This window comes from Ambystoma mexicanum, chromosome 10 (genome assembly GCF_040938575.1).
Source record: "Ambystoma mexicanum isolate Mex_15411 chromosome 10, UKY_AmexF1_1, whole genome shotgun sequence".
Lineage (NCBI taxonomy): Eukaryota > Metazoa > Chordata > Amphibia > Caudata > Ambystomatidae > Ambystoma > Ambystoma mexicanum.
The window spans coordinates 193660807-194611280 of NC_090932.1; the positions used below are offsets into that span (position 1 = coordinate 193660807).

The 950474-nt window shown below is 46.9% G+C and overlaps 2 protein-coding genes, 1 long non-coding RNA gene and 1 other non-coding gene across 11 annotated transcripts; 2 read left to right on the forward strand and 2 right to left on the reverse strand.

The window, feature by feature from the left end:
- Positions 1-27119: 27119 nt before the first annotated feature.
- On the reverse strand, positions 27120-710131 carry SORBS3 (sorbin and SH3 domain containing 3). Of its 8 annotated transcripts, XM_069617709.1 has the most exons (21): positions 604939-605070; positions 457467-457577; positions 434624-434685; positions 342103-342405; positions 339672-339786; positions 330746-331011; positions 308385-308448; positions 295665-295758; positions 287879-287996; positions 277872-277925; positions 271535-271621; positions 191310-191368; positions 122045-122169; positions 116240-116319; positions 108084-108130; positions 106109-106223; positions 102289-102414; positions 97400-98026; positions 76594-76712; positions 42775-42881; positions 27120-28526 (listed from the first exon to the last, which is right to left on the reverse strand). In XM_069617709.1, exons 4-21 carry the CDS (start codon positions 342385-342387, stop codon positions 28456-28458), a joined length of 2559 nt encoding a protein of 852 aa, XP_069473810.1. In that variant the 5' UTR covers positions 342388-342405; positions 434624-434685; positions 457467-457577; positions 604939-605070; the 3' UTR covers positions 27120-28455. The 8 variants fall into 8 exon arrangements, with proteins under 8 accessions (XP_069473810.1, XP_069473809.1, XP_069473806.1 ...); XM_069617708.1 differs by lacking the exons at positions 434624-434685; positions 604939-605070 and adding an exon at positions 710028-710131; XM_069617705.1 differs by lacking the exon at positions 434624-434685.
- LOC138491281 (uncharacterized) lies at positions 223216-225084 on the forward strand. The gene is made up of 2 exons (XR_011275986.1): positions 223216-223998; positions 224328-225084. It is a non-coding gene; the product is annotated as an uncharacterized lncRNA (long non-coding RNA).
- Positions 432799-432870, forward strand: TRNAC-GCA (transfer RNA cysteine (anticodon GCA)). The gene has a single exon. It is a non-coding gene; the product is annotated as a tRNA-Cys (tRNA).
- On the reverse strand, positions 655227-656225 carry LOC138492845 (uro-adherence factor A-like). The gene has a single exon (XM_069620183.1). It carries the CDS (start codon positions 656223-656225, stop codon positions 655227-655229), a length of 999 nt encoding a protein of 332 aa, XP_069476284.1.
- Positions 710132-950474: the final 240343 nt, after the last annotated feature.

Consider the following 950474-nt stretch of genomic DNA (forward strand, 5'->3'; position numbering starts at 1 on the left):
AACAAGGAATATCAACACTTGAAAATGCAGTAATAAGCTGAAGATGGCCACCAGGAGTGGAGCTAAGGAGGACTAATGTCCTTGTAATTTTTTCTGATGTTGATGTGAATGTGTCCACCTGCTACAAACAGATCTAGTAGAAACCCTTTCTTGGCTGTTTTCTGGAACGTCGACTAGGGTGAGCTGCTCACAGTTGACATGGGACCCCTTGAGCTATGCCATCCATGCCATGTCCAGCCTTTGCTGCCTTTAAAATGGAGGCATGGTGTCCCGGTGGGAAATCCACTTGGTCATTTCCATATGTTTTTTTACTGGCTATAGTTGTTGAAATATGGTAAAATTTTGTACATCTCTTGAATTGCTATAAAGAAAATTTTGGTGATGATGTTTATCCCTCACAGCACCAGCCTCCCTCTCCCTGTCCATACATCTGCAGTCAGTGCTCCTTGTGAGTTCCACTCTTTCCCTCCCTCCTCATCCCTCCTTTAGATCCCCTGGGTGTCCGTTATGCCAACCTTGTCGAAGACATCCAGGTGGTCTTTGAACTATCTGGAAACTATGTACAAAATTATGAGGCCCTTTATGTGGTGTATGTAGCTATTAAGTCATGGATGATTTCTAATTCACTGGCCTTAAATGACAGTAAGACAGAGCTACTTATTGTGGGTACCGGTCAACGACTGAATAAACTTAGTGACTCTTACAAAAACTTCAACATCGCAAATAGCCAGATCCCGGTGTCCGACATCATCAAAACACTAGGTGTATATTTTGATGCTGAGCTGAATATGAAGACCCATGGTTCCCACACTTGGGCATCTTGTGGATACGTGGTAAAACTTCTGAATCAAAATAGGCCCTACATCTCCCTCAAAAACAGATCCATCCGCGTCACAGCCTTGGTGAACTCGAGGCTCGATTACTGTAATAGCCTTCAGTCAGGGACAACTAAATCCAAAATACAACCCTGCAAGTGTCCCAGAACAGCGCAGTAGGGGCAGTATTTGGCCTAAGCAAAAAGGATCATGTATTTGACTATAGAAAGGTGCTGCACTAGTCAGCTGTTATGTATAGGATCTCACATAAGATTTCATCACTTGTGTAAAATTCTGGTCCTCCAGGGCACCTACCTATCTGGTGAAACAATTGCTCATTGCCATCCTCTTCGACCTCTGCGCTCTACCTACAATTGATTCAAGTTGACTGAATTTGGTGGTAGCTGTTTTCCTGTACTGGTTCCCAGAGAATGGAATGCACTCTCACTAGCAATTAGAACTATCAACTCTCTGACCAGCTTTAAGAAAGCAGTGAAAACACACGTGTTCTGTCAAAATATTGGCTACACTTCTGCCTACCCTCTGCACTCTGTATTTCTGATTCTTGTTGCTCGTTTGTTTGTCGTTCTTACATGTGCGCCCTGAGGCCAATGGGCATGTGGCGCATAGCAAGAAATAAAATAAATAAATAAAGATCCATTGGCCTCAGTTCACCTGCTTTGTCCCCCTGCCGCTAGGCGGACAGAAAGCTCATAGTCAGCGGTTTTGGCGCACATGCGGAGTCCAGTTTGTATTGAGCAAGTTTTGGCCAGTGCCAATCGGGACAAGGGTGTTTGACTTAACAAAAGTCAGCTAGAGAAAAAGAAAAATGATAAACACTAAGGAACTCATCACAAGTTGGGCGGTAGCCTTTAAATGCAATGCTAATGGTGTTACCGCCGCATTTAAGGGTCTGCCCAATCTCGGGCTGGCAGCATTTAAGCTGGGGGTAAATGCGCTGCAAAAATGCCAATTTTCGGCACAATTACCATGCAGTAATAGAGCCAGCGGTAATTGCACCAAAAAATCTCCATTGGATCCAGTTCTCGCCCAACACGTGATCCGGCGGTAATACGCCAGAGGGTTGGGCATTAAACCAAATACAGTTGGGCGGTATCCCAACTCCATGATGAGGCTGTAAGGGTTGGGGGACATAGGATCACGTCACTCGGGTGCAAGATGTATATTTTTTTCCAGACCCCTCCATTCTCTCTTTGATGCTAGTGCCCCACCATTTTATTTATTATTTACTAACTAAACCAGGTCAGTGCTTTTCCACAGCACCAGTGTTCGCTTGTGTAAGGTTGGCATAACTTGTTATTTTGTATAGAGGCTTGTGGATTTAAAGGTCTCAGATAGTTGCATGGTGAACTGTCAGGCGTAAACACTGGCTCTGGGAGTCTAAGGCATGTCTGGAATGTGGAAGGGGAGTTCTTTCCGCTTCCTCAATTAAAGACTTAACTGCATGCCAGCGGCTGCTGACGTCATTCCGCTTCAAAGAATACACTGAACAATTACACAACCCTGTTACTGGCTTTGCAAGGCAGACTGCAATCACCAAGCCCAGCCCAGTGTCTAAGGTATTGCCAATAGTCTCCCGAGGTGACTCGGCAAAGAGAGAATCACGGTCTGAATGCCAGCATATCCCTGCTGTTACATGTCTCCCCTGTTGGGAGGCATGGTATCGCCCAAGTGTGCTGCAGTGGTCACGTGGTGAACCACGTGACCAAAATAATAAAGTAAACAAGCCGCTTCCGGCTCGTCAGTCGAGACCCAACTGACTCCGCGTGTGTGTGTGTGTGTCTTTGGGGGCACCATGTGGGTGCCCCACCACGTGTGCTGGGCCCGGGCCCGTGCTGCCCGTGCTGCCGGGCAACGCCGTCCCTGTGTGTCGCCCTGGCCCTGTGAGTCGGGCCAGGATGGCGACCCTGGCCTCGGTGCCCCCAGAGCCGGGGCCGCGGTAAGCCGGTTGCCATCCGGCCCATGTGAGGAAATCCGGTGTCCCCGGAGGCGGTGGGATGAACCCCCACCCTTTGTGCTTGCAGCGTGAGCGCTGCCTGTGCGTGCCTGGTCGGCTGCCACCCGACCATAACATGGGGCTGCCCGCTTGGGCACTACTAACCTGCAAAAATGAGTCCTGACCTGCCCCCCCATTGAAGGCAGTGGGCATTAGCTCCTTGAATCCTTTTGATTCGGCTGAGGCCACAGCGGCAGCAGTTACTCCCTCCACTGGTGCACACCCAGAATGCACTGCTTCCGTTCCAGTCTAGCACCCACCTTGGCTCTTTGAGCTTGGAGATCAATGTATCTTTATATGAAGACCAGCATGAAGTCATGAGCAAAGGAGAAGCCCACCACGAGAGGTCAAAGGTCAAACTATCATGGTATGAAAACAGTTAAGGGAGGGGTTTGCAAATCACAGTGGTGGCCAAGATGTGTTTAATGTGTATGGCTATGAATATTCCCATAATTTGCCCACGTGAGCAGAAACAATTTAGAGGAGTTCATGTGGTTGTTCCCACCACAGAACATTACATAAATAATGGGATAATATGGTTTATTTTACAGCACTCATTTCAGAAATAAATGCTGAAAAAGCTATACAATTTACAATGTTTCTGTACGGAAACCCATGAAACAAATTTAACGTTGCAAGCAGTACAAAGGAGCATTTTTCAACACAGGCATGCTGTGTCCAAAGAAAAATCATGTGGCCTGTCTCAACAATATATGCCAGAATTGCCCTGGACAGCACATTTGTATGCTGCCTGTGCTCAAAGCAGACCCCGAGGCCTGTCAGCACAATATGCCAATGTTGCCCCCCTGTCCAACTGAGTGGCAATATTTAGGGCTCATCTGACACAAAAGGAGGCTCTGGTTTAAATGGATCTCCCTAATGTCCTGCACAGCACTGTGCATGCTTCAGGACTGGGATGTTTTGCAATGGCCCCAGACCTGCCTCTTTTCATTTGCAATGAATCTAAATACCTGTGCATTACACCGTGAGTGAAAGACTTGCTCCATAGTGTAAATGGAATGAAATGTTTTGTGCAGCTATAGGGTCATGAAAAAGGGAATGGACAGTGACCGGCTGTCCATGAGACAAACCAATCTCCTAGAAGCATTGCACAGCAAATCCTATACTGGCTGTGCAACAGAGTCAAATTTAGACATATAATTGGTGGTACAACAGAGTTCCCAACTTTCCTTTCACACAAACACCCTAAACACATGCTGCGATTATGTAAGTAGGTGTACTTGCTCCTAGCACAGAAATCGATTCTCTACCTCCCTGAATCAAGAAGATTTATTGAGCCACCAGTTCCACTTCCCCAGATCTCCCTGAGTCCTTCTGCACAGGCATGGTTACTCATCTTTTGACGAGCGCTCAGTTACCATTGGTATGACTTTTCAGCACTGTGCCCTTATCTGAAAGTCCAGTCAATGCACATCTCAGTATTCAACACAGCGAAGACTGGTGTCTGCAGGAATGTGTAATGTATTCCTCAGCCATTGCCCCCTCATCCTGCAGCCTTACTTCAGTCTCCACCAATAGTGGTCTTCTGACCTGCTGGCAGATGTAGGCCAAAGACAAAATATAGCTTCTCCAACTTCCTCACAATACTTAGGGGTTGAGAGCAGAACTTCCTGGGCTGTTTTGTCTGCTCAGACTCAAGGGACAGAACAGGTTGGGCACATGCGACAGTTGAAATTCTGAGGCCATGCATGGTAGCTCATTGCAGAGTTTTGTGGTACTTGGCTGGGCTCTGTGCCATGGCGGAGAGATGGAATGCTTCTTCAATTGGAGCTAACATAGCCCCAGTGGGGCTGGGAAGCTGGTGGGTGTTGTAGCTGTAAGAAGACTAACCAAGAAGGACTATGGACCCCCAGAGAGAAAATAGATCCATAAAGCCCACCAGCCTAACTAAGCGCCAAGGGAGACCCCTAGAGGCTTTCTATGGGACTTCCAAGGTGTGTTTTCAGAGCAACCAGGAAGAGTCAAACCATAAGAACTCCTCTCCGGAAGCCAGAAAGGCACATAGCTTATCACCTCCCTGAAGCTCAGAGAGCAGTTCTACAACAGGAGGTTTAACACATGCAGGAAGTGGACGTTATTAGAATGTCTTTCAGTCAAAGGGCCTCTCCGATCATATTGGTTCTAAAGCATGATGGGTTGTGGCGATTTTGTATAGACGTTTGGAATATGAATTCCATATTCGAGTGTGATGCCTATTCCTTGCACTCATTTTGCTAACTAATTGAGAGGCTGTGGTAACTCAAATAAATTCCAGCCTTGGAAGTACCCACAGCATATTAAGAACCACTTATTCATCACAGCAAAGAAACGACTGACTTGTCTGTTTTTGTTTGCCTTACCCTTCGGGCTACACGGAGCCCATGGAGCAATCCCCACCCCTCAAAGACCCATGGATCAGCTTTAGATAATGTCATCCTCTATAGCACCAACTGTGGCCATCATTGGACACATATCAGACTAGAATGTTCTCCACTTAAACATGTAGGCCTCACGTCAAATCCAGCTAAATGCGCCCTCGCTGCCTTTTCTGTGAAACACTTGGTTTATTACATCAGCCATGGAGTTGTTACGCCACACTTTACCAGGGACCAAGGCGCATTAAATATGACCACCCTGCAAAGAAAAAATAACTGATTTCCTTCTTGGGCCTGATAGGCTTCTACTGATGATGTATTCCTCAGTTCTGAAATGGTACTATTTTAAAAGCAGAGATGCTTTCTTCCAGCAGAACTACCATCTTGTGAGTGGGCAAGTGATAAGCGCATCTGAAGATCTGAAGAGGATCTAGTGACATCCAGTAGCATGAATTATTTCTGATTGCTAACAGCCATGTACGCAATAGACAGATGCCTCAAGAGGTGGATTAGGAGCCAACGTATCTCGGACCAGAGAAGGGGAGGGGCAGTGTGTACTTTTATCATCACAAACCTCTTTCCCAGGGACACCTACTACTCTACAATTGAACAAGAATGCTCAACAGTCAAGTGGTCAGTGGACGCTCTTTAGCGATATCCGATGTGCAGACAGTTCATGGTGGTGACTGGTCACCCATCACTATTCTGGCTATCCCCTCATAAAAATACTAATACTGGGATACTACAATGATCCCTGAGTTTTCAATACCTTCAGTTATCCATTCCAGACCGCAGTAGCAGCAAGCATCTGAATGGTGGCTTTCTACATTGCTTCCCCACTCGCGTTGGACACCAAGAAGGGATGTAGACGTTGCGGGGGAAGGTATGTGATGAAATGCCCCATGTTGGAAGAGAGAGATCACAAAACCGAGTGAGGTGACACACTCACACTTTCCTATGTTCGATAATGAGGAGGTCAACAGTAGTAAGTAGGCTGTGAAATTGCCCCACCTTGGAGAATACTGAGGTGCTGCTATCATGGAAACAGCCATGCCACAAAAGGTGGCCAACTGATGTACCAAGGGAAAGATAGAAGAAGACAGCTGAGGGAGAAAGGTGATGAGAAAGACAAGGCAGAGTCTGTGGCCACGTCAGACCACGTCAGAGCAGACACAGAGAGTGACGGGGGGGGGCACATGTCAGCAGAAGAAGCAAGGCGTGTGCACTGTATACCCAATAACCCAGGGGCGGAGGAACAGCGTGTGTGGGTAAAGATGGAATAGTTAGAAAGTAAATCCAGGTACCGTGGGGAAAGAAGCATGGAGAATCTGATCCAGAAGGGATCAGAGTGCCCAGTCAAGAAAGTGAGTAGCCGTCGCATGCTAGAAATTGCAGTCTACATTACTAACCTCCGAGGGGGATGATGTGTTATCGAGCATCGAGGGATGTGAAGGACTATTTCGTTGTGGGAATTGAAGTCCATGAACCAGTACCTCTGAAGGAGAGATAATGAATCTTGAAGCAAGGAAAGTGGAAGACTATTGCATTGAGGGGATTGCAGTCCTCCTCTCCCAGACCTCCAATGGACAGTGATGGCAGAAAAGAATGGGAAAAAAATGCACAATGCGCGTTTTGTGCGCATTCGGCATGGTAGAAAACTTCGAATGCCATAATGTCGAACAAGAGGAGCAGGGGTTGCGGTGGTGGCCCCTGCTCCTCTAGTTCTGCATTATGGGTTCTGGAGTTGCGGGGCTGTCCCCTGCTTACATTACATGAAAAGTGGGGACAATTGGAAAATAAACACATTCAACATTTTTGTAATGCAAAGCTTTCGACTTCGCAGTATTCTGCCACGTTGTTTTCAGCAACGTGATTGTCACGTCGATCCCAGTGGACAGGTTGTGCAGAAGGAATCCAGGAAGATAAACACTTGTTGCTTTGTGTGGCTTTTGCAGTCCACAGTACCAACACCTCTGAAGGAGAGGTTGCCAAGTATCATTACATCAGGGAACCAAAAGTCATGTTCACAACACCTCTGAAAGAGAGGGCGTGAATCCTGAACAAGGGAAGTAAAATACTGAATTGAGGGGACCGAAGTTCTAGTTTTCCACATCTCTGAAGGACATATTTTGCACAATGAGTCAAGGAAAGTGCACATCGCTTATATTTTGGGAGCTAAAGTGTTGAATGATTGCTAACCTCTCTGAGGGAAAGGCGGCATATCTCGAAACCAAGAAAGTGTGGAACTATTCAGGTGAGTGCTTTGAAGCTCAAGTGTCAGCAGAAGAAATAAGCAGAGAAGTCAACAAGCCATCCCTGAAAACTGGAGCAACGTTTTAAAAAATCCCCCCCACAAAAAACATAAGCACTGTGGTTGGAGTCCGGGACAACTTGACCGGCCAAAACCACCCGATAAACCGAATGGAAGAAAATATTTATATTGTGTGGCTGGTCCAATGCCATCGCTTAGGAAATCTCCACAGCGGAGTAAACCATGACGGTTACACCCAGGGCTGTGCAGTTCTGATCATGTGTGAATCCTTCATTCTGCAGAACAGTTTTTTGAAAGAATTGGGTTCATCTAAAAGTACAGACAAATGCCCCCAATTAGCTTTTTAAAACAACATTGCCAATTCTTTGCTTTGAGGACACTTGCATGGATAAAACAGCCATTTTCGATTTTTGACTTGTTCAGATCAATGTGGGAAGACCCCCCTCACCTCTTGAAAATAATCTAAATTGGTGGATCTTGCTTCTCCCGCTCATTTACTTATTAAAAATTGCGTCTGCAATCTCGGACATGCAGTGGCCAGTGCCATGATGTATGGGCTTCCCTCAACAACCAGCTTTTGCTCCGTATCATCTTCTAAATGCTGTGGCAGGCATCTCTGATCAACTGATAATGTTATGGTTGGTTGGCAATGTTGCAGCAATTTCTAAAGTCAGAGCTGCTGCCACAAGTTCCATCTCATCAATCTGCAGCACACCATTCGTGTTGTCATGTACGGTGTGTGATGTCCCCATCCGGCACCGGTGCATCTGTTGTTCTAGTCAACTGTGGCAGTGCAGTAGGTCTCTGAGTTTCCTTCTCTTCCATAGGTTACCCATGCTTCATCATTTGATGAAACCGAGTATCTTTGTGAACACAGTAGAACTCCTAATCCCAGCATCTTTATCGGCCCTAGAACCATGCCTCTGTTGTGCACATTTTGTTTAGCCCTGGTGTTTTTGCCCTTAACATACGGGTACAGATAACGCCAGGGACTGACAGACTACTGGAAACACCAACTCTGTTGGAAGGAGGATGGCGTTAGACAACCTGCAAAGGAAGGTTTAAGTTACTTACCTGTTACTATTGTTCTCCAGCATGGGTCTGGCATGGATTCACATGCTCATGAATAGTCCCAGTCGTCAGGCCGGGAATCCTCTGTAAAAGAAAAAACAGTTTCACTTTCACTTTAAAACTGTATTTCTCCTTTAAACCGATCACTGTCCTCTGGGCCAAACCCCATCCAATGACAGTCCTCTTGCTAAGCCCCGCCTCTGGCAGCCATCTTCAGATTTGGTAAGCACGTAAAGTGGCAGTTTGATCAAGAAGAGCCGCAGAGGGGCCAGAGGGAGGGGTCTCATGTGAATCCATGCCAGACCCATGCAGGAGAACAAGGTTAGTTACAACCATTACAGGTAAATAACTTAAACCTTCTCCAGCATGGGGTCTGGGATGGATTCACATGCTCATGAATAACGAATACACAGCAGTTCACATTAAACAACCATGGGAGGTGGCAAGGCTCAACAGAAGCAATTAACACTCACCCCTGGAACAGACTCGCCTCAAGCAAATAGGTTGCGTAGCACTGCTTGGCCGACTTTGGACTCCTTCCTGGAATCCTGTTGACGGAGTAGAATTTCATGAAGGTATGCATGGACCTCCGCGTTGCAGCACTGCATATGTCAGGCAGAGGCACACTAGAAAGGAACGCCGTTGTCACAGTGATCGCTCTGGTAGAGTGGGCTCTCGGATGGGTCGGAAGCAGCCGGTTCGCCAGCCGATTACAGTGCATGATGCAGCTGGAAAGCCATCTTGATATGGACGCCTTGGACAAGGCCTTCCCATGGTTCACAGGACCAAAGTTCACAAACAATTGAGAGATCTTCCGAAAGCTCTTTGTGTGTGCCACGTAGAACTTCAGAGGACGAGCAACATCCAGTGAATGCAAGGCCCTCTCCGCCAGCGACGTGATGGCCACAAGGAAAGCAGTCTTCCACGAGAGAAACTTGAGAGGGGCCTGATGCATTGGCTTAAAGGGGGTGCCCATATGCCTTGTCAAAACCACGTTGAGTTCCCACACCGGGGCAGGAGCCTTCACCGGCAGGAAGGATCGGAACAGTCCCTTGAGAAACTCCTTGACGAGTCTGTGGGACCACAGAGAGGATCTACCCAGGGTTCTGGTGTAGCGCGAGATGGCTGCGAGATGTACCTTGATGGATTGATGAGCCAACCCAGCTTTCGCCGACGACAGCAAGTATGGAAGAATCTGTGGAGCTTTGACCCTCAGAGGGGTAACCTTCTTCGACCAGTACCACATAGCAAACCGTTTCCACTTATGGCTGTAGCACTTTAAAGTCGACAACGGCCTGGCATTTGCGAGGACCTCTTTGGAGTCCGTTGGCAACTCATAAACTCCAAACTCTAAGGCTGCAGGAGACAGGCCTTCAGGTTCAGCAATCCTGGGTCATGATGGGGGATTGTGCCTCCCTGTCTGGTGAGCAGATCCGGAAACATCGGCAGCTTGACTGGAGGCGATGCCGACAAGCTGAGAAGATCTGGATACCAAATCTGCCTCTGCCATGCCTGGGCGATGAGTATCATCCTGCATCGACACTGTCTGTGTGTTGATGACACGTAGCAGGAGTGGGAATGGCGAGGTCGCAAACAGAAACAGCCCTTCCCATAAGAAGGCTGGTGGAATCTGCTGGCAAACCGCAAAGTGTTACCTCCTGAGTAGTCCCAAAACGACAGGGTGTACTCCGATATATATCTATTGCCCTGTGCACTCCTGACACACTCTTTCTCTCTCTCGGTCTCTGCTCTTTTTCTCTCTGTTTAACAGTGGAGTCAGGTCCAGTTTGAATGCCTATGTCAATGTGGTCTTTGACTCTCTCTTTGTGTCAGTGCAGCCTGTCACTTTCTCTCTCATTATCTCCCCTCTTACTTCAATAGTGTGGTCTTTTGGGCTCCGTTCTTTGTGTTCTTTATTTCAGTGCTGTCAAGTACATGTGTGCTGTCTGGATGCTCTAATTTTCTGTCTCATTACACCCTAACTCTCTGTCTCTCAGTCCCTCCACCTTCCATCTGTCTCCCCTCTCGCTCTGTGTGCCTCTCTCTACATTGTTCTCTCCCTCTTTGTTCCTCTCTCTGTTTCTCCCTCTTTGTACATCTACTCTCTCTTCTTCTGTCTCACTGTTTCTCCCTTGCTCACCATTTGTCTCTCCTTCTCTATGTCCATCTCTTTTTCCTTCTCACTAACCTCCTCCCTCCCCCCAGCTAGCCTGTCTCCCTGCCTCCATTGACTCCTCAGTTTCTCGTTATCTCTTGCTTCACTCTGTCCTTGCATCACAAGCCTCACTTAGCTCTCTCTGAATGCCTCCCCTCTATTTCCTCTTTAGTTTCTAGCTCTCCCCCTCTCTCGCTCTCCCTTCATGTCACTGAACGCTTTTCCCCCGTCCACCTGAAAGTGTTGCTGGATGCAAGGGGAGGCGAGATTCAATGGGGAGCAGAGCTGTAGCTCTACAGAAAGCTTTGCTGTGTTATAGTAATCATTTGTGGTGTGGAATACAACGTGAGCAGCCTCACTGACTTTTGGAAAGGAGGAACAGAGAGCAAGCCGGGGCTATGTAGATTATACTATGTTTTATGGCAGTTGTATAGCGCCTACTGCCATTGCTATGACCTTGAAGCACTGTGCAGACAAACGCCATTCAGAGGACTGTGGTCTCAGATGTGAGGAAAGTATTCTAAAATGCATGTGTGCATTTATAGCCAGCACAAAGGTAGGTAGGGAGTGGCTAGGTCCCTAATAGCAGCCCATAGAAATCAGGTCAGAGGGTGGGTGCCGTGACAGACTGTCAGGGGAGTAGGAGAGTCATGGCGATTGATATTTGCACAGTTGGACCAACTTTCATGTAGCACTCAGCTGCATTGTAATGAAAGTAGCAATGTGTGAACTTGAGCAGTGCTTGTTGCAGATATATGGGGGTGGATGGCCGTGCCCCAGGAGTGATGCAGCTATGTTCCGTTGTGATGGAGTGCTAGATGTTCCAGTGAGGCAAGGCTGATGCCTAGTTAGAACGAAGTCTTGCAAAACTTATCATAAGTCCTGACTGAAATGCTTTCCATGAGGGGACAGGTTCCACTTTGTTGACTCATCAGGTGCCCCTGCATTCCTGTTGGAGGTGTGGGGAGAAGGGGGGTAATAGTTCACCTAGAAGATGGACTAATGTCAGGATGCTGATGGGGAAAGACAGGTTTTGAGAGACTTCCTGAAGGCAAAGTGATCATCTATGTGGTGAATGGTAAATGGGATCAAGTTCCAGATGGTGAGTGCTTGGACTGAGAAAGACAAGCCCCCTTTTCTGGTTGATTTTGCCACTGGAATGATGAGGAGTGCTGTGCCTGATCTCAGGTTTCTGGTGGGCCAGTAATGTGTAAGTTCATGTTGCAGATATTATGGTCCTGTGTTGTGGAGGGCTCATGGGTGGTGCACAGTGCCTTGAAGGTGGTGAACGAGATTTTTATGAATACTAACCAGATTTTAAAAACTAAAAACCAGGACAGGCAAGTGTTTTGTATAGTGCTAGCCAAAAAACAAAAGACGTGAAGCAGCATACGGATTAGCGATGTCTTTAATCCCTTTTGTTTTGCAAGGCCAGATAGTGAGATTCTCTCCTCTCACCGATAAAAACGTGATAAGAAGGGAGGAAGGACACTACATTTTGTTCAGCAGAAAAGAGGGGCGCCTTGTGGCTAAGGGAATCCAGTTATAGAAATGTCCATCTTCCAAACGGGCATGTCAAATGTGATATCCCAGGGTGTCCCACCTGCAAGAGAGGACACCAGACTGGAATATCAATTACATTTTCATTTCTGGCAATTTTCTCCCAAAGGTTTCTAAATTTGAAGTAACCCCTCCATCAGTAGTGACCACAATATTTAAAAAATGACCTGCGTCACTGTACACACATTGATAGGAGATGTGTATGCTACCAAGGTAGAAATCTCTTAAAGGAGAGAACGCTTAAGGAGGGATCCATCTAAAATAATCTTGTTCAAGGAAAAACTCTCAGCAGGTATAATGGCGTCTATTGAACTTGACCCTCTTGGAACTCTTGAATATGTGCCATTCTTGATGGAGTTTCTCGTATCTGGTAACACAGGTGCAGGAAAGATTTCACCTATAAAAATACTTATAAGAGGGTTCTTGTTGCGGCAAAAAGACAACTGAGAGTTGATTTGAAAAAAATAAAGATTTAATCTGGCCCCGATATGCTGTGCCACATAAAAAGGCGACGGCAGAACGACAAAAACTGGGTCAGGTCACATAAGGGAAAGATGCTTCAGTACGATGCAGAGAATATATTGCTAAAAATGTGCAAAAAGAGAACGGGTGAAATTTGGCAACTAATCAACTCTATAGGAACCTCCCAACAGGCCTTACAACTAAATGCCTTCTCAGAGGAGACTTGGGTGAAGCATTTTCCTACTTTGTTTGACACACGAGACACAAGCCCAGGAGTGGATCGGGAATGTGGGGTGGGTGAATGATTAATTGACCTTGATAAAGAGGACATCATTGCATTGATAAACAGGGTGAGTAGGTTGAGAGCACCAGGCCTTGAAAGGTTGACAAATGTAATGTGAAAGGAAGACCCTGATCTATGGGCGAAATTCCTCTTGTGTTGTTTGGACAGATCAGGAAACTGAAAAGCATTCCACACATATGGAAGTCATCACTCGTGGTCCTGATTTTCAAGAAGGGGATAGGGCAGACCCTAAGAACTACAGCTCTACCGCCCTTCTTGACATGGTGGGCAAGGTATTCGCCTCGCTGTTTTTGGAGAGACTGTCTAATTAGGTGTCTAGGTCTGGACGCTATGATATATATCAATCAGGTTTCATAAAAGAGTTGGGTACAAGTCTTAATGTATTTTAACTAAACGTCCTCAAGGCTCGTACCATCATGAAAAAGCAAAGAATATACCTTGCGTTCATCGACTTAGCCCAGGCGTTCAACACCATAGACAGGGAGCTCCTGAGGGAGAAACTGATGAGATGGGGTTGCCCCTCTGTATTAGAGCCTTGTATTCAGACACTTCCTTGAGGGTAAGGCTGGACTGGTGGGTCATCTAAACCTATAAAGACTAGGAACTGTCTGAAACGGGGATGCCCTTTGGCACCGGCCCTATTCAATTTGTTTATTTTGGATTTGGTGGACATCTTGAGTAGGGCTAGAGGTTTCCTGCTGAGAATAAATGGAAGGGCATTGGGTCACCACCCATATACAGACAACCTTGTCCTCCTCGACCAGGTGCCAATTGGGTTGCAGCACCAAGTGGATGCCCTGCAGTCATATGTTGACTGCAACAAATTAAAGATAAACATGGCAAAACCAAAAATATGAATATTCCATTCGGCCTTCGGTAGGCGAGCAAAGACCAAAACCTGGGGAAAGTTGAGTCCTTTGCCTACTTGGGTATGCTCTTAAAGGCATGGTCTAGTAAAACATTTTATTTAAAAAATAGATAGGCAACATAAAAAAAAATACTAGCATTCTCTTTTTTAAAACTTCCTATGTAAAATTTTGAGCTATTCAAGCTCAAAATTCACAAAAGCAAGCACATGGGCGCATCCATTTTGTGAAATGGATACCCTCCTGTGCTGGCTTTTGCTTTTGCGGCACTAATGAAGGAAAAGCCAGCCAGCTGTAGTAAACAAAAGCTACCGCTGGGTGGCTTTCCCTTCATTAGTGCTGTACGCGGAAGACGGGGACCGGAGACCAGAGCAGGAAAGCTGCAGCTGAATCTCGGTAAGTGCTATTTATTTAAAAAAAAAAATAAGCACTAGCTGAGTTTTTTTTTTCTAAGTTTTCCGGGCTGGAGGAGCCCGGAAAACTTAGAAATAAAACCGCAGCTTTAAAAACGTTGTATTTATGTTTGCGGTCGCTTTTGAAGCGACTGCAAACATAAATACAATGTTATTGTGTTGGAAAACGCTGCGGTTTTTCTTTCCAAGTTTCTCAGGCTCCTCCAACTCAGAGGAGCCTTAGAAACTCGGAAAGAAAAACCGCAGCGTTTTCCAACACAACCGCGTTTTGTGTTTCTGCCTGCTGTGGCTATCACTATCAAAGTGAAAGCCACAGCAGGCAGAAACACAACATGGTTGTGTTTACATGCCGCGTAGTGTTTCTGCCTACAGCTGATTTCCCATTTGGGGCTCTCGGAGAGCCCCAAATGGGAAATGCTAAATGCTGCGTTGTTTCTGCCTGAATCTGCTTTCCCATTTGGGGCTCTCGGGCTCCCCGTGGCAAAGCAGATTCAGGCAGAAACAACGCAGTTGTTTTCCGCAATTCTGCGTTGTTTCTGCCTGAATCTGCTTTCCCATTTGGGGCCCCGGGGAGCCCGAGAGCCCCAAATGGGAAAGCAGATTCAGGCAGAAACACAACGCGGTTGTGTTGGAAAACGCTGCGGTTTTTCTTTCCGAGTTTCTCAGGCTCCTCCGAGCCGGAGGAGCCTGAGAAACTTGGAAAGAAAAACCGCAGCGTTTTCCAACACAATAACGTTGTATTTATGTTTGCGGTCACATCAAAAGCGACCGCAAACATAAATACAACGTTTTTAAAGCTGCGGTTTTATTTCTAAGTTTTCCGGGCTCCTCCAGCCCGGACAATTTAGAAAAAAAAACGCAGCTAGTACTTATTTTTTAAAAAAATAAATAGCACTTACCGAGATACAGCTGCAGCTTTCCTGCTCTGGTCTCCGGTCCCAGACCTCCGCGTACAGAACTAATGAAGGGAAAGCCACCCAGCGGTAGCTTTTGTTTACTACAGCTGGCTGGCTTTTCCTTCATTAGTGCCGCAAAAGCAAAAGCCAGCACAGGAGGGCATCCATTTCACAAAATGGATGCGCCCATGTGCTTGCTTGCTTTTGCGAATTTTGAGCTTGAATAGCTCAAAATTTTACATAGGAAGTTTTAAAAAAGAGAATGCTAGTATTTTGTTTTTTATGTTGCCTATCTATTTTTTAAATAAAATTGTTTACTAGACCATGACTTTAAACATTAGCCTGAATGATGCACCAAGAGTGGATCAATTGAGGGCAAAAGCTAAAATCATGGCTTCACAGGGTTCCATCTTATTGAAGAAGTTTGGGAGATACTCACTGATCCCACTAGGGACTTTCTACCCTCTAAAAGGGGTCTCCATATTGACATATGGTGTAGAATATTTTTTTGCTACTCCATATAACCCATGGCCAGTTTTAGAGGGCCTTTTTTGGAAGAAAGTTCTCAGATTGCCACTACCTGTATAGATCCCTATACAGGTAGTGAGGTACGAGCTGGGTCTTATCTCCTTGTATGCCATGGTGGCATGGAAATCACTCTCATTATATCATAAATGTATAGCTAAGAGTGCAGCAAGAGGATTCCAAGTCTTAAAGGAATTTCTAACCGACCATAGTGAACCCTTCCTATTGAACCCATCCTATAAGTGTGGAGATTAGCTTGCTGAGAGATAATAGCTAACTTAGATACAACTGAAGAGATGATGATATCAAATCAGCTGGCAGTTAAAACAAAATTATGGATTGGTCTGAAACATTAGAATGAAAATCGCAATTGAGGTTATATCAACTATCCTCTGGTGAATGTCAGCCATATAATACCCTCCCTAAATACCTAACGAAATACCAATGTAGTTTCTATAGATCACAATACTTACATTTCCGCCTCAATCTATACCCGACCCAAGACATTTTAAATTCAAGGTACCTGATACCTGTAAGGCGTATTGATGGGCTGCATACTAACTGCTCAACCATTCACTCAATGTGTGATTTTCTGTGCTTCTCTGTGATTTCTGCTGATCAACATTCATATCCAATATGCCATTGGTTAGAATGTGACCCAATCTGTAGCATCTAGGCCAAGCGACTAGGATAGATCTTCATCCCCAATTGCACTCACGCTTAGAATGGCCTGGGATAGAATGTGACCTAGCTCTTCTTAAATCCTGCCGCAGGGCCTAGAATAGACCTGCATCTGCCTCAAGTTGCATTTAGCCTCCCCATAAAATTTGAGAATACATAACAGCCACCCACCAGCCCAGATGACCTCCATCCTGGCCGCCACACAGCAAGTGTATCCTAAGCAGAAAAGCCATAGCCCAAGCAGCTTCACACCATGAGCATCATAACCCATTGCCTGTGGTCCATCATATACTTACTGCTCACTACCTACCAAACACCTGATACTAGCCTCCACTTAACTACCAAGAGAGTCCTACACAACTTAACCTGCACATTTACCACTATCTCCACCACCATGGATCGTCCATATCATACTAGAGGACCTACTAGCAGACCTCCGAGCATTCCATGTAGCCTACCCACCAGAAATTCCAGACTTAGAGCGAGACTCTTGAGACTCCATGAGCCTCTGACAAGATCCCTCCCTCCCACTAACAAAAGAATCAATAGCCAAAAAGTATACACGACCAATGGCAAAATCCAGACACTTCAAACCTCTCTTACCAAAACTAAACCCACCATAGCGGCCCCCACTCTCAAAGGCGGACTAATAAATGCCAGGTCCCTAACTGCGCATGCCACGGATATCTGTGAACTTATACAGACCAATAATCTGGACTTCCTCGCCTTCACAGAGTCCTGGCTGCATGATGCAGCAGGACCTCTATTGTCTCTGGCAATCCCAGATGGCCATACCATTCTGAGACAAGATGGGAGTAAAATGCGAGTGGCTGCATTGCCATCATCGCCAAAATCAGCCTAGGCATGAGAACCACTTCCACTCTAGTCTCCAATTCTTGTGAAGTGCACGAAAATCAAACTCCCGCTTCACAACTCCCAGACTTTGACTATATATCTCATCTACAGACCTCCTGGCCCTGTGGGAACATTCGCAGAAGATATTAATAGTCTACTGTCCAATAATCTCAAAACATCCACACAACTGCTCATTCTGGGGGATTTTAATCTGGGTTATAATGACCCATTAGACAAATATGCCATCACTGTGGCTAATACCCTCACCGAAGTAGGTTTAACTAAAAGAAATTCTACAACCTACCCATAGTAAAGGGAGAACTCTCGACTGGTTAGCGGATTACAACTGTACCGTCTCCATTACTTCCATCTCCCCACAATTGTGGACAGACCACTACCTGGTGACTTTTGAACTATCCACCACTAGACCAATCCCGCCAGTCTCCAATATGGCCCCACCATGTCCAACTAGAAATAAAAAGAGTATCACGAAGGATAAAGTGATTCCTACTATACTACCCACTCTAAACCAACTTGATGAACACCTAGACCCGGAGTTGCTTGTTGAAGAGTACAACAAAATTATGCTAACCACTCTTGACAGCATTGCACCTTTAAAACTAAGACCAAGTAAACCTAAAGCCCACCTCAATAAATGGCTCACCCCTGAACTGAAGGATCTACGTCAACTTAAGAGGAGTTGCGAATCCACTTGGAGACTTACCCCATCAGAAGACCATAAAAACAAACTCATAGAAGTCTCCTCTCGCTACAAGAAGGAAATCCACCTGGCCAAGCGCAACTCATATAACAAGCGCATCTCTATGGCTAACTCGAGTATGAGGGAACTGTTCTCCATCCTTAAGGAATTAGAGTCACCCACTCCCAATCCCGATACATGCACAAAAGACAAAATGTGGTGCACAGAGATACAACAAGCACTAGCCAACATAGTAGCCACGCTCCAAAAGAAAATAGCTACTAAGAAAGCATCACTTAATGAACCACCACAAGCCAATACCAACCCACCTCCTAAGGAACAAAACCCAGCTATTCAATTCAGATTCGCCAAAACATCCATCTTGGAGGTTGAGAAAGTCATCCTCTCTCTCTCTCTCTCTCTTAAGCCTTCCAACTGTCAAGGCGACCTGTGCCCTGCACAACTCATAAAAGACGCCACTAGAGAACTCTCCCCTTTCGTATCCAAACTCGTTAATGCCTCATTCGCCTCAGGTACTGTGCCGACTAACTTGAAACAATCATGGGTATTGCCTCTGCTGAAAAAACAAACCCTAGACCCCCTCATCCCTACTAACTACCGCCCCATAACAACAGTCCCGTTCCAGTTAAACATCCTTGACAATATTGCATACATTAAAATTCTTGCATAAAAATTCTTGGAACACCACAAGCTCCTGGGAGTACGGCAATCAGGTTTCCATCCCCAACATGGCATTGAGACCACCCTCATCGATTGGAAGGCTCAAGTAGATGAGCTACGGGACAAAAGTCAAACAGCCCTCCTCCTACTATTGGATCTCTCAGCCGCATTCGACCTTGTCGATCACAAGGTCCTTTGCAGCCACCTAAATTCCGCTGCACACTTCTCCAAAGAAGCTATAACATGGGTCAAATCCTTCCTCAGTGATAGGACCATGAGGGTGTTTTCCCCCTCAGATGCGGTAGACTCGATCCCCATTTTGTGCGCTGTTCCTCAGGGCTCCTGAGTTTCCCCTGCCCTATACAACATATTTACTAAGCCCCTTTTCGATGATCTGGACCTTCTTGGTATCACCTACACTAATTATGCAGATGATGCCCAGATTACCCTCCCACTTTCAGGGGATTACAAGGATTTGGCCTTGGTAAATAGTGTGTATTTCATCATCCAGGCATGGATGGCAACTCATGGTCTATGCCTGAATGATGACAAAACTGAATTAATCATTCTGGGCACACATTCCAATCTCAGAAAACTAAGCCAGGACTACTCTTCTTTCGAGATTGATAGGAATATTATCAAGGTAGCCAAGGAAGTGAAGACACTTGGCTTCTACTTAGATGCCACCCTCTCCTTTAACAAACAGGTGAACTCATTAGCATCAGCTACAGCATACACATGTAAGCTCATCAGAGCAGGTAAACATTTCATCTCAGACGACAATTGCATTATCTTAGCCACAGCCCCTATTTTATCTAGGCTCGATTACTGCAATGCTTTATATATTGGTGCTAATAAATCTATCCCACATAGAATCCAAATTTTACATAATAATGCCTTGGGAGCAGCTTTCAGTATATCTAAAAGATCACACACATAAAAGATAAGGCGTAATAACAAGTGGTTGTCGACCCAAGACAAAATCCTCTTAAAAGTTGCATCCCTTATGCATAAAGCCTTGAATAATGTGGCACCTCGCTATCTCACGGATAGATGTGTAGAGAGATGCTCCTCCAGACCCTCAAGAATCTCTATATCAATACCATTATCATTCCAAGATTCAAATTGACCAAGGCCGGGGGTGCCAGCTTCCCCGTCCAAGTGACTCAAATATGTAACTCTTTGCCCCATCCTTTATGCACCGAGAAATCCTACATCAAATTTAAATCCAGCTATATCAACCAGCTGAAGTCTTCTATCAACTAGCCAGTGCTTCCCAGCTCCTCTCACCACCTGCTTGTATGTATTGCTCCACCCAGTATCTGTACATTTCCACTCCTGTTTATTTATGTTACTGATATTGCCTGTATATTATCTGTATATTATTACCTGTATTACTGCCACTGCCTGTTTATTATTATCTGTAACCATGTAACCTAAGCTTCGCATATCCTGTACTGCTGTGCCCTATTACCCTCGGGTCCGGTGTGCATTATAAGTGAATAAAACAAACAAACAAACAAACAAGAAGGCAATGGAGGTGAACTGATCTGACATGTAGGTTTTGTACGAAAGTGAACAGCGGGGAAACATTGCAGCATCTCTTGCTGTTCTGTACAGGTCTAACTGACAAAAGAACACGCTATCTTGGGGCATTTTTCAAAGAACTTGATTTGGCTAGACCTGATGACTGGTGGATGCTCTTCATGTGTGGGGAGAGAGTGGGCCTCATTACGAGTGTGACGGTCCGGTGTTACTCAACCGGCACAATCCAAGGCTGCGGCCGGCTGCCATCCCGCCCGCCAGCTCTGACCTGGCGGGCAAGACGGCAGCCGCTCGCAGACTTTCACGGAAGCACCGGCACCTTTATTAGCAGTGCTGGTGCTTCCATCAACCCTATTCCCTTTGAGTCCTAATGGATTCAAATGGGAATGGAGATTAACGATTTTATGGTGCCTGACTTCCAGGTCGTAATCCCCCAGCGTTTCCCTGAAGCCAGGCACCGGAAAAATCCACAAGTCCAGAGGCAGCCTGCCGGTTTTACCAGCACGGCTACGGCCAGACTTGTAATGAGGCCCAGTAACACTGGTTATATCTTTGATCAAGTTCCTAGAAGAGTCGTTGAAATTGTTGGAAAAATCAGACTGCGTTAAGGATGCACTTGACGGGATATGGAGTAAAACAGAAAATGTTGCTGTTGAGTTTGAAATACGAACAAGAGACTCCTGTGTGTTAATTATGTGATCTTTTTCCTTGGTATTATCTGGAGTCCATCTTCTTGCCTCGTTTTTGTCCACTGTTATTTATTTCATTGTCATTTTTGAGACATTTTATTTTTTAATATGTTTTATTTTTTAATATGACTTTTTTTTAAGTTGCTCTTTTAACTGAAGATGTAAATTGACAACGCCAATCACTGAATACAAAGGAAAGAAAGGGTTTTCCTTTAAGCATGTTTTCCCTTGACCACCATTGCCGTGATGAACTAGAGATTGCGAAATAACCACTAGATTGTCCCAGTAACCACTTGCTTGAGAACACTGTTTCCCTAGCCACTCTTGCATTGGATGCATGCGCAACCTCGCATATGGTACAAGAAAGATGCATGAAACCATTATCCAGAGAAGGCACACATTGCCTTTTGCATGGTTATCTGACAATCGGCCACATAATGCGGAATTTGAACAGTATGTTTTGTACTCTTTCTTGGGAGGGAAAGACTAAGGCGTCTTGTGTCTGAATTATTGCACCCATGTATTATTTAACCTGACTGGGGACGAGACTTGATTTGTTTCTCATTGATTGAGAATCCCAACTAAAATAAAAGGTTGATTGTGGCCTGAGTATGCAGCTGACACATTTGTGGTGTGTTTCCTGTTATGAGACAGTCGTAAAGATAAGGGTACACTGGCATGGATTGCCTGCATAAGTGTGCCACGCCAACTGCTAGTACTTTGGTGAATACCATCGGCGCTGAGGCTATGCCAAAGTGATGCACTTTGAATTGGTAGTGTGTTACTCCCTATTTTGAACTGCTAGTACTTTCAGTGTGTTGGCAACATTGAATATGAAAGTGTGCATCTTTTATAGCCATTGTTGCAATGCAATCCCTCTTTTTTTGGAGTGGGATTAACTCTTGAAGGGTTGTCACACAAAATGTTTGCAGTTTGACATATGTGTTTGCAGGGTTCAGGTCTAACACAGGGCGCATAGTTAAGTAATTGTTTGGTACAAGGAAGTATATTGAATAAATACCCTGGTTTACCTCATGCATAGGGACCAGTTTTATGGCTTCTTTTTGTAGCAGAGTCAGTATTTCGACTTAGAGAATTTGCTGATGCTCCGGCAATCTTTTCTTGTCTCTTGTAAGGTTTTTCTAGAAACTGGGTGGAGTAGCCTTTGGACACAGTGAACTGTACGCACTGGTCTGTTGCAATTCCCTCCCATGCGTGGGTGAATTGAGAAATGAGACCCCTAATGGGGAAACGTGGGAGGGAACCTAAATGGGTGTGTCATTGTTTTCTAGGGGCTGCAGAGCCTCTTGTGACTGTACGTACCCCTACCACAACCTCTCCCTCGCTTATAACCCCTCTGAAAGGTGGATTGAAAAGGGGTAGGTTGTGATTCTGAGGAATACCATAGGGAAGATGTAGATTCCTGATGGTAACCGGACTGGGATGTTCATGGGTAGCCTTGACCTCAACAGGAACAGTGATTGTTAAAAACCCAACATTGATCATAAAGCTTATTTGAAATCTGTCCTAATGTTTTTTAAAGTCTCATGCTCTTTTTTGGCATTTTCTAGAGCATCATCCACTGCTTTCCCAAATAATAAATTGCTCTCTCTGGGCATGTTAATGAGAGTAGCTTGACTTTCCAGCTTGAACCCAGAATTACAAAGCCAAGAGTGTCGTTTGAGCAGTGTGCCTTCTGCCATTATATCCTGCCTGCTGTTTCTGCAACGTGTAAAGTATTTTTAATAATGTTTATGGCAACTTGTTTGCCGCCTGACACCGTTTTTAGAATTTGAGAGCATAAGGGTTCTTGAACAGAGTCTAGTTGTTCCTGGATAGTATCCCCTTATGCTCTACTGTAGCTTGCTAATAGTGTCGTATTATCAGCGATTCTGACATCGCTGAAGTTGAGACCTTTTTATCAAGAGCATAGAGCTTTTTGCTTTCCTTATCAGGAGGTGCTTCAGCTGACGCTAGTGGTGTTCCTGCCCTTTTGCTTGTGGTTGTTACGACAAGGGAATCCGATTTGAGGTGGCCCCTTATATACAAAGGGTTAGTAGGAGCGGGTTTGAAAGTTTTCTCAAAACGTGGATTTACTGCTCTAGCAAGCGAGGGGGTTATTAAAGAAGGTGTGATGCATTAGGCTATGGACTACAACAAAGGAATATATGTGCTCACAGACATTTTCTCATTGAGAATGTCATAGACAAATTCTGTATCCTCTCTAGACTCCTAACGTTTGTATTTTAAATGGTCTTCAGCTTTTTTTAAGTAAATCACTATAGAGGATCTAGCCGTCTATAGGGGAATTAGCAACTGGTTCATCGTCAACATCAGCTGATGGTAACAGGTAATTTTCTGGATCGTCATCAGGATCATCAGTGGGATTATCATATAAAGGTCCAATTGTTGTCTCCACAGCAGAGCCGACGGCCTGTCCTTCAGAACAGGGGACTGGCACACGGAAATCCGCTGATCCCATTATGTCTTTGGCATCACTTTGCGTGCCATAGCTGCACTGTTCTTCCTCAGACTCCTCTGCAATGGTGGAGCTTTCCGATAAATCCTCGGCTTGCATGGCGTAAGTCTCCCACTGTTTAGTGCGTCTGTCATTCAGTGTTTTAGGACGAAAGAACTTGCATAGCAAGCCGCACTTTTCAGAGTGATCCATGGGAAGATAGTAGTTGCACACGCTTTGCGTGCCCTTTCAGAGTTATTTCCTATTACAGGAAGGGCAACACTTAAACGGTGTATTTTCCATATCTGGAAAAAAGGACAGCTAGACAAACTAGGTAAAAGGGGAATATGAATATACACATTCTCTAAAGGCAACAGAAGATGTCCATTCCGCCTACTATCCCTATTGTACAATTTGTATACTGGTGTAGGCCGTAGAAAGTGAGGAGTTGGAAGTCGTCGAAAACGGTCGTTGAGCTGCTTCGATTCTTGATGATAATATTGGGATTACCGCTTGATCTGTTGAGTGTCGAACGATGGTAAATGAGCGAGGAACGATATACATTTATATTTAATAATCATTCAGTAAAGGCCAGAAAGCCAGGTACTCCGCAAAAAGCGACCAACCACAATGGCGGAAAAAATCAATCTGAGGACCTTGACACGTGAAGGACCATGGGTACAGTGCACGTCACACTAGGGATAGCATTACTAACACGCACTGTCGGCGACCCTTTTTCGAATTTTGAAAACAAGTCATGCAATACTCTGCATCAACCACTAGCAGATCCACAAGCATCAGAAATAACATTACAGTAATGGACATGTGTTCCAACAAGGGTCATTACCTGAAGTTGAAAATGTAATGTATTGCAACATTCAACATGTAATGTTAATATTCAATGTATTGTGCCATTAATCATATTGTGCTTACCAAATACGCATTTACTGTAAATTACTATCAATCATGTCATGCAGAACCCTCTACAGTAGTCGGCTGGTCTAGGGATAGTCATGTATATACACTCTGCTTGCCTTTTAGTTCAGTGTCCCCATATTAGCCAGGCCAAATTGGTCCTCAAATCAGCAACCCCATATTCCTGGACATAGCAAATTGCACACCACTCTGCATCCACACATACATTGCTACAGTGCTAGTCATCTCTGCCTAAAATTATACTTTGTCTGCAATAATAATGTAACATGTAATGTCATCCTCCAGCATTGCTATGTACTGTTTATCATGTATGTTCAGGCTGTAGTTGGATGAACTCCCAGACAACCTAAAGTGTTTCATAGCCATGACAATGGCAGTTAGGCACTATACAAATATCATATAACATAATGATCCATTGTGTTAGATAAAACAAACGTATTAGCTGTCTAGAGTGCCCAGAGTCCCTTCGTAGGGTCAAAGTGCACTTTATAAATAGACCTGTTATAAAGTGTGACAAAACCACATGTTCCGACTCAGCATTTGTATCTCGAGGGACTCTGAGAACCGGTGTTGCCCAACCTACTACGAGAAGCACTGCCCAGAGGTGGCGCACCAGGGATTTCCCAGGGCCCCTGCATGCACCAATCGGTTTCCTCAAGGCAGACTGAAGTGATATCCATATTCCATCTAATAGCACTGGAGTTAGAAGACCTAAACCCTGCCACCCAGAAATCCTCAGACTAGAGGCAAGGACTCCACCAGCCCACGTTATGCACTTGAACACTGGCGACCATCTCATCCATAGTTCTAGCACCTTGTGAGCCAGAACCATGTTGCGTCAACCCAATCATGTCACCCTGCTAAGAACACAAGAATATCATAGGGGGCTACTTGCAGATCCACTACTTCATGTAGACAACCCAGAGCCCCATTAGAAAGGATGTCCGACATTCGGAGAGGCCGCCTTTCTTCCGTAACTGTTCAGCTACTCGAGGCCACGAAAGAGGGAGCTTGCCATCAACTCAAACTCTGCAAGCAGGTGCTCACGCCTGAACAGTTATCCTCCTCTTTGGCATATTGCGCCGGAAGTTCCCGGTGGCTACACATCTGGCACAGAACCTTACCGGTTGCATGGAAAGAGACTCTGGGTCCTCCTGCAGACCCACTGGCAAAAAACGGTCTGCTAACACCCGACTTCAAGATAGCAGCACAACCTTGAGAGCCTTTGGTTGTCATCACGGTATGCCTCATTACACAATTTGCCGAACAGTGACTAGAGAAGTAGAAATAGGGGAATCCATGATCAAATGATAGAGAACACCTGGGGAGGTCCAATCAGAAATTAGGCATAACCAATCAGGGTTCAGGAGTCGAACTAGCAGGGGGGGAATAACCTGTTACAAGAGAAACTGCACATTCGAGACACTCCAACGCCCTGCAAAAAGGCACAGGTTCAGACAGGGCGTGTCCCAGACTGGGCTAGCTCTCCAAAGGTGGAGGAAGCAAGGAAGAAGAAAGAGAAAAACCTGTTTGGGGGAAACCAAAACAAGAAACCTGCAAGAGGAAGAGAACAATCTGCAGAGGGTTATCTCTGACACCAGCAACGAATAGGACCAAGGCCTGCTGAGGGATGTACTTCAGAGACTGGTAGAAATCAGACACCGAGCAAAAGGGAAGGAAGAGAAGATTCAGGGACAGCCGCCATATTCATTGAATGCTACCTCAACATAATTCCAAGCCAGAAATCAAAACTAGCAAAGGAGAGAAGAAACCCAAACGCCTGCTGCGATATCTCACCCACTGACAGAGATAAGACCCAGAGAACGAGAGAGAGCCAGAGAAAGAGGTCAGACTGCTGAGTGCTATATCTCAGACACTAGGGAAGACAAGAGCCAGAGAAGATGGAGAGAATGTAAAATGTCTGCTGAGGTGCACACCTTCGGATGGTGACAGGCAGTAGACACAGAGAAAGGGGTGCAGTAAGCCAAGAGTCTGCTGCAGCTAACATCTCAGACTGTGGTGGATGACAGGCTCGAAGAGGGAACAGTCAAAAGCTTCACTCGGGAGGATGACACAGCCCGACAAAAACCCTAAGCAAGGTGAAAGAAATACTCGCTGCTAGGAGAGTGTGGAAGGATAACATCATCATCAGCCCGTGAGGGTGGCACAAGGGTTGCGGGTGGGACTACCTAAGCCAACACGTACCCTAAGGCAAGCATGGAGAAGTCCATGCCCGTAGGCGAAGCCAAGCAGTGAGCTATATGCTGTAATCCTGAGACTGAATGCAGCAGCAGCCTACTGAACCCCGAGTCTGCAACTGGAGACTATATGGGTAGTAGGGAAAGCAGAGTCCATTATTAGTGTCCTGTACCAGTGCTAGAGTGAACCCCTACAACTCCTCAGGGTATCTGGTCATTGCATCTAATGCCATTCCATCTAATTTTTTCCATCTAAAAAATGTGCATCGAATGCATGTTTTGGGGGAAGGGGGTAAAGGGTTAGTTTTTGTTCAGGAGGATTTTAAAGGATAAAAAACTGGGGTTTGCCCCCCCCCAAAAAAGAAATAATGTATTTGATGCAAATTTTCTAGATGGAAAAAAAATGTGATGCAAATGCATTTAGATGCAAGGAATTCGATGCAATGACTATAAAGCCTCCTGAGCCTTCCTGTTGTGTATAATAAAAGATAATGAAAGCTTTTGTGTATTTTTTTGATTCCCTTCATTATAGATCAATCGCACAAAGTGGAGCAGAAAAGCCTTGTGTTCCTTATAGAAGGATCTACAGGTAACTGAATAGTGGAAATCTGTACCAAATAAATAATAATGTCTTCATCATGCTGCAATTTTAAATATATTTTATTTCTATTGCATATTTTACAACTTTATGAAAGGTGCCTCGAAAGCAATATCATTGGCCGGGGCCGGCCTATCAGCAGGGAGACACTGAGACAGGCCTCTTATTGGGGTGGTGGGCAGAGTTTGTACTAGGCCTCACTGTGGCCTGAAATATTTGGGAGAGGCCTCATGGAGTTTCTTGGGGGTAAGGTGGGCAAGGGAGGAATGTTTGTATCAGGAATGTGTCTTGTACATGGGCCTTTTAAGGAGGATGTTTGTCACACTTATCTCAGCAGGGGGTATCTGGGACCGGCATGGTGGAAGAGGGTATGTGATAGTGGCCTCTCAGCCAGGGGTACTTGGGGCAGGCATATCAGCTTAACATTCATATTTTGTCAGAAGGGGGGAAATGTCCTGTTGGTGTGCTTTGCCCCACATACATAGAAACAGACACGCTTGTATATATTCTCAGCAAAGCATATTTGGGTCTTAGAGCAGGGTGCTTTCAAGGTAGGCCTCTGAGCAGGATATGTTGTTTGACTAGGGGTTTAGGCAAGAGACTGTTTCACCAGGCATCTGAGTGCGGAGTGTTGTTTAGGCAGGCCTTGATGCTGTGCATTGACACGGAGCTTCTGAGTGGTCGCCAAGAACTGGCCACCCTTTGATCTGGGTAGCCCCCTTCTTCAAGGTGTATTCCCAGTTCGTCCAAAGTAGGCTCTGGCCTTCAATACAGGTGCCACCACCAGGCGCATTTCAATCTCTCTGCAGAGCAGGTACTGGGTGTTTAAGAACATTGATATTTTGGCATTGGACACAATTGAATGCGTACCGGGAGTGGTAGACCGTACCTTTTGGTAAAGATCTCACAGTGTGGTATTATGTTTGTTGTACTGACTCACAGAACCAACCTGGCCCAATGTGTGGTAAAGCCCATTTGTACTGCAGAGTAAATACAGAGGTAGAAATACCATATTAAACACCTTCACCACACATTGAGGGTCTACAACTGAATAATGCATGAGGCCCACTGATCTGACACTGTCGCAGTGGAGAGTCAGGGTCATTGTGGACTTGCTGGTTATATCATGCTGTAGACTGCACCAGAGATGAAGCGCTCAGTTCAATACCAGAGGACGTTTCATGCTTTGAAGGCTGTTGCGTGGAACCAGGGCGCGCTGATGGCTTGCTGTGTGCAATAATGGGCCGCAAACGCAGCCGTCAATGTGAAAAAGTTAATGTCAAGCAATAGTTCAAGGAGTCCTTGCAAATAGAGTGCAGAATTGGGCTCCCCGTGAAAGAGCTCCTCAATCACTGCTTCCGGATTGTCCTGGCACAGCCCGGCTCATTGTGGAACCAACGGAGCCACATAGTTTCCTGGAAAAGTACCAAACTTCTGAGTTCTCCGACACACTCCTGTGGAAAAATAGCACAGATCAGGACTGAGACATTAGGGAAAAAGAGACCACCATGTTGATACCCCCAAACCATAACTCTTAGGTCATTCCACCCAGCTAACATTCATAAGCACTTCTGTAAAGGCACAACCAATGTACCATCAACCCACAGCCATCCCTTTTGCAATATCCCAAGAGTCAGCACAGACACGCTCTGCCGCAGTCAGTTCACCATCTGTTCATCAAACTCTTTGGCACCATCCCTTATGAGCAGCACCACTTCAGCATCCTTATAGTGGATGCTCCAACAATATCCTGCAGAGCCAATATTGTTGCACCCTGCACTACAGCCAGTACACTTTCACCGAACACTAATACTGTGGCTTCTGTACCATCTCCTGCAGGCAGCGTTACGATCCAATCCAACAGATCAGGACTCCTACATCCCCCCTCATGGCCTGCACCTCTACGTCCTTCCCCAAAGTTAGTGCTCCTTCACCACCTCCCAGCCCAAATGCTCTTGCTCCACACTTCAAGCGCCGGGGCCACCCTACTAGCCTCCAGAACCAGCACTGTGGGATCATCCTGCCAAAAGACTGCTCCAACATCCTCTGTGGGGAAGGTCCCATCACCAAGGCCAGACATTTGGGATTTTTCGAGTAAGGGAAAAGGGTAACCATGGTTCCATAGGGCCTCTGTGTGGGCGTCACATCACTGGGGGCGTCACATCACTGGTGCAAGTGTTTTCTAAAGCCGGAGACCCCCAGGGGAGGTATCTGGCTGTTTGTTGGGATTGTTGAATGATCTTTTCTGTTTTGAGAAACTTCTCTAATGCCCTGGTTGCGGCTTATTATACCAACTGAGCCTTGTAGTGCTTTCATCTTGTAAGCCTGATGGCGTTTGAAGTCTGAAAAAGAACAGCACGAATAATGCAGACTATAAAGAAGGAGCCCAGAGACTGAGAAATGACCTACAGAAGAGAGGCTACCCTACTAGACTGTTAAAAAGGGCCATGAAGAGAGCTGACAATAACAACAGAGAGTCAATTCTGGAACAAAATCCTACAAGAAGAAACAAAGAGAATATAGTGTTTGTGAACACCTATAGCACTCTCTCCAACAGAATACAGAAGATCATCCATCGAAATTGGAGAATTTTGGAAAAAGGAAAAGTGCCAATACAGAGACCTTTGATGGCATTCCGAAGAAGCAGGTCCATAAAAGATCAGATCATGAGAAATGATATCACGAAACAGAACAAACCACAGTTGACGTTAACAGAAACATGGGGGATGCGTGCCCCAGAAGGACATTATCCATGTGGGTCCTGTGTGTGCTGTCAACAAACCAACAGAACCACAGAAATTGATTTAGGTCTAAAAAAGCCTTGGAAACAAAAAACATTGACGAACTGTAATTCTTCTTTTGTTGTGTACGTGATCTGGTGCCCCTGTAAAAAGATCTATATAGGAAAGACAGAAAGAAAAATCAAAACACGTATCACAGAACACAAAAGTTGTATAAAAAATAGAGTACATTCTGCACCTCTTGTAGATCACTTTATTGAGCCGATACATAAAGTAGAGGATTTAAGATGGTCAATAGTCTACCTGGTGAGGCAAACAAACTGGCTACAAAAGAGAAAGAATTGATTTTCCTCACAAGGAGCATAGAGATGGGTTTGAATGAAAAAATAGAATGATATTCACTGACCTGTTGACGACATGGGTGAAACTTAGGGGCTAGTGCAACATCAAGTATAACATGGATGGTTCCCTGTTCGCATTAATCCCAGACATTTCAAAGTGAAGAAATGGAGAGATGGGAGTAGTAGAGATAATTTATACCTACTGATACAATGGGAGCGTGTACAATTCACAAGTACGTCGCAGTAAGGATGAGAACAACAACTGGAAGATTTTCTGATCAAACATTGTTCTTACCCCCATAAAAACAAAGGAGATGGAGCAAGACAGACCACTGGTAGCCTACCTTGTGTTTGACACCTGGAGAACAGACGTGGTGCCTTTGGACATGCCGCGGAGCAACCGGCAGTATCTGCACCTCCGCTCCATGCCTTGCGCATGGGTAGCGGGATGCTGCACATCGGCGGAAACCCACGTAGGGACCGAAGGATTATGTGGACACCGGGAAGTTGGCCCTTGAGTGTGGAGTCGGGAGCATAGCCCTGCGATTGATTTACAGACCGCTCAAACTAGAAGAGTAGGGGGCCGAAGGCAATTAGCTGCCAATCAAGGAGCCTAATAGAGGGTGATTAGCATACGCAGCGTCCGGCGATCATGTGATGAATTGGTCACATGGCCTGGGATACAAGATAAAAGGACAGACTACAGAAGGCAATACAGGTAACCACGAGTGGCCAGAAGTTGAGAAAGACGCTAGCCGAGCAAGTCAACGCGTTCGAGGGAGACGGGTTAGAAAACCGAAATTTCGGAGCCTGGAAGGAACGGACAACAAAAAGAGATAGTAAAGGTAAGTACAACTAACGGGTACAGGTGATGGCTGATGACACAATATATAATCCTACAAATAGTAAAACAGAGTACTTTGTGTGTGTCTTACCACTATAGAGAACAGTTGATGTGGTGCCTGGGGCAAAAAGGGAGGATTGGAGAACAGTGTTCCAACCTACCAGCGAATGACAACATCGCAGAAGCTGCTAGTAGACCCCGTGTTTAGGACCCAGTTCTACAATAAGATCAGGTTAGTATGAAAATATCTAACACGTTATTTTGCGAGATGGGGATAACCTACATAAATTCTAACGGGGGAATAATAGATATTCTCCAAAGATAAACAAGTGTCTTGTTGCTTTTCAGGTGATAAGAACAGAGGGTGTTCTAAGATAGCATCCGTTAGCCGACCATCTAGGTTAAGCAAACAGAGCCATTTCTCAGAAAATCTAAGACTTAGAAGATTGAGAAGTCAAAGTGAATACAATTAAGGTAACTTAAAGATATTTCAACCCTAGATAATTAATTAATATCTAATTACCGGGTAGACATGACAGACAACAATTGGTTGTAACATTATGAAGACCATCAAGGTTTCTTCTAATATTTAAAGAGTGACCTGCGTATACCAAATTGGAGAGACGTGTTGTCCTACTAACTGTGTAGAAGGAGTTAATTTTAAAAAAAATATTTACTCCTTAGTGCTGGCAATAATGACAGTGGGCGATATATATTAGAAATGTAAACCGGGAGGAGATTCAAACACTAATATTTGAATATCCCATTCTTGCTTCCCATAGCTGTCCGTTTGATGGTGAGACCTCATGGATTGATAAATGGAACCTCATTGACAGTGGATCCCTAGAAAGAAAATTTGATAGGAAGACAAACAAAATTGTACATCGAAATGAAATGTGGTATAAAAAAGTTTTTACCCCTGAAGAATTTCCTTGTGAGCTGTATGAAAGTGTATTAGGAATGAAACATGTCGGGTATGGTTTGAATGCGGTATGAAAGTAAGCATGGGTGATGTTAATACAGAGTGAAATGCTTTATGGACTGTGTTGCACTGCTCTATGAGAGAGGGGAGCAAATAACAGATCCCTATGAAATTTGTATGTCGATAAAATAGTTAAAAAGTGTATTACTACATGTTATTAGATGTGCATTGTGAATTTCAAAATCATTTAGATTAATGTATGTTTGTAAAAACATTTTGCATGGAGAACCCCTGCAATTATAAAAAAAGTAAATTGAAAAAAAGTGTTTTAATAACAATGTATTCTAAAAAATAATAAATGACTATTTTTGATACAAATTGGTGTTCTATATGACAATATAATGATGGTGAATCATATGTAAAAAGAGAATAATAACCAAAAAAACGGGTAAGCAAGTGACCTTATAAACATATTGTATTGTTTAAGTACCAGTACGTTGGAGGGCTTGTTTATAAGTGGTCAGTAAATGAAGTACCTCCGGTCTCTTGAAGTTAGAAGATCACTGCTGCGCAGAACTCCAGCTTCAACCTCATTGTTGTTAGCACAGAAGCATTATCCCGCCTAACTGAGGAGTACGTATGGTCGAGTCTGGTGGGTAGGGGCTGACTTCCAATCCAGGTGGGTTGATTCCCCATGTGACCTAGAAGGACACACCCATTGTGAAAGACCGAATCTGTGTTTCATTCTTCATGAGGCTTGAAGGAGGTAGTCCGATACATTTCTGTTAAGATCTACTCCTCACTATATGCCATGGTACTTGCTCCTTTAATCTGTGAAAGTGTAGTGTTGAATCCTAGTGCGTAAAATGCTGTGCTGTCCACATCCACTCCCCAAACCTGTGTTGAACTTTGGAAGATTCTGTGAGATTCTGCACCATGTGATATGTGCATATGTCCATTGCTTGTAATAAACAGTTGACTTCTCAGCAAGTAACCCAAAAGTCTGGACTGTTGCCGTTGACGTATGTCGCACGATTTACAAGGTACATTTACGGAACTAGAAAATGGAAGGACATGTTGCTTACCAGTAACGCAGGTTTTGCAGCTTGATGTCTTAGATTCACTTGCTGTGCATAATCCTGCCTCGGAGTGTCGGATCCATTCAACGTTTAACCCTGAATGCCCCAGCTTGTGGCTGTAACTGTACTCGGGCTTCCAGGCTTCCTTTGGACGTTAAATGGATCTCCTACGTACCCTCTGAATTCATTCCATCTTCAGATTGTTTGTCGAGCCATTGTGTGAGAGGATCTCAAGACCGCACCCCTTTCTCACTCACTGGTTTCACTGCATATGAAGTTGAAACAGACATTTGGCTTGGTCATTTGTAAGGGTGCGAGCGATACGCTCAAGTATCCCAGTTGTATCCATATTGGAGGGAAGCAGCATTTTCTTTTGCACCTTGAATCTCTGTTTATCTGCCTGATGCAGGCATCTTGGCTATAGCACTTTGCAAATACAGAATGGCAAGTATTGACTATTTTTCTAATTTCTTTTTTAAATAGTGGTACATTTGCCACGGAAACCACCTGCTTCCACTTTCCCCATGTGGAATGTGCACTTCACCCACCTGATAAGTGATGAGACATCTGTACAAATACTACAAACTTTCACCGTCACTCTGTTGCCGAGCTAGCCTTCCCTTTAGCTGTGTGTCCAAATGTAACAAATGGTTGACAAGTGTCTCTCATGGAAGTTGTTCAGATGATGAAGTATCTTGATGCATTCCTGGTGTCTAGTTTGCAGTATGCAAATCTCATTTGTAAGTGGTGTGGCCTTGCAAAGAATCCCAGTAACTGAATAGTGTGGTATAACTGAAAGTCTGATATCACCTTTGGTAGAAATGAGTCCATTTTGCAGTCCAGATACTGCAAGCCTGTAAGCTAGAGAAACAAAAGGTTGCGCACAAACACACAATGGGCTGTGCGTCAAGCTTCTGGCGTCATGGTTTTCAGAACACCAGAAGGAGGCAGCCAGAGGTCGGAGCCCGCAGCAGGTAAGTGGTGGCAGCAGGGGGAGGCCAGTGAATGGGTGCCACGCAGCGGAGGGGTAGGCGTGGCATACACCTTGAAAGGGAGCAAGAGGGCTATGAACAAAAGGCTGGCGTTGCGGGTGCGGCCGGCTCAGGCTAGAATCCACAAAGTCAGATATTTGTTCATGGTCTTTGGTCCCTGATCCAATCAGTCTTCAGTACTTTAAGCAAAGGGATATGTAGGTTTCCCCCATTGGTGGACTTTGGAACTTGCTCACCACCTGATCTGAGATAATGGCTCTAATGAAGGTAACCTACGATCAGAAGTGCTTTTTAATCACACATAGGCATGGGTTAAACGAATTCACACATCTGGACAGCACTAAGATAATTTCCATAAACATGTATAATTGCCTACATGAGAGAAATTCCCCCTTGGGTACTTCCATGCAAGTGTGAACACCGGCCTTCCGAATAGTTACACGGTTCCTACACTTCCTCTACATGCAGTTAACGCAGGTGTGCTCTCTGCTACACGTTACTGTACATACTCGGGGAGATGTCCCATTGTGAGGGTGACAGTTTGCCGCCAGGACCACTTTGCAATGAATCATTTTCACTTTGATAAATAGCACTTCCTCGTGCAGGACAGTCTCTATGAATTCTTTGGGTAGACGCAATATTCCCTGGTTGCACGGTGCACGCCTCATTAGACTGTTCTTACTGTTCTCCATCGCTGTGGGAATATTGCCATCTCTCCCCAACTTGGGTACCATGGTCTGCGGGAACATGGATGGATATTGTCAGATCCTGGTGGATGCTTCTTCTCTTCCCACAATCCAATCCGGTGCCTACACAAGACCCCTTTTCAGGCTGTCATTGAGCGACCCACTTTTTTTAGGTTTGGTGGTAACCCTGGTGTTGTGATCTTAAGTCGCATGACATCTTTGGCTGGTAGTTTTCTGGGACTGAGCTTCGGCAACTCCGACTCCCTTTGGTTTTATTGTAGTGTGCCATCTATTTGAGAGTCAACCAAAACCTTCATGTGAAAGTTAATTTGGGCGACAGTAAAATGTATGATCAGCCGTTAGGGGGGAATCACATCTTGCAGCGGCCTCTTGCACGAGGGTGTTGAAAGCCTCTTGGGTGCTCCATTCTCTCCTATCGGCACCCGTCTTTTGAAGCAGGGTGTGAATGTGACAGTTCACGCCACCTTTTTGGTATGATTCATTCTTGCCATTTTTGTCTGGCTGCTGGGGTGCATTTGCAGACTGCACACTAAATCGTCAAGGTCGACAATGCTACTTTATTGGCAAATATTATTTCTGCATTTCTTTCCATGCCGGTAACAAATTGGTTCTTGTTGCATTTGTCCTCAACCTAAAGGGTTGCAAATGCTGAGTGTTGAGTGGTTATAGGAGGCTGGTTGTGCAGGAAAGAAGCAGGGTCATGTTAAAGGACTGATGACATTGAGTGAGGTTTTTTTATAAAGCTTGGTGCAGTATGATCTTGTTTTTGGTTCATGGTCCTTGTTATATCGGTGGCAGGTTCATGGTCCTTGTTATATCGGTGGCAGGTTCATGGTCCCTGTTGTATCGGTGGCAGGTTCATGGTCCTTGTTATATCGGTGACAGGTTCATGGTCCTTGTTATATCGGTGGCAGGTTCATGGTCCCTGTTGTATCGGTGGCAGGTTCATGGTCCTTGTTATATCGGTGGCAGGTTCATGGTCCTTGTTGTATCGGTGACAGGTTCATGGTCCCTGTTGTATCGGTGGCAGGTTCATGGTCCCTGTTATATCGGTGGCAGGTTCATGGTCCTTGTTATATCGGTGGCAGGTTCATAGTCCCTGTTATATCGGTAGCAGGTTCATGGTCCCTGTTGTATCGGTGGCAGGTTCATGGTCCTTGTTATATCGGTGACAGGTTCATGGTCCTTGTTATATCGGTAACAGGTTCATGGTCCTTGTTATATCGGTAACAGGTTCATGGTCCTTGTTATATCGGTGACAGGTTCATGGTCCTTGTTATAGCGGTGGCAGTCAATCCCACCGGGAAGGCCCTGTTTTAAGAGTCGCCTCCTTTGGCCTTCTTAGAGGCACTTCTCAGAATAGTAACTGAGGCCCCCCAAGGCCCACGTGCCCCTCACTGAAGGAAAATGTCAGATATTGTAACACCCACGTGGATTTCCTTGCCAGATCATCCATCATCCATTAAATTAAGGATTTTTAGAAAAAGTCCTGCATTTCCCCATGTGCATCCTAGTAATGTTGAAATGCAGAAGAACACTGCAGCACACCTAATTAATGGTAAAATAAATGTAAAGTCTGGAAAGTATGAAGTCATTTGTGGTTATTAGTGTCATAGAAGGTTATAGGTGCAGGGGAGAAAGTCTCAGCCTTGGTATCTAGGTTGGGGAGAATTAAAAAAGAGAAAAGGTTTCCAACTAGGAAACCCATGCCCCTGCACACTGTTGGTGGCCTGAGCCTAAAGGATATTAATACAGTACAGAATGGCTTCTGTTCTCCTTTGGAAAAGAGAAGCCAAAGTAGACTGCAGTGTGTTCTAGAGCAATTCAAAGATATTACTTTGTGAAATTGTCATTAAACATGTGAACAAACCAATACATTTATGAACAAAATGATCAGTTCAATTTGACAGTTGAGGTACAATATAGAATACTTTAATTTGCAAAAAGGCCCAACGCGTTTTGAGTAGTATATCACTCTTCATCAGGGGCAAAATTAATTTCACACAATTTCTAGCACACTATTGGAAACTAAGTACAAATCAAAGATAGCCTCTTTGGATTCTGAATTGTGGTGGTAAGGTCTATGGGCAACGTCCGTGGTTTCAGACGTACAGTACTGGTCCGCTTGTTCTAAATAGTAGCAAAACATCCGGTTTTATTGGAGTACCTTTTTATTGTAGTATTTCTATAAGGACTTGTGTAGCAGAATCCTACCTATGGCGGCCTTCACGGTATCTCATGGATTTGAGTAAAGATTTCAGGGTGAACATCCTTAAAGTATAAGTTCGGCAAGTAATGCCTGAAAACAAACAGTGGTATCTGTTAAGTCTATTGAGTAAAAATATCACTCTAGTGGTATATCTAAGAGAAGGAAGGGCTTACCAAACAGGTGTTCAAGTATCCTTGTGTGCGGGTTGAAAAATAAGTTGTCTACGCAATGTTTGTTCAAGCTTCGAAGTGCTTGAAGGAGTAGATGACAGAATGCAAAAGGATTCCTAACGAGGATTCCCAAGAAGAATGCCGGACATTTGTAAAACATGGTAAGTATTGGGTAAGTATGACAAGTCCTATGCAAGGGTCTATGTGTGGTCATAGGACCTAGGCGTTCAGTCAGGAGATACAAGCTGTGTCTAGGAGCTGCAACCAACGGGCTGTGTCTGCCCTCTAGTTGGCGCAGCCGTGTTTCAATACAGAAAAATCAATGAGGTCACTGCGCGTATGCGCGATTGACGTCATAAAATGTGTATAGCGGATGATATCCAAGTAAACTAAATGTGTGGCAAGAAGAATCGAAATATTGTTAGCAAAAAGAAACCTTGCGAATGAGTCATAGTTGTGAAAAAATAAGAAAAAGAAATGTGTACTAATCAGTGGATGACGTCACTTTGCGCATGCGCAAGTGATGTCATGGGTCTTTTGCCGAAAAAGTGTCTGAGAAGTATTTAGTCATACTCAAGACTGCCTGTCGTGAAAAAAGGATTGCAAGATGGATCAGTAATATTTTAAGTAAATTAATTTTAAAATTATGAAAGATCTTTTGAAGAATGTGCTAGGAGGTGCATCACGTAATCTGTTTGTGTGCACGGGATATCTCGTAGAATCAAAGACGTTAGTCATTATAGTACATGTTGATTCTTTTATATATATAAAAGTGACCTAAAAAGGAAGACAAACTGAATTTTGTCTTCACGGTAAGAAAATAACGGTAATCTGAATGCTAATTGGAAAAAACTTCCCCAAGATGGTCTGAAGGTGTGCAACTTGGATGGAGAAAATACTAAAAGTTTGATAGATGGGGTAGCAAAGATTATCTATCTTGCTGGGATAGCTGTGCTGGGACTCAGCGGTCATATCTGTATATACTGTATTGTTAGAACCTGGTGGATGCAGTACTTCGAAGTATCCAACCTGTCGGAACAGTTTTGGTTTACAATTAAGTATGGCACCGCAGTTGTGCTATTTTACGTATCAGACAAGTGATACCATCAAGATTAATCTAACCCAAACCTTAGGGTGTACAATCTTAGACTGCCCAAAACTCAGCTTTAACACTTTGTGAATTACCCAGATGGATCCACTCTTCATGGATGCTGACCAAGCATATATGAACAATCATCACAGTTTTTTTTTCTCCGAAAAACAAGGAACATTTCTTCAGCAAGGTTTCCCCATCTAAATTAATGCAAAGGCATGAGATAATTTTGTCAAGACATATGGAAATCCACACATTGGACATGTATTACCCAACCCTGTCTATAAGAAGGGTCCTAGATAGAAATCCTTGTTGATCCCTAGAGGGGTCATGGCATCCAGTTTATGGATCGAGAATAAATCCCTTTGGGATAAAATCTTTGGTAAGTTACCACCCCTTGATGGGGGATGTATGACTTCCAAGATGACCACTCTCATCTGTGACATATTGTGTCTGTTGTCTCTGAAATGCCTAAACTGGTATACAAAAGGAGAGCTGACCTACCCAAACGGGTTATTGCACACACTATTCATTTACGTGTGATTACTTTATTACAGATGAGGCTCATGAATAATTAGCCTCCAAAGGCAATAAACGTAGAACCCAGGAAAGTGCTCTGGATATACCACTGAGTCTATATCTCCGGCTACCCCATTAAAAAGCAATATCACTAGTCTGGAGCAGGAAAACAATGATTATGATGGACCACTGATGTGACTTTGTAGCCATTTTTAATTTAGGATTTTTTTTAACAAAGAAAACATTTTTCTCGAAGAAAGGTACTGCACAGGTTATACTTTCAAGGAGACACCAACAGATGGTGTACATTGCAAATGTTCACCAATCAATGGTGTACATACAAACAGATTCAAAGAATTAACAGTTTCAAACGGAATCCATTTTGAACATATATTTCTAAATGTACAACTTATCCAAAACATACAAAATAAAATAAATTAAATACCCACACAACTAGAAATGCAACACTAGTTCTGTAAACCTGCAAAGTGGGGCAGACTTATTCTGCCATGGTTGTGTGTCATATAGAAAAGCAAGGGAAGAAAACAATCTGATACATATGCTAAAATACTTAAGTCAAAGTTTTCAAGTGAAAAGGATCATCCACAAAAATTGGGACCTTATCAGGTCAGACAGCACTCTCAATCAGCTCTTCCCAGATCCGCCAATGATGGCATTTAAGAGAGGGAGAAACCCCAGGGACAAGCTCATTAAGGCTGAAAGAACTAAACGACCTAGTCAAGGCACACTGAGTAAACAAAAACATGGCACTTACACTTGTCTGAACTGCCAGCACTGCTCGAGCATAATTAAGGGGGAATCAAATCCGACACCCCAACACGGGTAAAATAAAATTGCTAAAAAACTATGCTACCTGTGACAGAAAAATGTAATTTATGCCCTCCGCTGTCCATGCGGAAAATATTACGTGGGGAAGTCCGCCAGAAAAGCCAAAGAGCGGTGGATGGAACATAAATCTTGTATAAGAACTAAAAATATCAAACACCTGTCTTTAGGCATTTCAGAGACAACAAACACAATATTTCACAGATGAGAGTGGTCATCTTGGAAGTCATACATCCCCCATCAAGGGGTGGTAGCTTACAAAAGATTCTATACCCAAAGAGAATTATTCTGGATTCCAAGGATTTCTATCTAGGACCCTTCTTATAGACAGGGTTGGGTAATACACGTCCATTGCATGGATTTCCACATGTCTTGACAAAATTATCTCATGCCTTAGCATTAATTTAGACAGGGAAACCTTGCTGAAGAAATGTTCCTTGTCTTTCGAAAAAAACAAAAATTGTAATGATTGTTCATATATGCTTGGTCAGCATCTGGGTAATTCACAGTGTTAATGCTGAGTTTTGGGCAGTCTAAGATTGTACACCTTAAGGTTTGGGTTAGGTTAATCTTGCTGATAACACTTGTCTGATATGTAAAATAGCACAACTGTGGTGCATACGAAATTGTAAACCAAAACTGTTCCGACAGGTTGGATACTTCGAAGTACTGCATCCACCAGGTCTAACTATGCAGTATATACAGATATGACCGCTGAAGAAGTCGCGGTCCCAGCACAGCTATCCCAGCAAGATAGATAATCTTCGCTACCCCATCTATCTGACTTTTAGTATTTTCTCCATCCAAGTTGCACACTTGCAGACCATCTTGGGGAGGGAATTTTTTTCCAATTAGCATGCTGATTATCGTTATGTTCTTACCGTGAAGACAAAATTCAGTGTCTTCCTTTTTAGGTCACTTTTATATATATAAAAAATCAACATGTACTATTATGACTAACAGATTACGTGATGCACCTCCTGGCACATTCTTCAAAAGATCTTTCATAATTTTTCAATTAATATTCTTAAAATATATTCTGATCTATCTTGCAATCCTTTTTTCACGACAGGCAGTCTTGAGTAGGACTAAATACTTCTGAGCCACTTTTTCAGCAAAAGACCCATGATGTCACTCGTGCATGCACGAAATGACGTCATCCACTGATTAGTACACATTTCTTTTTCTTATTTTTTCACAAACTATGACTCATTCCCAAGCCTAGTAGGTTTCTTTGCCTAACAATATTTCGATTCTTCTTGCCACACATTTAGTTTACTTGGATATCATCAGCTATACACATTTTATGATCTCGATCGCGCATGTGCGCGGTGCCGTCATTGATTTTGCCGTATTTAAACACAGCTGTGCCAACTAGAGGGCAGACACAGACAGCCCTGTGGGTTGCAGCTCCTGGACACAGCTTGTATCTTCTGACTGAACGCCTCTTCTAGCCGCAACAAGTAAGTTACTAGGTCCTACGACCACACGTAGAACCTTGGAAAGGACTTCTCATACTTTCCCAATACTTACCATGTTTTACAGCTGTCCGGCCTTCTTCTTGGGAGTCCTCGTTAGGAATCCTTTTGCATTCTGTCATCTACTCCAAGCATTTTCAAGCTTGAACACACATCACGTAGACAACTTATTTTTCAACCCGCGCACAAAGATACTTGAACACCTGTTTGGAAAACCCTTCCTTCTCTTCGATATACCACTAGAGTGATATTTTTACTCAATAGACTTAACAGATGCCACTGTTTCATTTCAGGCATTACTTACCGAACCTATACTTTAAGGATGTTCACCCCGAAATCTCACGAGATACCGTGAAGGCCGCCATAGGTAGGATTCTGCTACACAAGTCTTTATAGAAATTCTCCAATAAAAAGGTACTCCAATAAAACAGGATGTTTTGCTACTTTTTAGAACAAGCGGACCAGTACTGTACGTCTGAAACCACGGACGTTCCCCATAGTCCTCAACACCACAATTCAGAATCCAAAGAGGCTATCTTTGATTTGGACTTAGTTTCCAATAGTGTGCTAGAAATTGTTCGAAATTAAATTTGCCCCTGATAAAGAGTGATATACTACTTGAAACACGTTGGGCCTTTTTGCAAATTAAAGTATTCTATATTGTACCTCAACTGTCAAATTGTACTGATCATTATGTTCCTAAATGTATTGGTTTTTTCACATGTTGAATGACAAATTCACACAGTAATATCTTTGAATTTCTCTAGAACACACTGCATTCTACTTTAGCTTCTCTTTTCCAAAGGAGAACAGAAGCCATTCTGTACTGTATTAATAGCCTTTAGGCTTAGGCCACCAACAGTATTCAGGGGGCGTGGGTTCCCTAGTTGGAAACCTTTTCTCTTTTTTCATCCTAGTAATGTTTTCAAGCGAGAGACAGCAATTGGTCCATGGCATAGGGTCAGAATTGCTTCTCAGATAACCTGTGATGATGATTTGTGCAAAAAAAGACTGGAGATGTTTCTCACTACACGACAAAAGCTGAAAAGTAAGGCAGACTCCTATGCGACTTCTCCCTACCTGCAAGTGAAAAGAAAGTTGTTTGCCTCTATATCGTCTTTGGCTGCGGTGCAGAGTCTCTGCTCCAATCTTGTTCATTTCTAGACATTCCATGGACCATGGCTGTCCAGGACCGATCACAATGGCAGACAAAGAAAGTAGAGGCTGGTGCCAGGTCTAGGCCCAGGCCTTGCCTGTTTCTGGTTGAGGTAGCAAGAGTCTGATTACAGACACACCCTCCAATCAGTGCCCGCAGCACTGATCCCTTTACATTTTTAAGAGGGCGCTTGTGCAGCACAGACACATCATTTCAGGATTGAATCCATAACTCGTCAATGCTGCCAAAAGGAGGTCTCACTGACCGAAGATGCCACAATGAGCTTTTGAAGCCAGTGGGTGTCTGATTCCTGCTTGCTATCTGCCACAGACCGTGTTTACCTTCGTTGGATGTCGGAGCTAATACGCCATTCCCTACAGCCATCACTCATACCAATCATGCAGAGCCAGGTCTCCTATTCCACCATCTAGCCCCCAATCTAGCCTCAGCCACACCCATACCCAGCACTCAAGCCGCACTGCCCATAGTCAGCACTCGTAAACTGCCATGGAAGCCTGTGTGTGTTCGCTACCAGAGCGAGCACTCCAGAGGCTTCTAAAAGTAGGTCTCTGGGATGTGGCAGCACACACTGCTCTGTATCTTACCTACAAACCAGCCATCGTCGCACTGCTGCATGACGTCCACCAGGTCGCCTTCCTGGAGCTGCAGCTCGTCGTCGTTGTGGGGGCTGTATTGATAGAGTGCCCGGTAACTGTCAGAGGGAAGACAGAGAAGAGAGTGAGCAGTTCCACATGAGGGTCTCACGCGCAGTTACACTTTGACAGATGCAGAGGTATTCCCAGCTTTGGGAGAGGTTGGGGGGGGGGCAGTTGTTCATATAAAAACAAAAATGTGCCAGGCTCCCCCTCGTCCGCAGGCGTCAATGTAAGAATAGTACTTGACTCCCCCAGCAAAGAGACTCACTTCCGCAGCGCTCACAGCCTTTCCCAATACGTGTTCATGTTAGAGCAGTACTTGTCCTCCCCAGGGGCTGTTACTCAAGCTACAGGTCCACCCTCGGCCAGGAGGTGTCACTAGAACTGCTGCACATGCTTCTCCCTTCCCAGGTGTCATGGTAAGAGTAGTGCTTGACTCTCACTAGTGGAGTCTGTTACTCCAGCAGTACTACCAATGAGATGGTTTTAAGAAGGCTCCCAGCTCCCAAATGAACATCTCTTTGTGAATGAAAACATGCTCAAACAGTGTGATACCTTCTGCATAGCACTGGCATGCCATGCTAGAAGTCATTTAGCTGGTGATTAGGCTAAATTTCCTGTTTGTGTGTAGTTTGAGGGCAATCAAATGAGTGACTCCATGTCAACTGAACAACACCACTGGGGTTTCCTCATAAACATTGTTTTCCAGAACGTTAATGCAGTTGAAAGAAAAGACTGCAACTCCCAGAGTGCATTGATCTGTTACACAAAAGCGCAGGTGACATGCAGTCACCTTGCCAAACTATGCTCTTTACTGAGAGGCAACACATGAGTAAGTAGGGAAAAAAGCAATATTGTTACCCATTATTTTTGTTGCTACCCTTTTAGCAAAGGGGCAAGAAGTTGGAAAATGCAAGTTTGAAGTCTGAGGGGATTGCATTTAAGGGGATTATTTCCTTGGGTGGGGGGATGGGGGTGGTGGCGTGTGTGTGTGTTTGTTTTTTTTTAACTGTGAAAATGTATGTGGAAAGATAGAGAACAATTACTGTAGCAACAATTAGTGGCAAAACCAACAGTTTTCACATGTGTTCAGAGACAAGATTTTCTTTCTTGCTACTGTAAGTATTGAGATTACCGTGCTCCTTGCCTAGTCTTACATTTGCATGTCACAGTTACCATCATTTGATAGGCTTTGCCAGGACATGTTAACGTAAAACCTATTGCAGGTACTGATATCATACAGTAGGGAACTCACATCATTGCCAGATATTCACACAAATGGCCAGCCTCAGCATGATTCAACAGCAACTAGAAAAATGCTATAGGCATTATAATATGTTGGCATTGTACATCCATCATATCATTATACTATAGTGAAGTCCAGCTTTTTCGGAGTATATTCATCCATAAAACACATAAGGATAATAACAACACGCATTTAATTGCAATACATCACATTATTAAAAGAAGGATACAAATTAATCAGGTGAAATTATTACAAGTCAATCATTATAAGACAACGATAAATAATATTTCCTCATTTTCAGGGCTAAGATATGGCAAAACAGCCCAACCAATTCATTGTGTGTTTGCCCTCGATAAATAGCACAATGCAGGGCGGCATGGTGAAAAACCAGCATCACGTAGAACTATGGTCAACGTCTTTACCATGATGTGTGCACAGAGAGGTGTGGGATTTATCAAACCACTCATCCAAGCCCTGCAACATCACTGGGCATTGCTGGCAGCAGAAACATCATAATGGCCGCCGGAAAGCATGCTGCTCGCCAGAAATCAGCAGAAAATGCACAGCGAAAACCTGAAAAATAGGCTGCCATCCACTTTTGCCTATCTTACTGAGCACAGGAGACCACTGCCGAAAACCACCATTGGGCTACCCACAAAGTAGCCTGAACCCACTTGGAAATAGCAATGCTGATTGCAAAAGAAACAGAGCTAGTTTCAAAAAAATATGTCTTCTTGATTGTCAAAAATTGCTAAAATCATGGCTCACAAAACCACCAAAAAGATCCAACCTTCTTGTTGGGTGTTCCACATTACTCTACTGCAAGAATCCACATCAATACAATATCAGCAAAGAATCATATGCTATTAGAGAAAAATCCCCTTTTAAAGATACTGATGGAAAGAAAGCTGTCAAAATGGGTGCAATACCGGTGCTCACCCCTACCAGAAAGCTGGCATTTTAAAACCATTTCCTTGTAAAGTTGAACATGGAACCCCAAACTATGCCAAATAAGAGAATTCCATCAAAATGCCATATAGAGTGCCACACAGTGATTTCATTGTTGAAAAAGACTTCATTTAAAGATATGTTGCTTATTGTCAGTTTATAAATGTATTTGTTTTACAAGGAACTATGTTGCAATTGACCAGAAGGTAATCTGATTCAGTTTAAACTTCAAGAGGCCTTCTTTTCATGAGAACCCTTCTCACCTGGGCCTTCCCACCAACAGGAGAGGATATCGCATTGACATGTAAATCAGGAGAGGAGGAGATTTTCTCTGCAGCCCTGAGGAAGGAACGATGGGGGCTTTGGGATGAATAGGAATATGCTGATTTGGGTGTGACTGGCCAACAACTGCTCTGGGAGAGACAGGACATGTGACCCTCTGAGTCAGCCAGCTCTGGGGGCAGAGACAAACCGTTGTGTGTATTGAATTGAAAGCAAATATATGTTTTATAAAATTGCTTATAACAAAGTGTACCAAGCTGACAAAAATGTAAAACGTTGAGATGGTTAAAATGAAAAATTCACCCACAATTTAAGACTAAGCTGAACTCTGTGTGATGTTCTGAGACTAAACACCGGAATTTATTCATATTGTAGATACAGTGTTTATGCTAGAAACATAAAAACTTACAGTAATATGCTCAGAGAGGGTGTGTATGCCTGTGTAAAATTTGGTGCAGAACCAATATTGGGAAACCCACCAAAAGCGTGAATAAGTGGTCACTTCTATGGAAAAGCAAAGGGGAGGGATTTCAGTTAAGCCATAAACACAGCTTCACTCCGACTCATTCTGACACGCTGGTCCTTTCTCCAGTCAAGGGACAGGGAATTCTCTAACCTATCAAATCCTTGGAGGGTTGGGCATAGAGAATCAGCCTACCCACCCACTTTGGAAACACATAAATAAGGACTGCTGAGACCCAGAAAGCCCACTCTTTCCACTCTTCAACCAATGTCTTGCGAAGCACTCTGCAGGAAGACTCCAGAATCCAGATAGATCCAGACTACAGATAGAACCAAACTCTAGAACCTTGAAGCAGAGAGGCCTAAACCAAAGGCTGAATCCTTTTCAGCAGGCTTCAGAATCTTTTGCAAACCTGATTCTAACCCCGGGGCCTAACCAAACATTTCAACAGCCGGGCGTGCTGTTTGCTTCTAGCTAAGAACCCTGTGCTAGATCCAAGATCCAGACCCAGAAAGCAGTGCTGCATCCAGAACCCATCAGACCCAGACCAAAGGCTGTGCTGTGAGCAGAACCCAGTGCCCGAGACCGTCCGGTGGCGAGAGCGAAGTCCAAACCCTTGACCAGATCTGTGACGAGGCCCATTCCATTCCAAAGCCTAGGAGTGAGTATCTAGTCTAGAAATGTCCATAACCAATCTCTTAGTTTAAAGTAATCCTCTTCCAACCATTTTAACCTGTCCAGAACTGCATTATAGAATCTTGTGTCCATTCTGTTGCTTCCAAATCTGTAAAGCGCGATCTGTCATTTCTGAAATCTTGATTCTATTTCTGAAAATCTACCTTCACAAAAACCTCTGAAGCTAAGATCCTAAGCTTTCCAACAAACCCAAAACAACATTCCAATTCATTATAGTTTTTCCGTAATCGTGATTTACGCACACGAAAAAATTGCTGCAAATTGCAATTTAGCTCAATTTCAACACATGTCAGAATAGCTGTTTCTTGTTTGCAACTGCTGGATTTCGTTTTCAATTTGATAATCATTCATGAATCATTGCTAGTGTTGACCTGAAGCAATCTAAAGTAATTCTCACTAGTGCTGAGTCTCCTTTAGTGAATTCAAATCAATTTGGCATATTTTCCCATTTATTGCAATCACATTCAAAAGTGTTTTTGCCTGTTTTAAAATCGTACCTGTTTTCTCTAAGCTTGCTGGGGGAACTGGGATTGACTTGCATTGTTGATTAATATTTCTGAAACCTGTGTGCCCTCATTTCCATTTCTTCATACTGCATAGTGGGGGGGGAGTGAGTAGTCACAAGGAAAAACATGATCATATTATCTTTTGTTGAAATCATATCAAGTTTATTTCTGTGTTGCATTTTTTCCGTCTTGCATTTCCTTGAACCATAAAAGTATTCTCTGCTACCTTATTCTCCTATTCCTACTCCTTACTGATTAAAGAGATTGTGATATTGTAATATTCCCCATTGCCGATCATATTCATAAGTGTGCTATTCAGATATTATTTTATTCATAAAAGTGTGATATATATATTGTTTAATTCTTCAAATAAATTTTTAATTTGCAAAACAAACCTACTTCTTGGCTCAGTGAGATCAGGGGGATTCAAAGAGAGGGGCGTTATATATATGGGTTCATCATCCAGATTTAAAGAACTTTGACATAAAAATATATAAATAAGGGCTTCCATTGGGCATCCCATACTAATCATTGACTTAGTTGGAGTGCTGAATTGAAGTCACTTACACAGGTCAAAAAAACAGTGTAGTAAATCTTCACAACTTGCAGGGCAAAGTAAACAATTATTTTCATTAGTGCCCCCCTCCAGAATGCAGTAACAGCTCTTAGTGGGACACAGTTGAATATGGCCCTGAGATTAAATATCTATCCTTAGCGTTAATATGCCAGGTGAGATAATCCTGTTGTGTAATTGAGGCAAGCACCATGTGATAACGATTCAATGGTTTCAGGAGTTCATCACTTTCCCGTTTTTCTCGGACAAAGAGCCAGACTTTCTTTATAGTGAGAAGCCACACACACAAAAAAATCTGAAAGTGGTTAAAGTGATTAAAGTGCCTAAGTGCGCTGATGTTTCCCATTAGCCGTTTAATGTATTGGAGCCAGGGAACACTATTGGCTGCCACCTGACTGAAGATGTTAGTATCATACAGGTTTGTATAATTTCCCTAATTTTAGTCTATTGCAAGACACAACTAACTCCACTGTCTAGGGAAAGACAACATACAATAGTTACAAAAAAGGAGGTAGAACAACATTACCTTTTTCTTCCCAAAGGTGACCCGCTTGTTTTTTCAAAACATTAATAATAAGTGTAGACAAAGTTTTTTAGCCGTAAAAAATATACTCTTGTTCTTTGTAAACACAACAAATATATTAATGTGGTATTAAGGGGGTAATTCATAGAATTTAGCGCACAAGTGGTGCACGCGGCTGGCGCACAGTGTGCGCGTGCGAATCCCTGCGCCAGCCGCGTGCGCCAAAACCCATTTCTGCGCACAGCGTATTCATGGATTGCAGCTACCAAAACCAGCCGTGGCGCACAGTGGCGCAGCGACCCTGCAGCAGTGCCAGTTACGCCCCCAAGAACGCCTCTCGCGCAGGGAAAAGCCATCAAAATCCCCAATACAGCGCAAAGGGCTGCGCTAACCCTGTACCAGCACGGCAAGCGGGCTACGTGTATCACTGGGGTGCGCGGGAAGTACCTCACGTCATTTCAGCTGGGTACGTGTATTTCAGGGGTGCGCTTGAAGTTCCACACGCGATTCCATCAAGGTACGTGTACATCAGGGGTGCGCGGGAATTTTCACACGTGAATTCAGCAGGGTACATGTATATCAGGGGTGCGCGGGAAGTTCCACACGCGAATGTCCTGGCTACGTGTATCTTGGAGTGCGCGTGAAGTTTCACACGCGATATCAGCAGGGTACGTGTATTTCAGGGGTGCGCGGAAAGTATCACACGCGATTCCATCAGAGTACGTGTATTCCAGGGGTGCGCTGGAAGTTCCACACGCGAATGTCCTGGCTACGTGTATTTCGGGGTGCGCGGGAAGTTTCACACGCGATATCAGCAGGGTACGTGTATTCCAGGGGTGCACGGGAAGTTCCACACGCGAATGTCCTGGCTACGTGTATTTCGGGGTGCGCGGGAAGTTACACACGCGAATGTCCTGGCTACGTGTATCCTGGGGTGCGCGGGAAGTTTCACACGCAAAATCAGCAGGGTACATGTATATCAGGGGTGCGCGGGAAGTTCCACACGCGAATGTCCTGGCTACGTGTATCTTGGGGTGCGCGTGAAGTTTCACATGCGATATCAGCAGGGTACGTGTATTTCAGGGGTGCGCGGAAAGTATCACACGCGATTCCATCAGGGTACGTGTATTACAGGGGTGCGCGGGGAGCACCACACGTGAATTGCACGTGTGGCTCCTCCCAGGTGTTCCCTCTATACCCTCCACGGCCCCTGCAGGTGGCCCACACCACAGGGGCCTACCCTGCACAGGCACCCCATCCACCATGGCCATGCCCCCAGCCAACCCACATGTCAACTTGCACTACTGCCCACCAACGCATGTCCCCCTGCACCCCCAGCCACCAGGGGCAGCCTCCACCAGGCCCCCACCCATGTCTCCCACCACCCCCACCCCCCAGCAGTGCAGGGGCAGCCTCCACCAGGCTCCCACCCATGTCTCCCACCACCCCCACCCCCCAGCCACCAGGGGCAGCCTCCACCAGGCCCCCACCCATGTCTCCCACCACCCCCACCCTCCAGCAGTGCAGGGGCAGCCTCCACCAGGCCCCCACCCATGTCTCCCACCACCCCCACCCCCCAGCAGTGCAGGGGCAGCCTCCACCAGGCCCCCACCCATGTCTCCCACCACCCCCACCCCCCAGCAGTGCAGGGGAAGCCTCCACCAGGCCCCCACCCATGTCTCCCACCACCCCCACCCTCCAGCAGTGCAGGGGCAGCCTCCACCAGGCCCCCACACATGTCTCCCACCATCGCCACCCCCCAGCAGTGCAGGGGCAGCCTCCACCAGGCCCCCATCCATGTCTCCCACCACCCCCAGCCCCCAGCACTGTGGGGCACCTGCCAGCAGGCCCCCACCCATGTCCAACTCATGTTCCCCTGCACCCCCACCCCCCAGCACTGTGGGGCACCTGCCAGCAGGCCCCAACTCATGTACCCCAGCCAACATGTCATCACAATCTAGATCCCTGGTCCCTATGGTCAGCCTCCAAATGCAAAACACCCACCCGAGTATTGCATCCACCCACTCAGAAATGGCAATTACATGACAGAACACCAATTGCAAGTTTGGAAACAAACACATTTCCCTCACATACACCCAATGGGTGTCAGTGAATCTCAAAGCCCATATCATGATATGCATTAAACCAATGAGATGATACTACACATTGAAGTTCGATCAAAAAATATGTATTAAAGGAAACATAAATAGAATCAAAAATAAAGAAACAGAAATGGGAATGTACAAAAATGAAAAGAAGCATGTCTGTGAAAAAAAGCAAAACCAAAAATCATAATCCAAAGGAATGGTGTCCAAAGTCACAGTCCACAAAAGAAAATCCAATGGAAAATTATAATTGAAAGCCATTGCTCCATGGGTAAATTGTGAAAGAAAAAGAAAATACAACAGTGAACTATGTACAGACGAACAAGCCAGGGTCCATTATCCCAACAAAAGAAATAAAACCTATCTAACAACACTAACTAATAAAAAAAAACTATATACAAAAATGTGGCCCATTGTCCAAAAGGTCCAAAATAAATTCAACAACAAAGGAAACCTAACACTAACTACATAACTATGTACAAGGGCAGCGGGCTAGTCTGACGGCTCACTTTTGGATGTCCCGGGCCAGGGCATCATCAAACTCCTGCTCAATGTCCCGGAGGCGGTCCTCCTCCATGGCCCAGAGGGTCCGCAGGGGCGTCGACGTGTCCACCTCCAACCCCCTGCGGATTGCCTCGAGGCACTTGGCCCGCCTCAGGGCCCTGACCATTGTGAGCCGTACCTCTTCCGTCCGCTGCCGCTCCCCATCTATGGCGTGGCCCAACCGCTGCCACACGGAAGACACTCTGTCCTGGGTACTCCTGCCCTCCGGCCGATGCCTGCCCCTCCGATGTTGAAGGCCCCGAGCCTTCATGGCTCCCACCACATTGCTGCTGCTGCTGTGCCTCTGCCCGTGCACTGCCTCCTGCTGCCTGCACATCCTCCGCCGGCTGGGGTGCAGTCGTTGATGTGGCCACCCCTGCTGGACGTCTGACTCCAGACTATGGCAGGGATGCCTCCTCCACCAGCCTGGCCGCACCGTCAGAGGCAGCTCCACAGGGCACCCAGGTGACTGATGGGTGGGAAGATGGCACGGAGGACGACTGGCACGTAGGGGGTTCAGTTGAGGAGGGGGTCGTAGCAAGCCCCATCAAACGGAGGAATCCAGCCTGGGTGACCTGTCCCAGTAGGCCGACGCGGTCAATGAGCCATTCGAGATGACGTGCAGTCTCCTCATGAAAAGACTGCAGGTCACCTCGCATGGCCCGTTGACGCAACGCCACACCAGTCAGGACAGGCTCAACCCGGACCCGGATAGCCACGTCCGCAGGCAGAGGAAGCCCAGTTGTCGTTAGCTCATCCCCTGCCTGAAAACGGGTCTGGACGTAGGCATCCCTGCTGGTGCAAGATGATGCAGGGACAGGATCAGGGACAGGATTGCACACAGGCACCTCCGCGGCGGCCTGTGCTGCCTCTTGTCCCTGGTCCTGCACTGCACCACTAGCACCAGTGGGATCCCCACCTCCAGACCCCGTCTCTGTTGCTTGCACGGCCTCCTCCTCCACCAAACCCCCCACCAACCTGGATGACTCCGTGCCATCTTCCCCCGTTGGGCCCTGTGGGGTCCCAGCTGCCCCTTCTGCTGCCGAGGAGTCCAACTCCAACCTCCGCCTCTTGGACCTCCCCCCGGCAGCTGCGGCCTGGGATGCAGCACCAGACTCCTCACTCCCCGACGAGATGACAATATGGGAGGGGAGCCGGGCCTTGCGTCTTCGGCTGGCGGTGGGATCCACGCCGCTGTGCTCCACAGCACCTTCTCCGCCCTCTTCATCAGTTGACGCTGCAGACAGGGAGAAATAAAACACAGGCATCAGGGCACTGTACAATGGACACATACACACATGACAGTTGTACATGAGTGGCATTGGCAAACCTCAGACATGCCATCACAATCCCCAACACACATGTCATTTCAACTCGCACACATGAGCCATACCACAGCCATATCGCAACTGCCAGCACCATCCATACACATACAACAGCATGAGCAGGCAAAGCTGAGCCAGACATCACATGTAACACAGGAAGTGCACTACACATGTACACACCCACACACTTGCATGCATGTGTACACCTCTGCCAAGTGTTGCAGTGTTCAGATGGGCATCCATGTCACATCTGCCAATCAGGCTTCCACATCCCGCTGTCACATGCATCCATGTTGCATCACTGTTGCACCCTTGTCAAATACACACAAATGCACATGTACACAGTGCTGATACATGCAGCTGAAAACAACATACAAGCGTGACATCACGAACATGTCTACTTACATACACATTCATCCAAACATGTGTGCCCACACAACTGCATTTGGCATGCAAGCCTACACACACAAGCACCATCCATGTCTCACACATTACAGCCCTCGCATGTGTTAGCCTCACGGCCCTGTACACCCCCACCCATACTCGACCCCATACAAACAGATGTGCAACCTGCACACTACTGAAACATCACCACACGCACAGCTCACAATCAGGATGCATGTACACTTACCGCTCGACTCCAGACGGGTCTGCCTCTCAAGGACCTGGACGTGGAGCGCTGGGGATATGCGTTCCAGGACCCTCATCTGATCTTCCGACAAGTGGCCCTGGCGCCCCTTAGCATCCGCTGCCTTGAAGAGGCGCTGGGCCTTGTTCAGGGTCCTGGACCTGAAGTCCTCCCAGCGCTTCTTGACATGTTGTAAGTCGCGGACTGCCACCCCCTCCGCGTTGATGGCAGTCACGATGTCAGTCCAGATCCGAGTCCGTCCTTCCTTGTCGGCGCGGGAACTTCTGAAGAGGGCATCATACTGCCCCAGGACTTGCTCCACCAGGACACCAACTTCCCTGGCACTGAAGCTGGTGCCCCTCTGCCTCTCTGGCCGGGGGTTGTCAGTGGTGCCAGATGTTGCAGTGCCCGACATGACAACCCCAGAGGCAGGAGTGGGTGGGCAACTGGGGCTGGGCTGTGGAGCGATGGAATCCCAGTCGGGAGTCTTCGGTTCCAGCAGGGGTGGTCAGAGCAACAGCACCCCTGGCTGATGTGCAGGCAGAAAATGGCAGAGCACGTGGGCAGCAGGCAGTCAGGCAGCAGCAGATGGCAGGTGGGTGCGTGCTCGGGGCTCTGGGGGACAGTAATTCGGCCTTCTGGGCAGGAGTGTGGTCTTCCGTGTGCTTACGCGTGGCCAGCTTGATACGGAGTGATTTGGCATGTGAAAATTCTGCACGTCAGCGTGTAATTCGAGGAAAGGCCCTTAGGGCGTAAGCGCGTCTCCACGCATACGCAATTTCATTGGACAGAAGGCCCCTCAAGCGCAAGCGCCCCTGTGACGCGCGTAAGTGACGTGACACGCGCGTGCGTTTCCCTCAGCACGGGTTAAAGGTGAGCGGGCCCAGCAGTTCGCTGTACGTGCCTTTCGTGGAGACCGACGTGTGTTGCCGCTTCCTGTTGTTTCGCGCGCCATCACAACTTCACAGCTATCAAGGACGTATCTCTTCTTTTGGCGGGGGTATTGGCTACGCGTGTTTTTCTGCATCGCGCTAGTCAGACGGTGAGTCGCACACGCTCTTTTTCCCACTGCGGGTGCCCCTGTGTATCGCACCCATTTTCGATGTCATAGTAGCCTGCGTGTCCCACGCGTTATTCGTGTTACTGGGTGCCACCGCGTACTGCGGGAGGTTGAATCCACGCACGTAGGCTGCAGGGTTGCGTGCACGGTTTTACTGCAGTTTTGGGGTGCCTGAGCGTTGCGTGACCCGTCACTACATCACCGGGGTCACATACAGCCTTGCAGGTGCAGGGGGGCTGTTAACATCTTGCTTCCCACCCCCTTTACCCCAATTGCCCAGGTCAATTGTGGTGTACACCTCCCATTGGCACCACTCCATCTGTGCCGGCACTACTACATCTGTGCCATGGTTGGGAGGCCACCAAAGGAGAGGGGTGCCTCAGCTGGGCATCCTCCTCGTGGCGGGCGTGGTCGGGGACGTGGTGACCAGGGAGTAGGGGGACTCCAGGGTGTCCAGGGCGGCCACAGAGGGGGAAGAGGCAGGGGTGCGCCACTTGAGCACAATGTTGTGCCATGTGTCGGTGCAGTCATGCCACCACCCCCTGTGGTTCCGGGGGATGCAGCTTCTGCATCTGGCACTGGCGCCCGTGTGACCCAGCAGTCCGTTCCATCGACTGCCACGGGCCCAAGGGTAGTGGTAGCTGCAGGTGCAGCTGTGGACACCGCCACCCAGGCTCGGGGTCTGCCAGCGCAGGCTGCGTTGGCACTTGAGGAGCCCTTGGTAGATCTCCAACAGGCCAGGAGGGAAACCATAGGGGCAGGCCGGGCTGCTCAGACCAAGACACGTGTCCCTGGGGCAGTCGTGTCATCTGCTGCCCCGAACAGCCGGGTGTTGGCAAGTGCAGGGGCAGATGCACCCAACAGCACTCCGGTTGTGAGTCTGCCAACCAGGACTGTTGCGGTCAATGACCCTACCACAGCTGATGTTGCTGCGCAGGGTCCATTAGTGGGCACCCAGTTGCCACTGACACAAGTCAGGCCTTTGGTCATCCCTCCACCTGCCACTCCCTTGGCTCAATCCACCGAACCCACTGGCCATAGTGGTCAGGGCGGCATTAGCCAGCCATCGTCTGCGCCACAGTCCAAGAGGAGGAAGGTTGCACCTGCAGCACAGGCTGGGACCCCACACACAGTCACAACCTCCTGCACGTCGAGGAAGAAGCCTTTCTGTAAGCAGGAACTGGACTTCCTCGTGGACTACGTGCGGGGCCACAGCGTGACATGCTAGTGGGTGCCAATAGTCAGACTACGGCTGCCCAACGTGACACCTACTGGAAGCATGTTGCGGAACATGTCAGTTCATTCGGCCATGAGGTGCGCACGGCGCAAGAGTGCAAAAAGCGTTGGAATGACAAACGCAGCACTAAGACTAAGCGTGCCTCTAATTACAACTTGACTCTGGTGACTGGCGGTGGGCCTGCACCAGAGGAGGAAGAGGTCACTCCGCATGAGGCACTCGTTGCGGAGTTCATACCACCTGAATTGGTCGAAGGAGTGGGAGAGATGCTGGACTTTGATGCCCAGTCCAGTGAGTGTTGATGCGTGTTTGTTGAGGACGTGTATGTTTCACTTGTGGTATGTGTTGTGCATGATTGCCGCTACATGTGACGGGTAAATGGTTCTGATGTGTAAGTAATGCAATGCTTCCGTCATGCATGTCTCCTCTGCCTGCATGCGGGGACTCCATGTAGGCATGCTCCCTTGCCCCTCCTCCGCCACTCTGCACCCCAGTTCCACCTTTGCACTGGTGTTCTTCAATCTTGCCAATGTGTACTTTCTTGTTCATGCGTCCTGTGTAGATGCTAACTTCCAGCGTAGAATCTGCCAAACATATGCCGTGTGGTACAGCCTTAGTACTTGATGCAGGGTATCTCACTTGTACTGTGCATAGGTCAGATGTCCCGCAGGGACATGAGTGCCCATTCATGCTCCATGTGCATTGCACGCATGCCCCTATGTGTCCTTGACGGGATGATCACTGTAATACAAGTCCTTGGTTACATACATTGCCTGCCATCTCATCAGCCTTCCCATGTCAACTGTGGCTCAGTCCTGCGTTGCACATATGTTTGGGGTCTGACAATCTGTGTGGCTCACAGGCCTCAGCCTGTTCAATGGCCAATGACTCTGTCCAACTGTTGTTGTGTCTTCTTCACACATGGGCGGAATCCACAGTTTTCATCATGTGTCCTGCTTACTGTCCCAGCATAATTTGCAGTGTTGTCACTTGAATCACATTAAGCTGTTGATGCCAGTCAACACTGCCTGTCAATACACAGGTGTATGGTCAGCCTTTTGATACCATGCTAGGCATCCCTGCTTTGGTACTGGGGTGGAGGGGTGCTTGGCTTCTAGATATGGTACACATTGAATGCACAATGCACGTGATGTCTGAATTTGACATTGCACTGCCTTCACATTTCCTGGCACACACCATGGAGTCCTTGTACATGTAGGTAGTGAGTGGCGTACACATTTTCTGCACTGCATAGACACACTTCCATGGAAACTGCCACCTTTCAACAGGTCTGATCACAGAAGCAATTCAAAGTTGACCCAGCATGCATGCCAGGTTATATGTTGTATGTCACATGTCTGCCTGATGCGTTTGCTGTCGGTGTGTGTGTGTGTGTTGTGTGCTTCTGACATGTGTAGTGACCTTTTTTGTCCTTGGCCTCAAGCCCTGGATTCGTATCTCTCCAGCTCTGAAATCCCTCCACTGGCTCCAAGAGGATGCAAGGATTGCATTTAAAACCATCTGCATTGTCCACAAGGCTTTCTGGGGCCTCGGTCTAAAATACTTTCAAATATCCCTCCTTAAATACCTCCCCTCTCGAGCCCTTCGCTACTCTATTTCTAACTCCCTCAGGGTCAGCCATTTTTCAAAGAAACGTATTGGGGGTAGATCTCTTTCTTTGGCTGGGGCCTCCATTTGGAACAACATCCCTGCCACCTTGAAACTTGATGAGAACCATCTCCGGTTCCGGAAGCACCTCAAGACCTTCCTCTTCGGCTCTGCCTTTTCCCCTCTTCTGCCATGCTGATCTGTTCTCTCTCTCTCGGCACCTTGCACCTGGCCACCCTCTGACCTTCGGGCCCAGATACCTGCCCACCCTGCCACCCTCCTGCACTGCCTCCGGGCTACCACTTTCACTGGGGTCTGTATCTGTACCCATACAGTCCCCCACCCACTTTTCTTCTGCACCTTTCAGATATACCCTATCTGACTAACCTAGCACTTGCCACTTGCTGGCTGCATTACCACTGTTTATTGCCTTTATTTATTTATTTTACTTATTAATATTTATTCTGTTCTCTCTCTGTTCCGCACTTTCCAATTCTCCCCCCTTCCATGCACTTTCCCCCTTTTCGCTTTCCCATGCACTTGCGCGCTCTTAATGTCACTGGGCCTAGTAAGATCGTTGTTTTTGTTCTCCCTGTTCCCCTCCCTTTTGCCTGGTCGCGCTCTGAAACACTTGTGTATGAGCGTGATATAAATAAAATATCATTTCATTTTAAAACAGGTTAAGCTGTCAGAGTCCTTGTGCTTCTGCGAACTATTATAAAAATGTAGGATAGTAACAGGTTCCCCTTTAGTGAGCCGTAGGCTTAAAGCCTGCAAACATTTTTGATCAGTATGTATAACCTTAGATGAACAACCCTACAATATTTCTTGCAACATGATTATGCCATGTTGTATTAGAATGCTACCCACGCCATCTCGTTCTAGTCTATCAATGGCTCCAGCGATATTCCATGAAAGAAATGATTGGGGCTGTGTATGCACTTCCGTAATTGCCCTTTTGTCCATGTTGTTCATAGGCCAATCTAATTCAGTTACGGCAGGTGCCCCCATATCTTCCAATGTATGCAGACTATCGGCAATGGGGACTTTTTGCCATTCTATATCGTCTAGGGTTGACAATACCTCACATTTATTTTCACTAACAAAAGACCCAATTGATGTTATACACCGATTAGTTCTGTTATTATAATTTGGTTTGCTGATTTGTATAGAGCTTCATGTAGATTGACTACATCTAAGCTTTGTATTGATCTGCATTATTATTACCCACTGCTGCTACTCAATGTATCACCCACAGAATGAAGAAGGGCCTAGTCTGTGCCACCAGGGTTTCAAACTTGTCATATGCCATTGTGCCAGTCCCAAAATCATCACGTTGACACATGAGCTGTCCAACCGCCCAGGAACTCACACCATTAGGCAGCTACTGCATCACATGCCAACGATTTATGCCCGTTTCCTAGATATTGAGATCATATATTCAGGTACTCACACCATATACCAGGTGTTCCCATTAAATGCTCATGCACTCTTACTATTGGGCTGGTATTGTTATAATTTGTGTAGGTACGCTGATCATATGGCAACATGACTGCTTCACCTCATAGCCTATTTACATCTCCAGTCTTGACTTACAGTGCTTTGAAGTAGTTTCAATGCACTCTTTGTAATCTAACCTTACTTAATATAGCTGGGAACTGACCTCCTTTTCACCACTGCCTAACACTTTCCCTTTATTTCACACCCATCTTTCATTCTTCTGGCCAAGTACTTGGAACAGCCTCTCAGCGATGTGTTAACCAATTGAAGAGAGATTGACTCTTGCTGCACTTTCAATGGAGACCGAAATTGTTGGAAAAATAGATCAGTCAGCAGCATTAGATGCTTTTATGGGAGCATCATCTAGAAGAGAGGCCTTCGTTTAGACAACGCACAAAAATAGAAGCTAGAATGTACATTCCTAATTTAAATATTTCGTATACGTTATCTACTTATTAATTTTAAGCATAAGTTAATAAAAAGTATTCAAATTGCAATGATTTCATGATTTTGGAGAGGGAGTGCAGTTCGGGGTAGCAGTAGAGGAGCAACATGAGGGTGGTTATACTGGTGGTTCGTCCTGGGCGCAATATTGTGTAGACACTGCCCTGGGGACCGTGCTTCTGCAGGTAGGTGTCAATCTAAAAACAGCACTTGGTGCTTCTTCAAGGTCTGTGTTATCCCAGCAAGCCCCCATCCCTGGCCAGCAGGTGCTCATGTGGAACATCACTGAGTTCTCCTCTGCATTCTCCCTGCTTTGGGGGCCGGATTTCTTCACAATAACGAACATACCTCACCCTCATGGTCAGGGATGTCATGTACATCCCTGCACTGCAGGGGTGCCCAGTATTCAATGTGTCCCTGATCTGCACAAAGGCTTTGGGCCTCATTATGAGTTTGGCGGTGTGGCAAAAAAAGCAGTGGTAATGCAGTGGTTAGTGAGGGCGTTGGGCAAGTCAGGTTGCCGCAGGGGGAGTTCAGTTAGCCCATAATGTGCAGGAAATGACAGCGTCATACCTTAAATTGAGTAATCACTGGTCTGCTTTATAGCACCCGGGTCCAGAGAATCTGAAGCCTCAAGTGTCAGAAGCAGACCGTGATGCGTAAAGTTATGTACAATATATTTTGCCCTCCTCAATTTCTACATTTTTGGGAATAATCATGTTAGTGGCTTTTTCAAGAAACCGGGCCACTTTTGATGGGTTGGAAAAACAAGCTGAATACGCCTTAGAAAAGCTGTCCATGCAACGAGCTAAACAAATGTACACCTAGGGCACTGCGGGTAGACCTCAAGAGAAAGATATACCACAAAAGCATACATATATGCAGAACTTCAAACCTAGTAGGTTTTAACACACCTTTTATTTTACCTGCATTAATGGCACTTTGTCTTATGCTCAGTTCTTGTATGGGATTTATAGAGTGCAGTCTTGTTTCCCTGGTTAGTTGCTCTTTTTTGGTCCTTCACCCCTCTCATCCTTGGCTGCCTAGTTTTTTGTGCCCACTTGTTATTTGGAATAGGGGTGATTATCTGTTATTGACACAATGGTAAGTCACCTGTGAAAACGAAAAATTGTGTGTTTTGTGCTGTGCTGCCTAGAGTATTTATATGTTTTTGTATTTATTTGACATTTATAGAACACTTTACTCCAAAGCACTGTACAAATGTTACAGTACGATACAAATTAACATTGATTCCATTACAAACATTTTCAGAGACAGAATTTGGACAGAGAAGATAGTTCCTTAGAGAAGTACGGGAGGAAGAGTAGGAAGTAGTAGAACGGAGGGGGAAAGGAAGAGAGTTGCAGTGGTAAGGGGCAATAAGAGAAAACTAACGGAATCAGGATTGGGCACATGGAGGGCGAGGGACAGATAATAGAACTTGAGAACGAAGGGACCGAGTGGGGGCATTGAAGGAGACCGAGATGACAAATAACTGGGAGCAAGAGCATAGAGGGATTTGAACACAATACAAAGAACATTACATTTGAGCCGAGAGGAGAAAGAAAGCCAGCCAAGCGAAGACAGAGATTGAGAAATGGAATCATGGGGGATAGACGAATAGAAGCATTGAAGATGGACTTAAGAGGGGCCAAGCGAGAAAGGGGAAGACTAAAAGGAATAGTAGAACAGTAAAAAAGGCAAGAAAGAAATAAGATCCGAGATCAGTTATTTGGTAGTGCCAAAGGTCAGAAAAGAACTAGCCTTGAGAATATTAAAGAGATGGAAGCAACAAGAACGGGAAAAAGTAGAAATGTGAAGGAAAAAGGATACATCTGTGTCAAAGTAGAGGCCGATATTACAAGCAGTGCTGGAAAGAGATAAAGAAGGAGGGAAAACGACAGAGAAGGGACGGGAAGGGGGGATAGCGGTGGCAGGGAAGAAGAGAGCTTCAGTTATAAATGAGTTCAGAATAAGGAAGTGGTCTGACATCCAGAACTTGATTGCAAGCAAACAGGAAGTTAAATTATTGTGGATAGCTGGAATAAATAAAGAGACAGAGAGAAAAGTTGGGTTATCGGCATAACAGTGGTGAGAAATCCCAAAGGACAACATCATTACAGCAAGAAGAGGAGTATAAAGAGAGAAGAGAAAGGGGCCAGGAACAGAGTCTTGGTGGATGCCAGGAAGAAGAGGAAAAGTTTCAGAGGAGGAACAACCCCAGGAAAAGGAGCAAGTACGATTAGAGAGATAAGAATGAAACCAAGCAAGGACAGAGTCAGCAAACCCAAAAGAAGCCGGAAAAGATAAGAGCAAAGTGTGATCAACAATGTCAAATGCAGTGGACAAGCCTAAAACTATAAGACGAGAAGAGTGCTTTGTGTAACGGGCAGAGAGCAAGGAATCCCAACCAGAGAGAAGAGTAGTTTCAGTTGCGTGACAGTGACAGAAGTCAGACTGGAGAGAAGGAAGGGTGGAATCATCATTAACAAAGGTAGAAACCTGGGTATAGAGTAAGGCTTCAAGCAGTTACTAGAAGTAGCGAAGAAGGGAACTCTAGAGTACTCTTTGAAAGCTCAAAATTTGCATAATTGCATGGTGTCCATGTTATCAAACTTGCCACTGATTGCTGTGCCCCTTCACAATCTGTCAAAGATGATTGAATGGAAATTTAAATTTGATTTCAAGGTGAATCTTTCCAGAAGAGGAAACTTATGATCGTTGTCAATTTTCATACCAATCAAAATATGATAAGGTGCCAACCAAAGTTAAAGTATCAGCATTTTATGACCCACAAATTTGGGCCATTGAAATAGTGTGCCAGTGACATTGCCCAAATACATGATTGGAAATGCTTATTAGGGTATTTATTGAGCACAGACCTAGCTGTGGGAATCAACAGAGCTCTTTACAATCATAGGAGGAAGAATAAGGTTAGGGAGCAGAGAAACAAGGGAGTGGGGATCTAACAGGGGAGGGAGGGAGGGAGGGCAATAGTCAGCAATGGATCTACAAGTTACCAGGGGAAACAGTGGGGATCAGATTACCCAGTCTCAGGTTAGGCAAGGAGTGGATGGTGTATGGACATAGGTGGTAGCAAGGAGCCATTTCTTGAAGAGAAGGGTCTTGGGCTCCTTCCTGAACTGTAGATGTTAATATTACTTGCCAGCGTGGAATTGTTGTGGTTTTGATGTGGTGGATAGTTGGCTTTGTTAGTTGCTAGTTCATGGTGAATGCATGGTTCTATGTCATTTTTCTGCTTTCTGACGGCTGAACAAACAGAAGACTGATCTATTTCTGTCAATTTTGTGCAGCCCAAAAAAGTTGAAAAAGGACATGGCTGAGATTTTTTTTTAAATATTTGGAGCCCCCTTTCCTGCTCTGGGCCTCGCTGTGCCTGTCGGCCCCTGCGCGCACTCGTGTGTGTCGCACGGGCTGACAGTTCGATTTGGAAAGACCGCTCTGCATGCTTAATTTTACCTGTTTTCTAAAACTACTTTTTGACTCATTACTGAATGTGCAGCTGCATTGTACCTTAGTCCCATGTAAAGCAGAGTGGTGCCACAGTTGACCCCCCTCTCCCGTCTTTAAGGTGTCAGTGGGTGGTTCAAAGGGCCGTGCTGGACAAATGACTAGGTGGGATCTGCGGACCATGCATTTGTGCCATTGCATTATCACCGGACGTGCAATCACGTAACCTTACATCACATAAGGTATAAGAAGACCTAAAAGCTGGAAGAAGAATATTTTGAGCAAATGTAAGCAAATGCAACCAGCTACGATTCTTAAGTGAAAGATTGTCCCCAGTTGGTCTGTATCCTAGCATGTTAACACAAAAGAGTAACATTGTAGCGCTATCTTCCACACCGTGAGTGAAATAATCAGAGCCCCAGAATGCAAAATGATGCAAGCCTAAAATCTATTTTACACCACAGTACTTTTTGCCTTTTGACATAACTATCTTTAAGTGATATTCGGTATAGGGTCTTTTTCACAAACTTAGTTTGCTGTTACATTTGATAAATGGACGTAAAAGCAGATCTTTTTGAATGTCAGGCTAGTAGACCTGATTGATATGAAGTAGTCTGTTTAAAGAGCAACTTCATATTACTGCAATTGACTGGAAGGGGACTCATCGTCTGGGTAATAATAGGATCTGTGTAGGATCTCAGTTAGAAATGTCCCATGGGGGCCAATAGCCTGCATGCGAAAGGTGCTGCTAACAAAAGAATGTGTCATGTGCTATAGGTCTGCAGCCCTGTACAATGTCATCCTGGCTGTGACATGGACAACGCTGGTAAATACAGAGGCCCAATCATAAGCCCACGTTTTGGAGAAACTTTGATAAGGTACCTTCAAATGTAGCTTCTTTGGACAAACAATCCTCTAAGTCATTTCTTAATATGTCACATGACATCATTAGTGACATCACAGAAAACTGGTCGAACCTGGAACTCATGGAGCAGGTGCTAGAAGTAGCTCCTGGGCGTCAGGATTTTCTTCTGACCAGCAGCTACTCATCGTGACCCAGTAGCTGCTAAATTCGAGTCTCAAATGGAGTGCATCAAAGGTAGCAATAATTGCTTTTTTCCTGATCTTCGGCATGCACCTCAAAATGCACATATTGAACCCCTCTTTCAATTGCTGTGTTGCTCAATCTTGGACAATATTGCTCACTATTTCTGTTGAATCCTCGGTCTACGGCCATGTTGCTTTGCATGCCTTCACTTTTGACATTCTCTTTAAATGCTTTGCCTTTTATGTCTTTTACGTTTCTTTTTTGTCCGTTTGTCAACCTTGCTGATACCTACCATTTGCTACTTAAACATCATAACTGCCACTACAACTGTTACTGTATTCATCTGTGTGACTGTCCCTTTCTCTCTGCACGAGCACAGCTGCCCCTCGCCTGTTCTGTGATTGCTCCACTGTCTTGGCCTCCTTTGTGGCCGGAGAATGCTTCGAGGCATGCAACGCCTCAATTTTCCCTGTCCTTCCCCACCCACCCTAATCCCTCCCTCCCTCTGCCCGCCCCCCTGCCCTGTGATTGGCTATCGTAACAGAGTTGGCTGACCTCACAGACACAGCACAAGTCTCTGTTCCCTTTTCACGCTGCACATTGCTCCAAGCACAGCTGCCCCTGGCCACTAATGCGGTAGCTCCATCTTCTAGGCCTCCTTTGTGGCCCAGTGAGTGCTTTGAGGCACACAAAGCCTCCTTGTATTCGCATCCTTCCCCACCGGCCTCAGCCCTCCCTCACTCCCTACCTCTGCTTGCCCCCTATCCTGCGATTGGGCATTGCAACAGGGTGAGCTGACCCTCGCAGAACTCCTCATTACAGAAGCTGGCAGCGCAGCCATGCCTGGGCAGTCACTAAGGGTACCTCCCTAGAGCACCTCCCTTTGCCTGTTCACCCTGGGTACCCAGCCAGGCCTAAAAAGCTGTCAACAGCAACTTCCATGTAAGTGACAACCGTTTGGGGGCATAGTCAGTGTTGTATCTGTGACTGCTGAATAGATTTAGTTGCATTCTGTATATAACCTCTGTGTTAAAACATAGTTGTATTTGTTAAGAATAGCGACTTCGTTGAATTTAGGTGGATTTTGACTATAGTCACTGTCTCAATGGGCCTCATTACAAGTTTGGCGGTAGCCTTGCCGGTAAATCCGGCAGGCTGCCGCCAAACTTGCAATTTTTTTTCCGACACCCGCGAATGGGCAATTAGTGGGTCATTACGGCCCTGCCGGACCCCGTAATTGACCATTTGCGGGCGCCAGAATTGAATGCTCCCCATTCCCATTGAGCCCAACAGGGTTCAATGGGAATGGGGAAGTCGGATGTTCCGGCACCATTCAGAATGGTGCTGGTGCATCTGACATGTTCTGCTAGTTCCCAGACCGGCACACTTGTAATGACCCCCAATGTCTGAATAATCGTCCTGAAACTATTCTTCGTCTTTCAAGTCGGTCAGTCTGTGTCCTTCACCTACTGCTACCCCTGCTCTCCAAGCCCTTCCTGAATCATCAGTCCACCATGAATTACTAGTCTCTCTTCCCTTACAAAAACTGTTTCTAATTCTAATGGGAATATATGTCCTTCCTCCTCGTCCAAGGGAAATTCTGGTCTGAACAAATTCTAATATGGCAAGTGAAATAGCTTGCCCTGTATCCCTGGGAGCCATGCTAGCATCAATTCCACCCCATACTGCAATACTGCAATAGCTTGGGATCTAGGAGCACCCCCATCTGGGTAGTCTGGCCGCAGAATGCGTAAATACATTCTCGTGCATTCATATAGTGAATTCCTGGGGAAGAACACATTATTCCATGTTCACTGAATGAGATGGTCAAGTTGAGTTTACTCATCATGTCCCTTCTTATTATGTTAACTGGTGTCTTGCGAGAGTACAACAGTGGCATAGTAAGGTCATGCTCTCCCATGGAGATTGGCAATTCATCAGTGAACGGAACCAAATCTGTAGCTCCAGAAAATCCTTGAGTGTTCATGGCAATGCCTGACATGGGGTATCTCCCCTCTCTAATCCAGGACCTGGTTGCCCCATATCTACGAATAAGGAAAAAGTCTTGTCACCTATGGTCACCCCTAAACATGGTTCCTCATTCGAGTCAGGTGTAATAGATAGGATTGAACACATCAAGTCAGTCTGTGGGCTGTCCTATTGTGGGTAGAAGCTCATCCCTGTTCCTGTTAAAGGAGTCCCTCCCAGTACAGCTACATTCCCTAGTCTTAGTGTGGAAGTCTGTACCGTGATATCTGTTTGCCTCATGGCTACAGCGTTCTGCTGTGTCAGTGCTTGTGATGCTGCTTGCGGCGGCTGTGTGTACACCCGTGCTTGCGGTGTATGCATCATAGGTTGCTGTGACTGTGCCGATGGATGTTGTGTCAGCGCCACTTGCGGCGCATAGGTCTGCGTGTGATCTTGGGCATAATAGTTGGGTTGCTCTATATGGTCTGCTGGTGGATTTGTCATCCCCCATCTTGTGTCTTGCCAATTCTTTTGTATCACTCCCCTAGTTCTACACACTCAGGATATGTTGCCAGTCCTTCCACATAACCAACATTGAGGTTGGGGTCCCATAGGTCTGGGCTGTCCCCCATTAAATCTGTCCCCTCCCGGTTGCGCTGGCCATCCCTCCCCTCTTCACCAGGGCAACTTCCTCTTCCCTGTGGCCAATAGTTAGTGTCCCCTCTCCCCGCGAAACTTCCCCCTGTCGTGTGTTGTTGGTACTGTGCGTTCTGAGTAACCACCCCCTCGCCATTTACCAATATCGCTCTTTATATTGAATAATTTTACAATTTTTTCTGAACTAACTTTGCTTCTTCTCGTTTTCTTTCTTCATGTTTCTTTCTCGATTTGTCTTGCATTAGCTGACAAGAATGCACTTTAGTAAACTGTATTTCTGACCATTGTTTCGCCTCCATCCCCCAATAATTTCTTCAATTGCTTTTGTACTTCAACTGGCAGTCCCTGACTTAGTATATGGTAAAATAAACCCACTGTTTTGTCCCACGATTCACAAGTCTCAAGATGCCAAAGTTCTTGTATCTTCCAAATATATTGAATGGGGTCTTCGTCCTCACACATTTTGCGTGCCATAATAACGCTTATGTCAGACGTGTGAGGGTACTGTATCCTCAGGGAGACTGCCATATGGCCACCATACAGGTGTTGAAAGGTGCTCAGTCATGCGCTGTGTTTTGCACTGTCACTCCAGGATACCCTGTCAGTTTCCAAACATCGTCACCTACCTCCCCAAGAATGGCTACCTCCCTATTAATGTCGCCCACTACTAATGTTGTCCCTGCTGTCAACCTTCCTAATTCATAAATCCATTTTCCTACCCTTGCAGTCAACAATGGCAGCTTACATCTCAAATTGTCCTTGTCCATCTATTGCCACAGTATGTATTGTGGTCACCCGCCGCCCTTAACTTACATCGGAAATTCTGTTTGCCCCATACCTTTGTCAAGTTTCCCCATGTCTTTCGTTACTGAAAATGCTCCCTTCATGCTAGCTCTCTTCCATCCTGGTAACGCTCTCAACCTCTGCACGTACGGAGAAACTTTGCCTGTGCTATGCAATCTGCCTTTGGAGCGCTTGGTGCGCCCTTCAAGCTCCAGATTCCCTCTTTCCTCCTCTTTGTCACATTGTGTCTCCCGCTGTGGGCTTTCCCCCTCGGAGGGGCAGCATGACCTCCTCCCTTCTCTTACATTCATCCTCTTCCTCTTTTCCCCTTTGATTCTTAGTCTCCCCCTCTGTGTCTCTGGCTCTGTTAGACTCCTTCCGTCTAGTCTAAACAATATTTGTCCTCCCAGCCACTCATGTGATGGGACTGCTGTCTCATTGTCCCTTTTACATCTCAGGGTCACCTCCTCACCCCCTGACAATTTTGCTTGCAGCGTTCCTTGCCATTGTCAGTCATAGGGCCTCATTACAAGTTTGGGGGGGCATGGCTGCCTCCAAACTCTGGTCCGGGTCTGTGGTCCCTGAATGGGCAAATACCGGGCCATTCCGACCTTGGAGGGCCCAGTATTTCCCCATTCAGGGAACCCGTACCCAGACCGTCCCCATTCCCATTCGAGCCCTCATAGGGCTCAATGGGAATGGGGAGGGAGCCAACAACGGGCCCGTCAATAACAGGCCCGTTGTTAGCTCCCTGGTCCCCTCGCGGGACTTGCTAAGGACGTCAGGTAAAACCAGACGTCCAGAGCGGGCCCGCAAGGGGACCTCGTAATAGGGAGGAATGGGTTTAATGCAACCGGCACCTTTACCAGCGCCGTTAAACCCATTCCACCTGGGTCCTAATGAGGCCCATAGTCTTTGCTTTCTTATTCGCCAGCTTAGCACCACTAAGTGTATCTGCGCTTCTATACGCCGGAGGTGCATATACAGTGTTAGTGTACCCTGCCACTGCTTTTAATTCTTTCAAGAGGTACAATCACTGTCTTCCTGTTGGTGGGTCAGCTGTTTGAGGAGGAGGAGGAGGAGCCATGGGCTCTTCACCCTCCACATTATGCTGACTGAGTATCCACTCCCTCTTGGGTGGGTCCTTTTCCTTGTCCTCAAACATGTTTCATTTCTCTAATATTGCTAATCTATTGCTTACTTTTGTTTCCCTATACACAGCATGCAAACATGTGGTCATTTGTTGCAGCACAGATTTCGAAAGACTGCCTTACCTGGGCTGTGGCCTCACCATTTTACCCTCTGTATCGCGAGTCCATTCCACGCTATACTTGCATATTTTTTCCTGATATCACGGAAGGGACTTGTACAAATGTTTGAAGGGAGTGTCCCGCATGATGGCACGTCACTTTCTGACTCCCGATACTTACTTGTTCTCAAATCAAGATTTGTTTGTGCACTTCGAACAATGCCAACCTTAATTTACAATTTCTTGTCAACAATAGACCAACTTCTCCGAAGTAAAACAATTTCCAATCTGTTCCACTAGCCTCTTTGGCTCACCAACACCATCAAGGTTGTGTTCCACACACCGTTCATACTCTAGCCTCCGCCCTCAAAGGCCTGACCAAAACCTGTAGGTGCTCTCCAAGCTCAACCCAATGGTACCACAATCTTTTCATTTTCCAAACGTCTTCATCGGTAGCCTAAACTAGCACCTGGAAACAGGTATACCATTAATCGTCCATAACCTAAGCCAATGCCCGGAAACAGGTATTCCGTTAATCATCTGTAACCTAATCTAATGCCTGGAAAAAGGTATTCCACATAAATAACATAAATAACAAATCACAACACAACAATTCCTTCCCACCTTAATTTGTCAGATTGCTGAACCCATAATTTCACTCTGTGGATCCGCTGAAGCCCTCGGACACAGTCACTCCCACAATCTGCCATTTCGCCTTCCATTCTGCTAGGTGTCCCATGGGGAGCGGGCAGGAATTTCACCAAGAGGGCTCCTGACGACCGTCTCAGTTTCAACGCATAGTTAATAATCTGATCCTTGCAGGTCACGAAGCATCACTTCAGGCACATAGTGGGGAAAAAATGGTATTTGCCGGGGCTCTTAATGGAACCGTCCTCTGCTACCATTTAAAGGTGAGGGGGTTTTATGAACGCCTCTTAATTACAAGCAGGAGGGAACGGTGGAAAGCCCACACTCAAGAAACATAATGTGACAAAACCCACTGTTTATTAAGAGATCTCATAACACTCCCCAAAGTTAAAGCACTGGGCTTCCTACTGGACTCAGAGCTTACTATAAAAGCACACGTCAGTAGCCTGGTATCACGTGCTTCCTACCAGGTCAAGCTACTCATACCGGTGAGACCATTTCTTGGTAAGGCAGACAGCGAAACACTGGGCCGTGCAATTATTGGAGCACGTCTGGATTACTGTGCCACTCTTTTGCATGGCATTGGAAAAACAGAGATAAATTGGCTGCAGGTGGTCCAGAATAAGGCAGTTATGGCGGTGACTGGTTTGCGCAGAACTGAGCATGTGTCCGCAGCAAGAAGATCACTTCACTGGTTGCCACTACAGAAGCGAATCCAGTTCAGGATACGTGTCAATCATGCCCATCTATATGGCAAAGGTCCAGTCTGTCTAACCAAAAGGATTAGATGGTTGCCAGATAGGCAAGCACTACGTACCACCAACATTGGCCTGGTGGAAGCTCACATAGCCAAACTCTCCCTTTTCCAGAAAGGCTGCTTCTCAGTGGCTGCCCCTCGGCTCTGGAACGCCCTCCCACAGGATCTTAGAGTGTGTGGGGCAATCTGAACTTTCAGGCGCATGCTAAAGACTCTGTTATTTGAATAATTTCAGTGTTTTGCATCTCTCATGGTTTCCCCGTTTTGGCTGATTTTATTTGTTCTTACTATCTATTTGAATTATGTGTTGTTTATCTTGTCTCCACGCTTCTATGCCCTTGGACGTTGTACCAGAGCGTTACAAATAAACTGAATAAATAATAAAACATGGACATCTCAGTATTTCCAATGCTCTCTCGACTGGTTACAGGCTTGTTATGGAGTTCTATTCAAATATGAAGTCACAAACAAATGATACATTGCACAAACATAATGTGGATTTGGGATTGGTTAGTGAGGTAGGCTACATATAGAAATCATATAGGGTTAGTGCTTTCTTTGGCTATAATCTATCTGGTGGCTCCACCTCTGACCACCTCCTAAATGTTGCAACACAACAAGGTCAGGTTAGCGCATTACAATTGGACCATGCAACAAAGTGTGAACTAGTGTGGAAGGTGAATGGGGATTGGTCAGCTAGGGTCTTCTCCGCCTAGACGCTTTAGATGTTTACCAGCCCATGAGCAACTATTCAAGGTGATGGGAACAGTCCCAAAGGTGTGCTGTCTGTACCAATAAGGTTACCATCTCCGATCCTCTAGGTCTTGAGACAGAAGATTTAGCTTTCAACCTACTATTACTTTTGTATCATCTGTCCTGAGCTGGATGGGAATGACGGTTGCTGTCTGGCTCGATTGAATGCACTTTGTCTCCACGTTTCAGGTCACGTGTGTGGAGACCATAAACTTAATTTTCATGCTCACATTTATGAGGATATTTAGCTTTCCTGCATGCAGGTGTCCTATCTCTTCTGCAACTGTGAAACTATCCCTCCCTTGGTGTCCTGGGCTCGAACATGCTCGCTGGTTACACAAACTGTCTGGTCTGTGCTTCCCTGCTGGATCAGCGAGTCAGGCCTCTCCCTCTATTCGTGAGCCTTCCCAATGCTTTCCGTTCACTTCAGTGTGGCTGCAGCTTCCATTTTGATTTACATGGCCTCTCACGTTAGTTTCGTTCAGGGTCATCCAGCGATTCATGTGTGTTCTTGTGCAACATGCGTTACTGCATAGCGAAAGTGTAAACACACTGTATCTAAATGGATCATAAGTATGTTCTTCATGTCTAGGCATAGTTTAATCTAAGTGTCTCTGTAACTTCATGCAGGAATGCATATGTGCTTCATCTCTAACGCTTCTATGTCATGGTCTCAGTCGTGACGTCATCAGCTCTAGCACAGTCATAGTCAGTCCAATTGCTCCATCAGTTGCAAACTTATCTCCTCTACAACATCATCAGGACTGGGTCTAAACAGTTGTCTGAGTGAGTAGTGTTTCCCACAACGGTGGCACAGCAATGATGGGGAGCAGGGGGTCAGGAATGATGTACCCCTTTCATTTCTGTGATGTTGAGACAAGGGAGGGACCGGTGCAACGAGGGCCACGCTAATATCTCTCTCTTAATTTGAGTTTATTCACTGTATTGAATGTAGGTTCATATTTGAGTATATCAAATCCCTCCTCAAAAAACGTATGCTCAACCCTCTCATTCCCCATTTCCAACACCCATTTCACAGCCAAACTTGTGGACTGCACAGCATACAAGCAACTCTGCCACTTCACTGAAGCCAATAACCTTTTTGAACCTGCCCAATCAGGCTTCAGACCACTCAGAGGAACTGAGTCCTCTCTAGTGTCCATTTTAGATGGCCTAAAAAGAACAGTGGATGCGGAAGGGTGCGCTGTTCTCATTCTTCTTGACCTCTATGCCACCTTCGATACTATTGACCACACAATACTCCTACGCCGGCTACACTCTTTAGCAATCAAGGACACTGCTCTCCAATGGATCTCCTCTTTCATCTCTAATCACTCGCAAATCATGCTCCTCCACCCTTTCACCTCCATACCCCAAACGAAAGGGGTTCGGCAAGGAGCATTCCTATCCCCCCTCCTCGTCAATATCTATCTCAGCCCACTCCCGCACTCATCCGCTCCCACAATCTTACCTGCTACAATTACGCAGATGATACCCAGATCATCCTCAAAATCCCAGAATCGCCAGGCACCATACGTCCAGATCTTTCATCATACATCTCAGATATTTACCACTGGATGACCAACCTCCTCATCCTAAACTCTGGAAAAACAGAAATCCTAGTTTGCAGAAAAAAAAACGCTCTCCTTCCCAACCTATCCCTTGATCTCACTTTTTAGGCCTCCCCCCTGCCACCTCTACTTCAGTGAAAAACCTCGGATGCACGCTAGAGTCAAATCTATCCCTCTCCCAACACATCAACTCCGTATCCAGAACCTGCTTCTTTCACCTTTGCATCCTCAGGCGAATCTTCCCATACTTCAGCTATCCACACAGAATCTCTGCCATCCTCACCATCATCCTCTCCCGCTTAGACTATGCAATCTGCCTTTACATAGGCGCACCAGCTTTCCAATTTAGGAAACTCCAAAGAATCCAAAACGCTACAGCCCGCTTGCTTATTGGCCTCCCACACAGAGAACACATCAGCCCTGCACTCAGAGTGTTACACTTGCATTCAGAAAGGCCCTCAAAACCGGACTTGTTCCTTCCTCTTGTTGAAATCCCTCTTCTACCCTATTCTTTGGTTGCTCCTCGTATACAAGTACTAGCGCAAACCCCAAAAAAACACCAACATTTTCAAACTTTTTCGCATTTGCAGCAGCACACTGTGATAAACTCATCCCCTTCTACTCCCACAGATGTCTGTACATCAATCCCCCTGGAACTCGCCCCCAGCCCGGTCCACTAACTCTATAACTGGTGCAAACTGGTTAATGAACAGCACCTGAAAATCTGATTTTACTTTGTACCATTGCCACCTAAAAGTGTCTGGACAGAATGCTGGATATTACAGACCATTAGAGGTAGCAAATGTAGCGCGCCCAGTTTGAATTGGGGACAGGTCATGTCACACACTCAGATGGACTCCCCTACCTAATTATCAAGGGCCTTAGACAAGCACTCAGAACGCTTAACTCAGGTTTCACTGCAGGTAGAGAGGAAATGCGCCAGTTTAACTTGGGCTAGAGGACACAATACGCACTTAAATGGCTTCTGGGGACGCACTTTGATGGTTCAGTATTTGTGGACAGGAAACAATGTCATTGGTCTTAGGCCATTGGTGCAATTTCTATTTAATTAATCTGCCTATTTCACTCAAGGAAAGCCACCAGCCAGGTCCTTCCCAATGGTAGTATGCTAACCCTACCAGAGGATGCACTCGAATAACCAACCTATCGCTTTGGGAGACCTAGCAAAGCGGTATTGAAGATAAACTCTATCAGAGTTTAAGGTATGTATAATATCACACCACCTCTGTAAACACATGCCACAGGCATGGCTCCCCATCCATGCACTCTAGAATGCAGCTATGGCTATGTCAAAATCGGGTTAGCTGCTCGCATAGCCATCTGCACTGAAACCCCCGACGTTCCTCAACACCTCTGCCATAAGCATACAGAGACAACCTACGACAAATTCGGTCTAGCTGGGTACACAAAGTCTCCTGCACTAGCATTCTGTTTTAACCACCGACAGCACCTGGCCACGTACCGGACCTATGGGTTGCATACTGGAGCCTAGCAAGCCCTCCTAAATCCTAATCCTGTCAGAATGCACACACGCATTTTAAAGTAAACTCGTAGAATGTTCCCATACTTGCACTTCGGTCTCTGAGGGCATTCCAACCACAAAGCACAGTGAGGCCATACAAATGAGGAAGTGGTGCTATAGAAATGACGACTACAATACAAAACAATAGCCACTGTATTGAATTTAGGTGCATATTTGAGTATAGACTATGTATTGAATTTAGGTCAATTTTGAGTATAGCCACTATGTTGAATTTAAATGCATTTTGATTATAGCCACTGTATTGAAGGTGGGTGCATATTTGAGTATAGCCACTGTATTGAATTTGGGTGCATTATGAGTATAGCCACTGTATTGAATTTAGGTGCATATTTGAATATAGCCACTGTAATGAATTTGTGTGCATCTTGGGTATAGCCACTGTGTTATATTTCAGTGCATATTTGAGTATATGTTATGTTAATAAAATGTATAAAGTTCACTTACACCACAAGGGCACTTTGGAGCTAGGAGGCTAAACAGAGAATGATCTTAACAGCCTGACTAGAATAGGAGAGTTTTAAGACAGCCGGAATTGCTCTAGGCAGCTTGTTCCAGAGTTTTCCTCCTGCAACCGAAAAAAGGTGCGACAAGCCAAGCAGGACTGCTGGAATTTCAGAATAATGACAAGATTAGCTGTGTCGGAGTGGAGAGCCTGACCCAGGATGTAGGGCATACATTTGTCCTGCAGAAACTCAGTGCCAAAATAGTAAGCACAGTGGACTAGGCAAAGGGCCTTAAACTTAATCCCCTCTGACACGGCAAGCCGATGAAGAGCACGGATCACCTGGCTAATATGGGATCCATATGGAGACCCTGTGGCAACCCTTGCCACCAGAGAGGAAACCACCTGAGGGCGTAAGGCTGCCAGTAAGTAGGGAAGCATCTTTTGAAGAAGCTTCAGTGAGATAAAACCCATTTTGCAGACGGTGCTTACTTGCACAGCCATTGATAATGAGGATGAAAGGGAGACACTTAAGTTCTTAATTGATGCCTCTGGAACAGGGGGATCCCACAGAGCCAGCGGCCAGAAAGAGGAAGTCCAGAGAGAAGCCCTACATGGGGAACCCACCACCATGACCTCCGTCTTACCATTGTTCAGCTTAAGCCAGTTGCCATCCATCCAGCCCTTCACGGCTAACCGCCACTATCACAGCCCCGATGACACCTCAGATTGGTTGTGATCCAGCCGCACCAGACTCTGGGTTTCGTGCACATAGGCATAGCATCTGAAGCCACAAGAGTGGATCAGGGCAACCAGCGGCTGAATGTATATATTAAATAGAAAGGGGGGGGGGGAGGCTGAGCCCTGGAGAACAAGATGAACCAAAAGGAGGAAGAGAGAGACATTGACCCAGACCTGATAGGAAAGAAGAGAACCAAGCCAGAACAGTTCCAGAGAGGCCTACTGTTGCTAGGCAGGACAACAGGATGGAGGGATCGGCACTGTCGAAAGCTGCTGAGAGGTCTAGTAATATGAAGGCATCTACCCAATCCTGATCTGCCAGCAAGGTAAGATCATCCATCACTGACACCAGGACACTCTCGGTGCCCCGCCCTGGCTGAAAACCAGATTGAACCGGACCAAGACCATTTAAGTGTTCAAGAAAAGAGGACAACAGAGGAGACACCAATGCTTCTGGCAATTTCATAAAGAAAGGAAGAAGTGAAATAGAATTATGGCCAGAACCACCGGCTCGAGTGAAGGCTTTTTTTTTAAAGTGGGAGAGCAATGGCCTGTTTAAGTTCTGAGAGAATAATACCCTGCTGAAAAGAGTCATTGACAGTGGACGTTACCAGGGTGATAAGCCCAGGGAGGATTTTCTTTGGGTCTGCGACTGGAACAGGTTCTGATGGTGCAGCAGATTTCAATTTAGTGATTGCCTGGACACATCCACTGTGGAAAACTCAGGAAAGTCAGACCAGGAATACAGTGGCTCTATGTTAGCCTTGCTAATGCCTATACATACATTCTCAGAAGAGTTGAGGCGCATTTGGTCGCGATACCCGTGATCGTGGTAATAAAAATTTCAGCCACAGAGTCAAACATTGCCTGAGGCCGGGCAATTTTAGAGGTGATGGAAGCAGTAGAGGTAAATGATTTCACAACCGAAAACAACTCTTTGGACTGATCAAGAGCAGATAGAAAGCTTGATAGCCTTATGATGATTTTAAGTCCATTTCTGAAGATTTTCTTCTGCAGCCCATAACTCCTCTGCCACTTCCTCCCCGCCTGCCTTAGCTCCAAGCGGGCAGCTTTCAGCTCTTCTGAGAACTAAGGTACAGAGGGGTGTTTCCGTGGATGGATGGGTTTGGAGGGGGCGACTATGTCAACGACTTATAGTAGAGTCTGGGACAGGAAAGGCAAATCAAGTACATGGGCAGAATTACACTTTTTCGACAAATTGAGGTCACAATTGCCATATGGTCAGCCCCCTGCCAATTACGACGAGAAAATGGCTGTGGGTCATGAAGCAAGAGGATCAGAAACATTCATAATGAGAAAGGATATAAGATAGTGATCAGACCAGATCAATCCTGTCTAGATGAACAATGCTGTACTCATCTGGTAGTGCAGTATTCAAAGTATAGGCCGAGGCTTCAGTAAGCCAAGTTTTGGTTAGACATAAGACATCAGGTGCACGGCTAGATATAGCTACTGTATTGGATGTAGGTGCATTTTGAGTATAGCAACTGTATTGAAATTAGGTGCATATTAGGGTATAGCTACTGTTTAATGCATTCCACCGACTAACCCTACTAAAAACTCTAATACTCTGCATACCCACCCTACAAAACTAAGCAAACCAGACACATTCCCACGCTGCAAAAAAACAAACTAAATACACTCTTCTGACAATCCACAACACCTAACAGGACACTAAGCCAAATGCACATAAACCACCCATATACAACCTGCACCAAACAACTCACAACTTCGACCAACTAAAAACAAACCAGCACACAGGGGCCGGTTTTCCGAACTGAGGCTACCAACGGCACATCAAAGCTATCTTGCACGTTTCCCTCTGAATCCCACTAAATAACCCTCGCCCTCCAAAGTCCCTTCCTTTTCAGATCCGCAATAGAACCTGTAGACAATGAAAATAGCACAGCGGTGTGCAGTATTAATAACAATTACATAACTGCTGAATTACCTCACCACCAAACTATGGGTTTGGCAGTAAGGTGGAGGAAAAACTCCGGCCAAAGGCTGGAGGTAATTCTGCCACCTTATCAGTCAAAAATAGCAATTTCGGCAGAGCGGTCATTGGTGGTAATTCCACAGAATCCCCATGTAGGGACTAGCACTGCCATACCACCACTTGTAATGTAGCGGTATAATACCGCCAGACCAAGTGGCAGTACCAATAAATACGCTTGGGGTTAACTCGACTGATTTGCCACCAAAATTGTAATGAGGCCCTTTGTCTGTCTCAGGGTGGTAGGAATTTCAGAGGACACTCGTCATTTTTAGGAGGAGCCCCGCCGTGTCAATTTAAGTTTGACCACTTATCATGCTGGTCCCACAACCCCTCTAATCTGTATCCTGTTTATTTTCCACCCGCCCCTTTCAGTGATTTTCAGAACACAAGGTGAACTGTTGAACTCACAGGTCCCAGTGTATGTCAGAGCCGTTCCGAGATGTGGGGCCGCCAGGGAGCTGCTGGGCAGGTGGATGCTCCCTTCCCCGGTGTTGGACGGCATTTCCAGGACTGTCCCAAGTGGTGCTCTGTAGAAAAGAAATACAAGATGGAGAATTGTAACACCAGCACCAAACGCGGAGAGAGGGGCCAGACAGTAGCACTAACATCATACACAAGGTCATAAAGGCCAGGTGGTACCACTCATATCGTACAGAGTCAGAAACACCAGTCACTACCACTCACATCATACACATGGTCATACAGGTCAGACAATTTCACTGACATCGTGCAGAGGGGCAGAAACAGCAGAATGTATCCATACTCGAGGGCAGACATCACATGGTATCATTGACAACATAGAGAGGGGCAGGAAGGCTAGGCCCTATGACTGAAACAATACACAAAAGTAGAGGCAAGATGATATGGCAAACATCATACAACGGAGTAGAGAGGACAGACCTATGCAGGGGTAGAGAGGGCAATCGTGTTCAATGACTTTATACACAGGGATAGGAAAGAGAGAAAGTATCACTAATATACAGAGAGGTAGAGGGGTCAGACTGTATCACTGGCAGATGTCCGTCAAAATGAAGGAGGCAGTCCCTGAACAGTGACATGATGCAGAACAGTGACATGATGCACAGGGCAGAGAGGTAATACTTTAGTGATGCATATGGGTAGAAAAGACAAATGTTCTAACCGACATCATACACAGTGGCAGAGAAATCAGCCTGAAAAACATATACAATGTACAGGGACACACAGGCAAGCCTGTTGCACTAACACCCTGTGTAGGGGAAGAGAGACCAGCTTACAAAACGTACTCTACGATGTGGGTAGAGAGGCCATCTTGCAACTCTATGACTGGGGTGCCCATGCCAGCCTGCTACACTGGGTCGGCAGTGAGGGGCCATCTTGTAACAATTGCTGAACGCGTATGCGGCAAGAGAACTCAACCTAAAACATGACCACTATGCCGAACAGGAGTGGAGAGGCCAATCCGTACCACTGACGCGGGGAAAGAGGCCTGTATATAGCAGTTACACAATGTATGGAAGCAGCATGACAGTCTGTAACATTAACACCATACAGAGGGACAGAGAAGCCAACCTATCAAACTAAGATTATTCACTGTGTGAGGGGTCAGAAATGTCTTTTAATTCAACAAACGTTTTTCCAACACACCTTTTGGCCATAAACATACTTCTTCAAAACCATCTTCTTCTTTCCTGGTATCTTCACCTGCCGGGACTAACTACTATGATACCTTTCCTGGTGTACTCGCCGCCAGGAAGAAAACTCCTACAACTACAATCAAACTGGATAGCAATATTGATTCTGAGATTCTCCACACAAATCTCTCTTGGAAGGAGGGTTGAACAATAACTGCCTTTTCTTTTGGCCTTTTGATTCTTGGTAATGTGTGTTCCAGGTTTCCCCAAACTGAGAACTTGATATAGAAGTATTATTCTCAAAGTGTCTCTTAACTATTTCTTGACAGCTTCTGTACTGTTGGCAGTTTGGGTTACGCGTTTCCACCAGTTGATATCCCAAAATGGGAGAGTTATGCTCTTTTCGCCTCTGTATGGTTTCAAAATCTCTTGGCTGTTTGTAATGCGGGATATAAGCTTTTCCCCAATGTACATCTCCTAAAAAGGGGATTTAGGCCTTTGTTATTTTATTGTGGTTTTCTCCAAGCCTCTTGGCTGTTGGCAATGCTGGTTATAAGCTTTCCCTAATTGTAGGGCTGTATAAGGGAACTTCTGCTTGTGCCACTTCTGCTCTGTTTCTTTAATTGTTCAATATTCAAAATTGTAAGGTTTCTGCTTGGTTTCATTAATTGTCCGGTATTCAAATTTATTAGGTTTCTGCTTTGTTTCATTGATTTTATCCGTATTCAAAATGGTCAGGTTTTAACAATTTTCTCTAATGCGGAATGCCCCAGGGTCACCGTTCTCATTCTGCCAACTCACCGGTTTGGTTAGGCAGCTCCTTGTTGCGTTCAGCTTTGGTGGCGGACCTCCGATGTCCTGCCCGCTCTCTCCTGCTTCTGTGTACCTTTGGTGAGCTGCGGGTCTGTCTCCTGGAGCTCTGACTGCTCTGTTGATCTTCTGCAGCTTCTCCCTAACCGGCACGCCATGTGCTGAATTGGGAGCATGTCTCCTCGTTAGCTGGGCTTCTTCTTGACACGCCACTTACCGCTGCACGTACTCTGCACTTCTGCTCGCCTTCACCCTTTGTGATGGTTTCCACTGGTGTTCTTTTCTCTGTGGCTGCTCCTGCACCTCAGACAGACTCTACTTCAACTACTATGCCTTCTACACTGCTTTCAACATCTCCTTCCTCTCCTTCCGGCAGCTGTGCCTCATTTTGGGATTTAAATATCCCGCTCAGGTGTCTTGGTCTGTAAAAACGAGACCGCACCTTTTGGGAAGTAGCATTCTGAATCTTCACTGCCTCTGAATCCTTCTTCCTCATCCCAGAATCATAAGCATTATGGGTACTGTGTTCCATAAGGGTATGGTTCTTTTTATACTTAGTTTTGACTGTTTTATATATTGAGAGTTTGTGTAATGTGAGGGAAGGTTGTGAAAAGAGTTTATGACCCAACATTAGAGTGAGGATTACTACCCAATGCACAATTAGGACAATTCAAGTATTTCACATTAAACTCCTTAGGCACAATCCCTGTTCTGTCTCGATGATTTTCCATAACCTGCTCTTTGAGTTGTTATATGGGAGGGACTTGTACATTGTACATGCCATTAGGTATCTGGGATAATATGACTCTCATCCACAGAGGATGATGAATACTGTGTCTCTCCCAGCGGAGCCACCACTCCCCCCTGATAGCCATCTCCTCCCATGTGATCCTCCCCCCTGATACCACCCCCGTGGTTAGGATCAGGTAGCAGCTGCCTTCCCCATGCCACATGGGAGGAGACTTTAGGCTGGGATTTGGTGATGACTCTGCAGGATTCATCACAACAGGGACAGATAAACCAGTATAGAGGCAGATAGGACAATATGTAACTGTTACACACTGTACAGGGGCAAACGGCCCAGCCTAGAACACAAGGACAATGCACACACGGGTAAAAGGACCATATAACATAAACATAATGCACGGGAAAAGAGCCCAGCCTATAACAATAACATATATATGGGATACATTACTCACCGTAATCGTATTTCTGATGCTTGTATCTGCTTAGATTCACATGCTGTGCATAGGCCGACATCTAGTGGAAGCTGCGGAGTATTACAGTTTGTTTTTCGAAAGTCGAAAATGGGCGTCGACACAGGCGTGCCAGTAATACTATCCCTAGTGTGACGTCCACTGTACCCAAGATCCCTCACGCGTGTAGGATCCTCAGATTGTATTTTTTTCTGACATGAGGAAGCATGAGGAGTAGCGTGAGTACAGATAATCCAAGCAGATAGACAGAAAAGGTAAGACTACAAGCAATCATGCGCCTTCTCTCGGAGGGGAGGAAGGGTGGGTCGCATGTGAATCTAAGCAGATACAAGCATCAGAAATACGATTACGGTGAGTAATGTATCCCTTCTGAGGCTTGTGGAATCTGCTTAGATCACATGCTGTGCATAGATTAGCGAGCAGTACCAGAAGAAGGAGGTGGGATGTGAGAAGGGTCATGAGCAAACAGGTGTCTTAGAACCGCTTGTCCCACTTGTGTATCTGTCTTGGAATGAGTGTCAATGCAGTAATGCTGAGTAAAAGTGTGAATAGAGCTCCAAGTAGCCGCTTTGCAAATGGTGTCGAGGGGAACATTTGCAATGAAAGCCAGAGTGGCACCAATGCCTCTAGTAGAGTGGGCCCTTGGCGTAAAAGGCAGAGTCTTGTCAGAAAGAGAGTAACACAGCTGTATACAGTTGATAATCCACTTCGAGATAGCGCCCTTAGAGACGCGATCCCCCTCTCTGCCTGTAGCCACGGAGACAAACAGTTGATCTGTTTTCCTTAGCGGTCTGGTTTTATTTACATAGTATAGGACCGCCCTACGCACATCTAGGGTGTGTAGTTTCACCTCAGCCGAGCTTTGCGGGTTCTGGAAGAAAGCCGGAAGCTCGATGGACTGGTTTACATGGAACTTGGATATGAATTTAGGTGAGAACCTAGGGTGTGTGCGTAAAACCAGTTTGTCCTTGTGGATAGTAAAGAAAGGATCCTGCACTGACAGAGCCTGAATTTCACTGACCCTTCTTATGGAGGTAATGGCTACTAAGAAGGCCGTTTTATAAGTCAGGTGTTTGAGACTACTTTTATGCATGGGTTCGAATGGGGGTCCCATGAGCTTAGCTAGCACCACGTTGAGGTCCCATCCTGGCGGTGGGTTCGAAATAGGAGGGTGAAGTCTCTTTACTCCTTCCATGAAGGCTTTAACCACTGGTACTTTCCACCACGAGACCTTGTTATGGGATGTGGTGTAAGCCGAGAGGGCTGCCAGGTGTACTTTCAGCGAGTTAAAAACCAACCCTGCATCCAGCAGGTGGAGCATGTATGTCACAACGTTGGAAGGAGTGCAATCAACCGGGTTGATTTGTTTATTCTGGCACCAGATAACGAATCTTTTCCACTTATCAAAGTAACAGTGCCTTGTATTTGGTTTCCTGGACTCCTTTAGAATGTCCATACACCTCTGTGGTAATTTGAGATGTCCAAACTCTATGACTTCAGGAGCCATGCTGCTAGGTTCATAGAGTTGGGTTCCTGATGCACTGTTTGACCCTGTTGCTGGGACAGTAGGTTGTACCAGGCTGGGAGTCTGATGGGTTCGCACACCGCCATCCTGCGTAGGTGTGGAAACCATGGTTGTCTCGCCCACATGGGAGCAACTAGGATGAGCGTCATAGATTCCTTGTTCATCTTGTACACCACCTTCCTGATGAGAGGAGTTGGTGGAAAAGCGTACGCAAACATCCCTGACCAGTTCATCCACAGGGCATTCCCTTGGGAGTCCGGCTGGGGGAACCTGGATGCAAATCCTGGGCATTGTTTGTTTTCGCTTGTGGCGAATAGGTCTATAGTGGGGAAACCCCACTGAGAGAAGAGATCTTCTACTACGTCTCTGTGAAGGACCCATTCGTGTTCTTCTGGGAGGGAGTTTCTGCTTAGAGCATCCGCTAGGGAATTGAGCTCCCCTGGAACATGTTGCGATGACAGGAAGATGTTCCGTCTGAGTGCCCATATCCATATTTTCTGGGCAAGCTTGGACAGATTTGGCGAACGAGTCCCCCCTTGCTTGTTCAGATAGAACATGGCTGTCGTGCTGTCCGTCCTGATCTGCACCGACAAGTTCAGTAGATGGGGCTCGAACGCCCTTAGCGCTCGGAATACTGCCAGAAGCTCTAGCAGATTGATGTGGTTCTTGGCTACTGAGTGAGACCAGAGACCCTGAGCTGTGTGGTGGAGATGGTGAGCTCCCCACCCAGTCAGGCATGCATCTGTAGTCACCACGGCTTGTACTTCGGGATCGTAAAAGGGTTTCCCCTTTGCGAGATTCTCTCTTGTCCACCAGTGTAGGCTCTGTACGAGTGTTGGCGAAACGACCACTAGATCGTCCCAATGACCACTTGCCTGAGACCACTGTTTCGCCAACCATTCCTGCATGGGACGCATGCGCAGACGCGCGTGGGGGACCAGGTAAATGCATGACGCCATCATGCCCAGTAACCGCATAGCTTTGCGTACTGTTATCTGTTGACCTGACTGATAATGCGGAATTTGCAGAAGTATATTCCGAATTCTCTCTTCCGAAGGGAAGGTCAATCCTTTCTGAGTATCTAGGATAGCTCCTAGAAACTGTTTTGAGGTGCTTGGCACCAGACTTGACTTTTTCTCGTTGATGGAGAAGCCTAATTCGTGGAGGAGGTCGATAGTCCTCTGAATGTTTGACCTGCAAATTCCTGGGGTTTCCCCCGTTATGAGCCAGTCGTCCAGATAAGGGTACACCGGGATTGCTTCCCTGCGTAGGTGTGCAGCCGCCACCGCCAGTACCTTGGTGAATACCCTTGGTGCTGAAGCTATCCCGAAGGGCAGTACCTTGAATTGGTAGTGGCGACTGTCCACCTTGAAGCGCAAGTACTTTTTGTGCGCTGGGAGCATGGAAATATGAAAATAAGCATCTTTCATATCCAAGGTTGCCATGTAATCCCCCTTTTTTAGGAGGGGGATTACCTCTTGTAGCGTGGTCATACGGAATTTTTGGGGCTTGACATATTTGTTGGCAGGCCGTAAGTCCAATACTGGGCGCATTGTCAAATCTTTCTTTGGCACAAGGAAGTAAGTTGAATAGATACCCTTGTTTACCTGGTGTCCTGGGACGAGTTCTATCGCGTCCTTTTCTAGCAGAATGGCGATCTCCTCGAGAAGGATCCTTTGATGCTCTAGGGAGTGCACTCTTTGTCGTGGAGGATGATTCCGGGGACGCTGCAGTAGTTCTATACAATATCCTGCGGATACTGTTGACAGCACCCATCTGTCTGAGGTGATCCCTTCCCAAGCCTGGGTGAAGGTGGAAATGCGTCCCCCTACTGGGGTTGCGTGGCAAGGGACCCTGAACTGAGCGTCACTGTTTTGGTGGAGGCGTGCCACCGCCCTTGTTGGGGCTGCCTCTGCCTCTTCCACGACCTCTCTTGTTACCCCTGCCGTAACTCTGGGTAGACTGCTGGTTGTTATTCCATTGTGTACCTTGTCCCTGGGCATAGTTGCCTCTTTGTGAATTTTGGCCGCGTGGGCGACGAAAATTATTGTTCCCCCTCTGGTTAGGGGGTTTGTTGGTAAGCTGGCCAAGGGATTTGAGAGTCTCATATTCATCTTTGGCATTTTTAAGTGCGTCTTCGACCGCTTTCCCAAACAATAGGTCGGGTTCCACTGGCTTGTCTATTAAAGAAGCCTGGGTTTCTGTCTTGAATCCCGACTGCCGTAACCACGCATGTCTCTTGATAACAGTACCTTCTGCTATCAATCTCCCTGCGTTGTCAGCGGCGTCGAAAGTTGCTTTTAAAATGCAACCAGACACGGCTCTCCCCTCTGCCGAGATCCGAGCCAGCTGGCCCTTTAACGGTTCTGGAGCAGAGGCAATGAGCGCCGCGACTTCTTCCCATTGATGGCAATTGTAACTAGCCAACAGGGTGGTGGAATTCGCAATCCTTGCTTGGTAGGCGGACGTTGAGGCTACCTTTCTGCCAAACCCGTAAAGTTTTTTGCTCTCCTTGTCGGGAGGAGCTTCTGATGAAGATAAGGGCGTGCCAGCCCTCTTTCTAGTGTTGGTCACCACTAGGGAATCTGGTTTAAGATGTCCCTTTATATACAGAGGGTCAGACTGGGCTGCCCGGAAAATCTTTTCAATTCTGGGGTTGACAGCTCTGGTGAGGTTAGGATTCACCAGGGAAGGATCTATTCTTCGTTGGATGGATTTGAGGATAGGGATGGTCTGAGCGACCGGTCTTCTCTCTCCTACAAACTCCTCCGCGAAGTCCCTTTCCTCCTGTACACCGTGGGTGTCGATGTGGAAGTGTTCCGCTGCTCGAGCGAGAACCTCGTTAAGGAGGGGCTGGTTATCAACTGGAGAGTCAGTAACTGGGGCTTCGCTTTGTACTGGGGAATCTACTCTGTAAATTTCCTGCTCATCTTCTCCCTCCTCCAGGTCCTCATCCTCTGCATAGTAATCTGTCCCGGTTTGTTCTTCCATAATTGCAAACTCCTGGTCCTCTTCAGGGAAAACTTGTCCCTGATAACTGGGGAGTGGAGTAGAATATGGAGTGGAGTAAGGCTGAACCTCGAAGGGTTCAGGTCTTTCGACCCGGGGCTTTTTACTTAGCGGGATAGGATCGGAGGAGCCTGAGGGTGTGGCCCCTTGAGGGTTATATGAAAGAAAGTGTTCTGGGTTCTTATCATAAAAATCAGCCAAGGAAGACATCCTAGACATAACCCTGTCTATGTCTTCACTGGACCATTCCCTGGAACAGGGTATTAATTTAGCAGGTGATTTATTTTCAAGGGTAGACTTGTGTTTGCTTGTCTGCTTAGGCTTTACAGGGGTGGAAGGCTGTGCTTTCCGCTGTTTCCCCCCTTCTCCGTGCGTGGAAAAATGTTTTCCCTGTCCCTTGGGGGCCCCAGCGACTTTCGACGCCTGGCGTCGAGGGTCTGGAAAGGTATCTGTGTGCTTCGGGCGTGGGGCCTCACTGGTGTTAACCGCGGTCTCGGTATCTTGGAGCGCGGCCTGGGGGTGGAAGTCGTCTTCGTCTCCCGACGATCGAACTTCCGTTAGTGTGTGTAGCGAGGCACTCTTGGCAAGAGTGGATGATTGCCTTGCGTCGTGAGGCGATCTCGATCGAGAGCGCCCAGAGGACACCGAGTCGGACCGTTCTTTTTGTGCCTCTTTCCGGGAAGTCGACGTCGTCGAGGTCCGGTTGGTCTTAGTGTGTTTAGTGTGTGTTAGGTGTGTAGCGCTTGCGTCGCCGGGGGTCTTCCCCATAGCCGCCTTGCCGGACGACCTTCCGAGGTCGGGGACCTGCGCTCGTCGGCTGTCTTTCGACGCCGTAATGCCCTCGCCGTCCGAAAGGACGGCGTCGCTGCCATCGCTGAAGGCGCCCTCCGCTGCCATGGCCTCCTGCCTGGCGTGGTGGGCCCAACGCTTTGTCGAACGGTCCTTAAGTGTCTTAGGTTTAAACCTACTACACGCTCTGCAGTTCGCTTCGGGGTGATCCCTCGGCAAGCAGAGATTGCACGTGGCGTGCCTGTCGACCCAAGGGTATTTGCGATTGCACTTGGGGCAGAATTGAAAAGGGGTACCCTCCATACGCACCTTAAGGCAGCGGGCTGCTAAGTGTAGGAATATATATAAATGTAACTATATATCAAGAGTGAAGAGTATGTACCACCCCCCACTCTCCCTACTTGTAAGGGCCGAGGCCAGCGGCCTACTAGGCCCGGGCCGAGGCCAGCGGCCTACCGAGGCCCAGATCCGTCGTGCAGCAGTCGACGGTCGATGACTTCTCCAGCCGTCGTCGAGGTTGAGGGTCGACGTTGGGGTGGGGAAGGGAATGAATAAGAATTAAAATTATAATAACAGCAAAAGTATGGCTAAGGCCAGGGAACTCCGCAAGATGCTTCCGACCAGTATGGCGGAAAAAAACAATCTGAGGATCCTACACGCGTGAGGGATCTTGGGTACAGTGGACGTCACACTAGGGATAGTATTACTGGCACGCCTGTGTCGACGCCCATTTTCGACTTTCGAAAAACAAACTGTAATACTCCGCAGCTTCCACTAGATGTCGGCCTATGCACAGCATGTGATCTAAGCAGATTCCACAAGCCTCAGAAATATATATACACACACATGTTTTTCATTTAATTTTAACGTGTAATACAGTTATTATAATACCTTTCTACACAGAACAAATATTGCATATATAAAACTTAAATCAATTTTGATAATTGTAGAAAATTACATAAATTATCCATGTCCCACATTCCTTTTAACAATAATTTAAAATCAGTTTTCTTGTAGTAGTACATGTATTAGTATTGTGTTTCAATCCTTCAGTTGGTATTACTAAACATGTTGTTTATCACTGTCCAAACATTCATTAAAGCTATTGTTAATGAGGTGTTTCTTCCTGTATATGCGCAGTCAGGCTTTGTCTGCATACTAAGATAAGTCCATTGAGGCTGTATCCACTACTGTTTGTATGAATGCCATTGATGCCTCCTCACTTTTTGTTGGGTGAATATTATTTAGATTATCATCCACTTTTTTGGGATATGCAAGCACCAAGATATGTATCATCAGAATTGTTTGTTTATTTCCCAATTAACTCTGGTCTGTTTCCTTATCTTGCCAAGAATCATAGCCTTGGTTTTACTTGAGTTGATAAACAAGCCATTAACCTGTGAATATGGTGTTAATCCCATTAATGTTCTATGGAGACCAATGGGTGTGCGATCCAGTAATATGATATCGTCTGTGTATGCGTTTATGTGTCCGTCTCTCCACTTAGGCTGGAGTAATCTGATGTTCTCCAACTCTTTCGGCATGTCGGAATTTCAGCACACAACCCTGCTTTAGGCCTACGATGGTTCTGATGTTTTTTGAGAAGTCGCCAAAGTCATTCCATCTAATCTTTCTCTCTGTGTCAGAGTATAATTTGTATAGCATATTTAAAAGGCCCAGCGATATGTCCCAGAGTAGGAGTTTTCTCCACAATATTTCTCTTTTGAGGGTGTCAAATGCTCTAGTAAAATCTATGTAGGCTACGAATAAAGACAGATTTGTTCGCTTAGCTTTGCCAGTTATTGAGTATAAGGATGTTGTGTAAAGTACCATTGCTCTTTCTGAAGCATGTTTGCGAGGGATTGAGTAACATTTTGTAATTTGCCCAGGCAGTGAGTACCTGTCTGTAGTGTTCAAGCTGTTCCCTATTCCCTTCTTTAAAGACAGGGAGGGATAAGTAGTGACTATTTCCAACTATGTGGGACTTGATTGTACTGTGCTACTGATCTGTATAGTTTAAGAAGGATCTGGGCCCACAATTGGGGATGAACTTTCATTATTCTATTGGTGATTTCATCCGGTCCTGAAGCCTCAGAGCTTTTCATTCGTCTAATTAATGCTTCAATGTCCAACTCTTCCGGTGCTGCCAGATTATACATGTTCATAGGAGCCTGGAATGGTTTGCATGTTTCCATGGTGTACCTGCCCTTAATAAAGTTTGCCCAAGTGTCTTCGCTTATTACATGTGTAAGGGAGTATGCTAGAGGCAAGGTATAGTTATTAAAAAAGGACCAAAATAGTTTTGAGTGGTTTGTCGCCAATATTTTAATGATAGGTTGCCATTTAATAGTCTGTACTGTCTTGTCGATGTTTCTTTAACCAATTCTGTATCTGTTTACTTCAATCTTTTTAAGCTCTTTTACAAGCTCTTTTTAGCCTCTAGCTTTCTAAGGTTTCGCCTCAATTCACGCTTTTGAGAAGCAACGCGTACATCATAGTGCTGCTTTGCGTGCCTTTTACCTGTCAATCACTCTTTCTGCCCCACCACGTTAGTAAAAGAACTGACCATGTATTAAAACCTTTCGGGTCATTCCATAAACAGGTTTTAGGACCAAATGCTAACCTGTTCTAGCTCTCTATTACACTTTTCTATATTTATCGTAGTCCATTTGATTCAATTTCCTTGGCTATTAATAGTACACCAGCCTATCAGATTTCCTTAAACCTATGTTGAGGATTACCTTGACTAAAGAATTATCACTACGCTCACTTCTATGTATATTTCCATTTCTTTCACCGTTTGAAATGTGCTACTTTCAATGAAGAAGTAATCCAGCGTTGTAAATTTGCCATATGCCACGTTGGATTACCTGCCGATGCTTCCGTAGTTCTCCCATTAAGCATAATCAGATCATGACTGGACATGAAGGTCAGAGAATCCTTGACAATCTTGTTTCCCTTATGGCAATTAAGCTTAGCCTCTGAAATTAGGATAGGAACTATGCGCTTGAATAATTTATTATTGGAAGGAGCCCCACAATGTGCCTTAAAATTGCCTCTAATGATGGTACTACCATTCCAAGTTATTTTGTTTTCCATTTTCAATATCTCCTCAAAACTGTCCATAACTTTCTGCATATGGCATCCACCAAGAGGGTTATATATATGATAAATCGTATGAAGATGTTACTTGCAATCTTAATATTTGCAGCCAGAACATAAGGAGATGGATTACTCAAGACAATTAAATCAGATTACAAGGAATTTGTAATGGCCATTAGCAATCCCCCAAAGGTCGCCTTTTTTTCCATTGTTGATGCAGGATGACTCAGTACATAATAACCACCCATATGGAAAGGTTCTACCAACCCGTAGTCTTGGATTAAAAAATATCTGCTTCACTAATCAATTTACTAGAGGCTGTAATTTCAATCAAGTGCTTGTATCCTCGATATTCCAAGAGATAATGCACATTTTATCAGTACATTCTTTGGGGACGCTGCATCATCTCTGGTTGTAAGGCAGCCGGCAGTCAGGAAAATGTGTATAGGTCCAGTTCCAGAGAATTTCTACTGAGTGGCATATTTGCTTCAATTTTCCTTCCTTCTTGCGTGGACATAATTCCGATGTTGGAATCCTGTTCCAGTGGTTTCCTGCTTATTAGCGTATTTGCTTGTGGCCGCCTTCCTTCTAGTGTGCAGGGAGTTCTGAGAATGGGAATAGTCTTTCCATGTTTGTAGTGATTTAGCTATTTTGATGTTGTAGCCCATTCTCAGGAACGCTGCATTGAAGGTTAAGAAAAAGGAAACAATGTAAGGAGATTTACAGTGAATCAGTGAAGCATTGTTTGTTTCCTCCTCAATCGATTCTACATAATCTATGTCATGTTATGATAGGATTCAGAGTTCCGGTATGTGTGATTCTTGAATGATTTAAAGGGGCAGAATGATGTGAATGAATTCGTTTGTGTATCATAATACAAGTGTACTTTCCCTCTGCTATCCTTTTCTGGACTGCAGTGTCCTTTTTGAGAGTAAGTGTGGGCAAGCAAACCTCATCATTTATAACAGATAGTGACAGTAAACTGTTTTCTTCCGCTAGCTGGTCTCATTAGTAGCCTCCGTGAACTGAATTACTGATGTTTCGTCTTGAAGTTCTTTGTTATCTGTAATGTTTCTCAGTCAGCAGGAATCTTCCTTAGCAGGGACCAACTAAGCATCCAAGTTTCCGATCTTGTTTTTTTCCTTCCTCATCCTCTTTTTATTTTTACTTTTCTTAATCTTGCCGAGTTGTGCAGGTTCTTTATCTAGGGTGTCCTAGGTTCCTTTTGCTGTTGCCTTTGTTATTCACAGTTGGCACTCAATAGATATTTTGTCATTTAGAAGCCTTGCTTCCCTTTTGATTCGAAAATGTGGTGTTAGTTTTCTTCAGCTTGCCTTTTTCTTGGCTTCCTTTTCCTTTTGGTGAGTTAAATCGCTCTCCATTGATGGCAGAGTGCTCACCCTCTTCTCCGTCAATGTGACGCCATTTGTTACATAGCAGTCAGGATCGTAAATAGGCCACCCGACTATTCCCTTCAATGCCAGTCACAGCAAGGGGCGACGTCCATTAATTCCTCTGCATTTGAAGAGATTTCATGCAATGGAACTTTCTTAAGCTTATCCCTCGCACACTCCTCCTCCGGTTGATGTATACTGTTAGTTGTCACAGTCTGCTTTACGAAATCCATTTTATTATAGATTCTGTGCATGAGTCCCTCGATTTGTCCTAGCAGGGTCACTTTTTGGGCCTCCAGCATTCTGTGGGATATTTTAACTAGTTCACTTTTGACTGCAGTGCCTAACTGAGTTTTATTTGACCCATTCAAGCTTTTCATAGGCGTAGACGAAAGGATGCTTGAACTGCTATATGTTATTGATTCTGAGAAGTTCAGATTTGGAGTAATAATTAATCGCGGTGTGCAAGGTTTAAACGTGGCTGGGTTCCTTTTGAGATAATATGTGCTTTATTAACCCTGTGTACAGTCACGTCTCTTTGTAAGCTGTAACACAGCCCGAGAAGGGAGGTATTATCTATCACTGGGGAGGACAGGGAGATCGAGTTCACATTCATGCCACTGGCTGTATCGGCGGAAATAGTAGTTCCAGATCCCATACTCCCATTGATTGTCAGGGCTCCTTGTTGGTCTTCCTTGGGGCAATAACATTAACTCTTGCATCTCCAACCTCCAAGCCTGCTTCCCTCTACCTCTACCTCTCCTTCTCCTTAATTTGCACAGACTCAAAAGGAGGACATTATTTTATCTTTCCCCGACTCATTTTCCTTAGAGAAGGTTTTAGTGGCCTTTAAAGGGTGTTGTATTTTCTTTAGTTTCCTGATTTACTCAGAAAATTATATGCAGGCATGATGAGGTAGGGGTGGGACGTAACACACTATCTTCACCGGGTAGGTGAATAAAGGACTTACCCTCTACAAATTTGTGAACAAATGCGTCAACTTCAGACGGTCAGTTCTTCTTTCCAGCCCGTCACCAGCCCCAGAATGCCACCGAAGGCACTCGGCTCCAGCACGGCCCGTGGCGCTCCACGCTCACGACCAGTTTTTAAATTGCTGCTGTCTGTCAGCTAAAAGGTCCGCACTGCAACAAAGACTAGATTTCAGCTGCCACCAACTGCAGTCGGTTCCCAAGTGTTGCTCTGGGCTCACAACCAGTTTTTAAAATGTGGGTGTGTGTCCGCCAAAAGTCTGTACTGCAACAAGGACTAGATTAGAGCTGCCTTGACTGCACCTGGCTCCCAGGCTGCGCACACAGAGTAAAGAGCACAGGGGCAGAGAGGCCCACCTATAACACTGACACAATGCACAGGAGCTATGGTGCCAGTCTGTTACGCTAACAACAAGGAACCGGGTGGAGAGGCCATCCTGTAACACACCAAGGCCAAGGGAGGAGAGGCCAGACTATAACACTAACACCAAGGCCAAGGGTGGGGAGGCCTTCCTGTAACACACCAAGGCCAAGGGTGGAGAGGCCAGACTGTAACACACCAAGGCCAAGGGTGGAGAGGCCAGACTGTAACACTAACACCAAGGTCAAGGGTGGAGAGGCCATCCTGTAACACACCAAGGCCAAGGGAGGAGAGGCCAGACTATAACACTAACAACCAAGGACAAGAGTAGAGAGGCCAGCCTGTTACACTAACACCGTGCACTGTCTAACCCACTCTCTTTTTTGGCATAATCATGCACCATGAAGCGCCCAAAATGGCACAGGTGCCCTGTGCAAGACGACGTAAAATTACATTATTTACAACATGTACAGCATAGAGGCAGATAAGCTAGTCTGCGGCACTAACCCAGGGATAGGACAGATTGCGTCAGCGACACGGTACACATAGGCAGAAAAGCCAGCATTTAGCATTTGGGGTGCTGTACGATTTTTTCTGAGGCTCTTGGTGGGAGCTCTCAGAGGGTCTTGTTCTGAATTTTCTAGAAGTCCAATATCCACAAAACCTGGGGCACCAATTAATCTTATCAGCCCCACTATCTGGTATTAAGAAAGCAATATCATTTTGCTGCTACCCCACTAGGCTCCATGCACGTTTGCCTATAGAAGTCTGCATCCTATTCCAGAGTCAATGCTATTAGGGTTCTTAGAATTAACAGAATCTCATGATAATTTGAAAAAATATTTATTTTTATTAAACTACATAAAATAAAAATTTGATGATTGCACCTGAGGGTTGCGTTATGCTTCAATTAGTGTGCCTGCCCATTGCAGAAAGTCTGCATCTTCCGAGTCTTATTTACTACTGACCCATCTTTCGAACCCTGGTCTGTCTGGCACAGATGGTGTGTGTGAAAAGGTTTTTTTGTGGCCTGCTGAGCCGGCATTTCTTGAAAAGGGGAATTTTGTGGTATTTTCTTTTGTGGATGAGTGATGGTGCACAGTGGTGTTCCGGGGAAGGGAGTTTGACATTTCCGGTCTACATCCAGAGAATGGTCTTAGTGTGTGTTGGGTTTTGAAGATTGGTATTTTGAGGCGCAACGTGTCATGACTCGTTGCTGCATAGCTCTCGAGAGCTTCCAGGCAGAGGGATTTAATCTATGAGGTATCTGGGTGTGTTTTGGTGTGAGGCTTTGTAGGTTAGACATGCCGTCTTGCACATACAGTGCACTTCTATGCGTAGCCAGTGTAGCGAAATCAGGATGGGCGTCACTCGATCACTTTGGTGTGAAACTGGATCAGTCAAGATGCTTGCTTGCTGTAAAGCTTTTACCAGAGCCAGTCTCAATTTGAGGAGGCCTTTAATGTGAGAATTCCAAAGTCCAGTCTTCATAGGACCAAGGCATGAACCCCTGTGGGAAAGTCAGTGTAAAATACTTTTTACCCTGTTGTGTCATCGGAATGGAAAATGTGCTCCTTTTACTGTCTTTTGTATATGTTGTTGAAGTGTGCTGTCCAGTAGGAAGCTTAACCATGTTGCATTTCACGAGCAGTCAATGCCTGGGTATCCCATCTGGTTCAGTGTCGCTTCTCCCAAGGTCACCTTGCTGCAGTGTGGCATACTGTGGGTTAGGCCTCCCTCAGCACCCCTGGCAGTAACCTCTTACTAACTCTGCTCTTGCCCCCAGTGCACTCTGTCCCTCTCTCATGCCTTTGGGTCATGTCACCCCCCCATGACCTGGGCTGCATCCTTCTAATTCCCTGGCAGGCCCCTGTGAAGAATCCTACAGATCCCTCATGGAAACCCTGCCTAAAGTCTCCTCCGAGGTGGCCAGGGAAAGGCAGACGCTTCCTGATCTGACCCTGGGGGTGGTGTACAGCAGCAGGATCACTGGGAGGAGGCAGGGCCCAGGATGGTGAGAAGATCCTGTGGGATGAGAAACTGTATTTGTCCTCTGAAAATAAGTGCCTTTCTGGGTTGCCAAAACAGGTAATGGCATATTCTCAATATAATGTCCCTAACCCTCATATAAGATGTGTGACCCGTGGTACAAGTTATGTTAAATCTGAGCAAGCCTTGTTAACAGAAAGATCTTTTAAAGCGTTTGAGGATGAACACCCTCCTTACTCCCACAGTTATAAGGTAAAAGGATAGGGCAAAATGCCTTAAGTAAAATATCTCTCTCTGTAACCACACATTCAAAGTGTCCAGCGTTTAATGAGTTTAAGGGAAATACATCTACCCTTAAAATGTACTCAATTCTTAAAAGAAACATCTTTGTTGAAGGGGACTACATGTTCCATAGTCCCATGAGTACTGAGATGAGGAAGAGGGCTGGAGAGGCACGCAGTTGCAGTAGTCAGGCAATTAAGCCTAACAGCACACACCTGAAGGAAACTGAGCGACATAAAAGGCCCCCTCAGGTGCAGGCAATAGGAAGTAACTGGAACTGTGACTGGAGTGCGAGTTGTAGCAGAAAGAAGGAGTCACAAAGCTGGCAAACCAAGCAGAAGTGGGAGAACAAGAGGGATGCCGGAACGTGGAGACAGCAGATTGCGCCTGCTTGTTCTGAGATGGTCCTGTTCCCCCAAACTCTGAAGTGCAGAGGCCGTGCAGCGGACGGCGTGGACGAGAGCCGTTTTTCCCTATATGAGCCTGATTGCTGTGCAGCGAACGTGTTGGAGACCGAGGCAAGGAGCAGTTGTCAAGCCGTGGGTCTCAGGAGCGAGAGGGGCTCCATAAACGTGAGGCTGGAATGAAGACACCTTCAGAGAGGAAGAGTGTGGGTCCCTAAGAAGCCAGAAGCAGTAGAAGTTGTGACAGAAGTTGTGGAAGTGGTGCAATCCGCATAGCAAGTGTTAAAGAAGCCGGTGAGTGAAGCCTGGCGTTCTAATAGCTTGCACGAGCATTACCGGCAACAGTATCCAGTTCCCTATTTGCTCGTGTGTGATTTAAAGCGAGCTGAAGTTGTTAGTTGAATTTATAGTACATGAACAGTGGAAAAGTTGCACTTCTGTATATTAGGAAAGTCCTTTTACTCATGAGGAGAGCGAATGCTGCTTAAACCCATTGTTAAACCCTTAACAGACTGTATTTACCTGAAGGAGTGGTCACGTGTCACTAATTAAGAAGAGTGAACATTGTGAAGGCCATTACTGAATACCTAATCTTTATAAAACAATTGGAGAAATCTTTACCTTGTGAAAACTATATCTAAGAGTGGTGTGTGCCTAATTGTGATTCCTAAAGAAAGACTTAACTCTGTTCTTTACTTTAACGTGGCATACCTTCTCATATATAAGAAGTTAAAGTGCATATAGTATTGAAGAAGAAAACACGCATTGCCCAAGCCAAGAGCCTCCCTATATTAAAAGTGAAACCAGCCTTTCTCAAGAGTTAAAAAGCAATCTAACTGTTACTGTGAAGTTAATAACACTTCAACTGGCCTAACATACATGTGGGCAAGCATTACCTGAAGCTACGAGAGTGGCACCAAGGCTTCTGGGTAATTACTTGTGCTGATAAAGTTGGGGAAGGGAAACTGGCTGCTTATAAAACTATTTTGAAGTTGACACAGCCTGTAGTGCCAAAGACTGTGGAAGACAGATAGAAGTGGGTCTTAAAGGCAAACTCAGGTTGTTATTGTGGCAGATAGACAAGAGAGGCAAAGAGGTTACCTGTTTTGAAGAGAGATAGTCAGAGGAACAGTGCCTTGCCTACTGGAAGGCGTTGAAGAACTTTAAAGTGAAGCTTGTCGAAGCCTGTCTAGTAGTACAAATCACTGAAGTTGTGGTGGTTGTCCAACATGCTGAAGCTGCATGGTATATCTGGTTGTCAGTAGATGCAACGTTGTAGTAGCCTAAACAAAGTGGAGTACTATGAAACAAAGGTGATTGTACTCATGGTGAATCAAGTAGAAGTGACGTTGTTGAAGTGGAAGCAGCAGCACTGTGAAGTCACCCTGACAAATATACCTATTGTGAATACAAAACCTGTACCTAATGAAATACAAACTGTTAACCAAGAACTGTGTCTCACTGACAGTTGGGGATATTGCATTTCTTTTTAACTGTGACAAGTCTTCTTGAAGAGGTGACAAATCATTGTGGTTGGTATTACCATTGGTGCTTTTTGGTGGAAGTGGAAAGTGGATATTTCACCAAGAAAACAAGATTTGCTATCAGTGGAACTTTGGTTAACACACCTTACTTTGGCTTTGAAACATCAAGAACTGATTTCAGACATTTCTTTCTTTCGTTGAACATTAGCAGAGTTGACATTGAACCCTGGGGAAGGGAATGCACACAGGGCATCAGACGGTTATTCGGAAACTTGTTTATGTTATGTTGCATTGCCATATATTTTATTTGTGCATTTGTTGCTTAGTGTGAGAGCCAAATGTCCTGTGTTGGAGTGTTTTTCCTTAGCTTTGGTTAGGCAGGGAAATCATTATCAGAGTAGGAATAGTGAGGCATTTTACTACATTTATTTTGAGAATAAAATTGCATGTTTTGATAACTCATCGAACAATTGACTGCCTCGCATTACTGACCCCTCACAACCCACCACTGCAATATTCTAAAACCTGCAGGAAATTATATTTCTGTCCCAAAGATGACTGGGTACCTGCTTCTAAGGTGCATGCAAAAAAAAGGAATGTTTTCTTCCATGAGGGATGAGCACTTTCCTTGAAATCACCAAATTCTGTTAAAGTGATAACCTGCATGTACCTGATTTACTGATTGAAAACATCCTTAGCAACCATGAGGAATGCAGGGCAGACACTGCAAGGGACTTCTCCTTTAAGAAGTGTTGGTTTTGCATGTGCATGTAAAAAAAGGAGATAAACTATGACACCGCTGAGGTGTGATTATCCTCTGCTGAACCCTTTTGCCTGTCTAAAAATTGCATTTCCCAGACTGCAGCACCACTTGTCTACATTGCTGAAAGCTTAAGGACACTTTGGCAAATTAGAAAATGGGCAGTCTTTTAGGAAATGCCTGTCCTGCCACTGATGCACTTTTTTCTCCCACAATGAGAAATGTAAGCAGCTTTTGCTGCAGGGAAGCAATACTTCCATCCACCTCAGAATGGTGGTGCTGGAAACTGAAAACATTGTCACCATCTAGTTATAGAAAATAGAGTGATAGTGATTACTTCCTATAGTAGAGAGATGAACAAATGCAAACATAAAATAGAAAAGAAGTGACAGAACTGATTGACTTGCATCAAACATTGCAGCAAGGTTTTCTACAGGTTGGCACTCAGTACATGCACTCCTCCTTGGCAGTGGGCTTTTCCCTGTCCTTGCATCTCGTGGTGTTGTTGCTGGCCGGCCTGTCCTGTTCGCCATGTGCCAGCTGCCCCGCTGCCCACTAATAGCACTGGCAATGGTGTGTGTTGTGGTTACAGCAGTTGGGCGTTAGCCTACGTTTAAGACTCTGGCATGTGCCTATGTATCATGCTGGCTGCGTACCAGAAGAGAACGGGGAAGTGCCCAGCCATCTAATTTTAATGGTACAGCGTTTTATCCCCATTGGCATTGTATGATTTTTGAAAAACGAATACATTCAAACAAAAATAAAATACAGACATTGGTTTGCCGGTAATTGTACCGCTTATACCTTATATATGCATTGATATGGAAATGCTATGAAATGTTTGGTAATACTATGGGGGTCATTATAGGTTTTGCAGTATCCCGCTGGTAATTCCAGCGGGATTCCGGCAAACCTACCTGCCATTTTTTGCCGCCTAATTTCCCGGTATTACCAGGATATTGCAGGCGGCAGAGAGGGTGGTAAATCCCCATTCCATGGAGTCCCATAGAACTGGGATGAGGGGATTTCAGGAATTACCGGCACCGCTAGCCAGTGCAGGTAGTTCCTGCCTTATTTTGCTGGTTGGGGCCTGATTTAACTTTAGCTCTTGGCTGGAGGTAAATCAGTGACCCCCACCGGCAAACTTGTATTTTCCCAGTGAAAGTGCTGGTAACAGATTTACCTGCACTTTTACTGGCATTTGTAACGCAGCAGGAAAATTCTAACAACCCCGTATGCCTGCATTTTGTAGCCCATTCTCCAGTTGAGGCATCAAGAGTCACACTGTGAGCCAACCTGCTTGAGTGCAGCGGAAGTGCCCTGGCAGATGGTAGGACGGAGTGTTGGCAGCCGCATGCACTACAGGGCATGCTACCCACCTACCCTGTGTCTGCCAAGTGAAAGAAAAGAGAAAAAGGAAATCCGATTCAAGTAGTGGATACAGTGCCCCCTCAATGACATTTATTACAGCCTCATATGCACTTACCTGTGTCTGGAGCGTTCCAACGGGCTGTGCTGGAGAACGCGTGGACTGCTGGCGATTAGGCTGGACGCCTGGACTCTGCAAGCCCATTTCCCTCAAATCCGGACTTGGCCCTCGTTGGGTGTGATTTGGAGATGGCTGTTGGAGATTCTTGGACAGCTGGTTGCCAGTGGCTACTGCTGGCGCTTGCCCTTTGGAGGGTGCCGGGTAGGTGAAGGTGTAGCCACGAGGGGAGGAGGAGAGCACGCCTGAGTCACATTCCTGGAGGCCCGGCGAGCCACCTCTGTGAGGAAGAGGAGAGTGGGAATTCTTCATGGCCAAGGCTGTCGGGGAGTCCAAAGAGCGCAGAGCCACCCCAGAGTTGGGCAAGAGGCTCTGGGAAGACCTTGGTGAGGAGCCCCGAGCAGCAGGAGTCGCGGGTGATGAGGGAGACACAGCCGGGCTGAGGCGCCCGTGGAGCCCGGATGCTGTCAGGCTGGGGGAGCCGGGTGCGTCCTCCGATGCCTTCACACGTGGTTCCTTCACCACCTGCACATAGTTGGCTGGAAAGATGCCCTGGCGGGTGGTGCCAGAAATACGGCCCTCGTACCAGTTCTCATCCACTCGCCGGATCAGGCTTATCTGCTCCCCCTGTGGAAAAGAGGTGTCAAACGTTAAGAACCCTTACTGGCCCTTTGAGGGTCTCTGCTTCCACCAGTGCTCTTACATCATTCATCTGCATTTCCTCCAGAGCCTATGCTCCCCATCATTCTTTCCAGCTCACCCGGAGCACGAGCTCATACCCCATTCCCTACAGCCCCCTCACAGCCAGCCAGCTCCCTGCTGCCACTCTCTATGGTGAACCTTGCAAAGAGCAGCAGGGCCTGCAGGAACTACCCTCTCGCTCTAGTCCCCTCCAGGTTGGGGGACTGTGAGGAAGGCACAAACTGGGGTGAGCTGGAATGGAAGGAGGGTGCCATCCGCTCCCTCAGCGGTGTGGGCTGCTGTGCTGGCCATCATCATCTTCTCAAATCTACATGGAGCTGATCACAGAGAGCAAAAGGGTGCTGGTCACCCCTCCTGTCGTGTGCCTTATAAAAAAGAAAGCAGAAACAGCCCCCTCTTGGCCTGCACACTGGGCTAGAGATTGTGCAAGAGAAGGTGGTTCAGGCAGGCTGGCCAGTAGACAGTCTGGAGCTGATCTAACAAACTGCAGTTCCCACAGGTTGGCTCTAGGGGGAGACACAGCTAATCACTACAGCAGGAGGCGCTAGAGCCGGAAGGCGGGATCATCTTCTTCGTATCTAGTCACAGTACGGCCTAATGCCCCTGCCCAGAGAGGGCCAACTTCTGACTTCCCTTGTGATGTGGTGCTGTTGCCTGGTTCTCAAGGAGTGAGGAAAGTTATCTGCTGCCTGTGGCATTAAGGAGGACCCATGAAATGCAAAGGCGTGGACCGTTGGGCTTGGCGTAACAAAAAGCGCAAGCCACCCCAATAAGATTATTAGGTGTTGGGGAAATCCTGCGCATATACTGGGGGTTATTGAGTGATGTGCAAATCTTCCATGCAGTGAGTTTTGTTGAGTGAATGGGGAAATATCAGCGTGTACCGGGGATTCATTCAAATTACTGCATGATGGGCCAAATCGGACCGTGCTGGCTGCTTATAAAAACATGAACCACCTCGGGGTATGCACTCCACCTTACCGAGTGATGGTTCAAATCTGGGCGTGCAGTGCCGGCGAGCCGTGGGGCAACTCCGGCGATGTGCCAGGGATTACAGAGCGATGGATTCAGCATGACCTCCTCCTGAGCATCGCCGAGTGATCGGGCCTATGTGTGCCCGCGCTGACTATTACCAAGCGACTGGCAAAACCTGGGAGAGTACGGAGCATTGGTGAATGATCAGTGACGTCTATACATGCACCGTGCATTGGGAAGTAATGGAGCAAATCCGGTGTGGTGAGGATTACTGAGGGTGGGGTGGATCTGATCATTTAAAGAAGATTCCTGGTGCACAACAACGTATCTTACTTATTGGACCGCCCTGGTGCATGCTGGGAAACGGAAGCATTGCGTGCACATTCCTGAATATCACAGCCTCCCACTTGGGTGCATTTACTCAATAATCAAACCTAGAATTGTGGGTTTGAATCAATTAATTTGGCAATATTTAAAATATTTTACACGCAGACTCCCAGCACCTGGAACCAACTATCAATACAACCTCCACAAACACCAAATAAACTGGTTTCCTCCTGCCTAGAGCTGCCACCCCTGGACCTTGCTCCTGCCACAACCCAGCACGAACCCGCCACATCCAATGGGCTACAAACACTGCAAAACACAACCAACTAAACGGACACAAAACTCCTTCTACCTGCGTCCGCCACCCACAGGTCTAGAGACTGCCACTCCGGAGCACAACACCACTGTCAAGTGTGCACAGATCTTGACAACGGGCCCTACTATACAAGAGGCAGAGAAAAATGCCCAAGAGACCTGCCTGGTACACGGATGAACACGGGCACAGTCAGATAAAGCCAACGCCATAACTTCTCCATAATCCCATCCACGAGAAGGAAAGCACAAGAGGAGAAACACCACTTCACACACGACCACCATATTCACCGCCACACACATCGCAGCATGGGAAAGAAAAGTAATATGCACCAAAGTATACAGGTGAGATGAGAAAAAACAACACGAAGAATCACGCACCAGAACTTCAAACTGCAACTTCCTATCCCAAACCACTGGCCTTGCAGCCCAGGTATCAACAAATACACATTGGATGACACAAGAAACCAACAATCCTCTATTCACTGTGTGGACACACTGGGCCTCATTAGGAGTCCAGCGGTAACCCTGCCGGTTCCACTGGCGGGTTGCCGCCGGTCTCATGACATTTTAACAGCACCTAGCTTGCCAGGGCTACCAGGACATTACAAGTCCCGTCGGAAAGGCAAGCTAGATGCCGGTAAAATGGTAGTCCCCATTCCCGTAGAGTCCAACAGGACTCTATGGGAGTGGGGACTCGGAAGCACTGGCACCATTGCTAACGGTGCCGGCGCTTCCGTGAAGAGTCTGCTTAATGTGGCTGCTGCCCCCTGCAGGGTCAGACTTGTCAGGCACAGCGGCCCCAGCAGGCAAACTCGTAGTTCGCCGGTCCAGAAACAAGGGTGCCAGTGAGCTTACCGGCATCCTTGTTTCCGGAACGGCAAACTTGTAACTTCAGCACAAAACGTTCAGTGTTTCTTCCACAGGAGAGGAATCCACTCACACCACCCAAAGAGGCAAAAATGACAGCAATATCAGGCCTTTCACGCAACAGGCAGTGTTGCTAAGATGCAGAACGGTTGAGAAAGAGCAAAACCAAAGAGAACATCTTTTTTCCAAGCAGGGCCCAAACCAAATTACAGCTCCAGTCAATCGTCAGCGATCCAACTAATATAATAGAACAAACAGTCCTGCTGACCAAACCCCTTACATTTATCCGAAAAACTAAACTGAGCCCTGTCTTCTCCACAAGACACGCAAACACAGACCACCAAGCAAGGGTGCTCTTGAAGGCAGTAATGGACACATGTTGAGAATCTTCATGCCCCAAATACCTCCACGCAGGACAGAAAAAAAACATGCTTGCACACACAACCTGCATAGAATGCAGGAATGAAAGGCATTCGCCACTGGAAAAGGCAGATGTCGTGCTGGCCCATAATGATTTGGTGGCATTTCATGGTTAAAGTAAGAGTTTGGTGACATTTTATTAGAATTTGAAGGCATTTAATGATCGCTCTGTAGTTGGCCAGGATGGTTTAACAGTACACCCTTTTCCTCCCTAACATGTCTTGGTATGTCTTCGCACAAACCACTTTAATTAACATATAATATTCATAAATGAACTGCAAGTCACAAGTATTACAAAACATGTGACATGTTCTTCTTTGTAAATAATTGTTTGGGGTGGGGGTGCTCCCAAATCCCTCATCATAAAATGTCTTTAACATTTGACCTATATAGTGATAGTAAAATAGGCAGGGAGGCCTTCAACACTGCAAAACTCTACTCCTTTGTAAAACGCCTTTGTGGCAAGCCTTATGCTCAGTCAGTCTCTAACATCCATCAGACAAATAAAACAGAAGGGCTTTCAAACAGCACCCTGAGACCAGTAAATTGTGTCCGGGATTTGAGTGCTTTTTGGTGTTAACCGTATGGAAAGGGGCACAATTGAGTAACACCCTAAGATTGTTAACATGATCTATAGCTATACTGGCAGTATGCTCCCTGGCATATGAATGCAGCATCCTGGCATATGACAAAATGAATTCTGATGCCACCTGATTTTCTTGTATAATTCTGCAGGGTTCTTCGCTGGCCTACACAGTGATGGGCTTTTTATCTCCTGGCACACATGTTCTTTTTCCTTTCACACGATTCATTATGCCCCTTGTTCCCTTGGGCACAATATCCGAAGACATTATCTCTCGAGTGGCAAAGCCCTCTGCCTAATGTGCATTCAGTATTTGCACAGGCCAAAGAATGGTCAGATTGGCACATAAAAGCTTCTGCTGCTCCAGATGAGTAATGCTCCAGAGTACTTTAGCAGACCATGAAGTATTGGTTTATTTCACAATATTCCCTTTAAACTGCTTCCAAACTCTACAGCCTGTCAGCCAACAGACCTGGACAAACATGCCATGAAATGTGGTTGTAGCGGGCAGCACTCGCCATATTTCTCCTTGAGAAGGTCAGGCATGTTTGAAATGCTCACTCACACAGTGTAATTTGGGGCTCCTAGTGCTTTTTTTGCATGGCGGCTTTGGTTACTCCGTCGGGCCCCGGCTGCTGGAATTCTGGGGGACCCATGCCGCACCGCAGTTTCCACGGGCAGCAGCAGACTCGCGCCTCACCTTTCTGAAAGATAACTCCACAGGCAGGTCTCCCTTGAAGGTGAACTGCGCGACCGCCTCCCCGTACTCCAGCACCTGGATGGTGGGGGGCTTGATGGGCTTAGGAATCTCCGTCGGAGGGAGGACCTGTCAAAAGAGACAGACGGGTAAGAGATCAGGAGTGAGACACTGGAAAACCACCCAGATCTGAAAAAGAACACAAAGCAAGAGACATGCAGAAGAGTATGCAACACCACAAAGGGCAGCGATAGGGACCATGCAGACAAAGCATTCAGCACGAGAGAAGACTCACTAGGAAGAGGGGACCCCCGCCATGAGAGGACACCACATAGAAAGTTGAGATCCACCGGGGGATCTCACCTCAAGCAAGAGAGCTGACTGCATGCAGGGGGCGGGGGGATCCTACCAAGAGAAGAATAAACCCCAAACAGAGAACAGACTCAAACCAGGAGAGGAACCACCCCCAGAGTGCGACCAAGCACACCCCAGAGGCTAGTCCCCATTAACAGAGAGTTCTCTGGGACTTGAGAGCAGAGACAATGATGAGCGCAGACACCACCAAGAGCCTAAAATGCCACCAAGCCACTAAGAAGAATGATTCCTCATCGACTGACCAGACCATACAAAGAGTGCAGGCACCATCAACCCAACAAAGGGATCAAACCTTGAATAGGGAGCAACTCCCACGACTAAAGCAGCCCCCACAAAAAGAAGACGCACTCTTTCCGAGAGGGCTAACACCACCAAAAGAGTATATAACATCAAACGGATGCCAACAAGTGTGCTAGCTAAGGGGAAGTTGTCCACACAAATATCCAAGACTGTTGAAAAGGATAACACCACTCAAAGCAAGTAGGCCTGGAAGAATGTTGATACAAGAAGACAGGAAATCAGATTCAGAGAGAGCAGATTCCACCAGGACAGCAGATCCACAAAGCTAGCAGGTCCCAAGAAGAGCGAGAACACCACCACAGTAAGAAAGCAAACTCCACCTACAGAGCAGAAATCCCAAGAGCTATCAAACCTCCTGAAAAATCAGACCTCCTGAGAAATCGGACTTCCCGAGTGAGCAGGCTTGCAATAAGCGAGCAGGGCCCACTGAGTGAGCAGACACCGCCATGAGAGTGGGTACCACCAAAGGAGCAGGTACCACTGAGAGAACAGGCACCTACAAGAGAATTGGCCCCATTGAGAACAGAGGTATCATAAAAAGAGCAGGGTCCACCTAAGAGAGCCAACCTCCAGTAATACAATCAACACAAACAAAGAGAGCAGAAACTACCAAGAAAGCATATTGCTGTAAGAGATTATTCCACAATGATCATTAAGGCCAGACTGCAAGGCAATAGAAGCGACCATGAGCAGGCCCTACTAGTAGAAACCAGACTTTAGTGAGCTAATGTTACATCAAGGACAAGAGATCAGACCCCACTAAAAGAGTATATACCAAAAAGCGAGCAGCCTACATTGAGATGGCAGACCCCAAAAGGATGCAGAACAACCAAGAGAACAGTCTGCATAAAAAAGGACGATCCCAGTGAAGGGAATTCGAACATCACAGAATGTAGACAAAATAGCAGATTAGCGATAACAGATTCCAGCCAGACAGCAGACCCACCAAGCAAGTAGATCGCACAAAGAAAGAGGGGGTCTCAAAGTACAGGCAGGATATGCACGACCTGAGATGAAAGGGAGTTGGATTGCAGGTGAAGTTTCTTAGGGGATGTATGCAATGTTAAGCAAATTGAAAGGAAACCAAAAGTATAGCGTAACCAACGTAAACCCACCACCTTGTTCTCTCAAATGCTGCATATGCTCTGGGGCCAACCTTCAATGACAGTTCATTTTGGCTTAGGCTTAAATTGATTCGGGCAGGAGTTACTTTTTTGTTTCTGGTGCCAGCTGTCTCTTCATATTAAAGTCTGGAGGTTTATGTCCAGCTGACAATGAAAGAAAGGAAATGTCCATGGGCATCTTACGGGGAAGGGAAACAATTGTACTGTCTCTGGTGCGTCTCTTTGGGGCGGTCGAGGCATGTCCCAGGCCAGCTACAGTTCCTCAAGTTGGATATTCCTGTAAGTGTGTGGTGTCTTTCCATAGTGTCTTGTTGGTGGGGCGTGATGTGTGTAGGTGTCTTTCCGTAGTGTCTTGTTGGTGGGGTGTGATGTGTGTAGGTATCTGGTGTCTTTGCGTAGTGTCTTGTTGGTGGGGTGTGATGTGTATAGGTGTCTGATGTCTTTCCGTAGTGTCTTGTTGGTGGGGTGTGATGTGTGTAGGTGTCTGGTGTCTTTCCGTAGTGTCCTGTTGGTGGGGTGTGATGTGTGTAGGTGTCTGGCGTCTTTCCGTAGTGTCTTGTTGGTGGGGTGCGATGTGTGTAGGTGTCTGGTGTCTTTCCGTAGTGTCTTGTTGGTGGGGTGTGATGTGTGTTGGTGTCTGGTGTCTTTCCGTAGTGTCTTGTTGGTGGAGTGTGATGTGGAAGATCTGCTTCTCTGCCACCTCTCTGCACGTCATCCTGCTGCTCTTCTCCTATCCTCATGTCCTCCTCTCCTCTCCAACACCTCTTCTCCAGTCTCTGTTTCACTCTCCTCTCCTCAGCACATCTCAAATGCTCTCCCACCCTGTCTCCAAACACCCACAGCACTACTCTCTGTGCTTAGCATTTATACACCCCTGGTGCACCTCTGTCCATGAACAGCTGGGCCTGAGTGACAGGGGAACAATGGTAGTGTATGTTAAATCTATATTTTCCCCCAACAAAATGAATATGGTCAGTGGCTTTCTCACACCACAGAGTAGTGGGGAGCAGACTGCCGCTGTGACAAGCAAAGTTTCAGCTCACACCATGGACTGCCCAACCTACGGTAGGGCATGGTCCTGACCCCAGAGCAGTCTGGGATAGCCCAGGCACTGGCATACGCTAAAAATGACCCTCAAAATTACCCCCCAGAGTAGTCATGGAAAACCTAGTCCTAGATTGTAATCAAATATGGCTGTGGCCCCAATGCAACACTGGACAGACCAGCATTGTCCAGGATAGAAATGGCCCCTGAAATTTGACACCAGAGAAACCAGTGAAAGCTGACGTCAAAACAATGTACAACAGGACTCTGATCACCAAGCAACCAAAGACATTGCAGCCCAGAATTAAGCACGGCTGCCCTTTCAGTATTCTGATACATCAGCTAAAGCAGATGCTTCCACATCTGAACACAGAGAAATAGGGGACACGCCTGCCCAGCCCAGAACTCTCCCTCTCCTCATTCCAGTGGCCGCAGTTCAGAGATGGGGTGACTCTCTGAAAAATGTGAGTTCCTGTTTCTTTGTTGGCTGTGGAGAGAGCTCACGGCAAACACTAGCCAAGAGAAGGCTGCCCTGGTCTTCTGAGCCAAGACTAGCTTTCTTCTTTTCTGAACTTTCTTCTTAAAGAAGCCTTTTCTGTCGGTGGCATTTTCTAACTCCTAATGTGGTGCGTCTTAAGACAGACACAAAGAGGCTTGTTGGATTGGAGCGGGCACATCTCTGGGGGAAGTAATATCTAGAGGCGAATCCCAGCTGGGTTTCTCGTCTTTCTCAGGTGGTGGGAAATTCAACATCTCCTATGTCCGGTGACATGCAAGTTCATCACTGGAAACTTTACTGTGCATGGTGACATGTTATGGTCAGGAGCAGACACTGAGGTGAGCACAGCCCTAATGCTCCATCACTGTCCTGGCTCCAGTTTATTGTGCGTAGATACCAAACCTTGACATTTACCTTTGCACTGTGTGACAAGCACCCCTTGCGACCCCTTAAATGGGTAAGCCGGCGAGCAACTCCTTACCTCCACGTAGTTGGTGGGGAAGATACCCACTCTCCCATGATGCTCCCCCTCAAACCAGTTCCTATCCACCTGCTTGTGGATGTAAACAATGTCGCCCTTCTGCACGGTTAGCTCCCTGAAAGGTAATAGGGAAGGATGAGAAGACAGAAGAGCTTGCATTTATGGGGGTTCAATAGCAAGGGCACGCTGGGGGTTGGGGTGCCTTATCCCCATGCCTTTCTTCAAAGCTGGGGTACACCGTCTCCAGACGGATAGACCAGCAGGATGCAGGGGCGACTCGTGGCATGATGTTCTTTTCTCCATTTGCTGTGTGTCTCTATGGATGTACGGTTCTGGGTCCTTCCATCGCCAGGGTTTTTTTTCGCTGAGTTTTTTGCCACCAATATTTTTATTTGGGGTGTCCCCCCAATTTCCCCATCCCAGTGTTTCACTACCTATTCCCCACCTTCCCTACACCTTCCTTATATCCCTTTACCCCACCACTCTCATATTTTTCGATTCGTTTTTTCAGCCAAAAATCAGCAGGAAAAAACTCAGCAAAAAGAAAACCTGGCGATGAATGAGCGTTGTACCGCATGTATGGAATGGATACATCGTAGAGGCCCAACAGAGGGAGTGCTCTCTAGAGTTGTGGGTCCCAAATTCCTGGGGCGGTATTCTCCGGATGTTGCATGAACTTTACCTGCGGAGGGACTCTCTGTGTGTAAGGGTCTGGCATACTGTCCCTGAAATGACGCTCCCCGGATATTGGAGTAATCTGACCTTCTGCTGTGGGGCCTTCTGTGTGTTGAGGGATTGTGTCCCTGGGCACAGGCTCCATCAATTATACGGTATTTGGTCCAAGATGAGGCCATCTATACATACAAATAGACTGTACCCGTTATGGGTCTCTCTGGATTTTGGGGGCATTCTGTGCCTAATGTGGGGCTCGCTGTCCCTGTGAAGGGTCTATGCACATTTTGGAGTGCTCTATCCCCTGATAGGAGTATCTCTGCAAAACTTGGTGCCCTTTCCCCGAGAAGGACGATTGTGGATGTTAGGATGTTTCCCCTGAAAGGGTTGCTCGGGATCTTGGGGTGTCTTGTTCTTAGGGATAAGTCTATGTTGGTGTATAGGCAGTATGTCTCGGGATGGCATTGAAGAGTGTTGCGATGGCTTGGAATTGGTGAGGGGGCTCCCTGTATTTTGAAATAATGTTTCCCTTGTGAAGGAAGCCCTGCAAGTTATGCTGAGGACCTTACCTAGGGAAGGGGCACTTATCCCTTGGAAGTTATGTTGAGGACCTTACCTGGGGATGGGGCACTTATCCCTGGGAAGTTATGTTGAGGACCTTACCTAGGGAAGGGGCACTTATCCCTTGGAAGTTATGTTGAGGACCTTACCTAGGGAAGGGGCACTTATCCCTGGGAAGTTATGTTGAGGACCTTACCTAGGGAAGGGGCACTTATCCCTGGGAAGTTATGTTGAGGACCTTACCTAGAGAAGGGGCACTTATCCCTTGGAAGTTATGTTGAGGACCTTACCTAGGGAAGGGGCACTTATCCCTTGGAAGTTATGTTGAGGACCTTACCTAGGGAAGGGGCACTTATCTCTTGGAAGTTATGTTAAGGACCTTACCTAGGGAAGGGGCACTTATCCCTTGGAAGTTATGTTGAGGACCTTACCTAGGGAAGGGGCACTTATCCCTACCTATCCCTTGGAAGTTATGATGAGGACATTACCTAGGGATGGGGCACTTATCCCTTGGAAGTTATGTTGAGGACCTTACCTAGGGAAGGGGCACTTATCCCTTGGAAGTTATGTTGAGGACATTACCTAGGGATGGGGCACTTACCCCTTGGAAGTTATGTTGAGGACCTTACCTAGGGAAGGGGCACTTATCCCTTGGAAGTTATGTTGAGGACCTTACCTAGGGATGGGGCACTCATCCCTTGGAAGTAGCATTTTTATGGAAGAAAGGTTTCATGGTACTTACTTTGCAGACTGAGCTTGGAAATCAAACTTGACACGAGCCGCTTTCATCTGGAAATTGACAAAGTGGAGAAGTTAGACGGACCCACTCATACACATTCAAGCATGAGTATCCTGCGCATTCCCATAAAGATGGATCTCTATGCTATAAAATGAGTGTCCAGCAGGTTCATGGAATGAGTGACCTGCAACATCACAGTATGGGTTCCTGGCCCATTCACGGAAACACGCCCAGCAGATTCACAGAATGAATGTATTGCCAACACACTCACAGACTTTGCGCCCCACACATTTAACAAAGATGAGCACCATGGACTCAGGTAGGGGTTCACCCATCGACTGGCAGCGGAGGGCAACAAACTAACAAAGGGAGAGTCATGGACTAGGGCAGGAAGGCCAGGATGAAGACACAATGATGCGGGACCAACCGAGGAACACGAGGGACCATCACAGACTGACGAGGGACCCTTACGATGCGACAACGTGCACACCACACTCTAAGGGGTGGCGTGTCATGCAATAATGTCAGGAACATGTGAAGGCAGGACCAGTTCTTGGACTAAAGTGGTGCACTTCGGAAGTCTTTGTGTGCATGAAGCCTGTCTCGCAAACAGGAGGCAGCCTGGAGCCCAGGCTGAAAATAACCTCAATGTGTGCCCATGAAATCTCATTTTAAGTGACGCTACTTATCCCAATAGCCAATCGCTTGAGGTTTGTAGTCCCTGTCCCTGGTGTCGCTTCTAGGGCATCTTAGTTTTTAAAAGATGCATTTAGGCAAATTGAGGAACATAATAAACGGATGTCCATGAAAAAAATCGAATGCGAAATGTCAGAGGGAGAAAAAAACGAAAGTTATTTGAACGCAAATTACTTTAGGTTTTTTCTTCCCTGGACATTTCTGGCATCCGCTGCCCCACACCCGCTTACTTACCTTTTGGCGGCACACTTTGCTGTAGGCTGCCGACTCCGCGTCTCCCTGCGACGCCTGTTCCCTTCTCGTCCGTGGATGGAAACCGGTGCCATAGGGTTCTTTTTAAAAAAAAGTAAATCTTTAGGGAGGGGGAGACACCCACGCAACCCCGGATACCATTCTAGCGAACTAGGGTGCGGGGGACACCACCGCTTTGCTTGTTCGATATAATGGTCAGGTATGGTAGAAATGTTCTACGTTTTAGGGCGTATGGAATTTTGGTACAGCCGAAATTCGAACAAATCTACCATTCGTTTTTTTTCTCCACCTTTTATACATATCTAATTAACAGATCAAAAATTTATAAAATCCTTAACAAGGTTGCAAATCAAAGTGGAGGATAACATCTGTTCTTTGCCCTACTCCTAGCAGACGGGATTGTGCTACTAAATACGCATGTTCCAGGTCCTTCCTCTCTAGGTTGGCGCTATGAGGGCTTTGCGATGCTCAGTTCTCATGCAGAGGGCTTGGGATCGAGGGAACCAAGTGGTGTGAGATGTACAAGCTGGTACTACTGTGTGGTGCTCTGCATGCAGAGCTCCACACTGAACTTGCACTAGTATACTCCTAGCAGACGGGATTGTGCTACTAAATACGCATGTTCCAGGTCCTTCCTCTCTAGGTTGGAGCTGTGAGGCCTTCGTGATGCTCAGTTCTCATGCAGAGGGCTTGGGAAAGAAGGAACCAAGTGGTGTGAGATGTACAGGCTGGTGCTACTGTGTGGTGCTCTGCATGCAGAGCTCCGCTCTGAACTTGCACTAGTATACTCCTAGCAGATGGGATTGTGCTACTAAATACGCATGTTCCAGGTCCTTCCTCTCTAGGTTGGCGCTATGAGGGCTTTGTGATGCTCAGTTCCCATGCAGAGGGCTTGAGGTAGAAGGAACCAAGTGGTGTGAGATGTACAAGCTGGTGCTACTGTGTGGTGCTCTGCATGCACAGCTCCACACTGAACTTGCACTAATATACTCCTAGCAGATGGGATTGTGCTACTAAATACGCATGTTCCAGGTCCTTCCTCTCTAGGTTGGCGCTATGAGGGCTTTGTGATGCTCAGTTCTCATGCAGAGGGCTTGAGATAGAAGGAACCAAGTGGTGTGAGATGTACAAGCTGATGCTACTGTGTGTTGCTCTGCATGAACACCTCCACACTGGAACTCGGCAGAACTTGCAGTAGTATACTCATTGTGAGCTGGGCGTGGGGGCTGCGGGAGACTGCGTACAGAGTAGACCACCTCATTAGCAGTTTTAGCATGTGTGCCTCATTGGGCTGAGCAGAAACTGAAAGTACAGAAGAGAAGCGTGCCAAGGAGCGGGCTTCCATACCCGCATTCTCTTTCACAAAGAAGGCCGCAATTCCTCTGGTGGCCATTGGAATTCATAAAAATACAGAATGTCCTAAACTTCTTGGGCTCAGGTATTCTTCCCAGGTGATTGTCTGCCTTTTTTCCCTAACACATGGCACTGTTCATACTAAACATTCGAAGCCTTTGTGTGCCCATTGCATTTTCTAGGAAGAAAATGGCTCACTGTGGCGCATTTCCACTGCTTGCCACGGTGGAAAGTGTTAAGGACTTATTATTGGACTGTCCTGCCCAAGAGCTCTCCAGATTTTGTTCTCTCGGCATCAGGTTTGAGATTGGATTCCCCTAACGAGAACAACGAGTTACTGGGCGGAATAACCATTTTTGCATATAGGCCTCATCACGAGTTGGGCGGTAACCCCGCGGTAATCTATTAGTGCTACTGCCAAACCCCGGTGCTATTAGCGCCGGATCACGGGTTTGTCGGAACGGTTGGTTCCCATTCCCCATTGGGCCCAATGGGGAATTTTTGCAGTATTACCACCGGCGATAATAGCACTGAAAATTGGCAAAATTGCTGCGGATTTACCCATGGTCTGGCGGACCCTTAAAATGCGGCAGTAATAGTGCTATCACCGCATTTAAGTGTTACCGCCAGACTCGTGATGAGGCTCATAGTTAGTTTACGCCTTTGAAACTTAGTTGACAAAGAGCTCAACCCTAGCTCGTGCTGTATTATATATAGAGTTAGGCACAGCGGAAGGTAGAGCCACCGTCTGCTTCCAGATCATTCCCTGGACCTTATCAAGAATGAGATCCACGTCCAGCAGACAGATGTCCAAGCCATAGAGTAAAATGGGTTCGACCCTTAAAATATAAAAGTCGATAGTAGGCATCATGGAGTGCTTGCTGTGAGTTCCATATATGATTTTTTTTATTTTTTTTTTATTTACTTGTCTATAATCAATTTCATCTGTGATAACAGCGGTTTCATCTTCTGTTTTATGTTGCTAGACCACATGGTTAGTGACACATTGTCAGAAATATTATAGCCCAAATACCGCGAGGAATTAGTCTGCTCGATCACTGTACCTAACATCTTCCATTAAAAAGTTTTACACCTTTTTCCACTAGAAAAAATCATGATACTGGACTTGAAGGGCTTTGTCTGAAGATTACGCTTAGTGGCATATTCTGCAAATAGTTTGAGTTTATTTTGTAGACCATAGGGGGTCCTGTCTAATAGAATTAAATCATCGGCAAACCCTATCCAATGCAGACGGAGTTTGCCAATCTTTATCGCATAAAGATTATCTGCTTGCCAGATCTGATCCAGATCACATGGGTACACACTAAATTACGTGGCTGCAAGGTTGCACCCCTGCTTTACCCCGGGGGGTGTAGATATAGGCCATGTGAGCGAGCCTTCTTGATGTAAGCGTATCTGAAAACTAGGGTTCTGATGCAGCCCGATGATTAGACGCACCAGAGGGGCAGGCACTCCTAACCCCGACATGTTACTCCACAAAAGGTTTCTAATGACGCAATGGAAGGCCGCCGTCATGTCCAAGGAGGCCATGTAGATGGGACCAGGCGATGGGACCAGACTCCGGTTGTTTTCTAACATATGGGCAAGGATGGTGGCATTGAGAGAAGTTCCCATAAATTTACGAAAACCCACCTAAGAGTTGGACTCCCCTAATAGTATTGCTGTACTATGGGACCTCTATGAGTGGTAATAATGACGCATGCATTTTATTTATGATGACATTTTGGGCACAAATCAAAAGCATTTGAACTATTTTAACATAACTTTTGTATGTTTTTTTTTACGCTTATGGCTTTTTATATTTTGATACTGATCTTTAAGGATTTATATGAATTATACTTTGCTTGTATTAAAAGTTAACTTGTGTTGGCTATATACTACTAAAATAAAATAAATAATGAAGGGAAAGTTGACATTTGCTCTTTCAAGTCACTCGCAGTGCCTTCAGTTGGCCGCAGGGAGAGGGGTCGAGAGCAAAACGAAAAGGAAATCAGAGCAAAGGTGGTCCTGTACTGTCCTTTCCCATAGCAATCGCTTTCCTGAGGTCCTTGCCATAGCCCGTAGAGTAGGGAGCTTCACAAACAATATTTACTTCTGAAAGCACACCTCTTCAGGCTGTAGGGCAGCTGGTCTCATTTAACCCTGTTAAACATCTTTTTGGTATAATAATCAATTGCAGCACTCAAAATTAATTAATGTATGTCCACATCTAGACAACGAACTAACTTTTCTGAATATACTGACTGCATCTCCATGTTATTAGGACTTCCTAGAAGGATCAAGTTCATGGAGTTTTCTGTTCTGGTGGTAAACACTTTGGCTAATATTGTAATATTTGCATTAAAAGGTGATATCGATCTTTGGTTCAAATATCTTGCGTGACACATTATTTCCAGGTTTTGGAATAAGGCGTATCAACGCTGTTTGCATGGGACTCCGTATTGCAAAGCTGCTAAAATGAGTACTGCAGAGTTGCACAGCATTGGTAGGAACACACTAGACTGTTTTCTGTAACTCTTTACGGGGAGCTACCCTGTCAAATCCCAGTGGGCACCTGTCTCGTGTCCAGGGGTGTTGCTAGGTCTGGAAAAGATCCGGGGCTACACTCATGTTGGGTCTGTCGAGACTCGGGGCTAGATAGCCTTTTGGATGTAGCTCCTGAGCTTCTATCTGGGGCAACAACCAAAAGACCCGGGGCTATAACCCCCTCAAACCCCCCCCTAGCAACGCCCCTGCTCGTGTCGGCTAAATCTGCACCTAGTGATGGCAGTAATAATAATAGTACTGTGTTCTTACATAGTGCTTTGTGGAAGACTCTTCTTACACCATCTAAGCGCTGTAATAGCCGATGTTACTGCCCCATTTGGAAAGGCGCTTGAGTTATCAACCTGGCAAGGGTGAATCAATAAGTCGACTCTGGGGCGGGACAGGACCTTGGAAGGCAGGGTCTGACTGGGGAATAATATTGTCTCGGGCACCAATGAAAAAGTGTCCCACAGTTGCAAATGGCAAATCTTTCCTTTTGTGACAGTCTGTTCAAGTAGTACCCAAGGGAGAGGTTTTTGATAAAATGTGATGAAAATTGTGCATTTTAAGGAATATTTATGCAGGAACACTGGTCAAAACTACTAGGCGCATAGTGAAGTAACTTATCGAAGTGGCCCACATGGGCCAAAAAAAGAGGCCCACTTTGACCCCCAAAACGGGCCCATGCCAGAAGGTTGCATTTTTTTGGTTCAGGCATTGTCCTGCTGTCCTGTAGGCCAGTCCGAGCCTGTTGGAAAGGCAGGCTGCCCTCATGTCAAGGGACAAACTTTCTGTGCGCGCCTTCGCATCCTTGCATGGGCTGGTGATCACTATAATTAAAAGGTAACCACAATTCTGGAAGGAAGCTTTTTTGAAACGCTGTTAAAAGAAAGACTGATGTCAATCTCGTGGAAACAGATTTTCTATTATAAAATGCACCACTTGTTTATCAGATAAAGAAATATTTTCTGGGAATTAACTTGATTAACTCTTATATTTAATGAGATCAATTGCTATACCAATGCAAATGAACAGACCACATTTTAATGCTGGGGTCTCTGGCCCTTCTCTGTTGGTCAGTGATCTTATTGCAACTGCTGTGATAGGTTCTCCTCGATTTCTCATTTTCCTTTTGTTGGGGTCCCAGACCCTTCTCTAGTGGTCCGTGGACTTACTGTTGCTACTAGAGTGAGGAAGTTCTACTTGGATGCTCAGTTTGCACTTGTCAAGGTCTCTGATAGTCAGTGGGTGTTGTTGTAACTGCAACAAGGAAGATCTACTCGGATGCCTGGTTTGCAATGGTAAGGGTCCCTGACCTCTCTCTGGGAGTCAGTGGGTCTATTGTTGCCACTGCAATGAGGAAGCTCTCCTTGCATGCTTGGCTTGTAATGGCCAGTGTCCCAGACCCATCTCTGGTGGTCAGTGGGCCTATTGTTGCCACTGTGATGAGGAAGCTCTCCTCGAATGCTTGCTTTGCAATGGTTAGGGTCCCCAACACGTCCTTGGTGGTTAGTGGTTCTATTGTTGCCACTGCAATGAGGAAGCTCTCCTCAGATGCCAGGTACACAATTGTTGGGGGGCCTGGCCTATCTCTTTTCCACCCCAGTGTTCCCCAGGGGCTCTCGCACCTCCAGTTACCTTCTGAGGGACTTTTGTTATGCCACTGGAACTTCCTGGGACTGGGGTTCGCCTCTATGATTCTTCTAGCTTCTTTCTCCAGTTTCAACAGCAGTGCAGTGGTTCTGCGTTCTGCTATGTTGCTCGGCTCTTCTCTCCTGCTTCACGTTCGCGTCTGCTCCAGCTGGACCCACAGAGAACTCCTTCAGTGCATCGCTGATGCCCTCCACTCTTCTGAGACTCTGGCCTGCTGACAGTGTTTGAAACTCCAGCTGGTTTTCACGCATGTTGCCTCACCCAGCTGGGCTTGACAGGTTTGTTAGTCTGTAGTCTCTTCTTATACAATGTTGCGAAGTCCCGCTCTGGCAGATTGTCAAAGTCCTTTGTTTCTCGTACCAGTACTAGCACAGTCAATTATCTTCATGTTTTCTGTGTTCTGCTTCGTGCTAGTACTTTCTGCTTTAGCTCTATTCCTTGTGTTACAAACATACACGGGTTTGCTTTCAATAATATGTCTCTGAATGGGGAGGGGGGCTAGGGAATGTTGGGGAGTGGCATTGCTCAATGGGCTGTATCCTAGGTTATCGCCATTGTCCCCAGAAGGGGTGTCCCTCCCCATAAGGTCCTCCCGCATCAAACCACCCCTAGGGGAACAATTGGGTCGCGGCCACACCTCCCCAGCCTCATGGAAAAGGGCTCTCCTTGGGGGGAAGTGATGACACCCTGTGAACCGTCACACTATACACCTGTTCAGGAATGTATTGTTGCAAACAATCAGAATATGAGAGCACTTTGAAAGGAATCAAGCCCTTCACACAACTTAAGATTTACTTCAAGCATGCAGCGTAAGTTCGAGCTGAACGATTAGTATACAGAATCTTCGTATTCTAGATCTACCCAGCTCTACTGAATCCACTCTTTGCCGCAGCTGTATGATCTTCATTGTCTGTCGAGGAAAACTACAGACAAGGGGAATTGCTTGCCAAAATTCTTCTAGAAGTAATTCAGAGGAAAAGACCATGTAAAATGAATTAACAGTTTTGGTAATTTGGTAATTCAAGCTACACTGGATATTTAGTTTACAGAAGTTACTGAAGGATTGTGAACTTTCTTTTCAGGAACACATAGCAACCACCATTCTAACTCAGTTATGGCAATTCTAGTTCCCTGCTGATTCAGAGCATCTTTAACTAGGCTAGGGTAATAGCGTTAATAAGCAAAATAGCGTTCACTTCGCTTTCTAAGACCGGGAAACTACCTCTCTAAGTCTCCCAGAGAGTTTTAGAATGAATACATTATAAGCAAGGTGAGAAGGTCATCAGAAGTCAGGCAGGATCAAATCCAATTGAAGGTACAGAAAATGCTCAGTGTACAGATCAGCTTATCAGTACTGTCCAGTGAGAATGAACCATGGGCTGAGGCACGGAGCTTGACAGAAGGCCTGCCATAAACATGTAGAGCAGCAACCTCCAAGGGTGGAGCAGCACAAATGAATGGAGTGTGGGTTAACACACTCTGACAGATAGCAGAGCAAACTGAAACAACTGATCACTGAAACCTCTGGCCCGAAACCAGAGAGGAACCTGTATATTGCCACACCAACGTCTAAAATGCACCTCAGTTCTCTGGCAAGACCAGGCCCAAGGGTACGAAAGGTCATTCTCAGATAAATGAGAGCACCTTAGGACACTCACCTTTCGATCATCTCTCTTGAGACCTGCATCAACCGCATCCAGCGAGTCGGAAGGGCTATATCTGTTCGGCACAGAGGACTCTGCAGAAGCAAACACAGCATGATTTAACGACAGTGGCGTACAACAGATGAACCACCTTATCCAACCCCATTCATTACCAAAAACTATTCCATAGCACCCCTTTCCCAAAATACATCCAATCACATCACTTCTTAAAATATTTCCACTCTTATCCTTTCCCAAATATCAACCCTTCCCAAGGTACAGGCAACCACATACCTTCCCAAAGGCATATGACAATACACCTCTTTCCAAAATGCATCCAATCAAATCAGTTCACCACAAACACTGAATCACATTTTTTAAATAATGCACATCCTATCACTTACTCATGACACCTAATCACATCTCTTATTAAGTTACTCAATCGCGCCTCTTCCGCAGACACGTCTAATTACATTATTTATCAGGCTGCATCCATTCAAATCTCTTTCAAACATTCAATTACATCGCTTTTGAAAACCAATGAAATCTCTTGCCAAGACACATCCAATAATGTGTCTTTCCAAGATACTTCTACTCACCTCTCGTACAAAGACACATCTAGTGAAATCACGGTCTCCGATATAGCGAAGAATGTCTGTTCCCAAAAACTTCCATTCAGATGCCCTCTCAAAACACATCCAATCAAACATCAAGTCACACACTTTTTCAAAAGGTATTCAATCATATACCTTCCCTAGACACAACCATTCACATCACTACTCAAGGCACATCATTTACGAAGACTCACCTAGAAACAACCCATTCCAAAACACACCCAGGCACACGCAATACATCTTCTGATCATCCACCTTCCTATGTTTTTCTTGATCAGAAGACTCATGCTTTCATTCTTTGTTATAGAAATCTAGTCACATCCATTGTCAGGGAGCATCCAATCAAAGGGAGACTCTAGTCACTGATCTTTATGACCTTGCTGGCCAACAAAGTATGAACACCAATCTCATGTTCCTCACCACAAAGTTGTGTGCATGGCCTGGGGCCTTCCTTTAGGTTTAGCCCCAATCCAGCCACACTGGGAGTTCATGAGTTCAAGATCTAAGTGTTCCTTCCACTGACACTGATCACCATGCATGCGCTATTAAACCTGAACAAAGTGACAAAGTGATGATTCAAGGGAAACACTTTATTGGGTCACCCTTTCACTGCTGCTTTCTTATGCTGATAGCCACTTCTGAGATGAGCTCACAATCTACTCCTACACCACTCAAGCTACGAATATCCACCAGCTCAAACGCTACCACCCATCACACAATCACCAGTCCTGACTCTTAACATCATCTCTTGCCAGCTCCTCTGTCCCGAGGGAATCCACCAGCTAGCCCGCAGCCTAAGCTCACCCCAGGTTCCCATCTTCATTGTATTGCCACCTGCTCCAATATTAACACTAACGCTTGAAGCCACCAGCCTAGTTGCTCCCCCTTAACAGTACCCTCCTCTATGAAGGATACCACCCCTGCTGATGCAACCATGAATGTCAGGTCTGCAGCTGGTAGCTTAAACATTATAATCAACCATTTGGTCAACCTCCTGGACAACACTGAGCAATGGCTCTCAAAACTGCCAAACCTGCTGCCGCTGAACTACAGTGCCAACAACAGACAGACTCTAGGTGAAGGACAGAATGCCTAATCTCGTCTGTGGTGCCATCACTTGCAAGGAAGTCTCTGCCACACCATTTGCTAAAACACTTCATTGGTTAAGTGCTCCACTCCCCGCACATCATCCTTTCTGTCTGCAACCAGCCTCAGGTTACAAAAAGCTTTCATCATGGAACTCGACAATGTGGCTCAGTGGCTACTGAAACTACCATACCGCTCCCGCATGGTGGGAAACAGTAAAATCTGGGTTGATGATCCTTAAAAGTCCAAGGAGAAATCAGTGGCATGGGCCGCTTACTCTTTACACAGATACTATAGGAAGCCACCATACATATTTGATAACATCCTAAACTACTCTTCCGACGCAACACTGACATCCACATCACTGGCCATCAACCCCTTTCCTTGTAGAGCCCGATATCATTTATTATGCCTGGCGAACCCAGCAATTACCCCCACTCCCCCAGCCCCCGCCCACCAAAGTTACGCATGACGCTCTCCTGGAAGAGAAACTGGATTACTGTGCAGCCCAAAACCTCCATCTGAGATAGCTGAAACATTGAACTCCCTCTTTGATCTCCGCTGATGGAGATCCTTCAGGCTATGAAGAATGGGGTACCCATGGAAGGGATTTTTGTGGCACCTCTGGTGAGCCTGTCCAGTCTCGCCAACTGGTCACTTGTGCTACCAGAATTAGAGACGGTCATAAAGGTATGTTTCTAAAGCTGTATTTTCAAATGTGCAAGAAACATTATGTGTTAGGATACTTCCCAAACTAAACCCTAAGAGTGTACATAAGAACCCACTAGGATAGGGCTTCATCTCTAGGGTGAAAGGAGTTTCCTCACTGCAATGTCCAAACTTCCAACGAAATTCACAAAACCGTGGGAATCTATATGGCAACACTCACCGAGTTCCCTCTGGTGTCCCAACAAAGGTATTTTACACAAGTCTCTCAAGGAGGTGGTCTCATATCCTTAACTCGTACCAATAAGGATGGTGGATTTCTCCTCCGGCTCGCTCCCTGTTGGACAGGTAGCCCTCTGCCATAGTTCCACGGCGCGCAGGTAGACCGGCGTTTTGGCGGCCCGCCAGACCTTGGTCTCCTACATCTCCTTCTCTATCCTCGCTCAAGGTTTTGCTTCCTGGGATGTCTCCCTGGCTCTGGTGGGGTTTCATGGAGTGGAAGGGCCATGCTCCCTACTGGCCGCTTCCTCCTATGCTACTTCCCAGGCGTTTCTTTCTCACCTTTCCTCTTCCTAGTCCCTTCTTCCTCTCCTCCCTTTAGTCCAGCCTTTCCCCATGTCATCTTCCGGACAACCTCTCTTATCTGCTGTAGTCCTACCCTCTCCACTATCTCTTCTTTTTACTTCCCACCTACAACCCTCACATTCAAGCCGGTACCCCTGTGTCTTTCTTGCCAGATAATCCATTCCTCTCTTTCTAAACTCTTCTAATAACTCTTGCTCTCATTTCCCAGGTGGTACTCATTTCCCTCTCCCAAGCTTGTATCTTCTCCTCTAGGCAAGCTGTCTTTGGTAGTACCCTATCTTCTATACTGCCTCACACTTTTCAAATCTTACCTTTCACCGGGGCTTCTTCCCTGCAGAACTTCACCATCATGCTGCTCTCTTCTCGTGGACCCTCCTTGATCACGGCCTCCCGGTCTCTGCTGCTCTCTAATGACTAGCTCTCCCCAGATTTGTTACTCCACAGCCGAGCCTCATTACTTGGGGTGTCCCAGGATCTGCTTCCCTTCAGCTCTTCCAGGCCTGACACACCCAGGCTGGGCTGTCTTAGTTTTAAAGGTTTGTTGCTCCTTCACTTGGGCGTGCTCTAGGAGAATGTGATTCACCTGCATGGTGTGGTAATTGCCACCCTCTTATTGGTCCATGTGACTGGGGTCAGGTGATCTCTCAGGGGACTGGCCCAAGGTCATATTAGGCCCATCCACCATTTTGGATTCTTTACTGGCTAGGGCTGTATCCGATTTCTCATCACCCTCTCCCAAGACTGCATGCTCTTCTCTGTGTTTCACTGAGAGCCCAGCAGGTGGTTTACTCCTACAGAAACATTCTGGTAAGTTGGGCAATGGAAAATACACCTTTATTTGGTGTTCCGTGTTTTTGTTGTGAGGAAACCCCAACTTTTTAACGCCTCTGATAAGATGTTCCTCTTGCGTGGCAGGCATGTGTTCGTTTTATTTCTTTTCAGCATTGCTAGAGGAAAGAAAGTAACAAACTTATTGGCTGAGTTGTTACAACGTTTTCCCTTTGCTCGCTTGAAGCAAACATGTTAAATTCTCCCAGCTCGAAAAAATGGGTCTGGCTAGAGGAGCATCCAGCTTTCTTAACCCTAATGTGCTGCCTAGTTGTGATGTTTAAGGGCATCCCTGAAGCTCTAGTGTGACAAGGACCTGCCATCAGGAGGGCTGCCTTGTCACACACCCCTCGCATACACCAGGAAATGGTGCACAGCGGAGTAAAGCTCTCGAGTGTACTCGTCTCGGGAGTCACAACCAGTTTGGCTTTCGCCCCTATTCAGGACATCAGAACCAGCTTTAAAACTGTTATTCAAAAGACATATGCAAAAACAAGAGACAAGGTCCTTTTGTGCGCATTTACAATGCTCACCTTATGTGTGAATTGTGATACTTCAAAACCTAACGGACCATCTTCCCCATCTCATTCCATGACAACCCTTGCAAATATAGTTTTGTGCTTAAGTTCCCTGCCAGGCTCGAAGGGTAAGGGGTGGACTGACCATAGGGCCTGGGGAGAACCACTTGCTAAGTCCAGCAGGAGACTGGAGTGGCGTGTCAGGTAGATCCCCCAGACTACCCCAATCTATCCCTAATTGCATGGCAGTGACTTGTTCCTGGGCACCACCAATGCAATCTATCCCTTTTAGGGACTCGTACCTCGCACCAGTGTACCCATTGAGCAGTGGGGAGGCATTAGACTAGCTGCTGTAGGGCCACATCCCCTGGGGAACAGAGCCTCAACCTCCCGCAGACCTGGTAGGCACCCACGAGTTCAGTGCAGGAGGGAACCTGCTCCTGGACGGTTTATAGTGATTATTCTGAAAAAAAAGTCTGGTCATTCAAAAGAATGGCATTTCGACAAAAAAAATTCGAAGGTTTGCCATTCGAAACTTTTTCATTCATTGAAATGACTGGATACCCTCGTGGACATGAGGACTCACCAACCAGAATACACATGGGGCACTCGGTGCTGCTTGGCATGGCCAACAGCACACATACAATAATTCCAAGATGGTGACAGCTCCAGCTATCATCTTGGCTTGTGGGCCCGCAAGGATTGGAGAAGGCAACACAGTCCGAGGACCGCCAGACAGTGCAAATGAAAATGTTCACGTTCCATGATATGAAATTTAAGGAACAGAAGTACGGGGAAGGAGTGGTGTGGAGGTGGGAGAAGCGGGGAGGAGGATACCTGCACGGAGAAGCCTGGAGGAGAGGCTAGGAGATAACACGGTGAGCGGGAACATCAGGCCAATGAGCAGCTGGAGAGAAAAGTGGGGAATCAGTGAGAGGCCCGCTAGACCTAAGGAAGACGAGCCACGGTAGCCACCTAATACCCAGAAGGTGGGCGTGGGGCCTGAGCGTGGGGGCCTCCAGCCTCTTTCTAGTGGGTGCCCAGATCTGGAGAGCAGCAATGTGCAACCACTGGAACCCAATCCTGAGTAGCCCATAAAGGAAAACTACACCCAGAAAGAAGGTCTGGGAACACTTCAGCTTCCCAGACTGTGACTAATTGAAAACCTCCCAAGGCTTGCCAAACTGCTAACACCCGAGGAACTTTCTTTTTGTTTGTTTTGAGATCTGAGAAGAAGCCATCCTGCTATTTTGTTTAAAGTTCATACCTTTTTATGGTATCCAAAATAACCCCAGATTGAAACCCCCAGGTTTTGGCACATGTCTCATTCCTCACCACTCATGTTTGCGATACTGTGCACAATCAAGCAGTCCTCTCAGCTCATGCAGATAACTAGTTTGCTCTTTTCAAAACAATCCTAAATAACCTCCTTGAACATGCAAAGTGTGTCTCTCACAAAAACACAACCATTCACATTCCTCTTCGAACAGCCCAGTTAGAGCCTTGTGTACCTGTGCACTTACCCTGCAGTGTTGGGGACTTGCTCCAGCTGTCTCTGTGCAGTGAGGGGCTGCTTGCCCGCTCCATCATGAGGGCAAGCACGGTTTGCTGGCGTCCGGGTGGGCACTGTTGCAAATTGTTTGGACTCCTGGGAAAGATGAACATACAATCCTTATAATAGTTGTGCTGGAGTAAGTTGTAGGATCAATCCTCTGGATAGACAGGATTGGTATCTTCACCCCTCTGCAAACACCCGGGTTACAATCTCATAAAGTCAGATTTTAGGATGCAGACCTATGTCTGGGGTTAAGGCTTCACAGGCCTCAGTGAGCAGAGCCATCTTTCAAGTTACACAATCATTTAGGCTTACAACTCACACAGCTAAGTTATATCCATCAGGCTCAAGATTCTTAGATGCCCAGGTCACAGGTATCAGAGCTGTTCCTGATGACATGCAGACCCCACATCCTTGGACAACAAAGCCATCACTTTGGTTACGCAGACCTTTGAGGCTCAAGTCTCAGACAGAGGATTCTCCCACCCACCCCAGTTTATATAGCTGTTCAAGGTTGAGGGCTGATATGGCAGATCTCGCCCTCTGGCTCGAATGAACTGACTGGCTCTCTCCTCTGACAGCAGATGTCACGCTTCACTCGGGCTTCGGACATGGTTCCCGGGGCTCTTACTAGCCTGTGAAGCCTTCAGGTGGGGTCATTATTGCTCTATTAGTGCCCAGGACGGACGCTGAAGTGAATCAGGTTTCTTGGATTGTGAGCTGAATATTACATTCCAAGCCTGTGTTCGGAGCAAGGGACTCTTTTCCCCCTCCTATCAACCTCCACCTCCTTCACCCACCAACGCTCAGCTTTTTTGGTTGCGTTGTGCACCGAGCAGCTCCAGCATGCCACCATCATGAAAATGGAAGAGGGGCTCCAGAAGGAGCCCCGCCTTCCAATTGAATGGCACCCATCTGGAGTGTTGGTTTGAATGAACGGGCCGTACATTCAAGCAAAGTCGCTGCTCTCAGCACTCGGGTTTAAGAACCTGGGGTGCTAATAGCAAGAATAAAGCCTCTGGGGGGGACGGGGGGCGGGGAGGAGGAGTATTATTGCTATATTTTATTTTTATTGATATGGCTGAGAATCTCAACCTTTCAACACAATTACATTCAATTATATTTCACAGCTTATTATATCAAAAGAGAACAAAAAAAACACACTTTTTGAAACACAATTCATAATCATCAATAAAATGCTTAAAATTACAGAATGAATACACCATATATAAATCACTTGTGTTCGACATCAATGCAATGATTCAAATTCAATACCTGTAAAAAGTTAACAATTGCATATTGTACTGCTCTGGATTCCATGTGAAAAAGTGCGTCCCATAGGGTTTGTGCATTCCAATTATTAAAAAGTTCAAAATGGCTTTTGAAGTGTACAATTCTTGAGGATGTTAATTCAGTACATTCTACCATGAGATGTTTTATGGTTTCACATGCTTGATTACAGAGCCCACACACAGAATCCAATTGCTCCAATGATTGCCATCTTGCAATTATATTATAATTAATATTATTATGGTATTCATGGAGCATGGACCACCTAGCTTTGGGAAGTAACAGGGCGCTTTACAAGTCATAGGGGGAAGTACAGGGGGAAGGAAGCAGGTTGAAAGGGATCAATACAAGGGAGTGGGGAGCTAACACTGTGGGAGGGGGAGGGTGGGCAATTTGGCAGCAAAGGAATAGCTGGAGGAAGGCAGCCAAGAAGAGAAGAGGGCTGGGAGCTCAAAAAGTGAAATGAGACTTTCAAGACATATGCCGGTCAGATAGCACAGTGAGCTAAGTGCTCGCCCCTGATATCTGTGCGCAGCCTGCTGTGGCAGGTTCGAATCCTGGCAGGGTCATCTCAGCCTTTCATCCTGATAAATTGAGTACCGGTCTGTGGGATAATAATGTCTTCTGTTATCTCAGCACTCTGAGACCCAAGGGTGTGTAGTGCTGTATAAGAAATACATCATTATTATTATATGGGAGAAAGCAAGCAGGGACTAGCTTCTAGAGTGAGCAAACTCCCTAATTCAGATCCGTGTAGAGGAGCAGCCAACTGCCCGTGCAGGAAGTCCCGCCCCCTCCTACATATATGCTGGAAGCCAGACATCGTGCCATGCTTGACACCAGCCATTGGGACTATTCCGCAGAGAATCTTCAAGAAAAGGCATCCATTAAGGAAGCCCTATCAAATGCATTCCCGAAGAGATGACAACCTCTTGGAGGAGATCCCTGTAGGAATATGAAAATTAGAGAAACAGAAGCTGGTGAGGTCACAAGAAACGAGCGAGACACACAGAGGAGACTGGCTGAAGAAGAGAGTGTATGGATAGTATAAAAACTGATGACAAAATAAAGAATCGAGTAAATGTTCATATGCGAGATGAAGATTGCACGTGTGAAGAGCACTGCAGAAAATCCAAGCCGTTTAATAACTGTACAGATGCAGAAATACAAGGAGACTATGTGATCATAGAAGCTAGCTATACATATTAAATAGACTGCAGGCAGTGCCACCATTATATAGAAGCTGGACATCAGTGTCACAACTTTAGTAAGTTCAAGCCCACGGAGAAAAAGGCCAAAGCTGTGTTGCAGCAAGCAAGTAGCCGAGATCGTGGAAGGATCGAGAAGGGCTTGTCTGGCCTGGTGTCAAGGTTGGAGCTGCCAAGAACTGGTTATCTATCTTTGAAGAACAGTGAGCGTGGGACGCTGAATCATCCCTTGTTAAGGTGCGAAGAATCAACACTATGAGTCCCAAGTTTATTCATTTAATACAATGAAATGGTGCAAAATGGGCCAAATTGCGGTCTCCTTTCACGTGAGCCAAGGATGAAAATAGAAGTTTGGCATGCAGTTTCTGAACTATGATGGCGCATGCTCACACTCCCATTTATTCTCAGAAGCAAGGAAAATTTGCAAGGCCAAGTTCAAAGACAATCTTCATGGTAGAAGGCATGAGTGATGATAGATTGTGGGCTAATTGGGTGGGGAAACACTGTCAAGTCCACCTCCTGACACTTAGGGTATGAGCTTACGTGTTGCTAGTGAGCAGAATGTTCCAGAAGGGCACGAGTGTGCCAACCAATTGTACAGGGCCATATAACAAAGGGCCTGGGTATCTACTAACTGTTGAAGATTACTTGCACTAGGGGTGGGCAGGAGTTGTCCATCTGACAGTAGCGATCCAATTACAACCCGACCCCTTAAAGAAAGTATACTCTGATGATCTCCTTGAGCCTATCACAATCCCCTGTAGGTTTCACTTATTTGCCATGTAGTATGACATCACGTATGGTGAATTTTTACTATATAAGTGTAATTTTGTATGAAATGCTTTGAGAGAATGCTGTGCGACGTCTGTTGATGTCCGTTGTAACTCCCTGTTTTAGACAATTGATATTAAAACAGTAAAATGGACTTTGCCATCTTCCTGAGTTGATTTGATTATTTTGTGTAAGAGTTATTACTCTGCATCCCATCTACTGCATGAAACGTTACCCGCCAAAGGGCATAAATTCATCAGCATTGTTTTTTCTCTTTACGCTTTCAAGCAGTGGTGGTACTCTTATAGGGATGTTGTGCAACTAAAAGCCTCTCTAAAGAAAACAGCAGCAAAATAATGAAATGTGGACATACATGTATCGTCTGATAATTCAGTATTGTTCCAGAGCAGATTCTGGAGAACTTTGCGACCTGGCTCACTGCGGATGGGATATTGACGAGGATGCTGCACCTGGAGTATGCGTAATGAGCAGGCGTGGGGTTTGACTAAATCTCAGGCAGTATTGCAGGGTAGACTCGTCAGCGACAATGTCACTCAGCTGACTGGCTCGTCCATGCAACGTGCAAGAAACACTTGCTGCAAATGGCAGAACAACGATGGTATGCAGTGATTATATCGAATACAAAACAACTAATGAAAACATTTAAATGAAAGAACAACTAATACCAAAATAACACATTTTAGAAAAAAATAAAAATGCAGTTGTGAGAGTGAATAGTGGTTTTGAGGGTGGGGGAAAAGTATTATTTAAAAAAGGGGGTTGGGGCTTTGGAAGAGGACCGACACAAAAACAACAAAAGAAATTCGTTATTTTGTAATTAGTCATTTTTTATTCGTTATTTTTTCATTGGTTATTATTTTATTAGTTATAATTGCATGCTCCGGATGAGGGCTGAGATGCTCTTGGGTCAGACGTCCTCCAGCTGCCTGCCAGGGGAGCGCGGGAGAGCGCGGGAACGCATTTTCATCTTGATTTGATTGTAACTGCTATACAGTACACACTGCCAATCTAAGCCCTCCCTCGACCCCCTCCCTCAGAAGAAATGATGTTAATGCGCTTCGGATCCCCTTTGGGAGGCACAGGGGAAAGAAGGGAAGGGCGATGTTGGATCTTGAGCATGCTTCATAGCTGACAGCCCTGCAGCTGCACAACAGGCTTTGCCCTCTACATCTGGGAACCAGCTACTGAGGCTGCCCCACCTGCCCCCCTAGTGTACGGGCATGAGCACCATCCATTCAGATGCAGCCATTACTTGGAAAACGTGGAAGCATGAATGTTCTAACTTATGGATGAAAGCTGTGAGGCTAGACAGGCTCGCTCCCAGTGTAGCTGGTAAGATGGCGCCGCAAGTTAAGCACTTGCCTGTAACGGCTGTGTACAACCTGCATCAACAGCTCTGAACCTCTGCAGGGGAAGACTTCCCCAGTCCAGGAAGTGAATGCAATTAAACAGGGTAAGAGCAGCCCCTGTATTTACAGGGGGGAGGGGGATCAGTGTGAAGCACTATTCGAATATGTGATTGATAATATTACTTATAAATATTCATAAAATGCACTACATTTTATTTCAGGATATATTCACCGAATATGTGTTGAAGATGGCATAATCTAGAATATTGTTGCCCCTGATGGGAGCCCATATGTCTGGCAGGAATAGCGTGACTTGAAGGCACCGGCGTCCCCATGAAAGAGTATATATGTTCCAAAAGTGTGGAACATACGCCACTTCTTTCCTACGTTTCCCATATATATATCTCGTTTCAGTGCCCCCCTCCCAGTCCTCCCCCCAGGGAACGCAGAGCTTTCTTGGCTTCATTCGACGCCTCCTGCAGGTTTGCTGACATGCCAATCAGTGGTATTTTAGGGAGTAAATACCAACAACTGGCCCTACTCCGAAATGTTGGCACCATATAAATAGCTCATCTGATGTCTTGAAACATGTGTAGGCAGAGGTGTTGCTGGGTCTGGAAAAGACCCGGGCTACGCTGATGTCGGAACTGTTGGGACTAGGGGGCTAGCTAGCCTTATGGCTGTAGCTCCTGAGATTCTATCCGGGGCTACAACCAAAAGACCAGGGGCTATAGTCCCCTTAGCCCCCCACCCCCCTAGCAACGCCTCTGTGTGTAGGCGCTGTCAGGATTCTGTGCAATGTGGGGGATTGGAGGCGGCAGGGCAGAAGCTGGCGAGGTCATTTAGAGGGGGCCTAGAGTAGCCTGAGAAAGAAGGACCGGTTTCCAGAGACGCTTTGAAATGTAGGGGTTTCTTCCCAATCATAGTTGGTCTGGGGGGTGATGCCACATTTCCCGCGCCCCTGATGGCAAACTTGGCTGTAGGTACTTTGAAACGGTTGGATCCGAGTGGTGCAAAGTGGCTTGTTTTGTAGACCTATCAAAGCTCTTTTCTCGTCACATTTGTGTACATATGGTGCTAAAAGTAGTCGGTTTATATTGGGTGGTAAACGTTTAAAGGATGGAGTCCTCAGTGCGAACTGGCTGCCCGGAATCTAAAGAAATGATCAACTACAAAACAACGAATGTGAGAAATCACCGAATTTTTTAAACAAATAATTTCGAATTTTGGGGACATTTTAGTACAATATAGAAGTGGGATGGGGTAAGAGTAATAGTTAAGGTAGGGGGAGAGGAAGGGGCGATTAGGAGCAGAGTGGAAGGTGTGGCTGTGAGTGCCACGTCAGCCGAAATAAGGTATGTTGGGGCGGTGGGGGGATAAAAAAAGAGGGGACGGAGGGTGGGAGGGAAGATGGCAATGGGGGGAGCCGGCCGTGAGGCGGCATGGAACACGGGCTTGCACCGGCAGTTCAAGCCCACATTCCTAGACACCTGATGGGCTGGCTGGCACCCTCCGTCAGGGTGCTAATATTTCTTAAACATTTTTATTTGTGTCTTTGATGTACTACTATAAAAGATATGTTAAGTGGTCAAATCCCCATTTCCAAAGCGTCTTGGTGCTGGCTACCGTGCCCCGAGTCGAGGGGTTGCTTTGCCTGGGGTAGATCGCCTCATGTACCCAGAGGGAGCAGGTGTGCCACTTAACAACCCTTTAGAGTAGGGGCCTCCAAGCCTAGTCGCCAATAGCCCCACCCACGCCGGGTTTTCAAGATAACAACTTACTATATAAATGGCTGCCATTTAGATTCCTTTATTCAGCTGTCCTTTTTTCTGTGGATATCCCAGAAACATGAACTGGATTTTGGTCTTGAGAACTGGTCTTGGAGAACCCTGCCTTATTATGATGTGTTTGGCCCAAGGGTGGTGCAGCTTTGACAACCAATCCTTCTGGAGGGCTTCAGTGTCAGGAGAAAGGAATTGAATGGCTCCAGTGCTGGGGGGTTGGGGTCGGGGGCTTGATCCCTCTTAGGCTGAGCTTTATCTCTTCTAGGCGTCCTCTGCATGACCCAGTCTTTCCCTTACCTTATATAGTAATGTACACCATGGAGGCTGCCACAGTAGTGGTCTCCCTACACCGTGGCTTGCTCAGCGTACCTATTACGCTCCCACCTTTTGTAACCAGTCCTTGGGGCTGAAAAGAGGATTGGGGAGGAAAGGAACACAAGGACCAGATAGCAAAAAGGGAGGCCATTTAGGAAAATCAGGAAATGGGGAAATAAAAATGTCTGCTTGGATGCGTGGACCTCCGGAGATGTGGATGGGGCAAGAGGTGTTCATTAGAAATTGGTGAGCTTGCAGTTGGTCTGTGTTCTAAGGAGATCTATGTATTTAATGAAAGTACACGTGAATAGTGAGTTGTTGTGTGATGGGCTTGAGGAGAGCTCAAGTGGACCCTTCAACTCAACGCCTTTGAGGTCTGGGATTGTATACATTATCAGTGCTTAATTTGTGGGGGTGTTTGTCAGGGCGCAGCCATCGGACTTGTTTGAGCCCCGCCACTTATTGTCTCAGACTCACTTTAATTATGAAGTAGCGGTAGTCAGTGCATCCATCAACCACAATGAGCAGGTGTGAGATGTAGAGTAACCCCAAATATGTCGACACTGAGGGGAGCAGCTGTGGGTGCTGGCAGCAGTAGTGCCCACCCGCAATGTCGAAGGAATAGTAGAAAATATCTGGGGCCTGCACTTTTATATAAATTAAGCACTTATCCCCGATCCAACCAGCAGGCTTTTCAAGCTTGGGGCTGCAGTAGACTATGCTGTAAACCATGGCCGAGTCAATAGTTCACTGTGTGGGGAGGTGGATGAGGGGGGTGGAGAGGAGGGAGAATGGAAGATGGAAGGGCCATGCAGTGAGGATAACTACTAGGACGTGAACTCAACCCAACATGGCGTGGTTAGCTAGTCCTATTAAAAGAGGGCAGCAGAATGATCCTGGGCAGAGTCTGCATTACAAGAGGGGGCTGTGGGGCTGGCAGGCTAGCGTCTAATGAACGTTGGACAATGTCAAAGGAGCTTCGTATGGGGCACAGCTGTATCCTTGTCCGAAAGTGCAGTGGCTATGCAGTCTGTCCAGGCACCTGTCAAAATGCAGGTCAATGTGCGGATGAATGGTGCCTTGTGTAGGAACTGCCTACACGTAGTAATTGGCAGGTGGGTCGGAGGGGCGCTCCATACGGGTGCTGCATCACTGTGGCAATGCATGCAGAGCGAGGGTTCTGGGGGCTTGGGCCACCCCCTTCCAGTGGAGCCCTTCCTGGGGGCATGTGTGAGGGTTGGAGGCATCTAGATGTAGCAGCATCGATGGGAGGCGCGTGGGGAGGGACACACCGGATATGTGCTTTACACATGACACTGCGTGCAAATGATGTGCATTCCAGACGCGTGTTGACCAGTATGGCCCCTGCAGCAAGCAGGAGTTAATTTGAGTCCAGACGATCATATATACAGCAATATCTTTGGTGGGGATAATATGGAGTGATACCCCCAATACAAACTCACAGGAACACAGTATTTGAGCATTAACACCGGGAGGACATAGGGGCGATGGATATTGACATGTACCCTACAGGGGGTCTGTGTGTGTGCATGTGTTTTACAGGAGTGATGCATCATAATGTTATGTTTTGTTATCTTTTTGTACAGCACTTTATACCTTAGTAAAGCCACCTCGCAGCTGTGAGGGTTAGCAGCAAAGAGGGAATAGTTGAGACTGCAGCACTACACAGAAAGCACAGGTGTGACAGAAGATCTGCACTGCAAAGCCTTGGCCCCTCATTGCTGAACCTCCAGGTCTACGGTAGGGCCCACCCTGTTAGGGCGGTCTTCAGTATGTAGGTGCCCTGCTGAGAAGACTGCTGCCTGAGCAGGTATTGGCTCTTGCCACCAACCTATGGGGTGCCTGTAGGTAGGCAGTGAGGCAGCCCCTCTTAGGTGGTTGCTGGTCCCCTGGGTGCATGCCACCCCCCCCCCCCCCTCCCAAGCCCCCTTCAAGAGACTTTCTCTGGTAGGCCGAACGGCTGTGATGTGTTCATCAGAAACACGTGAGGGCTCTTCAAAAACACAGCAGAATTGCGCAATAGCCACCGCAGGTGAGGCAGCAAAACCCGCCAGCATCTGGAACCCTAGCTTAGTTGCCCAAGAAAGGGACTTTAAAGTGTCATTTTAATAGTCACCTGGATCCCCACAATCCTGGCAGTTCCCATAGGCAGGGGTCTGCAACCCGGGCTCTCCAGGTGTTGTGGACTACAAATTCCATGATCCCTCGCCATAGACTATGCGAACTAAGGATGATGGGATTTGTAGTCCAAGACACATTGAGCGCCAAAGGGAGAAGGTGTTCCCAGAGCACCATGTTCTAGTGTAGTTTAGGTGCTGGTATATGTTTGGGTAGAGATGACACGATGAAGAGCTTACAGAAGAAAACGCGTAGCAGCACTAGGGAGAGTGCGGCCTGATATCACCACCCAAATGGAGGAGAGAAACATGGCAAGAGCAAACGCAGCCAACTCCATCCCAAACACACAGCCCCATTACCTAAAACGCAGCCGACTGCTTACCTGCTGGCCTGGCTCAGGGTGCACGGGTAAAATGCACAGCCAAGTTAGGAAAGAGTACCGAGTGCATATTTACATGCATCCCATAAACCTCCCCCCCCCCCCCACCCCAGGAATCCACGGTACGGGCACTGCATCCTAGTTAGAATCAGCCCCCAGCCCCGATCGCCACTAGATGGTGAAGCAGGCATGTGGTCTCACTAGAGAGTGACACATGGAGCCAGGCTGCACTGCCAGGGAGGGCACCACCTGGCAACATTGACGCATACGCGAGCGAGCCCGGGTTTACCTATAGGCGTGGTTCACATGTATTGTTAGAGTTAAGGGACCAGATGGTGCGTGGCATGACCTCAGCATTAAGGCATGGCATATCGTGCCGTAAGAAAGCATCACAATGCCAGCCAACCGCGATATCCCGCACAACCAGCGCTGCATGGGCACAACGGCAGCGGCACTACCCGGCGTTCATGCGCCGGCCTAGCGCGCTCTCTCTCTCTCTATCCCTCTCTCTCCCTCGGTCTCTCTATGCCTAAATAGCGCTCTCTGCTCGCTCTCCACCCTCTCTGTCTCTCTTTGCCGACATAGCGCTCTCTCTCCCACTGTCTCTCTTTGCAGACATAGCGCTCTCTCCTCTCTCTCTCTGTCCCTCTGTCTCTCTTTGCCGACCTCCTCTCTCTCCTCTCTCTCTCTCCCCCCGTCTCTCTTTGCAGACTTGGCGCTCCCTCCTCTCTCTCTCTTTGCCGACCTAGCGCTCTCTCCTCTGCCTCTGTCTCTACGGCGAAGAGTCGCGTTTTCGCGAGGGCTAGAGCCAGCCCAGCCGTGGCTGACAGCAGCCTGACCACAGGAAAACCCTCATAACTTGACGGGCTGGATACGGTTACAAGTAGAACGACGGCAGTGAGAGGCGTCCCTCCGTGTGGGGAGCAGCTTGGAATCCGGACACAAACATTGCGTGTGTCTGCAAGAATGCCTCCACCACACAGAGTGCGCATTGTTCACACAGGGGGCGGTAACAGTGTGGGAGGCAACCTTTGGTACCATGGGGGGGGGGTTGGGGGTCACAGGGCACCAAACGGGAGGTTTTCGGTGCACTGGGCACCAGGGGGGAGCCGGGTAGCGCGTTTTCTCCCCACCCCCCCTCCACCTTGTAAGGGACTAGAGGCCCAGGCTGCAAGGACTGAGATTGCATTCGTTATGTTCTCATTTTTGTTAAAAATGTGTGTATGTCCATCCTGTAACACGTGTGCTGCACTGGCACCTGGTCAATTGCCAGTGCGCAAGAAAGAAACATTGTCTTGGTGCTCACAGAAGAAATGGACCTTTGCTTTAATCTGACCGTGAGCCTTTGCAAGCGGGAAATGACATTTTAATAAACAAAGTGATGCGTATTCTTGGCAACAGACGCTGTTAAAAAAAGGACACTATTAAATCTTACTAACATTATAAACTGGTTATTTTTTAAATTTCACAATGTTCATTGGTAATGATCAATTGCAGTATACACTGTCGTGATAACAAGCGCTGCAGGTATGTCTTAGTGAGCCAAGCACATTATCAAAGCCTAGAATGAGCACAATGTTTATTTATTTTTATTTTTCTGACAGAATGTTAGCATTTCAGTATGGCACACCCTTACTGCACTCTTTGGAAATAGCCCTATGAGAAAGGACAAAGGGACAAGGACAAATAGTATCAACACGGGTCCCTTCTGCTTTGCATAGCATGAAAGAGCATTGTGAGAATTTCAGGAAGATAGCTTAGGGGCAACATGCTCGCCTCGCCGAGCAACACCGGGTTCAATCCCCGGGTCCGCGCTTAGAAACCTCTGGTTATTAAGCAGGTTATTTATAACACATTATATAATAAGAATGACCATAACACTTTAAATGTGACAAATATCTCCGTGATAAAAAATGGCACATGCATAATGCATACTGGGCTTGGTGCGTGATTAATTTTTCTCACCACTCACCAGAATATTAAAGTGTTTGCAGCCATGTTCTTCTGCACATACTCTGTCACATTGGGTCCCGGGATCAATAAGCAGGCATCTGATTTAGAAGTTTAACTCAGAGCTCCTTCAATTAGGGAACTGACAAATGAAACTGTCAAAACCACAAAACATGGGTTTTGGGAGAATAAATCAAAATAGCAGCAGCTGCGGTCCATTGGTCCCTCTCTTCTCATGGGTTACACCACCCCCAGAAATCGGTGTCTCGTGTTTTAGGCTTTGCCAGTGCCTCTTTCCTGTACACTCGAGCTTCTCCCATTCCGAATCATTAGTCAAAGGTTTTAAGGTTTGCAACCCCCCCTTCTTCTCATATTCTCGAGGTTCACTGACCCCGAGTCCTCAGACCTAGATTTGAGGGTGGCACATTCCTTTCTCCTCCCACTACTGTGTTACTTCACAAGTCATCTACACCTGGTCTGTTGGGCACCAGCACCCTGCTACCTCCTTCTTGCCATGCTTGAGTGGGTGTCAGTGGTTGGGCGGATCTTTGGGTCTATGAAGGGGGTATGCAACTTCGTTTGAGACTTTGTTTGGGATCCCTGGCTGTACCAACTGGGTCGAGCAATCCCAGGAGTAGGCCAAGAAGGCTGGGTAGGAGCACCCTCCTGTCCCTGGAGTCCTCACACTGGCCCCACCTTTCTTTTCCAGATCTGATCCCACACCATTCCTGTAAGGGCCTGCACCTGTGGGGGGAGTTTACTTGAGGCTGTGGGTTTGGATGTTGCTAATTACCCCAGCTGAATGTGATGGGAGAGTCGGGGACGGGACAGAGGTTTAGCAAATTGGATTGCCATCCTGGTGTTCTAAGTTTGACTGGATTGATGCCAGGACTTGGCCAAGAAGTATGCCCTGTATTCCAGGTAGGTTTGACATTGAGGGAAGACGTCCTGTAAAGGTATGTGTGAACCCCTGGGTACCTGGGACGTGTCCTGAGCATTGTTGGTATCCAAAATGGCCACTGTCCCTGATCAGCCCACTAGAAGCCCCCAAAGCCACACAGGGGACTCTCTCGCAATTCATTCAGGTAGCCTTAAAATTTAGATGTGAAGATAAAACACCTGTGACGTCTGTCCCTCCATGAGAGGAGTCCGCAGGCCACCCTGCTCCACAGTTAAGGAGATCGTTTCCTCTTCCGTGTGATGACAGCCTCCCAGGATGGGTCTTAGGGCAAGGAAGGTTGTGGGTACGCCCAGTCCCCAATGCACAAATAACCTGGGCATTTGTCCATCCTTGTACCAACACGCTTGATCATTCTATTCACCACTTTTGAGATCCCCCCCAGGAAAGGTGCAGACTGAGAGATGCTTTCTTTGTTGGCATAAAAAGGCCACAGATTTATTTTCACAATATAATAAACTCAAAACACTGCAAAAAAAGAGTTCCTGGGCTGGGGGGGGAGAAGGGGGCTGGGTACCGTTTAGTCGGGGAAGCTGAGCCATCATTGCTACCTCCAGCTTCCCTGCCGCTTAGGCCCCCAAGGAGCACTGGTCCCGAGAAGAGCGAAAACCCTTCCGGCTTTCCCAAGGCTCATAAGCAGTCTGTATCTTGCCACTGGTCCCCAAAACACTGCCTCGTCGTTCTGCGAGAGCAACGGCCAGGCCTTGCCATTGCATCCTCCTATAAACCGGGTGGGTGGGAGGAAAACAAAACACACTGGTGCTCCGTTGTCGCGGGCGTCCTTCTGCTGGGGCTGCAACTTCCCGAAGACGGAGACCGGGCGGTTTATAAGCCGCCTGCCTGGCCTGCCCCTTCCCATTGTGCTTCTTCACGGGCATTTTTCCTGGTTTTGCGGGCTCTCCGGCCCTCCAGATATCTTCCCCTTACCCAGATGGGGGAGGGAGGAGAGGACGGCTGCCCAAGTAATTAGGGCGCCTCCTGCATTATATTCACGTCGCCACCTCCATATCCTCAGAGAATTTCGTGTCAGATAGCGTTATCAAACAACAGGGCATACTTTAGCAGAACGTCGCTATGTGCTTGCTACCAAACACAGAATTAAAAACATTTTGCGATTTTCTCTTGAATCAAAATTGCCGTGTTTTCGTCATCTAGTTGTGTTAGAGCGCCAGCCTCTGCCGACTCGGAGCGATGCTGTCTTCCTCTTGCTGCGTGTGCGAGGAAGGGTTTGCCAAAATACACGAAAGACTGAAACTGACGACTAGGGCTGCCCGGAAGGAGGTGTGGGGATTTCATAATAAACTTAATTGGATGCGGTGATTTTACATGATAATCCTGTTTCACGCACCTGCTCCATGAGGAAGTTAAGGGAAATATGCTATGTTTGTTGGGCGTAGTCTTGTTTAAAAATAGTATCAAAACACTGTTGCATATTTGTGGTCAGGATATAATGTGGTGCTAAAATAAAAGTATTATTTATTTGTGTATGGCAATAGATCTAATTTAGGGATGTGCTTGTTTCAGAAAGCTTTTCCTGGTATAAATTGTGTAACATTTTGGGAGCCCACAGGTGCACCTTACATGCACATTTACACACAGCATTGGAGAACCCGGACATGGAGCGGGGTTGCCTGGGTATATGGTTACTAAATATGGTCTATAGCGATACCACATTTTGATCCTATGATGGTAGTATTTGGGCACATGCAGGAAAGGCATAGAATTTAGCTGGCAGTCATTAGACATATGCTGCAAATGATGGCAATGTGTTAGTACATGACAGTAGTTCATTGCTTCAGCTGCTAGTCCTGCAAATAGGCTGGCACTACCTGGTCATATGTGACCATCCTTGGGCTTATGATGGCTGTACCTGGGCATACACCGGGCAATACCTGGCCATTATCTAGCAATGCCCGAGCACATGAAAGCTCCTCCCCATGATGTGATAGCAGAACTGGGTCAATGGCGGTTAGTACCTTGAGTAGCTGGACATAAGCGGTGAGTGTCTGGGCATAACATGGAAGGCTTTGGCATGTGATGGCTACACAGGCACATGAGAGCTTTTCTCTGACATGTGGTGGGTGTACTTCAGCATGCTATGCTTGTTCGTCCTAGGCATGTGACGATAGCACCCAGGCACATGAGGCCAAACATTGGCCATTTGATGGTGGTACCTGGGCATAAGACATTAGCAACTGGTGCATATGTCTCTCTGCCTATCATACAATGTACTTCAGCATGCTATGCTTGTTCGTCCTAGGCATGTGACGATAGCACCCAGGCACATGAGGCCAAACATTGGCCATTTGATGGTGGTACCTGGGCATAAGACATTAGCAACTGGTGCATATGTCTCTCTGCCTATCATACAATGTCTGTATTATCCAGGCATAAGAGGATGTACCTTGGCATATGGCAGCAATAACTAAGAATCAGCAAATTCACCAATTATAGTCCGCAACACATGATTTTAATTTATTAATAATGTGATACAGTTTATAATGAAACTTTACACATGTTTACAAATTATTTTGAATGAATAAACAAGAACATTTCAAATATCAAAGCAGATGAAAAGAAGAAAAAAAATAAAGATATCAAACATATTCAAGGTAAAAAAAACATTAAATATATGGAAAACACATATTTCTAAGTGCTTCCTTATTTAAGATCCCTATGTACAAATGGAACTAATCACCAATTACACTTGGGGTATCATGCGTCCATTATCATCTCAACCAAAGTTACATTTGGTCCATTCCCTTTCCCTAAATCCTCTTTGCCCAGTAGTTGATGTCACTTTCTACTTGGGTATGGGGTAGATCCGTATTATTGGATGAAATCAGATGGAGATGTCCAAGAGTCTTTCTACTTTTAGCCAGACGTTGAACATAGCAATTAGTACCTGCAAGCTTTGGGAATTGTTGAAACGTTGCCAAAACATGGGTTCTCGGATAGATTCTAAGTCGTGTACATGGTTACTATAGCATAATAAGTACATATCTGCCATGTTTGCACACTCTATCAATAGATGTTTTGCAGTTTCTTTAGTTCCTCCATCTTTACATACACGACAGAATCTTTCTAAGGGGGGCAGAGCACTGTGTATACTCCTATTTGTCAGGACCGGTAAGTTATCCATCCTCAGTAAGAGTATGAATCGTCTAAGCTTGCTTGAAGGACAGAGGTTCAGGTAGTTCTGCATTTGTTTAAATGTATAGAGCATATAATGAATATATTGGTATTTGCAGAGTTTCCCAAAGTGTTCATAATTTTCAAGCCAATCCCAAAGGTCGACCTTTTTTGACTGAGCTATTTTTAAAGGATGACTGAATCTGTCACCTCTGTTGGTCCAGCATATTTCATTCAAGTAAGTTTCAGTTGTATTTTTGAGGTGACAATTAGTTGCTTCTTTGGAGATTTCACAGTATATGGCTCTCATAAGCTGATTCTCTGGGTTATTGCTCATCCTTATATACAGTTCTGTTCTCTTTTTCAGTACAATAGATTTCAAAGAGGATAATTCCACCTCCAGTCTGAGTATCGCCATCGGTATAGATTGGGGACGGCCTAGTATTCACCGCCAGAATTTTCCTTCTACCACTTGTAACCAACTGAAGTCCATCAGTAGTAATGCCTCTAGGCCATAAATTACCATAGGAGCCAGAACCTGTGTATATAGTTGGCGGATACCGCATAGACTAAAGCCGCAGTTTTTACTTGAAAATTGACTTATCAGTGATGTTATTTGAGGGTCCCTGGTTTTGCGTGATTGAATGCATGAATTATAACCTGCTCTTTGCGTCCACTTCGACACCTAGATACCTGTATTGCTGCGTGTATTTAATTTCGATTTCATGCACTATGAGTCGAGGACGGGCGATCTTCCTGCCAGAAAATACCTTTAGCTGGGTTTTCTCCTGGTTGATTACCAGATCGTTGTTCCCTGCATACTCCCACAGTTTCATAGCTGATCTTCGGTGCCCACTAAATGTATGGTCCATAGTTATAAGGTCATCGGCATAGGCTAGTACCGGACAGTGGGCCATCCCAACAGCTGGAGGACAATTATGTTCAGCGGCTAAAATGATCGGAAGGTCATATGTGAAAAGATTATAAAAGAAAGGGGCCGTAACGCAGCCTTGCTTGACTCCTCGGTTCTGGGGGATTGCAGCTGTCATATTCCCCTGGCTATCTAACCTAAGTACCACAGAAATGCCTTCGTGAAGTAGTTTTAGGTAGTACAGAAGTATATGCGGGCAGCCCAATAGTTCTAATTTGGCCCATAATTTTTCTCTCTGGACTGAATCGAAGGCTGCCCGGAAGTCGACAACAAGAGCGTATAGGGGTGGATTGCCATTCTTCATGGCCTTCATCTAAGATAGTGATGATATGTATCGTAGAATATCCTTTCCTGAAGCCACTCTGAAAACAGTTGAATATCTCAGTTTTAGCAGCCCAGTCCTCCAGTTTCTCAAGGAGTAGTGATGCAAACATTTTACCTGTGCAATCAAGTATAGATAACAATCTGAAATTTCGGGGATCCTTCTTATCACCTTTCTTATAGATTGGAACTAGAAAGGCGATTTGCCAAGACTTAGGGATCCTACCCTCCACCAGTACTTTTTTAACTAAGATTTTCAGCAAATTGGCCCAAAACTCAGGTTTGCTTTTCAGTACTACATTTGCTAGGCCATTGGGTCCAGGTGCACGTGATGACTTGAGATTTTTAATTTTAAGGATTAGATGGTCAATTGTGGTGCTAAAGGGAGATGTCCATGGCGTCATTTTCACTGCAGGGTGCCCCACCTCACTGTGAGGGATGTTACGGCTAGTTAAAGTCTGTCCATTGTTTTGCTCCTATGGGATTGATCATAGCAGTTTTGCCACATCCCCTAGCTTTCCCAAGCAAGGACCATACACTTCTAGAGTTTTTAGAGCATATGGCCTGCACCATATTCTGCCACCGCTTATGCTTTTGAAGAATTCTTTTGGATTTGGCCCAGGCTCTATACTTGTTTTTTAGGGCCCTACAGGTGGTATAGCAGGTACTAGGCGGTAAACTGATTTTTTCTGACCGTCGAATTGCAGCTCTAAGGATCCTTTTCGCATCCGTGATGGTTTTGTCATAGATTTCAGGTGGCTTGCCGTCTTTAGCTATCGTATGTAGCATGTGTTGAGGAGATTGACGTGATCCAGTGTTCAATATCATTTAAGGTCATGGTTTGAAACTGATACAGATCACTAGTATGCAGAGTTTGAGCCGTGTTGATGTTTTTATCAGATCGTATTCCTGTGCCAGTATGGTTGACTGCCAAATTCCCCAAGGGCTTAATTTTCAATTCGGGGCAGCCGGCCTTGAACGTCAAGGTGAGTGAGCAGTGGTCGCTCCACTCGTTTGAGTTGATCTTCATGTCGGTTACATTCAAGGCCATCTCAGGGCTTACAAATACGTAGTCTAAGGTACTTTTAGCTCTCCCATTGTGCTATGTATAATTTCCTGGATTGTCGCTATGTGTTCTGCTGTTGATCATCTCCAAATCCCATTTGTTGATAAAATTCAGCCAACATATTCCCACAGGATCTTCAACATAGGCATCATAGTGCTTTTAGTATTAAGTGTGGAGTCAATGGGCGTGCCCACATATCCTTTAATGTGGCAATTGAAATCCCCGGAGATGACTACCAATTTGCTACCGGGTATCAGTGACCATGAAGCTAGCAGCTTGTGTATGGCTTCCTGTATGGCCTCTGCGGCATGACCTCTTGGTGGACTATACAGGTTAATTACAAGAATTCTTTCGAAGGAGGTTTCACATAAGCCCTCTAATTCCACTGCAATGATTTTATCTTTAAGTGATGTCTCTATCTTTCGTGATATGACCATTTATTTGATTCCTATAATCAGACCCCCATATGGTCTACCCCTCCTTCCCTTATTGGCCAAGGCCTGATAGATTGTATATCCATGGAGAGTGGTGGATGAGGTCAGCCAAGTTTCCTGTAGGCATATACGGAAGTGATTAGTAAGAGATTGGAGAGACCCCGTGGGGGAGAACAATGCCTGAAGCCTCTACAGTTCCAGGACACAAATGCAAATTCTCACTGCGAGTTCACAACCTTTGGCAATGAAACTGCAAGCCAGGTTAAGACTTTCTGAATATCGGTGATCTCAATCTGTGCACCCTTAGGTATGGGAGGGGAACAAACCATTTCTTGCGTTTCTGCATTGATCTTGCTGGGCCATTTTGGATCTTCCAAGTCAGCATCAGCGTCGACTACTCGCAGCCTTTCTTTGAAGCTTCGTATCATTTGGGCAGATGAGTTAAATTTACAGTGGATTGCCGACACATTAGCATTAGCCACTTGTAGGGGTTCAATGAATTCAAAGTCTTCTGATCTTAACACCCACAACTGAGGTACTGAATGAAGTCTGATCATTAGCTCGGTCCTCGTTAGCCAACTACGTTCACTTTGCTGATAAAGATTTGTAATAAGACACACCCGATTGTCAGACTGGGTAGCCAAGTTATCTTTGTCTTTTCCCTTTGGTTTAGTTCCGATCAATGCATCGTCAGCAGGTTCATTAAGTTTTTTATTAGGTGTTGAAAAGTTCTCATCTGGCTCCTCGGGAAGATTTATATTTCCCAGGTCAGGCAGATCTCCATCATCTCCGTCACACTCAGCCTCATTATCTGATGGAAGCCAGCTGGCTAGGTAGCCTGCCTGTTTATTATTACGTTTTTTCATTCCTGCAGCTGTTTTCTTTGCCTTTTTGGTATACTTGCCTACAGGCGCGGTATCCGGTACTGGTGATGCCACTATACATGGTTTCTTCTTCATTGCTGCTCTTTTAGCTAGTCTCCGCTGCTTGCGGGAAAAGAATACTTCTGGGGTGGTCGCTACTTTAGGCTCAGCTTCGGATTCATCCTTGGCTGTAGGTATGTCGATCTCTGGCGTAGCAGGCTTAGCAGATTCTTTCCCAGGCATTGTCATTTTAACTGGGTCTTGTGGTATCAGACTCATTGTCGTTTCCAGTATACGGCCACACATTTTAAGCAAGATTTTAAGGGCAAACTGTAAGGAGGCCACGGACGACTGCAGTTCCGCCATGTCTGAGGGACTAGTTAAAGTAGTGTTGCTTACTTCAGCATCTCTTCCTTCCGAGTCAGGGTCAATCTGTATATTCAGATTCGGCGAACCTGACAGTCTCACTGATTCATTTCTCTGAGATTGAGGATCTTCGGTAATAGAACCGCTCGGATGTGTTTGCCCAGCTTTTGTAATTGCTGGTGTCATAGATCTTTGCATAGATAGGCAAAGTTCCAGCAGAGAATTATTGTCTATATCACTGTAGCTAGAATGCTCGTGAAGATTAGTATTATTGACTACTATTGCCTCTGCTTCATCCATAGTAGTAGAGTTGGTTTCCGGGTGAGCATTCGCTGGGAAGAAGTCTGCAATTGCTCCTTTAACTAACAGGCCTTGCTTTTTTTGTTTGCCCTTAGCCATTGCGCAATCGTCAATATGTATATTGCTCTTTGTACTTCGCTGGCGCAAATCGTAACTTGTTTGCTGAGCCTTGTGGCATGGAGGCATATGGCAGATTTACTATTCGCTTCTTGGTTGCTGAAGGCGAACACAAGATGTATCTTAGATCACACTCCAGGTGTCAGTCGATTTATGAAATACGGTTGCTGAAATAATTAGATCAGCGCTGTTTGATTGCGCTATCTATAGGATGTTAAAAGCTTTCCTCCAGGACTATTCAGTTTCTAAAACTGTTGACCTGTCTCCCCATATATTACAATGCTTCTGTTAACAACAGGGGCTTTGTCAGACTGGTATGCTTCAATTATTGTGTGGCCTTAAGTGCTGAGCACCTAATGGTGGGCAGGATCAAAGTGAGTTCTCCCCGCAAATGATTCCAGGTTATGCCAAGTACATGTAAGCAGTACACAGCATGTGCAGGCACAGGCCAAACACTGTGTATCCCCCCATGGGCCACTGGCAAAAGCTGCGGCCTGTGTCCGGTACACAGCGCCGATGCAGCACACATCGCTCCTAGCAACATTTGCAGACTTTGTTTGGTAATTCTGACTGGTAAATATATAGTGCATGGCTGCAGCCGACTACCTACATATCCCCGAATACTATTTCCCCGAATGGGAAGCCTTCGAAGTTTTTTTCTTCGAATTTAGTGGGGGAAGTGGTTAAATATAAAAAGATCGATGCAGGCTGAGGTAAGGGTATAGAATAACATAGGGGGAAGTGTGGGCAGGGGTTAGGGGGTAGGGGTAGTGCGGGGGTCTCCCACCACATAATAAACCAAAATTCAAAGAAAATATTGAAGATGTTTCCATTAGGAGAAATGGATTTGGTGAAATCACATTCATCCGGCTGCAAGGCACTGCACTAACCATGGCTGTTAGCCGTAGACTGTGGGCCTCATCACGAGTTGGGTGGTTATGCAGGCGCTATTAGCCCGGCGCTAATAGCCCTACCGCCAAACCCCCCGGCGCTATTAGCGCCGGATCACGGGTTTGGCGGAAGGGTTATTGCCCATTCCCCATTGGGCCCATTCAGGAATTCCTCATTCCCCATTGGGCCCAATGGGGAAAATTCGCGCTATTACCACCGGCGGATTTCCCGCCAAAAAACGGCAACTTTGCCGCGGATTTCCCCCCAGCTTAGACCTGGGGGGAAATCCGCCAAAGCCATGATCTGGCGGACCCTTAAATGCGGCGGTAATAGCGCTACCGCCGCATTTAAGGGTTACTCCCAGACTCGTGATGAGGCCCTGTGTGAGTTGCACTCCATACATGCGCTAAACATGGTATCCAGTGAAAATGTTGTTAACAAAAATGTAGTCAGTGAAAAAATGGTCAGAGAAATACCTCTCTAGTAAAAAAAAAAATGAAGCTGAAAGTAGCCAAAACGGTAGTGCTGCAAGATTAAGAGTTAAGGTTAAAGGAGGGTTTAGTAGGCTTGTGATTGCCTGATTTAGGGTTAGGATAAGTTTTAGGGTAAGCATATGGATCAGGGTTATAGTAAAGATTTTGGTTAGAATTAGGGTAAGGATTAGGAGTTAGGTGGTTTCGGAAGGGCTTTTGGTATTTTTGGGGTTTGGTTAGTGGTCAGGGTAAAGTGAGTGTCAGGGTAACCACTAGGATAGGGGTTACGGTAAGGCTGGGGCTAATAGAGCAATGGTTAGGGTAAGTGTTAAAGAAACGGATAGGGAGGGTGAAGGGAGCCGGTGATGTTGGCGTAGGATAGCGGTTCAGATAAACCTTGTGGTTGGAGTTGAGTAAGCGTTAGGGTAATTGTTAGTGTTGTGGTTGGGGTAAGGCTAAGTTTAGGATTGGAGCAAGGGTTTGGATTTAGAAAAGGGCTATAGAACTTGCGTAGAGCTGGTGATGGGATTGGAGCTAGCTTCACTGTCCATTTTCTATGTATTTGGTGTTCTGTATTGCGTCACGTGCAAAAAAAAAATGCTGTAGCGTGCTGAAGGGATAGAGTTGGGAGAGGGTTCAGAGTAGTATAAGGGTTGTAAATGTAGTTAGGGATAGGAGTTCCAGTTAGGGTGATGGTAGAGGTTTGGGTCATCATAAGGGTTTACAGTCTTGCACTTTTGTATATTTAAAAATATTTTTGGGCAACCTTGTTACTGCCACCCTTTTCACTCTATGCATTGCTTGTATTGAATGACAACATTTTTTAAGCAACTTTTTACTGACTATTTTTTTTAAATGACTACATTTTTCCTGGGGACATTTTCACATAAAACCCACAAAATGTCTGAGCCTTTATATACAGACCATGTTAAGTGGTTCTGTTTGGTGGACACCTTGAATGTTCCCAACTAGTGGTCTGCGTGTGCCCCTGGATACGCTTTGTAGAGCACACAACCTTCTGATGCAAGTCGTGTTTAGTGCATGTGGAATTACACAATAGCACATAGTGCATGGTGCATGGTTGCAGGTTTTTCTAAGCATTAACCATGGGGGATAGTTTGAGTGTGGGCTATGTTGGGGGTATCTGAGGGGCACACACGAGGAACAACTACAGGCAAACTATTGTGTGCACCAATACAAAATGAAGCCGCTCTGGGCTGCAGCCAAAGGTCGAGGGCTGTGATCAGAAAGCAGAGTGGTACCACACACACACAGTGTCTGGCCTCAAGCCATGCCGTGTCCACCAGCCAGACACACCAAACGTGGACCACGCTCACAGTTTGCAGGCTTTTGATATGATAGGTTATTTATAACGCGCTTAATACCCAAAGGTTTCTAAGCACAGGCCCGGGGATCGAAGCTGTGTTGCTCTGTGTCGTCTTGCTTCCAAGGCGAGCACGTTGCCGCTGAGCTATCCACCCGAGATTTCATGGCACCTCTGCGTGTTGCATGCATTGCATAAGTAAAGGCAGATCAATTTGTGATATGTGCAAATGCAGTTGTTCCTGGCATGTGATTCATGCGTACATATGGCTGAACATGAGAACCGCAAAGGATCAATTTTCTTCCACCCGCTCTTAAAGAGCTTTGAGAACGACGAGGCAATCAGTTTCCCAGTTATATCCAACAACCAAAGTGACCTCCAATCATCAGGTACCATCCTGTCACCTTGTTTGTATAGGGGAAGGAGCATCGCTGGCGCCAAGGGGTCGGAATAACCTGCTCTATACACACTTTATCAAAGAGGACTTCCAAGATGATGGCCCACCCCTGAGGATCTTTTTCCAGGACACAGTTCGTCAGCCCACTGGGCCCAGGGGCTCGTGAACCTTTACGTTTTAATATTGTCATTGCAATGTCTAAATGGTCAATATTATAAGACCACTCTAAGTCCCCATATTCTGACACCTCCCCCAGCTCTGTGTTCATGCTTCAGTCTGCTTCCTTGCTTGCATGTATGGCTGAGCATGAGATTGTATGGTAGCATGTGAGGCTTCACATGTCACTTCTGGTAAGAACCAAATAGGAGCATTTTATCCTAAACCTGGGAACGCAAGGGTGAACCTGCTGTGTGTTGGGTGAGGGGCATGTGATAGAGGGGCAACGGGCTGGCATGGGAATGCCCAATCTGGGTATATGAGCCTGAACCTGGGGGAACATGAGCACATTAATCTGGTTCTGGTGTGTGATGGCGCTACATGGGCAGAGATGGCTGATCGTGGGAATTGGTGGTCCAGAGTCTAAACTTGTGCATAGGATTCTAAACCTGGCTTCTGACTGGGGCTATTGGAACGTATGGACCACGCTGGACATTTGAGGAAGAACCTGGTCGCGGGAGTCTGTTCCTTCTATCTATGCAATAGTGGTGCATGGAGATGTGTCGCTGAACCTGGCATTTAATGGCAAAGCGTGTGCCAACATGGCTGATCCTGAACACGGCCCACCAGGCTATCTGTAGGCATCTGACACAGTTCCTGGCATATGATAGTGATCATTTAGCAAACTCAGTTGAAGCCGGTTGCACCTGGGCACATGGTTCGACAGGAGCATGCAATGATGCCCACGGGCACGTCAGGCAGCACATCTCTATTTTCAGAAGTAAATGGGTACTTCATAAAAAAAAGGTAACATTTGAGGACAAAATACGTTTGCCAAACATAAAAAGTTGATATTTTAGGACAAGAGTAGTACTTAAATAAAAAACAGAGTTTGAGGAGAAGAATAGTACATTTTTCAAAAATGAAAATCCCTTGTTTGGGCGCAAAATGTACTGTTTTGTTATAAAATGAGAAGTCTTGTTTTGAACGGACAAAGGGACTCATCACGAGTTTGGTGGTAATCTGTCTGTAAATCAAAGGAATTACCACGAAATTCAGTTACGGTTAATGACTCTCGGTCCCTTGGCATTACCACAGGACTACAAGTGCGGACATTACCATTTTTGGAGTCCATTGGACTCCACAGAGACTTTTTTGGAGATTTATCAGGAGCAGAAATTCTGTGCGGTAAATCCGATTACTTTTTAGGCGGTAAGGTGGGAGATTTACATCCAGCTTGTCGTTGGAGGTATCTTCCGCCTTACCACCAATACTCATAGTACAATGGTGCGGCAATGCTGAGGTAAAGTGGCGGTAACGGAATGACTTATAATGAGGCCCAAAATATATTAACTAGAAGAAAGGCTGGCATTTCACTGCAACCTATATTAATTTGGGGAACTCATTTTATTTTTGGTGACATGCTATCATTTCCTTTGTGCCTGAAGGTTTCTCCTGCAGTTATGGTGGCTGTTTCATGACTACTGAAGCTATTTCATGGCTTGCATTGATATTTATGACCATATGTAGCTCTGAGTCCCAGGCCTGTAAATAATGTGAGGGATATGCCAGTGGCCTCTACACATAGAAGTCTCAGTAACCAGATGAGTAGCTCTGCTGTCTGAGTATCTGCGGTCTGTAACATGAGGGATAGCTCTGGTGTCCAAGGGCTGATATTGCAATATCTGTGTAGCGTCTTTCTGTGCAATCCCCGCTCTTCCCAGGAGATTTTCACCCGCAATGTATGACCGAGAATCTACTTTGCTTCAGCAGGATGGGGAAATCAATGGCAGTGGGAGAAAACTGTAATGGCGGATGCTTCATACATTCTGAAATATGAAAGGGGAACGTGATGCAAGGTCAATCCACACAGACTCCATTGTGGTGCTCTTTGCTAGGTCATGTTATACTACTGGGCTGTGAGATTACATGGCTTGTGCCAGTTGCATTGCCGCTTGCTGCTTTGCGTCTTGCAAATAAAAAAGGCCAGAGTCCATTGCCTGCGACCGAGTAAGTATAGTGGGCCTCATTATAACCTTGCTCGTATCCTGGCGGTAAACCCGCCGGGATACCAGCAAAGACTATTACCGTTTCCAGCACTCAGTCTGGCGGCATTGCCGCCAGATTACTAATGCCAGAATGACGGTGTAAATCCCCATTCATAGAGTCTCATAGGACTCCATGAGGGTATTTGCCGTCATTACTGGCACCAGTAATGAGGGCATTTTTTTGCCGGAAGGGCACCTGGCTTACCTCCAGCTTTTAGCTGGAGGTAAACCAGGTGCCCCACCAGCAAAACCATAGACGGGTGGCCCAGTAAAGTGCCGGTATCCACGAATATCGGCACTTTTTTACCAGACCGGCTGACTCGTAATGAGGCCCAGTGTGCGGTGAGAAGTCGTGAATGGATGGTAGAGCTGGTAAGTTTATCTAGTGCTTTATTTGTGTGGACTGTGGGGTGCATTTAAAGACCCCAAACAGAAGTCCCTTTCACATGAATGGCAAGTCATTTTAAACACTGAAACAAAACGGCCTGGCCTTTGTTTTGGTTTCTCAAGTAAAATAAAGAGCCTTGTGGAAAGGGGCCTGCCTGTCATTACCAATCGAGAAGCAGCATTTTAATTTGCAAAGGAAGGAGGAATCAAAGATCCCTGTCACATGGAAAACAGGATTTTCAAACACTGAAAACAAAAACGGCCTGCACAGGTGTGTGCAAATAAAAACGGTTCGAAAGAAAGTAAAAGTGAAAAAAAGATCACTTCTCACAGAAAAATGACAGGAAATCAAACATGATGTGTGGGTTGACAAAGAGCAATGTATATTATGTTTCACCCACAAAACTCCAGTGACATTTGAAGAGCCACTTTGTCTTCATGAAAAAAATGTCAGCCCAAGGCAGACCCTTTTGGTGGCTGCGGGCAAAACATCACAAGGACATCTCCCACTACCAGCTTGGATGTCACATCTCCCATGTAATGACCAACTGCAATATAAATGTCCTGCTAAAGGCTGAAGCACGACTAATATGTGTGAAAATGCGGGCACCCACTTCAAAGAGCAAGCTTCCAACACAAAGCAGACTGATAAAGACACAGGCTGACCCAGTGAAAACAAATGGCCGGAAGCAGAAGAAGGACCATTTGTCCCACATGAAGATTCACAAGGACAATTATCATTTAGGCCTTTTTCTCAGCAAGCATAAGGCGGATGAATTTCATCCATGTATCATTTATTATGCAATTTGCAGGTGATTTGGGGGATATAAAATGTATCTACCTGTGGCTCTGGGAACTGTAAAGCCAGTTAAACAAGGTTTCTGTCTGCTCTGAACATGTTCCTAATGTGGGAGTTGGTGAAGGGGTGAAAAATTGAATTAGGGATAACCTTACTAATTTACATATTCATAAATGTTGTGCTTTTTATGGAAACGGCAAAAAGGTGCCACATGGCTGTGCTACATAAAACAGATTTGGTGGTCGGCTTATTAAGTTGCTGAAACTGAAAATATATTTGGTATGGCAGTTGCTAGTAGAATTATGAAGTTGTGATACATAACTAGTTTTTGCCAAAAAGATGAGAGGAAAACTAATCGCATTTACAAGTGGGAATTGCCATATGTTGCTCCACACCCCTAACCCAATCCTTACTTGGAGGCTGGGTTTGGGAGGAGAGAGAAGGTTAACTGTCCAATCCTAGTGGCAGGGATTATTGCAGGCTACTTCCCCAATATTGTAAAAATGGTTGTGTAATCGCTGCTATATTAAGGGGGACTGCACTAGGACAGAAAGACGGAGAAAGACACGAACAGACAGACAAGAAACAGACCATCAGGAAGGCTGCTTAAACTTACCATCTGACAGCTGTTCGGAGACACCAGAGGAGATTGCTGAGAGTGGATCTGGGTGGAGCGGTCTATTTCTAGGAAGGTCTCAAAGCTGACTGGGTCCTATGGTGGAGTGCGGGAGGCCCTCTTTGAGAGTGGAGTGACCAGACCCCTGCCCTATCTTTCCAGAGTGTCCCGAGATGCAGCTGGCTTTTCTAAACATTAAACAGAGGCTTGCTATGTAAGTAGAACTGAGCCAATAGGTGGGGAAGTCTGCTTGCCTTGAATCCCTTCCCATTATAGTGGGCAGGGTGGCAAAACTGTGTAGATCCTTAGCCTATTTAACCAAAAATATAAATTTAATTACTTCCCCATTTGGCAGAGCACTACGGGGAGAATTTTGTTAAAATTCGAAATTAACAAATCTCACTTCCCAGTGTGAGTGGAAAACTATAGCCTATAAATTAATTGGGTAATCCTTGTTGTCCAGCCGACCCTGACTTCTTTAAGGAAGAGGGGTGTCTTTGTTCTTAAATCAATCCAACCTTTTTATCCAGCTTCCCCAACACAGGCCTTTCAGTAAGGGTGGTCTGAAAGACAGAATTTCCCAAAGCATTCCAATTTTTCGGTCTGACTTCCCAACATAGAGCAAAGCAAGAGGGGGTCTGAAAAACAAAGAGATAAATCACCCTGTGTTTATTTTAAACCAAAAGTGTGGGCGGCAAAATTATAATTGCCATATGTATTTTTACCAATCTTGAAATCCTACTGCTACCCTTTTAACCCTGCAGGAAAATCAAAATCACACAAAATTCATCATCTGCATTCATCATCTGTGGAGACTTGAATATCCATCTCTTCTCACGAGATGGCAGAGAATTAGAAGATCCACAGCTGGAGCCACGTGCTCAAAAATGGTAGGAAGAAATGCGCCTCAGGAATATGAAACGGCTAGATGCATTCAGGTCTGATAGTGGTGTCCCGAGTCCAACTTGGTCCCCTGGAAATACCACAGGGATCATTGACTACATCTACCGCTCTGACCATATTAATGCACCACTTCTGCGGAATGAAAACATCTATGCGAAAGATAGCGACCACTTCATTATGATTCACGCCTGGTCCGCAGTGAGACCATCTACATCCCGTATCATACTCCCCGAGCTTCAAACAAATTCATCTGCAACTCAGCTGAAACTGACACAACAACATTTAAGCCAACTCTCCGACCTTTTTAGGACAACAAAGATGCCAGATGAAGATAAAATAAACTACGATTGGATTTTGTTCCAATCGCATTATCTGCCAACATCCAAATATCTCCTGTAGCATCCTCATAGACACGCATATAGCTTGACGATCGCCTCCAAAAAAAAAGCTCTAAGAATTTATTTGAAACAACTTAAAGAACCTGCGACTGGAAGGTTCTTGAAGATCAAAAAGCCATGCAACAATATAAGAACTAGCTCAAGTCCGCTAAGATGACACTTGAGCAAAACGATGCTGAGACGATGATGAGAATGATGAGATCAAGAAACACTAGAGATCTTTGGACATTGCTCAACCACGACCCTCGATCAACTAACATCACGATCTCTGAAGTCTTGGAGACTAGTTGGATGGTTTATTTCAAACGTTTGTACCAACAACGACCGCCCCTCCTCACAAACAATCTTCTACCTTTGCAAGAGAAATGGACCCTTAACTGGGACCTTGAAGCCATAAACATTGCCATTCTCAACTTAAAACGTATCACGCGCACCCGACCCGGACGGCTTATCAAACTCCATTATAAAGAAAAATCCTGAAATTTGGGCAAACTTCTCTATGCAAATTTTCGAACTGATCAATCAAACTAATCAAATACCCTCCTCTTGGAAGAAAGCTATTTTAATCCCCATCTATAAGAAAGGACCAACAGAGAATCCTGGTAATTATCGTCCAATTGCCCTTCTCGATCCTTTGGGGAAAATATTTGCCAATATTCTACTATCAAAACTGACTGCCTGGGCTGTAGCAGCAAAATGACAAGCATCCCGACAAACTGGATTCGTTAAGCAGGTTGGGACCAATATCAATCTGTTTATTCTAAATCTTCTCAAGCATGAAACAATTATAGCAGGAACCCAAACATACGCAGCGTTTATAGATTTACATCTTGCATTCGACAAAATAAATAGAAACCTATTATGGGGAAAGCTGACCAACTGGGGCTATCCAAAAGGCATCCTTGAACCAATTAAACTCCTATACTCAGATACAACAGTCCAGATACGCATGAATGCACACGGCCTGTTAACTCAGCCAATAGAAACATGGCACAGACTGAAACAAGGCTGTCCCTTGGCCGCCACCCACTTTAACCTATTTACATCAGAATTTGAAGAGATGGTAGCCACCCCTTTAGCGAATCCGCCGAAACTGAACTCAATGCCTGTTCCTTGCATTCTTTGCGCTGATGATATTGTTCTCTTTGCACAAACATCAAGAGGCCTACAATTAGCATTTAATAAAGTGCAAACTTACCTGGAGCTAAATGAACTCAAAATCAACGTAAATAAGACAAAAATCATGCTCTTGACTCGACAGATGGGTGCGCAGAAAAAAATACCTGCCTTTTTCCTACAAAAAGAAAAAATAGAACAGGTATCGACCATTAAATACTTGGGAGTTTGGATTAATAACTGTGAAATTGAACAACCCTGGTCTGATCACCTAAAAACTAAGGCCCTTACGTTGGAGAGGCAGGGTCTGATTCTTCAGAAAAAAAATGTGGGAAATTTTCCCTGAACCCTGTTCTACTGTTTTACAAACAAAAGGTGTCCCCCATCTTGACATATTCCACACAGACTATGATAAACCTCACTCCAACCATATGGGATAAACTAGAAAGCATTTTCTGGAAAAAAGTCCTTGCACTCCTGCTACCACTCCCAATCTTTCGCATCAGATTTGAACTCTGCCTCCAATCACTTCTTTCAATAGTGAGATGGAAACAATTCGACCTGTACAGAAAACTGATCAATAATGATAAGATTCCAGCCATGAATATTCTTTGATTGAATCAAGAAAACATCAAGAATACAGCCCTGAATAAATGGAAATCCTTTGTCAATTTTCAATGAATGGAAAATGATTTATCCATAGACACTTTGATAAACAGACCGCAAAAGACAAAATTGTTCTTGGCAAGACGAGATTGGCCCCAGACACAGAAAGTAAAAAAATAAATATAAACTAGCGCTTAATTGCAACAGCGAGTTTCGAGCTCTGCATGTACTCCCACTTTACCTCAAACTTTTGCCAGATAGGGAGATGCGGGATACTTTTATGCGACTCAGGTTCAACATCCTCCCGACGCAAGAAATTACAGAGATAAGAAATCGGCAGAATGAGCATGATCAAATCTGTAGATTTTGTAGAACGCCTGCCTCTGTTGAGACCCTCCATCATATCTTGATGCAATGTGCAGCGCTCTCAGAAAAACGTTCCACCAACGCCCGACTGTACTTAAAAGATCGCAATACATTAGATCCAGGAGAACGATGGTCGGTATTACTATGTGGCAACAATAGATTAATTACTATTGCAGTTGTCTGTTTTTGGTTTGCAATTCAGCCTTTACTAATGAAAGGATAAAGCTTTCTTTTTTTTCCTCTCTCTTCTCGTGTATAAATATGAATCATCAACTGCTATAAATGTAAGGTTTTAAGATATAAACCATATGCATTTTAATTTAAAAAAATTACATAAGAGCCTTTGTTATTGATCGGTGTAATTATTTTGTGAAGTGAAACTTGCAGAAAGTTAAGAATTGTGATTATGTTCTTTTTAAACTCACTTTTGTGATTTATTTATACTGAGGGAAGTTTATTGTGTTATGCCATAGATAAAGTGGTTTTGGACATTTTCGTCCTAATTTCTATTACTTTTAATTTAAATAAATATCAATATATTTCCCGTTCGCCGGCCTGGTTCTTGGCTCATTGTTAGCTCAGTGGAGAGGGGTCCAAGGAGCATGATTTGTCTGAGATAGGGCTAAAAAAAGAATCTGTTAAATAGTTTGATGCATAACCACTTAAGTGGGGAAGGAAGGAACTCCCTGTGTTGAGGGTGGCTTCTCAATAAACCGTTACAGGACAGGGCTGCTGGTGGATGGGGCTACTGTCGATTTTGGTGGGTGTTGGTAGTGAAAGCAGGTCACTGTACATGCTATATGATACAACAAAGGTTGAAGACATTGTGTCAGTCTCCACTTCTGCCACACTGTGGGTTCATTGCAGCCTAGCGTGGCAAGTCAGAACACTGTGCAGCACAGAGGCGTTGCTAAGGGATGTCTGGAGGGGGTGGGGCTATAGCCCTGCGTCTTTTGGTTGTAGCCCCGGGTAGAAGCTCAGGGGCTACTAACAAAAGGCTAGCTAGCCCCGAGTCCCAACAGTCAAGACATTAGCGTAGGCCCAGATCTTTTCCAGACCTAACAACACCCTGGATGACGCTTTGAGCCAGGACATGCACCAGAGTATGGGATGGTTAGCGTTAAAAGGTATTTTGTGTTGAGGTGTGGCACAAGGCTCTTCAAACAGTATTTAATGACTATTTTAAACAGGCTGCTTCAAAGTTAGCAAACACCAAGTGCCACGACTTCACCTACGAGGCGGCTGTCACATATGTTAATACACTTCAAATAATATGCTTTCGTTTTGCCGTGTAGGTGCAGCTATTGCAACCACAAATCGAGATATGAAAAAAAAAGGTTTTTCAAAAGGGAGAAGGGTGGTATTGCTTGGGCTGAATGGGCGCTCAGAAGCTATTTAACCAGCAGTAGTAAGCAGATCTCATGTAGGTGTGCGAGAAACTTTAGGAGTTTGGAGCACGTCAACCATCATGTCCGCTGCTTTCCTATAGGTTAAGGTGTTCTCCCTCCTTTCATTTAGTCATTTAAACGTAATTCTCATAACACCGTTGAGACAAGCATTGGCTTCAAAACACGAAAGATGGCCCGGGAGGATAGCTCAAGCGGCAACGTGCTCGCCTTGGAAACAAGACAACGCGAAGCAACACCGGTTCGATCCCTGTGTCCACGCTTAGAAACCTTTGGATATTAAGCGTGTTATAAATAAGCAACTAAGACATATTGCTGTAACAGCGCCTTGATGCCCCAGGGCTGTGTGAGCGCTTTAGAAATGCAAATAAATAAATGTAGAAGACAGAAGGTGGCCCAGTAGAGGGGAAGGTCTGTTCTAGAAGAGCCAGGACTTCCGACAGTACCTCAACTTGAGTAGAGTTGACCCCGAGCGAGTTGCACAGCTTGGCTATGAAAATAATGAACGCTCTGTGTCCTTTTTCTTCCAAATGTTGTGCATTCTCAGAAATCTGGCGTCAGTCAGGCGTGGTCTAGGGTGAGGGTGAATTGAGAATTTTTGAATTGGACTCTTTTGGATATGGCTGGTGCCTGGTGTAATGTGTGGCCAACCCACATTAGAAGTTTAGGCGCAGTCTTTGGACGCTATGGACAGTGGTCGAAGTAGGCGAGAGCGGTGCACCTATACTTTTTTAAATTAAGCTCTAATGTTCCTATACTTTTATTTTCAAAAGAAACCGTTCCGGAATGGGAGCAGGTGTAGAGAAGAATGGTAGCCGCGCTATTCTTTTTGACCTGTGTGTTATTTAGGAGGAAAGACCATAACATGTTGGACATGGGAGACTGGCAAGGCATGTTCCAGAGTAAGGAGTCCAAAACCTCCCAGTGGAGAGTGAGAGCACGTCCCATTTTCCTCAAAACATTTCAACGGAGAATTGGAGCGCATTGTTGATTTTGGCCAATGTGTTTCAATGGGGATTTAGAGAAGATTCGCGTTTTGTCCAGAGATATTCAAGAGGGAGTTGGGGCAGGGTTCCAAAATGCTTTTAATTTGGCCATAGGCTTCCCCCTCTTCAGCGACTGAACTCCTCTTTTTACTGCTCTTCATGTGTTATGCTTCAGCCTATACTCTTCTCCTACCCCATCATATGCTTCCTATATATATATATATATATACATATATATATATATATACGGGGGTGCACTCCGCGGTTCACAAGTAGGGCACAGGAAGAGCAGAGGAGCTGGGATGGTAGGGAGAGCAAGGAAGTGCGGTGAACTCCAGAGGGGGGAGTTTTTCTCATCATCCTCTACACATGGCATTGCTCTCACTCTGCTCTCACCCTTCTTCTTCATCTGTTCTTGCCCCCCTCGGATCCTGCCCCCTGCGGACCCTCTTCTCCGTCTCCTTTCTTTGCCCCCTTTTTTTTAAAGAATGATTCTCTGATTTCTCCGTTTTCATCTGAAAACAAACGTGATAAAATGCAGAGCACCTATAGGTCTGTACCAATCCAATAGCTCTCAAGGGAAGGGACCTTGGTCATGTGACCTCATATTAAGACAATGCTGGTCATGGACGCCAAGTCCTACTAGGAGCGGGTTGGTTAAGAAGGGGGAGGGGGCCGGTAGACCAGGATGTCGGTCACTGGGAGGATTACATTTTTAAAGTATTTTGCAAGCATCCCAATGGCTGGTTTACTGGAGGACTCAGGGTCCAATTGACGCCTTGCAAATTGGGGCCTAGAAGTAGACTTTGGGTGCCCCATGACCTTGCCTCAGATAATGACAGCCGTGGACTCCACAGAAAGGATGCTGGGAGTAGATGTGTCTGCCGGGAAAGAGGGCGCCTACCTGGGATGTAGGTGGTTGGGAGATTACAGTTTTAAAGAGTCCCACATATTCTGTGGGCTGCTGGGGCTCCTGGGCGGTTGTAGCCTTGCATGTTGTGGCCTGGGAGAAGCCCTCAAGGGAAGGAGTCCCTGTCATGTAAAGTTACCTCACTCATTGGGGGACGTGGACTTGGGTCCACTCCACTAGCCCCCTTACTCAGCAGCGCCTCGCTCCCCAACCATGAGGACCCTAGTATATCTACAATACCCTCCTAACCTGCAATACTGATGCCCACAACATAGGATACCAGAGGAATGCTGATGACTCTCAGATATACCTCAAGCTAGACCAGGGATCTGGGGCCGCCACCACCAACCCGAAAACTACCACAGCCTGGAAATGCACGTGCTATGCCTTAAGTGACATAGACTAAGGACCTGCTATTGGCCCAGTGGATTTGACCCCATTCGTTTTTGTCGGACCGGATTCCTTAGTCCCGCTCCCATATCTCCACAGTATGTCTGTAGTCTGAGTAATGTTGGACTGCAACCTCTCATTTACCAGTGAATGCCAAGAACGGATTATACCATGTGCCTACGGTTCCTTCCACTTCTGCATCTCCCACACAAGCTGGCAATGGAACATGCCGTAGTCACCACTACAGTAGCTTTACACAGATCTCACGCAAAAGTCATTATGGCAGTGCGCAAAGTGACCGGGAGAGCTTGGTAAACGGTGCTCCTTTACTTTTTTTAAATTACGTTTTACTGTTCCTATACTCTTATTTCCAAAAGAAATCGTTACAGGGTTTCGTTTTAAAATAAAAGTGCGGGATGAAGTTGAAACTTGCCCTTCAGCGCACTGCAATGAACATTACCGAAAACAGCAGGCGCATGCGTTTGGGGGTTTGCATTGCAGGTGGGAGGGGGCGTGACGATGGGGTTTGTGGGGAGCGGGGCAAGTGAGCAGGGGACACAGTTCCGCTACTTTTTTTCCATACAAAGCCTAGAAACTAATGCTCAAGTCATGTTCGGCCGGAGACGTTGAGAGCCTTTTGCAGCACTGCTGGCACTACACTGGTGCACAATTAGAACAAGGGATCACTTCAGAAATGTATACTCGGCCCTGAAAGGATTCCTGAGGGTTAGGGGTTTGTCCCCCTGACGCCACAGCTTGTCCAGGAGGCCTTAACAACTGTGTCACAGACAGGAGAGGTGTATGCCCTGCGTGAGGCCTGCCTGCAGGCAACTGCAACCCTGTGCGAAAGTTCCAGAAGGACCAAAAGCAGCAGACGGGCAATTCCACCTGCGGACGATCACGCCTTCACTCGAAGCGCCTGCATCGCCCCACCTGCAGGCTCGGACTGGCCAATAGGACAATGCCGAAACTAAAACGCAGAATGCTAGTGTGGGCCACTTTTTTGGCCAATGTGGGCCAGTTTCATACGTTACATCACCATGCGGCTAGTAGTTTCGACCAGCGTTACTGAATACATTTTCTTTAAAATGCACAATTTGCTTCACATTATCAAAAACCTCCCCTTGGGTACTACTCAGTCTGTCAGAAAAGGAATGAATTGACATTTGCAACTGTGGGCCACTTTTTCATTGGTGCCCGAGACAGTTTTATGCCCCAGCCTGACCCTGCCCATCTGGCTTGGATCTCAACCCCCTCCTGCTACCTCTGGAGGTGTACATATTGACAGCACGGCCCGTTTTCTGGTGACTAGATTGAGATGCTGGGTAGTGCTAGGGCTTGCAGGCACCCCACTAATGATGCTGATATTGTGAAAGCCCCAACTGCGTCCTTTCACCCCCCAAGTACCCTGAAAAGAAACGTTTCATGCTCTGTTGGAATGACTCGGTTAGTTACCTAACTTGGGGCCTCATTACACGGATGGCGGTAAGGATTTACCGGTACCGGTAAATCCTTACCGCCTTACTACGAGGTCCCTTTGCGGGTTGGGGGTTTTAATGCCTGCTTTTTGCAGGCGTTAAAAACCAACCCGCAAAGGTACCAGTGGAGCTAATTACAGTACCGCAATTTGCGGTACCGTAATTAGCGCCTTCCCCATTCCCATTATGCCCCATGGGGCAAAAATGGGAATGGGGAAGGGCAATGGTGGAAGGGGGAATTACTGCCCCGCCAACCTTGGAATGGGGCGGTAATTCCCCTTTCCGCCAAGGCGGTGTCGGTATTTTACCGGCATGAACCATGGCGCTAATAGCACCTTGGTCCACCACCGTCCGTGTAATGAGGCCCATGGTTTCTTCATTCCAACACAAACACATGTGTGGCCTCAAAGAGGGAAAGAGGGGTCGTTCTTATCTCAATTTTACCACAAAGGATGAAAGAACCAGGAATGCATGCCAGCGAGAAGAGGGGACATCTACTTCCCTCCCAAAGACTGGATTTCACATGGGCTTTTTTTTGTCATAACCGGGGCAGAGTTCTTCTGCCTGCAATGTTTTTCTGCCTTAATTGTTTATACCGTGCCTAATACCGTACCCAAGTCTGGTTTATAAGTGCGGATCCGAGGACTCAAACCTCTATTGCGGTGTCTGGTCTTGCTTCCAAGACCAGTGCGTTGCCCCGGTGCTATCCTCCATTCATGGGCCCTATGTATTCTTCCTCCCTCTTAATTTGGTCTGGGGTGGAGTGTCAGGTTGCCAGGGATGGTTCCCGCCATGCTGGTCCTGGGGTTACAAGAAAGCCGTCTCTCCTAGGTGCCCCACTTCCTCCCTCTTAATTTGGTCCGGGCGGAGTGTCAGGTTGCGGGTGATGGTTGCCCATCATGCTGGTCGTGGGGGTTACAAGAAAGCCTTCTCTCTGAGGTGCCCCACTTCCTCCCTCTTAATTTGGTCTGGGGCGGAGTGTTGGGTTGTAGGGATGGTTGCCCACCATGCTGGTCCTGGGGGGTTACAAGAAAGCCTTCTCTCTGAGGTGCCCCACTTTCTCCCTCTTAATTTGGTCTGGGGCGGAGTGTTGGGTTGTCGGGGATGGTTGCCCACCATGCTGGTCCTGGGGGGTTACAAGAAAGCAGTCTCTCTGACGTGCCCCACTTCCTCCCTCTTAATTTGGTCCGGGGCAGAGTGTTGGGTTGTCGGGATGGTTGCCCACCATGCTGGTCCTGTCTTACGCTTGCCTTTCCCCGTTCTCATCACTCAGTATTCTTTTAAGGCTGCTGTGATACTAGCAAATAAACGCCCATTAAGCTGTCATTTATTTTGCAAGGGCTTCTGGCCGGCCTGGTCTGACCGAAGCCTGGGAGCTCAGCTGCAGGCTATGAAGGCGGCCAGCTATCCCTGGGGCTCTACCCGAGGTCTTGGAAGGAATGCGAGCTCGGCCTCGCATAGTTCTGAAGGTCCCCTTCCTCCCCCAGAAGGCTTCTGCTCCAGCTTGGCGCCTTCTCTGGGTTTCTGTGAGCCTGTGAGTGAGGCTCTATTAGTGCGGCTGACTGTCTCCAAATGTCCTTCTGTCCTTCTCACGAACACCTCAACATGCTGAGAGGCAAAGCTCTCTCTAGTGTTTTCCCCTCCCCTCATTTGCGAGCACCTCAACATACTGAGAGAGAAAGCTCGTCTCTAGTGTTTTCCACTCCCCTCATTTGCGAGCACCTCAACATACTGAGAGGCAGAGCTCTCTAGTGTTTTCCCCTCCCCGCATTTGCGAGCACCTCAACATACTGAGGCAAAGCTCTCTCTAGTGTTTTCCCCTCCCCCCATTTGCGAGCACCTCAACATACTGAGAGGGAAAGCTTGTCTCTAGTGTTTTCCACTCCCCGCATTTGCAAGCACCTCAACATACTGAGGGAAAGTTCTCTCTAGTGTTTTCCCCTCGCCCATTTGCGAGCACCTCGACATACTGAGAGGGAAAGCTCTCTAGTGTTTTCCCCTCGCCCATTTGCGAGCACCTCAACATACTGAGAGGGAAAGCTCCTCTCTAGTATTTTCCCCTCCCCGCATTTGCGAGCACCTCAACATACTGAGAGGGAAAGCTCTCTGTAGTGTTTTCCCCTCCCCGCATTTGCGAGCACCTCAACATACTGAGAGGGAAAGCTCGTCTCTAGTGTTTTCCCCTCGCCCATTTGCGAGCACCTCAACATACTGAGAGGGAAAGCTCTCTAGTGTTTTCCCCTCCCCGCATTTTTTCATTTGCACGGCCCTATGTTTTGCTCAAGGTCAAGTCAAGGTTTCCTCTTAATGAAGAAGTCGTTTTGCCGGTGTTTTACTACCAATGACTGGGGACATGGCGACAACAGGGGACGAATGCCACGTTGCAAGCTGCTAGCCGTCCAGAAAAGCTACTTGCCCGCTGGCAGCTGTCCATGCACATTTTGTGGCTTGGTAGCATAATGGGGAGATTTTAGGGGCGTATTTGCGGAGATGTTACGTGGGGTTCCCATGTTATGTTCCTAGTGCACTATAAGTTGAACATGACGGTATCGACTACCCCCGATTTTGGTTCCTCTGTACTTCCAGCAGCTCTTGGTTAGAGGCTTAGTTAGTTCGATGCGAATAAAAAGAAGGTGTTGAGCGCATGTGGGTCTGGGTCTTTCGATCATCAGTTGCGTAGGAACTGGGACGAGATGGGAATTATTTGATTATTTGCGCACCAGTGAGTTATTCTCTTTCTTGTCAGAGTTCTTGCGTTCCCTTCCACTGTACCTTCTGGACTTGCATTTGACCTCAAAAGGTCAGCTCGTGGGCTGCAATGGGGTGGAGGGGGTCTGGGCTAATGTGGCTTTCATGCCCTGCCAGGAGGGCTGACACAGCCTTTTACAGCCCGCGCCAAGGCAGGCATGACTGAAGCGAAGGCCTCATCCCGGGCTGTGGGCCGTTCAAGGCCATGTTCGTTCTTCTGGCAGGGCATGAAAGCCATTCGAACCAGGGGTTCGTCCGGGGTGCGAATGGCTTTCAGAATTTTTCATCGGCAGATCTGCACTGCTTGTGCAGCCGATCTCCCAATGAAAAAAGAAAAAAGAAATGTGTCCGCTGCCATATGGAAAAGGGACACAGTCCCTTTTCCAAGTCTATGGTAGTGGCCAAATGGGAGGAGCACCGGGCCCGGAGCGCAATGCTCCCGTCCTGCTGGTAAGTAGAGGGGGTGGGGAGGCAACAGGGTTAGTGTAAATGTTGCTTCCCCGCATTGGACAAAAGAAGGGAAAAAAGGTGCCACCCGGGGAAGGGCCTCGGGTAGGACATTGGGCGGGATTGCCTATTCTCACCTGCTGTTCCAGCCACCTGATTGGCTGAGCTCCCTTCCCCGGGCACGAATGTATAGAATTCCTTGGGAATCAAGAATTGCGACTGGTTGAAGACGTTAGGATCCGAGATGCCGGCCTGATGGGCGGAGATTCACCATCATATAGTAAGTATAAGGCAGCGGTGGATCATCCCTACTGGGAAGTGTGCTGGTTCCTCATCCCAGACTACACCGGGCCCAGTACGTTGAGCAGGCGAAGATGCACAGTTATGGTGAGTGTTAGCAAGGATGTGGTGCCCGATCATGCAGCCATTCTTTCTGTTGCATTGCATTGTATTATAAGCAGCAGGCACTGCCACCCAGCGATATCTAAGACCAAGAGAAGGGCGAAGACCTAAATAGGGAGAAAAAAGGAGAAAAGACGGGAGAAAAAAAAAAGAATGGAGTAAAAGCATTGCTTGGGCATAAAAGTTTGAGCCTTTTTCTGAGGCAGATAGATTGCCGATAATCCGTACATCGGAAGGGAGAGCATACCAGGGACCCAAGAGCTAAGGGTTTCTGCCTTTATCTGAGGCAGAGAGATTGCTGATAATCCGTACATCGGAAGGGAGAGCATACCAGGGACCCAAGAGCTAAGGGTTTCAGCCTTTATCTGAGGCAGAGAGATTGCTGATAATCCGTACATCGGAAGGGAGAGTATACCAGGTACCCAAGAGCTAAGGGTTTCAGAGGCAGAGAGATTGCTGATAATCCATACATCGCAAGGGAGAGAATACCAGGTACCCAAGAGCTAAGGGTTTCAGCCTTTATCTGAGGCAGAGAGATTGCTGATAATCCGTACATCGGAAGGGAGAGTATACCAGGTACCCAAGAGCTAAGGGTTTCAGAGGCAGAGAGATTGCTTATAATCCATACATCGCAAGGGAGAGAATACCAGGTACCCAAGAGCTAAGGGTTTCAGCCTTTATCTGAGGCAGAGAGATTGCTGATAATCCGTACATCGGAAGGGAGAGTATACCAGGTACCCAAGAGCTAAGGGTTTCAGAGGCAGAGAGATTGCTTATAATCCATACATCGCAAGGGAGAGAATACCAGGTACCCAAGAGCTAAGGGTTTCAGCCTTTATCTGAGGCAGAGAGATTGCTGATAATCCGTACATCGGAAGGGAGAGTATACCAGGTACCCAAGAGCTAAGGGTTTCAGAGGCAGAGAGATTGCTTATAATCCATACATCGCAAGGGAGAGAATACCAGGTACCCAAGAGCTAAGGGTTTCAGAGGCAGAGAGATTGCTTATAATCCATACATCGCAAGGGAGAGAATACCAGGTACCCAAGAGCTAAGGGTTTCAGCCTTTATCTGAGGCAGAGAGATTGCTGATAATCCGTACATCGGAAGGGAGAGTATACCAGGTACCCAAGAGCTAAGGGTTTCAGCCTTTATCTGAGGCAGAGAGATTGCTGATAATCCGTACATCGGAAGGGAGAACATACCAAGGACCCAAGAGCTAAGGGTTTCAGCCTTTTTCTGAAGGCAAGAAGATTGCTGATATTCTATACGTCGGCAGGGAGAGCATACCAGGTACCCAAGAGCTAAAGGTTTCAGCCTTTTACTAAAGGCAAGAAGATTGCTGATATTCTATACGTCGGCAGGGAAAGCATTCGAAAGATTTGCTACAGCAACAGTACAGGAGAGGCCAGAATGCCCTGCAGCATTTAAAAAAGATTCATAGCCACAGTCAGTGGCGTGGTTTCTCTCTTTCTCTCTAAAGACTTAAAGAGATAAGCAAAAGTGCTTTTTAGTAGGAAAAGGAGCTTGACCAAACAATGCTTTATGGACATGAGTTAAGTGTTTGAAGGCAATCGTGTCATTTAGGGGCAGCCAGTGAAAGGTCCTTAACACCCAAGCTCTAGAGCTTTGGTAATCTCCAGGCTGGACTACTGCAACAGACTCCTCCTTGACCCACCCTCTTCCCCCCCCCACCCAGCTTATCCAGGACAGGGCTGCAAGACTTATCCTTGGCCTCAATCCCATGAACCGTATCTCTCCAGCCCATCTCTCCACTGGCTCCCGGTTGCTGAAAGGATCCAATTCAAATCCCTCTGCATCATGCATAAGGCCGCTTGGGGCCGGGGACCAAGCTACCTACAACTCGCTCTCACCAAATACTCTCCCTCCAGATCTTTATGTTCTTCCGGCTCCAACTCTCTGCATGTCAAACGCTTTGCTAAGCAGCGAGCAGGTTGTCGATCTCTTTGCTCGGCAGGCTCCTTCCTCTGGAACAGCCTGCCCCTTCCACTCCATCTTGAGCCGGATCCCCTCAAATTACAGAAGCTCCTCAAGACTTTCCTCTGCACCTCCTCCTTCCCCCTCTCCCTCCCTTTCTAAACTCCACAGTCGCTGAGATTGGTGGCCTGGTCACTTAAGTGTCCTTCTGGGTCCTGGCCTTCCATCCAATTGCCTCATCCTCTGCACTTCCCCAGCACTTGCCTTTGGGCACCCACTGGCATGTGCTGTCCCACAGGCCTGCACTTATTGGCAGGTGACCACTCACCAAGTGATCTTTGTAAAGGCATTTACCTGTTGCTTGCAACTGACTCTCTGGCACATCCCTCTCTGTGAAACCCCCAGCACTCCCCTCCCCCTCCCCTGCCCCCCTGTCCCTTCTCTCTCTCTCTCTCTCTCTCTCTCTCTCTCTCTCCCTCTCTCTGCACTTGCACAATCCGAAAGCTCACAAGGCCTAGTAGAACCACCTTTGTCTTGTTCATCAATGTTATTGGACTTCTTTCTTTCCCCCCTGTTCCCTCCCATTGCCCTGTGGGCGCTTTGAAACACAATTTCTCGATGTGTAAGTGCCTTACCAATGCACAATAAATAAACACAGGAGAAATTTGGGAACGTCTAGGCGGGCTGGTGACAGTCTTGGCTGCCATGTTCTGGAACACCTGCAGCCGATGGATGACACAGTTCAGAACACCTGCATTAAGCGCATTGAATGAATCCGTTTTTGTGCCAATTATGGTCCTAGCAATGGACGCACAGAGCCTACTTTGGTGGAGCAGAATAAGATTCATAACAGTTTATTTTAACACTTGGTCAACCTACAGGGTCACTGAGAGGGTAGAGTCCAGGGTCAGGCCTAATGGGTTTCCATTTGTGTATTATGTATGACCTGCTCTATGCAGTTCATGGTAAGTACACATGGATCTGGACATTGTATCAGGAGAGGCTACAAGTAGGCACTCTGTTTCCTTCTGATTAAGACACAACCAGTTTTCGGTGATCCAGGGCTCAATGCGATTAAAATGAGTATTACAGTTGCTATCAAAAGGAAAGATTATTTGCCCATCATCCACGTCATTCAGAAACACTGCACCAGGATCTTTTAAGAGGTCATGCACTGGCTTCATGCAGATATTGAAGAGGATTGCCGAAATGCAGGGGCCTCTGGGCAACCCACAGTCAACGGATTCTGGCAGTGATACATGTCCCAAAACGTTCACGCGTCAGGTTCTATTTCTGAGAAAGGAACTCTGCCAATTGCCCTCACTAAGCCTTTAATGCACTCAATGAGTATAGCATGGCCGATTAACATAAGAAGGCCAATTTGTCCATGATCTTCAATTTGTAGTGGGGAATCCTTTATGTCCAAAAGGGCCATTTTGGTGCCCCTATGCAGGCGAAACCCCAACGGAGGGTCTCCTGGAAGTGAATGGGATTTCACATCAGCCTGCAACTGGACGGTGGCAGCACAGTCCAAAACTCAGCAAAAAGGGCGGATGAGTAATAAGGAGGTTTGCGGTGTAGTCCACAGGATCCAAAGGAGGTTTTTCCAGTAAGGGCGTGACCCAGACTCGCTTAACAATGTTTGGGACCGTGCATTCTCCAAAAGGTGGTGTTGATGATTTTGCAAATCCAAGCAGCTCATTGTTTTGCAGTCTTTGGTGACTTTCGCAGGACATGGGTCACTGGGGCAATGTGTTGGTCTTGGCCTATTGAGATCAGCTGTTACCGCACTCACTGAGAGGCTGTAAGTCAGATTGCACTTGGATAGGGGGTGGTAAGCAAATCAATCAAGGGAGCAGTAAGGAGCCCAGGATATTCTGATTTAACGCCCCTAGATGCGCAGATTAGATGCAATCTCTAACCTTTGATACCTTGTACTGAAAGTAGGGTTATATATTGTTTTCACCAAGAAGAAGATTGGCAGGTAGGGATCAAGGTGCGAGACTACCCAGAATCCTCGAAAGAGCTTTGGAATGATCAGGGGCAGAATCAGTGTGTTTTGCATAGAAGCCTCGTTTTGCTTCCAGGGTGGCGAACTTACGGGCACGTCTGGAATAACTCATATCTTTGCAATGCGCTTGATCAGGATACGTTCTCCGCTGTCTCTCTTTACTGCTAACTTTGTTCTTCGAAAGTGCTAAGCTAGGAGTAAACCAGGTGTTGCCAAAGTGTTTAGTATTGATCCTATCCTATCCTATATAGAGACACAAACGTGTACATGCACAAGTGTGGCCAGGAGTAATGCTCCCCAGCCGCACATGGGCAAGAGCGTCAAACACAGGGTAGGCCACAGAAGGCGTCAGTGCCACATATTGGCTGCCCAGTGCATCCACGGGGTGGTGAAGCCGACTCCGTCGGGGACTTCAGGTGTTGCACCGAGAAGGTGGGATGATTGACTCTCCTGCCGCTTGTTCCATATTCCTGTGTTTAGCACCAAGAGGCCAAAGGAAGTTAGGGGCTAAAACTGGGGGTGGGGGTGAGAGGGCCCCATTGAGAACACAGTAAGCATTGAGTGCGGATGTGTTTGTGTTTCAAGGGCCAATATGGAACTGCCATGGTATTTTTGGTGACAATTAGAAACTTGCAATGGCATTTTCAGTTGGCAGTGCTTCGCAGGCTATGTGGAAACTAGCACCACAATGCGCTTTACTGTGGTAACACTAATATGGCATTGTTGAAACAAAAATAGCTTTTCTGGTGGTCGTGCGAAACTGGAATACCAGTTTTCTGATGCTATGGTCATTTCCTTGGAGTAATGTGGAAGCCAGCATGACAACTTTCTCAACTGCTGAAACTCGAGCATGGTGTTGATCCAAGGCATATGACAATTTTCTGGGGACAATGTGGAACAAGCATGACAGTGTGCTTGGTTGGAGCATGACTATCATGCCACTGTTGAAACTGGCATCACATGTTCTGGTCTGCAATGTGAAACAGGAATGCTTATTTTGTGGGGATGAGTTTATTATCATTTTCATTAGCCAGTTTGGTAGCCGATACGCCAATGTGCATATCTGGGGCAATATTACCATTGCCATATTGATGGGCATGACCATTTTCTAAGAGTAATGCTAAACTGGCATGGATGATTTCACGAGTCAACATGAAGCTGGCGTGGCAGTTTTCTGGGGGCACTGTGGCACATTCCATGGCAATGTGCTTTACTGGGGGTCCCATGCATGGAATTGTTTAAGTAGGCATTCGGTTTTTCTGGGTCAATCTAGAGATATAGTGAACTGGGCAAAACTAAGATGGTACTATTGATACTGACATGACATTATGTGATTCACCTGGTAGACTAAAACTGGCGTGTCAATGTCATTAGTAATTGGCATACTAATGTTTAATCGGACAGAACAGCGCATTGAGCTGAACTATAGCATTGGTGGGAGCATTGTGGTGTATTTCAGTACAGCCCATGGCAGGTGGCACATTGGGCATCGAATAATGTGCAGCACCCTACAACATTTGAGCAACAATCAGAAATACCTTGCAAGAAATCAGGGACATCATTTGGGGGTCGCAGCCGCAACCCCTGAGGTCTCCCTTGCTACCCAAGTGGTCTCCCTTGCTACCCCTAAACAAAAACAAAACAAAAAAATGTGGCCAGTGCCATGTGGCTCTTTGTTTCTGGAGTGGCTGGCCTTCTTAATCGGACTCCTTGAAAAAAACAGGGGGATCCACAAGTGTAACACTTTGAGCAGTGACCGTAAGACTAGGAATAACAAGTAATTTGTCTTTCTGGAATTCTATACAAGAATTGCTAGACTCATTAAAGGTTAATTTCAGGCACACTTTAGGGGGGGGGAGTCACTGATTTAGTCTGTTCTTAAAAACCTCAACTCAGCCTTTCATCCTTCTGAGGTCGATACATGAGTACCAACACAGGTTGGGTGATATGGTATGTATATTTGTTCTATACAAAGCGCTACATATGGTGATCCATTCTTGTCTGAAATGTACATCACATTATAGTGATATCATAACCATATTTTTTGTAGTGTACTTAGGAACAATGCTATGCGACGCCACTTCCTCTTTTGTCAAGGGGTGATAGGTCGTGCTCCATCACTTCCCGTGATGTTACTTCGGGCTGGGGTCACTTCCTGTGATGTCATCAGATGTCAAGGGTTGCGAGATGTCACTTCCGCTACCCCTGGCATTCTGGTGAAATGACGTTGCAGGAGGAAACGCAGCACATGGTGGCTGCACCTTTATATCTAGTAGCCATATCTTATGCCCTGGCAATTCAGATTGCATTTTAGTAAATAGCACAGAGAACATAGTGTGCATCGAGTCTCCTTTTTATATCTAGGGCAATTTCTAATATGATTTACGATTGCCATGTTTGCCAGTGTAATAGTGGCACACTGTTTCAGCCACAGTAATAGTGATGGAGCACACATGTATAACTGCCTAGTGGGCAAGCAGCGTTTCTATTGGGAGCGCAATTTCCTAACGGGCACATGCCATGTTTTCCTATGAAGAAAGGCGCCCGTCTATCCTGGTAACCCTGGCATCTGAAGTACAGGAATATCTCATGTGTTCCCCGTCAGAAATGCCTGTAACTCCTGTGCTCTTTATGAACATTTCTCCCCACAAATTGTTTTGCGAAATACATTTTACCCCATTACGTTAACTATTTTCTTCTGGTGGGCGAAGAACCCCAAGCCAAGCTTCTGCTTGCCAGCTCGCGCCTATTTCAGGCAAGTATGTATGCCCCTATCATGGGCGGCAGTAAGAGAAGCACACAGCATAACGGGATTACCAGGAAGTAATCGAATCACCCTTCCAGATCTGCCTGGACAGCTGTCCTACATCACAGTAATCCCATAATGCCTCGTGCCTGACCAGGCCATCTACTCATGTGAAGGAACAATGCAATGACCGTCTTCAGACCTGCTTTGCTTCAGTGGCTATTAAGCTCTGGAAACAGGCCATATCTTATCTCAGCGTGAATCTGTAACCAAATCAGACTATTCAACACACACCAAGAGTTTCCTATAGTGCTCGGGAAACACCATATATGATCTCAGAGCCGGTCTGTAAATAACCAAATCAGACTATTCAACACACACCAAGAGTTTCCTATAGGGCTCGGGAAACACCATATATGATCTCAGAGTAGGTCTGTAAATAACCAAACCAGACTATTCAACACACACCAAGAGTTTCCTATAGGGCTCGGGAAACACCATATATGATCTCAGAGTAGGTCTGTAAATAACCAAACCAGACTATTCAACACACACCGAGAGTTTCCTAGGGTGCTCGGGAAACACCATATATGACCTCAGAGCAGGCGTGTAAATAACCAAACCAGACTATTCGACACACACCGAGAATTTCCTAGGGTGCTCGGGAAACACCATATATGATCTCAGAGCAGGCCTGTAAATAACCAAGCCAGACTATTCAACACACCAAGAGTTTCTATAGGGTCCGGGAAACACCATATATGATCTCAGAACAGGCCTGTAAATAATCAAACCAGAATATTCAACACACTGAGGGTTTCCTATAGGGCTCGGGAAACACCATAATAAGATCAAAGTGCAGGTCTGTAAATAACCAAAGCATTTACAATAATAATGTTAATTTATGCTCTTATATAGTGCTTCGTGTTCGATTCTTTCAAGTTTTGAGTGCTGTAATAACTTGTTTTATTGTTACCTCATTTTAATGGTCCTCAATTTATCAACCACGGAAGGATGACAGACCAAGTCGGCCCTGCCACGGAATTCGAATTTGTGAAGTGCAGGGTGTGCGTTACACCACAGCGGGACCACCCTGAGAGGTATTCCAACCTACAGTACCGGAAAGTAGTCATTCCAGGGAACAGGTGAAGTGATATCAAGTAATAGAAATGCACACAAAGAATTCAACACCCTGAGAACTGAGAAAAGTTACTGCACTCCTCCTAGAATGCCTGGAGAGCGGGCAGGGGGTGGTGGCTATGTATGGTCTGAGACAGACCTGTACCAACAAAAGCAGTCAAGATCTTTAGGGCTACATGCTCATATGGCCTATAATGCTTTGCAAATACTCTTTACATTACCCATTATAGGAATGTAAATAACTAAAGCATTCTATGGCTTAAGAGCTGCTAAAACGTTATACAACCATATAGCATTTCACAAAGAGAGGCCATGTCATTAGAGAGCGCAAAGTGGGTTCTGAAGTGTGGAATGGAGCTCTGGTCTAGAGCGCAACACAGCCCGTGTCAAAGTGCACGTCAACCTACAAGGTCAATACTGGATATCCCGGATTTCTGAATATTCCTCCTTTTTCCTATCTGTCCTTCACCGTCTACATAGGTCTTGGCGAGGCACCACCAAGACCTCTTCGGCAAGTGCCCTGAGAATGTGTTAATCCTGCTCAATCACCATGCAGCGGGAGCAGGGGTGGGCTCCTGCTAGCCTCCATGTTCAGATCGCTCCGAGGTATCCCGGTTCCCTATAGCGTTTCACCTTCTCTTACAGGCTGATTGAGGATTTGCCCAGTTGCTGAGGCCGGTGGATGGATGTACACGTGCGTGCAGTCAGCCTGTGGGGTTTCACATTATGACACAAGAGCGTATACAGGCTTCTCATTATACTTGACATGTCAGTCAACAGCCAAGAAGCTGCCTTTTAGGGGACTAAAGGCGTAAGTTCCCTTTGGCATACAGAACACGCTATCTATTTGCCCATCTCCAGGCAATAATGCACAACATTCACATGTTTTCTTTTCATGATGTCCTGTGTATGGTGCAGGAAACTTCGCATAATCAATTAAACTCTACAGCCATTTAAACTGACTGAAGCATTTTGATGAATGTGGTTGGTTGAAACACGTTATTCAATCTAATTGGCTCAACCGTCTGTGACAATCCGATAGGCCAAAGGGGATGAAGTAAATCATGGGATAGACAGTTTATGACACAAGAAGTAGAATGTTAATGGGTCTTGTACCGCGCACTGTTGCCACTTGCGTGGTCTCTTGGCTCTCTGGCGGGTCTGCAATGGAAGGAGGGTTGTTTTCTTTTTTAGTGGGAATGAGAGGGAGAAGAGCAAGAGAGCTTTCGTGTGCTGTTGCCAGCTTCAATTAGGAGAAACAGGTCACTGAGCGTTGGTGAGTTTTCGGTTGGTAGCCATCATGTGGTGTTGAGTTATGATTGTGTATGGTTTGGTTTCATGTTGCCTATGCATTTAATTATTTCATTCTGCTGGATAAAAAGGCATTTTGCCTCTACCTGTTTCTTTGCAATGAGTAAATCAAAGAACACGGGACAGAGGAAATGAATAGTGGACTGGATGTACCTATCGAATAATATGTCAATTTGGCATGCTCTCCACCTTTCTCTTGTCTGTCTTTATTGCATTGTGGATGATAATCTGTTCTCTGTCAGTGTGGTCTGGCATGCTCTCACAGTCTCTGGGGGTGTAACCCATTTCTCTCTTTTTCAATGTTGACTCTCTCCATCAGTATGCTGTGGTTTTCTCTCTCCCTACACCACCCAACCTCCTGTGCTCTCTCTCTACCTATGTGTTTCCCTTTAACCCTGATTTTTTTGTCCACTAACATGGAAGTAGGACTACAGTCTGAGCTGTGATAAACACAAAAACAGAACTAAAACACAAACAAGATACTGATGAACTGTAATCCTACTCCTATGTCAGTGGCCTGTCTCGGTGCATGTTGGAGGCACAAAATGCTGATTGGAGGAGAGACGACCTGGAGGAAGGAGAAGGTATGGGAAGTGGGATGAAAAGCGAGTGGGGAGAGCAGCAGCCAGCACGATCTCATATTTTTCAAACGTGTCTGGCAAAAAAAAACAGGCCTTTCTCCACCAGACCCTCTAAGCCCAGGGCAGAGTTTTTAAATGGAAAAAAGCCTTGGGACACGGTGACCGAGGGACAAATACCAGGACAGTCCCGGCAAAACCGTGATGTCTGGTCACTCTGTTTAGGTGTCACTTCCTGTCTTGAGTCATCTCTCTTGCTAAATCCATCATATGAGTCAAATGTTGTCAGAAAATAATTTTTCAGGTTTACTATGGTACTTGATACCAACCTTAACAATAGATACAAGATCCATAGGAAACCCGAAAATTGAATTGCTAACAACTTTTGACTCACAATGCAGATTTGGCGGATATTTTACAAACAGAATGTTTGTCACTCCACTGCATCCTTCCATTCGGGGGGAACATAGGCAGTGACCACTAGGCAGGGCCAGAGGCCATGGTTAGTAGCAAGGTAGTGTTTTAAAATGTAGGGTTTGCTCACTGGCTAGATCACAGAAAAAACCTTAGTTAAGGTGCAGTTAAGTTGTGCAGATTTAACACAACAAAACCCTTGAAATTCAGCGGATGTGTGAAGGCACGTTCCCGTTGCAAAGCCCATGAGCACATAGATATTATGAGAGAAGGGATTCACAATGATGTACAAAATGGCATTATGGGGACATCAACAGGAGCGTGCCGAGTTAAGCTGGTCATAACTTCTCAAAATCGCCGAATTTCAAGGGTTTTGTTGCGTTAAATTACCACAACTTCACTACGCCTTAACTAAGGTTTTTTCAGTGAATATATATATAAATAAAACACCCAAAGTCATGGTGGGTTTAAAAAGGCTTGACAAAAACCCTTTCACTTGAAATGTGAAAGTAGGATAGTCCATTTGAGCCAATTCACACATTCCACAACGCCACCTAGTAGCCATATATATTACACAGCCTGTGGTAGCGGCCGTTGCACAACCGATAAGAAGAGCACTTTTTGGGCAGCTTATAACTTTGCCCCCCCCCGGGATGAATTCTCAAGAAACTTTGCAAAACACATATATGGCCTAGTCAGATTAATTCTGTGAAGTCTGGAGAGGTTTCGTGCGGGGGTGGGGGGGATAAAGTTATAGGGCGTTCCCAAAATGTGTGGTTTTTGCCATAGACGCAACAGAAAAAGAAATTGCTCATGCCTACAGCCCAAACCGCTGGATGGATTTGCACCAAATTTGCGGCAGGAGCATCGGCTTGGTCGCAGGGGTGTGCTTTTGTAAAATTTGGTGTAAATCCATCTAGTAGTTTTTTTAAATGGCCAAAAGGAAGGTACACAAAATTAGTGATATCTGGGTTCGGTCTGCAGACCCACTTACCTGCTAGGTCCGTGGACGGGCCTCTGATTGGCACAGATGGCGGCATGATGTCCGCAGACATCGGACATGCCCGCTGATTGGATGGTAAAAAGCGTGAGGTGCGTTATATTTTTTAGAAACGCCCACCATGTTGGATTCGCAGCCAGCGCCCGTAGGCCGCGAACATTGCAGTAAAAACATATTAAGAACCACAACATTGCACATATTAAACTAATGATATAATGTCTGGGGAGGTAATGGATGATGAGGATCGGATGGGATGGGATTTGGACATAAAAAGCTACAAATTAGTGGTTTTTCATCTCTGATATCCGCAAACAGTCCGGGGACATCCATGTGATGTTCACGCACATCTCAGATGTTCGGGGGCATTCATACATATTTTTGCATTACAGGCTTAGTGGAAAGCAGTTATTGGATGGCGTATAACTTTGGCGCCACTCAATGAAACTTTATGAAATTATGTGATATTATTCTAGATGTGACGAGACTCAGATTTGAATGCTTTTGCAAAGTTTGGTGGGATTTTTTGAAGTTGGGGCAAAATTAAATTAGAGTGGAGTTTTAACATTTTTAGATGGGTTATAACTTTGTGCCGATGAACAAATGTGCACAAAAGATTTTAGAAAGATTATAGACCGAACCTTGAATTTTTCTGCAAAGTCTTAATGGATTTTGTCAACTGAGAGCTAAGTTATATGACTATTTCATGTACGTAAATGTTCACACTTTTCAAAAAATAAAACATGGATGGATTTGCAGGAAAGTTGGGCAAGGAGCATTGACAAGGACTTGAAAGCATAGTTTTGCAAATGTGTCTGTGTCTTATTTTTTGAAAAGTGTCATAATGTAGGTACAAAAATGATACCATTGGGGACTGAGGTATAACCGGTGGCCATGGGCAGTGGCCAAATTGTTCGAGTCATGGCGTGTGGCCATGGGCAGCTGGCAGATTGTTCGAGTCATGGCCTGTGGCCATGGGCAGTGGCTAGATTGTCTGAGTCATGGATGATGTGGCTACTGGCCATGACCACAAGAGACTGGCAATGGGGATAAAGTGGGCATGGCCACCATGGACTGGCTATGTACTGAAGTCTTTCAAAATCGGGATAGGTTTGAATGGGAAAATAAATTCTGCTTGTGGCTAAAATTCTGTCTGTGGCTATAGCCCGAAGTGCTGCACAGGATTACATCAACAGATCGCTGTTACTATCACTGCATAGTCTCCGAGACTATGCCAATCAGGAATTAATTACCAAGCACATCGAACTGGGTGCCCACGTGGTCACCATGCCACCTCTTGAAATAATTACCCAACCTTATTTGCAACCATAGTGGGACAAGATATTGGGAATGGATGCGGGAATAATTTCCACAACCTTGCAGCAATGACTGGCCCACAATCCACATGCCTTGAGAAAGACTCTAGAGAGTCAAACTAAGTGTCAGCTGAGTTCTAACAATAAATATAGCCTCAAGAATGGTTTTGAAGACTGCTTCATTACGACAACAGTTATTTATTGAATAACCCAGTGCTGAGGTGAACAGGACTCACTCTCCTATTCCAAACCTAACACTGGAAGAAGGAAGGGAACCTTCACTAAAGAACCCGATCACTAGCAGCAGGGTAATCTGTTTAAAGTACTAGATGAAGTGCAGTGATCTACCCATTCTACCACCCTGCAAATACTAGATAATAATGTACTCTGATTTAATTACTTGGACATGCAGCATGGCCGAACTCTAGGTTTGAATGGGAAGAAATATTTTGCTTGCGGCTAGAGCCTGAAGTGCTGTACTGAATGACATGAAACCTGCGTGAGGAGCATCAGCAAGGACCTGAAACGATGCTTTTGCAAATCTGTCCTTTGTTTTATTTTTAAAGTGTGGAAATGCAAGTACAAAAAAATAGTGATATAAGTTTGGTGCATGGACAAAGGGCCTGGCCCTCGGCAAGGACGAATGCCTACTTTTATTTACTTATTGGGGCATGCAGCATGGCCAAAGCTATAGGTTTAAATGGGAGAAAACAATCTGCTTGCAACTGCAGCCCGGAGTGCTGGATGGTGGCATTGCAGCAAAGTTGCGGGCATGTCTGAAGCTGTAGGTTTAAAATGGGAGAAAAAAATCTGCTTGTGGCTGCAGCCCGGAGTACTGGATTGTGGCATTGCAGCAAGGTTGTGCAAGGAGCTTCAGCAAGAACCTGAAAGGATGCTTTGGAAATCTGTCCTGTGTTTTACTTTTTTGAAATTGTCGACACATAAGTACAAGAAATAGTGATATAACTTTTCTGCCATGGGCAAAGGGCCTGGCCTTCGGCAAGGACGAGAATGCATTACTTACCGTAAAAGCATTTCTGATGGTTGTATCTGCTTAGATTCACATGCTGTGCATAGGTCCGACATCCAGTGGTCACTGCGGAGTATTGCATTTTGTTTTTCGTAGTCGAAAAAGGGACGTCGACAAGGCGTGTCTGAAACACTATCCCTATAGTGACGTGCGTTGTACCCACAATCCCTCACGCGTCGAGGTCCCTCTGTTTGTATTTTTCTGCCCTGAGGGAGCCTTCTAGACGTGAGTGAGTACAGAAAAGAGAGAGATATAAAGGAAGTCTATGTTCCATCCGAGCGGGGAGGAAGGGTGGGCGCATGTGAATCTAAGCAGATACAACCATCAGAAATGCTTTTACGGTAAGTAATGCATTCTCTTCTGATGTTTGTTAATCTGCTTAGAATCACATGCTGTGCATAGACTAGCGAGCAGTACCCGGAGTTGGCGGTGGGTTATGAGAAGGAAGAGTAGAGAAAAGGTGTCGTAATACTGCCTGTCCCACCTGGGAGTCAGATCTAGAGTGTGCATCTAGACAGTAGTGTTTTGTAAAGGTGTGCACAGAACTCCAGGTAGCCGCTTTGCAGATGGACTCAAGGGGAACATTTGCAATGAATGCTATGGATGCCCCCGTGCCTCGAGTAGAGTGTGCTCTTGGCCTAAAGGGCAGTTCTCTCTTAGCAAGAGTATAGCAGAGAGTGATGCATTGAACAATCCATCTAGAAATAGTGGATTTTGAAACCGCATCTCCTTCTCTTCCTGCTGCCACCGAGACGAAGAACTGATTAGTCTTCCTCAGTGGTCTGGTTCTTTCCATGTAGAACATGACCGCTCTGCGTACATCTAGTGTGTGCAGAGTCCTTTCTCCCAAGTTGGAAGGATTTTGAAAGAACGTTGGTAGTTCTATAGATTGGTTTACGTGGAATTTAGAAATAAATTTCGGAGCAAACCTAGGGTGAGTGCGTAGAACCACCTTATCTCTGTGAACTGTAACGAAGGGGTCTAGAATAGAAAGAGCCTGAAGTTCACTTACTCTCCTGATGGAGGTGATAGCTATTAAAAAAGCATTCTTAAGAGTGAGGTGTTTAAGGGATGCTTTGTGCATGGGTTCGAATGGAGAGCCCATGAGTCTGGTAAGTACCACATTAAGGTCCCATCCGGGAGCTGGGTCAGCTATCGGGGGGTGTATTCTCTTTACTCCCTCCATGAAGGCCTTTATAACAGGTATCCTCCACCACGACACTTTGAGTTGGGAAGTGGTGTATGCAGAAAGTGCCGCTAGGTGGACTTTAATGGAGTTAAACACTAGACCTGAATCCAGTAGGTGGGTCAGGTATAGGACAACATGTGTGGGAGAGCAGTCAATAGGGTTGATGCTTTTACTCCTGCACCAGATGACAAATCTTTTCCACTTGCTAGAATAGCAGTGGCGAGTGTTAGGTTTTCTGACTTCCCTGAGGATGTCCATGCATCTTTGCGGGAGTTGTAGATGTCCGAACTCTATGATTTCAGGAGCCAAGCTGCTAAATTCATGTTCTGGGGGCATGGATGCAGAGTCCTGCCCTTGTCCTGAGACAGCATGTTGTACGGGCAGGGGAGTTTTACTGGGGGAGATAGAAACATCTCCATCAAGTGAGCGAACCATGGTTGTCGGGCCCACATTGGGGCCACTAGTATCATGGTTACTTGTTCCTGGTGCATCTTGTGCACCACTCTGTTGAGAAGGGGAGTCGGGGGAAAAGCGTAAACAAATTTCCCTGACCATTGCATCGACAGACCGTTCCCCTTGGATTGGTTCTGGGGGTACCTGGAGGCGTAACTTAGGCGTTGTGAGTTCTCCAGGGTTGCGAACAGGTCTATCTCTGGGAATCCCCATTGTGTGAAGACGTCGAAGACGATATCTTCGTGCAGGCGCCATTCGTACTCTTCGGGCAGGGGGAAATCTCTGCTGAGTCTGTCTGCCAGCAGATTGAGTTCCCCGGGTACATGTAGTGACAGTAGGAACATGTCCTGTTTGAGAGCCCACTTCCATATATTCTGGGCCAGTTTGGACAGGCCTGGAGAGTGGGTGCCCCCCTGCTTGTTGATGTAGTACATGGCTGTAGTGCTGTCTGTAAGGACCAACACAGTCTTGCCTTGTAGGTGTTCCTGGAAGGCTTTTAGCGCCTTGAACACAGCTAGTAGCTCCAGTAGATGTATGTGTTTGGATGCTACGTTCGGAGTCCACACTCCGTGAGCAGTCTGATGGGATAGGTGCGCCCCCCATCCTGTGAGGGATGCGTCTGTGGTTAGAGTGGCTTCCGCCGCGGGTGTGGCAAAGGGTTTCCCTTTTTCCATGTTTTCCTTTGTCCACCACCGTAGCGAGAGAACCAAGGCTTGCGAGACCACTACTAGATCCTCCCATAGTCCGCTGGCCTGACACCACTGGCTGTTGAGCCACTCTTACATTGGGCGCATGCGCAGGCGCGCGTGAGGTACCAAATAAATACACGACCCCATCATGCCTAGCAAGCGCATTGCTTTCCGTACCGTCACCTCTCGACCGGTCACATATTGAGGGATCTGAAACAGCATGTTTTGGACCCTCTCTTTGGAGGGGAAGACGAGCCCGTCCTTTGTTTGAATTAGAGCCCCTAGGAATTGCTTGATTTGACTTGGGTCTAAACTGGACTTCTTTTCGTTGATGGAGAAGCCCAACTGGAACAAAAGGTCTACCGTCTTTTGGGTATTGGAGAAGCATGTTTCGTAAGAATCCCCTGTTATGAGCCAGTCGTCGAGGTAAGGGTAAACTGGGATGGACAACCTGCGCAGGTGGGCCGCTGCCACTGCCAGCACTTTCGTGAATACCCTTGGTGCCGATGCTATGCCGAAGGGTAGCACTATGAACTGGTAGTGTTTGCCCTCTATCATGAACCTGAGGTATCTTCTGTGCGCTGGCAACATTAAAAAATGAAAGTATGCATCTTTCATGTCCAATGTTGTCATGTAATCTCCCTGAGAAAGCAGTGGGATCACTTCCTGTAAGGTTACCATACGAAACTTTAGGGGTTTGATAAACTTGTTCGCTGGGCGCAGATCTAATACAGGGCGCATGGTTAGGTCCTTTTTGGGTACAAGGAAGTACACTGAATAAATACCTTCCGTTACCTGAGATAGAGGCACAACCTCTATGGCTCCTTTTTCCAGCAGTTGTTGTACTTCTTGGAGAAGGATGGCAAGATGTTCCGGTGTAATGCGACGTCCCCTCAGGGGTCTGTATGATGGGGAACTGTTGAATTCGATACAGTATCCGTGGGCTACGGTGGAAAGTACCCAACGGTCTGACGTTATCTCCTCCCATGCAGGAAGAAAGGATGTTATCCGGCCCCCGACCGGTGTTGCATGGGAGGGGACGCAAATCTTCGCGTCACTTGGAGTTGTTGGGGGCTTGGGAGGCTCTGGGGGTGGATCCCCGACCTCTCCCTTTACCCCGGCGTTGGCCTCTTTGGCTGTACTGCCCACTATTGGTCTGGTAATTGGTGGCAGGGTATTGTTGATGCTGACTTTGTTATCGTTGTTGGCGTTGGCCACGAAAAAAGCGTTTGTTGCCATAGCCGCGTCTGGTAGTGGGCTTAGAGATTTGGTCAAGAGTCTTGATCGTATCGAACTCTTTTTTAGCCATCTCTAGAGCTTCATCCACCGCTTTTCCGAAGAGGTTAGAGTCTTCCACAGGTTTATTTATTAAAGACGCCTGTGTCTCTGGTTTAAACCCCGAGTTGCGCAGCCATACATGGCGTTTTAGGAGTATTCCCTGCACCAGGGAACGTCCCGCTGTTTTTGCCGCATCCAGAGAGTTTTTTACAATGCTCTGGTTCACCTGGGTTCCTTCGCCAATAGTTGAAAGTAGGCGTGTACGTAAAGGCTCCGGTGCTTCCTCGGCGTCCTTGCGCAGTTTGGCCCACTGCGCGTCTGCATAGCTAGCAAGCAAAGAATTGTTGTTCGCAATTCTTGCTGAGAAGGCAGCCGAGGAAGTTACTCTTTTTGCAAGGGCATATAGCCTTTTGCCCTCCTTGTCAGGGGGTGCCTCACTGGTGGAAAGTGGTACCCCTGCCCTCTTTCTAATATTAGATACTACTAGGCAATCCGGAATGGAATGTCCCCTAAATAGAGCGGGTCTGAGGGTGAAGGAGTGAAAAGTTTTTCAATTCTCGGATTGACCCCTCTGATCAATGCGGGAGTGGCCAGCGAAGGGATGATTCTTCTCTTCACTGAAGCTAGGAGGGGAATGGTCTGGCTGACCGGGGGTTTCTCTTTAATTACTCTTTCTACAAAGTCTAATTCTGGAGAGAGCTCCCCAGTGTCCAGTTCGAAATGCGCTGCTGCTCTGCGCAACAGGGCATTGAAAGTGGGCTGATCGTCAATTGGAGACGTGTTCCTAACCGGTGAATTGTCAGGAGGATTTAGGTTTAGGACATCAGTGTCGGAATATACTGATGGGGATTGCCAGGGGTGCGAAGGTCCTTCTTCTGGATTTTCTCCGAAGCCTTCCTCTATAATGTCTGGCCTGTCTTCCAGACATTCCTCCTGGTTCTGTCCTTCATCGTCCATGAAATCATCCTCTTCCTCCAAGTATTGTTCCTCCCCAGTGGGGTCGTATACGTTATGGAAGTCTGAGGCTGTGTCCTGCTGGGGATCAACTAGCCTCGGATTTTTGGCCCTGGGGTCCTCCTGAGGCCCTTCTCTAGTCCTCTTGGGAGTTTGAGAGGTCTGGGTATTAATAAACCTTTCCATCCTCTCCATACAGAGGTGGAGTCTTTCCATGGTTTCATGGGGTACCCCAGAGTGGTCTGGCGGGGGAAAAATAGAGTCATCTAGCTGGAAACGGCTCGACCTCTCCCAAAGCGTCGAGGAAAGTGTCCCGCCGCCCTCCGAAAAACCTTCAGGTGTGCTGGGTGACGGCCCGACTGAAGGGGGTAGTCCCTGCCTTCCTTCGGGCTTTTTCGGCGTGTCTTTCGACTTGTGCGTAGCGCTCGACGTGTCCTTCGGCGTACGCTTCTGGGCGTCGGCTACAGCGATCCTCGCCAAGCTCTCGGAGACTCGTTTGTCGGCGACTCGTTTGTCGGCGGAAGCTTGCGTTTTCGACACAACGGGTGTCGATCGTTCTACGGCGGTATGCGCCTTTTGTTGATGCGCGCCGGCCGATGGTTTGGGGGCGGCGCCCTTATTTGCCGAAAGCCCAGTCGCTGGTCACGGCTGCGAGAGGGGCTTCGAACTCGAACGGTCCGAGGAGGCCGCAGGTGGAACCTGCGTCTCCTTGGGCGCTGAAGCTCTTTTCGTCTTAGACGAAGAAGAGCCGTGGGTTGTGTGCTTAAGTGAGTTTTTGTGTGCGTCAATGTCGCCGGGGTGTTCATTCCCATAAGCAGGGCGTGAGCCGAGCCCGTCGAGGCCGGGGACAGACGACGAAGCGCGCGAGCGCTCCTTAGAGGGGTTTTCGACTTCCGTAGCGGAGGTCGTGTTATCGCGTTCCTCGTCACTGTCGGTGGTAGCAGCGGCGGGTGAACCTTCGGCCTTCGACATCGCGTAGGCCGCCCACCTTTTAACCCTACGGTCTTTTAGAGTTTTAGGCTTAAGAAGCCGACAAGCCGCGCAACCTTCCTCCTTGTGATCGAGGGGCAAGCAGCGGTTACACCGTGAATGCTTGTCCTTCCAAGTAAATTTGCCCTTGCAAAGCGGGCAAAACCTAAAGGGTGTCCTCTCCATAGCCGAGGCAATAAATTGCGATAACCACCCCAAGGGAAAGGAAGGGGAAAGGGAAAGGCATTCTCAGAAAAGACCCAGAGATGTCCCACGACCCCACTCTCCCTACTGTATATGGCCTGCGAGGCCAGGCCACGTGTTCGGCAACGCCGAAGGATTTCCTCCGCTCGACCCTCCGTCGAAGATTTTGCTCGGCGGAGAACAGCTTCACAACTGCGTCGAGGGAGGGATTATTTAATATTAATGAGAAACGACCAAAGGTCTAGGAGTTGCAATGTCTCTCGAGGAGCTCCGCGTGAAGGCGACCAGAAGCTGGGCGGAAAAAAACAATCTGAGGGACCCCGACGCGTGAGGGATTGTGGGTACAACGCACGTCACTATAGGGATAGTGTTTCAGACACGCCTTGTCGACATCCCTTTTTCGACTACGAAAAACAAAATGCAATACTCCGCAGTGACCACTAGATGTCGGACCTATGCACAGCATGTGATTCTAAGCAGATTAACAAACATCAGAAACATGTCTACTCTGATTTGCCTATTGGGGTATGCTCTGCTGATAACGACTCACATAAGTATACATTGCAAAAATATGTTAAAGAACATTTATAGTTCTTTCATATATGTTAAGAGGGGAATTATTAACTTATATACAGTGATGTAACATTATGAAACATTTTTGTTTATAAAAACCTAATCAATTGACAGAAAAAAAACTCTGTTAAAGGGACATTACGGTTAGGATGTACCCCACCCTTGGGACTCCTATGCCCCAGCAGTTAGCTAGTGGCCTCCCACCTTGGCATCCTTTGGCACTTCCCTCCAGGGCTCCCATGAGCACTTTTGCATCTGGACCGCCCCTTTTATTTCTGTGCTTCTGTCACTGAACAATGCATATGTGCATAGAAGCACTATGTACAATTTTTTGGTATACGTATGGGAAATGTAGATGCATAAGATTTGTAGAACATTATAAGTAGCAGTTGGAGGGTAGAAGTTTAATATGTTGATAGGCTATATGTAGAGTTTTTTTAAGTGAACGGTGGATATATGTGTGAATGGTTTAAAGCAGTCAAGGAGGGAGTGTTACAAACATAACACTAAAAAGAGTAGATGGGCTATCTTGTGTGGTGGTGTGCATGGGCAATCTGGGTTTTCTAAAGACTGAGGAGAGTTATAAATGGCAATGGATTCTGGTGTTTATTGTATACTAGAGAGAAGAAATTCAGACAGAATTTTTTTTCTGAGCTTTTTATTTCTCTAGTATACAAGTGTCCATTGTTTGCATTAGCATAGTAGAAAATGCAGTTGGAGAATCTTATGGAATCTAACTACTTTAATGAAAAATGTAAAGTAGATGGAGGCTATAAGCTTATTGTTTTGTTCTATTTTTAACTGTGAAAGGTGGTTCCTAAAGGAACCTTTTTAATGTATTTACATTTTTTTTGCAGGGGAGAGGCCAGAAAGTAAGGTGGGAAGGGAAATGAGGGAAGAGGCACACACCACACATATGGAGGTGCTGGTGGACAGGGCAAGATGTTGCACGTGTGTTAAATCTAAGGTTGAGGGCAGTGTTTCTCATGCTCCTTGATTACAGCTTCAAACTGCAGAGTGGTGCGTTACAGTATATACAGAGTACTTCTGTTTTTGAAAGATATGGATCAACAGCCTCTTTTATCGCTTGCAAGGTAGCTGGTGGGATTTTGTGTCCCGCAGAAGTAGGCTGTGTGGTTACAGTATTGGTTGAGGAAGATGATGTGGGGGAAGGCAGCCTACTACTTACTAAGGAAGGAACAACCTTTCTGAGAGCATTGCAGTGGTTGGATTTGGTGTGGCGGCGCATGGAGGTGGTCCCGTAGGAGTAATGTCCAGGTAGTCCACGACTGAGTACAAAGTGCACTCAGTGCATTTCACTTTTGTAGCTTTACCCTTTGGTACATTCCCAACAGTGGTAAAGAACAGCCACACCCATGATTCTCTCTGGATGCCAGAGGTTGGCACTTCCTCTACCTCATCTTCCTAGTCTTCTTGATTGTCTTTTGAAGTATTGTGATACAATAGCAGGTTTCTTAATATTCTTCCAAGTATGTGCTGTGTGCTAGATTGTGTGATGTATAATGAGTAAGAATATGTGTAGGAGCTGTGCAAGTGTACATTTTGAGCTTCAAAATTCCTACATGAGCTGAAAAATACAGTCCCAAACTGTTTGCGAAGCAGAGACCCGTTTGTGAAGTGCGGGTGTGCCCGCGGAAACCTCATGCTGCGTGTGAGCGCGAGGTCACATGACACTTCTGAAAAGTCTGCGATGATGTCAGACGTTCGCGAACATCGGCGAACACAAAAACAGTGGAAAAAGTGTATAGAAGTGTTCAAAATGATGCTAGAAGGGGGGTGAATGGCAGAGTTTTAAGGTGAATCTTTCTAAATTGGAGATAAATGTTGCTATATTGGGGTAAGTATGATATTAGTAAATTGTAGCAAATTGGGGTGCACTGGTAAAAAAACATGAAATTCATTGAAAAGTCTTTGTTAAAGGAACATTATGGTTAATTTGCACTAATAAAAAGCTATGAAATTCAATGAAAAAACGTTAAAAGGGATGTTATGGAAAAACCCAAGAAAAGTGCCAGTTATGGTAAGCTAAGCAACCATAAGCGCCACCACCATGCACTAAGACAAACACTCAGTACATGAAAGATGACATCACAAATGTCATTGATGACATCACGTATTAAAATAATGTTCATGAACAGTCCCTACAAGGGGTTGTGTTTATAATGTTGGTAACAAGATATCAGGGGTGATCGGGAGATCTATCATAACCTACTTAATGTATTAAAGAATGTTCTCATCTAAAGAAAACATTATATTTGAGTGTTGTTTATCCAGGAACCTAATTATACATACACATAGGCAATGGCTGCAGCATGTACGAAAAAAGTACTATATTTTTAATCTCGTCATTTCCGATAGTAAAATAATAAATGCTACTGTATCATAGTGTTGCGTAATGTTAAACATGGAATAGCTAACAATTTCACACGTACGACATACTTGCGTTAGTACATAAAATACATATAAAAACCCAGAATGCATACAAATTAGAGCCGGGCTTCGGGAGGATAGCTAAAGGGCAACGTGCTCGTCTTGGAAGCAAGATGACACGGACCAACACAGGTTCGATCCCCGGGTAGGCGCTTAGAAACCTCTGGGTATTTAGCGCTTATTAGGCGCGTTATAAATAACCTATCATATCACATACAAGGAAACTAAAGTAAGGAAGGAAGAAAGAAACAACAGCGCCAAAAAATGACAATCACATTATCATGAGCACAAATTAATTGTGTGTTTGGGGCCTCCTTATTGCCCCATGCATGTGCACTATGAGGTCAGATTAAATTCTATGGAAAGTACTTTAAGAAGATATAAGAAGGCTCATATATATATATATATATATATATATATATATATATTATATATATATATATATATATATATAACTATAGTACCCTGATTACAGCTTCGAAATTGCACCAAAGTTCATGGGCTTGTGACAAAAGAACCCTGCTGGTTGATTTATTTTTCTACGTGGCGAGGAATTGTAGTTTTCTTGCTGGCCATGATCTAGCGTGCCTGGGGGCTTGCACTGGGTGAAGCCTATTGATAGGTAATCTGGACGCTGTTCCAGAAACATTTGAGGGTGGTACAATTGGCTCGTTGGGTGATTTGTTTCCCATGTCAGTGATAATTACTGATGCCAAAGGTCAGAACGGTCTGTTTTGCCGCTCTATTTTGGACTAGTCACCTTTATTAAATCAGATGTTTGGCCAGACGGTCCCTTCTAGTTGCAATACTCCAGCTTGCTCAGGACTTAAGCTTGGACAAGTTAGGTTTTGTGGTCAGGGCCTAAGAAAACAGAATATTTTGTTTTGACGGTGTGAACTTGGAGGTTGGTGTTTTTGTTAAGGGTGTTAATGTACAGCCTAAAGGTGAGATTTAAGTGAAAGATGATGCCTAGACGTTTTGATCCGCTTTGGTTTGGTGTAGGTTTGGGGCCTAGTGTGTCAGGCCTCTTGACTGCGATGGATAAGTCTGGTTTACTCGCCAGGTTTAAGATGGCCGTCTTTTGCCTTTTCGAGAGGTTTGTTTGCTACCATCCAGTTTTGAGTTCTCGAGAGACATTTAGCAACATTGCTATCTATTTGGATGGCTTTTGTATTGAACAACATTTCAATATCGTCCATACAACGTTGATACGAGGCTGCGAAGTCAATTGATTGTGGACGCTTCTGGACATCCCTAATCAAGTGAGGTGCAGCCCAGCTAGGGAAAGAGGGGCTTTAGAGCTGGGGTGGCTCCATTTCCAGGCAACTGGTGGCATCAACTTCTCTGTAGTCAAGTAAGCCGTTTTATACACCATAGACAAATCCTGGGTGCTGGTTTGGGACTGGTTCGTGACCTGTAACTGGGGGTTTGATTTGGCCATGAAAGAACCCACCTGGCTTCAGTCAGACAGTGTCGCCATCTTGGTGGCAAATGAAAACGTGCTCTTTTCTTTCCTTTTCAAAACCTATTTTTATTGAATGTATTGTAACATAAACAGCGGAAAGTTATACATAGCAGGTAGTCACATAAAAAAGCAGTAATAAAACATCAAGCCAACTCTACCACAGTCTAAAAAGAAAAAGGAAAGAAAAAATAAATAAGTAAATGAAAATAAAGAGGGGGAGGGAAAGGCTTCGCCATATAATTGATTAAAAGCCTTCCATATATCTTCCTATTTTCCATTTTGTTTTTTAAGATCGAAAGATACTTTTCTCTACTGGAGAGAATCGTGATCTTTTGATATGGTTTCCTGACCCAATTTTTAAATTACTGGTTGACTACAGCCTTTTAATCGCTGGTCAAGTTGTGGCGCAATTATAGTGTATGTGTACCATAATGTATTGTCCAAAGTTCCTGTGTGTAGGTACGGAATATCCTCTGTTCCATTTGACAGGTGGAAGAGTGCAGTCCTCCCCTTGAACACCTGGCCTCTTGCCTAATCTAATGTAAGAGAATTCCAAGTTGCTGGTCCTTATATTCAATGTAGAATGTGTTTGGATTTTAAGAAGCTAATATGAAGCTCCTAATGTTGAGCCAAAAATAGTGTTAGATAAAATGCAACGAACAAACGTTTGCATTTCGTGTTGCAAAATAATAACATGCAGATTCTTGCAGACGTGTGTTCAACTCCAGCAGTGCACACGTGAAATGATGTGTTATTTAAATAGCGCTTTCCCCAAAGCGCTGTACATAGCACATATGTTCATACAGAATCACCCAACTGAAGTTGGTACTCATTTATCCAGCTTGGATGAAAGGCTAAGTTGGCCTTGGCGGAATCCGAACCTGCGATCTGCAGTTCAATAACAGATCGCAGCAGCAAGCGCTCAACCCACTGAGCTATTTTACCAGCTGTAAATATTTTACCATACGCATATCCTTGTCAATTAATGGGTGTAAAGTGTCTCAGGAGACTAGTCTGCATGCAGGGAACTGGAAAGCTTGTCAAGGCTGCAAGCACTGCAGTAACAGCTGGAATTCTGCTCTCTGCTGGCTCGAGCAGCAGGCAATGTGACGTCACCACTGAAGCGTAATAACTGATTACACATGTTTAGACAATTATTTCCAATCATTTATACGGACACATTACACCACAAACACCATCTAGTGCTTTTAGGCTAACAGTCCCCAAGAGGCCCTCAACAATTAAGTTTTGGCTAGGCAAGGTCAGCTGGGTAGCATTTTCCAGACCGCTGAAAAGCCAGCACATCCCGGTGTGAAGTGTTTTCTCTTGACACGTGTTATGTAACCAGCATTTGTATAGCGCACAACTTCGCATTGCGAGGGCCTCGCGGCGGTGTGGCCGAGAGAGTGCCTGCCCAGTCAGTCTCAGGGAACTAGGCCAGTGGTTTCGGGCCCGCTGAGCCGGCTCTGCCTGGCTCCCTTGCGGTTCCCCGGAGCCCCTCGCATGGCAGCTGAAAAATGCAAGTAACTCTGCGAGGCCGCTGGATTGCCTGACCCAGTGACACCGCAATTAGCAACGGGGCCGGGAGCGTCTCTCCCTCGACCGCTCGCCCCATTCAACGTGTCCCTCCCTCCCCAGTCCACCTGCAGGCGCAGGGCTTCGCCCGGCCCCGGGGGCTTCTACGCATGTTCCCGCACGCCATACACAAAGCTCGGCCGGGTGATAAGACTCAAATTCCAAGTGTAAGCTCTCTCCATGCGCTCACCACCGCACGCACTCCGCGCCACAGAGCCGAGGCACACACGCACTGTATTCCTGATCCTGGCCTATAGCGTCCCCGTTGCTATTCCGGTGCACCTCGCGCAGCTCCTACAGCGCCTCCTGCAGCTCCTACAGCGCCTCCGCTTCTGCTTCAGCACTTCTCGGCGCGGATGCACCTTCAATCTGACAGAGTAGGCGCAAAATGCTATTGCAGCCAGCCCTGCTGCTGAAGGAGTGAAAACATCACGCAGCTCTCACAAATACCCTCCATCCTGGCTTGGCCCCCCCAGGCTGCTCGGCGGGTGTGCCGGAAGCCATCCTTGCTGCTAGAGGGGCCAGCACTTCACCTTGCAGAAGCACTCCAGTGAGGTGCACCCTCCCCTGCTATTTCAGGGCCGGAACCGACACGCAGCTCTGCGAAAGCACCTCCGTCTGTCCCCAGTAGCACCTCCTGCTCCTCCCATAATGCATCCCACTTCTGCCCGAGGCACACACGCCCAGCTGTTGCAGAATGAGGTCCGACACGCAGCTCGCCTGATGCAATCCCGCGGCACCCAGTGATAGTGCAGAAGTGGGACCAACACGCAGCTCTGTCAAAACACCTCCGTAAGGACTCGAGGAACCCGACGGTAACCCGGTGCTAGGATTCCCACACAGCCGTGGCAATTCCGATCTGCCGCACCACCTGGTAAATTACCGCCACTCTCCTCTGGCACACCACATTCATAACCTCCGTACACCCCCTCTGTGCCAACGCTAGCTTCTTCTCAGACTCTCCTCTCTCCAGCGCCTTGAAGCACATGAGATTAACCTGCTCTATAAATAAATAAACAGCCTGGCACCAGCGCCCACCGCTTCCAGTGAATTATTCATCCCTCAATGACTAACAGCTAAGGTATTTCCCAACTCCAGACAGAACACTGTGTGCTGACCTCACGCTATGCGCCCCCACACCCCTCCCGCCCTCAGATGATGTAACATAGGACAGAACATGCCCAGCACACAGGGAGTCGTTTTAACGAGATTCCACGCAGGGCATGTGGACGTCACCCCGCCGAATCCAAAGGCGGCCATGTGGGGAAGAACTGTACCAAGCCAATCCACATAAGGTCTTGTGAGGCAATACTCTACCCACCCAATGCACTGGGGGTCATACAGACCAGGGAGAAATCCACGGGAGGTCATGTGAGGAAGCACTCTACCCACCCAATCCACAGGAGGTTAAGTGAGGGAGCACAGCACACTCAATCCCCATAAGGTCTTGTGAGGCAATACTCTACCCACCCAATGCACTGGAGGTCATACGAGGGAGACATCCACGGAAGGTCATGTGAGGAAACACTCTACCAATCCATTCTACATGAGGTTAAGTGAGGGAGCACTCCACACAGCCAGTGCACACGAGGTCTTGTGAGGCAATACTCTACCCGCCCAATCCACTGGAGATCATACGAAGGAGAAATCTACGAGCGGTCATGTGAGGAAGCACTCTACCCACCCATTCTATATGAGGTTAAGTGGGGGAGCACTCTACACACCCAGTACACATGAGGTCTTGTGAGGCAATACTCTAGCCACCCAATCGACTGGAGGTCATATGAGGGAGAAACACACAGGAGGCCATGTTTGATTGTTTGTTTAATTATTTATTATGTGCGTCAGACCCAAGGGTATCAGGGTGCAGGAAGTAACACACAAGGTCTTGTGAGGCAATACTCTACCCACCCAATCCACTGAAGGTCATACAAGGGAGAAATCCATGAGAAGTCATGTGAGGAAGCACTCTACCCACCCAATCCACAGGAGGTTAAGTGAGGGAGCACTCTACACACCTACACACCCAAACCACATAAGGTCAAGGGAGGGAGCACTCTACACACCCAATACACATGAGGTCTTGTGAGGCAATACTCTACCCACCCAATCCACTGGAGGTCATACAAGAGAGAAATCCACGGGAGGTCATGTGAGGAAGCACTCTACCCACCCAATCCACATGAGGACGTGTGAGGGAGCACTCCACACACCCAAACCACAAGAGGTCATGTGAGGGTGTACTCTACACACCCAAAACAAACGAGCTCTTCTGAGGGAATAATTTACCCACCCAATCAACAAGATGTCCTGCAAGGTGATACTCTACCCACTCAATCGTCTGGAGGTCATATAAAGGATCCATCCATGGAAGGCCATGTGAGGAAGCACTCTACGCAGCCATTCTATGAGGTTAAGTGAGGGAGAACTCTACACACCCAATACACATGAGGTCTTGTGAGGCAATACTCTAGCCACCCAATCAACTGGATGTCATACAAAAGAGAAATACACAGGAGGTCATGTGAGGAAGCACTCTACCCAACCAACCAGTCCACACGAGGTTAAGTGAGGGGGCACTCTACATACTCAATACACATGAGGTCTTGTGAGGCAATATTCTACACATGCAATCCACTGGACGTCAGACGAGGAAGAAATCAACAGGAGGACATGTGAGGAAGCACTCTACCCACCCAACCAACCAGTCCACATGAGGTTAATTGAGGGGGCACTCTAAACACCCAATACACATGAGGTTCTGTGAGGGAGCAATCTACAGGAGGTCATTTGAGAAAGCACTCTACCCACCCAGTCCACAGGAGGATGTGTGAGGGAGTACTCCACACATCCAAACCATATGAGGTCAAGTGAGGGTGCACTCTACACCCCCAAACCACATGAGCTCTTCTGAGGGAATACTTTACCCACCCAATCCTCAGGATGTCCTGCGAGGTAATCATCTGGAGGTCATATAAGGGATCAATCCATGGAAGGCCATGTGAGGAAGCAGTATACCCACCCAATCCACAGGAGGTCGTGTGAGGAACACTTCATCCAATCCACAGAAGGATATGTGAGGGAGCAATCCACGGGAGGTAATGTGAGGAAGCACTCTACCCACCCAATCTACAGGAGGTCAAGTGAGGGAGCACAACACACTCAATCCACATTAGGTCCTCTGAGATAATACTCTACCCACCCAATCCACAGGATGTGCTGCGAGGTAATCGTCTGCAGGTCATATAAGGGATCAATCAATAGAAGGCCATGTGAGGAAGCAGTATACCCACCCAATCCACAGGAGGCAGTGTGAGGAACCACTCTACCCATCCAATCCACAGGAGGTCATGTGCGGCACCACTATACCCGTCCAATCCGCAGCCGGTCATGTGAGGGACCACTCTACCCATTCAATCCACAGGAGGTCAAGTGAGGGAGCACTACACACTCAATCCACATTAGGTCCTGTGAGATAATACCCTACCCACCCAATCCACAGGCAGTTGTTTGAGGAGTCATTCTACCCACAAAATCCATATGAGGTCATGTGAGGGAGCACTACACCTACCCAGTCCTCTGGCGATCCTGTGATGAAACACTCTACCAGCACTTTACCCACCTAATCCACAGGCGGTACTGTGACAAGAGCACTACACCTTCCCGATCCACGCGAACACGCTACCCGTTCGATCCATGGGAGGTCCTGTGAGGAAACACTCCACCTACCCAATCCACAGGGGATCCTGTGACAGAGCACTACAGCTTCCCGATACACAGCAGATCCTGCGAGAGAACACACTACCCATCCACTCCACAGGGGATCCTGCGAGGGAACACTCAACCCGTCCAATCCACAGGAGATCCCGCGAGAGAACACACTACCCACCCAATCCACAGGGGATCCTGTGAGGGAACACTCTAGCCACCCATCCGCAGGGGGTCATGTGTCGATGACCTACACCTACCCAATCCACAGGGGATCCTGCGAGGGAACACTCTAGCCACCCATGCACAGGTGGTCATGTGTGGACGACCTACACCTACCCAATCCACAGGGGATCCTGTGAGGGAACACTCTAGCCACCCATCCACAGGGGGTCATGTGTGGACGACCTACGCCTACCCAATCCACAGGAGATGCTGCGAGGGAACACTCTAGCCACCCAATCACCACAGTAGGTCTCTAGTGGGATCACCTTACCCACCCAATCTGCAGCTGGGCATGTTGGGTGGTCAACCCAGAGGAAGTCATACCTGTGAAGGGTCTGCACCACACTTAAGCCACAGGCAGACATGCGAAGGCCTCCATCTACACCACCGCGCGGGGTATGAGAGCACCCAAAGGGGAGAGGGGTGTCGACTACCCTCACTCCCCCCCCCCAGGCGCAGGAAGCCATCCCCTTCCCTACGATCAGGAGGGAATGGAAAGACGGCCCCCGCCCCTCCCCCCCACTTGAAGGATGGCATGTGCCCTACTTTACCCAAAGAGCATGTGCATAAACTTCCCCTCCCTGGCGACCTCCCTCCCCAAACCCCCGTGGTGCATGGACGAGGCTCCCAGCAGCACACTGACACACCGCCTAAAGCGGGGGACATGAGCCCACCTCGCCGCCCGGCTCCCTCACTTTTGTCATCTCTCGTCTTCCACCTCGCCCCCTTCTCACTCTCGAGACGCCTTGATCTCTCCCGTATCGCTAAACTTTTCTCCCCACCCCCGCGGTCTCCCTCTTTTTCTGCCTACATTCCTGCCATCTCCTCCCCCTCCCTGCCCTTCCTTGTAACTTCCCTCTTCCTTTCCCTTCCCTGACCACTCGCCCCCTTTCCCACTCCCGAGCACCGCGCTCACCCTGCTGCCCACCGCCCGGTGTCTCCCCCCGGGGAATCTCCGCCTGTCGTCCTGTCTCCGTGCCCCCTCCCTCGCCAGCACTTCACGGGGCAGGGAGAGGGAGCTCCCCATCACCTGACACGGGCTGGCTCTTCCCAGCAAGGGGCAAAGTTGGGTACTTACAGTGCGCGGGGGTCCTCGGGAGTGGCTGCAGCCGCAGGCGGGGGTCCCGCCGCAGGACCCTGCAGAGGAAGAGAGAGGAGCGGGTCAGATGAGGACTGGGTGAGGCTGGCTGCTCGCGCATTCCTACAACACTTTCTGAGCAGGAAAGTCTGCAAATTTGGCAACAGGTCGAGCAGAGGAGCTCCCGGGGTCCTAAACTCCACCGGTAGCGGCTAAGCAGGTGGTGAGCTGAAGGCACCGGGGAAAAAGCAAGCAACACATGGGCTGCCTGCTGGGGTCAATGGGGGCAAAGAATGGGCATAGAATGGCTGCTCAGGGGGCTGAGAGACGGGCACCACAAGTTCGAGAGCTACAGAGCCGACCGGGAGGCTGCAGCGAGGGGGGCCTACCTGTCGCAGGCGAATATGGGTTTATATAGCGCGCACAGCAGCCTCAAAGCGCATGAAAAGCAAGCAACATTGCAGGTAACAGTCTAAAAAGAACTCGAAGATCGCAGGCTGAGACATCCCCCCCCACAATGTCCAAAGAACATTTCAGACCACTTCCCCTGCCGCATCGTAAATACTCACCTGCACGCAAGAGACTACTGCCCCTCCCCATTGCTGAATCGCCACTGCCAACCCCTGCACTTTATCCAGCACCTGGCCAATCGCTGAGCACTCCACAGGATCCTTCTTCACAGCCCCCCGACCCCCAGCTCGATTGCAGCTCTTCTGCTACCCCCACACCCGACCGGTAAGCCCCAGGGGGCGTCTCCTTGGGGCATGTCGATTCCTAGCCAGGTTCGCGGGCATACACTCAGGGCACAAGTCGAGGGTGCACGCGGGTGGACAGAGAACCCCCACTTTGCTTCAGAGGGTCCCACCCTGGGTATTTCTGAGGCCCGGAATAGAAACAACATAACGTGCTCTACAGGGGTCGAATTTAAGATTTCATGAGCAGGGGTAAAACTAGCGCCTGGGAATCGGGCATCACCTGGTAGGCAGGTGCTACCCCTAGAGAACAAGGGGTGTGCTGGAAATCTCACATCCATGTGAGATGCCAACCTTAACTTTCTGTGCATTATATACAACCCATGATGCTCTAAATGTCTTCGAAGATGTCTCTGATGCTCCTGTATACACATTCCCAAATAGGGAAAGTTATAATTTTCCAACACCCTTATAAAAGAACTCTCTGAAAATGGCTTGTGTTGCTATTATGAAAGGCAAACGCCCATTCGTCCCATGCACTTTATTGGATTAAGCAAAGCCAAGTAAATGACATTTGCATATTTCACTTTCATGTTGTTATTTCTAGTGACGCTTCTTCCATTAGTATGTTATTGAGCCCCCCCCCCCCCGCTATTTTAGGACTTGTGCCTTGTACATACATACACCCGTATGTACATACATACATACATTTTATTTATTTATTTGTATTTGTATAGCGCACTTACAGCCCAGAGGCATCCAGGCGCTGTTACATGAATTTTTTAACTACATTTTGATTAAGTGATTTACAGGTGACCAGGTAGTTCTCTTCGTTACAGGAGCATTAGTCATAGCGTATAGAGCTGGTGCATACATAGATTGCTCTATATTGCATATAGAGCCGGCGCATACATAGATTTTACAGCTCTGCGATTCTTGCATCAGTAATCATCTACAACACAAGTTCATACAAAAAGCTTAGTTTTGAATGCTTTGTGGAATGCCTGGTGGGACTCAATCAATCTAAGGTGAGAAGGAAGGGCATTCCAATGTGAAGCGGCCATTGTGGGAAAGCTCGAACCATCAGCACGGACCCTTCGTGTCTTAGGGGTGAGAACCATGTTGGAGTAATCCTTTCTCAGAGGTCTGGTGGCGGTGTGTTTGGAAATTCTTTGGACAAGGTACGGAGGTGCAAAATCATGATGGCATTTGTGTGTGAGGGAAAGAGTTTTAAAAATGATCCTCTCTTTGACCGGGAGCCGATGGGCCTGTCTTCTCACTTCGAACATGTGGTCTTTCCTTGAGGTTCCTGTGGCTGCCCTGAGGGCGTTGTTCTGAACCAGTTGAGTTTCGCCAGATTTTTTGCCAGAAGTCCCTATGAGGAGGGTGTTACAATAGTCGAGCCTTGTCCCAATTATTGCCTTGGCAATGGTAAGGCAGTTCTGACGGGATAGGAAGGGGCTGGCTGCGTTAAGAAATTTAGAATAATAGGCAGATGAGGATGCAATGGCATTAACTTGTCTGTCCATGGTCAGATCCGAGTCTAGGTAGACTCCAAGAGTCTTGACATTATAGGATACTTTTATGGGAATGTTATCAATGGTGAAGGACATGTATTGCTGATCAAGGTTGGCCATACATACATACATCCATATATACATACATAAATACACCCATACACCCATACATACACCTCATACATGCATACACCCATACATACACCCAGACACACATACACCCATACATACACCCATACAGACACACATACATACATGCACCCCATACATACACCCATACATACACCCAGACACACATACACCCATACATATACCCATACAGACACACATACATACATGCACCCCATACATACATACACCCATACACACATACACCCATACATACACCCATACAGACACACATAAATACATAATGTTAATGGGACTCAAATCCCAAACCCTTCTCACTTATCTCCAACTGCTGAAGCAATGTCTCCTCCCCCACCCCACCTTCTGAGCAGTTTCCACTCTTTCCACAGGCAGAACAATCATATCTCTGCCCCACCCTCTGCAATTGCAGGGGCATCTCATATCGCTCCACGTGCTGGACCCATACAATTTTCTACAACTCTAGGACCCTTTCAACTCCCTTTAAATAATCTTGCGGACCTTCTCCAAATCCAGAGCCATCTTGCCTCTCCCGAAATACTAGGCCATCTTCAGTCTGTGCAAGACATGCACCTTCTCAACTCTCCAACCCTCGGAATCATTTGGGCTTCCTCTAATTCCATGGCCCTCACTCTCATACTGGGGAAAAACACACACTCCTCTGTTTCCAAGCTTCTGGCTCTGCAGAGCCCAGGCAGATGTCCCACGCGTGTCTCTCTGTCACTTTGCACTGTAAAAGGGGGCTGTTGCGACCACCCTGAGCTTTATATTCACGTTCTGCCCCAGCAAAGAAAGTCACGCCTCTTTGCCAACCACCTGGGACCTTCTAATGCCACCGTGGAAAGGTTAGGGCAAAGGCAGAGGCACTGGACTAACCGATAGGGTTTTTAAATAAAAGCACATTATTTTCCCAGTACAAGAAAGACTACACTTCAGGAATAGTCTGTGGGATGAGCTGTGGCTTTGTGGCTGTGTTCCTGGTTTTGGTCCACTGGGCAGAAATTCTGTTTTTGGTATTGACCAAAAAATGGACATTTGACCTGGTGACAGTGGGTCATAACTTGTAAATATTTACAAATGTAATCTACAAAAGCAAAATAACGGTACATTTTGCGTTATACTACTGTTCCATTACATGTTCTTCCCATCACAAACCCAATGCTCTCCTTTGATAAAGGGATTGTTTCATACAAACGGCTCTGGTGAAAGCCTCCACACTACCAGGGCCTGTTTGAGCATCTCTCAAGTCCCTCACACAACCATTCACCAACTAAACATATGTAGGACCGTGCCTCGCTGGGTCTAGATATTGCCATCAGAGTAAAACTCATCTCTAAACCAAGCTGTACTGAGTCCCATACTCATGCTTAACAATAACGTATCCCAATTTCGACTACCGTAACTCCCCCTCCCCCCACTCCGCCCAAATGTTTTTCCTCCCTGGTTTTAGTCAGTCTATTGTCTGGTTTCTCTTTCCTATCACCTCCTCCACCCTCCCCTTCCTTTCCACAGCCTTAGGTCTGGTGACACCCGGGCAAAGTCACAATATGCCACCTTGCGGACAAGGCCAGGTGCCGTAAGACCACTACAGTAGCGATGGACACAGTATCAGATAACATAACGCAATATGCAGGTTTCTGTAGCCAGATGGCCTCAAACAACGCGCCCACGCCCCGCTGCTGCGTGCCGCGCCTCGTGTTCCAGACGCGCCTGGTGTTCCAGAAGCGCCTCGTGTTCCAGACCCATGACTGCCTGTATAGCATTCTGTTGCGCTATGGAGCTAGTTCTGCGCAGAAGAAGAGCTTGGGATGATCAGTCCCTGGGCGATGCTCTGGTATATTTCAGAATGCGCATGTGCATTCACGTTAGCACCATTGCAGATACACATGGACGGATACTAATGCAATCGTGCACGCGCAAAAAGGGTTTGTGCGGCATAAAGATGTCTGAAATAGTCACATAACATCTTTAGTCGTTTCAAAATGTCCTGATCTTAGCGGGCGCGCAGGTGGAGCCCAGGGAAGTATTTAAAATGATCAGTGTCTACATTGGCTGCAAAAAGCAAGCTGCCTGCTGTTGCGCCGGGCGGCAGGAGCAGAGACTGCTTAGCGGGAGGGAGGGCTCTTTGAGTATGTGATATGCAAGATCGGGTTGCTGCTTTCATCCCGAGTCTTCATGTGTAACGTGAGCATCTTGTGGCTTCTTCTTGGCAACATGCAGGTGTGTGTGTGTGTGTGTGTCAGAGCAGAGTGTTACTTCTGTCCACTTCCCCCTCCCACTCATCCTTTACTAATCTTTTCTTGCGGACAGACACTGGGGCTTCTTAGTTGGGGAAGGAGGGAAACCTGTAATCCCAAATTCCTTTAATTTGTATTCACAAACTAATGAAAAGGACCTCCGACCTTTTGGGCCACTTAAAACCTGTATTAACACCAAGTGCCGCCTTCTCCCTTCTTGCACACACCTGGTGCCAGGCGGCCTTGGCCACACCTTTCTTCCCCGCCACTTATTACTTAACACCAAGTGCCGCCTTCTCCCTTCTTGCACACACCTGGTGCCAGGCGGCCTTGGCCACACCTTTCTTCCCAGCCACTTATTACTTAACACCAAGTGCCGCCTTCTCCCTTCTTGCACACACCTGGTGCCAGGCGGCCTTGGCCACACCTTTCTTCCCCGCCACTTATTACTTAACACCAAGTGCCGCCTTCTCCCTTCTTGCACACACCTGGTGCCAGGCGGCCTTGGCCACACCTTTCTTCCCCGCCACTTATTACTTAACACCAAGTGCCGCCTTCTCCCTTCTTGCACACACCTGGTGCCAGGCGGCCTTGGCCACACCTTTCTTCCCCGCCACTTATTACTTAACACCAAGTGCCGCCTTCTCCCTTCTTGCACACACCTGGTGCCAGGCGGCCTTGGCCACACCTTTCTTCCCCGCCACTTATTACTTAACGCCAAGTGCCGCCTTCTCCCTTCTTGCACACACCTGGTGCCAGGCGGCCTTGGCCACACCTTTCTTCCCCGCCACTTATTACTTAACGCCAAGTGCCGCCTTCTCCCTTCTTGCACACACCTGGTGCCAGGCGGCCTTGGCCACACCTTTCTTCCCCGCCACTTATTACTTAACACCAAGTGCCGCCTTCTCCCTTCTTGCACACACCTGGTGCCAGGCGGCCTTGGCCACACCTTTCTTCCCCGCCACTTATTACTTAACACCAAGTGCCGCCTTCTCCCTTCTTGCACACACCTGGTGCCAGGCGGCCTTGGCCACACCTTTCTTCCCCGCCACTTATTACTTAACACCAAGTGCCGCCTTCTCCCTTCTTGCACACACCTGGTGCCAGGCGGCCTTGGCCACACCTTTCTTCCCCGCCACTTATTACTTAACACCAAGTGCCGCCTTCTCCCTTCTTGCACACACCTGGTGCCAGGCGGCCTTGGCCACACCTTTCTACCCCGCCACTTATTACTTAACACCAAGTGCCGCCCTTCTCCCTTCTTGCACACACCTGGTGCCAGGCGGCCTTGGCCACACCTTTCTTCCCCGCCACTTATTACTTAACGCCAAGTGCCGCCTTCTCCCTTCTTGCACACACCTGGTGCCAGGCGGCCTTGGCCACACCTTTCTACCCCGCCACTTATTTCTTAACGCCAAGTGCCGCCTTCTCCCTTCTTGCACACACCTGGTGCCAGGCGGCCTTGGCCACACCTTTCTTCTCCGCCACTTATTACTTAACGCCAAGTGCCGCCTTCTCCCTTCTTGCACACACCTGGTGCCAGGCGGCCTTGGCCACACCTTTCTTCCCCGCCACTTATTACTTAACACCAAGTGCCGCCTTCTCCCTTCTTGCACACACCTGGTGCCAGGCGGCCTTGGCCACACCTTTCTACCCCGCCACTTATTTCTTAACACCAAGTGCCGCCTTCTCCCTTCTTGCACACACCTGGTGCCAGGCGGCCTTGGCCACACCTTTCTTCCCCGCCACTTATTACTTAACACCAAGTGCCGCCTTCTCCCTTCTTGCACACACCTGGTGCCAGGCGGCCTTGGCCACACCTTTCTTCCCCGCCACTTATTACTTAACACCAAGTGCCGCCTTCTCCCTTCTTGCACACACCTGGTGCCAGGCGGCCTTGGCCACACCTTTCTTCCCCGCCACTTATTACTTAACACCAAGTGCCGCCTTCTCCCTTCTTGCACACACCTGGTGCCAGGCGGCCTTGGCCACACCTTTCTTCCCCGCCACTTATTACTTAACACCAAGTGCCGCCTTCTCCCTTCTTGCACACACCTGGTGCCAGGCGGCCTTGGCCACACCTTTCTTCCCCGCCACTTATTACTTAACACCAAGTGCCGCCTTCTCCCTTCTTGCACACACCTGGTGCCAGGCGGCCTTGGCCACACCTTTCTTCCCCGCCACTTATTACTTAACACCAAGTGCCGCCTTCTCCCTTCTTGCACACACCTGGTGCCAGGCGGCCTTGGCCACACCTTTTTACCCCGCCACTTATTACTTAACACCAAGTGCCGCCTTCTCCCTTCTTGCACACACCTGGTGCCAGGCGGCCTTGGCCACACCTTTCTTCCCCGCCACTTATTACTTAACACTAAGTGCCGCCTTCTCCCTTCTTGCACACACCTGGTGCCAGGCGGCCTTTCTTCCCCGCCACTTATTACTTAACACCAAGTGCCGCCTTCTCCCTTCTTGCACACACCTGGTGCCAGGCGGCCTTGGCCACACCTTTCTTCCCTGTCACTTATTACTTAACACCAAGTGCCGCCTTCTCCCTTCTTGCACACACCTGGTGCCAGGCGGCCTTGGCCACACCTTTCTTCCCAGCCACTTATTACTTAACACCAAGTGCCGCCTTCTCCCTTCTTGCACACACCTGGTGCCAGGCGGCCTTGGCCACACCTTTCTTCCCCGCCACTTATTACTTAACACCAAGTGCCGCCTTCTCCCTTCTTGCACACACCTGGTGCCAGGCGGCCTTGGCCACACCTTTCTTCCCCGCCACTTATTACTTAACACCAAGTGCCGCCTTCTCCCTTCTTGCACACACCTGGTGCCAGGCGGCCTTGGCCACACCTTTCTTCCCCGCCACTTATTACTTAACACCAAGTGCCGCCTTCTCCCTTCTTGCACACACCTGGTGCCAGGCGGCCTTGGCCACACCTTTCTTCCCCGCCACTTATTACTTAACACCAAGTGCCGCCTTCTCCCTTCTTGCACACACCTGGTGCCAGGCGGCCTTGGCCACACCTTTCTTCCCCGCCACTTATTACTTAACACCAAGTGCCGCCTTCTCCCTTCTTGCACACACCTGGTGCCAGGCGGCCTTGGCCACACCTTTCTACCCTGCCACTTATTACTTAACACCAAGTGCCGCCTTCTCCCTTCTTGCACACACCTGGTGCCAGGCGGCCTTGGCCACACCTTTCTTCCCCGCCACTTATTACTTAACACCAAGTGCCGCCTTCTCCCTTCTTGCACACACCTGGTGCCAGGCGGCCTTGGCCACACCTTTCTTCCCCGCCACTTATTACTTAACACCAAGTGCCGCCTTCTCCCTTCTTGCACACACCTGGTGCCAGGCGGCCTTGGCCACACCTTTCTTCCCCGCCACTTATTACTTAACACCAAGTGCCGCCTTCTCCCTTCTTGCACACACCTGGTGCCAGGCGGCCTTGGCCACACCTTTCTTCCCCGCCACTTATTACTTAACACCAAGTGCCGCCTTCTCCCTTCTTGCACACACCTGGTGCCAGGCGGCCTTGGCCACACCTTTCTTCCCCGCCACTTATTACTTAACACCAAGTGCCGCCTTCTCCCTTCTTGCACACACCTGGTGCCAGGCGGCCTTGGCCACACCTTTCTTCCCAGCCACTTATTACTTAACACCAAGTGCCGCCTTCTCCCTTCTTGCACACACCTGGTGCCAGGCGGCCTTGGCCACACCTTTCTTCCCCGCCACTTATTACTTAACACCAAGTGCCGCCTTCTCCCTTCTTGCACACACCTGGTGCCAGGCGGCCTTGGCCACACCTTTCTTCCCCGCCACTTATTACTTAACACCAAGTGCCGCCTTCTCCCTTCTTGCACACACCTGGTGCCAGGCGGCCTTGGCCACACCTTTCTTCCCCGCCACTTATTACTTAACACCAAGTGCCGCCTTCTCCCTTCTTGCACACACCTGGTGCCAGGCGGCCTTGGCCACACCTTTCTTCCCCGCCACTTATTACTTAACACCAAGTGCCGCCTTCTCCCTTCTTGCACACACCTGGTGCCAGGCGGCCTTGGCCACACCTTTCTCCCCCGCCACTTATTACTTAACACCAAGTGCCGCCTTCTCCCTTCTTGCACACACCTGGTGCCAGGCGGCCTTGGCCACACCTTTCTTCCCCGCCACTTATTACTTAACACCAAGTGCCGCCTCTCCCTTCTTGCACACACCTGGTGCCAGGCGGCCTTGGCCACACCTTTCTTCCCCGCCACTTATTACTTAACACCAAGTGCCGCCTTCTCCCTTCTTGCACACACCTGGTGCCAGGCGGCCTTGGCCACACCTTTCTTCCCCGCCACTTATTACTTAACACCAAGTGCCGCCTTCTCCCTTCTTGCACACACCTGGTGCCAGGCGGCCTTGGCCACACATTTCTTCCCCGCCACTTATTACTTAACACCAAGTGCCGCCTTCTCCCTTCTTGCACACACCTGGTGCCAGGCGGCCTTGGCCACACCTTTCTTCCCCGCCACTTATTACTTAACACCAAGTGCCGCCTTCTCCCTTCTTGCACACACCTGGTGCCAGGCGGCCTTGGCCACACCTTTCTTCCCCGCCACTTATTACTTAACACCAAGTGCCGCCTTCTCCCTTCTTGCACACACCTGGTGCCAGGCGGCCTTGGCCACACCTTTCTTCCCCGCCACTTATTACTTAACACCAAGTGCCGCCTCTCCCTTCTTGCACACACCTGGTGCCAGGCGGCCTTGGCCACACCTTTCTTCCCCGCCACTTATTACTTAACACCAAGTGCCGCCTTCTCCCTTCTTGCACACACCTGGTGCCAGGCGGCCTTGGCCACACCTTTCTTCCCCGCCACTTATTACTTAACACCAAGTGCCGCCTTCTCCCTTCTTGCACACACCTGGTGCCAGGCGGCCTTGGCCACACCTTTCTTCCCCGCCACTTATTTCTTTATTTACTGGTGATTTCCACTGGGCCACAAACAAGTTAAATCCATTTCAGAGCGCCAGGGGCATACGAGGTGAGAGTATAGGGGCAAATAAGAGGTGGGGGAGGGGAAAGAGATGGGGGGTAAATATCTGGGTACTAACGATATTAGACTGTACTTGCGAACATTTCCTTCCAAATTGTTACGCACTTGGTTCTTAAAGTTTAGACTCACTTGCTTAGCAACACTGGAGGTTTTAGGACCGAAGTTCGAGATTCCTAGAGAATACTCAATTGTGGAGTATGCGAGTCCTTACATCTAGGCTGCAATCTTTAGTACCCCCCCCCCCTCTCTACACTCAGCAGCTGAGGGGTGCCCTGCGAGTCTATGGAAGGGATGAATGGTGGGCTCTCGGGTGTCTCTTACTTTGGCTTTGGCTAAATATCTGATTCGCATCTTCGGGGATTTGCAATTGGTGGTAGACCACGGGGAAGCACATTTAGCCAGTCTGACCAGTAGGTTCTTAATATAGCTTCGACGAATATTTCTATTCTTTCTTAAAAATATAAATTTCAATGTGCTTTTAACAATTCTGATGGGTTTGAATATAGACATTTTACTAATGTAATCAATCCAATCTGATTCAAATTGAATAGTTCAGATTTTACTGCGATATATCTGGCTTGGAAAGGTGAAGCAGGAACTTTCAGAACATATTATTAAAAGCATTCCAGTAGCCCTATCACACTACTTTGTCGTTCTATACAATAAGAAAATGTAGTTGGTTTCACCAGCAAATGGGAGTGGGTCATTCAGGGAGTGCCTGTTACAAGAGGATCGCTCTTTGTGCCTTGCGAGCATGAGATGATGCTGTTGGAATCTTAGATACATGTGAAAGGTGTTAAGGCGGAACAACCAATCACGTGACACAGCACATGAAGCTGTATTTCTTAAACAAGATTTAGCTCTGATATATGCATACAGTATCAAGGCGATTATCTAAAACAGGACCAGCAATTCCTCTCTGTAATGTTCGAGTGAATAGTTTCAGGATGAGTCATACAATACAGTGTTCGGATTCAATTCCCTGTGGCGAGCGCCGGCTTTAGGCCCAGGCGGGCAGAGCGACAGCCCAGGGCGCCACATTGGCCCCAGGCCACGTGAACTCAGGGGGAGCCTTTCAGGGGCTCCCCGAAGCTGGCGTGGTGGGATAAGGCACAGCAGGTGCCCTATTGTAATAAAATGCACCCCGCTCTCATGCTGGCGTCAGGCGTTCCAGCGCGGGAGCGGGGTGCATTTCGTTATAATAGGATGCTGATGCTTTTGCATCAGCGCCCTATTGAAGGGATTACCTCCGCGTTCCAGCGCGGGAGTGGAGCGGTAATCACATCAATAAGGCGCTGATGCATTAGCATCGCCACCCTATTGCAGTGATTAACTCCCCGCTCCACCACAGGAGCGGGGAGTTTAACAAAAATGTGGCACCCCACGGCATTGATATTGACCAGGGGGGTGCCACATTTTTTGTTTCATTGCCTGGGGCGCTCCCGCTGCTCAGGCCGACCCTGCCTGTGGCCACAGCAGGTTCACTAAACACAACATAGTCTCATGAATATAGCACCCAGATGCTTCTTTGCTGCGGTTACAGCCGCAGGCACAGAGTGCCCAGCTGCTTCTTTGCCACACTTGCTCCTCACAGGGATATATCACCTAGCTTGCTAGGATAATGCCAGGCTCGCTTCTTCCTGATTTGGGTTTTTAATTCCCCAGTTCACTTTGCAAGGAGTATGGTTCCCTTTTCACTATCTTAGTAAGAAATATGTCTCCCCTCATGTTCTCAGCAAGGGATGTGGTGCCTTTTCTCACCCTGTCAATAAGGGCTATGGTGCTCTACCCACCAATAAACAGAGTCCTCCCTTCAGGGGGCTTAGTGGGTCTGTTCTTTAGATCCATCCTCTGTCGTTGCCATGGCAACCGGTTCTTCTACCCAGGTGAGTGACAACCTTACAGACCCTCCTCCCAGAAGGTCTCAGGTTCCGTCTTAGGCAATATTCTTTGGTTTCAGGGTTTCACTCCATCTGAATGCTGCTGGCTCCTCTAGGTCTGGTACTCTTATTCTCAGCTGCACTTCTCTTTAGTCGGCTCCTGGTTTTTGCCAAGCCTGCTGGAACCCTACTGGCTGTCTCAACCGCCGTTATGAAGGCCTCGCTATCCCTCATACTATCTCTGTCTCACTGTTTCTGATTGACTAGTCATCTGCCTCTTCTGGTCAGGACTTATGGTTGGGTTATTTGCTTACCATCCTTGCTTTAAACCTACTTTTGAGGGTTTGTGGAAGTCGAAGCCTTCAGCCTTCAAAAGGTCTGACAGCCATTTTAGCGCCAGGCAGAAATCCTGCCCTGAAGTTGGCGCTGTGCTGTACCAAGCCATCAAGCCTCAGCTGCCCATGGCTCTTCTTAGTCTGCTTCTGCAGTGCCTCAACTGCACATTGCTCAATTTCCATCCCTTCATCAGGTATGTTTTTGGATGCAGCTCACAGGGATCCCCATTGAAGGGCGGAGAACCGGGAGCGCCGACGGTCACAATGTCTTCTTGGTTCTCCTGTGCGTCACAAACTGCTGTGGGGATCCTTCCTATTAATAATCCTGCGAAAAAGCTTGGTGCAGTCCTTTTGGTGTGTCTTGGAGTTCCCGAGGGCTATGTTGAAGCAGTTATGTTAACGCCTATAGAGGGTATCAGGTAATATTGTCCCTGTATGTAATGCTGCCATACATATAGTCACCGTGAAACAGCATAGTCGACATTATATATGGAGACAATATATGGGGTAAATAGGAGTGGGGGTTGCAGTGGTGTCCCCCGCACCCTTTAAAAAAAGAAAATGTGGGAGTTGCAGGGGTGTTCGCCGCAACAAGTTTACCCGGTAGCTGCGTATGCAGCCTTTATGATCTGCCGACGCAGGTTTACTTGTTGTTGTTCCTTCATTCCGCTGCTCCCACATTGGAGGCCGAGCTTTCTCAATAGATTCAGCCCGACTATGAAATAGTCTTCCGTCCACTTTGAAAAAAAATTCAAACCATTTGGGCTTTAGGAAAGCGCTAGAAACAGATATTTTTCAGTAACTTCTGACCGTAGTTGATCCTTCCTCTTTTCTCTCCTCTAGCGCCATGATACCTTCGGGTGACCGAGCGCTTAATACATTCCAATAACATAACATATGATAATGTCACTGCAAAAAAAAAAAATGCACCATTCTTGCATGGCGACATTTCTGTGGGGACATTATTACATGGAACCCTATAGAGTCCTTCCAGGGATTGGTCTCCGTTTGTATTGTTATATAGACCCAGGACTGCTCCACAGAGTTTATATAGTCTGTGTCCTAAACTCTGAGTCTCCAAATCAGATATCAAATCACTTTGGTTGGCCATGGCCCCTCTGCACTGCCTCCAGGTAGCTCAAAGCTCTGGCAATACACTGCTAGGCTGGCTTTCCTGGTTGTAGACTCCCCTACGCGCCTTGGGACAATGTCTGGCAGCTGACCTTGGCTGAGAATCAACATCTTGGTTTTTTATATAGCCCTGAAGGCTGTTCATCATACTGCTCTGCTCCTTCATGGATTTTACTGGACATAGCCTGTGTGCGTAGGTTGATCTAAGGTTTCTAGTAAGAGTATAATGCTTCAGCCAATCAGCTAGGTACTCCGGCCCTGTAACCCATTCTCCTCCTGCCACCGGGCATCGGTCATGCTAATCAAACAATGTCTCAGACTTAGCAAAAGAAAATGTCTCTCCCGGGTCCAATAAATTGAAATGTCTCCCAAATGTCTCGCCAGGTCTTTCCCGGGTGCCACTCAAAGTCATTGATCTCTGATCTGCATTTGACTCCTCAAGGTTCAATGTTTTTCTCTGGCAGTTGTTGAGCTTGACGAAATGCTCTGCTCTTGCCTCTAACCTTGTATAAGGTGTCCAGTCCAGGTCACCACCAGCTTCTTCTAGAGGTGAGACAGGTTTATACGTGGGTCAGACTGGCACGTTGGGTGTATGTTGCTATGCTGTCCAAGGGACTTTGTTCTAAAGCCCCCTAACCCACTCTCAAATTCCCTCTTGCTGCTACCACGTAAGCACATTCATAAGGAGCCTACTTGAACTTCCCTTCTCTCACTGTCAATATTTACTAGTTCCTAGTCAGCCCCCTTGATCTTCTACCACATGCGTGTTCCTCCTCCTCCTTTTCTAACACAACCTTTAGATTTGGAATGTGTGTCTCCCACTTTAGCCTTGTTCAGCTTGTCCTTTCACCACCTCCTCCTTCTGTACCTCTTTGCCTCCTTTGACAAACTTTACTCCAACCTCCTGTACCTCTGATTCTTGCACCACCAACTCTCACTGCTTCTCATAACACCTCAGATCGTACTTCCATGTTGTCCTGCTTTGTTCCTTCCTTCACCCCCCCTTCTGCTCCTGTACTTCAGATCTTTACTCACACATCCTCCTTTTCTGATCAACCTTTCACCTCCCACTCCTTTTGCTCCTCTACTCCCCCTACCACACCAGATGCTACCCCACATCCTCCATCTCTACTCTTCCTATCACGTCTTACTTCTCTACTCCTATTGTATGTATTTGTGCATGTTTGGGCATTTTTTAATTTTACCCATGGTGCTATCGAAAAGAACAATCCTATGTGCATGAGGCCAATTATGACTGAACCCTGAATACAATTGTTTACTCTTTTTTCTGAACTGCCAAAGATGACGTTCTTGGCACACTTCTAGTGGCAGCAAATTCAATTAAAGGCAACCCGATGAGAGAATGATTTCCTCCCAACTTGTAAACAATTGAATTTTGGGATAGTTAAAAGAAAACCTTTTTGTGGCATGGGTAACCAGTTTGGTTGATAGGGATGCAGTCTCTTGGTTAAAATATTAACCTGATGTCCATGGACAAATGTGTGTAGCAGACACATGGACTTGAAAACAATTATTTTCAGAAGGCTCCGAGCGTTGCAGCATGCTAGTCAAAGAAGGAGGGGCTGTATATCCCTGGTTCAGAAGAATCCTGATTCTCTGACTGTAGAAGCGCTCTCATTGCAGAGGGCAATTCTTGTGTTGGCATAAAACTCTGCTGCTTCTCTTCTAGACAAAAGTCCCAGTTTAGGTAATGACTAGACAACTTCTTAGAGATCCGGGGTAGTTTGAGTTCCACAGGGCCACTACAGGCCTCCCCAAAGCCATCTTCATCTGATGTTCCAGGGTCCACACCAACAGTGGTGGAACAGGGGACAACCAAAGGATGGGAAACATCCCCCCATACTAACTGGATACAGGGAAACTATCTAGCTCTCAATGCTCCCTTGTTCATGACTCCATCTAAATCTGTCCTATCTCTTGAATGTCCTATCTATTGTGTATGCCCAGTATAGGCCAATAATCCCACTCCTAACACCAAATGTCATGAACTGCAGAGGGAAAAATAAAGGCCTTGGCACATGCAGTCTGAAGTTACAAAGTATATTTATTAGAACAATTCTAAAGTAGGGTTTGGAAAGAAAAAAGCGCAATGGTCATGGGGACAATACAACTTAAATATGAGAATGTTTTATATCAACCTGGTGTTGAGACTATCCACCCTTCATCACAACCTTACCTACTTTTACCTTGGGTTTTGTCAGTATACAGTTCTTGTTGTGGTCAGAATGGTATTCTCAAAAGAAAGGCAGCAACACATAGACTCTTCCCTACTAGGTTTTCCTCTTCCTAGCAGAAAACTTGCAAGGTAATAAAACAGTGTTAATCAAACAGTTTCTCGGGTTCAGCAAAGGGAAATGTCTCTAAGAAGACTATCTGGGTTCATCAAAAGTAAATGGTTTTCAGAAGTCTTCATAGGTCTTTCCCCGGCATCACTCACAGTCTTTAATTCCCGATTTGTGTTCTTCATCCTCCCTCCACCATTCAAGATTTTCCACTGGTAATTGGTGCTGGACTTGATAAAATGTCCTTCTGTTGCCACCAACCACATATAGGTCAAACAATCCATGCAGCCCAAAGCATCGACCGGCGGCAAGGCAGGCTTAGAGGGGATTCAGGCTCGCTCCTAGGCTCTGTCCTGGCTCTAATGCTTCCCAAGCCACTTTGGCTTTCCTCCTCGCTACCGTGACATGAACATATTCCCAAAAGGCCTATTTCAGCACCCCTTCTCTCAATGTCAGTGTTTACCAGCTTTTAGTCAGCCTCTTCAATTTTCTACCGAGTACTCATTCATTTGTCCTCCTTTCTCACACACTGTATTGCTTTGGGATGTGTGTCTCCTTCTCTAGTCTAGGTGAGATGGGGTAAGTATGGATAGCAAAAGCATGTGGGTACTGGATTCTAATTGAATTAATGATAAATTGGTTGGATAGCTGCACACCTATGAAAGTAGAGATCAACCCTCTGAATTCCTCCTCAATAGTAATACAAATAGATTCACTTTCCAGGTCACGCCCTTGTCATTTTAATAATTCCAACACACAACTATCAATGATTTTTTCTCCAAAATAATTTTTGTTGCAATATATTAATTGCTTGACTGTTCACTACTGCCAACACTTGTTTTGACCGTCTGGTCGTTTTCAAGGCTTTGCTATATACAATCAATTCACATGGTTAATTTCAAAACTAAATTACTATACCAAGTACATTCATAAAACGATAAAAAAAAATATATAAGTTCATTGACATTACCATTTCATAAACCAATTTCGTCAATTCAGAGAAGTTCAGAAGAGGTTGAGAAATGGAAGCAAATACAAAATAAAATAATAAAATAATAAAGAAAACAGTATAGAGCTCCATTAGTTATCTATATCTTCTGCTTTCATGTTCAGATTATAATTGGAATTTAAATTGGTAAATTAAAGACAATCCTAGTTTAATGTTATAATAACGTCATAAATGTGAGATATAATCCTGAGAACGGGTTAAAATTCCTTAAAGTTAATGAAAGATTTCAATGAATCAAATAATTGAGTTAAAGAAAAGTGGCTCACCTACGTATGTGCAATCTAGTTGCCATTAATGATGATTAGTCATAATTCCAGAATGTTCATATTTTGATTTTTGTAAAAAAATAAATTAAAAAATAAATTTTGTGATGTGTCCCACACTGAATTAGTAACACCAAAGCCCTTGTGTTTAATATGAAATTAATATTTCTATTTTCACCTCACCATATATAACTATCTCATCTGTCATCCTATGAAAGGACGTGTGTTCCTAAATTTGTATAATCAATTGGTTAGTAATGTTGATCAAATTAATGGTCATTTATATTAAATACAATCTGTTGTAAAACATTTGAGTTGTTCTCACCCCTTATTCAAGCTGTATTGTAGTCTTAACATATATGTTGATGCATCAAGTTGTATATACTTGTTGTCTCAATGATGTCTATCCGCGTCTATGTGCAAGCAAAATGATCCAAATAAGTACATTATTTATTATCCCTGCAATTTAACTGGACAGATTCTATTATCATCTGGTCTTGATACCTAGAAACTAAAGCATATCTTACCTGAATAATATTTAAATTCCCCCGATACGGAGTGTAATCCTGTTCGGGTAGCAGCATTTCGTGTGGCAGACTCCCGCAATCGCCTGTTTGAATGTCAATTAATAAGCGGCAGAGCTATCTCATAACATCATGACGCGCATGACGTCTGTGTGTATAAATCTTTCTTCACTACCAGTTAGACAATATGAAAGTTGATATTTGAGGGTGCATATTGTGTCCACATGTTTGTTCTAATACTCCATATGATTTATGTTTGACTTGTTCCTTTCCATTGATTTAAAGTCAGATTAAGCGCGGTCGCCATTTTAAGAGACCACTCACTGTGATATTTAAATATCTATAAAGTTGGCATCACCACTCTGTTCGTACGTAATTCCAAATATTCTGATTTCCAAATATTTTGGTGATGATTCTCAATTAATCATCTCACGGTCTGGGTGAGCAACTGACCTTTGCCTAGATTATGTACGACGATAATACATTACAAAGTTCTAATAGAGAATCTTTCTTCATGGAAAACATTAATCGCATGTATTTCTAGATATTTAAATTCCCAAATCATTTTGTAATTATCCTCAATTGATCAACTCACAGTCTGGGTGAGTGCCAGATCTTTGCCTAGACTATGTACAATGATAACACATTCCAAAATTCGAACACAGAATCTTTCTTCATAAAAAACCATTAATCACATGTTCAGAATGTAAACACATTTTTACACAATGTAGTTTACATTTCATCTTGGATTCTGCCCGTCCCAACATCAGTTTCTGGTGACTCGACTCACCTGACTTTGTTCTTTAATCTTTTTTGTTGATTTAGGTTTTAACATATCAATTCTACTCTTATTTCTCATTTTGTTACATGCTGCAGAGATACATTCTTTACTATATCCTCTCGCATTGAATCCCTTACACACAGGGCACAGATCAATTCTCCAGCAGGGATGTTATGCATGGTGGATCTTCTGTGACAGTTAGAGGTAAAAAGGGTGGTTTTGACGTCCGTTGATTTCCTGAATGTTTTGCTTTTAATTTTGCCATCCTGAATGTATATATTCAAATCAAGAAAATCGATATTTGTTGGACCACTATGTCCCATAAATTCAAATCCAAAATTATTGTCATTAAGTACATTCATAAAACGAATGTACTCCACCATCTCTACATTCTCTGTGTCAGGTTTTATACTCCTGTGTTCCCTTCCCTGGGCCAGGCTTTCGGTCAGGTCCTGCAGGTGTGTCTCATAGTGGTTTCTGTGCTGGAAGGGTGGATTCTATGTAGCCTTGTTTCCTTAGGTGTTACTACAATGCATATGTAGGCTTACCATGTTAAGCGGACCGGGGCTTTAAAGGCTCGGTTCGCCATCTTGGATTGTTTTGACGGCAGGCCCATTCAAGCATGTGTGCAAGCTCTGTGCTGGTTCCCAGATTATGCCACAGCTCGCAAAGCAGTTACCCTATGGTCTGAATTCACCCGTACTGTATTGTTGAGATCTGCCGTGGTCTCCCTGTCTGTCTCCTTCTTTCCTTGTACATTCTGAAAGAACCACAGTGCCTTGATTAAAGGGCCCCCAACCAATTTTAATAATAATTCTTCAAATCACCATCTATTAAAGGATCAAGTGTTACTGGGTTATTCGTTTGACGAGCCACTGCCCCCTGACCCAAAATATTGGGGCATCACCAGAAGATCCTCCACACACTACTCCCGGGACCTGCATTACAGAGTGGGTGGTGGCACCTGGTCCCCATGGTCATCCTTGCCCACACGACTGCTGTCAAGCAGGGTACACTGTGACAAATGTTAAAACTGCTTATTGGAGGGCCACATACTTGCTCTCAAGTGTTTGATCATGTTGTTCATGTGTGGTGCCAAATATTAGAATGCCATTGATCTAATTAAAACAGTTGTTGGTGTCCCAAATTAACTGTCCTATGGCCTCTTGGAAGAATTTGGCCACAGAGAAGATGAGTCGTTTATAACATTAGAGGCCTGCGTACATTGAAAATGTGGTGACGTAGCAAGAATGCTGGTCTAGCTCTAGCTGGTAATATCCTTCCTTTAGATCAATTTTGGAAAAAACCTGTATTCCATCCAGATAGATAATGTCATCAGTATGGTGGCTTGGATACCCCTCTCTTGAAATAGCTGCATTTGCTTGGTGAATGTCCATGCATATTCTCATTTGACCACTTGTTTGTGGACTACCACTATATGTAGGACCCATGGCATCCTTGTACAAGTTCAATGGTGTATTGATTGATTAAACTCTTTATTTTATTTTTTACTTGTGGTTTTATATATATAGGCACTCTTCTCTTTTGCTCTGCTATGGGTCTAAATGATTGATCAATATATAGCGATACCTTCATGACCTATAGTTTGGCAGGGCAAGACACTACTGGGTGCATAGTTGATATGAAGAAATTGATATGATATGATATGGCATTTATAACGCGCCTATACACAGGTGTTTCAAAGCGCAACGAGGCAAGGCGGGGAAACAGAGGTAAAACAGAGACAGCGATCCTATTAGGCCAGGTGACATTGAGATCACGCAAGTGCAGGCTAGAGGGGAAGGGGAAAAGTGCAGGGGGAAAGGGGAGGGGTAGTGCAGTACATAGAATAACAGTAAAATAATTAAAGACAATAGATAAAAGTGCAGAGATTGAACCGCGCACGTTTTTGGACCACTCGCCCATAACATTATGACTACATTGGGGTGTGAGAGAGCTGGATCGATCCACATGAGACTTCAAATCAGAGGCCCTGCAGGATTTAGAGTTCAGGTCAGACCTAGAGGACGATACTCACAGTTTCTTTGTGAAAAATGACAATAATGCTTGTGCGGTTTCACAGAGTACGCTATGGCAGACCGTTAAGTTTTCATTAGAGGGATGGCCATATCCCAGGAATTTGGTGTACTCAAGACCATCATGCGAGACCTATTAAAAAGTGAAAGCAAGTTACAGGAACTTGAGAAGAAATATGCCTCCTACTATGCCCGCCAGCTGTTTCTGCACGTCTGATTCACTTGGGACCCTACACTTAGTGTACATTGGGGAAAGCTTGGATACAAGACGCTGGGGGTTATCTTCCCGGAGGGTCAATTCTTTACACTGCACACATGGAGGGAAGAACATAAAGGTACCCCCCAAAGAAATAATGCAGTTCTACAGGTTGAGGACAGCAGAGTAACAATGGTGGGAGTGCTGCCCGATTGAGCCACCCGAAAAGGACCAAGTGGCTTTTGTATGCAACTCCTACCGTTGTTGGAGGGTACTTGCTAACATATACAACATGATCATAGAGAAAACCCAGTTAGCTGAGTCCAAACCCATCAGTAAATGGGCCAGGGAATTAAATATGGAAGTTTAACCCAATATGTGGATTAAGATGCGCGCTCTGACTGAGCAAGTATCAAAGAATTCGAGATTCAGGTTAATAGAGTTTAGAATTTTAAACATGTTGCATTCTACCCCAAGTGCGCTCAAGAAAATGTACCGTGACCTGGAAGGCTGATGTGCACCCTATGGGAAAGAAGAGGCGATTTACACATGCTGTGGGATTGTCCTGGGTTACAAGACTTTTGGAGGCACGTGCATAATGTCATGCCAGAAGTCTTGGATGTACAGCTGGAAAGATCACCTGTCAGTGCCCTTTTTGGGATCTGGGACTCGGTCATGGACAGACACGAAGATCATTTTTAAACATGGGGGAATGATAGCCAAAAGATGCAGCCTTAAGAAATGGTGAGATCATCGCCCTCCACTAGAGATAGACTGGTTGATGGAACTAGCGTGGTCTAATGAATGCGAGGAAGCATCTATCTTGATGCAGCCGGTGACATCTAGACCTCGGGAAATATAGTGTGAGTACTGCATGTATCCCTCGTACTCAAGCTGATGACTGACCGCTTTATTGAAAATTCTGTGCATGGCTCTTCAATGTACATACAGCAAATCCTGAACGATGTGGTACTGCATATGTCTAACCGTCCCTATGTTGTTGATATTGGTTTTGTGTCTACCAAGCTTAAATAAAGAAGAATAAAAAAGAAGTCGATTGAAGCAATTCCATTTTTCCAAGCAGTTGTATGGCTTAGGAGATTTTTCCTGGTACTTCACCTTTGAAATGGTTGTTTCTTTGTCCTTTATTATTGGTGTGAAATCTCCGCAATTGCAGGTGGTGTGGTTGGATGCCAAGGGAGCCCTGTTTGTTCTAAGGAATTTCGATGAGGTTTATTGTCCGATGTGGTACATTCCCTAATATTTATGATGTTGAGCTATGTCCCTACGTCAATCTTGAGTGTGGCTTGATGTCTTCTTAGGTAGAGATTGATATCGTCATCTTCACTGTCATCTTGTTATGCTATCATGTATAGGTATTGCATAGAAGTCCTCGCCAATTCAGACCTTGGGGATACCTCTCATTTCACTACGTTTCAGTGGACGTGGGGTCTGCCTTTGCCCCTAGTTGCTTGAGTTTTGATGCTGATCTGCATAGCCTGGAGAATGATTCGCTTCCACGTGTTCCACATTTGTGAACCTCTATAGCCACCTGGCCACATGCACCAGTAGCATGCTTTGCCACCTCGGTCTTGTTTTGCAAAGAGTTTGTCCTTACTCGTGCCTTTTCTTCAGTCTCTGTTCCATGGGCAACCAGACACCAGGGACACCAATTCATCCTTCTCTGTGTAAGCCGAATGAAGGCATGCTCTTGCCTTTGTCCGTGCCATGACAAGAATGTTGGCACTGCTCTATTAAGAACAAGTTTTCGCAGTTTTTTAGGGGAGCACCCTCGACAATATCGGGTGATTTTATCTACCAGATATTCTGAAGCAAGTCCGTTCAGGCACTTGTAAATCAGGCACATCATTTTAAATGTTATTCTGTCCTCTACCTTGAGCCAATGTAGGGATCTTTTGTAAGGCAGAGACATGGTCCCTTTTCCCAAGATGTTCAATTAGCTTGGCTGCAGCATTTTGAGCTCTCTGCAGTCTGGCAATCTGTTTGGCTGGGGCTCGTGCCAGTAAACTATTACAGTAGTCCAGGTGGGGGTTAGCCACGGCTCCCACCACTACTGCATGGTCTTCCGCTGGGATAAAAGGAAGCACATTCCTCAACATCTGGAGTGCATAAAATACTGCTTTGACTTTAGCCCCCACCTGGGCTTCACCATCAAGGTTCATGTGCCATATGCAGCCCAAATTCCTGACCGTGTTAGCATATTGAAGTTGTTCCCCCAAAATCAGCGGAGGTAACCTTTGTCTATCCAGTGACATTTTCCCCTTTGGGCCAAACAGTATCATCTCAGTCTTAGCTGAGTTCAACTGCAATTGATTCTCAGCCATCCAACCTTAAAGCTCATTCATACACAGGTTAATTTTCTCAAATACTTCCTCTATGTTCTTTACCTCAATGTAAACCTGTGTATCATCAGCATAAGAGTGGAATCGTAGGCTGTGTTTCCGAAATATATCAAACACTAGGCGAAAATACAAATTAAAAATCAATGGGGACAGAGATCAATCTTGAGGTACCCTGCAGTCCCAGCATATCCATTCTAAGACAAAACCTTCAAGCAACACTCTTTGCATCCTATCCTTTAGGAAGGATCCGAACCATTTTATTACTAGTTCTGATGCCTTCCCAACATTCCTAATGCGTTGTATCATGATACAGTGATCCACCGTATCAAAGGCCGCGGACAGGTCCAACATCAATAAAAGCGCGGAAGGTCCATTGTCCGCAGCCTCCAACAAATCCTCATGTACAGCCAAGAGTGCTGACTCCTTCCCATGATTGGGACGGAATGCAGATTGAAGCTTGTCCAACAGGTTCTCTTGAAGCTTGTCCAACAGGTTCTCTTTATCCACAAATTCCTGGAACTGTGCACATACAACCTTTTCATATATCTTTGCCGGCCAGATCAGATTATCGACTGGCCGATTAATTCTTCAGGGTTCTTGAATCCAGGTTGGATTTTTTTAGCAAGGGGTTCACTAGCGCCTTTTTAGGGCCTTCAGGACCTGACCCTCCTGTAGTGACTTATTCATAAATAATGTAACAAATGGTGCCAGGTTCACTGGCAGGCGTTTAGCTGGACATGCTGTCATTGCACATGACAAGTCATTTGTGGGTTTCAGTTGTGAGAGGAGTGCATAGATCGTTTCCTCATCTACAGGTCGAAAATGGAAACTCTCTTCTTCCATAGTCTTCTTATCTTCTTCTTCATTCTCAGTCTCCCCCCACGTCCCAAATTTGAGCCCTCCTCATGGCGATAATCTTTTGAATCGACACTATCTTTTCCTTAAAAACTCATCATTGCATTGATTTGCGTGTTCCTCTGTGGCTGCCGATATTTCAGAGCGCTATACTTTTTGCCGCAAGGTTTTTACCCATTATTTTGCAGCAGAAATGGGGGGACGCCCCTCCGTACCTTCCTCTCCTCATCCACCCCCTCACCCTCCACCTATCCCACCACCCTCTACCGATTCCATATTTCCTCACCCAAATACCCTGCCCCCTGCATTTTGGATGCACCCAACACCGTTCTAGTGGTAGTATGCTCTGCCTTCTTCGTGTCACACTTGCTGTGCATAGTGTGGGGTAGTAGCAGTTGTGATGATGACTAGTTTGTGATGATGCCTTGTGAGTGGCCGAGTGATATCAGCGTTTAGGTGATTTCAGAGCCATTCAGGTCAGAATACGGTGTGATGTTCTAAGTTGTCATATGCTGTGGGGCCAAGTGAGACACTGGTAAATGCACAACCCGTGCAACAGTAGCATTACAGCACGAAATACAGATGGATGCCACCTGGTGTTGGTGAAAAGGCATGAGAGGCTTCGTACAGGCTTCCACTGTCGGAGGCGGTGATGGAAAAGAGCTTGCTGTGAGAAGTTACGGATCTGACGCATTGGCCAGTTCGGTCCAGTGCTTGCAGGAGTACCCAGCGAAGGATCACGAGGAAGCTGATTATTGAACAAGTCTTTCATTTATTTATTGTGTGATTTTTTATTTACAATCAAATTAAAATAAATTAATAAACTACACTTATCACCAGAAGGATCCTACATCCAGGAGCCCCTCTCCCATTACTTGCCCTTAGTCTTGGACAGTGGCCGAAGTGAGCGGGAACGGTTTGGAACGGCATACCACTACTTTTATTTTTTACTCTTAGCAGTTCCGTTACATTTTTCACACTTCTCCACTACAACATTCAATAGCATTTCCATTTAAAATGAGTTATGTTTCAACTCAATTGGCTGTCACCCTGCATGGATGTAACCCTTGAAAAATGTGTTGCACCTTGCTTACTTCCCACCTACTCTGCCGGGGTCACAGATCCCCTACTTTTTTGATACACTTCTACCACTGGTCTTGGGGCCCCACTCTTCCCTGTTATCCACAGCTCTGCATCCCTGCTTGTTATCTACACCTGTTCAGTGTCTGTTAAACATTTATGCCTCAATTCTTTCTGGGTTTTAGGTGACACATGGACACAACCATAACAAAACCATCCATTCCAAGAATTCTGGTTAGGCCAATCCCAGGGTGGCGCTGTGCAAACTGTGCCAGTGGCCTGCCACTTACTAAGTGCATTTGCAAGGGAATTGCGTATCTCTGACAGATGGCGCGAGCACACATCATTCAGCAACATGCCTTCCTCTTCTTGAGGCTGTTGACTGCGTGCCTGTTCCTCCTGAAGCTGTGAACTGGTTCTCCTGAGGTGCTGTGGCTTTCTTGGATCCCTGTCTCGCTCCTGAATACATTACCATCTACCAGCTCCGTTGTCCATGAAAAAAAACGAATTAAAAAAATCGAATTGAGAAATGACCGAACGTGCTAATTCGCGGGGATTCGTTTGTTTCTACAGATACCACCTAGCAGCTTATCTTTATGCCCACCTGTTCTTCTCGGTGGAGCGTGTCTATTGCATCCTGCTGAGTTACCACCTTCTTGCAGATCATTGTCGTTTGGTTGTATAGACCACGGCACAAACCGCGTTGCTGTCTACACGCGGGGTCTCCTCCTCACCCCTAGCCATTTCTGCACCATGACCCGTCTCACAAGCTGCTGAAAAGTCTCTGAGGATTAAAGACAATGGGCCTCATTACAAGTCCGGCCGTAGCCGTGCTGGTAAAACTGGCAGGTTGCTGCCGGACTTGCAATATTTACTGGTGCCTGGCTTGCCAGAATTACCGAGGGATTACGACCTTGGCATTCCGGGAAGTCAGGCGGCGGTAAATGTTAATCCCCATTCCCATTTTGGGAATGGGGAACACGGAAGCACAGGCACCGTTAATAACAGTGCCGGTGCTTCCATGTAGGTCTGTTTACCGTGGCCGTTGTGCCCGGCAGGGTCCCCCCTCCCGGGCACAGCAACTCCGGCAAGCAGACCTGTAGTGTGCCGGTCCGGTAACAACAGTACCAGTAGGCTTACCAGCACCGTTGTTACCGGACCAGCCCAAATATAATGAGGCCCAATGATTGGTTGTCATCTGTGGTTTTTATAGTTTCTCTCCCATCTGTAGCCCTAGCCGATATGAACCATGATTGATTATCCCGAATGAGGGAATTCATCCCAAGGTAGTTCTGATGATGGGCGTTTGCGATCTTTTGATTATTTTATCATTTGGGTCAGCATTATATTTTTGGACTAATGGGGCATCAATTCATGATCAAAGGATGCGTTATAAAGGTTCTTCAATGGGTTCCATGTAAGAATGTCCTTGTGAAAAAGTCGTTAGGTTCTGGCGACTTTTTCCTGGCTATCAAAATGCTTTCCCTCAATATTCTAGGAGGGGTATAGCTATTTATTATTGCCTCCAGGCCTAGAATATTTGGGGAAAGTGTTTGATGGCCTGGAGGGTGCATCATTATGCATTTTCTTTTTTAAAAAAGTCGCCAACCTGATGACTTTTTTCATGGGGACGTTATTACCTGATACCATTCAATGCACTAGCTTGAGTAAAGATGTATTTTTATACCAAGTTCAGTGAGCAAAGTGGTCTAGAGACTGTTCAGGCCTTCAGGCACTTGTGTGATTTCATTGGCTGGGTCTCAGAAAAAAAGAGCAGAAAGTGTCTAAAGAGAGCATTTATTTTATTGTATTTATTTATTTAATTGTTCATTTATAATTAGTTTATCGATTAGTATGCTTTCTATACTACAATTAAAAAGACTTTATTTTTAGGCACCAACAACTTATGTTCTTATGGGCACACTTTTCTTCCTGTGTCTAAAGAGTCATCACATTGCCTGCCATTATGGCCATGGCTAGTGGCCCGGTAGTGTTTTAAAATATACAGTGGGCAAGGCCCAAGACCGCGCTTACTGGCCAGAGTGGAAGGCCCTGGCTACTGGACCCGAAAGACATGTATATTGGCTATGGCCAAAGGCTGTGGCCACCTAGTGGGTCCAAAAGAAACATACTAGGGGAACAAGTACAGTGGGCCCAATCGAAGGCTATGGCTAGTGGCCCTTACAAAAAACAATGGCATAAGAAAACCCTTGAAATTCACTGAAAAAAACTGAGTTACGGTGCAGTTAAATTACACAGATTTATCGCAAAATGCCTTGAAATTCAGCAGTTGTGGGAAATCAAGACTAGCTTTATGGAGGACATGAATGGGAGTACTCCAAGTTATGCTGGTCATGACTTCCCACATCCGCTGAATTGAAAGGGATTCGTTGTGTTAAATCAGCGCAACGTAACTGCACCTTAACTAAGGTTTTTTCACTGAATCTATATATATATATATAGAGAGAGAGAGAGAGAGAGAGAGAGAGTAGAATAAGGTATTTCAGCAATTTCAAAATCACCGACACCCCCCCTCCTCTCCCCCACACACATATTCATATACAGTTGGTTTGCACAATACTAGAATACTCCCAGTTTTTCCAATCTCACTACACACACACACACACACACGCGCGCGCGCGTGTGTGTGTGTGTGTGTGTGTGTGTGTATGTATGTAAACACTGGGAGTATTCTAGTATTATACAAACCAAGAATATACTGGAATATTGTAGTTCTAAAATGAAAATGTACTGGAATTCTGCAAACTGGGAATAGTCTGGTTTTGCCAAACTGGGAGTGTATGGGCAATGTAAACATGTAAATACTAAAATTGTAAAAATATACTGGGATTGGAAAACTCAGAATGTCCTAGGATTGTGCAAACGTGGAGCATATACTCTGATTATCAATCCGTGAGGGTATTGGGAGTCTCAAATTGGGAGTGTACTAGAATCGTCAAACAGCTCTTGTTCATTTGCCAATGATTCTTAATGCCTCCCTCTCTCAGGTTTTTTTCTCCAGACCACCCAAAGCTTGGTTTTATTTTCCCCCTGCGAAATAAATGGGGTCTGGATTTGGGTACAATTTTCACCAGTTTTTTTGTCTCTCTTTTATTTAAGGAAGGATTATTAAGGAAACCTTCTCAATGCAGCTCAGTTGCACATTTTGGCGAGAGCAATCTTTTCCGTCCTTACCAATCTGACTTATGGCTCAAATAGCCGACTTCAGGTGCCGGACATTGTGGTATTGCTGGATCTCTCATTAGCATTTAATATTGTGGGCCACTGGAAACTGTCATCCATCTTGTTCACAAGCATGCACATTTAATTATGTAGAACTCTGGCTGTCGAGATGGAGCACTCCAAGTCAGCCTTTTTTCCTTTTGGTCAATCCCGAATTACCTTTGGCCATGTTTAGATCTATAGTACAAGCAACAAGGAAGAAGAAATGGGGTCATGGGAACCGTCCCACTAGAAAGATCAAGCGGGGTAGATTGCTCTCCATCTAGGAGCTCAATGACAGTTCCTGTGACCCCATTTCTTCTTCCTTGTTGCTTGTTCTGTTACTCCCCTGGGTTCACGGTGTCTGGGGACGCCTATCCTTGATCATTTATCAGTACAACACTTTGTTGCATGGGCTATATTGATTGACACATTTCCCGTTGAGAATTAGTGGCACGCCACTGCAGGATAGAGCACTTTTACAGCTCATCACTATTTTCTCTTTTTTCAGTACCCATTCACGATGGCGGCAGCAGACTCGGTTTTCTTTTCGGAGGAACAATTGGCTGCGGCAATTGAGGTACCTTCCTTTTTTGACAATGTAGATGCCACCGTAGGTGCTGGCGATAATTCTAGTATTACCAGTGAAACTCTTTTAAAACTGAGGAAGAAAGAATTTCGCACAGAAATGCACAGTCATCTGCTTACTGAATATTTGAAAAAGAATATCATTCCGCAGGGCCTAGTGGTACGTCTAGAACCCTGTCTATTCATTGACGATACAGAATACAAACAGGCATTTGCTGTGGTAGCTATTAAATGCAGCCGCGATTTAATGCTCTTGACGATTAATACAGCACTCAAGAAGAGCATGGTAATTGGGGAAGAAATTGAAAAAGCAGAATATGCATTTTCTTTAGATACTTCAATTGCCAATTTAAAGGAGAAATTGGATCTAATCGAAAAGCAAACAAAGGAGTTTATCAAAATAACAACTAATAAAAAAATGGATAAACTGAGCAAAGACATTTTGACCTTCACTAAGGAAGGTACGTTTCCTTATCTTAATGCTGAATATAAAGAACCAGGACATTGGTCAAATCCCAATAACCTACAAATGGGCCCTGTACCATATAATAAGAGGGTTACTTTTTCGGATAGGTCTTCAGACGGCAGCACGTCATACCCTAACAGAGGGACACGTAACAGAGGAAACAGAAGGAACAGAGGACAGCACAGAGGGAGAGGAGGCAGACCCTATTGGCAATATCCTCAATATGGCCCTCCACCACCTTTCGCCCAGTATGGCCAGAGCACTTCGTTTCCGGGCCCGAATCTCCCTTTTCCTCCTCCAGAATGAGGACAACCACCATTAGACAACCAATTCCACACCAGGAGACGGTCCTACCGGAGTTAATACCTAAGTCAGCGGTATACAATATTTTCCATTGGACTCTAAGCCCGCTTGAAATTTCCACGCTTGAGAGAGGGCTTTCGTTTGTACCTATGCAAAATCCCTCCAAAATGGATACGGAAATTGAATTACGTAGTCTATTCCGGAAAATTCGACTCAGAGATTTTTTTGGGACCAACGAAGGAGATCAAACTGACGTGGATTGTAACACCCCATTTAGATGTAAGTCCACCTTTACGCCTAGTCTCAATATGGTCTCGGAAGAAACAGCGATTTTTGAAAAGGCTGTACTTAGAGACTTTAATTTGCTACACAAACGTATTGATAGCCATTCACATACACCCAGCTTCAATTTTTCCAAAAAAGAATGGAACTGCCTTCGGAAACTTAAAGAAGATTCCACCATTATAATCAAGCAGGCAGACAAGGGGGGTGGTATCGTTGTTCTCAATGCTGCCCAGTATGACCAAGAGGTCATACGGCAACTTGATAACCCCTTTGTTTACTACAAACTGAGTGGCGATCTGACTGAAGGGATCAGTAAGGAAATAAATGCCATCTGTATGGCAGCACGAGAGGCGGACATCATTAGTGAAAAGGAATTGTTATTTCTTACGGCCAAAGGGACCAGAGTCCCGTTGTTTTATGTATTACCAAAAATACATAAATATCCCATCAATCCTCCAGGCCACCCCATAGTTTCTTTATGTAGTTCCATATTGGAACCATTGGGTCAATTTCTAGACTATTTTTTGAAACCTCTGGCTGCCAACACCGATACTTACATATCCGACACTACAGATGCTATCGAACATCTCGAAAATGTGCCTTTTAATCCCGAACACGAGATGCTAATAACCTTGGACGTAGAGTCGCTCTATTCCAACATCCCCCAAGCTGAGTCTCTACAGGTCATTAAAAGCTTTTTGGACAGTCGACCTGCTATCCAACATATACCCAGTGAATTTTTGATTCCGCTATTAGAACTAGCTCTTACCAAGAATTACTTTAGATTCAAGAATTCTTACTATCTACAGGTAAAGGGCACGGCAATGGGGGCGTCCTTCGCCCCAATTATGCCATTTTGTATATGTGGCAGTTTGAGAAGTCTCTCATTTTACATGACTCCAATCCTTTCTTTTCGGCGATACGTCTATATAAGAGGTATATAGATGACATAATAATGGTCTGGGATACCACAAAGGGTGACTATGCTACCTTCCTCCCCTGGATCAATTCTTTAAAGCCCCATCTTAAATTCACTATGGCTACCAGTAACATCTCACTTCCGTTTTTGGACCCAGCCATCAAGATTGACATGGACCACATTTTCGTAGATCTTTTTCGTAAAGAAACGGACCGTAACACCATTTTACGATTTGATAGTTTCGACCCACAGGCCTTAGGGAGAGTATTCCCTATGGGTAATTTTTGAGAGCAAGGCGTAATTGCACCAAAATTAGTGATTATTCTACACAGGCTGGAATCATCTCCACCAGATTATCAGCCAGAGGCTATCCCCCATTCCTACTCAAACAGGCACGGAAGAGAGCCAGATATCAACATCGCGACATACTACTCACCAGGCAGAATATACCTGATATTACTAACCAACGTATTGTATGCATGACTACCTTTAACTCCCATCACAAAGAGATCAAGAAAATGATCCACACACTTTGGCATCTTCTCCAACTTAATAACCCTGACTTGGAGCGGCCACTGTTTGCTTTTAAAAAGGGTAAACATTTGAAAAACTGTCTCTCACAAGTAGACCGAGCCAAACCTGCCCCTCGACAATCTACTCTTCATTCTCAATGGGGCTTCCAACCAATTTTGGGGCATTTCCCATGCAGCTTTTGTAATGCTTGTAAATCCACCACGGCCTGCTCTACTGTAACCATCAATAATAGAGTATGCTCCCTCAAGCAACACACTACGTGTAATTCTACCAATGTGATATATGTCATTGTCTGTCCATGTGACAAATCCTATATAGGTAAAACAGCCAGACCTATAAAAACCAGGATCTCGGAACACAAATCGAGAATCCAGACCAACACCAGTAATGCCCCACTCGTGTCCAATTTTTTGGAACTGGGTCACAATTGACGACTTCAAATGGTGGGCATTGGAACATGTGACAGGGACAGATCGACTAACACGGTAGCTAGACCTTCCCAACAGGAACAATGGTGGATGTACAGACGAATAGCTATCACATTGGTTTAAACCATCAAGAAGAATGGCTTCACTGTATTACTTAAAGGCCATTTGAAAGTATGATGTAGATTGCATTGGCTGCTGTTAGGCCTTTCTTTAGATGAGCTGTTCAATAGGAACCTTGTGTAACTATGCTATATTACCTTATATGCAGAGCACTCCCTCTGTTAGATCTGGCCTGGCCTTTGCCTTACTCTAAACTAACTCCAGTACAGCTGGATCTTACTATGGAATAATGCTGGTCCACATATTTCTCCCTTCTTTCTATATACCTTTGATGAGTAGGTTACTGCACAGGTAATTACCGATTTGCGGCACATGGACATCGTCCAATTCATATGAATGATTCATATATATCCACACAGATGTGGAGTGTATATACCCTGACCTTACCTTTCAGTGGTTTAAGTACGGGGATATGCTTTCTTCTTTGCTTTCATTAAAGTTAAATCAGCGCTTCTGCACGCTATTCTTGAATTTCCTGCGTGAATGCTCTGTCCCTTTAAGAGCAGTGTTACATCTGCTAGTCACATGACTACATGACACAGTCACGTGTTCGGGAAATCCGATACTTCAGGAAGCGGATGCGAGTGCTGCACCGCTTTCCGCTCTACTTTGGAGCTTTAGGAGGACCGCGCGTACACAGCAGGACCTCTTCTCGCTGGCCGCACAATATATTGGCTGTGTAAGGACGAGAACGCGGACGAGACACGTCCAGCTGCAGTACGTTTCCAGGCATGCGGGTAAGTTTGCGGCTGCCGTCTCTGTGTGTTTTTTCACACTTTTTCCGCCGCCGCAATGATTCTTTCTCAAACTACATTTGTCTTTGTTGGGGAAGGATCGGAATCTAGGGGAGGGTTTTCCTTTTCCGCTTTTTGCATAATACCGTATTGGGCAGGCCTGTGGAGCAGTGTCTGTAGAATCGCTGGTATACGACACTGTATACTCATGGCAGCAGCCATGTGAATACAATGGCTCTTTATTGTTACTAATGGCTGTTTCCCAACATATGGCCAGTTTGGGATTGGTAATGCTTTTTAGCTTTACGCTGCATTATTCAGTGATTGCCCCCTCTTTTATGAGGGCTATAGTACATGAATAATGCCAGTTGCTTTGCTCTATCTATGGGCACCTGGTTAGCTTTAATATCCATAACAACTAATGACGTGTTGAGGCAGATGCTTTTGCCTTTATTGGCTGGATTAGAATTTTCCAATTGTGTTTCCACGGTTTCCCTTTTCTTTTCTCTTCTTTTTCTTTATTGCTGTGTTTTGCAGCGTTACACGCTGCACAGGTGGGACTCATACCGAGTTCACCAACATATGAATCTTGACTCTATCAAGACATTACTGCTCCGGAATAGAGGGGCTTTCTCGCTTCTTCGCTTCTTCCTTCGTGACTTCACCCAGGAAGAGTGATCTTCTTCAATTTTGAAGGTATGGATTTTCTGTTTGTTGAATGTTGAGCTGTTAAGGAGAGCTATTCTGTAGGTTAGTTATTATGCCACTGGGATTGTGGTGAAAGCTCTGAATAACTCAGGTCATCCTATGTCATGTTTTTCACGTCCCCTGACTTAATTAGGTTTCTACATGATGACTTTTGATTGAGCTTTATGTGAAAGGTTTTTGAATTATTGTCAAGAACTATATTACAATTGCTTGTATGGAGTTACTGTGGGGTTGCTAGGCTGGGTCAAGGATTTTTATTATGTGTTTTTAATTCTATTTTGTGGTTTTTTCTTTCTTTTTTCCCTTTTCGGATTTAGTTATGAATCGGATTAAGATGGAACGCATTAACCATCTATACATATAGAGGAAGAACCAGGCTATGAAAGGTCACATGGAACAACATTAAGATGTCCATCTATTGTCTGTTTAAAACTGTTTGCGTACCTGATAAATTATAACCATTTCTGTCCTGTCCTGAGGAAGACGACTGTCAAGCCTTCTCTCTCTTTTCTGTTAAAGAGATAGACGCCGTAGACAATTTTTACAGGTCGTCGAACCTACCTACCCTTAGATACCAGTGCAGCACACGAGATTGATGGTAGCTGCACCAGGTACTGGTTGTTGACTGTTTAGGTCGGAATGGCGACAAGTAGTGCAAATCTGTTTACAATCATTGCATTTTCAACTTGTCAGATCATTTTAAATATAATTTGGATTTGGGGACAATATTAGAAGATCACAGGGGACATTACTTCCTGCTTTCACACCTAGTGTCTTTTGCCTTCCCCCTTTCCCTTTTTCCCTTTTTCTATATATTTCTGGTTGGAATTGTTTGATACTATTTTTTGAAAATTGGATTTCTTCTTTGTGCATTATGTTTCTAAATTGCAATTGCACTATGCACTTTATGTCTATCCCTCATTGCAGGATGATCAATAGATAACTATGCACTTTAATTGTAGACATCTAACATTGGTTGGTTGTTTTTATGCTGTTTTACCATGGATTCAGCACTATGTTTATGTAATTTGATATGTGAATAATAAAGATTGATTGATTTTATATTATCCTTGACCTGGCCTACCCCGCTTGATCTTTCTAGTGGGACGGTTCCCGTGACCCCATTTCTTCTTCCTTGTTGCTTGTTCTGTTACTCCCCTGGGTTCACGGTGTCTGGGGACGCCTATCCTTGATCATAGATCTATAGTACAAGCTCTTGTCTTGTCACATAGCTATTCCAGGAATTCTTTGCTGATAGGCGTGAGAAAAAGTGCATTGCTGCCCCTTAGATGGGCTTTTTATCTAGGTGCTAAACTGGCGCAAGGCGTAATGAAATCTGTCCATGCAATACCTGCCCTGCAGTCTTGCACTGGCTTCCTTTAGGAGCAAACCATCTCTTCAAAAATCTTAAAATACAGCATCTAAAAGAAAAACATCTTCAGCAGTATTTTTAGATGCCTAATTCTTTGTTATTCGGGCTGTAGGGGAGGCATGCTATCACAAGCAGAGACTGACACAATGGGTACAGTTTGTAAAACATTTATTTAAAAGGCTGTGATTGGAAGAATTCCTATTCTGCCCTATAACTAAGATGGGAGTAGTCTCGACCATCAAATAATAAATAACGCAGTCCTAGTGGAGTCTGTCAAATCAAAATTAAAAAAAACCTAATACCTGCCCTATCTCTTCTACAAAAACGGGACAAGGAAAAATGTCTACAAAAGGAAAAATCAGTGTTCAAATGAAAATGTGGTTGAACCAGCTATCCTCTCCACGTTAGGCTTCACGGAGTAACGAGATCCTTGTAGGCAGGATGACACACTCTGACTCCGTTTTCAACACAATGGTGGTCATTCCGAGTATGGTGGTAGCCATGGACCAATTAGCTCCATGGCTGCCTCCCATACCGGTACCGACTCCGGTTTGGTTCAATGGGGACTTACCGGTCCATTCCGACCCTAGAGGGACCGTTAAGCCCCCATTGACCAAACCATTCCCCATTCCCATTGAGCCCCCGTAGGGCTCAATGGGAATGGGGAGGGCATAAATAACGGGCTCGCGAATGGCAAGCCCGTTATTTGCGCCCTGGTCCCCTAACGGGACCCAGTAAGGTACGTTTGGTCCGACCAAACGTACCTTACGGGTCCCATTTGGTCCCCGTAAGGGCTCAATGGGAATGGGGAGGTTGGATGCACCGGCACCATTTGCGAATGGTGCCGGTGCATCCGACATGCTCTGCTCGCGGGTGCTGGTCTTCCCACCAGGTCAGACCTGGCTGGCTGACAAGCACCCACGAGCACAACTCTTAGTTTGCCGGTCCGGTAGCAACAGTGCCGATAGCTTACCGGACCGGCAAACTTGTAATGAGGCCCAATGTCTTCTCCAAAATATTCCCAAAAGATCGCCCTCTGCTAGGCTCAGACCTTTCACTGCATAGTTCTTTTAGAGCTCCCTCTGTTGGGCTCAGATCTCCTACCATAAAGTTCACCACAAGTTGCAAGGGGGGGCTCCCTTCCCCATGCTGATTTCACTTCAGGTCTCCCTCTGTCAGGCTTTGACAATTCACAATAACTTTCAACACAAACTTTGGCTCTCCCTCTGTCGGGCTCGGACACCTTTCGGATGTCGAAGACTTTTGAATGTGCATGGCTTATTTGTCAGACCACTGCAGGACCACTTTGACTCAAAGTTTACAGTTTCACTACAAAGTTTACAGTTACTTTCACTCCTCCCTTCTCTAAGAATGAATCTTCTTCCTTTTACTTTTACTGTTACTTTGCTTTCTCGCTTTAAACAAAGTACCTTTCACTGAGACTTTTTAGTGGGTTACTTCCTTTCACAGGACCACTCTGTTATTTAGTATCACTGATTTTCCAGCTGTTATTTAAATTAAAGTTCACTCGCAGGTCTACCTTTCTTTGCGTCTCCTCCACATGCTTGCAGCCTACACTTGTAATATGATGTTGCTACTTACTTCACTTTAAACCACACCGGTCTCTCAGGTCGCTTGCCAACTCACCGGCTGTGTGCGTTTCGTTCTTGTATGGCATTTTCTGATTTTTGAGTCCAGGTTAGTACCACAGGCTTCACCTCGCCTCCCCAACTCTGCCGTTCACCCAGGAGGGTTGCTGGCATCCTTGAAATACAATGCAATCTTCACTTATGGGATCTGGCCTTCTCCACGCTTCTTTTCATGACCTGTCAGAGGCAACGACTTCCAATAGGGAAGCCTTGGGGTTTTCGGCACGCTGCTCTCGTCCCTTAGTCTGTTGCTCTGCTCCAGTAGGTGTGCCTTTGTCCCAGAGGTCCTGCTCGTTCTCATCTTCCACCTTGCTCCGAGTGTGTCTTTGGTTTCTGCCCTTTATTTGTTTGAGGTGAGCTAACTGGTATCAGGTGTATGCCCTTAGGATTAAGTGCCTGACTTTGCCTGACCCGATTAGCGGGACATGGCCAGTACGATGTATGCAAGTCAGTGTTGTTACTCCCAGTCACCCTCTTCCTCAGCACAGTGTTTGTGTAAAAAATGGGGTGGGGGAGTTGGGATCTTGGAATATCCTTAAACATAGGATGGGTTTGAGAAACAAAATAATGGTGAATACTTTGTCTCGCCATCGGCTATCTCACCCTCACACCCCGAAGACCCATCACCCGGGTGATCCTCCCGAACTGCTCCACCCACAGGGTCTGGATCCAAAGGCAATGGCTGTGCCCTGGCCACCTGAGAGAGAGATCCCCGGGGACTAGCGGGTGAGACACCCTCTGGTTTCTCACAGGGACTATAAGCTCCATGTAGAACTCTTGTCCCTGGCAACATTTTCTTTTCAAATTAGCCTTACCGCTCTTTAACGCTGCTCAATTGCTCTCTTGCACATACCCCAACATTACCCCTCAACCTCCTTGACGTCTACTTTTACGATGCTCTATTCTGTTAACCATAAATCTGGCTTTGCTTGCCGGGCCCAGGTCAATTGGATATGTTGGAACCAATTGACCTGGGCACCGCACTTTGGTTTCAAGGCTTCTTTAATGCCAGTCCTTATGATTTCTGCATGCAGGGTGATCCATACCTTCTGCCAGTAGAGTATAGGCATCAAAGACATTTGGTCCTCTATAATAGATAGTACAAACTGCAAGCATTTTCTTCAGATTGGATAAACCGAGAACTTACTGGTATTGTCAGTTTGGGTACTACTGGAATTGTGCACACTGGCAATGTACTGGGGTTGTCAAACTGGTATTATAGTGCAATATAGTGCAATTATTAAACTGGAAATATACTGGACTACATAGTTAATGGAAAAGCTTGGAATACACTGGCATGGTCAAATTGGGACTATGCTGGGTTTCTGTAAACTGTGAATGTGCAGTTACTGCGAGTACTGGGTGTGTACGTGAACTGCGTATATGAGGTTATCATCTAAAATGACAAACCTCTTGGATGGCCAAACTGGCGATATCAAATTGGTAATATACTGAGATTCAGTACATTGGAAACTAGTGAGGACTAGAACAATAACACCATCTTAAAACTCTGCATATACTGGGGTACTCAAACTTGGAGTCTAATGTGATTGCCAAACAGGGAATATACTGGGTTTGTGCAGAATAGGCTGAAAATCTACTTGAATTTCTTAGTAGTAAACCTGAATTTGTTAAAATTATTTAACTGCAAACGGGAAGTATTATAGGAATACCTTGTTGTAGTGCAACGTGGGAATATACTGGCATTGTCAAACTTGGGCATGTACTTGTGTTGTAAAAGCTAATTTAGTCTCTTTGGTGGTGATTTGGCAATTAATTGTTCTGCTGATGTGTGCTGTGCCTCATCTGTGATTCAATCCCTTTTTTAAATCCCTGAGCCCTGTGAAGATGTTGGGGCTTGTTCTGATCACAGGGGTATGTCCTGAGGTCACAGGGAAACACCACCCAGCATTCAGGTTGGGTGTAAGTATGGAGGTTTTATTAAGGAAGTATAACAACTCAGATATGAAACAGATGAAAAAACGCATCTTCCAAAGACAAAATCACAAAAAACCAAAAGGCCTCCAAATGACATCTTTCCCTTTGCCCAGTATAGGTCTTTCTACATACATCTTGACTTCACAGAGCATCACAGAGGTATTCCAGCCACTCTTGGCTGGCTCACCTACAGTAGTTTCCACAGCTTCACTCAGAGGTTTCAAAGGTACTTTTTTGGCAGGGCCTCACCTTCCTGTCCAAGAGTCTTATACCCATTGAGGGCCCACGGATTCTGTTTGGCTTCCTCATCGGTAGGACGCTTGCTGGAGCCCTTTCGCTATGCCTGGCTTCTGACCCTCATACTGCCTTCAGGCTATCCTCCTTTATGCTCATTCCCTCTCCTTCTCCAAGACAAGATGTAGGCTTACTTTGCCTTTTGCCCTGTCTGGCATTCTCCCTACTCCTTCAAAGGAATTCCTGTTTTTCTTGCTCCTCCAACTCCTCCATTTACCTCCCCTGTTCGTCAACATGAGCTTGTCCTCTGCTAATAGATCTTCCAACTTTTCCTCTTTCTCACTTATCTTCTGACATATAGTTCATCACCAACCTCTCCTGCTTCACTCCTCCTCTATCTCCACCTTTGCCCCTTCCAATTTCTCCTGCTTGAGTTCCTCCTCCAAACATTCCTACTTCACCTCCTCCTCCTGCATCTTCACCTCCTAAAAATTCTGCTGCTTCACCTCCTCCTGCCATCACCACTTCTAATCTCTCTTGCTTGCTGTCCTCCTCCTCTTATTTCAACTCCACCAACATTTCCTACATCACCTCCTTATTCTCCTGCACCTTTTTCGCCTCCAACCACTCCGGTTTTAACTCCTACAGCTTCCCGTCTTCCAAGCTCTGCTCTGACTTCTCCACCACACTGCTCCACGTTACTCAGCTACTCCAAACTCCCACAACGCTACTTCCTCTGTGCTCCCTTTTTTACCAATTCGATCCTGCCCCCTGAGCAGTGTTCTTTCTAAACCCGCTGTTAAACAGCTGAAATTCACGCCACAGACAAATGGGCGAATTCTGGAAAATATTAATCAACTTCTCCAGTTTAGCCCCACAAATGTTATCACGCATGAAATTTCACATTTCCAAGACATTTCTTGTTTTTGGCCAAAATTTCGTTTTTCTTCACAAATTTGTTTTTGCCTGGGAGTGTGTGTCTAAAAATGGAACTTCTTGGAAAAGCCAAAAATTCATAAAAAGGAAAACAAAATTTCAGGTAAAAAATGAAATGTGATGGGGTGGGAATTCACATTTTCCTAAAAGTGGTGAAGTGAGAAATGGTCTGCTCCTCGTACGAAGTGCAATTGGAGGCACATTTCAACAATTTAATTTCCCCCGGCAGTATTGCCCAACATTAGATATGTGATTGTGGGCCTGGGGGCGGTATGGAAGGATTTCAAATTTTCTATAGGCATTTGTGGTGCACCACAGATAGACTAAACTACATCATGGCGCAAAAATCTCTTGGCTCAGTCAATACAGCAGTAGAAGGTAGCAGAATAATAAAGTCTTTAGAGATTCATGAAAAAACAAGTAATTATCCAGTACATATAGAGAAGGGGGTAGCTCATTCCCCAAACAAAGAGGTGGCAAAAGATGAACTGCAGTAGCACCTAAATCTAAATCTGGAATTTGGGATCTCTATGAGGTATAGGTTTTCTGGATGTGAGCATCGACCTGGTTTGAAAAGACGGATCTTTGATTGCAAGTACCTTGGGGGCAAACCATGCAAGCATTTAAATACCAAACATTAGACCTTAAACTTGATTCTATATTTCACTGGAAGCATGCTTAGAGAGTCCCAAGCCCAGCCCAAGTGCAGTATTCTACACGCTGTAAACGTGAGCGCTAATATGCCGGGATTACTACATATAGGGCATTGCAATAATCCAATCAACAATTTATTAAGGAACCAATAACAGTGTTGTAGTCTTCTTTGTTCAAATAGGGAAGGATTCATTTGATCAGTTACTATTTATAAAATGCTACTTTGATTACTATTTTAGAGTTCATATGTAAGTTTGATGGCCAATAAACCCTGATGTTTGTTTTAATCTTGATGACAAATGTTGTTGAAGTTGAAGGAGCCCCTGGCCTAACCCACCATGCCCTGATAGGTTGGCAGGAGAGTGTCACCTTAATCACAAATATGCTCCCATTTCTGTTAGAACTCTAAGTATGGGCAGGACATCAAGAGATTGGGTAAACATAGGGTGCAGTCAAGGCCAAAGTAACTATGGGAGACCCAGCCTCCAACCCTATTGCAAAATGAGACTCCCCTGAAAGGCAGTCGGGCATTCGATTATCCTTTTTGGCGCAGGGCTCATCAAAGCATATATTTGGAATTTAAACCCAGGCACTCATGTGATCCAACATTGTTCAAAACATAGCCAGAAGTTTCCGTTCTCATATCATGCCTTCTGCAGAGCAGGACTATGCTGTGCTACCCACAGCTTACAAGATTCGAAGCACAGAGAGAAGGAGCACGAGGCAGAACCTGCTGGAGAGGTCTGTTCTGCAGCATGCAAGCATGAAACCAAGAATCCAAGATTGTGGCCAAGTCTAATGTAGCTTGCTTCAGCTTATTCTGCAATGCTTTCCCCAAACATTAAGTGCAGGCGATTCCTCTGAGGCAAAAACCCACAGCCAATCTCCAAAGCCAACCATTCCCAGGCAGCATTTCTCATCACAGAGAGAAATATCCTAGCGGGTGTGGCTTGGCCGGTTTAAAAAGGGTCTTAATTTCAGAGAGGGTGTGGAGTCAGAGTAGAAGTTGCTTCGGAGAGTGTGGAGGCGAGAAGAGAAAGTCTTGCAGCAGGAGGAAGAAGGCTGGAGAGAGGTGGCCAAAGTGTGGAAGGAGAAGCAGGATGTAGTGACGATTGAGGAGGCATAAGGCGGTTGTCAGGGGTAACCTCAGAGAGAGAGAGAGAAAGAGAGAGAGAGAGAGAGAGAGAGAGAGAGATGAAGGAGGTGGTGAAGAGGAGCTTCAGGGTGAGTGAGAAGGAGGAAGGAGACTAAGGAAGTGGTTATGGGAAACATCCAGGGAATCCAGGAAGAGGGAAACCTCAAGAGAAGAGAAGAGGGTAATATTAAGGAGGAGGCTGGTGTAGATTTTGGGCGACAAGAAGAGGAGGAGATTGACATTTAGGGGTGTGAGTGGAGGAGTGATGGAGGTAAAAGCATGTAGCGTGGCATCAAGGTAGAGGAAGAAAGAACACAAGAACATGACATGTCAGGAGTGCAGGAAAGCCGCCCTTTATGCACAAGGCTGTTGCAACCTAGTCAATAGGTAAAGGAGAACATGGTGTTGGGGGCTAGAGCCAGGACCTCAAGACAGGGAACAGAGGAGGCAGTGTCAGGAGCCAGGAATGAGACACAGACACAGAGAGCTCATAATTTTTTCAATAAACATTTATTTAACAAATAATGGGTTGAAAAAGGCATCGCTGTCCCTGTGCTAGGAGCTGTTTCCCTACCTCAACAAAAACGAAGGGTCTGTCCGTTGTCAAGATGTCCAAATCAAAATGTCCTGTGTCAGAAATCCTGTTCTGGCCCTCACACTCTAAACAGAACTCTAAGGTGAAACGGGTAATGTCTTTAGCCTTGGTAGTGCACAAATTGTTCAAGTTCAAAAGTAATGGCGTAATTTTAACACAAGTGTTCCAATGGATAGAATCCACAGTTCTAGGGGAGTGTTTCCTTCCACAGGTTTTCTCTTCACCAACACAACTGTTCTTTAGGGTATGAGTCTTTGTTAAATGTCTCTGAACAACAACAAAAGTGACTTGTAGTTTAAGCAACTTAACTTCTACTGGTATACTTTTCCTTCCAGGTCTTTATTATATATTACACTTGATAATGTTTACACACTTAATTTTGCCTGGTATATGCTTCTGCCAGCGCTTTTCTCTTGAGCTTCACTTAACAATGCTTGTAAATATAGCTTGGCCTTGTGTACTCTCTTTCCAGGGTTTTTCTTCCATGTTCTACATTCAACACACTTGCAAACTTCACTGTGCCTGGTATACTCTCCAGCCACGGCTTTTCTTTTGCTTCACTTGCAAACTTATAAAAGTATTTTGTGGTGGGTTTCGCATTTAAAGGATAGTTCCGGGACTTTTTTTTTATTGTCCCTACGGGTCGGCCATGTGTTTGTAAGCATAAATCGGTAGATCGTAGGAAACTTTCCTATGGACCTTACCCGACTTTTCGCCCATTATCGCACTCGAAATCAGCCTCCATTTTGTGATAATCCTATCATTCCGCCGCATCGACCTGGCTCACCTGCCTTTGCGGCACTAAATCAAATCCCCCGCCCCTGAGCCTGACATCAGCAGACGCGTACTGCCCATTTCAAGCACGTCTCGTGTCAACAATCGCTGCGCCTCAGCTATTGACGTGTTGCCATGGAAATGGCAGGACGCCTCTTTCCCCAATAAGTATAAACAGACCGTTTCACAACACACAGCAGCAGATTTTCGATTCCATTCCTCTCTCTGTGTTACTTTGAGTATTCTGTGACTCGTTTCAGTACTCTGGTCAGCTACCTTCGCCGCTTGTAGCCCGTGTGAACACCTGTACCATCTCTGTAAATTATTTTACTATCTTTACCGCACAATGGCCACAATAATGCCGTATATGTACGAGCCCGAGTACACCGAGGAAGAACTACTGGAAAGTCAAGCACGCGAAAACGATGGGGATTCGGACGGCAGTTGGGAGGACCAGTCAACGGATGAAGAGCCTGGACCATGTCGCATGGACGGCGTCTCCACCTGGTGCACGTGCAATCGGTGCGAGCTAATGCCAACTGAGGAGGAGAACTGCTGCTGCCGTGAAAATTCCGGGTGCTTGGCCTACATTTCGGAAAGCGAGCAAAGTCTGCAGGAAGGCGAGCAAAGTCCGCAATGCATCACCGAGCTGCCAGAGTTCAGGGAAGCCTGCCTCTCACGGACCGTGTTGAGGATGATGATGGTGCTTATGCACGAACTTCGCGGCACTGTTCGTCCGCGTAATCCGAGTAACGAGTAAGTATACTCTGTTTGTGATGTCAGTGATGCCACCACTATTTCATGGTCGTCTCCCACATATAAAATTACATTTACATATCATTCGAACGCATGTAAATTTGTTCCATATAGTGCATTTTCTAGATATAATTTTTTTCTAAGAAAAATGACATGTGTTACCTGAATCGACATTGATAAGAAAGTTTGGTCAGTTTAATACAGTTTGCATCTTTTTTTTTCACAGGTGGTACAGGCTGGTGGCCTATCGTTGCTTCACTTGGTGGCTTCACGGGAGGCTCGGACACCGCGTTCGGAGAGTAATACCTGCCTGTGCGGTACTTGCCATTAGACAACATTTCCCCAGTGACAGTGGACAATACCGCGGATTTTCCCTCGATGTGCTGCAACCTCAACTTTACAATGTGTAATGTTTATTATTTATGTTTAATTAAAATCTAAAATAAAGCCCAACATATATTTTAACAATGGTTGTTTTGATTTTTTAAATGAATCTAGTGTATATTCTCCTGGGAGGGTGAGGTATTTATAAACTCACCCCCCTGCATTCCATGTAGTAGATAGATCCTGCAGCCATCCTCTTACATTCAGTTAGATGGCCTCTCCTTGGTGAGGCCCTGCGGCAAACTGGTCTTGTCTGCACGACCACCGCCCCGATCCACCCCCGCCCTATCAAAGGCAGTTCGCACCGGGGTACTTGTGCTGGCAAGTGGAGCTGTCAGGGAGCGATAAAGGCCAAGAGGTGCCAAAGACCATGTACACTTCAAAGTGGTCTATAGAGCATGGGTTGTTGTTCCCATGTCTACCTACAGACCCCGTGTCTCCTGCCAAGCATCCCCCCTCACGCTGGACGGCCCCCTGCAATCCACATAAGTGTGTCTCCATTCACGAGTCTTCCTGTGTCTTGTCTGCACGACCACCGCCCCGATCCACCCCCCGCCCTATCAAAGGCAGTTCGCACCAGGGTACTTGTGCTGGCAAGTGGAGCTGTCAGGGAGCGATAAAGGCCAAGAGGTGCCAAAGACCATGTACACTTCAAAGTGGTCTATAGAGCATGGGTTGTTGTTCCCATGTCTACCTACAGACCCCGTGTCTCCTGCCAAGCATCCCCCCTCACGCTGGACGGCCCCCTGCAATCCACATAAGTGTGTCTCCATTCACGAGTCTTCCTGTGTCTTGTCTGCACGACCACCGCCCCGATCCACCCCCCACCCTATCAAAGGCAGTTCGCACCGGGGTACTTGTGCTGGCAAGTGGAGCTGTCAGGGAGCGATAAAGGCCAAGAGGTGCCAAAGACCATGTACACTTCAAAGTGGTCTATAGAGCATGGGTTGTTGTTCCCATGTCTACCTACAGACCCCGTGTCTCCTGCCAAGCATCCCCCCTCACGCTGGACGGCCTCCTGCAATCCACATAAGTGTGTCTCCATTCACGAGTCTTCCTGTGTCTTGTCTGCACGACCACCGCCCCGATCCACCCCCCGCCCTATCAAAGGCAGTTCGCACCGGGGTACTTGTGCTGGCAAGTGGAGCTGTCAGGGAGCGATAAAGGCCAAGAGGTGCCAAAGACCATGTACACTTCAAAGTGGTCTATAGAGCATGGGTTGTTGTTCCCATGTCTACCTACAGACCCCGTGTCTCCTGCCAAGCATCCCCCCTCACGCTGGACGGCCCCCTGCAATCCACATAAGTGTGTCTCCATTCACGAGTCTTCCTGTGTCTTGTCTGCACGACCACCGCCCCGATCCACCCCCCGCCCTATCAAAGGCAGTTCGCACCGGGGTACTTGTGCTGGCAAGTGGAGCTGTCAGGGAGCGATAAAGGCCAAGAGGTGCCAAAGACCATGTACACTTCAAAGTGGTCTATAGAGCATGGGTTGTTGTTCCCATGTCTACCTACAGACCCCGTGTCTCCTGCCAAGCATCCCCCCTCACGCTGGACGGCCCCCTGCAGACCGCATAATGCCACGACATATACACGTCATTCATTCACAAACACACCCCTGTTTCGAATTCTTTATAACCCACTTCATATTTCTAATGAGAACTTCTTTGCGCTTTGCTAGTCAACCCGTGAAGGTGCTGGTTATCTGCTCTTCGTCTCTGTGAACTTCCGTGACCACTTTGAGCAAACTCGTCAGTTTGCAACCTGTGAACTGCTCCCTGTTCTACGACAAGAAACTACTCTGATCCCTGCATCTAACTGTTTGTTCGTCAAGTTAAGTCCATGTACCATAATCATTTTGCGTCCAATTTTTTAATTTATATCTATTTGCTAGTAGTCATCAAATTGCATCCATGTTTTCTTTTCGTTCACGACAGTACATGCAAGGAACTAGTCACATGTTCTGAGTTTAGTCAAATTACTTTTTCTATTTTTTGAAAGTTATTGAAATACTTATCCGCATGTGAATAACGTGTATAGTTCCAAGAACCAAAACGGACCTTGCATTGAACCTTTTATGTGTCATTTAATGTTTTAACACATTGGTATTCATAGAGAATTGTTGATCTTTACTTTTCAGAACTTTCCATAATGCCTGCCTGTTCCATTGGCGGTTGCCCTTCGAAGACCCATAACAAATCTGAAGGTACTATAATGCATGTTTTCCCTAAGACAATAGATCAGATAAGAGAATGGGTCCGATATTGCGGATATCCAGCCTCTGAGATAGAAAGTAGAGTCCTAGAAGTCTTTGCGGACAAGAGGGGTGATCGATACCGCATCTGCAGCAGGCACTTTAGCCCAGACATGTACTCCACATCATTGCTAATAAGGACGAAAACACCGCGAGCGAGGCGAAAATTGCTCTCAACCGCTATTCCCACTCTATTCGTCCACATCCCTCCACTGGTGAGTCAAGTTTACGTATTTATCTCTCGGCATTGCGGTAGTGTGTAGCATTAGCTAACAATAATTTCCCCATTTATGTATCCACTCAATATGAAGGCTGAAGATTCTCCATCCGTGTCGTTATTGCAGTCATCAGCCACTTCAAGCGCCTATCGGGTAATCTTACTTAGCTATTCTGACACTGACTTGTTTTAGGCATGTAAATCAATAGTTTTAATTGATCGTGTAATTATTTTACCTAATGGTACACCACAGTACTCGTCCTCTAGTCTTTGTTTTCAGTTATAATTATTGTTATCCAAAATAATGCAAGTACTGTCTTTCAGGGAGATGCTGAGGAGTCCAACGCATTGACGACAACCGTAGATGTCACTCAGATGCTCGAGGTACGTTTCCGGACAGTTCCATCGATGGAGATCATCAGATCTTGCATTCTTGTAGCGTGATTGTTACACACAATGTTTCTTTCGTTTTTAGCCATTGGCATGTCCTTCTGTCGTCGCCCTCCTATGTGTCTTCTTTTTTCAATATTGTGTTCATTACTAATGAAAGTCCTATGTTTCAGGGAGTCGATGGAGCATTAGTCCAAGAGGAAGGGGGAGCATGCAGTTACGGGTCGGCGCAACAGCTTGCAGAAGTGTGCACCGCAGTTACAGCGTCCCTTGATGTTCTTATGCATTTCGAGGTATGGATACTGACAGATCAATCATGCGAGATCAAATGACGTGATTACATCCGCTATACTTCCTTCTTTATTAACGCAAGTACTATGTTTCAGGGAGCTGACGGAGCTTCTTCAACAAGAACATCACCCCTAGTAGTTGATGCAGATCTCTGGGTGGTGACACTTCCAACGATGGAGCAAATCGAATCATATTTAGATATCCATTATTTATTTTAGACAACTGATCATTTGTGCAGGTCTATTTAGATGAGCCGTTGACGCCTGCAGAAAGTTTATGTTCTTTTAAACAAAATACAAAACCATACTAATGCAATTACTGTGTTTCAGGGAGTTGCTGAAGCCTCATCTTCAATAATATCATCAATGGAAGTCTATGCGGAGCCCGAGGTATGGATCTTGACAGTTCAATCTAACTAGATCAACAATGCGTGAACTATTGTCGTTTGAATGTTCTACACAATGCGTTCATTCGTGTTTTGCTATTGAGATGTACGTATGGGTATTGGTCCCCAAGTACATTTTGTGTTTTCAATATTATTATACATACTAATGAAAGTTCTATGTTTCAGCGAGTCGATGGAGCCTCAGTGAGTGATGGATGTGCTTATCATGAAAGTATAGTCGTTGCAGCGCGAGAGGAAGTGGAGACATGCACACACGAGTCGGAGCAACAGCGTCCAGATGTTGAAGTTCGAGGAAAGAAAGTTTCAAAGAAAAGAAAGCAAAAGAAGGTTAGTGTCCTGTTCACTATATTATGTTGTCTTTCACTGTCAATAGTTCAATACTGTAAGTTGTGTTTAAACTGAACATCCCTTTTCTAATCTGTCCTCTAGTTGCGAGTGGGTGTAAGAACTAGATCTACACAGACAGTGAAGCGAACGAGAGATGTTGCTTGTCAAACCTTTTGGCAGGGACTTGAGACTGGAGATGCATCGTGCCAATGGGAAGAATATGAAGTGATTGACAACGGAGCTATACCACCACCAGCCATTGATAGTGAATGTCCTCCTGGTAGTTTGGATGCAGTCGTAGATCAATTCACAGAATCCACACCCGCAAAAAATAAGAGCACGCGAAAGTTGAAGACATTGTTTTTTTCTCCCATCTCCGGACAAGGAACAGATGTTGCAATGGAAGAGAATGAAGTGGACGACAATGAAACACCATCAATATCACTCAGCATAGCGGAAGACGATATCAGAGATTGTACCTTTCATGCGAGTGACATGTCCTCAACGTTACAGGCCGAACCAGCTGGGATGCAGAGTGACAGTATAAGGAAAGAGGCCAAATTCATTGTATTCGATAGCTGTTTGATGGATATTATTATGATGATGAAATGTGGGCATTGGGTTGGTGGGGAAGTATGTGGGGAGCCATTGATTAATGTGACTCGTGCAATTCGAGGCACTAACCTTAAAATACATGCCACCTGTACACAATATCATCCGTTCGCATGGTCTGCACAACCCATGCTGGGGCAACTGCCAGCAGGCAATCTACTTTGTGCAGCGGCCGCACTTTTTAGTGGTTCAAGTTTTAAAAAGTTACAGTATTTCTTTCAGTTTGTGGGAATCCATTTCATTGCGAAAAGTCAGTTCTACAAATACCAAACCGATTATCTATTTCCAGCCATCAGCGAAGCTTGGAGAATGGAAAAAATGTCAATGGAAAGTACATTCGCGGGCAAACGCTTCAGGCTAGCCGGTGATGGACAATGCGACAGTCCAGGATTTTCAGCCAAGTACTGCACCTACCACTTTCAGGACATGGAAAGTAAGAAAATTGTGAGTTCGTTGGTCGTGCAGGTGTCACAAAGTACATCCTCAGTGGCCATGGAGAAAGTTGGCTTTGTAGCATCATTGCAAGAACTACAATCGCGGGGAATGGTGATCGACCTGATAGCCACGGACAGACACGTTTCAATTGCCAAGACAATGAGAGAACAGTACAAAAATATAAATCACCAATTTGACGTTTGGCATCTTGCAAAATCAATCAATAAAAAATTGTCGGCTGCAGGAAAAAAAAAAGATATGCAAGGTATTTCACAGTGGTCCAAGTCAATCAGCAACCATCTTTGGTGGAGCTCAAAAACATGTGAAGGGTCGTTGGAAATTCTACTGGAAAAATGGCGGTCAGTAATGTTGCACTGTAGCAACGTACATCGATGGTCGACAAATGAGCATTTCCACAAATGTGAACATGGCCATTTGTCCACAGAGGAGGCACGGAAGAAGAAGTGGTTGATTCCTTCATCACCCACTCACAAGGCCATTGAAAAGATTGTATTTGATAAAACTATAACAAGAGATTTGAGGGGACTCACGGAATTGTGCCACACAGGAGATTTGGAGGTGTTCCACAATATGTGCCTAAAGTACAGGCCCAAAAGATTGCATTTTGGCATGGAAGGCATGATAAATCGGACTCTTCTAGCGGTCTTGGCACATAACCATAATGTTGGCCGTCAACAAAGTAGGACGACCGGAACTTTAGGGACGCTTCGCTACAATAAGGCCTTCACTAAAAGAAGTAAACAATGGGTGATCAAACCAGTGTTTGAGGATATGCAATATGAGTTTATTGAGAGACTTATCGTAGATGTCCTCGATAGGCACATACATGGAGTGGTGAACGAACCTATGCAGGGGACAACTGCATTGCCACCCAACATTGCCTCTGTTCCATGTCCACCTAAAGCAGAGCTCATTGAGAAATACACATCACGGTTTAAATGATTGTAATTCGATTGTCTGTTCTCTCGAGTCTCCTCATGTTGCAGGCCCATTGCAATTAAACCAAACAGTAATATAAATCATTTTTACAAAAATTATAGAATGTTTCCGTATTACAAACACATGGCCGACCCATAGGGACAATAAAAAAAAAAGGCACGCAGACAAGATGCCCTTACACTAACTGGAGCTAACTAGAAATGTGTGCTCGCTCAAAGTGAAGGTCAGCTGCTTTGATGTTTTGCTCGGGTGGCGGAACGGCCCACGACCCAATATAAGGTTCTATTGTGATTTGACCTTGACAGGCCGGGACCATCCTGAAAGACTAAGAAAAGATAATGAATAAAATTTCAGAAACGAAACGATGAGCCACGTTCATTAGAAGAAGTAACGTCGGCAAAGAAGGAGTGGTGTTTCGGGTCTGCCCTACACAGAGACACAATGGAAAATGCAAATATAATGTAAGTAACTTTTGATGAGTTTATACCGCAATTTCATTACTATACAGTGGCTTTAAAGACGGGTTCAGTTGTACTTGTTCGTTCTATGTGGCATAGTGTTTTCTACCGCGCACTATCTGGAGGAGAAACATCTGCTTTTACTGAAGCACCTCAAAACCTTCCTCTTTGCTTCTGCTTTCTCTCTCCCTCTCCCCTGCTACAACTGGTCCACTGTCTGCGACCTCGGTCCTGGGCCCTTCCACTCTCCACCTGCACTGCCTCCCTGTCAACCCCTGCACTGGGGGACTGTCTCAGTATCCTACAGCCCCCCCTTCCCAGCACTTGTTCTGCACTTACCTTGCACTTGCCACCAGCTGGCCCTATTTATTTATTATTTTATGCTACTTACCTTGTACTCCACTCCCCCCCCCCTCCATGCCTCGCCACGCCTTTAAACACTTGTGTACACCCAGTAGCGCTGTCCTCGCTATGAAATGAATAATTTTAATAAGGATCTGATGGTGAGACTAATTTCATTTTTTATGTTTTTAGGTACATCATTCACTACTGTCTGTGTCACGAGTACCAGACACCGGCGGACGGCTTCTACAGCCGCCAGTTGCTTCTCCGCGTGAACAACGTTACCACCCTGACCATTTTATGGGACGATCGCCAAGTACAAGTATGCCCTTACGCGGTACTAACGGTTAGATGCAACATACCTACCGTTGTGGTGGCCTAGTGCCTCGTTGTTGGAACAGCCATGCGATTATCAGTGCGACAGAAGAGCTTATTTTTATCGTAAACCAACACCCTGTGTACTGCACACGAACATCGCTTCCCTCAAGACGAACTAATTTGGATCGAGAGCAAAGAAAAATGCAAATCGCTGAATATTCTCTAAACATTTGATGTCCAATAAACGTACTTTGCCAAATGTACAATCTTGCCGTTTGCTTTTAAACCACGGTTTCACATTCCGAATTGTGGTGCTGTATTGTGAGATGCTCTAAGACCCTGTGTACAGCAAAGGACCATCGCGTTCCTCAATACGAACTTTTTGGAACATGAGCAAATAAAAATGCAAATCGCTGAATATTCTCTAAACATTTGATGTCAAATAAATGTACTTTACCACATTTACAATCTTGCGGTTTGATTTCAAAGTACAGTTTCATATTCCGAATTGTGGTGCGCTGTATTGTGAGCTGATCTGTGTTGATTTCCGGGGTCTGTGTGGAGTCGCGTAGAAGACGCCTGGGCGCGTTTGCCTACGCAGCTCAGTCACGTCACGGATAGAGGCGGGGAATATGAATGTTTTGATAAAGTCTGTTTCAGGGGCGGGGGATTTGATTTAGTGCCGCAAAGGCAGGTGAGCCAGGTCGATGCGGCGGAATGATAGGATTATCACAAAATGGAGGCTGATTTCGAGTGCGATAATGGGCGAAAAGTCGGGTAAGGTCCATAGGAAAGTTTCCTACGATCTACCGATTTATGCTTACAAACACATGGCCGACCCGTAGGGACAATAAAAAAAAAGTCCCGGAACTATCCTTTAATGTCAGCCTGCTTTCTTTACAATGGGGGTCATTATGACTCTGGAGGTAGCCATGCTGCTATTTGCGGCATTGGCTACCCCCATTCCGGGTACCAGGTACCTGGTCCGGGTTCCTGGAATGGGGAAATACTGGGCCATTCCGACCTTGGAGGGCCCGGTATTTCCCCATTCCAGGAACCCATCCCCATTCCCATTCGAGCCCCCATAGGGCTCAATGGTAATAGGGAACATGCTAACAATGGGCCTGTTAATGACAGGCCCGTTGTTAGCATGCTGGTCTGGTCACGGGACCCGCTAAGGACGCCTGGTAGAACCAGGCGTCCCTAGCGGGTCCCGCGATTGGAGAACTTGTAATGAGGCAGTAGGGGGTTAACGGGGCGGCAGCTCTACCAGCCCCATTAACCCCCTACCGCGAATCTCGTAATGACCCCCATTGTCTTGGTTTACCTCTTTGTCAATATTCATTACATGTTCTTTGACTTACTTCCTTCTTTGGGCTCCTTCACTCCGTTATTCTTATGTGCTTGCAGCTCCACATAACCTCCCAGACATCCAGCACATGTCTCCCCCTTAGTGTACCTGTTTCTCCGGTGCAAGGCAAGGGGTGCTTCTCTCTGTCCGGTTCGTGGTGTTTGGGTTTCTTCGGTGGTTGGCAGCTTTTTCACCACTTGTTTCCCAGTTATTCCTCCACTGGGATCTTACTTCTTGGAGGTGGCTTCTTTCACCTCTTGTTTCCCTCTTGGCTCTCCCCCAGTTTCAGGCTTTTCAGGGATAGTTACTTCGGCAGCTGGCATCACGTCTGGGGATACTGCTCCCCAGCCACAGACGGGCCAGAGCTCTGACGAGAGGTTGCTTCGGACACCGTGACCAGGGAGTCATTCTCCCCATGTCGCCCGCTCGCTCCCGTTCTCCTTCTTCTTCAGCAGTCTTTGCTCTCCGGGACTCCTGCAGGCTCTCTTCCAGGCATGCTGGATGTGCTTATTAAATGTCCCAGCACCTATCAGCGGTTCCCTACAACTAGAACATGTTCTGTGCTTCTCACTGCCAGGGATCTTCATTACTCTATGCAGCTTTCTCATCACAGTACCTTTATATTCATAAGAATGGTAGTAGTTCTAGTTAACCTATGCACAACATAAGGGAAGATATCCACATTGGGTTCCCTGGGTGTCATGACAAAAGGCCATTAAGGCATGGGGAATAGGACATCCCTAAAAGGCAAAGGGAGGGGATACCATGTCTCATCCAATGATGCGGCACCCCCTTGGAGGTCACCTCCCCCCATGTGATCCTCCCTCATATAGCCGCCCCCAAGTTCAGGATCAGGTAGCGTCTGCCATCCCCTGGCCACAGGGGTAGAGGCTACCGCTGGAAAAGGAGTGATGGCATCATTAGATTCATCACAGTAGCCAGATCCAGCCTCCAGCATAGCTTACAAGGATAACCGTGTCGAGGAAGCTCTGGTGCTCACCGCCTCCTTGCGCAGCCCTAACTTCTGCCACTGCTCAGACTTGATGCAAGGTGCCTCACAGATCCCGATACATGGACGAAGGGTCTCCCGGGAGTCAAGGACGAGAATCTGAGGACACAAATCTACAGACTGAAAAGCCAAAGTAGGGGTGCTGGGGAAGTGAAGCAACCGTGAATCTGGTTGATGGAGACTACATCCCAGGAAGGGATCCCTGTATTAAGGACAACACACCCAGAGACTCTGTTGAGCCCAGAGTCTTTTTTGGTATGAAGTTCAAGGAGGAGATACTCTCTTGTTGAATAACATTTTCATTAGTGAGAATTGCTGATATCTACTGGTAGGTACTTCCCAGATGGGTCAAAGCTTAGAAACGGGTTACTTTACTGTAGGGAGAAGTTCTCCTGACTCTGGGATGAAGGAAATCATGCCCACGGATGGCCATCCCAAAGACTACTAGGATTAATGAATGGAGAACAGTTCCTAGAGGATCTGGGGAGGAATGGCAAGTAGATTGATGTACTTTGGGTCCAACATTGTAACCCTCTTAATAAATCGTTACCAACTTCGTTTTGTTTCTAGCTGGCGTTGAACTAGCTCTGCTTTATAACATGGGGTCCCGCTTCATGTTGTGAGGCCTGTTTGGAGTGGACAATTCCACCGTTTTTTTCCAATTGTTTCAGCTATATTTGTTGCATAAAAGCACAACTGTGAGGCAGTAAGTAGTAATTTGTTTTGTGGTTATTTTCTCCTTTTTAAATGCATCTAATATTTATTAAATATGGGAGTAAGTGACAATAAACAGAAGTGAGGTGAAGAGTTCTTGTTAGAACCACAGCCAAACTAAATTCAGTGTTCCTTTCTAAAACTGTTAACCTGGCATAGAAAAAGTCGGGAAACATGTAGGTGGAGTTGCTTAATGAATCAGGGGGTATCCTGGGAGGATTAAAAGGGAACACGCGTTGCTTCCTCTCTCATAGCAGAAGACAACAGAGAGGCTCACTGATGCAGGCCCAAGGACTCAACAGTGCAGTTGGAAAGGTCAGACCATGTGTATCTACCAGCAAATGAATGAAGGCTCTGCACGCCTTCCCCTCCCTAACCTGTAACCCTCTGTAACCCCTTGCTCCATGTCCTTCTACATGTACCCTTAATGGTCTGTCCTACACATGCATACATGACAAATATAATGGGGTTGTGAAAGTGCATGTATTCTGGGGTTGTACATACTAGGATAATACCGGAATGTTAAACTCAAAATATACTGGGATTTCGCAAACTGGGAGTATACTGGGATTATCAAACTCAGAATATATTGGGGTGATCAAACTGGAAGAATACTAAGGTTGTCAAACTGGAAGTACACTGGGACTGTGCAAATCGGAAATATACTGGAGTTGTTAGAGGTTTACTATGGGAATACTTTTAGGGCAGGCATACTTTACAAGTTCTATCACCAGCGGATCTGGCCACTTTTTACTGGCTACCCAAATTCTTTCCCCAAATATTCTAAGAGGGGTATAATTATAAATTATTGCCTCCAGTTCTAGAATATTTGGGGAAAGTGTTTGATAGCCTGGAGGGTGCATCATTAATGCATTTTAAAAAAAAGTCCCCAACCCGACGACTTATTTCATGGGAACATTATTACCTGATAGCTCACCGGCGCAACAACGAGATTGTCACAGGTGCAATGAAAGGGCTTGAATGAGCCTTAAAGCTGGCTCAGTTACCAAACTTGGGCTGCAAGCACTTTATTATAGCTCCATGACTAACACGGACCCTATTTGGCCAATGTGTGGAGGCTACAATTAAAACTTAAACTGCAAAGTCCTATTTTGTGGTGTCTTATGGTGGTACAAAGTGAGGAATTGTTTGGGCTCTAAGTATGGCACAATGAACATATGTGTGCAGCTGTTAACTCAGTGCTACCTCCAGCACATATGCGGTCGCTGTGCCGGTGCATCCACAAGTGCAAATCATAAATTGTGGCAGTTATAAAAAAAACACATGAATCACTGCTCTATCAATACAACCAGCTCAAATCTGGTAAAAGTGGCCCAAATTTCAGTTATCAAAATATCATTCCGAGCCCATGAAAGAGATCTCCTTAGGAAGCCATTTAAAAGCAGACTCTGAGAGATGTGGCACATGGTCGGATTAGGGGATAGAATAGTGGTGAGCAGCCATGAAAAGTAGCCCACCATGGTAGATTACAATGTGTTACTTTTCAGGACAGACTGAGGTACTCTAGTGGGGAGTTTATGGTCAAATCTTTTTCGAATAGTGCATTTTAAAGCATTTATTTATTTTATTGTATTACAGTTTCAGAGAATATAAACCTTTCACAAACAAAACATCAATATAACAAATTGTAAAAATTAAACAAAAAAGTATACTCAATATAAAATTACAAATCCTCCAATACATACGAAAGGGACAAAAGAGAAGTGCAACACATCTGAAAGCTTATGAATACATAATTGATTAAAAAAACATAAAAGACAAAAGTTAATCCGGTTAGTGTTCCTTTAAAATGAAACACTTGTGTATAGGCGCGTTATAAATGCCATATCATCTCATATCATAGCATTTGTTCAAATTTCAGTGCAGTAATGATTAAGGAAGTATTGGCACCCGCCACAATGCGGAGCTGCAAGTGTCGGACGATATAAAAATCATTCAACGTACAAGCTCTACATAGCTGTTAACCCTACACAGGCAGAAAATAGATGCTCTATATGTTCTATATTATTTTCTTCACTGCGAAATCTACAATCCTGCTGGTTCTTGTTTGTTTGTTTGTTTGTTTGTTTATTTTTATAGCACACCAAACCCGAAGGTATCTGGGAAGTTTTGAAGGTTACATCGTCGTTTAGACCAGGTTACATAGTAAAATAGATATATGAGAACAATGACATAGCATAGAGTTACATTACATAGTGAATATACAGGCTTAATTTACAGATATGTACATGCAGGCAGACATGTACATGCAGGCAGATGTCCTTGTCCAACTTGGAACAAATTCCCCAAATCTCCCTTCTGGGCAGTAAGTTGAAACTTAGCCTAAGAAAATTAATTAATTCTGTTCTATTGGGACTCTTAATTAAGGAGGAATAATGTTAAGTGGTTTCTCTATTTAGGTGGTCTACTGGTATAGTCTGCACGTTTTGCATAATTTGATGGTCAGAATCCAATCCATCCTATGTAATTTACGCTTCACCATTAGCAGATCTTGCAATAATTCTTGCGGGGAGGAATCTGAACTCTCCAGTACTTGCCTGCAATTTGCTGTGCACTTATTTATGATCTGGCAGTAGGACTTGTTCAATCATTCATAGAGCGTGCCATAAAGGGCCTGCGGAGAAGGGGCCAGAATGTTAGCAAATATGATTAAGGTTTTCCACACAATTGTGGCATTTAGTGAAATCCGTCCTAGTTGGAAGCACATTGTCACTGTCGGGATATGCACCTAGGTGGATTAATTGCATATTTCTAGATACCTCCTTCTATCTGGAACCATGGAATGAAAGCAGGGCTGGTTTCTGCTCTGTATGTCATACATGGGACAATGGTGCCCTTGTAGTACTTTATATGGGGAAGTATGGAATATTTCCCGTATTTGTGGTCAATTTTACGGAGTTGAATCACATTGGCAACAATCGTAGCTCCATAGTCTTTTTGGACTATGGTGTCTAATGGAAATGCCTAGGTGCTTCAGTGAGGTTACGTGTTCCTGTTTTTGTTTGTACAGAGCCCACACAAATGTGTTTATTTTTTTACCACGAAGCTCCAGAATCATACATTTTGTCTTTTGTGCATTAAATTCCAGATCAGAGAGGGCCTCCTATGAGTGTTAAGTCCGGTTGTACGATATCGTCTGCATAGACAAGATGATGGATTCGATTCATTCCTACGCGCTTTGTGCCAAAGCATATTGAAGCATATTTGGTAAGTAATATTGGTTAAAACTAGTGCAGCAAGTCACCAAACTGGATCACCTTTACCAAATAAACGAGTCCACTTTGACCATAAAAACTGCGCCACAGCAGAATGGTGGGCCAGCCCTTCAGGCTTTTCTCTATTGCCTAAAAGGCCCGTCCAAGCCTAATGCAACGTCAGACCCCTTGGAAGCGACAAGGCATGAGTGAATACATGTTTATGAAGTGTTAGGAGGTATAATCCACATTTCAAAGGCAGACTACCGTGGACAAACTCCTCTGGACCCTCAAAGCAAAAGCAGACGTTATTCAGTTTGCTTGGAAAGGCAATCCCATCTCCTTCAAGAGATGATAGTAACAACCAACAACTTAATGAGTCCTCTGCCCCAGAAAGTGTATGTACTATACTTGTATATCATAGGGAAGCTTGTGAGTAGTGACGCCCCACCCCGACCTGCCAACTTGACTGAACACGGCACCGCCCCCTTTCACCATAAGAGATGCCTGGCCCTGATTTAACTTGCCTAGTTTTTGCAATGACGTAGAAGAGGTGCTCACTCCTTTCCGGATTGGACCACAAAGAAGCTCATCAGCCTTACAAGCTTGCTAACTCTCTGGAACTAGTCCTTGGGGAGAGAGTGGATGGACTGCACACGGAGCTGCCAAGCAGAAGTAAGCTAGCACCAATAAGAAAGGGGCATGCGTACCGTGCCGTCCAAAGTTTAACGGTGTCGTATCCATAGTGACAATTGCCGAGGAGGAGGCCATTTATCAAGGATGTGCTGTCCGTCCCACGAACTGCAGAAGAAGTTCACCATTTCTCGCCAGCCTGCACTGTGCCCCTGGATGCTCTTGAGGCTGATACAACCCAATGCTGTCGGTTCCCTCTTGTGTGCAGGGCATTTACACTATGAGCCATAAGCCCATTTCATAGCTAAAGGGTGTAATGTCTCTCTCTGTTGGGTCAGCTACTACAGATCCACACTCCTGTATTCCCTGAGGCATGCCATTTCAAATGGCCGTCGTTGGAGTCTGCAACTGTTGAGCTTACCTTTGGGACATAGTCAGGCCTTGACTGGAACAACGACTTAATGGCAATCCAAGCTCCTGGCAATGCAGTGGGACTGGACACTTTCAGAATATACTGGGTTTGGATGGACCGGGGATACCCTAGGATAGCCATTTGGCTCTGATCTGTTGATCAGCAGGGTGTGTTTATAGTCAGAAATGAAGGTGTTCACGACTGCTGAAAAGGGTGCCCACCGAACCTGCCCCTGCATCAAGTGCTTTTCCCTTGAGTTTGTTGTGCGTTGCAGTGCGTGGTTTGTTGTGAAATCACTTGCACATTTTATAGTTGAGCCAATTTTAACAAAATGGTCTATTGGATCTTTCTTTATCCCGCTGAGGAGTACTAGTGATTTTTATCAATTTTTATTGGTTGTTATATTATTTTAAATTCTTCGGATCATGTAGTCAGTATTTTCCATTTTATTTTTCTCCTTTGTTGTATATTCCTGAAAGATAATTATATAAGCTATAACATCCAGCTGGACCGTTCTTGACTTATTTGACAATTAATGTCTCTATGTTTTATCCTTGACCCACACAAGGTGGTAAATGGTTCAAGTTACAACATGCTTGAGAAATTCAAGGATCATGAATTGTAACTGTGACCATTGCTGTTTTCTTTGGTATATAGAAATTAAACATTTAGAAGAAATACAAATCGATTTATTTTTACATAGAATGATGTTCTGGTATGATTTTTGTGTTCTCAATCCCAATGCATGAATAATAAACACAACAAATCATCATTGATCCTCGTTCCCCCATAGGGCGGGCGTTATGCCTCTCGACAATGCTGTGAGCGGGACGCAATGATGCCAAAGGGAGCCCACCAACCAGCCACGGGGTGCAAGCAGGTGCCCAGAGGCTCAGGAGTGCGTTTCCTGCATGCTAAACCTCTCCTCATTCCACCTGTGTGTTTGTCTAAAAGTCCCAATCCTGCGGCTCTGCGGACAGTCCTTTGTTCACTTTAGTTGTCCTAGATGGTTGTCCTAGATGGTTGTCCTGGATGGGTGTCCTGGATGGCTGTCCTGGATGGTTGCCCTGGATGGTTGTCCTGGAGGTTGTATACGAATTGTTCGTTTTACAACTGCTCGAATGACAATTGACCTTTTCACAACTGACCGAATTGTGAAGGTCAATTGTACCATATATGTGGGGGGAAACCCCCCACAACCTCCCACCCAACGCCAAACCCCCCAAAGCCCATATATATATATTACCAAACCGATATATATATATATATATATATATATATATATATATATTCGGTCAATTGTGAAAAGGTCATTTGTGACCCTTTAAATTCGGTCAATTGTTCATTCGAACAATTGTAAACAAACAATTTGGGTAATACCATCCTGGATGGGTGTTCTGGATCGGTGTCCTGGGTGACTGTCCTGGATGGCTGTCCTAGATGGCTGTCCTAGATGGCTGTCCTGGATGGTTGTCCTGGGTGACTGTCCTGGATGGTTGTCTTGGATGGCTGTCCTGGATGGATGTCCTGGATGGCTCTCCTGGATGGCTGTCCTGGATGGCTGTCCTGGATGGTTGTCCTCGATGGTTGTCCTCGGTGGCTGTCCTGAGTGGCTGTCCTGGATGGCTGTCCTGGATGGTTGTCCTGGATGGTTCCCCAGGCTTTTCACATAGGGTTTCCTCATCCAAGGCCTCAGAACCACAGCGCTGAGAGGAATCTTCTTAACATTGTGCTCATCCATCTGCCGAGTCTTCTAACACTAATCATTTGCACCCAGGGCTGGACTGGGAACCTAAAGTGGCCCCAAATTGCATCAATCATGCGAGCTTCGCAGGCTAGACCCAACCCCCGGTAAGGGACGATTGGAGATTTTCCGCAGAACGATTTTAACAAATGGGCCGAAAGGGTGAATTTTACAGCACTTTTAATAAAATACCCGACATCAATCGGGCAACCTTACACAGCAACAAAACTCATGCCTAGAGTACATGCACCCCACAAAGCAAGACCCACGCGTCCCCCAGATCATAAACACACACCTGCTGTCCTGCCTTCCACCTCCCACAGCATACCACCCATGTGTGGTATCCCAGTTTTGACAAACTCAGCACAACCAGATGAGAGAATCTGCCCTGGATCACATTTCAGTTAAGGTGTGACGCTGGAATTAAGCCCAGTTTGCACTTCAGACACTTGACCACATATCATCTCAGCTCTAGCAGACACGTGTGTGAATGCAGCTTTAAACAGGTGAACTGAAACGTACACAAAACACATTATAAGCCAAACAAACATATTAATGTTTACATAACCAAATATTAGATGCTTGTAGGCTTAATTTCAGCTTCTTGAATGGAACACTACAAGTACCAGAATGCAACAATACTTTAAAGACTTACACGACAGAGAGCAAAATAAATGATGCGAGAGGGCCAGGATTTGACAGACATACAAGGCTGCTATGCACATTTCCAAAACGCACCTGCCAGCGGGAGGGAAGGACAGGGCATCCAGCTGGAGGTTTCAGGGTTTATCAGGCGGCAATGTGGTTGAAATGTTCCTGAGGGCCTTACCACATGAAGAAACACAAAGGGCTTCCGCCATAATGTAATCGTGAAGAGCGCGACTGCTGTGTTCAAGAAGCAGATTGTGCTCTCAGCTGTAGCTCTGCCGGTTCATCCATTGAGAGTATGGGCAGCAGCCAGCAGGTTCATTGCATCACGGCTGAGCGAGCACTCCTTCATTCACTCATTCATTCATTCACATGACTGGCGTGTGCTTCGTGTATTAGACCTCATATTCAAGCATACGCACAGGCAGTGCTACATTTGTGGGGGTGTTTGCCAGGGGTCAGCCCTGGCACTTATTTCTGAGCCGCAGCACTTTTTGTCTCACACTCTGTTTGATTATGATGTAGTGTTTTGGCAACTTTATTATATTATCTGCCGTCACATAATAAACACCAATAGAATCAAAGCAACATGTAAATGACGACTGTGTTTAAAGGCGCACTTAAACATGTGCCACACGTCACACCACGACGAGTATGTTATTTCATGTGTGTGTTGATTGGTATTTGTAAATCACACATCTGCATAGTAAGTACATCCATCAGCCACACTAAGCCGGTCGGAGTTGCAGCTTGACAACCAGTGGCATAACACAAAATGTGGGGGCCTCCCTGCAAGCCCTGCTGAGGCCCCCCCCCATCGCCGCTGGGCATGGGCAGCATGGGGAGCAGCCGTGGGTAGTGGCAACAGCGGGCAGGGTGCTGCCCATCATGATGTGTCATGGGCGTGTTAGAAAATATTTGAGCCACGGCACTTATTTTTTTTACAAATTAAGCACTAACGTGCTAATGAAATGTCACTCTAGAACACTATAATGATATAACAAATCAAACATTCGAGCTTCACATCAGTCAGCTGAACTCAGTAGCTGCAGATTATCAGGTGGGCCAGGTGTCTTGGCAGCCAGCGGGGAGCTAGAAACCACACATGAGCACTTGCAAAAAGCTATTAAAATGCATGTGGCAACGAGGACCCATTAGCTTCATAGTCTGGTGTCTGAGTCGTCCGCAGTCCCTGAAATCTACTCTTCAGCGCAGTCCCCCACTCATCATGTACCCTTGCAATCCATGTGTGGTGCTGGTGCATGCTTGGATGGGTTGGGACTAGTGGAGTGGGGGGAGATATAATAATTAACCACAGGCACTTTTACATACATTAGGACCGCTGGCACAGAGCCCACGTAGCTTCGGTTGGTAAATGTTTTGCTGTGCCCAGCATGTCTGCAGCTAGCAGCAGGTTGGGACGCAGTGTTTTTATTTTGTAGCCGAGTGCAGTGTTCGTGGGTGGTGGATGGTTCAGAATTGGACGTGTGCAGCTCTTCGTAGTGGACCAAGAAGAAGAGTACACGTCTGCACATTTCTGACAACACCCCCGCAGGGCGTGTGTTGTGAGGAATCAACATCCAGGGCACAAGTGGTCTGTGGACGAATATCGGTTTCTAAAGCATCAATCAGCCCTACACCTCTAGTATACCAGCAGGGATCCAAACAGATTGGAACACAAGTCAATTATAAACCTCCTTGTCCAATTTTTGGTAACATGGACGGAACGGCAGGCTTCTCTCTGGAAGGTCGTGGATCGTTGGTCAGTTGCAACACAGCGAAAATACAATTAATACCCAATGATAAAAGGGAATGTCCAGTCAAGGTTGTATTAAAAATATCTACTTTATTATTATTATTACAACAGACATTTCTAGCACACTACAAATTACAATCCACACTGTAAAGTAACACAGAGGACAGACAGTTTCATGAAGGAAAGGGAAGCACTCTGGATACTGACAGGAGGGTAGTTGGTAAAGAAATCAGTCTTACAAGCTTATTGGTTTCAGCACCCAGGGACAAACAGTCATAGCTGTCTCTAAGGTCCTTCGGAGAAGGACCAGGGGGGCAGAACCACAATGTACCTGGTGCTTAAGAAGTTCTTTATGCTCGACAGTGTTGAGGTGGTTTCAGGGTGCTTTGCAGCTCCTGAGACGTTTGTGGCGGGAGACAGCTGCGGATATCAGGTGGCAGGAGTTCGGCAAGCAAACCTGGACAGATAGCTGCAGGCTGGCCGGCACAGCGGCTTGGGGCCAAGAATCGCTGTCTCTGTGCTGGTTGGCGGATCTGGAGCACTGGTTGAGGTGTCTTGGACAGCTATGGTGACTGCGGCGTGACAACAGTCAGCGGTGCAGCCGGATGCGGGTAGAGGACTTGACTGACTCGAAAATGCCCTTAAAAGATGGATGCTGGTTGATGCGTGAGTGACACTCCTTCTAGCTTCTTTGCATGGCTCGTGACATCCTTTCAAGCCAGATGGCCCAAAGCTCAGGAAGGCGTTTGCAGGCAATGGCCTTACCCTTTGTACAGAGACTCTACGGCACTTCCCACAATGGAAGCTTGCTGGCAGGAACTAGCAGGGCATGATGTGTGCTTGCTGTTGTACCAGTTCTGGAGCTGCTGGACGGGTCCTCTGAGTGCGGTATCTCCCTCTGTTCAATGGGAGATGTTTAGGCGAGGGGTCTTGCTTCCCTCTTAGTACTCCTGGCCTTCCTTCACTTGCTGAAGATGTGTCGAGGCCCACGGGCAAACCTCCCGGTATCCCGCCTAGCCAGTCCAGTACTGAACCTAGTCAGTTTGCACCCAGACAGCACCCACATCCTGCTCAGTATCCTCACTCCACTCACACCATATGACCTCAAACAACACATCACCAACCCCACACACATAGTTGGCAACACCAGTGGTTGAGGTGTATGAAAAGAAGTAGTGGAACTATGTTCCCACTTGTCTGCCCCTGGTCTGCCCCTGTTCCCCACAAACCCCATCGCCACCCCCCTCCCACGTACAATACAAACTTCCAAACACATGCGCCTGCTGTTTACGGGTACGTTCAGTGCAGTGCCCTGAAAGTGTGTGTTTCAACTTCTTCCTGCACTTTATTTTTAAATGAACCCATTCCATAACAGTTTCTTTTTAAAATAAAAGTTTAGGAACAGTAAATGTATTAGAAAAAGTAGAGGAGCACCGCTCCTGCCCACTTCGACCACTGGGCAACAGCCTGGACCATCCCATTTCATGCAAAAATCACTTATATTTGTGCAAAATCGAATTTGTCTATCTTGGTCTGACCACTTTGAGATTCACTTCACACGCACTCTGCCTATCATACAGCATCCCGCCACCAGCCAGATATCCCTCGAACCAAGAAGACAAATCACACACATTACAGACACAGCTCTAGCCCCCCTAATAGCAAGCCTCTCCTACCCTTACACATACTCCTGCAGCAACAATCTCTCGCTAAACTGCGCACTCATCAACACCTGATCTCTCCCAGATCATGCACTTGACATCAATGACCTACTCACCTCAAACAACCTAGATGCCCTAGCCATCACAAAAACCCGATTACCGGACGCATGTGGCCCAGCCCTCTCTCTTGCCCTCGCTACTGGCTACACTATCTTTTGAAAAGACCGCCTTTTGGGCAGAGGAGGGGGTGTTGCCCTCCTGGCCAAGGAATCTTTACCCCTCAGGCAAGTCAACTCCTCCCTTGAGGGAAACAGTGACATCCTATCACTCAAACTCACCACAGCACCCACCTGCACCATCACAATCCACAATCTCTATCGCCCGCTTTGCCCCCTGGCCAGCTTCCAAGAGAATCTCCTCCCCATCCTGGGTGACAACATCCCAACCTCATCCAAAATGATCCTAATGGGTGACCTGAACCTGGGCCTCAACGACCCCGAATGTGCCCATGCCACATCACTATCCAAAGCCGTGGAGACATTAGGCTTCAGGATCCACTCTAACAACCCTACTCATCGTAAAGGGCACACACTAGATTGGATCGCTGACCTCAGTTGCCCTACTACCATCAACTCTAACACTTACTGTCCCTGGTCTGACCACCACGTGATCCACTTCTCCATCCCCTACCCCACCAAACCCAAGCCACTGACTTTGCTATTACCGCTGGTCTTAGCTCGCAGCTCCCGCAAACTGACCAAAGGGCGCCTTCTACCATACCTGGACATTCCCATGCTCAAACCCCCACTATCCAGAGACCCCAACAGCTTTGCAGATCGATATGCATCCACACTGGCAATAGCAGTGAACACCATCAGCCAAAACTAGTAGGACACTCCAACTCTTGGTTCACCCCAGACCTACTCGAACTTTGGAACAAAAAAAGGTGGGCACTATCCACCGGACAAGATAACCGCTCTGATGCCACCCCGCCTCAGCTCCTCACTAAAGACAAAGCCTGGTGCACCAACATTCAAACTGCCATACTCAGCAAAACTGACACTCTCAACAAAAACATCTCCTCCTCATCACACCCCATCCCACCACAATCTCAGCCACTGTGGTAAACCCACAGGTACATGAGATCCCTCTGATCCATTTCACAGAGATCTCAGAACTAGAAGTATGCGTGATCATAAAAAAACCTTGAAACCCTTCAGGTTCAAAGTGGACATATGCCCACCCTCGATCATTTTTGATTGCCCCAATTCAATAACACCCCACATCACCAATTTCATAAATTCTTCCTACAACTCAGGAGTGGTACCTTCTAGCCTCAAGGAAGCATGGGGACATCTCCTACTCAAAAAAACCCTCACTCTACCCTTGGTTCCCAACAACAACAGGATCATTACAACAGTCCCATTTCTACTTTAAAGTTTAGATAGTGCCGCATATCTGCAGTTTCAACATTTCCCTGAAACCCATCATATACTAGAACTATGCCAATCCGGTTTCGGCTCCGGCCATGGTACTGAATCCGTGCTGTTAGATTTGAAAAAACAGATGGACGAGATCAGGGACAATGGCAAACTGGCCCTGCTCATCCTTCTGGACCTGTCAGCTCCGTTCCATTTACTGGACAATAAAATCCTTTGCCACCACATCACCACTGTGGCCGACTTCTCGCCTGAAGCAACCAAATAAATCGCCTCTTTCCTCAAAGGTAGAGTCATGAGAGTGCTTTCGGAACAGGCTAGTGCGGCCCCCACCCCTATCCCTTCTGGGGTCCCGCAAGGCTCCTGCATCACCCCTACACTTTATAACATATTCACCAGACTGCTCTTTGACATCCTGGACTTCATCGGCATAGCCCACACCAACTATGCCGATGACACCCAAGTCCTCCGCCCCTTCGTGGCAACTACGCACAACACTCTAAGACCCTCAACACAGTATATTCCACTATCCAAGTCTGGATGGCAGATAACCAGTTCTGCCTAAACGGGGATAAGACTCAAATCCAGCTGAAATCCTGCTGGTTGCCCAACCCCCGCAGTACTAAAAAACAATGAACAATATGCAGCCTTCAACATAGGCAACATCCGAATACCTGTCTCCTCCTCAGTCAAGACCCTTGGGGTTTACTCTGAAGCCACGCTCGCAATGTCTCGCCAGGTTAACTCCATAGCATCCTTCCTCTAGAGCCCTACGCTCATCCTCCTCCAACTCTGCGGGTGAGCCGCTTTCACAAACAGAGGTTTGGGGGTAGATCTTTATCCTCTGCAGGTGCTTTCCTCTAGAACAGCCTCCCTGCATCTCTCCATCTTGAGCCAGAGCACCTCAAGTTCCGGAAACTCCTCAAGACTTCCTTTTCTCTTCCTCCTTCGCTCTCCCTCTCCCCTGCTAACCTCCTTTCTTTTGTCTCCACCCTCCTTCTCCTCCCTAACTCTACACTTTTTGCTGACTGGTTCCCTGGTTCACCTCCAGATCCTACAGGTCCCAGGCTCCCACGCCAGTCTCTTGCACTTGCCTCCGAGCCGCTACACTTTGTTCCATATTACTGCACTTTCAGCTTAGGCTCCTTGAGCAGGGCAACCTATCTGCACTTAACCCAGGACCTTGCTGGACCGACTCTTTGTTCCCCCCACAAATCCCCTGTCCCTGCACCTCCGTCTGTATGTATGCATGACCTAAATGTACTAGGACCAGTTACTTCGTCCGTCCGTCCGTCCGTCCGTCCGTCCGTCCGTCCGTCCGTCCGTCAGTCCTCACCGTTTTTCCGCCCCTTCTTCCCGACCATGGTCTCAACTGTACCACTTCATGCACTTGCACTAGAAGAAATGTTGTAAGGGCTAGTATGCTAGTTTTTCTGTTTATATCATTCAGAATCTTCAAGACATAAGAATGATTACTTTATTCCCTTGTTCTCGTCCTGCCTTGAAGCACTTTGAGGCACTTCACTGGTGTATAAGCACCATATAAATAAACAATAATAAATTAAATAAAAAAATCCTCGGCAGACTACGCGACCAAATCACTGAACACAGACAACCCTTCCTCTCCACTGACAGCTGCCTCACCATCGCCAGGGCAATCATAGGCTCAAAGCTGGATTACTACAATGTCCTCTTCGCTGGCACCTCCATCAAAAACTCTTCAAGAAGCTGCAAGTCATTCAAAATAATGCACTACAAGCTACCCTTAGCATACTCAAAAAAGAACACATTTCTGCAGCAAGGAGAGCAGCCCACTGGTTGCCCATCAAAGAGCGCGTCCTATTCAAAACCCTGGCCATCACCTATAAATGCCTCTACAAAACGCCTCCCCTTTATCCATCCCAAAAGATCACGAGAGCCTGCTCCACCAGACCCATAAGAACCCACTATGCCCACCGCCTCAGACAACCCAAAGTTAGGCGTGCAAAAGCCAGAGGTGTGAGCTTTCCCTTCATTGCGGCCAAGCCGTGGAACTCCCTGCCACCTACCCTCAGAGCAGAACCATTCTACTGGGCATTCTGCAAAGTTCTAAAACCCTGGCTGCTCAACTAAACCACATCCACACTGAGCCATACCAGGCACCCTTAATGTAATTTACCTATACCGACTCTGATAGCATATCGCAACCTATGCATAAATGTATTCAACAATTCACTGTAACAGCGCTGCAATGCCCTCAGGATGTTGTGAGCTCGATTAATGAAGTAAATAATTAATAAATACACATCCATACAACTGAACAATTAGGACAACCAGGCACTTGACCACAAAGCCCCCCTCTAAGCACAAAATCCCCACAACCACCATCACAAACCATGTTTCAACAATTCCCTCCTATCCGCCAAACAATAGCCAGACACCTTAAAAGAAACTAGCCAAATAACCCATGCCCCTCCAACAGAACACCCCTCAAACACTGCTGCTCTAAATACAAGATGGCCGTACGCAAAGCCACAGTGGACCCCTACTTCCAAAAATTCCAATCAGCCACCAATAGAACACAGAAACGTTTAAACATCTTCAAGTCACTCTCCAAACTACCATCGACCCCCTACCACACCTCCATGCACCTCGGTATGCAACACCCTCATAGAATACTTCAAGACTAAAATACAAAACATCAGACAAGCCCTCCCCTCTGCAGTCCCACTTCTAGCCCCCTACTCCCAAACCTTGAAACACATGGGACACATTCCACCTTATCGACTTAGATACCCTGATCACACTCACAGCAAAACCGAAACCAGCACACCTTTCTGATAAGGCATGCCCAGCATAACCAGCATTAGACTGCATCACCACCTTGGCTCTGCACTGGGTGCGCGTCATCAACCTGGGTCTCATCGTACAAAACCCTCTGCACTCGAAACAGGACAAATGCCCCCCTCCTCAGTCCGCAACCCCAAACTCCCTGAAAGCTACCGTTCTATCAGAATCCTGCCATGCCTCACCATAATCATGGAAAGCTTCAACAAAAGCCACTCCCACAAAGCATTGCCACGAATGACCTCCTCAGCCCCTCCCAATCAGGGATCTGACCTGGCAACAGAACCAGGAATGCAACAAAAGACATCCTTGAGGGCCTCAAGAACATCTCTGACAATAGACACACAGCTGTCCTCACTCGTACTTGTTGCCCTTTCCGCAGCCTTGGACACCATCAACTACACCATTCCCCCACACATCCAGTCCCACAGGTTGCACCTCTCAGGCACTGCTCTTGGCCTGTTCACCTCCTTCCTCACTGACCAGTCAAGCTTTGGCTCCCTGTTGATATGACCCCACCTCAGTAAGGTACTGGGTCCCACAAGGATCCTTCCTATGTCCCCTCCTCTTCAACATATATGTTGCAACCTTGGACAGACCCTTAGCATTCACAATGTCCATGTTCTCCAATACACAGATAACACACAAATATAATTCCATATCTCCTCCCCCTCACAACTCCACACCCTGAAAAACTGTCTTTCCACCATCACCACCTGGACGGCCACCCACTTCCTCAAAAACACATATCCAAAATGGAATACATCCTCATCCCTCTCCCACTCCCCCCACCCAGGCACAAACCCTACTCACCCCCGAATCAAAGAACACACCACAGACAACCCACACATACACCTCTCAACACCTGTCAAATCCTGAGGCTTCACAATCAACACCCACCTATCCATCACACACCACACAGTTGCTGTCACCAACACTTGCAACCTACACTACACTTCATATGCAGGATAAGACATATCCGTCAACTTCAGCACCACAGTCCAAACACTATTTGCGTCAATTTTGGACTACAGAAGCACACCCTCACCGCCTTGCACGCCATACACAACGCAGTGGCAGAACTCATTCTGCACCTCCCGAACACTCACACATCACTCCAGCTCTCTCCTAGCCCCAATGCCACCCGCGCCCCAGAGAATTGCTTTAGAGGGACTCTGCATCATATAGAAAGCCATCCACCTCAAAACCCCATAACATATTCACAGCAAACTGAACCCCATCCCCCACACACATTAAACAGTTCAACCTCTTTTTCACCACCTCCCTTTCGAACTTTGTAACATGCTCAGAGACCCTGTGAGTGGGGCTGGGGTTGGACAAAAAATTCAAATAAAAGAAATCAGTAAATAATAACATTAATAGAGACAGCTTTTAGGAAAAGTGTCTATCATGCATGTTTCCAAAGGATTTCGCTTTAGGATTGCAACTGCACGTATTACCAATCAGTTAGGTGCATACAAATGAAATGCCGGGCACCATGGCGAGTTGATCTATAATTATTCCTCCCGACGACGCTGTGAAAAGTGTCTAGGAAATGTGAGCTGGGAAAAAACGTATGAGGAAGTATTTTTTTTATTTATTTATTTATTGTGTGAATCAGTTAAAACAAACGTTACACACAGTTGAACAATCAATCAAAATACAGAATAAGAAAAACATGTCTAACACAAATTACTTTCATACAATGTTAAAAGAAATTTCAGAAAATTCATTACTGTAATTAGCAGCCTATCATTTGGATTAATTAACAGAGGAAGTATTAACGAGGCAATAAATATCATTTAAGATTTAAAGTCAAGGATCAATTTCTTGGAATGTGTTTGTTTGCCCCTTACTGATTGGTAACAAGTGCAAAACAAAGCTGTTTGGAACCCTCTAACTTCTCAATCCGTGCAGCAGGTCTGGGTGGGTGGTATGCAGTGGTTGTGAGAGATCTAAAGGTCTTGCAAGGGACATTGTGTGGGCAGCAATGTGGCGATCTTATACATTGGCCTCCCTTCTCCATCTCAAGGTCCCCAAAAAGGGGGGCATAATAGAGCAGCGTTGCAGCTGCATTGGTGGAAATGCATATTTCCTTATCCTTGGAAAACTGGGGCCAGGCTTCCGTCAGTTCTAAAGTATTCAGCTTACAAGGTTCGATCAACTGTTGAACGTTGTTGCAATGAGTCTCACGTCTGTTATCAATGACATCTCCGATTAACTAGGCCTTGTTCCCTGAAGCTCATTTCTTACCAACCTCCAAAAAGTACTTCCGTAACCATGGCTTCATCAAAGAGGTGAGTGGATGTCAATTATAGAAATTGGTAATGTTCTAATCATGAGTTTGCAAAGTACTAAGAACCCCAAAATGTACATAGAAAATAATCTAGATTCAAAGGGGTAATGCGATTCACATCAAAATTATTCAGAAATGGGCCATTTTGTTATGTATAAATAATTGTAATTGTTTTAGTGAAGCAACTCAGTAATGCAATTGTAAATTCAGAAGCCCAACTTGACTTCTCCTTAGATTGGGCCAAAATCTCTGAATGATTCTGTGTATTTGTCATGCCCGTATGAACTTTAATAATTCTGGATAAAATAAAGCAATTAATAAGGGAGCGACTGAAACTGATATATTGTAAAATATGAAATGATCGTGACTGCATCATCCTCTTAACCACATAAAACGCCCTATCAAGGTTCACCCCCATTCATTTCCGGGGCTTCAATACTTTCCAAAAGGAATTAGGATGTATGCACACATCCGAAGAGCAGTCCAAGGGTTAAGTGTCATTTATCCCATACCCACAAATCTTCACTTTTTGGAGAAAATACTTTATTATAATGTTCAGCTATAAACCATCCAATGAATGTGCCATTTCCTTTCCTTGTGCTCCCATCTGAAGGCCATTCATAGCGCAGTGTTTTCGGAGCCTTTGATCATGACTCACACAGATAGACTGGAAAGGGGAAGGAAAGGCATCTTCAAAGGATGCCTCTCCCTGTATTTGAGGGATCCGATAACTGGTCATCGCTGTCAACCTCTCCTGTAAGGTCCTCATTTAAATAATGCTTCGCAGAAATATTCCAAAGTGATTCAAAATGTCCCTAAAAGAACAGCAAAATATTCAGCTAACTCAGTCAAAGACTTTTTCTCCAATAGGAATCTTTGCTGTTGAGAGAATTTAGTATTCTGAAGCAATGTCATTTATAGAGAGTAAAGCATACATTCTCAGGTGCTATGAAAGCTGTAGCCGATGCTAATTGATTAGTAAGAATATTTGCATATATCATTGTGTCTCCCTTAATGAGGCTAATGATCTCATTCAGCCACCAATGGAAATTATTTGTTTCCTTGTTCTACTCTATAGGTTTCGGCAAAGTGGAAAAGTGAGGGATGGCAGGTTTTGAATGATTCAAAACACTGGAATTGCTCTTGACAACCCTCCAAAACGTTGTGTTTTAGCCTACTGTTCTGTTACAGTAGTGTGCAAAAACTATGCACATCAAACATGGTCCCAACCCAAAAGGGGCAGTCCAGCCCAAACTGCTAGGCCACATTCTTTCTGAATGAGACCACAAGCCTCCCCAACATGTTTCCGCCTTAGTCGTCATCAGTGACGTGTAGATAGGGAGTCTGGGCACTGCAGACTCAGAATCCACCTCTGGACATGCCCATCACACTTAGAGAGACTACTGTGAACTGAGAATGATGGATGGAAGGGTTTGAATTAATCATAACCACTACCACTACACAACCATTGTTTTTCAGCCTGCTGGGCGTTTACAGAAAGGGGGAAAACGTATACAAATGAGACTGTGTGCCATCCCAAGAGGGGCACTCCAGCCCACATTGATAGGTCGCATCCCTTCCGAACAGGACCACAAGCAATGCAAAACATGTCCCGAGCTCATTGGATGTCATGAGTGAATTCTATATTGGGATCTTTGGCACTTTTCACATGGTGCCTCCCATCCTGTGGTGTCTTGCTATTCTTTGTACACATACATCTGTCCATTGAGTCGGTCCCACACAAAAGGCAAAGCCTCTGCAGCACACTGGTGCAACACATTCTTCTCCTGTACACATTCCGCTACCTCTGGAATAAACACCCAGTCCTCTCACCTCCCCTCGCCCCTCTCCCAGCAGGAGAGAAAGAAAATCCCTAAGGAATTGTGGACGGAGAGCATCAGACCCCACCTCCAGTGGCAACCACCCCCCTCACAGGCCTTTCCCTGCAATCCTAGCTGTCTCCTCCGTTGGTCCCTCAATAAAAGAGGTTGTAGAATTCCCTTCTGTGAATTGCAATTTATTCCCCTTAAAATCGACCTCCAGGTGCAGTGCGAACCCAATTATAGCCCGAATGCCCATATCGGACCACTCCCCTTTCTTCCAAAGGGGAGCCTGTTTCCTAAAACAGGTCTCCAGACTTCAATCTGGGATTAGAAACACACAGTCAGCCCACAGAAAACCCCCCTACCTTCTTTTAATTCCTTCCTGCAAAATCTCATTCTTGAGGACCTGAGAGCCCATAGGAAATCTATAAGCTTGTGTGGTTGTTGGCCACCCAGGCTCTGCTGTAGCCCCCAACAGTTCAGCCACAAAGCTCTCCAGAGTAGCACATTATGCCTCTGTCTGAATGCTTCAATGAATCCCCAAAATTCTCAAGTGGCTCCCCTCCTAGGGTTCTCCAACATTTCCACTCTGCCTTCCAGATTGACACTTCCTAAAATCCACAGCCCCCTCCAAATAAACGTGTATTCGTGAATAACATCCCTCCAACACTAAAGCATGGGCCATGATTCCACAGTCACAGCCTTGTTCGACAGATCTTCGCTTCTCTTCCATGCCTTGAACCACCAGTTCTGTGTTGCTCGTCCTCTGCTTTAACTCACCATGAAGGGCACGTGTGTGGCAGTGCTGCATCATCTCTCTCCTTGGCAATTCACTCTCATCTGAGGAACCCCTACTGAGTTCTCATTCTGTGCCTTCTTTTGGGATCTTTCTCAGGTTTTAAAAATTCTTTGGGCTCTCTTTCCTACATTTGTCTGCCATTTAAATGGCAAACCACTGAACATTGCGTGTCTTACATGCTCCAAGTGTTTGCGCATTTAGGGGTGAAAGTGAATCTTGTCTCTGGGTCATCATGTGGTAGACAATTCACATCAGTAGGCTTCAAAGGAGTGGGGGTCTGTCTGCTCTATTGTTAGGGATGTGCAGAGTCCACCCTGGCAAGTACTGCTGCTTGTACAAGGAGAGCACGTTGTCGCTGAGCTATCCCCCCGAGACAGACTGGAGGAATCTAGGGGGCCATGGGAAGCTTACACGAGGAGACCCCTGGAGCTGGTAAATAGGAGACTCTCCAGAACCTTCATAGTGGTGCACCACCTCCCCCGCAGCCTGGAACGCAACCCCAACATTAGGCAAGGTTGTCCATTAGGACCCAGGATAACATATCATTTCTAGGTTTTGAGGAAACGTGATGCACACCACAAGGAGAGCCTGGCATTTCTTTTGGGCTCCCTTAGCAAACCCGGTTGTCGATTGGCCGAACTGCTCATTCAGCACCCCAGACCCGGAGAGGCCCTGTAGTGGAGCACGGGGGGAGGGGAACAGATGAAGGCGAGCATTTGTGAACACAGGGAGCTGAGTGGTGACTACCCCTCACATTAAGTGTTGGTTCAGCCAATTGAGGTAAGGTTATCTTCTTTAATTAATTCAAATCTGCAGCGTCTTTCACCCTCAAAGCCACTCCTTACTCGCTCGCTCTCCATTAGTCCTCCAATGTCACATCTCGAACCTCGACCTCAAGCTTCCATGTCCCACATTCTATAGTGTGGCATGTGGGCTTGCCTCCTCTGTCCTAACACTGAGCATATACACAGTGCATGGTGAACAGAGGAAATAGGAAACAGAAATAGCAGCGCTCCCGGAAGTTGGAACATGGGGCTGCCAGTCCACCATGTTGGGTATGTTTGACTTAAAGGAGGCGGACAACAATTTTAAACATTCGGTTTGCACAGAAATAATTAGAGAAAAGTATTAGAGAATCCGGACCATCAAGAATAGAGGAAACATGAAGGGGCTGAACTCTGTGGTTGCTGTGATTGGGCCCTGTGCCACAGTATGAAAGAAAGCAGAATGAGACCATTGGCGTGGAAGTTAGGACAGCATTGCAGTGATTGGCCCTGTGCCACAGTATGAAAGAAAGCAGAATGAGACCATTGGCGTGGAAGTTAGGACAGCATTGCAGGGCCATTGGCGTGGAAGTTAGGACAGCATTGGCGTGGAAGTTAGGACAGCATTGCAGTGATTGGCCCTGTGCCACAGTATGAAAGAAAGCAGAATGAGACCATTGGCGTGGAAGTTAGGACAGCATTGCAGTGATTGGCCCTGTGCCACAGTATGAAAGAAAGCAGAATGAGGCCATTGGCGTGGAAGTTAGGACAGCATTGCAGTGATTGGCCCTGTGCCACAGTATGAAAGAAAGCAGAATGAGGCCATTGGCGTGGAAGTTAGGACAGCATTGCAGTGATTGGCCCTGTGCCACAGTATGAAAGAAAGCAGAATGAGGCCATTGGCGTGGAAGTTAGGACAGCATTGCAGTGATTGGCCCTGTGCCACAGCATGAAAGAAAGCAGAATGAGACCATTGGCGTGGAAGTTAGGACAGCATTGCAGTGATTGGCCCTGTGCCACAGCATGAAAGAAAGCAGAATGAGGCCATTGGCGTGGAAGTTAGGACAGCATTGCAGTGATTGGCCCTGTGCCACAGCATGAAAGAAAGCAGAATGAGACCATTGGCGTGGAAGTTAGGACAGCATTGCAGTGATTGGCCCTGTGCCACAGCATGAAAGAAAGCAGAATGAGACCATTGGCGTGGAAGTTAGGACAGCATTGCAGTGATTGGCCCTGTGCCACAGCATGAAAGAAAGCAGAATGAGGCCATTGGTGTGGAAGTTAGGACAGCATTGCAGTGATTGGCCCTGTGCCACAGTATGAAAGAAAGCAGAATGAGGCCATTGGCGTGGAAGTTAGGACAGCATTGCAGTGATTGGCCCTGTGCCACAGTATGAAAGGAAGCAGAATGAGGCCATTGGCGTGGAAGTTAGGACAGCATTGCAGTGATTGGCCCTGTGCCACAGTATGAAAGAAAGCAGAATGAGACCATTGGCGTGGAAGTTAGGACAGCATTGCAGTGATTGGCCCTGTGCCACAGTATGAAAGAAAGCAGAATGAGGCCATTGGCGTGGAAGTTAGGACAGCATTGCAGTGATTGGCCCTGTGCCACAGTATGAAAGAAAGCAGAATGAGGCCATTGGCGTGGAAGTTAGGACAGCATTGCAGTGATTGGCCCTGTGCCACAGTATGAAAGAAAGCAGAATGAGGCCATTGGCGTGGAAGTTAGGACAGCATTGCAGTGATTGGCCCTGTGCCACAGTATGAAAGAAAGCAGAATGAGGCCATTGGCGTGGAAGTTAGGACAGCATTGCAGTGATTGGCCCTGTGCCACAGTATGAAACAAAGCAGAATGAGGCCATTGGCGTGGAAGTTAGGACAGCATTGCAGTGATTGGCCCTGTGCCACAGTATGAAAGAAAGCAGAATGAGGCCATTGGCGTGGATGTTAGGACAGCATTGCAGTGATTGGCCCTGTGCCACAGTATGAAAGAAAGCAGAATGAGGCCATTGGCGTGGAAGTTAGGACAGCATTGCAGTGATTGGCCCTGTGCCACAGTATGAAAGAAAGCAGAATGAGGCCATTGGCGTGGAAGTTAGGACAGCATTGCAGTGATTGGCCCTGTGCCACAGCATGAAAGAAAGCAGAATGAGACCATTGGCGTGGAAGTTAGGACAGCATTGCAGGGCCATTGGCGTGGAAGTTAGGACAGCATTGCAGGGCCATTGGCGTGGAAGTTAGGACAGCATTGCAGTGATTGGCCCTGTGCCACAGCATGAAAGAAAGCAGAATGAGACCATTGGCGTGGAAGTTAGGACAGCATTGCAGTGATTGGCCCTGTGCCACAGCATGAAAGAAAGCAGAATGAGGCCATTGGCGTGGAAGTTAGGACAGCATTGCAGTGATTGGCCCTGTGCCACAGCATGAAAGAAAGCAGAATGAGGCCATTGGCGTGGAAGTTAGGACAGCATTGCAGTGATTGGCCCTGTGCCACAGCATGAAAGAAAGCAGAATGAGACCATTGGCGTGGAAGTTAGGACAGCATTGCAGTGATTGGCCCTGTGCCACAGCATGAAAGAAAGCAGAATGAGACCATTGGCGTGGAAGTTAGGACAGCATTGCAGTGATTGGCCCTGTGCCACAGCATGAAAGAAAGCAGAATGAGACCATTGGCGTGGAAGTTAGGACAGCATTGCAGTGATTGGCCCTGTGCCACAGTATGAAAGAAAGCAGAATGAGGCCATTGGCGTGGAAGTTAGGACAGCATTGCAGTGATTGGCCCTGTGCCATAGCATGAAAGAAAGCAGAATGAGACCATTGGCGTGGAAGTTAGGACAGCATTGCAGTGATTGGCCCTGTGCCACAGCATGAAAGAAAGCAGAATGAGACCATTGGCGTGGAAGTTAGGACAGCATTGCAGTGATTGGCCCTGTGCCACAGCATGAAAGAAAGCAGAATGAGACCATTGGCGTGGAAGTTAGGACAACATTGCAGTGATTGGCCCTGTGCCACAGTATGAAAGAAAGCAGAATGAGGCCATTGGCGTGGAAGTTAGGACAGCATTGCAGTGATTGGCCCTGTGCCACAGCATGAAAGAAAGCAGAATGAGACCATTGGCGTGGAAGTTAGGACAGCATTGCAGGGCCATTGGCGTGGAAGTTAGGACAGCATTGCAGGGCCATTGGCGTGGAAGTTAGGACAGCATTGCAGTGATTGGCCCTGTGCCACAGCATGAAAGAAAGCAGAATGAGACCATTGGCGTGGAAGTTAGGACAGCATTGCAGTGATTGGCCCTGTGCCACAGCATGAAAGAAAGCAGAATGAGGCCATTGGCGTGGAAGTTAGGACAGCATTGCAGTGATTGGCCCTGTGCCACAGCATGAAAGAAAGCAGAATGAGGCCATTGGCGTGGAAGTTAGGACAGCATTGCAGTGATTGGCCCTGTGCCACAGCATGAAAGAAAGCAGAATGAGGCCATTGGCGTGGAAGTTAGGACAGCATTGCAGTGATTGGCCCTGTGCCACAGCATGAAAGAAAGCAGAATGAGACCATTGGTGTGGAAGTTAGGACAGCATTGCAGTGATTGGCCCTGTGCCACAGCATGAAAGAAAGCAGAATGAGACCATTGGCGTGGAAGTTAGGACAGCATTGCAGTGATTGGCCCTGTGCCACAGCATGAAAGAAAGCAGAATGAGACCATTGGCATGGAAGTTAGGACAGCATTGCAGTGATTGGCCCTGTGCCACAGTATGAAAGAAAGCAGAATGAGGCCATTGGCGTGGAAGTTAGGACAGCATTGCAGTGATTGGCCCTGTGCCACAGTATGAAAGAAAGCAGAATGAGGCCATTGGCGTGGAAGTTAGGACAGCATTGCAGTGATTGGCCCTGTGCCACAGCATGAAAGAAAGCAGAATGAGACCATTGGCGTGGAAGTTAGGACAGCATTGCAGGGCCATTGGCGTGGAAGTTAGGACAGCATTGCAGGGCCATTGGCGTGGAAGTTAGGACAGCATTGCAGTGATTGGCCCTGTGCCACAGTATGAAAGAAAACAGAATGAGACCATTGGCGTGGAAGTTAGGACAGCATTGCAGTGACTGGCCCTGTGCCACAGTATGAAAGAAAGCAGAATGAGGCCATTGGCGTGGAAGTTAGGACAGCATTGCAGTGACTGGCCCTGTGCCACAGCATGAAAGAAAGCAGAATGAGACCATTGGCGTGGAAGTTAGGACAGCATTGCAGTGATTGGCCCTGTGCCACAGCATGAAAGAAAGCAGAATGAGACCATTGGCGTGGAAGTTAGGACAGCATTGCAGTGATTGGCCCTGTGCCACAGCATGAAAGAAAGCAGAATGAGACCATTGGCGTGGAAGTTAGGACAGCATTGCAGTGATTGGCCCTGTGCCACAGCATGAAAGAAAGCAGAATGAGGCCATTGGCGTGGAAGTTAGGACAGCATTGCAGTGATTGGCCCTGTGCCACAGCATGAAAGAAAGCAGAATGAGACCATTGGCGTGGAAGTTAGGACAGCATTGCAGTGATTGGCCCTGTGCCACAGCATGAAAGAAAGCAGAATGAGACCATTGGCGTGGAAGTTAGGACAGCATTGCAGTGATTGGCCCTGTGCCACAGCATGAAAGAAAGCAGAATGAGGCCATTGGCGAGGAAGTTAGGACAGCATTGCAGTGATTGGCCCTGTGCCACAGTATGAAAGAAAGCAGAATGAGGCCATTGGCGTGGAAGTTAGGACAGCAGTGCAGTGATTGGCCCTGTGCCACAGCATGAAAGAAAGCAGAATGAGACCATTGGCGTGGAAGTTAGGACAGCATTGCAGTGATTGGCCCTGTGCCACAGCATGAAAGAAAGCAGAATGAGACCATTGGCGTGGAAGTTAGGACAGCATTCCAGAGAGTTTGTCTGCTAGTGGCAAGAGCACTGGCAAGAGAGAAAGCATGAGGTGGCTAAAGCAAGTAGCCAGATCTCTGAGTAACTTAGAAAGAGATGCACACAGATTCCTGAGAAGGAGCTTCCTGAGAAGGAGTGGCTTGCTCAAACTGCTGCATGGGAAAGCCCATATCCTGGTGGACGTTGTGAAGCCACCAGAGGTAGAGAGAAGAAGAGAGCATCGCTTTGCAATCCTGCTGGAGCAAGAACCTGGCAAGCACTAGTGATTTCTAAAAGCTGGAGAAGAGCCAGTAGTGGACACACATGGAGAGTGGCCCGTGGCAGTGGGCTTATAATTACGCTTGTGTACAAGCGTGATACAAATAATATATCGTATCATATCATAAAGCATGAAAAGAACCCAGGCAGTGAGGGTGAAAAGTCAGGAACACATTCATTAAGACACATGGGATGCACATGAAGTTCCATCTAGACCCATCCGCCCCATCTCCTTGACTGCTCTTTGCCTTCTCCTTCACCATCTCTCCTTGGAAGAATAGGCACATAGTAAAACGGCCAATTATTTCATAGCCAGTGAGGATCATCAACATTTGTTGTGTGGCATTCAGTGTGCATGACAAATTATTTTGCTGTTGCTTATATTTCTTCCAGATCCGTAGGGTACAGGAAGCACAGTATCAGCAAAGAATGTATAGGATAGGAAACAAGGTACATATAGGTGGCACTAGTCTACCAACTGTCATTGCATTGCACTGCGGTTCTGGCAAAGATGGAATGGTGCTGATGTAGCAGAAGTCACTGATTGCAACACTAGTGCTGAAAGAGCTGGTTATGCTCAAATACTTAGGGCTTTAAGTGAGCCAGGGCTAGCTGGGCTAGAGGCCTGGCAGTCTTCAAAAAGTGCTTTTGATCCTAGGCCCTGCCAGGGCTCAAGCACTTCCCCCACTAGCTGTAGCCAGTATTCAGCACTCGAGCAGCATTCTGGCATGTGTTGCACTTCAAGCTGTATGTGTGATTCTTGTGCATCTGTTAGGAGGAGAAAGGTTGAAAGATAGATGTTCCTTCTCTCTTTCAGCCCCTCCCCACCCACCAGATGCTGCTGGTCGGCTAAATCAGTCCAAAGGCTGCCTGCAGGGGGGTTGGCGCTGCTACAGCTACAAAAACAAGCATTGGTAATATCAGCAGTTTGGACTTCTGTATATGCATGGGAAAGGCACTTACCAGGCGCAGCCATAGTAGTATTGATTAGCTATTGATGGTAGTAGGTGCAACATTGTACGAGTATCTTGGAATATAATAGCAATGCCAGGCAAATGTCTAATACTTATGCACAAGCCAAAGCCTTTGGCTTTGCCAATGCTTGTTTTGAACAGGATTTCAGTGAAGAACATGCAAAGTGGTTTTAGCCAGGTCTGCCTTCAGCCACTCGATTCATTACATTTATATTACACCAGTGGCAGTTCCAATTACTTCATTAAATCTCTGAAGACTGTTTTGAGAACGCTGGCACGCACCTGAAGAGTAAAGTTTGATGACAGGCTTGATTAAAGCGAGTTCAAAGAGTTCCCATGATGAGTTTGTTTTAGGCAGGGAGGGGCAGGAACTGGGAGGGAATGGCCTTGAGGATTAGCGTGGCCATGGGCAGTCAATGGGTGGGCAAATAACGAAGCAACACCTACAAGCTTGTGTGTCCCTCCTCAAATGCCATTTTTCCTATGTGCACTATAATGCAATAGTTTTGGTTTATAGGTATTGCAAGTGCAACCTAAGAGCCCGAACTAAAAAGGAGAGAAGGGGTGCACAAAAGCAATTATTGTGGTGCACAGGGGGCACGAGAAACTGAAGTGCTAGGATAGTAGCCAAAGTTGACCATATTCCAGCTTGCAAACTGCGTGTGAATTCAATAGACATTGTACAAGTGCAACCTTCATTTGAATGTGAGACCTTAGAGCTCATGAAGTTCTGTGTCACTGTGAGCCAGACCACACATTGCCAGGTTGTTGCAGCCGGGCAATTGCAGAAGTTGTTTGCCACTCCCCTATAAGCCATGCCTGACACTTCTTAGGCCACGCCCCTTGTTAGGGTGAAACGGTACCTGTCCAGGACGCCAGCGCTTCTCCATGGATCGGATGTCCTGGTCCAACTCATCATTGAACAGAGTCAGCTCCTTCTCCAGCAACACCTAAAGGAGAGTTGAAGGTCACCTGTTACCATGGGTGCCCTTCCATACACCTTCTGTCTGCCACATACATGCATCCGCTGCCACACAGACACACGCACACACATTGGCCCTCTACCTGATGCAAAGGAAGGAAGGAAGGAAGGAAGGAAGGAAGGAAGGAAGGAAGGAAGGAAGGAAGGAAGGAAGGAAGGAAGGAAGGAAGGAAGGAAGGAAGGAAGGAAGGAAGGAAGGAAGGAAGGAAGGAAGGAAGGAAGGAAGGAAGGAAGGAAGGAAGGAAGGAAGGAAGGAAGGAAGGAAGGAAGGAAGGAAGGAAGGAAGGAAGGAAGGAAGGAAGGAAGGAAGGAAGGAAGGAAGGAAGGAAGGAAGGAAGGAAGGAAGGAAGGAAGGAAGGAAGGAAGGAAGGAAGGAAGGAAGGAAGGAAGGAAGGAAGGAAGGAAGGAAGGAAGGAAGGAAGGAAGGAAGGAAGGCCCGCCCAGTGTCTGGATGTCTGTGGCTGCATGGAGCTATTGCCCTGGGTATATTCTGTTCCATTCCATTTCTCCTGGGTGCTCGCTGACACGGGCAGGTGGCATTCTTTACCCCATCCCCACTTGCCCACCATAAACCTTCACAACGAGCCTGTCCTGACCCTTCTTGGGTCACTCTCCTTACTCTTCATGCCAGGTGGACTCAGAACCTGAGAAAATGGCGCCATTCCTACTTCCACCTGATCCGTGTTGGACAAAATCGCCACAAAATGGCGTATGTTGCACTTCACACATGCTACTAACGTAATAGGATAGAAGCATGGCGTTCGGTCCTCTGTGTTCAAAACAATGACAGGCTCTTTCCTTGGGACCAAGAGCCAGCTTATAATGGTTGCGTTCTTTTCTGCCTCATGGAGCAGAGACCAATACATTGATGTGGGGTGCATTCTTCTTAAACGTAAGTCCTAAAAAAAAGTGTGGTGATGCCAGGATAGCAATCAGTGGCCTGGAGTCATGGTTCTCCTGGCGGGCCAGCTACTGGGCATCCCCTGTGGCAGACAGACGCCTACCACCTGTATGTGCTGCTTTCCTCTCCACTTCCTACCATTTCTGGGCGTCCATTGGCTTGGGAGTGATTGACAGCTCCCTGCACCTCTCGACCTTTAGCCACTTTCTTCCTAGCGAGCAGCCAAAATGGTTGGATTGTAAGACAAGACATAAAGTGTGCACAATGAATGTATTGATCCGAACAGCACAGTGCTCTAGTTAATTATTTGTGACTGACTATAAGAAAGGAACATTAACTGGCCTTATAGTAAGAGGTCCTGCAAACTAGTTTCTATATTTACCACAAGGATTGTCCCACTGTTCATTTGTCGGGATTGTATTAGTTACTGTTTTGAATGCCTATCCCAAGCAAAGATAATGTATACATTTCTACACACGTCCCCTCTCCTGTTTTATCCATTCGTGCATAATTAAAATGCCTGTAAACTTGTGAGTTAAAGTAAGTGGTTAGTTTGTTTTCTGCATTCACTGTGCTGTTTCCTGTTGAAATTCACCGCTCTGGCAGGCACCCGACTCCACTTGTGGCACTTCCAAAGTAGCGGATAGCAAGAAAAGTCACAACACTGGACACAACGGTCCTAACTCTGCCCCTTACTCTGGATTGGGCCATCTTTAAAAGTGGGAAAACAGTACCACTGAGTATTAAAGTTTCTAGTGTCAAGAATAATTGGCTGGATAAGGTGTGCAAAAAAGCCAAAAGGATTCTAAGAAAACTAATTAAGCGGACTTCAGAGAGTGGAGATAAGTCAGTTAGGATTGCAAAGTTACAATGCAAGAAACCTCAAATGAAGAAGGAGGATTTTGCTATGGGGAAATGAAACAACGTTGGTGCTATTCCGTAAACAAGCGACAGCAAAGGATTTTGGCTATTTATTGTTCATGGTGTTGAGGGAGGCAGTATTATAAAAGATGTAATACGCACTATTGAAGATGAGGTGTGGTTTAATTATTTAAGATCTTTTATTCTCCCTCTCCCTCTGTTGGTTATAGCAATTCTGATTGGGTACAGGATATGGATACTGTAACCTGTGGTGCCACATCCTTGAGTTTTTCTTTTATAATTTGAAGAAGCTACCCTTTCCCAACGTTCTTCTAAGGTTCATGCTCTTGATGGTATCCACATGGATTTGTATAGAAAGTGATTTTATAATTTGGGGACAAATAGTTTACAGGATGTTTGAAGTTACCTTGACCTGTGACTGGGTACCTTCTTGATCGATCCAATCCACAAAAAGGGATATCGAAATCTACCTAGCAATTATCGACCGATTTCGCTCCTCGATGCACTGGTAATCCTTTTTGTTAAAATAGTACTAAAACGGATGCAATTTGAGACAATAATTTGATTTCCCTGGCCGAGGCAGGTTTTATAAAAGGCCTGGGTAGGACAGATCAATGCGTTTGATGGAACAAGTGGCTTACCTGTAACTCTTGTCCTACAGCATGGGTCTTGCATGAATTTGCATGCTCATGGATTCACATGCTCATGAATATTCCCTGTCGTCATGCTGGGAATCCTTGGTACAAAGAAAGCGGTTTAACTATAAACTAAAACTGCTCATCGCCTCTATAGCCTATCAGTGTCCTTTGGGTCATATTGCCCCCAGCCAATGACACCTGTCCTCCTAAGCTCCACCCCTGGTAGCCATCTTTAGATTTTACCACAAGTGTTGGGAGTCTTCGTGCTTCGCGCCTCAAAAATCTTTAGTTTTTTGCTGTTTTATGAAGAAAGTCTCCATCTCTTCATTGTCAAGCAGCACATGGCGACTATGGGCTGTGGGAACCTGTTGTCGGCAAAGTTCTTCAATCCGCTGTCAGATCTTCAGCCCGTGGCGCCACACGCCCAGGCTTGGCCATGGTAGATGTCACGATGAAAAGCCTCTCAGGTCGTGTGAAAGCTGCACTCTTAAGAATATCTTCATCAAGGATCGGCAGCTCAAGTGTATTTACTGTCTTCATGCCGACCACGACGCAAACGGGTGCTCAATATGTAAATTCTTTTCATCGAAGACTCAGAAGGATGCTTTGGATTATTTCTCTTCGTATAGAAACATTTGGTGCTATCAACGCACCCTATGTAGCTTGCCTTAATAGATCTGAAAGCAGCATTCAACCTAGTCAATAGGTCAGCATTATGGGATATATTTAGAACCAAAGGACCTAGATGCTGATCTAGTAAACATACTCAGTTTATTATACACTAATAACACTGCTGCAGTAGGATTTCGGGGAATGGGGAAGATGACGGCAAGCTTTACTCTTAATCAAGGAGTGCATCAAGGATGCGCACTTGCTCCTGTTTTGTATTTCCTATTCATTGATGGTGTTGTATCAGATCTACTTTCAGAGAGGGCAGATGTCCCAATGGTTGTTAGAATCCTATCCAGTGTTGTTGTAAGCTGACGATGCGGTGTTGATGGCCAGAATCGAGGTCTCTTTATTAAAGTTGTTAAAATAAATGGCTATGTTTTGTATGGCATTCAATGTGGTCGTCAACACTGAAAAAACTAAGTTCATGAAGCTAGGTGGAAATAAGTCCCCCACAAAATATTTTTTCTCTAGGTGATGAGCCCCTTCAAGTGGTAAAATGTTTGGCTATTTTGGTCCTCAAATTGTTTACGGGCACCACAAGTGGAATGTGCAAAACAATCGTTTTCTAGCCTTTTAGCGAGGGAAAACACGTGGACAAAGTCTGCAGATACGGAAAGGTTTACTGGCCAAATGATCAATACAGCGATCAAATCGAAGCTCGGTCTAGATCATTTATCACTGAAAACAACACCGGATTTTGAGACCTAGCTGGACTACTCACTTGATATTTTACTTTCGGAGGCACTTGCTCCCTGCATTAGGCCTGGCAGGGAAACGGAAGGGAGCCAGTGAGCAAAAGTCAGTGTGTTCTTGAGACGTGGTGCAGCTCAATGTTTTCACTGCCCTTTCCCCTGAAATTGAGGCGAAAGGGGTTAACGCCATTACTAAAGCATTACAGGGTAAGTAAGTACTCCCAGAATGCACTTTATTTTGTACAATTTGTTTAGATGGAATGATAGGTTTTGCAGTTAGCCAATATATCTCGTGAGCTCGGCAGCTGAGGAAAGGGAAAGTGAAATCACCACTGCTTGCTCTCCCGGGTTGACTGGGAACCATTTTTATAAATATGTAATATGTACCGATCATGTACTATAACTGGATGAGCAATGATTTATGATTTGTATTTACAGGTGTGTAATTTGTATTTTTAATAGTGTTTTTGTGATGTCTATGGTGCCCAAATAAAAGACTACTAATACTGCTGCTGCTACTACTACTGCTGCTACTACTAATACTATTACTACTACTACTACTGCTGCTACTACTACCAGCACTACTACTACTAAGTCTGCTACTACTTCTACTGCTGCTACTACCACCACTACTACTGCTGCTACTACTACTACGGCTGCTACTACTACTACTACTGCTGCTGCTGCTACTACTACTACCAGCACTACTACTAAATCTGCTACTACTTCTACTTCTGCTACTACCACCACTACTACTACTGCTGCTGCTATTACTACTACTGCCAGCACTACTACTCCTAATCTTGCTGCTACTTCTACTGCTGCTACTACCACCACTACTACTACTCCTACTGCTGCTGCTATGACTACTGCTGCTACTACTACTGCCCCCAGCACTACTACTAATCTTGCTACTACTTCTACTGCTGCTACTACCACCACTACTAACTACTATGACTACTGCTACTACTACCTCTACTGCTGCTGCTACTACTACTGCTGCTACAACTACTACCAGCACTACTACTACTAATCCTGCTACTACTTCTACTGCTGCTACTACTACTACCACTACCACTGCTGCTGCTACTAGTACCACCACTAAATTCGATTTTGTTACAAGGCACTCTGAACACAAAAAAACGAAATTGGCAGCACAGATGGAGGGTACATTTGAAGAAATGTTTGGCTAGGCAGGCAATCCAAGGCATGTCAAAAAAGGTGGTGATTACTAGTGTTATGTATGTGTGAGTTGGAGAAAGTTAGTGCATGAAGGAGCACACCAAAGTGTCAGCAGAGGTAGTGTCATGGAGAGGAGGAGCGAGCGTGCCTCATAGTACCTTACCAGGGCTGGGGGTAGATCTTTGTCCATTTCTTAGGGCTGAGAGGTAGCAGGAAATTGCAGGGAGGGAGAGTTGCCCCTTGCACCATCATACTCTGAAAGGCTCAGACAGGGGCCTTAGTAGTGGGCCTTGGATAGGGGGCTGGCTAAGCCTGCTGGCTTCCCTTATTGGCCTTTTAGTGTCCTGATGAGCCGGCTGGGCAAGGATTTGTAAGGGAAAGATGGTGTTGGCCGTCTTGGAGCAAGATGCCACAATTAACTTCAACAGTACAGTTGGGCTGTTTAGAACGATTCAAAAGGTGCACTTTGGAAAAGAAAAAGTACAGAATCACTGGAGATAATGGGGATCACCCAGGGCACTTTGGGTTAAAAAATCATCAAGGATGGAAGTGCGGCACCAGCGATCTGCAATTTGTAGGCAGTCCAAGTCCAACAGGCTTATCTGCCAGTTAATATGAATTTGCTGCAAAAGTCGTCCATTCAAAGGGCAACTGAGGTGATCTAAATTATTTCACCTTTTACTCCAAGATAAAATAATTTAGATCACCTCAGTTGTCTATTGAAAATATTTGGAGTAATATTTTATGATTTAGGTATATCAGGTTACCCATACACTTCATTAGTATGGTTCTTCCTTTGGTATCCCTGCCAGTGTATGGAATTATAGGGACCACCTGAGTAGGACATTGAAAGAGGCACAGTAGCACAACAGTACTGCATAGCTCAGGGTAAAACCAGAGACCATGAGGGTCCAATCCATGGCATTTCTTGCACGGTTCAGAGTGACTTTGCACTGCTGAAAAGAGACTTTGCACTTCCGACACAAACCCTGATTCATGGAACTGTGCAAAGTCATTTTGTAAGTCATTTTTGCAGTACAAAATGACTTTGCACTGTGCAAAAGATTTCATGAATCGGGCCCTGTGTGTCAACAATACGCAGGAAATGTGTGGACTGGATGAACATGGGAGTCATTCAATTCTATGGTTTTACTTGTTGGAAGGTTGAGTGCATGGTGGCAGCAGGGTTTAGGTTTGATCCCCAAGCTTTGCAATACCCACACTCTCACCCCAGCACAGGGGCACTCTTACCTCAATGGGTTGCGTTCGTGGTTCCTGGTGATCGTCTCGGAAGGCATCTGTCAGCTGAAAGCCAAGAAAGACATCCTAGATTACAGCTCATATTAAAATAATTCAAAATTCTCCCCCACAGAGCAGCCCCCAGGCTCTCATATGGGCCAATCTCTATTTGAGCACTTACAAAGCAGTCCCCGGGGTCACAATACAGTCCAGAACCAAGTGTCACTTCAGAGGAGTACCTAGATTCACCCGCACACACGTCTGAGGATCAAATCATCCACATAATACAGACATGAGCCTGGGATCATGTACACATCAGTCCTTAAAGTTATACACAGGCATGTTACAAGGAATACTTACAACTAGCCCATGGGTTTATGATCAAATTAGCCACAGCGTAACGTACAGACCAGTCAACACAGCCACAAATAAGCTTGTCGGTTAGGTCACATAGGGACCTCTATGGCCACATGTTGCTAAAGTGGTCCTTTGCGTCACATACAAGGCAGTCACTGGGATCGTATGAGGACCTGTCCTGTGGATCGGATACATGCCAATTCCCAGGAGCTTCCTGTGGAGAGCTAGCTCTTTTCTGGCTTAAGAGGAGTCCCATATTTGCTGACCATGCGTGAATGGCATCTGGATTTTACTATTTGATGGCCGACAGCCCCAGCCCTCTGGCATAATGCCTCAATGACGGGTTCAGGAGGCGACAGAAGGCCAAATCTGCGAAGCTGAGAAGAAATAGGAGGCATGCCATCACATCCACAGGCCAGTGAGGAAGGGATCATTTCAAACAAACTAGAGTCCTTGGTGACCTAAGCAGTGCACGACCCTAGAAGACTGTGTCTCCTTCTATGGGCTATGGGGTTAGCCCTTCCATACACCGCTCCCCATTCGGCATGGGCAAAGTTCCATTCTTTCCCAAAACGACTATCAGCAAGTGGGGGTGAACCTAATATCATAGCTTTATGTGGGACAGGGCATTGCCCGGGATGCATGTCTAATCTCACAGAACCTTGAATGGAAATACTTTATTCTGCTGTTGTGGGATACTATAGTTACTGGAGAGGAACTAAATGACAGCTCCATTGTCCCTAAAAACACAAGTAGGAGGCGACTTCTTCTCTCTTCTGTCCTACTCACCATTTCGCTTCGGCTCTGTTAAGCAACCTCTTACCATCTTCTAAAAAGCCTTATCCATTGACAAGAGGGAATTGCGCCATCCAGCAGGTTGGAAACACCATCCATGCGTTCAAATTTAGGGAGGACCTGAATAAGGGCACCGCTCCTCGTCTGCCAGAGGACTCCACCTCCGAGCCTTTCCCAGACAGGGCTTATCACCAGATGTACCTCACCACTAGTTGCCTTCCCGTCGACTCTTGAGAACTCTTCTCGGTCTCCCTGGTGAAGACTTATCAAGCACCCTAACACAAACTACCCTCACGGGCTCCAACCAATCACATAAGCAATCACCTCAGGAACGCCTTCCAATCAGAGAAGGTTCCATTGGTTTAACAGAGCAAACACAACACGCCTGCAGAGATATGGACAGGCCTGTGCCTCTTCCAGAAGATTCCAGCCTTTCCCGCTATGCATGCAGTATTATAGAATCCTTGTCAGCCCGCCTTCACAGACTCCTGGTGTCCCATACAGGGTGCCCAAGTGATAGACTAGCCCTCGATACATATACAAATAGTTTGTTGTCTGGCAATAGCTGTGCCCTTTTATCCAGGGGGGGGGCAGGGGTGACATGACCATGCATTTTAAGCAATGCATGGCTAGCAGTCTACAGTCATGCACTGTCACAAAACTGAAGTCATTTACAAAAAGCGCCTAAGACATAATAATGAGGTGCTTGTATCTCGAGGGCTGTTCTAACTGTACCCTAGAAAAGGCCTGAAGTGGCGGGGGCTGTTGGTGCTGACTCTAAGCTCAGGTCGATCTTTTACTTTTTTTTTAGTCATGCCTCTTTTTGCTTAAAAAGACTGTACCTGCCAGAGGGGAGACTATGTATGAAAGTTATTATGGCTATATGAGTGCAGCAGAGCTGGAATAAGCCTTGCTCAGAATTTGCCATGCCACTGTCAAGGAAGTTCTGAAGAAACCCCTCTGTGCCCCTCTGCCCCAGGACTATTTTGTCATTGCTCCTTGACTTCTTCCTTGCTCGTGTTGGTTGTCCTGTAAGAACCCCAGTTTCCTTTCAAGATTGTGCGCCTTTCTTGGCATTAAACTGGCGGCTCTGCTGCATCTCCTACAATCATCCTTGGCCGCATAACCCTTTCTTCCATAGCTGAGGCTCCCCTTCAATCCCGCAATCAATTCAGGGAGGCTCGGTATTAACCAATAGCACCTGACTTCGATGACCTTTAGTGTCTGGGGTCAAAGGCTGTTCCTTAAAGGTGAAGCAAGGAAGAGATCCACATTAAGGCCAATCAAAGGGGTTAATATCAAGCACCTGTGCATGTCCAGATTGGCCAGCTTGCCTGTCACACACATGTGGGGAAGGCCAGCAGTTTTCCCTGGAGAACACGTAGTTGTCCAGTTCCCCGCCTCGAGGGCCGGGATCCTAACAGGTTTTCAAGATATCCCTCATTAATATTCATGAGGAAAAATGTGCATACATTTGGGGTCATTGTACGCAAATTTATCTCATGAATATTAATGAGTGGTATCCTAAAAACCTGGCATGGATCCGGCCCTCGATGCCGGGAGTTGGACAACCCTGGATCATTAATTCAGCAGGAGAAGGCGTGTGCAAGGATGCGTCCATGTAGCTTAAGACACTGACTTGTGCACGGCAAGAAAGAAGAAAGGCGCATAAGGTAGCCGCATATATGAGTATTCCGTTTGCTCAGTGCACTTTCTAGCTCCAGGCTTTCTAGCTCCAGGCACCTGCTCCAAGATCAGGCCCTGCTTACTTCGGCCTTTTCTGGCTTCACCCTGCAAAAGGAACAGACCATGCAGTGCATGCCCCTCAATGTGGCATCATCTTTCTGGTGAACTGGTCCTTCCGATCGACCTGAATCCCTCTTGCATTTTTCATCAATGTTTCTGGAAAATAATGAAGTTCTTGCTCATCAGGACTGCACTTTGAAGGGGCACGTGTAAAGGTACCTCTTTTGTTAGGTCCAATTCAGGAGTTTATATAAATTGAGATTGACAGTTAAAGTATCTGGGTCCATGAAAGCATCATAGGTGTAAGGAAGGACCCTCGCCGTAATTTCGGCAGCTACTCTCTAGAGTCACATTGCAGCTTTCTGTGCTATTGATGCTGATTCTAGGTTACTTTAAAGGTTTATGTTCCCCCAGTTTCCTTCCTGGCATGATTTGAGCCCAGAGCCAACACTGCGGTCCTCTCCAGCCATGTTATTAAGCCTGGCTGATGATCCTGATCAGTTTGCACAGTGGCACATCTGCTTCGGTGTCTTAGTGGCAGGCTCACTGCCACGTCCATCAGCTCCTGCAACCTATCATAAGTCTCCCTTCTGCTGGGACTTAAGCTGTTATCTGTAGTCACTTCAACATTTTATCGGCACCAAGTGCTATAGAAGAATCAGTCCCTTATACCAGATGCATACACAATCCTATAGCCATTAAAAAATACCTAAAAAGACAATTAAAACAACACAAACACGTTTGACTAAAACAACATGCTACGGTCATATGATTTGTTCTCTGAGCTCTCCTCAAGAGCCGCACCATACAGGGTCACTGGTCACGAGGAAGGGTAGATAAAAAGTAGAACAACCGAAATCATCAGGAGTCCCAAAAAAATGGCATTGCATTTGGCGAGGAATTGCTTCGCTTGAAACAGGTTTAGCTGCTTGAAGGCACCAGTTTGATCTCTGAATCATTTGGTTGCTTCTATGTATACCTGCCCTGTCTCTTCCTGATCTGGTGGACTAGCCTATACTGCGATGTTCATCTGCAAAATGGTGGTGGACTTAGGCCACTTTAAAGATGGCGGTTCTGCTTTGTGCTCTTTCCAGAATCTCCTGGTAACTGCTCCAGCAAGGCTTCTATCAGCTCTTGCAATGCTGGCTGCTGTGAAATCAGGGCTACTCTGCTTGCTGTTGGGATATCTGCTTTCTCACCCATTCTTCATCGTTCTGTCATGACTCCTGGCAGGAAGCCGCCTCGGCGATGTCTGTGTGCTGTATACAATCCTGCTCACAAAGCATAACATAACAGACCAGAACATTACATCCTCTCTGGTTGCTCAAATGCTTAGCCCAGCTACTAGGCCATGATTGCTTTTTTATCATGCCCCCACAAGTCCAATGCAGCCCTTCCAAGGGGAAGGGCTACCCACCCTCTTTTCCCTCTGGCCTTATTATCCCTTCTGTTGGGTTTTCCAGTCGTTGCCAATCCTCTTTGGAACCACACACATTGTAACTGTTTTCCACTTGTAGGGATGGCTGCATAAGGTTTCCAGTCACCCAGGTGGGCTTTTCATTTAGGGAAAGATTGGCTCCAACACCCAGTTGGAGATTCTCCAGGAACAGGATGGGGTTCCTTGCACCACAGGCTCATCGGGGCTTCACTGCCAGCCCGCTCGTATAACTCAGCCCGCGCCTCCCTAAATCCTGTCGATTTCCCGCTGACTCTGTACCTATCCTGCTCCCGGGGAGTCCCTGGCCTACACCTCCTGAGCCGGCTCTGCTGTTCCAATGCAGGCAGGTATGTCTGTCTGTGTGTGAGTTAGTCGGCTGCAGGTTACAGATGTGTTCCAGGGCTTCTTTTTTCGAGAGTCATCCTTCAGACCACCAACCTGAGGCATTCTCCTATTGGGGCGGTCCTTACTTCAGTGCCATATTTCAAATGTCCTTCCGTTGGATGCTGTGAAATTTTATGACTGATGCCCTGTGTTTTAAACATCTTTGAATGAGTCCTATATTTTCCAACGGATCCTTGGGCAGGCCAAGAAGCCCATGGCAAGCTCAGGGGCACGTGGAGGGAGCAACTAATCGGCTCTCTTCATGGCCAGACCTTCCAGACCTTCCTGTGCTATACCTCTTTCTTCTACTGGGAGGATAGCTCAGCGGCAACGTGGTCGCATTGGAAACAAGACGACACGAAGCAACACAGGTTTGATCACCGGGTCTGTGGTTAGAAACCTCTGGGTATTAAGCGCGTTATAAATACGCAACTAAGTCATATTCCGGTAACAGCGACTCGATGTCCCCGGGCTGTGTGAGCTGTGTGAGCACTTTAAAAATGCAAATAAAAAAAGAAAAAAATGTAATTATATTTTTTTAAAAAATTAAAAAATGTGTGTAGACATCCCAGCTTAGATCGTATATGCAGCTTTGAATGATCTTATGCCCCCAGCCATCCACTTGATATCCACATGGCTCATCCTACTAATCAGAATCTTACTTTTGTCACCAACCCTCTTACTTGAGCCACAAATATCTGTGAGGCCACTTGGGCAACAAAATGTCTCCCAAACCATACATCTATGAGGTTGCAATTTTATAACAGTCAGAATATCTTTTTAGAAATAAGAGTATTTAAAGTTATGAAAGGTTGTATTGTGAACTCATTCATTTTAACTTCAACTGTTTTTGTAATTGAACTGAATTTGATGCACTATTCGTTTGTAGCTGCTTAAATTTGAAGCATTATTCGTTTTGAGTTGCTTTATTTTGTTTTGAACAGATGAAACTTGTTTGCACTATTTGTTTATTACTTGTTCCAAAATATTTTTTATGATTACTTTTTATAAAACACATTTTCTTATCAACTTTTTGTTTGTATAATTGTATGTTTTTGTCGAATTGTTTAGAATTAACCTCCTGAGTGGGCGGTATAGACCAATTGAGCGGTTTGATTCACCTAGGATTGCTTAAATCTAGCAACTCACCTCTTTTCAAACATTTCATCTGTTCTTCTTGAACTTCTGTGGTTACAGCTGTAACAGTAAGGGTACCTTTCTAGTTTTACAACTGTTTTGCTTCAGAGGCTGTTTTGCGACCAATCCTGCACGCTGGAGGTTCAGGATCAGAGTGTTGTTTTTAGGTTCTGGGTATCCGCGGCCACTATGGGGTGTTGGAACCAGCATGTTCCACTGTCATGGCTATAGATGTGGTCATGTGTTAGATTAGGATCAGAAAAGCAGCCAAAGAGGCGTTTCACAATGTCTGCCAACTTTCAATCCATTCCAGTTCTAGGATATGTCTTGCTGCGGGAGAAGCTGCAACACAACATCTAGAGCTTTAAGGGTCCGTGTTACGTGCTTGCCACAGGGATCTGCTCTACTTGCCGCCGGCATCAGGAGCAGCGTGGCGTTCAGGATATGGATTCCCTTGTTTCATCCAGGAACATCAGGATCAGAATGGCGACTGGGGCGCTGCAGGCCTTTGGGTACCTATGCAACTTCTCTGGCCCTGTTCCAGGTGGCACCTTTTTAGAGGTTAGGAGAACTCTTGCATTCAAAAATATATACAATGTTTTTGCTTCCAAATCCGGGTGATCGTGTTGGATTCTCGCTATGGAAAAAATGCTGCTACAGTAATTGCTTGCATAGTTGCGTGCCACCTTCCCATCCTTATTGAACAGCACTCCGTACTTCGGGGATTAGTGATGGGCAAGGGTGTATGTAGCATCCCTTTTCTGTTCTTCGTGGTACCAAGGCTCTGCGGAAGGATCCTTACACTCCTCATTTGTGGGCCTTGTGTTATTCAGACCTACCCAAGGTGATGTAAATGAAAGGAGGATTTGTTGCCTTTCTGGAGTTTATTCTCTGATGGTCCTCCTCCTCCAACCTTGTATGCCTATAACCATGGCCTGTCTGACCACAGGGAAGGCCATCATTTTCTACAGTGATCTTGAGAAGCAGCTAAGATCTTGAAGGCATGACCCATCCAGTGATTGTGACTTGCAATTACCTGCTTCAGCGTGGCTCAATATTTATGCGGCCCATCTCCTGTCATTGGGTTTTACTTACTACATAGGTGGTCGCTGACAGAATAGAACCACAGCTCTTCTGGATTGTGGTGTGATGACTGCTGTGTGCTTGTGGGTGGCCTGTTTGCCTTGCCTCTGACCCTTGTTGGACTCTAGACCATTGGTAGCGTGCATTTCTGAGGGTGTAATCTTGAATTTAGGTTCCAGAAAGGCTGTCCCTTTCTTTAGAGCTCAAGAGAAAGGATAACACCAAAATGTAAACATCATCCACGCCAGTATGAACTTTGATGAATGCAGCGCCCCTACCCTCCGACCACGAGGCTGACTTGAGCGACGTTCGCCCATCTTCTTTAGGTAAGCCCAGTTGGGCTGTGTTTTCTTGGGCTGTGCTTTGCTATTTTTGGTGGAAGCAACATTCGATCTGCATTTATCAGATTAGCCCAATGCCCATTAGCTCAGGGCTGCCTTATATTTTGGCAGTAAGGTACTATTTTTGTTGAAATCATTGTTCACTCTGCAACATCTGTTTAGCCCAGTTGGGCTGCGTTAAACCTGAGCCTTTTTACCATCTACAAATGTCCGCCGCCATTATAGGCACTGGAGTGCCTGGAAAACCCGCCCAACTGCTTTCCGATTGGCTTGTTCATTTGCCTTAGGGCCAGGGAGCCACCAAGCAATGCCGGCCCCATGCCCAAGGCCCACTATTAAGGCCCCTGTCTGGCCTGTCTGGCTGTGGCTGCCAGGCCGCGCCTCGCTAGACTCTGTACTTTTGACTTCTGAACCTTTTCGTGATGCATCTGTTGTCATCCCCAAGCTCTCCCTCCCATAAGCATTTTGGCGCTCCAGGCCCTGGCCCTGCTGGTAAGCACTTTCCTCCTGACTGATACACCATTTTTTGCTAGTGGAGCCGCAGGAAGCCGCCTGCCTGCCCCAAACCTCTACACTGCACTCATGCTGTTTTCTTTTCCTCCCCACACTTACTAAATCACTCCTACCCCGCTAATCATTCCCCTCCTTCCTCTCACCTTTTGCCTGCTTCTTGTTCCTGAGGCATTCCTACTTCTGTGTGCCTCTACCGCTTATCATGAAATCTGTGTAGCACTGCACTGCTTTTCCAGTTAGACTGACTGCCTTGCTCTAAATCTACCTTCTTCATTCAAATGTTGACGGTTTGACTGAATTTTGGGAGAATCGAATCTGGGCACTGTAGATCTGCCTGCATATTCAAATGTTGATGGTTTGCCTGAATGTTGGGAAAATCGAATCTGGCCGCTGTTAGATCTGCTTGCTTACCCAAACTGGAGCTTGATTTAGCTTCAGAGATGCAGTGTAAGCTACTTTCCAAATGGAATTTGTTATGTACTAACCTGGAGGACGAAGGTCTGCCTCTGGGCCATCGCAGGATTGATATCTGATGACTTGAAAATGTCCATGCAGATCTTGCGGATTCAATCTCTGAATTCTACTGGTTCTCTAAGCTGTGGATCCACCAGTGATAGGACTTCTTGATGCTTGTGTGATAGTGGAGTGAGAAGAGAATGTTTGTCAGGACTACACTACAATGTCGTTGTTTACTGTATTACAAGGACGACAGACAGACTCAGTGCAAAAGGTCTGAGTCAAGAGGAGCAGCACCCAGATGCACTCAGCAAAGTGTGGGTAGGGGCACAAGGTTTGAGATGTGCATTAAATCTTCTATTGTTGATACAAAAGAAGTAGTCATCCATCTTCGTGTGAAAGCGGTACGGTTGGAAGGCTGATTTTCGCAAGGACTCTGCCATCTTGAGAGTCTTGGAGAGCTGTGTGTTCCCACCGGGTTTCCTCTCATTCGATGGCAAATGTTCTACAGGGTAATGGCTCAGGCCTTCCATATTTATGGGGTATAGGGGCTGTGGGAGAACCAGTGAGCCCAATCACAAAGCTCCAAGCATTCAAAGATGTTGAAGCCCATTCAGACAGGATGGGCAACCACGTGCAGCTTAGCTTCTTTCCCAAGCAAATTCACTGGATGTCCCATACGGGGTTCCCAAGTGATAGACTAGCCCTCGACACATATACAAATAGTTTATTGTGGATTCAGGTCTGAATACAGCCATCCCTTCACAAACAGGTCTTAAATGGTCACGTCCCCTGCGGCCTTGAAGCTCTGGGGCCGGTAGAGCTACGACCAGAAATGGCCACATGTGAATCCCCTTCACTCACACAGAGAAATGATTCCTGGGCAATTGCTCATGTGTGTCACTGGTAGCAGCACCTCCAGGGTACAGAGGAACAATAACCCCTGAAAATAAGTAAACATTGAGACCAACAAGTGAAGCACTTCCCTAAACCTAGCTCTGCAGGGAGACTTCAACACGGAAGACAGGATGGGCAGTGTACCCTGACCCTGAGGAACTAAAGTGTCCCCAAAGAAGCACTGGTGTACTCATGTTGCTGATGAGTCCAAAAAGTAAGTAAGATAAGCATAGAAAAACTGAAAAAATACAGGGACATTGCATCAGAATGATATTTAAGGACTTTCCGTCTAACTCCGGGCATGAGTGAGTGGTGATGCGGTCCATGAGCATGTTATGAGCCATGGAGAATGTCTTGTTTACACTCAGAACACAGATACCAATCCTCTACAATATCTCTGGGTCCATGCTTTGTCCTGACATTGCCTTGCTGTGCACCCCACTGCTATATTCTGCTTTGGATACTCTGACGAAAACAAGACCGGTTACTTGGAAAAACTTAAAGGTAGTTCAGGGGCCCAAGGGGAACATATAGGCTGTTCCCTGAAGATGTGGGCATACGGGTCTACGGGATCACACACAGGCCTCTTGCTACATTGACATTCCCACCTGTGCCCATGATCACACATGCACTGGTGGTCCTCAGGATAAGACACAGGCTGTTCCCTTGGGTCACATACTGACTACTTCACCTATAGACCTGGCCCCAGAGTCACATGGAGACAAGTCACGAGGTGCACATATACTGCACTCCCCAGTATTGCACACAGACCATTGCCCGGGATTCATACAGGCCTATCCCGTGGCCAGTGACAGGCGTGTGGCCTCCCATACAGCTTCTCACCATTGCATCGTGGGCCTGGGCCCTCTTACCTGGCCGTGCAGGGTGTTGACAGGTGCGCTACGGGCGTTGCCCTGGAACTTGCCCCCGGGCCTGGTGTGAGCAGACGGTTGGTGTTCCTGCACGGGTGCGTCCTCCGCTCCCCGCCCACTGCACAGACACAAAAGTTGGATTCATTAATTTCAACAGGCTGTCCTGGCAACAGGTTAAATTGTTCCTTTCTGGGCAGATCTTACGTATCTGGCCAGTCAAGCCCTCCCCCTGAGGTACTTCCATCAGCAAAGCGCCAGGGGCAGCAGCTTACTCACTGTCTCACTTAGTCTACCCCAGTCCTCAGTGTTTATGTGTCCACTGCTGTTTTCCCTGCCTTGTTACCCCCTCCTAGCTCTTCCTTGTCACAGTCTAGCCAATGAGGTGTTCCAACACAGGCTCTGTATGATTATAAGCAAAACAAAAGAAGGAGTCGTTACCCCGTCCTCTGGGGGGAGGGCTCATCCCCGAGAGACAACCCGGATAAGAGGAGGTTCCTCCCCCACATGGCCTGTTTCTGTTTTTGTCTCCAACAGGTGAGTATGTGTGCATGGAGTCGCGTGTGGCCTTCTCCCGGAGGGCAGACCCTGGCCCCTGCCGGTGGGACACAGTGTCAGATGACCCTACTGAGGGCAGAGCTCTTTCTCCTCTGCCATCTCCTCTGACTGAAATCCTGCGACTGGAAGTGTTTCGGGCTCTTCCGGGTTGTGTCGTTGGGTAGCGGCGCCCAGGTTTTTTTCAGCAGCAAGTAAGGCTATGCGTGCACAGTGTTTTTGTTTTCACCTGGCTGATCCTTGGCTAAGCATTCTGTTATGCAGCGCCTCCACTTCAGGTCGCGCTCCTGCTCAAAGCTCTGTTCCTCTCCTAGGCACTAGGGGTAGAGCAGGAATCGATCTTCTCCCCGCCATGAGGGGCGGAAGGGTCATGAGGACTTCAGAAGGGGCGGTCAGTTACACCGGCAGCCCCCTACCCCTCCTCCTCCTCAGGTCTCCATGCCAGTGGAGCACCTGACATTGCTTATTGTGACTACGGTGGAGGAGGCTCTGGACAGATGTTTTTCTCCCACTCCCCAGAGGGTCTGTTTCCACCTGCACTACCAGTGGTGGTGCTGATCCGGCTCCCCTGATACAGTGGTGACACTGGTAGACACGGAAGATCCTGAAGGCTGGGATTTACTGGGGAAGGATTTGAAGCAATGGGTTATTGAGTAAGTTATTAGCTATCTTCCTACGAGCCTGGACTTGGTGGACATTAAGGCACCCACACCACCCCCTGAGGTCCAGGATGCCTACAGTGGTAATGTACCAACCAAGGTACGGGGATTGACCTTGCTACCAAGCATTTGCAACATTATTCCTGCAACATCCTGTGCGCCCTAGCTTTGGAAGAAGTTTCTGTGGTGGTCGCTAGAAGGCAATTCTGGATGTGGGGCCAGAAGCTGTAGACGTCTGAAAGAGCATCCCTGCTCCATCTTCCGTTCATTAGGCAGAAGTTGTTCAGGAAATGGCGGAACCAGTTCAGCAAACGCGGGAGGACTCGGCATTGTCCTGCCCACTGAATCCAAGATTGGCCCTTTTCAGAAGCCCTACAGATACCAGTCCTCCCGTCCTACTTCTGTCGCTCAGCGATGGGAGTTTCAGGGGTATAGGTAGGGGCAGGGGCATGATATGATATGATATGATATGATATGGCATTTATAACGCGCCTATACACAAGTGTTTTGAGGTGAGGCATTCCCTCTGCTACCAAACATCGCCAGGCCACTGGCCGTCATGTTGGCCACTCCTCCTTCCTGAGTGTCCTGGATTCGTGCAGTCCTGTCTTCGGGCCGAGCTTTCAGTGGGCGGGCATCTAGGGACCTTTTCTCATGTGTGGGATCTGGAGGTTTCAGACAACTGGTTGTGCGCGATGGTCTACGAAGGGCTTTCTCACAAGTTAATCTCTTGTCCCCCAGATTCTGGAAACAGGATTACTCCTTGGCTCGGGGACCCTGTCAGATGGGCAGCACTTCAGCTAGTCGTTTCTTCCCAGCTGGCAAAGAGAGCCATCCAGCCGGTTTCCTCGTTGGAACAGGGTCAGTGGGTTTACTCCACCTTGTTCCTAGCTCCAAAGACTTCGGGGGAGTTTTGCCTTATCATGAACCTACAGGGGATGTATCGGTTTGTCTCCAAAAGGAAGTTCAGGATGGAGACTCTCCAGTTCATAACTCCCTTGATATCTCTAGGGGACTTTCTATCTTCAGTATACTTGGAAGACACCTACTGTCATGTACCCATCAGGAAGGCGGATCGGCGGTTCTTAAGTTTCGCCACTCCGGAGGGGCACTTTCAGTTCTGTGTGCTCCCATTTGGTTTGACTTGCGGCCCTGTGGGCATTCACCAAGATCCTGGCCCCTATGGTCGGGATTCTGCATACCCAGGGTGTCTGTGTGCAACCATACCTGGAAGACTGGCTGATCCACTCTCCATCCAGGGACGAGGCCAGGCAGACCACGACTATTATCTGCCACACCCTCCTGAGATTCAGTTGGAAGTTGAATCCGGCAAAGAGCCACCTGGAACCCTGCTCCTGTCTGCAATTGATTTGGGTTGTGAAACGGTCCAGGCGGGGTATGTCTTGCCCTTCACAGGGCTGTGAAACTCCAGGAACATCTCCAGAACCTTGTTGCCATATCATTGGCCCCGGCCAGAACGTGGTTGCACTCTTCACGGGGACATGACTGCAGCCCTTTCATCATCCCAATGGCCAGGGATCCCCTCCAATCTATAAGGTGCCATATCTTGAGGTCTTGGGACCCGGCATCCCTGGACTATGCTCGTCTGATTCCTCTGAACGAGTCCATCAGGTCAAAACTCCTTGCCAACCTCTTGACAACAGACGCCAGCACGAAAGGATGGGGAGCTACGATGATGACTTGGTTGGCTTCTTACAATTTGCGGGAACTGGCGCCAGTCCACAATGCCCTCCTTCACTCCGCTGAACACCTGGAAGGGTAGGCAGCTTTGTTTCAAACAGACAATATGGTGACGAATAAGGTTTGTCGTAAGCCATAAGGCCTCAATGCTGAAATCCTCCAACAAACACCGGCAGTCCTTTGCGACCTGGTGCTCCCGTCGTTTTTTTTCCTTTGACATGCCCTCCCCTTCTGATTCTGGAGTTTTTAAAGGAAGGTTTTAATATGTGTCTCGCTGCTTCCTCGCTGACGGCCCAGTTGGTCGCCATTAGAGCTTTCCAGGAACCGTGATGTGGTATCGAGGAGACAGAGGGTTTGGCTGCCCGCCTTCTTAGAAACCTCTCTCGGGCTCTGCCTCCTTTTCGCCCTCCCTGGCCTAAGTGGGATCTTCTCTTCTTCCTTTCTCACTTGGTGCTGGATCCTTTTGAGCCCCTTGAGTCTGTCAGCCTAAGGGCACTTAACCTTTAAGATCATTTTCCTGCTGGCCATTACCTCGGGTAGGTGTCTGGCAGAATTGGGGGTTCTCCTGTGCGTTCCTCCATACCTTCATTTTCTGCCGGAGGTTCTGGTGATTCGTCCATCGCCTGCTTTCCTCCCTAAAGTGATCTCCTCCTTCTATCAGAACCAGGATCTGGTGCTACCGTCTCTCCACGAGGAGGGTTCTCTTTGTCGGGATACAACCCTTAGCTTCCTGGAGGTGGGTAGGGCAGTGTGGGTTTACCTAGACACAATGGCCTCCTTGTGTTCCTGTGACTCCCTTCTGGTGACCTTTGGTGCAAGGCAGGCAGGCTGCCAGCCATCCACAGCATCCCTTAGTCGTTGGGTCAAAGCTTCTATTTTTTGGTGCTATGATATGATGTGGCATTTATAACGTGCCTGAACATAAGTGTTTCTCGAGCTGGCTGTCCCCTGTCCGTCAGGGAGGGTGCACGGGAGATCCAGCTGACTGTCACCCGTCCGTCAGGGAGGCTGCGCGGGAGGTCCACTGAGGGGTGGTGGCTAAGTCTTGGACGGCCTTCCAGAGGGTCTCTAACATTGACGGACGCATGGGCTTCCCCCCTCGAACGTATTGCGCCATTGGTGGCTGAAAGTCCCCAGGGAGGGTTCTGCAGCGCAAAATATACTCTGCCTTCTGTGAACTGCTCGCTTCCATTAATAAATTCACGGGTGTGCAGTATTCTGCTTTGTTTGTCTGGTTTGTTCGACGAGGCTGCCTATTCTTCTCCGGGTTGTCTCTGGGGGAGGATCCCTCCTCCCGCTGGATGGGGTAAGTAGTCCTTCTTTACTTTTGATTATAATCATGTAAAGCCTTTGTTGGAGGTTGGGGCACCACATGGGACAGGAAGCAGTAGGACTCGGTATAACAAAGATTATTGGTAAGTAATTGGGCCATTCTTCCGCCTTTTCTTGCACAGCCACGCCTTTCCTCCTCTCACTTCACCTTTCTCACACTGACCAGGCGTAGTCGCCTCTCCCATGCCCGTCTCGTCCAGTCACTCAGGGTTGTGTCTTGTGTGGTCTCAATTTCTCCCACTCTCACAAAATCTGCTCCCATGTCAATCATACGCCGGTTGGCACTTCTAGGCTCCCGCTACAGTCCCTCTACTCTGATTAACTCTACACGTCCCGTTTCACCACACTTGAACCCGCCTCAGCCATTATATGCCCTCCCCACTTGTCTTGCATGTGGCCTGTCTCTTTCAGTTAGTCTCTGTGTGTTATCCTGCACCCCTTCACCCACTCACCTTTCACCTCTGTGTCTGCCCACTTTGCCCCTCACATTCATTGTGCATCCATGAAGTTGACTCGTGTTTTTTTACCCCTTGCAGAGTGACTGCCGGTTCTTCTTTACCCTCTGGAGAACAGCCCCACTGTTGACGTAACCTCTTCCCTCCACTGAATGCCCACCCATCGTCTCCCATGGACGCCCAGCATCCTCTTCACCCCAATAGTGCATCCCCTGCACTGCCGCTGGAGTTGCTTCTCGTGCCACTTACCACACACTGCAGCCCCAGTTTTGCTCATATCTCCTTTTTACCTCCAGTGGCCCCATAGGTGCCCTAGTGTTGCTCAAGCCCACCCTTTATCCCTACAGTGCAGGCGCAGTGTGGCCCCTGAGTGACTGCACTCTCCATCCTCTCCATAGAACAGCCCCAGTGTTGGCAGTCACCTCATTACCTTCTGTGCCCCCCAGTCAACATCCAATCAGGACATCCTGAACTCTCCCCATCCTTACTCCTCGTGTGTCCTTCTCACTCCTGAGCCTTTATCCTCCTCTGTTCCTCCTCCTCGGCCGTCCTCCTCACTCATCACACACTCTACACTTTAGGACAGTATCATATGTCGTCCTTGCGTGTCATCCTTAGTTCCTCACACCTCAATGCTCCTCTTCACAACTCACGCATCAGTCATCATCACTCCTCTTTGGTTATCATTCTACTCCTCAGTCATCATTCCTCATGCTCAGTTGCCATCCCAGTGATCAGTTATCACTCCTAGAGATGTCATCACTCCTCCTACACAGTCATCGTTCCTAGTGATAAGTCATCACTCCTCCTGCTCAGTCATCATTCCTAATGCTTATCATCAGTCATCATTCCTAATGCTTATCATTCCTCCTTCTCAGCCATCATTCCTAATGCTTATCATTAGTCCTCCTGCTCAGTCATCATTCGTAATGTTTATCATTCCTCCTGCTCAGCCATCATTCCTAATGCTTATCATCAGTCTTCCTGCTCAGTCATCATTCCTCCTGCTCAGCCATCATTCCTAATGCTTATCATCATTCCTCCCGCTCAGCCATCATTCCTAATGCTTATCATCAGTCTCCCTGCTCAGTCATCAATCCTAATGCTTATCATTCCTCCTGCTCAGTCATCATTCCTAATGCTTATCACCATTCCTCCTGCTCAGTCATCATTCCTAATGCTAATCATCATTCCTCCTGCTCAGTCATCATTCCTAATGCTTATCATCATTCTTCCTGCTCAGTTATAATTTCTACTCTGCAGTCATCATTCCTAATGCTGTGACATCATTCCTGTGGCTCTGGCATCATGCCTCCTGCTCAGCCATCATTCCTAATGCTTATCATCATTCCTCCTGCTCAGTCATCATTCCTAATGCTTATCATCATTCTTCCTGCTCAGTTATAATTTCTACACTGCAGTCATCATTCCTAATGCTGTGACATCATTCCTGTGGCTCTGGCATCATGCCTCCTGCTCAGCCATCATTCCTAATGCTTATCATCATTCCTCCTGCTCAGACATCATTCCTAATGCTTATCATCAGTCTTCCTGCTCAGTCATCATTCCTCCTGCTCAGCCATCATTTCTAATTCTTATCATCATTCCTCCTGCTCAGCCATCATTCCTAATGCTTATCATCATTCCTCCTGCTCAGTCATCATTCCTCCTGCTCAGCCATCATTCCTAATGCTTATCATCAGTCCTCCTGCTCAGTCATCAATCCTAATGCTTATCATTCCTCCTGCTCAGTCATAATTTCTAATGCTTATCACCATTCCTCCTGCTCAGTCATCATTCCTAATGCTTATCATCATTCCTCCTGCTCAGTCATCATTCCTAATGCTTATCATCATTCTTCCTGCTCAGTTATAATTTCTACTCTGCAGTCATCATTCCTAGTGCTGTGACATCATTCCTGTGGTTCTGGCATCATGCCTCCTGCTCAGCCATCATTCCTAATGCTTATCATCAGTCATTCTGCTCAGTCATAATTTCATTCTTAATGCTTATCATCATTCCTCCTGCTCAGTTATCATTCCTAATGCTTATCATTCCTCCTGCTTAGTCATAATTCCTAATGCTTATCATTCCTCCTGCTCAGTCATCAGTCATAATTTCTACTCGGCAGTCATCATTCCTAGTGCTCTGACATCATTCCTGCGGCTCGGGCTTCATGCCTCCTGGTCAGGAGGGTGTAGGAGGAATAATGAGGACTGAAGAGTGAGGAATGAGGAGTTCAGCTAAAGACAGAGGCGTTAGAAGGGAAGATGAGAGCCAAGAAGTGGAGTAGGAGGAGGGCTTTAAGTGGGCAGGGGTTAACTGGAGCAGAGTTCGGCAGTCTCCAAAAACGGTTTTTCAACCTGGGCTCTGAGGGGGCTCCCACACTACCGATTGATCCTGAAATGTTTGTGTGCGGTCTTCTATCGCCATCATGTGGCTAGAACGTGAAGTTCGCTTTGGCCTTTTTCCATGTGTCCAATGTATGGCGAAGCAGACAGATGCGGGGAAGCCTGCATTGTGCAGAGGTCATCACCCTGTCATTGTTTGCCCAGCCCACAGGGATAAAGGGCTGCCTGTAGGAGACAGAGCATGGTCCTCAGTGATGTATGTTGTGGGGACCCATTAACACATCAAAATGCAATCCCCAACTCCCGCCTCACCCTGTTAGCTGAAGTGGACTACATATACACTTGTATGTAGGTCTTGTCAGCTAACAGTATGTGATTTCATTCCGACATTGCAATGCCCCTTTCCTATTATACCGTTGTGGACCTTGCTTTTTCGCCTACTGACTGTAATCAATGTGGCTAAACCAAGACAGAGTGATGACCTTTACCCCTGCACAATGCAGACTTCCCTACATGGGGGTGCTGCCCCCCCATTAGGTCAGGCCCAGCAGTTAGGCCACACCTCCTGGTCAGGACTACACTGCCCCCCCACCCTCCATTTCTCACCCCACTTAAAGCACTGAGTAGGAGTGTGAAGGGGCAGTGAGGGTGCCCTGAAATGGAAGATGTACCCCTGAGGTGATATGCCCATCACACCCCACTGTGTGATAGCCTTGGGATGTAGCCTGTTACTTACCGGTCACTGCACGCTGGTGGGAGCCTGCCCCTCCGCTCTGGCGACCCCATTTCAGCAGCTTCATCCTCCAGGAGAAATCCCAGGTACCGTGTCTCTAGAAGAGAGAAAATGAGAGGGAGGCAGGCATTTCCAGGAAGAGCTTCCATACTCCCAACCCCCAGCCCAAGCTAAACAGGCATTCCCAGTAGGTCTTCCACATTCCCAACTGACAGAGGTCATTCCAGAATAGAGGTTACATAATCTCAGGCACAGGCTGAGGCCCTGCAAGCATTACAGGAAGAGCTACCATATCACCAACCTCCAACCAAAGCTAAGCAGACATTCACAGGAAGAGCTACCATATCACCAACCTCCAGCCAAAGCTAAGCAGACATTCACAGGAAGAGCTACCACATCACCAACCTCCAGCCAAAGCTAAGCAGACATTCACAGGAAGAGCTACCATATCACCAACCTCCAGCCAAAGCTAAGCAGACATTCACAGGAAGAGGTACCATATCACCAACCTCCAGCCAAAGCTAAGCAGGCATTCCCAAGAAGAGCTACCACATCACCAACCTCCAGCCAAAGCTAAGGAAACATTCCCAGGAAGAGGTACCATATCACCAACCTCCAGCCAAAGCTAAGGAGAAATTCCCAGGAAGAGCTACCATATCACCAACCTCCAGCCAAAGCTACGGAAACATTCCCAGGAAGAGGTACAATATCACCAACCTCCAGCCAAAGCTAAGGAGAGATTCACAGGAATAGCTACCATATCGCCAACCTCCAGCCAAAGCTAAGGAAACATTCCCAGGAAGAGGTACAATATCACCAACCTCCAGCCAAAGCTAAGCAGACATTCACAAGCCAACCTCCAGCCAAAGCTAAGCAGACATTCACAGGAAGAGCTACCACATCACCAACCTCCAGCCAAAGCTAAGCAGACATTCACAGGAACAGCTACCATATCACCAACCACCAGCCAAAGCTAAGCAGGCATTCCCAGGAAGAGCTACCATATCACCAACCTCCAGCCAAAGCTAAGCAGACATTCACAGGAAGAGCTACCATATCTCCAACCACCAGCCAAAGCTAAGCAGACATTCCCAAGAAGAGCTACCATATCACCAACCTCCAGCCAAAGCTAAGGAAACATTCCCAGGAAGAGGTACCATATCACCAACCTCCAGCCAAAGCTAAGGAGAAATTCCCAGGAAGAGCTACCATATCACCAACCTCCAGCCAAAGCTAAGGAAACATTCCCAGGAAGAGGTACCATATTACCAACCTCCAGCCAAAGCTAAGGAGAGATTCCCAGGAAGAGCTACCATATCACCAACCTCCAGCCAAAGCTAAGGAGCCATTCCCAGGAAGAGCTACCATATCACCAACCTCCAGCCAAAGCTAAGGAGAAATTCCCAGGAAGAGCTACCATATCACCAACCTCCAGCCAAAGCTAAGGAGACATTCCCAGGAAGAGCTACCATATCACCAACCTCCAGCCAAAGCTACGGAAACATTCCCAGGAAGAGGTACAATATTACCAAGCTCCAGCCAAAGCTAAGGAGAGATTCACAGGAATAGCTACCATATCACCAACCTCCAGCCAAAGCTAAGGAGACATTCCCAGGAAGAGCTACAATATCACCAACCTCCTGCCAAAGCTAAGCAGGCATTCCTAGGAAGAGGTACCATATCACCAGCCTGCAGCCAAAGCTAAGGAGACATTCCCAGGAAGAGGTACCATATCACCAACCTCCAGCCAAAGCTAAGGAGACATTCCCAGGAAGGGTGTCCAGTCATATTTTCGAATACAATATTTTCGAAAGTCAAAATGTCGAAAATATTTATTCGAAAATAAAAATGTCGAAAAACAACAAAGTCGAATTTTTTTTGGTTTTTTTTCGATTTTATGTGTTAATAATAAATATTTTATTAAACTTTTTTTTTAAATAATTAAAGGTATATCCATGGGGGGTGGGGTGATGGGGAGGAGGGGGGGGGGGGTTGGGGGTAGGGGTTTGGGATGTTTTTTTTAAATAATGAATTAATTATTGAATATTATATTGAAGATTTTTTTAAAATAATTAAAGGTATATCTAATGGGGAGGAGGGGGGGTTGGGGTAGGGGTTTGGGATGGGGGGGTTGGGGGGGGACCCCCCCCCATAAAAAATGTTAGTATTTGTGTAAAAAAAAAAAAAAAGTGTTTTGGGGTTTCGATTTTTTTTTCGACATTTTTTTTTCGAAATTATGACTTTTCCTATTATATGTATGTGTTTTCGACTTTTTTACATTCGACATTTTTTTTCCGACATTTTTGCTATTCGAAATTAAGTTTTCGACTTTTTGACTATAAACCCCCAGGAAGAGCTACCATATCACCAACCTCCAGCCAAAGCTAAGAAGACATTCCCAGGAAGAGCTACCATATCACCAACCTCCAGCCAAAGTTAAGGAGACATTCCCAGGAAGAGCTACCATATCACCAACCTCCAGCCAAAGCTAAGGAGACATTCCCAGGAAGAGGTACCATATCACCAACCTCCAGCCAAAGCTAAGGAGACATTCCCAGGAAGAGGTAGCATATCACCAACCTCCAGCCAAAGCTAAGGAGACATTCCCAGGAAGAGCTACCATATCACCAACCTCCAGCCAAAGCTAAGAAGACATTCCCAGGAAGAGCTACCATATCACCAACCTCCAGCCAAAGCTAAGGAGACATTCCCAGGAAGAGCAACCATATCACCAACCTCCAGCCAAAGCTAAGGAGACAGTCCTAGGAAGAGGTACCATATAACCAACCTCCAGCCAAAGCTAAGGAGACATTCCCAGGAAGAGCTACCATATCACCAACCTCCAGCCAAAGCTAAGGAGACATTCCCAGGAAGAGGTACCATATCACCAACCTCCAGCCAAAGCTAAGGAGACATTCCCAGGAAGAGCATCCGCATTACGAAACACCAGCCAAGGCCAGGCAGAAGTTCCACATTCCCAAGACCAATCTGAGGCCAAGAAGGAGTCCCGCCCACCAGCTTAAGCTAAGCAGATAATCCCAGGAAAAGCATCCACATTAGGAAACACCAGCCAAGGGCAGGTACAAGTTCCACTTTCCCAAGCCCCATTTGAGGCTGTAAAGGAGTCCCGGCCACCAGCTTAAGCTAAGCAGGCATTCCCAGGAAAAGCATCCGCATTAGGAAACACCAGCCAAGGACAGGTAGAAGTTCCACATTCCCAGGCCCCATCTGAAGCCAAGAAGGAGTCCCAGCCACCAGCTTAAGATAAGCAGGCATTCCCAGGAAGAGCATCCACATTAGGAAACACCAGCCAAGGCCAGGTAGAAGTTCCACTTTCCGAGGCCCCATCTGAGGCCGTGAAGGAGTCCCAGCTACCAGCTTAATCTAAGCAGACATTCCCAGGAAGAGCATCCGCATTAGGAAACACCAGCCAAGGCCAGGCAGATGTTTCACATTCCCAAGCCCCATCTGAGGCAAATAAAGAGTCCCGGCCACAAGCTTAAGCTAAGCAGACATTCCTAGGAAGAGCACCCGCATTAAGAAACACCAGCCAAGGCCAGGCCGAAGTTCCACATTCCCAAACCCCCTCTGAGGCTAAGAAGGAGTCCCGGCCACCAGCTTAAGCTAAGCAGGCATTCCCAGGAAGAGCTTCCGCATTAGGAAACACCAGCCAAGGCCAGGTAGAGGTTCCATATTCCCAAGCCCCAACTGAGGCCAGGAAGCAGTCCCAGCCACCAGCTTAAGCAAAGCAGGCATTCCCAGGAAGAGCATCTGCACTAGGAAACACCAGCCAAGGCCAGGAAGAAGTTCCACATTCGCAACGCCCATCTGAGGCTCAGAAGGAGTTCCAGCCACCAGCCTAAGCTAAGCAGACATTCCCAGGAAGAGCATCCACATTAGGAAACACCAGCCAAGGCCAGGTAGAAGTTCCACATTTGCAACGCACATCTGAGGCTTAGAAGGAGTTCCAGCCACCAGCCTAAGCTAAGAAGACATTCCCAGGAAGAGCTACCATATCACCAACCTCCAGCCAAAGTTAAGGAGACATTCCCAGGAAGAGCTACCATATCACCAACCTCCAGCCAAAGCTAAGGAGACATTCCCAGGAAGAGGTAGCATATCACCAACCTCCAGCCAAAGCTAAGGAGACATTCCCAGGAAGAGCTACCATATCACCAACCTCCAGCCAAAGCTAAGAAGACATTCCCAGGAAGAGCTACCATATCACCAACCTCCAGCCAAAGCTAAGGAGACATTCCCAGGAAGAGCAACCATATCACCAACCTCCAGCCAAAGCTAAGGAGACAGTCCTAGGAAGAGGTACCATATAACCAACCTCCAGCCAAAGCTAAGGAGACATTCCCAGGAAGAGCTACCATATCACCAACCTCCAGCCAAAGCTAAGGAGACATTCCCAGGAAGAGGTACCATATCACCAACCTCCAGCCAAAGCTAAGGAGACATTCCCAGGAAGAGCATCCGCATTACGAAACACCAGCCAAGGCCAGGCAGAAGTTCCACATTCCCAAAACCAATCTGAGGCCAAGAAGGAGTCCCGGCCACCAGCTTAAGCTAAGCAGATAATCCCAGGAAAAGCATCCACATTAGGAAACACCAGCCAAGGGCAGGTACAAGTTCCACTTTCCCAAGCCCCATTTGAGGCTGTAAAGGAGTCCCGGCCACCAGCTTAAGCTAAGCAGGCATTCCCAGGAAAAGCATCCGCATTAGGAAACGCCAGCCAAGGACAGGTAGAAGTTCCACATTCCCAGGCCCCATCTGAGGCCAAGAAGGAGTCCCAGCCACCAGCTTAAGATAAGCAGGCATTCCCAGGAAGAGCATCCACATTAGGAAACACCAGCCAAGGCCAGGTAGAAGTTCCACTTTCCGAGGCCCCATCTGAGGCCGTGAAGGAGTCCCAGCTACCAGCTTAATCTAAGCAGACATTCCCAGGAAGAGCATCCGCATTAGGAAACACCAGCCAAGGCCAGGCAGATGTTTCACATTCCCAAGCCCCATCTGAGGCAAATAAAGAGTCCCGGCCACAAGCTTAAGCTAAGCAGACATTCCTAGGAAGAGCACCCGCATTAAGAAACACCAGCCAAGGCCAGGCCGAAGTTCCACATTCCCAAGCCCCCTCTGAGGCTAAGAAGGAGTCCCGGCCACCAGCTTAAGCTAAGCAGGCATTCCCAGGAAGAGCTTCCGCATTAGGAAACACCAGCCAAGGCCAGGTAGAGGTTCCATATTCCCAAGCCCCAACTGAGGCCAAGAAGCAGTCCCAGCCACCAGCTTAAGCAAAGCAGGCATTCCCAGGAAGAGCATCTGCACTAGGAAACACCAGCCAAGGCCAGGAAGAAGTTCCACATTCGCAACGCCCATCTGAGGCTCAGAAGGAGTTCCAGCCACCAGCCTAAGCTAAGCAGACATTCCCAGGAAGAGCATCCGCATTAGGAAACACCAGCCAAGGACATGTAGCAGTTCCACATTCCCAAGCTCCATATGAGGCCAAGAAGGAGTCCCAGGCACCAGCTTAAACTAAATAGGCATTCCAATTAACTGGCTTTGCATAATGGCCAGCCAAAGGCTTGCAGGAATTCCTAGAAATCTTCTAGGTCTAGGAAGACCTTCCACCAGTGGAGGAGCTGATGCGTTTCCAAAGGAAAACCTTCTGCTTAACATTTTATTAGTATTATTAATTATTATGTATTATTATTATTAATGAATTATTAACTATTGTATGTATAGTGCAGTGAGCTTCCAGATTACCAGCAGCTAGCCAAGGCCGAGCAGATATTCCCAGGGAACAGCCAAGCAGAAATTCCTAGGAAAAGCTTCCATATTCCCGACTGCCTCTCGTGGGCAAGAAAGCATTCCCTGGGAATTGCCAAGGCAGAAATTCCTTGGAAAGGCTTTCACTTCCCGAACCACCAGAAGAGCCTTAGCAGTCACTTCCAGGAAGAGCTTCCATATTCCCAAACTCCCATCCAGGCCATGAATACACTCCTTGGAAAAGCTGCTACATTCCCTCTATCCCTCGGCGATCTCAATGTTCACCTGGCCTAGTAAGATTGTTGTCTGTCTGCCCTCTGCTCCATCTCCCTTGCCTCGTCGCGCCTTAAAACACTTGTGTACAGGCGCGCTATAAATGCCACATCATGTCATATCATCAGTGATTGTCTGTTGGCGAATGCAAAGCATCATTGAGCATGGCCTTACATTGCAGTGCGGCGGAGGGCCTGTGGCGTGCCAGTAGTATCAAGAAGAGTCAGTTACATTCGGCAGTCTTACAGTACACCCTGAGGCTGAAAGCACAGCATAGTGCGCACATATCATCATCGTCACAGTGGAACTGTACAATAAGCCAGGATGGCACCATTGAGACTGGTCAGTGTTGGAGTACATATGTTCAGACATAGGAGGCAGCCAGGGGCAGTGCGAAGGCACTCCTATGGGGAGGCTGAGCCGATGAAAAGGCATCATGGCTGGAGGGCAATGACAGGGTCCGTCGCCCTAGGGCGGGCTGGGTTTAAGGTAGAGGACAGGGCAGAGTCATAGGACAGAGGTCAAAACTAGAATGCATGAGAGGTGTGGGCACATCGCACAGAGGCAACTGCAGGCAAGGGACATCTTCGGAGGGTAGGGGCAGAACTAGGTGGCATAGGTAGAGCACAGTGAGCAGAGCTAGAAGGCAGACAAAATCAGAGCCAGAGGACAAGGCGAGAACTAGAGGACAACTCCAGAACGAAGGAGAGGGGCACAGCCAGAGAATCTGGCAGGAACATGGCCACAGCCAGATGGCAGTGGTAGGGCCATAAGACAGGGACAGGGCAGCTAGACAGGTCACAGTTGGCAGACCAGAATAGATGGGAAGCCAGCACATACAGGGGCAGAACCAGAGGGTAGGGGGTGGGTCAGAATGTAGGGAGGCACAGAGGACAGTGACAGCTCCGAAGGACAGCGGGTAGAGGCAGAGGACATATTAGCAACCGAGGCGTAGAACAGGCGGAAAAGAGAAAATGCAGGCGAGGTGTGGATGCCAGGGGAAGGCCCAGAGAACATGGTGCACTCACAAAATGTGGGGCAGAGACAGCACAAAAAATGTTTTCTATGGGAAAGAGAGCGGCATGGTTGTTATTATGTTTCTTTCCTCGGCTGGGGCCTCCCTCTGGAACAGCCTCGCTGCCTCTCTGAAACTTGAGGAGAACCATCTTCCGTTCCGGAAGCACCTCAAGACCCTCCTCTTTGCTTCTGCCTTTGTTCTTCCTCTCCCCTGCTTATCTGTCTGCTTCGGCACCGGGTACCTGGTTACCCTCTGATTTTCGGGCCAAGGTCCCTGCACACCGAGCCACACACCCGCACTGCTTCCTGGCAACCCTTGCACTTGGGTCTGTGTCTGCAAACCCTACAGTCCCCTTACCTGCACCTATTAGAAAACCCTTGTCTGCGCTTTAACCTTGCACTTGCCACCTTGCTGGCTGCACTATCAGTTGTTTTATCCCTTGCTCTGCACTCTCCATTCCTCTCCTCCCCCTTGCACTTTTGCCCCGTCCCTCTCCTCTGCACTTGCGCGTTCCCAAAGTCACTGGGCCTAGTAAGATCGTTGTTTTTGTCCTCCCTTGTTCCCCTCCCTTGCCTCGTCGCGCTCTGAAACACTTGTGTATGAGCACGATACAAATAAAACATATGCATTTAAACTGGCTTAGGCTGTGAGTCAGCTTAGGCCGCAGCGAGTGGGCTGTGCTGGGAAGCCGTAGGGACAAGCAGCAAATGAAAGAGACAAGGTCTGGCACCGGCCCCATGCTGGCAGGGCAGCCTGAGGTTCCAGAGTCTGGTACCAAGAATGGCGATGACTGTGCACTCAGGGGGAGTAGTGGGAGGTGGGTCTATGGGGAGGTCTTCGGCATTCGTTTGATCAATAGGCCATTTATTATGTTGAAAGATGGGGCAAAGGAACAGTTGCAATTGCGGGAAATGCGTCGAAATAAAGCAGCCAGTCCACATTGCCCCAAGGCAGAGGGAGGACCAAAACATGCAGCTGAGTGGCAGGGGCATATTCAGGCAAGAGGATGAGTTCCAGGGCGACCATGCCAGCTGCAGCACCATGAAGTCCATCATGTCAGGTGCCCCTAGACCCTAGCCCCACTCTCTGAGAGCTGTTCTCTCAGTTAAAAATGATCAAAAGGTCATGAAATCAGAAAATGGACTGGAGTCATGAAGCTATACTATCATCAATACAAGTGCTTGGAGAATTGCATTGGTAAAAGGCAGCGGGACTTTACCACTATGAGCTGGCTGCCAAGGAGACACACACAGCACACATTTAGGATCTTGTGTCTGGGCCAAGCCCCTGTGTTGGCATACCTAGGAGGTAGAATAAAAGTGCCTAGGGACAAGTGGCTGCTCTGTCTCTTTGAGACTGGCAGCAAGTGCTGGGAATAAAATTGCCTATGGATAAGTGTTTGGGCTGTCTTTCTGGGCCTGACCGCAAGTGCTGGGAGTAAAAGTGCCTATGGATAAGTGTTTGTGCTGTCTTTCTGGGGTCGGCTGCAAATGCGGGGAGTAAAATTGCCTATGGATAAGTGTTTGGGCTGTCTTGCTGGGCCTAGCCGCGACTGCTGGGAGTAAAGGTGCCTATTGAAAAGTGTTTGGGCTGTCTTTCTGGGCCTGACCGCGAATGCTGGGAGTAAAGTTGCCTATGTATATGTGTTTGTGCTGTATTTCTGGTCCTGGCTGCAAGTGCTGGGAGTAAAAGTGCCTATGGATAAGTGTGTGGGCTGTCTTGCTGGGCCTGACCACGAGTGCTGGGAGTAAAAGTGCCTATGGATAAGTGGTTGTGCTGTCTTTCTGGGCGTGGCCCTGGCTGTGAGTGCTGGGAGTAAAGTTGCCTATGGAAAAGAATTTGGGCTGTCTTTCTGGGCCTGGCTGTGAGTGTTGGGAGTAAAGGTGTCTATGGATAAGTGTTTGGGCTGTCTTTCTGTGCCTTGCTGCAAGTGCTGGGTGTAAAAGTGCCTATGGATAAGTGTGTGTGTTATCTTTCTGGGCCTGGCGGCATGTGCTCAGAGTAAAAGTGCCTATGGATAAGTGTTTGGGCTGTCTTTCTGGACATGGCCGCAGGTGCAGGGAGTAAAGGTGCCTAGGGATAACTGATTGGGTCATCATTTGTGGACTGGCAGCAAGTGCTGGTTGCCTGCAGGTTAATGGCTGGCATCAAAAGGAAAGTGAAACGACCCTTGTTTGAATCTCAACAAATGCAGATGCCAAAAGATACCTTCTGTTTTCTCCCAAAGAGTCAGTCTAATGAGGTGTAGCCCTCTCTTTGGTAAAGTGTATTCACACGTTTAAAGTATTCGTGTAGGAACAGTTATGGCGTGGGGTTGAGAGTACTTGCTTGTTTGTTTGTTTGTTTGTTTTATTCACTTATAATGCACACCAGAGCCGAAGGTAGCCAGGCGCAGCGGTACGGAAAATGCGAGGCGTAAATTACAAGGACATGGATTACATGCAGATCACAATATATTTACAGGACATAGAAAGCAATTGCAAGTACAGATTACAATGAGGACAGCATATGTACAGGCACTAGGAGGACATTGGGTCATCAGCCAGAGGGGGAAAGTGAAAATGTACGCATGAGCAACAAATAGGCAGGTCTATAGCGTATCTACACTAGGAGGTCTCATGGAGATCAGTATGAGCTAGTGGGCTAGTCATTAGCAGACTTCAGCAGGTTGATATAGTTGGATCTGAATTTCGGAAAGGGCTGCTCCTCACGTAAAGGGTGAGGCAGTGAATTCCATAATTGGGCTGCTCGAACCTGGAAGCGACCTCCCCCCGCCTTAGTTAGCCTGAATCTTGGTATGATGAGGCTATTGGCATTGGAAGTTCTAGCTGGACGTGCAGAACTTCTTTTTAGGAATTTGTCTGTGAGATAGCTTGGTGCGGCATTGTTCAGAGCTTTGTGAACAAGGGAAGCCACTTTTAGGTGGATTTTGTTTTGGGTGGACAGCCAGTTGTTTTGGCGCCTGATCTTGGAAATGTGCGATCTTTTGGACACACCAAGGGCTGCTCGCAAGGCGTTATTTTGTAGGATTTTAATTCTTTGGGTGATAGATTTATTAGCACCAATGTAGAGGGTGTTACAATAGTCGAGTCTAGATAGGATCAAGACTCTAGCTAGGATAAGGCAGTTGTTATCTGAGAGAAAGTGTTTGCCTGCTCTAATGAGCTTACATTTGTAAGCGGTGGCAGATGCCATAGACTTCACCTGTTTGTCGAAGGAAAGGGTGGCATCCAGATAAAAGCCAAGTGTCTTCACCTCCATGGACACCTTGATGATATTACCATCAATCTCAAATGAGGTGTAGTCCTGGCTTAGCTTTTTGAGGTTAGAATGAGTCCCTAGGATGATGAGCTCTGTTTTATCATCATTCAGGCATAGACCATGGGTTGCCATCTATACCTGGATGATGATATACACCCTATTTACCAAGGCCAAATCCTTATTGTAATCCCTGGAAAATGGGAGGAGAATCTTGTTATCAACTGCATAGTTAGTGTAGGTGATACCAAGAAGGTCCTGCTTTATTGCGCTTCATGGATTACAGTATTTCTAGTTGCTTTGGCTTCTTCAATTGTATGTAAGGAGCAATGTAACGTCGAAACTGTCAAAGCATCCCAAAGCACCATTCTAATTGCCCCTTTAAATGCTTCGTGTAAAACCATGCACTTTACTAGTATGCAGCATAGTTGCATATACATACATACATGTGAATTATTGTGAACGTCCAGTAATAGATCTGGATGCATTTATAGTCTGGGGACCAGCCACTCCCTGGCGGCTCTTTCATGACTTATTTGCATTTTAAGGCACAAAGCCCCTTAAGATTTAATGACATTTCCAGAATATCTAACAGCGGTGGGTGGCTAAACTCAAACATCCCATCAGGGAGAGTGTTCATCGAAATGGGCTTTTTATGTTTTAGGATCATGTTATTTTTGTAGTTATGTTGTGCACTGTGTTTGGATGGTGTGTAAGCTTTTAGCAAACAAGAAAGGAATTCAATGGATTTGATCAGACCGTGGACGTGTCATGAGTAAGTCATTGTTCCAGGGTGAGGTCCTGGGGCAGTGTCATGGCATCAGGCCTGTGACTGTGACAGTGTAATGGGATAAGGTACGGGGCAGCGTTCTTTGATCAGGCCCTGCAGCAGTGTCAGGGAGTCGGGCCTGGGCCATAGTCATAGGATCAGATCTGGGGGAAGAGGTGCATGCTAGAATCAGGGTTCTCAGGATTATTCTGTGGAATGTCATGGGATCAGGCCTGGGCCAGTTTTCTATGATCCGGTTCTGGACAGTGACATCAGGTTAGGCCTAGGGCAGTGCCAGTGTCCTAGGATAAGGTTAGGGCAGTGGCCTAGGATCACGCGCTCAGGCACCGTCATGAGATACGGCCTGTGGCAAGTATCCTCTTCCCAGGGTCAAGACTGATGCCTTGTTCTGAACTCAGGGTCTGGGGCAGTGTGAGCAACAGGGAATCGGGCCTGGTGCAGTGTCCTAAAACTGGGTCCTGGGCCTATGCTCTTGAATCAGGTCCGGGGCAAGTGTGATGGTATCAGGCCTGGAGCAGTGTTTTGGTATTAGGGTTGGGGGCAGTGTTGAAGGATCAGGACTGGGGCAGTGTTCTAGGATCAGGTTTTGGGCAGCACCCATGAACTACGTTTAGGGCAGTGCTGTAGGATCAGGTTCTGAGACATTGGCATGCGATCATTTCTGGGACGGCGTCACAGAACAAGAGATGGGGGCCTTTTCCTGCGTTCAGCCCATCTCAGGGCAGTATTCTAGCAACAGGTTGTGGGGAATGCTCTTGCAACCTGGCCTGGGACAGTCTTTGTCAGGTTAGGTTTAAGAGCAGTGTCTTGATATCTGGCCCACGGCAGTGCCACAGGATCAGGCCTGGGGCAGTGTGACATACGATCTGGTATGTGCATTCTTCTAGGGTGACACCCTATGGCTGTGCTGTGGGGAGAGGTTCTGGGGCAGGGTCATGGCATCATGCCAGGGCTTTGTTCTAAGATGGAGTCCTGGGGCTGTGCCTGAGTCAGCATGTATTGATTGGGCCTGTGCACAGCTTTAGGTTAAGGCCCTAAAACTGTGTCATTGGAAGAGGCTTGTGACAGTGTCATGGGATCAGGCCCAGGGCAGTGTTCTAGGATTGGGTTCTGGGGCTGTGTCATAGGCAGCAGCCGGGGGCCATGCTGCAGAATCGGGCCCTAGGCAGTGTCATGCGGCCAGAAACTGGGAAAGTATCAGTGTCCTACTAGCAGACTTGGGGCAGTGTTCTAGGATCAAGGGCTCAAGCAGTGTAACTGGATAATACATGCGAGAAGTATCCGTTTCTAAGGGTCAGGCCTGGAACATCATTTTAGGCTGAAGACCTGGGGCAGTGTCATTGGATCACGTCCTGCGTCAGTATCATGTGATGAGGCCTAGGGCAGTGTCATTGGATCACGTCCTGCATCAGTATCATGTGATCAGGCCTGGGGCAATGTCATTGAATCACGTCGTGCGTCAGTATCATGTGATCAGACCTAGGGCAGTGTCATTGGATCACATCTTGCGTCAATATCATGTGATCAGGCCTGCAGCAGTGTCAATGCCATGGGATCAGTCTGTGATCAGTCCTTGGTAGTAATTTAAGGTCAGGGCCTGGGGAAGAACGGCTCTTACCTGGAATCTTCTTGTGGATTTGCTGGAACATGCTCTTGTACCAGTCCCGGGGCTTGTCCACACTCTGTGGAGAACAGAAAAGAAACAATGACTGTCATTGTTCATTGACCATTGGCCCCATGGTAAGTGGGCAATCAGCGAAGCACCATCTCACACCCTGTAACACCCCCAACCCCCACCTACCGCCGGGCAAACCTTTCCAAGCACTGAACGCCGAAAGAGACCCCTTACATTGCCTGGCTAAACCCATACCTTCCAACTAATTCAGACACAGTATCCTTGGCAGCAAAACATTCAATTTCTACGTTTAACGCCATCCAGTACCTCCACAGTGGCGTGGAGGGGAGAGTGTCATTTAATATCAAATAACTGACTCGAGACCCACAGAGGTCACACCTACAGGTAAATGCTAAGAATACATGACCAATATAACAGAGAAAACAGCTTTCACAGTATCCATTTCAAAACATCCTCCTTTATCCTGCTCAACCCTCCCCCTTTGCTCCTCAAAAGACCCTCTACCTCCTCAGTCACCCTGGTCACTCCACTGCCTCCAACATCTATTTTCCTCCTCCCTGCAGTCCTCCTCAGTTCTCGCATTTTAGGACATTCCAACCATTTTTCCTCCTCACACATCATCCTTATTCCGTATTCCTCCTCTGCACTCCTTATTCATTCTCCTTACTCTTCGTACACCAGTCATCACGCATCCTCATTCTTCCTTATTACGCAATACCCATATTCTGTAGTCTTCCTATACACTCCTTATTCATTCTCTTTACTCCTGATGCATCAGTCATCAACATCCTCATTCTTCCTTATGACTCATCGTCCTTATTCTGTGTTCCTCATCTACACTCCTTATTTAATCTCCTTACCCTTTTGCATCAGTCATCGCCCACCCTCATTCTTCCTTTTTCTGTTTTCCTCCTCTCCACTCCTAATGAATTTTCCTTCCTCCTCGTGCATTAGTCATCACACATCCTCATTCTTCCTTATGACGCATCATAATTATTCATTATGGTTTCTGGTGGATCGAGTTTCTGACTTTCTTGTTTTCTTGTTTGTTAATCGGGTAAACTGTACAGATGCCAGTAAATAGGCACCCTGTTTATGCCTCATCCCAAATTAATTCTGTTTAACACATAACATTGAATCCTTTTTTATGAAAGACACCCCGGTTATGGTTATATCTTTAAATGTTCTTTGCCATAACAAGGCTTTGTTAGCAATCTCTAAACATAACATAAACAAGTGTTTTTTTCCATGTACCTTCATAAGGCATTTGTGAAAGCCAGCATTTTACCAATGTGTACATGCTTTTTATTCAACACAGACAACAGCATAGACAGCTAGCCATCTCTTTAAATGTCCAGTCATACAAATTCTTTAATGATAAGTCAGACTAATTGTTGTTACATGTAAGTCTGGCTGAAAAACACCAAAACAACTGGCTATCTGCTAAAGTTCCTTTTCTGAGCAGAATTGGCAATAAATATGGCCATGAAAGTCGGGGTGGTCAGGAAAGGTCCCCTTGATTATGAGGGGTTGGTGTTGCGTGCACCGTATTGCTAACTGGGGGTGGGAGCCAGCTCGGTGCTATGTTGCAATTTCATAGGTATCAAAGTATAGGCAATTACGGATGGGATACGTTACTTTACTGTTCCTGTTGACCTAGAAATTGTTATATATTTGCTTGCATGCGTGCAGGAAGATAAAATGTTAAACCCAACAAATGTAAAAAGCATACATGTCCTATAAAACAAATACAAGGGGCATTTATGAATCTCAAAAATGAAACAGAAACGCGGTAGTCAAGGGCTGTTTTGCAAAGTGAACTTTGAAACTGGTTCTGTGAGGTTTTAATAGCCAGGCAATAGGTGAATAAGTAACTTCATAACCTTCGTGGTCAGTACAGCTGTAGAAAATAGCCATGAGTTTTGATGGTCTGATAAGTAGATAGTAGATGTAATCTCCTGATGCCTGAGAGCGTGACAGAAGTAGTTTCAGTATTTATTTTGGTCAGTAGTAAAACGCGGGGTAAGCCAGTGCCTAAGGCTAATCAGGAGTTGCAATTGTGCGATGAAGAGGGAGCTTTGTAGATTGGAAAATGACCTGGGGAATGAGAAAGCATCACTAACTCAAAGAGAAATCATTCTCCCAGCCTTCCTCATATCGCAGGGAATATTCATGCAAGCCATGGGCAAGTCAAGAGTTAGGGATTAAATGGCTTAGGCCAATTATTGCTAGTAATAAATTATATTTCAATACCAATGTTTAACCATGTACTGACGTCATGACCTACTACAGATGAATCCTAAGAAGAGGTGTGATATGAATATAATCTGAAGATGACTATTAAGATAAAACGGGATGATGAAAATGTAGGAATTGGGAAAAGATAGGATTTCTTTGAAGATGATTTTATCCAATCATGTTTGGGGGGTGGATTGTATTTGGGAGTGTTTTAATTGTTGCAAACTGTATAAAAGATGTGAATTGATGAGGTTTGTTGAGACTTGGGTTAGTTTGGTCCTGCAACACCACGTAACTGCTCCCCAGAGAATTGTACAATAAACTTGCTTTATGTACAACTTTGTACTCACTTCTTAAATGATGGGCTTGTTTGGTTCAAGGTGATTAAAGGCCCATCCACCCATCTGGCGAGCCAGGGTAGGAGCCCAGGCTTTCTGAGATGTTATGGGTCTTCTGTCCATCCCTCTCAGCTGCAGCACCTCACGACAGGGATCCGACTTCCGTGCATGATGAAAAAGAGGTCTGCGAACGCCCTTTTGGTTAAAGGTCTGTCTGCTTGCCAGAGACGTGGTGCCGTGGCCCAGCTGTGCAGGATGACTTGACGGAGCACCACATCGGAGCACCTCAGGTTCATGTGAGTGCACGTTTGGAGTGTAAAGCAAGGGGAAAATAAATAGGGGGGCGGAAAGGGTTTGTTTCTTTGATTTAAGGGGTTTTGGTAAGTGTAGACTTGGAGTGGAAGGGTGAAATTAGTTGAGGTTGTGTGGATTGGAAAGGTGGATGTTTTGACAGAGTGATCGAACTGTTCTGTGTTATGAGTCCCTGTATATATTTCATTATCTTATTTATTATTTTAGAGGTATGTGGTGGTATCTTACTGCACACAGCCAGTGTGAGGCTTGTTCAGATTCCCTTTAGTTTGCTTATGTGGTTGGCTGGAGCACTCACCAAAGGGTGAGGTGGTATCTTATGGTAAATCCAACCGTAGATACCTTTCTGAAGTAGGCTCTTGAGATCCCTTGCATTAGCCATGTGGGTGGAACCCTCGCTTGAGTCTTCTTGGTTAGACGAAGTAGTGAAGGGGAAACTTCCTGTAGTCACAAAAAGAAGGTCTTATAGTAGAAAAGGTTGTACTAGCTAAAGAGAGAGAAGCAAGAGCAGTGGTGCTGTAGTGAAAAGTATTGTGCCCCTCCTAAGTTCGAGTGGTGGGGATATCTCAAATATTGGCCGTCAAATGTTTTTGATAAGATGCTGTCTTTTGTGTAAAAGTGAGAAGTTGAGAAGTAGAATTAAAGTAAGTAGCTGAATGAGGTAATTGTGGTATGGACGAGTATGATGAATGAGTGTGAAGTACAACTAAGGAATTGGGTACGGGTTAAAAGGGCGTTTTGGGGTTAAACATTTGGGGGGGGGGGTGTTGCCACAGGTTTGGCTCGGTACCAGATTTTTTGTGAAACACATTTTTGATAGCTTGGGTTGGAGTATGGAGACTCAGTTGAATCATTTGTGCCATGTGTTGCCCGGCAATAAGGCGAACATTTTAAAGTATCATAGAGAATGGTTGCGGGAGTGTAAGGGGAAAATTATACATTTTTGGCCTATTGAGGGACCCATGATACAGGGATATTGGAGAACCTGCATAAGTTTTTTAACTACAAAGTACAAGGGCTCGAAGTTAGAAAAGTGGTTAAACATCTTTGAACTATGGAGGATGTCTGAAAAAGGCAGGAAGGGCCATAATGTTGAAATTGTGGGGGGAGGCCCCAAAAAGGAGTGTGCAGCAATTCCTCTGCACCGCCCCCATATGGGTGCTACCCTTTATCGCCAGCAAAAGGGTACACAGACCCAGAGTTTGTACCACCCTTTTCCGCAGCGGCTACTCCAGTTGTTGCCAGACAGAAACAGGTAGCGCCTCCATCAGTTATGATTTAAAAGAACTGGGATTTTGAGGAAAGTGGAAAGGTAACTTCAGAGAGGTTGAAAACGGAGAGCGGGAAGGGGATAACTCCCCCGACTGCTAGGTCAGCAGGTAAATTAAGGGTGGAGGAAGGGCTGCAAATGAGAGAAAAAGAAGAGGTTAGGCCTTTCCCTGCTAAAATAGAGGATAGGCTGTGAAGAGTGGTAGATGTGCCAGAACGGGAAAAAAGGATGGAAGCACTAAGTCTAGAGGAGGAAGAGGTAATGCTGCTATGGCAGCAAAGAGAGGAATCGCGGGAGGAAGTGAGTAGACAGGAAAGGGATGTAGAAGAAGGAAGGTCGAGACATGGGCAGGTTCTTGTTAGATTGGAAAACTCGGTTATCAGAATGGTTGAGGTGGATATGGAGAACAGGGATGCTTCCACGGGTACAGGTCCTGAGCCGGGAGGACGGGAGACACCACTCTATGGTAGTGCTGATTATGCTTCTGTGCCTGTAGAAGGGTCAGAGGATGTAGTAGCTGGAGTAGACGATGAAGAAGGAGAGGAATGGGATGTCAAGCAGGGAGAGCCAGGCATACCCACTCTACCTCCCGCTCTAGTAGCAGCAATAAAAAGCACACCATGGAACCATAGGCTGCACCGGGGGAACTCACACGGCTATAGCAAGTAGTAGGGCAAAGATGGGGGAAGCCCAAGAAGAAACGGGGGTAACCCAGTTTCCGTTGCTCTAGAAGGGTCTGGGAAGGACGTATTATGTCCCATGGTCACACACGGACCGGAATAACTTCATGAAGACACTCCCTTCACTCACTGCAGGGGTGGGTTAGTGGATTTATGCATTAGAGAAACACACTACCAGAGTCATTTTGGTCATATGTGACATGAAGAGCTTATTCACGGCCCTAATGGTGGAGCAGTCAAATGAGCTTTGGAAGAGATTGGGGTGTATAGGAGTTTAGTTGGATACAAATACCCATGATGGAGCAGCTTTTAATGATTTTAGGGCCCATTTTAGGGCCCAGGTAAGGGGGGCCTTGTGGATTATGTATCCTGATACACTTGATATCAATTCAATTTGAGCTAACATGATGTAGAAATTGGATGATGATCCTGACAAACACATTTTGAGGACAGAGACGTGAGAAGCATGAGACACGAATGTGGCAATTATTTCCCACATACTAAAGAAGGGACTTCCCAAAGAAGTGCAGCATGATTTAGATGAAGTGGTAGGGATAGAGGCCAAGGGTTGGTTGGAGATTCAAGCAAATATTGTGCATTTTTGCAAAAGAAGACAAGAAAAAAAGAGGGTGTGGTTTTACCAGGGTGGTTCAGATGGATTTGGGGAATTTACAAGTGTCCAGTACAGTAATCCAGTACGTGGACAATCTATTAGTCTGAAGCACTTCAGATGAGCAGTGTCGAGGAAACTCCATAATGCTCCTAACCCTGCTTGTGTAGAAGGGGTACAAAGTGGACAAAGGAAATTTGCAGTACTGTCAGAGAGAGGTAATATATTTCTGGCAAGTAATATCGCCTGCAGGAAGAAAGGTAATGCCAGAGAGAGCCACTGCAGTTCATAATATACCTCAGCCAGAAACAGTGAAACAGATGCAGCAGATCATGGATCTTGAATTACTCTTGTTATGTGAAGCCCTCACTGCAAGGACTAAAGGAAGCACAGAAGGTGAAAGGTCCGAAAGAGTGGTCTGAGGAAATGGGGACTTGCTTTCTGGAACTCAAGGCTGCAATCCGCAATGCTCCAGTCTTGGCGACCACGAATTACAAGAAGACATTCTTTCTATTTTCACATTCAAATGGGAAGGTGATGACAGCAGTCCTGACCCAGAAAGCATTGCTAGATCACAAACCTTTTGCGTATTACAGTGGACTCCTAGACCTAGTGATGCAGGGTCAGTTCCCTTGTGAGCAGCTCTAGTGAAAGCAGCTTTTGCGATTCAAATCTCTTCAACAATTAATATGGGTTGCCCAGTGGCATTGTACGTGGAGCGTGCTGTCTTAGAGATTCTAGAAAAGTCTAAATCCACATTAACGACTCAGAGTATCAAATGCATCAATTCATCCCATTCAATGTCACCTAGTAAATCCTGTGACATTTGTAGCAGAGCCGGTGCAGCCTGAGAATATTGTTCACGATTGTGCCACATATGAGGGAGAAGAGGAAGAGAGGATGAATGTGAAAGAGGATGCCCTGGAGGGGGGTGAGGGAATTTTTTCCAAACCATATAACAAGTACGTACAATACACCTTCAAATAACAAGGCTCACCCAGAATCCCCTGTCATCCAAATTATGACTGTGGACTCAGCAACACCTTTAAACCCTTTTCTCACCCATAACAACAGCTCCATATCAATTTTATTCCACTCATGAACCCTTTCCACAACCTCTTTCAGCCAACAAATAACCCCAAATGTGTTTTCCAAACTGTTTGTTCACAACGTTGTTTGCGGTCAGCAGCGATGTCCGCATACACGGTGGCTCCTGCACAGCTTTTTTTCACCTACTAAAACAGCTTCATGTCAACTTTACTGCACTCCCCGACCCTTTCCAGCCCCTCTTTCGACCACCAAATAACCCCAAATGTGATTTCCAGACTTTTCCCCCACTGCGCTATCTGCGGACACTGGTTGCTGTCCACGGATCCAATGTGGAGACAGTTTCAAAATATCTGACGCAGCTCATGTTTTTCACCATCCAATCAGCGGGCAGGTACGATGTCCGCAGACATCACGTCAGACCCCGATTCGTCCAGAGGCATCCACGGACCCCAAATCTGGAATTGAGTCTGCGGACCAGACCCAGATATCACAAATTATGTGTACCTACTTTTTGGCAATTTTTGTAAAAACTGCTAGATGGATTTACATCAAATGTCGGGACCAAGCCGCCACTCCTGGAGTGAACTTGGTGAAAATCGGTCCAGCGGTTTGGGCTTTAGGCGCGAGCAAAATATTTTTTCCATTGCATCTATGAGGATTTCCACACATTTTGGGACCCTCACTATAACCTTGCCCCACCAACACGAAAGCGCACCAAACCTTGCAAAATCATTCTGAGGGGCCTATACTGTTCTTTGCCAAGTTTGGTGAGGATTCGTCCATGTGGGAAAAATTATAAGCCGCCCAAAATGTGCTCTTTCTATGAGTTGAGCAACTTAACCATAACTACAGGGCCGCAACCGCAGACCCTGTAATTAGATGGCCTGCAGTAGCGGCCATGTAGTTATGGTTAAATTGCTAAACCCATAGGGAGAGCACTTTTTGGGCGGCTTATAATTTCGCTCCCCCTGGACGAATCCCACCAAATTTTGCAAAAAAAGTATATGGTCGCTCTGAATTCTTTTGGCAAGTTTGGTGAGGTTTTGTCAAGGGGGGGCAAAGTTATAGGGGGGGTCTCATATAGGAGGGTCTCAAAAACATATTTTTTTCCATAGACATAATGGAAAAAACATTGCTCACGCCTACAGCCCAAACCGCTGGACGGATTTTCACCAAATTTGCAGCAGGAGCGACGGCTTGGTCCCGAAAGCGTGCTTTTGTAAATTTGGTGTACATCTGTCCAGTAGATGTCTTTAAAATGGACTAAACGTAAGTCAAAATAATTAGTGATATCTGGGTTCGGTCCGCAGACCCGTTTCCCTGTTCGGTCCTCGGACAGTCATCTGATTGGCCTATCGGGCAATGTGAGGTCCGCGGACATCGGGCGCACCCGCTGCTTGGATGGGCAAAAGCGTGAAATGCATCCGTTTTCGTGAAACACCCACCATGTTGGTTCTGCTGACTATTGCTGACCGCCGTAGAAAAAAAAACCGCAACATTGCACTTGTCAAACTCAACAAACAATCTCTGGGGCTGTGGGGGTGATGAGGATGGGATGGGATATGGCCATAAGAAGCCAAAAAACTGATTTTTTTTCATCCCCCGAAGGTTTTCATCCTGTGAAAGTCTGAGAACACTCCAGATGCCCTGGGACAGCCCTGTAGTGTCCGCAGACACTTCAGATGTCCTAGGACATCTGTGCCCATTTCTGCATTACAGGGTTGGTGAAAAGCAGTTTTTGGATGGCTTATAACTCTGGCGTCACTCAATGAAACTGCATGTAGACCTAGTTCTGAATATGTTTGCAAAGTTTGATGGGATTCTGTGAAGAGGGGGCAAAATTAGAGGGGATGTTCCAAAATATTGTAAAGGCTTATAAATGTGTTGCCATTTGCCGAATCTGCACAACAGTTGGCAAAATGAGTATGTATATAGATATACATGGTTTTGCAAAGTTTGGTGGGATTCTGTCAAGAGGGAGCAAAATTAGAGGGCAGTCCCAAAATAATGTAAAGACTTTAATGTGGTGCTATTTGAAGAATCTACACAAAAGTTTGCAAAAAGATTTTAGATTGAGATATAGGACCTCATTACGCAGTAATGGAAAAACGATGCCGGTAAGGTAATACCGGCACCGTATTCTGCTCCGGCCTATTCCGAGTCGACAACCCGGTATCAGCACCACCGCTAACACTGTGCACCCCCCGTACCGGCATGCGCGCAGGCACGTGGCCCTTCGGGCCGGCAATACCGGGATGGCGCTAACCGGAGGACATCACAAGTCATACGGATATGCAATTACCAGCATCACGAAGGCGGTAATAAGGGATACTGGGATGGCGGCATCACCGGCATCGCGAATCACCCGTTAACAGCAATGTGCAGTGTTCCCAACTGCCACAGGTGCACACAATCAGCACAGGTGGAGGCAATGGAGTCTGGGTCAGCACAAAAGGAGCACACCCACACACCACACCCCTTTCCACACCAAAATGATCCCACTTGCAGTTGCGATATTGGGGCTGGAGGACATGCTTGCATTGCTACACCAGCAACAACAACAGGCACCACAGAGGAGACGCAGGAGGAGAATGAGGGTGAGACAGGCCCAGCAAGTCCCACAAGGGCAGCCAGTGGTACCACGCAGGCAGCCTCCAATCCCTCGCATCAGAGCCAGTCCATTCAACCTAGCCCCTGAGCAGATCCACACCCTGTACCGCCTGCACCGGGACATCATCACCACCATTGTGGACATGATACACAACAACATTGTCAGCCTGATTGAAATACATCCCGCCATCACCCCTCTACTGAAGGTAGTGTCTGTGCTCCACTTCCTGGCCACAGGCACCTACCAGCACACAGTGGGGCAGATGCATGGCATATCACAGCCTTTTTTTTCACGCATGCTGAACCAAGTGCTGGATGCCCTCCTGAAGCACTCAAGCAACTACATATCCCTACCACGGACTGCCCAGGAGATCTTTGACACTAAAGTTGGCTTCCATGCACTGGCAGGCATGCCAAACTGTATCGGTGCACTTGACTGCACCCATGTTGAATTGGTGGTCCTGCATGCCATGGAGGTGGTGCACCACAATCGTGAGCTATACCACTCCTTCAATGTGCAGATGGTATGTGACTCCAGCAAGTTCATCGCACATTGCAATGCCCGATATCCCGGATCAGCGCATGACTCAATGGTCCTGCGGAACTCCACGCTACCACGCTACATGGAGTGACATGCAGGATGACGTGCCTGGTTGCTTGGTAAGTTGCATGACAGGCACATGGCAGTGTAATGGGGCGAGAGATGCACACACCATCCTGGTAACACAATCCAGCAACATGCTGTGAGTATGCACAATGTAAATGACCGCAGCAAAACACAACACAGGACATGCATCCATGAGTGTGCACAAATCAATCCCACCAGGGGAATACACTGCCTGTCACTGGGCTACCACCACAGCAGCGCTGCATGTCACCATGGGAATAATAAGCGCTTAATGAGAAATCATGATGAGACTTGTGCCAATGCTGCTAGTAGAAAAATCATACTAATCACTACACATCACATTAATGATACCAAACACAGCAGTAGGCATCCACAGTGCATGGACACCAGGGAGGAAGTGGATACCTTGCATCATCTGGACGACGCAACCCACACCTGTAGACCATGGTACAGCACACATTGTGGCAAGTTAAAATGTGTGCATACATCCAGGGACATGTGAATGTGAACAACAAATATCTGCAGGCATGTGAATGATAAGTACAGGTGTCATTTTAGGAATTGGCTTACACATACCTTATTTTTAACCCATGCAGGTGATGGTGGCTAGAGCCCTTGAACCCATGACTCCTCACCCCTGTCCGGAACCCGCAGAGCAGGCACGAAGATGACTACAATTGGGCCCATACCTGTACCCATGTGGTGATCGAGCAGACCTTTGGCCTGTTGAAGGCACGGTTTTGCTGCCTCAGCAGGTTGGGTGGGGCACTCCTGTACGGGCATGAGAAGGTGGCCAAGATCATCATGGCATGTGCCATGCTGCACAACATGTGCATTCGACGGAACGTGCATCTGCCCCCTGACATTGAACAGCAACCACCAGGTGAGGATGAAGATGATGAAGAAGATGTGGTTGCACATCATCCAGGTGGCGATGCACAGGAGGGACGTGCTGTGCGCCAGTCTGTGATAGGCCAATATTTCTAAGACACATGTATGCAGAGTGTGCCATGAATGTGGGACTCAGGGCACTGGGTGTGGGGGTACATGGACACTCTGCACTGTAAACCAATAAAGCACACATACACAATAAGCAATGTCCACTCTTGCGATTTCTTTGGTACACAACGGGGGTTTTAAACAAGAAATATGAAAAAAGTGCTCAGACACTCCACCTCACACACAGCCCCTCCCCCCACAACTCCCCCACACACCTCCTCCCTCCTCCCCCCACTACTCCCCCACACACCCCTCCCCTCTTCCGCTCCCCCCACAACTCCTGTTCTCTCGGGCCTCCTTCCTCGTCAGGTCACCATCTGAGACGTATTGTTTTACAAGGCCGGTCAGCTCCTGCTGCCGCCCCTCCATTTGTGCCATTCTCAACTCCCCGTCCCGGAGCCCTGTGGAGGTGGATGGGAAGTCTGGCAAGGGGCCCAATTCAGGTGGGTCCTCTGTGGGGCTTCAGGCCTCTGGTTCTGCCTCTCCTCCAGACTGGACATGGTGGTGCCATTGGGTGTGTATATTGGGGTGTACTGGGGTGTTTGGGCGGGGCTGGGTGTGCCAGCAACTTCCGTTGAGCGGTTGTCCTCCTCAGGCACACATACATCGCTTTGGGATTGTTCTTCATCCCCACTCTGGGCACTCTGGCAGCTGCCTCCCCTACCGAGCTGGTAGCAGCAGACAGGGTCCCATCTGCCACTGGCTCGACTGCAGTGGATTCCACGGGTGTCGGCACTGTTGGTATAGCGGCTGTCCTTTGACACCCCTGTGCCTTCCCATCCTGTGTTGCCTTTGCCTTCGGTGGCTGATGTGGCTTGCCTGTGCTCTTGGATGTGGAAGGCCTGTTGCTGTCTTCCCTGGCCCTGGCCCTCTTCGATGGTGTGGTTGCCTGTGCAGCAGAGTCCTGTGCATCGCTGTCAGTATCAGAGCCTGTGGGAGACCCAAAGAGGAACGGCATCAGTGATGGTTGTACATGCATCATGCATACTATGGAATTATTGCAGTTGTGCTCATTTGATGACTTGTTGTCTTACAGTTGTGGCATACAGGTTGCTTGCTATATGGTGGGGTTATGCAGGCATACATCTGGTTCACACATATGTAAGGTGGTCTATGCTGTGTGACATGCCTTTGTGTTGTGGACTGCGTGCAGTGTGACACATGCTGTTTCCCTGTTTGTGGGGTGTGTCTCATGTATGGCATTGGCATGCTGCATGCATGTGAATGTGACGGTGCTGGGGACTGCATCTAGGCAGGGATGTGTCCATGTGTGTGTGATGGCCCATGCATTGCCTCATGTCACAGTCACATTGGTGGCCCATCATCATACTTTTCATTACAGTGGTTTGTTTGGACACTCGCATCCATCTGCCGATGTTGGCGCTCCACGTTCCATATCTCCCACTCCCTCTAGGGACTCCATTCCAATGGTGCTGGCACAAGTTTCTTCCCATCGGTTGAGTTTAATGGGTGAGTTGGAGCAGCCGCCAGTAGCCAGACCCTGGCTCCGATTGGCTGATAATATGTTGCGCACACAGAGGTGCAGGTCATCTCAGCGTTTTTTACATCATTTACGGTGCGGGGGGTGGTGCCAACCGCACTGACCTTCTGGGCCACTAGCTCCCATACCTCTTTCTTTTTCAGCTGTGCAGCTCTCTTGAGGTCTGAGGCCAAGACCACATCTGCATTGTCTGCCAGTGTGTCTGCGAGCACGTTTAGTTCATCCTCTGAGAATCTCTCCTTTCTCTGGCGGGATGCTCCCTTTTTTATGGCCTTTGGCATTGTGCAGGAGGTGTGGGTGCAGATGTGGCTGGTGGTGTGAGGCTCCAGGTCCTGTATCTTATGGATTGCAATGGATTGCGTTTTTTAAGATGGCCGCCGTGCCATTTCCCGTTCCGGCGCGATGACGTTACTTCTGGTTCCAGTATTACCGGACCAGTTATTGCCGGGCCCGTTATTGCCAGTGCCCGTTATTTAGGAGTGGACGAAGGCAAAGGAGGTGTCAGCGCTTTCCATGATGCCGCTAATGGGGGTTTTGGGATCATTTACGGCACGCAGGTACAGGTGATACCGGCATGCCCCTAAGCGCATGCACGCATTCTCGTAATCGGCCGCTGTTAGCAGCTACAATGCGACCCGGATGCGGTATTACCTCCACGCCGGTAAGTTTCATTTTTACCGCGATTCTCGTAATGAGGCTCATACATTTTTTTCTAAAGTTTGGTTGGAATTTCTCAAGAGGGGGGTGAAATTAGAGGAGGGGTTTCAACATCTTTAGATGGCTTATAACTTTGTTGCCGTTTGACAAATGTCAACAAAAGTTTTGAGAACGATTATAGACCCAACCTTCAATGATTGTATAAAGACTGAATGGATTTTGTAAAGTGGGGGCTAAGTTATATGACTATTGTATGTACATACATTTTGACACTTGAAAAAATAAAACATGGGCAGATTTCAAGCAAACTCGTGTAAGGAGCATTTGCAAGGACCTTAAATCATGCTTTTGCAAATGTGTCTGTGTTTTATCTTTTGACAAGTGTCATAATGTAGGTACAAAAAATAGTGAAATACCTTTGGTGACTGGGGTATAGCCTCTGGCCATGGGCAGTAGCCAGATTGTCTGGGTCATGGTATAAGGTCATGACCCGGACCATCTGGCTACTGGCCATGACCAAGAGGGACGAAAAATTGGGTTAAAGTGGCCATGTCCACCTGGGAGCGGCTATGTGGTAAAGTTCTTCGAAAGTAGGATAGGTTTGAAAGGGAAAATAAATGTGCTCGTGGTAATATGGTCATAGGGTTCTGCAGGCTGCCATAGAAAGGGAAGAGGGGCTCTGTATTGTATGGAGCCCCGCCTTTGGCGTCCCGCTGTAGGAAGAAAAATCTATTTTCTAGCACCCTGGGTTCCCTCTTTGGGAACCAGGGGTGCTAATGGCCTTTATCCCCCATTGCAGGGGCTGCAATGGAGGATAATAGTCCATAGCCCTTTGTTATTTATTTATTTATAACACGCAGAAGCCCGCAGGGCGCATACAGACACACTTCGCTTGGGCCGATAACTTGGGCTGCCGGGCCGTTATCCCCCGTTGTTGTCCCTGGAACGGGGGATGAACATCACATTATTCCCATTAGCATAACACAAAAGGCAATGGAAATGTTGGAAAAACGTATTGAGTCTATGTACTTTACTGAGAAATGTAAAATAGATGGAGTCTATAAGATTCTTTTTTTCAGTTTTTTAACTGTGAAAGGTGGTTCCTAAAGGAACCTTTCTTTTGTTGTTTAAAAAAATTTGCAGGAGAGGTTAGAACGTAAGCTGAGGAGGGAAATGAGGAAAGAGGCACCAAGCACTAATATGGAGGGGCAGGTGGACAGGGGAAGAAGTTGCGTGTGTGTTACTTCTAAGGTAGTGGGCAGTGTTTCTCATGCTCCTTGATTACAGCTTCAAACGCACGTCGAAATCGCTTCCCCCTGCAGAGTGGTGTATTGAAGTATATACAGATGACTGTTGTCTTCCAAAGATATGGATCAACAGCCTCTATTATTGCTTGCAAGGTAGCTGGTGGGATTTTATGTCCCACAGAAGTAGGCTGTGTGGTTACAGTACTGGTTGAGGAAGATGATGTGGAGGAAGGCAGCCTACTACTTGCTAAGAAAGGAACAATGTTTCTGAGAGCATTGCGGTGGTTGGATTTGGTGTGGCGGCGCATGGAGGTGGTCCCGTAGGAGTAATGTCCAGGTAGTCCGCGACTGAGTACAAAGTGCACTCAGTGCATTTCACTTTTGTAGCTTTAGCCTTTGGTACAGTGGTAAAGAACTGCCACACCCTTCATTCTCTCTGAGTGCTAGAGGTAGGCACTTCCTCTACCTCATCTTCTTGGTCCTCTTCATTGTCTTTGGAAAGACTGTGCTTTTTTTGTTGTGTGGGAGGAGGGATGGCAATAGCTGATGCCATTTTTAAGATAAGTAGCAGTTTTGCTAATATTCTTCCAAGTATGTGCTTTGTACTAGATTGTTAATGGATAATGAGTAGGAATAGGTGTAAGAGCTGTGCAAGTGTAAATTTTGAGCTTGTATTTTCCTAGATCAGTAGAAAATGCAGTTCCGAACTGTCTTTGAAGCAAGGACCCGAATGCGAAGTGCAAACGCGTTCATAGACACGTCATCATGCCATGTGCAATTAGATGGTCACATGGCACTGTCCGGAAGTTCCACAATGACGTCAGACTTTTGTGGACGTCGACAAAAGCAAAACCAGTGGAAAAAGTATAGAAGTGTTAAAAAATAAGGCTAGAAGCTTGGAAATGGCAGAGTTTTAAGGTGAAACGTTGTAAATTGGACAAAAACGTTGCTATTTTGGGGTAAGTATGATATTAGTAATTTGTAGGAAAATAGCATGCACTGATAAAAACCCATGGAGTACTCTGAAAAAAACTTTATTTAAGAGACGTTATGGTTAAGTTACACCAATAAAAACCTATATAATTCGCTGAAAAAACTTTGTTAAAGGGACTTTATGGTTAAGTTGCATTAATAAAAACCTATGAAATTCAATGAAAAAACGTTATTAAAGGGATGCTATGGTTAAGTTGCACTAGTAAAAACCTATGAAATTCAATGACAAAAGGTTGTTAAAGGGACATTTTGGTTACAAGTAAAACTGAAAAACCTCAGAAATTCCCCAGTTATGGTAAGCTAAGCAACCATAACTCGCGCCACCACCATGCACTGCTAAGACTAACACCCAGGACATCAAAGATGACATCACAAATGTCATTGATGACATCACTGATGACATCCACATATCTGACCCACTTGTTTTTTTTCACTGAAATATGTAGGCCAGGTGGTTTTGTTCACTGACAGAATATTAAAATTCAAAAGGTGCTGTATATCTAGACGTTAACCTTGTCATATGTTCTTAAAGTACTTTCCTTAGGGTTTTGTCTCAGCTCATGGTGCACATACATAGGGCAATAGGCAGGCCTCAAACACACACTTCAATTGTATACATGAAGATAAACTTTAATGCTATTAACATTTTCTGATGATGCTGTTTCTTTCTTCCTTACTTTAGCTTCCCTGTATGTGCCTCTGAGTTATATGCATTGTGGGTCTTCATATATATTGGTTGTACTAGCACAAGTGTGTAGTAAGTCTTGAATGCAGAGGGAGCCTTGGCAGCAGTGTGGTTCGAGGAGAGTTTTTGGAGACTGCGGGGCTCTACCGAAGCTATCCCCGGTCCACTTACTTCTGGGCTTGCTCCTTCCCACCACCATCTGCTTGAAACTCCATGCCTTCCAAATGCCATGGAAAGAGAATAGGGACTCGCTCTTGAGAGCCTCTTTTGCTTTTCTATGGCAGACATGTTCTCTTGGGCCTTGCTTCTCTTTAATGGAAGGGTGCACAATAGTTGGCGCGCCTTCATCCAAGGATTTATTTTTCATGGAAACACTATTAGCACACCTTTTTAAGTGTCCAATGGTGGTCATTAATGCTATAGTCCTATAAACAAGCCCATGTGCATCTATACTAATAAAAAAACACCGTCAGGTTAATAATTCTGGCACTGAGTCTGACATATGAAGACAATTGCCCTGCGGCTGTCTTTGTCATTCTAATCAACTCGGTTTGATATGACTATTCAACATCTAGATAACACCTATTGCTGACTAAGGACTATACGGTATGGTTGGAAGAGAACTCTATTGTGTCTACCATCATTGACCTATGTGAGAGCCTCAACATCCGGGAGGATAGCTCAGTGGCAAAGTGCTCGCCTTGGAAGCAAGATGACACGAAGCTACACAGGTTCGATCCCTGGGTCCATGCTTAGAAACCTCTGGGTATTTAAGCGATTTATAAATACGTGACTAAGACAAACAACTACGCAACTAAAACAAACAATTCCTGTAACAGCGCCTCTATGCCCGCAGGCTGTGAGAGCGCTTTAAAAATGCAAAATAAAATAAAATAAATCAAACACAAAATAATCTGGATGACTGCGGATAAGGCTAAACCAAATTAATATTTCTCTAAATGAGTAGTTATGGTTTTAATATGTAAAAATCATTCATGCAAAACAATCAACAAAACAGTGTTCCACGGGAGTGAAAATACTGTACCTTTGAGTACATTTGAACATTTGATTTGTATTTCAAAAATGTTATACAATCACAAAATACAGCCACTATCGCTCAACTACGGCTATCTAAGTCTATCCTCCTATGTCATTCAGCTAATTTAGCAGTGTTTATATGTTACACTGCTGTGTTATCAGCTTGTTGACACGGAAGTGTTTCGGCCTCATGAGCTGCTGTATGGTGCCCAAGTCCAGTTCTCTGGTACCAGCACAGCGGTCCGTAGATGACTCAGTTATGAGCATATGGAGACTTAGGGCTTGAACAGAAACGCCAATAAATGACCAAGTAAAATCTCTGTTGGAACATCATAAACTAACAATATGTTACAAAAAATGAGACTAAAATACAGCATAGCCAAACTCTGCTAACATTCTCCTACCTCCTTGGCATGCGTGCACCTGGTCTAAATAAATTGCATGATAATTGAACACAGGGACCCTCACGAGAGAGATGTGAACAAACACCCCTGTCCTGATGAAGGCCGTTGTAATAAGAGCACCATTCAGCAGCTCATGAGGCCGAAACACTGTTGTGTTGACAAGATGATAACACAGCAGTGTAACATAAAAACACTGCTAAATTAGCCAAATGGCATAGGCAGATAGACTTAGATGGCCCTAGTTGAGCAATAGGGGCTGTATTTGGTGATTGTATAACATTTTGGAACTACAAATCAAATGCACATGTAATGGACAGTATTCTCACTCCTGTGGAACACTGTTTTGTTGATTGTTTTGTATGAATGATTTTTAAATTGCACATATTCATAATCAAAATACTTTATATGGCCATCAGGCCATCAAAGTACATCCTAACACAACAAAAAGAAAAAACACTTGCTTTACATTATCAATAAATCATGTCAAAAGAGAAAAGGAGAAAACAGGGACATCCATATAACTTCTGCTTTCACAGAACAAGTCAAGATTCCTCAGACATAAGGCCACAATAAATGCCATTTGGCAAAAGCTTTCTCTACAAGCATAGACTGACTGTTGTCCATTTGAGGTGGACCCAGCACATTCGGAAGCCCAGAAACCATACAAGTACTCTTGAGGCTGGGCAAGAGTGGCCGATCCTCACCCCTTAACCACAGAGAGTTTCAACTTATGGGGGAGAATGGTCTGTCATCTGCCACCACTGATATTGGTCGTAGCTCTGTCCCAAGGCTGGTTAACTCTGGTGTTGGTTGAAAAATGGCTGCATTAGTGAAAGCTGGGTGTGACAGAAGGATTTGGATGCGGAGGTGAGTTATCCACAGTAGATATCAAAAAGCCATTTTCCCTGCCTATGTCTTTCTCTGTAGCTTTCATTGCAATATTTCCATTGTTATTGTCAAGGCAGATAGAGGGCTCCAGGGGGACCAGCAAGCCTTTGTTGGTGATTAATTCATCTCGCTTTATAGTTGAGGGAGTTTGTCCAAAACATGTGCTAGTTGGAACCCCAGACAAGCCCTCCAGGTTGCTAATATGTAATCCTCTGGGATTAACTCCCTGTTTTGTTTATTACCCCCCAAAAGCTTCTTGGTTGAACCCCAAGAATTGGTGGATTTCGTTTATCAGGGAATAAGCTTCTTCCGTGAGGTTAATGGGGCTACATGCTTTTTGTGTGGGGGCAATGTCAATGTCAGAGGCACTCTCCCCACCATAGCAAGGGGGGCAAGCTACCAGTTTTTGCCTCAGCGTTAAAATATGGCTTTTGGCCTCCACGCAAGGTTACATAACTAACTATGTGAAATAAATCTATTGAGGATGAAGGAAAAAGGGGGATGAGAGACACCAACACCTCCGCAGGAATATACAGTTGTGTAACCCGCACAATAAAGTCAGGGCATAGCAGCTGCCATCCCCAGCCCTGCTTTCTTACTCTCACATTGTGGAACTCTTCCGTTGATAATCCTCCACTGCAATATGGCCAAAATCCCCAAATCCAAACTCCAAAGCTTAGGCTTAGAGTATGGGCGTCCCTCACCCAGCTCTTGCGTAACACCCGAGTGGGAGAACAACACCCCGCGCCCGTGCTTACCTGCGGGCTTCGGCCCTGGTGGACCTTGCAGGAGGAGTTATGGTATTGGGGGCTTGGCCTAGGTCTCCGCTGCTCTAGAGGATGGTGACAAGTCTGGACCTAAGCGGGAGCGCAACACCCATGCACTTGCTTCCCGGTGGGATTCTGCCCTGAAGGGCCTTGCAGTAGGAGTTATGGCAATGGGGGCATGTCCTAACACTCCGGTGCTCGAGAGAATGGTCGTCCTTCTGGGACAAGTCTGGACATCAGTGGGAGTGCAGCACACCACACCATTGCTTCCCCGCGTGCTTTCACATATTAAAACCATAGCTACCCGTATAGAGAAATATGGAGATGATTTAGCCTTATCCGGAATCGACCTGATTATTTTGTTTGAAATGTATTGATGCTTGGGCTGATCAGGGAAGAGTCAGGCGCCCCGTTTTGAATATATATGATAGGACCCAACTACACTACCCAACATGCACCATACCTGCACAAGGAAAATAATGTCTCTGAGAAAAGGCAATCTCCAACCCACAAGAATATGGAAGGGAGCATGTAGAGGTAAAATATATTCATGGGTTGGCCCAAAAATGTTGAATAATGTCCCACTGCACCTAAAAGGGCTACAAAACAATTTTGAGTCCAGGAAGACCTTCCATTTTAAGCAAGACTTCCAAGGATACAGAGTACGGAGATGCAAGACTGAGACAACAAACAAAAGGCTTACAACATTTTTGTATTGTAACCATACAGGAAATATTTGACAGTGACACTGGGCCTCATTACGACTTTTGAGGCAGCCCTGCCCTTGATAAGGGCATGGCTGCCTCCAAAATAATGTCCATGTCCGGGTTCCCTGAATGGGGAAATACCGGGCCATTCTGACTTTGGAGGGCCCGGTATTTCCTCCTTCAGGGAACCCGGACTCGGTCCTTCCCCGTTCCCAGTTAGTTCCCTGGTCCCCTCGTGGGACCCGCTCTGGACGTCTGGTAAAACCAGACGTCCAAAGCAGGTCCCGCGAGGGAACCTTGTAATAGGGCGGAATGGGATTAACGGCACCGGCACCATTACCGGTGCTGTTAATCTCATTCGGGCCACCTCGTAATGAGGCCCACTGTGTTTCGGTGTGAAGGATGCCCCACCTTACCTGGGAACCTGCCTAGCTCCATAACCTGGCTCCTGCTAAGGCCAGCTGTAAAAGCCATGGCGCTAATAGCGCCATGGCTACCTCCAATCTCGGAATGAGGCCCATTGTATTTTTTTTTTAAGTTGAGACCCACCTCACTGCAAAACAAGAAACACGTAAAGCCTACAAGGGTTAAGAATACAAATGCTGAAATGACTAGAAATTATATTTGTCTGAAAAATAAACATACTCAATAATATTACAGTTTAACTAGAGCACTCATGTAACTTGGTATCTCAAGTGGGTGCTGTGAAGTAGTCTTGTAGAGCTAGGGTTTAAAATGTAGAGTATGTTCATTTTCTAAACATTTATCACGTAAAGCACCATAAATGAACTTGACCATGGCCCGCTGCCCCTTTCCATTCAACTTGCCGGGGCAGGGAAATCCCTGCCCCCGCTAGCATCGCCCTGCTGAATCCATTATCTCTCTGGTCATACACAGTTTTCAATTGACCAGGTTTCTAATCAGCCTTGTTGAAGACATTCCCTGCTTGAACCTGAATTGTATATGATCTTGGGAGACACTGATATTGGGAGATCTTCAAAATACAAGACACCCAAGAAGAAAACAGAACACTAGAGTACTACCTTCGTGATGAATTCAACTGGATGAACTCGAACTACCTCAAAATTAACCCAGGAAAAACAGAGATAACAATAGTCACAAAAAACGGAAGGGACAACAACTACATCCCTTGGCCAAGAGAACTCGGTACAACCCCAGCGCCATCGTCGATTGTAAAAAACCTGGGGGTCCTGATGGACAACAATCTCACTCTAGAGCCACAAGTAAACACTCTACTCAAGAAATGCTTCTTTCTCCTGCGAGTGGCAAAAAGGATCCTACAGTTCCTGTTATTCGCCAGCAAAACACTTACCATCATCGCTCTCGTCATGTCCAGATTAGATTACGCCAATAGCCTATGCCTGGGTATGCCTGAATGACTTCTAAGAAAACTACAATGCATACCAAATGTGGCAGCCAGACTGCTTCTGAAACTACCTCGAAGAGAACACGTCACACCTGTGCTAAAAACACTACACTGGCTACCAATAAAACATTGCATACAATTTGAATCAATGTGCATCACGCACAAAGCAATACACAACCAAGGCGCAGAATTCCTGAGAGACAAATTATGCCTACATCAGCCAACAAGAACACTCCGATCAAGCAACGACATCCACCTGGAACCGAAAACCTACAACAAAAGAAAACTCAGAGGCTCCTCTTTCTCTCACCAGGCACCGACAACTTGGAACGACTTGCCAAAGAACATACGGAACACAACAAACCACCTACTATTCAGGAAACTGCTCAAATCCTGGCTCTTCACTGCCTAACTAGAAGACCACCCACAGGTACACAAACACATCTAAAACAATGATGAATGAAGTTACCGATCCTGGTTCCCACCAAGCAATCGACTACAAACAGAATCTAAGGAAGACTCTCCACAACATAACAAACCATATAATGAGCGATAGCCATGAGAGGAGGACACTAAAGACTGAATACAGAGGCAGACCAAGACGGAAGCACTTGGACGATCCATCAATAGCATCCTAGCCCTGTAGCACACCCAAGCTCCAATAGACCTATTTCACATAGATAGGTAGGGAATAGGGGCCTCCCAACCCCCATAGCTAAGGAGAAGAATAGATACACCCAATCACATTATACAAAGTTCATTAGAATACAGCAGGGAGTGTGCGGTGCCAACAGCCACAACAGTCAGACGGACAAAAAAGGATAGTAGTAACTATTCCCACCGATAGTAATACAAATGTAATCGAACAAGATGTACCACAACCAGGATTCTCACCCCACTAACCCTACCTTCACATCCAGGCAGACATAATTCACCCAAAAATTCACACAACAAGCTCTCGCCCAGCAAACCGCACACACTTTTCCACACCGCATCTACAACATACCAACAACACATAAACAACACCAACAGCACACAAGGTCTCGCCCCGGTCCAACACTTACACCAAAGCTCAGCGCACAGTGTATACCGAACTGAAGCCGCCAACAGCACACCATCTCTCTCACTCTCCTACTCCCTCTTCTCCCGACTAACCCAACCCTGCCCGCCTTCTTGTTTTGCAGATCTACCAGAGCGCCAGGCGACCAACTCCGTTGGTGATGGTGTGCGATATAAATACCTTTAACATATAACAACATTTAACTTATTGGTAAAAGTGGGGGTGAGATTTTGGTACAAAATGAATGGGGCCAGATATATAAAAGGCAGCTTACGGATCTCGATGCAATGGGCATTCCAGTCTCGTCCACGGGTCCGATCCCATCGTACTTTATCCAGCGTTTCTCCGTCCTCCGGCCGTTGCCCTGAGACCAGCCCAGTGTCCACTCCTCGTCTATGGGGCTCGCAGGAGATGCTCTGCCACTGTCCCCCTTCTCTGGAGCAGCTCCGGGCCAAGGATGAGCAATGATGGTAGGAGAATGATCAGGGAATGTGCCCTTCTCGTGCCACAAGGCAGGACACCTGTCAATGCTCCGCTCACCTTCCATAGAAAGAGAAGACATGGGGGGGCGACACATGACGAGGCAGTAGGAGTTGTACAAGGAGAGGGGGAGAAAGAATCAAGAGAATGAGACATACAGGGAAAAGGACAAAGAGAAAGCGAGGGAGATATAAATGTGAGTGAGAAAGAGTGAACGGAAAGAGCGGGCGGGAGGCAAGAAAGCAAGACGGATGTTGATGAGACAGAAATGTCGAGGAGCGTCAGGGGACATAGATGAATTGGAAGTGAGAGGAGAAGACGGCCAGAGTCCGCAAGAGCAAGAGAGAGATGAGTGATGAGGAAGAGATACAAAAAGACAATCAAATAAAGATCATTTAATAACCTGTGCCTTCTTCTATGGATCAGATCGGACATGAATAAGATCTGTATGATATGTACTGATGTCATTAAAAAGAACACAATACATAATATAAGACCCATATCAAGTTTCACAATATACAATTTAAAGTTTAATGTAGGAATCTATCTATGGATGCATGGAATGTATAAAGTGCAAACCCAGCTGCAATGCAATCGACAGCTGTGCACAGGAGAATGCTCGGATTACACAGATTTACGGGTAGAGGTAGGAAGGACTATATCCACTGTTTTATTCCTGTACCTTATTGACAAAGGATGCGCAGGCGATGGGATGTGTTATTTTGACTAGTACTAAAATCGGAAATGAGATGCCCAAAAGCAAGACAAAGTCCCTCAATACAGTTTTGCCGGTATCCCGCCTGTAATTCCGGTGGGATACCAGCAAAACTCCCTTACCATTTTTGGTGGAGAGGCTGGTAAGCTCTCATTGCATGGTGTCCTGTGAGACTCCATGAGATGGGATTGCTGGAATTACTGGCATCATTAGTGCCAGTGATTCTGGCATTTATTTGCCAGTAGGGGCCTGAACTCCCGGCAGCTCAGGCCTGCAGGTACATCACTGCCCGCATTGGCAAACTTCTGTTTCCCCGGTATGGAAAAAATGCGGGTGCCAGAATTACCTACAGAATTTATGAGGCCCTTGAGCTTCCACCACGCATGTGTTCCACCTTGAACATTAGCTCTACCCAAGGCCAATTGAAAATGTGTGTGATGGTTTCTGGGGGTGGGCAGCTGGGAGTCAGTGTGGACTCAGAAGCCCCAGGCGGAGATAGACCCATGTGGCATCTCCTTTTTTGAAGAGGAGGTTGAGAAGGTTTTACGAGGTTTAATAGATTCTTGATGGCAGGAATTGCCAGGTGATCCCTTCTGCGCCCTGTCCAAAATTCTCCAGGGACCCAGAATGTTTCTGGTAGGACCCTTGGTAGTGGTTAAAGGGACGGCTTTGTACGAGGCAGGCCGCTCTCAACACACAGCGGGCAACAATGGGGAGCCAGTGTAAAGTCATTAGAACTGAGGGCGATTTAATCAGAGCAGCTGGGGGCTGAGGTCATCGCTGTGCCTGCAAGGGGAATGACATTTGGAGGGGCGGTCCACTAGGAGAGCGCAATAGTCACAGTTGAGAGACCCTGGGCCTCCACTACTGACAAAAGCCCAGATTTCGGGATGGACTTTGGTTGCGAGGCAGAAGAGGACAGTCATATCCAAGAAGATTAGAAAGAAGAGATCGAATAAAAGGGAGTGTGAGGGGAAATTGGCAAAGATCCACTGTGTGACCTGGAGAAGCCTGGGAAGCTCACAACATGGGCACATTGTCATGCTTTGAATTTTAGCTCAAAAATTAAACATGGTCGATGATTTTGAATGTTTACGGTAAAAAATACCCATGCCCCTCTGACGCACATAAAATAAAAGAAACGCACATAATGTACACATAGATGTGTGAAACACACACAAAGGCACATAGGATATACAAACTACACTTGAAATACGCAGGGTCTTGGATGTCGGTGACAGTAAAAATGTGGTATCTATAATACCGTATGCAGTAAATATCAAATGTAATGGCAGCTCATAAATAGGTGGTATTTAAGAAATGGGAGGGATTCAAAATACTGCATGTTTTTACCACTGGCACCATACTTATAATGAAGTGCACAGTGTGACCGGGTGGCTCCTCCATGGGTGCAGACCCCCACCTCTGCGGCTCTGCCAATGCCCTCCCACCCACCAACGAAACTTTCACACATACTCATTTCCAAATTGTGGAACCCTGAGGCCCGACAGGCTTCCTGCGGTCCCTGGCTCGCTCTGCTTCCTCATCTAAGAAGCAGAAAGGATTGATATATCAAGTGCTCTCTCGGGCCCTGCTTGGAAGTCCACGGCTACCTAACCAGGGTCTCTATTAACTTCTAGTAGGGATGGGTTGCAGAGGCGTAGCCAGGATTGTCTAACAAGTGGAGCCTGAAGCTAATGTAGTTGGACACTCTGCAGTGACATTAACATCTGTAAATGCCACATAGCGCTGCTGAGTGGGCATTTACAGATTGTGGGTTGTCCTTGCCCGCTCAGGCCCTGCTCTGTCTACGCCTCTGATGGGTTGCAAAAACTGACGGCGAGGTTTCCGAAATAAAAGACTGACTCTGACTGCCGAGGAAGCAACATGATATCCACGGGCTGCTTTCAAATTGGCCCCTTGCTTGTGCAAACTTGGGACTGTCTCTGATTAAACACGTTAGGTCTGGAGGTCTAGGGTGATACAGTCCTGCCCTATGCCTCACCCTCTAAAGTAGAGATACAAGGGAGAGTGGGCTTTCACCTGCAGACAGCTCCCAGGATATAAGTAGCCTCCTAAGCAGCAGGCTATTTATTTATTTATTTTATTTGTATTTAATCATTAAGATTTTTTACAAAACAGTTGTGCAAAAAACAATTTCGTCAGCATGAGTTCTCTGTCCAAGAAAAATCTTGAAAATTCTTTTGTTGGTTAGGTAACTAACGAGGGGGATTTTTGTAAAAGTAGAGCGGAGTTTACATTTTTTAAGACGTTAAAGGTTGCCAGTTGCCATCGTGTTCTATCCCCCCCTATTAGGTTCGCCCAACAATTGTCTTGATCACTGAGTGAGAACTCACTTAAAATGTCCGGCAAATATGATTCTCTTAAGCCTCCAGTGCTAGCACATTCAAGGATGATTCCGTTGCTGATTGATCAGTACAAAAGCGGCAGTCTTTTTTCAGAGATAGACCTCTAATAGATAGAATTTCATTAGTTAGTAAGAGGTTAAATCTCGCTCTCATAAGCATATCTCACGCTGGTCGTGATGGAAATTTTTTTATATAGGGCTGAATTTCATTTAATCTCCTTGTATTTGGTGGAAGGTGCTGAGTTAATTTTTTTTGGGCAGCTGTTTCTTTGGTTATAATCCAATCTAGTTCTTTCAGTTTCTTCTGAATTTTTGTTGGATTCACAAACAGAGTTTCTTCATCACTTTCCACTAATGCTAAGGTGTCATAGTTCTGGATGGACCAGGCCTTTAACATTTTGTTGGAGCCACTTTTAATTTCTCTCGATATCAAATTGTATATCATCTGATCTTCTGACATTCTGCATTTGCGAAATAGCATCAGGGAGTTGATTCTAACTGTGCCTTCCAGGGACATCAAGCTCAATTCCTGTCTTATCACTGCCATGGAGGTAGAATTCGGCAAGGCTAATATTGCTCTCCAAAAGTGGGCCTCAAGTTTTATCCAGAGTGTTATAGGTAAAGTTGGCATAGCGTCCGCCCCATAAGTTAATGGAACAACCTTTTTTTTATAGAATTCTAGTACTGGTAGCAACGAAAATCGGCCAGATTTCCTGATTATGGCTTTTCCTTGTACAATCAGTTCCTTTATCTTCAGTTTTAAATGCTCTTGCATTGCCTTTTTGTGTTTTGAATTGTCTAGGATCACTCCCAGAGATCTGAATTCAGGCACCTTTTCAATTAATTAGTTTGTCAGATGTAATGATATTTTTTTAGATTTTTTGGAGCTGTGCGAGATAATCATGAATTTGGTTTTCTATTCGTTTATCTCCAGGTTGTTTGCCCTCATCTATTCCTCAAGGATGCTCAACTGGCGCTGCAGTACAATAGGTGTATGGTCCAGTAATATTAGATTGTCTGCATATAACAATCTGTTTATATGGGCGCTCCCTATTTTTGGTGGAAAACATCGGACCGATAGGTTCACTTCTTGTAAGTCACCCATAAATGCCATGAAGAGCGCTGGCGCCAGAGGACACCCCTGCTTAACTCCTCTGGCCGTCGGAATAGCTTTAGAAAGAAGGGCTTGCTCAGTTAGCTTCACCTTCATATTGGTGTCTGTATATAAGGCTTTTGTTGGGTCCAAGATGTCTTGTGGACATGCCCAGGCTTCCAGTTTTTTCCGCAAAAGGGCGCGATCTACTCGATCGAAGGCCTGGGTAAGGTCGATGAAAATTATAAAGAGCAGCAGGCCACCTTCCAAGACTCTGCTTTTTAGAGTACTCAATAACAGAATGTTGGCCGAGGTCCCCAGGTTTTCTTTAAAGCCTGTTTGGAGATAGTCCCTACATGGCGCTGTTTTTGCCCAAAGATTGAATTCTTCCAGAAGCAGGGAGCCAAAAACCTTCCCTATGCAGTCCAGTAAGGCTATTGGCCTGTAATTTGCCGGCTCGGCTTTGTTCCCTTTTTTGTAAATAGGTACAACTATTGAGGATTTCCATGATGGCGGGATGGATTTTAATGTTGCACATCTCTTGAATATTTCGCTCAGGAGTCTTGCCCACTCTGACGGATTTGCCTTAAGGTCTATGTTGGTAATGCCGTCTGGGCCAGGCGTTCTCGAGTTTTTCAGTTTCTTTATTTGTCTTGTTATTTCATTTTCATCATCCAGCGATCTCCAGGCTATTTGAATGACCTAATTTGATGAACTTGGGCTTGTTTGTGACTTTTCAAATAGAGACTGGAAGAACTTTATCCACGCACCCTCTCCAATGTTTGATATAAATGCTGGCTCTGCTGGAGAGGTGGCTGTTTTTAGGAGCGACCAAAACTCTCTACTGTTGTTTGCTGTTATTGCAGTTATGATGTTCTCTGCATCTTGTTGGTATAAGGCCACACGATAATTATGGACCCAAGATTTGCATTCCCGTTGACTTTCGTTCGCTGCCTTAATTGCAGATGACGTTCCTAATTTAGTAGCTTGTCGCTTCAGTTTCTGCGTTTCCTTCTTTTTAGTTGCCACTTTTGCGTCATACTTATGAGTATGTGACTTTATAAGGCCCTTTTTTCCAGTTTTATGACTGTATGCTGTTAGCAATGGAAGCTAGTCGATCTGTTTTTCGGGGGCCAGGTCTGACTATATATTATACTTTGACCTGAGGTCATGTATCGCTGCTGATGATAACTTCAGTCTTTTGCACTGATTGTTGGTGCACAATGGCAGGTCCCCCTTTGGTTTTTCCACCCTTTTTCTAGGCCATGTTGCAGAGAGGAGATTTTGGTCACTGGCTGACATTTTGACTACTTCAAATTCTGTCACAACTGATAATAAAGTTGTAGATACGAATATATAGTCTATTGTAGCTCTTGTAGCTTCTCGTTTCCAGGTTGGTAGGCAAGAAGAGTCTGGGAATACGCTATCTAAGTTGTGCAATCCTCTAGATTTCATCAGTTTGAGCCAAGCCACTCCTCTTTTAGCTGTTGAACTTGCAGGATCATAGGGTGCTGATTTATTTAGGGCTTGTGTACAACGTGGCATTAAGATCACCGCAAATCAGAAGATAAGGTGCCAAGAGGACACCTATTGCTTCATCGATTGCGCTTTCCAGCATTTCCAAGTACGCCGCGTCTGTAATCGTCGCTGGGTTCCAATAGGTGTTTGCTATTATAATTACTGATGACTTTTTCAAGTCTTCTTTCAAGGTGTCCTCAGACCATGAGGCCTTAACCAAAAGCAAAGAGTTGTTGCTGATAAGAGTTTTTTCCAGGGTGCATCCACAACCCTGCCTACAGGCGATCAAGAGCCCCGAAGACGGTCGCCCCCTGGGCCCTTTCTTAGCCGGCGAGAACGCTATTTCGTATCCGTCTAGTGTTGGTGCTTGCGTTAACCAAGTTTCTTGAAGACACAGTAGGTCGTAATCTGATAGTTTTATAGTTCCCTCTGCTGTCAAATGAGGGTGGCCTCTAGTGTTCCATGAGCCTAGGCGAAATAATGGCCTGAGTGTTGCTTCTTTATCGTTGATGTCTTTCTTTGGATTCTGGTTGACACATTGCTATCTGTTAGTTTCTCTTTGGAGAGCTTTTGGCAGCCATGACCAAATGCTATGAAACGATTTTTGCTCTAGGTCAGTCCTGTTGTTATCATTGTCTACTAGTTTCTTTATGGTTCTTGTTATCGTGGTGACTTTGGTTTTATCACTCGATTTGTTGGCTCTTATGTTCTCCTGTGTCTCAGGTTTATTGTTGTTCTTACTATTTTCTTTTTCTTCTATAAAACGTACAGACTGACGATCCTTCGTTTGTCCCCAGTCTACAGCTTCATTTCTGTCTTTGTGGTACTGGATCTCTTTATCTTGCTTGTCATGTTTGATGGGTGACATTCTTTCACGTCAAGGTGTTCGCTGTTCTGTATTCAAGTTTCTTGCTCTTGTGTTAGGTTGCTCTTCGCTTCCCGACTTTCGCCTCAGGCCTATCGACCTTGATGAATCAGTGATGTCGTAGCCCATTCATAGCAGAGACTTGGTCTCTTCTTTTAATAGGTCACGGACCCTTTTGGAGGAGAGGTATAAGTGGGATATTGCCTTTCGATGTGCCTGACTAGGGTCGACGATCAATAAGTCATCCGATTTAATGGATCCCAGCTTCAGGATATAGGCAAAATGTCTTAGGACAGAACCCCGGTTTAGGATCACTGCGTCTTCATTCCCTGGGATCTGTTCTAGTTTAACGACCCATCTCTTTTTCTCAGGGTCAGTCTCCTTTCTTTTGTCGTTCACCTTATTTCTTTGAGGCAAATCATTTCCCTGTTTCTTCCCTTGCCTCCAACTTTCAACTGATGTTTTATTCCTGTTGTGATCACTTGTCGCTACTGGGCTAGTACTTTTTCTTTCTTGTGGGTTCCCCTTTTGGTGTGGCTCCCAGGTCTTCCTCCTAGTTGCGCTCATGTTGATTTTTGGTGGTCTCTCTTCTTCCGTACAATTACAATCTTTAGATGACTCTTGTGTCCAACATCCTTTCTTGTTTCTCCTCTTACATCGCTCCTCCAAAGTTAAAAAGTCATCCACTATAACTTTTTCTCTAGACTCCTCCATCTGTGGGGTGTACGCAGAGGTAGGTGATGAAGTGGTCTCTCCTCTATTTTCTTCCACTATATGTTTATTTATGTACTTATTTATTTATTTATTCACATTTTTAAAGCATGCAGCAGCCCTTAAGCATTGTAGCGCTGTTACAGAAAATCAAAGCAAGCAGTAGTTACATTACAAATGTACGGGTTAGATATGATGTATTGAAAACTTAGTTACCTGGTATGGGTGGTATAGGAGCTAGTTGAACAGAGTGGTTTTAAGTGTTTTGTGAAAGATGGATAAGGAAGGTTCAGCTCTGAGTGCGTTTTGTAGGGCATTCCATAGTTTGGGTGCTATGTGAGGAAAACCTATACATCCGGCGTTTGCTCTTTTGATGGGGATAACGCAGAGTTGGTTGGTCTAGTGACTTCTTTTGGGGCGTGGCGGGGTATTTCTGGTAATGGTTTCTGATAGGTAAGTTGGGGCAGAGAGACTGATGCATTCGAATGTCCTCAGCAGACTCGGCTACGAAGGATGAGGCAGGCAGCCGTAGGCAGGGAGAGTGTGCAGGAAGAGTGTGGAGCAACATACTAGGTTCATGCTTGGTCCTCAGAACGTGTGAATATACAACCTAACGTCAGCCTTCCGGGCAACCTGCCAGTGCCGTGCAGGAGGACTCTGGGTTCGAAATTAAGATTTGATGAGCAGCAGCTAAAACCATTTCCTGGGTGTCAGGCATCATCCAGTAGTCAGCAGTTACTGCCGGAGAACCAGCAGCGAGTACCCAGCGCATAGCAGATCTCACTTGCACATTAGAGGCACACTTTAACTTTTTGCCCATTAGGTATGATCCGTTATGTTTAAATGTGCCCTAGATGTGTCCTAATTCTGTTTATGTATATTCTAAAACGCTCAAAGGTAATAGCGCATAAGCATTTTTGTAATTTCCAGTTGGCCTTTGGAGCTCAAAGTAGCTGCTGGTCACTGGACTACAAATCACATCCTCAAGACATCAAACCTCAACATTATCTAATAACCGTCGACGGTGTTGATCCTCTATTTTCGCATAGACCCCACTTTAAAGGGGCGAGTTGAGATCTTAGCCTCCCAATCAGGAAATCAACAGGTCCTCTCTGAATCAGCAGACAGTGATTTAATCAGGCACATTGCATTGTTAAGATAAATCATCAGAATATGTTTTCTTCCATTGGCGTTTTGCATATAGGACACAGGAACACCAAGGGGGGCTCGGGAAGGAGGACCAAAGTCACTACAAGGCAGGAAGGAGGGGAGGCATGGAGTCTGGTGGTCAAGGGCAGATGCATCGAGACTTGGCACGGCTGTCAGACACCCTCTCTGACAGTCTCCAAAAGAAATGATTGGTTTCTTTTCTCCTGATCACCCAGTTCACTAATCATGTGCCACACCACAGACAACTACCTTCATCCATCAGTGTTAGGTCTGACATTACCTCCATCCGTCTGCCAGGTCTGGGAAACAGCTTTGCCTCCGTTGGGCAATGCCATTGGCGTATCCAAGAACTCAAAATTCAGGGTGTTCGAGCCACCGTACCGCATCATCTGGACCTGTCGCGGAAGGACAGTTTTGTAAATGTTTGGTTTTTGTAGCAACACCTGCCTTACACGTGTTACAGCTAGCACAAGGCATACCACACAGAGGAAGGTTCTTCACAATATCAGACACACAGCTTCAGTCCGAACTCGGTTACAGAAAATGCAGAGTCAGCACAGATGCACCAGAACCATATACACTCTGCCAAGCACTCACATGATTCCTTCTGCAAACAATCACACTCATACTTCCAAACAGATGTGATTTCTGGCTTCTCAGACGGTCATACTTGAACAATTCATTTCTCTCACATAGCAATGTTAATGCTCATTTCTTGAGTTAGTAGAAGGAGACTTGCCTAGTGAACAGTAACTACAGTGGTAGCCCCCTAATCTCCCAGATCACTTTCAGGGGATGCTTAGCATAACCTTCTGCTATGTGGTGTCAAACCCCTCTCTCCTGTCTAAAGCTTCTTCCAGCTACGATGAGTCAATATAAAATATATTATATATAGTCCCTTCTGGCTTCTTTCTCACCATAGTAAGATGTGAGGATTTTGACCTGCAGGGAGCTTCAACAATTTCATCCTAAATCTTTTCAGACATTGTGGGGCAACATTCTTGCGATACTTCTCGGGTGACGAGGCCTGGCGTACGTTCATGGTGAGCTTAACGATTTAGGCACTGCATCTGGAAGTCAATGTGCTACTAGGTTGATAACAGTGCAAAAATATATGATCTGCGGGGATATTATCAGAGAGCTCTAGGCAGAAGCGTGGGACTTGGTGTTACCTTCCCATCCTGATAGATACCGGTAAAGGGGGGGAGAAGCCCCTTTAGGAGCCTTTGTTGGTGGAACACGGACCCATATCAGCATTGCGTTGTTGAATGAAGGCCAAATCGGCATTGAAATACGTCACCAGACGTCTGACCTAATCCTTAAGGACAGAAGATGGACCCAGCAAGGTGGTGACGTAAAGGGGATGGAACGTGGGCCGCCAAGGAGGAGGATATCTTTCTGAGATGTGTTTAAGGATAGACTGCTAGCATTCATTCAGTCCTGGGTGTGTCTTTGGAAGTCCACAACTGGCTGACGACTCCTGTCACTCTTTGAGCAAGGGCACAGGGCCGTCGGAGTACACGAGGCAACGGAGTCTGTAAGCATCAGGGATTTGAGCTAGAGAAGCCATGTCAATGTTGAAGTGCTTCAGCGAGAAGACAGATGAATGGGGCGCACTGGTTTAGTCAAGGACACAAAGAGTGCCCGCTTCACCTCGTCTTCTCAATATGATAGAAAGGGATCCGTCTGTTTGTGTGCAGTGTCGGCAATGCTTATTCATTTACTTATACACCCTAGCAGGATGCAGAAAAAGTGAGTGCTCCAATTTTATTTAGCTCACTTTTTTTTCCTAATTATATTTGGCCTTGGTAAATAAAATACGGCTTGTTAACAGATCATGGGTGCAACCTTATGTGTCCTCTTCAGCTCTCCCTACAAAGGGAACGGGCAGCTGCTACATCAGCGGATAGTGTCAATTTATATTGGAGCAGGTTTATGTAGACTGCTGTAGCTGCTAAGGAAAACTCATAGATGCCACCTCATCCTCATAATTAGGGTCTCCAGCAAGGGGGCTACTTGGGGAAGTATGTTGGTATGACCATTCAAAGCCACAACACTGAATTTGACCATATTTACCAAAGGCAACACAACACACTGAAATGAGCCTAAAGTCTTCAATTAAAGAGCCCACTAGAACTATGAATCCCACTAGAACTATGAATCCCACTAGAACTATGAATCACTAAGGGGTCACCAGCTATCATCTCATACAATATGCGTAGTGTGACCAGGAGGGTGACGGCAATGTCGCTTCTGAATTCAGACAAGGGTGATAAAGCGGCCAGCTCAACGACAGTCACTGATTCAAGTTGGGTTGATGAGTGTAAAGCGGTTCATCCTTCAAGGTTATATTTCTTCTCTGATAGAATCTCCTCTCCCTTATTCATGCCTCCTTCAAAACGATCTCTTCTAAATATAAAGTCAAGTGAATGTCTAGCTATGTTGAGGCACAGGTTTTGGATATGTTGAGCTGTCGGATATGGTGGGCTGTTGGAGGGCTGAAAGCGGGTCTGCAGGAAGACTTGGTTGGATACAGAAGGGATAGATGTTGTGGGGTATTACTCAAGCTTATGGGTCAGCGGATTATGTTTCATATGGAGAGTTCTGATTATTTATTGGCTTAGACCTTGAAACTTTAGGTGTGTTGTGCTCCATGACAGCCGGCCAAACTAGTAAGGCAGACACACACATGGGTGTGAGCACCCTCTTACCTTTGTCAATCCAGGGTGCTCAGCATTTATGGGCAGTGCCTCCCCTGAGGATCCAGAGCCCCAAGAGGACGAGCTTTCCCCAGTGCATGGCGGGGTCTTTCTCTTCTGCAGGTGGCATGGTATAAAGTCATCCAATGTGAGCCCCAGGTCCCGGTCCAGGGGAGTATGGGTAGGAGCCCATGTTCTTGCAGGAGGGGCATACTGTTGTGGGTTACCCATCTGCCTTGGAGAAGCACAACCCCCTCCTTCCATTGCCGGGTTGTTCACCTCCTGGACAACTGGCATTGCTGCTTAAAAGTGCCTCTGGAAAGACATAAATGAGAAAGAAAAATAAATGTTCACAAATCATAAACTTCCACCCAAGTGCCACCACAGCGCTGAATGTTTAAATCCCAGAGAACCCCACATTCATTAGGGTGAATCTTTTCTTTATGAGCCATAAATGATTTATTTATTTATTTTGCATTTTTTAAAGCACTCACAGAGCCCGTGGGCATCGAGGCGCTGTTACAGGAATTGTTCGTTTTTTTTAGTTGTGTAATTGATATTTGTTTTTTGTCTTTATAACGCGCTTAAACACCGAGAGGTTTCTAAGCGCGGGCCCGTGGATCGAACCTGTGTTGCTTCGTGTCGTTTTGCTTCCAAGGCACGCACGTTGCCGCTAAGCTATCCTCCCGGCATCTTCCATACAGAGGATTCATCATCTCACTGGGCAGTGGCACACCTTTCCTTGAAGTTTAAACACCTCTGATAAAATATGAATCTTCCAGTGACAGACTGAATACTTTCTTTTTGATTGGGGGGTCCATTAGTACTGGGAGAGTAGCCACTCTGCTAGTAATTACGGGCAGGTGGATGGTGTTAGACAGGTGCCCATCGACTGCCATGTTTCCTACAGAGTTAGTGACCCCCGTGTTTATGTATTTATTTGGTCATTTATAAAGCACAAGTAACGCACAGGCATCTAGGCACTGGAATTTAAGAGATTGGTTACAGGGGAGTACTTCCACAGGTACAGTTATAGAAATAGAAATATACAAATATACAGATATACAGGTATGACAAATATTGTGGCTAGTTGGCACATAAGTAATTATTGTTCATGGCAAGTGGTACTGGGAACTGCAGGTACTGACGGTAGGTAAGTATACCTATAAATCTTATTTATGGAATTAGGCGGTTAGTTAGTCATGGACTGTCTGGCCTGTATCTAGTGTCTCATTGTAGGGAATACAGTGTCTCATTGTATATTTATATATTTGTATTATGGCTTGAAACAGCTAACCACGAAAAGCAGCAGCTAATGTCATTATAACCCACATAACTAATACCAACCAGACCTCCAGGGAACAGTTGACTGTTCACAATAGCTGGCTTCTTCGCCACTCATTAAGTTTCTGTAATTGTGTTGTGTATATGGACCCTCTCTCCACCAGTCAATTCGTTCATTTATTCTACAATGTGTGTTCTCCAGTCAAGTAGCTCCCTTTGTTCATCACCTTTGAAGTCTGCAGCACTGCACTATGAAGACAGTATATGCCATTCGCGTTGCTCACTTTTTTAGACCAACATTCCTTCTCTTTGGAACTATAAACATCAGCGGTCAAATTTAGCACACATTTCTGTTTTATGCCAACGTAAGTTAATAAGTGTGATTGTCATTGTCCGTGTTGACGTTTCATTTTTTTTTTGTTTTACAGAGTACCAATTAAGTGCAGATTACTGCTCATAATATGGTATTTTCCCATTTGGAAACATGTCTATTTTTAATTTCATGCCAAACTAAATCAAATTAGCACATGGACATAGTTATTGACCTCCCCTCAGCCAATCAGAAGGTTTAGAGCACAGTCAATAACTACTGGCATTGACTGCATTCTAAACATTTTGACTTTAAAAGCAGACGCAGAAAAAACAATGACATTTACAGTCAAGATTTCTTTCATCAAGACCGTTCCTCTCTGGGTTTTTTTCTTTTTTTGCTGCAACATCCAATTTATCTTACAAAAGAGAAAGTAAAACATAAGAATTTGCTTTAATTTTTTTATAGAAAACCATGTAGTTTTATGCGACACCTATTCATGCTCATGTCGAAGCAGTTTAAGAAAGTTTACAATTAAAATGCGTAACTCATGAAGACAACCTTGTTTTTGTAATACTAAAACTTAAACCACATTTAACTTACTAATCAGTTTTACTATTTAATTCGCTCACTATTAAAGTAACTATTACAGTAACGTTTTTTTACTTCACCACCAAAACTCCTTATAGACCTTGGCAGGGGTCATGATGGCTTGGGATAATGCGCTTGCCCCAATTTGTGGACCCTGGCTTCGCCTCGGGCCATAACTTGGTGGCGGGTCATTATCCCGCAAAAATGTGGATTATGTGCGTAAGGAAATGTGATTAGAAGAGATACTGGAAATGAAGGGGCGATAGGAAATGATGTGAGTTTGTGATTGAAGAATGGGGGAAAAGGCAAGATTTGCAAATAATCTGAGCAAGCAGAACCTGGGCATATTTCTGTTAGAAGAGACCCACCCGAGACAAAAAGTGAGTGAACTATAGACAAGTTGTGTAACTGCATATGTGAGAAGAGTAGCAATGCTTTTAACAAGCCCTTCGTGTCTTATGATAACCAGGCACATGATACACTGGGCAGAGGGGTACTTTGAGTTGCAGGAGTGAAATATACAATAGCACCCCGGGTAGCCTCAGGCAGTCCATGGTAATGGAGAAGGGTCTCTGCTGGGACCTCTCTTATTTAATAATAAATGAAGCAAATACGAATGGCCTGTAATAAAGTGAGCTGAACAAGGCCTTCATGGTAGAGCAAGGGTCGGGAGGCACCTGTCATAGATTCTGTCATTTGTTTGAGGTTTGTACCTCACGTCCTGTGGCCACTCTCCAGCGGAAGATCACTTGAGAGTCCTCTAGGAACACCAATCAGAAAGTAATCACCTCATCCCAGCAACACCAAGGGTGTGTCATCATTTCTGGTTTGTGGCCTCACTTTCGGTCTGTAACATCACTTTCTGCGGCCAACTTGGATTGGTGATATCACTTCATGCGGCCACATTGTATGGTGACATCACTTCCTATGGGCATCTTAGATTGGTGACATCACTTCCTGTGACTAACTTGGGTCGGCCCACTCTCAAGCTGAAGGCCACATGAGACTCCTGTGGGAACACCAATCAGGAAGTAATTGCCTCATCCCCACAACACCAAGAACAAAATCAAAGATCAACTACCGATGGACTAGGCAATCAGCTGACAAGAGCATGTCACATCACTTCTTGAAATCCCAAAGGGCGTCCAGCCAGGGGCGTCCCAGTAAAGGGTGGTATGGCGAAGGGTGAAGGCCAGCCATTGTCCCGCCTCTTTGCCTCTTCGCCTATGAACCTTTGCTTTTGCCTTCCTCCTTGCTGAACCTGTAAGTACCCCACACTTGCTAATTACTGTGCAGTCTCTCCCCACTGCAGTATTCTTCTGTAATGTATTCACTCCTGTTGCTCCTCCTATTGACCCCTCCCTACTCTTTCTACAATCACGCAACAACGTCCTCCTTTTAGATCCCTATTATAAAAGCTCACATCGCAAAACTCTCACTACTCCATCTCTCGTTCACCTACTTCGAACACACAAAGTCGATTAGCTAACCATACCTCCCCTAACACCTGCCCAACTCGCCTCTCTTGCTCTGAGATTCAAATTCTCTACTCTTCCTTACTGCATCAACTGAACATTGCACTCTGGAATGCTCAATCTATATGCAACAAAACCTCCTTTTTCACTGACTACTTTCATGCCAGATCCCGTAGACTTCCTTGCTACCGCTGAAAACTGGATTTCTCCATATGACACTGCTACTCGGGAGGCCTTACTCCAAACTATCCTTCATTCACCTCGTTTGACTGGCAGAGATGGAGGAGTTGGAGACCTACTCTCGTCGTGCCTCAAATCCTCATAGATCTCCAATGTCACATCATCTCCTACCTCTTTTGAATTGACCATTTCTACTACTGCTCCACCTCACTCGGTTCACATCATCTCTATCTATCGCTGTTCCTACCACTTCTTTGATGAACTCAGGCAACTCCTTGATTCTCTTTCCACTAATCATCATCTCATTCTCTTAGGTGACTTTAACCTTCCCTCTCCAACCACTTCTCAAAAGTCTGAATTTCAGTCTTTTCTTAATGGCCACCCAGTACACCACTTTATCCTTAACCCACCTACCCACAACAGGGGTAACTCTTTGGATCTCTTATTCTGCTCCAGAACGCTCTCAGTCACTAATACTACTGTCAGACTATAGCTATCCAATCACTCCATTGTTTCCACCACCATCTCCTTTCCACCCTCTGACCTCTCCTCACGACTTGCTTTACCTATTACTAAAACAAAATGTAAACCTTCTGCCATTCCTCCCTTTATATCCCTTTATATCTGACCTACAGGTCTCACTCTCCTCCTTCACACCTGATGCCTCTTTCACTAACATTGCCTTCTCCAGCTTCCAATCCCTACTATATGATTCATTCTCCTGTCACTTCTGTGAAATGCCTAAGGGTTTTTCCCTCTCACTCCCCGGGGGTCCTCTAAAAAGGTGGCATTGGGAGGTCCATCGCTTTTGGATCCTGACCCTGGGGGTGGACAAGAGAGGGAGGGTCACCTGGGTGGAGGCTCATCTGGGACTGGGAAAGGAGAGCCCAAGGACAAGACATGGTATCCCCCCCCGTTCTAGTCCGGACCTACCCTATCCTCACTTGACTGTTGTAGGGTATTGTCATTCATGTCCTACCCTACACCAAAATCTTCCAACAAATATTCACTTTCAGAGGGAAATAAGGGGATGTGAAATCTCAGGGCAGCAAATCCCTTCTACTAACTTACCCTCCAGTCCCTCTAATAGGAGACCCAACAGGGAGATGACATCTTTTTCTTCCCTACTAACCCCATCCACTGAGAGTACCAGGGTGAAAGAACTGAAGCCACCAATCTAAGGTTATCATCATTTTGATAGATAAGGACTGATAGATAAGGAGAAGACTTGACACCTCATACCCTAACATTGAGAAGGAAGAGAGAAATGTAACACCAACACCTCTTTCCTATCAAAAGAACACCCATAGACCCAAAACAGGGAATTCCCCCCTTCTTGATAATGACTTATCTAACCCCTCCTGAGCCTTCATGGGATGTATTCAGGTAAAATATGCTCTTTCCCCCAAAGACCACTTAGGTACTGGGACGAAGAAGAAGGTCTCAAGATGAATACCGATTTCCTATGAGAAACACCATTATAGTACTGAGAAGAAGAAGGTGCAGATCAAGGCACATCAATCCCTACCCATTTTCTATGCACCATTAACGAGGCCAGGCAAAGTCAAGCAATTGACTTTCATCAGGCACACATGCAACCTGTAAGCTTTTCAAGACAGTATAAAGAGCACCCAAGCAATCACTGGTTGAACCGAGTTGGAGGGCGGATGGAAGTCGCAGCTGAGCCAGAGTATCCCAGTACCAGAAGGCAGAGAGCAGGACATCAAGACGCGTGCCTCTGCAGAGTAAGGCAGGGCAGGGAAAGCGTGGCGAGGGAGCAGTGCTCCAAGGAGCCACAGTCCAAAATTAGGAGGCAACGTGATTCCTACAAGACCCTGTGAATTGCTAATTCCCCTGGGCAGTGAGGAGGAGCCCAGGAGTGTCTGAGGGGTGGGGAGTGAGGCCCTGACCTCAGCGGTTGAGGCCAGAGCCAGCAGAAGCAACAGTGTGACCGGTGAGCTTCTCTATGTGAAAGAAACCAAGAACGTGAGTCAGAGCTGCTACCGCTACAGTGTGTCTGAGCGAACGCGTTCAGGCGGCATACTAATGAAGGCTTGTAATGGAAGCAAAGCGAAGGGGAAAGATATTAACTATTGACACGAGAAACAAAGTAACAGAGTGGTCGTGTACAAGAGTGTACATTCTCAAAAGACTCTGTAGTTGAATAAGGGGCTCCTGTGAGAAAAGGAGGAGCTATGTGAAAACCGATGTGGTATCGACATCCCAAAAGCAAGTGGGAAGCTCCTGTGAGGCAAAGGGGAGCTGTGTGAAAACCGAAGTGGGAGCAAAATCCCAAAGTAAAGGGAAAGAGACTTTCCATTTAAACAAAGAGTGTAAAGAAGCATTAGAGTAGGAAGGAAGTTGATCCAGCAGGGCCGCAGAGACCCCACAAGAAAAACAGAAGAAACACTGAACAAGTAAGACACCTTGTTGCACGACCTGTAGTGGGTGTCAGTAGTCTGACAACTGCACCACGCCCAGGGTAGCCCTAAACTGCATGAAGTACAGTGAACTGAACTGGAATATCATACGAGAAGCAACAGTGAGCCTGTTACATATTTTGTGGAGTGTAAACCAGATAAGAGGGTTTTGCTCAGGGCAAGGGAAGCCCGAGAGAACCGCCACAAAAGGATATCCTGACAAGAGACCTGACAAGAAAAGTATTGTGAAGTTTTGTCTATCCAATCTGAATTGCCAAGAGAATCTTAGACTCTGTGGAACATTTTTAAACTGAGTGCTTTGAAGTTGGGTAAGGGAACCGCAGAGGAGCTCCTTTGTTAAACTAACTTTATTCTTGAACAAGACGTGAGTGTCTTGAACTTGGGGGAGAGAGCGACGGAAGAGTTCCATTTTCTTCCTTACTTTACTTTGAACACTATTGAGTTGACCAAATCCCATTCACCCTGTTATTTTGTAGAAGTGAAGCATAGGTTTTGACGCATACAGGTTTTTACTTTTGACTGACAGACTTTGACTCCCCTTAGTTTTTCTTTTGTTAGGGAACATTCCCACTTTAGAGATAGGGCAAGTTAGGTATATTGCCATTCTGGCCACTGAAACAAGGGGTTCTGAAACTCTACTTTACTGTCTGCGTCATCTCTTGATACCATGCCTGTCTCACACTTCCCACAGCTAACATTCACCTCTAGGTGTCAGCATCGTCAACCATGGGTCACCCCAGTCAAATGCTCTCTCCGTACAGACATGCGTTGGGTGCTGCACAAATGGAGGTGTACCCACTTGTATGAGGACCTGCAAATCTACCTCTCTGCCCTAAACCCTCTCAAGTCCTCATTTGATAGAACAATAAGGGAACTCTACCTCACCCTCGTTGACCCTCGCTCCAACCATCCTCACACCCAAAATGTTCTTCTGACTCCTCCTAAACCTATGACTATCAACTCCACTCTGACCACTAATGACCTAGCAGAATACTCCAATGCAGAAATATCCAAATTTAGATACTCTCTCCTGACCTTCCTCACACTCCTCCTACATTGTACACCCTGCCTACTCTACCATCATCCTTTGCCTCTATCTCCCAATTTAGTCACACTAATACTGAAGAAGTCCTATCTCTACTGATGAAGGCTAATCTCTTTTATGCATCATCAGACCATCTTGCTACTTAGCTAGTCAAGATTATTGCCCCTCTAGTGGCCTCTCACCTCGCTGAACTCATCAACCTGTCCTTCAACTTGCTTTCCCTCTATTTTCAAAACAGCTATGGTCATCCCTCTCATACCCAAGCAAGGGGCTGGCCCGAAACTACTCGCTGACATTTGACTGTGCTTCTCCTTCCGCACTGCTCCAAAGTGCGCAAATGGTTGTGTTCAACCATCTTAGACATCCCCAACCTTTGAGACCCCCGAGAAGCAGGTTTTCGCTCCTATCACTCCACAAAAACGGCTCTCATGAATGTTTCCAACTTCATCGCCTCTGCTAAGGAATCCATCCTATGCTTTATCCTCTTTCTGCTTGACCTGTCTGATGCCTTTTAAAATGTCGATCACTCTGATCTCCTTAATGCCATTTTTCTTCTTGGGATTGGCGACCAAGCCCTTGCCTGGATTGAATCCTACCTGGCACCTCACCAATCCTCTGTCTCCTGGAACAGCAAAACCTCTCAACTCACTCCTCTAACTGTTGGTGTTCCACATGGCTCTGGCTTTTCTCCTCTTTACACTCTTCACCTCTGTTCTTGGGGCACTCATCTCACCCTTTGGGTTCTCGTACCAACTCTTCACAGGCGACACCCACACATTCTTCTCTTTTCCTGGACTCTCCTATGATTTAAACTCTACCAAAACAGGGGTGCTCTTCTTCCCTGCCAAATACTCTCTATCATCTCTTCCCTACCTATCCAGTTCCCACCTAACACTCTCCCCTACTCTTTTTCAGCTAGAAACCTTGGCATCATCTATGTCCCTTCTTACACCTTCTCTACTTTCATCTATAATACTGCAATGGTGGCTCGTCTCAACCGCCTAAATATTAGGAAAATCAGGCACCTCCTTCCTTTCAACCCTGGCAAGCATCACTCACTTCACACCTACTTCCTTGTACTGTCAGAAGGCTGGATGGCTGACTATGCAAAGCAGGGCCAGAATTGTTTCTTTTATAATTGGTTATTTAGAACACACGTAATACCCAGAGGTTTCTAAGCACGAACCTGTGCTGCTCTGCAATGTCTTGCTTCCAAGGCGAGCGTGTTGCCCCTGAGCTATCCTCCCACGACAATTTCTTCTTCTCATTCACAAATCTATCCCCAGTAAGGTACCATTGTATCTATATTCCTCTATTCAACCCTACAAGCCTTCTCGTAATCGCCACTCTGCCTCCTCCACAACCCTTGTGGCACCTCGCCCTCTCTGCGCTTCCTCTCACTTCCACTGTTTCTCTCTTCTTGCTCTACTTGGATGGAATTCTCTTCCCAGACATCTGATAACAGTCCACACAGATTTGTTCAAAGCCAACATTAAAGCCTACCTCCTCACCTCCAAGTTACCCTCTTAATCTACCTCTCATCTGCTTACTAGCTAACACTTTTCCCCTGTCTCTAACTTACCTCTGTCCCTCACTTTCTCTGTGTGCACTCTAGCACTTCATCCATCATGGCCACATCCCTGACACAGCTGACCATACCGTCTACCTGCTCTTAAAAATGTCTAATGTTGGCTATGCTTAATTTATGTACCTATGTATTGTCCCCGGGGACTGATCCATTTACTCCTCTTCACAACCTGGTCAGAATGTCACTCAAACTCACCCCATTGTAAGAAGCTCACTGCTTCCCATCAATTCTGATTTCCTATCTATTGTACTTTCTTTTGTGATCAAAAGAACATTTCTCCTCCCTGTATATAAATAAATAAATATATCTTGCTTACGGTCACGATTAGAAGAATTCCTGATTAGATTACAGGCTTTGCTCACTCCCATGTTCAAATTGGATGCAATTCCAAAGTGTGAAGAACATATGTGCACGTCCAATACATTGTAAACATGGTGAAAGTAACTTTTGGAGTGACATCATTTTCGAGGCCGGATTTCACAAGTAAAGTGATTTGTATTGAAGGATTGTACTTGCAGATGTTTCATTTAGTGTCATACAGGAATCAACATAACAGTTCCATTTTGTTTTAACATATATTTTCCCTTACGTTTGATTAAAGTGACTTGTTTGAATCTGGTGATTGAAGGCGGAAAACCTGAAACTGCTGATCAGGAAAAAAGAAACACGTCCTGTGCTTACATTTCCATGCCTACCCAGCTTAGGAATGTGCAATAATAACACAGGGAGAGCACACACAAACGGCTCCTTTGGAAGAGTGTGGGACATTCTGTCAAAGTACAGGCAAGACATGAAAAACAGCATTATCCCAAGTCTAAGGGAAAGGTCACAGAACTATGCATAGCAAACATACATCTGCTCTGAACAATTAAAGGAAAGGTTATGGAATGTGTCCAGCAAAAAGTTGCCTGTCTGGATACACGTAGCATACATAGAGAGTATTTAGGCAAAGCACTGCCACCTGTAGCAAAATGTCTGCAACTTCACACTAGGAAGCCTGATTCATCTTAACATGAAGGAAAATGTTGCATTAAAATGTGTAATAACTAAATGAATCATTGTGTCATAAAAGAGGCCCTCATAAACCCATAATTTTGAAAGTTTGTTGATAGAAGTAATATCAATCAGATTCCATGAAAATATATATAGCGTGTCATGTTTTCAATTAGTGAAAAATGGAGAAAAAAAACACTCCAAGTGCACCAAATTTGATCAGAATGCATTCATTCAAATTCTCTCGATGTGTACACAGACTTGCATAATCTGAAAATATTTGTTTTTATTAATTTAGCATACTTTAATCAGAAATTAGAGCACAATAACAAAATAGGTTTTCCTCAGTAGGAGTGCTTTCCCTCCCATCTTTGGGACTGGAAAGCCACACCTCTGTCAGCAGGCAGACATGGAGTCATAAAGACATATACTGCATGCAAGGAATATACTACATAGAAGGAATAATTAATACCGAGGGAATAAGAGAAGTATTATGGAATATAGGGAGATGAACATAAAGGATTAGCCCAAGGAGAGAAGGAGGCAGTCCATTGAGAGAAGGATGCCAGTCCTGACAAGAAGGATGACCAGTCTATGGGAGATTGACTTTCACATAGCCACCTGAAGAGGTTTGCAGAAGGAATAATTTCACCCTTACTAGGTCCCGTGCTGGCTCCCCAAATTCAGTTGTTGCATTAAAAAGGTAAATTAAACCCCCATCAATCCAAACCATTCTTATAGATTGAGCTCAGTAAAATCTGGAAAGATAGAGTTTTGACAATTGCGGGAACGCAATTTGAAGATAGGAACACAAGCGCTGATCTTCAATGCCCTGTGCTCCCCCATTTACACTGAATACAAAGTGAGATGTTATTCTTTAAGGAATAATCGATAAACAAAATTTAAAATTGAATCCATTGTGGTGCCACTTTAATGTGGAACTGCCTTTGTAAAGTTAAGTATTATTTCGAATATAATTAGTAGCCTAAGCTGATCCAGAGTAATGCTGTGTCATGATATTGTTGCAAAATATAATTGCCTGAGGTAATATCATGCATTTATTGAAAGCCAAAGTCAAAGGTCAGATGTTGACAAAATGAAAAGAATTAGTGTAAATAATTCATTTGATTTATTAAGAATGTGTGAAGTGCAAACTCCTGCATTCCTTTATCTTTCAATGCCCAGGCAGACTCATGCGTAATGTGAAAGAGAAGATGATTTTTAACATTGTACATATTACAGGTGAACCGTTTATTTTCAGCATTAAAGTACATTCAGGCTGAAAACCACACACAGAGATGCAATTAAAGGTGTGCAGGCATACACACGTGAATTTAAGCTGCATATTTAGCTTTATTCACAATCCCACACACATGTACAAACTGCAATGAAGATACTCATTTTTACTGAAAGTCGCACTTGCGTGATTAGGGAAAGGTGCACCCATGTCTATTGAGAACACAGTATACATGTGGGTTCAGAACAGGGAAAATAAATCACTGAGACCAATTTTGAATTTAAACTAGCAGGGCCCAAATTAAGCTGCCCACTGTCTACAGTTAAACGACCTACACATAGTCAATATATTCACTGCATCACACCTGCACAGAGAAGTTGGTTAATTGTGGATGTACTATCAAGTAATTATTCAAATAACTTTCTCAGAAATCATACTTGTCTTGATAATGGAGAAAATCAAATGTTTTAAACACACTTGACTTTTGCTGAAATTATATCTATGAAGAATTTGTTGGTATTTAAGCTGAAGAAAATGTAGAATAGGAGCATATAGGATGCCTAGTATTTGTGGAACACAACATAGTTCTATAAAGACAGTTTGAATTACGAGTGGATGATTATATAGACTGAAAACAGTAAAAATCATACAGGCAGGTAATTAGATTTGGGACAATTGTTTGGGACTTGCTGTACATAGCCTTATATTGAGCTCCATTGTGTGCAGTTGAAGACCAAGGGCCTAATTCACAAAAACGTTTTATAATGGTGAAACCTGTTTGGAAAACGCTCTGTGAATCAGGCCCAAGTTAGTTGTATTCGCATTATTGTTTTAAATACATTTACATTTTTCACTACCTCACTGTCTTTTCCTTGGCCAGAATTGCAAGGTAGAATTGTATAAATGGCAATGTTAGATTAGCATGTTACGTTTGCACGAGACAGGCAATCAAAAGATTTAAAAATACACAAATATTTCTACATATCGCCATTCCAAAGAGACCATCTTCTTTTGTAATATTTTGTTTTGTTTTGCTTATACAAAAAAGGTTTACATTGTATGGTGTACAAAAGGGAAATGCTAGGTTGTTGAAAAGAGATTTTTTTTTTTTTTAAAAGAAGAAGCTACACTGCTTGTCTGGCTAACATGGTCTTCCAAGCCCTCTCATTGAATTAAGCAATGTATTATAAGATTCTGGAGAAAATAATGCAAACCTTCAAAATGCATCTGTATTAGGGCATGTTTAAATCTTCTTTGGAGGGGGTATAATACTGCAAATTCAATTTTTAGACCCAAACAACAGGGCAATGCAGATTCATGCCCAGATTGAAGGACTGAAGGATCAAGACTTACTTTTTGGATGCAAAACATGAAGATCAAAGACGTAGAGGGATGCAGGATATGTGCAGGACAGGGATGCAATATTGAGCCAGATGAAAGTATCCAGGTCTGAACTAAAGTGGCACGTACCAGCAGTAATGTCTATGTAGCTTAAGGAGATTGCTTCTATTATGTATAGGCACAGTACTGGGGCAAGCAGGTATATGTCACTGTGTGTAACATAGGGTACATAATGAAGAGAAAATGTCATGATCGAGAAAGATGGGCTGCCTATAGAAAGAATTTAGGTATTGCAAATGTGTTTGTACAATATCATAGAGCACACAATCTTAATAGAGCAGCTGTCAAGGACATCAAATATATATTTTTTTTTTAGAAGAGCATGATGAAGAGTAAGCCTGGGAATAACAGATGCAAGAAAAAGGGCAATGGTGAATGATTAACAGAATGAGCAGGTGGGTGGGGAGGATGAAGTACCGGGGGAAAGATGCAAGAAATGTACCGTTGAGGTATCACCAGTGCTGCTAGATATGTACTGGAAATGAACACAACCCTGAAGTTATGAATCAGCCAATCAGAACTGGTATTCTTAAGGTATAGGACGAAATTACCGAATGTAAAAGTCCAACCCCACCAAAAGACCTAAAACACACACCACGAAAAGTTCTAACTACCAAAAGTTCGAACTTTTCGTGGTATGTGTTTCGGTGGGGTTGGTATGGGGCTGTGGGGTGTCCCCCGCAACACCCCGCTCACTACAGTGAGTGGGGGGTTGCGGGGGACACCGCCCCATCCCCCGCCAAAAGAAAAAAAAAAAGCCGGGGCTGCAGGGGAGTCCCCCGCAACACCCCGCTCACTATACTATACAGTAGAGTGAGCGTTGTGGGGGACACCCCTTCAGCTGCCCAAAAAAAAAAGAAAAGGACCTTGTGGTGCCGGATCCCGATCACAGAAGTGAAAGGGACCCAGCACTGCAGGGACACAGCGCAAAGGAAGGAAAGGTAAGTAGGGTAGTGGGGGTATGTTGGGGGTGTGGGGGGTGTTTTGTGGGTGTGCGTGGGAGTGTATGTATGGTTTTTTATTGGATGTTTGCATGGGAAATGTACGAACATTTGTAGAGCGTACATTTCGCATGTGAACATTTCCGTCGCAGACTTTTCCGCGACGGAAAAATCACGTAGATCCATTCTTAAGGAAGGTAAAAAATAAGAAAAAGCTCATTCATACTGCCTCATTTCTCTGTTAATGTAGATTTTTAAAATATTAAAAATCTACATTAACAGAAGGTTAATAAGTACAAGCAGTAATTATCCGTCCAGGAACAATAAAAGGGTTGGGACAAAACACAACACATGTACAAATTGATGATAGTTATAGAGTATGCAAATAAAAAGCAAGTGCCATAAACCATCATCAGTGTGGACACAGAAAAAGCCATTGATAGGGTGCATTGGGATTTTGTAGGTTGTATGGCACAATTCAACATTCCAGCTGCCCTAATTAGCATTTTCAAAAACAATCTTCATAAATATCCAATGGAGGGGGTCATAGCTAAGGATTCCATCTCTTGTCTGATTAAGATGGCAAAGGGGACCAGGCGGAGATGCTCCCTCATCGGTACTATCTGACTTCTGAGCTTTCAGCAGAGCTGGCTGGGGCAGAGTAGACGATAGGACCCAAGCATTTGACATTTGTAAATATATGAAGAAGCCACTATTCTGTGCATATGGTGTCATATTTTTGGCACATGGTTTTGACCAGCATCAGAAAACACATAATGAGATTGCAGAAACTTTAAAGAACTCTAGGAATACAATGAACAAAGGGACAACTAAAATCGTTTTTTTATAGATTAATGGCTCACAAGACGCTTAAACATACAGAATGGAAGGTATTTAGGTATTCAGGTACAGCTATTTCTGGGTTAGGATCGGGGTTGAACGACTGTGACGGAAATGTTTGAGGGAAAAAAAAGACTATTTTTCCGAAATAATCTTCCCCTGAACATTTCCGACTAGGTCCCCACCCCCACCCTTTGTGCAATGGTGGTGACCCATTGCGCTGTGTAAGGATGCTTACTGGCAGTGGTGCAACACCATTGTGCAGATAGCGCTCTAGCCCCATCTCTCCCCCAAAATGTTGGGCTATGTTAACTCGACCTGGCTGAACTACAGATCCGCGGCTGGACAGAACAGGACACATGTGTTAAAGGGCACCTGTGTCTTTCCTGTTAACAAAGGCCCTGCAATTTCTGACGCAAAGCATTTCATTGTTGGTACCTGCATACATTTTTAGGCAATTTAAATCGTGATGGGGTTAGTACTTGCATGTCAGGGGAGTGATTCGAAGCGTAGGGGGGACAGGAGGCAGCACATTCTCACAGACCTCCTTAAGTGTTTGGTTCAGACGTGAAGGAGAGAGTTAACTGCTTATAACATTGTAGCTGCACCAGAATAGTCTCATTACAATGCGTAAAGAAGTTAGATGCCCCCAAACGAGTAAGTTTGCCTCTCCCAATGGTGATGCTAATCCCTATGGCTGCGATCTTGGCTCTGCCCGTGGTGGGCTCCTAGAGCAAGGCCTGACCCCCAGGCTCAGCCGTGGCTCGGCCATACCCCTGAATTCCCTGGCTCTCCCAGGTCTACTCTCTGCCGCTCGTCTTCTCCTTGAAGCATACTCGCCTCAACTGCAACACTTAAACCTCTTACTTTGACAGGCAGCTCCAAAAAAAATGTGTTTTACTTCATCACACGTCACAATAGCAAACCTATAGCTTGCTCCCTAATCTCATTTACTTGTTCCTAGAAGAAGATGATTGTCTGACCGGTTCTCTATGTTTTAACCGCCAGATGCTTTACCTAAGCGGGTCCCCTGAGCAGACCAGGGTGCTAACAACGGGCCCGTCATTAACGGGCCGTTGTTAGCACCCTCCCCATTCCCATTCAGCTCTATGGGGGCTTGAATGGGAATGGGTTCCTTGAATGAGGAATTACCGGGTCCTCCATGGTCGGAATGGCCCGGTAATTCCTCATTCAAGGAACCCGGACCCGGTATACGGTAAGGGGGTAGCCGTGCCACTAATCGCGGCATGGTCACCTCCTACCTTGTAATGACTCCATAGGGCCTCATTACGATGTTGGAGAGAGCCTTGCCGGTACTACCTCCAAAATCGAAACCGGGTCCAGCACCTGCGAATGGGCAATTACCGGGGTATTCCGTAATTGCCCTTTCGCGTATGCCCGGAACCGGTACATCCCATTCCCATTTGAGACCCATAGGGCTCAATGGGAATGGGGACGTCGGATGCACCGGCACCGTTTACAGTGGTGTCAGTGCATATGACTTGCTGCGCTTGCGGGTGCCGCTCTGCCCGCCAGGTCAGACCTGGCGGGCTGACAGTCACACGCGATCACAGCTCGTATTATGGCAGTGCGGCAGCAACAGTGCCGGTAGCGCTACCGGCACCGTTACCATACCGCCATACTTGTAATGAGGCCCATAGTTTGGCATTTTGCTCGCACAGATAAGATTCAGCTGCATGACTCCTAACAGTGCAATTATTGCCTTTTTATATGGGAAGCTATTCGTTTCCTAACGGCCATGGATTTACTCATGCGCACATCCACACTGGTGTATGGAACTAGCCTGCTTTATCAACATCGCTCATCAAATGATCAACGCTTTCACGGGCCCACTTAAGAAAAACACACCTGACTGCTTGCCCCGGGATTCCTGCAATCCCACCCACTTGAGTCCCCTTACTGTGCTGGGCAGCGATCCGGGGTGCAGTCACTGGGATGCCCTGCCTTGCGCTGCCATGTTCTGTGTAAGCCAGTGAAATGGAAGCACTCGAGGAGCGCCCCCAGGGGACTTTGCCCCACAACTTTACTAGACACAGAAGACATCCTAGTCAATCATTGAGGCTGCTGGTCAGTTATTCTCCATAAAGCGATAGCACTGCCTGGCGTCCCTTGGGATTCTCACCATGTATCTTTAGGAGTGAAACACTCCGGGTTCCGGTCTTTTTCTACACTCCAGGCCTCGCGCTGCCATGAACTCATCACTCGCTTGACTTTGGGATACGGGAGCCCTTAAATATTCCATTCAGTCATTAACCATAGCGGCTTGTACGTTCCTGACACAAGGGCCCCTGCTGAATCCAGCCCAGCCCCTCTCCAACGCCCCCGCCAGTTCCAACATGTCCACACTGCCCTCCACATGATTCTGCATGGGCCACCTGGTGCAACGCTTTGCAAGTGTGTTTTGCTTTGCCAGTCTCCCGCATTCCCCCCCCCCTCTCCCGCCCCCAACCATCTGTGTAGCTTCCTATCGTCTAATATTGAGCAAAGAGTGAAAACAGGCTCTGCAATTTGCATATGGCTAAACATCAGGGCTAAAGTGCTCAAAATAAAAAAGTGTGGGACTCCGATGTATGCAGTGGGATGTAACGTCACAGGCAGTGACCGTAAAGTGAAAGAAGTGTGCATATTTAATTTGAGGGTGTCTTTCCCAACTGAAGCAAAAGCACAGGACAAGTAAGCATTTGCCAAAGTAACATATTTGAAAAAAATTATTTCTTTCTAAATAGAAAAGGTTCGCACCTTTTAGTTTCAGATGTGCAAGAAAACGTTTCCTGTACAGCAAAGAATCAATAGGAGTGTTATCCTGGGGCCGCAATGTAAAGTGTCTTATCTCTGAACCGCGTGACTTCGGTTCGAGCCCCGGGCACGGCTCTCTTAATCAAAAACAGGAAAGCATTTTAAAAATTGCTTTAATGAATTGAAAACAAACAAGGCGGACTGCGTCCACCCTCAGAAAAATAGTGTGTTCCCTCTACTTGAGCCCTGGAACTTAGCTCTAATTTTTCACCAACGGTGCATATCATGTCAGCATGCAGCTTCCTCACTCCATACTCTTCACACATTCTCTGGCGCAGTCCAGTTAAGTTATTCCTGTTGCAGCGCTTCTTTTCCTTGTTAGGTCTTCTAAGGAGCTCAGATGGCTGCTCCCTGTTTGGTTATTTCCTTTGCCCGTGTGATAGATAACACGGTGGGTACGGTACACTAGTGCTCTGTTTGGCTCTCCAGACCACCCAAGTCATGGCGTTCAACTTTCACACTGTGGACTGCAGAGAGCCACCGCCCACCCACACCTCCCAGCAAACCCCTTACAAATATGTCTTAAGTAGTTAGGATCTAGTTGGCGGGCCCTAACCCGGTGCAGTGCACCGAATCCCCGAACACTGGCTCCCACTGTGCGCTTATGCATGACTCTGGTTCCCTGCTGGCACTGCCCCAGCCTTTATACCACGAATGCATGGGCCCGAGCCACATTGTGGACCCAAAGGGAATAGCACAGCAGTGCTCTGGCAGCTTGGCGATAAGCACTAGTGTGGTTTCAATGTGCTACAGAAGCCTGCACTGGCAGCAGTGTTCCTCTTTCCACCTTCTTGGGTAACCAGGATCACCCACTCCCTGTTAGTCCAATTCTTGCAGGGACTCATCCCTCCTACAGCAGCTGCCCTTAAGCTCTCCTTCATTCATCAGTTTATTTGCCCACTCAGCTTCTAACCAAAAATAAAATCTCCTGGACCACGCCCCCAGTAGGATTCAGACCAATGAGAGGAAAGAAAACAGAGCTCCATGCCATTTGCAATGATCTAAAGGTCACCAGGAACATCAACATCAACGGTAAATGGATTCCTATTGAATCAGCCTCAAATTAGCACCTTCTAAGGGGCAGGAGGATTCGATAGGAATCCACTAGGAAACCCCACCAAAGGGCATAGACGTTTGTCTTTTCTGAAAGCAGAGTATAAAACTGAACAGTGAAGACATTTTTGCCTGCTTTTACGGATCTGCGTGATTTTTCCGTCACGGAAAATTCAGTGACTGAAATGTTTGCATGGGAAATGTACGCACCACCAAAGGTTCGTACATTTCCCATGTGAACAAACACTGCAAATCACTACATACCCACACCCTCAACACACCCCTACCCACACACCAACATAAACAAACCCTACTTACCTTTTCTTCACGATGTGTCCCTGCGGCGCCAGTTCCCTTTCACTTGCGTGATCGGGAACCGGCGACGCAGGGTCCTTTTCTTTTTAAAAATGTGTAATTTTTTTTTTCAGGCAGCTGCAAGGGTTTCCCCTGCAACCACCACTCAATATACTGTAAAGTATAGTGAGCGGGGTGTTGCGGGGACACCCACGCAGCCCCTGTTTTTTTTTTTTTTTTAACTTACCTACAATGCATGCCACCAAAGGTTCGAACTTTTGGTGTTCGGACCTTTGGTGGTATGCATTTTTGGACTTTATGTACAGTCTGACCTTTTTTTTGGTCCGATCGTACAATTCCGCTTTTACTCTTTAGTTTTCCACCACAATGTTTACAATTTTTAAAATAAAAATGACCCCATAGTGTCCTATTTTGTCTTTTTTACTTTGTACAGGCAGTACAGTTTGTCAGCCCTTTAAACACTACCCGCCTGTCACAGCATCATGGCATTTACTACTCAGCACTTTACATAGCTGTCACACAAGCAGCCACATTTGCCCTCATTCCCATCACCATTTTGTGACTCCTGCCGCCATGTCAATAGTACATGACCTTTGTGTCAAAATCAGTAGAGTACCCCTTCACACTCACCAATCTCCTGCTCCGATTTCATCTTCCTCTTCATGCTAGCTCAGGGTTGTCCATATCCCGGCTTCGAGGGCCGGGATCCTGGTGGGTTTTCAGGATATCCCTCATTAATATGCATGAGGAAAAAGTAGCATATATTTAGAATCATTGGGCCTCATTATGCATGTGGCGGTGTGGAAATAAGAGTGCCAGTAGCAACGTACCGGCACCCTTTCCAGACCACCACACTCTGACTCTGCGGGCGGGGGCCGTTACAGCCAGCCGGTCTGACCTGCTGAGTGCAAAAGCCCCAGACGGCAGAGATTTCACGGAAGCACCGGCACCGTTAAGAACGGTGCCGGTGCTTCCGTGATCCCATTCCCATGGTGTCATATAGGACTCCATGGGAATGGGGACTTCCCGAATCCGCTGCCTGATTTCCCAGGCTTTTGGGACTTTTAATGTCCCGGTGGCACTGGGATATCAGGCGGTGGATCCGGTGTTACGAGGATGGCAGAAAACCGCTGGTAGCACCAGCGAATTACCGCCATCCTTGTAATGAGGCTCATAGACTGAAAATGTATCTCATGAATATTAATGAGGGGTGTCCTGAAAACCAAAGATGGATCCAGCCCTCGAGGCATGGAGGTGGATCTTGTCAGCAAATAAAGTTCGCTGTCATACAGTAAGACACAAGACAAACAGTACACATAATAATAATTTGTGTCCTTATGTATCGCTTATGTCAGATTCCTCTCGCTTCTAAGCAGAGTCGTAGACAGGGTAAAGCCTGATTCGGCAAAACCCACCCAAAATCTGTAAATGCCCACCAAGTACTACTGGGTGGGCATTTACAGGTGTTAATGTCACTGAGGTGGGACCAACTACCAGGGATGTTATTTCACCAAAATGCCAGGGGTAGCGGGAGTGACATCACATGACCTTTGACCTCTGACATCACAGGAAGTGATGTCATTTGACCCCACACCTCGAAGTCACATCACGAGAAGCGATGGAACACAACCTTTCACCCCTTGACAAAACCGGAAGGGACATCACATATTGTTCCTAAGTACATTATGAGAAATACGGTTGCCATATCACTATAATCTTATATACATTTCATAGAAGAATGGATCACCATATGTATCGTTAATATAGTGTGTATAGGACCATATTACCACATTACTGTGAATGCAAGCAGACGTTCAAGGCCAAATGATAATGATGTGTTATTATATAGCACTTACGCTTAAGCGCTTATACATACAATATCACCCAACCTGTGTTGGTTCTCATTTATCGACCTCAGAAGGGTGAAAGGCTCAGTTGAGGTGTTTACAAACAGGCTAAATCAGTGACTCTCCACCAGAAGTGTGCCTGGAAATAAACCTTTACGAGTCTGGCAATTATTGGATAGAATTCCAGAAAGACAAATTAAGTGTTATTCCTATTCTTTCTTATTTAGAGTCACTACTCAAAGTGATACACTTGTGGAACCCCGTTTTTTTAAGAGGCCTGAACAAGAAAGTTAGCCACTCCAAAAATAAAGAGCCATAAGACACTGGCCACAGCCCAGGAGCTTAAATTTAAAAACAAACAAAAAAAGTAATAAAAAAAACGTTTTTTTAAAATCTTTTTTTTTTCTCTAGGGGTAGCAAGGCAGACCACAGGGGTAGCAAGGAAGACCTCAAGGGTCGCAACCACGACCCCTGGCACTCCCAAAATGGCATCCCTGCCAACTACATTAACTTCAGGTCCCACTTGTCAGACAATCCTGGATATGCCTCTGCTTCTAAGTGCTACAATAAGAGGAGTCACGATTACATCATATTATGGTATTCAATTTAGCATCCTTGAAGGATGAAAGGCTAAATCACCCCTGCCACAAGATTCAAATTTGCGAGTGCCGTCTGGGTTCATGTCATATTCCAGCGGTTTACTTGTGAGCTATCTACCCAGAAATATCTTTTATTTTAAGCAAAAAACTCCTTGAAATTGTAGACCGCATGCTTGTTTTATCAAGATGCCTCCTTCCCTTACTAATCTCACCTTTTACTCCCCCTCCCCCTCTCTCCTCTGAACATGACAAACCTGGAGCAGTGGTAGGGCACTTGAGCTGAATTGCACCATTTAAAAGGTTTTCTTCAATGCCTGTTTCATTTTGTTTTCTTCCCTTCACCTTGGAGGTGCCACAAAGAGGCTGCAACCACAGTTGCTGCCATTGGAAAAACCAATAAATAAATTGCTTCTACTCTGATAACTATTCCATAGTTTGGAAATATTTGAGGGAGTCTGAAAGGGTTTAGCAACGGAACTAATGCATTAGTAGTTGAAGGGGTCCCTTTTTGCACAAGTCAGAATTTTGACAGGTGGTCATGCCCCCTGCTTCCAGTCTTAGTCCTGCCCCTTTTGATAGGCTTTGATATAAACTTAATATAATTTTGATATAAAAAGGATATAAACTTTTTTTATATCGATTTATATCAAATATATATTGGAAATAACATGTTTTCTAATTTAGATCAGTTTTAATATAAAGTGAATATAAATGTTATATGAAATCAAGATATAGCTGGGAGCGGCGCTCCAAGAGCGAAGTGATCGCTGAAGACAGGGAATGTGAATCTAGAGTTTCGCAGAGTTATGCCGTGATAATGTCACATAGGGGTTCCGCCCACTGCGATAGGACGCAGAAAATTAGATCACGCAATTGTGATATTGTTTTAATAGAAAAAAAGGATATGAAAATGTATATTTCTCGATATAAAAGGCATATAAAATAATGTAAACAATATTTTTAATATAAAAATGTATATACAAATAATATCAAAAACCATATTTTTTATATGGAATTTTATATAAAAAGGAATATAAAAAATATGTTCTGATATAAAAATGTACATACAAATTAATATTAAAAATCTCATTTTTACATATAGTTTTATATAAAAAGTAATATTATTTGGACATAAAATATTAAAAATTTTGTATATAAACCCCCCCTAAAATGTTGATATCAAAACATTTTTCATATCAATTTTGCTACAAAAATGTATATCAATTTTATATAAACTGGCTTTGATACAGAGTATAAATAATGAAAAGCAGTTTGCTTTATAAGTAAAATGTGCTTACCAGAGCCTGTACAAATGTTCAAACTATTGGCTTTAAAATAACTAAAGCAGTTTACATTATAAGTAAAGTGTGCTCCCCAGACACTGCGCAAAAGTCAAAGTATTGCCCTGACAATCCGGCAACCTATGTATGGCACTCTGCCGCTATGCGACCCAGCAAACAGCTGCTAAGCAACACTGTCAGGGGTATTTATCTACAACAAGGCCTGGGAATCCCATGAATGTGGTGACTCATAGAGAGGTATTCTAGCCACATCAGCAGCAAACACAGATGGTCCTTATATTCACCTTGCCGGAATACAAGATGTTCTGTGTCAACTGTATGAACACACCACCCGTGAAAATATACACAAGCATTGTTTAATTGTAGATGTTGCTATAAGGATACAGGAAGCTAACTATTCACAGTATACAGTGCCACTCTGTAATTCCTGCCAAGTATGCATGAAATCTGTGTGGGCTGATAACAAAAAGTGGCACCAAGCCCGGGAAACAGCTAAAATTAGATTTGTTACAAAACCCATGCATGAGTTCAGGAAATCTGTGGGTGTTGAAAAGAAAAATTGGCACCGGTCACAGGGAAACAGCTTGCACCCAGGAAACAGCTAAAATTAGATTTGTACAAAACCCATACATGAGTTCAGGAAATCTGTAGGTGTTGATAAGAAAAATTGGCACCGGTCAAAGAGAAACAGCTTGGACCTAGGAAACCGCTAAAATTAGATTTCTTACAAACCCCATACATGAGTTCATGAAACGTGTACATGTTGATAATGAAACAACATTGAGCTTTTACACTTTAAAAGGGGTTCTCTTACTCCAGCAGGGGTACTGTCTACCGCAGTGTCAGAAAGCCTGCCCCATGATCCCCTGCAGTGGCAACTAATTAACTTTGAAAAGATTATTGCAGCTCTGCCCGGGGAGGCCTTGCATTTTGGCTGGATTTGATTGTGGGTCTGTAAACACTGGGAGAACCCCCTGTAAAGCTTGTTGATTGGAAACTGGGCCTGCTGTTTATTCAGAGTTTTATTTCAACAACAGCAGAAATGTGAGCATGGGGGTATGTCAATACTTTAATGTATTGTTTTTGTGGTTTGTACATTTTATGCAGTTTCTTTTCAAGCATTGATAAGGCTTTTTAATACTGTATTTATCGATAGGCCCTTTTTGAGACAGGCTGTGTATTTTTAAACTAAACAGCTACGTGATTTTAATGACATGTTTGAAAATGTATAGTTTGCTTGGAATGCTTTGTGGTTACGCATGTCGGCTAGGATAGTGCATAGATATTGGTTGTGCCAGATTCTATTTCTATGCGTGGAGCTTATGTTCTAGAACGGTTTTGAGATTTTGACTAGAGCTTTTGGGAATATGTTGAAAATGTGTGTAGAGGGTTTTGTAAGTGTTTAGTGTTTATGGCACCACTACACAATCATTCAGACACTTGCACAATCAATCAGACACTCGAACAATCATTCAGAAACTTCAATATTAAACCTTGGAACCCACCGCCCTTATTGCAATTCAAAACATTAAATCAAACTTTAAATATACACTTACTGCACTTTTTGTGCACTTGTCTTTTTGTGATGCAGCATATTTACATGTGCACAATTCCTTGTCTCAGCTTCACAGTGCTGATAAAGTTGATGAAATATTTCAAATGCATGCAATGTGACCTTGGTATTTGAGTTTCTGCCAAAGATCCCACATGTTGGACAAACAGTACAGCCATGATTTAGCGCTACAAAATACTAGAGTTGATGACATTTTAAGGGTGGCAATCATTCGTAAACTTTCACAATCATTCAGACCGTCGAACAAGCAATCAGACACTCGAACAATCAATCAGACACTTGAAGAATCTTTCAAACACTTCAATATTAAAGCTTGGAACACTGCCCTAATTGCCGTTCCAAACACTAAATTAAACATTAAATAAGCACTGAGTGCAATTTTGGTGCACGTACCTTTTTGTGATGTAGCATATTTGCACGTGCACAATGCTGTGTTTCAGCTTCACAGCACTGATAAAGTTGATGAAATATTTCAAATGCATGCAATGTGAAGTTAGTATTTGGGTATTTGAGTTCCTGCCAAAGATCAGACATGTTGCACAAATCGTACAGCCGTGATTTATTGGTACAAAATACTACAGTTCATGACATTTTAAGGGTGGTGAAGGCCAGGGTATTATACAGAGCTTGAGATATTTGGGGATGTGTACTCCGTCTGCAAGGGAAGCGCAGAGTGCTGGCCTGCATCTATACATGTGAAAACTGCAATGTGTACTTTTAAAAACACAATTACATGGTAGAAGTGTGCTAGTACTTTCAACATATGGTTCTAAGTTTTGGCAGTGTTTTATACAATCTTGACACGCCCCAAGATGTGGTGGATTCAATTTTTGGCCAAAGATCACACCTTTGATGAAGTGGTGTAGACGTAATTCTTTTTTTATAAACAGATTCAAATTTCATTTTCTCAGGGACCTGTTGGATTAATATGTTGAAGCTGACATTGCAACATGCTGTATGTTGCTACAGTTGCAACAATGTTGGTGAATATTGTAATGCGCTGATGTGCGCTGTTTAAAGGTGATGTATCCTGATTCTCTATTTTTCAGTTTTTTATAGAAATGTTTTCCAACAACTGGAGGTTACAGCAGGCGGCCACTGAAAAAACAGCCCGCGGACCTCATTTATCGACGCCCATTGGATTTATGAACATTTCTACACCTAATTCAACAATTTCTGGATGTTTTGAGGGCCCGTGAATGGTGTTTCCGGGCCCAACAAACCATCATGATCTATGTGCTGTTCCTGCACTGTGTGTGGTATGTGGATTCTCGCAATCAACATATGTCAACGCCATGGATCTAGGGTTGCCCATGGATATGGCTGATGGGTTCACACAATCATCGAGGATGGATCTGGGTAGCAAGTATTTGTGGAATGTGTTGCCGGAAGGGGCTGTTTTTCAGGGGCTTCAAGCCACAAAGGCCTGGGTTTGCCACCGCCAATTGAGAATGGCTTTTGGGCCAGTTCAAGGAGCTCCAGCAACAAGTGTCTTGGATATGGACAGGGTTTTTGGATACCCCCGTTATCGGCAAGTCTGAGAGCCTGTAATGGCCCGTATTGTTTCATTCTTACCAGAGGACAACCAGCTGTGAGAATACCATAGCCATCAAGATATCAATCATGGGGTGCTATAGATAGTGGTTCTGACCCCAAGAACCGGCACTAGAGGATGTGATGATGCCACTACAGTATTTAAGTTTGAAGCATTGTTTTGAGCATCCTAGGATGGGGTGGCCTGTTTGTGTTAAATCATCAAGGGCCATGGAATGTCTGGGGGCCCGGTCAGTGGTGTTGTTCTTTTTATATTTATCTAGGGCCATGGAATGTCTGGGGGCTCCAACAAGTGGAGTTAGTGGAGTTGTTCTTTTCATTTATCAACGGGCCTTGAGAACAGATGTTATGGGGTGTCTGACAAATGGCAACCCATTGTTTTCTACAGAGGCGATGGGATAGGATGCTATGTGTTGGATGATTCATTATAACATCTAAAGGTATGTCGTGTATCATATACAGTGGATGTGTGTTTTATTGTCTTTCTGTCATGCGTTTTTGTACACTGCCTCTCGTACACTAGAGAAGACCATGCATTTCATTTGTAGGTTCTCACCTGGCACTTAAGCGCTGAATATACATGCCCATGCTGTGTTTGTTTTACCACCCCCTAGAAGGTTGAAGGGCTAACCAGCGGCTGTGATTTAACCTCACCCGGGGCACTCGTACGTAGATATTCGTATATGGCAGGGGTGCACAACTGATTTTGACAGAGGGCCGAAAGTACCTTACATGAGGGCTATAGTGGGCCGAAAAGTAAAAGTGGGCGGGGCGGTAGGCGGGACATGTCAGGAGGCTTTTTCAACCCCCAATTTGTATTAAACACATGGAAAAAGATGTTTTTGAGGGGTAACGATTTTTATTGCATTTCAAACTTACATTTTGTACTACACATTTTCCATTGCTATCATTTATTTCGATTTAGTTATTGTATATCGTCTATTTAATTAAATTATATATATTTTATTGACCCTTGATTGGACATTCCGTTATTTTGGACTGCTATAGTTTGCTGTTTGGGTTACCCAAGAGGAGTATGGCCTTCGTTGAGTCAGGTTTCCTCAAAAAAGCAAAGGATGTACATCTCCTAACTGTGCCTGTTTTAGCTTTATTATTGAGTTCACTCTTGGAGTGCAACACTATGCCCCATGGCTCCCATCCCCAACCAAACACTATGCCCCATGGTCCCCTCACCCCCAACCAAACACTATGCCCCATGGCTCCCATCCCCAACCAAACACTATGCCCCATGGCCCCCTCACCCCCAACCAAACACTATGCCCCATGGGCCCCCTCACCCCCAACCAAACACTATGCCCCATGGGCCCCCTCACCCCCAACCAAACACTATGCCCATTGGGCCCCTCACCCCCAACCAAACACTATGCCCCATGACCCCCACCCCAACCAAACACTATGCCCCATGGCCCCCACCCCCACCCAAACACTATGCCCCCTGTCCCTCACCCCCCAAGCAAACACTATGCCCCCTGTCCCTCACCCCAACCAAACACTATGCCCCATGGCCCCCTCACCCCCCTAACCCACAACCAAACACTATGCCCCATGGCTCCCAACCCCAACCAAACACTATGCCCCCTGTCCCTCACCCCTAAGCAAACACTATGCCCCCTGTCCCTCACACTCAACCAAACACTATGCCCCATGGCCCCCTCACCCCCTAACCCCCAACCAAACACTATGCCCCATGGCCCCTCACCCCCAACCAAACACTATGCCCCATGGCCCCCACCCCAACCAAACACTATGCCCCATGGCCCCCACCCCCAACCAAACACTATGCCCCCTGTCCCTCACCCCCAACCAAACACTATGCCCCATGGCCCCCTCACCCCCCTAACCCCCAACCAAACACTATGCCCCATGGCCCCCACCCCCAACCAAACACTATGCCCCCTGTCCCTCACCCCCCAAGCAAACACTATGCCCCCTGTCCCTCACCCCCAACCAAACACTATGCCCCATGGCCCCCTCACCCCCCTAACCCCCAACCAAACACTATGCCCCATGGCTCCCAACCAAACACTATGCCCCCTGTCCCTCACCCCCCAAGCAAACACTATGCCCCCTGCCCCTCACACTCAACCAAACACTATGCCCCATGGCCCCCTCACCCCCCTAACCCCCAACCAAACACTATGCCCCATGGGCCCCTCACCCCCAACCAAACACTATGCCCCATGGCCCCCACCCCAACCAAACACTATGCTCCATGGCCCCCACCCCTAACCAAACACTATGCCCCCTGTCCCTCACCCCCAACCAAACACTATGCCCCATGGCCCCCTCACCCCCAACCAAACACTATGCCCCATGGCTCCCACCCCCAACTTAACACTATGCCCCCTGTCCCTCACCCACCAAGCAAACACTATGCCCCCTGTCCCTCACCCACCAAGCAAACACTATGCCCCCTGTCCCTCACCCACCAAGCAAACACTATGCCCCCTGTCCCTCACCCACCAAGCAAACACTATGCCCCCTGTCCTTCACCCACCAAGCAAACACTATGCCCCCTGTCCCTCACCCCCAACCAAACACTATGCCCCCTGTCCCTCACCCCCCAACCAAACACTATGCCCCCTATCCCTCACCCCCAACCAAACACTATGCCCCATGGCCCCCTCACCCCCAACCAAACACTATACCCCAAACACACTCTCAAGCATGCACCCATACAGACCCGAACCCCCGCCCCAACGCAGCACACACATTCTCAAGCATGAACCCATACAGACCCGAACCCCCCCACCCCCAACGCAGCACACACATTCTCAATGCATGCACCCATACAGACCCGAACCCCCCACCCACCAACTCAGCACACACACATGCACCCTTACAGACCCGAACCCCCCAACTCAGCACACACACATGCACCCTTACAGACCCGAACCCCCACCCCCCAACTCAGCACACACACATGCACCCATACAGACCCGAACCCCCCACCCCCCAACTCAGCACACACACATGCACCCATACAGACTCGAACCCCCCACCCCCCAACTCAGCACACACACATGCACCCGCACAGACCCGAACCCCCCACCCCCAACTCAGCACACACACATGCACCCTTACAGACCCGAACCCCCCACCCCCCAACTCAGCACACACACATGCACCCTTACAGACCCGGACCCCCACCCCCCAACTCAGCACACACACATGCACCCATACAGACCCGAACCCCCCACCCCCCAACTCAGCACACACACATGCACCCATACAGACCTGAACCCCCACCCCCCAAATCAGCACACACAGACCCGAACCCCCCCAACCCCAACTCAGCACACACACAAACATGCACCCATACAGACCCGAACCCCCACCCCCCCAACTCAGCACACAAAAAACATTCAAATCAAAACATTCATACACATCCGACACCCACCCCCACCCCGCATCTCAACATACACACAAAATACATTCAAATCAAAACATTCATACACATCCGACACCCCCCCCGACCCCCGCATCTCAACATGCACATAAAATGCATTCAAATTCCAACATTCATACGCATCCGACACCCCCCCACCCCCGCATCTCAACATGCACATAAAATGCATTCAAATTCCAACATTCATACACATCCGACACCCCCCCACTCCCGCATCTCAACATACACATAAAATGCATTCAAATTCCAACATTCATACACATCCGACACCCACCCCCGCATCTCAACACACACACAAAATACATTCAAATTCCAACATTCATACACATCCGACACCCCCCCACCCCCGCATCTCAACATACACATAAAATGCATTCAAATTCCAACATTCATACACATCCGACACCCCCCCACCCCCGCACCCCCGCATCTCAACATACACATAAAATGCATTCAAATTCCAACATTCATACACATCCGACACCCCCCCACCCCCGCATCTCAACATACACATAAAATGCATTCAAATTCCAACATTCATACACATCCGACACCCCCCCACCCCCGCATCTCAACATACACATAAAATGCATTCAAATTCCAACATTCATACACATCCGACACCCATCCCCGCATCTCAACACACACACAAAATACATTCAAATTCCAACATTCATACACATCCGACACCCCCCCACCCCCCATCGCAACATACACACACAAACATAAAGTAAAACAGACCCGACACACAAACGCAAACAGACCACTTACCGGAGACGTGCTGGAAGGCAGGTAAGCGGCAGGTAAGCAGGAATCGTACTACGGCTGGCGTGGTCCAAGGCTGAAATGCCTTCCGGCATCAAGCCTTATGGACCACGCCAGCCGTAGAGCTGGCCCTCCATTGGGTCAGCACACACACACTACGTGGCTCGTAGGAGCAACGTGGTGCATGTGTGCTGAGCCAATGACGGCCAGTGTTTTGTCGGGCCCGGAAGACAACAAAGACTTTCCTAATGGAGGGCGGCCGCGGGCCGCCCTCCATTAGGAAAGTCTTTGTGCCTCGCGGGCCGGACAAAAGAGCATGGCGGGCCGCAACTGGCCCGCGGGCCGTATGTTGTGCACCCATGGTATATGGTTTGTTAGTGCTCTAGTATTGGTTGTTATGGATACCAGGTTACAATATCCATTCGCGTGTGTGCTGGCAGCGCCTTTCAGCTGCGGTAAAAGTTTTTTGTCAGAAAACATCTAGAAAATGCCCATACGTGATGACACACGTTCCCGATAATATTGTGTGGTTCTATAACTGCTGGCAACCTCTTTATACCACCTTGCAACAGCAGTTTAAACACCTTTGGTTTGTATAGGGTATTGCCGACAGTCTCAATGACGATCGTTTACTTCCGCTTAGCATGGTGAATATGATAATTGTGGACGATTTGATGACCGATGGGGGCCAGAACCCTCAGCTAGAAAACACCTTTACTTAATACTCTCACCACCACAATCCAAGCATTTGTTACATTGTGCAGACCTTGTTCAACAAGGGCAAGAGTAACATATCTATAATGCTAAACGCTAGTAACATAGTGTTATTTAAAAACTCCTGGGATAAACAACAACTAGCCATGATAGCCCGCCAGATGTATCCGTCCAAAAAGTGTTTCTTTATGGAGGCTTTTTAAGACGTGATCAGTAAGACCTACGGACATCTCCTCGTTGATTTCAAAACAACCACTCTAGAGGAGTATAGATTGCGCACTGCTATTTTCCCGCCGGGGTTACCCGCTGTGTATATTCCTAAAAAGACATCTAAAAAACAACATTAATCGCATTACAGCATCAGTAGCTGGTCGTGCGTTCACCATGTCGACATGCATACAGAGAAACGTTGATCTTCTCAAAATGCTTGTATAAGCCACCACTCAACAACGCAAGGCCTTTCTAGCCGCAGCCTCTGAGGATCTGGTGGCCACTATTTCGAAGATTGCGCAGAACACTTTAAGGGGACACGTGCCCCTAACACACCGTCAAATAAGTGTGTTGAAAAAGAAAAAGGAGGTCATGAAGAAGCTGGTCAATAAGCTAATATCGCTAAGGGCTAAAAGAAAAGCGGTTTCGCAGGCTGGCGGATTCATAAGGTCTTTGATAAGCATAGCCCTTATGCTAATAAGCAACTTGCTCGGGGTTTGTGATTAAGCACACCCATAAAATGTATCTGGAGGACAATCTGCAGTTAGAAAGCCTGACAACCACCAAGCCCCTGCCGGATTGTGATATATGTAAGGTCACCACCATGCTGCTTGACTCAGAAATCATTAAACAGACCAGATTTACTGGCATATGGTAAAGCAGCCATATATATGGATATTCTGCATTAATACTTAAACCACGCCCGACATGGCGATGCAGAGAGAAACAAACTAACTTTATACATGCCGCCGGGTGAAGGCTCCACCAGGGTCAGATCTGGTTTCAGCTGACATGGTGAAGACCCTTAGCCAACGCTATAAACCTAATGCAGAACTATTGCTACATAAACTGGAATTTCAAAAGGATATGGCCGGCTGGACCGATAGGGCGAGTTTATTTACAGAGGCAGGGTTGTAAGGAGTTCAAACCTGCATGATCTAGTACGGGGTGTTACGAATCAACACCCCACGTCTATAATAAATGCTGCCATCGGCTGGAATGAGTTCATGCAGGCGGTCACTGATTTTAAAATCCTGACACCCATTGTAGGTATTGTCGCCCAACAACGCCTTCTGTAGCCGCTAAAATCTGGTGTTGCTGTTACTCCTCGTCAACAACACAGCCCTCTAGATAGCCCTTTGAGCAGAACCCGTTCCCCCAGTCCAGGTGAGGAGTGGAATACCAGCTGGTTTAAGGAATCTTTACACCCCCCCTCACAAATCTATGACGCCCCCATCAGCATACTGCTGAAGTGTCTAGGCCATGTCTGAGACGCGTGCCCCCTATATAGTTATCTGATTAATGCGCTCCCCATTAGTGCCTGAATGTATACGTTTCTTCTTTGCTGTATTGACATGTTTGTAGTATAACCTTCATTCTTTCTGTATTAAGTATGTATTTTTTATTTTGTATTAAATGTTTTCAAATCGTAAAACTGACTGGTTTTTTATTACGTTGTATTATTTATTATCTATAATGACACATGATGCATGGTGAATTGAAAAAAAAGTTATTTTACTGACATATGTATCACTGGATAGATGACCCGCATTTACATTTTTGACACACTGTGAACATTTTGCGACATCTATACATATTAGGTAACGTCTTGTTAACGAATCTGGCCAACAGTTGATCGGTTTGATTGTGATTGCTTGAATACATTTTCAAAACAGCCAACAGTGATCTCCATTCAGACATTTGACTGATAAAAAATATACAGTGCTGACCACAGGTCACCGCTTTAGAGTCTTGAACCGGCACAGTGGTATAGCGTAAATACTTTATGAGGCTTTTCACATAGTCCATTAAAACTCTTGTGCATATGGGGTGTTGCGGGAAGTGCACCAAACTATCAAACACAGTTAGCACATCCCCCTCCAACCACAAAGCTATCACATGTATTCCACCATGGGTCTGTGAATCGGTGTTCCCCAGCAGGCTAGCCGGCCGATTACTGGGTAGGCGCTTGGGACATGTATCGCTGGCATACACACTGTGAAATGTTTTCCCAGCGTGTGTATGCTTACACAAAAATAATTTTATCTGTAGAGTATCTATTAATTATCAAAAATTAGGTTTCTTTGTGCGTTGATCTCGAGAACGCTATCGAAAATGCTCCACACTAGCAGCGATTGCGTGGCGGTTAGGTTTCTTTCAAACTTTGTTCCAGCATATAAGTTTCCGCTCATGAGGTTGAAATGACTAGCTGATGCGTTGTCGAGTCCTAGATCAAAGGCCCGTAGGGTATAGCTGAGAGCATAATCATTGCGTGTGATTGAGACCGGTGCATCAAACATGGAGTGTATGCTTTGGCAGGGATCAGGACACCGTCCTTATGCAACGCTCCATAGGTTCATGTTACAGTGTTTGAAGTCAAAAGCATTTTGATCGTATGAGCCGGTCATCGATACCGCTTCAACAATACCCACAATGATTATTTTTGGAATCTGGCCCAGTCACAGGCTGTCTTGACTGGTGACTCGGCTACCAGTAGGAATGCTGAAGGCTTTAATGGTGACTCTCTCCACAGGATAGTTCACTTTATATATCTGCAGGGCCTCTGCATGCGCCAGTCTAATGGTCGGTGAGACGCTTAGACGTTTGATGAATAAACTAGCCGATAAGATGACTTGTTTGCATTGTTCAGCATCTCCGCTCAAAAGACAAAAAGTGTCCATGTTTCTGGATAGTCAATTTAAGGTCAACACCATTGATCAATAGTATATCCTGGAAGAAAAGGTCAGTATGTTAATCAAATACTCTACTGTTTCTGGCGTGAAGGGATCTCTTCACGAACCCCTTGTTATCGCCGTCCAGAGATGTGTTGCCGAAATGTCCCACATTGTCGGAATAAAAGAGACCCGCCCAGAGCTCCTTATCCAGGACATCGTGGTCATAATTGAGTAGGCTCTCTATTAGGCCCGTTAGGCATACATATTATCGCTCTGTGTTATCATTCGATCACCCAATGTCACGACCACCTGGTTGAACATGGTGGCTATCGGGTAGGTGATCGTTCCCACTCATGCTGTACCTGCGATGCCGGTTCCATCCGCCTTTGTTATTTTACAGGTTAGATGCAGCAGCGTGTTGTTCAACTCCAGATACATGTCGGTTAACCCTGATACAAAGAACTCTATGGGGGCTAGTGGCGATAGAGCCGCCAGAGGTGAGACCTCCGGTTAGAAATTGTTATCGATGCTTGTTTGGGTCAAGGTTTGGTGAAGAGATCGAGCTCTGATTTCACACAATCCCTGCAGGCTTTGTGTAAGTAGGCCATTGTTCTTTAAAATATATCCCCACCCTTGTGTTTTCTAGTGATAACACGCTTCTTCTCCTTACGTCTACGTCAGGCTTTTGATCTGCTTTTTTTGGTGGGTTTTGGGGGGCTACACAGCAGGGACGCTGACCTCTTCCTCTTAACGCTCCTGCGTGGTTTATAAATGAGTCCTGATTTGTCCTTGCCCTCCCTTTTCTGTTTGGCGGGACGTCGTTGTCACGCTTCCTATGACGTTTTTTGCAATATTTGTGGCTTCCGTTTTCACGTGCGGTTTAGCCAATTCAAAAGCCGCAATGTAGGATTGGCATTGCACGTCTGAAAAGACTTCTGAAGATACCACCAAGCCCAGCACCATACATTGTGGGGGTTCTGCTAAAATACGTCTGATTGCCGTAACGGGCCAGGTTCACATAATATTCCATATAGGCCCCAGGCTCGCCATAGTTCTTCTTCACAGGCGTTATAACATTGTTTTAATAGTCTTTCAGCCGAAGTGGTATGAAGTGCAACCACAATCATATTTTTCTGTATTTAAATGATACAAACTCCCCCCGGTCGTCTCTCATCTGTATGTTGATGGTGTCAAAATGATTTTTACACACAGGGACGTAGTCAGGTTTGTTGTATTGAATTTTCACAATATCGTTTTTGTTCCCTTTAATCTCCATGGTTCTAAGCAGCATGGCGTTGCTGTCCCCCACCCTTTGATACTCCACGATATTGCTGTAAAGCAGTAAGCTATAAAAAACCCTGTTAATGTTGGCGGAGACATTGTCCTGTGGTTCTTTACTTCCAATGTGCTGCATGCTTCAATATGTTGTGCAGTCTTCCCGCTGTGGAAAACCTAACCAATGCGTCCAGACACTGTAAAAAAAATTCTGCTGGTGCGGGTCTAGGTGTGGCGTTGTATCACCCTACTCAGGAATGAGTGATACAGCTTTGTTGATGACTGTGATAAGTTCCTATATGTTTAGGTAATGCCCCTCTGGGAACCCTACCAGCCAGAGCCTCAGAGGCTTTGTTTGTTTTATGATAAATGTGGCATCCCCTAGGGCAAAAGTGTCCTACGATCGGACATACTGAACTTCAGTGAGCGCCAAATTTGCAGGCTTGGTCAGCTTCACAGTAAAATTGGATATTTTGTTCCATGGGAATGTCTCGGCTGAATCATTGCTGGGGAGCATAATATAGAAAGGTGCAGACACCATGCCGCCCTGTTACACATCGAGCCTCTAGGTATCTTGTGGGCATCCAACTGTTGAATTTATTAGGCCAACCTAGGCATTTGACTACATACTGTTTCCTGGCTCTGCAACCTTTACTCTTTATGACATTTTCGATTCTATAAACTCGCTTGTTAGTCTTTGCTGACTTTCTAGATCTCATCTCTGTAAAAAACACCTCAAACACCCCTGCCCGAATAATCAATTAGTGTATATATAGATGCCCTTCCTTTGAGTCACTCCATCTACAATAAAATCCTTGTTGCTGTAGTTCTGCCCTTTGTAAAAACGGCCTTGTATTTTGAGATCCGCACATTACCCCCTTTTTAAGGGGCATAAGCGGTGTCTTTTTAAAAAGTCTTTCGCTGTATAGTTTTTTCTAGACTTCCAGTGAAATCTGTGTGTTACATCAGTAGGGGTGGTTTTAATAGATTTATGTTGCATGTTGTTATGCACATTTATAAAAGCGGGTAACACTTTCACATATCTACGGGTGTTGTTAGCAGTGAAAAAATCACCAGAACCATTTTTTAAAAGTTTGTATAAAATGTTCTACAATAAAGGCTTTATTTTCAGGTTATGAAGTGATGCACCCAGTGTTGCTTTAGAAGACACTGTAGTGGCTTATTTAAAAATTCCGTACCGGCATCCGTCTGTAGTTTAGCAGGAGCTGGGCCTTTTTTAAATATGCGTTTAAAGCTGTCGCCACGCTGTGACCTGTCTTGGCGCATTTTGATAGAACATCGATGACGGCTAGAATGCAGCAGAAACCATCGTTGTTTTGGTGGAACTGGCTCAAATCCATAATATCTGCCTGCCATTGTTGGTCGACATCAGATACCACGGTCATTCATCATTTAAAATGTTTTCAGGCCGGCTTGTGTAGCGTGTAGGCCTCCTCCTCTAAAAGTCATGTCTTGACCGCTCCCGGTGACACCTTCTCACCATCGGTTCGCAGTTTACAGCACAGCTGTCAACCCTGCCATAACTATCAACACCTCCTTCATCATAATATATTTTCGACAGCTTCAGACCAGATATGCTCACCCATAACCGCTCAACATGAAGACGCAACCAGGTCTTAAAAACAACAGATTTTTATTAACATTTAAAACATGTATATTTTTTTAAAATGTATTCTCATTAAAATACTAGAACAATCGGTCCTACTATAGGCTCTATAGTATATGCGATTACTGGACAGATACATTGAACAGCACCGTATCGATAAGCAAACATGTCAACATTTCATTAGGCGTTCAGTTAGATATCTTTTATTCTCACCCACTTGGGGACTATTTTCTCAATGATGTTTCAAACAGCCGTCGGACACACATGTCGAAACTGCTTCATTTTCAAAAGGGGATTATTTGCCGATTTTCTAATGTTTGAGACATGCATTGTTCAGTCCCTACAACAATCCTTATCTGTGTCAGTGGCTGTGTCAAGCGCAGCAAATCTACTAGACGTTTAAGGCTCAATAGGTAACATATTTTACATAGAGAATTATCTGCATCAGATACTTCCAAACATTCTAAGCATCCTGCTGGGGATCATCAGTTTTATGTTCGTAGCACCACCTGTAAAAGTTTTGTTTTAAACACGCCCCAGCCACTATGGCCATACACCCTTGGATAGCCCGAATATCAAAGTGGGAGAGAGCCGGCGTGTCCGTATCGGTCACCATTAGTGAGATACATTCCTTACACAGACTGTTATCCCCCGGGCTTCCAGTTCATATTGCACAGCAGGCACAATGAATAAGGGTGCCTGGGGGGCCAGAGCAGCGCTCTTCTTTAAACTGCCTGGTAGTTATGGGTAGTTGTGGGTGCTCTTCTTCCACCGCATTGGAAATGCCTTTCTTTGCTGGCGGCTTATGACCTAAAGGTGGTTGCTGGGCTCGGGCTCACAGTTTGTATCGTGGCATTCACCGCCTTAATTGGAGTTGCGGTGGTCCAGGGTTGATACCGCCTTCCTCCAGGTCTGTCGTGTGGTCGCAGGGTGCGGTGAGGATTGGCCTCCGGGCTGCGAGTTTTCAGGTGCCAGTGCTGGTGGCTTGGCTGAGGGAGAAAAGGAGCGTTCGCTGTGCACTGTTCCGGATGAAAGTATCAGGCCGCGGCCAGCCCATATCGCAGGGCTTTTGGGGCCAGTTGTGGACTGCGCTTGCCCGGTCTGTCCAGGCCTCAGTCACGTGGGCCTGCGTCGGCCGTGTCTGGGGGGCAAGTAAGGTGAGTGAGTCGACCCCTTCCCACAGCACTCCCCCGCTGCTGCTCTTACTGTCTGACCGATGGATGGGCTGCGGGGCGGTCCTCCTTCCACCGCCTGCCAGCGGTACCAGCGGGGCATGGGCTACACTCTCGTTGTCTGTCGGGCCCCTCTCTCTCCCGCAATCTCGGGACGCCTCTGCACTGGTCTGGCCGCACGGCCCACCCACTCCTCTCTCAAATGATGCACCCCAAGCCGCGAGGTGTTAGTCGATTGCTTGAGGGGTCCGGCTCTTCGCCGCCCACCCCGCTCCTTGTGTGTGGGGGTCGCCGCTTGGCGTTGTCGGGCCGCTGCCTCGCGGCTCAAATGCCCAAATGCTGCCTCTCCCGGTTTCTGCTGCCACCGCCGTCTGAGTCGGAAGGGCCGATTCAGGAGCTGCGCAAGGTGTCGTCTTCCTGAGCGTTTATGGCTTATTATGCGAGTCGATTACCATCCATTGAAGCCGCGATTTAAAAGGATTCATTTGGATCTTCACGGAGCTCAGTGGGGAGCCGCCATCTTGATCGGCCCTCTAGCACCCTCTACAGCCACAATGAATAATAACATTGGGCCTCATTACGACCCAGGCGGTAAGTTACCTCCTGGGTCGTACCCTTACCACCATGGTGTAAACTATGTTTACACCATGGTGGATGGCGGATTTACCGCCCCATTCCAAGGTGAGTGGGACAGTAAATCCCCATTTCCAATTTTACCCTTCCCCATTCCCATTTTTGCCCCATAGGGCATAATGGGAGTGGGGAAGGCGCCAATTACGCCACCGTAAATTACGGTGGCGTAATTAGCACCATGGTCCCTTAGCACCATGGATTTTAACGCCTGCAAAAAGCAGGCGTTAATATCACCATGGCGCTAACGGACCTTGTAATCAGGCGTTAAGTGTCGGCGCCGTTTACGGCGCCGTTAACCCCTTAACGCCTGACTCGTAATGAGGCCTTGTCTTTAACGCTACCAGTCTCCAATAGTGAAATTAATTCCTTACATAGGCGATTGTCAGGATCCACCGGGATTTCAAGTTGGTATGAGCAGCAAACACAATAACTATAGATTGTCTCTGTACAGCATGGCGCTCCTCACCCCCGCACACTGGTCCTGTTTTTCATCAAGTCCCCGGGGGGTTAGGTCAGTCTCTGGCATCATCACCACCTGGAAAATCCTAGATTAACAGTCCCTGTCTTCGAAACCCACATTGACAGTGGCTGGTTGCTCAAAACCACATCGTCGTCATGCCAAAACTCTTCAGGTTCATAGTCTGCTATTAAATCCTGGGCATCTTCCATCCCATCATATACAGTAAAACAATCAGAAATATGACTATCGTCATAAAACCCGGGGATTCCAGGGGGCGTTTTCCCCTCAGCATCGCTGTTGCTGTTCATAATAGTTGTTTCCCGAATAGCCCCTGGAAAGCTGAAAGAGAGCCATGTTTCCGAGACCTACCACAAATGATATATATTCGGGTTGTAAGCACCTCCCCCCACGCCATCCTGGCCTTAGGTCTGTCCCTTTAGATCAAAATTGATATCAAACATTCTTGGGATTCTTAAAATTTATAAAATGCATATAACAATGATTGGGGTTCAATAAAACTGCTATCAAAAACTTTGGGGGTTTATCAATTTGATATAAAATGTATATTCGCTTTCTATCACAGCGGGGCCGAACCCCTCTGTGACATCATCACTGCTTCACTTTGCTCTCAGCGCTTGACCGAGCAACATCGTTGAGTGCCATTCCCAGCCGCTTCCATATATATATATATATATATATATATATATTTTATATAAAATGTATATTCACTTTATATCAAAACAGATATAAATTAGAAAACATTTAAAATCCAATATGCATTGGATATAAGATCGATATCGAACATTGTTTATATCCTTTTTATATAAAATGTATATTAAGTTTATATCAAAGCACATTAAAAGGGGAGGGACTAAGACCAGAAGCAGGGTGTGCGTGACCACCTATCAAAATGTGTACTTTTGCAAAAGGGAACTCCTTCTAGTAGTTGCATTAAACCTATCAGTGAAATAATGTACATTTTGGGAATGGAAGGAGGATATAGTAATTTACTGCTGCGATTGAAACCGAACACTATACTGGAACAACAAATGGCTGCCACCGCAGGACCCTTTTTCAAACAATGCAAACATCATGATCAACAAAGGAGCTCAGGGAGACAGAGGGGAGTGGGCTGGGAACCAAAAGAGGCCAGTGTAATAATTTTCAAAGTGGCCCCATATTACGCCTTTTCAGCAAACCCAAACTATTTCCTATGAGAAAATTTGGAAATAAAATAGGTTAACACACTAAAGCGGTCCAGGGCGCATAGGCCTACTGGGAAACCTCCAGAGTTCCCTATAGACCAGTCCAACTGGGTGGACAGACAGTACGTGTGAGGGATCGTCCATAGACTGACCAGTCTATCAGGAAAGAACACATCACCTCCTGGGGCAGGAGGCAGCCATCATGCAGACTGCTTTACGCTTGCCTGCAACGCGTGGTAGGTCTGAGGTCACACAGGCATGGTTTTTGCAGGGGGACATGATAGTGGCTGCATGTGCAGTGAAACTATCATGTTCTTGGCTTTTCCTTAAAGAAGTCCAGGAAATTAGGCCACACCCAATCAAGATCGGAGTTCTGGCACTATTTTGAATTTTCAACAGACACTGGCAAAGTTAAACCAGTGTAGTTAATGCCCACTTAGTGTGAGCACGGAGTGCATGCTTATGCTGTGTGGAGGCAGCCCTCTAATGAAAGCCAGTGTTCACAACAAGCACAGGCAAGTTGCACGCCTGCTGGAAAATCTGTAAAACTGCAGTTGGGGAAAAATTAATAAAATGATACGTTGGCACATCTATTTCCTCTCACACCCTGCCCCGCCCGACTCTTCCATATTACAAGCATAATAAATAGCACCTCTGTAATCAAGCAAACCAGCCCTGCCCAGATCCGTTTCCTAAAACTTTATTGTAATAACCTCCAAAATATGAAGTGTTCCATCAGACACGAGTCCACCCTGTCTTGCTTTGCACTCACCATGATAATGAAAACAAAGACACGGTGTTAAAACAGCTACTTCCTGTTTGTCAAATCAATGAACTCCTTGTGACTATTATTTGCCTCGTATGCTACGCTGTGCCGTGTTCTTAGTTTTGGCTATTAGGTGGCGGTTGGCTATTAGGTGGGTCTTTAGCGCCACCTATTGGGCGAAAGTATTGCATTAGAGTACAGCTAGGAGGAGGGACACAAAGCTTGTAGGTGATGTTTGGTTATTTACCCACCCAATGACTTACCCATGGCCATGATAATGGCAATGGCCATGATAATGGCAATGGCCATTCCCACAGACTTCCTGCCCCTCCCCGCCAAAAAACACATCCTCCTGAGATCTCATTGAGCTCGCTTATTCAAGCCTTACCATCAAACGTTGCACTCAAAGTGCCTGCCAGTGTTTTTCAAAGCAACCTTCTGAGAGTTCATGTAATTCATTGGAGCTGCAAACGAGCTACAGTTGTAATAAAAATGTCTTAACCAGGTCTACCTTCAGCCACTTCATTTATCAGCATTGTGCGTATCCTTCACTGACGTCCTGTTAAAAGCAAGCATTGGCAAAGCCAACAGTTTTGGCTTGTGTATAAGTATTAGGCATTTGACAGGCTCTGCTATTATATGCCCAGGTACTCAAACCATTTTGCAGCTTCTACCATCGATGGCCAGCTAATCACAACACAACAGTGCCTGACAAATGCCTTTCCAATGCTTACACAAAAGCCAAAACAGTTGGCATTGCCAATGCGTGCTTGCTTTGTGACTGTGCTATGCTGCCCTAGTCTATCTTCGCGGTGCTCTGCCCCACTTTGGATATGCTTTGCTTACTACGGTTTGGAATGCTATGCATTGTTATATTATATGTCATGTTTGAACTCCTGGGAACGATGTGAAAGGTTGGCTCTTTTAGCATCTATCTGCCTCATTATGACATTGGTGGTCATTCGGCGGTAAAGCCACTGAATAACCACCAAACCCATTTACTGTTACTGCCAATTGGTCCTGTGGGTTTACGACAGGATTACAAGTGGTGGAAGGGTGATGTTATTCCCCACTTTTGGAGTCCAGAGGACTCCATTGGGATTTTGGTAGAATTACAGCTGTAATTCCACCAAGGTAATTCCGCTGATTTTTTTTCCTTAAAGAGGAGGATTGACCTCCAGCATGATGCTGGAGCCCAATCCTCCAGTTCAAGGTAAAAAAAATTGAAATTGATGGTGCGGTAAAAATTGCAGTCATTCCAGTACCGGCCAAAAAAATGGCAGGGATTTTACCAAAGTGCCCACAATGTTGTGTGCCCACAACAGAGCTGCAGTGATAGCATCACTCATTAACATATAAGTCCGAAAAATACTGTCAAAGATTTGAGAAGGTGGTTAACAAGGATTTATAATTCCAAATGCCCTGGTAGAATAATAGCAGAGGATAACAGATATCATGGCCAATGCATTTCGGATAAGAAATGATCCTTCATCAGGGCGAATCTAGGGAAATGCATGCAACAGTAGAGGCACAAAGACAAAAGAACGAACAAACACAATACATGTGGCCACAACATAATTCATGTACAGGCCAGCTTAACTCAAAACCCAACACTATTTTCTGCACCCCTTTTGAGGGAAACAATAGCCCCAAACCTTAACATGAAGCCACCCCAGAAACACGACAAAAATTGTTAATCCTTGAAACACATATCAAGATACTCATCATGACCCTGCCACCCATCCTAGACCGCTGATTGCCTTACTACCTGCAACAGCTCCAATAATTCAGGATCAAATTCCTAGGAGAAGAGGTAAATAACTCTAAAGTCTGGCTGAGTGTCCTTCCTTCTTACTGCTGCCAGCCCAGTATCATTACCCTGACTACGCCATGCTCCTAACTCCTGATCTTGGTGCCTCCCTGCCACCACAGTACCTTGCGGCCAGCGACACCAACATTTGTTGTTGTCTTGTGAAAAAGGATGTTTCATGGACATTACACAAGGACCACAAGGACCACCCTCACCTGAACGTCCCACTGTGGCCTCTGGATTGTAACCAACCTCACCTAGATGCTAACGGTATTGCTCCTCCACCACATGGGATCACTCGTGTCCAACAACGAATGCACCGTTTCCCGGGCCTCGCAAACCTTCATGGGAACGTTGACTCCCAAGGTGTCCGCAGCATGCCGCTTCCACCGGCGTGATGACACCATAGCGGTGGACCGTCCTCATACCCACAGATGTCACCAGTATGTCAGAGACTCTCAACGAGAGAGGATCTCTGCTTATGTCAATAGCTCTGCCCCGCGCTGCCCGACTTCGGGTTACGGGTGCTAGGAGCACCCTACTACTCCAGAAATGGCACCACCGACTCCCTGGCTCCTCACACCAGGCCTCCCGCTGGCTATGCACCCCACTGCACCAGAAACAACGCCACCAGCTCCCCAGCCATTCCATTCGCACCAAGCTACTGCTGGCTATTGGCTAGTGACGTACTAACTTCTGATTATGTTCTACCAGCATGAAAGAAGGCATGGCAATCCCACTTTTCACCCCGGTAGAGGTGGCTAACATGCATAATAAAGCCTTACAAGTGGCTGAAAATTGTGATTTAAAATGATTCATTTGGAGCTTCACGGAGCTCAGTGAGGAGCTGCCATCTTGGTCGGCCTTCTAGCGCCCGCTACAGGCACAATGAATAACAACATTGGGCCTCATCACAAGTCTGGCGGTAACCCTTAAATGCGGCGGTAACGCTATTACTGCCACATTTAAGGGTCCGCCAGATCATGGCCTTGGCGGATTTCCCCCCAGCTCTGAGCTGGGGGGAAATCCGCAGCAAATTTGCTGATTTTTGGTGCTATTACCACCGGCGGGAAACCCGCCGGCAGTAATAGCGTGAATTTTCTCCATTGGGGCAAATGGGGAATGAGAAATTCCTGAATGGGCCCAATGGGGGAATGGGCACTAACCGGTCCGCCAAACCTGTGATCCGGCGCTAATAGCACTGGGGGGTTTGGCGGTAGGGCTAATAGCGCCGGCGGTAATAGCGCCGGCGTTACCGCCCAACTCGTGATGAGGCCCATTGTCTTTAACGCAACCAGTCTCCAATGGTGAAATTCATTTCTTACATAGGCGATTGTCAGGATCCACTGGGATTTCAAGTTGGTTTCAGCAGCAAATACAATAACTATAGATTGTCTCTGTACAGCATGGCGCTCCTCACCCCTGCACACTGGGTCCTGTTTTACATCAAGTCCCCGGGGGGTTAGGTCAGTCTCTGGCGTCATCACCACCTGGAAAATCCTAGGTTAACAGTCCCTGTCTTCGAAGCCCAAATTGACAGTGGCTGGTTGCTCAAAACCACATCGTCGTCATCCCAAAACTCTTCAGGTTCATAGTCTGCCATTAAATCCTGGGCATGTTCCATCCCATCATATACAGTAAAACAATCAGAAATATGACTATCGTCATAAAACCCGGGGATTCCAGGGGGCGTTTTCCCCTCAGCATCGCTGTCGCTGTTCATAATTGTTGTTTCCCGAATAACACCTAGAAAGCTCAAAGAGTGCCCATGTTTCCAAGACCTACCACAAAGGATATATATCCGGGTTGTAAGCACCTCCGCCCACGCCTTCCTGGCCTTAGGTCTGTCCCTTTAGAATAAAATTGATATCAAACATTCTTGAGATTCTTAAAATGTATAAAATGCATATAACAATGATTGGGGTTCAATAAAACTGCTATCAAAAACTTTGGGGTGCTTATCAATTTGATATAAATAGTATATTTGCTTTCTATCACAGTGGGGCCAAACCCCTCTGTGACATCATCACTGCTTCACTTCGCTCTCAGCGCTCGACCGAGCAACATCGTTGAGTGAGTGCCATTCCCAGCCGCTCCCATATATATATATATATATATATATATATATATATATATATATATTATATAAAATGTATATTCATTTTATATCAAAACAGATATAAATTAGAAAACACTTTAAATCCAATATACATTGGATATATGATCGATATCGAATATTTTTTGTATCCTTTTTATATAAAATGTATATTAAGTTTATATCAAAGCACATTAAAAGGGGAGGGACTAAGACCAGAAGCAGGGTGCGTGACCACCTATCAAAATGTGTACTTTTGCAAAAGGGAACTCCTTCTAGTAGTTGCATTAAACCTATCAGTGAAATAATGTACATTTTGGGAATGGAAGGAGGATATAGTAATTTACTGCTGCGATTGAAACCGAACACTATACTGGAATAACAAATGGCTGCCACCGCAGGACCCTTTTTCAAACAATGCAAACATCTTGATCAACAAAGGAGCTCAGGGGGACAGACGGGGGTGGGCTGGGAACCAAAAGAGGCCAGTAAAATAATTTTCAAAGTGGCCCCATATTACACCTTTTCAGCAAACCCAAACATTTTCCTATGAGAAAATTTGGAAATAAAATAGGTTAACACACAAAAGCGGTCCAGGGCGCATAGGCCTACTGGGAAACCTCCAGAGTTCCCTATAGACCAGTCCAACTGGGTGGACAGACAGTACGTGTGAGGGATCGTCCATAGACTGAGCAGTCTATCAGGAAAGAACACATCACCTCCTGGGGCAGGAGGCAGCCATCATGCAAACTGCTTTACGCTTGCCTGCAACGCGTGGTAGGTCTGAGGTCACACAGGCATGGTTTTTGCAGGGGACATGATGGTGGCTGCATGTGCAGTGAAACTATCATGTTCTTGGCTTTTCCTTAAAGAAGTCCAGGAAATTAGGCCACACCCAATCAAGATCGGAGTTCTGGCACTATTTTGAATTTTCAACAGACACAGGCAAAGTTAAACCAGTGTAGTTAATGCCCACTTAGTGTGAGCACGGAGTGCATGCTTATGCTGTGTGGAGGCAGCCCTCTAACGAAAGCCAGTGTTCACAACAAGCACAGGCAAGTTGCACGCCTGCTGGAAAATCTGTAAAACTGCAGTTGGGGAAAAATTAATAAAATGATACGTTGGCACATCTATTTCCTCTCACACCCTGCCCCACCCGACTCTTCCATATTACAAGCATAATAAATAGCACCTCTGTAATCAAGCAAACCAGCCCTGCCCAGATCCGTTTCCTAAAACCTTATTGTAATAACCTCCAAAATATGAAGTGTTCCATCAGACACGAGTCCACCCTGTCTTGCTTTGCACTCATCATGATAATGAAAACAAAGACACGGTGTTAAAACAGCTACTTCCTGTTTGTCAAATCAATGAACTCCTTGTGACTATTATTTGCCTCGTATGCTACGCTGTGCCGTGTTCTTAGTTTTGGCTATTAGGTAGCGCTTGGCTATTAGGTGGGTCTTTAGCGCTAGGAGCTAGGAGGAGCTACACAAAGCTTGTAGGTGCTAATTGGTTATTTACCCACCCAATGGCTTACCCATGGCCATGATTTGTATTTGAATTTGTTTTATTTATACAGCGCAGCCAGGCCCGAGGGCAACCGGGGGCATAGCTTAACAGTACATTACATAGCAATGACATATAATCACAGTGGTAAAAACAATTGTGGCAAAGTTACCATTAGCGTTACAAATATCATATGCATCAACGAGAGAAGTAATGTGCGGGAGCTATACAGTATCCCAGCAGGCACGTAAGGAGTCAAGTTATACATAATCCAGAAGATGGTTGTTATTGTGAGGTAGCTAGCCAGAACTTGGCTTTGTGTTTTAATAGGTTAAATGAAGGTAGATTTCTAATGGTGAGTGGTAGGGTGTTCCAAAGCTTGGCAGCAAGGACTGGGAAGCTAACGCCTCCAGCTGTTTGGAGCTTGTATCTAGGGATCACGAGACCTTGGGTTTGTGCGGATCTGAGTGCCCGCGATGGGATGTGATGGGTGAAGCGAGAGGCTAGATATATGGGGGCCTGATTGTTTACGCATTTGTAGGTGAGGTCCAATGCTTTCAAAGAAATCCTTTGGGCGACTGAGAGCCAGTGAAGGCTCTTCCTGGTTTCAGAGATGTGAGCTGATCTGGGGATGTTAAGGGCAGTTCTAATGGCATTGTTTTGGGTAATCTGAAGTTTATTGAGGTTACATTGGTTAGTGCCTTGATACATTGCATTACGATAGTCCACTTTGGACATAACCAGGGTCCTAGCCAGGGTGATGCAGTTCTGGGTGGTGAGGAATGGGCGACAAGCTGTGATCAGCTTGAAGGTGTAAGCCGAGGCGGCGACTACTGCATTGGTTTGTCGAGTGAGAGTGAGTGTGGAGTCTAGGTAAATTCCTAGGGTTTTGGTATCTTTGGATACTTTAATGGAGTTGCCGTCAATATTGAAGGAGCTGAACAATGGGTTCAGTTTGCTAAGTCTCTGTTGCGTACCCAAGATGAGAAGCTCTGTCTTGTCATCGTTAGGGCACAACTCGTGTTGGGCCATCCATGCTTGGATGACTTGGTAAATGTCATTAAGGGCTTTGGAATCGACAATGTAGTCACCAGTGATGGGATGAGTATCTGGGTGTCATCCGCATAATTGGTGTAGGTGACACCCAGATAGTCAAGCACATCAAACAGTGGTTTGGTGAATACATTGTAGAGTGTGGGGGAAACACAGGACCCTTGTGGGACTCCGCAGGGGACTGGTGTGGGATCTGCAGAAGAGGTGGGTGAGAATACTCTCATGTGCCTTTTGTCAAGGAATGATCTAATCCAGTTAGTGGCATTGTCGGAGAAGTGGGCAGCGGATTTCAGATGCTGACAAAGAATTTGGTGATTGACCAAATCGAAGGCAGCAGATAAGTCCAGTAGGAGTAGAACGGCCAATTTGCCATTGTCTTTTAGGTCCTCGATTTGGGTTTTGAGGTCTAAGAGAGCGGTTTCTGTCCCGTGCTTGGGTCTAAAACCAGATTGTCTTGTGCCGAGAAGGTTATTTATTTCCAGATAATTCTGTATCTGTAGATATGCTGCTCTATCTAATATTTTTAGGAGGAAAGGGACAGTGGTGATGGGTTTGTGGTTAGTTGGTGTCTCAGTGTCTAAGGTCGTTTTTTTTTAGGAAAGGGATGACTCATGCGTCCTTCAGGTTGTTGGGAACCGTGCCGGTTAGGAATGAGGAATTGAAGAAGGTGGTTATAAAAGGAGCCAGGTCATGTGCCGATTCCTTGATGATAGGTGCCGGGCAGGAGTCACCTTGGCAGTTCGATGGTTTTAAGTTGCAAATAATGTTTTCAACCTCGGGGATGGTGAGTGGGGTGAAGCTGAAAGGGGTGTGAGAGAAGGAGGCCAAGGTGGTCGTGAAGGGTTTAGTTAAGGGGGAGGTGAGTAGTGTAGTTTCTTTGGCATTAATTTTCGATTGCAGGTTGGTTATTTTGTTGAGGAGTGCGTTTTGGATGTTGTTGCACCACGAACTGTCTTTATTGCAGATGTCAGGTGCAGGGGAAGGGGATTCTAATTCTTTAAGAATTTTAAATAACTCCTTCGTGTTGGATTCCGCTTGGGAAATGCCCTGGTTGTAGGTTTCCTTTTTGGCTTGTAGGAGCGCTTCCTTGTAGTTGTGGGAGGAGATGAGGAGGCGGTCTTTATTAGAATCACAGGGATGACTTTTCCAGAGAGCTTCAGCCTTGCGCTTTTCTTTGCACCAAACTCTTAACTACGGAGTGAACCAAGAGTTCAGATGGGCTTGTTGCTTGGCTTTCCGTAGTTTGAACGGTGCTATAGTATCAATGGCTTTAAGTAAAGTTTGATTAAAGGTATCTACTAAAACGGTGGGGTCATTGTGTTGAGATGCACATTTGTTCAGGATAGGAAGGATGAGAGGGAGCAGTTTGTCCCTAGTAATGTCTTTTTTGTTCCTTGTGGGAATGGCAGGAGCTATGGTAGGTGAGGTGTGAGGGTTGGTGGCTGGTAAGTTGAAGATGATGATGGGGTGGTCTAACCAAGCACAGGCATAGTTGGAGTTTATAGTAGTGTTACAGTTAAGATCAGTGATCCAGTCAAGTGTTCTGCCCTTCATGTGGGTAGGTTCACCAATACGTTGCTGGAATCCTAGGTTAGCTAGGGTGGTAGCGACCTCAGTGGCTATGAGGTCCTTAGGGTCGGATAAGCCAAGGTTGAAGTCACCTAGTAGCAATACCTGAGAGTTAGGCTTCGTATTGTCGGTCAGGATGGCCGTAATATCATCTGTGAAGGAACCGAGTGGTCCTGGAGGTCTATAGAGGAGGTGTATAGTTGCGGTATTAGTTGGAGAGAGGGTGAGTTTCACGGAGAGAGATTCTGCAGAGCTAAGTTCAATGTTAGGGATGGTTATCAGAGTGATATTGTCTCTATGTCTGAACGCGACTCTGCCTCCTTTGGATGTAGACTGTCGGTCGACTCTGTTGATAGAGTATCCATTCGGGATGGCGAGGGCAAGAAATGGACTGGAAGCTGCATGTAGCCAAGTTTCGGTAATGGCAATGAAGTCAAGGTTTTGGGCGGTGATGAGGTCAGAGATGTCCAGAGCGTGGGCCGTGAGGGATCTGGCGTTGATGAGGGCGCCCTTCAGTTCTTTGATGGTGGTGGAGCTGTCAGGGAGGTGAGGTGGTGTATTCTGTGTAGTAGATTGTGTGATCATGGTGTGGATACGCTGAATGCATGGGACACGGGGCAGTCTGCATCTAAGTCTGAGATTCCTAGCGAGGAGAGTACATGGTTGATTAGGTGTGGGTTTAGTAGCATAATGTTGGAGCCACAGGGCCGGGTCATTGAGGTATGGGTTGCCTGGGATTTTGGTGCTGTGTAGCATGATGGGATAATGTGGGGTAGAGTAATAGTGGTCGATCTTGGCAATACTAGTAGTGGGGGTGCAGAGGGAGGTAATAGTTAGGTACACTCCGATGATAGCGTAGATAAGGTGGCTGATAGGTGGCTGTGGCCGCATGTCGTGATCGGAGTGTCTCTGAAGTGACTAGCTAGGTAGGTACATGTGCAAAGGCAATCAATTACTCAAGGCTATTGCTCAAATATGGGCGGCTAAGGTAGGTGCATGTGCAAAAGGCAGTCAATTACTCAAGGCAGTTCCTCAAATAAGGCTGACTAGGTAGGTAGATGTGCAAAAGGCAATCAATTACTCAAGGCTAGTACAGTGCAGCGATGAACGACCAAAGGGCCAGGCTAGTACAGTGCAGTGACAAACGACCATAGGGCCGGACTAGTACAGTACAGTGACAAACGACCACAGGGCCAGGCTAGTACAGTGCAGTGACAAACGACCATAAAGCAAGACTAGTACACTGACAAACGACCACAGGGCCAGGCTAGTACAGTGAAAAAACGACCATAGGGCCAGGCTAGTACAGTGCAGTGACATACGACCATAGGGCCAGGCTAGTACAGTGACAAATGACCATAGGGCCACACTAGTACAGTGCAGTGACAAGAGGCTGTAGGGCAAGCAGTTATAGTGCAGTATCAAAGGCTAGTAAAATGCAGCGTTGAAGACCATAAGGGCAGGGCTTATACAAAGTGGTGACACACAACGTGCATTACTTGTGCAGAAGTGAAGTAAGTTGAGAATGCATTAGGCAGGCATGAACGACAGCAACAATGCAATTGTCACAAAGGGCATTAATTTAGTTATTTTAGTAATACGGTTTAATGACTTAGGTACCCAGTGTGGGGGTTCAGTTGGCACGGAGTAGGCCACAAAGAACCCTGTAAGAGGAGTCAATCACAGACCAAAATTGATCGTTGTGTAATATAGCACAAAGATGTCAAGAGCAAGTGTAGTGAGGCATGCAGCTTGATTTTTGGGGCAAATGTTGATGGCGAGATATAATCTTAACAGACAGATGAGATGCTGATGCACTAGCAGGGTTGAGTATGGCGGCGAGTGAGGTAGGAAACGGATAATTAGCCATAAAACAAGAGTACAATGTGCATTAGTGGCGTGCAGCATAAGAGTCAGATGTTAAGTTCAGTGGCATAGCAGGATGCAGAGCAGGTAGAGGGTTACTCAAAGTGTCTCAGCGTGCTAAAGCAACATTGCTGGGAACGTAGAGCCTCAGTAGTTTGCTGGCAGCGCGCTCGTAGCAAGTCATCTTGGAGGATCTTCTAGTGCCGCCAGTACCTGTAGTACAGGGCTATAATGGAGTGCATGGGTAAGAACTGATGGAGCAGGGCTGAAAGAGGGTGGCACACTCTTAGCTCGTTACGCTCGGTCAGCTCAGTCAGCAGCCTTAGATCCTTGGCCTTAGGTGACGAGGCCGGCTTCGCCTGCCGGCAAGATCCGATTGGCAGAAATGCTTCCGGGCAGCCAATCAGCTACTGGCATTCGCCGTAGTGCGGAAGTGTGAGCAGATTCAAAATAGAGCCGCCATTTTCCAGTATAGTAGCCCTCGTGGTTACTAATGGAGCCTGCCCCGTGAATTGGCCAAAATATGGTGCAAATAAGCAAAGTTGCACTTCGCTATGCTGGATGCAAGAATTGATAGAATGTGGCAAGCAGCTACTCGATCTGTGTGGAAATGCGCAGCATCAGTCGGGTCGGGTTTACTCAGATTCGTTATGTGATCCGAGTGCTTACCTCCACGGGGGCAGGAGGGGGGGCTGCTCCTGCAGCGTGAGATGCGGGACGAGCTCCTGCTCGGACTGAGGGTGGCTGTATAATGGCAATGGCCATTCCCACAGACTTCCTGCCCCTCCCCGCCAAAAAACACATCCTCCTGAGATCTCATTGAGCTGGCTTTAATCAAGCCTTACCATCAAACGTTGCACTGAAAGTGCCTGCCAGTGTTTTTCAAAGCAACCTTCTAAGAGTTAATATAATTCATTGGAGCTGTAAACGAGCTACTGTTGTAATAAAAATGTCTTAACCAGGTCTACCTTCAGCCACTTCATTTATCAGCATTGTGCGTATCCTTCACTGACGTCCTGTTAAAAGCTAGCATTGGCAAAGCCAACAGTTTTGGCTTGTGCATAAGTATTAGGCATTTGACAGGCTCTGCTATTATATGCCCAGGTACTCACACCATTTTGCAGCTTCTACCATCGATGGCCAGTTAATACCAACACACCAGTGCCTGGCAAATGCCTTCCAATGCCTACACAAAAGCCTGGTTGCATTAATCTCAGCCTCAAAAACATGTACTGCTTCGATAGTAAAGGACACTCAGGCTCCACATCTATTAGTGGTGCAACGAGAAATAGTCCAGCAAATCTGTCCTACTATCCAAGAATTACAAGACGAGATTAAAGAATCCATAGCACACTATATCATTCAATTTAAAGATACAATACAGTCACAGAAACTCCCTATGTCTATACCCGCTTTATCCCTCTTATTAAAGGGACCCTTGTGTGCTAAAAATTGAGCTATCCCACCATTGTTGCAAGATCGTGCTATGAAGGTGGCCATTACTGAGGATGTAGTGGGCAAAGATAAACAATTCCATGAACGATGTGAATCTAGAACTTGTCATCATTTATTATTAACTTGCAGAGATCATCCATTCCCAAAGTATGACCTCAAATGCATGAGCATTTTGAATGTATGTGCTGAGATATAGACATTACTGGATCTAACGACCACAGATATCGACCTAGTAGAGTTTATCGATCGCAGTGATTTGTCAAAAGTAAGGCTGTTTATGAGATCAGGAATTACACTGAATGCCTTATGGCAGGCAAGATCAGAACTCTTTAATTTAGGCTCTAACAGAAGACATAGCAGCAGGTACACCACCCATGCCATTACAAATACAAACGAGATCTAGAGTGTATCAGAATGTGGCCAATATACACCAGAATATGAAATCAAGTGAAGCTACACTTGATAAATGGTCACGACATTCTAATGTAAATTACTCGTAACGGTGCGGGATAACTGCAAATGTGAGCTTGTTGTCTTGGAACACTCAGGGTCATAAGCATTTCATAAACACCCAATGTGAAGAACTGAGCAGTTATTATTGTGCTCCAGGAAACGTGGCTCACTGTTGAACCTGTATGGGATTTATATTACATCTCAATAATTCCAGCTATTAATAACCTCATTGGCCGTCCAATAGCAGGTCTTCTTATAGCTGTTAAAAAATCTATGAACTTTAAGATCAAATCATGCACTTCGCCCGCGCCATATATACAGGTGGTAAAAATACTTAAAGCTCCCCATACGATCCACCATAATTAATGTTTATTGGGGCAAACAACAATTGGATTGAGAGATGTTTTTCGAATATATGAATGAAGTCTTGAATGACCTACTATTGGATAGAACCATCAGCCATACTTTACTTATGGGCAATTTAAATCTTCATTTAATATCACAAAACCCCAAGGCCCACACATATGATGAATTACATTGGATAAACCTCATGAAAGAAAAAAATGATGCTATGTTAACTGGGTCCATCAAAGGGGACATTCACGCCAAAACAACCTGGCATAGAGAACCATCTTCAGGCTGCCTGGATTATATCTACTCTGATATAACATTCCTCAACATGGTCACATCATTGGTTGTTAATGAAAACAGCCTAAGTGACCATAACCAGTTATGTTTGTCATGGAAATGGCCAGTTGTTTCCGACATTAATACAATTGAAATCAATCATGAAGTTGTGTACGTTATAGTCAATCAGGCAGGAAATCGTATAAAACGGACAGATTATAAACTGTCCCAGTTTGAACGTGTCCTAGAGCTTGGGGGGACACAACCAGAATGAGGGAGGCTTTATGTGAAGTCCATGCAGATGTTCATTGGATGTGGGTCCTCTAACCAGCAGCATAAAACCGGGCACACACATGCCTTCGATCTTGATTTGAAAATCAGTAAGACTCAATTGAGAAAATATATACGGCATTTGAAAAAGGATCTTACACAAAGAAATGTTAAACAGATAAAACATTTGAAGTTATCATATAAAAATTGGTTACGAGCTAGAAGAGCTACACAATATCAGCTTGATGGAGAAAAGATGATGTTCCAAATTGTTCAGAAATCATCAGGTGGCATTTGGTCTTTACTTAACAAGGTGTCTTCCGCCGCCCAGATGTCCTTCCAAATAAACCCTATAACAGAAGAGATATGGACTGAATATTATACTGCTGTATATCGGACTCCTTTCCCTCAAATGAAACTTGATTGGTCAGAGATAAAGATAAATCATGCCTTTGTATTCGATAAAGACGACATAATGCAGTGTATAGCAAAGCTCAGTCGATCTAGAGCAGCCGGACCAGATGGACTTCATAATTCCATGTTAAAACAGAATCCGGTAGCTTGGGCTTCCGTCCTCTACAAAATCTTTAGGCATATCTTACAGTAGAAAAGATCCATCATTTTGCCTATCTATAAGAAAGGGGACAGGACTGATCCGAGATCATATCGTCCAATTGCCTTATTGGACATGCCTTGTAAGATTTTCGCGTGACCTTTGCGTGTCGCATTTAATGCCTGGTTAACAAAAAGAAACATAAGGGATGAGTTTCAAACTGGAATTATTCCAGGGCTGGGCACTGCAGTCAACTTGATCCCTCTCAACATAATCATTCAATTGGGCAAACAACGAAAACAACCGATTTTTGCAGCATTTACAGATTTTCGCACTGTGTTTGATGCTGTACCTCGTGAACTATTCTATAAAAAAACTTCTGGATAAGGGATGTCCTTGGTCTGTATTAAAATGGTTGATACAATTTCATACAGACACAAGCATACAAATCCGCTTAAGGAGGGATGGTCTGTTATCCAAGGATATACAAACTGATCGAGCCTTAAAGAAAGGGTGCTTGCTAGTCTATGCTGTGTTTAATATGTTCATTTCTGATATAGGACATACTTTCAGGGGTCTAATAGCAGACGCACCAAGAGTTATGGCTGTTCCGATAAATTGGTTATTGTATGCCGATGACATGGTCCTATTGTCGAAAACACTGCAAGGCCTCAAAACAATGTTAAAGGCACTTGATGGCTATGCACAAAAAAATTACATAGTCATCAACGTGACCAAAACACAGATTAGGCAATTTGGTAACTGTGATTCTGTAGCTGATTTGTCTGTCAAGCCCGTTCTCTCTACTGTGGGCATGAAAACTGTCCTGGGACTGTGGCGCTAAAGACTGCCCAGGGCTCCACAAAGAGCAAAATGTCCAATAAATGAAGCTGCTTTACTAAAGCTATCTGGGTTCACCCTCTCCCACCAGTTAACGGAAGGAGGCGCATGCAGTGTGGGAAAAATGGTTGAAAGGGGGTTTACTTGCAGACTATTCACAGAGAAGTCCACCAAATAAATAAGAGGGGTTCAGTCACCACAACGTTGCAGGAATGTTCGAAGGTTGGCAAGCAGGGCCCAGAAGCTGCTCGAGCAGCAGCCGCACAACCGTATCCTCCGCAGGGAGCCTGTACCCTGAAGACCACTCTAACCTTGCCCACCCTCTCTCTTTCAGATGGGCCAGAGTGCCTCGAAAACTTACCAATAGTGGTGTTGCACGGTATAAATCCCGGTACCATAGCATAGCCTGGCAGTGTCTTCAGGGTTAGACACTTATCCCTGCGGTGGAATTGACTGTTTGTGACCGAGGGGCCCTTCAGTAGCGATCTTCGGGTGCACTGGAGCTTATGCTATTGGCTTGCAGCCTGAGAGTCCCGCCCCACTCCTTAGTGCTATGAGATGTCCTTATTGTGGCATGGGGTGCTACAAGCCACAAGTTCATCAGAGCCTTATGGTAACAGTCCTGTAACACAAGCCACCCCCTGCATAGGAACCCTGAGCTGTGCAGCAACTGCAGACTCAGACAATATTTTATAAGAACATCGCCCTGTGCCCCCCAGCCCTCCTGTCCGAGTACCGCATCTACAACATATCTTAGAATGAGCCCAATCCTCCACTCCACAGCAGCCCCTCCAACCCTTATCTCTGTCACCTTTCATACAGCCTATTCTAGAGCAGACCACATTCGACCTCTCTTCCTGCCAGCCCCGAATTACTATGCAGTGCTTCATTTGTGGGGGTGTTTGGCACTTATTTTGGACCCCCAGCACTTATTGTCTCAGACTCACTTTAATTATGAAGCGGCGGCAGCCAGTGCATCCATCAACCACAATGAGGAGGTGGGAAAATGTAGTGTAACCCCAAGCATGTCGACACTGTGGGGAGCCGCTATCGGGGGTGGCAGCAGTGGTGCCCACCCGCAGTGTCACAGGAGTGCTAGACAATATTTGGGCCCCTGGCACTTATTGTTTTCACAAATTAAGCACTGTATTAGGGAGTTTGCCTTGTGGAGAAATGCAGAAGGTAATCCCGGGTAAAAAAGACACTAGAATATAACTGCACATCTGGAGCCCGTCACGCAGACGAACCGGTGTGTGTGTAAGTATTACTTATTGCTCCTCTACGCTGCTTCACGTAGCCAATCCTTTCAATGCCATGTTTGTAACATACCTTCCTTCATGAGTCCCAATCCATGGTCCACCTCAATGCATCCAGATGCACCCAAGTTACCTCCTTCTGCATCATCCCCATCAATGCCTCTGTGGCATTTCATCCACTTTCCCATCCTTTCATCTTCTCGCTACTCCTTCGCCTCCACAGACTAAGGTCCGCATACCCCTGGCAAGGGCAGAACACGCCAACCTGCAAACAAGCCAGGCACTCTGGAGCAGAATGAAAGCCTTGTAAAGTAACACCACTTATGATTGGTTGAAAGCGATTTCATTTGCACACACTAAAGTGAAATGATTTGCAGATCTCAAACAGTGTTACATTTCTCTTCTTTCAGGAATGGATGCCCATTTGCCATTGTCTACTCTTTTCTTGTTGACTATCTCCAATGTACTACATATTGCTGGTGCCGTCGCGCCCCCAAGCTTCACTCCTGTTTGCAGCAGAGAATATAAAGGTAAGTCCCACTCCCCCTTCCATCATCCTCCTTTCCCTACCTCATCCCCTTTACCCGCACCAACATCCAGGACCCCCACCTAGCCCCATATCACACCTTTTCTCTGCCCCAGCCCCTTTATACTGCTTTTCTTGGCAACCTCACACCCCTTTTGTCGCCCCTAACACCTATTGTTTTGCCCCAGACCTCGCTCTGCCCTTTATTCAGACTCTAGCCCCTCTATTCCCCTTTTCTCACCCCTTACCCTTGTCACAACCCTTTTCTCGCCTCAACCCCCCTCATACTGATTTTTCTGGTCCCCAGACTCCCTCAGCCCCTTTACTCAGCCCCCAGCCCAATTACACCTCCTTTCTCCCCCCTACCCCCCTCTCGTCCCTTTTCTCACCTCCAAACCCCCTCATATACCTTTTGCAGGCCCTAGACACCTTCACTCGGCCCCTGCACACGTCTTCTCTACCCCAAAGTGCCCTCACACTACTTTCCTCACCCCCTAACCCCCTCACGCCCCTTTTCTCACCCACCCCCCTCATATCCCTTTTCCTGGCCACAGACCCTCAACCCCTTTACTCAGCCCCCACACCTCTCGTCTATCCCCCTCCCACCCCTTTTCTCACCCCCATCCCCCTCGTCTTGGGAGTATAGCCCAGGAGCAACGTGCTCACTTTGGAAGCAAGACAACGTGGAGCAACACAGGTTCAATTCCCGGTCCGTGCTTAGAAACCTCTGGGTATAAATAACCAATTACAATTACACCCGTTTTCCCACCCTACCCCCTAATATCCCTTTTCCTGCCCCCCACCTCTTTACTCTGTACCCAGGCTCCCCATACCCCAGGTATGCTCCTAACCCCCATACCCATGTTCCTGTCCCCAAACCACTGGTATCCCTTTTCCTGGTCCCAGATCCTCAATCCTTCTACTCAGCTTCTAGCACCCACGCCACTTTTCTCACCCCCCAGCTGCCTCGCACCTCTTTTCCCACCTCTTTTCCAGCCCCAACCTCCCTTATATCCTTTTTCCAGCCCCCCTCAGCCCCTTTACTCTGCCCCCAGCTCCCTCACATCCCTTTTAAGACCCTAGTCCCTCACACCCCTTTTCTTGCATCTTTCTTGTCCCCAAACCCCTAATATCTATGTTCCCAGCCCCCGCCCCCTTTGCTCCACCTTATCACCCTCCTTTTTTTTATCCCAGCCCCTTTTCACCACATTACACTGATGTCGGGACTCGGGGCTAGCTCGCCTTTTGGTTGTAGCCCCTGACCTTCTTTCTGGGGCTACAACCAAAAGACCTGGGACTATAGACCCCTCAGCCCCCTCTAGCAACGCCTCTGACCCCCCAGCCTCTTTTTAACGTGCGCCCATTTCCCTTGCTGTGCTCTCGTTTGGCCCTAAGGGCCAGGCCAGAGCCCCTGGCTCGCCCAGCTCTATAGTTTGCGTAACAAATTGCACTAAACGAGACATTCCTGTGCTCCAGTGGACGTCCCGTCATTCACACTCTGGCCGAACTCATGAGAGTGTCCCAGAAGAGGGATGCCTTTACTACAAGTAAGACCTATTCCGCTTGGACGTTACTGCACGGCAACTGCATTTTGGGAGAGGCATCTTGAATTGAAGCCAATGTCCTGTGGTGTCCATCCACTGCATGTCCATTCACAGCGCGAGGGCGTAGTCTCGCGATGCTGCTGACACGCTTGTATTCCACATCAAAGGACTTGGCACTCACAGTGGCGGCCTCTCCTTGCTAGCTGGCCACGCCTCTCCGGTGCGAAGTTCCACTTACCATCTGGCACTTACAGCGTGTCCCAAGCACATTGCGTACTATTCTTTAGAGATCTCTTTTAATTCTTTCTCCCAAACAAGCCCTCATTGTTATAAACTATTTCAAATGCCATTAATAGGCCTTAAAAACACCACCTGCAGAACAATCACCAGTGCACGGCACACAGAGAGCACACTCGCGCATACCAGGGCAATCAACAGGGCAGTTTCTAGCCAACTTCGTGCCAAGGGCGAAACACTAGAATGTGCCCCGTGACTGGCACATGTCACTCCCAAACTTCATCTCGCAATACAACGCTCCTAAATATCAATACATTGTTGCTAAACAAAGGAAACTGCTTTCATTACATTGTTATTCAAGTACTTCACAGAAGAAATCTAAAGTGAAAACACAGCTGTTGCTGCCCAAGTAAATGGTTCTTCTGTCACCTGCTCTTACGAAGGCTTTGCCTGAATGCAGTTTTAAACTGCTCGCACTGGCACACTGTGGTGTGACCTACCTGCAGCGGTCTGACTGCCCACTGACTACTGGCCCTGTGTGGCAGGTGTTCTATTCAAACCACATCACTTGTATTTTGCAACGGGTAACACTAGAATAAGCATATGAATTATTTTCTGATAGAAATTAACATTCCAAGGTGGACAGGCCAGTACACTGCTATTGAACTCTCTCAAAATACCCCTATGAGAGAGGAAAGGGGACCAATATCACCATTGAGTGTTCCTACCTGCTTTGCATTAAATCACAGAGCATTTCAAAAATATAGCAATGATTGGTGATCTCTGAAATTGATAAACAAGTCTGTGATAATAAAAAGTTGTATGTGTGAATCAGTAAATACTTAACAGAAACAACTCTTGGTGCTCACATCACTGTTCACAAGACTCAGCCATAACATTAAGATGTTTGTAATCATGAACCATGCATACTCATTCAGGCAGCTTAAAGGCATGGTCTAGTAAAACATTTAATTTAAAAAATAGATAGGAAACATAAAAAAAATACTAGCATTCTCTTTTTTAAAACTTCCTATGTAAAATTTTGAGCTATTCAAGCACAAAATTCGCAAAAGCAAGCACATGGGCACATTCTTTTTGTGAAATGGATGCCCTCCTGTGCTGGCTTTTGCTTTTGCGGCACTAATGAAGGAAAAGCCAGCCAGCTGTAGTAAACAAACGCTACCGCTGGGTGGCTTTCCCTTCATTAGTGCTGTACACGGAGGACGGGGACCGGAGACCAGAGCAGGAAAGCTGCAGCTGAATCTCGGTAAGTACTATTTATTTATTTTTTTAAATTAGCACTAGCTGGGGTTTTTTTTCTACGTTTTCCGGGCTGGAGGAGCCCGGAAAACTTAGAAATAAAAACGCAGCTTTAAAAACGTTGTATTTATGTTTGCGGTCGCTTTTGAAGCGACCGCAAACATAAATACAACGTTATTGTGTTGGAAAACGCTGCAGTTTTTCTTTCCAAGTTTCTCAGGCTCCTCCGGCTCGGAGGAGCCTGAGAAACTCGGAAAGAAAAACCGCAGCGTTTTCCAACACAACCGCGTTGTGTTTCTGCCTAAATCTGCTTTCCCATTTGGGGCTCTCGGGCTCCCCACGGGGAGCCCGAGAGCCCCAAATGGGAAAGCAGATTTAGGCAGAAACAACGCGGCATTGCGGAAAACAACCGCGTTGTTTCTGCCTGAATCTGCTTTGCCATTTGGGGCTCTCGGGGGGAGCCCGAGAGCCCCAAATGGGAAAGCAGATTTAGGCAGAAACAACGCGGCATTGCGGAAAACAACCGCGCTGTTTCTGCCTGAATCTGCTTTCCCATTTGGGGCTCTCGGGCTCTGGGGAGCCCGAGAGCCCCAAATGGGAAAGCAGATTTAGGCAGAAACAACGCAGCATTGCGGAAAAAAACCGCGTTGTTTCTGCCTGAATCTGCTTTCCCATTTGGGGCTCTCGGGCTCCCCACGGGGGAGCCCGAGAGCCCCAAATGGGAAAGCAGATTTAGGCAGAAACAACGCAGCATTTAGCATTTCCCATTTTAGGCAGAAACAACGCAGCATTTAGCATTTCCCATTTGGGGCTCTCGGGAGCCCGAGAGCCCCAAATGGGAAATCAGCTGTAGGCAGAAACACTACCCGGCATGTAAACACAACCGCGTTGTGTTTCTGCCTGCTGTGGCTTTCACTTTGGGTCTCCGGTGGAGCACCGGAGACCCAAAGTGAAAGCCACAGCAGGCAGAAACACAACACGGTTGTGTTGGAAAACGCTGCGGTTTTTCTTTCCGAGTTTCTCAGGCTCCTCCGAGCCGGAGGAGCCTGAGAAACTTGGAAAGAAAAAATGCAGCGTTTTCCAACACAATAACGTTGTATTTATGTTTGCGGTCGCTTCAAAAGCGACCGCAAACATAAATACAACGTTTTTAAAGCTGCGGTTTTATTTGTAAGTTTTCCGGGCTCCTCCAGCCCAGAAAACTTAGAAAAAAACCGCAGCTAGTGCTTATTTTTTTAAAAAAATAAATAGCACTTACCGAGATTCAGCTGCAGCTTTCCTGCTCTGGTCTCCGGTCCCCGTCCTCCGTGTACAGCACTAATGAAGGGAAAGCCACCCAGTGGTAGTTTTTGTTTACTACAGCTGGCTGGCTTTTCCTTCATTAGTGCAGCAAAAGCTAAAGCCAACACAGGAGGGCATCCATTTCACAAAATGGATGCGCCCATGTGCTTGCTTTTGCGAATTTTGAGCTTGAATAGCTCAAAATTTTACATAGGAAGTTTTAAAAAAGAGAATGCTAGTATTTTTTTTGTATGTTGCCTATCTATTTTTTAAATAACATTTTTTACTAGACCATGCCTTTAAGTTTTTGGATGTGAGGATAACATGGCTGCAACATCAGCCCCTCAAATGGCGTATAAAGGCTCTTTTGCTTCTTGTTTCTGGAGAATTCTAGATGAGTGCGGGCTGGGTCTCAGTCCGAGCATGCTCAGTCCACAATACAGAAACATCTTTAGGGAATGATATCTATAGACCGGAACAGATACCCTACAGGAGACACACAATAAAGAAGGAAACGTGTACAGAAAGGATTGTACTTCTTACAACGTTAGCCTGACCAGTGATAAGCTGATGAAGTATTTTAAACAAAACTGGCTTCTTATACGTGGGATATGGCCCACAGTTCCTCTGCCACTATATCCTCACCATTGAGCAGGCCTAAGGCGCTATTTCTGCAAAAGAGAGCAGGCACACTTTTTATCTAACAGAGTGCTGCTTAGTGCTGGCCTGCAGCTAGTGAAAATCATGGTATGGCAGTGTAGAAAGGGTGTTTGGCCTCCTGAATGTACAATTCGAGGCAACTTCTTTGATTGCTTTATGTGTTTAAGTGTGGGGCAGTATGGCACACTCGTTAGAGCTACAAACACAAACAATTCCAGTGTGTTATTGTATGGACATGGGACACATCAGACATAAACAGTCAAATGTGCAGTTACGTAGCAGAGCAGCACACAGACGCCTTAGCAAACAGGGTGGTGACTTGTTCAGCCCACCAATCATTGCTGCATTCATATAACTGCATTGATTTGCCACAGGGATGCACAGTGACACAATGAACCCTGCTTTCCTAACCAAGGTTTCAAGTCACACTGAGGAGCTATCTGGCAGTGGTTGGCGTGTTAAGAAAATGAAAAGTTCTTTGATGCTGAGCGGATGCATTTAGTGTATGTCCCAAAGCAGCATGACAGTTACCTTTCTCAGCCATGCGCTATATGTAACTAAAAAGTAATAAGGTAATATACACAAAAAAGAACATAGTTCAAAACCTTTTCTGTGTGGCATGTTAATTCTCTTGGAAGTATGTGTAGATTTGGTCAGCTAACTGATGCTTTGTGCTGGCCTTCAGAATAAAAATTCCCCATGTTCAGTTCTTATCACTGTGGTGTAAAAACATTGCCTTGTAAATGAGCTATCACTTATAAATTGCTCCCACTTTAAAGATTCTGTCAACACAAAGCTGGAGAGGGTGGGCGGAGGGTGTGTGTCTCCAGAGCATCTTGTCTAGGGAGGATAGCTCAGGGGCAACATGCTCGCCTTGGAAGCAAGACGACATGGAGCACCACAGGTTCGATCCACGGGTCTGCGCTTAGAAACCTCTGGGTATTAAGCGTGTTATAAATAACCTATCATATCATCTGGGAGGATGCATTCCTTTATTGGAAACAAAGGAGTGTTTAACTTTTGACCGGCGGGCTCAGAGGCAGTTGTCTGGGTGGGCCCCTTCCTGTGCCCCTCCTTTCCCCTGAGCTGCTTAAGCACTGCTCCCCAGGCAGCCGTCTCATCCGGCCGCCCCAAGAAACAGGGTTGGCAACAAGCAATGGCAAAGGTATATAACTCTGGCTTTTTTTATGCCAGTTGCAGTCTCCTGCTGCCCGCTGTCAATAGCATATGCCCACGTCCTGCACCCCTATGGCCACAATCAGAGTAACATTCCTTAAGCCACCAGAAATTGCCATCACGTCCCCAGATAATAACACCAGATGCAGTGCTACAGCCTTCTCTGCCTGACCCGCTTTCCTGTGTCCAGACGCCGATACCTTACGGCAGATGCACAAACACATGCAAAGCCACAGTCATCTCTTGCCCAGGTACAGCCCCAAAAGACTAAATAAATCATTGCATGCATAGGCAAAGCACCCCGTGCTTGGTTCCTGTCATCATATGGTAGGCGCAACCTCAAGTACCGAGGTACTGCCATTATGGCTGCCTATGAACTACCATCAAACAAGCTCCAGATAAAGTTTCATATGGCCAGGTGGAACCACATACATTCACACTTAGATACAGCTTTAAATGCCTAGTAAGCCAGTGGTACAACGATTGTATGCCCAGAAACATTACGTGCCTGGGCAATTCATCATATGGAATGTGCAGCGTCATATATCCATGTCATTTTTTAATTCCATTCTTGCACTAGCTGTGTTCCTGAAGACTCGCTTGCTGCCCAATCCGTGTGAAACTGAAACCAATCAAGCTCTGTTAATCACATACTGATTTTTTATTTTACTTTAGCAATGCAAAGTAATGCACATTAGCACCCCGGGCAGGGGTGCCGCCGTTCAGGTTCCTTGGATCGCGAGCATAAACTAACGATCTCAGTGCAGCCTCATATGCTAGGAACAGCCTAGATTTCCCCGGCTTGACCATTTCATGCCAGACACTGACGGATATGCCCAGTTATCACCATCATATGTTCCTGTATACGTCTGTCTGCTCTGTTGTCAAGGCTAATGTGTCTTTGTGCCTGGACTATGGTAAAGCCTGGTAACTTGCCCAGCTACCCTGTAGAGGAGAAGCCAAGTACCCACACTCCAACTGCCCGCCTACATTACCTGAAACGTATGAACCAAAGTATGTGACATATACTGAACAGGTAAACCAGCAAAGAGAAGAGCGTGGACCGTGCAGGGCCCATAAGAATACCCATACCTAAGAGAATAATGGAGGTAAAGTTCCCATTGAGGAAACCATACCTACATCCAAGACAATATGATGGCCATTTGAACAGAATTCCTGAAGAAACAGAGAAATTAAATGGCAAAGATGAATGGTGATGTCATAAAAAATGGAATCGACACCCATATAGAAAGATAACCAGACCAGAGAGGCAGACGATTTATAAAGTACAAGAAGGTGCCAAGGATAAGTGACATCTTGGAATCAAGATGAAGAGACTTATGCCACAGACCTGATGAAGACACTTAGTTAGTTTAAACGTGTACAGATGCAATGAAACACAAGCAACAAAGCAATCATGAAGCTAGCCACATGCTTTTAAATAGATTAGACCGCGGCAAGGACCAACATATACATATATATATACCTCTATAGACATATGGACTAAGAAAGGATGAATGTTTCCGCTATGTATATAAGCAGTACTGAACAAAACAGAAGGCCTCATTTCAGTGTCACAGTCAAGAAAAGCAATTGAATTAAACAGAATAAAAGTTCAGCTAAGGATTTCACTGAGCCAAGAAAGCCAAGGGCTTATCAAACTGGAATTGGCTGACATTGGATACAATTAACGTGAAAGAACAGAATCTCCTTTTCAGAGAGGTCAAACAAAAACAAAAGATGTCAGAGGACTATTGAAAATGAAATCAAATGCACGAAAAGGCTCACTTTCATGGTGTCCAGTCATGGGATAGAAGGAAGTTGGACGAACGAGATGATCACATCTACGCACGGAGGCCAGCTAGTGCCCATCCTCCTTAAAAATCTCAGAGAACAGTACAAACTCAAGGCCAACTTCAAAGCACTAATTGACACTGGACCATTAAGGTGATGATGGATGATATTTTAATTGGTGGGAAGCTGGTGCAAAGACAAGCTCACCTGCACCTGGTTGTTCAGTCTACGCGCTGTTCACGTAGGTGGAAAAGTACTGACGGGGGTTAGAAGCCAACCAATTGTAGAGGACCATGTAGTTGGGGGTCCTATAGTATGTGTAGCCAATGGGACGTCGTACATTTAGTGAAGTTCATAGTGGCCATTTTAGGGGCGGGCTTAGTTGCCCCACCTGATGTTAACTATCCAATTACCTCTTTCCGTTACTCCATGCACAAATAGAACCTATGCTTAGTTATTCACTTAGAACCAATCCCACCTCCCAATAGGTTTTTGTAGTTTGCCACGTAGAATGACGTTGGTAATAACACAGGACAAAACGTCGATGATGACCAGTTATGGGTATAAGAACCCAGCCTTTTTATGAAGTAGTTAGAGTCAGAGTATTGAGCGATTGCTAATGTTCGTTGTACTCCCCGGTTTAGATACTTGATATTAAAACAGACAAACTTTTGCCAAACTATTTGTGTGGTCTTGATTATTGATGTATGAATAAAATCTGCATCCCCATCCATCTCCAGGGTACCGCTACTAATCTTAAAGGGCTGGACAGAGCCTGCAGTTGAACCCTATCTGCTCCAGCGATTACATCTGATTCTGAATGAGGCTAGTATTAAGAGGTACAGGGGTTATAGGTCATGTCCCACCCCCCGCCCCCTGCAGGCATATCACTGGTCTCTGGTAGCCCACAGAACTATTATAAACATTCTCTGGGTATCACAACAAGCTTGCCATGAGTAGACATCCACAGTAGGTTCTTCACTGACACACTGATTTTTTAAATCAACAGATACACTGGGGTATCCAGATCCCATCAGATCAGCCATAGGAATATCTCACCAGCTCCCCTTCCAGGCTGAATCAATATCGAGTCCCAGTGCATCATCTACAGGGATCTGAAAATGTTGGCTCTCCAGATATTTTGGACTACAGCTCCTATCCGAGCTAGCCAGTATAGCCAATGGTAATGCGTCATGGGAGTTGTAGTTCAAAACATTTGCAGACTCCTTCCATTGGCAATCAAGGCCAAGAAGCCAGGCTGCCTAGTGGTACAACTCATCATCTCGGGGCAACCTTCCCCTCTAAGGCTTGGAATACAGAAGGCAAGGAAGTAGACACCCCCCCCCCACACTTTCTGCGCTCAGTCTCAGAATCTAGAACACGATCCTTCTTATTGCCAGACTCTCTGCATCTCTCCATCAATTACCGAAACAATATACGGCTTTACGCTTTACTCGCTACACCGGCTATGCCCCTACGAGCGCCACGCTACCACTGGACGGTGAGCAGATGTTCACATTCTAGCGACTATGCCCCAACCCTCGAGACCGTGCACTTGTATTGCCATGACCCCAATATGCCTTTGCTTTCTGTGAGCTATATAAACGGTCCCATAACACCCAGTTGGTATAACAGGGCCAGGTTTGATCAGCACAGATGTTGCTGTTTCAAATAGGCCCAGTTGGCACAGCAAGGCCAGATGCTAGTATGCCCACTTAGTAAGCAGAGCCATATGGCATTATGCCTAGTTAGTACAGCAGGGCCGGATTCATTCCATTATTCCCTGTGAACACAGTAGGGTCATATTCCATGATGTGACCCTGCGCCACTTTATAGCGCTGTGTCCTCACGATGTAAAGCTCCCTCTGGCCTTTCTCCCGGTCACCACTGTGTACAAACCCTCAATAAGTAAGTGAACACATGAACACGTCTTCTCTGAGTCCCCCGTGTTCACAGAGCCGCAGTGGATGGCCACACTTTCTCTGTTCTTGGTCCATCTTTCATGAACTCTTGCCTTCGCCACCTTTGTTCAATAGCCATCCCCTACATTTAGGAGGAGGCTAAGGGCGTGGCTCACTCCCTACCTAGCTAACCCCACCCCCCCCTCCAGTGTCAAGAGACCCGACAATAATCAGTAGAACTGCCACAAGGCCATCTGACCGATTTACCACCAGATTAAGAGTCAGGCCCAGGCAGTGTTAATGCCCGTTCCTGGGGTCCATAGGACTCAATGGCCATTTTGGGGAAATTACCGCAGACGGTCATTCCTCTAGTTTTTGCTGTAAAGTGGGGGCAATACCGCCAGCTAATGCTGGAGATCTTACCCGCCACTTAACTTCAGAATGCATAATTCAGCATTGCAGAAAGGAGGCGGTAAACCAATGACTGCCACTTTGTACCACTGGCAAACTCATATTGATGTCCTGTGTGTGTTAAGCATGAGATGTGTCCCAGTAGCTTTCCCAGGGTTAATAACAAGATGCAGCTCCTTTTATCTGTCCTGATGGATTAGCTCAGGGACACGTGACGCCCAGCGCTTAAAGAACCTCTTTATCAGTCGAGAAACTTTGCTGAACATATTGTGGGGTGGGAGGGCAACATGACATCTAAAGGAAAGGGGCCCCAACCAAATGAGGGGGACAAAATGGTGCGGCGCCACGAAGGTTGGAGGGGACAAACAGCCATGTCCCCCCTATAATTACGCCCATGCACTTTATGCGCCTGGTTTCTCAAGCTGCACTCGTAACAGTCCCGGAAGTTATCATTTTAGGTGCAAAAAAAGCAATGTATCATTCAGAATTGCTCCGTGGGTGAAGTGTCCGCTGCAAAGATCTGTATAACTGGCAGTCCACAGGTTTAAGTCACTGGCAGGACAATAGAATGCAGGACATAAGCCACAGCTGCAGGCACATTACCTTACCAAGCTATTAAAGTGCGCGAGAGGAAGTGGGGATGGTCTAGTCACCATTCACATAGATTACACCACACACATCATTGGGCCCCTTCAGGGCCTTGGCAGTATCCCAGAAGTATTTGCCTCATGGTACCGCCAATGCTATTATCGTTACCGCAACTCGGACTGGCGCAATTTGCACCAGACCCTAACTTGCAGTGGCGCTGTAATTTCCCATTTATTTAGATTTCATAGCACTCTATGGGGCTTTTCAGCGCTATTACAGCTGGCAGTAATAGCACCGGCGGTAGCCGGCGACAATAGCACTGAAAATAAGCAGAAAGCTGGCGATTCACCTCCAGCTTTCCGCCCAAAATCGGGATTGGGTGGATCAGTAATGCAACGGTAATAGCATTACTGCCGCATTTGGGCCGCTCCGCCCAACCCCTGAGTAGGCCCATTTTTTTGGGTCGTTTTGATAAAAGTTTTAACATTATCATAAGATCCCACTATTTAATAAATCAATCTCATTTTTATCACCATCAGGTGATTAAGGCAGTGGTTTACACACTGGCCTGTTACCGTTGTTTTTCCACCCCTGGAAGCCTTACATTGATACCAACTGGCCTGTGTTGAAATGTCCCCATTTTAATATAATGAATTTCAACAGAAGTTCAGAAGAGCGAAGGACAAAGTCACGCACACCTGGCACGTGACTGAATCCGCTCCAGCCCAACCAGCTTTTCAGAGGTATCACACTTTTGATGATCTACCCCTATTTGTATTATCCAACTCATTTGTACTCACATGATCTCCCTCTGGCGGATGAAAGGCTGAGTCGGGTACACCTGACATCACGTTCATGACTCTAGTCTACAGACTGCTATGAAATGTCCCCATTTCAGTATTCACGTGGTCCCTCAGAATGGGTCCTCCTTCTCAAAGGCATTCATTTAATCATAAACGGAGGTGACTCGGTGATGACCAGACTCGGTTTGACAAGAGTTAGGGCAGGCATAGACCAAGAGGACACAGGAAATGCTTGTGCGTGATCCATCCGCCGACGCTGAGAACGAAACAGTCAAGTAAGTCTTCCGGGTGGCACACTTTCCAGAGGCCTCCCTCTATACTGTGGCCAGAGGTTTTAAAGCAGCGCCCTGGGTGATTAAGCAAAACCTAAAAGGGAAAATCGACACCCTATTCACGATCTGTATTCAGAGAGCCCAGCAGCAACAGTGCAGTGTAAGCACACATGCGCAGTGATACACCAGTATGTACAGCCGCCCCCCTCACAACATCACAGACATGTTAGCCACTTGGCCTAGAGCTGAAGCCTTCTCATGGCATAGACTTGTCTTCTGTGACCAACGTGACAGAGTCACGTGAGCGCGACAGCATTTTTTGGTGTCACACATGCGCAATAATAAATGGGCGGACAGGAGCTCTTCAGAGCGCACGGGCAACCGCATACTTGCCAACCCTACCGATTTAGGCGGTAGGTTACCGCTTTTTAAGCAGTCCTACCGCCTATCGATTTAGTGGCAACAAATGCCGATTTTTTCAATATTTTAGAAACTTTGAGATTCCTACAGATTTTTGGTCACAGAATGTGGCATGTATGCAACCAGTATGATGCAGACCTGTGTCCTGCGTATGCTTTCAAGTAAAGGAGGGCTGGGCCTGATCACGGGGGTCTCGGGGGCATATTGAGGACTATCACACTGGCAACGAGGACGCCACTGGGTAGGGGGTTCATATTCCAGTGCCAAGATCTGCATCTGCAATATCGTCCCAATGCCTACCAGGAGCGTTACCCGCGCAGAGAAGTTCCGACTGCCATTTTTTGTTGTCGATGGTTGTGGCCCCACATGTGGGGTGCTTGTGCACCATCCACTTCCATTTTTGGAGCCTTCCAAGGCTACATCTCGCCAGAAATCAACAGGTGCCCCCAGGAAGGGTCTGGGGGGAACTCTGTATTAAAAAAAAACAACAACAAAAGACTTTGCTGGAAAGGAACACTTTTGGGTCACATGCACACTACGCATGCCTAATGTGTACGTTTTTAGTATCTCTCGTACAGAGAAATATTTTTCTTCTCCTCTTTGTCATGATGCCAAGAAAGGGGGGCATCCTACGCTGTGTCTGCCTGAAACATCTACATTAAGGCCCACTGACACCCAAGGGCCCAACACCTCAGCGGACTCGCAGCCTTCACACGTTTCATAGGTGCCTGTGCGGTCCGCGGTCATGATTGATCCTGCAGGTGACATTCAAGGGGTGGGTGCACTGCCACAGGCCAAGAGGGTGCCTAGGCAACAAGGCACGCTCGCCCCCATGCCAGAATTTGACATGTCTGGCCCACCATCGAAATTGGGCCCAAAATGGCTGCTGTGGGTCAAGAAGCTGGAGATGTATTTCAAAGCCAGGGGGGAGACGGTCAATGAGGCAAAGGTGGCTACACTGCTGTACGCTGTGGGATCTGAAGGACACCGCATCTTCGAGTCTCTAAACCCCACTGCTGACTCATATCAGGCTGTAAAGGACGCACTGAAGGAGAACTTCCTACCTCTTGAGAACCAGGACTTTGAACGCTTCATAATGTGTAGCAAAAAGCAGCGTAAGGATGAGCCACCGGACCAGTTCTGTGGAAGGCTAGATCACCTTGCGAGCACATGCCACTGGGAAAATGAAGAGGGAAAGGTCCAAAACCAGATTCTACGGGGTTGCAGCTTGGGGAAGCTACGGCGACAGGTACTCCAGGAATCGGGGCTCACGCTGACACAAATCCTCGACATGGGGAGGTCCTATGAACTGGCCGACAGCCGCACCACCGAAATGGATGCCGCAGTCAAGTCGGTGAAAGGTATGTGCGATAGAGCGAACGCCAGTCCGTCACGTCCACGGTGGCCCCAGACGAAGACTGATACACCACAGCCCTGTCCAAAGTGCGCTTTGCGATCTCCCTCACTCCAGTGACTGTCCAGCAAAAGGGAGAGTGTGCAGGCACTGTGGGGCGCAGGTTCCCGATCATGGAAGTGGGAACTGGTGCTGCAGGGAGCCAGCGTGAAAATTAAGGTAAGTTGGGTTTGTTTGTGTTGGGGTGTGGGTGGGTGTGTGCTGAGGGTGTGGGTGGGGGTGTTATGGGTGTGTTGTGTGTGTGAGTATGTATGTGTGTTCGCATGAGAAAGGTGCAAGTGAAAAAAGAGCTGCAAAATCTAGTGGACTCAGACATTATTGAAAAAATGGATGGGCCAACCCTGTGGGTGTCCCCCATTGTTGTTGCAGCTAAATACAAGCAGCCTGGGTCAGTGCAAATCTGCGTGGACATGAGGTTACCCAACCTCACCATATAACGGGAATGTCACCTCACGCCGACACTGGATGATGTAGTGGGTGAGCTACAGGGAACCAAGGTATTCTCGAAGCTCGATTTGCGATCCAGATATCACCAACTTGAAATGCACCCAGACTCCCGCTATATTTCTACTTTTACAGCACACAACTGCCTGTACCGTTATAAATGTTTGAGCTTCAGAGTCTGAGCAGCGGAGGTGTTCCAAAACATAATCAGGGGCGGCTTGCAGGCCTAGAGGGGGTAATCAATCTAAGTGATGACACATTGGTGTATGCAGCGTCCGAGACAGAACACATGGCCCGGCTAGAGAAGGCATTGGAAAGGATCCGAGACTTAGGTCTAACTCTAAACCGCGAGAAATGTGAGTTTCTCAAAGACAGTATAGAATTCTTTGGTGTCATTTTCCACTCTAACAGAATCTCTCCAGACCCACAGAAGGTGAAGGACATTCAGTACACAAAACCGTCGGAGAACGCCTCAGAGGTGAGGAACTTCCTCGGCATGGTAACTTACTGTGGGAGGTTCATCCAGAACCTGACTTCTCTCTCAGAACTTCTCTGGGTCCTTACGAAAAAAGACACAGCATGGACCTGGTCTGACCCCGAACAGATGGCTTTTGACACCATAAAGGCCTCCCTCAGGCGGGATGAGACTATGGCGTTCTTTGACCCTGGAAAGGAGTCTGAGCTGATCATGGATGCTAGCCCAGTGGGACTAGCAGCCATGCTACTCCAACCTGATCTCCACGGATAAATAAAACCCATCGCATATGCCAGCAAGGCGTTGACGTTGACTGAACAAAGATACTCCCAAATCGAAAGGGAGGTGCTGGCCATACTATGGGGCTGTCGACACTTTTGCATCTATATCTTGGGCAAGCTGGTGTCCGTCATCACTGATCACAAACCCCTCATCCCCATCCTGACGGGGTCATCCTCCAAAACAACACCGAGAATAGAGAGATGGATGCTAGCCCTCATGGAATATGGGGTGAAACTGCAGTACAGACCGGGAACCCATAACCTGGCAGACTACCTATCGCGTCATCCCAGGGGTGGCGGCAGACAGGAAATTAAGTCGGTAGGGGATTGTGAGGACTATTTCCGCCAAGTGGTGGACGCAGCCATATCGGTAGCCCTGACATTGGAAGAGGTGGCCAACACCTTGCATGCTGATGAATGCTTCCAACCCACTCAGAATGCTGTGGATAGCAGTGACTGGAGGTCAGCTCTATCAGATATGTCCCGCAAAGATAAAGACAATGCGAGATCCAATCACTGTGCGAGTCCGACACGAACTGTCAAGGTCAGATGGAGACCTGCTACTTCAAGGGAGACAAATTGTAATAACTAGGGAGCTGATTGGGAGAGTGACGGAACGAGCCCACTGTGGTCACCAGGGCACCGCAAAGACTAAGGCAAGGCTGAGATCCAAGGTGTGGTTCCTGGAGCTAGAAGGAAGGGTCAATGATTATGTAAGCAAATGCATCTGGTGCCAAGCGGCCGCCCCTGTGAACAAGGAGCCGTGCATTGACTCTATGGAACGAAGCAACAGCCCATGGGGCATGGTGCATGCTGACCTTGGATTGACGGGGAGGGGGATTTACTTTTTGCTGCTAATCGACCAATGGTCACGCAATACAGAGGTGGAGCTTGTTGACTCCACGTCAAGTGAACAAACCATACAGGCAATGGAAAAGATATTCGCGACCCACAGACTTCCTCGAGTCATATGCTCAGACAACGGACAGCGTGTAGTAAATGAATGGCCATGATTATTATACAAGTTGCAACACTACAGTAAAGCATGAGTGAGGCTTTAATAGCGTGAGCTGTAATGGGAATCATTCCTTGGAATTCCCCATTTCGGCAGGCGAGACTCAGAGCGCGATTCTGAGCTGTGATACAAGTAGTGAAGAAAGCAGACACTCGGCCCTCCAGATTCCAGCACCACCATTCTGAGGTAAGTGTAAGAGTTGGAGGGGCGATATTGTGCTTTCTAGCTGCAAAAGCTGCTGAAGTCTATCCTTTTCATAGAAACGTGTGCCCCAGGGGCCCTGTGAGCACTTCTTAAGAGGCGGCCACTTTTCCAATCTATAACAGTTTCCTTGGCCTAGAAAAGTGGTGCAGCAGTTTAGGAAATGCTATTTTTATGAAGGGAAAAAGTGTGCAGTGTAGTTTAAAGGCACCTGACAGGTGCCATATTTTAACTCCCCCTTTTTAAAAAAAAATCTTGTTTCACTTGAAATCTAAACAATTTTTACAAGAGTTTTTCTTGTATATCTTTCCTGTAAGTGCTGGGTCCTAACGTATTCCAAGTTCCTTATTTTAAGTACTCCAGGTTCCTGGGGTTCCATTGTACTCCGGAGAGAATAGATTGTTATTTGTCTCCTTGGACAATGGTCTTTTCAATGTTACCTCCAGTGAGTAGTCCCGATTCTTGAAAAAAAACAACTACAGCTATGCCTTCAAAAGTACACAAATAATGAACTAGCCCAATGACACATGAATTGCTATCGAAACAGGATTGATCAAAAAGAGCCTGATTAAAGCCTTATTTTCCCCATCCTCAATCATTATAATTAATTATGTGTTATTTTTATAACACGCTTAATAACGAAGATGTTTCTAAGAGAAGACCCAGGATTCTAACCTGCGTTGCTCTGCGTCTTCTTGCTTCCACGGCGAGCACGTTGCCACTGAGCTAAACTACCCGTGCAATAGAAAATGACAGTAATAGCATGTATGGTAATGTGATCCTAAACAAATGTCATTTGGGTTCTAAAACTATTTTATCAACACTTAAAGGCACACAGTGAAAGAAAATGCACGATAAGGTAACCTGCTTGTAGACACTATTTCATGCAGCATGCCACCTTGCACATCCTCCATTTCTAATCACCCACCATTCACACTTCCTAAGGAGCAATAGGCACCCCCATGGCTCCCTCATTGCTGTGTCTGAGGCCATCTACCAACAATCTCTGTCGTTTCCAGGCTCGACTGAAACAAAGGATGTATTACAAAGCTATGTGACAGAACCCCCACGTGCTAGAAATACGATGCGGCTAGGAAACCGATCTCTTCAGTCTGTGCTCCAGCGCTGGCAAGGCTTTGAACAGTTGACTGGGGAAGAGTCCAAAGAAGCCAAGTTTGGACTTTTCACTGTCCCAAACAGGTTGCGGATCACAGCCCATGGCAGAGTCCCACAAAGCAGGGGAGGGTTGGCCAGCACCCAACATGCTACTTATTTCCAGTTAAACATACAGAAGCATGCCACAAATCCTTGTTAGTGGTGCAGAGCTGGGTACCCACTTGAAGCTAGGGTTCAAGTCGAGGGACAGTGAGGGTGGATGGCCTCCCCCAGTTTTGTCAGAGGATCCTGCAGGGTGTTTCAGAGGCCGTGTGTAAGACAACACTCTGTCTTTCTCAATATTATGATTTTAGACGCCACCTGGGGATTCAAACCAAATTATGATTTTAAGTGGACCTGGGGAGTCGAACCACAGTCACCGGATTCACAGGTCGGGAACTTCACCACTACATCACAGAACCTGGTGAAAAGTGACACACAGCTAAAGGTGAAATGCCACATTTTAGGACTGCACTCTCCAGGGGAAACATTGCCATTGATTCGTGGGGTTTCAAACGTGCACACTTTCTAACATTTTCAATCCCTATTAGAAGAAAATATCCTCTCTGGGTTTTTTGTGTATGTTGATTTTATGAAAGTTAAATGCCCATTTGTTCTGTGCAATTTGTATGGTTATGCAAACCCAAATGAATGACGTGCATATTTCACCGAGATCTGCTAATTTCTGGTGACATCGCATCCCATCACGTATGTTAATGAGTCTGCCGCTTGATTTTTGTAAAGATTTGACCCCTGCTTGAAGCAAATGACAGCAGCCGAACAGTTGAGTTGATAAAGGAATTAGAACCATGCAAACATCACGCGGTTTTCCTATGAAAGTGTAGTGAAATGTAAAAATGGCGGTGTGCTACTTGTACTGTTGTTTCCACAGATCCGAGACAGTGTTGCCAATGATAAAACATAGGTTACCGCTGTCTGAGTATTAACGCAGGGCAACAACCCAGGCAACAAAAAAATATGCTGCTTTGGCTTCTGTCTCAAACCAATTCACTTTTGTGTCCATAGACATCTATGAGGGACAGGCCACTGAGCAAGCATCAACTCCTTAGATGAGGGCCTCATTAGCACGGATAATGGCAGCAGCATGTGTCTGTAAGGATTAGGAAGCAGGAGGGTGCACTGATCTGCAGTAAAATGGGGTTAACTAGCAGTTGGAGCAAAGCGGCAACGATGGGGAAAAAGCGCGTACTGCGCGGTTTTCGATCAGAGCACCCGATATTCCTTCTTCATAGCATGTGCCAATGGGAAACGCTGCTCCTTCTTCAGGCAGACACAACAAGCCAATCGATTTGGTTGATGTATAATGTGAGAATGAGACGCAGGCACAGAGAGCGCATAGTTTTGGCTATACACTTTTATTTAACAGATAAGGGGTTGGGAAAGGCTTCACTGTCCCTATGCTACGAGGTGTTTTCCCTACCTCAACAAAAACTAAGGGTCTGTACGTTGTCAAGATGTCCAAATCAAAATGTCCTGTGTCCGGAATGTTATTCTGGCCCTCACACTCTAAACAGAACTCTAAGGTGAAAAGGGGTAATGTCTTTAGCCTTGGTAGTGCACAAATTGTTCAAGTTCAAAAGTAAAGGTGTAACTTTAACACTAAAGTTCCAATGGATACAATCCACAGTTCTTGGGGAGTGTTCCCTTCCCCAGGTTTTCTCTTCACCAACACAACACCTCTTAAGGGTATGCTTCTTCCTTAAATGTCTCTGTACAACAACAACAAAAGTGACTTGTATGTTAAGCAACTCGGCTTCACTTGGTATACTCTCCTGACAGGTATTTTCTCTTATACTTCATTTAACAATGCTTGCAAACTTAGCTTTACCAGGTATACACTTCTGTCTGGGCTTTTCTATTGTGTTTCACTTAGTATACTTGTAAACGTAACTGCGGCTGGTATATTCTCCTGCCGGGGCTTTTCTCTTGCAGGCGTTATCCAACACACTTGTAAATGTCACTGTGCTTGGTATACTCTTTTGCCAGAGCTTTTGATTCATGAGCTTTATTCAACACACTTGCAAACTTCACTGCGCCGTGTATGCTATCTTGCCAGGGCTTTTCATACGTCTCTCTTGATGCACTTGCAAACCTAATTCACAGTAACAGTTGGTGGTGGGCTTCACACTTAAAGACTGCCGATTAACATTACAATGGGCCTCATTCTAACATTGCTGGTGTCCTGGCGGTAGAGCCACCATGATAGTGGCAAATGTAGTCACCATTTCTGGCACCCTGGCATGGCCGCATTGCCGCTGGATTATGGGTGCCGCAGTGACAGTGTACATCCCCATTCATGGAGTCCTATAGGACTCCATGAAGGGATTTGCCGTCATTACCAGCATTGGCAATACCGGTGCTGCTAATGATGTCTATTTATACCGGTAAGGCGCCTGCTTTTAGCTGGAGGTAACCCAGGTGCCCCACTGGCAAACCCGTAGTAGGCCGATCCGATAAATTGCTGGTATCCATGAATATCGGCACTTTTTTACTGGACTGGTCGACTTAGAATGAGGTCCAATGTCTTGATTTCCCTCTTTGGCAATATCCATTACATTCTTTGGCTCACTTTCTCCTTTGGGGTCCTTCGCATCACTATTCTTATTTGTTCACTCTTCCCCATAGCCTCCGAGACATCTAGCACCCGTCTCTCCCTCAGCGTACCTGTTTCTTCGATGCACGACTTTCAGGGAGGCATGCTTCTCGCAGTTTGTTTTGTGGTGTTCAGGGTTCTTCAGTGGTTGGCGGCTTCCTCAACGCTTCTTGGCTCTTCGGGACTCCTCCAGGCAGTGGTCTCTCTCCCAAGTATGCTGGATGTGCCTTTTAAATAAATGTTCCCGTACCTATCAGCAGTTCTCTACAAATACACTGCGTTCTGTGCCTCTCACTGTCACTGATCTTCAATGCTCTAAGCAGCTTCCTCATCACAGTACTTTCATTGTCATAGGAATGGTAGTGAGTTTTAGGAAAACGCATGCACAACACATGGGAAGATATCCACATTGGTTTCTCTGGGTGGTGGAAGGGAGATATGGCAATAATCCATTAAAGCATGGGGAACAGAAGGGGTATCCCTAAAAGGGAAAGGGGGATACCACGCACCATCCAATGAGGCATCACCCCCTTGAAGGTCACCTCAACCCCTGTGATCCTCCATCATGTAGCTGCCCCGAGGGTCAGGATCAGGAAGCGGCTGCGGTCCACCTGGCCACATGGGAACAGGTTAGCACTGGGAAAGGAGTGATGACACTATCAAATTCATCACAAGAGGCATCAACAAGAGAATTCTATTTTCAATGCGGGTGTCAACTTGATGTTGATTCCTCCCATAAAATGCTCTTCTCTAAAGAGGAGAGCTTGGCCACCAATCTCCTGATTTCTGAATTCATCTAAGATATCAGGACAGCCTGGTAAAGAATGTATTAAGGCCCAAATCTCTACTGTCCAGAGTGAAGTATCCCTTTGCGGAAGTTGCAGTAAATTATGCCTTTCTGGAATTATTATTTTTCTTTGCCCCCTCAGCTCTGGTTCCCTCTTACTGCACTATTATTTTAACAACACAAAAGTCACTGTTTACACAAGCATCTTGCAAATACAGTTTGCAAGTATGCAATGCATTATTAACACACTGTTTGGTAAAAACAGGTTTATGACTGTAGACGAGTATACACAGGATGAGGGGCTTTGGAATCCTAATGGCCCCTTCCCAGTGACTTCACCGAGAAGGGGGACATTAACACTCGCCACTTCACACGTGTGTCTCCACCAGCCAGTAATAAAAGATAAGGCTTGAAAGAAAGAGACATGGGGAAGCCTGGCTATGACTTTGGCCTGCAGTATACAAAAAGTATCATTTTCCGTTTTTAGGGACGAGGATGCGTTCCGCAAATCAGTTCAAGTGCCACCACTGAGCATTTATATCACGGTAGCGTAAGCACTGCATGTAGTCAAACAATGCTTCGGTTGGCAGTGGAAGACTGTATCAAATTTAAATGAAATGGCCGCTGATTATTAGAGAGATAAAATCTGGCATTACCAGCCAACTAGGATGCTTCGATCTAAAGATCAGCTCCTGCGGACTGTTCCACTGCCGGTATGTCTCTCAAGAGGAGACAGAAGGTTAGCTGTCTTTGATCACGAGGATATGGAATAGCATCCCCAGAGAGATTGGGCCTTATCAGTTCCGTAAAGCCCTCAAGACCTTTCTTTTAGCTGGAGGTAACCCAGGTGCCCTACTTTTATCAGAAGGGATTTTGTGGGTGCGCCACCTCTCTGCCGCTTGGGTTTTGACACCAGCTGCGGTTAAGTTCGTCCTGAGCACGTTATAAATACTCAGAATCAAAATCAAGGTCCAGACTTTGCCATTAAAGCTTCATATGCTCTCACCATTAGCAGGTCTGATTACGCCAAGTTTGCATAGCAGTGCCAGGTTTCATTAAGCCCACTCAGCACAGAAGGGACAGCTTTTATTAAGCCTGGTTAGCAGAGTAAAGCCAGATGCTGTTATGTCCACATATTACATTATGCCTAGTTAGTACAGCAGTGCCAGATTCCTTTATGCCCAGTTGGCATAGTAACACAATATTCCATTATGCCCATGCAGCACAATAAGGCCAGGTCCCAAGTATGCGCTATTAGCAAAACAGTGCCCAATTCCACAATGTTCAGTTGGCATAGCAATGTCAGATTCCATTTAGTCCGACTTCAGCAGTCCATTATGCCTGTGAGTAAAGTAAGGCCAGATTCCAAATTACCTAGGTTCCACCAAGTCCAGTTTGGAAAACAAGGGCAGATGCCACTATGGTGAGTTAGAGCAGCAAAGGCAGACTCTACTAGGCCCGGCTAGCACAGCGAGGCCAGTTTCTAGTATTCCCAGTTAGCACAGTCACGCCAGAGTGCGGTGGGTTATGACAGTACAGTCAGATGTAGGCAGACTCTACTAGGCCCAGCTAGCACAGCAAGGGCAGTTTCTAGTATTCCCAGTTAGCACAGTCACGCCAGAGTGCTGTGGGTTATGACAGTACAGTCAGGTGTAGGCAGACTCTACTAAGCCCGGCTAGCACAGTGAGGGCAGTTTCTAATATTCCCAGTTAGCACAGTCACGCCAGAGTGCGGTGGGTTATGACAGTACAGTCAGATGTAGGGAGACTCTACTATGCCCATCTAGCACAGCGAGGGCAGTTTCTAGTATTCCCAGTTAGCACAGTCACGCCAGAGTGCGGTGGGTTATGACAGTACAGTCAGACGTAGTGAGACGCTACTAGACCCAGCTAGCACAGCAAGGGCAGTTTCTAGTATTCCCAGTTAGCACAGTCACGCCAGAGTGCTGTGGGTTATGACAGTACAGTCAGGTGTAGGCAGACTCTACTAAGCCTGGCTAGCACAGTGAGGGCAGTTTCTAATATTCCCAGTTAGCACAGTCACGCCAGTGTGCGGTGGGTTATGACAGTACAGTCAGATGTAGGGAGACTCTACTATGCCTAGCTAGCACAGCGAGGGCAGTTTCTAGTATTCCCAGTTAGCACAGTCACGCCAGAGTGCGGTGGGTTATGACAGTACAGTCAGACGTAGTGAGACGCTACTAGACCCAGCTAGCACAGCAAGGGCAGTTTCTAGTATTCCCAGTTAGCAGAGTCACGCCAGAGTGCGGAGAGTTATGACAGTACAGTAAGATGTAGGGAGACTCTACTAGGCCCAGCGAGCACAGCGAGGGGAGTTTCTAGTATTCCCATTTAGCACAGTCACACCAGAGTGCGGTGAGTTATGACAGTACAGTCAGATGTAGGGAGACTCTACTAGGCCTAGCGAGCACAGCGAAGGCAGTTTCTAGTATTCCCAGGTAGCACAGTCAAGCCAGAGTGCGGTGAGTTATGACAATACAGTCAGATGTCGGAAGACTCTACTAAGCTCAGTGAGCACAGCGAGGGCAGTTTCTAGTATTCCCAGTTAGCACAGTCATGCCAGAGTGTGATGGGTTATGACAGTACAGTCAGATGTAGACAGACTCTACTAGGCCCAGCTAGCACAGCAAGAGCAGTTTCTAGTATTCCCAGTTAGCACAGTCACGCCAGAGTGCTGTGGGTTATGACAGTACAGTCAGATGTAGGCAGACTCTACTAGGCCCGGCTAGCACAGCGAGGGCAGTTTCTAGTATTTCCAGTTAGCACAGTCACGCCTGAGTGCGGTGAGTTATGACAGTACAATCAGATGTAGGGAGACTCTACTAGGCCCAGCTAGCACAGCAAGGGAAGTTTCTAGTATTCCCAGTTAGCACAGTCAGGCCAGAGTACAGTGAGTTATGACAGTACAGTCAGATGCAGGCAGACTCTACTAGGCCCGGCTAGGACAGTGAGGGCAGTTTCTAGAATCCCAGTTAGCACAGTCACGCCAGAGGGTGGGGGGTTATGACAGTACAGTCTAGGCCCGGCTAGCACAGTGAGGGCAGTTTCTAGTATTCCCAGTTAGCACAGTCACGCCAGAGTGCGGTGGGTTATGACAGTACAGTCAGATGTAGGCACACTCTACTAGGCCCAGCTAGCGCACACAACAAGGGCAGTTTCTAGCATTCCCAGTTAGCACAGTCACGCCAGAGTGCGGTGGGTTATGACAGTACAATGAGATGTAGGGAGACTCTACTAGACCCAGCTAGCACAGCAAGGGCAGTTTCTAATATTCCCAGTTAGCACAGTCACGCCAGAGTGCGGTGGGATATGACAGTACAGTCAGATGTAGGGAGACTCTACTAGGCGCAGCTAGCACAGCAAGGGCAGTTTCTAGTATTCCCAGTTAGCACAGTCACGCCAGATTGTGGTGGGTTATGACAGTACAGTCAGGTGTATGCTGTGGTGCAGTACGACCAGAACTAAAATAAAATGAATCTAGTTCTAGCCAAATTGACTTCAAAGAAAGGAAAAGGCTGGGTAATAATTTCTCTGCATCTTTGCAGAATCAATGTGCACATGCGTTATCAAAGACAAAGTGTTGTCTGTGCGCGCTACACTTGAAAGCTTCCCAGAAACTCTGGCAACTGGTAGCCTAAGTGTTAGGCAGGATCCTGTGCAGTTCCCTTGGGGAACACTGCAAAAAGATTAAGACTACAGGAGTAAGCAGTAAACCCAATTGGTAGCAGTCCGCACCACCCAGATTTACCTGGTAGCTGTGGCTGAGCAGTCAGACTTCTCTCAAGAAGAGTAGGGCAGTATATAGACTATACACAATAGGGCTGAAAAGACAGTAGAGCAAACAAACACTGACCAGAGCTTTGTATAAAAAAAGTAATTTATTTATTTAAAACACACTTTAGGCAATATACTACCACTCTAAATCAAAAGCAAGTTAAAACACAGTCAGGTAAGGTATACACACCTCCCTTAATAACTATTAGACAAGTCAGAATTAAAACACCACGATTTGTTAAACAGAGGTGAGCGCATAACATGATGGCACTCCAATAGTTCAGTTAAAGGGAGAGAAAAAGGAAGAGCATAGAAATAAAACAGGTCCCAACACTTTTAGGAGTTCTCAGCAAGGGAATAAAGGCATTATAGACTGTAGAGCCAAAGTTCATAGGCCAGGCCCACTTAAAAGGGAGCAAAGTGAAATGTGCCGAGGATCACACAGTTTAAAAATGCACTAAAAGTCTTTGCAAAATGTTAAAAAGAGGTTGGGGCGATTCAAGAAGGTAAAGTTAGGAGGTCTGGGGCCAACCCAGTTGGCAAGCCAAGGATTTAAGGGTCACCTTGGGCAAACCGAAGAAAGGTAGGCCAGGCAGGACACAGTACCTTCAACAGAGAGGAAGCTCCAGCGGTGGCAGTTGTTCCTGGCAGTGGTTGCAGTTTGTTGTTTCGACCAGGGGAAGAGAGGGTCTCGTCGAGGAGGAAAGGTGGAGTCGTTGCACTGCACAGGGATGAAACCAGCCGGAGAGATCGTCAATAAAAGGAGCGTTCCTTTTTATTCACGGTCAAAGTTGGGAAGCTTGGCTATCCGGCCACCGGGGTGCTTGGCACGGGCGATTCGACCAAGAGACGTCTTTGGGAGGTGAAAAGGGCAAACTCTTTGGTCCCACCGGCTCAGAGGAAGAAGACTTGTCCAGCAGAAGATCTTCTCCTGTCGTCGGGAAAGTGGTGAGGTAGTTGCAGCAGGGCTTCACCGGTGGTGTCGTTGTTGCAGATGGCTCAGCTTCTTCCCTCTTCGGATTCTTAGGTCCTGTGGCGACTTCTGAAGTTCCAGTCCCAAAAGCCCTGCTTTTATGCAGAAAAAACACCACTCATCAGCCTAGCTGTCAATCACACATGCTAAGTGGTGAGCCGGGCGGCTCACCACTGGGCCAATCAGAGTAGAGTTCGACTTGGGTTGCCGAGGCAACGCAGTCCAGGGTGCCAATTCCCCCCTCCACCCCTCCCGTGGAACCCAGACAGAGTGGCACCATTTGGAGGGCTTCTGTGGAGAAGCCCGCCAAAATAGTGGAACAAAGGGCTCGACCTTGGTCACGGTTACAGAGACGGACACAAACGCCATTTTAAAAAAGAGTTCTGGCAAAAAGACCCAACCAGGGATTTAATATTAAATAAATAAACCGGCGGTATCTTTAACATTGCACCAAAAAGTGGTGCGTTTAAAATCAATGGGAAAATCCCATAGAGAATATTCCGGTGGAATATTTTGCGTGGTAACCACTGCCACCAGCCAGAAACTCGGCAAGGAAGACTGGACAGTGCCCCCTTGAAAACAGACCCAGGGGCAATATAATTAACCCCTTCCAGTACTTCCACAATATGATGGTGTGTACTGGTTCTGTTCACAATTTAGGACTAGTAAAGTCAATGGTGAATTTACATGCCCTGGGAGACAGTAGTCAGTCCCAGGGTATGGAGTCTGTGTTTGGGGGTCACTATGACACCCCTGTGTTACTGCACTGAGGGTGCTGTGTAACACACACATACAAAATAGATGATCCCCTAGGGAGTAGAAGGAAAACCCCATAGCCCATAAGCACACAGAGTCAAAGACACTCAAATCATGTCTAAGAGTGGGAAGAAAAGAGTCGCACTCTTAGCAGGAGAAAAAAACAAACCCCAAAAATCCAGCAAAGCTGCTGGGGGACTCACTAGGTTTGGGAAATTAGCCTTATAAGAGAATTCTCCCTAACACTAAGCAAATGTAGGAGTGGCCCATTGGAACAGCAGCCATGGCGCCCCATTCTGAGACTGGAGGCATCTCTAGTCGAATTACCGCCACACTTGATCCGAGTTACTGCCACTCTGGAGGTAAAATGGATAGATTACGAGTGGGGTAATGGTAGTGTTGGTGCCCAGTGGTGGAGTCCGTGGGATTTCCAAGGGGGGTTTGGAAGAATTGCCATGAGCGGTAATCCTGCGGCAGTAATTCTTCCAGTTTTTGGAGGTAAGGTGGAGGAAATACAACCTGCAAAGTGCAGGAGGTACTTCCTCAAAGTTGTACTATGGCAGTGCAGTAAAAGCGTTGAGGATTCTGTTACTAGAACTTTGCTACCAGGCCTCCCAACTTGGGATGAGCCCAATTGAGTTTGACATCGTCTTCTGCTGAGAACGTAGCCAATAAACTTTCAGGAGCGTGCCGATGAGCTACAGACTGCACAGCACTTGATGGAACGCTGGATACCTTTTGCTTCATTTCCCAATTTGCTCATGGAAGAAAATAATCCTATGTGTGCTGTGACGTGTTGCCTGTAAATGCCAGAAGGGCAACCTCTCAGGCCATATTGCAGGCTGCAAGACATAGGCCAATGTTGTTAATGTGATCGGTACCTCGGCTGCCATTTGTAAGACCTCCAGGTGCTCTGGCGGGTCTGAAAAGAAGGAGGTGGGTGGGGAGGATTAGAATGCTTTTGCTGTTCTAGTGGTAGTTTCAGTTTGGGTTTGCTTCTAGGTGGGATGCATTTGGGCTGTTTTAGGGTTTGGGTATGTATCGGTTGTTTTGGGTGCCTGTTGCGTAGTGTTTGAAGTTGAGCGTCTTGTGACTGAGTGAGTTCTTGGAGGACGTGTGCTATTTGCTGTATGGTTTTGGAGTTAGTGTTGTGGTAGTCGTGTGTGGGTGTTGTATTTAAACCAATGACAAGCTTTCATGGGGATCGGAAACGGGAAAAGAGTTGGAGATTCAAATCCTTACACAAATGCCCAAACCTCACCCACAGCAATATTCTGGTACCAATGCACCTTTGAGCCAAAACTAAACATGAAAAAACAAGGCCTGGGACTTCTGTTGCATCATAGAATAGCTTTCTGGTCCCAAATGGACACCCCTTTCCTAATGGAACAGTCCAGATTCATTTCACCAACACTTTCTTTTTTTGGCAGCTGACCGCAGCAGTAGCCCATTTCGACTGGCTTTGTAAAATCTGCTTCTGGAGCTTCTGATACAGCAGCAATGGCTTCCCAGTGGAAAGGTTGTGTTTCGAGGAAGCAACAAGAAAATGCCTTCTATTGCCCTGCTTAACTGTGTGTGCTGTATTCATGCAGTCGGCAGTGGATGTTGCAGCCTTGCCCCTAAAGCAGGCAGACCGACGCCAGGACATCCAATATTGATTGGATACAGTAACCAAACCACTGTATCCTTACACAAATGCCCAAACCTCACCCACAGCAATAATTTGGAGCAAATGCACCTTTCAGCCAAAACTGAAAATGAAAAAACAAGGCCTGGGACTTCTATTGCATCCGAGAATAGCTTTCTGGTCCCAAACCCGCTGTACATGGCATGCATGTGGAAACATCCAGGTGAAGAGGGAGAGGAAGAGGTGACTGGGAGATTGTGACAAGGAGGCCTTTATGCTCAATAAGAAGCAAGCAAGACTACACGGAGCAACACAGGTTCGATCCCCGGGTCTGCGCTTAGAAACCTCTGGGTATTAAGCTTGTTATAAATAGCCTATCATATCATATCATAAGGAGGGAGAAGGAAGAATAACGCAAATGTGAGGAACCCAGACAGGCATTCTAGAAATATGGCCCAACAGAAATGCCCTGCAGGAGCTGCGGGGCCAGGATTCCGCTTTCAGTTCTGTTCAGTTTAGATCTGTATGAACCGAACTTCCACGTACCATCAGCCCACACAGGTGGAAGACAGGAAACGCATGGCGCGTGCTCTGGCTGAGTAACGCACCACTAATAGGAAGTGGCCAGTTTCATCTAGTAAAGGTAGGTTTATGCAAGATGGTCCTGTGCCACGCGATAACCCCAAACAGAAGGTTCCGGGGAGTGGTAGAAGTGTATCAAAAAAAAGTAGTGGAGCTGTGACCCTGCCAGGGGACAGAGTAGGTAGGAAGGGAGCAAGGTGCAACACATTTTTCAAGGGTTGCAGCCATGCTGGTTGACAGCCAATTAAGTTGAAACAGATCTTAACTGGAATTGCTATTGGATGTTAAAGTACAGAAGTGTGGAAAAAGTAGTGGAACTTTTTTTTTAAACCATGTTTATTTTTGGTTCGAAGGCATATAAGTGATTACAACATAGCATTTGACAACATTAATCTCTTAGGTTCTGCATTTTACTTATGTTCATGTCTTACAGTTCGTTAGTATTTGCATTACCTCCAAGGATTTTCGGTTATCAATTCCCTCCCTCCCCCTCCCCTACTCACCGTCTCCTTTTTATTTTAACCCCTACTCCCTCTATGAATCTCTCTCCCCCCAACTTCAAGCACTATTTTACACTGTAGAGTCCAGACTATTTAGAATTTTCTTCCCCCCCTTAACGTTAGCGTCTCATTGGGCCTCATTACGACCCAGGCGGTAAGTTACCGCCTGGGTCGTACCTTTACCACCATGGCGTAAACTAAGTTTACGCCATGGTGGTTGGCGGACTTACCGCCCCATTCCGAGGTTGGCGGGGCGGTAAGTCCCCATTAACCCATTTACCCTTCCCCATTCCCATTTTTGCCCCATAGGGCATAATGGGAGTGGGGAAGGCGTTAATTACGCCACCGTAAATTACGGTGGCGTAATTAACAACAAGGTCCCTTAGCGCCATGGATTTTAACACCTGCTAAAAGCAGGTGTTAAATCCTCCATGGCGCTAAGGGACCTCGGAATCAGGCGGTAAGGGTCGGCGCTGTTTACGCCGCCGTAAACCCCTTACCGCCTGGGTCGTAATGAGGCCCATTGTCTTTGTGTTTGGGGGAGTTCAGGTTACATGTGTGTTCCGGAGCAAGCAGGGTTTGAAGAAAAAGGCTTCTCTGTCCCGTACATGTTCATTGAACGGATTCCAGATAGTTAGGAATCTTAGGTATTTACCAGTACTGATGGCGCATATCTTCTCCATAGCCATCACACCCCAGATCTTAACCCACCAGCATGCCGAGATTGGGCCTTCTTTGCTTTTCCAATTTTGTGCAAGAGTCATTCTGGCTGCCGATAATAGATGAGTAATGAGCTTGGCTGTCGCTCCTGACATTGCATATTTCCCTTCTATAGGGACTCCTAAGAGAATTGTCTTCGGGGATCTCGGCAGTTCAACCCCTGAAATGTCTTTTATGTAGCTTAGTATTTCCTTACAGTAGGCAACTGCTTTAGGACACGTCCACCAACTTTTAACCATCAATAATAAAAGTAGTGGTACGCCGCTCCCGAAAGTTCACACTCACTTCGACCACTGGATCGAGGAGAGGAAGATGGACAGGACCCAGTACCTCAGCGTAGGCCGAGGGTCGAGGGAATGATTGCAGTCAAAAGGCCCCAGAAGTCTGCGAGCCTGGTCCCTTGCAAGGCAGGCCCTGAATTGTTGTGGGCCGGTCCCTGCCAAGACAGGCCCTGGCACGTATGAGAGTATTGTGTAAAAACATTGTTAGAAGTCATTTGTTTCCCAACATGTAAACATAGGATCTATTAAGCAAAGGGAAGGGGTGGTGTAGTAACCTGGCATCTAGAACGTTATGGAAGGTGCCTCACGGTTGAACGGTTGGTGGCAGTTGGAATGTTGGAATTTGGAACGTTGTGAGGGAGGATAAAGATAGCAAGCGCGTTGGCACAGCTGCTGCCGCACCCGCCCCGCATAAGTGAAGTGCTTATTTTTCTGTTAAGCACCTGAAGTACTTTGCTTATCTGTTACAATAGAACTGTGCAGGTGTACCCAAACATTCACAGGAGAGCGCTCCTGACAGTGGCTCTGCCTCACCACATGAGTATTAAATGTGCCAGAGGTTAGTGACCAAATGACTATTCTTTGCACAGAAGCATAGATCCCCCAACAGATGTCCCCCTCATCACAAGCAAACTGCGTGGGATCGTCGAGCCCAACTTTCTCCCATTTCACCTCGAAAACATGGTTTGTGGCAAGGGTGAGAGCCTAGTTCAGGTGACCTCTCCCACCCCAATTAGTGTTTGTGCAGGAGAGTAAAGCTCATTGCACTTGCACACCTCACCACATGAACATTGTTGGTGTCAAGGGGGAGAGGCAGCTGCAGGTGACCTCTCCCACCGTCTGAGTAGTGTTTGGCAGTGGGCTAAAGTTCATTGCACTTGCACACGTCACCACATGAACATTGTTTGTGTCATGGGTGAGAGCCGACTGCAGGTAACCTCTCCCACTGCCTGGGTAGCGTTGGTGTAGGAGAGTAAAGCTCGCTGCACTTGCACGCCTCACCACATGAACATTGTTTGTGTCAAGGGTAAGAGCCCACCCCTGAGTAGTGTTTGTGTTGGAGAGTAAAGCTCATTGCATTTGCACGCCTCACCATTGAAGAGGAGACGTTGAAGCCAAATCCCCTTAAAATGAAGAAGTTACTGCAGGAGATTGACTGGCAAGATACCACAGACCATAGGAATAAATATCAAGTATGCAATAACGTCATCTGGGAAATAAAGAAACCAAATGTATTGCTAAACTACCCCAAAAAATGTCCATCTGCCTATTTCCGAGATTTACTTATAAGATCTAGACCCAATATTTTCCCCGATGGAGAGTTAGACTGTTGGGAAAACACATTGATGAGAATGAAGCCAGATGCCGACACTGTGGGTGTAATAATAGTGTAGAGACAATTAAGCATCTGATGATCTCATGTCCAGCTTTAAGAGATGCGAGGGGGAGGCTCTTGTGTGCTTATTATCAAAGCTGTTGCCCAATATCAGATGAGATGTGGTGGGAGGGATAATGTCAGCAGAGAACTTTGGTGTAACAATTGCGGCCATGAAATTATTGGAAGGTTACATTTTGGTAAATCAGTAGGAAATTGCAGTACTCTGGGTTTTGAGTATATGAGTGAAGTGTACTTTCTAGTACTGGTTGGAATAATGTTAAAGGTTTATATTGTATTAACCAATAAAACATTAAAATAAAAAAATAAATAAATATGAACATTGCGTGTCTCAAAGGTGAGAGCCCACAGCAGGTGACCTCTCCCACTGCCTGAGTAGTGGTGTGCAGGAGAGTAAAGCTCACTGCACTTGCACGCCTCACCACATGAACATTATAGGTGTCAGGGGTAAGAACCCACCACAGGTGACTGCTCCCATCGCATGAGCAGTGTTTGTGCGAGAGAGTAAAGCTCACTGCACTTGCACGCCTCACCACAAGAACATTATTCGTGTCAAGGGTGAGATACCCACCGCAGGTGACCTCTCCCACTGCCTGGGTAGTGGTGTGCAGGAAAGTAAAGCTCACTGCACTTGCACACCTCACCACATGAACATTATTTGTGTCACGGGTGAGAGCCCACTGCAGGTGACCTCTCTCACTGGCTGAGTAGTGTTTGTGTTGGAGAGTAAAGCTCACTGCACTTGCACACCTCACCACAAAAACATTATTTGTGTCACGGGTGAGAGCCCACTGCAGGTGACCTCTCCCACTGCCTGAGTAGTGGTGTGCAGGAGAGTAAAGCTCACTGCACTTGCACGCCTCACCACATGAACATTATTTGTGTCACGGGTGAGAGCCCACTGCAGGTGACCTCTCCCACTGCCTGGGTAGTGGTGGGTGTGCAGGAGAGTAAAGCTCACTGCACTTGCACGCCTCACCACATGAACATTATAGGTGTCAGGGGTAAGAACCCACCACAGGTGACTGCTCCCATCGCATGAGCAGTGTTTGTGCGAGAGAGTAAAGCTCACTGCACTTGCACGCCTCACCACAAGAACATTATTCGTGTCAAGGGTGAGATACCCACCGCAGGTGACCTCTCCCACTGCCTGGGTAGTGGTGTGCAGGAGAGTAAAGCTCACTGCACTTGCACACCTCACCACATGAACATTATTTGTGCCACGGGTGAGAGCCCACTGCAGGTGACCTCTCTCACTGCCTGAGTAATGTTTGTGTTGGAGAGTAAAGCTCACTGCACTTGCACGCCTCACCACATGAACATTATTTGTGTCACGGGTGAGAGCCCACTGCAGGTGACCTCTCCCACTGCCTGGGTAGTGGTGTGCAGGAGAGTAAAGCTCACTGCACTTGCACGCCTCACCACATGAACATTATTTGTGTCACGGGTGAGAGCCCACTGCAGGTGACCTCTCCCACTGCCTGGGTAGTGGTGTGCAGGAGAGTAAAGCTCACTGCACTTGCACGCCTCACCACATGAACATTATTTGTGTCACAGGTGAGAGCCCACTGCAGGTGACCTCTCCCACTGCCTGAGTAGTGGTGTGCAGGAAGGTAAAGCTCATTGCACTTGCACGCCTCACCACATGAACATTATTTGTGTCACGGGTGAGAGCCCACTGCAGGTGACCTCTCCCACTGCCTGGGTAGTGGTGGGTGTGCAGGAGAGTAAAGCTCACTGCACTTGCACGCCTCACCACATGAACATTGTATGTGTCAGGGGTAAGAACCCACCACAGGTGACTGCTCCCACCGCATGAGTAGTGTTTGTGTGGGAGAGTAAAGCTCATTGCACGCCTCACCACATGAACATGGGGCAGCGCGCAATGGTAGCTGTTCTGGCTGTTTATGTTTTGTGTGTGGGCGTGTTGGGGCGTTCCGGCGCGACTTGCGATTCCGGTGACTTTGCGTTGTAAATCCCATGAATATGGAGTATGGGCATTTTTCTTTCTGCGCGCATTTCCATGAATCAGACTCCAAGTCTTTAATTCTTCCCACACAAAAGCGGCCCATGATGCTGAGGCCCACCCGGAAATCTCCAGAGTTCCACCACTGGGGGCGACTGTGCGCCATAGGCATTTTCTGGGCTGCTCGATAGTTAAGGCTGAACTGAAGGACTGCTACAGGGGGAAGCCGGCGGGCTGTAGGGATCAATTAAAGAGCTCCCGGCAGAAGGGAGACTCCCAAAGGTCGCATGCAAGATACCTGCTTCAGCACATTGCCCCAGGCCCTGTGCCATACAGGGTATGACACGATGGAGGGTCTGGGGGGTTAGGCGCAGGGTGGGGGAGACGAACGGCGGGAAACAAAGAGGGAGGGGCAGCCAAAGCGGCGCCCCCACCCTCGGTGCTGCCAGGGGAACGCACCAAAAGGTGTGAAGGAAGCAGCAGGGGGGGGCAGGAAGGAGCCCGGCCCCCACCAACACATCAAAGGGGACAGGGAGGATAAATACCCCTGTGAAACCCAAGGAGGCACAAACAGGTCCGGAGCTCACCTCACTCGGGTAGGCTCCCCGGACCTGGGAAAGGGGAAAAGGAAACGTTTGCCTCGGCAGGCTTACCGTTTCTGTGTCTTCTCTCCCCTTCTCTAGGTGACGGTTCATCGGATTGCAGCTGAAGCCCGTCGGAACAGCGCGAAGAAGCCGGAGGAGACGTGGTGCTGCGGGAGACGATCGGGATCGGCGAGCTGCGACGACGAAGATTTCGCAAGTCTGGCGTTCTCAGAAGCAGCTTGGGACCAGGAAGAAGGACGCCAGCTGGAGCGGGGACGCGGCGTGAGCAGCTCCAGGCACGCCCGCCCAGCGCCAACAGGAGAACACGAGCCGGCAAAGGGCTCGGTACGGAGAGAAAGGGGTGGGGCTACGAATTAAAGTCGTAGCCGGAAGAGAACGGCGTGTATTTTATTACGGCTGACAAAGCCGGCAGAGGCTCAGCTGTTAAACGAGTGAGCCTGTAACGCTGGCTATGCGGCACAGTCAATAAGTGCTGGGACTTATACCTGAAAGGTTGGGGGTTCGAGTCAAACCCCCAGCTCCAACATTTTTGCTTAACAGAGTTGAGCTAAAAGCGCCAGGCCGGATTACAGCACGGGGATATAGCTCTGTGGTAGAGCATTTGACTGCAGATCAAGAGGTCCCCGGTTCAAATCCGGGTGTCCCCTCCACATTGGGGCCAAAAAAGTCAATCCCCAGAGTCAACAACCAGGAAGGAAAAGCAGGGGGCGAAAAGGCAAGAATGGCAGAGGAAAGAGCGAGAAGAGCCCAGGAATTCAGTGCATGGGCCAAAAAGGCAGAGAAGGAGTATGGAGCACAATGGGTGCTGGACGTGGTGCAGACGGAAGAAAGGGCTAGGGCAATGTCGCCTTTGCTGCTGGAGGAGTCCGCTGGCAGCGACGAAGAAGCCAAAAGAGGTTAAGAGAGATCACAAGGGAGTCACAAGAGCCAGAGATGCCTAAAATAAAACAGAGGAAAGGAACCAAGAAAGGTATCGTAAAATTGAATAACAATATTGGCAAAATGGTAAAAGTATTAAATGCATGTATCAAGGCCCAGAGCCGGTAAAGGGAGAATAAAAAAGCATGCATGGAAGGAATACGACCATGAATTCAGGAAAGAAATGGATTGCTTCCTAGACATAGGGTGGGATGAAGAAAATTACAACCTATACATATTTAACATACTAAAAGAGAAATGGGATACCAGGGATCAGTATAGTGCGGGGAGCTATTATAGGAGACAGTATGGCCAAAGCGATTATAGAAGCGAGTACAGATACATCAACAGGAGATACGATAACTCTTATGACAGAGCAAGGGAACAGAATTTTCGGAGTAGACAATACGAGGCACAGAGAGGGTGGCAGAGCAACATACCCCCGACAGCACAAGGGGGTGGTAAAGGGAGTAACGGGACGGCAAGGTCAGAGACAGCACAATGCCGTAATTTTGAGAAGGGAATATCATGCAGCTGGGGGAAGAAATGTAAATTCAATCACAGATGCGAGAACTGCGGAGGAGAGCATATTACCGCCAAATGCGCCAGAGCAGTGCCCAGTAAGTACAGGGTCCCAGAAAAACGGAACTAGGAGCAAAGAAGAGAAAGGGGCCACACCAATAAAAATCGAGAATATGGAAAGGTGGCTAAGGGTGTTTCCAGACCAGGAAGGAGCAGAAATAATAAGGCGAGGTTTCCAAGAAGGTTTCATGATACCATTTAATGGGCAAGGTTTGCAGAACACACCAAAAAACCTGAAATCCGCTTTAGAAAATAAGGAGTTGGTGGGCAAAAAAATCAGAAAAGAAATTGAACTGGGGAGGATAGGAGGCCCGTACAGTTCTCCTCCTTTTGAAGAATATATATGCACACCTTTGGGCCTAGTCCCAAAAAAAGAGGCAGGCGAGTTTCGGCTGATTCACCATCTGTCATATCCGCCAGGGGGCTCGGTTAACGACGGCATCACACAAGAGGCGTCGTCGGTAAATTACTCAGATTTCCTGGAAGCAGTGCAGTTAGTGAGGAAAGCGGGGCAGGGAGCTTGGATGGCGAAAGCAGATATTAAGTCAGCATTTCGCCTATTGCCTGTGAAGAGTGAATCACAGAGATGGCTATGCATGCACTGGGAGGGCAAATACTTTGTAGACAAATGTCTCCCTATGGGCTGCGCCATTTCTTGTGCGTACTTTGAGAAAGTGAGCTCTTTCCTGCAATGGGCTCTTACAAAGGAAATGAAGGGGGCACAGGTAGTCCATTACCTGGACGATTTTCTATTTGTGGGACCAAAAGGTTCCGAGCTGTGTAAAAATACATTGAAGAAATTTAAGACATTAACAGAAGAGTGGGGTTTTCCGCTTGCAGAAGAAAAAACGATGGGACCAACTCAAGTAATACAATTCTTAGGCATCGAAATTGACTCACGGGTCGGGGTGTGCAGGATCCCGGAGGAGAAGGTGGCGGACTTGCTAGGTGCAATCACAGACCTGAAAGGGAGAAACAAGGCCACAGTAAGAGAGTTGCAATCACTAGCAGGGAAATTGAACTTTGCAGGGAAGGTCATACCGCAAGGCAGGATATTCCAGAGAAGGGTAGAACAAAGAACAAACGGTGCTAAGGTGGGGCACCACAGGGTGCGGATCGGTGGAGCAATAAAGAAAGATTTGGAGGTTTGGGAAGAATTTTTAAAATCGTTCAATGGTTCAGTGATCTAGCGCACACCTATACACAAAGAAAGAGAAAGGGTGTTGTTCACGGATGCAGCTGGGGATTTCGGCTTTGGTGCAATATTGGGTACAGAATGGTGCGCAGAAAGATGGCCAGAGGCATGGCATGAGGCAGCATGGACAAATAACATTACACTCTTGGAGCTATTTCCGATCTGGGTAGCTCTGTGTGCATGGGAAACAAAACTAAACAGCAAAGTGTTAAACGTGTGGTCAGATAACATGGCGGTAGTGCATGTGATAAATAACGGAAACGCTTCATGCCCGCTGGTCTTGGAGCTAATGAGGGCAATAACGCTGGCTTGTCTGAATAATAATGTTAGCATGAGGGCGAGACACATCGCCGGTGAAGCAAATATGGTCGCTGATGCCTTGTCTCGTTTTCAGTGGAGCAGGTTCAGAGAACTACGGCCGGATGCAAGAAGGATGAAAACGCCCACGCCAAAAAAGGCATGGATACCACTGGAAGCATGGCAAAAGGGTCGGTTAGCCACAAGGTTGACTCAGAAGAGGAGGAAAGCCCACGAGAGCAAGTAGTAGAGAGATTGGCCAGAAACGCCATAACATACAAAACTGGTGAGCAATATAAAAAACATGTGAATAATGTGTTGAGAGAATCAAGAGTGAAAGAGGTGGGGGATATCACAGTCTCCAATTTGTGTGACTTTTTGGGGAGTGCATTTACACAGGGGAAGAGGAAAAGCTGGGCGGCAGCACATTTGGCTGCAGTCGCGTATACAGCAAAGGTTGCTGGGTTGGCAGACCCGACAGCAAGCCCACGGTTGAAATACGCAATGAAGGGGTGGGCTAGGTTAGAAAGCAGGGAACCAGACAACAGGAGGCCCCTGAATTTTTTGAAAGTAGTAAAATTGTTACAATTATTGCATAGCACATGTAGCGACAGCTATGAGAGTATGCTGTTCAGGGCGGCATTTGCATTGGTATATTATGGTGCATTCAGGGTCGGGGAGCTTGTAGCAAGTAACACGATGGCAGGAGACGGGCTAGCAAGGAGCGACGTCAGCATAGGTTATAAGGGTATGTCCATACTACTAAGGAGATCAAAAACGGACCAAGGAGGGAAGGGGCGAACAATCGAGCTAAATTGTATTAAGGAAAGGGACCACTGCCCCAGGTGCATTACTGAGCAATTTCTCAAGGTACGACCTGAGGTCGGGGGACAGCTGTTGATACATAGGGATGGCAAAGCCCTCAGCAGGTATCAATTCCAAGCCGTGCTAAAGAAAACAATAGCGAAAGCAGGGTGGGACGCAGCCGAGTTTGGGACCCACTCCTTCAGGATAGGGGCAGCCACCTCCGCATGGGCAGGGGGACTAGGGGCGAAAGGAGTAAAGAAAATTGGGGGGTGGAAGTCACAATGTTTCAAAAAATACGTGCGAGAGTATTTGATATGATTCATCTCCCATCCACCCATGCAGATGAGGCCCCCTACAAGTCGGCATGGATAGTCGGCCATTCATTCGTGACACGAGCAGGCAGGTGGATCGAAGATTTCAGAGAAGGATTACATTTTAAGCGGACAATAACGTCCTGGTGGGGCCTCCCAGGAATGCATTGGGAGGACATCCACGATCGGCTATCGGACCTGATCGGGTTCAGGGACCCTCCCGAATACCTGGTCATCCACTTAGGGGGAAATGACTTGGTTAAGACAAATAGGGGTGAGCTGATGCGCAGCATATGCGAATCATTAAGGGCAATAGCCCACTGTTGGTGGAAAACCAACATTTTCATGTCAGAGATAATTACCCGCAGAATTTGGTATGGGGTACACAGACGGCAGGCCATTGAGACAGCGCGGAAAAAACTGAACAAAGCTGTAGAAAAATACTGTAGGAGCACGGGTCTCCATTTCATAAGACATGGGCTGTCACAAAATGACCCAGAGTGGTTTCATCAGGACGGGGTGCACTTATCCAATAAAGGGATGGGCAGATTTGCGGACAACATCTTTCAAGCATTAGCAGCACGTGGATGCAAATAGGTTCGCTGTTTGGGGGGACCTGAGCGGGTTAGGCAACACCCACTCAGGCGTGGCGGCACGTGTCCAGGAAGAGATGCCACAGGGCAACGAAAACTAGCCTAAGGGAAGGCTCGGCATCCATAACCCTGGACACGAGGTGCCCAAAAGCGATTGATAAGGATGTTTGGCTGTCATGATTATTGTGTGGCATTGTTTCTGTAGAAAATAAAAGGCCTACGGCCACAATTTTTCCACAAAGCTAGAATATGGTCTGTACTATCATTTCATTATCACAAGTGACAGGTTTCAGGTACAAGAGCAGGGGCGGAACCCACACTACTCAGCCTATGCCCCAGGCCCCGTGCCATACAGGGTATGACACGATGGAGGGCCTGGGGGTTAGGCGCAGGGTGGGGGAGACGAACGGCGGGAAACAAAGAGGGAGGGGCAGCCAAAGCGGCGCCCCCACCCTCGGTGCTGCCAGGGGAACGCACCAAAAGGTGTGAAGGAAGCAGCAGGGGGGGCAGGAAGAAGCCCGGCCCCCAGCAACACATCAAAGGGGACAGGGAGGATAAATACCCCTGTGAAACCCAAGGAGGCACAAACAGGTCCGGAGCTCACCTCACTCGGGTAGGCTCCCCGGACCTGGGAAAGGGGAAAAGGAAACGTATTACCACCCAACCCACCCGGCAAAAGAAGAAGGAACAGGATCAAGAGCGCCAAGTACTCTTCATCGGTACATGGTAGAAGAAAAAGTCGTAGGCGGCGGCACGTGTCCAGGAAGAGATGCCTCAGGGCAACGAAAACTAGCCTAAGGGAAGGCTCGGCATCCATAACCTTGGACACGAGGTGCCCAAAAGCGATTGATAAGGATGTTTGGCTGTCATGATTATTGTGTGGCATTATTTCTGTAGAAAATAAAAGGCCTACGGCCACAATTTTTCCACAAAGCTAGAATATGGTCTGTACTATCATTTCATTATCACAAGTGACAGGTTTCAGGTACAAGAGCAGGGGCGGAACCCACACTACTCAGCCTAACACAGTCAGGCGCGTGCCAAGCGGGTTGCCGCTTGCAGTCCAGTAGTGCTGCCTGCAACACAGTCCCCCAAAGGCCAGGCTTAAGTCACGCGGAAAGGTGGCAGGGCTGGGGGAAAGTCGGTCATATGTCAGGCAAAGACTCTGGAGGCCAAAAGCCCAGGGGCATCATAGTTAGTTACATATAACGCATCCCCCAAAGACTTCATGACTGGTTAATTCCTCAAGTATTACTATCTGAGCAAGACGGGCAGGGCTGGGGTAGAGTCAGACATATACAATAAGCTCTACTCTGCAAGGGTAGCAGGGCTGGGCAGCTCGGCTAAGGGTTAGCCTCCCTAGTAGGGGCAAAGTCACTCACACATCAGGGTCCCCTCTGCGAGACATCAGACTCGCCTCTGCCAGAGACCGGGCTCCCCTCTGCCAGACACCTGGCTCCCCTTTGCCAGACATCAGACTCGCCTCTGCAAGACATCAGGCTCCCCTCTGCGAGACACCTGCTCCCCTCTGCCAGGTAACGGGCTCCCCTCTGCGAGACATCAGGCTCGCCTCTGCCAGACACCAGGCTCCCTTCTGCGAGACATCAGACTCGCCTCTGCCAGAGACCGGGCTCCCCTCTGCGAGACACCGGCTCCCCTCTGCCAGACACCGGGCTCCCCTCTGCGAGACATCAGACTTGCCTCTGCGAGACATCAGGCTCCCCTCTGCGAGACACCAGCTCCCCTCTGCCAGATAGCGGGCTCCCCTCTGCCAGACACCTGGCTCCCCTTTGCCAGACATCAGACTCGCCTCTGCAAGACATCAGGCTCCCCTCTGCGAGACACCTGCTCCCCTCTGCCAGGTAACGGGCTCCCCTCTGCGAGACATCAGACTCGCCTCTGCCAGACACCGGGCTCCCGTCTGCGAGACCCGTACACTTCGCAACAGGGTTAGTGAAATGCCACGGCATGTTCCATGTAAAAAAAAATTATGTGAAAAACCGGGATGACAATGTTGAAAAGTGAAACGGTTGATTGTAATCTCTAAATAAAGCCCAGCAGTCCTTTACATTAACCTGATGCTACGAATGTAAACACTGATAAGTAACAGACATGAAGATTACTTGTAAAACTCAACCTAGATGGCCTAAACAAAAGCCAGCAAATCTCAACCCTTGTTTAACTTCAAAAGAAAATAAGCATATCCGTGCACGGAAGGGTGCCCCCGTGTGCCCACTTAAGTATGACTGAATCCATACCCACCACAGCGGCACCAAAGCGCTCTGGCCCTAACTATGCTGACGGAAAAACGACTCCCTCGAGATGTACCTCCCACGCTTTTCACCCTAATTCCTTCATTATTACAAACTCATGTTCTTGTACTTACAACTCAACTTTCTTGTTTTCCCATGACACGTTTGGATTTTCTCTACGTTCCCATGCGACTGTTTGATGCTTTCTACTTTCCGGGTATCTGCGGCGAGACTCGCCTCTGATTGGTCAGAAGGGCTTGGGGCTCAGTCGGCGGTGGGGGCTGCAGCCAGCTGCCCCTGGGCGCCATCACGGATGCTTAGTGGGCAGAGGGCGGGAAAGCAGCAGGGGCACATGGAATAGTCGCGCGGGAGGGGGAACAGCCATAGAAAAGGGCGCAAAACGCAAACCACTTACCGACAAGAAAAAAAAGCAGGAGGGCCGTCTGTGCTGTCCTTCTGAGGCAATGGGTCCTCGTAGGCAGGAGGGCCGGCGGGAATTCTGCCGTTTCTCAGGATTCAGGGGGCTGGACCCGCCTAGACATTATAACGAAGCCCCCCCATCCTTTTTTAGAGGGAAGGTGGCATCCAGGGTGGGCCAGGTCCCCCTCTATAAGGCCGTGTGTCTCCTCCACTGGGGGTGTCAGTGATGTGCTCTTTTGGGGTCTCGAGACAAAGCCCCCCGTGTCAGGGCTGGGGGCTGGGGGTGTTGTGTGGTGAGGTCAGTAGCCGGCCTCTCTTTTCACGGCCGCAGATGGCTTTGTGTGCCGCTTCTATGGCGCTGGCACAATGGCCTGTCAGTGCCCGCAGCCGGCGCAGAACAAGGGGCTGCGCTGTGAGGCCCATGGCTGTGTGACAAAGGGGTGGCGGGGCGCCACCCCATCACGGGGAGAAGGAGGCCCTGACCCAGTCTAGGCGGCTGTTTGCGTCGGGGGTTGCCTTGGTGCAAAGTGCAGAAGCCACTGGCCTCGCCGGCCTTTCTGGGTCTCTGGAAGGGGGCTGGCTGCTCAGACCCGCTCTGGGGGTGGCATCACATGTTAATGTTAGTGCTGCAGGGCACTCATTTTTGAATGTTCAATTGAAGCACAACTTACCATACAGGATTGGGGAATACAACTCATTTACACAGATAAAATAAAGGCGACAGACAAACACGTTATAGTCTTGGGAAGAGTATGCTAAAAAAAAACAACAACAGGGAAGACTGTGGAGCGCGGGGTGGGGGGCCTAAGACAGTCCAGGAGAAACAGCATGCGAGATAGGGGCCTATGGCAGTCCAGGAGAAACAGCCATGCCACATGGGCGAGATGGGGGCCTATGGCAGTCCAGGAGAAACAGCCATGCCACATGGGCGAGATGGGGGATGGGGACCTATGACAGATCAGAAGAAACAGCCATGCCACATGGGCGGGATGGGGGCCTAGGACAGTTCAGAAAAACAGCCATGCCACATGGGCGAGATGGGGGCCATGACATTCCAGGAGAAACAGCCATGCCACATGGGCGAGATGGGGGCCATGACATTCCAGGAGAAACAGCCATGCACACATGGGCGGGATGGGGGGGCCTAAGACAGTCCAGAAGAAACAGCCATGCACACATGGGCGAGATGGGGGCCTAAACAGTCCAAGACAAACAGCCATGCACACATGGGCGGGATGGGGGCCTATGACAATCCAGTAGAAACAGCCATGCACACATGGGCGAGATGGGAGGCCTAAGACAGTCCAGAAGAAACAGCCATGCACACATGGGCGAGATGGGGGCCTAAACAGTCCAAGACAAACAGCCATGCACACATGGGCGGGATGGGGGCCTATGACAATCCAGTAGAAACAGCCATGCACACATGGGCGAGATGGGGGAGTCTAAGGCAGTCCAGAAGAAATAGCCATGCACACATGGGCGAGATGGTGGCATATGACAGTCCAGGAGAAACAGCCATGCACAGAAGGCCGAGATGGGGGCCTATGACAGAGAATCATACATGCACACATGGGCGAGATGGGGGCCTATGACAGAGAATCAGCCACGCACACATGGGCGAGATGGGGGCCTATGACAGAGAATCAGCCACGCACACATGGGCAAGATGGGGGCCTATGACAGTCCAGGAGAATCAACCACGCACACATGGGCAAGATGGGAGCCTATGACAGAGAATCAGCCACGCACACATGGGCGAGATGCGGGAATATGACAGTCCAGGAGAAACAGCCGCGCACACATGGGCGAGATGGGGCCTATGACAGAGAATCAGCCACGCACACATGGGCGAGATGGGGGCCTATGACAGAGAATCAGCCACGCACACATGGGCAAGATGGGGGCCTATGACAGAGAATCAGCCACGCACACCTGGGCAAGATGGGGGCCTATGACAGTCCAAGAGAATCAGCCATGCACACATGGGCGAGATGGGGGCCTATGGCGATGGGGGCCTATGACAGAGAACCAGCCATGCACACACGGGCGAGATGGGGGCCTATGACAGAGAATCAGCCATGCACACACGGGCGAGATGGGGGGCCTATGACAGAGAATCAGCCATGCACACTTGGGCGAGACGGGGCCTATGACAGAGAATCAGCCATGCACACATGGGTGAGAAGGGGGCCTATGACAGAGAATCAGCCACGCACACATGGGCGAGAAGGGGGCCTATGACAGAGAAACAGCCACGCACACATGGGCGAGATGGGGGCCTATGACAGAGAATCAGCCACGCACACATGGGCGGGATGGGGGCCTATGACAGAGAATCAGCCATGCACACACGGGCGAGATGGGGGCCTATGACAGAGAATCAGCCACGCACACACGGGCGAGATGAGGGCCTATGACAGAGAAACAGCCATGCACACTTGGGCGAGATGGGGGCCTATGACAGAGAATCAGCCATGCACACACGGGCGAGATGGGGGCCTATGACAGAGAATCAGTCATGCACAAACGGGCGAGATGGGGGCCTATGACAGAGAATCAGCCATGCACACACGGGCGAGATGGGGGCCTATGACAGAGAATCAGCCACGCACAAACGGGCGAGATGGGGGCCTATGACAGAGAATCATCCACGCACACACGGGCGAGATGGGGGCCTATGACAGAGAATCAGCCACGCACACACGGGCGAGATGGGGCCCTATGGCAGAGAATCAGTCACGCACACACGGGCGAGATGGGGGCCTATGGCAGAGAATCAGCCATGCACACACGTGTGGCCACTTTTGATTTTCAGCACTGGGGCAAGATTTACATTTTTATTTTGGACGTTCTTAACCCTATTGCTGCAAACATTAGCACGATGAACACCAAGAAGTTGCGCACAGGCTTGAACTGGCATATAGGGCAATGCCCGAAGTGCCAGCCCATGACTGTAGGATGGGCCCGTTTTTTTGGGCCAGAATGGACCACTTTTTTAGCCAGTGTGGGCCAGTATCTTAAGCTACTACTACAATCGTTTTAACCAATGTTACTAAGTAAATATTCTTTCAAATGCACTATTTTAAATGTATATCACTAAAAATACCCCACAGGGTAGTATGCAAACAGTCTTTTCCGAAAAGTAATGAATTTCGGTTTTCGATTGTGGGCCACTTTTTCGCTGGTGCCCATGGGAATGTCATGTCCCAGTCCCACACTGGTTGTACACACCTGACAATCGTGGGGTAAAGCATGGGATTCTGGTGTGAGGGGTTTACACGAGCACAGCATAAGGCTTGGCGTTTCATTCAGGAAACGAGTACAGGCAGAGCATTCTGAATGTAAAACACAGTGCATTGAAGCTACACCCATTACAGGCAATCCTTCCATGCAAATACGGTTTCACGCACAGCTGCCATCTGATACATTCACCCCTATTGGTGTCCATGTGTAAAATGGGCAGGCTACCAGAATAATCATTTTAAATTAAGCAATGCCAACGACCCAAAATCTGCCCAACAGGGGGAGGGAGGCCATAGTGCATGCCCACTCAAGCCAGGCCCTCGCAGCTGAGACCGCAAACTATGAGGTTCCGGCAAGCACCAATGTGCTTTGATTTGATAGAGGGCACAGGCCTGCCCACTGAGAATGGGAACTTTTCTCACGCATGGAACCTTTCCTGGATTTTGTTCACTAACCTCATGAATCAAATCCATAAACACTGGTCGAAGTGTATGAAAGGAAGTCGTGGCACTAAGTTCCCTGCTGGCCCGGCCCGCACCCCACCATCCCTATCGCCACACCCCCTCCCACGCAAAATACAAACCCCCAAACAAATGCGCCAGCTGTTTAAGTGAATTAAAGTATAGGTACAGTAAAACTTTTAAAAAAGAGTAGAGGAGCACCGCTCCCAGCTGCTCCGGCCCACTTCGACCACTGTCCATAAATCATATTTAAATCACTGACCATGGTTTGTAAGGGCCAGAGGGTTAGCAGAAGTGAATGCCAATGGAAACTGCAGGGCTGGCTGAAAAGGTGTCAGGACTGTTCGGGTCTACTTCAAAATTATGTTTATGAGCCCCCTTACCTTGAGTTGGAAAAAACTGTTCAAAGTACCCGTAGTATGCAGATATTTATAAAGGAGTCAAAAGAGTGCAGCAAGGGGGTTAATAGCTGCAGATTACCATGGACAGGCAGCCAGCAGGGAGCTGAAATACTAAATGTCCACTGAAAAGCTAATAATCACTCTTTGACAGCAGGTGCGAATGTAAAGGAAACAGAAGAGAAAATGCAATTCGCGCATTAGAAGGTTGCTGGATACTGCAAGAGGCCTGAGGGAGGAGATGACCTGAAGGTGCCAGCAAGGGTAGCCTGTAACGTGTGCACTTCAAAGCACACATTTAATATTTCCAACTCAAAGGAGCACGTTGCTGTCTTGTAAGACTGTAGCAAAAAGACAAATTCCACAAGAACAGCCACCCTTCCTAACACGCTTAGGTGTAGAATATCCACAAAAAGTAGAATTCATTAACATACTAAAACACATAACACACATGAACATAACTTAGTCTTAATCAAAAAAACACATTACTATCTCAATCATATTCATAAAGTTGTAGAGATAGAGGTGAGGTTAGGGGTGGAAAAGTGAGAGGTATAGTTATACACATATATTTTCTCTCTCAGTTGTTTCAAAACACAACGTAGCCTATGTCTTGCAAGACTGCCAAGATGTGGCAGCTTCTCAGACTGCACTCTGAGGCTCAAGGCTCATTCCAATTGAAAACATTGAAAGGCCCTGATGCTGTCGCTGGCAAACTGAAAATAATCTCTGGCTGTCAATGTAACATTCGGGAGTTGGGGGAACGCCACAATGATTGGTTGCTGTTTTCTCCGCACCATTAGAAGGCGGGCACTTCTGAAGGTCTATGGTTCTGCTGCAATGGTTGGAAGGTGGCAAATCTCTTCCTGGATCCTTGCTGCCCCTGCGGGGGTATTGAGTATTTTTCTGTTGTATACCTTTTGTTTCACAGGGTTTGTGTCTTCCCTTATCTACACAACCCTGCACCTGCCCCTCTGCACTTGCCTCCCCCTATCCCCTCCCATCTCACTCCTCCTTCCAATACCCCTCCATCCTCCCACCTCCTACCCTCTATCCACTCTCCCTCTATCTTTCCCCATTTATCACTCCCTCTTCTTTGCCTCCCTCTCTTAATCCTTCAAAGGCTTAGTTTTTCTTTCTTTTGCTCCTTCCATCTCACAGTCCCTCCGTGTTCCTCCCTATCACCCCTCCTTCACTCTCTCTCTCCAAACATTACACCCTGATCCCTGGCTCATTCTTTCTTTTCGCTCGCCCCTTCCGACCCCACTTACCCATGCTATTTCTCTCCCACTCCTTGACCTCCCTCCTCTACTTTCCTAATTTCTATCTCTAGCCCACGCCCCGCCTTTCTCTCTCCATGTCTTTACCTACTTCCTTCCTCTACTTCTCTCCATATTTCCTCCTTCCATTCCTCTCTACCAGTCTCTTGGGCAGGTGGGCCCTCTGGCAGCACACAGCATTCCACAGCAGGTGATTTAGCATGCTGAGCTATCTTATTGGAGTGTGACTTAATTGCCTCCAGTTTAAAACCCGGGAGAGTTTGGGGACTGACTCCCTGCTTAAGAGAGGAAGATTGAGACAGCGGCAACATCGGTGGGGTCAGGTGAGAGAGGCGAAGAAAAAGAGAACGTTGACAGGCGAGAAGGATGGCGAAAAAAGGATTACAAAATAAAGTTAGGGAAGAAAGAATGGAAATAAAGTGAAATTAAAAAGTTACAGCAAGAAAAATTAAATGAAAGAGGAAAAATAAGAAACAGCAAAAGGAGAACAACAAGCATGGCGTGTCCAATTGCTTTGGCTTGTCCCCCATTCAAGACTGAGGTGATGATGAGGCGGCCTTCCCACTTTGAAGTTAGCAGCACTTGCTCATTTTGCGAGATGCATGCTTGTAATGTGTGACCCTCCCATTGTGTATTACCCTTTTAAGGGAATGTGTCCCTCCCACGTGTATTGCCCTTTTAAGTGCACCTGTAGGCACGTGAAGGAGAACGGCTGCAGACTCCAACTATGGAATTCCTGTTGTCTCCGTCTCTCATTGTGGGCCCGCAGGCCTACACCGTGTGATCGCAGTCCTGCGGTCCTGGCCTGCAGACACCACGCTGTGTGACCACAGCCCTGCAGGGCCTTGCTGGTTTGGGCCCCCCAGACCGGCCTGGTGCCCTGGCTCCAACCCAGGCACCCACCATCCAGGATGCTCCAGGCATCCCCAGTGCTCCAGCACCCAGGCTGTGCCCCACAGCCTCTCAGGGCCCTGTCCTGCAACACCTTGTAAATCCGGGTGACCCTGGCATATCAGCATGGTGCTGGGCCCCCCAGCACCAATGAGGACGACCACGTGACGGCCGCCAGCCCCACAACAACGCTAACACCTCAAAAAGCCTGAGCGCAGCAGCAGAGGAGCCAGAAGCCCTGCCTTGCAGAGTGAGCGTGTAGACATTCACAGCATACGTGCATTCTTAAAACTGCCTTCGCCCAGTCCAGATTTTGTATTATGTTCGTTTTTAGTTGCACTTGCAAAGATCCTGCATGCAAATGCTTTACAACATATCCACAGGGGAAATTACACTACTGCCCCCATTGTACAAGGAGAATGGGGGCCGCTGCCCCCTTTGCCCCTGTGCACTCGGCATGCATGTTTATAAAAAAAGAGCAAAGATTTGAGAGGTCCAGGACCCGGCGGCACCCTGATAGTTGGGTATGGTGTTGCACCCTTGTTCCAGAAGGTTAGTGAGACTGGGAAGCTGCCCTGTATTTGGACGGAGACTATCGTGGTTTGGATGTATAGTATAAGCGTGGCCCCGTTAATGAGCCTAGTAGTTATAGAAGTTTAGATGGCTTTACTCTGACTTGATAGAGTCTCTATCTTTCTCTGTTCTTCCTCAGAGTCTCAGCTGATACCAACAGTCACAGGGAAATTTGTGGAAACGCAAGATGTGATAAGACGACTGGTTCGCATAGCACTAGACTGATATTTAGTTCCTTCAGTAATGTCGTCACTCATCAGGACCCCTCCAGAAAGCTGAGTTTTCTTCTCCAGCTTCTTTTCAGGGCTACAGTTCGTTCCACTGTTTTCCAAGTTAGTTAAATCAACACCGATTGTTTGTGTTTGACAAGCTATCTCAGTTTGTTTTAAAGATACCTCCACTATTACATGTTTTTCGTTCTCAACGTTGGATTTCATATGATCAATGTCTGTTTCAACCATATCTCGCATATGGAACAAGTTACTTACCTGTAACTGTTGTTCTCCAGCATGGGTCTGGCATGGATTCACATGCTCATGAATATTCCCCGTCGTCAGGCTGGGAATCCTCGGTAAAGAAAAAAACCAGTATCAGTTTCGTTTCTGATCTGTCTTTCGTAGTAATAACCAATCACTGGTCTCTGCATCATACTGACCACAGCCAATGACTGCCCTCTACCTAAGCACCGCCTCTGGCAGCCATCTTCAGATTTGGAAGCACGTGAAGTGGCAGTATGACCAAGTGAAGAGCCGCAGAGGGGTAGGCGGGAGGGTTCGCATGTGAATCCATGCCAGACCCATGCTGGAGAACAACAGTTACAGGTAAGTAACTTGTTCCTTCTCCAGCATGGGGTCTGGCATGGATTCACATGCTCATGAATAAAGAATACATAGCAGTACACACATGCACAACCACGGGAGGTGGCAAAGGCTCAACATTAAGCATCACATCAACTCAACATTAAGCATCTTACCTCCTCACCAGGCTCACCTCAGGCGAACAGGTTGCGCAGCACTGCTTGGCCGACCCTGGACTCCTCCCTGGAATCCCGGTCGACGCAGTAGAATTTCGTGAAGGTGTGCGTCGACCTCCACGTAGCAGCCCTGCATATGTCCAGCAGGGGCACACCAGATAGGAACGCCGTGGTAGCTGCGATCGCTCTGGTGGAATGGGCTCTCGGACGGCCAGGCAGCGGTCGGTTTGCCAACCGGTGACAGCACATGATACAGCCGGAGAGCCATCTGGAGATGGAAGCCTTCGAGAGAGCCTTCCCCTGATTGACAGGTCCAAAGTTCACAAAGAGTTGTGACGTCTTCCGAAAACCCTTCGTGCGGTCCACGTAGAACTTCAGCGCTCTAGCTACATCCAGCGAGTGCAAAGTCCTCTCAGCCGGCGACGAAGGCGACGGGAAAAACACAGGTAACACCAAGGGTTCGTTGAGATGGAAGTCCGACGGTACCTTGGGCATGAAGGAGGGGTGCGTCCTGAGCACTACCCTCGTGTCGTGGAAAGTCAAGTACGGGACCTTGCAGGAAAGGGCCTGGATCTCTCCCACTCGTCGTGCGGAGGTGATGGCCACAAGAAAAGCTGTTTTCCACGATAGAAACTTCAACGGGGCCGAGTGCAGAGGCTCGAACGGAGGTCCCATGAGCTTGGTCAGCACCACGTTGAGCTCCCACGCCGGGGCCGGAGCCTTCACCGGCGGGAACGATCTGAACAGTCCCTTCATGAACTCTTTCACCAGACGATGAGACCACAAGGACGTCCGGCCCGTGGTTCTGGTGTATCGGGAGATCGCAGCAAGATGAATCTTGATGGACGCGTGTGCCAGACCAGCTTTGGCCAGCGTCAGCAGGTACGGCAGTACTTGGGGAGCCGTAATCCGTAGAGGGTTAATCTTCTGTGCGTGGCACCAGACAGAGAACCTCTTCCATTTGTGTCCGTAGCATTTAAGAGTCGAGGACGCCCTGGCCTTTGCAAGAACCTCTCTGCAATCGGCCGGTATGTCGTATCCTCCAAACTCTAGCGCTGCAGGAGCCAGGCCTGCAAGTTCAGCGACTTCGGGTCGTGGTGGAGGATGGCGCCTCCTTCCCTGGAGAGTAGATCCGCGTCCGCCGGCAGCTTGATCGGCGGGGACGCTGACAAGTCCAGAAGGTCCGGGAACCATATCTGCCTCGGCCACGCAGGTGCGACGAGGATCATCCTGCACCGTGACCTCTTGAGCTGGTTGACGAGCCGGATTAGCAGAGGCAAGGGAGGGAACGCGTAGAGGAACAGGCCCTCCCAGGGGAACGAGAAAGCATCGCCCATGCTCCTCGTCTGGGGAAACCTGCTGGCGAACCTCCGGCACTTGGTGTTCGTCGCCGTCGCGAACAGGTCGATCTGGGGTGTGCCCCACCGTCGGAAGAGGCGATCCACCAGATCCTGCCGTAGTTCCCACTCGTGGCACGAGCGCAGCTCCCTGCTGAGTGAGTCGGCGATGGTGTTTTTTATCCCTGCCAGATGAAACGGCACCAGAAAAATCCCTTGGGCGACGGCCCAATGCCACAGGTCCTGCGCCTCCTTGGACAGCGCTGGGGACCTGGTTCCGCCCTGTTTCCTGATGTAAAACATGGTGGTGGTGTTGTCGGTGAAGATCCTCACCACCTTGCCCTTGAGGGACGGAAGGAAGGACCTGAGGGCCCAAAACACTGCACGGAGCTCCAGGACGTTGATATGTAGGGACTTCTCCGTCGGGAGCCAGAGTCCCCTTGCGTGCAGATTTTCGGTGTGCGCTCCCCACCCTTCCAGGGAGGCATCCGTGGTCACAGTCTCCTGGTGGGCTGGGGTCTGGAAGTCCATGCCCGCCGTCAGATGCGCGCGGGTGCCCCACCACCGTATCGCTCGTCGGAAACTCTCGTTGAGCTTGATCCTTTCCTCGAAGCTGCCCGTCGTCTGGATCCAACGCGCATCCAGGAATTCTTGCAACGGGCGCATCCGGAGCCTGCACATGGGAATGAGGTAGATGCAGGAAGACATCATCCCGAGGAGGGACTTGATGGACCTCACTTTGGCCGCGTCGGCCACCAACATCCGTTGCACCTTGCCCAAGATGGTCCTGGTCCTCTCCTCCGACGGGGAGGCCAGAAGGGACACTGTGTCGAGCCTCACTCCCAGAAACAGTGCGACTTGCGCGGGCACCAGGTGGGATTTGGCGTAGTTCACGGAGAATCCCAGGTCCGTGAGGAGTTGGACGGTCCTTGCCGTGTGGACCACGGCGAGCTCCCTCGTCTTGGCGCGGATGAGCCAGTCGTCCAGGTAGGGGTAGACGTGAATCCCCTCGCGGCGCAGCTGCGCCGCCACCGGTGCAAGGCACTTGGTGAATACCCTGGGTGCCGACCGTAGTCCGAAGGGAAGGGCTTTGAACTGGTAATGACGCCCTTGGACCACGAATCTGAGGAATTTGCGGTGCCCCTTTAGGATGGGAATGTGGAAGTAGGCATCCTCCAAATCCAACGACGATAGGAAGTCTCCTTCCTCCAGCTGACCCAGGACGTGCTGGAGGGTGACCATCCGGAACTTCTGCGCCTTGATGAACTTGTTCAGACGTCGCAGGTCTAGGATGGGGCGCCATCCTCCCGTCTTCTTCTTCACGAGGAAGTATCTCGAGTAGACTCCGGAGCCCCGAAGCCTCTTTGGGACGAGTTCGATGGCGCCCTTTCTGAGCATCGCCTTTACCTCCAGGAGAAGTTGAGGGACGTGAAGTTCTTTCCTGGCCACGGGGGGGACGCGCGGGCACCTTCTTTGAAACTCGAGCGCGTGGCCCCGGGCCAGGGCGTCCAGCACCCAACGGTCGGTGGAGATGGACTCCCACACGCTGACGAAGCCCGCCAGCCGGCCTCCCACCGGGGTGCTTCGGTGGGGGCCCGACCCCACGGCCGGTTCAATCCTGCTTGGACGCGGCCTTGCCACCTTGACCTCCTTGGCGACGACGGCGGGGTCCGCTAGACTTGCCTCGTCCTCTGTAGGCCTCTTGCGACGACGAGCGGGCCGCTTGACGGTAGGAAGCGAAACCGCCGCCGGAACCTTTGGAGGTGCCCTTGCCTCCGCCGCTCCGAAAGGGCGTCCGTCGTTGCAGGACTCCAAGGGCCCGGGCCGTCTCCGTATCCGCCTTGATGGCCTGAAGGGAATCGTCCACTGTCTTCCCAAACAGGTTGTTCCCGTCGAAGGGCATGTCCAGGACTCTGGTCTGGACGTCCTGCCGGAAGTCCGTAGCTTTGAGCCATCCACGACGTCGAAGGCAAACGCTGTTGCCCAGCTGGCGGAACCCAGTGTCGGCGATGTCCGTCGCCACGGTGATGGCGTGGTCCGAGGCCACCTCACCTTCCTGCAGGATCTCAAGGGCCTCCGCCCTCTTGTCGTCCGGCAGAAAATCCAGCAGGGGAGCCATCTTGTACCAGAGCTCCCTGTCGTAGCGGGCCACGATAGCCAAGGCGTTGGCCGCTTTAATCGTCGTCGCTGCCGACGAGATGACTCTACGCCCCATAGTATCCAATTTCTTTCCCTCGCCGTCTGGCGGGGAAGTCGATGTGGAGGCCGCACCCCCCCCGCTTTCTTCCTGGCTGCCGCGGAGACGACGGAGTCCGGGGTAGGCTGCGCCCGGAGGCATAGGGGGGCCGTGTCCGGGACCCGGTACTTTTTCTCGTACCGGTCTCTTCTAGCTGGCGTCGTGGAAGGGTTCTTGAGGAGGGAAAGGCCCTCATCCCAAATGTCGTCCAACAGAGGCACTGCGAGGACCGTCTTCCTCTTGGCCTCGCGCCGCTGATAAAGGAAGCCTTCCTTTTTCTTCTCCTCAGGGCAGAGTTGGAAAAGCTCGGAAGCCCTGGAGATCATGGAGTGGAAAGATCCGATCTCGTCGGGCGGAGAGGCCCTGGTGGGAGGCGACGACGGAAAATCCTCGTCGTATGCCTCGTCGTCCGTACCCGTCGCTGCCGTGTCAGTCCCCGTATCATCCCCTCGGGTGGACGGGGAGGAGGGCTGGAAGGGGCGCGACGGTTGAAAAGGAGGTGGTGGATGGATCCTTCTTTTCTTGGTAGGGGGAACACCAGAAGGTCCCGGTTCTGGGTCCCCCGACGGGAGAGGTTCCTCCGTCGGTAACGGTAGCCTCGTCCTTATCTCGGAGCATAAGGACTGTATGGCCAACAAAATGGCCGCCGAGTTGTCTTGCGGCGCTGGCAGAGGGGAATCCGACGGGCGAGCAGGGGCCCCGTCGGTATCCTCGACGATGTCGTCGTCGTCACCTGCGTCGGGGTCCATTCCGACGGGCTGGCCTTCTTCCACGCCTAGGCCGTGGCTTAAGACCTCGATCAGCTCCTCTTCTGAGGTTGAGGCCGACTCTACGACGACGCCCTGCCCCCCCTTCTTCTTCCCCACGGAGGGTTTCACGGGGGTCCTATCGATGGGCACAAAGGAAGACTCCCTCCGAGGAGGCAGGGAGATTCTGGGCCCTGAGGTCGCCACCACTGGTGCAGCCACCACAGGCTGAGCCAGGGCCGCCGCGACCGTTTCGATAGAGGGCTTGGTCGGATGGATCAAGGCCTTCACCACCTTAGGTGCGCTCACCGCCTTATCCTTGAGGGAGGGGGCACTGCCACGCTCCTCCTCTGCCTTAGAGCTCGACCGGGGCCTCTCCAGGAGCTTCGCCGGGTGCTCGGCCTTCCTCTTACCCGACCCAGAGCGTTGGCTCGTGGTTGATGGTGCCGGGGAGGGTGCGCCCTGCCTGGCGCCCGTAGAGCCCGACCGTTCGGCGCTCCCGGTGCCAGCGGACTCGCGGTGCTTGGCCTTATGTTGGGCCCCCGTCGCCGGGGCGCCCTCAAAGGTCTTAGAAGACCGCTCGGATTTCTTCTTCTTCTCGCCAGACGGGCTCTTACCCTCCAGCCAGTTGGCGAGACGTTGATGGCGGTCCTTCATGGTCCGTTACGACATGTTGCCGCAAAACGCACAGTCCTTCTCCACGTGCGTCTTGTCCTCATGAAGGCAGTAAAGGCAGAAAGAGTGTTCGTCCTCCTTGAAGACGTTCTGCAGCTGGCATCCAGGGCAGACCCTGAACAGCTTTCCGGGCGTCGAGCTTCCCTTCTCCTGGGCCATCTCCGAGACCGGGCCTGAGAAGCTTCTGGAGTCCTCCGAAGTGTAGCTCGACGAAATCTTCACCCTTGAGGGGCACAGATGAATCCGACACGGGTCCCCGTTGATCGGATGTAGGATCGGTGGAGCTTGAGGCTCTTTTGACCGAAAGAATCGAAGTTTTTTGTAAAAAGCGCGAAAAAATAGCACTAACGCTCGAGGGCAATAGCACGAGGATCCCAACACATGAACGTGCGGTAAAAATCTGAAGATGGCTGCCAGAGGCGGTGCTTAGGTAGAGGGCAGTCATTGGCTGTGGTCAGTATGACGCAGAGACCAGTGATTGGTTATTACTACGAAAGACAGATCAGAAACGAAACTGATACTGGTTTTTTTCTTTACCGAGGATTCCCTGCCTGACGACGGGGAATATTCATGAGCATGTGAATCCATGCCAGACCCCATGCTGGAGAAGCATACTTCGAAGGAATTTTCTTGAATCATTTCTGAGCTGGTTATAATGCCCATTCTAGGATTTTGTTTGGACTTTTGATGGTTGGCCTTGCTTCCCCATCTCAACCCTCATGGGGTTGGCCATGTCTTCCTCATCTAATTGAGGAGTCATGGCCACTGTCGCATTGGCCATGACTTCCTCATTAGACTTAGGGACCCCGGCCGCTGTCGACGCAATTGTATCTGTTCCCACATGCTCATCATACTTTGTTGGGAAAATTGATTTTGATGAGAAGACTCAATTACTCACAATAACATTTAATTCCGACAATAGTATTTACTTCATCTCTCAAATTGAAGTATAATTCCACAGAAGCACTCAATATCGAATTCATTCAGGGCTGAAATCGAGGGTGATGATAATTTAAAGTGTTCATCAGCTTCTCTTAGAGTATGGTGCATCGCCCTTACTTCACTGATATTAGCTTCAGGTGCAATATTGCTCGTGGAAAGTAACTCTAACAGTTGGGATCGTGATCCAGCGGCCATCTCGCAGTTAATAGATGATAGATTTGCCTCCACAACCTGAACATTTTCTTCACTACCTGAGCACACGCCGTTCTTACATGGTTCCTTCCCAACAGAGCAGTCTGGGTCTAAGCACAGACAGCCAACATTTCCCAACCCTTCCAAAATACTGATCTATGTCAGGTTTCCATCACTTTCAGTGTGACAAGCAACATGGATAGGTTTGTCTGACCTCAGTGCTAGAGCCTGACTGTGGGTGAAAATCTGCGGTCTTTCGCCCTGCCACAGGGGTTACATTCATCAGATTTGGTTGTTTTAACAAGGGATGTTTTTTCCTACTGCCTTTTCCAGGTTTTGGGCACTGTGCCTGCTCTTTTTGCAGACCTTAATCAGCACGAATTGTTTGTACCAATGCATCTTCTACTGCATCAGCGTCAAGAGCAGGCGAGCCAGCTGAGGGATGGCATTCTTGCAATAGTACAGACACTTCATGCTCGTCATGTGATCTAATTTGCCACTGTTTATTTGTTAGTTGCTGTGGATCCACCCGAACTTTACTGGAGGTCCTTTGGAGATTGTTTGGAGTCATTGCAGGAGACATCGTATTTTTCTTTTCCAGAAACTACCTGTACATTCGGCAGGGGAGTTGCTAGGTCTGGAAAAGACCTGAGGCTACGCAAATGTCAGAACTGTTGGGACTGGGGGCTAGCTAGTCTTTTGGCTGTAGCTCCTGAGATTCTATCCGGGGCTACAACCAAAAGATCAGGGGCTATATCCCCTTTAGCCCCCCCCTAGCAACGCCCCTGACATTCGGTATTCAAAATGCGCTTTAATTTCATTCAGCATCACCGCCTGTCAGCCCAGTGTTCTCCCTCTCTCTGGTTTCACTCAACAGTCGGTTTTACGGCTGCTCGTGAGTCCTTGTGCTGCCACAGGTACCTGGTTCTCCGTGCTGATGCTTGCGTCTTCTCCCGGCGGTTTGCCTGTGGCTCGCGCACACCAAGCAATGCTACCACGGTGAAGCAAGATACTTCAGATTGCTTCCTTCGGTCCACCCGGCCTCCTTCTCATGGCTTGTCACTGGCATCCAGCTTCTTCTTCTACCGCTTCCTGTTGCATAAACTCTGAACTGCTTTCCGGGCCTCCAGCGCTCCTTCTGCCACGCCGCCTTACCTGAGAGGTCTCCCTGCACGCAGCTCTCCGCGCTCCCACAGCTGATTGTGCTACAGCCGATGACTCCATTTCTGCTGGACCTCCACTTTTTAAAGTTTCTGCCTCCATTGCTATCACACAAAAGACTTACCGCTCACCAGCAAAGAGGCAGTTCCTTGTTGTTCTTGTTGTCCTCCTCCTCGTCCCAGTACTTGGTTGCAGCTGATACTTGTTCATTTTTAGAAAATGAGGATGTGTTGGTCTAGTTGTCATCTTCTTTGTCCCAGTATCAGATTGATGCCATTGGGAGATATTATACGGGAGTTATAGTAAGATGGCTGCCAAAAACCTATGAAGCTTTGCGGGATGGAGGGCTTCTGGTGAAAGGGAAATGGGAAATACCATGTCTCACCTGAGGATGCCCTCTCCCCACTCCCCAAGTCTCCCCTACACAGGTGATCCTCCCTTTCATAACCACGCCCAGGGTCAGGATCCAAAAGCGATGGCCTTTCGGTGGCCACCTGAGCATAAGACACCAGGGGAGAAGAAGTGAGGATGCCCTAAGCTTCCTCACACATAGCTAAAATCAAAGTCATGGCTTTTCACCCTAAGAGAAAGAAAATCCAGGTCAACTAACAGATGGCGACTGCAGGTGATCACCACTGAAAAGGTAGAACGTTATAATTATCTAGGAGTCATGATTGACCTTCAACTTAATTGGAAAAGACATATCGAGAAATTGGAACTTGAATCAACCCAACAATTGGGGGCAATAAAAATCCTTGTTGAGAGACTCGCAGGATACTCCTTGGCAACCATTATTGCGGTGTATACAATGAAGATAGTTCCTAAACGTACTTATGGGGGTATGATCTGGGGCAGAAGTGTGAGATGGAATTAAGGAGACTTGAGAGAACGTTTTTAAAATCCTTGATGAGCTTCCCTGCACAGTTGCCTATAGAGTATTTACACTATGAGTTTCACATTGGTACGATTACGCTGGCCTATTTTATGAAGTGCACCTTGCGTTTTTGGAAACATTCCTCTGAGAGCGATAACATTTGGTTCATTCTGTTACAGAGTGAACTAAACAAATTAATGTGATACTCTAAACATGTGACATGTTCCAATATTTGGAAACGTGGATACACATGGGAATTGTGCATGGGTATTGATGTGGCAGGTCTCTCTCTCTCTCTCTCTCTCTCTCTCTCTATCTCTCTTGCATTATTAAAGATTACCTATCAGATTTGGATCAAGAGCAATCATGGACCGACTTAGCCACTAAAGTCAACAGCAGAGATTATTCATACCCATCTGTCCTTTACCAATCTTTATCTCCGCATGGAACATATGACGCTCAAATGTAATCTGGTGGGACCTTTGGAGATAGTTGGCCCTCATCTGGAGTTGTCTAGAGCACTTCGCATATGCAGATTGTATAGCCATCATAATAGCGAGAATACGGCTAAACATCTTTTATGCGTTTGTCCAGAATTTGGGAAAAAATGTATTTGTGCGTTAAGAGCAGTTGGTATGGATGGGAACATTCATAAACTGACTGATAAGCTCTGGGGCATATCATGAGAAGGAAATGATACACCTTTTATATACCACTTGACAGAACTTTTGGTACCCATCTCAAAACGATTAGATAATGTATGAGTTATTTTGTTGAAATTGTGTGTACTTTAGGTTTCACTTTTTTAATGAATAGAATTGTGGATCTATTGAGGAAATACGGTAAAGTTTTTTGTAAAAAGACAGTTTGGCTGTAATATAGTTTTAAAAAAAGCATGTTATACCAGAATGTCCAAGAAAGGTCACTCTGAAAACGTAGGTGTATTCTTCTGCGCAACTGAAACAAGCAGTGTCTATCCCCACAAACGTCCTTATTTCTTGCATGTCTGCGATTGTGAGCCCAAGCCGATGACCATCCTCTCCTTCACAAGTGAGGGCGGGGTGAGAGACAGTGTAAACAGGCTGCACCCCTCCCCACCAGTGGAATGGCCCACACAGGCCATGCAGGATAGCTCACGGTAGGCAGGTCCATCTGAAAGGGCGGTAGGGATGGGGTACTATCGTTTTATTACTTGCACAGATGGTTAAGACGAAAATGCATATAAACTGCAGAAAAACAATTTAAAATCAGTGTTCGAACAAGTATTTTTGATAAAAAATGTAAAACCGCAATACTCAATGAAATCTCATATGAATTTAAAATCCTAAACCAAAAAGTAAGTTGATAAAATGTCTTCATAAGGTACAACTTTCATAAACATTTCTCGTTGAGGAAGGCACAAAACAGTACAAAATGTTACCAAGTGGAATAACTTTTGAATCTCAGTTTTAAAATGACGGCATAACCTTTGCACCCCAGGTACATTAGATCGCTTCCCAGATATGTCTCTAGTTAGATGTAAGTTCATTCTAATTCATAGGAACACAAATCTAAATGACCTAAAAGGGTGCTTCCATAAATACGGTGGTAATGTATTAAAGGTAGGGGTGCACTGAATAGTTCATTTACTATTCGGCCGAATACCGAATAGTTTGTCCAACTATTCGGCTCGAGCCGAATAGTTGTTTTTTTAGGCAAACATGTTCTAGGGCATAATAAACAGCATATGAAATAAATTGACAGGAGTTGAAGGAGCCATTATGTACATCCACTGACTGCGGCAAGCATAACATAGCAGTCTTTCATTTAATCAGGCATGTGCACCGAGTGGTAACCTTCCACCTCAAGCTTCCTCTGAATAGTAAAACCCCCATACTACTCACCAGGATTGTAGGCACTAGGCAGTGATCTGCATCAAGGTGGTGGAATAGCAAGTCGGTCTGAGGGATGCGCTTCCTAGGTTGGTGCTGCGTCTTTTCTGGGCTGCAGTATAACTAAAGTAAAGAAAAGGATTATGTTACTTATGTGTAAGCGGCTGAGTGCACCCTTATACTCCAATGCCAGACCCCAAGCACTGACCAGAGGCAAATGCTGTCCACGTCACACTCCACCTTGCAAATCAATCCCCCTCTGGCATGGAAGTCCTCCTAACACTCCCTGGCTGCTTAAATATTATTGAGGCCAAGCAGGTGGCCCCAGATCCAAGTTTGGAACCAAAACCACCAAAAGCTAGCATGGACCAGTGTCCACCACCCTTCTAGTACACTCACCTGCCACCCTACCCAGTGTCCACCACCCTTCTAGTACACTCACCTGCCACCCTACCCAGTGTCCACCACCCTTCTAGTACAATCTCACCTGCCACCCTTCCCAGTGTCCACCACCCTTCTAGTACACTCACCTGCATCCCTACCCAGTGTCCACCACCCTTCTAGTACACTCACCTGCCACCCTACCCAGTCTCCACCACCCTTCTAGTACGCTCTCACCTGCCACCCTACCCAGTGTCCACCACCCTTCTAGTACACTCACCTGCCACTCTACCCAGTCTCCACCACCCTTCTAGTACGCTCTCACCTGCCACCCTACCCAGTGTCCACCACCCTTCTAGTACAATCTCACCTGCCACCCTTCCCAGTGTCCACCACCCTTCTAGTACACTCACCTGCCACCCTTCCCAGTGTCCACCACCCTTCTAGTACAATCTCACCTGCCACCCTTCCCAGTGTCCACCACCCTTCTAGTACACTCACCTGCCACCCTTCCCAGTGTCCACCACCCTTCTAGTACACTCACCTGCCACCCTACCCAGTGTCCACCACCCTTCTAGTACACTCACCTGCCACCCTACCCAGTCTCCACCACCCTTCTAGTACGCTCTCACCTGCCACCCTACCCAGTGTCCATCACACTTCTAGTACACTCACCTGCCACCCTACCCAGTGTCCACCACCCTTCTAGTACGCTCTCACCTGCCACCCTACCCACTGTCCACCACCCTTCTAGTACAATATCACCTGCCACCCTACCCAGTGTCCACCACCCGTCTAGTAAACTCTCACCTGTCATCCTTCCTAGTGTCCACCACCCTTCTAGTAAACTCTCACCTGCCACCCTTCCCAGTGTCCAGTGTACACCACCCTTCTAGTACACCATCACCTGCCACCCTTGGGTATCGACTAGCCCCCTCATTGTCCCCTCCAGTACACCCTTACCTGTTGCTGGCCCCACAGGTCTTTACTACCCTCCCTTGCCTCCTCAGTGCACCCTCAGTCACCTACCTCCACCCTCTTTTGCCCCAAACACACACAATTGTCCACCACAGGTAGATCTAGCTCGCCACCCATAGTTTGTACTCCCCATCCCCAGGTGTCCACTACTCCTCCATTACACTATCCCATGCCCACCCACCACCAAGTACACTCTTGCCTGCCCCCTTCCAGTGCACCCTTACCTGATCCTACAGTTATTCACTAGCCCTCCTGGGTGAACCCCCAGTCGACTACCCCATCCTCCAGGCATCCACCACCCTTTTTACTCTAGTACACCCTCTCCTGCCCCCTTCCAGTGCACCCTTACCTGATCCCACATCAATGTTAATGCAGTGAGGCCGCGGGGGTGCAGGGTACCCCCGTGGCCTCACCATGCTGAAGGGGCAGGGGGCCTCATTAAATTTCGAGGCCACCGGGGTGGGCAAAGTGCCCCGGTGGCCTCATGAGTCTGGGGGCCGCTCCTGCAGGAGCGGCCCCTGATTGCATGCAAGCATGTCGGGCCACCGGCTTTGCACCAGTAGCCCGACCAACATCAACGTCATTGCGGTGAGGCCGCAGAGGTGCAGGGCACCCCAGCAGCCTCACCGTGCTGAAGGGGCGGGGGGGCCACATTACATTTTGCCACTTACCTGGAGGTCATGCAGGTCTCTCTGGGTGCTGCTGGCATCTGCTGGTGCACTCCGTCCGTTGGCATAGGAAGCGAGGGAAGGGAAGAACTGTTCCTTTCCCTCACTTCCTATTTCAACACGTGCTGAGGCTGTTTCTTCTGTGGTCAGGCTGCAGAAGCCAATAAGCAAACAACTTATTTGGCTTCTGCAGCCTGAACACTGTAATACTCTCTATGATTGGCTGTCATCTCCCAAACAGAGAGAAGGCAGTTAATCATAGAAAGTGGACTTCGGCTTCAAGTCACTATGCAGAAACTATTCGGCAGAATAGTGACTCGAAGCCGAAGTTTGGTACACCCCTAATTAAAGGATTTAATATGTAGATGAAAATGATAAAAACGCTGATAGTGCATTATCAGCTTCACTTTTGCAGGGGCTAATGCCAACTCACACTCCTGAGATTCCACTGACCTTAATACGGACCAATCCCCAGGACCTTACAAGCACCGCACTTCATTAAATCAGACAGTTTCTCAAAAAGTGAAGACGACGGAGGCTCCAACAGCTTAATGTACAGTTGCATTAACTTCCAGCTTCTACAGGCATGCAAGGAAGTTAAAACGCAATTCATGATGCATATTTCCAATAGGCACACAATTGGGCAAACCGAGAACCAAATAAAGGCTTCAATTTTTATCCAATTCCACCTCAGTCACACAGGTTTCAGCATCATATATTAATTTCAGAAGAATATTCTGTGAATAAAACCGCAATTAAGGGTCAATAGAGAACTGACCAAACAAAAATTCTGAATTTCCCCACTGGCAGTTTTGCATTCGAACGTTTAAAACTTCCAATTTAGATGCGGGTGTCTGAAGATTAAACCTAAATATAGCGTTAGTTCAATTTCTTGATGTGATCCTCCCTGCGGAAATTAAGATGTAATTATCTTTTGAGCACAATTTGTAAAGTGTTTAAAGCCAAATGTACAATTGGGTATTGAGACATGTATAGTCTTATTTTAATGTTTTAACATTTTGTAAATGTTTTTTCTTTCTTTTTATTTTTTAAAAATAATTAATGTTCTTCTTTTACCTTTCCTTTTCATTTGCTTGTCCACTGAGATGTAAATGATATGTGATGCATTGTTGAATTTGTTCTTATTTTTGAAAAGTTGATTTATTCAGCTGTATCAAAATAAAAAAATAAAAAATAAAAAAAAATATTTGAATTGCTTGACAATCTCAATACGTTTTTTGTTAAAAAAAAAAAAAAACACATTTCAAAGACTTGACCCCTCTGGCGCATACCAATCTCAAAATTAACATTTTTGTTTTCTTGACACTGATCGCAAGGTCCAATGCAGAGAAATACTTGTTAATTGCAACTAAAGCACACTGTAGGCCTACAGGCGTATGGTCAAAAATGACCAAATCGGCTGCATAAGCCATGTATTGCAGACATAAAGAACCCAATCTCAGAGGGTTGGTGCATATACTGGGAAAAGGCGTGACAATATTGTGAATGTGAAAGTCAAGACACAGCCCTGGCAAAAGTCCAAGCCGTGTCTGGATCCATCTAGTAAAATTCCTTTGCTGGTCTAGGCAAATTCTAATCTTCGTATTGAGTGAAGAGCAACCAGGATGTCCAGCAGAAAAGGGGGACAATCTTTAGAAGCTAACTTCTCCCAAAGCTTGGATCTGTTGATGCAATAGAATGCCTGCAACAGATCCAAAAATGCCAAGCGCTGTCTATCAGTCTGTTTTACTTGAGCAGGTTAAAGTTGTAAAATAAAACAATTCTGGGAAGTCCCCAGATGTCTCTTGAAAGCCGCTTGGAAGCAGTCACGGGTATCAACTTTTGTTGCCCATGCTTGTAACTCTATTAGCAGTAAAGGGGCAAAAAGCTTGCTTGATGAATCCAACAATCAGTTGGGTCTATAATTCTTAGGGTCCAATCTATTATCCTTTTAAAAAATCACAATGATCAGAGCCTGCCGCCCAGATTCCGGCAATGATTTAGTCACTAAAATATTCTTTAAAAGACCCAATAGTACTGCCATCCATAATTCTGGCTTCGTTTTGAAGGTGGCGATGAACAACCCATCCAGCCGCAGGGCTTGCAAAGCTTTACAATTTTTTATCATCTCCAAAATTGTCTCATAATGGAGGTCCAAGCGCCAGGGAACTTTAAAGTTGCACTCCAGAATAATCTTATTGGACTCCTGGCCTCCGCACAACTTTGAAGTAATCAATTCATACGTTTTCCCGGATCAGCTTGGCTTGAAGCGAAGCCTGTGCACCTGGTGCTTTTAACAAGGCCCAGAAAGATTGCACATCTTTATTCTACTCAGAATAAATCATCACTTCCGAATCCTTACTAAGCATAAGTCCCTTATGACCCCTGAGCCAAAGTTTAAACACTTCTTTTTAGGCGCGTGGCCGGGAGCCGACCGTGCGGCATGGCTCCATGAGCGCTCCTGGTCAGCCCTGTCGTCGGAGCAAAACACTGCGGATCAAAGCCACCTCGAAGCCTACACTCATCACGGCAGAAGTATGAATATTCACTGCCTCTGGTGAGCCGGGTCGGAGGCGACACGAAACGTCCCCGGTGCCATGCGGGCTCCGGGCTTCCCAGCGTGAGGAAGGCCATGATGGCGGGCGGGGACCCGTACCCACTGCAACTGCAGAGGGGGAGTGGCCGCAATGCATAGGGGCCCACGTCCTCAGTACACCACCGACAGCACCAACCAGCCACGGGCCGCTGCAGGGGCTCGGAATTGCCCCACTGAGTGACACCACATCGTGAGCCCTGCGCGCAGCCCTGGGGACGTGCCCAGCTGGCTGCCAGAATCAAGAACCTCTGTGACCGTGGCTCCGGAAGACCGGCGAGCGGAGGCCCTTCAGCAGCGTCCGCCGCTGCCAGGTGGGGGAGCCTGCGGAGCAGCGGCCTCCCTGTGGGTTTGGGCGCCTCAGAGCGGCATTCCGGGGGGCCGGGGCTCTGCTCCGCCGCCCCCCCTTCTCATCATCCAGCCAGATCCTGTGGCAGCGCCCGACCGCGCGCCGCATATTGCACCAGGAGAAGCAAAACACGCAGTCTGTGCCTGAGTCCCACCAAGAGGGCCCACAACATCCGCGGCATCCCCCTCCCACGACCCTGGAGGTGGCAGCAGATCTTTGGACACTCAGGCTGAAGTTCCACTCGACACTTCCCTGACTGGCTCCCGGAACCCAGTGATCCTGCAAGCGCCCATATAAAGGTTAGTCTACAGCAGAGGGAGCGCCAGCGCATGGAGCAGCCCACACTCACGAAAATGCCAGACAGCTGCTGCTTGCCCCGGGCCTTCAGCCAACAGTAACTGCGCACTTTATTCTATCTTGGACTGCTCTCCCGCGGGCGCCAGCTCGGACAAGCACACCCACGGGCGTATAAGCAGTTCCACCCGCAAGTAAGGTAACGTACCGATTTCAATTGTACCGGCCACCACCCAGAGCTTGCCTCCGACATTGCTCTGCAACAGCAACTGAGAACCGCAGGGAGAGAGGTCAGAAATCTCTCTGCCACCACGGGCAGCACCCCGAGGGATCCCCCGGGTGAGCCAGCCGGGGACGCACCAACCCGGCTAACGGGAACTGCAGCCCAAGTGCGTCTCAACACCGCACTTGAGCACAACAGGACATTGAGTGAGTCACCCAAAAGTGCAATTCGCACAGGCCCGGTGCAGGTAGCAGCTATCACGCCAGACCAAAAGGTATAGCAGCACAGAGGTGCACGTTACCTTCCTCCGTTGCAGGGCACAACAGGCAAAGCTCTACCCTCTGCCCCATGGAAGCGCCCAGGAGCTGTAAACAGACGGAGAAGACGTAGCATTTTCATAGCAGAGCTATGTCAAAAACTGGCAAAGCGGCAAAACAGGCGGATGATGACCAACACATGCCAGAATAAAGCAGGAAAACCCAACCCTGCTGCAGGCGCTGTGGCTGGAGGCACCCATATAGCAGAACAGGTGCAGGCTGATCATTTCGCTACTAAAACAGACCTAAAAGATCTTCTACTAGCTCTCACCAAAGAGATCCAAAAGGGCACAGAAGAAGTCACTAAAAAGATTGCCTCCCTGGACAGAAGAGTGGAGGGAGTGGAAAAGCCCACCGAGGAAGTGGAGAACGGCCTGTGCGATAACATGTTTGAACTGGAGTGCGGCCTAAACAGAATAGCGGCCCTGGAAGCTAGATGTGACGCACTTGAAATCAAACACGAGGATATAGAAAACCGATCCTGGCGCAACAACATCCGCATTCACAGAATCCCTACCACAATCACTAACGCAGAGCTCGAAGGCTTCACCAAAGACCTGTTCAGATTCATAATAACATTACCGGACAGTGCCCCTCTAGAAATCGACAGAGTCCACCGCACCGGGCCAAGACAAGCATCCTCCTCTCCGCCGGACGTTCTCGCCCGAATCCACTTCTTCAGGGTCAAGGAGGAGATAATGAGGGAGGCCAGGTCCTCAAAGCAGATCACCTTCAGAGGTGCCAACATTGCGCTGTATCAAGACCTCGCAAGCATAACCCTCCAGAATCGGAGAGCCCTCCGCAACCTAGCAGAATGGCTGCAAGAATGGAAAATGCAATATCACTGGGGCCATCTGACAGCCCTCTGCTTCGAATGGGAAGGAACTCGCAATCAAATCCGCAACCCTAAGGAGGCGGAACAGTTTCTGGGAAAGGGATCTGCCGACGAGGACTCTGAACCTGCTACACGTTCTCAATCACTACCCAGCTTGCCAACATCCAGCCGCTGGTCACGCGCCGGCAGGCACTGCAGGCCTCGGTGCTCCCAGAAGCAGCAAGAGCCGAACTAATCAGTGGGTCCCAGCAATACGCTCTTCCTGGTGGGGGGTGAGGGGTCTGGCACCCAAGGGGATGCAACACATGCACGTAACTGTACACAATCTCACACCAACCTCATCTACACCATCCCTGAGCCCATGATGCCATGGTCCTGCAGATTTTATCCACCTCCCCGGGGCGCAAATACCGACGACGGGGCTGGCTAGCAACCCCACGGATGAGCTTTATGGTCTCATTCCAACAGTTTTTGGGGAGCGGGGGAGGAGGGAGTTAAGGGGCCTGGGAATAGTTTATATCCCAAGGGACCCCGGTTAACGGTTACAGTTTCACGCGCAGACGTCGGTAGTCGCAGCACATTACTGCACACAGATGGGAACGCCTGAAAGGCTCCCATACTGCTGCACAGCACTATCTACACAGAACCAATCGCCCCTCATAATCAACAGGCCTGGACAATGTTAGAGATGTCCGCATTCTGACCTGGAACGTCCAGGGTCTTAACTCGCCAAGGAAACGCAAATCGGTGGAGAATAGACTGGCAGTGCTAAAAGGAGACGTAGTAATCCTCCAGGAGACCCATCTCTTGCCAGTCGACGAGCATCAAATCAAATTCAAGCGCTTCAAACAGGGCTTCTTCGCCCTAGCGGCGAGAAAAAAAGGGGAGTGGCAATCCTATTAAGCGACAAGTTCCCTTTATCCGGCCCTACGGTCAAAAAGGACCCCACGGGCAGATATCTCCTCATACGTGGACACATTGCCGAGGAACCAATTACAATCGTGGGGATATTCCGCCCTAACGCAAATCAGGACAAATTCATACTTGAGTCACTCCCGCCACTGCTAACCTTCACCACAGGATACATCCTAATCGGGGGGGACTTTAGCACTGTCACCGATCCCATAAGGGATAAATCACTGCCTCCATCCAACCTAGATATTTCTCGTGGACTAGCCCTAGCTAGGTTGCTAAGAGAATCGGGCACAGTAGGCATATGGAGGGTAGCAAACCTAGAAACCCGCTACTATACACACTACTCAAACTCACATGGAGGGTACTCCTGAATTGATCTTTTACTAGCCACTAGCACTCTATTCCCCTGCTTTAGCAACATTTAAATACATACACGCATGGTATCCGACCATGCACCAGTATCGGCGGACCTTTCGATCCTGGGGGGCCCCGACCCACCTCCTAGATTCTGGAAGCTCAATGATAGCCTTCTACTAGATCAAGTGATTAGGAGAGAAGCCGAAGACGCCCTTATCAATTAGTTCAAGGAAAATCAGAACCCCGAAGTCACAATAGGACTACTATGGGAGGCCATGAAGCCTGTAATAAGAGGGGTATTTATCAGCGCAGCTGCTGAGCAAAGTCTCGACCCCAGAAAAATAATTAAATACCCAATTCTCCAGAAAGGCAGACAGGGAGCTAAAAAAAAGCCAGAAGGGCGCTAGAGATGCATTGGGCCGACCGCACCGCAGCCTTGGCGTACACAAAATAATTCTACTATCATAATAATAATAAGGCAAACCAGTTACTAGCATACAAATTACAAAAGCCACACAGTAGAAACAATATCATATGCCTCAAAGGGCCGGATGGGAAAAGCAAATTCACCACTCCCGACATGATAGAAACCGTGGTAGACCACCATAACTCTCTCATGCAGGGGCCGCCCTCATCTCCAGAGGATAGAGATCGGCAGCAACACTATTTAGCGTAATTTCGCGCCCTGGCTGTCACAGCCCCCTCGACTCCCTAGAATTCCCGATCTCCGCAGAGGAAATCCTTGAGGCCATAAAATCTTTAAAGAACACTGCCCCAGGCCCGGATGGGCTGACATCTAAGTTCTACAAAACATTCGCACACATCTTAATTCCGCAACTAACACTACTGTTCAACTCCTTCCTATCCACCAAAAAGATAACAAACTCCATGGCTGAATCAACTACCATTCTACTCCAGAAAACGGGGAAGGACCCCAACAGGCGGCCTCCTATAGGCCTATAGCATTGATGAATATGGAGGGGACAATCTACTCCAAGGTATTAGCAGCCAGGCTGGGCATATTTCTCCCCGAGTTAATACACAATGATCAAACAGGCTTTATCCCGGGTAGAGAGACACACGATAATATTAGGCGTACACTAAATATTATCGAATCTGCGAATAGGATGAAGACCCCGCTGCTAATAATATCCTTCAACGCACATAAAGCGGTTGATCTCGTAAACTGGGACTACATCCGGAGCATCCTGACTAGCATGGGGCTGGGCCATAATTTCATATCCTGGATAATGGCAAACTATGCGTCCCCGTCAACACAACTCTGAGTCAACAGTAGGAAATCAACACCTATCCCCTTATCCAGAGGGACCCGCCAGGGGTGCCCGCTGTCACCCTTGGTGTTCGCCCCGTCTATGGAACCGTTCGCCGAGACGATTCGCCTTAACCCAAACATCAAGGGGGTCACTGTGGGCGGGATAGAGCACAAAGTGGCACTCTATGCGGATGATGTCCTTTTAACCATCACTGACCAGGATACATCACTGGGGGAAATCTCTGGGTTCAGAGTGAACTACGATAAGTCTTCAGCCTTGCCGATCAACTTACCAAAGCGACAGAGAGACATTCTGTGCCCCGAACTTCCGATCCCATGGGCAAAGGCCACACTGGAATACCTGGGTGTCCAAATTCCCAAAACTAGCGCACTGATCTACAAACACAATTTCCTGGAGCTATTTAAAGCACTCCGAACAGATCTGAAACGGTGGAACAAACAGGAGATTTCCTGGCTGGGTCGTGCGGCGGCAGTGAAAATTAACTTACTCCCCAGAGTGCTGTACCATTGCCACGCACTCCCAACCCATGTCACGGAAAAGGATCTCATCTCCCTACAGCGGGAAGTCATGAAATTCATTTGGGGCGGAAAAAGGCCTCGTATTGCAAAGAAAACTATGACTTGAAGTCGGCAGCTGGGAGGACTGGGTGTCCCGGACATCCCCAGATACTGGCGAGCAGCCCAGCTCGCACACGCCTTCGCCTGGACACGTATCACAAATCGCCCACGTTGGCTGCAACTGGAAGAAGCATGGTGCAAGTCACCCCTGCCCGACTTGCCACATATCCAATCCTGGAGATCCTCCCCTACCCTGAACCCGCTATCAGCAACACGCAACACAGTAGAAAGCTGGGGAGCTGCAGCCGGGAAATGGGGAACCAAAAGCTCACTGGGCCCGCTGACCCCAATCTGGGACAACCCGGGTTTCTCCCCTGGCCTTTGCAACCGCAGCTTCACCGGTGGAAGGAGGGCGGCCTTCATAGAATTTCGGACTTCCTGGAGGAGGGTCAACCTCTCTCATTCAAGGACTGCAAAGCGAGGTTCAACATCCCCCAGGAGGAAAGGTTCCGCTATTCGCAGATTCGCCACTGGATTTCTCAGTACAGCATTAAAGAACGCGGCTCCAGGGTCATAACGCCTCTAGAACTCACACTGACATCCTCCCCCCCGTGGGGTAAGATATCCGCCCTCTACAAACTCTTGGAAAAGACTAGCCCAGAGACGAAAGAAAGATACATGTTGCACTGGGAGAGGGGCATGGGGCGTCCCCTGGAGCTGGAGACATGGAATAAAATATGGTCAAGACTTCACAAAAGCACCCACTGTGTTACCAACAGGGAAGGGGGATACAAGGTGTGCTTCAGGCATTACATCACACCAGCCCAGCTGTACAAAGCAGGCGCAAGCCCATCACCGAACTGCTGGAGAGGCTTCCCGCAAGAGGGGTCGCTATTCCATCTCCTATTGGACTGCCCTAAGCAGCACACTACTGCAAAGGGGTGCTGAACCATGTACAGGCAATCACTGGTCTCAGTATCCCATGGGACCCCGGAATCATTCTGCTGGGGGACACGGGAGATGGGGATTTACCGTTGTCACGGAACGCAGCCTGCCTGTGCACACACTTGTTAAAAGCAGCCAAGGTAGCCCTCGCCCGCCTTTGGAAGCACCCTGAGGGTCCCTCTATGCCGTTATGGTGGGCCAAGTGTTGGGACATCGCCATAGCAGAAAGGATCACTGCACTTCGTATGGGCAATCTCAATCCCTTCTGAAACACTTGGGCCCCATTCATGGACTATGCAGAACGCTATCCAGCCCTCACGCAAAAAAACCCTACCGCCCGTTGGTTGGAATGAACCACAAGTCGGCGTTTCCTCCCCGACACAGAGCTTTTCTCTGCTACCCCCAGTTCCAAGGTCAGACAATACTACAAATGAAATATGTGACAATCTTATGATTATCTTAACATTACAATGAATTGTGCCATTTAAACTTGTGCCGATGCTGATGTCTACTGTTAATTGGTATTTTCTTGATTGATAATAAATAAAATATCTATTTGAAAAATAAAAAAAAAACACTTGTTTTAGGTGCCTTACCTCACGACCACCACCTGCACACTTTATATTTATCCCCCTAATGTCACAGCTAAAATGATTCTTTTTCTCCTGGACCTCTGCATCAAACAGATGATTTCTTGCTGATGTATTCCCAAAACAATCCAAGTCTCTCTCTCTCTCTATATTAATACCTTTAAATACACCCTGCACACATTCCATAAAACAATTCACACTCAAGCCTCCTGTTAAGTCCTGTTCCCAGAAAGGGTCTCCAGACTTTACTTCCACTATAGCTTCCCTCCTCATAGATCAGGTAGTGTCCTGTAACACAGTCAAATCCAAACATGAAATACAGTGATTACTATTATCACTTGAAGTAATTGACCAAGACGTACACCTTTTAAAAGCCTCACTTGAAATACAAATGTAGTCCGGAGTGGACCTAGAACCTTTACTCTGGACTTAGGAGGTACGTCAACCTGAATGGAGTAGTTCAGAAGTTGGAGATCCCAACTGTCCAACTCCTTAGTAATGCAGTGGCTGTGGTCCTTCATAGCCGAGCTGTGGTCTTAACATGTTTATTTTTCAAGTACCATGCTTGATCCAAACATTCACTATTGAAGTCACCCAGGACGATGGACACAGCAACAACACCGATCGACCATATCAGAAACCAATCCAACAAAGAAGAAAGCAATGCCACGATGTCCATAGTCCCGGGGTGAAAGTAAACATTGTAAATGTAACAAATTTCAATCAAGTTCAAGGTACAATTCTACCAAGATAATTTCATGAGCAGCCCTGCAGTACTATTAGAATCACACACCGTCATCGTGACCCCTGAGGCGTTGCGTACCGCATATAAAAGACCCCATTGAGCTTTAATAAGAGCTACATGGAACCCATCCAACACTAAAGATTCCGCTAACCACATTTCCTGCAAGCACACCACCAAACAGTCAAGGAGGGGGATTTTGTCTAATGAGCGCAAATGGGAAAAACCTCTACTGGTCCATGAGACCACCTTCAGATAAGAACGCACTCAATGTTTAGACATTTGCTTAACCTTCTGTCTGTGCAAACAGCTGGTCAAATGCGACCAATCTTCCTTCTAAGAATGACCATTTGAACCCCCACTCGGGTGATGAGCAATACGAACAGCAGTGAGCTGTAGAAATGTAAACTCTAAGCGGTTCCTAAGGGTTCGGTTCCCCTCCTGTAATCAGGAGGGACAAAGGTTCCCTATCCTCTCTGTGGGACCTAAGGTTTCAAACACATCATACCCCAATTGCATAAACATGAGAGCTTCCTCCAAAAGAGCATTTCTCACCAGGTGGGAATTAAAATGTAAACAGACTAAATCCACACAATCATCTCTTACAAACTCCACCAGACAAATGTCACTCGAAGTTACCGATCTCAGTTTTGGAATTTCATACAGCAGTGCCAAAAGCAAAAGCCTGCTCAAAGGAGCTGCTGTGTTATCCTTAAAGATATGCTCAAAGTGCAGAGGAGACATTGAGCTCCACTCTGTAATCTGCCTCTTAGATTGGAGCCCCGCTTGGGCATCATTCCAAACCCGCATCCCACTCTGGCACCCCGTACCAGTATGATTCTTCAAACCCAAAAGAAATCCTGTCTGTAGGCACAAACATAAAAAGATCCCCCTTCGAATATGTTGATAACCTACTCACATCCAGACTCATATCGCTGGAATCGTGAGAATCTTGGATGGATGTCTAGGGCTTCACAGAGTGTGGAACTGCTCTCCCTCCACCCCCGACTACCGGAGTCGATTTCTTCACCCCACCATTTTTCTGTCTTCTACAAATCTCCCTCTCAGGTACTTCTGATCCCATGTTAACCATTGCAGAGGTCCCGGTGCTACACATAACCCCCTCCACTAAAACACCCCCCTTCATGCATTGCAGCTGAATTGGCTTTCAATCTACGTAACCATTTCCTCTAACCTATGTTTCTGAGTTTAGAGGCGTTTTTAACTTTCTTAGATTTCTACTGGGCGATCGAACTTTGACAATAATTGTCGCTCTGAAACACTTGTGTACGAGCGCGATACAAATAAAATATCAATATCAATACTCCCGTCCTATCATTCTCTATTGTGGTAGCCACCTCAGGTGACCCTCCACTGATTACGTTTGTGGCTTTCGAGGGTGTCACTAAGAAAGAAATTACATCATTCTCACCCTAATGATTTGAAATATGTATCTCCCTCCCGTCATCTAACTCTCTCCCCATCAAACCGCCATCCACCACCCTGTCATTTTCGAGACAACTGACCAATAAGGGTCTGTGGGAGGTGCCTAAATCATTTGTAGGGGTGCAGAGGTCCTTCAAATTTCTTACAACTGGTACCTCATGACCCTCATTCCCACCCTAACCAGGTAATAAAATCCCAACCCCACTCTTATTTATTGTTATTATTCGCACAAATATAACCATTAATGAAAGTCAATGGCCCTCATTACAACCCTGGCGTTAACCAATGGCGCTATTAGCGCCATGGTTAACGCCGGTAACTTACCGATTCCGCCATGGTGAAATGGGGATTTACCACCCCATTCCAAGGTTGGCGGGCGGTAATTCCCCATTTACCATTGGCCCTTCCCCATTCCCATTTTTGCCCCATAGGGCTCAATGGGAAAGGGGAAGGCAGTAATTACGGTACCACAAATTGCGGTACCGTAATTACCTTCAAGGTCCCTTTGCGGGTCCCTACCTTAACGGCTGGTCCCGACCAGCCGTTAAGGTCGGGAGCTGCAAAGGGACCTCGTAGTAAGGCGTCAAGGGGTTAACGGCGCCGCAACCTTTTACGGCGCCGTTAACCCCTTAACGCCTGGGTCGTAATGACCCCCAACGTGTTCATCACGTCCAGCATCCTGTCGGTCTGGAATCCTAGATCATTTCTCAAATTTTCATAGGATTTCACCAAAGAGTTTAATCTGAAGTTCAATGCTTGCAATATAGACGCGGAGTCAAGAGGGCCCACAACATTAGCGGGCGGGAAAGGGTCTGGCTCGATAAGGGGGTGCAAACACTGATCAAGGAAAAAAGAGGGATCCCGAACCTTAGACGATTCTGCAATATAATCCGGTGGGGAATACAGGGACCTAGAGGGTGACATGTCCGACATGACCTGCATCACATCTACCTCGTTACCCACTATGAACATTGTCTCCCCCGCTTTTTCCCTTCGGCAACAAGCACCATTCTGCTTCCAAAACTACACGTATCGCAGCCAAAATGGTAGTATCCCTAGGAGATTTATCCGGTTGCACGAAACTACTTGTGCAAATGACCTGGACGAGACCCCAGGTTTCAATTCTCCCGCAGGAGTCGATTCCATATTTGATGAAGGAGGCGCACCCCTCCCACAAAACAGGATGATTTGTTTGACCAAGCTCCTTCGATACGCCGCCAACACCGTCAACCTGTAGGCCTCCCGCGATCGTCGCCCCTTTACTCCGCAGGAAATACTTTTGAACTGCTAACACGAGAGTTAAAATGTACTCACGCTACCCAGAGACAGTGCTAAACACCAGAGAGTACAAAAACCACTGTGCCGAGGCTTCTCCGCCGACAGTCAACTGCCTCACTGCACATTTCTCCAACACACTTGCCGAGGCTCACTGTATATGGGCAAGTCCACAGCAGTCAAGCGGCACCATATCCACACAGTAGATCAGCTCCAGCCAAAACCAATAGAGCGCTGAGGAAAGCACTCCACTCTGCTCCTCTCCTCTCACAAACTGCTTGACTGCACACTTCTCCAACACACCTCCCGACGCACGTGCTGCGTCCTGTATTTAGGGAAGTCCACAGCAGTCAAGCGGCACCATATCCACGCAGTAGATCAGCTCCAGCCAAAACCAATAGAGCGCTGAGGAAAGCACTCCACTCCGCTCCTCGCCTCGCACAAATTGCTTGACTGCACACTTCTCCAACAGACTTGCCGATTGATGTACAATCCGTCAGGTATCAGGCAGAAATGTGACTGACTCCAACCCAACCCTACGTGCCATACAGATCACGATGCACAGGCCTGTCAAGTGCCTTCTAACGCAGGCCCTGGCCTGCAGGAATTGTCCCTATCTCACTTTAGTCCAGTCCACCCGAGCTGTACATAGTGACAGTTCTCACCCGAGCTATACATAGTGACAGTTCTCACTTTAGTCCAGTCCACCCGAGCTATACATAGTGACAGTTCTCACTTTAGTCCAGTCCACCAGAGCTATACATAGTGACAGTTCTCACTTTAGTCCAGTCCACCCGAGCTATACATAGTGACAGTTCTGACTTTAGTCCAGTCCACCCGAGCTATACATAGTGACAGTTCTCACCCGAGCTATACATAGTGACAGTTCTCACCCGAGCTATACATAGTGACAGTTCTCACTTTAGTCCAGTCCACCCGAGCTATACATAGTGACAGTTCTCACTTTAGTCCAGTCCACCCGAGCTATACATAGTGACAGTTCTCACTTTAGTCCAGTCCACCAGAGCTATACATAGTGACAGTTCTCACTTTAGTCCAGTCCACCCGAGCTATACATAGTGACAGTTCTCACTTTAGTCCAGTCCACCCGAGCTATACATAGTGACAGTTCTCACTTTAGTCCAGTCCACCCGAGCTATACATAGTGACAGTTCTCACCCGAGCTATACATAGTGACAGTTCTCACTTTAGTCCAGTCCACCCGAGCTATACATAGTGACAGTTCTCACTTTAGTCCAGTCCACCCGAGCTATACATAGTGACAGTTCTCACCCGAGCTATACATAGTGACAGTTCTCACCCGAGCTATACATAGTGACAGTTCTCACTTTAGTCCAGTCCACCCGAGCTATACATAGGGACAGTTCTCACTTTAGTCCAGTCCACCCGAGCTATACATAGTGACAGTTCTCACTTTAGTCCAGTCCACCCGAGCTATACATAGTGACAGTTCTCACTTTAGTCCAGTCCACCCGAGCTATACATAGTGACAGGTCTGACTTTTTCTGGAAACCCAATCAAGATCGGTATTCAATAAAGTCAAACACAAAATGAAATGGGAGAGCGCAGAAAAAAAGCAATAAAACGAAAACATGCCAAACTAAGGTAAAGAAAATACACTCAATGTAAGACACTAACTACCTCATTTTAAATGAGTAGTGGGACTGATTTACGACGAGATTGCGCCTTTGTAAAATGCTCATGTAAATCGGGCCTGGTGTGTTAAGTGAGGCCTAAAAGCGAGGCGTGACCCGTTTTCACCTCCATTTGACATGCTCCCACATTTGCAGCACTGATGACACAGTGGCAGGGCAAGGGGCAGAGTTGCGATCTCTGCCATGCTCATCCCCTCAGACTTGTGGGTGCATTGTGTTGTGCGCTTGCACCAGATTTTCATGCAGGCGTAAAAACGAATGGATTCCTGTGTAATCCGCCTCGGTTTTGCACCTGGTCAAGACCAGGCGGATCCCATAGAAATAGGCATGGCACAGGGCCATTCAACCTTTTCAGTTGAAATGGGCCCAGGGCTCTATCAGGCCCCCAAGCAGGTGTCCCCTGTTGGCAGTCCATTGACACAGAAACATATTCCTTTATTTCGGGAAAGGAAAGCTGCCCAGAACGCACGTTACAGCCTGCCTTGGTAGGCACTGTGAGGCCTTCCCCTCCCCCTTGCCGCGAGAAACCTCTGTCAAAGAGTGATTAATAGCTTTAGCTGGACATTTAGTGCTTTGGTTCCTTGCTGGCTGCCTGTCCCACAATTATCTGAAGCAATTATTATTAGTATTAGGGAATTTATTAAGCACAGAGCCAACTGCGAGAAGAAACGGAGCACTTTACAATCATAGGGGGAAGAACCCGGTGATGGAAGCCATTAGCCACATTGCTGCATTCTTTTGACTTCGTTGTAATAAAACCACCATAGGGGTGCCTCAGACTGTTTTCCTAGCTGTAAGGCAATGGGAGACCCAAAAGTCAAGTTGAAATGGGGCTTCCCCAGCCCTGACTTTTCTTCAGCCGGCCGTGCATAAGGATCTATTGTAAACGCTGCCTGCAAAGCATATTTGCTGGCAGCGTTTACAAGACGGAGTGGAAGAAAGAAAGAGTGAAAGCGAGTGCCCCTCACTTTTGATTTCTCCTTGTCTGCTCCTCCTCGTGGACATTTAAAATGGCCGGCAGGGAACCCCAGCGAACGAAAGTGCTAACGCTGGCGGTCCCCTGCCTGCAATTTATAATGTTTTGAAAATAAGGCTGGCTGGGGGGTATTTATGATGGGGCAGTGCCTTAAATGGAGGCGTAGAAGTGAGTCGTAACCCCTTTATGCCTCCATTTAAAGCTCTGTCCCATGTTCATGACTTTTCAAGAAATGGGATTGACTGAGTTGGGGTCTATGGAACTCCCTGCTGCTTGCAGGGAGCAGTCACAGCCAAGGGGGCAGCGGTGCACCCCACTAGGTGATCACCAGAATCTGGGCTATCCACGGAGGCACTGAGAGATCGGAAGATTTAGACTCATGGTGAGTGCAGACTCCTTAATTACTTTTGTCTTTTGTCCGCATGTAAGGTGAGTTTTTTTTCATGATGTATATGAGTTTTATGGAGTAATGTTCAGTGCATATTTTCATTATGAATTTGATGTACTTTAAAACACTTTAAACATTTTTTCCCTTAAAGAGTATATCACTCTTTTTGTGAAATAACACATAGGGGGTCATTACGACCCATCCCCATTCCTGGTACCGGGTCCGGGTTCCTGGAATGGGGAAATACCGGGCCATTCTGACCTTGGAGGGCCCGGTATTTAACCATTCGAGCGCCTATAGGGCTCAATGGGAATGGGGAGCATGCTAACAACGGGCCCGTTAATGACGGGCCCGTTGTTAGCTTGCTGGTCTGCTCGCGGGACCCGCTTAGGATGCCTGGTAAAATCAGGCGTCCTTAGCGGGTCCTGCGAGGAGAACTCGTAATGAGGCGGTAGGGGGTTTACAGGGTCGGCAGCTCTACCAAGCCCGTTAACCCCCTACCACGAATCTCGTAATGACCCCCATAGTGTTCAATGTTTATAGCATAGGTGATGTGTTGGTTGCTCTCTGACTGTCAACTAAGTTATGATATCAGTTGCTTTACATGCAGAAGCTGAAATGAACAGTAGCAGACTTACAAACCCGTGGCTGCTCTCCAGTTTAAATGATTCCTCAACCACGGGTCTGATCCGGAGGTGCTCACCGAGGTTCAGTGAAGAAGAGGAGGAGACAGCAAGAAGCTCTCGTTCAGTGGGGGTGCATTTTAATGAACGTAAAGACAGCTGGTCCAGTGAGACAGTTCTTAAGAGGAGGCTAGATGCCTAGGAAGGCACCCCAATACAGAGTTGGGTGTCATCAGCATACCGAATAGCGTGGGCAGTGCTAGGACCACCAAACACAAGGAACACAAGCAGACTTCTGCAGTTTGTCCCTAATAGTAGGCCAAGAGCAGAAGAGTGTGTCATGTTAAGATGCTGTGGTAGTGGAATTAAGCACCAAGCAGCGCTGTTTGGAGTTTAGCAATAGGATGCCGCCGGGCAAGTTACACAGAAAGGTCAAAGAGCTGTAGGGTTTGGGATGCAAACATTCTAGGACCGCGACCATCTTCCCCTAAAAGAAGGCCATTCATCTTAATTCCCTTCAGACGCTGAAATCCACCAATGCCATTCACTGGAAGATTCCTTGAGAACTGGCGTGGGATCTCCACCCCTCTCCATGCGCATCAGATGATCCAGACGAAACGAAATCCCGGAAACAGCTCAAACCGTGACTTGGCTTTTTCCCCAGTGAAATTGAAGGGGCGACTTTCTCCATCACATACTCTTTGTGGTTAGTGCCAAGAAGCCTTACAGTCAATCATGTGCTTTATGATTTATATTCACATACAGTGGTGATTGAAGGTGTGTGTTGGTTAAGAGCCCCTCACAGAATGCCCACGCGAGACAAGAAAAAAGCACAGCCCGAGGGTAGGGAGAGTGGTGGTGGGGGGCTTACACTGTGGTGAAAACGTGCGCTCTTTGGCAGTCCAGGCACGATTCACAAGCATCACCTATCACATGTTTTAGTCACTGCAGGCGTAAGTTACTCATAATGTTGGTTTGCACTCACTACGCTGGTCATGCGATTCCAATCGAAAGAAGCCCGAGACCTGGGCACCTTCGAACTGCTCCATCTTGCATATGCACATGTTTGCATTAGCCCCTGCCACATTTATGATTCTGTGTGAGTAGTGTGCACAATATGTAAATGACATAACTGTGTGTGATTTATCAATCTCCTACATTTTAACGTTTGCATGTCTTTGCTTTCCTGTCTGCAAATGACTTTCCCGTGATTGCTGTCTCATGCCACACTCATGCTGCCGATGCAAAGCATTTGGTGCTGATGTCACACGAATCCTTCAGGTGTGATGTAAATCTCCAATTAAGGGCCTGCAATGCATGTGCACGTGTTCGTGAGTAGCCATGTAACTTAGGCCTTAGTGTGAAGCCAACATCTTGTTAAACAACGCTATTTAACGTCTACCTTTAGATTAAAACACAGTATAGACATTTATTGTCATGCAAAACATGTCATTAAAAACTTCAGAATGTAGAATGTTAGTTTGATCTTAAAACTACCAAGACAACTTATTAAATAAAACTGGTAACCCATATAGCATGTATTGTGCCTTCTCACCCAGACCCCACACTGTCTACCGGCAAAACACCCATTTAGATGCCCACTTGCGCACATTTGGTACCAGGTTAGGCCCTTTTAAGGGTATTTATGTGTTTATTTGTGTAACCCTTTTGTCCACTTTTTGCTGAACAATCGTATTACTATTATCACTCATACTTTATTCGGCACAAAAAGCCACTAAAGTTTGCAAATTGAACAATCACATTACAATCAATACATTAAAAATGTTATCAAAATGTTAAAACTGACACAGTGTACAAATTAAGAATTCTTGAATAATACAATTTCACCAAATTTCATCAGAATATTGCTTTTCTCAAACATCTAGGGCCATCCCAGAAAACATGATAAAACCCCAAAGAACAGCCGTACAGCTACAATGGTGGCTACCATGCCATCATTTCTAATGTCAGCAACATAAATAGGAAGACATTCCTCACAGCTCCATAGAGTACCAGCTCTATGCAGATATAATGACCATAGCATTGTCACTATAGATAGACAGGCCATGTGTACCTCCAAGTCTGCAACACCCACCTGGGGCAAAACTCAAAACCCTGGAAGGCACATATGGTATTAGAAACATTCGTCATGTCCAAACATGTGTCCTCTAATATTCCTTCCGTCTCCGGAGCCAGGCCCGATACATACATTTTGTTACCATGCGACGGGTAGCCAGGTCACCAGTACTTTTCCAACACCTCAATGCTTCTCTAACAGTTCTGACACCAGCAATGATCAGTACTTGCTTTGAATATTGAGTCCTGGAGTCACCAGGGCACACAAAGAAAAACAGAAAGTGGCAAACAGCTTCTTCTTCTTGCCTGCATAGGGGGCAGTTGCCAGAAGACCCCTCAGTCCAGGATTTAGTGAATGAGGCCAACCTGAGGGGGGACATTCAAAAAATCAAATCAAAGAACAGCATTCGTGCATACGCTGGCTCCATTGAATCCGGATATTTTCTAAAGCCAAATGTCTGCTTAATATCCAAGTAGGCTTGGCCCAACTTCAGGGCTTGGCAAGACTCCACCATACTAGACCCATTATAGGTCATGATAGAAACTTCGTCTCTATAGAGCCAACGCGCATGTTCATTCAGAACATGCAAGGTCTTCCTCACATGCTTGCACCATGGGAGTCCCTTCCCCCCTTCTAAACTCATGAGATGGGCAAGAGCAGCACGATAACATTCTAGGCCTGGCGTGCTCCAAAGACGAATCCAGTACCACCCTGGTTTCATGAGACACAAAGCACCAATAGGGCAGAAATCAACCTCCAGGTGAATAAGAGCATTAGGTGAGTCCTGGACTGGCAGAAACAGGCACTTCACAACTGCATTCTCCGCCTTAGATAGAGTTCATAGATTTGAAACTCCCCCCCATCCCGAGTTCAGCCTCAGAGAGTGCGGTGGCAACAGCCTGCTATTTGTAAGCGGGGCATGTAGCATCGCTACCATGCAGAGGCGTAGCCAGGATTGTCCAAAAAGTGGGGCCTGAAGCTAAGGTAGTTGGGCCCACCACAGTGACATTAACAGCTGTCTACACACAGTGCTGCTGAGTGGGCATTCACAGATTTTAGGTGGGCCTTGCCCGCTCAGGCCCTACCCGGTCTACGCCTCTGCTAACATGCCGGTTGTAAAAGAAAACGTGTCCCCACCACACTTCTCTAGGGCCACACATGCCTAATTGTATTACAGTATAGATACAACATCATTTGAACAGAATCAGAATGTTTAAATACACATAATAATCAGCATGAGTCGAAAAGCAACATAATCATAATTACATGGCAATCAAGTTGAAAAGGCAACAGACAGAAAATGAAGCTTCAAACATATTTTGAACTGCGTTAGAGGTGCAAAGACATGCACCAAGGGGCAAAGCACTCCATAGCTTGGGGCTAACAATGGAAACGAACGCAATGAGAAATTCTGTCTCGTATTACTTATTATTTATATATTTTTCCCATATGATTTGTTAGTCAATGTGCTAACAACTGTGCATGTTTTTCAGTTTCTTTATGATTCTTTACATGTGCAATTCATACAATATTGAACTTCTCATATTTTTCTGTTTCTGCTCCCCCCCTCTTTTATTTTGATTTTGTCTAAATCTGTTCTACAACCGTGCAATTAAAACACTTTTTTTGGGGGGGTACGCATGGATCTCCTTTTCTTCGCCTTGGACACTTCTGTCAAATTTGTAATTGGCAGCTATTTTGATTTATTTGGAAATTCATTGATTTTATTGGTTTGCCTTGAGGAATCCCGTAGGGCAAACCGGATGGCCATACAGTTGGCACATTCATTGTCACCTTTTACTAACACTTCAGAACAATTATGACTGAACGTATTTTAAATTAGCAATGGCAATACAAATTGTTGGACAGCAACTGTGCGCGTTCATATATTGTTTATAACATGACATGTGATTGCATTTGGGGATACAGAGTGAACATGAGAATTTCCACAAGGTGGCCATGGAACCCAAAGAAGACACAGAAGAGCTCATGCGCATGAGAGTGGCAGCGTGAATGCAAGGCGTAAAAGCCTTGAGTAAGTCTTCAACGCCTTCCATTCACGCCACAGCTTATTTCCAATCCTTTGGCCGGGACGCAACTTTTCCGTTGCTCCTTTCCTCCCCACCATACAAATGCTCCAGCACCTGATCCGCCATTGATTTTCATGCCGGCGCAAATGCTGGGGATCCCTATGGGGTCCGCCTGCTTTATGCACCTGCACCATAGGGGTCCTTTGTATAAGCTCCCTGCCATGCGAGCATGGCAGGGAGCGTGTACAATTATGATTAAATGCTCCCCAACATGCTTGCATATCAGGCAGGGTTTGATTGTATTTGTGAGCACTGCTTAGCATGCACACTTGGTAATCAGTGTTCATAATTGAAATGTAACCCTCCCTGACATCTGAGCATGTCGCGAGTGGGTTTAATTGTAATTGTGAGCACCCCTTGGCAAGTGTGCATGGCAAACGGCACCCACAATGAAAAGTAAACACTGCGTAGCATGCCAACATGCCAGGCAGCATTTTCTCACTTTGCACTGCATAGTGCAAATGTGAAGGGCAAAAGATGCCATACGCGATTGTACGCTACCTTTTGACGTTTGCATTTCCATCCACAGTGAAAATGATGGACATTTGGTGGCAGGGATCCACCTACGTTCAAGTGTAAACGTAATGGCTCCCTGCCATGAACTTACTCCTTTCAAGAACATGAGCACCAGAGAAGCAGAATGGAATGCGCCAGATGGTCGATGACTGAAGCAAGCGCATCAATACATTTCAACATAATACAAAGAAAACGAAACTCAAATCTAAACTCGATGGGCACCCAGCAGAGGTGAGCCAAGTAACGTGAAGTGTGCGAAGTATAGTTCAGATTAAGTAAGATCCAAACCGCTGCATGAAGAATCGATTGGAAGGGTCGAAGAGGTAACTCGACATGTAGAACACAACAATCATTTATTCGGAATAATGTCAAAGTAGCTAGCAAGGTTTTTGTGTCAGAGAAAGTTAAAAGATGACAGATTTTCCTAATAATAAAAAGTTGGAAACAATAGGCTTTGGTCACTAGTAAAATGGGGGTCTCTAAATTCAATGCTGAATCAAATACAAATCCTAAATTGCGAGCAGTAAGAGGAAATTCCAACGCAACCGGTGGAAATAAAATCTAGGGCATCTAGGGCAGTCAATATTTGGAGTAGCTGCAAAAAACAAGAGCTCGGTTTTTAGGGGTCTATGCTTAGACAATGAGATGCCATCCAAGTTTCAACAGCGGACAGAAACTGTGAGAGTAGCTGACGCAAAGAACCGGAACAAGTTGGGAATGAACAGAAAATGTGTTCATCATCAGCCTAGAAGCGCGTCTGAAAACCAAATGTTACGTTATGTTTTGTTATTGTGCATTTGTATAGTGCCTTACATACCATTGGTATGATCTCAAAGAGCTTTGGGTTGATCGCCCTGGGGGACCCGTAGTACAGGTCAGTGGAGAGAGTAGGGTAGTATATAGTGCTTAGGTACACTCAGTATGTGTGCAGCCAGTGCGGTATGTGCGGTGAGTAGATGCATTCTAAAGCTAGGTGTGGTGCAGTGGTTGTGTGAGATCAGTCGAATGTGTGCAGCAAGGCCGTCGACCTCGGAGTCTGCATTCTGGCGGTGGAAGAGCTCTTGTATGAGATTATGTGTGCAGCTATGCTGATTATTTTTCGTGGGCTATACCTGCGTTCTAAAGACTGTTGAGGTGTTCATGGAATTGTGTAGGTATGTGTGCAGCTAGGCCGGATTGTTCAAGGGGTAAAGCTGAGTTCTATTGTTTGTTGGTGTACAGGAGAGAGTCAGCATATCAGTATGTGTGAGTGTCTGTATTGCATTGTATTGTAATCATCATTTGTATATCGACATGTCCCAATTTGCATGGCCTCAATGCGCTTTGTGGTTGGAATACCTTCTGGGACTGAAGTCCAGGTATTGGAAAGTTCTAAGAAGATGCTTAAGATGCTTGGGTGCATTAGGCCAATATTAGGGCTTAGGAGGGCTGGCTCGGCTCCAGTAAGCAACCCAAGACTTCAGGCACGTTGGCGGGTGCTGCGGGAGATCACAATGGAGTGCTAGTGTTTGGAATTTGATGTGTTTGCAGCTCACTGAATGAGCAAATTACTAAATAAGAGATGCAAGTGGAATAGTGTAAAGCGTGAATCTAAAAGGGCCAAGGGCAGAACCTTGAGGAACACCACAGGAAAGAAACCGAGATAAAGAATATAACCCTTTGCAAACGACAGAAAAAGAACGAGGAGAAAGATATGAAGAAAACCAAGAAAGGCCAAGTGAAGAAACAGAAGAAATAAGTGTAGGATGGTCCACCGTATCAAGGCAGATAAAATGGAGGATAACTTGGAATGACGAGCCTGCAGAAAAGAATTAGATACTGCCAATAGTGCCTTTTCCATAGAATGACCAGCACGAAAACACGACTGACGTGGAGATAGTAACCCATTAGACGTTAAATAGTTAGATATCTGGGAATTAACAATTCTTTCAAGTAATTTGGATAGATATGGGAGTAGAGATATTGGACGAAAGCTAACCAGACAAGAACTATCTAAATTAGACTTCTTTGAGAGTGGAATTACAGTAGCCTGTTTAAAGGCTGATCAGAAACAACCAGTTTCAAGATATAAATGAAATCAAATCACAAGGTGAGATTCCAAAGCAGTAAAAACAGATTTAACCAAGGAAGAAGGCAAAGGGTCGAAAGGTGCTGTGAACACTATTTTTGGTGTGGCTAAAGTTGGTCAGATACAATGTATATGAAAAAATGGAACAAAACTTCAGAACATATTTCTGGCATGCCAAAAAGCAGTGGCATGATGACAGCAGAAGGTGCACCACGTTCATTGGCTGTTCCGTGTGTCTACCCCCATGAAAGAGTAACAGTGGCAAGGGGGCAATGCAGAAAGACGAAGCTATTAATTTCCCTCTCAAGTCCCTGGTCCCCTCCTTCCGCCTTCTCAGCGAAAGGTAGGTTATCTCTTCTCCCACAATCCCATTCATGCTGCTAAACCCACTCCCTCATCTTAAACTAATGGGAGTCTGCATGGATGGCTTAGGAGCAGCAGGACTACAATGTCCACTGTTTCATTCTTACTTCCCCATCCTCTATCCTGAGCCCAGTGCATTATGAAATATGCTGTCATGTGCGTTGGTTGTAATGAGTGAGGCAAGATGGCCGCTTTTTGCATTTAGCCTGATTGTACCAGATAACCTGGTTGTGCAAGACAGCCTGATTTTGCCAGATAGCCACATTTTGCATTTGGTCTGATTGCGCCAGATAGCCTGATTTTGCCAGATAGCCACTTTTCGCATTTAGTCTGATTATGCCAGAAATCCTGATTGTGCAAGATAACCTGATGGTGCCAGATAGCCACATTTCACATTTAGTCTGATTGTACCAGATAGCCTGATTGTACAATACAGTATGATTGTGCCAGATAGCCACATTTTGATTGTGCCAGATAGCCTGATTGTGACAGATAGCCCCTTCTCGCATTTAGTCTGATTGTGCCATAAAGCCCGATTGTGCCAGACAGCCCAATTGTACCAGATAAACTGAATGTACAAGACAGCATGATTGTGCCAGATAAACACATTTTGCATTTAACCTCACTCTGCCAGATAGCCACATTTCTCATTGAGGCTGATTGTGCCAGCTAGCCTGCTTGTGCCAGAGAGCCAGATTATGCCAGATAGCCACATTTTGCATTTAGCATAATTGTGCCATATAGCCACAGTTCGCATTTAGCCTGACTGAGCCAGACAGCATGACTGTGCCAGATAGCATGATTGTGCCAAACAGCCACATTTCACTTTCAATCTGACTGTGCCAGATAGCCATACTTCGCATTTAGCCTGACTGCACCACATAATCTAATTGTACCAATAAGCCACATTTCGCATCTAACCAGATTGTGAAAAATAGCCTGATTGTGTCAGACAGACACAGTTCACATTTAACCTGACTCTGCCAGTGTCAGGACCCTCGACCAAAGCCCCCTCTGGCAAGCCCATTGGCCAGGTGGGGTCAGGACTCGGGTCTCTAGGGCCTGGCATCCTCTTCAAAAGCCCTCCTGGCGCCAGGCTCATCCACCATGAAAAACATGTGCTCTGGAACTACTTTATCGAGATTGCCAGCCAACATGGAGGCATCCACATAGCCTCGGGACTACTTTACCTGGACTATTTTGTTGGGGCTATTTAAACCACACCCGAGCATGACAACACGCTTTGTGTTACTTTGCAGTTTGCAATGTGACACTTACCGTGTCCAGCTATACCCACGAACCTCGGAGAAGTAGAACCTGCAAGGAGACAAAAGGAACATCGTTAGCAGCAGCATCTTACCTGCAGTCTTCATCTTTAGCTTCTCGCAGCTCCTGTGAACAGCTTCCTTGAATCCGCACGCCTCCCGGACTGAATGACCTGAAAGAGGAAGATAGAGGCATCATTAAAGAAAGTATAAGAGACATTGCAAATTACGAACTGCTCAAAAGGCTTCCCTGGCCGGTCGCCTCTCGGCTGGCCCCACTCCGGAAATTCCATACGCGCTGAAGAACACCGCGACCTACAAGGAACAAAGGAAAACAGGTTAGCAAAGGAAAGACATTGCAGCGCTGCACATAGCGCTTACTTACCGGATCATAGCGCTCTTAATGTGCCGTCATTTACCAGCGAGGCTCAACAAAGCCAGTTCACCGCACTGAAGCTCCGCATATCTAAGGGAGAAAAAGAGACATTATTAAACAAGAAAGGCATGCAGGAATAACAACAATATGAAAGAACAGCAATAAGACCTACCTGAACGATATCAAAAGGGCCGGCGTCAGTGAAGTAACTGGACCGCATATGCCCACGAAAGACAACGCACCCCTGCTAAGAAGGCAGGACGGAGAGCACGCCTAACTCTACCACAAGGTGAGGAGAGGGCCCCAGAGGGGCTGAAATCATACGGGGGTGGAGGGAAGATACTTACCCCGATCGGCCAGTCTTGAACACAGTCCTCCTGTATTTTCAGGCAGAACCTTCCCCACAGATCACATCTCGGCACCATTGAGAAGTATACCAGTGAGTAACCCGGCTGGGTGGCGTCCCTGTGGATACCAGGTGAGCGTAACAGAACGCGAAGCCTACCATAACAAATCCACCTGGGCGCCATGGAGACATCAGAAATGGACCAATTGGCCCAAGTATTATGAGAGCTTCGTGCTGAGGTTCATTCTGCCCGACAAGAGACTAATGCTCTCCGGAGAGACTTGCTAGTGACCAAGGATCATACGGAGGAGATCAGTAGGCAAATCTTGCAATCACAGGCAGGGCAGACTCCTCTGCCTGGGAGCAATCCACTGATGCAAAACCCCACCTTACTATCTACAACCCCCACTCCAGTACAGATCACGTTACCTGGAACAGTTCTCCTTGCACCACCAGAAAGGTTCTCAGGCGACCCACGGAAGTATGCGGCATTCATCAATCAGTGTCGCCTTCATTTTCTTTGTAGGCCTGGAGCATTTCCAAACGACCAAGCTCGGGTAGCTTTTGTCTTATCATACCTGAGTGGTAGTGCAGCAGATTGGTCGGTGCCGTTGGTGACCCATGACGATCCTCTATTACATGACTTTGGGGGGTTCCAGAGAGAAATGGAAAAACGTTTTGCTCGCCATATCCCAGGAACAAGCAGTAGACAATGAACTCTTATCCCTCTGACAGGGGAATTAGGACTTGTTAACGTACATTGCTACCTTCAACAGACTGGTTGCCGAAGCTAGGTGGCCAGAAAACAAAAGAACCACGTTATTCCATCGAGGCTTACGAGACGAATTAAAGGACGTCTTAGCCCAGGTGGTTGATCCGCCCAGAGACTGTACCAAATTCATAAATCTGGTCTTGCAGCTAGACCACCGGTTGCAGGACCGAAAAGCAGACCGGTCTAAGACGGACCCTCGGGCCGTGTATGTTCGACCAAGGGAAAACTCATCACGTGTACCTGAAAACGCTGTAGAACCCATGCAGATCGGAGGGATACTGCCTCCATTAACAAAACAAGAGCGGGATAAAAGAAGACAACAACAACTTTGTTTGTATTGTGGGAAACCAGGACATTTCCTGAAGGACTGCCCAGTAAAACCCCCAAGAAGAACAGTCGGAGCCACAGAAAAGGATGAAGTTAAGGAATCGGAAAACTACCAAGCTCGGCAAACGTAGAGGTCAGTTTGTCGAGTGAGAAGAAAGAGTTACTGACCTCGCACTTTGCAATCCCAGTGATCTTAATTAACCACCAACGGTCGTCAAGAATGCATGCCGTTGAAGCATACATCGACAGCGGAGCAGATGGAAATTATATTGATCAAGAACTGGCAGCAGAGATGGGGCTTCCTTTGTGTTCTAAGCCGACTATGGACAAGGTAACCACCGTGGATGGGACAGAAATCGCTTCCGGACCAGTAACCCAGTGCACAGCCAGGGTAACCTTGTTGTGCCAGGATGGGCCTCGGGAGTCTATTTCGTTTGATCTCATCAGGGCACCTGAGTTCAGGCTAATACTAGGGATGCAATGGTTGGTTGCTCACAACCCTTTGATAGACTGGCGGACACGAAATGTAACCTTCCCCGGTGACTGCTCCCCTGCCTGCTATTATCAAGAGGAGAAACACGACATCTGTATTCCCATGACTCCCGGAGCGACAGTATCAACCCTGGGAGTAACTAATACCTTGCCAAGTGAATACCATGATTTCCAGGATGTATTCCGAAAGGAACAAGCCAATACATTGCCGCAGCACAGGTCCTATGACTGTCAGATCAACCTTGTTCCTGGTGCACAAATCCCTTGCGGCAGGATCTACGCTCTCACAGAACCGGAAAAACTTCATTTGAAATCCTATTTAGACCAGTACCTTGCAAACGGATTTATCCGTCCTTCGAAGTCCCCAGCGGCCAGTCCTTTGTTCTTCGCACCAAAGAAGGAAGGGGACTTGAGAACCTGTATTGACTATTGTGCATTGAACCAGATCACCGTGAAGAACCGCTACCCCTTGCCACTTATCCCTGAGATGCTAGACCAAGTCAAAGATGCCCAGATTTATACCAAATTGGACCTTCGAGGAGCGTACCACCTGGTCCAAGTCAGAAACAGAGATGAATGGAAAACCGCCTTTTGTGCTAAGTACGGCTTGTTTGAATATCAAGTCATGCCCTTCGGGTTATGCAACGCTCCTACGGCATTCCAATATTTCATGAATGACTTCTTGAGGGAATTAATTGACGTGTGCGCTCTAGTGTACATAGACGACATCTTAGTGTACTGAGCCTCGAAACAAGATCATGTCAGGCATGTTCGTTCAGTCCTCACCAAGCTCTGTCAACATTGCTTGTTTTCAAAGCTTGAAAGATGTTCTTTTCATGTCACCGAAGTAGAGTTTCTTGGTTTTATCCTTACTCCAGGAGGTATCAGAATGGACGTGCACAAGGTAGATGCCATTCTGAAATGGCCTTCACCAACGTCTCTGAAAGGGGTGCAAAGCATGCTGGGCTTTGCGAACTTCTACCGCCGGTTCATCCCAGACTTCTCTCAGGTTGTGAACCCAATCACAGTACTATTACGAAAAAACAATAAAAAGTTTGCTTGGACCGAAGAAGCAGAAGAAGCCTTTCAGGAACTTAAACGACGGTTTACCTCTGCTCCAATCCTGCGACATCCTTGTCCAGACCTCCCTTATGACATTGAAACTGATGCGTCCAGTCTATCAATGGGGGCTGTGCTTTCACAGAGAGACCCAGAAACCGGCCAACTACATCCTGTGGCCTTCTGGTCAAAAATGTTCTCACGTCCAGAGATTAATTAGGCTATCAATGACAAACAACTCCTGGCTATCAAATCCGCCTTTAAAGCCTGGCAGCACTACCTTTTGGGGGCCAGACACACCATAACAGTCATCACAGACCACCGAAACCTGCAATATCTCAAAACAGCCAAAGCCCAGTCCTCGCGCTAATTGCGGTGGGCCCTCTTCTTCGCAGAATATGATTATGTAATCACGTTTCGACCAGGGGTCAAAAACGGAAAGGCGGATGCCTTATTTCGAATGGGCATAGATGAAATGGTATATACAACTCCAGACCCAGTACCTATTATACCTGAAGACAAACTCTTGGGTATCACGACAGCCTTAACACAAGCAAAACTACGAAAAGAAATTCAACAGACAATGAATCCTGATGCTTTCCTCACATGGCAAACTCAAGGAGAACAATATTCCATCAAGGACCATCTACCCTTTTTTAGGGATCGTCTATATGTACCCATATTGTCCGTTTCTCGAATTGGAAGTAGAAAACTACTCTTTACGAAACGCTCATGTCCCGTTTTCCAGGCAGCTTCAGAGCAGCCAGAGCGCCAGGGGACCACTCCGGTGGTGAGAGTCCGTGCGCAGAGTCCAGTCTGCAGCAGTGTGAGAAGGAGAGAGGAGCTGCAGCTACGGTGCACGAACTTTGTTTCCAGTGTTTCTGGGATTCCTATGTGCCTTTAAGGAAAAAAAAAGCACAACCGGCTTTAAAAAGACCAGCAAAGCGCGGAGCGCGCGCGGAGTCCGTGCGCAGAGTCCAGTCTGCAGCAGTGTGAGAAGGAGAGAGGAGCTGCAGCTACGGTGCACGAACTTTGTTTCCAGTGTTTTTGGGATTCCTATGTGCCTTTAAGGAAAAAAAAGCACAACCGGCTTTAAAAAGACCAGCAAAGCGCAGAGCGCGCGCGGAGTCCGTGCGCAGAGTCCAGTCTGCAGCAGTCCGCAGCGGGTAGCGGCGCCTGTCTGAAATCAAGAGGTAAGAGGCACTCATGGGTGACAATGGGCCATTGACACGGCTTAAGCTAAAACAAGCCCAGAATTCAATAGTGCTCCTCCCCGGTACCACTGTAGATATGGACTTGCATTTAAATAGTGTTGCGGGGAGTGATTTTGAAATTGGAAATGAAAATGAGAGCGTACTAAGGCCGCGTCTTCCTGATGATACAACTGAAGGGGGCGAAGAAAGAAGCAGGAGTGGACTGGCACCCGCTGTTATTCCCGCTCCTCGTAAGGTCCAATGCACTATGGACACAGTTTTGGATGTGCGGGAGGGGGTGTCTCAGAGTCAAACAAAAGCAGCGCCGAGCTCCATAGAAGCTCGGACTCAAGCAGAGCTCGAGCCGGTGTCTGCGGTGTTCGAGACGACCTCGGATAACTTGCTAACCGCCCCAGCACCTGCTCAGGCTTCGGTGGCAGACACCGAGGTAAAACCCATGGAGAACTTTGACGACAAAGTACTTTCCATACCGCAACAACTATATCTGCGTGACCTAGCGAACAACGAAATTGCACAGGCAGTCAGCGCCCGTACTGTAGCCTTGCAAAATGGAATGGTTAGCAAGAACAATGTCGTTGTTGAACATCGCATGGATCCCACGAACCTGCACAACACAAATGTTATTAATGCATGGGGCAGCATTTTACCAAGTGCTAGGCTGAACAATGGGGCAAACGACTGTGAACACGATGCTGCAGAAGTGATCGAGATAAATGCTGAAGCATTCCAATCTCCTTTTGATGTGACCGATAATGAATTGCTTGCGCTTGAGGTGCCGAATATAGCATTAGATCAAAGCTTGCTGAAATTTACTTTTCCAGTGTCTGCTAAACAGCATGTGAACTTACGCAAGGAAAGCACCCCAATACAGAAAATTGCAACTGGTCCTAGGAACATCAACCAAAGCATGAAGTTAACTTTTGCATGCAATAGCAATAGCAATGAAAACAACGCCTCAACCGGATTAAACAGTGGTGACAATTCATCAGGAGCTGTAATAGGGAACTTAATCAACGGAATACAACAGGGTTTCCGCAATGATTTACCCTTGAAGGAGATCGACTTGGCAGCGAGAGAAGCACGTCTGACCAAGAGACTCCTAGCCGATTTTGAGGAAATGAAGGAGAGATTAACAGCAAGCTTTTCTTTAGGCACCCCAAGTGACATCACTACTATGGAACCAGTCATGGGACAAAATAAAGAAGGCGAACATGAGCGCATTACCAGTGGCAAAGCGACAGGCTCGAACCAAAAATCTATCGAGCTGGAGAACGTCACTGCTAGTCTGGGCTTAAACCTGGCGAATGTAACAACGGTGTGCTCTAAAAGTAAAGGAAAGAACCTTTGCTCTAAGGCTGATCCCAGCTCCAAATCGAAAAGTCAGAGAGATCAAATTTCAGATAAGCATATGCAGCAACGGCCGAAAACCATCCCAGCGAATAACAGGAGCGACCAGAGTTCACCAAGTAAGGAGAATAGCTGCAGCCCGCAAAGTAAAGACCCTGACTTAAAATCGAACTTGTCAGTTGCTGCTGCCATACAGATTCACAACAATGTTTTGGCTGCCACTTCACTAGCCTTGATACCATTTATAAAGCTGTATGAAAGCTTAAATGAATCTTCACAAAACAATGGAGCTATAATGAGGCAACTGGATGACAAAATCAATAAAATTGAAACGCAATTTGTGGCTTTTCAATTAAGACAAGAAGCTGAAAATATTCAATCTGCCGAACATACGAGCAGACACTTTGAGCTGTTGTCAGAACATAAAGGAATCAAACTGCTTCTAGATGGAATATTTGGCAACACAAAACAAATGCAAACTCAACCACTGGAGAAACAAGCTTCTATTGCAAACACCACCCACGGTGGCACAGATGTAGGGATTCAATGCAAAATAGAAGTGGACACAGCAGTAGCAGGAAACTCAAATGACGAAAATACAGCAGCCAATGGGCCTAATTTACACGTTCTTATTGACTTAACAGGAAAAAGTGGAATAACAACATCTACGTCAACGACAAATGGAACTAATAACGAAGCAAATAAGATCATGGCCAGCTTAAAACAACTATCTGCAATAGGTTCCAAAGACGTGATGGTTGAATCCAGCAACCAGGCATGCGAGGCAAATACGACACCGGAGGTGCGTTTGGAGATTCCTTCGTGTTCTTCTGCAAAGGTATCATATGGCATATTCAGTGGTCCGGCTAAAAATCTTGAGATCACAACAAGTAAAGGAAAATTAATCTCACAGAAAAATGTCAACGCCAAGAAAAAGCTAGAAAAAAAAAGAACATACAGACTTCTACAAAGCATAGAAGTAATATAAAGCAATTTATAAGAAACCTGACCACACCTGTAAAACCCAAGCTACATGAAAATAAAATACTTGGCAAACCGGACACAAATAACAAAGATGGACACGAAGAGAAAAATGCAGCACCTGCAAATAAAGTGATTGCAAATCCAAAAAAGCGGATGAGAATTGAATCCGACGTGAGTTCATCTGCCTCTGCGGTTATAATGGAAGAGTTATGTAACATGTCCACATATTCTGATGGCGAAGCTGAAGATTGTTCTGGAGGATCTGTGGTGGACTGTGGGAATACGTCCACAAGTAGCTCTGACTCTTTAAGCCGGATACAACAAGAGAAACATCATTTAATTAAGACAAGTTGCCATAAAAATAAAAAAGGAGAGTCATGGGCGAAAGAAAGAGCCTCCTATAAAACTCAATTCGAATGGAAAAAAAGACATACAGATTCTAGTTCCAAGCCATCAAATAACTGTCGATCTGTATTGAATCCAAAACACACAACAGTGCAGAGTCGCCATTCTCCTTCGAAATCACATGAAGCCCCTCGTAGTGCCTTTAAGGCTTCGTCTCAAAGAATTATGATTGAAAACATATTTAGAAATGAACTAGATGTCAATTTGAATCGTGCAAACACCATGCGCCTACTGCATGCAGTACCAGTGCTGCGGACCATAACGTCCGATGACATCCGCATTGTTGAATACATATCGGAAGATCGAGTGGATTTTGTATTACTGCACATCAATTCCCAAGCGGTACGTATTATGTTATTAACCGCAAAGCAAGATCTTCTATGCTTGGGGTTTGAGATCTCGTCTTATGATCCAACAAGTACACAAGGCACAATCGTGACACCGGATTCCAAAAGTGTGAAAGTATCCTTGGACCAGCGACGTGAAGACCTACGGAGACAGTTTAATACTGCACCACTTTTAAACTCAAAGAACGGGAGCGCTGGTGTCAAGTCAACTAAGCATTAGCTCACGAAAGATGAAAATGATGCGCCTGTCACTGTGATTTCGTGGAATACAAGGAGCTTTAGTCATTTATACAATGACTTTCCGGTCGAGCTAACTGACAATTTTGCAATTTGTCTCCAGGAAACCTGGATGCGTGAGCCACCGGTCAAAGATGGCTACGAGATACTGCTAAATCCAGCCTTAAAAAAAAACAAGGGACGTCCATTTTCGGGACTACTCACCATGATAAAATCAGGCACAAACTGGGAAGTAATTGAAAAAATCAATCCCACCAGTTATGTCCAAGGAACATTACTTCAGACCACGAACGCTCACAATAATAAAAAACATCTTTTATTGTTGAACGTGTACTGGAATCCACTAAAAATCTCTGCTGATGCATTCATAGCTGCTGTAACGAAAATAATTGATAATTATCAGAGGACTTGCTTGGACATTGCAATTATCTTGTGTGGAGATTTGAACATCTCATGGTTTGATGAACACAAGAAGCTTGTAGAAGACAAATCAATTGTCAGATGCCAAGGTAATGCAAGAAGATCGCAATGGCGTGAAAATCTGGAAGCCCGTGATTGTATGATGGTAAATGGCTATGTGAAAGGCGACATACCACCAAATTTCACCTGGGAAAACATGGGCTATAAAAAAATCATAGATTATTTCTGGACATCGAGAAATGTCTTTGTAACAATCAATAATTTACAAATTACATCAACCACAAATAGTGACCACTGTCTATTAGTAATGTCCTGCCCGCTAATGTGCAAAAAGCAATCTGGCAATAATAGTCAAGCACTAGAAGTAAATCATGGGAGAAACCGTCTACGTATAAATGACCGTCAAATCATTAAAATGTCAAATGAAATCCAGGAAACATACCATGACAATGTTGAGTCATTTGACTATATACTGCTGCTCCCTAGTTTGAAACCAGGTTTTTCAAAGAGAAATTGTCAAAGTCATAATGAGCACAAGCATAAATGGAGTTTCATCGTGAAAAACCAAAAAAAGCAGCTAAGGAAAGACCTAATCAAACTAAAAAAAGAGTATGGAATGAATGCTATGAGCGTTTTAAAACAGAGAAAACAACAATATCGGAATTGGTTGAAATCCTTTTCCTATTTGAGAGACCAAGAGCGTGGTGAAGAAATGTTGGCACTGATTAAAAAAAACAACTCAAGGGAAATTTGGGGAATCCTGAATAAAGGAACAGTAAACCAGGACGCCCTAATGATAAATGGAGTGACGGAAAATGACTGGGTGACGCACTATCAAAAGGTCTTTACAGGAACGGAGATGACACATCGCGCTGAAAGTGGCACCACTGATACAGCCTGGAACATAATTGAGTCCAAAGAAGATATTCTTATGGCTTTAGACAAACTAAAGACATCGAGAGCTGCTGGACCGGATGGGATCAGTAATACACAGTTAAAAGAACATAGATATGCGTGGTCAACTTTCATCAGAACGCTATTTGTGGCGATAGCAGACAGAAAGCAGGTGCAGAGATCATGGACTGAAGCAATAATAGTACCAGTATATAAGAAGGGCAGTCGGGACGATCCTGCCAACTATCGCCCGATTGCCCTCCTAGATACTATCGGCAAAGTGTTGGCGACATTTTTGCAAAAAAAGTTAACTTCATGGGCAAAGGAAATAGATCTACCGGATATCAGACAAACAGGATTTACAAAGGGCGTGGGCATAGAGAACAACTTAACCTTGGTGAACCTATTGAAGCTCGAAGCACTGAATAATAAGGCCCAGTTATTCATGGCCTTTATCGATTTACAGCAGGCTTTCGATTCAATAAGTCGAAATAAATTATGGGAGAAGTTAGAAAAAAGAAACTGTCCAAACTCTTTGTTGTCACCAATTAAGGCATTGTATTCCAACACATCAATCAGAGTAAGATTAAATACAAGTGGAGACCTGTCTAAATCAATCATTACTACCAGAGGGGTGAAACAGGGCTGTCCACTTGCTGCCACTCTGTTTAAGCTTTATATTGCTGACATTCCCATGGCCCTAGCAAATGTGAATTTTTTCCCTCCTAAAATCAACGGACATCATATAAGCTACGTGATCTATGCCGACGACATAGTACTGTTTGATAAAACTCGGATAGGCCTACAGCGGCTGCTGTCGAAACTGCAAACTTATATGATTGAAAACGATCTGTCAATCAATGTGAATAAAACCAAAATCATGAAGTTTGGCAGTGACCGGGACGCTAAAAATAAGAACTTTAAATGGCGAATTGATAACAAATTTATTGAGGAAGTCAAAGAAATTCGTTATCTTGGAATATTGATGAACATCTCAATACGGGAGTGGAGCTGGGTCTGAGACCTGTTACATCGGACCAGAATGCTTGCCCTACAAGGAGCGAGACTACACACTTTATATGGAACGTTTTTGGCAATAACGCTCCGCATGTTCTACCTTCAAAAAGTAGTTCCTACAATAACTTTTGGAGCAGAAGCCGGCTGGAATTTGGACCATAAGATCTGGTCCAAATTAGAAAGCTTATTCTGGCGACAAGTTCTGAGATTGCCTAAATATCTCTCAATGACGATTATACGCCACGAACTGGCACTGGAAAGTCTCTATGGAACAGTACTCTGGAAATCCTTATCATTGCTACGTAAGATGGAGCTAATGCATTGTGAACCAGCCTTTAAAATATTAAGATCATAAGGAAAACATCAACATACAGGCTTGCTCTTGAGATGGTCAGATAAAGTGAAAGCCATCATGTTAAATGCGAATATCTCAATGGACACATTGACGAATCGCCCACAAATCGCGAGAATTAAATTGAAAGAGTGGCTATGGATAGACAATTTAGATAAGTATGCAAAGATGCCGACAGCTTTAGACCTGGGTCTGACAAAGAATAAATTGGACAATATGCCGAAATATCTATGCCAATTTCCCCCACGATATCATAGAGATCGATTTCTCAGACTTAGATTGAACCTACTGAAAACAAACAAAATGTTGGTGCTGAGAAAAATAAAGCCAGCTACCGACGAAGCTTGTCGGCATTGTGAAATCCACGTAGAGACAATAAAACATTTAAAAATTGAATGTGTGGCCTTAAATGAGCTGAGATCCATCCACTTGAGTAAATTCAAGCCTGCAAATGACTTGATGGAAGATCTGTGGATCCGGATACTGAGTGGAAGCTCAGTACATTTAACCTACTCAGTGATACATTTTCTAGATAAGGTCTTAAACTGAAAAGTAAAGAATGTAACTGTAAAGATAAAATGGGACTCATGAATTGGTATGAGTTGTAATAAAAGTTTGTAAAAAAAACTAGATGTTACAAATAAAAATAAAAAATAAAAATATGTCCCCAAGAAGGAATTACAACAGCATATTATTTCAAGCTATCACGATTCACTGATCGAAGGGCATCCTGGGATCGCCAAAACCCTAGCTAAGGTGAAAGAGAACTTTTGGTGGCCTACCTGGCGTAAGGACATCATTCAGTATATTCAATCCTGCTGTGTCTGCGCACAAAATAAATCACAGAAACAAAAACCATCTGGTCTCCTACAACCATTGGACATTCCTCCAGTTCCATGGCACACTCTTTCCCTCGACTTCATCACTGATCGACATCCCAGCCAAGGGTTCAACACCATCCTTGTAGTTGTGGACTTATTCTCAAAGATGGCACACTTTATTCCTCTCAAAGGCCTCCCAGACGCATCCACTTTAGCAAAAGTATTCCTGGAGGGCGTTGTTAAGCTACATGGCTACCCATCAGTTCTGGTCTCTGATCGAGGAAGACAGTTTGTATCCATTTCTGGAAAAAATGTTGTGCTATGGCGCAGATCGACATTCGGTTATCAACCAGTCACCATCCCCAAACGGACCGCCAAACCGAGAGGACCAATCAGACGCTCGAGAAATAGTTACGGTGCATGCTGCACCACGAACAAAGGAATTGGAAAGACTTAATCTGGATATCCGAATATGCATATAACAATTCCTTTCATTCAAGCACGGGACAAACACCCTTCTATACCCTTTATGGCAGACATCCACATACCTCTGAACTAGACCTTCCAAGCAGCTTGGAAATGCCAGCGTTAAAGACTCTACACACAACCATTCCTCAGGCTTTCAAAAGGGCAAAGGAACACCTTATTCATGCCAAAGAAAAACAAAATATATTCGCCGACCAACACCAAAAAAAGGCCCCCGACTATCAAGTAGGAGACAAAGTTTGGTTAGCCACTAAATTCGTACCCATCAAGGGAACCCGGACCTTTCATTCCAGATACATAGGACCCTATACCATTAAGGCAATTATCAACCCAGTAGCCGTGAAACTGGATTCACCACCTAATCTACAAATCCACCCGGTATTTCATGTGTCCCTCTTGAAACCAATGCAACCCGGTACGCAGATTGGGACACCACCAAAGCCCATACTTATTGACGGAGAACCAGAATTCAAAGTAAAGGATATCCTGGACTCTAAATACTCTAGGTCCAAGTTATATTATCTCGTCGATTGGAAAGGATTTGGACCACACGATAGGTCCTGGGAGCCCAGTGAGAACATCCACGCACCACGTCTAATCAGGAAATTCCATCAGAACTTCCGAACTAAACCTGGGCCAGACAGAAGGAACACCATGGGAGGGGCCTTGGGGGGAGTGCTGTCACGACCCTCGCCCAAAACCCCCTCTGGCAAGCCCATTGGCCAGGTGAGGTCAGGACTCGGGTCTCTAGGGCCTGGCATCCTCTTCAAAATCCCTCCTGGGACCAGTCCTGGTGCCCTTGGTGCCAGGCTCATCCACCATGAAAAACATGTGCTCTGCAACTACTTTATTGAAATTGCCAGCCAACATGGAGGCATCCACATAGCTTGGTTCCTATGAACCAAGCTATGCGGTCTAGTGTTTTGGGTCTGGTGGCCTAGGGACTACTTTACCTGGACTATTTTGTTGGGGTTATTTAAACCACACCCGAGCAAGACAACACGCTTCGCGTTACTTTGCAGCTTGCAACGTGACGCTCACCGTGTCCAGCTATACCCACGAACCTCGGAGAAGCAGAACCTGCAAGGAGACAAAAGGAACATAGTTAGCTGCAGCATCTTACCTGCAGTCTTCATCTTTAGCTTGTCGCAGCTCCTGTGAACAGCTTCCTTGAATCTGCACGCCTCCCGGACTGAACGACCTGAAAGAGGAAGATAAAGGCAACATTAAAGAAAGTATAAGAGACATTGCAAATTACGAACTGCTCAAAAGGCTTACCTGGCTGGTCACCTCTCGGCTGGCACCACTCCGGAAATTCCATACATGCTGAAGAACACCGCGACCTACAAGGAAAGAAGGAAAACAGGTTAGCAAAGGCAATACATTGCAGCGCTGTGCATAGCGCTTACTTACCGCATCATAGCACTCTTAATGCGCCGTCATTCACCAGCGAGGCTCAACAAAGCCAGTTTGCCGCGCTGAAGCTCCGCATATCTAAGGGAGAAAAAGAGACATTATTAAACAAGAAAGGCATGCAGGAATAACAACAATACGAAAAAACAGAAATAAGACCTACCTGAACGATATCAAACAGGCCGGCGTAAGTGAAGTAACTGGACCGCATACGCCCACGAAAGAAAACACGCCCCTGCCAAGAAGGCAGGACGGAGAGCACGCCTAACTCTACCACAAGGTGAGGAGAGGGCCCCAGAGGGGCTGAAATCATATGGGGGTGGAGGGAGGATACTTACCCCAATCGGCCAGTCTTGGACACAGTCCTCCTGTATTTTCAGGCATTACCTTCCCCGCAGATCACATCTGGGCACGACTGAGAAGTATACCAGCGAGTAACCCGGCTGGGTGGTGTCCCTGTGGATACCAGGTGAGCGTAACAGCCAGATAGCCTGCTTGTGCCATACAGCCTGATTGTGAAACATAGATGTTTTTCGCATTTAACCAGCTTCTGCCAGATAGCCTGTCTGTACCAGACAGCCTGATTGTGCCAGACAGCCTGATTGTGCTAGTTAAACATTTTTGCATTTAGCCTGGTTGCACCACATAACGTGATTGTGCCATTTAGCCAGACTTTGCATTTAGGATGATTTTTGCATTTAGCCTGATTGTGCCGGATAGCCTGATTGTACCAGATAGCCACATTTCGCAGGTAAGCCTGATTTAACCACATAACCTAATCGTATCAATTAGCCACATTTTGTATCCAATCTGATTGTGCAAAATAGTTTGGTTGTGCCAGATAGACACATTTCGCATTTAGCCGGACTCTGCCAGCTAGCCTGCTGGTGCCAGATAGCCTGATTGTGACAGGTCGCCATATTTGGCATTTAACCTGTTTCCGCCAGACAGCCTGCCTGGGCCAAACAGCCTGATTATGCCAGATAGGCATTTTTCACCTCTAACCCGATTGTGCCAGATAACCATTGTTCGCATTTAGCCTGGTTTTCACCACATAACCTGATTGTGCCAGTTAGCTACACTTCGCATTTAACCTGAATTTTGCATTTAGCCTAATTGTGCCTGATAGTCTGATTGTGCCATCTAACAATTTTTCACCTCTAACCTGATTGTGCCAGATAGCCTGCTTATGCCAGACAGCCTGATTGTGCCAGATAACCATTGTTCGCATTTAGCCTGAATGCACCACATAGCATGATTGTGCCATTTAGCCACACTTTGCATTTAACATGATTTTTGCATTTAGCCTGATTGTGCCGGATAGCCTGATTGTGCCAGATCGCCACATTTCGCAATGAACCTGATTGTGCCAGATTGCCACACTTCACATTTAGCCTGATTGCACCTCATAACCTAATTGCATCAATTAGCCACATTTTGCATCTAACCTGATGTGCAAAATAGCTTGGTTGTGCCAGATAGACACATTTCGCATTTAGCCTGACTCTGCCAGATAGCCTGCTGGTGCCAGATAGACTGATTGTGACAGATCGCCATATTTGGCCTTTAACCTGCTTCCACCAGACAGCCTGCTTGTACCAGATAGCCTGATTATGCAAGATAGCATGTTTTGCCTCTAACTTATTGTGCCAGATAGCCTGCTTGCGCCAGACAGCCTGATTGTGCCAGATAACCACTGTTCGCATTTAGCCTGGTTGCACCACATAACCTGATGGTGCCAGTAAGCCACACTTTGCATTTAACCTGACTTTTGCATTTAGCCTAATTGTGCCAGATAGCCCAATTGTGCCAGATAGCACGTCACATTTAGCCTGACTCTGCCAGATAGCCTGCATGTGCCTGACAGCCTGATTGTGCCAGATAGCCTGACTGTGCCATATACCCTGAATGTGCCAGATAGCTTGACTGTGCCTGGTAGCCTGACTGTGCCAGATAGCTTGATTGTGCCAGATTGCCTGCTTGTGCCAGACCAGACAGCTGGATTGTGCCAGATAGCCATGTTTCACATTTAGCCTGTATCTGCCAGATAGCCTGAATGTGCCAGATAGCCTGCGTGTGACAGACAGCCTGACTGTGCCAGATAGCTTCATTTCACAGTCACCTGACTGTACCAGATAGCCTTAATCCACAGTTAGCCTGAATGGGACAACCAGATAGCCTTATTCTGCACTTACCCTGATTGCGCCAGATAGCCTGATTGTGCCGGATAGCCCTACTTCGCACCTAGCCGATTGTGCCAGGTAGGCTAATTCTGCCAAACAGCCTATCTTCATATTTAATCTGACCGGGCCATATAGCCACATTTGCATTTAGCCTGACTATACCAGATAGCCCGGTTGGGCCTGACAGCCATAATTCAACTATAAAGGAAACTGGAATCTTGCAGTGTCTCTCAAACTACTGCGCTCTGAATCTTGGGCCTTTCTACCTAACACCAGACCTCGCAACCAACCACTCACCAGAAAAATCAACTCGACCAACTATGCGAGACGTATACCAACAACGTACCAGAACTGCACAAGAAAAGAACAGAAAATCCCAGAAGGAATAGGAACAAAATTGACTCCCTCACTCCATATATCACAAAAACACAGGGACACCTCCTTCAAATGTAACAAAATATAGAAGAGGAACCGGAAGAAAACAGGAACCCAATACGTAACCTAGCAGACCTACTCAATGTTGACCCAGACACCACTCCACTGTACTACCATCACGCCCTGAGAGCAACTTGGGAGCACACCAACGCGACAACCACAAGACAAAACTGATATTAAGAAACAAAATAAACCACACCAAAAGAATTAATTGCAACCTAATCAACGCAAGATCAATGTCCAAACACGCCACAGAGATATACATCCTGCTATACAACAGTGGCATCAATATCCTATTCATTAAAGAAACATGGTTAGATGACAACTAAAAAATCACACTCCACTGCTACCTACCCGCCAACTTCAAGTGCGCACAGTTAGACAGAAAAGAAAAAAGAGGAGGAGGTCTTCGGATAGCGTTCAAGGAACACCTGAAAATAAACACAGACGAACTACTAAACATCAAAAACATTGATCCCTAGTCATTCACTTGACAGTAAATCTGAAAACAAATATAAAATTCATACTGGTTTACAGACCACCAACATACGACACAACTTTCGTCAACAACTTTATAGAGGCCATCAACAAAAAAGCCATCCAACATGAACATCTGATAATCCTGCGGGACTTCAACATCTGGTTTGAAGAAGAAAGCGCAAACTCACAAAAACCATTAATCCAGCAACTGAAAATCAATTAACTACGATAATTGGTTAAAGGAGCAGCACACACAGCGGGAAACATGCTTGACGCAATCTTCGCCAACAAAAACCTCATCACCACTGCACCACCAATACAGATACTCTGGAGTAACCACCTCATCATTCCATTTGTGAGCAAGATACCAACTAAAGCAGCCAAACAGCCCAATAAACTCCCAACTATCACAAAAAGAAACTGGAAGACATCAAAGCGAGCAACTTAATAGAACAACTTGAACTCACAAAACCACCAACCACTAACCTGGATGGCAGAAAAACAGAGCTACTTTTTTAATGGATCACTGGAACAATCCACAGCATCTCCCCTGAAAAGCCTTTCATCCCATCAAGAAAGAGAGCATTTGCAAAATAGGTTCACCCCACTAATCAGCACCATGAAAAAGAACAACAAGAAGCTTGAACTAGAATGGAGGAAAGAATACGACCAGGCAAATAGAGTACAATTCCAGCGACAATTCCGATCCTACAAAAATGAAATTCAAAAGGCCAAAAAGACATTCTATGGCAACAGACTCACAAAAACCACCAACAGCCAAAAAGAACTGTTCAACATCATTTACAAAATGAGGAATCCACCGGGATGCAACAACACTCCGATACCTTCACAGAAACTATGCGACGACCTCACGGACCACTTCAAAAATAAAATCAACAACATCCATCAAATCATACAAAGCAGACCAGTCAACCAAAATACACAACCAAACCCGCCAAACAGGAAACCACAGTATAAACTCCAAAGCTTCCCACAAATATCAGTAGAGACATTTGTCAAGCTGGTAAAACACAGCAACCAAGCAGGCACCCCAATGGACCCCTGTTCTCCAGACTTCTATAAATCAATCCTCGCACAGGGTGCACCAATGGAATATTACAGAAACCTCTTTAACTTATCACTCGCAAAAGGGAAAGTACCAAGGTCATTGAAATCGGCACACATCAAACCACTCCTCAAGGACACGAGAGGCGATATGGTAGACCTCTCCAACTACAGACCTATTTCAAACATCCCCTAACCAGCAAAACTGACAGAAAGCTTCATCTACAAATTAACACAGAAACACATAGAAAAACACCAGCTGCCAGACTAGGCACAAGTCGGCTTTAGACCCGCGAAAGGAACAGAAATGGCACTCCTGTCTTTATGGGACGACCTAAAGACAAACACAGATTCCAACACAAACTCTACCCTGGTCCTACTCGACCTCTCTGTAGCATTTGACATGATCAGCCATGAGATCCTCATCAAGAGAACAGAAAAAAAAGGAATAACAGATTTAGCCCTGCTCGGAATTAAATCATTCCTAGTGAATAGAATGGAAACTGTCTGGATAAAACCCTTCAAATCCACTCCAGGGGAAACCAACTGTGAAGTTCCACAAGTGTCATCCCCATCGCCACTGTTTGTCAATATCTACCTGGCTTCGCTAATCAAGCTCATCAAAAAACACATACTCATGTGCTACAACTATGCAGAAGGATAAGAAGAGAACACAATGCTGGGAGGATGTTTCAAAGAACTCTATGACTGGATGAACACAAACAGCCTCAAATCCAACCCAGGCAAGACAGAAATCATGGTTATATACCAAAAAAATGAAAATAATATCTATGTCCCAAGGCCCACAGAACTAGGAACAGCACCCACACCGTCAAAAATTGTCAAAAAACCTTGGAATCCTAATGGACAACACGCTAACATTAGAACCACAAGTAAACGCAATAATCAAGAAATGCTTCTTACTCCTACACTCGATAAAAAGAATCCTACTGTTCCTGTCCTTCACTCAAAAAACAGTGGCAATCATCGCCCTCATCATATCATGAATTGACTATACAAACAGCCTCTACCTCGGCATGCCGGAACACCTGCTGAAGAGACTGCAACGAATCCAAAAAGCAGTGGCCAGACTCATCCTCAAACTATCACGAAGGGACCACCTCACCCCGGCGCTACAAATGCTACACTGGCTGCAAATCAAACAACAAATCTCGTTCAAAGCGATGTGCATAACGTGCAGAGCAATCCACGGCCAAGGAGCAGAATTCCTACAAAATAAAATAACCATTTACCATCTGACAAGAACACTCAGATCAAGCAATGACATCCGCTTGGAACCAAAACCATAATAATAATAATAATTTGGCATTTACGAACCCTCAGGTATCTGAGCGCTGCCTATTATTACCCACGGTGTGTGGTGCTCATTTATCGACCTCCGAAGGATGAAAGGCTGAGTTTGGCCCCGCCGGGATTCAAACCTGCATTAGCAAGCTCTGCATGAATGTCAAAGCGAGCGCTCTACTCGCTGTGCCACTTGACCGGCTGCATGCACCATGCACAAGAAAAAAACTTGGACGATCCTCATTCTCCAACCTGACAGCAAGAACGTGGAACACACTTCCAAAAGAAATACGCAATGCAAAGGACAACCTAAAATTCAGGAAACTGCTCAAAACCTAGCTTTTCACCAGACGTAATCAACTAGCAGACAAAAATGGAAAAAGAATGCACCAGAAACAAATACACACAGCAAGAATCAGCAGGTGAGGGAGGAAATCCAGGATCACCCTCTCCCAAGCCTCTCCCAAGCTAAACCCCTACACTGGGCAAAGCCCAAGGGACAGGGACCGTAGCTGGAGATGAAAGAGGACTAATCATTAACTAGCACCCAACAGAAGAACAGGGGGCCCTTAAGATTCGTAAGGTGGAGACCACACACCAGGAGCTCCGGGAGATGAGGGCAGGCTGACCCCACTGACAACCAAGGAGCAACTCATAAGTTTAGCAATCTCAACCTTGGAGATGGGGAGGCCCTCACGACCTTCCCACCCACATATCACTCGACAGTCATAGAGACATGCCACTGCCTTACCCAGAGCCAGATGAATGAACCGTCAAAGGAACACTCCTGCAGACAGCAAGGGCAGAGACACCCAACACAGATGTATGAAACAACGAGGTAACCCCACTAACCCATCAGCTAAAAAACCTCAACTCTCCGCTTACACCTCTCACACCCTAAACAAACACATCCACTTTCTTGCACAGCAAACTGCACGCACTTCACTAAACTGCAACAACAAAACAAACCACACATAATCTCGCACAACAGCACATGGGAGTCTACTGATATGTAAATCACGCCCTTGCTCAGCGAACAGTGTTAACCGAACTGAAGCTGCTAACAAGACATCAATAACCTTGCACAACCTTTATCCCGCTACACCCTACTAACCCTCCCTACCGTCTTAGCTTTCAGAACTGCCAGAGGGCCAGAGGGCCAGAGGACCACTCCGTTGGTGAAAGTGTGTGGTATAAATGGCCTTTAACATTAACATGAGTGTGCATATGTCACATGCTCTCTGTCTGTTGTCAGCATAGAGTGGAGTCGTAAGCAGCTGAAGACTGGACATTTCAGGTCGCTTTCTCCATTACTCAATCACCTGTGTCGTTTGACAAACCCCAAAATAAAAACACTGCATCTCTCACAATGCACTTTACGGCTGTATGGTGGGCTGGCGAACCAGAATCTGCACTTTCATTTCAGTACTGCATCCTCCACAGTGCACAGTGCTGGTCTGATGGAAGGCCTGCAACCTGAGCATGCACTTTTGAGCTTTACAGCCATCAAAAAGCTCTGTGGTGGTCTCTTGTGAGGTGTGGGAGCAGAAGTTGCAGTTTTCAGCACTACATTTGCCACAGTGGTTTGTGCTAGTCTACCTGAATACCTGGAAAAGGCACGTGAACTTTTAGGCAATACACCTCCCTCCATCCCAATCCAGGATGTTGGTCTCCTGGAAGACCTGGAACCTTACTAAGCAATTTAGAACCTTCCTGATTCTGTGATGTGGGATATCACACAGCCAAACATGACTTCTCCTGCATTGCACTGATCCACTGGAAGGCTCCGGAGGACAATAACTATTTTTCAACCTTCCTAATATTGTCATGCTGGCTACAATGTAACCAGAAGCGACATCTCCCACAATGCAATGTGCAGAGTTACTGCTGGTTATGCAGATTGGTCTGGCACCGCCAATGGTTTCAAGAATTAGGTTGAACAGTACCCACTGAAATGATTAGAACCAGGAAGCGCAAACCCGTGCACAGATGCTTTCAGCTCCCCCAAAGCCTTGCTTGGATGCTCATTTCACCCTCCTTTCAGCAGTGCAATATGCCCTTTGAATACTTCCCAAAGCAGCTCTAGGATTGGGCATGCTGGATTCTTTTTTTTGTTAAGCTGCTTAAGGGAGTGTGCACTTCAGAATCCGATGCATGCTGGCTTATGGCTTCTAAAATAGTTTTTAAAAGTTGCTCTTGGATTCTGATGTCTTTGCAGGCTGCGTTTTAACCTCTAAAGGCTGAAGGATGCATGTCCCGCTCTCAAGAGCAATCTTACTCCCTGCGCAGGACTCCATTTGGCTGCTTGTGCTGTCCAGAAACTGCATATTCTGATGCCAGACTCAACCCTGAACACAATCATACTGATTCCCTGTGATATATGGACTGATTATTCATTGTGTCCTTGAATTCGAGTAAAAGCAAAACGAATAGCACCGCAATGCAAAGGCCAAGACTGTAACTGCCTTAAATACCCAACCCCTGAATCGTGTTATAAGAGATTGGCAACATTATTAACCAATTTAGAGGCACTCTACAACATCAACGACAGATTAAACCAAGGAACAGAGGGACAGCAGAAACCTTGAGTTGCCTAATGTCAAAAGTGATTTGCTCAGCAAATCGTGTTTTTTTTGGCGGTGCATTCTTGGACTTGTAGCCCTGTATTTATAATGGGAAAAGTAAAACTACAAGTACCCAGATGCAAATAAAGCCATGGCTGAACAAGAAACACACGTGTCCTGCCCTGATTGGCTGGCCAGTGATTGGTTGCATAGCTCAGAATCCTGTAACATTCAGCCTTCCATAACCTGCTGGGATCCACGTGAGATGAAAAGCAGCTCTTTATGCGCATTCCAGTAAAGTCAAGCGTTTTCCTTTGAGAGATGCTCCCTTTGTGCATATCATGTTCCATGATGATTTGGCGGGTAACCTCATTTTTTTAAAAAAACTATAAAACCCCTACAACTAAAACTTTGAAAAAAGCACAAACAGCGAAGAATCAACTACATCTATTTCTGTTGCAAACAATAACACGCCATTTCTTTTTTCCAGTGCAGTTGCAACAACTTAAATCAAAACACATATTTTGTTCTAGGTTCTACAAAAGTGTCGCGAGGTGCAAGTTCATGTCTATCTGCTGCCAAGTGGAGTCTGACAGATTCATTATGGCAGGGGCCTGCAACCTTTAGCTCTCCAGATGCTTTGGACTACAACTCTTACCAGCCCCAGCCTGTAAATTCAATGGTGAGGGACCATGGGAGTTGTAGTCCAAAGCATCTGGAGAGCCACAGGTTATAGAGCCTTGCTCTATGGCTTTATGCAGCAGGAAACGTCCTGAATGTGAACCCTTATCTCTCCACCTGTCATGAAGCAGGCGTGAGATGTTTAGCCTGCACTGGGTTTTAAACTGGCATTTGTAGAATTATGTTTCCAATGATCAACGCAGGGTCTGAAATTGCAGAGTGCAATTAAATCTGATCTAAAAGGCAAAGCCTGGCCACACACCTCATGCCCAACACATACCAATGTAAGCACTGTGGATTGGCATGCCCCATGTGAATTGTGAGTAACACCCCAGTCCCTCTTGGTATGCAGCAGCACGTGTGATCTCAAATGTATGGGACACACCTAGAGGTTAGTGCTCTCAACTAGATTCATGCGAGGCGAGGGACTCTGATGCAGTCCAGTGTTCATCCCTGGAGCTCCAGTGGACATAGTTTTGCTTTTTCCTCCTAAATGCAGGACTGCCAGTCCCAGAATGTTAAAAAAAAACATGACTGGATAACTGTACAATTCAACTGTACAGATGCTGTAACGCAAGTAGTTTAAGAAATCTTAGAAGCTGGCTATATGTGGTGATTAGACTGCAGGCGAAGCCGCCATTGTATAGAAACTGGACTTCGGTGTCATGAATTTAGCCAGCCAGGACCCATGGAGAGAAAAGGAGAGAACTGTGTTGCAGCAAAAATAAGCTAAAATGGTTGAAACGAATGGCGAGGCTGTCTGGCATGCTATCAACATTGAAGCAGCCAAGGTCAGTTATCTATTCTTGAAGGCAATGACCGTGCAAATCTGAATCATCCATGAGCCAAGGATGGAAATAGAGTTGAGTGTGGAGTCCTAGAACAACGATAGTGAGTGCTCGCACTCCCATATATTCGCAGACAAAAGAATACTTTGCAAGGCCATGTTCAAAGACAATCTTCATGGCAGAAGGCATGGGTAATGAGAGATGTTGGGCTAATTGCGTGGGGAGGTAAAGTCAAGTCCACCTCCTGGCACCTGGGTCTGAGTTTACATGTTGCTAAGTGAACCGAATGTTCCAGACATGGCACGAGCATGACAACCAATTATAGAGGGCAGTATAACGAAGGACCTTATAGTTTGAAGACCAATAATAAACTGTGTACTTAATAGTGTTGACGATGACGTGTTTTTAGAGGTAGGCATAAGTTGTCCACCTGACAAAGGGCAGCCAATCACAATCCTAATTCCTGTGCAATTTATACTTAGATGTTCCCCTTAAGCCTATCGCATCCTCTGATAGGTTTTCTATTATTTGCCACATAGTATGACGTAACGTCTGACGTATTTTTGGCATATAAAGATGATTTTATGACAAATGCCCTGAGAGCTTGAGCGAACGTCCGTTGATGTCCATTGGAACTCCCTGTTTTAGATAATTGTTAATAAAACAGCACCTTTGCCATCTTCCTGGGTTGGTTCGGCTATTTGGTGTCAGAGTTATTCTGCTTTTCCATCCGTTGCATGCACGTTACTAAAAGGGCCATATGCTCACTATTAAAGCTATATCTGGATATGCAAGGCTGCCCCTGGGCCCATTAAGAATTTAGCTGGGCATACAAGGCTCCAGGAAGCAGGTTCTATGTGATTACAGAGAATATATAACAGAGAAAGCTTTTTTTCAGTGAAAACAATAACAGTGAAAGAATATCAAAATGATTATTTATATATTTTGGGGGGTTCCTCCACCAAGTGCCCTTTTCTCTATGTGCTTAAACCAACCCCATTCCCACCCAATTTATATTTTTTTTAATGCTCGATGTTTTTTTCTCTGTTTTTGTTTCTCTGTTATACCATTCTCTGTAATTGTATTCCCTGTTGTTACTGGGTACCCAAGTAGCATTTAATAAAGCCAGACCAGTCAATTCTTGTTTTGTCCTTGCACCAATTTATAAGGAAAACCAGGTTGCTAGGGCAGGAGTGGGAGAGTGGCTATAGGCTTCACGTGCCCTAGCCATTCGAGGCCCTCCAGGCCAGTGTGGCTCGACTCAGGCATTATATATTTATTTGTTTATAACATTTGCATTGCACATACTCCAAACATATTTATCTCAAGCTTGTACAACAAGACCTGGAAAATAAATGAGGCACTGGAGAAGACATGGGTTAGTGTTTGGCCTCAAGGGGTGGGGAAGAACAGAGCCTTCGATGATTTTTTGAAAGGGTGAGAGGAGAGAGGTTTCGAATGATGGGTGATTTCCTCAGGTGGGGTAATAAGGTCTCTTTTATTGTGGCCAGCCTGGCAGCAGCATTCTGGACCTTCTGGCGTCTGTCCAGTTGGCAGTAGGGAGGCACTTGTAACAAGCCAGTGGAATAGTCCTGCTTGACATTGAGGATGGCTCCCTGTGACCAGGCTCGGACTGGCCTACACGGCAATAGAGCAATGCCCGAACCAAAAACACAAAATGCTAGTGTGGGTCTGTTTTTTGTTGTCAAAGTGGGCCACTTTGATAGGTTACTTTGCCATGCGGCTTGTATTTTTGACCAGTGTTGCTGCATTAATATGCACAATTGGCATCACATTTGATCAAAAACCTCCCCCTTGGCTATTACTCAGACATTCTCTCACAAAAGGAATGAATTGCAATTTGCAACTATGGGCCACTTTTGTATTGGTGCCCGAGTCAATGTTATGCCCTAGTCCGACCCTGCACCACGCTCAGAACTCTGATGACCTCAGGCACGCGGGCAGAGAAGACAGAGCAGATAGGAAGCGCACTGCAGCAGTTTCCTACAGAACACCAGCCGGGTCTGGCCAGATGTGTGCAGAAGTGCAATAGACGATGAGCAAACAATCGGCGAAAAGGGCCCACACACTATTTTTATGTGTTGAGGACATGCACGGAAAATTCCATCATTAATCCCCTAATGCCATCACAATGCAGGTGCAACCCCTGGCGGCTCAAACAGTGGCTTGACGGGGGCGGGGTTCGTGGTCTTCTTTGAGGGTACAGCATGTAACTTTATGGGAAGCTTTTGCTAAACGTTTCCTCAAGCTTACCTTACCTTACCTGTGCACGAGTTCCCAGGCACCGTTGAAGAAATAAACACACACACACACACAACAAATGTTAATAGCATTTTGCTATTGGGAGTGTATGATGTTTGTGCATGTCGACTGGCCATGACATCACCGCACATGGTGGGCTCTGCAGTACGGGGCTAATCGAATGTTTGGATTGAGACCTGGAACCCCCCCCCCCCCCGATGTCCATTACTAATGGATTCACCTGGACTGGATTGTTCCAATGACAGCTGGAAGGACGGCAGCACGTGGCGGTGCAGACACCCCCTGTCATTGGCACAGACGTTTGGGCTGCAACGCATTGGTTTGCCCTGTGGTAAATGAGGACTGGCACGCTGGGTGTGTGGTGGTTCTCCTCTTTGTGAGGAACCCCTTGTGATTTTTGCTCCCCGGAGGGAACAGTTCAAAGTAAAGTGGTACCCCGAACCAAACGGGGGTCCCACGCATACTGTGCGGAGTACGGATCGGGGTGCAGGGCCATGAAGCACTGAAGCGCACAGAGCGTGCCACAGCCACAGGCTCCGCTGATCTGCTGCGCCTTGGTAGCTTCTTCCTGCTGCCTTCCTTCTGTGGAGTTTGTTTTTCTCTTGTTCGATGTGCGCACTGAGGCCCAGGGCTCACGTCGAGGGTACACGAGGGGGGACGGAGTCCACCCACTTTATTCAGACGGTGGACGCAATGCAGTTGTCAGTTTGGACACTTCACCACTGCACTATATATAACCTGATGAAAAATAACGAACTACTAAAGGTGAAATGTCCCATTTCGGTACTGCAAGTCCCAGGGAACGCATTTGTATTGGTTCTTGGAGTTTAAAACATGCACACCGGTTAGCGTTTTCAAAAACACTATCAGAAGAAAATATCCTCTCTTGGTTTTATGTGTGTGTTGAGTTTATGAAAGGCAAATGCCATTCATCCTGTGCAATTTGGATGGTTATGCAAAGCCAATTTAATGCAATGTGCATATGTCAACTCAATATGCTAATTTCTGGTGACGTCACACCCCATTGTGTCTGTTGCTGAGTCCCCCCACTTTAATTTTTAGGACTTGACCCCTGCTGAGGCCGTCAGGCGTGATGCGCGTTACAATAAATAAAAAAATAAAAATCAAATGTGGGGGTTGCACACAATGCACATGCACCTGGTGGTGGTCGGCATACAGTGCCCTCCCTGGGTCCATAAAGACAACACAGCGCAGATGCCCAGGTAGAAAGATGACTACGATGTCAGGGGTTCGTTGACTGAGGATGTCCGAGGGACGAATCTGGGAGGTCCACGTGGCAGCCTGGGCCTCCTATCCAGCGTGCATCGAGGTACCACCACAGGCGACACCTCTGCATGTTTGGAGGCTACTGGAAAGGGCATTTAGGGGTGGCACCAGCACCTCAAGCAGGCATACACATTGGGGGCCCAACCAGTTAAGAAATATTGGGATTTTGTGCTTGTAACTGAATTAAGCTACAAGCCAATCATTGCTTCATGAGGTATGTTTAATTTTAGAGCAACAATGATGGGTTATGATCTCATCTAAGCTCCATGTCTCATTTATTTGGGCTACCCACCTTCCTCCCCGATAACTAAAGAAGAAAGCAGAATGCTGTCCACTGCTTGGTAGACCTGGTGACCTACCTGGTCTTCTTTGTCCCATCAGTTCACAGGGAAGGGGGCACAACTTGTTTGCAAATGTGGCGGGGAAATCTAAGTCAAATGCAATACCTGAGGTGAGTGTATCTTGATCAGTGTTTTCAGTGTACAGCCTTAATGTTTATGATCTCATTGGGCTCACCGGGAGGATAGCTCAGGGGCAACGCGCTCTCCTGAGAAGCAAGACGACGTGGCGCAACACAGGTTCAATTTCCGGGTCCGCGCCTAGAAACCTCTGGGTAGTAAGCGTGTTATAAATAACCAATTTAATAAAATTACTAGATAAAGCTGGCCAATCCAGGGGCCTAAAAACACACATATGTGTACCCTGCATTGCTTTGTTTGTGTGCTGGTTCCTCTGACTGCTGCTAAAGTGGTGTTATGGTTCTGAAACTTGGTGCCACATCAATGCACTGGCATTATGGGTGCCTATCAAGCTCACAGTGAGGTGTGCGTCCTCTTGTCCCTTTTAGGCCATTTTGGGTGCTACACAGTCGACCCCTGTTGCCTCAACAAACATGGACCCCCCTTTCAGGTGAGCTGGATGGGGATTGGGGTGCTTTTTCATGGCTGGGCTGCTTGCTGTTTTATCTTTTTTCATGTGGCGGCTTGCAGTCAAGGTCAATTTCTACACCCTAGCGGGTCTAGGATGGGGTAGCCAAGCCCTCCCCCCTGACAAAGTGGCAACAGCCAGTTAGCGTGCCACAGAAATGTGACTCTTGGCCATCCCTTATGTATGGGGCTGTAACAAACCATCTTATGGGCGCCTTAGGCATCAAGCAAATTGAGGGTAAAGTATGGAGAAAATGTTTGCATCTTCCCAATGTGCCAGACACAAATTGTATAATAGTCCTCTCACAAAATAGCTTTTTTATTATTTTTTCAACCAAAATTGGTTAGTTAAACATTATTTGCTTTGTAGCTTCACAGCTTCTGCCAACACGTGTTTCGACCTTTTAGTATGTTTCTTCTTCAGGGCAACATTGTGGTGATGAAAAGGGCAGATTATGTAACAATGGCTAATACACATTTGAAACTCATGAAATGTACACATGGGAATCCCCAGCAAAGCACACTTTCAGAGAAGCCAGGCAATACACACAAACAGACCTGCCATCCACTGAATGAACACAATAGCATGGAATGCTCAGACATGCAGTGAGCTCAGGGTATACAGCCAGGATCAGGCAGGGATCTGTAGAGAAGCAGATGTACATGTCACTCATGAAGCCCACCCCCTCACCTCCGTCATATTGGAAGAACAGCAAGAAATAACTGTGTGACACCAGGTATCATCTCAAAACCGCATCAAAGATATGAAAGATGTTATGCGCTCAGACAACAGTACCAAATGTACCCTCAAACTGATGTGGCAGAAGGAAGTCTGCAGACACCACTGGACATAGAAGAACTATAAGTAAAGTCTGACAGATGTAAAGTGACATCATGGAGTGGAGAAACAAGGAAGTACTAAAATGATCAACGAATACTTAAAGAAAGAAGATGTGACTAAAGTAATAAAGTAACCGAATATGCAAACACAAAGAAATCAAATACACTGTGAAGAAAAGTAAGAAGAGGTGCAGTAGATGTATATACGCAGAAATGCAAGGTAGATGAGACATATAGAAGCTTGTTAAATGTAGGAAATACAATGCGAGTAAAGCAGCCATAATGAAAATCTGAGCGTCAGATTTGTACAATAGTAAGCTAAAAGGAGAGAGACTAAGGCTGTAAAGCTGACAGACACTGAAATATAAATTTGTGCAAGAACAAATAATATTTCTTTGGCTCAGGATCAAGGATGCCGCCGCAAGAAGCAATTGCAAAGCACAAAACGAGTCAAAGAGGATAAGCCATGTACAAAGCACATATTCGATTAGATTAAGTAAAGTAGTAAACATTTCCTTTTTTTTGTTTTTGTTTAATTGGTTAAAAAACAAACAGAGCAATTTAACCTTTAACATATAATTAAAAGGAAAAATAACATTGACCAACTTCAACAAACAGAGCATAATAAAACTAAATTCTCTTCAAAGAATTAAAATAGTTGATTTAAAAAAAAAAAGGACAAAAAACAAGAACAGAAGCAAGAACGCAAAAGAATAGGGAAAAAGAAAGAAGAGAAAAAGAAGTTATTAACCGCAAAAATTAACATCCATATTCAGAGGTTTAAAGGCATGGTCTAGTAAAATTTTTTATTGTCCCTACGGGTCGGCCATGTTTTTTTAAGCCTAAGTGGCTCGATTTTAGAAAACTTTCCTATGGACCTTACCCGAGTTTTCGTCCATTAAACGCACGCGAAAACAAGCACCAGGGAGCCGCCATTTTCTGATAATCCTATCTTTTCCCCCATCGCCCTGGCTGACCTGCTTTTGCGGCACTAAATCAAATCCCCCACCCCTGAGCCTGTCATCAGCAGACTCGTACCGCCCATTTCCCAACGCCAAAGCACGTCTTGTGTCAACATTCGCTGCGCTTCAGCTAATGACGTGTTGCCATGGAAATGGCAGGACGCCTCTTTCCTCAATAAGTATAAACAGACCGTTTCACAACACACAGCAGCAGATTTTCGATTCCATTCCTCTCTCTGTGTTACTTTGAGTATTCTGTGACTGTTTCAGTGCTCTGGTCAGCTACCTTCGCCGCTTGTAGCCCGTGTGAACAGATACCAGTACCACCGCTATAAATTATTTTAGATTGTTTAACACACAATGGCTACAATAATGCCCTACATGTACGAGCCCGAGTATACCGAGGAGGAACTACTGGAAAGGGAAGCATGCGAAAACGATGGGGATTCGGACGGAAGTTGGCAGGACGAATCAACAGATGAAGAGCCTGGGCCTAGTCGAATGGACGGCGTCTCCACCTGGTGCACATGCAATCGGTGCAAGCTAATGCCAACTGAGGACGAGAACTGCTGCTGCCGAGAAAACTCGGGATGCCTGGCCTACATTTCGGAACGCGAGCCACGACCGCAATGCATCACCGAGCTGCCAGACTTCAGGGCAGCCTGCCTCACACGGGCCTTGTTGAGAATAATGATAGTGCTTATGCATGAACTTCGCGCAACTGTTCGTCCTCATAATCCGAGTAACGAGTAAGTATACTCTGCTTGTCATGCCACTCCTATTTCATGTTCTTCTACTATATCCAAAATTACATCTACATATCATTGTAACGCATGTAAATCGTTCAATAGTGTGCATTGTCTAGATAGCATTTGTCCGTGCAGAATGCCATTAGTTACAAGAATTGTCATTGACAACAAACGTTTATTAAACTTATCTTGGTCATTTAAAAACAGTTTGTTTCATTCCTTTTCACAGGTGGTACAGGCTGGTGGCCTATTGTTCCTTTACATGGTGGCTCCATGGGAGGCTTGGACACCGCGTTTGAAGAGTGATACCCGCCTGTGCCGTTCGTGCCATTAGAGAAACGTTCCCGAGTGACAGCGGTCAGTACAGGGGATTTTCTCTTGCTGTGCTGCAACCTGACCTGTATAATCTTTAAAGTCTTGTATTTTTGTGTCATGAAAATAAGATACAAAATAAAACACCACATCTATTTTAACAAAGGTTGTTTCGATTTTTTAGATGAATCAAGTGTGTCTCCATTCAAGGATGGACGTCAGACATCTGTGCTCCGAATGGGTGAAGGTCTGGTCGCTGTGAAGCAGGGTGCTCACTATCTATCTAAGCTAACATAACATATTCTCGATAATGCATGCACTAAATAACACTTGTTCAAGGTCTTTCAGTGGGTTATGTCTCTATAAAAGTCACACATATATCTATACTAACAGTTACCATTGGATTATACAGGCCTTAGGGTCTTGACCACTATAATACACCGGTTGAAGTGTGGGTCTGTGCTCACAAGAATCTCCGGTATGTGGCATTTGTTATTGATAATCAACGATATACTATCATTGATTTAAAGACGATATACTATATATTGATATAAAGGCGGTTCGCGCCAGTGGATGAGCGCTGGCATGGGGGCTGTCAGGGGCGCGAAAGGCCAAGGTGCCAAAGTACATGTACACTTCAAAAGGTATCCCATGCCAAGGGGCCATCGGTCACATGGCCTCCTCAGACCCTGTGTCTCCAGCCAGGCCTCCCCTTGAAGCAGGCCGCCCCCCTGCAATCCACATAAGTGTGTCTCCATTCAGCAGTCTTCCTGTGCCTTATCTGCACGCCCCAGGCCCATCCATCCCACCCCCCTCTATCAAAGGCGGTTCGCGCCAGTGGATGCGTGTTGGCATGGGGGGCTGTCAGGGGCGCGAAAGGCAAGGTGCCAAAGTACATGTACTCTTCAAAAGGTATCCCACGCCAAGGGGCCATCGGTCACATGGCCTCCTCAGACCCCGTGTCTCCAGCCAGGCCTCCCCTTGAAGCAGGCCGCCCCCCTGCAATCCACATAAGTGTGTCTCCATTCAGCAGCCTTCCTGTGCCTTATCTGCACGCCCCAGGCCCATCCATCCCACCCCCCTCTATCAAAGGTGGTTCGCGCCAGTGGATGCGCACTGGCATGGGGGGCTGTCAGGGGCGCGTAAGGCCAAGGTGCCAAACTACGTGTACACTTCAAAAGGTATCCCACGCCAAGGGGCCATCGGTCACATGGCCTCCTCAGACCCCGTGTCTCCAGCCAGGCCTCCCCTTGAAGCAGGCCGCCCCCCTGCAATCCACATAAGTGTGTCTCCATTCAGCAGTCTTCCTGTGCCTTATCTGCACGCCCCAGGCCCATCCATCCCACCCCCCTCTATCAAAGGCGGTTCACGCCAGTGGATGCGCGCTGGCATGGGGGGCTGTCAGGGGCGCGAAAGGCCAAGGTGCCAAACTACATGTACACTTCAAAAGGTATCCCACGCCAAGGGGCCATCGGTCACATGGCCTCCTCAGACCCCGTGTCTCCAGCCAGGCCTCCCCTTGAAGCAGGCCGCCCCCCTGCAATCCACATAAGTGTGTCTCCATTCAGCAGTCTTCCTGTGCCTTATCTGCACGCCCCAGGCCCATCCATCCCACCCCCCTCTATCAAAGGCGGTTCGCGCCAGTGGATGCGCGCTGGGATGGGGGCTGTCAGGGGCACGAAAGGCCAAGGTGCCAAACTACATGTACACTTCAAAAGGTATCCCACGCCAAGGGGACATCGGTCACATGGCCTCCTCAGACCCCGTGTCTCCAGCCAGGCCTCCCCTTGAAGCAGGCCGCCCCCCTGCAATCCACATAAGTGTGTCTCCATTCAGGAGTCTTGCTGTGCCTTATCTGCACGCCCCAGGCCCATCCATCCCACCCCCCTCTATCAAAGGCCGTTCACGCCAGTGGATGCGCGCTGGCATGGGGGGCTGTCAGGAGCGCGAAAGGCCAAGGTGCCAAACTACATGTACACTTCAAAAGGTATCCCACGCCAAGGGGCCATCGGTCACATGGCCTCCTCAGACCCCGTGTCTCCAGCCAGGCCTCCCCTTGAAGCAGGCCGCCCCCAGCAATCCACATAAGTGTGTCTCCATTCAGCAGTCTTCATGTGCCTTATCTGCACGCCCTAGGCCCATCCATCCCACCCCCCTCTATCAAAGGCGGTTCGCGCCAGTGGATGCACGCTGGCATGGGGGGCTGTCAGGGGCGCGAAAGGCCAAGGTGCCAAAGTACATGTACACTTCAAAAGGTATCCCACGCCAAGGGGCCATCAGTCACATGGCCTCCTCAGACCCTGTGTCTCCAGCCAGGCCTCCCCTTGAAGCAGGCCGCCCTCCTGCAATCCACATAAGTGTGTCTCCATTCAGCAGTCTTCGTGTGCCTTATCTGCACGCCCCAGGGCCATCCATCCCACCCCCCTTTATCAAAGGCGGTTCGCGCCAGTGGATGCGCGCTGGCATGGGGGCTGTCAAGAGCGCGAAAGGCCAAGGTGCCAAACTACATGTACACTTCAAAAGGTATCCCACGCCAAGGAGCCATCGGTCACATGGCCTCCTCAGACCCCGTGTCTCCAGCCAGGCCTCCCCTTGAAGCAGGCCGCCCCCCTAAAACCACGACATACATACGTCATTCATTCACAAACACACCCCTGTTTCTAATACTTTATAAACCACTTGATATGTCTCATGAGAACATCTTTGTGCTTTGCAAGTCAACTCCTGAACGTGTTGCCTGGCAACCACTGAGATCTACGCTAATCTGCTCGTCGTCGTACTATCCGTGAACCTATGTGACCGCTTAGACCAAACCCATCAGTGTGCTACCTGTGGCCCCCACCTATTCCCCTGCAACATACTGCTCTGCCTGCTGAATCCAACTGTTTGTTGGTCAAGGTAAGGCCATGTATCCTAGTCATATTTCGCAGATTTTTAAATTTCTATCTATTTGCGAGTTGAGTACACAATAGTGCTAGGTTCATTGGTCTCATTGCTATTGACTTGAGTTTCCATTGCTATGCTATCAATAGATCTATTTATTTTCATCTGTGTCTATTGTCATCGAATTGCACCCTTCGGGGGTCCAGTCTATAATGTAAGCATGTTTCCTTCTCGTGCAATACACAACATCCAAGGGATGAGTCACATGTTCAGTTTTTAGTCACATCATTTATACATTTCTGCAACTTATGCAAATACTAAGCCGCACATAATGAACTGGTACAAAACAAACCTTGCATTGATCATTGTATGATTCATTTATATTTTGTATCAAATCTTTATTCTTGAAGATTGTATAATAATGTCGATATTTACTTTTCAGATTTATCAACAATGCCTGCCTGTTCGATTAGCGGTCGCCCTTCGAAGACCCATGCGAAATCTGAAGGCACTAAAATGCATGTATTCCCGAAAACTGTTGATCGAATAAGAGAATGGGTTAGACATTGCGGATATCCACTGGATGGGCTGGAAAGTAGAGTCCAACAAGTCTTACAGGACAAGAGGGGTGATCGATACCGCATCTGCAGCCGGCACTTTTCCTTGGACATGTACACAACATCTTGGGTAACAAAGAAGAATAAACGGCGAACGACACGGAAATTGCTCGAAAACGCTATTCCCACTCTATTCGTCCACATTCCGCCACCGGTGAGTCAAGTGTCCGGATTTAGCTTTAGGCCTTGCGGTAGTGTGTAGGTATCCGAACGGATTAATTGATATTGTAGGTGTTCTATCCCTTGTAATAATTTCGATATTGATATGAGTGTATAGTTTTTTGAATAATGACATTTACCAATATATTCTTTTTCGATTTCATAACCCACAAACGCAATGTATATATATGGGAACAGGGAACTGTGCTGTATTGAGCATTTTTCAAGTATTCTGTCGCCTTACATGGCTATTTTTAATATTGGCATTTCATTATCAATCAGTAATTTAACTTTACAACTTCTTGACTATCCCTTGAATCTGAAGCAAGAACATTCTACATCCTTGACGTGGTCGCAGTTATCAACCACTTCTAGCGCGTATCAGGTAATCTTACTAGGCTAATCCGCTACAGACTTGTTTTATGCATGTCAAGTAATAGTTTTATTTTATTGTGTAATTATTTTACCGAATGTTTGGTTAGTGCTTTCCAATTGATATACACCTTAGTTATCGTCCACTGGTGTTTGTTTTCAGTTATAATTAGTGTTATCCATACTAATGCAAGTACTGTCTTTCAGGGAGATGCTGAAGCGTCCGCCACATCTACAACATTTCTAGATGTTCTTCACCAGCAAGAGGTATGGATACTGACAGCTCCATCGAGCGTCATCATCAGAGCTGGAATTCTTGTCGTTTGATTGTTCTACACAATGTTTCATTCGTGGTTAGGCGTTGATATGTACCGGTGCTGTCGACCCCAGGTGTGTGTTATGTTTTCACTATTGTAATCCTCACTAATGCAAGTACTATGTTTCAGGCAGTTGATGGAGCGTCAACCCCTGCACTTGATGCAGAGCCTGACATTCAAGTAATTCCAGAGGAAGTGGAAGCGGGACCATGCGCAACAGCTTTCGGAAGTGCGCACTATATTTGCAACATCCATAGATATTCTTCAGCAGCACGAGGTATGGATAATGACAGCTCCATCATGCGTGATCATATAACGTGATTCCATTTGCTATACTTTCTTCACTATTAACGCAAGTGCTGTGTTTCAGGGAGACGACGAAGCTTCCACTACAATCACAACATCCAATTTAGATGATGCAGATGTAAATAAATCAGAGAAATAAGTCGATGAAATGTGATCATATTTAGATTTTCCTTGATTCTTTTGGACAATGCATCATTTGCGGTTATCTCTTTATATGTACCTGTGCGTTCGACCCCAAGTGTGTGTTATGTTTCCAATATTGAAAACCATACTAATCCAAGTACTGTGTTTCAGGGAGATGCGGATGCCTCCTCTCCAATACAACCATTCATGGCATTCCATGCAGAGCCAGAGGTATGGATACTGACAGTTCCATCGAAATAGATCATCACTGGTCGAATACTTGTCGTTTGATTGTTGCACACAATGTTTAAATCGTGTTTGGCTATTGAGATGTACCTGTGTGTTCGTCCTCACGTTTGTTTTATGCTAACAATATTTTGATACATAGTAATGAAAGTGCTATGTTTCAGGGAGACGATGGAGCCTCATTCCGTGCTGTCTATGCGGATACAGAAAATATAGTCGTTGCAGCGCAAGAGGAAGGGAGGACATGCGGAAGCAAATCGGAGCTACAGCGTGCAGATGTTGAAGGTCGAGTCAAAAAAGTTGCAAAGAAAAAAAAACAAAAAAAGGTTAGTTACAAACAGTTCATAACTTTAAAAAAATGTTTGTGCTGGGGACTATTTTATGTTTTTTTCCAGTCAATTCTACTACACTCCATCTTGTGTTTAAACTGAAAATCCCTTTTGCAATCTCTCCTTCAGTTACCCGTGGGTGTCAGAACTATACATACACAGACAGTGAAGCAAATGAGAGATGTGGCTTGCCAGACCGTGTACACTATGGAGGAACTATTAATTGAGGCGAGGCGTGTTCAGGCTCGAGATGCTCATGTCCAATGGCCAGAACATGAATTAACTGTGTTTGGAGACTACAGCAAAGTTGCAATGGACCATAGCTACAGTGCGACCGCACCACCACAAGAAGATGTTATTGAATGTATTGAAGATAGCTCTGAAGTAGTTGCAGATCAATTCACACAATCTACACCCGCCAAAAATTTGCCACCAAAAAACCTGTCGACATTGTTGTGTTCTCCCATCAATGTTGAAGTAATAGATGTCGAAATGACAGAGAATGAACCAGCCGCAGCATCCATAGACGCATCAGAACTTGATATCAGCGATATTACTTTCCAATGTGTTGAAATCTCCACAACGTCACAGGCCGAAACAACGTTGACGCAGGATGACAGTCTAATGAAAGAGAGCAAATACATTGTATTCGACAGTTGTTTGATGGAAATTACAAGTATGCTGAAATGTGTGGATTCCATTAGAGGGAAAGTATGTGGGAAGCCATTGATTAATGTGACTCGTCAAATAAAAGGCAGTAACGTCAAAATAAATGCCGCCTGTAGATTAAATCATAGGTTCTCATGGTCTGCACAACCGATGCTGGGGAAACTGCCAGCAGGCAATCTACTGTGTGCAGCTGCATCACTTTTTAGTGGCTCCAGTTTTAGAAAGTTAGAGGCTTTCTTTCAGTTTTTGGAACTCCATTTCATTTCTAAAGCGCTGTACTACATATACCAACGTGATTATCTGTTTCCGGCCATTAGTGATGCTTGGAAAATTGAACAATTGTCTCTAGCAGGTACATTCGAAGGCAAACGATTCAGGCTAGCCGGCGATGGACAGTGCGACAGCCCTGGATTTTCTGCCAAGTACTGCACCTACCACTTTCAGGACATGGATAGTAAGAAAATTGTGAGTTCGGTGGTCGTGCAGGTAACACAATGTACATCGTCAGTGGCCATGGAGAAACTAGGATTTATAAAATCAGTGGAATATCTAGAATCAAGGGGAATGCATATCGACCTCATAGCCACGGATAGACACGTTTCAATTGCCAAGACAATGAGAGAGCAGTTCCCACATATTAAACATCAATTTGACGTATGGCATCTTGCTAAATCAATCAATAAGAAAATCTCGGCTGCAGGGAAAAAAAAAGGTTTTGTAAGTATTTTGCAGTGGTGACATTCTATCACCAACCATCTTTGGTGGAGCTCAAAAACTTGTGAGGGGTCAATGGAAATACTACTTGAAAAATGGCGGTCACTGATGCACCACTGTACCAACGTTCACCGCTGGACAGCAAATCAACATTTCCACCAATGTGAACATGGCCCTTTGTCCCCAGAGGAGGCACGGAAGAAGAAGTGGTTGATTCCATCTTCACCGACACACAAAGCCATTGAGAAGATTGTTTTCAACAAAACTCTATCAAGAGATTTGAGAGGACTGACAGAATTCTGTCACACAGGAGATTTGGAGGTGTTCCACAATATGTGCCTAAAGTACAGGCCAAAGCGCTTGCATTTTAGCTTTCGGGGCATGAAACATCGCACTCTACTAGCGGTCTTGGCCCAGAACAGCAATGTCGGACGTGAACAATCTAGGACTAGGGGTAAAGTAAGGATGCCTCGCTACACTAAGGTGTTTTCGAAACGAAGTAAGCAATGGGTGATCAAACCAGTCTATGATGAAATGCAGTTTGACTTTGTGAAAGGCCTTATTGTTGCTGTGTTAGAGAAGCACAGATATGGAATTTTGGACGTTTCTGTGCAGAGCAGTGATCCATTGCCACCGAACATTGCGACTGTGCCATGCCCACCCGAAGCACAGCTGATTGTGAAGTACAAATCCCGGTTTAAATAATTGCAATACGATTGTCTTTTTGTAAATAAATGTTATTGTACAGTGTACCTGTAAACCTAACCCCTACCTTCACCATCATGGGTGGCGAACAAGCTGGGTGTCATCTTTGAATTCTCTCTATTCACCTCACATATGTGTATGTATATATTTTTCTCATGTCTCATCTCATGTAAATGTAAATACTGTGCACTGTTAACGGAGGGGAGGCTTGCGTATTGCGAATAATAAAACAAACAAACAAACAATAAATCTCACTTTTAACTCAACTCCTGTGGTACTTTATACTTTCCCTGACCTTCCGCCAAAAATTAAATGTCTCAATTTGGGCTGCAAAGCTCACAGACAATGGGGACAAAATTGGGGCACTTAGAACGCGCCAGCCAAGCGGGCCGTGGCATTTGGGAGAGAAGCCAGTTCGCATTTGCACATTGAGGCGCACTACATAGACGGATTCTAAACTTCAAGTTCGCACAGATGCCTATACTATGTGATGTTGCAAATAAAGAATGCGAAGGACAGCGCCCAGATGAGGCCCACAAGTCGCACTGGAAGTATAAGGGTCTATTGTTTTTTGACCTTGAGACAGGGACCATGCCGAAAGAACTACATTAGAAGGGGGTGCGCAATAACGTAAGAGACGATAAGGCAGAAAATTCAGAAACTAGACCGAGTTTCATTTTACTTCAGTATACGAAAAATCGTTGTCAAGAGCACAGTCCGTTTTACAGACTGCATTACGAAGAGACACAATGGAAATTTCAAATATAATGTAAGTAAATCTTTACACGCTTTTATACCGGAATGAAGATTTAATGAATGGATGCATGAATAAATGAATGAATGAAGAGCTAGGAAAAGCAAGTAAAACGTGTTCGTAGTGGGCACATGGGCATGCAGGTCCACTGGTCTCACCAATCTCGGTCCTTGGCCCAGCCACTTTTCCCTGCACTGCCTACCTGCACTACGGGACTGTCTCTGTATCCTTCAGCCCCTTCTCCCGGCATTTACCTTGCACTTGCCACCAGCTGGCCCTATCATTTAATTTGTATTCAACTAACCATGTACAGCCCTTCCCCATGCGCGATCAGAAAGACACCTGGCCTAGTAGGATTGTTGTCTGTCTGCCCTTGTTGCCCACCTGCCTCGTCACACCTAGAAACACTTGAGTATAGGCGCGTTACAAATGCCATATCATATATCATATCATTCCTCACGCTTGTAGACTAACTGTTGTTTATCATTGTGTGTTGGCCTCGATTTATTTAGTTACTTTTCGCATTGATTTTAGAGCCGAACATACTCCATTGAACTATCCTTGCAAGCAAATAGTTTCTGATCGGCTGTAATAAATAAAATAAGTAATATTAATGAAGATCGGCTGGCGAGACTAATTATAATTTTTTTGTTTTCATAACAGGTATTTGCTCCCCTTCTGCTACTGCCATCGGTTTGAGACACCAGCAGATGGCTTTTACAGTAGACACCTGCAGCTTTGTGTGAACAACTGGAGCACACTAACAATTTTATGGGACGATCGCCAAGGGCCCACATGCCCTTACGCTGTACTAGTGGCTAGAAGCAACATATCAACCTTTACGATGGACTAGTGCCTAGTTGATGGAACAGCCTTGCGGTTCACCGTGCTTCCAAAGTGCTTCTTTTAACGAAAAGCAACACCCTGTGTACCATGGCGGATACAGATAAAATAAAATAAATGGCTTTCGGAGTTCATATGGCAATTGCTGAATATTCTCTAAACATTTAATGTAAAATAAATGTACTTTACCAAATGTACCGTGTTGCTGTTTGATTTTAAAGTACAGTTTCATATTCCAAATTGTGGCGCGCTGTGTTGTGAGATGGTCTGTGTTGGTTTCCGGGTTCTGTGTGGAGTCGCGTAGAAGACCACTGGGCGCGTTTGCCTACGCAGCACAGTAACGTCACGGAGAGAGGCGGGGAATATGAATGTTTTGATAATGTCAGGCTCAGGGGCGGGGGAATTGATTTAGTGCCGCAAAAGCAGGTCAGCCAGGGCGATGGGGGAAAAGATAGGATTATCAGAAAATGGCGGCTCCCTGGTGCTTGTTTTCGCGTGCGTTTAATGGACGAAAACTCGGGTAAGGTCCATAGGAAAGTTTTCTAAAATCGAGCCACTTAGGCTTAAAAAAACATGGCTGATCCGTAGGGACAATAACATTTTTTACTAGACCATGCCTTTAAGAAAGGTCACAACTGGAATAACCAAAGAAGTCATGATCCTGACAAACAATAATTCCACATAAAATCGGCCCCAGTATTCTTAGACCTCCAGACGTATTTCCTAAAAGCATTCCCTCTTAAGCCTTGCAGCGCGGTACAGTGCAGCAGCAGTAAGTGTTTAATAGTTTCCTGTTGCTCACTATTCTGACAAAATCTACAGTACATCAGCTCCTCATTGACCAGACGGTATAGAGCCAAAACCTATCTTGTGTGGATTAAATTCCAACCAAACCGCAGAAATAGGTGGCGGACAGACTTTTCAGGATAAATTAACAAGAAAGGAGCTAGTACTCCCCGTGTTTTGTGATCGCCCCTCAAGTGACTCATCGTGACATAGCAATGGAATTCGTCCACAGTTTGAGCCGAGTCAAAGTTATATAGTGCATGTTTTACCTTACATGGATTACCAATCAGTTCTAAGGAATCAGAGCCGCATTTAGACAGTAGCTAGGAGCATAGTTCCTCCAAGTCTCTCACCGCACCCAGTCTTTTTTCCATGCAGATGACTGTCAGGTCTTCAAACAGAGATTTCTCGCTCGGCACTAAGATTTTCCGATAAAGCGAGAGATATCGCCAGTGTGCCCTAGCTTTCTGGGAAATTAAGCCCAACTCATAGGGCATTACAGAGTGCGGGACCGAGCAAGGTATACAAAGAATTCTCCTCCAAATCAGGGCCTCAAAAAAAGACAGATAGTTGACTATTGAGTGATCATATACTTCAATCCCATATACATTTTATGGGACGATTTTCCCTTCGTAAAAACGGACTGATGGTAAAAGTGAAAATGTGCCATATCTGCAGTCACTCTACAAAGTTGATTCACTAATTTAGTAGCCTTTACGTGGAGCCAGGACCAAATGTCTTTGGTGTTATTTTTAGAGATAATAAAGAAGCCCAGATAAAAGAGGGAGTCCACTATCTCATCCTGCTCTGCCCCAATGGACCACTTAAAAGGGACGTTCGTCGTTGCGATGGATAGTCGCATAACTTTGGTCTTCGGGGGCCTAATAGATAGGGAGTGTGCCTTCACAGAGTTGGGAAAGCCTTCAAAGAGATGCTGCAAACCTATGGGTGTGCTGTCAGAAATGGAAAAGTCATCCGCATAGGCGAACCACAGCAGTCTTATGCTGTGAAATTTAGGTGTTACCAGGGCATTAGGTTGTAGATATTCTCCCACGTCGGCCATGTACAGATTTAGCAGGCAGGGGGCCAACATGCACCCCTGCCTAACCACCCTAATAGTAGAAATTGGGCAGGACAACAGTCCCTGTTGGTTTAGAGAGACTTGAATGGTAGAATGTTGATATAGACCGACTAAGCCTCAGCAGTCCCGCAGGAATGCCCCATCCCTGTAATTTATGCCATAGTAGATCTCGATCAACGCTGTGAGGTCCACCAAAGCCAAATATACAGGGTTACTCCCACTACCCCGTGCACATTTTTGAATGCTTTTGATCATTAGACCATTCAGTGATGTGCCCATGTTCTTTATGAACCCTATTTGCCACTTTAAAGTTCTCCCTGAACCACCAGCCCATGCTTCCTTGTGCTGAAGGAGAATACCCGCAAAGACTTTGGTGTAAGCATCCAAAATTGCAATGGGCCGGTAGTTGCATGAGTTTGATTGAGTACCCCTCTTATAGACAGGCATTACGTGGGCCTGTGCCCAAGTAGTAGGGAATTTCTATCGGGTCGACAGTACACACGACCAAGTAATGGGATCCGACTTAAATCAAATGTTCGATAGTCTATTTGGGCACGGAGAACTGGAAGTGCTAATCCCTTTAATTGACTCCAAAAGAGCATTAGGACTAAAGTCAATGACCAGTTATTAATTATATTGTACAGAAATAGTCATACTCTCGAGCCTGCTCTTCTTGGGCACGGCATAAAGGATTTCAAATTGTTGTACCAATTCGTGCTCCGAGACGGCATTCACCAAGCTCCCCAATTTCTGAGTATCTGTGCATTAATCAGTGATCAAAAGGCCTGAGAATTTTTGTTGTTAAGTGATAACAACATGGCCTATGCGTCCAGCTGATGCCTACGGGCACAAGATACCTGCAACCAATTTTTGTAAGATTGGTGTGTTTTCCTTAGTTGTTCGGCTTTCTCACTAGATGCCAATTGCTCATTATTTTGTATCTTCCTCACCTGCCCTCTCAGCGCTCTTTTCCTTAATACAAGATCTTTACTGTTTGAGTGCGAATGTTTCCAAGCAATTTCTCCTTACTAGACTAGCATCAATAGTGTCGACCATAAAACATTCAAAATTATCCACTGAGAAAGCGTCAGGGTGCCATTCCCAGGACATGAGGGCAATGTGATTGTCGACTGACTTGTTAACTCGTCGGACCAATGCTGGAGACCACGAAATACGATTACCCTTGTTGTTCACTGTGGTTCCAATCTGGCGGCCGGAATAACTGTCAGTCAGGCCCCACGGATCCCATATGTTGAAATATGCTATTAAAAGAGAGTGGTCGCTTAACTCTGTGGTAATTATTTCTAATAGCAAGCATTTCTCGTGCAGCCAGCTACCTGCACAAATGTAGTCAATAGTGGATTTAGCAAGCCCATTGGTCCAAGCAGGCTGTGGTGGAATGTCTCCCGTGACCATACCATTGAGGGGAATCAGGCTCAAACCTCTCAAGCCATCACTCCAACCTTTCTCTTGTGTCTTATTTAAGCCTTACGGGCTAGTACCTTCCTTCTCGTTAAGAATCATGGAACCTTAAATGCAGTCGGAGTTCATGTCTCCTATAAGGAGTACATGCCCCCTAGGAAAGGTTTCAGACCATTGAATGGTAAACCTTCTTATGAGCTTTATTTCTTCAACCGGGGGCGCATTCCTAAATGCCAATATACATTTTTGATCAAAATATTAATGCCTGTCCTCCTCTGAATTGCTATATGAGTAGCCATGATCCCAAATGATATAGCAACATTTGCCAGCATGATGAACTCCGAGAATGCTCTCACCATGGTCAGTAGGCAACCGTACGGGCACCCGTGATCTCCTTGTCGGGCTGCCTGGAAATCCACGCTATAACCATCTAAGGAGGGGGGGGGAGTTTGAACCAGGATTCCTGAATTGCGATGATTGTGTGAGCCCTGAATCTTTGGTACAGCTGAACACTTAAATAAATGCTTATTCCCTTGGGAGTTAAATTAAACCAATGAAAAGCCATCTGGCCATTTGGCCTATTACTATTGGCCTTCTGCCGAGCAATCTAGTTTGAGGAAGTGCCCAGCAGCCAAGACCAATCTCGATTTTCTTCTGATGCAAGGATTTTCCTTTTTAATATCAGAACCTGCTCCTCCACTGATCCTCCGCCCCCTCTAGCGGCAGCTGACTTTAGGCTTCTTCGTTGTCTCTCATCGGCTCCCTCTCCCTCCCTCAATATTCTCCTATCAGTAATGGAGACCAGGTCAAACGCCAAACTTCTTAAATTGTCTCCCTCATTCAACAGGCTATCATACAAAATTCTAGAATTCACATAAATCACTGCCCGATTTGTTCTGTCCTGTTCTATGAAGAAAATCCTGTCTAGATCCCTAGAATTAATATTACTAAATGCAGGACTCTCTCTCAATAAGGATAAAAATGTTCAAACGATGTAACCCAATGGAGGATGTTTCCAGAATCACACTTTCAATCAGGATCGTTAGTGGGCTTGTGGTAGAACGATAGTCATGCCGTTGCTTCTGCGAGTTGGATACATTTAGTCCACTAGGGCCCCTCAAGTGTGGAAAATATCCTCCTGCCTGCCGTTGAATTTGACGTTGATCGGGAAGTCGAGCCCCCCGTTCAGGTAAGTGACTCTCCCCATTGACTGCACAAACTTCAGTTTGCAGAGCAGTTTGTCGATGTTTCTCTGGTGTTAGGATCTAGGGGCCTGTGATGGTAGTTGGGACGACTATAGCCCCACTCTTGTGGCCCTCATTTCCCGGCAAGAGGGCGGCAGCATCCCCTTCCCGACTTAGCTTTGAGGGGTTAGCCACTACCAAACCTGAGGTAAATTGTAAATTAGAGGCAGCAGAAGTTGAGGGAGAATTCTCCACACCCCTCCCCAACTGTAGCAGTACAAGGGTCTTGACTGCTCGAACATGCCGTCAAGTCAACTACTTTCTGCAACAAAGCTAGTTTAGGCACTGAGTTACATAATGCCAGTTTTACTTCCGGCTGAGAAAAAAATGAAATGTAGAAAGTTATGCGCTACCTGTTTTTTTGTCCGATTTTGGAGGTTGTTTTTAGATTTCTTCCTCTCCACCCCCAACTTTCTTCCTCGAGTAGAGTCCTTTGTACCAAACAAAATGTGTTCCATTGCAGTCCAACTAGATACTTCCTCAGTTGAGTCATCCTCCACAAAAATAACATCTTCTTTGAAACACATTGTGTATAGGTGCTATATAAATAAACTATCATATCATTTAACTGTTTTAGAGCGGGTTCACCCGCACCCTGTACAGGTTGGCTGGATGTCACCTGACTGACTTGCATTTCAAGTCCTGGGGCCTCCCGTTGAATACATGGTGTTCTAAATGTGTTTCGATCCACTGGGGGGATGTCAGTGACATCAGAATTCTCTGGATACCACCCACCCTTCTGACGCCTCATGTCAAATATTTGGGGGGGTTCCACTTCTGTTTGATGATGGGCCATTTGGGCTCACTAACGGCGAAAAAGGAATTCTTTTTCTGCCACGTGGAGATTTATATGGTCACATTTAAACAATAGTGACTCCAACAGTACTGAGTTAGATTTAGTTTAACGCTGTAGGCCCTCGTACAGCGAGACCAATATACACAGAGCCCCACCGGGACCCCCTCCTCCATTCTTGGCATCACAGCAGACAAACATCTTGGAGGTAGAGGAGTCGGTGAGGGGGCCGGTGAGGAGAAAAAAAAGTCAGAACCCGAAAGAAGGTGCCCTTTTTGAACAGGTAAGTTGGACGACAAACTTAAATCCGGCAGAGTATCATCCAAAATGAAGTCTATCGGAGTGCTGTGCATGATCGACTGATGCGATCGCAACTTCTGCGGTGTAGCAGCTTTGCCCACCTCCCCATTAACCCAGTTGCTTTTTTCCACGGAATTCTCAGTTATGTTGCCCCTCCTGCACTAAGGGCAGAGTGTTTTTAGCGTCCCATCTTGTTGAGAAGAATGATGTAATGTGGTTGTTTTTCTGTTTTTTGGGGTGGGGCGCTTTCGTCGTGGAAGCAATCAAAAGATCCTTTTGTGAAAGCAAAGGGTAGATCTCCCTTGAGGAAGGGGCATGGCGGCTGTCTGTGATGGGATAGGAACATGTTAACACCATGTTCCCTCTGCTTCTCAGATCGCACATGTATATATTCCCCAAGTAACTTGAGTTCTGAGAGATTTGTAAGCCAAAACAGTTAAGTGTCAGCTTGTCCGCGATGTCACCTCCCACTTACTACGCTAACCAGTGGAGATAAACGGTCGAGGACTCCTCTCCCAACCTCTAGTAATCCACTGTGCCAGAGTTTGAGTAAGGCAAGAGGGGAGCAACTAGGTCCGTTGACAGAAATGGGTTCACTCAACGCAAGTGCCGAGGGTCAGCTGAGGGAGGATCGAAGCAGAGTCCTGCTGCAGACTCCAACCAATATCAGCACTATCAACACACTGCATCGCACACCGTATGTGCTGCATACAAGTGTTGATGTTTTATAGTGAAACTCCTCCTCCTGCCAGTAGAATCAATAGCAAGACTCCAACAATGCTCCTGCAATGCATAGCCCACTGTGCTGGTACTGCAGCCTTTTACCACACTGCGTTGCACACCAGAGTGTCAACTCAAGTGCCAAGTGTTGCGCAATTCAAGATGCAGAAAGCATATGCAAGACGAAGCAATCAAGTCTCCAGTGGCCAAGGAGAGTAATAGCACCCAATATAATTGAATCAAATAGCACTAAATAGATGGTTAAGATGGACAAAATCATGGTCTCCTCCCACGTGGTGCAAGACCAGAAAACAAGGCCTATTCATAACGCTCCAGACGAAGATATCAATGTACCTTTACGTCCTTTAAAGTTCCGACAAAGAGAACAGTCAGCAAGGTAAACTACAAAGAAGAGGCCTTGGCTTAAGGTCTAACTGATGAGAGATGGTAGGCTACTTGCCAAGTAGGCAGTTGTCTGACTTTGTTCCCCGCACCTGGGTTTCGTTTTGCTTACGTGGAGCTAACAAGCCGAATGTCCAAGGTTGTAAAAGAGTGACAACCAATCAGGATGGCCTATGCAATGATGGACTATACATGGTTGCATAAGCCAATCCCCTGCTATTATTCTATTATTCTGTATTATTAGAGGCAATTTGAGGCGTGCCTACGTGATAAGGGGCAGCCAATTATGTTACTAACACTTAAATAGGTTATAGGTATCTATGTTCCCATAACCTATCCCTCCACCTGATAGGTTTTCACTATTTGCCATGTAGGAGGATGTCATAGCTGATGTACATTGGGGTATAAAGCCTTTGTGTAATTGAAATGTATACGGGAGTGTGTGAGCTGCGATTTGTTATGCTTGCCATATTCTTTGTCTTGTTATTTGGGCCTGAAATCAGTTATAGTGGTAATCCCGTCTACCACTTGATATGCTCCAAGTGCGTCTGCACAGATCCTACGGAATATGCTAAATCAGGGAATGTACACATGCAGGCTGGGATCTGCACACCTCCAACCCAGGGAAATGTACATCCAGGAAGGGTTTTCAAGTGAATCAACACAAACAGGCAGGGTAACCATGCAATGAACATATGCTAGACGGAATTCAAAGCAATGAGTCAGGAATATATCGACTAGTATGAGATGTGTGGAAAATATAAACATGCAGACAGGGGGAGGAAAAATACCCCCTTATAGGCAGATTTATTTTATAGAATTACTGCATGCAGTAATTCTTGCAATCAGCCCCATTCAAAGAAATCCACAATGTTGGCTGGAGCAGATGTGCATTTCCATAAATACAGCATGCAGTATTTTGTGTCGTTGCACATTGGTTACAATGAATCCATGTGAGAAAGAGAAAGAGAGAGAGAGAGGGGGGGAGAGAGAGAGGAAGAGGGAGGGAGAGAGAGAGAGAGAGAGAGAGAGAGAGAGAGAGAGAGAAATAGAGGGGCAGACAGACTTTGGAAACATCATAATGTGACCGGTCTGCAAGAGGCTTGTGGTAGGAGTGCAAGGTTGAAGGTTGTTTTGCCTTGGAAGGTCTACTGCCCCCTTCCTGACTAACTGGCTGCCATCTAAAATGGCCTACCACCTAACACTGAACACACAAATCCCCCACAGATGACTGCCACAAGACTTGGTGTGAGCACATCGACACTAACACTGACCAAGCCCTCCTTTTTGCCCTATCACACTATTCCACAAAGCACTGTAGTATTTATATTTGTATTTAAATGTATTTTATTTATAAAGCACAGCCAGGCCCAGGGGCATACAGGCGCATAAGTTAGACCTGGTTACAGTTACAATTGAAAGCAGTCAATAAGGGTTACGTTACATTACAGTTACAGGTAAGTACAAACTTAGAAATGCGAATGCATACATACATAGTCTAGTATAGGTACATTAATTACAAAGTGTGCCGGTCTATCAGATCTTGGACTCTTACCTTTGAATATTGTTCTGCAAAGTTCTCTGCCAAATCCATAGACAGCAGACTAGCACACAGACACAAACCCACAGAAAACCGGGAGGTCTGGTCAACCTAGTGTAGTTTCATGAATGGGATCGATTGTATTGAGCGGTTGACTGCAGGCTGCATCAAAAGGTATTCTGACCCTCTGTGGGCCGTATATATTTTTTAAAGTTTTGCTGTTCCATTTTCTCCCTCGTGTGTGCTCCCTGCCCCCTCTCCCCTTCCGTGGTCTTGCTTGTGTTCCCTCCCACACCTCCCACCTCCCAGCCCACCCTGATTGGCTGGTGCTCGTCCCAACCAAGCTAGGTAGCCTAGCAGTTCACTGCGCTTGCCACTTCCATCTAGGGCTGAGTGGGTGACTGCATCAAAAGGTATTCTGACCCTCTGTGGGTCGTATATATTTTTAAATGTTTTGCTGTTCCATTTTCTCCCTCGTGTGTGCTCCCTGCCCCCTCTCCCCTTCCGTGGTCTTGCTTGTGTTCCCTCCCACCCTCCCGCCTCCCAGCACTCCCAGCCCACCCTGATTGGCTGGTGCACATCCCCCTCCTCATTACAAGTGCTACCAGGGCAGCCCCTGCCCAGCAGCCCCACGGCTAAGGGCCCCTAAGGCAAAGGGTGGCTCCCACAACTGCGGCTCCTGTTGTGTCTGCAGGGGTCCGCAGGGGAAGGCAGTTGCCAGTCAGTCTCCCAGGTTAGTCCCACTAGCCTCCCTGCCTACCCCACCTTCAGACTCTTAAACACGGCTGTGCTGTCCCCCATGTTGTTGTAATACGCACTGTATCAGTACTTAAAATTTGCATTGTAAAACTAGGCCTTTTTCTCCCCTTTCAGGATTCTCAAACGTAGGAGTGGCTTCTCACCGGTTCTATAGATGACCATTTTGTGAGCTCTTTAACCCTGAGTCTCGTCGTATGTCCTACTGCGCAACTTGATTGCTGCTTGCTATCTTGTCTGCCTACTCTCACCAGTGTCTCCCGCTCTCCTTCCACCCCCTCCTCTCCCACCTACTCTATGGTGCTCTCTGTCTCTCCTATCTTCTCTAACTGCTTCTCTATTGACTATCCTACTCTCCTCACTAAATCTGGTAGGAAAAAGTTTAAAAAGGACATCCTGGTCTCCAACCCAGGCCCTCCCTATCACTGACACCTACACCAGTGCCTCCTCCAAGGAAACTCTCACCGATATCCTCTTTGCTGTGCCTTCACCTGACTTATAGACCCTTCATATGGTCTCTGTGCTCTCTCCTTTCTCCTCTTCTCCCATTAATGGTGGCACCAGTTAGGACGCCCACCTGACCTCCTTCCATTCCTCTAAAGTCATCATTAAAGTTTACTCAATTGGGACCGTCTTGGTCCAAGGCCCTCATGCCAACCTTCACCTCTTTCATAGATGCTTCCCGCACCTCATCAACTTCCTTTCTTCTCCAGCTGTCCCCCCTCCCCTTTCCTTGGCTACGTTGCCTTCCCCCTCCCTCTCTGCCCCCTCTCAGGCTCCTTCTACACCTCCACAGGGCATACTTCTGATCTGTACCCCTCCCCGGAAGTCCTTCAAGGATGGCAACCTTCTCCACATTGCCACTCTTAACTCTCGCTCTGCTGTCAAACATTCCTCTGATATCTGCCGCCTTCTTGAAGAACTTGACCTCAATGTCCTCGGTCTCACTGAGACATGGTTCACGGCCAGCTCTGCTCTGTCACCAGCTTTGACACGATCCTACCCGATGGCTACAAGGTCCTCTCTGCACCCAGGTCCAACCACTCTGGTGGGGGAGTAGCTCTTATCTTCCCTGAGTGGATTCCTGCCTCTGTCACTCCTATGCAGACCTACTCCTCTTTTGAATGCCCCGTCTGCAGGGTCTCTCTCTCTCCCCTAGCCATTCCCTTATTGTGGCTACTATCTATCAGATTTCTTCCTTCCTCTCTGAGTGGGCGGACTTCTCCTCATCACTCCTGGCCTCAACCACTCAACTCCCCCTTCTTGGAGACTTCAACATCCACCTGGATGCCTCCTGTCCCCCCTCTGGACTCTTTTGCGACCTCTGTGACTCTCTCTCACTCACCATTCTCTCCTCTGGCCCAACTCATTCTGCAGGGCACACTCTCGATGTTCTGATCTCCTCAGACCTTCCCCTCTCTGTCCCTCTCTCCACTCCTCTCTCCTGAAGTGATGACTTTCTCCTATCCTCCCACCTCACCCTCCCTACCCCTCAGGCCAAGCCACCTCCATCACTGCCACCCACCTTCTCGGTCATCTGACCCATGAAGCGTGTGTCAGTTGAGGCTTTCGCCGCCACCTTCTCACCCCGTCCACCCCCTTTAGCTGACTCTCACCCTGACACAGCCCTCTCCACGCTCCACTCTTCTATAGCTGATACTCTTGATATCCTTGCCCCTGTCATGAGAATCCGCCTGAAGCCCAAAGCCAAGTGTAACTCCTGGTATGACTCAGACCTCGTCACCCTAAAACGCAAGTGCAGGGTGGCCGAGAGGAAATGGCGTGCTTCATGTTCATCCTCTGACAAACTGGCCTGCCGCCTGCTGCAAAGGCAATACCGGCTCTCTGTCCTCACCAAGAAGCGAGCTCATATCCAAGCCTGCATCTCTGCAGCATCTAACAACTCGGCTGAACTCTTTAAAATCTGCAAGGAACTGGCCAATCCTGCAGCAGTCTGTACCTCTCCTGTCCCTTCCCAGGCCCTCTGCATGGCACTGGCTTCTCACTTCATTTAAAAAACTCAGGAAATCCTGTCCTCACTCTCCTCCTATCGCCTCCCTCCCACTATTCCCTACTCTTCCTCTGGCCCTTCTGCAGCCACCCCCTTTCCCTCCTTCTCTGCCTTTCCCCTTTTCTCTGCAGACAAGGTTTCTAGACAAGTCCGATCTATGAAAGTCTTGTCGAAACAAGTTCACCCCTGTTCCTCCAAAACTATCAAGGACCACATCGACTCCCTGGCTCCTGCCCTGGCTGGTTTCTGCAATCACTCCTTTGCCACTTGAGTCTTCCCATCCCCCCTGAAGCACTCCCTTGTGCACCTTCTTCTTAAGAAACCCTCTGCCGATCAATCCTGCCCGGCTAACTATCGCCCAATCTCCATCACTCCCTTCCTGGGCAAGCTCCTGGAGAAACTGGCCATCTCCCAGCTTAATCTCCACACTGAATCTGTTGGTTGTCTTCATGACCATCAGACTGGCTTTAGAGCTGCCAGAAGCACGGAAACTGCTCTTCTGAACATTTGTGAAGACCTGCTCTCTAACCTTGACTCTAACACCCCTTACGTCCTCATCTTGCTTGATCTCTCTTCTGCCTTTGACACTGTCAACCATGCCATCCTGCTCAACCGTCTCCGTGATAACCTGGGTATCACTGGTCAGGCTCTGGCTTGGCTGACTTCTTTCCTCTCTGACCGACCCTCCCAGGTCCAAGTTCGGTCCTTCCTCTCTGCTATCTTTTTCTTTACCTGGTGTCCCCCAGGGGTCTAACCTCTCCCTAGCTGTTCAACCAATACCTGGCACTCCTTGCCCACTCCATCGCCGCTCTCTGCCTCAACATTCAGTGCTATGCGGATGACACCCAGCTCATTTTCAGGTTACCCTCGGCCTCCTCCTCTACCTTCCTTATCTCTGACTGTCTGTCCGCTAGCCAGGAGTGGTGTACCGCCAATGACCTCTGCCTCAATGCCAGTAAGACTGAGATTCTCCTCATCGGCACACCCGCTCCCTCATTCCCTGAACTATATGGCCGGCCTCTCTTGGCCTTCTGCCTGCTCCCACCTGCAAGGCTAAAAACCTTGGGGTAATCTTTGACTCTACTCTCTCCTTCTTTCCTCACATCTCTGACATCTCTAAGAAATCACACTACCAGCTGCACCTCCTGAGAGGTATTCTTCCTTTCCTCTCCTTCCCCCAGAAGCTCACTGTCTCCAGAGCTCTGGTTCTCTCTACGCTGGACTATTGCAACAGCCTCTTTCTAAATTTGTCTGCTTCTACTCTCCGCCCTCTGCAACTTATCCAGAACAGGACTGCGAGACTTGTCCTTGGGCTCAAACCCAGGGATTGTATCTCTTCGGGACTGAAATCTCTCCACTGGCTCCCGGTGGCTGCGAGGATTAAGTTCAAAACCCTCTGCATCATCCACAAGGCCTTCTGGGGCTTGGGACCTCAATACCTTCAGCTCTCGCTTCCTAAATACCTTCCTTCTCAAGCTCTTCGTTCATCCACCTCCAACTCCCTCAGGGTCAGTCGCTTCTCCAAGCAACGAGTTGGTGGTAGATCGCTTGCCTCCTCGGGTGGTGCCTCCCTCTGGAACAGCCTCCCTGCCTCCCTTAAACTTGAGGAGAACCATCTCTGGTTCCGGAAGCATCTCAAAACCTTTCTCTTTGCTTCTGCTTTCTCTCCTCCTCTCCTCTGTTGACCCCCTAACTGGAACTAGAACTGCACTTGCTTCCTTGACACCCTCTGATCTCGGCATCACCTGCACTGCCCACCTGACTACCCCCGCAGACCCCCTCCCAGACCTTGACACCTGTTTTCTGCACTTATCCATGCACTTGCCACATGCTGGCTGCAACTTACTTATTGTTATTATCTTTTCCATGTACTGCACAGTCCCTGCCCCGCCCCACACACTTGCGCGATCTGAATGATACCTGGCTTAGTAGGTTCGCTGTCCGTCCTCCCTTTGTTCCCCTCCCTTGCCTCGTCGCACCTTGAAACACTTGTTTGTAGGCGCGTTATAAATGCCATGATATATCATATCATATCATATTATTTCCTGTGTTACTCTAGAAAGCCAATTATAAATCGCATAGCTTTTAATCCCATTTTCTCTCGTGCTAATTCGGGGAACATGGTAATGCGCCTCAATTAAAAATATTCACCAGCCATCACTAACCTTGAATTGTTTACAATGCCAGTGCCCACCAAAAAGGAGCACCTGTCTCGCCTTGCAGCAAAAGCTTCTCAGGAGAGCTACTCGTTTTAACTGGCTGGCTGCTGCATGCCTTCATGGCGTGGAGCCGGTGCGGCCAGGCCCCTGACACTAAAATACAATTCAAATGAATGTGCTGATGCTTTTAGTAACCTGCACAGTAAAATCAAAAACGTTTACAAAGGTGTAAAAGGGTTATTCACAGGCCGGGAGAGAGCACACAGAGACAGACCTGGAACCTAGGGAATGTAAATACAAAAGCAGCAAATAAAAGGAATATTGATATAACAATAATAACTCATAATTTGTATATAGAGCTTCATGCGATCACGCAGCTTTGAATATGGCTGTCGGGATCACCCAACAGGATCCATGCACTGGGGGTTACCCCGTGCAGATATCCCTTGGTTCCGTGGCCACCGAGGCTGCGAGCACACGGCAGGCACACCTCACAATAAGACACTGATACTAGGTTGTCTCTCTCTGGGTCTACTGCTGTACTGTTCGCACGTGCACACAGAGGACCCTTTTATTATTATACATTTGAGCTAAAGGGGCCACACCACAGTCTGGATTTTAAAATTGCCCTGTCTGAAAGGGATCCATGCATTTTTGACCTATGACTTTTTTCTTTTTTAAAAAAAAAAATTTGATGCTCTCTTGCTGCTGCTTACACCATTTAAAAGCAGGTTGATGGAAGTCTGTTATTTGACAGCGTGGGACGAATAGAACCGCGCTGTTTCCGCTTTCTATGAGATCAGGGATTCTAATTAAGTGGGGTGGGACTTCCGGTTCCTTCAGAACATGATAAGCGACCGCTTACCCAAGGGCGGAATGCGTTAAGGTGGGTAGGTGGGAGGGTGAGCACTGTTATGTTCCGCCCTGCGTCCCGCTACGCGGTGACGCAGGGCGTCCTCAATAAAAGCCCCGCCCCCGCGTTCGGGAGGCAGTTCCGGGCAAACCGTTATCCAGCGTGGGTGTGAGTTATTGCCAGCTCCCGCTGGAGCTGCGCCACAGGCCGCGCTGCCTACCCGCGTAACGCCAGCCCCCGCGCGCAGGCCGCGAGTCGGCATCACAACAATGGCGACGAGGAGAGACGAGCTCCACAATAAGCTCGGTGCTCTGAAGGCACCACAACGACATACAGCCATCGCGGCTTAATTTTTGGACACCCGGTGGGGGTGCCATCACACACGTGACCCCCCCACCCCAAAAAAAAAAAAAAAAAAAAAAAATAAAATTTTTTTTTTTCTCTTTCTCTCATCTATTCATGCGCTCTGCCTCCAAGACCACAGCTCTTCCCATCCAACACAGGAGAGCAGCACCACAGAGTGTGGGGAGTGCCAGGCCAGGAGTTGCAACACGGCGCCTGGGCACGGCGGCACCTCCAAGGCAGGCAGACGACGCAGCACAGCATTGGTGGCCGTCAGAGGCACCTACGACAACACGGATCAGGTACACGCCAGCATGGCGGCCGGCACATCCACGCCTGGGCCCTCCACGCCGTCCAGAATTGCGGCAAACCTGTCCATGACGCCGCCTCCACCTCGAACTCAAGGCACTTCGTCGACACTGGTCCAACCGTTTGACCCATTCACGGATCCGTCGTCATGCGGACCCAGATGGCAGCTATGGATCCAGAAGTTCGAGATGGCGATGGAGTGCAAAGAGATCACTGCGCCCAGGAAACTGAAGGCACACCTGCTACTCAGTGTGGGTGATGAGGTACTGCGCATTTTCAATTCGCTGAACGTTGATGATGGCCTGGATGGGTACCGAAGCGCGAAAGACGCCCTCACCGATCACTTCCTCCCTCAATTAAACCCAGACTATGAGACGTTTCTCTTCTGCACCACATTACAGACAGCGGAGGAAACCCTTGATGCGTACCACACCCGCCTGAGGAAGTTAGCCATGTCCTGTGAATTCACAAATGTGGAGAGGGAAATCAGGAGGCAGATCATCAACGGGATTCATTCGGAAAAACTGAGGCGCCTGATACTCAGCGAGAGGGGTATCCCCCTACAGCGTATCCTTGAACTAGGACGTCAGAGGGAACTGGCACACACCAGAGCGGCCAATATGGAGGCCACGCTACACAGGCTGCAACCTGCTCTCAACACGGCTATGGTGGCCCGCATCGCCAACAAACAATCCTCGAGAGACGACAACAGTGGCGGATACGGACAAAACAGGTGGCAACCGCGTATTCCAGGACCCACTGAGTGTGGTTGGTGCGGTGGCCCACGACATGGCCGTCGCAACTGTCCTGCTCAAGGCACCACGTGTGGGGCATGTGGCCGGAAGGACCATTACGCGAAGGTATGCCGATCAACGGACACCCCCATACAGCCTCAGCAAAACCAGCCGGAGAAGATCGCGACCAAGAAAAAGAAGCAAGCCAGTGCCAGAAGGGTCGCAGTGGCCAGCTCTTCCACGGAGGATGAAGGGGACGATGTCTCGGCAATGCTGCAGGCCCCCTCCAAGGACACAGACAGGAAAGGAAGGAAGGTATACCTGGTGTCTGCACTATGCCAGGACCGTGGACCTCGAGGAAAAGCCACCCGAAGGCGCAAATGCATGGTCACCATCCAAAATCAGTGCGTTCAGATGACCATCGACACAGGCGCTTCGGTGAACGTGATGCCTGAGAGCATCTTCCTGACTCTAAGTCCTCCACCAGAGCTGAAAAGCACCGACACTCTGCTCTATGCATACGGCTGTCGAAAGCCCCTGCCGGTAATTGGCAGGTTCCGCACCACGCTGGAACACGGGGAAAACAGACTATGGTCCAAAGTCTATGTTGTGAAGGCAGGTGTTGAGAGCCTCCTGAGTGGGGACGCAGCGGAGGACTTGGGAGTGGTCCAATTCATCTGCCATGTCAACGAAGAAATGGAGATCGAGCAGATGCTTAACCAATACCCTGACTTGCAAGAAGGCATAGGCTGTCTAAGAGGCAAAACCATCAAACTGCATATTGATGAGACTGTGCAGCCGAAAGCCGTCCGGCACCGGAGAACGCCGTTCCACATGAGAGAACAAGTGGAGCAGGAACTCAAGGCACTGGAAGAAGCGGGTATCATTGAGGAGGTCACAGGGCCCACACCGTGGGTCTCCCCAATGGTAGTCACACGGAAGCCCAAGCAGCCTGGAAAGGTGCGGATCTGCATAGACATGCGCCTCCCCAACACCGCCATTAAAAGGGAACGCCACATAACCCCAACAATCGACGAGATTGTGGCTGACCTCACAGGGTCGAAGATATTTTCAAAGATTGACCTAAAGGCGGGGTATCATCAACTCAAACTCCACAGAGACTCTCGATACATAACAACATTCTCTACGCATCTGGGGCTGCGGAGATACAAACGCCTAAGTTTCGGAATATCATCAGCTGCGGAGGTGTTCCAGCCGACCATCCAGGAGGTCATCCGGGGCATCCCCGGTGTCCTCAACGTGAGCGATGATATTCTGATTCACGCCCCCGACAAAGAGACACACATCAAGAGGCTTCACGCCCTACTGGGCCGACTACAAGAGGCTGGGCTCACAATACATCGGGAAAAGTGTGAATTCCTCAAAGCGGAGATCACGTTCTTCGGATACAAGTTTGGCAGCACAGGCATCTCCCCGGACCCGCAGAAGGTCGCAGACATCCAGGCGGCTAGCCCTCCGATGACACCCACGGAAGTGCGCAGTTTTCTAGGCATGGCCACCTACTGCGGGAGGTTCATCCGAAACCTGGCCACACTATCTGAGCCGCTGCGGGAACTCACGAAAGCCAACGTCAAGTGGGAATGGGGGCCAACATGCCAGGACTCGTTCGAAAGCATCAAGGACTCCCTCTCAGCTGACACCAAGATGGCCTACTACAATACTGAACTGCCCACAGAACTATTCGTAGATGCCAGCCCCCTGGGGCTCGGAGCCATCCTAATGCAAGTCACGAGGGAAGGGGAGAAAAGACCGATCGCGTATGCATCGAGAGCCCTCACCGAGACCGAACAAAGGTACTCACACATCGAAAAGGAGGCCATCGCCGTGCTGTGGGGGTGCCGGCATTTTCACCTCTACCTATATGGACGTCACTTCACGACGATCACGGACCACAAGCCCCTTCTACCAATCTTCATGGGAACCTCAGCACACCCTCCGGCACGAATAACCAAGTGGTTACTGCACCTCCAGCAATATGACTTCAACCTCGTCTACCAACCAGGCAGCGGGAACCCGGCGAATTTTCTATCCAGACATCCGCGAGAGGCCACTCAACAAGAGATCCAAGTAGCGGCAGAAACAGAGGAACACATATGCCAAGTGGTGCGAGCAATGAGGCCCAGAGCGGTGAGCATCGAGGAAATCGAGGCGGAAACGCACCAGGACCCGTGTTGCGACTTGGTGAAAGATGCCATCCTGTCCGGTGACTGGAAGACTTTCATGAGACATACACACAACAGAACAGCGGAAGCAAAGGGGTTTTTGTCAGGCATATTCACAGTGCGGCAAGACTTGTCAGTCACGGAAGGTGGACTGTTACTTCGAGGAAACCGCATCGTGATCCCTCTCAAACTACAGGACAGAATAGTGGCCCTGGCACATGAGGGACACCAAGGACTGGTAAGGACGAAAGCCCGCATTCGGCACCGAGTATGGTTTCCCCAGATCGAGGAGCGGGTCGAGACACTCATCACCACGTGCCTAGCCTGTCAGATAACAGGGGGGCCGCCAGACCCGGAACCCATCATATCGGCAGAACGGGGCCGCTCTCGCTGGGAGGCCATCAGCATTGACTTTTGCAAGCTCCGGGAGGGCCTCCACTTGCTGGTGGCCGTCGATGACCACTCCCGCTACCCGGAAGTTGAGATAGTTGAGTCCACAGCAGCTGAAGTGGTCATTCCGGCCCTAGAGAAAATGTTCGCAACCCATGGACTACCCATTTCAATCAAAAGCGACAATGGCCCGCCGTTTACGGGAGAGGATTTCAAAAAGTACCTACAAGATCTCAATGTGAAATATCACCACATCACTCCAAGACACCCCCAGGCAAATGGGGACGTAGAACGATTTATGCGGACTATCAATAAGGTACTCCGAGTGTCTAAGGCTAACGCCAGCCCCTGGAAGGTTGACCTCTTCCGATTCCTCCGAAATTACCGGGTCACGCCTCACAGTACAACCGGCATACCGCCTGCGGACCTCATGTTCGGCACCGTCATCAGATCCTCGATCCCGCATCACCCAAGCAGAACCCCGGACACGGTGAACGAGGAACGCACCGAGAGAAGGAGGAGGGATGCCAACGAACACATGAGTGGCAAGCGGAGAGCGAGGCCGTCCCATCATCAAGTGGGTGACCAGGTTATCATGCTACGTAACCCTTCCAAGTCAAAACTTGACACAAGGTACGAGGAACTTCCATGGACCGTCAGCAACCGGCATGGAACCATGGTCACTGTGACACGAGGAAACCGCCAAGTGACGAGAAATGCGTCATGGTTCAAAGCCATACCCCGTACACTATGGACTGATAAGGAATGCCATCGGGAAGGCATGGACAATCCACCCAGCGAAGAAGAGCCGGAGGCCATCCCTGAGGAGGATGGAGCGCGGGATGGAAGCTGGGAACCGGTGGATGAACCTGGCCTCGAGGACCCGAACAGCGACGATGGAACCGAGTCTGAAGCAAGGGGGAAGGACCCCCGCGAAGGACGATACCCACTGAGAACAACGACGAGACCGCCAGCCAAGCTAAGTGACTATGTGTGGCAACTGGTGCAATAGTGCCATGAACCCCAATGGCAAGGTGGCTGAGTGTTGAAGACTGAGCGTTTATGCTGGACTTGGCCGGTGTTCGGCTGTTAGAGTTATGTGTTTTGTTTTGTTTTATAATAAAGGAGGAATGTTATGTTCCGCCCTGCGTCCCGCTACGCGGTGACGCAGGGCGTCCTCAATAAAAGCCCCGCCCCCGCGTTCGGGAGGCAGTTCCGGGCAAACCGTTATCCAGCGTGGGTGTGAGTTATTGCCAGCTCCCGCTGGAGCTGCGCCACAGGCCGCGCGGCCTACCCGCGTAACGCCAGCCCCCGCGCGCAGGCCGCGAGTCGGCATCACAACAAGCACTAGTGTCAACGCATTTTTATATTGAATTTTGCGTTTCGCTCGCCGTGCTCCTGGAGATCGGCAGTTACCTTGAAACGTGCAGTCAGCAGAATGGGAGCGACTGGCTGAAAATGCAGGGTGTGTGCAATGTTTTACACTCCAAGGTCGAATTTAGAGGGAATCACTTAAGTCATGGTTAAAGGGAACGTGACAGGAACTCGACATTGATTGAGTATAGGGCGTGGCGTGGCTAATTAACACATGAAGCAAGATGAGGATCTGCCAACAGTCAGGGAATCCAAGAAATGTCTACACACGGAGTGTGTGGGGGAATGCGTAAACGGCGGTGGGGCGCCAGAGACTGTCCACACACAGGCACAGGCTGCCGCCCAAGGATTATACATTTATATCTCAGAACATTTTGAGGGTGAGACGGCAGATTTTGTTCGCAGACAAATAGGGTGCCAGTAAGGGCGTACCAAACAACGGGGTTGCAGTGGAGCTGCACAAACAGAGCTAGGAAATGTTTACACACAGCAGAGAGCACACTCTAGGTGTGTAAAGGGTGCCTAGGAAATCTATATACAAACGTTATGGGTCCAGCAAATGTTTAGACACATTGGGCGCTCAGGCAATGCACACAAGCAGGCAGAGAACTGGTATCAGTTAATAAAGTCCCCATATATATGGTTGCCATATATAATGCTGCCGGGAAAAGGTTGTGGCAACATTATATGTGGTGATCATATATAGGGGCCAAGGGGGACCGGTGGCTGCGGGGGTGTGCCCCACTGTGCTTGGAAAAAAAAGAGTTTGGGGGTTGCAGGGGTGTCCCTCGCATGGTAAATGTAATAGGGTCCCCGCAAAAAACGGGTATTTTTTGGCGACATTTTTGCAAGGACATTATTACAACCAGAGAACCAAAGCAAAGTTCACATGCAGGTAGGAACCTTGGCAAATGGACACCTCAGCAAAGAAACCATTGTAAGTGCACACACCAGTAATTTACTTTAGAGTCAGAGAATGTAGACACACAGGGAACTCAGAGAAGGGTGATAACTGGGTTGTCGAGTATGCAAGGTCAGTATATATGTCTTGCTCACCAATGGAAAATACAGAAATGCATTAGTCTTCCCAACTCTGACAAGCCTACAGCTTTCTGCAGAAGCAAACATTGCTTTCATTTGTACACAGGACCAGCTGATATTGGAGTCCAGGGCCTCTACGCCAGAATGCTTCACTTTACTAACTCGTGCTCTGAAATGGAGTATCGTGCAGAGCGAAACTTCTCCTTTCTCTTTAGAGTGAGATCTGCTCTGATTCAGCATAATGTTCCCGATGGTACTTGCTCACTTCTCGGAGGCGCGGGGATCTCAAAGGGCACTTCAGAGCAATCCCTGGCACTGATCGGCCCAACTGCTGCCCCCGCTGAACAGAAGCTGCTTACAAGCACCAGGAACAAAGCGCTCTGTTTCTTCAACACACAGAAGCAGCATTGACAAAGCATCTTCCGCTGCCGCCACCCCGGCCTCCAAGGGCAAATACCCATCCTCCAAGGGCCTTGGAGGAATGACTAGAGAACCCCCTACACGCGTGGTGCAAGATGAGATCTGCAGTTGAACTTGTGGGGTAATGCATCAATCGCTGCCTTTCATTTCACACATCAATTTCATCTGTAGCCCATGACAAACATTCCCACCTCCACCGCTTGTCCCCCTTATGGGGGGTAACACAGTAACAAGTGTGGAGATAAGTATGTCTAAAGACATCAAACACCACTAACTAACCCTGCTCTAAGGTGTTTGCACAGCTGACTACCCCCTATCCAATGCCTTGTAATTTGGCCTTCCATTTCCCTACGCCACTTTGCATTTACTTGGTCACCTTCCCTGGCAACTCAATTCTCTCTCTCTCTCTCTCTTCTCTCTCTCTCTCTCTCTCTCTCTCTTCTCTCTCTCTCTCTCTCTCTCTCTCTCTCTCTCTCTTTGTATGTGCGTATTCTTAAATCCTCAGAAAAGGAAGAAAATGTTATAAAGATGCACAAAAAGCTCAGGAATCCAGTGCAGGTCCCTAGAGGAGACGGTGTACTGCCACAGAGGTAACCTTAGAAGTTCCGCACGATCGGGGGGAAATGGGATGCAATGGTTTGAGGATGGGAGAGGGTTGCAAGTGGGTGGCTGGACAGCCGGGGGAGGGGAGATGGAAGGAGTGGAACGGTTATGTCCGGATATGCCTACTGAATGTGAACTTGCTGCAGAGCAGCATCAATCAAGATTTGCGACTCTGCCAAGGTTTTTGTTTCTGTTGCTTATCTGCTGTTCTCTTTTACCAAATAAAAAGAGATATAAAAAAAATATCAGGAATCATAACATAGGACCCTGTATACTGATGACATGCATTTGCGAACAGGAGAGTCAGGATGACATTGAAACTAGTAAACAAGACATGCTCATGTGTATTTTCATTGGCCCACTACGGGTCTGGGCGGTGGACCTGGGACCTGTGATAATTCATGGGATCACGTCACTTCTCCCCAGAGGGGAGCCCTTCCCTGTGAGGCTATGGAGGTGAGGCTGTGACCCAATAGTCCCCTGTGGGTTGTGGAAAGCAGGACCTCACAGGGAGAAACTCCCTTCTTGGGGATAAGGATGCCCGTTGCATAAAGGAACTCGATGACCCCTTTTCCCCTGGGGTCAAGGACTTGTCAGAAATCCCTGAAAACTCTACTGTCTGTTAGGGTAAGGCTTTTTCTGTCTTTGATCTACGAATCAATATGATCCACGAAGAAGAAGGAAGAGGCTACCACCTCGTTTGGAGTGAACGGGTCCTTCATCAATGTTTTTGATGAATATAAATTGCTAGTGTATTTCTTCCTGTGTGGCCAGGAATTGACCCGTAGCACCTGAAATGACTTTACCATGCCATAAGTAACTTTAAAAACACTGATGGAAAATGTCTTGTGCACCCTGACTTCTATGAATATCCAGACGAAGAAGAACCACAAAGACCTGCAGGGTAATAACAGACTGCCTCGATGTAGTACTGAGAAGAGTTGGTCCCAGGGAGACATAAAGATCATCTCAACCACTGATCATAGTACTGAGAAGAGTTGGCCTCAAGGATGCCTAAAGATCACATCAACAACAAAGAAGGACTTGGACTTTACGATGGGGAGGAGCAAGCTCCAGCAAATAAAGTCTGAGAAAGGACTAGGAAGAAGAGAGAGTAACCAGCGGTGGAGCCAGCCCAGTTCAGTAAGTTCGAACCTGGGAATGTGAAGCTGCAAGAACGCTGATCCCCAGTGGCGGTTACGTCAAGAAATGGTCAGCAGAGCACGTTGGAAGACAAGCTCCTGATCAATCAAGAGACAGAGAAACCAGTGGTGGCATGACCTCGAGGAGGTGGACCGTGTGGTCCTGCAACTGCGTGTGGTCCAAGTTCCGCGTAGCCACAATGGCAGAACGGATAGCGGAGTGAAGAAAGCAGGAGATGCCGAAGCTACTTGAGTCAGCCTAGTACCCCAGGAAGGATCGGTGATACAGTGCCGACATACCACAGGTAACAGGAAAATTGAGAGACTCAGAAGGGATATGGGGCAGCGCCAGAGTCCAGAGAACATCAGGAGTGATCCCCTCACCACAGTAGTAACAATCAGAGAATCCAGAGAAGCTTGGGAGTAATCTATCTCATGGCAGTAGTGATACCCAGAGAATCGAGAGTCAAGAAAAACTCTGGAGTAATCTCCCTCATCATAGTAGTGACATCCCAGGATTCAAGAATCAGGAGTGCATCAGGAGGAATCTCCCTCATCACAATGATAATTCAAATGGGATTAAAGAGGAGATTAGGCAGCAAGAACTAGCTGGAGGTAATCTTCAGAACGTCGAAAGACTGGGAAGAATTACTGGAACTGCAAAGCAAGCTTTCAAAAACCCTTGGAAAGACATGAAGAGACTTTTAAGGACTATTGCTAAAGAATATTCCAGGGCAGCCCTCAAGGCTGTGAAAGGTGGGTGAGGAGAAGGGAGTCATTCTCCTGAGCACGCTTTCTTTGTTGAATCAGAAGCTAAAGCAAAGGATTGCTGGAAAAGAGATAAAAGGGTTCCTTATAAATTTCCCGGTCTGGAAATTAAGTGCCAGTAATAACGTTTACCAGCACTTTTCCAGGCCAGCCGGTGAGGTGGCCTAATTTACCTCCAACCATGATCTGGAGGTAAATCAGGCACCCCGCTGGCAAACAAACAGCCGGTATTACCGCTATCGGTAATACCGGCAAACCCCCCAGGGAGTCCTATGGTATAATCTGTTTGTTGGCCGAAACACAAAGTGTCGACGATTCTGTTTTGCTTTACAGAAACCAGTAGGTTAGACTGGTGACCGCGTTTAATAACTGTTCAGTAACATAAAAACTTGTCACTGGCTATCTCTATTCCAGTGATTTTGTAATATGATAATGGGCACACACTAGTAAGAGTGATAAAAATGGTCCAGAAACGACCGGTCAAGTTTATCTTCATATTTTGGTTGAATTAGGTGTGGGAATACAATATATGTCAGCATAAGGATGTTAACTGAATTTGCACTTTAGCACATTGTACTTTACTAATTGCTTTATTAATTTCATTGAATGTTTTTAAAGTAAACATGTTGTATGTGTTGTAAAGTTGTTTTTTAAAGATTTATTTGGATAATAAAAATGTGAAAGAATATATTGAATAGTGGTAACTATTTCATGTTCCCAAAGTGCGTGTGTTTAAAAGATTTCCACAGAAAATACATGTGCATACGGTAAATCTAAATGGTCACTGTTCACAGAGTCAGTGGTTATCCTGAAATCGAGGTGTGTTTGCATCCTTGTGGACCGCAGTTCAACACTGCTGAGTCCCCAGGGGGGTTGGCTAATGAGAGGTTTGATGGATCAAGGTGAATGCTGCTACCTGAACAAGAAATACTGTGTGAATCCAACCTCATACCTACTTTCTAAAATTCAAAAGGAAGGCAGATTCCCACTATGTAATCCCATAAGATCCCATAAACCTGGATAGAAGATGTACTTTAACAGTTGTCAAAATATAGTCACATACATCCCAAGCCCCCAGTTACAAATCTTACTTAATACATCCAATGGGCGTTCTAACTTTTGTTTTGCCAAATCCCAGTTCCACCCTGCGTACAGTACTTTTATTTATTTATTTTTATTTTTTATTTATTTAATTTCTTGTTACGCACCACATGCCCATGGGCCTCAAGGGGCACATAAAACATAAAACACAACAAATATAGACAGGATCAGAGAGCCAGGGACGTCTGCAGGGTGCCGGTTATTGATTAAATAGATATTTTTTGACCACCCTCTTAAAGATAGACAGTGAATTTGTCGCTCTTATTGCCAATGGAAGCACGTTCCATTCCTTGGGAGCTTGTATTGGGAAGCTGTTGCCACCAAACTTTGGCAATTTAAACCAAGGTTATTTAAGTTTATGCCCGTCACTGGATCGCAAGGAACGGGGGGGGGGAATCTATGATCAGTTGTTTTGTCAAGTACAGAGGTGTGGTCAGTGTCCAGCAATTGTAAGTTAATGATAAGATCTTGGGGAGGATCCTGTGTTTGATGGGTAGCCAATGTAAGGCCCTCTGGATTCAGTGACGTGGTCCTGCCTGTGCAGCCCACAGACTGCACGCACTGGCCTGTTCTGGGCGACCTGTAGGTATTGCACATTAGCCTGTGTTGTTCCCGATAGCAGGCTATTTAGGTAATCTATTCTTGAGTTCACCAGAGCAGCAGCACGAATAGATCTGTTTTCAAGGGATAGGTAGGGTCTAATTTGGTTCAGCAGCCTAACCACATAACCACATGAGGAGGGCGTGTTACATTGCAGTTTGCATCAATTGAACACAAGCAAGGGGGTTTCGTATTCATGGCCTATCTAAAAATATATCTTGCCAGCCTCCTAGAAATCTCACACATTTTTAAATGCATGCTCATGCTTACAGTCACTGACAATATCTTTGTGTGCCATGCAGGACTCTAGCCACAAATGCAAGGCACACGCACAGGGGCTCCTATTCGCTCACTATAATGCCAACGACATGAAGTGGAATCAGAGGGAACATGCCTGAATGACACTAAGAACATCATGGTCCAAAAAACTGAAATGCTGGCTCAAGAAAATATTAATATGAGAAGGCTCTCATCAGGGATCTACAAACTGTGGCTCACCAGAGGTTTTGGACTACACCTCCTATCAGCCCTAGTCAATATAGTCAATGGTAACGCATCATGGGAGTCGGATTCCAAAACATCTGGAGAGCCGCAGGTTGCAGACCCCTGTATTAGATGAACATAGAATTCACAGTGATAAAGAGTTCCCCTAACACTTGTTTGCTTGAATTTACATTTTACATGTAGAATTGGCAACTGCACAGCAGATTATATCAAGGGCTGACTACAAGTAATGCAGTGTTACGTGTCAACTTTGAACACGCCATGACATTGAATGGAAGGGTCCATTATGAAGAACTCTTCCTTGCTAAGAACATTGCAGCTAGGAACAGACATTCTCGGTGGAAGCAAGTCACCCTCTCAGTCTCTTTCTGAACATAGGGGACAGAAAACATACACTTAGCCAATTAAAAATTCACAGATACTAATAATGTCCTACTGGAATAAAGGCACAATACCTGTTGCAAGCTACAGAGGCCTTAACCTTTTGGAATGGCACGGACCAAACGTTAAGACGCACTGCAAGACTGAGCTGCATTACAGAGCACCCACAGACGGATGCATCAGGGATTCCCAAACTACATCATGTTATTTTCAGATGCATGAAAACTAAACTCTGCAAATTTGCTCTCGCAAAATAAACAGTTATTACTATCACAAACCTCATTGCTCTCCAGTTATGTTGCCTTTGCTGGAATCCCCGATTGTTTTATCTTTACTCTCTTTCCCTTATCCCTACACCCCTATCCCTTCTCCTCTTTCTCCATAGACTAGCCTCGGGATACCCCTGGCAGGGTAGAATACACCAATTCCCTGACAAGCCTCAGCACTCTGAGATCACTCCGCCATTGATTTGGAACAGCATAAACGCTCTGCAACATAACCTATCATAACATAGCAATGACTCACAAAGCCACTAAACTAAGTCATTTATTTCCTGCCAATCACCAACTCCCAGTAGTGCATGCCCACCTACCTATGCGGTCAGCACAATCAGGCAGCTCTAAACCCACACTAAGGAGCATATAAGAGTTATATGAACGAAGGAATGCAAATGCCTGCTGGAAAGGCACTTTGGGGAGACATTTGAACTATGGGAGAAACTCAATTGATTTATTTTATAGAAGGTTGGACTCGCAAACAAAAGAAAGGACAGGAGCTCTGCTGCCCCGATTTTTTGCAGCCTGAAATACCCTTCTCTATGTGACGCCACAGAGTTAAAATTGGTGACTTTGGGATTCTAAGACCTGGGGGATTCTCTAGTCTCTGATTCATGTGGCAGAGACTCAATGGCAATTGGTGTTTAATGGGATCAATAGATCTTTTTAATTGTTAGTAGAGAGACACAGTGGGATGTACCCTAATTGGGCAAATACCAGACCTTGGGCCGAGGGTACTGTGAGAGGATTATGATGCACTGACCGATGATTTCACCAGTCAAGTTTACCACACATACACAGTTTAATCAGCCCTGATGAATGTCCGGCAGAGTAAATCCTTTAGGACAGAAACCTGAGCAAGTTGGGCTATACGAGTACAGAATTGCGTAGTGTTTGTATATTGCTCCCAGTGTCTGCGAACAAAATAGTGCACAATGGCACTCCCGTGGTTTTTATACGTGTGCTATGATTCATAGATGCATTTTTTCTATTGTACTTTTTTATCTGGATATTTATTATGTATTTTTTCCTTGATTGTGTGTCCATATATGTTTAATAAAATGGATGTATGATATTATAGTTGTTGTACAGATGATTAGTTCATAGATGGAGCCTTATTGTTGAGCTCCCTTTTTATGACTAGCCTTCCTTTGCTTAATAAGAATAGGAGGTTGGGCCAGCATCTGAAGGAGGCAACAGGAAGAATGTTGGACCTTTGCGGAGAAAAGGCTAAATGCATAATGGTTCAGAAGCGTGTAAGAGGGATTGAACATAGACGAGGAACTCTACTTCTTGTTGGGCTGAGGTGACTACTACACACTTACCTGGCTTTCACATTCTGCTTCAACCCTGGTTGATGCTTGCATGTTTCTCATAAATTCTTGTGTTAACCCTTTCACTGCAGGGCTGGTAAATTATTTCCTATGGAAATTAGGACATAGATACATCTTTGAAGCACTGAAAGGGTCACAGTGAGGGTCAAATACAAACTATTAGATACTGCTTCCTATGCTTTGGGTGCACAGCTTCGCCGGTTCGTATTTGACTGATTTTGTAATGCAGTTTTCTTTTTACTGCATAGCACAAAAAACAATTTTGTTGAATTAACTCATTCTCTTTAATGTATTGGTCTTCATATTGATGGACATGTGTTTTTGAATGAGCTCCCTCTATAGTGAGATTTCTGAAGGACATTTGTTTGGTTCTCAGGCATGGCAGACACCTGTTGCTCTGGACAGATATCTTATTTTTCCTTGTTTGTTTCCAATGTGTGGGTGTTTACACCTTTAGAGTTGCACTTTTACGGTTTATGTATTCCATCGTTCACTTTTCATCCAAATTATTTATATGTTTCTCTCTCGAGGATTGGAGGTCCCTCCAGCATCAATGGAGAATTGGAGGTAGCACCAGCATCAATGGGGGATTGGAGGTTGGGCCAGCATCAATGGAGGATTCGAGGTTTCACCAGCATCAATAGAGGATTTGAGGTTGCAAGAGCATCAATGGAGGATTGGAGGTCGCACCAGCATCAATGGAGGATTGGAGGTTCCAAGAGCATCAATGGAGGATTGGAGGTCGCACCAGCTTCAGTGGAAGATTGGAGGTTGCACCAGCATCAATGGAGGATTGGAGGTTGCAAGAGCATCAATGGAGGATTGGAGGTCGCACCAGCTTCAATGGAAGATTGGAGGTTGCACCAGCATCAATGGAGGATTGGAGGTCGCTCCAGCATCAATGGAGGATTGGAGGTTGCACCAGCATCAATGGAGGATTCGAGGTCGCACCAGCATCAATGGAGGATTGGAGGTCCCTCCAGCATCAATGGAGAATTGGAGGTTGCACCAGCATCAATGGGGGATTAGAGGTTGGGCCAGCATCAATGGAGGATTGGAGGTTGAAAAAGCATCAATGGAGGATTCGAGGTTTCACCAGCATCAATAGAGGATTTGAGGTTGCAAGAGCATCAATGGAGGATTGGAGGTCGCACCAGCATCAATGGAGGATTGGAGGTTGCAAGAGCATCAATGGAGGATTGGAGGTCGCACCAGCTTCAATGGAAGATTGGAGGTTGCACCAGCATCAATGGAGGATTGGAGGTCACTCCAGCATCAATGGAGGATTGGAGGTTGTACCAGCATATTGGAGGATTGGAGGTTGCACCAGCATCAATGGAAGATTGGAGGTTGCACCTGCATCAATGGAGGATTGGAGGTCGCTCCAGCATCAATGGAGGATTGGAGGTTGTACCAGCATATTGGAGGATTGGAGGCTGCACCAGCATCAATGGAGGATTGGAGGTCGCACCAGCATCAATGGAGGATTGGAGGTTGCACCAGCATCAATGGAGGATTGGAGGTTGCACCAGCATCAATGGAGGATTGGAGGTTGCACCAGCATCAATAGAGGATTGGAGGTTGCACCAGCATCAATGGAGGATTTGAGGTTGTACCAGCATCCAACACTGTAAGATCACTTTCAGCTGCTGATCCTATGTTGTCTGTGACACGTATAGTGTAGTTTCAGAGGAGTGAATTACTTTTCGGGAATTCATTTTGATGCAATTACCTCATGGCGAAGTAATTTACATAGGTAGATTTGGGGTTATGGGGTATTAGTTGGGGTTGGAAGGGTAGGAGGGTGGATGGGCAATGGGAAGGGGACATTGTGAGGAACCCCCATTATTAAAAAAGAATGAAAAAAAGCCACCAAGTAATTTCACAGGATTCACTTTGATGAAGCAACGTACAGCCCTGTGACGGCTCGCGTAGTGGAATACTTTATAGAAATAATGACTCTGAGGACATTTATAATTCACTAAAATGATGATTGACCTTCATAAGCAAAGAAGAAAGCTCATTTGGTCATGTATAAATGTGTCGTATTTCCGAGTAACTAATCAGATTAAGATCCCTATTTTATTTCGAATAGTGATGTCTTGTGTGCGCTTGTCCATGGGCAATGGTTGACCGTTTGCCACTGATAGTACATATAAGCTCGGATTGCTTGGACGCTCTTCCTGTCATCGGAAGAGTTGTAGAGATGGATCACCACCTAAACCTTGATTCCTGTTTCTCGAATCTCCACAGGTTGAGAGAGGAATGGTTGAGGGTAAGACTGGGAGATTTCACTCATTGACTAACCCTCACCACAGTAACCTTTCAATTCACTGTAAAGCACATTAGCGCAATGCAAAAGAATACGCAAAGGAACACTGTCACGGTACCTGTACGTTCAGAAGCATCCAGACATTGGAAACCTATGAATAAAATAGGACACTTTGAGAAAAAGTGAAGTAAGGATTGTTGCATTACCGGCACCTTTTATTATGATAGGATTACAATGCGACTAATCGGAGTAGATTAAATCATTTAATTGAATAAGAGATTATTCTCTGTGATGAAAAAAGAGGCCTGAAAAGCGACTTCTGTGTTAGGAGGAAAAGGAGGCAGAGCAAAAACAAGCCAGTGGGAGACACTAGTTAGTGATCAGAGGAAATCACTGTTGTGGTTTAAGAGTCGCCCGAATATCTACCACCAGCTATTTTCCCACAGACCCTTTGGAACAGTAACTCTTTGCAAGAGGTCTCTCTGTTTTCTATAGCCTACGTGGAGCTGAAGCAAGGTTGCCAGAGAGTGGGCGCCAGGCGAGCCCTGTGGAGAATCCGAGAGCTGATAGGCCGATACTACCGCCTGGATAACATTGACCATGTGTTGCAGAGATTTTTCACTTCTTATACAAAGAGGCGCAGAGTATGACACTTTATTGTTGCAAGGAGTTGTCATTTTTGTCCGGTGGTTAGCAACAATTCTTTCTCTCTCAGTCTCTTTATCCAGTTGTAACTAGGAAATTTGACTTTAAGTTCCAAGTTGCAATGTTTGTCCTCTCACAAGCTCACTTTATGCGTGCAATCAAGTGGAGCACATAGCGTCCCTGCCCACTCCATGGGATTCTGATGATATCCTAGCCAGTCAAGGAGGTTAAAAGGCACGGGCATTTTGGTGGTTCCTAGTTTCCATTGCCTTTCATTGCCCAGCCAGTGAAATGTGTTGTCATGGTGGCCAGCCGTCATTACTATGAACCTCTTTGGGTTCTGCCTGATTTCTTCAGGTTTAAAAAGCTGGTGTTAGTACATGGGAGTTCAAGCTCCTGTGCCCGCATCAAAATGAAATATGGGCAGGGACACTGATGGCTTCACCTCACAGAGCAGTGAAACATGCAAGGCATAGTTACACTTTGTGGCCCACTCCATCAGAGGAATCCTGGCAAAAATGAATGAGACGCATCAGAAATAACAGGTGAAGCATGAGATTGTCAGTCTCTTCATCCAAGGAAGTTAGGAACTTTGACTGCAAGTTCCAAGATGCAATGTTTCTCCTCTCAGTTTCTTTATCAAGTTATCTTCGTTTTCTAGAATGCAATGTTCTCAGTCACATTATCCACTGTTGTTAGGAAATGTGCCTTCAAGCTAGGACATTTGCCACCAAGTTCCAAACACATTATTTCTCCTCTTAGTCACTTTCTCAATTGGCTCAAACTACTTTGCCTCTAAGTTGCAGGTTGCAAGGTTTCTCCAGGTAATCACTTTCTCAATAGCTCTATGAGCTTTGCCATTGAGCTCCAACATGCAGACCCTTCCTGTTCCCTTGCCTCTAGGCGCTCTCTCCATCGCTTGCTGTTCTCATTGGTTCTCCTTCCCTACAAAGGCAGTCATCCACAAACGTCTCTAGCATCCTCTCCCAGTGTGGTCGCGCGCATCTCCCTGCCAGTCAGGAAAACCTCTGATGGTTCTGCACCCTCCTAGCATCTGGTGCCTCCTCTCCACCTCTTGCTCCCAGCCTCTCTCAGGATTGTCAACTCTCCTGCCATATGGGTTGGCGGCTCACTTCATCCTCCATGTCCAACACCTGCACCTTCTCGGCTGATGAGATTGTCTTCCTGCACTGTCCTTGGCCTCTTCCCGGGTTCCTGCAGAGCACTCCCTTCAGGCCTCCAATGCCTTGCTCTAGTTTTGCTGATCTGTTCACGTCCTGTGGTGCTGCAGGCTGTGTCACATGACTATAATCAGTAAAAACAGACTTGTGATTCAGTTCTGTGCTCGATATCACGGAGGGCACGTCACTGCACACGCCCGTCATCACCTCTGTCATAAATCCCCAAACTTCGGAGGGAGTGGGGAAGGAAAGTGATACTTGACCACAGTAGATAGTGGCGACATTGTGCATTGAAGCGGCTGCGAGTCTTTCTATGATAATACTGGAATATATTGGTGCAGCCTGCATGGACATGTATGGGCACAGCCAGCATGAACATGTTATATATACTGGCAGATTTTGCGGTCAAATGCATCATGAAAATGCCCTGGAAAATGGACCTCTGCTTGTTGGTGACTTGCATCTATTGGTTTTTTTTCATTTTCTACCATACAAAGCTGATTACAAACTGTGTGGCTTTTTGCCCAGTTTTTCACAATTCCTGTCTTTGGCCCAACTCTCGAGATGATGCCTCCCAGAGCTAAGATTTGACATAAGAGAGCACGGAATGTGCTATCGCAACCACAAGCAAGAGCAGTCGCCAGCAACATTGTATGGGATCTTCTAAGCCAAAGAAATGCTCTTAAGCTGCAACGCATCAGGAGTCCCAATAGTACTTTATTTTGCCTTTTCACTGTGTGCCCATGATGTCGAATCACTGCTGAAAGTCTATCAGGGCTTATTCCAAGTCATTGAGTGACTACGCGGTCAGCAAGTGAGACTGCATATCAGTCGGAAGTGGCAGCTTTGGCCCTTCACCACAATAGGCCCCTTTCCATCTGTGGTGCAAGATAGAAGTGCAACTATGCAAACGTGTCAAGGAAGTTATCATTGAAAAGTTCACAAACCCTAGGCTGTGGGTACCATCAATAGTGGTGTGGGCACAGGTCTAAGAACCAGAGGCAGCACCCATAGGCATCGATATGTGCCTGTCCAACAAGGTCATCAAACAAGAATGGCACCCACCGCTGACAATTTATTATATTGTGGTGGGCTTGCAAGACACCAGACTATTTTCCAAAGTAGATGGATTCGGGATACCATCGGATTACCTTTCATGGGGAGTCCAGCTATAATACCACGTTCACCATCCTCGTGGGATTCTTGTAGGCTACGTCTTGGTGTTCCCTCTGCAGCGAAGCTGTTTCAACACACCCTCTGAGGAGTGCTAGCCAGCCCCTTGGATGTTCTAAATGTAAGCCACAATGTTCTAATCTATGCATCACAAGTGCAGGAACGCATACACTGATTGGCGGTGGCCTTCAAGAGATTGTGAGAACATGATTTAACCCTCAGCAAGGACAAGTGTGCATTCCAAGTGTCCAAGATTGAGTTTTTTAGATACATCTTTCAGAAGTCGTGTCTACACTGACTCAAAACAGGTGGATGACATTCAAGTGGCATCCCCTTCCCACCCCGCCATCTGAAGTGAGGAGTTTTTTGTGGATTGTCATTCATGTGGGCGAGTCATTCTGGATTTGGCAGTTCCCACGGAACTGCTACACCATTTGACCAGGAAAGAGCGGCCATGAGTATGGTCATGCATAGAGCAGAGTACCTTCATAAGTCACGCAAGCCCTCATATCAGAAACTTGATAGCATCCTTTCACCCAGCTATACCCAACGAGGTAGTGGTTGACCAGGCACGACAGGACTGAAAGCGGCATTGGTACATGTGGATGAGCACAACAACTCACTAGCCACTGCCTATGTCAAAAAAGGTCTTACTGGAGTTGCACATGGTCTCTTGCTGTCACTGCACTCAAATAATGGGACCCCTTTTCAGACTAGTGAATTCCAAGAATTCTTGGAGACACTCGGGATTCAGCACAAATGGATAATGCCTTGCTTGCCCATAGACATTGGTGATATTGAGCAGGGGAGTAGACTTTTGGTTTTATCGGGGGAGGTGGGGTGCTGGTGAGCAATATATCAGGACGTCCCATTGTAAGTATAGGGTCTTTGGCGCAGATGGCCTTTGCCGGGGAAGAAGGGGCCTGAGCCCCAGAGCACGCGCATTCTCGACACCCCTGATGTTGAGAGATTTATCAGAACTCTCCATAAGATGTTCTGTATTTCACATAGCCATGGGACCTGCATGCAAGATGTGCTATGCCACTTCCTGATTGCATACCACACAGCATCCCACTCTCTACGAGGGCTACTCCCTCAAAGTCTTCTGGGGAGGCCAGTGAGATCCACGATCCCGGCGCATCCCTCAAGGATGGTTAGAGTCGAGGATCCAGACACGTGGGCAAAACAGATACATGCCAACCACAGAGAAAGCACAAGAAGACGACTAAAGAACACACTTATATGGGAAGAAGATGTGGTGTACTGTGCTCCCAGCAGGGCTAGTTAGAGGTTAGTCTGCTGGTAGAAAGAAAATGAGAACTAGAAGCCATGAACCCAGAGAGGGACAGATGCACCCTGGAAGAGTGATTTGTGAGAGCATGGGTGCATATCAGTCCTGTTAGGTGGAGCATGATTCTGCCAGAGGCAGGAGGCAGATATGACCTAAAATGTTGCGATACTCGGGTTGTGTTTCGAAAGCAGATTTGGAGAATTGTAAGTTAGTTCCCAATGGGGGGCATTTTATAGTCTATGCTAATTGGATGCGGGGGACCACCAATGATGCACACACATGTTGCTGGTCCCCTGCAGCAATTTTAAACATTTACAAAGCAAGGTATAATGGTGAAGAGTAAATGAAGGTGAAATCACATTTAACCTTCACTTTTACACAAAACGCTGGCTTCAAATTACGCTTTACAGCTGTCATTTTATAATGGATTCCTAAGAAATCCACCTGCAATTTACCGGGTGTAAATTCCAGGCGTATTCCATATGAATCTGCAGATTTTACGCCTGCATGAAAATCTCATGCAGGTGTAAATCGGGGTGTTCTTCCAAGACAGAGGATTAAAGCAAAGAAGAGATGCAAACTCTGCTTTGTCCCCCCATTGTATGCCTTGGATAGGCAAGAAAATACCCTGCAGTGTTAAAGTAGGGCATACATGCCTATGGCCTTGCTTTTTACACCTTACTTTTGCACTCCACTGCATTGGAATTTGCCCCAACGTTAATGTTGGATGCCTGCAGGGCTTGGGGACGTGCTTGTGCAGTCCTGGAAGGTTGGTGGTTTATTTGCCAGGGTGTCTCCAGGTCAAAATCCAGAAGGTTAATTCTGTGAATGCCAAGCCTGAGTCAAGCATGAGCCAAGCATGGCAGAGTGAAGAATAGACTGTGTATAAAGTTGCATGTTGTTGGTAACCGAAGGAGTGGTCAAACTGGTACAGTACAATTAAAAAAGGCCTGGCACTTCGATGACAACAAGTTTAATAATACGAGTTTGTTTCATGTCATGTTATGCTAGACCTTACCGTAGTTCATGGTGAGACAGGGTTGTGACTTATTTGGAAGTAGGCAATCAAAGTAAAGTAATACATAGCCTTGTATAGTAAAAAAAAACATAGCCTAAACTTCCTATTCAGGATGTGTTCATCACGAGACTATATGAAAGATGGAGGTGAATGTGCGACTAAAGAGCGTAGTTAGAGAGAGATGGGCCAGGTGTCTGTCCTTCTGTATGCGTAGGCAGGCTGACTGACATCCTTCGATCACGTTATGTTACTATGCCTGACTGTTATCATGAAGCGATGACACTCGTGGTACAGCATTTAATGACATAGTAAGACCCCCCTCACAGGGCTGAGGAGCATTGAAGAAAACTTTCAGTTCACACGCAAACATGGTGAATGCCAGAGCGCCCCAAGATCTGCAGTGAGGGGCCCCTCAGCCAGCCACAGTGGAAAGCCGGCCAGAGAATGAGTGTGCTCCTAAACAGACTCACGGGCAGGATAAATGGTGATCTGGGCAGCTTGTACACCTGGAAACCCTTTTAATAACAACAATCGGGAGGGGTTGTATGTCAGAAGTGCAAATTTGCCATGTTCCCAACCCCCTGAAAAATTGTCAAAAGGTTCCTTTTTTGTTTTTGTTTTGTTTCTCCTTTTGGTTATGTTACAAATATTTTATACTGCACAAACTCACCAGCAGCGCAGTAGTCACAGAACACCTTTTGTGCAAAACGTTTAAGGGCATGCGCATTGCCTTTGGCCTGGCAGTAGTCAGACTTTTAATCCTTCCACAGTGCCAGAGTGTCATTGTGAGCCTGGGCATGTTGAGACAATGCCCAAGAAAATGGCAAATAACCAACAACACAGGGGACAAAGCCCACATTCATTTAAACAAGGACCAAGAGTGGGATCTGCCATCCATACCAAGAACAAGAGGTCCTGCTGTTGTTCATAACTTAATCAGAGTAATTCATAATGATCAATTGATACATGTATTTAAAAGATTTATTTACAATATGGTGCATATAAAGACCAATGATTGAAATGTAAACATACTTAAACGAAAAAAGTACGCAACATGGAAGACACAAAAAGATAAAAAATGATTCAACCTTCGGAACGAGGATCCAAATAATTGGGTTCTCTAGAATGGATGCATGACCATCTCAAACAAAACACCAAATGTGCCACCACCAAGAAACACGTCTGTCACCACAAATGACACAATAACCAAGTGAAAACGAGAAAGTAAACTGGAACCTAGAACTCAAATAGGGTTTTATACCTTGGACTGCATTTGATATGTCAGTCCTGACTGGCGTGAGCCGATTTAATACTACGCCTCAGTGGATTAGGTAGGGCTGGTAACAGAGTTTGCCCCTTTCCCTGACTTAAATCATATAGAGTATCAAACAATAAGTGCCACTCGATGATAATGTAGTCGCCTACTTGTGTTTCGGCATACAAGGGCCAAATATGGGTTCAGAGCCCAGGCCTTCGTCAGGGCGAAAAGGTCATATAGAGATGGTCAAGGACAACAGTAGTGGGCCACAAGGGCCTGTTTTAATTAATCTCTGTGAATTGTTCTCACTGCATAATGGCAGCCTCCAATGTACTACCACAGAGTTTCAGGTCCAAAGTTCACAGTAACTCTAATAAGAGTCCTATTCACGCAACAGAGGCAGTTGCCTGAAGTGGGAAGAAGAATCGCTTGAGGAATGAGATGGTGTTGGCACAGGTCTCGCAGCACTTGAGGAAACAGGAGTGGGTAGATTTTGGTATAGTATGCCGACAAGTAAGGCACGTCCCAGAAAATAGCATAGGCAAAGCCCTTCTATTTACTCCCTGAACTACCACAAATGGCCAGGTCCAATAAACAGAAAAGCAGAACACAAATATGGGCATTTTTGAGTGACAGTGGGTTTGGAACCTGGGAGCAAAGCCCTGGGCCTGGCATCCTGGATGTTCTTGAGGTCCACTAGGTACGTTGTGGGGATCGGTCTAGTGCTGTGTCAGGCAGGACTCCTTTTAGGCTGAGTTGGGCTCTTCTGGGGGTTACTCTGCTTAATCCAGCCTTGCCTAATCTTCTTGAGTTGGGCTCCAGTTTGCTTGTTCTGTTTGTAGAGGTCAAGTTATAGATATTGGTTCCAAACAGAGGCCTGGAGTCTGGTTACCAAATTACATTTGCAAGTGTTCGTCAGGCTTGCTGGACGTTTTCATGAACTGAGTGCTGCTGGAACAAGGGTATGTGTATGGGGGGTAGAGGCAACTTACCTAAAAGCAGAAGAAAGGGGTAAATCAAAGCATAGAGTCAAAGTTCACATGCATTTAGATTTGGGAACAAACATCAGAGAGCCTAACAGATAAACACTGCATAACATAAGACAGTGTAGCCTAAGCCCTAGGGGTTGACTACAACCAGGGTGTGGATGGAATGCTCTTTTGCAGGCCAAGGCCAAGTACTCAAAGTCAAGAGGATCACACCCATCCCACCCTCCTTTTATTCCACCTGGAGGCAAACTGTGTTTTCCTTTCATTAAGAGGTGTATTCTTTCCTGGCTACAAGAAGATGCATTTGAGCGCGCTTTGGTAAGTGAGTCATGCCTCATTCTTTGAAATAAATGTTGAATTTTATAAATGGAATTTATTTTTTTCTTACTTCTTATTTTCTAATTGTTGTTGTGTTATATGCATTGCTTTCACTGGCTTCCAATTGCTTTGAGAGACGGAAGTGGGTTGGAAAGCCCAAAAATAAAAGAAATTAGTAAAACCGTATCATATAAAAGAAGCTTTAGTGCACTGTGGGGACTGTGCCCAGGTCCTGTGGCCCTACGAGGGGCCGTGAAAAAGAAGCAATGCCCCTAAAACACTGGGCCTCATTACGAGCATGGTGGTAAGGCAACAACGGCGCCGGTATCGCTACCGGCACCGTTGATACTGTACCACCATACTATGAGTTCTGCTCGTGGGTGCCCCTGCAGCCACCAGGTTTTACAGGGTGGCCGTACCGGCACCCGCGAGCAGTACATGATGGTAGCACCGGTACCGTTATTAACGGTTCCGGTGCTACCCTCCTCCCCATCCCCATTCAGCCCAATGGGGCCGAATGGGGATGGGGAGTCCCTTATTACCGGCACCTGCGAATGGGCAGTTACCGGGTCCACCAAATTTGGAATGACCCGGTAATTGCCCATTCGCGGGTGCCAGATTTTTTTGCAAGTCTGGAGGTAGCCTGCCTGTATTACAGGCATGGCTACCTCAAAACTCGTAATGAGGCCCACTGTCTCTATAAACCAGCCACCTGGTTGGCCTTGTAGACCCTTTCAAGGAACAGAATGGAGTAGGGTGCAATGCACTGAAAAGTGATATGTTAGGTTAGACATCTATTCTCCTGTGCCATAAATTATGGTATCTGAACATGCATTTATACTAGGGGTGAACCGAATTTCGTGTTCGGGGGATTATTCGGCCTAAATTCTGCCAAATTCGGCCAAAATCTACTTTGGATTCTCACTCGAAGCCGAATGTCTGCTTTCTATGATTACCTATGTCTTTGTGTCTGCAGGCGATTGGCAATCATAGCAAGTGGGGGACAGGCTTCAGCAGCCAATATGGTCTTTCCTTAATGGTTGCTGCAGCCTGACCAAGGGACCATGTTGGTGTGGGCTGGGCCAGGCTGGCAATAACGTCGTTCCCTCACTTTTCTCAAGCCAGCCGTGCCCAGCACAGGACCAGGAGAAGAGGACCACCCCACGTCTCCCACCGGAGCCGCAAGGAAACCATCTCCCCAATTGCTAGGGGGGTCGACAGGCTTTTCTGCGGCGGCATCGTTGCTGCATTAATGAAATAGCAGCACCTGGGGTCACCAGGGCAAGGGCCGGTTACCACTGCAATTGTTGCATGGCGGCTGCTGGGCCTTGCCTAGGCGGCCTCTGTTGCTGCTTTGTTTCTAGAAAAAAAAAAAGCAGCAATGTGGTCGCCGGGGCAAGGCCCAGTGGCCCCCACGATTGTTGTAGCATCCACAATTGTTGTAGCATCAGGGTGATTGGGCCTTGCTCCGGACTAGGCCCCGATGCTGCTTTGTTTTTTTCTTTTTCTTTTTTAAAAAGCAGCATTGGTGGCTGCAGGGGCAGGCCCCAGTGACCTTGTTGACGCAGGATCGTCGGGCCTTGCCCCAGCGGCCCCTATTGCTTCATTAATAAAAAAGCAGCACCTGGGTCTGAAATGGCAAGGCCCGGCAGCGCCGATGCTGCATTTTTTTAAAATAAAAAAGCAGCATTACAGGGGCTGCCGGGGCAAGGCCCTGTGGTGACCCCCCACCCGTTGATGGGGGTTGCCTGGCCCGCCCTGGCAGCACCCAAACCTCTGTATATATATGCATATTTCTTTTTTAATAAAGCATTACACAGGCCACTGGGGCAAAGTCCCATGACTAGCCCTTGGGTATTATTCAAACCGGGTCAGAAAAGGAATGAATTGCCGTTTACAACTATAGGCCCCTTTTTCATTGGTGCCTGAGACAATTTTATGGCCCAGTCCGACCCTGCTCCGTGCATGTATACACAGGATGATCGGCAAATGTACACGGGAGCAAACCGTACCAGCCATCTGTGCACCTAAACTACCAACAGCAATGTTAGTCTACACTGTGATCTGAGCTCATGCAGAGGAGTATTTTAAGCAGACTGTAAAAGAATCATTAAGAAGGGCCATTACTCTAGCTAATGGTGAAAGAGCAGATAATCTGTGGGGAAATCTTGGTTCAAACCGAGGGATTGTCCTGCAACCTCATTCTTAAAACCTGCTGATTTCTGTTCACCATAAGCAATGTTTTCTTTTACTGGAACCACACCTGGCATAGCTCATGCAGCTGCCCTCGTAAAGCAGTTGGGTGGCTGCATCGTGTGGGATAGTTTCAATGTTAATAGGGGTATTTATTTATCCAATGATTGTCGGATACCTGTATATTTATTTATTCATACAATGTTCGTCGGATATAGGTATCTGACAAATATTGCATAGATAAATAAACAATCCAGGTCCATGTATCCGACAAACATTGCATAAATAAATAACCGGATAGTGGCTGAGGATTTTAACTTCGTCTTGTGACCCCTTGCACAGGGTCACCAGAGGAAGTTAGTTTGTTTTTCCTGCAGCTGTAACCTGTATCAAAGTGAGCCAGAGAGTGTTAAGTCTTATGTCAAAAACAACACACGCACACCTGCAGAAAAGCAAAGCTGCCTAAAATGCATGCCAACTATCCATACCTCACTGTACCTCCCCTCCCATCAGAATGCAGACTGATTGGAGGGGCTCGTCATGGCGGCAATGTGCTGCTCTGCCCCCCTACTCAATGCCATTGCGGGCACTTTCTTTTTTTAATTTAAATTTTTTCCCCAGCGCAGAGCATGGGTTTGGGCCAGCGGACTCTGGCCGAGATCCTGCCACACATCTGGTACCGGATCTCGGATCCGGTGAGAGCCGGTCCATTCGCCAGCGCTAGGGATGGATGATAACCGTGTGCGTAAATAGATGCGTCTCTTGCTGTCTGACAGATGTAGAAAGTCACATCTTTCCTCTCCAACGCGTGTCTTAACTCAAATTAAGTATCTTCCATAACCATGGGATTCATGGGGTGCTACACGAAGACATGTATCACTAGCACGAAAGTCATCAAAGTGACACACCATAACAAAGAGACTCTTCGGAAAGAGAAACAGCTGCACACGGAGTCGCAGCATCCAAGAGACAGTATAGCACATGGGCACAGCTTCAAGAAGCGACACAGCATCACAGAGATGGCATCCAGAGACTGCTTTACATGGATTTATTTTGGGATTTTTTAAAAACATTTGTTTGTACCGCACGTCATTAATGTTACCAGATGTTAAAAAAACAAACGGGACAGGCCCTAGACATAAAAGCAGGACTTAAGTAAACACAAATAAAACGACAGTCCTACTTCTATGTCGCTGGCCTGCTACGGGAGGATGGGGGGAGTGCTCATAGGCACACTCCTTTCATTGGAGGAGAGCGGCCAGGGAGGGGAAGGGGGAGGAAATGGGGGCGGGAAAAGTATTCACGCCCCATTCACATGCAGGAAGAGTTGCGCGGGGCCCAATTTCGGAATTTTCTAAATCGGGTCCCAGCAAAAACCGGGACTAGCCACCCACCCTTCCAAACCCAGGACAGGGTTTATCCAATTTAAAAAATCCCAGGACCCCAGGACGGAGGGCGATTTCCCGGGACGTCTGGTCACCCTAGCCTTATTGCAGGCCAGGTTGCTTCACAGCGCTGGAGGTTACAGAAGGTGGTAAAGGGGGTGTCAGCATGGGGTTAGTGCAGTATTAATTGGCAGTACAGCTATAGCACATTCCGAACAAAAGTTTGCTTATTTGGGCAAATAACTACACAGCACAGCATCACAGAAAGAGTCCGCTAGAAAGGGACACAACTTCCCTAAGAAACGCATAGCATAGCACAGCCAGCATCCCACCAACATAGCTTCACACAGAGACGCAAACACACAAGCACAGCATCACAGGGTCAGCATTCCACCGGCATAGGTTCACACAGAGACACAATCACACAGAAGCACAGCACGGCATCACACTGATATAGCTTCACAAAGAGACACAATCACACAGAAGCACATCACAGCATCGCAGAGCCAGCATGCCACCAACATAGCATCACACAGAGACACAAACACCCAAGCACAGCATCACAGAGTCAGCATCCCACTGACATAGCTTCACACAAAGACACAATCTCACAGAAGCACACCATCACAGAGCCACCATCCCAACAACATAGCTTCACACAGAGACACAATCAATCACACAGAAATACAGCATCACAGAGGCAGCATCCCCGCGACATAGCTTCACAGAGACAGAATCGCACAGAAGCACAGCACAGCATCATAGAGCCAGCATCCCACCGACATAGCTTCACACAAAGACACAATCTCACAGAAGCACACCATCACAGAGCCACCATCCCAACAACATAGCTTCACACAGAGACACAATCAATCACACAGAAATACAGCATCACAGAGGCAGCATCCCCGCGACATAGCTTCACAGAGACAGAATCGCACAGAAGCACAGCACAGCATCATAGAGCCAGCATCCCACCGACATAGCTTCACACAAAGACACAATCTCACAGAAGCACACCATCACAGAGCCACCATCCCAACAACATAGCTTCACACAGAGACACAATCAATCACACAGAAATACAGCATCACAGAGCCAGCATCTCACCGGCATAGGTTCACACAGAGACACACTCACACAGAAGCACAGTACAGCATCGTAGAGCCAGCATCCCACTGGCATAGGTTCACAAAGAGACACAATCAATCACACAGAAGCGCAGGATCAGAGAGCAAGCATCCCACTGGCATAGCATCACACACAGACACAATCGCACAGAAGCACAGCATCGCAGAATCGCAGAGCCAGCATCCCACCGGCATAGCTTCACACAGAGACACAATCGCACAGAAGCAGAGCATCACAGAGCCAGCAGCCCGCCGGCATAGGTTCACACAGAGACACAATCACACAGAAGCACAGCATCACAGAGCCAGCATCCTACCAACATAGCTTCACACAGAGACACGATCACACAGAAGGACAACATCACAGAGCCCACATCACACCGACATGAGGCACAATCGCACAGAAGCACAACAGCGCAGAGCCAGCATCCCACCAACATAGCTTCACACAGAGACACAATCACACAGAAGATGAGCATCACAGAGCCAGCATCCCACCGGCATAGGTCCACACAGAGACACAATCACACAGAAGCACAGTACAGCATCGCAGAGCCAGCATCCCACTGGCATAGGTTCACACAGAGACACAATCAATCACACAAAAGCACAGCACCACAGAGCCAGCATCCCACTGGCATAGCATTGCACAGAGACACAATCGCACAGAAGCACAGCACAGCATCGCATGGGCCAGCATCCCACCGGCATAGCTTCACACAGAGACACAATCGCACAGGAGCCCCAGAGGCAGCATCCCACCGACATAGCTTCAAACAGAGACACATTTGCACACAAGCAGAGCACCACAGAGCCAGCATCCCACCAACATAGCTTCACACAGAGACACAATCACACAGAAGCACAGCATCACAGAGCCAGCATCCCACCGACATGAGGCACAATCACACAGAAGCACAGCATTGCAGAGCCAGCATCCCACCGGCATAGGTTCACACAGAGACACAATCACACAGAAGCACAATACAGCATCGCAGAGCCAGCATCCCACTGGCATAGGTTCACACAGAGACACAATCACACAGAAGCACAGCACAGCATCGCAGAGCCAGCATCCCACCAACATAGCATCGCACAGAGACACAATCACACAGAAGCATAGCATCACAGAGCCAGCATCCCACCGACATGAGGCACAATCACACAGAAGCACAGCATCACAGAGCCAGCATCCCACCAACATAGCTTCACACAGTGACACAATCACAAAGAAGCACAGCATCGCAGAGCCAGCATCCCACCAACATAGCATCGCACAGAGACACAATCACACAGAAGCACAGCATCACAGAGCCAGCATCCCACCAACATAGCTTCACACAGAGAACACAATCACACAGAAGCACAATACAGCATCGCAGAACCAGCATCCCACTGGCATAGGTTCACACAGAGACACAATCACACAGAAGCACTGCATCACAGAGCCAGCATCCCACCAACATAGCTTCACACAGAGACACAATCACACAGAAGCACAGCATCACAGAGCCAGCATCCCACCAACATAGCTTCACACAGAGACACAATCACACAGAAGCACAATACAGCATCGCAGAACCAGCATCCCACCAACATAGCATCGCACAGAGACACAATCACACAGAAGCACAGCATCACAGAGCCAGCATCCCACCAACATAGCTTCACACAGAGGCACAATCACACAGAAGCACAACATCACAGAGCCAGCATCCCACCAACATGAGGCACAATCACACAGAAGCACAGCATCGCAGAGCCACTATCCCACTGACATAGCTTCACACAGAGACACAATCAATCACACAGAAGCACAGCATCACAGAGCCAGCATCCCAGCAATATATATTCACAGAGAGACACAATCACACAGAAGATGAGCATCACAGAGCCAGCATCCCACTGGCATCGGTTCACACAGAGACACAATCACACAGAAGCACAGCATCGCAGAGCCACTATCCCACTGACATAGCTTCACACAGAGACACAATCAATCACACAGAAGCACAGCATCCCACTGACATGAGGCACAATCACACCGAAGCACAGCATCGCAGAGCCAGCATCCCACCAACATAGCTTCACACAGAGATACAATCACACAGAAGCACAATACAGCATCGCAGAACCAGCATCCCACTGGCATAGGTTCACACAGAGACACAATCACACAGAAGCACTGCATCACAGAGCCAGCATCCCACCAACATAGCTTCACACATAGACACAATCACACAGAAGCACAGCATCACAGAGCCAGCATCCCACCGACATGAGGCACAATCACACAGAAGCACAGCATTGCAGAGCCATCATCCCACCAACATAGCTTCACACAGAGACACAATCACACAGAAGCACAGCATCGCAGAGCCAACATCCCACAGGCATAGGTTCACACAGAGACACAATCACACAAGCACAGCATCACAGAGCTAGCATCCCACCAACATAGCTTCACACAGAGACACAATCACACAGAAGCACAATACAGCATCGCAGAACCAGCATCCCACCAACATAGCATCGCACAGAGACACAATCACACAGAAGCACAGCATCACAGAGCCAGCATCCCACCAACATAGCTTCACACAGAGACACAATCACACAGAAGCACAACATCACAGAGCCAGCATCCCACCAACATGAGGCACAATCACACAGAAGCACAGCATCGCAGAGCCACTATCCCACTGACATAGCTTCACACAGAGACACAATCAATCACACAGAAGCACAGCATCACAGAGCCAGCATCCCAGCAATATATATTCACAGAGAGACACAATCACACAGAAGATGAGCATCACAGAGCCAGCATCCCACTGGCATCGGTTCACACAGAGACACAATCACACAGAAGCACAGCATCGCAGAGCCACTATCCCACTGACATAGCTTCACACAGAGACACAATCAATCACACAGAAGCACAGCATCACAGAGCCAGCATCCCAGCAATATATATTGAGAGACACAATCACACAGAAGATGAGCATCATAGAGCCAGCATCCCACTGGCATAGCTTCACACAGAGACACAATCACACAGAAGCACAGCACAGCATCATAGAGCCAGCATCCCACCGACATAGCTTCACACAAAGACACAATCTCACAGAAGCACACCATCACAGAGCCACCATCCCAACAACATAGCTTCACACAGAGACACAATCAATCACACAGAAATACAGCATCACAGAGGCAGCATCCCCGCGACATAGCTTCACAGAGACAGAATCACACAGAAGCACAGCACAGCATCATAGAGCCAGCATCCCACCGACATAGCTTCACACAAAGACACAATCTCACAGAAGCACACCATCACAGAGCCACCATCCCAACAACATAGCTTCACACAGAGACACAATCAATCACACAGAAATACAGCATCACAGAGGCAGCATCCCCGCGACATAGCTTCACAGAGACAGAATCACACAGAAGCACAGCACAGCATCATAGAGCCAGCATCCCACCGACATAGCTTCACACAAAGACACAATCTCACAGAAGCACACCATCACAGAGCCACCATCCCAACAACATAGCTTCACACAGAGACACAATCAATCACACAGAAATACAGCATCACAGAGGCAGCATCCCCGCGACATAGCTTCACAGAGACAGAATCACACAGAAGCACAGCACAGCATCATAGAGCCAGCATCCCACCGACATAGCTTCACACAAAGACACAATCTCACAGAAGCACACCATCACAGAGCCACCATCCCAACAACATAGCTTCACACAGAGACACAATCAATCACACAGAAATACAGCATCACAGAGGCAGCATCCCCGCGACATAGCTTCACAGAGACAGAATCGCACAGAAGCAGAGCATCACAGAGCCAGCATCTCACCGGCATAGGTTCACACAGAGACACACTCACACAGAAGCACAATACAGCATCGTAGAGCCAGCATCCCACTGGCATAGGTTCACAAAGAGACACAATCAATCACACAGAAGCGCAGCATCAGAGAGCCAGCATCCCACTGGCATAGCATCACACACAGACACAATCGCACAGAAGCACAGCATCGCAAAATCGCAGAGCCAGCATCCCACTGGCATAGCTTCACACAGAGACACAATCGCACAGAAGCAGAGCATCACAGAGCCAGCACCCCGCCGGCATAGGTTCACACAGAGACACAATCACACAGAAGCACAGTACAGCATCGCAGAGCCAGTATCCCACTGGCATAGGTTCACACAGAGACACAATCGATCACACAGAAGCACAGCATCACAGAACCAGCATCCCACCAACATAGCATCGCACAGAGACACAGAAACACAGCATCACAGAGCCAGCATCCTACCAACATAGCTTCACACAGAGACACAATCACACAGAAGGACAACATCACAGAGCCCGCATCACACCGACATGAGGCACAATCGCACGGAAGCACAACAGCGCAGAGCCAGCATCCCACCAACATAGCTTCACACAGAGACACAATCACACAGAAGATGAGCATCACAGAGCCAGCATCCCACCGGCATAGGTTCACACAGAGACACAATCACACAGAAGCACAGTACAGCATCGCAGAGCCAGCATCCCACTGGCATAGGTTCACACAGAGACACAATCAATCACACAAAAGCACAGCATCACAGAGCCAGCATCCCACTGGCATAGCATTACACAGAGATACAATCGCACAGAAGCACAGCACAGCATCACAGAGCCAGCATCCCACCGGCATAGCTTCACACAGAGACACAATCGCACAGGAGCCCCAGAGGCAGCATCCCACCGACATAGCTTCAAACAGAGACAGATTTGCACACAAGCAGAGCACCACAGAGCCAGCATCCCACCAACATAGCTTCACACAGAGACACAATCACACAGAAGCACAGCATCACAGAACCAGCATCCCACCGACATGAGGCACACTCACACAGAAGCACAGCATTGCAGAGCCAGCATCCCACCGGCATAGGTTCACACAGAGACACAATCACACAGAAGCACAGCATCGCAGAGCCAGCATCCCACCAACATAGCTTCACACAGACACAATCACACAGAAGCACAGCATCACAGAGCCAGCATCCCACCGACATGACACACAATCACACAGAAGCACAGCATCACAGAGCCAGCATCCCACCGACATGAGGCAAAATCACACAGAAGCACAGCATCACAGAGCCAGCATCCCACCAACATAGCTTCACACAGAGACACAATCGCACAGAAGCAGAGCAGCACAGAGCCCGCATCCCACCGGCGTAAGTTCACACAGAGACAAAATCGCACATAAGCACAGCAGCACAGCGGCAGTGATTGACAGACACATCTTATCACGGAGGCAGCTTCATACAGGGACACAATCACAGAAACACCCACAGCATGGAGACATCATAAATTTACAGCACCACATCGATCCAGCATCACAGACAGACACTACATCCCAGACAAAGAATATCACAGAGAAAGGACATCACAAAGATCAACATCATCACAGAGACGTCGGGGAAAAGAAAAGAGCGCACCTCCCCCACTCCTCTTGTCCTTGGCACCTCAGCGCCGCTCAATGCTATTGGTGCCCATCCAATCACGTACCACATTATTCTTCGCCAGGGTTATCAAGTGCAGAAGGTGGTCAGGTGAAGGGTAGTAAGGCAAATGGCATGACCCATGTACTTGTATGTCACTACCAGCCATGTTCATTTATTTTTTGGACAATACCGGCTTGTACTATATTTTGTGTGTCTTTTCCGGGTATCAGCTTTGTAATGTAGATGCTGATCAATACAAGCTTTATTAATTTCATTTTTGGTTGCTTAGAGCTTTATTCATTAACTATAGATTCCACTGGCCTCGAACTATCATTTTGGTTGCTACCTGCCTTATTAAATTAATTCATCTTTTATAACGCGCTTGATACCAGAGACTAGTCTCTAAGCGTGGGACCGGGATTCGAACTTGTGTTGCTCTGCGTTGTCTTGCTTCCAGGGCATATGTGTTGCCCCCAACTATCCACCCTTATTTAATTATTGGTTACTCCAGGCCTAGCGCTGCAATATTGGTTGCTGAAGCTTTCTTATTTTAATTACTAGTTACTACTCGGCTTGTGAGTATTAATTCATATAATTACTGGTCTGTTGATGGGTAATTATTCACCAACTACTTGTACTTTAACAGTAGCTGATCCATCACCTCCTTGACACCACCTGCCCACGCGCCACAATGCGCCCATCACCCTCCTCCACCTAACCCTCTTCGCTACTTTATGATACTCTATCCAGCCCCCTACATGGTTTCCCCAACTACTCATGTCCTCCGCACATTCCTATCCTTTCCCTATTCCTACCACCTGTCCTAAATGACATTCTGGTCACTCCATACACATGCACTCAACCTCATATGTGCCTCTCACCTCAACATAGGAGCAGTTCCCCCCCTACTCCTCTTTCCCTATCTGACCTCACACTAGGACCATGCAATGCCAAATCTTTCTGCAACAAGAACTCCTTTTGCACTGGCCACCTTTATTCCTACACCCCCCCCCCATCTCTCTGTGACACAGGCATACTATAGCGGCCTTGCCTACCAACTCTGCTACCTACTAACCCTCCCCTGAAATTACCAAGAGAGGAGAGGCATCAGGGGTGCTTCAAGAGTCAAACGTCCTGCGCATCTGCCCCGCTGCCCCCGGTGCCCTTCTCACCTCTTCCTCTGAATACATCCCTGTTCAGATTTGTGCACAACACCCAACACTATCATGCTCATCTCGTGGCCTACTGCCACTTAACTTCATTTATTCATTCATTCATTCATCTTTTATTACACGCTCAACACCGGAGACCAGTCTCTAAGTGCGGGACCAGGATTCAAACTGGTGTTGCTCTACGTTGTCTTGCTTCCAAGACAAATGCGTTACCCCTGAGCTATCCTCCCGGCAGTTGTAACACTTTCATTCTTGGCCTTGACAGTTGCTTAAATCCCTTCAATCTGAATTCTCTCCAAGGTTAATGGGTTAACTTCCTGAAAATGAACAACGCTCGGGATTTCAACTCAACTCCACTCTTCATGGTCACTCTACCATTGCCCTTCACAACTAGCAAATGGAACTTGCCAGAGAGCACTTAATGGGCATCCCTGCTTTGGGAGTCAGACAGGTAGGGTGCAGTCAAGGGACTCTTTGGGTCATCCCGAGGCTTGGCTCACAGGACTCATCTGTTCTTAGGGTGTGCCTACGGGTCTTGTATGTCTGGGCTCAACTCCTCTCTTGACAGTAAGTAAGCACAAGCAGATTCCAGTTCTTAGAGGGGGGCCCTGATAAAGGGGTTTCTTATGGGGATCTCCTTCCTTCCCCAACCTGAACCCTACAGTCACAATTCACAGACCACTTTGATGGAATGTGGTGCTGGGTGGCCCACCTTGTCTGGACCAATTAATACAACTTCTGACAGCATATCCCAGGACGCGCATAAGGATCTGGGGTAATCAGGACTTGGAATACGTTTCCAAGAGGTCATTATTAGGATTTCTATAAGGATTTCTATAAGGATGTGCCAAAGCAATTCTCTTTGGTCCAAAAATGTTCATAGAAATTACTTAATTATGGTCAAAATAGTCATGCCCAAAAAGGAAGGTGGGGATAAGTGCTCAGTGAAAGAAGAAATGTCTCTCACTAGTGCATAAGAAAGTCTCTGGTGTCCACAGCCTCCTTGGCGATGTGCTTGTGCAGCAAGGGTATGGTAACAAGGTGTCCCTCTCCCGGGTCTTAGATCTGATGGTAGTTCTGTGGTTTGTGTCTTTTGAGTTGCCTTAAACCAAGACCTGAAGTCACATGAAGGCACAAGGCCACATCAGGTCATTGGTACATTTGTTTCTGGTTATCTCACTGTCTCAGTCTCCCTGGGTCTGGGGTCAGTGGCTTTCCAACCCACATTGGCTCTCTTCCTTGTGGTCTTGTCCTAAGCTTTTGCCTAGGAGTCTTTTTGTTCCTACCATTTCTAACGCTTCCTTAAGATGTTCCAGCTTTTGGTGTACCCCATATCGCTCTTCCACCATGTTTTCTTCCTCCGCCGAACTAGCACCCCCCCAACCCCCAAGCATGGGGTATGCGGTTCACTCACTCTCCTTCTACCCAACTTTGTTATCCTTCTCCTCCTCTCTTTCTCTTCTATTCATGTCCTCCTCGTCACCTCTCCTTTTGAACACCTGTTCCTCCAAACACCTCTTTCTAAGACACCTCAAGTGCCTGCTTCTTCGCCACTTCTTCCTTGGCTTCCCTCGCCACCACCTGCTTAGCTTCTCTTAGCACCTTCTCTTTGACATCTCTTTCCTGAACCTCCCGGGCTTTCGCTCTCAAGCACCCTGGGTCTCGCCTCCAGCCTCCTGGGTATTTCTCTCCCCAGCACTTTGAGCATCTGCTCCAGTCTCCTGCCTCTTCCTTATCCCAGACTCTGGGGTCTCTCCTCTGACCTTCTGCCCCTGATCCAGCTCCTTCTGCTCCTCAGCGTCACCAAATGAGCTTCCTCTCCAAATTCCTACACCCTCTAGCCTAATATCCTCCCTTTTAAATGGCCCAGACCCCCTCCTTCCAGACTTGCTCTGGTCTAGGTGAAATCACGTGTGTAGGTTTGGTATAGGGAACTTGGGATTGGTGGTTCTCTTTGCCTGGACGAGTCTTACCCTCTTTTCCGCACTTCGGCCCCATCTGTAGGGAAGTGTGAGAAACATGAGTGTATTCTCCCCAGTGGACCTCGAGAATCCCTTATTCAGGTGGCGAGGGAAGGACTGACACTCTCAGATCCCAACCCTGCGGTGGACGAGCGAGGGAGGATCATCTGGGTAGGGGACCCCGGGGTTATACTTGGGAGAATGCCCCAGGTGAGACGCAGTATGACATCAAAGAGGACAAGATCACTAAAATCCTTATGGGTTATAATGCATCTGCCTCGCTTCCTTCCATTAAAACTATCCCGCCCAGATCCAACAACCCCTCCGTACATAACCAGTCCTCTAAGGTCCCAAAACCGGTTGCACCCAAAAAGTATGTATCCCAGAATCCCTGTTTCCCTGTTACGTACCTGAATACTCCTGATCCTTCTTTTTGACATCCCTCTGGTTATTCTTTCCCAACCACCCAGTCTACATGGACTAAACACTACCGTTCCCATAATCCCTCCTGTTCCGTTCACAATAACAATTGCGCTCATTCCTGTCTGTCTCAGAAATCCTATCAATATCACCCTTCTAAGTTCATCAAACCCCCTAGTACAAAAGCTAGAATTCCATATGACACTTTTTCCCCATCCTACCACGCAGAACACTTAGAAACTCTACCTCTCTCCCTTTCCAACCTGAACACTTCCTTACATGATAACAGACAAAGGACTAATGATAAACCTGTTTAGCTGACATGTCCCGATGCAAGGGTCAGGGAGAGTCAGGCCACTGACCTAAATCACACACACCTCACAGCCCTTTCCTTTCCCCACAGGGATAAAATGTGGAGCACAAAAGCACATGGAGAGGAAGGCAGACCGCACAATGAGATGGCAAATCTAACCCAGCAGTTAAAGAGAAGGAGAAAGGCGGCGAGAATCGAGAGGGTGCCAGGGAGAAAAGCGACCTTGCCCTTTCTGACCCAAACCCGAAAACTTCAAGGAGGAAAACGTATGCCAGAGGACAACAGCTATACAGTCCTGCAGCAGATGTCAATGGTACACAGGGTATGCCTATACGATAAGCCGGCGCGAGACTGTGGTACCGGCCGTGAGTCCAGATAGAAGGAAAGCCAAGCAGTGCATCACAGCCAGTGAGTCGAGGGGAGAACCGATAAAAACCGAGCTGTGTTGAATGAAAGTCGCAAAAGTGGCATATTTCAAGAAGTTCAAAGTACTGCAAAATTGATAAAGAAAGACCAGCTGCAGAGTGGATCGGCACCATGTGGGTGCTTTCTCGAGAAAACCTGGTCTAAGCCGTTAAAGTGAAGTCTACCGTAACCAGAAGCCCCTTGGAAGGAGGTGAAAAGAGGTCAAAAAGGTTTTAGAGAGGTCTTGTAAAATCCTCTGTACCGTCAAAATTCTTTGACCAGCAGATGATTGCGAAAGCTAAGGGAAGGGAAGTGCACCCTACCCCCCATGTGATTTGGGATCCGACCTCGGCCAAGGGAGATCCAGGGGTGGAAAATGTTCACCCAAGGTTCACTGAGAAGGTAACTGTTTTGTGTCTTTGTAGAATACAAGTGCTTAGGGGTTTGCGCCCAGAAGAGGGGGACCCAGGGGTGAAGCGGTCACACAAAGTATACGTGAAGCAAAACATTTGTTTGTGGTTTTTATAAACCTATCAGTCCCTCTAAACCAGGAGACAAAACTACTGAAGGCCCCGATTGGGATAGGAACTGTTTTGGGGATCCAAACCAGGACGAGGGAGATCCAGGCGGTGAAAAAGCTATCACCCAACAACATGAGGGACAAGGGTCAGCGCCCAGAAGAGGGGGAGCCAAGGTTGAGACCATCACCCAATGAACATTTAGAACTGAACTTATTGTGTTAATTATTTTCCGGCCCTCGAAGGCAAGAGACTTTTTGGTAAAAGAGACTTGGCAATAGAGGCTCGTGACAAGCTGAAAATGAAACTGCCTACTCATGCTGGGAAGGCTCGAGTGTGTGCTGTGCTCCAAGATCCCACCTTGCCCTGTGCTTAAAACATGGGGAAGGGAGACCCAGGCTATTGCATCCTGGCATATTATTTGTGAACACTTCTTTCTTTTCTAGAAAAGTATCCCATACCCTTTTTGTATTAGTTGTAAGGATTGGCAATAGATTTTTCTTAGTAGAGGCCCTTTCTATTTGACACGACGACACTATGACTGCCTTATTTTCATTTGATGGTAGACGCTTCGCTCCCATCTTAGATTGAGGTTTAAATTAGGCATTTTTCCAACCTGCATTCAGTTTAATAAACACCCTTTTACTGTGATCACTTGCGTGCGTCTTTACTGTTGCCACCATGAGTTCCTTAGAGAAGTCTCCTAGTCAGTTGGGTAATTCCATGTGGGCCTTTCGGGTTGTCTACCACTGTCTTCTAGGCCCATATGCTTGCCGTTTGTAATGCTTTGGCTCTGCCTCACCTACTGCCATGGACCAAGCCATTGCCATGGCCACCGTATACTTGTTTTTTCAAATAGGATGCCTGCACTGGAGGCTTTACACATACAAGGGGCACTGTGCCACCTTCCCCAGGTCTTCCCTATTTGAGTAAGCCCGTGGAGTGTTAGAAAGCTTTCCATAGGACTCATGACATGGACCGTTGCTCCCTATCCTGCTGTCTCGTTCCTACACTGCGGCATTCGGGCATTGATCACAGCCTCCATTATGAAAATCAACGGTCCCACGATTATCGGGGTCACTTAAGGTCACCAATATGATTGTGGATGAAGTGCATCATAACAGGCCTGTGAGTAAAGACTATTGCGGACTGTTAAAGGGTCAGGATCTATTAAGGCAGCAATGTGGCATGCCCCTGCCTCACACACTTAGCATGGTGTAGGTAGCTAGGGTTGGCGAGGGGGAGTCACCCCAAGCTGCCCCTGCATCACATGATTTGTGGGGTCACCCAGCCCCTTTGGTAACCCCACCATCCATCAGTAAGTTCAGGCAGGGGACTTCTTCGTCACACCTCTCACATCACCAGCTGCCTGTCCACTGTTTGTCACTGGTTGGGGCTGCACTTCCTGATGCACAACCCCCTTAAGACTAAAGTGATCCTAACCTGCAGCCCCACTCCCAGAGTAACCTCTCACATGCCCTTCCCTCTGATCTCCTCACCCCATTCCCAGAGGCTCACAACCTGGAAGTCCACTTTAAGATGAACCTCCAATTCCAACAGTCCTTTGCATCTACTGCCACAGCTGCCACCGGTGCCACCGCCGCCAGACACAACCTCTATATCTGTCAATATTCGCCTGCCTAGCACTCCACCAATGTGCTGATCCCCGCCCTAGTCCTCAGCGGGCGGGATTACTGTCCCAGCCTCCTGAGGGGTGCATCCCCTCTATTAATGTGTTCCCCTTATCATATTGATTAAATGTTCTAACCGCAATCTCCACAGTCTCCCACAATCCTCACCCACTTCCGTGCACAGTCTACATGAAGGGCGGCTCTCATCGCAAAACCACTCCTTTTTCAAAAGTTTCCAATTCCTCCATCTGGGGTTCTAGTTATATTGCAGCCCACAACTCCACTTGCCCGACTCTCCTATTCCACTCAACTCCTCATTCTCTATGACCCCAAGCCCTCATGAACCCCTCCTTCACCCATCCACCATGCACCGCCTCCCACTTCCACTCTTTCACCCTCCCGACTCCCTACCACAGGAACTCACTGTCCCGGACCTCAAGCATACTTATACTGCACCTAGAAACACTTGTGTACAGGCGCGTTGTAAATGCCATATCATATCCCCAAACGACTCCAAACGACTCAGCGGCATTTGCCTCATCATCCAAGCTTGGATGGCCACTCCAAACGACCCAACAACATTTACCTCGTCATCCAACTTTTGATGGTGACACATGGACTTTGCTTAAACGACGACAAGACAGAGCTACTCCTAGTAGGAACACAAACAAGACTCAACAAACTTGACAACCAGTTTAACACCTTCAACATTGATGGTAAATCAAGGTATCGAAGGATGTCAAAACATTAGGCATGTACATTGACTCTACCCTTTCCCTATCCAGACAAATCAATGCTACTGCTTCCTCCACGGCGTACACCTGCAAGCTCATCAATGCCTACAGACCCTTGCTGACACCGAACAACTGCTTGACCTTAGCCAGGGCTTTAGTACTAACCAAATTAGACTATTGCAATGCCTTATACTTGGGCACCAACCACACAATCTAAAAAAACTGCATACCTATCAAAACAATGTGCTCAGAGCAGCAAATAACTTTCCTAGAACACTGCATATCTCAGAGCTCAGACAAAGTGTCTGATGGCTCTCAATAAACCAGAGAATCAAATTTAAGACCCTTTCACTGACTTACAAATGTCTGAACAATCAAGCTCCCATGTACTTGTGCAATAAATTCACACTCTACTGAACGGACCGACTGACCAGATCGTCCCATTCCAACGTCCTCATCATACCTAGATTTAATCTCCAAAAGGCAGGAGGCAAAAGCTTCCCGGTACTTGCAGCCAAAACATGGAATGCCTTACCGACCTGCATCAGACTGGAATCCTCCTATCACAAATTCCGAAAAAAATGCCAAACACTGGCTTATCATGAATGAAGCCTAACTGCACCCTCATTTCTCTGTCTCGCTGTATATATGTACATTTTATGAACAATTCTTACCTCGTATCTTCAAACCCATCATGCAATATCTGATATGTAAAATAAAATTCATTGTAACCGTTTTTCGTGTAACCATAAGAAATGTGCCCAGATGCCCATGGGCTTGGCGCGCTATATAAATAAAATACAATACAATATATATCATACACAGTGGTAGTGGCGATATGTATATAGCACCAAAACAAATCAAGTTGTCTCTAGGCACTGATCTTAGACAGAGTGTTTGCAAAGCACTGGGAAATATGCTACTCAAAGAGGTGGCTTGAGTGTGTCCCGGAAGTGAAAGATGGAAGAAGCGTTACCGGTTTCTGCTGCTAAGGCATTCCAAGCTTTGGCGGCAGTCTTCAAATGTACACGCTCCACTTTTATACTGAAACATTTTTAGATGACCGCCTTTATAATGTTTCTGTTCAGATGCCTTGAGAGCTCTATTGCGCACTTACCAATTAAAGATGGAATTAAGGTGTGTCAGTGCCATTTTATGGAGGCACTCAAATGCTAAATCCGGGCCTAAGTACTCCTTTAAAAAAAAAAAAGTTAATGTTTTATTTACATGAAGCCAATGGCCTTTTTTCGAGCTTCTGAGACGCTGTTCCGTGATCTTGGTGCAAAACCACCGTAAAACTGCACCCTTTTCCAGGGGTGGACTGGCCTATAGGGAACTCTGGAGATTTCCCGGTGGACCTCTGCACCCCAGGCCTCTTTTGTGTGGTATTTTTAAATGTTCTCATAGGAAAAGCATTGGGCTTGCTGAAAATGTATCATATGGGGTCACTTTGAACTTTATTTCCAGGGCCTCTTTTGGTCCCCAGTAATTATTTCCAGGGCCTCTTTTAGTTCCCAGTCCACCCCCTGCTTTTATCAATTGAAGGGGCCATGGGGGGCGGGGGAGTGGTGGCCGCGGCGGCCTCCTTCTCGTTGATTCCTTCTCAACCCTGAACCCAATCCCGAAGAGCAGCTTGGAGTATATGCTGTATTTTATTTACCTTTTGCATATGAGTGCAGTTCCTGTCTGTGTTTACGATCACTATTTCCTCCACGCTCCACTACTGTACACCACCCCCAATAGGACTGCACCCTCCACTGTACAACCTCTTGTAATGCGCATAATAATACAAATTTAGCATTTATATAGCGCTACGAACCCTCAGGCATCTGAGCGCTGCTTATTATTACCCACAGTGTGTGGTACTCATTTATCGACCTCGGAAGGATGAAACGCTGAGTTTGGCCCTGCCGGGATTCGAACCTTCGCCAGCAGGCTCTGCATAGATGTCAAAGCGAGCGCTCCACTCGCTGTGCTATATGGCAGGCTAACGTACAGACTAAAGTACAATGTTCCGTACAAATGAATACATGAACACCGCATTACAAATACACACTGCATTACAGACACACTGCCTCACAGAAACAAATTAACACAGCCACACAGCATTACAGAGACAGAGCATTACAAAGAAATCAGCATCAGGGGGATACATCACTCCGCAGAGAAGCAGCATTAGAGAATCAGCAACAGGGAGAGGCCCGGCGTCACTGAGATGCAGAATTATACAGACACAGCTTCACAAAGAAACACAGATTCACAAGGAGACACAGATTCACAAAGAGACAGAGCATAGCAATGAGAAACAGCTTCTCAAAGAGAAACAGCATCACAAAGAGACACGGCTTCACAAAGAGGAACAGCATCTCAGAAACACAGTATCTCAAAGAAACAGCTTAACACAAAGGCAGCGCATCACAGAGACAAAGCATCAGAGACGAATAGCATCACAGAGAAACTGCATCACATAGAGATCAACATTGCTTAGAAACTGCATCATTGAAACAGTAGATCACAAAGAGAAACAGCATCACAAAGGGAAACAGCATCAAAAAGAGACACAGCATTACAAAGAGACACGCCACGGCTTCACAAAGAGGAACAGCATCTCAGAAACACAGTATCTCAAAGAAACAGCATCACCCAAAGACACAGCATCACAGAGACAGCATGAGAGAAGAATAGCATCACAGAGAAACTGCATCACATAGAGATCAGCATTGCTTAGAAACTGCATCATTGAAACAGTAAATCACAAAGAGAAACAGCATCACAAAGGGACACAGCATTACTGAGATAAATAGCAACACAGCCCGTCATAAAGATAAATATCATTGCATCGCGATACTGCATCATAGAGACACTGTACCATAAAGAGAAACAGTAGATCACAAAGAGAAACAGCATCACAAAGAGACACAGCATCACAAAGAGACACAGCATTACTGAGATAAATAGCAACAGAGCCTGTCATGAAGATAAATATCATTGCATCGCAATACTGCATCATAGAGGTTCCATGTAATAATGTCGCCACAAAAATATCACCATACAAAAATATAGCCGAAAAATGGTCGTTTTTTAAAACTTTTTTTTTGCCCCTATCGCCACATATATGGAAACCCAAATAATATTGCCACGACATTTTCCTGCCGATATTATTTACGGCGACCATATATGTGGCGATATTAATACCTGATACCATCTTAGAGACACTGTACCATAAAGAGAAACAGCCTCACAAAGAGAAAGTGAATCACAGAAACACAACATCTCACAGAATCAGCATCACAGATAAATACTACATCACAGAGCATCGGAGATAGCAGCAGAGAGACATGGCATCACAGAGACAGCATTACAAAGAGAAACAGCATCAGAAAGAGAGAGAGCATCACAGAGAGGCACTGCATCAAAGAAACATAGCATCGGAGATAGCAGCAGAAAGACATGGCATATCACAGACAGCATTACAAAGAGAAACAGCATCATAGAGAGAGAGCATCACAGAGAGGCACTGCATCACAGAAACAAAGCATCAGAGATAGCAGCAGAGAGACATGGCATCACAGAGACAGCATTATAAAGGGAAACAGCATCAGAAAGAGAGAGAGAGAGTGAGAGAGAGAGAATCACAGAGAGGTATGGCATCACAGAGACAGCATTACAAAGAGAAACAGCATCAGAGAGAGCATCACAGAGAGGCACTGCATCACAGAGAGGCACTGCAACAGAGCATCAGAGATAGCAGCAGGGAGACATGGCATCACGGAGACATGGCATCACAGAGACAGCATTACAAAGAGAAACAGCATCAGAAAGAGAGAGAGCGAGCATCACAGAGAGGCACTGCATCACAGAAACAAAGCATCAGAGATAGCAGCAGAGAGACATGGCATCACAGAGACAGCATTATAAAGAGAAACAGCATCAGAAAGAGAGAGAGTGAGAGAGAGAGAGAGAGAGAGAATCACAGAGAGGCATGACATCACAGAGACAGCATTACAAAGAGAAACAGCATCAGAAAGAGAGAGAGCGAGCATCACAGAGAGGCACTGCATCACAGAAAAATAGCATCAGAGATAGCAGCAGAGAGACATGGCATCACAGAGAGCATTATAAAGGGAAACAGCATCAGAAAGAGAGAGAGAGAGTGAGAGAGAGAGAGAGAGAATCACAGAGAGGCATGACATCACAGAGACAGCATTACAAAGAGAAACAGCATCAGAGAGAGCATCACAGAGAGGCACTGCATCACAGAGAGGCACTGCAACAGAGCATCAGAGATAGCAGCAGGGAGACATGGCATCACGGAGACATGGCATCACAGAGACAGCATTACAAAGAGAAACAGCATCAGAAAGAGAGAGAGCGAGCATCACAGAGAGGCACTGCATCACAGAAACAAAGCATCAGAGATAGCAGCAGAGAGACATGGCATCACCGAGACAGCATTATAAAGAGAAACAGCATCAGAAAGAGAGAGACTGAGAGAGAGAGAGAGAGAGAGAATCACAGAGAGGCATGACATCACAGAGACAGCATTACAAAGAGAAACAGCATCAGAAAGAGAGAGAGCGAGCATCACAGAGAGGCACTGCATCACAGAAAAATAGCATCAGAGATAGCAGCAGAGAGACATGGCATCACAGAGAGCATTATAAAGGGAAACAGCATCAGAAAGAGAGAGAGAGAGTGAGAGAGAGAGAGAGAGAATCACAGAGAGGCATGACATCACAGAGACAGCATTACAAAGAGAAACAGCATCAGAGAGAGCATCACAGAGAGGCACTGCATCACAGAAACAGAGCATCAGAGATAGCAGCAGAGAGTTAAGGCATCACAGAGACAGCATTACAAAGAGTAACAACATCAGAAAGAGAGAGAGAGAGAGAGAGAGAGAGAGAGAGAGAGAGAGAGAGAGAGAGAGAGAGAGCGAGCATCACAGAGAGGCACTGCATCACAGAAACAAAGCATCAGAGAAAGCAGCAGGGAGACATGGCATCACAGAGACAGCATTACAAAGAGAAGCAGCATCAGAAAGAGGGAGAGAGAGCATCACAGACAGGCACTGCATCACAGAAACAAAGCATCAGAGATAGCAGCAGAGAGACATGGCATCACAGAGACAGCATTATAAAGAGAAACAGCATCAGGGAGAGAGAGAGAGAGAGAGAGAGAGAGAATCATAGAGAGGCACTGCATCACAGAAACAGAGCACCAGAGAACGCAGCGGGGAGACATGGCATCACAGAGACAGCATTACAAAGAGAAACGGCATCAGAGAGAGGGAGAGAGAGCATCACAGAGAGGCGCTGCATCGGAGATACCACCAAAGAGACCAGGAGAAACAGCGTAACGGACAACGCACTAGAAAGTAGAAACACAGATACACTGCATCGCGGTTACATTTCTGACCCTGCACTTTCTTTTGGTTTCTTTGAGATTCATCAGCTGGAAATGGACTGGCCTACAGACTTGCCAATCACACACTTAGAGAAAGGTTATCACAGACACGGCATTAGAGACTCAATAACACAATTACACGGCACCGCAGGGACACACAGCATGGCAAAGAGAAACATCACAGCAACACAAGTACTCAGCACCAGCGCGCCACGCAGAAACATCAGCACAGCGACACGGAAGTTCAGATTGCAAAGTAAAGAAAACTCGGAAGGGCACACATGCACGGACTGGTCATAAATCAGGCACAATTCTAGCCTTTCAGGACCCAGGGTCCCTTCCCATCCCACAAGAGCCTTCAGCCTACCTCAGCGAGGGCCCCACACGCTCCAGCCTCATCAGCTCCGAGCAGGGGCGAGGCTCGGGGTGTGGGTGGGAAAGCCGGGGGAGAGGCCCGCCAGAGCAACCTCTTGGCACCCGCGCAGCACACGCTTCCAAACATGACTCACATCACAGCCACATGGCAAGACCTCAGGGAGGCAAACATGGGAGCGTGGAGTGGCAGGCCTGGAACTCCACACCCGCGGCAGTGAGGGCGTCGTGCCAGCTGAGAACCAAGTGTGAGGGGGTGGGGGGGGGGGGCGAGGGTCTGCGGTGCAAGAGGGGGTAAACCGAGTGCAGAGGAATACCGGGCCGGGGCAGTGTGAGAAAACAGTAAACGGGACAGAAGTGTGAAGGGGTAAAAAAGACGGAGCAGTGTAAGGAAGGATACAACTGTAGGTGGGGAATGAGTGGGGGCAAAACAACGCGGTCCTGCAGTGTTTGAGAGGAGGGGGCGCTGGGGTAAGGGGCAAAAGATAAATCCTCAGTACAGTAAATTGGTCCCAATGTGGCGAATGCCTGCACCACAAATTCAGTCAGTGGCAAAGGTTTTCCCCGGAAGGACCCCAGACCAGGACACTCCCTGCAGCGCAGACAGGATTAGTGGCAAAGTGCCCCTGAAACTAAAGGTGCCCAGCCCAGGGCATGCCATGCTGACCGTGCACGATGGGCGGCACAGCTTCAGTACCTGCGGACTGGCAGCTGCCACTCAGTGCCTCTTCTGGGGAAGACTGCAGCGCCTCAGATCAGCTGCGTGCAGGGCGCGCCCAGGCCAGAGGCCTCGTTCCCAGAACCCCGGCACTGCAGCCCCGTCACTGTTTCCAGCGGCATTTCCAGTGTGTGGGAGTGGGCCGAGATTCCAGGGATCCGGGAGAGGCGGAAAACACTGAAACAATTAACCGAGGCAAGCATTCCTCCTCCCCGCGCGCTCATAAACAGACGATGCGGGTCTCGGGAAGTGACAGGCCGCGCTGTCACAGCGTCCCATGGCGACACACATGTGGGACATCAGGCCGAGGGGGGTGGGGGTCGGGCTCTGGTGAGGGGGGAGATAAGGAGAGGGAGGCGATGGGGAAAGGGGGCGAAGAGGAAGAGAGCAACTGGAGGGAGGAGACAGGGAAAGTGGGAGAAAGCAGAGAAGGAAACGGGGGGGAGGAAGGGAGGAGAAAGGAAAAGTGGGAGAAAGCGGAGAAGGAAAAGGGTGGAGGGAGGAGAAAGGGAAAGTGGGAGAAAGCAGAGAAGGAAACGGGGGAGGGAGGAGAAAGGGAAAGTGGGAGAAAGCAGAGAAGGGAAAGGGTGGAGGGGGAGGGAGGAGAAAGGGAAAGTGGGAGAAAGCAGAGAAGGAAACGGGGGAGGGAGGAGAAAGGGAAAGTGGGAGAAAGCAGAGAAGGGAAAGGGTGGAGGGGGAGGGATGGAGGAGAAAGGGAAAGTGGGAGAAAGCAGAGAAGGGAAAGGGTGGAGGGGGAGGGATGGAGGAGAAAGGGAAAGTGGGAGAAAGCAGAGAAGGGAAAGGGTGGAGGGGGAGGGATGGAGGAGAAAGGGAAAGTGGGAGAAAGCAGAGAAGGGAAAGGGTGGAGGGGGAGGGATGGAGGAGAAAGGGAAAGTGGGAGAAAGCAGAGAAGGAAACGGGGGAGGGAGGAGAAAGGGAAAGTGGGAGAAAGCAGAGAAGGAAATGGGTAGAGGGGGTAGGGAGGAGAAAGGGAAAGTGGGAGAAAGCAGAGAAGGAAACGGGGGAGGGAGGAGAAAGGGAAAGTGGGAGAAAGCAGAGAAGGAAACGGGTGGAGGGGGAAGGAGAAAGGGGAATGGGTGGAGGGGAAATGGGCGCGAGGGAGAGATTCAAAGAGAGGTGGGAGAGATGCTGAGGAAAGAGGCAGTGTTTCTCCAACCCCCCTTCCCTGACAAGCACACTTTATCCACTGTGAGCTGTGCATATCATTATTCACTGAAAAAACCTTGTCAATGGGACTTTATGGTTAAGTAGCACTAAGAAAAAGCTAAGCAACCATAACTCACGCCACCACCGTGCACTGCTAAGACTAACACCCAGGACATCAAAGATGACATCGCAAATGCCATTGATGACATCCCATGTGAAATTAATTTTGATGAAATGTCCTACAAGGGGTTGTGTTTATAATGTTGGAAAGAAGATGTCAGGGGTAATTGGGAGACCTTTCATGAACTACTTAATCTATTAAAGAAAGTACTCATCTAAACGACATTGTATTGGAGTGTTGTTGTTAATACAGGAACCTAATCCTACATAAACGTAGGCAATGGCTGCAGCATGCACCATGGAAGTACAATATTTATAATCTTGAAATTTTGGATAGTAAAATAACAAATGCTACCTTATCAGAGTTTTGAGTAATGTTAAACATGTAATAACTAGCTAACAATTCAAGACTTACAATACACGTGTGCTAGTACAAACAATACATACGAAGATCCACAACGCATACAAATCAGAGGCACGTGCAGGGAAACTAAAGTAAGGAAGAATGAAACAGCATCATCAGAAAATGTTAATAACATTAATGTTTATCTTCATGTATACCAATGAATTGTGTGTTTGAGGCCTGCTTATTGCCCCATGTATGTGCACCATGAGTGAGACCAAACCATAAGGAAAGTACTTTAAGAACATATGACAAGGTTAACGTCTAGATATATAGAACCTTTCGAATTTTAATATTCTGTCAGTGAACAAAAACAAGTGGCCCAGATATGTGATGTCATCAATGACATTTGTGATGTCATCTTTGATGTCCTGTGTGGTAGTCTTAGCAGTGCACGGTGGTGGCGCGAGTTATGTTTTCTTAGCTTACCATAACTGGCGAATTTCTGAGGTTTTCGGTTTTACTTGTAACCATAACGTCCCTTTAACAGAGTTTTTTCATTGAATTTCATAGGTTTTTATTAGTGTAACTTAACCATAACCTCCCTTAACAGAGTGTTTTCATTGAATTTCATAGGTTTTTATTAGTGCAACTTAACAATAACCTCCCTTTTAACAAAGTTTTTTCAGTGAATTTTATAGGTTTTCTTTAGTGCAACTTAACCATAATGTCCCTTTAACAAAGTTTTTTCAGTGAATTTCATGTTTTTTTACCACAGCATGCTATTTCCTACAACTTACTAATATCATACTTACCCCAATGTAGCCCAATTTATTCCAATTTACAAAGTTTCACCTTAAAACTCAGCCAGTAACCAACTTTTAGCATTATTTTTTAACACTTCTATACACTTTTTGCAACTTTTCCCACTGCTTTTGCATCCGTTGACATCCGCGAATGCCTGATGTCATCGCAGACCTTCCGGACAGTGCCACGTGACCATATGCTTGCACGCGCTATGATGACGAGTTTGCGAACGCGTCCGCTCTTTGCGATCGGGTCTGTGCTTCAAGGTCAGTTCGGAACTGTATTTTCCACTGATCTAGGAACTTTCAAGCTCAAAAACCCTTGCACAGCTCCTACACCTATTCTTAGTCATTATCCATGAACAATCTAGTACAAAGCACATACTTGGAAGAATAATAGCAACACTGCTACGTGTCTTACAAAAGGCATCAGTTATTGCCATCCCTCCTCCCCAAGAGCAACCACCACCACCAGCTAGAGGACCCACACAACAAAAAAAGCACAGTACTTCCAAAGACAATGAAGAGGACCAAGAAAATGAGGTAGAGGAAGTGCCAACCTCTAGCACCCAGACAGAATCATGGGTGTGGCAGTTCTTTACCACTGTTGGGAATGTACCAAAGGCTAAAGCTACAGAAGTGAAATGCACTGAGTGCAACGTTGTACTGAGTCGCAGACTACCTGGACAGTACTCCTATGGGACCACCTCCATACGCCGCCACACCAAATCCAACCACCGCAATGCTCTCAGAAACATTGTTCCTTTCTTAGCAAGTAGTAGGCTGCCTTCCTCCACATCATCTTCCTCAACCAATACTGTAACCTCACAGCCTACTTCTGTGGGACACAAAATCCCACCAGCTACCTTGCAAGCAATAATAGAGGCTGTTGATCCATCTTTCGAAGACAACAGACCTCTGGATACACTGCAACACACCATTCCGCTGGGGGAGGCAATTTCTGAAGTGCTTTTGAAGCTGTAATCAAGGAGCATGAGAAACACTGCCACCACCTTTAGAAGTAAGACAAGCGCAACATTTTCCCCTGTCCACCCGCCCCTCCATAATAGTGCTCGGTGCCTCTTCCCTCATTTCCCTCCCCACCTTAGGTTCTAACCTCTCCTGCAAAATAAATACATCAAAAAACAACAAAAAAAAGGTTTCTTTAGGAAGCACCTTTCACAGTTAAAAAATACAAAAAAAAATCTTATAGACGCCATCTACTTTATATTTCTCAGTAAAGTACAAAGACTCAATAAGATTTTCTAACATTTCCGTTAGCATTTTGTGTTATGCTAATGAGAATAATGCAGTGTTCATCCCTGTTCCAGGGACTGGATAGTGGCCCAGCAGCCCAAGTTATCGGCCCAAGCGAAGCGAGGGTGGATAACGAGGGCTCCGGACTGTTATCCCCCGTTCCAGTCCCTGCAATGGGGGGTGAAGGCCATTAGCACCCCTGGTTCCCCATTTGGGAACCCGGAGTGCTAAATAAAAAAGGATTTTTCTTCCTACACCGGGACGCCTGCAGGAAGGAAAATCCTTTTCCAAGATGGCTACCATGGATAGGGATTGTGGGGCTCCATACAGAGCCGCTATTCCCTTTCCATGGCAGCTTGAAGAAGGCGAAGAGAGAACCCCATGACCATATTACTACAAGCCAATTTTTTTCCCTTTCAAACCTATCCCACTTTCGAATAACTTTACCACATAGCCGGTCTCAGGTGGACATGGCCACTTTAACCCCATTTGTTCTCCCTCATGGTCATGACCAGTAGCCAGATTGGCCGAAACATGACCTTATGCCATAACCCGGACAATCTGGCCACTGCCCATGGCCACAGGCTATACCTCAGTCACCAAAGGTATATCACAATTTTTTGTACCTACATTATGACACTTTTGAAAAAATAAAACATGGGCGATTTCCAGCAAACTCGTGTAAGGAGCATTGGCAAGGACCTTAAAGCATGGTTCTGCAAATGTGCCTGCGTTTTATTTTTTCAAAAGTGTCAAAATGTATGTACATACACCAGTCATATAACTTAGCCCCCTCTTGACAAAATCCATTCAGACTTTACACAAACATTCAACGTCTGGTCTATAATCTTTCTGAAAACCTTTGTCCACATTCGTCAAACGGCAACAAAGTTATAAGCATCTAAAAATGTTGGGACCTCCCCTCTAATTTAGCCACCTCTTGACAAAATCCCACCAAACTTTACACAAACATATACATCTAGCTCTAAAATTGTTTTGCGAACTTTTGTGTAGATTCGTCAAATGGCACCACATTTATAAGTCTTTACAATATTTTGGGACTGGCACTCTAATTTTGTTCCCCTTTGACAAAACAGCTCCACACTTTCCAAAACCATTCAGAATCAGGTCTAGAATAACATACCAAGATTTCATGCAGTTTCATTGAGTGGCACCAAAGTTATAAGCCATCTAAAAACTGCTTTTCACCGACCCTGTAATGCAGAAATAGGCACAGATGCCCCTGGACATCTGAAGTGTTCGCGAGCATCACAGGAATATACCCGAACATCCGGACTATGTTTGCAGACTTCAGGGATGAAAAACACCTGTTTTTTGGCTTCTTACAGCCATATCCCATCCCATCCTCATCACCCCCACTTCCCCAGAGATTGTTTGATGAGTTTGACAAGTGCAATTTTGTGTTTTTATATATATTTTTTACCGCAAATCCAACGGGCCGGTGTTTCCAAAAATCTGACGCACTTCATGCTTTTCACCATCCAATCAGTGGGCGCGTCCGATGTCTGAGGACATCACGTGGCCCTCTAGGCCAATCAGATGTCTGTCTGCGGACCGAACTGGGAGTGAGTCCGCGGACCGAACCCAGATATCACAAAAAATGTTAACCTACTTTTGGCCCATTTTTAAAAGAACTACTGGACGGATTTACACCAAATTTACAAAAGCATGCTTTCAGGACCAAGCCGCAGCTCCTGCCGCAAATTTGGTGAAAATCCGTGCAGCAGTTTGGGCTGTAGACATGAGCAAATTCTTTATTCCATTGCGTCTATAGAAAAAAAAAGAAATTTTGGGACACCCTACAACTTTGCCTCCTCTTCATGAAACCTCACCAAAGTTGGCAGAAAAATTCAGACAGGGCTATATACTTTTTCTTGCATAGTATGGTAAGGATTCGTCCAGGGGAAGCAAAGTTATAAGTCGCCCACAAAGTGATCTTCAAATGGGTTGAGCAACTTAACCATAACTACAGGGCCGCTACCGCAGGCCCTGTAATGTGACTTCGCTATCAAAACAATAATCCTCTGGCAGTGGCGGGGTCAGGCCTGCATTCATAAGAACAAGAGGCCTGCCATAAATGTGGTGGCAACCTGCATGCCACCAGATGCTGTCCTACAAGTGAGGGAAAGTGATAGCCCATAACATAGGCAGTCAGGCACTGTCGAACCCCCCACTCCTCCAGCTATGACCTGCTGTTGGCCTTGCGCTCATCCCCGCCTGATTCCCCTAACAAATGTAGGCCAGGCATAATTTTATTTGTGGCAAAATAATTCCGCAGTTTATTATTGTTGGGGGATAATTGTATGTGAATATGTTCTATGCATAGTGGTTTGGCAAAAGCACTATTGAAATAACCAATAATTATAATTAACTAGAGTTTAGTCATTTGAGAGTAGATTTTATTTCATAGCAAAAGTTGCAAACTGAATTGCTTTTATGGGCACCCACTGTTGGTAGCTCAGGCTTGATGAGATTGCATGATTTGCCAGGGATTACACACTTTGTTTAAGTAGCTAAACCAGTATTTTGCCCCAGGCGGAGTTGTAAGGACTTCACCACATATCTTCCCAGGTATAATTCATATTGGTATTTGCTGAGGTGTGGGAGTCAAAAGGTCGAATAATAATTTTCTAGCAATGCCTTGAAAAGTGTGAAAATCACATAACACAACAACCTGACAATATATACACATTGTTATAGAAACAGTTCAAGCAAAATAATGTGATTATACATGTATTTTGCCCATTCTGGATACCAAGTTTTCCTGTGTAAATCAAAAGACTTTTGTGGTTTGCAATGAATGGACAGTTTATTATTCATATGTAACAACTCTATAGTTTGGATGCACTCCTTTAATTCATGAGGCCCCCATTATTCTTTGTTTTTCTTTTTCAGACTTGCCCTGCCAGGCCCCCATGTGTGTCAGTCATCAAACATTGGATCCTACTAACCTTCATATAGACATTTTTCTAGGAACTTGTGTGGTCTTGATAAGCTGCTAGTGCCATTAGCCTTCAAACATTTTCATTTCCAACATTAATTTCAGGCTTGATCCTCCAATATTACCATTGTTAGCAAAGCCTGCTGAGGGGCCGAGCTGTTTGCATTTAGTCAGACCCCTAAACAGAGGTAAATATAATAAAGACAACTTAAAAAAAATAACTTTTATCCCGAAGGTTCACCATTGTGCACTTGTGACTGCAATTAACTCCGCCCACCCTAAGCTCCGCCTCTATAACCCGCCCACTTAAGGTCCCTTTTCAGGTGCAACCCACTGGGCCCTTTGCCTTATATCTGCCACTGGGACGATGGCGGCTGTTCCCCAAACGCCCACTCGTTATCTGTGGCGCTAACGCAGTTGCTCAGCTGCAAATACCTCAAATGGCATGCCACGTGTCTTGAGGATGCTGGCGGGCCTAGCTGCGATCCCTGACGCTGCACAGTCCTTGCTTGCAGCCGCCGTAACCCAAAAGACAAGCTTCCCTGCTGCTTGCAAGGTTTGCAGAAGAAAGAGGCTGTTCCGTGCCCCACACGGCTATTTAACGGCCCTGGCCACGGGCCTCTGGTGTGACTTGGAAGGTGCGAGGAATAATTTGCCCTTCCAATTGCAAGCCCCTCACCTTCGAGGGAGAATCCTCTTCCTGCCCTTTGCCCATTTCCCCCCAGGTCACCTTAGCTTTGTGACCCCCCAGGTATCTCTTCCTGTGAAGGGGGTGTGGGGTCTTTGGCCCCTCGCCATCTTATGACCTTTCAGGGTGGCTGCGCTCTCTCACCTCTCTTCATTTTTGGGACAAAGATGCAAGAAGTTGCAAAGGGACTGAGAATGTGGGCCTCTCAGATTCTCACACTCTGACCTCTTTTGTGCATGGACAGAGGTAGCAGAAATACCCTCAGATTCGTATTGAGCTCACAATAGGACCCTGCTCGCGCGGAAGCATAATGACGTCCTAACCTTAGAGGACAGGGGCCACATGCCCAGGGAGATGGGATTCATGGGCCTATCATAGGAGAGGAGGCAATGGAAGCAAGGATGAGAGGCAAGCGAGCACAGGGGCAGGGGCAGCTCGGGGAAGGGTTGCAGGATAGCAAGACACCGTTAACCAGAGATGCCCAAGCATTGTGATGAACACAGATGCTAAACTTGTAGCCTCACTGTGACCCCATACCATTTCCAATCCCATACCACCCGCAACACCCATTCTGTTCTTCTGTGCTACAGCTACTATCCATGAATTCCAATTTTTTTTCCCCATCAAATTCAGAATCGCAACTGCTCTGGGGTAAGCACACTGCCACACAGCTGTCCAGAAAGGACAGAGAAGAAAACGTAATTGAAACAAGGCATGGGTTCGACAGTCATAGTAGCATGAGACATTTACTTCTACATTGTATGGTATGCGGGTTGCCACTCATTAAATGCTATCCTATAGCTGTGGCCAAGACCGGTTGGGCAACTGCATGGATTCTATAAGAAAAGTATGAAGACCTATTGTGCGATGGGAGAGATGGGGAATATACACATGGAGTGATGTATATGAAGACGGGGTGTTCAGGGAGTTTGACTCAATGCAGGAAAAAGAGGATGTGTCGGACGGGCATTTTCTTTGGTACCAAAGAGTCCGGAAGGGGGCCAGCGAAAAGTGGGAGGGTTGGCCAGAGGAACCACCAGCAGACCAACAGCTGATCCTGATGTACAATCTGAATGATGGATGGCGGCCGTATCCAGGCTGTATAGCACGCTAATAGATACACCCAACCCCAAGGGCACAGCATTGAAAGAGCAATGGGAGAAAGACTTGGGCACGGATATAACGGAGAAGGATTGGGAGAGAATACTGGGATACCCCAAAGAAGTATCGAGAAAGCATAGTTTCAAGCTGATACAATTGAATGTGCTGTACCGCACATATATGACCCTGCACAGGATAGCTACGTTTAATAAGGATGTGAGTCCACAATGCCCATGTTGCGGGGACGGGGAAGCAGATCTAATACACATGTTTTGGGTTTGTGTGCGTGTGCGGGGGTTTTGGGCACGCATAGAACAAGCCTGCAGAGAGGCCGGGATAGCAAGATATGTGTGGTCACCGAAGGAATGCTTGCTTGGAGCATACCCCAGTATCAGCAAATATAAACACGTGGTCAAGTTTAAGGACATGGCTTGCATATTGGCCAAGAGAACCATTGCCATGGCCTCGAAAACTGCTGGGGGGGGGCCACAATACGTAAAATGGCGCAGGGAGTTTGAACGGTGGGCTGAGGCAGAGACCAAGGTGTGGATGGAAGGGGCTAGCAGATTGGAGCCGGAGCGCAACGATAGGTATGTAGCCTGGAAGGCATTGGTTTGGGACATGTTCCACCCATCCGACAACAAACCCCCCTGAACATACCAGTCAAGAGAAGGGATGCTCACTTTTTGACCAGGCGGTCACCCTAACGCACCTAGCCGATAATGGCCATCCTCAGGACCCAAGGTGGGAAGGAAAAGATGGGCCCCGGACAATGAAGCGCTCGTTATAGGCACGGAGTAGGGCATATGTAGGAAGTTGTTTGTTAGTTGTTAACTGTTGTTATTAAACACGTTGATGTAAGTGCATGATGCGAATTGAAGACAGAACATTGAAATGCATGGCTGTACTTATATAAATGCCAATAAATAAATGAAGACCTATTGTGCACCGACCTCATGGAAGATGGCCGGATCATGTGCCGGGTTGGTGTCAAAGGGAAGGCTGAACTGAGATGTTGGTAAAGAGAAAGGCATTGAAGGGCATCCACTAGGGATGTAGGTGATTTTTCGAAAATATTTTACCTTATGAAGATTTCACCAAATTGATTTCACCGAAAAACGAAATTATCTTTTTTACTTTTTTCATTTTTTTTTTTTTTTATAATGCAGAGGGAGACCTTGGCTGCAGTTCCCTTGATTTCATGCAAATATCCACTCCCAGATCTGTCAATGTGTTTGTGTGTGGGTGGCACTAGAAGATTGCAACATGGAGTTCGGAGGGGGAGAGTTTGAAAAACGGAAAACTCAAAGACATTATGAAGAGTGAGAGGTTGAGGTGGTTTGTGTACCCAGAGAACAAGTGCAAAGGCTCTGCTATTTGGCCGCTGGATCACACTCTGTCCTTTTTGAATCCTTCAGTAAAAAGTTCTGCGGAAAATAGAAGAAAGACTTATGCAGAACTTGCCTGGCGAGTCTGGCCTCAGTTCTGGAGGCAATATATTCCTGGTGAATAAATTTGCTAGAGACGAGGTAGCAGTCTACACACCGTCAACACGGGGATGTTCTCAATAAAGACAGCTGTGTTTTCCTTCGACCTCAAGCAGGGAGATCCGGTGCCCAAAGGTATAGCTTCTCCATCCAGTCTAGTAAAAAGGCAAAAATACAGTGAGCAATGGGGGATTCCCGGGGAACGGAATCAGCAAAGCAATTGTGTGCAACATCCACACAGCATTGTTTAGACAGCCTAGAAGCTTCAATTTGAAGTAAACAGGACAGAGAAGAAGGCCTGACATCCAATTTGTGAACCTTTTCTACCGAAGGAAGGTAGGTACCAAGCCTAGCAAATAAGACAGAAACGCGACTCATTCAGATGGAAAAAACAAGACCCTACTTTCATTCAATCTGCGATTGGTCCTAAAGCCTGAATTGTCTTTACTGATAGGGTAAAAAGAGAGTCAGTAGAAAATATATTTATGTCACTAATCAGTCCAACAGTTCCTAGTCACCACACAGACATTTTCAGATATGACTCACTTCAAGTCAAGTTCGTTGCAACTCCGAGCGGAGGAAAGAGGTAATGCAGAAAACCTCTCTGCTCAAAGGAATTTTGAGAAATCCCCAGAACAATCATGGAAGGCACAGGAGGAACGTCTGGGAGATGTGGGTAGAAGAAGGAGCCCACACAGCAAAGAAACGTAGTAGACAAAGACGGGAGGCAACAAGCATCTCCAACAATAGTGACATGACGGCCTGGCAGGGTCAAACCAGAAGCGCTGCAAACTGCGTCCCTGCACAAGTATCCAAAATCTGTGTAAGGACCCAAAAACATTGTTCAAGCTGTAGAGAATGCACAAACACGAGACGTTGCACCACCTGGGTTTATCCCAAAATATTGGGAAAAAATATCGAATACATAGCTAGTGCTCATTTGGCCAATTACAAAAGATTGAATCTCATAATACCGAACAAGGAGAGTAGGGGTTGCGGGGGTGACCCCTATTTTGGTATTATGGGCTGCGGGGGACAAACAACCGAAAAGCTCGAATTACAAAATGCGAACAAGTGGGCTTTGCAATTTCGTAATTCAAGCTTTTTGTATTCTGTTTTTTAACGTAGAGCCCAATCAACCAGGCAACCATATTGGAAGATGAGAGCTGGTATGCAAAGGACGATTCACAGGCCTTCCCATCATTGGCTTTGCAGAAGCACTTCATTTGTGTTGCATTGACCACAAAGAAGTGGCATCCTGGTCATGTTCAGGATCCTGTTAAAGGCATTGCTCACCTGTGAATTGTTAGCAAAAGACATTGACCTGTAATGCAATGGTAAAGCCTCCAAACCCACAGACAATAAGCCTGGAAGTGTTTTTGTGCTGGGGAGTGGCATGCAGGTGACACGGATGGACAACGAGTGTGACAAGACAGGCAATACAGAATGACAGTTGCAGAAATGAGGAGACTGACGACCATGATGTGAGGTGGAAAAAACTTTGGCCACAAGCTTTATTTTAGTACAAGCCATGGTGCAAAAGAAAAACCAGCCATAACATCACATAAGGATAACAATACTATATTTTGGGGACAGAGGGAACAGGTGAGCGGGGGGCCCTAATCCCAATTAGGGGCCCGCTCGAGGCTGATCCCCGCCGCCATTCATATGAAAGCTTGTGACAATTGTTTGGCCACAGCGTGTGAGCTGTGACATGTTCATGATTGCTTGTCTTTGGAGCAGGTTCATCCTGCTTTCTCTTGTCCTTTCCAAGTGAGGTGGGGAGATGTGCGCTTGTGTGCCTTTTACTGATGTCCAACCTGACCAGGTTTAGCACTTGCGCCCTCTCTTGCTCACAGGGTGATTTTCGCTGAAGTTATGTCTCTTGATCCGTATTTCTTGATAGAACAAAACCCCGCGTTGTGAAGCCTTTCACTTGATCCTCCGCGGGATGTGTTCTTGGAGCCATTTTGATTTTTTGGTCATGTGTTTTGTACTTTTCCACGGATGGAGGCGTTTTAGCCTCTTGGTCCACTCTTTGGAGATGAATTTGGCACTTTCTCCACACATGATCCACTTGAGTTTTTGAAGCCCCCACGCTCCGTTTGCGGGCTAGTTCTTTCCTCGGGGGTGGGTTCTAGGAGCCTTACTAGGGTCTTCCCTGCTCCAGATCCCCTTGTGCTACGAGACCCCTTCTGCGCATTAGGCTGCTTGTTTTACAGCCGGGGTGGGTTCAAAGAGCCTTACAGGGTATTTTCCCTGCTCCCAATCCACTTGCATTGTGAGACCCCTCAGCGCTTAAAGCTGCTTGTTTTTACAGCCGGGGTGGGTTCAAAGAGCCTTACTAGGTTTTTACCCTGCTCCCGATCCACTTGCCTTGTGAGACCTCCTCCGCGCTTAGCGCTGCTTGTTTTTACAGCAGGGGTGGGTTCAAAAGAGCCTTACTAGGTTTTTACCCTGCTCCCGATCCACTTGCCTTGTGAGACCCCCTCAGCGCTTAGCGCTGCTTGTTTTTACAGCAGGGGTGGGTTCAAAGAGCCTTACTGGGTTTTTACCCAGCTCCCGATCCACTTGCATTATGAAACCCCCTCAGCGCTTGAAGCTGCTTGTTTTTACAGCCGGGGTGGGTTCAAAGAGCCTTACTAGGTTTTTACCCTGCTCCCGATCCACTTGCCTTGTGAGACCCCCTCAGCGCTTAGCGCTGCTTGTTTTTACAGCAGGGGTGGGTTCAAAGAGCCTTACTGGGTTTTAACCCAGCTCCCGATCCACTTGCATTATGAAACCCCCTCAGCGCTTGAAGCTGCTTGTTTTTACAGCCGGGGTGGGTTCAAAGAGCCTTACTAGGTTTTTGCCCTGCTCCTGATCCACTTGCGTTGTGAGACCCCATCAGCGCTTAAGGCTGCTTGTTTTTACAGCTGGAATGGGTTCAAAAAGAGAGCCTTACTAGAATGTTCCTTGCTCCCGATCCACTTGTGTTGTGAGACCCCTTCCGTGCTTGTGTTGTACTATTTTGCTGCTGGGGTGGGTTCTAAGGGCTTAGCTGGGAACTTCCCCCGTCCACGATCCACTTGTGTACCCCAGTGCGTTTATCTTGCATAAACAAAATTGTGAGAGGGTGGGTTCCGGAGCCTTACTAGGAACTTACCCTGCTCCTGATCCACTTGTGGTGAGACCCCCCCCTTTTGCATGCATGGAGGTGGATGCTTGAGGCTTACTAGTACATGTTTCTGCTCAAGTTCCTCTCTCCTTTTCACTTTTGTTATACCCCTAGGGCTCCCACCTGTATTGATGTTCTCTGGTGGATTCTGAGCGTCTGGGTCTTCTATAACTGTATTTTCCTGGAATATTAACTAATAGACAAAAAGACCCCCCGGTATTTTAAGAAGGCCCTTCTTGGAGTTGAATTCTTATGTTTATTTTTAGAAGTGAGGCGTTTTAGCCTCCCCTAATGCTATGATTGTGTTCCATTTTCTACCTGGCCCTCGCTATAGCTTTTCCTTACGGTTATTTGTAGGGTGGGAGGGATGGTTTTTTTAGACCTGCAGCCGTCCTGCTGCTGTTCGTGGCTGACGGGGAGGAAGCATGAGAAGGGCCGCCTTGCCCCCGCCAGATAAAGGCAAAATTCGGCCTGGGGGCAAGGCGGCCCCTTCTTTGAACTTCAAAAGGCCCCCGCTCAGCATCCGCAGGATGGGAAGGGGGGCCTTTGAAGTATGGAGGGCGAGGTGACAGGGGGCAGCGACGGCCGGTTGTCACCTGCCCCTCTCACCTCACCCTCCTGTCTTGGAGACGCGCTGTCTGGGTTCCCATTGTAAAGGGACCCAACAGCCCGACCCCATCATGTGCATGCTAAGTGGGGCAGCGCCAAAAGGCACTGCCCCACCGGACATAGCACAAACCCCCCACCTCCCAGCTTACGGCCCCGGGCCTCCCATCCGGGTGGGCCCGGGTGTATAAGCCTGGAAGTGTTTTTGTGCTGGGGAGTGGCATGCAGGTGACACGGATGGACAACGAGTGTGACAAGACAGGCAATACAGAATGACAGTTGCAGAAATGAGGAGACTGACGACCATGATGTGAGGTGGAAAAAACTTTGGCCACAAGCTTTATTTTAGTACAAGCCATGGTGCAAAAGAAAAACCAGCCATAACATCACATAAGGATAACAATACTATATTTTGGGGACAGAGGGAACAGGTGAGCGGGGGGCCCTAATCCCAATTAGGGGCCCGCTCGAGGCTGATCCCCGCCGCCACCCTGAGGGGATGCTGACCGGCGTCTCCCAGGTCCCCCCAAAATAAGAGCTTATGAATTAAGTACAGCCTCTGGCTGCCAGGGTCCAGAAAATATTCCTGGTGAAATGCCCATACCTTCAATGGACAGGTGAACCCTGTCATTGCAGAACATGGCCTGGTTGTGTACCGAGATCCCATGTTTAATAAATTTGAGGCCTGATAAAAAGGCAGAAATTGGCCACGGCTTTGTTCAGTTTGCGCTTAGAAATCTCCATGGCTTTGCTGCACTCTGCCTCATGCCACTGTTGGCGAGGGATGATTTCTGACCGCTTCACTTCTGTTCGAAGTCTTAGCATGCGTGCCAGGGATCTGAGGGCGGTGCCGATTTAAGCCAGAAAAACGTCCTGCCCAGCTGAGGCAAGTCATTGCCCCCGAAATGGGTGGGTGATGAGGAGAAAATCGGGGGGGGGGGGGGGGGGAGATAATATTAAATCAAGTATTTTCCTGATGTATCTTTTGTAAGCCCCCGATTCCAACCCCCACTCCCTTTTATGGCTTTCTCTTGCAACCCCCCCATCCAGGCTGAAGTGGCTGCTCCTTTCCTGAAGGAGTGGGATCCAAACTCAGTAGGATTCCGTCCTATAGCTATTATAGTCTTCCTGAGGACAGACCTCACCTGGAATCTACTGAGGGCAGACCCAAATTTGTGTGTGAATAATTGCCCCCCCCCCCCCGGCTGGGGCGCTTGTTCGTGAAGGCCCTGGTGCTGCAGATAGGGCAATATTCTGTTTCCTCAATGCGGTACAGGTTGATTATCCTCCCTTTTCCTAATTGGTCAGTTTTGGGCCTACACAGTTTCACAGCCCTACCTCTGATCCTGTGTTTTTGAAGGCTATCTCGCTGATCCTGAACGCCCCAGAGTAGTTGAGTGTGAAGGCCGCTCTAAATAGTGAGCTCTCGAAGGCATTGTTGCATACTGCAGGGAGGGTGTCTAGCAGAATTTTGTAATTTAGCAAAATTGAGGGGGCGCCTGGTGTCTGTCTTTCCCCCTTCCATTTTGGACCAACCGTTGAGAGCATATCTGGTTAGTGCGCCGTGGGTGTGGTCGGGTGCCACCGCTAATCTAGTGTAATATGAAACTGCTGCCAGAATGGGAGAGCTGTGACCGGCTGGCTGGCGGGGGTTGCCTTGGATGTGTCCATGGTGGCCCAAACCTCTTCTGGAACTGCTGTCCTCCTGGCTTCTGCCTGTGGGTTTAGTGCCTTGCAAGTGGAGAACTGAAAAAACGGGACAGAGCGTCAGCGGCCTTATTATCTTTGCCTGCAATGTGCCGCCCAATTATTACCATGTTATTTTCCAGGGTGTGTTTTTGTCATTTCTCTCAACACTTTTAGCACCAGAGGGCAGGAGGCAGCACCCTTGTTTAACATGTGTACAACCGCCATGTTGTCTGACCGTGTGACCAGTTCTGTGCTGGCCAACAAGTCCCCCCCTTAAATAGAGTGCCATCCATTATGGGGAATATCTCTAGCAGTGTGATGTTCCTGGACCAGCCCCTCCTCTGCCAGCAGGGAGGCCAGTGCTCAGCGCACCACTTGTTACCAAAACATACCCCAAATCATTTGCTGCCAGCCGCATCTGTGAACAAGGACCTTTTGTCTGCTCCATTCATGGTTTTGCGCCATATCACCTGGCCATTAAAACTGTTAAGAAATGATTCCCATATGGCCATGTCTAGTGTTATTTCTTTGCCCAATCTGATGTGGTGATGTGGCTTAGTAACCCACCCTCATTTTTAATTCCACGTTCCTGTTAAAGATCCGGCCTAGGAACATGATTCTGGTAGCAAAATTGAGCTTCCCAGCAAGGGACTGTATTTCCCGTAGCGTCGCCTATTCCCTGCCTGTCATCAACCTTATTGTCTTTAGAAGGTCCTCTATTTTGTCTTATGGGTAGGCAGCATTCCCTCTTGGAAGAGTCAATCTCTATGCCTAAGAATGACAGGGTGGTGGTGTGTCCTACCGTCTTCTCAGGCGCCAGTGGAACCCCTAATGCCTGCCTGGTTTCACTGAATAACTTAATGGATGCGCTGCATATGGGAGACCCTGCTGGACCAGTGAAGAAGAAATCATCTAGATAGTGTACCGTTCTGGCTCTAGGCGTGGCCTGTTGGAGTACCCTTTGTAGGAAAGAACCGAACTGTTCAAAGTAGGCACACGCGATGGCGCAGCCCATTGGGGGAGGGAGGGGGGGGGGGGGGGGCGTTTATCAAAACAGAATTTGTTGTCAAAATGGAAACACAGCCACTGGTAGGTGTTCTTGTGCACAGGCGGCAGCCTGAATGCTGACTTAGTGTCGGCTTCCGCCATGAGAGCGTGTCTACCTGACAGTTTTACCAAGCCAACCGCATCTTGCACGCGGCTGTAAGATACAGTAGCCTCAGTGGCAAGGATGACAACATTGAAAGAGCTTCCAGGTGAGTGAGATAAATGGTGGATCGTCCTACACTCCCCCTGCTGTTTCTTGGGCACAAAGGCCAGGGGGAAGCATAAAAAACTCAATGAAAGGAGGGTGTTGGAAGGGACCCTCAATCCTCCCTAGTATTGGCTCTTTACCAATTTATTCTCTTATTCTGTTGCCTAGGGAAGAGGCAGATTTTAGGTTTTTGGGTATAGTGGGAGCTCCCTGGCCCTTGAATGGGATCTGAAATCCATCCTTGAAGCCCTGACCCAAGAATTATCTAGCTACAGGGCCAGGGTAGTTCTCTAACATTTTTATTAGTTGGTCCATTTTTTTGGTGAGGCCCCCATTTTATAACTAATACATGTTTTTACCCTCTGAGGCTTTTGGGCTGGGCCTGGAAGGAGAGGCTTTTGTGCAGTCGTTGCTGCTGTGGTCACCATTGCATGTGCTGTATTGGTGCTTGTATCTGCACTCAGTGCCCTTGTTGCATGACCCTCTGTTGCAATACCGGCAGGTCCCCGGGGTGCTCCCTTTGCCCCCCGTGCTGCGGTTGCCAAACTGCCCTAATTCTGCCCCACTTTTTGCCCCCTTGGGGGCGGTCTTCGAAACGGGAGTTTGTTTTTGTTGGCATTTGCACTGTCTTGTTGTGACCTATGCTGGTTATGCTGCCTGTTTCAATCCCTTCTGTTGTTTTTGCTGCTCTTGGTCCTTATTATTCTGAGCAGAGCACACTGAGCTGAGTTTTCTTTTAAGGCATGGGAAATATACAGTTTGGGGTCTTCCCCTCCCCAGCCTAGGTCAGGGAATCTCTGCCTCTCCTTCCTGAACTCCCTGTCGTAGTTCAGCCATGATTTCTGCCCAAAGGTATTGTGGATCTCTAGGATTCTATGGTGGTAGGCAATCAATGCGGTGCCCTCTTCTGGGAATTTTTTTAAGAGGATTGGTGACAGGATTTGAAAAGAGGCCTCCCAATTCTGAATATTCTTTTCCAGGGTGGGCCTCTTTTCTCTCGCTTTTTCTTCCTCTTTCTTATCCCTTTTTGAAATGCCAAAACCTAATTCTTCATATTCCAATAGGCAGAAAATGTCAATAAATTGCTTTTTCCATATCTTTCTCTTAATTTTCCGCTCAATGTGCCATGCAAAGGTCTTCTTTAGGCTTCTATTTACACTTTTGCCGGCAGTGCGCCTCCCATATTTAGTCATATGAGGGGTTGGAGACGGTACATCATGGCTAGGCCCAACCCATGCTTTGAGGTGGCCCTGGTCCTCCTCGCCCCCCGATTCCGACTCTGTGTCTGTGCTGTCACTCTCGCTGCTGGAGCTGCTCGAGTCATCCCTGTGCCTCCTCTTTTTCCCAGCACCCGCACCCTTATGCCATTTTAAAAATTGTTCAAGCATAGGCCCCAAATCATTGCTTTTCACAGTACCTGATTTTGCTTTTCTTTTGGTGCCTGGGTGGGTGTCTGAAGAGGCGGGCATGCTGCGGACGTCAAGGCGCTGCTTCTTCCTAGCTGGCTGCTCCCTTTCTGCTGGTTCCTCCTCACCATCGACCTCCTCTTCCAGGGCGTCTGCGTCATCCTCATTGAGACTGGTGGATGCGAGCTCTGCCATTCTTTCCTGCACCACATCCATGCCATGAACGGCTTCCGCTGCTTTGGCCCATTCCAGGAGTAATGTGTCTTTCAGGGATAAGGCGTTGGCCATCTCTTGCCTGTTTGGGTCTCTGCGTGCTGGTTCGTAAAGGGTTGTCCTAGTGTTTCCCAACTTGCTGTGTGGGTCAGGGTCCTCTTACCCCCTTATTGTAGTTCGCAGGCGAGGTAAAATGCTGTGGCTCTCACTCAGTCTCCTTCTAGTGCAGGTCAGTCGATATGTGCGTCTGCGGCGAGAAATTAAAAAATTGCTTTGCCCAACTATAATTTCTGCACCCTCTCTGGGGCTCGAACCAATGTCCTTGAAAGCTTGAGACTGATGCTCTCCTTGCAGTGCTAAGGAGACTCTGCTGCAGCAGGCCTGCTCACTCCCTGTGTTGTGCTCGAGGACCCTCCTTTGGGCTCTGTTCGCTCCTTGTGCGGCCGTTTACTGCCGTGCAGACCTCCTCGAGCACTTCGGCAACCTGCCTCTTTTTTCAGTGTCCTCCCAGAGCCGGAGAGAAATTTAAAACCTGTTTGGCAAAATATAAATTCTAGCGCCCTCTCCGGGGCTTGAACCAATGTTCTTGTGCGCCTGAGACCGATGCTCTCCCAGCCGTGCTATGGAGGCTCTGCTGCTGCAGGCCTGCTCAGTTCTTGTGTTGAGCTCGTGGACCAGCCTTCTTTGTGCTCCGCGAGCTCCGAGCTGCGCGGACGTTCACTGCCGTGCAGACCTCCTCGAGCACTTCGGCAACCTGCCTCTTTTTTCCAGTGTCCTCTCAGAGCCGGAGAGAAATTTAAAACTTGTTTGGCCAAAAAAGAAAAATAAATACTTTCTAGTGCTCTCTCTGGGGCTCGAACCGAAGTCCTTGTATGCCGGAGGCAGACACTCTGCTTGCAGTGCTACGGAGGCTCTGCTGCTGGAGCTCTGTTCACTTCTTGTGATGTGCTCGAGCTCCGTCTGTAGCTGCTCACTGCTGTGCAGACCTGCAGCCGTCCTGCTGCTGTTCGTGGCTGACGGGGAGGAAGCATGAGAAGGGCCGCCTTGCCCCCGCCAGATAAAGGCAAAATTCGGCCTGGGGGCAAGGCGGCCCCTTCTTTGAACTTCAAAAGGCCCCCGCTCAGCATCCGCAGGATGGGAAGGGGGGCCTTTGAAGTATGGAGGGCGAGGTGACAGGGGGCAGCGACGGCCGGTTGTCACCTGCCCCTCTCACCTCACCCTCCTGTCTTGGAGACGCGCTGTCTGGGTTCCCATTGTAAAGGGACCCAACAGCCCGACCCCATCATGTGCATGCTAAGTGGGGCAGCGCCAAAAGGCACTGCCCCACCGGACATAGCACAAACCCCCCACCTCCCAGCTTACGGCCCCGGGCCTCCCATCCGGGTGGGCCCGGGTGTAGGAGCCGCGCAAAAAGGAAATAGATGCCCACAATGAAATCCAGTGGAACTGAGCAGTAAACCAGTGAATGGAAAGCCAGCATCTTAAAGGGACAGCGTACCACTCCACTAGCTTGCTGGTGGAACATGCAGTCCCGACATTAGCGTAGCCTCGGATCTTTTCCAGAGCTAGTAACACAGGCACATACAACATGATACCTTACCAGCCAACACGCGAGTGTGCCGTCTTCGCCCCAGGCAGCATTCTCCACGATCCGCATTAAAACATGTCGCAGATCCTCCACCTTTTACGGGCAGAACAAGTCCACGCTTCCTGGCCTATGAAATGGCTTCGGATCCGACGCGCAGGCGCTCTGCACAGGAATGATACCCGCGGTGACAAGCACGCAGCGTTTCCACAATAACCACGAGAAGGTGCGTGACCCTACTCTTTCAGCCCAGATGCGACCTTTGAGGAAATACCTTGTGCTTTGCACGTTTGCTGTCCCATTATTCCTGTAATGTGAAAAGTAAACGAAAGACACGCCCGTCCCATGCAAACTGGCAGCACAGGGTGAGCCCCGCACGGATTTCAGAAATCACTTGAAAGAACATGAACACAAATAATGCTGGTAAAACAAGTTCATGGCACTTTGTAGACTGAGCAACAAAAGAAAAAACCCCTACAACTTTCCTGCCAGAAACCTTTCCCCGGGGAAAAGCACACAGTTCAGGGACACAAACACTCCAAACTGTGTTGGACAATGAACAAAAGCACACACGGTCCCCTAATGATGCAAAGTAAATCCCCTAGTCGTCCACATCTCCTAATGTGTTGCCATGGTGACGCCTGCTAGTGAAAGATCAGCATTTATCACAGCACAGAGGTATCACGTGCTGGCATGCACTCTGCACTTCTCTCAGTGCTCAGGTAATACAGTCATATTTACCCTGGAGGGCAGAGGCACGTTGCCCTAGTGATCAAACACACAGCATGTTAATAAGTGGGCACCCCAATGACTAGGCGTATGTGGTATTGGTGATCAGGTACTCAATAGCTCAGTGATTAATAATACTGTGCTCTGGTGATCAGACAAGTGTTGCCCTGGTGATCAGGCACACGATGCCCTGATGATCAAACACACAGCATGTTCATGGTTGGGCACCCCAGTGAGTAGGAAAAAGTATTATTGGTGATTAGGTACTCAATATCCTGGCGATTAAGAATATTGTGTTCTGGTGATCAGACAAACATTGCCCTGGTGATCTGGCACTAGATGCCTCAAATAACGTGACTCCTGGAGGCAGCATGTACTTTCTCGGGAAGCTCCTGCATTAGGTTACATCAGGTCAGGAACAGTATGAGTGCATATATAGGGTATCAGGGTATGAGGACAAGAGCTCGCTGGCTCCCACCACCCAAGCTTACATTTCCGAGTGCCTGTGTGTGGAACCTTCACTCCCAACCAAACATTCTCAGCATGCACGAAACATTCCCTCGATGACATCACTGAGACAGACAGACAAGAGAGATAAGATACAAAAATGCCCTTTTAATAATGCCAACCTTTCGGAAGTATCAGGAACTTAATGCCCCGTTGTTCAGAAAAACAATTTGGCCTCATTATGACAATGGTTGTAGCCGCGCTGGTAAATACCGGCACGGCTGCCGCTTGAGTCATGAAATTACCAGCACCCGGCAATGGGCAATTAACGGCTCATTCTGGTCCCCGCCAGACCCGGTAATTGCCCATTGCCGGGTGCCGGTAATTTTTACTCCCCATTCCCTTTGAGACCCATAGGTCTCAAAGGGAATGGGGAGGCCGTTAGCACAGGCACCGTTAATAGCGGTGCCGGTGCTACCGCGTAGGTCTGCTCGTGGGTGTCGTTCTGCCCGGCAGGTCAGACCTGCCGGGCTGACAGGCACCCGAGAGCAAACCTCGTATTTTGCTGGTCCGGTAAAAACAGTACCGGCAAGCTTACCGGTACAGTTGCTACCGGCATGGCAACCTTGTAATGAGGTATAAATAATATGTGAGGGAATGACAAGGGCAGTCAGCAGTACCAGCACGCTGTGCTGGAGATCGAGTATTTTTTCCGGTTTCATCATTGGAGGCGTGTGCTCAGAGGTGTGTCCCGAGCCCTCCACTCTACATACCCTCAGTCTTCCGCGAAGTGGACCGCGAAGGGACTGACAAGGGCAGTCAGCAGTCCGCGGGCCCGCGTGACCGCGTGCTGATCCAACTCTGAGACATTTTTCATAAAGAGCCACTGTTCCTCAGGCCCGGCGGATGGCTGCTTTGGACGAATCCGTAAAGCGGAAACCTGGGTTGGAAGACCTGGACAAGCGCTTGCTAAGAAACGGCAAACCTCGCCAGCCGCCGACCCATAACAAGGACCATGTAACCTCGCCGGAAAGCGTGGAGCAGTTGGCTACTCAGAGGCTTCAATGGATTTCCCGCATTAAACACGCGAGCAAAATGATTCAGGCAAATACAAATCGCCCAGCGGAGCTTAACGAAGTAAGTGACTTCATGTTTCCCCCGATTGAATCCCTGGGCTTGGAGGGCACACCGTCTCTGACAGTGCCGACTGCAGAACACGATCAAACTATCCCTCAAGAGGCCATCTCAATAACGACGAGCCCCGCGTCTACCTACACACTTCCCTCCCCTCTACCCAATACGGAGGCCCAAGGTCCAGAAACAGGGAGGGGAAGCCCGACAAACCCGGAGTTGTTCCCACTGTTTGGTGAGGGAGCGCAAGAGGCCACGCCCGAGCAGCCCACGACCCCCACACGGGACGTGGAGGGGGGGGGAAAGCCAGTCACCGTCCTGCTTTTTGGACTCCCTCACGGAGCAAGCAACGCACACGGGCGGCAGGAAAATACCCCGGACAGACCCAATCCCGCTCTCACTCCCGGGGGAGTCAGTAGTGATCATGATACACAACACAGAGGGAGTAGCGGCAGTGGAGGATTTAAGAACACCACCGGGACTAGTCGCCCCACTTTCCTCCCCCCAATCGCTGTTCGAACTTGCTGGTGAGGAGGGAAGGGACGAACATCGGGGGTTGGAGATTGTGGGGATTGCCCTGGAAGAGGGGGGTACCCAACCCTCTGCTCCCCGCTCTCAGTCGGGAATTCCGAAGCCCAGCTCCTGCCCAGCGAAAAAACATCCATTTTTACCCAGTACATCCCCCCCACCCTTACTCGGTGAGGTTGATGCAACAGCAAATGCCAATGAGATTCCGAGCAACTTGCCGAAACTTTCGGGAGGCTCTCAAAAGATGTCCTCTCGTAGAACGGTCAGGGCCAAACCCCCGTATAAAAGAGGACAGGGGAGGGGTAAAAAACATCTGATCCCTCATTGTATGTCAACTCTGAAAGAGTTTTTTGGGAAAAAAATACGAACGGAGAGTGAAGGATACCAAGATGTATCAGATGCAGAGCTTTTGGCCATAGTTGAAGATAGAGCCATACTCCCCTCAACCCTGAACTTCCCTGTTAAGATGACCGCATCCTTAGAGAAAGCGGTTAATAGTGCTTCACACTTAACCGCTCAAGCGAGTCGGAGTCCAAATTTAACAAACACGGGATCAGAAGCTGTAATGGGGAGGGACATACTACAACCGGTTAATGGTGCTGGAACTTGTGATCTGTTGGACAAGACGACTGTTTCAACTCAGCCGCATACCGAGTTAGACGCTGGAAGGGGGACCTCGGGAAGTGCCACTTTGGTTACTGGCACCCCACGCTCCATTAATAAACAAATAGAGGGATTGGGGCTGTCAGGAACCCTAGTGGGAGAGCCACACCCGCCCCTGGCTCCGGTTAATGGCCCCCCTGCGCTGCCCAAAATGACCGTCCCCTTTTATCCTCGACCTATGGAGTGCAGCTTGGAACCGCACATTAGAGGGGAGGGCCCTCCGTATGAGGAAAATCCGAGCCACCCCAAAGAACGGGGCTCTCCGACGCCCCTCAGTTGTCAAGGTGAACCTCCTCCTAGCCAAGTGTCTGAAACTCCCTCGCAAAAAGAGGATCTTATGTCTATTCTAGCTACAGACACTATCGCGTTGGCACCGTTTGGGAAATTATATGAAGCCATCAGCGATACTTTAAAAGATCAAACCACTCTGATCGCACATATGCATACCAAACTGAATTTCCTAGAGGGGTTCATTACAGCTTTTCAACAGCACAAAGGCGATGTCATGGAAGGTTCGAGTGTGGGGAGCAAATCCCTGTCAGTGGACCAGCTACCAACCGACCACTCGTGCTCTGGAAACAGGCCAGAAAACGCTCAGGGGACACAACCGACCGATCGACCTTGCTCGAGAGAATCCCCTGAGACGAATCAAGGTCTCGAGTCCGGCCGGGAGATAGAGGTGGGCACTTGGCCCACTGACAGACCACTACCTTTGGCGAAAAGTGCAACACAGACGGAACTCCGCTCAAAGGGGGGCCAGTCTTTGAATGAATCGACTGGTAAACCAGGAAGGAAAAATGGATCAGTTGCATTTGCCCTCCCAGAAAGTGCAGCGATCCAATCAGTCGCGAAACCAATAGACTTCTCCAAAATGAAAATCCCGTCTACCTTTGAAATATTCCAACACAAAGGCCAAAGTGAACCGGTCTGTAAGGGCAAAAAGGCTTCAAAACATAAGCCCCCTCAACAGCCCGCACAAAAAGACAAAACAGAGAGCAGAGGTCAAAGTAACCAAGAGAAACCTACCCCACCAATACAAAATCGCCAAGTTTTCAAATTAAAACCCTCGGATAAGACGCAGAAGGCCTTACGGAGTCCTGAGAGGTCGCGAGAGGATTCTTGGAACTCACTTGACCTAATGAACATGAGTACTTACACGGTCGAGGATTCAGAATCAGAAATTCCGCAAGCGCTGAATCAAAAAAGAAAAAAACCGGAAAGTCGCGAAAACAGAGAAGCAGAGGAACCGAAATCAAAGGCTCTGCTCCTTGATTCTCCCTCGACCTCGCCGCGAGCGTTGGAAAAAACTACTTCGCCACAAAAAAGAGCAAGTAGGAACTTGGGACAATTGCGGGGTAAGGGGCATCAGGGGAGAAATCAAGGTGAAGTCCACCCCCGAGACCCTCAGCAAAGATCGCGCTCTCCAGGGGAGAAGAACCCTTGGGTTCAACATGACAGAAAAAAGGATAGGAGCCCAGCAATGGACAAACCTAAATGCCAGTACAGAACCAGGGCTCATGCTCCGTCGGGAACACCAGGCCGGCGGGTTGATGGAGCCACCCGTTCTAACCACTCTCCTCCGCCTAGACAAAGGAATACGACGACAAGAACTTTTAATTTGCAAAGAATACATGATAGACAGGACAGTTGGACACTGAACTGCAAAGCTCTATTCAAACTGTTTCATGAGAGCCGGTTGTCTCATATCGATGTTACAAAAGACATAAAAATCTTGGAACCGAATCCTAACGGAAGAAAAGATAGTTCGTTCCTACATATAGGATCGAATTATATTCAAGAACAAATCTGGAAAGCAAGAGACAAATTGTACAATCTTGGCTTCGATCTGTCAAATGCGGGGGAGGGCAAAACACCGTCTGTGCCCCCGCAGGAGCGGTCTTACTATCGATCTAGACAGCAGGAACCTGATCGAGGCTCTCTGCCGCACAAGATTCCTACCGGGGAACAAGCTCCCAGTAAATATGTCGAAAACCGGATCCGGCGCAAATTTAACATCCTGAACACTCGACGGGATGTGAATAGGAGAGTGAGTTCGGAGAGGGATCTCTCACCGGCATCACACCCGACATGTAACGCAACTCACAGAATCTTTCCACGCATTGATCAAACAGATGAGACAACGAAGCACGGCAGAAGCTTATCGGGAAAAATTGACCCGGTTGCAGAGGGAACAATTTACAGCAGGCACTCCCAGAAATCCCAAGTCAGAAGGCAGTAGCCACCAGAGGGGCCTCCCGGCGATTCCTTCAGGAAGGCATGGGCTTCTATGGAACCCCCAGAAGTATCATTGAAACTAGGATCGTGGAATACCAGAGGCTTTGCTCACTTAACTGTCACATCAGACGTTAACTTTGGGAGTTTCGACGCCTTATGTCTGCAGGAAACATGGCTAATTGAGCCACCCACTTCAGACGGTTTCCAAATGGCACATTCACCGGCTCAAAGAAGCGAGAGGGGCAGACCGAGATCTGGCCTTATTACTGCCATAAGAGTGGGCTCTGGCTTATCATTGTCAAAGACACTTTTGGCCTCAGAATTCATTCTGGCGACGCTCTTGGAGTGGGAAAAGAAGGAAGGTTCTTCGGAGCCGAATCAAAGTGCAGAGATTCTTTTGATCAACGCCCACTGGAACCCAAAGCGAGTGACCAACGACTATTTTCTCGCTCAAATTGAGACTCTAATAGATGACTTTCTGATAACATCTACCTCCAGCGACGTGATTATCGCCGGAGACCTGAATACTGATCTAACCTTCCACTCCAAAGTGCTCCAAAGTAGAAACAATATGTGGCACAACCTTCTAAACGCAAGAGAGATGTACATCCTCAAGCAAAAGGATGTGAAGAAGCTCAAAGCCATCCCAACTTGGGAGAGAGAGGATCAAGCGGCAATTATAGACTACATACAGGTTTCGAGAAGCCTATTGCCATTGCTCACATCCTTTACAACTACCAGGACGCAACATAGCGACCATAACTTGCTCACCTTCTCGTGGTATTCACGGAGAAGAGAGGCGGTTTACGACGCTCAGAACCTGGAAGTAAATCAGAGCGGGATAAGGCTGAGACTGTCAGAAGTAGCCATTGCCAACATAACCACCCAATATAAGGCACGATCGCTGGTTGACCATTTATGCCCGGAAGGACGGATCGAATACTCGCCCCTTCTGACAGTGTACCATCGGAAAAAAGGAGCGTTGAAGCAAGAAAACAAGGTCCCACTCCATACTTACAATGAACAGCTAGTTGCCCGAAGAAAGGGGGTCAGAAAATTGCAACGGGAGGCCGCAAAAACAACGTCCTTAAGTAAGAAGGTTGAAGCTATTAAGGCAGCAAAAACCTATAAAACCTGGTTGAAGTTAACAAAAGCAAACAGGTCCCAAGCTGACGCGGAGAATATGCTGCGCGCTATCAGTGGCCATAAGGCACGCGACTTCTGGTCACTGATTAAGGGTAATTCTAAAGTAGTGAACCAGGCACTGCAAAATTCAATTGGTGAAAAAACATGGCTATCCCACTTTGAAAAACTGTACGGAGTCAAAGATAAAAAAAAAGAGAGCAAGGCCCCCAGCTCTGGGGACCGGTGGGAAATCCCTCTGGACCTGAACACAATCAAAGGAAAAATAATACATCTCAATGGATCCAGAGCGGCAGGCCCCGACGGAATAACCAATTTTGATATAAAAAACAAATTGGAATTCTGGGCACTCTTCATCAAGGAGGTTTTCTCAAACTGCGTCAGACTCGCGACCATTCCATCATCATGGAAAAAAGCGATTCTGGTCCCCATTTTCAAAAAGGGAGCTAAAGATAACCCTTCACACTACCGCCCTATCGCTCTACTTGATTCCATAGGAAAGCTCTTTGGCGCCCTAATCCTGGATAATTTTAGTAATTGGATCTCCGTGACTGGCCTGTCGGACCCTTTCCAGGCGGGTTTCGTGAAAAATGTCAGAACTACGGTTAACATCTTGGCGGTGAGCACACTTAAAGCTAAAGTGTTCGAGGGCAGCCTGAAGATCTACATGGCATTCATTGATCTGGTGCAGGCCTTTGATCGGGTAGACAGGCAACGTCTCTGGACAAAATTACAACTTCACGCCTGTCCCCCAAGAATACTGGAGCCCATAAAGGCCTTGTACACGGAAACCACAATATGTGTTCGGTTAAACAACCAAGGCCTTTTATCTTCCTGGATGAAGACGGAAAGAGGGGTAAAGCAGGGATGTCCCTTAGCCCCCGCCCTGTACAACGCATACACGGCCGATTTCAAAGAGCACGAAACAAGAGTCCGGATGTTCCCTCCAACACTGGGATCCAGCAAAATCTCACGCCTATTATATGCGGACGATATAATACTCTTCGATGTTACTCCGATCGGCCTCCAGAGGCAGATAAACAACCTCGACTCCTATCTGAAGGAAAACAACCTCTTGATGAACTTGGAAAAGACTAAGATCATGACTTTGGGCGGAAACGAAAGGAAGTTGGAGAAATTCACATGGGCGGTAAATAACACCAAACTTGAACTGGTGGATAGCTTCAAATACCTGGGCGTTATTATCAACAAGAACAGTAAGGAAACAATGATGCAGGAGAGCATCATGTCCAAAGCGAGACTACTCATTTCACAATCCCGAGCAGTATTGAAAAAATATGGAAAATTCACCATGGCGCCAGTGGTGACGTTCTACAAGTCTAAAGTGATCCCAACACTCACCTACGGGGCAGAAGCTCTACCAAACCTTCCAACATCCTTTTGGTTAAAACTGGAAGGATTCTATTGGAGAAAGGTCCTTAACCTCCCTGACTCGCTACCAATGGTGTTAATAAGAAGGGAACTCTCTCTACAATCGCTGACCTCCATTGTGACCCGTAACAAAGCCATGCTATTCCGAAAGTCTTTACTTCCAAGCCCTCCTTTGATTATGCAAGAAATCCATCAAGAAATTCAGTCGGGATCATGCAAAATGCTAACAAAATGGGCGGCAAAGATCGAGGCAATTCTGGAGGGTGTTGGAAGCTCTAAAGACGAATTAATTTACAACCCTTCTAAGGTCAAACTGCGTCTACTACACCAAGATTGGATTGATACACTGGAAAAAGCAGCCGCTTCGAATTTGTTCACTGATCTGCCTCCACAACTGACTAAAGTGAACGAACTTAAGTATACCTTGGTAAAACTGCCGGATTCGAATCTTAGGGCGAACTTCTTAAGAATCCGCCTGAACATTCTTCACACAAGAGAAGTTCTATTCCGAAGAAATTTGGCTTCGGATGAAACCTGCAGATTCTGTAGAAAGTTAGAGATGGCAGAAACCATAAAACACCTACTGCTAAACTGCTTAGGAGTTACGGTCCCCCGCCAGAGACATCTGGGACACTTGTTCAAAAATCTATATATCTATGATGAAGAGGAATGGTGGTGCCGGCTCCTAAGTGGGGAAAAGACTACTTGGGTGATTGCGGTGGTGGGCTTCTTCCGAGAGATAAAACTGCTCACCTGATGGCAGTTAAGAGTGGGCTGGATTGCCAGCTGGGCGTCCCTATTTCATCTTCTCCTGGGGGGAAGCTGAATTTGACCCTGACTCTGAATCTGAACTCGAATCGAAAAAGAATTGATCTAACGGAGCCTCGCGGGTGAGATGTTTGGGGCGCAGGACAAAGAATGACGGTGGGGAACCTGGAACAGTTAACGTGGAGATTTCTCTTTTCTTTTTTATACCTCTTCAATTTTGTAAAAATTGTTCTATACAATTAAATAAAATAAAATAAAAAAAAAATATATGTGAAGGGTGGGCCCCGCTTTTTTATTCTGTGTTTGAACTGTAACCCAACGTTACTTTCTCAGTATTGGAGCACACCTTACAGCCTTGGCACAAGGCAAAAAGCCAAACAAAAAGAAGAACCAAGAACCATTCTTCAAAATAGAAAACCAATTCCCATTTTACTTAAAACCATGAAGATTTTAATCTTCTTTATTAATGAGACTTTGGCATTCCTTAATTGAATAGTGCCATTAGTATATTTTGCCAATGGATTTCGGGCATGTGTCCGTCTTCAGGGCACTTAAGCACTATATATTATAACATTTACACCAAGCAAAAATAAATATGTAACATCATAAATCAAGTAATTCACATGTTGTCCCCAAGTTAAATCACAATTTGATAACATAGTGTCAGGAATGGCACTCTGTCAAGAGTGGCACAGGGTACCCAGGTAGATTTTGGGTGGCTGTGCCGAAGTAAGGTAGCAGATAAGCACACACAGCAGGGAGTTGAACAAGAAAGAAGAGTAGGAAACTGTAGCTGTGAGCCAAAAGGGGCAAAAGATACAAAGGTACAAACAACCTGGATTCCCTCTTGGGGTGTATGCTGAAATGGGAAAGAGTGTTCCAAGAACCTTAGGAAACTCCAGCCTTCTGCACAGATTGCTATAACAGAGGCACATGTTGTATGCTCATGGCTGGGAACAACAGCAGTGGGTATCTGTAACACTGAAAACGCGACAAGGGAAGGGGCAGAGGTTGCCTGCCGGAAACCAACAGGCAAGCTCTGTACAAAGGGATTACATAAGACACATGAGAAGACAAGAACAGATATATCCAGCGAAAAGGAAGTCAATGAGCAATCTGGCAGAAGGAAATGAAGGAAAGGCAGTTAGACTGAAGTAGATAACCTAAGGAGGAGTGCAGAGGACTCAAGGAAGAGAACAAGGGAGCAGCAGTCAGGAAAACAGAAGGGCTGCAAAGTAGGAAGCAGGTCTGCAGACAAGAGTGGGACTAGGTGCAGGCAAACTGTAGTGGACTGTGGAGGACTGTAGTAGGCTGCAAGGCAGGGAGTCCAGAAGAACAGGACAGAGAGAGATTAGTAGTAGGCGACAGACAGAGAGCCCAAAAGAATAGGGCCACGAGGTAGGGAGCCCAGAGGAGCAGGGCTGTAGGCAGCTAAGTGTAAACAGGCTGTAGGCAGCGGAGGGAGACAGGCTGCAAGGCAGGGAGCCCAGAGGACATGGGCTGTAGGCAGCGGAGGGAGCCGGCTGCAAGGAAGGAGCCCAGAGGACAAGGGCTGTAGGCAGCGAAGAGGTGCAGGCTGCAAGGTAGGGAGCCCAGAGGACAAGGGCTTGGAGACAGCAGAGGGTTGCAAGCTGCAAGGTAGGGAGCCCAGAGGACAAGGGCTGTATGCAGCCGGAGAGAGGCAGGCTGCAGGGCAGGGAGCCCAGAGGACAAGGACTGTAGGCAGCCGGAGTGAGGCAGGCTGCAGGGCAGGGAGCCCAGAGGACAAGGACCATAGGCAGCCGGAGTGAGGCAGGCTGCAGGGCAGGGAGCCCAGAGGACAAGGACTGTAGGCAGCTGGAGTGAGGCAGGCTGCAAGGCAAGGAGCCCAGAAGAGCAGGGCAGCAAGGAGTGAGCCCAGAGGAGCAGGGCCGCTGACTGTAGAGGGCTGCAGAGGACTGTAATAGGCTGCAAGGCAGGAAGCCCAAAAAGGGCACTGGATCAAAACAGGATAATGCAGGAACAGCATACAAAGTAAAGGGCCACGGCAAACAGGAACGGGGAGATCTCAAGATGCAAGATACTGTGCTCCTGCAGGCAGCTGCTTATATACAGCCCTGCCCTGTTCTGAGGCAGGCTAATTGACAGCACCTGGAGCAGCACACCTGAAGACAATCTGCCTCCTCCCTCTCTGGTCCTGAGCAGGTGGAAGCAGCACTGGCCGCTAGGGCTTCTGGGGATTGTGGTCCCAATAACGATGAATGAGAATAGCCAGGAATTGAGGACTATAGCAAGGTGCATTGTGGTAAATGTAGTTAGTTGAATAAAATAAGAAAGAACCAAAGTCGAGCAAATGGAAATTAAAGACCAAGGCGTGAATAGGAGTTGTTCAAAGAGTATTAGGAGGTTAAATGAGTACCAAGTAGTCCATGATGGTTGCCAAAGCGTGTGCCAGCGGCGCGGGCATGACACATAGCCCCATGTTTGGTTATAAATAATACATTTGTTTTATGACCAAACATGGGGCTATGTTATCAAATTGGGATTACATATTTACATATTTATTTTGGTGTAAATATTATATAGTGCCTTAGTGCCCTGAAGACGGACACATGTCCGAAATGCATTGGCAAAATATAGTAATGGCACTATTCAATTAAGGAATGCCAAAGCCTCACTAATAAAGAATAAGATTAAAATCTTCATGATTTTAAGTAAAATGGGAATTGGTTTTCTATTTTGAAGAATGGTCAAATAATACTACAGGAGATATTTACAATTTAAGCAACTCCTATTAGGAGGGCTGAAGTGAGCACACCTAGGATCAGATGACGTTCTGATTCTTCTTTTTGTTTAACATTTTAATGAGAGCCACTTGGTAATCAGGTTCATAATTTCCCCATGTACAAGGTAATCGTGCATGCTTTACCATTGAAGTATCTAGAAATGCTCACACAGAATACCGTTTTGCGTAGAACGTATTTGACTCCTAGGGGAATACATAAAATGAACCCGGCAAGACCGAATATGTGCCCAAAATGTGGGGCGTTAATTTACACTTTCTGCCTACTGTTTGTCAAAACTGTACATAATTTGGGTAATTTTCTCAGCCTTGGAAGAAGAGCTTTGCTCGAAACACGTGTCGGCTGTTGTTCGATTCACATTAAATCATCTGCAACTAAGCAATTAAAATTGGCTGTGTGCGCAATTTCTGGGAGCAAACCAATCCGTATTATAGTTAATATATGTGCACACTGAAGGCAGGGTGTTCACACATTGCCCCCTATTGCTGCCCATGAACCAGCCCTTAAATCCCTCTTGTCAAGTGCGCCAATTCCACTTTTGTCCTTTTCTGCCACACACTTCTTTCTATATAATAGCACATCATTATCGTTTGGTCATGGACGTCTGCTTGCGTTCACAGTTATTTGGTAATATGAGCCTATACAAACTGATCTTAATGATACATATGGCGATCCAGATCCATTCTTGCATGAAATGTATATGACATTATAGTGATATCGTAACCATATTTTGCGTAGTGTACTTAGGAACAATGATATGTGATGCCACTTCCTGTTTTGTCAAGGGGTGAAAGGTCGTCATCCATCGCTTCCCGTGATAGCACTTTGGGGTGGGGTCAAATGACATCACGTCCTGTGATGTCATCAGAGGTCAAGGGTGGTGGATTGTCACGCATTTTGGTGAAATGACATCCCTGGTTTGGAGGGATGTTCGGAACAAGGGATGTTTCTGTTTTGATGTTTTAAGAGATATGACCTGAATCTGATTGTGATGTTGATGGAAAAATGTAATAAAGATATATTTATTTAAAACCATGCTTTTTCCAATAATGAGACGCACACAATACTGGTAATCAGGCACTCAGTGACATTGTGACTAGAACCACGATGGTCTGGTGATGAGGAACATGATTCCCTTCTGACCAGACACCCGTTGCCTTTGTGATCAGGAGCTGGATGACCTTGTAATAAGACATATCTGCTGTGGCATCAAGAGCATAACGCCCCGTTGATCATGCACATACTGCCCTAGTAATCGACGGTGCCCCTGTAATCAGGCTCACAACATCCCAGTAATCAGCCACAGGCTGTCCGGCGGTCAGGCGCACGCTGTCCGGCGGTCAGGCACACATATAACTCATATTCAAAATTTCATGGTGATTTGAACCCAATATTTTGGTGATCAGGGACACATTGCCCTGATCATCAGACATGTGCTGTCCTCGTGATCGGACGAACACATGCCGGGACGTCATTTGGGGGTCGCAGCTGCAACCCCTGAGGTCGCCCTTGTTACCCTAAACAAAAAGATTTTAAAAAAAGATTTTTTTATGCGAGCTCCTAGGCTGTGCCAGCATCATGTGGGCCTTTGTTTTTCGAGTGGCTGGCTTTTTTGTTAAGACCTCTTAAAAAACAGGTGGTTTCAGAAGTGTAACAATTTGAGCAATGACAGGACAGAGGAGCATCAGGAGAGACTTAGCAAGCCCAGTGCCTCAATTCAGGATAGAGATGCCAACTAACCAATTCTACTAACAATTTACACCTCTGCACACACCTCTCAAACTTCAAACCAGACACAACCACAAACCTACAGCACAAAAAAACGCACAAACTTCACTACATTGCAACAACAAAACAAAAACACACAGACTTCCCCAACAGTACACGACGACTACCGGCTGCAAACACCCCAGGCCCAGCCAATGGACCCACCGAGCTGTGGCCGTCAACAGCACATCACTGCTCTCTTGCACTTTTCCTGCTTCCTCCCACCAACTCACCCTCCATTCCTCTTTCAGAGCCACCAGTGGACCAGGGGACCACTCCGGTGGTGATAGTGCCCTGTACAAATGTCCTTTAACATTAACATTAACAGCGACTCTAAATAAGAAAGAATAGGAATAACAAATAATGTGTCTTTCTGGAATTCTATACAATAATTGTTAGACTCATTCAAGATTTATTTCAGGCACACTTCAGTGGGTGAGTCACTGATTTAGTCTGTTCTTAAACCCCTCAACTCAGCCTTTGTATTCACCCTTCTGAGGTTGATAAATGAGTACCAACACAGGCTAGGTATATATTTGTTCTATATAAAGCGTTTAAGTGTAAGTGCTATATAATAACACATCATTATCAATTGGTCATGGACGTCTGCTTGCATACACAGTAATTTGGTAATATGGGCCTATACACACTGATATTAACGATACATATGGTGACCTATTCTTGTATGAAATGTATATGACATTATAGTGATATCGTAGCCATATTTTTTGCAGTGTACATAGGAAAAATGTTATGTGATGCCACTTCCTGCTTTGTCCAGGGGTGAAAGGTTGTGTTCCATCACTTCCCGTGATGTCACTTTGAGGGTAGGGTCCAATGACATCACTTCCTGTAATGTCAGAGGTCAAGGGTTGTGTGATGTTACTTCCGCCACCCCTGGCATTTTGCTGAAATGACGTCCCTGAACACATGTCTGTCGATCAGGCACACTTTGCCCTAGGGATATAAAAGATCATGCCTCATTGATTAGGCAGACAATGACCTGGTGATTCAGCAGACAATGCCTTCTTGATCAAGCAGAAAGCACCCTGTCCATCAGTCAGACACTCTCATGGTAATTCGGCGCATATTGCCCTACTGATCAGTTGCACCTTGCCCTAGTGATTGGGAACATAATGGCATGTGTGCCAGGCACATGTGGTCTTGTCTTCACGATTAGGCACATTTTGTCTGGTGGTGATCAACTATTGTATACCCAGGTAACCAGGTGCATACTACGCTGGTGATCATGCAGACATTGTCCTGATAAACAAAATATAATGCCTTGTGACGAAGCAAACATTGCCCTGGTGATCAGAATATAATGTTGGGTGATTATGTTATGTTATGTTACTTAGCATTTATATAGCGCTCTATATATCATTGATATGACCTCAAGCGCTGGTAGGTTTATGTTATGTTACTTGGCATTTATATAGCGCTCTATATATCATTGATATGACCTCAAGCGCTGGTAGGTTGAACGCCCTCAGGAACTGTAGTTCTGCAAACATTGTCTTGGTGATCAGTCACACAATAACCTGGTGACCAGGCGTTATATGACCTGGTGGCAAGGCATACATTCCTCTGATGACCAGAAAGGAATCCCCCGGTCATCATGCACACCTGGTCCTGGTGATTGAAAATATCTTGCTTGGTGATGGCACAGGTTGTCCTGGTTACCTGGTATAGCATGTCGGGTTGAACAGGCATTGTGCCTCATTACACGGAAGGCGGCTGCGGAATGAACGGGCTCGTTGTTAGCATCCTCCCCATTCCCATTTGAGCCCTATATGGGCTCAAATGGGAATGGGGGCGTACCGGGTCCGGGTCCCGCGAAAGGGAATTACCGGGCCCTCCAAGGTCAGAATGGCCCGGTAAGTCCACTTTTGCGGGACCCAGACCCGGACCAGAGTTTGGAGGTAGCCATGCCACTAAAAGCAGCATGGCTACCTCCAAACTCGTAATGAGGCCCATTGTATCTGTAGCCCAGGGTACTTGTACTCTGGCTTGCTGGTGGTAATCTCTTTCCAACCAAGTCAGAGGTGGAACACTCCGTACCACCTCCCCCTTCCCCATGTCATCTGTGGAAGGAGGAACTGCACCAGGATATCTTCTATAGAAGAGCTTAACAGGCGTGGGGCTACATCCCGAGTTCCCAATCATAGGAAAACACACAGCATCGGTTTGTCCTTTGTTCCCACAAAGGGAAATTCTATTAGATCAAGCAACAGCATTTTGAATATGAATAACACGCGTCCAGCAACAACCCTTGGCCCCTGCCCCATTCTCCTCACAGCACTTACACTTCCCTGGCTGGGGGATGCCCTCTGTATGGCCCTGCATTGCAATCCTAAGAGATAGCACCCAGAGAGACAAGGCTGTGGAAACTCTAGTGCACCGCGCCCAACAGGCCAACACACTAAGCAGTGCCTGCCATTATGCTTCTCCTTAAGGTTCCAGAGAAACATTTGGCAATTGGGGTGCAGTGACAGATACCACCTACATCTGGGAGTGAATGCTCGTAACGAGGGGTACCTGAAAGCTGGCTCCTATTCTATTATGCGCTGCTACCATAGCAGTTAATTAGTCAGTCCCATACTGTTGAGGCCAGAAAAACGACAACAAATATACAGGGCCTCATTACACGGAAGGCGGTAAGGGTTAACGTTAACCCTTACCGCCTGATTACGAGGTCCCTTTGTGGGTTGGTACTTTAACGCCTGCTTTTTAGCAGGCGTTAAAAACCAACCCGCAAAGGGACCAGGGTGCTAATTACAGTACCACAATTTGCGGTACCGTAATTAGCACCTTCCCCATTCCCATTATGCCCTATGGGGCAAAAATGGGAATGGGGAAGGGAGAATTACAGCCCCGCCAACCTTGGAATAGGGCGGTAATTCCCCTTTCCTCCAAGGCGGTGCCGGTATTTTACCGGCATGGATCAAGGTGCTAATAGCACCTTGGTCCACCGCCTACCGTGTAATGAGGCCCACAGTGTCAACAGCAGTCTCTACTGCTATGGTATGATGCGACGTCCAGGCAGAGTGAGAGCAGGCGCTACCACGGTCACAACCCGTGCCCTGATGCAGATTTAGGGGGTAGGTTCTCCACTGGGTTGAACCCGCCACTCTCTTCAATGGTGCGCCTGGGCGGCACTAGTATGAGAAGGCCCATCCCAGCCTACCCAAAAGTCACCTGTGCACAAGGCTTTACTCAGCACCGGGCAGGCCCAACGTCACCGCCTAGTGCGGCTCCTCGTACACACTCTGCAGCTCTTCCTCGTCATGTAGACGACAAGATGAAAGTCAGCGCAGAAGTGGCCAGAAGGTAACACCATAACAGGATGGAAGCTGTAGGCTGGAGCAAGAATGGAGAGGAAAACAGGTGGAACCCCAGCAGGAGGAAGGAAGTCTGAGACTCAGAAGGACTCCAGGAACAAGAGGAAGGAGTATGGGAGGAATGTCCGCTAAGCTAACGTTGAGACACAAAGAGCCGGAGCCAGACCTGCCTAATCTCCGGGTTTAACTTGGAGACGCTCCTCCCCGGGTCTCTGTGGAAGAGTCTGGAGTCTCCGGGACTTCTGGCAATCCAAGGAACTCCGCCCACGCCTCGATGCGGTCTGTTTGTAGCCAATCACATCGTGGGCGTGGCCGGAAACAAAGTAATTTTTTTTAAGTAGGAGATTTGGGTGGCTGAAGTCTTGCGGATGGGGCGGGGCATCATGTGACATCAGTCTCTGGGTTTTTTTGTTTACGAATGTGGCAGGTCTGGCCAGAGCGTTTGTTAAATAGCCGGTTTTCAGCAGTTGCATCCCAGCGTTGGCCTCCATTTTACGTTTGGTGTGATGTCACACACTGTAGCGAGTGTGGGGTCCCACAGGTGCCACCTTGGGACTGGTACCATATGCAGCATAAGCCCTCTACACGGCAACGAACAAAGCCCCGCTTGTCCCAGTGGGACTATCGCCAGAGGATGGATCGTCGGGGACCAATTACATTATGGCAAGATTAAAACAATCAATGGATCCTCTCCGGAGGATAGCTCAGCGGTCTCGGGAGGATAGCTTAGCAGCAACGTGCTCGCCTTGGAAGCAAGACGACACAGAGTAACACAGATTCGATACCCGGGTCCGCGCTTAGAAACCTCTTGGTATTAAGCGCGTTATAAATAACCTATCATATCAATGCCAGATCAAAGAGTGCAATAGCAAACAAGAGCAGCCCAAAAGCTGGTCAAGAGGAAGGAGGCAAGGAGAGGAAGGAGGCAACCTCAAGGGCACTAGCAGTAATGGTGGAGGAGAAGGAACACATCACAAAAATGGAAACATCTGTGGAGCAAAGAGCCTCTGGTTCTTGCAGCCGAAATAGAATCACTAACTGGTGACTGGGAGTTAAGAGATCCGGTGGATAACCGTATGCACACAGGAAATTGTAGCTTCTTGTGGAGTGGCGTTTCTCCATCTGCACATTGTGCGACACCACCCATACTGATGCTGTGATCAGGAAATATACACAGCAGCCCGCGAGACCATGGTGTGAAAAGACACCCACCAAGGAGAATGAGAAGACCCAAACCAACCCCTGTACCTGGGGAGAGGGACATAGGAACTCACACCTTTATGTTCCTCAGATGGCCAGAACCATCTCTGTACCACCTGGCTGGTGTTATGTGGTGCTTGGTGTCTGGCTAGCTTTCCAAAGGGCACCATGTAAAGACACTGGGGTAGGCCTAAATGCAATACCCGTGTTGCTTATATGGCAACCTGTTTATGAGGTCTGTATACTGTAACACTGCTAGATGATGTGGGTGCGATTTCTCGCCGTCACCATAACCAGTACAAGAGGGACCCTATAAAAACTCAAACAGAAAAGAGTTGAGTAAACATTGCTTTATTAACACACAAGCATTCGCGAATGGGCCACAAGTTCAACCGTCTCGCAAAGCAAGTCGTCAAAGTGCCGCCCTTTCCCCTGCACATCGTGGTCCTTTTATACCCATCTGTTTTACATTGTCATACATTGCTGCACATAGATTATGTCCACCACAAGGCGGTTCCTCCCAGTCATGACTTTGCATCAACGGTCAACAGTTCAACATCTGCTATTGTGGTTTCCTGTTATCGGTTATTCGCTCTCTCTCGTGCCCCTCTGTGTCCTTATCTCTGTGCACGAGGCTGTGCTTACTCATTCCTTCCCCCCAACCGCATCCTGCAGACAGTTTCAGTTAGACTCAGCTCATTTCGACACACATGGACCAAGCACAATCCTTCTGCAAAACAAGCTCTTGTCAGGTTAAACAGGCCTCTGTCTAATTTACAATTACTATCCCTATATGGACATTCTCAACAACTCATGCTAGTCTCGGCATCTGCAAGTATCGCCATCAAAAGGAAAGCCTCTTTTCTTTTATAAACGCACATTCATTTAGCGCACATAGTGAAAAATACAAAACTCCAAGTGTGAGCACAATATTACACATGCGGGCTCACCTTCAATCCACCCTTTTGCTCACACTTGAGCATCAATTTAGGCATTTCTAATCATCACATAATGTGTATACCATAATCTTCTCCAGGCCTCCCATGTCCAGGCATTCCTGTTGTACATGGCTTTTGTTTGTTGCATTTAGGCGTGTTACAGTGGAGGAACACATGGAAACACAGCACGACACACATACCGGGAAGCATTGGATGCAGAGACAAATTCCTACAACTATTGCCGCTAGAACCAGTATGGGCGTAAGGAGCTGCCTACTATCGAGCATACAAAAAACAAAATTTTGCCTCTTGTGGTACAAACTGGTATTTTCCCCTTACCTTCTGTGTTTGAGGAGCATACACTTATCCGTTCAGGGACTAAACCAGCATACACGGGTGTAGACATAGTTCAGTATATGGCTCAGTATACAGCGTATATCAGTTGCAACCTAGCGATATAGCAATATCCCCTATTTAAAGCACCAGTGTCCTTATTACTCTAATAGTGGTAGGTCTCACTGAAAACCTTCATCCGATCTGTCCCACGTCTCGTAGTGCCTGTCCCAGGAGGGGAACGCCGAAGGCCCTTCAGGCTACAAACCCGTCGTCTTCAGTAAGGCACAATTCTGCTAAAACCAACAAGAGAGTCCAAATGTTCATCTCCCTAATGATCAAAGTTCAAAACAGTGTCCTTACACGTTGCTTGGCACATACACGTCACGGGATCGGAGACGATGGGCACACCTACTAATGGCGTCTGGCAGTACTGTTGCAACCTGGGGTTGGTTGGTTCCCTTTTCTGGAGGAATCAGTAATGGAAGCGTCTTCTTGACGTGATTCACGTGGTACCAGTGCGATTTGCCATCAACTTTTACCGCAGTTTGTGTTGCGAGGAGCACCTGAAACGGGCCCCTCCATCTGGGTTGCAGTCCGCTGGTGCGATCGAAGGCTTTTATAACAACCCAGTCACCGGGCTGCACATCGTGACCTTCTCCTATCAGAGGAGATGGAGCTACTGCGTTCACCTGTGCATTAATAGAAATCAGTCTATTAGTTAACCCAATACAGTACTGTTGTAATGCAGGCCATGCTTGCTCGGACAATCTCTTAGGTGATATGGGGGTCCCAATACTTGGTGGACGCCCCATAACAATTTCGAAAGGAGATAAACCATGTGTACGCTTAGGCATAGTACGCATACTCAATAATGCAATAGGCAATCCATCCGGCCATTTCAGTCACATTGTTTTGCCCATTGACGACAATACATTCCCAATCTTTTGTTGTACCACACAGTACTTAAAACTTCTTCCATAGTCCTTGCGTTAACGTGAGTTGGACCATGAGCCACACTCACTATCACAGGTAAGTATGCGTCAGGTAGTACCCAGGTGTTCGTTTTGGTATGTGCCCATAGCCCATCTACCGTCTCCTCATATTGATCATCCTTGTGCCCCTCTGTGTCCTTATCTCTGTGCACGAGGCTGTGCTTACTCATTCCTTCCCCCCAACCGCATCCTGCAGACAGTTTCAGTTAGACTCAGCTCATTTCGACACACATGGACCAAGCACAATCCTTCTGCAAAACAAGCTCTTGTCAGGTTAAACAGGCCTCTGTCTAATTTACAATTACTATCCCTATATGGACATTCTCAACAACTCATGCTAGTCTCGGCATCTGCAAGTATCGCCATCAAAAGGAAAGCCTCTTTTCTTTTATAAACGCACATTCATTTAGCGCACATAGTGAAAAATACAAAACTCCAAGTGTGAGCACAATATTACACATGCGGGCTCACCTTCAATCCACCCTTTTGCTCACACTTGAGCATCAATTTAGGCATTTCTAATCATCACATAATGTGTATACCATAATCTTCTCCAGGCCTCCCATGTCCAGGCATTCCTGTTGTACATGGCTTTTGTTTGTTGCATTTAGGCGTGTTACAGTGGAGGAACACATGGAAACACAGCACGACACACATACCGGGAAGCATTGGATGCAGAGACAAATTCCTACAACTATTGCCGCTAGAACCAGTATGGGCGTAAGGAGCTGCCTACTATCGAGCATACAAAAAACAAAATTTTGCCTCTTGTGGTACAAACTGGTATTTTCCCCTTACCTTCTGTGTTTGAGGAGCATACACTTATCCGTTCAGGGACTAAACCAGCATACACGGGTGTAGACATAGTTCAGTATATGGCTCAGTATACAGCGTATATCAGTTGCAACCTAGCGATATAGCAATATCCCCTATTTAAAGCACCAGTGTCCTTATTACTCTAATAGTGGTAGGTCTCACTGAAAACCTTCATCCGATCTGTCCCACGTCTCGTAGTGCCTGTCCCAGGAGGGGAACGCCGAAGGCCCTTCAGGCTACAAACCCGTCGTCTTCAGTAAGGCACAATTCTGCTAAAACCAACAAGAGAGTCCAAATGTTCATCTCCCTAATGATCAAAGTTCAAAACAGTGTCCTTACACGTTGCTTGGCACATACACGTCACGGGATCGGAGACGATGGGCACACCTACTAATGGCGTCTGGCAGTACTGTTGCAACCTGGGGTTGGTTGGTTCCCTTTTCTGGAGGAATCAGTAATGGAAGCGTCTTCTTGACGTGATTCACGTGGTACCAGTGCGATTTGCCATCAACTTTTACCGCAGTTTGTGTTGCGAGGAGCACCTGAAACGGGCCCCTCCATCTGGGTTGCAGTCCGCTGGTGCGATTGAAGGCTTTTATAACAACCCAGTCACCGGGCTGCACATCGTGACCTTCTCCTATCAGAGGAGATGGAGCTACTGCGTTCACCTGTGCATTAATAGAAATCAGTCTATTAGTTAACCCAATACAGTACTGTTGTAATGCAGGCCATGCTTGCTCGGACAATCTCTTAGGTGATATGGGGGTCCCAATACTTGGTGGACGCCCCATAACAATTTCGAAAGGAGATAAACCATGTGTACGCTTAGGCATAGTACGCATACTCAATAATGCAATAGGCAATCCATCCGGCCATTTCAGTCACATTGTTTTGCCCATTGACGACAATACATTCCCAATCTTTTGTTGTACCACACAGTACTTAAAACTTCTTCCATAGTCCTTGCGTTAACGTGAGTTGGACCATGAGCCACACTCACTATCACAGGTAAGTATGCGTCAGGTAGTACCCAGGTGTTCGTTTTGGTATGTGCCCATAGCCCATCTACCGTCTCCTCATATTGATCATCCTTGTGCCAAGATAGTCTTTCTTCAATGGTTGCATCTGCTTGGATTTCCTTTACGCGCACCTTCGTCCCTTCCATAGTCACATCCCTCCCCACTATGAGTTGCCGGGCCTCCCACCGTGTATCCCTTGTGGCAGCTAGTTTAGCCATCTGGTCGGCTAAGGAGTTTCCTTGCGTGACATAATCTAGAGTCCTTTTATGCGCTGGGCATTTCACTATGGCCACCATCTTGGGCAACGTAAGAGCTTGTAATAATTCAGCAATCAATTGGGCATGTTTAATAGTATCACCTTGGGAGGTTAAAAACCCACGCTCTCCCCAGAGTTTACCAAAACTGGAAACCACCCCATGAGCGTAGGCTGAATCAGTATAAATTGTCACTTTCATACCGCTGCTTAACACTAATGCTCTCGTTAGCGCAATCAATTCTGCTGCCTGGGCCGATTTTTCACACACTTTCCCACTCTCAATCAACCGTTCCCCTGTAGTTACTGCATACCCTGCTGTTGTCTCCCAATTTGGCAGTTTGAAACAGGAACCATCACAGAATAATATACCCTCATTATCAACCAGCGGGGTGTCTTGCAGGTCTGCTCTACCCTTAGTGTGCTCTTCCATTTGGATCACACAATCATGCCTAATGTCATCAGGTGAGGTGGGCAAAGGAAGCAGTGTCGCTGGATTCAAAGTGTTACACCGTTCAATTTTTACATTACTGGCAAACAGGATCATCTCATACTGTGTGAATCTAGCTGTAGTCAAATGCTGTGTATGCACTCTATTCAGAAGAACATCTACCCTATGTGGAACCTTTACTGTTACTTCACTCCCTAGGATGATACCTGCACTTTGTTTTAGGGCTGTCGCTGCTGCAGCTACTGCTCTCATGCATGGGGGTAGGCCTCGAGCTACTGAGTCCAGAGTGCTAGAAAAATATGCACATGGTCTCTGTTTACCCCCTTGTTCCTGTGTCAAGACTGACACAGCACAACCTTCCTGTTCATCAACGAAAAGGCAAAATCTCTTGGTATAATCAGGTGTGCCTAAGGCCGGTGCGTGGCATAGAACATCTTTCATAGCTGTCAGGGCTTTTTCCATCTCAGGTGTCCATTCTAATGGTCCGTTTTCTTGTACTTCTTTTAAGGCTTTTAGCATGGGCTGGATCAATACAGAGAATTCTGGAATCCAGTGCCTACAATAGGATAAAACACCAATTATCCTTCGGAGACCTTTTGCCGTGTCTGGACCTTTTATGGACTGTATCAAAGCAATGCGATCAGTAGACAGGGTTCGCCCCTCTTCGGACAGCTCAAAGCCTAAATAATGGACCTTTTGTTTTACATACTGCATTTTGGCTAGGGCTACCTTGTGCTTATTCTCTGCTAAGTGCATTAGCACCAATCTGGTCACATAATGGCATTCCTCTTCGGTGGCTGCACATAATAGCAAATCATCAACATATTGTATCAGAGCAGTGTTAGCGGGTAGGGCTAGGTTATCCATCTGTGTTTTTAGTGCTTGGCTGAATATGGCGGGACTTTCTATATATCCCTGCGGGGCTCTAGTAAATCGATACTGTCTATCTCGAAGAGTGAAACTAAACAGGTACCTGCTTTCTTCGGCAATAGGAATGCTGAAGAAGGCATTTTTCAAATCAATTACCGTAAACCATTTCGCTGTTTTGGGAATTAAAGTGAGTACACTTGAAATATTAGGGACAACTGGATATCTGGGTTCTACTATTTTGTTTATTTCTCTCAAATCAATAATAAAACGATAGGGTACGGCTTCATCACCTTTCTTGTGTACTGGAAGGATCGGAGAGTTACAAGGGCTATCATTTGTTGGCTCTACCACCCCTAACCGTATCATGTCCTGTACTATTTGATATAGTGCCTGCTCTCCCTCGTGTGATATGAAATATTGTTTTATCCTGGGCAACCTGGCACCGGGCTTTAGTTTGATTACTACTGGGGAAACATCCAACACCCCTACATCATTCCCATGAGTGGCCCATAGTTCATTGGGGATGTCTTGGAGTTCCGGGGGCAGGGTTTGCGTTACTCCTATCATACCCACAGGTTTGCTTATAGTCATTCTCACCCCCTGAGGGGAGCAATATATTGTGGCCCCTAGTGTCTTTAATGCATCAATACCTAACAAGTTTTCTGGGCAGTGATTGGTCAATAGCCACCCATTCTCCCATTTTACCCCATGAAGTTCCGCTTCTACTATTTCACTTACAGGAGTCTTTATTGGATTTCCCCCAAATCCAACTGATACCTTGCTTTTATCCGATAATGGGACAGCGGGGACGGCTCTGATATTCACGGAACTGTTTCCAGCTCCCGTGTCTACCAGACATCTCAAGTTTCGGTGGGGGCCGATCCTAATAGAGGCATAAGGCCCCCTTTGGTCTATAGGAACCTGCACCACTCCCGTTATCTCATTCCGGCATCCTCAGGACATATCGCTTGTATTATCCTGAAAATCATCGTTATAGTATACCCCTTCTCCACATTCTTCACCCTGGCATACACCTTGTACTTGTGTCGTTTGTCGTGGCTGATACAGTAGATTGGGGGGAGGCGGGGCCGGCCAGGGAACATCCCCTCTTGCTTGTCCGTCAAAGGCATTGGATTGAGGGGGTTTAAACATTCTATTGTCTTGGTTGCCATACCCACCAGTCCTATTTCCTGGGGCAAATGTTGTCTGTGAAGGGGGCCGTACGCCCCTTCCTCTCCCACCACTCTGGGGACACTGGGATTTCCAGTGTCCGGGTCTCTTGCAGAAGGCACATACATCTTGGGTTAGCCCATCCCTCCTGCCATATAGCGCACCTCCTTGCACTGTACCTCTTCCTGTCCCTTGGCCCCTATCATGTTGCTACTATAGCCCTGTGACGGGCCGTTATAATTGTAGTTATACCTGCCTTGGGGCCCTTGATGCAACTGTTGCATCAACACTTTGGTTTTTAAATCCTTCTCTTGTCGTGCCTTTTGTTGTCCCTTCACTCTTTCCCCTCTTTCGTAATACCTAGCCATTTCGAGGAGATCCCGGGGGTTTCTAGTCATCCATGTACTTTCTGCCCTCCTAATGTTCTCCTGAATTGGCCCGTGGAGCCCCTCTACAAAGTTTGTGGCAAAGTACCGTTGGCCCGTTTCAGACCCTATCTCTAGCCCACTGTGCGCTTTGAATGCTGCTTCATAACGCAGAAAGTACTGTGCTACTTCCTCACTTGCACCCTGTATCACAGCAGACAGTTTCTCCACATTCACATCAAATGGGGGTAACACCTTTTCTAGAGCCCTCAGGACTGCCATGCCATGCCCCCTTAGGGGTTCAGGATATTCCTCATGCAGTTTTCTATTTTTGCTCGCATCCATTACATCTTTCCATTTTATTGTTTCATTGTCTTTGGCACGAAAGGGGGTCCATATTTCTTCTGGGACAATGGCTAACAATATGTTATCTACATCCTCTACGGTAAATAACCCTGGTCTGAATAACTTTCCTACTTCTTTGTAGAATCCTGCCGGGTCTATACGGGGGTCGGGGATGGACTTGGTGATATGCATTAATTCAATTCGGGATAAAGGGACATACACATAGGTGCGCATCATGTTACCAGTGGCTGCCTCTATGGTGGGTTGGCACTCTCTCATTGGCATTAATAGTAACTTTTCCGTATTTGTTTGTTCACTCACAGGGGCCTGCGCTGGTGGCGAAACAGAGGATTGATGACTAAGAGCTTTCTCTTTTATTTTTTTATAATCTTTTAATAGTTTCTCCACCTTAGCCATCCTCCATTCTTCCGCCCCTGAATCATCCACTCTTATATTAGATAGCAGTTTCTTATCCAATTCCGTCCTAATCCTATTCCACTGGGACACATATCTAGGCTCTTTTTCCTCTTCTATATCATCCACCCTAATAAGAAGATATTTAATTACGTTTACTTGTATAGGCCAGCCAAGGCCCTCCATCAGACTCACCAGGGTGGACATGGACTGCGAGTGCATGGATGCTATCATACGATTAGCTACGTTTTGGCCCGCCTGGTCTGCATCTTTGAGTTTAGCCTCTCTTTCCCTCACCTCTCTTTCCCATGCCCTCTTTTCCTTCTCCCATTCAACACCGCCCCTTATGACTTCCGCTATTATGTCGGACATACATCCCCATAACTGAACACTGGACGCAGTCACTGGTAGTAACGCGACAGCGTCCTGATATGCTGAGGGCAGATCCGCAGTACTCTGTCCTCTCAATTTACAGTTACCCTCATGAAAGGTATATAGTTTAGTGGCCACTGTCCTAAATTCCAAAGGTGTCAAACGCCCCAATTGGTCCCGTAGGCTGTCATTGAGGGGTATGCCATACAGCCCGGTCATAAGGATTTGCAAGTCTCCATCTCTATCCTTTTCTACAGTAGTCGTTCTCCTATGGTCTATCAACCTATCTGGGTCTCCATACTTCATTGGGAATTCCACCCTTTCACCCTCACTGTCTGCCGGTGGAGCTGTAGCTCCTGGAAACAATAATTCAGTCGTTGTTTGTTCTGCTTCTAGCCCTATCACATCTTCATATCGAGGCACCGGCACGGCAGGATACATACCCCCACTGTTCTTAATCATCATATGTCTATCCAACTGATCTAGCCTCTCACCCTTCTCTTTTATCTCTAGATCATGTAATTTTTGATTTACCGTTCTCTTCTGCTCCTTTGCTTTTTTGTTTATTCTGAGCATTGCGCATGCGCATTGCTTCTACCCTCCATAGTCGTATAGCCTCAAACTGTGCTGGTCTAACCCGTCTTTTTACTAACTCTATTTCTATTTTGGATATGCGGTCTATGTCAAAGGACCCGGTATCTGGCCAATTATGTTCAATCGAATCTTTTGTATATTCAGACCACTCCCTTAAAAACAATGTCGAGTTCAATCCATGTTTAATCAACATATCAAATGCAGGGGTTCCTTCAAGGGGGGCATAGTGTCTCTTGCCTATACCTCCCTTGTGGGAAGCCGTTTTACTCCATCTTGGCGGTATACCGCAATTGCCTAAAACACTCACCTTTCCCAAATATGCACCTATTGGCTAACAATAATAATACATCCTCCTGGCGTATCTAACATATCATATCATCATTTCAACATTACTTCTTCATAGACGGACTTACCACCGTCCTCTTCACAAACCCTGAATCATTATTTCCTTATTCCATCATGCATCCGTCCATACCACTTATCTTAAGGGTCCCGCCAGAGTGTTCCGGACCCGAAGGGCGACAGCCTGCTGTTCCACCGCCGACGGAGCCGGAAAAACAAGGATGACGCGTTGGTTGCAATCAAAGGTGCGGATTCAGTTGTTGGGGCCCCGTGATCAATTCCTTCTCCAGTTCCGCCGCGGCGTTCCTCACCCAGTGACGGACTGTCGCTCCTTCGCATCCCACTTCTGACACCAAAATTGTGGGTGCGATTTCTCGCCGTCACCATAACCAGTACAAGAGGGACCCTATAAAAACTCAAACAGAAAAGAGTTGAGTAAACATTGCTTTATTAACACACAAGCATTCGCGAATGGGCCACAAGTTCAACCGTCTCGCAAAGCAAGTCGTCAAAGTGCCGCCCTTTCCCCTGCACATCGTGGTCCTTTTATACCCATCTGTTTTACATTGTCATACATTGCTGCACATAGATTATGTCCACCACAAGGCGGTTCCTCCCAGTCATGACTTTGCATCAACGGTCAACAGTTCAACATCTGCTATTGTGGTTTCCTGTTATCTGTTATTCGCTCTCTCTCGTGCCCCTCTGTGTCCTTATCTCTGTGCACGAGGCTGTGCTTACTCATTCCTTCCCCCCACCCGCATCCTGCAGACAGTTTCAGTTAGACTCAGCTCATTTCGACACACATGGACCAAGCACAATCCTTCTGCAAAACAAGCTCTTGTCAGGTTAAACAAGCCTCTGTCTAATTTACAATTACTATCCCTATATGGACATTCTCAACAACTCATGCTAGTCTCGGCATCTGCAAGTATCGCCATCAAAAGGAAAGCCTCTTTTCTTTTATAAACGCACATTCATTTAGCGCACATAGTGAAAAATACAAAACTCCAAGTGTGAGCACAATATTACACATGCGGGCTCACCTTCAATGATCCTTCACAATATCATGTAGACCAGGAAGGAGAGAGTCATCTAGAGCAGAGTGGCTTATGTTTCTTAGGTCCGACGGGCATAGGACCAGTGGATAATGTTGCTGTTTGTTCTAGTGTGCAAAGACTTGACAAGACATAGGCCTTCCAGTGCTTTGAGCCAGCTCCGTGTGTGATTTTGAAATCAAAGAGTGAAAAGAAGAGATGCCGCCTGTACTGAAGAGTGTTGAGACATTTCCCAAGACTAGCAGGTGCTGATGGTCAGAAACCAGATCACGGGCGTGTACACAATGGCACAATTCACGGACAAGCGCTTGTTTGGCCAGCAGCTCTTTCAATGATGGTGTCCTTTCTTACAGATTCGGTCAGTTTCTTGGCATGTAGCACATGACATAAGGACAGCGCTGAGAGAGTATAGCCAGTTAAGTCTGTCTTCATTACAAACAGAGTGGGATGGATAATGACGTTGCACAACAGGAGCAGCGATGGCTGTGTCTATTATGCAAGCCTGTTGAGCATAGTCTGGCCACTCAAGGCATTCCCCTCCATTGCTAAAGGCTATCAAATGTGCTGGACTCACAGATAAACTCCCTATAGACATGACTGAATTCATTAACACCTTGATTATCCATGAAACACTCTGATACCAACTTCCTTGATTTTTCTTTGCAGGTCCATAGAAACCCCCTCTGAAGAAGATGGAGCATGAAACATACATTTCTTGGGTTTTACATATAGCTCCTGGGCATATACACTAAAGATGAGTTCCTTTAAGTACCTTAAGTGAGATCAAATCATTCAAAATAGATCATATGTTTTGGTTGCAGTCAAAGGTAAATGGCAGGCTGGATATAGAAAGAACAGACTCAGTGTGGGCACAGTTGTGTCCGAATGCATGGAAACCTCTCTATCTATGCAGTATCAGATGCATAATTACAGGCTTCCTCATAGGGGGCAATACACCCCATATGTATTTATTCATTTATTGGATATGTGTATGACGCCCATATCCAAGTGTTTCCAGGAACCACAAGACAAGATGGGAGGACAGGGGGGAACAAGGGAATAACAATAAAAACAGGGAGCCAGTGGAGAGATTTTAGGGCTGGAGAGATAAGGTCCCTGCGCTTGAGGCTAAGGATAAGTCTTGCAGTCCTATTCTGGATTAGTTGGAGGGGGGCAGAGAGAGCAAAGAGGCAGATTGAGGAAGAGGCTGTTGCAGTAGTCAAGCCTAGAGAAAACCAGGGCTCTGGAGACATTGAACTTCTGGGGGAAGGGGAGGAATGGGAGAATACACCTGAGAAGGTGGAGCTGAAAGTTGGACTTCTTGGCAAGGTCCGTGATGTGTGGAGAGAAAGAGAGATGGGTGTCAAACATGATCCCACAGTGTTTTGCCTCATAGGTGGGTGAGGGATGGGACCCAAGGAGTGTGACCAGAGAGAGAGGTGAACAAGGAGCAGGCGTTCCAGTGAGTAGGATCTCGGTATTACTGGCATTAAGGCAGAGATCATTGGCAGAGCACCACGCCAGAATAGCAGTCAGGCAGTCATGTATGAGGGGTAGGAGGAGGAGGAGGTCGAGAATGGCAGTTTGAAGGAGAGATGTGTGTCATCTGCATAACACTGGAAATTGGGTGTCAAAGTGGAGATCAGGTAGGCCGGAGGGGTCAGGTAGATTTTGAAGAGCCATGGCGATAGAACTGAGCCTTGGGGGACGCCACAGGTGGAGGTTGTGGTGGAGGAGAGAAAAGGACCCATTTGCACTTGGGAGGGTCTGTTTGAAAGGAAGGAGGTAAGCCATGCCAGTGCACTGTCCGTGATGCCTAGGGTATCATGGAGACGGTTTATGAGGATGGAGTGTTTGACAATATCAAAGACAGAAGAGAGATTGAGGAGGATCAGAACAGAGGGGGGTTTGAAATCCAGGCAGGAGAGTAGGTCTTCACAGGTGTTCTGGAGAGCAGTTTCCGTGCCTCTGGCAGCCCTAAAACCGGACTGGTGATCGTGGAGGCAGCCAGCCAATTTGGTGGGGGGGTCAGTTGGGAGATGACCCGTTTCTCCGTGAGTTTACCCAAGAAAGGGGTGATGGAGATAGGGCGATAGTTAGACGGGCAAGAAGGGTCAGCAGACATAATTTTTAGGAGAGCATGCACAAGAGTGTGCTTGAGGGGGTGGGGGGAAAGAACCAGTGGCAAATGAGTGGTTGCAGAGGTCAGCCAAGGCTGGAGTGAGAGAGGTAATGTTGTCCTTGATGGTTCTGGAGGAGCAGGGGAGAACCTGCTTAGAGGAGACTTTCATAGAGTGGACAACTCTAGAGATCTCATCTGGTGCAGTGGGAGAGGAGTAGGAGATATGGGGTGTGGTGGGGGCAAGAGTAGCGGGAGGGGAGTTAGGGGGTGGAGACGGGGTGCAGAACACATAGAGGACATGAGTGCCAGAGTGTTGGAGGAGTAGTGGGCGGCCTTTGCCGAGCAGAGGGACTGGGACGGGGGAGGGGAAAGATTACCCAAGATGTATGAAGGGGTGAATCCAACGTGTGGGAGGAGCTGTGGGGAGACGGTCATATTGGCACAAGTGGTGGTGCTGCCCGAAGGGCCAGGGGTACTGGAAGGAAGGTTTGGGATGGATAAGGGAGGTGGATGGTGTGTAGAGACCCTTAACGCTGCTATTAGTATTATTTGGTATGATGAAAGATGAGGACATTTTAGCAGGAGTATCACATATCCTGTGAAAACTGCTATTAGCGGCAAGAGCTTGCCTTTCCATACATTGGAAAAGGGCCCGGTTACCAACATATAGGTAATGGGTGGGGAGGGCACACAAAATATAGAAAATGGAGAACCTAACCGCCCTATTACAGGAACATCCAAAGGCCCTGGATTATGAGTGGTTGAGCATCTTGGAGAAACATGCCAGAGGGAACAGGGATAGAGAATCAGAAGAGAAGTATGCAATATCTTCGCAACAAAGAAGTTAAGCACTGCGTATATGGTGAGGGGGAGGGGGAGGGCAAGGGGAGGGCGGAGGGAGGGCAAGGGGAGGGCGGAGGGAGGGCAATGTTTCCGGTCTTGGGGGCCCGTTATATTACTGTGGCAGCTCATTTGGCAGGGAGGGAAGGGGGCGATGCGTTATGTAATGTTATAAGTAAACGAAGTTGGCAAACAAGGACGGCGAGACTCAGCGCAAGGACCTGAATTATAAAGAGTGGTGTGAGGATCGCTGCGGGTGAGTGTGGGGACTTGCCAAGTCCTCCACCAAAAAGACAGAACCAAGTTGTTTTTACAGACGCACTGCGCGCACACAGAATATGAATTACAGTTGGTGTATGTTTATTTCCCAAGAAGGTAGCCTGACACGTGTTTCGAGCACTTGCTCTTCTACTCAGGCTACAGGTTAATGTACATGCAGAATAGGCCAGTACATAGAATTACAGAGTAATGTATTATACATGGAAACAACCCAAGCAACAAAGCAAAAGAGAGTGGCAAGTTCACCATACAATTGCACATCAGGCATTTGAGACCAAAAGCAATCATATTAAACACAAAGAAGTAATCAAGGACATGGGAAGATAATTCGATTACCAAATAGAGTATGCCAGTGCATGTAGGAAAAGAAGAACACAAAATTATTCAGAAAATGGCAATTAACATGGCACACAGAAAAAAGAATGAGGAGAAAAAAAACAAGAATAACACAAATGTTAACATGTTTCATCTAGGTTGGCCATCCAGTTAGTTGATGTATTTCCAAAAGGCTAAAATAATTTACCTGAGTAGTGGGAAGTCTTTAATAATATCACTAAAAGACAGGAAAATTGTGGGGAAGAAATAGCGTGTGAAAACTAATGGCTCGGTTGAGGGCATGGTAATTTGAGAAACCAAGAGAAATTGAACTTACCAATAGATGTGGTAAGCAACAAAAAATAGAAGAATCGTGGGCTCCACTGTAAAAATAGTCATAACATACACCATGTTAATGGTGAATTGAATAATTACACAGAGTTAACAAAATTGAAAAGGCACAAGCCTTCATACCTTGATATGCAGTTGCAAGGACAATTGAAAGCGTAATCGAGTGAAACTGCAAATACGGCGGTGAGTGGAGGTACACACGGAACAGGTCGCAGACGGGGGAGAAAAAGTAGACAGAACAGCATGATTAGTAATTGAGCGAAGGTGCGCGTCTGGGCACGGAGTGGATGTGTGCGAAGCCCCTCCATCAGGTTAGGGGTCTACGCGAAGTAGCTGGTTTTACCAGCGTCTCGGCTGTAACATTAAACGGGAGCCAGGCGTTCACGGCTCCTGCAGAGAAATTAAGCACGTAGTCCGACTGCAGAAAAACGGCTCTGGTGGCAAGACAGGGATGCCATCTTGAGTGTGGACTGGTTACTGAGCAGTAAAGCAGTGGCGATACAAGGGTCAGAGGCCCAAATGTAGAAATCAGCTAAATCACACTGAATGTGGCGAACTCTAATAATTCTGTATGCTGAAATAATGCCCCCCTGTTGTGGCAGGGTCACTTTCGCCATCCCAGTAAATTTAATTTGTGCCTTATTGTCCATTTGATGGGCTTGTTGCCAGTGTACCGACAATGGGTACTTTGAGTCAACCTGGGAGATGGATGCGAGATGTTCCCTTATCCTGATTTTTAATGGTCGGATGGTACTGCCAATATAGCATTGTCCACAAACACAAATAATACAATATACACAAAATGTAGTGTTGCAATTAATGAAAGATTGAATTCTATGAGTGCCCAGTTGACCAAATTCAATTATGCTAGTTTCGTGTGCGTAAGCACACATGGAGCATCCCCCACACTTGCGAAAACCTTTATTCATTGGTTGGTGTAGCCAAGTAGTGGTATGTTGTGGGTTTGACATAAAGGAGGGTGAGAGGATGCCCTTGAGATTAGTGGCCTTAGTGTAGATGAAGTTGGGCGAGTCATCTACCCAGGAGCCAATGTCTCTGTCAAGCTGAAGAATATGCCTATGTTTATTGACAATTTTGTACAGACTGGAACTATCTGCATTGTATCTTGTAATAAACTTCAGTTTGTTGCTATGCGTACTTTGAGAGCGTACTTTAGGAGTAAGCAAATCCTCTCTCTTCATGGATTTGACCTCACGTTGTGCTTTGTCTAAGAGTCTGCTGCTGTAGCCTCTAGCCAAAAACCGGTTGCGAATTAACGCACATTCCGTGTTAAAATCCTTGTTTAGAGAGCAGTTGCGTCTGGCACGTACGAATTCCCCGTTAGGGATATTTTGTGAAACCGATTACTTGTGGCAGCTGCACGCATGTAGTACTGCATTAACTGATGTAGACTTGCGATAGGTCTTGGTAACAAATTCATTGTCAGAGATGCTGATCGAAAAGTCCAAGAAATCAATGTTAGTGAAGCTGGAGGTGTGGGTAAATTTAATACCCCATGTGTTGGAATTTAAATATGACACAAAATCATGGAGAGAATCACAAGAGCCTGTGCAAATCAGAAACACATCATCTGTATATCTTTTCCATGTATGAATATATGGTAAGAACAAAACATTAGTAAAGGCAAACATTTGCTCATAGTGATGCATAAATATGTTTGCTAGTGCTGGGGCATAGCTGGCTCCCATTGCTATGCCTATCAGTTGTCTGTAGTAAGTATTATTGAACAAGACCACATTGTTAGAGAGTGCAGATAATAAAAGTTCTTTGACCAATTCTATATGCTCAGAAAAGGAGGCCAAATGTTCTCAAAAGATAAAATCAACACTGGCGATCGCCCTTTGGTGGTTAATCGAAGTGTATAGTGCCTTCACATCAAGTGTCACTAATAGCATGTTAATTAATACGGAAAGTGAATCTAAGATGTGTAGAATATGCATAGTGTCTCGAATAAAGCTTGGAATGGAGGTTACCAGAGGTGCGAGACATTCATTGATGTAGATAGAGATTGGCCTAAAAATGCCACCACCCCCACTCAGGATAGGTCTCCCTTCTGGTATATTAACAAAGTATTTGTGTATCTTAGGTAAGAAGTAGGCTGTGGGCATAACTGGGCCATCTACAATGAGAAATTGTTTCTCAACATCCGTTAGCAAGCCTTTGTTGTGCCATCTGGACACAAGAGAGTTGACTGTTACTCGTAATTGATTTGTGGGATTGGATGCCAAAACCTCATAGCACCCTGGGGAGTTCAAATGTTCTAGGCCCATGGTAATGTAGTCGTCCTTATTCATAAGCACCACATTGCCACCTTTATCTGCCTCTTTGATAATAAAATTTTCATTTGCTGCTAAATTGCGAAGGGCTGTTTGTTCACGAGATGATAAATTACGTTTACCCTTATGCTTATTTTTTATTTGGTCTTGTAATTTGTGAATATCATTAGTGACTGCTTGGTCAAAAGTATCTATTAGATTGTCATTAGGAAATGTAGGCACAAATTTGGATTTGGTTGACAACTCTTTTATTTTCAAGTTTTGCTGCTGTATATTGAGATCATGTAACAAATCCATTACATTAACCGAAGGGTCAGAATCACATTCATCAAGAGACATGAGCACATGTGTATTCAACATTGTTTGCAATGTAACGTCTGAAAGAGAAGGCGGTTGTGATTTGGATTTAAAGTACTTTACTTAGGTGGCGAAGTATTTTTTTAATTTGATTTTTCGAATGAATTTGAACAAATCAATCTGTATCTGTACATATTTGTTAGAATCTGTAGGTGCGAACGAAAGTCCCTTATTCAGGAGCGAGCGTTCATCTTGCGAGAGAGGATAGGTACTCAAGTTATGTATCAGACCTATCTTATCTGATTCCTCAGAGTTTGTTGATAGGACGCCCGGGTCACTCTGCGTTGTGGTAGGGGGGGTGCGTTTGCGCTGATGGTGTTGGCCACCCCTTGTGCCCCGAAGCTTGGGTATGGGTTGTAATATTTGTGACTGGTGGTAACTGGAATCGTACTTTTTTCATGGCTGTTAGGGAGGCCTGGCAGTTGCCTTTCTTGTATCTTCGAATCTGCTCTAAAAAAGGATTCGGTTGAATATCAAGGGCACTGTTGCCTGGCAAGGTCTCAGAGTCATCAGAGGAATGCAACTCGTTATTGATAGAGGCAGTAGTAAAGTCTCCGTCTGAATCAGGTTTGTCTACGTCGCTATCGACTTCTGAACTTGCAGGTGTAGATACTATACTGCTGGACCGTGATCGGGAAACTTCATCGTATTTGGGCTGATACGTATAAACTCTATTATCACGGTAGTCTTTATCGTCTCATGAGAATTTACGCGATTTACGAAGTTTGACCTCATCCTGATATCTACGTAGACTAGTATAGAGGGTTTTGTAATTTTTGTCAATGGTGGCGCTGGGTGCATTAAAAAGACCAATTTCTTCTTTGAGTACATCAATTTGAGTGAGAATAAGGTTATGTTCTCTGCTTGCATGTTCAACCAATAATTTGAGCATGTTATTTGAACTAGCCGATAAATTGGCTTCCCAATCTGTGGCTAGATCGTTGTCAGCGGGATCTTCAAAATCAGGCAAAATTAGTATATGGAGGACACAGGGAATTTTGTTTTCTTTTAAGTAATGGGTGAGGGTTGTTTTTTCTCAGAATTTGTTGATTTATCTGATACTGAGACGTTCTAGTTGTATAAATTTGGATCTGAGATCTTCCGACTTTGATGTCAATCTTTTAAATGCATTCAGGGTAGATCCCTTGGGAGCAAATAAAGCTTTAATATCATCCTCTCTGGTCAGTATATATTCTGCTGCTGAAGCCATTATAGGCAAGTGATTTTATTTCAGAAGAAAGAGGGTCGGCTGCTGTGCCTCTGGGTCCCAAGGGTAATAAGTAAACAAAGTTGGCAAACAAGGACGGCGAGACTCAGCGCAAGGACCTGAATTATAAAGAGTGGTGTGAGGAGCGCCGCGGGTGAGTGTGGGTGTGGGGACTTGCCAAGTCCTCCACCAATAAGACAGAACCAAGTTGTTTTTACAGACACACTGCGCACATACACAATATAAATTACAGTTGGTGTATGTTTATTTCCCAAGAAGGTAGCCTGACACGTGTTTCGAGCACTTGCTCTTCTACTGAGGCTACAGGTTAATGTACATGCAGAATAGGCCAGTACATAGAATTACAGAGTAATGTATTATACATGGAAACAACCCAAGCAACAAAGCAAAGAGAATGGCAAGGATATTTTGTGAAACCGATTTCTTGTGGCAGCTGCTCGCATGTAGTACTGCATTAACTGATGTGGATTTGCGATAGGTCTTGGTAACATTTGTGTTATTCTTGTTTTTTTCTCCTCATTCCTTTTCTGTGTGCCATTTTAATTGCCATTTTCTGAATAATTTTGTGTTCTTCTTTTCCTACATGCACTGGCATACTCTATTTGGTAATCGAATTATCTTCCCATGTCCTTGATTACTTCTTTGTGTTTAATATGATTGCTTTTGGTCTCAAATGCCTGATGTGCAATTGTATGGTGAACTTGCCACTCTCTTTTTGCTTTGTTGCTTGGGTTGTTTCCATGTATAATACATTACTCTGTAATTCTATGTACTGGCCTATTCTGCATGTATACATTAACCTGTAGCCTCAGAAGAAGAGCAAGTGCTCGAAACACGTGTCAGGCTACCTTCTTGGGAAATAAACATACACCAACTGTAATTCATATTCTGTGTGCGCGCAGTGTGTCTGTAAAAACAACTTGGCTATGTAATGTTATGTTATTTGGCATTTGTTTAGCGCCTTATATACCTCTGGTATGACCTCAAAGCGCTGTGGGTTGAATGCCCTTGCGGACCGTAGTCTAGGTCAGTGGCGAGAGTATGGTAGTAAATAGTGCTGTATGTGTGCAGCCAGTGTGGTTTACGTGGTGTGTAGCTGCATTCTAAAGCTAGCCCAGGTGCAGTGATTGTGTGAGATCAGTAAAATGTGTGCGGCTATGTGTGTATTAATGACAACCTTGGATGATGGCTGACCCGCAGGGCGCCTCCCCCTCACGAGGGGCTGTTTGTAAAATAAAGAGCTTTTTCTTTTAGATGACAAAAGAATAAAAAGATGTCTTAAAAAAACTGTATTCTGAATTTGATGTGTGTGCGTACTGAGTCAAACACTGCATTTTTTTTAAAGGGCGACATCTGTGGAAAACATGTCTTCAAAATGTTGGGAATGCTAACATTAAGGTAGAAACAATCTGTCCAAATTAAGTATTAACCTAACAAAAAACATATCATCACACTACACATTAAACCTTAACTCACACTGTATCACTGTTTCACAACACTCACGATAAATATTAGGTCATATATATGTTAACATCTCAGTAAAAGTTAAAATGTTTCTATGATAGAATTAAACACATTGTTGAAAGCATTACACCATAGTAAAACCTATGAGTCATTGACTTTCTGAACATTCTTTGATATGATATGATTTATAGTGTTAAATATCCAGAAGTTTCTAAGTGCGGACCCGGGAATCGAATCTGTGGTGCTCGTGTCGTCTTGCTTCCAAGGCGATCACGTTGCCGCTGAGCTATCCTCCCTATGACAAACAACGTTTGACTCGTTTGACACATCATGTAAAAAAATCAAAAAAAATGTGCCCCTGGAAAGTTTGTTTTAAATTCGTCCATTTGTCCAAAAGTTGTAAAGTGTGAGAACATTTTTGTTTTTTTGTTTTGGTTTTGCAATGATGTTTCCCACAAATGCACATCCGAAACCCCTAGACAGGTTTGCTTTACATTTCCAGGGGGGTACGAAGCAGGGGAGTCAAGTATTATGTTGGTTTGGAGGAAATCCGTCTAGTAGTTTTTGTAAATATTAGGCAGAGAGCAGGATTCCCTGGTACTAAAATCTTGTATGTGTCTACAATGGTGCATTGCATCAACTGAGACTCTTCAGAATTCAAAAGCCACCCTTGTTTATGCCAAATCAAGGCATCCTTCAGAGAATTCTCAAGAGTACGCAACACTATAAATTGCTTACAATTCTATGAAGGTATTAAGGGATGTGAGGTGGGTAAAACAATATGAAATGGGAAGTTCGAAAATGTGTGGGGGATTGCGAAAGTATTTCTTTTCATTCATGACTGTATTTTTGCAGGGATTGGTGACGTATTCACAAGAAATTGGTTTACTGTTTGAAGTGCGGCACAGGATATAGGAGCATGTTTAAAATTATATTAGGAGGGGGTAAAAGAGTATTCTGCCTTCAGGGCAGGTTTGTAGAGGGGGGAACAGTAGCATTTGGTACGTTTGAGAGTTTATCAGGGGCTTGAAGTAATATTTTTGCATTCATTTTCGTCTTATCGCCAGTATCACTGACATATTCGTGAGAAACTGCGACATTGGCACACAAGCAGTTTGACCTGTTTTCATTGTTCGCGACATGAATTCTCAACATAACTGGAAAATATTGTGTTCTCTCTGGAGGAAATCACACGAGAACGGGAGTGCGGGATCCGGGAAAAAGTCCTTCCCTAAATCTCTGCTAAAACAGGCCAAATATAGAGCCTCATTCCGAGTATGGCGACGCAGGGAAAAATGGTGGTAATGTAGTAGTAACTCTGTTACCACTGCATTACCGCCACATTACTGCACCGTCGTACTACAACTTTGGTGGTAAGGTGGAGGATTTTCCTGCAGCAAAATGTTGGTGGTAAATCCTCCAACTTACCATCAAAAAACGACAAAACCTATCTATCGACTCCAACAAATGGGGACTTACACTGCCAACCACCACTTGTAATCCACTGGTAAATCCACGGGACCAATTGGGAGTAATGGTAATTCTGTTTAGTGATATTTCCACGGTTTTACCACCCGTATTACCGTCAAACTTGTATTGAGTCCCATATTATGCACCCTCGCCCCAGCCTCTTGTTATTGTGCGCATCATTGCCCTGGACCCTCAGTTCCACGCGCATCCTCACACTGGTACCCCATTCATTTTGTAACTTACAGGCTCCTTAACTGTATTTTGTTTCCTTTTTTGCTCTTTTAACTGCACGCAACTGTAATTTTTTCATGCGTCATGGTAGGAATTGTCCCTTATTATCAGGGGTGATTGTTTTAGAGTCTTCCTCATCAGTTTCCACGCTCACACCCTCCCACCTTAACAGCCCAACAGCCAGTCACACTTCCGCACACATTTCAGGCACGCGCGCCATGCGCGTGGCCGGCCCCTGGTAGAAGTAGGGAATGCGGGCACGTCCCTTAACGGCCTACATTCCCTCTTACCTCTGTGGACCTCGACTACCAAAGTAATTTAATCACACACCTTGGACTGCTCTTTGTTGCTCCATCAACGTTTAGTAGTGAGTGGGTTGGGCATAGTTGTGTAGTGGGTTGGGCTCTAATGTGGGCTGGGCTCTAATGTGAAGTGCTGTGGGAGGACACAGACAAAGGGCTCAATTAGTTGAATGACGTTTACAGAGGTAAAAAGATGTCCAAGAGGCGTTTCGCCTCGGAAGAAAAAGGCGCTCTTTCTCTCCTCCACGGCCACTTTAGAAATGCTGAACAGGGGCAGAGTTCTCGGCCCAACAGCCAGTTACACTTCCGCACACACTTCATGCCCCATGATCAGAAAGTAGCCAGCGACCATGACCGCAGGCCCTATAATGACTGCATTGTGGCTAGATGCCTTCGGCCTCATAGTGGTGGGAAACCCCATTGTGCATCACTGATAACAGTGAATATGACGTCGTTTATCATATGAAAAGAAAAGCTTCAGTATGAGATATAGCAAAAAAACACTTAAAAATTCAGTTAAAAGACTTAGTTGAGGGAAAGTTACGTTAAATCATTCAATGCAGCAGCACCCTTAGAATTCAGTACAAGAGCTTTAGTCGAAGTGATGCTGAGGTGCTGGTGATGACCAGTAATGATAGCTGTCAGGTCAAAAGTGTGGACCTGTTTCATAAGTGATGTCATATGTGATGCTATCAGTTATTACATCTGTGACGTCATCAGTGTGCTCAGAGGCTGCGCAACTGGCGCGTAGTTTCCAGCAGATGCCCTATTTACAGGGTTTCGTTGCATTAAACTGTCACCATAACACACTTCAAATCAGGGGCGTTGCTAGGGGGGGGCTAAGGGGGCTATAGCCCCTGATCTTTTGGTTGTAGCCCCGGATAGAATCTCAGGAGCTACAGCCAAAAGACTAGCTAGCCCCCAGTCCCAACAGTTCTGACATCAGCTTAGCCCCGGGTCTTTTCCAGACCTAGCAACTCCCCTGCTTCAAATAAAGTTTTTTCACTGAATATATATGCATTTATAATAATACAGGGTTGGGGAAAAAACAGCCTTATAATTGCAGTTAAGTTGGACTCTCCACTGATGAAACCCATTCTGCGATGGTTATTGCTTTGGCGCGGTGCAACACATTTTCACAAAATGTCCCCAAAAATGTACTGTATATAGACTCGACTCTGCATTGTTTTGTAACATGTTGTGATTTCTGGGGGAGATAAAGTAATGGGGTAGTCCTAAAACAGATGTTTTCCATGTCATTTCTTAAAGGGCAAACTGTGCTCTCACCAGCTGTCCAAACTGCTGGGAGGATTTGCATCAAGATTTCCTGAGGGCTAGGCACCTGGTCCCAAAAACGCTCTATAGATTGTTTGATGGAAATCCATCCACTGTTTTGCTTTAAAATTTGCCAAAAGTGGGTAAAATCCTGTTAGCAATATCAATTTTCCCAAATTACCTTTTGCCTGAAATGATTGTGGAACCTCGTGGTATTTTCACGTCTTGATCAGCGGGCTTGTGTCTGCAGACTTAAAACCAGTCTGTGAATGTTAGCAAGGATCAGCCATTTTGCTTATGTGAAAAACAGGTGATCAGAATGATTTGGGGCCCAGAGCATTTTTTCAAACACGCCGCCATTGTTATTTGCAGACGTTTGCGGGGGTCCATTGGATCCTGCACCACACATTCTTTTGAAAGGGTCCTATTGCAGAGCTGCTGGACAGCCCCCGATCATAGTCAAGGTCACACGAGTCCCAGAGTGGTGTCATTTGCCCCAGAAATAGCAAAAAGGGGAGTTTTTCCCTTGGGGCCTGTGGACCCATTCAGCAGGCTACCAGCAGCTAGCTAGACCTGTGAACCTGCGGATCGGAAATGGATACTACGAGGACATGCATCGGGCAATGTAGCCACAGGCATGAGCAGAGGCCATGCCCAGTGGTGACTCTGGATGGGTGACCGGGTCCGCATGAGAGCCTAACATGGCTATGGTGGGAGCTTGGCGCCACTGCACAAGGACACAGGACACAACTAGAGTCCAATGTGGGTATATGACTGGGTCGGTGGGGCTAGTGGTTGTCCGCAGACCTACCATAGGTCCTAATGCTGCTCTGGATGAAGTTGGCGTTGTTCACGGCTGCGGGCAATGTCCAGTGGGCACTTCGAGTGGCTTGGCGGTGTCCGGGCCATGAATGAGGTGTGACATGTGATGAATGTTTAATGTGCAAAATGAAGGTGTTGAAAAGGTCTGGCGCTTTTCGATAGACCCCAAAAAATTGATTTGAGACAAATATCTCAAAATGACCCACTTTTCACGTTTTTTCGCACACACCCATACATGAGTACTATAATGAGTGGTGTAGGGTGAGTCAAAAAAGTATGTGTATTGTGGTGGACTATTTATTTATCAGTGTTTGTGGTAACCTTACCTCCATTTCAAAAACTTAGTTCAAATAATATATATTTATATTCGGATGCTTTATTGCGGAACGTCTATTTGATTCGCTCCCCGATGACACACTTCACATCTGTGTGCAGGGCGGCAGCTGTATCGTGCGGAGGGGAGCCTTTCTTTGCTCGCAGTACTGCGCCATCTTCCCGCTTTTATCGCGCACGCCTCAGAAGAGGTTTTGGCGCGCTGCCACTCTCGTGTTTTCGTCCTGTTTTGTGAGGTCGCCTAGCAACATTCCTTTGAAGCGGAAAGAAAGGGGAAACTATCTCCATTTTGAGGGGCGGAGGGAGGAATACAGGGACAAAGAAATATAACTGCTTCTATGAAACATCCATGTCAGAAATGTGAGGAAATACTATGTCAACAAATTCCTCCAGAAAAAGTCACGTGGGAGATATGCCCCAGCCACATATCATTGCCTACGATTATTTACCCACTGGCCCAGATATTATCCATCCATGGAATAAGTTGATCTCAGAAATATCCCAAAACCTCCTGCAGAGCAGATCATCCTTTACAACATAACCACTCCCTTTTACACAAAATGTAAATATTTACATTGCGCGCCCACTGGTAAAGCACTACAAGCGACAGGGCCAGCCTTGCCTACGATAGGGAAACAATATTTGCCACCCTTCCCAACTCGTCACAGACAAACATTCTCCTTTATAATTTCATTTAATTTTTATTTTTGTATTTGTAGAGCGCACTACAGCCCACAGGCATCGAGGCGCTATGAGGAAGCGTAAGCAGGCTTGATTTTTTCATGTTATGCTATTGTACTTGTACAGCGCACGGAGGGTCCTGAGGCATACGGGCCCTAAACTGTAAAGTAGATGGTCAAACACGGCAATAAAGGACAAATAAATGAGGGGAAGCCAGAGGCGCTAACCAACTCCACTCACAAGTAGTAATCTACACAGAAAGGAGTTGAGCTTCTTTCTGAACAGTTCCAATGATTTCATTTCTCTGGGATCCAGTGGAAGAGCGTTCCAGGCTCTAGGCGCCGCCGCAAAGAAGGCGCCTTTGCTGGCCTGAGTACGCTTAGCTCTAGGCACCACCAATAAGTTGGTGTCATTGGATCTGAGTGCTCTCAGCACAGGTGTTTCCCTTAGTGTTTCTGCCGGGTACTGTAGGCTGATCCCTAACCAGGCATTCGTATGTCATTAGCAATAGACGATGCTCGATTCTGGCATCACTGAAGTTTTATTCTTGTCTCTGATACATGATCTCTTCTTTTCAGACCTGCTATTACTTTCCCTGTGCAATTTTGTATTACTTGGAATCTAGCACAGTGGCCTTTGCATATGCCGACCAAAAAACTACTGTAATAGTCGATTTTTGTACTGATAATAGCCCTGGCTGCGGTCTCACAACTTTTTTTTTGTGAGGTGAGGTCTGATCTGTGATAGTAGCTTTACATAGTACACTGACACAAGCCTATTAACCTGGGCACACATATTGAGGTTTTCCTAAAGTTTTAACTTTCTGTTTAGAGACGAGCCTGCATTCTGCCACCTGTAAGTGCAGATACTGCGGGCTAAGCTTTTGCACTCTATTTTCTGTTCCCAACACCACCAATTCCGTTTGTTCATCATTTACGGATAAGCCACTTTTAACCATCCAGGTTTGGATCATACCTTAGACTTCATTAATGTGCTAGCATCCTCCTCGTACAATCTAGATAGGGGAATAAAGCATTGCGTGCCATCTGCATACTTGGTCAAGCGTATTCCCATTTCTTCAAGCATCTGAAAAAGTGGGACAGTGAAATTATTATACAGAGACGGCGAGAGGCACGCACCTTGTGGGACTCCATATTGTAAATGAGCTGGACTTGCTTCTGCAGTGTCACTACAGACCCTTATCAATCTGTTTTCCAGAAAAGACTAACCCCACGCTGCCGCACTGTCCAAAAACGCCACCACTTCCTTTAATCTCTCGATCAGTAACGAGTGGTCTACCAAATCGAACGCGGTGCACAGGTCCGGCAGCATGAGGGGTACTGTGTGCCCTTTGTCGATTACTGGGAGCATGCTGGATTTAAGATCTAGCAAAGCTGTTTCTGTACCATAACCTCGTCTGATGCCCGATTGCCAATTGTTTAGAATGTTATGGTTCGCCAGGTTTTCTAAGATCGGCTTATAAGCCACTCGATCAAGTATTTGTACGCAAGAATGGAGTGTTAGTGATTGGCCTATAATTGGATGGCATCAGAAAGTAGAGTCCTGATTTTTTTGGTTCCATGTAATAATGTCCCCACAAAAATATCGCAATGCAAAAATATGGCCGAAAAATGGCCGTTTTTTGTGGGGACATTATTGCATGGCTTCCCCAATCCCCATATATATGGTCACCCATATAATATCGCCACAACCTTTTCCCGGCGATATTATGTACGGCGGCCATATATATGGGGATAATATTACCAGATACCATTTTTTTTAAAGTGGGGTAATTCAAGTGTTTTTTTAATTCACCTGCCACGTGATTTTCTTTAAGGGATGCATTCACAAACTTTGTAAGAATCCCTGTCAGGGTGGGTATGCAGGCTTTAACTGTAATTACAGGACAGATGTCTCCTTTGCAATTGGTAGGTTTGAGTTTACTAATGTTATCTGTCCTCTTTGCTTTATTAACCGATCTAAAGTTGAATTGTCTACCTGTATCACCATGCAAGATCTTGCTTGTCTCATGTGCGTTACTTTCTACCTCCTCTCCTGGATCAAGAGCAATTCTTTTATTGTTTATGTTGTGGTTGATCTGGTCCAGCTTGTCCAGCATTGCCTTTTGGGTAGACATGCACCAGGCATCATCTGTTTTGAGGCTTTCCTGTTTATTAAGACAGGGGTTTTCCAACTCCTTCAAGATCTTGAATAGTTCTTGTGCGTCATGCTCTGTGTTGGCTATCCTAGGGTCATAAATCATGTTTCATGCTTCGATAATGGCTAATTTATATCCCTTCACTGCAAAGTTGTAGGCTTCTTTATCTTTGTTAGTTCCTGTATATTTCCAGTTATAAACACACTTTTTTTTAAGTAGCTTCAGCTTTTGTAACTCAGGTGAGAACCATGCCTTCACTTTTTTACAAGGCAGCATCCTTGTCTTAAGCGGGACAGTAGAATTAGCTGCTTTAGCGAATGTTCCTTAGCAAGCCTTTGCAATCTCATCTGCAGTCTCTAGGTTGATAGTATCTCTGGTTAGGGGGACACTCCATACTTCCATTGCCTGTGGTGAAAGCTTACGTACATTCCTAGAAGTGATCCAGGTTTTTTCCAAATCAATGTCCATTATCCTCTTTGAGAATGACATATCAAAGTGGACAAAGAAATGGTCCGAGCAGGGGCATGGGGAGTCCTCCAATCCTTTGGCAGAGTGATCAGTGTCTTCACCGAGCCATAAGTTGAAATCTCCCAGAAGAACAACTTCAGCTGTCATTTTTAATAGGGGTAGCATCATGTTACCCAATTGAGTAGGAAAGTATGGCATTGGTGTGGGAGGTCGATATACCAAAATAAATGTGAATGCTGTATTAGCGTCTGTACAGACTTTTATGTGTAGCGTTTCATAACTCTCTGCACCCAGTATGTCCACATCCCATACTTATAGGTCTGTTCTAAATATAACAGCGACTCCTCCCCTTTACCATCTGTCTGTCCATGCATTTATCACAAACATCTGAGCAACTCTTTATAGCAACATAACACATTTAAGAAATAAGCCCCGAGCCGCGGGGTCATTACCGAGTCAGGTAATGCCCGGGGCCCATAGTTATAGAAGAAAGAAAATACCTGAATCCCCGGCGGGGAACGATGGCAGCCTCCAGCCGTGTGGAGGCTCGGAGTGGAGATTGCCCCATTTCGAGCCTCATCATTGACCGAGGGACTGCCACGCCCCCCGCCGCAAACAAAGGATAGGAATCCCGGCCGAGGGATTCCCGGTCGGGTAAATCCCCGGCGAGGGCCCCTCAGACTGCTTGTTACATTCTGATTGACCCTCGCCGGGTACTAGTATGATTTATACAACATTGCCTCCCCTATGCTGCCTGTTGTACAAGGAAATAACCAAAAACTGAAGTTTATGTGAAGACTAAAGACTGCAAGGCACATTAACTATAAAAGAAAATTGCAAAGATGTTCCCAAAAGTGAGGACACATGCAGATGAGCATGGCTCAACACTTTCATCTGAACTACCCCTACAGAATTTAGAGGCAGAGAATCGGTCTTCCCCTTGAGGCAAGTTGTGCATGGGGGTGCCACTTCCACAGGGATCCTTAGCCTTTTAAATATTGTCACATGGTTCACCTGCGGCCAAGAAGGATGCCAATATCATTTTCTTAAGTTCAATACCGTCTTTATGGCAATAAATACAAAATGGTGCCAGTTAAAAATAGAAAGAAAACCTTCTCCTGAATATAGTCTGGCCTCTTCCTCCTGAGACCTCCTACAGGGGCCGTACCAGTCTCCCAGCCAGAGTCACAGGTCTTCCTGGCCGCTGTATTGTCCATCTCGTCCTTACAGATACAAAGGGGTTCTTTCACTCCTTTCTATGGGGATATGCAGGCTTTCAGATTTCCTGAAATCTTCTTCTGTTGTGGGCTTCCCACAGTCCCTCACCCGTAAGATTTACTCGGGTGTGTAGTCTTGCCCGAAGGTGGGTCAAGGGAAGTGGTCTGTAGGAAGCACAAAAGAGAAGTATCTTAGCTTTTGCCATGTCTGTGTTGCCTCCTCCTTCTGTCCTTGCCTCTCTGATCTCAAAATGGCCTCCCTAGTCCACTCTTGTTCCTCCTCCCACCAACTGGCTCTGCCTAGGCCCTCCCTGCCCGGATGGAACGTTCCTACTGTCTCCTGGGGAAACTTCTCTAGGCTTTCTCCTCAGTTCCCCCTTCATCACCTGATGTTCCTGCTCATCTAGAGGTGGGCGAGCTCGGGCTGGCCTGAGTTCCACCTAGGGCTCTGGTCTGACCCCCCCTCTCGGGCCAGTGTCTGCCCAAAGCAGGAGCCGGCCATGAGCCCCGCCCGGTGCTCGGCCACTCCTTCGATTAAAAAAAAAAAGACACGCTTGCGTCTGCCTGTATTCTGTTCGCCTGACGGCCGGCATACTAACTGAGCATAAGGAAATCCTGCGCTGCTCTCTTTATGAAGCTCCTGTGCTCATTGAGCATACCAGACTATGGGCCTCATCAGGAGTCTGGTGGTATCCTGGCGGTAATACGGCTGGGTTACCGCCAGAGCAAATAGCGTTACCGCTACTCGGTCCGGCGCTATTAGCACCAGATCACAAGTAGCGGTTGGCCAGTTATTGCTCATTCCCCAAATTGCACCAAAAACGGGCGCTAAGAGGACATTTTTACCTCCAGCTTTTGGTAAAACTCCAACTTACCTCCCAACTCGAGATTTGGCCAGCCCTTGCTTGCGGCTGTAATAGCTTTACCGCCGCATTTAAGGGCTAACGCCCACCTCGTGATGAGGCCCAATGGCTATATGATGCTAAGTGTACATATTTGAATCTGGCACTGTCACCAGTTGTGAATTAAAGTATCAGAAGCTACTGTGAAAACAGGGCACGACTCAACCTGAAAAAAAGGTTTCAAAACTTGATAGAATGGAATCTGTCCATGCTGGGCCAAGTGGACTTAATGGAATCTGGGCCATCTGCATTAACTGTGTATTATGGCATCTGACAGTGCCGTGCCAATGGGGCATAATGGCACCTGCTACTGTTATGCTCTCTCTTGATAACAGAATGTGTGCTCGCTGTGCTAATCGAGATGATTGGAATCTGGCGTTGATGTCCCACTCTTAAGTGCGATGCTCTAATCTGACCATGCAATGCTAATAGGTCATAGTGGAGTATGCCACCGTTTTGCCAAATTGACATAATGCAATATGACACTATTGCTGCCGTGCCCAATGGCAGCTGGTACAGTTGTGCTAAATAAGCATAATGCCACCTTCGCTACTATGCTAACTCAGCATACCCTTGACTAGGGTGGTTATGGGGGAGTTTTACAAAAAGGTAACCATAAGATAGTAGGTAGGTTGCCAACACAACGTCCAGCAGAGGGCGCCATGTTAACCCTAAAAACATTCAATTGGGCAATTGGAAAGGATTGGTTTCAAAATGGCACTATACCCCAGCATAGACCCCTGACCCAGCACTGCAGCGTGTTTAGGACTGGTGCAAGCACCTGTGGTGGCAGTATCTGGCAAAGATCAGAGTAGCAGTTCATATAATAATAATAATATTTCGCATGTATATAGCGCTACGAACCCTAAGGCAATTGAGCGCTGCTTATTATTTCCCACGGAGTTGCAGAGGTTGGCAGAATCTGCACAGATGTCAAAGCGAGAACTCTACTCGCTGTGCTATCTGACCGGCAGATGATGTCACTTCCTGGCTGAACCCTATACAAGGCCTGTACAAACCACAACATCTCTTTATGTGTCTAGACTTGCTATGCAATCCTGGCATAGGCAAGTATATATTGTTGCAGACCTCCCACATGCCTATAATTAATAGTTCTATCACTTGCTTTGCAATCATCCAACGGCAAACTATCACCGTGCATTCGGGTCTAACCAATTTCTGGAGGATTTGCAAGCAATGCAATGGTGCCATCGAGGGGCAGCAAACAATATTCATTGAGGGCAAAGAACGAATGTAGCATTTCAATGACAGCACTCCGAGGAACAGTCCGGCGTGACTTCTGATCCCTAAGGGTTCAACGTCAGTAACATGGCAGAATTTTTGGTGGAGCACAACAGAACCTCTTTTGCATGCGCAAATAGATCCTCTTGGGCTTCTAAGAGCTGTAATGGCAGGGATCCTTAGTCGCTAGTCCCAGTGCTGGAACTCAGCTAGATATTCCTGGATCCGTGATCCAGCAAAAAAGCTGTCTCCAAGGATAAACCCCAAAGCTCTTGCTCTGGTGGACACTGCAGGCAACAAGTAGTGTCTCCCTGACTTTTCTAAACAGTGGTGACGATAGGATATGAACCCAAGTCATTAGACCCATGGGTGCAGCACTTACCCGCAAGAGTATGTGCAGGTGTGGTCATGGTGCTTGTGAAATTGCTCACTGGGATTGTACTGTATAAAATGCAGCTTCTTCTCTTCAATATTATAGGAAATGCTCCTCTGCTGGATTATTTTGCAGGTGTTCATGATTAATCTTCAGAGTGGCTAAAATATTTATGAGAGGAGGTGAGAACAATCACCCTCTTTCCCCTCGACCCAAAGTCCCTAGCCCCCACGTAGCCCCCCCAAGCCCCTCCCCGGGGATCCCGCAGTACATGATTTCCACTGCCCAGTCTAGTGGTGCTCAAATGATCGACCTTGAGAAGAGGGCAGGAATCTCTAAACCCTGCAGGGAATTATCCAGGTGGCATCCAAGCTTTGCCGCAGGTTCATTATCCCGCGGAGCCCTCTTAACAGCTAGCGATATGACGCTACTGCCAGGGTTCGACAAGCTACCACATTCCATGAATTGCAGACGTATAACATATTGGACCCCCACAAGCCCCCCGCCCTGCATGCCACCCATGTATGCCACAATGCATGTGCAATCTCCCTCTAGTTACCTTCCCAACGACTGGCAGCTCCTGGACCTATGGCCCATGCATAAGAAGGTGTTGGACAGTCATGCAGCCCCTTTGTAGTGTAACAAAAGAACGTATGTGATCATTTATTTATTTATTGGACATTTGTATGGCGCCTATACACAGGTGTGTCCAGGCGATAATTACTTGTAAGTGTCTTTCGACCCAACTGACAAATGCATAATGCCTTACCATTGCTCCATGGTATTATTGATGGTTTGTCATCACCTTTTTTGACCCTGAATACAGCCACCCCCTCGTTTTGTGCCGTCATTTCCCGTGCTCGGCCCGTGGTGGGCCCCAACAGCCAGGCCTGACCCCCAGGCTTGGCGCTGGCTCGGCCCTACCCGTGAAATCTCTGCCCCCCCACCTCTATTCTCACCCCCTGCTGTACCTTCTTTGCATCCTGTTGTCACCCTGTCCCTCTCCTATCATACAGTCATCACTTGGTCTGCTCTGCCTCACCACCAGCTGTTGCCACTTCGAAACTGTATTCAATACCACCTTCACCAGTTAACATTTAAACCTCGACCACCTCTACATTACTCTCAGCCGCTGTGTCTCTTGTATCTTCCAGTTTCTGATATTACATTCCCCTCTTCCCCCTTGGTTGTCGCCACCTTCTCTTCTATCCTCATTATAATCACCTCTGCCAGGCTTTCCTTCTGATGTTAACATCTCCTCCAGCACCATCTCTCCTTCTGATGTTACCATCTCCTCCTCCAGCACCATCTCTCCTTCTGATGTTATCACCTCCTCCAGCACCATCTCTCCTTCTGATGTTAACACCTCCTCCAGCACCATCTCTCCTTCTGATGTTACCATCTCCTCCTCCAGCACCATCTCTCCTTCTGATGTTAACACCTCCTCCAGCACCATCTCTCCTTCTGATGTTACCATCTCCTCCTCCAGCACCATCTCTCCTTCTGATGTTAACACCTCCTCCAGCACCATCTCTCCTTCTGATGTTACCATCTCCTCCTCCAGCACCATCTCTCCTTCTGATGTTATCACCTCCTCCAGCACCATCTCTCCTTCTGATGTCACTACTTCCTCCAGCACCATCTCTCCACCTGATGTTACCATCTCCTCCTCTAGCACCATCTCTCCTTTTGCTGTTACCATCTCCTCCTCCAGCACCATCTCTCCTTCTGATGTTATCACCTCCTCCAGCACCATCTCTCCTTCTGATGTCACCACTTCCTCCAGCACCATCTCTCCACCTGATGTTACCATCTCCTCCTCTAGCACCATGTCTCCTTTTGCTGTTACCATCTCCTCCTCCAGCACCATCTCTCCTTCTGATGTTATCACCTCCTCCAGCACCATCTCTCCTTCTGATGTCACTATTTCCTCCAGCACCATCTCTCCACCTGATGTTACCATCTCCTCCTCTAGCACCATCTCTCCTTCTGATGTTACCATCTCCTCCTCCAACACCATCTCTCCTTCTGATGTTATCACCTCCTCCAGCACCATCTCTCCTTCTGATGTCACCACTTCCTCCAGCACCATCTCTCCTTCTGATGTTATCATCTCATCCTTCGACCTCTCTCCTTCTGTTACTGGCTCCCCTTTCTCTCTCTCTCTCTCTCGCGCTCTCTCGCTCTCTCGCTCTCTCTCTCGCTCTCTCTCTCTCTCTCTCTCCTTCTGATGTTAACACCTCATCCTTCCCCCTCTTGGCTCTCACCGCCTCCTCCTGCTCTCCATTGCTTCCACCTCGCAAATTCCTCTACCTCTTCGGATTCGACCACTTCTCCAACCACCGCCAAACTCAAGTCTCCTGCCCCTTCTCTCACATTTGTCAACTTGAGCCTCTAAGTGTTACACTCTCTTCTGTTGTCCCATTGGGTGGGACTCATAATAAGGTTTGCACCTGTGTTCCGTAATTGGAACAGGGCTGTGATTGATTGGTGTTCAGGAGTACACCTAAGGCTATTTGGGTTAGGGGGCCGGACCAAGCATTTAAGTGGGCTTTCCGCCATCTTGGAGTTTACTCTCCCCTCCCTAGCGCTCTCCGGTGCTGCCTGTGTGGATCCTAGGTCTCCTGTTCATCCAGTGTGTGTATTAAATGCTGAGGAAACACTCAGTAAGGTGTTTAAACTCCTTGTTTATAAAGAAACTGTATGCATGCAGTGAAATTACAACATTGTATGCTCAGTAAGCGAATGCTTTGCCCAGAGACAATGCTTTGGTATCTTCGCTTCCCTCAAGAGATATTCCACAGTTGGACAATGTGTGATTCTGCAACACTGTACCCGCTGGACTCCCTGGTCCACCACCCGTCCCTTTCAAGCTATGGAATGACTTTGCTGATGTTGCAGACCTATTTTTCACAATATTATAATCCTTGCTATCAATGCTTGGTGAATAACATTGTTATGTTATGTTATGTTATGTTATGTTATGTTACAAAGATGTATAAAGCCCAAACAAACACCAAGGGCATCTTGGCGCTACAAGAGCCAGCTGAACAGACTAACCAAGGCTTGACAGAGCATAAAAAGAGAAAGGTTTTCAAAGATTTTGTAAACAAAGGGAAGAGAATTCCAAAGCTTGGCTGCAGCTACTGAGAAGCCCGACCGCCTACACGAGAAAGTCTGAAACGCAGTGTTTGAATAAGAAGAGAGCTCCTAGGAACATAGTCTAGTTAAAGGGACATGAGCAGGTTCCAGCTTTTAGACTATGGGTCTGCCTAGAGAAAGCTTTGGGCGCTCTTAGTTGGGAGGGAGTGCAATTCAGCTGCTCCACATGGTCATCGTAGGAGTCTGGTGAGGGTCACGTCTGTCAACCCTACCTGCCCCAACTCACTGATGGTGTGAGGGGGTTCACGCCCCCAGGAATGGCCAGCAATGTGATTTCTTACAGCCATGTGATGGGGCCCGAGGGAGGTGGCCAGGAGAGCCCCTGCATACTGCCCGGAGGGGGTTGGGGGGGCAACAAGATTTGGATACTGTAAAGCACCACTCTAGCCATTTACCATTCGGAATGGATCATTAAGGGCAGGCCGATCAATTAGGATCCTTCCTATGTAGGCAATTATTGCCAATACTCAGTCATGGTTCCAAGCACACTGATTCTCCCTACTCAGTATCCACAGCAAGTGCTTGGCCATTGGTTGATATCACCTCTCGGCACCTGTGCCCGTTCAGCCATTTCCTGCCCACGCCCTCAGAGCCCCATTTGCCTTCCAGGGATTTCTCCCTCCCCCTCGTGTCCCAAACGGCTCCTATGCAGTCTTGCCTTTCAGTTAGCTTTACCTGTTTTCTCATTGGGGGAAGTGTTATATGCACAAACAGTTCCCCCTTATGTGAACACGATAAGCCAGATCATATGGGCCGGGGGCTGCTTCTATGGACTTTCGATGTTGATGACCCTCTGTTTTTATTTTTGGGACTGGTCTTATGCCTTTGTCTGTATTCAGATTTCTTTTTTGCTGCATCCATGTTTTGCTGCATCCATGTTTTGCTGCATCCATGTTTTGCTGCATACTTGCGCATGTTTCGTTGCGGGTTCATTTTTTTTATAGCACTTAGGAAACTTTTCTGTGATTGGTGCAAAATGAACTTAATTTAATTTTTTTCAATGGCTTTAGTGCCGGTGGTTGAGGACATTAGTGGGGCTTGACTCCCCCGAATGCTGTTAAAGTCCTTTCTTCACGGGGGACTGCGAACTTGGGTTGCAGGCAATTACCCACAGCTGGTACTGGTACCCACGGCACTTATGGTAAATTAGCACCCACTTACGAGCTTTGGGTGTGTCTCCACCAATTAGCGTCAAAGGATTGTGAACTGCAAATCCATTGAAGCTCCTGGAGCGTATACACCCAATGACATCCTTGGATCCTAGACGCTGTGGCCACCTCTCTGGTAATCCTCTTTATCGAGAAGGTCTTCACACTATCTCTCTTGCCTTCAGACCCAACTGAGCCCGCCTCAGCATCTCTCTGACACTCGTTCTACTCTGCCTGCTGACTGTGTGCTCGTTTTCCCCTTGACAAGGGAAATGAGAAATATGTGTGCTATGTCGAGTTTATATAATGCCATGTCCAGTTCTTTATTCCCTTGCCTTGTTTTCTTTCCACGTTCTGTATTCCGTTCTGTTCTGGTGTTCTGGACTTGTTGTTCTTTCGTTGTCGGTTGGTGGTCGAGGCCACAGCTGAAGTTTGAAAACCCATCTTGGCCTCATTTTATCACTGGCGACGAGGACGTCCCTGAAGGGGGCGGACACAGCTCACAGAGGACCCCCTTCCTGTACAGGCGCCAGTGTGTGCGCTTCGTGCTGCGAGGCACACCAACGGCATGGACAGCAAAAAAGGTGGCAAGGGCGTATCGGAATCTCAAGAGACACAAGCACATCAACACAGCCCCCGAAAGTTCACCACTGGTTACTTGTGGAGAAAATAATGTAGTTCTGGGCTCACCACTACTCCTTTTGGGGCAGGGGCACTACCTGCCTGCAAAATCAGGCAGCTCACCAAACTGCTACCTGGCATCTAAGCCCAAGCCCTGCCTTCCTAATGCCCACAAGAGGTTCAGAGAGAGCAACAGGAAGAAGTGCACTTGTCTCCACACTGTGAAACAATGTAGACCCTTCCTGGCGATCACACAAAAACATCTGCAGTCTAGTCTGCCTGCCCCCTTTAAACGGCGATAGCCCTCATAATCTAAAACAATGCAATACCATTCCTCTGACTACGAACAAGCACTACTCAGTTGGAAGGATTTGTGTGATGGGCACCAGGGACGTCATTTCACCAAATTGCCCAGGGTAGCGGAAGTGACATCACACGACCCTTGACCCCTGCTGACATCACAAGAAGTGATGTCATTTGACCCCACTCAAAGTGATATTGTGGGAAGCGATGGAACACGACCTTTCACCCGTTGACAAAACAGGAAGTTGCATCACATGGCATTGTAAACTACGAAAAATATGGTTGTGATATCACTATAATGTGATGTACATTTCATACAAAAATGGATTGCCATATATGTATCGTTAATATCAGTGTGTATAGGTCCATATTCCCGAATTACTGTGAATGCAAGCAGACGTCCAAGGCCAAATGATAATGGTGTGTTATTATATAGCACTTACACTTAAGCGCTTTATATAGAAAAAATATATACCCAATATCACCCAACCTGTGTTGGTACTCATTTATCGACCTCAGAAGGATGAAAGGATGAGTTGAGGCATTTAAGAACAGACTAAATCAGTGACTCAACCCCTTGAAGTGTGCCTGATAAACCTTTGATGAGTCCAGCAATTATTGTATAGAATTATAGAAAGACACATTATTTGGTATTCCTATTCTTTCTTATTTAGGGTCAGTGCTGACAGTGTTAGACTGTGACACTCCTGTTCTTATTTTTCTTATTTTTTTAAGGGGCCTGAACAATAAAGTCAGCCACTCCAGAAGTAAAGAGCCACATGGTGCTGGCCATAGAAGTTGCAAGGGAGACCACAAAGGTCGCAAGGGAAATTTTTGCGACCTCTGGCGACCCCCAAATGAAGTCCCTGATGGGCACATGGTTTGAGATTGTAAGATCGGTAAGTTTGTGCTACACAAAGGTTTTCACTAACTAGATCAGGATGATATTGGACAGGCATACATTTTACAAGGCGCATTAAGGGGTCATTTTAAATGCTGTGGAGAGCATAAGCAAGGTGTAAAAGCCAGGCGTTAGCCATTTACACCTTCATTTTACACTCTATGGGATTTTCGTGCCCTTCGAACATTTACTAGGGACAGAGAGCGGAGTTTGCAGCTCTGCTTTGCCTTCTTCATCCGGTTTGGAAGAGCGCCCGGATTTGCCTCTGCATGAAAATAACCAGTGGATTCCTCAGGAAAAGGCAGCGCATTTGCACCTGTCAGTTATCAGGAAGATTCCAGAGGAATCCATTACGCAACGTCACCCGCAAATTATAATTTGAGACAGCGGTTTATTTGTTTACAAAATGGACCAAAAAAGTGAAGACTTAAGGCTTTTCTCCCTCCTGATTAGCTGTTCATAATTGCACTCTGCAAATGATAGAAATGCGAATGCCGGCAATCCAACGGAATGTAAGTGCTAATGTTGGCGGTTCCCTGCATGCAATTTGCATTTCTTGGATAATGGACCCCCCCACCCCTCCCACCCTCCACCCATTCTACTAATTTCCCCATCAGCTGCAATACCATAGAGTGGTACGACGTCCTTTCATCGCCTGCTGTTTCATCGCCAGGCTTTTAAACGTGCACATTCCATCGAATGTGCACATTGAATTTTTTAGGGGGGGTGTGGGAAAGGGCAAATAAGGGTTTGGGCGGGTGGGCCATAGTAAAAAATAATTGTGGGTGGGGGGTTTAGGGGGTCCCCCTCCAAAAAAAACCGAAAAAAACCGATGAGCACATTTGATGGAACGTGTACGTTTAAAAGCCTGCTGATGTAAAAGCAGGCGATGAAATCACACGGAACCCATAGAGTTCCGCCATTTTTAGACACGAGTCCAGCAAAGGCCAAATAGGAGCCAATAGCCCAGTGTAGCCCCATCCTCCCGCTGGTGCCCTATTAGCTGCCCCCCTCCCCACACTCCCTCCCCGGCCCCAAAAGCTGCCTCCACTTCTGGTTTTTCAGTCTCCCTTCCGCCACTCCCTATGGCCAGATTTGAATTTTTACACATCCCATTGCAGTGCTGTTATCCACCTTGAAATATACACGACAGAAACATTCAACCCGTCTTCTTACTTCCATTGTATTTTCGTCGGAGCAGTCATTTTTTCGGAGCATTGTAAACATGGACGCATTTCAACATCCAAAATAATTGGAATGATTGTATGCAAACGCCATTAAAAAAAGTGAACTGAATTGCTCTATACAAAACCACTTAGTGGGCAGTTGTGTGTGCTGTGGAGTTGTGCATAATTTGCTAACTTAAAACTTGTCACTCGTTCCTCAGTGCTGGTTAGATTCCCTTTAAACTCAATAACCATCAGCAAAAAGGAAGAGGGGGTTGAGAGCAGAAGGAGATGACAAGAGGAGTGAGAAATGGAAAATAGGGGCGGGAGTGCGTGTCAGAGAAGATTAAAGAAAGGGGGTGTGGTATGGGGATTAAGGCGGCAGCCGGGGAGGTGTCCAAAAAGGGGGGGAGAAGGAGAACGTCGAGGACGGAGAGAGGGCTTTGGGAGAGATGGCGTGGGGAAAGGAAAGGAAGAGACACGAGGAGGCCAGTGACACAGTGACATTCAGTTGTCAGAGCCTGAGGGCCAGCGAGGCAAAACATGTTCACCGCATATAACGCGGCCCATAACTCTGATCCGCTGGTAACCAGTCTGACATAAGCTCTGCAACAAACATGTTGTCAAACTGCCTTCCGTGCATAGATGTGGAAGCTGTTAAGCAAGATGGCTCCCAAGCGAGAGAGGGTGATTTCCTTTCAAATCAAGGCACGCGATTTCTTTTTGTTTTGCCAAAACCGCCCTGAACGCGAGTCTGAAGTATTGTCATGCAGATCAGCTTGTGGTTCTGCAGTATAAACGCTGTGCTGTGCCAGTCATCCGATTTGGACAGGCACTCTTCTGCCACCTCTCGATATGTCTGGGGAATAGCAGGAGGCACAGTTGGCCAATTGTGATTGGTTGAAAGGGTACGTCTGAGTAAATTGACAGTTTTGCAGGTTGTGCGACATAAGTACTTGGAGGTATTTGCTCTTCTAGTTGTTCCATTCCCTTGCACTGGTCGGATCTGAATGTCCCCCCAGCCCGTGAAGATCAGATGTCTCTTTGCTTTCCCTTGCCTTGAAGTGAGTGCGCATGCGCACACAGTTGACACCTTATGTCAGAGAAATAAATAAGTTCCCGGCAACAAATCGTGGGTGAGGCATTGATCCAGTGTTAAGACTGACAGAAATGACAGGGAGAAGGGCATTCGCTCTTTTAATGAGATGTGCAGCAGATGCAAATATGGATGTCCATGAATAAATCGAAAACGAAATGTCTGAGAGAGAAAAAAATGAAAGTCCTACACGTGTTGTGTATTGAGTACACAAGGGACGCATGCGCGAGCCTCCACGGAGTTCGCGCATGCGCGTTTAAGCAATAAAGGCGGTGCCCGGCAGTTCGCGCCGGAGACCGGGGCCATCACACGTCTCCGGCGTGTGTTCTGTGTATGCATGGGCGCGTGTGTGTATGCCTGTGTAACGGCCGACGGCCGGCCCCCGAACACACAAAACTGGCGACCAAGGCGGGATCGGAGCTGTCTTCCCGTTTCCGACGACATCAGTGAAACGGAATACAACTCCGCAGTCGCGGACCCGTCCTAACAGCCGGCGGCCATTTTGAGTGCTCGTTCACTACAACACACGCAGTGGTTGCGGCCCGTTTTGGGTGCTCGTGCGCCATCTGCCCGTTACAAGCAGCTGCAACAATTTTTGGACACTCCACAGCCCAGCTGGTGCAGGGCTGTGACACAGGAAGTGGCAGAAGAGCCAGTAGGAAGACTCTGCCACAGTTGGGAGCCGTATCACCCATCAACTTGCCAAGAAAATACTGTGAGTACCTATTGTGATGGGTGAAGAAACAGATGATGAGGGCGCCGCTGCCCCAATACCACGCAGAGTGCGCACCACTCTGGCTCCCATGCCTGAATTCGATACCACGGGGCCCCCATCGAAACTTGGCCCAAAATGGCTCATATGGGTCAAAAGACTGGAAATGATGTTCAGAGCCTCGGGGGAGACAGAGGACGAGGCAAAGATCGCCATCATGATGTACTCCGCAGGCACTGAAGTCCAGAAAATATATGACTCCCTCAATATTCCAGTGGCAACATATGACGCTGTCAAACAAGCACTTCGGGATCACTTCCTACCGTTAGCGAATGTTGACTTCGACAGGTTCGTCATGGGGGCAGAAAAACAACGGAGCGAAGAGCCACTGGACCAGTTTTGTGCCCGTTTGAGACACCTAGCAAGCTCCTGCAGGTGGGTCAACGAAGAGGAAATGGTCCGTAACCAATTGCTGCAAGGATGCTGCTCAGGAAAACTCAGGAGGCAAGTCCTGAGGGAACCAGGGCTGACTCTCCGGCAAATCCTAGACATGGGAAGAGCGTATGAACTGGCGGAGGCCAGAGGATCGAAAATGGACGCAGCCACGCATCCCAAGAATGAGGAGGAGGCACTTGCAGTCGGACGTTTCACACCTGGGAAGGCCAGATGGACACCGAAGAGGGGAGAAGGACCCATGACATCAGGTACCCCTCAGTCGTGCTCTTACTGTGGCTATGACCTCCCACACAGAGGTGAATGCCCAGCCAAATCACGAACATGCGGCAGGTGTGGGATACCTGGGCATTACGCCAGAATGTGTAGGGCCACCATGCCCGTGGCAGCAAGCAGAGGACCAGAGAGGGCCAGTAGAGGTGGCGCTCGCACCGTGAGGGGCATATCATCCCTTGAACAGGACGTGCATGACCTACACATTGCCGAAGAAGAGGATGAAGAAATATTCTTCATTTCCAGCATCGCAAATGGCCCTGGAACTCGACGAAGACCCACATGTACTGTAGACATTGGAGAAATTCCCACTCCAGTCCTCATCGACACAGGAGCTTCAGTCTGCGTACTGGCGGGCAGACATTACAACGCACTTGCAGGCCCACCAGCCCTGTCGCCCTCCAAGGCTCAAATATACGCTTTTGGTGAAGATACTCCCCTACCCATCCAAGGGGTATTCGTAGCCCCAGTGACCCATGGCCAGAACAGCATCAAAGCGAGGTTTTTTGTTACCAGCGTAAGCCCGCACTCTCTTTTAAGCTGCGCGGCATCTGAAGCACTCAACCTTGTTCATTTCACTTTTGCTGTATATCATACAGATCTGAACAGCCTGCTGACACGCTTTGAGAGGCTCTTCAGAGGCATAGGGAAACTGAAGGCTGAGCCCGTAAGGCACCACATTGATGGGTCAGTGAGACCAACGGCGCTGAAACATCGTCGTATACCGTTTCATCTGAGGGCTCAGGTGGAAAAGGAGCTTCAAGACTTAGTGGAACGAGACATCATTGAAAAAGTGGAAGGACCCACCCCGTGGGTCTCTCCAATTGTAGTGGCCCCAAAGCCCAAACAGCCTGGGGCTGTACGCATTTGCGTAGACATGAGACTACCTAATCTGGCTATAAAAAGAGAACGTCATCTCACTCCCACTCTAGACGACATTGTTGGAGAACTTCAGGGAGCAAAATTCTTTTCAAAACTAGACCTGAGAGCAGGTTACCACCAGTTGGAGCTCCACCCAGAGTCCAGATATATTACGACCTTCACAACCCACAAAGGACTATACCAATATAAAAGACTCAGTTTTGGAATATCCTCTGCGGCAGAAGTATTCCAAAATGCCATCAGGGGGGCTCTGTCCGGACTAAAAGGCGTCATAAACATGTCAGACGATATCCTAGTTTTTGCCAAATCAGAAGCAGAGCATATCAAGCGTCTGGAAAACACATTTCACAGACTCCACAGCCTCGGGCTGACACTGCACCAAGAAAAGTGCGAATTCCTGAAGGACAGCCTAGAGTTTTTTGGATTTGTCTTCCATGCGGGAGGCATATCCCCAGATTCTGAGAAGGTGAAAGACATTCGAGAGGCGTCACCACCCACGTCCCCGGCAGAAGTCCGCAGCTTTTTAGGGATGGTGAACTATTGTGGTCGCTTTATTCGAGATTTGGCATCCCTCTCTGAACCCCTGAGAGCGCTCACTAGGAATGAAGTGGCATGGACGTGGACTGGAAAGGAACAGAGAGCATTCACGGCCATCAAGGATGCTCTGTCTGAACAAGATACCATGGCATATTTCAACCCAGCCCGGGAGTCTGAAATTATAGTGGATGCCAGTCCAGTGGGACTTGGGGCGGTTCTCATGCAGGCGGATCAACAGGGATCCATGAGACCCGTTGCAAACGCCAGCAAGGCACTCACCGACACAGAGAGAAGATACTCTTAAATTGAACGCGAAGCCCTCGCAATACTATGGGGCTGTAAACATTTTAGACTATATATCCTGGGGAAACCTGTTGTAGTGGTGACGGACCACAAGCCCCTAATTCCCATTCTGGCAGGCGCTTCTTCCAAACCGCCACCTCGAATAGAAAGGTGGATGCTATCCCTCATGGAGTACGGGGTGAAGCTGGTATACCGCCCAGGTATGCACAACCCTGCGGACTATTTGTCTCGTCACCCCGGCGCAGGACGATCCAGAGATACTACAGAGGTTGCAAATTGTGTGGACACCATTCACATGGTGGTCTTGTCCGCACTTCCCATTGCCTTGACAAGACAAGAAATTGCCAACGAATCTAACTCAGATGAAGCATTTCTGAGAGTGAAAGGTGCGGTAGCCACAGGAGCATGGCGGGAGCTCCTCATGAACAATGCCCGGAGAAATGCAGAAACGCAAAGGGATTTGCAATTGCTCTGGAGTGCACGACACAAACTGTCAGTAACTGCCGATGGTCTCCTGCTGAGAGGACACCGGATTGTGATCCCCAGGTCACTCGTGTCGAAGGTCCTTCAGCTGGCACACAACGGACACCAAGGGATGACCAGAATGAAGGCACGTCTCAGACTCAAAGTCTGGTTCCCCGAATTGGAAAAGAGAGTGGAAGATTTTGTGAGGGCATGCATCCCGTGCCAAGCCACTAGCCCAGCGGAGAGAGGACCACCGATTCAGACCATGGCAAGGAGTGATTTACCCTGGGGGACAGTACATGCCGATTTTGGCTCTACCGGAAGAGCACTACACTTCCTAGTAGTAACTGACCAGTGGTCCCGATATCCAGAGGTGGAACCGGTCGAGTCCAAGGCCAGCGACCACACCACCCTAGCCATGGACAAGATATTTGCTACCCATGGTTTTCCCATCGAGTTATGTTCTGACAATGGGGCACCTTTTCAAGGGCAATCGTTTGCTCGATACTGTGAAGAGAGAGGGATAAAACACCGAAAAGTCACCCCACTATGGCCAGGAGCCAATGGGGAAGTAGAGCGTTTCATGCGCACACTAAACAAGGTGTTTCGCATATCCGAAAATGGAGGAGAAGACCTCCGACGGAATTTATTCGAATTTCTCCGGGTGTATCGCACAACTCCACATCGATCAACTGGAATAGCCCCTGCGGAAGCACTTTTCAAGAGGATACCAAGAGGACTTATACCTGAATCAGAAGGGAGACAACCAGGAGTGATCGACAATGACCAAGTACAGTCAGAAAGGTCATGGAGAAACGATAATGAAACAGTGCGGAGAAGACTGCCTGAAAAACAGATTGCAGTTGGAGATACCGTGTTGGTACGAAACAGAAGACCAGAAGGAAAGTTGTCGACAACTTACGAGACCCAACCACTGGGTGTAACACATGTGAAAGGTACAATGGTCACCGCAGCCAATGCCAGAGGAACCGTCACCAGAAATGTGTCATTCTTTAAGCGCATCAAGCCCGCAGGTAGCGAGACAACAGCGGAACAAGTCCCGGAACAAGAGGCAGAGACAGGGACAGAGGAAGCCACTCCACCTGCAGATCCCGAGACATCGGAGGCCCCTGGTGACGCGGCACCACGATACCCGAGCAGGGCCGGACGACGACTTCCACAGAGGTTCCGAGACTTTATCATGGACCCTGCACCATAGGCGGGGAAATCTGTCGTTGGAAATCCGAAGAATGAACCAGGTTGTTTTCTGCAGTTAATTGTTAATTGTTTGTTTCTGGGGGAAAAGGAGGGATGTTGTGTACTGAGTACACAAGGGACGCATGCGCGAGCCTCCACGGAGTTCGCGCATGCGCGTTTAAGCAATAAAGGCGGTGCCCGGCAGTTCGCGCCGGAGACCGGAGCCATCACACGTCTCCGGCGTGTGTTCTGTGTATGCATGGGCGCGTGTGTGTATGCCTGTGTAACGGCCGACGGCCGGCCCCCGAACACACAAAAACACGCACACACCCCTGACTCCCTTACATACCTTTTGGAGGCACACATCGAAGTGTGCCGCCGCCTCCACCATCCCTCTGCGGTGCCAGTTCCCTTCACTGACGTGCATGGGAACCGGCGTCACAGGGTCCTTTTTAAAACACGTTATTGTACTGGGTGCAGGGAACACCCCCGCAGCCCCCGGTGTCTTTATAGCGAACAACGGTGTGGGGACACCCCCATAACCTCTGCCCCCCTTGTTCACTATAATGGCATTGAATGATATTCTTGTTCGAAATTTTCGGCTTTTCGAAATTTTCAAACGGCTGAAATTCGGCCAAAAATACCATGCGTTTTCTTTTTGGGTTATTTATGCGGATACCTGGTAATATCACACAGTGATTGCCAGATTAAGAAGCAGATGCAGGGCCAAGGTGCAGAAGCCACACAGTTAGAAAAACAAAGCGTGGATCTCCTATTTGTCGTCCTTTGCAGTGTAAAGGATATTCAAAAAGCTCCTACCATATAACTTGGAAAAGAAGATTCACAAACAAACTTCCCTCTTAAATTCATAAAAATGAATCACATTTTATTTAAAGACATTTCACAAAACACAATTCATAGAAAAAAACTACACATTTTTAAAAAATCTGATTAAATGGAATGTGGTAGAGAATAACGAAGCACCACCTCACATCTGCCTTTAATGTTCTATGTAGGGGAACAATACGCTGTCTGATTTAGTCATCTGCTTCGGTTTCGTGCAGAAAATGCACCTACAATCCCACCTTTCGCTAGGGACGTCATTTCACCAAAATACTAGGGTTATCGGAAGTGACATCACACAACCCTTGACCCCCCTGATGACATCACAGGAAGTGATGTAATTTGACCCCACGCCAAGTGGCATCATAGGAAGTGATGGCAAACGACCTTCAGATTTTTTTGGATGCATCTAGCAACCATGTTTCTAGGTGCTCTCATTTCAGCCAGATATAAGAACCAATGCAGAGAGAGAGGCCGGATTTGTCTACGATTACACATGTGGGGAATACCATTTTCCAGATTCGACGTGGGGACTATATCTAAAACATACATAATGCAGTATTTCTAACAGGGTAACCGAAATCTGTAACGCAGGCTACAGCTAGTGTATGAAACATCTATAGATCAATGGACACAGAAATATGTGTTATCTGTGGCGTTGCTGTGTTAAACAAGCTAAAAAAGCACTGACCTGGGGAGGCGTGCGCAGCTGTTTAACCAGGAGAAAAATGCTGCCCGAGCAAGGCCTGAAAATTAAATAATTGAACAGGATTTAGTATCAAGAAAATTCCCTGGTTATAAATGTATATATGATTCAGCTACAACTACAATAGAAGAAACCTATTGGACTGGTTTGCATGCACAGAGGGGAGTGCACCTGATAATGTTATCTCTACTAGAGTATAATACCTGGGAAAGGTTCTTTCAATATACCCAAGACCCCCCATAGTTTTTATTATCTAAGCATAATAATGGGTGCCAGGGGACTTTAAAATAAAACACAATTTAATGTAATACCATTGCTGCACACATAAATTCGTAGCAGCACAGTTATTTAAAATTGAAAACACCCACTAGTTGCTTCTCACCCGGGGACTCACTAGCAGACTTCAAGGCGTGTACTGCACACTACCCCTTTGTCAGACCCAGTGGTCCCCATTGGCGTAGCACAAAATCTGGCAGCTCCCCTGCAAGCCATGCTGTGGGGGTCCCCCCAAGCTCCTTAAAGCACAGGGCACGCCACACCCCGGGCCGCTCCGGACCACCATGTGTGTGCAATGTCCATGATGCTTATGCCATTGCAGGGGCATGCTCTACTGCAAGCGAAAGAAGTAAATATGTTCTTCAATCAAAGCTTAAACCTCAAACGTAACATAGAGAGAAGGAGGCGGTGTTTGGCCCACCAATATACCAGCCACCAGTGGTGGCTGGTGAATTGTTTTTTTGGAGGGTGTAAATATTTGCCACAAGTATGTGATTGCGACTGAGCATAGCGAGGGAGCCCGAACTAATGAAAATGGGTTAGGGCAGTGGTCTTCAAACTTTTTTGGCCAGGGCCCCCCTGAGCAAAATTTGGGCAGGTCGGGACCCCCCAGAAATGCCAAATGGACAGTATATATTGCGCACCGTCACCTGCTCCCATCAAAGTCGCTGGGCTCCCTCATCCCACTCCTACCCAGTCGCTGGTCTCTCCCCACCCCATCACACACCCAGGGCTCTCCCCACTCTGCTCCCATCACTATCCCATGGTTCCCGCCCATTGTGCTCCCACCATAGTCCCTCGGTTCCCCCATCCCGTTCCCAACACAGTCTGAGGGCCAGTGGCGGCTGGTGAATCTTTTTTAAGTGGAGGGGCATTAAGGGGAGGTTCGGGGGGGTTTCCCCCTGTGAATTTTTTTTTAAATAATAGGTTAAAATGTTGCATTGTAGAGCATACTTTTAACAAAAAATGGGTAAATAGCCAAACAGTTTGCAATTGTTGCTGGGAGTCCAGGGGGCAGGCATTGATATTTTATTTCTATCGCGCTCGTACACAAGTGTTTCAGAGCGTGACAAGGCAAGGGAGGGGAACAGAGGAGAATAAAACAGCGATCTTACTAGGCCCAGTGACATTGAGAACGCGCAAGTGTGAGGGGAAAAGTGCATGGAAGGGGGGAGAAGTGGAAAGTGCGAAGCAGAGGAGAAACAGATAAATAACAATAAATAAATAATAAAGGCAACAAACAGTGGTAGTGCAGCCAGCAATTTGCAAGTGCTACGTTTAAGGCAGCAGACAGGGTAGGTCTGATAAGTGCAGGAAGAAAGATGGTTCTCCTCAAGTTTTAGAGTGGCAGGGCGCTGTTCGAGAGGGAGGCCCCAGCCGAAGACGGAGATCTACCCCCAGCTCGTTTCTTTGATAAACGACTGACCCTGAGGGAGTTGGAGGTAGAGGAGTGAAGAGCTCGAGAGGGGAGGTATTTGCGGAGGAATAGCTGAAGGTATTTTGGACCGAGGCCCCAGAAAGCCTTGTGGACAAGGCAGAGGGTTTTGAATGATAGATGTCCGGTAAAAAGATACCATCCCTGTCCCCTGGGCCCCACTGGTCCTAACACAATGAACATGATTATGTGTATATGCAAGGCGCTGCACATTCATACAGCAATCACTCTATCATTCACATGAGCATCCATCACCATACACTCACTCATAACGCATCCATACACATGTTTAAATAAAAACAATGAACATAAACGTACCTTCTGCATTGGCCTGTGTGTGGGTGCTGCTCCAGCTGCTCTGTCCGTATGTGCGAGGAGGCACAGGAGCTCCCCCTCGGACATACAGACATGCAGTGCCCCAGCCAGCATTTCCAATGAGCTATGCAATGCTGGCAAAGCAAAACGCCCCAGCACTTGCATGGCTCAGTGAGCATGTGCGGCTGGGGAACTAAACTGAACTGTCAAAGGGAAACAGTGTTTCCCTTTGACAGTTCAGCCAGCCCAGGAGCACTCCATTAGCTGGATAAAGCAGCTGAGGGAGTGCTCACTGTTTCACTGGGCTGGCTCCTTAGCTCCTCCATAATGGGTGAGGGGCCACTATGCAGTTAGTAATGTTGGCCATTGTTGCTGAATATATCACAATTTACTTACATTTTAACACAAAGCACCCCTTTGGGTACTATTGAAACAGTGGGCTTCATAACTACTCTGGCGGTAGCTGTGCCGGTAAAACCGGCACGGCTGCCACTGGAGTTGCATCCGGGTCTGGCACCCGCGAATGGGCAATTACTAGGTCATGCCGAGTTAGGCGGACATGATAATTGCCCTTTCGAAGGTGCCGGTAGATCCCCATTCCCATTTGAGCCCCATATGGCTCAAATGGGAAGGGGGAGCTCGGATGCACCGGCACCGTTAATAACGGTGCCGGTGCATCCGACGAGCTGAGGTCAGACCTGGCGGGGGCTGTCAAGCACCCACGAGCACAACTCTTACTATGGCGGAACGGTAGCAACGGTGCCGGTAGCTTACCAGCACCGTTGTTACTGGTCCGCCATAGTAGTAATGAGGCCCAGTCTGTGACTAAAGGAATGAATATCCATTTACAACTGTGGGCCACTTTTTCATTGTTGCCTGAGACAGTTTCATGCTTCAGCCCGCCCATGTGGGCCACCCCTGCCCATTTCTTCTAATCTAAAAAAAAAAAAAAAAAAAAAAACTTTTTTCATGCTGAGCTCTCAGGGCCCCCTTGGGATGCACCCGCGGACCCCTAGGGGGTGGCGACCCACAGTTTGAATACCACTGGGTTAGGGGCACGGGGGGATTCTACTCCCTCACCAGAGTAAACGTTTTGAATAATGGGTTAAAATGGTGAATTAGACAGCATACTTTCTGGGAAAATGTGGGTAAAAGGCCAACAATGTGGGTAAAAGGCCAACAATCTGTTTTGTAGTGTGTAGGGTAAATCATGAAAAAAAGTACAATAGATGCAAGTCACCAAAAGTGCACAGGGCATTTCCCAATGCATTATCATGCCGGTCCCTGAAATATATGCTATTATAAAACCATTTGTATGCTGGCTGTGCCCATACATTTCAATGCTGGCTCCAACATATGCTAGTATTTCCATATAAAACCATACTTATGTTCGCTTTAAGACGTTTTTCTATAGTATCATTACTGGCAGTGGGCATAGATCTGGCTCTTCCAATATATGCCAGTACTCCTATGTAAATACATACTTCCGTTGGTTTGGCCATTAAAATTGACATGTCATAATAGGAAAACCTGTCCAAACTGGTTCCAATGTAAGCCAGTCTAGACCCATAAGAACACTTATCCTTGCTTCATCATAGCTGGTCAGTTAATAAAAGGTCATGCTACAGTGAAGACTATACAGGGCACTACACCAAAACATCAGTCTAGCGCGGTAACACTACTTATCATGCTTGCTTTTTTAAAGATGCAGAGTAATAAATGTCATGCCACAGTAAGCAATGGATAGATTGACTGCACCAAAATGCCAGTCTAGCCAGGGTATGGCACACATGAACTTGCCTTTGCCCAGAAATACCAGTAAAACATGCAAAGTCAATAAAGGATGTGGCAAAAATGCTCCAGTGATCCCCAGTCTCCCAGGGCCTTACACACACACGCATCCCCTGTCACCCACCGGTCACTCACCCATACATCTCCTCTCGCACTCGCTCACACTGGATTCACCACACAGGCACACACCGAACCCCACCCAGAACATTCAGTAACACACACTACCACATGTATGCTCATTCACCCACCAGTCACTCACTCACACCTTCTCTTGCATGCACTCATTGCATTCTCTACACAAACACACACCACAAACCCAGAATATTGAAAAACACACATAACATAACTTCTCATTCAACCACCAGTCACTCACACCTTCTCTTACATCCACTCATTGCATTCACTACACAGGCACACACCCGACCCACCCAGAACATTCAAAGACACACATTACATAACTTCTCATTCACCCACCAGTCACTCACACCTTCTCTTACATCCACTCATGGAATTCTCTACACAGACACACATCCACCCACCCATAACACTCAAAAACACACATCACATCACTTCTCATTCACCCAGCTACCAGTCACTCACACCTTCTCTTATATCCCCTCATTGCATTGTCTACACAGGCACTCACCCATCCACCCAGAACATTCAGAAACACACATCACATCACTTCTCATTCACTCACCATTCACATACATACATATATCTGAGGCGCACTTCACACATGCAAAACACACATCATATGACACACAAAAAAGCCTTCTTGCCTTTTTCTTGCAGCTTCACTCTGTCCTTCCAGGCCCCCTCGGCTCCTAAGTGCTGCTCACAAACAGGAACCAAGAAGCTTCAAGAGCTTCCTGGTCCCTGTATGTGAGCTGCAAGGAAGCTGAAGAGAAAGGGGTTGCCGCTGAACGTGGCATGTGACATGTGTCACATGTCACGATCAGCTCCGACTCCGACTGGGTGCCTCCCCAGCCCAGCCTTCACCCTGATGGGTGGGGAGTGGGCCGGGGACCCACCAGACCTTGTGTGGCTGGCCCCCCATGCTGCGGGAGGGCCCGCTACACCAGGAGCACCCTTTTTTGGGCAAAAAAAAATATATTTATTTTTTAAACGTTGGGGTCGCAAGGGATTCTCCAGCGGTTGCATATGTGGCCCCCAGACCCCTGGCTACCCCCAAATTACGTCCCAGCCTTTTTTCCTTTTGATGTACACGCTCCGCGACATGGTGAGATGGCAGCGGTGACTCACACTTGCCAAAGGCCAACTGAAGCAAAATAGTGGATGGAAAAACCATCAAGTTATCAGGGCATTCATCAGGTGATAAGCCATAACGTCCGTTTGGTGAATGAAACACCCTCTGACGGCTGGCACAGCCAAGGGCTCCCTGCAAGTACAAGGGAATAAATGAGGACATTGATCTATATGATAAAATCCAATTGAACATTCTTTTTTAAAAAAGAGGAATAATGACTAAAACAACAGCTCCTGAATCATGTTCACCACAATGAGGATGAAAGAACAGAAACATGTTGGGCAGTAGAAAGGGTTGATATTTTTGATCCCCTTCTGTATCCAAACTCTTATTCTTTAGTGTTTATGGAAAAGAAAGGGGGTACAGAGCATTAAAGTCACTTTAGCACTTGAATTAATTAATTGGTGTCATAGGCATTTCATCTGATTTTAAAAAATGTGTAGTTTTTTCTATGAATTGTGTTTTGTGAAATGTCTTTAAATAAAATGTGATGAATTTAAGAGGGAAGTTTGGTTGTGAATCCTCTTTTCCAATTCATATGGTAAGAGCTTTTTGAATATCCTTTATACTGCAAAGGACAACAAATATGAAATCCACCCTTGGTTTTTCTAACAGTGTATGTTTCCCGGATAGAGTGCATACTCTGACATCTCCATTAAGGAGGGGGTGACCCATAGGTTCTCTTTTTGTACCATTCCTGCAGTCACACAGACTGCTAATTTATTAACTTACTTTAGCAATGTGCTTATTGCCACAAAAGGCTACAAAGAGCACCATCCAGATTGTTGTGGGGAATTGGTCAGGCCAAAGAGGCGGGTTTAGTTCTGGAATAGCTATGTCTTCCAGCTTTCCATAAATTGGAGCAGGGTGGGTTACGCAAAGGGAGAGCTTTGGTGGGAGTAGCACAGCTTGGGACAGAGAATTGGGAAGGTTCAAACTCCTTTAGCAGCTTTCTTTTTTACATGCCTGGGGGATTTGCATCAGACAATCATAGAGGCATGGGGGTGGGTGTGATCATAGAAACTGGAGCTTAGGATGTCCAGTTCAAGTCCATGGACGGCTCTGCAAATATTGCATGCAGCTTAGCCTGGAACCTCTTGGTGACGGTGACAGGTGGCCAATGGGGGCAGAGAGGGCTGGAGTTAGGTACTCTCTGTGGTCTGTCCAAAGCAGCAGTCTGGCAGGTGCATTTTGGACCCACTCAGCGCCTTTTCCAATCACTCTCTCATCTTCTTTCTCCTCCTTCTTCTGACTACTCCCTTAAATCTATTTTAACTGCATCTGACTTCGCTAATTACTTTACTTCTAAAGTGGCTACCCTTCATGCTATCAATGCTTCATCCTAATCTTCTTCCTCGCAACTATTTTCTCCATCTCCCCCATTACCAATGGCTGTTACCTCTTTCTCTCCAATTTCCAATTCGGACACTTCTTTGTTTCACTCACGGGCTCAACCTACAGCTTCGCCGAATGATCCTATTCGTTCCTCCCTTATACTCAAAATCTACCCTTCTCTTAACTCTTATCTTACTAGTCTTTTCAATACTTCTCTTCATACTTTTATTTTCTCTCTCTTTCATTTAAGCATGATACTACTCTTCCTATTTTGGAGAACCCTTCTTTGGATCCCTCCTGTCCTTCTAACCTTCGCTCAATTTCTCTTTGTCCTTACCTTTCTAATCTTCTGGAATGGCTTGTTTACTCCCAGGTGTCCTCTTTTGTCACTGGGAGTTCAATTTCCCACCGTTTCCAGTCTGGGTTCCGTGCTTCTCACTTTACTGAAACTGCTCTTCTTTCTGTCTGTGATTCTTTACTTACTGCTCGGTACTTCAAACACTCATCTATTCTTATACTGTTGGATCTGTCTGCTGCTTTGACACGGTGAACCATGCTCTACTTCTAGAGTCGTTCTTCCTTTGGGTTTTCTGGATAGTGCCATCTTGGTTTCACTCTTATTCATCCAACCGTACCTACTCAGTCCCATGGGCTGGTTCTTGCTCTGAGTCTGTTCCTCTTTCTCGTGGTGTTCCACAAGGCACCGTTCTTGGTCCATTTCTCTTTTCTCTTTATACTTGTAATATAATGTGTTATAGATAACGTGCTTAATACCCAGAGGTATCTAAGCGCGGACCCGGGGATCGAACATGTGTTGCTCAGCGTTGCCTTGCTTCCAAGACGAGTGTGTTGCCCCTGAGCTATCCTCCCGAGACTTCCCCACTCGCTCATATTATTTCTTCTTTTAGGCTATCTCACCACTCTTATGCCGTTTTGTCCTTCTCTTCTTTCACACCTGCTATCCATAGTAATCTTTCAGCCTGCCTTTGTGCTATCAGGACATGGATGACTGATCATGTTCTAGTTCTTAATGCTTCAAAACAGACGTTTATTTCTTTCTAGCCTGTACCATTCCCCCTTTCCCATCCATCTTTTGTCCTGTCTCCTCCTACTCATCTTCCTATTTCCTCTACTGGCCTGAATCTTGGTCTTTATATTAGCACCAACCTCTCCTTATCTTATCATAATTCTATTACATCTCGCTCTTGTCATTACCATCTCTTCAATATTTGTGCCACTTACTTTTTGTGCCACTAAGCTTCTAATTTCTTCCTTTATTTTCTCACGGTTATTTTACTGTTCAGTTTACTTTTTGGTTTTCTAGCTTCCCGCTTTGCCCCTTTTCAATTCACCTCTTGTATATGCTGTCCCCTCGTGACTCTACTTCCACTTCTCTATCTTCTCTTGGCTAGCTACCTTTTCATTCTTGACTCATATTTTATTTTATTTGTATTGTTTTTAAATCTCTTCATGCTCCTATTTATCTGACTTCCCTTATCTCTTTATCTGCCTTCTCGTGTCCTTCGATCACAATCACAATTTTAAGTATCAGTTCCCGCCCTCCTTATGCTCAGTTGCGCTTTCATTCTTTTTCCTTACTTGCTCCCCTTCACCGGAATGCACTACCTCTTTCTCTACTATCTACTCTCTCTTATCCTCTATGTCACTCTTCCTTAAAGAGCTATCTTCTTCAATCCTAAATTCTGTACTGTGCTCTCCTTTCTTGCTATTGTAATGTTTATGATTCTTATTTATTTATTCTGATGAATTATTTCATCTTTATAACCATAATTATTATACTGTAAGTTGGGATATGTAGAGCGCCTTGGCATAAGGCGCTATATAAATCACAAATACAATTCAAATATACTAAACACCTTGATACTGTTGGAGGCCATGGTAAGGCTGTTGCTGTAGATGATTTGAGAGGAGATCAGGGCTTTCACAGCAATGATTATGGCCGGTGGGGAATGATAGCAACAGAAGCGGATGACTGCACTCCCTTAGATGGTGAGGCACAGGTCCCTATCAAGGATGAAATCGGGCTTTATAATTGATTTGGTTGGTTGGGGGCAGGTGTCCATAGTGTTGGGGCAGAGACTATCAATTCAGAGATATACGGATGGGCAGGAACTTAGTTTTGCAGTGGTTAAGTTTTACCAGTAGGCACACATCCAGCTTTTTATAGTAAGTTACCATCAGGTGAGGGGTTCGATTTGGTAGCGCTTACTCTCCCACCAGAGCAGCACCTGGGTATCATTAGCATAAATACAATAAAAAGGTCCAAAGTCACTTATGATGTCAGCCAGTGGGCAGAGGTAGACATTGATGAGGAGCCTGGGCAACAAGGAGCATTGTGTATGCCATGGGTGGCAGAAAAATACATTGTGGTCTATTTAGAAGGTTGGAGAATAGTCGGTTCAAGGTGGATCCATGGAGTTTAGCAAGAAGCTGGGTGCGATCTAGCATTTGATGATCATATCAGTCAACAGTGGATGAGAGGATGAACTCATTGACACCACCAATATGCACTGTCAGTTATCCAGCGGTCGTCAGTTATGGAGATAAGAAGTGGTTTGGTGCTGTAAGGAAGGCATGCTATCAACAGTAGGACAGACACAAGTGACCACAGTTCAAGGGTGTTTATTGAACTTCAAAATGGGTTTGAAAAACGCCTAACTAATCCTAAATCTGCAGATGGGTGCAAAATACGACCATTCAAATAATAATAACGCAGTCCTAGTGGTGTCTTGTCCAAATAAAAGGGACTTTACTAATAAACGTATTGCCCATGCTTACCTCGAAATACAAATAGTGTGGGAAACAATGGTATGTAAAAGAAAGAAGTGTTCAAGGAATTATATGTCAGGATGTTCAGGCCGTTGGCCTCCCTTCACCACATTTTCATCATGGAATAAGGCGGTACACTCAAGCTTAGCACAGTCTCTCTCTGGCTTATATAGCATGAGGGTGCGGTTCAAACATTCGCATCAGGGCCTTTGGTGCCCAAGTCTCTTCTTGCAGAGTGCCTGATGTGACAAACAATACGTTACTTTCCTCTCAGATTTTCACACATACTCAATTTCTAAGGTGATTCAATATTCACGTCGGATCCCCCCTCAGCAGGGCTAAGATCCTTTTAACACAATGGTCAATCAGTCTCACTCCACCGGGCTCTGACCTATTTAATTCACTTTAACACAAGCTTGCTTTATCCCAAAAGCTTTCAACTGATCGCCCTCGTCCAGACTCAGACCAACTGTCCCTATTTTGTCATTAACTTTCTTGGCAGTATCAACATCGAAGACCTTTGATTGTGCACAGGGTTTTGCTCAACCCGTCGCAGGACCACTTCGACGTTCAGTTCTTTGCCACTCTTTCACCTTTCTCAACTCTCAGTTGGATACCTTATAGAGACCTTCCATTGAGCACGCATGCAGTGCCAGAACACTTTGTCAAGGGTATTGTATTTCAAAGTTCAATCACGCATCTGTTGATCAGTTTTTACTTGCGTTGGTTATCACATGCGTTTCATACAGTGTTCGTTTCAGCGCTCACCATACAGTGTTGCCGCTTGCAATCTTGACTTCAACACAGACTGGTCTGGTATCAGTCTCCCCAACTCACCGGCTGTGCTGATTTCACTGGCGCTGCTTTGTTGTAGGAGCCAAGGACAGTACCACAGCGGTAAGCGATTCTCCCCACCTTGATTATCAACTCGGGCAGGCCCCGGGTACCTGTGACACACAAAGCAGGATTCTTCAGCCTGGTTTCCTGGTTTTATGCTTTCAATTCTCGAGGGTTCATGAAAGTAACGGTTCCTTGTCGAAAAGGTCAAGGGCACTTCCCTCCTTGTGATCCCCTTCTGTTTTGCTGTCTTTCTCCTCGTATTAAACTGCCATCTTGGAACTGTTGCTTCCTCGTGTGCTTTGCCTTGCTCAGAGTGTGCTCTCGTGCTCCGCCTTTTATCCGAGTGGGGAAGTGTAATGGAAGTCGGGTGTGTGTGTGATGGTCACTAATTGCCTGACCCTGCCTGACCATTGTATTGGAACATGTCAGGTATACAGGTCGGGTGTTAGTCTGTTTTCTCTCGTAGCGAGCTGTCCGTGTGAAAGTGTTCATGTTGTGAAGGGGGGGGGGTTGGGTTCGGTTCGTAAATATCCTACCTGCTAGGATGGGTTAAAGGTGTTACAGGGAATGGGGTACCCCATCTCACCATCCGGTGTCCCACTCCCACTGCCACTACCTGAAGACCCCTCACCCAGGTGATCCTCCCGCACTGGTCCACCCCCAGGAACTGGATCCAAAAGCGTTGGCTGTCTCCCAGCCACCTGGATGACAAATTCCCGGGGACTAGCAGGTGAGACACCTTCAGATTTCTCACAGTGCAGTGACCCAGTAGGAGGTTCCCTCTCAGCAAAACCTACATTGCCTAGTAGGAGTTAAAGTGTTAACCAGAACAGACCCTCACAGGGCTCCTCAGTTAGAGGGGTGAGTTTCCAGAGGGTTGAACTCCTGAAGATGGTTTTAGGAAGGATTAGCATGATGATCAGCTGGCAGGAAACAGCATTTGATCAATTGGCAGGAAACATCATTTGCTTACTCTGAGCGGGCTTGAGTGTCAGGTGTTTAATGTTGTAAACAAAAAGAATGAACAAGGCTAATGGCTGTAAAAAGTCTCACCCTCTGCTGAAGACGAGAGTGGTTAATGCAAGTGAAATGTCCTGGCACCTCATTGATCATTTTAAGCATGTTCTACCCTTGTAGAAAATGTATTAATGGGGCGACCTTCGAAATCCTAGATTTCTTATCTAGGGTAGGAGTCTTTGTAATTAGACAATTATGTGTCATAGTTTCCGCCTTAGCTATGTGTCTTGTACCATATGCATAGATAGCCACAGATGTGATACAGTTTAACAGCCCACAGCCATATTCATAACACGTGGAAGACAGATCGCGACATAAGAACGGATCTACATATAGGAGAGAGGACATTGGGCTACAAACCAAATGTTCACAAGGGTGGAAGTTCTCGAGATTTGATTTGTTTTTTTATCATAAAGGAAGAAAATATGCCTGCCATCTTGGGACACCCCTTATTTAGTCACAAGCAATGCAAAGAACAAAGGTTGCAAACATGAGCAACTTAGCAAAAACACATCTATGAAATCCCAAAAGCCGAATGGTTGGAAAGATAAAAGCAGTCTTTGAAGATCCAACGAAGATTCAGCGATATGGCAATATGCCTATAATATCGATATGGCAATATGCCTATAATATCAATCCGCTACCACGCATTAAGAGGCTGGCAGGCTGTCATGATGAAAGTGCATGCAACAAGCTAACCCATCCTGCAAAATGAAGTGCCAGAAACACCAAATGGCATATTGCCATGATGCCTAGTGTGGCATATTCCTGCAGGTAAAGGCATTAGACAAATTACTTCAGTCTAGAAAAACCTTTTTTCTGAGTTGTACATTCTGGAATTCTGGTGTGATGTGTGTACAGGTGAGAAGTTTTGATCCCAGTGTTCTGTTTGGCATGGCTTGCTTGGTACATGTCACTTCAGATCCCAGAATTCGTCACAAGATTTCTCTCACACAGTTTATCAATTATACAAAATAATCTTATGATCTATATTGTCTACAGGACATTCCTGCTACAATTCAACTACTCCCATTGCAAAGGGGCCATTGAATAGGCAGAGCCCCTCTAGCCCCTCCTTCCATGCCTACCTCACTCACCCATGTGCGGGGTTATGCACTGGGAGGCTTGCCTGTCTGGCTGTGGCACACGATAGCATCACGAGGGACCACATACAGTTGTGTTAGAAAGCAATTTACAAAGACTGGTCTATGAGGTTCTTGCCTCCAGCAGGGTTGCTCTCAATCACCAAAGGGGTCAGTTAGATAAGGTGTGCTAGGCCAGAAGTGAAAGAAGAGAGGGTGCGAATAGAGAACTTGGAGGGTGAATAACGGCAGGGCCATGGCACAGAGGGGGCAGCAAGGTTTCAATTGGAGGTGGCGTGCCCATACAGACCAGACCTAGAGGGATGACCGATAGAGCAGACCTAGTGGGATGACCGATGTCATGAAGTTGAGAAGGGTCAACACGAGGCAGATCCAGACAGGTATATTCCAGCAAAGGTCTATTAGGGATAGCAACGGGTTTGGTCCATAGTAACAATATGCAAATGAATGCATCAACAACAACTGGCTGGCTTCTTCTTGAGCTAAGCAATGTCCCTTACGCTACTTTTTTCACTCCTCAGTCGGTAGACTAAGGCCCTCAGCTTTTCATCCTTGGCTTGGACGACGCCTCTTTCGTAGGTGTCTGGGGTATGCATGCTAGCCCCGAACCAACATGGAAACTGGGGCAGGAAAGTGCTTGGAAAAACCCCAGAGCCTCTACCAAGAGGCTGGTAGCTGTTATGTCTCTGGGGCCTCTACCCGAACTTTCTCAACAACTCCCAGTCTCAGGGTCCTGGCCTTATTCCCCAATGTCCTATCCTCACTTTCCTCCCCGATGGGTTGCCACACTCTCCTGCTTAGGGGAATCTCCCCTGCAGCTCCACTCCAATATGTCCCTCTTTCTGACGCTCCTAAACGATTTGTGTGTTGCATTAGTGAACACTATCTAGTTGTGAGAGGGAGGCCTAGAACTCAGCAACCCGTTGTATGAGTGTAGAGATTCTGGTGGCGTGTGTGCTTCAAACAGCCCTTCCAATGCCAGGATGACAGCATCCAATGCCATTGACGTAATGAATTCAACTTCAGGTTATCTCAAAAATTCACCAGTTGCTACCATAAAATGCGTGTTGCTCGACAACGTACCGAAATCCATTCTGGTTGCCTGCCAGGGGCATGTGCCTCTTATCGGAGATTCCGTTGGAGGCTATTTACTCGTATCTTATTGCCTAGCACTTTATAAAGCCTTTCATCATCTCATGAGCCCTCGCTTCCAGACCTGGGGGCTAGAACCTTTCCTGCAGAGGAGCTTTAGCCTCCCTCCCTTGGTGTCCAAGGTGAGCCAAAACGATGACGCGTTCAACCAGAGATGACGGTATTTTAAATACCCAAGGTGGAAACTATTACACGATACAGAGAACTTTGCATGTACCCTCCGGAGACTTACAACGGCCCCTCTTATTTCCGCCATTCTGTGGCCTTGCTTGGCCAATAAGTTCTTCCATTTTCCGGGCAACCAATGATTCTTGAACAGTCGTGTGGATTCATCTTCCCATGTCCAGTCGTGTGGATTCATCTTCCTCTGTGAGCTGCCGAATTGAATCCAGCGATATTGACCATGGCAGCGCGGAATGAGTGATCAACTCAACATGTTGCTCTGCCATGAACTTTTCTACCTCTGCATCGCTCGGGGATCCAGCCAGGGGGAGGCATGGATATTGTGCCGACTTGTCCACCTGCAGGGCAAGAACACTGCGTCTCCCTTTACTCTTGGAGATGCAGTAGCCACCTTTTAATTCTAGCTGCGGGTCTCAGCACTATGTTTTGCATGATGGACAAGAGAGGCTGATGGTCAGTAACCACTGTCACCAGAGGGCCATAAATGTGAAAATGTTTGCAGCCCCAAAGCACTGACAGCATTTCCCACTTCATTTGGTAACTGCATGGGTGTTGGCAATGGACAGCCTGCGATCACCACTACCCACTTCCACCAACACCACCCTCACACATGAGGAACTGACCTCCACAATGATCTAGACGCAGTGAAGAGCGGCATTGTTTTCTGCGGAGTCAGCTCCCTCTTCGGCTTTCATCTCTGTCTCACCCTCTTCCTATTGGCTGTCTTTCTTTAGGAGGCGTCAGATAGATTCCCCGTGGCTCGCCAGGTCCAGTATACATGTTTACAAGGATAGTACCCCTGCGTGTAATCATGTATAACACATATATCCATGTAAGGCTATGCATGTGTGAACGAGGATGGCCATATGCATAGGAGATCCAGATGTGAGAGGCAGGGTCTTGTGCTGGAAGGACACCAATACACGAATGGGAAGACTGCCCAGATGAACTAGAGATACCTGTGTGTGGAAGAGATGGCTCGGGAGGATAGCTCAGCAGCAATTTACTCGCCTTAAAAGCAAGACAACACTGAGCAGCACAGGTTCGATCCCCGGGTCCGTGCTTAGAAACCTCTGGGTATTAAGTGCGTTATAAATAACCTATCATATCATATCATGGATATTCTGCACACTTGTAAAATATCTAGGTCAAGTTATGTCATGTTGGTTGATGGTGTAGCACTTTTTCTGCGTTGCCCAAAATGTTAAGGAAGAACAGAAATGGGGAACAGGAGGAGGAGTGTGGAAGGAAGCGGGAAGGAGGGTGTAAGGAAGAGGGCGTGTGATGTTCGGAATGTTTGATGCCTGCTGAACACACTGAGGTGAAACAGAAGAGGCAAGATGAGACATCACTGACACAGAAACGCGGGAAGGAGGGCAGAGTAGGGCACGTGATGCTATGTGATGTGCTAGGCTGTAGTGCCTTTAGACATCGTTTGGCCACCTAGACGCCCTCAGGTGGAACAGGGGAGGGGAAGCAGACATCACTGAGAAATGCGGAAATGGCAGCATATAAGTGGGGAAAGCACGGGACATGGTGTTGCCATGAGTTACTTGCTTGTATAGTGCCTGTGCTACAGTAAGTAAAGTGTCAATTCGTATATGAATGTTGTATATGTTTCAGCTATGCAGAGAGGGCTTCCAGCAGTGTACGAAGAGAAGTAGTGGTACTATGTTCCCTGCTGGCCTGCCCCTGCTCCCCAGAAACCACATCCCCACACCCCCTCCGAAACACAATCCAAACCCCCAAACAAACACAACTGCTGTTTATGGGAACGTCCAGTGCAGTGCACTGAAGTGCAAGCTTCAACTTCTTCCTACACTTTTATTTTAAAACAAAACCATTCCGGAACAGTTTCTTTTTATAATAAAAGTATAGGAACGGTGAAACTTAAAAATAAAAAAGTATAGCAGCACTGCTCCCGATCACTTCCGCCCATTTCGACCTCTGGCTTCCAGCAAAAACAGTTCATATAGGCAGTTATTTGGAAAGAAGCAGTCCTGTAGAAGGACGCTTTACAATGTTATCAGTGAAGCCATAATGGCAAGAGGGAGAGCAGACATTACAGTATAGAATCGGGATGGCACAGGCTAGCAGCTAGGTTACCCAGCATACATTTACTCAGAGAGATATACCCTCATTTACAATCAAAGCAGGGGCGGATCAAGGAGAGCGTGAGCGTGATGGTAGAGTTGGACCTTCCAGACGAGAACAAGGAGCTGTTGCTTTCTAGCTAACCTCAAACTCTGGGCAGTGGCAACCTCTGTATTTCTTAGTGTAGGGAGTTACAGTGGAAGAATGTGAGAAGTGGGCGGGGACAGATAGGTTGGGTAGTGCTTGAGAGAGTGTGGGAGAGTGCAGTGGGGCGTGGCAAGGTGCAGAAAGGGGTTTAGTTGACGGAAAGACTTAAAGACCAAGAGTAGGGATTTGAAGAGGGACCACTAGTACATGAACAGCCATCCAGCATGGAGGAGGTGGCTGAGAATCGGAGGAGGTTGCAGAGGGTACCAGTAGCAAAGTTGAGTACATTTTGGGGAAGCAATAGGTACAGTATTGATACATTTACAAGATGTTCAGGAGGCCCACTCTAGCCACAGCAGCAGTTGAGGGAATGAAATGTTGAAGTTTGATATTGTTGTTGAGGAGGACCCAGAGCCGCAAGTCTTGGGTAGAAGCCTACGTGGATCTGGGGGGAAAGAAATAGGGGATGGGAGGATAGATGGAACAGTAAAGGCAGAGAAGTAGATGATTTCAGTTTCTAATGAATTTAGCTTTCAGCATCGAAATGCCGTCCGGTGCTCCCTGGCAGAGGGTCAGACCGAAATATGCAGTTCAATGGACCAGTGATGAAGATGTGGGTGGCATTGGCAAAAGGGTTGCAGGAGAATCTGAAAGCGGAGCTACATTTGCTGATTGAGAACATGTAAAGGGTGACAAGAAGCGGTAGATGGGCAGAGTCTTGCAGGACTCCCACAGGAGCTTGAGATCAGTTTGAGAAATGAGGTTACCCAGTTCAGCTCTATGTGACAATGCTTATGCTGGAGAGGCTGAGGTAGGGGAGGAGGGAGTGGTTGACAGTATCAAAGACTGCAGAAGGATTGAGAAGCATGAAAATAAACAGCAGTCTTCACTGGTGGGCAGAAAAAAGGATGGGCGAACCCTCTTTTTTAGGGGGCCTGACTCGAGAGGGTTAAGAAGTGCAGGGATACGAGGGGGTTGAGTCGAAGGCTTCCCAAGCCAATAGCTTGACAGGAGGTCGCTAAGGCCTTGCAAAAGAGCTAGATTGCTACTAGCTCAGAACAATAAATCACAGTGGAAGAACAAAACAATATAAATTTATTTAACAGGAAGAAGTTTTTGAGTTTTTTGTGCCATTGTGTGGCATATATGCATACAATAAATCTGCATTATAGTGGATTAGTATACAATAGTGACAGTCTATTTTCTGTGTTGTTTACTATCACAACACATTGACGTTGTCGACACTTGAGTTTGTGTTTCTGGTTCGGTGGATAGATGACATGAGGCAGTGGCTGATAGAAATGGAGCAGCGCTGCAGTGAGGATACCGGAAGCCTTCGACTCAACCCCCTCGTATCCCTTCACTGGTGGGCAGCAGTGAGGAAGTTGCAGATGTGGGTGAGCCACACATTCCCAGGAGTAACTGCTTCGAAAGCTATATTGGAGGAGGTTGTCTCTGAAGGGTTCGAAATTGAGGGGAGCAGGGAGCTATTTATCTCCTGCTTGTGTCCTAGAAGAGCCTGGCTAGCTTGGCACCAGCAGCCACCACGAGCTACATTTGTCTCCAAGGGCCAACTGATGCCAAACAAAGACACCTATCTGAATTTGGGACGATCTAGAAATAAACATTAGTACACATCTACATGATATTTAAAGCATAAGGGGTCATAAATAATGGACAAACTATACATTTGTACCTTCTGTGGTAGTTCGATTTGTGGAACCCTATGAACTAGCTCCTCATACCCCACTGGCAGCTCCTGGGCACTGGTTAATGTGGAATACCCAGAAACTGCTTTTAGCTCCTGCTTATCCGATCTTAATTTTGTTCCCTGCTATGTCATTAATCACCAGAAGGCAGTGATTCTGTTGAACAGAACCTGTACCAGGATCTTGCCATTGGAGAGGTTAGAAACACACTGACAGTGGGATTGTTGGGATCAACTGAGTGAGAACAGAGTGTACTGTTGCTACTTTGCAGGCAGCAGGAAACATCCACATGACAACAGAGATATTGAAGACGGGCAAGGTGGGAACAGGTAATTGCAACCATATACATCAAAAATGTGGAAGAAGACAAGACAGAGACTCCTCTCCCTTTGTCTCCAAACTTTGAAACACCAAAAAAAGACTTGTTCTTTGGTTCTTTAGAGATGCATCCCATCAAAAGTTATATCTCTGCTTTAATGGCTTTCTTGTTGTTCCTTGAGCACAAGCCAGTACAATGTATCCCCTAACAAAATCTCATAAGCATCATAAAGATGTGTTCTATTGTTTTTATTTTGCCAATGATTGACGGATTCTTGTTGATACAAAACCTACTATTATTATAGAACGTCCCAGCACTCGCTTCACGCATTTGGCTCTTTTCCAGGGCATTCATTTTAGTGATGTTAGTAACAGTGAACAAATAAAATAAAGTTAAATTACTCAGATTACTAATACTAATAGTCAAGATCCTTGAATCTGCCTTAAAAAAAGGCTACTGAACTCTGACTTAAATAACGAACTTGGCCAAGATTGAAATCGGCGAAACTACACCAACAGACCCCAAAAAAAATAAATAAATAAACGGTGCGCTAGTAAAGAATCAGCTATGCTGATTTTTTTTATACCTTGTAAAAATCAATTCTTTTTGGTTAAAATCAAGTAAATAAAAAAAAAATATATACAATTAAATTTCAACCAATATCCATTTTACTCCCCTTAGGATACCCTTATGGTACCTATGGGTGGGGGTACGACACTGTACTCCTAGTGTATGTTTTGGGCACCAATGGGTGGCCCACAGAGCAGGGTACGGGCTTGTGGCAGCTTTGTGCTGAATTGACAGGTGCCCTGAGCGTCCTCCATTTTGGGATGCCCAGGCGCTGTCATTGGAATCAGTGGATTCCTGATGGAAACAAGATGGCCCCTGTGGGCTCTTGCTTTCTATTGCCTAATACCTTACTTTTCTCGAGGTCCCAGGAAACTCTGTCCCTTCCCCCTGACTGGTTGTTGGGTGGAAGTTCAATATATGGTGTTTTGGGGAAGTCCAGGCTACACTGGCTGGAGCCTTCCAAAGAATTTAGGTTGTGGGTATGCCCGGAGGTGGGACCTGGGTGAATGGAGTGTGTGATGAATACGTATTCTGTGTTATGGGTGTCTAGTACCTGGTGTTTGACACAATGACTGAGACAGCCCTGCCCAAAACTGGTATGAATGTGGTGTGTAGTGCTGCATGGCGGAGTGCTTGTCTGAATCCACATTCTGTGTTGTGAGTGTCTGGATAGAGAAGAATGGCCTGAATGCACCGTGCGTCTGATTGACTGCCTGAATGGCCTTCTGAGTGATTGGTTGCTTGAGTGCGACCCAGCAGAGTGAATGGGAGATCAACAGTATATCTAGGGGCCTCTCACTGCTAGAAATTGTTCAGAAGCTGAAGTAGAAACTGACATCGCAACTGACGCCGTTCAGAATCTGGGGAAGAAAGCAGCTCTCATCTGGGCTGTGCTCTTAAGTATGAAGAAGATATTTGCAATTCTTTTCCAAGACAGAGACTCCTCTCCCTTTGTCCCCAAACTTTCAAACACCAAAAAAGACTTGTTCTTTGGTTCTTTAGAGATGCATCCCATCAAAAGTTATATCTCTGCTTTAATGGCTTTCTTGTTGTTCCTTGAGCACAAGCCAGTACAATGTATCCCCTAACAAAATCTCATAAGCATCATAAAGATGTGTTCTATTGTTTTTATTTTGCCAATGATTGACGGATTCTTGTTGATACAAAACCTACTATTATTATAGAACGTCCCAGCACTCGCTTCACGCGTTTGGCTCTTTTCCAGGGCATTCATTTTAGTGACGTTAGTAACAGTGAACAAATAAAATAGTCAAATTACTCAAAATTAATAATAACATTTACTTCCAACCAATATCCATTTTACTCCTTGGACTGTTCTGAAATACATTGCTATATCATACAGGGTGGTTTAATGGTCCAATTTGATGCCACCATGTATTCAGTTTCCTTATTTCCACTGTGTCCGTCCTCAATTGTCATTGACTCCCCTTATTTGTCTCATTAACCATTAGCTCATATTTAGATCCTTCAGTTTCCTGAATGCCAGTGGCCATGTGTAGGCCTTCTCACACCGTCTTCTACCTTAGTGTCATTTGTGTCAGCTGGGATTTGAACATGCAAGTGCATTGTGCACACAGACACAGCCAGCCTCCTCCAGTGCCTCCCCATCTACTTTTTCTAAGCGCTTGACAAAAAAAACAAACTTTGTCACATGTGCCCTCTACACTCTTCCCTCTTCATCTCCTGCATCTAACCACTGCCTCTATGCTGGATGACTGTGAAGAATTCGACCACCTGCATGGTGGGTGAGCGCTCGCCTGAGTTTTTGAAATTTTAAATGAAATTGAATGATGGTAGATCAAACTCCAGAACATGTGAGGGGCTAATTTGCACACATTTTCCTATACTCACTGCGCGGCATACACATAGACCTGTGTGCTCTGGGTGGACACAGCCTACAGGAGCAGTCCCCCTGTCATATTAAGTTGGGATATGACAGCCAGGATTACACCATGTCATCTCAGAAGGGGAAGGGTAAAACCTCCCCCTGCCATGGCCAGTCTAATTAACTATCAAAGGCTCCATGGATCCACCCTGTCCTTTTGTGCAGCACTGCAGATGATGGCAGCAATTAACATACAAATAGAGTAAACTTCAAACAGGCCTACATTGGGCCTGGCAGTAGAGGTTAATAAAGGCAATAGGAAACCCCAACAACCTTTGATATGCAATGTGTCAACCTGAAGTCAGCTCCCACCCTTAGTATCAATGGATAGTGACATGTCGTGTCTGGGTCTGCGTGTATTACAGTAGTCATCCCTGCAGGGGGACCCCATTCAGAAGGTACGATTATGTGGATTGACGGCACCAGGAAATCTGTTTCTGTCGCAGCTTCAAGTTAGACATGCTGCTTTAATCAGGAACCACAGAGAGCTCCATTAACTAGAGTGACCCTTTGATCCACTACAGACAGGAAGAAGGGTGTGACCTAGTGTTACATATTTTCACCCCTTTAACTTTTCTGCTGCAAAGCACTCTGGTTATGACCTCATGCATACAGGAGATTGTTGGTGGGGACCCAGGATTGGTTCATTAAGGTAGGCTTAGCCTACACCAATCACTGTGGCCATTTGGCTTTAAAAAAGGGCTGAGCCCCTCTTTTGGCAGAACATCTGAAGACTTTGCAAGGAGTAACAAGAAGAACTCAGCATTGGACCCTGGCTGAAGGTACAGTCTGCCTTACATCTTCTGCCATTGAAGGAAGGCCAGGACCTCCAAGAACGAAGCAAGATCCCTCCCCTAAACGTCTCCAAGGGAACAGAGGGAGGTAATTAATCCAGAGGATGCTACATAAACTCCAGAACCGGTACCCAGCAAGCACACAGCCTGCCCTGATAAGCTCTGCAGAAAGCTTCCTAGGTGGGAAGTGCCAGAGAGTCTCTAAACCAAATCAAGGACAAGGCAGCCACCTGCAACACTCTCCTCAGCTTTGGGCCATCCGCCTTAAAGGCCGTCACAAGCCCAGTGAAGAAGCTAGGAGGAGTGCATCGACAAGCATCTACCGACATCCATCTAAAAGGACATTTTCTAGCCAGTCGAGCCCCTCGAGCTGCTACCGACTGCACCACTGACTGTTATGCTGCAGTCATTAAAGCCATCCAAGATGCCTTGTCCAGTGCTTCAGAACCGCTGACCAGCATTGAGACAATGATTCCTGACCCTGAGCCGCGGTGTAGGCCAGCCTGCAGCCATCTGTCCAGCCTCGCTCGCCAAACTGCCCGCTGCTTGACACCCGCAGCTGTCTCCCATCTTGAACTCTGTCGCAGAAGCTGCAAGTGCTCTGAAACTGACTCGACCCCGTAGAGCACCAAGAACTACTACAGCATAAGGTACATTGTGGTTCTGTCCCCCTGGTCCTCGTCTGAAGGTCCCTAATGACATTTTATGACCCATTTGAGCCATTACTCCCTTTGTGTTGAAATGAAATATCCTTGAACTGTTAAGATTAATTACTATACTGACTACCATCCTGTTAGTATCCAGAATGCATCCCTTTTCCTTCTTTGAAACTGTCTGTCCACTGCATTCCTTTACAGGGTGGTTGTATTACGCAGTGTGCTGGGAACTGTCTGTTGTGATAATAATTAAGTAGCTATTTTTATACAACCTTGTGGAAAATTATGAACAAATATTGTAGACACTTTGAAAAAATGAACATACATACATTGTCTAATCAGCTGGTCTGTGCGCATGTTTAAAGAGTGCTTGCCTAGCATGAAAAAGAAAACACTTTTTTGGTTTGTATGTTCACATTTATTCGTGAAGTAAGCTCCAGAGGGTTGAAATAGCTAGGCGACAGCTGCATGAAGTAAGTCGGGACCCTATCCTGTGTTCACAATTAGCCTAAGTTATTTAATGGCCTGTCATGAAGAATGCAGAAAAGCTACTTGTTTTCAAAAATCACTTCAGAAGAGTAACGGGTGGAGTAGTTGGGTCAGATCATTTCATGCACAGAGTGTGATGATTTATTGCAGAATGATGTTGTGCGCTCTGATGTTATGAATATGTAATGTTGTATTTTCAATGGGAGCATACTGTTAATGAAATATAGGGAAATACACCTGGTGTACACAATTTGAAACCATGGGATGGATGAATCATGAAATGAGCGTGTAGTTTCTATTCATTGTGGTCGCACTACATTAAGTGGGACATTGTCAATGCAACCTTGTGATCACAAGAAATAGTTACTGTGACAGAAATGGGAAATTCATGCACTACGGGATGTTGTGGATTACAATGTTGCAAGAGGTGTTCTACTCTCCTGGAAGATATGACAGTATGGGAGTTGATGATCAAGAAAGGCTTGAGGGGAGTGTTGTTTTTGCACAAATGACACGAATAAACTGCCAACAACCCTGACATACAGTTCCCTGTGTATGGGTCTTTTGGATTAGAAAAAATAGGACATTTAAGGGAAATGTTAGCCATTAAGGGTGACAAGACCATTAGACCTCTGCACTGGGAAACATATAAACTATTGGAAGATGATGCTAAACATAAATCTGTGAGAGAAGCACAGATTAAAAAACATAAACCATAATCCGAAAAAGATAAAGCATGTGCGTATGATCATAAAGAGATGAAAAATGATTGGGAAGAGGGAGACCGTGAAGAAAAAAGGGTAAAAGGAGTGGAACAAGCTAAAGTGACCGAGCTCCAGCTACGAGATATGCTTCTATGTGCAATAGTACAAAGGTTATGCTGCAAAAAACTTTGGCTGTTACATAAAAAGGTGAATGAGGAGGACAAAGTGTACCCCCTCCCAAGCGATTATAAGGACATAGAGCAAGCAATACAAGAGTGTAAGCCTCATTCAAACTTCTGTCCTGCAATAGTGTCGCCATTTTTATTTTGGATAATAAATGCCCCATCAAAGTCTATGGTACTCAAGCGTTTCTCATGAAAGAAGTGCCTGGGTTTGATACTGATAATCCAACACACCAGGTCCATTTTGCCTGGAATAGGATGGAGTTATTTTCTTTTACTAAAGATTATTCAGATATTAGACAAAATCCAGTACAGTGGTACACCCGGGCAAACCGGGTTCTTAAAACAGGTCTGCTCAAATTGGGAGATATAGATCAGTTGTTTTCATGCATTCTGCCAGCAGATATATGGCGCCAATGCAGAATGCAAGACAGTTTAGATCCTGTAATTAAGTGGGATGAGCTGACAGGGGCAGTGAACAAAAGGGGGAAGACTGGGGAATTGTCAGAGGAAATAATAGCTCTCCCAGCACTGTTGATAACACATATCCAGCAAGTGCTTCACCGAAAGCGAATTCATTTGGACAAATTGACTGCTTGCAGGCAGGAAGAAGGGGAGTCAGTTGAAAAATATTTTGCACAAAAAGAAGAAGCTATTACCTTGTTTAGTGGAATGGACATAGATATGCCAGAGGGACAAAAAGCCTTTTGTTTACACTTTGTAGAGGGATTGTTGCCTCACCTAAAGAATGATATACACACCTATGAGTCTACATGGACAACTCAATCTGCTGCCCAGATTTGGACTTTGGGTAGGTATTATGCAAACCGCCACGGTAAAAATATAGGGCAAAAGGAGAAGAAAAGGAAGGAATTAAAACCAGACTAATGCAACAGGTTTTTCCAGAAAGAGGCAGAGATAATATGCATATACAAAGAGGAAGAGTAATGTTTAGAGGAGTAAGATGTGGAAGTGCCCCCCCAAGTAATGCAGCAACTATGATAGACACAGGGTGTCATTTCTGCAAAGCAGAAGACCACGCGATAAGGGAATGTCCATTGCGCCAGAGAGGATGCAGGTGCTCTTAGGGGCAAGGAATGACAAGAGGAACTTTTATAAGAACCAATGCCAGGAACACCAGAATAACAAATACTGGGACATCAATGATGTCCTAATGAGCATCAGCAAAGTTATTTTGACCCTCGGCAAGGCCAGCCTTATTCAGCTAGGGAATATGAGGACGATTACAGTGCAATGAACTACATAGCATAGAGCTGCCCTGGAGAGGGAAAAGGGCACACAAGCATTCCTGCAGATTCAAAGGGACCATTTGTGAAAGTTACTGTGCAAGACAAACAGGCGATATTCCTCCTTGATACAGGTGTGTCCAATAAATTAATTTCCCACAAACTAGTGCCCCATAATCCCCTCTCCCAGAAAGTAAACACTTCAGGGAGATTCTCTAAGAATCCGGTCCAAAGTCCAATATCTGACCCTGTACAGTTTACTAAAGGTTCTATATCTTGCTTTGTGCAGCTTGTTGTCACTGATAAATGTGCTTTAAATCTGTTGGGAATGGATTTGCTGAAACATTTGCATGCAAATATATACTGCTCGCCGGATGGAGTGTTCCTAACACGTAATGCTGAGTCTTTTTCAAACTATTTTGTCACTACACCTAATGGATTGCCAATTCAACTTAAAGGAGTCGACCCTGTGATATGGGTAATGGGATCTAATGATGTACGATGTACCCAGTGAAAATAAGGGTGGTATTGCTGCACATTCCTCAGTATAAAATACCCAATGAGGGGTTAGAAGGAATTAAGCCCACCATAGAGGATGTAGTAGGTAAAGGGATTCTAAAAGAAATTGTCGGGAGTCCCTGAAACAGTCCAATTCTTCCTGTGCAAAAAGAAAAAAATATCGATGGGAAGCCTTGTGTTCCAGCTCAATGTAGAGTGATTATTGATCTCCGAGCAATAAATAAAATTGTATAACCACAGTATCCAGTGGTGCCGGACATGACTTTCCTGTTCACCATGATACCGCCTTCAGCCCAATATTTCACTGTTATGGACATCAAAAATGATTTCTTTAGCATTCACATCCATGAAGACAGTCAGTATCTATTTACCTTTACTGTGGAAGGGCGGTCCAACACCTTTCATAGCCCCCACCCCACCCCAAGGTTACACTGAAATCCCAAGTATTTATAGGCAAGTATAGAAAACACAACTAGACATGTTTACACCGACTACAAATATCATACTGCTCCAATACGTTGATAATTCTTTGATAGCTGCAGACACCCAAGAGCAATGCATGGATTGCACTGTGCGGTTATTACAATTTTTAGCACCACTGGGATATAAAGGGTCCCTAAAAAAACTACAGTTCTGCAAAAGGTCACCTATTTAGGACATCTATTGTCAAAAGGAGAGCGTAGATTACAACCTCAGCGCATAGATGCAATAATGAAAATACCTGTCCCTATTACAAAGAAAGGTGTCAGAGGGTTCTTAGGGATGACTTCATTTTGCAGACAGTGGATTCCCAATTTTTCGCTTTTTGGAAAAACACTTTTAGAACTAACACTGAGTAGCACTCCAGTCTCCTTGCCATGGACTGCTGCCCAGCAAGAGACTTTTGATGTTCTAAAATCTCCATTGTGTAGCTCACCTGCTTTGGGCACTCCCGATTATACAAAACCATTTAGGTTGTTTGTGCATGAAAAGCAAGGCTGTGCGTTATCTGTACGAACTCAACAGCAAGGGGGTAAAAACAGACTGTGCGCATATTTTTCTTATGCATTGGACCGAGTGGCAAAAGCACTTCCAAACTGTTTAAGGGGTGTAGCGGCTGCAGCCATTTCTATGACGCAAGCCAATGCCATAATATTGGGACACCAAGTTACACTGTCAGTGCCACATGCGCTTCGTATTTTATTCAACAAAACTAAAACTCAGCACTTGACAAATTACAGGTTAACTAGGTAAAAGCTGAATTTATTGGATCCAAACATTGCCATACAATGTTGTAACACTTTAAATTGTGCCACGTTGCTACCCTTCCCATCGGATGAATCAAAAGTAATGCATGATTGTGTATTAATAACAGATAATGAAATGAAGAGACAGGTAGATTTGGTGAATACTTCAACTGATAAACCTAATGGTACATTGTATCTAGATGGGTCGTGTTTTAAGTTACCAAATTATACTACCACTGCAGCATATGCTATTACAACATTGAAAAACATTGTTGAGGTTTGTATGATATCTCTCCATTCAGAACAAGCAGCTGAAATGATTGCCCTTACCCAAGCTTGTGAGTTGAGCTCCAGTCTTGTAGTTAACATTTACACTAACAGTCAATATGCATTTTGGAGTAGCCCACGACTTTACCCACTTATGGGCTGAGAGAGGATTTTTAACTTCACATGGGACAAAAATACAGCATGGTACGTTGATTTTGAAATTATTGTATCCACTGACCCTGTCAAAAAAGGCCGGCCATCATTAAATGCAGCGCACACATGGCCATTGTAAATGATATTGGAAAAGATGATGCTTTTGCTGACCAAATTGCAAAGGCAACTATGCAGTCCCCCGTATCTCTTATGTATATTACACACATGATGCAGCCAGAGAAGATCATATTTAATAATACCCTTGAGACAGTGCAAACTATTCGGGCTAAGGCCTTTCAGCAAGAGTGTCAGGAATGGGAACAGACTGGGAAATATGTATATGATTGTTGGTTAGACAAGCAAGATGAAGGAAATGGAAATTACCACATATGTATTTACCTTTGATGTTGTCCTATGCTCATGGTCCGTCTCATGTAGGTGTAGAAGGAATGTGCAAAGTTGCTCACTACAGTATGGAGTAATAATAAATTATGACAAGCATCAATTGCGTATTGTAGAAACTGTTATGGCTGTGCTGTTCATAATGTTAGGAGAAAGGAGAAGGTGCACCAAAAGGGCATTTTTACCTCCAGAGTTCCCTTTTGAAGCCCTACAAATGGACTTCATTGAGTTGTCCCCTTGTCAAGGAGAGAAATATGTATTGGTAATAGTATGAATGTTCATAAAATGAGTAGAGGCATGCATCTTTATTCTCCTTTCAGAGAAAGAAAAACAAACATATTGTTCCAAGGGGTTGATATATGCCGGAGTGTTAGGATCGATTGTTTGTATGTTAGGTGGGTAGTTATTACTAGAATATTATATAGCGCCATCCTTGTTTAGTACAATAATCAGTGTCCCCAATGCCACCCTATCTCTGATCCAGCAGGATCATAGAAGAAAATACTTTTGTTCAGAGTATTACGCACCAAGCACACTTCCCTGTGGGTACATTAGATATTAGTGGATCTTTATGGTCCATAATGACAACATTTGGGTGGAAACTATTGTCTGTTATTCCTGTTTTATTGGCCATTTTCCTTTTCATATGTCTGTGTATTAATTGTGTGCCTGCCTTGTACCAGATATTGACCTCATGTCTCAGACCGCAGGCAATTTAAATATCCATCACAAATGCTTTTATTATGCAAGAGAATGTATTAGAGGTATGCTGGCCATAGATGTAATAGATTGTTACTGATATTACATTGTGATTATAGAACTATGTTCAAAAGGGCCAATTGTGGAAAATTATGAGCAAATATTGTAGGCACTTTGTGAAAATTAATGAACATATGTTCTCTAATCAGCTGGTCTGTGCACACGTTTAAAGAATGCTTGCCCAGCAGGAAAAAATAAACCCTTTTTTGGTTTGCACGTTCACGTGTATTCGTGGAGTAGGCTGCAAAGAGTTCAAGTAGCAAGGCGACAGCTGCATGAAGTAAGTCGAGATCCCAGCTTGTGCTCACATTTAGCCTAAGTGATTTAATGACCTGTCATGAAGAATGCATAAAAGCTGTTTGTTCTCATAATGACTTCAGAAGAGGCACAGATGGAGCAGTAGCTTGCCATCCTGGACCCCGCTTAAGCGTGTTAACAATAAACTGGTTCTATGAAGCTTTGAAACCTTCTGTGCTGGCACCTCATTTAAAGTTGCTTATGGACACAGACGGGTATTATCAAAAGTATTACCCACACTTGACTGGAAAGTGTCTTTTATCATTAGGTAATAATTGTGTTTTCGCTGTGTTGCAACTAACCAACATTCCACAGCCTTGCGGAGATAAGCATGCTGTTCTGTTCACGTTAACAAAATTTGAAAAGGAGGTTCATAATTGACTTGTGTTCCCAATCTGTTTGAATCCCTTCTGGTGTACTAGAGGTGTGGGGCTGACTGATGGTTTAGAAACCGATATTCGACTGGGGGCGCTGTTGCACTTGACTAAGATGGCCGCCTTAGCGCGACGCTCCGAGATGGGGAGAATCCTTTTCGCTAAACCTGCCTTAATACCGCTGCGGTTTATGCAGTAAACTGGAGGATCACTCGGATAGGATCTGCTGTTCCCCGTGCTCGATCGGCGTCTTCTGGAGAAGAACTGATGCAGAGATCCCTGCGGTGCAGCGGGACCCGGCCTGGAAGCACTCCATCACCCCACCACACGCATCCACAAGGGGCGGCCTCCCAGGCACACAGGCACTGAGGATCCGGAGGCCTGCAGGGGGAGGGGAGACCGCCACTCGGCGTGGCGTGTTCCTTGCGAACTGCTCTCCACGGTGCCGGACGCCTTCCGCCCCTCCACCAACACAGTTGCCATTGCAGACCCTTTTTCCTCTCTCCCTCGGCTCCTGCTGAGCTCCCGCCCTGTTCCACTAGTCGGGTGCTGCGGCCTCAGAGGCACATCCCGAACCCTGACGTCTCCTGGGTGCACCACGGACCAGGCAAGCCCCCGGCTGTCAGCTCCTCTGACGGGCTGGGGCCCGGAGCTCCGTGGGCACTGTCCCGTGCTGGGACGGCACGCGGGGGGAGGCATGACCCCCCCTCCATCAAGACTTAAGGTATGGGGGCCCCCACATGTAAAGTCAATCCTCAAGCTGCCGCTCAGGGGGAATGGTGCCTACTTTAAACCTGTCAACACTTCTTAAAGCATACATACTAGTGCAGTACTGAACAGGCCCGTGCTGCACTATGCTTCATCCAGCAGCCTGAACATCCACACTGTCCTACTCCCAGCTTCCTTGTGAGCCCACCGCTGGCAGGTCGTCCTGCACCTAATGAATGACTGATACCTAATATGCCACTAGCCTGCTGAACTGGGCACCCTGCCCTCCATACTGCCCGGAGACTCCTACGTTTCGACACTCACCTGGGGATACCCCCCGACTGGGCAGAGCCCCCCTCTTGGCTGGCCTACGGCTACCCTGTGATCCACAACGGCGATCCGTACCGAGAGCTGTATAGGCGTGGTACTACGCTGTCCAGGTGCAGAGACACTGGGTGTGGTGCCCTCAGTGCCTACCGTACCGAGAGCTGAATAGGCGTATCTACCACGCTGACCCCACTGCTGCGCTCCCGGGATAACTAGGAAGCAGTAGCTAGGATAAGACTCCAACACCACGTAGCCGCTCTGGGTGGAGCCGACGGCACTACACTTTACCCGGCGACTCAGACTTGGCGAGGTGAGGCCGCGCCCGATGGTCTGATGACTGGTGAGCTGAACTCTGGACCGGGGGACCCCTGCGCTCGGAGGGGGACACCGGTGGCTGGACGCAAACAACCACTTACACCAGCCCACACCCCCAGGGCCCATCCTTTTCCAATACCATTACTAAAGGAGCGGGTGCAGGCAAGAAACAGAGCTCTCTGAATATGTTTGCCAAGACACCTGCCAAACCGTCAGCGGAATCATCTGATGAGACCCCGGCAACATCGGCCCCACTAGCCCCCGATGACTCACAAAAAATGTTAGAATATATCCGCGAGGGGTTCACCACTCTTCTCACCAAGCTGGATGACATGAATGGTACCATCTCATCCATAAAGGCGCATATTGAGAAAACAGATGGCCGGGTGGCAGAATTTGAAACAAGAATGGGGGCCGCTGAAGATGATCTTGGCTCCCTACGGGCCACGGTCTCCTTGCTCTCTACTCGTATGCTGGCAGTGGAAAAAAAGAATGATGACTTAGAGTCCCGTTCACGGCGCAACAACCTACGCATTGTTGGAGTGCCCGAAGACAATATTAACAAGCCCATGGAAGACTTTGTAGACACATGTTGCTGTCGGTTCTTGATTCTCCGAAACTTTCCCCGCAGTTCGCGTGGAAAGAGCCCTCCACTCCTTGACCGCGAAACCTAAGCCCGGTGCGCCTCCACGCCCCATCATCGCCATGATCTTAAATTTCCGCGACTGTGATGCTCTTCTGAGAGCGGCAAGACTCAAGGGGGAGTTGCGGATGGGGGCAGCGAGGATCCAACCCTACCATGATTTTTCTGTGATGGTGCAGCAGGAACGCAAGACCTTCATGGCAGTGAAAATAAGACTCCGTGATCATGGGGTCAAATACTCCATGCTATTCCCTGCCAAATTGAGAATAGAACACTCTAATCAAACATTCTTCTTCACGATCCCGGAAGAGGCCTCAAAGTTTATAGATGAACATTTCCAAGGCTGATACTTAACCACTGTCATGGCACCTATGTAACTCGACCACCTTGCGCCGACTCCCTGCCAGGAAACGTACCCACAGAGGCACTCACACACAGCTGATGCCATATTGCAGGGAACACATCGACAACTCAATCTTGTTCATCCTCCGAACTGTTGACCCTCCGTTTACACAGATATTACTAACATCATTAAGCAAGACTGCGGTATTGGAAATCTTATAGACCCCTTGTCCGAGGCGTCACCGCCAGGCCAGCCAGCAGGCCCCCAGGCGCCGATGCCGACGATTTTGTTGTTACTAAGGTTCTATTGGGTTGTCATTCCTCTAGTTGGGGGAGGGATGTGGGTGGGGCAAGGGGGAATTGGGAGTTATGTTAAAAAGGACTTGACGACCACAGAAGATGCCACACACACCACAGTAATATGTCCCGGGCTTGCGGATGGCACACTGCGCCTGCCCCCGTTGGGCTGGCTATGGCTACTGCCACTCCGCACCCCGGAAATCACCCGACACCTCCATACAAATGGCTGATAGTAACTTGGCATTAATGAGCTGGAACATAAGAGGCCTGGGTAACTACAAAAAAATGAGGCAGATACAATTGTACGCGGAGCGCCATGACATTAAAGTCCTATGCTTACAAGAGATCCATGCCCTGCTCTGAACAATGCGAAAAGTTCGCTAGACAATGGGGGCCTCAGAGATACTTCACCAACTACTCCACCCAAAGTCGAGGTGTCCTAACTTTGATACACAAGAGCCTAAAGTTCTCATGCACTCACTCATTAATAGACCCGCAGGGGAGGTATGTGCTGATCCATGGTAAACTACAAAATCAAGAGGTAATCATCTTAAATATATACGGTCCGAACATCAATGACCCCAATTTCTATTTACACCTAGCTTCAGTGTTGGAGAGCTACCCCCTGGTCCCGATCATATGGGGCGGCGATTTTAATACTATTCTTGACGTCACCCTAGACAGATCAGACTCTAGACCCCGCCAACTATCCAAGGCAGCCCATGCAATTTTGACTACGCTCCCTCGCTTGGCGGTCGTAGATGCCTGGCGACTCATGTACCCTGACTCCCGTACATACTCCTACTATTCCACAGTGCTCGATTCACACTCCAGGATAGATAGGTGGCTTGTATCAGACATATTGGTCAGGTCCCTATCCCGCCTATTGATCCTCCCTAGAACTTTATCTGATCACTCACCGGTGATTGTCTCGCTCAATTGGGAGCCCGACTATAATAAAACAAGACAGTGGAGAATGAGACCTCACGCCCTACTCGACCAAGCCTTCGCATCTGAACTTGAATCCTCCATCGAGGACTTCTTCGAGATTAACACTAACTCTGTCGCATCACAGGCTACCCTCTGGGAATCATTTAAAGTATACATTAGGGGTATTGCCATCTCCAAAGGGTGTGGTATCCTGAAGGGAGAATCCGCGAGGAAATCGCTGGTAGGGAATCGGCCATGGCTACTCTCGAGGCCCAATATGCCCTCGATCAGGCTCCTGAAACGTTGGCCCGGCTGGGGTCGGAATTAGACACATTCCGCACTCTAGCAGAATGGGAAGTCAGATTCTTAGACAGCCCACATGCAGTTAGGAAATATGGCGAGGGAGAACGGCCAGGGCGACTGCTCACCAGGTTGATTCATCGAGAATTTGGAACCCCCAACATACCGGCGATAGAGCGACCAGACGGAACACTAGCTACGTCCCCACAAGACATCAACTCGGAATTCCTATCATTCTACACCTCCTTATACTCTAAAGTTGATGGCCCCCGGGTATCGGAAATTGACTCCTATTTAGAAAACCTCCCTCTCTCGGTCCTCTCCACTGACGCTAGTGCTTTCCCGGAGAAGCCGTTTACACTAGAAGAACTCACGGACGCCATTGAATCATTGGTATCGGGTAAGGCCCCTGGCCCAGACAGGCTCCCTATTGATCTGTAAAAATGCTTCAAATCGCTCCTAGTCCCACATCTATTAACCCTATGGGAAGAGGCATCTGAGAAGGGTAAGGCAATGATAATGGTTCTTCTTAAACCTGGCAAAAACCCCACCCAATGTGGCTCATACCGCCCTCTTTAACTAATCAACAGTGACATTAAAATATATGCCAAAGTACTGGCTATCCGACTGCCCTCATTTATGCCTCACATCATCCATCCTGATCAGGCAGGATTTGTTCCTGGTAGATCCACTGCCCTGAACCTGAGAAGGCTCTTTAATGTGATCAGTAGGATTGTTCCGGACGTGCAGGCGGTGGCGGCCACCCTAGACATGCAAAAGGCATTTGACACGGTGTCATGGGAATATCTATGGCGAGTCCTCCAGAAGTGCAAATTTGGCCCCAACTTCTGCACCTGGGTTAGGGTGCTCTACACTGGTCCATCGGCCAGGGTTCGCACGGAAGATAGATGCTCTTCCCCCTTTCAGATAGCTAGGGGAACACGGCAGGGCTGCCCTTTTTCACCGCTGATATTTGCTATAGCCATGGAACCCTTTGCTGACATCCTGCGCCAATCACACTCTTACAGGGGCCTACGTACTGCCGGCCAAGTCGACATTGTTTCCCTGTATGCTGATGATACCCTCCTTTAAATTCGCTGCCCAGAAGCCAACCTTGCCCCTATCCTGGAAGATGTGGTCCGCTTCGGACACATATCGGGTCTAACAGTAAACTGCTCTAAATCTGTCCTATTCCCACTCACAGACTCCACACTGCCTCCCTCCGACCTGGGTGGATTCACGTGGTCCCAATCCAACATTACTTACCTGGGGGTGGTGGTCTCCCGGCATGCAGTGAGGCTACGTGAAGACAACTATTGTAATTACCTCACGCACTTGGACACTAAAACAAATAGTTGGACTAGACTCCCTATCTCGTTAGCAGGTCGGATAGGCATACTTAAAATGGTGGTACTACCCCAACTCCTTTACCGCTTTACGAATCTTCCCCTGTGGCCAGGCGATGATTTCTTCTGTTCGCTGCGGCGTATAACTAACACCTTCCTATGGCATTCCGGTGCAGTCCGACTCAAGCTGACCACACTGACCACCCCTAAGGAACTGGGCGGGTTTGGTGCCCCTGACTTCACTAGATATTGGTTAGTGGCTCAAGCACAATTTGCCTCCTACTGGTTTAACACCACAGACCCCCCTCCACACGTTTGTTTAGAGAAGCGATCGGTCAGTGACCGAGAAATTGGATCCCTTATTCTTAAACCGGTCCCAGCTGATGCAGACTCGGCTGATCCTGTCGCCCGTACATCCTTGGCTCTCACTAAGATCTGGAAGCTGGTTGCAACACCTCACCCCTTCCACGGGGACCTCCCCCTCTGGAACTTCTTCCCCGATGTCCCCAATATCTCACAATCCGTAGTGTCCCGCTGGGCTGATTCAGGCTTCCTGGTACTCCAGGATATCTATAAACAGGGCAATTTCCTTGAATGGGTAGACCTCCCAACCCCCCTCAAGCGGAAGCCTTCTGCATGGTTACAATACTCTTCCCTCCGGAAAAATCTCAAGGCCAGATAACCGAACTTCCCCACAATACCACCAGACAAGCTCATAATCGAAGAGTTATGCAACTTTGACTGCTTTTGAGGCAAGGTATCAAGGCTCTATACCCTACTGCAAACTAGGGCTACCCCCTCCTTTGGTAAATTGAGATGTAGGTGGGAGGAGGACCTTGGAGTGGAGATCACTGATGAGCGCTGGTCCCAGATGTTTTCTTGCACCCACAACGTATCCTATAACTCCCGGTTCAAACTAATACAATTTAAAGTGTTACACAGGTATCATCACACTCCGGGCAGCCTACGCCATATGATTAGTGAACTTTCTTTCAGCTGCCCTAGATGCGGTGCAGATCAAGCCCCCTACATCCATATGATCGGGAGCTGCCCGCGGCTCATACAATACTGGTCCGAAATATGCACCACATTGTCTGCCATACTAGATTACACCATAGACCCATCCCCAATGCGATGCCTCTTCCATGATTTCCCTAAATTGGACCGTGACTCCAGAAAACTGGCTGGACTTTGTATGTTATTGGCTGTACGCTGCATCCTGATGAACTGGCTCCGGCCCAGGGCACCCACGTACACACAGTGGCTCAGGACGATCACATGGGCACGTGACACCGAGGAGGCCTGGGGAACACTGCAACATCCACACTCAAGGCCAAGAGACATCTGGTGGAGATTTCGCAATTACTTGTCCGCTGCGACCTCGAACTCAGACAATGAATCCTCCATCTCTGGTCTCTCTCCCGTACGGTTGTCATCCCATGAATAATGGTTCTTAAGCTTTACACCCATGCCTTCACATAGCTCCCTGACCCTTTTGACGCACCCGGAAGCCAGCACTTTATTGTGAAGTATGTATTTCTGTAATGGTGTATACTGTTGTTGTGTTATGAGCATCTCTGTCGTTTTGTATGTCGTCAAGCCAAATAAATAAAGTTTTTAAAATAAACATTTTAAAAAAAGAAACCTCTATTCATCCCTGGACCACTGGTGCCCCGTAAATTGATTTGTCACAATGTCTTTCCATGAAAAATGTATTCCTCTTCAAATCCCTATTGCTTGTTGTTAATCCATGCAAGAGCTTGAACCCACTCCCTCATCTAGCTAACACTATCTCCCACTTCTGTCACTGGTACATTGTCCACTCATGCACACTCCCTAATCTCTGCATCCCCAAACCACCCTCAGCTTCTTCTTGCTTCCACTCCTTCTCCCTTCTTGCCCTGCACCAATAGAGCTCCCTTACTCCCCATGTTAAAGTCACTACTACCAGCCACTCCTTCAATTCTGCACTAAAGCTCGACCTCCTAAACCAAAAAGGAGCACCATCTACCTACTCCCACATTACTCCCCCTCCCTGACCAACCTACACCTAACTCCACTGTACACACGTCCCTGTATACGGTCAGTCCCCTCAGATTTCTGCCTGCAATAAGTCTGTCATGTCCTCCATTTCTTAATCATGTATTCCCCAACATCCACCAGTCTGTTGCTCACTACATTTGCCGCCAAACTACAGCACCTGATTCGGGATTGCCCCGTTTGCTGTTGTTTGCTTTTGTATGTGTTTGTGGGTGAAACACTATGAACCCAATAAGTAAATACAAATGCGAATAAATATACTCTGCTATCATACTGGGATAGTAACCACATGGCAAAGCCCCTCCGGGCAGAAAGGAAATTGGACAATAGTTCAAAGCCCGATTGTGACTTAGTGAAGGATCCTGTAATACTACGGTGAGTTGTTTGTGTTTTTGGGTACTTTCAATTTGGCAAATGACCTATTGCGAACTGTTATCCATGTGTAAGTGGGATATCCACACGTGAGAAGGATCCATGTGTGAAAAGGATATCTGTGTTAGAAGCTGTGTGAAGGATAGCCCTATACAATGTATATTCCTGTGTCAAGGATGGTCATATAAAAAGTACATTTGTGTGCGAGGGATCGCCATATAGAAAGTATATTCGTGTGTGAAGGATAGCCATATACAAGTGATTTTCCTGTACAAGGAATAGCCATATACAAAGTATATGCATGTGCAAAGCAGAGGAGTAATTCTGCCCAAAAAAGTGGGTGGGAGGACACGGCCAGCGTATTTAAGGGACTCTATATTTGTAACAGTATTGAACATTTGGAGAAATACTATATTTATATTGAATGTTGATTAGGGAAGTATGAAATTAACTGTTTTCAAGTATTTTACATAGCCTTATGAATTTTAATGTGCGTATCTTAGTTTGAATTTACTTGTGCAAGGTTTAAATGAACAAACCAAATCACAATTAAAAGAAAGAAAAGATTTGAGGGAGCTTGTTAAAATCGAGAGATGCTCCCCATCTGGAAAAAGTGTGTAAATACATTTGTTTTCAAGTAAGTTTTAGTAAGGATGCTTGGTGTTGGCAAAAGTAATACCCTTAGTTTCAACATACTGTACACCACAAACTATTACAGATAGATGTCACTATTGGGCGGGAACTCAAGTTGTATTTAGCAGCTGGCACGCGGCCCTTCTTTGCAACAGAGGAACATTTTGATATTATCTAAGAAAATGAGGAAGGGAAAAGACTGGGACCTGCCAAATGGGGGTGATTCGATGAGATATGTACTCCCAATATGCTTTGCAATGTCCCATAATGCTCAGCTTAGCAGACATTACAGTTCCATGCTTCCGCTCTATGACACTTCATATTTTTCAGTCCCAGGTTTACAGTTAGCCCACTTTGCATTTTTCCATAGTGACGCTCTTTCTGCAGCACGCACTGCCAGTGCTGAATGACATATGCAATCCAAATCCAAGGTGCAAATTCCATAATGATCCAGTTAGCATTCTCACAGCTCGCAGCAAATTATAATGATAATTATTATAATTCGTTTTTTATAGCGCGCTTAATACCAAAAAGGATTCTAAGCACGGATCCGCGATTCGAACCTGTGTTGCTCTGTGTTGTTTTGCTTCCAAGACGAGCGCGTTGCCACTGAGCTATACTACCCATATCAACGTTTAAAGATGGTCGCCCATTGACATTTAAAGCCTTGTCCAAGTTAAACTTTTCATTCAAATGGCATAGATGAACATTTTCGAGGCTCAGAGCAGAAAGTGATCTCTTAGTAAAATTCTAAGGATCAGATTTGCAGTTAGAACCAAATCATGGCCACTTGGTGTTAGTCCTAGGCACTCTTTCACTGTGCACTTTCCAAAGTCCCTTAATTTAAACTCTTCAAATAGTACACTTTGCAGTATTTTATAATACTTAAGTTAGAACATGTGCCATGTACTCCTATCATGCATATTAAGAAATGGGGAGGTCATTGGCAATAAATTGAGATATTTGGGGTCTCGCCCACCACGCTTAAAAAGCATAATGCGCTGTGAACCCACAACATTTTTGACAATTGCATTCGAATCGGAAACACAGTTCACTTTGTTTTCACCTTTTCAAATAACATTAACTAATATTTACTAGTTTAGATATGTGCCTTGCAGCAATGCCATTGCCCCAGTAGCAGTGACAGTTTCTTAGTTGTCTGTGATTCAACATTCGTTTGACAGGCGAGCACTTTATCTATTCGCTGCCCAGCTGCAGGAAGATGCAATGTGATCACTTGTCCATGATGCTTGGAAGACGTATTACGGCTATCCGACTAGTGGGTCTAGAGGACTCCCTCTCACGGACCACAGCTCCATCCGTGCTTAAAGGTACATATAAACGTACCACTTTGAGGGACATCAGCCGCAGGCATGGTTACCCGCACTCATGCACCAGAATGCATCAACGACCTATGACAAATTTGGTCTAGCTGGGCACATAACATTTCTCCTGCTTACACCAAAGTAAGCCTCAACACCTCTGCCATTAAAATACAGTGACAACCTATGACACAATTCGGTCCAGCTGGACGCATAACAAGTTTCCTGCACTCACACAATCGCCTAACCCCACTCAGCACCTGACCCCACTCCTGATCTCTGAGGTTGCTTACAGGAGCCCGACCAGCCCACTAATTCCTTATCTTGGCCAAAATTCAGACACGCATTCTATACCTCTTTGAGAATTTCCCATACTGTGGACTGCGGTCCACGAGGGCGATCCCGCCACAAGTGCATTTAGACTATAGTAATGGTAAATGGCGTTCTATAAATGATGATTACAATTACAATGAATGTGGCAGATAGCACTGTTTGTAATTTAGTTCTTGCATAATTAATGCAACACCTAATACACATGGTTAGAACAATTAGCATTTTTTCCATAAAGCCCCACTTGACGCAGGTCGCAATTCCAAATATATCTCTGGTGCTGTATGCATAGTGTCCAGGTTTCTATAAGGCGATGCTGAGGGCTGAGACACAGTTTTTGTCTGATAACATGTATTTATTTGTTCAGTACATTTATGGCAACTATATCAGGTTGCTGCTGGAAGTGCCAGGCAGTCATGGGGTGGCTCTGTGGTATGTGGGCACCACACACAATGAGAGTTGGACACCAGTTCCCCACCTCTCTGTGGCTGCTTTGGAGGCTGCCAAGTTTTGCAGGTATCAGGTAATAATGTTCCCATAAATATGGTTGTCATACATTATGTCACCCGGAAAAGGTTGTGGCGACATTATATATGTTGAGCATATATATGGGTTCAAGGGGAGCAGGGGTTGTGGGGGTGTCCCCCACTCTCCTTGAGAAAAAAAATAGTTTTGGTGGTTGTGGGGGTGTCCCCTGCATGTTCAATGGAATAATGTCCCCGCAAAAAAATGGCAATTTTTGGTGACTTTTTTGCAGGGACATTATTACATGGAACCGTTTTGCAGGATTCGCAACTCGCATGAGATGGCGGGCGGCCCAGAGAATGACACGACAGCATTTGCCACATATCCCAGGATGAGGCACTGCGCTCCCGTGTCTCTAACTCGTTTGGAAGGGTCAGAGTGCACTCTCCTGGAGTCATTCCCAGAAACTGGAGGAAGGCCCTGCCAATTTAAGATGTCCAACTTTCCAACATCATTTTTCAAAACCTTGTACAGATGCTTGCGGTCACATATGAAAAACATCTCTTTAGGGCAATAAACTGGGTTGTCCAACTCCAGGCCTTCTGAGCTAGATCCATGCCAGGTTTTCAGGATAGCCCTCATTAATATTCATGCGATACACTCGCATACAATGATTCTAAATGTATGCCAATTTTTCCTCATGAATATTAATGAGGGTTATCCTGAAAACCTGTCAGGATTCCGGCTCTCGAGGCCCAGAGTTGGATAACCCTCTAGTTGCAACCCCAGCAGTCATACATGCACAGGTTGCTGTTCATTTGGTCCCAATCTTCAGGTTTGCTCACAGGGCCATGTGCATGGGCGTAATTCTGGGGGGGGGGCGAAGGCAGGGGTGTTTGTTCCCCCCCACCCCCAACTTTCATGGCACACCATGTTGTCCCCATTCATTTAGTTGGGGCACCTTTGCTTCAGATGTCATGCCCCCCCCCACAACATTTTCAACAAAGTTACTCGACTAACCATGTTGATGTGCCGAGGTCCATGTTTCAGTATAAAGGCTAAGGTCGCTGCCTCGACTAATCATGGCTATTTTCCTTGAAAATAGTCATGATTCCTGTTGTCTACTCATATATCCAGGCAATCAGTGACACGCACCCACATTTAGCCAATCATTGCATCTGAAACGTTTGCATCACACACATTATTTCATAGTTTTAGACCCGTATTGACGTGTTGGTTTAAATGGGTAGCAGTAACATTGGGCAAGTTCGCTTTCATTTTAGTAACGCCCTAAAAGCAGCAGTATTTTAAATTATATCAAAACTGCAATGCAAGAAAACTCAAACCGGGGGGTGTGGAGGCTTGCTTGGAAAGCCATGCACCCCGATGTTACTGTTTGAAAAGGGGGAAATGTGGAAATAAAAAATAAACGTACATTTAAGAAACGAATGATACAACGAATATGAAAACAAATGCGAATTAAGCATTTTTATTGTCCAAATTTGAAAAAGGTCAAAAAGACAGTGGGGGGGTCGTCAATGACTGCCTCATCGGCAGTCATTGATGACGGCAATTGCCAATGTAACCCTTGCATGAACAGTTACAATTGATAACCAATACAAGCGCTTCCGCTTGCACTTTGCAAGCACGAACTTAGTTTGTGGCGCCCGACTCTGCGTGCTCTGGGGAGCCGTGCTGCTGGGAGCAGGAGACACGTCCGCGTCACGATTTAAATTTCCGCATGCAAGTTAAGGCATGTAAATTTTGGTGGAGGGAAGAGGGGGGAGGGGGAGGATTTTGCAATCCCCCCAAAGTTCAGGGAGATGGTCTTCTGTGCCGCCCCTAAAGTGACGCCCTTTGCGAGAGGGTTGTTAAATGACATCCAGGATAGGTGTGAATGAAAGAGATGCGTGTGGGAAGGGTGGCCACATTCAAAGGCCAAGGCTTTTGCTGTGACATGGGCGTGCCAGTGCTGTAAACGTGCGGACGTGCAGAGAATACTATATATTCATATCTCTGTGCACGAGAGAAATTGCCGTGTGCGCGCTCTGCAGGCCGAAGGCTTTGGAGAGCGCACAGAATCCTGGAGCACGCGGGTCTGGTCCAAAAGTCCCGCGCCCCGTGAGGCGCCGCTCAGGCCGGCTAAGCCGCGGCCGCCGGGTTCAGCTGGCACCGCTTAGACAAGCACGTGGTTTCCTGCGTACTTCACGGTTCCAGGAAAGCTGATCATTAACGCGCGGCCGAAAACGCGGATCATTAACGCACGGCGGGTAGCCCCCCCTTACACTAATAACATTCCCACGCCCTCCAGCCAGCACCAAGGGGGCACTTCCCTGTCGGGGACCTATTCCTCGAGCCAGAGGCATTTGGAGCTCTTCTTCTGCCTGAGCTGGGCGCCCTCATGCCGGGTGACACCAGGGGGCATTGGGCTGGGGCGGTCCACACGCTCTTACCTGGCTGTGTAGGCCGAAGCGGGCCCTGATCCTCTTCCGCACGATTCCTGGCCTTCCCCTAGCGCCCTCTGCTCTGCTGCAGAGCAGAACTCTTCAGATCCAAGATAAATATTTATTACACAAACCATACAGCTAGCAAAGGTCACGCATGCTTTAAAGGCTGGGCAACACGAGAAAAGGAGGAGGGCGAGGCCAGAAGCAATACAAAGAGCAGCGAGGGTAATGATGGGAGGAGGCGAGAAAGAGAGAACGAGCTAGGTAGAGAAAGAGGCTACAGAGGGATAGGTCGACGGGGCAATGAGAGAAAGGCACCACACTGAAAGAGAGTGGGGGCAGAGTGCAAGGAAGCGAAAAATAGAACAGCTTCTAAAGGAACATCCTCCATTCTGCACAGGGACGTATATGTGAATGTTTATTTATTTATTTGACATTTGTATGGTGCCTATACACAAATGTTTCCAGGCGCCACACAACAAGAAGACAGGTTGGGGGGAGGGGCAAGGGAATAACAACAACCCCACCCCCCCAAAAAACAGTTATAATGGTTTTGTGATAATCCTACCATGTAAGTGTTTGAGAAAGTGGTAAGTGGGTGAGGGGGTAGAGACAGAAGTGCAGGAGTGTGGTGCCCACAGGAAAGGGGGCAGGGAAGTGCTGGGCGGGCCAAGGTAGCAAGTGCCAGGGGGAAAGGGGCAGTGGGAGGATGAGTGTGGTGGGCAGGGTGGACCAAGTTGGGCTGGTCCAGGAAAGGAAGCCCGAAGGCAAGTGCTGGAAAAGGATGTAGGGAGGACTGGGGGGGTGGGTCTGCCCCCTGTATGAACTCTGAATGGACCAATCCCCAGTCGTAGCAGCAGAGGCAGAGGTAGTTAGGGAGGGGGAAAGGGAAGGAAGAGGAGAAAAAGAAAGTCTTGAGAAGTTTCCAGAACTTTAGAAGATCCAGCTCAAGTCAGAGGGAGGAAGTGAGGCCATTCAAGTGGTGAGATTTTAGGGCTGGAGAGATGCAGTCCCAGGGCTTGAGGTCAAGGAAAAGTTTTGCAGCCCTATTCTGGAGTAGTTGGAGGGGGCGGAGGGAAGAAAGAGGCAGCTTGAGGAAGAGACTGTAGCAGTAGTCAAGCCTAGAGAGAACCAGGGCTCTGGAGACAAGCTTCTGGGGGAAGGTGAGGAAAGATAGAATACACCTGAGAAGGTGGAGCTGAAAGTTGGACTCCTTGGCAAGGTCCGTGATGTGTGGAGAGAAAATGAGAGAGGAGTCAAAGATGATCCCAAGGTTTGTTGCCTCACAGGTGGGTGAGGGGATGTTTGTATAAACTGGAAAGCTCATACCCTTTTCATGGGATCAGAACATTGTGTATCCTCTTGCCATTCGGCTGACATGACGGCCATACAATTCATCACACCCTCTTCCAACAAAGCTCCTTCCTCCTCTGTTAACCGCTTGATTCATAGTGAATACCAGGAATTCACGTCAGTTTTTGTCAATGATACCATCAAACAATTGCCACCACATCGACCTGAGGATTGCACTATTGAGCTTTTACCTGATACTGTGGTCCCTTTCAACCAGATGTTCATCCTTTCACCCAAAGAAAAAGAGGCTCCTAGAGAATTTCTAGAGGAGAACCTGGCCAACGTCCTGATAACAGAATCTAAATCCTCGGCAGGTGCTGCCCTCTTTTTTGTGGCTGAGAAGGGTACCAGTGAACTGCGGCCTTGTATCGACTATCAGGGTTTAAACAACATTACCAAGAAGAACAAATACCCTCTCTTCCCTTGATACCCAATATATTAGAAGCAGTAAGAACGACTAAGATTTTCACCAAACTCGACCTAAGATGAGCTTATCATCTGATCAGAATCAAGAAAGGTGATGAATGGAAGACTGCTTTCCGTACCCCCTTTGATAATTTTCAATATTGCATAATGCCGTTTGGGTTGGCTAACGGCCCTGCCGTATCCTTTCTCTGATCTTCTGCTTCATTCTGTAGTCGTCTACCTCGATGATATTCTGGTATTCTTGCACTCCAAACACAAGCATCAGAACCATGTTAAAGAAGTCCTTCAGCGAAGATTCTCGCAACAAGATTGTCCCCGCTACTCCCAAAACTAATTAGCGAGGATCAATCAAGCTTCATTCCCGGCAGGCAAACCCATGACAACACAAGGCGGCTAGCCCATCTAGTGGAAAAAATAGGTATATCCCACACCCCAGCGATACTACCGTCGGTAGACGCCGAGAAGGCTTTTGATCGGGTTGAATGGTCAATACTATTCAAAATACTGAAGTGCATGGGGTTCGGGGAACAGTATATTTTGAGCATTAGAGCGAACTATAATTTCCCATCCAGTAGGATAGTCATTAATGGCGAGGTTACGGACAAGGCAATAATACCAAGAGGAACGAAACAGGGATGCCCCCTTTCACCATTACTGTACGCTCTGTTCTTGGAACCTCTCCTAATAAAAATTTGGGAGTCAATACACATTAAAGGGATAGATATGGCTGGTCAGCAACATGAAGTAATTGCGTATGCGGATGATATGCTAATAACCCTAGAGGACCCCGAATTCACTCTATCAGCCGCGGTGAGGGAATTAGAAAACTATGGGGCCATTTCAGGCCTAAAGATTAATAGAAAAAAATCAGAGATCCTAATCCTGGCAGGGGACAGACCAAACATAGAAAGGGAAGCAAAGATACAGGACCTTAAGATCTTAGAAAAAGGTATAAAATATCTGGGAATAAAAGTTCCTCAAAAAATTGAGCAATTCTATGGGGAAAACTACCCGCCGCTAATCACAAACATTCGAAGGGAATTAGGCAGATGGAATCCACTACAGATATCCTGGTGGGGCAGAATACAATCAGTCAAGATGACTGTCCTCCCAAGGGTTCTATACTATTTTCAGGCTCTCCCGGTGTGTGTCCACGACACGTTCTTCAAAACCCTAACAAAATTGGTATCATCCTTTGTATGGAAAGGGAAAACGCCCAGGATAGCTAGGATGGTCCTCACGGCCCCAACCAGAGAAGGGGGGATGGCGCTCCCCCATTTTAAAAAATTCTATCAGGCGGCACAGCTTAAAGTTCTGAGGGAATGGTTGGGGGAGAATCCGCAGCAGGTATGGGCCAAACAAGACAGAGCAGTAGCAAGAACCCCACTGGTAGAACTTCTTTGGAAACAGGCAGCACAGACATGAGAACTTAGGGATAAGCGAAATAATGAGGACCACGCTGAAAGCATGGGATAGCCAAACACAAAAAGGTATAATGACCACGGTGCTGGGACCCTTTACACCTAACTGCAGAAATCCACAATTTCCTCCTGGGATGGAACAAGGGGCTTATGACAGCTGGGAGGAGGTGGGCATAACCAAAATTGGCGAGATGTTTGCAGGCAAGGAAATTAGATCACTAGAATCCTGCTTTACAGGCTCAAATATCCCCAAAGGTGATAGATATAGATATGAGCAGCTAAAACACTGGCTAACCTCCCCGACAATCACAGAGGCAGCAACCAGGGATCTCACAGGGTTTGAGACATACATCATCTCCAACACGGGGGAGAAAAAGTGGGTGTCAACTCTGTATAAATACATAAACTCACAAGGAGAAGACATTAAATGGTCATATAGAATAAAGTGGGGCAGAACGCTGGGGGGGAACCAACGGATAGACAGTGGGAGGATCTATGGAAGCAGATCCCCAAGATGACCCGCTCGACACAAACCAGGGAGATGTGGGTCAAAATTATGACACAGTGGCACTATACTCCAGAGAGGCTCCATTCAATGTACCCAAACACGTCAAATCAATGCTGGAGAGGATGTGACGAAGTGGGAACATGGAGACATATATGGTGGGACTGTAAAGGCATTAAACCTTTTTGGGAAGAAGTTAGAAGTGAAACGAGTAAAGTATTCCCGGATGTGGGGGAGCTTGGGGAGGAAGTGTGGCTCTGTGGAATCAGAGATGATACAGCAAGGCTATACAGTAAATCACAATGGAGGAGCTTTATGGGACTTCTCATTGCGGCATGGACCACTATAGCTCAGAATTGAAAGAATAAGAATACCCCACTGACCTATACTTGGCTACAGAAAGTATGGGCCCACATAACAATGGAGAAAATCACCCACAAAATCCAAGGAACTGGAGCCAAATTCGGAAAGGAATGGGAAGGGACATTGCAATACCTCCAGTCAGACTTTATGGAACAGTGGTATCCCATAATATCAAAGTTTCAGACATCTTCAACGCATAATTGGAACCAGGGACAATATGATTTCATCCGACCAGAGGGGAGGGAGGGGGGAGGGCGAAGGGAATGTTATAATGTTCAATACTATGTTTCTTGTGTTATTTATGTAAACTAATAAATACAAGTTTAAAAAAAAAAAAGAAGGTCTTCATCGGTTACAGGTGAACCACCTAAAGGCCAAAGCGGAGAAATGTGTCTTTGGGATGTCTGAAGTTGTCTATTTGGGATACATCCTTTTGGACACAGGAATTTCTATGGATCCCCGCAAAGTCAAGGCTGCACTTTCATCGGGGAGCACCTCGGTCAGTGAAGGGTGTTCAACGCTTCTTAGGCTTGGCGAATTTCTACTGTAAGTTCCTGCCATCCTTCTCCCAGATCGTTTTGCCTATAACTTTCTTATTGAAGAAGAATGTCTTTTATCGATGGTCTAAAGAAGCTTACAAGGCCTTCCAGCTGCTTAAACAACATTTTACGACAGCTCCTGTTTTGTGTCAGGTGAAACCCACAAAGGAGTTTGTCCTTGAGGTGGATGCCTGTGACCATGCCATCAGTGCAGTTCTCAAGCAAAAACAAGTAGGTGGCTTGTATCACCATTGGCATATTATTCCAAGACCTTGTCTGCAGCAGAAATGAACTATTCAGTTCTTGAAAAAGAACTGCTGGCTATAAAGGCAGCTTGTCAAGAATGGTGTCATCTTCTCTTGGGGGCTCAGCGTACTACAGTGGTTCACACCGACCATTGCAACTTGCAATACCTACAAGATTTTGAATGTCAAAACAGTCATCAGACGAGTTGGGCTAATTTCTTTCACCATTACGACTTACTTTTTACTCACATTCCCGGCTCTCAAAACATCGTTGCTGATGCCTTATCCAGAAGTTTATACTCTGTTACTGATTAACCGAGAGAAAAAATACAAATGTTTCCCCAAAACACCTTTGTCGCCATTGTCAACACCTTTATTCAGCGTCTCAAAGAAGCAATAGCCGGTCTCCCTGATGGTTTTGGCAACTGAAAATGGACACTACACAAGGACTCTGCTTTATTGTTCCATGAAACATGCCTATATTTACCTACCACTGCTTTACAACTGGAGAGCCTCCAATTGTGCCATACCTCCAGAATTGCTGGGCATCGTGGAATAAGATCAACCAAACAACTGGTCAAGAGGCACTCCTGGTGGCCGTCCCTCAAAAAAGATATGGAAAGGTTTGTCAAGACCTGTTCAGTATGTGCTCAGTCTAAATACCATCATGGGAGACCTATTGGAGAACTTACCCAGCCTGACTTTCCCAAGACACCATGGCACACCGTCTTTACATATTTCATTGTGGACATACCTCCTTCACAAGGATTTACTGTGATAATGGTAACAATTGATGTTTTTCCAAATTGGCTCATTTCAGCCCTTTCAAGAAAATGCCCACTGCCACCAAAATGAGCAATGTGTTTCTTTCTGATATCTTTATCCTACATGGAATACCTTACAAAATCATCTCAGTTCATGGGCGGCAAAAAAATTCCAGGTTTAGGTCTGCATTCTGCACGTCCTTGGGTATTCAACTATCACTTCCCTCGGGTTACCATCCCGAGACTAATGGTCAAACAGAGCGGACCAATCAGACAATCAAGCAATATTTCAGATGTTCTGCCTCTGCAGCCTGCGATAACTGGGTAATGTTACTACCAATTGCTGAATTCTCATATAATATTTCCCTTTACTCTTCTTTGGGCATGAGTCTGTTTCTCTGCACTTATGGATATCATCGTCAATGGTTACCTGTACCCAGCAAACACAGTACCACAGTACCCAAAATGGAAGAAAAAAATTGAGTCTCTGAGACAGATTCATGATGATGCTTTTATCAATCTGTTAGGGAAATTTCTGGTGGTCAGCAGAGCTGTACCCATGTTCTGTGGACCTCCAGCTCTCGGAAGGCCCTGATTCCTTCCACATCCCAAGAAGTAGAGGGGCCACACAAGAGCAATTAGTTACTGCTGTTTATTACAGGAAAACAGGCAGGGACAAATACATGTAGCGTAGGTTCCAGGCAACTTCTCATCATAGTCTGGCTCGCAGGCCCGTTTTGTACCTGAGTGACGTACCAGTTTGCGTCACCTGCGAAAGCTCATCCCTGAACCTATCACCACTCCGGGTTGGTTCCTCGAGTGGTAGGTTCAGTATAGGACCATATAGTGGAAAGGGTTATTGGTGGATCAGAGGTCAGGTGGTACGCTAGGTTCGTCCCTAGAGATTGTTACTTCGAAAATGATACATGGAGAGAGTTAATGATTGGTTGTGTTGTATTGTCGTCAGTGGTTAGTCCCCCATGTCCTGATTGGTCCATCAGCGAGCTCCCAAGCATGGGAGCATCTCCTTCCCAGCCCACGATGTACCTGATGCTGGCAACAATGTATGTCTATGTGTCAGTGAAAAACAATGCAAAGGTTCTGCTTCTGCCATTAGAGGGCTCCTTTCCCATCGCTGCCTGTGTCTGAGTTGTTACGACTTTGTTGCAAGAGGGGTCACTGAGGTGGGACACCAGTGCTTCTTCAGTCTTCGGGAATTGGCATTGTTTCAGGTCGGCCTGGTCACGTGTTGAGAGACCATGGCTGAGGAAGAATTACAGGGATTTAATTTGTATTTTGTTTCGGGTAGTTACGGCAGTGGCAGGTGTCACCTTGGCCTGGAGAGCGCGGAATGTGGATTGCAACATCGCAACCTTGGCAGCAGTGGCTCCAGCCTGGGGCTGTTCTGCGTACTCAGCATCTTGTAACTCTGTAGCTTCTATGAGCCGCTCCTGGCCTATCAGCTTTGCTCCGAGGCCTACTTCGGCTTGGGTTGTATGTCGTGGCATAATGTCCATAGAGCAAGGGGGTGTGGGCGTAGTGTGATTCCTTATGCATCGGTCCATCTACAAGTTCTTATCCTCAGGGTTAGTAGCATGAAGCTCTGCAAGCATATACACAAACTCTTCCGGTGTCTTGCATTTCTGCGATGCGGTTGCTAGCCTCTGTGGAAAATAATAACGATGCACGTCTGAGTGTGCGTGGTCTGCTAACTCATAGCACTGAGCGTGTTCTTTGTGTGGATTGGTGTGTGACTGATCGAGGTGCACGGCAGTACATGTGTTTCTGTCTATCCCGGGTATGTCATCATGTCATCTCTAACGATGGCAGCTTAGGTTGCAAAGTGTGTAGTGGAGCTGGTCCATATGATCGGTTTCAGCTCCGTCTTGGTTCCCGCCGCGTGTCTTGGGCTGTGACTCGTTTGTGTCCTTAGGGGTATCTGATGCTTGTGATGTGTCTTTTCCATCAGCTGTTGTTGCGGTTGCTGTTGCTTTGGTCCTGTTGCTGCTGTGGTGGGGTGAGGTTGGTCCTTTGTAGGGCTTGATGTTGTGGATATGCGTTTTAAGGCCCTGGGTGCCACTCTTTCTACTACATGTGGCCCCATGAACCTGGGAGTGTTCCACTTCCTACTGAAGATTCTCAGTAGTACATTGTTCCCCTCTTTCACCGTACACTGTTCTGTTTGGTCCTCGTTGTTGGTTTTTTCTTGTTGATCGTTCTCTGACCTGCCCTGTGTCCGTCGAATCTGTTGAGAAATAAAAGAGGCACTAGTAACCAGGGAAGTAACATAGTCATACATTTCTCGTCCAAATACATCATTAGTTTCTTCATAGTCGTACATGGTCCTTGTGGGTGGTGTTAATGGGAGGTGCATTTAGCGTCCGGTCACCACCTCGTGGCGTGTGAGGTGGTGGTCCAAACCAAGAATGTTTTGCAACTCGAACAAGGCTAGGGGGAGGCAGTAATGCCAACCCTTTTTAGTAGCATGCTGTGTTTTTGCAATGGATTCTTTTAAGAGGTCGTTCAGCTGTTCGCAGATATCATTGGCCTGTGGGTGGTACGCGCAGGCAAACTTACGTTTTATCCCAAGCAACGCAGTGATGTGCTGGAATAATTCATTCGCGAAATGGGGACCGTTGTCTGATCTTAGTACCTCGCAAACCCCCCATCTCGGGAACACCTCCCTCACCAGACATTTTGCTGCCCGAAGTGTGTCAGCATGGGAGCACGGGCCAGCCTCAATCCATCTTGTGAAGGGGCACACTACCACAGTCATGTATTGTTAGCCTTTTTTTTTTTAAACGTATTTTATTGGCATTTGTATTGGATGCATACAAATACAAGAAAATTAACTAAAACAATAAACATAAACAACAACAGTCTTCATGGGAAACAGTTCCTCTTACTTAGGTGGGCATGGGTGCAAATGGGGGTTCCGACGTCTCGGGAAGTGGGAGGGATCTCGGTCGAGAAGATCACCATATTCAGGCGAGTGCGAGGGATCAGTTATGGCAAAGTAGTGGGGTTTATCAGGGGGGTTTGTGGTCTGCATTGAAGTGTATATCTCTCAGGAGGGCTTTCCAAGAGTCCAGAGTGCCACTCGCAATGTCTCCGTTAGAGGTGATTCCATCTTGCCAGGCTCTGGTTTCGGCTGCAGTCCATCTCTCTAGTTCTTTCATCCAGCGTTCATGTATAGGGCCCCCTGGTGTCTTCCATGCCATGGCTATAGTTCTTTTCGCAAGGATACATGAAATGTCCATCAACTTAACAACATGTTTGTATTTGCTTGGTCTGGGGTAGACCCCTAATAAGCATTCTCCGGGTGTCCATTCATATCTGCTTATCCCGGCGTCAGTGCAGGTTTGTTTGACTTTGGACCACAGCGCCATTGTCCTGGTGCAAGTCCAGAACATGTGGATCAGATCAGCATTGTTGTTCCCACACCATGGGTAAGCCGGGGAGGCCTGTTCGTTGAAGGAGGCCACCCTGTGTGGGGTCATATACGTCCGATACAGGACGTTTAGTTGTATCCGACCGAATCTGGAGTTTCTCGACACCTTCTTGGGGTATAGTAGCGTTCTTTCCCATTATTTGTCTGTAAGCGTAGTTTCAAGATCTGTTTCCCATTTCGCCTTCAGTGTTGCGCTCTTGGGGTTGCGTTTGTCGATGAGCCTCTTATAGAGTCGAGAGACCGGTTTCCAGCCATCCGTGAGGTCATGCATCTCTTGTAACAGTGGGTCTGGGGTGGGTTCCTCCGGCCAGCTGCACCAGATCTTCTTGGCGGTTTGTTTGAGCCGATGATACCAGAGGAACTGGCCGCTTGGTAGCCCTTCATTAGCTTGCAGCGATTCAAAATCCCTGAATTCGCCCTCCTCAAACATATCCCCCCATGTGTAAATTCCGGAGTCCTCCCACCTCCTAGCTGTGGAGAGATCCGATTCTGTTTTGCACACGTCAACCAGGATGGGGTTGTCTGGAGAGTAAGGGTGTTTCACCTGCCTGATGTTGCGTAACTGGAGGGACTGCTCAAAGTTAGTGGTAGGACTTAGGAGCTGTAGAGATTGGAAACAAAGGGGTGGCGTCCTGCCACGTATATTTGCATACAATAATATTTTATTTTTAATTACTGTGAGACTTTTCTTATTTCACATATTGCATATCCTAGAAACTGTGAAGTTGTGCTGTCTGCATTACAGAGGTACAAGAGAATGATACAGAAAAACACATGTGACTCTTAGCTTGTTTATTCAGCTAATATCACAAAATATAAAAAAAATTGGAAATGAATTACCCGTGATATTACGATAGTTTTTTAGAACAACACTTTTCTAGCAATTTAGTGTACATATAAAAGTGGGAGTCTGTATACAGTAGAATAAAGCCACAATGCAGAACTCTCATAGCATGAACTTGAAGGTGCCTAAAAAACTTAGTACATAAAGTCAGTGCAATAAGCATATATAGTAGGGCACAAACAGTATCACATTTGTAGACATCACTTTTTTACAAACATCATCCCAATACTGATTTCAAATAGTATATTGGATGTCTTTCAAAGAGGAGAAAACCAAGTCTTTGGTCTACGTCAAGATGTTTATCAGATGTTTTTTGTAGGGACGGGCTTGCTGGCCTGGATGTAATGAGGGTCCCAGGACGTTTCGGCGTCAAAAAAAGCCTTCTTCAAGGGTTTAGACCCAGTCTCCCTGTCAAACGAGAATAGAGTAAGGACGTAATTAGTGTTCCAAGAACACTCTGGTGTTGTCATAAAAACCAGGATACTAGTATGTGTCAAAACGATTTTTTAAAAACTCGGGGTTAACCCCTGGACATAAAGAATTTTGAACTGCAAATATTCAAATGTCGGGCTTGTACTGACTCATACACTGACCTGAAAGGGTTGGCTTGGAGGAGGTGGAAGTGGTTGGTAGCCCTCCGTGAGTAATGGCGTGGGTCCCAGTGTACTTGGTACCATTTGAGCCTGGAACATGTGTCTAGGGAAGGAGAAGGGACAAAGAAAGGGTTGACACACAGGAAAAGAGCTTGGTAAATACTTGGGTACTTATAGTAAACACAAGTAAGCACCTAAAGTGGCTGGAAGGACCACAGGGGGTCAGGGTAAATAGGAGTTACCTGTTCCTGTGCTGGGTGTATTGAAGGACCCGGCAACTTGAGGCTGGAAGAGGCGGGAAACCCCGGTCTGTATCCTAGCGGGGGCACCCGTCTGATGCTGCAGTCAAAAAGATGCAGAATATGCGTTTCTATTCTGTGGAAAAGGGAAGAAGACTTAGAACATGCCGAGGGGGGGGGGGGTTTAGGGGGTTTTAGGGCGGTTAGGTTGGTTTTGGGTGGGGGGTTTTGGGTTTCAGATAAAAGGAGACTCTGTATGCCACTCAAGCCATTACCTTTGGAAATTTGGCTGTTGTCAGCGGCGGTCTGCTCGAGTGGGATCGAGCGCGAACTAAGCAGCGTCAAGATCCCGTTGCAGCTCGATATGTAATGCTCAGTGCTGCGTAAAAGGCTTAAACTGGACTGTGCAGCTGTACTCCCTACGCATGCGCAGGGGTGCGGCACTGAGCCTCGTCGACTTCTGCGCATGCGTGTAGTGGAGACGGGGCTCTGCAGTATGCTCGCTAATGTGTGCGAGGGAGCGCCATCCGGGCGCTTATACGGGCGCATGCGTGGTTGTGTAGTGGACTCGTAGATGCGCATGGGCCCTTTGTCATGTTGGTATAGTGGTGTAAAGTTGCCTAAGCACAATGTACAATTTGTTAATGTTGTCCGAAAAAAATGTATAAGACAACATCTGACACATAATATGAAACAAACCCGAGTACCCACCAATTTCATTGTAGAGCTTCTTGAATTGGCACTCCGCAACAACTTTTTTACATTCGATGAAATATTTTATCTCCAAATAAGCAGCACTGCTATGGGTGCGGCTTTTGCACCCAGCCTGGCAGTCATCTTTATGTCAGAATATGAACAGCAACTTATTTTCAACACTAATAATCCTTTCCATGAGAAAATCTCACGATGGTTCCGATATATCGATGATATCTGCAGACCCCCTAACCGCCCTAAAACCCCCCCCCCTCGGCATGTTCTAAGTCTTCTTCCCTTTTCCACAGAATAGAAACGCATATTCTGCATCTTTTTGACTGCAGCATCAGACGGGTGCCCCCGCTAGGATACAGACCGGGGTTTCCCGCCTCTTCCAGCCTCAAGTTGCCGGGTCCTTCAATACACCCAGCACAGGAACAGGTAACTCCTATTTACCCTGACCCCCTGTGGTCCTTCCAGCCACTTTAGGTGCTTACTTGTGTTTACTATAAGTACCCAAGTATTTACCAAGCTCTTTTCCTGTGTGTCAACCCTTTCTTTGTCCCTTCTCCTTCCCTAGACACATGTTCCAGGCTCAAATGGTACCAAGTACACTGGGACCCACGCCATTACTCACGGAGGGCTACCAACCACTTCCACCTCCTCCAAGCCAACCCTTTCAGGTCAGTGTATGAGTCAGTACAAGCCCGACATTTGAATATTTGCAGTTCAAAATTCTTTATGTCCAGTGGTTAACCCCGAGTTTTTAAAAAATCGTTTTGACACATACTAGTATCCTGGTTTTTATGACAACACCAGAGTGTTCTTGGAACACTAATTACGTCCTTACTCTATTCTCGTTTGACAGGGAGACTGGGTCTAAACCCTTGAAGAAGGCTTTTTTTGACGCCGAAACGTCCTGGGACCCTCATTACATCCAGGCCAGCAAGCCCGTCCCTACAAAAACATCTGATAAACATCTTGACGTAGACCAAAGACTTGGTTTTCTCCTCTTTGAAAGACATCCAATATACTATTTGAAATCAGTATTGGGATGATGTTTGTAAAAAAGTGATGTCTACAAATGTGATACTGTTTGTGCCCTACTATATATGCTTATTGCACTGACTTTATGTACTAAGTTTTTTAGGCACCTTCAAGTTCATGCTATGAGAGTTCTGCATTGTGGCTTTATTCTACTGTATACAGACTCCCACTTTTATATGTACACTAAATTGCTAGAAAAGTGTTGTTCTAAAAAACTATCGTAATATCACGGGTAATTCATTTCCAATTTTTTTTTATATTTTGTGATATTAGCTGAATAAACAAGCTAAGAGTCACATGTGTTTTTCTGTATCATTCTCTTGTACCTCTGTACTGCAGACAGCACAACTTCACAGTTTCTAGGATATGCAATATGTGAAATAAGAAAAGTCTCACAGTAATTAAAAATAAAATATTATTGTATGCAAATATACGTGGCAGGACGCCACCCCTTTGTTTCCAATTCACCTGCCTGATGTAGCAGGTTCTGGTCCAAATCTGCCTGCTAAGTTCGATGATCAGGGTGGCATCTGGGGATTGTCGTAGGGGGTTCCAAAGCATGTATCGGTAGCCTTGGCATACATTGATCATATCGACATAGTCGATGTGAAGGTGTAGAAAGGGTCCTTCAGGCCGTGGTATTGTACCTTTGATCATTTGCAACGGGTGACCGGCCATAAATTGTTGGCAACTGAGGCAATTGCTAATGAAGTTTGCTAAATGCGCATTTCATTTGGGGCAGAAACATGACTCTTATTCGTGCTGCAATGACCTCCTTTCCTGTATGCATGGGGTGATGCAGTTGGGCTAGGGCTGTCTTTAGTAGGGCGAGGGGCATAACAGCTTTTCCTGTGTTATTTTGTCTCCATAGCGCATCTGTTGAGGACATTGTGCATCCTCTTTTTACCCACAATTCTTTCTCTGCCATTGGGGCTGCCACTTGTAGTTCCATAATCTGTGTTTCTGGGAGGTGCATGTAGCCTTCTTTCATAATCATCTGTCTTGCCCTCCCCCTCTCCTTTTGTTTTTCTTGGAGGTTGCACATCTCACCAAAATATGCAGCATGCTTTGCATAGGAGTCTGCTGCCTCATTACCTCTAGATATTGGATCTTCACCATTTGTATGTACCTGACATTTAACCGGTGCTAGTTCATGTGGGTATGTTATTACTTCTATTAGTTCACCCAGGAGGAGAGCATGTTGCACCGGGGTACCATCTGCTCTCCTAAATCCCCTTCATAGCCATCTTATTAATCCTGAGTGTACTGTTGACGTGACATAGGCACTATCAGAATATATTGTTACTCTTTTGCCATTACTTTCTTCTAGAGCCAGTATGAGGGCCACTAGTTCTGCTGCTTGTGCTGAATATTCTGGGGGTAATTTGATGCATTTCACTGGCTCGCTTGTCCAGTCCTCCATTAATCGCACTACGGCTGCATGGTTGAGGACCCATCAATGTACAAGACATCACCTCCTTCTAGAGCGTCTTCCTCTACCTTACGAGTGGATGAGTAGTACTCAATGGCATATGTACAATCGTGAGCATGTTCACCACCCTCTGTAACATCCTCTGCTATGAAATGTGCTGGGTTAACATTGTTGCATCTCACTATTTTCAGTTCTGGTCTTGACAGTATTATCTCATATCCTGTCGCCCTTTGGGTAGTGAGTGTACTTTTTGGCTTGTGCAGGATTGCAAAGAGGGCGTGCTCCACATACAATGTTGTAGAGCATCCCATCGTTATGGATGATGACTTTTCTATGGCGAACGCTGCAGCAGCCAGGTGTTGTTGCACGGGAAGTGTCCCATCATTATTGGGTCTAAGTGCCCGCTGTAAAATGCAAGAGGTTTGTGTCCCATGCTTGTTTTTTGGGTAAGCACTGCTTTCATTACTGCACCATCACAGTGTGAAAAGATGGAGAATTCTCGTTTGTAATTGGGAGTGCCCAATACTGGTGCGGTTGATATGGCCTCCTTTAATTCATTGAATGCATCAGTCATTTCTCTTGTCCATCCCAACTTTCTCTGCCCTCTTTTCACTTCTCTGAGGGCTGACAGTAGGGGTCCTATGTATGTGCTGTAGTCAAATACCCATGCTCTGCAATAATTAAACAGGCCTAGAAATTGCTGTAACTCTCGCACCGTTTGTGGCTGTGGTGCATTCATTATTGTTTGTGCTCTTTGTGGTGCGATGTTCTGCCCCTTTTGAGAAATGATCTGACCTATGTATAGAACCTGTTCCTGGCAATATTGCAATTTTGCTTTGTCAACCTTGTATCCTTTCTCAGCCAGCACTGTGAGCATTTTCACAGAGTTCCCCCTGCACTCTTCTTCAATGGTGCTGCAGATGAGAATTTCATCTACATATTGGAACACCGTGCTTTCAAGCTCGACATTCCCCAGGTCCATCTGTATAACTCTGTTAAAAATGGATGGTAACTCGTAGTATCCCTGGGGTAACCTAGTGTGTTTCCATTTTGTGTTGCGGTATGTGAAACTTGTCAGATCTTGTGATTCTGGATGTAGTGGTATTAAAAAGAATGCATTCTGGTATGCTCGCCTTGTCTCCGCGGAGACGTCGGGCGCTGGTGCGTAGCGTGTCTGCTTCCCTGGTTTGAGGCGCTGCGCATCCTTGTTTCCCAGACTGGCCTTAGGTCAGCTCCTACGGTGGTGAGTGAGACTGTCTGTGCCTGCCACCTGTGACGCCAACCCTGTTCCTTCCACACGTGTTCCCCACTCCGGGGTGCTCTCACCTTGTGTATTTGGTTGGTGGGCTCTCCTTCCTGCTTAGTCTCAGCTGGGGCTCAATGTCCTGTAGGATCCAGTTACTTCACTGACCCTTGATTGTGTTGCTTGTGTTGCTCTGCTGGTTATTGTCCGTGTAATCAGTTGTATTGTATGTTGTCCGTGTCCAGTTATCTGTGTTGTCCTTTGCTGCGTGCCACAGTCCAAGCACCTTTTCACTGTTGTGGCTCGTGTCGCTGTTGTGGCACTAAGCCCACCTTGGTGTGCGTTGGTTTGGTGCAACGCGAGTGAGCGGCTGAGCCAGTGGGCCAGGGTGGCCTGCCTTGTGTCCAGGGGCCAGTGCGAGCTCAGGTGTGGTTTGCATGATCTAACCTGTTCTTTCTTTTTCTTTTCCAGGTACATGTGAGCCGGCGTGATGAATGAATCCGATCTATGGCGACGGAAGCGGTGAGTAACGCGCGGCGGTGACAGAGCGCGATGAATGAGCTCAGCGATTCACCTTGTTTTCCTTCTCTTGCTTCTGCAGGTGCCGTCGACTGATGAAAGCTGGAGTCCTCTTCGAACAACCGGGAGGTTGCTGGAGGCACAGGTAAGTCAGAGCAGGTGAGTATGCGAGGCCCGATGGTCTCCGGCTTTTCTTTGCAGGTTTGTGGAAGATTGCTGGCAGGAGTTCCTTGGAGAGCGTTACGCTGCTAACTGCAGAATAACGCGAAGCATGCCTTAGGGCTTGGGTGGGGCTTATATAGCCAACCACGCCCTGCCACTCCCAAGGTGTAATGCGTTCCAGAAGTTCTCTGTCATGCCCATGATTGCAGACTAATGCAAAAGCTAATGGCTCAGAGCCGCCACGCCCTTAACTGCAATTAGCACAGAAGTCAATCATTCAGTGGCAGACCGACTACACCTGTGTTTTCCTTGGGGTTAGCTCCATGAGCCTGGTGCCAAAGACGCCAGGACTGGGCCCAGGTGGCCTTCCTTTGAGGCTTCATCCAGTCAGGGCCCTTAATGTGCCCCACTGTTCCCCCTGCTGTTGGGCTAGGGCGATCTGGTCTGCTCAACGTGACAACTCTTGAGGTCAATTACAGTGAATCGTGATGCTTCGGCTACTATCCCACAAAATATCATGGTCGTGTTAGCTGCCACCAGGTACTCTGCTTCTACAATGTGGTTGAGGGGTCTCAAATCTTGTATGAAACGCCAAGACCCTACCTTGACCTTGCACACAGGGTACACCGCAGTATTACATGGTGATTATAACGGTACCAATATACCCCTCTCTATTAGGGCACTTATTGTCTCACAAATCCCTTCATCAGCTTCTTTTGACAGTGGGTATTGTCTGACTCTGGGCAGTATTGCTCCTTTTTTAAGTTTTATCTTCACACCGCCAATGCTTTTTATACAACCTACATCATAGGGACTAGTCGTCCATAGTGAGGCAGGTACAGTAGCCAAATCTTCCTCGCAAAAATCAGGTGGTGCTGGGAGGGGTGCCATTGCCATTTTCTGTGCTACCTCCTTGTATGTTACTTTTAACCAGACATAGACGCTCATTCCAAACACCATCTCGCCATCTCCTTTCTCGTCTGAGAACAGTTCTTCGTCTGACACCTGCGTTAACCTACACCCTTCCGTTAGTGCCATCACTGCTCTCCATGCCTTAACCTCTTCATCCTGAGCGTGAACAGCAATCCAGTCCTCCCTAGCCACTATCCTTTCGATATCCACTGATGTTATTGCCCCTTCACCTTCACCTGTGGGTGTCTCTGATCTGAATAGATAGGCGGCTGGTCTCCTCCACACTTTACCCGCAATGCCTGGCAGCCATGCTATTGCCATGTCTGTTCCACACTGGAATACTTCGGGATCCACTGGCTCTGCTCTTGGTACTGTCTTGCCACAGTAAGCCTGAAGTATCTGTCTCGCTGTGAGCATGTGTTTCCCTGGTGTAGAGCATATTATGCCTTTGTCAGTGAAGGAAATAGTCATGTTCAATCTTCTCATGATGTCACGGCCGAGTATATTCACTGGTGCTTGTTTTGAATAGAACAATGACAGAAATACGTTGCGATCTCCGACAGATGAGGAGATGTTATCAGTAAATGGAACCACCCCTCGAGCCCCAGAAAATCCTTGAGTGTGCATGGCATCGCCTGACAATGTGAACTTCCCCTCCCTGATGCAGGACCTAGTGGCCCCTGTGTCAATCTGGAAAGAGAATGTCTTGTCACCTATGGCTACCTTTATGCGTGGTTCCTCCGCAGGGTTAGGTGTTACGAACAGGATTGGACACAACAAGGAAGTCTGTGGGCTGTCCTATTGGGGGTATAACGATTGTCTGTTGCCCATGTAGGAGTTATGTCCCATGATCGTCACTCCTCCCATTTGCGTCATTGGTACCGTGGTGTACATGGGTTGTTGTGAATTGTCTTGTGCTTGTGTAAGTTGCTGCACTGTGTGCACATGTTGTTGTTGTGCAGTTACCATTTGCTGTTGTGCCTGTTGTTGAGCAGGTTGGTGTTGTTGAATCTGTTGTGTGTTGGGCACTAGGTGCGGTTGCTGTTGTGGCACGTTATATTGCTGTCCCATCTGCACCTGACCCGTCTGTTGGGCTTCTTGTTGGTAGTGACCATTGGGTCCCCCTTGGTAGCTCTGTTGTCCCTATTCACCCCATCCTGGTTGTGCTTGTCTTGTCCTGCATGTGCATGCTACATGTCCTACCACCCCACAGGTCCAACATGTGGACGGCTCCCATGCCTGCCATGGGAATCCCCCTGTGCCATTCATGTATCCCTGCTGTCCGTATTGGGAGTAGCCTCGGAACCCGCTCCCCGGGTGGTGTGCTGATGCTCCAAATCCTCTCCCCCTGTTTAAAGCCCCCTCCCCCTATAGTTGTTCATGTAGCCATTGCCCATTGTCATGTATCCTCCCCCCCATGAGTTGTGCATATTGTTGTGGCGCTGTGTATTGGGGCGGGGGGGTAATTGTTGGGGCATGGGCTGTACTTGGGGTTGCTGTATGGCTGGTTGTTACTGTGCGAGTGGTTGCGCATTTGGGGCGGGGCCTGTTATGAGCACTACGTGTAGGGCGTATTTTGATAGTTTTTTCGGAACCAATTTTGCTTCGTCTGCCTTCCTGTCTTCCTCTTTCTGTTTCATCTTTTCTTGCCATAGTCTGCAATGGTGTACTGTAGTCAGTTGGATCTCTGGCCATGCTGTAGCTTCCATCCCCATTAACGTTTTCAGTTGTCACTGCACGGGTTCTGGGATCCCCTGTATCAGTATATGATAAAAGATAGCTAGTGTTTTGTCCCACGGCTCCTGCGTTTCCAGGCGCCATTTCTCCTGAATTTCTTGGATGTAATTAACAGGATCCTCATTTTCATGCATTTTGCGTGACGTAATCGCCCCAATATCTGATGTGTCGGGATACTGTACCCTTAATACCTACCATACCACGTGCCTACAGTTGGCAAATGGCGACCCGTCGTACGATGTGTTGCTCATGGTCACCCCAGGGAACCCCTCCCTCTTCCATATGTCATCTGCAGCGTCGCCCAAAATTGACATCAAGAGCCCCTTGATGTCACAAACCGCTAGCCAGAGCCCTGCTGTCAGTTTTTCCATTTCGTATATACATTTCCCCGCCCCTCCACTCAAGGGTGGGAACCTGCACTTAACGTTCTCCTTGTCTGCATGCTTCCAGGGTACATATTATGGCGTTGTCCCTCCCCTTCCCAAAAAGCGCATCTGTGTGTATTCGGCCATCTCCTTCGGTGTGCGCTTATGCTGTGTTGTCTGTATGCCTTCCATGTCTTCCTCCATATCGGATAATTCGTCAAAGAAGTCTATGAGGTTGTGTGCATGAGGCGTGACTCCTGTTCCCCTGTGTTCCCCATGTTGGCATGAATGGCCCTTATTGTGCGCTATCACCAGCCCTTCCCTTTTGCGCCCCGGGAGATCTCTGCGCCTATTGACATATGGCATGTGTGTGGCTGACAATTTTACTGTCTGTAGTGTATCCTCCCTCCGCACGCTTGGACCTTCCTGTCCTGCTGTTGTCCCTTCTTGTGTTCTGCATTCCCATGACGACCCTGTGCCTGTACGTGTGATGTAGAGTTTGCTGAGCCCCTCTCCGCTTTCATCGCCCGGTCCTCCACGTGTTTCTTCCTCATCCTCGTCACTGCAGAACCCCCCTGAGAATGTGAGCCTTGAGCGTGGGTGTGGGTATCGTACTATTACAGTTTCCAAGTCTATGTCGACTCCCTTACCTGCATCTGCAGCATCCGCCCCTAACTGGGGTGCTGTCACCAATTCACTAGAGCGTGTACTCAACTTACTCCCCGTTCCCCCTTTTATTTTTTGCGTTCATTCACCTGTTCGTGCATCCTGAGTTTCAGTGTCCGCCCTTACCCTGCGTAGTTCCCTCATTATTGCATCACTCACCTCGCTCAGGGCCTTCGCATCCCGATCCCTCGAACTCCTGTCTCCACTACCCCTCGCTAGTATGCTGTCTATTATCCGGCCCTCTTCGTACTTACGTGCGCTCTGTGATATGATCCTTTTCTTCCAGAGTGTCATTTCTGTCAGCCTCTTCCCTTCTCCTATTCTCCTGCTGTTCTATACGCATGGCCCTTTCTGTGATACCCCGTATGAGTGCCTCCTCCCGCCCCCTTTCATCTTTCCCTTGTTGCTCCCTTTCTGTGATACCCCATATGAGTGCCTCCTCCCACTCCCTTTCCTCTTTCCCTTGCTGCTCAAGTTCCACCCTCTCTCATCTTTCCCTTTCCAGCTGTACCTGCCTCTGTAGTTCCTTTAGTTCAAGCTGCTTAGTGAATATGCTTTGTGTTCGCTTTAGTTCTGCTATCTTCGCTTCCAATCTTGCTTCTTCCTCCCTCGTTGAGTTCCCTTCTTCTCTGTTACTTACCTCTTCCTCCCTTTGTGCCTGTTCTACTTCCACCTTTCTATTGCCTTGATCGCCCCCTCCTCCTTCCCCATGGCCGTCCCCTGTAACTTTAAAAGTACCTGTGCTGCTATCCATTCGTCTGTCCCTATTCCTGCTAACTCAAGCTGTGCTTTCCTTATGCCGTCATCATTCACCTGTGTCCCTTCCATACCTACCATGCCCTCTTTAAGTGACGTGTTTCTGTAGTGCTCTCCCGAAGCATACGGTGGTGGGTTGTATGTAGGGTTTGAATATCCCTTTGCTGCTGTTAACTCTCTGGGCTTGGCTGCTTCCTTTAATTCTCGAATCGGGTATAGACCTTCTGTCTCTTCCTCGCTCTCCTCAGCGCTGTCTGTGACACCAGTGGGAGGGGCCTGAGGCGGACAGCACCCCCTCCCTCCTTTTCTTCCTTTATTTCTTGCATGCGCATCATCCCTGGGCCGTATCCCTGAAACATCCTCCAAAGCTGAAAAATGTCTAGATGATTTGCCAGCTACTTCCCCTTGTATGTGTTGTGTAAGTACGCTAGCAGTGAATGTTGAGTTTCCTTGCAAAAGCTACCATTAGGCGGCCAAGCGATTCTTATTCTTTCATCTTTACCTTTAGTCCATTCTACACTATACTTTACTATCTTATCTCTGTATGTTGGCAGTGTTTTACAAATGTATTGGAGTGGTGTTGTCAACATGTAGTATCCATGATGGGTCCCTATCCCATAGTACAATGACATTTTTAAATATATACCACCGTTACCTGGCCCCTAGTTGGGGACTTCTGACTCTCCGCTGTCAGTAGGAAGGAAAAAAATGTGCGTTAAAATCCTCTTAATCACTTCAGCATCTATCTCTCCGTTGTCATGTACGGAGCTACCGTCCACCGACATGCCCCTCTGCGCTTCTAGGGTCCCCTTCGACCCATGGCGTGCGAGGTCCCCTGTGACCCTACACTCGGCGCGGTGTGCTCTTGGGCTGCCCCGCCCTTTCGGGGTAGCTGCTGCTCGGCACGCCCTTGTTACTGTTCGAGCCCCTCCTCTCCTCTATTGCCTTACAGCCTGCGCTGCGTATGCTGGTACTGTCCCCCTCCCCCCCGAGGACGTGCCAGCATTCTTCGTGCGCATCTGCCTGCTCACCTACACCCTGCCGCGGCTCCAATCTTCATTAAAAAAACATGATGTCCTATGCAATACTCTATAGGTGAGGTCACCGGCTGGCACAACCTGCTATGTACACACAGTTTGGACATATAATGCACGCCACTTCCCCATAAGAACACCCCACAATCCTCACAGCTGTCTTCCCATTACGCCTGGAGTGGAGTATCCTTCAATCACCTTTCTCAATATAGTTAGCCTGCACCCACTGCTTCGCCTCGCGTGTGATACGTTCTCTCACCAGAGGAGCTTAACCAGCCAACTATCTTCCGCAATCTGAGAGAGACTCTAGCTACCTCCTGCGGGAATCCGTCATCTATTCACTGAGCTAAAACACTCAATTAATAGGAATCCTCATCTACTCATCGAACTACAACGCCGACTTATAGGAATACCACACCCCCATACATGTGTTCACTATCCAGACCAATCAGCGTGCCACTCCGTCCAACACGTGGGGAATCTTTACCCCACCCACCATGCTCATCAACACAAGAAGGGGCTACCTCTGCTCCATTCCCTACTACAACTCATGTGCCGATCACCACTGATAAACCACATTTTGTGACAATGTAAAACCACCTGCCACCCTATTTACAATTCCTCCCCCCACCCACCACAATATTCTCGTTGTGTGGTCCATTCTCACATTAGGCTCACGTCTGCCAGTGCCGCTCGGTTGCAGGCACCCCTCCCAATCGGGTCACCACTTCCCCTCATCTGGACTGCGTCTGGACACTCGCCAACCGCGGGTGGGATATTTTTTAAATCGGCTCCCGACGAGCAATCTTTGATTGCGCAGTCTGGTTGTCTCGCAGTTCCGCAATGGTCCTGCAGTCCTCCAAGCGGGCAACGCCAGAGGGGGTCGTGTTGCCGGGCCACCTTATCACAAATGATCTCACTGGGGCCTCCAACGTGTTAGGGAAATTTTTGGTGGTCAGCAGAGCTGTACCCGGGGTCTGTGGACCTCCAGCTCTGGGAAGACTCTAACTCCTTCCACGTCCCAAAGAAGTAGAGGGGCCACTCAAGAGCAATTAGCTACTGCTGTTTATTACAAGAAAACAGACAGGGACAAATACATGTAGCGTAGGTTCCAGGCAACTTCTCATCATAGCCTGGCTCGCAGGCCAGTTTTGTACCTGAGTGATGTACCAGTTTGCGTCACCTGCGAAAGCTCATCCCCGAACCTATCGCCACTCCGGGTTGGTTCCTCGAGTGGTAGGTTCAGTATAGGACCATATAGTGAAAAGGGTTATTGGTGGATCAGAGATCAGGAGGTACGCTTGGTTCGTCCCTAGCGATTGTTACTTCGAAAATGATACATGGAGAGAGTTAGTGATTGGTTGTGTGGTATAGTCATCACTGGTTAGCCCCCCATGTCCTGATTGGTCCATCAGCGAGCTCCCAAGCACGGGAGCATCGTCGTTCCTAGCCCACGATGTATCTGGTGCTGGGAACGACATTGTCTTAAAAGTTTGGACGTCGCTTGAGTAAAGGGACCCTCCCATTTTTCCTCTTCAAATCTACAGAAAGCCTGCAATTCAGCAAAAAGGTTTTCTGACAAAAAACGCTGTGCAGTACCAGACTATAAGCTGAGTGATATCTGAGTGTTGTCTTCTCGTCTTTTACCATCTTGGCTGAGACCTTCCAAGTTTTCTCCTAGGTACTATGGACCATTCAAGATTACTAAAACCATCAATCCTGTGGTCTTTAGGTTACAATTATCTTCCACTTGGAAACAGATACATCCAGTGTTTCACTCTTCCTTATTAAAACCATATACTGCATATACTGCTGACCTTGACCTGCATGGGAGCAGACCACCACCTCCACCTTTCCTCCATAATTCATCCTTGGAGTACAAAATAGATGGTATTTGTGATTCATGGTATTTTAGTGGATGTCTGCAACATCTGATTAATTGGAAGGGTTACCCATTGAGTGAAAGGACATGTGAACCTGTGGCACACATCCATGCCCCTCTACTCCTGCAGCAATTTTATCTTTCATTCCTCTGGAAACCTGGTGGACAACGATCTGGACAGGGGCATGAAGTTATGATTCACTGCCACAGCCCCAGGCTAGCCGCTTGGTCTCAATGGAGATGCTGGCGATGCTTTCCGCGTTCTCGCGGAGTTCTGCGTCACGTCATCACGCTTCACACCATGAAGACATCATCCACCTGGAAACCCGGAAGAGACCAAAGATCTATATCTGCTCAGCGCTCCTGGTAGTTTACGCATTGCAATAGCTCCCGTATTGCATTCACGCTGCCCTCCTGGTCCCTTACTTGAACTTCCTTCTCCTTGCTTCCTCCTCCGGTTTCCTTGCCTACTCACGTTGCCTTCAATCCTACTCTTTACCTACAGACCTTTGGTTTGCTGCCTTGCATTCTGCCATAGTATCCTGCCTGCTGTTTCAGTTGCTCCTCCCTGTACTACTCAACTTCTGCAATTCAGTAATTACCGGCAAGCAGGTTTTTTCCCCCAACTTGGGGTTTTTCCCATATGCTGGCTCTGTGCCCACTGGGAAGGACTGAGCACCAGTGTTTATCCTCTATGTCTATGTCTTTGTGCTTATAACATGCCGAAAGCCCGCGGGCATCAGGGCGCGGGGAGCGCAGAGAAGGTCAATTCACATTAAGGTACTTTCCGGGTGTATGGTGCCTCCTCAATTCTAAGGATGTATCAGGAAACTACTGACTTATTGGAATGAGGTTTTTAAGGTTTTCTGAAACTGAGGTAGTTTCCCTCTTGTCTAAGGGTCACTGGTAATCCATTCCAATGTTTGGCCGCCCTAACAGGGAAGGATCTTCCCCTTCCAGTAGCTTGTTTGACCTCAGATATGGTCAGAAGACCCGTGTCTTAGCTGCCCATGGGACCAGACGCTCTGAACAACACAAGACCGCATCCTCCGGTATCAAGGTAAGACGTGATCTTGACACTGACCCTCTCAAACTTGAGCTGGACTACCTGAAGATCTGAAAGCAGCTCACAACTTTCTTCTTCACCTCTGCTTTCTCTCTCTCCCTCCCCTGCTGACCTACCTGTCTGCTGTACCGACTGGTTGCTTGGCTACACTTAGAGTCTCACTGGGTACCAGACTCTTTCTTGATCAGTCACCCTTGCACTGCAACTGGGGGGAGAGGGGTAGAGTTCCTTAAAGTTGTTAAAGGGAGGGGGATACGACGTCTCACCATCCGGTGTGCCACTCCCACTCCCTGAAGACCCCTCACCCAGGTGATCCTCCCGCACTGGTCCACCCCCAGGAGCTGGAACCAGAAGCAATGGCCGTGTGTCCTGGCCACCTGGATGACAGATCCCCAGGGACTAGTGGGTGAGACACCTTTTTTTTAAAATGTTTTACTTTTCTTTTTAATGGTTTATTACAAACCTTTAAAATAGCATTTTACTTTTTCTTCATGCACATATTTACAGTATTTAACATAAAACATGTATACTACTTAACCCCATTATGTAAGAAATTACACAGTTAAGTAATTCCTCGAAATAAAAATTAATTTTTCGCTGAATCTCCTTATTATGTCCTCTAGAAAGAAAGTCAAAGCAATTGTCACTTTTCTGTTTGAATCTTCAAAACACCACGCACACCAGTCCTCAGGACTCTGTGTTTGCCGTTCTGCTATAATGTTTCCGAGCTGTTTCGATCTTTCATCAGTTAAGGCCGTACTAAATAGCATTAAGTGTTTTAGGGTCTCGTCCTGCTTATTACATAATCGACAGTTTTTGTCTTGAATCTCATTCTTATCCTAATAGGCTAATATTTCTTTAGTCTTAAAAGCATTCAAGCAAAATCTCATATATAGCGACCTACGAAGTTTATCAGGAACTATTTCCACATATCTCTGTGTCATTTAATTTTTTAGCTTCCATTGGAATGAGCTGCAACCGTTTTTGATTACTTCCCAGTACTCCTGTTTCACACCAATCTTGCATCCATAGTTTTTTTTTGTTGCTAGGTTTGGATTAGTCTGAAGCATTTCAATATTTATATCAAAGTTATGCATTACTTTCTCACAGCGTTCCGACCACTGAGTCAAAATGTTACACTTTTCGCCTCCGCCTGGATGCTCAATATCTCAAATTGAGGCAGTACTGGATCCATTGTCATCTTACGATATAGGGACAAAATATTCCAGCATATTCTGGCGTTGATGGAGAGCAGGTTTAGTTCATATCTAATACATACGGTTGGTGTTCCTTTGGGCAGTCACAGCACCTTAGACCAGATGATGTTTTCCAGTGTTGCCCATAATGTCTCTGGGCACCCCAGGGTGCAATTCGCACCATGAATTTACGCTGGCACTGCTTTTTGTTTACAGAACATTAGTGCTGGTATCAGCGAGAACTGTCCAAATTTTTTATGGAAGACCGGTGCCTGTATTGCTAATTGTCGGCATTTAGCTTTGGTCTTTTTCGAACCATGGTGTGTCGTTCAAACTTGAACTAATTGTCCTGTCCAAGTATCTTGTATGTAACACACTCTTGACAGACTCCTTACCCAGATACCATTGGAACTTTTTAGAGCGAGCTTTGTTTTTACTTAGATCTTGCTGAGTCAGAATTTCCGACTTGTTGGTATTAATACATAGCCCATTTTTTTTTTACATACTGTTCAATGGCTTGTAGCTGTCGTTGCAACCCCATTGGAGTAGAATCCAGCAAGACTAAGTTGTCAGCGTATATTATCCAACTTGTTTCCTTTCCATGTATTTATGGGTGGAATGTAGGGGTATTGTCGATGGTAACTCCTATGTCTGATCCGCCAATGGACAGCCTTGTTTTAACCCACAGAACGTTTTTATTAGGGTTGACAGGGTGCCTCGCCGATCCAAGCAGATTTTTATTTTGGTGTTAGTATGTAGTTCTTTAATTGCCAACATCAGGCTTGTCGGACAATTCCACTTTTTCATCTTTTCCCATAATAACTCATTGTTGATGCTGTCAAACGCATACTAAAGGTCGATGAATGTGAGATAAACCCTTTTCCCAGCTCTTATAGCTTCCATCTTCATTATGTTTAATATTAAGAGGTTTAACCCACATCCAACGCCCTTCACAAACCCAGTTTGTCTTGGGTCAAAACCGCTGGGTAGACTTAATCCACTGGGTAAGTTTCTGTTAAAGTGACGCAGCATACACTTTGCCCATAACGTCCAAAAGTGTGATGCGCCTATAGTCTTTAGGATTTGCCCGATTTCCCTTTTTAAAAATCGGGACAACAATTGCACTTTCCCATGGTTTCGGTGTCACACATTCCTTGGCGATTCTGCAAAACAACAAGACGCTTAATTCGGCCCATTTTTCAGTTTTTTTTTTTAGAGTAAAGTTTGTCGGTTGTAGTTCCCGAAGTACTTTTTTCCCAACCTCCTCAGAGTCCTCTTTTTTTCTCTTTGTTTCGTACATATACCTCATTATACAACCGCCTTACTTTGGGAAAATCACGTTCCATGAATGAGGAATCGGAGGAAGAGTCGTTTGAAGTGGAGTCATAACTTCTCTGCACATCACCGCTTGGATCTGGAAGATTTACTGCAATAGTGTGAGTAGGTGGCTTCTTGGAAGACTTATTGCTAGACGTCTTGTGCATGGCCATATTAATTGTTATTTCTCAACTGCGAGCATTTGACTGTTGGAGATGAGCTCACTTCAATTCTTCTTCATTTCAATGTTCCACTCTTCCATTTGGGCACCAAAGGCTCTCGCACACTTGTAACAGCTGGCTCTACTAAAACTCCTCCCTCACTTCTTACAGTTTCTCAATTGCATTTTTCAGCTGACTTCATTATTCTTATTATTTTTCATGCTTTTGTTGTTAATCTCAGAATTTAACTGTGTTAGATCTAAGAGCAACTTGTTAACAACATCTATCGAATTCCTTCGCTCCAGTGTTAAGTTCTTTTCTTCTCTCGTCAGTGACATTGCGGTCTCTCTTCCATCCCTCCCTTCATATTGCTTGCCAGGGAGCCGAATGTCATTATGTTCAAGTTCTTTTAGCGGAAAGACCTCAAATGAGTCATAGAATACTGAGCCGGTCCGTCTCACATTTTGATCTTTGTTCAGTGCACAGATCCCTTCACACATCTCATTTATTTTCTTATCACATCTACTCAGTCCTGATGTGGTAGAAATTTGGGTTTGTACGTTTTTACCGAATCTAAAGATTTGCATGTACAAAAAACCTGAAAAATGCTACCACCAAAGGTTCGAACACCAAAAGTTTGAACCTTTGGTGGTAGCATTGTAGGGAAGTATATAAAAAAAAAGGCTGCAGGGGGTGCGGGGGTGTCCCCCGCAACACACCGGAAAAAAAACCCTCACTGTACTTTAGAGTATAGTGAGCATGGGTTGAGGGGAAAACCCCTGCAGCTCCCGAAAAAAAAAGAAAAGGACCCTGCGGCGCCGGTTCCCGATCACGGAAGTGAAAGGGAACTGGCGCTGCAGGGACTCAGCGTGAAGAAAAGGGTAAGTAGGTTTTGTTTATGTTGGGGTGTTGGTGGGGGTATGTTGGGGGTGGGGGAGTGTCGTGGGTGTGGTGTGGGTGTGAGTATGTAGGGGTTTTTAACATGTGTTTGCATGGGAAATGTGGGAACCTTTTGTGGTTCGCACATTTCTCATGCAAATTTTCTGGCCGTGGGAAAATCAGCCGCGGTCAGATCACGTAGATCCAGAAATGTTACTCGTGAGTGTATCAGCCTCATTGCTGGAATTTCTGATGGCTTTTCTATTGTCAGATAATGAAAGGTGATTAAATTCCCTACACAGTCATCCAGAACCACAGTCCTTTCAGTCCACTTAGGGGTACAGCCATCTGTACCAACAGCAGCTTTTTCGCTTATGGCATCAAGCACCTTTTGATCAATGTGTGTGCTTTGCTCATTACTTCGCTGTATTTCGAATTGACCACTTTCACCCAACTGAGTATTAGCAGGCAAATGCTGTTGTAGCGCTTCATACGTTACAGCTGTGGCTGTCAGAGACAATTGATTCTGCAGCACCAAACATGCTTCCTCGCACGCATGCCAGGCAAGGACTCTCAGGATGAGGAATCACAGACCCAACAAATCAAAGTAATTGAGTTCTATGTATCCTTCTCAACAGGTCGAGTATTGTATACAGGTACTTCCAAACGCCTGCTTGCTCCGTTCGATGTTAGTTCACAGCAGTCTACATGTAATATTACGTTACGAGTACTTTGGATGAATCCCGCAGAAATACTTCTATGCGCCTCGTCTTTTGCATTGGAATAGTCTGCTGTGAGTCTCATCGCAGCCCTCGGCAGTGTTTTTATGATGGATATACCAGCTGCAGTGTCACTTACTTGGGGTCCGGGCAGAGTTTCTTCCAGTCCGCGATGCATTTGCAGGCGTGTCAAGGGTTGTGAGGATTTCGCCTTCGTTCTTAAGGACACCAGCGCTGATTCCGACGCCGACCTCAATTGAACTCCATTTTGCATGCTGCCGTCCACGAGGCAGAACATGAGCAAATTTCTCAGGATGCCGTACCAACTCCTATGGCTAATAGACTCCCAAGACTCAGGTCTGACACTGCTTCCGCTCCGCGGAGGACCTTGGGTCTTAAAGGAGTAGCTGCGCCTTCAAATGGAAACAGTAAAGTCACTAGGAAAGGAGCTTCCACACTGCTCCACTGATTTCCTCCCAAGACTCAGGTCCGACACCTTTTGGTTTCTCACACTAATCAAATCCATTGCTACAATGACATAGGAGTCTCTACTGCTACAAACGTTTAAGGGCCCCAGCAAATCAATGGTATCCCACGGAACTTTGGGCACCCCTGGTACTATCCTGGGTGGGGTCTTTGTCACTAACACCTTGTCACTGTTACAACACTCCTCACACTCCTTGATCCTTGTCTCAACAAACCTATCCATGCCACTCCACCAGAAATCCATTATTATGAGAGCTTTGGTTCTACACACTCCCATATGTGCGTTATGACCAACGTTCACCAGCTTTTCTTGCATCCCCTCTGGTACCACCAATCTCTGACCCCTATACACCAAACCATTGGAGACGTTTAATTCATCTTTCAGCTTCCTGAATTCCTTGAGTTGATCACTCAAGTCTTGGTCATTGCTCTGCCTCCACTTGGTTTCAATCAACCCCTTAACTTGCTGATACAGCCCATCATCTTTACACGCCTCGCGCCAGGTTCTTTCACTCAATGATTCCTCTACCACAAATAGGTCCTTAAGGCCTTCATCTGAGGGAAAATCAAATTCATCATTCTCAACTATGGAATTTGTGTTCCGTGTATCAGCCACCACATTTATCTTACCATTGACATACTCAAACACAAACTCTACACCTTGTAATCTTATTATCCATTTGGAGATTCTCCTTGAGACCCCATTGAGTCCCTACCTGTTAAAAACAGAAACCAAAGGTTTATGATCTGTTCTCACTATGAATCCTCTTCCATACAAGAACACTCTACATTTGGTTATCGCCCACAACAAAGCCAGCGCCTCTTGGTCTATTACAGAATATCGCTTTTCAACCTCTTCTAGTGCCCTAAAGGCATAGCCTATGGTATGCAACTCACTTTCTTCTTCTTGCATGACCACACTCCCTAACCCAAGTTCCGAAGCATCAGTGAATACAAGCGTGTGTGCAATGTCCCTGAAACCCTGCAGGATGGGGATGTGATATCTTATTTGACCCTCTCAAACTCCTCTCCACATTTCGCATCCCCTTCAAATGTTATGCCTTTCCTGTTCAACCTCTGCATGTTCACTGTCTTACTCGCAAGGTTTTTGACAAATTTGGCATAATATTCCATCATCTGCCAAAAAGATGACACTTCTGCTTTGTTTTTGTGTCGCATTCACTGTGCTCAATTCGGGACAAACACCATCCCCAGACAAACTGTAACCCAAGAAGAACACTTGCGGTACCCCAAATTTAAATTTCTCAACGGTTAAGGTAATTCCAGCCCCTTCCAATTCCGTCAGCACTTGTCGTAATTGTAACCTGATGTCATGCTCACTCCTGTCCTTTCCCCAGACCAAAATGTTATTTTGGTAAAACTTTACGCCATCTAGTCCCTAAAATATAGTGCATTAATCATTGGAAAACGCTATCCGCTGGAATCAAACCTAACTGCATTCTGAAACATTTCACTAGGCCAACCTGCGTGAGGAAAGGAAAGGATGTCATGAGAGGTGGGATGCATTCTTATCTGGTGATATGCATATTTCATATCTAACAAGGAGAATACCTTGGCCCCGCTCAAATCTGCAATCATCTCATCAATCTTGGGCAATGGCAATCTTTCAGTTACAACACTCTTAACTTGCATGAGGTCAATACATAACCTTATGGAGACATTGGCCTTTTTTGCAACCTCTAGGGGGCTAGCCCATCCCGATGCTTCCGCCCTCTCAATGACTCCTTCCTTCAGCATTCTGTTAATCTCCATCTCTACTTCCCTCTTGCAGGCTATGGGAACTGGCCTGAGCGGAAACGGAAACAGCATTTATGTTTAGCATGATCTTGTAAATAAACCCTTTCAGGCACCCAACATCGGACCTGAAAACATTGGGTGACCATTTAACCACCTCATCCTCAATCAAGCTCTCATACTGTTTTTTTAGCACACTCCAATGAAGTTAGCGAGACAGTGTTGCATCTATTATGAACCTGTTCCTTCCCATTGGGCGCTTTGAAACAGTTTTTGCTAACTGTATAAGCGCCTAACAAGTGACCAATAAATAAGTTGGGATCAAGTTTAATTTTGAGTGCAGCTTGGAAGCTCTATAACAGATTTCCATGGCTACTATGTCGTAGTCTGGGACGCGTAGAATGTTGTTCTACCTGGTAGGTCAACATTCCACGCGTGTCAGTTGATTTCTTGCTTAAGCCCTGTTGGCTGCATTTGTTCGGGGTCCAGAATAAAACGTTAAATACTTAATCGTGTCTGGATTTCTTCAATGGCGACAAGGTATTCTGGACCCCGCCCCACGCATGCGGGGGTCAGTGCCTCCCGGCAAAACCAGGTTGTATCATTCTTTTTGTCTCCAGCCCCCCAGTGTCTGACACGGGAAGGCGCCGGTCTGGAGCGGGAGCGGGTGCCGCTGCAACGGTGCAAGCAGTCCTTGTGTGGTCGGAAGAGAAGGAGGTGCCGTAGGAGGCGTGTGGGCGTTTCCCAGGCACCCATTTCACTGTCCAAGGTGATCAGCAGCTGTCGGGGGAGGTGCCGTTAGAGGTGGGCGGGCGTCCCCATGCCGAAGAAATGGGGACGTTCCTTGAGCTCCTGATTGGTCGTCCAAGAGCATCAGCTGCTTCAGGAGGTGCGTGGTCCTACCCGTTGGAGAAACGGTGGGCGTTCCTCGTATGCCTAATTGGCTGCCCAGGAGGATCAGCTATTGGCGTCATGTGGACGTACACGCGCTTTGATTGGTCGTTTGCAGCGTCCATTGGGGTGCACCATATCCTACCCGGAAGCAGGTGGATTTTAATTGGGAAACCCTGCAGTGCTCATTGTGGTTCTTTCAAGTATGCAGATCGATTCAAGGTCTGTATGGGCACAGTTGCAATCGCAGCCTGCATGATCCTCCCATGCTAAGCGGTCGGATGATGAGCAGATAATAAGCGTGTGGATTTGTCATTATTGTGCAAGTGCCTACGGCGGCGTGACACGTAGGAACCACAAGACAGGTACAATCTAAAATAACATTGGCACCACTGTGCTGCACCATTTTGGGGCAAGTACTGTGTGGTTTTATACAAACACATTCCTCTACTACTGGCAAAGGGGTTCCTGGGGCAAGTACGGTGTTGGTGCCTCTTACAAGGGACAAGTGCTATATATGTGAAGTAGGTGGGTGGCATCTCTACACAAATCTCTCATCTGTTCTGGGTGTTGCCTGCTACCATGCTTAATACTGCTGCCAGAACCCCCCCCGCTGCCTTTTTTCCATCCCCGGGGGAACCAGCATCTCCATGGGATCAGTGGATAGATGCTTTCAAAGTATATTTGAGGGCGGCTGGGGGTACAAATTTCAGCGACGATGAGAGAGAAGCTGCTCTTTTAAATTGTATTGGCACTGAGGGTCTGCGGATATTTCGCCACTTACCAGGGGAGGATGTGTACGTTCCTGGTAGTGCGGAAGGCGACAGAGTAGTAAGCGCCTATGAGACTGCTTTGAAAAAGCTAGTATGACGATTTGGGAGAAGGATCAATGTGGTCTTGGAACGCTATCAGTTATTTTCGAGAGCACAAGGAGTAGGAGAGTCCATTGATTCCTATGTCACAGCTTTGCGAACATTGATGGCTACATCTAATTTCCCCGGAATTTTGGATGAATACATAAGGGACCAGATCATGATGAAAACCAGCAGCCAGAAAATTAGAGAGAGACTTTGGATTGAGAGTGATCCACCAGCGGACAAGGTGGTGGAGATTGCCAGGGCTATTGAAGCATCCAGAGCCAGTGTGCAAATTGTCACGGAGAAGGAAGGACACAGTGCAAGCCATTTTACATCAGTATAAGAGGAGTAGTGCAGATACAAAAAAATCAGAGAATGGGGACAATCAGGGTTGGAAGGTGTCCAAGGGAAGGGAATCCTGCAAAAAATGTGGTTGGTTTAGTCATCAGACGGGCACAAAAGAGTGCCCGGCTATCAGCATTGAGTGCAGGCGATGTAAAGGCAAGGGACACTATGCACGCATGTGTAGAGTCAATAGTGAGATGCAGTCTAAAGGTGTTGTGGGTATGGTTGTGTCTGATGGTGGTGTGGCAGGCCTTGATGCTGGTACATATGATAAAGCCAATCAAGGGGTGATATTACATGTGGACGGCGCTGTACAGAAGGGTCCGTGGGTGACTGTGTGAATCAATGGTCACCCTTTGGAGATGCTGGTGGATTCAGGTTCACCGTACACCATGATATCACCCGAAACATACAAGGAGAAGTTGGGGAAGGAAGTATCACGTTTATGTTCCTCCGACATAAATCCCAGTGCCTATGGGTAAGCACCCATCAAAGTGCTAGGATATGAGCAAGCTTGCATTGCATTTAGAGAACGGCACACTGTGGGTAAGCTCTACATGGCACTCAAAGGAACCAGTGTTTTGGGTTGGGATGAGCAAGCTGCCTTAAATATTGAGATTCACCCTGGAAAGGTGGTACCGGTGTTAAGTATTCAGGATGGCTCTGGTGAACATGGGGGTGGGTTGACGTCTGAATTGTTGCGGGATAAATATCGAGAGGTATTTTCTGATAAGCTGGGAAAGAGTAAAGGTTTTTCTCACTGCATTGTTCTTAAGAGGGGAGCAGTACCCAAAGTGCACAAGGTGAGGAGCGTTCCGGTTCTGGCGAGAGAGGGTCTGAGGTGTGAGTTGGAGAATACTTCATAATACTTAAATACTTCACTGTGTCCGGATTTCTTCATACTACTTACCTATATCTTGCTGGTGGTGATCTCATCCTTAAATGAAAATGTGGCATCTAACCCACTGAACTCATACTTGTTGTAATTGGGTTTTCCCCATATGCAGTGGCCTTCACACTGGCCTCCTTCAATGCACACTTAGATAAACTTTCTTCCCAAGAGTTTCTACTAATCAAGGTGCAGTCAGCTCCACTGTCCACCAGCACTTCAATGAGCGAGCCATTGACTCCAATCAATGTTTTGGGGTTTTTTATTTTGACCTCACACACCGGGTTCACTACTTGTACTACATTCAACCCTTCATACACATCCTCGTAATCATCGCTCCTAAATTCCCACTACAAAAACTGCAACATTTGGACAAATGTCCCTTTTTTTGTTTGTGGGCTACAATGTTCTCTAGACCAATCAGGAAAAGGTCACTTTTGTCTCCCCCAATCAACATAGGGGTTATGCTTCCTTAGCGATGATGTGCCCAGAATGACCGGGAAGTCTGGAGAATGTATGACACCAAACAGAATCTTTTCCAGATGACTGGCTCGAGTCACCACAATAAATGGTTTAGTCTCCTTAAATTCCCATCCACTGCCCTTATGGGCTATGGCCAGGCTGTTCGCAATCTAGGGATCCAATGTGTGGTTACAAAATCCTGATCAAATGAATCTCCAGAGGATCATAAATCTAATCAAGTGACTAACATCAGAGGCTTTACAATGGGTGACAGAAATATCTGAAAAGAAAATGCTATCTACTGGGAACATGATGACTTCCTTTTACCCTCAAGTTAGGCCAGTTCTTCATGATCAGGCTTTGGCGTTTCCCGCTACAATGTGTTATTTCCTTCCATAAAGTCGTGGTTTCCCACAATGCAGAAAACAAATTCCCTGTTATTTGCCTTTGTATTCCTGCTGGGGACAAGGTTCTCCTAAGGTCCCCAATCTGCATGGGATCTCCTCCCTCTTCATCTCCTGATATTGAGGGGTTTCCTACTGGCTTTGCTTACACCTGCGTTCCCCTACGTTCTATATTCTTTTTGTGACCCTTGGTCTGAGCCTTTGGGTAAATCTGTAACATAAGCCTAATCAATTTGGTTATTATGATGGATCGATCAACAACTAAAACACAGTAAACCCTTCATTTCTTCTTTTAATCCTGAGTAAAATGCAGTTGATGTTGAAGTCTCTATTCTTTGGGATGCTGCTTGCAACTGTTGAAAACAAGCAAAATAAGTAACAAAATGCATATAACCCTGCTTCAGTGTAAGCGGTCCCATGTGCGCTGATTTTGCAATTCAATTTTTTTGTTCAAACACAGCTTTTAACTGTCCTTAAACAATCAGTCTTGTAACCATGGGCAACATTTAATGTTGTGGCCCATACTACTGCACATTTAAACAAAAAGGACAGCATAAAGGAGATTTTCACCTCCCCGGGACCAAACTAGTTAGGTTTGGTCATGGAATGCAGCCATCACTGGGCAAGTTGTTAAATGTATTGGTGGTCCCCTCAACAATTTCTTAGGATTAGCCACATTTCAAGCTTTTTGGGGCTATGCTAAGGTGCAGTCATACTGCTCCGGGATGCTCCTGCGCCATTAGTTGCTTGTTGAACATTAGGTGTTACCCTAGCTTAGGAGACAGCAACCTTTTTCGCTCCCTCAATGTTTTGTAATACAAATACCAACTGTCTTAGCCAGCATAGTCAATAGTGAGGGATCATTTGAGTCATAGTCCAAAACATCTGTAGAGCCGCAGGTTACCGACCCCTGCTCTAGCTTGTAATTTAGCAATTCTGTCTTAAAGGATGCCTCTTTCAGTTCAGGTTGTCTTTAGGTTGTTCTAAATCTACTGGATAGCTTTTGCCATCCCCACACCTTGGGCTTGCTGTCTTGTGTTCATTCTTTTTAAATGCTTGGTAATCGGTCAAGTTGGCAAAGAAGCTCATTCAAACTTGGATGCCAACACCATCCTTCCTCCAGATCCTTGCGCCCATGGGTGAGTACCACACCCCAGAATTTCACTGCCATGGGGAAGGGGGGATGATAGAGCTAGGGGCGGTAAGGAGCAGGCTTTCACAAGTTCCAAATAGAGTTCAGAAACGTAATGACCAATAAGAGTGCCTTTATCTGAGGACTTACGCAGTGAAAAGTTTAAGGGCAAGTGCCCTGGAGGCACCCACCATTCCCATCCTGTTCTCTGTTGTGATACTCAATGGCAGAGAAAACCTGTGAAATTCCAGGGGAAAGCTGCCCTGGAGAAGGACAGACAGGGTCTGTAGTGCAAGAAACGCAGAGAAGATGAGATTGACCCACAGTGGGTGAACAGACAGACCGTAAAATAGGAAACAATGTAGAGAAGGAGTTGAGCACACTCATCGGGCACAGCAGAGGCGTAGGGCCGCATGGGGAGAACCACACAGGATTTTCAGAAGCATACACTAGGGTGAGCGCCATAAAAGGCAGGAGCAGTGATGCAGTAAGAAGCAAGAGGAAAGAGAGGAGCAAAGAGCAAAACAGGGTAAACATGTGACCCGACAGGGGGAAACAAAGAGGACGGTTGGGGCTGTCAAAATAAGTCCGGGAAACAAATCAGGAAACAACTGTTGAGACGAGATTTGAGGGGCTGGAACAGAACCACGATAGAGATCCACTGAAGAATGTTGCCAAGAAATCCTCTAACCACTGCCCTATCTTTGCCTATGTGATTTCCAAATGTCTAATATGGGGTCCATCTTGGATAGGTGACTGGTTATTTAAAATACCTTATTCAGAAACTAGCAGAACCTTGAACTCCACTTTTGCATTCGCCTTGTCTCCTGACAGCTATGCCCTTCTTTCCTACTTGTAATGCCTCATGTTCTTTCCACCTACTTATTTTACTCCTCACACCTCTGCTCTACATATTTCCTTCTTGCTCCTCTAAGTCACTCTGCTTCATTTTCTGCTTTCTTCACTCCTTTTCAGCTCCGCTGCTCTTCTTCATTTTCTGCTCTTCCTTTCACCTCTGCACCACCTATTCCCCTTTCCCATTCTCCTAACATCTCCACTTCTCTTTCACTCATCTTCTCTACCTTTCCCGTCCAGGCTTCCAGGGTGGAAGCCATAGCCATTGCTATCCCAGAGGTGGAAGTGAGAGTTGAGAGAGCTCCAATTGCTTTCCCCTCCCCAAGCACCTTTATGCACATGAACTGTATCACGTTGTATCACCGTATACCTCTGCAAACAGATGCTTGCCAGTCCTTTTCTTATCATGCTAGCTACCACAGGCATCAGAAGACTGGGCTGACCACCTGCAAGAGTGTAACCCATCAGAACCTCCAGAAAGAGCGTCCCAGTCATCAGAGATCTCTGTTCAGTGAAAGAGAGAGCTCAATCAAGTAGGGAAGCAGAGGATCCACGCGACTGCGAGCAACTCGGTGCACCACCAAAGGTCCCTAACACATGCCTGGCTCCAGCTGGAACCGTGGAGCCACACAAGAGAGACTCTTACAACTGTGCCATGGAGCGGCTCTTTGCAAAAGCAAACAAACCCTCAAAATATACCTGAGAGTTTGCCACAGTGCAACCCCCTAACACAAACTGGGACATTTGCCAAAGTGGGGTGCCATTGTTACAGCACAGTGATCCCTCATGAAAGAAAGCCACCTATTTGTAAATGTTTACCAATGTAACACTTTCCGTGTGGAGAATTCTGGACCAGATTGGTTAGTGCCAGAAGTCCAATGGAAGGAGGAAGGGGGGGTAAGAAGGGTGACAGGAAACGGGCAGGTGTTGGTTATTCAGGTGAGGCCAGAAGGGAAGTAGCTGGCTAATCAAGAGATCATCAGGAGGAAAGACGGTGGAGTGTGGAGGCATTTTCAAGGTGAAGTATTGGTAGGTGTGAGCAAGTGATACTGTGTGATGAGTGTGCGTGCAAGGCAAGGTGAGTATGAGTAGTAGAGGAGCAGTAGAGCAAGTGTAGAGAGTGATTCGAATGTGATTGGGAGAGTGGAAAGAGGGTGATTGAATAGAAGGTGGGTGACAGTATTGGTGGGAAGAGTAGTAGTGGTGTGCAGAAGGGAGAACAGTAGAGATGTGGAGAAGGGAGAGTAGCAGTGGTGCGGAGAAAGGAGAGTAGTTATAGATGTTAGAGGAGAGAGTGGTGGAAGAGAGAAACATCTCGGGGGTGAGGTAAGTTGTAGGAGAGAAAGACATTGGAGAAAGGAGGAAGACAGCAGAGAGAAGATGGGAGAAGTTGGAGGTAGGAGAATAGCAGGTGGAACGGAGTAAGAGAGGGAGAGCAACATCAGGTTGTGGAAGGAAGAGGATTGAGTGTGTGAAAAGCACGACCCCATGACCCCATAAAAGTTCCCTGGAACGTAGGGATACCTGAGCTAGGATGCAAACTGATTATTTTCAAACAAGAGCGTGAGGGACGGCCCTCAGCAACTGTCAGAGATTTTAATAAAAACCCCATAAACCATCTTTGAAAGTTTGTATGTTTTTAGGCCATCTGTGACAACTATCACACCCAAAACCCTTCTCCTAACTTCCACATTGCTTCTTGCGTCTCATATACTTTTATTTTCCATCTATATGGGTTAGGTGACATACAGTTACTTAGGGGCTCCAGATGTGAAGCTGTAAACATGCCTAGGGAATTGAGCGCAGGGGATCAGGACAACAAATTTAGCAGCCAATGCTATCGTGCTGATGGACCGCCTATTACCTCTGCCCCGAAGGCAACTTTAACTTCATCTGCCATCTTGATTTCAGACAATGGACTGTAGTAGGCACTGTTGCCTAACTGCACAAGCTTCTTTCTGGAGTACAAAATTGATATACATTTCAGATCTCTCGCACCCTCATTTCTCTATAAAGATCAGGGAGTGGGGCCTGCAAATAATCATGCGAGTGGCGCTCATGGATTTGGATCTTTGAATGAATCAACGACATTGATTGGTATGATGTCTTTCTACAGACATCCGCCATAGCAGCGCCACAACACCATCTGCATTAGTACTAACAATCCTGTTGCACTGATACATACATGTTCTGCCAGGGATGTCTAGGGGTAACATTCGGGAAATGGGGACAAGGCTATGGATAGACTGGGGAACCTGGGGATTCCTCATACACTTCCTCTGAGGTTGCTTCCAGTCACGTGCAGAAGAGATACAACCTAGCAGTTCACGCTGGACAGGACTGCCCCTTTAGGTTCACAACCAAGACAGAGGGCCACATTATGACTTGGGTGGTGTCGGGAAAAATGCAGTGGTAATACTGTTACCGCCGCATTACTGCACCGTTCAACTATGAGTTTGGCAGAAAGTTGGATGATTCACCCTTTCCACCAAATTTCGGCAGAATTACTGCTGCAGTAATTCAGCCGAAATTCCCCATGTATTCCAATTAAATAGGGACCAAAGCCACCACCACCACCACCTGTAACCCAGCGGTTTACAAGTTCCAAATTTAAAAGCCTCAGAGTTCCAAATTGTCTTTACCGTCCTCTAATGGCATGGCTGTCTGAAAAAGAATGCTATGGATAGCTTTCCAGAGCAATGCCAGTATTTGTTGGCAAATTGAAAACCTTCCAGCCATCACTGTTATGTGTTGTATTAGCTTTCAACCCCATCTTTCTCAAAGTTTAGGTTACCACATGCATATGTCATGTGTGCTCACTCCAGGTGTTACAGTGTATCACAATGTGACCTAGGTAGCCTCCAGCAAGACCTTGTGGAGGCCATAAGATCTGGTTTATCAGTTGTTGGAAAATGGTGGTAGTGGTTGCGCCGTTGAATCAACTTGGGAATATGATGCATTGGAAGAGACTCTACAGTGCTGTGATGGTCAACCTATCTTCGCCTCTGGAGCTAGCAGGATTTGACAATACTTCTTTGGGAGGTCTAGGATTTATATATAGGTGCAAGGACTTATTCTTCTAGCTATTTCATTAATCTCTGGCATGGGATAAGTGAAGTGGGGGAGCTCATTAACCTTCTCAAAGTTATTGCAGAACCGCCAACTGCTATCTGGTTTTCCCATAAGCAAAATGGGAGATGCCTAGTGATTTTGGGATGGCAGGATGTTGTAGTGTTCCAACATCTTTTTGACATGCTTCTGAACCACCTGACTTTGTGCCTTGGGAAGGTGCTGTGGCCACAGTCAGACAGAGTTAAACGGTGAACTACCCATGTGGTTGAAACAATCCTTCACCTGAGACTATTATGGTTTCAGACCCTCAGCAATCATGGTCTGTAGAGGGGACTTGAAAGAATCTTCTGGAGCTTCAAGATTGGTGCTGGCTAAAACGCCCGGGTCACTTAGATCCTTCCACACCTTCATCCAGTTCACATCGTAGATTTGTGAGGGTTTTCAGAGATCCAGGTGCTGGACCCTGTAATTGAGGTCACTAATGAATTTGATCTGGCGGGTCAATGGTACTGGACCAGCAATTTGTTCTCAGAAATGGGCAGCAATACAAGGAACTGTATCCCACTTTGAATTTTCGAGGTTGGGACTGTCCATCAAAAATGTAGTTCCCTGTCCTAGCCTGGTGCATGATTCTCAAACCAATGTTATCTTTTCCCTAATCTACTGCAGGAATCACCATCCCCGTTTGGTTCTCCCAGCTTTCCTCCAGGGCTGTATCTGATATTATCTATATAAAAATAGTATCTGTATGTAATACCAGTGAAAAGACATTGGCCCTCACGTGAAGGATTCTAACTGGGCATCACACACCAGACCAGGACCTTCGCCCTCAGCCTTAGATGTAGCGCGCAATTAGAATGCTTTTTCTTTCATTTAAACGAATTAGAAATGAGCTGATACCCGACCTGTCTCACACCCCTTTTTACAAATACCCGTGGTCATAATGGACCATGAACCAGGCCAGTGGGTGGTAACACAATATTCAAAGAAAATCACAACTTTTTTTTATATTGGACAGCAATCACCAATAGGGTGATGATAATTACAATGAAAACCACTGAAATACACTTGGGTAACCTTCTACGAGAACATATCCTAAGCACAAATTAATAGGAGCACTTTTACAATTAAGATAGATAGCACCAGAGTTAGGATTTCCCCCTGCAATGTTCCCTCAACCCACAATGAATATAATTCTGAGTGGTTAGAAAAAAGCAGCAGGTAGTCATGGATATGTGGCAGCAAACAGAATCAAAATCCGAGCTTCCCTCACAAAGTAAGAGATTTTAAACCCTTTGCATGGCCTAAAATGACACTCGGATTTTAACAAATAATTAATTATATGTGTAATTAAATAATGATGTACATATGTTTTATCACAGTCTCAGGGATGTCATATCACTAGTAACTATAAGTTAAGGTATCACCAAAGGCATACAGTTCACAAAGCAGGTTGAAATTGAAAAAACAGTGCAGTCAAATCACACGTGGAAAAGTTGCATTTCACATATCACACACAGTGTACCCCCTTTTTTTAGGGAAAATTAATTAATTTAATCAAAATATTGCTAAGGAGTTACACGATGGGGTGAATGAAAGAATGGTGCTAACACTAGAAAAACAAGGCAGGGTGCACAGAGAATAAGAACAGTTTAAACAAGTTATCAGGGTATGGATAGGATTACTTAGAAAATAGGGCAAAGACAAAGGGATCAAGATGGGGTATGCTATGTGTTGTTATGGGATGGGGAAATACTCACAATCAGCGCTGGAGTTTGTAATTTGGGACAGCCAACCGAATTCTGTACTCAAAAGGTTCTGGTCACCGGATAGCGGGCTCTCTTGGCAAAAAGACAGCTGGGTAAAGGTCTGGTAACAGCACAGCGACGCCTCAGCTGGATGGAGCGGGTAAGCAGGCGGCACTGGAGAATCCCAAAGCGGGCTCAGCCACCTTTCCCCTTTCTCCCTGAAGTTAGTGGGATTTTGTTATGGGGTTTTAGTGCTGAAGGGTGGTTCTGCCTCAATAGGAAGGCCTGGGTCAACTAACCCTTTCTTGGCAGTGGGGTCTGGAATCTTGCAGAGTGAAGGTGGAATATCTGGATATGCAGGCGCTGGAAAATTCAGAAGCGACTATCCTGTCCCTGTGAGCTCCCACCCTTTATATAAAAGCGGGTGGCATCACCGGCTTATTGTTGGGCAGAACTACCCCCAAGAAGCGGATAGGTCAGCCATTGTTGGTTGCCTCCTCTAGGAGGTGACTGAGTTTATTGGGTTGTACTTTATGATGTACAAACCCTTCCCACAGTCCTTTTTGCTAAAAATCTATCTGGACATAATTTACACATTTGTACAGTTGTGGCATTTTAACAAATTACATAGGCAGATTACATATTTTACACAGAGCATGACAGTCCAATTCTCACGGTTGCAGGACTTTGTTTCGTCCGTCTAATAGTTTTTCACAATTTTCAGTGATAACTGTTCGACCTAAAATTCTATAACTTTATACATGGGTATAGATTATCATAAGGCATGTAAGTATTGAATTTCAGAGTGGCATCATGTACACTTTCCTCAGAATATCCAATTCTCTGCCATTTCTGTTCCCGATATGGCAGTGACAGCTACTGTAATGCTCACCTGATTCCCACGGGGGCGTCGATCGGAACTGGACTGCTAAGGTCTCCACCAGCGTTATTCGTAGTGCAGAGACGGCTGACTGGACCGGCCTTCCTAGCTTCGTCTGCTAAATGGCAAGGAGCGTAAGTATGTCTATAGAGTTCAATTGTCTGTTATTCACTCGTTTTTATCCCTTTGTATTGCAGCTTAATCTGAGAAGAGTTCACCTGAAGTGCTGCAGGTTGCACATGGTTAAGAGTCTGTATTACCCAGCGTTGTCCGGTAAAAGTAAAATAAATGTCTTTAACAAGTGTTCTTTCCTCCCACAGGTGCGGCGTTAAAGAGGTGGAACGGCGATGAAAGATGCCCAGGGGAGCGGTTACTCTGGTGAGTATAATATGGTTGCTTTGATTGTCTTTGTTAGCACCCGGCTCACCTTGTTCTCTTTGTCCCTTCCAGGTTCCACGGATGCAGTGATGGAATGATGGCTGCAGCGCTGAACCGTGGAGATGCAGACCGGTAGGTATGGTGCGGCGCGCCTGCTAGCGATGCAATGCTTTTATTTCTGACATGTCTTTTCCAATTCTGAAGTGCGGCGAATTCGGGAACAGATGAAAATTAAAAGGTAAGTTCTTGTTCTTATTTCTCTTTCTTCTAGGATGGTGTCCAGGTTTGAGGCGGGCGTGGCAGAGGACTGGATGCTGCAGGCACGGTGAGCGTCACGCTGCTGAAGTGCAGAATAACGCGATACAAGGGCTGCTGTTCGGGCGTGGTTTAAATAGCTTGCAAAGTAGTCCCAGGTAAGAAGTTCCCCAGAACCACACCCAAGTGAAAAATAGTCCCTGTAATAAAATCGTCCCATCCAGGCCTTACATGGGCTTTGATTCATTTGCAGCATGGTCTGCAGGAGGTAAGTAATGTAGGACTGATGTCTATTATGAGCCTGGTGCCTAAGGCGCCAGGACTGAACCCAGATAGCCCCCAGCCGGGGCTGCTGGGGTCTCAATAAATGTCTGGATGCCTGCTCCCGAGGCTGCTGGGCTGGGTCCGGATGCCTGGGGGTAGGCATCATGACAGCACTCCCCCCCAAGGTCCCTCCTAAAGTTGTTCTTCCCCCCGGCCCTGGTTTGTCTGGGAAGTTCCGATGGAATTTCTTCACCAATCGAGGCGCATGAACGTGGTCACTAGGCTTCCATGACCTTTCTTGTGGTCCGTAGCCCTTCAAGTCGATTAAATAAAAAAGCTTTGATTTAACCATCTTAGAGTCCAGGATGTTTTTAACTTCAAATTCAGGTTCCCCATCTATGAGGACGGGGTCGGGTGGTTTGGCTAATCTAGTCCCAGCTTGAACTGGTTTTAGAAGTGAGACATGAAAGACAGGGTGAATCCGCATGTTAGAGGGTCATTCCAATTTGACTGCCACCGGGTTGATAATGGCCTTGATGGTGTAAGGTCCCAAATATCAAGGATTAAAAGTTCGAGTTCCTTTCAGAGGTATGTGTTTTGTAGCCAGCCAAACTTGATCCCCAATCTGGTATGGCGGAGTGTCACTTCTATGTTGATCAGCATTTTTCTTGTATTTTTCTTTTGCTTGCTTCAAATGTTTTGATACCTCTTTAAAGGCTTGTGTAATAGTAGAGTGCAGGTGAGTTACTGCAGGCATGTCTAAGTGTTGAGGCGAGTCGAGTTCTGAGGTTCGAGGATGATGCCCAAAGATAGTATAAAAGGGGCTCTGTCCAGTTCCTGAATGTACTGAGTTATTGTATGCGTATTCAGCAATCCATAAAATATCCTTCCAGTTGCTTTCGGTTTGGTGTAGCATGCAACGTAGGTATTGTTCGAGAGTCAGGTTGGTCCTCTCCGTTTGACCATCGGTCTGGGGATGGTGACTGGTTGATAACCTTACGTCGATGTGCGCCAATTGACATTTCTTCCAAAATTGCGAAATGAATTGATTACCTCGGTCAGAGACCAATATTGAAGGAAATCCATGGATCCGCACAATGTTTTTGAGAAATCCCTTGGCCAAAATTGAAGCGGAAGGTAATCCTTTTAAAGGAATAAAGTGGGCCATCTTGGAAAAAAGATCCATGATAACTAGAATGGTGTTGAATCCATTGCATGGAGGCAAATCGGTAATAAAGTCTAAGGACGAAGTGTGCCATGGTGTAGGCGGAATATCCAACGGTTGTAAAAGGCCATCTGGTTTTTTCTTCTGACTTTTGTTTTGGGCGCAGATACCACAAGACGGCACAAACGACTTTACGTCTTTTCGCCAGGTGGGCCACCAGAATTGTCTTATAATTTTAGCCTCGGTTTTTGCGATACCAGGGTGTCCTTCCATCAGAGCATCATGATAATTGGAGATGACTAGTTCTTGTAGTTCCTTGTTGGCTAGAAATAAACGCCTTTGATAGTAAGGTAGAGCATTGATGACAGAATAGTCTTGGCCTTTCTTTACCCAGTCCTGCAGGGCTGCGGGATCGAAAAGTTGTTGGATTTTGAAATTAATGTCTTCTAAAGTCTGTAGCGTAGTTATGCCGAGGATTCTTTGTTCTGAAATTATAGGCACCGGTTCCGGGTTGGATATGTTTCTCCCATTCCTATTCGGGATAATGCATCTGCCTTGCCGTTTTTACAACCTGGTCGATAAGTGATCAAGAAATCGAATTCAGCAAAGAATAATGCCCATCGAAGTTGACGTGATGATTGGGCCTTGGCTGTTTTTAAATACTGCAGATTCCGGTGATCTGTGATTACAGTAATGGTATGCCTGGCACCGAGAAGATAATGCCGCCAAGCCTTAAAGGCTGATTTGATGGCTTACAATTCTTTATCGGTGATCGCATAGTTCAACTCGGGTGGCGTGAACTTTCTAGACCAAAATGCTACTGGATGAAGTTGACCGGTTTCTGGATCCTTCTGGGATAGGACAGCTCCCATGGCTAAACTGGATGCATCGTTTTACACTATATATGGAAGTTCGGGGTGTGGATGCTTTAAGACAGACGCAGACGTGAATTTCAATTTCAATTCTTGGAAGGCTCTTCCAGCCTCTTCAGTCCACAAGAAGAGTTTGTTCTTTCGCAAAAGTGCTGTGATGAGGTGTACCACATGTGAGAAGTCCAGAATAAATCTGCGGTAGAAATTAGCAAATCCAAGGATGCTTTGTACCCCTTTAACTGAATTGGGTGATGGCCACCTGAGAATTGCGTCCACCTTTCGAGAGTCCATTCGGACCCCTTTCGGAGTCAGGATGAATCCAAGGAATTCGACTTCTGTAGTATGAAAAACACATTTTTCCAATTTTGCATATAACTTATGCTGGCGTAGTTTCTCAAGGACTGCACGAACGTGCTTAACATGGTCTGATTCTGAGGAGGAGTACACTAGAATATCATCTATGTATACAACAACACAGACGTCAATGAGTTCACGAAGGACATCGTTCATAAAATACTGGAAGGCTGCTGGTGCATTGCACAACCCGAAGGGCATCACCTGATATTCGAATAATCCGTACTTGGTGCGAAAGGCAGTCTTCCATTCATCGCCCTTCTTTACACGTCCAGATGATATGCCCCTCAGAGATCTAACTTGGTATAGATGCAAGCGTCCTTTACTTGGTCTAGTAACTCGGGGATCAGAGGCAAGGGGTAACGTTTTTTTACCGTAATCTGAGTTAACGCGCGGTAGTCTACACACGTTCTAAGGTCACCTTCCTTTTTAGGCACGAAGAATAAAGCTGAGGATGCCGGAGACTTGGATGGCCGAATGAAGCCATTAGCAAGGTATTGATCCAAGTATTGTCGTAGGTGAAGATTTTCGGGCTCAGTATGGCGTACATCCTACTGCAAGGAGGTTGTGCACCTGGTAAGAGGTCGATTTGACAATCGTATGGTCTGTGAGGCGGTAATGTGTTTGCCTGTTCTTTTTGAAAAACATCTTGAAAGTCTTGATATTCCTGAGGTAACTGTACGACTGGGGTAGTAACTGTGGCCAGGCCTTTTTTCAAAGGTTCTTTCGGGTAACAGGTACGTGCACAATCCGGGAAGGTCACTTCCTTCTCTAGCCAATCAATACAAGGGTTATGTGTTTCTAACCGTGGCATTCCCAGAATGATTTGGAACTGCGGGGCCTTGATTAAGTCAAACACAATAGCTTCTCGATGCCCGTCTTGACCCAACAGTGTCATCTCTGTAGTGGAATGAGTTACGGGCCCTGAGGCTATTTCAGTTCCATCGACTGTGGTGATAACATCCGAAGTGGTCTTCTTGCAAAGAGGTAGATTCATCCTCGAAGCCAAATCGTGGTCCATGTAATTTCCTACGGCCCCACTGTCAATATATGCCCTTGCTGCGTGCATACGTGATGGCTGCTTTGGATCAACAAGGGCCATTGGTATGATGAGGTGCAAGGTCTGAGTGTCCTTCTTCAAGCTCGGCAAGCGGACCTCTACGCTTGTCGGGCATGGTCGTTTCCCGAATCGGGTTCTCTTTGGACTTTATCAGCAACTCCTACCACCTTCTTGGGTGGTTTAGCAGGGCAATCCCATAGAAAATGTCCTGAGGTTCCGCAGTACAGACACAATTGCATCTGGCGTCTCCTTTCTCTTTCCTTTTGCGTTAAGGGTCCTCTAACCCCCCCGATCTGCATAGGTTCAGATGCATCAGTCCCTTTGGAGACAACGTTGGGTTTAACTAATACCCGATTCTCGAACTTGGCTCGGTCAGCCTTTCTACTCTGGAGTCGATGGTCTAGCTGGACCACTAAGTCTATATACTGTGCGCAATCCTGAGGTGGGTTCACAACTTGAGCCAAGATGTCTGAGTTCTCCCCGAAGTCCACGGTGAAATAATGTAACTCGCTTTTCCTCAGGCCATCCGGTTTCCACCACCAACCTATTGAAAGTTGCGATATAGGTTAATAGATCCTGGTTACCCTGTCGTAAGGATAAGAGTTTGTTATCCAGGGCCTGTCCCTGTGAATGTCTGCCGAATAGTTTTTCCATGCTCATTTGAAAACCCCGGAGAAGGGAGTCATCCTGGTTGACTAGTGTAATGGACCTATCTGCTGCGCTGCCACTAAGATATGATAATACAAAGGCTACTTTGGCTTGGTCATTTGGAAAGGCTCCAGGTGTGAATAAAAAGTGCAAGCGGCATTGATTCATAAACACTGCAAACCTTTTTGGGTCCCCAGCAAAGCGTTCAGGTGGAGCTAAAGGGATAGTTCCTGGTAACATCACTTGCACAGGATTGCTCGATGAAACAGGGGTTGGATTCCCCCCAAGTCCAGGTAGGGGTGTTTGCCCAGCTTGGTTTTGCAGCAATTGCCTAGCAAGATCATCAGTGCGCTCCTTTGACACAATCAGTTCTCTCCTGAGGGCATTAGTCTCTTGACGGGCAGAGTGCACTTCTGCTCTAAGTTCCCCTAATAATTGGGCCAATTGGTCAGTTTCTGAGGTCTCCATAATGCCCGGGTGGGGATTTGTAGATGGGCTTCGCGTTCTGTAACGCTCACCTGATTCCCACGGGGGCGTCGATCGGAACTGGACTGCTAAGGTCTCCACCAGCGTTATTCGTAGTGCAGAGACGGCTGACTGGACCGGCCTTCCTAGCTTCGTCTGCTTGATTCGTAAAAGTAGTTTCCTAAAAGCAGGAGGAGGGGAATTAGCCACCCAGTGGATGCAAGGAAACACTCTAAGCACCCCGATATTCCCCTTTTGTTGTCTCACCTTATTGTTTGTAATGATGAGCTCTCCATCCTGCACCGAGCGCAGGGGCGGTTAGAATCCCAGTTGCTTCACTGGTTTGAAGATTTTGGGCGAGTTCCAGACGTGCTGGACTCCGTGGTTAACGGCAAGGAGCCGTAAGTATAATGTCTATAGAGTTCAATTGTCTGTTATTGACTCGTTTTTATCCCTTTGTATTGCAGCTTAATCCGAGAAGAGTTCACCTGAAGTGCTGCAGGTTGCGCGTGGGTAAGAGTCTGTATTACCCAGCGTTGTCTGGTAAAAGCGAAATAAATGTCTTTAACAAGTGTTCTTTCCTCCCACAGGTGTGGCGTTAAAGAGGTGGAACGGCAATGAAAGATGCCCAGGGGAGCGGTAACTCTGGTGAGTATAATATGGTTGCTTTGATTGTCTTTGTTAGCACCCGGCTCACCTTGTTCTCTTTGTCCCTTCCAGGTTCCACAGATGCAGTGATGCAATGATGGCTGCAGCGCTGAACCGTGGAGATGCAGACCGGTAAGTATGGCGCGGCGCGCATGCTAGCGATGCAATGCTTTTATTTCCGACGTGTCTTTTCCAATTCTGAAGTGCGGCGAATTCAGGAAAAGATGAAAATTAAAAGGTAAGTTCTTGTTCTTATTTCTATTTCTTCTAGGATGATGTCCAGGTTCGAGGCGGGCGTGGCAGAGGACTGGATGCTGCAGGCACGGTGAGCGTCGCGCTGCTGAAGTGCATAATAATGCAAAGCATGGGCTGCTGTTCGGGCGTGGTTTAAATAGCTTGCAAAGTAGTCCCAGGTAAGAAGTTCCCCAGAACCACACCAGAGTAAAAAATAGTCCCTGTAATAAAATAGTGCCATCTAGGCCTCACGTGGGCTTTGATTCATTTGCAGCATGGTCTGCAGGAGGTAAGTAATTTCTATGAGCCTGGCGCCTATGGCGCTAGGACTGATGTCTATTATGAGCCTGGTGCCTAAGGTGCCAGGACTGAACCCAGATAGCCCCCACCTGGGGCTGCTGGGGTCTCAATAAATGTCTGGATGCCTGCTCCCGACGCTGCTGGGCTGGTCCGGATGCCCAGGGGTAGGCATCATGACAGCTACCTCGTCTTGTTTAACAGCCACAAAAATTACATTTACACTGTTAACTTCATACATTTCTGCGAAGTCCTGTTGCAGAGATAAAAGTCTTTAAAAGTGTATTAATAAAAATAGTCTTTTGAGGCAAATGGCCAGCACTGTTCACCATATACAGACATAGTTTACAAGGTTGCTCTTGAATTGGCTTTGAAGCTCCCAGTAGAAGTTGCAGGGATGTGTAATTTCCTATTTCACATGTCCGTGTCCCAGAATCTCTATTGTAAGAGGCCTGAGCCCAGACAAAAGTCTGATGAGCCTGGGCTGTTTAGTGCCTTTGGTCCATTCAAAGTTTTTAAAGGTGGCAATTAACAGGCATATGTCCCAGCAGTTTATGGTGGCTCCTTTTGGGGGATAGCCTCAGTTTAGCCAGCAGAAAAGGATCCATCTGAATTTCCCAGGTTATTCTGCAGCTATAGTCAGTTTCTTTTATACAACAATTTGTTTAAAACACAGATCCACTGAAATTGACGTAGGCCCAGAGAGCCAGAGCCTCTTTGAAGTATTGATTTGTGACATTTAGTAGCCCAAAAGTCAAGCGTTTTCTCACACGGCTGAAAGTAAAGCCTCTTTTGATTTCCCAGTTCTGAACAACAGTCTGTCCTTCAGGGATGCTGCTCTATTCTGCTGGAGCACAATGTAAATATGGATGGGCATGGAAGGGTCTCATTGATAAAAGTAGTGTGATGATGAACAGATGAACATAGCGTCAGGGCAGCATCCTTTTTCATGTAAAATATTCCCTTTTCAATGGGAACTTTTTAGCAAGCAGCAGAGCAGCATTGCTTTGATTCGCTCCTTTTGATGCATTTAAGAAAACACACTGGCACCTTTCCCGGTGTGCTCCCTGTTCCAACTCGCCCAATAGGTGTTTGGCCAGATGTTGCAGCCATCATTTTGCAGCTGCAAAACACAGTTTTGATGCAGGGCAATGGTGCTCCAAGGAGCCAGCGCAGCCATTTTGCAGTTGACTGCAGAAGCGCAGCTTAGTTATGGATGGGAATTCTGCTGAATGGGTCAATGTAGCCCACAAATCATTATGAGGTTGGCGGTAACCCGTTGATGCTACCGGCGGGTTGCCGCTGACCTTGTAACACCATTTCCACCGCCTGATATCCCGGGGCCACCGGGATATTCCAAGTAGTGGCGGACCAGGATGTCAGGCGGCGGAAACGGTAAGTCCCCATTCCCGTGGAGTCCGTTTGGACGCTGAAGCACCAGCACCATTAGCAACAGTGCCGGTGCTTCAGTGAAGAAAATGCCGGTAGGGGCCAGAATTCCCAACAGGTCAGACCTCTTGGGGGATCCATGGTCCCTACCAACATTGTCGGAGTATGGCGGTTGCTTACGGACCGCCATACTCGTAATGAGGCCCATTGTTTGTTCCAATGTCGCTCTCCCATCAAATGCATTGAATTGTTTTAGACACGTTCGCAAAATAGCAACTAGTCACTCTTACCATCAGCTGTGCATATCAATATAAAACTGGAGACAGCTTGCCATGGTGCAAAAAAAAGTAGGAAATGACTTCCTAATTATCTGCCAGGTCTACCATTCACTCTCTTTTGACGGGGGCTTTGTTTTGTGATTGTGCACAATTTCTTGACATTTTAACAAAGGACACACTGTTCCCCCTTGCTCCATCTCTATCCCTCACTCAGATCAAAGCTAAGACTTGAAATGCCACCTGCCGCTTACCGGACACCCCTCCCACCCCTTATCACTTTCATAGACAAGCTCTAAGGGGAATAACCTTGTAAAAAAAAACAGTCTTTTGGCAAAGCAAACAAGACCCACATAAGTATGTCATCCCAGTTCTTTCCATCTTCCCCAAACATCTTCCACAGAAGGTTCTTGTCATGATTCCTGCCCCTCATGTCCCCAGCCCTCCAAGATGTCAGGCTGGAGCCAGGCCATGATCACCTACATGGCCCTCAAGGGCCTCTCCATCCCTCCAAAGACCCACTTGGAGTCAGAGTTGGCGCTTGTGGCACCAGACTCACTCCCATAAGATAACATTGGGGATTGGACTTGTAGTGCATTGATGGGGACAAGATGGATGACCCCACATCTTTTGGTTCCCAGAACTGCATGTGCATTCTAGTCTTTTCAGTGTGGTTCAGCCCAGAGACACCTGGGATACCCAGAGGCTATTTAAGCCACGCCCAGAATGAGAAACATGCTTTGTGTTTTCTGCACCTGCAGCGTGACACTCAGCGTGTTCGGATCAGTCTTCAGTAGGCCTGCATCTTGCTTCTGCGCTCAGCTCCTGCAAGAACAATAACACTGTTAGGAACAGCCTTACCTTGCAGCGCTTCTGCCCATCATTCATCGCTTCTTCTGTTCTGCGGGCATCTTCGGCGGTGTCATTCCCATCCCGGCACACCGCTTCCTAAGGAAAAGGGAAAAGAACAGAAAAAAGGCATTAGTAAGCATTCAGCAAATATTTGCTTATTTTTAAAGGCTGTACGAGCTTCAAACGCTTACCTGAATCCCAGCTGCTCTGGGGGAACGCTGTCTCCGGAACTTCTCATCCATCTGCAAGAGGGAAAAGACACTCCAGGTTAGCGTGGAAACATCTAGAGGCGCCGCATACCACGCTTACTCACCGCATTTCTTCTTCATAACCGGCATCCACGCTGAAAACGTCGCGGCACCTAAAAGACACAGAAAAAGAACTCAGTTCAATACAAATACGAAAGGAACGCATCGCGCATCGCGCTCTCTCTCACCTTCAGCGCTACTCATCTCAGCAGCACGTCACCATCCCCAGATGCCGGCCATCATCTAAGGAAGGAAAGGAACGAAGTTAGAGAACTGTTCAAAAGACTCATTATACTTACCTGTCGGACTCTTGCCAGTGAAGTAACTAGGCAGCAACAAGCCTGCATCAATCAACGCGCCCCTGCGCTGAAAGCAGGATGGAGAGCACACTTTCCAAGAAAACAAGGTGAGCTGTGGATCAAAGGGAAGGTTTGGACCCCGGGGAAGAAGGGGTTCAAGCACACAGGGACAATAGGGAGTTAAACTCTACCAATCCTGTGTTTCAGGCCCAGTCTCCAGTCTAGTAGACTCCAGGGAAGGGTTCGAGGTCATAAGAGGTCAGAATAGGCTGAGTGACGTCCCCGTGGATACCAGGTGAGCGTTACAGTTCTGCAAGGTTTGAAGTGTTCCACTCAATCCTTTTGAGGGTGTTAGCTGGAGGTACAAAGGGTATGGATATTGAGGAGGCTTTTGACCACTTTCATCAAGCCGGAAAATGAGGTAGATCCCTCAACAATTAGGATCTCCTTTGTGAACCCTACTCTGGGAAAGAAAGTGACCAGGTGTTTCAGGAGTTGCTGGGTGGTATTAATCATTAAGGGGTGGGCATCAAGGTACTCCCATGTCCATTTACAAAGAAACAATAGGTTGTCTGTTCCCTGGCTTGGAAGTGGACAGTGTTTCATTATCTCCACCCCCACCTGGGAAATTGAAACCTAAGTAATTGGGAGAGGTTTGAGAGGGACACAACCTACCATGAGCAGCTTTCAGCAAATGTGACAGGTCCTTCAAAAGTGTTTAATGTGTTAGAATATGCCAAAGTAGAAGAAGCGATTGAGAACATGCTCTTGACCATTCGCTATGCCTTGGTGACCTGCTGTCAGGTGGAAGGGAATTCATTCAAGTACTACTTTTTTGAGAGGTAGGGGAACTAAAAGTTAGTAAACAGGTGGTGCCATGCCTTTAACATTATTCTTTCGCCTATAAAATAGGCCCATTCCCTCTACAAAGAAGGGCTCTGGTTTGTCTACCACTTTTCCCACTGTGATTACTTGGCTGATCTCATTCGGTGGTGGGGCATCTTTGCACTGCCATCAGCATGTCACATTGGTCATTCTGGACAGGTGCAAAACGTGGCAAGAGTCGTCTTGACTGGGGTTGCACGCAGATGCGGTACTCTGGGATTGGAAGACTTTCCCTTCCTGTTGGTTGTGGTAAAGCTCTGGCTTAGCTGGGTCTTCCAACATTCAGATAATGCAGAGTACCCAAGTCTTCTCTCATTAGTGACTCCACCATGGGCACAATGCAGCACATTTTTAAAATGGCTCTAAAAATAAAATGAGAAAAGTAAATGAAAAACAGATCAGCACTTTACACCACTGAAGGCTTTGGTGTATGTTTAGAACTCTGGTGCTTTTGCTTCTCTGCTTCACCTAACTACTCTTGCTCCTCCTTTTTCTTAGTTCTTTACTTCCCCTCCCTTCTCTAAAGCATCTTCGTTGGCCCGACTTGCAGCTTGACACTCCTCTTAACCGCCCACTGCTTCATTCTTTCTTACTTTTATTACCACCTGCACTCATATTTCCTTTTACTGCTCCTAGCTCCACGGTTTATCTTCACAGCTCTGCTTCTTTTCCCCTCTTCTTCTATCACCTGTACTTCTCTTGTTGCCCCCTCTGCTCTTCCCAGCACCCCCATCTCTGTTCCGCCTTGCAATTCCACTTGTATCTGCCACCCCTCCTTCATCTACTGTCTTCTCTGCTCCTTCTTTCACTGTCTCTCCACTCAACCAGTCTCCAGTGGTGCACTGGCCGACAGGAAACACTGGAGATTTTCCAGTGAGCCTGTACACCATACTCCTTTTGTGTGAGCATCCTAGTTTTCTACTCCTCTTACTCTCTCTCCCAAGCACTTCTCTCTCTCTCTCTTCATCCCCCACATCCCTTTGTTGTGTTTAAATGCTTTTTATTCCCTATATAGTAACAAATGTGCTTTAAAATGCACTATTTGGACCCATGTTTTAAAAAATTTCGTGTGAGAGAACCCCCCGAAAATCTACTTGGAGGGGTTGGGTTTACTCACAAGGTGCAAAACGAGGCCACTTTGAAAACAATTTCCAAGGCAGCTTTTGGTTCCCAGTCCACCCTTGAGCCTGTCGCGGCCGCACCACCATGCTGCAAACTCCAACTCCTCACTTCTAACACTCACGCGGCCTCCTGACTGATTCTTGTCCACTTTTATTTCCCAACTATATGGGTGTGGGGGATGTACAACTGCTTAGAAAGCTTCATGTGGGTTGAGCCCCAGGATTAGTTGCAAGGCAATGCCACAAACCTAGCGGTTGATGCTAAAGGGCTGGCAGATCACCTAATGCTCTTGTTACTGATGCAATTTCAGCTTTGTCTAACCAAAGTGGGTTTGCAGCTTTTTTCTCGCACCCACGGAGCCCACAAACATCAGTGAGCAGGGTCAGTAGACAGCCAGGTGAGCGACAGTTTCAGACTTAATGTCTTTGAATAAACCAAATATCTTCATGGGTATGATGTGTTCTGCTGGAGTGGCTCTACGAACTGCCTGCATTTTGACTACCATTCTGTTGCACTGTGATGTATATTTGTCTTGACAAAGGTACCAAGGAATCAGAATTGTGAAAAACATATACATAACCAGGGATGGACTGGAGCATCATAGTAATATCTCTTCCGGGGCTGACATCGCTGAGTGGTAGCGGTTCCACGCCCCACAAGCTCCCCAGTGCAATAATCTAGCCTTAAGCATGGAACATTGTAACAGAGCCCTAAAATCCAATTGAACAGGGCCATCTTCTGCACTTCTGTGGGGTGAGTATTACTCCAAGAGAACCGAATAGTACTACTCCAGCAGGAACTGTTCCACCTGAGAATGCAGCATGAAGCAACAGCACATCAAATGCCCTGAATTCAATATCTGATGGTACCGAGAGTATCACTGTGTGTTTAAATAGGTTTGTCAAACAATACCCCTACCTAAACAGACACCTAACTCCACCAGCAGGGGAATACATACATATTTATAAGGAAGGAGATAGATTCAATATTTGCACAAATTATCTCATCAACAGAATTCAAGGGTCCCTGTTTATCCGGCACACTTAGTCCTGAAAAAATAGATTTTCAAGGCAATTTGGGCTATACGTTAAGGGCGACAACGATGAAAAAGGTGATCTCAAATCATTTAACAAATACAACAGAGCTACCGATAAACTGTAGCATGGAGGTTCCATCTATTCAAGGAGAGTGCCCAGCTGACTCTGAATATCCTCAATTTCTGGCGGTTATCAATCTCAGTGAGCCAAGAGACGAAGATCTACTGGAATTAGAAACGGCAGTACCAGATAGTAGACCCACTGAGCAAGATTTTGGCATTGAAGGAAAAGAGCTGACCAATGACAAAGATTCTTATGCACAAAAATCCTTTATTCCTCCAGCAGAAGTGCTTTCAACTTCTGCCACTCTGCCAGTAAATACATCACAGGAACTGGCTCCGCCCACTATAATGGCTTTAACTTTTGTCCTAACCTCGTTGGTCTAAGTTTTTGAAAATGTAAAGCTGGAAGTTCAACAACATACGGGCATACTACTGGAGGTTACAAAAGAACTGGAGATAAATTAATGAACTATGGTTGCTCTGAAATCTGCCATCAATGAGTCAATGGGGGAAGCTATGAGGGATCTCCAAAAAGAAGCCAAAGATCAATCAGTAAAAATTGATGTTTTGAGAGTTCTCTGCGAAGACCTAATGAAGAGGTCGGTGACGATGTCAGAGAAACTCGAGCTCATCGATAGAAAGGTTGAGAAACGAGAGAATGGGTCCCCGCAACAAATTAGCATAGAATATTTAACAGAGGATACCCCACTCTCAGCTTCTGTAATGGAAGAGTTCTTGAGGATGGCACTTGTGGTGGACAATGATCTCTGGAAAGCTGACCAGGAGCGGCCGATTAATATGCCATCAAGAAATTCGAATCGGGAAGTTCTACCGAAAAAGAAGGTAAATGGAAAAAAGAAAAAGAAGGGCAAGAGCAATACTTGAAGTTCCAGCTCAGTCAAGTACTCAGAGCAAGCAAAAAAAGAAGCGTCAGTCCTCAGAGTCCAACCAATTTTTGAAGAAGTTAAAAGAGGGCATGAAAAAGGATGAAACAAACAAGAAAGAGATCCCACCAAAAAAGGCCCAAGGGAAAAAGTCTAAGTCGTCAACTAAGTTAAATAGCCAAGAAAATCAGGACTTGACGGACAAAGGAAATTCTGTGGAAAAACTAACTGTGGGAAGTCAAACGGACAAAATTGAGCTACCAAAGAAAATCGCTCCTATATTTCTTTTGGCAAAACAAAAAAGCAAACCTCCGATTTCAGCAGTAAAAATCGCATCGATTTTTCTGAAAAAACCCAAAAGTGATGCCGCTCCAAGTCTGGGGCCATCCCCAGACGTGATCAATAAAGTGGCTGTAGCAACCACGGGAGTGCCGTAAAACTTAGGGGGTGAAAGTCTTCCAAATATAAGTAATGAAACAAACTTTCAAGAGCGGCAGGTTGTGGAGAAATCAGCAAGGGGAAACGGAAGCTATCCTTCGGATGGCATGTCTGAGAATACTAAGCTGGCAAGAAGAGCTCAGAGTCTGAACAATCAGCACAATCAAATAAAGGATTGCAGAGTTTTTCTCTCGAGAAAATTTCCGTCAGCCCAAAATAATATGCCCTTGAATCGATCCACAATTCTACGGGAAATGAAAGCAATTCCCTCTTTGAAATACTTTACAACAGCAGACATTGATGTAGTGAGCTTTCTGTTTGGGCCCGATATAAGGCAGAAGTTACTCTGAAATCAAGATTGGGTGCGGATTTAATCATGGGTGAGACTCTGGCGTGGGATCAAAGAGGTCTGAGGATCTCACAGGTATGCCCTGCACCAAGAATTGCCAACCCAGTGCACCCGGAGAGTCTAACTCACCAGACAGAAGTCAAGAATAAAGAGGGAAAGTCTATAAACCCAGTGAATATGTGGGAAATGGTCCCGGAGATAATTTCACAGGTTTTCCTTAAAATGGGTATGTCCCAGCAGAGACTCTAGGGAAGACACAAATAATTGTACTGTCATGGAACACCAGAGGTTATACATCTTTCTCACAAGAAACAAGGAAAACTCACATTTTTAAATCATCTGATCTAATATAATTCCAAGAGACCTTGTTAACATGTACAATTGGGTTTGATGGTCTCCATTTTCCAGCAACTGGCTCGGGGCTCAGAGGGGGGAAGACCAATGGGGGGGTTTGTTGGTGGCCTGCAGTAATGAGATCTTTGAGACTTCGATGAGTGTATCGAATGCTACTGACGGCATTCTTATGTTGAGAATGAAAAAAGAGGTGCCAATATGGGAAAAAGCTGGATCATTGTAAATGTTTATTGGAACCCTAATGTCATCTCTTTACCTGAATTCTTGCTTAATCTCTCTAATGGTCTAGTGGAATGTTTCCAGCGTTTCCCGCTAGATGATCTTATTATTGCGGGTGATTTAAACTCCCAATGTATCCGTGCTGTGGACCCTATTTCGGGAAGATCCCATCAGAAAACCAGCAACAGAAATATTTGAGTAGACTTTATGCGAGAATGGGGTCTCCAAATGTTTAATGGTAATATCAAGGGGGATATCCCAAATGCTCCATCGTGGAGCAGAGGATCGGCTTTGTCAAAGATTGACTATTTTTTTGCCTCGAAATGCATTTTTTAAATCTGTTCTGGTTTTCATCTGGGGAGGGCAATAATGATGATCATGTAATGCTAAGGGCAACTCTGTGGTTTGAGGAGGATCCCGATGTATTGTTTTATGACCAAGAGCTCTCCACGAATGGAGCGGGTAATGCTGTAAGGGGGATAAAATGTACAATTTTGATTTGAGGGGACTGGTCCACCAACTCTCTGACCAACAATTATCCATCCTTTGAACCCAGGTGATTTCTCTCTTTTTCTATCTAATTTAGCCCCCACAGAATCCTACCCGCAGAAATTACAAAGGATTCACAAACATACTTTTAATGTTGAAATAATTGTGCAAAAGAAGCAATTTAGAGCTCAAAGAGGGATGCTAAAGAGATCTTGTTTAGACTTGGAACGGGTCAAGGAGGGTCTAAGAATCCTTAATAACTATAGAAATTGGCTTAGATCGCATAGGCACCTTATGTTGCAGCAAGACGGGAGAGAATGCTATCTGCGCTGTCACAGGGAAACTAGAGACATTTCTGGTTAATGGTAGGGATGAACAAAATAAATCTGATTCAAAAACAGGATGCTGTTATTCAAGAATAGGTATGGTGTGAACACTTTGCCCGGGTCTATGACTCACCGAATGCTACAGTCTGGGATAGAAATACCATGTTTGAGTGGTCCCTTGATTTTACTGCCTTGGATCTGGAAGTACTGATTAGGAAATCTTCAGCCTCCAAGGTGTGGGTCCAAATGGTTTGTGTAATTCAATCTTAAAAATGGATCCACCCCTGTGGGCAACAGTACTAAAAAGATTATTTGATAAAATAATCTTGCGGACGATTTTCCCTGATTCATGGAAAAATTCCGTAGTTATCCCTATCTATAAAAAGGGCGACAGACTGTTAGCTGTAAAACTACCGTCCAATTTACCTGTTAGATGCTGACAGCAAAATGTTTGCAGGTCTCATTTTAGGGGAATTGGAAGCCTGGGCAAAAAAGAAGGGTATCTTACCAAGGCAGCAATCGGGTTTTAGAAAGGGTCTTTCCACTTCCCTTAATGGGCTGGTTCTGAGCTGTCTGACCGCGCCCTCTTTCCAATGTGGGGGTTTGACCTTTCCCAGGCGTTTGATACTATTGATAGGAACCTCCTATGGAAAAAATTGGATGGTTGGGGTATTTCCCTAGTCTATTATCAATCCTGAGAGAGCTACATTACAACAACTCTATGCGGGTGAGGCTTTGTAGATCAGGCCTATTATCAAACCCCATCAGGATAGAGAGAGGGGTCCGCCATGGATCCCTGTTAGCTCCTTTTCTGTTCATTCTGTTCATTGCAGACCTAGCAGGGTGGCTGAAGCATATAGGTCTAATATCCCCTGTAATTGGAAAAACAAAAATGTATTGGTTGGCCTACGCAGATGATGTTGTAGTTCTGGATCATTCTCAAGTAGGACTGCAGCGTCTTATGTCTACCCTGGAAAGCTATGCGTGAAACAATAATCTTACCATCAATCCAGTGAAATCCAAGATATTAAGATTTAAACATCCCAGAAGGATAGCAAAGCACTATGATTGGACTTTGGACCAATAACCTATTGAGAATGTCTCTGAACTAACTTACTTGGGAGCAACAATCAACTCTTTTCCAATGAAGTATAGCTTGTTGCGATCAATTGATTTAAAAATTGTTAAGCTGGGAGGGCAAATTAAAAAAATCAGATCTCAATTTTGCAAATTTTCTATACTCCCTCTTGTGAGATTTTATATAGGGAAGGTAGTACCGATAGTCCTTTTTGGTTTGGATTACAATTGTTTAGCCATGGACATCGAGTGGGACACAATTGAAGCTAAATTGTGGAAACGCACTCTGGGATTACCGGATTGTGTCCCAATAGTTTCCGTTCATTTCGAATTGGGTCTTGCATCCATTAGATCATGGCTGCAAAGGAAGTGGATGACTCTCTACAGATCAATCTTGGACTCTTCCAAGAACTCACTATTCGAGGAAGTTGCTAGAGAGATGCAACTTGATAAAAATGGGTTTCTGGTAAAATTCAAACAGAGATGTTCTGAAATATTAGCGAAGGCGGACTGTGATATCAACCTCCTCCTTAAGAATCCAGATAAGGTGAAAGAAAAGATGAAACAGTGTGATTGGATAGATACCATAGACAGTATGAGGAGGGCGAAGAGATCCGCCTCCTTTACAGTGGTTGATAAGCGACTGCTGTGGTCCATAACTATCTAAAAAAGTCACCTGATCTTTGTCTTGGATTATCTTTTCTAAGATTCCATTTAAACTTACTCCCAACTTTAGAAATCTTGGCTATTAGAGATAGTGATGGGAAAACAGTGCTGAATAGTGTCAGATCAAAGATATTCAGATGTCTAAACATCTACTATCGAATTATCCGGGTACTTGGGATATGAGGGTAAGAAGATTTGGTAGGTTTGTCCTTCATGTCTCCTGGCTAAAGACCAACGAGTTCTAGGGGAGATTATTCTCAGGTCAGGAAGATCAGGAAGACCAGACAGTCTTTCTATAGAACTTATCAGAGCCCTAAGGGAACTTAAGTTGATTAATGATTGAGATTCAAGGAGGAGAGAAGGAAGTGAAGGGTAATTGGTGTTCTGTAGGTGCCGAGCCAATGTTTTCATTTTTTCTCCTTTCTCTCTCTGTGTTCTGTTTAATTGATTTGTTCTTGCAAAATGCAGACCTCAGGAGACCTAATAGCTCTCCTTTCTGGAAATGTGCTTCCTCTTGCTGTTTTGTTTTTTGCCCTCTTTCTCTTTTTCTCATATTTTGGTTTGTGTGATCTTCCTTTTTAATGGAATAATTTAGCTAATGGAATGTGTAAATTGATTGAAGAGATTTAGTTTTATCTTTTGTATCTATAATTGTGTATGTGTTAAAAGTCAAAAGTTGGCTATGGCACGATAAATCAAAAAAAGAAAAAAGAAAAAGGTAGATACAGAGTCGAAAGTTGTGAAAGCAGCGTGGTGAAACTTACCAAACGCAGCCTGATTAATCATATGAAGTTGTCATTAAAAACTCCTCAATACAAAGAACTGTACTACATGGCTCTACTGCAACATTTCAAACAATGGAGAAAAGAAGAAGATTTATTAGACACCCATGCCTCCTATGAAGATGCTTTCAATGCAAGTGAAAGTACCATGACAGATATAAACTTTACACGTTACAAAACCATAATGGACAACGAACGCCAACAAGAAGAAGAACTTCAAGCACAACTAAATATAGACACTCCTGGGAGCAGTGAACCTTCTGTGACAGGAAGCCAAGAACTACTTGGACAGCCACTCATAGCAAATGAGGCAGAATTAGACATGACAGAAGTAGAGAACACCATGTGTCAGTATGAGAAATCTGCAGAAGACTTTGCTCTACTAAAATCACAACTAAACAATGAGCAGCGTACCATTTTTCTAGAAGTAACTAAAGAAATTGAACATGATATACAGCACGAAACTAAAACTTGTACCTGTGAACAGTACAAATCTGTACTGCTATATGTAAGTGGTGAAGCTGGTTCAGGCTAAACATTCTTAAATAAAAATGATCAGTAAGTTCCTCCAACAAGTAACAAACAACCTTTCAGCTGTTATAACCGCCCCTACAGGTTTAGCTGCCTACAACATAGGTGGTGTAACTTTACACTGATTGCTACTCCTTCAAGTAGAACACCAAAACAAATTAGACTACTATAAACTTTAAGCAGAAACTGCTATGGAGCTACGCAGAGTTTGAAACAAATGAAAATGCTCCTACTAGATGAGGTGAGCATGGTTTCCAACCTAATGTTAGCTTTGATTCACCTCAGATTGCAAGAGGTCCTCAAAACAGACTACGAACAACTCTTTGGAGGGAAACATGTCATTGTTTTTCGGAGCTCTCCTTCAATTAACACCGGTGAAAGTGAACCTATCTTTAAAACCTTAGGACACAAACTGTGCCGTAAAACTCTTGGAAGCATCGGGAATGTAAATCTAGGACAACATTTCCAATACAGAGAACTAACTGAAAACATGCGTCAGTCTGCAGACCTCCCCTATGCCAACATTTTAAAAAACATTTGGATTGGTGTACTATCGAAGGAAGCGCAGTATACCATAAATACCAGGCGCATTCATGAGCTATACAGCCATAACAAATGTGCTACTGATGTCATGGAACAATTAGCACACAAAAATGTCAATAGAATGTCCTTAATGGTAACTCGAGCAAGCTGTGCACAATTCAATGAAACAATGCTGAAAAAAGAAATGCAACCACTAGTGCAAATTTACTGCACAGACAAACTGGACGTACAGGTTATGACAATACCTATGTGTTATCAAGCCATAGCACGACAGAATACCTTAGAAAACTATCTCCAACACAGCTAGTTTGGAGAAAATGGTAACATCATGTGTAAACTGTAGAGTAATGCTAAAGCGTAACCTTGACATAGAGCAAGGTTTAGTTAATGGAGCACTTGGTACAGTTGTCGGCTTCCAGACATACCCACGTGACAACAGCATTCAGTTTGTCAACATCCAGTTTGACAAACTTTCAGAAGTTAAAAGGATAGAACGCACAACAGCTCGTTTCCTTCTTTTCATAGACATGTATGTACACAGAAAACAGATTTCTCTGTCACTAGCATACGCAGTGACTAGTCATACATCGCAAGGTCTAACCTTAGATCAAGCATTACTTGATATTGGCAGCACAGTCTTTAAAAAAGGCATGAGTTACATAGCACTGTCACACCTACGTACACTTGAAGGACTATATCTAGTCAATTTTGATGCAAGTGCAGTCAGTGCTGACATTCCTTGCATCATAGAGTACAATGGACTATGTGCACTCTAGACACCCCATCTCAAAATTTACTCCTGGATGTTATAGGGAAACTGTACAGCTCGATTTTGTTTGATCATTTTGGCATCTGGTCCACAGCTGCAAACCTAAACGATCCATAATAAACTGGATTCATAAAGGGGGTTGGGACTATTCCACATATTTTCGTTCTTAATATGCTGAAAAATAGAGCGAAGTAAGGGAGACCAAAAATGTACATAGCCTTTGTCGATCTGGTACAAGCCTTTGACCAGATCGACCGTGATAGGCTATGGAACTAATTGGAATCAGCATGTTGTCCTAAACTAGTGTTAGACCCAATAAAAGCCTTCCATTCTTTGACAACTTTGAAAGTTTGCTTAAATAAAGCTGGCCTGCTCTCTCAAAAAATCCCCACTGCAAAAGGTGTTAAGCAAGGCTGCCCAAAGGCCGTTGCACTATTTAACTTCTTTTTAGCAGACATGAAAAACACTGATCCCGAACTTAGAATCTTCCCCCATCAGTCGGTGGAATTGCCCTCCCACACCTACCCACACCTACTTTACGCCAATGACATAGTCTTATTAGATCAGACACCCGTCAGCCTGCAACGGCAATTGAACAGCTTGTTGACCTATATCAAAACAAATGACTTTGAAATAAACAAATCGAAAACAATTCTAAGTCTGGGCAATTCAGATGAAAGAAAACACAAGTTCACGTGGTCCCTTGAAGGATGTACCATTGACCACGTATCCACCTTCAAGTACTTGGCTTAGCGACACTATGTCTGAAGCTCCCATGACATGTCATTTGAGAACTAAGGTTAAGGCATTGACTAGTCAAGCACGTGCCATAAAAAACAAATATGGTCGCTTCTCCATTCTCTCAGTACTTTTATTATATAAATCTAAGGTCATCCCAGCGATCACTTATGGTGCTGAAGCCATGCCGAATATCCCTTCAACGGTCTGGCCACAACTTGAAGGCCTATTTTGGGAAAAGGTGTTGAATCTTCCATCAGCCACACCAATCCAATCAATACGGCTTGAATTGGGCCTATCGTCTTTATAAGCCATAGTTGACTGGAAGAACTTAGCCTTCCTGCGAAAATGCGTTAGACCAAATCGACCAGCTATCTTTGAGTTGTTGTTTAAAGAGATTGTTGCCTTTGACACCCCGATGTTACAGAATTGGTGAAGGAAATCCTGTGTCCTATTGGATGAGATTGGTAGCTCACTCAAGGACCTTATTAACAACCCTATGCTGGTCAAACGTAAGATGCTTGAAATGGATTGGATCCACACGCTTGATGCCGCAGCAACATACAAACTGATGGCTCATATCCCTTCTGAACCAAGGAAACATAATACTGTGTGTGACTATCTAAGACTGTCCACAGATTAAAAACTGCAAGATCAATTTCTCTGTATTCGGTTTAATACACTGCGGACAAATGAGATCCAATTCATTCGAAGACAATCAGAGTCTAATAAATGTCGGTTCTGTAAAGATTTGTCAGCTTGGAAACAATGGGCCTCATTACGAGTCCGGCGTTAACCGAGGCGGTAAAACCGCCTGGTTAACGCCGGACTCGTATTACCATTCCGCCTCCGTGATTCCCGGAATTACCGGGGCATCACAACCCCGGTTTTCCGGGAATCACGGAGGCGGAATGGTGTAAATCCCCATTCCCATTGAGTCCTATGGGACTCAATGGGAATCGGGATCATGGAAACACCGGCAGCATCTTGTAATGCTGCCGGTGTTTCCTCGTCCGCCTGCAGGCGGGCGTTGTTAAACCCGCCAGGTCAGACCTGGCGGGAACATCACCTCCCGCCTGCAGGGGTCGTGATCAGGCGGTCCGGAAACAACGGTGGCGGCGGGTTTACCGCCACCGCTATTTCCGGACCGCCACGGTCGTAATGAGGCCCAATATCCACCAACTTCTTGCTCAGCGTTAGTGGAAAGTCGAACCAAACATTTCACACTTTAACAGGGTAATTCATAGAAATTTGCACAAAAATGGCGCACGCGGCTGGCGCACAGTGTCCCCGTGCGATACACTGCGCCAGCCGCGTGCGAAAAAATCCTTTTCATCGCACAGCGTATTCATGGATTTTAGCCTCCGAAACCAGCCGTGGCGCAGAGTGACGGAGCGACCCTGCAGCAGCGCCAGTTACGCCCCCAAGAACGCCCTCGCGCAAGGAAAAGCCTTCAAAATCCCCAAATCATTGCAAAGGGCTGCGCTAACCCTGGATCAGTTCACAGGGCTGGCAAACAGCAAACGCCAAGCGGGGAAAGTGTATTTCAGTGGTTCGCGGGAAGTTCCACACGCGATTGTCCTGTGTACGTGTGCATCAGGGGTGCGTGGGAAGTAACACACGCAAAAGCAGCAGGGTACGTGTATTTCAGGGGAGCGCGGGAAGTATCACACGCAAAAGCGGCAGGGTACGTGTATCTCAGGGGTGCGCGGGAAGTATCACATGCAAAAACAGCAGGGTACGTGTATTACAGGTGTGCACGGGAAGTATCAGACGCAAAAGCAGCAGGGTATGTGTATTTCAGGGGTGCGCGGGAAGTATCACACGCAAAAGCAGCAGGGTACGTGTATTTCAGGTGTGCGCAGGAAGTAACACACGTGATTCCATCAGGGTACGTGTATTACAGGGGTGCGCGGGGAGCACCACACGTGAATTGCACGTGTGGGTCCTCCCAGGTGTTCCCTCTACACCCTCCACGGCCCCTGCAGGTGGCCCACACCACAGGAGCCTACCCTGCACATGTCCTGCAGGCACCCCATCCACCATGGCCATGCCCCCCAGCCAACCCACATGTCACCTTGCACTACTGCCAACCAACGAATGTCCCCCTGCACCCCCAGCCACCAGGGGCAGCCTCCACCAGGCCCCCACCCATGTCTCCCATCACCCCCACCCCCCAGCAGTGCAGGGGCAGCCTCCACCTGGCCCCCACTCATGTCTCCCATCACCCCCACCCACCAGCAGTGCAGGGGCAGCCTCCACCAGGCCCCCACTCATGTCTCCCACCACCACCACCCCCTAGCCACCAGGGGCAGCCTCCACCAGGCCCCCACTCATGTCTCCCTGCACCCCCACCCCCCAGCCACCAGGGGCAGCCTCCACCGTGCCCCCACTCATGTCTCCCTGCACCCCCACCCCCAGCAGTGCAGGGGCAGCCTCCACCAGGCCCCCACTCATGCCTCCCATCACCCCCACCCCCCAGCCACCAGGGGCACCCTCCACCAGGACCCCACACATGTCCCCCTGCACCCCCACCCCCAGCAGTGCAGGGGCAGCCTCCACCAGGCCCCCACTCATGTCCCCTATCACCCCCACCCCCCAGCAGTGCAGGGGCAGCCTCCACCAGGCCCCCACTCATGTCCCCTATCACCCCCACTCCCCAGCAGTGCAGGGGCAGCCTCCACCAGGCCCCCACTCATGTCTCCCTGCACCCCCACCCCCCAGCCACCAGGGGCAGCCTCCACCAGGCCCCCACTAATGTCTCCCATCACCCCCACCCCCCAGCAGTGCAGGGGCAGCCCCCACCAGGCCCCCACTCATGTCTCCCTGCACCCCCACCCCCCAGCCACCAGGGGCAGCCTCCACCAGGCCCCCACTCATGTCTCTCTGCACCCCCACCCCCAGCAGTGCAGGGGCAGCCTCCACCAGGCCCCCACTCATGCCTCCCATCACCCCCACCCCCCAGCCACCAGGGGCACCCTCCACCAGGACCCCACACATGTCCCCCTGAACCCCCACCTCCCAGCAGTGCAGGGGCAGCCTCCACCAGGCCCCCACTCATGTCTCCCACCACCCCCACCCCCCAGCAGTGCAGGGGCAGCCTCCACCAGGCCCCACTCATGTCTCCCAGCACCCCCACCCCCCAGCCACCAGGGGCAGCCTCCACCAGGCCCCCACTCATGTCCCCTATCACCCCCACCCCCCATCAGTGCAGGGACAGCCTCCACCAGGCCCCCACCCATGTCTCCCTGCACCCCCACCCCCCAGCCACCAGGGGCAGCCTCCACCAGGCCCCCACTCATTTCCCCTATCACCCCCACCCCCCAGCAGTGCAGGGGCAGCCTCCACCAGGCCCACACTCATGTCCAACCAATGTCTCCCTGCACCCCCACTCCCCAGCCACCAGGGCCAGCCTCCACCAGGCCCCCACTCATGTCCCCTATCACCCCCACCCCCCAGCAGTGCAGGGGCAGCCTCCACCAGGCCCCCACTCATGTCCCCTATCACCCCCACTCCCCAGCAGTGCAGGGGCAGCCTCCACCAGGCCCCCACTCATGTCTCCCTGCACCCCCACCCCCCAGGCACCAGGGGCAGCCTCCACCAGGCCCCCACTCATGTCTCTCTGCACCCCCACCCCCTAGCCACCAGGGGCAGCCTCCACCAGGCCCCCACTCATGTCTCCCATCACCCCCACCCTCCAGCAGTGCAGGGGCAGCCTCCACCAGGCCCCCACTCATGTCTCCCTGCACCCCCACCCCCCAGCCACCAGGGGCAGCCTCCACCAGGCCCCCACTCATTCTCCCATCACCCCCACCCCCCAGCCACCAGGGGCACCCTCCACCAGGCCCCCACTCATGTCTCCCACCACCCCCACCCCCCAGCAGTGCAGGGACAGCCTCCACCAGGCCCCCACTCATGTCTCCCACCACCACCACCCCCCGGCCACCAGGGGCACCCTCCACCAGGCTCCCACTCATGTCTCCCACCACCCCCACCCCCAGCCACCAGGGGCAGCCTCCACCAGGCTCCCACTCATGTCTCCCACCACCCCCAGCCACCAGGGGCAGCCTCCACCAGGCCCCCACTCATGTCTCCCTGCACCCCCACCCCCCAGCAGTGCAGGGGCAGCCTACACCAGGCCCCCACTCAAGTCTCCCACCACCCCCACCCCCCAGCCGTCGGGGGCAGCCTCCACCAGGCCCCCACTCATGTCTCCCACCACCCCCAGCCACCAGGGGCAGCCTCCACCAGGCCCCCACTCATGTCTCCCTGCACCCCCACCTCCCAGCAGTGCAGGGGCAGCCTACACCAGGCCCCCACTCATGTCTCCCATCACCCCCACCCCCCAGCCACCAGGGGCAGCCTACACCAGGCCCCCACTCATGTCCCCTATCACCCCACCCCCCAGCAGTGCAGGGGCAGCCTCCACCAGGCCCCCACTCATGTCTCCCATCACCCCCACCCCCCAGCCACCAGGGGCAGCCTCCACCAGGCCCCCACTCATGTCCCCTATCACCCCCACCCCCCAGCAGTGCAGGGGCAGCCTCCACCAGGCCCCCACTCATGTCTCCCTGCACCCCCACCCCCCAGCCACCAGGGGCAGCCTCCACCAGGCCCCCACTCATGTCTCCCATCACCCCCACCCCCCAGCAGTGCAGGGGCAGCCTCCACCAGGCCCCCACTCATGTCTCCCTGCACCCCCACCCCCCAGCCACCAGGGGCAGCCTCCACCAGGCCCCCACTCATGCTCCCTGCACCCCCACCCCCAGCAGTGCAGGGGCAGCCTCCACCAGGCCCCCACTCATGCCTCCCATCACCCCCACCCCCCAGCCACCAGGGGCACCCTCCACCAGGACCCCACACATGTCCCCCTGAACCCCCACCCCCCAGCAGTGCAGGGGCAGCCTCCACCAGGCCCCCACTCATGTCTCCCACCACCCCCACCCCCCAGCAGTGCAGGGGCAGCCTCCACCAGGCCCCCACTCATGTCTCCCAGCACCCCCACCCCCCAGCCACCAGGGGCAGCCTCCACCAGGCCCCCACTCATGTCCCCTATCACCCCCACCCCCCAGCAGTGCAGGGGCAGCCTCCACCAGGCCCCCACCCATGTCTCCCTGCACCCCCACCCCCCAGCCACCAGGGGCAGCCTCCACCAGGCCCCCACTCATTTCCCCTATCACCCCCACCCCCCAGCAGTGCAGGGGCAGCCTCCACCAGGCCCCCACTCATGTCCAACTCATGTCTCCCTGCACCCCCACTCCCCAGCCACCAGGGCCAGCCTCCACCAGGCCCCCACTCATGTCCCCTATCACCCCCACCCCCCAGCAGTGCAGGGGCAGCCTCCACCAGGCCCCCACTCATGTCCCCTATCACCCCCACTCCCCAGAAGTGCAGGGGCAGCCTCCACCAGGCCCCCACTCATGTCTCCCTGCACCCCCACCCCCCAGCCACCAGGGGCAGCCTCCACCAGGCCCCCACTCATGTCTCTCTGCACCCCCACCCCACAGCCACCAGGGGCAGCCTCCACCAGGCCCCCACTCATGTCTCCCATCACCCCCACCCCCCAGCAGTGCAGGGGCAGCCTCCACCAGGCCCCCACTCATGTCTCCCTGCACCCCCACCCCCCAGCCACCAGGGGCAGCCTCCACCAGGCCCCCACTCATGTCTCCCATCACCCCCACCCCCCAGCCACCAGGGGCACCCTCCACCAGGCCCCCACTCATGTCTCCCACCACCCCCACCCCCCAGCAGTGCAGGGACAGCCTCCACCAGGCCCCCACTCATGTCTCCCACCACCCCCACCCCCCGGCCACCAGGGGCACCCTCCACCAGGCTCCCACTCATGTCTCCCACCACCCCCACCCCTAGGGGCAGCCTCCACCAGGCTCCCACTCATGTCTCCCACCACCCCCAGCCACCAGGGGCAGCCTCCACCAGGCCCCCACTCATGTCTCCCTGCACCCCCACCCCCCAGCAGTGCAGGGGCAGCCTACACCAAGCCCCCACTCATGTCTCCCACCACCCCCACCCCCCAGCCACCGGGGGCAGCCTCCACCAGGCCCCCACTCATGTCTCCCACCACCCCCACCCCCCAGCCACCAGGGGCAGCCTCCACCAGGCCCCCACTCATGTCCCCCTGCACCCCCACCCCCCAGCAGTGCAGGGGCAGCCTACACCAGGCCCCCACACATGTCTCCCATCACCCCCACCCCCCAGCCACCAGGGGCAGCCTCCACCAGGCCCCCACTCATGTCCCCTATCACCCCCACCCCCCAGCAGTGCAGGGGCAGCCTCCACCAGGCCCCCACTCATGTCTCCCATCACCCCCACCCCCCAGCCACCAGGGGCAGCCTCCACCAGGCCCCCACTCATGTCCCCTATCACCCCCACCCCCCAGCAGTGCAGGGGCAGCCTCCACCAGGCCCCCACTCATGTCCAACTCATGTCTCCCTGCACCCCCACCCCCCAGCCACCAGGGGCAGCCTCCACCAGGCCCCCACTCATGTCCCCTATCACACCCACCCCCCAGCAGTGCAGGGGCAGCCTCCACCAGGCCCCCACTCATGTCTCCCACCACCCCCACCCCCAGCCACCAGGGGCAGCCTCCACCAGGTCCCCACTCATGTCTTCATGTCTCCCTGGACCCCCATCCCCCAGCCACCAGGGGCAGCCTCCACCAGGCCCCCACTCATGTCTCCCCATCACCCCCACCCCCCAGCCACCAGGGGCAGCCTCCACCAGGCCCCCACTCATGTCCCCTATCACCCCCACCCCCCAGCAGTGCGCCACCAGGCCCCCACTCATGTCCCCTATCACCCCCACCCCCCAGCAGTGCAGGGGCAACCTCCACCAGGCCCCCACTCATGTCCCCTATCACCCCCACCCCCCAGCAGTGTAGGGGCAGCCTCCACCAGGCCCCCACTCATGTCTCCCTGCACCCCCACCCCCCAGCCACAAGGGGCAGCCTCCACCAGGCCCCCACTCATGTCTCCCTGCACCCCCACCCCTCAGCCACCACGGGCAGCCTCCACCAGGCCCCCACTCATGTCTCCCTGCACCCCCACCCCCCAGCAGTGCACGGGCAGCCTCCACCAGGCCCACACTCATGTCCCCCAGCCAACATGTCAACAAAATCTAGATCCCTGGCCCTTATGGTCAGCCTCCAAATGCCAAACACCCACCTGAGTATTGCATCCACCCACTTAGAAATGGCAAAAACATGATATAACCACAATTGCAATTTTGGAAATGAACACATGTCCCTCACATACACCCAGTGGGTGTCAGTGAATGTCAAAACACATATCATGATATGCATGAAACCAATGAGATGATACTACACATTGAAGTTTGAAGAAAAATATGTATTAAACGCAACATAAATTGAACCAAAAATAAAAAAACAATAATGGAAATTATTTAAAAAAAAAACAAGCAGGTACGTGAAATAATGCAAAACCACAAATCATATTGCAAACAAAAGGTGTCCAAAGTCACAGTCCACAAAAGTAAATCCAATGGAAAATTAAAATCGAAAACCATTGCTCCAAGGGGAAATCATAAAAAAAAATGAAAATCCAAAAGTCAACTATATACAGATAAACAATCCAGGGTCCATGTGCCCACACAACTGCATTTGGCAAGCAAGCCTACACACACACACACACAAGCACCATCCATGTCTCACACATGACAGCGCTCGCATGTGTTAGCCTCACGGTCCTGTACACCCCCACCCATACTCGGCCCCATACAAACAGATGTGCAACCGGCACACTACTGGCACATCACCACACGGCCAGCTTACAATCATGATGCATGTACACTTACCGCTCGACTCCAGACGGGTCTGCCTCTCAAGGACCTGGACGTGGAGCGCTGGGGATATGCATTCCAGGACCCTCATCTGATCTTCCGACAAGTGGCCCCTTAGCATCCGCTGCCTTCAAGAGGCGCCGGGCCTTGTTCAGGGTCCTGGACCTGAAGTCCTCCCAGCGCTTCTTGACATGTTGGAAGTCGCGGACTGCCACCCCCTCCGCGTTGATGGTAGTCACAATGTCCATCCAGATCCGAGTCCGTCCTTCCTTGTCGGCGCGCACACTTCCGTAGAGGGCATCATACTGCCCCAGGACTTGATCCACCAGGACACCAACTTCCCTGGCACTGAAGCTGGTGCCCCTCTGCCTCTCTGGCCGGGGGTTGTCAGTGGTGCCAGATGTTGCAGTGCCCGACATGACAACCCCAGAGGCAGGAGTGGGTGGGCAACTGGGTCCTGGGGCTGGGCTGTGGAGCAATGGAGTCAGGAGTCTTCGGTTCCAGCAGGGGTGGTCACAGCAACAGCACCCCTGGCTGATGTGCAGGCAGCAAATGGCAGGGCACGTGGGCAGCAGGCAGTCAGGCAGCAGCAGATGGCAGGTGGGAGCGTGCTCGGGGCTCTGGGGGGCAGTAAATCGGCTTTCTGGGCAGGAGCGTGGTCTTCTGTGTGCTTACGCGTGGCCAGCTTGATACAGAGTGATTTGGCACGTGAAAAGTCCTGCACGTCTGCGTGTAATTCGAGGAAAGGCCCTTAGCGCGTAAGCGCATATGCCCGCATACGCGATTTCATTGGCCCAAAGGCCCCCATGCGCAGCTGTGACGTCACGCGCATGGCCGTAGAGAATGGCGCGTGTAAAAAAAAAGATACACGTCCGAGTGTCAAAGCACGTAATTGGTGGAAATGGCCTCATCGCGTATGCGCGTCTGTGATGTGTGTATAAAAGGTACGTGTAGAACGCCATTTCCTTGTACGTGCTTTTCGTGGAGAGCGAGTGGGTGAAATCTGTACTTCTTGTCGGTTCACACGCGATTTACTTCACTGCGTTTCCAGTTCGTACTCCCTGTTACCTCGGACAGCTTTTTCTCTTTTCCTCTTTTTCCTGGGCCTGTTTCCTCAAACAGCGTTCCCTTCTACTGTTGTCCTGTCTCCTCAGACAGCGTACAATTCTTCTTTTGGCGGGGGTGTTGCCAACGCACACACGTGCATATTTTTCACGCTTTTGTTCCTGGCAGACGGTGAGTCGCGCATGTATTTCACATCTGTGCTTGCCCCGTGTGTCGCATACCCCTTCAGAGGTCATTCTAGGCTGCGTGTGACACGCATACGTTCATTCTTGTGTTTCTGGGTGCCAGAGCGTAGTGCTGGTTTATTTTTTCACGCACGTGGTCTAGGAGGGGTTGCGTGCACCTTACTTCCCTTTTTTGGGGTGCCTGTGCGTTGTGTGACCCGTCATCTTTCCCCAGGGGTGACATACAGCCTTGCTAGAGTATTAGGGTATGATTACCATCTGGTGCCCAACCCCTTTGACCCCCAATTGCCCAGGACAATAGTTCACCGACTCCCATACGCACAATAACATCAGTGCCATGGCTGGGAGGCGAACAAGCCGTAAGGGTGGAAAAGGTGGTCGAGCCCCAAGTGGTGGCCGTGTTGGATCGGTAGGGGACGTGGCCGTGACTTGCAAGGTGCCCCTAGCCCCCCATGTGTGGAGGAGCAGTCAGGGACACCCATGCCCAACCCCTGGTTGAGGTTAATGTGGCTGACACCATCCATGCTCAGCCCTTGTTGGACCAGCCGACTGTGGAACCAGACCTGGCACAGGGTGACTCCATGGCTGACTTCCAGGTCAGCAGGTCTAGGCCACGTGCGCCGGTGAACGTTGGTGTCATCAGGCCACGTGGATCAGGGGCAGCTAGGTCATCTGCTGCCCCGCGTAGGCAGGCTGGGGAGGCTGCAGGGGCAGCTGTGGCTCCATCCACCCCACCTCTCACACACCCAGCCAGGATAGTGTTGGTCTAAGTCCATCATGCTGACATTCCCCCTGACACCATCACACTTGAGCTAATGCATGCACCAACTCCCATGCTGAGTGTGCAATCCCACACTCCTAGTACAGAGTCCACCGGGGCTCCTGCCCCTAGTATCCAGAGCGGCGTAGGACACTCAGGATCCCCACCACCTTCCAAGCGGAAGAGGAAGAGTGCTCATCCAGTAGAGGCTGATGCCCCAGACACGGCTACACAGTCCGGCCCGTCAAGGAAGCCCAGCTTCAATGAGGCCGAACTGAATGTAGAGTATGTGTCCGCACATGACCGCGAAATGGTGATTGTTGCAGGATCCAAGACCAGACCTGCACAACGTCAGGCACACTGGCAGACCATTGCGGACATCATAAGTGCCCTTGGAATCGTGAGGCGCACAGCTACTGAATGCTACAAGCGCTGGAATGACCTGAAGCGCAGGGCAAAGAATAAGCTGGCCTCAAGTCATGCCGCAACTCTAGTGACTGGAGGTGGGCCTCCAGCAGACGACATAGAACTCACTCCACATGAGCAGGTTGCTGGGACCTACGTCACGGAGGAACAGATCCAAGGCGTGGGAGAACTGGCAGATTATGAGGCATTGTCCGGTGAGTGCACATGCATGTGTGTGTCATCCATGTGCATGGTGTGCGTGGGAGGGCTTCTGTTTGGGTGCCAGGTGAGGGTGTGTGTGCCTGAGTGGTTTGGGTCACCCATGTGCCTCTTCCTATACATTCTGCGCACCAGCATTTGGGTATAGCAGCATCCCTTCTGCCAACATTAGACATTCAGCCCAACACCACGCCAGTTGCCCTTGGAGTGTCATCTTGCCACAACATTGTTGCTTATTTCCCTCTGTTTATTCAGGCAGATTGTTTGCATACCACCACTTCTACTCAGGATTTCTCATTCCTATTGTCACATGTCTGACATGGCTATGGTACAGTGGACTGGCTTTGTTTCCTGGACATGATTTGTTTAGACATGCCCCTGTGCTATAGGACCATTTTGGACTGGCAGCTGCAGGTTAAACATTTGAACCATTTCAATGAAAAAATCAATTTCATTAGCAAACTGGACTGAATGAACAATTGGTGACCTCCTCTCCCTTTTCACTTCATGGCTAGGGTACATGCCATCTGTGTGTTGGCATGTGTATTTGACCTGCCAATCACTGACCAATGTGTGATGCCACTGCTAGGCAGCATGCAGAAAATGTGTTCATCTTCCATCTTGGTGTCTCAATGTGTGCCATCTGCCTACCCTTCACACGCAGTGATGGTGCATGCATGGGAGGGTTTTAGACATGTGGGACATGTGTCAATCAAGTACTGTTTCTGTAGCCTCTCAGCCCTAATTGTGTGCCATAGTGCTAATGCCTGTTTCCATTTGTTTTCCTTTATGTCTTTGCAGGGGATGACGCACTTGATAGTGCTGGGGTTGTGGAGATGGTGCAGACCCAGGAGGGGCCTGAGGGCCGACCGACCACCAGTGAGGGACGTGGTGTGGTGGTGGGTGAGAACCCACAACTGCTGCAGGTCGTGCTTTCAAGGGGTGTCTCTGGCTGCACCTCCCCCGAGCTGTATTCAGGTGTCGATTCGGATGATGAGACCTATGTGCCGTCGCAGGTGAGTGTTCCTGGGAGGGATTCTGTTCTGTCCGACCCACCTGCACCAGGGTAAGAACCCTCAATGGGGATGTCAGTGTTGGCAGGTACGCCTTTGGTGGTTACGGATGCAGGGTCACACTCCGCGACATCTGATCCTGTTCCTGGGCCAGCAGATCAGAGGGGGAATGCAGTCCTGCAGCCTCAGGCAGTGCCGGCACAGCAAGGCGCAGTTCGCCTTGCCCCAGACAGGTGTGGTGCCCGCCGACGTGGTGGCCGTCAGCCACCTGGCAATACCGCATGGGAGCAATCCATATACGGTATGGCAACCCAACAGGCAGCATCATCAGAGATGATGGCTCAGGCCATGGATAGGGTGGCCACTTCCATTGTCCCCCCCGAAAGGCTGATGGAGCGACTACAGCAGGCAACCGACTCCATCTGCCAGTCACACAGGGAGGACATGTTGGCATCCGACAGGGACAGGCGGGCGGCACTGGCGACTCTGCAGGAAGCCATTTCCATAGAGTCCCAGGGCCACAGGGAAGCCTTGAGGGTGGAACGCCTTCACCTCAGGACGACTCTTGTTGAGCTTGAGGCTTCAACAAACAGAAGGACAGAACAGCAGCTGGAGCGTCTCACACGTACGCTCTCAGCTGAGATGCAGGCAACTAGGGTGGAGGTCCGGGCATCCGGTGAGTTGTTGCATGGGGACCTCCGCACACATCCTCCAGAACGAGACCTACCACACCCGCATGCTTGCAGCCATGGAGGAACAGACTAGGGCTTTGCGTGGGCTGCCTCCCATAGTGCCACCACCTCCTGATGCAGCTGCAGAGGGTGAGGAGAGCGACAGCAGTGATACTCCCACAATAGGGTAGCCGTGTAGGCCATGAGCCCATGGAGGTGTTTTGTTTTCGCAAGATCCACACAGGTGGGTGTTGGTGTGCACCCTGTCCTCGGACCTCCTGGGTGGCCTCCCCCACCCCCCGGGCCCATTAATGGACATTTATTTTTATTTTTTTGGGACAGTGTGTTGCCTTGTGTGGCTCCCGTGGGCATACGCTGCATTGTGGCTGGGCACATGCAGGCTTGTCATGAATTTGGTTCAGATGCTTGGGTTTTTGTGAGACACACACCTCCTGCTTCCCGTTTCCATGGGCTTGCAAAGGGTGTGCCCAAGTGACATTGACGTACATGGTGACATTGGACTCCCAGGAATACACGTAGCACGCTCTCCCAGGCCCAGTCGCGAGTAAATATTCCCGCCCACCCCTGGAATACACGTACCCCACTCTCACAGGCCCAGTAGCGTGTGGAAGTTCACGCGCACCCCGAAATACACGTACCCAGGCCAATCGCGTGTGGAACTTCCCGCGCACCCCGAAACACACGTAGCCAGGCTAATCGCGTGTGGAACTTCCCGCACACCCCGTAGTACACGTACCCAGGCTAATCGCGTGTGGAACTTCCCGCGCACCCCGTAGTACACGTACCCAGGCTAATCGCGTGTGGAACTACCAGCGCACCCCGAAACACACGTGGCCAGGCTAATCGCGTGTGGAACTTCCCGCGCACCCCGAAGTACACGTACCCAGGCTAATCGCGTGTGGAACTTCCCGCGCACCCCGTAGTACACGTACCCAGGTTAATCATGTGTGGAACTTCCCGCGCACCCAGTAGTACACGTACCCAGGCAAATCGCACGGCTGGGGTGTGGGGGTCCAGGGGGACATGGGTGGGGGGCTGGTGGAGGCTGCCCCTGGTGGCTGGGGGGTGGGGGTGGTGGGAGACATGAGTGGGGGCCTGGTGGAGGGTGCCCCTGGTGGCTGGGGGTGGGGGTGGTGGGAGACATGAGTGGGGGGCCTGGTGGAGGCTGCCCCTGCACTGCTGGGGGGTGGGGGTGCAGGGAGACATGAGTGGGGGCCTGGTGGAGGGTGCCCCTGGTGGCTGGTGTGTGGGGGTGGTGGGAGACATGAGTGGGGGCCTGGTGGAGGCTGCCCCTGGTGGCTGGTGTGTGGGGGTGGTGGGAGACATGAGTGGGGGCCTGGTGGAGGCTGCCCCTGCACTGCTGGGGGGTGGGGGTGGTGGGAGACATGAGTGGGGGCCTGGTGGAGGCTGCCCCTGGTGGCTGGGGGGTGGGGGTGGTGGGAGACATGAGTGAGGGCCTGGTGGAGGGTGCCCCTGCACTGCTGGGGCGTGGGGGTGGTGGGAGACATGAGTGGGGGCCTGGTGGAGGCTGCCCCTGCACTGCTGGGGGGTGGGGGTGGCAGGAGACATGAGTGGGGGCCTGGTGGAGGCTGCCCCTGCACTGCTGGGGGGGTGGGGGTTGGTGGGATACATGAGTGGGGGCCTGGTGGAGGCTGCCCCCGCACTGCTGGGGGGTGGGGGTGGTGGGAGACATGAGTGGGGGCCTGGTGGAGGGTGCCCCTGATGGCTCGGGGGTGGGGGTGGTGGTGGACATGAGTGGGGGCCTGGTGGAGGCTGCCCCCGCACTGCTGGGGGGTGGGGGTGGTGGGAGACATGAGTGGGGGCCTGGTGGAGGCTTCCCCTGGTGGCTGGGGGGTGGGGGTGGTGGTGGACATGAGTGGGGTCCTGGTGGAGGCTGCCCCTGCACTGCTGGGGGTGGGGGTGCAGGGAGACATGAGTGGGGGCCTAGTGGAGGCTGCCCCTGGTGGCTGGGGGGTGGGGGGAGACATGAGTGGGGGCCTGGTAGAGGCTGCCCCTGCACTGCTGGGGGGTGGGGGTGCAGGGAGACATGAGTGGGGGCCTGGTGGAGGCTGCCCCTGCACTGCTGGGGGGTGGGGGTGGCAGGAGACATGAGTGGGGGCCTGGTGGAGGCTGCCCCTGCACTGCTGGGGGGGTGGGGGTTGGTGGGATACATGAGTGGGGGCCTGGTGGAGGCTGCCCCTGCACTGCTGGGGGGTGGGGGTGGTGGGAGACATGGGTGGGAGCCTGGTGGAGGCTGCCCCTGGTGGCTGGGGGTGCAGGGAGACATGAGTTGGTCATGAGTGGGGGCCTGGTGGAGGCTGCCCCTGCACTGCTGGGGGGTGGGGTGGTGGGAGACATGGGTGGGGGCCTGGTGGAGGCTGCCCCTGGTGCCTGGGGGGTGGGGGTGCAGGGAGACATGAGTTGGACCTGAGTGGGGGGCCTGGTGGAGGCTGCCCCTGGTGGCTGGGGGGTGGGGGTGATGGTAGACATAAGTGGGGGCCTGGTGGAGGGTGCCCCTGCACTGCTGGGGGGTGGGGCTGCAGGGAGACATGAGTGGGGGCCTGGTGGGGGGTGCCCCTGGTGGCTGGGGGGGTGGGGGTGGTGGGAGGCATGAGTGGGGGCCTGGTGGAGGCTGCCCCTGCACTGCTGGGGGTGGTGGTGGTGGGAGACATGAGTGGGGGCCTGGTGGAGGCTGCCCCTGGTGGCTGGGGGGTGGGGGTGGTGGGAGACATGAGTGGGGGCCTGGTGGAGGGTGCCCCTGCACTGCTGGGTGGTGGCGGTGCAGGGAGACATGAGTGGGGGCCTGGTGGAGGTTGGCCCTGGTGGCTGGGGGTGGGGGTGGTGGGAGACATGAGTGGGGGCCTGGTGGAGGCTGCCCCTGCACTGCTGGGGGTTGGGGGTGGTGGGAGACATGAGTGGGGGCCTGGTGGAGGCTGCCCCTGGTGGCTGGGGGGTGGGGGGTGGGGGTGATGGTAGACCTGAGTGGGGGCCTGGTGGAGGCTGCCCCTGGTGGCTGGGGGTGGGGGTGCAGGGAGACATGAGTGGGGGACTGGTGAAGGCTGCACCTGCACTGCTGGGGCGTGGGGGTGGTGGGAGACATGAGTGGGGGCCTGGTGGAGGCTGCCCCTGCACTGCTGGGGGGTGGGGTGGTGGGAGACATGGGTGGGGGCCTGGTGGAGGCTGCCCCTGGTGGCTGGGGGTACAGGGAGACATGAGTTGGACATGAGTGGGGGCCTGTTGGAGGCTGCCCCTGCACTGGTGGGGGTGGTGGGAGACATGGGTGGGGGCCTGGTGGAGGCTGCCCCTGGTGGCTGGGGGGTGGGGGTGGTGGGAGACATGAGTGGGGGCCTGGTGGAGGGTGCCCCTGGTGGCTGGGGGGTGGGGGTGCAGGGAGACATGAGTGGGGGCCTGGTGGAGGCTTCCCCTGGTGGCTGGGGGGTGGGGGTGGTGGTGGACATGAGTGGGGTCCTGGTGGAGGCTGCCCCTGCACTGCTGGGGGTGGGGGTGCAGGGAGACATGAGTGGGGGCCTAGTGGAGGCTGCCCCTGGTGGCTGGGGGGTGGGGGGAGACATGAGTGGGGGCCTGGTAGAGGCTGCCCCTGCACTGCTGGGGGGTGGGGGTGCAGGGAGATATGAGTTGGACATGAGTGGGGGCCTGTTGGAGGCTGCACCTGGTGGCTGGGGGGTGGGGGTGATGGTAGACATGAGTGGGGGCCTGGTGGAGGCTGCCCCTGGTGGCTGGGGGGTGGGGGTGCAGGGAGACATGAGTGGGGGCCTGGTGGAGGGTGCCCCTGGTGGCTGGGGGGTGGGGGTGGTGGGAGACATGAATGGGGGCCTGGTGGAGGCTGCCCCTGCACTGCTGAGGGGTGGGGGTGGTGGGAGACATGAGTGCGGGCCTGGTGGAGGCTGCCCCTGGTGGCTGGGGGGTGATGGTAGACATGAGTGGGGGCCTGGTGGAGGCTGCCCGTGCACTGCTGGGGGGTGGGGGTGGTGGGAGACATGAGTGGGGGCCTGGTGGAGGGTGCCCCTGCACTGCTGGGGGGTGGGGGTGGTGGGAGACATGAGTGGGGGCCTGGTCGAGGGTGCCCCTGGTGGCTGGGGGGTGGGGGTGCAGGGGGACATGAGTGGGTGCCTGGTGGAGGCTGCCCCTGCACTGCTGGGGGGTGGGGGTGCAGGGAGACATGAGTGGGGGCCTGGTGGAGGCTGCCCCTGGTGGCTGGGGGGTGGGGGTGGTGGTGGACAAGAGTGGGGGCCTGGTGGAGGGTGCCCCTGCACTGCTGGGGGGTGGGGGTGGTGGTAGACATGGGTGGGGGCCTGGTGGAGGCTGCCCCTGGTGGCTGGGGGGTGGGAGACATGAGTGGGGGCCTGGTGGAGGGTGCCCCTGGGGGGTGGGGGTGCAGGGAGACATGAGTGGGGGCCTGGTGGAGGCTGCCCCTGGTGGCTGGGGGGTGGGGGTGGTGGTGGACATGAATGGGGGCCTGGTGGAGGCTGCCCCTGCACTGCCGGGGGATGGGGGTGGTGGTAGACATGGGTGGGGGCCTGGTGGAGGCTGCCCCTGGTGGCTGGGGGGTGGGGGTGGTGGGAGACATGAGTGGGGGCCTGGTGGAGGCTGCCCCTGGTGGCTGGGGGGAGGGGGTGCAGGGAGACATGAGTGGGGGCCTGGTGGAGGCTGCCCCTGGTGGCTGGGGGGAGGGGGTGCAGGGAGACATGAGTGGGGGCCTGGTGGAGGCTGCCCCTGGTGGCTGGGGGTTGGGGGTGGTGGGAGACATGAGTGGGGGCCTGGTGTAGGCTGCCCCTGCACTGCTGGGGGGTGGGGGTGCAGGGAGACATGAGTGGGGGCCTGGTGGAGGCTGCCCCTGGTGGCTGGGGGGTGGGGGTGGTGGGAGACATGAGTGGGGGCCTGATGGAGGCTGCCCCTGCACTGCTGGGGGGTGGGGGTGATGGGAGACATGGATGGGGGCCTGGTGGAGGATGCCCCTTCACTGCTGGGGGGTGGGGGTACAGGGAGACATGAGTTGGACATGAGTGGGGGCCTGGTGGAGCCTGCCCCTGGTGGCTGGGGGGTGGGGGTGATGGTAGACATGAGTGGGGGCCTGGTGGAGGGTGCCCCTGCACTGCTGGGGGGTGGGGGTGCAGGGAGACATGAGTGGGGGCCTGGTGGAGGGTGCCCCTGGTGGCTGGGGGGTGGGGGTGGTGGGAGACATGAGCTGGGGCCTGGTGGAGGCTGCCCCTGCACTGCTGGGGGATGGGGTGGTGGGAGACATGAGTGGGGGCCTGGTGGAGGGTGCCCCTGGTGGCTGGGGGGTGGGGGTGGTGGTGGACATGAGTGGGGGCCTGGTGGAGGGTGCCCCTGCACTTCTGGGGGGTGGGGGTGGTGGTAGACATGGGTGGGGGCCTGGTGGAGGCTGCCTCTGCACTGCTGGGGGGTGGGGGTGGTGGGAGACATGAGTGCGGGCCTGGTGGAGGCTGCCCCTGGTGGCTGGGGGTGGTGGGAGACATGAGTGGGGGCCTGGTGGAGGCTGCCCCTGCACTGCTGGGGGGTGGGGGTGGTGGGAGACATGAGTGGGGGCCTGGTGGAGGGTGCCCCTGGTGGCTGGGGGGTGGGGGTGGTGGGAGACATGAATGGGGGCCTGGTGGAGGGTGCCCCTGCACTGCTGGGGGGTGGGGGTGGTGGTGGACATGAATGGGGGCCTGGTGGAGGGTGCCCCTGCACTGCTGGGGGGTGGGGGTGGTGGGAGACATGGGTGGGGGCCTGGTGGAGGCTGCCCCTGGTGGCTGGGGGTGGGAGACATGAGTGGGGGCCTGGTGGAGGGTGCCCCTGGGGGATGGGGGTGCAAGGAGACATGAGTGGGGGCCTGGTGGAGGCTGCCCCTGCACTGCTGGGGGGTGGGGGTGGTGGGAGACATGAGTGGGGGCCTGGTGGAGGGTGCCCCTGCACTGCTGGGGGGTGGGGGTCGTGGTGGACATGGGTGGGGGCCTGGTGGAGGCTGCCCCTGGTGGCTGGGGGGTGGGGGTGGTGGGAGACAGGAGTGGGGGCCTGGTGGAGTGTGCCCCTGGTGGCTGGGGGGTGGGGGTGCATGGAGACATGAGTGAGGGCCTGGTGGAGGCTACCCCTGCACTGCTGGGGGGTGGGGGTGCAGGGAGACATGAGTGGGGGCCTGGTGGAGGCTGCCCCTGGTGGCTGGGGGGTGGGGGTGGTGGTAGACATGTGTGGGGGCCTGGTGGAGGCTGCCCCTGCACTGCTGGGCAGTGGGGGTGCAGGGGGACATGAGTGGGGGCCTGGTGGAGGCTGCCCCTGCACTGCTGGGGGGTGGGGGTGGTGGTAGACATGGGTGGGGGCCTGGTGGAGGCTGCCCCTGGTGGCTGGGGGGTGGGGGTGCAGGGAGACATGAGTTGGACATGTTTGGGGGCCTGGTGGAGGGTGCCCCTGCACTTCTGGGGGGTGGGGGTGCTGGGAGACATGTGTTGGTGATCAGTAGTGCAAGGTGACATGTGGGTTGGCTGGTGGGCATGGCCATGGTGGATGGGTTGCCTGTGGGACATGAGCAGGGGTGCAGGGTAGTCCCCTGTGGTGTGGGCTGCCTGCAGGGGCCGTGGAGGGTGTAGAGGGAACACCTGGGAGGACCCACATGGCCAAATCACCTGTAGCATTCCCCGGCACCACCAAAATACACGTACCCTGCTGAAATCGCGTGTGAATCTTCCCGCGCACCTCGGAATACACGTACCCAGGCCAATCGCGTGTGGAACTTCCCGCGCACCCGAAGTACACGTACCCAGGGCAATTGCGTGTGGAACTTCATGCGCATCCCGAAGTACACGTACCCAGGACAATCGCGTGTTGAACTTCCCGCGCACCCCGGAGGACACGTAGCCAGGCCAATCACGTGTGGAACTTCCCGCGCACCCAGGAACACATGCACACGCTATTTTTCACACAGCGGGTGTCCGTGTTTGTCGGTACCCCTTTGCACCTCATTTGTCCTAGAGGGCCACTGTATGGCCCATTCATCATGGCTGTATATGGGTGCTTTTTGTTAGCGAACATTTTGGCGCACTTTTTTTTCAGTCGCAGGGGCGCTACCGCCTGCTTTCTTGTGGCGTACTTGTTTGTCCCTGTGCGCCTCTTTGACCGTGCGCTGGTTTGCCCTATTCGATTCCATGAATACGGGTTGTAGGCGAGCGTGTGGGCGTTCCGCGCACTTGCCTCCTGTACTTCCCCCGTGACGCCCATATTGTCACGCGTTGTTCCCCATTCCGAGTGTTACCCCCCACGTTCCGCCTACTTTTGTGATGTGCGCCGCGCTATGTGCGATTTCGCAGTGGCCGTGGCGCACGCTGTTGGATGACCTGTGCGTCGGCGTGCGCGGCGCACATTTTTAGCGCACATCCAATGTTTTTCTCGCGCACGGACTTCCATGAATCGATGTGCGCTGGTTTGCCTGCGATTTTCGCACTTGCACTGCGATTTTCGCACTTGCACTGCGATTCGCACGTTTTGGCACCTCTGCGCGGGAATTTTCGGTGCACATTATTTCCATGAATCGACCCAACATTTATTTAAATGGCTTAGATCAGTTGTGTTTACAAATGCTAATCCTTCACATAAATTCAGCAAACAATCCTGAAAACACTTAGTGTTTCAGGAATAAGGCAGGAATTGGACTACTGTGCTGGAATGGTGAAATTCACGTTAAACAGACAAGAAGATTGACAGGAATTTCTAATGTACTTACTGCAAATACTGGAAAGCAAAAACATACCCATAAATGAAATCTTTCATCTTGCACTCTCTGCAACCATGTCATTCAGGGGCAAGTCCCTAACAAAAGCTTTGTCTAGTATGTATATCTAACTGTGATTCCATTCCATTTCAGCAACTGGTACAAAATGCAAACCATAGCATATTGTGTACTTCTTGCAATTCCTATAATGGTTCAACCTTACATATACAATCATACAGCCTATATGTAACAATAATGCTTTTAATGCAGATGGAACCAAAAATAACTGCAAGCTTACTACCTTCACACACGAACAGGTATCACTTGGCAAGAAAACCTTCACAACAGTAGCCATAATTTACCACACGGGTTACACAACCAGTGCAGGTCACTATACTGCATACATTAGAAAGCAATGTTCATGGTTTGAATGCAATGATACTTCCATTACTCCAAAGCAGAGATTACCAGCAAATCTTGCAAATGCCTACTTAATATTCATGAAGCCAAAATGTACTCACTGATGTACAAAATTAGAATACCCAACACTCACCAGTACCTACATAATTGCACAAAAAAGAATTACCTTCTACACTTTGGAACTAGAACAACTTAGCATACAGTAACTATCCAACAAATACATCACTGTGTCTGTTCTACAATTTTTTCCCCGCTGAACCCAATGATTACAGTCAGAAAAACAATAAGTATACAAAAATCTCACTAATATTGTTTCCTACATGGTACTTAAAAGAAAAACTACTAAGTATGAGGGTTTAAAACTATCGTCAGTAACCTCTGAAACCACCAACTATGCAAATAAATCACCACCTGTGTAACAATACCCATACCAATTCAATACATATGCAAATTTCATTACGTAAACCCATAATGGTGCGCCAGCACTTCAGAATGTGGAAAGATGTGAAACTACCAACAAGAATGCACAAGCTTCTAAACATTCCCTACAAAAATGAGATACTGTAAACAGTTAGAATACGCCAACTGGTATCTAACTGCAACCATATTACTTAATAATACTTGCAGCATTCAAACTGCCAAGCTCAACCTTCAGCAACCACAGTGCTACAAACATATCCTCAAAAACTTCCAAACTATGAACAGTTACAGTACGCCAACAGCCCTCATAATTATGTAATGTCACAGTGCAATGACACAATACTTGCAAAACATCAGCAGCAACCAAATGCATTAATAAATACTGCTAAAAACAGGTAAACAGTTGGAATAAACCAACTGCTATATAACTGCAACCATACTACCAACACGTATGAAACTGTCACGTCCTCCCGACATTTACCCGGCAACATCCGTTCCCATACCCAACACCCACACCAAAGGGGAAGACACGGCAGGCGGGATGTACAGAGGGGCAGTACCACCTCTTTCCGCCCATTTCCATGTTGGCGTCTGCCCTGGCGCCTCATCCATGCCCGACAGCACCATGGTCGCCGGCTCTAGCTCCCGCGTACGGGAGCGATCACGTGACTAGTCACGGGATCGTCTGTAGCCAACGCCGGCGTCCACTTTTGACAACCAATCATGGATGGCGTCCAACCTCACGTGACGCTCCTGTACGTCATGTGATCAGTCATGTGATTATGACTTCCTTTAAAAGGAACCGAGGAGAAACACTCAGTGCTTCACAGCTGTTTCAACCAGAGACCTGTTCGGCTTTACTCCTCGTTCATCTCGCTTCTTTTCTGGATCTTGACCACGGAACGTTATTTGGATTTGATATTGGATCACCCTTTGGCTTTGACGTATTCCTCTGGATCATTGGAACTCTTGACCTACGTCTGAACTTGGGTTTCTGCTCTGGATTATCCTTCTGTTTTGGCGAACTTTTGAACCACAAACTCTTGACTATCACGTTCTGGCTTCAGGTGTGAGTTGGAGGAACTGCAGTACTTTCCAGCCTGCTGTTGGTCTTCCCTCGTTGTCTATTCAGGTTTCCCACCATTTCCATCATCCCCTGGGTAAGCTGTGTTGGTTATTCTTGATTGCTTACACTGCCATTATTGATCAAAGCAAATCTGATTCTAACCTTTGCCTTACAGCACTCAGGGGTCCTTCCGGTGTTCCCGGTATCCAACAGACGACGCCACTCATCACCTGTGGCCTCAAAGATTGCTAGGGCAGTATACTTTATCTGCTCGAGCGATACTTGGGGACGGAGGTATTCTATAGCTGCACGACCATCAAGGTGGAACACCAGGATCAGAATAGACTGTGAAGCCTATTGGTCGTCCAGCAATGGATACCTCCTCCGGGGACCCCGTGACGGCTTTAATGCAGGCAGTGACAGCTCTCAGGGCCGATATGGCAACCGCTACCGCAACACTTCACGCTGACATGACTGCAGCCACCACAGCATTACACCATCGCCTCGACACTGTATTAAGTGCTCGTCAGCCCTTGCCTGCAGAAGCTGCATTTGATGAAGTCAGTCCTCCCCAAAACCCTCCTCCTGTCATACCCCCTTCCTTCCCGGCCACTCCTGTGGTGATACAAAACCCTTTTCCCTTGGCTGCTCCCGAAAGATACCAGGGCGACCCAAAGAAATATCGCACTTTCATCAATCATTGCAAACTACATTTCATGTGTCGTCCTCAGGCTTTCCCCGATCCCGTGTCGAAGGCAGCTTTTCTTCTCTCCCATTTATCCGGGGTAGCCGCCACATGGGCCAATCCATTGTTGGAAAACAATCACCCTGCGCTTTATGATTTTGAGTTTCTGACCCAAGAGATGGCAAAAGTATTTGACACCAGACACAAAGCACAGTCCAGAGACATGGAACTCCTGGATCTCACGCAGGGTCGATCAACCCTCATAGAGTACATCACTAAGTTCAACCAGTTGTCTGCTGAGACTTCCTGGCCGGAAAATAAAAAGGCTGTGGTATATTACCGGGGTTTATCCGGGGTCATGAAAGATGCCTTGTCTGTTGTACCTACGCTTCCCACTGTATATGCAGATCTGGTAGATCTAACGTTACAACTCGATGCCAGACGAATGGAGCGGCGCGGGGATGGTCCCTCCTCGCTATCTCTGCCATCCACTGCCACTGCCACTGTCACTCCCGAACCCATGCAGATAGGCGGGATCCGCAGCCCCATATCACATGTCGAACGAGAACGCAGGCGTACGGACAATGCCTGTTTTTACTGCGGTCTCCCCGGGCATTTTGTAAAAGAGTGTCCCCGCCGTCCAAAAAATAGACATCCGGGTTTTCAGAAGACTCGCCCCTAAGATCAGAGGTGGGAGCGAGTACTATCCGGAATACCTCTGAACCTACCTTCGGTCCTGTACGTCCCATTATAGTTCAGGCCATTTTGAAACATGCCACAGGTTCTCACGCAGTGTCAATAGTGATAGACTCAGGTGCCACAGGCTGCTTCATTGACATAGCATTGGCCCGCTCACTGAACCTTCCTTTGGTCGCGAAGAACTGTCCCGAACCAGTCCAGGCGGTGGATGGTTCTTCGCTTACATCTGGTCCGATTCGGCAACAAACGGCCCCATTAGAGTTGATTGTTCAGGAAAACCACAAAGAAACGATATCCTTTGACCTCATTGCCACTCCTCAGTTTGGAGTGATTTTAGGCATTCCTTGGCTAAGACTACACAATCCCCTCATCAACTGGGGGACAGATCAGGTTTTGTTCGAATCTGAAACATGTCAACACTATTGCCTACTGGCAACACCCCAGTTCTCCGGTCCCGCGAGAATCCTGGGTAGCCTCAATTCCATGGCTATAGGAGACAACAACGATCATCATGATACACACACGGTAGGGGCTGTCACGGGTGGGATACCTGCTGTTTACCACGATTTCCTGGCGGTATTTGACAAAAAATCTGCAGAAGGTCTCCCCCCGCATCGATCTTACGATTGTCCTATCGACCTGATTCCTGGTGCATCTATCCCGAAGGGTCGTATCTACTCTCTGACGCAAGTAGAAGAGCAAACCTTGCAGGACTATATCCAGCAGGCTTTACGGTTAGGGCATATTCGTCCATCGACTTCTCCGGCTGCAAGCCCTATATTCTTTGTTCCGAAAAAAGAAGGGGACCTCCGTCCCTGTGTCGATTATAGGCGCCTAAATGCCGTTACGGTGAAGAACCGTTATCCCATACCTTTGATCACTCCTTTACTAGACAAACTCACCCATGCTACCATTTACACCAAACTTGATCTTCGCGGGGCTTACAATCTCATCCGCATACGTAACGGTGATGAATGGAAAACTGCTTTCTGCTCACGACAAGGTCTATTCGAGTATACGGTCATGCCCTTTGGATTATGTAACGCCCCGGCTACCTTTCAACATTTCATGGACGATGTTTTCAATGATATCCTGAATACTTATGTGGTTGTTTATCTAGACGACATATTGGTGTTCTCCACCTCCCTTGATGAACACATAACACATGTCAGGGAAGTATTGTCGCGTTTACAGAACAACGCTCTTTATGCCAAACCCGAGAAATGTTTGTTCCACACTAATCTAGTTGAATTCCTGGGGTTCCACATCTCGCCCAAGGGACTCTCTATGAATCAAACCAAGGTTCGGGCGATTGACGAGTGGCCGGTCCCGACAAATCTAAAACAGTTGCAGTCATTTCTGGGATTCGCAAACTTTTATCGGAGATTCATATCAGGGTTTTCTTCGGTTGTGGCTCCACTCACGGCACTCACTAGCCCTTCTGTTTCTTATGTATGGTCTACGGCTCAACAATCTGCTTTTGATTTATTGAAAACCCTGTTCACCACCGCTCCGGTATTGCAACACCCTGACCCCGACCTTCCGTATATTCTCGAAGCAGACGCCTCTTCTTATGCTTTAGGTGCAGTATTATCCCAGATCTGCCCCACCACCAACCGTTTGCATCCAGTAGCGTTCCATTCTCGCAAATTCACGACTACTGAATCACATTATACGGTTACAGAAAAGGAACTGCTGGCTATTAAGGATGCACTACAGGTCTGGAGACATCACCTCCTAGGTGCCAAACATCAAACCACAGTGTATACTGACCATAAGAATCTCCAGGACCTTGCTTCATTGAAATGCACAGTCGGCAGGTTAGGTGGCATCTTTTCTTTGCCGCATATGATTTTGTGGTCAAACATAGGCCCGGAGTTGGTCACGGGAAAGCCGATGCCCTGTCCCGTTCACCTGGGGGGGAGACTCTTCCTTGTTTTCCGGACACTCTGTTAGGAAAGAATCATGTAATTTGTCTGTGCACACCAACTCCTTCCTTGTTGTCAACTATTCGCCAATGGGTCTCTCAGTATCCGCAATCAGTGGCAGAATGGGATCCGGTCATACAGGATGGGCTGCCCTTTGTTCAGGGAGGTAAACTCCTTCTACCCACAAGTGAGACCCGGAACCAAGCGTTGACCTGGTCCCACGACGCTGCCATCAACGGCCACCCTGGACAACTACGCACTTTGGATCTCCTTAAACGATGGTGCTGGTGGCCCACGATGAAGCGTGACGTGTGTGACTACGTCAATACCTGTGCGGTGTGTGCCCAGGGCAAATCGCGCAGGGGACGGCCCTTGGGTCTTCTTCTCCCTCTCCCCATCCCTCCACGACCTTGGCATACGGTCTCCATGGACCTGGTCACTGACCTTCCTCGCACTCAAGGGTTTGACACTGTTTGGGTCGTAGTCGACTCGTATACCAAGTTTGCACGTTTCATACCTTGTAAAGGGGTTCCCTCTGCCCCAGTCTTGGCCAAACACTTCTTCAAACATGTATTTTGTCTTTTCGGATTACCCCATGTGTTAGTCTCTGATCGTGGGTCCCAGTTCACTTCCCGTTTTTGGCGGGCCCTTACCGCTCTGTTAGGCATTGATGCCCGATTTTCCTCTTCTTATCACCCGGAGAGCGATGGTCAGACTGAAAGGGTCAACCAAACCATGGAGCAGTATCTACGTTGCCTAACGCTGCAATATCAGGACACATGGCTCAATTTATTACAGCTTGCAGAGTTTGCCTATAACAATGCTCTGCACTCGTCTACTGGTCACTCACCTTTCTTTTCCCTCTACGGCCAACATCCACGTACCCTTCCCATTCCTGATTTTTCCTCTTCCAGCACCCCCGCAGCATCAGCTTGTGCCCGAGACATTGTATCTGTCCGCGCTCAGATTTTGGTCCACTTACGCGAAGCACAGGCTTCCATGAAGGCGGCTGCTGACAGAAAGAGGGCTGTTCCGCCCGTTTACAAGGTTGGGGATAGGGTATGGCTTTCCACTCGTCATCTACATATCCCTGGCTGCCGCAAGTTGTTGCCCCGATTTGTGGGTCCTTACAGTGTGATTAAGGTGTTGAACCCGGTGGCGTTGCGTCTGGCGGTGCCATCCGCCTGGCGGATCCACCCGGTTTTCCACGTTTCTCTCCTTAAGCCTTGCCCTGGTCCCACCCGCTTGGGTTCGCCTCCTGCTCATGTCTCTGTCTCTTCTCCCGACGTTTATGAGGTCCGGGCTATCTTGGGTTCTCGTATCCATAGGGGTGTCCTACAGTATTTAGTGGACTGGTTGGGTTATGGCCCTGAAGATCGGTCGTGGGTTGCTTCCCGGGATGTTCAGGCTCCCCGTTTGTTGGCCCGTTTTCATCGTGACAATCCTTCGAGCCCACGTGGTCGTGGGCCTTTGGGGGGGGGCTCTGTCACGTCCTCCCGACATTTACCCGGCAACATCCGTTCCCATACCCAACACCCACACCAAAGGGGAAGACACGGCAGGCGGGATGTACAGAGGGGCAGTACCACCTCTTTCCGCCCATTTCCATGTTGGCGTCTGCCCTGGCGCCTCATCCATGCCCGACAGCACCGTGGTCGCCGGCTCTAGCTCCCGCGTACGGGAGCGATCACGTGACTAGTCACGGGATCGTCTGTAGCCAACGCCGGCGTCCACTTTTGACAACCAATCATGGATGGCGTCCAACCTCACGTGACGCTCCTGTACGTCATGTGATCAGTCATGTGATTATGACTTCCTTTAAAAGGAACTGAGGAGAAACACTCAGTGCTTCACAGCTGTTTCAACCAGAGACCTGTTCGGCTTTACTCCTCGTTCATCTCGCTTCTTTTCTGGATCTTGACCACGGAACGTTATTTGGATTTGATATTGGATCACCCTTTGGCTTTGACGTATTCCTCTGGATCATTGGAACTCTTGACCTACGTCTGAACTTGGGTTTCTGCTCTGGATTATCCTTCTGTTTTGGCGAACTTTTGAACCACAAACTCTTGACTATCACGTTCTGGCTTCAGGTGTGAGTTGGAGGAACTGCAGTACTTTCCAGCCTGCTGTTGGTCTTCCCTCGTTGTCTATTCAGGTTTCCCACCATTTCCATCATCCCCTGGGTAAGCTGTGTTGGTTATTCTTGATTGCTTACACTGCCATTATTGATCAAAGCAAATCTGATTCTAACCTTTGCCTTACAGCACTCAGGGGTCCTTCCGGTGTTCCCGGTATCCAACAGACGACGCCACTCATCACCTGTGGCCTCAAAGATTGCTAGGGCAGTATACTTTATCTGCTCGAGCGATACTTGGGGACGGAGGTATTCTATAGCTGCACGACCATCAAGGTGGAACACCAGGATCAGAATAGAAACATATATTGTCCACCATTGCAATTCCTCCTACTGCAACAGTGTACCATAAACATTGCTATAATCAGTGCAAATGTTACTGTAATGGACTGTGCAACTTAACAGCAAATACATTTGGAAGGGTTTTTTTAAATCCAGCATGGAGTTTTGTTTTCTTCCAGAGACCCAATGAAACACAAGAACTGCGCACATTGCACAGTAGACTTGTTTGAAGCATAGTACTTATGAAGTACTAATTATGAGAGTCCACAAAGTGTAGAAATATATGTAATGCAATGAAGTACAAAATAATGAAATACCTGCTCTAACATGTTATGTTTTCTTTTTCCACAGAGAATGAAACAACGATGACTACAACATTTCACATACCGTACACAAAAACTGCACAGGCCCTCCACAATAGAAACAGTAAGTATAAAATGATTGGTGTCATACTTCTTTAGAATCGCCAAAGTGTAATGTGTCCACATATTTCTGCAATGCACATACCAATGTCACAATGTTCAATGTACAGCTATATTACACTGTGCTGCTTGTACCCACGGCCTACACTCTTCACTGCACACTGTACAGTCTATGGGCTCCAGCCATGCACTCAATATTGTAGACCCTGGCCACAACTACCATAGCACAGTACAACCATGCATAGAAACATCTACCCACTTACCACAAACCCGACACATAACACAGCCACCTACGCCTTAGTTCACATAGTATTACATTACTTCCACACAATGGACAAACTATTTGCTGTATGCCCTCTTCACCCAAGCCTCTAATAACTGGACACAATAAATACACTATAGTACAGTAACCTACCCAATAATCTGCACAATCACCACAACCCAAACACAAAAATGCATCCATATGTCTTACGTAACTGTCCTATCTTCTATAAGATTTGCCTCCTTGCATACCACTGGCATTGTTTAGGCCATTAGTTCATCTTTGTGGTTATGTACACTATTTGACTGGAACGTATAGAGCACAAAATGGAGTGGAGCACATGGTGCACAACTCGGCAACCACATTTGAAAGTCTGCTGTACTTTCACTTTTTTAATGTGTAATGGAGCCAAAATTTGAAAACCATACCCCACTTACAATATTTTGTAAATATTGTAAAGTAATTCCTTTTGTTTCATGAACGAGAGCCCCAAATATCTGCATGCCCAAAGACACTAAAGTGCGTAACAATGCCCTGCCACCCACGTATGTGCAGCCATCGCACACACAGTCTGTCAACATACACCGCTGATTCGTAAAACACTGTACATATAAACAGTACATAGGGTGAAAGGGGCCCCTAGGGGTCCCTCGCGTTATGGAAACAAGGCAAGTCACCACACACGATAGATACGCCAGACACGAGGTTGTATTCCCAAAGCTAGGGTTTATTGCAAAGCAAATAGTCTCAGTTGGCCAACTCGGTCTCACGCCCCGCGACGTGTATCTCTAGACCTCGAGGGACACAAGAGAGCGAATCACGTACATCAGTTACATATATACAAAATGCATCTCATACAATCAGCTGTGACATGTTTAACAACCCCCTTTATTGGGTTTCTTTGAACTCGGTTTGATGATGGACACTTTCGACGAATATGACACCTTCAAATATCTATTCTAGTAACAATATGCAACCTTGCAAGTGCGGAGATATCTTTTCTTTGTTGAACAGAACACAGTGCTTCTGTTCTTGTAAGCGAGCTACATACGGGGGAAGAGTCACATTCCAGACCTTGCTATATATGAGGTGCTATTCGTGTCCTGGGAGCCGACACGCTCTACAGGGCTCGGAAAAGGGGGGCCGTAAGAAGAGCATAATTGAAGCTTTTAGCTGCTTTATTCTAACATATTCTACCATATAACGAGACTGGCTGGCAGCTGTGAAATGAATAAATGCCCTATGCCTCTGCTTCAAGGCTACATTCGGGAGGGAGCCGGGCATTCCTCCCCGGAGCTGCCTACGTTGTGTTTCAACGAACTCTGATTAGCCTTGCGGCCCTGCGTCCTTGTCCTTTCACGTTCAGACAACAATGTTAACAGTCGTGCAGTGTAAGCAGAAAATGTGCTGCAAAGCAATGTGAACAGAAAGCAATGAGCAATTGTTAGAAAACAAAATGGTGATCCTTGTTACATCAAAATGGCCCTTCATTGGTAAAACTCGGAAACCTGTATTTCTATCGTTTCGTACATGAGACGGTTGGCCTTCGGCCACCAGAATACGTTTGCCGTCAATCATGAGAGGTATCCATTTTTCTAGACTGACAAATCCTCCTTTGGCCGTATGCCAAACGTCTCATTCATTTATTGTATCCTCCTCTGATGACGATTAGTCTGAAACACTTATGAGTTTTGCATGTTACTATAAGCATCATCATCTTCATTAATATCTATAGCCATTAATTCTTTCACTGTTTTCATTTCATTTGTGTCTCTGTTATCCCGGCCATAAATTTGTTTTCTTCTTATCATCATATGCATACATCCCTTAGTACATCCCTCAGTTACCTCAGTGCAAACTAACGGTAGGCAGTGTATGCAACAACAGCACGTTATGAATATTCCAAACACCACTACTAATATCGCAATTAACTTCCATCCCCAAGAACGCAGTATTCCCTAAAACCAGGACTCTATTCCCCAGCCCCCTTCTCCAGTAGGGAGTTCGGAGCTTAGGACATGCATTTTCTTTATTGCTTCAAAAATCGCAGGGGAATAGTCATCTACAAATACGCAGCACGCTGATCCCACAATCTTGCAAATTCCCCCACAATCAACCAGGATTACATCGAGAGCCATTCTATTTTGCAGCGTCATTAACCTAAATTCCTTTTTCTTCCAACGTCATGTTAAATAGTATATCTGTCGCTGTGTTTATGGTATCTTTTAGTATTCTGGACAGCTGCCTTATGTTGTAGGAGTTCACTATCTGGGACAAGAATGGAATGAATGATTTTGCTACGTCCGTCGCTATCAAAACACCTACGCTACTCCTTTTGGTTCTAGATCTGGATAGCCTGGTCATGTCTGCTGTTTCTAAGAGGAACACTCCCGGGAACAGTAGACCTAGGTAACATGTACCCCCCCAGTTTCTGGGCAACCAAGGATATGCTTTCTCTCGACATATAAAATAGGCTGGATCTCCCACATATACTGGTTCTATTTCCCATTTTAGTACCGCTGTATTCATGCATCCAGTAAATGTTCCTACTAAATAGGAGCCTTTCTTTTTTAGACAAAAAGGGACAGTTCTCGGGTTATAATTCACCGTGTAAGAAGGGGGAATTGCATCTTTGTTCCGTCTGTTCTTACACGAAACGTCATCACAGATGTTTTAACTGGGGGGGACAATCTATCTTGTCTATTTTGTCGTGTTATTTTTCGCATACTTTTTAGCATAGGTTCTGGGATCATCACTTGTGCTTTGTGGAATATGGAACAACCCACAGGCCTCATAATTATTTCCTCAAACTCATTCATGTTTGTTCTGTCTAATTGACCCGTAATACTCTTGTTCCACTTCCCATAAAACATTGCACTTAAAGATGCACTGCATGCAGAACTCAATGGTAGTGGTTGTACATACCACCCTATTCCTTTCCCCGCATGGTGCGGTAAATGGACGCATACCCAACAATAATTTTTCTTTAGAATTGCATGCGTCATATTCATGATGAGTAATAGCGTACTGTTCCCATACCCTTCTCTGTGTCTCTCTTCCATTGGGGACAAGGTATATGTAATCACCTGAATCGGGCTTTCAGTAGTGGATATATTAACTATTGGTAAAAACATTCCCAATGGGTGTATAGACTCCACATACCATAAGACCAAGGCTGTCGATATTGGTGCTACCACACTCATGAAGCACATGATTATTGTCAAAGCCAGCATACCATTTTTTTTACCATGCGTTTTCCCTAAGTTTACAGTCTTTATAACTAACTCATTCTCAGCAGTGGTGCAGGAGGAGGCTGAAACTGGTACGACATTTTTTCTCACCATCCTCCTTCTTCCTGACAAAGTTTGTCGAGGATATCTCTCTTCGTCGCACTTGTCAGGATGTCAATAAGTTCAAAGGAATTGTCAACAGTTTAGTCTGCCAGCCCTTTGCAGCCTAGTTTGCTTATTCGTTCTAGGCAAGATCACTTATCCTCTCTCACACTGCTCAGAGGACTTCTGAGCAGTTCTCTATTGCCTTTGTACCATGTGCACCCAGCTTGTCTGCTCTGGTTCAGGACACATGTACTTTTTATGATCACACCGAGGAGCCACAAGTCTTGAATTGTCCGATTTGCACAATTCTCACGCTTCTCTCCTCTACACCTCTAGTTCCTTCTCCGTCCATGAGCGGAACCAGAGGTTAGCATAAACACCAAAGAACTGTGGATCACTCTGTATTTCGAGGCCGCAAATCATATCGCCTCACTTCTGGTATTGTGTGATCCGTGAACAGTGCCGGTGCACTTCCAGATCCAGGCTCAGCGTCAGCCTGCGGCGCAATGGCAGATGCTGGTGTGCGCCGCGACAGTGATGCAGATTCGGTCTTTGGCTCTGGCGCAATGGCAAGTGCTGGTGGGCGCCAAAGACGTTTAGTATCTGACGTTATTTGCAATGCAGATTTTGTGTCGGCCAACAGTGATGTAGGTTCTGCTGGGCAGCATTGGGGCACTCTTTGCCCTTCCCCTTTTTTGGCAATCTTTTCAGGCTTTGTCTCGAGTTTCACTTCCCGCTCGGACAGATTTAGCGGCGGTGGACTGGCAGCAGTTTCTTTCGCTTCTGGGACCGCTGTCTCTTTCTGGTCGTCCGGATTGGGCAAGCCTTTCAGTGAAGATGGGATCTTTTTGGCATGGGTGGCATGGATCCACGACTTCCTCCCCTCCACCCGTATTGCCGTCTGCGTTGCCAGAAGCGCTTGATAGGGGCCGCGCCACCTGGGTGCTAACGACGATTTTCTCTCAAAGTTCTTAAGCAGCACCCAGTCGTCTGGCTCCAGCGCGTGCCCCGGACCAGTATATCTTACGGGTAGAGCCTCCTGCACCTGCTGATGAATCAAATGCAATTTCTGCATTAAAAGGCCACAATAAGTACTAAGTACAGGATGTTCCACTTCACTCAGTCGCTTTGGCTGAGGTGCGCACCAAACATTCGCCGGCCTCCCTATCACAATCTCATACGGGGAGAGCTCAGTTCTGGCCTGTACAGACGTACGCATGCACAATAGTGCTATCGGTAATGCATCCACCCAACTCAACTTGCTCCCTGCACATATCTTGCTAATTTTTGACTTGAGGATTCTGTTGTGCCTCTCAACAAGACCGGCTGAACTCTGATGCCTCGAACTATGAAGTCTCTTATCAATCTGAAGACCTGCACATATCTGTAACACCACTGCGCCCACAAAATGTGGACCATTATCTGACCATATGACACGGGGCAAGCCAAAACGGGAAAAGTATTCTTTAAGCATTACTTTTGCCGTACTCATTGCTGTGCAGTCTTTTAAGGGATATGCCTCCACCCACTTGCTGAATGCACAGATCACCACTAAGACATATTTCAAGTTTTGGCACCTCTCCATCTCTATGAAATCAAAATGGATTACCTCAAAAGACATAGAGGGCGGGCCAAAACTGCCTATTGGAGTCACTGTTCCCTTTCCTACATTGTGTTGTAAACACGTGATACAGTTCTGCACCAACCTCTTTGCATTCTTCTTTATGTTTACATTCTGCCATACCGTAGATAGGTGCTGTATTATTTTTTTCGCACAGATGTGAGTAGGGCTGTGAGCCATTGTGACCATTGCAGTCACATAAGAATTTGGCAACATCCAGTTATTAGTTCCCTTGTTCACCCAACAACCCTCTAAATCTAACTCAGCAGAGCCCTCTGCCCACCCTTGTATCTCACTGGCCGTGGCTTCGGCGTGCATCTCTTTCACAGTGGCAATTCCATCTTCTATCATACAGGGTACTTCCTCAGTCTGGACTGTCATCATTTTATTGTTCAAATCAGTGGCAGTTTGTTTCGCAATTCTGTCTGCAAATGCGTTTCCCTCTCCCACTTTGCATGTTACCTTTTTATGTGCCTCGCATTTCACTATTGCTAGGCGCTTTGGAAACGTGAGTGCAGACTGCCATCGTACAATCAAAGGGCCATGTTGAATTCTGGCCCATGTGGTGTCAAGAAACCCCACTCAGCCCAGAGTCGACCAAAGTTATGAACCACCCCAAAAGCATACTGACTATCAGTATAGATATTCACGTTCAAATTTTCTGAAATCTCACAGGCTCTGGTCAATGCTATTATTTCTGCAGCTTGTGCCGAGTTGTAGGGAATTCTTTTGCTTTCTACAACGCTCTCTAGGGTAGTGATAGCGTAAGCGGCAGTTGTCGTGCCATCAGGTAGTTTAAAACAAGAGCCGTCACAAAATAACTCTCCATCTGGCTCCTTTCGTGGGATGTCACTTAAATCAACTCTCCCCTTCGTTTCTTCCTCAGTGACCACTAAGCAATCATGGGGTGGTGATTCGTTGTCACCAATTCGTTTTATGGGCAGTGGCATTAATTCTGCAGGATTCAAAGCGCTACACCTCATAATTTGGATATGGGGCGCGAACAAGATAATCTCATATCTTGTCAGTCTAGCGGAGGTGAGGTGTTGTGTCTGTGTCCTATTTAATAGGACATCTATGGCACGTGGCACCATCAGAATTAAAGTATGCCCCAATACCATCCCTTCCGTTTGTTTCACCGATGAAGCAGCCGCCGCGACAGATCGCAAACATCGTGGTAGTGCGCGTGCTACAGGGTCCAGCGAAGAAGAAAAATAGCTGCACGGCCTATTTATTCCACCTTGTTCCTGTGTCAAAACAGCTAATGCACATCCTTCATTCTCGCATACAAATAATCTAAAAACATTTTCATAATTCGGCGTGCCCAAAACTGGAGCAGAACATAATGCAGTTTTCAACTGATCAAACGCTCTCTGACATTCATCAGTCCACGCAAAGGCATCACTGCATCCTTCTTAGTTAATAGCACCATTGGCTTCACAATGAACGCAAAATTACCGATCCACTGCCGGCAATAAGAAGCCATGCCTATTATGGCTCTGACTCCTTTCTGTGTCTTTGGAATAGGCATACAAGAAATACTTTCTATGCGTTCTGGCGTTAGCCTTCTCCCTTCTTTCGAAAGTAGGTAGCCCAAATAAGCTACCTCCTTTCGATTATATTGAAACTTCTTCAAACTAGCTTTATGGCCATGTGCCGCTACGTGTGTCAGTAGTAATACAGTGCTCTTTTTACAAATCTCTTCTGTATCAGCAGCGATCAACAGATCATCTATGTATTGCAATAGTACACACCCCACTGGTAATTCTAGCATCTTTTAACGCTCTACTCTAAATACTCGGACTTTCCATATAACCTTGTGGAATGCGCATGAATGTAAATGATCGTCCCCCTAATGTGAACGCGAACAAAGATCTACTGTCCTTGTCCACCGGAATGCTAAAGAAAGCATTTTTTAGATCAATTACGCTAAAGAATTCTGCTGAGGCAGGTATCATTGTCAATATTGTAGTGACGTCTGGGACCAAAGGAAATTGTGGATCTACTACTTTGTTTAGCGCGCAAATCAATTATGAAACGATATGGTACTTCATTACCTCGTTTCTTAAACACTGGAAGAATCGGGCTGTTACATGTACTGCCTGTAATTTCTTCAATTACCCCTAATTTCACCAAATCTGAAACAATACTTTTCAATCCTTTCTCTCCGTTAGCTGAAATTTTATACTGGGGAATTCTTGGCAGTGTAACTCCTTCTTTCAAAATGATACTCACTGGCTCTATCTTCAAGCATCCTACATCGTTGTCATTCATCGCCCATATACAGGTTGGCACTTCTCTTAACTCTCCTGGCAAGGTTTCTGACATGAATTCTGACACAGGGGCATCTTGTGGCCAAATTGTTAGAAACACTACGTTTGACGTACAATGTATAGTCGCACTTAGCTTTTTCAACAAGTTCAATCCCAACAAGTTCTCCCCACAATTTTTTGGTAGGAGAAAGGGACAATGTTCAGTGAATGGTCCTGTAGTAACTAGGACTGGTTGGGACACTGGGTTTATGACTGGTGTACCTGCGAACCCTACGGAAACATTCTTTTGCCCTGACAGTGGTATATCTGGAACCAAGTGATGGTCTATTGAACACTTTTGCGCTCCTGTATCTACAAGGAAGCGGTGCTCCTTATTCCCGACTCCCATTTCTACGTAGGGTCCTCTCTGATTCACGGGAACAGACACTGGTTCCGACCCCTGCCCTGAGCTGTCCTATTGGGGAAATAACACATCATCCGATGTGTAGCCACTACTATTACTGTAATACGTATTTGGCTGCGTATTGAAAATGTTCCCATTCTTCCCTCTATTTCCCCCACTCTGATTCCCATACTGTTGGTTTTGCTGACCCTGACTCTGGTTAGGAGCACTTTGGTTTTGGGCTTGGTTTTGTTTACCTTCATTATTGTGGTGCTGCTGCATACTATTCCCATTTGGCCCAATCGCTCCTTGGTGCCCTCTGTGCTGTCTTCTCTGACCGGGTCCATTTCTATTCTGTAAATGTGGACATTGCGCTCGCCAGTGTCCTTCCTCCTTACAGTATGCACACTGATTTGGTCCCAATGGCCCCCCATGCATATTCAAATTACTCCTCCCTTGTGCGTTCCCTCTTCCTCTATTATGTCCTGTTACTTCGAGCAGTAACACCCTTGTTTTCAAATTTACTCTATCTCTCTCCTCCTGGTCCTTTCCCGCATTTACTCTCGTCTCATAATATTGGGCTATGTGCAATACTTCAACCAGCGTTTTTGCTTGCCATGCACTTTCTGATGTCATTATTAGGTTCTGAATTGGAAGTCTCAACCCCCTCACATATTTATCAACAAATAGCCTCTTCCCCACTTCTGAGCTCACATCCTGCCCACTTAAGTCTGCGAATACTTCTTCGAATCTATTAAAATAATCTGTTGCTAACTCATCCTTGCCTTGCACACATGCAGTCAACTTGTCCCATTGAATTCTCTTCTCTGGGACAATTTCTTTTAATTTCTGTATTATGTGTGCTGGTAATGCTATCATGTTCGCTCCTGGTGTCCCTCCAACCGCTTTATTCCTGTCTTCAATTACCAAGTCCGCCCACGTGGCGCCATAGGCCATTGCGTCATCCACCTTTCTTATTTGCTTCCATATGTCTGTTGGCAGGATCACTGGGAATATTAGGTCTATGTCACCCATGGTAAGCACGGATGATTGCAGGCAGGACTCTATTTCCTTGTAAAATCCTACAGGATTCTTTCTTATATCAGGAATCATCTGCTTTATGTTGTTCACCTGTCTGGAAAAGGGGACATGCAAGTACTGGGTGGTATAATGGGCTGGCGTTACCTGCGCCGCTACGGTGCCCGTTGCGGGCACCTCTGTTTTAGGCACAAAGGTAGGTGGGACCTCCTTCATAGGGAATGCCTCACTTACTGTCCCTCCCCCTTCTATCATGTGTAATAATATTCCCAGATCAAGCAATAGGGCTGTCTCTCCTGTCCCTCGCTCTAGTGCTCTCTTATATACTGCCATTATTTCGGGTGGGCTGGCCTTGTCGTTTTTTATATCTTTGTCTAGTAAATGTTCAGCCATCGACTGCAGTGCTTTTCTTTTCATGGGCATGGACTATTCATCAAATATCTGATGTATCTCCATTGTGGGAATACTGGGGTCCGACATCCACCTGAACGCCTCTCGTATACATACTTTCAATTTGTCGCCCCTCTGTACTGACGACATCGAATGTCGTCGCTGTATATACGGCTCTACCGCTTCCTTTCTATTTCTCCTGATATCCTTACCCCTGTACCCAGGTGCAGTAAACATTTCAGCATATTCATTATCCAATTCATTTTTAAGCTCAAAAAGTCCATACACATGTTCCCTCACTTCTTCATCTCTTTGTCTACAGCGTGCTAATGCATTTAAGTCTAACAATCGCTGCAGTAGTAATTTCCCAATTAACTGTTTCCATCTCTCCACCAAATATTCACCCATGCATTCCAACACTACCTGTTTTTTGTTGCACCTTCGGAAGTCATACATCGAAGCCAATGCTGCCGTCCCATCATTCCTGTCTATATACATTTCTGCTTGTTGCTGCAATTCCACCTTCCTTTCTTTGCTGATTGCACTGCGAGTTACCCTCGTGCATCCACTTTGTTCAGTCCCGCCTCTTGCCCCCGCGGTTTCAACTTCAACCCCTGGAGGGACGGACGGTACCGAGTCTGTATCTAAGGTGGGAGGTGCGGATGGGACAATGCGAATGGGGAGTGTCTGCTGTGGGCCTGGTTGGCTAATAGGAAGTGTTACGTGCGCAGTCTGTGGCTGTGGGAGGGCTTGAGCTGCGGGAAGGAGAGTTTGAGCTACGGGAGGGGCTTGAGCAATAGCTACTGATGTGCTTGGCCTCGCTTCTGATCTTGGGCCTTGTTTTGTATGGATCAATATGTTTTCCATCACTTCATCTGCTATGTTCAATTCTCGTTGTGGGTATATTTTTTCTATATTTAACTGGTCACGTCTACCTGACCTTCTTAGACTCTAAGTCCACTCCTCCTCCTCCTTTTCTTCCGCTACTTCACCTTTTGATTTATGCCTGCACGCATGCTTTGCTCTACTTCTAAATCAGAGCATTGTTTCCCTTCTCCAGTCCTTAACAATATCAAATGCTGCGGGACGCGCTTTCTTTCTTATCAACACTCTTTCCAAATTATCTATTCTCGCTATCTCAAAACTACCATTTATCGGCCACTGATGGTCTTGTTGCTTTCTGGTTTGCCTATGCCAAGTGTCACAGAATATTATCGCTCCCACACCATACTTCACATACATCTCATACGCCGGCGTTCCACCAGGTGGTGCAATTTGGCCATCTTCCAAAGATTGTCTACCACAGCGGAAAAACCCTGCTAGGGTGGACAATACCCAAGGTTTCAACCTTCCCCCTGGTTAATCAACCTTACCTAGCGCGTTTGATTTTGCAAAGTCAACTCTCAACCAATATCAGGATTACTTTGAATCAGGGTATGACTCACCTGATAAATCAATTTGTCCTCCATTACACAACTCGTCTGTATACTGACGCAACCAATAACGTTGTGTCTGCGTTTCTTGGCTTCTGCCTCATTTCGGGACCCTCGCCTCCTTGTTCTCTAGCCAGATACGTCGATCAGGGATCAGATGTGTGCAGATCTGCAAAGGAATCTCTCATCACTTCTACAGGGCGCCCCGAACACCTCTTGATCCCGGCTCGATCGTCCCGTCCTTGTCGTTTTCCGCCTTTACTCAATTACAATGTACAAGATGGAACAAGTGGGGGAGGGTCCCTGTTCGGGTGCCATCTTGAAAGGGGCCCCTAGGGGTCCCTCGCATTATGGAAACAAGGCAAGTCACCACACACGATAGATACGCCAGACACAAGGTTGTATTCCCAAAGCTAGGGTTTATTGCAAAGCAAATAGTCTCAGTTGGCCAACTCGGTCTCACGCCCCGCGACGTGTATCTCTAGACCTCGAGGGACGCAAGAGAGTGAATTACGTACATCAGTTACATATATACAAAATGCATATCATACAATCAGCTGTGACATGTTTAACACCCCCCTTTATTGGGTTTCTTTGAACTCGGTTTGATGATGGACACTTTCGACGAATATGACACCTTCAAATATCTATTCTAGTAACAATATGCAACCTTGCAAGTGCGGAGACATCATTTCTTTGTTGAACAGAACACAGTGCTTCTGTTCTTGTAAGCGAGCTACATACGGGGAAGAGTCACATTCCAGACCTTGCTATCTATGAGGTGCTATTCGTGTCCTGGGAGCCGACACGTTCTACAGGGCTCGGAAAAGGGGGGCTGTAAGAAGAGCATAATTCAAGCCTTTAGCTGCTTTATTCTAACATATTCTACCATATAACGAGACTGGCTGGCAGCTGTGAAATGATTAAATGCCCTGCGGCTCTGCTTCAAGGCTACATTCGGGAGGGAGCCGGGCATTCCTCCCCAGAGCTGCCTACGTTGTGTTTCAACGAACTCTTATTAGCCTCACGGCCCTGCGACCTTGTCCTTTCACGTTCAGACAACAATGTTAACAGTCGAACAGTGTAAGCAGAAAATGTGCTGCGAAGCAATGTGAACAGAAAGCAATGAGCAATTGTTAGAAAACAAAATGGCGATCCTTGTTACATCAAAATGGCCGTTCATTGGTAAATCTCGGAAACCTGTATTTCTATCGTTTCGTACATGAGACGGTTGGCCTTCGGCCACCAAAATACGTTTGCCGTCAATCATGAGAGGTATCCATTTTTCTAGACTGACAAGGGCCCGTAAATGTACATGTATATATTGTGTCATCTGTGCATTCATTGCACCATTTGTAAGGTACCATCATCTCTCCATGTATGTAATACTAACTTCTACGTAACTAAACTATTTACATTCGGAAATGCACAATGAAATCGTAGCACGTTGCAGCCTGAATCTTTTTTTTTAGCCGCATGGTGGCCGGGAATCAAAATCTAACATACCTCTCTTTCAACCGTACAAATGCTCATTGTAAAATAGCCTTGAGAGGTACGCATGAATTGCTTTAATGGCAGACATTGTATGAAATAAAATAAAAAGAAAGATAACCTACAGTATAGACGCAGCGCACATTTAAATGACTGCTATGATTGTTGTTCGTTTTGTTCACATGGTTCTGCAGCCCATTCAAACCTATACATAGAGCACAACACTGAAAGTGAATCCAACTCCTGCACTGAAAGAGCACCCTGTATGTTCCATCGTGTGCTGAAAGATTGGCTGTATTTTCCTTATAATGACCTTTCTAACACTTAAGAGTTGTACGTGCCTTCATTGTATTAAAATTAATAATGTCCGCAGACGCATATACCACTCGGCCAGCCCACAAACGTCGACAGCTAATATTTTACTGTTGAATGTTTTGGCAAAAGCTCCTGCATTGTGTTGCAATCTGAGCGCTCCCCCAGGAGGATTCTTTTGTTTGTTTCTTGTATGTTTGTTTGGGCACACACAGAGAGAATGTGCCGTGGGTCTGACGACCCCCCCTGGCACTGACATCTTTTGTAAAAAGCAAACATATGAAAGGAGGGTGTGTTGGCAACGTTTGAAAGACGAATCGCATGTGTGTAGTCATGGAAGGAGAGTGGCACCTACAAAACAGACAGCAAGCCTCTGGGCGTACATCCAACGCTACTCAATAACACACAGTAGCTCACCCCAGCCACTTAGGGCCCTTTGTAACATCCTTCCCTCACAGCCCTTGTCCTTTTAGAAATAACACTGATCAAAGCATCCTATATCGTTGTCACACAACAAATCAGACTCAACATCTGTCAGATAAAAGTTATGTTCATTTGGAGCTCTCGGTGCCCATCTCAAAACGCCTCAGGGCCCAGTATTGCAAAGTCGGCCCCTATTGGAGCCAGCGCGTTAGGGGGGGTCTTCTGGTGAGGCATGGAAACTTTTCAGCGTATTCCATAAATGGAGCCCAGGTGTTCAAGAAGTATTTCATATTCCCAGACCGTATAGCAGTCACTTTTTCAGCCACAACTATTTCCCAACATTTTGAACACCATAGGGGGATCGAGGGGCCATCTCGGTGCTTCCAGAGCCTGGCCATTGCTACTTTTGCTGCAAGTAGGAGATGCGTACATAGCCGTGATATCTGCTCCGTTAGTGGGAATCCCCCCCCCATGAGGACAATACCAGGAGCCCATGGCATTGTCCACCCCGTGATTGCCCTTATTTGGTCTGTTACCTCCCTCCAGTAAGCCTCGGCTTTCGGGCAAGACCACACCAGGTGGAATAAGGAGCCATTGGATGTACACCCTTCTCCAACAGTTTGCTGGGATTTCGGGGTTGGACTTGTTAAACTGGATTGGGGTAACATAATATCTGTAACACAGTTTATAACCTCCTTCCCTGTTGGAGACACATTGTGAGCTCTTGTGGAGTCTGGACCAGATCTTGTCCCACACACCTCTACATTCTACCTCTCGTCCGCGGTCCCTCTCCCAGTCTAACATATACTTTTCTTTCTTTTCGGGATTTGATCTGTCCAGGAGCCGGTACAGCAATGAGATCCTGCCCTTAGGGGCAGCGGACAGTAGTGAACTCTCCAGCGATGTTAATTCTCTGGACCCGCAGCCCCTGACCGTTCTGAGGGAGACCCAGTGCCAGAGTTGGGCATAGTGGAACCGTTCATTCTCCCCGACCCCGAACTTCTCTTTACATCGCTCAAATGTGATGGGGGAGCCTCCCTCCACCATGTCCGCTATTTTTCCAAGGCCTCCCTCAATCCACGCATCAAATCCGGATGGGGGATTGCCAGGGGTGAAGTCCGGATTGTTCCAGATGGGGGTAAGAGGCCCTCTAGGGGTCCTGTAACCCCATTTTTGCGCTGCTTCTTTCCAGCTTCTAACGGTCACTAACGTTGCTAAGAGTGGGCCCTGACTTATGTGTGTTTTTATCAGGGGCAGGTGAGGGAGCTGTGCTGGGGGCACCGGGCTCCAAGCTTCTTCCAGCTGGGTCCACAATGGTTGGTCAGTAGATTGGAACCATGTATATGCGTGTGAGAGTTTGGCTGCGTGCGCATATCTAGTCACGTCCGGGACTCCCAATCCCCCTGCAACCCTACTCCGGAGCATTACCCTTTTCGCTATTCTGGGCTTCCCCCCTCAAACAAATGTTTGTATATTCCTCTGCAAAGCCTTCAGTTCGCTTGTTGGGATGTTTACTGGGAGAGCTGCGCACTGGTATAATAGTCTAGGGACCAGATTAGTTTTTACCGCAGTAATGCGTCTGAACCAGGAGATTTCTAATGATTCCCACTGGGCCAGGTCTCGCCGGAATTCATCTAGGAGTTGAGGGAAATTAGAGGAGTTTAAGTGGGAGATGTTCTTGGGGATCCGCACCCCAAGGTAGTCAATTGTGGATTCTGCCTAGGGAATCGGAAGGGTGTGGCTAAGAGTTGCTTTTTGCCTGTTGGTGAGGTTGATTGGGAGTGCTGAGGATTTATCTAAATTTACCCTGAACCCTGAGACCTGACCGAACCTCTCAATTTCCTCCCATAGGGGCCCTAGAGATGTGTTCAGGGCCGTTGCTGTAGCAAGCACATCGTCCGCATATAAGGCGATTTTATATTTGTGGTTCCCCACAGTGAGCCCTTTAATGTCTGGGTTTTGCCGGATCCTGTCAGCAAAAGGCTCCATGGACAAGGCAAAGATAAGCAGTGATAGGGGGCAACCTTGCCTGGTGCCTCTGGTTATCTTGATGGGTTCTGACCTAGCGCCATTGACGCGGAGCTGAGTGGTGGGGTTGCGATAGTTCACCATTACCCATTTTGAGAATCTCGGTCCGAACCCAAAGTGCGCCAGAGCCTTATCAATGTACCCCCAGACGACTAAATCAAATGCTTTGTGTGCGTCCAACGATAGCACTGTTAGGCCCTCCCCAGTCCTGGTTGCGCTCTCTATCAGGTCTATAGTGCGCCTGATGTTGTCTAGTGTTCCCCTCCCCGGAATAAATCCCGTCTGGTCACGGGTGATTCGGTCTGGGAGATGGGGTCTCAATCTGGCTGCCAATATGTTTGAGAAGATTTTACCATTGTTATTCATAAGGGTTATGGGCCTGTGTCGACTCCCCCATTGTTTTGGTTACTGAGCCCGTGAACAGGAAGGAGTTGAACAACGTGGTTAGCTGTGGTGTCAAGATGCTGGCGTAGGTTTTATAAAACTGTGGCGTGAGTCCGTCTGGGCCCGGTGCCGTATTTTTCAGTGATTTTATAGCGTCTGTAACTTCATCTGCCGTGATCGCGCTCTCCAGGGCCGCTAGAGAGGGCGCAAGGGGCAGATTGTGGGGGGGTAAATAGCTGGGGAGGTTCTCCCGGCGAGTGGGTGGGCCGGACATCATTGCCTTAAGGTAGTTTACCAACTCCTCCATTTTATCCTTCTCAGAGTAGAGAATTCTACCATTAGTGTCGGAGAGACTAAGAATGTTGTTACTACTTTTTGGACTCTTTTTAGTTTGTATGCCAGGATTCTGTTTGCCTTATTACCTTTACTGTAGTAAAATTGTTTAGTGTATGCTAGTGATTTGGCCGTGCGGTCCGGCCAGTGCATTTCGAGCGCCGTTTTGGCTCTCTTCCACGCTCGCTCAGTTTTCCGGGACCTCCGGGATTGAAGCTCCTTTTCTAGGGATACCACCTCGCCTTCTAGCTTGGCCGCAGCTATTTTTGAGATCCTAATTTGTTCCGCCCCTGCGCTAATGAGGGTGCCCCTAACCACTGCCTTCATGGCATCCCAGATTATATTTAACGGGGTATCGGGAGTTGTATTCTCCGTGAAGTAGTTTTAGAGACAATCACCGGTTTCCCTTTATATACTCTCATCCAGAAGGCTAGAGTTATATAGTTTCCAAAATCTTTTGGGGGTTTGGGGGGATCCAGTTACGTTAAAATTTGCACTGACTGGGGCGTGGTCCGAAATTGTCCGAGTGTGTATGCTAATTTTGACCAGGCTTGGGTAGATGGAGCTAGAGAACAAGAGAAGGTCTATTCGCGAGAAGCCCCTGTGAGCATGAGAATAATGAGTGTACTCTCGCGATCCTTTGGTATACAGTCTCCACGCATCAACAGTTTCCGTCTCTCTAAGGAGACGGGCCATGGAGAGGGCCTGAACGTAATCCGGTCCGGTACTACGTTAAAGTCCCCACCCATGATCAGGATCCCTTCCGTAAAGGCTAGAATTTTGGGAATTAGGGCAGTAATGAATTTGTCCTGCGCAGAATTGGGGCAGTAGACCATGACTATGGTGACTGGTCATTCCACTAGGAATCCTTTTACCATTAGGAATCTCCTCTCTGGTTCTCTTTTGACTGTTATGTTTGTCACTCTCACTTAGTAAAATTGCTACCCCTCGCTTCTTCTCCCCGGATGTGGCAAAGAACCCCTTTTTTGTACCTCTTAAACTTAATGTGCTTTTCATCTGCCAACAACAGGTGGGTCTCCTGGAGTAGGACCACATCTCCCTCCAGTAGCCCTAATCTGTGCTCGACGGATCTGCGCTTTCCTGGGTAGTTCAGGCCCTGGACATTCCACGTCAGGATCTTGATTACGCTCTCGTTAATCGTAACCATTAAGTTCAATAGTGCGATCCGCCGCGGGAACTGTTCTGTATGAAAGAGTGAGTCTTGAGTTCGCGGAGATGCTCCGACCAAGTGTGTCTGGAGAAGTAGTCAGTGTTGAAATGGTGATTTTAGTAACTGAAGAAGGGAGGCGGGAGAACTCTCACCCACTCTCTCCAACTTAACCCCACATTTTCCCCACTCCCACATCTCCCCCTAACCCTAACCCTAACGTGCCTATAGGTAGCACTAACAGTGACCCGCTCAACGGGGCAACTGGCGATGCTCTGGCGCCGAGCAATTAAGGCCAACCGGGCCCAGTGTAACATAACAGGAGAGGAAACATCTCTGTAAAAGCGGTGGATAGAGCTGCGCTTAGCATGAGACACCAAAAAGGTCTGCATAAGCTTTTACCAACCTCTCAACTTCCCCCTCCCTTAATCCCCCTCCCTTTAGGGGCAGAAGACCCCCCTAAACTCCCGACAAAAGGGGGCGTAAGCCCGCGAGGGGGGCCTCAAGATCCATAACAGAGGGAGGCTCCAACCCCAAGCCTATATGCGTCCCTTGTGATGGTCAGTCCGGTTTGGGGGTCCTCTGAGGAAGACCCCAGATCCTGCGTCTTCTGCTGGCTTTGGCCCAAGACATCCCCGATGGGTTCTCAGGGGCCCGCTGGGATCCATCCTCCGGCCCGTGGGGCTGCCACCCCTGCCAGCTCCCACAAACTTCTCGGCCTCCTTCAGCGAGCGAATCTGATGCTGGTTCCCTCCCAGGAGAATTTCACCGATGTTGGGAATCCCCACTGGTATGAGATGCTTTTGCCTCGCAGCCATTCTGTCAGCACCTATAGAGATTTCCGCTTCTGAAGAGTGGAGTTTGCAAGATCTTGGTAAAGCTGGACAGTCGCACCTCTGAAGTTGATTTGCTGCATCGACCTGGCTTCTCTCATTATCTCCTCCTTCATTTTGTAGAAGTGGATTCTAGCCAGGACATCTGGCGGGGAGTTGGAGGGTTGCCTCGGGATCGTTCTATGTACATGGTCCAGTTCCAGCGGTGCGCCGTCCGGGAGCATAATTATGAATCTAAATAGATCTGACATCTGAGTCCAAGACAGAGGATGGGATGCCTCTGAGGCGGATGTTGTTGCGCCGTGACCTGTTTTCTGCCTCCCCCTGCTTTGATTCCAGCAATTCACACCTTGCTTCCAGGGCTGTGATTCTGTCCTGTCCTTGTTCCCAGTCATACTTCTGGCCACACCACTCACTTTCCAATTCCGCCGTACGGGACTCAACTTCCACCACTCTTTTGTCCAGGAGGCTGATCTTTCTCGAGACCTCCTCGGTACCCCTCTGGATCTCCTTAGTGAGGGCATCAAGCAAATCTTTCAGGTCTGCCTTGGTGGCAGATTGCTCTGGAGCCGCGCTGTCCCCAGTAGCTGGTCCTTGATGTGTGTCCCCCTTCCTCGCCTTTTCTGAAGCTGAACCACTCATGAGCGTCACTATGTCTGCCTGTTTGGCCAATTTGCCACTTTTCGCCATTGGGGGAGGTGTGCGGCTTGCAGAGAGGAGTGTTCACTAGTGCTGCGTTTGCTTATTTCCCTTGCCGATCAAATGACCTTCCTGCAGGAGGGAAGAGTCCACCAACCGCCTCCTCACCCTCCGATATACATTGAACCCCTACTAGGTAGCAGGGAGGGCAACCCTCAGGCGGAGCGGTTCCAGTATGTTCTACAGGCTAGGAGCTCCTCCAGGTCTGCGCGCTGATGTAGTGGGTGAGCGAGCGACCTCCGTCTCCCTCCAGATCTGCTGGGCCCCTGCGAGAGCAATTCCCCACTCTTGCTTAATGATCCTAGTTCCGAGTGCAATCCCCCGCTGGAGGAACCAGCGCAGTAAAATGCGACATTGATGGATTTAGCCAGGTCAGGTGTTGTTGAGGTCCCCAGCTGGACGAGGGTCTCCCGGATGCCGTGCTGGGGCGTCTTGATCTAGTATTAGGAGCCCGCTCCCTCTGGGATTTTCTGGGGGAGCGTACAGTTGGGCCGATGGCGTATTCCCTCCCAGCTAGCTTCACAACTTCAGGATTTGGCACGGACCCCCGGGAGATGCAGCTGCAGTCTCGGCGATAGTCTCAGAGGCTGGTAGCTGCGCCCCCAGCCTCTCACACGGGGCGAGACGGTGTCAGGTTCTTCCTCACCAGACAGGGGAATCCCGGGTAGAAGCAGCAGGGCCGCCCCGGTCAGCCGCGGCCGCCGCCACACCCCAGGCGGGCCTCCCGCAAGCGGCCGCAACCAGGAACAGGTCCCACAGCGTCTGCCCGACAGGACTCCACAGGGGGCAGATGCCGAACAAGACGCAGTCACCCTGCGGGGAGTTCCGCAGGCCCTGCAGTCACAGCACCCTCAGAGCTGCCCCCCCCTCGGGGCTGCGTCGATCAAGCTTCAGCGCGGTGAGAGGGACTCAGACTGCCATCGCCTCCACAAGGCACAGGATTCACCGGTACCGCTGGAGGCCCTCAGCTGCTGTCAGCTACTGTCAGGCCCCCAGTTCCGCTCCCGCCAGTCCACATCCGCCGTCGGGTTGGTGGGCACCCGGCCGGCTGCAGTGGCTCTCCCCCTGCTAGTGGTCAGCAGAACTCTGGCTGGAGGCGGCTGCCATTTTCTGATCCCCCTCTCCGTGCTGAGCCGTGTTCTTTACGCGGCTGAAACATCTTGATTCTGGCAGCGCAGAGGCGAGATTTTCAAGCGACAGACGCCCCGCACCTTCCTCATTCCGTGCGCATAATTTCTAGGTAAAAACGGAGAGGAGAACCGCCACAATTGCGCTTGGTGCGTGGAGATCGCCAGGAGCTTCTAAGGAGCCATGCCACTCGCGGCAGCTTCAAGCCATGCCCCAGCCCTTGTCATTTAAACTGCCACTGATAACGGCTACTTAAATGTATTCTTATTCCCCTTCGTTCGCAGATATCTTCTACCTTGATGCCCGTGTCACCACCTCCACATGCCAACAGATGGACTGTGGAACAATCATTACAAGATTACCATAAGCGGTGTGTTTTCGCTCATCGTTATCTGGGACGACCGATATGGCCCTGTATGTCCATTTGCAGTTCCGGCAATAAGAAGCAACATGCAAACGTTTATGATGTAAGACATCACAGAGACAACTGTCACCTTTCCCAACTTAAAAAGAAAGTGTGTTCTCCCACACGAACCACCAAGGATCATAAATTAATAATTTTGCTACTTTGCCAGACGACAAAAGAAGTACAGAAAAGATCAGACAGCATTCTACAGAGGAAGTTTCCCGCAAAATGAAGAAAGGGGTTGTTTCAGGCAGCTTACACTTTCTTGTGAACATTCTATGAAAAATAAAACCACTTGCAACAGTACACAGTGTTGTTCATAAATTATTCAAATATTATCTGACCAACTACTATGTACAACAAGACAGGGACTAGACGCTCTGTGTGAGCATGTCCGTTTTATTTTCTGTTTATGTTCCTGTTTTCCAGACCTAGGTCCTCACATGGCACGTTGGGCTACGCTGCCCACGAACGTTATGAAAATAGCAGCAGTACACGGTTTGAGCAACTACTGTCAACAACTAATGTCAGCAAGTGATGTAGTGCCGTGCCCTCCCTTTTAGTTAGTGCAAGCAAAGCACACATAACATTACCACAAAATGGCAACGCCGAGCGTGTTCTTTGCGCATCTCAAAAGTAAACAAAACAAAGGTAATAGTAAAATGGCCAACTGTCCAGTATTTTGTGGGACTTACCCGCATTGATTGGTTTTGTCCGGTGATTTGCTGGAACTCTTTGCGAACCTCTAAACATGCCAAATTTGCCTTCAACCCCTGCCTGATTAAAACCTTTTGTGAATTAAGCTCACACTTCTGTGTGATAATTGAACGCCAGGGCAGAAAGGTGGTAGGGGAGCTCTCCCAAGATGTGCGGCATGCAACTCCCCCAGGATGTGCGGCATTTGAAGATGTTGCTCTGTGTAAACAGAGCTTTGCAATGGCAGCAGGTAAACATCAATGGGGGGGTCGGATATTAGCAAGGACTATTCTCCCTTAAGAAATGTGAGTAATTACAAGCGGCAGTACAGCATGTTGTCTTTCAAGTAAGACTGTAATTTTCAGAGTGAAGTGTACATTTTCTCTTGCACAGTAGTGTGTCTAGGACTACTGTACCTTCCATGCTGAATGGGGTAGAAAAGAATAACATCATACTCATTTTGCTGAACATATTTCTATGACCAATTATATAGTGCAAGGGTAGGTCGTTGTGAAATGCTCCTTTTGTTGTAATGGGATGTCACGGTGCATGCCCCCAGACATCAGGAGCAGACCAGTCTACCCCAGTTACTAGCACCTATGGGGACCTTTAAGGCCCCAAAAGGTTGCCTCAAGACTTTCTGGACTCTGTCCTGGCGCCGTTGGTGCCATGCTCATAATATTCTTTCAAGTAAGTCAGGTTGCAGAGGAAAAGGAATCACATTCAGTGCAGCCTGAGGCATGGCTGGAGGGACTACTTTACCTAGGGCTACTTCTGCAGGGTGTGGCTGGAGGGACTAATTCAGTTGGGACTACTTGTGTGAGGCTATATAAACCACACCCTAAGGACAGAACATGCTTCGCGTTATTCTGCACTCCTGCAACATAACGCTCACCGTGTCTGCTAGCTCCAGTCAACCCGGTCTTCAGCCACACCCGTCTTGGGAATCACAAACCATCACCTGTGGAGAAAGAAGGAAGGAGAGAGAGAGAGAACAAGGAGAGCAGTTTAGTCCTTACCAGAAGCTCCATCTGAAAGGCTTCCTCTTCAGTCGCTCCGGAGTAACCGCACCTGCCAAACAGTAAAGAAACATCAGGTTAGCCGCACAGGGAAAAAGAGCCATATTAAAGACATTTCAACATCGCGCTAGCGCTAATACTCACCCGGAGGCTGAACTCTTCTACGATCCATCGGGGCATCTCCACGCGATCGCCGCTCCGGAGTCACCGCACCTGCAGAACAGTAAAGGAACAGCAGGTTAATCACACAGAGGACAAGAAACGTATTTAAGACATTTTCGCTTCGTGTTAGCGCTAAACTCACCTCTAGGAATCTTGCTCATCATCGTGGAGAGGAGGTACTCTTTCAACTGGCACACCGAAACCGCATCTGCAAAGAAACAAGCACAGTAGTGAGGACTTGGGCAACAAGAACTCTAATCAAAACTATACCAAGAATCTATTGGCAAAGAGACTTACCTACAGAGTCACAGTTCTTCAAAACTCTACAGCAGCCCAGAGGATCAGTGACGCAACTAGATCCTATGAACAGCAACCCGCCCCTGCATTCAGTTGCAGGACGGAGAGTCTGCCATTAATAAACCTAAGGAGAGACAAAGTAGAGGGGAGCACAAGGAGGTCACGGGAGGTGGGAGTCGGTCCTCCCACTTACGGCTAGTTAACATTTTATTTCAACATTCCAGGCAAACCTTCACTCATGACGGGAGGGGTAAAACAGAGAGGACACATGCAGCCATTCACCGACCTGCTTCATGTGATGCTGGTGGAGACCGTCATCGCTCCGCTTCGTTCGGCGCCCCTGTGGAGACCATGTGAGTGTAACATGGGATATGTTTTTTTTCCAAAGCATTTCTATAAAGAAAAAATATCATACATAGGTATGTCAAGTAGACCTACAACAATATGTGGGTAGCTGCGTACATTGTCCACATTTTACCTGTGTGATGCTAAGGAAATCCTTTCATGTCGCAATGTCTTACTTCACTGCCCAAGCAAAGGGTCTTATTGGGGGAAAATCATTGCAAACGCAAAGGGTCTCATGTCACTGTCAAATGTGCAACAAGTGCAATGAAGTACACCGTATGGAAGTGCACGCATTTCAGCTCACTTCTGGTGCTCTACCAAGTCTAAAATGTCCTCCACAACCATTCTGTAAAGGTGACCACCCTAGGAGAGATGCATATTTAAAGGTGTGTACAATGGAGCAACGTATGGTTATCACAACTTACCCAAACAATCGAAGGAAAAAAGAATGCACTCCGTAAACATATTTGTCAAATCCATATACCAGTATCACAGTATTCGCATGCATGGCTGCATTACGTTGCGGTGGGTGTGGCCAAGGCCTAGCCTCTTGGGTGCACGGCCGGAGTCCATTGTGCTCTTCAGGCTCAAGGAGCTGAATACCTGTGTGCTAAATTCTCCTGCTATCTCCCGACATGGTCTGTGCGCTCAGCATCAGCTGGTCTTCTTGTTGTCCCTGCATTTCGGTGTGCTTGCTGTGGGGGGACTTGCTTTTTCTGTTGTCGCCCCCAGACTTTGGAACAGTCTGCTGCTGCATTTGAAGAATCTTGGAAACCACCCAGCCTTTAAAAAAGGCACTAAAACCCATCTATTTTAACCCATGGGTTACCGTAAATTTGATCTCTCCTTCCTGCAGCACCAAGATGCCTCTGGCGAACGTGCGCTTTACAAGAACACCAAACGTAACATAACAGAAACCGTTTGGTGCTTCAATAATTGCGCCGGGCACCAAACATATTGATTTTTTTATGTATCCATTAGTCATCAGAGCATATGGTTTTCAATCTAAAACACCAATACTTTTCCAACCAAAAAAGTATAAATAGCACTTGTCATTGGGTTGATCAAAACAAAAAAAGTTTTCCAACCAAAAATAATTAGCATTTGTCCTTTGGTTAAATAACTTATCATTTGTCCTTGGGTTAAGTAGTTAGCATTTGTCCTTGGGTTAACACGTGTTTCGGCCCCTGACCTTTATCAAAAGCAGACATTAATTATATCACTCCCGATGGTTTACTTACATGTTCCAACAACTTAGAGATTTCCTCTATGCAGTTTCCTGTCCCGGGTTAATAATTTAGCATTCATATAGCGCTACAAACCCTCGTTACCACGGTGTGTGGTGCTCATTTATCGACCTCAGAAGGATGAAAGGCTGAGTTTGGCCCTGCCGGGATTCAAAATTGCATCGGCAGGCTCTGCACGATGTCAAAGCAAGCGCTCTACTCACTGTGCTATCGGACCGGCTATCCTGGTTAATCTCTGGTTGTTCCAGTTAATGGAGATATTCTGCCTCGCGACAGCATTCCAGCGTACTAAAACGTACACATGGCTGAAACACATGTTAACCCAAAGACAAATGCTAACTACTTAACCTAATGATAAATGATCATTATTTAACCAAAGGACAAATGCTAATTATTTTTGGTTGGAAAAGTATTGGTGTTTTAGATTGAATACCATATGATCTGATAATTTATGGATAAATAAAAAAATCAATATGCTTGTTGCACGGCGCAATTTTTGAAGTGCCAAACGGTTTCTATCTATTCACAAGGAGGAGGGGGGCGTATAACTTCCAGGTGACTTCAGGAGCGACGGGTTTCCTTAAAGGACTGGTCTACGGCGCTGTGAAACTTTCCAGAATACCCCAAGTATACTATCAATTGTACTTAAGAACCAGCCTGCATCACCTCATGAGAGCTTAAACCATGGTTGCTCTTGCATAGCTACCCTATAGGGGACCTTGGCTGGGGTGCTCTGTGTCTCTACCCTGCCATATAGAGGGCAGAAGTACAGATGCCCCCCTCAAGTCTTTACACTGGTGGCAGTGGTGGGATGCTAATGGTTTTAAGACTCAGTGTGTAACCTTGCTACTGACAACATATCCACACTTTGCTAATTTGGGGTTTCGTTGTGTATACTGGTATAACTACATTACAAGCAATGGAATCTATTTCTAAAGGCAAATTGACAAGGATGAGCTTAGAGGCTCTCAAGAGTGCTTGTGAAGACAGGGAGTTAGACTTTGAGAATACGTCTAGGGCTGAGCTTATAGCTGCCCTGGTGGACTACCAGTCTGATGGTGATGCTCTTGATGAAGGGGGGATGGAACCAATGAGGACCCCACCCTGAGGTTATTACTGAATCTGTTTCTGGGTTTATCACCTCTCCTGCCACCTCTACTCCTAAACCCTGCACTGCTCTTCAGGGGAGGCCCTGAAGATTGAACTTTTAAAATTGGAGCTACAAAGGGAACAGTTAGCCTTTCAATAAAAAAAAAGTTGGAAACAGAAGCTGAGTTGAAAAAGGAAGAACTGGCAAAACATGTAGAACTCAAGGATAGAGACACTGAACATCAAGGACTCCAGCTAGAGAAAGCTGGAGGCTTCAGCAAGACCAGTTGAGAGTGTCAAGTCTCATGCCACTAAATTTATGAAAGATTTGGTGAATGTGTATGTGGAGAGTTTGGATATTCTCCAATGGTTGGACGCCTTTGAGATGGGTTGTGAAATCAATGATGTTGACCGACAGGAATTGGCTAAGTGTTTGTTAAGCAGACTACCTCAGACTGGTTAGGACTACATTCTGAAGTTGATTGTAGGTGAAAGGGGCCAGGGGGAGTGCATGAAAGCTGCTTTGATTGCCAAGTTTGGCAAGACACCTACCCAATACCTTAAAGGGTTCAGGGAATATAAAAAAGAGAGAATGTGTCATGGGTTGACTGGGTGAGTGCTGCGCATATGAATATGATGGGGTAGATTGATGGATACAAGGTGAAACCTTTTGTTGAATTGTCCTACCTCTTGTATTTTTAGCATTTTTCTGAAGCTTGTTCACCAGAGCTGCGTCAGTACATTGCTATTGCTGCCAGAGCGTATTAGATTCCTTTAAACTGGCCTGGCTGGCTGACAAGTGGGTCTCCCACTGGGTGTCCCCTAAGGATCCCAGTGGGAAGGAAAAGGACAAAGAGAGAGGGACCTCTCAGAAGCCTGAGGAGTCTCATAAGCACTCACAGTGGAATCAGCCTAAACATCCCTCTCCTAAGACCCAAAAATCTCCTGCTGCAAAGCAGGCTCCCAGTGGACCCAGTACAGTAACTCACATTCCTGGCACTTGTTGGGACTGTGGGGCTGTGGACCACAAGAAGGGTGACCCTAAGTGTAAAGTTAAGGCAGTTGGAGCCTCATCATGAGTTGGGCGGTAACCGCTGGCGCTATTAGCCCTACGGCCAAACCCCCTGGCGCTATTAGCGCCAGATCATGGGTTTGGCCGAACGATTAGTGCCCATTCCCCATTGGGCCCATTCAGGAATTCCTCATTCCCCATTGGGTCCAATGGGGACAATTTGCACTATTACCGCCGGCGGATTTCCCACTGGCAGTAACAGCGCTGAAAATCAGCAATTTTGCCGCTGATTTGCCCCCCAGAAATCCGCCAAGGCCATGATCTGGTGGACCCTTAAATGCAGCTGCATTTATGGGTTACTGCCAAACGCGTGATGAGGCCCACAGAGGCTAGGCTGTCAGCCTGACCTACTCTTGCCTCATGCCTGAGGTGGAGGCCACTGTCCTCCACGCCTCTCCAGGAATCACCTTTGGTTCTCCTTCAGAGATTTCCCTAGTGTCTCTCGGGCCTGGGACCAGTACTCAAAAGTACTGGCTACCATTCCACAGAATACCCACTGATTTTTGCAAAGTGTCCTCCTAAATGGCCAGCCTTCCACTGGTTTGAGAGACACTGGGGCAAGCATGACAGTGGTGGGCAGGACCCTGCTCATGCCAGAGGGCTATGTAGCTGTTCCTCTTAGAACTACCAGGTTAGCTGGTGGGCCTCCCAAATGATCCCCTGTAGCTCTGGTCACCATATGGATTGAGGACAAGACAGCGAAGATTCCCGCCCTGGTTCAGAACAATGTGCCTGCCCACATATTGATGGGAAATGACTTAGTGGAGTTGGGGTTGATCTCGGATGGGCTACCCACAACTGCTGCTCCAGTCACTAGGTCTCAGGCCAACCAGGGTCTGATTGATAGTAAGTTACCCATGCCAAAGGGGAGACCCAAGGCAAGGAGGAAGAGCAAAAGGACCACTTCTGTCAAGGGGGCTTCTCTTCCTGCTGTTTCAGCAAAACCCACTGGGATCCAAGCTCCAGGTGGACTAGGCCCAGTGGTAAACCTAAACACAACTCCTGAGGGCAGAGGAGCTAGAAGACCCTCCTCACAGAGAGGTACCCCACCCAGAGGATCACCCTAACCTTTAATGCTTGCTGGCCAAAGGTTGGCCCTCTAGGGGAGCCTTCTGTAAGGTTCAGAGAGAGTGACACTCTCTCCACGGTCCAAGGAAACAGGCCCAGGCACCAGGGAAAGGGCCTGGGTCATTCAAGATATATTGGGAGGGTGAACTCCTTTACAGTGAGCCCACTCAGCCTGAACCTGGTGCACTCAAGAGGTAGGTGGTACCTAAGGTTTACATGCCCTTCCTTCTGCAGTTGGCGCATGAGGTGCCCTTTGCTGGTCATCTTGGCACTAGGACATAATCCAAACTAAATCCAAACTAAAAAAGAATCATTCAATGATAGAATCAATAAAGCCAACTCGAACTCCAAAGAGCTCTTCACCATTCTCCGGGAACTGGAAAACCCAATAGCCCCCACAGACAATGTCCCCAAGGACAAATCTTGATGCACTAGCATCCAAAACGCCTTAGCAAATAAAATCACTACCCTTCAATCGAAAATTGCTAAGAAAAAAGCGTCCCTGATCCCTAGCGGAACCCATACCACCCCATTGAAAGAGATACCCAGCACATCCACCCAAAGCAACTGTAAACCCTTCAGGTTTACTAATATTTCTATACTAGAAACTGAAAAGGTCATTCTCTCCCTTAAACCGTCCAACTGCCAAGGCGACAGCTGCCCTGCGCAAATCCTCAAGGATGCAGCCAGAGATCTAGCACCTTTTATCTCGAAACTTATCAACGCCTCCTTCAATACGAATACGGTACCTACTAACCTTAAAGAATCCTGGGTACTGCTCTTACTCAAAAAACAGACACTTGACCCAGCAATCCCCACTAACTACAGGCCCATTACTACAGTCCCATTTCTCCTTAAAATTATAGACAGAGTAGCCTACCTCCAAATCCAAAATTATTTGAAGACACAGCAACTATTAGGCTCACGGCAATCTGGCTTCAGACCTCTGCACGGTACTGAAACGGCCCTTATCGACCTCAAGACACAAATCGACGAGTTGAAGGATAAAGGTAGTACAGGGTTACCAGTCAAATGGTCGAAAACATTTGGTCGACAGACAATTTGGTCGACACCATTTGGTCGAATGCCAAATGGTCGAATTTTTTTTTTTTTTTTTTACCCATTTTTTGGGTTTTTTTGGGGGGGTCCCCCCCAACCCCCGTTTTTTCTTTTTTATTTTTTTTCCCCACACGAAAACCCACAAAACACATATATATATAAAAAAAAAGAAAATTCGACCATTTGGCATTCGACCAAATGGTGTCGACCAAATTGCAGTCGACCAGTTTGTTGTCGACCAGTTGACTGGACACCGTATTACAGCTATGCTCCTCCTCCTTGACCTATCAGCGGCCTTTGACCTGGTGGATCATGCAGTATTATGCAACCACTTAGCGTCGGCCGCCCATTTCTCAAGTGAAGCTATAGCATGGGTACAATCCTTCCTAGCTAACCGGACGATGAGAGTATTCTCCCCTGTAGCGGCAGCAGACCCAATCCAGATCACTTGTGGTGTCCCACAAGGCTCATGTGTCTCCCCGACGATGTATAATATCTTTACTAAGCCTCTCTTCGACAAACTTGACAGATTAGGGGTAACTTACACTAATTATGCGGACGATACGCAGATCCTCATACCACTATCAGGCAACTTTGTCGAAGACACAGCTTTAGTAAACAAAATTTACCTCCTCATTCAGGCATGGATGGCCTCCCACGGCCTCTGCCTAAATGACGACAAAACTGAGTTATTGATCCTGGGCTCCGACTCCAAATTAAAAAAACTGAGTCCCAACTATCGCAATTTTAACATAGATGGTAACACAATTAAGGTGGCTACTGAGGTAAAAACTCTAGGCTTCTACCTCGATTCAACCCTATCCCTAAACAAACAAGTTAACACCCTGGCATCCTCCACAGCGTACACCTGTAAATTAATCAGGACTTGTAGACCTTACCTCTCTAAAACCAACTGCATCTTGCTGGCCAACGCATTAGTAATGTCCAAGCTGGACTATTGCAACGCCCTCTATGCAGGTGCCAACAAATCCATTATAAATAAAATGCAAATCCTTCAAAATAACGCTCTCAGAGCAGCCCTTGACATACCCCGTAGAGCACACATTTCCAACATCCGAAAAGACCACCACTGGCTTAAAATCAGTGACAGAATCCTGCTCAAGACACTGTCGCTCACCCACAAAGGGCTCAACCACGCAGCACCCCCTTATATTTCGGGTAGACTTACCAGAAAAACCTTTAGCCACCACACTAGGGCTACCAACCACTTCTTGCTCGAAACGCCTAGATGTAGACTATCTAAAGCGGGTGGAGCAAGCTTCCCTGTCAGAGCTGCCCAGGCCTGGAACGCACTGCCCACTGCACTGAGAGCTAGCCTACCCTACTCTAACTTCAGATGGAGGGTAAAAAACTGGCTCTGGTCCAACGACAATTAACTCACGCGGCACCCTACAGCTATGATACCCTTGTACCCTAGTCTAAGACAATGCTGATGCTGCTTTCTCCCTTCTTACCTTGTACATTCTTGTAATACTGTAATATGCTAGCTCTTCACTCCAACTGCTTGTACTGACTTGTATGTATTGTATTGGTTTGATTTTTATTCTATGTATGTAACCTAAGCTTAAGTAACCTTGTACCTGCTGCGCCCGGCTACCCTCGGGTTTGGTGCGCATTATCAAATAATAAACTAAAAAGACCAAGCAAAGGCTCTTTGCACATTTCTACTGGCCCAGGATGGCAGAAGAAGTGGAGTACCACTCCCGAACCCCTCTCACTTGTCAGTTCTCTGGCAATACTGGAGGCAGTGTCATTCATTGCCCCACTGCAGCCTTTGCCAGTGGTTGGCACACCATTTGAGCGGGTCTGCATCGACATCAGGTGGACACAGGTTCATGCTGGTTCTGGTTGATCGTGCCACCAGGTACCCTGGGGATATACTCCTTTGGACCATAACTGCCAAGGTGGTCACCAGGGCAGTCCTGGGCATTTTTACCAGAGTTAGTTTCCCTAAAGAGGTGGTCTCTGACAGAGGATGCAACTTCATGTCTAGTTACATGCAAGCAATGTAGGGTAACCTACAAGTTCTCTACATCTTACCAGTCCCAGATCAATGGTCTGGTTGAGAGATTTAACAAAACTCTCAAAGGCATGTTGGGTGCTTTGGAAGAGCCCTAAGGAGGAAATGAAATCTCCTCCTACCATGACTGATGTTTCCCTATAGAGAGGTGCCTTAAGAGGGCGTTGGTTTCAGCCCCTTTGAGCTTCTCTTTGGACACCCAGTGAGGGGACCTTAATCAGAGACGGTTTGGAAGCCACCCCTCCAGGTCCTGCCAAGCAAGTGGGGGACTATGTGTTAGGCCTCAGAAGGAGGATGGCACAGATGATGGCAAACCAAGTATTGAATAAGTACTGGCATGACCTTAAGGCCTCACAAGTGGATTTAACTCCAGGCCAGGAGATCCTTGTGATGGAGCCTACCAAGCCTAGAGCTCTGGCAAATAAGTGGACTGGAGCCTACAGGATAATCTCCAAGATGGGAGAGGTCAACTATCTGGCTGATTGGCATGGGAGTCCCTGGGGTAGCCCCTCAGGCCTTCCATGTTAACAGATTCAAGCCTTTCCATAGAAGAGAATACGCCTCATGCCTCTTGCTAGCTTCAGAGCAAGACGTGGAGGAGAGTGAGCCCCTTCCTGATTTGCTGCATAGCAGCACTAAGGATGGCTCAGTGGAGGGAGTCCATCTCTCTCCAGATCTGACAACAGAGCATCAGAGGGCCTGTAGGGCTTTCTCCGGAAGTATGCCCCCCTATTCTCACTGACCCAAGGCCTCACCCCGTGGTGTACGCACGAAATCGACACTGGTGACATTGTACCTGTCAAAAGCATACGTTATCGGATGTTAGACACTGTAAAGAACCACATCCAGGCAGAGGTCGCTAAGATGTTGGGTCTGGGTGTAACTGAACCCTCAACTAGCCCCTGGTCCAGCCCTGTGGTCCTTCTCCCCAAGACAAGTTCCCAGGGAGGTACCAATGATTGGAGGTTCTGTGTGGACTACAGAGGAGTCAATGCAGTCTCCAAGACTGATGCTCACTCATTACCAAGGGCTGATAAGCTCGTGGATGCCATAGGTGCTGCCAAGTTTGTAAGCACCTTTGACCTCACATTAGGCTATTGGCAAATAGCTTTGACAGATGAGGCCAAGGAGAAAACTGCGTTCTCAACACCAGAGGGGCCTTACCAGTTTAGAGTCATGCCTTTTGGGTTGAAGAATGCACCTACCACCTTCCAAAGGTTGGTCAATCATGCACTCAGTGGGCTGGAGGCCTTTTGTGTGGTCTATCTAGATGACATTGCTGTTTACAGTTCCACCTGGGATGAGCATTTGACTCATTTGGATAAGGTGTTGTAGGCCTTGAAAAGGGCTAACCTCACTATCAAGACCACCAAGCTCTGGGGAAGGTCATTTACCTTGGTCATGAGGTAGAAGGGGGTTGAATCCAACGTCTCCCCAGTAAGGTACAGGATGTACATGACTGGGAGACTCCCACTACTCAAACCCAGGTGAGAGCTTTGTTGGGCCTTACTGGGTACTACCAAAACGTCATGGCAGACTATGGTACCATAGCTGCCCCTCTGACAGCTCTGACATCACTCAATCAACCTAGGAAGCTTAATTGGACTGAAGACTGTCAGAGGGCCTTTGGTGGTTTGAAGGAAAGTCTGTGTAGGGCACCTGTGTTGTGTGCTCCTGATCACAGCAAACCCTTTATTGTTCAGACTGATGCCTGTGACACCGGAATTGGAGCGGTCTTGTCCTAGTTAGATGACAAAGGGAGATGACATCCCATTATCTTAATCAGTAGACAACTCAATAACTTAGGTGGGCTATTATTGAAAAAGAATGTTTCAGCATAGTTTGGAGCCTTACGCATTTTAAGCTTTACCTAACTGGGTCTACCTTCAAGGTACAAACAGACCAAAAGGTGTTTAAGTGGCTTATGCAGATGAAGGGTGAAACTCCTAAACTGCTCAGGTGGTCCATTAGATTAGCCTGCAAGGGCTAGACTTCACTATTGAGCATAGACCAGGGAAGAGTCATGATAATGCAGATGACCTTTCCAGAAGGTATGCTGACCATCTGGATGAGGGTGTCAATCTCTTGGGACATTAGACCACCCTAACCTCAGTCTGGGGGCAGTGACTGTGATGCTGGAAATACATTGAAGGGACAGGGCCTCCCCGTCCTTATCCTCTACTCCCTTATCATGAGTGTTTTGTGTTATTTTCTGCACAGGAGTCCAGTTGGGACCCCTGGCAGTGCCGCTCTTCCTCTTTTTGTTTGTGGTGAACAGAGACCCTTGGCATACCCTCCTGGCACCCATGGGTGGGGTGGGGGTACAACCCTGTACCCTTAGTGCATGCCTTGGGGCACTGGTGCGTTACCCAGAAAGCAGGGTATGGGCTGATGGCAGCTCATGCTGATGTGACAAGAGTTCCGAGTATCCTCCATTTTGGATTCCTGATAGAAGGCAAGATGGCCCCTGGGGACTCTTGGTTTCTATTGCCTGTTACTTTGTTTTCCCAAAGTCCTGAGAAGCCCTGACTTTGTCCCTTCCCCTGGCTGGCTGTCGGGTGGAAGAACCATATATGGTCTTGTGGGAAGTACATGCCAGACTGGCTGGAGCCTTCCCAGTGACTGTATGTTGTGGGTACACCCTTGAGGTGGGACCTGTGTGAATGGAGTGTGTTTCAATATATATTCCATGTTAGGGGTGTGTAGTTTCTGTGTGTGTGACACAATGAATGAGACAGCACTGACTGAAACTAACATGAATGTAACAAGAAGGCGTCCTGCCCCTTAACGTTTACAACATCACATCATTTATGGATGCTAAAAGCTATTAAAGAAGTATAGTAGCTTGAAGTATTCTGCTCTTCGCACCCAGTCTCAGGACTGTTTGTGGGTTCACAGGATTAGTCTACAAACAGATGCAAATACAATTTTTCATCTTAAGCAGCTTTCTTTAATTGGCTGTCATTTTACTTTTTACTTATCTACTTTTTTACTTTTTTTTCTCTCATAAGTAGTACAATAAATGTACAAAGGATTTGCGTTCTTTGTTCATAATGGTACATATATACAGAGGAAATCAAGAATCAACATATAATACTCAGTGCAAAACAGACACAACAGTGTAGAGTGTGAGGGCCATCATTTCAAATTGAGGCTGGTCGAATCGTGCATTATTCACATTTGTAAACAAAGTACATTCAAAGATTTTTTGTTAACAAACTGGTTAGGCATCTACCTATTGCCATGCTCTAATTCATGTTTCTATGCCACAAAGGGTCAGCGGCTACACATGTGTCCTTGTTTATAACATACCATAGGTTGGACGACAATCAAAAAGTGACCAATCCTTAGGTCAATCAAAAAGTGACCAATCCTTAGGTCTACACCAGGGTGGTGCGCCCTAGGTGTGTCGTGGACTGCTCAGCATCATAGCTGCTTGGTCCACTGGTGTTTCGGCTCTTGGTGAGTGCGCCTTCTTTCGGGCCTCAGATTAAATCTATCTAAGGGGGGGGGGGGGGAACACATATATACATAGGCCCTCATTACGACCCTGGCGGAAATCGAAAAACGATGGCGGAAATGCAATACCGCCATCGAATAGCGCTCGGTGCGACTATGACCCGTCACCGCAAAGTACGATGCCATTAGCGACACCGTAGTGAACGCCAACGCTAACTGCACCAAGCACGCGCGCGCGCGCCATGCCAAACCGCAAACACCACCATGGTGCAACGGTACGCCAATTCCGACCCTAGCGGACATGTACCTAACGCCATCAGGCATGGCGGAATGGACCATACCGCCATGGCGAGAAGTACGGCATCGCGAATCAACCGTAAACGGCCCCACTGAGTGCCTGTACACCGCTCCCTGCCCACAAAGTACAACTCCCCGTAGGTGCAATGAAGCCACAATGCAACCATTGAAATGTACAAGTCACCCATGCATGCCAACGAACATAAGAAACACAACAGGGGCCAATGGGAGCTGCAGGGCACAGATGGCACGAATACACAAGCCATCCCAATGGACATGACCACAGTCCCCCACCAAGAAACGCACGCAAACACAGGCACCTGTGACCAGCAATATACCGAAAACCACATCATTCAACCAGTCCACCTGGCTGACCGGCATCTGTTACACAAAACCCAATCCCCCGCCCCTGAGCATGACAACATTCAAACTGGCATATTGGCAGCCCCCATCCCTGACCTCACTGGGCTTCGTAGGCAAACGCGCACAGCACAGTACCACGCAACTAAACCCCGAAGCTGGAACCCAATGCAGATCTCCTCACAATACATCGCCCCCCAAATAGGCATATGCCACATCACTTGCAAAGAAAAACGCTACACGGGCCAAATCAGAATAGACATTTATGCACATCAAAATCACCAAGCACATACAGCCATCAGGCCATGAAATCCAAAACACCAACCACCATTGTGGGCTGCTTCCGCAAGAAACGACCAGCCACTACCTGTGTGTCGCCCTGTTCCCCCCCCATGGTACACAGAGCCACATTCACGTACGAAAAGGCAACATGGAAGCGCACACAACCGCAGGGCCGTCCCAATGGGGAGGCACTAGTCCAGCTGAAAGGCCGAAATGTTGCTCCGAGCCACCAGTACTGCGTAAGGGCATGTGGGCCATTGGCGATCGTCCCATAAGATCGTAATGCTGCTCCACTGATTAACACGAAGCAGCAGGTGTCGGGAGTAAAATCCATCTGCAGGAGTGGCATACAGATGGCAGTGGCAAAAGGGGAGGAGATACCTGTCAACAAAAAGAAAAGAAAAAGAACAGAATGGCCATCAGAACTACATACCAACAACTCACTTCAATGATCACACGAAATCCACAGCCATATGCATGCTAGCCCACTCCAAAGGAACATCACCACCCCAAAACCACTTGCGACTCACAACCATCTATATCGAGGTGCAAACACCATCACAAACGAGTGTCTGAGGGCGCCTCGAGACAGGGAGGGCTCAACAAGGCCAGATGGACGATGGTCCCACTATGGCAGCCCTGCATCACATAGCGTAGGGGAGGCGGATAGATCCCAAGAAGCCCTGTACATGGCAAACTCTGTACCAAATCACCTGCCCATGCATCCATCCATCATTCCCTCATCCCGGGATCAAAATGCCTGAATAATTACTCACATGACATTAGAAACATCCATTGAGTCTGTGCGTTATGCAGCCTGCTAAATCCACAGTGCCCCAGCCCGTAATTCCAGTGTTGTGAAGTAACATGTATTTGGGAACGGACGGCCTCATCGCCCACGTAGCTATTGCGCATCCCAAACTATTCATATCAATCATTGCTCCCTCGCCATGGGCCCTGTCTCAAGGACATAGAACAATAGAACGTTACATTTGCAGTCAGACCTGTGGGCATCTCCTCGCCGCTAGCTGGAAACCGAAAGCGCCGCCCTTCGAATTCCTCATTTGCAACATCACGTCGAAAAGGCATCTGTGGCCGTTTGAAATCACCAATTATCCCATCGAGTGCGGCTGTGTGTGAAAATGGCAACTGCCTTCACCCACGAATGGGACGCCCCGCCCGTCGTTGCAACTCGGTACAGTGATGCATGAGGGCCCACCGTTAACCGAGTACTACGTCCCACTGACCCCTCACAAGTCTGTTCGCGACTGCACAGATAGTACGTGAAACAATGGGACCACAGCAGAATGAACATATCAACCAATCTTACACGGCCATCGGGTACAAATACATGATTGCAATAGCAAGATGCCATTCCCCGAATTGCAGCGTTGTGCGCGGGACGTGCTCGGCCAAAGGGGAGAGCAGTTTGCACAGGTGGAATTATTCACCACAGGTGGAGGCCATACAGCCTGAAAACACATAAATTGCACAGCCAGTCCCCTCCCACAACCACACCGAAATGCTACCGGCAGGACTCGCGATGTTGGCCCTGGGGGACCTGATAGCACTGCAAGTGCTCCGACTCCAAGAAGTAGACGAACACCAACTACAACCAGCCGCACGGAGGAGGAGGAGGCCAAGGCAGGGCCAGCAAGGCCCACCAGCACAGCCACTACCACCACGCAGGCAGCCCGCAATTCAACGCCTCCGAGCACATCCGTTCAACCTCACTGATGAGCAGATCCACACCCTCTACCGTCTGGACCGGGACACCATAGCCGCCATTGTGGACATGACACAGGCTGACCTTGTCAGCATGATAGACAGCCCAACCGCCATCCCACCCCTACTGAAGGTGGTGTCTGTACTCCACTTCCTGGCCACAGGCACCTACCAGCACACAGTCGGACAGTTGCATGGCATTTCTCAGCCACTGTTCTCACGGACACTATTGCTAGTGCTCGATGCCCTCCTGAAGCACGCAGACGACTACATCTCTCTACCACGCTCGGAGCTGGAAATAACCAACACAAAAGTGGGATTCCATGCACTTGCCGGCATACCGGGTTGCATTGGTGCCATCGACTGCACCCATGTTGAATTGGTCGTCCCACATGCCATGGAGGCCCAGTACCGCAACCGAAAACAATTTCATTCCCTGAATGTACAGATGGTGTGTGACTCCAACAGGATCATTACACATTGTTGTGCCCGATTCCCTGGATCAACCCATGATTCTATGGTCTTGAGGAACTCGACAATACCACGCTACATGGAACGACACGCAGGGAACAGATCCTGGCTACTCGGTGAGTCTCATTACATGCATGATGATGTGGGGTATGTGAATTGTCAATGACCTGCCAGGAAGGGGGGGGGGGGTGTGCGTACGTATCAATGGCATTCCACATCATACGTTTCTCGTCCACATACAGGTGATGCTGGATATCCACTGAAGAGATGGCTCCTCACACCAGTCCGGAACCCACGGGACCAGCATGAGGAGGACTACAACCATGCCCACTCACGTACCCGTGTAGTCATTGAACAGGCATTCGGCCTACTGAAGGGTCGTTTCCGCTGCCTCAGCAGGTCTGGCGGGGCACTCCTGTACCGCCATGAGAAGGTTGCAAAGATGGTCATGGCATGTGTCATGCTCCACAACATGTGCGTACGTAGAAATGTGCCCATGCCCCCTGACGCAGAACTGCAAGCACCTGAAGATGGTCATGATGAGGGTGGGGATGTGGCAGCACCTCATGGAGTCTGCGAGGCACCGGAGGGCCGTGACATTCGTCAGCATCTCATTGATGTATGCTTCTAGCACTCACGCCTGGTGGCTGATGCATGGACACGGGACTCGTGGCACTGCGTGTGTCTGGGACATGCACAATATGGACTGTACGCCTATGATGGCCTAGTACACAAAGATCAATGTCCACACTTCTCATTGGTTGATCGTGCACTTTTTATGGCATATGTGATATCATGTTGAACACCCTATCGACCCGCCACCCAAGTGAGCCCAACACACCCCCTCCACCCTCCTACCTTCCCCCCGAACACCAGTGTCCAAAGATGCTCATTGTCAGTGGGCTGTCGCTATTGCATGCCCCCTCTGCGGGTATCAGGGGCACCCCTGCCTGTGGAGCGCAGGTTCCTTCCAGATCTACGTTGGGGGCTGCCCTGGACGGAACTTGCAACGGATGATGTGTCTGCCTGCTCACGTCCATGCATGTCCCTAAGGGTTTGCGAGAGCTCAGTGAGCACACGGCGCACTGCGGCAAGTTCGGCACATACGTCTTTGGACGTCGCATGCAGTTCCCCCCTCAGGCTCTCGGTGCTACTCTCCATTTGGACTCTCAGGCTCTCGGTGCTACTCTCAATTTGTGCCCTTAGCGTCTCTGTACCTCTCTCCATTTCTGCCCTAAGTGTCTCTGTTGATGTTTCTATGTCTGCCTTGGTGCCCCCACATTCATCGGCATGGCCCTTGAGGAGTGTGGCCATTTGCTGCTGTTGGACGATTAACTTGTCGAGGGACTGTTGCCTCTGCTGGGCCATGGCCATTTGCGGTGGTGTCACAGAGGGGCTGTTGTCCTCATGTTGCCTTGCCACAGGGCTTGTGGGGGATGGCCAGTCGTCGTCTTGTGGGTGCCCCTGCGTGGTATCCTCATGTTGTACGGGAGGGGACAGACAGGGGGATTGGGACAGGTCATGGATGGATCTGACCTCGACATCCCCGTCTTCTGTGTCGGAGCATGCTGCCATCAATGGGGTGTCACCTATGGTGCTGCTGCCACCAGAGGCAGTGCCTTCTGTGGCATCCGTTGGGGGGACCTGTGGTGGTGGTGTTGTGGGCATGCTGGCTGCTGGGGTGCCTGTTGATGTTCCCTCCTCTGTGCTGCCACCTGATTTGTGCTGCTGCCGTGTCTTGATGCGTGCAGCTGAGGTGGAGGGTCTCTGGCCGTTGGTCTTGGCCCTCTTTGCAGGTGTGCTGGTAGGGGTGTCCTGTAGCTCGTCGTTTGGATCGGACCCTGTGGTGGAGTAAAGGAGGGCGAGGGTTATTGATGGGTCAGTGGGAATTGGAATGGCATTGTATCACATGCATTGGGGTGGTGCCTGAGGGTGATTTGGGTCGGGGTCTTGGGGGTGGTTTCATTTGTGTGTGGAGTGAGGGTGCAGTTGTTTGGCAGCCTGCAGTTAGGGTGTGCCTGCTGCACGTGTAGTGCGTGTTTTAGGGGTTTTTAATTAATTATGTATTTATTGTGGGTTTTAACGTGCGCTATCAGGCCGATGTGTGTGGACGTTCTCCTGGACATGTGTTTCTGTTGCACTATGGGGACACATGGTACTTCACATGAATGGACTTTGTGGATTTGGCATTGTTTTATCTGGGCCACCTACCTGAATCTTCGGATGTCTGCACTCCTTTCTCCATCCCTCCGACTCCCTCTATGCTCTCCATTCCGATGGTGGAGGCACAGATTTCTTCCCAGGGGGTCAACTTGATGGGTGATTCAGGACCTCCCCCGGTGGCTGTGGCAATGTTGCGGTTGGCAGAGAGTATGCTGCGGACGCGTATCCGCAGGTCGTCCCATCGCTTGCGGCATTGCTGTGGGGTGCGGGGTGCGGTCCCCACCGCACTTACCCGCTGTGCCACCAGAGCCCATATGGCCTTCTTGTTTGCAAGTGCCGTCCTGGTCATTTGCGTGGAGAAGACGACGGCAGCATTCTCCTGGAGGGTCTCTGTTAGCACGGTGAGTTCCTCACGGGAGAAGTGGACCTGCCGCTTGCGGTCGCACGCTTTCTTCGCTGCTTTTCCCATTATTCTTGGTTTCGCTAGGGTGGTTGGCGGGTTGGGGTGTGTTTCGGGGTAGTGATTTTAGTGGTTGTGTGGTTTTAGTGTATTTATAGGTGTACGCCGGGATGTTTCCCGTTCCGGGCCCATGTTTTAGCTTCCGTTTCCGTATATTTCCGGCCACCGTACTTTCCGGTAGGCGCACACTGCGGTGACCGCTAAGAGGGGTGGCGGTATTGCACCTAGGGCGCCGTACGGCGGCGGTGTGGGCCGTTTTGGGGTCATTTCCGCCATCGCGGACTTTGCACTTCCGCCATGCCGTGGTGCTCGTGCCCGATGGGTCGGAATGGGCCGCACTTTGCTCCTTCGTGCAATGGCGGAAACGCTATTTACGCTGTGGCGCTCCGGTCAGTCGCTTTCCGCCAGGGTCGTAATGAGGGCCATAGTGTTTTAGAAATGATTTAAAACAGATACCCAGGAGAAAAGGTCACTAGGGGATAGGGTGCAATTCTTAAAAAAAGAGAAAAAATGGTAGTGTTTCCTCAAGGGAGGGTAGCACTAACCTTGTGTGTATCCAGTGAAAATTGGGGGTATTAGATGTGGTGTGAACCAACTTCTATATGGGCAGCCTTGGATGGCTGGTAGTTGTGCTGAATTGGTATAGAGAGCTTCCACTATTCTTTATTGTAAGGCCGACCCTCAGCTATGTTCAGGCGTTCTAAGGGTAATATGCAATTGGGAAGATTAAGTTTAGGTGAGACTTCCCTCAATGTATGTCATGCTATATGGGGGGATTCAAATAATGAAGGCCCCTTGTTGTAAGAGACGCTGGTCGATTGTATAGCCAAAAACTATGTATGACCTTGTTCATCCGCCTCCCTGCTGTGGATGTGCAGGGTTCCATCAAGTGTGGCGTGGCAATTTGCCGGGTTAAGGGTAGTTCTTGGTTCAGTGCACTTCACGTTGATGCTGGATGGGCGTGCATATGTCTGGGCCCTTTGAAATGGATCTTAGAACGCCTTAAAGGGAAATCAATACCTTTGAAGCGTGTTTGTTCGTTCCGCTCTGCAGGACAGCAGATGCCGCGGTGCAGACCTCCAGAGTTCTACACTGAATGGAGCGGTTCTTGGATTGCACGGCGCATGCGCGAGAATATGGTGCATAATGGAATACACGTGTGCAAGGCTCGGTAAGCCGTTATATCGCTCGTTGTCATGAAAACCTAAACAACGATGTTGGTCGGATCTTGAACACTCAGGGTGTATTGAATCACAAGCGCATTGGTGCGTTCACTGACCGTGCGTGTATTTAGACTTTCCGGTGGGCGTCTCACATTGTGTGGGTTCACGGTCAGAATGTGGTGGGTACACTAATGGCACTGATTTTGCTAGAACTGCGGGCTGCGCGGCCATATATTGGCTGGGAATGGATGCCTAAAACCCAGAACTGGTCCAACTGGTCCCTTACAACATTTGTATTAAATATATTTTTTATTGGCATTTCAAATATTTTATACAACCCATTCCCCTTCCCCCTGCCTGTACTCACGATACACCCCCGCCCATTCTACCCTCTCAACCACATTTTTATTGTGTCCATCATGGATCCAAGTCTATGCTATGCCCAGTATCCGCAGTTTGTGAGGGCACAGTGCAACATTATAGTCATCTTGCAGAAATTGCAGTACCACCGCCCATTCTTTCGTAAAAGTCTGATGCACTCCCTGTATGTTGTATGTTAACCACTCCAAAGCAACATAGTTGCAAACTTTCACAAACCAATCATGAAGATGTGGGGGATTTTTATCTTTCCAATGTTGTGCCATCACCACCAAGGCTGCCAACCTTAGAATAGTCTGTGCTTTTCGTATGCGTTTTGGCCATTTCTTTTCCTACGGGGTGGCAATTCCCAACATAGCGGCTTTTATCTGTAACTGTACATGTTTACCAAATATACCTTGCATAAACCTGTTTATGGTACCCCAGTAGTTAGTCAATTTAGGGCATTCTAGCCATATGTGTCGCCAGTCTTCTGTCCCATAGCAATCCCTCCAACTTTTGTCCGAACTGATCAGTTTCATTTTGTATAACCTCTGTGGGGTGTAGTGTCATTGTACCAGTGCCTGGTACCATGTTTCTCTGATGTGTAGGGAACGTGTTCATTTTGGAATATCTTTCCACAGCGCGTGCCCTCATTAGATAACGTTATACCCAACGTCCATTGCCAGTCTGAACATATTTCATGTCCCATTCTCGAGATTCCTCATGTAACAGATGATACAGATTAGATATGAGGGTATTTCTCCCCTGGGTTTGAAATAAAAAAATTCTCATATGCCGTTAGTGTACGTAGGGCTGCAACTTTATTCGATGGGGAAATTAACCAGTGTCGTATCTGAAGATATTGATATCTGATTCCTTTAGCACCAGCTCTGTCTTACATTGTTCATACAATACAAATTCCTTGCCTTGAAACAAATCCCTAATTTTGTTGCAATTCTTGTCTTTCCATTTAAGAAAGGCCCCCTCTTCTAAGCCCGGTTTAGATTGCGGATTGTTGAACATAGGAGAGAAAGGGGAAGAGTATGTCATTATTTTTTTATTGTGCACTGCTTTGTCCCAGAAATGTTCTACTAGATTCGTAATTTGACTAGCATGCATATTTTTTGGGCGGTCCTTTTTATGGCGCCAGAGCAATTCCGCAAGATTAGGGCCACATATTACATTCTACATACCGGCCCATATTTTGTCAGATGATATGGAGAACCTTTCCCTCAGTACCCGTAGCTGTGCTGCCTGATAATATTTCACGAAGTTAGGAAGTCCCAACCCCTTCCCCCCACCACCAACTGCTTCATTAAGGTTTTCATTGCTACCGAAATTACACTTTCTAGCTCGGTGAAAAACGATTGGGGTACATATATCGGAAGAGCTTGAAACAAGTACAGCACCTTGGGCAGTATTGTAATTTTTACTGCATGTATTCGCCCTAACCAGGAAATCGTTAATGGGCCCCACCTTGTCAGCAGCCGGAGGATTTCCACCAAACAAGGAGAGACGTTTGCCTTGTAAATTGATTGTATTGAATTAGTTAGATACACTCCCAATAATTTAATTTTGTCTTTTGCCCAGGTGAATTTAGTGTTCAAAGACACTTGGGCTACTATGGGGGGTGTGAGGGTCAAGCTTAGCATTTCGGATTTTGTAAAATTTATTTTTAGGCCTGCCACACTTCCAAATTCTGCCAGTTCCTGTGTAACGCAATGATTCAATGATTCAACCGGCTCTACCACCGTAACCAGGATATCGTCCACGTATGCCATTATTATGTGATAATCTGATCCTAATGGTATCCCTTTGATTTGGCCTGATTTCACTGATTCTTGCTAAAAAGGATTCCAAATGTATTGTGTACAAAAGAGGGGAAAGAGGACAACCCTGTTTCATACCGCTGTGTAATGGTATCATGGTGGATGTCTGACCATTTATAGATAATCTTATCTTGGGTTCCACTTCCTAGCCATAACAGAGTCATTGCTACATGCAGCAGCAGGCCCTACCCTCTTGCTCGCAGTCCCTGCTAATTATACTATACTCAGAGCAGACAGGGTCGACTCACGAGGAGGAGGTAAAGCTCTCGTAGCTAAATCTAACCTAGCCATGAGACTAGCCCCTTCACCTGACATCAAACCTTGTGCATCACCTACTGCTAGACTACCCATCTCTGACTCCCAAACACTCACTATCCATCTTATCTATAGACCTCCAGGCCCCATTGGTGCATTTTAGGAGGATATCTCTACTATCCTATCTGAAAATATGAAAACTACTTCTCAAATACTTTTGCTGGGGGATCTCAACTTGGGATTCAATGACCCCAATGACCAGCAAGCCACAGCAATCTCCAATGTGCTCACTGAATTTGGCTTTATCCAAAGAGTGATTCTGCTCACACACAACAAAGGTAGAACATTAGATTGGGTGGCTGAACTTAACTGCAATGCCTCAAACACCTCCATATCTCCACAGCTGTGGACAGACCACTACCTTCTATCATTCATGCTCACAGTTAAAATTCTCACCTCTAAAAATAACCTAATAGCTCTTCCTATCCTCACCAGGAACAAAACGAACATCACGGCAGATACGTTCATACCACTAATAATACCAATCCTTAACTCATTGCCAGATACTAATGACCTCACCACTTTAGTAGACGAATATAATAATACCATGACCAAAGCCTTAGACATTATCGTCCCACTAAAAATGAGGAAAAGTAAACCCAGAGCTCACCTGAACTCTTGGCTCACTCCGTATTTCAAAACTTTGAGAGCTGAAAAAAGAAAACGCCAAGTCACTTGGAGACACCTACCCACCAATGAAAACAATACTAACCTTATCAACATCTCTGCCCTATTTTAGAAAGAAATAATACATACCAAACAGGAAACGTACAACAACAGGAACCTCCAAGCAAACTCAAGCACAAAGGAACTCTTTGTAATCCCAAAAGAGCTGGAAGCTCCTGTACCTGTGTCAGGCAATTGCGTGAAGGACAAACTCTGGTGCTCCAATATACAGAATGCCCTAACTAACAAATCACCCTTCTCCAGAGCAAGATTGCCGATAAAAAGCAAACTTACCTAATTCAGACATACCCTCCAGTACCTCCACACACTCCCCTAAACCGTCACAACATTTCAGCTTCTCAAGAGTCTCAATCCTTGACGTTGAAAAAATCATCCTATCCCTTAAACCTTCAAACTGTCAGGGAGACAAGGGCCCAGCCCAAATTATCAAAGGTGCCGCGAGAGACCGTGCACCTTTCATCACCAAGCAAATTAATGCCTCTTTTTCATCTGGCAACATCCACAACCATTTAAAGGAGTCTTGGGTCCTTCCCCTCCTCAAAAAACAATCACTAGATCCATCCATCCCCACCAACTATAGGCCCATTACCACAGTGCCATTCTTACTCAGAATTTTAGACCGGGTGGCCTATCTCCAGATACACGAGTATTTAGAGTCCAATCAGCTCCTGGGAATCCGCCAATCTGGTTTCAAGCCCAAACACGGCACTGAAACTGCCCCGATTGATCTCAAAACCCAGATCAATGAACTTAAGGACAGGGGGAACACAGCTTTGCTACTTCTCCTGGATTTTCAGCCGCCTTCAATCTGGTGGACCATAAAGGTTTATGCAGTCACCTTGACTCAGCAGCTTTTCTAAGTTTTCGCATTGTAGCTCCAAATTATGCGTAGATCTCGCAAGGTGTTCCATCAGTTCATCCGATTGCCTTCTGTCCTGAGTCAGTTCTTGTATGGCCCGTTCGTTTGCATCAGTTTGTTCTCCCAGATCTGTCAGATCCATTCTAAAGTCTGTAAGCGCCTGTTTTATCTCGGAAGTGAAAGCAGTGAACTGTGTTTGGAATGTCACCGTAAAAGAACTTTAAAAGTCCTGGAAACCTTACGTAAAATCCTTTTTGGCTCCTGCCATTTCCGCTGCAGCGGCACTTGTGCAACTTGGAATGCCTGGAGTCGGGGGCTTAGAGGTTCTAGCTAGATATCCTGTAATGGGCTTTCTTTGGTTGCTTGAGACATCGTTCGACCTGCTAGATCCACTATTTTCTTTGTTCCCGGCATAAGATGAGTGGCACACACGGGCCTCTCCCTAATATACGTAAATGGCTTAAGGTGATGGTTGGGACTGAGTAAGCCAGGCTTGCTTTGCAGTTACACTTGTTCCCAGGGTCTGCTGATAGTTTCTGTCCTTCTGAATGAAGCTGCTGGCAGTTTTATAAAATTAAATTAAACAATGTGATATGCCTGTTAGAGTGTATTTCACTGTCTATACAATGCCTATGTGGCGGGTCTGAGCATGCCTCTGCAGGCTACTTGTATCGATTAGGCTTGGATAGCAAACTAAGTCTGGAATATGTGCACCTTGTATCCAAAATGACCTTTGCAATTTCACAAATTCTATTAGAACATTTCTGAGGGCCAGGGTAGGGCTCAGCTGTAACCATGCATTCCCCAGCAAATGAACTGTTAATTCAGCTGTTTTCAGTTTCCACTTCCCAAATTCAAAGGCAGTATATACATGGACATTCACACTCCTCTTCTCCATTGCTATGTTAGCCCGAACTTTACTTCCCTCTTTGTCTGTTCCAGTATCTTTTTGCCCTGCCTTTCAAGCTGCAGAACTCTTGACCAACCACAGTGCATGTCTTGCATTAACAAGTCTGTAACCGAACCGTCTTGCGCCGTATTGCTGTGGGGCTTATTTCCTTATTCTTAATTATTACCCAGTGAGAGTCAAGCAGAATGTAAAACACATTCTGATTGGCTGTCCCTCGGCTGGGATTGCACGGCCATTGTTCCCGGTGGGGGGCGTGGCAGCCCCTCAACCAATGAGAAGGCTTGAAGCGGGGCTATCCCTGCTGCGCGCCTGCCCCACCACTGAGAAACTGCACCTCCCCACCCTCCCAACCCCACTTACCTTTTACCTGCTTTGTTCCCGGCGGGGGACGCTGGCAGGCCCCAGCCAGGTGGAGGCTCGACGCTGGGCCATCACCCGTTCCGAGCTTCCACACGACTGGGGACTCAGGTACATTTTTCCGTCCCACCCATTGTCGTCCGAAACCCCAGCCTCCCAACCCCACTTTCTCTTTATTTTTTCGGGAGCGAACGTGCTGGGAACAGCTGGGAACAGAAGTGTTCCCAGCGCGCCCGCTCCTGATGGCCGCCATGGAAAGGGAAAACTGACTGTTTTCCCTTCCCTGGCAGCCATTTTCTGAGCCATTTTTTTTTCTTTCTTTTTCTGTTCCTAAACACCACAGTGTTTCGGGACAGAAAAAACTGCTTTTAGTACCCCGGTCTCGCAGATCTTGCGGCCGGGGTTCTAATAGCAATATGCCCCTCCACTTAAATGTGCATACTTGTAGTCAGCTGCCCGCACATTAAACTGTTCTCAGCGTGCATGTGAATGTCGCCTGGCAGAGGGTTATTTTGTTATTCGCTTATGTGCCTTTCCCCTCCGACTTTTTAGAATGCCAGTTTCCTTCCAAATGGACCTCCCCGTGTTCTTGCCATGTCCTGCACTCCATGCTAATGCACCGCACTGTCAGCTGTTCCATTGCCTTGATGTGTGTCTCTGTGGACCCAACGCTGCTCCGTTGACATTAAAGGCACGCCACGTGGGTGTTGAATGCCTCGCTATGGGCCCGACTGTCTGGGGGAGAGGACGGGAGAGGACTTGCTGGTCCGGCTGACGTTTCCTTCTTTCTTTATGTCTTTTTTACTTTTTTTGCTTTGATGAGCAGCTAATACAGTACCTCACTGCACCTTCCTCCGTCTCTGCCGACGGCGCTTCAGGTTTCCTCTGGTGCCGCGGATGAGGCATGCTCTTCCAGGCTACATCCACGCCCTCAGCTGTTCACGAGCCACAATCTTGCCATTCCTTCCTATCACGTTTAGCATCAGTCACATTTAACACCGAATTCACCTCGACATCCTTTGGGCGCATGAACTTGGGAAATGGCTACATGGGAAGCCACCTGCTGTGCGAGTATTATATCTTCCCAGACAACCTCTGCCTGCACGCATCCTCAGTGCTCGCCGTCCATTTTGGAATCCTTGGTCCCTTACATCTAAGTGTATGTACAAAGTCTGGATGGCTTGGCGCCCAGCGAAGCTTAGAGCAAACCTAAGGGAATGGTGGTCTCATAAGGTGGGGACAATTGCTGGTTTGCTTAGACTGTGTCTCTGTAATAATGCTGGGAGTGGCAGGGTGGGCAATGGAGTAGGAGGACATGGAATATTCAGTGGTCCCCGCATAGCATGACCCTATTGTACAGTCAGGGAGGGGTTCCCTCTGGAGCAATCAACTCAAAACAAAAATGAATAGTGTTCAGTATTCAGTTATAGGGGCAAGCTGATTTGGCCTCATTAAGTCCTGTGGTGATGGATTTTAATTTGAATATCTACCACGCTTCCTTGTGGTTCAAGGCGTTGCTTACATTGGTGTCATTGGTCAAGTTGTTAATCACCAACCATCTGATGTCATCTGGACCGTGTTGGTATTCCAGAAAGTGGGAAACAAGCGGGGCATTCTGGGTTTTACAGCAGATTCTTGGGCAATGTTCACCAATTTATTTATTGACTTGTCTTTGTGTCTGCCCCACATATCTGAGCCTGCATGGGCATTCCAATATGTAGACCACATTTGTGGTTTTACAGTTCGTGTAGTTTCTCATGCTCCAATCTCTGTCATCCTCTTTGAAAGTCTTTGTTTTGCTAGTAAATTTGAAAACTGTGCAAGTCCCACAAGGGTAGTGGCCTGTTATTTCCCTTAGATTCCACAGGCCTGTTCTAGGTTTTATTTTGGTGAGTCTATCATGTGCAAGGTATTCTTTTAGGTTCTTCAAGCGCTTTTTTGGCCATCCTAGGAATGGGTTCATCCAGGAGGCTAAGTTGAACACGGGGCCACAATTGTTTGATTAGATGTCTGATCTTTGTCGTATTTGGACTGAAAGTGGTTACACAGGTCATCCGGTCCTCTTCCGCTGACCTAGTTTTGGGTGTCAGGAGTGCATCCCTGGGGGTGCAGAGTGCTCTTTTGCAGGTGTTCTTCGCCAGTTTTTTTGGGGTATCCTCGTGCGTGTAATCTTGACATTAACTCGGCTGCATATTGTCTGTATTGGTGGACTTCAGTGCAATTCCTCTCAGTCTCAGAAATTGTCTGAATGGCAAGTTATCCTTAAGGTTCTTGGGATGACTACTTCTGTAGTGTAAAAGGGTGTTGCGATCAGTCTCCTTCTAGTATAAGGTAATGATGTCCTGGGTGTTAGTCCACGGTGGTGGCACAAGTTATGGTTGCTTATATTACCATAACTGGCGAATTTCTGGTTTTTTTTGGTTTACTTGTAGCCATAACGCCCCTTTAACAAAGGTTTTTCATTGAATTTCATAGGTTTTTATCAGTCCAACTTAACCATAACGTCCCTTTAGCAATGTTTTTTCATTGAATTTCATAGGTTTTTATTAGTGCAACTTAACCATAATGGCCCTTTAACAACGTTGTTTCAGTGAATTTCAAAGGTTTTTATTAGTGCACCTTAACCATAACGTCCCCTTAACAAAGTTTTTTAATTGAATCTACTTTATATTTCTCAGTAAAGTACATAGACACAATAATATTTTCCAATATTTCCATTTGCATTTTGTTTTATGCTAAAAGAAATATTTTGGCGTTTATCCCCCATTTCAGGGACTGGAACGGTGGATACAGGCCTAGCAGCCCAAGTTATCACCTAAGCGACCATTATCCCCCCATTCCAGCCCCTGCAATGGGGGATGAAGGCCATTAAAACCTATCCCAATTTCGATTAACTTTACCACAAAGTCAGTCCCAGGTGGACATGGCCAGTAGCCAGATTGTCCGGCTCATGGCCTTATTCCATGACCCGGACAATCTAGCCACTGCCTATGGCCATAGGCTACACCTCAGTCACCAAAGGTATATCACTATTTTTTGTACCTACATTATGACACTTGTCAAAAAATAAAACACAGACACATTTGCAAAACCATGCTTTCTGGTCCTTGCCAATGTTCCTTACACAAGTTTGCTGAAAATCCACCCACTTTTACTTTTTTCAGAAGTGGCAAATGTATGCACATACAATAGTCATATAACCTAGGCCCCACTTGACAAAATCCATTCTGACTTTGCAAAAATATTTACATCTAGATGCATAATCGTTTTACAAACCTTTGCGTAGATTTCACAAATCGCACCACATTTATAAGCCTTTACAATATTTTGGAACCCCCCCCTAATTTTGGCCCCTCTTGACAACATCACACCAAACTTTACAAAAACATTTATATGTAGATCTATTATCAGTTCGCCAAATTAAGTATAGATGTGTCAAATGGCACCTCATTTGAAAGCCTTTACATTATTTTGGGACCCCTCATATAATTTTGTCCCCTCTTCACAGAATCCCACCAAACTTTGGAAAGTCATTCGGAATGAGGTCAGGAATAAAATTGCAAAATTTCATGCAGTTTCATTAAAGGAGTAGTGTGCTCAAATATATTATTGTCCCAAGCGTTCGGGCATGTCTCTTTAAGCATACGTTGATGGACCGTAAAAACATTTCCTATGCACCTTACCGTGGTTTTCCTCACTTTTACATATGTGAAATCAGGTAGCAGGGTGCTGCCATTTTGTGCTAATCTTATCCGTTGCTGCATTGCCCTAAGCTCAAGTGTCCTTTCGGCACTAAATCATCGTTCCCGCCCCTGAAGCAGACATCACCATTCCTAGCGATATTCTCTGCCTATATCCGTAAAGCTACTGTGCAGAGTAGCCCAACGCAGCCAATCATCATCTACGTCCAGACGTCAGTTGACGCAAAACCCGGAATATCAACACACATCCTTTCACAGCACAGCGTGTCCCAATTCTGAATACAAAACACTATCTTTAAAGGAAACCGCAATACTCTACAATTTAAAATGTGCTTTTATTTCACAATATACGCACCGAGAACATCCGCCGATTACCATATTCAACCACATTTTAGTTGCTTTCTTTGTTCTCAATACAGAAATGTTTATCGTGAGACACTCAGTGTGTTATATTCAATCTCAACTTGTCTTTTGTAATTGGAACAGCCTTTGCAAATTGGAACAAAAAACGAAGAATCTCCTACCTGAAAGACAGATGGGCGGTAGAATCCTGGTCAGCTTGATATTCGAAGTGAAGATCAAAAATGAAGCGTGTGGATGAAGTTGTTTCCCAGCTGAGTTAAGGAATCCCCCTAGAAACCCCTCCGGAGACCAGCTCAAATGCTTGGCCGCCGGAGGGATCACAGGGAAACCCTTACGGGGGAGAAAACCCTGCGAAGTGCTGCTGGGGAGCGTTGACTCCGTGAGACGGGCAGGAAGGGACTGAAGATCCGTCTCTACTCTCGGGTATTATTTATACTGATCCGGTACTGGATGGGATATTAGAGAGAAAGCATAGGTTTCAGTATAAGGAGGTAGTGTTAACTTAATAAAGATCAAATAGTAAAAGGTCTTGAAATTACCATATGAAGGAGTAGGTCAGAGAAGTCTAGTTGTTGGGGGGAAAGTCCATGCGTGCTCAAGACAGCTGAGGAAATATCAGAACTGATTAAAGAACAAGAACAATGATGAAAGGTTTAAGGAATAAATGCTTAGAGTGAACCAAGACCAGCCGCTTACATGACAGTACTCAGCTACTTAGTATAAAGAGACGGCTTGACGCCTGGGGCTTCCTTTCCGTATGCGAGTAACTGCTCTGCAAATGAGAATACAGTACTTCCTTTTATAATGATGTTACGGCCAGTAAAGATTGGGTACGCAATACGCAGGTTTACAAAGGGAAGCCGACCTGGATGGTAAACACGGGAAGAAGCCGAATGCAGTTGCGTACAAAAGAGGCGTGACTTGTTACTTTTGGTTTTAGATGCCTCGTTCTGTTCTAATGCCGAGCTCTGTGAGCAAGTTGAAAAATAGGAATAAGGAGTAAGGAGGTGAGTAAGAAACAACTAATGGAAATGTTAGAAAATAGAGAGAAAGGAGGGTAGCAATGGCTATACTCATGTAGCGTTTGTTTACTCCTATGAGAGTAGCAACGCGTCAATCTCCTGGGATTCTCGACTGATATGCAGGTAAGGAAGTGACCTCAGCGTCCTGCATTGCTCTTTGGGAAAAGATGACTAGACTGCTGCTAGTGATATGGTCACAACTAGACACAGCCATGATGGAGTAATTACAATGTGGCATGTACTCAAAAAAATCCCACAAAAACGGCTTCCACCCTTTAAGCCAGAATCTAATCTCCCCTAAAAAGGAGCTGTGACATCTACTCTCCTAGAAGAAAGAACTGTTTAAGAGGGTTTATGATTGTTGTTGGCACATCAAATTAAAGCAACACTTGATGTTTTGATGCATACACACTAATAATGAAATTGTGTTTTTGAGAAGAATGACTTATTGTGTGTTCACCACTTGTATAATTATTTTTTATGAGCATAGTTTTTATTATGAATATGTATTACAAATGTACAAATATTAAAATATGGATGTTATTTTTGATAAACAAGAGCTATCTCTGGAATTCTGTTGAATAGAAAAAGTGTGGATAGGTGTCAGGTGAATATGAGGCACATCCTTCTGGCTTAAAGGGTGGAAGCCGTTTTTTGTGGGATTTTTTTGAGTACATGTTATATTGTAGTCCTCACCCACACGCTCCCTAAAAAGAGGACAAATACAGCTCAGTTGGGTTGACGTAATTACAATGTGGGTAATTCGTCTTTATGATCATTACACAGTGTTCCTTTGGGTATAAGATCATTGGATGGAGGCACTGTGATTCGAAAGGCTTCGGCATCAGCTTGTTGCTACACCACCGTAAACGATGTCAAGGTACTCCTTATTGCCAGTACCGCGAAAGGACATAAGGGCCCAGGGCGATCATCCCAAAAGAGCGTTATGCTCATCCAACCATTGAGGTGTATCATCAACTGCCGGCTGAAGAAGCCATCAATTGGTATCTGGAAATTGTGACATTCGCAGTAGGGCAGGATGTGGCTGTGTAGAAAACATAACAGAAATATGCCTCAGTAGCCGTTCTTATTCTATTCTAATCGATCCATTACTTATGCACTGTGTGACAACTAAGAATGAACACAAACGAAAAACAATGTAAGCACAGAGAAAACAACATGCAATGTTGGCGTCAACTATGTGATTGAGAGGTTAGTGCTATGCCGTATTTTAAACTCGCCATGAGAGGCCGATGCGGAAGTTGACTGAAGAATTTGAATAACATATTGAGGGTCATGAGGAATTACCGGGCCATTCCGACCTTGGAGGGCCCGGTAATTCCTCATTCAAGGAACCCAGACCCGGTTCATCCACATTCCCATTCGAGCCCCAATAGGGCTCAATGGGAATGGGGAGCATGCTAACAACAGGCCCGTTAACATCATGCTGGGCTGCTCGCGGGACCCGCTAAGGAAAAGCAGGCATCCTTAACGGGTATCGCGAGCAGAACTCATAATGAGGCGGTAAGGGGTTGACGGCTCTGGCACCTTTACTGGTGCTGTTAACCCCTTACCGCCAGGGTCGGAATGACCCCCATAGACAGCATTTTAACGTAACATTAGCCTAGAATTGGGAGTTGGTAGAACCTGTGCTAACACTGACGTGGACTCCATGCATTTCAGTGCTGGACAGCCCACGTGCCATGGGACAAATACAAGTACACACCGGTTGTTTTTGAGTCTGCTCTCCAATTACAAATTTGTCTAATGTAAAACTTACATAATAATCAGCATTTCCATTCTCTTGGTGTAACGCAGAGTATCTCTTCAGATCAACGATTTTTCATCAAATGAAATGAAACGTGACTTTGTCCAGTTTTAGAATGCTGACCCTTATCATGTTTGATGTTTTTACATACCTCATTACATTCCGTTTTTTTCCTTACGAATACTCCCTTTATTTCCAAGGACAGAAAACAATACAGACTTATGCCTAGTTTGCTTTTTGTAAATGGAAGCAACAAATTCCCTCGGCAGGACGCGAGGGAGAAGACAGCTCAAGGCATTGACCTTCAGGCCCACGGCAGCGATTCCCCGTGCGCCACTGTAGCATTAGGAATGTTTATTAAAAACAAATGAATTGTTTGCTTGCATTCAGCAATGCCGCAGGAAATTTCCAGAGATTTACTGATTTTATGAAAACACTTGGAATTCATAATCCACCTATCAGCTGAGCACGTCTCCAGTTTCCTGCTAGTGAGCGCCGCACACAGCGACCACCAACAGCCCCCGCGTTTGCAAATGCTGCGCGCAATGAAGAGTGACTGCCCCCCACCTTTTTCCTGCAGCGCCTATGTCAGACTACCTTTTGTCATGGCTGGTCCACCGCAAAGTGTTGTAATTCAAACAGTATGTTGGTTTTGCTTCCACTCAGAAGGTCTTAGTTATTGATATGCTAAATCTCTATGAAGACTTTATTCTTCTCAACGCCACTCTCCTACTCTCATTCCCTTATGGATGTGTACAATAATTATTATAATATTTTATATTTAGGGGACCTTGCGTTTTCAGACCCTACCGCTGCACCACCTCAAAATCACCTCCCATATACCTAATATCACGGTCTTTCAGCCATATCCCATCCCATCCTCATGACCCCTCAACTCCTCAGAGATTGATAGTTTGATTAGTGCAATGTTGTGTTTTTTAATATGTTTTTACTGCCTTGTCCGCAAATCCAAGATGGCAGGCGTTTCCAAAAATCTAACACGCTTTGTGCTTTTCACCATCCAATCAGTGGGTGCGTCCGATGCCCGTGGACACCACGTTACCCTCTAAGCCAATCAGAGTCCTGTGCGCGGAGCGACCAGGGAAGTGCGTCCGCAGAGCGGACATAGTTATCACTAATTTTTTGGTACCTACTTTTTGGTAGTTTTAAAAGAAAACATTGGACGGATTTCCACCAAATTTACAAAAGCACGCCTCGGGGACCAACCCGCCGCTCCTGCCACAAATTTGGTAAAAATCTGTCCAGCGGTTTGGGCTGTAGGCGTGCGCAAACTTTTTTCTCCATTCAGTCTATGAGAAAAAAGACATTTTGGACCCCCACCTATAACTTTGACCCCCCCTTGACCAAACCTCACTAAACCTTGCAAAACAATTCAGAGTGGGCCATATACTCCTTTAGCAAAGTTTGGCGAGGATTCGTCCAGGGAGAGCAAAGTTATAAGCCACCCAAAAAGTGCTCTTCCTATGGGTTTAGCAACTTAACCATAACTACATGGCCGCTACCGCAGGCCATGTAATATATATGTTACGTGAAGTTATGGTTAAGTTGCTAAACTCATAGGAAGAGCACTATTTCGGCGGCTTATTGTTCCCCCTAGACGAATCCTCACCAAACTTTGCAATAAATGCATATGGGCAGCTCTGAATTTTTTGACCAGGTTGGGCGAGGTCTCGTACGGGGTGGAAGTGTTATAGGGGGGGTCACAACAATTTTTTTTTCCACAGACTGAATGGGGAAAAATTTTGCGCATGGCTACAGGTCGAACGGCTGGATGGATTTTCAGCAAATTTGCGGCAGGAGCGGGGGCTTGGGCCAGAAAGCGTGCTTTTGTGTGTTCGGTGGAAATCAGACCGGTAAATTTGTTACAAAACACTGAAATGTACGCCCCAAAAAATGTGTGATATCTGGGTCCATTCCGCTGACCCATTTCCCTGTTCACTCCGCGGACAGAAGTGTCATTGGATCGCAGTACAGCGTGGTGTCGGAGAAGTTTGGACGCGGCCGGTGGTTGGCTGGAGGGAAGTGTCATGTGCATCAACATTTTTAGGGAAAGCTGCCATGGTGTATTGGAGGACAGTGCGGCGGCACGGAAAGGTCGGCAGGGTCTGAAAAATGTACCGTACGCATTGGGTCAGCAGCCATAAAGGAAGGAGTGAGAAGTGGTTCATGTGGCATATGTAGGCTAGTATTTTCTGTGGTGATTGGAGGCAGCTGAAGTAACAATCCCTTCATTTCTGCCGCAACCCGTTTGCGGGGAACTGTTTTCGTGGTGAGTGGTGGCAGCTCATTTGCAGATGAGGAGTGAATTTCACATCAGATAGGTTGGGTGGGAGTGCGGGTGGCGGTGCGCTGTGGATGGAAAAGTAGTTGGGCACATGGAGGCATGCATGGGTGAATGAAGGTACGGTGGGTATGTGGAAGGATTACACTATTGGGTGCATGGGCGAAGGCCGTAGACCGTAGGCTGTAGGGCATGCACTGAGGAGCGTAGGGCTGCATCATATACACCACAGGAATGCATGTTTCAGTCTGCATCCGGTACAGGGTGGTGCTTGCAAAGTGCGGTGTCTGCCAATTGGTTGCAGTAGCGTTAGTGCTGCAAACTGATTGTGGGTACGATGGCAGAGACACAGTACTTTGTGAATGGCTGTGGGTAGAGGTGGTGGAGGATGTGGTATGTTTGTGCATTCTGGTAAGTGCGACCTATGTTCGATATTGTGTGTTTTATGGTGTGGGGGAGTTGGGGTGAAGTGCTGCTACCTACATGTGGTAGGTTTGTTCAAAATAGTAGCTGCCCACGTGGCCATCATGTTAACTGTTGGTATTTGCTGCTGCGTAGCACCATGGTGGTGTACAGGTTGGATAGGAGTGTTGGTGGCAGTGGTGTCTATGTGCATTGTCTCAGAAGCTGACATGGAGACATGTATGGTGGCATTACGTTGCCGTGAGTGTGTTCAAGGCATAGACCATTGGATGCATGGCCGAAGGCTGTAGGCCATGCATTCAAGAGCCTAGGCATTGAGGACACGCACACCAATAATGCATTTTTCAATGTGCATGAGTAAGAGGGTGGTGGCATGTAAGGAATGGGTGTGGAGCACATTTCAGCTATTATAGGCCCCTGTTGCAAGTAGATTGTGGGTAGGTTGGGAATGGTACAATACTTTGTGAATGGTAGTGGGTACACCCATAGTATGTGATTGAAAGTGCACAAGGATGCAGGACAGAGTGTCTTGTTTGTACATTATGGTAACTGTTGCAATTTGTTACTGCATACCTCCATGGCTTTGCTCTGTGGTTGGAGTTGCTGCAGAGAAAAGTCACGCTGTGTGGGCATTGGGTGCAATGCTTGTGCCAGTGGTGCATATGTGCATAGTGGTAGTTGGCGGTATGCTGATATGTATTGTTAAATTACGGTGGGGGAATGTCTGCAAGGAGCAGCCCCGGAGAAATGCAGGTTTGGCAGTGTATGCGGCACAGGGTGGTGATCTTTGGGAAATGCGTGAGGAGCACATTGGCGACGTGCTACAGCAGGACAAGTGACTTGCAAAGCGTGAATTGTGCATACCGTGGTTGTGGTGATAGTTGGAACATGCCACAGCATTTGGTGAACGGCAGGAGACAGTGCAGTGAGAAGTTGAGTAGTGTGGCCACAGGGTCTAGTGCACACGTAATGTGACTATGGAAGTGGGTAGGGGTGAAGGGCAGCTTATCTGTGGCTGGTTACTCTGCTGTGTGCACATTTATTGAAGTAGGCCCAATGTTGTGAAGGTGGTGTGCATAGTTTGCCAGTCACACAATAGAAGTGCTGCTAGCTACGTGTGGTATGTTTGTGCAAAATGGTATCTACCCACATGGGCGTCATGTCAACTTTTGTCATTTGCTGCTGCGTAGCGCCATGGCGGTGTACAGGTTGGGTAGGAGTGTTGGGGCAGTGGTGTCTATGTGGATTGTCGCAGAAGCTGACATGGAGACATGCATGGTGGCATTACGTTGGCGTGAGTGTGTTCAAGGCCTAGACTATTGGAGGAATGGCCGCAGGCCGTAGGCCATGCATTCAAGAGCCTAGGCTTTGAGGACACGCACACCAGTAATGCATTTTTCAATGTGCATGAGTTAGAGGGTGGTGACATGTAAGGAATGGGTGTGGAGCCCATTTCAGCCATTATAGGCCCCTGTTGCAAATAGATTGTGGGTAGGTTGGCAGTGGCACAATAGTTTGTGAATAGTAGTGGGTACGCCCATAGTATGTGATTGAAAGTGTACAGGGATATAGGAGAGAGTGTCTTGTTTGTACATTATGGTAACTTGCAATTTGTTACTGCATACCTCCATGGCGGACCTCTGTGGTTGGAGTTACTCGTCTTCTCAAATACTTTCAAGGAGTTCTCACATTCAGTGTTTGTCCATTCATGTTGCATTAGGCCAATTATACGGAGAGCTGATTATGCTTAGACTAGTGTGGTCAAAATGCAAAAAGTAGTGTGGTCAAAATACAAAATGATGTGATAAGAACCCCCTCATTATCGACAAGGGTTACTATGTTCAAAGGCTCAGGAAAGTGCAAGTTGCTAAAATTAGCAATTATAATCAGAAAAATACATTTTTCAAAGAAAAGAATGTAACCCATTGCAGCTCAAATTCGTTGGGTTTGGTACATATTCACACTCGCATTTTTATAAAAAGCACATGTAGTTGATCTCCTCGTTTAGCCCCTTCGGTGTCAAGGAGCTAAGCCGGTTGATCCAAAGTTGTTCCATTTTCATGAGGATCCCTTCTTTCTACTACCTCCAAAATTGCAAATTGAATCTGGGCCAAATTATGTTTTCTGTCATGTCAGTGCCTGGCCACCGCCGAGTTAAAGTTGTTGTTCCGTATACCACACTAGTTTTTGCATTTTGACCGCACTAGTCTAAGCATAATCAGCTCTCCATATAATTGGCCTAATGCAACATGAATGGACAAACACTGAATGTTTATTAACATAGGCCTGATCATTCCTGGCTTTGCTCACAGATTATCTAAGGTATCATATTTACAATCACAACAAAGCCTACTAATGTTGCACTTCCAGCATCATGCTCGCTAATTGAGTTAAACAAGCCTTCACGGCTCCATGGTATACCATACTTTAAATTACAACAATTATTACTGACTTTGCACTTGCAGCATTGCGTTCGGGAATTGAGTTGAACGATCTTTGACAGCTCCATTGTAAGCAAAGCTTTCCCAACAAAGTTGGGTCGCCATGGAGACATCCCCGCCTCAGGGTGCACACCCGGGGGTGGGGCGTGAGGCGTACGTGCTCAGTCTTCTCAACTGGACCACGCCACCTCGCACCGTCTCCATGGCAACCCATAAAAGAAGTCTCCAGCTTGCGGAAGCACGCATCCCCGCGGCTCACACGGCAGTAGCTGGATCTCCACACGGATAAGAGGTAAGAGCTGACACTTCCGTGAGAACTCCTTAAAAGTATTAGAGAAGGAAAGTCGCATGCGCTGAAAGTTTGTTTGTCTCTCTACAGGGGCAGCAAAACTTCATGTGTTCTTATACGCATTTTGAATTATACGCAATCAGGTAGAATGAATTTATACACCAGATTTAAATATTCAGAGAGCATAGACTAATGCATGTAAACTAAAATACACTTTTTGTTTTGTCTTTTTTCCACTATGGGACGAATCGATTGTAACAACAATGAATGGCATGTGCTGCATTATATATTATTTGTTGACCATGTTTATTTTGTATATTTTGTACATATTGTGCATCCCATTTAAACAGCGATAGCCTTATTGAGCGAGATATTGCCCATATACAGCCCTGATGAAGGTTTCTCCGAAATGCATTGGCATATGTATATCTGCGGCAGTTTAAGATGATCGCTCAACTTTGTATACTGCAAATAAGCGCTACTTTGAGAACATAAAACAGGAATGTGAATAAAACATTTCTTGTTACACTTACATGGACTCAATACTTGTTTAAAAAGATTTAACACTGAAGAAAATATGTTTTGAAATTCTTTTTGGAGTTTTCAGCCCCTCGGATTGGGGGCCAACTGAGAAGCGCCAGTTTTAATAAGGTGAAGCCACCTTATTTGTTTTGTATTGTATTTTTGCAATCCTTGTGCTACAGGACCAGTTTGGACTGGCAGCTCCAGGTTAAAAAACGAACTATTGTTGAGAGATTCTTTACACTTACCACAAATGGATTAACAGTGTGGTGCCCACCACTCTTCCTTTTTTTTCTAGAAGGTGTGTTCTAAACAGATTTATGCGTCGGTTTATGCAGACTGCTGGCATGTTCTCCACCCACTATGAGATCATGAGGTCGCAAAATATGCAGTGGTTCTGTAGAAATGGCATTTATTTGAGCGCCATTGGCAATGCCGTTTTCTTTCGCACTGTGCAAGAAGCATTTACAAGAATGTTGTAAAAATGTGAGGACAGGCAAACAGAAACGCATACAAAGAGAAAATACAGAAATAATTTGCTTGCACGTGCGTAAAAAAAAAGAAAAAAATACACTTTCACACATATACGCTGGACAACCGAATCCCCTGCCTAGTTTCATATTGTTTACCACCCACCACATCCCCCCCACCTTCACCATCATGAAAAGGTAGTGGAGTATGCTGTACTTTCAGGATGGCACGTACCACTTCCTGGGTGGCCATGTGGGCGTATGCGGATGGAGAAATCGTGCATACTTTCATTGAACTTTGCACTGGACGTGCTTTGGAATGGCACGACATTTGTACTGTGAATGTGTAACAGTACATGTCAAATGTTGCACAGCATTGACAGTGTTCGATGATGGCGCCTTTAATGCGATTGGTGGATGTGTGTGTGTCCGTTTACCAGTAACCTAACGAGGTACAGCTGCAGAGAAGATAGTGCAAAGGGAAGGAGGACTATACCAGTCTTACAGGGGTGTGGCCGACGTGCTACTTTGGGAGGTACACGTGGCAAAATCTTCCCTTTAGACAAGCTTGCCCAATTGCCATGTCAGTGTGGGGATTAGCCAATCAAGTAGGGTGGGTGTGGTTAACAGGAAGGGGAGGTGAAACGGTTGCACATTATACTCTGCGTACTTAGGGTGGCTGACATGGAGAAATGTATTGTGTTGCCTGTAGGTGCACCCTTTGTAATAGATGTGCACAACTGTGCTCTGCAAAGAAACTTTGATGGCAATTTTGGTTTGGAAGGAGTGGACGCATTGTGGAACGCTGTGTATGAGTGCCATTTCGTCGATATGCATGCACTTTGCAAAGACCTCGCCGCGTTTCCAGTAGTAGATGTTATCGTAATTTCTTATGGTGGCATGTATATGGGTTACTTGGCTTGCTTACATTTGTCCCATAGACTGAGGAGGTTGCAGGGTGTCGTGAGGATGCTTTTTCCCACCACCAAGGTGCTTCTCTCATCTACAATAGCGTGAAGAGCATGGCCTACTGCTCATGGATGTTGTGCCGAGCCAGACGAAGGAAGGTGTCACATCAACAGAAGCATGTACACTTTTTCGTCCGCTCGTGGAATGTTCTTCTGCAACAGTGACCTTATTACCTGTGGACATGCAGAGTGTTTCCAAGAAAATTGCCTTTTGTTGTCCTCAATGGCAAAGCAGTTTTGTTTGCTCGTCTACAGGATGCAGTGAAGCGTTTACTGGACTAATGTGCGTAGAAGAAAACTGAAAAGCTACTGAAAACAGACAAAAAAGGTGTTTTTGTAGAAGGATCTAAAAAAAAGAAAAAAAAAACAGACTCTTTTAAGAGTCGCCCCTTACTACGAACTCCCCCTGCCCCGGATGCAAGTTATCCCCCACAGCCGCAAGCAGCACGAAAGTCACATGCAGGGATTTTGCGGGTGGCGGCCACGAAAATGGAACTGTGGGGATTGTCCAATGAGTTAGTTAGGATGTGCGGCAATAGGAAGAGGGACACCTGCTGCACTGGGGACTGGCCCTCGGTGTACTTGAGTTCTCGCACGTGCCCCATTCGACGCTCCTCACCATGTTGGACTATGGAAATGGGACTGTAGCGATTGCCCCATCATGTACTGCTCAGGGTGTGCGTCAAAGGAACGCGCGCCAATAGGCAGAAGGACTCCTCAGGCTTTACTGGGGCATGGCCCTGGCGGTACTTGGAGAAAGGCACGTGCCATATTCTGCGTTTGTGAGCATGCTGGTCAATAGAAATGGGACTATGCCCTTTGGCCAATGAGGTGGGTCAGGGTGTACGTTACAGAAAAGAGCACCAATAGGGAGAAGTCCTCCTGCTTCACCGGGGCACCTACCTCGCGGTGAATGGGGAAAGACACGTGCCACATTTTGCTCTTCTCACCATGTTGGCCAATGGAAATGGGACTATGGCCTTTGTCCAATCAGGTGCTTTGGGTGTGCGTCACAGGAAAGGGAGGCATTCACTATTCCAGAACTTTGTGTACTGCGGCTGGCAAACAAGGCAAGGTGCACAGTTTTCATCATGGGTGAACACTTTGTGGAAGATCTGTGCGTGTATGCCTCCAAGAAGACTTGTCCAGCTATTTAGGTTTGGAGGGAGTGGATGTTTTGTGGAGTGGTATAAAATAATGCTCTGTTGGCGGACTGCTTCTAGAATGTCAACGTGTGGCCTCTTCGGCAACTGTACATGTTGTGATCGTGCACTTTCGAGGCTTCTTTTTGGGCTCCATGCCTTGCTCTCGTGTGTTCAATCAACTGAAGATTTTAAAGAAAGCAGCGCAGCGCATTTTTACTACTGCCAAGGTGCTTTTCTCATGTATACTGCCGAGAATCGCCTGGCATTATTCCAATGCTTCCTGTCCGCAGCCAGAGGTCGGAAGAGGTCTCATCAACAGAAACATGTGTGCCTTCTTGAGTGCTGCTGGGATGTTCTCTTGTGAGAATGAAAACATTGGTTCCCGATACATACACCTTTTCAAGGGAAATGGCATGTCTGTTGTCTGTCGGCCAGTGGCAATGAAATGTTCCTGCACAATCTACAGGCTGCACTGAAGACCCTACTGTAAGATTGTGAGCTGCAGTTCAAAACACACATTCACGTATAAAAACTGCAAAGAAAGTGTTTCTAGGGAAGCACCTTTAAAAAAACTTTAAAAAAACACAAAAAATCAAAGGTTCTTTTAAGAGCCACCACACCAAATGACATGCGCTCACCTGGTTCAAAGTTATTCCCCCACTCCTGCGCATGTGCAGCATGAAAAGTCCACAAATATTGCAATAGTTGCATGGTGGCATGTGGTACATACGCCCCTTTTGCAGATGACGCCCATAGAAATGGGTCTGCAGAGGCTATGGGATTGGGCAATGAAGTTTGTGAGTGTGGTGTGCACGGGCTGACGGACCTACACTGTGTATTTGTTCACAGAAATGCAGAGGGTGCCGTTATGGGTGTGTGTTTTACGAGACACAGCGTGCGGATTTCTGGGTATGCCGATATACATTCAGTGAAAGTGAATACAAAACACTGTGCACTCGCTACTCATTTACCAATCTATGATGTACATGTGTACTGCTATGGACCAGATACAATGAATTGCCTGATTTTGGTTTGTGTGTGATACGCAATCATGCCGACATTATTGTTGTTCATTGTGCAGGGAACATTGCACAGCATGTTACAGGAGTTCCAGTGCTGTTTGCGATGAAGGAAGCACTTGTCCAGTTCATGCATTTCTTTACGATCTCTTGCATAACTTTCTATCGCAGTATGCAGCTACCGATGTGGCAGCATCATTTTCTCTTTGGTCCGTCAATGGAAACAGCGCGGTACATTGCAAAGCAGTGTATTTGTGCATTTCTTTGTCATGTGCCAATGGCATACTTCGCCCATGCCATTATGACGTTTCACAGCACAAACACTTTTCCCTACCTTCAACGTTCAACTTGCTGTGCCAGCTTTCTCGATTTCTGCACACCCCATCTAAATTGGCTTGGTGCCTTTCTTGCAAGTAGTGATACTTTCTTTCAGTACGTGCTGTGCTGTGACTGACTTCAAAACGCTCTGCAACAGAAACCTCTTTGTACAGCGCGCTCCTTTATATCCGACTGCAATACAGTGTTGTCCACAATGCCACTCCTCCCGCCATGCATGCGTGCATTGGCAATTCCGTTGTTCATCTGTGAAAGCAGCTTTCTTTGTTTACCTTTTTTCATTCCCAAGTGCATCTTTATTTATTATCGTGTTCTCATACACACCACAGAAGGAAAGCCAGGAAAAGTCTGGTACATAAAGGGCAGCACCTGCCTTGATATTATAGGGGGCGTGCCAGGAGACAGAATTATTGGGTGGCCATCACCTATATAGGCGGTACTCATTGTACTGCTCCTGTAACGACCGTTGCAATGCACTTCCAAGTACCTTCCCTGTGCACAGTTGCGCATTGCACTACATGTACAATACAATGCCCTTTGCCAGGTAAGGGTATGTAGCATAGCATATGCTTTGGAAAAGTTGTTTTACAGCTCTGCTGCCCTACAGGAGTTTCCCTCTTGTTGCCCGCAGCAGATGTGGCAAATGCTGTACATGAAAGTGCCCAACGTCATTCTTTGAAAGGCGGTAGCTGGCCCACTGCTTCTTTGTCCTTCAATTTGAGTTATCACGTGCAGTACAAACACTTTTTGCTACTCCATTACTGTTAGCGGTACCAATCGCGGATATACATACATTGTGGAATACAAGAACGTTTACAACAACGCCAACCACAGCTTCTTTACCTATGCCACGAAGCCATTTATTCTGTTCAACCCATGCACATACAGTGCTTTTCCAACCACCACTAAACTTGATTTCGCTCTGCATATTCTGCTATTTCCTTTTCTTGCCTTTACATGCACTAGTATGTGCGTGCGGAAGGTGCAACAGCTTTTCAATTTTGCAGCCTTATTACAAACTGTCCCACTTGCAGTTACATCTTTTCTTAAACTGTCTAACCGGCAGGTGACCTGTTCGTACTTTCCGTCTCACTGCTCAGTCCACACACAATGTATCAGTTTCACGGTCATGGAAAGGGAAGCAGCAGATAAATCTAAGTAATGCCACATTTAACACGCCCACGTCACAGTGCAGGTTTCTGTTCTTTGTTTAGCAGTGGCCGTTCTACAGTTAGGAGTACTTTAGCCACACATTGCTAAGTTTGCAGAGCGTCCCACAAAGTGGACAAGAATACTTTAAATGTGGTAGCCTACTGCATGAATGCGTAGGGCTGGTGAGAGTGGCGGTGTTATCAGCATACACTGCATGACCTATGCATGGGTCTAGGTGTGGAACGTAAACACGTGTGCTTCCACAACTACTTAAAAGTGCATTTCAAGATGCGGACATGCAGAAACTAATGGAGTCCTATGGATACTTGCTGTGTAATTGCACACACGCCAACCAGTTGAAGTCTATATATGTTACTAAAAATCTTTTCTCTTTACTGAACAAACTACCGTAAAGCAACGTTATGCTTAACGTGCCCTAAGAAAAACCTATGAAATTCACTAACACAAAACCTTGTTAAAGGGACGTTATGGTTACAGGCAAAACCGAAACCACCCGAAATTCAACAGTTATGGTAAGCTAAGCAACCATAACTCGTGCCACCAGTGTGCACTGAAAGGACTAACACCCATGACATCAACGATGCCATCACAAATCTCATTCATGACATCACTGATGACATCACACGTGTGGCACCCTCTTTTTTGTTCACTACCATAAGTAGGCCAGGTGCTTTTCTTCCCTAACAGTCAGGAACAAACAATTCAAAAGGTTCTATATTTCTGTACGGCACCTTTTCATATGTTCTTACACTACTTTCCTTACGGTTCACTCACATCATGTGATACATATACATATAGGGAGCGAGGAAAGCGTAAAAAACAGCACTGGTTTCTGTGCATGAAGATAATGAGTTATGTTATGAACAGTTTCTGGTAATACTGCTCCTTTTTAGCTTACTTTAATATGGTCATGTTTGTATGCATTGTGGTATCTTTATGGTTTCTGTGCAGTAGTGCAATTATGTAGTTATAAAGGCAATGGTAGCTACTTCTTACATGTTTCACAGTAACCGACACTCTAAAACGAATGCATTCAAGATTTCACTATGTAACATGGAAAGATTTTGAAGGTTACACGTCCATGAGGCATGGTGCAGACAATGGCGATGTTTGCACATGAGTTCCTTCATGTACAGTGAAGAAGTGTGTAACACAATGGTGTGTATAGCAATGCATTTCTCCATTACCTACTTATTGCATGATAGTTCTTCCAATAATCTTTGCTAGTTTTCTGCCACCATTACAATAACAATCCCTTGTGGAGGCTTCCTATTAAAAGTAAATGCACATGTGATGTCATGAATGAGATTTGTGATGGCATCTTTGATGCCATGGGTGTTAGTCCTTGCAGTGCACACTGGTGGCACGAGTTATGGTTGCTTAGTTTACCATAACTGTCAAATTTCTGGGGGTTTTCTCGGTTTTTCCTGTAACCATAACGTCCCTGTAACAACGTTTTTCCATTGAATTTCATAGGTTTTTGGTAGTGCAATTTAACCATAACATCCCTTTAACAAGGTTTTGTGTTAGTGAATATATATATCTGATTCTTAATTGTATATAAAGAGCTGTGGTAGCACATAAATTATAAGTTACTCACCGTAGTGACTAACGTACTCCTAGTCCATAGTCCCATTTCCCCCATACTGCATGGGTGTCCAGCAGGGGACGACAGACAGAACCTTTTTCACCAGAAAAAATCTTCTTCCCCTTTAAATTTAGATGGGTGCGGGGGGCGGCCCTGGGAGCATGCGCTCTGCTGACTCCGCCCACCAGGGCCCTTTGATGCGTCGACAATATTACCATTGCCTAATGACACCAGTTTTATTAAGGAGGAGGATGTCGGGACGTATCGAGGAAAGGGAACTATGGACTAGGAGTATGTTAGTCATTATGGTGAGTAACTTATAATTACTCCTATGTCCCATCCACTTTCCTCCATACTGCATGGGTGATTACAACAGAATGTAGCCCCAGGGTGGAGAGGTGACCATCCTAAGAAAACAAGTTCCTTAACACTGCCTGACCAAATGCCACGTCCGACCTGGAGCTGGCATCCAAATAGTAGAGCTTGCAGAAGGCCGAAGGCATAGCCCATGTAGCAACCCTGCTGATGACCTGCCATGGAACGTGCCTCTGAAAAGCCACAAGTGCAGCCTTGGCTCTGATAGCGTGGGCATGCATATTTGTCGGGAGCGGTTTGTGCTGCCCCTCATAGGCATCCTCTAAGGCTACTACCATCCATTTTGCTATGGAGGCTTTGGAAGCTTGATAGCCTGGCCTTGACCCATCAAAGGTGACTAAGAGAGCCTCCGATTTGCAGAGGCTCTTGGTCCTGTCCAGGTAGAATTTTAGAGCGCACCTGATGTCTAGACAGTACAGGACCCTCTGAGCATCGTCCTTAGGGTCCGCAAAGAAAGTGGGTAACACCATCTCCTCATTCAGGTGAAAAGAGGAGACCACTTTGGTAAGAATGTGGGGTGAGTTCTAAGCACTACCTTGTCCTTGTGGAAAGTAGTATAATGCTCTGAAGCCACCAGTGTCTGGACTTCACTGACCCTGCGTGAAGATGTAAGGCACTCCAGTAGGGCTGTCTTAATAGTGACTAGCTTGATGTTCGCAGACTCATGGGTTTGAATGGTTTATGAGCCAGGGCCCCCAAGACCACGTTAAGGTCCCACACCGGGTGTGACTTTTTGATAGGCGGGTAGAGCCTGGTGAGACCCGCCACCGGATAGGAAGAAAATATCCCCTTCTCTGAGTTCAATGGATCAACCTCCTTTGATGCAGCCCAGTGGCAGAACCTAGTCCACTTGCTTTTGCACTGGCTCCTGGTAGCATCGCTCCTAGCTCCCTGTATAATGTCTAGGTTAGCCTGCGACAGATGTAGAGGCCTTAGTGTGACCTGTTCAGGAACCACGAAGTACGGGCTAGTTTCTGGGGGCGCGGTGGAGGACCATGCCTTCCTGCTGTGAGAGTAGGTGAGCTGGGCCCAGCGGAAGGTGCACCGGGGGTTGTTCCGACAGGCTGAGTATTTCCGAGAACCATGGCCTCGCGGGCCACCACAGAGCTATCAGGATGACATGGAGGTGCTGGGCTTCCCGGACTTTGCAGATTACCCTTTGAACCAGGGGAATGGGAGGGAAGGCATACGCATTCATGTTGTCCCATTGTATCTGCATTGCTTCGCCCAGAGAGGCCCAGCCCTGTCCCTGCCAGGACACGAACTGGGGGCACCTCCTGTAGGACCAGGTGGCAAAGAGATCCACCTGGGGATGACACCATTTGTTGAAGATCACCAGAAGGACTTGTTCGTTCAACTGCCATTCGTAGTTGTCCGCACCCAGTCTGCTGAGCCTGTCCGCCTCCAGGTTGGACTCCTCCGGGAGGTGGTCTGCAATCAAGTGCATGTTGTTCTCCAGAGCCCACTCCCAAATGCTGACTGCCAAGGTGCATAGGGTAGTAGACCTGGTGCCACCATGCTTGTTGTCCATTTGAATGAGGATCGTCTTGCCACTGATCATCGGAAGGAAGGCTTTGAGAGCAAGCCAGATGGCCATCAACTCGAGCCAGTTGATGTGAGCCTCCTGCTCCTGAAGAGACCAAACTCTGTGGACACTGTGGCTGTCCAGGGTGGTGCCCCAGCCCTCCAACGATCAGTCTGTGGTGATGGTAACCTGAGGTGCTGGTTGCCTGAAGGGCCTGCCTATCCTCAAGTTGTAGTCTGTGCTCTACCAGACTAGGTCCTGGTGGAGATGGGGAGGAATGCTGACAGGTTCCACCTGGGAACCCCTCTCTGGACTCCAGGAGGCTGTGAAGTGCAGTTGCAATCATCTCATTTTTAGCCTTGTGTATGGCATGCCACCATGATACCCAAGAGGTGTTGGTACCACCATGCCATTGCCACAGCTCTGCTGAGAAAATGCCTGTGGCCCTCTTGATGGTTGTGATCTTGTCCTACGAGAGAAAAACTCTTGCGGAGCCTGTATCCCTGATGAGGCCTGGAAACGTTCGATTCTGCGTAGGCTCCAGTTGTGACTTCTTGAGATTGATGAAAAATCCCAATTTGTCTAGCGTATTTATGTAGGCGGAGGATGTGTGCCCGGCCGCCTCTGGATATCTCGCCCTGACAAGCTAGTCATCTAGGTATGGATAGACCTGGTGACCCTGGGCCCTGAGAAAGGCTGCCACCACATTCATAAATCTGGTAAAGACCCTGTGGGCTGAATTGAGGCCAATGGGTAGAACCTTGTATTGAAAATTAAAGCCCATGATCATGAACCTCAGGAAGGACCGATGAGGCTGCCAAATAGGGATGTACCTACAGGTATGCGCCCTCCGATCCAGGGAGCAGTATCCGGTTAATGTTTCGAAAACATATTTTCGAAATGCAATTTTGTCGAAAACAAAATGACGAAAAAAACATTCCGAATGATTTTTTTTAATTTTATATGTTTTTTTGGTTTCGTTAGTAAAAAAAAAAGGGTCAATAAAAAAAAACAGGGATTTGCGGGGGGAACCCCCCCATTTCAAAAGTAAAATTAAAAAAAAACATTTGAACAAAAAAATTTCAGCAAAATTGTGTCGAGAATATGGCATTCGAAAAAGTCACTATAAACCCCAGGGAGCACATCCAGTCTCCCCTGCACAGTGTCTCCGCAAGCGCTGGGGTAACCATCTTGAACTTTTGAAGAGGGAGGGAAAGGTTCAAGGTGGAAAGGTCCAACACAACTCTCAGGCCAGCCTGGTTCTTCTTGTGTATGGCGAAAATCCGGGAGTAGAAGCCCATACCCCGCTGGGAGGTTGGGACTTCTTCCACTGCCTGACTCTCTACGAGCGATCGAATTTCCGCCAACAGAGTTGCTGTGCCAATCTGTGGGAGTGGAGGTGAGGAGAGAGGGGACCAGTAACCTGTGGACACTACTGAGACGATCCAGGGGCCCGCGAACCTTGTGTGCCAATATTGTTTGTGAAGGGCAAGCCTGCCCCCCCCATCAGAGGCACATGAACCCGGAGGACAGTGTCATGCCTTTTTTCCCTGAAGCTGGGGCTGAGGAGGGGGACTGGAATAAGCCCTTATTCCAGGTCTTGTGCTGCTTACGGCAGAGCTGACTTGGAGACCAGTCCGGCTGTCTTGACCTACGTTCCTGGAAGCCCCAGAACCCGCCGAAGGCCCGCCCCTTGTCGGAACGCTGGTGCGTCTAGCTGTAAGTCTTGGGCGTGGACTTCGTGAGGATAGATAAGGATTTTGCAGTCTGGGAACTGTTTCTCTTCTTATCAACATAGACAATAAAGCTGCCTGGAAACATCTTGAAAAAGCTTATAAAGCTAAAATTATGGAAGCCAAGCTGACCCACTATAACAATCAGATAGAGATGGCAGGAAATGAAACCAAGGAACTTTTCCGTCTTTTTAGGCCATGGGAGAAACCAGATGTATTAAACCATAATATCACTCCCACTCAGGATGATTGTATTAGAACTCAGAAAGCTTTTTCTAATAAATTGCTCAAAATAAAATTAGAAAAGAGTTAGAGAGTCAGAAAACAGACACAGACACTCCCAGTGCTGGGAGTGTGGATACTAGTTGTGCGATTGACTCTTTGGCACCTAGTGATAATGGCCTAAACCGGGAATTACCCATGGTAGGTTTTCAATTTCCTCAGATATCAGTTAGTGAGACCATTAATATTATGAGAGCTATGAATCTGACTAGTTACCCTGGGGACCTTATCCCCTCAAAGATAATTCTGAGTCACCAGGATATCTTTGCACCATTCCTATGTAGATTCATAAATGCCTCCTTCAGTCATTGTATTGTTCCGCAAGCCATCAAAGCTGTGGCGGTGACACCCTTATTGAAGAAGACAGGTCTTGATCCCAAAGATGCCACAAAATTTAGACCCATTACAAACACCTTGTTTTTCTTGAAATGGATTGACAAGGTGGCTACAACCCATCTTCAACTCCACATGGAAAACTCGGGTCGGTTGCATGGAAGGCAATCAGGCTTCCGACGTTTTCATGGTACAGAGAGTGCTTTGGTGGATCTCCAGCCTTATATGCTGACCATAGTGGAGAAAAGTAGATCAGGGCTGCTGATATTATTGGATTTGTCTGCAGCTTTTGATCTGCTAGATCATGGGATTCTGCTAAAGCGGTTACGAGACACTGGTGGGCTTGCCGGTGAGGTGGTAAACTGGGTCAAGTCTTTCTTGGAAGAGAGAAGATCTAGGGTGTATTGGGGAGACTGTGCTTCTGAGGTAGAGACCATCATGTGTGGTGTCCCCCAGGGGCCTGTCTACCCGCTCTACTTTTTAACATCTATATAGTGCCTTTATGTAGAGAATTGGAAAGACTGGGATTCTTCTTTACAAATTTTGCCGACGACTTCCAGCAGTCCCTGGTGTTGTCAGGAGATTACCAGGAGGACCAAGACAAGCTCAGTGAGATCTATCAAGTCATAAAAAACTGGATGACCACAAATTGGCTGTGTTTAAATGCTGGTAAAACGGAATTAATGATATATGGATCTAAGAAATCTATGGAGAATCTAGCCCTCCCACCCCCCTTGTCAGGTTTCAGGTGGAGGGCAGCCAGATAGCAGTAGTAAACAAGGTAAAGACCGTAGGCACATATTTAGAAGCCACCTTGAACGCAGGCGCCAAAGTAGACGCCGTTGTGAAAAATACTCAATATTATTTGAGAGTTCTAAGGCAGGTGGCCCCATTCATTTCTAAAGATAATCGAGCAAAATAGGTCAGCGCCGTAATTCTTCTGCGAGAGGACTATTGCAATGCCTTATTGGGTGGCGCCAGTAAGGTAGACCTCTCCAGACTGCAAAGAATCCAAAATGTGGCTATCCGCATAATTTATGGCATGAAACGAAATGAACCTACTACCTCTGCCAAGAACAAACTGCACTGGCTGCCTATATCAGCTAGGATCTCCTTTAAACTCCTGACCTTATGCCATAAGTGCATTTATGTATCAGCGCCTAGCTATCTGAAGGAAAAAGTCTCCATACAGAAGTCTACCAGAGATCTTCGATCTACCACAGCTCATTTCTTGAAAGTAGCCAGGGTCAAGAACACAGGAGAATGGACACTTCTTCCCTATCTTGGCCGCATAGGCGTGGAATGATCTGCCACAAAAACTTAGGGAGGAAACAGATCACTTAGCTTTCAGGAAATCTCTGAAAACTATGCTGTTTATGTAAACTCCTGCCATAGCTGCCTTTGTTCTTCTGTTTCTTGTTTGTATGTGAGCACCTGGACGCCCTAGGGCTTTTGGCGCTATGCAAATGTTATAACATAACATATCAAGTTCCTCATTGGTGGTGGAATGAAAAAGGTCACCACCCTCGAATGGAATTTCCAATATGCACTCCTGGACATCTGTGTTGAACTTGGTAGCCCGTAGCCATGCAGTTTTTCTCATGTCCGTAGTGATGCAGATGGCACGGCCTGCGGTGTCTATATGCGCCACCGTGGACTCCATGACCTCCAGCGCTACAATTTTTGCTTCCGCCAGCCCCGCCATGAAGCGCACCTGACTCTGCACCGGAAGGAAGCAGACTATTTCCCACCAAAACCTTTGATTTACAGCAGCGAGCATAGCTTCCGCATTAGACTGACGAAGGTGCAGCAAGGTGTTGGAATAGACCTTCTTTCCATAAGCCTCCAAGATCTTCTCCTCTTTGCTTAGGAACACCAAGGATGAGGTAGCCGAGGAAGACGAGTAGAGTGAGGCTGCGGCAATCACCGAGGAGTGTGGTTGAGGGTGTGCTAACAGCAAGAGTGGATCCCCCTCAAATTGCCTGTACCTGCCGCTGAGGTGCCGATTGGTAGGCTCCGCCAAATGGGGTTTAAGTCATCCCTTTCTGACCAAGGCGACAACATCCTTCTGTATCGGAATCACTGTTCTAACTGCGGGGCGTAGAGTGAGGACCTTGGCCAGGACCGCTAGATCTGCGAGCAGGGAATGCCTTGGCCGAAGACGGTGTGTCGGGGTCCTCCTCCTCATCGGTGTCCACCAGGGTGTCCTGCTGGTCCGAAGCAGGTGGTGGAGTACTGGGTGCCGAAGGCTGAGGTGTACTGACCGGAGCCGGAGGCTGCTGTGGAGGCTGGTGTGGAACCGCCTGGGCTGAAGGAGGCAGGGGTGCTGGAACCGTGGTGCCCAGCGTGGGCAGCTAGAGCTTCACGGGGGCCTGCAGCGCTGGAGCATAGGAGGAGTGACCGTGGGCGCTAGCGGCAGGACTGGAGGCAGCATGTCCCTGATCACATCCCGAAGGATAATTCCCATCTGAGGGGACCTCATAAAAGTGAGAAACCTTTTAAAAAAAACCTGTCCTCACAGGTCGGTGGGGTGCTAGGTGGTGCAGGAGTAGGAGCAGGGCCTTGAGGTTGCTGAGGCCTGGGCATACTCTGCCTTGCTGCATGTGGGGTGTATCTGCCCTGCAACACTGAAGGATATACTGTAGGCCACGTATCTGGTGAAGACCAGTCCCACCTGGAAACTCATTCCCCTACCTGCTCCCCGAAGTTGGATGGCGTCAGACGAGGGGCCATTTTGTCGGGCTGCATGCTATGTTCCTGCATTGTGGTGCTTGCCATGCTGGGCCTGGCCTCCTCCTGGACTCTTCACAGTGGAGCTTGAGGCCTACCCTGCACCTCAGGACAGGGCCTGGTAGGCGGTGTGCCCTCGGCTGTATCGCCGGTGGTGCGGCATACAGGTGCCCCCATAGACATTTGTCTGGCTGTAGGGCGTAGCCCCTTTGGTGGACACCCAGTAAAAGAACCTTGCGGTCCCTTTGCGACGTCACCAGCAGGATCTAGCGACCCCTCGGCCTGGCGGCCGGTAGCTGAAGCAGCTTCGGTACCTGTGCTGGTGTTAGAACCTGAACGGTCACTCCCGCTCTGATGTTTCCTGGGGAAGGAGTCGTCCTTGCGGGGTGCGGATGAAAACAGTGGCCCTACCTTGGGCCTTGACTCCACCGAGGTAACCTGTTCTTTGGAGCATGCGGTGTAAGCGCGTCACATGCGGTACAACCCTCCTAGGCGTGATCGGGGCCATGGCAGCGGAGGCAAAGAGTGTGGGGGTCGGATGTAGGGAAGAGCCCCTGCAGGCTGGACACCTGCTGAAGCCCGATGACGTCGACATACGCCAGGGAGGAATGTGGCGACAGAGGACCTGATTAAAGACCAAAAGACATTATCCGGGGAAGAGCCCGTGGAATTACAAGGCCAAAGCCATGGGAGCTGGTGTAATGCTTATGCAAAATACGAGCTGAAACAACATGGCACTGATGCGCAGCCATTTTGGACACTCATCTCCCATCACCGCAATAAAAGCCTGCTTCTCTGCGGGCCTGGTAAAATGAACAAGTATTTCAGTAGCGATAGCAGAGCAAGGTCACATAACTACATAAAAAGTGTTGCTGAGTGGATGAACTGTGGAGAATAGTTATTGTATTGTCCACTGAAGGATGAATACGGGAAGGGAGTCGGAGCATTCTGCAGGTGCATGATAAGGGGTTCTGGGAATGAATGCAAGAAGAGGGGTGCTGGGTTTTTCCACTCCAGACTATTTTTTTCCACACTCTGCCCCCCTTCCACTTGTGATCTGCTCTTCGGCCGAGGGTAGTCACAACTGAGAAGGGCGGGGACATGCCCCCATAAAGAAAAGAGGGTATTCTGTGGAAGGCAGTTAGAACTTGGACCCTCGAGTGATGCAGTCTCGCTGAGAGGGAGGACGCTCCGCCTCGAGACCCCGTTAGTACGAGTGATCACTTCGCTTACCTGCTCTGGGACTAAGCAGTATATATACACATTGGGTGGTCCTGTCCTCCAAAAATTTGGTGCTGCAAACAATTTAAGGCAGTAAATGATTCAACCTTCCTAAGTATCCCATGTAACGGTACAAAGATCCCAAACATGAGGTGAGAACACAACCATTAGCAATTTTAGGTTTTTATGGTAGCCTTTTTTATTTCTTAAGTGGCTTTTTCTTATATATTTTGTAAAAACAAACATTCTGTTAGAATCAAATGTTTAAGTAAAGAGGAAAGCATATAAAGGCATGGAAAAACACAGTAACGCACCAAGACTTTAACATTTGCATGAATCAGCCAAAAACTGGTTTAGAACTGTGTTGTGCAAACACAAGAAGAGGTTGACAGTTTTCGAATACAACTTTACACAAATCTACATATATAGTGTGCAAAAACTTCTTATGTTTTAGAAAGAATGAGTTGGAGGTGTATACACTATTATTTCATATTAAACACAACCTCCTAGTACCAATGCTGTAGAGTCTTGTATTTAGACACAGATTCTTTGCATATGATACTTCATCCATGATATTTGTGATGTCATCTTTGATGTCCTGGGTGTTAGTCTTAGCAATACAAGTAGATGGTCCGAGTTACTATAATGGGGGAATGTGCAGTGATGTTTGGTTGCACTGTGAAGTATAACATTCCTTTAGTGAATTATTTTTACTGAATGTACATATATATGTGTGTGGCAGTGAAGGAAAAGAAAGGGTCTAAACAAGAGATGTTGTCATTGATGTCATCATTGACATTTGAGATGACATCTTTCATGGCCTGGGTGTTAGTGTTAGCAGTGCACAGGGGTGGTGGCAGGGTTGGGGGCTTAGTTTACCATAACTGTCGAATTTCATGTGTTTTTTGGTTTTAATTTGCAGCATAAAGGGGAGGTGGAAAGTTTTTTTTGTGAAGTGTACAGGTTTTTGTTAGGGCAACTTAACCATAACGTCCCCTCAACAAAGTCTTTTTTGTAGTGAATGTCACTGGTTTTTGGGAGGGCAACTTAACGTCCCCTTAACAAAGTTTTTTTTGTAGGGAATTGTATAGGTTTTTGGAAGGTGGAACTTAAGCATGAAATTGTGGCAATGAAGTTGTTGAGCAGAATATACACTGTAATCATGTGATTTTGAGAGATATGTAATATAATCTACGTACTTGACATACATAGAACATACCGAACCCCCTCCCTATTGATATTGGAAAGGGACGGACTGAGCGCCTGTTTGCGGACGGGGTTAGACAGGATCAACATTACCCAAAGAGGCGGGGGGTAGCTGGGAATGTACTATTGTCTTACACAAAAAGTGTGCAACGTAGAAGAAGGACATAAAGATATTATAAGTAGTAATAAGTAAATATGGAAACCTGAAGCTGGGAAAAGAAAACAACACATTTAATAACCATGTAGAATGAAGTGGATGGTACCATAAAAAAAGGATGCCTCCAGCGTAATCACTTCACAGAAACTCAGCAGCCTGGACCGACAGTGGACGGACGCAGTAGGACGAAGGGAGATTACAGCAAAAGAGTGAGTGCAGGTCATTTTTTTTATATGGGTGAGGTTTTTTTTGGTATGTGGTGCAGAAATAATAATTTCTTTCTGTTGTTTTGGCTCAGAAATGGCTAGTACTTTGGAGTGGCTGGAGGAGTATTTCCCGCATGGGTAAATGTCTGAAGACAGCGACAATAATGGTACACATTGCTCTGCATATGCAAAATAGTAACCAATATTTTAGAGGCATTCAGTGTATGTATTTTTTTTTTTAACAGACCAGGAAAGAAAAGAAGAAAGGGCAACAAACGAGACAGAAGAAGACAGGATAAAAAGGATAAAGCAGAAAATGGACATATTGAACGAGAATTTGAAAAGTTTACGGGAGTTTGTGGAGGACTGTGCGAGAGGAAAAGTTTGTTACCATTGCCCCACCTGCACCTGCCCTGCTTCTCCATTCCCTAGTGACCCATCCCCAAACCTTGAACAGGAAAATAGACGTTTTGACGAAATATCCATCCCTTCTTCCCCTCACAAATCTTCTCCTCATAACCAGCCTGTGTTGAATCCTAATTCCCCCATATTTGTTTCAGTGTCCGCTTCCCCCGCTATTTCTTTAGAATGTGTGTGTTTTAAATGGTTTTGTACAGTAGTTGTAGAGAGTTTGTGTGTACATTTTTTTTTTAAAAAGACGTAAAATGTTCGCGAACAGCGTGCCTGTTCGACCTATCCGCAAGGAATAGAATGTGGGTGCTGTAAAGGCAGTACACCTACCCTTAATGTCAAGTAAGACGGATGTGATGTATGACTGCACCATCTGTTGAAATTGTGCGTACATAAACAGAAAGTGGTGTCCAAAGGATATAGTACCTCGCCGTACCGCTTAGAAACGAGATAATACATGTTCGTAGAACACACCAGATGTCCGGAATGGGTGTAAATGAGGAAAATGGGAGTGTGTGAAGGACAGTATAGCGGTCTGTATTGGGCGCAGCCAAAATGGTGCCGTCCGTAGAACAGGCGCGGTGGCCGGTAAGTTCGTAGGCAAACAAAATGGAGTTGTCCTAAGGACACTGGAACTGTCCGTACAGTGAACATAGCATGGTTGAACATGTGCAGTACAAACGTAAGTATAGCGACCATTGTGCCTGTCCCCAACTGTCCGTCTCACTTGTGTCGCACTTTGAATTACTTTGAGAACCCGAACACTGTCCGTAGGACACTTGTGCGCATGCGCAGGTTTGATTCTTTGCATTTGCTGTCCAGGGGACTTTCATTACTGGCGCGGATGTGTTGAGTATGTCATCATGTGACCGCATGGGCGCTGAGCGTGGGGACTAATTTGCGCGGTTGGTGTGTTTCCGCAACAATACAAAAGAACTTGTAGACACAAGGCAAAGTATTGTAGAGTGTAAAAATTTAATTTCACACATCCCAGACAATGGCTCACCTCAGGACTTGCTGTGTAAAATGTGTGTACCGCTTTGTAGGTATGAAGATGTCACGAGGCACACCCCTGCACCTCTACAAAAGGCTATGCCCCCGAGCGCATCTTCATTGTCCTTCTAGCTATAGCAGATTGAGGTGTGCTGCATTTACTGCTGTAGTGACCAAAAGGAAACTAATCGGTATGGCTTCCATGGCTGCTGTTGGGTCATTAGCCTCTGCACCACCTCCAAACCCGCCACCACCGCCACCTCACCAAGGGCCTGCAGAGAGATATATGGGTGAGGATGTAGAGTTCAAGGAAGAAGAGGAGGAAGAGAATGAAGTGGAGGAACTCCACACTAGGAGCACTCGGCAGGAGTCGTGGGTGTGGCGGTTGTTTTCTGTGTATGGGAAGGTACCTAAAGCATGTGCAAACCTGGTGAAGTGTAACCAGTGCGAGGTGGTGCTGAGTCGCAGGAGATCTGGTCTGTACAGTTTTGGTACGACAACCATGAAGCGACACCTCACTTCGTTCCACACTGCGGACATTCGCAAGGTGGTGCCATGTGAAGAGCGCAGTCATTTGAGTTCCTCCACAGCATCCTCAGTGTCCGATCCTCCCATCACAAGAGACACTCCTGTGGGGGAGCGCCTCCCTCCAGCTGCCTCACAAGCCATTCGCAATGCTGTTGACCCTTACCTTTCAAAGGTGACAGTAGTGTACACGTATTGTGACTCAGTACTCTGCAGGGGGGAGAGTTTTCGAAGTGCTTTTGAGGCTGCAGTCACAGAGCACCAGAAGATCTGCTCCTTACCTAAATAAAGCTCACCCTAAATCTTTCTCTGTTCAGTTGCACTTTTTTATCCCTGTGGCTGGTGTCCCTTCCTTACCCTTGTTTGGCCTCTTCTCCTAGTGTGACGTGTGCTGTTAAGCAATGAACGTAAAAACAACAAAAATTACAGAAAAGGCTCTTTTCAGAGCCGCCTTTCTCAGTATAACAATAGAACTATGAAGTGATGGTCGTAGACCCCTGTGGAGTTCTGAAAAAGTTTGCGGACAGTCGTAGGGGAAAAAAGGGAGGGTGGAAGTGGAGAAAACGCAATAAAGTGTACTTTGGGAGTAAGTGGTGGCTCTGAAAAGAGCCTTTCGGTGGTGTGTTGTGTGGGTCAAAAACTGTGGATTGGGGAAAACGGATTGTCAGATAGGTTAGTGTGATTGCAAAATAGGTTGCAATGCATTTGGTAAATTGCAAAGAAAAATCTGATTGCCATCATATGTGAGGTGGACTCCATCTCTGCGGAAAATGAAAGTCCTGCGATTTCAAAATGTTTTCATTGTGGAAGGAGGACATGCCAACATCTCTTAAAAAGGCACACACAGCCTTATTCACATTGCGTCTCGCTTTCTCCATTTGTGGACCAAACTTAGAAGAACGCAGCCATATTTGTCTTTGTGCAATACGGGAAAAAAGTATTTGACAATTTGGAAACATGTCCATGAGCTTCGCGAGTCCTTCCTTCACTGCAAATTGCAAAGAAATTCCAGATACATGGCCTAAACTGTTTCCTCTGCAATGAATGATCACTATATCTGGAGGACGCTCTGTCAGTAAAGTTACACAGAGAGGTACCAAGTCCAGCCATCTCATGCCACGCACACCATGCCAGTGCACTTCCGCATGAGGAAATCCGAGATCTGCAGATAAACTGCAGCTTTCTGCATGCACCTTCAACCAATGTATCCATGAGTCTCCCAAAATCCAGATAATCTCTTTTCGAACATGGAAAGCCATGGCTGTGTGGTCTCCTGTGAGGGAGAAGACGGTCTTACTAAAGTACGTCGGTCAGAACACACCTACTGAACTTTATGGACCAATCCCTAGCTCCGCTCATTTGCATTTACATGCGGCTCCACCCTTGAATCCCCGGTGTTGATATGTGCTAGCTGCTAACTACCGCCATTTTAGCGGACATTTACAGGATCAGAGCGTGATGACGGTACATTAAAGTACTATTACCCTTTTTCCCCTTTAAGGTAGGCTCTGAAAAGAGCCGTTTTTGAAAAACATGTTGGCCAGATACCGTACAGACATCTGGTATTTTATGTATTTTTTGTCCTTGCTTTACTCTTACAAACATTACAGAACCTTCTCTAAAGCAAGCCTTACTTTCCAAAAGAACATTGCATTTTCCCAAGAAGATTGCGCAACACCATCTCCTTTAAAGTAATCCGCATTGCTTGGAGCAATGTTATCGTGGCTGCAAAAAAAATACCAGTTCGTAGCATGAATGCACGCATGCCACGATTGATGATACACCTCCCCATGCTTTGATCTGGACAACAGAATTGTTGTTCCATTGTACTCTCGGGAGTAAAGCAGAAAAAATTAACTTTCGCTGTTGGGAAGATGGTCATGAGTGCTTCAACCAACTGTGCCAAATCTGCCAACAAAGTATGTGAAGTCATGTATCCCAAATGGCAAGCACTGTAGTGCAAAATTACCACATGAGGAGTGGTCATTCTATGCATGTCTCTACAAACGTGCAGAATTGCCGCAGCATTGGCAGCAGAATCAGCACTCCACACCACCTCCACTCCTCTCACATCGAAATGGTGTGCCACATGCCTACTCTCGGCATAGTGGCGTAAGCCTTGCACAAAAATGTCTCCAATCATCAAAACCCTGATCCTCTCCACCTCTGCCATCTTCAGTGTGCGCACCGTCTTTCGACACAAAAGAGTAATGTGAACACCTGATTGGCTGATGCCTACAGTCGCCTTTCCATGCAGGATTTGCTGTAGAAACCCGTATGTGACACACCCTACCAGCCGACAAGCGTTGCCTATGTGCGGCATGTAACTCTTACCCAGTCCTTCCAACCTTTCTACAGCGGTACCAAAGCGAGTCCCTCATTGGACACAACTAAGCGGTCGCACAATCATCCACCAATCACATAGAACATTGCTAATTTTAACTCCATCATCAACACTGCGCCCTTCAAAATTACTGTCGATGATTCTGAATGGAAGTCGCATACCATTGCAAAGCACCTACTTCACAAGCTACTGTGCAAGGATTGCGAATTTCTAAGTACAGCTTCATGCATGTCCACATGCACGAGTATAGAGTACAGGTATGTATATTTTAATCAGATAACATGTGGAAGCCTTATGATTTCATTTAGGCAAAATAATGCTGCTAAATGTCCATAGGGAATACATAACAACGCTCCCCCTTTAAAGTGCAAGATGTCCGATTTGTCATTCACAAATCGCACAACTGCTTACTGTCTTCCGCATAACTTGTACATAAGTTGCAAGCATGCCTATTTAGGGAAGAACTCAATTTTGGATGTGAAAATGTCGGAATTGTGTACTCTGTACGGCCTACAGTAATGCTACTTGCAATGTGATCGTATGAGAATAGTAAGTGCTCCCGATTGTGGTGGTGACATTTCCTTCTGAGAGTCTCCCGATTTTTCAACATTGTGCTTTTAATTTATAAGTAGAAAATGTTTCCCCATCTAGTACTATGCCCTATCGCTTACAAACCTCTCTCCTATGCATAGTACACTTTGTAAACAATAAGGCATTTCCATACCCTTAACAGTTTTAGCTATTTTGAAGGACTTTCAAGTACCATATTGCAAGTACCATGCAAAGACTGCACAGAGTGAAGTGAAATGTACACGTGCACTGGGTTGAAATATGAAAGTTGAATGCTCTGACGAAAGAAGCACAAATAATTTCTGCAGTATCATCACTGCTGCAAACACACAAAGTAATTAATTTTGTTTTTTTTAATTCACAGTGAAGACTACTCTCCTGAGAATCAACAGCATCTACACTGCAGACGACATATCCGAAGAAACATGGTCATCTTGCACAAAAAAGTAAGTACAGTACAACCTTTATATTGTAACTACTCCTCAAAGAGGATACGTGGGTTATTTGTTTATTTTGGGCACCAAAGCAAGCATTGATTTGTCAACCATTCTATCTACAAATATCCATTTATTGAACAAAGAATAACAGGCAGAATGGCTGACAAATCCCTTTGTGTTTGGTACTCAAATAACATACGTAATCCTTAGAAGGTTAGATTGTGAAAAGAAGTTGTTGTAGCAAGTTTTTGGCATTTCGGTTATTAATAATGGTTCTCGTCACAAGTAGGCCACTTTGTACTCTCATCTGAAGCACATTGTAGTAGTATACAAACAGTAAAGTTTCCTTACCAAATCATTGCTAAAGTTCACTGCACGTTGACACACCATGACAAAGAGCTTCCCCATCAGACTTATGCACACTGCACACATACATTGGACAACAGACCAAAGTATATTTTTTTCTCAACAGACACCAAAGAATGCCTACCAAAAAGCAACTCCGTAGAAAAGAACGCAGAATTAGAGCAAATAAAAATAAAGGTACCCAATGTAAGCATCCACCTGTTGTAGAGCTTGTAGAGAATCTTGGTACAAACCAGCTAATGCAGTTGGCTAACAAAATAAAGGAAGTCTCAACTACCGAAACTGTACCTCCTCCATCAAAAAGTGTCACAAAACACAGAAATGTTGTCAAAAAACGGCTGCCAGTACAGCTAACAATGTTCCTAATAATCCTGATAGTGTAAGAAGAACCCATAGTAAAAAAAAGTATTTTTAGCAAAAATGTTTCGTCACAGAGTCCTTCAGAATCTACTAAGAAGAGGACCAAAATCATCCTCACCCCTTAAAACCTACCGTAGAAAGTTAATCCTACAAGCTCTCGTGGACAGTGCAATTCTTCTCAAAAGGAAGTTGTTCATATTAGTGTTAAATAGGATGAAAGTACTAACAAAACTAAGTGCCAAACTACAAAAGAAACTCAGCAATAAACAGAATGTGAACAAAAATAATTTCTTGCATGTTTGTGGTGGTGAATGGAGTCACACAACAACCACAGAGCCATATTTTAATGAAGAAGCATACAAACAAAATCAAACAAACACAATTGCCATCCATAGCAGTGGACGAGGGTTTGTGAAAATCAATACTACCATCATGGAACAAGAAACACTGATTACAAAACTATCTCCTGAAAACTCAGAATTACCTCTCGATTCAGCAGAACCACACCGTGCAGTATACAAATAGCCGTACACATCAATGTGTGCCATTCCAAACAAAGCTTTCAAATCTTTACGTCAGTTCCTCAATCAATATGTAAATGGTAAAGACAAAAGTAAATTGAAAGTGCTGCAAAATATGGATATTTGTCCAGTGCGGAAAGACACAGGACTAAAAGGACATTCATTAGCCTGCATTTCTGGGCCTATTTGCAAAAGTACCTTCCATGTTATTAAAAAAATATCAGTACATTATTCCAATGTAAGACATTTAGTGTATAAAATATACTATGCAAAAAGTCCAGCTTCAGAATTAGGCAATTTCAATACCACTCTTCTGCATGGTACACCCACATACTTACAATAAGAAATTGACCGGATTCAGGAAAAATATTTTGGAAGTGAGAGCCACTTACAAAATGCAACAGTTTTAGAAAATAGTAGCGACAATTCTGCACATAGCAACCTTCTATTACACACACACAGAAAAGAAATAGTAACATTTAAAAGGTCATCGGCTGAAGTACCAAACCATGTGTGTGTGTGTTGCCGCAGAACGTTTTACAAAAGGAACACAAAAAATGTGGACATAGCATGCAAAATAGAAGACAATGAAGACTCTAAATGGTTTGAATTAGCTTTGTACCCTTTAGGTGAAAACAAATATGAAATAACTGAACGCCTGATATGTTGCAGTTACTGTTCCGAAAAATTAGACAACAACCACACTCCTTCACGTGCTATTACAAATAATTTGGAATTGGTTCCATTACCAAAAATCCTGCAACAGCTCAATTTGTATGCGAGCATAATAATTCAAACAGTTCACCCATTTCAAGCAATTATACGCCTTCATCCAAAAACAGCAAAATTACCTTCCTCTGAATTGGTGAAAGGCATTTGTGGCAAAGTAGTTTATTTGCCATTAGATCTAACGGAAAATGTACGCACTCTAGAAGTGGAACGTTCAATAGAGCATTCTTTAATAGTCTTGGTAAATAGAGTACCAACAAAGGACAAAACAATTTGGCAACAATTAGTGGATTTACAGAAAGTTAGACAAGCATTGCAATATCTAAAAGACAATAATGAGTACTACAAGGAAATAAATATTGATGAAAGCTTAAGGGAAACAACTGAAATAATTCAAGAGCCATCAGAAACTGGACAATTCGAACTTCTGGATCCAGCTACAGTATCCACTCTTTTGGACCATTACACAATTCATCCATTGCATTCCAATGAAAGCATAGATGATGCACTAGAAACTTACCAAATGCGACAAACCAAAGGGTCACCAATGAGTATTTGGGAAAAAAGTATAGAAGCACGTGCTTTTCCACTGCTATTTCCTACTGGCAAAGGTGGAAGATAAGATGATAGACCCAGATTGGGGCATCAGAATACCGCTCATTACGAATGTATTCGCAAGATCCCAGATTCAGACAAAATGTGGAATACATATTCCACCACCTACTCTATGAAAGTGAATTAGCAACACTATGTTATGGAGTTGCACACATTCTTAAATCTGGAGCCCACTTTCAAAATATGTCAGCTACGCAGTTAATACAAAAAGTACAGGAGGAGGTTTTACAATCAAGTATAACAAATTTGTTTGCAAACATGCGTGGTACAAAGGAATACTGGTTCAGATGGCATGGAGACGTGCGTTGCATGATCAGAAACCTTGGACCACCGACTTGGTTTGTTACGCTAAGTTGTGCAGAATATGCATGGGAAGATTTACATGAGTTCCTACGCATATTAAACAGCAACAAAAACAACATAGATATATTAACACCTGGAGAACTTTGCTCTCTAGATCCAGTTAATGTCTCAAGATATTTCCATCATCGTTTCATTGCAATGCTACACTTTATTTGCAATAAAACTGTTCCTCCCTTTGGAGAAGTGCAGCACTTCTTTTGGAGAAAAGAATATCAAGCGAGAGGAGCACCACATATTCACATGCTGTTATGGATCAAAGGTGCACCGAAATTTGGGCACGACAGTGATAGCACTATTTTGCAGTTTATCCCAAAATGAAATCCCTTCACAACAGACACATAGTGAGCTGCATGGGCAGATTTTACAATTTCAAAGACACAAATGTGGTAAATATTGTCGCCGCAAATACAACAACAAAGGTAAATACTACACCAAATGCTGCTTTGGTTTCCCTAGACCAGTTACAGAAACAGGTGAAGCAAATAAGTTCATGTCTTCAGTTTGACATAGTGTTAAAGGTAAATCACATAAAAACACGTATTACAAAAAAGGGAAGAATCAAAATATATCAGTGATTTCAATGCAATCATTGCCCTCTTATGGAATGCAAACATAGATGTGCAGTACATTGCAGACAATTCAACTGCTGTTGCACGATATGTTACAGCCTACTTAACAAAACCTGAAAAAACAGAGCTTCATGACCTCTAGGATGACCTAGCATCAGACAAAACATTATCACAGAAATTGTACAGCCCAGGCATAAAAATGCTCTCTCATAGAGAATGTGGGGCCTATGAAGCAGCAGATCGTTTAACCGGCACTGCTTTGTATAGGAAATCAGACAACATAGTATGGCTCAGTCATGGCCCTGCAAAATCCAGAAAAAGAGTGCTAAAATCATATGAGGACATAGAAACAATTGCCAGAAATGATCCCAACATCCAAGACATTCTAAAAAACAGTTTACTGGACACATACTATCCGAACAGGAGTACCACTCTGGAAAGCATGTGTCTATACCACATAGCTCAAAACTTTGCATACAAAAATAATGTAAAACCCGATGAACGCAAACGTAGATATAGAGTGACCGATTGTGAAGGGAGCTTAGTGAAACTTCACAAATGAAGCTTAATTAATCATGTAAAATTGTCATTAAAAACTCTTCAACAGAAAGAACTATATTACATGTCTCTGTTACAACTTTTCAAACCATGGAAAAAAGAGGAAGACATACTAGATAATTATGAGTGCTATGAAGATGCTTTCAAAGCAAATGAAAGCACTATCACCGATGTGAACTTTACACAGTACAAAACAATGTTACGCAATGAGCAGCAACAGGAAGAAGAACTTCAGGCCCAACTAGATAAAGACTCTTCCGACAGTAGTCAACCTTCTGTAACATTAAGTCAAGAACCATTAGGACAACCACTAATAGCAAATGAGGCTGAAGTAGCTATGGCAGAAGTAGAAAACACCATGTATCAGTATCAAGAAGATACAGAAGACTTATCCGTACAACAAGCAAAACTTAACAACGATCAGCGCACCATTTTTGAAGACGTAACAAAACAAATTGTATATGGTGTACAACACGAAAATAAAGAATGTACCTGCCAAAATTACAAACCTATACTGCTGTACGTCAGTAGTGAAGTTGGATCAGGGGAAACATTCTTAATCAAAATCATCAGCAGGTTCCTTCAACAATTGACAAACAACAAACTGTCAGCTGTTGTAACGGCCCCCAGAGGCTTAGCTGCCTACAACATAGGCGGTGTCACTTTACACCGATTACTACTGCTTGCAGTAGAGCATCATAATAAATTAGACTACTACAAACTTTCTGCAGAAGCTGCAATGGAATTACGTAGAGTATTGAAACAAATGAAAATGCTACTAATAGATGAAGTGAGCATGGTCTACACCCTAATGTTGGCTTTGATTCATCTCAGATTGCAAGAAGTACTTAAAAATAATAACAAAGAACTCTTTGCAGGGAAACACATTATCGTTTTCGGAGATCTTCTACAATTGATACCAGTGAAAGGTGAACCGATTTTTAAAACCTTAGGCCACAAACTCTGCCGGAAAACTGTTGGTAGCATAGGTAATGGTAACCTTTGGCAACATTTCCAATACAGAGAATTAACTGAGAACATGCAGCAATCTGGAGATCTCACTTGTGCCAACATCTTAAAAAGTATTAGAGTTGGTGTATTATCGCAAGAAGCACAAGTTATATTGAAAAACCGGCATATACATTCACTTTATGGCGATAATGCATGTGCAACTGATGTTATGGAACAAATAGCGCACAAAAATGTCAATTGTATGGCCTTAATGCCAACTCTTGCAAGCTGTTTCAAATTCAATGAAACAATGTTAAAGAAAGAAATGCAACCAATAATAGAAATTAGCGCCACAGACAAACTAGACGTACATGGTATGACAGTACCCATGTGTGAGCAATCCACAACAAGACTAAATAGTTTAGAAAATTCAATCTCCAGCACAGCTGGGTTGGAAAAAATATTGAAATTATCCTTAAATTGTAGAGTAATGCTTGACGTAGAGCAAGGGCTAGTTAATGGAGCACTGGGCACAGTTGTTGGCTTTCAATCATACCCACGTGATAGCAACATTCAGTTTGTAAATATTCGCTTTGATAAAGTTTCAGAAGTGAAAAGGATAGGGCGTTCAATTGCTCGATTCCTTCTCTTCAAAGACATGTATGTACGTAGAGAGCAATTTTCTATAACTCTTGCATATGCAGTTACCATTCATAAATCCCAAGGTCTTACCCTAGACAAAGCATTGATAGGTATAGGAAAAACAGTGTTTAAGGAAGGCATGAGCTACGTAGCATTATCACGCTTATGTACACTTGACGGTCTATTGCTAATAAACTTTGATTCAAGCAAAGTCAAAGCTGATATTCCTTGCATTCTAGAATACAATAGATTGCGTTCACTGTACACCCCTCATCTGAAACAATACCCTGTTCCAGATAAAGTGAAACGTGGTAAAATAAAAGTAAATGAAACAGAAATACAACAGAATGCAACAGCAAATTCCGCAAAGAAAAGAAAAGAAGCTAAAGTTTCATCAATTGCCGCAAACATAGAAGAACCTATTAGGGAATGTAAACCAGGGACGTTGGCAAAGAAGCAACAGAAAAACCGAAAAATGCCCTCAGATACAGAACTTGCTGGCCCATTCAAATTTGCAAATGAAAGTGGGGTAAGTTGCTATGCAATGAATATTCTATTTCAATTACCACCAATTGTTAACAATATTTACCTGCACAGTACAGACCAATTGTGTTTGCAAATGTTAGTGCTGCATAGAAATGCAACAAGCAATCCTGACAACACATACAGTGTTCATGGAGTAAGGCAACAATTGGACGGTTGTGCTGGAATGGTGAGATTCACTATGAACTCACAAGAAGATCCACAAGAATTTCTAATGTACATACTATTAGTTTTGGAAAACAAAAGCATACCTGTAAATGAAATCTTCCAAATTTCGTACATGTGGAAGCATACATGCACTCTCTGTAGCAAAGTGATACAGGAAGAAATCCCAAAGGAGCAGTTTGTGTATGTTTCCATACCAAATAGTGAGAGCATTCCATTTCAGCAACTTGTACAAAATGCAAACCATGGCAGATTATGTAGTATTTGCAATTCAGACAATAGCTCCACCTTGCTGATACAATCACATAGTGCCTACATAATACTTATGCGTCTACGTTATAATGCAGATGGCACCAAAAACAACTGAAAACTGACTGGATTCACACACGGTCAAGTGTCACTTGGAAAGAAAACCTTTACAACAGTAGTAATAATCTACCATGCAGGAGCTACAACCATTGCAGGTCACTACACTGCATACATTAAAAAGAATTCTGGATGGTTCGAATGTAATGATAGCACCATTACTCCAAAGCAGAGGTTGCCAGCTAACCTACCAAATGCGTATTTAATGTTCTTGAAGCCAAAATTTACGAAATAATGTGTATTTCAAGATTCTCAACAAATTATGTGAAACACTACAAACAGTTACAATACGCCCACAGGTATCTAACTACCCAACAGGATGGAAGAATGACACAAATAAATGATTATCACAGATCATTGGAAACAAATGCACAGGTAGAACACGCCTATAGGTATCTAACTGTTGTTAAAAATCATCAGGAAGGCAACAAACAAAACATTAATGCAAAAGATGAAGGAAACAGGATATAACAACGACACAAATGAATGAGTATCATAAATCTGTAGGAACAAATGCGCAGTTAGAATACGCCTACAGGTATCTAACTGTTGTTAAAAATGGGCAGGAAGGCAACAAACAGAACATTAATAATAATAATAATAATTTGGCATTTATATAGCGCTATGAACCCTCAGGTATCTGAGTGCTGCATATTATTACCCACGGTGTGTGGTGCTCATTTATCGACCTCAGAAGGATGAAAGGCTGAGTTTGGCCCCTCCGGGATTCAAACCTTTGTTAGCAAGCTCTGGACGGATGTCAAGCGAGGGCTCTACTCGCTGTGCCACTTGACCAGAGATCAGAAAGATCAGAAAGATGAAGGAAACACTGAAAGGAAAAAAGGAAGTAGTTAGTACCATAGGAAATGAAGTTTCTTTTTAATCCAACAAGGATTTTCCTCAGACCCAAGGATTAGAAAAGCAAACACAGAAACTGAGCGCAATGCACAGTACACTGGTTTGTAAACTAAATATGAGGGTAAAAAAAAAAGGTTAACTGTCTATTATGCAATGTAGTACATTTAAAAAAAAATGCAAACACTAACACACCTTTTTCTTTCAACACAAAAATGGAAAAAGTGATACTTCCGCCAAGTACGATAGCCAATTAAAAAATTGTATGTGGATTCTGAACAAAGTAAGGAGTAAGTATATTGGCAGGCATTTTCTACACATAGGAATCTACACGTCTAATCTATGGTACTAATATGCTGCAGTCCCTATAGGCTGTCCCTTCCATCTTCGGTGAGTAACCTACCACCTACGCCTTACAACCAAGGTACAAGGAGTATACTTCCTATCCACAACCATCGCTGCATATGAAAACCATGGTCCTTGTAAATTAGCTACTTATAAATTTACTTTTCGGACAATCGTCTGCAGCCATGAAGCTAAGACACTAGGGCATCAACACAACTAGCGCATTCCACCACACCCATATTGACTTGTAACTCCACTGCTTATGACTTCAGTCTTGCGTGCATGGGCTTCTCCACAAACACCTCAGTGAAGTGTGGTAGTGGCAGTTATTCTATAGGTGTGATATCCTTCAGTGCTTCTGGCCAGAGGCTTCACTCCTAGCTGTATGTCCATAGATCTTACATGGGATGGATGTGCAGTGGCTTGCACGTCTAGTACTTATAAGTTTGTTTTTGGGTGCATGGCCTAAGGCCTATAGCCATGCACCCAAGACTGAACGTACTCCCCACTACTTGCCAATCGAAACGCAATACTATGGGTGTATGCATGGGTGGCACATGCTACAGTGGTTGTGGCCAGGACCTAGAGTTTTGGAAGTAAGGCCTTCGGTCTTCGGCCGACGGCCATGCATCCAAGACTCTAGGACCTGGCCACAACCACCGTAGCATGTGCCACCCATGGCGGCGTACTAATGAATATAATAATAGAGAAAATCCTAGTTCGGGAGGATATCTCGCGCTCACACCAAACACTTGATTTAAGTTTCAAATTATTTCAAGTTCAACATCACTAATTCTTCTGGATAACTCAAGTCAGTCCAAAAAATCAATTTGCGTGGTGCTTCTCAAATTGGAATGTTTTTAATTCGTCAAGAAAAACAGCCGGAAGAATATAATAGCCATCAGAAAAAATAATGCATTCACGGCATGTTGTCAATTTCAATGTTCCCCAACACCAAACGTGTCCTTACAAATGTAAAAACTCCTCCGTCCACTGCACGGGCTGAAATACTGGCCTTATTCAACCCCTCATTTTCTGTGCATACAAGGAGGCCATACAACATACGTCATTAAGTAGGTATAAGTGTATTATTGGGTGCATGGCCTTCGGACATGCACCCAAGAGTGCAGGGTCTCCCCATCAACCACCTCGGTGATGTGCGGTAGTGGGGGTTATTCTATAGGTGTGTTATCCTTCAGTGCTTCTGCCCAGAGGCTTCCCTCCAAGCTGTATGTCTGTATAACGTACATGGGATGGGTGTGCAGTGTCTTCCACGTCTAGTACTTACCACTTTGTTTTTGGTTGCATGGCCTTCGGCCATGCACCCAAGACTGCACGCACTCCCCACAACTTGCCAATCAAAACGCAACACTATGGGTGTATGCATGGGTGGCACATGCAGCGGTGGTTGTGGCCAGGGTCTACAGTCTTGGAAGTAAGGCCTTCGGCCGACAGCCATGCATCCAAGACTCTAGGCCCTGGCCACAACCACTGTAGAATTTGACACCCATGGCGGTGTACTAATGAATATAATAACAGCCATTGGAAAAACTAATGCATACATGGCATGTTATCAATTTCAATGTTCCCTAACACCACACATGTCCTTACAACTGTAACAACTCCCCCATGCAGTGCACGGGCTGAAATACTGGCCGTATTGGACCCCTCATTTTCTGTGTGTACAAGTAGGCCATAGAACATACGTCATTAAGTAGGTATAAGTGTATTATTGGGTGCATGGCCTTTGGCCCTGCACCCAAGAGTGCAGGGTCTCCCCACAACCACCTCAGTGATGTGTGGTAGTGGGGGTTATTCTATAGGTGTGTTATCCTTCAGTGCGTCTGCCCAGAGGCTTCACTCCTAGCTGTATGTCTGTGGATCTTACATGGGATAGGTGTGCAGTGTTTTCCACTTCTAGTACTTACCACTTTATTCTTGGGTGAATGGCCTTTGGCCATGCTCCTGAGACTGCACGCACTCCCCACAACTTGCCAATGAAAATGCAACACTACGGGTGTATGCATGGGAGGCACATGCGCCGGTGATTGTGGCCAGGGCCTACAGTTTTGGAAGTAAGGCCTTGGGCCGACGGGAATGCATCCAAGACTCTAGGCCCTGGCCACAACCACTGTAGCATTTGACACCCATGGCAGCGTATTAATGAATACAATAATAGCCATCGGAAAAAATAATGCATTCACGGCATGTTGTCAATTTCAATGTTGCCTACCAATACGCGTGTGCTTTCAACAGTTTCAGATTTCCTGTCCACTACATGGACTGAAGTGCTATCATTATTACACCCCACATTTACTGTGCGTACAAGGTGTCTATAGAAATTACATCATGAAGACCGACCCCCAGAACAAATGCATTGATCACCCATGTTTTACTGTCTAAACCTTTCCCAATGCTCTGTGACACAGCAAAAGAGTTTCATGAAAAGAGCATGTGTACGCTGGTTGTTGCTCCGCTTTTGGCGGATCGAAGATGTCGGGCGCATCCAAACAATCTGACACAGAACACGTCTCGCAGCAGCCAATGGGCAGAGACGTCGCGTGTCCGCGGTCAGCCCCTTAGCCAATCGGTATCTTGTTCGTCGAGCGAACAGGGAAGTGTGACCGCAGAGCAAGCATAGATATCACTATTTTTTTCAGACCTACTTTTTGATAATTATAAAGAAAAATACTGCACGGATAGTGACCAAATTTACAAAAGCACGCTTTCTGGACCAAGCCCCTGTACCTGCCGCAGATTTAGTCAAAATCCGTCCTGCGGTTTGACCTGTAGCCGTGCGCAAAGTTTTCCCCCATTCAGTCTATGGGAAAAAAAGACATTTTGGGACCACCCCTATAACTTTTCCCTCCTGGACCAAACATCTCCAAACTTTGCAAAAAAATTCAGAGTGACCCATATACCTTTTTTTTCAAAGTTTGGTGAGGATTCGTCCAGGGGGAGCGGAGTTATAAGCCGCCCAAAAAAGTGCTCTTCCTATGGAAACAGCAACTCAACCATAACTACACGGCCACTACCGTGGCAGTGTAATTAATATATAAATATATATATATATATATGTATATATATATATTGAATAAAGGGCACATAACAAGCAATTTTCATTTTTATAATAACGATTTGTCTAAGTGTGATTTTTGCCTGTCGGAGTCCAATAACCTGTTTTGCCAAGGGTCGGGGAAAACATAAGTATAAGGGTTCTCCTCATGTGGCCAATCAAAAGAAAAATAGCTGGTGAAAGCAATCCGGTACCGTCGACGTGGAAAAGAGGACTGGGGAATGGCGCCGGTGGGTGTAGGGCGGCCATTCCCTTTATACTGTGTTCCCCGTGCAAGATTAGAGCGCGAGTGCCCTGACGGAACTTCGGCCACGGTGGAGATAGAGTCTTCGGTGACATCCAGTCACTGGGAACGGCAGGACCAACTCTGCGGTGCAGCCGTCTACAAAGAAGGTATGTAATCTGCTGACGTATTCTTGTCTTAGAACTTATTGGAGACTGTTGGACATACATGTGTGACAAATTGCAAAAATGATATTAAAACTAAGAAGTGGCAGGCTGGCAATAACGGAAAGGGACAGTGAAAGTACACGAGGAGGGAGGAGAGTTGAGGGAAGAAGTCGTAGAAACTGCAAACTATACTGCTGACATTGTTTCCCTGGGAAACACTAACACTGCTGAAGCCAGATCAAAAATGCCGGATGCTGGTAACGCTCACGGAATATCTGAAATGAACACAGAAAAGAGGGGAAATCAACAAGCCGAGGGAATGAAGCATCCCGCAACTATTTCATTACTGTACTCTGAGACAGTGGGCAGTTCCCACTGCGAGCAAGTGAGGGATATATCAGGTGCTACAACTAAAACAAGAAAGGCCCATGTAACCTTCACAAATTCAACACCAACAGTGGAGTTACATGGAAGGGGGATAGAGCTCCATCACCCAAATATGGGGGAACACTCCAGTGACACGGGACGGGAGGCTTACTTAAACTTAGAGAATTTAACACAGGAGGGAAACATGAACAATCAAGATGTGTTAGATCACTCCTTTGAACGCTTATGTAGCAACATAGAGGGGATCATGCAACGACCCTATTGTGTATTAAATCAAGGAAGTCATGAACTGAGACAAGTACTCCCTGAAACCCTGAGAGAAACGGAGCAGAACATACGTTCTACAACTAGCCTAATTTAAGAGCAAGCTTGCTTGACTCCTCCACACAAAGATAAACACTAAGCTATAATTATTTTACACCAACAAATATCGCTACAGAAGGGAGTCCAACATCATGCAGCAAATGGATACACTGGGACCAGCATTCATTTCAGCCCTGTATTTGGTGCTGGAATCACTTTTGTGCTTGTATGACAACATTAAAGAGGTTTTTCAGGGAAATACGCTCAAACTAGACATCGTAAAGCAGGGCCTGAACAGCCTGTTGTCAACAAAAAAGGCTATGACAACTAATGAGGTCTGTGTCCAAAAGGATGGGGAAAGGTTCTAAAAGAGGCGAGAAGACGAACGACAAATTCCCCGGGAACCCGAAACAACACACTTGCACCCAAGCTTGTGGACAGAGACAAGCACCGTGTGGTGTGCATGAGATGTGGAGGAGCGAGACCATAGTGAAGAGACGGAGACCCCGGACCCACCTTTGGTTTTTTGCAATCAGCTAAATACAACGGCAATGGAAACTTCAATACAAAACCAAGAACAGGAAGGGTGGGTAAAAGTAAATAGACAACGTGAAAGCTCAACAAAGGAAGAAGAAATCTAAGAACCTATCGGCACCAAATACTAACAAACAAAACAACTCAAGACAGTTCTTGGATGCCCTTTCACTAGGGGAAAGGGAAACAGGTAACCTATGTAAAAAAGTGGTAAAAACCAGTACAAGCGCCCAAACAACTGAATTTAAAGAGAAATGAAGCAGTCCAAAATCACCACTTACTTGGGAAGTCAAGAAATTGGCAGGGAGAAGACACATTCCTTGGGGAATATGGAAAATTAGTCTCTTACGGAGTAAATACCTGTGGAAGAAACCCCTCTAGTGGAACAAGGGATAACAGAAGTAACTGAATGTTCACCATCACCAGCTTCGTGCCCGGAAAATGGAACTAAACATGTCCCAGAAACGATCTCTGTGATGGTCCATGGGGGAGGAGCTTTTGGGCCTCCTCAAGATGAGGAAATCACGACATCCACTAACATAAAGTACAAGGATACTTTTCAAGGCACGGAAATGGGGTGGAAAGCTGGGAAAAAGGAAAACATGAATAGAGGGAACATAATCAGAGGCTTACTGGCAGTATCTCAGCTGAGAGCCTTATGTTCAGATGACATTCTAAGAGTGGCCTTTCCGAAAAAAGGTGCAGAAAGGTCAGTCTGCTTCTTTGCTTCAAACCTGATTGCCCAAATGGTTTGGAGCAATCGAGTTGCCCTAAAGACCTTGGAGTTCTGTTTGGAGGAATTACCATCTCAGGAAGAAATAGAGACCTTTCTAAATCTCTTACCAACATTGGAAACAACAACACCACGAACATCGGAGACGGTAGGTGGTCCATTGAATGAAATCAGGAATGGAGATGAATGGGCCTGGCTGGAAGGGGCCATTGAAATGTTTAAAAAAGTGAAATTAAACCAGCAGCACCTTTGAAAGAACAGACATAAGAATAACATCATGGAACATGTGTGCTTCCATAAGTTAACAGGGAGCACTATGGCGTCTCTTAAATTAGCGAATGTCATCTTTCTACAAGAAACTATGGCAGTCGACAACTTTGACTTGATAGGAATCCAAACGTATGGCAAACCAGCAATTTGTGGGGGAAAGAGTCGACCAAAAGGAGGGCGTACAGTGGAAATAGATCGAAGTTGGGTCTCTACACATCATGAGGTAGAGGTTGCCTCACCCGATCTGATGGCCATAAACATTTTAACCCCACAGTCCGAATTTGACCTCCTGGTAGTAAATGTTTATAGAAACCAAGGTAAGACACAAATGATAGATTTACAGTGTGTGTTGGACACGCTGTTCAAAGACTGGCTGGCTGGGGAGATATGGAAACGCAAATATAGAAGTGTCAGAAGACTTTAATGCAGCCTGTGTATGGAACCAGCCGACGCAAATACTCCACCGAGGAGGAAACAGCAGATACAGGAGTGAACAAACAGGTCTGCTTTGGAAGACCATTATGACAGACTTGGACCTCTGTCCCTGCATCCCAGCAGGAAAAAACATTAAGGACTTCCACACATGGAAGAGAGGAAACAGCAGCTCCTGGATGGACCACATCTTCCTAGCTTCAGAACTGAGTAGGAAAAGTGATTGCCTAACCCGGGGAGGGACCATGGGGAGTGACCATTTTCTTATGAATCTTACCCTACACATGCGATTGGTAAATCACTATCTTGAACCTGCCTTGGCTTTAACCACTGTAGCTAGGGTGGGGGCAGCCATTAGATGGAACATAAGGGCTTGTAGATTCTTTATGTATAGATCAGAGATAGAACTGGTCCTGATGGCAGAGTTGGGGAGAAATTAACATCCGGTAATTACAACAGGAAGTTCACAACTTGTATGAAGTTACTTTCGAACAAGGGGAAAATTCAGGGAAATGCTTCTCATACCAACCCTTATGACATAAAAGTACAGCAGGCAAAGGCTGCCAAGAGAGCGGAAATTAGAGCATGTCTAACTACCTCCACTTCCTACCAGGGTTTCTGTGAATTTAAAAGGAAGATCTTAGCAGGCCACAAATTGGCATGGTAGGGACATTAATCAGAAAGGACGCAGAAAAGTGTTGGACCCTGCTGGGGGAAGTTACGAATAAACATTCCCCTACAGTAGGAGACCGTCAGATCATGGCGCAGTTTTGGGAACAACATCTACAGGAAAAGTACTTGACACGTTGTCGGGATGATTTTCCCGGGGGCCGGCAGAGCCATCTGTGGACCTCCGGGGCTGGGGAGGCCCCAACTCCTCCCACGTCCCAAAAGGAGTATGAGACACACCCGAGAGCAAGGTAATAACTGCTGCTGTTTATTAGAGTAACGGCAGGGATTAGCTTAGACCGTGTACATCCGGTGAAGCTCTCTCAGCATCAGTGGACTCGCAGGCTCTTTTTACCGTAGTATGACGCGCTACTTGCGTCACCTGGGAAAATCGTCACAAAACCTAACGCCACTTCGGGTTGGCTCCCCAAGTGGTAGGGTTAGTATAGTTACCTATGGGAGGAAATATTAGTGGATAAGGACGGGTCAGGTGTTACTCTTGGGCTGTCTCTAACAATTGCTACAACAAATGAGTTACAAGGGGACACTTGGTGATTGGCTAACTAAGATGGCGTCAGTGAAGAGCCCCTCGTATTCTGATTGGTTCCCTTGCGAGCCCCCAAGCCTGGGACCATCGCTGTTCCCAGCTTGTGATGTACCTGGTGCTTGCAACAATGTGCAACTATGTGTTAGTGGTGGGCAATGGACAGGTCTGCATGTCTTTCCCATTGCCTTAGGTGTCCAACTTGTCGCTTTGTTGTTGCAGAAGGGACCCCAGACGTGGGACACTGGCGACTTTCTGTCTCGTGAGTTTGGCATCCTGTCAGTTTGGCTTGGTCACGTGTGGAGAGACCGTAGCTGGAGCAGAATTATGAGCATTAGATTTGTATTTCAGCTCTGAGGAGTGTTTGGCATTGGCAGGTGTAACCTTGGCGCTGGGAGCGCGGCGTGTGTGTTGCAACATTGCAGCCTTGGCTGTGAGCTCTCGTTGGGGCTCGTTCTGCATGGTCAGCGCTTTGCTTTTCGTCTTGGAAGGACTTTCGTCTGAAAGGCTCCTGCTTGGGGACTCTTGCTTGCTGCCTACTTGGGCCTAGTTTCTGAGTGGCGGTACATAACCCATAATATGGGGGACGCGGGCGACAGAGTGTCACAAACAGCATTAGGTATATATGGGGGCGTCATTCATAGGAATAGGTAGCAAGAAAGCATCAGCAAGCATATACACGAGCTCTTCAGGCATCTTGCGTTTCTGCGGTGCTGTAGATGGCCTATGTGAAAAATAACAACGATGCATGTCTGTGGGTGTGTCAGTCACCTAAATCATAGCACTGAGTATGTTCTTTGTGTGGGTTGGTGTGTGAGTGACCAGTGTGCATGGTGGCACATGGGTTCTTGTGTGTTGGCTATGTCGTCATGGCATCTCTAACGATGACAGTGTTTTGTGGTTGCTGTCTAATCGAGCTGGTCCATGTCGCAGGCGTTGGCTTGACCAGGGCGTGGTATGGGGCAGGCTCCCCCGGCGTGTGGGCCCTGGACGCAGGGAATCTGGGCATCTGGTGAGGGGGTGAATTGGACAAACTCCTCTTGCGGGGGGTGCTTGGGTCTTGATATCCTGGGCCATGGTTTGAATGAGAATGGGGCAGAGGGTATTTTCCCATTTTCCCACTTCAGTCCCCCCTCTGGTCGACTTGTCGACCACAAAACTATCCGCTCTCTTGTCTCCGCGTACTCTCCATACCTTTGTTATTCCAGCCAGGTGTCCATACTGGTTCACATGATCTTCAAATGACCAGTACATGTAGACGCATCCACCACCAGGCTTGCAGTAAACCCACTTTCCAACAGAACTCTTCTTGTTCCTCGGGTTTTCTACCTTCACTGATGGTGGGTACAAGTCTGCTTCTAGTATTTGCTTGCACAATCTTTCACGTTCCTTTATAATCATGTCTGTGTGCTTGTCGTCTTCAGCTGATAGTAGGGCGTGCATGCCGATCATTTCCATCATTTCATCCGTTGTACGTGCTGCGCTTGCTCTCCATAACCTTGTTCCTAGCAAAAAATCCATTCCCAGTATTATGCATCCTGCTATAACTTTAAGGCCATTTGATAGCCATGATGGCATCCACAACCATAAGTATGAAAACCAGCTACCATCTCTCTTCACTCCCTTTGATTCCTCTTCCATCTTGGCGTGCATCTTGGCAAGTTGTGATACTGCCTCAGACAGTGTGCCATTGTCTGCGTCGTTAGCAGGGATAAACGTGCAACATGAACTTCCAATTTTTGCACAAACTCCTCCTTCCATCGCTGTTTGGAGATCCAACACATATCTGTTCTGTAGTGCTACTATTCGTACTGCCCCCAGTTCTTCTTTTATTGCATTTAATCCATTGACGGTGGAGTTGTCATCATTAGTTCCCATCTGGTTATCTGGAGCCATTTCGCATTTGCGTATGCCTGCATTCCTGGATGTACGAAGGAGGAGGAGAACATTGCCGCCCTGCTGAACACTCTGTGCTCTGGTGGGATGTCACTGAGAGCTGTTTCTGATCTTCCCCACAGGTAGTTCCACGTCAGTGGTTCTCCTTGTCGTTTTGCTCTTGACAATACTGTCTTGTCCTTTTCGTGCCCTCCTGTCGTCACCAATCTTTTCTTCCTTTTATACCCTTCGTCCATCTTAGGGAAGTTCCCAAGGTTGACATGTTTCTGTGGCACTACTAGGGATGGTACGTTGATGTGTACCATAGTGCATATTCCATTCCAAGATGGCGGCAAGCTGTGATATGCCTTTTCTCCGCAGGCCCAATAGTGGTCCATCATAACTGCTGTGCCGGCACCCCCCTCAGCTATTATTACTATTCTTGTACAGTTGTTGTTTCTTCCAACATCAACATCCCTGTCATGTTGATAACATAGTGTAGGTGCAGTTAGCGGTAGCATAGTTATTGGGTCCTCGTCCTTCTCTAGGCATGTTACCAGTACTACGCTCCTTAACCATTCCTTGAAACATTTGTTGTTTGCTTCATCTACCGTTCTCACATTTGCTTTTGCCGACGTTATCATATTGCTCCCCACAACTCCATCTGTCCATCCTTCTTTTGTGTACACCTTTCCATATATTACTATCAGTGGTCTTTCCCAGCACCCTAGTTCACCAGCATCTTCGCTTGCACGCCATTCACATGGTAGGTAATTCAATGTTACTTCCTTCGTTTCCCCTTTTTCAGGTCCATCCTTCACATATTGGAACCCTTGTGTATGTAGCCGGTAGTTATTGGTCATGCAAAGTGTTTGATGACGTTATTTTCATATGGGTATGTGTCCCTCGTCTTCCATTGCAGTATTGCTAGTCTCCCTTGAAATCGTCCTTTTGTTTTGGAACAGGGCCAGGTATAGCAGGCACTCTACTGTCATTGCAGGTACCTCAGTAGCCACAAATGTGACGCGCTCATGGCGTATGGGATCAATGAGCACACATAGTAGTTGTCCTTAGTTGTCCCCTTACCAATTTTGGACATGTACTGGTACCACATGTTATTTGAGATGTGTGCGGATGCTGTGAGATATGTGTCTACCCCATTGTTATCCATAGAGGTACTACGCTTAACTCTCTTCCCATTTCCTCTTGGGTTACTTGTACCACCTGACACCGTACCTGTTGCAGCCGTGGTGGGGGGTAAATTAGTAGTAGGTACAGCCATGACATAGGAAGCATAGTGTGTCTGCCAGACAGTGGCAGCAAGTAGACCAGTGATAAACAATAGGCCTATAATCTTTATTATAATAGCTAATATCACTGGCATGGTTCTCTTACCTTTGCTGCGGTCCTGCAGCTTATTTTTGATGATATAGATGCCCGCCTGAAAATTTCTAAAAAAAAAAAGCATTAATTTGTTAGTTTGTTTATTCAAGCTCTCCCTATCATGTAGTAATTCAGTGCCCAGGTGAAAAGCTGTCTCCACGCTCTCCTTAGCGTCCTATCACTTAAGGCTGTTAAGTGCTTGTGGACATGTGGGAATGATTGCTCTATAATCAAAATGAAGTGTTGTAATACACACGTAATCTTCTTTTCTTTAGGTATTTTGGTCTCTTTATAACATAAACAAATTGGTGTGATAATGCCTCTGGTGTGTTGTCGTCCGTGGGTAGCATTTACCTCTGGGCACTGATGTAGGCGTTAGTTTACGAAGTTCAATCTCTTTCTATAACATATACAACATTACTTTGTGGTACCTGCGTGTGCGAGACAGAAAGAGAACATGCACGTGTCTACACACTGTGGTGTACATTTTCACATATTTTGACAAAGTTCTTTATTCACTTAGTAACTGGGCAGGGCTTGGTGAGGCGGGGCTTGTTGGTTTCGTTTTAGTCTGGGATCTCATGACCATGGGGTGGGCAATGGGTGATTGTTCAGTTTTGTCTTTAATGGGGTTTTGGTGACTGTGACAGTGACTGGGCTGCGTTGCTGCTGTCGTTGGTTACTGTTGCTTGTGCGTTGGCCCTGTCATCGACGCAAGGGCGGGACTGATCTTTGTAGGGCTTGATGCCGTGCAAATGAGTCCAGACGTTCTTATCTCTTAGTTTCACGGCTCCAGGAGCCGTTTTTTCCACCAGGTGGGGCACGTTAAATGTAGGGCTGTTCCACAGGCGGTTAAAATTTCGGAGGAGGACGTGGTCCCCCTCTTTGACTGTCCACTGTGATGGTTGCTTCTGCTCTTCATTTGTTTCTTCTTGTTGGGTGTTCTTCGACCCGCACCGCGTCCGCTTGAGCTGTTGAGAGATAAAAGCGACACTAGTAATCAAGGAAGACACATATTCCCACATTTCTTCACCAAAAACATTTGCGGAGGCATGGTAATCTGTCATAGCCCTTGATGGTGGTGTGAGTGGAAGGTGCATCTGACGTCCAGTCACCACCTCGTGGGGCGTGAGGTGGTGATCTGACCCTGGCCTATTCCTTAATTCAAACAGGGCCAAGAAGAGGCAGTACAACAAGCTTTTCTTGGTGGTTTGCTGAATCTTTGCTATTTCTTCTTTTAGGAGGCCATTCAGGCGTTCGCAGAGACCATTAGCCTGTGGGTGGTATGCACATGCAAACTTGTGTTTGATGCCAAGGAGGGTAGTTATGTGTTGGAACATTTCATTGGCAAAGTCTGGGGCATTGTCTGACTGCAGCACTTCGCAAACCCCCCCACCTCGGGAACACCTCCCTCACCAGGAACTTAGCTGCTCTGAAGGAGCAGGGTCCAGCCTCGATCCACCTTGAAAATGGGCATATACTACAATCATGTATCGGTATCCTTGACATACATTGATCATGTCAACGTAGTCAATGTGCAGGTGCAGAAAGGGTCCTTCTGGCCGGGGTATAGTACCTTTGATCACTTGCAGCGTGTGACCAGCCGTAAACTGTTGACAAGTGAGGCAATTGCTGATAAAGTTTGCAATGTGTGAATTTAGTTCGGGACAGAACCATGCCTCCTTAATGCGCGCTGCAATCATCTCTTTCCCCGTGTGTGTGAGATGGTGTAGTTGGGCGAATGATGTTTTCAAGAGGGCTAGGGGCATCACTATTTTGCCTGTGTTGTTCTGTCGCCATAATGCGTCTGTGGGAGACATTGTGCACCCTCTTTTGACCCACAGCTCTTTCTCTGCCATGGGTGCTGCTGCCTGCAATTCCATTATCGGGGTTTCAGGGATGTGTGTGTACCCCTCCTTCATCAACATCTGTCTTGCCCCCACCCTCCCCTTATCTTTTTCTTTTTCTGTGAGGGTCCATATCTCGCCACAGTACGCAGCATATTTAGCATGTGCGTCTGCTGTTTCATTACCTTTGGAGATTGGGTCGTCACCGTTTGTGTGGGCCTGACAATTTACCAGGGCTATTTCTCTAGGGTTGTCAAGTACTTCAATTAGTTCAGCAAGTAGGAGGGCATGCTGTACCGGGGTACCATCTGCTCCTCTGAACCCTCTTCGTTGCCACTTTACTATCCCTGAGTGGAACGTTGATGTGACGTATGCACTGTCAGAATATATTGTTACTCTCTTGTCATTGCTCTCTTTTAGAGCTAAAATTAGTGCCTCTAATTCTGCTGCTTGGGCTGAGTAATGTTGTGGTAATTGGACACACCTTACTGGTACATAGGTCCAATCCTCTGTCATGCATACCACTGCTGCTCCTATCCTTCTTACCCCATCACTCAGGTCAATTGTTGAGGACCCATCAATGTACATTATCTCTCCCCCCTCTAGGGCATTTTCCTCAACTTTTCTTGTGCTGGAGTAAAGCTCAATGGTCTGTGTGCAATCATGAGCGTAGTCACCTTCTTCAACTACCTCTGCTATGAACCTTGCTGGATTTACAGTACTGCATCTTACTATCGTTCGTTCTGGTCTGGATAAAATTATCTTGCACCCTGATGCCCTCTGTGTGGTCAATGTTGATTTGGGTTTGTTCACTATAGCAAAAAGGGCGTGTTCCACGTACAGTGTGGTGGGACATCCCATTGTTATGGATGATGATTTCTCTACTGAAAAGGCTGCGGTAGCCAGGCTCTGTTCGTACGGGAAGTGACCTAACATTATAGGGTCCAGGTGTCTGCTGTAAAATGCTACTGGCTTGTGTCCCATGCTAGTTTTCTGTGTCAGTACTGCCTTCATTACTGCTGAGTTGCAATGTGAGAAGATGAAAAACTGGTGTTCATAGTTTAGGGTGGCCAGTACTGGTGCTGTTGAGATGGCATGTTTTAATTCATCAAATGCCTCTTTCACTTCTCTTGTCCATCCCAACTTCTTTTCCCCCTTCTGTGCTTCTCCGAGGGCCTCGAGCAGGGGTCCTATGTATGAGCTGTAGTCAAAAAACCACGCCCTGCAGTAGTTGCATAGGCCCAAAAACTGCTGCAGTTCTCTCACTGTTTGTGGTTGTGGTGTGTTTGTTGTGGCTTGTGCCTTTTGCGTGCAATGTTCCTTCCATGTTGTGAAATGAGCTGACCTATGTAGAGCACTTGGCAGTACTGCGACTTCTCTTTGTCAACCTTGTAACCTTTCCCAGCTAACACTGTGATCATCTTGACAGAGTCCTTCCTATACCTTTCCTCTGTGGTGCTGCGGATGATGATGTCATCCACATATTGCAGCACTGTGCTCCCCATTTCAATGTTACCCAAATCTATTTGTATCACTCTGTTAAAGATGGATGGTGACTCACAATACCCTTGGGGCAGCCTTGTGTGTTTCCATTTTGCGTTGCGGTATGTGAAGCTCGTCAGGTCTTGTGAGTCAGGGTGCAGAGGTATCGAGAAAAATGCGTTTTTGCGGTCAATCACAGTAAACCGTGATGCCTCTGCTGGTATACCACATAGTATGGTGGCAGGGTTAGCTAGTATGGGGTACTCTGCTTCTATAATATAGTTCAAGGGTCTTAGATCGTGGATAAAACGCCAATACCTCCTTTTGCTTTGCGCACAGGGTACAAAGCAGTGTTGCATGGTGACTCTGATGGTACTAGTATGCCTTTGTTTATTAGGGCAGTTATTGTTTCATATATGCCGTCATATGCTTCTTTTGATAGTGGGTACTGTTTTACTCTTGGTAACATTGCTCCTTTTTTCAGTTTTATTTTTACTCCTCCAATGCTTTTGATGCAGCCAACTTCATATCGACTGGTGGTCCACAGAGAGGTTGGTACTGCTGCCAGGTCATCCTCGTAAAATGGCACTGCTGTAGGGGCAGGTGCCACTTGCTTGTATTTTACTTTCAACCAAATGTTAACGCTCATCCCAAACACCATCTCTCCTCTCCATTATCGTCAGAGAAGAGCTCTTCATCAGATATCTGTGTAAGCCTGCACCCTTCTGCCAGTGCTATTACAGCTCTCCGGGCCCTCCCCTCCCTGTCCTGGGCATGTACTACAATGTAGTCTGATGTTGCCATAATGTTTTCAATGCTCACTGAAATCATTTCCCCCTCCCCTTCACTGGCTGGTGTTTCTGGTCTGAAAAGGTAAGCTGCTGGTCTCCTCCAAATGTTGCCCTCAATTCCAGGTAACCATGCTGTTGCCATGTCTGTCCCATATTGGAAGAGGTCCCCATATACTGGTTCTGCCCGGGCCACTGTTTTGCCACAATAAGCCTGCAGTATTTGTCGTGATGTGAGCATGTTAATGCCTGTTGTGGAGCAAATTATGCCTTTCTCGGTAAAAGAGATGGTTATGTTCAATCTGCTCATGATGTCTCTCCCAAGTATGTTCACTGGTGATTCTTTCGAATACAGAAGTGGAAGAGACATATCGTGATCTCCTACAGATAAGGAGATGTTATCAGTGAAGGGAACCAACCCCCGAGCCCCAGAGAATCCCCGAGTGTTCATAGCTTCGCCTGACAATTTAAACCTCCCCTCCCTTACGCAAGACCTAGTGGCCCCTGTGTCAACTAGGAAGGAAAATTTGTTGTCACCTATCGCCACCTGTATGCGTGGCTCCTACACAGGATTAGGTGTTACTGATAGGATGGGACACATCAAAGATATCTGTGGGCTGTCCTATTGTGGGTATAGTGACTGACTGCTTCCTGTGTAAGGGTTGTGACCCAATATTGTCACCTTCCCTAGCTGTGTCTGCTGCATAGGTAAATCAGTTGTTGACACTGCATTGTCCTGTATTTGCGTGAGCTGCTGTGCCGTTTGTACTTGATGTTGTTGTGTGGCTATCGCCTGTTGCAGTGGTGGTGTGCATGTTTGTACCTGTAGCTGTGGTGGTGACTACTGTACCTGTTGTAGTTGTATTTGTGGTTGTTGTATGTAGGCTGGTGTTTGTAGCTGGGGTTGTTGCAGTGGCACTTGTTGTGGTAGGGATTGCTGTGTTCCTTGCTGTTGTTGGTAAAATTGTTGTTCCCCCATAGGCCCTTGCTGCCCTTGTTCTCCCCAGGCTGCTTGGGGTGGTCTCATTGTGCAAGTGCGTGACATGTGTCCCACCATTCCACATATCCAACATATTGGTGGTTCCCGGGCTTGCCATGCAAACCCCCCCGTGTTGTCTTGCTACCTCTGTTGTCCATTTGTGTTGTAGCCCCGGAACCCTCTCCCTTGTTGTTGTGCGGGTGGGCCATAACCCCTCCCCCGCATTTGGCCGCCCCTCCCCCTGTAGTTGTTTAAATACCCATTCCCCATTTGCATATACCCTCCCTGTGACTGTGCGTATGCAGTGTATGGTGGGGGTGGGGGCATCTGCTGTGTCATTATTTGTGCTGGCTGCTGTAATGGTATTGTCTGCTGTGTGTTGTCTCTTGTGTTGTTGTGGTCTATGTGGGGTGGGGGCTGTTATTAGTGCCCCTTCCATGGCATATTTGGACAGTTTCTTATGGACCAATTTTGCCTCCTCTGCCTTTCTATCTTCCTCCTTTTGTGTTACGCTCACCTGGCTCCCACAGAGGTGTCGATCTGAACTGGACAGCTGCGGTCTCCACCAACGTGACGCGTAGGGCCGAGATGACGGACTGGACTGGCCCACCTAGCTTCGTTTGCTTGGCCCGTAGGAATATTCTTCTGCAATTGGAGAAAGGGAATTAACCACCCATGGAGTTGAGCGTAAATCCCCCCACCCCCGCTGTTCTCCCCACAGATCACTTTTGATGTCCCCTCTTATAGTCTCACCTGATGGTTTGAAAAGATGAGCTCTCCATCCTGCATTGAGCGCAGGGGCACGTTGATAACCAGTTGCTTCACTGGCTCGAAGGAATTGGTGAGTTCCAGAACAATATTGACTCAGAGATTCCCAGCAAGACGCGGTAAGTATGTAGTTCGTAAGAGTTCAAATGCCTGACTTTCACTCTTGTCCGATTCCTTGCAGGTTGCATCTTGATCCTAGTGGAGAGTTCCTCGTGGCAACCGGTAATATTCTGGTAAGGATTTGTATTTTCCAACACAGTTCGATAAAATAATGTCAAAATGTAACCTGTTGCTTTCTCCCTTATTCAGGCGCTGAGAGAAAGTATGAAGTCTCGGGGAATAATACCTCCGGCGGTAAAATCAGGTAAGTCCCTTTGTTTCACCTTGCTGTCCTTTTGTTTTCCCCTAAGGGGCCGGGGTTCGGCGAAGATGCAGTGGAAGCTGTGCCGACCCGTGAAGAGGAATAGTACCCCCGGTGGTAAAATCAGGTAAGTCTATGGGGGGTAACTAATATTTCTCTGTGTATTCCCTTCGCTCACCTTGCTGTTCTTGTCTTCTCCTTAGGTGCCAGAGTGAGGCGGGAACATGCAGGAGGATGCGGTGGAATGCGAAGATGGTGCGAAGGCCGGTGAGTTCAGTGCGGCGCTGCAGCAGGCGAGGCGACGCGCATAAAATAACTGTCACGATGCCTGCCCCCGGAAAGCCAGACCAGGCCCAGCAACCCCTGAAGCAGGCATCATGCCACTTGAAGCATGCCCAAAAACCCCAGTTAGGGGCTCTTTGGCTACAGTCCTGGCGCCTGTGGCGCCAAACTCATAAGAATAAAGTCAGTCCTGGCGCCATGGGTGCCAGGCTCATTACAGAAATCTTACCTGTTGCAGACCATACTGCATACCTACCTGATGCAGACCATGCTACACGAAGCCACAAGCCAAATGAGGCTTAAAGGGACTACTTTACCTCAGGGACTCCTTTCTTCTCGGGTGGGGCTGTGGAAGAATACTTACCCTGGGAGTTCTTCCAAGGCTATTTAAGCCACACCCGGACAGCCACACGTGCTTCGCGTTATTCTGCTTGCTGCAGCGTAACGCTCACCGTGTCTTCAGCAGCTCCAGTCTTCAGTCACGCCCGCTTCAGTCCTGGAACACCTGGAACAAGAAAAGGAGAAGGAGAAGAGGTCAGAACAAAACCCTTACCTGAATCCTTGATCCAGCACATCGTCGATCTGGAAGAGAGAAGCCTTCTCAGGTGCATTGCCACGCACCTCGCAGAGCCGCGCTGAACTCACCAACCGAGGCTGCATTCCTTTACTCCTTCGCAAATCCAGCATCTCCAGGCCATTCTTCAACACCTGGGGGAGACAAGAACAGATAGGTGAGCAAGGGCAATACAAATCACCCCCAAAGACTTACCTGATTACCACAGAGGGGTACTCACCTCATCTCGGGTCGGCGCAGTCAATTCCGCATCACCGCCGCACCCCAGCCCCTAAGGGGAAAAAACAAGGACAATACAACCTAACCCCAAAGACTTACCTGATTTACCACAGGGGGGAACTCACCTCATTTCGGGTCGGCGCAGTTAATTCTGCATCATCGCTGTACCCCGGCCCCAAAGGGGAGAACCACAATAGACTTACCAGGATCTTACCAATTGCCACTTGGAACTCTTCTGGTGGTTTAAATCCGCAACCTGCAAGGAATCTGGCAGAGTGAAGATCAGACTTTTGAACTCTTACGAACAATTGGACTTAGAGTCAATACTGGAACTCAACAATACCTCCACGCCAGTGAAGTAACTGGTCGTCTACGCGCCCCTGCGCTCGACACAGGATGGAGAGCTCATCTTTCCAAATCTTCAGGTGAGATTAAGAGGGAACTTCAGGAGTGTTCAGTGGGCAGACAAGGGGAGTGGGAAGGCGGGTTAACGCTCTGATTACGGGAGGTTAATTCCCTTTCTCCATTGCAGAAAGATATTCGTACGAGTCCAACAAACGAAGCTAAGTGGGTCTGTCCGGTCTGTCATCTCGGCTCTACATGTTACTCTGGTGGAAGCAACAGCGGGCCAGTCCAGATCGACGCCCCCGTGGGAATCAGGTGAGCGTAACAGAACGCGAAGCCTACCCACAAATACCCACCTGGGCGTCATGGAGACCTCGGAAACCGACCAGTTGGCCCAATTATTAGGGGAACTAAGGGCCGAAGTGCATTCCGCCCGCCACGAAACCAAGGCCCTCAGGAGGGAATTGATAGTGTCAAAAGAACGAACTGATGATTTGGCCAGACAGCTATTACAAAGCCAGGCTGGACAAACACCTCTACCTGGACTCGGGGCCAGCCCAGCTCCGGTGCCACTGAGTAACCCTGTGCAGATAAACCTTCCTGGAGCCGTTCCCTTGGCTCCGCCTGAACGCTTTGCCGGAGACCCTAAAAGGTTTGCTATATTCATGAATCAATGTCGCTTACACTTTTTATGTAGACCTGGAGCTTTCCCTAACGATCAAGCCAAGGTAGCTTTTGTACTGTCATATCTCAGCGGCAGTGCAGCGGACTGGTCCATTCCGCTAGTAAATCAGGATGACCCGATTCTTCGAGATTTCCAAGGTTTTCGAACTAGCATGGAAAGACTGTTCGCCCGACATTCCCAAGGACAGGCTTTGGATAACAAACTTTTATCCTTACGGCAAGGTAATCAGGATCTTTTATCTTACATTGCAACTTTCAATAGATTAGTTGTGGAAACCGAATGGCCTGAAACGAAGCGAATTACATTATTCCATCGAGGGCTTCGGGGAGAACTCAAGGATGTTTTAGCCCAAGTCGTGAACCCGCCTTTAGACTGTGCTGAATATATAGATTTTGTGGTCCAGTTAGATCACAGACTTCAAACCAGAAAGGCTGATCAAACCAAGTTTGAAAACAAGGTCTTGGTTAAAACCTACGTACCCTCGAAGGGGGTAGATGCCTCAGAACCCATGCAAATCGGGGGGGTTAGAGGACCCTTAACCCAGAAGGAAAGGGAAAGAAGACGGCAACAGCAATTATGTTTATATTGCGGAGCTACTGGTCATTTCCTTCGGAACTGCCCTGTAAAACCACCCAAGAAAACTATAGGAGCAGCAGACGAAAACCACTTGAAACCTGACTCGGGAAACGATCACGCCCGGCAAGCGTAGAGGTCAGCTTGCCGAGCTTAAAGAAGGACACTCTGACCTCGCATTTCACCATACCCATGGTCCTTATAGATCCAGAGCAGCCATCACACATGCACGCGGTAAAGGCGTACATAGATAGTGTAGCCATAGGAAACTATTTGGACTACGGATTGGCTCCCAGGATGAATCTACCTCTCACCCGAAAGACCACTACCGATGTCGTCACCACTGTTGATGGAACTGAAATTGCCTCTGGGCCCGTAACTCATTCCACTGCAGAGATGACTTTGCTGGGTCAGGATGGACACCGAGAGGTTATGGTGTTTGATTTAATCAAGGCTCCACAATTTCAACTAATACTGGGAATCCCTTGGTTGGAAAAACACAATCCCTGTATTGATTGGAGAGAGAAGAGACTAACCTTCCCAGAATGTGCTAACACCTGTTACCCAAAGAGAACTCTAAATTCAGTACTGGCCCCAATAATCCCAGCTGCCATACAATTACCTGCTGAATACCAAGACTTTCAGGATGTCTTTCAAAAGGAGCAGGCAAACACCTTACCACCGCACAGATCGTATGATTGTCAAATAGATCTCATACCAGGAGCACAATCACCTTGCAGCAGAATCTATGCTCTCACGGAACCTGAAAATCTCCACTTGCGCCAGTACCTAGACCAGTATCTTGCTAATGGTTTCATCCGCCCGTCCAAGTCCCCTGCATCTTCCGCTTTGTTCTTCATGCCAAAAAAGGAAGGCGACCTTAGAAAATGCATTGACTACCGCGCGCTGAATCAGATAACTATCAAGAATCGGTACCCATTGCCTTTGATCCCTGAACTACTAGACCAGGTAAAGAATGCTTGTATATACACAAAACTAGACCTTCGGGGGGCATATCATCTGGTACGTGTCAAAGAGGGTGACGAACGGAAGACTGCTTTTCGCACCGAGTACGGATTATTTGAGTACCAGGTGATGCCTTTCGGACTGTGTAACGCACCAGCAGCCTTCCAGTTCTTCATGAACAATGTCGTCCGAGAGCTCATCGATGTTTGTGTAGTCGTTTACATCGACGATATCTTAGTATACTCCCTATCAGAATCCGATCATGTAAAGCACGTCCGAGCAGTCCTAGAAAAGTTACGCCAGTATAAGTTATACGCTAAACTGGAAAAGTGCATCTTTCACACTACGGAAGTAGAGTTTCTTGGATTTATTCTGACCCCGAAAGGAATCCGGATGGATACACGGAAGGTGGACGCAATTCTTAATTGGCCTTCGCCAAGCTCAGTCAAAAGAGTGCAAAGCATGCTTGGCTTTGCCAATTTCTACCGCAGGTTTATCCCGGACTTCTCACACATTGTACATCCCATTACAACACTATTGCGAAAGAATAAACGCTTTACATGGACAGAAGAAGCCGAGAACGCCTTCCAAGAGTTAAAAAAGAAATTCACGTCCGCTCCTGTATTAAGACACCCGCGCCCAGAGCTTCCCTACATAGTGGAAACCGATGCATCCAGTTCAGCTATGGGAGCAGTGCTCTCCCAAAAGGATCCCGAAACTAACCAGCTGCACCCAGTGGTGTTTTGGTCAAGAAAGTTTTCGGCTCCCGAATTAAATTATGCTATAACCGACAAGGAACTGTTGGCCATCAAGTCCACCTTCAAGGCTTGGCGGCACTATCTGCTGGGCGCCAGGCATACCATTACGGTCATCACTGATCACCGCAACTTACAATACCTAAAGGTAGCCAAGGCCCAATCTTCACGCCAACTATGTTGGGCATTGTTCTTCGCCGAGTTTGATTTTGTAATAACCTATCGACCAGGTTGTAAAAATGGAAAAGCTGACGCCCTGTCCCGAATAGGAATGTGAGAAACAGAAAGAGCTTTAGAACCTGTACCCATAATTCCTGAACAGAGGATCCTTGGTCTGACATCCATACACTCTCTGGAGGACATTCAAGAAAAGGTCCATCAACTCTTTGATTCCGATGCCTTACAGGGCTGGGCAAGGAAAGGTCCAGAGTATTCTGTCACCAACAATCTACCTTATTACCAAGGCCGGCTATTTTTGCCACTAGAGGAACTACAGAAACTTGTCATTTCTCATTACCACGACACCTTGATGGAAGGACATCCTGGCATTGCTAAAACTGAAGCCAAAATCAAGAAACAGTTTTGGTGGCCCACCTGGCGAAAAGATGTCAAGTTGTTTGTCATGTCTTGTGGCATTTGCGCTCAAAATAAAGGGGAAAAGAAAAAAGCCGCTGGATTATTACAACCGTTAGACATACCACCTACTCCTTGGCATACCTTGTCATTAGACTTTATCACAGATTTACCCCCATGCAAAGGTTATAACACCATTCTAGTTATTGTAGATCTTTTTTCTAAAATGGCCCATTTCATTCCTTTAAAAGGAATACCTTCAGCTTCAATCCTGGCCAAGGAGTTCCTTGAAAATGTTGTCCATCTACATGGTTTTCCTTCCGTGTTAATTTCAGACCGGGGAAGTCAATTTATTTCACATTTTTGGAGGAGGTGCTGCCAGCTGGCACAAATTGATGTTAGGCTTTCAACCAGCCACCATCCCCAGACCGACGGTCAAACAGAGAACCAACCAGACTCTTGAGCAATACCTACGTTGTATGCTACATCAATCTGAGGAGGATTGGAAAGACATTCTTTGGATCGCCGAGTATGCATACAATAATTCTGTACACTCAGGAACTAAACAAAGCCCTTTTTTTACCGTATATGGTCACCATCCTCGAACCTCAGACTTAGATTCTCTCCAGCATTTAGAGATGCCTGCGGTGGACCATCTCCACGCTGTTATCACACAAACCTTTAAAGAAGCGACTGCACAATTACAAAAGGCTAAAGATAAATACAAGAAGGATGCTGATCAACACAGGAGTGAAGCACTGCAATACCAAGTAGGGGACCAAGTATGGTTAGTCACCAAGTACTTACCACTCAAGGGAACACGGACTTTTAACCCCAGGTACTTGGGACCTTATTCTATTAAGGCTATTATTAACCCAGTGGCCGTCAAGTTGGACCTGCCTGGTCATATGCGTGTTCATCCTGTTTTTCACGTGTCTCTTTTGAAGCCTGTGCAACCAGGAACTAGACTAACCACCCCACCTGAACCTATCCTCATAGACGGGGAACCCGAATTCGAAGTCAAGAATATTTTGGACTCTAAAAGGGTGAGATCAAAACTCTTCTATCTCATTGATTGGAAAGGGTATGGTCCACAAGAAAGATCTTGGGAGCCTAGTGACCATGTGCATGCACCTCAATTAGTGAAAAGGTTCCACCAAGAATTTCCAGACAAACCAAGGCCGAGAGGGAGAACTGCTTTAGGAGGGGCCTTGAGGGGGAGTGCTGTCACGATGCCTGCCCCCGGAAAGCCAGACCAGGCCCAGCAACCACGGAAGCAGGCATCATGCCACTTGAAGCATGCCCAAAAACCCAGGTTAGGGGCTCTTTGGCTACAGTCCTGGCGCCTATGGCGCCAGGCTCATAAGAATAAAGTCAGTCCTGGCGCCATGGGCGCCAGGCTAATTACAGAAATCTTACCTGTTGCAGACCATGCTGCATACCTACCTGATGCAGACCATGCTGCATGAAGCCACAAGCCAAATGAGGCTTAAAGGGACTACTTTACCTCAGGGACTCCTTTCTTCTCGGGTGGGGCTGTGGAAGAATACTTACCCTGGGACTTCTTCCAAGGCTATTTAAGCCACACCCGGACAGCCACACGTGCTTCGCGTTATTCTGCTTGCTGCAGCGTAACGCTCACCGTGTCTTCAGCAGCTCCAGTCTTCAGTCACGCCCGCTTCAGTCCTGGAACACCTGGAACAAGAAAAGGAGAAGGAGAAGAGGTCAGAACAAAACCCTTACCTGAATCCTTGATCCAGCACATCGTCGATCTGGAAGAGAGAAGCCTTCTCAGGTGCATTGCCACGCACCTCGCAGAGCCGCGCTGATCTCACCAACCGAGGCTGCATTCCTTTACTCCTTTGTGAATCCAGCTTCTCCAGGCCATTCTTCAACACCTGGGGGAGACAAGAACAGATAGGTGAGCAAGGGCAATACAAATCACCCCCAAAAGTTTACCTGATTACCACAGGACCGCCGCACCCCGGCCCCTAAGGGGAAAAAACAAGGACAATACAACCTAACCCCAAAGACTCACTTGATTTACCACAGGGGGGAACTCACCTCATTTCGGGTCGGCGCAGTTAATTCTGCATCATCGCTGTACCCCGGCCCCAAAGGGGAGAACCACAATAGACTTACCAGGAACTTACCAATTGCCACTTGGAACTCTTCTGGTGGTTTAAATCCGCAACCTGCAAGGAATCTGGCAGAGTGAAGATCAGACTTTTGAACTCTTACGAACAATTGGACTTAGAGTCAATACTGGAACTCACCAATTCCTCCACGCCAGTGAAGTAACTGGTCGTCTACGCGCCCCTGCGCTCGATGCAGGATGGAGAGCTCATCTTTCCAAATCTTCAGGTGAGATTAAGAGGGAACTTCAGGAGTGTTCAGTGGGCAGGCAAGGGGAGTGGGAAGGCGGGTTAACGCTCTGATTACAGGAGGTTAATTCCCTTTCTCCATTGCAGAAAGATATTCGTACGAGTCCAACAAACGAAGCTAAGTGGGTCTGTCCAGTCTGTCATCTCGGCTCTTCGTGTTACTATGGTGGAAGCAGCAGCGGGCCAGTCCAGATCGACACCCCCGTGGGAATCAGGTGAGCGTAACAATAACTTCTTTCTTCCAGCTCGAAGGCGCGATGGATCAGGAATTCAGGTAAGGATCAAAGGTATTACTCTTGTTCTAACCTTTTCTCCTTCTTTCTCCCTTTTTCTAGGAGCTCCAAACTCGAGGCGGGCGTGGCAGAAGACTGGATGCAGATTTGCAGGCACGGTGAGCGTTACGCTGCTGGATGCAGAATAACACGAAGCGTGTGCTGCTCTTCGGGCGTGGTTTAAATAGCCTCCAAAGTAGTTCCAGGTAAGTATTCCTCCCCAGCCCCACCCGAGTAAAAAAATAGTCCCTAGGTAAAGTAGTCCCTTCCAAGCCTCTTTTGGCTTGGAGTTCTTGCAGCATGGTCTGCATCAGGTAAGTTTGCAGCATGGTCTGCATCAGGTAAGTTTTAAACTATGAGCCGACTGACTCTCCATATGAGCCTGGCGCCATAGACGCCAGGACTGCACCCAAATAGCCCCTAGCAGGGGTTGTTGGGCTTGCTTGGGATAACTTGATGCCTGCTTCCGGGGTTGCTGGACTTGGTCTGGGTCCCCGGGGGTAGGCATCATGACATTTTGTTTCATCTTTTCCTGCCACAACCTGCAGAGGTGCACTATTGTTAGTTGTATTTCTGGCCATGGTTTTGCTTCCATCCCCACTAACTTGTTCAACTGCCTTTGTACTTGCTCCGGGAGCCCTTGTATATATATATATATATGGTAGAAAATTGTTAGTGTTTTATCCCATGGTTCCCGCGTTTCCAAGCACCACTTATCCTTAATCTCCTGGATGTAATCAACAGGATCTTCATTCTCACGCATCTTGCGTGATATTAGTGCTCCTATGTCTGATGTGTCTGGATACTGGACCTTCAATGCCTGCCAGAGCGCATGCCTACAGCTGGCAAATGGTGCTCCATCATGTGACGTGTCGTTTATTGTGACTCCTGGGAAGCCCGCCCTCTTCCAAATGTCATCTGCAGCATCCCCCAGTATTGAAATTAGTAGCCCCTTTCCATCTCCCACCGCTATTTTTTGCCCCGCAGTGTGTTTTTCCATCTCGTATATCAACTTCCCAGCTCCTCCACTTAGTGATGGAAGTCTGCATTTTATATTTTCCTTATCGGCATGCTTCCAGGGGACATATTGTGGTCTGGCCCCTCCCCTTTCTAGTAGTGGCATTAAATTGTACTCCCTCATCTCCCCCGGAGTCCGTGTTGTTATGTTAGTATATTCATCATCTTCCTCCATATCAGGTAACTCTTCAATGCTATCAATGTTACAGTAGTTTACTTTGTCACCTCCTGCGTCCTTCCTCCCTCTCCTGTGACCCTCTTGTCCCATCGTGGGCATGCTTGCCTGTTCTTCCTGCCTGCGTCCTGGGAGGTCCCTAAGCCTGCTGACATATGGGGTGTGTGCGGGGGTTGGTGTCAGTGGGCGCGGCGTCTGTACTGGTGTTGGTGTTAGTGGGCGTGGTGTTTTCCTGGTTGCCTCCCTTACCTGTGTATCTCCTATGTTTTGTTCTCCCTGTCTCTTGCATGCCCATGGTGAATCACAGTTAGTGCGCGTTATGTATAATTTGTCTAAACTCTCCCTATTGCAATCTCTTCCACTGTTTCTCGAACCCTCCTCTTCCTCGCTGCAGAATCCATCTGGAAATGTCAATACCCACTCTGTGCGTTTCCCCCCACTGTCACTGTCCTTAAATCTATTAAGTCCACATCTTTGTACTCACCTCCTTTAACCGCAGCCCCCTGTGTTGTTGTTGCCACCTCAGAGTCCTGGCATGTGTACTTTTTTGCTCTGTGTTCCACTCTTCTGTCTCCTCTCTTCTCTTGCTTTTTTCCTACTACTTCGCCACCTATTTCCGCTCGTTTCCTGTGAAGTTCTTCCAATACCTCTGCACTCACCTTTGCTAGTATCTTGTCCTCGTCTTCCTTTCTTCCCCATATTCCCCCTTCCCTTTATAATATTCTTTCTATAACCATACCTTCTTCATACTTCCGGGCGCTTTCAGATATAATCTTCTTTTTCCACAGCCCCATTTCCCTATCTTTCTCTTCCCTCTCCTCCTCCTTCCTTCTCATCTCCCGTTGCTCCGTGCGTGCCACCCTTTCTGCTATTGCCCGTATGCGCGCCTCCTCCCTCTTCATCTCTTCTGTTTGTTCCTTCATCCTCGCCTGCTCCTCCCTATTCGCTTTACTGTCTTCTTTTCTTTCTCGCGTCTCTTGCTCTAACTGTCTGATCAGTGCGCGTCTTACGTCCCTTAATTCTGCCAACCTTTCCTCCAGCATCTCTTCCTCTTCCTGTGAGAGTCGCCCTTCTCTTGCCTTACTCACCTTGTGCCCCATGTGTACGTGGTCCATCTCGTCCTTTCTCACTCTCCTCACTGCGTCCTCCTCTTCCCCTGTTAGTGTCCCCCAGAGCTTTAAGAGCACCTGTGCTGCAATCCATTCATCTGGCCCTATGTTTGCGAAGTTTCCCATAGTTCTCTTCCCGCCCCCCGTGCCTGACTGTGCTGTGTTTCAGTCCACCGTGCCTGCCGCCGCCACCCCCTTCTGGTAGCCATCTGTAGGGGCGTATGGTGGAGGGCTGTATGCAGGGTTTGAGTACCCCTGAGCGGCTGCTAATTGATGTCTGGCTGCTTCTCTTAGTTCTGTTACTGGATACAACCCCCTTCTTCCTCCTTCACTACCTTCGCTATAGGCATATCTTCTGTCCCCTCCTTTTTCACCTTTGCTTCAGATACCGCAAACGATCCTTCTGTCTCTTCCTCCCTCCCTTCAGTGCTGGGTGGGTTTTTTCGCGCCGTACCCCCGGCCTCTCCTTTCACCTTCTCCTCTTTTCTCTTTTACCTCCTTCTCCTCCCTCATCCCCTTCTCCTCCTTTAACCCCTGCATTGCGAACATTCCCATGTCCCCTGGTCTGGCTCCCTGGAACATTTTCCATAAGTTAAACACCTCTATATGGTGTGCTAATTTCTTTCCTTGTATGTATTGTGTAGGTATGTCAAGAGTGAGTACTGGGTACATGAATCAAAGCTGCCGTTAGGCGGCCACAGTGTTCGTATTTTGTTATCTGTCCCTTGTGTCCAGTCAATGCTGTACTTTATAATTTTCTCCTTGTGTGGTGATAGTGACGTACAAATGTGTTCGAGGGGTGTAGTCAAGGTGCTTCCTCCCATCCCTAACCTAACTCCTTCCCCCGACCCATAGTATGTGGCCATATTGCAATTTGCTTTTCTTCAATATCAACCTTTTACCTGGCCCCGTAAATTGGGGACTTCCGACTGTCTGCGGAAAATTAAGGCAATTGCAACTGTACAATTCTTTCTCTTTGTTCTTCGTTTCCCTTGATGTGACAACTATGGCCCCCTTCGGCCGTGGCGCACGAAGCCCCTGCAGCTGTGTGTCCTGTGTGGCGTGCTTTTGAGCCACCCCACCTTCCTTTTTCGTCAGACCTCTACCTCCCCTTGCTCAATCTCCCTTGTCAAGCGTGGCCGGAGTACTCCGTGCGCGGCCACCTCTTCCCTTTTTCGCCCCTCCCCTGTCGAGTGTGGCCGGTGTTCTCCATGCGCGGCCTCCTCTCCCCTTATCTCCTGCCCCTTTCTCGTTTCCTGCCCCCAGACCACCCCTGGATTAACACAAGATGGTCGCGGTGTCCTATACAAGCCCTGCCGGTGACGTCACCAACCTCTACAAGCTATTATCGGAATGAGAAATTGCACAATTAAAGAGCATGCGATATGTCTTAACACTTCTGTTCCCCGTTAACCCCACAGTGTCTTCCCACTACGTCTGGAGTGGAGGAATTACCAATCAATTTAGTATAATCGTACTGCGCACGCTGCGTCGCCGCGCGTGTGACACGCCCCCGCCACAGGGGAGCTTAAACAGCCAATTATCTTCCGCACTCACGAACCAATCTAGCTACCTCCTGCGGGAAAACGACATCTACCTAACGAGCTTCAACACTCAATTAGTAGGGATCCTCGTCTATTCATTGATCTATAATGACAATTCATAGGAAAGCCACACCTCCCCATACAGGTGCCTGCGATCTGGACAAATCAGTGCCTTCTAACAACCACACGTGGTAGCTTTGAGCTCCACCCAATCTACTTCGTGACGTGGTAGAAGGCGGCCCTCGTGCCTGTCCCACTACCACTCACACGTCTATCACCACTTAATAATCAAATCTTCTACAACACACTCTAAACACCGCCCACCACCCTCTTTATAATTCCTCCCCCCTCCCTCACATTACATTGCTGGTTGGGCGTGTCATACTCACCAAGTCCTCGTCAGCCGGAGCCACTCAACTGCGTTCACCCCTCCAAAGAAGCTCGCCACCTCCCCTCGCCTGGACCACGTCTGGACACTCGCCAACCACGGGCAGGATACTTCTCAAGTCTGCTCCCGATGGCCACTATCTGGATGGCGCTTTCCGGTCATCTCGCAGTTCCGCGATGGTCCTGTAGTCCTCAAAAAGGGGTGACGGCAGAGGGGGCCGCACTGCCGGTTTGCCTCGTTGCAAGAGGCCTTGGAGTAATTTCCTCAGGCTAGGCAGACCTCAAACAGATCTCAGCAGTGCCTCCAACTTGTCGGGGTGATTTTCCCAGGGGCCGGCAGAGCCATCCGCAGACCCGTTGCAAGAGGCCTTGGAGTAATTTGCTCAGGCTAGGCAGACCTCAAACAGATCTCAGCAGTGCCTCCAACTTGTCGGGGTGATTTTCCCAGGGGCTGGCAGAGCCGTCCGCGGACCTCCGGGGCTGGGGAGGCCCCAACTCCTCCCACGTCCCAAAAGGAGTATAAGACACACCCAAGAGCAAGGTAATAACTGCTGTTTATTAGAGTAACGGCAGGGATTAGCTTAGACCGTATGCATCCGGTGAAGCTCTCTCACATCAGTGGGCTCGCAGGCCCTTTTTACCGTAGTATGACGCGCTACTTGCGTCACCTGGGAAAATCATCACAAAACCTAACGCCACTTCGGGTCGGCTCCCCGAGTGGTAGGGTTAGTATAGTTAACTATGGGAGGAAATATTAGTGGATAAGGACGGCTCAGGTGGTACTCTTGGACTGTTCCTAACAATTGCTACAACAAATTAGTTACAAGGGGACACTGGCGATTGGCTAGCTAAGATGGTGTCAGTGATGAGCCCCTCGTATTCTGATTGGTTCCCTCGCGAGCCCCCAAGCCTTGGACCATCGCCGTTCCCAGCTCGCGATGTACCTGGTGCTTGCAACAATGTGCAACTATGTGTTAGTGGTGGACAATGGACAGGTCTGACTAATGGCTGGTGTGCATGTCTTTCCCATCGCCTTAGGTGTCCAACTTGTCGCTTCGTTGTTGCAGACTATGTCCCAGACGTGGGACCCTGGCGACTTTCTGTCTCGTGAGCTTGGCATCCTGTCAGTTTGGCTTGGTCATGTGTGGAGAGACCATAGCTGGAGCAGAATTATGAGCATTAGATTTGTATTTCGTATCTGAGGTGCGTTTGGCATTGGCAGGTGTAACCTTGGCATTGGGAGCGCGGTGTGTGGGTTGCAACATTGCGGCCTTGGCTGTGAGCTTCGTTGGGGCTCGTTCTGCATGGTCAGCGCTTTGCTTTTCGTCTTGGGAGGATTTTCGTCTGAAAGGCTCATGCTTGGGGACTCTTGCTTGCTGCCTACTTGGGCCTAGTTTCTGAGTGGCGGTACATAACCCATAATATGGGGGACGCGGGCGACAGAGTGTCACAAGTAGCATTAGGTATATATGGTGGTGTCTTCATAGGGATAGGTGGCGAGAAAGCATCAGCAAGCATATACACAAGCTCTTCAGGCATCTTGCGTTTCTGCGGTGCTGTACATGGCCTATGTGAAAAATAACAAGGATGCATGTCTGTGGGTGTGTCAGTCACCTAAGTCATAGCACTGAGTATGTTATTCGTGTGGGTTGGTGTGTGAGTGACCAGTGTGCATGGTGGCACATGTGTTCTTGTCTATTGGCTATGTCGTCATTGCATCTCTAACGATGACAGTATTTTGTGGTTGCTGTCTAATCGAGCTGGTCCTCGTCGCTGGCGTCAGCTTGACCAGGGCGTGGTATGGGCAGGCTCCCTGGGCATGTGGGCCCTGGACGCAGGGAATCTGGGCATCTGGTGAGGGGGGGAATTGGACGAACTCCTCTTGCGGGGGGTGCTTGGGTCTTGATGTCCTGGGCCATGGTTTGAATAAGAATGGGGGGAGGGTATTTTCCCATTTTCCCTCTTCAACCTGCAAATGAACCTTCATTTGACTTAGAAGGAAGGGGGCAACTAAGAGCTCGAGGGCCAGATAAAATATCGCCTATTATCATTAAAGATAACTGTGAAATGTGGGCCTCTCCCCTTTGGGAATTATTCCAACAAGTATGTTCGACACACGTGGTGCCTGACACTTGGAAACAATCACTAGTTGTGCCTATATACAAGAAAGGGGACAAATCAAATCTGTTAAATTTTAGAGCAATCACACTGCTGGTCTCCTCCAGCAAAATGTTTGGAACCTTGCAGTTGAGGGATCTTAAATCCAAATTACTAAGTACAAACGTTTGTCCGACCGCCAAACCGGCTTCCGTGCGGTGATGGGTACTCCACTTAATGCATTTACGCTGGCACGTACGAGGGCTGCAGTTAAAAAAAAAAATCAGGGGGTATCGTCTAAATGGCATCAATAGACATGAAAAGCACATTTGACACAGCTGAGGACGGTTGTGGCACAGACTCCTGGTGGCTGTGGTCCCATTCACCTTAGTTAAATTGCTGGCTTTGCTACACACGGATACAACAGTGAGAGTGCAGTTGGATGGGGGGGCCATGACTGCGCCTGTTAAGACCTCTGTGGGGTTGAGGCAGGGGTGTGTGGTGGCACCCACCCTCTACAACATGTATACTGCGGATATAGCTAGAGTGTGGGGGGGAGGTCTTACAAATCCAGTCAAGTTGGGTACAGTAACACTTGACTGGATTGTTTTTGCTGACAATATAGTTTTGTTTGACCTCTCTCCAATTGGGCTGCAGCAGAAACTTGCATTGTTCCATACGTACACAATGGAAAATAATCTAAAAATAAATGGTCTGAAATAAAGAGTGTCTATATTTTCGACCAAGAGAAGCCCAACAATGATGACATGGTGGATGGGAGCTGAGCCATTTGAGCGGGTAACCGCACTAACCTATTTGGGTTATGAAGTGCTTAACTCAACCTCAAAACAAGGGGGTGGGGGTTACAGGACCTAAATTACAAATATGGTCCACAACTAACAAAAATGAAACAGGTGTATGCACAGCTATGTACCTTCTCCCTGGCCCTGTCGATTCAATATTTTTTGATGCAAGTTGAATCAACTATTCTTTAGGGGCTTGACATTAATCTTACTGATTTAGGGGACAGCCTTAATACAATGCAGGGCATGCTTTGGAAGAACACTATGTTTAGCCAACCCTGTCACAAACTCAGTAATAATACAGGAGTCTGGGCTTGTTTCTTTGGTTACTAGGGCCCTATGGAGGTACTTGTTGGTATGCGTTACACTCTCAAATCCACCGACCAATTTCGTTATATGAAAAATCGGGAGAAGTGCAAACACGCACCTTGGGGGCGTCATTTACTCTACTGAAGGATTGAATGAAGACCCTGCTGAGAGAAGTAGGATCCTCCAGAGAGAGAGAGAAGCCTACCCTAAATCCATCTAAGAAAACAAAAAAGCTCTTCCAATGCGACTGGGGGAACACAGATGATGAGCCTGCAAAATATACCCTTTTTAGGGAATACGCTAAGCTAGTCTACAAAAGGGAGCAGGTGTCTAAATATATACTCATTTTCCCGTGTACCAGAAGGAGGATACTGTATTTACGATTTTGTTTAAACCTACTACCGACACTGGAGAGTGTGTCTAGGTGGAAAGGGGCAGAAGGGAATATGAGTGGTAGATTGTGTGGTTTGGTGGAAATGAAAGAATCTACAAAACATCCGGTGATGGGTTGTGGGGCTTTGAAGGAAGAAAGGAAGAAACATCTAGACATTTCAGTAGGCAATGAAGCCTCGTGGTGCAGTTTGATGGATGGTCAATCGCATGGTTTAATCCTGGTGTTATGTGACTTCTTCTATAAAATTCTGAATACGTTGGAAAAGGTTACATGTGGCGAAGAGGAAAAAATGGAGTAACTTAATTGGGTCACAACATGCCGAATATTCTGAGACATCTATTTGGCTATCGCCTGTCTGGTGTTTAATGCCTCTCACTTATTTCTTTCTTTGCATAAATTGTATTTTATGCTCTTTTAAACATGTTTTATTGTATATTGTGAAGGTTTTTTTGTGTTTGTGGAAGTTTCTCATTTGTTTTTACATCTGGGAAACAAAACACACTAAATAATATTTTTTTTAAAAAGCAAAAGGAATTGTGAAATGGCAAGAGTGAATCCGACAGAGGGATGCCAATAAAGAAGGGTGAAGTCTAAAGTCCCAAGGAACAGTGTGTTGACAAAAGTGAAACCGACAGAGGTATGTCCACAGTAAACTGTTTAAAAAGATATTAAGATTTGTGAGTGCCAAAAGAGAAATTGATTTGTGAAAAGCTGTGGTGAACCCGACAGAGGGAGGCTAGCAGCCGAGAAAGGTCTAAGCCCAGAAGAGGGGGACCCAGGAGTGAAGGCATCACCCAACGTACATTTGAAGGGAACATTTTGTTTCTTATTTTAGGAGCACATCAGGTCCTCTGAGGCAAGAGACTTTTGTAGAAAAGACACTTAACCACCAGAGGTCCTGATAGCTGAAGCTGGAACTGTTGTCTCGTGCTGAGAAAGCTCGAGCGTGCGCTGTGTTCAGGAGTCCCACCTTGTCCCGTGCTCAAAACGTGAGCAGGGGAGACCCCTGGTTACTCCATCATGACTTATCATTTGTGAACACTTCTTCCTTTCTTGTGAATCCTATCCCACACTCTTTTTGGTATTCAGTTGTAAGGTTTGGCAATCGTTTTTTTTTTTAGTATAGATCCTTTTATTTTGACAAGACGCCACTGGGACTGCCTTATTTTGATTTGATGGTCGTAGCTTGCTCCCATCTTAGATTTAGATTAGGTGTTTTTCCAACCTGCATGAACAGTTTAATAAACACCCTTTATTTTATTGTATTTATTTATTACATTTGTGACACGCACAGACCCTGCGGTATCACAGCATAGTTACAGCAATATTTGGCATTAAAATTTGAGATATTCATTTACAAGATTGAACATAGACATTACAAGATATACATTAAGACATAGGCATTTGTTATACATAGGATGAAAACAATACAGGAATCATATTTATTTACTCAGTTAAGCTAAGACCTCTAGTAGGTTTGGGTCATTAAAGCTCTTGAGGGACTAATGAGACCTATGGCGGCTGGCTTTTGTTTGCTAGTATTGGTTAAATAACCACGTTTTTTAACGATTTTTTGAAGCTCAGGAAGGATTCCTCATTTTTAATATTTAGTGGGAGGGAGTTCCAGTGTTTACGAGCCACCACCTCATGCTCTAGAACTTTTGTACCGTGGGACCACGAGGAGCGAGTGGTTGTTGGATCCGACTGTCCTGTTGCATGTTTTTTTCATGATGCTGTTATTCATATAAGTAGGGGCTTTGTTGGCTAGGCATTTATGTGTGACACATAATGTTTTGAATATGATTCTGGCCTTGATGGGAAGCCAGTGGTTCTCCCTTCTACTATTGGAGAAGTGGTTGGATTTTTTTATTCCTAAGGCTGCCCGTAATGCTTTGTCCTGCATTCGTTGTCGTTTGCTAAGGTTGGTGTTGGACGTTCGTAGTAGTAGGGTATTACAATAGTCCAACTTCGATAGAATCAGAGCTCTGGCCAGTGTAATACAGTTTGTAGGAGTGAGGAACTGGCGGCTTAATGCAATTAATTTAGATGTGTATGATGTAGAAGATGAAAGTGCCGAGATATTTTTGACCATAGTAAGGTTGGCATCTAGGTACACTCCTAATGTTCTGACTTGTTTAAGTACTGGAATCAACGTGCCATCAATGTTAATTTGAGGAGTAATCAGAGTGAAGAGTACCTATTTTGGTTTGGGAGCCCACAATGAGAATCTCTGTCTTCTCATCGTTAAGGCAGAGGCTATTCAATGCCATCCAATTTTGGACAATGGCATAGACTTTGTTGATGATCAACGTGTCCTGATCGTAGTTCCCCGAAATTGGTATGAGGATTTTGGTGTCATCTGCAAAGATGGTGTAGATGACACCCAGATCATCTAATGCTGAGAAGAGAAGCTTCGTATATGCATTACATAGAGTTGGTGAAAGGCATGAGCCTTGGGGTAACCCGATGGGGACTGCTATAGTATCAGCAGCGTCTTTGGCGATGGAGACTCTAGATGTGCGTTCGTCCAGGAAAGATTTGACCTAAAAAAAAAGAGTGGCCTTTTTTGAGAAGCTAAAGTCGTTGGCTAGGGTGGTACATAGTTTATCATGATCTAAAAGGTCAAAAGCTGCAGATAGGTCTAACAGCAATAGTATGCAGAGTTTTCCTGAGTCTCTAATGGTATCCACCTGGATTTTCGAATCAATGAGGGCCGTTTCCGTACTGTGGTTTGGCCTAAATCCAGATTGTCTGGCTCGCAGGAGCTGGTTTTGTTCGAAGTGGGTTTGAATTTGTGAGTAGGCTATTTTATCTATGATTTTGAGTAAAAATGGGACGTCGTTAGTGGTCGGTAGTTAGTGGGCACAGCAGAGTCAAGGGTCTTTTTTTTTTTTTTAGAAGAGTGGTGACCCAAGCGACTTTGATGCTGACTGGGACCGTGTTTGTGTTGAAGGAAGCATTGACAACGTTTGTTATTATAGGTGTGAGGGTAGCCGCACATAATTTAACTAAGTTGGCTGGGACGTTATCCCCTTTGCAGTTCGAAGCTTTTAGATTGGCGATAGTGTTATTCACTAGTTCTTGGGTCACTGGGGTGAAGTGGAATAATGGGGTATCATTAAGTTTGGGGTTTGTGGGAGTGTTTGTAGAGGTATTTTTATCAGCTAATATTTTTCTTTTAGTGACTATTTTCTTTTGCAGTAGATCGATTTTGGAGACTAATGCATCTTGAATGGTAGTGCACCATTCTTTACTAGTATTATCTGGGGTGGTGGCTGGGATAGGGTTTACCAGCTCTCTGAGAATGGAGAACAGTTCTTTTGAGTCCGGGGAGGCATTGCTGATACGAATGCTGTAAGCGTTTGCTTTATGAGTAATAATTGCTGCTTTGTACGTTTTGTTTGCAGCATTAAAAGCATTAGCAGAGTCTATAGTGAGTGATTTTTTATGGATACGTTCAAGTGAACGTTTAGTTTGCCTTAGTGATACTAGTTTATCATTGAACCAGAAAGAGGTTCTTTTGTCAGCACGCTGCGTTTAAGTTTTAAGTGGTGCTAGTGAATCAATAGCGGTGGTAAGGCATTTATGGTAGCTCTCTGCCAATAAGCAAGGGTTATCACTAGTGACCAAATTGGTTTCTAGGGTTTTACTTAAGATAATGTTTACGTTCTCAGCTGTAAGCTTACGTTTCGTAAGTGTCCATTGTCACGGTTTTAGGAGGACATAGTTCATTACTTGTAAGGGTGAAGTTAACACTATGATGGTCTGTCCAATGAAGGGGTATGATTGACACAATAGCTAGGGTCGCGTTGAGTGAAAGTATCCAATCCAACGTTCTACCCTTGATGTGGGTAGGGGCATTCACAAGTTGTGTGAAATGCATATCTTTAAGGCCAATGTGAAGGGCTTCGGCTTCATGGTCTTGACTCTCATTAAATCCTAGATTGAGGTCGTCAAGTATAATAGATTTGGTATTTGGTTTAATAAATGGGGTTAATAATAGGGGTATAATCTACATCTGGCGGGGAGTTAGAGTTGTACGATCTATAAATCACCACAAGGTTGATAGTAGTTTTATGGTTAGTTGCGAATTTACCTAGGAGGATTTCGTAACCTTCTGGATTTTCAATGGGGCATGATCGTAAAAGTAGTTTGGTCTTCTCTATAAAGGCTACACCACATCTATGAGTACTGGATCTATCAGTCCTAAGGATGGTGTAATCAGGTGGGATGGCAATGGCTAGCAGAGTTCCGGATGCTTGGTGGAGCCAGGATTCTGTTACTATTAATAGGTCCAGTTGTTGTTCGATAATGAGGTCATGAATCTCAATGGCGTGGGCTCCTATTGGTCGGGCGTTGATGAGGGTGCCTTTGAAGTTGACTGGCGGTTCAGTTATAGGTGCAATGGTCGGAGTCTGGGCAACTATGGGCCTGGCAGGTTGTTTGGTGATCACTATTACAGGTGTTTTGTGACGTTTAGTTTGTAAGACTGTGGTAGGTTTGATCAGTATGGGACTAGCTATAGCAGGAATATGCTGGGGAGTGCTAACTTTAGTACGTGACCTAAGGCGGGAGAATCTGGTGTTGCCCCGGATGGGGATCGACTTGGTCTGAGCATGTGTGTTAGTGGCTGGGTTGAGTGAAAGGAGCTCACTTTAGTACTAGATCTAAGATGTGATAAAGTCTGGTGTTACCCTAAACAGGGTGAGACAATGTTTCATCAGTGGTCTTTCGTTTGTAGTCCTGGTCCATCCTATGTGGAATACTAGTGGGTTCTGGCTTATTAATACTATTAGTGACATAAGGGGTATCAGCGAGATTCTGGATGGGCGGGAATGGTGCGGTGGATGGTAGAAATGGGGTGGGGCAGGGATAGGGTGGTGCCGATGGCATCCTAGTCTGGTGAGGCCATTTCAATGGTTGATAAAAGGGCTCCCTGTACAGGGTAGGCAATTGGGTACAACGCAGAATGGGAACATAATAGTGACTAGCCGACCTAACATGACTAGATTCTCTGTGGGAAAATGACTTGGATACTAAGCGATATGTGTGACAGTTTAGGTAGCTGAAATACAGGATTGTCTATGCATTGCTATGAGTACAACGTGGACTTAGAGGGGCTACTAGCGTTTCATTTTTCTGGAGGTGAGCATGCAAATGAAGAGAACATAAAGTACAGTGTATAGTGCTCATTAGAGACGCAATCAGACCAGTAGGCTAGATTAAAGAATATACAGTTTACAGCATGGTACAATGCATCTTGAGTTAGCGTGAGTGCTGCAATGCAATACATATATTAGCATGAGAAGAGTAACAGGATACATTGCAATTAGCATGAATGGGACCATGTGTATGGGATGCTAGGGCACCAAGAACAGGAATATATTCACTCTTAGGGAGTCTCTGTCTATTCTTGATATCATTCCTTCCTTACACAGCCTACAGGGCTTTCCCTGCCCCTAAAACAGACAAGCAATGAAAGAAACATCCCAAACCCCTTTATTTATCGTATTTGCAAACTTCTGGAAAATCGAACAAAATCTTCTGTGGCTATAGAAACAGATTCTTGTATAAATACTACATTGTCCTGTGAACTCCCTTCACAGTGCGTTCAGTAAGAAACATGAAAGAAGGTGAAATCCATGGGTGGCGCCATGGGCCACCCACCTAACTGGCTGCAGGGCAAATGGCCCAAAATTAGGTGCTGCAGGGTTAAATAAGAGGATTCCCTGCCTGATGTCAGTACATTGAAATCATGTCAAACTATGAAAAATACAATGTTAAAGAAGGCAACGGAGGGAACTGGTAATATGTCTCGCCCATGCGGGTTAGAACTGATGATGCTTCGGATGCGCTGGGCCATGAAAGTATGTGCTCGGATTGTCCAGGGACACCAATTAGTCCTCCTCTTTCAGGAACTGAAAAATCCTGACCAGGGTTACCATCTTGAATTTTTCCTTCCTGATTAACTTAACAGATGTAAATCCAGGTTGGATTACCATGCAGTGCCCTTCTTGAGGATGAGTAAGTACCCAGAGTACCATACTTTCACGACATAGGCATGGTGAACACATTCTATGGTTGTCTTGGACAGGAGGTGAGCAATCTCAACAGGAATGGGAGGGATGCGAAAGTCATGGAACACTGCGAAACCCAATGGTCTAAAGGGATCTTCTCCCATAATGGTACATAAGGCGCACGTGAATCTATGAAAGTTACCAATGAATGGTAAGCAACCTACCCCATCTCCAGCATTGGATCTTTCACAGATTCACATACTGTGAATAGAATATATAGCAGCATACATTTAGTTGGTGTTAGACTTTTAGAAAGCCTACGTTACTGGAAAAGACCTCAAGTACCACTTCTTCCCACTTTTGCTTCTGCAGTGTCAATTCTGGAGGCAGTAATGCTTCGTAAATGTGCGTGACAGCTCAAGTGGCTGCTTGGCAGATGTCCAGTAGGGAAACCCCGGATCACATTGCTGCAGATGATGCTTTTGCCCTTGTGGAATGGGCATGAGCTGTTCCCTTTAAAGGCTTGTTTGCTTTTGCGGGACAAAAAAAAGATGGTAGAGATCCACCTGGCTATGCCTTGCTTAGAGATTGCTTTCCCTTTTCTCCAGGGACCATAAGCTAGGAAAAGCTGCACCGAGTTCCTGAAGGACTTGGTCCTCTCTAGCTAGTACCTCCTTGCCCTTTTAACGTCTAAAGAGTGTAGCGCGACCTCCGCTGAGGATTTCTCGTTTTGGAAAAAAGCAGGCAATGCAATGGCCGAGTTTTTGCAGAAGTCCATGGGGACTTTGGGTATAAAGTGGGGATTGGTTCTGAGGACCACTTTATCTTTTTGGAACTGTAGATACGGTTCAGTTATGAGGAATGGCAGGATGGTTCTAGTTAGTCGCGCTAGCCTAAAAAATCATGGGTTCATTAATCATATATGTAGTCAACATAAAGAAGGTGTTAATCCTGTCTGTTTGATAGAACACTTCAGCCTGTTTGATAGAACACTTTAGGCAACACGTGTTGACACTTTGGGCCTCATTACGACCCTGCCGGTCCAGAAAGAACGGTGGCGGTAAAACCGCCGTAAAACCGCCGCCACTGTTGTTTCCGGACCGGCTGATTAAGAGTCCTGCAGGCGGAAGGTGTCACTCCCGCCAGGTCTGACCTGGTGGGATTTACATCACCCGCCTGCAGGCGCAAATGGAAACACCAGCTCCGTTATAGACGGAACCAGTGTTTCCATTGTCCCCATCCCCATGAGTCATGGGAATGGGGACTTACAGAATTCCGCCTCTGGAATTCCCGGGTCACTGGGGTCGTAATGCCCCAGTGATTCCGGGAATCACGGAGGGGGAATGGTTATACAAGTCCGACGGTAGCCTGCCAGTTTTTCGAGCACGGTTACCGCCAGACTCGTAATGAGGCCCTTTGTCTTTGTCAAGGCAATGCTGACTTCTTCAGTTAACCCTAATGCTCTCATGTAAAGCTCCGATTTTAACAGTAGTTGGCTTGGCAGACACGGTGCAGTTCGGATTAGGGAACAATCAGTCTTGTGAATTATAAGGAGTGGCAATGTTTCCTGGCAACATTGGCGTGTTATAATTTGATTCCCTAATGGGAGGCGGAACGTCCCTCGTGTTATTCTTGTGCTGGGCTAAAACGGTTCCGTTATGGTTAGCGCTTGCAATTCTGATACCCTTCTAGAGGATGTGTTGGCTATTAAGAAAGCAACCTTCCATGATACAAATGTGAGGTGCGCGGTTGCCAATGGTTCAAATGATGACTTTGTGAGCCCGGCGAGGACTATGTTTAGGCTCCACTCATGAGGCACTTTTATAGTGGGAGGAAACGAGCGAAACAACCCCTGCAGGAAGTGTTTGATTAGTCTGTCACTGAATAAGGGTTTAGCTCTTCTTTTGCTGATGTATCTTGAGATGGCCACTATGCGCACCTTGAGTGATGCATGTGAGAGACCACCCTCAGCTAAAGACAGGAGATACGGAAGGATTTGTTCCTGGCATGCTGAGAGTGGTTGTGCATTGTGTCGCTGTGTACACCATGTACAGAACATCTTCCACTTTAATTGATATGAGCGATTGGTATATGGCACTCTCGGTGTGTGAAGGATATTTGTACATTCCTGGGGTATGGTTAAGTGGGCGAATTCTGCGAAGTCAGAAACCACACTGTCAACTTGAGGGGCTGCGGGTCGTGGTGTAATACTTTGCCTTGTTTTGTGAGGTTATATTGGCGTGACCTTGTAAATGAATTGGCTGGTGTTTGGACAGTTGGAGGAGATCTGAATACCAAGTCTGGCATGGCCAGTTGGTTGCGATTAGGATTGCCCAGCATGGGTACGCCCTGATCATTTGAACTGTTTTGCGAATTATTGGTATTGGAGGAAAGGCATAGGCGAACAGATTGGTCCATGGGAAGGAGAAGGCTGCCCCCATCAACCCTTGTTGCTGGGTTCTGCTCGCAAACCGTGCACATTTCTTGTTTTATTTGGTTGCAAACAGGTCTACGGACGGTTGACCCCACTGCGCGAACACCTTGTTGAGCTGACTGTTGTTTAGCTCCCAGTCGTGGCGCTGCGTGGCCGCCCTGCTGAGGCTGTCCGTCACTGAATTCTTAATCCCTGGTAGGTGGTGTACTTGTAGTACTATTTTGTTGGAGATGGCCCAGTACCATACCCACTGCGCCTCCTGTGTGTGTTCCTCCCAGTTTTCTGATGTAGTACATAGTGGTGGTGTTGTTCGTGAGGACTTGTACCATACACTTTCTCAGCACAGCTAGAAATGATTTGAGAGGCCACCTGGCTGCCCTCAGTTATACGACCTTTATGTGGAGGGTTACTTCCTCCGCTGTCCCGAGCCCTTTGATGTGGAGGTGTCCTACATGCGGCCCCCTGCCAGATAACCCATGTTTATATTGTTTATGTGTGGGACCACCATTGCAGTGTGCGCGTGAGTCAGGAGTGATCGTCACCTTGTCTTCCCAGGACCCTGTAATCTGGAACCACCTGCTGGCTACAAACTCTTGCAGGGACCTCGTGAGGCTTGCAGTTTGGGATAAGGGGGATTGTATTTATTTTTTATTTTATTGGGTTTTTATAATGCGCCTATACACAATGTGTTTCAATGTGCAACAAGATAAGGGGTGGAGGGGACAGTGTTAACAAAACAGAAACGATCCTTCTAAGCCTTGTGACATTTGGAATTTGTGCAAGTGCAGTTATAGAAGTGCAGGGGAGATGGAGAGTGCCGGAGGGTTAAGCGAGGGCCCGCGGAGGCCGGGTGGCTAGAGCCCAGGGAGAAGAGAGTGTAGGGGCAGAAAGGTCCACATGGTAAGTGCAAGGAATGGGCTGGAAGGGCTAAGGGGGTGCAGGCCCAGCCAGGCTAGTGAAGTCGGAGGACGCCCATAAGGGCAAGAATAGGTAGGGGGGTCAGAGGAGACCAAGTGCAGGGGTAGACTGGTAGTGGAGGGTCTGATGCCCTGTAAGAATCGGAAAGAACCAGGCAGCCACTCAGGAGGAAGAGGTGGGAAAACTTAGCAGGGCAGAGGGAAGGAGGAAGAGAAAAGGAGGGCCTTGAGAAGCTTCCGGAACTTAAGGAGATCTGGCTCAAGTCTGAGAGGGGTAGAGAGGCCATTCCCGACGGAGGTACCTGCGGAGTGAGATCTAACCCCCACTCTCTGCTTGGAGAAGCATCTGATCTCCAGAGAGTTGGAGCTAGAAAACCAAAGGGCTCTTGCAGGGAGGAATTTAGGGAGAGAGAGTTGGATGCAGCGAGGACATGGTGCCCAGTTGCCCCATGCACTTTCGGATTGACAACCATCTTCCTGATGTGAAGGTGGGGATTTGTGATGTTAGCGTTTTTACTCTTGTGCAAAGGTCTCATGAAAGCTTCCGATCTGGAGAATTGCGCTCCAAGAAACACAAGCTTCTTGGATGGCTGTTTTGAAGGCTTCCCGAAGTGTATTGTAAAGCCCAGCCATTGAAATAAGAGTCATGTTTCTGAAATGGACTGTTGCGCCCCCCTGATGCTTGGTCAATTGTCTAAATATGGATAGACTTGGTGACCCCTCTTTCTGATGAATGCTGCGATGGGCGTAAGGCATATGATGAATATTCGAGGTGCTGATTTGAGCACGAACAGAACTGGTATTATCATTTTCCTACCAGAAATTGTAGGTATGGTCTGTGTTTCTGATGTACAGGGATATGAAAGTATGCATCCTGGATGTCTAGTGACACTAGGTAGTCTTGTGGCTGCACCGCCCGTATAACCTGTTGCAGCGTCACCATTTTGAATCTTTATTTCTTGATTCATTTAATTTCCGCAGGTCGAGTATCGTCTGCCACCGTCTGGCTTCTTTACAACAAAGTTTCTAGAGTGTGCCTTAGAGATGTTTTGGCACCCTTTCTATTGCCTTTTTTTCAACCATTCGGTTTACTTCCTGTTGGAGCGCTTTGAGATGTGGCGTTGATTTTTGTAACCGGATATTTTTTGGCTGAGTGGCAAACTTTATAGTAGGTGTCCCTGCTGGACGACTTGCAGCACCTGTATGTTATTATCCACCACTGCTAGATGTAGTGTATTATGTGCGCTACGTCGTGATGGTGTTTTTAGTCACACTTGAGGTTTCGCTTGTCTTCCTCTCTGGGAGCCTGAGGCCCCTCTTCGCCGTTGCGTCTGTATTCTTTTGAGCAATGGTAACCCTGAAAGTTTCTTTTGTATCCTTGCGGAATATATACTCTTTTTGTGAATGCTCTTGAGCCTCTTGTGTTGGGGGATGAGCTAGCTATTCCCGATGCTCCTGTAAAGGGCCGAAAAGTCCTTCTGCCCTGCACTGCTGCCAGCGATCGGATTGTATTGGTACCGTCCTTCATTGCCTTTAGCACCTTGTCTATTGTGGGTCCAGTCGCCTTTAAAAGGCATGTTGACAATCTTATGCTGCCCGTCCTGTCTGGAATCTATGCAATGAAGCCATCCTTGCCTCAGTAGCACCACCCCATTCCGATCTGCTTAAAGCCAGTTTGGGCTATGTGTACGGCTATATTTATGTTGGGATTGTAGGCTTCTTCTCCCTCCTTTACTATAGCCATCGCTTCCTTGCGCTTCTCTTCGGGCAAGTGCTCCAAGATGGGAGCTAGCCTAGGCCACATCTTGCGATCATATCTGGCCATGATGGCTAATGCGTTTGCTGCTTTAAACGTAGTGGCACCAGTCGTTCGCACTTTTTTGCCAAAAGCGTCGATTCTGCGGTCCTTTTTCTATGGTGGCACCGTGCATTTTTAGTGTGAAGAGCGCCTTCCTGCTCACTGCTGCCGAGACCACTGACTCCGGTGTAGGCGGAGTTGTGAGACATTTTGCTGTGGCCTCTGGGGCCTTACATTTCTTTTCAATCCTGCCTTTGATGGCTGGTTCTGTGAAGGGATGCTTCATAGTGCAGAGCCCTTCCTCCCAGACATGGTCTAAGATGGGGATAGAAACTACTGACTTCTGCCTTTTATTCATGTGGTCGAAAAGAAAACATTCTTTCTTTTCCTCTGACGGTGTGAGACCAAATTCTTGCCACACTGTTGATATCATTGAGTGGAAAGCCCCAACCTCATTGTGTAATGATTGTTTGGGTACTTCCTCTGCTGGGTCATCAGTTGGGGTATTGTTGGTGTCCCACTGGTTAACACTGGGCGGGGATCACGTTGTAGTAGTGGATGCTGCATCGCACAGGTCATCGTCTGGGTTTGTATTTGTGAGTTCCCCTTCTTCCTGTTCTTCCCTTATTAGGGGAAATGGAGAACTTGTGGTAAGTGTGTGTGATGCTATCCCTCAGTGTCTTTGCACTGAATCCTTCATAGCTGTTGCACTCTATCGTGGAGTGGTTAGGGTACAGACAATATTTGCAATCTGAATGCTCGTCTCCATTGAATACGTTTTTTTAGGCTGCAGATATAGCAGGCCGCAAATAGGGACTTCTTAGAAGTGCCTTGCATCCTCTCGTTAGAGCAAGGACTTAACTGTTCTGGGAAGTTGATATTTTTAAGAAATTTCTGAAGCAAAGGTTTATGAAGTAATTTTCTCTGTGGAGAAAATCACAATGACTCCTTCCACCATTACACGTGGTTAGAATCTGAAGAGAGGCTACAGGGGAGGAGCTACATACTCATAAGGAGGGTAATGGGCTACATAAGACACCTGTTTTTTTCCATTTGCTATAATGGGAAAAGGCCTAACTGAGGATTCCCAGCCTGACAAAGGGGAATATTCACAGCATGTGAATCTATGAAAGATACAATGCTGGAGAAAATTCAATTCAGTCCCCTACAATGAAAGATCAAGGTTGCAATAAGCCGATTACTCTTGTAGCAATGGGAAGCAATAGGGATGGAAAACTATCTGACAAGATTGAACTATGCTCCCACTCCCACCAGGGTAGAACAAGCTAGACAGGACAGACTAAAGAGGTTTTCAAGTTGGGATGGCTGAGGGTATGGTAGACCTCAAGATGGAGGTTGCCAGTTTTGAGCCCTCAGTTCACTATCAGGAAATCATAAGTGAACACAATGAGAAGTGGAAGATACAGGCCCTGCTTACAAGGGGGAACAGAGAGAAAACAAATGGTGAGGAGATGGGAGTAGGGGGCCATGAACAGTCAGAAAGCTCTGGGTGAGTAGGAAAACAACCCTGACAGTCCCAGTCTGTATTAGGGCAATTATGACCAGAAGAGCAGTATAAAGAGGTGCTTCAAGAGTAATCTGGCATGAAGGTTCAGAAGGACTGTTGGTGAGATGATCCAGGAGAGAAAATGAGAGCAAGAAAGAAAAGCAAATTGCTGAGCAGAGCAGATCACTTTTAAGTACATTTCCAAAGGCCAACTGGGTGCTATGTCACAGAGTCTGGCCAGGACAAGAAGACCAAAGGAGAGAGGAGCCACTTGCACAACATATTGGAAACTATATCCCAGGACCTTCCTTGAGACGAGTATCCAATGGAGCCCAACCTGATTCTGTGATGCGCTTTAGCATATGAAGGTGACCCTTTGCTGGTGGGTGAGAACAACTTCAGTCTGAAAGCAGCTAAGGAGTGGGGACATATTAATGATGGGAAATCACTTAAGGTACCCTCTGTAGCAAGGGAAAGTCATATATTCTTTCCTGGTCGGTGTGTGTCAAGCTCTCTGCACATTACACGCTGTTAAATAGCAGTTGGGACACAGTCAGGAATGCTCTCAATCACCTTTATTTCGGGTTACAATTTGTAGAAACAAACGCCACTGCAAAGTTTCTTCTCGACCTTCCGTGGCTGTTTAGAATGGGAGGGCAGACTTACATGAACTGCTGCCCCCCGTCCGAGTCCCACAACAAATGAAATAGGAATCAAACTAATAGCAAGAACAAGCACCACTGTTTTTCTCGTGGTCCAACGCTCCCTTGTTAATCAGCCTCTGGTGTCGCGAAATTAAGAAATAATGTTCAACAAAAGTCAGGCATCCCTGCTCTCACGCTTCTTTTTAATACTCCCGCAGGTCGCGAGTACGGGCAACTCCTGCAGTTTCTCACCGACTTAGTATGCCCACTCGTATCCTGCACTGTCCTCGATCCATTCACTGCTCTGCAAACACAACGGGGAAAAGAGAACGCCCAGTTCCCTGTTAGACCAAGTTTTATCAGTCTTCTTTCCCCTCTCCTCCCCTTCACAGGTGTTTCCTCTCCCCTAATTAATGGCAGCAATTCCTCCCCCCTCCCTTCTTTTTTTAAAACCTTTAATTTTGATTTGCACATCACAACACAGCTGTCCCATATTTCGATTAATGACAAGACATTCAGTAATTAAGAGCATTATGTTCCTACGTCACATGTCTATACAATCATTTGGTGCGTAACACTGTTGGAGCTCTCTTCATCACAGTGAATCACGCAGGTATATTATAAATACAGTCCAAATGTCTTTCGGCCTATTTGTAGTAGGTGTCATCCTTACATAAGTTTCTTCACATTCATTGACGTATGCTAGTTCTCGGAGAAAGTGATCTATGCGTGGGGCATGAGCGCTTTTCCATGCTTGCAGTATACATTTCTTTGCCACCACACACGCAACATTGAAAAGTCTTCTAGTTTTTTCTGGTATTTGCCCTATATCACTGAACAAGTACTTTTGGGGTGTGAGGTGAGCTGGGATTTGTGTCATTTCCCCCAGTATTCCCACCACCTCCCGCCAGAACCCAGCGATCAAAGGGCATGCCCAGTACATACGATATGCGTCTGCTCTGGGGTTTCCGCATTTCTGACAGCTTCCGGATATAGTGTTATGGAATTTTGCCATTTTAACCGGGGTATAATGGAGTTTATTTAGTATCTTAAAGTGTATCAGCCTGAGGCCTGCATTTAATGATACCTTTTTAGATAGGAGGCAGTATCTTTTCAATTTTTCCTCTTCGATAGTTATGCCCACGTCCGTTTCCCAAGAGGTTTTAATCTTATTCAGTGGTTGTGTCTGAGTTTGTATTATATTGTATAACTTCGATATACGTGTACCAGTGGAAGAGTATAGGGACTGAAAACACGTATGTGGGGGTGGCTCCTCGGGGAATGTTGGCCATCTTTTTTTAAATGCGGATTTCATGCGGTGATATTGTAAGGTAGCTAACTGGCCTCCTCCCACAGTGTCTGCAAAGTCTTCTGGTGTAACAAATCTCCCATTCGGGAAAATGTCTCATTTTTATCTCATATTCCAGGACCCACGTCTTGTGTATACTTATTTCATATGTGGGTTTAATACCTGGGAAGTTCCACAACGGGGCCTGTGAATCAAAGGGCGTGTCTATTTGTAGTCTTTTGCAGATCATGGCGCAAGCATCGATCGTGGTGGTTGCCGGATCATATTTGCATTCATCTTTGTGAGTTTTCGTGAACATTATAGAGCGCAGGTGGGTCGGACAGACCAAGTGCCGCTCAATGGAGATGTGTGGTGCACTACGTGTCGGGTCCTGCCAGTATTTAACGTATTGTGCTTGAGCTACAAGGTAGTACATCTATACCACCCATTTCATAGGGTTCCACAAGTTTCTCCCATTTCATTCTGTTTGCCCCACAGTTCCATATGAATGTTGTCGCCATGGATCGCAGGTTATCAAAGAAGGGTCTTCCAGGCCATATTAGGACATTGCTAAACACGTATAGGATCTTGGGAAGAACCACCATCTTGAGTACCACGATACGGCCAATGAATGAGATCGGGAGTCCAGCCCATATTTGTAGCTTGGCATGGATCACTTGTAGGAGGCGTTTTTAATTGTCGATGTATAGCGACATCCTGTCTTTAGATACAAGGATTCCTAGAAATCTAATATTATCAGGAGACCATCGAAGACCGTGTGTATGAGTCGTGCAGGTGGTGGTGGGTGTTTGTGGGAAAATCTCGGATTTTGAAATGTTTATTTTGTATCCCGAGTGTACCGCAAATTTATCCATGACTTCCAGCATGGGAGCGAGATTTTTCTCCGGTTCACATATATATAACAATGTGTCATCCGCATATAAAGATATGGATTGTGTGCTTCCGGCCATCCTTGTACCCCTCTGTCTCTGCTCCTGTCTGACCGCTGCGGCCACTGGTTCTATAATAAGGGCGAAAAGAATGGTGGAAAAGCGGCAGCCTTGCCTTGTGCCTCTGCCCAGGCTGAAGCTGTTGGATAAAGTGCGGTTCGTGAGGACCTTGCCTTTTGGGGAAGCATATAATATTTTGATACACCAGATGAAGTATGGGCCTAATCCGAATTTCTCAAGAACTGCAAACAGGTATGCCCAGGAGACTGAGTCGAAAGCCTTCTTGGCATCCAATGATACAGCGATTGCTTGAGCCTTAGGTTTAATCTGTGCCATATCTCCGAACAGTCTACGCAAGTTTAAGGCCGTGGATCTTGTTGGGATGAAACCACACTGGGCGGGGTGTATCAAGGTTGTCATTTTGGGTAGTAATCTAGTTGCAAGTACTTTTGCAAATATTTTAGCATCTGTGTTGATTAACTAAAGAGGGCGATAGGAGGACATTTCGTGGGAGGGGCATCTGGGTTTCAATAATACTGTGATGATCGCCTCCATCGTTGTGTCCGGGAGTGAGCCGCACATCATTGCTTCCTCCCATACAAGAGTTAATACCGGGGAAAGTACTGAGGAGTAATTCCTTGTATAATTCTGCACCCAATCCGTCCGACTCCGGGGCTTTTTTCGAGACATCAGTGATTTGATCGCTTCAGCGATTTCCTCACTGGTTATTGGTTGATCGAGGGCCAGGGTATTGTCTAATGACAGTTTGGGGAGCGTAATATTGTCTAGATAACCCCTCGGGTCTGCTTCAACACATGTATCATGGTTTAAATACAAATCATTGTAAAATGTGGTCAATTCTGCATTTATCTCTTCTTCCTCATTTGTAACTTCCCCGGCTCCCGTCATGATACTTGTAATAGGGGTACGGTTCTGTTAGTTCTTTAATAAACACGCTAACAGGTACCCTCCCCGTACCTGCGTGCCCCGACTGGTGTAGCCATGTACTTCTGTTCCCTTGTTGACAATTCGTTACATTTCAGGAGGTATTTATTGATTTCAGCTAGTGTCCTTTTGTCGTGTGTTGTGCTGTAGTCGTTTGAGTGTTTTTAGGTACTTCTCAGTTTCTGTTAGCTCAGATCAGATTGTTTTTATAAATCCTGCTGTCTTAGACATTATATTCCCCATTATCCACACCTTGAAGGTTTCCCATATAGTCGACCATTTGTTCACCGAACCTCTATTCATATTAAAGAATTCTTCCATTTCAACATGTAGTGACTCTACCACATTTGGGTCTGTGAGGATGTTTGGGGGCATTCTCCATCTTACAACTGGGGGTTCGATGTTCTGAATCATTACCTCTACAGTGATTGGGGAGTGGTCAGACAGTGTACAGGGGTGTATGTCACAGTGCTTCACCAAGTTGGCCAAAGGGGAGGAGATAAACCAATACTCTATCCACGAATCTGTATCGTGTACGGAAGAGTATAACGTATACTGTCTTTCCGGTGGATGTAAACCTCTCCATGCATCAACAAGGGCTAATTGTACCAGGGCTTGGTGTAAAAACAGTAGCTGATCTGGTGAGGCTTCTTTGCTTATCAGAGGACCTATCCAGAGTCACATCAAGTATGGTGTTGAAATCCCCTCCCCACAACATACATGCATTCACTACCCGGTCAATTTCAGCTATCACGTTTATATAAAAGTCGGGGTCGTCTGTATTCGGCCCATAGGTAGTCACTAGGATCAATTCCTCATTCGCTACTCTGCCCCATATAATCACATATCTGCCTTGGGGGTCAATTTTACTTTTCTCAGTTTTAAAGCCCAAAGCGGGGTGTATCAATGTGAGGACTCCCCTGTTCTGAGATGAATATTCAGTGTAATGTCTATTGTTTCCCCATTGTCGCAGAATACCATTGTTGACATTCTGTAATGCGTGCATTTCTTGCAGCATCGCAATGTGCGGGTGGTGTCTGTTGATATAAGCCCCAACCTTGCTGGATTTTGATCTATTATTTAGCCTGCGGACATTCCACGTAAGCAATCTAAGCTTCAGCCCTGTATCCGGACTTGTATATCGTGCCATTTACTCATGATCAAGTAACACATTAAAAGAGGAGCTATTTCCCTGTATGGTGCAGCTTGTGATGGTGTGATTGCAATTTTTAAACATTTCAAACATTTCAACTTCGACTCCTGGTGCCCAACAAGGGATCTCTCAGGTAGTCGACTTATTCTTCCAACTGGAGGGCATGTCTCCGTCTGTCCCATGCCAACCATTCTTTTCCCAACATCCAACAAAACAATACTCTGCGCCCTGTGCCCACTCCCACCCACACCATCAACCCAAACCTGATGATGACCCCTCATTGCAAACTTGTGGAACTTCCCTGGGGAGCGTGTGTTGTGGTCACAGCCCCTGTAGCCGAGCGCATCTCATCCGGCTCAGAACTAATTTTAGAGACTGCGCCTTCTGGTCATCATTATTACACAGTTAAGTTAGTAAGGAATATTGTGGTGTTGCCTTCAGTCATTGGGATTCCTCATCTCTCCCACCAGTTGTTGTAGGTCGTTTTGATCAAGGTCGCCTCTTCCCGGCAGCAGGGGAATGGAGGCCTCCACATAGGCCATTGACGCAGCCGGAGTTTCAAAGAAGTGTGCATGTCCACCGTGTTGTATTTCACAGCTTTGCAGGGAACAGCAGGGCGTAGGGGACCTTCCTCAGTGTAAGTTGTCTTTTGATCAGCATGTATGATCGCCCATTGGGTCTGGACTGCCGCTGCGAAGTCGGGGTAAATATGGATGTTGTTGCCACCGTGTTGCAGAGGGCCCATTACCCTGGCCAGTCGTAGTGCTGCATCTCTGTCTCTATAATTGCACAGTTTGGCAATGACCATGCGATGAGGGGCTCCCGGCTTAGGCACCGGGGCCAGGGTGCGATGCGCCCTTTCAACCAAGAAATGCGGGGAAAAGGAGTCTTCGCTAAACAAGGATTTTAACAATGATTCAATATGAGATTCCATTGGGCCCTTGCAAAAGGATTCGGAGAGTCCGACTATCCGCATGTTATTTCAGCGCGACCTGGATTCCAAGCCGTCGCATTTGCCCCGCAGCTTAGTCATCTCTCCTTTCAGAAGAGTTATGTCGTGGGTATTTTGATTGAGTCTTCATTAGAGCCAATTCTGTTTTCTGCTTCCGTAATTTTGGCACTCTCTTTATCGACTCGAGCGATGAGTGAGTCTATTGTTGAGACGATATCGTCTAGTTTGACATTAACCGCTAGGAATCCATTTTGCACTGTTGCGAGGAGGTGGTCGAATTTAGTGTCATCTTGGTATGCCTAGCATTAGACTCTGTATCGTGTATAATTGCAGCTCTCTGCCTAGGTTTTTTCATGGATTGCTTTGCTTTAAGGCGATCTAAGTTGTTGTTTCGTTTATTTGGTCCTATGTTTCGGGTGCCATCTAGTCGTTTCTGAGGATGGACTGTGCCCTCCCGCGTTTTCTTCCTCCTCAATCTTTGTTTCAATGGGGATAGGCAACCTTCACATGGGGGGTCCTCTTATATCGTGTTGGCCCGCTCGTTGGCTCGTGTTGAAGCCGAGATGTGGCCAGTCCTGTCCATGGCGCGGGTGGTCAACAGATTAGCTGCGGGCAATTGTGCATCAATTGTGCCAGCTGTATACTCCGGAGCCAGATGGTCTACGTGTGCTCTGTGTCTCTCTGGCGTGCCAGGTGGTGCCGACTACCGTTGCCGTGCAATGTGCTTGGTGCGTTCAGCACCAGTGTGATGCAAAGTTCTGGAGCTCTGTTTTAGGGCTCGTCTGCTGCGTGTAGGGTTCAATAGCGCCCTCCTGCCCCCTCCCTTCTTTGATTTTCCATGTTCCCTGCTCCTCCCCCTGGTTACCTGGTTCCCTTCCCCCCCCTTTTCATTTTCTCATTATCCACAATGTGTTGTCTTTTCATGAGTAAGGCCGGTTCTGAGTTTTATGTGGTTTGGACTTTCGTGTTTGCACTTTCCCTGCCGCTGCACATTTAACAAAGGAGGGCATCCTGGGATTGGTAGTCCGTTATACTTTACTCCCCGACTTCGTTCCTACGAAACTGTTTAAACACCATTGCTCCTTATTCTCTGCTGATCGAATTGTTGTTTGGTCTTTCAGTGTTTCACAGACTGCTCGTGACTTAAGCGTTCCCGTGTTGCTGCAACATTCATTGTCTGACATGTCTAGCACGGCCAGCCTGGCAGGTACTTTTCTGTGTGCATGCGTCGGGGTGCTGTCTTCTGCTTTCACCCACTCTGTGCCCGCAAGTCTCTCCTCACATACAGTGCTCGCAAGTCCATCCTTACACACGCCCAGCAGCAGAGCACCCTAGAGCGTCATTGAATCAAGGAACAACTGGGGGAGCAGCAAAGTAATCATGCTGCAACACTATTAAAGCCCTGTGCGTGACTTGGAATTTGCAATCAGGTGGCAAGGGGTTCTAGGGTCTAATCTAATTCTTAGATTAGACCCTTGAACTTATTGTTCTAGACAAACATCTTGACATTGAGAGACCGGGTTTTAGTTATAGTCTTAAGGACCTGTAGGCATTCCTATCACACACACTTCAATACCAAAGCGAATGGGATGAGCGTGACCCAAGAGACCAACCCTTAAACGCAACATACCAGGTTCAGTCCAAATGCTTTGTTCTTCCATAGCCACCTAGAATTTGTGTTCCTCTCTAAACATTTTCTTTTGACTAGCCATATTGGCAATTTAGTTTTGCTATATTTCCAGTAGGCATTCATAAAACCCATCACTGGTGAAACAAATATCAAACTGATAAACCTTATTCTTCTTGTTTCTCCATCGTGACACTATCCATCTCCAAAATAGTGCAGGGATACCTGCCTACAGGGTAAGTGCCATTAGTAGTATACATTGGCAGGCCAATAGAAGCAAAAACCTTCTTGTCGAAGGCATCGCTTTTCTTGGATTCTCTGTTAGATGGGGTATGGTTGCGGGATGGGGTCCTACACTGGGCTCCCAAGCCACCAAACAATCAGGAGGGGGTGTATGAAATGGGTTCAACCGAAAAACGCCCACACAGACACGTCAGAATGTGGATTGGCTAAACCCTTATGAGGCCCTTCCAAAACAAAGAACACACTAAGCAAAACATTGTCAATAAAGGGTACAATGTTATGCATCAAAGTTACCAATCTAATGGGGATACTGTCCCAATTTCTTTACTCTAGTGTGTGTGTGGGGGGGGGGGGGTTAAAAAAGTACAAAATAAAGAGTATACTTTGGTAAAGTGGCACAGTTGTCATAACTCAGTGTTTCAAGGGCTCCAATATGGGAATTCTTATTTTCCATACCTTCCGTACTCCGCTCAGACGCTTCTTGGCAGTCTTGGTACTAGGAATATAGTACCCTGCTAACTTCTTGATTTCCCAGACACCTGCACACAGCACACTTCTGTACTTCTACCAGCAAGTACTTCTCAATCTTTACCTTACAGCACAGGTGAGGCTCAGATATTGTCATCATCTAGCAACAGTTCACCACCCTGAGCCAATGGTAATACTTTTTACACACGCCAACCGCCAAGAATTTCTTCTCCTTTCCCTACGGTTTTTGTCAGCCTGTGATATTGCTACCCTCCAGTTACAGGTCACCCTTCTCGGCCAATGTTACCTTCTTCTCCATTTGGTCTCAGTCAATGTCTTAGATGTAGCTTTCAGTTAACTCTTCGCTCCTGTCTCTCGATCTTATCTCAACCTGTGTCTCAGATACAGCCCCCAGCAAGCTCCCTCTTCCTTTGTTTGGATCTCAGTCAGTGTCTGATATATATCCATCACCAGGCTCTTCGATACCTCCATCAATCATGTCTTTCCCAGTGTTTGATATATAGTCCTCTGCAAGAAGTCTGCTTTCTCGGTCCGGGAGGATAGCTCAGGGGCAATGCACTTGGAAACAACAATCAGCACGGGTTGGATACCCGGTTTCGCACTTGAGGCTACAGTCTGGCATAAAATGTGTTTGTAAAAAAAACATGCCATTTTTCCTCTCTCTGGATCTGGTCAAAGTCGGTTTCTGACATCTAGCCTTCCCAAGGTTTCTTCTCTTAGGCTTCTTCTCATTTTCCCTTAGGCTCCTTCTCATTGCCGTCTGGTCTGTAGTCCAATATTTGCCCTTTACTGCAACAGCCTGAGCCCTTTCGTAGATCTCCTGAATGCTCAGTAACATTCCTGATAAGTTATTCCCAGGTCCCCTTTATGTGATAGGTTACCCCCAATTTCTATTGACTTCTTGTTAAGGGTTTTCACTTTTCTAATGAATGCCCCCTTGTTATCTCTGTTGGGAATTATAACTAAAGGAGGAGCTAACAGTACCTGCCAAAGACTGAAAGGGCAGGTCAACCATTTTGAAGTCTGGTTCTGCCTCATATCTCCCCAGAAAGTAAACGTCCAGCATGAGTTTGCCTTGTGAAAGGTAGTTTTCTCGCAAATGGACTGCTATGTTTTCCAGCAGTGGCTCTTCTTCCAGTCTCAAACCAGGCGCTGTGGCAAGGGCAACAAACCAATGGAGATAAAATAAGGTGGTTGGAAATGGTACACCCTTCTCTTGGCTTAGGCATGTCGGGACACTGATTCATGATTATTCTGGCTGACAAGGGAATGTGAGGGCTTCTAAGATGGGTCGCCCACCTGATGAGTGGATAGGTCAGATGATAATGTATAGCATTGAAGTAAACACTGGTAATATGAGCCATATTTCTTTTGTCAATGCAATACAACAAAACCGGTGGGGGACTGGAGTGCTGATGGGTAATTTTTCCTTATACAACTTCCAGTTTGCTCTTAACATCGCAATGTAATATCATGACACGTATGTGGAAAAGAAGACCAGACAACAGTAGGGTGGTGCTTGCATGCCACCCTTTTCCTTTAGCTGGAAATGACTTCATCTGTGAGGGTCTCGCTAAAAGGGGAAAACAAACCTTGATAAGGAATCGTGCTCCAACATCTCTGACAAAATTAATATCAGTCACCCCCAAAGAGAAGCATGTCCAAATGAACCTAGTGCTCAAGGGTTTATAGTGAATAAGTCGAATTCAAAAAAGTTGAATGCAAAAATGTCCCAAAAAATAATTTCTAATGTTTTTTTTAATGGGGGGGGAGGAGTTCTTCCCCCACCCCCTGTTTATTTTTACTAGCTAAAGCCAAAAAAACATACAAATAAAAAAAACATTCAAATTTTTTTTGTTACTTTTTTTCCCCGACATTTTTGGATTCAACTTTTTGCATTCGACATTATGACTGGCTACCGTGCCCAAGCCAACTCCTGTGGAAGGAGGCAATATTGCCCCCAAAACAATAGGACTGTCGCAAACTAAGACTGTGAATGAGTGCCCAAGCCACACATTAACATTGAACTAGATCCTCAAGACTGGGCGTCCTTGCAAAAACTGCTCCAGAAGCTTACACACAACACACACACCTTGTGATCACCAAAGAGGATTTCAAACCTGAATAGCCTCTTTCTAAATCTACCTGCCTATACTCTCTGCCCTCTGCAACTAATCCAGAACAGGATTGTGAGACTTGTCCTTGGCCACAAGCCCTGGGATCGTAGCTCTCCAGCTCTGAAATCTCTCCATTGGCTCCCAGTGGATGCAAGGATTCAATTCAAAACCCTCTGCATTGTCCACAAGGCTTTCTGGGGCGTAGGTCCAAAATACCTTCAGCTATCCCTCTGCAAATACCTCCCCTCTCGAGCTCTTCGTTCCTCTACCTCTAACTCCCTCAGGGTCAGTCATTTTTCAAAGAAACGAGCTAAGGGGTAGATCTTGGTTTTCGGCTGGAGCCTCCCTCTGGAACAGCTTCCCTGGTACTCTAAAACCTGAGGAGAACCATCTCCGGTTCCAGAAGCACCTCAAGACCTTCCTCTTTTCTTCTGCCTTCGCACCCCCTCTCCCCTGCTGATCTGTTCTTTCTTGGCACCGTGCACCTGGCTACCCTCTGTCCTCCGGGCCCAGGTACCTGCTCACCGTGCCACCCTCCCGCACTGCCTACGGGCCACCCCTTGCACTGGGATCTGTATCTGTACCCATGCAGCCCTCCCTTTTTTCTTCCTGCACTTATCAGACCTACCATGTCTGCTGCCTTAAACCTAGCACTTGCAAATTGATGGCTGCACTACCACAGTTTGTTGTCTTTATTATTTATTTATTTATTGGTATTTATCTGTTTCTCCTCTGCTTCACACTTTCCACTTCTCCCCCTTACATGCACTTTTCCCCTCTCCGTCTCCCATGCACTTGCGCGTTCCCAATGTCATTGGGCCTAGTAAGATCGCTGTTTTGTTCTCCACTGTTCCTCTCCCTTGCCTTGTTGCGCTCTGAAACACTTGTGTGTGAGCGTGACAGAAATAAAATATCAATTCAATTCAATAAGGAGAACTTCCTGGAGTTTCAGGGTCACTGGCTCAGGCACTGGGTCTCGAGGGCAGCTTGGCATGTGTTGTGCTCTGCCAGATGCTGAGACATTAATGTTACAGACATAGGTAAAGTCACAACACCATAGTATGGTTTCTGAGGAGACACCCATGGTGCTGACCTCTGTAGGCAATGGAAACTTCCTTGTTATCATGCCTGATGCCGAGGGCTGCATTGGTGCGGAATAAGTAAACTTCCAGTGTTTAACAACGGAGCATTGGGTGGAGTTACTGGCTCTGTAAGCATTGGTACATGAGCCAGTGGATTTTGCACCAACATGACTAAGTCAATAATAGATTACTTAAAACCTCCCGATGGTGTGGGGGCAGCTATGGAAAAGGTCAGCCATGCAGACCAACGGGAGAGGAAGTCGGGTGGCGCACATACCAAGAGGAAGAGGAGATACATTTGCACTTATAAGATGAGGGTTCGCTTCTGGAGTAGGACCTCTTCTTTTTCGTTCTCTTCTTCTGCTTTTCTTTCGATCATTGCACAAGTTCTGGGGGCGGGACTGCATATCTGGCTGGAGGAGTAGAATGTTTGGCCTGCACTTGACAAGCTTCTGAAGCATGGGAAAAACATTTGACACGTGTTCCCCAACTGCCTATGGGTGTATAGATATACAGATGGTACGGTTGTTGATGTCATGGACCTAGGCACCAGACAGCGGTGGTACAGGTCTGACACAGACATCGAGCAATTGCAATCCTGACAAGGCTTAAAATCATACGCTTTTAGCATAGACAAGACAAAATATAGTGGCCAGTGTTCATGGAAAAAGGGGAGTCAGGTCTGTGGTTGAAGACACGAGGAATCTACCGAAGTAAGCTATCAATTAGAACCTAACATTACCTATCGATTATTCTGCCGCCAACAAAGTCTTGCATAAGCCCATTTTCTGAAGAAAAGTACTAATTGTGTAGCTCATATTACCTGAACAAAGCATTCTGGCACCAACCATCAACGCAGTTAAAAATACATAATTGTAGCCCCAATAACACTCTTGGAAGGGGAGTGCTATTCTGATCAATTCAAAAGCAGTAGGAAGGCACACAGGGACCACACAACCTATACAGAGCACTTTCAGGAATTGGATAGCAAAACTGTTTATTAAAACGGATTTTAAAGATGGCACCATTTTTATGTTGATTTACTTTTGACATCAAGTACGTTAACTTGAGGGAATCTGACAACATCAAAAAACCTTGAATGCATTTTAGATGAAATGAAGAATACACTTAAGGAGAAATCTTTTTTATCATTTATTTGTAACTTTTTTCTTCAAAGATGACTTTTTCCCGATCTTACATTAAGACAATTCTAACAAATTCATTCTTTGTTCACGAAAAAAAGAGAAATCATATTAAAGAACTTCTGCCAATAAATAACAATTATCACCATTTCTTTAAAACAACTATATATATAAAAAAACAAATAAAAATAAGAATTCAAAAAAGCAAGAGGAGGTGGTGACTTGGTCTTTGATGAGTGGGTGCAGTAGGGGTCCAGCCTGGGAGTAGGGATTTCTACGGCACAGAGATCTGGATGCATGGCATTCCTAGCACCCATCGTGACCTAACGCGTACATTCCCGATACCCCATCCCATTCCCACCCACACCTTCCGATTTGAAAGCTCCTTGGTGCAATGTACCTGATCCATGGACCCCCCTGCCGACCACGGACCACCTCCTCGTTACATGCACCTTGCTATAACATGCATAAAAAAGGCTGCTAGACTTAGTCCTGAGAAGCCGAAGTAGCACCCCCTGCCACCAGAACTGGTTATTGGACTGTGTAACTGTATTGAGTGTGAAGAGGGACGAGAGCAGTGTGGTGTGTGAGTGGAGCATCCAATAGATGTTTGGCTTGAACAAGCTTGATTGAGCTCATGAACTGTCCCCATCAGTTCCACCATATACAGCAAAAGTGCTTGAGTGGGGTAATGGACGAAAAGGCTGCGTGATGCATCTAAACCAGACACGTGTGATTAGGGTAAGACAAGGCAAGGGTGATCATAGGATATGCCCAGCTTTAAATGGTAAAGAAACCCCAAATTAAGCAATTTGTAAAATAAATACTCTGGATTCACTGAACCATCCAACAAGGTGTCCAAGAGCACACTAGTTTAACAACAGAAAGCCTATATATTTCCCTCAAAGGAATTCTTCATCTCAGTATATTTTGAGTTTACCCACACAAACACTATTGTAATCACAATATTGTGACTGCCATCTAATGATGGAGACAGGCTGAGAGCCCCAGAGTCGGCACAGATTACACATGGCCCTACAGGAAAGTGGCTAAAAAAGTTTCAAAATGACCCTCAAAGCCTCGAGTCCCCATTAATTTTCTCTGCAATCAAAATACAAGGACAAAAAATGCACACTAAATTGGCCCATCTGTTACTCAAGAGAACTCAATGGGGCACTATCCACTACATTACAAGATTATAGGCTTTCATCCTTTCCTCCCATATCAATATTTTTTTCCTGGTGAGCCAGAACATAGAAGTTATGATAAGCTTGTGCTCCATCAACGTTATGCTTTCACTGCACCCCATTCCCAAAGGAACCTATAAGAAAATGCCTTCAGTCAGGAGACCCTAGCAATCCATGCACTCCTACCCTGCACACTAAAAAACGCAACCCCCATGTATCCTCCTTGGAAGTAACCATGATGCACTGGCACAGAGATTGAAGGATTCGTATTTAAAGGGTTTTCCCAACTTGAAGTACATGTTTACACTGTAAAATTAAATAAGGTGTAAGACAAAACATCTCAGCAGACTTGTTACCAAGGGAGGGCTCTACTACTGTCTTTCATGGAACAGTTGAACTGCAGCATAGAGATGCAATACACACGCTCATTTTCCTGAATCCAGGATTCGAAAAGTCACACTTGCGACCACAAAATATCTAGAAGGGCAACTGTGCAAAATAGGATAAACACCTTTTACTAAGGTCACAGCACCAATGTCCCTGACTAGGACAAGCATATTGCCAGTGGAATAATCTAGAATAACCATATGATGTGACTGGCACAGGGTATGGTGTAGATACACATATTAAGTGGAATCTTTGTGCTTGTGATAGGATGGGAGGATGACCCTGTTTCTGGAGTTAGAACCTGGGTTTTAAGTGGGCCGGGGCTGGAAGTTGGTCAAACCATGCAGTCTCCAAAAACTGCCCATGAGCTGGGGGGCTGCCTACTGCATTAAAGTAAATAAAAAGATGAGTGCCAATACGGTTTTGCAACATAGCACTGTTCGCTATCTTGAGCATAAGGCCATCAGTCAGACATTTGCAATTAGATCATTTGTTCTTCAACATGGAAGACATCAGATAATATAAAGTAAACCAAGTTCTATTTTTGCAACACGTTATTATTGAAACTTTGTCATCAGAATGATAGAATAAACTGAATACAATGGAATTCTGGACTGCCTTCAAAAGAACGGAAGGTCTAGAATGTCCATTAACCTATTTGGATTTGATTGTATATTTGAATATCTTTATTTTTGTTGATTTTTTTAACTGCACATCATTATGAACACACTGTTTGATATAGATTTTACTGCCTTACATTCCAGTTAGGAAAACATGACTGTAGCTGTTAAGTCGTGCGTTTAATTACTAGGCCCCTAAAGATTCCTCATCTGTTTGATATTTTAAGGCCACTTCTTCAGGCCTGCCCCAAAATATTGATTCGCTAGGCAAGATTTTCCCTTACCTCCCCCACTCAATTGCTTATCCCACTTAAAGCACTGCTTAGACTGACAAGGGTCCTAGGCTAGAAAAGCATGTTTTCCTTAAAATCCTTTCAAAGGCAGACAAGCTCAATGCCATCATAGTGACACAGGACTTCTTTGCATTAGCATTCTATGAGCTCTTCAACTCACTGTACGCAGAAGAACAAGTTACTTACCCCTGGTAACGTTATTTTGACTGGATGTTCCCCCGCCGCATTCCTTATCTTTTGATATTTCCAATGTCCAGCTTAGCTGCTTTGGAAAAAAAATGTCAGCAGGGGTCGCTGTGCATCGATGCCTGTCGACTCGATGTCTCTCGGAGGCCTCTGTCTCGATGTCGACTTCACCGAAGGTATATATAGTGTGCGCAGCTCCAGTTGGCTTCAGTACCGTTTTTACGAATGAAGGATTTATCCCATACCTGACGGTTACTCCTGCTGAGAGAGCGCACACTGTAATCGCAAGGAAATTCTACTGCGGGGTAGGTTGGGAGGGGCAATAAGGAATACGTGGGAGGAACATCCAGTCGAAAGAATGTTACCAGGGGTAAGTAACTTGTTCTTCGAATGGATTGTGTCCCCCCACGTATTCCTTATCTTTTGATACACCCCCAAAGCAGTTTCTAGTTTTACTGGAGGAGGGAGTCTTTAAATGTTTTCACGGGTGCGTGTGTGCACGGAATGCAACACTGCTTTACTAAATACAATTTCCTGACCCGAGGAAGAATCTAAACTATAATGTTTGGTGAAAGTATGTACAGATGACCATGTGTCAGACACACACATTTCTTTTATTGGTACTCCCCTCTGTAAAGCAGAGGAAGTTTCTATGCCTCTGGTTGAATTAGCTCGTAGGCCTTCTGGAGGATCTTTTCCTGCGAGTCCGTAGCATTCTG

Excerpts from the sequence above, each read along its gene's own strand:
- SORBS3 (XM_069617708.1), bottom strand. The coding sequence starts at position 342,387 with ATGCCAGTTGTCCAGGAGGTGAACAACCCGGCAATGGAAGGAGGGGGT. Across the intron at positions 339,787-342,102 it reads AGCACCCTGGATTGACAAAG|GTCCAGATGATGCGGTACGG; the intron begins GTAAGAGGGTGC and ends CTTCCGCGACAG. Across the intron at positions 98,027-102,288 it reads TGGAGTTATCTTTCAGAAAG|GGGGAGCAGATAAGCCTGAT; the intron begins GTGAGGCGCGAG and ends TCTTTTCCACAG.
- LOC138492845 (XM_069620183.1), bottom strand. The coding sequence starts at position 656,225 with ATGATAACATCAGAAGGAGAGATGGTGCTGGAGGAAGTGGTGACATCA.